This window comes from Ursus americanus, chromosome 14 (assembly GCF_024610735.1).
Source record: "Ursus americanus isolate L20-20 chromosome 14, mUrsAme1.1.p, whole genome shotgun sequence".
NCBI lineage: Eukaryota > Metazoa > Chordata > Mammalia > Carnivora > Ursidae > Ursus > Ursus americanus.
In genome coordinates this window covers 8,236,007-9,319,791 of record NC_142140.1, presented here as the reverse complement: position 1 = coordinate 9,319,791, position 1,083,785 = coordinate 8,236,007, and the positions used below count along the sequence as shown (strand labels likewise).

Sequence of the window (1,083,785 nt, the reverse complement as noted above, 5' to 3'; positions counted from 1 at the left end):
ACTGAGCCTAGTGCCTGCCGGTGGCTGGACTCCCCTGTGTTGGCCAGAGTTTGAGTGCAGTTCAGTGAACCATGACAGACAACTATGACCTCCATTCTCACAGAATCCACACTAAGATACTGACTGGCCCCGGGGAGATACTTCCAGAAGGTCATATACCTCAACAAGAACATGTAACAAAAGGCAGAAAAAACAGCAGTGACCCCAGCAGACCCACCTGCACTCAAGGCACATGCCAAAGGGCCTGGAGCCCTGTTCACAGTTCACCCAGACCGCAGTGGAGAGGAAAGTTAGGGGCCTAGAGCATACTGTTAAGTGCTTTTCCAGGGAGCGGCTTCTTTACAAGAGGTTCTGCTGGTTTCTCCCTGCAGGAGAGCAATGTGGGAGAGAAAGTTGGACACTTGGAGAACCCTATGGTCCAGTTAGGAAGACAAGGCTCATGAAATCAGCATTTTGGGGAGATGAGCTCCTTGTCTTTGTCCCAGGTATGTAAGCGTCTATTCCCTGGTGGTGTGCTCTCTACACTGTAAGCCCCTGTGGACTGTGGCTCCTTCACTGTCCAGCATAGTGACTGGTGCTCTGTCCTCACACATCTGCTCGACTTCGGTTCTGTCCCAACTGGTCTCTACTCCTGCCCCCACCACGATGCATCCCTGCATCCTTCCCCCCCTCCCCACAAGCTGATGTCCCACACGCGTTAGCTCAAGTCATTCCCCACTTCCAGCCTTACGATATCTCCCTATAGGATAAAACCCAGTCTGTAAGATCTGGGATATGCAAACCTCTCTGACTTCCTCTCCTACGACTCCCTCCCTTGCACACAGTGCTCCAGCCATTCAGGCCCTTCCACATTTGCCTGGGATGTCACACACAAAGCCTCTTCCAGCCTCAGGAGCTCTGCACTTGCTGGGCCAAGAGATGCTCCTTCCTTCCCCAGATGGTCACATGGCTGGCTCTGGCATCAACTCAGATATCACCTCTTTGTAGAGGCCACCTCTGGCCACCTTATCTGAAAGGCCAGTCCCCAGTCATTCTGTGTTATACCCCCGTAAGGGAAAAACGCCTCTATACCAACTAAAGGAAAACTCTATTTCTCCAACTCGGCAGGCTCACAACCCACAGAATACTTCTGGGACCAGATGGATGGCTTTTTAGTCCACACTGACCAACTCTCTGACACCAGCGCAGTGTCCTACAATTTAGCTCAATTCTGACACTAACCAGAGTTAGTACAGACCTCACAAGGTAAGGGCTCAGGCCCACCAGACTGCCCCCAACCCAGACATCATCACCCATCCCAGGCTGTTACCTGTACTGCCAACCAACTGGATATAAATCACGGTTCCCGCAATCCTCAACTTGGGTGAAATCATTTCCTAAAATGGCTCACAGAATTCAGGGAAACACTGACATTTACAGGTTTATTAGTAAGGATATGATGAAGAGACATATAGGGCAAGGTCTGGGACGGTCCCAAGTGCAGGAGTTTCTATCCTCATGGAGTGGGGATGCGCTCACTTCCCACCATGTATAGGTGCCCACCAACCTAGAAGCTCTCTGAAGCTTGTACGTTAGGAATGTGTGTGGAGGCTTCATCATGTAAACATGACCCATTATAGACTCAATTTCCAGCCCCTCTCTCCTCTATAGAACAGCAGGGGGCCTGAAAGTACTAGAGATACACACACACACACACACACACACACACACACACAATAACAACTTCACAGAGTTGCTGTTCATGTTAGGAATTCATTTAGGCGAAGGGCACAGAAATGACCTTGCTTTCTCCACCAACCAGATGTGAGAAGAACAGAGCTATTCCTACTTTGAAGAGGAAGAAACTAAAAAGAAGAAATGGCAGAGCTGGTCCGTGAGCACTCATCATGTATTGGAATCCTCCCAGTGATGGCAGAGAGCTGGGCCTCCATCCGCCTGTGGGGCTCATCATCTTCCCTTGCTCTGTGCCCTCCACCTTCTGACCTCGTCTCCTAGGTGCTGTATGATGGGTTATCCACGTGAGCCATTCAGAGCAATAACCTGGATTCCAGGCATTCAAGTTAAGTTAAAATTATACCTGCGAAATCGTAATTAAGATGCCTGGCAGAGAGGCTGTCAGTGGGGCTCAGGCCACACCCCACCATCCAATACAGTTTAAACATTTTTATTATTTGCCAACAACGAAAAATATTGAGATTCCACATAGAACATCTAAATGCCCATACTCTGTTGAAAAATCAGAAGGCCTGGCCATATCCACCTTCAGGGACCTGCCTCCCCATCCCCACTGACCATCCACTCTCACTTAGACTGACACAGCCACCTTCAGATGGACCACGTTCTGTCCCTGTTTTTGCCCCATCCCATTCCCCCTTCACCCCACCTCTCAAGGAATTCTACTCTGGTGCCCTTGCCACAGGAGTCTTGTTAGAAAATATCCATTATCAGGCTACACCCTTGCTCTAAACTCCTGACCCTTTGTACAACTTAATGTCTGAACCCCCACTGGAACACTGCAGCCCCAGCCTGGCCTCTGGCTACCCTTCCAGCCTCAATTCTCTCCACCTACTTCAAAGCCATCTTCAACTATAATCATATCCTAATGGGGAAGACAGACCAACGAATAAATAAGAAACAAGACTGTAGAAGAGTTATGAAGAAGCTGCACAAAACAGTGTGACAGGTAGTCATGGGTGGGTCACCCTGAGGTACAGCCATCTAGGCAGGCCTCTCAGAGCAGGTAGCCTTGGAGCTGAAGCCTAGGCAGACAAACAGAGTTCTCTGATGAATTGTCCCAAAGCCGCATTCAGGCTGTGTGGGGTGGTAGATTTTAAAACGAAACCAGTCCTTCATGTCTCCCTGTCTCCACAGCCCTTGCCATGTGACTTGGCTGCCCCTTCCATCAAGAGGTAGATAGAGTTTATTTCCCGGTCCATGATTCTGGACTAGCTTTGGGAACTGCTTTGGCTCAAAGAACAGAAAGACTATTCTTTCCTCATCGAATTGCTTTAGCACCTTTGTTGAAAACCAATTGATGATGTATGCATAGGTCTATTTTGGACTCTCTTCTGTTCCACTGATCCATAGGTCTGTCCTTCACCAATACTACCCTCTCTTGATTGCTACGATTTTATGGAAAGTCTTGAAATGAAAGTTACACTATATAAGATAGTGTACATCTTCCAACTTTATTCTTTTCTGAAATTGTTTTGGTCGACTCTAGATCATTTGCTTTTCCACATAAATATTAGAATCAGCTCATCAATTTCTACCAAAGTGTCCGCTGGGATTTTGACTAGGATTGTGTTGAATCTGTACATCAATTTGGGGGAAATTGTCATCTCAAAAATACTGAGTCATCCAATCCATGAATATTGTATATCACTTCATTTATGTAAGTAAGACTTATTGCCAATGTCTTCCATTGCAAAACTCTCGGATATCTTTGGTTAAGTGTATTCCTAAATTGTTGATGATATTGTAATGTCTAAAAATTTTATTTTCCAATTTGTTACTTCTAACATATAAAAACACATGTGATTTTGTTTAACCTTAGCTGGAAGCTACTTACATCTGCCCTGCATATGTTTTCTATATACAGCCAGAGCCATTTTAGAGAAAAAGAAGAATTTTGGGGGGGGGTCCCCCTTCTCCAGCCCTCTCCTGTCCAGGACTCTACTGGCTCTCCAGTGGTCACAATAGCCCCACAGAACTGAGCTCTAGTTCCCAGGCCAGAAATATGGCAGGATTTCCATTGGAGTTTTAGCTACTGTTCATTTCACCATGACTGCATGGCACCTTCAGGCTGAAGCCACAAAAGCTGAAAACTACTTAATATTGGTCCCTACTTTCAAATTTTGACCCTCTTCAAAATCTGCTCACGTTAGTGGACTTTCCAGAGGCTTCAGGTACTGATTCTTGTATTTTATCCAGTGTTCACAGTTGTTCTCTGAGGGAGGACAGCCTATTAGGAACCTACTCTGCCATCTGGGAAGTGTAACTCCTTGCTGCTGATTTTGATGCCTCCGGTTGAACAAATATTAAAAAACAAATATATGCCCCCAAAAGTAAAATAACGAATATTGGCAATGATGTGGAGAAATTAGAATACTTGTGCTTTGCTGGTAGGAATTAAAATGGTACAGCCACTTTGGGAAACAGTTTGGCAATTCCTCAAAACGTTAAACAGAATTGCCATACAACCCAACAATTCTCCTTCTGGGCATATACCCAAGAGAACTGAAAGCAGACACTCAAGCAAATACTTGTACACCACGATTCAAAGCAGCATTATTCACAACAACCGATAGATGGAAATAACCCAAGTGTCCATTGACAGATGCATGCCTAAAAAAATGTAGTCCATACATCCAGTGGGATGTTTTTCAGCCATAAAAAGGAAGGAATTTCTGGTACATGCTGTTTTCTAAGGCTGTCATAACAAAGTACCACAGATTGGGTGCCTTAAACAACAGAAATTTATTTTCTTTAGTTCTGAAGGCTGAAGTCCGAGATCAAGATGTTGGTAGGGTTGGTTCTTTCTGAGGGCCATGAGGGAAGGATCCACTCCAGGCCTCCCTCCTTGGCTTTCAGATGGTCATATTCTCCCTGTGTCTTTATATGGTCTTCCCTCTGTATGTGTCTGTGTCCAAATGTTCTCTTCTTATAAGGACACAAGTCACATTGGATTAGGGCCCACTCCAACAACCTCATTTCAACTTAATCACCTCTATAAAGACCCTCTCTGCAAATACGGTTATATTCTGAGGGACTGAGGGTTTAGGACTTCAACATATGAATTCTAGCTGGGCAGGGGACACAATTCAGCTCATAATATGTTATAACATGGATGAACCTAGAAAACATTAAGCTAAGCAAATAAGCCAGACACAAAAAGACAAATATTATGTGATTCCACTCAGATGAGATACCCAAAGTAGTCAAATTCATAGAGACAGAAGGTAGAATAGAGGTTAACAGGCTGGGAAGAGGAGGGAATGGGGATTTAGTGCTGACTGGTTATAGAGTTCCTGTTTGGGATGAGGGAAATGTACTGGAAATTGATAGTGGTGATGGTTGCACAACACTGTGAATGTGCTTAATGTCACTGAGTTACACACATAAAATGGTTAGAACAGTACATTTTGTTAGATATATTTTTACCACAATAAGAAAGTATACTTGTGCAAAAAAAAAACAAAAACAAAAACAAAACAAACAAACAAAAAAACTCTACAAAAAGAAATTATTACCTTAAGTTTCTTCACCACACCTGAAAATTGGTGGAGCAGCACAGGGTATTTCTAGTGTTTTGTTTACTGGTAAAAGAAATTTCAATTTTCTGTTGTTTTTCCCCCTTTGAATTATGCACCTCAGTACAGTGACACCAACCATTATTTTAAGACAAAAGGCAGGTTATTAAAGACAAAACGAGAACAAGAAAACAGTTTCTGGACATGTCTGTTAAAAAATGAGATTAGGGATGCCTGGATGGCTCAGTTGGTGAAACATAAAACTCTTGATTTTGGCTCAGGTCATAATTTCAGGGTCATGAGATTGAGCCCCATGTTGGGCCCCATGCTGGGTGTGGAGCTTGCTTAAGATTCTCTCTCTCCCTCTCCCTCTGCCCCTGCCCCCACCCTCCGCTCACCCGTGTTCACACACTCTCTCTTTCTCAATTAAAAAAAAAAGAAAAGAAATGACATTAAATCAGGTCTTCAGTTGAAACAACGGGTCATTAATAACCCAGGCACTTAATTTAAAGAGTTTACTTGCAATTTCCAAGATAGTCAGCTGGGTGTCCTTTTGTCCCAATAAAATACCATCTTCTGGGCTGGAGACTTAGAAAAATGATTTATCTCTGTGTCAAATGGCATCATGACACACAGCATATAATGCTGTGGCCCTATGAGCTTCACATAGGAGGACAAGCGATTCTTGTGGTGGGCAGCACGTCAAGGGCAAAGCGTTTCAGACTCTTCCCTCAATATTCACAACAAGCTGGAGAGATTACCACGATCCCCATCGGTCAGGTGACACCAGTGAGGCCCCGAGGCCCCAGCCTTCCTTCAGGAATCTACGCCTAGCTTAACATCTGGCAAGTCTATGGGTAAGCTACCTGAAGAGAGCTTTTCAGCCTCTCCCTGTGGGGTCCAAAATAATTGCCTTTTGTTTCCGCCAGTGAAGGGAAAGGGGATGTAGTTCCCGGAGCCATAATGGAATAAGTGCCTGTATTATAGCCTTGGGTACTTGCCTTTTCACCTAGCAGGAAACTGGGTAACAGCAAGCAAATCCCCTCCCTTCTGCATGCTTAGGTTTTCTCAAGTGCAAAACGGAGACAGCCATAGAACTCGCCAGAAACCTTGTCAGCACTCAATAAAGATTAGCTGGTATTACTGCTGTCATGGTGATTGGTCTCATGTTCTAGGTAGAATGCCAAGTGCTTTAAGCATCTTATTATCTGTTTGATCTATTTCTACAGACAGACGTCTACCTATTAATATCCATTTACATCATCTTACCTCAGCAGGTCTGCAGAGTAGATCCCCTTAGCCCTACCTTAGAGGAGGGGAAACTGAGGCTCTGAAACAGGAAGTAACTTGCCCGTAGTTTGCCAAGTGTGTTGGCATGGAGGTGCACCAGGGGGTAGAAAAGGCTGTGACTTTGAAGCCCTGGTTCCAACACCAGTTTGCGATTGTCACTGGGCACTTTCCCTTCTCCAACCACGGTTTCGTCACCTGGAAGATGGCAGGGACTAATCTCTGCCTCGTCCACGTACTTGTGGTGGGTACGAGCTGAGGCTGGCTGTGAAATCACTTCCTCATGACCACAGAGTATTCCAGCTCCCCGGGGGACCCACATTTCTTCTGCTCCTGGCTACACCTGCGGTCCAGATGAAGGGGCAAAGGAATTGGTTTTGCTTCCACTGAACAAAGGTTTCTCAGAGCAGAAGGTTCCTGAGTAATTCCCCAAAACCCAGCAATGCTGTGGTCCTCAGAGCCCGAGAGAATGGTCCCAGTATTTGTCCCAGGCTTATCTGTGATTCCAAAGAGGAAAACCATATCCCAGCTTCCAGGAGGGATTGGGACACCTTGATGCCAGCGTGGTTGTGCCAGAGGGAGGAAGAGCTGGTATCTTTGCAGAGGCTGTGGGGGTTGAGCTCTCGCCACAGGGAGGGTCAAGTGCTGGGAGTGTCCCATAAGCTGAAGCTCACGTAGGAAATAAATGCCAGTTTCATTCAGGACCTTATTTTGGTGGTTCAGAGCTCACCCCCCTTTTGAAGGCCACACGAGGCCAGACAGAGCATTCGAAGTCACTCACTCACTGCCCCGTGGCCATCCCTGCATTCAACTTGCATTTTTCCTTCTCTGCTCAACAGAGATTAGATTCTCATTAGTTTTCTACTGTATCTTGGAGGAAGCATTTATCTGGTGATGAATCATGCCCGGAAAAATGAAGAAACCTCTCCAGAGGCAGCCATTTATTTGTTTGCAGATAAAACTGCAAAGGAAACTAATTAAGGATTTTATTTTTAATTTAGGTTCAATTTTGAAATGCTCCATTACCAAGAGCCCAAAGGAATGTGCTTTCAGGGTCCTGAGGACTCAAGCAGTTAGCCCAGAAGAGAAAGGAGTTAGGAATCCGAGAAGATGCAGACACCCTCCAGGGACAGGCAGCAAGTCCTGGGGGTGGGGGGGAGGGGGGAAGCAAGGGCTCCCTACCCACAGGAGCCCGTCCCTCTGGGTCACTCCCTGAGCTTCAACTCCCAGTTCTGTACCTTAACAGACGTTCACATGGGACAAGGCACTGAGCCCCCTTGAGCCTCAGGTTTCTCATCTGCAAATGGGAATGATGCTGCTTGCCTACGGCAGAGTCGTTATGAAAATTCCAGTGCTACGTTGGTGGGCAGAGCGACTTCACAAACGGGGATGTGCGTCTAAGAGTGGGAGCTTTCTTTAGTTGTGGCATGTCTGGGGACGCCTGGGTGGCTCAGTCGGTTAAGCGGCTGCCTTTGGCTCGGGTCATGATCCCAGCATCCTGGGATGGAGCTCCGCATCCAGCTCCCTGCTCAGTGGAGAGCCTGCTTTTCCCTCTGCCTGCCGCTCCCCCTACTCATGCTCTCTCTTGACAAATAAATAAAATCTTTAATAAAATAATAATAATAATAATAATAATAATAATGATGATGATGATGATTGTATCATGCCTGGTCTCTCCCACCGCTGCCGCACCTTCTCCAAGAAAACATGAGCTGTCTCGGGCCAAGGTCCAGGTCTTGTGCAGCAGCACTCTGAAAACAGCACACCTGGGCTTTAGTTCTGCCCCCAACATAACCTGGCGGGGTCAAGATAGGCAAGTTCCTGAACCTGAGACTCAGTTTTCTCTTCTGGAAACTGGGGGCCCTAATATTTCCCTCGCAGCGGTGTGGTGCAGAGAAAATGAAAGAACAGAGTCACAGTGTGTCCAATGGTTGCTCATTCTCTTCTGTTTCTTTCCCCCAGTACCTTTACTCTGATAATTCCACAGTTTTCAGGACAGGGCTTCTGCACGTAATGTCTGCCAAATTAATGTTTGCTTGATAAATAACCGGTGCTCGATAAACACTTCTCTAGACCAGCTGGCTAATTTATCTGACGTTGGAGTGCAGCAGAGTCATTGCCTATAAAGCACTCCAGCCCCCAACCTACTACCCTCTCTGTGGGGTGCCCAGAGGGAACTTACAGAAGTGATAACCATTAATCTGCTATTAGTAGCGATGAGCTAGACTTCAGTGGTCTGGTGTGGAAATCATCATCATCATCATCATCACTTAGGTGGCCCTAACTCCATGCCAGGCACTAAGAACTTTTTAAAAATATTCATTCATTTACTCCTCATAACGACCCGATAGATACGGGTGGTTCTACTAACCCCATTTTATACCCTAGGAAACTAAGGCACAAAAGCCTTAAAAGATGATCTCCAAGCACATGAAAGGTGAAATCATTCAAGTGCCACAACCATGAATAGAATCCCCAATTACGTAATTTTAAATACACACACACACACACACACACACACACACACACATATACACACATGCATGTAAATTCACACAGTGATGAGTTTAGGCCAACTATAAAGTCAGAGGGCACTGTCCCCAAGATGACCTTCACTTCTGACATCAATTGCAAACTCAGGGGGCTGCCCCAAACCCTCAGGGTCAATACTTTGCTAGAAAAACTCACAGAACTCATGAACACTCTTACACTCACAGTTCTGGTTTATTACAGAGAAAGGATTCAGATTAAAATCGGTCAAGAGAAGAGGCACGTAGGGCAGAATCCAGGAGAGGGGCCAGACACGGAGCTCCCATTGTCCTCCCACCATCGAGTCACGGATGCTACCCTCCTGGCATCCGTGTGCGACAATGTGCCCAGAGTATCGCCAACAAGGGAGGCTCCCGCAAGTCTTGGTGCTCAGAGTGTTCACTGGTGCTTCTTCCATAGGCATGATTGATTACTTGGTTGGTCTCATCTGCAGGTCAGCTGAGCCGGACCCAAAGCCCCCTCCCGAAATCACATTGTTGGTCTCTCTGGCACGGCCAGCCTCACCCTAAATCACACTGTTACTATCTGGCTGGCCCAAGGCCACCCGGCAAATGAAGGTCACCTCCCAGGAGCTGAGGGCTATGGCCAGAGGTCCTTCTGAGGAAGGTTAAACTCTCTACTGCACAGACGCATGTGCATTTGCACTTCTATTTACACAGATATGTATATAAACACATAGAAGAAAGACTGAAAAGAAACATACCAAGCTGTTAAGCGTCAGAATTGAATGAAGTGAAACCTAAATATTTTACTGTAAGCATTCTCTCTATATTTCTCTATTTTTTAAGTCTTTCCCAATGAGAATAATTATCTTTAAAACTTAGAGAATAAAGGAAAAAGAGAAAAGAAAATAAAGTCTATTGTGGCCGCCAGGCCAGCCTCCGAGGCGCCAGGTCTGACCTGCTACATCGTCCTATAAATAGTATGAAATCTGCTGACTTAACTTCGTGAGGAATGGCATGGGCTGGCCATGCCACGGAATTCAGAGTTGGGAAATCCTGGTGACACTGTGCCATGTTGGGACTCGGGAGGAAGGGGAAAAGGAGACAAATCCAGGAGAGAATGCTATCAGATGAGGTTCGTTTGACCTGCAGCGAGCTGGCAGCCGGGCTGAGCTGAGCTCGGTGAGCAGATAAGTGAGGACAGTAGGCCGGATGGAGAACATGGAATTCAGACCTTGACTTTGCAAAGGGGGGAGGAGGCAGTGAAGGTCAGCAGAGCAGGAGGAATCTCCCCCACTTTGATGCTCCTGGACCTCATTCCTTAGACAGGAGCCCAGGAGAAGTGAGTGGCCAAGCCTCCCGACATCCCTCCTGCATGACATTCCAGGACACTGTTCCATCCTGTTGTCAGAGCCACGCAAAAGCACTTCCCCATTCAGCACTGCGGGGGGCTCCCCGACTTAACCGCACGCCACCACACAGAACAGGGCAGCCTCCAGCCCACCTGTCATTGTTCATCAGGACAGACCCTTGCTCTGTGGGGCCCAGCTGTCCCAAACAAAGAAAAGCCCTGCATCTTTCTTTTGAAATGTGGCTGCACTCTCCCTCTCAAAAGACTTTCTAACAAAACTCAACAGTGAAGAAAGGCAAGCTTACACCAAGTTACATGCTTGAGAGAAATATACTAGAACTCATTTTGAAACCATAATTCAAGCCCCCTATGGAAACTACATTATTCATGTTCTCCAACAGTTTGCCTTTTTAGAAGAGTGACAGATTTTTAAAAAGAGCTCATAGTGTTATTAGAGACGTAACAGTGAAGTTAGAAATACGAGGTCTGCTATTACCAGGTGTTGCACTAATTCAATGAATCCTCACAACTGACACTGCAAAATACTGTCCCCATTTTACAGATGTGGAAAACTGGAGGCTCAACATTGCACACATAGTGAGAGGAAGAGCTACCATACAAACCTAAGATTGATGAGAGAATCTACACTCTTTCCAGAAGGTCCTAAGAGCTCCCGGTTCTCCCAGGCTCCCAGACCACAGGTGGTCCTGATTCCAGCAGATCACACTGACCTGTGGTTAGCAGCTCCCTCTCAGGCTTTGTCCCCACATTCAGAAGCATCCTGAATCCCAAAATAAGCTGGCTAACTTTAAGATCACCTATTACAGGGATACATTTTTCAAACCAAAAATAAGCCCAGCATCTAACAGAGAAATTTTACTCTCCTTCAGGTATGAAAGTTAATCTGGGAAGTTGTCATGTGGACACCAAAGTGTGATAATTCCACAGGGAGTTCAAGGGCTTTATGAAGAGCATGGAGTAGAAGCTCAAGATTGGGCTCACCCAGAAACCCAGCATTCCCACAGGGTCCTGTGTGCGCTTTGGGCCTGCCTCCCATCAGGAGAATGGATGTCAGTGACTGACATGTGTCTCGTCCACTGGCCTGCAACCTGGTGGTGGGGAGGGGGGTAATGGTGAACAAACACCAAGACAGACAGACTTTGCTGGGGGGGGTGGGGGGGTGGGAAGGCACCGCTGAAAGGAGGAAAAGGAGAAGGCAGGGAAAGTGAGAAAGAAGGGAGGGAGGGGGAAGAAAAATAAACCAGAGAAATGTTGAGACCTACAGTCCCTCTAGCTATAAACCCATGGAGCCCAGCCCCTGGACAAGGTTCCAGAGGTGAGCAGGCCAGTATGAGGTGAGAGGCTCCCCTTTCCCTGCACCTGTCACCCAGGACCCAGCCCTTCCTATTGACCTCAGCCAGGAGCCTGGAGCCTTCATGATCAATCCCCAGGACCCCACACAGGTGGCTGCCACCCCCATGCTTGCCTCCCTCTGGCTTCCAGGACAACATGGAGGGTTCCTCCAGGGTCCTCCAGATAGCAGAGAACACCAGGAGCAGCATAGTGTCACTGCACAAGAGATACCGCTGACCCACCTCATCGCCTTCGACAGTACAAGTCAGCAGGGACTGTGCTCAGACACAGAATATCTGGCGCACAGGATTGCAACCCAGCCTCCCCAACTGTCCCTGGGAGTGGGTGAAGAAACAGGAGCCACTGGACCCTACAACCGGCAATGTGTCGAATGCCCACCCTGAGCGGGAGCTGAATAATGCTTCGCAGGAGACTGAAAGGGACACCCACGCCCATTCCCACTGGTCATGTTCCCCAGTGATCCGGAGAGCACAAGAAGCAGTCCAGTCAACTGTGTGGGCAGCCCAGAGCTGGGAAGGGCTGTCAATGGTGAGTGAGAGAATTAGGACCCAAAAATACCCAGACAGCCTGGAACAATAGCACAAATTCAACAAGGCGAAACTTTAATGGGGACAGATGGTTGGAAGCCCTGTGCTTGGGCCCTGGGACGCAGCTGCCCAAATCCCAGAGTGGGTGGCATGGCTTAACAGCAGCATGTGTGAGGACAACACAGGGGGTTTTGCTGTGTGTAGAGTGTGGGCGTCTGCCAAGCAGAGCTGTGACAGTAGATGTGCGAGGGTCGGAATAAAGGGCGGGTCCGACTCCTCTCGGCTAAAGGACAGTGAGAAGCTGGTGTCCGTCCAGTGGAAAATGTTGAGGACAGTGACACGGACTGAAGCCATGTCATATGAGCAATGGCTGAAAGAGCTATGTTTAGCCTGGAGAAGAAACTCAGGGAGGACATGAGAGCTGCTTTCAAATATCTGAAGGGTTGCCACGAAGAAGAGGAATTTAAATGTGTTTTATGTTGCTCCACAGGCTGAACCCAGGATAGCGGAAGGGGCATCAAGGCAGCCTGGACCATGTAGAAGCCAGGCTGGCACTGTCCAGCAGTTAGAGCTGTCTAGTAATCGAACGGGTTGTCTCCAGAGACACTGAGCTCCCCATCATTGGAAGTAATCAAGCCCAGTCAGAATGACCACCTTTTAGGGGAGTTGGGAAGAGTGTTCTCGGGCCCAGAGGACCTCTGTGGGCCTTTTCATCTCTAAGAACTGAGAGGCCTCAGGAGGGAAGACCTGCCTAGAGCTAGTGCTCAAACGGCCTTTTTCTTAAATTCTCTGGCTGAAGGCCTGAGCCAAGCACTTTTAACAGCTGCCATCCCACTGATTCCTCTTCCTAAATTAGGCTCCCTGGGGCCTCACACCGGCTGAGCCCGGAGACAAGGCCCTTCATAGTCCCGAAAGTAATTAGTCCGTGATATCATTACTCAACTGGTCCCAAAGAACACCGAAGCTCCAGGGGCAGGGGGCCAGGTTTCCTCAAATTACCATTCTTGTAGCGGATTTTGGCCTTTTGTCCCTGAGGGCGCAGGCCTCTGTAAGGTGACACATGCCAAATGGTGACCGAAATAGAGCTGAGCGCGGGGACCCAGGCTGCCACCCAGGAGAGGACATTCAGTCAAGGACACTGGGGAAGTGGCCTCTGATGTCCCCGACCACTTCTCCACTACTGTCCACAATCATTTTCCTTTCCATCAGCCAAGCCAAGTAGAGATAGGAGATCGCCCTCACTGGGACAAGGACGGGAGACCTCTCCACGTGGGCGTGACCGGCCAGGTGGGGTGTGGTGGAACAGCGGGGCTTCAGAGGGGAAGGGTTCCTGAGAGCACATCATCCATTCACCCAGCAGCTGAGTGAGCGCTCATGACGCGCACTCACGACATGTGAGGTATTGCTCACGACAGGCATTTTGGTAAAGTGATGAACAAGGCAGACTCAATTCTAACGGCGGGAAAGGAAAGGAATGATACCTGACCTGAATTCTCTCTTGTGGCATATGAAGAAACTGAAGCCCAGAGAGGTTGAGTGATTGGGCCAGGGTCACAGAGCAGTGGCAAGGTTTCTGTCAATTCTTAAACAGACATGCCAGCCCCACTGGGCCCAGAAGCACCAAGGAGGCTCTTCTACCATCCAATTCACTGGCTCTCTCATATCTGGAACCTCTTTCTTCAGGGAATCAGAATTTGTGGAGAATCAACATTCCTAAATAGGTAGAAAATAGACCATCTCTGAGTGCCTAAGGGAAGTGGGTGGGAACCCCACAGAGCAGACAACCCCCAGAAGAGCTTGGGGGTTCCAAAAACAAATGTACCTCCCTCCCCAAACTCCCCCTTGGGATGACTATACACCTGGGGGACAGAAAAAGGATGGAGGCTGGTGGAGGGAAGGGAAGCAGCAACAAAAGAAGCTACCAGAATAGGTGGACACCGTTTGAATCTTCACTTCAAAACCAACTTCAAAAAATCGTGGGGTTCAACCTAACACATTCTGAAGTACTTGTGGATGAAATAACATAATTCTAGGACTTCCTTCCAAATACCCTAGTGGGGTACGGGAGGAGGGGGAGGTGGCCATAGATGAAACAAGACTGGCCGTGAGTTCATATTGCTGCAACTGGGTGCTACACACAAGGGGGCTCGTTATATACACCATTCTCTCTATTCTTACATATGTTTGAAATCTTCTATAATTAAAGATTTGAAAAGGAGATGTTGCCAATATTTTGAGCATCGCTGCTTATGTTACAGCCTAGAAAAAGATGCAAACAGTTTGCCAAGGTCAATTCTGCTGTCCGTGATTATGTTAGTGCTTATTAGTCCTTCTGGAAGTCATTTGAACAAATTGCTCTGGAGCAGGGCAGGGGCTGAGAAAAGCACGTTCATTAAAAACGTGGCAGAGAAGGTGCTCCTCCTCATTTTTCTCTTCTGGGAGGCCAGTTTGCTGGCTTCAGCCGCCTTCATGGGAAGGGGGAACCTCTGGGGAAGGTTCTAGAAGATTTCTTGTCCCTTCAGTTGATTCATGGTGGTCTCCAGGCTGGACTGTTGTGCCGTGGCTCCAGTGAGGTCATCAGCAAGCTATTTAGAGGAGATGCCTTCTCTAAATAGCAGCCTTGTGTGATGGGGCCTTTCTCCCGCCTGCTTGAGGAAGCCAGCCTGAAAGGCCAAGCGGATTAATCCTGAGCTCATCTTTACCTGTGTCCACCTGTCGATGTCAATTTCTACAGGTCCTGAGAGTGCAGCCCTGTGACACATTGCTATGACAGCCTGTCTTTGGGCCAGGACTGTCCATGGTGTAGGGGGCGTTCCACCCGCAGTGCAGGAATGGCTTTGGCTGGTCCACAGCCCAGGCACTAAATAACACTGATGCACACGTTGAGAAATTTCCCACGTTCTGCCGTCAAGTCCTTCACATCTTGCCAGTGTCTACAAGGACAAGGGCTCACTTTTGGTGCCAGTGTCTTGAACACCTTTCTAACACTAGCTGATCCCCCTTTTTAACGGAGACCAAGCCTCAGGTCTGGAGTCCTTGCGGGCAACGGTATCTAGCCAAGATTAACTAACTTTGATTTTCATCATACTGAATTCTGTAGCCACTTCCTGTTTATGGAAATGATGCTGGCTTCCCATGTACAACCAGAAGACAAGGTAAAGAAATGTTAAGTAAATAGAATTCAGGTGTTCTGCGAATTGTGATAAAGCAGAGATTTAATGAAGCTTGCACAGGCTTCCTCAAGCTGCCCCAGCACCACCTAACACAAGAGATAGTGTGCAGGACGGGAAGTCAGAGTGGACAGAGAAGGCACTCGCAGCCAAGTGGGGTTAAGACAGCCAACTTTTCAAATTCTACAAAAGCATATAACAATATGAATATACTCTGGGTGGTATTTTTTTTTTTCTTAAAAAGTGCTCTCAGTCACCTGGCCTAAACTCCTGGAGTCATCCCTGACTTTTTCTTCCAATCCCACTTGTCATCTCCATCCCTGATAGTTGTCACCATAATTACCCATCACCATCATTTTCTTCTCTATCACCATCATCACCATCACCACCACCACCACCACCATCCTCACCATCGATGGTTAGCAGCCTTTACTGAATGCTTCCTATGAGCCAGGCAAGGTGCAGGCTCCACTTGAGTTATTTCAGTGAATCCTCTCAACCCTCCACTAGCAGAAATACTCTTATCCAGCCTATCTGGATCATGAAATAGATTGGAGAGGTTATGTGACTAGCCCATGTTTCCACTTACAAGTAAGGAGCAGAGTGACTTAGATCTATCATCAGAGTCCAAGCTCTTAATCAAAGGCACTTTTCTGCCTTTGGTGCAAGCACTAACATAGCTTATGCCTTTAGTATTTCCTTCCTGGTCTTCATTACTGCTTAACCAATCTTCTTGCCTTTATCTCCCCCCAACCCCAAGAACCAAGCCATCCATTGTTCAGTCACCGGCACGGTCTATATAACATTCAAATCTGTCCCACAGACTCCCCTAAAATCTTCCAAATCAGTTCCACCACTTAGATAGTATAAGCTCCTTGTACCTATTAGGGCTCATTGATGCAAACCAACAGAAACAAATCTGAATAATTTAATGTAGGAGAAAAAGGCAAGGTTGAAGAATTTATTGAAAGGACAGGAGGTAGCGCACTTAAGCATGGAGCTGAAGATAAAATGAGTACTCATCACGAGTCTGTTGAATCAAAAGATGAATGAGAGACTAAATGAATGGGGCAGGTTGCTTGGTTTCTAGGGAAAACTGTAAAGATCTGTGGAATTGCTCCAAAAGCCCCTGGTGGATGAGGCTCTGGGCCACACATAACCCCCTCCCCCTACTTCTATCTGTTTAGGAATTGAGAGGACTCAGATAAGACTCATACTTGAGGAGTTCTACTTTTACAGAATGACAGGTGAACTAAGTAAAGGACCAGCCTGGAACCTGGTGACTGATGCTCTAATCCTGGCTCCAGCACTCACTGGGTGGGCATTCTTGCTAGACACGCCCCCTCTCTCAGCCTCGGCTTCTATATCTACAAGATGGTCACTCCAGCAACTCTCAGTTACATACACTCAAGGAGGAAGTGATGCCGCATGACCACATACACACTGGATAAGACCACACGCAAGCTCTACAGATCAACTTTCTTAATCATATTTTTCTTGCACTAAAAATAAAATGAACTCTACCCAGCCACAGGACATGATGGGGCCACAAGGGTAGTGATGGGAAGGGGGCCTTGTCAGGGGCAAGGCAGCCCTGGGTTTTAATAGCTACTACCAGTAATCTACTAAATGCATTTCCAGCATTACGGTAAGTTAGAGGAAGCTGAACATTAAAGATGAATGATTTGTGATTTCACCATCCAAAAAGTGGAGGATGCAATAAAATGTATATTGTGGACGTGTGTGTGTGTGTGTGTGTGTGTGTGTGTGTGTGTGTGTCTGCACGTGCTTGAGTGTATCTGAGCTCATTAGGAAGGCCCTAGAAATCTTTCCAACATTAACCCACATGATGAAGAAACAGATCCAGAGAGGCTAAGTACCTGCTTCTTGTACTACTATTGGTTTTGTACCAATGGTCCCTCAAGGCCCATGTCTCCTGATTCCACACCTAGTGCATGCCTAGGCTTCTACCAACTCCCCATACATAAATCCTTTCTAAAGTGCATCCTGCCTGCTTCCTCCCAGGGGATCCAGCCACTCAGGCAGTCTCCTAGAGGAGCCTGCAGTGGCCTCTGAGTCCATGGGAGACAGAGGCAGATGCCTTCCTCCCTGGGAGCCTAACATACAGTGTTTGGGTTCTAAGTGGGTTGGCACCAACCCACCATCAACCTGCCAAAAATGTCCTGTACTCTTTGGGTTCAAGCCCAAGGTCATCATATCACCTTCCAGGGACCTCTGGAATTGGTCCCAGAGAGAAGAAACATCTGGAAAGTAGAAAGTAGGTATTACTCTTGGAACCACTCCATGGGCTCCCTACTGGTGGGCTCACCTTTGAGACTAACGGAGGTGGAGGTGGGACATGGGGCAGGGTGGGGCCTTGAAATGAGGCCCTACCCAACTCCATACAGGCAGAGAGCTCTGTTGACACTTGTGCTCTTCCAGGTGACTGGCTGGAGAAATGGGACCAGCACAGCTTCTATGGAACGCAAATCATCCGCATAGAACAGGAGTCTTTAAAAAAGTGTGTGTGTGTGTGTGTGTGTGTGTGTGTGTGTGTATATATATATATATAAAGTCACACACAAACTTTGTACTCACATTTTTATGTTCCTCTCTGATTCTTTCCTTCATTCAGAATTTTAAAAGTGGGATCATGGCCTGAAAGGACAGAAACATATATGTATGAACTATATATGTATATATGAACTATATATATTAATATGTATATATCATTATATATACATGTATCTTTAACTACAATAGCAAAAAAAATTGGAAAAGAAAAAAATTAAATGCCCACTACCATAAAAATAGTTACAAAAGCAAATTATGACAATCTGTATGATCTAAAAACCAGAAATTTGTTAAAATCATGTTTGTCCATAATGCTCACTCATAATGCTGGAAGGAAGCAGAATGCAAAGTTATAGGAACAGAATGACTACTATATTGAAGAAAACAGCTCAGGAGAAAACATGCTTAAATAGCAACTGAGTTCTAAGTGGTAAGAAGAACCTCGGTATTTCTATTTTATGCCATGGTTTTCACGTGCCCTGTAATGAGCCTGAAGTGCTGTCATTACCAGCAGCACGGAGGAGCATCTTTTCAGTGTCCGCACCACAGAGGTCTCCTGGCTGCCTTCTGTCCGGACTGCTGCGTAAATACTCCAGCACGACACCCTCCTTGATCCGACCAGCTCCACTGTGCATTTGCCTGTCTGACACCTCCTCTGGTTGACACTGTGACCTGATCTTAAACCAAACCCCATTTTTGCTCCTCTACAGCTCTTTCAACGCTGCCGTCTACTTGACCTTGACATGGAACCTTGAGTCACTTACAGTCTCAGTTTTCACATCAAGGAAATGATCACACCCAGCAATTCTCAGGTTCCCCACTCCCTGTGTCTCAAGATCCTCGTTGTCCCCAGCCTCAGTCAAAAGAGGGCCACACCATGATGGTCCAAGGGCCCCCTGCCTGGGTAAGTTCCTAGGGCCACCCTGATTATTTTGGAACTCACATTTTTTTACTTCTGAGTCACCATAGCTGCTAGAGGCGGCCAGGCTGCCAGGAGATCCCTGGAGAGCACCTGTTTGCGACCACCGGAAGTCAGAGATTCCTTTGCCTGAGTGCACTGCTGCTTCAGCCCTCACCCAGGATGCAGGGCCCATCCCTCTCGGGAGTCTGTGAGAAATGCACTCATTCCAAGTGAGTTGTCAGGGTCCTGGCAGGAAACTGCCAGCACACTCAAATTAGGATAATTTAGCGAGTGTTTAATAGACAACAATTTTACAAAGGAGTGGGCAGGTGTGGGCTCCCTGGAGCCAGCAAAAGCCAACTCAAGGCGATGTGAAAGTGGGAAGCCGCGGAACAAACAGCCCCCCACATTGGTCTCCTCATTCCTTCCGATGCCCTGACCAGACGTAAACGGAAGCTCCTCATCGGCCAAACCCAAAGCTTCCTATTGGCCAAACCCAACCCAGAGGGCAAGAGACCCTATCCCAGATGGCCATACAGAGCTAGAGGAGCAAAAGAAAGAGATTCAGCCCACCAGGCATTTGGGGATTTCTTAATAACTTCTACTGACTCTGTGTATGTTCCCGGGGAAAGCCCACATCAGCCAGCACCCTGAATTTCTCTTGACAAGTTCCCCACCTGACACTTCAGCATGCCTCAGGCCCTTCTCAGCAGCACTATTCTCCCAGTCCTCCGTCCTTCCTCCGCACAGCCACAGCCGCCAGCTTTTAAAACTAGTCATTCTCTCCCAACTTCAAACTTCTCCCTCCTTAATTATGCAGAGCCATTCGGGAGGCATTCTGCTCTCTGTTCTGAGAGGTCATCACAGCAATTCCTCCTGGCCATACAAGGCCGTCCCCTGGAGGCGTTCTGGCAAATCAGTTTCTCACCCCAGTTCACGTTTTTGTCATTCGTGTTGCACGCTCTGGCTCACTATTAGCTGCAAAGCCTTGTTGGGCGAGTGTTGCAAAAAAAAATCATTGTCCCTAATTGATCTGGATAAACATGTGTCTGTCAATACAAGTCCCATCCCTTCGCAGATCATTGGCTGCGTCTCCAGCTCTCTGCTCCAGGGCAAAGCTATGGAACCTTCTCCGCAGTTGCATGGAGTGGATCTTTCCACTGAGTGGATCCGCACTGAGTGGATCTTTCTTTGAGAAAATTCTCCCGGAGCCAAGCTAGAGGGATGAAAAGAAGCAGCAGAAGCCAGGAGGATTTTCATGTTTGCATCACAGGATCTGGTCTGGTCCCCTACAAGAGACTAGAGTCCCTGGAGCCTACCAACCACTGCAGACCCAAAGCCACCTGCCTGGGCTGCCTGCCACTGCCCAGGGCCAGCCCACACTGGCCCCCGCAGCCCAGCCTGTGCTCATTCGCTCCGTCATTCTAAGAGAGGCACATTCGGCCCCACCTGAAGACAGCGAAGGTCCCTTAGAAGCAACGGGCTTTTTGTCTTCCTGAACCGTCTGCCCGCTATGAGCCGGGGTGACCCCCCATGGGCAGTGCACCACAGGAAGGAAGGGGGGCGAGGAGCCGGACTTGGCTGCCCAGCTTCCGACTGAACTCAGGCTGGTGTCGACAGAGGGTCTCAGCCCAGCCCCTGCATCTTCCAAGGAAACTGCACCTGGGTTCCTGTCACGTGTGACATTGAACAGGTCCAAGCTCACCATGTCAGGATGAAAGAGGTTGGCTGGGGATGGCCCACGTCGAGTGTGCACACAAATGCTGCCCTGGTCATTGCTTATTTGGCTGCCTAGAGTCTCCTCCCCTTCTGGGAACAGCCCCAGATTAGCCTAAGGGAACCAGCCTTCTCTCCTTCTGGACCCAGGCGGGTTTCATGGGGCCGGTCCCCTCCCTGGATCAAAGCTTGGCTAATCAGATTATTTCATCACCCGGGCCACAGCCATTGGCACTAAGCTGGCCCAAACCAGGCCATTTGGCCCAACGAGTCTCAGTACTGGAACCTTTCTGGGGTAACCAGGAAAGCCATGTGCTCTTGGCTGCAAGAGTTGCTGAGAGAGTCAGCCTAAGCCTGGAGCTAAGGTGGACAGCATGCCACCCAACTGGACAAGAGATAGAAAGACACAGGCTCCCCGTGGCACTGTCTGAAGCTCTGGGTACACCTGGGCCCTTGGGCGGGAAAACCCCAGAGGCTTTCTGGTTCTACAGGCCAACAGCCTGCTTCAGCCAGGGTGAGCTAGGCTTCTGGTGCCCACAACTAAGTGTCCCGTTGCCCATACGTACACCCATGTTGTCTTTCTGCCGACCCTGAGTCACTCTGCTGGTGGTGTCAGTCACACCTCCCCTCTGCACAGCTTCCTCTCTGTCTTTGACTGTCCTGCTTTGGTCTGGAGGAGGCAGATGAGGGGTGAGCATCCCAGCTCAGCTGCATGGTGGGCAGGTGGCAGCAAGCTGGCAGATCTGGGAGAAGAGCCTGGAAGCTGAACCTAGGCATGGCCAGGGATCAGACGCTGGGAGAGGAGGCTTGGGATGTCCAAACGTGGTCTGTGCAGTGAGATGCGGTGCGGGTTCAGGTTCTAGGACATAGCTCCACTGGAGTCATCAGATATAAGAGGGGACAGAGCCAGAATCAGTGGCAGGGCCTCAGGGACAGTTGAAGCTGCAGGGTGATCAGGAAGACAGGACAGGGAAGGAAGACCCATGCTCTGTGTTAGTATGTGCTTCCTGGGACACCCAAGCCTCTTCTAGTCTTAAAGGAACTCTCTTCAATTCTGTGCTGGAGATGGAGGAGCCGGAAGATCCTGACTCTGGTCCAACCTGCCACGTGACTTTGGGCAGGAAGTGCCACCTCTCTGAGCTTCCATTTTCTCATCTTTGAAATGGGTCTTATAATAAATAGGCCTCAAAGGACTAAACGCATCAGACTGAAACAGAAGGGGAATGTGTGTTTCGTAAATAAGCGGTTAGGGGCTGATGTGGTTTCAAAGGTGGTTTCTGATATAAGCGGAGGACAGTTTAAAGGAGTCTTCGATGCCTAAGAAGGACGTAGGGTTTTGAGCCCAAATATTTTGAATTTCAGTCACAACTCTGACCCTTACTCTTTAGGAAACCTGGAACAAGGCATTTTGCTTTTTTACTCATCTGTTTGAATAATTTTCAAATGAGAAAAGGAATTCCAGCTTTCCCTCAGATCCAGAGTGAGGACCAAATGAGGGTAAAAGAACTTGGTGAAAGAAAAAAAAATAATAAACTAAACTTACTCTGTGCCATGCATTAAGTCATTTAAGCCCCACCATGACCTCCAAGGCGGAAGTAACAGGAATAACAATCGTCATCACTGACATTGGATTAATAATAGTCATCATTACGGAGTGAGGGCTAGGCCCCATTCTCAGGGCTTTCTGGGCATTACCTACCCTTAGTGCTCAAACGGCTCAAGGAGGAGGAGCTACTACCAACATCCTATTTTGCAGATGGTCAGACTGAGTTCACGGAGACTGACGAGCCCAGGTCTTCAGGCTAGAAAGAGCATAGTTGGGACTGATTCAAACCTCAGGGTGATTTTAGAGTCTTTCGCGTATATGCCGTGTGTGTGCACTACATATATCATATATCGAATGCTGTATGGTAACTCCAGCCCCGTGAATTATTGGCAGGGAAAGGACCACGCAGGGTCCAATAAGTCCCCTTCCCCAGGACAGTGACGCACACAGGAAGCCACGGGCAGGACGGCTACTTGCTTTCCAAAATGAAGTTCCTGCTCTCGGGTGTGGCTGAAGAGGTGACCTGGGACCAACCCACCTCGAGAAGAGGCCAAGTCAGCTTTGGCCACAGAGAAAGTTGGGCCCCAAATTTTTATCCAAGAAGAACAATGTATTTCCTTTCAGCAGCCGCCAGGCTGGGGCCTCCCAAAAGCCGCAGCTGTTCTAGCCGCCCACAGGCAGGCCCGCTGCTTGGCCCACCAGGCCTCAGGCTGTCAGCTGCTCGGCACACTTCGCCCCGGGAGGACTGGGGGTTGCCCCCTCTTACACACACATAAGCTCATCATAAATACTGGCACATGACATTTACACCCAATACGGGAAGCCATACAGGATGGCTCTGCACTTCTCTGCTCTGTGACTTTGCACAAGTGATTTAAACTCTCTGGCCTCAGTCTGCTTATCTGTAAAATGGGGATAAAGACCATCCTTCCTTCACAAGATCCTTAAGAAGATTTAGGGCAAAACACATGTAAAATGGTAAGAACAGTGCCTGGCACTTAGTAAATAAATATATTAATAAATATTCTCCATGATTATTACATGTTTCAATCAGTGAAAAGGGGAAACAGGACTCCCAGAAGGAATCACGATGCCTTCCCAAGGCCCGGTTGGAGGAACCCCACAGAGCTTCGCAGTATACTAAAGTGGGAGGAGACGAGGACTCTATTAGCATAACCAGGTCCAGATGTAGGGCTGGGTCTCCTGGACGGACTCCGGAGGACTGCTTATTTGGCCATGTGTCCCTAATAGGAGGTGCTTGGATTTCTACCCAGTGTGGGGGGCATCCAAAAGAAACAAGCAAGAAGTAGAGCATCTCTCCTTTTGATTTCTTCCAGGAACCAAGGACATCACGAGGGCGGGCGAAGATCAGACTGAAAGACTGCCTGGTACCCAGGGACCCAGGCGAAGATAAGCAGCTAGGGGCTGCGCTACCTCCATGCACAAGATGCCAGCGCTGTGCTGGGAGTTCCTCAGGGAAGTGCTTAAGCTAACAGCCCGTCCTCACCTTATTACACTGAGACTCACGAGCGACTGGCGAGGGAGCATTAAAAACCATCCCCGTTTGACAATATGGAAACTGAGGCCCCAAAAGGTGACCTGTGGCCTCAGATGGCTAAAGAAAGCTTTAGCATCTGCACTGGGTGTTATACGCAACTAATGAATCATGGAACTTTACATCAAAAACCAGGGATGTACTGTATGGTGACTAACATAATAAAAAAATTATTATAAATTAAAAAAAGAATATTAAAAAAAAAGTTAAAAAAAAAAAAAAGCAAGCTAAGCAGAAGCAATTAATTGGTTCACAGTGCTGATAAATCCGTGGGAAGAAAATGCCTGGAGGGTGATAGTGTAGGGTTCAGTGGGCACTGGATTCCGGGGGGTGGGGGAGTGGATCATGGCTCTCAGAGACCTCAGGGAAGCTTGTGAGTGCCAAAGGCCAGGAGGTAATCAAGGAGGGAGAATGCACTTTAATAGCGAGGTAAGGTGGGGAGAGCGGATCCAGATTCAGCAGTTCAAATGTCATCTCTTCTGAGGGGCCTTCGCTGCTCCCCACGGGGCCAAATCAATGTCCCCCATGTCTCTGCAGCCTCCAGCTCCCCTCCACTCTGCCCTGGCATGTTCTGGCCTGGAGCTATAGCTATGAACTGGATCCAGCTCTCTGCTCCTTAAAGGATACAAACTTCAGGGAGATAGGTGTCCTGGACAGGGCTCCCCAAGAGCAGGTCCTGAACCAAGGGTTGCGATGGGGATAGTTTAGTTGGAAGGCAATCCCAGGAAACAACAGGAGGGTGGGGAAATGAGACAAACAGGTAGGAAGGCAGGGAACACACCTTACTGAGCAGGTACTGCGGGGACCACCTAGAGCGCAGTCCCACTGGGGAGCACCAGAGGGCGATACAGAGCACACCTCAGAGCCGGCCCACCCTAGGCAGCTGGGGTATTTTTCCTCCAATCCCTGCCCCCCAGGGCATCTTCTCCCCAGCACCGCCCCACTGCCCAGCTCAGTAAGACATCATCTACATGCCTGGGAACATGGAGTGGCTAAGGTAAGAGTCTCTTACAGCTCTCATGGATAAGTCATTATCATGTCTACTTCCCCCACTAAACCAGCTAGATCATGGGCTCTGGAGTCAGACTGCCCATGTTCAAATCCTTGCTTCTTGCCTCAAAGTGGGACCTTTATTTTTTTAAGATTTTATTTATTTGAGAGAGAGAGAGCACAAGATGGGGGAGGGTCAGAGGGAAAAGCAGACTCCCTGCTGAGCAGGGAACCTGACGCAGGTTCGATCCCAGGACCCTGGGATCATGACCTGAGTCAAAGGCAGACACTTAACTGACTGAGCCACCCAGGCGCCCCATGGGACCTTGATTTAACTTCTCCGGACCTGAGTTCCCTCCCCTGTCAAGTGGAGGTAATAATAATACCTAGCTGGCAGGGCTCCCGTGAATTAACACATATGAAGAGTCAAGAACAGCACCTAACACATGGGTGGTGCTCCAAACATGTTCACCAATATCTTGAGAACAGTCCTCAAGGCTAGCTCAGTGCCTGATTCGCCTCTGTTTTCCCTGTGCATGGCCTAATGAGTGCCCAGCGCAGCGAAGGTGTCAGTTCCTGTCCGCTGAATGAGTGAATGAATGAGTCAGTGAGTGAATGAATGAATTGGATTCAAGAGCTAATGTGCCATTAACTTCCAGTTCAGCATCTCAAGCCTGGCTTCCTAAATGTCAGTCACACGGTCGGTATCCTTCTGGAAGGATAAACATTTTAACGGAGCCTCTGAATCACTATCTAGTATAAATACACTAAATGCATCTCTGAAGAACTTTCTGGAGATACCTTGATTTCCCTGAGGCCCGGGCCCTGCAAGGATCTCCATGGCCCTGGAACTGCTGAGAACAATCTTCCTGAAGTTCTGATTTCACCAGACAAGGAACTCACTCTTGGGAGAAACTGCTCCAAGGTTTCCCGTGCGTGCACCTGCTGCCCTCTGGTGGATAGGGTCAAAAGCAGCAGGAAGCCTTGGAAAGCATCAAGGTTGTCTTTCCCACCAGCAATAGGAAAGATATATATATATATATATTTCCAACCAGCAATAAGAAAGATATATATATATACATGGTGTGCTAGTTTACAAAGTGCGTTCATATTCCGTGTCTTATGTGGGCCTTCAAACAACCCTGGGAGGCAGGGACTGTCCCCATTTCACAGAAGAAACTGAGGTTTAGAGAAGGTAAGTCCACAGTGAGCTAACAACTGAAATTTAAGGCGGAGAATTTTGGTTCCAAAGCCCAATCATTTTGACTCCAAAGGTCAATTTCCTGTTCTGACTATGCACAAGAATCATCTTGGGGCATTGGTTAAGGCTACAAACCCTGAGCCATCAATATCCTGAATATCTAGGGGTGAGACTGGGAACCTGGATCTTTGACAAACTTTCTAGGGGAGGCTGGTGCAGTCAGGTCCCGACGCTCGGACCGGCGTTTGGAAACCACTGCCTTGTATCACATAGCCTCAGATTCTATCCTTAGACACCCTCTGCCTTAGTCTGGGCTGCTCTCAAAGAGCACCAGAAACTGGGTGGTTAGAAACAAAAGAAATTTTAATGTCTCATATTTCTGGAGGCTGGAAGTCTAAGATCAAGGGGCCGGAAGACCAGTGTGTGGTGAAGGCCTGCTTCTTAGTTCATAGACAGCTATCTTCTCACTACATCTTCCCATGGCAAAGGAGCTCCCTGTCTCCTCTACAAGGGCCCTCCTCCGCCACTGATGAGGGTACACCTATGACCTAATTACCTCCCAAAGGCCACATCTCCAAATACCATCCCATTCAGGGCTAGGGTGTCAATATATGAATTTTGAGGGTACACAAATATTCACTCAGTTGATAGCACCCCCTCCCATGCTAAGGGTCTGATCTGTTCCTCCCAATAGCCACCTCTTCCTGTATAAGCTCATACTACTAACCTCTCACACCATTGTGCCATGCAAACCATATACACTACTCACTTTGTCTCCCACAATCCTAGCAGTCAGCGCACAGTGTACCCATCTGACAGATGGGACCTCTGGGCAAGCAAAGGTCCGTAAGCCCACATGGGTGAATTGTAGCTGAGCCAGGATGGGAATCCCAGACTGTGACCACAGAGGCCACATCATGTGGCTTTGTCCGCACTGTGCTGTCTCCCCTACAGAAGTCCCCACCCTGCGTCCCAGCCCCCTGAAAGTCATGCTGACTCTCTGACCATGGAATAGAAACTGTTACTAAAATGACAGTGACTAATTTTGGCCTGAAATATTAGCTCCCTATGTCCAGGTCACATCTTTCTTTTAGCTGAAATCTCAATTAGCTGATGGGGGGGGAAGCATAAAATGTCCCAGACTTGAAGACATAAAGACAAGTATCAACCCTCTCCTCCAGCTTGGCGACCAAGGTAGAAAAAGGAGACCCTGAAATCTGGATGTCCCAGGGCCCTTCTGCTCCAACAAAATACAGGAGAATTATCAACTGGCCAGAGTACCCACAGACCGAATATTCACGGTGCTTTCTTATCTATATACATTTTTACCCTGAGAAATAATCAGAAAACAAGCTCACATCAAGGGTTTCATTCTCTTAAAAAAAAAAGACAAAGTTCCCAGGAGTGTCCTGTGGTCTCTCAGAGATGGAGACCATCTCCCAAAACATTATGAGAGACTCTGGCCTGGCCATGTTCAAGTGGGCGCCAAGCCCCTGGAGGCTCAAGGAGAGGAGGAGTCAGGCAGGGGAGGGCGCAGGGTCCCCACCCACACCTCAGTCACAGCAGCTCCACTTGACCTGTGAGCTGTGTTTAAATACCTGGGCCCCACACAAGATTTTATTTGAGGGAGAAGGAAAGGGCGCCATAAAAAAGAAGAGGAAAAAGGGATCTAACCAACTCTTCATGGTATGAAAAGCCCAGGAGATAAAAGGACTCAGCGTCACATGGCTGGTGGAGACTGGAATTCAATATTCTTTGTGTTACATCAGTATCCTGAACCTTCATCCAGTCACTGAGTCACACACACTTGGTAGTATTTACGAAGGGCACTGCGGGTAACCCAGTGATGAGCAAAACCCAGTCCTGCCCACGGGACCAGTGGGTGGACCAGTGTGGGGACAGATACAAGGCAAATCACGTTAAAAATACACCTGCAGGGGCGCCTGGGTGGCACAGCGGTTAAGCGTCTGCCTTCGGCTCAGGGCGTGATCCCAGCGTTCTGGGATCGAGCCCCACATCAGGCTCCTCCGCTATGAGCCTGCTTCTTCCTCTCCCACTCCCCCTGCTTGTGTTCCCTCTCTCGCTGGCTGTCTCTCTCTCTGTCGAATAAATAATAAAAATAAAATCTTTAAAAAAAAAAAATACACCTGCAATTTCTGCCGAGACCCTAGCTCCGAGGAGGGACAGCGGGATCTGGCCCGAGCTGAGGGTGAGGAGAAACACCTGTGGGGAAGGGGTGGATGAGCTGAGCTGAAGGGTGAAGGAAGGGGGAGCTGGCAGGAGAGGTCTCACAGTCACTGTGGCACCTGGGGCCTCGTTCATCGTCACCTGGAGAGGCCCTGTGACAAGCATCCAAGTACTGCCCCCCCAAGGGAGTTTCCTTTAGGGAGGACACAGCCTCTCCCGGGTACTGAGCGGCTACCGCCACTCAGCCCCGCACACCTCACCCCTTTCCAACCCACCCTGCACAGCAAGCCGTGGCAGCCCCGTCTCACAGGTAGGGAAGCGGGCTCAGCAAGGTTAGCTGAATGGCCGTGTCCCGCGGCTGGTGAGAGGCAGGGCCAGGGTTTCAACCAAGAGGTATATGACCCCAAACCCATGCCCTGTCCACGATCCCTGAGCCCGCAGTGTGCGCACACGGAGCCTGGAACTCCGCCGGTAGCCGGGGGGGCCCGAGCTGCTGCGGCCAGAAGGGTCTCTGCTGCTGAGAAACGGAACCCCACTCGAGCTGTCTGTCTTGACTGTGAAGGAAACTGTTCTCTCAACATTCTCCACATCAAGGGCTGCACATGAACTAGAAATTGAAGTTGGCTGTGGGTTCAACAAGCTAACCACGTGATGAAGGCCAGGTGTTGGGAACTCCAGAGAAATGACAGGGACCTGGAGTGAAGGGAGGAAAACCAGCTCAGGGGAGGAAGTCCCTCCTGCCTTCTAAGCAATGTCTTCCCCATCTGGCAGACACACACACATCCACAACCACACACGCATGTGCACACTCCCCCATGCACACCCCATGCACACACACAGATATACACACACACACATATACATATGCACACATATACACGTGTATACACGCACCCACCCCCACACACATGCAAAGCACACATATGCCCTTATTCCAGGACCGTATGCCACCCTTGAGAGCAAGATCAGTCCAAATTCTTATTTTAACAGCCAAACTGCAGAGGCAGAGCTGCCCTACAACCCCAGCAAAAGCAGGGAGAGAGGTGCAGGGCTGAGCTAGGGAAAGGACTTAGCCCCAGTCTCGCCTCTCTGGCTTAAGATGTCATTTGGGGCAAAGTACATAGAAAACTCCTGAACACTATGCATGGATAAGCTCAGCACTTTCTGTCTGTGCCTCTAGTGGACAGGTGCCCTGCTTCCAGGGCCCCTTCTGATAGCCCCAGGCTGAGCCCAGCTTAAGAGGAGGGGTACCACGTGACCGAGGCTGGCCTAGAGAGTCATTGCATTCACCAGTCAGTGATTGGTTCAAGAACAGGCACGTGACCCAAAATGAGCCACTGAGAACCTTCTCTGGGACCTCTGTGGGAGTTTCTTTGGCCAATTAGCTTGGAGCCCCCTCTTTCTGGGGGTCACTGGGTTCATCTGATGAAATTCCAGTACGCTGGTAGCGGTCTTATTGCCAAGGTAGGGAAATCTTGCCTGAGAACAAAAGGAACAAGGAGAAAAGCAGCTAGGAAAGGCAGTGGGCGGGAGGGCCGGGGGAGACCACATTGGAATGAAAGCCTTCAAATCCCTGAAGCCAGCTGTCCCTGAAGCCAGTGACTTTATTAAGGGATACGAACTAATCAATGACCCTTTCTGCTTAAGTCGATTTGAGTTTCCATCACCTATAATCACTACCACTGATTTGGGTCTTAGGTGTATTTCAGCCAGCTACCTGACTCTCAGGTCCACACTTTCGTTTCCCTCTGCATACACTCTCTCCTACTATCCTGTAGTCTTAGGGCAGAGCCTGCCGATCTCCATGAAACCCTCTCACAAAGCCCAGCGTGGTTCTGGCCTCCTGGCAGACTGACCATCAGCACCTAGTGAGGGGCAGGGCTAATGTTCTCTTTTGGCAGAGCAATAAAGAAAAAGCCAATCACTGGAGTCTGCTGTTCTTTCAAAACAAAACAGAACTGAGACCAGAGCCACAGGCTATGGTGGCCAGTGTTGGGGTCAGGGCTGTCCTTGTGTTCCACTCTCTATCCCCCAGTGATTTCAACTAGGTTTAGGACTACACACTACCAGCCAGCTCAGCCCTGGGATGATAGAAAGAGGCAGAAATAGAAAATAACGTCATATCCTGGCTGCAGCGAAGGTCATAAAAATAGGTAACCCTACAGGGAAAAACACGCAAGAGTTAGGAAACGGCTGGAGAACCGGGGATTTATTTGGGATTTCTGCCAGAACCAAGGGGACTAAAGGCCCTGGGGCTAGTGACCCCCTGGTGCCGACAGGGAACAGTGTCCCTTTGGCCCCACTTTATTCCCGCTGGATTTTCTCTCTGGGTTCAAACCTCAACAGCAAGTACAGGTCACTGGGCCACAACCTTACTTGAGGTTCCTTTTTTATCCTAAAATGACACAGTCCACTTCCATACCACGTATTTAAAAACAACAAACCAACACAAAAGCAATTTAATGCTCAAACTGAAAGAGAACAGAGAAATGAGAAGAAAGTAACATTTAACTGCACATATTTCAAGTTGCGACGGCTCAGGCAGGACGGCATGAGGGGCTGTAAGGAAGCGTCAGGGAGCCCCTAGTTTGGCCCGCAGGAAGTGAGAGGACCAGAGCCATTGCTAACCACACAGGGAAATCGAAGAGCAGAGCTGAACATAAGTGAGAGTGAGACTGCAGCCAGCAGTCCCCTGCGAGGTCCTGGGTAATGAAGTTCTCGGGGAGCGGATCTGCGAGTCGTGGGCGATGCTGAAACAGGCTTCCCTGCACAGAGTGCTAGCCGGCCAGCTTTCCTGTTCTCCGTCCACCAAAGGCCATTTGTGTCACTTCCAGTCACTGCAACCACCCCAAACCGTGCCCGCATCTGTACAATGCCCCCGGGGGCAGAAGCATCCGTTTGAGCCCCACAGAAGTGGGCTGCAGGGACACCAGGGTCGGAGGTGCTGGCCTGCCAGACTTGAGCACAGCAGAACTTGAGGAGGAAGAGGAGGAAGGGAGTGTCGCAGTACTCTCTCTCCATTTCCCCCACCGCCACCAGGCTCCATCCCCAGGGGCCAGAGGGCCCAGCCACACAAAGAGGAACCTCCTCCGGCATCAGCCTCCCCCACATGCAGAGCCCGGGGCATTGGCTTGGGTCAGCAGCTGGGAGGCAAGTTGGCCAGGGTCAGGTGACTCAGAGCCTCCTGGTTCACGGCCCTGTGCTTCTCCTTTTCCCCGTGTCTTCCATGCAGTCCCAGGGGAGCTGGGTACCCCTCCAAATGCTGCTGCTCCTATGAGCAAGACCCCACCAGGAGTTCGGCCAGACTCGGGGTGACAGCAGTAACTGAATGGGATGTGGGGAATTCCAGGGTGGGGGTGTAGCAGGTGAGGATGTAAGTGCTCACTTGCACACTTGTCAACAGTGCCCTGGGGGACGGCCTCAGTCTTCCCAAGCTTTTCTCAACCAGGCCTGTTATGGCCACAACCTCCCACACCAAGGGGGACAAGGGCTGCAGGCCAGCAAGAGCTTGGGGATCAAAGGGGCACAGCCTGGCCCTCTCCGCATGTAGCAATCCCCTTCTGGGTGGGGTGCAGGTGGAATAAGAGGACAGGGGCCTCTGGTTATCCCCAACCAGGTGCACGGTGGCCCAGCTGGCCCCCAAAGCAGACTGGGCAGTCAGTCTGCAGAGAGTCCCCTGTCCGCACTCAGCCTTGCTGCACCAAGTGGGAGCTCCTCACTGACTGGGTGCACTGACACCCAGTTCAGGTCCTACTAATGAGCAGGTTCTAGGGTCGGCATGGGATGTAAGAGCGTACAAATGTCCAGAATCGCTCTCCGAGACCTCCCCCTGCACATGCTCCGTGTTAGAGCCCAGCACAGAGCTCTGCAGGCCATCCAGCACAGCAGCTTTGCTCCCCAGCCTACAAACAGATCTCCAGTTCTTCAGCTGGTCTGTGCCTGGCAGCCACTTACCCTAACAGCAGCCACATGGTGAGGCAGCCCAGGCTGCATGGAGAGGTGGCCTGTAGGTGTCCCAGCCGACAGCCACCATCCACAGCCAGACCTCTGGGTGAACCAGCCTTCTGATGAACCAACCCCCTACCCTTGAGCCACCCCAGCCTTCGCATCTCCCAGGTGAGACCCATCGCAGAGCAGAGACAAACCGTCCCCACTGTGTCTGCATCTGAATTCCTAACCCACAGATCCGGGAGCGAATGTTGCTCTCGATGCCTAAGAGCACTGTGTGGTACACATTAAGAGGCAGCCGATTTGGAGGATATCTTTAAACATCTGCGTAACACTCAGCTTGGCAAAGGGCTCACACGAGCAGTGGCACAGCAGAATGGAGACAAGCCAAGGGAGGGGCACAATCTAACCCCACGCTCCATCGGGGCGGGGTGTGAGCTTGGAGGCCAGAGGCATGGCCCCAGCCACTTAAATTATTTGTTCTAAAGAAAAGTGTGTAGCTGAATTCTTGTCGGTTAAATGCATGATGGGTCCCACCAGAGGAGCTCTGGGAAGACCTGTGGCTTGACAGATGATAAGCTGAATTGTCTAGAAGGACACATCGGGTTTGTATAGGATTGTCCAATGTAGCCAACGACAGGTAAACTCAGGGACCTCGTTTGTCCTCCTTGGTGGACAAGAGCGGCGGGCTCTGGAGATGGCTGTGCCACGTCAGAGGATGGTGCAGCCACAGCAGTACCGCTCAGGGTAGTCGACCACGTACACTCTGTGGTCCGTGCCATAGATGTAATAGACGTAAGTCTGTCCTTGGTACCAGTAATGCACTTCTGTGAGGGGGATCAGCTCGATGGTCTGGCGCTGGGGAAACAATTGGCCAAGAAAAACTTCAGTGTTCTATTCAAGTCACTTGCCTGCTCAAGAACCTTCAGTAGCTCCCTACTACCTCCGGGATGAAGTTCGCATTCTGGAGTTGGCATTTTGGCTCCCATGTGTCTTTCTAGGTGTATCTCCTACTGCGCTCCTTCACACACACTAAGCTCTGCTCTAAAAGGACTTCTCGGCTTTAGCTACCATCTGATGCTACATTTCACAAAGTGGGGGCACAGTCGTCCGCAGGGGAGTCCCAGGATGCATGGTAAGCCACCAGCCAAACAGGACATCTTTCAGAAGCATCACTTTTTAGATGGGGAGGAAGAGCAGAGAAAGGTGGAAGATAAAGTCATTTTAAATATTTCTATATTCACACAGCCATGGAGATATTAGGGAGTAGATTATACTATTTGAATTAAATTTTAAGGTAAAATAATGACACCAAAGAAATTCCAAAGTCTGGTGGTCCGCTTCAGGCTTTTTTCCTCAGGACCCTCCCTCCCTCACCATGGTCTTGCATTGACCTTCCTTTGAGAGAGGTCTTTCTCAAACCCTTTCTTTTAGAAATGGGGAAACTGAGGCCCACAGGCTCATGGAATTTCAGGTTTGGAAGATCATCCAGGTCAAACTCCATGGGTTTAATGCTCAAATCTCCTCCCAGCACCTAAGAGCCTAGGACATGCGCTCCCCCGCCCCCAGCAGAGGGGTCCTAAAGCCCCTTGTGCTCTGGCCCCTTCTCTGAGCAGTTACTCTACAACCTTCCAAAATTGCGGGTGTCTGAATGGAATGTGACAGACCTCTCTGGAAGAGAACACTGGCGTCCTACTGAAACACCTGCCTCCATCAGTTTTGGGTGCTGCTGTGCTAGGGACAGCTACGTGCAGCTGACGTAGGAAAATTACTCCCCATCACCGAAGCTAAGCTTCCTCAGGGATGTCCCGTGGTCCAGGCTCTGCGTCAAAACCCCGAAGTTCTTCTGCACAAGAGGCTTCTTTGTCCCAGACTCACATCTAGGGGTTCCCAAACCCAGAGGAGGTGGTGTGGATGGCCCAGGGTTAGACCCTTACTTCAGGAAGTTCCACTCCTTGGGAACAGTTCCAAGTCCTCTCATGGTAGGTGATGGTCCAGAGGCCACCAGGGAAGGGGAAACAGGCCAGGGAGGGGGTTTTGAGAAGCAGCTCCCCACTGCATGGGAGGGGCAGCTGAAGGGCAGTGTGACATTGTCGCAGGAAGAGGGGACTGAGAGTCAAGGAGCGCCTCTTCCATGAAGTTCCCTGCGTGATCTTGCACTTGCTTATTCTAGGAAATGGCGATAAAAGCTTCTATGCCACAGAGTTGCCGTGATCACCAAATGAGGTCCGGAGACTTCCCATATGCCAGAAAGTGGTATCTAAGTGATAATTTTGGAAATCAGAGGCAGAAGACCCCTCTTTGAGATTTTGTTATGGAGGACACAAAACGGACACCAGGAGACAAGAGAGGGTGGGAGCCCACATCACTGCTCTGACGGCCTGGGCAGTGGGGTCAGGATCATTCTCGTTTCCAGCCTTTTATACCAGCATCAGAAGGAAAGTGACGGCAATATCACCCCCTCCTGCCTGCATTTGCTTCTGATTCAAAAGGCCTCCAGGTTTGAGGCTACAGATTGGTTAGGACGTCAGCTGCCATCAAGTGTCTGCCCTGTTATCAGCCACATATCTGCACACGTTGGTCACGCCCCCAGGACGAGCAGTTTCCAGGTCTGAGAGCAGTGCGGGGTCGGGGAGGGGGGGTGCACGGTGTCATGACAGACGTGTACTCAGGCTGACTCCACTCGCTAACTTCTCAGTCCTGAACAAAATATCAGCACGCAATTTTGTCTACTGATACAGGACCAAAAGATTCATAGAAGAGCCCTTTTCTCCCATGGCACTCCCTTTTAAAAAAACCCGTCCACCTGCCCCTGGTTTACCCTTCCCTGCTCCAGGGCTGGTTCACAGGGGGCTTGTGTTGCCCAAGACAGGACTGTCCTGAAGGACAGACCCCCGGAGAGCCAGGCCTGCCACGGACACACCGCGTGGGCTCAGGCAGCTCACTTCCCCTCTTCAGCCTCACTTGCCCCAGCTGCCAAATCAAGGGCCCAAAAAGGACTCAAATGGTCAGTCTCAGAAGTTAAAAGAATCTCACAATAAAGGCGAGTGTCTGCAAGCTGCTAAAATCAGGCCCTTATCTTCTTCCCATTCCCAGAGTCGATACCCCAATATTGGGGATTCTTCGTGTGACCCTCGCCATTAATACTAGTGAGGCAAGAACGAAGGCCCACAGGGACGATGCTCTGGGGCCTTCCATGTCTCACCCACGTTCCTGCACCTCTGCTTCTTCTCTGCTACTCACAGCCCGTCGTTCTTCCGCAGGGTCCCGCCCTTGAGATACAGAACCCCCCTGGCACACAGGGAGCACAACGGGCCTGGAAGTTGTGCCCAACTACTGGATGGTGCCAGCAACACCAGGCCCGCTCCCTCATCTCCAAGCATACAGTCACTGAGGTGTAACTGGCACTCAGAGGTCCAGTGGGATGGGGCAGCAACCGGGCCGTCGCCACACTGCGCCCTTCTGCCACCTCTGCCCCCCCCCGGCTCTGGCCCCCCCGACTCCTTTACGGGTTTCTCCTGGGAGCCCTTTCTTCATAAATGCCCTGCACACAGCTCTCATCTCAAAGCTGCTTCTGCAGACTCCAACCTAAGGCAACGCCCAACCCAGCTCATTTTAAAGATGAGGACACTGAGGCCCGGAGAAGGGAAGAGCGTGGCTCAGAGCCACCAGTGTGTGTCGGAGCTGGCAAGCAGGTGCTCACCTGGTACATGAACTGCCCGGCGGTGTGTCTGGCCCAGACCCCCTCAGGTGATACCCCTGTGACCCTGCACCGGCTGTCAAGGAGTTGTGTATCTTGAATGCAGTGAGTAGTAACATCTGGCTTGGAGCTAGGACGTGGGTTCTGCTCCTGGGCTCTTCTACTACGCAGCTGTGTGATTTTAGGGAAATGACTTCCACTCTCTGAGCTTCCTCTGATTTACTGGAAACGTCACGGGTTGGGGCTAGGCATGGGTAGCCGACGACAGCCCACAGGCCAGAGCCAAGCCATCAACCCATTCTGTATTCCTAGCGTTTTTAAATTTTTGTTCTCAATACTGAAAAACTGAAAGGTTTCATATAAAAATCTGGGGTTTCAGAAGGTCTGAAATCTCTGCCCTTTTGCCTACACAAAGATGAGTGGTGGCCCACGCCTTTGGATAAGACGGCTCTCCCCACCATGTCACCACCCGGCGGTGGCAGGCCTTTGAGTTTGCAGTGCCCCAAATCCATGATTTCTGAGGTCCATTGCCACTCCAAGATGGTCATCATTACTTTTTAATTAAATGCACCCTTCTCTCTCCTGCAAACAGGGGACACGTGCAGAGAGAGAAGGGGAAATACTCATTGCAAAGGGACCCGAGGGGAAAGGCGCATTTTGAGCAGGTGCCAAGCATTTAAAGCAAATTATTGCTTCTCTACCAAACCCTGAGATGGTGCAAACATCTTTCTCACCGGTGAGAAATCGGACTTCAGGGAGGAGGAAGTAGCTGGCCCAGGACCACACTGAGATGCAGGAAAACCAGGATATAAGCCCAGTCTATAAGACTCAGAAAGCTCCGGCGCTGGCCATTCCCTGGCCAAACCTCCAGCTCCCCCCGCCCCACCCGGGGCCACGACTGCTCCAAGCTGCAACAGGCACCACCGCCACCTAGTGGCCATCATAACACAGGACCAAAGCAACCCTTACACAGGAAGCCATCCCTGCCCAGGAGAGAAAGTGCTCGGAGGGGCAGGACTCCAGGTTCCGGACTTGCCTACGACCCCAAGTCTTGAACTTTCCCTCTCTCTCTCTGAAGATTCTAACCCACAGGGTTAGAGTCAAAATCACACTCAGCCACAGTCCTGCTTGAAACCCTACAGTATCTTTGTTCTCAGGAAAAGAATCCTAATCTCTATGTCCAGTGGTCCCACCGGCCCCTGAGGCCCCACACTGCTCTGCTCTCTGCCTTCCAGCCACATGGCCTCTGGTCAATCTCTAGTACTCCCCCTCCCCCCTTCCTAAACTGGGGGTCCTTTCCTCCACCCTTCCCCTAGCTGGTGCCTTCCCTCCCTTCTCTAGAAGGGGCCCTCCAGCAAAGGGAACAGCCCATTCCTTCATGTGACCAGAGGGCCAGCACCCTGGGAGCCCCAGCCCGGCCCCAGAAGCCCCCCAGTCCCCACCCCACTCACCTGCTGCAGGACTCGGGCCCGGGAGGCCAGGGCGGCGCTGTGCTCGGCAATGCCCCTCTGAGAAGCCAGAGAGATCTCCGGCAGCGGGAAATCCACAATGGGGTACACCTGCGGGAGAGATGCAGCCCACCTCTATGCCCTGACCCAGGGTGTCGGCACCTGGAGCCTTGCAGCTCGGATTCACGGGGGCGGGAAAACAAGCCCAGACAGGGGAGGGCCCGAGGCCACCCAGTGAGTGGTTGGGGATTGTTTAACCTCCAGGGGCCTTTGATTATGCGGACCTCGGGAATTCCAACCAAGAAAGGGGGGCTGTGGACAGAGCACTCCTTCACCTGCAGCCCACTGGCTCACCCAGCACCCCTCTGCTGCTGTCTGACTCGCGCGGAGGCTGGGGCTTCCTGAGGGGCGATGCTGAGCTGAGGCTGTAGGAAGCCAGACTGACTGGGGCAAAGAAAGGAGGCTGAGGATTACTGTTCCGCCCGAAAAAAGCAGGAAACCCTGCCAATTGTGAGTACATGAATGGACACTGAGGCCGTTATGCTGAAGGAGAGAAATCAGGCAGAGAAAGACAACTACTGTATGATCTCGCTTACATGTGGAATCTAAGAAAACAAATTCAAAGATTCAGAAACAGGTTGGTGGTTGTGGGGTGTGAAACGGGAGAAGGGGGTAGAAAGGTACAAACGTGGTTATAAAATAAGTACGTCCTGGGGATGTGATGGATGTACAGCGTGGTGACTGCAGTTACTAATACTGTGCTGTATATTTGAAAGCTTCTGAGAGTCTAGATCCTAAAGTTCTCATCACGAGAAAATAAAAATTGTAAGCGTGTGGCGAGGGATGTCAACTAGACGTTGTGGCGTGTCACTTCACAACACATACAAATAATGAATCACTGCCTTGTACACCTGAAACTAACACAGTGTATGTTAATTATACCTCAATGTTTAAAAATACAAACGATAGAGTGGAAGAAGCCAATCTGGAAAGTCTAGAGAAAAAAAAAAAGGCTGAGCACCTGACCATCTTGGAGAAAACAGGCCCCCTCAGACGTCCCATTAAGGCCAAGTTCCCTGCCAAGACCTGCAGCAAAGGTTGGCAAATCTCTTCTGAAAGGGCCACACAGTAACTATTTCAGGCCCTGCAGGCCATAGTGTCTCTGTCTCAACTACTTTGCCCTTGCAGCAGGAAAACAGCTACAGACAATATGTAAACAAATAGGCATGGCTGTGCTTCAATAAAACTTTATTTATAAAAGCAGACCAAGGGCCAGAGTTCGCCAATGCCTGTCCTACAGGACCCTCTCTGATCTGGCTGCTGGCACCTCTCATGTCTTAGCTCCTTGCTCTGCACAACTCACATCCCTCCTGTCCCACTGCTGTTCCTCAAGGCCTCCCTCTGCTGGACACCCTGGCTCCAGAGTCCACAGGGTCCACTCCCCGACTGCACTGCGTGGGTCCTTGCCCTGTGTCGCTTCCAGCCCCCAGCTGAAACTACACCCATGCCTGTCTCTTTACCCTGCTTGCACGTTTTCAGTGTCCCCTACCACCATCCAACCTTGGGGTGAGACATTATTACTTCTCCCTCACCAGACGGAGATCTACAAGGCAAGGGTTTTGTTTTACAGTATCCCCAGGGCCTACCACAGTGCCTAGTATGGGACGAGGGCCTCAAGGTTTGTGTCAGGGTGTGGAGGGAGGAAGGGAGGGGTCAAGCACGTGAAATTAGAGAGAGAACTGGCCCTACCGGGTCCCCGAACGCTCTCCCCAGCTCAGCGGCACTGTTCCCACCCAGCCTGTCTTTCCATGAGAACGCAGCCCTCACACGAGGGCAGAAGAACCAGCTTCCCTTGTGATGGTCTTCGAAGCCCTCCTTACCACGGTGTTTTCATCCTTAAAAAGGCTTTCTCCTTTGGCTTTAGCAAGGAGCTCCCCAGGGCAATTCAGTCGGTGCTCAGACACAAACTCAAACAGGCTGTTTTTCCTGTAAGTGGGGAGGATGAGGGACCGAGTACACGGTGCGTGGGGCTGGGAACGTAGGTTCGGAATCAGGCACACCTGAGCTGGAGGGCTTGCACTGCTACTGCTGGGACCTCAGGCGAGCTCGGTAGCACCCTCAGCTGGACCCTGCGAAACTGGTAAAGTACTGACAGTTCTGTTCCATCACCTCATTTTGTCCTCACCTGTGAAGCGCTTTGCTCAGTGCCCCACAGGAGAAACCGTAATGCATGGGAGCCTTCCCTGACACAGGGAGTGAAGACCCAGGGACTCTACTCCCAGAAGGGAAGGCCCAGGCGTTGGGTAGCTGCTGCTGTAGAAAGTGGCGATGGCAGAATTTGAATTCGTTGTAAAGCCTGCCAGCATCCAGCCACCCCACCCCGCCTTTCCCAGGGACCTCTCCCCTTCCCAAGGTGCCTGAAGCCCTCTTCTCCTGGCACAGGTCCCTGCACTGTGAAAGCCCCAGCCAAGCGGAGTTTCTCTGCAGAAACCAGTGCAGGCCACATCCCCCCCCCCCGGGGTACCCTCACTGGGCCACGGCATTGAGACACGGCCACATACCACACGATGACCAGCTGGATGAAGTGCAGCAGTTTCTTCTCCCCCTTGCAGGTGGCACAGGTCTTGTTGCCCCTCCCTGAGCACGTGCTGCACCTGACAGGAGCATGTGGTCAGCACCCTGCAGATAGTCAGGGGGTCCTGGCAGCTTCTAGAGGGCTCACTGCAATCCTTCCTCATAGACGTAGACTAAGGTGAGCCTCAATTGCTTCCACCTGCCCACCATCCAGACCTCCTGCTTCTGGTGGCAATGCCCCAGTTTCCCTTTGGAGACCACCCTTTCCCCACCCAGGCCACACAGATTGTGGGCTTGCCCCCACCCCTTCTATGACCAGCTTGGGACCTGGGCTTGGCCCATCAGCTTATTCCATCTGCATGGCCACAGTGGCTAACACAAAGATGAACACATGACCCAGATGAGTGCAATGAGATCTGCCCTTGAACTTTTTGTGAAACTATCAGGAAAGGGTTCTCATTTTTGACTGAGGTTACTAAGCTTGGAGCTGTTGGTTGTCCCCTTTGTTACCACAAGAGACAACTTGCCTGAGAATGAAGCCAATACAAAGGAAAGCAGGGTGAGGCATGGAGACAGAATCCTGGTGACATTGTTTAAGCACCCGGATCCAGCTGTACCTGAAGCCATCCCAGAAATATAATCCTGAACTTTTCTGCTACAAGGGCAGAGTTTTTTTGTTAAGCTCATTTGAATTAGGATTCTTTCATTTGTAAACAAAAGAAACCTAGGCTTCTTTCCAAATCAAAGACCTTCTTCGCCAACCACAGGTGGCAGGTCTGCCAAAGCTCTGCTATCTGGCTTCTTAGAAGGAAAGCCTGGGCCTCAATGAACCAAAAGTATCATTAACCAACACAACTTTGAATAGTCTCACTCCTCATGGTTTCCTGTTTCCCTTTAAAGATTTATAAATGCATTAAGGACATGATTTACAAAATACAACGACCCACTATTTGCAAAGCCATGTGAACAGAGATGGAACTTTGTTGATTGTTTAGTCAATCAACAACCTTCCTTGACTCCTCCACTCAGGCCCTGCAATGAATTATAAATAAGGGTTTACCTAGGTCCTGATCCTCAGAGAGTTAAAGATCTCAACTTTGGGTGGTTTTCTGTGTTCATTTCCCCACCACATGAGCAGGAAGAAGTCTCCCCTCCTTAAAGCACCCCCTCTCTTCCTCTCCACAGTGCCTCATTCCTTACGTCTGACCCAGAGATTGCTGGAGGAGTTCTAGTCTCATCTCGAAATGGTAAGCCTGGAGGAAAGCTCACCCACACCACAGGGTCATTCCTGAGCACATGCCAGGCACAGCGCTACAGGGCACAAGAGCGACCAGAAGGGCACCTGACTGCTCTCCAGAAGGGCAGACGATGAAAAGCAAGAAAGCTGGTAAGTGAGAGCCCTTCACCTCGGTGCTGGGGAGACCCGCTCATACCTCCGCCTGCCGGACCCCGAGCACATCTGACACCGGCGGGACTGCTTGGCTTTGCGCTTGGCTCCGCTGCAGGAGGGGCACCTCACCTGCAGACACACCACAGCCTCAGCCCCCGCCCGCCTCCCAGGCAAGAGGGGCAAAGAAGCATCCTGAGACCAGCTTCAAATCCCAACCTGGTGACCCTGAACAAGCCACTTCCTCTCCCTGGGCCTCAGCTCCTTCATCTGGAAGATGGGAGAGGTGAACGGTGTGTATCTTTGGGCCCCTCCAGCCAGAGCCTTCAAAGACGCTACCACCTCACATCTGTGTTTCTCTGGAGACACCACCCTCCCCACAACCCCTGAGACTGCGCCCTGACCAAACAGCCATGGGAAGAGGGGCAGGCTGGCTGAGTTGGGGACGGGGAGCTTGGTCTTGGAAAGGCCCCCCGGCTACGCTCCCACAGTTGGCTCAGAGTGGACTCTGGAGACCCTCCAGGAAAAGCCTGAGGGAGGAGGTTTGGAGGAAGGAGAGCAGGGGTGGAGGGAGGAGGGAAAAAGACCACAGGTAGGGGCTCCAGGAAGGCCAAGAGGAGGCATATGGCAGGAGTGAGGGCACTGAAGACAGAAGGGGGCAGGAGCCACAGGTGGGCCCCACAAGTGGCACGTGAGTAGGTGGAGGAATGGACACAGCAGGCAGAAGGTGGGCATCCACAGCGTGGAAGGGCAGGTGGGCAGACAGAAGGATGGAGGAAGGCGTGGCTTAGAGTGGCAAGTGGCCAATGTGTGTCTAAAAGATCAGAGCAAAGGGGGAGAGCTGAGGACACGTGAGGAGTGTGGGCTTCCTCCTGGGAGGCTCAGCAGCCCTGCAGGGTTCTGAAGAGAAGGCTGATGGTGCCAGAGGCTGGCTGTGCACTTAGGGACCTGTGCTAGGTTGAACAGTGTCTCCCCCCGACCCTGCCTCGCCACCACCATTTATATCCACCAGAGAACCTCAGAACGTGCCCTTATTTGGAAAGAGTCTTGGCAGGTGTCATTAGTTAAGATGAGGTCATGCTGGACTAGGGTGGGCCCTCACAAGGAGGCCTGAGGAGACCCAGCACACACATGCAGAAGGCCACGTGACAATAGAGGCAGAGGAGGGAGCGGTGCAGCAAGGACTGGGTGCTGCCAGAAGCTAGCAGTGTGACTTAGGGCCTCCAGAAAGAACCAGCCCTGCTCACACCTTGATTTTGGACTTCCAGCTTCCAGAAATGTGAGAGAATAAACAGCGGTTGTTTTAAGCCCCCACTTTGTGGTACTTTATCACAGCAGCCCTAGGGCACTAACACAAGGCCCCCGCCTCTCAAAGCTCCCTGAATTTCACCTTCTCAGACTCATCACCACATACTACATGTGCTGGTCACCTGTCGGTCTTCCCCAAGGACAGAGGGTCCCTGGTGGGAAGGCCCCCAGCTCTGAGTCCTCTTACAGGGCCTAGCACTGAGCGGATACTCAGTCTCAACAAATGTTTGCAGACAAACGAGAAAAAGAAGAATTAAAATCATGAACCATCAATCATTGAAGTGAACAAAATGAACAAAGGCCAGTAGCCCAATCCAACTTTCCCATTTTACAGGTGAGCAAATGGAGGCCCAGAAAGGGAGGATGACTTGCCTCAGGTCACACTGTTAGTAGAGGAGCCCCGGGCCCCCAGCCCAGCCCTCTGTCCCACGGGGGCCCTCCACCCACACGATCATGAACTCACCAGCAGCCACCCAGGACTCACCATGCCGGCCCCATGGCAGCCGCTGCACTTGTAACGCCCACGCCCATGGCATTTGTGGCATTCCTGGAAGTGAGAAGCGCTCTTTGGTTCCAGTTTCCCAAGCACCAACGCCTCCTGATTTCACCAGCCCCACACCCACCCCACAGCATCACCAGTCCCGGGCCCAGCTGGGGAAGATGGCCATTCTCACTTGCCTAGGATTCCAAAGCGCCTTGAATGCCAAGCCAAGGAGATCATGTTACCATTTCCTTGGGACCCCAGCCCAGTCTGTTCTCCGAGCTCCATGTCCTAACTCATGCTCCCAGGCTAAGCCACAAAGGCCGGTGTCCTTGGCACACTGGGTAGCTAAGAGGTCTTTGGGAATAGAAGTCAAAAAAAAAATGCACAGCATTTCTTTTTTTTTTTTTTTTTAAGATTTTATTTATTTATTTGACAGGATAGAGACAGCCAGCGAGAGAGGGAACACAAGCAGGGGGAGTGGGAGAGGAAGAAGCAGGCTCATAGCGGAGGAGCCCGATGTGGGGCTCGATCCCAGAACACCGGGATCACACCCTGAGCCGAAGGCAGACGCTCACCGCTGTGCCACCCAGGCGCCCCTGCACAGCATTTCTATGATAGGCAAAGAGCTAGCTATTGGCATCTAATCCCTGAATCAAAATGGCCTTTCCACTCTTGAGAAAAGAACGGAGCCCTCTCTGGACCTCTCAAAGGCCTCGTCATCACATGATGCTACGAAACCTCAGAGGGGAAAGTTACATGCTTGAATCAAGTTCTAAAGTGAAAATGAGAACATAATAGGGAATATCGCATCTGTGCTTCTGTAATACATTAGGTTAGCCTCGCTTCATGTCGTCATCATACTTCCATAAAACAGGACAGAAGTCAAATTCTGTCCCTTTACTGACTTGGCTGAAAATTCGAAAAATGTTTGAGCTTTATTTTATATCCATTTCATTCAGCACTTCCGCTGTTTAATGTAAGGCAAAAATAAAAAACAAAAATAAATTAAAAACACTCAGATGGTCTACGAATGTGAACACTCACTGTTTAAAGCTGGTGACAGTTTGGTCAACGGAATCATCCTTTCGCTATGTGACTACTCCCTAACTTGCATGGAATCTTGTATGGGTCTACTGTCCATGCTCTGGGTTTCCTTAGAATTCGCTTTAGTGATAGCCAAGGAATGAACCACCCAGAATTCTCTTCTGCATTCTGGGTTCCCTTTCTAGAAAGAGAAGGTTTGAGGAAATATACAGTGTCTGGGAAACCAGCTCAGAGAGAAGGGCAAAGATGCCAACAATCACATTACCTTGACCAGTGACGAGTGAGGGACCTGGAACTTCCTCGTGTCTTCCTGAAACATCGGGGGGACCTGGACCTTGATGTCCCAAAGCCTGGGGGAGGTCCCTCTCTGTGGCCCATCCACTGACTGGTCTGACACAGAAAGGGATCACTGTAAGGCCAGTGAACAGCTTGCAAGGACAAGCTTTCATTTATTTGCCAAATAGTATGGAGCCTTCGTTTGACGCCAGGCATTAGGCAAGCTCCTGGGCTGAGGGACAGGAGACAAGGAGCCCCTTAGAGTCCATGGTTAAGCACCCACGTGTTGGCGTTGAACAGACTGGTTTGGCTCCTGACTCTTCCACTTCCTCGCTGTGTAACTGCACACAGGTGACTCTACCTGTCCGACCTTCAACTCTCTCATCTCCGAAATGAGGAAACTATATGGCACCCACCAGATAGAATGGTAGTGAAAATTAAATAGGAGGCATAGAAATGCTTCGCCCTGGGCCCGTGAGAGGGATTCATAATAAGAACTACCATCGCTATCGTGCCTGTCCCCACCTCCTTCTTTCTCCTCCCCGCTCCTCCCTTCAAGGAGACGCAGCACAGCAACAACCACCAGACGATGCCATAGGCTATGCCAAGTGCTTTGGACCAGAGCTGCATAAAGGTTCTGAAAACTCAGAAGGCTGACTCCTTCTATTGGAGAAGCGGTCAGCAGGTGAAGAAATCCCGGAAGGCTTCATGAAAGAGGTGACAAAGGAGCTGCTTTTGAAGGATGAACAGGAGTGGTCAGCAGAGAAGGAAGGACACAGGGCTTCTCAGAGAGAACCCTCGGGCTCCAAGTGGGGTTCAGCGGCAGGCGGGATGGCACAGTGAACAGGGTCCTGGGGACTCTGGGAGGCACTGGGGTGGCCTTGAAGGCAGGTGGATACCAAAGCACCCATGCTGCCTTGTCTGTGACCAAAGGCAAACGTGGCCTTTTTTAGGTCCTTCTGCAAACCACTTCCCAGACAGGAAGGATTTGCTGAGGTCAGCACCGGAAAGTCCGAGATGAAAGCCCACCCTCTCATTTTACAGGGGATGGGGAGACCGAGGCGGCAAGCAGGAGCACGGCTTATTCAGGGTTAGTGGCTAAGACACGTCCTGCTGTTGTCCACCAGCCCCTGTGAGATATGCCCCCAATTAAACTGAGTTCACTTACTAGTAAAGGGTTGAAATGTCCATTCACTTATTCTGGATTCAGTAAAAGTCTCTAGTCGGTACTACAGAGGAAAAAAAAAAAACCCAGCATGTTCGCACTCATGCCCTTTAGGAAGACAGCATTAGACAAAACAAGGACGCGTCCCACCTGCAGAGGCTCAGGGGGGAAATCAAAAGGCCCCACTCCCAGCACCACAGGCTGCTGAGAACAAGCTGGCAACAACGATTTCTGCTCCAGACAGCCCCGGACGCCTGCAGGGAGCTCAGTCAGCCCCAGGACGTCTCTCCTGACAGGCTCACAACGGGGGCGATTTCAGCCCCCCACTTCTTTATACCCAGAATGTTCTACACAGCAAGCTGTGGAGCAGCAATTGTCCTTTGATGGATGGAGGCCGATGGAGTTTGCTTCTCCAAACGTCCTTGTCGGAGGAAGTTTCCTGCCTGATGTCAAGAGCCTCCTTCTTTCTACAAAAATCACAAATCAGGAAGGGGTCTTGGACATCAGCAGGCTCCTCCTTTGACACTGGAGGAAACAGAGGCTCAGAGAGGCCAGTTGACTTGCCCAAGGCCACACAGCTACACAGGAGCCTCTTCCCCCAGCCTCCTGTCCTAACCGGTCCCTGCGAAGTGTGTGTGTTTTCTGTGTGATTGTACACCCACCAGAGGATGGCTGTGCCGGTGACACTAGGAAGCGTGAACTTAAAATCTGTCCTGTGGCCCTGTCAACACAGAAGGTGACATGGGTACCTGCTGTGGTCTCAGTACCAGACATAGGATGTCGCTGGAGCTTCAGGCCCAAGGGTAATGAATGAATGATTCCTGGGCACAGATGTGACTTGGGGGATCAAGGGGAACAGATGGAGCTTTCTCGGCCCACCCCTCCTGGAAGCCAGTTAGCCATGTATTTAAGGACATGGACTTTGGTGCCAGCAAACCTGAGTTGAAGTCCTAGCTCTGTCACTTCTAGCTGTACGTTTGGGGCAAGTAACTTCCCCTCTCTCCACTGCCAGTTCCTCCCCCTTGAACTGGTGACCGTCCTACCTTCCGTGCTACTGAGGACTGCATGAGATGTATATGTGATGTGCTCCCACGATGCCCAGCACATTCGAGCTTTTCAGCAGACCACAGACCAGAGAAGCAGCAAAAAGGGCTTCAGTGTCACCCCTGTTCATATGCACCGCCCCCCAAGACTCCTTTCTCCCGTTTGACATCACATAAGCCACCCCCCCAGGACCTAAGTCCTGAGCCGCCCCCGGGTGCCCGCCAGGCCGAGGCGCCCTTACCCTGCAGAGGGTCTGCTGTTTGAGCTCCTGGATGACGAGGTCACCGGCGGCCGCACTGCCGTAGCAGCATTTGGAGCTCACAAAGCTGAGGAGGGCTTCCCGAGCCACTTCCTCTGTCACCATGGGGACTCTGCTGGGGACAGAGCACAGAAGCAGGGTCTCTGGAAAGGGCCTCCAGGCTCCTCCGGGCTAGCCAGCTCCCTCTTGATGCAGATGGAAACAGAGGCCAGGAGAAAGGGAAGGGCCCGGCTGTGGCCCACCATAGAGGTAAAGCACTCAGGACTCCATCTGGGGAGGGCGTCTCTGGCTCAGGGAGCTGGGTGAACAGACGCCCGCAGTGGGAACACAGTTCTTTCTGCAGGACAGCAAAACTGCTGTAGCTGAAGTGCCGGGCTCAGGAGAAGGGCTGAGAGAATCTCAGAACACTCTCTCTCTCTCTCTCTCTCTCTCTCACACACACACACACTTAAAGATGAATTATGCCATTTTACAGATGAGGAAAACTGAGGTCTGCAGAAGATGTTACACTACTAGAAGGAGGCAAAGTTAAGCTAGACCACGTTCCTGTCCTTGGAGACCTTGACCTCAGCCAGAAGAGCTGTGAGCACTGTTCACGGGAAGACCCGCACCAGGAACTATCTGACTGCGGTGCCCACAGAGACCACCGTGAGCCTGCTGGGCCTCAATGGCAGCGCACGTGAAGGCACACAGCAAATGGCCCCTTCTTTGGCGTTCTCTCTGCATGCCTTCCCCTCCTCCTAGAAAACCCTTCCCTGAGGCCCAGCTGCCATGTTCCCTCCTAGCAAAGCCCTCGCCTGCCAACACCTCCCAAGAAGCAGGAGTCCTCTCCCCCTTCCTCCTCCCTCCCATCTTCATTTACTTCTCCACAGCAGATCGACTCCAAACAGTAAGGCCTCTCATGCACAGGGATATCTCCAGCACCCCTGGCCTGGAGCACCAGGGGGCCTGCGTGCATGCAGGAGGTGTGGGCCCCAGAATGGCCAAAGAGGGCTCCACAGAGGAAGTGGGGTCTGCCCTGGGCACAGACGGTGGGCAGCCAGGGAGGAGAAGGGGAGGTGCTCCAGGCAGCAGTGGGGCCAGGAACACCCAGGAGACTCCCTGAAGGCAGAACACAGCCACCCAGCCAAGAGGCGGGACCCAGAAAGCCGGGCTCCACCTTCTTTCTGCGCAAAGCTGGCCGGAAAGCCGGAGCTCTGTGCAGAGTCCTGGGTCCAGGGGTCAGCAAACTTCTTCTGTAAAGGACTAGAGAGTAAATATTTCCAGTTTCATGAGCCATACAGTCTCCGCCTCACTCCCTTCTGCTGGTGCAGTACAAAAACAGCCAGAGAGTAAGTAAACAAATGAGCGTGGCTCTGTTCTGATAAAACTTGATTTACAAAAATAGGCAGTGGGTTGGATTCAGCCCAGGGGCTGCAGTTTACAATCCCTGGTCCACACTCTGGTTCTCAACCCCAGCTTGGTAGCCAAACAGCCTGGCAAACTGGTAAAATACACATTCCTGGCCTCTGTCCCTGCAGAATCTGACCCAGTAGGTCTGGGATCCTGATGCACTATCAGGGTTGAGATCCATAGACCCTAAAATCCCCAAGGAGGGCTCTCGGGGGGCAAGGGTGACATCCTATGTGATGGCACCAGCTCACCTGTGTTCCACGAATGACGACCAGCACCTTTGTTCTAGGGGCCTCCTGGGAGCCTCCAAAGGTGGAAAGAATATCTGCCGTCCTGGGGGAGAGAGAAGGAGTCAGGGCTCAACAGCCTAGCTCAAAGGCACAGGTGTTTGTGGGGTGAAAGAAGGAAAGACTGGCTGAATGTGAGGCTGAAAGAGACAAAGGGAAAGAATCCCACATGTTAATACATCTAATGCAGAAGAATGGTTCTCCAACCAGCATGAGTCCAGTCTTACGTGGACATGGATATGGCCATGGAATGTTCGTGGACACAGGGCTGATGCCCCATGTCCTCCCATTCCCTCCTGATGGTGACAAGAGCCTTCCCAGGGCCTCCCAGGGGAGAGGTGAGCTGTCCCAGCACTGGCCTAGTACAGAGACATCTCCCCGACCAGCATGAGCGCCAGAAAGAGGCCGCAGGAACCAAGACTCACAGACTTACCACCTCCTTGAAGAAGCCAGTCATAGCTGGGCAGTCTCTCCAGGAGCTCAGCTGGGGGCGCCAGGGGACTCTCGGCCTCAAAACTGAGGTCCACCACACCTGTGGAAGGAAGGCAGTCCTGAGCTTCCGGGAGGGAGGGAGGGGTGTCAGTGGTGGCGTCACTAGAAGCTGACAAGTGAGGGTGGGTACGTTACTGGAAAGGCTCACAGTTTAAGCCAGTCTCACACAGGCGCCCATCAGACACGGAACACATCTGCAGGGCAGGCAGGGAGGGGGTGAGGAGTGATAGGCGTGCCACGAATAATCCTGAGGAGAAAAACATTCAGAACGGCAGCTCCGGGTCACCGGATACCTACTCCGTACCAGTCACCATGACAGGGCTTTAGAAGCAGGATCGTACCCCACGACCCCGGGGCACAGATACTGAGAGATGCTCACAAGCTTCTTCCAGGCCTCTCTCATCAAGAGGTGCAACTGCGTCTCCTCACCTTGGACCCGGGCAGGCTTGAGACCACTTCAAGCAAGGGAACACAGTGGAAGGAAGCAAGAAGACACCACAGCTTCTACTTCCTGCCATTTAGGCACACCCTCTTGAGCCCTGAGCTGGCGTGTGAGACGTCGGTCTGCCTGACTGGGGAGACCACATGGAGACCCTAAGACCACAGAGAAAGAAGCCCAGCAGAGCCCAGCCTTCCAACCACCCCGCCACCCTGCCGAGCCACCAGGCACACGAGCAAAGCCATCAGGGCCCCCCAGGCCAGGCCAGCTGCCTGCTGAGTACCCCTGAGTGACCCTGTTCCGGACAGCGTGTCTGTGGCCCCCCACGTTCATATGTTGAAGCCCTGACCCCTAATGGAATGGTATTACAAGATGGGGCCTTTGGGAGGTGATCAGGTTTAGAGGATGGAGCCCCCATGGTGGGATTAGTGCCCTGGCGGGAAAAGAAAGAGACTAGGGCTCTTCCTTTCTCTGCCCCATGAACATACAGTGAGAAGGCGGCTGGCTGCAAGCCAGAGGGAGGCTCTCGCCAGACCCCAGGTCTGCCGGCGCCTTGATCTTGGGATTCCCAGCTTTCAGAACTGTGAGAAATAACTGTTTGCTGTTTAAGTCAGACAGCCTGTGGCGTTTTGTCACAGCAACCCACACTAAGGTGGACCCTAATGGATTATACAAGGAGCAGAAGAATTACCCAGCTGAGTCCTGCCCAAATTCCTGACCCTCAAAATCAGGAACTCTAATAAAATGGGGGTTGTCTTAAGGCACTGAGATGCGGAGTAGTTTTTTATGCAGCTTCTCCTAACAGGCAGTCTCGGCTCTGGGACTCCCCACAAACCTGAGCAAGACTTTCTTGGGGCCACACGGCGGCCTGAGGCTCCTTGCTTCCCACTCTCCTCTCACAGGTGTCCCCCCTGCAGTGTGGTCCTGCAGGCGGTCCCTGCCCACACCTGCTCCCTTCGCATGTGTTTCCAAGGGACCTCTGACACATCTAACGCCATCTGGGTGACCGCTGCTTGGATGGTCCGAACTGACACGTGTCACGCCATTCTCCTAATGAGGGAATGGGGCTCAGAACGGCTGTGGCACCAAGATCACAAGGCCCGTGAGTGATGGAGCTGGCTTCAAACCAAGGCTCGCTGTTCTCCAAAGCCCACGTTCTTCCCAAGTACTTTCCATGAGGCCACCCCTGCGCAAGAATCACTCACTATATCCCCGCTGTTAAAACCTCATCTTCTACACCTGAAACTCACGTGACACTGCATGTTAAATATATATCCATTTTTAAAATTTAAATTTAAATTTTAAAAAACTCTCAGCTTGATCTGCCAGACTATGACACAGATACCGATAGACCTGAGACTCCGAGGAGGAAAGCGTAAGATAAGAACTGGCTCCCAGAAAGGCTGGACAGCTCATAAAGCACCTCCCCACACCTGTCGTGACACCCCACCCTCCCACCTTGAGATACAGGAGGCAGGACTTCTAATTCCCCTTGACATGAGAAGTCTGAGGCTCAAAGAGGTTACTCCAGTAGCCCTAGGGTGCACAGCAGTGAAGTCAAAGCAGGCTAGAGGCTCCTTGTTCCAGCACACTGGGCCACCCCTCAAACCCACTCCCTGCAGCCCCCATGCTGGGGGACAAGAACTCCTCAGCTCTGTCTTTCCAGTGGCCAATTTGATTACAGGAAGTTGACTTTAAAGGGTAAGCTGATAAATGGTCAGTAGAAAGTAATTCTCTCTGAACACACTCTGGTTTACAGCTGATCCATCTCACCCCCTAGAGCCCTCCTTTTTTTTTTTTTTTCAGCTCTTGAAAGCCGAGAGCTCTTTCCCTCTACAAAAATAAAAAATAATATGCCCTGTCCTTTTGAGTTTAATAAAAACAGAGGCCAGAAGCAGCAGCAGGTCTTGTTCTAAGTTGGAGCAGCTGAGGCTACCCGGAAGTGGGATGGCAGGTGGTGAGGAATGCTGAAACCCACGGCCACGCACAGTGGAGGGAGGAGGGGGTGTCATTAAGACAAATGAACCATCTCGTTCTTCCACTCCCCCCGAATTGTCTCAGTCCTCTGACAATAAGGAATGCATATGCATCTCTACGGTTTCTCCTGGCAGGAAATTTAAAAAGGAAGCTGAAATAGAATGTGTACAGATGTAGAGAGTGCTATTCTTAGCAGGAAAGCTTATCTTTGCAAACAAATGATTCTGTGCCAAAACAGGTGAGAGACCTGGGGTAGAGATGGGTGTGATGCAAAGGGACGTCATCCCAAAGCTTCCCACCGGTGCTCGCCGAAGTGTACCGAAATCCCCAAGGTGATAACTCATTGGGAATTATCCTTCATACCTTGCTTCTGAACATCGTTTGCTCCTGATAAGTGGATTAGGATTGTCAGCTATTTTAGCCACCAGGGATCCGCAAACCTTTTCTGCAAATAGCCGGGTAGTAAATACTGTCGATTTTGCGGGCCATAGGGTCTGTTTCAATTACTCAATTCAGCTGAAAACAGCCATAGATAACGCACAACTGCGCAAGCATGGCTTTGTGCCAATAAAACTCGACAAACACAGGTAGTGAGTCAGACTTGGCCCTTGAGCCGTATTTTGCCCACCCTGCCCTAGACACTCACCTGTGTGCATGGGTTTGAGGGAGGGTCAGAAAGAGGGAGGCTGGAATTTGAACCTTTCTGGGACCAGGGTCCATACATGCACTGTAGTTCCCGTGAGCCCCACCATCAGCATTAACGATAAAGGTCAGGGTTGGGGGGCGCTTGGGTGGCTCAGTCGTTAAGCATCTACTTTCGGTTCAGGGAGTGATCCCGGCACTCTGGGATCGAGCCCCACATCAGGCTCCTCTGCTGGGAGACTGCTTCTTCCTCTCCCACTCCCCCTGCTTGTCTCTCTCTCACTGGCTGTCTCTCTCACTGGCTGTCTCTGTGTCAAATAAATAAATAAAATCTTAAAAAAAAAAAAAAAAAAAAGGTCAGGGTTGGACTGTAGCCAAGGCTGTCCGGAGTCAGAATTCCCGAGGCACAGGCATGGTGGTTAGGAGCCTGGGCTCTGATACGTCTGAGTCATGGACTGCATGAAACTGTGCCAGCCTCACATCCTTGCAGAACTCAACCCTCCAGCCCCCTCCCCACAGCTGTGACACAGAGCAGATGGCATTAGTGCCCATCTAATAAGACAATGTGCACACAGCTCATAGCCCCGGGCTTGGCATTCAAGAAGTGCTCAGTCAATGCCGTGGACCTGAGGAGAGAGGGTCTTCCTCTTTCTTTGCGCTCCTTTAAGCCAGAAGTGAAAATGTCAGGCATACAAAGAAAGGCAAGACTTTCCCAGCCCTCTCCCTGGGGAGGGCCCGTACCCAGCCCAAAGTCGTGGGTCTGCTGGGACATCCGGACTCTCCACTGCGAGAAGACAGAGAATCGCCATACAGCTGTGACGCCCGGCTGGAAACCAAACAAAGAGGCAGGAAGAGGGGAAGAATAAGAGGTGGGAAACCCAGAGCTCCATCCATCACCCAGGAGCCACCCTGACCTCTCAGGGCAGTCGTAATTCGTCAGAACTAAATTAATCTCACCATTATGTTATGTACAAAAAAAAGGGCTCCGGGCTGACCTACAGGCAGATGCGTCATTTCCTGTGCAGATCACAGCAGGCACAACAGGAACGTCGACGTCACGGGTCATTGTGTGACACCCAGCGTGGGGCACTCCGAAGGGCCTCCCCTCCCCCCTCGGCTGCATCCCTGTTTCCACGGAGTCAGGGCTGAGCTGCAACTGGGCCACCCACCCTAATACATGCATTGTGTCCTGTGCTCACAAAGGGATGGTGTGGGTATGATCTTTTTCTGCACTTAATGGCAACCACTGTTTTCCCGGCTTTGCGGAAGCACAAGATGAGATTCAGAGGTGGGATCTGGGGCAACGAGCTCACCCATTCGCAGCAGAGCCAGAAAGAGTACTTAAGACTCAGATCCTAACTCTGAGCTTTCCACGTCGCTGACCGCCCTACCGCTCCATGCCAATGGCATCAAGTGGTTGCTGAGAGAGCTTTACAAAGTGTCTCTAAGGTAGTGCTCGCCAGCCAGCAGCAATTTTTCTTTTGTGTAGAAAGGAATTTTTCTTGTGGGGCAAGGTATAATTCATGGATAACCTCTTTAACTTCCTCTTTTTAAAATGCTATTCCTTTTATTTCCGAGGATAAAAGGAGTCCACATCTTCTGCCTCTAATTCCAGTATTAATCATCTTAAAAGCACTACAATTAGGCCACCTCTCTGCCCAGATGGCTCCCCACCGCCATCTTGCTTTGGTTTGTTTCCTACCTTGTCTCCTCCAACAGGGGTGAGAGCCCCTTTCAGACAGGGAACCCTCCTTCCTGCATACAGTCAGTGCACATAAATGCACTGTGGTTTGAATGACACTGAAGATGGTACAGCAGAGACTCAGGTGGTCCAATCCACACCCATGAAATGGTTGGCCGGGAGCAAAGAGGAGAGGGAAGTGGGGAATTGCTGAATGGGGTTGGAGATGAAGGGGTTCTGGAGATGGATGGTGGTGATAGTTGCACAATAACGGGAATGTACTTCATATCACCGAACAGCACAATTAAAAATGGTTAAGATGGCGAATTTCATGTTATGTGTATTTTACCATAATTTAAAGTAATTAAAACAGGAGAGTCAGGTGGTCATAAGAGAAAGAAAAGAGTCTTGCTTGCCAAGAAGAACAAACAAATAATTGGCTACATTATTTAAGAGGCTTCATAGCAAGACCAGAAAGGCTGACCGGGCCATCCCATCTCTTAAACACCACAATGGCTCACTGCAGCCTAAAGCTTTTTTTTTCAGGGTTTTTTTTTTTTTTTTTTAAGAGAGAGAGCGAGCGAGCACAAGCAGGGGGGAAGTGGGAGAAACAGACTCCCCGCTGAGGAGGGAGCCCGATGCAGGACTCGATCCCAGGATCCAGGATCATGACCAGAGCAGAAGACAGATGCTCAACTGACTGAGCCACCCAGGTGCCCACCATAGCCTACAGCTAACATCCAACCTGCGGCCCTTAGCGGAGAAGGCCCTGTATTAACTAGCCCTATATTACCTGTGGAGTCTCCTACCTGCTGGGTGGAAGAAAACCTCCCCACGTTGCCCAGAATAGGGCGAGAGAAGGGAAAACAGTCCCTGTGGCCAGGGAGGGGTGGGGACAAAGAACAGAGCAGAGAGTGGGGAGGAGAGAGAAAAGCCTGCTCGGGGCTTGAGAGGAGAGAGACTTGTGGGAGCTTTCAGGTGGGAACCAACGAGAACATATTTGGAAGAGCAAACGCAAGGCCCACCGTGGGAGTGAGACCAGCATCAAGAGAAATGCGGAGAAGCTGGGGCGAAGTTGTCCTTGGAGCTCTTCAGGTCCTTCTGGCATGCCAAGAGAGAACCCAGCAAACGTTACAACAAATTTTCAATTAGTTGGCACGTGGAGGTCCTGCTTTGTAGGAAGCGTCACCATGCCGAGACAGGGCCACGGGGAGGGGGGTGGGATGTGTAAGGGCTGCCTTGTCACTTCGGGACACTGATGTTGGCATTCACCCTGGCACGTGCACCGTGTCATTTCTCCCAGGCCTCGTTCTGGCTGTTCCTGCCCACAACACCCCCCCTTACCTGTTTCAGCCTGACTCAGTGCAGGCCTGACCTCCTACAAAGCCTGCCTGGGTGTGCCTCCCCCTCCCTGTGCCCCTCCATACTCTGTTCCACTCTCTATCATAGCTTTTGCCAAACAGCTTTCTAAGAATTATTTGGAAAAAGTCCGTCTGGGGTCCGCCTCCTGCATGAGGCATTGAACAGCTGGAAGGTACAGCAGTGCATTCATCCTTATTCCCCCAGCCATGAGCACAGCGCCAAATAGCCAGCCTACTGTGGAGTCTGGGGGGACAGTCACCTTATTTTTTAGGGCCCTGGTCTTCTTTCCCTAAGGGCTCAAGGAATATAGTCACTGGGAGGAGCACTCGGGAAAACAGAGTGAAAGGGACACTCTATCTTTCCATTGAGAGTTGGCCCATGAGGTCAGGGCCAAACTGGCAGGGAGGGCCTGCGCTCCTGGTGGACCTGCCTCCCTCCTAAGGAATGTTGAGATACACTAATGCCCCACAGTCAGTTACCAAGGCCCTCGGAAGCTGGCCCCCCCCCACGAAGTCCAGCATCTTTCCCACCAAATTACCCTGATAGCTTCATCCAGTCTCTGGTCTCCAACTCAGGGCTGGGCTGGAGGGGACACTAAAGAATAAGTCTTTGGGCAGGAGAGCTGGCCAGAGTACCTAGGGAAGAGTCCCATCCCTCAGCACTGGGTCACTGATGGTGACAGTGGTGTGGCTTCCGGTCACTGCTCCCCCTCCCCAGCTATCAGAGCTCAGGAGAAAGGAGTTTGCACTTAGGTCCTATTGTCCAGAATCACAGCAGTCCCCTCCTCAAATTATGGGGGTGGGGCTCGTCTGACTTGAAGAGGCTCTCTTGCACACCATTTCTGGGAGGGCGTTCAGTCTGTAATAAAATTAGTTGTATTATAAGGGATATGGGTTTTAGAATAAGGGAGAGGATTTTTCCTCTTCATCTCTGGGCTAGAACATCTCCCTCTAAGAGAAGAGTGATTGAAACCACACTACACCTGGGACCATTGGACAAACAGGACCTGGTCATGCTAGAAAAGAAAAAACTCTGAAGTCTTTTAATTTTAAACAGGGAACAGACCTGTTCTGAGTAGCTTTGGGGGGTAGAATCAAGACCAAAGATTAGAAGTGCCAGGGAAGAAGAGATCAACTGAATGTAGGAAAGAATTTCTGACAGCCTCAGCTATGGAAGGGGGACTGGCCCATCACCAGAAGCATCGCCGCCAATGGCGGGAAGTGCTACCTCTAGCCGAATGCTACCAGAGCTAAGGCCGAGCTAGGAGGCCTTCGTGGTGACTTCCACGTGGATGCCACATCCCAGAATGTCTCTATCCATGCCTACTTTCGGTCCCACAGTGTCACTGGAAGAAGATATTCTCTCTATGAAGCTGCCCACATTCCAGACTCGAAAACTGAGGGGATGGCATTTTCGTGACTGAGGAGAATAACTCAACTGGGGCAAAGTGGGCAGCCATCGCTCACCTAAGGAGGGACATTTCAATTATGTAAGTCCCGTAGCAGGCTCCCTTTCCGAAACCTGGACAAATATTGGCCTAGTTTCAGAGTTCATCAGCATTGTTCCTAAAAACTTTTCTGGACAATTCCGTACCTTGCAGTAGACCCTATGGTTTGATGATATTGGAAACCAGCATGTAGGGTGACCCTATCACAGAATTGGAGTCTTTAGAATTCTAAGGGAACTTACTCTCACCTGGCTTACCAAAAGGCATGATGCCAAAACAGAACCACCGCAGGTGATAATATTTTTCATTAATAGCAGTTTAATTTTATAGCTCTGGGAGACCAAATCTGATAATTTTCTAGAGTCAACATTTATTCCATGCCTACTCAACTCTGAATGATGCTGTAGGCACTTCACATCCAATTAATCTTCTACCAATTCTTCCAGATGACATGGTCTGTATTTTTATTGTGAGAAATGTAGCTCAGAGAGGTGAAGTGACTTGAGCAAAGTCGCCCAACAATTAGGAGGCAGAGCTCGGATCCAAATCCAGATCTGACCTAGCACACTGGAACTAGGAAACTCCTATTGTAAACTGCAAGACTGCAAACGAGCAGTGTTCCGAAGAGGAAAAATTGCATTTGATTATTAGTAGAAGCTTATAAGATTATGGCTACACAACTTCCAATATATCAGAGATCAGATTAGGTCCAGCTCAAATACATGATAAAATATCTCTGTACAGTCTCCCACTTCAGTATGAAAAAGGATTCCAACAAAATTTTAAGTGTGTTGCTAAGATCCACATGGGTTTATTTCATATCCCACTTCAGCTCTGAAACCTAAAGCTTTCAGATACCTACATTATAGACAATAGTGCTAGACCTGCTCAGGACCTTCGAAGTCCCCAAGCTCGGGAACCGTGAAAATGTACTAGTGTCACAGACCTCTCCAGGTGGAGAAATGAAAGCCGAGAACCACCCCCCCCCAAAAAAAAGTACATTCATACAAAATTTTGCCCTCACCTTCACAGTCTTTAAGTCAGGAACTCCTGACCTTTTACAGATTTTATATATGGGGAACTGAGGCTCAGAGAGGTTACATGACCTGCCCAAGATCACACAGCCAATTCAAAGCAGAGCCAGGACCCGAACCCTAGCCTCCCAATCCCCAATCTGATACTCTACCACACACTGCCCCTTCCAAAGTCAGGATCAAACACTGCTTTTTTTAAACATGGCACATTTCTTCCTAAAATGCAATTTCTGTCTTCATCTCTTTAAATAGTCCTTAGATTCCATTGTATTTCTGTCCCAGGTTGGGGTCACCAGGACTGTGTTTCCCAAGCAATAATGAACACGCACCTCTTTGCTAGAGGAAGATCACGAGTAAAGACCTTCCAGGAAAGTCTTTCAAATTAACCTCATCTCAGAACTGAGTCCAAGTGTGGTATTCAGGCTCCTATGTGGCTGGGGCGGGAGGGGGGTGGGGGATGGTCAGCCAGAAAAGGAAGTCTGAAGGATACAAGACTGGGACAGTGTAACCATGGTCAGGGAGGAAAGTTCTCATCTTGCTTGCTACCATTCTCCTCCACTGCCCAGAGGCACATACTGGAAGAATAGCCCGCAGGCTGCAAATGGGCTTTCCACACAAAAGGAAGGAAGGAAGGAAGGAAAGAAGGATGCTCTCAGCAACACAAACCCAGAACCCAGGACAGCACAGAGGCCAGAGGGAAGATTTCAGTCTGTGCCGGCTGCAGAAGCGGGTGCCCCAGCTGTACTTACTGTCGTCTTCACTCAGATCCCTGTCCATGGTGCAGACGTCCAGCCAAGGAGGTGTCTGACCTCCCCGTGGACTCCGGCCTCGGGATCTGAGGGACCAGCCTCGGCCCCTCCCAGAACGCCCAGGCCCATTGTTACCCGATTTGAATACAACAGAGGGAAACATCTCAGGGAAGCAGTGTCCATGAGAGCCGCTGCTCTGGACCCAAGGACTACAGGGGTCCTCGGACCTCCTGTTCACAAGAACTTCTACTCGCCAGGCTCTGACAGGGTGCTTCTAGTCACCTGTGTCCTCATACAAGCCTGTGAGATGGGCACTTTGAGGGTGCCCATTTTTCGGAGCCGGGACTCAAACCCTCACTGATCTGACTCTCGAGTCGGCGCTCCTGACCACTGTGCTCACTTGCTCATCTGTCGGAGGCGGGCTGCTAAGTGTCGTGGGGGCAGAGGGAGGGGATACAGAGAACTGCAGTAACACAGAGGTCACCTCCCCGAGGGGGAGAGATGATATGGGTGGGGTCTCTGAAGTCCTGAGCGTCAACCTCCTCCTCACCGGGGAAGCCATGAGGCTGGAATCACGGGGCGATGCTGCGAAGCCATGCAGCACGTGGTGGGCAGAGCCAGCTCCCAACCCGGGCTGCGTGGCCCCTGCTCCCACCACACCAGCCTAGGCCCCCCGTGAAGCAGCTCTGGGTTTTTCAAAGCCTCCTCCTGAGCCTTTTGCTTTGGAGTTTGAAACTCCTTCAACCCAATGCTTGGAGGGATCACTCCTCTCTTCTGGAAGAGTCTAAACAACGAACACCTGGACCTGGGTCTACTGGTGGTGGAAGCAGACAGCTGTGAGCTGGAGCCCCCTGTGCTGCGTCCTTGGCAGGGACCCCTCCCATCTCTGGCCAGGGCAGCCTTTCTCCATAGGGAGAAGCGAGTACCCCAAGCCCAGGCTTGCCCAGCCCAACCCAGCACTGGCCATGGGGCTGTCCCCGGATTCTCCTCAGTGAGGACTGGCTAGTGCACTCCCGCAGCAGAGTACCGTGACTGGCCTGTCCGTGGCCTGTCTTGGATGGATGGCCACCACACACACACACACGGTCTCAAGGGGCCCCACAAAGTGCCCTTCGTCTCTCTGTACTGCTTTCACCCTCATCATTCACTGCCCAACCTCAACAGGATGCTAGCAGCAATAATAAAAATTAAAAAGCAATACCAATAATTTGGCAAACATCTCTTAAATACAGGCAGATGACTCAATGCCCACAAATAGGTTTTTATGGTCAGGGGGAGCACCGACTTTCTTAAATTTGAGAGTTATGTAAGTTTCGTTTTTGCATGTTCATGAGAAAGACCCAATACTGAGGAATAAATACGGTCTTTTTGTTTTTAATGGAACTGTGTGTGCCCTACTGGATATAGTCTTTTAATACTTTTATACATTGAGCAATTTTTAAGCCATTGTAGAACTGTCTCCATGGTAACAGAATTACCATGAATGTGCATGCCTGGGTGTGTGTTTTACTCTAAACATAATGTGTGTGTGTGTCTATGTCTGTGTCTGGGGGTGTGTGTGTGTATTTGAGCCAAAGCATGATAGATAGACGATGGACAGACAGATACATACATACACACTACTTGTGGCTTACCTAAAACAATCCACCACTCTCATACCTCACGGACTTTTTAAGCTGCAATATATGCTTGCCTAAAACCCTCCAAGCATTTGAAAGAAACAACCATAGGAAATTACTTCAACGGCAAACAGAAAGAACAGACTGTTAAGCAGAGCAGAGTATGAAAGAAACCAGAAATCTGGAGTCTGCACAAAGGCAGACAACCCTGAGTGTTATCTTAAGAACCAGGAGGCACAGATCAGAGGGGGCGACGGTCCTTGCTGCACACGAGTTAGATCTCACAGCAGTAGAATAAACATCTCTTAAAATATGTGGAAGATGAACAAAGCAAACTGCTATACCTTTCCCACCTTGCTCAGGCATCCAGACGGGAAAGCTGTCTGTAACGGTGTGCCTGAGTGACCAAGGGCAGGGAAAGTTCCCACCCACCTAGGATTCAGTGTGTCAGCAGGAAAAAGCATCATTCGTCCGAGGACCCAGGCCAGCACGAAGCTAATACTGGTACCCACCTCCCACGAGTACCAAAGGGCTTTGAGTGGGAGAAGAGAGGCACCAACCAGGCTTCTTCAACTCGTTCTGTATCACTGCTGTCGATGTCAGGAAGTGAGTTCTTTAGAGCTCTTCTTCCTGAATCGGGCCTTGGTGGTCATTGGATAGGACCCATCACTACACATCTACACGTGGTAAGTACCCATGAAACAGCTGCTGAGGGAACATAGCTGTCCCAGAGTGGACTCTACCCATTTCCTTCTGACTGTGAACCTTGTTTGTTCTTGGAAATAAAGTCTATGGAACCTCACTGGTAGGTCTCTGGGTCTTGAGGGGACGTCGTGGCTGCGGGAAACATGGCAGGGGGTGGAGGCTTTAGAAGGAAGTCAAGAAATTACATTGCATGACTGCAGCTGAATCTCATGGTAAGAGAAATGCCTACAGGAAGGGTTCAACAAATGCCTTCAAGTATTTAAATGGCTGTCATGGGGGAGGAGGTGGCAGAATCGAATCTCAGGACACTTACTGCTGGGCAGGCATGCTGAGAGCTGGTCCGCGATGGGGGACCACTTTCAACTTACCCAAGAGAACATCTGTCTAGTGAAGAGAGCTTCCTTCCGTTTGATTGAGCCTCTCCGTGGAAGATTAAGGCAGAAGCGTGATGATTACACCAAGTGGGCAGTAGTACAGTGGAACAGTTTATGGCCTCGGAGTTGCTGTAAACTGTGTTCAAAGCCCAAAAGTGGACACTGAAGCATGACAGTCCCTTCCTGGAGCATCCCTGGAGGACAGGTGAAGGGAAATCCTCCCAGGGGCAGAACCAGGAACAGTGCACCTGGTTGTGCATTTTGCCTGCAAGAAGAAATGGCCACAAGGTGTGGGTCTATACCAATTCGCGGGCTGTGGAACATGGTTTAGCTGGATGGTCAGGAACTTTAGATGGAACATTACTGGAAAATTAGTGCCAAGGAGGTTTGAGGAAGAGGGATACTGATACATTTCTCGCAATGGATAAAGAATGTGAAGAGATTTATATCCCATGTTAGTGCTCACCAAAGGGTAACTTCCAGAGGGGGGTTTTAATAACCAAGTTGACAGCATGACCCATTTGTGGGCACCAGTCAGGCTCTTTCCTCCGCCATTGCTGCCGTGGCCCAGTGGGTCCGAGTGGCAGGGAGGGAGGTTACACACAGGCTTCCGCTCACCAACGCTGGCCTGGCTACCGCTGAATGCTCAGTCTACCAGCAGCAAAGACCGACCACGGAGTCCCAGTATGGCACTCTTCTCTGAGGTGATTAGCCAGAGACCTGGTGACAGGTTGATTACATTTAACCACTTCCATCAGGGAAGGGGTAGCACTTTATTCTTCCAAAACAGATACTCTGAATACAGATTTGCCTTCCCTGTGTACCATATGTCGATCAAAACTACCATCTGGACTCTAGCAAAAAGGGAGCAGAATCTGCCCCTTCTGAGTCAAAAGAAATGATCAGGTTAGCCAAGCCTCCTGCTTGCCACTTCCCTACTACTGCACCTCAGTCCCCTGGTGGTCACCACTGTATTTCCGCCCACCAAAATGGTGGCTACCCAAGATGGCCACTGTCTCTCCCAGGCTTCCTAATTAATTCAGTTGGGCGGGCCCCGGGCTCTTTTTCTCAGTCAGTAGGAATCACTAAGCGGTCTGTCAATAATACAAATTGCCAGGCTCCACCCCCAGAAATATTATTAAGTATGTCTGAGGTAGAACTCTGGATTGTGCCTCTTTTTACAAGAGCCCCAAGCAATTCCAACTCAGGTGGTCTACACTTTATTTTTTTAAGATTTTATTTATTTATTTGACACAGAGAGAGAGAGCACAAGCACGGGGAGTGACAGGCAGAAGGAGCGGGAGAAGCAGGCTACCCATGGAGCAGGGAGCCCAATGCAAGGCTCCATCGCAGGATGCTGGTATCATGACCTGAGCCGAAGGCAGATGTTTAAATGACCAAGGCACCTGGTCTACACTTTTAAAAATACTGATGTAAGGAACCCACTCAGGACAATTCAGCCTTCCAAGTTCTTTCCTACAAGAGTTATTTCAAGATACAACCAATAGATATTTAATGTGATTACCCTCCCATCTGTCTTCAATTTTCCTTTTGTGGGGGCAAAGGGTACTTCCTTGGGCTCAAGATAAAGACATAATAGTGGGTTAGATACCATAGTGAGGTCATTCTTTGTCAACCCGTGGGTTTTCATGTTCTTTCTTCAAGGGCACAGATCTTATGAGGGTAACAGTAATGACCACAATAAGAATTGGGGGAGCATTTTAGAGTCACAGATGTCTCGGTTGGTGGCAGCTCCACCTTGAGTAACCCCCAGGACGTTCACATACAGATGTCACCTATTCCCTATCTCTTCTCCCCTTCTGATCCCAAAGTGCCACCATAACCATACATGGATGAGTTGATGGCATCAAGAATTCACCCAGAATTTTAAATTATTCAGGATTCGGCCATTTTTCATGGAGTCAAGTGAAAAGGCTCAAATCAAGGCACGTTGTTGTCATGCAGGTGGTGGTGGTCGTATTCTAAAAATGTTATCGTGGAAAATGTCGCATAACATAAGTTTGACTGTCTTTACTCAGTTCGGTGGCATTAAGTATATTCACACTACACAACCATCCATCTCCAGAACTTTTTGTTCATCCTCAACTGAAACTCTGTCCCCTTAAACACTACCTCTTCAACTCCCTCTCCGCCAGCCCCTGGCACCCACCATTCTACTTCCTGTCTCTAGGACTTTGAGGACCCCAGGTACTTCATATAAGTGGAATTATACAGTATTTGTCCTTTGGTGACCGGCTTTCTTCATCAAGGTTCATCTATATGGTAGCATATAGTAGAACTGTCTTCCTTTTTAAGGCTGAATAATGTGGGACACCTGGGGTGGCCCAGTTAGTTAAGTGTCTGCCTTCGGCTCAGGTCATGATCTCAGGGTCCTGGGATCGAGTCCCACATCAGGCTTTCTGCTCATCATGGAGCCTGCTTCTCCCTCTCCCTCTGCCGCTCCCCCTGCTTGTGCTCTCTCACTCTCTCTGTCAAATAAATAAATAAAATCTTTATTTAAAAAGGCTGAGTAATGTTCCTTTGTATGTATAGACCACATTTTCTTTCCCCATTCACCCATCAATAGACACCTGGTTGCTTCTACCTTTTGGCTACTGTGAATCGAGCTGCTAGGAACATGGGTGTACTAGTATCTCTTCAAGACCCTACCTTCAGATCTTTTGGGTCCATGCCCAGAAGCAGAATTGCTGGATCATGTGGTAGCTCTATTTTTAACTTTTTGAAAAGCCGCTCTACGATCCCCACAGCAGCTGTACCATTTTGCTTTCCCACCAACAGGGCACAAGGGTCCCAGCTGCTCCACAGCCTCACCGACACTTGTTTTTTCTATTTATACAGCCCTTCACAGTTTACAAATTGTTATTCTTATTTCCACGTGATGGATGTTTTTAAAAGACTCAAAGAGGTGAAATGAGTCGTCCAGGATCACATGGTCAGAAGCCAGTCTGGAGCCTTCTAACTCCAGGGACGGCCTCGTCCCCCCACCACACAGGGGGATGTGAGCGCTGGTTCCAAGTCCAATCTTGCTCTTTCTAGATTAAGTTCTCGCCCCCCATCTCACAGAGCTCTCCGTCACTTATTCACCCAATGAACCCTCACTGAGCATCTACTAGGAGCCAGGCCCTGCCCCAGGCCCTCTCAGCACTTCATCCAACCCTGGATCCACCCAGAACCCCCACAGGAGCCAAGACTACCCAACAAAGGAATTCTGCCCGAGAGGGCCTGGCAGCCGCGATAACATTGTTCCTGGCTTATCTGCAGGCTGGGTGGATGGAGACCAATGGTGCCCATGGCAGGAATTAGGGATGGAGGGGAAGAGAATGGTCTTGACACAAATAAGAAGCTTGCCCAAGTGGGTGGTTCCTGGAACACTGCACCCAAGCACCCTACTTTCCCCAAGAACCAGGAAAATTGGCACATCCTTTCAGGTCCAAGGTATGGGTTCCCAACTGCAGAGACAGAAAAGAGACTGAGGTCTTCTGATGCCTCCCAAATGCCAACGATGAAGGGAGATGCTTTCATGGGTGCCTTCCTGCCTCAACCTTTACAACAACCCAGATCTACCTTATCTCCTTACGGGTAAAAAAGCAGGGATTCAGAGAGAGTGAGGTGGCTTAACCAAGGTCACACAGCCCATGTGTGGCAAAGCCAGGATTCGAGCAAGACCTGTTGGCACTAAGGTCCTAATGTTGAAACTACAAACACTTCTGTGCATTGTTATATGTCATTGTAAGGAGCTGGGGGGAAACAGAGTGACGTGGTTTGCACAGACCTCGCTAGAAAACAGCTTGGTCCCTCTAAGTCTGGCTACCCAGTGTTTTTCCCAACTGACCAGAGAAACAATGGAGAAGTTATGAAATTGATGAAATTTCTTGGCCTTCCAGAAGGTCACCCTGCCACCCTTGCCTTCTCTGGCCAAGTGATAATAGTCTGAACCTCTCTCTCCTTGACAACAGGAAAGCCACACTTCAACAAGCATCCCTCCCAGGTCTTTCTGGAAGTTTCTGAGGAATACTCAGCATGGCACTAAATGCACTGGGTATGTTGTCCCTTGCATTTGGTCCGATGCTCTCCCTTTCTCTCTTTCACCTCCTCCAGGCTTCTGCTCCTTTTCCCTCCCCATCCCCCCTAGAACGTTAATGAGGTGGGTCTTTAATGGGCCTTTAAGTCTCTAGAACCAGGCAGACTCATTTCACAAAACTCAGCTAGAGAATTATGGAACACAAAAGAAACATAACCTGAATCATGGGCATATCACAGCTCCCAGATTCCACCAGTCTTGACTCTCCAGGGAACCCCAAACTCACCAACTTTCTGAATTGCCACTGGCCTGCTACCATCTTAGAAGGAGCTGCTCACTTCCCTGCAGTGGGGTGCTTCAAGGGGCGGGCTCCAGGCTGCACCCCCAGGGCTCCCCGGGGACCCAGGCACATGTTCCCCGGCTCAGGTAGCACAGGCCACTCCAGGTCCAGAGCCAAGGCCTTCTCCAGGTCACCCCTGAAGGGCCACTTGGCTCCTGAGCTGCTCCTGGCATTGGCTGAGGCCTCTGCTGGGAATGCCCCACAGCTCGACTTTTCCTCACACAGCTTGATCCCAAGAGCACCCCAACTGACCTCCCACATGCGCATCTTCCCCAAAAGCAGACTAGACAGGATCTCTCACCACGTCACCCTGCCAGGGCCTCACAGCCCCTGTGGGTCGTGAAGATGGATGGTCATGAAAGCCAAATCCCTTCACGTCACAGCCGTTCCTGGGGTGGCGACCTCATGTAGCATCATGAACTCCAGACCCTCTGTCTCACGCAGATGTCTAAACGGATCCACTCGGATGTGTAACAGACGTCTCAAAGCCCGCATGTCCAACACTGAACTCCTAACATCCACCCCCTCGATTCCTCCCTTTTCCTCACCAATCCCCCCACAACCCTGCAGTGTCAGCAAGTCACAGCTGCTGTCTCAGCCACATCACACTCTGACCGCTCGCTCCCACTCATGTCTGAGCCTCCTCTCCTCTCACCTGGGTCACTGCAGGGGCTTCCTCCCTGGTCTTCCTGCTGCTCCCCTCCTCCCCTCATCCCCAGAGCCCGTGTCAACAGAGGCCTCAGACAGATGCTTTGATAGCAGCCAGTCACATAACGGCTCTCCTCTTTCAACACCCTCCCTGGCTGCCATCTAACCGGTACTGAACGCCAAGCCCTTGCCATGGTCTGCAAGGGGTAACCTGCACCTCTCCTCACACCATCATCACTGCCCTGCTCCCCCATCACCCCTACTCCAGCCTCACCAGCCTCCTTGTTGCTGGGATCACGCCAAGCACACTCCCACCTCAGGGCCTTTGCACTGGCTGTTCCCTCTGCCTGGAATTCCCTTCCAGATTTCCATACAATTCACTCCCTTGCCTCTTTCAGCCTTTGCTCAAATGTCACCTTCCCAATGAGGCCATTGCTGGCCCTCTATTTAAAATTGAACACCCCCCACACACACAAACGCGCACACACACACACACCATCACCACCAGCAAATCTCCAGCTCCCTATTCCCGGTTCCTGGTTTGTTTTTCTTCATAGCATTTATGACTACTCAACACATCAACCATCTTACTATTTACTTTGTTTAACATCTACCTAATCACCCTAAAATCAGGCTATATCCTCGAGGACAGACTTTTGTCTGTTTTGTTCCCTGCTGCCTGCTTAGCACCCTGAATGGGCCCTGGCAAATAACAGGTGTCCTATAAATACATGATGATGATAATTCACAGTCTACATTCTCATGCAGGGACTTTATCATCCTGTTCCGGGACTTCTGAGCAGATTTCTCCAAAGATGAGTTTGTTCCATCCATGAAGAGAAAGAGGGAGGCAGCGACAGAGAGAGACAGAGAGATCATTAATAATTTTTAAATATCAGTTTGTTTCTGTTTCTCGACTTTCACGATTTCAAGAACAGAGGAACCCAGTCTCTACATTCTCGTTACAGGAATGGCAGGAAAGAATCGCTATGACCCTGAGGCTCGCATGCTGAACTAAGGGTGCTTCCCCAGAAGCAGGAAACAAGGAGAGCTCTGTCCCCACAGGGTCAGAAAACTGACTGGTGACAGCTCAAGATCCAGCCCACAGCCACGACTCTGGAAGGCACATCTCACGGAGCTCTCGAGCAGGTCCACGGTGATGCCCACCCCCAGGTGCGTCAGACTCAACCAACGAGGACCTGTTTCTGTGATCTGGCTGCTGGCCTCTCTGGGCTAAATACCTGGGGGACATTTTCATTCCTGGCTCCTGGCAGGCAAGGAGGACAGAGTGGTTTGTTTCCAGCAAAAGTCAGAGATGCTAATCTCGTAAGGAGCGAGGCTGCCCGCTGGCAAGTCTGCACACGTCGAGCCATCCTTCCATTTCTCCCTCCCTTCCTGCTAATCCAATCCATTTGTCTCCAAACCCAATTTGGAATTTGAAAAGGCCAGTCTATCCGGTCACTTAAATTTCCAAACACAAATTCAATTTTCTTTGCAAGGCACCGCCAGCCTTCCCAGGCCTCAGGACAGCACTAACTCCTGGCCCTGGGATACAGAGGAGAGCTCTATCACCAGCCTGTGCCCCCTTCCGCCATCCAGCAGGGAAGGCAAGCACATTGGGTCATCATTGCTGGTGGTGAACACACACTGGCACCTCAGAAATCCCTTTGTCCTACCTCCACACCATACGCATGGGGAAACTGTGGCCAAGCTAAGGGAAGGGACTTGCCCAGTCACATGGCAGTGAGTAGCAAGACCCAGTCTAGGATTTCTTCTATGACAGATGTGCTTCACACCTGGCACTGAAGTCCCCGGATGTGAAGGGACCTCTGAAGGCCACACAGGGACCTGGGAACTGGTTGGGAGCAGGCATGGGATCTTTTTTCACTCACATCATTAACAAGTTTTGACTCCCCACAGAGACCTTGATGGGTACTGGAGCCACAAGTACTACCAGACATCGCCCCAGTGAGGTGAAGGCAAAATGGCCGTGAAGGCAAAAATGGCAGCAATGATTTCTCCTCTATGCCCTGATGCTGGGCCTCCCATCTTACGTCAACTAGAGACACAGCCCTAAGCAAGAATGAATGTGTTGCCGTGACTCCAATTAATTACCTTCTCCTAGGCCAGCCCCCACCCCTTCCTTGGCCTCTGCTTGCCCCCCTGCACAACCCAAACGAGAACCCTCTAGTTATCCTTAACTCCTGCCTCAACGCCTCGGGCCAATCCCTCCTCCCGCATCTCCGCGGTGGCGGCCTGGCTCTGGCCCCCCAGCCTCCACGCGGCGCCCCGCCCCCTCTCACCGGCCTCGCAGCGCCACCGCCCGCGGGAGCCCCTCTAGCCCTTGCGCATGCGCTCTGGGGCGACAGCGGCCCAGGTCGCCGCAGGGTGCTCAGGATGCTACAAGGGACGCTGTTGGCTTCTCCTGGCGAGTCCGCCACACGAAGCTCACCTGGGCCCCTTCTCTCTGCGCTCCTGCCTCTGCTCCACCTGCTCACCCCCAGGGTCCAGGGTCTGTGTTGAGTCGCACCGGCAAGCTCCGGAGCCGGACCGTGCAGGACTTCACCAGCTCTCCGTTTCTCCACATAAAACATCCACAAGGCCGGCCAGCTGCCTCTCACAACATAATCCTGACAGTTTACAATGTCTACCAAGGCTGTCTTTTCTTCCTACTGGTCTGAGGCTCCCTCTCTAGAAGGGAGAGTGAGAGAGAGAAAAGCTCCGCTCCTTCCTTCAGTGTGCATCAATCTCCTGCTTCAAAGCATCCGTGGCTCCCTATTACCAATCACGATGAAGTCCAGATCTTCAGCCTGGCTCCAAACAGCTTTTCCAGCCTTAACCCTCACACTTTCCCCTGATCCACCCATGTCATGAGTTCTCAGCCACCCTAAGCTCCTACGTGACCCCAACTTTCAAGCCGTCACAACTCCAGACCTTTGTGTGTGCAGTTCCCTCCATTTGGAACGTTCTCCTCCTCTATTCTTTGCCTGTCAAACTCCTACTCATCCTCCAAGGACCATCTCAGATGCCCCCTCCCTGATTTCCCTGGGCAGAACCAATTGCTCTCTCCCTGGTGTCTCCACACCACTCTTCACAGGGCCATTATTATGGATATGAACATGTGACCAGCATCTCCCTGAGGTCCCCCCCCCCCCCGCCCCGCCCCGGCCCGGGCAAGCTGGGAATTGCTTCCTGAATGGCCATCCTGAGGCACATTCATTATACCTTGCTTCCAGGTGTCAATCTTGACTTGGAGAAAGAATCCACAACAAAAACTGAAAACAACAGCCACAGGAATGGACAAAGCTGAATGCCTTTGTGGATGGAGATGAAAAACCACAAACAGAGATTCAGTGCCATACAATTCAAACCTGGCCATCGACATTGCTGGACACATACAATGTTAATCACAGACCCCAGAGGAGGAAGAGGGCATCTCAGACATCATCTGCACCAAACCCTTCATTTCCTTTCAGCCTTTTCTTTCTCCCCAATGTTCTTTTTTGTATTTAAAAAATAAATACCTTAAAGCTGTGGGGAAAAAAAATCAAACCCACGAAAGATTAAAAGTGAGACCTAAAACGTCCATACCTAGATCTGCATATTCATGTATATACACTCAGAATTTTTAAAACCACAAATGAGATTATACTATAAATAGCACTCAGCACCTTTTATTAAGCACAAAACATATCATGGATAGCTTTCTGTGTCAGCATACATAGTTTTACTCTGTCACTTTTATAAATTTTGTAAAATGTATGGGACTTAGTAAGTCCAGGCACTGGGCTGGACACCCATAAGAGAGAAATGACTGAAATATTGCTCGTGAGCCTTTGTTTTTTATTGATAACCATTGTTATCAATGATAATCATTTTTATTTGGATGGGTTCTTTTCTTTTTGTAAGTTTTATTAAAGTCTAACACACATCATAAAAATGCACAAATCTCAAGCATGAATGAGAAATTTTCACAAAGGAAAGCCACTCCTGTGATCACCAGTAAGATCAGGGACAGAATATGACCAGATCCCGAAGACCCCTTGTGCCTCTTTCCAGTACCCACTCCCTGCGCCTGCTCCCGCCCCAAGGGCAACCACTCCCCTAACTGGTCCACGGATCAGTTGTGTTTGTTGTGGAATCTGATATCCTTGGAAGTTGTTGAACTTCGCAGACTAGGTACTACATTAGTCAGCTCGTGCTGCCCTAACAATAGACTGGCGGCTTAAACAAGAGAAGGTTCTGGAGGCTGAAAGTCTGAGATCAGGGTGCCAGCATGGTGGGTTCTGGGGAGAGGATCTCTCTGGCATGCAGACAACCACCTACTTGCTGTGTCTTCACAGGCGGGGAGAGGGGGCAGGGACTGAGCTCGAGGGAGCTCTCTGGTCTTAGAAGGGCACTAATCCCATCGCGGGGGGCCACACTCTCAAGACCTCATCTGGCACAATCTCCTCAAGGTACCACCTCCCAGTACCATCACACTGTGGGTTCAGCCTTCAGGGACCGGATATGGGGGCTACGACGTAATGCACAGCAAACTCTCTTGTGTCTGGCTTCTTTCATTCCACGTTATGTTTATGGGAATTGTCCACAGCGTCCCAGCCCCATCGCTTCCAATATGTCACAGCATCCCGTGGTAGGAACGCGCCGGGACACATTCACCCGCGCTCCTCTTGTTCCTCTTGATCGCCTCCCAAATTGTTTCCTATTTTTTGTAATTACAAAAAGCACTGGGATTTTAAAAAAGAGCGGCACATGTGCCCCTGTCTCCACAGGGTAGATTCGGAGAAACAGAACGTCTATAACTGCCTCATTTCACGGACGGACGCAGGGCTCAGGGGGAGATGTGAACACCTCAGTGTTTCACTGCATGACTTGCCCACGTTCACAGTGGCTGACATGAATGAATCCTCTCCAGAAGGTCACTGTGAGCAGTCTCTCCAAGGTCACCCTGAATGGTCTCTCCAAGTTACAGTGAAGGGGTCTGAAGGTCACCGTGAATGGTTTTTCCAAGGTCACAGTGACTGAATGGGCTTCCCAAGGTCACACTAAGTGAATGCTCTTCCCGAGCTCACACTGAGTGTCCTCCTCAAGGTCACAGTGAGTGGGGAGCGCCAGCAGCATGCTTCCCTGACTTGCCCTGCCCGCCCCATTAGTCCACACTACCTCCATCTACATTGAAAATACTCCCTTGGAATCAGTTATGCACACAAACTCCTTGGAATCCCAAACATGCCTCAGGCCAGTTTTCTGCCTGCCATCTCAAGCTGAGTGTGGAGAGAGAACACACTGCTGTTTCTTTGTTCCGAGCAAATCAGGCGGCCTACAGCGTTTGTCCGAGGTAAGACTCGATGGTTTCTGAAGCCCAAGACTTGGATCACTGGCTCGTGGTGGGGGCGGGGGAGGCAGACAGACACAGACCACGATTTTGAAAGCCCCTCTCTGTTCCTTTTCAAGTTCAGGACGCTGGGAAATGTTCTGGATTTTTCCACTTTTCTCCTTCCCCTTGCACCACTGTGGAGCAGGGGAAATTGAATTTCAAAGGAATATTTTCCTAACTAAATATAAGCCTGTGCTGCTATGAAAGCAAGGTTTTGTTTTTGTTTTTAATAATTTGTGTCCCACTTCACCAATGGCCAAGGAAATAAGAATTTAAGAGAGAGAAAGGGTTAGTGCAAATCTCAAACAGAACACACAACTCAAAAGACTTCATATTTAGGCTCAGAACTGAGAAGCCCAGATCTCTGGCAACACACCCTCCCTCTTTTTTGTCTCCTACTAAACAGCTAATTTCCCATCAACAAATCTGCAGGAAAGGGAACAAAAGGTCTGGCCCAGGAGAAACTGTAGTATTTGTATTCCAACAACAGAAGAGGAATGAGACCTCTTAGAATGGGGTGTGCAGGCCGGTGTGGGGGGAAGTCCTTTGGAAAATGCGGGGCAAGGGGTCAGGGGATGCAGACAGCTAGGCCCCTTGCCATCTTTTACCATCATCTTCAGCGGGAGAGCAAAAGCAACTGGTTCATCCAGACTTGAAACGTGGACTGGCTGGCTCTGTTCCCCTTCTCCGGCCTTCAATTTCTCTGCTCAAGGGACGAGGCTGGGGGCTGGTCCAGGGAAAGGGACCTCTAGAAACTGCCCCCACCAAAATGTATCTCACAAACCAGAGGCAGGTGAGAAATGGAAAACGTCGATTGCCTGGAAGTTTGATACAGCGCCCATTTAGGACCAAAGTGGCACAAAACCTGATCGTTTCGACTCCCAGGCTCTCAGCTCTCCACGACCAGCAACAGGCACCCAGGGATGACGAAACGGCCACTCCAGAGTCATCCTGCCCCCACCGTGCCCCTGCCCGGGTAGGAGAAATGTGACACACGGGTGTGCCTGACACACACCATCTCATCTAGTCCTCACTACGACCTTGTAGGGGGGATTATGGCTATCTCCATTTTACAGATGGGGAAGCTGAGGCACACAGGGAGGGAGGTGACTTGACCAAGCTCCCCCAGCTGGGAAGGGGCAGAGCCATGACTCGAATATGGGTTTCTCTGACTCCCCAAACCTTTTTACCTCCTCTTTCACAGGATTTACTACCCTGCGGTGACTGTAACTGCCTCCCTCCTTAGCTAACTCACCTCCCCACCCCGAACACTGCCCTTGGTGAGTATGTGCTGCATGGCTGGGTGGATGGCTACTGGATTCCGTGGGGGGGGAGTGATACAAAGTGAGGTAAAGCAGCTCCAGATGCAGCCCCCACCCTCAAGCAGCTTTCAATCCAGTTGGGAAGACCTGGCATGGACACTTGCAACGTCTCTAACACTGACAAGCCACTTCTGCTGAGGGACCCCATATTTACAGACAGAATGACGGAGACAGGAGGTCAGACGAGAGGCATCCCACGCTGCTCTGGGCAGCAAAGGAAGTCGTGGAAGGCTGCTTGGAGGAGGTGGGGCTGGAGCTAAACACTGAAGGATGGGGAGGGTTAGATGGATGGAGAGGAGGAGGGAACGAAGGCTGACTCCAAAGACCAAGCTCTTCTGCTGCATCCTGCCAAGAGTGCGTACAGAAGGAAAGAAGAGAGAGAGCGCGAGGAGAGAGACAGAGACAGACACAAAGAGAGAGAGAGGAAGAGAAGAAGAGGGAGGGAAAGAGGAAGGGTGGTAGGGAGGGGGGAGGGAGAGAGAGAGAGAGAAGAGGGTGGGAGGGAGGGAAGGAGGGAGCACAAGCTTTCTCTAAGGTGACTTACAGAGGATTCAGCTCTTCAGGGTCCTGACCCCCAGCCTCCCCCTTGCTCAAGGGAGAACTGGCGAGTGACACACTCAACCTTGAGTATGTGGGCATTATGGGCTGGCATCAACATGCTGTTGGGGCTCTCCAAACCTCTTTCCAGCCCCCCTGCTCTCACAGGCCTGCATGGCCAGCAGCACAGGTATGATTTCCCCCCTAGGAGCTCCAAGGCATGAAGGAGACACAGATTCGCCGTCCAAGTCAAAGGTGAGACCAGGACTAAGGCAGACTCCCTGACTCCTCCCCGTTCTTGTTCCCCCACAGGGACAGGCAATGAGCCAGGTGAGAGGGGCATCTACTGTGCAACCAGAAAACCTGAGGCCAAACCACTTCCCAGCTGGTTAACCCTGAGCAAGTCACTTAACCTCCCTGCGCCTCAGTTTCCACATCTGAAAAACGGGGTAGTCCTCACAGAGATATGACAAGAGCCGGTGCACGTAAAGAAGTCAACACAGTGCCTGATATCTAGCAGACTCTCAGAAAGTGGAAGTCATCCCTATTAGCCGTAGTATTGCTTTTAGTCAGATTGTATTAGAGAATAAAACTAAGCCCTATTGCTTCTTGTCTGATGACTTCAGAAACTCTCTGAGAATTCTGGTCTCCTGCTTCCCAGCTGAGAGAAGAAGGCGGGGGCGAGGCACTCCCGGACTTTCTGGGACACCTGGCCTGCCTGCCAGGGAAGCTGCTCCCCAAGGGGCCCAGCTGTTTGCTTCCCAGTGCCGCCTACAGGAGACGGTCCTTTGCTGGCGACTGGCGACTGGTTCAGGCCACCACGCGGGGTGGGGCTACATTCTTGGGGCCCCCAAGGTAAAAATAGTTTTGCTTTGTTAGGCTGGGTGGTTACACACTCCTTGGCCTGGCAGCCTGCCCGCTAGAAAGGCAAATGCCAGACTATTTCAGGCTGTAAAAACAAGCCCCCGCCAGGCCCCAGCGTCAAGCCCCCAGATAACGGTATTAATATTCCACTATCTCATTCTTTCAGGCCAAAAAAAAAGAAACAAGAAAAAAAACTCTGTGGCTGCATGATTCCTCCTTCTGTTACCCGCAAGCACGGCTGCCAAAACCACCCGGACAATGCATGTGACCCTCAAGGCCAAGTTCTCTCGAACAAAACAAAACCCAGAAGGCTGGGAGGGACACTAATTAATAATAACGATAACACTAGAGCGCTCACCATCCACACAGCAGCGTGACAGGCAAGATGCCTTCGTCTACTCCCCCGTTCACAGCAACCCTAGGAGGTGCCTATAAAAGCCTCATTTTCTAGAAAAAGAAACTGAGGCTCAGAGAGGTGACGTAATCTGTCCAAGGTCACATGGCTAGCCATCAGGGAGGAGGATTCAAGCCCAGGTCTAACTGACTCCGAAATCGATGCTTTCCTCTAGACACTTCTCCTGATGTGTTACTTAAAAAAGAAAAGCATGAGTCTTTCATTGGTTTTCCTTGTTTTGTTTTAAGATATCCCACTGGGGCATTTTCAATGGCTTTCCAGTGCCTTCGAGATAAATTCCAAACTCCTTAGCATGGTCTTCAAGGCCCCTTGAAGTGTGGCCCCTCCTATCTTGTTTGTATCCCCCCAAAATGCACAGTTTGAAATCCTAACTCCCAACATGATGGTGTTAGGAGGCGTGGCCTCTCGGAGGTGATTAGGTCGTGAGATTCGTGCCCTTATAAGAGACGCCACAACTTCCTCTCTCATGTGAGGACACAGCCAGGAGGAGGGCCTCACCAGACATCTCATCTGTCAGTGCCTTGAGCTTGGACTTCCCACCTTCCAGAGCTGTGAGGAATCAATATTGTTTAGGCCACCCAGTCTATGTTTTCGTTATAAAAGCCTGAGCAGACTGAGACACCATTTTTTGGTGTCCAGCTCCACCTCACCTCCTCCAGGCAGCCTTCCCTGATCTCCTTGCCCAGAGCAGAATGAGTTTCCTCCTGTCTGCCTATCACACCCATGGTCTGTGTGCCTGTGGTACCTCTGCAGAAGTGGCCTTTTGGGACTAGAGACGTCCCCTGTCCATGTAGTATTTTCCCACGTGGGTTAGAAGCTGCTGGAAGGTAGGGGCTATGTCTGTGCTTCTGCCTGTTTACATCACTCCCTGGTCCCCAAATCTTCAAAGGCAGGGGATCATATTCATCCCTCTATCCAGGCATCATCCATCCCTATATTTATTTATTCATTCGACAGATATTTACTGTGTGCAGTGTAAGAGACACAGAAGTCAGTCAGATACCCACAGTCAGAGGGGCAAGACACAGGGAAGGAGGCACATGAAATAAGGCAGTCAGTGGCGTGCAAGGGAAGGCTTGGAGGTCCTGAGAGTCTTGCCAGGGAAGGGGACACCTGAGTTAGGTCTCACGGGAAGAATGGAGGCTCATTAGGAGACACTAGACCAGGCTTACAGGCTTTAGACGCTCCTTCCGCGGGCTGACCTGACAGCTCCGCCCCCGCTACCCACTGTATTGGCTGGGTCCCAACAGGGAGGGCTGGCTCACTCGAGTCAGGATCACACACAGAAGTGTTTCTTTTCACGGGGAGAGTTACACAAAAAGGACTGGTGGGGGGACCACGTGGGTCAGTGTAGTCACCTGGCTAGTGGTAATGAAGTTGTCACCACTCCCTAAGCCTGGAAGGGTGAAGACAGGGAGAGTCCGGGAAAAAATCTATAAGCAGAGACTTGGGTAAAGGCCCCAAAGAGGAAGAGTGAATTTGCCGAGCAGTGACGGGCAGCCCAAGGTAACCGTGCAGGCAGGGAGCCAAGAGGAGCCACCCCCTGACCTCACTCTCCGTCCACCCACTGATCTCCTGCCCTCCCACTGGCCAACCCAGCCAGAGCAGACAGCAGGGTGGAGAGGGCTGCAGGTGATTCCAGAGGGACAGACAAAGCGTCCAGCCCAACCAGCCATGCACCTCTGTCTCCAGCACACTTGGAATGATTGCCATTCCCTGAACCCACCCTTGGCCTTCACACCTCTGTGCCTTTGTGCATTCTGTTCCCTCTGCCTGGAACTCCCTTGCCCGGCTTCTGAACTCATCAAAATCCAATGCCTCCTTCAAGCCACGCTCACAGGCTGTGTCCCGGAGGGTCTTTCCCTTATCTATTCATAAATTGTTCACCCTTTAGCACCTGAATCATTCTCTTGTGTGTCTTTTTCCTCCACCCCTTTAAGGGCAGGGGCTGTGGCTGATTCCTCTTTAAAACCCTATATCTTTGCCTCCTCTGTGTCATGAACGTGGGATCTCAAGACCTGTGAAGGGTACCCTACCTGCAAGTTCACAAGTTGCCTGCCAGTTTCATGGCTGCTGGCAGAAGACACAAGATTCCTGGATCAGAGATAAAGGGCTTTGTTACTCACAGAAATAACCAGACAACCAGCATTTTTGCCCCAGTTCCCTGAACCCCAATTCCCACAGGACCACATAAAGAGAGCCAGGTAACCCCCATGCATGCACTGGGTTGCATTACAGGAGAGAAATACTAAGCTTAGGAAACCCAAATGTTTTATAGTGAGCAGGAAGCTCTTTGTTCCAGAGGAAGACACCTTCTCTGCCTCCCAAGGATGTCTACTGCACAAACGTCCTGGGGAAGAGAGTCCAGAAGAAAGCAGACACGGCCTCTGCTGGCAAAGCATGCAGAAACCCTGGAGGCCCGCGGAGAATCACCCCGCAACGGAACCTGCTGGGTATGCACTAAATGTAACACGCACATCTTCAGTCCCACTCTGCCCTCCTGATAACAAACATCAGGGCTGAGGATCCAGTCAGAGGCCTGACTCGGTCCCTCCTGGGGGCTCCTTTCCAGTGGCTGCCAGCACTCACAGTGATACTTTGATACTGGCGGTGCAGGGGAGTTGATAGGTAATAAGGAACCTGACTGGTTCCCCCAAACCCAGGGGACCCTCAGCCATGTGTGGGGGTGGAGACAGGATCAAGCAGAAGCGGAAGAGCGTAGAGGACCCAGAGAAGCCTGCTCCCCAGGGTGCCTCTTCCCAGCTGGGTGCCCATGGCAAGTCAGGAATGCACTTCTGAGCCTCACTTTCCCCATCTTAAAAGGGGCGTCGTAACAGTCACTAGCTCACAGGGCAGTCGGGAGGATGAAATGAGTTCATTCCTGTGAGGTGCTCAGGCTGACACACAGTAAGCACTCTGTGTGTTAGAGAAAAGGAAAGAAGGGAAGAGGAGCAGGTGTTCAGGAGGAGGAGAAGGCTGAGCACATGGACCAGAATGGCCCGCCCTGCTCCTGAACAGGTGGAAAGAGAGAACATCATTACCCACCGCCCCTCCATCCCCCAGGCTCAGACAGCGCACTCAGGAGGATGTGATTTCTGACACCACTGACTCTGGTCTCCAACCCTCCTTTTCATTCACAGATGGGGCTCGATGAGATCCACGTGGCTAAGGATGGCCCCTTGGGCTCTGGGGGGGCGGGGGCTAGCTTGGCACCAATTATTACCCACTAAAAAATGGATATAAACAAATCATTTTAGAATCTTCCAAATGCAAAATAAGTACTGGGACAACATCCACACTGTAATTCCAGCTCTCACGTGGAAACTGAGTTGTTCCCTTCAGCAGCCGTCCCATGGACCACACCATTGGGAGATCACAGTGGCATTAATGAAGATAGCCACTGAGCGTGCTAGGGAACGTGCCAGGCCCTGAGCCAGGCCCCTGCAAAGATGCTCCTATTTGAAACCCACCCTAACCCCAGGGACTGCCATTATCAGCAGCCCCACTTTACAGATCAGAAGCTAAAGGCCATGCAGATGGAAGAACTTGCCTCACGTTCCAAGCTTAGTTGTCATCCCAGACCAGCCAGACCCCAAAGCCAGAGGAACGGACAGAGGAACAGACGCCCTCACGATAGCAGTGGCACATGCTGAGTCCGAGAAAGTGCCTTCAATAAACACTAATTCCAGGTCCAGACCTCTGTACCCCGATCCCTTGTTCTCTGCTAGCATCACAGCGACTTTGTGAGAAACAAACACAGAAAAGGACATAAAAATGCAGAGAAAATTAAGAAGGTGGATGTGGAACGAGAACCAAGGACGATGTGGCTGGGAATGCGATAGATCCAATTCAGCCGAATCCAAGCTAGTCCTCGGTCAGTTAGAACAGCAACTTCCACGAGGGGGCGCTCTGAATTTGTTAACTGATCAACTAAGCCTCAGTACAAAACTATGCAGGATGCCCTTACTGTAAGAGGGTTTCCGGGACAGTGGCTCCCATAGCTACCACTGGGGACACATGAGGTAATCTATAAAAGGCACACACGTGAACTTAAAGAAAAATTAATAGTTACATATCTTCTAAGAAAATTTAGTTTTCTTCTAAATGCACTTGGCAAAAAAAGGGATTTGCTTTCTGACTAGGCTGTCAATATTTTCCTTGGTTAGAAAGTGAGGGACTCTTTAACTTCCAAAATATAGCTTCTAATAGAAGGAACTGAAGAGTCAGATTATTTCACAAGCCTTTCTGGCCCTTATCAATGCAAGATTTGTGCTCATCCAGCTGTCCTGCTGGAGGTTCTTTGCAGGTCGTGGAGCCCCATGGCTGCCGGTAATCGAGAAAACATTCATGAGCCTGTGTTTCTATAAGGTGAGACAGATGAAGAGCCCAGGTGGGTTGTTTTGCAGCTCCTAGAAGGGGAAACTAGTCAGAAGGGCATAAGGGATGGTACATCTTCCAAGAGTCTCACATTCTTCTTGGCAACTTCAGGTCACTGAAAGCTTGTCCACTGGGAGCAGGCCGCCATGTTGCCCAACTGCAGGGATGCAATTCCCTTCATGGTCTTCATGATCGCTGTCCCCCTTCCCTTGGAGTTGTGTATAGAACAGCCATACTTGGGGTCCCTGACTGTGAGCATTCATTCATTCAACAATATTTTCAAGCAATTGCTTTTTGCCAGATTCTCGGTAGGCCCTGCTTTTGAAAAGCACATAGCCAAGAGCCGGGAGACAGCTTTGAATTGAGGAAATGCATCCCATTTTGAGAATCCTAGCTTTCCTATTTCACAGATGAGGACACTGAGACCTTCAGAAGTTATTTAATTGCTGATGATGACAAACCAAGAAAACAGCGGAGCTGGGACCAAAGCCCAAGTGTCCTGACTCCTGGAACAGCACTCACCATGCTGCCCTCCAATGGGCCACTGATCCTCATAGTATCTCTGACCTGTGAAGAGGAGAAAGACCACCACTCCCATTTCACAGAACAGCAAATTAAGTCATCCAGAAGACAACCCGAACAAGTTACCAGATCAACATCCATTTGACTCTTAAACATTCCTCAAGAAAGACACATCTTCCAGTTCTTGCAAGTCTTCTCTGGATGCACATCACAAAAACACAGAGCTTGTACTCTCTCTAGCATCGAGCACCTGTGACCCCGCCTTTACGAGCACCTGTTCTTCTTTAATTACAGGCCTCACATGCTGTCCCTGCCGTCTCCACCCACGCCACTCTCCACCACTCTTCTTCGGATATTCTGCTTCGTGTCCAGCTGTGTGTGTTGGGGGGGGGGGGTCTTTTGTGTCACTCTGAAACATTTCTTGTCAAAAAGGGAAGAAGCTGACTGCAATCATTTCAGTTTGGGTTCACTTCAGTTGCCACAAAGGAAAGAGAAAAAAGAGGAAGAAAAAAAATAATAAATCACGGAGGAAAAGCCACTGACAGAAAGGGAAGAGGAAAAGAAGAAAGGAGGTGAAGGAAAAGGGGAGAGAAGGGAGGATCAAGGAAGGGGCAGGGAGGAAAGGAGACAGGAAGACTGGGCTGCTAACAAGGACCATGCTCATATCCTTAGTTCCCCATCCAAGGGGTCCAGAAGAGCCCAAGAGGACAGTGTTTATTGGTAAAGTCTGTTGGAACAGGAGGGTTTTCACTCTGTAGCCTCTACCCCACCATGCTTGGGCCTGAAACCAAGGTTTAATCGAACTTCCACAGCATCCCCTAATTGGGGAAAGGAGATTCTGATTCAGAGACAAATCTTAGCTAAGAAAAAAGAGAATGTTATGATCAAAGGACATCAGAGCAGGGCGAGACCACAGACATCCCTACAGGAGCGCTCACAACTTTCAATGCTCATCTTCTTGCCATTAACCCAGAAACAAACAAACCAAACGAACCAGCTTCCTTTAATGTCACTTGGAATGTATAAACAGATTAAACATCATCAGCAAAAACAAAGCAAGGCTATGGCCATTGTGGATGAAAATAACTTGATACCCTAACCCCCCCCCCAAGGGAAATTGAATCTTCATTTTATTCACATGGTATCAATCCACTTGCCTACCCTGGTTTTTCTCTCTTGGATCAAAAATGGCAGCTAAAACAAACCCAAGATCATCTGCAACACTGAGGCTGTGACTTACCTTTTTTTTTTTTTTTTACTTTGATGAAAATGGGAAATAATTTAAAACCAATGCTTACTTGCTTTTAGGAAAGAGAGAGATAATTTGCTCCTGCAAATCTTTAAAGTCAATGTGACGTAAGTTGTCTTGGCCACTAAGTCAAGCTTAACTTCCAAAAACACCTCTGAGAGATCTGGCAAAGACCGAGCACTGATGAGGAAGGAGCTCCTTGCAAGTTTCAAATGTGGTTTTCAGCCACAGTATCAGGGGGGAAGTGTATACCCTGAACTCACCAGCAGACACGTAAGATGATATATTTTTTTTCTTTGAAAGTAAGAATACCACCAAATCCAAACACTAAAAAGAAAATTTTAACACCAGTATAATGTATCTATAGATAAATTTTGGCTCTGATTTCTTTTTCCTTTAAGGGTGGGGAAGGGCAGAGGGAGAGAGAGAATCTTAAGCAGGCTCCATGCTGGGCATGGATGCAGGGATCAATCTCGACACCCCTGAGATCATGACCTTAGTGGAAATCAAGAGTCAGACACTTAACTGTCGGAGTCACCCAGGCGCCCCTTGGCTATAATTTCCTGACATATGAAATACTGACAAAGGAAGTGGGTGCTTATTTCTTAAAGTTGCATGATCAATGAATTCAAAGCTTCAAATGTTTCTGCTAAGTATGCCAAGTGTCTTAGGTCAGGCTCCCCAGAAGCAGACCCTAGGTGAGGATGTGTGTTCAAGGGAGTTATTAAGGAGAAACCTGTAATGGAAGGAGGGAAGTAAGACAGGAAAATGGGCCTTTCAAGCAGATTCCAACCATAGCCTTGTCCTTTGGGGACCTCTGGAGGATGAATCGCACACCAGAATTGGCCCCCACCCCAACACAAGGGAGAAAGACTTTTATACCCAGCCCTACAGTCACTGGCTACAACCACCCAGGTACTACAAACTCCCAGAGGCACTTATGCTCTCTGCTCTTGTGGGCAGAGGGCTCCAGTGGCCCAAGGGTGGTCCTGGAAGAAAGGAACAGGTGCAAAGCACAAATAAGCCATTGCACGTATGCTTCAAACCCAGAAAAGAGACCCAAGGGCTCCAGGTGAAGCACTGAGAGTGTCTGCTATACCAAGGTATGTGGAAAGTTAACATTTTTCAAAGTGAAAAAGTCTTTCCCTGGGTATTCCAAGAACAGGGCAACTGAGCCCTTCATTGATCCCAGCCAGGTTAACTTCCCTACGAACCTCAGTATTCTAGGATCAGCTCTCAAATCTTCCCATGAAAAAGGGAATTGTCCTGATGTTTTAACACACTATTTTTCACAAACTGGCTATCCTGATAGCCAGACTGAGCTGCCCTCACAAAATTGTCCAATCCAATGTTTGGCAGTGATAAGACACCCTTAAAATGTTCATCTTCTCTTGGATTTTCATCCTAAATGCTGATCTTGAACCAGGCATTGCTGAAATAGAATCAGTAGACAGCCAATATTTTTTTTCTAATTAAGCTCCTCAGCTCAAAGAATTTTGACAATGCTTCAAAGACGTCATCAGCCTAAAGGGGTCCTCTCCCGGGCTATTCAATGCAGCATGGGTAAATGAGAGGCAAGCACAGTTTTCCTTTACTGATGATGAATTAACCTTGAAATTTGATTTTCCCAGCTCAGTCATCTTTTTGGCCTTTGACTGTAAAATCAGACAAAACAATACCCTGCAATTTATTTGTAATTTTCTCTCCAAGTGAAGTTTTGGCAACACTCAGAGTTCATGATTTTCATGAGTCTCTTCAACATGAAGTTCTTGACATTTTTTGTGATTTTTTTTAAATCTTCTTTCAGATGCTCATAACCTAGATTCCTAATTTTCTATTCTAGAACAATCCAGCCACATATGCCGAAGAGAATGGCCCCTATGATTCAAAAGGATGAAAAACTCCACCATCTGTTAAAGGTTTGTCTGTGTAACTCCAGGAAAGCCAAGCTGCCCCACAGCTCGTTTTTGCATCCTCTCCCATTCAAATAAACACCAGTTCAAGATAAGAAAAAGCAGCAGAAAGCCATGTCAATTATTTGTACTTACTTGTACTGTTCAAACGATAAAAGTCACACATCATATCAAAAGGACACAAGTGCCACCCTGAAAGAGCTCCCACTAGCCAAAGCTAGAACAATTTGGGCAATAAAGTCAGTAGCTACAATCTTTTACTATAATCCCCCAAAGTAAAGAAATTAAATTAAGTAAACATTAACTATTTAAAGAAATATCCATGAGCCCATACTGATTTTTTCAAAGATTAAATAAATAGAGTAATGTGAGAACCCTTCCCTACAGGAGAATTCCCAACAAACAGTAAAGAAGGAGGGGAAAGAGAAAACCATCATCCAAGCCCTTGTACAATGGTACCTGCTGCCAGACCCACCAATGAACACTCAAAGTCTCGGGTGATAAGTATGCAAGGAGAAACAAGATATTAGGTAACATCAAAGGATCCCCCCTCCCAAATATTTATTAATTACAAAAGGGGAACTAGCAAAGTTCTGGTGGAAAAAGAGGGCAGACATGACATGATGAAGGTTAACATCAGCAGTAAGAGACGTACCCACGTCTATACCCTGAGAAGGGGACCTCGCCTCTGTGGCATTCTTCCCCCAAATCCATAACCTCAGTTTATGGAATCATGAGAAAATATACTACAAACCCAAGTTGGGGGACAGTCTATAAAATACCTGACCAGTACTCTGCAAAACCATCAAGGTCATAAAAGACAAGTAAGCATGAGAAACTGTCCCACATTGGACAAGACGGAGGAGACAGGATGGCCGAATATAATGTGGGACCCTGGATGGCATCCTGGAACAGAGTAAGGACGTCAGTGGGGAAACCCGAATAAAGTCTGAGTCTGGAGTCTGCTTAATCGTCTTGTGCAGTATTCATTCTTAGTTAGGAACAAATGCACCGTGTTAATTAACATCATGGGAAGCTGAGTGAAGGGTATCCAACAATTCTCCTTGCAACTCGCCTTTAAGTCCACAATTATTTAAAAAAAAAAAAAAGAATCTTTAAAGTAGTATGTGTTTATTGTAACAAGCCAAACAGAATAGGAGATAAAAAGAAAAACTTTAGGGGTGCCTGGATGGCTCAGTCCATTAAGTGTCCGACTCTTGGTTTCGGCTCAGATCATGATCTCAGGGTCATGAGATCAAGCCCAGCATCAGGCTCCACACTGAGTGTGGAGGCTGCTTAAGATAATTTCTCTCCCCCCCCACCCCTCCCCTCCACCTCCTATTCACTTAAGAGCGCGCTTTCTCTCTCTCAAGAAAAAAAAAGAAAGAAAGAAAAACTTTACCCTCCCCTCCCTATCCATCCCACCCCTTAAACTGACCAGTTTAGTGTTAACTTTGTGGCTCTTTTTGCTCATATAAATATATATGGAAAATATAAAATACATATATTGAGGTTTTCCCTTTGTTTTTTATTTGACTGTTTTTAAAAAATGGGTTGTTGTGAGGAGCAAGGTAAATATTTACTGATTTAACCTTTACAGAAATCTCTTTAAAAGGCTCCAAAAAACACTCTGCTGTTGAATGTCCAGCAAAACATATGGGAAACCCCTCCTCACCCCTGATTTATTTCTGGGGCTCTCCCTGCTCAAAAACCTTTCCTCTGTCTTCCCACTGTACTCCAGCCCTCTAAATCAATTCAGTTTATTCCATCCCATGTGGCTACTTCCCTCCCTTTCCAATGGAAACCAGTTCAACCTTCCCGGCTCCCACTAATGTCCCAGTCCACCTAGTAGCATGAGCTCCGTCACCAGAGCCCAAAGCGAGTAACAGGGCATCCTTCGAGATGGCGGGGAAGCTGCAAATACATCAGTATCCGTGTTCCTGCCACACTGTATTTGACTCAAAGGTTTTTCAAGTCTAGAGGGCCATATGGTGGCATTGCTCAGTATTTTTAGACATAACCCTTCCTGAAGAAAATATACCCAATTCTTTGCAATGAACATGCATCCATACTTGATAGGAGCCATAGACATTTAGAGGAATGGGGTGTTTGCTGCCATAGTCAGCAAGCAGCACCCCAAGAAAAGAGGGGAGGGACTGAACAATGAGGAGAGGGACTGGCTGCACTTTGAGGCTGATGAATGGTGTTAGTGATGACCTGCGGGGGCAGAGCAGTCCCAGGAACCCAGCTATCCCTGGGACCAATTCTTGTTTGTCTCCCTACCCAGGGACAGTGGCAGCCTGTGTGTGATTCCATCTCGCCGTTTAACAGAGCTGAAAGGCAGATCTGTGTGCCCTTACTCTGACTGCTTCTGGGCAAAGGCAGAGCACACTCTGACTTATGGGACGATATCATCAAAATAATTGTTTTTGCTACTTTATCGTGGCAACCACAGAAAATCCACATTTATTTGGCACCAGTCAGTTACAGGCACCTCTCAGCTTTCCCACTTAGTTGCTGGGTGATGCAGGGAAAATGACTTCCACTCTCTGAGCTTATCTTCCCCACATGTAAAAAGGTAATAATATTATCCATCTTACATGGTTCCTGTGCAGGTTACGGAGCTAATGTATATGAATTGCTTACACTAGAGCTTTGCATTTAAAAATCCTCCATCTTAAAAAATAAATTACACAAACCATTTATTGACATACATAGATAAAGACATAGACATAGATATATTTGGTTATCTGACAAGGTCATTTAAATGGAAGTGCTAACCCGCCCAACTGTGCTAGAAAAACAAGTAGGAACCATATGTGTTAAAAGAAAAATCTCTCAAAGTTCCTCAGGTGCCAAACAGTGGCTGCAGAAAGCAGCAGGTGGGGCTGGATTGTTCTCAGGGTACACCCGGAGCCATTTTCCAAAGCAGAGTATGGGCTGGATTTTACTTCCCATTTGCAAACCATCTCAGTGAGTAGAATGAGCTTCCTCTCTTTAAGAAACCAAGAAAGGAAAAAATTACCTATTTCGAGCAATAGAAAGGGGGAAATTAGATACTTTGAATAAGTAATTTATTCTGTTCATGCCATCCATTCAGTCTCCTTGAATTACTGGGAACAGGTGAAATTAAACCTGAAACTCAGCCCAGAACAGAAAGGAAGTGCTGTTTATCGGGTTCTGTCCTCCACATTACTTAGATTATCTGAATTAATCCTCACAAGGACATTTCGAGATAAGGAATATGATTCTCACTTTTGAAATGAGGAATTCGGCTCAGAAAGGGAGAACGCCTTCGACGTGCTTAACAGAGCATTAGCACGCGGCAACTGTGCAGCGCATCACAGAGATGAGATCATGCTTATTTACCCGGTGTCGCAGCTAGCTCGTGGCAGAGCCAGGCTGTTTTAAGTACCAGTCTGACTCCAAACGTCATGTGCTTCCCATACCTTGCAGGGACTTATCACCACTTCACCTTCTCTTTGCCTACATTCATGACCACCTGCTTCATCTTATCCCCAATAGCACATCACTAACCTCAAGCTCAGGAAGGTTCTGGGAGTTTCCCAGAGTTCTCAGCTACCTTTCCCTCAACACTCATCTGCATGTATGCATGCACGCGTGTGCACACGCCTCCCAACCCCCTGAGGTTGGTTTCATTACTTTCAGTCTTTGATTATTGAAATACCATGTATTGATTTACAAAACTGGAAAATTACCAAAGCTGTGATAAAGAACAATGAAAATGTCCAGTAGGCAAGCTCCTCAGAGACAGCGGGTGTCAACATCTTGGCATACTTCAAAGGTGATAGGTGGGTAGACCGAAGCCAAGGCCAAACCACCAAAATTTTTATTTGGCCAAGACAGTGTTTTATTTATTTATTTTTAAAGATTTATCTATTCATTTTAGAGAGAATGGGGGGAGGGGCAGAGGGAGAGAGAGAATCTGGAGCAGACCCCCTGCTGAGCATGGGGCTCCCTCCCAAGACCCCAAGATCATGACCTCAGCTGAAACCAAGAGTCGGACACTGAACTGACTGAGCCACCCAGGCATCCCGAAAACAGTGTTTAAAAAAATATAAATTTGCTAACATTTAAAATTTGGGGGATCTCATATAAATACTATGATTTCCAGCTTTCCTTTAAAAATTTAAAGAGCTATCAATACATGGCAATAGTTGGCCAAAAGCCCCTTTTTCCCAAAGGGTGTGTTCTCTCCAATTCGCCTCAGGCCCCACCACTCCCTACTGTCTTACACCTAGTCTGAGCCACTAGTTTCTATCAACCATGCCTTCCTGCAGCCATCAAACTTGTAATCACTGAGTATACCTTTCCTGTTCTTTGTGCAAATCATTTTTTACTCTGAGATCATCTTATACTAACAATTTTTTCACTTGTGTATTTCAGGTGGCTCTGTATCATTAGCAGTTTCCCACATTATTAGAAATTCTTTAAATATTAACAATGTTGTACAGCATTCCATTGTAAATATATGTATACCTTCACTTACTTCTGAATTTTTGTCATTACAAATAATTGTGATGATCTTTTAAAAAATATTTAAATGTGGATTTAAAAAAAATGTGTGTGTGAACACTGGGTGAACGGAATACTCCCTTTTAAAGTCTCTAGTTCTGGGATTAATCCTACTGGTTTTTTACTGCCATCCATGACCAGTGACCTTGGCTACAGTGCCTTCTGCTTCTTAATAGCCTACCACCAAGTGTCAGATTCTGAGTTCAGGTCATGAAGCGGTTGTCCATAGATATAAGGTATCTACTTCTCTGTGGATGTGAAAGGAGGAATCATCTGGGCCTGGGTGCTGCACAGAAGGGGGCCAGCATGGGCCTCAGGCTTCCACCCGCCATGTTTCCTCTGAACACGGGGCAACCCTGCAGCGACCCATCTCATCTGCGCTTGGAGTCATACTTTCTCACTTACACACTGCGGTGAGAAGTCACTTAATCTGCGAAGTTCACCTTTCAGAACATGACTCAGAATACAGAAAAAAGCCAAAAGGACCTTAGCAAAGTCGAAGCCATTTGGGTCATCAAGTGCACGCACCAAAGCCCTCTCCCGTAACCAGGATTCTAATATGAATCTGATATTCCAGATCACAGAGAATTAGAAATAATGAATTAAGAAGGGGCAGAAATGGAAGCGGTAGCTGATAAAAACAAGAAGTGGCAGTAGGCAGTGAGGAAAGAAAGGGAACGGCTATTAAAAGCAAAAGACTCATAAACCAAGGCTATTTGGGGTCCAATGAAAATAGAGGCATCATTAGATGCCTCGAGGACAGGAGGCAGCGCAGAAAGTAATGCCAAAGGGGGTGAGGGCCACGAATGATTCAGAGCATGGTTTCATGTAGCACAAGACTGAGCCAGCTCTCCACTGCCCAAGGTGCTGAGGGGCGAAATGACCTTCCCGAGGATACACAGCAGGTAGCGTGGAGGCGGGGCTACAGGCAGATCCCTAAGTCCCCAACCACTGGCTGCAGCACACTCTGATCCTTCCCCAACACTCAGGGTCCTGTTTAGAGGTGCAAATGGGCCGGGGTAGCCCCAGAGGGAGGAGCATGTGGGAGCAGAAGCTGACTTTCCAACCAGAGAGCCCTGTGACCTGGGGGTCAGGGAACTTGGGCAGAGGCAGAACATGACCCAGGCAATGGTGAGCCGGCCAGGACCCCTAGCTCCCCATCCAGTCCTGGGCCCCACCCACAGTGTGACTGGGCAGGGGCGGGGGGGATTCTAAACCCTTTAAAGCCCCTACTCAGCCATCAAATAAAGATTTTAGTCCCTGTCCTCCTTGCCTCATGGGCATTCTCAATAATTAAATTTGTGAACATGTGACAGAGCTCTGGAAACCTGCTGCTGTGTGGGTAGATAGCACAACAGTGGGAAAGGCTGGACCTGCAGACTCACAAAGCAAGATAACGCTCCACATTGCACAGTCATCCAGGCAGCCTGCAGGATTGTCCGCAGAGTTTGCTCAGTGAAACATGCATGTTACAGAAGCTTTGTTCTAAAACAACAGAAAGAAAATCACAAAAAAGACACTAGCTGGTTACTCTATCAAATAGGAAACCTGGAGGTGTAATCTGGGGGCAAGGGATGGTGAAACTGAACTCCAAGTTAATATCATCTCCATGAAAGGGGACAGGGGACCCCACCGGAAGTTTGGGCACAAGGCACTCTGCAAAGGATCACCAACTCTTGGATGATTTCAACATGGAATGGAGAAAGCAAACACATAAACCACGTCAGATCCCGAAGCATCCCTCACCCCCACCAGCCTCCCCGGTCAATGGGATGCCTCTTCAATCCCGCACATCGTCCGCTGGAGGAGCTCCCCACCCTTGATTCCAGCACAGCACTTGGGGCAGGATGGACAGATACGTATCTCAGAAACGTCTTTTACGGCCAGTTCTACATAAACATTACATCTGCAGGAGAAACGGGAATTTAGGAGTGGTAGCTTCTGCGACAGAAGGCACGAAGTAGGGTTCTCTGACCCTCTGAAACCTGATGGAGGTGAAAGGGGCGGGATGAAACTTACAAAGCACAAGCGACTGGTGAGAATCAGAAGTTTGTGTCCAACAAGGACAACTTAATATGATCTGAACGGTGAGGAGGAAAGAATAAGGAAATTCTACAGTTGTAAACACCATTTCTAGTTTGTTTATTTCATGGAAAAGATGCTGGCCAATTACTTCCTCTAGGAGCCCAGAGAGGTGAACAAATGGAGGAGATGATAGCTGGAAAAGAGGAAGTATGTCTTCCACAGGAGCTGATAAAAGACTAGGAAAGCACCAAACTAACAGATTTCAGCAGGGAACGGATATGTTAACATGTTATTTAGTGGCTCACAGAATCCCAGGAGGGTCCGAAAATCAGGTTGCCCAGCCAGGATCAGTGTTTGAAATCATGTCACAAAATTGGGCCAAGGAAGGTACTATCGCAGCTGCCACGAGGCACAAGAACCCCAAGTCCCCAACACAGGGAAGCGGGACACGGTCAGGCAGAGAATCGCTGCTACTAGAAACTGGGTGTGGCCCGGCCGCTCCTGCCCACCCCACCCCTCCAATCGCCAGCCTCCAAATCAAAGACGTGGCTGCAGCTGATTGGATGATTCCAGGTCACACGCCCACCGCTTAGCTGCAAGGGAAGTTGGGAAGGGAGTGGCTGACATTTTTAGCCCAATATTTGGGAGCAGAAGCTGACTTTCCAACCAGACAGCCCTGTGACCTGGGGGTCAGGGAACTTGGGCAGAGGCAGAACATGACCAGGCAATGGTGAGCCGGCCAGGACCCCTAGCTCTCCATCCAGTCCTGGGCTCCACCACAGTGTGACTGGGGGGGGAGTGTTGAGAGGGGGGAATTCTAAACCCTTTAAAGCCCCTACTCAGCTATCAAATAAAGATTTTAGTCCCTGTCCTCAGGGACTAAAACTCATCCTGATTGACTGACTCATCCTGATTAGCCTGGGACACTTCCAGTTTTTAAACTTCAGGTCTCACGTTCTGAGACTCCTTTGGTCCCAGGCAAATGAGGACAATTTATCACCCTTTGCGGGGGATGGTGGACTCTGGCCCCTGAGGCAGGGAGGGCATGATGCTCCAAAATACAGAACCTTCAGATTCTGAGGGTCCAAAAAGAGTGAGAAATGCCCAACACGTTCTCCAAAAGAGGCCAGATGATTCCAGTCCTGATGGATTTCGGGAAGAAAAGAGATCTGCCTGAAGGCAGGGAACTAGGCTTAAGTGAACGCTTGTGCTTTCTCTCAGCTACAGAATTCCAGAATTCTGGAGCACCAGGATACTGTAATACTGGAAGGCCTTGATTCTTTCCCATGATCAGTTGCTGCAAGCGCTCAAAGCATTACATAGAACCTTACACATGAGCTGCACTGCTGCTAGGGGTGAACTGAACTGAATTTAATAAGAACCCAAAACTCAACACTGTTTTTCATTCCACCGAGATTAAATAGATAATTCCGATTCAGAAGGATAAAAACCACCTCCCAGAAGTAAGCCTCACTCTGCAAGTCTTCATAGAATCCACAGTTTGCACTCCAAGAGGACAGGGCACAGGCACAAGGGGCTAAATTGAGGATATATTGATTGCTGTCTCCCCAGCAAGCTTCCTCATCTTCCTCCCCTCCTGAAGGGATTATAGAGTCCCACCCCACCTCTGGCCCCATAGCTAGGAATAAGCATCAATCAGTCCCTCTCCTGGGATTTCCCAATTTGTTGCTGGGACAGAAGGAGCCCTGACTCTGGGCTGTTGGTGTCAGAACTTGAAATTAAGGCCCAGCAGCCGTCTTCCCTGTTGCGTAGAAGAGGCCTGTTAGCAGTGGGAAAATATGGAGCCCTTTGGAGATTGGCAGAGACCCAAGAGAGATAGGAGTGAGACAGAGAGAGTGTTCTTGCAGTACCAAAACCCTGCTCTGGTCCCTGAGGCCCTGGTTCCTACAAGTTATCCTATATCCCTTCCCAGCATGGGAGCCCACGAAGTCTCCTTGCTTCTAATAAAGTCCTTGACTAACATGCAAATTAAAGATGTGGGAGTTATCAAGTTGCCCATAATCAATGATTAGAATGGTTATGCTCTATGAATTGCTCTGGGAATATTGGGGTAAAAACAGTCACGCGAAATGTAAAGTGGAGCCAACGTTTGGCCAGTTTGTATGAACACCACTGTTCAGATTGCTTTTCTTTATCTCCCTGAAACTCAGTCACCTCCACTGAAAAATGGGGATGATAAATAAAACCTGCTTCACAGGGTTGTCGTGACTTCAGTGAAATAATGCACAGAAAATCCTTCAGCCTGAACATTTCATGACTTGGTTACAACCCAAACCCTTGAGATGAGACGCTAAGGAAGTCATCAGTGACCTTCGCAGTTTACACAGCTAATAAGGACAGGCAGGCCTCACAGCCAGGCTATGGACTCAAAGTCCAGTGCTCCTACTCTAGCAGAACCTCAAAGAAGGAAAGAGGTGCCCCGGTGACCATGCACTGGTGGAAGAGGACATCAACAAGCTGACGAGAGGCACGAATCAGAGAGCAATTGTTTTGAAAGCCACCCCCTATGGGTTGTTGTTTGCCTGACTCAATGGGTTCCTTGGCCAAACTGACAACTGAGTAGGCAGAGGCAGCCTTACCCGGAGCCCACAGAACCCGGGAGGAATACCTTGGGGAGTGGTGAGAATGTTCCAGTAGGCTGTGAAGGGAATCAGGTCCCCAGGGTCATTTCTTTTGCAATGACTGTTGGCCGCTACGAAGCTTAGTGTCCACTTGAGGGATGCTTATTTGAGTTCCTCTTCAGCTAAAGAGTCAGAAGAACTGACAGGAGGGGCGCCTGGGTGGCACAGCGGTTAAGCGTCTGCCTTTGGCTCAGGGCGTGATCCCGGTGTTATGGGATCGAGCCCCACATCAGGCTCCTCCGCTATGAGCCTGCTTCTTCCTCTCCCACTCCCCCTGCTTGTGTTCCCTCTCTCGCTGGCTGTCTCTATCTCTGTCAAATAAATAAAATCTTTAAAAAAAAAAAAAAAGAAGAAGAACTGACAGGAAAGGGGGGAAATGGAGTAAGAGAGGGAGAATGCCAAACTGTGCACTTGGCACCAGGCCGGAGACATCAGGCACTCAGAAATCCATTCCTGCCTAGACTGCAGATGGAATCTTAAGCCAGTTCTTAAGCCAATTCATTTTATTGCAAATTAAACTTCCAGTATTCCAAGGACTCAGCCTCTGGCAACACCCTGAATTTATCAAGCATCATTAAGTTAGAGGCATCTAGAGTTATAATGATTACAGGTTGAGCTGGGGGAAAGAGATTAACCACCAATAAGCAAACAAACATATCAGAGAATTCATATCTACATAAAGAGCTGCTAGGAATCATTAAAATGTGAAGATGAATGTGAAAAAAACATGAGGAAGACAATTCCCCAGGAGAGAACAGAAATAATAAAGTAGCATAAAAAAAAGTTTGGTGTCACCAGTTACCAAAGAAATGCAAGCAGAAACCATGATGTGCCACATGATACCTATTACATTAGCACAAATAATAAATAAGAATGATGCCGATGATGGCAGGGTTGCAGGAAAACTGGTATGTTCAAATATTGCTAGTGGCAGAGTATTTGGGGAAGCAATTTGGAAATGTTTCTTGATGCCCTATGACCCAATGATCACACTCCATGGAAATGCTTCTAAAAGAATGCAAAAGCCCAATGTCCACAGATGGCACTGCAGCATAATTTGATAGCGCACCACAAAAAAAAAGTTTTAAAACAATCCAAATGTCCGCACTACGGGATTAGTCCAACAAATTATAATATGTCCACTTAATGGAATATTTGGGAGCCATTTAAGATGACAATGATGAGGATTATGTAAGAACTTAGAAAATGTTTTAAATTCACCTAGTGTAAAAAGAAAAATCTACAGAGTTACAATTGTGGAAAATGTCTACTTGCAGGGGTTCAAGAATAAACCCAGTTCAGAGTAATGAAAAGTAGGGGAGTGGGGAATGGGTGATTTTCAGTCTCAGCTTCTTATTAAGGACTTTGGGCAGTGTTCTCATTCTCTTTCTCTCCTCCCCTCCCTCTGTCCCTCCCTCTCTATAAAATTGAGGGGTATCAGACCATACACGGAAAGGTTCAAGCCTCTCTTCTCTTCTCCCTGCAGCTTGGGGTTCTAGGAGGGTGTGATGTTTTGGGTGGGTTGCCACCTATGAAACCAGAGGTGAGAGCAGAAAATGCCCTACCGGAAGTCAAATACAGGGGGTACCGGCTGGCCAGCACGTCTTACCCCCCACGTGCCTCTGTCTTCAAACCCAGTTTCCCGATAGGCCCTGCAACCCCCTCCCCAAACTGTTCTGGTCAATAAGAGACCCGAGCTTTCAGCACGCAGAGATTTGGTGCTGAGGGAAGAAGAGAGGTCACTGGAGCCCCCACCAGGGAGGAAACCTGAAAATCATGAGGTAGCCCCACACTCCCCAGGGTTTACAGTCGATAAAGGACCTCTGCATTTTGAATCTCCGGTGAGACTCTCACAAACCCTGAGAGGAAACAGAATGGGGAATATCATTTAAGGAAGAAACTGAGGCTCAGAGAGGTGAACCATCACCCCCCCCCAGGGTTGCACAGCCTGTAAATGGCAGAGACGCCAGAACCCAGGCCTGATGACTCGAAAGCCCACGTTCTGTTGACTAGATAGGGAGGTTACAGGCAGAAGCGGAGCTGCCCTCCAAAGCCTAACCACCCTTGAATCCTTCGTAACAGGGAGACGAAATTCCCTCCCAAGGGAAAGAACACTGGCGGTCTTGACCAGAGGTTCCCAAACTTGAGCATGCATCAGAATCTCCTGGGGGGCATTAAAATATGGATTGCTGGGCCCCACCCCAGAGTTTCCAAGTTAGTAGGTCTGGGTGGGGCCCAAGAAATTGGCTGTGGGACAACCCTCCAGGTGGTGCTGGTCTCTGGACCACACTTTGAGAGCTACGAGTCTTGGTAAGTGCTGGACCTTAAAGATGGACTTGGGGCAGAAGGGGAGAAACAGTCTGTGTGAAAACCAGGAGGAAATGCGTCCTTTTGCTCCCGGTGCGGAAGTGAAAGAGCAAAGGATGGAGCAGATGGGAGGAAGGCGCGGGCTTTGCGAAGGAGCCTTGCTTGCAACTCCATCAACCGCTTCGTTAAGCGATTCGAATTATGAGTGTTCAGTGTTCGTGGCTTGGAGGGTGTGGACACTGAGGGGGCGAGTGATTGAGTGTCGTGTGGGAACAGGGGTGGGACACGTAGCCCTCACAGCCAGATGGACAAGCTGGTGATCTGGACTCCAGCCACCTGGAAATTCATGGGGAGAGTTCTGGATGTCCAAGGCTGTGGTATCAGGGGCCGGAGGATAGGTCACAAAGCTCCGTGGGCAGAGCCGGCTGACCTATAAATCGGATGAGCTAATGATGAGGGCCGCCCTTTGCGGCTCTGTCGTGCACTGGCAGACTACTGTCATGCGTTGACCAATACAGTCTGAATAGGCTGGTCCCGCTCAATGGCCACACCACCCTCTCAGGTGGGTGAGGTGTCTGGGCCAGCACCCTAAGCCACGGAGGCTGGCTTGACGCCTGTGATCCCCTGCTGGAAATTAATTCCTTGAGGGAAGGCTTTAGCATCTTCCCGAATCCTCTGTTACCCTGTCCTTGGATAGCTGACTTGCCCATTAGCTCAACAAATATTTACAGAGCGCCTACCAGGTGTGGAAGATATAAAACCTTCAGACAGCCACGGGCTAATGCTTTAGTGGGTTTTAATTGTCAACCAGCCTGTCTCATTGTAATTTAAAACGGTCAACTGAGTGAAGCAGCAGGGAGCGGAATTAACAACCTGGTGAGCCGGGTTTTAATTCTAGCTGGGAGCAGGCTGGTGCTGTTGTTATGAATGGGGGCAGCTGTCAGGGAGGCCAGCATGGCCCAGAGGTGTCCATGGGCTCTGCGGCTCTGGGGAGCCAGAGTCCTCGTGACAAGTGTCAAGCCTAAGGACGGGGGCATGTGAGTCTCAGGCTGTGAGTTTGGGGAGGCAGGTAGCAGGGGATACAGGAAAGATGGTGACTCAGGTGGTCTGGGGGAGGCAGGCTTCTGAAAACGCTCACTCTTGACAAAAGCCCTAGAGAAGTACACGTAGGACAAAGCCCTGGCTGTCTTTGTACTAGGACTCCAAGAGAGCGGTGGGGAACTGGGGCTGGTTCTTAGGGACGTCCACCCAAGACATCCCGGAAGCCTCTATCGTCAAGGACAGCATGTTTGCAGTCAGCTTGAGAGCAGCTAGTTCTGTTCTGTCTCACCGAACTTGGACGTTTCCGAAAACGCAAACAGAAGAACAACACAAGTGATCTCCCCAGGGGAAGAGCACCAGACACGTCCCTGAGCCCCAAGGGAGAATCTGGGCCGTGCAAACTCAGCAAAGTCATTTCTTCTCTTGAGCCTCATTTCCTCCCTTGTGAGGGAGATGCTGACACCTCCTTGCTCGGGCTGAGAGGCAGGAGGAGCAGAGGTTAGAGGCTCTGACTCTGGAACCTACTGCGGGGATTCAGCTCCTGGCTCGGCCTCGTACAAGCTGTGTGACTTTCAACAGGCTAATTAACCTCTCTGTGCCTTGATCTCCTCATCTGTAAGATAAGGCTAATAATCATTTCTATCTGTCAGCATTCCTATAAGAATTCAATACGGTACTATGAGGAAAGTACCTAGAACAACTTCTGGCTTTATCAAGTACTATGTAAGTGCTTATTTATTAAAAGGTGGACAAATAGGATATTTTCCAAACCCATCACCTGCCACTACCTATCTAAGGGAAGGGTGACAATTTTAGGGAGGAATCTGCTGCAGTAGCAGGTACCAAGGCATTTCCCATGGGTAAGGAAAGAGGGGTTCTTCCTGGGCCTCCCAATCCAAGTGTGGGGAAGCCCAGGAGAGCCTTTTGGGTAGACTGGGGAAGGCTTGTAGGATGAAGACATGGGCATCCCCTCCTTGGCCGGATCTCTGCTGAGCTGCAGAATCTCAAAGGCCACCCTCAGCATTAACAGAGTTCTGAGGAGCACCAGACAAGACGCCCAAGAGTTCCCAAGAATTGGGGGGTATGCAAACATAGGCCTCCGGTCAGCCCCCCAAGAAGCCTGCAGTGGGCAGCTCCCAGGAGGAGCCTGGAGTAGCAGAGCAAGAAGAACAGTCTGCATGGAGGGTGGGCCCAGGGCTCTGGACTGAGTTGCTCCTGCCCACCCACACCCCATTCAGATGCTGAAGCCCTCACCGCCCCCCCCCCCCCAGTGTGACAGTGTGGAATAAGGATGTGATAAAGGTTAAATGAGGTCATAGGCTGGGGCCCTGATCTAATAGGGTGGATGCCCTTATGAGAGGAGACTCCAGACTCACTCTCTGCCACGTGAGGACACAGCACAAAGGCATCCAGCTGCAAGCAGGGAAGACAGCCCTCACCTGAGACCATATCGGCCTGCACCCTGATCTTGGACTTCGAGCCTCCAAAACCGTGAGAAATAAATGTCTGTTTTTTAAGCTACTCAGTATTTGGTGTTTTGTTACGGCAGCCAGTGCTCAGACCCCCAGGACGCTCCGGAGAGCTGCCTGCCGGGGAGCCCCGGGGGTGCGCCAGGGGCAGGACCCAAGACCAGGCAGAGGGGAGAGCTGACACCTCCTTCCTGCCCTCCCCTCCAGGGGAGGCCAGGGACAGAGGCCCTACAAAGCATTCTCCAGTGAGGGAATGGGTTGGGGTGTCTGCCATCTGTCCACCCAGAAGGGACAGTTATTTCCGGGGTGTTGGTGATGGGGCAAAAGGGGAGCAGTACACTGAAAAGCCAGACCACATCCCCTTCCCACTCGGGTTCCCAGCCAGGGCCAACCTCAATTGGGCAGAGGAGACAAGCTTCATGTTAGAAATAAAATTAAAATGGTATTTATACCGGGCTTTCTTTGTTTGGGTGTTTGTTTTTTATTTTTTTTTTTTACTTTTTTTTTTTAAGATTTTATTTATTTATTCGACAGAGATAGAGACAGCCAGCGAGAAAGGGAACACAAGCAGGGGGAGTGGGAGAGGAAGAAGCAGGCTCATAGTGGAAGAGCCTGATGTGGGGCTCGATCCCATAATGCTGGGATCATGCCCTGAGCCCAAGGCAGACACTTAACCGCGGTGCCACCCAGGTGCCCCTGGGTGTTTGTTTTTTAACTGAGGCATGACACTTTGCTACCCACAGTGGGGTCCCCAGATGGGGCATGGCATCACCTGGAAGCCTGTCGGAAACAGAGTCTCAGCTCCCATCCCAGATCTGCAGAGTCCGCATGGTAACACGAGCCTCGGCTGAGGGGCTTGCCCACAGAAGTCTGAGAAGCGCTGGGGTCACGTGCGTCCTGCTCGACGGACACACCCAAGGACCCACCACCCACATATGCGTCCTCTCCCCGGCACCCCAGCAGGCAAATTCCCCTCACAGAACTGAGGAGGAAGGCTCTGCCCCGGATGTCAACAAGAGGGGAGGGGTGCCCAGCCATGCCTCCTGAAGGCCATGGTGGGAGAGAAACAGCAGCTCCAGAATGCACCCTGCTCGTCCAGCTCTTCAGAAACCAGCCCCCTCCAGGCGGTCTCCCATCCCCTCTAGCTCTGCCCGGTCCCTGCACACCTGGCCTGGTGTCCGGGTTGACCTTCAGGGCCACCTGGACTCCGGATTCATAGAAACGCAAATGGTGGGCTCCTGGGCTGGTGGAGCCTTGGGCTGGTGGAGGCACTACTCCAACAGCCAATGTGCTCTTACCATTCTGGATAAGCACACGCTGTTTCCTTTCCCTAACTTGTCATTTCTCCAGTTTGCCATTCTCACCTGTGCAGTGAGGCATCCAAGACTCAGCCAGTACTGATGCTACTTCTCGGAGGTTCCTTCGGGCTGATTCATTAACACCTTGAAGATGCCACCATGTTCTCGACGAGGAACTGGTCCCTGTTCCCAGTGGTCTTCCTGTGTGCTTCGGTGGGTCTCCAGGGCTGCACCTGCCCTGGAGGGTTTGTCCTGGGGGATGGAACTCCGTCCTGCCAAAGAATTGACCCCAGGGTGACTGACTGCCATTGTCTGAAACGAGGTTTGTGAACTTTAGCCCTGCCGACTTCCGGGCCGGATGTTCATTCCACTCGCCACACTCCGGGAGGAAGGGCGGGAGATGCACACCCATGAGAGCTGAGCCTCAGCTTCCAGGCCACTCTGGAAGCCCCACCATGCCTTCCGGAAGAAGCAATGCACCTGATTCCCATGCATCAGGTTTTAATCCCTCATCGGCGCGTGACCCCACCCTGCTTGGATCCACACATCCGTCTGAGTTCACAGCCCTGCTGAGTGGACTTACTGTCAAGTCGAGGGGGAGAAAGAACTGTGGGCTTGGTTTAAATAAAGCGGGTTCTTCCACTTTCTACCAGGTTGACCTTGGGAGGGTCATTTTTATTCTCAACGTTTTTTTTTTTTTTTTAAGATTTTATTTATTCAGCAGAGATAGAGACAGCCAGCGAGAGAGGGAGCACAAGCAGGGGGAGTGGAAGAGGAAGAAGCAGGCTCATAGTGGAAGAGCCTGATGTGGGGCTCGATCCCATAACGCCGGGATCACGCCCTGAGCCGAAGGCAGACGCTGAACTGCTGTGCCACCCAGGCGCCCCCATTCTCAAAGTCTTAATTTCCTAATCTGGGAAAGAAGACAATATCTTCCAGGTTTCTCTGATACTGCCTGGGCTTCTGGATGCCAGCACCACCCCCTCCATCCCCAAATTTCTGGCACTTCCCATGGACATCTCACCTGTGTCCAAAAAAATGTTACCACCCACCAACACATCTGCAGGGTTTGATCGTTGTTACGGTTGTTTAACGTTCTGGACACCTGCTGGCCCCTGCTGCTACTTCGCCCATGTGTCCTCCCTGGCCTCAGGCTCACCCACCGAGCCTGTGTATGAGGCACATGTAAGCCTCAGCTCCATCCAGCAGGACCTCGGCCCAGCACCGCTCCTCCCAGCTGCAGCCCTAGGAGGGACTGACTCACTAAGGTGAAAGTCCAGAGAGTTCTCACACAACAAGACCCAGGATCTTTTACCTCTCACTCCAAATGGATTCTCCAGCCCCCTTGCAAACACAGAAGCTAGAACCCATATGTGGCCTTTCTGCACAGGCTGGTCCCCACTCTCTACCAAAAGACCATCTTTTCTTTAATTAAAATTTTTATTTATTTATTTGAGAGAGAATGGGGATGGGGGAAGGAGCAGAGGGAGAGGGAGGAGAGAGAATATCAACGCAGGGCTCCGTCTCACAACCCCAAGACCACCGGATGCTTAATCCAATGAGCCACCCAGGTGCCCCAGCAAAAGACCATCTTTGGTTGCAAACCACAGGTCTTCTCCTTCTCTTTCAGAACCACCCTATGGCCCAAGGGAAATCTTTAGCATCACTGAGATCCAATCTCAGCACCACCACTGAGCAGCTGTGTGACCCTGGGCATGGCGTTGCACCTCTCTGAACCTCAGTGGCTCCCACTATTTTCTGAGAGTTATGGAGGAGCTCCAACAAGAGTGGATATGATGCACCCAGCACAGTGCCTGGCGTGAAATCCTCAGCGTCCACTCGTTCAACCCGAGTAACTATCAAATGTCACCCCTCCCTCCACTTGAATAAACCTTACTACCACTGGTTAGCAACAACAACTAAAATATCCAGCTCTCACCATGTGCCGAGCACGGTTGTACCTCCCTTGCATTAACTCCTGTGCTTACTCATTTAAGCTCAGGAGTTACGAAACATAATTAGCCCACTTTCCAGAGGAGGAAACTGAGATATGGTGAGATTAATTAACTTACTCAAGGTCACACTGGGTATGTAGCAGAGCCAGGATGAATCTGAATTTATACAGCCCAATTTCTATCTCATCTTCTCAAAAACATGCATCTCAAGATTTTCTGTGTTAAACAGAAGTATAATGGCCTTGAATGTCAATTCAAAAGTATACTAGCGCCCCTTATCCAAGGTGGATACATTCCAAGACCCCCAGGGAATGCCTGAGACCTCAGATAATACGTGCCAGATATAGATATGGGGATATATAGATATGAGAAAGTTTATAAGGTAGGCACAGTAAGGGATTAACGATAATAATAAAATAGAGCGATTATTACAATATGCTGTAATAAAAGTTACATGATTGAGGTCTCTCTCAAAATATCTTATTATACTGTGTTCACCCTTCTGGTGATGATACGAGATAAGATGCCAACATGATGAGGAGAAGTGGGGTGAATGACGTAGGCGTTGTGACGTAGCATTAGGTCTACTGCACTGACCATGCCTCAGAAGGAGGATCTTCTTTTTTTTTAACTTTTTTTTTTTTAAGATTTTTATTTATTTATTTGACAGGGATCGAGACAGCCAGCGAGAGAGGGAACACAAGCAGGGGGAGTGGGAGAGGAAGAAGCAGGCTCATAGCAGAAGAGCCTGATGTGGGGCTCGATCCCAGAACGCCGGGATCACGCCCTGAGCCGAAGGCAGACGCTTAACCTGGCGTGCCACCCAGGCGCCCCAGAAGGAGGATCTTCTGCTTCCGGACCCGGCTGACCACCGGTAGCCAAAACTACAAAAGCAGATCCGCGACTGCACTCAGAATCCAGCTGGAAGCCATATATCTCTTGACTCAGCTCTGACTGGACTCATGACATGTGCATAGCAATAGCCACTCCTAATAGCTTCCAGACAGCCCAAAGCAAGCAAAGCCTTGATTACCTGTCAGCGCTTCCCTCCTGCTAGCGCAGACATTCAACTTGATTGGAACTGGACCCCTGTTCCCAATCCTCACCTTGTCACCATGTGAAGCAAGCCCACAGATGCCAGGTCCTGAGTCTGTAGAGCTCACATGAACATATGTAACAAAGTATAAATTCTATCATCCTCCTATCTATTCTATTCTATCATAGAATTTTCTGGTTTAGCATCTCCGCTCTTATGTTCTTTCCAGGCATGAATCAGTGTGGAATTACCTCCATTTATTCACTCCACAAATACCTACAGAGCCCCCACTGGGTACCAGGCACTCTTGTCCAAAATGCTAAGTTCATGGAACAAGTTATTCCCAGTTCTTATTTATTGCTCATGAATCTATTTCTTCCACAAGTCCCTCTTGGTCTCTGGAGGAGCCGGTGCAGTTAATTTTTCAGAACATATGCTCAGAAACCTTGGCCATCCTGCAGGCTCAGTAACTCCCCAGGTAACCTGATTTTATTAAAAGAAAATACTGTTTTCTTCCAACCCCTTTAGGTAAGTCTACCCCAGTCTACCATGTCAGCCTTGGGGCGGCCGCTGAGGCTCCAACTTTTCCCTCTGCTCTCTCTCCTTTTCTGGTCCCATCCTCCTCTCTCCCTTCCACAGCTTCCTCCCTCCCATCTCTTTTGGTGCCCTTGCCCCAACTCCAAAATGACCTTCTCCTCAGCGCCTCTCCAGGGCAAGATGCCCCGTACCTGCCTCCTGGGTGTGTGTTTTTTCCAGACAACCAAGTAATTCTCTGGTGTCTTATAGTTCAACCCAATTCTGACACTCTCTACTTGGGGTCCCGCGAGACCGCTTCCACCACCTTCTCACCCCCTTCCCACACACTTCAGAGGCCAATCACACGTCCAGGTTGTCACCGACCAGCTATAGATCAGAGCTTCCCAGGATCCCATTCTTGGGTTGGATTAATTTGCTAGAGCAGTTCACAGAACTCACAGGAACATGACCAGACTACCGGCTTATTATAAAAGGATGTAACTCAGGAGCAGCCAGATGGAAGAGCTGCATGGTACACAGGTGTGGGGAAAGGGCGTGGAGCTTCCGAGCCCCCTTCCAGGGCCTCACTGTGCCCACCGGCCCAGAAGCTCTCCAACTCCCAGCCTTCCGGGTTTTGTGGAGGCTTCATTACATAGGCATGAATGATTAAATCACTGGCCATGGGTGACAGAATTCTGTGTGGGGATACGGTACTGAAAATTCCAACCCTCTAATGACAAGGTTGGGTCCCCTGCAATCAGCCCTCATCCTTGGTTTACCTAGGGGCTTTCCAAAAGTCACTTCATTAACACAACAAAGGACACCTTTATCACTTAGGAAATGCCAAGAGTTTTAGGAGCTCTGTACCAGAAACAAGACCCAATATTTATTGATTATTATAAATCACACCCCACTGCCCCTTTCCCACATTCTAGCCACTTCCTTCTTCCCCAACTTCCTTGGCTCCAGTGAACCAACCAACCAGACCACTCTTTGCCTGGTTTACTAAATAGGGATAAAATCAAGGTCTGTCAAAGGGCATCCTTTCCCCCTCCACCCCCCAGCCCCGCCACGAGAATAATTCCTCCTACAGGAGGGCACACAAAGAAAACCGTGGCCATGAATATGTATGTCAGCCAAAATGGAAACTTCTCTCTACAACTCTGTGCCAGCTCTACAGCATATTAAAATGAAGTAATACGGTGGTATCTTCACATAACTGAGCAAACCAAAGACCTCCTGTATCTGAACAAAATAAAGACCAATCACAGACCACGAAAGTTCTATTTCAATAAGAAGGGCTTTTATTCACCTGGCTGCAGCTCGAACCATGCAGATAAATGCAACCACAAGAGCCCAGCTTCTGCTCAGGATTAATGATCCTACTGGGGGTCTCACAACCATTTTTCCTGGGATGATGGAGGCTTTTTTTTTTTTTTTAAGCCCCATTAAAGTCCTGACAGTCACTTCCTACACATTCCAGTATCTTTGTCTCCTTTAGCAGGGGTTAAATTGTAAGCTAGAGTTTACCAAGCTTGCCATGGTTGGGCCCTTTGTGTCATTTTGGATCCTCAGCAGCTAACCTGCACTTCTAATCCTGACACCAGCCACTTGCCCTGTAACCCCCAAAGGCTGTCTTCCTAATCCCCAGTCAGCCAAGTTCCTTTCTCATTGTAGGTATAGCCCCTGTAACTCTTCTTGCCTGAGTTCTGAAAAAGGAGGCTGTGCTCTTTCCTGTAAAAGACTGACCACAACTAAGCAATGGTCCCCACCACTCCGCGCCATGTCTCCGCTGAGGCCGAGCACCCCTCGTGTCATCATTCACGTTTGCCCTGCCAGGGCTCCTACAGCGAAAAGCAAAGGGGTATGTTTCTTGTCAAATGACAGACAACCACCAAGGCCCTGTGCTTCTTTCAGCTGGCCTGCTCCGTCCCCTCACCTGGAGGGCATGTCAGTTTGTGACCCTGGTGTTGTCCTCATTTCAGCCTAGGATCATCATCATTCCTAACTCACATGAGAGAAAACTAAGGCTCGGGGGTCATGCAACTTGTAGCTGATAGATCCTCTCAGGTCAGTGTGACGCACAAGCCCACGCTCTTAAGATCTACAGGATTCCGCATTCGGTGGGTGAGCTACCTCAGCAGCCTACCCCACCCGATTGCCAGAAAGTTCTGGCTGTTGGAATGTCCCACCTTACATGAGTCCCAAATCTGTTCTTCATCTGCAAACGTAACACACCTGTAAGAAGGGAGGGAGGGAAGGAGCGTCTGAGGGCTAGATGGGGCTGGCTGCCCAGGAGGTTCTGCTCAGCCAGCAGCTGCCGTCTGGAAAGATTGACCTGGCACACAGGGCTCTGGAATCCCCACAGAGCCCGATGCTGCGGGTTCAAAAGGAGTCTAGGTGTTCATATGCTGACAGGCAAGAAGCAAAAGATCCCTGGAGATCAGAAGTGTAGGGGTAGGGGTGGCCCAAGAGGGCAGGGGGGAGGCAAGAGCCCCTGGTATGGAGCAGAGGCTGAAGGGATGCACTTTGAAGATGGAGACAGGGGCCACGAATCAAAGAATACACGTGGCCTCTAGGAGCTAGAAGAGGAAGAAAATCGGGGTGCCTGGGTGGCTCAGTCATTAAGCGTCTGACTTCGGCTCAGGGCGTGATCCCAGAGTAGAGTCCTGGGATCAAGCCCCGCATTGGGCTCCCTGCTCTGCTGGGAGCCTGCTTCTTCCTCTCCCACTCCCCCTGCTTGTGTTCCACCTCTCACTGGCTGTTTCTCTCTCTGTCAAATAAATAAATAAAATCTTTAAAAAAAAAAAAAAAAGGAAAAGAAGAAAATAAATTCTCCTCCCTTAGAGCCTCCTTAAAAAAAAAAATCCTGGCCTGCTGACCCCTGATTTTAGGACTTCTGACCTCCAGAACCTTAAGAGGGAAATTTTTGCCTGATTTTACAATAGGGTGTGGTCATTCGTTACAGACGCACAAGGAAAGGAGTATGGTTAGAAGTTGGGGTCCTTCCCCCTTGTGTTAGTTTCCTGGGCCTCTGTAGCAAAGTACCACACACAGAGTGGCTTACAACAGCAGACATCTATGGCCTCACCGTCCTGGAGGCTGCAAGTCTGAGCTCAAGCTGTCAGCAGGGCGCACTCCCTCCAAAGGCTGTAGGGAAGGGGCGACTCCAGGCAGCTGTCCTAGTGGCTGCGAGTGCCTTGGCTTATGGCGACCTACCTCCAACCCTCACATCACGTTCTCCCCGTGTGTGCATCTGTGTCTGGGTCCGAATTTTCCCTTTTTATAAAGACACGGTCATACAGGATGAGTGCCTGCCCTACGGAGCTCATCTTACCTGGATCGCCCACCAAGACTCTCTTTCTAAATAAGGCTGGGGGTTAGTACTTCAACCAATCTTTCAGGGGGACACAGTTCAACTCGCACACAATGTGATTCCTAAAACTTGCCATCCTTTACAAAGCCCAAGAAAGAGGGCAAGAGTTCCTTCCCTGCAAAAACAAGCAATCCCAATGTCCTCCGGCTGCTCTCCCCAGCTCACCGCAATCCGCCAGACAAGCCGACGCCCGACACCCACAGGCAGGGCCCACCACCCGCTCCCTGTAACTTCATCACACTGTGCGGGTCCCGGCGGCGCTGGAGTGCCTCTGCCCCTGCAAGACAGTGAAATCCTCCCCGGGGGGAGCCTCCTCGGTTCCTTCTTTGCCATGCTGGCCTCCCGGCCTCAGCAGCTGCTGCATGCCGCGTTGGTAAGTGTGGGCTGGAAGAATGCGCTATTCATCTTTGCTTCCCCTCTGCTGAACCCAGCAAAAACACCAGCACTGAGTCGGTGTGTATGAAATGAAAAAGTGGTCCTGGGAAACCTTCCGTGGACACAGGAGCTGAACTCTTCCTGTTTTCAAACAAGGCACCGTTTACACAGTGGGGACCTTCTCTGAGTCACCTGGACGCTGCAAGCAGTTCACATCTGCAGCTCAGGCAGGAGTAAATTGGAGCCAATGCTTTTTGAAGCAGAGACAGATCCTACGGGGGATTAAGGGGACACACAGGGAGGAACAGAGGCTTCTCCTGTGCTTTAGCGCCTCGCGAGCGCAGCACAGTGGTTCAGACAGAAACATCACCTGCAGGGCGCCCAGTCTCTAGAACATCAACGGGGTTCTGGGTCAGCTCAGAGAGGCCAAGATGCCAGCCTGCCGCCTGCAGAAGCCCTTCCAGGCATCAGATCTCTATGCATTAACGAAGTCGTGCTGAACACAGAAGCGCCTGCTGTGCTCAGAGAGCAAGGCCTCCTCTGGGTCTGGAAAAAACCCAGCAAACACTAGTCTCATCCACAGGCACACACAGGCCCTTCCCCAGAGCCCGCTCCAGTGTGGTTTCTGAACAGTGTTGCTGTGGGTCCTTGAGGCTGGCACACATTCCACCCCTTTCCTCTCACCTGGGAGGCAAAGTGACTGCCACCTGAGCCACGGACGGCAGGGGCCAGTCTCCCTGTTTGCTAGAAGGGAATACGGTGACTCGGGTTCATTTACTTACTCTCACTCCCTGATGGAAAGGGAGATCAGGACTCAAGGAACGCCAGTGAGGTGCGGGACTCGAGGCAGAGATAGAGTCTTCCCTTGGGTGGAAGAAGAAGGCAGGAGAGCAACTCTGTGGTGGCTCAAACATGGGCAGAGGCTCGGGCGTGGCATCATCCTGCCGTGGCTCTCGTGAGCCTCTCCCCCTCAGCAGGGTTAGCAAACTACAGCCCGCGGGTCCAAAACTGGTCGCCACTTACTTTTATAAATAAAGATTTACCACCACACAACCATCGCCCTTGATTTATCTATGGTCTGTGGCTGCCTTTGTGCTACAACAGCAGAGCTGAATCACTGTGACAGAGACGGTAGAGCCCACAGGGCCTAAAGCCGGGGGCAACTTCATGGGCATGCGACCCACAAGGCCCCAAGCTTAGAAGATGCCACAAGCTTAGTTTAATGCTCTGCCGCCACCGTCTTGAAATTTGTAATTATTTTCAGCAAGGGGCCCCACATTTTTGTTTTTCACTGGGTCCTGCAAATTACATAGCTGGTCCTGCCTAGAATATTTACTATCTGGCCCCAAAGTTTGCCTACTTTTCCCTGTACTTTTCCAACCCTGACTCCCTTTCAGCCTCTGCCTGAACAATTCCAGCCTTGGGAAGCTCACTCCTTTCTGAAGCAGCCTAGTAGACTTCTGGACAACTGAGAGTCAGCTCTTCCTGGTACCCTTGACAATCAGCGACCATTATCAAGAGGCCTGCAGTGAGTTGGGCACTGGGTTGAATGAAGCCAAAGTCTGCCACTTACTCACCAGTCCTTGGGACCACTCAGAATAAATCCCTTCCTTTAAGCTTTCATGGATTTGAGTAAGGTTCTTCTGTTCTTCCCTTTCAGTCTTCTCTCCTTCAAACTGAGATTGTTCTAGACATGCTTCTAGCTCTTGCACCATCTTACTTACCCTATCTCAACAGGATCTAGTTTCCCAAAACCACTCTTGGAACATGGAGCCCAAGTGTACCAAACTCCCACTGTAGTCTGACCAGTGCAGAGTTGGGTAGGTAAGTCACCTCCATCATTCTGGATGGTATATCTTTATTAATGCATCCTGAGATTGCATTGCCCTTTTGGGAAAACATTCTAAAAATCTCCAAAATCTCTGGTAGGAATCAGGTACCAAAATCTGGTAAGAAGGGATGGTGTCCTTATCCTCATTCTATAGAGGAGTAAATTGAAGCTTGGAGGGGAGTGGCCTGCTGACTGGCAGATGGTCAATCACTCCCAGTTCTTCTGTCTCCAGATCCTTAGTTCTCCCCTCCAGCAATCAACACTCTTCATCTGTAAAATGCAGGAACTGGGTCTCTTCCAGCTCTGGAATGCTGTGATGTGTCTTCTAAATGCAGACTCCAAAAGCCAAGTAGCAAACAGAAAATAGAGGCCCTCTGCCTAGATCTAAAACCCCGACAAAAACAAAAAGGTTTCCTTCTCTACGCATCGTCGCCTCACCTCTCTCGGAGACCCGTGTATAAGGGGTAAATCTCGCTGGTTAATGCAGCCTTCAATCGGACAGTTAACTGAGTCTTCAGACTGCAGTGCTATGACTCTCCCGGTGAGTCGGTCTATGTCATCTTTCCTATTACTTCCCCTTTTCGCACCCCACAGATTTATGTCTTCCTGTACGTCCCATTTTCAAAGATTTTTCCCTCTCTCCCTGAGCAAGCCAAACAACAACAACAACAAAATGCCTTTAAAATAAGAACGCAGCGTCCTCCCCAAAACCCCAGGCACAAAATGGGCTTCGGAAAGTCACTCTGCCTCCTTTACTGTGCTCCGCTGTCAGGAGCATCGCCCCGGGCTGACTCGAAAGCGTCCTCTTCCAGAATGTTGTTCCTAACGTCTCCTCCGCAGGTTCATGGGCCCGTGGGTGGGCCGTTAGGGCTTTCCCTGTGTGCGAGGCATGGAGTCTCGGAGTGAGGATCACCGTCCACATCAGACAGCCGGGGACACTGGGCACAGGGAAGGTCAAGAGCCTACCCGAGGTCACGAAACCGGTTAGTGAGGGGCCAGGAGTAGACCTCAGGCCGGAGTTCCTAACAGGTCCTGAGTTAAAGGCTCCTTCCACTACATGGCCTTTGGAAACAGGATCGTCAGAATGAAACGAGATTCGCTCTTCCCACTCCGCCTCTCTAATTCCACTCATCCTTCTGGCCCCACTGCAGTGCCACCTTCAGAAACTACTCCCCGTCACCTCAGGCCATCGCATCTCCTTCCTCCGACACCCAAAATGTGTATTAGCTGCCCTACGGCCTCTCAGCATCGGCCGCCATCTCGAGGCAGCCACCCTTTCACAGGACCAGTGGGACAGCTCAGGCACACCGAGGGCCCCCGCGAGGTACCAGCGCGTGGTGAGCCTCCCCAAAGCAGCTGCTGTTCTGCTCTTGGCACCGTGTTAGCTCCTGTGCCTGTAAACTAGCTACCCTCAAATTCAGTGGCATCCAAAATGTATGCTCGTGGCCTCTGTGGTTTGGATACAGAGAGAGGACGCAGAGCAGTCTGTCTGTCCCACAATGTCCGGGGTTCAGCCAGAAGGCATGGAGGTTTAGGGGTGACTTGAAGCCCAGGACTGGCCTCATCCAAAGGCTCACTATCTCTCCCGTGGGACAGCCGGTGTTGGCCGCCAGCCGGGGGCCTTGGACCCTTCACACGTGGTCTCTCCACGTGGGTTCCTTTGGGCTTCCTCGGCCCCCAGCTGATTTCCACGGACAGGAGTCCTGAGAGGAGAGAGCCAGGAAGCTGTATCCTTCTTAGGGCCTGGCCCGAAAGTCACGGAGCATCAGTTCTGCTGTGCTCTCTAGGTCAGGCTAATCTAACCCCTGCCCAGATTAAAGGGGAGGAGCCCAGACCCCATTTAGCAGAATAGAGTCAGTCGTCCTGTAAGAGCATAGAGGTGGCCATCTTTGAAAACACAATCGTCCACAGTCATTCCTGTTCTCTGTTACCACCACTTCTCCTTCAGGATGAGCCTCTTCCAGGCAGCCCCTCCTCCGACCCTTGTGAACTACTCCCGCCCCAGCTGCCCCGGCTTTTCCCAGACACATCTGGTCCTGCAGTGGACAAAACTCGAGCTCAGGCTCAGATCCCTGCCGTATCCCACGTGAACACAGGCAGCAACACTTTCTTTGTCCTGACTCTTCACAGGAGAAGGTCCATATTCCCACGACCTGGGGGCCCAGGCAGGGGGGTAAAGGAAATAAACAGATAATTCCTAAGAGAGTTAGCAATAGAGTTTTCTAGTTGCCTACCATTTATCCTTAGTGATGCTGTGGGGGCTATCTGCATTTCCTAGCCTCGTTTGCCAAGAAGGATGGTCACTGACAAATAAACAAAACTTGTCAAGTGGGACTTCTGGGAAAGCTTTCTAATGGAGCTGACTTAGCTGGCAGATGCCTTTTCCTGGTGCACCCTCGCCCCTTTTCCTCTTTCATCTGATGGCTGGAAGAGCGGCAGCCACCTTGTGCCTATGAGGTGGCTGTAAGAAGAGCAGAACAGAAAGGTGGACGTCTGGGAGTCTGATGACATAATGGAGCTTCCACAGTAGTTCTGAACAATCTATTTGTACTATGTAGAGAGGGGGGGAAAGCCCCCACCTTGCACCAGCCACTAGTATTTTGCATTTTATTAGATAGTAGCCAAGCGCAATTACTGACAGAGCCCAGCTTTTTGCCTTGAGCTTTGACTGTCTTCCTGCCTCAAACTCACCCAGCTCTACCTGCCAGTGATCCTCCTCACGCATCATTCCAATAGACCCTCTGCTGCACTGAAGTCTTCGAGGCTTCCCAATACCTCTGTAAAATCCATACCTTTTAGGGGGCGCCTAGATGGCTCAGCTGGTTAAGCAGATGGGTAGGTATCTGCCTTCGGCTCAGGTCATGATCTCAAGGTCCTGGGATTGAGCTGAGCCCCAAGTCAGGCTCTCCCTGCTCAGTGGGGAGCCTCCTTCTCCCTCTCCCTCTCCCTGAGCCCCTCCCCCTCTTCTTATGTCCCTGCCCCTCTCCCTGTGCTCTTCCTCCCCTCTCCCTATGCACTTTCCCCCTGCTCGTGCTTGCTCGCTCTCTCTCTCTCATAAATAAATAAAATCTTTTTTAAAAATCCATACACTTTAGTATGACATTTGGGACCTTCCTACCCAGGCCCAAGCTCAGCCTTATGTCCTGCCTCACCCCCACCAGGCAACCAGGCCCTGGTTGCACAATTCTCAGCATCCGAGTTCACACCAGTCCTCTGACACCTGTGGTCTTTCCACCTGAAATGTTCTAGGTAGTGAACTCCTGCTTGCCCTTCAACACCTAACTCTAGGAAGTCTTCCCTGATGCCCTCAGAATAAGTTGTTGCCTCCAGTGGACCTCTTGGGGCAAGTTCTTTGTAAATATCACTTGCCACACCTTATCATAATTACTTATATTTTAATCAGTCTGTCCCCATAGACTGTGAATGCCTCCAGGCAAGAACAGAGCCTGATTGGTCTGTTTGTCACCAGCTGTTAGCAAATCCTGAATGAACGAGTGGGAGGGTGGGTGAATGGACGCATAGAACCTGGCACCTGGGGACTCAGAGTCTTCATCCTTCGGGCTGTGGGGGTCTTGAGTGATGCATGAGGACCCAGGAAAACTGAGCAGGCACCCAAGAGAGGAACATCCCACCGATGCCCATGCAGTGTCTGGGGCCCACAGGCATCCCGGAAACTGTCACTAGGGGCAGAACAAAGGGCAGCATAAACATGGACTTCATGTCCCCTCCACACGGCATCAAGAAGGCGTGGGAGAGTAGGCAGCCCTGTCGGTGGTCTGCTTCTCTGCCTCCCCCACTATCCATCAACTCCCCTCCAGGGCAAAGCCCAGAAGTACGAAAGACTCAGCCCTGCTCCAGACCACCAAACAGCAAGGTCAGGTACTAACTACTCCAATGAGAATCCCTACCAGACAGCATGTCAGTTCCTGAAGCCCTTTCCCACAGGCGAGCTCATCTCCTCCTCTCCACGAGGGCAGGCAGAGCCCCGACTGTTATTAGCACGGCCCCATTCTCCAGGTGGGAGCACAGTGGGCCAGAGAAGCGAGGTCTGCCCAAGCTCCCAGCCAGCAAGAGGGAGAGCTGCGGACCAACCCCGCCTCCCCTCCCAGAGCGGATGGCATGCTGTTGGCAGGGGGCAAATTCCAGGGCCTGCACCAACAGCCGAGCCGCCCCACGGCCCACGGATGCCAAAGCTTCTGCTCTCTCTCGGATGAGGCCTGGCGCCCACGGCAGCCCCTGTAAGGAGTGCTGGGCCTTCCAGCAGAGCCCCAGTCTTAATTTTAGCTTGGAGGCCTGCCACAGAGGCTTTAGTGAGACGCAGGCTGAAGTTATGCGGGACAGCTGTCAGCTGGCATGCTGGGTGGGGCCTGTTTAGCCGGCAGGGGCACAAGTCTGGGGACACTGAACTGTGTCCCTGCCCCAAGTCTTTTCAGCCCCACTGGCTGCACAGCTCAGATCTCCTGCTGCGGTCCCCCAGCTCCATGATGATGGCCGAAGAGCACACAGACCTGGAGGCCCAGATTGTCAAGGACATCCACTGCAAGGAGATTGACCTGGTGAACCGAGACCCCAAGAACATTAACGAGGATATAGTGAAGGTAGGCTCGGCGGGCCTGCCTGGGCGCCGCTGCCCGGAGGGTGTCGGGTGTGCAGAGTATCTGGGCACAGGACAGGGGAGGGCTCTGCTCCATGCACAACCACGACCGGCTTCCCGGATGAGAGGCCCTGTTCCTCAGTCTTCTCCAAACCCTCCCTCAAAAGCCAGCATGTACACCCGCAAAGAACGTTTAGCATAAATAGGAGCAAAATCTCAGCCGCACATACATGACGCACGTGTTGCCTGGGGCGGGGAGGAGAGTCACAGAGGCAAGTGCCTCCGTGCTACTCCCAGGCTCTTCCCATTAGCTCCTGGCCCTCGTCCCAGGATGAAGACCAACGGGTGGCCAACTTGGGCTCTTTTCCGTGCCAGGGGTTATTTCTGCGGTCTCCGAGGTGGGCGCGGGGTTAATCCCCAGAGGGTGGCTTCCAGTAGGCATTAATTCCCCCAGAACACTGCCCTGTGTCCACTGCCCATGGTGTGGGGACCATGCCTGACACTCATGCCAGCTCCCCGCCTGACCCCAGGTCCTGCGGCCAGGCCAGGGCAGAGGCCTCTCAGAGGGCACCGGGCTCCCGAAAGGCAGTGCTCAGAGAACAGTTACCCAGCCTTTGGGGTGTCTCCCCCACAGCCACTGCCTGAGTCAACCTAACTTTCCCCATCTGGATGCCACTAGCTGCCTGGCCACCTCCAGGCCCACACCCTCACCCCAACCTCCTCCCGGTAGCCAGCCGTGGGGATCTTTCAGCAGAATTCCTGGAAGCAGGGTGCCCCACCCCCAGCATCAGAGTCACTGGAAGGGCTGTTAAAAGGACAGGTGCCTCGGGCCACCCTGGGTCCTACTAAACGCATCAGAATCACAGATCAGCCCTGACGAGTAGAAATATAATGCGACCCATTATACAATCACCTGATGTCATTTTACATTTTCTAAGCAGCCACAGATTTAAAGAGGAAAAACAAACAGGTGAAATTAACTTTCGTGGTATTTTTGATGTAACCCGGTATTTCCAAAATAGTATCATTTCAGCATGTAACTAAGACAATTATCAATGCACTGGTAGAGTCTGTTTTCATCATTGAGGTCCAGCATGTAGCTTACACTTAGGCTGCCTATCAGCTCAGACTCCACATGGATCAGAAGTCCTTGTTCTGTCGGAAGATCTCATAAAATGTACAGGTGAAATCGAGTCACAGGCCCGAGTCGTTCCAAACTATTAAAAAGTTTTCCCATCTCAGAATGAAGTACTGCTTTTTACATTTGAATTAAAATTGAACAAGATTTAGGATTCTTCTGTTGCCCTGGTCATAGGTCAAGTGCTCAAAGCTCATGGCCACTGGACTAGACCGTGTGGCTCTGGGCTTGAGCGGAAGCACAGCCCCTATGCTGTCATCCCTCGGAGGGATACTTCCCATGCCCGATGAACTCTAACTTCTCCCCATGGCTTTCAAGCCCCAACGCGATCTGGCCCCAATCTTCTTCTTCCACCTTCCAGCTCCCATGCCAGGAGCCAGCCACACCAACCATAACATACTCCTGTGTCTATACCAGGAGCACCCTCCCCCTCTCCTCCCTGCTGTGAATGCCCTGCTCACTTTCAAGATCCACCTCGAATGTCACCTCCTCCAGGTAGCCTTCCTCAGCTCCTGTAGACAGTCAGTCGCTCCCTCCTCCATGCACCGACTTCCCTCAGGGCATTTCCCCGTCATAGCTCATACTATGTTATTATTGTATTTATCGGTATCATTAATGGCAGCAATAAGGTAATTATGGACCAGTGTGAGAAGTGCCCCAAGGGGGAAATTACTAGATAAATGTAAAATAGTATCATCGTGGTTTGTGCAGTGTGGTCTGGAGGACAGAGTCCCAAACTTGGCTTTAAAAGACCTGGTTTCAAATCTACTCTCTTCTACCTAAAAACGATGACCCTGGACAAGCCACCTAGGTCTTCAGGACCTGCCTTTCCCTCTGTAGAGTGAGCATAATATCATTTACCTCCACCACGTACAAGATTCTCAGAGCATCACTGTGCAAATAAAAGTATAATGTGAGGAATAAAAGAAATAAGGGATTTGAAAGTGTTTAACAGTCGCTGGCACGCGCAAGGGTGTGACAAATGTGAGCGGAGCTGAAGCTTGGAGGAGCGTGCAGGACAGGACAACGAAGCCATGGGCCAGCTTTTACGGCCAGGTTTCCCTCGGGCGGTCCCTAGCCTGCTGCCGGGGCTGGAGAAGAGGACCCCGAGAGACAATGTGGCTTCTGAAAGAGACCCACAACGGCTGACAAGTGTAGAGAGGCTCTCAGGCCCCACGGAGCCCGGAGTGAGCCGGCTCCAGGCTTCAGGCCCGGGTTCTAATCCGAGGGAGGGATGGGGGCAGCCGCACACAGGCAGCTGCCTATGCAGTCTCTCCCGAACCCCAGAGAACATCCCGCAACGGCTGAGCAAAAGGACCTGCAGATAATCTTGTCGAGCGGAGATGATTATTTGGTATATTTATTGGACGTTCCCTGGTTTGGGGAATTATTTGATTTTCTTTTATTTTGAATAACTGAGAAATGAGAAAGTTTTGAAATTCAGAATGAGGATCATAAAACGGAGTCAGATAAATAGCACAAACAGGTCAAAGCAGACTTGGGTTTGTGTACGGTCTGTGAAAAGATAAAGAAAAGGAAGAAAGAGACAGGAGAGCCGGCTAGGCAGGGGGCCTGTCTGAACGGGAGCCGGAGGCACCTCGACTTCTTTCGTCAACTGGGGCAAAGACAAGATGGAGGGAGGAGGCAGGAAAAGGAAGTGAGGGGGTGAAAGAGACGCAGAGAAAGAAGAACAGGCAGAGGTGGAGTTGAAGGCTCAGGAGGGACCTGTCAGGGTGGTTTCACCAGCGCTAACGGGCTCCCCACGGGCTAGAATGGGAGACAGAGAAAGATGCTGGAAGAAGACCAAGCTACAGAGACCCGAGTTCTGGCCCCAGCCCTGGCACAGGCTTGCAGTGTGACTCCAGGGAAATCCCTTTCCCTCTCTGGCCTGAGTCCTGGCGTCAACAGAGGTCGGGTGGTGAAGAGGGAGAACTGTCCCCTCTGCCAGCAGCTGCCGAGGTTTCACACAGAAAAGCCAAGGATGCAGAGCAGGAGATGGACCCATGGTGTCTGTGGATTTGACCCCCAGCCAACCAGAGGGGCTCCCTTTTGACTTTCCAGTTAAAACTTCTCAAACTTCCCCAACGAAGGCCTGGTAAGGCTGGAAAATGAGTGCCAAAGGCAGAGGGAGAACCCTGAACAGCCCAACAGACTTGAACTGTGGTCCCCAAGGTTCACGGCTGGGTCTCGGGTAAAGGGGAGGCCCCTGGGATTAGAGCTGAGGATCTGGGGTGAGCACACCCCATTCCCTCCACCCTCGACTGTCACCACCACTCACAGAGTACGGATTCCACGAATTGTTACTGAGGGCCTACTACGTGCCAGGTCCCGCACTGTCTCAGAGGAGATGGTGATGAGCATGACAGACCCACTGCGCATGAGCCCCCGTGCCAGGCTCTGGGGGGTGGGAATGTGCAGCAGCGGTCCCCAGGGCTCTGCAGCCTTCCCTTCAGACCCGCCTTGGAAACCTCCAGTCCTCTTGCCCAGGCATTCCTGCAGGACCGCAGCCCCACCTCGAAGGCCTCTGCGTTCTTTCTGACAGGGCTCAGGGCTGTCTCCCTAATCCACACCAAAGCACCCAGATCCTAGAGCAGGAATGCTTGAGCCCAAAGTGTCACACAGGTCTTTCAACTTCAGGCCCCAACCTCTCTCCCCGCAGCCACTCAAGGTCGAACAGGGCAGGGGGCCAGACATGACCCAAGCCCATCCTACAGTTTCCCACCCCCCTCCAACCTACACCTGCCCCTAAACACTCTCCTCCCTCAGAAAAACACGCAAACCACACCCTTTGCCTATCAGCTCAGGCTAAGAAACACCCAAAGGACCCAGCAGCCGCCAGTTCTACAAACTCTGCTCCCAGTTTGGGTCCACCTGGACAGCCCATTGCAGAAAGACAACACTGACCTGGTACTTCCTCTTGAGACGAATCCAACCCAACCGAGAGGATGAGCCTCAAATAATGAGACTATCTGGGAGAAGGTGCTAAACGCCGTAAATTAGTGCCTGACGAAGTGTCCCGGAGTTTAAGGGAGGAAGACCTCACTCTCGTCTGGGAAAATCAGGAGCCAGCTTCATGGGGAGACAGTAGCCCCGCTGCATAAAAACAAAATGGGGAAAAAATTAAAATGTGAATAAGGCTTTCGAAGAAGAGGGAACAAAATAAGCAAAAGCCATAATATTGAGAAGGATGTTGGGTGGCATTGGCAAGCGTGAGAGACGGGTATTACCACCACCTCCTCGAACTGTGTCCATGGCAGACATTACTAATGGATCCCAGCACTCCTCCAGGAAGCCATGGACCGCTGGTGAGGCACAGCTGGCACACAGAGGAAACCTCTTTGCTACTCTGTCTGCTGAAGAATGACAGGACTAAGTGCATCTGAAAGAGAATTTGTGGGAGAAAGCAGAAGGGGCAGGTTGAGACTGGGTTATGGAAGGTCATCCAACCTGCTACTCGTTCCCTGTTGGCAGTTTCTTCCTTTTGGACATGTCTGGTCCCCTGTCAGGTACCTCTCGGAAGGGCTACATTGGACTAACTCACGTTGAGTATTTATAATTTAGCGTTATGGGGACTCCTAGGTATTAAGTCATCTAGCTTTTCAAAAGGTGGTCCACTTTCTTGGGGAGCTGGTTAAAATGCAGATTTCTGGGTTCTGCCAACAGAAATTCCTATTTGGTAGGGCCGGTGAATGTTTTGCACTCTCAAGTACAAACAAGTCCCCCTTGTCTTGTGGAAGAGAAATCTGGAGTCCCGAGTTATTACCAGTTTTCCCTAAAGATGCACTGTGTTAGTTAACTATTGCTGGGTAACAAATCACCCCAAACTCAATGCCGGAAAGCCACAAGCATGTGGTGGTCTCCTACAGTTCCGTGGATGCTGCTGGGCAGTTCCACTGCTCTCGCTGGTGGCCTCTCAAGTGGCAGCAGCCACCTGGGGCCTCTGCTGAGCTGGCTCCCTCCTGCGCCTGGTGCCTCAGCGGGGCTGGATGGAAGGCAGGGCGCAGCTGGGAGGCTGGGAGGCTGGGAGGCTGGGATGGCTGGGTCTCTCTGTCAGGCAGCCACTCCACCAGACTCTAGAGCAAGGGAGAGTAGTGGACTTCTAACTCCAGCAGTCTCTACATCAGGGTATACAGGTGGACTTTTAATATGGCAGGTCAGGACTCCCCAAGGCAGAAACTTCCAGGCGTCTTTGAGGCTTAGTTCTGGACCTGGCACGGCATCCCTTCTACTGCATTTAGGTGACTAAAGCGAGTCCTAGGGCAAGCCCAGACTCAGTATGGGATGAGGGGACGCAAGGGCTTAAACGCTCAGAGCCATAACTAAATGGGGGTCATCTTTGGAGACTGGTTAACCCCTCACCAAAAAAGCTGGCAAAATACTAAGTATAAGATACATGGCCGGAAACTACCTACAAGGGCCACACCGTGAGCATTGGTTTGGTTCCCCCAGATCACATAGAGTTCTATTATTGTTGTTACCAGTCATAACACAAGAAGCAAAGCTTTGCCATTTTTCAGCTGTTTTACAGCTATCACCTCATTTTAGCTTCCTACTGTATCGGCCCGTGCTTCTCCAATTATCTGGGTGAAGGCCAGTTTTATTATTATAATTTCAATTTGTTGAACCCCAATATTTAGGTAAAATTCAATAGAAATGAATTACTAGGGAAATGAAATGAGAAACAGGCATCTACAATGTAAGCCCCAATTTTTTATTATTATGAGAGTTACCAGACATACAATGAGTGGGTCAAATTTCTGTGACTATTTCTAAATGCTTACTCTGAACTTCTCTACATACCTTGTTGGGAAGAGGGGCTCTGGACCACCCTTAAGTACCAAGGTACTAGGCAAGGAAACTAAGACCCCACAAAACTAAGCCTCCCCCTTGGGTGTTCTGACTCCAAATCAAACTCTGAGTCACTAGGGATCTTGGCCCAATCCTCTTGGTATAGTTTAAAAACAAAACAAAACAAAACAAACAAACAAACAAACCAGAGGCCCAGAGAGGGAAAGCACCATGCTCCAAATCACACAGCAACTCAGTGGTCACGTGGAGCCTGGCCCCACATGTCCATCCCTCCGCCTAGAGCTGTTTCCCCACCCACAGACACTCTGTCTGAATTGTCCAGGGCCCAGGATGCCCAAGGACTGAGTCATACAGGAATCTGGGGAGGTATTTTTGACAGGGGGTGGCTGCTGGCCTCCCCCGAATCCTCCAGCGAAGCCCAGCCTTGTTGTCCTGCACCCTTCCCCACCCTCTTGAGGCTGTGGGGGCTGCGCTGGCTTGTTCCAATTAATCAACTGGCTCTCTCGCTGTTCCAAAAATAAATATGCCAGAGAAGGGGACACTGACTGAATGGGCAGCCACCGTCACCCTCCCCAACCGCCTACCCTCCCTCCAATTGCACACTCAGCCCTGAGGCTCGGCGGATGGGTCCAGCACCCATCCCACCACCCTCCCAGAAAAAGCCATCTCCCCTCCACTTTAGAGACGAATTAGGAAATGAAGTCACTCTGTGCTTCTGATAGACTGGCGTGACTGCCTAGGACCTGCCCAAGCCGGGTCTTATAAATACCTCCCCAAGCAGGCGCTGTGACCAAAGTTGTCCCAACGCTCAACCCGAGTTCGGGGAACAGCTGGGCCTGCCCACACAGCCCATCCCTCCGAGAGCACGCTCTCCAATTCCCAGAAAACGAGCAGTCGCCCCATGCACAGTGCCCAAAGGCGATTACAGGGAATAATTCAAATGTCAGCACTGATGTCTTCTGCAGAGAAATAATAATTAAAACACCACAGAGAGGTCCCGGGGAAAGAGATTATTACCGTGAACAGCAAATGAGGGGAAAGAAGACCGCCCCCATCTCATCAGCGCAGTCGGAGGCGTGCGTGCCCGTGCACGTAGGTAGGACCGGGTAAGTTGCACAATTATTGTACTTAGGATCTGGGGCGTCAACAGGTTTTCTGAGATACAGTTTCATAGGAACGTGAGAACAATGGATACATATTTACTGTCACTGAGCACCTGCCACGTGCCAGGTACTGTGCTGAGCACTGCCCAAGAGGTGGTATGCCTAGCAGAGTGTGGGTGCTGAATAAACCCGTGTTTGGATGGATGGAGGGACGGATGCGTGGATGGCTATGGATGGATGGACAGACCCATGGATCAATGCATGGATGGACGGATGGATGAGAGATGGATGGGTGGGTGAAGAGATGGTTGGGAGGTTGTGAACGGATGGTTCTATTCCTCATAACAAGGTTGTAAGAAATAGCAAGCCCATTGTACAGATGAGCAAGTGAAGCTCAGGGGTGTAAGGCACCTGCCGAAGTCGCTCATGAGAGCAGCACGCATGCCAGGGTGCAAAGCCACCCTTGGGGCTCTGCCACCCCCTTGAAGAGAACACTCTGTGACAGCGCACAACAGCAGCTAACGGTGGTTACTCCGGGATTCTGTGCCAGGCAGTGTTCTGAGTATTTCGATGTCTGAACTTATTGAATCCTCCAACAAACTTGACGAGATGACTCCAGGAAGCTGAAGCGCAGAAAAGCTCGGCCCGCTTGCCGCAGGCTACAGCGCCAGTAAGCAGCCGAGCTGGACTCCAGCGTCCGCAGTGTGACTGCGGACAGGCTCTCTTCCACACTGCCGCCCCTCCCAGGCCAACACAAGTAATCGAATGTGTTGAAAGGCGGAGTGCGCGGGACTAACTGAACAAAGCGGGCTGGGCTACAGAGGAGCAGGGCTGGGGGCGGAAAGCAGGGGCCGGGAGCCCTGCCTTGGGGAGTGTCTCTCTGTTCCATGGGGACCAGACCTCTGACTCTGCATAGCCATAGCCAGCATCCGCCTCGGGGTCTGACCTTGGCTGGGCTGGTGTGGACAGCTTAGATCAGAATCAGGATGCCTGGATTCAGTCTGGGCTCTGCCTCCCACCTCTGGGCTCTCTGCCCTCCTGTGGGGTGAGAAGGCAGGGCTGGGTCATCCGTGGGGAGGGGAGGCACCATCCTAAGGAACAGCCACAAGAAGGGCCAGGAGGCCACAGGCACTGAGTGGGAGAGCGAAGGAAGAAGGAAGTGCCTGCTGGAACAGGACAGGGAGGCACATCTCCGCCTTAATATCTCCTTCTTCTGGCAAAGTTCCTGGGGCTGCTCCCATGCTCCAGAAGCCAGCCTGGGTGCTAAGATGCATCAGGCCATGATGGAGGAGGGACAGGCTGCAGAGGTCAGAACGCCTCAGTGGACAGGACCCAGGCCCTAGGGATCTAACCAAACCTCAATAATCACTTGGGTGGACCCAGGTCAGGGTTGGAATGGTCCCCCAGGCCTATCCTCCCCAGCTTCTTAGATTTGAAAGCTCCCCCAAGAAACAGCAACTCTGAATTTTTGCCCCATATAAACCAAATAGAGAAGATGCCAGCTCTCTCCATCCACTGCCCAAAGCCTTGAGATGTTCCTCAACCAACTTGGGCCTTCTTTTCCAAATATCCAGCACACCAGTTTTCCATCTCTGCCTCCAAACCTCACAGTCCACCAAATTCCCAGCCCGCCACCACCTCCCAGAAGCCCTCCAGAAACAAGTACCATCTTTCTGAGATGAGAACCATATTTATATTCTTTCCTCCAGCCTTGCCCTTCCACCCAGGGTGGGGGGGGAGGGACTTTAAGAGGTTAAATGACCTCTGCTGAACCCCAGCAGAGACAGCTGGAGGGTGAGATTTACAGAGGGTCCTGGAAGGCCCTACTGACTCCCTGAGTCAGCTTTTCACATCACCTGCAGCCTGAAATCCCAGCCTGTCAACTTTGCCTCCCATGAACATACCATCCCCTGGGTAAGACCTCATCCTGTGCCCTCTCCAGGGGGACCCAGTGATCTGAGGCACAGCACAGGAGCTCAGAATATACTCATGTGAGAAAAACAGGACTCGCCATTGTCCATGCAACAGGGGTATGTCTGCTCCCTTCCTCCAAAAAAGTCACCCCAAAAAGAAAAGCACCAAAGCAATGACATTGCTACTACTAGAGAAATACAAATTGGAGATGCTTTTGTTTTCTTTTTACTATTTCCTGAATTTTCTGCAATGTGGCTAGGTCATTTTGTAATGAAAAGTAATTTGAATAGTAATTCTGTGCCCCGATGAGAGGATCCCCTGGAAGACTGATGTTTGAGCTCTGCCCCCCACCAGGCCCCACAGGTGACCCCTCCACCCTCGGTCTGATGAGTTTGAGCCTTCATTCAACCAGCTTTCATTCAAATGATCCAGGAGCACGGAAGATGGTCACGTCCCCACTTTACAGACACGACAGCTAAGGCTTAGGGTTGCTAAAGGACATCGCATATGAGAAAGCAGCTATGATGGTGTTTAAAGCATAATGGCAACTCAAGAAACGTTAGTTACATGACGCGGCTGAAAGTAATCTTTTTTTTTTTTCAAGTTTACCGATTATTTCTTCCCACTTCCCAAATGGGGCCTCAACCACCATTTCGGTGGAATGTGTGAACCGGATTCTCTGAGCGCCCATGCTCCTTCCAGCTGCAAGGCGGGCTGGGGTGGGCAGCGGGGAGGGAAAAGTCTGAGGTCGCCGTGGGACTAGGGTAAGGTGTGCCGGGCCTGTCTGGCCTGACTTGGCACCAGACACCTTTACGAGCCAGGATGGCATGGCCCTCACTTTGCCACATGCCAGATCCTAAAATAGCTCTCAGACTTACGCTCCTCTCTCTAACCCACCACTGTCACCCCAAACCAGCCTGGCAGCAGGTCCCGCCTGGAATATTGCCACGGCTCCCTACTGGACCCCACCTGCGTCCTCTCTCCCAACACCACCAGCCCAGCCAGCCGCTCAAAATTCAGATCAGAGAGCAGAGAACAGACTGGTGGTTGTTGCAGGCAGGCGTGGGTGGTGAGTGAAGGGGGTCAGAAGGGACAAACCTCCAGTTATAAAATAAATGAGTCGTGGGGCTGTAAGTTACGGCATGGTGACTATACGGCACCATACTGTGCGGCACGTATGAAAGGTGCTAAGAGAGCAGATCCTAAAAGTTCTCATTACGCACACAGATTGGAGCTGCGTATGGTGACGGACGTTAACTACACTTACTGTGGTGATCATCTCCCAAATAGACACATACTGAACCATTATGTTGAAACTAATATAATGTTATATATCAATTATGCCTCAATAAAAAAAAAATCAACCCCAATCGAGTCAAGCCAGTCCCTGCGCAAAAGCTTTCGGACACTGCTCAACACAGTGAATGGCCAGCCAGGCCCCTCCGGCCTCACTCTGGCCACACTGGGCTTGCACTTGGCCTTCTGGAAGCACCTGCATCGCCCTGAGGGCACACGCTGTCCATTCCCTGAGGTCCTAGCCACGCCCAATGTGCTTTTCCAGCCCTCGCCCCTCCCCCCACCTGGCTACCTTCGTGGACCAGCCTAGCTAGATGTTTCCTCCCCACCCCCAGGATGACTAGGACTGTCCAACTCTCTAGGATCATAAAATCACAGAATGCAAGAACCACACCTCTAGGCCTGCCTCTAACTTCCTGGTGGCTTGCAAGTCACGCAACTCCCCAGGGCCTGTCTATCCACCCATAAGATGAGGGGGTGGCCCAGCTCCGTGCCTCACTGCTCCCGGGCAGCACTGGCATCACCTGGGAGCTTGTCAGAAATGCATTCTCAGGCCTCAGCCAGGCTGTGCTGGGGCAGGATCCCCGGCGGTGGGCCCCCGCCAGCAGGTGCAAGCAGCCCTCCAGAGCGTTCCGACACCGGCACCCAGAAGCGTAGGACGTGGGTGGATGCTGTCACTGAAAGATTGCCCTTCGCACCCCCGCAGGTGGATTTCGAAGACGTGATCGCAGAGCCCGTGGGCACCTACAGCTTCGACGGCGTGTGGAAGGTGAGCTACACCACCTTCACGGTGTCCAAGTACTGGTGCTACCGCCTGCTGTCCACACTGCTGGGAGTCCCGCTGGCCCTGCTCTGGGGCTTCCTGTTCGCCTGCATCTCCTTCTGCCACATCTGGGCGGTGGTGCCGTGCATTAAGAGCTACCTGATCGAGATCCAATGCATCAGCCACATCTACTCCCTCTGCATCCGTACCTTCTGCAACCCGCTCTTCGCCGCCCTGGGCCAGGTCTGCAGCAACATCAAGGTGATGCTGCGGAAGGAAGTGTAAGGCCAGGTGGGGGCGATGGGGGTGGCGGGGCAGGGGGAGTCAGGCCAGGCTGGCCCCACAGTACTGCTCCGAGGGCCTGCCGCCGAGCGCTTTCTCTCTGGGGACTGCTATTTCCCCCCAAGACGGAAGCACACGGTTTAGGGGCACTGGAAAGAAAAGACAGCCCTGCCGCAGGACCCCAGTGGCCCTTCAGCGTGTCCCCTGCCCCACCTCGATGCCCCCGGGGACCGGGCAGGAGGAAAGAGAGTTTGCTAAGAGGCAGCTACTGCAAGTCTTTGCATCCACTTGTACTGTCACAGCACAAACCAGCACTCGGTTCCCACCCGCGGTCCACCTCTCCATGCATGGCGCCCAGGGAAACTACCGGCGACTCGTGGCATTAGGAGGGTGGCTCCAATAAAGGGTTTCGGCTGCATTTGGAGAATGCTGTGCTTTGTGTGTGTCCATAAGGCAGGTGCGTGTCCCGATGAGCTCCAAAAATAGTTTGCTGCCCTGAGAAACGAGTGGGGCAAGTTGGTTGGCCCTCCCCTTGGCCAAATTCAAGAACCAGAACAGTCGGGTTCCTCTTGGGCTTCTTATTCGCTGGGTTTCTGCTCCGCCGTGTTCCTTAGGCGGTTATTTCCCATTGAATTCTGTTGCTCTGGGCCAGCCAGTGGTCACCAACAGAAGAAAATGGCCCTTAGGCTGGAAGGGGTGGGAGTCCCTCCCTGGGCACCACCAAGGGCAGGGCCTAGGTTAAAAACTCTCTGAACCTCCCCTTTGGCTCACCAGACCCCTGAGCCCCTAGCACCACCGTTTGGCACGTGCACCCCTTCAGCCTTCAGAAATGTGATGAGGGCTGAAGGTCCAATTTGTGCGTCTGTGGACTCACTATAGACACAAAAAACAATCGCAAGGGCACGTCCCACCTCCTCCTCACCTAACCCCACTGGGGGAGAAAACCAGCAACCTTACATTCTTCAGAGATGTTTTTCCCAAGAGTGTTATCCAGAGCTCAGTCCTCAGAAAAAAGCGGGGGATGGCTTTTGTGATTACGTTTGTTTGGAAAATGTTCTATATTTCTCCCAGAGATTTTTCAGTAGATATCAGTATGTTAAAGGCTCTGACAAGCCCTGCAGGAAAAAAAACTGTTCAGGCCAGTGTCTCCCAATCTCACTTGGCTGTTTTTCCCCCCATGTAACACCATTTAAGTCTCATAAAATGATGGTTCCACAGTTTTCAGAGGCATCGCCTCGTTGGTGCCTGGCCATGAGCCCAAGGGGTCTTGGTGGGCACTGTGGTGGAACAGATTGGGAGACAGGGCACAGGCAGTCTCGGTTCCAGTCCTGTCTCTCCTCCCAGCTGCCTTCTCTGGTCTCAATTTCATCATCCATAAAGCGATCCCTAATGTCCACCTCAGCCCTAAAATTTTTGTTTTTTCTAGTATCTTATTATGTCATTTTCAAACACAGAGGAAGTCGAAAGGGCTTGCCGTGAACACCTGTATGCACACCATCCAGGCTCGACAATGAACGTTTTACTGCTCCTGCTTTGTCATAGCTCATCTATCCACCAACCTCAGCTTTCTTTATGCATGTTTATTTTTTATGCATTTCAAAATAAGCTGCAGATATCCCTAGTTTTACTACTAAACACTTCAGCAGTCACCCTTAGTTTTTTCCAGGTGGGGAAGTTACAGCCCAGAGAAGTCAGCAGACTTGCCAGAGGCATCCCGCAGGCCAGCACTGGAGCACGGCAGCAGCTCCTGCCCACCACTCTTTGCTCTCTGCTGGGGCTCTTCTCATTCTCAGGTGGTCTCAGTGAGTCCAGGCTCCTCCTGCTGAAAAGGTTTAAAGTCAGTATTACTTACATCCTCCTTGACGGGGCTGCCCTTTCAAACATCTCTTGAAGGCATCAGGCCATCAGCTTCAGACTTGGAATCTCGGGTTATGCAGAGATTTTTCACCACCTTGACATTTTCTATAACCTGATTTGACTACAACTCCAATTTTTGAAGCTTGCTCGCTTTCTCTAGGGGCAGACTATAGCAGGTGCTCAATTACCCGTGAAGTTCACAGAACAGGAGAAAGGGCACACATTTAAGATGCATGGATGTCTGAGGAGTTCTGTTTCTTCCAGGAATCTCCTGGAGAAGTAGCAGGAAGAACAGCACACTGGGGGGCATAATGACAACAGGCCGGAGGAGGGAGGTGGAGTTCCACTTTCTCTCATATGCTACATTCAGCTCATCAGGGACTCTGGCTCAAAAGGCAGCTCCAGACTGTGAGTCCGCGGAGCCCAGGAATGAACACGAACCCATCTGTGGTTCTGCAGGTGGCTCCCTTATCTCACTGGAAGAAATATGAGTTAGGGACCCTTCGAGGTGACAATCTAGAATCCTATTATCTCCAGAATTAGACGGTGGCACAAGAGGTCCGTGCCTGGGTCTTAGAGCCTCTTTTGATGGAACTCTGATAAATTGTGACCGAAGACAATGGAACCAGGTCCCCCACCCCCACCACACCCCAGGTGTACTTCTGTCATAATCATGCAGAAAATTCTGCCACCCCGCAGGGGACACGTCCGCAAGCCACCAGACACCATCGCTGTTTTAGGGAGGGAGAAAGGGGGCAAAGCAACGTATGAAAAAAATGTTTATTCAGTGTGCCTTCGATAAAGCAGTTGATGAAGCAGACATCTTGGTATTGGCCACATCATTCACCGACAGGCACAGTCCACAAGGGTACCATAAAAATCACCACGGTAGAACAAAATCGAGGAATCCACGTTTTGCATTTAGTGGTGTTTCATTGCAATGGAACAGAAAAGGTTAAGGACTTTGAAACCAGGATCTTTGTAAAAGGTGGCCTCCTGCAGTTGTAACCCACAGATCCATCCCCAAAGGAGCACAAACTCTGTGACAGATTATTTTTTTCAGGGCCTAAAGAAATAAGTCTCGGAGTCTTCAAGTGTTCACATTTCCCTTTTGACCACTGGAATAATGAAACATTCTAGAAGAAAATCTATGTGTTCCAATTAATTGGCACCTCCAGCCATGTGCTTCGTTTGTCAACAGGTCTGACTGACACTGTGGGAGAAGATGGTACACAGACCTCAGCTGTGGGGTCTGGGGAAGGAGGACAGAAACAACTGGGCTCAGACAGTGACCAGGACCCCGCACTCATGCTTCCAGCCTCGGTTAGAGAAAGGCTGAGACGGTGAAGATATTCTCCAGCCAAGACTGGGAGGGGAGGGGTACAGAGCAGCGGGTGCTCAGGAAGGTTGTGCCCCTCGTCAGAAAAGTCTGTGAACTGCTGTCCCCTTGGTCCCCAGTGGCCTGTTAGCTGCTAGGGCAGCAGCTTCTCCAGAACAGCAGAGGCGAGGGCATCTCTGGCTGGTGAGTAGGGAGGCTCAAATGCCAACGGACCCCACCAGGGCTGCATGTGCACCCAGAGTTCCCCAGCAGTCCCGAGCATGGCCGCAAAGACCCCCAGTCAACATCACGTTAGCTTCCCAAAGAGCGGGCACTGACTGGTGTTGACACCCTCAGGACATGTCACAGCAACCCTATCTCTGGGTCTAAAGATGATACAGTCTTCGGTGTCCAGTTAGTACTGAAGATCTTGTACTAAACGGTAAGAATCTGCATACTGGCATTTCGGCGCATGCCTCTCTTGTCCCTGAACATCTAGACCATGCTAGCTCCTTCTACCATGTGCATGAATGTGTGGGTGTCTCCGTGTGTACACAAAGCAGTGTGCAGGGAGAAGAGGACAGCGTATATAGAGTGAATCCATGGCTTTGAGGAAGTGCTCCTGCTTGTATCACAGTCCAAAAAAATATGCATAGAAATTTTTAAAAGTGCCCAGAGTCCCAATGAGCTGGCCAGTCCCCATCGAGAAACTTCTGATCTAGAACATCCCTGTATTTAACAACCAAAGGTAGTTCTTGGGCACCGTCATACCCGTCCTCAAGGCTGAGAGGACACCTGAGAACACGTTTACCAGGTAAGTAAAACTTTTGAGACCCTTGGTGAATTGCTCTTATAAATAAAACACACCAGTCTGCAGCCACAAGACATCACTTGTGCCTTTACTAGAGCAGGATGGGGGGACTACCAGCGCTGGCACCTTTGACCAAACTGGAAACACCATCTCTTGCAGAAAAACTGAGGAACCATTCCTCCCAAATGGTGAGTCACAGAGAGAAACAGCAGCCCAGGGAGATTCTAAGGAATTCATCCTTCCAGGTGGCCACCTTTGAAATGGTTGGTTAACATTTTGTTGTTGTTGTTAATTTCTTTTAAATGTTCAAGTCAGTGGTTTTAGCATATTTGAAAAACTCACATACCATCATCACTAAGTCTAGAAAATTGTCATCCCCTCCCCACCAACACCCGCATCTATTCCCATTCACTCTCCATTCAGCCCAGCCTGCAGCCCCCGGCAAGCACGGTCCTCTAACCGTCTCTATAGGTTTGCCTATTCTGGACATGGCACAAAAACGGAACCATACAGTATGTGGTTTTCTGCAATGGCTTCTCCCACTTGGAATCATGTTTTCAAGGGTCATCTGTGTTGTACCATGTGCCAGGATTTCATTCCTTTTTATACCCAGATACTATGCCACTGTGCAGACAGACCATATTTGTCCATTCATCTGTTGATGGACATCTGGGTTATTTCCACTTGGGGCTATTACAACGACGGTGCCATGAACATTTACGTACGAGTTTTGGTACTTGTATATGCTTTCATTTCTCTTGAGTAAATACCTAGGAGTGCCATTTCTGGCTCATATGGTAATTCTGTGTTTAACTTTTTGAGGTGTAGCCAACGTATTTTCCAAGTGGCTGGACCATTTTCTACTCCCACAAACAACATAGGAGAGTTCCAATGCCTCTACGCCCTTGCCAGCACCTGTTAGCGCCCATCTTTTCGACAACGGCCATCTTAGTGGGTGTGAAGTGGCATTTCGCTGTGGCTTGAATATGCATTTTTCTAATGAATAGTAATATTGAGCATCTTTTCATGGGCTTATTGGCCATTTTTATATCTTCCTTGGAGAGGATATAAACAGATGTCTATTTATTTGTTTATTCAAGTATTTTGCCCCTTCAAAAAATTGGCTTATTTGTCTTTGTATTATTAAGTGGTGAGCGTGCTTGATACATTCTGGATAGGAGTATATGATTTGCAAATATTTTCTTCCAATCTGTGAGGTGTCTTCTCACCTTTTGACAGTGTGCTTTGAAGCACAAAAGTTCTGTACCCCATTTTTGATGAGGTTAATTTATCTATTTTTCCTTTGCTTGCGCTCTTGGGTATCATATCTAAGAAATCATTACCTAATCCAAGGTCACAAAGATTTATGCCTATATTTTCTTCTAAGAGTTTTATAGTTTTATCTCTTACATTTAGGGCTTGAAGCATTTTGAGTTAATGTTTATACACAGTGTCAGGTAGGAGTCCAACTTCATTCTTTTTTTTATTGAAGCATAGTTGACATACAATGCTATATTGGTTTCAGTTGTACAACACAGAATTCCAACAATCCCGCACATCGCTCAGTGCTCACCACGGTAAGTGTGGTCACATACAACACTACTACAGTATCATTGACTATATTCCCCGTGCTGTACTTTTCATCACTGTGACGTACTTGTTTTATAACTGGAAGTTTGTACCTCTTAATCCCTTCACCAACTTCATCCTTTTGCATGTCGACGTCCAGTTTTCCCAGCACCATTTGCTGAGCAGACTTTCTCCCCTACTGAATTCTTTGGCCACACTTGTCAAAAATCAATTGGCCATGAATGTGAGGGTTTATAACTGCACTCTCCATTCTATTCCATTGGTCTAGTCCATAGATCTACATGTCTATCCCTATGCCAGTACCACACTCTTTTGATTACTGAAGATTTGTAGTAAATTTTGAAACCAGGAATTGTGAATCCACCACTTTGTTCTTCTTTTCAAAGGATCATTTGGCTATTCTGGGTCCCTTGCATTTCTGTATGAATTTTAGGATCAGCTTATTAATTTGTGCAAAGAGGCCAATGAAGATTTTGGTAAGAGAATGCACTGAATCTGTAGATCATTTTGGACAGTACTGTCATCTTAATAATATCTAAGTCTCTGATCCATGAACATAGGATGTCTTTCCATTTATTTGAGTCTTCTTCAGTTTCTTTCAGTGACATTTTATAGTTGTCAGGGCATAAGTCTCATACTTCTTTTGTTAAATTTATTCCTATTTTATTCTTTCTTGTACCAGTATAAATGGGATTATTTCCTAATTTCATTTTCATATTGTGAATTGCTAGTACAAAGAAATACAACTGGTCTTTGCATGTTGACCTTGTACCCTGCAACCCTGATGAATCATTTATTAGTTCTAATGGGTTTGTATCTGTGCATAAACTCCTTGGGATTGTCTGCATACAAAATCATGCCATCTGCAAAGAGTTTTACTTCTTATTTTCCAATTTGGATGCCTTCTGTTTCTTTTTCTTTCCTAATTGTTTCATGTAAATATTAGCTTCCTAAACACTTTTAACCAAGTTTTAATCGGCTGCCTATGCCAAATGGTTTCATAAAGGAATCCCCTGTTCCTAGGGCCACCTTCTGACATGCTGGTGCCCAAGGATGCTAGGATGGTTCCATGCAAAAGTAAAAGCACTTTGAAGTCAGGAGGATATTAGCACCACCCTCCACATCTGAGGTCTCACTCCCACTCCTTATTCAGAACAGTAGGCTTCCACACACCAATTCTATACTTACCACCTTTCACAAGATCTCAAAATAAAGGACTAAAAAGATACTGGAGTGAAATGACAGGTCCAGGAGAAAAAAAAAAAAAACCCAACCCATCCACCAGCCAGAGGCAGCAGTGGGGGCAGGGTATACAAACATCCGTGGGAAGCCAGGGGAGATTCAGGGATTGTCTGATGGCTGAGTCACACCATCATCTTCCACCATGGAGACTACTTCCCCAACCCAGGCCAGAATTTCCCACCCAATTCAAACTACCCCGAGGTGTGGAAGGGTGCAAACTGAAAGGTACCTTAGACACACATGCACACGGCCACCAAGGGGCGGTCCGTCTATGTCGGCACCACCCGAGCCACGGGAGGCAGTCCTGGCCCTGCCCGGTCACACTGTGGCTGGCTGCGAGCAGCTCCTCTGGCTGGAGCTGTGGCGGCTCAGGACGAAGGTGGAGGAGTTGCTCTTCTTGCTGACGCTGGTCTCTCCCGGACGGCTGCCCCTCAGGTAGCTGGAGGAGCAGCAGAGGAAGCGCTGCACAAGTTCGTGGAAGAGGTGGCCCGTGAACAGCATGTAGATCCAAGGGTTGCAGCAGCTGTTGAGGCTGGCCAGAAGCATGGCTATGATGAAAGCCGAGGCTGAAAGGGGGGGTGCGGGGAGAAAGGAGAACAGGCGATCACTGCTGGGGGGCCACCATCATTTCCTGAGCACGGCCGTTCCCAGGCAGCAGGTGCAGGGTCACAAGACAGAGAAGCAGAGAGACAAAGTCTGTCTGCCTTCCATACTGTGGCTCTGGGCGTGTGCTCAGCCTGCCCCCAACACACACATGCACCCCAGCCTTCCCAGGCTCGGCCCGGCCTTAGAATCTCCCTGTCCTTTCTCTCATCCAAAGAGTACCCGCCAAATGCTTCCGTCAGCAGGAGCTGCACTCGTCACAGCCACCTGTTCATTCATAACTCACCCAGCAAGTATCCAGCCTGCGAGTCCGAGTGCCCAAGAGCACAGAGTCTGGAAGCTGCCAGACTTAGTTTGTGGTCTTGTTCCACCAGCAACAAATTACTTTAGTTCCCCAGGAGACTGCTGTTTGCTAATGTTTCCGTGGCAATACTAAGCGTATCCAAACCTCATGGGAATACTGCAAGGATTAAAAAATGCCTGGTACACAGTAAGTGCCCAGGACACGGTGGCTGCTAGCGTGACGTGTGCCACATAGCAGGCTAGGCACTGGGGACACAAAAATAAGATACGTAGCACCATGGGGTGGGCACGATGCCAGTCAGGTTGGGCAGACCAAGGAGGGGGTTCAACTCTGAGCAAATCGTGGCCAGCCCCACAGAAACCCATATTTGAGCTGATACCTGAAGGATGTTAATGAGTTTCCCAGGCAGCGAAGGGAGGAAGGTGCTCCAGGCAGAAGGAACGGCCCAGGCAAAGGCATGGTGGCAAGAAAGCGTTACCATCTTCTCGGCTGAGAACACTGAAAGCTCTGTACCCCTAAGAGTGCTGCTCCCGCACGACACATCAGACTTATACAGGAGAAAAGGTTTCCCTGAAATTATTTAAGGCACTGGGCAGAAGCCATTATACTGAGGATTTACTGTGTCCCAGGCAAAATTAAAGATCAACTTCAAGACATTGCTTGTCACAAATTCAAGCTTCAAGAGAAAAGAAAAATTCCTAATCCTGGGGCGCCTGGCTGGCTCAGCCACTAGAGCATGCGACTCTTGATCCTGGTGTCATGAGTTCAAGCCCCACACTGGGTGAGAGAGAGAGAGAGAGAGAGAGAGAGAGAGAGAGAAAGAAAGAAAGAAAGAAAGAAAGAAAGAAAGAAAGAAAGAAAGAAAGAAAGAAAGAAAGAAAGAAAGAAAGAAAAAGAAGGAAGGAAGGAAGGAAGGAAGGAAGGAAGGAAGGAAGGAAGGAAGGGGAAGAGAGAGAGAGAAAGAAAGGGGGGAGGGAGGGAAGGAAAGAAGGAAGGAAGGAAGGAAGGAAGGAAGGAAGGAAGGAAGGAAGGAAGGGGAAGAGAGAGAGAGAAAGAAAGGGGGGAGGGAGGGAAGGAAGGAAGGAAGGAAGGAAGGAAGGAAGGAAGGAAGGAAGGAAAGAAGGAAGGAAATTTCTAATCCTATATACTTCCAAGTAGAAGGAGGGGGGAAAAATCTGAGTTTCTTGCAACAGACTTCAATCTGACAAACTGCAGATATCTCCCACCAGTGGAGGAGAACGAGCAATCCCCCCAGAAACCTGCAAGGCAGACGATGTACCCGAGAATGCTGCTCACAGCCACAGCCTTATCAGTGAAGGCAGCTGCAAGAAGGCTTGGAATATCTGCTGGCCTTTGGTCTTTTCTACAAGAAGTTTTCAAAAAATAACTTCAGAATTCTGGGGCGCCTGGGGGGCTCAGTTGGAGCGGCGTGCAACTCTTGATCTCAGGGTTGTGAGTTTGAGCCCCACATTCGGTGTAGAGATGACTTAAATGAATAAGTAAATAAAAACTTAAAAAAAATAAATAACTCCGGAATTCAAGAGCTAAATCCAGGAAAGGACTTCTCACAGGGACAGTCAGGCCACAGGGTCTAGGTGCTGCCACAGAGGCAGAGCATGGAGACATCTGTCAGCAAGGTCACGAAGCACCAAAGGGAGAAGGATAATTGTCTGCAAGACGAATGTTGGGTTCTCAAAGTGGGATCCCTGGATCACCTGGGAACTTGTTAGAAATGCAAATTCTCAGGCCCTACCCTGAGTGTACCCCAGACCTACTGGACCAAATACACACACGAGTGGAGAACCACCGGTCTAATTCCTTGGTGCACCTGTTGGCACAAGAGCAAACTACAGCAGATAAAACCAGAAAGTCTGGCACAAGAGGATGTTTAGGAAAGCAAAGGAGGAGCATCTAATCCTCAGACTAAAATAGTAAAGAACAGGAAAGTGGAAAAGTGGAGGGTGAAAGAAAGCCAGTACTGCTCATTTTCTATAAAAAAGAGTGAGAAAAATATGTATTTGATTTGAGTGGCTAAGAAGATGAATTTAAGTTTAGAAATTCTGGTGAGAAATCACCAAGACTAAAAATGGAATGTCCTCAAAATCATAATTAAATGTATAAAATAAAGGAGGCAAAATCAACACATAAAGTTAAAATTTAAAAAGGGCATTGAGAGAGGGGGTAAACAGAGGCGGAATGAACCACGACAGACTATGGACTCCAGGTAACAAACTGAGAACTTCAGAGGGGAGGGGGGTGGGGGACTGGGATAGGCCGGTGATGGGTTCTAAGGAGGACACGTATTGCATGGTGCACTGGGGGTTATATGCAAACAATGAATCATGGAACTTTACATCAGAACTAAGGATGTACTGTATGGTGACTAACATATCATAATAAAAAATTTATAAATAAATAAATACTTTTTATCAAAATAAAATTAATTAATTAAAAGGGCATTGAGAAGTAAACTACCAGACACAGAGGCAAGAACGCAGGCGTGTCAGGACAGGCAACAGGGCAGAAGCACGCAGCAGGAACGAAGCTCCCGCTTGCACAGAAAGACACCACCTTTTACCTAACTGTAGCGAGTTAGAATTGTATCTTTTCTCTTAAGCTATTTGCCTGACTTTACATTTGGATCATTTAACTTATTTATCCTATTTTTAAAAACACACACAAAAAAGCATACAGAAACATCAGCAATAAAAAAGGAAACAGTTAATGAATTCCCGAGTCGCCCCACGGAGATTTCCCACCCCACGTGGCCAGCCTGGGTGGGAGGAGCTGGGCCCTGGGCCACAGACATGAATGATGGGCCCGCGCGGCTCCTTGGGGGATGGCGGACCCTCTCTAAACTGAACTGCTCCTGTCAGGCTGCCGAATGCTAAGGGCACAACGGGATTTTAAAAATTTGGCAATACCCTAACCATCGAGAGACAGGAGTCCCCGGGGGTGGAAACGCAAGCCATCAGCTGGGAAGAGAGCTACCTGGGAATCAGAAACAGGCTGCGGAGGACATTTCAGAGGAAGGAAGCAAGAGGAATGAAGGCACATAAGTGACGATGTCCAAGAACATTCAGGGACTGCCAGAGCTGGAGTAAGAGAGCTTCACGGGGAAAGAAACGGCAAAGAGCCAGGCTGAGGAGAATCTTGAATCCAGGCCGTCTGACTTCAGTCTATAGACAATGGGAGCCATTGATGGTTTCTGAGCAGGTGACTGACTGCACCTCCCCGGCCCTCTGTACTCACTGTACCTTGTTTAGACCACCTGCTGCCCTCTCTGGTGGCTAGAGAGGTCACAGGGTTGCAGAACAACAGGAACAGCACAAAGCATGGAAAACATTGTCCTCACGATTCACGATGTTGTTTCCAAGAGAGCACGTGACAACGCAGCAATGCTGACCATGGGAATCACTGCTCAAGCTTGCACGGGACCCTGTGGTTTTCAAAGCAGACTCATTGCCATCTTATATGTGAGGAAAGTGAAGCCCAGGAGGGAAGTGACTTCTCCAGGTCCACATAACACGTCACCCTGTGTTTCTACCTGAAACTAATGAAGTCATTCCTTTTCAAACCAGGTCAGCATTCACACAGGTCAGGTTGGCACCAGTTAGCGAATCCTCTCAGACCCAAAGCAAAGACAGAGGCTTGCCAGGCAATCACTCTTAAGGTGTGATTTGAGGGACAGAGTCAGCCACTACCCTTTTCCCACACAGATAGAATTGCCCTGGAAGCTAGGTATGGCCTATCCCAGTGATGGTCTTTTATAATCTAAGTATATCTGGTATGGGAAACACATTACCTCCTATCAAATCACCATCATTCCTAGCAGAAATGTCTCCTGGTCTAGGCCAGGGACCAGCAAGCTGTATAGTTTGGCCTGTGGGGGCCAAACCCCACCTGAGGCTTGTTTTTCTAAATAAAGTTTTATTGGAACACAGCCACACCCATTTATTCATATATTGTCTATGGCAGCTTCTGCACTACAAGGACAAAGCTGAGTACCTGTTACAAGGACCTTATACCCACAAGCCTAAAAGAGTTACTGCCTGGCCCTTTACAGAAAGCTAGCCAATCCTGGATGCCTGGAGGAGGGGCAGATGTTAAAAAGGGGTGAGAAGGATTCAGAAGGGCAGGAGGAAACCCACAGAGCAAGCCCAACCCACTTCTCCCCACACTAATGAGAAGAACTGGGTGATGGCTTTGCTTTCAAGTTACCCAGACATGGCGCAAATCCTGGCTCTGCCACTTTGCACTTTGTGTGTTCTAGGGCAAGTCACCTAACCTCTCTTAACCTCAGTTTCTCCATCTGTGACATGGAACTTCTTTATAGAATCATTGCCAAGTTTCATAAGACAGAACTCCAAGTACCCATCATGATTCCTGGCACTCAGTAAAAGTAAAAACTAAATGAACTTAGCTATTGCCATTATCACTACCATGCTGTGTACACGCCCAGGAAATGCTACTTTTCTTAACGATAGCCGAGTTAACGCCAACCCGTGTGAAACAACAGGGAGAGGCTGCTCCCTGTGCTAGGCTGTGTCTTGGAATCTGAGACAGCCCAGGGTGGGGCAGAGGACACAGGACCCACTGGCTGAGCTTCTGGAAGTTGCACTGTCACATGGCAGTGTCCATCCCGTGTGGTTCTTGGGCCGGACTGCATGGCCAAGGTCAGCTTATACGTAGATCGGCTTCCTGGCTCTACAGGCCGGCACCACCAGTGTAACCGACAAGCTCATCTACCCTCCTCAGTTAGCTTGTCACTTCCGGACAGGTTTAAACAGACTGAAACAATGGGCCATCTTCAGGGAGAGCGAGGGGGGTGCCGGGGCGCCACAAAGCCAAAGTTGTGCTGAAACAATGAACCAGAGATAGAGGAGAATGTTCTTGCCTTATTCCATCTTACTTGGGGTCCTGGAAATGTCTGATCTTGCCCTTAGATTTCAGTGCTAAGATCCGTTTTAACTCACGTGGAAGCCTGGACATGGCAGCTGGGGGAAGCTGCTCTCTCTGCACCGCAAACTGTCCCCTCCCCTTTCCACTCGCTTTCCAGCTCCAGGTCCTGGGACACGCCACCCTCTGGCTGTTCTTCTGTACTGAAATCCTTACCGTGTGGACTGTCTTCTTTCCTTTTTTTCTTTTTTTCCCATTTATTTATTTATTTGAGAGAGAGTGTGAGCATGGGGAGGGGCAGAGGGAGAGAGAGAGACTCTCAAGCAGGCTACATGCCCATTGCAGAGCCCGACTCGGGGCTTGATTGCACGACCCTGAGATCATGACCTGAGCCAAAATCAAGAGTCTCCAGGTGCCCCAGGACTGTCTTCTTCAAACACAGCTACCCTCGGGGTGTATGCTGGTGAGGCACCATAAGCGACTCAGAGAGGTGCTGCCTCAAGCTGGGTCTAGCAGGTTTGCAGTGGAGCCCAGGTCCCGTCTTAGGACCCAGGGGCTCATTCCCCAGCTGCCAGGGAGCTGGCCAGTGAGGCTGTCGGCTGAGCTCCTCTCAGGGCACTGCCTTTGGCCAGAGCAGAACACCCTGTCCCAGGGGCAGCCTACATCCAGTGACCAGTCCATGCAAATGTACAAAGGTCCACCCCTCGCCTTAACTCAGGCTTCTCCGAAGGGCTGTCCCTGCTACCAGGCTCTAACCCTGGGCCCCGGCCACGTGTTGAACAAAGCAGAGCAGATTCTGAAGTCAGAATCCACCGACTCCTCCAGAGGTGTGGTCTGCAGCCGGCACCTCCTCTGGGGCCAGGGGGGTGGGGGCGCGTTCACCGAGCGGCCCCAGTGGAGCACTGGCTCAGGGAGGAGTCAGGGACACAGGATTCAGATGCACACCCCTGGGGTTTCTCTGAGCCACATCTACTGTATGAGCCTTAACATCTTTATCTGTAAATTGGAGGTGACACTTGCAAGGGCTTCGAGAAAACTGGGGGGGAAAAAACGTGTAAAGGGGCTTTGTGAATGGCAGTGTTCGTTCAGGTGGTTAGTATCATTATTAACGGATATGAGATATGACCAACGGCACCATTTTGTAAAGCCCAAAGTTTGGAGACTACTGATCCAGGTCAATTAAAGAAATTGTCCTTTGCCTGTTTTTACATGACTTCAAAAATTAAAAAAAAAAAAAATTAAAACCCAGAGCCCTGGGGTTGGATGACATGCCACCAAAGGAATCCTGATGGTCCATTTGGAAAAGCTTACCCAGCCAGTGACATACGAAACCCAAAAGGGAAGGTGGTTGCCACCCTGGGTAGGGCAGGATTTCAGGGTCTCCACTGGGACCCCATCTCTTCCTCTTGCTCCCCATACAAAAAAATCCCTCCATAGACAGAGCCCTGAGTGGTACAAACTGCTCTCTCTCATCCTTGCCAAAAAGGGGGTGCTGGAGGGAGGCACTGGTCCAGGGACTGGTCCTCACACCTACCTGGCCACCAGCTTGGGGCTTTTCCCGGAGGAAAAGGAGGAGGAGGTCAGATGTTCTAGCATCGTTTCATGCCCTGTGCCCACTGCCACAGCACCAGCCCAGGGGACCTGCTCTCAAGGGAGAGACAGACATAGAACACAGAATCTACTAAGCAAGGAGCAAGGAGGTGCAGCACTCAGAGGCGGGCTGGTGGGCCCAAGCCTGGGGACTAGGGGTGATCTTCCAGTGGGGGCTCCTAGGCACCAAGCAAGAGATGTGAGCAGAAATGGCCACCCGCCAAAAGCCAGATCCCCTGCTGGACAACTTTACCCCCAGGAGACAGAAACAACTCTGTATTTCCACTCAGCACTGTGATTCACGGAGGGGTGGGTGGCAGAGGGCCACTTGAGGACGAGGACGGTATGCCCCAGAGCGTTCCACCCGCCTACGAGCCTGGCTTTACTCAAGCCCCAAGAACTCCCATGTTCGGATTTCCCGGCACCCCCTCCACCCTGTCACCGAAGGCCCAAATTAGCCCCGAACAGCTGATGGGCAGCTGGCCACGGTCTCTCTGGGCTGCGCTGTGCCTGAGGCAACTAATGCATTTCACACACACTTCAAAGATGCATGGCTGAGCTAACATCTCTCATCTGAGTCGGATCAAGCCCAGCCACCTTTATAAGAGGCCCTGGCTCCAGAAACCAATTGCTTGGTTCAAGGACCCCACCGCCATGGGATCGGGAATTTGGGTCTAAGTACCTTATTTCTAGAGGGGCTGTGTAAGAATTTGAGAGCTGTAGTCTACAGAAGGCTTTTTTTTTTTTTAATGATTTTTGAATGCACACTTACATAAAGATTGAATACTAGTATATATTATGAAGTGCCTTTTTTGAAAAGACCACAATTTTACAACATTGGAATTGTTTTAAAATTCACAGATGTGTGATCACCCCACACATCATAAAGCCAGGATTAAGAGCCAAATTTGTGGGCGACAGAGCTTTAAGTGAGCTTCTATTATGTCAGTGCCCAAATATGGGGGACATGTTGAGCACACTGGGCTGGACCTAAGGAATGACCACATTCTGGAAGCAGAAGACTGGGGCCTCTTGGTAAACAACCAGCCCTTCTCTACCCTGTAGGGAACGACAGGCTGTGCAGCCAATTTCAACCACAGGTGCAAAGGCAAACTGCACATTTTGATAAAGAGGTAAGATACTAAAGACTTCCTACTGAATATGTAGGCAATGGGCCACCTGCACAGACATCACCTGGCTGCTTGGTAAAAACGCAGACTCTTGGGCTCCCTCCCAGACCTCCTTAATCAGAATCTGCATTTTAACAAGAGCCACCCCCCACATGATCTGTGTGCTCACTGAAGTTCCAGAAGTAGCCCTCCAGTAGGGAGAAAGATAATAATGAAGTAACTGCCTGATGATGGAATGTGCTTCTCTGCAGAGCCAGCTCCTACTCATCCTTGGAAACCCTTTTCAAATGTTGCTTCGTCTCTGAAACCCTACCGATTTTTTTCCTCCAGGGAGACAGAATCAAATAATGCCTCCTGGGGCACTCCGCTGGGGGTGATAAATAAACACTGATAGTAAAGGTCTCTTTTACTGGGGCATCCCTTCACATTGTCATTACTCACATTTCCAGGCTGGGGGCTGGGGGCTGGGTGTCATTTGTGGAAAATGGGAAGAGTTCTATAAGGGACTGAACTGAAGTGAAGCATGAAACTGGCAGATGGGAAGTCCTGATAACAGCTGCTGGAAAGGCAAAAAGGCAATCTCCCTGCTTGACAACAGGAGGGGCTCTCACACCGGATGCTAACGCAGTTCCCTCCAGGAAAATTAGGTTCAGGGTGCCTGGGTGGCTCAGTCCTTAAGCGTCTGCCTTCGGCTCAGGGTATGATCCCAGGGTGCTGGGATCGAGCCCCACATCAGGCTCCCCGCTCCACCGGGACCCTGCTTCTTCCTCTCCCACTCCCCCTGCTTGTGTTCCTTCTCTCGTTGGCTGTCTCTCTCTCTCTGTCAAATAAATAAATAAAAATCTTTAAAAAAAAGGAAAATCAGGTTCATGCTCAGATATCCAGGTCTGGTGGAGAGAAAGAGAGAGAAACAGAATGAGCAAGAGTGACCGTTAAGGTGTGAGGTAGGGGCCATGGAGGGCAGAGGCCCGTGGGACTGGAGCATCTGGCCATGGGCGGGAAGTGCCAGCTCCCTGACCAGAGACTCTGGCAGAGGCTGCCCCTCTGTGGCCCAGAATCAGGATCACAGGAATCAGGGGCTGGGACTGGACTACCTGGTTATACCCCCTTCCTGCTCACACCTTAGGCAAGTGTTCCCAGCGACTTCTAAAACCCAGAACTAGAACCTTCCCACCTCCCCTCCTGCTGCGTCCTCCAGGTAGGGCTTTAGTTTCTCTTTACCTCCTAATGCTGGTTCGGAGCACCCATGGGCTCACTACCAGTCCTCACCGGAAACTGCAGCTCCTCTGCTCACACGGTGCTCCTGACCTCACAACTCCCACCTCCGATGGCACTGCCCCAGCCCAGGACCTGACAGGCTTGGAATCTCTCTGCTTTTTAAAGCAGATGTTGGGGGCACCTGGGTGGCTCAGTTGGTTAAGCGTTTACCTTAGGCTCCGGTCAGGATCCCCGGGGTCCTGGGATCGACTCAGGAGTCCCAGGCGCCTACTCAGCAGGAAGTCTGCTTCTCCCTCTGTCCCTCCCCCCTGCTTGTGCTCTTGCTCTCTCTTGCTCTCTCTCTCTCTCTCACATGCTCGGTCTCATTCTCTCTCTCAGATAAATAAAATCTTTTAAAAAAAAAAGGCAGACATTGAACACTTACTATATGCCAGGCACCATGCCACCAGCAACCATGGCCCACTCTGCCCACAACCTAAACTTTCTTCCTAACTCCAGAAACCTGGACTCCAGGCAGGTTTAGTCAACTGCCCAAGGTCACCGCTGCCCCTCCATCACACTTCAACTTAGGACTTAAGAGCCTGGCAGAAAATGGGGTGTTGCTCTAGGAGCTCTGTAACCCTTGACCTGACTGTCCCATGTTCATCAAACGCCAGCCGTTTGGCCTCAGGAAGGCAGGTGAGAAACTGGGGAGGGCTCCCTGAAAACTGTCCTCACAGGAGGACTGAGGTATCAAAGCAGAGGTTGTGTGGCCAGGACCCTTGGGAGGCAGTAATGACTGCAGAATGGACGCACTGGCCTTCGGAGGAGGAAGGAGACAGTGCATGAGGCTGCCAAGTTGTGCCCTGCACAGCTCCTGGGAGCATCATTCTCACAGACCATGAGGTAAATGGCGCCCCCTGGGATTGTGCCACAAAGCAATCCACACTTGGACTGGGCCTTTGAAGGCTAGGTCTCCACAGAAGAGACTGGAGTGGGCATTCCTCTGGTGAGAACAGAATCGGCATGGGTGCTAAGCAAAAGGACCCTGTGGGAACTGGCCAGTCACCGGGCCTGGCTGGGGGCACACAAGGCAGACTGGCCAGAGCCCAGGGCAGAGGGGACGAGGGTGCCCTCGTTCGTTAGATATTAATTCAGGCCACGCCTCCATAGTGGGTCTAAACCAGCGCTTCTCAACCAGGGACGATTTTGCCCCTTAGGGGACATTCAGCAATGTGTGGAGACACTGTTGGTGGTCATGACTGAGGGAAAGGGCCGGTGGGATCCAGCAGGCAGAGGCCAGGGACGCTCCTAAACATCCCACAGCACACGGGACGGCCACCCTCCCAACACGATGATCTGGCCCAGAGCGCAGGAGCGCCGAAGTCGAGATGCTCTGCTCTCAACCAAAAAGCTGGTGATGGAAAGGAAAGTGCCACCAGGAGAGGTGTGGTACGGCTAGGGTGGAGGGGTCAGCGGGTAGCCGGGAGAGCGGAGAAGCGCAGGCTTTGAACCCAGAGTGCCGAGAAGGTGGTGCCATGAGGGGACAAGGCAGCCGGCTGTGTAGGTGTGTGTGTGTGTTGGCTGTTTCAGCAAAGAGAGCCCAGGAGTGTAGAGATGTTGGGATCACAAAGGGGGTGCAGGGCTCTGGGGCCAGGCCAGGAATCAGCTTTCTAAAAGCGCCCAGAAGATCCCAAAGCCAAGCATGGTGGACCACCTTGAAAATGCTGGCCTGGTGAGGAGGGGCGGGGTGACAGGGCAGTCTTTGGTGTGAGGGGATGCGGGTTCAAATCCCAGCTCCACCCCTTACTCAACAGTGTCCTCGAGTAGGTCTTGCCTCTCTGAGCCTCAGTTTCCTCCTCTGTAAAATGGGGACAAAGCCCCCTTACCTTGCTGTGTTCGGATGAGGATGAGATGTGGGGCTGGGTACTCAACAAGTGGGGGCTCCTGTTACCAGCTACTCTAATTCCTCATGTCACTGAAGCGGATGCCCACAGAGGGTGTCCTGTTCTATCCCCACTGTTCAGCTGGGAGTGACAGAGGCCTAGAGATCACACAGAGACATGCCACAAATCACAGAGATGGCAACAAGACTAGGTCTCTAAAGGGGGCTCTCACCACTGCCCAGTGCTGTCTCCTGGGACTGATGCAATGGGGGCTGGCAGAGCCAGCCCCTGCCCCTGGGGGTGAGCCCCGTGGGGTTCCCTTTGCTTCCAACAGTTGTCAGTGCAAAGCGGTGGGGTGGGCAGGTGGGCAAAGCCCTCAGGCAGCTGACTGGCCAGCCGAGCCTTTCCAGAGAGGACCTAGAGCTGGGAAAGGTCAGCTCCAGCAGCTGACCTCCCAACCCACAGCCCCCCACAGCCTCCCCACCCCCCTCAAATATCCATTGAATGGAAGAAGTGTGCAGCAACCAATCGATTTTTTTTTTTTGGCTGTTATTAATCAAACCTCTGGGGGGAAAGGTGGAATCACCTGGGACAGAAACCCAAAGGGAAAGCATTTGCATCAGCCAAGAACATCACTCACAACTGCTTAATGACAAGAGTGTGGTTGTTAACTGTCCATCTAATTGCAATTTATCCCCAGAAGGGCCAAGGTTCAAGGGCTCTTCAGGGCAGAGAATGATCTGTCCAATCTCCTCCGGCCCTCCCTCCCCCACTGCTCTGCCTATCAATGGCTCACCTGAAGACAGACTCTCCAAGGTGCCTGGCCCACCCAAACCTTGGGCACAATACCCTTGAAAAGGTGAGGTGGGTAGGCCACACCGGAGGGACCACAGTTCCACAGAAAAAGGGAGGAGCTGGGAAGCTCATTTTCAGACAGGGAAACACTTAACACCTGGCCTCCTGTGCATTTCCACCTTTCTCCTAGTACAACACTCCTGACAGATGTTTGGTTGCCCCCAGGTGACTGGGCGCTCACTTCTTCACCAGGCAGCCAGTTCTAGTGCTGGAGGGCTGCTTAGAAGGTCGTTATTTCTCTGGAGTCCAAATCCACACACCCATCCCAGCCCATCTCAAGCACCTTTCTCCTCCCATATCCCTCGTATTTGTTCAACCAGCATTGACTGAGTTCCCAGTGGGTGCCCAGCCCCGTGCTCAGCATTGGACACATACCAGTGATCAGGACAGACGGTGTCCCTGTTGTGACCAGGTTCACGGTCCAGCCTTAACAAGTTTCTCCTCCACATACCAACCTCCCTGGACACACTACCTTATCGCCTACAGGCTCTGCTTCCATCCCCTCAGCCACCTCACCCCGTTCCACCTGGGATCTCAGGAGAAAAATGCCCATCTTCTCCCTCAGGAACACTTGCCAAGATTCTCAGAGTCAATCCCAAGAATGCAAACAAAACTTGTAACAAGTAGAATGGGGGGCAGAGGAGAAGAGTGACATTGATCATGTGGCCCCCCGGTGCCACGAAGCACACCATGTCATTCTCATAACAAGCCCCCAGGTAGAGCTTTGCTTCCTTGATTATACACAGGAGGAAGCTGAGGCCCAGAGAGGTCTAACAGCTTGCTCAAGGACACACAGGAGAAAGCGCAGAGCAAGCTCCAAACACAAGCCAGCCGTGTGCTTCTTTCCCTGCACAAACCATGCAGGGTTCCACAGTGCCTGCCCACTGTCCTGGCCCACCAGACAGGTTCCCTGGTCCTTCTGCAGTCTCTGTGCAGTGGAGGTCCCCACCCTGCTCTCTGGGCATTTTCTCGCTCCCATGGAAATCAGCCGGTTTGAGAGAAAAGGGCACTATTCTGCATATGGCTCATCTATGAAGTGTGAGTGAGACTTTTTAATTCAAAAGCTTCTCCCCTAGCTTCCAGGCACCTTCTGGTGAAGACAGGAGCCACGAAAAGTGTTCGGTGTGGACAGGTGGCACACCTGCCCCATCTGCCAAACTGCCCCCCTCCTCTCTCAACTCTGCCTACTGGACCAGGCATTTCACAAAAACTAGAGCCAGAGACTCAAAATCAGCCCCATCACACCCAAGCAGGATCAGTGAACCCCTGGAAATACAGACACACCCCCTCTCTACCTCCTCCCTCCCAACTGCCCCAGGTCGGAATCCTTGGGACCAGAAGCAAAGCAAATCCCACTGAGTTCAAGGGGAAAGGACAGCGCCAAATCTTTGACAGTGCAATTTGCTTGTGAAGATACATAGGGGGCTGGTCCCCACACCCATCATGGGTATCTGGTCTCACTCCTCCTCCTGCGGTCTCACCGGCCTCACTAAAGCAGGGCTCCAGCAGCGGTGGCTGCTTTGGGTGGACAGGAGCTCAGTAATTACCATGGTGCTCCTCTTCCTTTTCTCTTCTCTCACTGTTTTTTCTTCTGATCAATGGAAATATTGAAATTGGGAGTTTTCTTCTTCGCTTTGGCTCTTGGAAAAAGGAAGCCCCATGCGCAGCTCACCTCTACACACAGAGCCATTATTATTATTATTATTATTATTATTATTATTATTATTATTATTACTACTACTACAATTTTCTTATCCTTTTCTCCCCTTCATCCAGGTTTCCTTGTATCTGCTTTGTCTTGCCACAGTACCCGAATCTTTGCGGCCAATCTCTCATTACTTTTGGAGCAAGGTGAGCTCCAAACCCGTAAAGGCAGTGCTTGGTGTGAACGAAGGCGTAGGAGGGAAAGAAGTCCATCAAAGGAGAGAGGTGTGAAAGGAGCGCCTGGGTTTGGAGAGAAGGCCAGGGCGCACAAACCCTCACGGAGGTAGAGGCTTTGAGGCCTGCGAAGGCCCGCGCGGCCAGCTGCTAAGGCAAGCATGACCTCCAACCCCTCTGTCAGCCCATGATCAGTAGCCTGTGGTTACAGAGCTTCTCCTTCCCTCAGAGGTTTCGTGATGAAGCTGTTGGCAGGAACCCATCCCACATGTGTCCCACTCCCTCCACCTCTATCTGCACCTGCCTGCTCCTGGGCTTCCCGGAGGAATGTCTGGCTGCTCTCAGTGGGCTTCCTGAACTTGCAGCCTCCACCACCCAGGAGATGAGCAGAGCAAGGGGTCTGGATCTAGATATTTTGCAGCTCTTCTCAATTCCCTTTCTCTTGGAAAATGAGGGCTGTGCATTCCTTCCACAATGCTGATCAAAATCTCTTGAATAGCTCACTGTATCTTTGTTTTGTTCCTTAACACTTGACGATGGCCTCCAGATGGAGTCATATCTCCAAAGTGACTGTAAACTGTAAAATTATTTCTGATGGCCTGGCCTGCTACTTGCAATTCTCCCAATTAATGCCAAGTGGGGACAGAGCTTGCAGCCAGCTGAGCCCACATCCACTCAGACCCCCCACTGCAGCCCTGAGGCCGAGGCACAACTAGGCCAGGCTGGTGACCAGAGACCAAGTCCTCGGTGCTTGATAGGCCCTCACACGGGGACCAGGCGCCCATTCCTGGCAGAAGCGGCATCATGAATCCCCTTTGTTCTCTTCTCAGAGCACCCAGGACAGGGTGTCAAGGAGGACGAGGGGGACCTGGGCTTTCCATGTGGCACCCACCTTTTCCTCTGAACTGGGAAAGAAGCAAAGGAATACAGAGAAGACCTGAGGTTCCTAGAGTCTATTTCTCTCCCTGCTCCTGGAGACTGAGAGCAGGAGCCTGGCTCTATCAAAGGTCCTGCCAGGGACATCCTCAGGGGACCACATGCACCCGAAAGGCCTCTGGCCGCCACTTTAGCTGAAGGCTCTCTCTTCTTGTGTTTTGTCTTTAAGACAAAGACATGGGTTGTCTGATGTCCTTTTAAAATATAGGAAAGATCAAAACCTCACTCAGTGATTAGGATACGTGTTGACCATATACTCTCATCCTTTAAGGAGGAAACTAGGAAGAGGAGAGCAGGTGAGGGGGTGGACAACAAGAAGTCATATGAAGAGGAGGTAGGGGAAAGAAGGAAGGAGAAAAATTCACCAGGGAGAAAAATGAATGGGAGGGGCCAGTGGAGGGAAAGAGAGAGGAATGAACGAACTCAATGCTGAGATGTCCTCATTCTAAAAGCAAGACACTCATTAGTGTCAAGGGAGAGAAGGGGACCCTCACCCAAAGTCCCACACTGGTAAGGGCTGGAGGGAGTGCTCCCCAATATGTCTCTCCAGTATCTGGTCAGTATCAGTCTCACTTCCTCAAGGACTGGTGTTTGAGCTCCTCAAGATGTGGGTCTGGTATCTTTTCAGCTCCCACCCAGGAAATAGGTGTAGCCTGATGCCTTAATTGGAAACACCCACTGCCGGCTTTTGCCCAACCCATCTCCCTAGTTCTGTGTCCTTCATCAGAAGCCTGGCACAGCAGGAAAGGGCTGGGGTGGGAGCAGGAACCCCCAGCTCTAGTCTGCCTCCGATTGGCTCTGTGACCTGGAGCAAGCCCCTTCCCCACTCTGGACCCCTGAACCCTTTCTGCAAGGTGTGAGCAGGGGCTACACCATGGAGCCAGGCTGGCTCTGGGGCGAGTCTGCACAGCAATCCTCCCCCCACACCCCCCAGCCTGCTGTACCACAGGTGCTCGGAAGTGCTCAACAAGTGCCCTGGCCACTAGGTTAACAGGCAGGGCTGGGTAAAGCCAGGAGTCTGTGGTTTCTGGAAGAGAGCAAAGCAAGGTTATCCAGCTGAATGAAGGGACATTTCAGCTTCCACAGGATGGTTGTATTTTAGACTTCTGGGAGCAGGAGTGATTATATTAGAAAGGGGACATTTCTGCAAAAAGGGTAAAAGCAAACCCCTTGGTCTACCCTTACAAGCATTAGAATCACCTGAATCCCAGAGCAGTGCTATGGGCTTACCCTCAAACAAAATGTGTAAAGTCATTCACCATCACTGATCATCACTCCTGCTGTTTGCATATGAGCTATTGAAATTGTGTGCGATGGAGGCTAAGCTGCCTGGAGCTCCCAGCAGCCCAGCGCTGGCCACAAGCCCCAGGACTCAAGGCGCTCTCTGCTCCCCCAAGCTCCCTCCCCACAGACCACCCCATTCTACCCTCTCCTCCCCCCATCTTCCTCGCACAGTCCTCACTGCAGACCTCCACAGTCTTCCAATCTGGAGAGCGCATTCCCTCCCTACAGAAATCCCCCATCGTCCCAGGTCAAACAGGAAAGTTTGCATGGGGCCCCCATCTTTTTCCCAACCATCTCTGGCCCTGGGCACCCCCAGCCCCTGGCCCACCCCCTTAGCACTCACCTCTCTACCTTTCCAGACTCACCAATCTAACAGGTGAGGCAAGAGGGACCTTACAACCCCACAACACCCCGCCCCCGTACTACTCAGGTCCTCAGCTCCAAGCTGGACAAATCAAATAGCCCACCTCCCTCGGCCCTCTTCTAAACCGGACCCCAGGCCCCAGGTGTTCGGGATGACTTGAACTTAAAGGGGAGGTTCAACATAAAGTAAAGTCAAAGTGGTGAGAGCTTGAGCTTGGACTCGGGTTCAAAAGTTATTTCCAGCCACTTGCTAATTAGGTAGGAAAGTCATTTGAACCTGGGGTTTCCCATCCTTAATAAGGACTTTGCATGCATTTTCTCATTTCATCCCCCTGATGAGAGCCGGTACTTTCATCACTATGGTCATTTTACAGAAGAGGAAGTCAAGCCCCAAATCCCTTGGCCAATGGATAAGGGAACCATTACTCAAACCCAGCTCTGCAGGATTCCCAAACCCACTCTCCCCCACGCCCCCCGCACGAGATCCCCAGAACCCTGTAGGTGCTGAGAAGGCAGGACAAGGACCCCGCCCTGCCGCGCTCCCTCCTCTGGTTTCCCACCAGCTCTAACCTTCCTTGGGCGCATTGGCGTCCCAGACGCTCCACATCTGCACGAAGAAGAATGGCGTCCAGCACACGATGAAAGCCAGCACGATAATGAAGGTCATCTTAACCGTGCGGATCTTGGCCTTGGAGATGAGCTTGACGCTGCTGACGCGCGCCAGAGCCGCTCGCCCCGAGCCGCCCGCCGCCGCGCTCTCCGGCCCCTCTGCAGCCGCCGCCGCCGCCGCCGTCTTGAGTCGCAAGTTCTGCCAGATCTTGAAGCTGATGAGGCCGTAGCAGGCGGCGAGCACGATGACCGGCACGATGTAGACCGCGAGTGTGATCCACGTGATGTAGGCCTTGGGCCCCCAGGGCTGGATGAAGACGGCCCAGCAGTCGAAGACGCCGTCGGCCACCTCGCGCAGCGAGAAGATGTGCACTTGCGGCGCGCTGGCCACCAGACAGCCCAGCCACGTGGCGAGCACCGCCAGGCGGTCCGCGCGGCGACGCAGCGCCCGCAGCGGCTGGCAGATGGCCAGGCAGCGGTCGAGAGACATGAGCAGCAGCAGGTAGGTGGAGGCGAACATGCCCACCACCTGCAGGTACTTGACCAGGCGGCACAGCAGGTCGGGCCCATAGAAGCGGAAGGTGATGTCCCACAGCAGCTGCGGCAGCACCTGGAACACTGCCACCACCAGGTCGGCTATGCTCAGGTGCTTCATGAAGAAGAAGAGGCGCGAGTGCTTGTGGCGCGTGGTGCGCAGCGCCAGGAGCACGCACGCGTTGCCGCTCAGCGCCAGGAAGAGGATGAGGCACAGCACCGCCACCTCCACGCGCGCCAGGGCCTCGTTGCGCTGCGGGGGCCCGGCGGTGCGGTTGCCCTCGGCTTCCGGAGGCGCCTCGCTGCCGTTGACAGCCTCCGTGCTCCAGTTGGCCAGCAGCACTCCCTCCATGACCGTGGCTGCCTTGCGCCCCTGGTCTTCAAGCCCTTTAAAGGAGTAGTGCGGCGGGGTGGGGCCCGACGCGCAATCCGGCGCGCCTGGGGGTAGCGGGACTGGGGTGCCCCTGGGTTCCACTCCCTGAGACCCCGAGGACGGATTTGCCGGTCCGAGCCTGAAACAAATCCAGAGGGCCCTGTGAAGACCAAGCACTTATCTCCCGACGCGCGTGCGGCTCAGTTGTCCCCTTCCCAAGAACCCCAAATTATTTGGGGCTACGGGCACAACCGCCGGCCGCGGGTGGTTCAGCTGCCACCCCAGAAATCCCCAGAGCCCCTGGCAATGAGCAGGAATCTACCAGACTGTCAGTTCCTTAGGATCTTAAATCACTTGTACTGAGGAAGAGGGGAGGGTCCTAATCAAACACTTTCCTCTGGGACGGGGCCTCCTAAACAGACGACCTCTCCCAAGATCAACTAGCTGCCTGCCCCGCCCCACCCCACCCCGACCCTCAGCACACCCAACTTCCTCAAGACGCCCCAAACAGCCATCTCTCCTTACTCCTGTTACTTCCTCCAGAGATTCCCCTGAACAGCCACTTGCTTGGGAAACCCCAGCGCAGAACCATCCCCCTTCAGCCTCTTATTTCTAAGACGTTTAGCCATCCCCTCTCACCTCTGAACTTCCACAACAACTGCTTCGGTGAGACCCCAATCCAGCGGTCCCTCCTGGAAGAACTCCTGTCTCAATACCTACCCCCAGGCCGTGCAACTGCTGTTCCGGGTACCCCTCCCAGGAAGATCCTCCCCAGCCCAGCAGCCTCAGGAAGCCGATGAAGTCTTGTCCATCGACAGTTACTGGCTATACACCTTGATCCTGAGTGGTCTCTTTACAGTCAATCCCTCGGAGCATGGGGCGTGCCTCCAGGTGCCAGGCTACACGGCGCGAGGCACCCCACCACCTCCACTCGGGTTCCAATGGCTCCACCAGCCCCAGCCGACCCGTCTACCCGTGCGCGAGACCCAGCTACCTGCACCCAGTCCTCGAGCTGGCCTAAAGTTGGCTCCCTGGGGAAACTGCACCGCCGCGGACAGCTCTGAAGACGCGTGCGCTCCCAGGCCAGGTTGGGATGGCTGCTGGCGGCACCCAGTCTGATACTACCGTGAGGTCTCAGACCCTAAAGGCTCAGCTGGAATCCCCTCGCCCGCACCTAACTGGTCACTGGGTAGGGACAGAAGGCGAGCGAGGAGCGCAGCCGAGGCTGTGCGCGCGGACAGCTTCAGGATGCCGCGCTGTCTGCTGGTGGCCCGCTTTTCTGCAGCCTGGGGCCGGGGCTGCACCACCAAACGAGTCCGCTGGGAGGCGCGGAGGGCCGGCCGACCCCCGCGGAGCGGGTTAACTCTCTCCCAGCGTTCACCCAGAGCGGTAACAAACGGGCTTCTTTGACCGTGGCTTAAAACTGCAAGGGGGAAGGAGCTCATAAATCACCCGCTTGGTTTCTTCCTTTCTTGGTTTGGAAGCTCCTGACTCTTAGGCAAACGGGAAGCTTGAATAGCGGTGCCCCCCCCCAGTAGATGGTAATGAAGTTGCCAAAGCATCTAACTGACATTTCCCAAACATCAGGTTAATTTCAGCGCTTATTTTTCCCTCCCAGGAGCCTGATATACTGGATTTAGCGGTGAATTAAAGCAAGTCCTTGCTCTGGAATACTTTTGTTCCCATTCCCATTGCTAAGGAATGAGAAATGCCTTCTGTTCTAATCAGCACAGGCAGAGGGCTTCATTCTTTAGGTAGTTTTAGGGAAAGATCTCAAGAAAAGAAAAAGAAAAAATCTATTTTCATTTTAAATTGATTCTGTTCGTCTGTGGCCTGAAGCCATTTCTGCCTCTTTGCCATACTTCGAAATTAAAATCCTACACGATGCCAAAGGAAGAGGAAATGTTAAAGACAGCTTCTTCTGACTCCCAACTCCTTTTCTATTCTAAAATCAGGTTGGTTTTGTTTTGTTTTGTTTTGTTGTTTTGTTTTTTTAAGTAATTTACAGAGGACAAGAATTAAGGCAGAAAAAAAAAGGTGAGGATTCAAAAATGAACAAGGCCCTTTAAAATTTAAATGCATACTTCCTCCTGACATTTCCCTCTCCCTCTTTTAATTATGTGGAGAGAACTGAGTTAGTCAAGGACTGGGTTTCCTGAATCCACACTTATAGCCCTGTGTCAAGACATCCTAGGGACAGACCATTATTCTGTCCTGGTCCCAGGGTTCTAGTTGAGTGAGCATTCCAGGATGGGCCTGGGAGTTCCAGCAGCATTGGGAAGAGGTGAAAGTTGTCTTTTTCTTGTCCTTGGGAGTTGCATCATAATATCGTTAAAAACCAAAATTCAAATGAATAAAATTTAAAGATCTTAACTGGCTTTATTCACCAATTCATGAATCAGGCAGTTTCCCATCTACTAAATAAAAAGAAGCTCCAAGGAGCTTTACAAAATGAAAGATTTTATAGGCAGAAGGGAGCCCCAGAACACGGAAGTGGAAGTTATACTCGGCAACAAAGTGGCTGGTTATTGCCCAGTTACTTTCACTATAGGGTATGGCAGGGGTCTATCAGGCAGATATTCACTAGTGCTGATCAGGTGGTTCCGGATGGACTGGTTTGAAATTCCATCCCTGGGTGAGCTGAAACAGAATCTCAGTTTGGTGATGTGGGGCTTAGCATAAGCCACTCCATTTTGGGTCTGTTGTCTTATTTTTAACACATTAACTAATAGTCTCTGTCACACAAATTACAGATTAAAGTTACAAACTACTCAGGTGAGGATTAAGTGATCTTGACTTTCTCCCTGGGCCTCAGTTTCCCCACATGTAAAATGAGCAGGCTGGTCAAGATCATCTACTCTCTGAGATCTCATCTTTCTGGTTTTCTGGAATTAGATGATCTATGCCATCTGAGAACCAAATTCTAGGAGGTAAAACACATCTTCCCCACTCCATGGTGGGATAAGGGAGGGGTTTTCCCTAAGCACCCCCAATGGGATATATATTTACCCATCATCTTTCCTATTGTACATATCTATCAGTAAAATGTGTTGAGAAAGTGATTAATGGCTTCCCCAAGAACATCTCCCAGTAAATTAATTACTAGGGTCAGACCCTTGCTTCCCAGAATAATATTTCTGTGGCAATCTGGCTACAGGAGGGCCATGTGTGAGAAAGCATGGCATTCATACACATGGGCCATTCTTCCCGAGAGAAAGCAAGGACAGAGATAAAGCATGATACTTCTAATTCCACAAACATGTCGATTGACAATGGATGTGACAACACAACCCCTAGTAAGGAAGTGGCATAAATAAATGTATTCTCCATCTGTAGACACTGTTGGCCTAGGTGAAGACACAACAAGACATAACTGAGACAAAAAGCATTCTTTGGGAATAACTGAGCTTGGAATAAAAGCAGGCTGTTCTTTTGAAGAAGAAAAGGTTTATTGAGAATTGGATCTTCAGAATCTGTGACTTCTTTTGGAGAAGTAGGGCCCTGAGGAGCTGAGAGTCATTTCAAAGTGGTTTTTATCCTCCAAACAAGCAGAACAATTGGGATTCTCATGTTGTCTAGCTTACAGATGGGGTCCAGAGGTTTAGAGAGGGGGAGGGGCTTGCCCAAAGCACAAAACTGGTTAAAGGCCAGTGTGGCTGACATGAAGCATGAGGCAAGCCTAGAGAGGTCCACCTGAACCAGACCACCCAGCCTGGCAGCCTTAGGAAGGGGCTTTGCCCTCTCTCCCTCAGAGTGCTGGAAACTGGAGGGCAGGGAGAGGGGTTACCTGAAGGAGAGATGTGATAGGCGATAACATGTTTGCATTCAGCAGGAGAAAGGATGGGAAGGGGGCAAGTGGCAGGAAGCAAATGGGATAAGAGCCCCCTTGAGAGCAGGTCTGGCCTAAACAGCGAGATGGCCGGGTTGACATGGCAAGGACAGGTGACTTGCTCAAGGTCCCCCTGCCATCAGAAATGAAGTCGGACCAGTCTCTGCATAGACCAAGCCAGCTCCTGTGTCCTGGAAGGCCTGAGCAGCACTGAAAAGGTGTGGAGATAAAAGCCAGAAGGAACTTTTGATGGAGGGGAGGACAAGGGGGCATGGTCTGCAGAAAGGGGGTAAAGGAAAGGACTTGAGACAGCCCCGGGGACCATTTAAGAGGTCTGTGTGGATTCACACAGGACACCAAAGGAAACTAAGCTCTCTTCTCCCATCTGCCACCTCTACCCTGTGTCTATCAGTCCATCTCTGGGAGCACGGAGGAACCCGAGGGAAATTCCAGCGACAAGACAGCTCCAAACACAAACACTGCCCCAAGCCCCAGGCAGCCCCATCTCTCCTCCTCCACCAGTTCCTACAGCCTACTCGCCTGCTTTTTTATTCAAAACAAAACAAAACAAAAGGCATTTCTTCCCAGAGGGGACCCAGCAAAACATCCTTTCTTTTTGGAATGTTGAGCACATTTTGACAAAATGTACTATTTCCTCTGCTCTGTTATGCACATTCATTCAGTAAATATTTTCTTAGCACCTACTGTATGCCTAGTGGGGTGACCCTGAATGGAACCCAGAGGCCTCGCTAAATCTGAAGTTAAACTCCAACCAACAGTGCTCCTGAGGTGGGGGAGAAAATCAGGACAAGCGGAAGGACTAGAATCCCGGCCTGAATTCAGAGTTCGATTGCTCCAGGATAGCGCTGCCTTGTATGACCACCCGCGGCAAGCCCCCACCCCTCCCTGGCCTCCGTTTCCTCTCCTTAAAATGAGAGTACTGGACAGTCTCAAAGGTCCAGCTCTGTCTGTCATTTTCTAAGTCTGGGCAGTCAAACACACGGAGCAAAGCAGGGGGCACGGACCGGGCTGCATGTACAGGGAGGGCTGGGGCGTGTCGGTCCTCGGGAAACCCAGGTAGGAGGAGTGTGGACCTTACAGGAAAGCCTGGTGCTCAGCCAGGAGAGGAAGTCTTTGACAACTGAAAATAGCATTTTTCACCTCTCAGACTGGTGAGAATGAACAAGAAAAATACCTCGGAGGACACCTGGGGCTCTCAAACAATGCTGACGGGAATGCATCTGGAACAGCCTCCTTAGAAGGAAATAGGACAATATGTATCAAAAGCCTTGAAAACCTAGATGCTTTTTGATGCACAAATGAATCCTGGTGACTGAACTTAAGGACACAATTGGGCACGAAGGCAAAGAGATAGGCATACAGATGTTCCTCAGGCATTGTTGATAAGGGTGAAAAAGGATGAATGGAACAAGACGTTGTTAGGAACCTCCAGTGAAAGACAATATAGAGGTTAAAAATGACAGGGTGGGTCTGTGTTAACTGACATGGAATGGCAGCGGGTGTTGTGTGTGCGTCTGAGAGAGAGGAAGATGATGGAGGAGGAGAAGGAGGAGGACAGCGAGGGGGCAAGGAGGTGGAGGAGAGAAAGGAGGAGGAGAATATAAAGGATGTTACAAATTAGCAGCAGTTTTCTCTGGTCGGTAGGGTCATGGATGGCCGCAAAATTCTGATGATCTGTACCTTCTGATATTCATAGTACCTGCAGATTGTTTTTGCAATGTGAAAAGAGAGAATTCTGTTTCCCAAAAGCCATATCGCAGACTGACGGAAGTAACTCCAGACTCCACCCTCCACTTGCCTTCGCTATGCAGTGTTCTCCCTCACCTACTGGAGAAGTCGGGGCATCCCCAGCAAGTGTTCTCAAGCATCCTAAACCTTGAGTGGGAGCTGGTTGGGGTCCTGGTCCCGCAGCAGGAACCCCACTGGAATGGAAGAGCTGCTTTCTTCCGTCCCCTCCCCCAGCTCTTCCCAAAGCACGCAGCACCTTCTCTCCACTTGTAAGATGCTATGACACTTCATCAACCATGTCCTAAAGGGCCACGCTCCAGCAACGTGTCCTCACAAGAAAGACACACCAGACCAGGCCGGGACAGCCAAGGTCCCTCAGCCTGTATTCTTGGAGGCGGCCCACGTGCAGGAGCTTTTCCCTAAAAGCCACATTCCGGAGCTGAGCCAGGACCCCCGAGCTGAGGGCAGGACCCCAGGATTCTGGAGCGCTGGGCCTAGGGAGAACACAGACACACATCTCCGTTCATTTCCCCGCAGGGCGGACGTAAGGGGTGGAAAGGAGGAAGGGCTTCCGATGTCACCCAGTGAAACAGAGGCTGAATTGCCATCTGTACGCCAGGCTCAGGGTGCTGATTAAGCTCCCCACTGACCAAACCGCCTCTCCAACATGGCACAAACACCACGCCCCCAGCCCCCAGCAGATGCTTAATTCCACCCCACAGCCCCCTGCAGGCCCCTGGCCCACCTGTCTGCCTCCTCTGCACCCACGAAACTCTGCTCCCTGCAGCAAACCAGGCTCCACGGGCAGGACTCCCGACACTCCCTGTCCTCAAGCAGCCTGTCCCCTACTGGGAGTGCCCTTCCTCTTCATCCCCTTGTCAAATCCCACACCTTGCCCACTTTGCAGATGGGGAGACTGAGGCTCACAACAGGAAGCGACTGCCTAAGATTGCTCTGCTCACTGGTATCAGACCAGATCTCTAACCCCTCCTCGTCAGTTGCCCTTTTCTAAGAACTGAGTTCTGGATCTTTGGACCTGGGTGCCAGAGTGGACATTCCCTTTGCTCCCTCCAAAATGGATGACCTCCCTTAGGGTTCAAGGCTGGCAGAGGAGGATTCAACAAGGTGGTATCAAAGTCCCACTCATGGTCAGGAGGAGGAAAACTGGGCTCTGCCTCTTTCAGAGGGAGACACTGGAGGCAAGTGAGACCAAAAGTACTGCTGCGACATTTCTGGAAAATACACAATCACACCAGGCCACTGAGGTGTTCAGGAAGATTCAATGGAACAAGAGCTAAAACAGCACATGGCCGGTGGGGGTACCAGCCACTGTCAGGTGGTCGTGGCCTAGAAGAATGCGCAGGAGTCTGGACACTACAGCATGGAAACCAACGGCCCTGCCCTGAAGATCAAGCAGGAATCTGTCCTCTCTACCCCAAGCCCAAAAGCTCAAGACTCACCTCAGTCACCCTTGCTTGAGTGAAGCAAGGCCTGCTTATGACAAGAGCACCAGGAAATCCTGTTGGTGAGAGTTCTCCCCACATGCCCCCACCCCATACACCCATCCCACTCCAAAATTATTGCTGAAGGTCCCAGATTGGGAGCCAAGGGAAACCACACAGTCCTAAACAAGACCCAGAGTTCCAAGGCAAGCCGCCTGGAAATGAGAACAGAAACCTTTGAAAACCGCAGGGCTGAGGGAAACACAAGGCCACTTCCGGAAAGCCAGGGGCAGATGTCTTCTAGACCAGCAGAAACGGTCCCCGGCACACTGTTACTCCTGGCCCACCCTGGGGGCCTGGGCAGCCCTGTCCCACCCAGTGATGGGGGGGAGCGCCCTGTCCTCTCTTAACAAGTCTTCCCTTGCCCCTCCCAGTAAAGAACACACCACTCAAATTTCAGCTGAAAATAGTCCCAAATATCACGGCTCCCAGAGGGCTTTCATTGTGACCTCACAGTGTATTTCTAACGGTGGAAAATCGGGCAAGTGACAGAGAAGACGAGCAGGGCCTGCCTAGCACCCCCAAGCTGGTCTGCACACATGCCAGCAGCCCCGAGCACCTCACACGGCACAGGCAGGCTGTCAGGAACCAGAACAAACACAACATGTCGGGGCCGGAAAGGACTCCGGAAAGGACTCCAGAAATCATCGTAAACACCCCTTTGTTTCTCACAGAATCAAAGAGAGGTCCAGAATGGGAGGGAAAAAAATGGCCCTGGTTTCTGCTGACTCCTTGCAGGGCCAGGGCCCCTAGGGCTGAAGCTGTGATTCATGCCCAGCTGGGTCGCTCTGGGCCATGAGCCCTACATGGCTGGTCCAGGGCACCTACTCAGACGAGCTGGTTCAGAGACCTCCTGGAATTGGGGGAAAGGCAATCCTCAGACCCCTGGGTCCAGCCCCAGGAGGCAGGCCTGGTTTCCTAACTTGTAGGACCTGGTGACAAGTGAGGAGCGGAAAATGCGTCTTTCCAGTGAAAGGAAAGTACAAATGCAGAGCCCTTTGGCCAAACACTATTACAAATTTCAAGACAGTGAGAGAAGAGTGTTAAAGCAAGTGTGGGGCCCTCAGAGGATGGGGCCGGCACTGAAGCATAGACGGCATGCCCGTGAAGCCAGCCTTCTGGAAGCTTCCCTCACACCATCCACCCCACCCTCCGAAGCACCCCTTGAAGCTGTTCCTCCTCTCCAGCCTCCATGCCACACTCCACTGCAAGCTGCCACTCACACACACTCCCCGGGCAGCCGCAACCCCTCTGCCTCTCCCACCTGCTCTCCAGACAGCAGCCAGAGTTGCCTTTAATTTTTTTTTTTAAGATTTATCTATTTGAGAGACAGAGAGAGAGACAGCATGGGGGGCAGGGACAGAGGAAGAGGGAGAGAGAGAGTCTCAAGTCGACTCCATGCTGAGCATGGAGCCCGACAAGCCCAATGTCATGGCCCTGAGATCACCACCAGAGCCAAAACCCAGAGTCGGAGGCTTAAGTGACTGCGCCACCCAGGAGCCCCGAGAGTCGCCTTTGAAAATGCCCCATGTGATGACATCATCCTCTGTTGGTAACAGCTCAGTGTCTTCCCCAGTGATAAAGACCAAATGCATTAACACAGCCCACGACACCCGAGGTGCCCAGCCCCTGCCACCAGGCCGCCTTGTCTTGTGCCGCCCTTTTTCCAATTCTCTGAGCTTCTGCCACTGCCAAGTTCCCTCTTGCTCCTGCGTCATATCCCAACAAACCCACCACGTCCTCCTACCCCCATCAGAACCCCGTGGGGTACTACGGACCTCTCCTTCTTAGCACTCGGCACTGGTGTGACTTCACATCTGTGTGTGTGGTGGGGGGGTTGACTAATGCCTGTCCCCAGAGGCAGAAGCCAGGTCTGGCAGCCTTCACCACTGTCCCCCTACCCCTGTGCTCAGCACGGTGTGTGTGTGCACAAGTCACGTGATGAATGACTTGACTAATAACGCCACATGCATGGGAATCCCAGGGCTGACACTGTGCCTGGCGGTCATCCAGGACGAGGATGTCTTCTCAACTGTGACAAGAAGACAAGAATACCTTCCTCTATCGCATGGTGTAAGGATGAGAATAGGTATGAAAAGCAGCTGGCACAAGACAGGTATTCAGTAAGTGTCTATTAAGTGTTTGTGGGGGAACACACACAGGCCTGGGGCAAGGGCATCTCTCTCGTGCCCCTTCTCCCAGGTATCTGGGATTCTAGGAAAAAGCTCTTGCAATCACTTATTTCTACCGCCGGATCAGAGGTCTAAGCCATTTCCCTTCTTGAGGAATATGCATTTCAAGAGGGACTTCTGGTAAACGAACTTGGGTTGCAAAGCCCCCTCAGCCAGGCAGAGTATGTGGGTGGGGGAGGGAAAGTTCAAATCCAGCTGGGGCTAGTTCCAAACCCAGGTCGCATTCTACGTCAGGTTGCCTTTTGGGGGAAATGTGGAACCTAACTTAATGAATTAGCCTGTTACATTTAGCCTAAACCCTAATTCGAATCTAACTTACCTAACTTCCGGTATCAAGAGAAGACCCATAGGCACAGAGCTGCCCGGGCTTCATCCAGCTTTCCTGCTCCTCAAGGGCTTCCTGAAGTTCGGACTCAAGGAAAAGATTATCAAGGGGCCTGGTCAACTCAAACAGGAGGCGAGCCGCCCCTCCCCGCCAGGCCCCCACCAGGGAGAGGAGTAGCAAGAGGGCGGCCACCGGTCCTCTCATGCAGCCTCACCTTGGCTTTGCTCCCCCAGGGTCTGCAGCGCCCGGGGTCCGGGCCTGGCAGCGGGCGGACATTGTGCGGCCCACAGGGTGTCGGGAGAGGGGACGGCCACCACTTGCATCCAAGCGAGGCTGCGGGCAGAGGGAACTGAACCCCTGCACCAAAGCCCAGCCCCTCCAGCCTGCACACCTCAGAGTCCGCAGGGAGCCAAAGAGCCTTTATAAAGAAGGCCGAGCCTCCCACATCTGTCCTGCTTTTGTTCTTCCTCAGAGCACATTCTGGTCTATTCACTGGTGAGAGCTTAAAAAACAACTCCATGAGGTCCTTAGGCAGGAATCCCCTCCTCAGAAGAGGAAACTGAGACTAGGGAATGATTCTCTTCAGGGGCAGCATGGCGATCATTACTGAGTGCTTGCTGTATGCTTCCTGAGAGCGCTGCAAGAACTATCTCAACTGAAATCTGGGACGTGTATTCAATTATTATCCTCATTCTACAGGTAAGACCTGGCAGCTGGGCAAAGCTAAATAACTTGTTCCAGGTACACAGCTAGGAAAACAAAACAAAACAAAAAAACAGAGCTTGGGTTTGAACCCAGGTTCGCCTGCCTGCAAAGGCCAGACACGAGACTAGCCTGCCAGACATTTCCCAGAAAAGGCTCCCACTCCATGTCCCACTCCACGTCCCACTCCACATCCAGAGCAGCAAGACTCGTTCATTTCTGGGTCCCACCTGTCAATGAGGCCAAACCTGCTGCCAAGCCTTGTCCTAATGCCTCTCTCAGACCCAACACTGACCCTTGAGTCTGTGAACCCACGGCTCTCAAGGAAGTAGGGCGCAAAGCATGATGTCCCACCCACCTTTCCTGGAAAATGCTGCTACCACCATCATAAGATCCCATTCCAAAAATCTCTAATCACACAGAGATGTTTAATAAAACACAACCTTGGTTCTGAGGAATTTATCACTGGGAACTCCCAGGTATGTGAAGTCCCAGGCATCAAAGCTCCCGCTGTGCTCCAGGCACTGTTTCAGGCCCTTGAGCTTTGGCTATGAGTAAGACAGACAAAGTCCCTGCCCTTCTGGAGCTGACATTCCAGTGGGAGAGATCATAAACAAATATACACATACAACAGTAACATAATAGCAGGAAGCAATAAGAACTCCGAAGAAGAAAAAATCAACGTAAAGGGATGGAAGGAGACTTGGCTGCTGTTTAAGATGAAGCTGTCAGGGAAGGCCAATCTGAGGAGGTAACACTGGGCAAAGACTCAATAAACAGGGAGTTAGCGATGGGAGACGAGCATTTTAGGCAGAGGTAACTGCAAGTGCAAAGGCCCTGAGGCAGCAACAATGTATTATAGCATGAAGGACAGTGTGGCCAGAGTAGAGTGAACTGAGGGTACAGTAGTAAGAAATGAGGTCATGGAGGTCAAGAGCCAGATCACAGAGGGCCTCATGAGTCAGCAGAAGAATTTGGACTTCATTTGAAATGTAAGAGAAATTGGAAGATTCAAGCAGGGTAATGATATAATCCTACTGCTTTTTTTTTTCTTTTTTTTTGCTTGTACAACACAAATTTATTTTCTCACACTTCTGGATGCTACACATTCATGACTAAGGTATTGGCAGGTGTCTTTTTTTTTCACTTCTACTGAGATATAATTGACATACAGCACTGTATAAGGTATACAGCATAATGACTTAATATATATTGTGGGATAATCACCACAATACATTTAGTTAGCATCCAACATATCATACAGACAACAAAAAAGAAGGAAAATATTTTCCCCTCATCATGAGTAATTTTAGGATTTACTCTCTTAGCAGCTTTCGGATATACCATATAATAGTGTTAACTACAGTCATTATATTGTATATTATATCCCCAGTACTTATCTTGTAACTAGAGTTTTGTACCTTTGACCACCTCCATCCAATCCCCCCACCTTCTCTTGGTAACCACAAATCTGATCTTTTTCTATGAGTGTGGTTTTGTTTTTTTAGATTCCATGTATAAGTGAGATCATGCAATATTTGCTTCTGTCTGACTTATTTTCCTTAGCATAATGCATCCAAGTTTCATCTATGTTGTTGCAAATGGAAGGATTTCCTTCTTTTTATGGGTGAACAGTATTATATACACACATATACATACACACACACCCACACACACACACACATACTCTCCACAATTTCTTTGTCTGTTTATCTGTTGATGGAATATGAATATTTTCTATTATATATATTTTTTATTTTTATTTTTTTAGAGAAGGGGAGGAGGGGCAGAGGGAGAGGAAGAATCTTAAGCAGGCTCCACACCCAGCACAGAGCCTGACATGGGGCTAGATCTCGCAATGATCCTGAGATCACACCCTGAGCCAAAATCAAGAGCCGGACACTCAACTGACTGAGCCACCCAGGTGCTCCGGAACGATGAATATTTTCAAAGATCACTATGCTAGCAGACACATGACCACCAGAGATTATACTGGTTAGGTACTGCTACATAACAAACGGCCACAAAACTCAGTGGCATTCAATAATACAGTTGTTCTCAAATTTTTTAAGTTTCAGGACACCTTTATACTCTTAAAAATTATCAAGGACCCCAAACAGTTTTGTTTATATAAGTTATTTTTATTGATACTTACAGCATTAAAATCTTAACTGTGAGAAATTTTTTAAATATTTATTAATTCCCTTTAAAATAACAATAAATCAATTACATGTAAACATACAAAACCTTTTTTTAAAAGATTTTATTTTTTTAAGTAAGCTCTACACCCAAAGTGGGCCTCGAACTCAAAACCCCAAGATCAAGAGTCACACACTTTACTGACTGAGCCAGCCAGGTGCCCCACCCTTTTTTAAAGCTGTTATTTCTTTTAAGTAATCAAAACTTTTTCTTTTTAGTTTGAGAGAGAGAGCATGAGTGGGGAGGGACAGAGGGAGAGGAAGAGAACCTTAAGCAGGCTCCACCGCAGTTCGACCTCACGACCCTGAGGTCATAACCTGAGCCGAAATCAAAAGTTGGACACTTAACCAACTAAGCCACCCAGGCACTCCAGTAATCAAAACTTTTAAATGAAAACCACAGCATTTTACTAAAACCACTGCACCAAAACAAAACAAATACATAGCATTATTTACATTTTTGCAGATCTCTTCATAATCTGGCTCAATATTAGGCAACTGAATTATGATCTCTGTTTCTACATTCAATCAGTCGCAATACGAAGTTTTGGTTGAGGAATAGGATGAAAAAGGAGCCTTACTCAGATGTAGTTAGAAAAAGGAAGAGTGGGGCGCCTGGGTGGCACAGCGGTTAAGCGTCTGCCTTTGGCTCAGGGCGTGATCCCAGCGTTATGGGATCGAGCCCCACATCAGGCTCCTCCGCTGGGAGCCTGCTTCTTCCTCTCCCACTCCCCCTCCTTGTGTTCCCTCTCTCGCTGGCTGTCTCTGTCAAATAAATAAACAAAATCTTAAAAAAAAAAAAAGAAAAAGGAAGAGTATTTTAACAACTTTTTCAGTATTGTGGATTTTCGTCTTTGGTACTACGCTAAAACTCAACAAGTCTCTGTTTCAAACAGGCTAGTAGCAATGTGGAAACTGAAACCATCTACGTGAACCTTTAACACACTGATACATCAAAATCCTCTGGCTGATCCTGACTGTTACATGCATATTTACCCACGCATGATCTCAGGACATCCTGCACTGGTCATTTGAAAAATGTCAGTTCACTGAGTTATGCAGATCTTCCGAATGTTGATAAATTTCATCAAACATTCTAAAAGTCACATTCATTAATATCACCAGTGATCTCATCAGGAGTGTCTTTAGGTATTAGGAAGCCATCAAGCTCAGCGAGTTATGTACACATTTTCTGAAGTTTCTAATTTTCCCTTCAAAGCTCTGATTTAATCCTTGTCAAAAGATACTGTAAACTCTTTTCTTGGAAGGGACAAGTCCATTTCATGCATTTTTGAGAAAGGGTCTGACAGATCCCCAAATATGATGACCCACAGTTTGTTTTCACTAGTTCTTTCCAGTAAAAACTGTGTTCCATGAGAAAAGCAGCTGGTCCAGCTCACAAGTCCAGCGACTAACTGCACAGGAGCACCTCCTTGTCACAACCACCGTACATCACACGCAGAAGTGCTTTGTGCCTCCTTCCTGTCTCATCACCCAGACTGTGAAAGAGCAGTGTGCCCCAAAGTTCATGTTTAACAAAGTCAGTATTTTTTTCTGCTTCGTCCAGAACATTTTTAAGTGGAACTGGCATTCTTTACTCTAGATGTGCGGCAATGAAGCACACAATGACTATACTAGAAAGTGCTGCCAGGGCCTCGATTCATATTCAAGTACCAGCCGTCCCGCCCCCCTGTGGTAGACAGAATATTGCCCCCCAACCAAGACGTCTGTGACCTAATCCTCAGGCCCTGCGAATCTCTCCTGTTGCATGGCAAGGCGAATTAGAGTCACTGGTCGGCTAACCTTGAGATGGGGGTTATTTTAGTGGGTCGTGTGGGTGGACCCAATGTAATCACAAGGTTCCTTATAAATGGAAGAGGGAAGAGGGCAGGGAGCAGAATCGGTGTCAGTGTTAGAGAGAGGCTGTAGGATGCTACATGGCGTCTTTGAAGATGGAGGAAGGAGCCACCAACCAAAAAGTGCAGGTGGCTGAGAAGCTGGAAAAGACAAGGAAACAGAGTCTCCTCAAGAGCCTGGAAGGAATGCAGCCCTAGGAATGAGACCTAGCTGTTAGGCCAGGGAGATCCATTCCCAGCTTCCGACCTCCAGAACTGTAAAGTAACAAAGTCGTGGGATTTTAAGTCATTTGGAACATTTTCGTCAGTTCATGATGAAACTTCATACACATTAGCACACTCCCCATTTCTCTCCAAACCTCCAGCTCCAGGCAACCGCTCACGTATTTTCCTTTCCTATGGATTGCCTGGACATGTCATATCCAGGAACCGTGGAATGGTGCGATATGGTTTTTTTACCTCCTGGTCCATCCATTGCTGCAGCACGTATCACAGTATTACATTTCTTTTTATTGCTAACTACTATTCGATTGTGTAGCTGTTTTTCCATTCAATTGATGGATATTTGGGTTCTTTCCAATTTGGGGCTGTACCGTAGTCCCCCCTTATCTGTGGGGGATAAGTTCCAAGACCCCCAGCGGATGGCTGAAATCATGGATAGTACTGAACCCCAAATAAACTATGTTTTCTCCCGTGCATACATACGTATGATAGTTTAATTTATAAGTTAGGCACAGTAAGAGATTAACAACGATAACTAATAGAACGATCATAACAATATACTACAGTAAAAGTTATTATGTGAACGTGCTCTCTCTCTCTCAAAATATCTTACTGTACTGTCCTCATCCTTCTTCTCATGCTGATGTGAGATGATAGAACGCCTACATGATGAGGTGAAGTGAGCTGAATGCCACGGGCATAGCAATGCAGCGTCAGGCTACCACGGACCCTCTGACCATATGTCACAAAGAGGATCATTAGCTTCTGGACTACGGTTGACCATGAGTAACATGACATCAAAGAAAGCAGAACCACAGATAAGGAAGGACTGCTGTGATGAATACTACTGTCATAAACATTTGTGGGCAAGTTTTCCTATGAACACGTATCTTCAGTTTTCTTGGGCATACATCTGGGAGTGGAAATGCTGGGGCATCTGGTAACTCTATGTTTAACATTTTGAGGAATGTCCCCACTGTTCTCCAAAGTGGCTGCATCATTTTACATGCCCACTAACAGAGTGTGAGGGTTCCATCTTCTCCGTACCCTTGTCGACACTTGTGACTCTCTCTCGTTGATTATAGCCATCTTACTGCATGCGAAGTGCTACCTTACTGTGCTTTTGATCTGCTTTGCCCTGATGGCTAGTGATGCTGAGCATTTTCTTGTGTGTTTACTGGCTACTGTACACCTTACCTGGATAACTGTCCATTCATCCTCTGTTCATTTTTTAAATTGAGTTATCTTTGTATTATCGAATTATAAATATTCTTTATACATTCTAGAAACAAATTCCTTTTCAGAAATATGACTTGTAAATATTTTCTCCTACTCTGTGAGTTGTCTTTTCCACTTTCTTGATAGTGTTCTTTGAAGCATGAAAGTTTTTAATTTTGATGAAGTGCAATTTATCTATTTTTTTCTTCTGTCACTTGTGATTTTGGTGTCGTACCTAAGAAACTACTGCTAAATCCAAGGTCATAAAGATTTACACCTATGGTTTCTTTTAAGAGTTTTATGGTGTTAGCTCTTACATTTAGGTCTTTGATGCATTGTGAGTTAATTTTTGCACCTGGTATGAGACAGGGATTTGAATTCATTCTTGATCATCTGATATCCAGTTTTCTCAGAACCATTTGTTGAAAAGATTATTCTTTCTCCACTGAATGGCCTTGGAAGACTTGTAGAAAACCAACTGATCATAATGATGATAGCTTATTTCTGGATAATGATAATTATCCAGATGTTAATCCATTTACTTATATGTCTATCCTTGCACTGGTACCAAACTGTCTTGATAACTGTAGCTTTGTGGTAAGTTTTTAAATGGAGAGGTGTGATTTCTCCAACTTTGTTCTTTTGGTTTTTGGCTATTCTGGGCCCTTTACATTTCTCTATGAATTTTAGAATCAGCTTATCAATCAGCTGGAATTTTGATAGAGACTGCACTGAATCTGCAGATCAACTTGGAGAGTATTGCCTTCTTAGCATTAGTAAGTCTTCTGATCCATGAAAATGGTATGTCTTTCCATTATTTAGATCTTCTTCAATTTCTTTTAATGATGTTATATAATTTTCAGAGTATAAATTTTGCACTTTTTATTAAAAAGTATTCCTAGGTATCTCTTATGCTAATGTAAATGGAATCACTTTCTTAGTTTCATTTTCAGATTGTTCACTGCAAGTGTATAGAAATACAAATAGTTATATATATATGGATCTTGTATTCCGCAACCTTGATAAACTTTTTTTTTTTTTTTTATGGTTTTTTAGTGAGGTGTCCTGACTAGAACCTGCTGTATGATGTTGAATAGAAGTGGTGAAGGCAAACATCCTTGTCCTATTCCTGGTCTTAGGAGGAAAGCATCTGATGTTTCACTACTGAATATGAGGTTAGCTGTAAGGGGTTTTTTTTGTTTGGGTGAAGTTCCCTCTATTCCTAGTTAGTGAATATTTTTATCATGAAGAGGTGTTAATCTATCAAATGTTTCTTCTGCATCCATTGAGACGACTATTTTTTCCTTTATTTCCCTTTATTCTATTAATATGGTGTATTACATTATTTGATTTTCTGATGTTAAACCAACCTTGAATTCCTGGGATAAATCCCACTTGGTCATGATGTGTAAAGTTTGTTTTTTAATATGTTTGTAGATTCAGTTTGCTAATTTTTTTTTTATTCTTTGAGGATTTTTTTTTTTTTTTGGCCCCTTTTCCTAAGATGTATTCATCTGTAGTTTTCTTCTCCTGTGACAACTTCACTGGTCTTGGTATCAGAGTAATGCTTACCCCATAAATGAGTTGAGAAATGTGCTCTCCTCTTCTATTCTTCGAAAAGTTTGTAAAGAACTGCATTAATTATTCTTTAAATATATGGTAGAATTCATAAATGAAACCTTCTGGGTCTAGTCTCTTTATGGGTAGTTTTGCATATTTCTAATCATTAATTCAATATCTTTACTTGTTATATGGGTCTATTCAGATATTCTGTTATTTCTTCAGTCAGTTTCAGTAAATTTTGTCTTTCTAAGAATTTGTTCATGTCCTGAGTTATCTCATTTGTTGTCATATAGTTGTTCATTGTATTCTCTTACAATCTTTTTAATTTCTAGAAGGTCAAAAGGTCTGTAAGGTCTTTCATTCCTGATTTTAGCAATTTCAGTCTTCTCTCTTACTTGGTCAATTTATCTAAAAGTTTATCAACTTTATTGATCTCTTCATGTAACTAAGTTTTCACCCTATTGATTTTCTCTATTGTTTTTCTATCCTCTATATCATTAATCCCTACTCTAATCTTCTTTATTACCTTCATCCTGCTTGCTTTGAGTTTAGTTTATTTTTCTTTTTCCGGAATCTTAAGGTAAAAAAATCATATTGATTTGAGATCTTCCTTCTTTTTAACATAGGCATTTACAACTATAAATTTCTCTTTAAGCACTGTTTTAGCTGCATCCCATTAGTTTTGGTATGCTGTGTCTTCATTTTCATTCATTTCACAGAATTTTTTGTTTGTCTTTGTGATTTCTTCTTCTACCATTGCTTATTTGAGAGTGTATTGTATAATTTACAGATATTCATGACTTCCAAATTGCCTTCTGCTGTTTTTTCTTTTTTTAACAAAGATTTTATTTATTTATTTATTTATTTATTTATTTATTTAAGAGAGTGAGAGAGAGAGAGAGCACAAGCAGGGGGAGCAGCAGAGGGAGAGGGAGAAGCAGGAGCCGGATGTGGGGTTTGATCCCAGCACCCTGGGATCATGACCCAACTGAAGGCAAATGCTAAACCAACTGAGCCACCCAGGTGCCCGTTTGTGGTTGATTTCTAATCTCAGTCTTTGTGGCCAGAGAACATACTCTATATTATTTTCATCCTCTTTAATTTATTAAGATGTGTTTTATGGCCTAAGCTTTGGTCTGTCCTAGAGAATACTCCATGTGCACTTGAGAGGAATGTAGATTCTGCTGCTGTTGTGAACAATGTTCTACAGATATCTGCTATGTCAAGTTCATTTATAATGTTGTTCAAGTCTTTTATTTCCTTCTTGATCTTCTATCTAGTTTTCTATCTATTATGGAAACTAAGATGTTAAAGTCACAAACTGTTATTGTTGAATTGTCTATTTCTACCTTCAGTTCCATCGGCTTTTGCTTAACGTATTTAGCACTCTATTAGGCTTATATATGCTTATAATTGTCACATTTTCCTGACGGATTTACTCTTTTATCATTATAGAATGTCTCTCTTTGTGTTTAGTAACTGTTTTGTTTTAAAATCTATCTGATATTAGTACCTCTATAGTTTTCTTACGGCTGTTGTTTGCATGATAAATTTTCTACATCATTTTACTTTCAATCTATTTTACCTGTGAATCCAAAGCATGTCTCCTATAAACAGCACATAGTTGGGCGTTGTTTTTTTATCCAGTCCACTGGATTGAACATCAGTGCCTATGTCAACACTATATAAAAGATATATAATGTCTTCACATTATTATAAAAACAATTTTGACCTCACGGATCCCCTTTACTCCACCCTTTGAGAACACTTCACTAACAAGCACTTATTTAGCTTATGCATGTGTGAGTTTGCTGGGAGTAGACCGATCGAGGCTGAGCCTGGCTGGATAATTCTCCTGGGACCAGCAGGCTGGTGCAGACATACCATTCTCTTGGTGACAACAGAAGCTCAAGGTGTCAAGTGAAACAAATCTTTTAAGGATCTGCCTTATTGCATGAGTCAAAGCAAGTCACATGACCAAACCCAAAGTCAAGGGGCAAGAAAATATATTCCACCCCTTTAATCAGAAGAACTGCAAAATCCAATCAAAGCAAAAGAATGCAAGAGTAATGATGCCAATGATGCAATCTACACAGAGGCCAAGAATGGGAGCAGAGGGGCCAGCAAAGAGCTACGACAGCAGCCTGTGAGAGAGGATGGTGCCTTGCACTAGGGTAACAGCAGGGAGAGAGGTCAAGAGCAGACGGATCTGGGTACGATCTCAGGCAAGTCAGTTCTTCCAAGCCTTCATCTCCTCCACCGTGAAAAGGTGTTATTACGACAATTAAATGAGATAATGCACACAATAGGCATTTGCTCTGCGAAGACTCTTACTATTATTTCTAAAGGGGAGTAGGGGATGACTGAAGACCCTCACAGACTTCTAGTCAGGAGCAAAGCACCAGGAGCAAAGGCTAGCACATAAACCATACTCCAGTTTTTCATTATTTCTATTCTGTCAGCTTTTTAAAGGATTTGAGGAGATTTACAGTAAAAGACCCAGTTAAATTAACACTATTAAAAGTAGGGTGAGGGAAGAAGAAAAAGGACTTGTCTCTTTGACTTAGTCCTTGAACTGATGAAACCACATAAAGAAAAAATTTTAGCCATTTTGCTCAATTGGAAAGCATTCTGGTATTTCTGATGGAGCTCACCACATTTCCCAGAGATCTGCTACTATTTGGCTGGGTTTGGACAGAGGAGGCTGGATGGAGTTGGTGGGGGGAGCTTCTAGATTAATCTAGATACTGTTTCATGGGGACTTCCTTTGTTTGATTTTCCCATCAGCATTCATCTGCAGGAAAAGAGGATAATTAAGCTAGATGATCTCAGACAAGTTCTTAATCTTTTTGTACTTGAGTTTCTTCATCTGTAAAGTGGGTATATTACTAATAATACTTCCTTCGAGGACTGATTGAGTTACTATACATAATATGCACTTAGAGCAGGAACTGACACAGACAGTGCTACTAAGTCTTTCATGTTATTGCTATCATTATTTCATAAAAACTCAGATGTTATTGCACAGAAAAGTTGGGCAAAGCTTCACGAAGTCAGTTTGAGACTTCATCTTATTGCTTAGGAGAATCTAGGTCTATAGGTCCTCAGGAAACCAATGCTTTGCTCCTACCTTTAGAGCAAGAATCTACATTTCCTCTCTGATTGCTCGTCTTGGATTTGAAGAACAAAGGTAATCAAGAAGAAAGCCAAGTCCTGCAACTTGCTAAGACCCACACTGGGCATTTCCCTGCCCTCCCCCAGAGCATCCAGCCTGGCCATGGTCACGGTGCTTCCAGAGCTGTCACTAGGAGATAATAAACAATAAACTTAGATCTACAAGCTCAAACAAGGGTTGGCCTTCAAAATCACATTTCTAAGTCCATTTATTAAAGCTGAGGAAATTGTGGCTCAGAGAAGATGAGCAACTTGCCCAAGGTCACTCTGTTAGTGGCAGTACTTCCTCCCTGGCCCCAGTACCCACGGCCTTTACGATAATACCTTTATAGACTCTGCAACAAAGCTCCCTCATTCAGGCTCCGTATCTTCAGTGTCCTGGATCCACCCTCAGGACAGAGTCTGTAGACACTTTTCTCACCATGTCATTCTGCTCTGCCCCTCATAAAGCACAGACTAGAGATGAGTCCATTTCTCTAGATGATGTCTGCCCAGCCCAGAGGCTGGTGAGACAGTCTTCTCCTTCGTTTTAAATGTCATGCTCCCATTAAGGTGGCTCGGTAACAAATTGGCTTCTTTGGAAGTTCCTGTCATGTTGACTCACATGCTGCTTACCATCTACTGAAACCCCCCGGCCCCTGCCGAGGCTGTTGCCGAGCAATGCCTCCCTCTACTCTAGCATCTCACACTCAGAGCACCTGGCATCTCGCGCAGGGGCTCACCCTGAGAGGCTCAGAGCCCTTTGGCTGCCTGGCTTCACTGACTTCTGCAAGGGAGGGAGCTGGGACTGCGACCCATGAGAGGACTCCAAGATGACCTGCTCTGCTGGTACCTACCAGGCAGGACCACCACTGAATTCAGGGCTGGTTCCACCTTCTCCTGGGTGGAAAGAAACCAGGCTTGATGCTCCTGATCTTGCTTCCCTGACATTCTCTCAACCTTTTTTGGGGACCCTCAAACAATCCAGCTCTGCCCATCCCCTTCTGAGCCTACCTAGCCCCTAGAGATCCATACAGATGATCACAGAAACTGTCCGTGCTCTGTCGTGGGGAAAAAGCAGATTGAAGGATGGTATGAAAAGTATGGCATGGCGTTTTTTGAAAAAACAAAAAATCTCTTGTGAATTATATTCAATCGTATGATCGCAGAAAAGATAACAGATTGCTAATGGTGCCCGGTTACCTCTGAGAGCTAGGCTGGCATTAGGGGGGGGCTATGGCTTTCTGCTGTGTGCATTTCAGCATCTTCTGAACCGGTGAACATGCGTGTTAATGTTAAATGTGTTAGTTAAATGGATGAATGGAAGGAAGGAAGGAAGGAAGGGAAATGAAGTCTAAGTGCTCAGCACAGTGCTGGGTACATGGTAAGAGCTCTATTAATTGTGAGCTTTAATTAACTCCTCATTCAGTTTGGAGCAAGTGTTTGTCCCCTGCCCAGCTGCTACCCTTTAGCTCCTTTCTCTGAATATTGCTTCTCGTCCCCCCTGCCGCCATGCCTTACCCCCACAGACAACTCAAGAATAACATCCCTCCTTCTCCACCTTTCACCCGCCAGTGACCATGGCCTCCTCTCTCAGAAATGGTCTGGCCAACTCATGCCCAAGGAGATGTTACCAATTTAATATCTCTGTACAATTAAAGTGGGCAGGACCCACTGAAACAGCTTACCCTAGAAAGGAGTAGTGAGGAGTGTTCTGGGGGCAGAGGCTGCGGCTCTGTGGGCTTTCCTAGTGCGGGCGTCGGGACCTCCACATAAGGCCGCCCCACAGGAGAATCCCCAGTGCTGCTGGCCACAGTCCTCCAGGCAATCCTGCTCTGGGTCAGGAGCCCTGAGAACCCTGAGCCCCACAGCACTGGCCTGCAAAGAAATAGCTCCTACCCTTGACAAAGCTGTCCGCCTCCTGTGCCTCCCGCAAAGAACAGCCTCCTTCTTGGCCCTGCCGGCCAGTCTCTGGCTTCCCATCCAAACCCTGAGACATGGGCCCTGCGTGGCAGAAGAATCTCTCTCCCAGGAGACTCTGATTACAGGCATCATAAAGTAGCGGCAGCAGCTTTGGCCAGCAGAGCGGGGGTGGGGAGGGTGGCACCTCTGAGGGAGGCTCTGCCACCCTCCCCAGTCCTGGCTCCTCCACCCACCAGCTGCGGGACCCTGGGTAAGCCACCCGCCTCTCTTGGCATCCTCTTCCTGAGTCACTGTCAGGAGGCGCGGGGGAGATAACAGATGGGCAGCTGCCCAGCACAGTCCTGAGCAATGAATGCTCAGAAAGGCATGTGGGGACACCGAGCCCTAGAACATGCCCTAACAAAGACCGTCTTCTCTGTGCCTCCCTTCCTGAGCCCCTGTTGCTGAGGCCGTGTGTTAGGGGCTGGCCATCCCTGCAATTCTAATGAGCATGAATGAAGTCGAAGGCTAGACGCAGACATAGACGTACAAGTGACTGCAGCCAAAGCTACAGGGCCCAACCCTGGAGGCAAAGGAAGGCACAGGGCCCCAGATCCACTTGACATCACTCCTTCTGCCTCAGGAAAGAGACGAGAAAATGCTGACACAAGAAGCAGAGGCCAGACAGCAAAGCTGCTTGAGGAAACTCGGTGGATGCAGATGGACCCTGAATCACCAGGAACTGGTGATTCAAAGTCACAGAGACATTAGCTAATTGCTAGAGTGATTACAGGCGATCAGGGATTAGACTCTCTCATGCCAGGCCGACACGGTGCTCAGTGCTTGGGACAGCTTCAGAGGTCCCTTCCTTGGGCCACAGAAAGCCAGCGGCTGCAGAAAGCAGTAAGTAATTGAATTCTGAGAAGCATACTTAGCTGTTAAAGACAGGGATTCAACCCACTTGAAAAACAAAAGAGAAGCAAAAGACAGCCCTAGGCATGATAGCTATCGACTGCAAATACGTAGAAAGAAGGTTGAACAAAGAGGGAGGATTATGAGTGCTCTTTGGCACCTCCCCCCAAACAAACATGTTTGTAGGACAGCGACATGCTCCAGCAGGCAAAAGTGTTTCAAGGCCTTGCTGTGCAAAGTGCATCCCGTGGACCACTGGGAGCTTGTTAGCAGGGCCAACTCAGGCCCACTCCAGAATCCCTGGAATTACGGAACCAGAATCTGTATTTAACAAGACCTACAGGTGATCTGTACACACATTGAGGTTTAAGAAGCACTGGTCCAAACACGTAATCATTTGCCTATGAACAAATATTGAAGTTGTTTCCAAAGAACATTCATCTATCAGACATTTATTAAAGGTCTATGATATGGCAGCTGGTCAAGCCCCAAGGATGCAGCTGTGAATGGGAGGGACAAAATCCTGCTCTCACAGAACTTATGTGCTTCTGAGGGGAGACAGGTAATAAACAGATGCCATGAATAAGATAGTTCTAGATTGTGGTAAGTGCAAAGAAGAAAACAGGGTAATGTTCAGAGTGATGAGGGTGGTCAGTGAAAGACTCTCTGAAGAGATAGCATCTGAGGTGGGTTTTGAGGAATAGAAACAATTCAGCCATGCCAATAGCCACCAGAAAGTCCATGGGAACAGCAAGTGCAAAGGTCCTGAGGCAGGCATACCTGTGGCATATCTGAGGAACAAAGAGGTAATGTACGGCCACAGCATGGTGCCCAAGTGGAAAGTGGTAGGCAGGGAATGGATGTCAAAGGCCTATAAACCATGGCAAGGAATTTGGATTTTATTCTAAATACCACAGGAAGTCACTCATGAGGGATAATTAGGGGAGTGCCAGTAACTTAAGACAGAAACCACTTTGTTGCGCATGATTCTGTGGGTTGGGGATCCAAGCAGGTCACGGTGGGACAGCTCATCTCTGCTTGTGGGACATCTGCTAGGGAGGCTGGATGGGGGTGAGGATCCAAGAGGGACTCACTTGCACATCTGGAGTTTCAGCGTCAGCTGTAAGGAAGCCTCAGTGCCCCTCCACATCACCTCCCATCATCCAGTGCTCTCACCCAAGCTGCTCTCTGTGGCAGCCAGCTTCCAAGAGCCGGTTACTTTTGACCAGATCTCTTCGAGTGCTGAGTGGAGACAGGATGGCAGAGAGAGCAAGGCTGGGAGCAGGGAGCCCAGTGAGGAGGCTGCAGTGCCACCTTGCTGATGGACGAATGTGCGGGGAAGGTGAGGAGAGATTCAGAGATTACCTCCAAGTTTCCGGCTTCAGCAGCCCCACGGATGGGGGTGCCCAAGCCACTTACTGAGATGAGGAAGAGCAGGTGTGACTCCAGGCAGGAGAGCGGGAAGACACAGTTCTGTTTGGCACGTCCATGTAAGAGGCTTTAGTAACCCCGAGTGACAATTTCCTGAGGCCAGTCAGGAGTGTGTCCTGACAAGAGGGAGATGGTCTGGAACCGAGCACAGACATGATACCTAAAGCATGGGGAGATGACAGGCACAGACGCAGCCAGTGAGGAGAGTCTGACAGCAGGATGGTATGGGAGGGGAGCATTCTCTGTGAGGACAGAGGGAGAGAGAAATCTTGTTCGGGCTCCCTCCCAAGATGGAAGGTCCTAGAGCACCCTCGAATATTCCTGGGATGCTCCAGCCTCTAGTGGTGATGGCAGGCATGCAGGCTATAAGAACGGGACGGGACCAGAACTTGGGTGAGGATTCTGACAGGAGCAGGGACAGCCTTCCAGAGGGGAAGGTGGGCGGGCAGACAACACAAGCGCGGGGGCAAGTGGGTCTGCAGGGAAAATGGGGAGCTGTCTGGTTGCCTCTGTTTCTTAGCAAAGTCCCGCATGAGGTCAGCAGATGGCCAGGAGCCAAGAGGAGGGGATGTGTTCTGGAGGTCTGAGGTGAGAGCCACAAACAGAAAGCACCGTGAAGAAGCTCTGTGTGAGCGGAACAGCAAATTTCCTGGCTTACAGCTGTCCCCCTTCTTTTATCTTAGTATAATCCATTCCAACAAGTAGGATTACTGAGTTCTGTCATATCAGCCCCTCATTTGTTCCTCTTAACCATGATGGGGAAGCTAAAGCTGGGATAACGTACAAGCCCAGAGAGGCAGGTGATTTGCTGCAGGCCACAAAGAACGCAAGAGACGATGGTGGACCTGGGTCGGCTGAGGCTGGCTGCAACTGCTGGCCGGTGCTCGCCTCCTCTGAGCTGGGAGGTCACTGCCGAGTCTAAAGCCATCCTCACCTCCTGGGCTCAGCACCAGGTCTGCGGCCCCAGGGCCTCATCCCTGCCAAGCTCCCCATCTTCGCCCCCGTACACATCCCCTGCTATCAAGGCAGCTTAATGTGGCGGCTCGTGCCTTTCTCCTCTGACCCGTCCTCCCCTCGGCTCCCGGGCCACCAAGTGAGCTGGCGGTGTAGGACGGTGGTTAAAGGCACCTGGTTTTAGAGGCAAAAACTACAATTCAAGGTCTGCATTTGCTTGTGATCCTGAGCAAGTCATTTATCCTCTTTGATCTCCATTCTCTTCGTCTTTAAAACAGTAACAGTGATAGCTGTAGTCAGAAGAGTCGCTCAAAAGACTTGTGGGAGGATGAAATAAAGCAGTGCGTGTAGTCCTTCCCACAGCGCCTGACCCACCGAAAAAATTCACTGAACAGTAGCTGGGATTTACATTAGATTGTAAAGAAAACCAATCTGCGTTGAGGTTTGCTCTTGAGACTTCATATTTGAGCTCTAAGAACCCACAGAAGAATAATATGAAATGTATCCATATTTTTTTATCAACATATAAGGAGGGCCAGGTTCACTGTTGGCACTCAAAAATAAATCAAGACGTGTGTGGCTAGTCCGTGATTCAGAATCACCTGGTGGGCTGGTTAAGCATAAAAGATACTCCAGCCCCACCGCAGACCTGAGGGATCAGACCCTCTGAGGTGAGGGCATGGGCACCTCGAGAAAACACACACGTGTGTGCACACAGGGACATGCACACATCTGCACACACAGACACACGTATGTGAGGGTTCAGAGGCATTCTGATGCTCGGCTGGAGTGTGGAGGCCATTTCAGCCAAGAAATAAAGACAATAACGCATTCGTAAAGCCCCAGTTAAGAAACCATATCATATATTGTAAAAGAGAGCAAAACGTCTACATAAAAGGAATGCAGATTCCCTGACATTTAATTCACAAAGAAAAGATGCAATTAAAAAGCAAACACAGGTGGGGAAAATGATTCAACCTCTAATACAGAAAGAAATGCAAATTTAAAACTATGCGAATATAGGAAAAAGAGGCAATATGGAGTCAGAAAGTCTGTAATGGGGCTGGTATAACGTGAGTCATTCACTTGAAAAGCAATTTCACACGGTTTAAATAGCCTAAGAGACGTAAGTGCCTTTTGCTTCAGCAATCCTGTCCTTGTGTATTTATGGTAAGGCAATAATTTAAAAGAGAAAAAGAACGAAATTATTGCAATAGTATTTAAAATTAGAAACAACCTGAAAATCTAAGAAGAGTAGTTATATAAATCACGGTACACTACATTGATGCAATATTATGCAGCTATAAAAGTTACTGTGAAGCATATATAATAACACCATCGGAAAAAAAGGTTTATGATATGTCAAGAGAAAGCAATTAAACTTCAAAATGAGATCTGCACTAAACACAACTACATGTAACGTTGGGGCCTGGGGACAGCAACCGCAAAGGACACTGGACAAATTGATTTTTTTTTTAACATTTATTTATTTATGTATTAGACAGAGAGAGACAGCCAGCGAGAGAGGGAACACAAGCAGGGGGAGTGGGAGAGGAAGAAGCAGGCTCCCAGCGAGGAGCCTGATGCGGGGCTTGTTCCCAGAACGCCAGGATCACACCCTGAGCCGAAGGCAGACGCTTAACGACTGAGCCACCCAGGCGCCCCTGGACAAATTGATTTGTAGGGGACTGGGATTCTGGACACATATTTCTCCTTTCAATTTATTTTAGCATTGCCCCTATGTTTGCACAACAAAGAATCCTAAAGGTAAGAAGCACATGTCTCTTCTTACTCTATTTTGACTAAGTTTGGTTTGACTCATAACACTGTTACAAGCAAATTTCCACCAATAACTCCGTGTTCAATTTATGCCTGTTAGGATGCACTTGGCTTTGTGGCCTTTGCCTCCTCCTGGGTTTCCAGGCCATCCACTTCCTTCCTTTCTCTCTGGAGCAGGCTAGGAAGCCTCTTCTTTGGACAAAAATATGTGCTTCTGGCTCTTCGTCCCTTGGGGGCTCCTTTATGGCAGGTGTCTCCTCTCCTGTCTGCTGATAAGGTAACCAGTGTGGACCAGCCCACTGCGCTAGGTCAGTCTCTCCCTCTGGCCCTGTGTCTGCCGCCATGTGAGGGACCCAGCTCGGGGAGGGGGGTCCAACCTGGCAACTGTTCTCAGGAAGCAGACAGTGTCATGCTGGCCCTAAGACAAGTCCCCAAGCCATGATGATCGCAAGGCAGAATATGAAAAAGGCCATGAGTGAAGTACTAACAAAACAATACTAACAGATCGGTTAGTAATTATTAACTACCTAATAGGATTCATGGAGGGAGAAATTATATAAAAGCAATCTGGAAAGGCTTCGAGGAGAAAGGGACAATTGAGGAGGGCAAAAAAGGTGAAGAAAGGGAAAAAGAGAAGGAAGAGGAGAGGAGAAAAGGACAAGGGCGGAGAGGGAGTAAGGAAGAGGGGGAGGGAGCGAGATGGAGGGGGGAGAAACAGAAGGAAGAAGGAGGGTCAAGGCTGTGGTTTCCAGTTTCCGGCTTCCATTTCCGGTGGGCTTGTGTCTCTGAGGGAAGGAAGTAGTAGGCAGGGAACGTGTGCGGCGCATATAGGAGGGGATGTGGGAAGTACACAACCCCAGCAGCCAGACCTTTTTATTTTTGTTCAAATAGTGGTCTTCTCCCTTGTGGTCTCTTTTTTCTCATTCCTATAAACCACTTGGAGAGGCCACACACTTATTCCAAGGCAGGTGCCACTGCCCAAAGATTTTGGAAAGTGTCCCTGTGGATACTCTGGATGGTGCACAACGTGGAAAAAGAGACAGTGAATTGTTATCAGAATCCCGGGTTCAAGTCCTTGCTGTACTGCTTAGGAGCTGCGACACGCAGCAGTTAGGGATCCCCAGTGAGGGAAACCACGAGGACCCGCAAGAAAACGAGTACAAAGCCCTGTGCCCGTATTATTGGGCACGGCTTGGTCTCTGAAAGGACAAAAGCCACTCAGCCCGCAGAGACGGGAATGGCGGTGCAGGGCTGGCGGCTGAGTGGTGGCGCTGTGGCCTTCCATCGGGGAGCACATAATGACCAGCCGTCCTCTGGGGCCACGCAGCTCTCACAGCTCAGAGCGCACATCCATCACATCCTTAGGGGCGGCCAAAGGGTGATATTCTCATTTTAGCACGCTTCCTTCCTTACTAGCTGGAATGCTTCTGTCAAGAGAAACTCTCCACCCCTGCTCTTTGGCTAGCTGAAGTTCTTAGGAAAAGACAGAATCAAATGCTTGTTTCTTCTCTTTTCTTTACTAGTTTTGGAAATAACGAGCTGGTTCCCTAGCATCCTCTCATGGAGACCAATTATTATTACCATTTCAGCTTCATTACGAATTCCTGTATTTCAACGTATTTGATAACTTTTTGTCCACTGTGCTATTGCTCTTACTGATGGCCACCTTCGGCCAACGGGAGCCTCTTCGAACTGGCTCAAGTCCTTTGGATGTTAACCTACTAGTCATCTTTGCTGGCTTCCTTGCTTTCTAAAATGAACAGCATTCATTTGCTCAGAAAAACTTGGTCATATTTAGTTTGGCGCCGGTGTGCAGTTCTGTTTTTAAGTCTTTATGACTTCAGATTCGCACTAGACCCTGGAGGCTGAGGTGATGTCATTCCTGTTTAACTGGCTGCCTCCCAGGGGTAACTCACCAAGGTCGGCTTTGTAGGGCACACGCTTTATTTTAAATTCCATAGGTCAACTACGGGTAAGCAAATTCAAAGCAAACCTATTTTTCTTCACTGGTTCCCACATTCCTGTCGCCAGCTCCTTCTCTCCCAGCAGGAAGCCCCACAGAGCTCTTGAGGGGGCCGGCCCCCCCCAACCAGACATGAGCACAAAGCACCCCGTGAGCTAAACCCACTTGCCTACTGTTCCAGTCCCATGGCAGCCATATGCAGCCCTCTCTTCCCTGCTCCCTGCTAGCTCTCCACCCCAAGGGGTCACATCTGGGGACTAACGGCACCCACTGGAGTGCTGGAATTTGAAGGCACACATGGTTGGCTTCCTCTACTGATGAAGAAGAGCCCGAATGGAAAGGGAGAAAGGCCTGCCTTCTACAGAGAATGTCGGCATCTGCAAGGCTTTCCATCTGGTCTCTCTTTTAACCAACACAGCAAGTTTGTAAGTAGAGGGTCTGTATCCATATTCTGGTTCTATAGATGAGGTCAGTGAAAGCCTGAGAATGCGTGTGACTTGCTCAAAGTCACACAGCCAGTGTCAGAGCCAGAACCAACACTGAAGTATTCTGCCCTTAAATCCGATGCTCTTGCTGTGCCCCTGACCCCAGGCAACACCACCCCTTCCCTGGTGAAACGAAAGGCAGCCGGCAAGCTCATCTTTACCCACGTGATTATCACAGCTGTGGTGGGCAGGTGCCGGGCAGCACCGTGTGTGAGAGAGCACAGAAGCAGGTCTAACCTGGTCTGCGGGGATGGGAGGGGCATGCATGGAAGGCTTCCTGGGGGAAGGACACTCATGAGACCCAAAGAACATAGTGTAGAGGGCCAAGTAAGAAGGGAGGAAAGTCCTCTTGGAAGACAGCATGCAGGAAGGTCTTGAGATTCGTGGGTGATTAAAGATGGCCACAGGTCCTCTGCCTCCCCTCCAGAGAGGTGCAGCCTCTTTCTCCTCCCCTTGAAAGCAGGCTGATTCTGTCATTTGCTTTGACCAACACACATAAGAGAGATGATGCTGTGGGACATCCAAGACAGGTCCTTCAGAGGTCTGCAGGAAGCATGGAACACTCCCTCTTGGGGCCCAGCCACCATGTTTGGAGAAGCCCAAGCCATGGGGATATCCACGGGGAAAATGAGGCCCTCTGAGATGGTTAATTGTGTCAACTTGACTGGGTCATGGGGTGTCCAGATTGTTGCTCAAACATTATTCTGGATATTTCCATAAAGGTAGTTTTGGCTTAGATTAAGATCTGAATGGAGAGAATGAGTATGGCACACTGCCCTCCCCAGTGTGGGTGGTCCTCATCCAATCAGTTGAAGGCCTGAATAGAACCAAAACATTGAACTCCTTGGAGTAATAGTGATTCTTTCTTGCCTAACTGCCCTTGAAATGGGACTTTAGCTTTTCTCCTGCCTTCAGACTCAAACAAAAAGACTGGTTCTTCCTGGGTCTCAAACCTGCTGGCCTTTATCCTGAAACTAGACCAGCAGCTCTCCTGGTCTCTAGTTTGCTGACTTATCCTACAGATCTTGGGACTTGCCTGCTTCCATAATCGTGGGAGCCACACCCTCATAATAAATCTCATTCTGTACACACTTGTGCGTGCACACACACACACACACACACATTCTAATGGTTGTCTCTCTGAGGAACTCTAATATACCCTCCAACTGACAGCTTCAGCTGAGCTCCCAATGGCCAGCCACCAAAGCGAGCCACTGCAGCTGTCCCAGTGGAGGCCAGTGCCACGTGCAGTGGATGAGCCACCCTGCAGAGCCTGGCCAACCCCGAGCCTCGTGAGAGATAGTAAAGGTGCTGCTGTGCTTGGTCCCTCCGTGCTGGGTGGTCTGGGACGCAGCAGTAGATAACACAGTGAGGGGAGAGGCCTCGGGGTGTTGGAGCCAGGAAGGCCAGTGTAAGCGGAGCAGACAGCACACGGGCCGCAGAATAAGGTGCACGGAGGGGGCGGCAGCAGATCCTGCAGGATCTCATGGGCACGGAAGTGCTGGTTAAGACAGTCGATGCCTTGTGTGCCTCCATTTCATTCTTTCTGCCCTGACTTGTGTCTTTTTGCCTTGATTGTCAAGGTGCTGTTTGGGATTCAGCAGCAGGAGCCCACACTGCCCACCCACAAGAGTGAACTACCTCACCATCACTCTGCCGGTTTGCACATTTCAGTCCCCAGAGCGCAAGGAACTCAGGTGTGCAAAAATGTAAACACATTTCTCAAAAACCAAAAGGTCTCAGTCTCCCATTTCCAGGGATGCAGAAAAACAGAAGCTTTCAAACTCAGAGTATCTAGATCATTTCTGGTCTCAAACTCTGTCCCTTCCAGATAAAATGCTCAGTTGATCTGGACCCTTCCCCTTCCTCTTCTCCTTGGGGGCTGTGCCAAGTTCCCAAGGTTGAGCCCTAGAGGGAGGGGATCGAGTCCCAGGCTCTCCTCTGTTCCTGCTTATTCCTTCTCTAATCTTCCAGCAGTGGAGGAGTCTATGAAGTGGCCTCTGGTCTATCAGCTGAGTCACCTCCCTCAGTCACTCCCCCACTCCATTGTTCAGGTACGTGTTGGACAATAAAGCTTCTCTACAAGTCACATAGGCTTCTGGTCGTACCTGGGGAAGCCAGGCAGTGGGTCCTTCTGCTCTGATATAGCCCCACATCTATTTGGGTGGGGGTCTGTTCTCAGGCTTTCTGTCATCCCAGCCCCTATCCTAGGGCTTAGCTTATGCGAGGGATACTATCTGGTAATTTAAAAGTATCTAAATCCTGATCACCTCCTCTGGTACTTTCCTTCTAGCCAACAGGTCAAACTCTTACTTCCCTTAGGAGCTTTTGAAGATTTGTAGCATAATACTATCCTCCAAGTCCTTCTGGTTCTTGGTACTTAAAAACCAAGCTTTTGAATGCAAAAAATAATAATTCCCCTCCCCTTTGTCTCTCAAAAATTTTATTCTTACCTCTGAAAATCATAGCTTTCAAGACTATCCTCTCCACTAAATATTTATAAGAATTTGACTCTACTTTGTTCCACCGGAAGTGTAGATGGAAGCCCTTGCTGCTGCTTGAACAGTGGTAGGAAAAACAGGCGTTAAAGGAGTGGAATAAAATCATCCTCTCATGGTTTTCTTTACTATTTGATGCAAGCACCCAAAGGGACCAGGACATTATAGAGCAAGTCTGTCTTGCTTTTCCCACTCCCACCAAACAACTTAGACACTGAATATACTGAAACCCAGGCAGGTTGGGGTTGGGTTTGTACCCTCCATCTCTCAGTGTGCATTTTAGGATACTGGCCCGAACTCTTCTCAGATCATTTCACCCCAGTGTCTTCCAATTCATTCTTATTTTGTTTTGAACTCTGCATCCACTGATCCTCTCTGGAATGCTGTCTGGTTGTCACAACAACCTATAACCAATGGATGCCCCGCGTGACAGACCTTTCCTTGGACAAGTCCCAAATGCTCAGTTGGGGAAAAAAGACATCTTTGAGGTTAAACCCAGGAGGGCAAATATATTTAATCCCCTGCACCAAATCCAATCGATTGTCTGGTACATTGTGTTGAGAAGGGTTGGAAGAAATCATCACCGTCTCTACAGGAAAGAAAGCTAGAAGACTGATTAGCAATTTCTGTGTGGGTGTGTTGGGAGACGGGAGCAGAGAGCAGAATACGAGAATGCATGCCAGATATTTGCCATTGCTGAGATAAAAATGAATGGTGTTTATGGGAGATTCAGAGACTTAAAAAAAAACAGATATGCTAAAATATCATAGTTTTTAAAAACTCACCAGAGACCTTGAAAAAAAAAAAAACACAAAGAAATATAAATGAACTGAACTCCAGAGAGTGGTGTGCTCTTCGTAGGAGGGCAGGAACCCACACCTGCTCCATCCTTGGTGGGACTGAGAAAGAGTAATCCTCCCCAGAGATGAGAAACAGCTGAGCTTAACTTACAGCCGACTTTTGACAATGATATTTAGGCCACCATGACAAATTAGGATCCTGAAGAGTCCTGCCCACAGAGTGAGTCTCACCATCTCTTACTCTATGAGTCTTCAACAAGTATGGGATACACCCAAAGCAGTGGATAGGGGCATAGAAGGAGAGCAAAGAGAAATCCATGCTGAGGTACCTTGTGCTGGGAACTGTCCCCTACTGCAAGATCCCCTCCAAAGATCAGGGCTGGGCAGTAGAGATGAGAGAAGCCCGTGGTGTAATGAAGAATATACCTGGTCTTTGTCCCTGGTTCCTGGCTCAAAGCTTCAAAACAAGTTAGACTTTATGGAGCCATAGGACTCCTTGTTATGCTAATGAGGTGACTCACGGTGGATCCCCTGGAGAGTTTCAGGATGGGAGCTGGTCACCAAAAAGACCAACCACAGGATGAGATGGTTCGAGCTAGCCTTTCCTCTGGGGAGGGGATTGAGCTCAATCCCCTAGCCAGTGATTTAATCCCGATGAAGGGGAAGTATTGACCCTGCCTTCAAATAATCTGAAACCAATGGTGGGTGAAGTGAGTCAAAGGAAGGCAACGACGAAGTCAAACACTGCTCGTTTTCCGATCCAATTAAGAAGCCAGTCCCACTCTAGCAGCCCGACAGAAATGGTATTTATTTTTATTTCTATGTTCTTTAATATAAAATTTTAGCATACAACCAAAGATAACAAGCCATATGAAAAAGCAAGAAATGTGATCCATGGTCCACAGAGAAAATGGCCACTAGAAGCAGACCTAAAGATGGCCCAGATGTTGGAAAGATCAACAAGAACATTGAAATAGCTATGATAAAGATGCTAAAAGTCGTACTCCAAAAGATGGACTAGTATGTGTGAATAAATGGGGAGTTTAAGTAGAGACAAGGAAACAAAAAAGAATCAAATACACCTTCCATTCCCCTTCACCTATTTTGCCCACCCCCCCACCCTCCTTCCTTCTGGCAACCACCAGTTTGTTCTCTGTATTTTGGGGTGTTTCTGCTTTTTGTTTGTTTATTTGTGTTTTTTTTCAAATCCACATATAAGTAAAAACATATGGTATTTTTCTTTCATATGAAATTTGTATTTCACTTAGCATAATACCCTCTTAGCCCATCCATGTCATCACAAATGGCAAAAATCTCATTCTTTTTTATAGCTGAGTAATATTCCATTGTGTATATAGACCACATCTTCTTCATCCATTCATCCATCCATGAACACTTAGGTTGCTTCCATATCTTGGCTCTTGTAAGTAAGGCTATGACAAACACAAGAGCTTTTAAATTAGTATTTTTGTATTCTTTGGGTAAATACCCAGCTGCCTTACTTATTTATTAATTTTACTTTAATTCTAGTGTAGTTAACATACAGTGTTATATTAGTTTCAGGTATACAATACAGTGATTGAGCAATTCCATAAATTACTCGGTGCTCCTTAAGATACTCTTAATCCCCTTCACCTATTTCAACCACCCCCTCACCCACCTCCCTTCTGGTGACCATCTGGTTTTTTTCTCTATGGTTAAGAGTCTAAATTTTTGGTTTGTCTCTTTCTCCACCCCACTTTGTTTGCTTTTCTTCTTAAGTTCCACATGTAAATGAAATCATATGGTATTTGTTTTTCTCTGACTGGCTTATTTCACTTAGCATTATACTCTCTAGATCCACCCATATTTTGGCAATTAGCAGGATTTCGTTCATTTTTATGGCTGAACACTATTCCACACACACACACACACACACACACACACACACATACATACACACCATATCTTCTTTATCCACTCAACTATCAATGGACACTTGGGCTACTTCCATAATTTGGCTACTGTAAATAATGCTGCTATAAACATAGGGATGTATATAGCCCTTCAAATTAGTGTCTTCGTATTCCTTGGGTAAATACCCAGTAGTGCAATTGCTGTTTTCCATTTTTTGAGGAACCTCCATACTATATTCCTCAGTGGCTGAGTTTTCATTCCTACCGACAGTACACAAGGGTTTTTCTCCACATCCTCATCAACATTTGTTGTTTCTTGTGTTGCTGATTGTGGCCATTATGACCAGTGTGAGGTGATATCTTAGGGTAGCTTTGATTTGCATTTCCCTGAAGATGCTGAGCATCTTTTTCATGTGTCTGTTGGCCATGTGCATATCTTCTTTGGAGAAATGTCTGCTCATGTCTTCTGCTCATTTTTAAATTGGATTATTTGTGCTTTTTGATGTTGAGTTGTGTAAGTTCTTTATATATCTTGGATACTGACGCTTTATTGGATATGTCATTTACAAATATCTCCTCCCATTCAGTAAGCTGTCTTTTAGTTTTATTGGTTGTTTCCTTCATTGTGCAGAACCTTTCCATTTTGATGTAGTCCCAATAGTTTCTTTTTGCTTTTGTTTTCCTTGCCTCAGGGGATATATCTAGAAAAACGTTGTTATGGCCTATGTCAGAAAAATCACTGCTTGTGCTCTCTTCTAGGATTTTTATGGTTTCAGGTCTCACATTTAGATCATTAATCTATTTTGGTTTTTGTTTGTGTATGATGTAAGAAAGTGGTCCAGTTTCATTCTTTTGCATGTAGTTGTCCAGTTTTCCCAGCACCATTTGTTGAAGAAAATTTATCCCATTGCATATTCTTGCCTCCTTTGTCAAAGATTAATTGACCATATAATCATGGGTTTATTTCTGGGCTTTCTATTCTAGTCCACTGATCTATGTGTGGTATTTCGTACCAGTCCCATACTGTTTTGATTACCATGGCTTTGTAATACAACTTGAAATCTATAATTGTTGTATCTCCAAATTTGTTTTTCTTTTTCAATATTTCTTTAGCTATTCAGGATCTTTTGCGGTTCCATGCAAACTTTAGGATTACTTATTCTAGTTCTGTGAAAAATGCAGATAGCTCTCTTACTTTAAGAGTACTCCAGCCCCAAACATTAATAAGCATCTCAGTAGGTGCAAAAATAACCTCTGACAAAATTCAACATTCTTTCTTGATTTTTAAAAAAATTCTCGGCAAGCCAGGGTAGGAAACTTCCTCATTGTGACAGAAGACCTACAGCTAGTATCACACATAATAACATATTAAACCCCTTTCTCGTAAGATGGGTAATAAATCAAGGATTTATGTTCTCCCCAATTTTATTTAGCATTGTAGGAGAGGTTCCAGCCAGTGCAAAAGATCAAGAAAAAGAAATAAAAGGCATAAATATTGGGAAAAGAAGCAGGCAACAAGATTCTGTATTTATAAAACTCTATGGTTCTTAGATATGATACCAAAAGCACAAACAACAGAACCAAAAAATAGATAAATCAGACTTTATCAAAATGAAAATATTTTGTGCTTCAATGAGTACCATTGACAAAGTAAAAACAACATAGAGTACCTTATATTTAAAAATATCCTTACAACTCAATAATAAAAAGGCAAATATCACAATTTTAAAATGGGCAAAATACATGAATGGACATTTCTACAAAGAAGATATCCAAATGACCAAACAGTACAAGAAAAGATGCTCAACGTCATTAGCCATCAAATCAAAACCAAAACTAGGTACACGTCACACCCACTAGCATGGCTATAATCAAAAAGACAGATAATAACAAGAATATGGACAAATCTGAACGCTCATACCCCGTTAACTAGAATTTAAAATGGGGTAGCCACTTTGGAAAATAGTGTGGTAGTTGTTCAAAGGATAAAACACAGACTTACTATATGACTTAGCAGTTCCATTCTTAAGCATATATCCAAGGGATATGAAAACATGTCCACACAAAAACTTGAACACGAATGTACAGAGCAGCACTGTTCGTAATAGGGAAAGAGTAGAAACACCCAAATCCATCAACTGATGAATGGATAGTGTGTTGTAGCCATACAATGGAATATTATTCAGCCATAAAAATGACTGAAACATGCCACAACATGTATGAATCTTAAAATATATATATACTACATGAAAGACACCAGCCAGTCACAAAAGACCATACATTGTATCATTCCATTTACATGAGATGTTCAGAATAGGCAAATTCATAGAGACAAAAAGTAGGGGGCACCTGGATGGCTCAGTTGGTTAAGTGTCTGACTCTTGATTTCAGCTCAGGTCATGATCTCAGGGTCATGAGACTGAACGCCATGTAGGGCTCAGCACTCAGCCTGGAGTCGGCTTGAGATTCTCTCCCTCTCCCTCTGCCCCCCCCCCATGCTCGCTCTCTCTCTTTTGCTCACTCACTCTCAAATTAATTAATTAATTAAATCTTTTTTAAAAAGTAGATTGGTGGTTGTACAAGGCTGGGAGGTGGGAGGAGGAAAATGATAGAAGGTTGACTGCTTTTGAATACAGAGTTTCTTTTGGGAGTGATGAAAATGTTCTAAAAATTAACTGAGGTAATGGCTGCACAGCTCTGTGAATATAAGTCTTTACATTTTAAATGTGTGAATTGAATGGTATGTGAATTATATCTCAGTAAAGCTGTTTTTAAAAACTGTACAGAGTCCATTTTAAAATTACTAGAATAAGTGAATTTAGCAAGATTTCAGGACACAAAGTCAACTGGAAAATGAATTTCCAAAACAAAATTTATAATACATAAAAATACTAGCCAAAATCAGATGCCCAAGAATGAATCTAATGCAAAGTATTTGAGAGCTATCAACAGAAAATTACAAAATATTGCTTTGCAAAATTAAAATAGTACTAAGCAGGGGTGCCTGTGTAGCTCAGTCAGTTAAACATCTGCCTTCAGCTCAAGTCATGACCTTCAAGTCCTAGGATCAAGCCCCGGGTGGGGCTCCCTGCTTAGTGGGGAGTCTGTTTATCCATCTCCCTTTGCCCCTCCACCTGCTCATGCTCTCTCTCTCAAATAAATAAATAAAATCTTAAAAAAAAAAATAGTCCTAAGCAAATGGAGTGATATACTCTGTTCATGAATTGGAAGACTCCATATTGTTTAAGATGTCTACCCTCCCTAAATTAATCTATAGATTTAACATCATCTATATCAAATATAAGTAGCCTCTTTTGAAGAAATAGGCTGATTCAAAAACTTATATAGACACATAAATGATCTAAGATAGCCAAAGCAATTTTGGAAATGAAAAACAAAGTTGGAAGACTTTTGACTACCTGGTTTCAAGACTCACTATAAAACTTCAGTATTGAGATAGTGGCATGTTGGTGTAAGAAGAGACAAATCAATAGAAGAAAATAGCAATACCAGAAATAGACCTTACACATATACAATTAATTGATTTTTTGTAACAAGATGCCAAGTAAATCCAATGGGGAAAAATAATAGTCTTTTAAACAAAGAGCTAGATATTCATATGGAAAAAAATAAATCTTAACCTCTTTCTTAGTCTTACATAAAAATTAAATTAAATGTAACAAAATATTGGGGTGCCTGGGTGGCTCAGTTGGCTTAAGGTCCCACTGTTGGTATCGGTGCTCAGGTCATGATCTCAGGGTTATAGGATTGAGCCCTGCATTGGGCTCTGTGCTCAGCAGAGTGTCTGCTTGAGATTTTCTCTCTTCCTCTTCTTCTGCCCCTCCCCCCCATTCGCACACTCTCTTGCTCTCTCTCTCTCTCTAAAACAAGTAAATAAAATCTTCAAATAAATAAATAAATGTAGCAAAATGTTAATGATAAAACCTAGGTGGGGGATATAGGGGTCTTCACTGAAAATTCTTTCAAGTTTGTTTGAAAATTTTTTAAATAAACTTTCTGAAAAATAAGATCAAATTTAAGATTAAAGGGGTGCTTGGGTGGCTCAGTCAGTTAAGTATCTGCCTTCGGCTCAGATCATGATCCCAGGGTCCTGGGATTGAGCCCCATGTTGCCCCTGCTCAGCGGGCAGTCTGCTTCTCCCTCTCCCTCTGCCCCTCCCCAACTCATGCACCCATGTTGCGCATGCTCTCTCTCTCAAATTAATAAAATCTTTAAAAATTTTTTTTAAAATTAAGATTAAAAGAGTAGTTTGAAAACCTAGAACCATCATACATCTAGAAGAAATATAGAATATCTTTACCTTTGACACAAAGGTTGATTTGACACAAAAAACACTGGCAATAAATGTGAAAAAAAATGTTAAATTGGGCTCCATCAAACTTAAAATTTCCTGATTTTTAAAAGATACCATTAAGAAAATGAATTGACAAGCCACACTTTGGGGAAAAAAAGTATTCACATCACATATAAATGACAAAAGGCTTGTATCTACAACATATAGAGAAAGAAATCAACAATTAAGAGATGAACACATCGATTTTTTTAAATGAGTAAACCATATGAGCCATCACTTCATCAATGAAGAAACAGACAATAAGCACATGAAATGCTCCTCAACATCATGAATTATCAAGGAAATAAGAAAGCCACAGTGAGATACCACTCCATGTTCAGTGGAATGCTAAAGACAAAAAGATAATATTAAATGTTAGCAGAGATGTGGAACAGTGGGAATTCTTACACATTGCTATTGGGGAGCTACGTGGCACAACCAGTTTCAAGAATTGTTTGGAAGTTTCTGATTAAGTTAAACATACACCTACCCTATTATCCAGCAATTCTGCTATGTATCTACCTGAGACAAGTAAAAACAAATGTTCACAAGAGACTCACAGAAGAATGTTCAAAGCAACCTTATTAACAAAAGTCAAAAACTGGAAGCATCCCCTACGTCCATCAAGAGGAGAAGGGACAAAATTGTGATACCTTCAGTCAATGAAAAATTAACCAATTAAAGAGAATTTACTTATTCACTATAACCAAAAGGAAGAAACAACCTAAGTGTCCATCAACAGATGAATGGGTAAACAAAGTGTGGTTTGCACATATGTTGGAATATTAACTCAGCCTCAAAAAAGGAATGAAATTCTGACACATGCTACATGAATGTACCTTGAAAATACTCCTAAGTGAAGTAAGCTGGACACAAAAGAACAAATATATGTTTCCACTTATATGAAGTACTTAGAATAGGCAAATTCATTGAGACACAAAGTCGAATAGAGGTTACCAGACACGGGGGAGGGGAACAGGTGGGCAATGGGGAATTAGTGATTAATGGGGACAGAGTTTCCATTTGGGATGATGAAAAAGGTCTGGAAATGGATAGTGTTGATGGTAGCAAAACACTGTGGATTGTACTTAATGCCACTGAATTTTGCACTTAAAATTGTTTAAATGGATTTTTTTTTGTTAGGAGTATTTCACAATTTAAAAATGAAACAAAATCAATGAACAGAAAACCTGTGATGTGTGTGTCAGGGCTTCAAACAACTGAGATTGCACATCGGAAACTGGGGATGTACTGTATGGTGACTAACATAATATAATAATAAAAAAAACTGGGACTGCACTACACGTATTTGAAATCTTTATTGTTTCAGTGTTAGCTTCTGTATTTCAGAAATGGAGCCAATAAAACTTTTTGTAACGGGGAAAAAATTAACTACTGGTAGACACAGCAATTCAAAATCATCATGTCAAGTAAAAGAAGCCAGACACTGAAGAGTAAGAACCACAGGATTCCCTCCAAAGGAATGGAACTCCAAGAACAAGCAATACTACGGTGCAGTGTTAGAGATCAGACTGTTTGCGGGGACTGGGGAGAGGGTTTATCAGAAGGGGCACAAGGAGCTTCCCATGCAGATTTCTGTATTTTATTTTGTGTGAAAATTACACAGGTGCATGTTGTTACAACACATTGAAATTAACACTTGAAATCTGTACGATTTATTGTTCGTTAATTATACTGTGACCTAAGACTTTCTAAGTGAGTAGGTGGAAAACTAGGTTAAAAGAGATCGGAATAGTAGTGACCTCTGGAGGGAGGTCGCTGACGGACCATGGACTGACAGGGGAGTTTGCGGAGGTGCCGGCTCATGCTACATCTCAATACAGGTGATGTTACACAGGTGTATGAATACGAACATCTCACAGCGCCGTATGCTTTGTATTTATGCACTTTCCTGAATGTCAGTTATGACTCAACTGTAGAACAGCGAGGGGGGCTGATTCTCGCCTTCTAACCCCTGCTCATTCTCAGCGTGTCCTGGGAGGCAATCACAAGAGCTGGCCCAGATGGCCCCTCCCTGTTGGCGTTGGTAGAGAGAAGGGGAAAAAGTGTCTGTCACTGCACTGCAGCAAAAGCTGAAACATTCCAGATTTGATTCCTTAATTTCCACATCGAAGAAGAAACTGAGATAATTTTATGTTTCAAAGTACAACAGCAAATAAGCTGTATTCTTAAGAATCATTTGTAAATTGGCTGGTTGAATGCAGAACCCATTTTCCCCAGGGCATAATGACCTAAATGGCCGTTAGATGCCCAGGCTGGCCCACAAAAACTGGAGGGTAGTCAAAATACCATATAATTGCCTTAGAACATGGTTGCAAAGTAATACTCTTAACCACAGTAGAAACGAAATCCACAAGAAACACAATCATGTGGAAAATGACTTAGTTTTTTACTTTTTGTGAATATTGCTACCTGACAAAGAACAGTTTTATGTATAATTAAAGAAGGATGAGGAGAACGACTTTTTGCAACATTTCTGAGTGGAATGCCTGGGAACTTCCAGGAATAATCTGATCTCACTTGGAAATCACCACATTCCTTTTGTGCATGAGTGTGTGTGCCCTGGAGATGCCTGACCAGGATAACACTCTGCTTTCAGAGTGAAGCAAAATGAAAAGATTTCCTGAGGAAATCGGGTGGCAGTTAGAAGGTTACGGGAGGAGTAAAGGGGTCAGCAGTAAGAATAGTACCAGACCTTTCCACTACCTGCGGAGTGGTGCTAAGGTTACTGCTACATTTGCTTCCTGGGCCCACGGCCCTCTCTGGGGCTCCAGATATACGAGATGAGAGAAAGATGTGATGCCTACACACACAAAGCTGCAAAAGGAAACCACACCATCTTACTCCGAATGACCAGCTAGAATTGGCCGCCAACTAGTCGTGTGATAAGTCCACTAACTCTGTTTTTTCAATAAATCAATTCTTATTTTTGTTGCCCAGATGTCTTTCTGATGCAAAGATGCCATCTTGAAGCTCTTCAGCTGGGGGAATGAAGAGCCTTGCTTCCATCTCATTTCTCTGTGAGGGGAGGAATACGGCTTATTATGAGGTATGATGACCACCTGTCAGGAGTGAGAGGCGGTAAAGGTTCAGGAAATGTGAGTGACATCATCGAAGTGGTGAGGACATCTGTCTTCTGCAGATGGGGCCAAAGGCTCTACTCATCTCCTGGCCCAAGACAGATGGGCTTCGGGGAGACTGAGTGTCCCTATGTCATGGAACAGGCATCTCAGAGGTTCCAAAAGATCACCTGAATGACTCCATTTCATGCTCGTTTGTCTTATCATGTGTCAAGGACTGACTCACAGACAAGGTCACAAAGACAAAGAAAAAGATCTAGTGTGACAAATACCAAATGGTCTGTGGGGAAGCAGACGACCTGTGACCCCCCCCCCCTTGAGCATCTTCAAACGGTATTTTGGGAGCCCTGGGTCTTGCATTCTCAGGCAAGCCAGCTTCTCCCAGGGCTTGAGCTACTCCCAGGGTCTGTACGAGGAAGCAGTAGCTGTTGCCCCGATTGCTCTAGGGTAAGGCCCAGCTTTGCCTTGTACTGGATCTAGGACACTGCACTGGGGCTCAAATCACTGTATCTCCGTTTTCTCATTTTTTTAATGGTAATAACAATCACATTTAGCTCCATTTGTGGGTGTCTGGATGCAATCAGATAGTTGTACAAAAAACAGTGCTTAGAGCAGATATAAAGAACCTGCGACAGGTGGTGAAATTTAGGGAACCTTTCTCAAGTGTGAGATAGGTTACTTTTGACACTGAGAAAGCCCAGACGTGCGTCCCGGGGGAGGTGCGCACCACCTTTTTGGGATTCCAGACTATTGCTATCACAGGATCGTGGTACATGAGCTCTGGAAGGAACCTTCCCCCAAAACCTAGCCTAACTCACACATCTATGGACGCACTGTCATCCATGACAGAAAGGAAGCTGCTCGCTCACTGATGTCACAACCGAGGCCAGAGAACTTGCCCCACCCCAACCTTCTTTTTTTTTTCAGTCTTTGCATTCCCTGCCTGCCCCACTTTCGGCCAAAGTCTGTACTCAGTGAGCATTCGCTGAATTTTGTTAACTTGTCCAAGGACCCAGAACTCAAAAGAGAAAAAGACTTAGACTAACATTCAATCTTTTTCTGACCTGCAGAGAAGATGTGGACTGTATTAAGTAAGAGAAATGCAGATCTTGGTTCAAACCTCAGCTCTGCCCCCACCTGGTGGGATCTCAGGCACGTACTTTGACTTGTCATTGGTAGAGCAGGGACAGGAGCACCTCCATCTCAGTGCAATGGCCAGCATGCCATGAGATCTGGTAATCAAGCCCTGGGCTCAATCGGTTACAAAAGAGCAAGTATTAACAATGACCCAAAGGAAAAACAAGTCAGTCAAAAATGCACACATTCAGCTGACATCACATGAACACTTTAGATAGCTGGAAAGAGCTGAGGGAACTGAGCTTCCAAGCTGGCGATCATGCCTTGTGTTTCACCGATAGCGTCCTGGGTTATACCCAAATCTCCCCCTCGTAAGGCCATCAGGTCACCCAGGCTTTCCCAGGCCTCAGCCGCCCTCCCTAGGCAGTCAACACCGCGGGGACGGTAGTGCTGGCCAGGGCTCAGTAGATGGGCTTTCAACCACTTAACCCCCCAGAGCCTCCAATTCCTCATCGGTGACATGCCAATAACAACACCCTGCACGCAGGGATACTGTGAAGGATGGACAGGCTGATGATTCTGGAAAGCATACGGCACTTTAAAAGCAGGAGGAGGTTTTCAGGTGCCAGCCTAAATCAAGCTTTGGACTAACTACAACACTGGCTAAAGGCTCTTGGGAGTTTCTGCAAATTAAAAATTCTACTTGGGACTGAAGCAAAACAAACAAACAAACAAAAACCTCGTTACAAAAAAGACTGCAACAGTTCATTTTTTTCCTTCCCCCAATCCATTGTGGGAGCCATCACTAATCAAGCCGACATTTTCCCTGAGAAAGATGGCTCGGGTTGTTGCAGGGAGGTTGAGATGAGAAGAGAATGGGTTGCCTCCCGCCCCCCCCCGTCCCCCCTCCCCCTGGGTGGTGCTTCTAACACACCCGGCATTTCTAGACCTCCTTCATCCTCCGGGGAGCTGAAGTGTTTGGAAAGTCAATCACTCAGCAAAGCAGGGAGAAGACAAACCAAGGAACAACTGGAATGACAGAAAAAACGAAGTTCTAATGAACACTACCAGTCTGAGAAAGGACCCTTCCCTGTTGGCTTGAGAAGCTGGGTGATTGGTGCCCGCACTTCCCGTGTCAGAGGGGGCTCCTCCGCCGTGTCATGACATCAAGTAATCGCTAGCCTCTTCTCAGGCTCTGTCTGCCGTGCTCACGGGGCTGCTCAGCTTACTGGCGACAAACTTCTGCTGCCTCCTTCTGATCCGGGCCCAAGGGCACCGCTGAAGGTCAACTCCACCATGACCTCCCGCGCCTGGCCTCAGTTGTGAGCGGTGTCGGTTTGAAGCAGCCACACTTTTGTTAGTCTAACAAGAACCCATTAACCACTGAGCATTTATGACATTTCCCAGGGATGTGTGCATCGGCACCTCTGCTCCTAGCCCCAAGTCTCAAGAATGAAGGAAAAGGGTGCAGGAGGGGAGGGGTCAAAGTTCAGTGCTGTTTGGTGTGTGGCACTGGGCAAGGGAAGGGTTGTTGGTGTCAGCGTCGGTGGTGGATTTGGGAATGGGGTGACGGATGGGATGCGGTCACAAAGGGGTGAGGCTCAGTATTTGGGCAAAGGATGGAGTTCATGTTCAGGCTGGGATAAGGCTCAGGTACTGGGTGACAGATCAGGGCTGGGGTGAAGGATGGGAGGTGACACAGGAAGACAAGTGAGTTTCCATCTTTGGGCGGGGGTGAGGGAAGAGTTTGTGTAAGCACCGGGCTGAGATGAGGAAGGGATGGTCAAGCCCCGGGGGGAAGCTCAGAGATGGATGGTCTGGGACTCAGGGATGGCTAGGGCAGGACCTCAGCGATGGGGTGATGTCTGTTGTATGCATTACTTAGTTTTCTTTCTTTAAAGCTGAAAGCTTGAGGGGCGCCTGGGTGGCTCAGTCGTTAAGCGTCTGCCTTCGGCTCAGGGCGTGATCCCAGAGTCCTGGGATCGAGACCCACATCGGGCTCCTCCGCTGGGAGCCTGCTTCTTCCTCTCCCACTCCCCCTGCTTGTGTTCCCTCTCTCGCTGGCTGTCTCTCTGTCATATAAATAAATAAAATCTTTAAAATAAATAAATAAATAAATAAAGCTGAAAGCTTGAGAGCTTATTTCTTAAGGTCAAGAAACATGTCCTCACTTGCATCGAAGCCCTCTGCTCCGTGAGACGGGCCAGAGTCAGCCCAGAGCAAAAGTGGGAAGTCATCTGTGGTAGTGGCCCCCTCCCTGACCTTCTGGGAGGATTGTTCCCCTTTCTGAAAGGAGCACCTGGCAAGTACCCACAGTTCTCAATGGCCTGTGGCATGGGTCCCAGAGCCTCTAGCAGGCCATCAGGGGTAGTGCTGCTGGGCTCTGCCACCTCGTGATGGTAGCAGGGTCAGGAGAAGGAAGAACAAAGGATTTAGAATCCGAGACTGGAGTTCTGTTCCTACATCTTCAGGAAATCCCTGACTCTCTGAGCTTGATTTCTCAGCCATTAACAGGGTTATTCATACTTATCTGCTGGGCTTGGGGATTGAGGGAATACTGAAACATGAAAAGGGCTTCCTAAGACTGTAAAATGGCCTAGTATTGTTGACAACTCTGAGGATCATCTTAGCAGCAGAGAGCGACCCTGGAGAAGATAGCGGTGAGCTCTGGGAGGGCATTCAAGACTCCAGACGCCCAACGTCTGCCCAGCTCCTCTGAGAGGAAGAGTTTCCACCCTCTGGGTCTCAGACTCCTCACTTAGGTATCTGCTCTATTGGACTTGGATTCAAGCCTCAGAATTTCTCAAAACTTCTATGCAGTGGAGGAGGAAGGGCAGAAGGAGGACACGACTCTGGGGAGACATTTACTTTGCCAGGCCAACAGTAACAAGACAGTGAGTACTGGAGATGGCTCCGTCTTTGCCCATTCTGCATCCCTGGTTTCTACTTCAGCCCTGCTACTGGTACATAATGTGTTTTAAGGATCAACAACAAATGCAGCCAGTTTCCCGGCGCTACCTGGAGCTTCCCTGGGTCCCAAACAGACGATTAGTTATCACAGAAGCTACCAAAAGGCCGACAACCATGGCTGGGCCAGCAAAGAGGCAGAGAGGGTAATTGTTTATGTGCATGGCTTGAGAACCTCTTTAACCCCTAATCTTCCTCCCACAGGGTCCCAAACTTCACTATTAGAAAGCTATTCCTTTGGTATTGGTACTATCCTTTCCCCAGCCACTCTCTTTAAAATACAAAGACCCCAACCAAACAAGGAGCATTAAGCCTTAAGTCCTGAGATTTCTTCTTTCTCTGTCCATGCTCCCTTTGCACTCCCTGTCTCCTGTGGTGATCACATTCATGCACATTGCTTCACCTGCTACCTACATTCTGGGGCATCCCAAATCTGCCTCTCCAGCTCAGATTCCTCTCCTCGTTTCCAGGCCCTTATAATCCTGCTTCCTAGACAACTGAGTGACCCATAGCCACCTCAAATCAACCCTTTACCTGTCCCCTCCTTACTCAGATGCTCCCCTCCAGGGTCCCTCAGTCACAGAATGCCAGAAACCAAGGGGGGGGGGCTTGTTTTGACTCTCCCCTTGCTTTCATTCTCCCTATCCAAGCATGCAGTGCTGTTAATTCTACCTGCTAGACAGCCCCCAGATTCATCTGCTTCTCTCGATTCATTCACTTGGTTCAGGACTCATTATTTTCCCCCTGAACCACTGCAAGAGCCTCCTAAAAGGTCCCTCATCTTCAGCTGTGCTCGCCCTGGAATCCCTTCTCTGCAGCACTGCCACGATACAACCCTGATCCCGCTGCTCATGGGCTCACAGGCCTTCGGTGGCTCCCCATTACCCATGGAATATGGTCCACGGGTGAAGACCTTCATCGTCTGGTCCTAGCCACCAGCTCGTTCCAGCCTCTCCCTGCACCTTGGCTCCGTCCCCCATGCTGAGAGCCCCAGTCAGTAAAAACTGCAGTTCTCAGGGGTGTGTCGTGTATGTATGTACTGGTTGTTTTTCTGCCCTTCTTCCCTATCTGCTTCATTTGGCTAACCCCTGCTTCTTTTTATGGACTCATGTCAAAGGCCTCCTTTTCTCCTCACTTCTGTGGTAGGCTACAGAATGCCCCCCCAAAATATCTAGGTCCTGACCCCTGCAATCTAGAAATGTTCCCTCAAGGGCAAAGAGAACTGTGCCAACGTGACAAAGGATCTGAAGATAGGGAGATGATTCTGGGTTATCCAGGTGGGCCCCACACGCCACTGCCTGTAGCCCCATATAGAGGGAGGCCGAGGCGAATGGACAGAGAGGGGAAGGCTATGGGACCATGGAGGCAGAGAGTGGAGTGATGTGGCCACCAGCCGGAGAAGGCTGGCAGCCTCCAGAGGCTGCAAGAGGCAAAGGCTAGATTCTGCCCTGGAGCCTTCGGCCGGGAGCATGGTCCTGCGGATACCTCGATCTTGGCCCTGGATTTCAGACACGAGCCTCCAGGATGATAAGAAAATCAACTCCTGCTGTCTGGTGCCGCCCGTTTGTGTGGGCTTGTCACAGCAGCCGGAGAGAAGTAGTCCAGCCCCAGCACCAGATGACACATCTTCCAGGAGCACTTCCGAGAGCCCGTGTCTCAGGACGACACTCAGCATGCCCCACGGTCGCTGCCTGACTTCACGTCTGGGTTTCCCCCACACGCTCTACTGTGACTCTTTGAGGTGGGGGACTTTTTTATCTGTATCTTTAAGGCTTATGCGGACAGGGGCTTTAATTTTAGTTTGCTGAGAAAAAGCGCTGAACGAATGCTATCACCCACTGCCCGATGAGACCCATGAGAACTCAGGAGAGCTTAGATTCTCTGTCACCGTCCTGGGACCAACTCCCTTGCCGGGGACCCCAAATGCTAACCATCTGCTGGATGGAGACCCCCGCACCCGTGGACGAGGCATGCTGGTGGCCTCTCTAGAGCCGGCGTCACAGCTTGGCCATCGCTCTAGTCCCCCATGTCCACGCATCCCTGCACGGCCGTGAAACGTGCAGCGCCCTGGACCCTCGGCCCAAAGGTTCTGAGTCACAGCGCCTACAAGCCCACACTTGTGGAGGCTCGCCCGGCCCTGCCCACCTCGCAGCCGGCTGATTCTAACTCGGATGAACTAAGTAAGGACAATGCTTTGAGCAAACGGAGGTCAAGCGCCTGTGCGGCCCTCACCACTCCTGTCCCAGCGCCCAGCTCACCACTTGCCTTCCGTCTGTGTGGGGTGGAGAGCTGGCCCTCACGCCTTGCACCGGAATCTTAAAATAAGCCATTCCCCCCCAACGAGAGTCAAGGTTAATTAGTAAGTGTATCTGCAGGTTTGGAGAGGTTCAAAGCTAGACAAGCATGACACTGAGCAGCGGACATTTCCGGCCTCCTCCTGGGTAACGCTCTCCTCCAACCTCACAGAAGCCCCAATGTGTTCCCCTCTCCGCCTGTCCCCAGCACCACTCATGAATGACTCAAGGAAGAAGTGGGAGCCCTGATGAATCTAAGCCCGTGATGAGGATCTTATTCCCCTTCAGCAGTAAGGTTCAAGGAAAGGTTTCCAGGGGGGATGTCTGGGGGGAAACGGCTTCTTCCTTCCCAGGGGAGAGGCTTGGAAAGCAGTGCCTCTGTCTTTGGGGTCCAGCCCCTGCTGCGACCACACCTGTCCTTCAGCCAAGAGCAGAACCGGCCCTGCATGGAGCGGACACTGGGGGAACAGAGCGGAGAGAGGCAAATGGTCAGGGCTTTGAGGACCCTGTTACTCTGCTGGAAGGGCCAGTCCCACAGCCTGCGCTGCCCCTCGACGTCCTGGAGTGTGATTATGTGTAGCTGAAACACCCTGAGGGCCATTCGCATCAGCTGGAAGGCGCCGAATCTCCCAGAGCTGTCCCAGGACACATACGTGGCTCACCAAGGGACCAGACACAGGGATGAGTAAGAGTGTTGCCTGAGTGATGAGTCATCAGAGACGAGGCCCAGAGCCCCGGCCCAGCACCCCTGCTCCACAGGGACCTGGTGCCATCACGCCGGGAATGGCGGCTCCTGCTCCCGGCCTCCTTCATGACAGCGACCATCCCTGGTGGAGCAAAGTGAGGCCTGGCAAAGGGGAAAGATTCAGTCACGCAGCGTCTTCCGTGGAGGCAGACCCCCCTCTTCCAGGCCTTCCTCCTGCTGGTCCCCACGGCCGGCGAACAGGACTACAAACCAGCATGGCAGCAAAGAGACTGGCGTGGAGTCCCGCGCTCCGGGATGGGACCCACGCCCCCGCTGCGGGCTGGCTTCACCGCTCTGAGCCTCAGCTTCCTCCTCTACGAAACCGTGGCACTGGGGCCCACTGTGGAGGCCTGACGTGAGGATTAAGTGCAACGGGCCCCGTCACTGAGGACCACGCAGGCACTAAACAAATGGCCGCTCCGGTTGTGGTATTTAGTACCATCATCTGCTCAGTTTCTCGGAGACAGGAAGGTGTAAAAGCGCAGACCGTGGCGGGCAGGCCCTGAGCCCATGGACCGAGCCCACAGTTAGCAATGACTCTCCGGACCAGCATCCAGGCCGGATGGTCACTGCACCGAGCGCGCTGTGATATGCCAACTGTCTGGAGAATGACTAAACACATAAAAGAAAAGATGGCCTAGAGCTGGAACCCAGCAGAGTGAGGCAGGGAACTACACAGTGGGGCCAGGAGGGGAATTCTAACAGCTAGACGCTGGCGGCCACCAGCCGGAGGGCTTTCCGAAGCTGCCTTCGACTCCCGTGGAGATTGCTGGTCATTTCACAGAGCACTGGGTGGTCGAAAGCACTGAGCCCTGTCCTTCCAGAGAGGGAGGGGACTCGCCAAAGACACTGGGCAGTTGGGGGTTATACTGGCATTAGAACCGAGGGCCCTGACGCCCAAGTCCACTGTTCCAATCCTTGAGGGAATCATGACTAATGGTGTTGAGTTTGCTATGACAGATCATATTTCTCTAGATTTATTTGTTTATTTGAACTGAAGTGTCCTTTCTGCAGTCACTGGGCAAAATTGTGGAGGAGGCACAGGACGGTCCTTAGGCTTCCTTTCTAGCCTCCTCTCCATTCTCACTCTCACCACGGCTCCCCAGCTACCCCAACTCAGCCCCCTCACCTTGTTTCTCTCATGGGGTTATCACAGTCTGTCATTATTTGGGGGGTTCTTTACTTACTTTCCATCTTTCCGCCCCCACTGGATTGTACACTCCACAAAGGGAGGGACGACGAGTGACTTACTCAGGGCTACAGTCCCAGTGCCTAGAACAGTGCCTAGCACACAGAAGGTGTTCCATAAATATCCGTTCAAGGAACTAACCAACAAACACACTGACGCGGCAGCACTTCACCATGCTCCCTCCAGTGGTCTAACACAAACTGAAAGAGAGAAGCCTAAAGGAGTGACCACAAGGAGGGGACTGAGCTGTGCTCAGCACTTACTAAGGGTGAGGCACAGATATGGGTAATTAACATGTTATCCATGACAAGGGCCATACAAGGTAGATCCTGGGGCAGGTTAATGCTTAACCCAAAGCAACGAGGCTCTACGGAAGGAATTCAGGCATGGGAGAAATAAAAAAAGATTTCTGAGTCTGAGAATGGAATCTTCCTGGTAGTTCTCCTAGCACACTTTGTAGGCAATACTCACATGCCCGTCCATAGAAGGTGCCTGCTTTGGACACTATTAGCAGTGGGAGCTTTGTGCAAGGTGTTTCCCTATAGGCGTGCAGATATGACTGAAAGACCGTCTGTTAAGGCCTCTAAGAGAAGGGGCACCTGGGTCCTTGCTCAGCAGGGAGTCTGCTTCTCCTTCTCCCTGCTCATGCTCTCACTCTCTCTCTCAAATAAATAAATGAAATCTTAAAAAAAAAGCAGATCCTTTCATCTGGACACAAGGGCTCCAAGGAACTTTAAGGGCATGGCTGTCAGGCAAGCCCAAAGTAACAGTGAATACATCTGAAGGGGAATCAGGCCTCAAAAACAACTCTGGGTGTGACTTTTTTCAAATGGACTGGACTCCAATTGTATTCATTGGAAGCCCACACAGTTTTTAAGAGAATATGTGGAAGTGTTGCCAGCCTGGATTAGAAGGAATTGGAATCTGAGATGGTTCAAATCATAAAAGTGCCCCCAAGGTTCCCAACTTCCTGTAGACAGGAAGCAGACTGAGAAAGCTACACAGCTGCAAACGCAGGCTGTTTCGTGGGAGTCCCAGAGGCAGGGAGAAAACCAGACTAGGGAGCCACTCGCAGGCAGCAGAACCGAGACCTACTACAGGAACATTCCCTACTGTCATGGCAGGACACCTGTTACCAACAGCCCGGCTGCGCTACAGCATCCCTACAGACCAGGGGCTGCCATCTGCTCCCCATTCCTCCCCCTTTTGAATAAGTGAGTCCATTACATGTACCCTTTGCCTGTATCACCAACGCATTTGAGCTGCGTGTAGATCAGGTCACTTATCTTCTTGGTTCATGGTCTCCAAATGAAAGGAGCCACATTTGAGGAGTCTCTCTGGACTCTGATACACATCATGGGATCCTGCACTTCAAGCCTGATGCCATAGTTTAATGAGAATGTCTAGGATGCTGGGATGGGAACGAACATATTTTTTAAATAAAGATTTTATTTATTTATTTGACAGAGAGAGTATGTGCACAAGCAGGGGGAACGGCAGGCAGGAGAAGACAACTCCGTGCTGAGCATGGAGCCCGATGCAGGACTCAATCCTAGGACCCTGGGATCATGACCTAAGCCAAAGGCAGACACTTAACCCACTGAGTCCCCCAGTGTCCCGGGAGTGAACATATTTTGCATGTGGAAGATGTGAATAACACTCAGATGATGTACTTTAGTAGACTCAACAAATGGCCGCAGTCCTTCATTTCTTCCTCTGTCCACGCCCTTCGGAGCGTTGCCCTGCAGCACCTCCCGTCAACAGATAGCCTATTTCCCCACCCCTGCCCGGCTGGCATTGTGACATATTTTGACCACATACTCTGTCTCTCTCTCTCCCTCCTAATCCTGACACCACCAAGTGAACAAGCCCAAGTAAGCCTACTAGACAATAAAAGACATGTGACCCAGTTGGCCCTTTTGACAGCCAGACAGTTGTCAGACAAGTGAGTGAAACCATCTTAAACCAGCCAGCCCCCAGCTGACCCTCCAGCTAAACACAGAAGCCTGAGCAAGCTCAGCTGACATTGCCTGAGTCTGAGCCAGTTCCACAAAACTGTCTAGTTTGCCCACAAACTACAAGCAGTAACAAATGGCTCCTGTTTTAAACCATTAAGTTTGGCAGTGTTTTGTTACACAGCAAAGACTAACTGATACATTATTCTTCAGCTTCTTCCTTTCTGTTAGGCAACCTATCTACTGAGTTCCTTCTATTAGGTTTTCCTTTTCTGGAATCTTCTTCATCATTGCTTGTCCCTGCTTCCCTGTCTAACAGCCTTCTTATTTCTTCGAGGACATATATAACACATATTTTCATCTTGTCCTGTCTCATCCACCAATTCTGCTTCCTTGGATGAGACTGAATTTGGCAGGATACAGTGGGGTAGGGGCATGGTTGAGATGGTCTGAGACAAACACAAACACTAGTGAACAGAAGGCCAGTGCTTGGCATCCTAAATTTTCAGCACTGGAAGAGATCTAGACCAGTTTGTTCATTTTATAAGCAAGAAAATGAGACCCAGAGAGGAGAAACAACTTGTTCAAATTCATCAGCAAGTTGGTGGCAGAACAGAGTCTAGAATCTAGGTTTCCTCATCTCCAACATATCTCTTCCAAGTATTCTGAGCTACATCTCCAACCCCTAAGATTTTAGAGTCTTTGATGGACTCCTCTTCGCTTGGTTCTACAGACTTCTGAGCCCTAGATACCCCACCTAACATGTACTAACTGCTTCCCAGCTCTATGACCTCCCTTGGGTTCCAGTCGGCCTGAGCACATCACTGGCTCCATGACACTCTAAATGCTCCCTGATTTCTACATCAAGTTTGGCCATTCCCTGTGTTTGGAACACCCCCCCTTTTATCCTTATCTAGTTCCAGTTAATCCTGCCTATGCTTCTAGCTCAGCTCAACACTCTTCTTCGTGGGTCTTCCTCCTTTTAGTGTGTTCCCCTCCTCCCATCATTCCCTTCTCTCCATTTGAAACTCTTCTAAAACATGAATCAGAACACATTCCCTGCTCCCCCCCACATATATGTTTAAGTGGTTTTTGATACCCCTGAGGATACAGCTCCACACTTTCTCATACCTTCTCATACCTTCTCACTGTGAACTAAGGTCCCTAGGAGCCTGGTCCCTGCCTGCCTTTCCAGCCTCACATCTTGCTTTCCCCTTCTTCCTCTCTCATCCTCATCCTGTCCCTAAACTCCAGTCATGTCTGCCATCATTCCCAAACTTGCCTTGTTCTTCACATCTCCTTGACTTTACATGCATTCTTCTTTCTTACCCTGGTAGAGAACTTCCACACCAAATTGAAGTCCCCTCTTAGTCAACTCTCGAACACCCACACCCACGAGAGTCACTGTGTCCTGTGCGTCCCTGGGCACTTGAATACATATTTTGGCCACCACACTTACCGGAGTGCTGGAGCTGTTTACACAACCAGCTCCCTCATTCAACCACGAGCTGCCTGAGACAGGGATGGTCTCTCATCATCCCTGAGTCCTCTTGTGCTTAGCACAATGCCTGCCACACGGTGGAGGCTTTACGATACTGAGTGAGTGAATGACAGGATGGATACATGCGTGAATGAGTGAAGAGATGGCCTCATAGTGCCAGAGCCACTTCACTTGTCAAATGTGCATATTCTGTTTCTGAGGTGATTACGCTCCGGGGGCTCGAGACTGAGGCAAACATGTCCTGTTCACCTCCATGCCTCCCTGGGCACAAAGTGAAGATCCGTCAATGGCCAACTCGCTGACACTGTTGCCTTATCCTTGGTTCAGTTTCTGTCAGAGGGAAGGAATGCTCTTTAGGGCTTGCTTTCTCCATCCTTCAACCCTGAACAATCAAGCCCAGACTGCTACAAAATTACTTTTTAAAAATTAATCTAGAGAAAATTCCTTCGCCCTTAGCCATCAGGACTGGCCTGGTTCCCTGCGGCGGGGGGGGGGGGGGGAGTGAAGCAAACCTCTCTGCAAAGGGGGACTTTGAAGAAGGATTGGCTACTCCTGGAAGACTGACTGAACAGTTTTAAAGATGGAGCTTACAAAGGAGAGCAAGAACTCATGCAGTCAGTGAACAGAGCTCTGAATCAGGCCAGGGGTTGGGTGCCAGAGAGACAAAGAGAATAATAAGATATGGACCGTACACTGGAAAGCTTCCTATCTAAAAAGGGAGCAAATATGTATAGACAAGAGACTATCAAATCAAAACTATTAAGTGCCATAAGAAAGACCCACTCCACAGTTTGGTTAACATTTTGTTTGCATTTATGATTGCCAGTGTGCTGGGCAGTACAGATAGATATATGAGAGAGTAATATATGGTCCCCATCCTCAAAGAGGCTAATTATCAAGTGAAGGGAGAGGAGAAAGAATTCCTTATGATAGAGAGTGGGAAGCTACTAGGGAGGTTTGGGGAGGCCTTGAAAAATAGATAAGAATTTAGCAATTAGTAATGAACCCATTCCTTAGGACACATGGATGGCTCAGTCAGTTAAGCATCTGCCTTTGGCTCAGGTCATGATCCCAGGGTCCTGGGATAGAGTCCCACATCAGGTTCCTTGCTCAGTGGGAAGCCTGCTTCTCCCTCTGCCTGCTGCTCCCCCGCTTGTGCTCTCTCTCTCTCTGTCAAATAAATAAATAAAATCTTAAAAAAAAAAAAAAAAAAGAAACCATTCCAAATGCAATAGGAAGAAAACTCCTATGATGACCTCGATTAACATAAGAACACTTGATAAAATTCAGTATCCTTTCATGTTAAAAACAAAAACATTTTACCAACCTAGCAATAGAAGGGAACTTCCATAACCTGATATAGGGCTTCTGTAAGAAACTATAGAAGACACCATAACTAATGCTAAAATATTGAGAGCATTTCGTCTAAAATCATGAGAAAGTGAGTGGTATCTGCTAATATCACTTCTATTCTATACTCTACTAGAAGTCCTAGGTAGTGCAAAAAGATTTTTAAAAAGAAAAACAGATTGGGGCACCTGGGTGGCTCAGTCAGTTAAGTGACTGACTCTTGATTTCAGCAGAGGTCATGATCTCAGGGTTGTGAGATTGAGCCCCATGCTGGGCTCTGCACTCAGCGAAGAGTCTGCTTAAGATTCTCTCTCTCTCCCTCTGTTCCTCACCCCCCCAGCTTGCACTCTCTCTCTCTCTGTCTCTCTAAAGAAAAAAGAAAGAAAGAGAAACAGATGGATTATAAAAGAAGAAACAACACTATTGTTACTTATAGACAATATGACTGACTATACAGAAAATCCCAAAGAACTCTCAGAGAAACTATCAGGATTACTAAACTAATTCAGTGAGGCTTCTGGGTCTAAAATAGACAAGAGTCACTGTATTTTCACACATGAGCAAAAACCAGGCAGAAAGTGACATTTAAAAAAAAAGATATTTACTATAGTAATAAATAGAGAGTATCTAGAAAAAAATTCAGCAAAAGAAACAGAAGCCCTTTATAAAAGTTCATAAAACTTTATTAAGGAATATATTAAACAAAACCCAAGTATATGGAGACATAAAATATATCCTTGGATGGGGAGATTAAATATTGTAAATATGTCAACTCTCTTCCATTTGATCTGTAGGTTCAATGCAATTCCAATCAAAATTCCAATAGAATTTTTTAATGGGTACTGGCAAACTGATTCTAAAATATATAAGAAAGAATAAAAGGCCAAGAATAGCCAAGACATTCCTGAAGGAGAAAAACAAGGAGGGGAGACTTGTCCTCCCAAGTATGAAATCATATTTAAAGCTACAGTAACTGGGGCGCCTGGTTGGCTCAGTCGGTAGAGCATATGACTCTTGATCTCAGGGCTCTGAGTTGGGCAGGTGGAGCCTACTTAAAAAAAAAAAAAGCTACAGTAACTAAAGCAGTGTGTATTGGTACAAATAAACCAGGGGCACAATGTGGAGAGAGAACCCGTATAAACCCATGCATTTATGGAAAACAGACTTAAAAGAGAACACGGGTGTTCGATGATTTCTATTTCTCTATCTAGATGCACTGTCCACCCTTCTCTACTCCATTCTGTGCCCCAGAGCTGACCTTTATGGACTCCATCAGTTATACGGTCCCTAATATCAAAGACCTTTATCGTTTGCTAGGCTAATGAGGTAGTAACATTAGAGTCTTAAGACAGGTACGCAAAACGTTATGGGAGTTAAAAGAGAGTTCCGTTGGGTGTACCTGGAACGTACGGAAAATCTTCAAGTTTCAGATACAAATTGTCATTTAAGAGCACTTTAAAGGGTGAATAGCATTTCAGTAAGATATAAAAAAGACATTCCCTCTCCTCTGGTTTGGTGGGTTCCACACCAGCAGGAGATCTGAAGGGGGGACAAGGGTGAGGTTGAACGGTCAAGTATTTATTCCTCTGGCCTATTCTCTCTCTCAGGCCATAGTGACTGGTATGTTTTTCTACAGAAAGTCACCTCCTTTATGATATCCTTTTTCTTCTGTTTTTTTCTCTGGGTCCAGTAAGTCCTGCCTCTTCCCCTTGACCCCTCAGGCTTAGCTGTTCCCAGCTAATACCTGCCCCAGAGCTCCCCCATCTTCTGCAATTTCCCTTAACGCTACCCCCATCTTTATGAAGAGTACCTTTATTAAACTCTTTTTTTTTTTTTTTTTTTTAGAGAGAGAGAGAGAGAGAAACAGAGGAGGGGCAGGGGCAGAGACAGAATCCCAAACAGGCTCCATGCTCAGCGCAGACCCCCATGCAGGGCTCAATCTCACAATCCTGAGATCATGACCTGAGCCAAAATCAAGAGTGGGACACTTAACCAACTGAGGCACCCAGGCGCCCCTAAACTCTTTTCAATTATATTGCTTGAGTGTACCATTTATTTCTTGTCAATATCTTGATTAATACTGCCAGTCCTGCAGATTGGTGAGGTAAGAAAGGACCATTTAGTAAATGATGTTAGGGAAACTGACTCTCCATGAGAGAGAGGGGAAAAAAATCACAATTCCTCATGAGACAGGCAAAAATCAATTTCTAAGACCTCAGGATGAGAAAGGGCTTTATAAACAACATATTAAACACTAAAAAGGAAGAGACTGATAAAACTAAAAAGGAAAAGGCTGATAAAATTCACTGCATTAAAATTAAGAACTTCTGTTCATTGGCACACCCGGCTGGCTCAGTCAGAAGAGCATGTGACTCTTGATTTCAGGGTCATGGGTTCAAGCTCCACGTTGGGTGTAGAGATTACTTAAAATAAATAAATAAACTCTGGAAAAAAAACTTCTGTTCATCAAATGGCACCATAAAGGGAGTTGAAAAGATAATCCACAAACTTTGAGAAGAGATTCATAAAACATAAAGCCAACAAATTACCAAAAACTGTGTTGTTCAATAAAGTGGCTATTAGATATGTCAGGATTCGAATTCAAATTAAATAATATTAAAAATGTAGTTCCTCTGTTGCACTATGTCATATGAAGTTCTCAACAGCCATATGCAGCTGGTGGCTACCATACCGGACAGTGTAGATATACAGCATTTATACCATTATAGAAAGTTCCATAGGGCAGCTGTGATCCAGAATATAGAAAGACTCCTAACAATCAATTTTAAAAAACCAGCCCAAACAAACAAAAAGATTTTTAAAAGAGCAAGACAAAAGAATAGGTATTTCAGAGAAAAATAGATGCTTATGGTCCCATATGAAAAAATGTGCAATCTCAGCAGACATCAGTGAAATACACAATATAAGATATTACTTGGCACTCATCATGTTGGCAAAAGTATAAAAAGTCGATCGATACCAAGTGTTGGCAAGATTACAGAGCAACAGAAACTCATACACTGCTGGTGGGGTTATAAATTAATACAATCATTTTGGAAAAGAGTTTGGTATTATCAAGCAAATTCGAAGATACATATATCCTATAATTTTACCTGTGCACCAAGAAGTGCATAGAAGAATATTTATCATAGTGATGAGGGAACAGACAGGACAAGGCAGAAACTGACACTCCGCAACCCTCCCTCCCCCCACCATGGGATGTACGTGACATTCCTCAGGCACTCCTGGCTGCCCTCAAGGAAAAAGAAATAGTGACCCTATAGAGCCCACAATCCTGCAAAACTTGAGTCTCCTTCGGTTTACAAATGTTTTAGCAGTTTACAAGAACAAAGCATTTCTATCGATAACCTAGCTTCCCGAAGGAAATGTAGATATAATTAAATGTCCTTATAATCTGCAGCCCCCAGGAAGTTCCCAACTATTTTCATGTTAATGCCTTACTAGAGGGGTAAACAACCTTAACTTGACAATACCAAGGCCTCTGGTATCCTGTGAGTCTTCTTTAACATACTAAAGTACTTTTTTGAAACCTCCCTTTTTCCTTACCTCCCCCAACCCCATGGTATATAATCAGCCACCCCTCACAACCTGGGGCAGCAGCTCTTTCTGCCCACAGGTCCTGTCCCTGTGCTTTAATAAACCACCATTTTGCACCAAAGACGTCTCAAGAATTCTTTCTTGGTCCTCGACTCCGGACTCCACCCCACTGAACCTCACCTATATTCCAAACTCCATCAATAGTATTACTTATAATAGCTCAAACCCTAAAACAATACAAATGTCCATCTACACTAGAATGAAAATATACTGTGTATCAATGGAAAACTATGGAGTAGAGAAAGTCACCATCTTGGGTCAATTTTAAAAACATAAACTTGAGCAAAAGAAGTGAGATGCCACAGGATAGATTTAATAAGATCCCATTTATATAAAGTTCAAAAACAGGTAAAACTACGCATTATAATTAGAAATGCATATGGTAGCTGCTAACACTATAAAGAAAAGCAACAATGGATTAACACAAAAATTAAGGTAGGGGTTAGTTATGGCAGAGAGGGAGAAGAATGAGATTAGGCAGGGCACATAGGGGCTTCTAAGATACTCAATGTTTTGTTTTGTTTTGTTTTTTAGAGAGAGTGTGCGTGTATGTGTGTGTGCGTGTGTGTGTGTGTGTGTGTGTGTGTGAGAGAGAGAGAGAGAGAGAGAGAGAGAGCGAGCAGGAAGGGAAGGGTGGAGAGCAAAGGAGAGAATCCCAAGCAGACTCCCCGCTGAGCGTGGAGCACAACTCGGGGCTCCATCTCGTGACCCTGAGATCATGACCTGAGCCGAGATCTAGAGTCGGATGCTCAACTGCCTAGAGCCACCCAGGTGCCCCAAGATACTCAATGTTTTATTTAATAACTGAGGCGGTGATCCATGGGTTGTTTTATTTCAATGAACATACATGTTTTATCTTTGTGTATTTGATATTTTTTCTCTAATCGAGAACATACAAACTTCCATCTCTAGTAATGACTGATCGGATAATTCAGACCCAACCATCCCAGTGAGAATAGCTATAAAAGCTGAACAAAAGAATGATGATAATAATCATATTAGTTATTATTGTTTTAATAAACTGTTTGAGGCCCTCAGAGAACTAAGAAGGCAGGAAAGAAGGACAAGGTCATGACTTGGAAGAAGATGTAATGTAGACAGGGCAGCATTTGGGGCTACCTTCCCCAGGGTCAACTTGCTAATTCTGGAAGAGGGCTGAGAGGCTGAGAACCCCTAAAGTCCTCCTGACATCTTCCTGAGGCAAATGGATCAAAGGAAAAGGAGCCCTGGTAACTGTCCCTGCTGTTTGGTCCCGGAAATTCAACAGCTGCCCCTGGGAGTATGAATGAACAGGAAGCAGAGCAGCCCTGGAAAACTCTGCCATTCCACTTCGAATCATCTCGATGCCTAAAACTGGCTGAGGTTCATCCTGAATTGCTAATGTCCCTTCTCGCCTCCCAAAAGCAAAAGCAAAAACTCCCTGGACAAAGAGAACATAATCCAAGGCCTAAATTCCTGGGTTTATTCTAAAGACACAAAGCCGGTTTCACGCTGCAAAATCAATTAATGTGACATCATTATGTAATGCCATGTTAACATAATTAAGGGGAATTCACATGATCACCTGCAGAGATACCCAAAAAAAGCATTTCATAAAACTATCAACAATTATTAATGATTTTTTCATGAAGTTTTCATTTTAATGCCAGTGTAGTTAATATACAATGTTATATTAGTGTCAGGTTTCATTAATGATTTTTTAAAACTCCTAATAAATGAAGAATATATGGGAACTTTCTGAATCAGATAGCAGATATTCTCAGTAAACCTACTGTAAAAAATTAAACTTATGGTGAAAACTCAGCTTCCCCGGCTATCATCATTTCTATTCAGCATTGAACTGGATGCTCATACTAGGGCAACAAAGAAAGAAAAGGAAATAGAAGGTATAAAAATTGTGAAGGAAGAAATGCAATTAATTGAATGGCATATGAGAAAATAAATGAAAATTAACCCCTAATTCATACCATATGTTAAATCAGTGGTTCTCAAGTGAGGGTAATTTTGCCCCCAGGGAACATTTGGCAATTCTGGAGACATTTTTGACTGTGCTGGCTGAAGAGCGGCCATGCTATTGGCATCTAGGGAGCAGAGGCCAGGAATGCAGCTGAACATCCCACAATGCACAGGACAGCCCTTCCCACCAAAGAATTAGCGAGTTTAAAATGTCCATAGTATCAAGGCTGAAAACTCCCGTGCTACATCAACTCTAAGTGTATCTTAGATCCAGACTGGGAAAGTGAAGCAAAAAACTTCTAGAGGATAAACAGGATTATATATTCTTGTCTTTGAGATAAGTAAAGATTGATTCAATAGGACATCAAGAGCATCAACCATGAAAGAAAAGATTGATAAAGTGAATACACGAACATTAATAACTTCTGTCCAAAAGACACCAAAAAAGGAGTAAAAAGACAAGAGCAGAAGATATCTACAACACATAAAAATTAGACTCTTGGCCAAAGTATGTAAAGAACCGATACAAGTCAGAAAATATAAAAAGGAGAATCACCTGATGAGCAACAGACTTGAACTTCATGAAAGAAAATGTACAAATAGCCAATAAACATATGAAAGATGCTCAGTCTCATTACTCATTAAGAAAAAATAAATTAAAACTACAATGGGATAGCACTATTCTCCCACCAGCATGGCTAAAATTAAAAAGGCTGACAATATCAAGTCTGGGCAAGGACATGGAGAAACTCAAATTCTCATATTCTGCTAGCAGGAAAATGTTGTCACAGTCGCTTTGGAAAACCATTTGGCAGCATCTCCTAACGTGAATACACAAATACCCTAGGACCCTGCAGTTTTACCCCTAGCTATGTACCCAACAGTAGTGTGTACATTTGTGCACCCAAAGAGCACGTGCTGTAATGTTCATTGTCTTCAACTTGAGCATGTTGTATTCTTCCTTATTCTTAACATCATCACTTTTTAGTTTTGCTAATATTTTTATAGTGATTTGGGCACCTTTAGTATTCAAAATCATTCATACGATCTCCAAATTGTAATCAATTCAAATTGATTTGAATACCAACATAGAAGAGATAAACCAAGTACAATATATTTATACAATGAAATGTTATGCATATGCACAATTAAAATATGCAAATGTTTGCTACATGGAACAAAATGGATGACTTTCATGAACATAATGTTCAGGGAAAGAAGACACAAAGAAGAACATATTATATGATTACAATTATATGAACTTCAAAAACAGGTAAAACCTAATCTGTGGGGTTAGATGCCAGGATAATGCTTATCTTTGGGACTGAGAGGAGGTTTGGTGAGTAGAGGGGACAATGCGGGGCTTCTGGAGTGCTGTTAAATTCTATTTCTTACACAGGTGTTAATTTTGTAAAAATGCATTAACTGTACAGTTACGTTCTGCACAATTTTTTGTATATATGTGACGCTACACTTCAATATATAAGTAGTAAAAAATTAAATGCAAATAAAATAGAAGGAAGAAAGTAATAAAAATAAAAACAGTACTTAATGAAACAGAAATTAAATGCACAACATAGAAAATTAAGAAAGACAAAGCTGATTCTCTGAAAAAGCCATAGAGAGAATAATAAAGAAAAAGAGAAAAGAAATAAACAGTTGATTTGGGGAATTTGAAAGAGATAATCACTACAGACCTATCAGAGACTTGAAAAATTGTAAGACATTAATAATTCTATGGCAATAAAGTTGAAAATTTAGATAAAATGGACTCATTTCAGAAAAATATAGTTTGCAAAAATCTGACACAAGATGAACCAGAAACTGAAGAATCCTAATTTCATGGGTGATATCTAACAAATATTTAAGAAAGAAATAATGTGAAATATTGCAAAAACTCCACCAGAAAATAGGAAATGAAGAAATTCTTCCCAATTTGTTGTATGAGGCCAACATCACTTTGATTCCAAAACTGACAAAAATATAAGAAAGACAAGAAAATTACAGGCCAATCTTACTTAGTAACAGAGATGCCAAAATCACAATAAAAATATGAGCAAAGCTAATCCAGTGATAATATTAAGAATAAAGAGGAATACACATAGTCAAATTGGGTACTCTAGGAATGCAAGGATGGTTTGATGCTAGAAAACCAACCAGGTAAGATGCACTGATAGAGGGTAACCTGGAACAAACATGATGAAAGCTTTCGCTCTGGAACTGAACTGGAGCTAAGAGTGCCTGCTCCGCTCTCACCACCTCTATCCAATATTTACTGGAGATTCTTGACAACACAATACCAAGAAAAATAAATAAATAAAGGGAAGGAAGAAACAGGATCAAAGAAATAGCGATGTCCTTATGCACAAATTATATGCTTTTACGCATAGACGGTCCAAAAGAATCTACAGATAAATTATTATAATTAATAAGTGAATTAAGCAAGGTTGTAGGTACAAGGTCAGTGTACAAAAAGCAAATGTATATTTATATGCCTACCATAAACAATCAGAAATATAATTTTTTAAATATCACTTATAATAGCATCAAAAAATATTTAATACCTAAGGGTAAACCTACTAAAGGATGTAGAAGTCCTCTGCAATGAAAACTATAACAAATGACTGGTAGAAGTTAAAGAAGATTTAAATAAGCGAAGAGTCATACCAGGTACTTGGTTCGGAAGACTGAATAATAGAAATATGTTAATTTTCTCCAAGTGATCTACAAATTCAATGCAGTCTCAATAAAATATTCAAGAAGAGGGATTTTGTATGGAAATTGACAAGTTAATTATAAATTTATATGGAAATGCAAAGGGTAAGAAGCACTGAGATATTCTTGAAGAAGAAAAAAAGGTAAGAGTATGAAATCTCTCAGATACCCAGTCTTATTCACTATTGAGCTTCAGTATTTAAGACACTTTGATATTGGTGCAAGGAGAGATAAAACACACATAAATACTAAGATATAATAGAGTCCCAAAACCAACTCATGCATACAAAGTTCCCTGATATATGACAAAGATGGCACTGCTCAGCTGTGGGGAAAAGAGAGTGTTTTGAAAAATGGTCTTTGTGTAAACTGGATAGCCACCTATCCCCTACCTCCCACTGTACACTAAAATCATTTTCAGTTCTCAGGGAGACCTAAGAAAATGAGAAACCTATAAGCCTCCACAACCACACTGTCCTCCGGAGTGGCCACTAGTCCCATGTGGCTACTTTAAGTTTCAATTAATAAAAATTAAATAAAATATAAAATTCAATTTGTCAGTTGCACTGGCTATATTCCAATCACGCAACAGCCACATGTGGCTTGTGGCTACCATCATGAAAAAAGCACACAGAGAATGTTGCCATCATCCCAGAAAGTACTAGTGGCCAGCGCTACTCTAAAACACAGTTCAGCAAATTATGGCCCAGGAAACAAAACTGGCCCACTGCACGTCTCTGTAAATTAAGTTGTACTGGAACACACGCACACACCTTCATTTACATATTGCCGATGATTTCACACCACGGTGGCAGAGTTGTGTAGGTATGACGTAGACCATACAACTGACAGGCCTAAAATATTTATTATCCAACCTGTCCCAGAAAAATTTCGCAGATCCCCTGCTCTTGAAAATAACAGAGCACAATTTAACTGTGGGATCTTAAACAGTCCGTGAAATATATAACCATGAAGAAAAATTGTTAAATGGAACAGAATTAAGATTAAGATCTTCTATTCATCAAAAGACATCAATAGACTAAGAAGGCAAGTGCAGAATGAGAATTTCTAATACATATAAAGACAAAGAACCATTTTTCAAAATATAGAAAGAACTTATACAAATCAATAAGAAAAAGAAAAATGGACAAGAAAGAGCAGGTCACACACAAAAATCCAAATGGCAAATAAATATATCAAAACATGCTTAACGATGCCAGTTCAATGCAATCCCAAACAAAAGCCCACAAAATCATTCTGTGACTATCAACAGACTGATTGTAAAGTTGATAAGGAGAGACATAAGACCTAGAACAGCCAGTGCTGTCTTGAAGGAGAACAAAATTGGAAGGCTGACACTACCTGACTTCAAGTCCCACCACAAAGTTACAGTAATGAAGAGAGTGTGGGATTGGTGCAAGAACAGACACATAGATTGATGGAACAGAACAGAGTACCCAGAAATAGACAACTGATTTTTGGCAAAGAAGCAAAGGCAATTCAATGGAGAAAGGATGCTTTTTCAACAAATGGTGCTGGAACAATTGAACACCCATCTGCAAAAAAGTAAAATAAAGTAAATGTAGATGCAGACCTTATCCCTTTTACAAAATCTAACACGAAATACACAGGCTTAAGTGTAAAGTGGAGAACTACACAACTTCCAAAAGATCACATAAGAAAAGAATTTGGGTTTGGTGATAAGGTTTTCATGATGCATGTAACCATGATGTATGAAAGAAAAACTGATAAGCTATCCTTCACTAAAATTAAAAATTTCTCCTCCGTGAGAGATGCTATTAAGTGAACGAAAAGACAATCCACAGACTGGGAGAAAAGATTTGCAAAACACACAATCTGATAAAGCACTAGTATCCGAAATACACGAAGAACTCTTAATAAGAAAACAACCCAATTTAAAAATGAGCAAAGACAGGAACAGACCACCCATCAATGAAGATATACAGATGGCAGGTAAGCACATGAAAAGACGCTCATATTTATATGTCATTAGAGAATTGCAAATTAAGACAAGAGATCATTACCCACATATTAGAATGGCTAGAATCCCAAAACTGACAACACCAAATGCTGAGATGTGAAGCATCAGGGAGTCTCGCTCATTGCTGGTGGAAATGACAACGGCCACTCCGGAAGACAGCGTGGCAGTTGCTTACAAAACTACACATGCTCTTATCATACAATCCAGCAATCATGCTCCTTGGTATTTACCCAAATGCACTGAACACTTATGTTCAGACAAATACGGCACATGGGTGTTTCTACCAGCTTTACACACAACTGCCAAAAGGTGGAAGCAACCAAGATATTCTTCACCGTGTGAGTGCAGAGAAAAACTAGGTATTTTGGATTTTAATCCAAATGATGGAATATTATTAAGTGATAAAAAAAATTAGCTACCAAGCCATGAAAAGACACAGAGAAACCTTAAATAGATATCACCAAGTGAAAAAAGCCAGTCTGAGAAGTCTATATACTGTATGATTCCAACTATATGACATTCTGGAAAAGGCAAAACTATAGAGATAGTAAAAAAAAAAAAAAAAAAGTCAGTGGTTGTCAGGGGTTTGGGGGAAGTGGGGTGAGATGAGGAGATGGTGCACAGGCCTTTAGGGCAGTAAAACTATTCTGTGTGATACTTTGATGGTGGATACCTGATGTTATGCACGTGCCAAAACCCACAGAACTAGACAACACAAAGAGTGAATCTTAATGTAAATTGTGAACTTTAGTTAACAATAATGTATGAATATTAGTACATTCGTTGCAACAAACATACCACAGGGGTGGTACGTGGGAACTCTCCGTACTACCCAACTAATACTTTTTAAAAAATAAAAATTCTTTTTAAAAGGTACTCAACCTCATTCAGGGGCTGTCAATTTCAGATGAAAAACACCACATGGGAAAGTACAAGAGCAAGATAATAAATGCAAGAGAGCCAGGAGTCAGGAATGGTGCAGGAACCAGAGAGAAGCCGACAGAGTCGGGAATGCAAACTAAGCTGTAATGAGACCACTAAACACCCACCACAAAGACTAATATAAAAAAGACACAATATCAAATGCTGGCCAAGATCCACTCACATATTGAAACCAGAATCTCATACAAGTGCTGTTGGGAGTTGAATTTTGTAAAAGCATTCTGGAAAACACTGAACATTAGCTAATGAACATGAACATATCTGTACTTTATGACCCAGCAATTCCATTCCTAGATACACACCCGACAGAAATGTGCATGCACCAGTGCCAGGAAAACGCATACAAGAAATGTTCACAGCAGCACTGTTCATAAGAGCCTGAGTCTAATTTGCAAAGTGAGAAAAACAGCAACTCCCCCCAGGATTGCTGTAGGGATTCAGCATCACCTCCGTGAAGTGCATGGTGCCCCGCCTGGCACGGCTACCCACTTGGGCAACGGAAGCTGTCCTTTATTCTTATTTGTGGGCTGCACTGGTCAGGTTTTCGGCTGCAAAAACAAAAACACAAGCATTTATTCTGACTCGATGAAGCAAAAGAAGTAATTATTGAGAAGACACTGCACTGGTCTCTGAATCTATCACAAAAATGGAGAACGTAGCTCAAAAAATAGGCAGACACCAGGAGGTCCGGGTGGCAAAAACACAGACCAAGTCTGGCCACTGGGCAAGCCGGGGAAGAGCGTTTGCCCTCCATGGCTGTGGCTTGTGCCCCCCTGTGATCTCCGCTGAGCCCTCAGCTCCTCCACTTCTCCGGCATGAACTATTTCTCATGGGACCATTGTTTTTATGACACTCCCTCAAGATTCAAAGTTCAAGGTGGGAGCATCTGGTTGGCTATGTCCAGGTCACATATGCCAGAGAAGCCAGCAGTTGAGGAAAGAGAACATCAGCTCCCTGCTCAGCGAGACAGGACTGAGTCTATCACCAATGAAGGATTTCTCCCAAATAAGAAAGAGTTTGGATGCTTGCAGCCACAAAACACATGCCCATTACGAGTATCCAGCCCAAATCTCTTCTCTTTGGACTCTATATCCCACCCAGTGCTCTTAGTCCCATAGGGACAAAATGACCACATCTGGAAACAGAGCACCTGCCTTCAAGGAGACTATGGTCTGGACAGAGAAACTATCTAACTCCCACATCTTGGGTGGAGTAGGGGGAGCACGGCTGCAAGGTGAGTCCCAAGGAGTAGGCCAGGATGGCTATCATACCCCAAGTGCAACTCAACCCTGAAGAAGTAAATCCACTGTCAGTTGTTGCTTTGGCTACAAAGCTATATCCAAGCAGAAGCCCTCTGGAAGCGTTGAGATGCAGGGGCCAACAATTTCAGATGAAAACCACCACATGGGAACATACAAGAGCAAGATAAGAAATGCAAGAGAGCCAAGAGTCAGGAAATGTGCAGGAACCAGAGGGAAGCGGGCACAAGTCAGGAATGAGCAAGAAAGGTCCGGAGCAAGAAGACGGGTGGGTGGGTATTCACATTTATGATCTGTTGGTTGTCAGGGATTAGTGTGTCCAGCCAGGTTAAAGGAGCAGGGTCAAGACAGAGATAAAACAGCATTCCGTACCCATTACGTGCCCCTCTGACTGGCATGGTTGTACCAGAGGTGTATACCTGATCCAAATCTGGCCAAATTTCCTCTCCCGGGATCCAGAACTGGGACACTTGCAGAAAAGATCAAGCACCTCAACTAAGACTGTAAATACTATTGTATGTTACGCAAGAATGGCGGTGGGGGCGGGGCATCTTCTCTGGTACTTAGCAGGGGCACACCAACCTACGTTTTAAAACACATTCCTTCTGTTCAAGCTAGAAGATAACCAAATCATTTCTTAAGATCCAAACTACCCAGATCTTTCTCAACTCAAATGTTATGCCCATGGTAGGGATGTCATAAGAAAACCCTTCCATTTCCATGGTACTTTACGGTTGATGGTGTTGACCCTCTCAGCAGCCCTGTGGTTAATGGAAGGGAAGCCACGTGCGCAAGGCCACAGAAAGCAGAGCATATGGTGGATTTTTTTAAACGGCAACAAATTCTTCCCATCCCTGCATGCACACCGCTTTGCAGCCTCACTTTGCCGCCCCTCCCACTAAGAAGTGGAGTCTCTCTCTTTTCACCCTCTGAATCTCAACTGACCCTTGCCACACATTAGCAAGTATGCCCCAGGCAGGAGTCTCAAGTCCCTGTGCGGGGATGTCTGCTCCCTCTGCCGCTGGGAACGCTGAGATCCCATGGGAAGAAGCTGGGCTAGCCTCCTGCGGGAGGACAGACCATGCTGTCAGCCATCGCAGCTGCTGTCTGGATTAAGATGTGAGTTTACTGTGATTCAGGTATGGTGAGGCCAACAGATCAGTACAGGACTGCCACTGAAAAGAAAGTTACTCACAGTTCCCAAGAGGAGGGGGCTCGTCATGGCCAGAGGGGACCCCATGGGAAGCAGGCAGAGGAGCCAGAGGAAAACATGGAGGGGAGACTTTACTGTGGTTTCTACGGGATGGGGCGGGCAAGGCAGAGGAAGCCGGTTTAGGACTGGCCGGTCTGAATAATTTCAGTGGCTCTGGGACATAGGGGCTGTCTCTGGTTATCTGGTACCTGCCCTGGGATGACCAGGGCAGGGGGACTGTGGCCCGGAGTACAAGAGCTCCACAAAGGAGGTGGTGAGTAGGAGTGTGGGCTCTAGGTTGGTTGGTTTCCACATGAAAGGTGAGCCCTTATAGGAGAGTCTCCGGGAATATAAGCTAACTCTGGGAGGGGCAGTCCCTTGCAAGGCCCCAAGATGTCAAACCATCAAAAATACAGAAAGGGGCGCCTGGGTGGCTCAGTCAGTTAAGCGTGTCTTCAGCTCAGGTCATGATCTCAGGGTCCTGGGATCGAGCCCCGCATCGGGCTCCCTGCTAGTGGGCTTCAGCTTCTCCCTCTCTCCCACCCCCCCCCACTCATGCTCACACACACACACTTGCGCTCTCTCTCTCAAATAAATAAATAAAATCTTTTAAAAAAAAATACAGGAAATAAGAAGGCATGATTAATACACTGTCCCAGCTGAGGACCCAGGGGTGTGCCTGAGGCTACTCCAGACCATCCAGTCCCAGCCAAACCAGCCAGGGCTGGAATTACCAAGAGCCCAAAGCACAGAATTGTGAGAAAGAATAAATCCTTTTAAGCTGCTAAGTTTCGGAGTGTTACACATCGAACACTAACTGAATCAGGGGACGACTGAAAACTGGCCTCTTATTAGTCCCCCGTCCTGGAGAGAGGGAGGGTAGGATAATTTTGGGTACAGAGGAGGGATTACCTAATCAGAGCCCATGCTGCCAGGTGGCAGGCATGCGGGAAAGGTCTCTGTATATGGAAATACAGCCCTCTGAAAGCTCAGGGGAAACAGTGCTCCCACCGCCTCACAACATCAGCTCTGTGCAAGGTAGTGACAACAGGGTCACATGGGGACAGATTTCCTGTGCCTCACTCAGAGTGACGGCTCCAAAGCCTCCGAGACAAAATCACCAACGTTGTCAGAGGTCAAAAACAGGTAGCAAGTTATGTGTCCACCCCGGAGACACCTCCAGGCCCAGAAGCGTTCCTCATTACCTGCTCAGGCTGTCCCCCCCTCCAGTGGCTGTCTGACGTGCAGTATCCAGAGGGTGAGAGCAGCAGGACATGTGCATGAGCTTGGCAACCTGCCAGGGTGGAGCAGGAGTGGGTGCCGGAATGAGGAGGGAGCAGTGGGGTGTGGTGGAGGGAGTGCCTAGTGAAGGGAGCACGCCGGGGTTTGGTGTCCCAGCGGCACCTGCGTGTGTCACCTGAGGCAAGTCTGATTTAACCTCTCTGAGCCTCAGTTTCCATATCTGCAGAATGGAGATGGTTAACCTCTCTTCACCCAACTTCACAGGTTTGTTGCTTCTAATGAGATGGTGGTGATGATGATGATGGAGATGATGGTGACACCAAAGGGGAAAAATGGCTACCATATACTAAAGACTCGGGCTTCAGGCACCGCACCAAGCACTTAACATAAGGCGTTTCGATGAACCGTCATGATAATCTTATAAGGTGCCTTATTGTTACTTCCATTTTACAGATGAGGAAACCAAATCTTAGACAAGCTACATCACTTCCCCAAGGTCATGGCTCGTACTCAGTGGAGCCAGGATTTGAACCAGGAGTGGCTGGTTTTACAGCTCGAGGCCAATGTGAGCTGCTGGTTCTAGTCCTGCCCAGGGTGAGCACCAAGCAGAGGAACAGCTGCTGACCGCCTGCGTCCCACCAGCTGTGCTCAGGGAATCAGGATCAGGCAACACTCACAGGTTGCTGTGTAAGAACCCCCTAGCTGCTTATCACCTCAGGGAAAGCGTCCCCCTTCGCTCCAGTTCTGCCTCTCACAGCTCTCCTTAACACCGGGCAGCCCCCACCATCTCCAGTCCCTCTCTTCTCAGCGAGGGAAGCCACAGGCAGGGGGTAAGGGCTAGGCTGGCACGGGAACCAGGAGCAGGAAGGAGCTGAGCCTCGTGTCTTCGAGGAGCTCAGCAAACGTGTGACAAGGATTCCAGATTGCCCACATTCTTCCTTGTGGGAAAGGCATGTGAAGGACACGGAACTAAAGGTCACTGAGGAGAAGGACCGAACAGAGAGACTGACGCTCAAGCTCTCCCTGGAGCCAGACTGTGGAGGCGGGCCCGACACCTGGGGATGACAGTCATCCTACTCACAGTCTACTGCTCTGGGGCAACTAACTATCCCACTATTTTAGGCCAACCTGTGCCATTCAGGGACCGATCCCAAGTGTGACTCAGGAGGGCCAGGAAGACCCCCACCAAGAGTTGTCTTTCCTGCATCTCGTCAGAGCACTGCAATCCCTCTGGCAGACATCCAGTCTTGGGGTTTAAAAGCTTTGCAAACTTTGGAGTTCTCTTAGAAAAAGAGGAGCAACACCTTAAGGAATTTTATTTACAAGAGAGGTTTCCAAATGTTTTCAGTTCATGGTCCCTTGGCATCACTGGTGTTTTTTCACAGTGCCCCTAGGCCAAAAGAAAGACCTAACAGTCCCCTTTATGATGCAGTTAGATCCAAGCAACTTAATAAGTATTTGTGTTCTGGCAACAAAAAATAATACACAGAAATTAAAAGAAAGATAATCTTTTTATTTCCTTCTTAAAGAACCACAATTACTTCCTAATGGGACATGTGTGCCTGTTGGGCACTGCACAAATTCTCAAGCCTTGCAGTCTGATAGGACACTGCCACCTTCGATTCCTGTTCTACACAGATTTTTACTGCTTCTCATTTTTCATCACTGCAGACACTGGAAAACCCAACTTTGCAAAGATATGTCATCTAAAGGAATGCAGAGTGGTCTGTTTATCCCTTTCCTGTGGGGCTGGAGAGATGTCACACACTGTTCGGTTTCCCTCAAATTTTCAAAACAAATGACTGAGCTCCTATGAGTTCCCAGCAGCACCCTGGGCACCTCGCACCATGTGGGAACCGCACCTTGTTAGGTATAAGTCAGCAGCAGCAAAACACGAGGGCCTTTGATAATGCAATACAGGGTAGGGGCCCCAGGGGCCCAGGGAGGGTGCTTGGGAGAGTGACGGAGGGAAGGGTGATTGTGTAAAGGAGGCCAGAAGAGCCTAAACATCATTTAATCTCTGAGATTCTTTCCCCTTTGGTGAAAGGGCTCTAACCACAGCCATGTCCTCCTGCCTCCTTTAAGGATTATCATGAGTTCAAATGAGGCAATGGGTTTGGCAGTGTTTTGCCAACTGTAAAGCTTGGACCAAGTTTGGAATATTACAGCCAATGCATTTCCTCCCCCTCAGAGATGACTGGAAGGATCCTTTCCCATGGATGTATCACGTGCCCCCAGCACCTTGAGGGAACATGGCAGATTCTAAATGAAGCTCGAACCATATTTGTTTCTTTTAGATAACACCCCGCTGCTTACTTATCAGGTCTGCAGCAGGCTTCCCAAAGAGCTATTACTCTCAAAGGCAAGGTGAGAGCAGACTGCAGTGGCCAGCAGTGTCACCGAGGGAAGGAAGAGGACAACCCAGAATGCAGCCAAAGCACCCCCAGCATATTCGGAAACCTTCTACACAATTTCATAAACTCTGTACCTGGCTTCCCTCTTGATTACACAGGTTTCCCATCAAATATGAATGAAGAGAAGATTGACTGTATTACAAAATTAATCATGGAGGGTGGCAGCTGCCAAAGCCATTCATAACATTAATTGCTTTTGCACGCATTCTCTTGAAAGCAATTTCGGGTTGTCAAGAACTAGGAATGAAGACTGTCCTTGGATACTTACAGGGTCAGGCACAAAACAGGGCTTTGCTGCACACACTAAGCGTGGCTCTGAAGATGTGTGTGCTCGAAGCCCAGTAAAGAGACTCTTATTTGGCCGACAAACTCAGAAGAGAACGCATTCTCTGAGAGAGCAATCTCCCACTCTTTGGCCCCAGTTTTTAGTTTAGATTTTCATAGATGGCTGCCGAAAGTCACCTGGGCATGAAGAATTTCAAGCTAAAGGAAAATATTATATAATCCCTACAGTCAACATATGATGTTTGCAGTGTCAACGGTACTGGGAAGGGTAAGTGGGTGCAGTCTGGAGACGATGTCCCCCATCTAACCCAACAGCATTATAGCACTGAAAATTCTGCTCAGTAGATGTACATTTAGGGCTAATTCTAGGGTTCTGGGAGAAAGGAGGGGGCAGCAAGTCTCCCCTCAGGAGAATAAGAGGAGAGTCTTCTCGTAAGCACAGGACAGAGTCCCAAGCACAGACTTTTGGAACCACTTCTAAGGGACGATGAGAGCAAGTCACCTGAGTTAAGAGACAGACCTCTCTGGAGCTCCCTCTAACAGATGCTGGGTCACAGAGGAAAGGCTGTGACTCCACCCCACCCCCAGAGTCTAGAGTCAGGCACATCGGGGGTTCAACTCCCACCTGGCCTTAGCAAGTTGCTTCCGTGTACCTCAGTTTCCTCATCTGTAAACTGGAGGCAATAATCCCTACAGGTGCTAAGTTCCAGCCCAGTGACATAGGAGGCAGAACTTCAAAGTCATAAAATCTATATAGAAATACTTCTTTTCCTTTCTGGCTCTGGCCCCAAGCAGTCACGGATGGGTGAGCTGCCACATCAGTCTTTTCATTCCCTGCACTCGGATATTCTCTTACCCCTGAGGTTCTCCAGCTGTCGTGTGTCTCAGATCCCCGGGAGAGCTGATAAAAACAGAGGCCCCCAGTCCGTGGATACAGGAGGCTGTGTGTGTGGCCTGTGAGGGTTTAACCAAGCTTTCCAGGTAAACCTGATACTGTCCGAAGGTAGAGAACGCTACCTAGATGTACGTAAAGCTCAGAAAAAGCATCCAGAAAAAAAATCTTACAGAGACCAATTATTTAAGCTAGTTTCGTGGTCCCCAACTTGGCCATGCAGTACTCACCCTAGGTTCTTACACGTCTGAGGCTGGAGCCCCCAGCCACGGAACCCAATTTCATAGCTCAGGAATGCAGCCAGGGCACCTGGGATATTAGAGCCCCAAGGTGTTCGAATGCGGCAAAGTCTGAGAAGCACTGAGTTAGAGCCAAGTGAAGTGTTTGGTCGCCTCTCCTCGCCACTGCCCTTGTCCCCTCTTCTCTGCCCCAAGGCAGCCTCTGAGGCATTGCCTCCAGTTCCTACAGCGTCAGCAATTCCGATCTTGTCAACCCACACAGGAGACGTTGGGAATGAGAAATGTGACGTCGTCACTCCTCGGCTCAAACTGCCCAAAGACTGGTCATGGAAAATCCTGAGGAACGTAGGCCCATCCTGCCTTGCGGATGGGGCCCCAGCCCACAGAGGTCTCGCCAGCCTAGTTCACCCTGCTGTGGAGGCAGCAGTAGGACCACGTGATGTATGTTAAGAAAACGCTTACTGGAACTTCAAATATATAGAGCCTGGGTAGTAGTGATAATAACCAATGTTACAAACTATTTTCTCCATTAGACTGTAAGCTTGTTAAGGAGAGGGAACTCTTCTTTATGTTTTCATCCCTGGAGCCTAACACGTAGTAGATGGCCCACAAATTGCTGTTGTTTCACTGAATTTTATATACATCACTTCAGAGGCCAACAATTCTAGGACAGAGATGTTGCCATCAACTGCACTTTGTAATCCTGGAGACTGAGAATCAGAGAGGGTGGATGATGACCAAATGACAATTAGCCTAAAATGGAGCCAGGAATAGAATTAGAATCTCGACCCAAGTCTTCTTGGTCTAAGTCCTAAAATCTTGGAAAAGCCTAAGCACTGCAGGCAGAGTTGAAGCACAGTACATCAAAAGGTTCAGTCCACTAAAGACAGGAGCTCTCACTGTGGCTCCAGTGAGAATCCTAGATCTGTGAAGACCCAGGGAACCATTTCCAATAGGCTCTTGGCCCAAAGGGATGAAGCTCTTTCTAGGGCGTCTGTAAGAGCCCAGCATCCTGCCTCCCCCTCCCCTGTCTCCAGCTCTGAGTCACACCTGTCGGCTTGTTCCCAGTAACCAGACCAGCGCCATCGGCAGCTGGTGCCCTGACTCACCTGGGGAAACAGAAGAGAACTTGGCTGCCCTGGTTTAGCTCCCCATCCTTTCACGTCACTGAGGAGCAGAACATTCACCACAAGACCCTCGGAAGTGTCTCAGAGTTTGGCCAGGGCCTTTGCTAAGGTGAGAAATCAGACTGTGCAGGAAAGGGTCCCAGGTCTGTGTACCCCAAATGCCTTATGATCATCTCTAATAACAGAACCTATCCCCAGCTAATAGGCTTCAGGGTTACACCCTAAAATAGGCGTGAACGGTTCCCAGTGGGAGACACAGGGTGATGGAGTTGGGGTATGATCCCTGTGGCATTCACAGGCAACACCTACAGATAAAACGACACGCAGTGGAAGAAGGCGACATCCCATCCTGCGTGCTTCCTTCTAAGGGCATGGAAGGGAAGACCCCAGCAGACATGCCCTCCCATCTCCTCACAGACAGCTACACGTGCAGGTGCCTAAACCGATGGGCAGGAGACATGGGGCCCCCATGTTCGACTCACACCCGTCAGGACTGGCCCCCGGAACTGGGGATGGCTCACTCACTTCTTGAATCCTCAGCTCTGGGGGCGAGATGGACAATGGAGCAAAAGACAAGGAGGAAGAAGCCAACAATGGTGCCCTCAACAGCCGCCAGGGTCTCCTACAAAGTCCAATCATTCTGCTACTTGCTGATCCCATGATGCAACTGCTAAAGTAATTGTCAAAGGGATGTGGCAGTGCGGGCAAGTTCTTACAACTGAACAAGAGGAAAAGAATCAGGAGACACAAATACATGCGCACCGGGATTGCAGCTCACAATGATGTCTGTACGAGGACAACGCTGGGAGACTGTGGGCCAGGATGAAATTAATTCACTGACGGATTAAGACTGATGCATTTTTCAATCTCCCAAACACCCTGTCTTGTTAGAAAACATTAATAGGGGCGCCTGGGTGGCGCAGTCATTAAGCGTCTGCCTTCAGCTCAGGGCGTGATCCCAGCATTCTGGGATCGAGCCCCACATCAGGCTCCTCTGCTGGGAGGCTGCTTCTTCCTCTCCCACTCCCCCTGCTTGTGTTCCCTCTCTCGCTGGCTGTCTCTCTCTGTCAAATAAATAAAATCTTCTTAAAAATTAATAATTACAACGTGAATAATTAATAAAACACAAAACGGCCTCGCCATTGGCTGTGCTGAAGTGTGGATGAGATACTGAAATGCAGAGTGTGGATATTCCAGTCTAGCTACAGGCCCACAGAGATTCTTCTGGGAGCCAGGCGCTGCACTGGAGGGAACAACTTATGTTTCAAGGTGAAATGCTGAGCATCTGGGCATCTCTCTAAATAAAATTAAGCTTGTCTTTTGTTTTAACCACAGCATATTAAAAAAAAAATGCTTGATGGCTACATGAAAGAAATGATATGTTTTGGGCGGTCAACCTGATGTTAAATAAAGACTACTGGGTCCACCGAGAATTCACTCTTGCAGGTCCCAGAGGGAACTGGAAAAAATAAGTGCTTATCTAAAAGATAGCGACTGGGACTGAAGCCTGTGTGCTACTCGGTGGGGGAGACAAATGGGGGCTTCGCAAACCAACATGGAATCTGAAGTCTCAGGGCAGACACTTTGCTTGTTGATGTTGGTTCTCACTTGGGCAACTTTATGTAGCAAGACCTCAGGGCGAGTAGCAGATCTTTATACATATATTGAGTAATAGTCAATAATGCCCTGTACAACTCCAGCTGGTCTTACAATAAAAAGGATTTGTCTAAAACTAGACCCAGCTCAGGAAAGGCCTGAGAGCCAGAAGATGGTTGGCTCGCACTGCCAATCACAATCCGTTCTCAGGAGGGACATCCACATACAGGAGAGCCCTGGATGTGGGCTAGGTGGGTGACATCACTCGGAAAATCCTCCTTCCTCTCTTTCCAGTAGGACGCTAGCAGCTGCACGGAAGAGAAAATGCCAACACTACCAACATGAATGACTTCACATAAGTCCAGAGCTAAGGGAGCAAACACAGCTGCCCACTGACGTCATCCAGGATGTGGATTCTCTCCATCTTCCTGTTCCACTGTTTCTAGCCTGGATTTCACCTTCATACTCACTCCTCTCATGCAGCAAGACAGTGGCCCTCAGTGTGGCATCACGTCCAGACATGGTAACATCCAGAAGAGGAAAAGGCCTCCCATTCCTGTGTCTGTCTCCTGATGCTAGGAACCACCACCACACTTGCTCTCCCTGCTCCCTGACCACACTGCCCAAGTGCTCATGCCTAAACTAGCAGCCAGGGCGTGGGGCAGCCGAACGCAGCAAAGGGTGCGGCTGTGTGAAGGGTGGCTGCATCCACAGAAGCAGCGTTCTGTCGGAGAGGGGAGGAGGGAAAAGCAGGGCATGAACCAAAGCACTGCTCTCCCTACGTACCCGGTGCTCTTGACATTCCCCCCCTTCCCCTACAACCGAAAAACACCTCGCTGACCTCTTTTTTCATGGGCCAAACTATCCAGGCATCGGAAATTCTCTTTGTAGGTAGGTCTCACTTGGAGCAGACCCTGGCTTCTGCAGAACTGGGAACTCCCTCTCCTGCGTCCCACAGCACCGTGCTTACATTCACCAGTGTCCGTCCCCATGTCACTTAAGGGCCATCTGTTTTCCCCAAACTGGACTGCGAGCTTCTGGGGGACAGACACTATGCCCAGTTGATGTTTCCATCCCCAGTGCACAGCTTTCCACCTGGTGCTCTGCATTTTCTCACTCGAAACCCCCAGGGCCTTGCATCAAGTAGCTGAGACCCAAAGACCCATCCGGCACATCTATGCCCTGCCACTCAAGGCCAATGCCTATGCTCCTAGTTCAAAACGTGTGCCAGGCTAGGCAGCAGGCCGTGCCCTCCATCTGCCTGCTAGTTTCCAGCACCTGTGGACGACATCTGCATCCTTGAGATGTTCCCGAACAGCAGATGACAGTCACACGGGCCACAGCGAGCATCCCCTGCTGTTTCTCCCTCCTGGCCCCAGGGCAAAGGGGGCCAGTGTCACCTCACAGCAAACACCTCAGAAACACACAACAGCAAGGACAGGGGCCAATTCCATAGCTGATTTCAACTCAAAGACTAAGTTCAAACCAGGTCATTATTTGTTCCTATTTGGTGAGTACTATCCTGCCAGTCTTTAGGACTTGGCTTTACAACTCCTTCTTCTTGCACCCAACAGCCCATGACTCACCTAAGAACAGGTCTCCCACCTCCCATCTGCTGAAGCTAAGGCCTGTAACTTCTTCATGGCTCTACCCATGATGGTGGGGATCCTTGCAGCTGCCTGGCTGGCCTGGCTTATCCAAAAGCACTCTAGTTTGTCAATGTCCTCCAAATTAAGAGAGCAGAACCCGATACTCCAGTGATGGTATAGCCAAAGCAGAAAAGAGGTGGACTTCCCCTTCTGTAGATGTTAAAGTAATGCCAAATCGCATTAATTGTTCCAGAAACTACTTCAATGGCCACTTATGTTGAATCTACCGGTTTGCCACAAGCACTGGATTTGAAGTCAGACAGAGGTAGGTTCAAATCCCAGCTGAGCCACTGATTAGCTTGCTGTGTTACCTCGAGCAAGTCAGATCACGACTCTCTGAGGGTCGGTTTCCTCATCTCTAAAATACCAATCAGGATACGGATTGATAGGGGTGTTGTGAAGACTTAATTAAAAGAGAGCGCATTCAAACAACCAAGCGTGGAATATGAACTCAACAATGGGAGCCATGACTGCTGTTACCACTAAAAACGTGAACCCCTAAGTTGTTTTTCCACATACTGTGCCTCTGTCCTTTACCAACACCACGGATGGAGAGTACAGGGGTGACGGAATGTCAGAGGTGGAAGTGCTCTCGGATACCAACTTAGCTCAGGGGTTAGTTCTCAGCCCCAGCCGAGTCATACAGAGAGATTTCCAAAAAAATCATTTCATAGGCCCAACCAGAGACCACTTAAATCAGGATCTCTGGGGACAGAGTGTAGGCACCTGTGTTCTCAGACCAGTCTCCTCAATGTACAGGGGGAGCAGGGGAGGTCCAGAGTAGTGAAGCAATTCTCTGCTGATGTGTTCCAGTTTGATACTGTGGCATCAGCCCTGTGTTTCAGATATCAGAACATCTTGGAGACTTTGATTCTATCAGCCAACACCAACGTCCCTCCCAGCCCACAGGTTTGATCGGCTTGTTTTCCGTACCCATACACAGCTCTCTTCTGTGCAGACGGGACAAGGCGTTGGGGCCGGTTTGTGTGATGGGCAAAGATGGGCAAAGATGGGGCGCATTCCAAGACGCAGGAATAGAGGGGCTACTCACCTCTGCCCGAACACTCACAAGCTTCTCCTGGTGTCCCGGCCCAGCTCCCTGAAGTCCAGCACACGCTGCTCTCCCAGGAAGAAAGCACTTCCTTCCACTGGCTGTTTCCTACTAACTTTACAGCACTTCGGCACCTTATCCCCTGCCTCAGCGCCCACACGAGTCAGGGAGCCCAAAGAACATTCAGTCATTTAAGCGCTACTCACTGAGCTCTTGCTCTGTGCCAGGGGCTCTGCTAGGAACGGAGATCTAACTGATCTAACAGCGGGGGAGGCCAACGTGGGACGTGCCCTTATGGTGCCATCAGCCTGGTGAACAACCCCCTTCCGAGAAGAGGCCATCAGCCAGAATCTCGAACCAGACGCCGAACAGTTCGCCAAGGGAGGGATTGTCCTCCTCGTGGGGCACACACAGAACAGACAAGAGCTGCCCGCAGAGGTCTGGAGAAGCACGGGAGTTCGAGGAAGACTCCCTGTAGAGAGCATTTACGGACTGATTCATTTTTAGCTGTGGAAACATGGTTACAGAAGGTTCCCTCGAGTTCAACAGCGTGGTCGCTTGGAGCAAAGCTGTTGCTGACTGGCCCGCTTTCGGCGATGGGGGAGGGGCGGCACTGGAGGTTGTTGCTGGTTGGCTGTTAGCAGCGTGAACGCTAGTGTCAAACTGTTGCTGATTGGCTGCTAGCAGCACGGTCACTGGAGTGAAGCTGTCGTTGATTGGCTGACTGTAGCAACGTTGTTGCTGAAGCCTGGGCGGAATGTGTAACAGGTGCTGGAAGTAAGCTAGTGTTCTGCAAGGAACTCTAGCTGAGAATAGCCAGTGTTTTCTTTTCTTGAGGCTGGCATACTAAGTGGCTTATTTTACCCAGTTCCCCCTGTGGGTTCTTTATCCCCCGACTCTAGGTTCCAAAAGGGGGGCGGTCCAGTCCCTAATCCCAAGTTCATACTCTGGTTAGGAATTCAGGACACACTTCTAAAAACGGAACCAGTGGTGCCAGGTTTGATGTTCACTTAGCAAATGTTTATGGTATGAGCTCCATCAGTGTTTTAGCCTCTGTGGAAGCACTGGGGGGCTAAACTCAAGACCAAAAGGAGAAGGGTCAAGAACAAAAGACCAAAATAAAATAAAATAAGGCCTCTGGAATTGAAGCATTTCCAAATGTAAAGCTGACAGAGACCCCAGAGTGTATGTGCTCCAGCCTCCTCATTTAAATGGTAAGAAAACCTGATTCCCAGAGGAAGTAACTGACCTGCTTATGTTCACATAGCATGTTACTTGACAAAGTGGGACCCAAGTATCCTGACTCCTGGTCCAGTGCACCTTTACTGAAACCTACTGCCAACACTGCCCACGCACAAGGACAAAGATGCTGGCTGCTCTCATTCAGGGTGATGGGGAAAGCCTCACAGAGGAGGTGAGATTGCAGCTGGGTTTTGGGGGAAGGGCAAAGTGAATGTTGAGTACAGAACCCCCTTGCACTAGCTCACCCAGACAATGCAATTCCTCACACCAGCCCTGTTCTTTTCTCCTCCGTCTGCTCTGGTGCATTGCTCCTTCTTGCTGGAGTACTCACAGCTGGAGCCCTGAAGCCCAGAAGGCAGGTCAGCCAGGATTTCTAAACTGCATTTGTAAGTCTGTCCCACTGGGCATCTCCGGGGAAAGCGGAGGAGGAAAAGACACAGCTTCTGCATCAGAGAGGTGACCCGGCTAACTGGGCAGGCATGCAGGGCCTCCGCTCCTCCCCTTGCTTCTGGATCAGCTCTCCCAGGATCCCCTACAGATGCTCCTATGGGTGCAGCATAAACAGCTCATTTGTTAGCAGCAGCGTCAACCACAGGCTGCGCATGGCATGGGGTCTGAGAGAGGTGAGGGAGGCAAAGCTTGCCCTTGATGCCCACAGACACTTCTGCTTGTTCATATCCGAGCCTGCCCCTACCCTGCTTCCTGGCTCCTCTCAGAGTCCCTTAGCCCTCCCGTACACCTGTTCTCCGATATAGTCTTCCCTCTTACAAAGGAACGCATGTCCTGGACCTACCATGTATTGTGTGGTGGAGATAAAGAGAAAACATCAAGGTGGGATCCCTTGCCTTCAAGTAATCATGAATAAGTCAGAGAAAGAGATTTAATGAATATATTTGAAAGACCAACAACATGCCAGCCCCAGCACTAGACACTTTGTTTTATTTCACTCCCAGTGCTAAGAGGCAGATGGGTTTGTGGCAGACAGACTCCTAAGACGGCCCTCCAAATTCCCATCCCTAGGTGCACACACTGTGTAAAATCCCCTCTCCTTAAACGTGAGAAGGGCCTGTGAATAGGATGGGGCATCACTCCCTTAAGTAGGATACATTATACAAGACTCTGATAGCACACTGGAGATTGTCCTGCTGGCTTTGAAGAACTAAGCCACCATGTTGTAAGAGGGTCACATTGCTAAGATCTAGGGCCACATGGCCTCTGGGAGCTGAGAAAAACCTCCAGCTGACAGCCAGCCAGAAAACTGAGACCTTAGTCCTGCAGCCGCAGGAACTGAATTCTGCCAACAACCTGAGTGAGCCTGAAAGGGGACCCAGCTTCCAGATAAGAATGCAGCCCTAGCCAATAGCTTGAGTTTAGCCCTTTGACACCCTGAGCACAGAACCTAGCTACGCTGGGCCCAGACTTCAGACCTGCGGAATCTGGGAAATAATAAATAGGTGCTAAGTCTCTGATTTTGTGGTAATTCGTGTTGCAGCAAAAGCAAACTAATACAGGGTGATATTCGAAATACTTAAGAATCAGCAGGGCAGGGGCACCAATGAATCAGAGTGGACACAGGCATTATACAACTGATAGGGTGGTGTGGGCAGAATATGAGCCTTGAAGGAAGGTTTTGTAATGCCCATTTTATAGATGTGGAAATGGATAACTAGCTCAAGGCTTTGTAGCTATAAGAGGCAGAGCCAGATTCAATCCCAGGCTGGAAAGCAGTTTAGCATAGCAGAGGAGAACAGGTGTTGGTGAATGAAGGGCTTTGAGAGCCATCCTTAGGGAACAGGACTTAATTTTCTGGGTAAGGGTGAGTCACGGATAAACATCAGTAATATGTAAGGGTCCAGTAGAAGCTTGAGTGTGTGGAGGGGACAGGTATGTGTGTGATTTAGGAAAGGGTTTGATTAGAGAAGCAGAACCTTGACAAGTGATACAGAACAGAGTTTGATAAAGAGACTAGGCTGTATACAGTCATGAGAGCTGGTTAAGAAGGCTAAGCAAAGCTGTGGTCTTTGTTTCTCATTGGGAGCCTGGAGGCATAGGTTAGCCAGGCTAGTGGTCAAGGCGGAGAGCTGGGTGTGAAGCAGGGGAGAGCGAGGACTAATGGGAATCCATGTGGCTGCACTGCGACCCAAGAGGAAAATCTGGCTGAACGCTCTGGAACAGCGGGAGCCTGTGCCTGTCTTTCCCACCGCCAACCCCGACGATGCCAGAGAAAGCGGAGAGCCTCATCACAGAGCTGCACATGCACATGGCCCAGAACTCGGAGAAGTCTAAGTAGGAGAGGGTGGGAGCTGTGCACCAGGATGCTGCCCTAGGTCAACTAGGCGAGGCAGCAGGCCCCCCCCACGTGTGAGCAGCTGCGGTGTCTAGCACGCTGCGCTGGCCTTCAGACCTCGAAAACCGCTGCTCCTTCCTGTCACCTCCCACATCTCACGTGAATTTCTCTTGTGAACCAATCCTAACTGGAACCTCACAGGGAAGGTAACTGCGGGAAATGTGGCTCCACCTCGGCTAAGTTGACTCAGTCCAAACCATATCTTACCTTAACAAAGAAGAAAGTCCGAAGCCAAGGGAATGAGGTTCCAAGGCTGGAATTTCAGATGTAAGTTTTCTGTGCAGGCCTTTTGTGAGGAATTCCCGTAGACGGTACAGCCCCAGGATCTTGGTCCCAAACCTACCCACTCTACCCCTCTGTCACCTGCAGTCCCTTCACAAGCCATCTTTGGCAGTGCCAAGAATCCCTCGCTCTGCTCCTAATGTTTCAACAATCACAGACAGATATTTTGCTCCCAGATCTGGGGTGTCCTCCCCTGGCTGACACCTGCCTCCCTTCATTCTTGTACCACACATAGTCTAAGTGACCTCAAGGAGGTCGCTCAGAGACCCTGGTATACACACTATATACTCAGTACGTGGATCTCCTCTTTGTCCCTGCTAAATGCTTGGTTTCTTCATAACCATTGATACTCAACTCACAGTCAAGGCTACATTCCTATTCCATTGTGAATAGTGGAAAAGAGAAATATTATTTGTATTGAATTGTAATATGTCTCCCTGTACTTTCCACCTATTAGTCTAGATTTTACCACTAGGTCCCATAGGAATAATCAAATTCCCCAGATGCGGTGGTGAAGACTTGCGGGAACTAGAGCCAGACAAACCCAGGTTCCAGGCTTAGCCCTGCCACTGCTGGCTCTGAGCCCTAGCCTCCTGCCCGCTTGTGTCAGTATCCTGTGGGCATCAGCACTGCAGGAGATAACAGTGATTTCCTCTTTCCCTGTGCTTCGGTTTCCTCATCTGTAATGGCACCCGTGAGAATTTGCAAAAGAAAACGCAGCACAGCGCCTGGCACACTGAGGGCCCAGCAGACACCAGCTTTTATTACCCACAGGTACTAGTGTCCCGAAGAACATGGCCCTGGTTCACATCTTGGTTCTCAGGCCACTCGCCTTCCCGGACTGGGAGTGCCGCTGCGGGACCTTCACCTCTCTGAGGGGTCTTCCCTTGCCTGCCTCCCGTCCTGTCCTCATCACTTTCCGCTGTCCTCCACTCCCGGGGCTGACTAACACCCGGGGCTACTGGGATGCAGAAGCTGGGAGGGCGCTGTAGCAGGAACGCGCTGAGTGTTCACATCTGGAAGGAATGGGGCGTGCCTGGGGGCGCTGAGAAGGGCTGTCCTGGAAGTGAGCAGGAGGGGGCACCGGCTGGCGGGGGCAGCAGTGGGGGCAGGGATCTGCACGCAGCGGCGCGGATGATGCCCTGGCCCCTGCCCAACCCTGCGCTCACTGCTCCCTTCAGCCTGGCAGGAAGCAGCTGAGGGAGATGTTCCTTCAGCATCATCAATTCCCCACAATTTCCTACTCCTCCTTGACCTAGAAAAACAGACCAGCGGAGAAATGTCGTCCCATCTGGAGTGACAGAGAGCTCTGGGAAATAGTTCACTTTAGCTCTTAAGGAAGCCCTGGGAGGAGAAATGAAAAGGGCAGAACAAGCAAGGCAATATGCACTTTATAGCAGTCACTGGCTCCCAGCATGTCCTGGCAGGACGGATCATTCTATGGCGAAGACGACGGAGGCTCAGAGAAGGAAAATGATTAGCCCTAAATCTCATGGGAGAGTTGAGGCAGAGCCCGGCTTATGGCGCAAGCGTCCTCTGTCTCCTGTAATCGAACCTTCCGTATTTCCTCCTTACCCCACCCCCTTGTGTGTACACGTGTACATATACATATGTGTACACATAGACACATACACACATGTAGAGGATTCCTGATGGATGCATTAGAGACAATTTAGAAATTAAAAAAAAAAAAAGAAAATCATCTAAAATACCAAAATTCAGAAATTACACGTTGGGGTGTTTTTTTTTCTATGTATACACAGAATACATGAATAATATACAATATACATTTTTAAGCACTGGAATTTAGTATAAATATAGATTTACAATTTCTTTTTTTTTTCTTTTTAAAAATATTTTATTTATTTATTTGACAGAGAGAGACAGCCAGCAAGAGAGGGAACACAAGCAGGGGAGTGGGAGAGGGAGAAGCAGGCTCCTAGCGGAGGAGCCCGATGTGGGACTCGATCCCAGAACGCTGGGATCACGCCCTGAGCCAAAGGCAGACGCTTAACGACTGTGCCACCCAGGCGCCCCGACAATTTCTTTTGTTCATTTACTATATTATGAAGTGTATCTACAAATATTCTTCCGAAACATCTAATAGCTTTAAAACACAACATCATATACATGGACCATATTTATTTAACTCTTCCCCTACGGATGATCTTGAGATTATTTTTATTATTTTGCGATTTAATTAACAAGACGATGGGCAACTTCCACTTCCAGCCAAGTGGAGAAATAGAGATCAGATTTATTCTCCTGCCTGATAAAAAGTTTTTAAAACATGCAAGGAAAAAAAAAGTTTTTAAAACAACAATTGTCAAGAAACTGGCCGTGAGGCATTGAAGGATAGTGATTCCTGGGATGTGGGAAACCACCAAGGGCATATGGGCTGCTCCAGCTTGTCACCCTGCAAGAGCTTTCGGGTCACAGTGCAGGGATGGGGAACCCAAGCAGAGCTTGCTAAACTCCCTGAGATGACCAGATGCAGCTAGGAGTCCAGAGAGACCAGTTAGAGACACAAAGAGATGTCTGCACAGAGAGCAAGCCCTGGAGACCTGCAGAGGGCCCGTCATCAGGAGAATTATTATTAGCACATGTAAGAAAACTACTGAAGGCTGTAGAAAGAACTATTTGAAAATATTAGAGGTAGCAGCGCCCAGCATTCACATACAGCTGGAAACTGCTCATCTCCACAACTGGACACAGCCTATTTCCGCCAGCCAGACTGGAAATATTCGTGATTTACGGGGCATTCAGCACAGTAATCAGGAAGGTCTTGACTCAATAATGGAGAAACCAGCCTTAGACTGAGCCTTGTTCTGAACCCACCAAAAAATTCTTAAGAACAAGACCCAAAAGAATCAAGTTGTTTCAGGTTACTCAAATGCATCCCAGAAAATTGATCAAGATTATTTACAAGGATACAAAAACATTCAGGACCCAACAAGGTAAAATTCACAATATCTGGCATCCCATAAAAAATTACCAAGCAGGCCAAGAATTAAGAAAATACAACCCATAATGTAGAATTCTATCAATTAAAAATGATCCAGATATAACACAGGTGTTAGAATTAGCAGAAAAGTTCATTAAAAGTTATTATAACTGCATTCCATGTGTTCAGATAATTAATTAGAGACACAGAAGAGACAAAAAAGATCCTAATCATTTTCTAGAAATGAAAACGAAAATGTCTGAGGTGAAGAGTTCAGTGGGTGCAATTAAAGGCAGATTGAAATTGCAGGGAAAAAGATTAAATAACTTGGAGTGTGGCAATACAAGGCATACAAAAGGAAACATGCAGAGAAAAAAATTGTAATGACAAGAACAACAGTGAAATATGGCACAGTTTCAATATACATGTAACTGAAATCCTCAAAACAGGGGAGAGAGAGGGGAGGACAGAAGAAATAATTGTCAAACTTTTCTAAATTTGATGAGAATTATAAACGCACAGATCCAAGGGGCTCAACAAACCCCAAGCACAAGAAACATGAAGAAAACGACACGGACGCAGATGGTCAGAGGCATCCTCTGGAGACACTGCAGTATCAGTCCCAGGCCCCACAATAAAATGAGTCAAATGAATTTTTTGGTTTCCCAGTGATATAAAATGTATGTTTATACTATACCGCAGTCTATTAAATGTGCAACAGCATTATGTCTAAAAAATGTACATACCTTAATTAAAAAATATCTTATTGCTTCATCAAAAAATTAAAATTAGAAATACCATGCAATCCCCTAATTCCATTACTGGGTATTTACCCAAAGAAAACAAAAACACTAATTTGAAAAGATAGAGATTTACATACCCCTATGTTTATTGCAGATTATTTACAATAGCCAAGATATAGAAGCAACCTGTGTCCATTGACAGATAAATGGATAAAGACTATGTGATATAAATATACACACACATACATACGTCCAATGGAACATCATTCAGCCAAAAAAAAAAAAAAAAGATGGAGATCTTACCATTTGTGACAACATGGTTGGACTTAGAGGGTATTATGCTAAGTGAAATAAAGACAAATACCATATAATTATACTTATATGTGAAATCTAAAACAAAAAAAAGCAGGAACAGGCCCATAAATACAGAGAACTGGTGATTGTCTGAGGGAAGGGTGGTGGGGGATGGGTAAGATGGGTGAAGGGGCGGGGAGATACAGGCTTCTACTTACGGAATGAATAAGTCACAGGGATGAAAGGTACAACATAGGGAACACAGCTAGTGAGGCTGTGATAGTGTTGTATGGTGACAGATAGTAGCTACACTTGTGGTGAGCAAAGCATGATATAGAGAGATGTCCAATCACTGTGTCACATATCTGAAACACATGTAACATTGTATGTCACCTATACTTCAATTAAAAAAAATATTGCTAAAAAATGCTAACCGTCACCTGAGCTTTAAGTGAGATGTAATCAATGACCCCAGATCACCATAATAAATAATAATGAAAAAGGTTGAAACATTGCAAGAATTACCCAAATGTGACAGAGATAAATGGTGAGCAACTGCTGTTAGAAAAATGATGCTGATGTCTAGTTTAATGCAGGGTTGCCACAAGCCTTCAATCTGTAAAAAAAAAAAAAATGTAACATCTGCAAAGTACAATAAAGTGAAATACAATAAAGCAAAGTATTCCTGTATTACATTCACATCTAATAAAAAAGAGAAAATCTTAAAAGCAGCCAGAAAAAAGGACATGTTACATACAGAAGAGCAGAGAGAAGGATGGCAGAAACTTTCTCGCAGGAAGCAAAGCAGGTGAGACGACAATGGTGCAATATTTTAAAATACTGAAAGAAGAAAAGTCAACCTACAATTCTATACTCAGATAAGATTCTCATAAAATTGAAAGACATCCAGGTTGGAAAGAAAGAGAGAAAACTGTCTTGATCAGCAGACTACACGATTCTCTACATAGAAAATCTAATAGAATCTACAAAAAAGCTACCAAACTAGTTAAGTTCAGCAAGATTGCGAGATACATGATCAATACGAAAGATCAATTCTATCTCTATAAGCTATCAGTGCACAATCAGAAACTGAAATTTAAAAAAATATACAATTAACTCTTATAACTCAAAGATTAAGAAAAAATTAAAAATAGGCAAAGAATCTGAATAGACATGTTTCCAAAGGAGACACACACAGAATTGGCCAATAAGAACATTAAAAATATGCCCAACATCACTAGTCACCGAGGAAATGCACAAGAAAACCACAATGAGATACCACGTCACACTCACTATCACGGCTATAATAGAGAAGACAGATAATGACAAATGCTGAAAGAATATGGAGAAACTGGAACTCCAATTCAGTGCTAGTCACTTTGGAAAATGTTTTGGCAGTTCCTCAAAACAAATTAAAGAGAGTTACCATGAAATCTCGAAATTCCATTCCCAGATATATACCCAAGACAAATAAAAACATACGTTCACATAAAAACTTGTACACAAATGGAACATTATTGCGTAATAGTCAAAATGAGTAGAAGCGACTCAAATATCCATCAGCTGATGAATGGATCAACAACACATGCAATGAAGTAACACTAAGCAATAAAAAGAAATGAACTTCTGGTACACACTACAACATGCATGAACCTTAAACACCTACGCTGAGTGAAGGAAGCCAGATGCAAAGGGCCACGTATGGTATGATCCCATTGATATGAAATGCACAGAATAAGGAAATAGACCAACAGACAGTAGATTAGTTGTTGTCTGGGGCTGGGAGGGATAGGAGAGCAGTGGGTGACAGACAAGGGGTGAAGGGACAATGACAATGTTCTAAAATTAATTATGGCAATGGTTGCCTACACTGTATATACTAAAAACCACTGAATAGTATGTTTTAAATGAATGAATTGAACATTAAGTGAATTGTATCTCAAAAAAGCTGTTAAACAAAGTTGGTCTCCAAGAGGTAGGATTCCCAGGAATTGGTTCTGATCCTTATATGAATCTCCATGGAATCCATGGACACAACCCAGTTGATATTTCCTCCATTTCAACTTTTTCATCCCTCTTGTTCCCTCTATTGTAAGTCTCCTAAGTCTAGGTAATTAGCCCACCTACTGAGCCCACAAGTTGGTGGGTGGCAGCTTCAGGACGTCCTTACTGGTGCCTCAAAGAAACTTGCCAGCAGCCCCTCAGAGCAGGAGCCCTTTCTCTCCAACCAGCAACAAGGCAAGACTCTCAGACTGGCCAAAGAAACTGCATGTCACCAGGATACAGGCAGCCCCATAGTCACTGTGTGCCCTCTCTTAAGGTTCCAGAGACTCTTCCCACCTTTGAGTTGTCCAGTCTCAGAGGCTGCATTCTTTATCCTGCTTCTGAAGCACCTGAAACCCGTTCTTTCCCTTCCTGATTGACAGCTGAGCAGGGAAAAAGCTTCTCTTTCCCTTTGCGGACCAGTGGGTTACCCATCAATTCCAGGATCCCCCTCAATTTGAAGCTGGACTGGACACTAGCTCTCATTCCACAAGGGAGGGCCCCCTGAGGAGTGTCCATCTCGGGAATGCCCTCTGCAGCCCTGACCTCCACCCTTCTGAGGGCGAGGAGCCTCTGGCCTCTGACTGGAGCAGCCCCACGGCTGGGGTGTGCCACACCAGGGAGGACGTCAGATGACGGAGCTTAACTAGGGAGCCTCCAGCTCACCCTTTTACCACCGGGGAAGCCGAGACCTTGAGTGACCGTTGTTCAAGTTCTCCTTCTGCAATTCCTGCCTCTGAAGTGGGAACTTCCCCGCCATCCCAAGGAAGTAGAGGAAAGAGCCCTTCTGGGGCTCTGGACAGCTGTGCCAACAGACATCAGCAGAATGTACTCAGAGGCACTACTTTCCACCTCCCTCAAATGCCCAGTGTAGGCCGGTGGTCAGGGGTCCTTTATGAGAAGAGTGGCTCCTCCTTATATCTCCCCCTCCCTGCTCAGTTCAGAACAAAGAAGACACAGACCCCCAAGCCCAGGAGGGCTGGGCCAGCAGGCCAGGGAGCAGTGGGTCTCCTCTCAGGGCCTCTGTATGGTACTCATGGCCTCTGTATGATACAGCCGAGAGGCTGTCCCACAGGGTCCACATTAGTTCTCCTCAGGCTAGAAAGATGGGGCTCCTGGAACAAAGCTGGTGGAGGGAACATCCCACAATGGTATGTCCTTACTAATTTTAAGCAGCTGCCTTCCTCTGCTTCGGTGCCAGGCACTGAAAACATTTTCCTTAATTTTAGGGGCCAACTTTTACTTACTGGGAGACCAGAGATACAATGTTCATGCTGTCCTAAGTGCACACAGAAAGAACCCCAAATATCTCCTATGAAGGCCTTGCCCTTCGTCCCCAGGATTATTCTAGTTGTATTGCTCTCTGTGAATTCGCTACATGCTATTCTAATTATCTGCCAACCTGCTTGTCTCTCTACCAGACTGAGTTCCTCCTGGGCAAGGATTGTGACTTATACATCTCTGTATTTCTAGTGTTAGGAAAAAGCACCGCCCAGAGAAGCCCTGAGATAAAGTTGTGCTGAACTACCTGCAGAGCTGGGGTCCAGACCTGGCCTCACTCTGTCCCCATCCATATCATTCTGCTCCACTGGAAACCCCTGGACGAGCAGGGCATCGGGGCTGCAGGGAAAGATTGGGAGTGATTTCTACACTGTGGTCTGAGGCTCCGTCTACCCAAGCCTCCTTCCCTCCCTCCTCTGACAGGTGCCCGAAGCCTCTCCCTGCCTTGTCTTGCTCCCTCACCTTTTATCCCTCATAGGTGTTCCCTCAATAATCTTCTGGCCCAAGTCCGTGTTGGCATCTGCCTCTGGGAAAACCTGAGCTGGAAGAATGTGACCTGGGAGCTCTCAGAGAGGGGATTCGACTGGGAGATAGGGCAGGGTTGGGGCAGCAGGCATTTTCCAGGGAGCCCTGTAAACATCCCATTCCTCACACTCTAAAGAGGCCGGATCAGGCCACTTGATTTACTCACCAGTTTGATATGGTTAGGAAGCTGGAGGTCTACACTGTTTTTTAAAATGAATCACATTATCCAAGGGGTTAAAGACACGGTTTTGGCTGGCAGAGAAGAGACAACGCTCATGACAAGTGCCGCCTAGTAGTTCATTCCCTTGGAAGTGTATGTAAGCTGTGTGACCTGGAGAGTAGCACTCTTTCTCTCTCTACTGAGTACTTTCATTTCTACGACAACAAGGTTGAACTAGGTAGGCTCTGAGGTTGATTTCAAATCCCAGTTTTATGACTTCTTGAACAAAAAGCCTAAAACAATCCCAGGCCTCCTTTTCTTTCATGATCACAACCACAGTAATCCTTCAGACACCCCTTCATCTGTTCCCTGGTGAGAGCGAATCAATATGCTCCGAAAAGCAGGGCTTTGTCTCCAGAACAAAACCTCTGCTCTTCTTGTCACAAAACCTCCAAAGAAAAGACATAGCAATGCTGAACACTTCAAGTTTATTTATTTGTGTTTTTTTTGTAATCTCTACACCCAACATGTGGCTCGAATTCACAACCCTGAGATCAAGAGTCGCGTGCTCTACCGACTGAGACAGCCAGGCGCCCCTGTGCTGAACATTTCAACATGACACAGAGACTCTGAGACCATTTGTTAAACCAAAAGGAAAGCTATTAACAAAATCCTTGAAGGCACCCAGGAAGACAGAGTAATAGCTTTTAGCATTAGGAGTTTCTTATCCATCTTAAGTGAAGATCTGTGTGTCTAATATGCAGGTCAACACAAAGATTCAAAGCAAAATTAAGTTTAGGCCCAAAGAAATAAGACTCTAGGTAAGCATTACATAAAATAGAAAATACTTTCCATGACTGAAGTCCTCATTGATGTTTCCGGCAACATTTTCTAGTTCGGAGAGCGCGTCCGCACGAGAAGAGTAACAAACCTCATAAAGTCAGAAAGCATGTAGTGTTGTAATCAAATAAGCTGACAGTGAAGATTACTGTACAACTAAGTGAAGATACACAGCGTTGTAGTGCGAGTCATGACGATGTGGAATAAGGGACGAGCAGCTCGCATACATGATATAATTGGCGTGATTTTCATCCTGTTGAATCGAGCATTTCTGGGATAGACGTAGAACAGGTAGAAAGGAAGACAGGAGCTGAGGGAAGGAGGAATGGCTGCAATGGCCCCCTGACCCGGCTAAGCCCACCTCTCTGCTCTTCAGCAAGGGCTCATCCAGCTCCTCTTTAGTGCGGACCAGCTGGGCTCCCATGCTGCCTGAACCCCGGGGGTCCCGAGATGAGCACCACAGACATGGTCAGCCCACAGAGGCTCAGGGGCCTCTTGTTCCAGCCACGGAAGACAGACCACAAACAGCTTTTCATTGTTGACCGTTTCAAACACGTACCATGTACCAGACACTCCTGTAGGCACAGCAGACACAGTAGGAGCATGACAGCCCCTCCTCCCACAGAGCTCGTGTTCTGGAAGGGAAACAAACGACAAGCAAGCAGGCAAGAAGTAACTTTGTACAGTATATACAATGAAGAAAGGAAAGCCAAGCCTGGCAGAGAAAGGGACTTGCAGGAGGCAGGGAGGATTTGAGAGAGAGGTCCCGGAAGGCTTCAGTGAGGCGGCATGTGGCGCAGCTCTCTGATGAGCAGCAGGCACCCTGGGAAGATCGGGAGGTAATTCCACACCGAGGAGACACGGTAAAGCCCTGAAGCAGGAGCAAGCCTAGCGTGTTGGCGTGAGCGACTCCACAGTCTGGGTGGCGATGGCCCAGCAAACGGCAAGAGAGCGGACAGGGCTCAGGTCAGCCAGGGCAGCGTAAGTCATGGCCAGTCCAGTTTCTCTAAGAAATTTGGGCTTATTTGAAATATATTGGAGGAGTTGAAGATGATCATTTCTGTCACACGTACTGCATGTGTATTCTTGGAACATGTCTTGACTTCTGTCTCAGTTTCCCTACCTATAAAACTTGGTTGTAATGACTGAGTTAACACTGACAAAGCCCTTAGAACAGTGCCTGGCAAGCACGACACAATGTAATAAACATTAGCTATTACTAAGTTCAGTCATTTACACAGTGATTATTGGTATATTTGGGCTTACTGGACCATCTTGTTTCATGTTTTCACCATGTGCTTTTGTAGTTGTTTAACTTTCTTTTCTGTCTAGCAGTGGTTTGACCAAGTTCCCTTAATCCCATTGTCTGACTTGAAAAATACTACATGGTTTCTATTCATGAATAACTACCCCTAAAAATGTGAGACCCTTGACTTAAAATGTAAAATAGTTCAATGCCTCCCAAACAATACCAAGGGCCTCGGAATATCTTTAATATTCTGGCCTCCCTCTCCCACATGCCATGGTACTACTGTGTGATACTTTCATTCCACCCTGTTTCGACAATACCCCATTTTTCTTTTTCTTTTGGTTTGCCTTTATTTAGATTTGCCAATGTGTTTACCAGTTTCTTTGCTCACAACTGCCTTTTGCATCTCACTCCTCTCCTCTGGGTTCTAGTCCCTTCTTACTAAAGAACATCCTTTAGCAAGCACTGTTGGTCTATCAAAACTTAACAGAATGCAGCCCAGGTCTCTCGATCTAATATCTTGCACAAGGAACATGCAGGTTTAAACATAACTATCCCCAAATTCATCACTACTATATTCTTTTACTTTGCAAGAAAAATCCCAGCCCTGAACAGGGTAGGACTTTAAGAAACACTTATTCATCTCTTTTCCACTTCTGGATAGAAATCAGCAGTAGTCCAAACTGTTTGATCTTGGAACACATCTAGGCAAAATGTGTCTTTACAAAAGCCTGTATTGCGGTGAAACTGTGATGAGATGCGTAAGACGTCATCTGTCACAGTCTACCTTAGCCCCACGTCCTCCTTCAAGCTTTCAGCCTACTTAGATAACTCAATGCCATGAGCTGAAAATACAACATAAATTGCTCTATAGAGATGTCATGGTTTCAGAAATTAATGCTGCCGAATAAGAATATTTAACAGCTTCGTTCAACTACAGAATACCTTCTGGGTGTTCTGTGGTTCAGACATGCTGTTCGGCATAGAAAAGTCAGGACTACTCTAAAAGGTACACACACAAAAATATATAAAATTCCTTCAAGATTGTGATGCGGTTCTTACACAACCAAAATGAAGTAATAATACCATATGGAAGTCTGGCGTTTCACTTACGAAACTTACAGTTTCAAAGCTGTAATACAGGGACCAAAAAAAGTACTCCTGAGCCCAGCTGGACCCCCATTCAAGTAAAGACATTCATAAGAGTATGCCAACTTTGTCACCTGTTCATCCGGCACCCAAAGCAGCTGGACTCTTCTCTGGACAGCACTAGAAAAATGACAGCTCTAGAATATTGCCAAAAAATGTATTCAGCTTGGGTATGAAATGTTATAAAAGGGTTCTTTGTAGTCATCGCCCTCAGAGATCCTAAACACAGTATTAGTATACCCAAAGTATTTTGGCCTTTTGTTTGCTGATAACCCTACAGAACTGTCTTTTGTCAGTCCCTGTCAATTGTGGACCCATCGGCTTTGATAGCTAAAAGAAGTAGCAGCCATATGAAAGCTTTTGCTCTTGCTGTGAAATTCCCACAAAGAGCTCCAATACATTTCTTAACGACCATTATTTTAAGGCACAGACTAAATTCTCTTTAGAATTTAATATCCTAATGTCCTCTTTTGAAAAAAAACCTGCCCATATATTTTGTTTAGAGCTAATGTTTCAACAATTACAGTTCTGGGAATCTAACAGAAGGAAGTAATTCTATTGTTATCTCTAACTGGGAAAAACTGGCAGTAAATTCAACGTCCAGGAAAAGAAGACTGCAAACGTGGCACATGATCCAGATGGGTTCATGACACAGTCACTAAAGAGTATTGATAATGTACTGTGAAAGTGTTCTGTGGCAAAGTGATAAAAGCAGTGTGTGTGTGTGGAGCATGGAGTCAGTCCTGGCTGAGTCATATGTAATTCCGACTTGTCCAGCTTATCTGACATAGTTGTGAACTTAGTGGACACATAGGCACCTATTTGCATAAGCTGACTTCGATGAGTATTTTAATAATTTGTATTCTGGACCAAAAAAGTCAGAAGATACATGCACAGTTTCTTGGGGATGAGGACACAGAGGACAAAGTGGGACTATGGTGATTAACATTATCCTCTTGGACTGATTCTTAAGCTCCCTACAGAGCTGATGGGCAAAACAAAATCCCTTTATTATATATTTTCATAGGGCCATGTACCTCTGCTTTATTTCAGTTATCACAACAGTATTCTGTATAATTATTTAATTAATGTCCATCTGCCCGTCTGGTCTGTAAGTCCCAGGGAAGGGTTTGTCTGTTCTGCACTACTACCTGACATGTAGTCATGACAGTCAAGGAAAGGCAGGGGCGGGAAAGAAGAAAGAGAAGGTAAAGGGGAAAAGGAGAAAGAAAAAGGGGTAAGGAAGGAAGGAGAAGCAGCAAAATGTTTATGAAGGACACAATGGTTCCAGGGGACAGCACACTCTCAGACTAAGAGAGCACATTTTCATTGTTTCCACTTAGAACACAGGAAGGCCAAGACTCAGTGAAATCAACAGGAAGGAGGCAGGGGGATGCCTTGGCACGTGGCAGGTCAGGACATGGCAAGTCAGGATTCTCTGGCAGGACCAGTGGTGTGAGAGCATTGGCAAGGGTGACAGATGCCCAGGAGGAATGTGGCAGGAGAGCAGCAACACACTGAGGCATGGATTTGTTCCTGTATTTTCAGTAGTCTGAGGCCAGGGATACCTGGACATCTGGGAAGGGGATGAGGAAATGCCCCCATGATGCCTAAGTGTAGGTGGGGAAATGAAGCCAGTAACAGAGACGTCAACGCCAGTATGATCTGTTTATACCTCAAGCGGCTATTACTAAGGACATCTGATTTACCCAAAAACTAAAACCAAAGAAAGGTTATCAAAATGGTCATGAATTCAATGGTTGTGATGGTTTTTCCCCTCCAATGTTCATAACTAGTTACTTTTATAATAAAAAGAAACACATAACAGGAAAAACTGTGTCTCACTTGAAGAATTGCTATTTTCTTTTGGCAGATGGTAAGAATTTTGTAACCCGCTGTTCCTGCTTTTTCCCCAGTTCTAATAAAACTCAAGAGTCAAATTTTTACTTCAACCACAGCAACGATTAGTGTAGTAATCTAGATAATTGCTCTTTTCACATTCTATAGGGCCAAGGGCCAACAGAAAAAAAAATTCTCCAAAAGCTTCTCTATTTTGTTTACTACTGTTGACAGAATCTTTACCATGCTGGGGAGGAAAATTTTTTCTCTACCCTTCAAAGGTTCTTCCAGCTGGTGTAACAATTAAGTTGACATGAGGCAGATTAGCAAGAGAAAATCAAATTTAATTTTGTATGGGAACCCCACATATGTGAAAGGTTCAAAGACAGAAAGAAATGGGATAGAGCCCTGGGGTTTCAAAGAGGAAGAAAGCAATTCACAGGGCAACAAGAAAAAGAGCAGACGTTTTAGATGTAGTTAGATGTTTACCTGAGATAGGTTACTCAGATAAAATTTTATCTCTGGTATTAACTTTAAATCTGGGAAAGACCCCCAGTTTAAATTCTTATGATAGTTAAGGAATGGCAAAAAGTTTCTCTTGGGCCTACAGGGTCTCAATTGCTTTCAGCTCAATTACCACATGCCAAAGTGGCACATTTTAGGATTTTATGGAGACTTGCTCTGAAGCTCTTCAACCACATGAGATAGATCTTAAATATATACCATCCTCACTATACTACTCACACTGTCATACATGTATGAATTACTTTTTCAACTAGACCAGGGACCCTCAATGAGAGGTATAAAGAAGTGAGAAGGGATTAGAAGATGAAAGCATGGCCTGACAGACCAGATCAACCTGAAGGTCCCTTTCTGGACAACACAGCAGCTTACTTGCACCCTCCCCAAACCACAGGCATCACTGCCATTGTTGGATGACATACTCATGGGAGCTGTTATACCCTGAAGGGGAGTTAGGAGGTAAAAAGAATTAATAACCAGTGATGAGGATCATGTTTTCCCTAAAAGATGAATTTCAGAATCAAAAGCTTATTGGTTTCAATCCTGGATTTAACACTTACCCTATGTTCCTCATTTTTAAATGAATATAAACATCCCTTTCTTTTAATATATGAATATTAAATATATTCTAAGTGCTAACAAATTGAGCTCAGTAAATGCCCTTTAAGCATTATTTTTCAAGTAGACTTGAGAGCTCCTCTACACTGGAGTTTCTCAATCTTGGCACCATTGACAATTTTAATGGACCAGATAATTCTTAATTGGGAGGCGGGGTGCTATGGGTTAAGTTGTGTTCCCTAACCCTGCCACACATATATTGAAGTTGTAAACCCCAGCACCTCAGAATGTGAATGCCTTTGGAAACAGGGTTTTTAAAGTGATAATTAAGGTAGAGTGAAATCATATGAATTGGCCCTGATCAAATATGACTGCTGTCCCTTTAAGAGGAGATTATGACACAAACATGTGCAAGCAAGAGGAAAGATCATCTAAGGACACAGCAAGAAGGTGGTCATGTGCAAGCTACAGAGAGAGAGAGATCTCAGAAGAAACCAACCCTACTGACTTCATCTCGGACTGCCACCCTCCAAGAACAGGGAGGGGAAAAAATTCTTTTGTTTAAGCCATCCAGTCCATGGCACTTTGTTATGGCAGCCTGAGCAAACACTGCATGAGGGTTGCCCTGTGTGTTGTAGTATGTTCAGAAGCATCCTTGGTCTCTCTACCTACTGATACCAGTGGCAATCCCCTAACCCCAAAGTTGTGACACCCAAAAATGTCTCCACATATTGCCAAATGTCTCCTAGGGGCAAAATCTTCCTCTCTGCCCTAATGAGAAGCAGCCCTACAGAGAACCACCTTTTCAGATGTCCTCTGGTCTCCTGTTTTCCCAGGGTTCCATGATGCAGGAAACAAAGGCAGAAAAAAAATTATTACGTTTCCTTACTACCTATAGCCCATTGACAAGTCCTTGAAACAGTCAGAATGACATACATCTCGGAACTCAGCTGTCTTGAGGTTAATACTTTGCTAAGGGCAAAAGGCAATCTTAGTCCGACCCCCGGGATCCTGTAAGTCTACTTCAACATATAAAAATTCCTTTGGAAACCTCCTTTATCTCTACCTCCACAAGATACAGGTTGGCAATCATGCTCCAAGCATATGACTCACCAATATACATCTGAAAAGTCTCATGACTGAGTTTTTACTAAACAATAATAAGTGACCTTTTCCTAACAATAGCTAGCCCCCTAGGATCCTGGAAATCTGGTTGTCAAAATACCTGGGAGGCTTATGTTATCCCTAACCCCCTCTCAACTTCAAAGTATATAATGGGCCACTCTTCATGACCCCAGTGCGGCTCTTTCTGACCACAGGTCCTGTCCCCGAGCTTTAATAAAACCATCTTTTTGCATCAAAGACGTCTTAAGAAATCTTTCTTGGCTGTCGGCTTTGAACCCTAACGTCTTTTGTACATCACCCAGCAGTGATGGCTACGTAACTAAGAAGATAATCAAATATTTTCTGAATAAAGTCACTTGCCTGGTTCCCTATCTTGGGTCTCACTACTCCCTTGCAACCTCTTTTTGCTGTGTTTAAAAAAAAAAAAAAAGAAAAAGAAGTAACAGGCCCAAAATAAAGTCACTTGCCCCCTCAACAGCAACCAAAACTTAATTGCACTGCAGGAATGTGACCTTTAACCAGTCAATCTGAAATTTCCTGATCAGCATTACTGAGGTCATCTGCATGACAGACCCCAGCCCTTCCCCCAAAAGGTGACCTTGCCTACACCTATCTTTTCTTGTCTTTGGCTAATGACGTCCATCCTTCCTTCCCACCCTGTTTCTAAGCCTTTAAAAACCATCCATTTTGTACAGCGACTTGGTGCTCCTTTCTACGTGTAGATGGGATGCTGCCTGATTCATGAATCCTTGAATAAAACCAATTAGATCTTCATATTTACTTGTTTGGATTTTGTTTTTTACAGCTGCAATTACAGTAATTACTTCCAGTTTAATTTCTAGTAGGCTGTGCAATTTTTAATGAAGCAGTTTTCATTTTAGCATAATTTCTGGCAATTCAGTGATGTAAATATCACATCAATGTTAAACCTTATTTTGCTTGATACTGCTAACTTACCTCACATCAGATCCTTTGATAGATTCAGTGAGTGGTGCTACTTTTAGTTTCCTTAATGCACCACTCATAATTTAGCAGATGAAAGGACTATGACAAATTCTTACATAACCATTTGAAGTTCAGGGAACTCAAAAAGAAAACAAATGGCCATTTAAGTGTGCAAGCACTGAACTCTAAGTCATAATGAGACTCCACATATTATCCAGAAACCCAAAAGCATACCAAAAAGCCAAAGTCAATGGAGACATTCTTTGGAAAGGGGAAGTCACAAACGTCTCTCTGGCACACTCGTAAATTTGTTGTCTTAACATTGGCGCGTGTGCTGTCATGTTATTTGAAAGCTGATGTGTTTGGGCTGGGAGTGATGTGCGGGCAGGGGTGGAGAGGGCTGACTCCGAGATGCTGAAGAGCGGCATGAGGAACTCTGGTGGAACTGGGAACTGGTGGACATTTCTCACAGAGACAATTTCTGATCAAGTCTTTCCAATGATTTGTAGCATGTACTCAACTATTCATAAGACACTATTTCCAGGACATTATTTTAAATTGATACAGTCTATTCATTTACAAAATTCATTTATTGCATTCTTTTTGTTTAATAGCTGGGAGTCAGAGTGGTAAAGATTTGATTTACCCAAGTGAAAAAAAAAAAGGACTAATATCATTTTGAAGTGCCATTTCCAAAGAATATGCCCACGTTTCAAAGTCAGTGTTTGTGATTTTTAGTTTTGATACCAACATCCTACTCCAAGTGACAAATGACTACATTAAACTCAGGCAATGACCATCACATAACTGCTATGACAGGCATGCTGGCATCCGGGCATCAGGAACTGACACGCACCAAAGAGGTGATTTATGACAACCTGCCTTTTCAGAAATACAAAGGCTCTTTACTCCTCAGCTGCTCCTTGTGACAGAGAGGTTGAAAAGAATCCTTTTCTCAAGTTAGTTTCTACATGGAAGAGGAGAATGCCTTAAGGATATCCTAAATTTAGAAACAAAATGACACAAAACTCTTTGTCACAATGTCTGTGTACTCTGAAAAGTTGGCAGACATGTGGATGTCAATATTTTGAGAGAGACATGGTTTAGAGACAGAGGGTAACTGACCAGGTGAGGATGTTTTAGAACTTATTTTTCCCAGGAAAGGCAAAAAGTATGAAAATCAGCTAACCATCATATTCAGAAGCCAACACCTGCACGTGGGCATTTATGAATATGAAGTCTGTGTGGCAACCCAAAGTGCCACACTCCAATCACCACACTGGAAAAGTCAGCAAAGCCCTCACTAATTCCTATTCCGCTTATTTCTCGGCTCAATCTCAGCACCCTCTGCTGATCTTGTACGACGATTCTGTCTTGGACTCATTTCTGTGTCCTGAAGATCATTTCTGAAAACAGAAAAAAGGAAACAGCATCTCAGAAAATAAAGATCATGATTATTCTACAGCAGCTTCTAGTTGAGAAGTGCTTTCACACATGCACTATTTCATTTAAACTTCCAAACAGTTCTCTACTCCACTGGCAAGTCTAAAATAATTATTATTACTGTTATTATTATACACATTTTGTAACTGACAAAACAGTGACGAAGCAAAGATTTCAGGCCATAAGTGACAGAAGTAGGAACTGAACCCCTTTCTTCTGAATCAAAATCTAGAATAGCTTTATGCTTTGCTTAACATGAAGAAAACAGCAGGAAAAAAAAAAAAATCCTAACAAGACAAAGTCAGTGTCTAACAAAATCATTCTCTTGACCCTGTCTGAGAGCTGAGGTTGTAAGGCAATCAAGAAAACAAAATTCCAAAGAAAGTTAAGCCCCACCAAAGAGAGGTGGGCCACACAAATTCTCTCACTCTTGAAACAGAACTGGAGAAAGATGGCTGTTGTACAATCAGGTAAGAGGACATGAGCTAACATTTTTAATGAATTCTGAACTATGGGCTGGTACTGAAGGCCCGGACACAAGGAGAAGCCACATGCACTGGCAAGCTCTTTTCCAGGAGCCTCCATCAAGTGCTCATAAGAAAGACTGGGAGCAGTGTGGGAGAATGAGGAAAGCCCACTTTGGTGGCACAGGATAAAGCTGGTGAATGGGGGTGACAGGGGTCAGGCAGAAAGGCCTATCTCTTCCTGGGACTGTTCTCTTCTATGAAGTGAGAGCTTTCAGCTGCTGAGGGAAACTCACTGGCCCATGGGAGTCAGGCAAAGATCTACTACCTCTGGAGGAGGGGCAGAATGCTTGAATGGGAAGTCTGCTTAAATGGGAAGGACAGGAAATCATTTGCAAGAACACCAGCAAAGATTCTTTGGGGAAATGGTAGAAATAGAAACCTCTACCTCTGGAGGAAGGGCAGAAAATCATCTTGGGCCAATAATCTCAAACAACACCAAGCAAAGGCTTAGGCAAGGCAGTGTGACTACCATGGGAGGGCAGAGAAAGCTCCACCCCCGAGATCCAGACACAGAGCCTGCCCAAGACTGCAGCTGGAATAAGACAACAGAGAGCCCCAGCAGGCTCCCACCAGGAGCCAAGCACCAAGTAACAGGCAGTAGCAATAAACTGCTGAGGGAGAGGTATGGACATGGAGAGATGTCCCTCTGGGATGCAGGCATGCAGACAAGGCTGAAAGGTAAATGAGAACAAAATCAGTGAACAAAAGCTTCCCACAGTCCAGCCCCCACACTAAGCACAAGGTAAAAGCAGCCCACTGGTTGAGGAACTTGATGCCTCTGATACCCTGAAGGTCATGTTAGGAACCAGGAAATTACAACCTGGGTCAACTCCCCCACACTAATGGCCTAAGAGAAGAAGAAGCATGCGCATTTCCAGGCACAAACTCTATTTTTACCTCAGTATCTATGTCCCTTCGCAGGATGTCTAGCACCCACACAAAATGTACAATGCACAAAGAGGAAAAACCAAATAAAAAGTCCATTACCAAGATATAAAGTAACCAAGAGACACAGAATGACTCACATGTTGGAACCATCAAACTAAAACTTTTAGTAATTAACATGGTAAAGGCTCTACGGATAAGCTGGAGGACATACATGGAGAGGTGGCTCCAGGGGTGGCTCGGAAACTCAAAGATCGTTACTGTCCCTCCCTCTCCGTACCTCCCAGAGTCTAAGAGGTTCCTCCCCCACTGTCAGCACTGTTGCTCTTTCTCCATCTCCACAAAATCAGCATGTTCCTTTTTATTAGCTGTAACTTTACTTTTTCCTCAATCATCCTCTACTCACACCCAGTTCTTTGACCCAGAAGTCAGACGTGAGAGGGTAAGGGCATTTTTATTAAACTTTTCAGAGACTCATTATGTTCCCCACTTTGATGCACATGGGCCATGGTAAGAAGACTCAGTGAGTAGTGTACTCAGCCAAGTCATCACTAGCCTTCTGATTTAGGATAGGAGTTGGCAAACTCTTTGTGTAAAGGACCAGATATTTTGGGGCTCTGAGGGCCATACAGCCTGTCGCAACTACTCGATTTTGTTGTAATCATGAAAAGAACCAGAGCCAGCAGATAAACAAATATGTGTGGCTACGTTCCAATAAAACTTTATTAACAAACTGACAGCAGGCCAGATTTGGCCTATCGGCCACAGTTTGCTGATCCCTGACCTAGAACCGTAACATTCCAGCAAGTGAATCCAACAAGCTGAATCAGAATTAAGTGTGAATCCTCTAGGACCCCTCTTGGCCAAGCTGATACCCGAGGGTATACCAATCTGGCCAGTATACAGTTGCTGTTAGGAGAAAAAAAGAAGCATCATGCCCAGGAATAGTTAAGAAGGAACCCTGAGTTTCTGAAATAGGCAAATATATAACCTGAAAACCCTTTCTGTCCTAATCATTACCCAGAAAGTGGCCAAAAGGAGAGGATTCCTTTCTGGGGACAGCAGCATTCAGTGACCAAACTTCCTTACTAAGGTGTGTGAACCAGAAGGTGAAGGAGTTACTATTTTTAAAGGAGGCCATTCGAACATTCAATAATATTAGATGGCTACAGATTGTAGGGAGGATAAAAAGCCAAGTGAATCCCTTGACCATCAGCCCTTTATTGATTCCAGTCATTCCCTTCAAAGAATGGGTCCTTATTATTGATAAGTACATGAGTGACCCAGATGGTTCACTCAGCACCCTTCAGATTTGCAGCCTCAAAGCAGGAGATGTGCCAGTCTGTGGCCTTCATGGCCACTTTTATGACCTGTTCAACCTTAATTACCTCTTTAAAGGCTCCATCTCCAAATACAGTCACAGTAGAGGTTAGGGCTTCAACATATGAATTTTAGGGAGACACAATTCAGTCTGTAAGAGCCTCCATGGATCAGGCCATTCAGTTTTGACAAGAACCTAGTAGCAAGCAAACAGCTATTTTTCAATAGGGGTATAACTGATAGCTATGCTAGGCTGGACACAAGTCCAAAATCCCAAAGGGTGCCTCTAGGTGGAGGCTGCCTCCCTTTCTCAGAGGCTCTGATCAGGGAAATTATTAGTCTTAAGACTTGTAGCTCCAAGGGGTCATTAGGGTTGTGGGAACTCAAGGGTATTAGCACTTCTCTGTGTGTGGCTCTCCCCTATCAGAGAATTTGCTCTGGCACTTATTGGGTGGGGAATTATGCATACGTAACACATCAATTCCTACGTACACCCCAAATTTTTTTTTTAAAGATTTTATTTATTTATTTGACAGAGACAGCCAGCGAGAGAGGGAGCACAAGCAGGGGGAGTGGGAGAGGAAGAAGCAGGCTCCCAGCAGAGAAGCCTGACGTGGGGCTCGATCCCAGAATGCTGGGATCACGCCCTGAGCTGAAGGCAGACGCTTAATGACTGCGCCAGTCAGGCGCCCCTACATCCAAATTTAAAAACAACAGTACAATGAATTAGCCCAAAGGGCCCCGTCTACAAGGTCACATTAGCTTCCCTTCCCCATTGTGAATCTTACCCAAACCCCATAAAATCAATTCAGGTGCTTCCTTCCCCCACAGGGCAGGGGAGGACGGTGAATCTGATACTATACCCAACAGAACCATAAAATCCCTCCCCGAAGTTCAGCACCACATTCAGACTGGTACAGACAGCCTTTCATCTCCCTTAGGGACAGGGGAACCTTAGCTCCACTTCTTTTTTTTTTTAAAGATTTATTTATTATTTGAGAGAGAAAGAACGAGGGGTAGGGGCAGAGGAAGAGGAAGCAAGAGTCCCAAGTGGACTACACGTTAAGCACAGGGACTGACGTGGGGCTCGATCTCATGACCCTGAGATCACGACCTGAGCTGAAACCAAGAGTCAGTTGCTTAATGAGCTAGCCACCCAAGTAACTCTCAGCTCCAATTCTAATCAACAAAACCAGAATAGCCAAAACAATTCTTAAAAAAAATGTACACTGACAACACCAAATGCTGCTGAGGATGTAGAGCAAGAAAAATTCTCATTCACTGCCAGGGAGAATGCAAAATGGCACAGCCACTCTGGAAAAAGTTTGGCAGTTTCTTACAAAATTAAATACAGTCTTACCATACAATCCAGCAACTGCACTCCTTGGTATTTCCCCAAGGGCACTGAAAACTTATATCCACACAAAATCACGTACTTTGTTTTTAATTAGAATATAATTATATATAGCACTTTAATCATAATTGCCAAAACTTGGAAGCAACCAAGATGCCCTTCAATAGGTGAATGGATAAATGAACTGTAATACCCCAGACAATGGACTATTATTCAGCACTAAAAAGAAATGAGCTATCAAGCCTCAAAAAGACATGGGACAATCTTAAATGAATATTACTTAAGTGAAATGAGCCAATTTGAAAAGGCTACCTACTGTAGGATTCCAAGTAAACGACATTCTAAAAAAGGCAAAACTATTAAGACAGAAAAACATCAGTGGTTGTCAGGAACTTGAAGAGAAGGAGAGATGAGCAGGTGGAGCATAAAGGATTCTTAGGGCAGGGAAACTATTCTGTATATTATAATGATGGATACATGTCATTATACATTTGTTAAAACCCATACACTATAAAGTAAAAAGAATGAACTCTGATGTAAACTGGAAAAAGAAAGTTAGAGGCCTCGTACTAGCTGATTTCATGACTTACTGTAAAGCTGCAGTAATAAAGACAGTGTGTTATTGGTGAAAAGACAAATATATAGATCAATAGAATAAAATGGTGATTCCTGAAATAGACCCACACATATATATATCCAATTGATTTTTGATTAAGATACCAAAGTTATTAAATGGAGAAAGGATAGTTTCTTCAATAAATAAAGCTGAAACAAATGGAGACCCACATGTAGAAGAGAAAAACTGAACCTCAATCCATACAGTGCACCATTTATAAAAATCAACTTGAAATAGATTATAGACATAAATGTAAACCCTAAAACTTCTAGAATGTAATAGAAAACCATTGGGTTAGGTAAAGATTTCCTAGGTAGGACACAAAAAAGCACCATATGTAAAAGAAAGGAAAAAACTGATAAATTAGATTTCATCAAAATTTAAAACTGCTCTTTGAAAAACACTATCAAGAAAATGAAAAGACAAGCCATAAAGTGGAAGACAGTATTTGCAAAACACATTTCTGATAAAGAACTCATAAGTCTCAAAAGTAAAAAACCACCCAATTTACTAAATGGGCAGAAAATTTGAGGAAGCACTTTATCAAAAGACATAGGGATGGCAAATATGCACGTGAAAGGAAGTTCAACATCATCAATCCTTAGGGAAATGCAAATTAAAATGACAAAAAAATACTACTATATCTCTATTAAAATGGCTTTAAAAATAAAGAGCATAACCAAGTACTGGCCAAGATATGGAGCAACTAGAAATCTCATGCGTTGCTGGTGGAATACAGCTGGGCAGTTTCTTGTCAATTGAACATACACTTACCAAATGATGCCATTCCTAGGTATTTACCTAAGACAAATGAAAACTTACATCCACACAAAATGCTGCCTTCAAATCCTCACAGCAGTTTTATTCATAATCCCCCAAATCTGGAAACAACCCAAATATGCCCATCAGCTGTTGCATGGGTAAACAAAATGTGTTGCAAATGAATTCTCATGGGGTTAAGATGCAATTCAGATTATCAACAGGGAAAATTACTTTTCTGATTTTATAAGAATATTAGGAAAGCTATTTCCTAAAATTTCCTCTTTAAGGCACTATGAGATAAAGAGTTAAAATGATTTGTAAGTGACAATCCTTATCCATTCATAGGTTCTTGGAGCCACGGAAGCTATGTCACTAACAGCTAGAATTCACTAATGAGTATATTCAGATCCAATAAACATTGACTGACATATTCATTCACTCATATACCTACTGAGTGCCCGTTATGGACCACCCAGGCACTATGCTACACACATGAAGAGTCAAGGCCCAATGAACATGCTCTCTAGAAAGGCAGTCAAGTGGTGAGTGCAGAGTGCTGCAGGAGCAGAGTCAGGGGCTTCTGAATGGAATTGTGGAGAAAGGAATGACAATTCCCATCTAGCTGAGAAAAGGGGAAAAGGCAACTGAGGCAGAAGCAAAGGCATAGAAGCAAGGTAACATGACTCTCTGAGGTGACTGTGAGTAGTTCAGCTTAGCTGAAACAAGGAGTTGCGGCGTGCAAAGGGGATGGGTGCAAATGAAATTCCATGAGCCAGTAGGTAGGCTGGGGCCATGACAGTAAGAGCCTTGGGTACTGGCGAGTCCCTAAAGGACTTTAAAGTCCAACAGAAAGAACAGTGTGTTTCAGATCTCACTGGCAGAATGAACTGTAATGACCAGAGGCAGAGAGGCAACTGGACGGCTGTTGCAGCAAGCTGGAGAGAAGAGCAAAGGGCCTATAGCCAGCTGTGGCTCAAAGCGCTGACAGAGATATCACAAAGGTGCTGCACAAGGTGGGGGAACCAGAAGCAGCATTAGCAACACTTGGGAATGTGCTAAAAATGCAAACTATTAGGCCCCACCCCAAATCTACTGAATCAGACTCTTCGAATTGGGAAAAGCCCAATAATCTGTGTTTTAACAAGTCCTTCAGATGTCTGTGAGGCATACTTAGGTCTCAGCACCACTCACTATACGACTTTTGCAGTTGACTAAATACGAAAGGTCAGGCCGAGTGAGAGGTTGATAATGATTCCTAGGTGACTGGCTTGAACAGTGGGGCAGACTACCATACTCCATCTACTGAGAGAGGGGACAGTGGAAGGCAAGCAGCTCTGGAGAGAAGGGACTTAGACTCTCTGGGGCAGACAGATTTTCCTCACATTTTATATATAAAAACAAGTGAAACCTAGAAATGGGAAATGATATACCAGGACCATTTCTCTTACTGTTTTCATCCTGTTTGATGTAAATATATTTTATAGCTCAAAACAGTAAGATGAACCAATACTTACAGACATAAGAACCCAAGACCAGTTTGTAGAAAACAATTTTGGTCGCTCATGAAAATATTGCTTTATATGGAGCACTGTGTTGCTAACAGAACCTCTCAATCATTTACGGAATTAAGAGAATGTGTTGGAACTGAAATAGTATGTTCCAGGACTAACATCTCAAATATGCCACTTGTGGTACCACAAAACATGCCTATAAGCTTAAGATATAGAACTGACAGATTTTGTTTAAAAGTAAAGCTCTGGAGGCTTTTCCTGCTTCTGCCTCTAAAGCTACATTATGGCACCAGTTTGTGTGAACTGTTCTATGTTCAGCTGAAGTTAGGAGGCCTGGCTTCTGATCTTGGCAGTGCCACTAACTAGCTGTGGACTTTGACCTGGTCAATTTAGCACTCTGGAGTCCAGCTTCCTTCTCTATAACATGACAGGTTTAGACGAGATGAACACTTAAGATTCTTCTAGCTGTAACATTTATTATTTATGAGGATCAATCGATGGGACTGGTCTTCTAAGTGCTTTCTTATAATGATGACTTTTGGAGGCCATCAATATTAAGAATGGGCCTGGGTACAGGAACTCTGGCTATAATGTGTCATAGCCCTCGGTGCCTGGTTTAGGTCAGCATGAACAGGGTAATTCCTGGTACAAGAGGCAATAGCTAGCTAAGCAGTGGCCTTCTTCCCGAAATGCAGTTAAATAATGGTTAGGTGAGAGTAATGCTGCCAAAATCTCAAACTTTCATAAAACATTACTGTTTGAACCACCAAATATCTCACTGGCTGAAAAACCTCCTCATCATGCTTTCCCTGGATACAGCACACTCCCCTTTCTTCCAGTGATTCAGCTATGAAACTACAGAATCTCCGCACAGTAAACTTCTTCTTTGTAAAGACAGTATACAGCTTAATGGTCCGAAGAGCTGACTTTTGACACACTGGTTACAGTCTTAGCTCCATCACTTACCATTTACTGCTGAGTGACCTTGGGATGGAAATTCACCTCTTCAAGCCTCAAAGAGGCTTTAAACAAGGTGAAGAGGTCAACAGTATCAAATCTGCTAAGAAGTCAGTGAAGGTCTTGACTTTGGATTTAGCAACATGGAGCTCTTTGATGACCTTAGTGGAAATGATTTCAGATGAATGACGGAACTGGTTGAGAATGTGTAAGAATAAGTAGGAGATAAGGAAGTAGAAAATGCAGGTAGAGACCATCCATTAAGAAAGGAAGGAGAGATAGAACAGTGGCTGCAGGATGAGATGGAGTAAGAGGAGAGACTGAATGAGGTGTTATTTGTTGCTTGGCTGGTTTTAAGATGGAAAGATGTGAGCAGGCTGAAAACCCAATGACAAAGATACAATTGAGAGGGAGAGGGTGCCAGACAAGGGAAGGGGAGAAGGGATAAAATTCCTGACAAATGGGTAGGAATGAGGGAGGAGGAATTACCCGCTGATAAGACATCCCTTCATTATAAAAGGAATAAAATATGTACAAATATAAAAAGAGGAATAAAATATGTACAAATATAGGCAGATTTATATATTTGGTGTTGAAAAGATGAGGACTGACACATAATGGTTTCTGTTTCCTCTACAAAGAAAGAGAAAAGGTCTCCAGCTGGGGGTGCAGCCACTGGAAAGAGGTGAGGTTTCAAATAATCCTTGTGAAGAACCAGACAAAGAAATGACCACAGAAACAGTAAAACTGCTAGCAGTCTGGAGGGCCCACTGAAGTGTAATCACAAAATTACAGTGGGACAGAACTGCCCCACTGTACCGCTGATCACTCCTGCAGGTGGAGATTAATGAAAATGTAATATTCTTTGGCATTGTTCCTTTCCTCCCTACCTACCAGTAGGACCTGGAATAGGTCCCCTCCACCACTCTCATTTCCTGGACAGATTTCTAAATGCCTACAGGAGAAGGAATCAAACTACATTTATTTTACACTAAACACATCTTATGACTGGGAACACCTAGGAAAGGACTGAAAGTTTTGTAAACACTCTGAGCCAGTGCTTATGGCTAAACTGTTAATTTCTCATTGGAACAATCCGTCTTTAGAAAAACAACTTCTGACAAGAAAGCAGAGTTATTACAGTGGGATTCCATTTCTAAGCAAAAATGTACAGAAACAAATAGTAAACTGGAAATCTTTACCTTAATGTGTGTGAATTATTACCTCCTTAAATCAGAAAGCACAAATATTCTTTTGTTTGAAAATCAAGTGGAATTATAATTTCTCAAAGAACACACATTTTTTAATGATAAGAACTCACCTATGTGATGCTTCCCAGGCTTCCTCTTCTTCTAGAAGATCTCTTATGATGTCTGAACTGGAACTAAAAGGACATGTACATCAATATTGTCAGACAATAAAAAGATTTATATGAAATTCTAGAAAACGCAAACTAATCTCTAGTGACAGAAAGCAAACTAGCAGACCAGTGATTACCTTAGGGGGCAAGGGGTGGGCAAGGAGGGATTACAAAGTGGCACGAGGCAACTCCGGGAGTGGATAAGTTCATCATCTTGACTGTGAAGATGATTTCATAGCTGTACACATGTATCAAAACTCACCAACTCTGTGGTCCAAATATTTGTAGTTTATTATACACCAATTTCAGTAAAGGTGTAAAAAAAATAAACTAGCAATAATAAAGAAAAAAATCATTAAAGTTTAAATAAATCCTTCAACATAAAACCTGCATTCAAATGGAATACAGTCGCAAGCATTTTTAATCTCCCATGGCAACCAAAGATCAAACTGTGTTTTAAAAACTGCACTCTAGTAATGAGATTCATAAAGAGACATTAAGTTCCTAAGTGGCTTTTAGTCCCTTTGTAACCAAAGTAAAGTAAAATTTAATTAATTTGAACTGTGCTAATAATGGAATTCGTTATAATACAACCTGGCTTAAAGTGGTGTATAATCTTTGGTCTATCTGTGCAGGGTACGGGGTAAAATAAGGTTATAGAGGGCATGTATTATTTCTTTAAAAGAAGAAGTGTTCCAAGGCTTTTAGCATCTTGTTCTTACCCAAAAAAAATTCTTACCAAATAAATAAAAAGAAAAAAAGATGTACACTAATAGTGAAAAAGCATTTCCTTAGGCATCCAAGACAAAGAATGTGAAGGGCATTACGTGGGACAACTCGGAAACAGGAGTCACTACCCCAGGGTGGAGAAGGCTAAAACAAAGGAATAACTTTCTCCTGGGTGAGAAACAACACGATTGGACAGACCTGTGCCAATCATTTTCTAATGATACTCAGATAACAAAAGTTTAAAAATTAAAAAAAACAAATCATTTTGAAGCAACATTTGCCTGTGGTGCATGAACAAAACAAGGCAACAACCATCAATAAATACGGTGCTGTGCCAGATATTTTACTCAAGGGGTACCCCCCCAATCCCAAGCCTCAAGGAGCTCTATGCAGGAGCCCTCTGACTACGGCTCACGTGTATGATGGCCTGTGTGTGGCGATTCCATCTGCAGTGCGGGTGTAGTGACCCTCCAGTACAGCTAGCTCAGTGGTTCTCAGGCATTTCAGGATAAGGAGCCTCACAGTAGCAACAATACGCTTAGTATTAGTGGCTTGAGAAAATACATAATAACAAAGTATCATAAATTTAGCAATACTTTTAGTCTATATTTTATTCATTACAGTGGCACATGCAGGACAGTGAAAAAACAGTAGTACCCGCATTTGTGAGACACTCTTCATTATGTCTGAAGGTAATTCCTGGTACGTATGTGCTCCTGCAGGCCCACTGAGTCATTCCTTCAAGCCCCTGGGATGGGAAGCACTGCTCTAAAGTATCGGAGTGCCCAAGCATCTGCTGCTCTTCTACATTTGAGGGTGCCTCCCATGCAAATGCAAGTGCCCCAGAAAATAACAACATACATTTATCACTGGTAATAGTGTAAACCACCCTAAAACAAACTTTCTCATTAAACAGCTAGCTAAATGTAGTTTTTATTAGGCGAGAAGGGAGAAAAGCAGAAGGTCCTTAAGGAGATACAGGGTAGATTTCACCAACTTTATGAATTTCCCACTTGCTAGGGCGGGCTGATAGCCACTGCCTCCCCTGCCCCCACAGAAGCGCTCCAACCTTTCCACTCCCAACAGCCCAACCTTTGTTATTCCTAAACGTCACTTTTAACTACTACAACTTTATAAAGAAAACTGAAGTTGTTTTAATGTAATTTTTTTTTCCTCTTCTCTCTCCTGTTACACTGATGCCCTCACCCACTCTTTTTTACCTGGACAGAGCTAGGGCAGTGCTTCTCAACCTTTTTCATTATAGTCCCCCACCTAAGGAGCTTTTTTAGACTTTTTTTTCATAATTGCCCTTCCATGAGATTTTAATACTTAAATATAATTTGTACCTGTTTATATGTTATGTGTGTGTGTGTGTGTGTGTGTGTGTATTATAAACAGAGTAAGTTGTTTTTTTGTTCTTGTGTGTGTGTGTGTTTTTTGGCCATCCAGCCTCCTCGCTGCCAAGAGCCAAGTTCTATCCACTAGGGAGCTCCTATCAAGAACCCATGAACTAAGGGAATGGGGGTTAAAGGGTGGTCATGCAGCTCTGAGTCCTGGTAGGTGTCACATGGCTAGAGGAAATAGAGTGTGCTTCCTGCCAACACCAACACACACATAGATTTTTTTTTTTTAAACAAGAAGGTTACAAAGCATCCCTCCTGTTCTAGCTAAGTAAGCAGGACAGCTAGACCTGTCAACTAACCCAGTAGTCTTGTGGTCAATTTACCTAGGGGCTTTCAAATCACCAGTAGAAATCACTGATTTGTTAAAGGAAAATATTTGCGGTACATTAGTGACATAAACCTAAGCGGTTTTTCTACACTACCTCAGTGAAAACAGATGGTAGCGAAGGTTCACAAAAAACACTTCTCAAAAATGGTCTGCAATCTCCTCTTGCTCTGTGACTTCAATACCACTGACCAGACATGCTACCCAGCTCCTGAGTCCCTCAGTTCTTGCCACCTTTCCTTCCACCCCAGCTTAGTCGCTAACCTGAATGACATAAACTTTGAGAGATCTGAACTTTACCTACAGTGATGCTTCAGGATTATCTGCTATACCTTCTACTCTGATTCTAGTCACCACTAAGAAACTGAGAGTTGGCGTGCCTGGATGGCTTAGCCGGGTGAGCGTCGGATTCTGGATTTTGGCTCAGATCATGATCTCACGGTCATGAGACGGACCCCCGGGTCGGCCTCTGTGCTGGGTATGGCACCTGCTTAAGATTCCCTCTCCCTCCCCTCTTCCTGAGTCCACTGCCCCCATCCCTACCAAAAAACAACTAAGAGTTGACACTAATACGTGTTCATTCCTTCTAAAGTAATGTACTCACCATATTCTACTTAAAAACCACCTTCCTGGATGTCCAGTTTTGCAAACAGGATTTACAAACAGACTACTGGGCACAAGAGTCAATATTACTAAGATTAACACTCACAGATCTCTTCCTTGTGGAGATAAGTAATTAATACTTAGTCATTTAGTCATTTTACTATGCCTTGGAGATCAAAAATTTCTTTCATATACTTTCAAGACATCTAAAAAAATCCTCCACAGGAGAAAATAAATTACTCACTCTGGCATACACAGGGTCAGAGCATGTATGAGCCTACACAGCTATAGCTTTTAATTCTCAGACAAGAACTTTTTCAGAGTAAATTTCAGCTCCTCTACTACTTGGGTTTAAACATTCTGGTAGACATGCTTTTAAGAAGCTGGATGAATATGAGGTCAAGTACATGAAAGTCACAGCTCCCTAAATAAGGGTGTTTAAACTGTGCTCTCTGATGTTAGCATTAGTCCAGGGTAGAGCACAAATTAATTCTATAGATTAAATACATGTGAGAAGGACACACAGACAAAAATATTAATCTTGAATTCTATGGAATTCCCAATCTCCGTGTAGAAAGATTCTAGTAGATCTATTTAGAACACCCATACTTAATTTTCATACCATTAACCTTTGTTTCAGCTCGAATTTTCAGAAGTGTAAACTAAACTGTTTTTGGCTTGTAGGTCTTGGGCCTAACTGGTCTTTTCTATAATGTTTTACTCTTGTTATTCTCTCACCAAAAGCAGTAGCACACATCTTAACGGGCAAAGGAAAACACTTTTTGCATATTTCTTTTGCAGTATCTTATTTCATCTTACTAGTCAAGATTTTACAGCCAAAGCTGAAAAGATGCCTAACACCTCTCACAATAGTATGACTGATAAGACTACCCAGAGGATAAGAAATCACAGATTTTAGCATCAAACAGAGTTGAGTTTCCGTGCTGTTTCTGTCACTTAATATGTAATACTGGCCAACTTACTTAGTCTTTCCAAGTCTTAATATTCTCATCTATAAGGTCAGGATGGTAACACATGCAGTTCACAGGGATATTTTAAAGATTAATCAATATAACACGCAGATTGGTTAGCATAGAGCTTAGCATATAGTAAGTGTTCAATAAGCAACGCTTCCATTTTCATATAACAAATCTGGGTCTGAATTACAGGAATAACTGCCTCAGCATTATCCTTCCATTTGCGCCAGGAAACCTGATCACTATGTGCTCTATTTTAATCTTTGATTTCCACTGTTTCTATGACACCAGGGTGCAAATTCATCAGAACTTGTTATTTATCCAGCATGGCAGGTACACAGGGTACCGTGGGGTAGAAAAAATGCAAACATCTGCTATAAAAAAATCCTCTGGAATAAAGGTTACTTTCAAGTGGGATTTTTCTATTATCTAGTAGTTACTCCACTACCCTCCCCCACAAGCCCATCTCTTCTCATAACTGTGGCATTAACTTAAGCGTGCTTGAGTATATCAAACCCAAAAACAAGAACAAAAAACTCCTCAAGGATAGACCACTGGAGGACTGGTGGAGAGCACACAGTGCCAACAGACAATGGTATTTAACTAAATGCTGCTGGCCCCCGTGAATCCTTCTTCAAACCCTTATTTTCAGTAATCTGTTCTTATTCTACAGGGTAAGCAGCAGCTTATATACCTAATATGTTAGCAGCAGGCTAACAATAAAATGTTAGAATAGTAAACATCCTATGTTCAAACAAGAAATCACTCAATGTTGACAATGACAAAAATGACCATTTTTTGAGCAACTACTTCTACAAACCATTGTAATAATTAGCCAGTGCGCATTAGCTTTAACTCATATAAGCAGTCTAGGTTTTATCCCCACAGATGGACAAAGGATCAGAGACATTAAAGTAGGTAAAAAAACAGGGATGTGAATGCAAAGCTCATCTTCTTTTTACCGCACCGTGCTGCTTCAACCAGTAGTAGCAGAATGAAAAATGCTATTAATCCACAAGAGTTAAAAAATACTACCGCCTCCTATACACTCATCAGTAAGGTTTATCAGACAACCATCAACAAGGCTCATGGATAAAGCAGAGCTAAGAGTTTCACTGCTCTCCATTACATCTAGAAAAATATAAAATGAAGCTGGCTTCAGATACAAGAATAAAAACTTTTTTTATCAATACCTGGTAAATCCTTAAGAAGAGATGAAAGCAAACCTTACCTAAAACTAAGGTAATATTCAATTTACAAACCATTCACAATATATAATCACCTCATTTGTTTTTTTAAAATCACCCAGGAAGGTTAACCCAGCAAAAAACTACCCTTCCATTTTATCAACAGGGCACGTGAAGCCCAGGGAAATTAATCCAACACTCGGCCACATGCCGGGAACCATTCTAGAGTCAGAAAACCACGACTGAGATGAACCTCCACAAACAAAAACACCTGCCTGCTAGGTACGGGGATCTCACAGACACACATACATTTCAAGGACTTGATGTCATAATATCTTAGGTGAAGATCCATTCCCCCAAAAACAATGTTGCGTTCATCCAAAGGATGGTAAGCTCATTTACCACCTAATTTAAACTCTTTTGAAAATGCAAAAGATGTGACAGAACTAGTCTATGTTCCCACATTTCTCTAAAAACTTTCGACGAACAAAAATCACCACCTCAAACACAGTGAACCATTTAGCTTTCAGAAGTATTTTTAAGTTCATAAATGTTCCCAGAAAAAAGGCTATCATAAAGTACAAATAGTAATGTATGTTAGTACAAAAAGATTTTGTAGCAATATTAAATTCAATAAATGTCACATTCTTAAAAGTTAAAAAACCAAATGTAATGTCAACCTTCCAAAAGCAATCATGAAGGTTTTTAAAAATACAAGGTATCACTAAATTATAGTAACATACTTATAACTTATGTTACTGCTTACTTTGATGTTTTCTTTAGATACTGTTTTCTCTTGACCAGAAACATAAACTTATTTAGCAATTTTTCCAATAATTCCAATGCCTCCTAAACTACAAAATCTCATTAATATATTTGTCTTACCTTACTGCCTGCATCATCAAACTTCATTAACCAATTTATAATAACATTGAAGATAACAATAATTTCCAAAACTTTATTTCACATAGCACAGACTCTTTTCTGTTTAAAGTAGATTAATATATTTACAGGGTTCAAAATCAAAATGACATAAAAAGACATACACTCAGAAGTCTCACACTCTCCTCACTCCCCTGCCAACCCATTCCCCCTTGTCTCCAAAATGTAATCATTTATTAGTTTGTTTATTCTTCTGGTGTTTCTTTATGCAAAACCAAACAAATATAAGTATACACCATCCCCTCCCCCCTTTTAGAAAGGAAACCATATGCTATCTATGCTGTTCTGAACAATGGTCTTTTCACTTACAAATCTGTCCTGGAAATCTCTGTTATCAAGCACACAGAGATTGTCACTTTGTTTTTGTTTTTATAATAATATTTTTTATGTTAGTCACCATACAGTACATCCCTGGTTTTTGATGTAAAGTTCCATGATTCATTACTTGCGTATAACACCCAGTGCACCATGCAATACGTGCCCTCCTTACTACCCATCACCAGTCTATCCCATTATTCCCCCACCCCCTCCCCTCTGAAGCCCTCAGTCTGTTTCTCAGAGTCCATAGTCTCTCATGGTTCATTCCCCCTTCTGTTTACCCCCCCTTTCTTTATCCCTTTCTTCTCCTACCTATCTTCCTAGTCCCTTTGAACAACCACACAGTATTTCATTGTATGGCTGTACTATAGTTTAATCGACCAGCCCCAATGATAAACATGTGAGTAGTTTCTAGGCTTTTGTTATTCTGTAAACACTGAATAACTTTGTGTGTAAGTCACCATGTAGATGTGCAGGTGGAATCTGAAGGACAAATCCATTGAATACCAGCTAAAAGTCAAAACAACAGTACTTTTGGTTGATCTCATCAGATTCCTGTGCTTAGGAATGGTTATTATGTAGCACCAGCCAGCAATAAATGAGTGTCTGTTTCCCCACAGCCTTACAGCAGAGGATGCAAGCAAATGTTAAAGATTTTTTGCTAACCTACCAGGTGAAAATTGGATTTAATTTGTATTTCTCTTTCAGCAAACCATCTCTGTTCATGACTTCTGCCCATTTTTCTCCTGGGTTTGTGGGTCCTTTCCTTCGCAGTTTCTAGATGCTCAAAAAGACTATCTACTCCTGAATATTTTTTTAAAAAGGTACTATTAAGTCTATAAATGGTAAGAAAAAGTATTAGCATGTCTCCTTTCATTGTCAAAAACATTTCTATTAAGTTATAATATCAAAGCTGAACATTATTTCTTTAAAGCTACATATCTGACATTTTCTCAGCTGATGAGAAAGAATTCCAAAGCAAGTATTATTATATTTATCTTAATTTTAATTCTGGTTGTGATTTAAAAAAATCTTCTGATTCTTTCTAGTACCCCCCACACTACCCTCTATAATTAATGCAGGAACTCTGGCTAACCAAAATTAACTACTGCTCTGAGCTGTACATCAGCAACTAAACATGCCAGCAACAAAACAAAACAAAACGTCTCTTGATCTGGCTTTATCTGCTAACTAATCTCATTTAAAATTCTTGACCACAAATCTGAAATGGACAATCCTTGCTACCAAGCAATCCTATAATTCTTACCTGTGCATTCTGCTTCCCACTCTCAAGAGGACTCCTATCTTCCCACACCCCCCACTCTCAGCTGATGAACCTGCCTGAGCTACATTAAGAAAATAAAAACCATCAGGCAGACTTGTTGGTCATGCCTTGATCAGATGCTTACTGAGTAAGCACTAAGTTGGTAAAACTATTTACCCAGTTGCTAAAGGCCAAAATTTAGGATTCATCCTTCATACTGAGCTTTTCCTTGCTCACCATACACAAACCATCTGCAAGTTCTGCAGCTCCTACCTCCAAAATATATCCCCAATCCCAACCCATTTCTATGTTCACTATTATTATGCAGATGCACCCCACCACAAACCCTAGAATGGACTGCTACAAAAGTCTAACTGGTCTCCCTGTTTCCCCTCTCACTTCACCTCCAGCCCCCATCCCCATCCATTCTCACAACATCTGGAGTCAACCTTTTAAAAAATATAAAACAGACCATATCGGATCAGAACAATATTGATAAATCATTTGGTCTCTAAACAGATCTGCAGATTCAAGTGAATCTCAGCCAAAGTTCCTTTTTTGTTACAGCAATTGACAAGTTGATTTTAAGGTCTATAGGGAGATGCAAAGGACCTAAAATAATTTTGAAGGCCATGGCAGGCACCTCTGGCTTCCAGCATCATCTCTTCATGACACACAGTTACTATCATTTTCTGTGTGCCAAGAAAAAAGGTTAGGAAACACTGTATTAAAGAAAGAACCATGGGGCGCCTGGGTGGCTCAGTTGTTAAGCGTCTGCCTTCGGCTCAGGGCGTGATCCTGGGATCCTGGGATCGAGCCCCGCATCGGGCTTCCTGCTCTGCTTCTTCTTCTCCCACTCCCCCTGCTTGTGTTCCCTCCCTCACTGGCTATCTCTCTCTCTGTCAAATAAATAAATAAAATCTTAAAAAAAAAAAAAAGAGAGAGAAAGAGAGAAAGAACGAATGAACGAACCAGACCTTTATGTCAATCTCTTTAAATTCTTATAAAAAATGAAGAAAAGTACTGTGTGTTGGTTTTTTTAAAAAAGAGAAATAAAAAGACATTAGGTTAATTCCAAATGCTGGAATCCTCTTGGCTGTCTGGAGAAATCCAATTTCAAAATACAATTAAACATGTATGCTTAATGTTTTACTTACAAACTTAAGAAACAAAAGAAGACATCAACTCTGAGAGTCTAATGTAAGGGAAAATTTTTTTAATTAGCAAAATTTTCACTGCTACAACTAGATGCTGAATCAAACTCTCAAGTTAAATGGGCAGGGGGGTAAAATCGTGATGCTTCAAATTGTTTTTATTCTTTAGACTGTCAGCAGTATAATGACCTATACAAATAAAAAAAAATACTAAAAGATAACAAGATCATAGTAACAGGCTATGATATTTTGCTCCATAAAGAGAAATAAACTAAAAGACAAGCAACATTGTAAAGATGAAAATCTCCTCCACAACTTAAGAAGAAGTTTTCATCTGATTAAAAATTTCTTTGATAACAGGGACCACGGGGCTGGATATGAAGGTCATACTGAGACTAACACGTCTTCTGCACAGCCAGGCCAACTTCTGCATAATCTACCCACCTGTCCACCCTGAGAAGGCACATTCAACTGTGCAAATGTGGGAAGCCTGGCCAATACCAACCACAGAAGCCACAGAAATCCAATACTAAGTCAAAGTTCAGGCCATAAAGCTCCAGTCTCATGATATGTTCAAGGAGGAGAAAAATTTGAAAACTACCTTATATTGCTGGATTTTAGGCAGTGGACACTGAACCTCCCTGTGATTCAGTTTCCAATAAAATGATCTAGTGCATGAGAAAGAATTATCCCTCCAAAACTGTACTTTCACCAAATTTTAATGTTCTGATACATATTTTTAATTTTGTATTTGTACTATTACCCATACTCTAATAACACATTCTAAATGGCTCTAATAAAATGTGCTTATTAGGACAAGAGAAGCATACTATAGCACACATTAACGCAATATTAAAGACCTCTATAATTAACTTCTGTAGAATTACCTTAAAAAAAAAAAAACAACTCCCTTTGAGGCCTGTAATGCTCAAATCTCTCTGCGATACAGGAACAATGTGCACTAGTCATGTGGTAAAATCAAAGGAGGAAGCAAAATCAGCAATTTTATATGTACCCATGTTCCAGAATGTTTGTGTGGGAATCAAGAGAACAGAACATGTGCAAATTAACACTGCATGTCCTAACAAGGCAAGCATACAATCTATCATGTAAACCCAGACACTCTGGAGAGTAATATAGTGTGCTATTAATAATGACACCAGGACAAGAAATGGAAACCAGCCTGTCTCAGGCAAATCAGAACGTATGGTCATTCTATATCTAACTGATACTTTGAACAATTCCATTAAAGGAAGCAATGGTGCCTAAGACAAAAGTCCTGATGCAACTCATGTTGTCGTGGGGGGAACCCGAGCTGAGAATTACTGGCTTCCATTCTATTTACTGACCTTGGGTAAGTCCCCTCACCTGTCCAGGCCTCCACTTCCTTACCTGTGGTATGAAGTCACTATATTTAGTGATTTCCTGTGTTACCTTCTAACTTGAAAATGTTTGTATTCTACCCTAATGTGTCTTTTCCCCAGGTTCTAAAGGTCTCTAAGGAGACCTCATATATCTGTTCCTCTGATTTAAAAGCAAAGGTAGTATGAAATGAGAAGGCAGGGGGAAAAAAGCTCTGATTTTAACTTCTGAGGTGACTGTAACAAATTATAAACTAAATCAACTGACTAAAAATACAAAATTCCAATAGCATTATAAGTAAATTATATACTTCACTTCCACCCAAATTCATTCACCAGAACAGGACTCTGATTTTGAAGTTGTTTAGTTTTTTTACTACAGAGAGCTCTTACCTGGTTGTCCACAGGTGGGGGTCTGGGAGAGTTAGTCCAAAACAGTGACTGCACGCCTACTAACACTTAGAAGAAACTGGTAGTTCCTTCAAGGTCTCATACTTGCTCTTCTCAAAGCATTCTGAAAAACACACTATCAGCTCCTTTTTTTTTTTTTTAATGAAAAACTGAATTCTGAACCAGTCAAGAATGTATCTCAGTTTTATATATCAAGCTAAGTATATCCAGAAGCATATGGAATGAGAATTCTTATGTAGTTTATGAAATGTCTGAAAACTAAAAAAGGAAAACACACTTTAAAAATGTCAACTTTATGCTAGTATTACCTTGTCATGCCAGCCAAAACTCTCAACGCTACAGTCATAGAACCAAAACCTTGGGTGATGATCAGACACTGCTCTAAGCTATGACAATGAAGGTATCATTTGGTAAGTATGGAACCTGGAAGGAACTGCCAGTTTCTATAAGCATTTCAGATACACAAGTAAAAATAATTTGAAAACTCTCTCCTGATACAGGAAATTGAAGGGCTCAAAATAATTTTACAGAGGATCTCTGTATCATGGCATTTCATGAATTTGGTAAAAACAAATGAAAATATCTGCCACCTGGGATTGACTCAGAAGGCTGAAAAATCAAGAACTTACTATACAACAACATCAACGAAGTTACTCTAAAGAAGCTCCTCAGATTACCCAACAAAAATGCATGATAAAATACTCCTCGCAAAAGGTGCTAACATGAACTGCCTGAGAGTAAAAGAAAACCTTATTATTGAACAACAAATATCTTTTGGCAATGAGTACTGGAGAAAAGATAAAACTATTTGTCCTTTCACGTTGTTCTTGGAGGATCACTACTGAAATCACTTTTACAAGCATATGTTCACTAATAAAAATACGGCAACTGAAGAGGTTGAGGCATATTGTAAATTGTGCATGTTTTCTCTTATGATGAAATGCAAATGCTGGGCTACATCCTTGGAGGGGAAATCATTCTACAGAATCAAAGTACAAGAAAGCAAAACTGATTTAAAAAAAAAAAAAAAAGACAATGGAGAGGAAAGTAGAATTCTTTCCTCAGGCCATATTTATGGATTAAATTTTAACATAGCACAAAATAATAACACATTTATATAATGCATTAAAACAGAGTTTTATTATAAATTCATTTATATGACTAAACGTAACAAGTAATTTTAAATGAAAGGGAAAAAGGAATAGTTCAATAACTAAACTTATACAACCCAGAAAGTGTCCAACTTGATGTCCTAATTACTTTTTTTAAAATAAACTTTATTTTAGAATAGTTTTATATTTACAGGAAAGTTGCAAAGACGGTACAAAATGTTCCCACATTTCAATTTCTTCTACTGTTAATAGCTTACACTAGTCTGATTCATTAGTTACAACCAAGGAAGCAATACTAACACATTATTGTTAACTAAAGTCTCACACTTGAATTATATTTCTTCCACCTCTAATGTCTTTTTTGTTGTTGTTCCAGCACTCCATCCAGGACATTCCATTTAGTCATCAGGTCTCCTTAGGCTCCTCTAGACTGACAGTTTCTCAGATTTTCCTTGTTTTTGATGACCCTGACAGTTTGAGGAGTGCTGGTCAGGTATTTTGTAAAAGGACCCTCAACTGGAGTTTGTCTGATGTTTTTCTCACAATTTGACTGAGGTTATTGAGTTTGGGGAGGAAGGCCACAGAGATAAAGTGTCATTCCAACCACATCATGTCAAGAGTACATGCCATCAACATAACATCACTGTGGATGATGACCTTGATCTCCTGGCTGAGGTGGTGGCTGTCAGGTTTTTGTTTTCTCTTCTTTTCCCTTCCTTTCTCTTCCCTTTCATCCCTCCTTACGCCCTCCCTACAACTTCCTCCCTCCCTCTCTCTTTTTCTCTTTCTCTCTTTTTCTAACACTTTCTCCAGCATTGTCTTGCTTCCTGCCCCAGCCCAGGAATCAGTCATTTCTCCAAGAAGCAGTAGTTCCTTCTTTTGGGGAATGTTATGAGAAACCAAGAACAGGGCACTATGTGTGCTGGTTGCAACTGCAGTGCCCTTGCTTCTTGGCCCTGGCAGCTGAGACAGCAAGGAAATACATGTTTGTACACTCGCTTACTTCCTCACACAGCTCTCTAAACAGCTCTATATGTATGCCCCTGAGTTTACAGCAAGCTGGCCATGAGTTCACCCTGTACAACTTTAGCCTTCCTTGTCTATAATCTCCCACTCCAATGACGTGGTTCCCATTTGCCACCCATTTTAAGAGAAGGACACATAGCTAACATAACAGAAAAAATATATATGCTCAACTACAGATAGGTAAGATAAGATAAAAGTCTTCTGAAATAAGTCAGGGAAAAACTTCAATACATATATGTTAGAGAAGTGTTTAAGGTCCATACATCAATGCAAATCAAATAGTATAGATAAGTACACTTCAAAATACCACTTTCTACTTCTTAAACATAAATAAGTAAGCAACTGTGTGTGTAAAAAAACATTTAAAAATGATTACCATTAGATGTGCCAAATAGAAGGTTAGAAAACCTCTCTTCCTCCTCTCTAAGGAGGGTTCAAAGTCACACAATATTGCCACTTATTAGTAGGGTACTTCAAAGACCTTACTAAAAAAGACCAGCAGGCCTATTGTGCTACAGCCAGCAGAGTGACTTCAGAAGTAGAGAGGATGTCCATATACACAAGGCCCATTAACAGTACACTTTTCTCTAGTAAGGCGAAACAAAGCAGATAATAAAGAAATATGCCTGACTATCAAAGAACTCCCAGTTCTGTGCTTGTGATTTTCTGCCCAAGGCCAAGAGATTTTTATTCAATATGTTGGTAAACTTTACTATGATGATAGATTATTTCATACTTCAGTTTATTATCACACAAGATGAAAAAGTAAATTGTTTCTCACCAACAAGCACATTTTCTCCCATCAGTTTGTGGACTCATTTGTCTCAGTTTTCTAGATAATGTCCCTTTCTCCCCCTGACATTTCCTTGTCCATCACTTCTTCGATAGCCCCCAGACAGCCTCATCTCTTCCACTCCTGGCAGCAATGGACAAGGGTGCTTGGCATTTAGCTCTGGAATGCCTAGAGAGGTGCAGTTAGCTCTGGAATGCCTACAGACATTCCTACACTCTTTTGGCCTAGAGATCTAGACAAAAGCCTAGAGCACCCCCATTTGTATTAATAAAGAATACATAAAACTGAACCATTTTCCTATCTTCAGCCGGAATCACTGTTTTCGCAGATCCCATTGGTACCCTGCCCTCATCCCTTTACCCTTTTCCCTTCAGTGTACCAGGCTTGACTTGCAACGGTCCAGGGCCTTTGTCGGATTGTCCTCTCCCTGTTGGAGCTTGCTCTGTCACCAGCATGGGAGGCTGCAGGCAGTAGAGAGCAGCCCCCAACCAAGTAACTGACTCCCTTACCCCTTGCCTGGGTTAACTCAGGTGAGTGTTTTAAACCAGCTTCTAGTTTCTAGGAGTTCCGATAAAACTCCAGCTGCTCACAGTGATAGCTGGTTTGATAATATGCCCCTTCAATACTGTCTCACCTTTCCTGCCTCATGTGCCCACTCCCTATAGTGGTTCCTCTACCTTCCAGATTAACGGATTCCACTCAAATCCTTGGTCTCAGGGTCTTCTCAGGAAATCTAACCATTTCAACATCTGCATATTTCCACTCTTTCAAGAATGTGAAGAGCAAGCAAGCTCAGTCAGAGCAACATTATCAGTCAGGAGAACTTGGATTCTGAGGTAAACTATACCTGGATTCAAATCCTGGTATTGCCACATACACTACGCACCACCCTAAGCAACTTTATTTCACTCCTTTAACCTTTCGTTTCCACATCTTTACAATGGGTTTGCCTGTGGGCTAAACGATACAATGCATGCAATACTGTTAGTATTCAAATTACATCCGTCAAAATCACACACCTTACCGCCCACATTAACAAGGCTTCACCAATACACTTTACTATTCCAGGAGGCTCTTGTCTAGGAATATAAAAGTTGTGAGTAACTTTATTGTTGAGTCTAAAAACGTAAAAGACCCCATCAGCTTTTCAATAGAAAGCATGATACCCCAGGATTCTTTGTACCCCTCACCTCTTAAAATCCTCATACTGCTGTATTCACCAATTCTCAACTTAGGTTTACCCAATCCTAACCAAGACCTGCATGGAAAGACCTGCCGGAAACCAACCTTCTAAATCTCAACACACATCTCAACTTTGACCTTCTGGCTAGAAGAGACCACTCTAATTGATGATTGAGGTAGTGTTTCCCCTTTCCTTCAATAAGTCATAAACTCGACTGGATCTTATCAACAGGCTGATGATGCCAGTATTCAACATTCCTTAGATGAATATCACAACAGCACATTTCTCTTAAGATTGTGCCACCATTCTTCAATTTACTCAGAACTTTGGAAAGGCTGAAATATACTCCTTAAAATTTTCAACAAACAGTAATCAAGATTTCTTCACATTTTTGTGTTTTGTTGTTGTTGTTCTCTTGCTCTCAAGAATTCTGGACAGACAGCTCTTCCAAAAATGACTGAAAAGTGAAGAAAAGTTGCACCCAAATATATCAAATACATGGCCAATGGTTAATTTAAGCCTTTCAGTCAGAGCCCAGTGTTCTGTGCCTATGTCTGTGTTGGACTTTCCACACAGTTGCTGCTAATTTAGCATCAGAGAAGAGCTAACTGTTTTTGCCAGAAACTGTGAAAAGTTAAAATGTATTCATTCACAACTTACCTAAGATTCTTTTATGACCAACACCTAGCATCTGCAAGAAGGTTCACATAGGTTACCAAGTGGTGAATTTAGTTGGTCTTTGTTAAGTACTGAAATCCCAGTGGCCACTTCATTAGTCCAAGTTTTCTAACATGTCAAAGCAGAGATAACCTAGTTGGGTTGGTCCTGAACTAATTGACTGAGTTACGTGAAAACCATACTCACCACCTTATGCAGACCACTGGCTACCACTTTTTTTTGGTTAATAAATCAGAAGCACATATCTTTCCTCTGGAAAATTTCCTAGTATAGGGCGCCTGGGTGGCTCAGTCGGTTAAGCATCTGCCTTCAGCTCAGGTCATGATCCCAGGGTCCCAGGATCGAGTCCTGCATCAGGCTCCGTGCTCAGCAGGGAGTTTGCTTCTCCCTGTGCCCTTCACCCTGCTTGTGCTCTCTCCCTCTAACAAATAAATAAAATCTTTTTTAAAAAGGAAGAAAATTTCCTAGTATAAACAAACTTCTTTGATTAAGGTCAATGACTTCTCAATAAATTTTTTAATTTTAATAATTTCAAAGCTACAAAAAGCGACCCTGCATGTGTTTTTTTAACCACTGAAAGTACGCTGGAACCATCATGCCCCTTTCACCCCTCAGTGCGCACTTCGTCAGAACAACCACATTCACTTATATGACCATGATGAAATTATCAAAATCAGGAAATTAAATACTGACATAGTTAATATAATCTAATCTATAGACCTTATTCAAATATCTCCAGTTAGGCCAAAACACAATGCCTCTTTATAAATGTTTCTGCCTAGAACTAAAGTGCACAAATACATATTTTTAAAATAATCATCTGAAGGTTCTTCCAAATAAAAGCATGACTACTATTCATCTCTACATGAAGATAAAGCTTCCTCTAAAGGGTCATAATCAAAAGCATCTCTTCTTATAATGTAGCACTCAATAAAAATGCAGTTTTTTCTGCTTGCCAAAACTCAGGGAACAAAAGCTCTCTTTTTTCATTAAGAAGAACAATAAGTTAATTTACAGAAATCTGGACAAGTCTCTTGAACTCCCGGAAATCATCTAGCAAGAAGTTGTACAAAAATACAAAATTCTAATCAATTTGCTTATCATCTGTCTTCAGGTTGGCAAGAGAGAATCAATATAGCGTTCATAATTCAAATTCTAAAAAAAATACTTAAGAGTTAAAAATCAAGTTAGCAACAAAACAGCTTCATCCTAATAATTACTTGGATTGGATATACCTATTGGGTAAATCTTAAAATAAGATTATTCTTCGTTGAAAGTCTGCCAGTTTATGTAAGTCTGAATATTGTTCTAATACAAAGAAAACTAATATTTTTATTCAACAATCTAACAGTAAGATCTATACTCCATATTAAAGCATGACTGCATGAATTGAACAATTCACAATACATTTGCACTCACATTAGACCTCAAATAGTGTGACTTTACTCTTTAAAAAAAAAAAGTAAAAAAACAAAAAATTATAAAATACTATGATCCTTTTGTCTTAAAAATGTTCACTTATCTATCCATCTATCCATACCTCTATCTTTAGAAGGATCTACACATGAAAATGTTAACATGAAGTTATTTCTGGTTGATAAAATTTGGGAATTTTATTCTTTTTATCTATATTTTCTATTCTTCACAACAAACATGCATAACATCTAATTTAAAGGGGTTTTGAAAATTTGGGGCTTTACAATGAAAGCAACAAAATATCATAAAAAGAAAAAAATGAGAAAACTTGTAAAAAAATGAAAGGTATAAAGATAGAAACACTTTCATATACAAGGAATAACTATAACTCTAGAAGGTTGACTCATGATCTGAAACGAAACAGTGGTAAAAGAACACAGGTAACTTACCAACTATTACACTCATTAAAAATAACAGGATTATGGAATTTTAGGGTTGGAAAAGATCTCAATAATTTTCCATCTGATACCTGAATATTATGGAAAGTAAAAGTTGGACCACATAAATAAAGATGACTTACTTTTTTTTTTTTTTAAAGATTTTATTTATTTATGTGACAGAGAGACAGCCAGCGAGAGAGGGAACACAGCAGGGGGAGTGGGAGAGGAAGAAGCAGGCTCCCAGCGGAGAAGCCCGATGTGGGACTCGATCCCAGAACGCCAGGATCACGCCCTGAGCGAAGGCAGACGCTTTAACGACTGCACTACCCAGGCGCCCCAGACTTACTCCTAATACACTAAGAGTCTACTAAAAGCATTTGGTTGTGATGGGTCCTCTTCTCCCTCTGAATTCTTTTCCTGATTTCTATGGAGCTAGTTACCCCAATCGACTAGGTATCTCTTTTGACTACTTAGGTTTTATAGTCACTAAATACCACTGGCATTAACCAGTGGATCACTATACTTCATGACAGCCTTCTGCCAGGTTACCACTAGCCAGTATTATGACATACTTTTTAAGTTTCCAACTAGGTGATGAAATTCTATTTGAAGTGAGTCAGAGACCTTATTCATACTCAAATACTGCACTTCAATAACCTACGACAATACTGATGTCAAAACGAACCATTATTTTATGTCACTTAGAAAAAAATTGAGGTCAATTCAACTATGACATAAGACTTCCTGAGGCACCTGGGTGGCTCAGTCGGTTGATTAAGACCAACTCTTGGTTTCAGCTCAGGTCATGATCTCATGGGTCACGAGACAGAGCCCCACATCCGGCTCTGCGATCAGCAGGGAGTCTGCTTGAAGATGCTCTTCCTCTGCCCTCCCCAACTCTCTCTCTCTCTTTCTCAATAAACAAATAAATAAATCTTTTTTTTTAATCTTTATTTATTTGATAGAGAGAGAGCAGGAAAGCACAAGCAGGGGGAGTGGCAGAGGGAGAAGGAGAAGCAGGTTCCCCACTGAGCAGGGAGCCTGATGTGGGGCTCCATCCCAGGACCCTGATATCATGACCCAAGCCGAAGGCAGTTGCTTAACCAACTGAGCCACCCAGGAGCCCCAAATAAATAAATCTTTTAAAAAAAGACTTCTTGGGGCGCCTGGGTGGCACAGCGGTTAAGCGTCTGCCTTCGGCTCAGGGCGTGATCCTGGCGTTATGGGATCGAGCCCCACATCAGGCTCTTCTGCTGGGAGCCTGCTTCTTCCTCTCCCACTCCCCCTGCTTGTGTTCCCTCTCTCGCTGGCTGTCTTTATCTCTGCCGAATAAATAAATAAAATCTTTAAAAATAAATAAATAAATAAATAAATAAATAAATAAATAAATAAAGACTTCTTCTTCACTTAGAATTTTTAATTTACATATCCAGAGAGTTCTATAAATGTATGTAGATGTAGGTTTTTATTTTATACCATTGTTGTGTGTGTGTGTGTGTGTGTGTGTGTGTGTATATAAAAGAATTGAAATAAACTGGTTAAAGTATTCCCAAAATGTCTTCAGATTTGGAGTCTGACTCTTCTTCATCACGTTCTGAATCATTATCTATGAAGTCTGAGTTTTCCCTCACAAAGTTACCCTCTGTACTACCAACAGCACCAGGGACACAGCATTTCTCAAAAATACTTGACTACTGTCTCCAGGAATTTCATCTAAGGCACTGACATCCACTCTGCAAATTCATTTCCTAACCTTGTCTCTTTCCTCAATCACATTGCATGTGACTAGAAGCAGCTTCTGTTCAACGACATCAAGAAGGGTCTGACAAATTGATGTGGGACATCCTAAAAAGAGTCTTTTGCAACATGTGAAATCAGTCATGCTGTTATTACTTTGAAATTTCTTCTATCTACTCCAAGGGTTTTAACCATTTCTCCTGCATTCAGTTGGTCATGTAACAGCAAATCCTTTGCACATAGTTTATAATCAAAATTAAAACAAGTCTTCAGCCTGGTGGGTATCTTTCTTTCCTACGTCCTACAAATCACTTGATGGTTTTTCAAGAATGGAATTGCAGCCATTCATCCAAAGATGAATATTAACTTGCTAACATCAAACTTATACTCTGCTGCACTTTCTTCATACACAATAACTTTTTCTCTCATTACTTTATGGAAGATATTTTAAATGACAAACCAATGTAATGCTAACAATGCATGTAACTCAAGTGACATAACAGCCTGAAGAGCCATGATGCTCACAAACCTACCGCAACTTGACAGGTAGCAACTGTAAGATGCCATTGATTGTAATACACATCACAATTTCAGATATTAAAATGTAAAACAGAAAATATTATGTCTTACAATCAATAAATCATTCACTAAATAAAGGTCTAGTAGTAACAGCAGACTAGTGTGGTAAACCCTTGGCAGGAAGTTTTTTTGAAAATGAGTGACAGACTCAATTCTTAAGGACTTTGATGGGTAATTATAGGAATGACAAAGATACTCAAATAAGTATAATACAAGAAAGGATTTGATTTAGATAAACTGCTATGGAATTCAGATACACTGTTACAGGAATTCATAGAAGTAGAAAGTAGAAGTAGAAATTACTTCCTACTTAGTGGGAAGACTGAGAAAGAAAGAGATTAGAGGAAGGGATGAAAGGGGCCATCCAAGAACAAACCCAAAGGAGGACTGGCAAAGCAATGTCTTAGAGGAGGTAGTTGAATTTATGTTTAGAAATAATATGTCTCCTTTATAGCAGCATTATTTACAATAGCCAACATATGGAAGCAGCCCAAGTATCCATCAACTGATGAATGGATAAAGAAGGGGTGTGTGTGTGTGTATGTGTGTGAGACACGGAATATTATTCAGCCATAAAGAAGAATGAAATCTTGCCATTTGCAACAACATGGATGGAGCTAGAGAGTATAATGCTAAGTGAAATAAGTCAGTTTGAAAAAGACAAATACCATATGATTTCACTCCTATAAGGAACTGAAGAAACAAAACAAATGAACAAAGGAAAAAAGAGACAAATCGAGAAATAGACTCTTAACTATAGAGAACAAACTGATGGCTACAAAAGGGGAGGCAGGCAGGGGGAGGAGTAAAACAGGTGAAGGGGATTAACAGTACACTTAACATGAGGACCACTAAGCAATGTATAGAATTGTATACTATACTGTACCCCTGAAACTAATATAACACCCTACGTTAACTATACCAGAATTAAAATTAAAAATGTAATAAAAAATTTTTTTGAAAAGAAATAGTAAGCCTTTTTCTCACTGACAGGAAAAGTTTTTTTAGAAATGTCTTAAGAAATATGTCTTTCTCTTATGATAAACAGGAAAGAAGAGGTCAGAAACTACAAAAAAACCTTAGAAGGGAAAGGAAGAGCTGGAGGCAGTTCAGTGAACTGCAGAGATGGCCTCTATTGAAGGTGGGGCAACACGCAGGCAACTGGTGTGAAACAGGTGTCCTGGGAAATGCAACACAGAGTAACTTAGAAGACTATGCCTCACCAGTCAGCACCCAGCTGAGGCCGGATTAAATGAATTTTGAATGCAACTAATTAGCCCAGGCTCACAGCTTTCTCTAGCAAAGTTCAGAACAGAAATAGGGAGGGAAAAAAAAAAAGAAAAAAGATAACCTGTGGGATTTACTCTATGACGCAGCTGAAGATTCAGAATGAAGGAGATGCAATGCCCAGCCAGAGTCCCAATTTTTGCAGCATTACTGAAGGGAATGTAATTGATTTCATCTTTATAAAAGTAGAATAATCACATTTATCAAAGATTCTCAAACTTATTACCTGATTTCACCTTTCCAACAGATCTGAAACAAGATATTTTTGTTTTTCATAGATACGTGAAGACTTCAAAAGACTGATTCCCAAATCACCCAGCAGATCCTGATGCAAAGCCACTCAACTCTAACTTAGCCTACTACTGTTCCTGCTACGCCAGAGCCGCTTCCTCTCCCTGCCCATACTCACTCCTCCACAGTCCACAGTCACTGTGTGAATCAGTTGCCCAATGGTCTGTACTGGTATCAAACCAAATACCACTAGTAAAGGCTCACTTCATTCTCACTCCCCTTCTGACCTTGGTTTCTAGGTATTATATAAGGAACACACTCTATCTTTTTTTTTTTTTTTAAGATTTTATTTATTTATTTGATGGAGATAGAGACAGCCAGCGAGAGAGGGAACACAAGCAGGATGAGTGGGAGAGGAAGAAGCAGGCTCATAGCAGAGGAGCCTGATGTGGGGCTCGATCCCATAATGCCAGGATCACGCCCTGAGCCGAAGGCAGACGCTTAACCGCTGTGCCACCCAGGCGCCCCCACACTCTATCTTTTAAAATTAAAAAATCTTAGATGGACAAAACGACAAGTAAATTAAAAAGAATTTAAATAAAATAAAAAATTTAAAGATTAGCATATTTAATATTTACAGTGTATTTAACAGTTACTCAAACTTGAGATATCAGTAGTGGACACTGCCCACTTTCTCAAGGTAAGCCAAGCACATCCTCATATATGGTCTCTAAAGTTCGGCTTTCAAAGTGTGCAAGCAAACTCAATGATTCTTTTTCCTTGTAAGACTGCAATTAGAGGGGCGCCTGGGTGGCACAGCGGTTAAGCGTCTGCCTTCGGCTCAGGGCGTGATCCCGGCGTTATGGGATCAAGCCCCACATCAGGCTCCTCTACTGTGAGCCTGCTTCTTCCTCTCCCACTCCCCCTGCTTGTGTTCCCTCTCTCGCTGGCTGTCTCTATCTCCGTCAAATAAATAAATAAAATCTTAAAAAAAAAAAAAAAAAAAAAGACTGCAATTAGAAACCACCCGAATGTCCATCAGCTGGTAAATGAATAATAAAATGTATACTCATACAACAGAGTAATATTCTGCAATGTAAAGGAATCTAGCACTGAAACATGCTACAACATGAACCTTGAAAACATTATGCTAAATAACAGAAGCCAGTCACAAAGACCACATACTGTATGATCCCACTGATATGAGCTGTCCAGAATAGGCGAATCTACAGAGACACAAAGTAGATGAGTAGCTGCCAGCGGCTGGCAGAGTTGGGAGGAAATGGAAAGTGACTGCTAATGAGTATGAGGGTTCTTTTTGGGGTGATGAAAATGTTCTAAAATTGTGGTGACAGTTGTACAAATTTGTGAACATACTAAAAACCATTAAATTGTACACTTACACAAGTGAGTTGTATGGTATGTAAATTTTATCTCAATATAGCTGTTAAAAATTGGCAATTAGTAGGTAGTTCCACTGGATATGGGTGTACGTGTACACATACATGTGCAGAACTAATTAAAATGTGAAATAGAATATAAGAGGTTACATTAAAAAGATTTTTTTTAGTGGTTTAATAATCCTCTCACATTTCGGTGATGCCAATAAATCTGTCTGAGGACAAGACCTCCAACAAATTCACCCTACTTAACCATCCTCTCACCACCAAATACATAAATATAAATCTGGCTGCCATGTATTCCCTCCTACAGTTTCTTTCATTCCCCCACTTCAAATTCAAACTCACCCTGGTATTCCCAGACATTCAGGCATTCTGTGACTATGGTTAAAAATGAACTCTTACTCCCCTGAACTCTGATTTTCCTCCATTTTTACCTAGCATTCCTACACAACTTGTATTTAAAAACAAATACTGCCTACTGGACTTGCTGATGGTAGCATTTAAAATTGGTATAATTCATTCAGAAGGCAACAACACCTACCATGGCCAAAATAGTGTTAAAAATAATTTATCAGAAACAAAAGGCTCTATATATAGAGAGCTTTACCACAGTCTTAGATGTATAAGTAGAACACTGGGGAAAATGTAGCTATCTAACAGAAACGGAAGAATCTGGTCATTTATGGTACAGAACTAGAAGAGAACGCTGTACCCATGACAAAAACAGCTATAAAGATGAGGCAGAAACATGGGTACAAATGGCTTATGATATAAAATGAAATGCCAGAACACAAAAGTTATATACATATACGTATATATATACACATACCGTAAACATGTATACAATGATTTAACTCTAAGTCATCTTTTAAAAATATCTTTTAAAAAATCATTTGGAAAAATGACTCGCCTCCACATCTCTCATTTTTAAAGTGTCCCCATCCATTCTTACTTGCTCAATTAAATTTTCTTTTTTGTTTTATTGTCCTATGCGTTGTCTTTCTTATCATTTCTATTTTCTAGTATAGCTATCTTTATCTTCTTCACTCATTGTCTTGACAAAAAAATATCCATGGCCACTGCAATACTCTCCCACATGCTGCCTTGCTTGCTATCACTGTGCAAGTTACAAAGCAGAAGAGAAGACTGAAGTGGAAGAACAATGAACTGCCCCAGGCCTCAAAGTTATTTTCTAATTATTTTTGCCTATCTATCTTAGCATGCGCAGGAAATAGAAATTTAAAATAATCAGGTAATACAGGTTTCTTACCTATTGAATGAGTCTGATTCTGATGAAGAAAGAGCTTCTTCTTGAATATCAGTACAACTAGAAGAATCATCTGTTCTATCAGGCTCCATTCTCCCTGGGGATTCCAGCTTTGATTGAGAGAAGTGGTTTGTTACCGGGGGAGTATCTGAGTATTTCATTTTTTTATCTTCCTGCTCTAAAAAAACAAAAAACAAAGAAAAAGAAACACTTAAGAGTACCATAAAATCTGCAACCTCTCTGTTTATTATTTCTACATTTTTATTGCTATTTGTACCTAGTAAAATGGAAGTTTATGTAACGTTGATTCCAAAACTCTAGTGACAGAGAATAAGAATCAACACTACCATGTTCCATCTAATTATACTGTCCATCCCACGTATTTCCATTTTAATTAATTTAAAAACAAAATTTCCGGGGCACCTGTGTGGCTCAGTTGGTTAAGCGTCTGCCTTCGGCTCAGGTCTTGAACCGGAGTCCCAGGATCAAGCCCCATGAGACTAAGCATCTGGCCTTTGGCTCAGGTCATGATCTCAGGATCCTGGGATTGAGCCTGTGTCATCAGGCTCTGCGCTCAGCAGGGAGTCTGCTTCTCCCTCTCCCTCTGCCTCTGCCTGCTGCTCTCCCTGTGTGCTCTCGCTCACTCACTCTCTCAAATAAATAAATAAATCTTTAAAGAATAAAAAATAATAAAATAATAAAAAATAAAAACAAAACTTCCTTTTAAAACCAGGAGTAGTGAACTGTGTAATTCTAATGAGGCTTCTATTTACAGTATTACCAAAGAATTCCTGCATATTTCACAGATCGGAGAAAACTGATAAACATAAAACACAACAAAAAAGGATTAAAAATTCAATCAGTAAGAGAACCATGGGCTTGGGGCACCTGGGTGACTCAGTCGATTGAGCATTCAACTTTGGTTTTGGCTCAGGTCATGATCTCATAGATCCTGGGATCAAGGCCCATGTTGGGCTCCATGCTCGGCAGGGAGACTGCTTAAAGATTCTCTCTCTCCCTCTCTCTTTCCCCTCAGCCCACTCTTGTGCTCTCTCTCTCAAATAAATAAATAAATAAATAAATCTTTAAAAAAAAAAAAAGAACTATGGTATTTGTCACTGACTACTATGTGGTAGTGAATCCATCTGGATATTTCTTAGTCCATTAAATAGAATCTAATATTCAATATGGAAAAGGAAAACTAATCAGACATAACCAGTATTTCTGTTTGATCTAATACATGTCATATTTCTATGACTCCTTTGTCGTATTCTGAATTTCTGAGGTCTCTTGCTGCAGATAAAAATAAAGGAAGCTGGAGGCATGCAGATAGTGTTTGCAAGAATGTGTCATACAGGTATGACCAAATATCTGCAAATACAAGTGCAGAAACTAATATCCATGAAGGATCCCTCACTGCCCAGGACTCTCCCTCACCTGCTTCAGGTGACCCTGTTTCAGGACCCTGCTAGGATTTCAGTTGCAGTGTCTTTAAGATTCAGGAACTGAGTAAGTACTTAGCATGCAAGCCACATGTGCTAACAGTATAGAGCCCCCTTCCATGAGTTTCCTCACAGAGAAGCAGAGCTTCCACACATCACTCATCCAGCGTGCTTGTACAGGCAAGTGACCTTCAACAAAAGACACTAAAAAGAATTGTCATAAAGAGAAAATTTACAGAAATAAGACAGATTCTGAAAAACAAAAAACACCTTTCCAAGTCCATACAGTCAAGATTTTTCCAAAATAAAAAGTTTTTGTTATATGAAAGAACAGCGGGGGCGCCTGGGTGGCACAGCGGTTGGGCATCTGCCTTCGGCTCAGGGCGTGATCCCGGCGTTACAGGATCGAGCCCCACATCAGGCTCCTCCGCTGGGAGCCTGCTTCTTCCTCTCCCACTCCCCCTGCTTGTGTTCCCTCTCTCGCTGGCTGTCTCTATCTCTGTCAAATAAATAAATAAAATCTTTAAAAAAAGAAAAAAGAAAAGAAAGAACAGCATACATCACAAAAGTGTAATTTCTATAAATAAGCTCTTGATGTTGTCGGGCTTTCAATAAGCCAAATCATTACCAAAACAAAGCTGTACCTGCCAGTGTTTATCTGGGAAAAGGAAAGAAGAAGCTAACCACAACCACAACCACAACCACAACCCAGGGGCTCAAAGATCTCCTCTTGTAAAGACACACCCAGGATCACGTTAAGAAGAATCAATCACCCAGTAAACTCCGTGAACCCAGACAATTCAACTCAGCTGAACAGGAGACTGCAATCAAGCTTTCAAACCAGGGAGTAGGAATTCAACTTAAAACTATCTTTTATTCTTGCACCTGACTTATCTTTTCTTACTTCTTCTCCTCTTACATAAGCCTCTCCAAGATAAATTCCCTCTTGGGGACAAGTATCATTCAACAATTTGCGGGTACTAAAAGTCAGTTATCTTTCATATCTGTCCATAGATGTCAGAATAGAACATCAAACAGAGCCCACAACTCTGAGGCTCTACAGCAAGCCTCCCTGAAGACATGCGACCAAAACAGATGAACGATTTTCAACAATATCAAGAGCGTTCCATGTGGAAAGGATAGTCTTTTTAACAACTGGTGCTTTATCTACACATAAAAGAATGAAGTCGGACCCTTATCTTATACCATACACAAAAATTAACTCAAAAAGGATCACAGACCTAAACGTTAAAAGCTAAAATAGTAAAAAACCCTTAGGAGAAAACAAAGTGGAAAATCTTCATGAACGGTTTGGCAACAATTTCATGGATATAACACCAAAAGCACAGGCAACAAAAGAAAAAATGGATATATTGGACTTCATCAAAATTAAGCACCTTTGTGCATCAAAAGAAACTATGAAGAAAACAGAGACAACCAAGAAAATATTTACAAATATTTGCAAATCATATATATGGAAAAAAGATTAATATCCAGAATATATAAAGAATTCCTAAAAAAACAAAAAAAACCCCGAACAAACCAATTGAAAAATGAACAAAGAGCATGAACAGACATTTCTCCAAAGAAAAACACATGGCCAATAAGCATATGAAAAGATGCTCAACATTATTAGTCATTAGGAATATGCAAATCAAAACCATGAGATATTCACTTCACACCTACCTTGATGGCTATGGTAAAAACAAAAACAAAAACAAAAAGAACAGGTGTTGCCAAGGATATAGAGAAACTGGAATCCTTAAGCACTGCTGGCAGGAATGTAAAATGGTACAGCTGCTTTGGAAAGAGTTCTGTGCTTTTTCAAAAGGTAAATGCAGAATTACCATAAGAAGAAGAAACCCCACCCTTAAGTATATATCCAAGAGAATGGAAAGCAGAGACTTAAACAGATATCTGAACACCAATCTTCATAGAGCATTACTCACAACAACCAAAAGGTGAAAATAACCCATTACAGATGAACAAACAAAATGTGGCATGTACACACAATGAGATAGTATTTGGTCATAAAAAGCAATGAAATTTTGATATATGCTACAACGGGACTTTGAAAATATTATGCTTAGTGAAATAAGTTGACACAGGACAAACATCAATACAATTCCACTTATGTGAGGTACCCAGAATAAGCAAATTCGCACAGAAAGTAGAACAGAGATTACCAGGGTCTGGCTGGGAAAAGGCAAGAGTTATTTTTCATGGGTACAGCGTCTCTGCTGGATGATGAAAAAGTTTTGGGTCTAGATGGTGGTAATTGTTATGAAACATTCTGAATGTATTTAATGCCATTGAACTATACATTTATGAATGGTTAAAATGATAAATATGTATAGTTTATCACAATAAAGAAAAAAATAATCAGGAATTTTCTTGTGCATTTTCCTCCATTATGATTCTGTTTTATTCACTGGCCCAAAGCCTTGGCAATAGAAATATAATATTTGGGGCGCCTGGGTGGCACAGCGGTTAAGCATCTGCCTTCGGCTCAGGGCGTGATCCCGGCATTCTGGGATCGAGCCCCACATCAGGCTCCTCTGCTATGAGCCTGCTTCTTCCTCTCCCACTCCCCCTGCTTGTGTTCCCTCTCTCGCTGGCTGTCTCTGTCTCTGTCAAATAAATAAATAAAATCTTAAAAAAAAAAAAAAAAGAAATATAATATTCATCTCAAATTTTAAGATGAATCAAAATTAAGGATGTGCTATGTATGGGCACACCTATATAAGCTTCAGACTTTTTAGCAGAACATTCCATCCAAAATAAATACCAGTGACCGATAACAAAAATTATTCTAAGATAAAATTATTTGTAGAATATCTGAAGATGTACAGCAATAAATCCTACACCTAGAAAACATCTTCAGGCTGAGACAACTAAAAAACTTCTGATTTATCATTAAATGAAAGATTTTAGAAACTTGTCTTCTGGACATTCTCCCAATCATTTTCCCCACAATAACAAACCTAGTTTATATGCAACAACTGCCAAATGTCTAAAAATACTTTTTCCCACTTCAGATACCTAATAAAAAGGTAAAATCCCATGGTTTTATTTTCTTTTTATATTAAAAATAAACAGTGATTCAGGGGCACCTGGGTCGTTAAGTGTCCAACTCTTGGTTTTGGCTGAGGTCATGATCTCAGGGTCATGAAATCAAGCCCTGCGTTGGGCTCTGCACTCAGCAAGGAGTCTACTTGAGATTCTCTCCCTCTCCCTCCGCCCCTCTCCCTGCTCTCTCACACACTCACGCTCTAAGATAAAATAATAAATAAAATCTTAAAATAAATAGTGAAATTCAACATATTTCTGTTTTTAGTTACTAATTAATTGTAATTAGTCTCTTACCCATGCATAGAGGTAATAGCTTTTCTGTAGATCCATCTTCTTCTTTTGTTACTTTTTTTTTTGACATTTCAACAGTTTTCTTGTATCCTTTTTTGGCCTGATCCACCAGAAGCCGAAATTCATTCTGATGTTTTTTACCTAAAATTCAAAAGATCATCTCAGTAAAGCAAGGACTATAAAAGTTGTATTTTTGTTATGCTGACAAACTGAATATCAAGAAGTGTACAAGTCTGCTCAAGAACAGTATCCTTGGGGGGCACCTGGGTGGCTCAGTTAAGTGTTGGTTAAGTGTCAGCCTTCAACTAAGGTCATGATCCCAGGGTCCTGGGATGGAGCCCCGAGATGGGCTCCCTGCTCAGCGGGGAATCTGCTTCTCCCTCTCCCTCTGCCCCTTCCCCCCTTGTGCTCACTGGCATGCTCTCTCTCTCTCATAAATAAATAAAATATTTTTTAAAAAAAGAACAACATCCTTGGGAATCACTTACAATAAATTTACAAGCTGGCAAGCGCAAAAATACAAAGGGCTGGGGTCATGGAAGCCTCTCCTTATCTTCTTCTTTCCCCAGATACAAACATGGAAACAGGATATTCCTAGTTTGCTACTGTAGGGTTTTTTTCCCAAACCCCATACTCCAAGAGGCTTTTGATAGAGCACAAAAGATATCATTTTCTTGAATATATCCAAAAGACACCATTCTAACCCACAAGAAACAAAAGGGTACTAACATGAAGAACACTAACTGAATATAAAAGCAAAAGCCTCCAGGAAAGCTGGATTATAAAATCAAAGGATATCCACTTCAATTCCCCCTTTCCTTCACATTTCTTGCCTGTTTCCCATCATGATCCCTTTAACATCCACCAGCCACCCCCAATCCACCTTATCTCAGGATATCGTAATTACACCAATCTTAATAACACCTGCTACTTTAATACAACTGAAGATAACATAAGCCTCATCTCGAGGTCACCATTATTAACGTACTTTAATTTACTCAATAAAGAATAGCTAGGCATTGTTAGAGCACAGCCTTTAGGACGTCTATTTGTGATCCTGAGCTACAGTTCAGATAGCTGAGGATGCACTTGACTTGTCTAGCACCGTCAAACACTTCAGTCATCGCCCAAAATGATGTCATAAATTCTGTAAAAATGTACTTCAGGAAGAATCATGCTGCAAACAGTTCAAGTTTTGAGACCATTTTCATACAGTAACCAACACTTTCCCTGTGGTACACTAAGAATAATTGAGTGTAGGAAAAAATTGGTGCTTTTATTGAAAACTATGCATTCTCTAGAGCTACCCTTCCAAGATTCCAGGCTTTCACTGCCTTTGAGCTATGTCACAGCTCAGTAGATAACTGATGGCAACGGAAAAGAATTCTTGTCTACAGACATGCAAAATCCTGCAGGGTGAAGGTTCAATTGACTTCCCTCCCCACTGTGGCTTAAGACAGTTTTGCCTCCATTTGCACAAGGATTTCAATATTCCTGATCTATAAATGTGACTGTTCTTTGGACATAAGGGAGAAACTGCTCCTAATCCCAATATATTTATGTGTACAGTATGCATAAAACTCCCAGTGAAACTGACATGTCAACTTATAAAGTGTCTGGTGAATTTTAAATAAGAGACTGGTTAAAATTTCAGCAGAAGAAATGTGGGCTGGCCATAAAGATTACTGGAAAAAGTTAGCTCCTCAGAAATAGGTGAGATCCTATCTAAGAAATAAGCTAGGTGATTTCTTTCAGGTCCTATTTAACTCTGCATTTGAGGATAATTATTTTATACTTCCTTCAGCTCCCCAGAGTCAGTGGGCTACCACTACCACCATCAACATGTGGTTTCTGTTAGGCAAAGATAACCCAGCACTATGGGGTCTACGTAATTTGGTCAGACCTGGTCTAGGTCTTCTCCCAGTAAGGTCATTGTGTATATGTGAATTATGGGTGTAAGAATTACTTAAGAAACTTGCTCAAGTAATCTCATTAAGAGCTAAGGAGGCTTAATGACTTTCTCTTCTGAAGTAATAAAATCCTAGGTTTAAAAGAGATTTTCTTTGTTTAATCTGATTACGCCTACAGCTAGGCTGGAAACCAAAAAGTAAATGGCAGCCACTGCTCTGGCTTTGGCCCAAGAAGTCCAATAACCTCTGCTCAAAAGATGAACAATGCCAAGAGATTATAACTAATAAAATTGTTCCCATTCATCTCTTCACCTCATTTCAGGAGCTGTGCCATCTGGCAAGGAGTACTTTACAGTTTAAAATCTTAGTTCTGCTAATTAGATGCCCTGAATTTACCTCTTAAAAATATTAAATGGCTGAGATAATTGTGGGAGCTGATGAATAAGCCCCACATTCAACCAACTCTTATTCTTCAAGATTTTTAATACTTGAATCATATTACCCTTTCTGCTTCTCCAATTCAAGACCTTCACTCCTTCACCAGGCCTTAACTACTTTTTTAGACCAGCTTTTAAAGCCAAAGCATCTCTGGATCTGCCCATGAGCCCTGAGGTACATAAGACCAAAGCCAGGCTCTCACAAGAATGGGACAGACTCACCCTCCAAATGCTGACACTGAAATATTCACTCGTCTACTTTAAGTCACAGAACAAGTTTGGAGTCAGTGTCTCTCAAAGTAAAATCTAATGCATTTTTTTTCACCAACCACCTAGGACCCTCAAGCATCTCAACCTGGATGACGGAGTAACAGTAATTGCTAACATTCACTAAGGGCTTATTCATTTAGCCCTGAACTGACCAGTCTCACTTTAAATTCATGACATAAGCCTAAAATGGGCACTCAACACTGCTGTACAACTTTTCCACCCTTCTCTAGCAAACTCTGCTTTACTACAAAATGACCATTTCACACTTTTCACACCTACAATACTCCCTTCTCAGCCAGCCTCACACTACTTTGAAAACACAGAAACATTCCAACAGGAGCTCTACCATTACTTCATCTGTGCACATATGCTCTCTCTGCCTTATATTGAACAAGAAATGACTCTTCTTGTAGCAATTAAAGGCCAACTCCTGGCCATCTTGGAACCTGTGGAGACCTGCTGGAAACAGGACTCCTAAAATGACAAATAGATCTGGGAGGCTGTGGTCCAAGGCCATTTTTGCTGGCTATAAACTGGGTCTCCAGAACCGGAGGGGGAGCACACAGCTCTTCTTAAAACTGAAGATGCTTACGCTCGAGATGAATCTGAATTCTACCTAGGCAAGAGATGTGCATATGTGTACAAAGCAAAGAACAACACAGTGACTCCTGGTGGCAAACCAAACAAAACCAGACAGAGTAACTGAGGAAAAGTAACTCGTGCTCATGGAAACAGTGGCATGGTTCATGCCAAATTCCGAAGCAACCTTCCTGCTAAAGCCATTGGCCACAGAATCCATGTGATGATGTAACCCTCAAGGATTTAAACTTACTGTAAAGTAAATAAATAAAGGTGTAGATCTATTCTCTTGGGGGGAAAAAAAAGGCCAAGCCCTAACTTACGTTCTGGATTCCATCACTAAGGCCTTTTCAAAGATATAGTACCTGTAATTACCGTCTCCCTGTCTTATATCATCAATCTCCCCCTCTTCTGCACTTTTCCCACTGGCATACAAATACACCTGGGACTGTTCTGCTGGAAGTGAGAGTGTGGGTTATGAAAACAATTAGGTATAGACCAGCATTTTTTCTTAACGAAATAATGTGTAGAATGGAAAGTGTCAGAGTACATTAAAAATGGCAAGAGTAAGCAACCAAGATGTCCTTCGGTTGTTGAATGGATTAGCTATGGTACATCTAGGCAATGGAATATTATTCAGCACTAAAAAGAAAAGCACCATCAAGGCATGAAAAGACATGGAGGAACTTTAAATGCATATCGCCGAGTGACAGAAGACAATCTGAAAAGACTACATATTAGATGATGGCAACTATATGACATTCTGGAAAAGGCAAAAGTATGCAGATAATAAAAAGACCGATGGCTGCCAGGGGTTTTGTAGCAGGGGGCATGAGTAGTTGAAGCACAAAGGATTCCTAGGGCAGTGAAAATACTCTGCAGGATACCACAGTGATGCATGTCATTGTATCTCTGTCCAACACCAAGAATGAACCCTAAGGTAAAGTATGGACTTTGGGTGACTATGATGTGGCAATGTAGGTTCACCAACTATAACAAATGTACCCACTGGTGGGGGGTGTTGATAATGGGAGAGGTCATGCATGTGTAGGGGTGGGGGATATATGAGAACTTTCTGTAACATTTCTCTGCTCTAAAAACATAAAGTCTTACTTAAAAAAAAAGAGAGAGAGAGAGAGAGAGAGACAGAGAGTAGGATGTAGTATGGATGGTTTGGATAAGCGTAACCAACTGGCTCTGAAACATAATTATCTCACTACTTGTATTTTTTCAAAGTCACAGAAATTTTGAGAGAAAAATGATAGAAAATAATTTTTTCTAATGTTGTGGCCACTTAAGGTTGAGGAGGGGGAATGCAAACATCATTTGAAAACATCTGAATACAACCTTTTAAAAAAATGAGAAGGGTAAATATTGCCTTGTGAAACTTTCATTTCACAATAAAATATCTAATGAATTATATCTAAAATATAATTCTCAGGGTGCCTGGGTGGCTCAGTAGGTTAAGTGTCTGCTTTCAGCTCAGGTCATGATCCCAGGGTCCTGGGATGAGCCCCAAGTCTGGCTCCCTGCTCAGGGGGGAGTCTGCTTCTCCCTCTCCCACATCCCCTGCTCGTGTTCTCTCTCTCTCTGACAAATAAATAAATAAATAAATAAATAAATAAATAAATAAATAAATAAATAAAATCTATAAAATAAAATAAAATAAAATTCTCACTGTGGGCTGCAGTCAAAAAAGATCTGAAAGCCACAAGATTAAGTATCAACTTGAAAAAAAAAAACAGAACCATCCCTTCACCAACACCCACCTCCAGCTATACCCTCATTTTTCTGCTGTCTCTGACACAGTAAAACCTTCCTCAAGAGCTGTCCACATGAACAGTTTTACCTCCTCACCTCCGTTTGGCTTTCAACCGACATGGAGCGCTTCTGATGCCTCCTCTCTAATGAAACTGTTCTCATGGAAGTTAATGTACTGCCTCTGAGTTGTGAAATGTACTGATGCTTTCCATCTCTTACTCAACCTTCCACAGAAGCATCTGACACAATTCATCATATCTCCTTTCTTCAAACACGTTGTTTTCCTAGATTTTCTGATACCACATTTCCAAGTTCTCCTCCTATCTCCTGGGCACTCCTTCAGTTTTCTTGGCTGTCTCCCCTACCCATCCTCTACACTCTAAACAGCAGAGTTCCGGCGCGCCTGGGTGGCTCAGCTGTTAAGCACCTGCCTTTGGCTCAGGGCATGATCCCTGCTTTCTGGGATCGAGCCCCACATCGGGCTCCCTGCTCCACTGGGAGCCTGCTTCTCCCTCTCCCACTCCCCCTGCTTGTGTTCCCTCTCTCGCTGGCTGTCTCTCTCTCTGTCAAATAAATAAAATCTTTAAAAACAATAAATAAACAGCAGAGTTCCAAATGTACTGGTTGACTGCTGAAGATCTCTGACCCTCTTTCAGAGGGCAAATGAGGTTAAAACCGATTTTACTTGCCTTTTTTTGTCACATTGACATATGCACTGATAGTGCAATAGTAATCGTAGATAAAACCGCTGGTGTCTCAGCATGAGCCAAGGAAGTGACCCCGACCTGTACCAGTAACATGACCATGCACCACCCATTTAAAAAAAGCCGATTTTGCTTAAGAATGTCCTTGATGAAGCAGTAAGAAAATTATTAACCTCATTAAATTTTGGCCCTGGAATAGTATCTTTTTAATAACCTTAGTGGTAAAATGAGAACTACAAATACAGCACTTCTGCTACATACCTAAAGTACCCTGCAGAAGCACTTGGGTAATTATTTCAGTTGTGAGCTAAAATTAGCCACTTTTTAAATGAACATTGTTTTTATTTGAACACTTTTTATTTAAATGAACGTTGTTTTTTATTTTCTAGAACAGTAGACAAATTGTGATTATTCACACTTGGATAATAAATTTTTCTCAAAAATGAATGAGGGAAGATGTCACTTCAAGAAAAACAAGTAACGGTATTTGCTGACAAATATAAAAGAATAGCTTTCAAGTGAAAATCAGAATTCTAGATAACTTGTATCTACGATTATGATGTGACAACTTTCCAATACTTAACTTTTCTGATAAGACTGGTGCTGAAACTAAGGGATGCTATTTTTGACATTATATAATATAAATGCAATATAATTATGCAAACATTTGTAACTCAATGAACGATTATTTTCCAAATAACCAACAAATGATGCTACAAAATCATTCACAGGTTAGTAAAAAGGTCCATTCAAAGCATATGACAGGGGCACCTGGGTGGCTCAGTCGTTAAGCGTCTGCCTTCGGCTCAGGGCGTGATCCCAGTGTTCTGGGATTGAGCCCCACATCAGGCTCCTCCACTGGAAGCCTGCTTCTTCCTCTCCCACTCCCCCTGCTTGTGTTCCCTCTCTCGCTGGCTGTCTCTATCTCTCTATCTCTGTCAAATAAATAAATAAAATCTTTAAAAAAAAAAGAAAGAAAATTTTATTAAAAAAAAAAAAAGCACATTACGGACCAGTAGATTTTTATGCAATAGAGAACAGAAACTTCATTAATATGATTTTATATTCCATTGTAAATAACCTTTCTGAAATAACACTTGCCAAGACTATCCATGATTACCTTAAAAAATCTACTGAAACACTTCCCTCTTTTCAATTACGTATCTGCATCAGGCTAGATAGTTCTCATATATTTTAACCAAAAAAACACATGGCAACAGTTTAAATGAAGAAGCTCATGAGAATCAGCAGAAATAGAAAAGAATGCCACTCTTGTCACTAAGTTTTTAAAATCAGACTTCCTGAGAAATAATTTCCACACAATAAAATTAGTCAATTTTAAGCAAACAATCTGACGCATTTTTTAAAAAATGTGCAGTCATGTAACTACTAATGCAATCATGAAATAGAAGATTTAAGTCACCTAAAAGAGTTCCTTCGTGATCCCCTTTTCCTCCACCCACAGCAGGTGGCAGTACCAATTTGCTTTCTGTTACTAATCTTTGCCTTTTCTAGAACTTCATATAAATGGAACCATTCAAGATGCTTTTTAATTTGGCTTGTGTTGTAACACAATGTTGTTGACATCCCTCGATGTTGTTTTCTATGTGGAGAGTTAATTCTTTTTTATTGTTGAGTACTGTTCCATTGCAGATGGATGTATCATAGCATGTTTATGGATATTTAGATTGTTTTCGATTTAGGATAATATGAATAAGCTGCCATAACATTTGTCAATAATATACAATTGTCCTGATGAATTTCATCTCAATAAATCTGATTTCAAAAATCTCTGTGTGGACATATATACAGAACATAATATAGACACTAGTACTTTGTCAAATATAAATTTTTATAATATTTTCTCAATCTGTAGCTTGATTTTTCATTTTCATATTTGCCTTTTAAAAAGTTTAATTCTACTGAAATAAAATTTATCACATTTTCTTTAAGCTTTTTCTTTTGATTCAAACTATTTGTGAAAGATGATCATCTTGACTGTGAATATAAAGTTTTATTCCTTCTGTTCAAATCTGTATACTATTTATTCCTGCTTCTTCACACTGTTTAGGACCTACAGTACAATGTTAAACAAAAGAAGTAAGAATCATCACCTCTACCTTGTTCCCAATTGGAAGAAAAGTGTTTACTATTTCATCATTAATTATGATGTTAGTTGAAGGTTTTTTGGTAGATATTCTTTATCAGACTGAAGACATTCTATTTTAGTGAGAGTTTTTATTATTAACGGGTGTTCGATTTTGTCAAATGCTTATTCTGCATCTACTTAGAGAATCATATAGCGGTTTTTTTTCAGTCACTTAATACAGTGAATTACAATGATTAATTTTCTAAAATTAAACCAATCTTGCCTTATTACGATACATCCCACTTGGTTATGATGTATTACCCTTTTTATGTATTGCCAGATTTAGTAAAACCTTGTTAAGGATTTTTGCATCTGTGTTCATGAGGAACACTGGTCAGAATTTTTATTATACTGTCTTTGGTCTGTAGTTTCATGGAAACTCCAGCCTCATAAAATGAGGTAGGAAGTACTCCTTCCATTTCAACCTTCTAGCAGAATATGTATGGGATTGATATTATTTCCTTCCTTACCTATTTCATGGAATTTCTCAGTGAGCCCATTTGGACCCGGCATTTCTTCAGGGACTGCAAATTCAATTTGCCTATCTACTTCTTCTTGAATACAGTTTAGTAATTTGTATCTTTCAAGGAAATTGCCCATTTCATGTATTTTTTAATTAGATATGGAGGTTTATTTTAGGGCTAACTGCATTAATTTAGTATGACCTATCAAGTGACTTTCTTTTAGATATGTAAATGGGGAGCAATAGATGGTTATATATTTTCTTGCCTAAATCTAATTCACATTCTTCTCAGTATGGCACTGTTAGATAATCATTCTTTTTTTTTTTTTTTTTTTAGATTTTATTTATTTGATAGAGAGAGAGAAAGCACACAAGCAGGGGGAACAGCAGAGGGAGAAGGAGAAGCAGGCTCCCCACCAAGCAGGGAGCCAGATGTGGGGCTTGATCCCAGGACCCTGGAATCTGACCCAAGCTGAACACTAACACTTAACCGACTGAGCCACCCAGCCCCCCCAGATATCATTCTTTTAATGGTTTAAATTACTTTCCCTCCAAGCAAATTTTCTGGCTTCCTTATTTTTACAGGACTTTTTTTTTTTTTTTTTTTTTTTTTTGCAATTCAGTGATCATTTGATAGTCTCACTCTCCTATCTCAAGAAAAATCACGTTGACTTCCCAAAAATTGATTAAGGAGGCTCCCATCACACTTATCTTTCTAACAACAGAAAAACAGTGACTTTTGTTGCTCAGTCTGTGGTCCATGAATACTCGAGGCTTCTTTTCCTACTCTAGTAACGCACGGGCCATCACACCTGTATCTAGTGCCTGTGTACTTCACCCCCCCTCCCCAAACAGATCACTACTGAACCTACACATTCAAAGCCTGAGAACTAAAAGAAGAAAACAAAATTCTCTTAGCACAACTAAAGCATATCAGGGGTGGAATACTCATTTAACAAATATTTATTAACTACCTGCTTGTCAGGCACTTACATTTAAATTTAAACTAAAAATGCAACCAACCAAGCAAAAACAGCTACCAAATTGACAAAACATTAAAGCGCTGGCCCTGGAAAAGATATATACAAAGGCCTAATAAGGAAAAGGAAGTAATTTGGAAGTTGGTAATAACTGATAAAATGAAAAATATTTTTGGCACAAATTTGGAAGCCACAGAAGTGCTGAAATTCTTCACAGAACTGTTGCCAGTGAGTGGCCTGAGGACAGGATGGGAAGTCAGGAAAGTTTCCATTTTAATTCCATTTTATATTCACGGAGAAGCTTTGAGAGCAGCTAATTAATATTTTGCAGCAAAGTGGTTAGTGATAAGCTCAAAGTAGAATGTTAGAAATCAAAAAGCAGGTACAGAGTTACAAAAAGGGTCACTGAATAAACACTCAACTAAAATTCAGTTGCTTAAGTAATATTAACAAGTTTATATCAAACATTACTATAAAAATTTATTTTAAAAAATTAAGATGAAAATCTGCATCCCAAGCTCTCTGTAATAAAGAAAATGTCACACAACTTACGATATTTACTGTGAATTTCATCTATTTCCTTTTCTGTTTGGTCCTTTGTAAAAACCATTATCTAAAATGATCCAAAAAAACTTAATTAAAAATTCAAAATATGACAAAAACAGAAATTAGTACTACAAACTTTAAAATCTCAAATGTGAATGTTTAAAATAGGGGAAAATAATCTCTTATCTCTGTTTTATATAAACCTAGGAAGAATAACTCCTGTGAACTTCCTTTGAATAGCATAAGTATACCTTTTACTCACTATTGTTTTCTCATCTGTAGAAAATGCAACACTAATATACAAATTAATGCTAAGATGAAGTATTAACAACAAATTCCTATTTTTAATATTTAATTTTTCACATTCATTAATATAAGAAGTAACACTTGAAACTACAAGACTGAAGAAGCATTTAGCAGATTATTAATAAGGCAGATTTTCTTGTTTGTCTTCTCCCTATTCCAACCTAACTTCTCTAAGTCTACTGGAAAAGTAACATATAAAGAAAATATGATAACGTAAGATTTTAGTGTGTTAAATTTCTGCTTCCACTTTTAAAAATCTTAGACTTAAAAGATCAGAAATCTACTTACATGATTCATTATAGTTTTCATCTATAGTTAGCACATAGGTAATGATAAAGTCAATGAAAATCTCATTTTTTTTCTACTATCTGATTATAAACTTACTTCCCTAAGGTCGTAGCTTTCCTTACAGACACATTACCGATGGTCTAGGAATAAAAGTCTACTTGGGAGAGCCCAAAACACTTCCTCCAGTGTCATAGGACACAATGACTATATTCTTCTTTGGTATCCTTTCCTCAAGTTTTGGACCATCAAGCTAGAGGAAGGCAACAGTGAAGAATTTTAAATCTCTGATTCCCTCAATAAGCTCAATAGATACTCAATCCTCATAAAGTTTTACAATTACTTAATTTCTCCATCAGTATAATCACGGAATTGCAGAATGCCAGTGCTAAAGGGGGATTTTAGAGATCATACAGTTCAACCCCTGAGTTTTACAGACGAAGATCCTAAGGGCCACAGATATTAAAGAGCTTATCAAAAGCAACCAGCAGAGAAAGGACTAATATCAAGACCACTTGATGTAAAGGCATATGCTTTTCCCAGAGGACTATAACTGTATTTTGTCCTAGAACACTGCTAAATGTGACAGAATTCTGTGCTAAAAATGAGTGGCAAGTAAATCATAATACATTAAATGGAAATGTGTTCCAGGACATTTCCTATTGAGCAGATTTAATTCTGGCATGCTTTAACTTTATTGGGGCACTCAATTTTTCTTTCCATCATTTCTACCCAGATAATGAAATAGACCATCAACATACGCTTTCATTGAGTTTACTAGCTTCAAGACGCATCCTAGTCTTCTCCATATTTTCAATTTCTTGAACTATTTCCGCAGCTGTTAAAATAAGGACATACAGCCAATGTTAATTACACAGTATTCATCATTGTACTATGGTTATGTAAGGTGTTAAATCTAAAGCTGGAAGATGAGTATACATGAACTCCCTGTCCTATTCTTATAATTTTTCTCTAAGTCCAAAGTTATTTCAAAATAAAAGATTATAAAACTAACATGGAATAAAACATTTAACTCATACACATGCAGAACAGTTTAAGACATAACCATAAGAGTACAGTAACTTTGCTCTTTAGTATATAGGTATAAATAGCATTCCAACAGAATATGAAAATTAGTTTGTTAGTGTGAATCCAATTTTTAGCAGATATCCACTCAAACTCCAATGTACTAAATATAAATATACATTTTTAGATACAGAACATTAAGAGCTATGGAGCAATATCAAAAAGTCTAACATACATGTAACAGAAATACCAAGAGGAAGAAGAAGGGAAGAGAAAAAATATTTGAAGACTTAATAACCAGAATTTGCCAAATTTAATAAAAGACATCAAACCACAAATATAAGAAACTCAGAGAACATTAAGCAGAATAAATGCAAAACAAAACAAAACAAAAATACAACAATAACATATATACACACAGACACACATAGAAAATCTGTGTGAGCCAGAGAAAGAGAGTATTTAACATAAAAGAAAAAAAATCAAGCATTATATCATGCTTCTCATCAGAAATTATTCAAGCCAGATGACAATGGAGTGATGAATTAAAAGCAGAAGGGGAAAACCCTGCCAATCCTGAATTCTGTATCAATGGAAATATTCTTCAAAAGTGAAGGAGGAATAAAGATTTTCTGAAACAAACAAAAACAGAGAACGTATTATTAGCAGACCTATATCATAAAACTGTTAAAGGAAGTTGCTTAAGCAGAAGAAATATGAAATGAGAAACTTATCTCTTTATCTCTTCCTATAAGAGAAAATGAAGAGTGCTAAAAATGGTAAAAATGAAGGTAAATACAAAATATATTTTTCTTATTTTAACTACTCTAAAAGATAACTATCCATTTAAAGGAAAACAAGATATTGTGTTAACAGCATAGGTAAAAATGTAAAACTCATAACAACAACAACACAAAGAATTAGGGATTGGGAGTATGATGTTGTAAGATTCTCACGCTACAAATGAAGTATATCATTTGAAGGTACACTCTGACTACTTAAAGGTGGTTATTAGAAACCCTAGGTCAACCGCTAAATTTTCTGATAAAGAGAAAATAAGCCCAAAGTAGAAATAGAATGTATTGGTAAAAAAATACTCAATCCAAAAGAGAACCAATAAATAAATAAATAAATGGAACAAATGCAGATAGAACAAGCAGAAAACAAATAGCAAAGTTTTAACTGTAAAGCCAACTGTTATGGATAATTACATTAAATGTAAATGATCTAAAAGCAACAAGATAGAAAATGCAGATTAGATTAAAAAAATAATGAACAAACTATATGCTTCAGCAAAGAACTCATTTTATTTTTTTAAAGATTTTATTATTTGAGAGAGAGAGAGGGAGCATGAGCAGGGAGAGGGGCAGAGGGACAAGCAGACTCTGCACTGAATTGGGAGCCGACGTGGGGCTTGATCCAAGGACCCTGAGATCATGACCTGAGCCAAAGTCAGATGCTTAACTGACTGAGCCGCCCCAGCACCCCCAAAGTACCCATTTTAAATAAAAGAGCACAGACAGGTTCAAAATAAAGGTATGGAGAGAGATGTACCATGTAAATACTAATGAGAAGAAACGTAGAATAGCTATATTAATATCAGGCACAACAGACTTTAGAACAATGAATGTTGTCAGGGATGAAGAGGGAAATTATAGGGATGCCTGAGTGGCTCAGTCAGTTAAGCGTCTTCCTTCGGCTCAGGTCATAATCCCAGGGTCCTGGGATCAAGTTCCGCATGGGGGGGGGGGGGGTCCTTGCTCAGCAGGGAGCCTGCTTCTCCCTCTACTTGCCACTCCCCCTGCTTGTGCTCTCTCACTCTCTCGGACAAATAAATAAAATCTTTAAAAAAAAAAAAAGAGGGAAATTACATAATTAATGTTAAAGGAGTCAATTCACTAAGAAATCCTAACATTCCTAAATGTGTTTGCACCTAGAAAAGTAATTAAAAATGAACAAGAACTTCTAGTTCTGAAGATGGACTAGACTCATTTCTCTTCTCATTTTTCATATTCTTCCTAAGTATAACTAAAACCCTTAGATGTAATATAATAATAGACAATTATAAGAGATCTCTGAAAAATAGGAGGAGGAAGACGGACTGGCTAAGGGTCTCAAAATGTAAGGAACAACACGATGGTGAGTTCCGTAGGCTTTCTCTTTATCTCTATATATCCCGGACTGGGCACTGGTAAAGCCTACAACCCAGAACCACCTATAGTCTCTCTCTCTCTCTCTCTCTCTCTCTCTCTCTCACACACACACACACACACACCTCCAAGAAACCGATTTTTTTTTCTAGCAAAGGATTATGAAAGGAGACCAAAAAACTTTTTGACAATACCTGACTTACTCCAATTAAACACTGCTGATGCTTCCTGCCCACTAAAGTACCATTAGAGAATAAGTGTAGAGTGTGGATTCCACTCTCCTTCTCCCCCCAGCAGTAACAGGAAGACTGGCGACAACTTTTTTCTTCCAGCAATATTGTGCCAGTAGAGACCTAGTGAGTAACCTAAACCTCTATCCCTCACCCACTAGTAGCAGGTAGCACCCTCATCCCCTAACTAGTGATTGGAATGACGATCTCAAAGAGAAAAAAACCTGAAGAAAAGCATCCTTTAAACGTACACGGCAAATCCTAAACACGCTCCTGATCCACTCACATGTGAAATATTCTAAAATTAATAGGCCAGGGACACCTGGGTGGCTGTCAGTTAAGCGTCTGCCTTTCTCTCAGGTCATGATCCCAGGGTTGAGTCCCGCATCAGGCTCCTTGCTCAGTGGGGAGCCTGCTTCTCCCTCTGCCTGTTGCTCCCCTTGCTTGTGCTCGCACTCTCTCTCTCAATCTGACAAATAAATAAATAAAAGCTTTGAAAAAAAATAAAATTAAGTTAATAGGCCAAAAGGTCTGCGAACTGAAGCACAGTATGGAATACCAGGTTTTCTGAGTGCCCTCCAGGTAGCAATTAAATGAAGCAGACCTGAACAACATTGCAAGAGCTCTGAAAACTAAACTGTCATTAGAACCATGGTACACAGAAGTAGGCCTGGATCTGCAAGCCAAACCTAAACAGAGTAACTGTCTGCTAAGTAAAATATTTAGAAAGGAGTTGGAATCTCATATTATAGGCAAAATGTCCAGGACACAATAAAAACACTTGTCAACTAAGAGGCAGGAAAATCATAACTTCAATGAGAAAAGGCAATTAACAGATGCTATCACTGAGATGACTCAAATCTTGAAACTATAGGATAAGAATTTCAAAGCTACCATCATAAAAATGCTTCAAGAGTACACTGGAATTTAAGAAACAAAACAAAGGATCATAGGGGAAGAGAGGAAAAAATAAAACAAGCCAAAACCAAAGAGGGAGACGAACCATAAGAGACTCTTAATCATAGGAAACAAACTGAAGGTTGCTGGAGGGGAGGAGGGTGAGGGGATGGGGTAACTGGGTGATGGACATTAAAGAGGGCAGGTGATGTAATGAGCACTGGGTGTTATATAAGACTGATGAACCACAGGCCTGTACCTCTGAAACCAATAATACATTATATGTTAATTAAGTGAATTTAAATTTAAAAAATATTTTTAAAAATGCTTCAAGGGTAATTAGGAGCACTCTCAAAAGGAAATAAAACTGCTACTGTATGTAATATTGTTATGACAGCCAGTGGTCCATTATAAAAATATATCTTCTTAAAGTAGTTTCAATGTTACATTTAAGTTTTTAATGTCTTATACTTGGAAGGGACAACTAAGTAACAACAACAATTAGAAACAAAGTGAAACAAATGAACTCCACTGTATTTCAGTAAAAAATCAAGTCATAATGAAGAAAGAGAAAAAGGAAATTATGAACACATACTTGACTACATACCCTGAGTCCAACAAAGGGAGGAGGGGAGAGGAAGTCTGGAAAGAGAACTAGAAAATATCCTGAATTCTTTCTTATAGGTAGGTCTGTTTTGTAGTGGTGTAGTTAGTACAGATGAAGAAATTCTGAAACTATTTTAGATGTGCTATAGAATTGAACAAATTGTAAATGTGCTGATGCTATTGAAGGGAGGATCTCCCAGTGGGGGGAAAAAAGAGAAATATAAATATGTAAGAGAAAAAGGCAAAGAACTCCGTGGGGTTGGACTATAAGCCCAGCATGTTCTCATGATTTCTAATGCATATAAGTGTAAATGGACTTACATGTGTGCATACATATATAGCACACAGGCATACATGCATCATGAGATACCACTACATATCCAACAGAATGGCTAAAATTAAGAAGACTGAAAATACTAAGTGTTGACAAGGAAGTGGAGCAAGTGAATCTCTTCATAAAATGAAAAATAGCGTAGCCATTTAAAAACAAAGCTCAGGGGTGCCTGGGTGGCGCAGTCGTTAAGCGTCTGCCTTTGGCTCAGGGAGTGATCCTGGCATTCTGGGATCGAGCCCCATATCAGGCTTCTCCGCTATTAGCCTGCTTCTTCCTCTCCCACTCCCCCTGCCTGTGTTCCCTCTCTCACTGGCTGTCTCTCTCTGTCATATTAATAAATAAAATCTTTAAAGGGGGAATGAAACATGAGAGACTATGGACTATGAGAAACAAACTGAGGACTTCAGAGGGGAGGGGGGTGGGGGAATGGGATAGACCGGTGATGGGTAGTAAGGAGGGCACGTATTGCATGGTACACTGGGTGTTATACACAACTAATGAATCATCGAGCCTTACATCGGAAACTGGGGATGTACTGTATGGTGACTAACATAATATAATAAAAAATCATTAAAATAGAAAAAATAAATAAATAAATAAATAAATAAATTTCTCAAACACTTGCCAAAAAAAAAAAATAAATAAAATAAAATAAAATCTTTAAAAAAAATAAATAAATAAAATAAAATAAAAATAAAAAATAAAAAACAGCTCAGCAATTTCTTTATTTTTAAGTATACACTTACCATATGACCCAGTAATTCTACTCCTGGGTATTTATCCAAGAAAAATGAAAACATATGACTATATAAAGATATGCAAGCCCTTGTTCATCACAGCTTTATCCATAATAGCCAAAAACTAAAACACTGCTTGACAATAAAAATGACTGAACTACTGATAAATACAAAAACACGGATAAAATTCAAGAGCACTGCACTAAGTGAAAGAAGCCAGATATAAAAGACTACATAATGTACAATATGTATAACTCCCATTTGTTTGGCATTTTAGAAAAGGCAAAACCATAGAAACATAAAATATCAGTATATCCCAGGGCCTTAGTGTAAGGAGGAGGGAAATGATTACGAAAGGGCAGAAGAATTATGGGTAAGAAAATGTTCTATATTTTGACTGAAATGATAGTTAAATGACTATGCATACATTTGTCAAAACTCATCTAACTGTACACTGTAAGAGGATGAATTATAGGAACACCTGGGTGGCACAGTCAGTTGAGCTCCAACTCATGGTTTCAGCTCAGGTCATGATCTCAGGGTCATGAAATCGAGCCCCTCGTGGGGCTCCGCGCTTGGTGTGGAGTCTGCTTCAGACTCTCGCTCCCTCTCCCTCAGCCCTTCCCTGCTGCACTCTCCCTCTCTTTCTCAAATAAACAAATCTTTAAAAAATAAAAATAAAAAATGAAAGGATGATTATACATCAATTTTTAAATGCACACATAAAAAGTGAATAAGTAGCAAGTGGCTGGATACAAGACAATGCATAAAAATTAGTTACATTTTTACATACGAATGACAAAAAATAAAAACTGACATTTTAAAATAAGACACCATTTACGACTGCATCAAAAACATCAAATACCTATGAATAAGTCTTTTTAAAAAAACCCTTCATATTGAAGACTATAAAACTTTACTGCCAGAAATGAAAAACAACTAAAGGGATAAACCAAATTCAAGGACTGAAAGACTCGAATAGTGTACAGATATCAACTTTGACACCAAATTGATCTACAGATTCAACACAGTCCCAATCAAAATCCAAGCAGATTTTAGATTCTTGATGAAATTTTGCAAGCTTATTCTAAAATTTACATGGAAATCCAAAGGGCCTAGAAAAGCCAAGGCAATCTCAAAAAACAAAACTAGAGGAACTACATTGCCAGGCAGCAAGATCTATCATAAATTACTCATAAAGTAATTAAGACAACATACTACTGACAGAAGGATATATGTGACTTAATGGAACAAAACAACGCCCAAGACCTACACATATCCATTACCTGATTCTCAGTTAAGACGTACTGACAATTCAGCGGGGAAAGGACGGGGTTTATAGATGGTGATGCATTGATTGGCTACCCATATGGAAAAACAGGAGAATCTTGCCCTTACCTCACAACATTTGCTAAAATAGATTCCAGATAAATTACAGGTCGAAATGTAAAAGCAAAAACAATAAAGCTCTTAGAAGAAAACAAAAGACCCTCCTAACCTTGTAGTAGGCAAGGACATAAAAGCACTATCCAAAGGAAAAGTGCAAAAGATTAAATAGTACAAGAACTTGTACTTTTTGGATGAAGTCATTTAAGAGAGTGAAAAGGTAAATGAAAGAAGAGATTAGATACATATATCCGGCAAGATCTATACACAGAAAATTTCATGCACTCCCACAAATAAGTAAGGAAAAAAAAGGATACACAGCATAAAAAAATTGGTCATAATGCTTAAATGGATATTTCACCAAAGAGGATATCTAGATGGTCAATAAGCATATAAAAATGTGCTAAACGTGGGGTGCCTGGGTGGCTCAGTCGGTTAAGCTTCTACCTTCAGCTCAGTTCACGATCTCGGGGGCCTGGGACTGAGCCCCGCATCGGGCTCCTTGCTCAGTGGGGAGTCTGCTTCTCCCCCCTACTTCTACCTCTCCCCCCACCACCACTCGTTCTCTCTCTCTGATAAATAAATAAAAATCTTTAAAAAAAAATGTGCTAAACATGTAAGTCACTGGGGAAATGCAAAGTAAAACCATAATGAGATACTACCAAGGATCCACCAGAATGGCCAAAAAGGAAAAATGACAATACTGATATTGTCACGGATGTGAAAAAACTGGAACTCTCAGACCCTCCTGACAAAAGTGCACATTGGTAGAAATGAAAACAAGAAAAGAAGAAAAGGTAAAAAAAAGAATTAAATGGGGGGGGAAGCACCTGATACTGAGTTTTCGGCTAGATCCATGAAAACTGAAGAGCTGCAGAAATAAAACTATATATATATATAAAATCTCCAAAAAATACGTGTGCCTAGGTGCACCAAGACATATAAAGGATTACTCACAGCAGCATTATTCTTAAGAGCCAAAGAGTAGAAAAATCCAAATGTCCCTCAACTACTGAATGGATAAATAGTATGAAATGCTTATAAAATGGAATACTGTCTACAGCAACAAAAATGAAAATATCACACCTGCACATGAAAACATGGATGAATCTTCTGAACATAATGTTGCACAAATGAAGCCACACTCAAAAGAATACATAAGCTATTTATTATTCTGTTTACATAAAGATAAAATACAGGCAAAAACAGACAAAATGAATAATTCCTGGTGTTAGAAGTCAAGATGGTGGTCACCTATGAGAATGAAGGGGGTAGTGACTGGAGGTGGGGAGCGCAGGGGCTTTTGGGAAGCTGGTTCTGATCTGAAAAGCAGTTACAAAGGTATTTTCCCTTTGGGAAATTTACTGTGATAATTCACCAAAAAATACAATTTGTATATTTTTCTGTTTACATTATACTTCAGTTTTTTAAAAATTAGGCAATTCTTTATATTCTAATAATTCAAAGAACTCCAAAATATGTGTGTGGTTCAAAGAAACAGGACAAACCATTAAATAGTGTGTATATAATGCTAACATTTTACCAAACAATAATCAAGGACACGTTTGTGTATAATTAATAATCATAATGATAACATATATTGAATAATAACCACTTTTTAAGGTATGGTGCTATGCACTTTTCATTCATTCCTTTCAAAAACACTATGCAGTATGCAGTATTATAAACCTTATGGATGATAAAACTGAGATAATGAGTAACTGGCCCACAGTCTCCTGGTCATAAAGCTGCAAAACTGGGATTATAACCCTGGCTCTCTAGATCAACTCTTCATCCCATGCTATCTCTAGAAAGATATACAAAAGAAACCAGCAGCCATGGCTGCCTCTGAGAAGGGAATAGTGACTGAGAGATCGGCTGAGACAAAGACTCATCAGAGTATACTCTAGGTACCTTTTGAAGGAATACATCTGCATGTCTCATCTATTATCAAAATTGTATTTATTAAAATTTTTTTCTATGACTTATAATCCCTGAGCTACACAAAACTGCTTTATCCAGAAAACAAGAACTCATTACTTTATTAGTTTACCTGATTTAGGATGCAAAGCATCGCACTGGGCATTGTACATGTGTACAAATTCTTGGTGCCTTTTAATGAGCTGTTGTTTATTTCCTTGAATAGATAATCCATGCTGTCTTAGCTTTTTCTTTAAATCACGATCTGAGAGCAAGTTATATACAGTTTTGGGCAGAGGCTTCCTTTTGTGAACAGAACTAAAAAGGGGGGAAAAAAGAGATCACTTAGAATTACTGTGAATTATCAAATGCTCCTCACATAAAACAGTTAATTTGCCTTCTGATGGAGTACCAGTGTGACTGGGAAAATAGCAGAACCATTAAGATAAAAATGAGAAAGAGAAAAAGAATTAAATTTGCAAATAAGGTTGACAGTGTTGGACATGATGCATCTCAGATGCATCATTCAGATACCGGGGTCTAGTGGCAGCCAACCTTAGAGAAACACAGGTCTCAGAAAGAGGTCAGACCTAAGGACGCAGACCCGGGACGCCCATGGAAGGCTTGTGCACTAAATGCCGTGAGAACCTCATTTCAGAATCACACTTACATAGACTTCCTCAATTCTCCACTGCTTTAAAGCGTGTTTGTCCTAAAATGTGCCCATGGTTTCCATGCAAGATCTCTGCAAAAACTGTCACCTCGGATGATCAGAGTAAAAACACTATTGAGATTCAGACTACAGACTTAAGAGTATAGCTGTTTTAGAAAAAGTGCCCATCCACAGGCAAAACTGCCCCCTCAAAGTGGAGGCAATCATTGTCCAAAAGCTCTAGATTAAGTAAAAGATGTATTGGGATGGTTAGCTTTACCCAATTCATTACTGCCAATGAAAAAAGAGTTCTGAAAGTTGACAGGTAGATAATATTCTTATGGCATCATCTTCAAAGAACATGACTGAAAACAAAAGCAAGAAATACAAGAGGGTTTTGTTCTCTTCAACTTCAATTAATTATATTAACAAATATATAAGGATTACAAGTATACTAGCAAAACCACCACCTGGCTCTTCATTCTATTTATATAATTAATACGCTGACAAGCACTAAGCTACAATTTAATATAGCAAAGCCCTATTAAATGACTTTCTTCTGCTCCCTCCAAAAAAACAGTTAATAAACATTACTTCTTAAAATGGAATAGAAGTCAAGCTACCTAAGGGTATCAATGACTTGAGACAATTTTATAAACAGGAACTCCTTAGTGAGCGTTAATCTACTTAATCTGATTATAATCTAGCTCTCTGAGTACATTACTTGGCTCAACACCATGGCAATTAAGTGCTTAATAAATATGCATTCAAAGTAGTCATTACAATTCCAATATTTCAAAATTAAAATACCAAAGTTTCCAGTAAAAGTTCATAAGCATTTGAAAGTAAACAGTGTATCCAAAGAACCCAAGATTTTACAAAGGACTTGCATATAACTAGTTTGCCTTCAAGGCCATGCTACCCGAACTGGAGTGAATCTTGGAATCACCAAGAGAGTTTATTAAATTGCAGATTCTTGGTCATGGCTCCATACCACCTCCCAATTCTGATTACATTCTGAAGTGGAGACCTGAAATCTATGTTAACAAGCTTCTATGGGGTATACCTGATATAAATGGCCCAAAGACTATATACTGAGAGAAACAGTACAATTGAATATATGTAGACTGAAAATAACCAAACATTTTTCTACCAAACAACAGTATCATTCCGTAAATTATTTTTTATGCCTTATCAATAATGTCTAAAAGCCAGAGATAACTACTTAACTGTAGAAAGACCTACAAACCCTCAAGAGAATACATTTTACTGAAAACTGCCCAGTGGGCTCTACAAGACAGGTAAGATTACAGCTAAATAAAATCATAATGGGTAGCAAGAGCTGAAGCATTTTGTAGAGTTTATACAAGCACACTGCGAGGGACAGTTCATTAAGTCTGTATCTAAAACATTTATTTTTGGGGCGCCTGGGTGGCGCAGTCGTTGGGCGTCTGCCTTTGGCTCAGGGTGTGATCCCGGTGCTCTGGGATCGAGCCCCACATCAGGCTCCTCCACTAGGAGCCTGCTTCTTCCTCTCCCACTCCCCCTGCTTGTGTTCCCTCTCTCGCTGGCTGTCTCTCTCTGTCAAATAAATAAATAAAATCTTTAAAAAAATAAAAAATAAAACATTTATTTTATCAAGGATAGACAATTAAACTGATGACTTTGAAATTCGAATGGAAAACTGTACTATTCACTGGCATTTACGATGAAAAGCACCAGCAGAAATCAACAATTTCTATCCAGAATTTTAAAATATGAAGGCTGACAGATGATTCCCAAAACATGAAGATAACACTGGTCCTTCTTCCATGATGTAGTGAAAGTGAGTAGTGCATTTAAGGGTCCTCAGAATCTGAAGACATCAAAAGGAAGAATATTCTTTGAATCAACTCTGATACGATTCTACATAGAATGGGTTATAAGGGTTGTCACCCCTATCAAGGAAATGGCCTGTCAGGGTATTGCAGATAAAATGTTCTAAATGTCACAGTATCTTTTATGTGACCAGACCCCAGGACCAGGCTGTAACTAAAGAGAAATGCAGCTCACTGATCCCCAAAGCTTATCTTTGCCAATTAATTTTGTAAGATGTAAATTATTAGGATAAAAAGGTTTTGGGGTCAAGGGGCGCCTGAGCGCCTCAGTCCATTAAACATCTGCCTTCAGCTCAGGTCATGATCTCAGGGTCCTGGGATGGAGCCCCACAGCGAGCTCCCTGCTCAGTGGGGAGTCTGCTCCCTCTGCCCCTCCCCCTGCTCATGCTCTCTAATAAATAAAATCTTTAAAAAAAAAAAGATTTTGGGGTCAAACAAATGTAGTAATTATAGGATTAAACAAAATCCACAATTACCTTTGATACAGGACTTCTCAGAGCCTTCAATACACTAACTAGTATAGTGAATCTTTCCCTAAGATACACGATATGTAGTGCTTCTAAACTGCAAGACAGAGCAAATGGCGGGACTACAGTATTCCAAGGAGCAGGGTCTGGAACCACTATCGGAATTTGAACTTAATTATGTATGGATGAGTATGTCTTTGGATAAACTGACAGAACGAAATGCATTAGAAGAAATAAAACAGATGCATCTAGGAAAAGAACAGTCCAAGCAAGAGTTGCAATGCTGATTGCTTAATACTCAAGGAGAAAATGCTCAGCCTCTATACCTGAAACTCATTCCTCAGGAAGAAACATTTCTTTTGTTTTTCTTTTTCTTTTTTTTTTTTTTAAGTGGGCTCCATGCCCAATGTGGAGCCTGAACTCAGGACCCTGAGACTGAGAGTCACATGCTCTACTAACTGAGCCAGCCAGGCATCCCAGGAAGGAGCATTTATAAGGAGAAATGCAGGTCACCAGATTCTCATGGCTTATGGGAAATAACCCTCAGGGTGAAGGAGACAGAATGGAAAAGGTAGCAAATAGTTCATAAAGCACAAGAAGTACCTTGCTAAAGTAGCTCAATGATTATGCTTAACTTTCTTACCTTCTGAGGCTTTCCTTCTTCTCCTCCCGTGTTAAACAGCTGTCTAAGTGCTTATTAATGTGATTTTCTGGAATACTAACCCCGCAAACAGGACAATCCACTGTATTTTTTAAAAAGAGAAAGAGAGACTTTATTATTTACATAAAGGGCAAAAATAATGTATAACCTGTGATCTTTCAGCAATTAAAATAATGCATTTAGAAAAGCAGAAGAGAAAAAGAATGACACCTCAGGGCAACAGAACTGGGAGAGACTGTTCACTAAGTAATGGCTAAACTGTGGTAAGTCACATAATTAGAATCCAAGGCCTACAGGAAGAGATTGCAAAGAAGTCCGGAGATTCATTCATTAGAAAATGCTTTGGTTAAGTCTTTTCTACTGAGGTGTGACCAACCTACAGAACTAATCTTAAGTTTTCCCATCTTAGGAGCCGTTCATACGGGAGCAACTGTAACAACATGAATAAGATACGCCTGGCTGGGGACGGGAGGATATGCAAAGCTAAACTGAAGCATTTGTTGGTTTGGGCCAACTACTGTTCAAATTAGCAATGGTTACAAATTTGATAATTTAGCTCTCATTTGTAAATAGAAATGTAGTGTTGCCATTAGGAATCACAATCATTCTCAAACTGTTTGTCGAGGTTGCAGAGAATTGTGGAAAAATCTTGGGGCCCAGAGGCCACCATGATAAAGGCAGGGATGAAGCAGAAGGTCAGGCCCTCGATTTCTACTTCAATGGAGCAAGGCCAATTTTATCTAATGTGTTCTAGTTCATGGTAAGATTTCATTTGAAAAAACTGTTCTGCTGGGGGAAAAAAGTTAACTATCAAGCTAAAAACACTACAACAAGAACTGTCAGTTGATAGTTGACAAAAGGTACAGTAGAAAATCAAGATTCACATGTCCTTACAAAATTTATTTTTTTACGATTTTATTTATTTGACAGAGAGAGAGAGATAGTGAGAGAGTGAGCACACGAGCAGGGGCAGAGGGAGAGGGAGAGGGAGAAGCAGGCTTCCCTGCTGAGCAGGGAGCCTGATGCGGGGCTCAATCCTAGGACCCTGGGATCATGACCTGAGCCAAAGGCAGATGCTTAACCAACTGAGCCACCCAGGTGCCCCTCCTCACAAAATTTAAACCCTTAAGTGCTAATATGCTAACTTCAACCTAAGTTTAATAACCACTAATAGCGGGGCACCTGGGTGGCTCAGTGGGGTGAGAATCTGCCTTTGGCTCAGGTCATGATCTCAGGGTCCTGGAATAGAGCTCAGCAGGGAATCTGCTTCTCCCTCTCCCTTTCTGCCCCTCCCTACCTTTGTACTCTCTCGTGCATGCTCTCTCTCTCTCCCTCTCCCTCAGATAAATAAATAAAATCTTTTAAAAAACTAAAATAAACATCCACTAATTGCCCTGCACTGTGTGTGATGTGGGTGTACCAAAGATGTCTAAGACATAGTTTCTGCCTAAAAGGTGCTCTGAACTTTACAGGTAAGAGGAGACATAGAAACAGGTTAAACAAGCTGACCAATTCATCAAAAAAGCAAACTATACACAAAATAGTCCAGAAAACAAGTTCTGTTAACACTTTCGTGATGTGAGATGGTCAAAACTGTCTAACATAACTAAAGAATGGTTAGGAGTTGGATAGAGTCTAGAAAGGTAAAACAGGGGTCAGCAAAACTTTTTTTTTTTTTTTTAGAGCGAAAGCGTGCACATGAGTGAGCATGGGGGTGGGGTGGATCTCAAGCAGGCTGCCTGCTGAGCACAGAGCCCAACACAGGGCCAGATCTTACACCCCTGATATCATGACCTGAGCCCAAATCAAGACTTGGATGCTTAACCAACTGAACCAGCCAGGTGCCCCAGCAAACCTTTTTGGCTGAGGGACAGGTAGTGCAGATTTTAGGCTCTGCAGGCTACATGGTCTGTTATATTAACACTCTGTTATACTAACCACTGCCATGGAACATGAAAGCATTAATAAACAGTATGTCAACAAATGGGTGTGGCTATTTTCTGCTAAACTTTTACTTACAAAAATATGTGTAAAGCCAAATTTGGCCTGCAACTTGTAGTTTTTCCGATCTCTGGGTGTATTCAAGGAATAATGGGAAGGATCAGTTTGGCTACTGCAGAAGGATTTTTGAGACGGAGAGGTAAGAAAGAAGGTCAGACATCTAAGGGAGGGGTCAAACTGTCTATGGCTATAAATGCCAGTCAGAACAGCTTGGCAGTGTTCAAAGAGGGGTATAAGAAGATAAAAGGAGCTCGTTAAGATTAAACTGGAACTGATGTGAAAGATGAGGAGGGAGATTAAAAGCTGAAAAATAGAAAGCTACTGCCATAGTTAAAATATGAGCTCATTAAAATTGCTTCATTTTTCCAGCAATCAGCCTGAATTCCTATTCTCTGAGAGAGAAAGAGTATAAAAATATCTTGCAGCACTGCCTACATCAATTTCTGAGACTGTTATGTGAAATTTGGTTTGTCCTTTCCCATTCCATCCCCCTCAAGATGCTTATTTATTCTCAGGTCATATGGGATAAAAAGATTTCCATTAAGTGAGAAAATACATATATGAAAATACCTTCCTACCTTTGGTAACCTGTTTCAAAGTTGATGTAGAAGGTGTCTCAGGAACATGAGTATTAACAGAACACGAAGCTGCCTTTTCTACAGAAGGTGTCTCTTTGGTCTTCGAAGAAGTGCTCACCTCTTTCTGAGGGACGAATTTACTCTCATTCTCTTTTATCAACAACTCTGATGTGGAACCACCAGTTTCTCTGATCAAGAAATTCTCCATTAACTTGCTTCCTTGCTTTAAAGAATGTCTGAAGGCTACAGGAGTGTGTACTTTGGCAGCAAGGTTCTTTGAGGAGGAGGAAGCAGGAGATATGGGTGGTGATTCCAAGGAAAACTGCAACAGATGATTCCTTGAAGCACAAAAAACACAATGGATAATGAAGATGTCAAGTTATATACAATAAGTTAACTGACATAAGCTGTTTACCCAATTAACCCTTGCTTCTGTGAAATACAGAACTTTCTCCATAATGACAACCAAACCAAATCTGACTTAAAAAGCAGTTAATCTTTTATAAAGGAAAATGGAGATACTTCAGAATCTGGCCATGAAGAATACCTGGTATGAGACTTACTCTCCAACCATACATAACTTAAAAATCTGAACAAAACATACAAAACAAATGTTTACAGCATAGATTATAATCAATACGAGGCTGCAGTCACTGAAAGAAAAGAGAAACATGAGGTGATCCAACATTCCCCCAAGAATTTCCCCTGGAAGCATCTTCTTGGAGTTAGGTATTGAAATGAAGTCCAAAGAGAGACCAGAGGGAAGAGAGATCAGAGTTCCAAGCAAAGATGGCTAGGATTAGAGGGACAGGGTACTGGACGGGGGGTACCCACAGAAAGAGAACCCCAAAAATCTGCACAGAAATTCTCATCCATTCCTGATCATCTCCAGGGCTGCAAAAGCCTAAGACAGAGAGAGAACAAGAGAACCTCATAGGAAGCACATGCTGAGAATCTGAGATTCCCAAGGTCAGTGCTGAAAAGTTGCTGGAGTTTGAGCTCAGCCAAATTGGAAAGATCTTGGTATCCCAGTCATTCAGTTGAAACCCCACAAAGGCCACACCTTAGGAAAAAGGAACATACTCTGGGAATATAAAACATTAATAAAACAAACCCAACAAAAAACTAAATAAGGCCCTAACAGAACAAAAGTGAAGAGCTGGTGGGAAGCCTGGAAGCCCCAGTCAGTTAACCATCTGACTCTCAATTTCAGCTCAGGTCTTGATCTCAGCATGGTGAGTTAAAGCCTCTCATTGGGCTCCACACCAGGCACGGAGCCTACTTAAAAAAAAAAAAAAAAAAAAGAGTGAAGAGCTGGTAATTTAGCCACCTGTTGGAACAGAATCCAACATCGTTTAAAGGAAGATAATTCACAATCTCTGTAACATTTCATCAAAACCCATTTAAAAATGACTAGACACGCAAAGCAGCAAGAAATCAGCCACTAATCAAAAGATGAAATAGTCAATGGAAGTAGATCCAGAGGTGATCCAAAGAGTGGCAATAGAAGGACTTCAAGATACCTATGATGACTATTAAAGAAAAAAGATGAAAAAAACAAATGAATAAAAAGATAGCATACTGTTGGGGGAATTAAAATCCATCCCAAAAAGGATAAACAAAGAAAATAAAACATAGGCATATATTAATCAAACTGTTAAAAAATGAAAGAGAGAAAATCTTGTACACAACCAGAAAAAAAATAAGACATGCTACTTCTAAGGCAAGGTTTCTCGACCTCAGCACTACTGAATCAGATGCTTTTTTGCTGTGAAAAACTGTTCCGTGTATTGTAGGAATGTCAGTAGCATACACCCCACTGTGGGGTTAAGACAACCAAAACCTAACCAAACATTACCAAATGTCCCCCGGGGGAGGGGTAAAGGGAAGGTAAAATCACTCCCAGCTGAGAACCAGTGCTCTTGGGGGACCTGGGTGGTGCAGTCGTTAAGTGTCTGCCTTTGGCTCAGGGCGTGATCCCAGCGTTCTGGGATCGAGCCCCACATCAGCCTCCTCTGCTAGGAGACTGCTTCTTCCTCTTCCACTCCCCCTGCTTGTGTTCCCTCTCTTGCTGGCTGTCTGTGTCAAATAAATAAATAAAATCTTAAAAAAAAAAAAAAAAAAAAAGAACCAGTGCTCTAAGAAACAACAAAAACATTACTGACTTCTCAACAAACACAATGAAAGCAAGAAGGTAACAGAATGACGTCATGACATCTTTATAAAGCAAAACTACCAAGAGTTCTATTTCCATTGAAAATAGTGTTCTAGGGTGTCTGGGTGGCTCAGACAGTTAAGCATCTGCCTTCGGCTCAGGTCATGATCCCAGGGTCCTGGGATCAAGTCCTGCATCAGGCTCCTTGCTCAGTGGGGAGTCTGTTTCTCCCTCTGCCTCTGCCTCTCTGTCTCTCATGAATAAATAAATAAAATCTTAAAAAAAAAAAAAAAAAAAGAAAGAAAATAGTGTTCTAAAGTGAAAGCAAAATACACTCTCAAACTAAGAAAAGCTAAGAAAATTCCTCAATGGCAGACAAGAAATACTACAAGAAATATTCTTCGGCTTAAGGGAAACAATTCTAGAGGGAAGCACAAAAATGTCAGCAAGAATCAACAGCTCCAGAAATGGCAAATATGTGGGTAAAAACAAAACTACTGACTTTTCAACAACACTAACAATGTCTTGTGGGATTTATAACATACATGAAAGTAAAATACATACAAAAACATAGCAAAAAAAGGGAGATTGAATAATATAAAATACTGTGAAGTTCTTGCATTGTTCAGGACAATGGAAGTACTAATTTAGGGTACACTATTATTAGCATGTATTTTGTCATTTTTTCAGTAAGGACTTAAAAGAGCGACACAGAGGTATAATGTAAAAACTAACAAAGAAAATAAAATATTAAAAATAGTCTTAATATTGAAGAGAATGGGCAGGAATAAAGAAATAATTTTTTTTAAAAAAAGGAACAAATGGAACAAAGAGCAAAAAGGAACAAAAAAACAAAAAGCAACATGGCAAACTGTAATCACGTTAAATGTAATAGATACATAGTCTGAAAGACAAAGATGGTCAGACTGGATTAAAAAATAAGATACAAAAGATGCAACTATATACTGTTTGAAAGAAAACACTTTAAATATAAAGACCCAGGAAGGGTAAAAATAAAAGGATGGGAAGAGATGTATCATGAAAACATGTACCATGTACTGATAAAAAGAAAGCTGATATGGCAACATTACTAACAGACAACATTAAGGCAAAAAGTATTATGAGACATAAAGAGGGACATCTCATTTTGACATTATAGTCAATTTAATTCAAAGCCATAAAATCATAAATTATATTCACTTAATAGCACAACTTCAAAATGTATAAAGCAAAAACTGACAGAAAAGGAGAAACAGCCCATTCACAACATTGTTTGGTTTAAATAATAGTGTGTATAAATCTAAACACATCTTTCTAACTAACAAAACAAAAATCAGTAAGAATACAGAATATCTGAACCAACCCAATTAATCAAATTGATGTAATTAACAAAAAATATTACATCTGACAAATGCAGAATACACATTCTTTTCGAGTATACATGGCATATTTACCAGCACAGACCACATTCTGGGCCATAAAGTAAATCTCAACAAATTTACAAGGAATGAAATAATTCAGTGTATCTACTCTGACCACTGTGAATCCACATGACACTCAGTAACAAAAAAATAACTAGACAATCTCCAAACTTTAAGAGACGCACTTAAGTGTGTTAAGCACCACACTTCTAAATAACCCTTTAGGTCAAAAACAATGCAAATTAGAAAATATTCTGAGCTGAATGACAACTTCGAGGTTTGCTAAAACAGTCTCTAGAAAACAATTAACAGCTTAATAGAAAAACTGAAAATCAACATTCTAAGCTTCCAACATAAAACATTAGGTAATGAACAGCAAATTATACCATAAGAAGTAAATAATAACAGATATTAATGAAATAGAAAATAAGAATATAAGAGGAAATGAGCAAAGTCAAAGCTGGTTCTTTGAAAAAAATTAATGAAATTAGTAAACCCCTGCCAAGACTGAACAAGAAAAAAAAAAGAAGTGAAAATGCAAACTACGAAAACAAAGACTTTTAAGGAGACATCATTACAAATCCAACAGAAATTAAAAGATAATAAGGGGATATTACGAATATTTTATATTAATGAAATCAAAATTTTAAATGAAATGGATAAATTTCTTGAAAAAGACTACTCATCAAAACTGCCAAAGGAAGAAACAGAAAATGTGAAGAGCAGTGTTATAAAGAAACCAAACTGTAATTAAAAACCTTCCTATAAAGAGAACTCCAGGCCCAGACGGTTTTGCTGCTAAATTCTACCAAATATTTATGGAAGAAATAATATCAATATTACACAAAATTATCCAGAAAAATAAAAAAAGAAGACTATTTCCCAGCTCATATTAAAGCCAGCATAACCTTGGTCACAAAACCTGACAAGCACATTGTAGGAAAATAAAATTATAGTCTAATAATATCTCAAATATAGACATAAAAATCATAAATGAAACATTAACAAATAAAATCTGGAGACAAATAAAAAAATATAATGCATCATAACCAAGTGGGATTTATTCCAGGAACACAAGTTGGTTTGCTATTTGAAAAATCAATGTAATTCACCACATTAGCAAAATAAAGGAGAAAAACTATACACTCATTACAGTAAATGCAGAAAAGCATTTGATAAAATTCAATACCCATTCATAATAAAAACACTTTAGAAAGCCAGGAATAGAAGGAAACTTTTTTTTTAAAGTAGGCTCCATGCCCAGCATGGAGCCCAACACAAGGCTTGAACTCATAAGCTTGAGATCAAGACCTGAGCAGAGATCAAGAGTCAGATGCTTAACTGACTGAGCCACTCAGGACCCCCAAAAGGAAACTTTTTTAATCTGATAAAAGATACTCTCAAAAAAAACTATGCTAATATTAGAGTCACTAGTAAAGTTTTGGATGCCTCCTCCTAAGATTGAAAACAAGACAAGGATATTTCTACTACCACTATGTCTCTTCAAATTGTACTGGAAGCTCTAGGTTTTTGGTAAGGGAAAAAAAATACACACACATACACACACACACATATATATACACACTTACATATATATATGCGCATATATACATATATATGTATATGTGTATATATATACATATACACACACACAACGCATATATATATATACACACACATACACACACACACAAATGGGAAAAAAGAAAACTTTTTATTTGCAGGTAACATGATTATGTCCATAAAAAATCAAAGACTTTACAGGTAACTAGAGTAAGTGAATTGTTGCAAGACCCTCGATGTAATATCAATTAACAAAAATTAATGCCTATATATTAGCAAACAGAAAATGAAATTTTAAAATAAACATCACTTGAAATACCATCAAAAACATTAAATACCTAAGAATAAATTTAACAGAAATGAGTAAAATTTATTATCTTGAAAACTACCAAATTTGCTGAGGGAAATTTTAAAAAGGCCTAAGTAAAGAAAATACCCTATGTACTAGAAAACTCAACAATGTTAACACGCCACTTTTCTCCACATTTATTTATAGATTCAATACGATTCCAATCAAAATAAAGGCAACTTTTTTGGGGGTGGAAATGATACATTCGTTCTAACATTTACATGGAAATCAAAGGCCCCAGAATAAGAGTAGGCTTAAAGGAAACCAAAGTAGAGTACTTATGCTACAGATGTTAAGAACTTAACGGCATAGCTACTGTATTAAAGACACTGTAGTATTAACTGAAAGAGACACAAAGAGAATGTGTCCAGAATTAGCCCAACACATGTAGTCACTTGATTTACAACAAAGGAGCCACTGCAATTTAGTGAATCTTCTTAATAAATGGTGCTGAAGCAACCGAGTATCTGTCGAGAAAAAAAATGAATCCTGACTCTTAACCTCCATCATACATAAAAATTAACTTGAATAGGTTCACAGGCCTACGTGTAAAAGCTAAAATTGTAACAATTCTAGGAAAAAAACATAGGAAAAATCTTTATGACCTGAGGTAGGCAAAGATTTTTTAGGCAAGATTTTTTTTTAAAAAGTAGTAATCATAAAAAAAGAGAGAGAGATAAAATGGACTTCGTTAAAATTAAAATGTCTATTCATCAAAAGACACCTTTAGAAAATGAAAAGGCAAGCCAGAGACAGAAAGAAAAAAAATACATATATATGACCAAAATACATAAAGAATCACAAATCAATAAGAAAAAAAACCAAACAATACCATTTCTAAAAATTGGAACAGATACTTCACCAAAAATATAAGAAGAGTAAATTAGTACACGAAAAGGTACACTAGTCATCAGAAAGTGCAAATTAAAACCACAATCATTACCATTTCACACCCAATAAAATGCTTACACAACTAAAAGGATTAATGTTACCAAATACCAAATACAGGATGTAGAGCAACTGAAATTCTCATTCTCTGCTAGTGGGGGTGGTCCAACCCAACTGGAAAACTGGCAATTTCTTATGATGTTCAATACACACCTTGCATATAAGCCAGCAATCCCATTCATAGACATGTACCCAAAAGAAATGAAATCGATGCCTGCACAAAGATTGCACACAAATGTTCACGGCAGCTTTTATCACGCTAGCCACAAACTGGAAATAATCCAAATTCATCAAGAGATGAATAGAAAAGCAAATTTTGCATATTCATACAACAGATACTACTCAGCAAAAAAGAATGCTTACTGATATAAGCAACAACAGACAAAAAAAGAGAGTATGTGAAACAAAAGAATAAATACTGTATGACTCCATTTAAATGCACCATAAGAACAACCTGTGATTAAAGAAACCTGAATGATGACTGTCTGGGGGGGTGAGGGAGGGAGTGACTAGAAGCAGAATAAGGCAGCTACGGTGATGGAAATGTTCTGTATCCTGACTGTGAAGGTAATTACACAGATGTATGCATAACCAAAATCCAATCACCAAATTCAAACTTACTCTATGTATTTCGCTATATGCAAATTTTATCACAGTTAAAAGAATCAAGAGATAATAAAAGTAAGACAATAATAATTTCAAAAATCTCACTGACATACTAACCAGGAAAGCTAAAATTACAATGATTGGAAAGACTTAAGTGTTGGTGAAGATGTGGAGCACATGGAACTCTTATATTTTGCTGGTAGTAGTGTACTGATTTTAATAATTTAAAAACTAGCTTTAAAGATACCAACAAATAAATGAATGCCTACTTTCTGATCTAGCAATTACACTTGTAGATATATGCCAAAAGAAATATACGCTAAAAGACATAAATAAGAATTTCAAAGCAGCAGTCTCTGGAATAACAAAAATCAGAAACAATCCAAATGTCTCCTGCTATTTCCACCACATCTGCAGTTATTTCCCTCTACTGAACTCTTAAACCCCTCAAAGTCATCCATGAGGGTTGGAATCAACTTCTTCCACACTGATGGCATCTACAATGGTGAATCCTTTCCGAAGGTTTTCAAATGACTTTACCTAGATCCATCAGAGGAATCGATATCTACAACAGCTACAGCCTTATAAAGCATATTTCTTAAATAATAAGACTTTAAAGTTGAAATCACTCCTTGATCCATGGGTTGCAGAATGGATGTTGTGTTAGCAGGCACAAAAACATTAATCTCATACATCCCCATTGGAGCTCTTGGGTGACCAGTACATTGTCAATGAGCATAACCATATTATAAACAGATGTCATCCAGGCTCTGTTGTTCCATTCACAGAGCACAGGCAGGGTAGATTTAGCATCATTCTTCAGGGCCCTGGGATTATCTGCATGCTAAATGAGCCCTGGCTTCAACTTCAAGTCACCAGCTACATTAGCCCCTAACAAGAGAGTCAGCCAGTCCTTTGAAGCCAGGCACTGACTTCTCTCTAGCTATGGAAGTCCTAGATGGCATCTTCTTCCAATAGAAGGCTGTTTTGTCTACATTGAAAATCTGTTGCTTCGCGCAGCCACCTTCATTTATGATCCCGCTAGATCTTCTGGATAACTTGCTGTGGTTCTGTATCAGCACTCGCTGCCTCATTTGGCACTTTTATGTTATGGAAACAGCTTCTTTCCTTCACCCTCACGAACCACCTGTGCCAGCATCACACTTCTCTTCTGCAGCTTGCTCACCTTTCCCCGCCTTCACAGAAGTGAAGAGAGTTAGGGCCTTGCTCCCCATTAGGCTTTGGCTTAAGGGAATGATGTGGCTGGCTTGATCTATCCAGACCTCTCAAACCTTCTCCATATCAGCAGTGAGTTTGTTTGCTTTCTTATTCACGTGTTCACTGGAGTAGCACTTTCAATTTCCTTCAAAAACTTGGCTGTTTGGCACAAGAGGCCTAGCTTTCAGCCTATCTCAGTTTTCAACATGCCTTCCTTACTAAGCTGAATCATTTCTTGTTTTTGACTTAAAGGGCGACATATGACTTTCCTCTCACTTGAACACTCAAAGGCCTTGCAGGGCTATTAACCAGCGTAATTTAAATACTGTTGTGTCTCAGGGAATATGGAGATGCGAGGAAAGGGAGAGATACGGGCAGAGAAATGGCCAGTGATTAGAACAATCAGAACACACACAATATTTGTCAATTAAGTTTGTGGTCATATATGGCTGCAGTTTGTGGAGCCCCAAAAACAATTACAATAGTAACATCAAATATCATTGACCACAGATCACCATAACAAATAATAATGAAAAAGTTCCAAATAGCTTAAGAATTACCAAAATTTGACACAAAGACACAAAGTGAACAAATGCTGCTAGAAAAATGATACTGATAGGCTTGGCTCAATGTAGGGTGGCCAAAAACTTTCAATTTCTCAAAAAATTAAATATCTGCAAAGTGCAGTAAAGCAAAGTACAATAAAACAGGTATGATTGTACATGCTGATAAAAAAAAAAGTGGCAGACAGGGGCACCTGGGTGGCTCAGCGGGTTAAGCGTCTGCATACAGCTCAGGTCATGATCCCAGGGTCCTGGGATCGAGCCCCATGTCGAGCTACCCCCTTACTGGGAAGCCTGCTTCTCCCTCTCCCTCTGCCTGCCACTGCCCCTGCTTGTGCTCTCTCTCTCTCTCTGTCAAATAAATAAATAAAATCTTAAAAAAAAAAAAAAAGGTACAGACAGTTGCACTATTGCAAAGATAAAATTATGCCCCTTGCCAAAACTGAAACTCATTAACTTCTTCATGTGCCCGCTATTTTCGGGGTACTGTCAGCAGTGGAAATATAACAAAGAACAAAACCGTCTGTCCTCACAAAGTTTATACTATAGTAAGGGAAGAGATGGGAGACGCTCACGACATATATGAAAGTGCTGTGGCAAAAAAACGAAGCCAGTGAAGCCGTGCATGAGGAGGGGATGAGCTTGATACTCTTTACAGGATGGTCACAGAGGGCCTCACTGAGAGCATGACCTATGAAAAACAGGGCTGGAAGAGAGTGAAGGACCAAGCCACATGATTATCTGGGGAAACACTGTGTCACCAAGAAATAACAGTAAGTACAAAGTCTCTAGGGTCAGAGTATGATTGACATGTTTGAGAAAGAGGCTAACATGTGCCTGGAGCAGAATAAAGGAGGGGCAGAGAAGTGGGAGAGGAAGTCAGAAAGGGACAGAGGACTGCCACTGAGGGGAGAAGACTCAGGCTTTCACTCCAAATGAGATGGGATAACACCTCTGGACAATATTAAGCATGATCCGACTTTTTAAAGGACCCCTTTTTAAAGGATCACTTTGGCTGCTGGCCTCAGAATGACTATCAGAGGGCAAAAGCAGAAATAAGAAAACCACCAGAAAGTGATCACAGAAGTCCAAGCTGATGCTGGCTTGGACAGGATAATACCGGGAGGGTGATGAAAAGCTTCAGTTTTGGGAAGTCTGTTAATAATAAAGCCAACAGGATTTATTGACGGAGTGACAGATTAAGTGTGGAAGGGAAGGGTCAGGGATGACTTCGAGGTTTTTGGTCTGGGCAATTCAAAGGACAGAGCTGCCATTTAACAAGATGAGAAAGGCTGTGGGAGCAGATTTGGAGTGGGGGGTGGCAGGCAGTATAGAGAATCAAGAGTTGCTTTGAAGAGGTCCAAGCAGAGATGTGAGGTCAGCAGTTGGATATATGAGTGTGAAGTTTTGGGGTGAGATCAAGCTGAAGATAAAAGTTTGGAAGCCATGAATGGACACATGGTATTTAAAACCATGACACTACTGCAATTCACACATCTTAAGTATGAGCTGTGTGAAAATATTAATTCCAAAATGGATACTTAAACTCAATTGGTAACTTTTCCTTTCATTTCCATCCCTCCTATAAATTTAACTTAAAGAGAGTTGGTATTATAATGCCTAATAGCACTCATCATAGATGCTCAGATTTTGGGGGTGAATTACAGACCTTCAGAATAACTGTGACTCCATGAAGTACAGGAAAATCTTGCCCATTTGTTAACTATACAATAACCTTATCTCTTCAGAATGCAGCCAAGAATCAAGAATCAAAATAGGTCTTTGGGTAGACATGGGCAGTCATGAAATCCACGCGATCGAGTCCGTGGACTGCCTTAACTAGTAAAAGCCCCTGCAAATGCTGTTCTGACCCAAAACATGCAAACAGCAGTCTAGGACCATTTGGTTAAAAAAGCAGAGGCCCACCAAAGCACAAATTCTTATTAATACCTTAGGGCATCAATCTATAATATAGGGGAAGACAATATAAACGCAGGTAAAATATGATAATAATGACAGCAATCTTTTTAGTTCCTTTGTTCAGGTATTATGCTGGGTATCTTTTAGTATAACTCTTCATTTCTAATCTTTACAACAATCCCTGAAAGTATCAATATTACTATTCCCACTTTTCAGATCGGGAACAGAGGCCAGAGAGGTTTAAATATTTTGATCACAGTCACATCATAACTAGAAGGGCCAGGACTAGAACCTAGTTGTGCCTGAATCCAAAGCCAGTATGCTTCAAACTATACCATAAGAAAAGGTATATTCTACATACTTTTACAAGATGCTAAGGGAATTATCTATTACAATTATCATCTAAAATGTTTAAATTCTGGGTCTCCTGGGTGGCTCAGTCGGTTAAGTGTCTGCCTTTGGCTTAGGTCATGATCCCACGGCATCGGCATCGGGCTTCCTGCTCAGCGGGGAGTGTGCTTCTCCCTCTGCCTCTGCCTGCCACTCCCCCTGTTTGTGCTCTCTCTCTCTCTGACAAATAAATAAATAAAATCTTTTTAAAAAATAAATTAGAAAAAAATAAAATGTTTAAATTCTTAAACTTGGAGTAAGTACCTGGAGAAAAATTCATACCTTAATGGGGATAAACCAAAGCAGCAAATGATGCTCTACACTCCCAATCTGTAAAAATGATATTGAGGTAGACTGGCTGCTACACAAAAATACAGAAACAGTATTTTTTTACTTAGATCAAGAATGATGTTCCGCTTAGACAAAAATATTCTAAATAATTTTGTTCAACACCACAGTTCCTGAAGAACATTTATTTTATTTTATTTTATTTTATTTTAAAGATTTTATTTATTTGTCAGAGAGAGAGTGTGTGTGTATGTGTGCACAAGCAGGGGGAGAGGAAGGAGAGGGAGACAGAGAAGCAGGCTCCCCGCTGAGCACAGAGGCTAATGCGGGGCTCAATCCCGGGACCCTGGGATCATGACCCAAGCCGCAGGCAGATGCTTAACCAACTGAGCCACCCAGGCATCCCTGAATGTCAGTCTTTTGTCTGGAAAAATCTCTGGAATTATTTCCAATACTCTTTTATTTCAGTTTAGAATATTAAACTTTTTAAAATCATCATGTCTTAAAATGGCAATGACAGATGAGAAAGAAAGTAAAAAACAAAACTGACAAATAACACAAATGTCATACATTCTAGTCATAAGATTAAAACTTCTTCCCTCATCAATCTTACACCAGATGTCAAACAAGTACTGAAATTGCCTAGCTTGAATTTCGTCCCTACAAATTTTGGAAATGAAGTACCACAGCACTTTGGATATGACAAATGTCCACCATAAGGTAATTCCAAGGCAAAGAGAGGGAGAAAGAAATGATAAAACCCATCCCAAAGCCACAAAGAATGCTTCTCACCCCGCCATACCCACCTTAATGAATAATTAAACAGCCCATTCCTTTCGGGAGGAGGCAGGAAAAGGCCATTATTCCAAGGCCTCCCTTTAAGTTATCAAAAGGTCTATGAAACCAAAGATACTGATCACTTCTCTCCAACAAACCCGTGCTTGCTTTGCGACACTCCCTTCCTCCTAGCAGGGAAGTCATTGTACTTTCAGTACCAGCTAAGAAAAAAATAAGCCTTGAAATGCAATTTTACTATCTCAGGGAAAATCAAAAAGCTAATAAATTCCTTTCTAGACACAAAAATTGCTAACAGACACATGAAAAAATGCTCAACATCACTAGGCATCAGGGAAATACATCGAAACCACAATGAGACAACACCTCATGCTGGTCAGAATGGGTAAAGTTAAGAACTCAGGAAACAGACATTGGCGAGGATGCAGAGAAAGGAGAACCCTCTTTTATCTCACACTGTTGGTGGAGAATGCACACTGGTGCAGCTACAGGCAAAGACAGTACGGAGGTTCCCCAAAAAGTTAAGAACAGAGCTACCCTATGACCCAGCAACTGCACTACTAGATATTTATCCAAAGGATACAAACATAGTGATTTGAAGGGGCACAGGCACCCCGATATTTATAGCAGCAATGTCCACCATAGCCAAACTATGGAAAGAGCCCAGATGTCCATCAACAAATGAATGGATAAATAAGATGTGATACACACACACACACACACACACATATACACACAATGAAATATTACTCAGCCATCAAAAAGAATGAAATCTTGCCATTTGCAATGACGTGGACAGAACTAGAGGGTATTATGCTAAGTGAAATAAGTCAGTCAGAGAAAGACAAACACCATATAATTTCACTCATATGTGGAACTTAAGAAACAAAACAGATGAACATAGGGGAAGGGAGGGATAAATAAAATAAGATGAAAACAGAGGGAGGCAAACCATAAGAGACTCTTAACTATAGGGAACAAACTGAGGGTTCTTAGAGGGGAGGTGGTTAGGTGGATGGGGTAACCAGGTGATGGACATTAAGGAGGGCACTTGATGTAATGAGCACTGAGTGTTATATGCAACTGATGAATCACTGAATTCTACCTCTGAAACTAATACAACAGTATATGTTAATTAAATTGAATATAAATTTAAAAAATTTTTTAAATTTCTTTCTAAAGACATGGCGCCATCCTTTCTCATAGACCTCAAAATCTAGGAAATAGCACCTTTTTAGGACTCTGTTTAGGGAAATGATTAACCGGGCCAATTTCTAGAACGTCATATCAGGCAAATTCAGAGGACTAAATCTGATCATTTTCAGGACACAACCCAATGAAATAAATGTGTGATTCTATCAGAAGAAATCTCTTTACATTTTCAGAAACAATGTAAGGTACCTCCAAAACAGTCCCAACAGCTAGGAAGTCACATACTTAAGGAGATGGGCACCTATTAACTAAACACAGTATGTTCATGATAAAAATTCCCGACTGACTTGCATGATTAAAACTAAAAATTAATTCAAGACACTGTTTGGTAAAATATGCCTTTTTATATCCCTTTGGGAGACCAAACTCATTTTCACCATCATGCTAAGAAGTTACATTTCTGAGCTGTATAAAGTACCAGCAATTACCTATTTCACACGACAAACCATCTTATACATGCTGAGTAAATCAGATTAAGAATTAATGGGTTAATATATAACAGCCACAGAAACGATTATAGATAAGCATGTACGCATGGGTTAGTACACACATATATATACATGCATCTGTTACCCAGCTCTGTCCAGGGAGAGCTTAGAAGCAATGACATCTCAGTAACAATGATCATACCTAGCTCCAGATCCTGATTCTAAATACCATTCTCCAATAAAAGGAACAAGGGCTCCTTGGAAAAAATGGATGATTCTAGGGGTAGGACAGGAAAGATAAAAGATGAAGCTGGAGGATCTCTGTAGTACCCAAAAGTTAAGTGCTCAAATCTGCATTTTAACTTTTGTTTTTCATGATCAGACTTCCTGTTAAGGAAGAAAACATTACTACCATTAGATTGTCCCAGAGTGATTAATGACTGTTGTCGCTTCCTTTCTTTTACCCAAAATATGCAACCCTGCATTTCTAATCCCCAAAAGTTCACAAAGTAAAGAGGGGATTCATATAAAAGGCCAGAGCAGTTAGGGGTTAGTCACAAAATTAAATCATACCGTGCAAAATTCAAGCTTTTTACCAGTTCATCTAATATGCGGTTATTTTTTAGGTCCGGCTCTGTGACTGTCTAGAAAGGAAAAACAACAGATGGAAAAAGGTCAGAAATAATAAAATAACTTGTCATAATCTTGTTTTGAAAATGTGTGACCCATCCTCCTGAGACTCCCATGCCACTAAGTCTTCCAGGAAAGCCTCAAAATAAAGTTCATTTATCTCATACTAATATGGAATTTTAAAACAGTGAATCAGCATCTGCTGACTGGAAGTCTGATAAAAGCTCTCCACAGTCTCTGGTAAAATCGTACATGCTCTGGACCAACGAAGATAAGACCTAATATGAGCAAGAGTCGCTATTCAAAATGCCATCCCCAAAATCTCTCCTGAAAAAGCCGAACAGTGATGGTCTTTTAAGTGACCACACAGGGAGAGGCGTTAGGAGTTACAAGGAAGTTTAAAAACAAGGTTGGTGTTCAGGAATGCAACAGAAAAATGACAGATTTCAGAGTTATTTGGCATGAATGGTATTCAGTTCACCTCCTTGATGAGACCATCTTGGCAACTGCAAGACACCACGTTGTAAAGAAATTAAATTTGGGAGTCAAACTGCATCATTTCTAATGTAGGGAAATAGTTCAGAGAAGTTCAATGACATTCTAACACCATGTACCTACCAGAGGAATCAAACTAGAACCCAAACCCTTCAATTAGTTCCAGTATCCTTTCTATTAGATCTCACTGTTTCTTCTTTTTTCTTTATTCCTATTTATGTTTACTTGCCCTTTTTACCTACCTTTTTGCCTACTTGAAATGCTTCAGAAACTCTAACATCAAATTTCCTACTGTTTTCCATGAAGGTTTAGTTTGGGAAAGAAGTAAGGGACTATTATGGGGTGCCTGACTCTTGATTTCAGCTCAGGTCATGATTGTGAAATCGAGCCCTGTGTCAGGCTCTGTGTTCAGTGTGGAGTCTGCTTGAGTTTCTCTCCTTCTCCCTCTGCCCCTTCTCCCTGCTTACTCCCTCTCTCTCTCTTTTTCTAAAATAAATAAATAAAATCTTAAAAAAAAAAAAAAAAGTAAGGGACCAGTTAGGTTGGGCTCGGCCTGATGGCCATGAATCTTTGCCTTCCACACAAATACTTAAATATCAATCCTATGCAAATGAATAATCCTACTGGCAGATTTTCTACCCAAGGTGAAAAATTATAAAACATGAGAAACCATAAAAACATAGATTCAAAGGGTGCTACACCCTGATCTTAGAGTTAGTTTCTACTTCCTAAAAAACTTAATAGGTTATCAGAAATCTTTATGAAAAATTGAACAAAGCCCAGTTCTCCATATATGTGTTTTAGAGGTCCTTTCTGAAAACGTAGCTTAATTCAATAATTATACCTCTTTCCATGGGCTTTTGTGTATACATGACAGAAATATTTGCACCAATCAATTAAGTTTACAAAAAAAAAAAAAACAAACAGGAAAGAAAAACTTACCACACAACAAGTTGGACATTGTGTTTTATAGGACAGAAATTTTCTTATACAGAGAGAACAGTCTGAAAAAAAAACAAATGCAACATAATAAATTAGTTAAGCTATATTAATAATACAGGAATCTGACTTCTAACAAAATCTGACTTAAGCCCTAGAATATTTCCATCTGAGGCATATCATTATAATCTCAAAATCCTCACACCTCTGCTCTACCTATGCATACTTACAGAAGTGATGAAACAGCATTTTTAGGAGAGGAAAAGATACCAAATAATAATAATCATGAGTCCCTAGGATATCACAACTCCATAAAATGTAGGAAACACACATGTAAGATCTGGGATGGATACTGTATAAATGTGTCAGATATCCCTATACCTAACATTCTAAATATAAATTTTGAAATAAGATGCATACACATGTTAAGAAAATATATACCTAGGTTATCAGTTAGGGATTTCTACATCCTAACTCTACAAATGACGTCGATCATCCCACACATAACAAGTACTTTGTGGCAAGCACTAAGAAAAGAAAAATATGTAAGGGAAGGTTCTTGACCTCAAGGAGCTAACAAAGTAGTGAGGTAATTTCAGTACTATTCAGTGTAATAAATCCTAAGGATTTAAGCAAGAAATCGGCATTAACTAAATTCTTCACACCCAAGGCAGTATAAAATGATCTCCCAAAGGAAAAAAAAAAAAGTAACTAAATAGAATGGTCCCTTAATGGTAGCTAATTTGCTATCAGTCCAAATTCAGCTTAGTGAAGGGCCTCATTTAAAAAGATTCAGTTTAAAGAGGAGGAGACAGTATGATTTCAGGTATAGATATCCAGGAAATGAACAAGTCACGGCAGCCTCAGCAAGAGCGCCCAGGAGGAAAAATGAAAGACCACATTAAAAGAGAAGATGAAATAGGCAATGGGTTAAGTTTTGTGGGGAAGCAAAGACAAATAAAGGGAAAATTCTGGTTTCCAGGTTTCCAGGTAAGGAGTTTGAAAGTCATCACCCCAACTCCATCTAATAACAAGTAAAAAGACTGAGAAATCAGCTCTTCCTAGCGCCATCAGGGAAGTGAGGTTACAGGACAAACTGTTGCTCCCAAACCGGACAGCCAGACAAGCTGGACACAGAGAACCAGAAGCTGGCAGGGCAGAAACCTGCACAAGACAGAGTAGAGCCTCTGCTGGAACCAGTGCTGGGGCAGGAAAACCTCAACTGTAACCGGCAAATCGCTGGAAGCTCAGCTGGGAGGAGTCTGAGAGTTAAAAACTCCAGGAGGTTCAAGACACAGCGTAGGCCCACACATACATGAATTTCAGCTCCAAGGGTTCTACCAGGTACTCTAAGTAACAATCTGAAAAATCGCCTGAGGGGAGGGGGAAAGTAATCATTTTGCAATACACCAGAGCACTGTTCTTAACAAGGCCTGCCCTCAGGAGAAACTACTTTACCAGACCCAAGTCTCTGGGGTATTCTCAGAGCCCAGCTGACCTCAGGGAAGGGAAATAAGCGACTCAAGGTACCTCTACTCATCCTGTCCCACCCAAGGGGACTAACTGAGAAGCACTTGTGAACTTTACAGTCCAGGGCACAGGCTCACTAAATGAGAGATGTAATCACAGAACTACAGAACACTGCACTTCTGACATCTCATGGCCACACTACTGAAGGTCTATTTACTACAGTCATTTCCCTAGTACATCATGACTCATTATTAGGAAAAAACTACAAGGCATAATAAAAAGCAAAAGACAGAGTTTGAAGAAACTGCACACATCAGAATCATAGCCAAATATGGCACTAAAGCTGGAATTAAAAAACCAGGAATTTTTTTTCATTTTTTATTCTTTTTATTATGTTATGTTAGTCTCCATACAGTACATCATTAGTTTTTGATGTAGTGTTCCATGATTCATTATTTGTGTATAACACCCAGTGCTCATTACAACATGTGCCCTTCTTAATACCCATCACCCGGCTAACCCATCCCCCCACCTCCCTCTCCTCTAAAATCCTCAGATTGTTTCCCAGAGTCCATAGTCGCTATGATTCGTCTCCCCCTCTGATTTCCCCCCCTTCGGTTTTCCCTTCCTTCCCCTAAAGTCCTCCGTGCTATCCCTTATGTTCCACATATGAGTGAAACCATACAATAATTGTCTTTCTCTGCTTGACTTATTTCACTTAGCATAATTCCCTCCAGTTCCACCCGTGTCAATGCAAATGGTGGGTATTTATCCCTTCTGATGGCTGAGTTACATTCCATTGTATATATGAACCACATCTTTTTTTTTTTTTTAAGATTTTATTTATTTATTTGACAGAGAGAGAGACAGCCAGCAGAGCAGGGAGCCCGATGTGGGGATCAATCCCAGGACCCTGGGATCACACCCTGAGCCAAAGGCAGACACTTAATGACTGAGCCACCCAGGAGCCCCATGAACCACATCTTCTTTTTCCATTCATCTGTTGAAGGGCATCTCGGCTCCTTCCAGTTTAGCTATTGTGGACATTGCTGCTATGAACACTGGGGTGCATGTGCCCCTTTTCACTACACCCGTATCTTCGGGGTAAATACCCAGCAGTGCAATTACTGGTCTATTTTTAACTTTCTGAGGAACCTCCGTACTGTCTTCCAAAGTGGTTGTACCAGCTTGCATCCCACCAGCAGTGTAAGAGGGTTCCCCTTTCTCCACATCCTTGCCAACATTGGTTGTTTCCTGCCTCATTAATTTTTGCCATTCTAACTGGTGTAAGGTGGTATCTCAATTTGGTTTTGATTTGAATTTCCCTGATGGCTAATGATGTTGAACATTTTTTCATGTGTCTGTTAGCCATTTGGATGTCTTCTTTGAAAAAGTGTCTGTTCATGTCTTCTGCCAATTTTCTGACTTGATCATTTGTTTTTTGGGTGTTGAGTCTGAGTTCTTCATGGATCTTGGATACCAGCCCTTTATCTGATATGTCATTTGCAAACATCTTCTCCCATTCTGTGGGTTGCCTCTTAGTTTTGTTGACTGTTTCCTTTGCTGTGCAGAAGCTTTTTATCTTGATGAAGTCCCAAAAGTTCATTTTTGCTTTTGTTTCCCTTGCCTTTGGAGACGTGTCCTGAAAGAAGTTGCTGTGGCTAATGTCGAAAAGGTTACTGCCTATGTTCTCCTCTATGATTTTGATAGATTCTGAGGTCTTTCATCCATTTTGAGTTTATCTTTGTGTATGGTGTAAGAGAACGGTCACGTTTCATTCTTCTGTATGTAGCTGTCCAATTTTCCTAGCACCATTTATTGAAGAGACTATCTTTTTTCTATTGGATATTTTTTCCTGATTTGTCGAAGATTAGTTGACCATAGAGTTGAGGGTCCATTTCTGGAGTCTCTGTTCTGTTCCACTGATCTATGTGTCTGGTTTTGTGGCACCAGAAAAACACAGGAATTTAAAACAACTGGACAAAGCTGATGACATGGAAGAACAGATGGGTAATGTAAGCAGAGAGATGGGAATTCTAAGAAAGAATCAAAAAGAAATGCTAGAGTTGAAAAACACTGTAACAGAGTAAAGAATACCTTTGATGGTCTCAGTAGATTAGACACAGCTGAGGGAAAAATCACTGCACTTGAGAGTATCTCAATAGAAACTACAAAACTGAAAAGAAAAAAACTGGAAAAAACAGAACAATATTTAAGAACATTTTGTAGCAGGACATTACACAAGGTATGATATACATGTAATAGTAATACCAAAAGAGAAGAAAGAGGGGGGAAAAAAAGAAATATCTGAAGTAATAATGACTGAGAATTCCCCCCAAACGGTCAGAAAGCAAACCAGAAATCCAGGAAGTCAAGAGAACATCAAGCAGGAAAAATGCCAAAAAACCCCCCACAAAACCCTACAACCTGGCATATCATATTTGAGCTGCAAAAAATCAAAGAAAATAATATTGGAAGAAGCGGGGGGGGGGATACCTTAGCTATAGATAAGCAAAGAATTAAATCCAACTTCTCAGAAACCATGCAAGCAAGAGAACATTGAGAGAAAAGACCCACCACAAACCTAGAATTTTATGTGCTGTGAAATAATCCTTTAAAAGTGAAAGAGAAACAGAACTGTTCAGACAAGTAAAAATTGAGGGACTTTTCTCTCAGTAGACCCGCATCATAAGAAATGCTTAAAAAAGTTCTTCAGAGAGAAGGAAAATAATTAAGTCAGAAACCCGGATCTATATAAACAAAGGAAAAGCACTGGAGAAGGAATAAATACAGGTAAAATAAACACTTTTATTTTTCTTATTCTTAATTGATCTAACAGGTAACAGTTTCTTCAACTGTTTCTTCAGTTTCTTCTTTGATATATATATAAATATATAAATATATCTATCTATATAAACATACACACACATATTCATTCTTATGTGTGTTTATGTGTAAGTGGAATGAATGACGTCAATGATACAAAGTACTGGAGGGAGGAATTATAGACATCTTAGTCTGCTAGGGCTGCCATAACGAAATACCATAGACTGGTGCCTTGAAGAAATTTACTTTCTCACAGTTCTGGAGGCTAGAAGTTCAATATCAGGATGCCAATATGGTCAGTTTGTGGTAAAGACTCTCTTCCTAGCTTATAGACGGCTGCCTACGCACAGTGTCCTCACTTGGCAGGGGGAGAGAATAAGCTATATATGTCTCTTCTTTTAAGGGCACTAATCCCTTCATCAGGGCCCCACCTTCACGGCCACAACAAAACCTAATTATCTCCCAAATACTATCACACTGGGGATTAGGGCTTATGAATTCTGGGAGGGACACAATTCAGTCCACAGTATTCTGCTCCTTGCCCCCTGAAAATCCATGCCCTTCTACAGTGCAAAATACATTCATCACATACCACCAGTCCCAAAAGTCTTTAATTCTTTCCAGCACTGACTCTAAAGTCTGAAGTCCAAAATACCACATGAGTGAGGTATGATTCATTCTGAGGCAAAATTCCTCTCCAGATTCATTCTCTTGACCATCAATGTTTTTCCCCTCACAGTATAAAAAAAACTCCTGAGCAATACTGTAAATCAAGAATTCCCAAACCCAGCTACTTATCCGATCACTTGGAGAGATTATTGCTGGTTTTAATTTCGTTTCCCAGGCCCTACCCCCAGTCATATGGATTCAATGGATTTTGGCCAGTAAATTGCACCCATAATATGTGTGATTCTGATTGAACAACTATTTTTTAAAAATTATGTTTCTGCTATTAGGTTTAACTATATAAAATTGTCATTTTTCAGTAAATCAAAGAAGAACAAATATTGGCAATTTCACGTGGCTAAATGTAACACTGTGCACTTACCATGTGCTGTTTTTAGCATGTTTTATTAACTCTTTTGATCCTTACAACAACCCTGAGGCTGGTACTAATATTAGTCCTATTTTACAGTAAATAAAATGCAGCACAGGGCTCACCCAATTTGACCAAGATCACAAAGGAAACAGGTGGCAAACGCAAGTACCAGAGCTCATGCTCTTAACATATTATTTAAAATATATATAATTTGTTCATAAAATATATTTATTATTTCATAAGCGGGATCACATGTACCAGAGTATGCATAATGAGACTACTGCTTTCTCTTGTGCATAATCCTGTATGTGTTTTGTTTTCACATACGGAGAACCAGACACAGCCCAAAGTAGATCAAGCTCTTGGCTTAATTTGAGTCTACTAGTTTACTATCAAATATGTACCGGTGAACTGCAGACCAGCATAATGCATTCTCTAGGGAGCAACTATCATATTCCAATCAAAGCAGAGCTGTTGAAGAGCTCTGGACCATGTATTCCCCGGTGGCTTTATGTAAATCACCTGTGAAGTCTGTTTTTCCTCCCAAAATCCAACTATGAGCTCTGTGGACAGGGTGGAGGAGGGTAAAATAAAACAGTGATGTAAAGGGTAGCTTCAGGGGCGCCAGGGTGGCTCAGTTGGTTAAACGTCAGACTCCTGATTTTGGTTCAGGTCATCATCTCAGGATCGTGGGACTAAGCCCCACGTCAGGCTCCACGCTCACAGGGAGTCGGTTGAGATTCTCTCCCTCTCCCTCTGCCCCTCCCAGCTTACATCCTCCCTCTCTCTAATAAATAAATAAACCTTTAAAAAAATATGGGTAGTTTCACAGAAATACCCAAGCCTTGGGGAAGGAAGCATTTCTAATCTCAAACAGGATAAAGCCAACTGCTAGCTTTCAAATATCAAGAGCCTGGCATCCTAACAGTAAAAAGCAAATTTCTAAAAGTTAAACCAGTTACTTTTGTGTGTGATCTTATGGCCTGTATGAGAAAATGAACCATTTCAAAAATAGTTCTCGAGTGTCCAGTTAAAAGAAGAAAATCTAGTTCCCATTTTGAAAGGAATAGGTCCTGGAAAGCTGAGAAAGCCGGTCTCTGCCTCCAGCTCTAGGGTTAAATGACCAGCTAGCTGCTAAGAGAGAAGCATCCCTCCTGACAAGCAGCACTCCAGCATTCCCATACATGCAGCTCTGCATGACTGTATGTCCCATCCACATGTGTAGGTATCACTCTTCTCCCATCTTGTGCTCTTCTCCCATCACAGGGCTGCCTCATAAGAATATAAAAGAAGAAAAACACAGTATTTGCCTAAAGGAATCTTGTATTGCCTCTTAATTTAGCAAAGGTCAGTAAATGGAGCATTTCATATTTCACTTTAAAAATAAAGAAATTAAATTGCCTTTTATTTCAACAGAAGCTTCAATTAATTCTGTGCCATCAAAATCCACAAAACAAAAATGATTGCTGATCCATCTTTAAAGTAATGGTAATCTAACAGTGTCTACAAGTCAATGATTTCATCTAGGAGTAAATATTTTGAGCATCTTCCATTATCAAGTCAGAAACACTGGGCAAGTGCAAAGAAAATTGGCACTTGAACATATCAATCTATTAGTGAGAACATCTCTCACTTAATGGTGTTTTATAGATTGGAATAAGTCCATTCGCTCTCCCCCAAAAGAGTACTCTTTAAAGTATGATTTTGGATCAATTTAACTGACTTGCGTTCTGCCAATGCAACCCACTCTAACCTTAATAACAGCAAAACTGCAAATGCAGAAATGAACACATTAACCGTATCCAAAAGAGCTAAACAGAGCAAAACAGAATAAAGTGACTAAAATGATAAATCATGAAATGTGTAAGAAGCAGAAATAAATGGGTAGGATTCTGGGTCACCAATTCTAGTCGATCCAGGACAACAGCAGAAAATGATTGCCATATCTAGTTCCTAATAAGCTCTGCGGGCTTTTGTGTCATTAAAACAATACTTCAGACCCAGAGTAACTTTTAGTTTTGCAGGAGCCTGTGACAAATGTGTTTAGTAGAAAAGGCCTACCAAATAATGAGAGGTACAACAGAAAACTAAGTGCTCATAAAATAATTACTGAAAGTACCCTCCACTGACTTCCTTTCAAAAAAAGAATGGCATTAGTGACAACTGTAAGTGACAAAGAAACAAACAATGAAAAAAAAAATTAAAGTAAAGCCTAATTTTTTCAGCTAAGTAGAGTTCTCTGAATTCATAAAAAGTAGTCTTTCATCTACAGAAGGGGTGCCCATCTCTGTCCATGAGAAAGTAACAGGGTCCAGAATTACAAACCTTCCATAAACAACTAAAACACTGGAGGGAAATATGAAACAACTATTTTCAGACTTTGGACAATGGCAGAAATGAGAAAGTTCTATCATAGCCCAACCTTTGTCTGGAGGCAATTTCTGGACCACAGTGGAGGGAGAAGAGCCAAACAGCCCATCAGTCTTACTAGTTGAAGCAGCAAAGATCAGAATGCAGGGCAATTCAGGTAGCTAGAATTTCTAGGCCAGAGTACCAGAAAGAAAGAGGCTGTCCCACACATATACTGTCAAATGGTCTTTGACAAGGGTGCTAAGGGTACACAGTGGGTAAAGGACAGTCTCTTCAACAAATGCTGGTGGAAAAACTAGATTTCCACATGCTAAAGGATGAAGATTTGAAACTATAAAACTCTTAGAAGAAAACAAAGGGGAAAAGCCTCATAACATCATCCTTGGGAATGATTTCCTGGATTTGATAACAAAGACCCTGGCAAAAAAAAGCAAAAATGGGTAAGTGGGACTTCATCAAATTAAAAAGCGTCTGCAAAGGAAACAATCAACAGAGTGAAAAAAAAAAAAAAAACCACCTATGAAATAGGAAAAAATATTTGCAAACCATATACCTGATAAGGAGTTAATATCCAGAACATATAAGGAACACCTATAACTCAACAATAACATCAAAAATACCCCAAAACGAGATTTGAAAAGGGCAAAGGATCTGAACAGACATTTCTCCAAAGACATATAGTTGGCCAACAAGTATATGAAAAGATGCTCAACATCATTAATCATCCAGGAAACGCAAATCAAAACCATAATGAGATATCACCTCACACCTGTTAGGGTAGCCAATTACAAAAAAAGCAGAAAATAAAAGTGCGTAACACTGTAGAAAAATTAGAACACTTGTGCACTGTTGATAGAAATGTAAAATGGTTACGGAAAACATTATGGAGGTTTCTCAAAAAATTGAAAATAGAATTACCACATGAGCCAACAACCCCACCTCTGCATATTTATCCAATAGAAATGAAAAAAGGATCTCAAAGAGGTATTTGCACTACCATGTTCAAAGCAGCATCATTCACAATAGCCAAAAGGTGGGAACAACCCAAGTGTCCACCAACAATTGAACGGATAAAGAAAATGTGATGTATACCTATAATGGGATGTTATTCAGCCTTTAAAAAGAAGGAAATCCTGTCATATGCTACAACACAGATGAACCTTGAGGACATTAAGCTAAATGAAATAAGCCAATCACAAACGAACAAATACTGCATAATTCCACTTACATGAGATATCTAGTCAAACTCATAAAAGCAGAAAAAGGAATGGTTGTTGCCAGAACCGAGGTAAGGAGAAATGAGTTCCTGTGCAATGGGTATAAAATTTCAGTCACACAAAATGAAAAATTTCTAAAGATATACATATAGTTAGCAATGCTATATTGTACATGTAATAATTGTTAATAGGGTAAATTTCATGTTATGTGTTTTTTACCAATCCCCCAGCAACCCCAAAAAACCCAGCCCTATAGAAAAGGCTACTCTAAACCCACACTAACAAAGCTTAAAAACAAAACTTGACAGGATCAATCTAATCCACAGTAACTTACCTGCCTGCCACAACACAGCCTAACACTCCAATAAGCTACACAATAAAATCTACCCACTCAAAAAGGTAAACACTATAATGGCAAGCATCTAATCAAAAATTACCAGTCATGCAAAGAAACAAGAAAATGCCGTTTATAAACAGGAAGTGTAAAAAAAAAATCAGTCAACAGAAACAAACTTAGAAACAACACAGATAATGGATAAGCAGATAGGGAGGTTAAACTAGCTATTAGAACTATGTTCAGTATATTCAAAGCTTACACACACAACCCAATGAGGAAAGAAATGGAAAATATTTTTAAAACGAAATTTCTAGAAATCAATACAATATCTGAAATGAAAATTTCATTGGATGAGACTAGCAGCTGATGAGACACTACAGAATAAAAAATGGATAAACCTGAAGTCATAGCAAAAGAAATTATCCAAAACTAAGCACAGAAAGGCAGGGTGGGTATGAGAGGGGAGACAAAAACAGAAAAAGAAAAAAAACAGAGTCTCGATGTCTGTGGGTAAATATCACACAGTAAAGTAAAAAATAGTTAAGGTCTAACAAAATTTATTTGGAATCAGTATTGGAGAATGGGATGGGTGTGTGAACAGAAAAATACTCAAAAGAAACAGGGCTAAAATCTTTTCAAATATACACCCAAAGCTCAGGGACCCCAAACAGGCCAAATACAAAGTAAACCAAATGAAAGCATATTACAAATTTCTGAAAACCAGTGATAAAGAGGAAATATGAAAAGCAGCCAGAGAAAAAAGGCACATTACATACAGAAAGCTATAAATAAAAAGACTGCACCTGGTTCCATCTGAAACCGGTAAAGTCAGAATGACATTCTGAAAGGGAAAAAACGTTAACCCTGAATTTATACCCACTGAAAACATCTTTTAAAGAGCAATGAAGTAACTTTTTCAGACAAACAAAAGCTGAGAGAATTCTTTAGCAGCCTATGTACACTACAAGAAATGTGGCAGAGAGAATAAAAATGACACCAGAAGTTACCTTTGGTATATACAAAGGAGAGTATCAGAAATGATAAATATGTGGGTAAGTACAAAAGATATGGGCTGTCTAAAGCAAATATAGTAACAATGTACTATAGTGTCTATAATATATGTACACATAAAATGAAAAACAACAATAAGATGACAGGAAGAGGGCAGAAGTACACATCTGTAACAGTTCTACACTATTCAGGTGCCATAATACTGTTTGAAAGGAAATTGTAAAAAGTTAAAGGGGCATATTTTAAACTACCACTAAAATAATAAAAACAAAGAAGGAAAGCCAGTAAGGGAACTGTGGAAAAGATTTAATACTTAAAAAATGTTCAGCTATTTCTTAAAAAGGCAGAAAGAGAGGAAAGAATAGATGAACAAATAAAAAAACAAAATGGTAGTGTACGTAAATCTAGTCTTATCAACAATTACTTTAACTTTCTGCAATAATGGAAATGTTACTTATCTGCACAGCTTAACATAGAAGCCACTAGCCACATGTGGCTGTTCTGCACTTGGAATGTGGCTAGTGCAAGAGTAAAGTTTTAATTTTATTTAACTTTAATTAATTTTAATTAAAATGTAAATAATCTTATGTGGCTAACAGCTACTATATTAGACAGTATAGGTCTAAATATTCCAAGTAAAAGTAGATACTGTCAGGCAGAATCAAAGGGCAAGACCCAAATATGTTGTCTACAAAAAGTTCAACTGAAATATAAAGACACTGGTAGTTTAGAAATAAAAACATGGAAAAGGATAAACCATACAAACACTAATTTTAAAGAAGTGGGAGTGGCTATATATAACATCAGAAAAAAGTAGAGTTGAGAACAAGGAATATCACCAGGGATAAAGAGGGGCATTCCATGATAACAGTCAATTTATCAAGCAGACAAAATAACCATAAATGTGCATATACCTAATAAAAGCATCTCAAAATACATAAAGCAACAACTGACGAAAGTGAAAGGAAAACTAGACAAATCTGTAATATACTTGGAGATTTCAACACTCCTCTCTCATTATTGGTAAAATAATATAGAATCGACAGAGGTAAAGACTACGTAAAGATCACTATCCACCAACTTGAGTAGCTGACATTTGTTGGGATTAATATGGAGCATGAAATCAGCCATAATACCTGGCTCACTAAAATGTAACACGAAGCCCACTGAGGGCAGGGAAGGTTTTGGAGAAGGGTGTAGGCCTTTGGAATGCCGAGGAGGCCTGCATGACCACTCCGCCACTGGAATGTCACAGGAGTTGCCTTCCAGAAACTTTCCTAGCCCAAGCAGCCACCCTGTGATCTAAGAGATGTAGGCATTATCCCTTAGGCTATGTTTAGCAGAACTCATAGAACTTGCAAATTAGCATATCGTATCTTTCCCATAAACAGATCCTCCCAGTTTCAGTAAGATCCCTCCTCACACATCATGTGCTTGAGGAACAGTGATAAGGATTTGCGATTATCCTGAAGGACTAATAAACGCAGGCACAAAGAAGAGCAAAGGGTCTTGTCTCTGAGCGTTGACCCCCTTGCCTTCTCTCTTTCACAGCAAAGTTTGGAGTAAGCTTTCATCCCTCAGTACAGGGACTGCTGGCCATTAGCGGCAGACATTTATAGAATACTCCACCCATGGACTTTCTTTTCAAATATACATAAAACATTAACCAAGAAATACCATATACTGCAACATAAAACAAGTCTAAGAAATTTTTGAAGAACTGAAATCAAACAGATTATGTTCTCCAACTGGAATATGTTCTCTGACCAGAACATAACTAAATTAGCATTAGTAACAGGAAATATCGAGAAAACTCCCAAATATTTAGAACAGACTTCTAAATAACTCATGAGTCAAAGAGAAATCAAAAAGCATATTTGAATATATTTTAAACTGAATAAAAATGAAAACACATATCAAAATGTGTGAGATGCTGCTAAAGCAGGGCTTAGAGGAAAATTTATAGCATATTTTAAACGCTTCTATGAGAAAAGAAAGATGCAATATCAAATAAAAGGAAAAAGATAAAAGTATAAATCAATGAAACAGAAAAAGGACAAAATATAGAAAAATTAACTAAAAGCAGGTTCTCCAAAATGAGCAATAAAACTGATAAGCCTCTATCTAGATCAATTAAGGAAAAAAGAGAAAACACACATTTCTAGCAAATAGGAAAAAAGAGCCATTTCTACAGATCCTTTAGACATGAAAAGGAAAAGAGTAATAAGGAACAGTATTAAGAAACTCTGTGCCAATAAACTCAACCACTAAGATTAAACAGGTAAATCTAATGAAAGGAATAAAAGGTTGTTTCAACAATCAAAAGCAATTCTAGAACATCTTAAAGGAAGTAAATCATGAGCATCTCCATGGATGCAGAAAACACACACGACAAAATTCAACACGCATTTATGATTAAAAAAACAAACAAATCTCTCAGCTAATTAAGAAAGGAACTGCCCCAACTTGATAAATTTATAAAAATGTATTAAGAATATAATAACACTATAGCTAAGATAATATTTAAAAGACTAAATGGTTTTCCGATAAAACTGGGACTAAGAAAAGGATGTCCACCCACATCACTTCTATTTAACATTGTACTAGAAGTACTCACCTGTGCAAAACAAGAAAAAAATACGAGGCATGGAGATTAGAAAGAAATAAAGGTGTTTTTATTCACAGATCACATGGTTGTGTATGTAAAAATTCTGAAGGATTCAACAAAAAGGATGCTGGAATTAAAAAGTGAATTTACCAAGATCACAAGGTAAAACGTCAATTAAAAAAAATTGTATTTCTATGTTCATGGCCTGTGCAATGAAAGCGAAACCATACTGTTGAGAGAAATTAAAGCTATAAAATGGAGGAATATACAAGTTCATATATTGAAGACTCAACATTGTTAAGTCATTCCTACCCAGATTAATCTCTAAATTCAGAACAACCCCAATGCACATACCAGATTTTTGTAGAAATTGACAATCTGATTCTAAAATTTATATGAAAATGCACATAAAATGCAAAGATCCTAAAAGGTCCAAATAATTTTGATAAAGAAAAACAAAATGGGAGGCCTTAAAATGTCTAACATCAAGATGTATTCCAAAGCTACAATAATTAAGACAGTGCGGTATTGGCACAAGGATAAACACAGAGAACAACAGAACAGAGTCCAGAAACAGACACACACATTACTGCCTGAGTCTATATTGTCTAAGATGGGGGGAATACTCTATCATGGGATTGAAATGTACTATATCTTAATTGTAGTGGTTACATGGTATATACCTTTGTCAAACCTCACTGATGCTTGTACACTTTACCGTGCATTTAAAATGGATGTATTTTATTATATGTAAATTATACCTAAATAAAGATTATTTTAATAAATATTTCAAAACAATCCCCCAAACTTATCTTTACTAATGTGAATCTAACCTAGAAAGGAACTAACAATTTTAAGGGCCTATAACATGCCAGACACTGGGTTCTGCACATTTAATTTTCACAATCATCTTCTAAAGTAGCAATTATTCATCAAAATTTTACATTTGAAGAAATGTTAGCATTTGCAAATTCAACCAGCTGTAAATTGGGGAGTCAAGAGTCAAGCTTAAGTACACCTCTAATGCCCATGTTGCTACCACCACCACCCTCTTAGGTCTTTGCTATAGAAACTTCTTACCAAAGCTACTACTATCCACCAAAATCATTTTTTTAAAAGATTTTATTTATTTATTTGACAGAGATAGAGACAGCCAGCGAGAGAGGGAACACAAGCAGGGGGAGTGGGAGAGGAAGAAGCAGGCTCATAGCGGAGGAGCCTGATGTGGGGCTCGATCCCGTAACGCCGGGATCATGCCCTGAGCCGAAGGCAGACACTTAATGACTGCACCACCCAGGTGCCCCCCAAAATCATGTTTTAAGCCTACCTTGTTTTTGTTTTTTAACCTTCCAGGACAAATCACTTGAAAATACCTCCTGAACAATGACAGGCTTACCACTATGTGTTAAATACTTCCAGCTACAGAAGAGAAAATACATAACAGACTCACAAAGCTAAGTACAAGCAAATTTCAATTTAAGAGTCCTTCCAGCCTCACACAGCAAGGTAAGTGATAAAATTGTCTGTAATACTCTTTACTGGTAGATTCTTCCACTGGGATTTTAAACTTTGAATACATTTGAATATATTTTTAAACTTTGAATTATATATTCATGCCAAGGACTACATGATTGAACTACCTATGTGTTAACCTGTTACAAAACAAAAATTCTGAAATTTAACATCTACAAGTACTAGACAAATAAAGAACCACATATGTGACCAAGATCTTTATTGCCGTAATGTTACAAAAGGTGTAAAAATATCCAAGAGGGGACCCAAGAAAAGAATATGGGAGAAGATAGGATTTGCGATGAACACGAAAGGAAGAGATGTACAGATGGCCTGAGGACAGCTGACAACAGGAACATTTCTTGTACGGACTTTCTTAATTCATAAGTCTTTTTTTTTTTTTAAGATTTTATTTATTTATTTGACAGAGAGAGAGAAACAGCCAGCTAGAGAGGGAACACAAGCAGGGGGAGTGGGAGAGGAAGAACCAGGCTCCCCGTGGAGCAGGGAGCCTGATGCAGGGCTCGATCCCACGACTCCAGGATCACACCCTGAGCCCAACGCAGAAGCTTAATGACTGAGCCACCCAGGCGCCCGTTAATTCATAAGTCTTAACTGGGAAACACAGGAAATGATAGCTCCAGGAAAACACACCTTTGCTATCTTTGCTTGTAATAGCAAGAAATAGTGCCACCAGACCTCTGCTGGCAATATTACTCCTTCAAGAGTTCTTCGCTCCCATCTCTGGTCCTAGGAATATCTCTTGGCGAAATAAGTGTGATGACTAAATAGGAAACTGATGCTCTCACTTCTACCACCATCTTCAAATCCAAAGACAGTCTTCATAATGTGCAGATACTCCCTGCTCGTGTGTTGGAGTGGATGCTCCTCCCAGATCAAAAAACTGGACTGGGAAAGCTCATGTTTGAAAGTTACCTAAAGGGTGTCACTAGAGAGAATTGTAACCAGACATGATGACTGCTTTCATTGTTGACACTGGACTAAATCTTGGGAGCTTGAATGATGGAGATGTTACTACACAGAAGCTCAGGATGGTGTCATTGCAAGGCTTCAGTGTTCCCATAAGTCTTAAGTGCACATATTCATTACTTTCACTTATAACAAGATAAATTTAAAATTGATTCATAAAGAAATTATCTTTTTCCGGATTTCCAAGGACACAGAAATTTGTGAACAACAGTATTTTTACTTCTTAAATGCTTTTTTCCCCTCCTAATTCTACTCCCCAACATTATCTGTTAATGGAGTTTTGTGCATATCCTTTTGGGGTATACTGATAAATAAACTGATATGCAAGTAGTCTTAAGGGCCCATACATTAGCTACAAATTTCTATGCAGTGAACATGCTTATAAATTATTTTTAATTTCTCCACCTAATTTGTTGAAATAGTCCTAGTCGCTCCACTTCATTGGAACTAAGGATATCCAAAATTTATATTTTGAGTCAAAAGTAGAGGTTTCTGGGGCGCCTGGGTGGTTCAGTCGTTAAGCATCTGCCTTTGGCTCAGGTCATGATCCCAGGGTCCTGGGATCGAGCCCCACATAGGGCTCCTTGCTCAGCGGGAAGCCTGCTTCTCCCTCTCCCACTCCCCCTGCTTGTGTTCCCTCTCTCACTGTCTCACTCTCTGTCAAATAAATAAATAAAATTTTAAAAAAATAAAAGTAGAGGTTTCCCCAAAATTGTAAAGATTGCCATCAATCTTGTCCCCCAGTGTTTGTCTATGAGACTTTTTCTAAAACAGTACATACATCAGCCGTCAGTGTTTTAATCTTTGACAATATGACATGACAAAGAATTGCTTTTCTTTTGTTACTGCTCAGTTCAAACATCATCATATATCCTTAAACCTTACTACTCATTTGTTATTTCACTTTGCTCTGTGTTTTTGTGTTTTTTTTTCCATTTCCCTTAGAATATGAGGACTTCAGAGGGGAGGGGGGTGGGGGAATGGGATAGACCGGTGATGGGTAGTAAGGAGGGCATGTATTGCATGGTGCACTGGGTGTTATACACAACTAATGAATCATCGAGCCTTACATCGGAAACCGGGGATGTACTGTATGGTGACTAACATAATATAATAAAAAATCATTAAAAAAAAAAAAAAAAGAATATTAGTGTCTTTGTTACTGGTTTCTAAGAGATCATTTATAACTAAGGATGTAGTTTTTTGTACATCCTTTTTTTTTTTTGTAGTTTTTGTAATTACTTTTGTAGTTTTTGTAGTTACTTTTTGGTTGTACAGAAGTTGCATATTGAAATATAATAATTTTCTGCTTTAAAAAAATATATGCCTAAGAGGAAGGCAGCAGAAAATATCATCTAAAATCTTCAAGATAGAGGAGCTAAAGGCGAGATATAAATATGTGTACTCACATTTGGTGTTAAATTAACACTACCTTACGTAAAAATCACATTTTTACTAACTCACAGAGGCAATGCATACTTACAGTTATGTGAACACTGAGGAATCATCACTGCAATGTTGAAATATTCAAAGCAAATCCCACAGCGCAGCAAATCATCTATTGCCTGAAATGCAAAAATACATATATACCTATCAGAAAAACACGAAGACTGGAATGTCTGCCACAGAACTCTTTCTCCATCTCCTAAAAAAAACAATTTAAGAATACTCTTTGGTCAAATATACAAACTCAAAATTAACTCCACATAAACTGAAAGGAATCTTGACAAATTAAGAAAAACCTTCCCCATATGACTTACACATTCAAATGTCAGGTTACCGAAAAAGCTTTTGATAAAGTTGACATTGTAAAGATTCCTGGTCCATATTGTCAACCCTCTACAAAAGGGCTGCTGCATTCCTGTTCCATTTCCCGTGTGTTTCCAGCTCTTACTCCAAGCTTCTTCCTCTTCAGGCCCCATTTCCCGACTCACAGCCACTGTTGGGTGAAAGGTACCCATAACCATTCACCACACGGGTTAAGAACAAAATCAGAGAATACTAAAGCAAAACATTAGAAAGTATCTAGTTAAAACCCTTACTTCACAAATGAGGAAGCACACACAAATACTGGGCATGAGTCAAGCCAGGACTAAACTTCCTGTCTCCCTGCTGGCAGTCAGTCCAGTGCTTTCTGCACAGTACCACATGTTAGTTACTTCATGGTGGAGCCAACTGAGGAAACCCTGGAAAGAGCTAGAGCCAGTGGCGGCAGAAGAAGGTAAAGATGTGGTCAATCTGGGAAGTCAGTCAGATGTGTGTCAGCCTGGAATGCAATCCCAATAGGAAAGGATCTATTCTCACAACGCAAAATCTTCTAAATCGTTTAAAATAAAATGTTATTCCATTCAATAAGAATACTGAGCAATTTTTAAAAGGGGAAAAAAAAAAAGAGGGAGCTCACTCATGTGCCAATATGGAAAGACTGCCAAAATAAGGGGAAAAAGAAGTCAGGTAGGGCGCCACTCTGTCTCAAATAAATGAATAAAATCTTTAAAATGAAATTAAAAAAAAAAGAAGTAAGGTGTGCTACTGTTTGTTAGAAAGAGAGGGCAGAATAAAAACATATTTTTACCTTGTATACGTATAAAGAAATTCTGAAAAGATAAACAATAAAGTCATAAATAATAGTAACAGGAGTCAGAAAACTGGATATAGGACAGATTGGGCAGGAGACTTTTATTTTTTGTTTCATATTAACCATGAGTGTACTACCTAAATTTTAAAAATACAAACAAAAAAAGACTAATGTCTCTAACAGTCTATATAATGAAATATTACATAGCCATTTAAAAAAAAAACACTTTCAAAGAATAATTAATGCCATGGGAAAATGTTGCTTTAATGGAAACTTAAAAAAAAAAATCAGAGAACAAATCTACAACAATACATTACAATAGTACTATACAGTTTAATCTCCCTAACGATCTTACGACGTCTACAGCATCTATATTCCAGTTTTACAGATGAAGCCTACAGTGCTTATAAAGTGGATGAATCAAACCCAAGAAGCCAACTCCAAAGTGATCCCAAATTTTAAATGCATATACACATCCTACATGCACATTAAACAAAGAAAACATTAAACCATGGTTACCTCCAGATGGTTGGGTGATGGGAAACTTTCATTTTCTCCTATATCTTAATCTGAATTTTAATTTTTTCTACTATATACACATATTCCATTTATAATCTGTCAAAACCAAAAATTCCTGTTACCATAAAACCAGGGAAATAAACATGAAAATGCCAAAATCTTCCATTATTTTGGATGGCAAGCTACCATTGACACACAAAGCTAGAGGACTGTGTTGAACATCAATTAAAAGCAAAGTCGGGACTGGAAGCCAGAGTCCTGGCATCCTCTACTGTGCCTTCTTCTATATAACCATCCTCTTCTGGAGGAGCGGTTCTGACACATACTAAGCAAGATCTGGGGAAGGTGACACCGTATCAGATGAGCTATAACATTGTTATACAAACTTCCAGTCATGCCATTTCAAAACCATAACATGCACTCCACGAAACAGAGAGCAGTCAAGTGGATGCTCTAGGACTTCTTCAACTTAGAAGAGGGGACAGTGGAAGGGGAGAGTAGGAAATGAGTGAAAAGACTTAATAACTAGAGGAAAGGTTCTTAAGTTTTTTGGGTCACAAGATCCCCTTAAACATATGAATAAAAACTATGAACTCTCTTCTCAGAAAAACACACACAAAAATCTTATAAATAATTCTGGATACAAAAGTCTTTCTATGGATCCTAGGATAGCAACCATGGGTTTGCAATCAGATTTTTATTCAGTATAAAAAGAATTTCAAACAGAACTACTTCCGGGAGCAGATAATTCCTTGTCCCTGGGAAAAATTCAAGCAAAACCTAGATGAGAAATTGACTAATACATTATAAAGGGATTAAAATACATAGATCAATGGAACAGGATAGAGAGCCCACAAATAAACCTATAGACTCAATCCACAACAAAGGAGGCAAGAATATACAAAGGGGAAAGGACAGTGTTTTCAACAAATGGTGTTGGGAAAACTGGACACCTACATGCAAAAGAATGAAACTGGACCACTTTCTTATACCATACACAAAATAAATTCAAAATAGATTAAAGACTTAAATGTGAGCCCTGAAACCATAAAATTACTAAAAGGAAAAATAGGCAGTAACCTCTTGGACATCACCTGAGCAATATATTTATAGCTATGTCTCCTCAGGCAAGGGAAACAAAAGCAAACATCAACCATTGGGACTACACCAAAATAAAAGGTTTTGGACAGCAAAAGAAACCACCAACAAAACAAAAAAGCAACCCAGTGACTGGGAGATGTTTGCAAACGATATATCCAATGAGGGGTTAAAGTATAAAATATAGAAAGAACTTACACAACTCAACACCAAAAAAACCCCCAATAATCCCATTAAAAAATGGGCAGAGGACCTGAATAGACATTTTTCCAAAAAAGACATACAAATGGCCAACAGACACATGAAAAGATGTTCAATACCACTAATCATGAGGGAAACGCAAATTAAAACCACCATAAGATATCACCTTACACCAGTCTGAATGGGTATCAACAAAAAGACAAGAAATAAAGGTGTTGATGAGAATATGGAGAAAAGGGAGCTCTGTTACACTGTCTGTAGGAAGGTAAATTGGTGCAACCACTATGGAAAACACTATGGAGTTTCCTCAAAAAATTAAAAACAGAAATATTATATGATCCAGTAATTCCACTGCAAGGTATTTACCCAAAGAAAATGAAAACACTAATTTGAAAAGACATATGCACCCTGTGTTTATTGCAGCATTATTCACAATAGCCAAGATACAGAAACAACCCCTGTCCATGAATAGATGAATGCATAAAGATGTGGTGCATATATATACAATGTAATATTACTCAGCCATAAAAAAGAACACGATCTTGCCATTTGTGACAACATGGATAGACCTAGAGGGTATTATATACACTAAGTGAAATAAGCCTGACAGAAAGACAAATACCATATGATTTCACTTTTAGTGGAATCCAAAAAACAAAACAAATGAACAAACAAAAAACAGACTCTTAAATACAGAGAACTGGTGGTTGCTGGGAAGGTGGGGGGGGGGGGCAACGGGCAGAATAAAGAGTAGTAACAGGTACAAACAAAGACAAAATAAAATAAAATAAAGAACTATTAGAAAAATAGAAATGAAAATACTGGAGGGGGCTGGCTTTCCACCATGATTCTAATATGGACTCAATGAACTCCATTACTGAACACTCTCAAGTGCTGAACCCTACATTCAGTGCTGTGGGGAGACATCAAATCCGCAGAAGACGCGGAACCTGCTTCTAAAGAACTCTAGAAGTTGTGGTAATACGCTTAAATCTACAAAGCAAGAAGCTTTACAAGCTAAAAGCTTTTACTTCCTTTATCCAATTCAATCTTCACAATAACAAAAAGGGGGGGAAAGAAACAACACATGTTAAGTGCTAATGATTATAATAATAAAGACATTAACTGAATGCTTACTACCTTCCAGATACTTAGAATCTTCAACCAATTAGCAAATAATCTTTAAGCATGTACTATGTGCCAGACATTGTGTTAAGCACAGCAAATAATCCAGATAGAATCCATATCCACACACATCAGCTCATTTAACCAACCCTATAAACTGTTTATTTTTGTTTTATTTTGTTTGTTCATTTGTTTTGTTTTTTGGATTCCACTAAAAGTGAAATCATATGGTATTTGTCTTTCTGTCAGACTTATTTCAGATTCTTAGCTAGCACAGCAAAATGTCTTTGCTCTTCTTGATCAAGCACACAGGGCTCACCGCTGCTGTAAATGGAACTGGAATGCCTTGCCAAAAACAACCATGTTGTTTACGTGAAATAATACAATGAAATGAAAGGCTAGTGCTGAGCCTAAGCCCTGATCTCCGTGTTTAAAGGAGATGCACAACTGTTACGAGTTAGGACACGTCCGGGAGAAGTCAGGGCCAACCAGCACTAGGTAATTAGACGAAATGAAAGAATGTAAAGGAAATGGGAAATTCTCAACTAATGTACTGCGAGTTTCCACATGCTTGACAAATAGTAGGCCCTCAGAAAGGGTTAGTTGTCACTGTCGTTTTCACTGTTGAGAGTGGCTATTTTTTCGAGGTCATTGTTATTGTTGAGGCTGAACCCCTTAATACCCGGTTCCATAAGACGGCCAACCTAAGCTCACCACAAGGGACTGAGGCCTGCCCCCGTCACTTTTCGGCAGGAGGAAACTGAGGCCCAATCCTACCAAGTCACTAATCGGCAGAGCAGAGCCGGGTACCTGGCCCAGCTCGCGTCTCCTCCTTTCTCCTTCTCACGGGGGCACTGGCCTCCCGCGGACACCCCGGTGCTCCCGACCTCCCCAGAGCACTCACCTTCATGACTGCCAGGCCTGGAGGCCACCGAGGCTCGACTAGGGAGTCCATGGCCTCTCCTAGGTAGGCTGGGGGGGTCCGGCACCCACTGGCCTCCCGCGCTCCACCGCTACTCGAAATTCCCCGCGCTACGGCGTTACGTCAACAGCCAGCGACGCGCCTGAGGAGCCTGCTAGGAGTTGTAGTACAAGGGCGGAGCGCGGCAAAGACGCTCTCACTGCGCACGCGCCAAGCTTCCCCTTCGCCTCTCAAGGCAGGTGACTGTTCAAAAGCCCCCATCAGGTTTTGTAGCAGACCCTTGTTAAATAAATGCCTGTTGGCTGTTAGGCAAAGACAGTCAGGAATCAAACCAAATCCAGACCTTGCCAAACCTTTCAAGGTCTAGGCTTATGCCTCCTCCTCACGCTGCCCTCCATGATTGCTATAGTGATCTGTCCCTGCTCTGAGTAGGGATTTTCATACCTATTATTTCATCTCACCCCATCACAACACTGAGAAGTAAATATTACCATTGTTAGTTTACACAAGAGGAGGCTTCCGCTCAAAAAAAGTTATTAGAGTTTCTTGGAGTCATACAGTGTCATTGCCCAAACTACAAATAAGGGCCCCTGGACTTTAGGAATTCTTTCTTTTCTCAAAATAAAATTCTAATTTAAAGTTGTTTTTTAAGTTTTTTTTTCTGCAGGGATAACCCCCTTAACTCTGGCGGATAGCCTTTCAGATATTTCCAATGTAGATATACAGATATGGCTTTTCCCCCCACAAATATTATTATATTAAATGCACAGCTTTGTCAACTTGAGTTTTCTGTTTGTTTATTTAGCCACACATCTTAAGACTTCTCCATATTAATAACGTACATATTTACCTCATTCTTTTTAATAGCCACATAGTCCATGACATAGATGTACCACAGTTTATTTACCTACCATACATTTAGGTTATTTCCAGTTTTTCACTATTGCAAAGAGTTGCAATGAACACAATACCTATATAAATATTGGCACACTTGGGCCAAGATATCTGGGGGATGATTTCCTACAAATGGAATTACTGGGTCAATTTGTAAAATTACGAGAACACTATATGATTTCCCAAAGAGGCTGATTTATACTAATACACTTATACATTTATACTCTCACCAAGCACGTATAAGAGTGACTATTATCCAAAAAAAAAAAGAATGCTTGTTATCCAAATGCGAAGCTGACCAGCCCACCACCCAGTCTGCTCGTTTGACTCAGTACTCACCCACTGCTTTATGTGGGTCTATTGCATCAGGTCTCGTGACCAGCAGGTCAGCGGTTATATTGCTCAGGGCAGACCCCTGCTGCTTGCCACTGCTACCCAACATGGTCCACGCATTCATTCGTTCAACGAGTACTTCTTTTAAGTGCTTACCAGTGTCCAAGCACTTGAGCTACTCTGTGAAATAGGTAGAAGTAAAGTTGTTGCCATCATACAGACTAAGACACTGAGGCTCAGAGAGGTTAAGGCTTTGCTTTTTTCAGCTGTCTTCATAAGAAACTCCGGCCCCCAGGTCAGAGCTGTATTCAGTTGATTTTTCCCAGCCCGTGCCCAAATATTCATTGGGCAATAATATTAACAACATTTGGACAAAGGTCTTTAATACCCATTACAATAATAGCTGACATTCAGTAGGCACTTGCATGCAAAGCACCATTCCAGGTGTTTTTATACAATTTGACTTATTTCAGACTCACTCTAACCAAATGAGGAAAGGGAACTAAAAAGATAACTTGCTTAGGGCATTCTGCTGGTAAGTGGAAGAGGAAGGACTTGAACTCAGGCAGTGTGGATTAAGAGTCCATATTAACCACTACAGAACAGTCTCATTTAAAAAAAAAAATCATCATGAGAATTATTCCCATTTTTATAGATGTAGCAACTGAGTCTCCGAGAGGCAGAAGAACTCATTCGATATCACACAGCTTGTCAGTGGCAAAGGCCAGCCTTGAATCCGGGTCTTTTTTTTTTTTTTTTTTTAAGATTTTATTTATTTATTTGACAGAGATAGAGACAGCCAGCGGGAGAGGGAACACAAGCAGGGGGAGTGGGAGAGGAAGAGCAGGCTCCCAGCAGAGGAGCCTGATGTGGGGCTCAATCCCACAACACTGGGATCACGCCCTGAGCCGAAGGCAGGCGCCCAACCCCTGTGCCACCCACGCGCCCCTGAATCCGGGTCTTTTAACCCAAATGATCAAGGATCATCCGCTGACACTTTCCCGAGGAGTAATTGAGCAGACAAGGCCACAGTCAGATGTCTGAGAATCCGGGGATGCCTTACTCTGTGGGGCTCCAACAGGATGGTTGGGAGTGGCCCAGAGGGATGGAGGGTGAGGGGCTTCAAGGGGTTGTATCAACCAATCAGAAAAGAGCATGCAAATGAACTCCAAGAGCTGTTGACAGTGTTGCCTAGTTCCGGAAGTGGGTAGTGGGTGGGGGACACAGGCTTGGAGCGCCTAAGACCTGGCCTGATTGCAGTAGTGAACTTTCTTTCCTTTGTAGTACTTGTAGGTTGAAGATGACAAAAAACTGAGAAGGTGAGAGAAAAAGAAGAGAGAGAAAAGAGAAAAAGAATAAGGAAGGAGAGAGAGAGAGAAAGAAATGCGTTCTTTCCATTGATTCAACCGTGAAGACAGATTTGGGACAGGCATCACTTGTTGGTCCTGGGCTCCAGATCCATCTCTCTGGCTCTGGAGAGCCTCCAGGGCCACACCCACTGTCATTCATCTCTGAGTTCCTGCCACCAGCTGCTCAGTGAGACTGAAGAAGTGAATCACCGGAATCAACCCACATTCCCGCGAATCTTTCCTCTCAGGCTGAACGAGAGACACTTCCTGCCCTCTTCGACAGTGCCCACTCAAGTCCACCTCTGGGTGTCCCGGCAGGAAACTCCAAGCAACAGCACAAGCAGGCTCTGAAAGCAGCTTTGACTTCAGGACCAGGCATTTATCTTGCCCTCCCCATGGTATTCACCCGCCCCCTTTGAAGCTAATCTGCCTGAACAAGCTGCTGTTTTCACAGACATTCTCCTTCTGTTAGATCAATAAAGACACTGTACTTCCTTATTCAGGAGTGAAAACAAAATGTTCCGTGTTAAAAAAGCAGACTAATGCTCAGTAGAATCTCCCTTTGCACTTAGCACAAAGTGACCATCTGGGGTAGGGCCACCAGAGAAAATACAGGATGCCCTGTAAATTTCAATTTCAGATAAACAGCAAACAATTTTTTAGGGCGCCTGGGTGGCTCAGTTAGTTAGGCAACGGCCTTCGGCTCAGGTCATAATCAGTCCCGGGATTGAGTCCTGGATCAGGTCTCCCTGCTCGGCAGGGAGTCTGCTTCTCCCTCTGACCCTCCCCCTTCTCATGCTCTCTCTCCTTCATTCTCTCTCTCAAATAAATAAACTCTTAAAAAAAAACCAGCAAACAATTTTTAATATAAATATATCCCAAATATTGAACATGATGCATTTATACTTAACGAAAAATTCACTGGGGTATCTGGCGGGCTCAGCCGGTAGAGCATGTGACTCTTGGTCTCAGGGTTATGAGTTCCAGCCCCACATTGGGTGTCAAGATTACTTTAAAAAAAATTAAATCTTTAAACAAAAAGAGATTAACTGTTTATCTGAAATTCAAATTTAACTGAGAATCTTGTAGTTTTATATGCCAAATCTGACAACCCTCATCAGGGCAACATCCTCCCAGCAGAGTGGTGGGGGCAGCCGGGCTGCACCCTGAGGCCTCCCAGCCCCCCGAGTTCCTTTGCAGTGTCTCTCCTCATCACACTACTCTCTGTTCTCCGTTCTCTCCCCCTGAGGACCCATCCTTGTCTGGGAGGGAGGGCACTGAAAGAGCTCAGGACCTAGCCCTTCTTTCCGCCTTTCCTCCCTTCTTCCCCTCCCCTATTGAGCGGCTAGAAGGTGCTAAAGCAGCCCTTCTTGTGGAAGGGTGTGGACTCACCCTTCTGAGCGGTATGCACCCCAATGTTCATAGCAGCATTGTCCACAATAGCTAAATTGTGGAAGGAGCCGAGATGCCCTTCAACAGATGACTGGATTAAGAAGATGTGGTCCATATATACAATGGAGTATTACTCAGCCATCAGAAAGAATGATTACCCAACATTTGTAGCAACATGGACGGGACTGGAGGGGATTATGCTAAGTGAAATAAGTCAAGCAGAGAAAGACAATTATCATATGGTTTCACTCATTTATGGAACATAAGAAATAAGAAGATCGGTAGGAGAAGGAAGGGAAGAATGAAGGGAGGGTAAACAAAGGGGGAATGAACCATGAGAGACTGTGGACTCTGGGAAACAAACTGAGGGCTTCAGAGGGGAGGGGGGGAGGGGACTGGGATAGGCTGGTGATGGGTATTACGGAGGGCACATATTGCATGGAGCACTGGGTGTTATACGCAAACAATGAATCATGGAACTTTACATCAAAAACTAATGATGTACTGTATGGTGACTAATGTAACATAATAAAAAAAGAGAGAGAGAGAGAGAAAGAGAGAGCAGTGGTCCCTGCTCTCAAGGAACTGACTGCCTGGGTGGGGCAGGATGGGGCCCAGACAGAAACAAGCAAGAATGTAAGAAAGTGAATAGAGAACTTAATAAAATGGTTAAGGGATACACAAGCAAAATGATGATGTCATAAAGAGTGGGAAGCATTATAAAACGGCTGATGTGGGAAGTCCTCTCTGAGAGGGTGACATTGGTGCCAGGACCGACTAATCAGACAGAGGCAGCTGTGCAGAGACCTGGGGGTGGAAGGCTCTGGGCCTTAATAAAAAGTTTGGATTTTAGTCCATGTTAACCCAGGCAAGTTATTGAACCTCCCTGCACCTCAGTTTTCTCATCTGTAAAATGGAATGATAATAGTCATGTCATGAGAATTCCGTGAGTTTTTGTGAGGAAGGTGCCTGTAACAGTGCCTGGCAACTAACGAGCGCTATGTAAGCATCAGCTGCCATTGTTACTATGCTGCTGTGGGTGCAGAGGGAAGCCCTGGAAGGGTTTTAGGCAGGGAGGTAACATGACTTAACCTGCATTTTCAAAAAGTCACTCTCACTGCAGGGTAATGAACGATTTTAGTGGAGAAAGAGCAAAAGTACCAGTCAGGAGGCAGTGACAAGGAGCTGATGGGGGTGGCAGTGGTCAGGAGGAGATGAGAGTGCTGTGGGCCCCATGATTCCCGTGGACTCACGCTGCCTTGTTCTCACCAGTCCGTCCTGCCCACCTTGGGGCCCCAGCACCAGGGCCAGCAGGGCCTAGTTCTCGTCGACAGACGGTGTCCATCAGCTGCTCCACCTGCCTGTTAGACCACCACCCCTGGGAGCTCCTCCCTGAGACTGTCCCCGGCCTGTCATCACAGCCTCCTCTTAGGAGGGGTCCCAACCTTCCCAGCTGGAAGGTCCAGGAGTAGGTATTCAGGTGTGGCCTGATCCAAGTGTTACCAGATTCGTCTCCTTTCTTCCCTCTCAGTCTCTCTTTCTCAATGCCTTATACCTGCTATCTTCAGCGTCGGCCGAATGTCAAGCTGCCCCCCTCCCCGGATGTGGCGGCCAACACGACCTGCAGAAGCCCTGAGACTGTACTCGGCGAGCGCAGCCGCCTGAGCAGGAAAAAAAGGCCTCAGTCCAAGCAGTCTCCAGCTCAAGCCCCCGGTTGAATCTCATTGGCCAGAATCGGGTCACATGTCTATCCTTAGACCAATCATTGTGCCTCAGATGGTCTAGGTCTGAGTTTGCTGCTAGAGGTGGACACCCCAACTGAACACTGGGGTGCTGTATACAGTAAAAGAGGGAATGGTTGCCTGTAAACAGGCAGGTTGCAAAGATGCGTGTAAATTCTTCCCCATCCTGTCTCCATGCCTCTTTATGATATGACTCCTTCCTTCAGGACGTGAATCTGTCTTTCCACGCCTTGAGGCAGGGTGCGATCATGTGACTCGCCTTGGCCAATGACATTAACAAAGGCGAAGCAAGCAGAGGCTTGGAAAGTGCCTAGCAGTGGAGCTTGCCGTCGCTCTTGCTGCCCTTGGAAACCTTACCACCAGCACATGAACAAAACCTCACTATTCCCTGGACAATGAGACAGGTGGCCAGGTCTTCTTTGTCATCCTGGCTGACACCGAGCCACCTACAAGACATGAGAGGGAGGCCATCCTAGATCATCCAGCCCCAGTCAAACCCCCTGCCTCCCAGAAAACTGCTCAACGCACCACAGGCTCATGGTAAATAATCAACGTTGTTTCTCTTCAGCCACTAAGTTTGGGAGTGGTTTGTTACACAGCCACAACGGCTGACTGCTACAGATAGCAAAAATCACAGTGGCCCTCCACGGGAGCCTTCTCCCTGCCTGGAGCCTGCTTCGGAGCCTGGGGGCACAGAACTGTGGGAGCCCTAGTCTTATTGGTCCCCCGTCTTCCCCCATAGCAGTCTTCTCTAGCTCTCTGATGCAAAACTTATCTCCACTCTGCTTCTGATCTGGTGGCAGACTTTATGGGTCCTAGGGACATGACAGCCCTTCTTGTGAAGAACAACTCGTACTTAGCTCTTCTCTCTGCAGTCTTCCAGCCATTCCTCCGTACCAGGAGGCAGCCAGCTACCAGGAACAAATTGAAGGATGTGTTGCTGAGTTCTGTACCTCCACCATCTGTCCTAATATCCGGATACACATCCTCCATTCAAGCTCCAATTCTTTGGTTCTTAAAGGCTATTAGATTCCCAGAGCCCCCTGGGAGAGTTGAATGTTCCTCTGGGGTGCTAAAGCAGGTTGCACCTCAAAGACACTCTGTGGCAATGACTTTGTCTCCCACCAGGACCATCCATGTCCTAGCACAGCTGTAAATGCAGAAGGGGCCCCACAAGCACTCACCGGTCAGATCCCCTGGAAAGATGCCAAATGAGCGTTGGGGCTGTGGGGCCCTGGGATGCAGGGAGCACCTGGGGCAAAGGGAGCAAAGCAAGGAAGCAATGGAAGGAGACAGGGTGGAAATCACCAAAGACTGATTTTTAAAAAGACTTTATTTATTTATCAGAGAGAGTACAAATAGGGGGAGCAGCAGGCAGAGGGAGAAGCAGGCTCCCTGCTGAGCGAGGACCCCAATGTAGGACTCGATCCCAGGATGCTGGGATCATGACCTGAGCCAAAGGCAGACGCTTAACCAACTGAACCACCCAGGTATCCCCACCAAATACAGAATTCTCACCAACAAATATGGTCTCTAGTGTCTCAGGGACAGGACTGAGAGTCACACAGACCCCAGTTTGCATCCACGCCCTTCCACTTACCATGTGAACTTGCATAAGCCACTTATCTTTCAGAGCCTCAGTTTCCTTTTCTGTAAGGTAAGAATAAGAAAGCCTACCTCTGAGGGTTGCCATAATGATTACATTTTTTAGATGTTGGGAAGCACCTAGCAGGGCATCTCACAGTGGCTCTGGCAGTAGGAGTAATAGTCACAATTATTACTGTCATTGTCACTAATACACGTTATTAACCAGAGGGTGTGGAGGTTAAGAGCACTAGCTCTGACGTCAGGCTGCCTGGGCTCCAATCTCACCTCCGCTGAGAGCTAGCGCACGGACTGTGGTCTCTAAATACTGTTTCCATGGAAAGGAACCCAGGCTCCTTAGAGACATGGCTGATTTGAGGTCTGGGAGCAGAAGAGGTGCAAGATGAGCCTGGAGCATCTTGTGTCCTCAAATTAGGAAGGTGTCAAAACTAATAGAACTGGATATTTATCAGGTTCCAAATGGTCAGACCACAATTTACTTGCTGTTCATAGGAAAAACTCAGCTTTTCAATGGAGGGATGAGGGTGAATCCGCCTGAACCTACTGGTCAATCTTATCGTCTGTAGAAGTGGGTACCACAGGGCAAGCACTTCCAGTTGGGACACAATATGAAGCGCACATCATCTGGGGAGCAGGCCTCCCAAAAATGGTGAGCCTGAATCTAAGCGAACATTTGGACCCAACTTGTAGTTTAAAACATATATGTGGAGGACAGCAACTGGGGAATTGAGAAAGCACTCAGACAAATCCAGACCATGGGGCATTCTACAAGAAAACGAGTCAGAGTGATTCAACGGGTCATGAGCAGAAGTCACTGTTCTAGAATAAAAAAGACTTCATAGCCATAACCCCGTTATACCCTTGTTTGGGCCCCGATTTGAACAAACTAACCTTTCAAAGAAATTTTTGTGAACAATGAATGAATTTTGAATTTGAATTAGGTATTACATTATATTGAGAAAGTATTATTAATTTCATTAGGTTGATGATGGGATTGTCAGTATGTAGAAAAATGTCGTTTGTAGAGATACATGCTGACGTACTTCACAGGAAAGTGCCATGATGTCGGTGATTTATTTGACATTTTAAAAAGATAAAGCAAATTCAGAAAAATTCAAATAATTGTTAAAGCAAGGATAGACATAATGGGTTAAGTATACTATTCCCTGTATTCTTCTGCGTGTTTGAAATTTTTCACGCTAAAAGTTGGAGACCATTGATCCTACCTGCCATTTTACAAGTGGCCACATGGGGGCAGTAGAGTACTGAGCTGGATGTGCGCCCAGGATGTGAGTTGGAAATGCAGAGGAGTAATCACCCAGTTCATTCTTTATTCATTTACTTCATCATCCTTGCATCTAGTCCACCTTTAGTGAGCGCCAACTTACTAAAGGACACTGAGCTGGACCTACAGGGGATAAAGAGTCAAATTCACCCCTCCTCTCTCCCTCCCGCAGGTACTCGTGTATCTGGGGACTGGGACCGGGTGTCACCAGAAGCCTTTGTCCTGGGAGGGAGGGGGTCCGTGCTAACATGGGTGTCTCTGTGTTTGATGTCACTGGAATGGAGGCCTTGGCTGGGCATGCTGGAAACAAAGACATTAATATGGATGCCGAGGCTGGGGGAGTGGGGAGCTGCCATTTGCATGATGTCTGTTGACCTCTTCCACACGCATTCAGGCTTACACACTTACCAACTATATGACCTTGGGCAAGTTCCTTTACCTTTCTGAGACTCATGGGGCTAAGCAGAGTTCATACCTTATAGCTTTTCTGTTGGGAAAGAATGAGAGAGTCTATATAAATTGCTTAGAACGGCGTCTGGCAGGTAGAAGGTGCTCGATGTGAGCATATTTAGGTCTCTCCCTGTTCCCCTGTGGAGCCCTGGGATGCAAGCAGGCAGGCAGCTGGTCTGATTTACATGAAGGCCCTGGGTCTACGGGGGGAAATGATGACTGTGGCCTTGAGACTGGGGCACTGGCATTAAGACTGTCCAAAAAGCAAGGTCGTAATTATAGGATTGAGGGTTTTCTCTGTGCTCAGCACTATCCCATGCGTTCTACATGTACTGACTTATTTCTCTCAACAAGCCTGCAAAGCAAATACTGTCACTGTCTCTACTTTCAGGCTGAGGAAACTGAGGGACAGAGCTAGTAAAGAACTCTTCTGAGGTTTCTCAGCTGGCAAGGAGGGGAGGCCAGGATTTGAACCCAGGCAGTCCTCATTCAAATCCATGAGCCCTATTCATATCCACTGTACCCTTCTTTGACAACGGGCACTGCAGAAAGACAAAGCATTTTGCTAGAGAGAGAGTGTGTCGTCCTACCATTGACAGGAGTTTGCGAACCCATGGAAGGGTGGCAAGAAGGGCCAAGATCATGTTCTGAATGCATTTCTCAAGAGCACCCCCTGGACCATGGGTTTCCTGATTGGCTCCTGGGGTCTGGTTGCCTAGCATCATTTTTCTGATAATAGAATCCATCTCTTCCTTTCAGAGAACCACTCTTACCCTATTCTAAACCAGGTGGTCAGGCAAGGCTCATGCACCAACCACTAGTTCAAAAATGGCCAAAGCACTAAACCTGGTCAATGACAGTAAGGTCCCTCCATTCAGAGATTGGTTCATGGGAAGCTTGTGACTCAAGCCAGACCAATCAGAGAAAATTCTGGGACTTTGACTCCTCTATTGCTCACGGTCCATAAATAGCAACAACAACAATTGCCCCTCCTCCGCCATCAGATGTCAGGTGAAGAGCAGCAGATTCATTATGACCTGGGCCCACACAATACTTGAATCTCCAATCATCACCCAAACTTCCATTGTTAAAAAGTAGCTGTGATCTAGAAGCCAGACATCACTTTTTAACAGCAACAAATAGGATCAAGTAATGCCCCTATTAAAACCTTTCAAAGGCTTCTTCCTGCTCTTAGAACAAAGTATATGCTCTCCCCTGCCAGCCTGTCTTCTCATCTCACCCCTGCAGCCCCACACTGGCCTTCTCCATTTTCATGTGCCCGGCTCTTTCTCACCTCAGGCCATCTGACTGTGATGTTCGTTCCCCGGTCCAACCCCACCCTCACCCCTGCTCATGGTGGCCTCCTTCTCAGGCTTCTGTTCCAATTTGAACTTCTTCTCCTTGGAGGGGCTTCCCCAGCCTCCCAGTCTAAAGCGGTCCCCAACATCCTCCCTCCGCATACCCTTGGTGTTTCCTGTTTCCTTGTTGTCATTGTTTGACCTCCAGCGTTTTACCATGAACTCCAAAGGGATCTTGGTCTGGTTCGTGTACGGCTATGTCTCCAGTACCCAGCTCAATGCCTGGCACACAGTAGGTGCTCAAGAGCAATCTGTTCAATGAGTGAATGACAGCCGAAGATGCGATTTCGTTTAATTACCACGAGCTCCTCGCTCAGAAATGGCATTTGCCCCCAGTCGTGCACGAATATCCATTTTATGCATACATATCCATTGAACACTTACTAGGTGCTAAGCACCACACCACCGTCCAGAGATAGTGTGGACAAATAGAACTCCGGATTTTCGAACCTTGTAAACGTTCTAGTTTGGAGGAGAAAGACAATACATAGGTGAAAAAATAAATTGCAATGACGATAGGTGCAATAAGGAAAATAAAACAAATTAGCCCGATGGTGGCTGGGGCAGCTTTAAGAAGGTGGTCAGGGGAGGCCCCAGGGAGGCAATGACATTTGAACAGAAACCGTAGGGAAAAGGAGGCAGCAGTGGGGAGACGAGGCTGGGCAGGAGCGTGGCAGGCAGAGGGCTAAGTGAGGACAAAGGCCCTGAAGCCTGTGGCCCTCAGTGGGTCCAAGAAGAGGAGGGCTCAGGTGGAGAGTGACAAGGAGGGGGAGGAGGTGAGGTGGGCCAGATGCGCAGGGGCCGGTGCCATGGGGCCTTGCGGGATTTGGAGTGGAGATTCGGGAGGCGACAGGTGAGCGGGCTGTGATTTGCCTGGTGCTGGTTCTGGAAAACATCCCTCTCTCATTATTTGCTTCTCAAAATCCAGGCTGGACTTCCTGAGGTAGCCCAAGAGGCCTGGAAAGTTCCTCCCCTCTGCCTCTTCCTAGCATCCCTCATTTAAGCACAATCCGCACTCATTACCAGAAGGAAAGCCACCTGCTGGTAGTTGTGGTCTCGTTTTGGTGCCCCCCACCCCCTTGTCCTTCTCCACATCCCTCCACTGCTAAAGGGCCTTGCACGGCCACTCCAGGCATGGACCCCTGCACTGCGGGCACTGACGCAGCAGGTGGGTCCATGGCTACGGTGGGGGATAGGTGTCTGTGAGGAGGGTCTTAGGAAGGCTTCCTCCACTATCCATACGCCCTCTTGCTCTAGAGAATTGTCCAGTACGAGATGTTCATTCCTGTCAGAGGGGACACCCGGCCCCTGGCCACAGGCCGAGGCAAGATGGCCTGGGAGAACCTTGAATCCCTCCTGTCTTCTTTTTCTGAGGTTGACTGAGCAACAGCCAGGAGCAGCCCATGAGTGCATCCCCACCCCATCTGTCCCGGGGCCAGGCGCAAAGGCCCCCCGGGGGAGGTAGCTCAGTCAGTCACACCCAGACCAGCGAAGCTCATAGTTACATGCTGTGCTCTGCTCCGAGTCATGCCCAGGGTCCTGTCTGGTCCTCTGGCCTGGGAGGGAACAGCAGAGACCCGGCTGCAGTGTGCGACTGTCCAGGTGGGGACCCCAGCTCTGCCCTCCTAGCCACGGTCTGATGGCAAGTTACTTACCCTCTTGGTGCTATTTCTCGTGAGTAAACTGAGAGTAACAGTGGAACCTACTCTACAGGCCAGTGGAGAGGGTGAGTGGTTCATTTACATGTGAGAGTGCAGAGGAAAATGCCTGAAACATAGGAAGCGCTCCAAACATGTTGGCTCTTACCCTGCCTTCCTCTCTTTCCGGTCGGTTGCAAGAAACGGAAACCTACTCAAGTTACTCCACGTAAAGGCGCTGAGTGTACGGCCTTCTGGTGAAGCAGAGGCATGGGGTGGGTAGCAGATGGTTTGGCTCTCAAAGGCCATGGTTGCTTTCATGTGTCTCACCAGACCCATGGGCTTTCTCGTGTTCACCGAGTCTCCTCCCTCTTGACTTCAACCCCCATATGGTCCATAAGCGTCACGTCCTTGCCGCCAATCTCCTCATCACTGTGGCCATGCATCTTCCCCTCGTCTGGCTAACACGTCATTTTCTTACTTGCAGCTCAAACCTCCTTAAAAAGGCCATGTATTGACCCAGATTATCAAGGGCCAAGGTTACTAACCAATCCACCATCAACTGCCTTTGGCTCAACTGCCATTCTTGGCCCAATCAGTTGGGGCAGGAGATGGGGTGACAGGACACCAAACGTGGCCACTAAAGCCACAGGGGTAGTAGGATGTCCCCTGTAGACAGCAGGGTGGGCATGGTTGCCATTTCCCATGTGCGTTTCTGCAGCCTTCTGACAAGACACCAAGTGAGCCCTCAGATTCGGAAGAAATGGTCAAGATCAATATCCCCAGCCATCTTATTTTATAGATGAGAAAACTGAGGCCCAGCCCCGGGAATGGACCTGCTCCAAATCTGGTAGCCAGCAAACGGCAGGATCCTAGCTCAAGGCTTTTCCTTAGAGCTCGTTTGGTTCAACCACTCATCAGAGGCTCTACCACGGACTCTTCCTGTCTCAGACAGTGACAGATGCCGCAAAACCTCTTCAATGGGAAGACGTGACAGGGACTAATACAGCAGCATTTGTGGAGTGCTTGGATGGCTTGGGCATGTTACCTAGCTCTTACCTTCCAGACTTCAAACCACCCTGAGAAGTAGTCTCTCATTAGCCCCACATTCCTGAGGAAACAGCGGCTCTGGGAGGTTTGTCACTTGCCAAGCTCAACCAGCTGATACAAGTCACGGCTGGGAGCCATGCTCAAGTCTGCCTGAACCCAGGGCCTTTGCACTTGCACCCATGCCCTAAAGCTCACCAAGATCACCCAGCCAATGCAGAACGTGGGAGTCGGGTATGGTATGGGTGGGTGTTGGGGAGAGTAGCTGGATCCCGGGGAACACGGGCCCAGGACCAGGAAGGCCAAAGGTGTCTTCTCTACCTTCTTGTGATCCTGGCGCTTTGGGCAAGTCCTGGCTCCTCTCTGTTCCTCAGCATCCCCATCTGGAAAATGAACATCTCCTCTACTATAAATCCATATGTTCTTTGGGGAGTTGGAGTAAAAAAAAAGAGAGAGAGAGAGAAAGAAAATAAATATGGCACTAATGCTAGGAGTCCCTAATAATCACTCTCCTCGATATTAGACTTCAAAAGAAATTGATAAATAATAGAGTTCATCATGGGTTTCCAGGAGAAGCTGGCATATACACTTTAATCTGAAGGTGCTTGTCAGGGCAATGAAGCCTCCCTACATTCAGGATTTGGGGGACCACATAATCCTGCCTGGCCTGGAAGGGCTGAACCAGTAGGTGGTTCGTACATTTCGTCTGGCAGCAGGGTGGCAGAGGGGACAGGTTTGGGCTCTGGCCCTGGAGCAGTTACGGAATCCCGGACTAGACCCTCCTACACATCCATTTCCTCGTGTATAAAATAGGGCTATGAATGTAATTCAGCCCTGCGGGTGGTTTTAAGGGTTCGATGTGAAGTATGGGAACTATTTTGTACGTGTTCTTAGGAAGAGCATTAGAGTAGGTGCTTCGTGAGTATTAGCTTTATTATTAAGTTGATCTGCAGTCCACGCATAACTACAAAGTTTTAGGGTATTTACATGGACATTTTTCTAGGGTATCAGTTAGTTCTTGTTGCATAACTAATCACTCTAAACTGTAATCACCGAAAACAACCTCCATTTATCATTTATTATGGGTCTAAAGGATGAGGACAGATCCTAGGATCGCATTTGGGCGGCTATTGTTTACTGACACAGGGTTTGGGGCGGGGGGTCGACGCCACCCCGGGAACCAGGCATTGCTTAGGCCCATTGGTCTACCCTACCCGTCAGGCCTGCTTCGGGAGCAAACCGCAGCTCAGTTCCGGCCAGTGTGAAGCAAACCTAAGACCTGCATTGCACTGACAGGACGTGCAGACGAAGGGAGCCTCTGCAGAGATCCCAGACAGCCTGTGCGAGCATGCAGTTAACACGCAGAGCTGAGGAGAGCCAACCAGAGGGAAGCAGGGAACCCCAGCCTGGAGGCAACACTCCCATTCTCGTGTCCTCCTGTATTTGAAGCCAGTCCTAGCCTTGAGTTTCCAGTTAGTGAGCCAATAAATTCTCTTTCAAAAAGCTGTTTGGATTGGATAGTTCGTCACTAGCAAACAAAGAGTCTTAAACAGGTATGCCCAGAAACGGACAGTGCAGCAACGGACGGCTTTGTGGCTACTAGCAAAGCAGAGAAGCACTTAAAATGTGCCCTTTCTTTGTGCCTCCAGGCACAAAGACACTGTCCTAGTGATCACTGTCGTAAGGAGTCAAAGCTGACTTCAGAATCCTGGAGGGATTATTTTGTGCAATTAGACTGTGGGCAGCTTGAGGGTAGGAACTGGGTCTTACCCACCTGTTTCCCCAGAAGCTCACTCAGGGCATGCTGCACACGAAGATGCTTCCTACACGCTTGCTGAGTCACGAGAGGCCTCTGAGCTGAGGCTGTCAAGGGAGCACGGTTTCTACGAGCAAGTGAACAGCGGACGGAATGCATATAAAATGTAGCCTGTCAGAGGGCCTCACAGTACTGGAATCCGGAATTAGCTTAAGGCCAGCACTGAGCGCTGAGAGCTTAGGGTGAGACTAATGGATTCCCTGAGGCTGGCAGACGACCTCGTTCTCTTCTGCAAAGAAGCCCCTGCTTGAAAATCCATCAGAGAGTTCATCAGAAAGGAAAGGTCCAGAGCCTTCTTGGACTGCAGCGGGCCGCAAGCTACCTTAATCGCAGGATCCCACCTCCAGTGCTGGGGTAACGGGCCTGCTCCATGACAGGCAGTACAGTGAACTTGTGCAGAGCGCGGCTTTGGAGTCAGATTGGGCTCCTTCGCTTCCTAGGCTAACCATGGGAGAGCCACCTCACCTCTTAGAGCCTCGGTTTCCCCATCTGCAGAATGGAATTTAAGAAGGGTACTTACCTTCAACAGCCGTTTTGAGAATTTGATGAGAAAATGCATGTGAAGGGCTTTAATGTAGCGCCTGGGACAGAAATAAGTGATGAATAAACACTTCACATACACACACACACGCAGATTAAAAAAAAAAAATCCAAGGGATAGTATCACATGTTTGAAGACACAAATGCTAAAATGTTGCATATGCCTTCACAGGGAACTCAGTATCCTGTGGCCTCTGGTGACCTGTCTCAAACTTCCGAAGGCACTATTGCAGATGACAGCTCCTTTTCCCATTTGCCCTTGCTTTGACATTTCCAGCTTCCACCTTCCCAGAGGGCCTCCCACGGTGACCTTTCTCAATTAGCTCTACGTTGAAGCAGTCCTCCTCGGACCCTTGGCCTTCCCCATTGGGTCTGAGCGAAGGGAGATTTCAGGGACGGTTCCTGGAGGAAGCACACAGAAACACCCCTCTGGGACCTGCCCACCCCCCACGTGCCACCTCACCCTTCCAAAAAGCCACAGGAGCATGTTTGAGAAAAGTTAAGCTGTTTTATTTCACAGGATAGCTCCACGTCAAACCAGCAGGCACCATCAGAATACGCAACAGAGGATCCAATCAGACACTCTATAGGACGGGCGTTTGGTCGTTAAGGTAGAGAAACAAAATCCGGAAGAGGGCGACACTTATCATCACGTGGGGACAGGCAACCAGCAATTTCCTAGGGTTGTTTTCGGTTTGTTTTTTTCCTGACACAGTTTGGGGAGGAAGGAAACCAAAGGAAACTAAATTGACCAGCCACTCTGAAGCAATCAGAAACCAAATCTATTGCCAAACCATGTAAACAGTCACACCGCCCAGAACTAGAGTCTGAGCCGAAACTCTAGCCAGAATCTACTTCCGTCTAAGGAAGGCAAAGTGCACTCTGGTTGCTCTGGTTCAAGGAACAGCTTTGTTATTTGCCTGGGACAGTTCACACAGGAAGGAGGTGTCGGCAAGGGGCAGCGGTGGCCATTCGGCCAGTCCCAGAGGATGGGACAGCGGGACGCTGGCAGATCGACCTCAGAGAAGCCAGGAGGAGTCCGACACCACAGCGAAGTCCCTTCTCTCGGCTCTCCTGGGCAGCTTTGGGTATGTGGGGAATTCTCTACACGGCTGCTCCGAAGAGAGGAGGCCCCAGAGAACCGGGGAAGTTGACATGAAACGTCAGCATTAGCTCTGCATAGCAGAAAATCAGCTAAGCAACACCTCGCTCACCCCCTCCTGCCTTGTTCTCCCCGCCCGTCCTCCCAAGCCCAACAGGGCCCCCTGCCATGGTTGTGAGCCAGCCATTCTTCTTTCTGGGATGCTCAGGAGAATGAGGCATTTGCTCTAGTGTGGAACCATCTGGATGTGTGAAAAGTTAGGAATAGAAAAACTGAGAGGAAGAACCATTACATTAGTCCTTGTAGTTTTCCATCAGCCGTGTACGTGTGCTGAGTGCCAAAGAGCCACCAGGCCACAGGAAGTCCTCTGCATTCATGCCTCCTGAATGAGAAAGAAATATACCCAACAAGGCACTCCAAGGGACTCCGACAGAGAAGCCAGCCCCACGTAAAGGCCCTTGCCCACACTGGCTCCCCTTTGCGTACCACAAACCAGTTCTGAAGTGTTTATAAGGCAGATCTCTGAACTGCTGGTTCCAGCCGGGAGCCCAGCGCGGGCTCCATGTCCCTGGGTCTCTTCCCACTCGGATTTCTTCGTTGAATAGAAACCTTCCATCCCTTGGGAATCCATTTCTCTCCTGCCCCTTGGCCTGGTGACCTCAGAGAAAAGACTCCCAAGTCTAATTCCCAAGCTTGCAATTCCCTCCAGTTGTGCGCTCTGTCTGGGGTTCAAAAGGCGCTTCAAGGTGAGAAATCGTTAGCACTGAAAACAAGGAAAGGCAAGAATTTTTCATAGAATCCCACAGCTCAGAGCAGCTCTTTAAGAGGAAGGGGGAATAAGGGGAGAGAGGGAGAGTGGGGTAGGAAGCACGGCTTGTTCTCAATTTTATCGGAGAAAGGTCTTTAGCGGCGGCTGGGCCCCAAGGCCCAGGAAACTAGACCAGGAATGAATTGTCTTTGGTCAGTTTTAAATGAACGTCTTGCTGGTTCATTCCTAAAATAGACTAAACATTGGTTACACGTAAAGACAAAAGGCTTGACCTCAGGGTAAGTCGAAGGTTAAGAAAAGAAATCGTTCTGTGAAGAAAAAAAAATAAAATGCCCGTTATCAACGAACTGATCAGTATAGCTCTCAGTAATGGCGATGAACAAGTAGGTAAACACCACTCCCCCTTGTACAATTGGTTATATTGAGGACTACTAACTAGGTTACTACATTTCCCCCACACTCACTGTACAGTTAGGTTTCTGGTATTTGTTTTTTACATTGATCTAGCTACTAGGTGCAAAGATTTGGTGAGTGGCATTGGCTATAATTTAATCGTAGCCTTTTAAAATTACAATTTCACATTTTAACAGTTACTTTCCAGCATTTAAGCAAATACAACAATATATAGTGGACTAACACAGGCAGGAGTCAGGAAGAGAATGCCAATGCCCAGTGACCGTGGGTGGGCCCGGGTGTGCGTGGAGGGTGGCGGAGACATGCATAGTGCCAGATGAGGAAGTGGGGGTGGGGCTGGCACAGGAAAGGATTTTTCCACTTGGTTCTGCATCAAGGGACAGATCTGGGGCTGGATGAGTGGGGTGTGAGCTTCCCTAAATGTGAACTCATCAGCCGTTTCCCAATGGAAAAATAGGTGCTTAAAGAAAACAGCTAAGGCTCTGCCTTCAGGTAATTTGGTTAAGGGCAGATCCATTTTCAGTAAGGAAAAAATGCAGTCGAGTCATAGGAACCCACATGGTCTGACTGGTGTTCTATTTATCAGGCAACAGATTTGTCAACTCCGATTTTCGCTTTTCATCTGGTAGTCATGGCAGAGAATGTGACATTTCGCACAGAGGCTACTGCGTTTAAGGTCTGGGAGTATCTCTGGGGTAGAATGAGAAGCTTGTGTCCTGGCTGGACGACATAGCGTCCTTGTAGGTAAGTGCCTGACACGGCCCTCACTCTCAGCCATCCATTAAATCTTGGGCACGTCACAGCACATCCCAAGGCCTTGCTTTCTTTCCTAAGCTGTAAAACGGGGATGTCGTCATCTGCTCAAAGACAGAGGGGCTCCTAGCTGGTTCTGTGGCTCTTTCATTTCCGGGAGCTCAAACGGAAGGGTTGGTTGTAAGCTAAACAAGGAAGGTCAAGTTTGTCACTGACCTCTCCCTGGCACTCTTTTTGTGCCCTTTCTCGACTTTTCCAAACTGAGTGTGCAAACTGCCAATCCCTCCGTCGAGACAGAATGGCTTACCACTCCTACACACCCAGGTATTAGTGACCTAATAGGTCCCTCCCCCTGGGGTGTATTTACCTTTTTATGGAGGACCAGAGGAGAGGGCAAAACTTAATCCAGTGGGGTGAAATGGTAATGACAGGATTTCAAGCATTAGTAGCTGGTATCTCTGCAGGGCTGTGCTTCAGGGCTCTTATGAAACTGTTTGGAAAATTCCACTGCCCAGTTCCCAAATGCCATTAGGAGGCTTCAAAGCGAAGGTCCTGGATGGGTTTTGATCTAAAAGACTTACCTTACTAATGATACTAAACAGAGCAATTTGTCGGCCCAGTGCTTTCCAGCTCACAGAGCTTGCTCATTTACATTTTACCTTTATTCCCTTCATTTTCATAGCAGGAAACTGGGGCTCAATGAGGTGGAGTGACATGCCCCAAGTCCCACAGCTCCTATGGGGTGGGGCTGGGACTCAAACACGAGACTTTTGATTCCAAACCATGGAGATGCACTCAGAGGCCTCAGGAGAGAGAGAGAAAGCTTGAGAACAATAAGGAAGAGATCCTTGGCTTGGCATGAGGGGATGAATCAAAGCGGTCCCCATAGGATGTGATTTGCCTGTAGTCCATTAGCCAGAAACAGCCTATCTCTGGAAAATGAAGAGATCAAAAGAGGAAGTAAAATGGAACAAGAGTGATCCAGAAGGCCTTTTCCCAGCTGAGAGGCAGAAGTCTAGCTCCTAATTCCTAAAAGTCACTCACCTCAGTTCTATCACCATATTTGCAATTACATTAAATGCTCTGGAGGTGGTGGGGGGAGGTTGGGGGGGCAGGGGTCGGGAAGGGAAGGGGAGAGTGGGAAGCCATTTCACCTGCATAAACTCAACCGGAGTGTTTTCTGCAACAGAAAGTGCCAAGGACGGCCCCTCTCTGGCCCCTGCTGAGAGGCTCCTGTGCCTCAGGCAGGAGGGCACCAGCCAAAGTGGGTCACGGACTGATTTTAAATTAAGATGATATGACTGAAAGCCTCCTTGCCTGTTTAGTTCCAGATCTGACACAGTATAATTAGTAGAAAGAAGAAAAGAAAAAATTAAATATTTTGAAAATGGTATAAGTTAAACCTCTATAGTTACCACAGGTTTATTCCTACAGCGTGTCTAGGTTTTGAAGTGTTCCACACCACTGTTTTTGTTTTTCCTTTTTCCCAACCACACAGAACACTGTGCTACGACAGGGCTTAGGTTCTCACTATCCCCTTTTTCTACGTACAAACACACAGATGCTGTGGTCGGGGCCATCTCGCCAAATCCTCCCGTGCCTTCAGGGGTACAGTTGGCCCTCGGCCTCCGGGTGGAAAGGCAGGGTCTCTGGGGTGGACGGGGGGGTTCTGTGAAGGGTTCCCCACCTCTAGGAGCAGCCTGCTTGGGGTACCGCCTGCCCCACCCTTTCGTGAGGGGCAGACTGTTCTAGAAGGCCACGACTTCTGGAGACAGTGGGAGACTATTTTTGTGTGTTTTCTGCAGGTTAGTGGTGTATTGCTTCGTTCGCAGTCACTGAGGCCTCTAAATTCTCCCAGAAAGGTCCCTGCAAGTCCCACCAAGTAACTCAGCGGGAGGTGTTTGGTGGCATGGGTCTGAGGTAAATCTAAGTTTCATAAAAAGAAAAAAGGAGATCCTATATACATTTAGTCATGTGTCCAGATCTAGTATATGTATACAGATGCATAAATATATTTATATACACACACCTACAGACACATACATACATGTACGTGTGTATATACGCACACAGATATATACACACATACTGATGTATGCAGAGAGAATGTCGAGAGAATCATTTTCCAGTGACCATATGCGGGGAAGCCATTGAACATTCTGCCCCGATCGGAGGCGATGCTCCAGGGGGGCCTCCGGCTCCTGCACCTGCACCCTTCTGGGGGCCTGCTCACGCACGGGAGGTCTGTGGGATTCACATGGCTGAATGCGAGCTGCGGCCGGCGCCTGGGCCTCAGCTCCGCACAGACGCGCTTCCAGGCGACCTTCTGGCCCCTGCCCGACAAGGCCGGGAGCCCTGCGACGGCGGCGGAAGTCACAGGGGCCGCCCTCAGCGGCGGCGGGCCATGCTCGGCGGGCCAGGGCGGTGCCGCCCCGTCCTGCAGGTCACATGGTGCCCGACTTGTCCGCTGAGCTGTTGGGGAACATCTTCTCGGTGGGCGTGACGGCCGGGCTGCCCACGCCCGAGCTGCTGCTGCTGCTCGAGCGATGCTGGACCACCGGCCGCACGGGCCGCATGGGGGGCGGACGCAGCTGCGCACCGGCCAGACGGGCGGACAGGGCCGGCTTGAAGGTGGTCATCATCTCGGTGGACGAGCTGCTGCTGCGGCGCATGGCGGCGTCGGGGTCGCGGATGACGATGGTGTGCAGGGGGCTGGCGGGCTCCGAGCTGATGGGGCCTGGCGGGTTCTTCAGGGGCTCCAGGGTGTCCAGCACCACATCTGGCGCCTGCTTGACCGTGTTCTGTCTCTCGAGTTCCCGCAACTCGTGCAGAGCCGTGCTCATGGTCTTCTCGATGTCCTGCCGACGGAAAGAGCTCTGGTCAGCACAGAGGCTGGAGGCCTGGGCTCCAGTCCTTCCTCAGCTGCTAATCGGCCTATGGGCTTCTTAGGGAGCTGTCCCCGCACACGAGCCTTGTGGCTGGGATGGAGAGGAAACCTCCAGGGTGTCCTGTGACCAACTGAGGGAATCCTGGTGGGCATCACCTGCACACTTGCCTGCACAGCTAGCACACTGCAATGAGGGCAGGTTGGACTACTGGTCGAGAAGGTAGGCTCTGTAGTCAGGCATGGGTTCGAATCCTGACTCTGCCACTTCCTTGCTCTGTGACTTTGGGCAAGTTACCTCACCTCTCTGAGCCTCAGAATCCTTGTTTGTGAATATAGATCATTATAACATGACCTCAGGGAGCTGATGAGTATGTTAAATGATATAGGCCCTGTAAAGAGGTGGGCATGGCCCCTGACACAGTAGGCACTCACAAATAATAATGGCAGTAACAATGGTAATAATAGAGCACCAATCCAAGCCCTTCCCTTCAGCAACTCATTTAATCCTCACACTTATAAGGTAGGCACTACCATTACGCTCATTTCACACGTGAGAAAATGGAAGCTCAGCCCGGTTAAGTAACTTACCCAAGGTCACACAGCTAGTTAGTAACATAGCCCAAGTCTCAACTGAGAGCCCAGGCCCCTAACCGTTATTGTTATTTTTTAAAAAATATTTATTATTTAAGTAATCTCTACACTCAACGTGGGGCTCGAACTCAACCCCGAGATCAAGAGTTGCATGCTCTTCTGACCGAGCCCGCAAAGCACCCCACCATTATTGCTATTTAAAAAAATTCCTTGCCCATAGAAAAATTCCTTGGTGGTCATATTTTAGAATGTCCACAATGTTCACTCCAGAATTAAGGGACTGTCACTTTCTTCTCTGTATTGTAATCAGAAAAATTAGTTTTCAAAAATTTTAAAAAGCAACAAAACCTCTCATCTGCCTATGTAATTCCTGGAGATTAAGAGCTCACCAGTATGAGAGCACTTTGAGTGACACAGAGAGCCATTAAGGCACGTCCAGGACCTGGGAGCAGCCGGGCTGCCAGCCTGGGTGGGGCTCATCATTCCACCTTCCCAGGGCTTCTGTTCCTCCTCCAACCAGCAGAGGGCACTGCAGCTGGAAGTCAGCGTTCAACCCAGGAGCCGGGGTAGGGCAAAGGGCTGGAATTTTTTAGTGGAAAGACTCCTCTGCCATCTGCTGGCTGTGTAACCTTGGACAAGCCTCAGGCCCTCTGCACCATACTTCGCTTCTCTGTTGAAAGCCTCTACAGTTACTGTGAAGATGGGATGAGATAATGAATGTGATGGAACTTTGTAAACTGCCAGGCAGTGGTTTTCACACTCCCTTTAGCCAGAGTCCTGGGCTCACACACGTGTTACAGGGATGCCTCCACACCCAGTGGGGCACAGAGAGCTGCTCAGGCTGAGATAGGCCACGGCCCAACCGACCCGGCCGCTGAGGGGACAACAGGGGATATTGCTTAAAACCGCTGCTGGAAGGCCCGGTGCACCACCTCCGGTGACCCTGAGGACTATTAAGACACATTCGCTTTTCCACCCTGAGGCAAACCAAGAAAAACTGCAAGTCTGGTCGCACTGATGGAGTTGGAGCCTGAAGATGTCCTCCCGGCCCCTTTCCACAGACATGCCCTCTTTTACCCTCTCTCTGCCCCAGCCCACAGGCGGCCTCCTGCCTGCCCTGGGCCCCCACAACGGGCTCCAATCTGGCACAGGCAGGGTTCCTGCTTATCCCTTTTGCTTTGTTAAGAGACTAGGGGGTGTCTGGTCAATGGCTAATAGATTTTATGCTTCTTCATGACATTTTATCCATTGCCCAGAATGCTAGCTACTTTAAGAACAGGATTTTTGTGACTTTATCCAGAGGATTAGCTGTGAGGGACCTTCTATATGAGGGGAGAGATGGCAATCCTCTCCCCATCTTTACTATATCCCAGCCCAGCAGTGATAACTCCGGCTTTCCTTGTCCTGTTCCACTTAAATGAAGTCCCCTATAGACTTCACTGATCTTCTGCAATACTCCAGCATGAACTGAAAGGTTAAACTGTAAAAAATAAGTGTAATGATTACCCCTCTACCACCATCCCCACCACCACTCTACCCTGGCAGAATGTGAGCCAGAAAGACAGAAAGCTCAGAGAAAGATCAGCTGAGTGGTTTAGGCATGAGCCTTGCATTAGTCTAAGAGGTAATGCAGGGATCTGCAGAGTGGGGCTGCAGAAAGGCGCTCGGGGAAGATGGACAGCAGGGAGGCAGGGTCTGGGGCCATTTTAGGTCACCACTGTACTGTCGGTGCCTAGCGCAGTGACTGGCACACAACAGTGGCTCAATCAATATTTGTCAATAAAGGAATGAATGAACAGATGAATGAATGAATGATCAGACGAATAAATGAATGAACGAACAAATGAATGAATAACTCAACTGTGCCATCTTGTGGAGACACCTGCCATTATCGCATCCCTCTCATCCGGCCTGCCCCCAGGGCAGGAATCCCCCCTCCAGCCCTGGAGACCGGAGGTCTTCAGTTTTTACAGGATCCCTAGCCAGCAGCTGCACCCATCCAGCTTCTGCTCCCATGGGGAGGCCAGCTGGGGGACAGGAAGCCAGCTTGCTCTCTTATCTTGTGTTCTGCCTTAACCTTGAGCCTGGTGTGAAGGGCAAAGTGGCTCCCCAGTCCACAGGCTCCCACCCGGCCGCCCCTCTGGGGTTCTCAGCTGGCCCGGCCTGCCTTCCCGCTGGCCCTTACTTCTGCCAGGGCCTCAGCCTCCAGGGACTTGTGGTCCCCCAGGCTGCTGTGCCTGGTGGAGCCGCATGTCGACCTCATCGAGTGCCCTTCCGAGAGAGCCTTCTTGTCAGGGTAGTTGATGCTGCCAGCACTCCCAAATGTCGCCATCCTCCGCTTCTCAGGGCTCTCGATCCTCCCCCGGGTGAGGGGGATTTTGTGGGGGCTGCTGGGGCAGGCGGCAGCCCGGGGCGGCGTGTCTATGCTGGGGCCCAGGCCCCGGGGTGGGCTGTGGGTGTCGCCCCCGCTTCGGCGCCTGGGGATGGCCGCTCCATCAGATCGTAACCGCACTCTGCAAAGGAGCCAGGGGGCAGGGGCATGGGGCAGAGGTCAACCCTGGCAAGTCTCAGAATAGATCAGCTAACCCCAGGCCACACACTACACACTAGTCTAGGGAGCAGGTATAGTAAAGCCTCATTCAGCCAAACTCAATTGTGCAACGAAAGCGCTGGCTGAGCGTGTAGCTCAGGGGCGAGGGGCAGGTTTAATCTGCGTACTCGAAGGAATTGGAAGCATTCTGCTTTCCAAACTGCAGACGGTGGTGTTACTAATTACACAATGAATCTTGTCTACATGTCCAGTCAAGGCCAGGAGAATTTCAACCTGGGAACACTTTGGTGATGGTTAGTTGGGCTCATGATATGTTCTTAAGTGGTTCAGACATTTCCATGATTCTGAAGGGCTTCTTAATTGGTCTGAAGCATTGAGGCTTGACTGTACCAAAAAATCACCAGCTCCCTGCAAGCACAGGAGGGGGTCCCTGGGAACTGAACGCAGTCCAGTGTCGTCACCCACCCCCAATCTCCTCAGCAAAGGGCTATATCTATGAGGCTTTTCCAGATCTTGGAAAACTAGTCATTCAGGAGTAAAAATTGCATCACTCAACATGCCTTCCATGCATCTGGCCACCTTTCACTCTTTAGGGAGGCTCTGGTGGAGTGAAAAGGGGACTAGAGTATCTATCAGGAGGGCTGGCTTTGTCACAGACTTTCCTGTGTCCTCTTTCAGACCCTTTTTATTAATCTGGTAAATGGGCATAATATTCCTTGCCCACATTCCAGGGAGCTTTGGTGGGTGTGAAAGCACTCTGAAGATAAAAGCCTCCACCCGCAGACAATTGTGCTACATCCTAGGGAGATCAACAAAGATTTGAAGGGAGGGGAGGCTGGAAGTGGCAAGGGGGTAGGAAGGAGGGACAGAGTGTTGGAATGGACTGTGACTGAAGGACCAAGTTCAATGTGGTCAGCAGCACTTCAGATCCCAGAGCCACCAGCCAAGCTAAGCACCGCCTGTGGGTACCCCAACAGGACCAAAGCATAGGTGCTGGAGAGCAGGAAATATTGAGAAAGAAAAGAACCAGAATAAAGTAGGGGAGGGAGGGAAGAGGGAGAGGAAGAGCGAGGCAGGAGAAGATATGGCCCTCCCAGAATTCCAGGAACCATGGCTTTGTCTTCTACCTACCCCAGACTTCCATTTTTGCCCCTCAATTCCATATCTATCACAGTGCCTAAGCCATTTGCTGAACTGAGCAGAATATACTGAAAGGAGGCACGGAGACTTCTACCAAAGCAAAATCATGAACATATGTTCCTATTGCGACTGTATCTCTGGCTCTGTCTGCAAGTACCCATATGTGGGAGCTGATCCCATGACCTCTCCACCGAAAAAAATGAAAAAAATATGACATTTTGGGAATCTGATTAAGAAAGCAGCGAGGAACTGTCAGGTTCTCTTTTTTCTTTTTAATTTTTTTTTAATGACCACATTTTTTGGCCCATAAGGGCCTGTAGAATGACAAGCACAACTCTTGCCTGGTAGAAAGGTCATGTGACACAGCCCAGCCCACACACGGGGAGGGAAGAAATTGGCAAATGTGCTCCCACCAAATAAGTGGGTGGAGTGGAGTGTCAATTTCCCCCACCACATGCGTGGGTGTGAGTTTTTTGTTTGTGTAGTGCACTTCAGGGAGTATGTGAGCCTTAAATTTTTAAATACAACAACTTAGGTCTTCAACAGAAAATGGGGAGGAGGTGCAAGAACTGGAGAGAGGTAGGAAAAATACTTGTCAGTTTATAACTCTCTCTTTCTCCCCATTTAATATTACTATTTTACATAAAAAGCATTGATTTGCCAACATATCTTTTCTCCTCCTGCTCCAAATCCCCACTCCAAGCTGGACCCTTTCACGCCCGGCATTCTGGGGCCAGTTCCAGCAGACCCCCCAGTGTGCCTGACATCACATCCTGCAGGGAACAAGCAGCCACGATAGCCTCCCTCTCTCCCCTCGGGCCCCGTTGCCCCTCCCAACACAGACAGAGGTGGGCATGGCACTAGTAGGAAAAAATGAATCCGCGTTTCCTACCGGCCCATCACCCCCCCAAAGCCGTAATCCGAGATGTGCTCCGTGGGTGACTGGAGGTCGTTTTTGGAGGAGGCCTTGTCATCCAGCAGCGGCCCACTGCTGGCCTCGCTGTCAGCCTTCTGGCTCAGGCTGTCGGAGAAGGCATCATCCCTGGGGAGAAGGACAGATGTGAATCGGCAGTGCTTTGCTCCAGAGAATCCTGGATGTGCAGGGCTCCTGGAGACACGTCTGAAGGGTGGATCCACACACACCTTAGGGCTAACTTATGCCCATCCTCGGGGTGAGGCGCTTCCCACTCCGCCTTAGCATCACACACACGCCCACTGTCTCACTCTCTCCTGAGTTACTTTCTCTGGCAGGAGACTAACCCCCCCTCTGCCCCAGGCCTACCTTCTCCTCTCCCCTCCTCTAGGTTTTTCTCTCACAGGCTGCTCCAGGCTAGGACAAGCTAAATGCTGGAGGGAGTGCTGGAGTAATGAGGGGAGGAGCCCACAAGCTGAGCACTGAGAGCTGAGTCTCCATGAGGGGCCCTGAGAAGCAGTTTAGGGCTAAGCAAGGGAGGAAGAAAAGTGCCTCTATCCCTCAGCTCCTGACCCAGAGTTTTGGATAATTGTGAGGTGGCTGCCAAGGTTCCTCCACTGGCGTTTCTCTTGTTGTCTGCCTGGCCTTGGACTTTTCTCTGGTTTCACACCATCCCCTCTTGCCATCAAAGCTTATGCTTTCCCTTGAGAGCCAGCGCGGTTGCTGCTTCCTTGATAAATCAGGTCCACCTGAGCCTGAGAAGGAGTGTGTGTTGTAGGAACCTTCAATGGCTTTCAAAGAAGAGAAGGTGTAGACTTTCTGGGTCTTCGGGTAGGGCTAGGTATTTGGGATGCAGGCCTTTCTTTCTAAAAAAAACAATATCAGAAAAATAACAGCATCCCACTAACTGGAAATGAGGGGATGACTGTTTCTGTGCATCCTCTGAGAGAGCCACCTCGGGGAAAGAGAATGGCGAGCAGTGAAGGGGGCAGTGGGCGGGCTACTGAGTATAGAGAAGGCCCAGGAGGGCAGAGGAGTATGGCAAGATCCACTGGATGCTGAGAACAAGGGCAGGTGATGAATGCCCTGGGGGCTGTCGGGTGGACCAGGATGGTGAGCCCAAGGCACCAAACGCTGGCTCTGTGTGCTCTCAAGCCTGAGCCATTTGCTTATTTGTTTAAGTGGATCACCATTTAAGGGTAAGTTAGATAGAATCCATTCTTACAAAAGGCCAAGTGTATCATACCAGTGAGAGCAGATGGTTTCCATACAGCCCAGCACTCCTATTCCTGTGCCCATTCAAGACATCACTAATCAATTATGGCATTCTTCAAAGAAGGTCTTGATCCCCACTCACATGTCCTGTACGACTATGTACTGATGTGGGATGAGTCCGTCCACGCCATTGTGACGACCCTCCCACCAGTCCTCTGAGGCGCGGTGGTACAGCAGCAGCGAGGCCCCCTTCTTGAACGACAGCTCACGCGGGGACCGCCCCACGTAGTCAAACTTGGCAATGGCCTCGATCTGCTCCACTTCTAGAAGGAAAGCAAGGGAAAGAGCATCCATGAAGTGAACAGGATGGCAGCCAGGAGCCTCGTTCAGATGGCCTTGGCTTCTGGGGGGCAGCACAGCCAGCAAGCCAGTGGAAACAGTGTGGGCCGGGGCTCAGGACACCAGGTTCTAGCTCAGATCTGCTCCCTGTGCTATGGCCTCAGGCAGGCCATCTAACTTCTGACACACCATATCTTTGTTTTCCATTACCCCTGTTGTTTTCCACTTTCTAACACTAATTAAAATAATATCTGAAGAAATATCTCTTTCTTCTACCTCTCAATACAAGTTCCATTTCTATTTGTGCATGAATCCTTTCACTCTTTGTCCACTTATACTTTTAGTGGTTCTTATCTTTTGGGTGTAGGTGGACTCCCATCCATGCAAAGATGCTGCACACAATTTTTAAGGGCTCCCAAAACTCTTCAAAGCTCACTGTTACAGACCGAATTGTGCGTCCCCCCTGCCCCGCAAATCCAGTGAGTAATTAGGGTAGGGTCCTAATCTGACTGGACTGGTGTCCCTCTACGAAGAAGAAGAGACACCAGAGATCTCTCTTTCTCCTTCTGAATGTACACAGAGGAAAGGTCGTGTGAGAACACAGTGAGAAGGCGGTTTTCTACAAACCAGGAGGAGATGCTTCACCAGAAACCAGCCCTGACAGCACCTTGATCTTGGACTTCTAGCCTCCAGAGCTATGAGGAAATAAAGTTCTGTTGTGTAAGCCACCCAGTCCTGTTCTAACAGCCTGAGCTGCATAACACTTTCATCTATGGACTTAATTTTGGGGGAGAGAGAATTCTTAATGGGGCCACAGCTCAAGCTTATCTCTTTGCACACACACATCTACCAATCAAACCTTTATTCTTCACTGGTTAGTGACAAGCCCTGACTGGATTAAGCAATGAGGATATGGCTCTTGCTCCGGAGGCACTCCTACTGCCCAGCTCCATTGCCTCTTATCTGTGTGACCTCGGGCAGGTCACATAACCTCTGTACACCTCGGGTGATTCAGGAGGATGTGGGAAGACATCCAGATGGCCAACAGACACCTGAAGAGACGCTCAGCATCCCTCATCATCAGGGAAATGCACATCACAACCACCATGAGACAGCACCTCACACCTCTCAGAGTAGCTACTAGAAAAAAAGAAAACAAGAAATAACAAGAGTTGGTGAGGATGTAGAGAAAAAGGAACCCTCCCTGCAAACTGGTGCAGCCACTGTGGAAAACAGTAGGGAGATTCCTCAAAAAATTAAAAATAGAACTACCCTAAAATCCACTAATTCTACTTTCAGGTATTTCTCCACAGGAAACAAAAACACTAACTTGAAAAGGTAGATGGATAAATGGATAAATAAAATGTGGTATACAGGGGCACCTGGGTGGCTCAGATGGTTAAGCATCTGCCTTCGGCTCGTGTCATGCTCTCAGGGTCCTGGGATCGAGCCCCGTGTCGGGCTCCCTGCTCAGTGGGGAGCCTGCTTCTCCCTCTCCCTCTGCTGTTCCCCCTGCTTGTGCTCTCTCACTCTCTCTGTCAAATAAATAAATAAATAAAATCTTTAAAAAAAGAAAGGAAAAAAAAATGTGGTGTATAGATACAGTGGAATATTATTCAGCTATAAAGAAGAAGCAAAATCTGCTATTTGAAGCAACATGGATGGACCTTGAAGGCATTATGCTAAGTGAAATAAGCCAGAGAAAGACAAATACCGTATGATCTTGCTTGTATGTGGAATCTAAAAGCAAAAACAAACCAAACTCTCAGATACAGAGAACGGACTGCTGGTTGCCAGAGGCAGGGCGTAAGGAGCGGGCAAAATGGGTAAAGGTGGTCAAAAGGCACAAACTTCCAGCTATAAAATAAGTAAGTCTTGGGATGGAATGTAGAGCATGATGACTAGAGCTAATAATACTGCATTGCACTGAAAGTTGCTAAGACAGTAGATCTTAAAAGTTTTCATCGCAAGAAAAGAAAATCTGTAACTCTGGTGACTGCATGCATACTTTGACGTACGCACGGATGTCAGCTAGACTCGCGGTGGTGATCACTTCGCAATACGTGTATCGAATCATTATGTTGTCCTCCTGAAACTAATATAATGTTATATGTCCATGATATCTCAACTAAAAAAGAAATATACTAGATTTTAGATTGTTAAAAGCCATAATGTATGAAAGTCCTTAGCATAGTACAGACATACATGAGGTGTTCAGCTGATAGTCGCTCTCATGATTATAATTACTAGTGGCTTGACCCTATGGGGTAGGTCCAGACAAGAAATCTAAGCTGCAGAGAGTTTATGTGGTTTTAGGCCATACAGCTAGTGAGGTTTGGAAAGAGACTTTCTGGGGAGCAGGGGAGCTATGCCTATGATTTATTTAATCTGTGCTATGGCTGTACCTTAAGAGATGCCCATACTTGGTAGAAAACTGGCTGTGAGTATTAATGTATCTATACTTTAAAGCAAACACAAAGATGTCTGATGCTGTAAAAATAATATACATATTTATGTATATATTTACATATATAAAAATAATAAATGTATTGGATTTTAATAGAACAAAAGAGTAGTGAAAGTGACCTCTGCTCTCTCTAGACGCAGCTACCTTCCCTGTGCGACCTCTCTATTGCTCCCTTCCTTATGGATCATCGTGTATCTGTCCATCCAGCCGCCCACTTGCCCATCAAGGAGTTAAGCCCAGAACACCTGGCTTTACTACTTTTTAGCTGTGTGACCTTGAAGAACATATTTCTCCTTCCTAAGCCTCAGTTTCCTCTTCTGTAAAATGGGAATGCTAATTATAGTACACAGCGTAGAGGGCTGTTATGAGGATGAAATGAGTTACTGTATAGGAAGTGCTTGCAGCAGTGCCCGGCACATAGTTAGCTCTGTATGAGAGTTGTTACCAGAGCGAATGCACTTCTAAGGGCTATGGGCAGCATGGAAAATCAAAGAGCAGGAGGTACCTCTTTTGTTCATCTCCCCCATCCATCCCCCCCACACCCACATGCACGTTAGGGCTCCCCTCTGTAAGCAGCTGGCTCAGAAGACTGTGCTGGCGCTCCTAGGAGATGTGGTGGCTTGTGGATGCAGCTAGTCCTCAGGGCCTGGGGCAGCCTTCTACAGGGACCGGGCCTCAGGCAGTGAGGCCAGCCTTCCCAGCTGGCTCCCTGACAAATGTCTTTAAATGCTATTCTGACACAGTTGACGCAAGATGACAGCACAGCTAAATGGACCCCATTAACTCAGATCTTGACTCAAAATTACCTTCTCAGGAAAATGGGGAGATCTCTGTCCTCCTCTCTGCTACCTCCTTGGATCTTACACCAGCCTTAGGCTAGTGCTGTCCGGTCACCTGTCTGCCCACCTAGCTACAAGGACAAAAAGGCCGGAGGGTTTGCAAGACCAGGAGCTGAACCCGGAGGCTGTGGGCTCTCAGGGTTTCACCCCAGGGTTCCCCACACTGGTGAAGAAGCTGATGGGAGCAGAGGTTTGCTCCTGCCAGGAGGAGCCTGGAGGGGCTGCCTGGGTGTCTAGGTCCTGCCTTCTGCATCTCCAGAGACTCCAGCAGTCACTGGGGGTGGTCTGGAGTTGGGAGTGGGGGGACAAAGAGGAGTGGGAAATGTAAGGGGAAGAGAAGAAGAGAGGAGGAGCAGAGCTGAGCCGTAGGCTGAGAAAGGGCACGTGTGACTGCAGACGCCGTTACGTAAGTGTGTGTGGTAGAAAGAGTAATCATAGCCGCCGTTTATGAGGAAGTCTCTTACTTGGGTTTATCATACCTGAAATAGAATATGTGATTCTCCTTCTTATCACTCTCCCACACACCCCTCTCCAAACTTACTTAATTCTCTCATCTTTCCCATCTTAGGAAGCAGAACCATCTGCCTGCTTACTCAGGCCAGAGCCGTGCTCTGGAGAATCACACGTCTTAGCCATCAGCAAGTCCTCTGAAATGTCCCCTGAATCGGACCCATCTCACCACCTCCATGGCCACTGCCCTGGTCCAGATCAACATTGTCCCTCTACGAGCCTCCCTGCTTTCATTCGTGCTTGGTAGAGCCATTTCTCCCCAAGGCAGCCAGAGGGATCTTTTAAAATCATAATCAGATCATGCAACTCTCTTGTTGAAATCCTTCTGAAGGCTTCCCACTGTGCGTGGGGCCAACCCCAAATGTCTCCTCAGAGCTGCCAAGGTCCCTCCGCACTCTGGGCTTCGCTCCCTACCACTCTCTCCCTCACTCAGTCCCTCCCTCACAGCCTCAGTAGCCTTAATGTTTTCTCCTCCAACACTGTATTCTGACACTTTTCAAACACAAAGTAAAGTTGACAGTGAACATACATATACCTGCCACCTAAATTCTACTGTTAACATTTCACTGTATTAGCTTTATCACGTATCTATCCAAACTTCATCCATCCATCCATCTCATTTTTTAATGAATTTTAAAGTAAGCTGCAGACATCAGTACACTATACCCCTAAACACTATAACATAAATATTCATAGAGCCTTCTTGATGTTTTTAAAACATTCCAAACCTTTTCCTGCCAGAGGACCTTTGCACTTATTATTCCCTCTCCCTGGGATACTGTTCTCCCAGATATTTGCATTCATTCACATTCAACAAATATTTATTGACCCTGTGTGCCATTTCCTAATTTCATTCAAGTCTGTACTCAAATGTCTGCCTCGGCAAAGTGAAAGGACTTGACCACCCTCAACTGCAAAAGCATCAACTGTGTATGTGTCAAATAAACAAAATCTTTTAAAAAATTGTATGAAAACAAGATGGACTGATAGATGGATAGATACACAATACAATAAATACAACAAAATGTTAACTAATGTAGAAACTAGGTGGTACGTTTATGGGCGTGCACTGTACAATTTCCATCCACTTTTCTGTGTGCTTGACATTTTTTTCTTAAAGGAAATATCATGAACTGCAAGCCAGTAGAAATCTTACCCAGATTTCTAGTAGATGCCTAGAACAATGTGATCAAAACTATGGACCTCTTCTCAGAGGCACACATTCCAACAGAAACAAAATGTTGCCCACAGTGGACCTCCTAAAGCCAATTTACGGACCCCTGATAGAGCCAAAAAATTAATGGCTTAATGGCCTTCCAGATGTAGATGATGAGAAGGACTAGAAGGCAACTGGAAAAATTCTGCGAAAACATCAGTGAGAGAATGGTGGTGCAATTATAATTGGAAACTGACGTAACTATATGATCATGTTTCTGTTACGGATTTTAGTAGTTTCTTTATCTGGCAGCCTCAGTCCTCATTTAGCATCCAATTAATAAAGCTGCTGGTGACAGTCTGCCTCGATGTTTTCACTTGGCTTAGTTCTGACAATCAAGGGTTCTTAGCCTAACCATGGTTTCTTTGTAAATCTTAGGAGACCAAAGAGCAAGCACAAGTAGATTTTCCACATAAATACCAGTGATGTGCTAACAGACTCCAGGCTGGGCAGCAGGCATCAGCTAGGTACAGAATATGTTGAGAAAGGAAAGGCCAAAGAACTACGTTTTTCCTCCCGTTTGGCTGGTCACTCACTGGGCGAACCATCTATTAGAGAGACATGGGGTCGTGGTTTTCTGGCTGATTTGACCTTCAGAATCGGCTGGGCTGTTTTCAAGAAAAACAAAGACGCTGATGATCCCCCAAATGAAATGTCTTAGAGGAAAATATACCCAAAGGAGGTTTAGGCCACCAATGAGCAGTTCGGTCCATAAAAATCCCTGGGTTCAGTTTCTTGATCAGAATTAGGAGGAGTTTCTACTGGATACAGCATAATGTTTCACCCATCCAGTTGTCCCAGATGCTGTGCCAGGCTCCTTCGTATAGGTCACCTCATTTTAACTTAGGCCACAATTCTCTTGGTGCTCATTTAACAGATAAGGAACCTGAGGTCTGAAGTTACATCACTTCCCAAAGATCACAGGGCCATGAAGGTTTCTCCCTGTCTTTCAAATCCAGGTCTCCTTCCTCAGAGTCTAGTGTCCCTCAACTGTTCCTGCAACTCAGCATTTCCATGACTTTTGACTGGGGCAGGCGTGTAGGTAAACATTTAGGAAATGCAATTAATTTTCCTCTGAAGAATGCTCCTGATTCAGCCATCACCACCAACACAGAGGAAACAGTGAGAACCTGTAGAGAGCATGAAACTGGCTCTCCCGAAGCAGCTGCTGCCCTTCCAGGGTGATCTTTCTGCCTTTGCCATTCTCAGAAACCAGCAACCTGACAAGGAACAATTGAGAAGGGACCTTCTAGGGAAGCAGACAAGCTCTGACTTACCCTGTTCCAGGGATATTGTATGCCTCTACTCTGAGAGGAGGGAGGCAACATTTTATGAGGGGTTTTTCTTGATGGCGCGAAGCCTGTTGGGTATGCCCTGTGGCTGCTTCCTCATGTACCCAGCAAGACCTGGTCTCTCCGTCCCTCCTCCTCCTCAGTCCTGGTGCCCACAGCAGCCTTCCATCCCCGGCTGAGGAGCTGTGGGGAAACTCAGCATGTGCAGGATGACCGGCAGTGACCTCAGCCCCCAGGAAGGTGGGCTTCGGGGGTCCACAGAGGGCATGTGACCCACCCTCCTGCAGACACATCTACCTCCACCAGCAGCAGTCCTAACAAATCTTAATGCTGAAAACTCAGTCTATCTTGTTGGACAAGAGCTGTTTTCCCCCAGTGGAAGGAGAGAGACTGAGAGTGAGATCTAGAGCAAGAGGGAGCTACACACACACACAGAGGGAAATAAAGCAAGCAACAGGTAGGACAAGAAGGGAGAAGGAGAAGAGCTGGAAGTAGTAGGGCAAGAGACAGAAAAGAAGGAAAGAGAAAACCAAATTGTTACAAACAAGCAGAAGGGTGGCAGCCTTCACATCTCCAAACGAAGGCCCCCTGGGACATTTTCCTCAGCTCAGGATAACTTGAGCCTCTGAGGATTCTGGCAGAACCGAATGTTACACCTAGATATGCTCTTCCATACCTGTGACTCAGGCCTGACCCGCGGGTTCCCTCTTGGGCCACAGTGATTGGTTCTTGGTGGGATGTGTGAGTCAAGGCAGTCCTAAGACTCTACCCCAGGAGCTTTCTTAGAACCATGATGAAAAGGCAGCTCTTTCTCACTGGGACTTTGGACAGAAGGACAATGAAAGCCTGGAACTGCCAAAAACCACCACACAGGGATATCCTATCTGAGTATGACGCCAACACAGACGGAAGCAGAACAGAAGATGGAGACAAATTCCTAACAAGATCAACTAAGTTCCTGGATCCAGCCATACCTGAAGATATGCCTAACCTGGGATTTTTCAGGTATATGATCTGAGGCCTTTAATGCTTAAGTCAGTTTGAGTTGGAATATCTGTCAGTAGCAAGTGCAAATCCATGTATCAGTCTTGGAACCAGTCCTTTCACCAGCTCCCAGAAACCACATCTGAGTACTACATACCAGCTCTCCTGACAAAAATGGTGGCCAACAGGGCCTGGGACTATCCCAGAAGGAAACACAGAAGCCCATAAGAAAACCTCTACATAATGATTTTTTTCAAAGTAAAACTATCCCAGGGAGAAAGGAGGGCTATGCTTGGTCTCTACGGGATTGTGTTATGACTTTCATGGGTCCCTTCCTCCATTAAAAAAAAGTTAAAAATTACCTTCTACTGTATGGTGACTAACATAATATAATAAAAAAACATTAAAAAAATTATCTTCTACAACTGAATTGGTATAAAGATGAATATAATACAGGCTGGATCATATTCCTTTTCCTCACTATTTTAAAAGAAACTAAAACATTTTCACAGGTCCTTAAAAGTATACCCTGGGCCCTCAGTAATGCCCATTCCGTCTAATGGATTCAATGGTGTTGGGCCCATATTATCCAGATTGCCTGTCGACATGGTCTAGGTTCCCTAGAGATGAACCCAACTCTAGTCTCCTTGTCTAGAAGGGGTAGAAGGGTCCGAAGAGTTCCTTAAAGCCCAGGCCCACTTTTCCCCTCTCCCACCAGCACCTCCCTGGGTCATCGCTGGCTGGTTTCAGGCATTATTTCTGTGGATCATGGGGAGCCACTCCTAATGTGTCAGGTTACAAGACTGGGAGCTCCTCAACAACTCATGTGTCTTTCATCAAAGTGCCCCAAGTCCTAGCACAGGCTGGTGCAGAACAGTGGAGGAGGAACAGGGGACTAAGTGTGCTTCCTACTTAGCAAACTCTTGTCACTTAGGATCTGCACTCAGGCCAGGTGGGACACAGAAAGGGAGGAGACGGGCGGGTAGGAGTGTGGTGAATGGGAGTGCACATATCTCCGAGATCTCTCTGGGTCCCCCTCTATTCTGGAGGGCAACACTCTGGCTTGCAAAGCTGGAGGGGGTTGTGTGGGCCCGCCCAGAGGCTGGGCAGGCATGAGTCAGTGTGAGAGTCTCCAGGTAAGCTCACTGGCCAGGTTCCCCCTCACTCACCTTCATCACTGGTGTGAGGCTCCGTGCCATTGTCGTGGTCAACCTCATCAATAGTCCCTGGCTCGCTGTGTGGACTATCACTGCAAGGAAACATGGGAAGGGGATGCGTTGGGCTCTGCACCCTCACACTGTCCTCAGCTTCCCTTAAGTGTCAGCCCAGCCCACTTCTGCGCTTGACCCAGGTCAGACCCAGGCCTGTGCCATCCTGTGTTACCCATCTGACCACCCATGGGCCCTCCTAATAGAAAACCGCTCCTAGTCCCTTCGATGGGAAGCTATCCTGAATAACCTCCCCCAGCTTCCCCCAGCCCTGGAATTGGTCAGGCTGCCAAAGAGGGCAGCATAAAACTCTGGCATTTATCCTCGGAAGGACCACAGGCCAAAACAGGAAGGAACTTTGGAAGTCTGATGAGTCATTCATCTCTCCTAGCTCCTTTTCTTACAGAGGACGTGACACTGCCCAGCAAGGTGGAGTGAAGCTCGCAAGGAGCAGGGTTCTCAGGGCTGCCTCAGGATGCTGTGTGCAAAAGCCCGGGCCAGTCCACACAGCGCCTGCAGGTTGGCAGCCATGATGGGCATAGGAGTAGGTAGTAGGTAAAGTGAATCCAAGCCTGTCAGGTTTGGTATTAACACACTGAGATCATTTCACTAGCTGCTTCGCCCTCTCTAAATGATAAGCTTCTTGAGGCCAGGGTTTATTCACATAGTCGGTTTTCTAACTGAGCCAGTGATGGAGTCCTGATACCTGCCAGGCACTATGCTAGGTAGGAGAGACACACTGATGGGTCAGTGGACACAGACTCTGCCTCATGGGCCGGGAAATAAAAGTGCTGCAAGTTGAAATGTGCTATGGAGGAGCAAATGAGCAGAGACAAGAACAGCAGAGGGGACCTGCATAGGTGGTCAAGGAAGGCTTCTTGGAGGAGGTGACATTTACAATGGCATTTGAGAAAATATGAATTTCATTATGAAAAATTCTCCACTGCCTCCTGGATAAGGCCCAGATGCCACACAATGGCTTCAGACCTTTCATAACCTGGCTCCTGCTGGCCTGTGCTGCTTCCTCCCTCACCATTCCCTCGGCATCTGCAACACTCTGGCCACACAGAACCACTTTCTATTTTACTGAATGCTCCAAGTCCAGGACATTCTTTGCCCACTCCTCACCTGGCTGACTCTAGTTCATCCTATGGGCCTCCATGAAGTCATTATGTCCTCCAGGAAGTCCTTCCTGACCTCGCTACATTGGCTCAGGTAGCCCCTCTTCTGGAACTGCCTGTTTCCTCCCCTCCAGAGCCCCCTACCTCAGGAATTAATCCTATACAGGTTATGTCCCTGCACCCCTGCCCAGGGCCTGGCCTGGGACAGACACTCAGCAACCATCTGTCCATTCATTGAATGAATGAACGTTGTCCATTACAGTGAGACCCTCAGCCAAATTCCCCTTTTTGGCTTTGAAAATATCTCCAATGTAATTAATAGTGTTCCTTTCTCATGGGACACAAACGGGATTAAGGGAAGTGTGGTTATTGTATATTATTCCTTGGTGGGTACAACAGATCTATAGGACCTTCCCAGAACATTAATTATAGTGCAGCAAGAAAAGAGAACTGGTAATGGTTGCAAACACTGCGTGAAAAGCTTCTCTTTGTCCAGAAAGTATGTTTGCTGGCTATTTAATGTCTCTATGACAGAACAGGACAGATGTGCTCTTGGTGCCACAAATAAGGTTACAGAGCTGTGATTACAGGACAGCAGGTCCTGATATTTCTATGGGGGACGGGGTGGGAAACAAAGGGGCTGGAATGTCTCCTTTCTTTGAAGCGATTTAGGAGTCCAGGAATGCTGTGATAATCAAAAGACCAACGCCCCTGTCAGCCCCTAGCTGAAAGCAGTATGGGGAATACCTAAATATACAGCTGTGTCGTCCCGGATTGGGAATAAAGAACGAACCAGAACACTTTGGCTGGTCTCTGTCAGCCGGTGTTCTGAATCCACATTTAAAAACATTTCCTATCTTTACCACATTTTAAGGTCTCAGTCTGGGGAAAGTAGTCAGCCCTGGTTTTGATTAGGTTATAACATTTTTTTCTCCCAAGACCCCATGTAGCACCAGGCACACAGAAGTGCCCAACTACCAACTGCTGACCTGGCGTGAAGCTCTCAAAGAACATAAACTCACTGTGTCTGGAAAAGGGAACCCCTTTCTCAAGAGGTTGAGGTGGAGATTCTTATCCACTCCCCTGCTGCCTGAGATGGGTTTGTGACTCACCTGGCCCATGACAGCTTGACATCTCCTAACCAATGTGATTTGTTCACCAGACCCGAGCCTTAGCAAGGGGATATAATTCTTGGATTTGTGTTGGGACACTTGGGAAGGAGAAGCCCTTTTTCCACTGGGCTGCTGAGAGATTGTGCTCTAAATCTGGAGTTACCAGGTGCCTTCCTGAACCCACCAAGGGAGAGACTGCCTGAGAATGAAGCCGACACAGAAGAAAGCAGAGCCAAGGGCTGAGGATTGCAGAACCAAGTCCTGATGATAATAGTTGAACTCCTGGATCCAGCTATCCCTGAAGCCATGATCCTAGACACTTTAGTTAAGTAAAGTAAACCAATAACTTCCCATTTATCTTAACCAGTTTGAGTTGTATTTCTGTCTCTTATAAACCAAGTCTTGGCTGATACAACTATCTCTCATATAAGGCTGTGGCAAAGCTCAAATGAGAAAATGCATATGGGAGTACAGACTATAAAGCAGTAAGAAAATCAAAGGGTTTCTTACTGTTCCTGTTCAACAGCAACAACGATTGCGATGATGATAATAACAATATTAAGAAGAATGGACTCTTACCAATATTCTTCCCCTCCAGCCATGCATTTTTCATACACAGGTCCCTCTAGCTCCCGGGGGCTGGGGAAGATGGCTTCATGATGGATGATGATGGTTTTGATGACTTCGTTGACGTGTGCCTGGCAGGACACAGGGTCCTGCCCATCAGGGATATGCATGAGGGTGGGCCCGAAGCAGATGGCCAGGTTGTAGGGATCCATCATGTTCTCGTCGCTATACTGCGAGAGGCTACAAGAAAGGAGGTACTCACAAGTCACCTGGGAAAGGTGAATCTTCCCCCCTGTGGGTTCTCTCTTTTGAGGGCTCTACTCAACTCCAGGAGGGTTCCATGTTCTGTTTTAGGAACAGCTGCACCTGCAAAAGCCTCAGGACACCCCCTCCCAAAGGAGGCCAGAGCTGAGGCAAAGAGGGACCCCCCCGCCAACTTGGCCGGGCAACTCACTGGTTGAGGAAAGCAAAGAGGTATCTCATGACCACGATGACCACTCGGGGAAGGGTGACGAGGATCTGCTGGATCTGGTGCACCCTCTCAGCTGGGCTCTCCAGTTCTGTAATGCAAAGGGGCTTTTCAGGGTGTCTTTCCTCCTCAGAGAGCCAGGCAACCAACATCTGCTCCTAGATCCGTCCACATGGTTCCGGGGGAGCCAGTTCTCCCGGTTCTAGGGATTGATCTGTGACCCTCGTCTGGCCACTTGGAGCAAGTATGTGAGTCAGTTCATTCCCTTTTATGGATGAAGCCAGGATAGATGGAGTTTCTGTCACCTGATACCTGTGAGTCCTGACGAACACAGGCACAGGCCACGTTCCATTCCCCCCCTTTCTGAACGCCAGCCGCACCGCAGGCACGGCACACAGTAGATTGGAAGTGAGTGCTGAATGAACAACCAACTCTAGAGCTCTATATTGGCCAGTGAGCTTGGCAGATGCCTGGATCTTGTCCCTGAGCGTGGTCCTCAGGTCCGTCCTAGACAGAGAGACACTGGTATTTTTGTCAGTTGGGCCAGGGGCAGGGGCAGCAAGTTGGGCTCGGTAAGGAGACGTGCTTTGTGGGCTTTGCCTTGTGGAGAGGGGAAGCAGGCGTGAAGACTGAGCTGCCAGAGTTCTGATGTGTGTCTGCAGGGCTGATGCCTAAGCTTACGCCAGCTTCTTTTTCAGAAAACATGCTTTTCTCACATAGCCCCTCTTTCCAGCCTCCACATTCTGTCAGCACGTTCCTTCTAAAACACAATGTCTCCTATTTCTCCTCCATATCCCAGGCCTTTCACAGCAGGCTTCAGCCCACCCAGCCTGCCTCACCTCCTAGCTGCTGCCCCTTCCGCACGTATCTGAGATGATACAGAGCCATGCTTCTCAAATGAGGTGGTGGTGCACTTCTGGGCATTTACAAATCCATAGGGCATTATTTGCGGTTGTCACAGTGACTAGAGGGTACTACTGGCATTTGGGATCCAGGGGTCAAGGTGCCAAATGTCCTGAATGTATGGGACACACAGTAAGGCACTGTTCTACCCTAAATGCCGAGAGCACCCCCACTGAGAAACTCCGTGCCAGGTGGCCTTAGCCACGACCTCCCTCTCACAGAGGGCCTTCCTGCCCCTGGGCCTTTGTACACACTGGTGATCTCTCTACTCTGCCCAGCAGACTCTAGCCTACCCTCGAAGTCTGGTAGAGGCACCTCGCCCAAGCCTCCCCACAGAGCTAAATGTTCTCGGACCTTTAGTGGTTCCAGTGCCCTTTACACAGGCCACTCCCTGTCGTCAGCTTCAGTCATCCTAGTACCCCTCCACTTCAATACATCGTTTTCGTAAATACATTTATTTAAAGAGGAAATTTTACCTCACTCTATAAATGAGAAACCAGGATCACTTGCTATAATTAGGAGGTAACATAAAAATAGATATAAAGAAAGCAAAACAATGTTACTAAATTATAGGTAAGCTTGTTCTATAGAAAAGTTTCTGAGACTGAGGCTCCATCTCTCTCTTTAGAAAGGAGACTGACCTCTGAAATTTTCTCCTTGGTATAATCACAGGATTTGGGAGAGAACTGAGAAGGGATCCCCCCCCCCCCCCCAGTGTGATCCAAGGTATGCAATGTGATGAGCTCGTACCAGGCGTCAACAACCTTGTCCACTCAGGGCTCTGCTCAGAAACTAGACTAATGGGGCTTCTGGAAGCACTAGCTGAGCACGTGACATGGAGCTCAGATAGGGTTGGGCCTTTGTGACCTGGAATTTCTAAGGGTGATGTGGAGCTGAAGTGGATGGGGAAAGATGAGCAGGAAGTAGTGTGGAGGAGAGCAGGGCAGAGGAAGTGTCTTTCATTCAAGGCAGGCAAGAGGCGTAAAGTCTCCCACCCACTGGAGTACTTTCCTGGCTGCAAATCCCTCTCAGAGCATTGTGAGAAGCATCCCTAATGATACTGGGCGTGGGGCAATTTTCTATAAATCAGAGTTTATTCTAAAATATTAAGATTCTCATACTGTAATATTAAAAGTTTATTTTTAAAAATTTCCAAAATGTTGCCTTGGATTTGGGCATCTTACAGTCAAGGTGCCTTTACTTCAGCCCCCTAGACTGGGGCTCCTGCCTTCATCCACAAAAATACCTGTCAAGGAGAACTCTGATGGCTCATGACATCAGAAGAAGCCCACAGTCAACTTATTTTCACCATTTTACTTGTCTGTTGCTGACCTGACTCCCAAACCCTCACCATTTTACTTGTATGTTGCTGACCTGACTCCCAAACCCTCAATGGCTCCCTATTACCCAAGGGGAAAAGCTCCAAAATCCTTGCCAGGTCTTTCTCCTCTTTCTCTATTTTACCCTTCCAGCCTCTTGCACCATTCACTGGCTGGAACACCCTCCTACTGGTCCCATTTTGTGTGTCCCCAGACCCTTCCCAGGATACTCTGTGCCCACTCCTCCTGGAAGGCTCAGCTCACATCGCTCTCTCTCAGCTGCGATCTGCAAAACCAAGTTTCCCTCTGCCTCTTCTGAGCTCCTTCCATACCCAGGGTTGTACCATGCCAGTTTCCATTATAAACCATCTTGTTATCTCTACAACTAGGTTTTAAGTTCTACTAGAACAAAGGCCATACTGCTTCTTTTGTACTATCCCTCCCATGTGCCTAGCACAGCAATAAGCCCATAGTACAACTTCAATAAAGGCATGTCACACAATTGATCATTCTACCATTCCACCTAGGAAATACTTACTAATAGTAGATATCAAATCTTGAAACCTTTCCTTAGGAAAGAGTGGGTTTTCCAGTCCTCGGAAATACAGTTTTAAAACACCAGCGACTGAATTGATATCTCGTTCATTTTGATCATCCACAAGGGGGTCTTCGCCTGAGAGGAAACAGGAGATGATAATTCAGCTTGGTGAGGAGCCAGGAAGTGTGCAGATGGCAAGGGGGATGGCCTGGCCTCGCCTGAACTACAGGAGACACAGACGGGGCAGCCCACTTGACAGAGCAAGTTGAGAGTTCTCCCTGTAACTGATTTTAAAAATGTTCAAATCTATGGAAATATTGTGAAAATAAAATAGTGAACATCCATCACCCTTCACTCACGCTCATTAACATCTTGCCATATCTGCTTTCTCTCTACTCATATTTATCATTGCTCAATGATTTGAGAGTATTTTGTAGACGTCACAAAATGTCAATGCTAAATACTTCAACACATTTCTCCTAAGAATAAGGATATTCTCCTACATAACCACATAACATCATTACACCTAAGAAAAATAACAATAGTTCCAAAACACCATCTCATATACAGCCCACATTCAAACATTCCCAATTGTCCTGTCTTTCACAGAATTTTTTCAAAGGCTAAGATCTAATCAACACAATTCATTTGGTTGTTATGTTTCCTTAGTCTTTTGAATGTAAAAGAGGCCCCAACATTTTTTATCGTTAGTTTTTTAAAATACTGCCTCTTCTGAGGAGTCCAGGCCATTTGCCTTATGGAATGCCTCCGACTCTGGGTTTGTCTCACTGTTTCCTCATAACTAGATATAAGTTAAACATTTTCGGAAGGAATAGTACATGGGTGATGTGGCGGACACCTCATTGGATCCAGAGGCACATAATGTCAGCCTGTCTTGCTACCGGTGTTGCTAAGTCTGATCCATGGATTAAGGAGGTAACCTCCAGATCTCTGCATTGTAAAGGTCTACTTTCCCCTTTGGAATAGTAAGGGCAAAATATGAAATATTTTTGAAAAACACAAGTGACCTATGTGCAAGTCATTGTGCTCAACATGTTTCACCCAATGCTTTTAACCTCCAATGATGAATTTAGCCTAAATCAATTATTATCCTGGGCTGCAAAATGATGATTTTCTAATTCTGTCATTCCTTCTACATTTATTAGCTGACATTCTTCCATAAAGAAGAGGTTTCCCCATGCCCCCTTACTTCTCCTGTTGTTGTTGTTGTTGTTATTTGGCATCTTTGTGGGATTGTTTTTGTAATTTTTAATTTAATGTGTCATAATCCATTATCATCACTATTCTTTGGGATGCTCAGATTATCCCCAATTTTGCCAGGGACAAATGTGTTGACAGGTGACCTCCACCGAGCACCTCCTTGCTTTCTGGCACGGAAGATGTTCATGGATCACCTTATACTTTCCTTGACCCAGATCTGGAATCAAACATTTCTCCAAGGAGCTCTGTTTGCTTTTTGTAGGCCATGGCATTTAGAAACCAAGATCTTAAGTTCCAGGTGTGCTCACTGGTACAGGAGTACTATAAAGAGCTTCTAAATCTTTTCAGTGGGTAGAGGGAGAATACATATATTTTTTTTCTCATGAGTTCACACAGTTATTTCTAATACATATTTAAGATTCAAGATTTTCTTTATCTTCATTTATATTTGTATTTCAATTTTCTTATTGAAAAATTCTTGGTTTGGAATCACATTAATAATGTATTTCTGTATCTGCCTTATCCTATAATACACATCATGGTTTTGAAATTTTAATAGCAATATCACCACTAACAATAAACCTACTACACAAAATTTAAGATTTCTTTGCAGGGCTTTTGTTTTTGTTTGGGGGGGGGGAAGGGTTAGTCCTCAGAATCCCAAAGATATGTGGTCGGAAGACAGAAAGTACATTAGTGGTTGTCTACGGTGGGGGGCTGGGGGATAGGGAGTCTAGGGAGTAACTACAAAGGGGCACAAAATTTCTTTGGGGGATGATGAAAAATTTCTGAAATCAGATTATGGTGATGATTGCACAACTCTGTAAATATACTAGAAACCCTTGAATTGTACAATTTAAAAATGGGTGAGCTTTATGGTATCGAACTCAATAAAGCATTAATAATGTATGGCCAGAGCACATGTTCAAAAGTTACTCTCTGTGTGATGATCAATTTGATACACATCTTGTTTCTATTTCTATTCAATTTTAGGGACTGACTTTTTTTTTTTTTTTTTTTAGAAATCCTTGCTTTTAAAAAATGTGTAGTTTTAAAAATATAAAGCATTTACATTGTCCAAAAGTCAAAAACAGATAAAAAGTTACATGCAGACAAGCCCTACTCCTTTCCTTCTCCTCTCCCCACCTTGCATTTAACCATTTTCATCAATTTCTGGTTTGCCCTATTGTGTTTTCTTCTCCCAAAATGAGCAAATACATATATAAGAATTTTTTATTTCCCTTCATTTTTTACACAAAATGTAAGTAGTATACAATACTGTGACATACACTTGTTTCTTTGCTTCACAATAATACTAGAAATCCCGCCATATCAGTTCATAGAGATCTTCCTCATGTTTTTTTGTTTTGTTTTGTTTTTTAATGGCTGCAAAAGTACTCATTTCATGGATCAACCATGATTTAGTCAACCAATCTCCTATGGATTGACGTGTGACTTCTTTCCAATCTTTAGCTCTTACAAATATTGCCACAACAAATAACCTTGTGTACGTGTTTTTGTGTTTGTGGAGGTGCGTCTCTGGTCAGATCTCAGAAGTGGGATTGTGGGTCAATGGGTACGTTTCATTAGACAGAGCAAAATTCTTCCCCACTGGGGCTGAGCCATTCTATACTCCTATTGGCAACACAGGAGAATGCTCCTTTTCCACAGCCCTGCCCATGGAATGCTGTCAATTTTTATTTTTATTTTTATTTTTTTTTTTTTTGCCCACTGGACAGAGAAAAGTGATATCCCAGGAGAGCAGCACTTTTCAATTTAATCCCGGACTGCTCAGCTAGATCCCCCCAAGTTTTCAGTGGAGGAGGTGGAAGGAAACACAGAGCAATCCAACTCCTCTCTGAAGGTGCTGACAGATGTCTGCACAATGGGCTTTTCCTCCTTCTCCCAGAACAGCCCACGGAATGTTCTAAGACTGGCAAGCAGTGAAGAGCAGAGCTGGAAATTCATACTCGGATCTCTTTACTCCACCTCCGTAGGAAAAGAATGCATGTCACTGCCAGGGCCTCTGCTAGCCCCAACATGCTTTACTGCAAATGAGAGAGGGCCCCCCCACTTCCTTCCTGAACCAGGTCTTGCGGCTTACAGAGCACGAACCAGAGTTCAGCTCTCACCTGCCCTCTTTGGCTGAGCACTCCTGCGTAGTGCCCAGCCTGAATGACTGTATGTGGCGCCTGGACACTGATGTTCCATAGGTCAGCCTCTCAGATATCCCCACAGGGGAACAGAATTCCGTGTGGGGAAGGAAGAGAGAAAACATAAGAAATCATTGCCTGCACTGATATAGCACTTCTCAAGTGAGAAGCACATTCACACACAAGAGCTCCCTAATCCTCACAAGAGCAGTGCATGGCGCTGAGGAAGGCATGGTTCCAACACCACCGTTCTCTCTCGTGAGAAAGCTGAGGCCCCACAAGTGAAACAACTTGCCCACATTCACACAGTCAAAACAGACAGCAGCAGCTCCCAGGTCTCGTAATGCCTGGGAGATAGTCTTCCTTTTACCAGTGTCTATCTGTCTGCTTGCATGCCTATCTTCCTCCCTCCCTCCTTCCCTCCTTCCTTTAGAGTAGAGACCCAACCTTTTCTTCTTCTTTGTCAAGAAAAAAGTTTCTCTGAACGCTCAACACATAAAACAAACCTGTCTTAGTTGAATTGGGAGGAGAGGTCCACACCTCCCTCCTAAGCTCCCCCTCTGTTCCTCTAGCACCCCTTGAGGCCCCTCTGAAGGACCAGAAAAGTTAAAAAAACTCTGGACTATAATTAGTTATTTCCCTGTTATTACCACATATGACCTTTGGGATCTCATGATTCAAAAGCACATGGATTTTTCTTCTCCATAGTGCATGTTAGCTCCCCTCATCAAGCAAGATCAACATATGGACTTTATATATACACACATATACTACCTACGTATGTGTGTACACACACACACACACACACACACACACACACACACACACACACACACAATTTGCTTTTGCTCTTCCTTCCAGAAGGCACTCAGTCCATAAAAGGAACCATCCAGATAGTCCACATATTCTCTCCTCCTAGCCCAGGCCTTTGGCTCTCTGCAAGGCAATTCAATTTTGGCTCCAGAGGTGACCGGAATTCCAGAGCTCAGGATGAGCAGGATGGTTTGTGGGAATGATGGCTTCCTCCAGGAGGATGACAGCTAAAATTCTAGGCAAGTCTGAGAGAAAGCTGTGTTCACACTTGGCTGGTTACTGTCCTGAGGGAGGTGGAATTGTTCCCCAGCAGCCCTGCCTGCAGTGCCCTCTTAGCCAGGTCACCTGGACATTTGCCAAGGACTTGACAGCAGGGCTGTCCCCAGGGCAGAGTGTGAACACAGTGGGTGCTCACAGGCTCTAAGGAAACCTGCCACCAGACTGGGTGCATGGCAGGAAGCTTGCAGGCGGCCTCTCACACAAGGGCAGTTAGCTCTGTGGTCACAGGTCCTCCCAAACCCCGTCTTCGGCTTCTTAACAGGACAACCCCTCCCAGCGTCTCCTGGTCACATGCCTTTCCCTGGGACAGGATCTAGATCTCTGAAGGGCGAGGCTAGAATGTGTCAGACCCTACATGCCATGACTTCAGCCTCAGAGCCAAGCCCTATCCTGATCTGCACAGGGTGAGAGGGCCAGTGACTCCCCTTCCAGCTCCCCCTCCACATAAGGAGAGCCCCTGGCAGCTCTCTCATGGTTGCGTACAAAGGGGACAGAGGATTGGTTTGTGGGGGAAAAGAGAGTTTTCCCAGGAAAACTGGACTGAGAGACAACAGCAAAGCATGGCTCTCTCCATGGCAGGGCTACTGATCTCCTGCCCTTTTGTGGTGTTTCTCTTTTGTTTTGCCAGACTGCAGAGAGAGCTTGAAACTTGCGTGATGAGCTTAAGGCTTACTGACAGCAAAAAAACCGCATCATTATCATCACCACCTCAACTAAAACCTGGTTGACTCGTGTCAGAAGAAAAAGAAAGCGGGTTTAGGAATAATAAGCCAAGAATGAATTTCCTTTGCAATTGTTCAAAACCTTAAAGAAAACAGATCTGTGCTCCTTTCAACAATCTTATACAAGGAATGTAGGCAAGAACTTCACCCAAGAGAAAAGGAAGGGGGCCAAGGAAGAGAAAGACCCAAATCTCCTTGAACAAATAGCAACAGATAGGCATCCTGCGGGGATTGAGGGACTTACATTTTAACAAATAAAAGGAAGAAAGGAAAAATGCACAATGTACTGGTTTAGAGAGAAAATTCAGTCACAAGTTAGAGTGTGTGGGATGGAGGAGTGGGTGAGAAGAGAAATACTGGGCCTCCCCAGGCTTGGTCACCTGGCTGCCCAGGATGCAGAGAAATGCGCAGGGGAGGGGGAAGCTACCAGTTTCAGGAGACGTGGGAGGTGACCCTGAGGGTCAGCTGAATAAGGAGTCAAACCCAGGGCAGTTGGTTGGTGAACTTCAAAAAGCAGAAAAACTAAGTGGGAAGTCTGGGCACTAGCCAACCCAGAGAAGCCAGGAATGGATTCTTCTAAACGAGACATACCAGGAACAATTTTTTTTTTTTTTTTTTTTTTAGAATAAGCCGTGGTTCAGGTGCAGCAGAAAGACAAGGCTGCCACCTTAGGTTCAGGTGGAGCAGAAAGACAAGGCTGCCTCAAGAATGAGATTCTTTCTGAAATGATGCAGAGAGGGAGGGGAACCAATTTGCATACTTGAGGCAAAAAAAAAGCAGAAAACATTTCTGCAGCTGAGATTTGGGTCAGGTGATCTCTGCGCAGCAGGGCTCTGCCCGAGGGCATCCAAGGCCTGTTGGGAACAGGCGGCCAAGTAAGGGACAAAAGGCACTGACCTTAGAAAATCACATTCAAGAAGAAAAGAAAGCGGTGCTCTTGGGGTAGGGCTAGGGCCCGGCTGCCTGGTATAAGAAAGTTACTTACAGAACATAGGGAAGCAGGGCAATTTGAGGCAGGGGCAGTTGCCAGGCCGGAGGCTCTATGCAGTCAGTTTACCCACGAGATTTAAGGAATTCTGTAATGCAATGAGCCAAAGAAGACGGAACCAGCAAAGATTCCAGACCATGGTTCTGTTCATTTACAATGAACACAGGGCAGCAGGGGTGCTAAGGAGTTGGGGGAAATGAAGAAACAAAACTTTGGATTGGGCTGTCCAGTGCTGTCAAGAGAAGCTCAGAGAATGATGACTGACATTCCGTCAGGGAGGCAGATGGGAGATACCTCTTGCTTCCTAGCCTTTGCACATGCTGTTTCCTTAGTCTGGAATGACCATTCCCTACTTTTTTTGGCTCTTACTCTTTAAGCCTCAGCTTAGGCATTTCCTCCTCCATCCAAGAAGACTTCTCTGGCTTTACTATTCCTCCCCACCCCATCCAAGCTGGGCTAGGGGTTCCCATACCACCCAGTACTTACCCCGTTGTCTGCTAAACTGGCTCCCTACTAGTCACGACTATCTTTTGTTCCTGTTGTATTTCTAGGCCCCAGTCCATTACCTGGCACAGTGTAGGGCTCAGTGAACGCATGCTCGTTGGGAGGGCCGAAAATGCATGAGTAGGAGCTTGCAGCAGGGGAATCTGAGGCTCTCTGGTTCTAAGTGCCCAACATCCGGGAGCAGACTCCAAAACAGAAGCTCCACAGGACATTAGGAGGCCACCAAGCACCACATCCAGTCAAATCCTGCTCTCTAAACCTGGTTCAAAGCTAGAGTGCCAAGGGCCACACAGGTCTGTGTTGGGGGCTGAGGCACCGACTGCCTGGGGCCGACAGAGTGCTTCCTCCACTCTAGAGCTGGATCGTCGATGGAACTGGGGGAAACGTGAAGGGGTGAGTTTGCTCAGGAGCCAGCCCCTTCAGAGGAAGCCAGGTAACAAGCAGAGAGAATTCCAGGGCTAGAACCGGGGGAGAGGCCTGCTCAGAACACAGCCAACAAGGACAGACCAAACACCTTCCAAGACTATTAGGAAGATTCCATAGTAGGAGGGGTAAGAACGTGCTTTGTAAATTGGGATGGGATATATTACACGGAAATGGGTTTGGATTGGGGTCCTCAGACAATTTTTTTTTTTTTGCCAAAATACTGCATTAAAAAAAATAAAGAATCTGGATATTCTAAAAGCTACTCAGTGTTATTTATATTCTTCCAACTTTTCTAACAAAGCCGCAGCCTTTATAGATTCACATCATAATGTCAAGTGCTTTCCTAGGCCCTCTTTCCCAGCAACTACTGTACAGTCACTAGAGACAGTTGCCTATGCATACTGGTAAATGTTTCACAGCTAATTCTTTAGATGGAAAAAGACAAAGAAAAGATCTTGGCGGTTGCCTGTTTCTGTCATGTAAATACTCCTGCCTTGGCTGATTTCGAGCTACTAAGGGGAAGGCACTGAATGCAGTTGGAAAGAGATGTTGATACAAGTCAGCCCCAGCACACCGCTGCCTCTAAGACACACACCAACACCCATCCTGGCTTCCTATGGGCACAAGCTTGAGATGGTGACACTGCACTTACCTCTCTCAAAGGAATTTTTTATGTCATTGACTTCGACCTGAGATCCTGGCACTCGGAAGATCCCTTGCTGCTGGAGTCCTAAAAGAAACAAACAGAAAATGCCATGATGTCTTGAGCTCATCAGACTGCTGGGCACATTGATGATTCTCCCCATTGCTTGTCTCTTTCTCCCACCACTTTTTACGAGAGTCATTCCCAATAAAGATCTCCTGGCAGAAGCCCAAAAGTAGCCTTTGCAATGAACTTCAGCTGGCCAAAATACCCTGTGCCATCCTGCTTGGGGTTTGAAGGAAAAGGCCACCAGAGGTTGCTATCAACACAGAACCAGTGAATAACAACTTCCAATGTAGCCAAGGTACACTGTGCCTACCAAGTTCGCCAGGGACACCGGCACCAAGGAGCTGGGCCTGGGTTTGCAAATGCCATTTCAGTGTAACAGCCACAGAGATTTTGAACAAGAACGATCAATATCGTTCACTTGATCATTCCCACCCCCTACCTATACAGACATCTTCTTCCTCCCAGGAAAGCTCGAGTCTACACTGCATGCTGGCCTGGGATCAAGGAGCTTTGCAGACATTAAATTACTAAAGAAAAATCATCTCTTTTTTTAAAATGTGCTTCTACAAGGCCATAACAAGGAGGAGACCCCAATAGCTGACTTAAGAGAAACAACACAGGATCAGAACCTATAAGGCTGAACAGTGACCTACAGAATTGAAGGAATTAAAGGACCTCTCTCATCTTGAATGGGAATTCATGGGGTGACTGTGATCTTTTCCCTCATGTTCAGTTCTTCTATATAAAACAACTCTCCACATTATAATTTAGGAAAGTGTTTACCTCTGAAAGGCAGGCTTTGGTCCAAGTTTGGTTTGTACATAATATGTGCTCAATAAAAGCATGTTTATGTCTTTCCTTAACCAATATTGAGTCTCTACCACCTGTGTCTTTTCTTCCACCCTCCTGGCATATTCCCATTTGGTCACACTTGCCTTTCTTCCCATATTAGATCTTTATGCTTGCTGTGCACAGTTGGCTTTTTCTATGCAAATATCACCCCTCAGAGATATCTCTCCTTACCACCTTAGCCAAAACAGCCCTGCCACCCTCTCGCCATTCTCTATCCCTTTTTAATTTGTTCCTTGGCATTACACTACCTGAAATCATATTATTTCTTTATCTGTTTATTTTCTTGCCCTTCTAATTGGTAATGTAAACTACCAAGGGCCAGCACCTTACCTGTCTTATTCATGCCTGTATTCCCATTGTCAGAACAGTGCCTGCTATGTACTCTGAAAATAAATTTTTGGAGGAATGAATGAATGAATGAATGAATGAATGAATGAATGAATGGAAGCACAAGGGAAGTGCTGGGGACACCATGGTTAGCACATCCTAGACACTATATTTCCTTTCTGGAGCTGACTAGAGCCAGTTAACTGACCAATTGCCCAGAGACACTCAGTGCTCAAAACACAGACCTCTGGGGTTGGTTGGGAGGCACGAAGGAACTGAAATGGTTCTCTTATCCATGCCCTCCCTGATCCTCGCTTTTCCTAGTTTCTGAGTCTCTTCTCACCACCACCTTCATCCCCAGACGTACAAGGCTCAAAAGAGCGCTCAGCATAGCAGCTGTGCCAAGAAGCATTTTCTCTCTAGGAAGCAGGGCAGTAACAGGAAATCTTCCAAGATGAATCAAAATCTCATTTCCTATGAGAACAGCCCAGCACCTGTTCTGGAGAGAGCTGAAAACACTGCCCCAAGATTGAGCTTACCGTATAAATTGATGTACCGGATGCAGCTCTCGACTACAAGCGGTATAGCTTGTCCTGAATCCTTAAGAAAAAAAATTGTGAGTTGTACTGGGCTTGGCAACCACCACAGGGAAAAAGACATTGCAAACACAGATTATCAACTCAAGCCAGAATATTAGTACCACTGGATTAGTAGGAAAATAAGCAAGGAACTGCTAATCCTAAAGTCTCCACAAACAGTTAAAATAGAAAATCTTCAGTTATGTGCAGAAAAAGGCATAGCTATGATAATTTTAAAGAAATGCTCTGTCTTCTTACTTAGCTGGGAAGAAATCAGGGCTCAGAAGGCTTGACAGGCACATCTGGGAAGGGGAGGGAACCCACTGCATGGAGAGGACAAGAGTTCACTCTTGAAGAGTGCTCCGCCTTCCCCTCCACTTTGCCCCACTCAACCCTAGCCTTCCAGTGCTCAAGTTACAAAGGCAGGATCAAGTCCTCCTCCTAGCACTGCAGTACCTAATGCTTGAAATAAGAACACACTATGGGAAGCAAGGATGGCCCTAAGGGTCCTACTGAGCTCTGAGAAAAGAAGGCCAGGTCTACTCATAAGATTACAACCTAAAAATCCAGGCAGATACTTTAATAATAAACGTGTTATAAGGAAAAGTTCTAGAAACAGCTAATGTCAGCCTTTGACCACTGAATGGCCAACCTTAGTCAAAAAGGCTGGATAAGATGCAGTTCTAAATAAACGCATGGCAGGGGGTGTGAATGTATTTTCAATTACATCTTCCTAGATGGGCCCACAGCCATGAAGAGCTGGGCAAGCGGTAGTTTTCTCTTGGATTCCATGATCGGTTGATCTCTCTGTTATTCTGAGTCACTTAAAGAGCACACAATCTTTTTTTAAACTTTCTTTAAAGGGTCAAGTTTAATGCTAAACCTCCTCAGGTGAGGAAACAAGGCACATGTAATATGTTCTTATAAAGGGACAGAAAAAAACCCACGAATTTCAATGCCTTTATGGCTCCTCCACACCCCACCTGTGAATCCTCTCCTTGCTTAGCGACAGTCAGGGAGAGGAGGATAAAATGGACCCTGTGGCACTAGGCAAGGTGGGCCCTGCTCTAGAAGTCACTACTAAAGACAGCTTCCACCCAGTTGAATGGGGCTAACGGACCTTTCTAGTAAATACCTGGTTCCTGGTTCGAGCATTTCTTCTTCCTCTGATAACAAAAAATAAACAGGCAGCAGAGCAGGAGAAAAAGAAAAGATTACGCAGGAGTAAGATCAGTTAGAGTAAGCAGATCCTTCAGAGTCCGTGAACGCGGAAATGCAATGGCAGCCAGCAACGGTCCTCGGTCCTCGGGAGACTGCCGACCAGCCTGCTGGGGGGGAGGGCCGCCCCTGCGCCTCAGGGCCTTGTAAGAGTTCTGCACCCTGTCCCTGGCCAGCCTGCCGGGGTGCCTGCCTTGGACACCACATGGCAAAGGGGCCTCTATCAGTCCTTGTCAAACACGGAGACAGTGTGTATCGAGCCCCTTACTCGTCCCACATTAACTTCTCAACACAGGGGCTGTTCACTCACCAACGAGGGCCCACCTAAGACACCTTAAGGTTAGCCCAGCTGCCCACAAGAAGGAGGGGAGGGACACACACCTTCAGGCATCTACTGTAACACTGTCCCTGGAAGTCCATTCGGTAAACCTCATTCTTAGGAAAAAGCTAATTTTACCAAGATTGTGTTTATTAGTTGCCCTCTGGCTGCAACCTGACAGGATTCCACCCAATTCCAAATTCAAACAGCTTCCCATGCTTTCCTACCAAACACCCTGGGTAGCTTTTCCTGGGTACCCATTGGCTTTGCTCTCCTTCCTACTCCCTGACCCTCACATTGGCACTGCGAATACCTCAGGGAACCCCAAAGCTGAGAAAGGCCTGGGGGAGGGAGGGCAGTAGAGGGTCAAAATGCTTTTATGATCTTGCAAGTAGAACTGGGGCCTTTCCTGGCATTAAAGCCACGGAAGCCACCCATTTTCAGGGGAGCCCTGTGTGTTCTTTCTTCGATATGTGCAGCAGGCCAGGCTCTGGGGTGGGAGCTATGTCCATCCAGGCTCCTTGAGAGGCTGACCTGAGAAAGTGGAGGAGGCTTGCCCTCTAGCAGTTGTCATCTGTCCAGTCCCCAGCATCTCCACAATGCATTATACGTTGGCTAAACCTACCTGAACCCTAGAACTGAGCAAATAGTCTGTCGGGTGGGACTCTATGAGCAAAGTTTGAAAAGCTAGTGACCACAGGGATGGCTAGCATTTCCAGGGTGCTCACTCTGGGCCAGGAGTGCTCTAGAAACATGGCACAGATGATTTGATCTCATCACACACTCATGAGGTAATCAATATTCTCATTTTATAGAAACAGGGTGCAGACTCCCCCATTTAAATTTAAATGGACTTCAAAATTTTCAAGAAAAATTGGGTTTCCTTCTGTCTGAGAGGGAAAAAAAATGAAGGATTTTGAAAAGGGCCAATTCCAACAATCCTAGAAATCTATCAATGTGTCCGTCATTCTTAACTTGGGGTTGCTGCCTTGTTCCACTAAACCCTCATCATCGCGGAGTCCCAGTAATGTCATTTTACTGAAAAACCTTTCACAGGTTTGGCATTTCAAAGCTGGGCATTCTCCGTTCGTGCTGAGTCTTCCTCCAGATAACACGTGAATCATAAGAGAAAACTAAATTCCATTCACAAAGGTTGAAGAGCTGAAATATATTATAACTGCCTTTTCCTTCTCTGGAAGCTGATCATGCTTGAGGACGAGACGCCGCTGCGTGCGAGTTTGTCTCGGTACTGCCCGCGCAGAGCAGATGCACGGAAGAGTGTAACTGCCCTGACAGTATGTGCTATAAGGACAGTGCGACCATAAAGAAATGCAATCATGTTGAACAAATACACATTTTTTTTTTTTTTGGTCAGATGAGTGTGTTTATTCTTTCAACTAGTCCCCCGAGGACTTATTCCAACCACACGGCCCATGCTAAGTGGCTTTTCAGAGCCAGTCAGCCAGCCCCACTGTAGCATATGCCTCTTGCCATTTTGTACCTTCAGTGGTGTTGCAAAGCTGACCTGAATGACGCTTTTTCTTCCAATGGCCAGGGTGTCCATTCTAATATGAAGTTTTGGCACCACTGACCAGGGCCATGCTACAGGCTCTAAGGAAGACTGACCAATGGCACCAATGACGATGTATTTAGAATAAGAATGTGGCTTCCCAAGGTGACTGCCTCCTCCAAGGGGCAAACATGTGGTGAAATTCTGATGTGTTTATCACGACGAATAAAGTCAGATTGTTTGACAGTCACACATTTTATGTCGGAGCTCTCTATTAAAAGACTAACAGAACACCTAATTTTTAAGTCCTGTCAGATGAAGAGTCAGTTCCTTCCAAGTGCTTGGACTGATCACCCGTTTCCAAATTCCTGAGCAAATCTGGGAAGGCGTGCTCATCCTGATTTGCCTGCTCGGTCAGCTTTCTGTGCTGAAAACCTCCTGAGCGGCACTATACACTCCCTGAGGGCAGAGAAAAGAGCTCACGCGTCCTTTAGTCCCCCGCCCGGCTATGGAGAGTGGCTTTTCCAAGGGCAAGGGTGAATGAAGTCTTGGTGGAGACAGGAGGGAAGATAAAGAAAGAAGGACTCTCGACACAGGTATATTTTCCCATGACCTACTGGATGGCAAACTGCTCATTCGGGGGCCCCCTCCAAACTACCTCTTTGCTGACGCACCCAGTGGCACCCTTCCTTTTGAGATCCTCCGTGCCTCACTCCTCTGAGATAGCCTAAAGCAGCCCCTGCTGTTCCCCACCCCTGGACAGTTCCAGCTGGTGCCTTCCTGTTCCTCCATCCCCTCCCCCGACTGTCCCTTCCCCAGAACTCAGCCCACAGGCAGAGACAGCTGTGGGACCCACGCTGCTGGCCCTTCCTGCCCAGTCCCATGCCTGTCTGCCCCATCCTGCAAGTCCCGTGAACAGCATGTCAGGACAGAGGACAGAGAGCCTGAGCAGGGGCAGCCTCCACTGCTCCAAAATCGCCAGCAAAGCCCAAGAGCATTTACATTTCTCCTGACTGACACCAGTCTTCTTTTCTGCAGAAAGCGTCTTCACTGGATAATGGAGGGCTCTCGAGTAACTGGCAGGGGCCTTCCTCCCTCCCGCTCCCCCTAACTCATGTTCCTCAAGTATCTCCCCCACCTGCTGCCCTTTTCAACTCTCTGGCCAGCTTCAGTGGCCTTGAGCCACTTGTTCTATCTGGGAAGCCTTGATCCTGTGCCCTTTGCCTCCAGGAGGCAAGAAAAAGAGAAACTCGCTGGGCTGAAACACTTTCATTTTTAGCTTAGAATGTACAGGGTTCATCTGGAATTCTAAATGGACTACCTCAAGAAGCAAAACAAGGTGGGAAATTTTTCTCTCAAAAATTGTATGTGTTTCCTTTGCCGGTATATTCTCAACCAAAAAAAAAAAAAAAATTACTTGTATAAAAGCACACTGTTACCTGCAGGGATTTTCTTTGTGTCACTTCCAATCAACCACCTCTTGGGAGGTGTGGATGCGAAGCAAGGTAAGGTGGTTTTCTCTAACTGTCCCTGGGGCTAGCTAGAACCGCAGTTCCTGAAGCAGGAGAGCATGGCTGGCAGGGACCACGGCACTGGCATTTCAACCCCACTTGGACTTCACGGGTTTCATCAGGATCTTATCCCTCCCCTGGGGCTGAGGATCACGGGAAGGCACTTAGGATCAAATGGTCAGAGACAAAAGCAGCTTCGCTCTGAAGCCCTTACTGAAGTTAAAGAGTAGGCTACGGTGAGGAACTAGCTCATCCCAGGGCCTGGCCCAGGGCACGACTGAAAGTTCTGGTTGATCAGGGCAGGGCTGTGGGCCAAGGGGAGGAGGTGGAGAAAGGCTGCCATTACATTGGGCGCATTCGCGGACTCCGTGGCTCCCCAGCAAGTACCTTAATAAATGCTTCCATACAGCCGTTAAATAGTTTATGGCTACACACTGAGAGAGGCCTAGGTCTCCTCATTTTCTGTGGTTTAGGGGGAAGACAGGGGGGCCTAGGGAAAACGGAACAAAAGAAATCAAGAAAGCAACCAATGCAAACATACAACTGGGAAAGATGCTCTTAAAACCCATGACTGGAGAAGAACACAAAATACAAATGGAAACCCCTGAACCCCCAGCACATTGGTGTCCAATGCTCCATCTGAAGGCCTTTGGATGTTTAAGGGGATCTTAATTTACCCACAATGTCAGGCAGGAGCAATGCTCGTATAACACAAATGCATTCTAGATCACAGGGGGGAAATAGTATGTATCCAGGAAACCATTGCAACTCCAATCAGAGGCTGTCATCCCGCAAAGCTGACCAGATGGAGGAGGAACCAGGAGAGAGATGTAATCTGCAGCCTGAGAAAGCAAGAGACTTTCAATGATGATTGGAAGGGTTAATTTTCATTACTTTGGGTTAAATTCATCACCAAGTCTCAACTCCCAATGTACCAGGGCACTGATCTTTCTAATGCCTCTTGGCATTTCAAATGCACTTGACTAATCTTTACTACATTGATCTAAGAGTCAGGTAATTATTATTCTCATTTCAGAGATGAAGAAACTGATGCCTGGAGGGATGCTACAGCTTTTTTGGGGTCTCCGGGGTAACCCAGGGTAATGATTATATCCTGTGCTTTAGTCAAGTACACTTTTGATTAAAGCACTCTCAAATCCATTATCACACTTAACGTCAGCTCAACCCTTTACGGACAGCCCCGTTTTACAGAGGCAGAAACTGAGGCCTAAAGAGGGGAACTGGCAGAGCTAGGCCCCAAACTCAGGCCTCGTTGTCTCCAATGCCAAGATTTTTCCCACCAGGCCAGCCATAGAGCCTTAGGGCACTTGTTCATTTCCAGCCAAGGACTCATTCCATCCCATTAACCCTTGCCAGCAGAGGACCTATTGGGTCAGGTTGAAAGTGTCTTGCTTTACTTTAGGATCTCCATTCCCTGTGCTCCACTCTGGGCTCCAGGGAGGGGAAACCATACCACAGTTCACCAGGAAAAGTGAAACAGCCACAAACACTGGACCAGTTTCCAGAGTTGCTCACCATGCATATACCTGTGTTGGCTTATTTGCTCATCTTTCGCCACCCAAGTTGGCCTGACTCAATGCTGCCAGCCTTCCAGAGCAAAGGGCTTTCTGAGGTTAGGAGGAGGGCCCCTAACCGAGAGAGGCAGTTCATTTTCAAATGGCTTGGTTCACAATTTGGGGAGCAACAAGTGGGGACCCAGCCTGGCACAGATAATGTCCACACGTGATGAGCAAAGACCTGGTCCCCCAAGTCTTGATTGATTTCTGTGAATGGGCAAGAAATCTTATGGATTGTGGAGCCAATCGAGGTGAAAGAGATTCATGCTGCCTCTGCTCACTGGCCTTGTCGGGTCTGTCCTCTTCAGCAGCCCAGCCATCTAGGGAAATTTCATGAGCTTCTCCTATGTGTTTGAGTATTGAGCAAATGCTGCTAGCTCCAGGACATGCATGGGCAAAGACACAGCTGAATCCAATATCATGCCACCCAAACATTGGAACCAAAATAACAGCACAGACCAAAATTTTAAAAAGAAACAACAGGCAAGACTATTTCGAGCCCATCTTGGATCTATGTCAATTTGGTTAGCTAAGTCCATGTCATTTCTTTTTCATCATTTACCGATTTTTTGAGGATGTGGGTACATGGGGGTGGTACTTCTTACAATGGATCTGCTTTTGGGTTTCCAAACGCCAAAAGAAAGTGTAAAAAAATGTGACGCGAGGCCACAGGTTTTAAATCTTGGGATTAGGAATAACTTGAGGATAACAACGGCACCACCTTGTTTCTCTCATGTTTAGGGCTTCTGTTTGTGAGCGTTCCCAGAGGGTTTCCTTATCTCACACTGCAGGATACCCTCACAACGACCCTGTGAGGTAGGTAAAACGGATTAAATCTACTTTAAATATAAGGCAAATGAGCCCATGAGAGATTAAGAAACTTTCCAAGAGTCACACAAATAATATGTGATTGAACCTGAGAACTGAATTCAGCTCTTCTCCTCAAGATTCTGGTGTGAGTGTGAGTGCGAGTGTGAAATTGGGAAGTTGATTTTATCACAGAACGTTCAGCAGTTGCTTTAAGTTATCTATTAAACTCCCATGGCCAGCAAAAGTAGAGATTCTGGCTGGACACCCAGCTGGAGAGTTTTCTTAAAATAAGTCTTCAGGAGTATTTTTCTTGAAGTTTAAAAAATGGAATGAAGGGGGAAAAGGATACTTTCCCCATTTCTCCTGCCCAATCCAGAAAGCAAAGAACTGCTCAGATCACACTGGGATTTCTTTCTTTGTGTGGTGTTCTAGGCACTGACCAGAAATCTCTGACAAGGAAACGTAGCTATCCCAACTTTGCATGACATCAAATCGATTTTGACTTACTGAAGTGCTGGGTGGGGCACAAAGTGGGGAGCAGGGGGGCAGCTCAGCCAAGGAAAGTGGGGCAGCCTAAGCCTTCCATCTCTTCTGCTGCTCAGTTGCAGAGCAAAAAGGAAAGAAAGAGAGAGGCAGGGAAAACAGGAACAGAGAAAGCCACGGAGAGGAAGAGAGAGAAACCAGAGACCAATGTCCCCTTTCTGCCTTTCAACCAAGATGAAAATTAACATACATTGGCAACATAGGAATTGGCCTCAAAATTATTCTGTGACCAAAAGAATGGTGACTAAAAGGTTCTCTAGATAACCCAACAGATGTGGGTGTTAACATCCAAAAGGGTGGCAATATTGTAGTTGAGTGGCAGTCAGGCCCTTGGAAGCTGTGCGTGGGTATGCGTCAGGTGGCATCTGTTTAGACAAGAAATCTCACATGATTTCATCGCTAATCCGACCACAGGGACAAGCCAACCTGGGTTAGGGAGCCAGTCTATAGTTAGAATAATCATAATCAAACCTTATGTTTGCATCTCACTGTCCCATTTATCAGACACTTTTCAAGTGCATTATTGCATCTGGACCACCTAGTTACAGGGTTATGAATTGGGATTATTCTAAGACCACATTCTTAAATGTGAGAAAAAATGTACTGTGTTGCAGCCCATGTGCAAAAACTGGTCTACACAAGGCCAGCAGCAACTTGGCTGAGGGGACCTACTCAAAGGATCATCCAAAATGACATCCAAAATGCCCAACCTTGGGCAGGGAACTGTGGAAGATACAGAGAGCCATAGCATAGAAACGTCTCACCCAGGGCCTTTAGGATTAAATTAAAAACCACTTCAAGTTGGCAGCGCATTGCACACAAATTTTTGGAAGTAAGGGGAAGCTTTTAGTTTACTAACAAAGTTGCCTCTGACCTTGGCGAAGAGCCAGAGTATACAGATGGCTGGGTTTGTAGAGCAGTGCAGTATGTCTAAGTGGGAGGTCTACAGTCACAGCTTGCATTTCCCAGGCCCTAGGTCAAAGAGGGTGTGGAAGACTACATCTCAGATGGATTTATTTAAAAACAAAAAATAAAAACCCTCAACTTTTCTCTGGGGAAGGGTTCGATTCCAGATCTCTCCTGCAGTCTGCTGGAACCATCTTCCTTTGCATGAGTTCTAGGAATTAGGAGGAAGAGAGCGATGGCTCAATTCGTCCCCCATCTGTTTTCCTATTTGCAGACTTTGGTGTGAAATGTGGCTTCTGTTGTTTGGGGACTATGACAACATCCTCTAGCCAGAAATAGATAGATAAATAAATAAATAAATAAATAAATAAATAAATAAATAAACAAACAAATAAATAAATATTTCTGGAAGGTTCTTAGAAAGTGACCCTGCACATCTGCCGACCTTTTGCTGGAAGGTCCTCGCCTGGCATTATGAATCATCCTGATATTCCCAGGCTGCCAGGGCCCAGAGGAACAGCTGCGCAGCTAAGCTTCTGGTAAGCCCTCTGTTTTCCCCATCCTGGGCCCAGAAAAGTGAAAACCTCAGAGCTTTCCAAGCCTCTTCCCAGCCAACTCTGTTCCAGATGAACAGGAGGGAGCTGAGGGTTCATTTTTCCTCTCGCCAAGTAGAACAACTTTCCAGGATTCTGGGCCACTGGCTTGATTCGTTTCGGGCAGTGGGATAACTATTTGCTAGGAACTCGAAAGAGATGGGTTCTAAGGAACAACTTGGGCAACAGGGCTGCTTAGGGATCTAAACACTCTGAAAGTAGAGGAAAAGTCCAGTCGCTGAAAATCAATCCCTCAGCTACCAGCTGCTGAGTGGAAAGTGTTCACTGGCTCTGGTCTGCTCAGGAAAAAGCGCAAAGGGTAATGTTGAGCAAGCTGGAGAGAAAGCAGAAGTTGCCCATTTGTTACTTTCCCAGCAAGGGACTCCCCCGTCAGTCCATCCAAGTGCCCAGGAGGTCTGAAGCCAGGGTGCAGGCAGTAGGGGCATCTGTGAACGCTTCTGTGGCTAGGCGCATGCATATGCCCAGGTGTGCCATATGAGCCAAATCCAAAGCCCTGGCTAATGGGGAGCCCAGGCTGGGCCCTCTGCCTGGGCTGGGCAGATTGCTCAGCAGCCAGAGAACAGATGGGGAGACAAGTCAACAGCTACCCCACAGCCTCTGGCCTCTACTGGTTGTCTTCAGCCACTCCGCCATATATATTACTGTCCTACCGGATGGATAGCACCAACAAAACAGACCCCACTTTCCCACAGCAGCTGGGAAAGGCGCCCTCCCCAACACAGGCCTGTAGGGGGCGTGGCTTCACCAGCACGATGCTAGGACAAGCAGAACAGCCAGCCAGCCTTCTCTCTAGCACAGCCACACCATCCCCCTGGAGACACTGGTGAAGAGCTATTCTGCTCTAAAAACAGCCCAGATTCTCTGAGCTCTCAGCAGCATCTGCCTTCCTGCCTTCCCACCTCTTGCACCTCCCAGCCCCTCCCACTCCCCCGCCTCAGGCAGCAGGTGCAAAACAAACAAGATCCCTCTTACCTGGTTGTGCCACATTCTGCTCTCTCTCCTGGAAAGAGAAGTATACATTGATGTTTAATTGTTGTTGTTGTTTTTAATCAGCAAACATTCATCTTTTTTTAAAAACAAGAAACAACTGAACTTAATTATTTGCGAAATGGGAAATCAAATTATGCCTAAGTAATGGTCTGCTTGAAAGAACTGAGTCTTATTAAATCCCCAGGGCCTCCTATCTGTAAGGCTATGTTCACATAAATTTCATTTTGTGTTGTTCATGTATATTTTTTTCAGGGATTTTCAAACTGCAGCCTGCTGACCACATGCATCAGAAGCTTCTGCGGACCTTATTAAAAAATGCAGATTTGGGGGCTTTCCCATGGGCCTTCTGAATCAGAACTTCTGAGCTGTGAAGACAGGAATCTGCATTTTAACAAGCACCCCAGGCGGTCCCTTCTGTGTGCGTGGAAGCTCAAGAACTCATGCACTGCTTTCTATCAATAAAGTTTGTTGATGGGGCGCCTCGGCGGCTCCGTCGGTGAAGCGTCTGCCTTTGGCTCAGGTCATGATCTCCAGGTCCCGGGATCAAGTCCCGCGTCGGGCTCCCTGCTCAGCAGGGAGTCTGCTTCTCCCTCACCCTCTACCCCTCCGCTTGTTCTCTCTCACTCTCTCTCTCAAATGAATAAATAAAATCTTAAAAACAAACAAACAAGCAACAAAGGTTGCTCACACACTTGGCCCTGAAGAGCAACAGACATAAGATACCTCTTGTTGTTCCTCAACCCAGTCACACCCCCACCCCAACCTCTCCTGCCTTCATTCTCAGCTGAAAACCTTCTTGCTTCCTTCACTGGAAAAGAACATCAGTAAGACAGGTCTTGGCATGCCTCCATAAGATGCACCCACCTACCTTGCCTGACCATTCACTATCTACCTCCCCTGGGCCCCCTTTCTCCCTTGAACTCCATCCCCATTTCTCTTCTTTACAGCAAAGCTTGCTGAAGAAGCTGTCTAGGAAGCACTGTTGCCTCCCCTGCTCACCCCACTGAGGTTGACTTCTGGCCTCACCATCCCCAGAGACTGCCAGCTCTGTGTGGCCAAATTCACTGTCTTCTCTGCTCTTATCTGACTTCTCAGCATCGACTCAGGGAATTGCTCTCTTCTTACAAAGCCTTCTTCTTGACTTTCATGACTCCACACTTGCTAAGTGTCCCTCCTGCCCTATAGGCTGTTTCTCAGTTTCTCTTGCTGTCTCTTCATCTGCCCAACCTCTGACCTCTAAATGATGGGATGCCCCCAGGAGATGTACCCAGATCTCTTTCTACACACCCTCTCTGCATGACGGTGACTGAAGTGCTTACCAAGGACTCCCTAATCTTATCTCCAGATCTTCCATCTCCCTGGAATTCCAGACTCCTAGCCACTGCCTTCTTTTATATTTTTAACAGCTTTATTGAAGCATAATTTACAGAGCATGAAATTCACCTATTTGAAATGCATGATTCAGTTATTTAGTAAATAGTCAAAGTTGTGCAACTGTCACCACAATTCAATTTTAGAAATTTCCTTCACACGAAAAAGATCCCTTGTGCCAATTCACAGTGACTCCCCCTTCCCATCTCCAGCCTGCGGCAACTGCTCATCTATTCTCTGTGTCTACGGATTTGCTTATTCTGGACATTTCATAAAAACGGAATAATGCAATCCACAGTCTTTTGCATTTGGCTTATTTCATTTAGCATATGCTTTTGAGGTTCATCCACACAGCATGATTCAGTACGCATTCCTGTTATGGTGCAGCAGAGCACCTCTAGGCCAGGGTTGTCCAATAGAAATGTAATTGAAGCCACAATTTCTAGCAGCCGTGTTACAAAAAGTGAAGAGAAATAAGTGAGATTAATTTTAATAATATATTGTGTTTAACTTAATACATGAAAAATATTTCAATGTAGATCAATATAAAAATGCATAAAATATTATACACATATATTTTTTGTGTTAACTCAGAAATCAAAACTTTTCTACCCTTTACCTTCTGAGACCTGTTGGGATTTTTAAATATATTTTATAGTTAGTGGCTCAGTCATTTTCAGAAGGTCAGACTGTCTGGTCCTGGCGGACACTGGCTCCATAAAGTGCTATTAAATCGTGGTCTGAAAAGGTTATGCCCCATCCCTTTTATGGACAATGCACTATTCATTCTTGAGGGGCTACAGTAAATTGAAAAGCCACCCGTATCTTGGGAATAAACCCTGGAGCTTACAGACTACTCGGAGCAGTAAAAAGGTCAGATCTTAGACTCAGACATGATGATAAACTAAGAATCCTCTGGCCAATAAAACAGCATAGCAACAGCCAAGGGCATATACGGGTGTGTTCTCGTTCCCAAGATGTGGCAGTGACATTTACAACAAGGAACGCCAATTTGGAGGACACCTAGAAGCTTTTTGACTTGTGTGTCTGGGATCGATAATGTTAAAAAAATCTGCTTCTAAGTGAGTGTTTGTGTTTCCTCTAACTTGTGGCTTCTTTGAGCTATGCTGTCAAAAGAGTACTTTAGAGAAATGGATTACATGATACATTTCATTAAAAAAAAACTTTGTATCTCCTCAATCAAAATATTCTGCTTGGCCCCACATTTCTCACCTGTTTCCAAAATGTTCAGAGTGTCCTTCACAATACAAAATAGCCCTCTGAGGACTTAAAAAGGCCACTGATGCAGGTGTAACCCTACCCCAGCCCACTCCAGGAATAGCTTTCTACTGGATGAAGAGTCAGTATGTGCAGGCAGAGGTGAATCATCCACTGACACTCGGAAGAATGAAGCAGCTGAGATTTTGAGCTCACTTTGGCCTATGTAATTTTTTCGTGCCCCTGTTAGTCCAATGCGTAAGAACTTGACCCACCCAAGTCAGTGCATGTTTTCCCCTTTCACCCAGTGCCCTAAGAATCCACACCTACCTGTGTCAGGCAGTAGGGATAAAAAGTGACTCCAGATTTGGTCTCAGCTGCAGTTCTTTTCAGTATTTTGGTAATTTATTAACTTTAGAAATAACAATGTACCCATGTTCATTACTTGTGACAAATACACCATACTCACTGATGACAATAACAGGAAATACTGGATGTGTAGTATATGAGAACTAACTGTACTATCTTGCAACCTTTCTGTAAATCTAAAACTATTCTAAAACAAAGTCTATTTAATTTATTTATTTTTAAAGATTTTATTTATTTATTTATTTATTTATTTATTTATTTATTTATTTATGAGAGAGAGTGCAGGCAGAGGAGCAGAGGGAAAGGGAGAGAGAGAGTCCCAAGCAGACTCCACACTAAGCGTGGATCCCAATGCTGGGCTCGATCTCACAATCCTAAGATCATGACCTGAGCTGAAACCAAGAGTCAGATGCTCAACCGACTGAGCCACACAGGTGCCCCTAAACCAAAGTCTATTAAAAAACAAAAACAAAAACGAAACAACCCAAAACCTCTCCAGAATTGACCAGTCTAACAAAGCCCATCCCAGTTTTCAAAAGAAGCACAATGGGCTTTTCCATGGCTGAGTTACTAGAGGACAGGACTCTGGAGATTCTTCTCGATGGCTCTTTCTTAGCAGCCCTTATACTTCAGAAGCTGCATTTTCCTGCAGTTTTTCATTGCTATTCAGCCTAAAACTCAGAAGGAGGACTGGTAAATGACATCTCAGAGCAAGGCGTAGCTGAAGGCTAAAGAAACTTGGAAGACCAAACTGGTAAGGAGTTATGCCAACCCAAACTAATTTTTATTATTATTTCATTCAGGCCATTCAGGCAAGGGCAGTAAGAAAAGGTTGCATCAGACAGCATGCAAGAGTGAGCTGGACAAAAGCACTTTCTCATCTGGGATCTTATTTTTCAAAAGAACATCTAGTTTTCTAATTCCAGGGCACCCGATTTTGAAAATACAAGTAGCCACCAACTCATATGGGCCTACCTTATGGTGCATGGCTCTGAGAAATAGCCCCCAGCACCCCCTCCCCACCCAGGGCCAGGGCCATAAAACCAATCCTCCTCTTCAATGCTATTTGTGGGAGCTGTGCCTATCACCCCATCTGAGCTCCTCTCTAAGACTTTCTGGCTCTTCCCTGTCCCTCCATTCTCATTGCTTTGGTGCCCTCTTTGCCGCCCTACATCTCTGCAGCCCCGCTCACCTGGCCCAATGTGGAAATGTTAGGATGGGCAAAATGGAGAGGGGAGTCAGGGAAAATGAAGAAAAAGCTCATTGCAACTCACTCCTCCCCACCTTTACCCCCCAGTCAATGAGTTTTGACAAATGTATATACCCGTGTCCAACCAGCACCCAAATCAGGATACAGGACACTTCCATCACTCCCAGAAGTTCTCCAGCTAGAAGGCACGAAAGTGATCTCTGCTGATAGAAGTCAGATCAGTGGTTGCTTGGGGTGGCAGAGGGAGAATTAACTGCAAACGGATACAGAGGAGCTTCTGGGGTGACAGAAATCTTCTATATCCTGATCTGAGTATATATGTTTATCAAAACTAATTTCTATGTAAAATGGGTAGACTTAATTGTATGTAAATTACATGTCAATAAAGTTGACTGAAAAAATTCTTCTGGTATTAGACCCTGGTTATTCCTCCAAGCTCTAGTTATTCATCTTTCTTGAAGTCTTTTTGGCTCTTCTGGGCCCATGGTGATCCCTTCCTCTCCTGGCTCAGACCCTCAGAGTCTGTACTGTTCACCTGGCAATTCAACCAATGTTACTATGTAACTTAATGTTACTGCTTTTGATTTTTTATGAATTTGTGAATTGCCTCCTCCCTAGCTTATAAGAGCCTTGGGGCTGGGAAATGGCTTAATTTCTCACTGTTTCCTCTAAAGCATGGGGGTCACAAATGCCAAGCATCTGCAGATTCCAGCTACCCACTTGACTGGTGCTAACTGGACAGTGTCAGGGAAGACTTGGGTGGCCAGAGCACAGCCATTAGAATGTGCACCCCTCTGGAGAAGAGACTGACCCAGTCGGAGGCAAGGACAACCCCAACGGCCAATGAGTGCCAGTCCCGTGTCCCACTCTGACTCTCAACTGTCACACTCCTCCTTTCCTGAAAAACTTGGGTGATCTCTAGGCTTGCTTCAAGCTGTCACCTTGGGATCTACTAGCATCATCACCTTGGAAATTCCCTTCATCTCTCTCATGTTGGTCTCCTATCTCCTGGACCCCATGCTTTTTTTTCTTTAGGTAGAACACGTTATTCAGCCAATTGCCCTCTCCAACAGAACACAAGAATATGTCTGGATGTGGAGCTCCAAGCAGTGCTTAGCAACTTTAGAAACCCCAGGTCAGTTTGTCCCCTCAAAGCTGAGCCACACACCAGTTTCTAGGGCTACCATAATTTGTTGCAAACCATCCCTGACCTTGGGGCCTAGTTCATGTTCTGATGACCTTTCCATTCAACATTCATTTAGTGACTATTACCTGAGTGCCTACTGTGAGTCAGGTACTATTCTAGGCACTGGAGATAAAGGGATAGACAAAATAAACAAGGAAGTCCCTACTCCGATTGAAGATATGATACTGTTGGGGTGGGGGTGTGACCAAAGATAATAAGCAAATGAACAAATAATAAATAGGATGGTGATGAGTGAGATGAAGAAAATCAGTGTGTTGGGACAGAGGTTGTGATTTCTTGAGGTTGAGTGACAAGGACAGTCTCACTAAAGAAGTGACATCTGAAGGATAAGGAGCCACCCATATTGAGATCTGGGGTAAAGGGGGTGCCTGGGTGGCTCAGCCATTAAGCGTCTGCCTTTGGCTCAGGTCATGATCTCAGGGTCCTAGGATCGAGCCCTGCATCGGGCTCTCTGCTCAGCGGGAAGCCTGCTTCTCCCTCTCACACTCCCCTTGCTTGTGTTCCCTCTCTCACTGTCTCTCTCTGTCAAATAAATAAATAAGTAAAATATTGGAAAAAAAAAAAAAGATCTGGGGTAAGGGCATTCCAGGTAGGGAGAACAGCAGATGCAAAGGCCCTGGGGCAGGAATAAGCTCAATGAGTTTTGAAGGGCAGAAAGGAGCTTAGTAGGACTGGAGCACAGTAAGGGAGTAGAGTATGACAAATGAGGTCGGGGAAACAGGCAGAGGTCAAATGATGTGAGGCCTCATGTACCATGAGAGCACTGGGATTTTATTCCAACTTCCACTAGAAGACTTTGGGTAGTTTTAAGTCTACTCCCCACATCCCTCAAGGACCAAACTTTGCCTTCCATATATGGAGCTTTGTTTTTTGGACCTAGCCTCCTGGCCAGGCACTCCACTAATATTCCTGGCAAATAGTCTCTGCTGACAAGCATCAATGCGGACCTCTGCACTCCTGGATTCCCACTCCCTACCTACTGGGGACCCCCTTCATCACTGGGATGATGGATCCATCCCCCAAACCTAAACTAACACTTCTGGTTGCCCCATGTTTTCTGCAGCCAGACTAGACCCCTTTCGGCATCTGTGCCAGCCTGTCCCGTCCTGCCCACTGGCTCTGGTACCAGGCCTCATTCTGCCAAGTCCCCCATGTCTCGAGCTGCAACGGCTCAAGGGGCCACAACAAAATAGGCACCCCTCCTCACAGGCCTCTGCCACCTAACCAACTCACCTTCACCCAGGGTCTGCTTGAGTAAGTCATGCTTGGCCTGCAGCTTAGTGATGAGGTTACTGCCATTCACATATTCTTTAAATTTCTGTAAGACACAAGGCACATGGGCATTATAGACTGTAGAGCCAAGTCACACGGTCTCTGCCCCTGGAACCAACCTCTGTGCCGGGGAGGTCAAAGGGGAGTTGAAGGGAGATGACACCACCTTCCAGGACCCCAGCATGGGAGAAAGAGGGGCCTCTGACCTGCTCCTCTGCTCTTCTCCATCAGACCCCAGCTCTGCCGAGCACGGCTGTCCGGCTGTCCGCCTACACATTCCAGGCCAGTTTAGGGAACACAAAGAAAGCTCAGGGGCAATGTGAGCAATGAAAGGCGCTTTTGTCAGGTGAGGACTGCGGGGGTCCCTAGCAGACGGCTTCTTTAGTCCTCAGGCTCCGCTGTGCTTCTGGGCCATGAGCAATAAAAACAGGAACCATGTCTGGGGGCAGCAGCTGAGGCGAGAGCGCTTTATCAGATCTGTCACAGAGGAGCCTCCTAACGAGCCTTTCTCTCATCTGGCCCCGCTCTGAAGGAGGAGGGGCTTTGCAGGCCCCTAAAGACATTCCTGTTCAAATAACCTGAACAGCATTGGGGGATACAATTTTCTTCTTTTTACAGATGAGACAGGTGAGGCTGGCATAGGGAACTGACTTGCCCAGGGCCCCTGGGATCCCCAGGCTGCCTCTCATTCAGGGGCCTCGTCAAGCACAATGCACTTCGGAGCAATGGAGAGGGCCAGGAGCCCCAGAGCAGAAACACACCCACCTGTGCCCAAATTCAGCTGCACCCCAGCCACGCCTCTACACGAGTACTGGCTTTCCTTGGCCTGGCCCGTGTCACCCAAATCCAGGCTTGGGGCCCCCTCTGCTGGTGTGTGTCTTTGCCAGACTGTGAGCCACTGCTGTTGGGGTCCACACCCCATTGGTTTTTGGCTCCCCAGTGCCTACAGCTGTGCCTGGCTTAGAGCCCGTGCTGAGAAACTTCACAGGGATTGACACAGAAGAGAGGGAAGAGAGACAATAAGCTAATAAACAAAGTAAAAGACACAACCGGTCAGCTGCTGGTAAATGCTGCGGATAAAAATAAGGCAGGAATGGGGGACTACGAATCAGGGCAGACCTTGCGGCAAAGTTGCCCTGTGAACTCAGGCCCGAAGGAGGTGAGGGAGGGGCCGCGTGGGTACACCGGGGCACGTGGGGGACAGAGCCTTCTCAGCAGATGAAACAGCAATCGCAAATGCCCTGGAAATGAAGGCACAGGATGGTATGATTGCCCCAGAGCTGCCAGCTAGCTTCTCACAAGGAAATCCATTTTATTGCCCCAGCCAGAATGCTCAGAAAGGGGTGCGAGTGAACCACGGTGCTCGGGACACCACAATGTGACCTGTAAAGGAGCACCTGGAAGCTCACCATCGTCTCCCTGAAGACAGCTATAGGGTAAAATCCCATGGAGCAGGGGCTGACATGCACTCAGATAAGATGGGGGTCACCCCACCCTATCCCCAACTTGGAACGGTGGGGCTGGCAGGAGATGGTGGTATCCTCTCTCCTCAATCAGAGAGTCCTTCTTGGTTCCTAGGAGCTTGTCTCCCTGTTATTAAGAACCACTCCCCCTTGTACCTGTAGAGGACTTGGCAGTTTCCAGCATGTACCTTTGGTCCTCATCACAATCCTGGATAGCAAACGTGGGGAGCATCGTCATTCCCATTCTAGCCAGAGGGAGACAGATGCGCAGAGCTGTGGCCATTTAGTGTACTATACCGCCTTGAGCAGAGGACTCCCTGTGCTCCTCAGGGTAAAGTGACAGTAGACTCATGTCATTTCTCCAAGTGTGGTACAGGGCCCAGTGGCTTCCTACCCGGCTGGGGAGAGGATCAAAATGCAGATTCCTGCTCAAAAAGACTGTGAGCCTAACCCCTCATTTTACACCTGAAGAAGATACCACAGAGGCTCAGACATGTTCAAATTTCCAGGGCCCACCTCAGGGTGGGTGGTATGCTGGGAACATACATTTTTAACAAGCTTCCTACGTGATTCAAATGCATACTTCAGTTTGATAACTGCTCTCTGCGCCCCCCCAGGCTCTCTCTGGATGCTTCCGGTATTGACACCCTCTGCTCTCATCCCATGTTTAAAACTTTGCCATAAGAGGCAGAGCTGAGGTATGAGCAGGTATTTTCTCCATCATGCCCTGCTGCCCCTGGTAGCTGAAGTGCTAATCCTAAACACAGAATTCACACCTTGGTGGGTTATTCACTGGTTAGTGGACATTATACCCCAGGGCTCTGGGACCCATGAACTCTGCCTACTTTTTCCAAGTTTCATTTGTGACCCATGGTGGAAAGAATGCCATCAGACTGTACTAATGTTTGCATTAAAAGGAATATTATGTCCTCAAAAATGCCTAAAATAATATCACAACACCAAGTCATGAAGTGTACTCACCAACCAGGTTGATAGATTAAATATTAAAATGAAAATATAACATTCATGACCCTTAATCATGAACATTGGTGAATTCTGTCTTTTAACTTCAAGCAGGCTAGACCCCCTTCTCTGCTTCTACCAGCCAGATTTCTTTGTTTCCGCTGCCAAAAAGAATTAATATTCATACACACTCTCTTTGTACACATAGTACATCCTCAGTGGAAGTGGTAAGGTCCAGAAACTGGCACGGGCTGACTCACTAAGACCAGCTTCATTTTCTTTCTTGAAAACAGCAAAGTCATACAGTGATGTTTGAGGAAATGCTATCCGTGTTTTCAACAAGGGATTCGACAAGGCCTATCACAAGATGGAGCCGGTGTGAGAACTGGGTGGGTTTGTGACTAGTTAAATGACCACGATCTAAAAGTGCTGATTAATGGATCAACATCAGCCGTAGCATGTTTTAAACAACTCTGTCTTTGGCCTTGGCCCTGGCCTATCCCCTAGTTTTTTTATTTGACAAACTCTAAGGTGTGAAAGCCACACTCACTGACTCTGCAGACAACATAAGGTCTGAAGACAGAGCGCATACGTTGAACAACTGGAACAAGATCTTGACAGTCTGGAGCCATGAACTAAATCTGTCAAGAGGGGATCTAATTGGTACCAAACACAAGACCTACCCAAGACATCACCTTTAGGAGGAAGGTAGCCTGGTTTAATAATAGTACATAGGGAATAGAGATTTAACTGACACTAACTTTAAAATAAATAAATAAATAAATAAATAAATAAATATATATATATATATATATATATATATATATATACACACGTTAGTTATAAGAAAATCTTAGTTATAAGAGAATATTACGAAAAAATACATGCCAACAAATTGAACAAGCTAGAAGAAGTGGATAAATTCCCAAAAGTATATAACCTCCCAAAACTGAATCAGAAAGAAATAGAAAATTTGAACAGACTGATCACCAGCAATGAAATTGAATCATTCAAAAAACTCCCAACGAACAAAAGTCCAAGAGCAGATGGCTTCACAGGTGAATTCTACCAAACATTTAAAGAAGACTTAATACCTATTCTTCTCAAACCATCCCAAAAAGTAGAAGAGGAAGGAAAGCTTCCAGTTTCATTCTGTGAGGCCAACATTACCCTGATACCAAAATCAGATAAAGACACTACAAAAAAAAGAGAACTACAGGTCAATATCAATGATGAACAGAGATGTGAAAATTCTCAACAAAATACTAGCAAACCAAATTCAACCATTGATTAAAAAAAAATCATTCACCACAATCAGGTAGGATTTATTCCTAGGCTGCAAGAGTGGTTCAATATTCATAAATCAACCAACATGATATATCACATCAACAGGAGAAATGATAAAAACATAGATGCAGAAAAAGCATTTGACAAAGTACAACATCCAATCATGATCAAAACCCTTATCAAAGTAGGTTTAGAGGAAATATACCTCAACACACTGCAGGCCATATATGAAAAACCCACGGTTAATATCATACTCAGTTGTGAAAAACAGAGCTTTTCCCATAAGATGAGGAACAAGACAAGGATGTCCACTCTCACCACTTTTATTCAACATAGTACTGGAAATCCTAGCCACAGCAATCAGACAACAAAAAGAAATAAAAGGCATCCAAATGGTAAGGAAGAAATAAAACTTTCACTATTTGCAGATGACATGATACTGTATACAGAAAACCCTAAAGCCTCCACCAAAAAACTACTAGAACTGATAAATGAAATCAGTAAGGTCACAAGATACAAAATCAATATACAGAAATCTGTTGCATTCCTATACATTAATAATGAAGTAGCAGAAAGATTAAGAACACAATCCCATTTACAATTGTACCAAAAATAAAATACTTAGGAAGAAATTTAACCAAAGAGGTGAAAGAGTTATACACTGAAAACTATAAAACACTCATAAAAGAACTGAAGACAATACAAACGAAGGGAAAGGTATCCCATGCTCATAGATTGAAAGAATTAATATTGTTAAAATGTCCACACTATTCAAAGCAATCTACAGATTTAATGCAATCCTTATCAAAGTAACAACAGTGTTTTTCACAGAACTAAAACAAATAATCTTAAAATTTGTATGGAACCACAAAAGGCCCCAAATAATTTGTCAAAGTCATCTTGAAAAAGAAAAACAAAACTGAAGATAACATAATCCCAGATTTCAAGATAGACCACAAAGCTGTAGTAATCAAAATTGTACGGTACTGGCACCAAAACACACACATAGATCAACGGAACAGAATCGAGAGCCCAGAAATAAACCCACAATTATATGGTCAATTAATCCACAATAAAGGAGACAAAATGCAATGAGAAAAAGTTTCTTGAACAAACGGTGCTGGAAAACTGGACAGTTACATGCAAAAGAATGAAACTGGATCACTTTCTTACACCATACACAAAAATAAACTCAAAATGGATTAAGGACCTAAACGCAAAACTTGAAACCATAAAAATCCTAGAAGAGAGCACAGGCAGTAATATCTCTAACATCAGCTGTAGCAACATTTTTCTTGGTGTGTCTCCTAAGACAAGGGAAACAAAAGCAAAAATAAACTATTGGGACTACATCAAAATGAAAAGCTTCTGCACAGAAAGGAAACAATTAACAAAAACTAAAAGACAACCCTGTGAATGGGAGAGGATATTTGCAAATGACATATCTGATAAAAGGTCCAAAGTGTCCAAAATATATAAAGAACTACAACTCAACATCAAAAAACAAATAATCCAATTAAAAAATGAGCAGAAGACACAAGCAGACATTTCTCCAAAGAAAGCATCCAGATGGCCAACAGACACATGAAAAGATGCTCACCATCACTCATCATCAGGGAAATGCAAATCAAAACTACAATGAAGTATCACCTCACACCTGTCAGCATAGCTAAAATAAAAAAACATAAGAAACAATAAGTGTTGGCAAGGATGTGGAGAAAAATCCTCGTGCATTGATGGTAGGAATGCAAACTGGTGCGGCCACTGTGGAAGACAGTATGGAGATTCCTCAAAAAATTAAAAATAGAACCACCATATGATCCAGTAATTCTGCTACTGAGTATTTAGCCAAAAAATACAAAAACACTAATTCGAAAAGACATATGCGCTCCTACATTTATAGCAGCATTATTTACAATAGCCAAACTATGGAAGCAGCCCAAGTGTCCATAGTTGATAAATGGATAGAGAAGATGTGGTACACACACACACACACACACACACACACACACACGGACACACACACACACACACACACACACACACACACACACACACAGTGGAATATTACTCAGCTGTAAAAAAAGAATGAAATCTTGCCATTTGCAACAACATGGATGGATCTAAAGAGTATAATGCTAAGTGAAATAAATCAGTCAGAGAAAGGCAAATACCATATGATTTCACTCATATGTGAAATTTAAGACACAAAACAAATGAACAAAGGGGAGAAAAAGAGACAAGCAAAAAACCAGACTCTTAACTACAGAGAACAAGCAGATGGTTACCAGAGGGGAGGTGGCAGGGGGGATGGGTGAAAGAGGTAAAGGGGATTAAGAGCACACTTATCTTGATAAGCACTGAGTAATGTATAGAATTGTTGAATCACTATATTGTACACCTGAAACTAATATAACACCGTATGTTAACTATACTGGAATTAAAATTTTTAAAATAAAAACAAAACAAAAAGAATATGATCTTAGGACATATGAAAAGCATTAGGGTGGAAGGAGGTGGAAGTTTAGCTCTATTCTGTGCTGGTCAGACCGCTGCTGACTTTAGAACAGGCATCGACAAAAGGAACGTGTTCGAAAAGAGTTTAGGGCGCAGAGGCCACTCAAAATGAAAGCTAATGAGGCAGGATTTATAAAACCAGGTATGGTTAGCCTGGAGACATGAAAACCCAGCTCCCTACAAGCAAGCCAGAGACTGTCTTGTGGAATTAGTCTCTCTGGGTTGCCCCAGAGAACAGGATCAAGATCAATGACCAGAAATCCTACTGAAGCAGATTTTTGAAGATAACAGAGATGAGGGAAGACATTATAATATCTATAGCCAGCTACAGGCCAAAACAAAAGGGCTATTTGGGGAAGGAGGGAACTTTTCATCCTGGGGCTATTCAGGCAGAGACTGGATGACTTCTTGGTAGGGATATGATTGAATGAGACCAAGCATCAGATAGAAGATTTGAGGTCCCTTACAACCCCCAAATTCTGTGTTCACTAAACACATGTTGAACTAAAGCCCCTTAGCTTGTTCTTCCCTGCCCCAACTGAATGGAATGTAAGTGTATCTGGAATTTTACACGAAGGGCTTACAACTCACCAGTAATTTGCACGGGTCCCCCAGGGCATGGTTTCCAAAGCCCGCACCCCAACTCAAGACACATCAACATGACAACCATACACTAAACTTTAGGGCTGTTACCTGGGACTTCCCCCAGGCTCCATTTGCCATTCTCCTCACACCTGACCAAACATAACTCTCTGGTTTTTTCCTAGGTTAGTTGCAATAACCATAAATCCAGGATCAATGCTGATGCTCCCCACTGGTAATTCACTTTTTTTGCATTTTCCAAAGCCAAGCCAGGCAACTTCATTTGAGAAGCATGTTGGAAGTGTTTTAGCTCTCACTGACTCACATGGTGTTGCTGGCTCCCACTAGCTTGGGCTGCTCCCCAAAAGTCACTGCCAGCAGGTCAGCAGACAGTGAGTTCTGGGTCCAAGAGGCCACTTACTGTAAAATAAAACATTTCTGTCTCCTGCTGGTTGGCTCTCCTTTTGGCGATGTTGATCTTGCTCATGTAGGTCTCGGAGGCGGCTGACTTCACAGACTCTGTAGATCGACTATGCTGGAAGGCGTCGGAGACATCAAAGTCCTCCACGGTCAGCATGTCCTGTAAGGTCTGCATGGTGGCATCCAGGGTCTTCCTAACCTGGAGAAACACAGCATGTTGACAAAAACCCTTCCACCTCGGAACACCTTTGGCTCCTCCAAGTCCTTTTCCCCACTTTGTTTCCTCCATGTAAGGCCTATAGGAGGTGGGCAGGACAAGATGATCAATCCCATTATGTTGATGTGGAAAGTAAGGCCAGTGAGCTGGCTGGGGTGAGAGCCCACGTTGCCCAATCTAAAGTCATTTTATTGGATTGCTTCTGCTGAGAAGCTTGGAGGATGCTGAGATGAACGAGGAACACTGGTTTCTAGGTTTGCTTCTCTTTTCCTGATTATATGGCCCCAAACTAGCTCCTTCCATAGAAGGCAGGTCTCTTGAAGAGGGATAACATTAGAAATACTCTCGGTGCACATCCAGAGAGAAGAGGGGACAAGGTCTAGATAGGAAGAAGGACCATCCTTAGTGGACACACTCCCTGGCTATCTGCCCCTGACTTACCAAAACGCTGACTGAGAAAAGAGAACTCGGGGAAGACACACGCTGAGCCAGTCCTCCAGGACTCCAACGTCTCTCCTGGAGTCAAGTGGGCCCCACGGAAGGTTACACGTGTGGAGCACACAAGCCCTGGCCTCGCAACATCCCTTCACTGACTTGTGCCCTATACTCCGATGGAGGATCGCTCCAGAAACAGTCAGGGGGGAAACTGCATCTACATCCGTTATTGAACTGTCGTCACCCGAAGTCTTTCTTGTCACTCAGATCTCAACTCAAATGTCACCTCCTGGTGACATCAGGGCCCCCTGAGTACTGTTCCCGACTTAGCGCACATCACCATATGATATTTTGCATACTCATTCGTCGGTTTGTTTGCTTTCGTGTTTTATCTATCTTTCCTCACTAGGATATAATCCCCGTGAGAGGAGGTACTATGGTGTCTTGTTCACTCACTTGACTCTGCATCTAGCACAGTGTTTGGAGCATAGTACGTGCTTAATAAATACCTGAATAAATATCAGTTGAATGAATACTTGTTGAATGTAAAAATGAACGGATGGGTTCTAAGATGGCCTAATAGAAGTTCAGGTACAAAATAAGCGCTTCCATAGCTATAAAGGGCCCATACAGAGGAACATCAGCTTCATTCTCTCTGGGGCCCTGATTTCCAGTTTAAAGCCCATCAACATTGTTATGAATATACTGTTCCATGTAAACAATTAAAAATGCTTCAGGGGAGGATGTAGAACACAAATAAATAAAGAACACACTTTCTTCATCTCCTTTCTCTCCTCAGGTGTACAAAATAAATATCTAATTCGTTTCTGTATAACCTTCCTCTAGGCACAACTTTGATTTGTTATCATCCTGAGTGACAATCTGTCTCCTGTCTGTCCTAGCTCTGTCCTTTGTGGAGACATAGAGCAAACGAGCCCTCTCTGCCCAGGGCAGCCCTCTTGGGGTGTGAAGACAGGGACCATGGCTCGCCATCTCCAGCTGTGACTGCACTCCTCAGTGATAAACCTGCCCGAGATTTTAGGTGACATTCCCTGCATCCTGGTGTCCTTCCTCCAGGGGCCTCCAGTTGGTCGACATCCTCCCTGCAGGAAGGCATCCGGGCCGGAAGAGGTTGTTGCCCCTCCGGGCTCCCCAGTCCACATCGAAATAGAATCACCGCAGCTGGGGTCTCCATTTTCACTCTCCCGGTGGGGAGCCTGTGTCACCAGCTCCATGGGAGGCGTGCTGGGCATGATAACTGATAACACAGAAGTTCCCTGGAGCTCAGAATCCATGACACATTCGGTGTGCCCTGGCTTATTTCATTGTGTCATTTAAAATACCTATAACTATCTTTGATGATAAAAATAACACAAATTCAGCACAGATACTAGAGAAAAGCATAAGAAAACAGCAATCACCTGTAATTCTTCTCCCAAGATATAACCACAATGAACATTTCAAAGTCTTTCCTTCCAGGCTTTTTTCTTGTGAATAAACACAGACACACAGGGCCTATTCTAGTTTACCATCCTTAGGATAATACTGAACACAGAGTTCTACTTCTTGTTTGTTTTTCTTTAACATCTTGTGAGCATCCCCCCACGCCATTAAAGATTTCTTAGTGTGTCCAGTTTTAATGATCAAGTAATAATTCATCTTTTTTTTTTTTTAAGATTTATTTATTTTAGAGAGAGAGGGAGAGGTGGAGAGAATCTTAAGCAGGCTCCATGCCCGGTGCGGAGCCCGATGTGGGGCTCCATGTCACAACCCATGAAATCATGACCTGAGCTGAAATCAAGAGTCAGACGCTTAACCAACTGAGCCACCCAGACACCCCCGGTCATGTAATAATCCATCTTACAGATGAACCCTAATTTCTTATGTGTTCCATAGCCCAGATTTCCAACAGAAGCTGGGCCTTCGTCAGGAAATCCCTTGCAGGGCACAGGGACCCACTCACCTCCTCATTCTCTATCTTGAGAGTGGCCAGTCTGGACTGCAGCTGGTGGTACCGCATGAGCAATTCCGTCTGGACGGGCTGCTGAGCGCTGACCTGGCAGACCTGCAAAAGAACAGCCACCAGCTGCGGTTGACCAGGGCTCTCATCCCCTGTGTGGGGCCACAGCCAGGGCCACCACTGACGTCCCTATCAATAGCCGAGACGACAGGCTTGGAAGGGTGAAGTGCCCTGCCCAACACCAGACAGGACCTGGGGCTCTTCCACCTCCAAAGGCCACCCTCTCACATTGCAAGTTGTAGCCTCTCAGTCATGGTCTTCTAGATTTGCGCAGCCCTTGAGGTTTACTAAGAGCTTTAATGTAATCTCATTAAGTGAGACTAGTTCATTGCAAGGCAGGAATTTGTGGTAAGAAAGCAGCGGTCTGACAGACGCCAGTAAGAAGAATGGCAAATGGAAACAATCAGCGGAGCGCTCCTCTTCCCCAGTAGGAAGGTGCTTCAGGGAGGCACGAGTGCTCTCATGGGGCTCGGGAGGGGAAGGTAGACGGAAATACCATTCTCCCTACACCCACTCCACCCAGGGCTCTGCTACTCCCCTGTGGGTTGGGCAGCCTGGTGTGACTCGAGTGAGATCATAAGGGAGGCAGGGCTCTGTGATTTACTAGTCATTTACCACTAACTAGGCAGTCACCAGTGGTAACTACGGGGCCAGAATTTTCTGGTCCAGATGATGGGCCAAAGGGCTGGATGCAACAGCTGAGGGATGGGCCAGAGGCTGTGGGGAGGCCCCGCAGAAGGCCTCTCTTTTACAAATGAAGAAAGTGGGGAGGGACGAAAAGGAAAAGTTCAAGGAGCTTTTTGCTTTAGGGCCTTTGTACACTTGGAGTAACCGGCAGGCTGCCCCGCAGCCAGTAACAAATGCCTCCCCCATGTACTTATTTCTCTAGTCCAAGACACTGCAAGGAGCTGAGCAGCACAAACACTGAAGCGAGCGCACTCGGTGGTGTGCCCCCTGGCCTGGAGGACAGGCAGAGCCCCGACAAGGCTGCCGGCCAGAGTGGCTGAGGTGAGGCCCAGGCTCCCGAGATCCGAGGTCACCCGAGGGAAGACGGGGAGACGCCTGTGTGGCAATGCAGGCCTCCCTTGGGGTCTACACTTAGATGGGAAGGATGTGAAGGAGAGCGAAGGTCCTGCAATTCTGCGGGCGAGATACTTCAGCCAGCAAAGTTAGGATATTAGTGGTAAACACCTCAGCTGGGCAGCCCCTGGGCCTAGACCTTGACCTCAGGCCTCTGAGAGAAATGTCCTACAGGTGAACGGGGGCTGATGTTCCCCTCCCACCGATGTTCTGGGAGCACCTGGGAGAACAGGTGGAAGCAGCCTCCAGCATGGGCTCCTGGGAGAATCCTACCTCATCCCCCATATGGGGCTGGAACTCAAACTTGAGCGGGGGACAGAAGACCTGGTTGCACATGTCCATGACGGTGTGCTTGTCACTTCGGGAATCCAGGTTGTCCACTGCATTCTCGATGACATCCAACCCCTCGTGGCGAGAGGTCTCCAGGTTGTACTCGGCTGAGAGGTAGGTCCGGAAGGTGCGGGCCAGGCTGGCATGAAAGCCCAGATCACAGCACTTGGAGAGAGGCACACAATAGAAGGTGCTGGTAAGGGCTGTCACATGGAGGTGGGGGCTGCCGGCATTCCCTTTCCCATCATGGTGACTTAAGGTGACCTCCCATTCCACAGTCAAATCTTTCATCCCGGAGACCCTTTTGCACTCTGGAATCCTACTGCACAAATCACCCCAAAGCCTTCAGAGGGAGCTGGGAGTGTGACTTGGATAGTAGCAAAACTTCTCTTAGCTCCCCAAATCCATCACATTCTTTCTCATCTCTAGCCCTTTACACATGTATTCCCTCTGCTTGGAATAGGGTTTCAGTTTAGAGGTCACTCCCTCCAGGAAGTCTTCCTTGATGTTCTCCCCACTCAGAGTTTATGTCGGGCATCCCTCCCTGGGGGTCCACATCTCCCTCCACCTCCCTCACTGGAACACCTGCCATTTGGCTTTGCAGTTGCCTATTAATGTGTCAGGGTTAGATATGGTAAGCTCCATGAGAGCAGACCCACAGGTTCTTGTCCACTGCAATAGCTCAAGACCTAGGGCTAGCAGATGCTCAAGAAAAATGTGGTAAATGAAGAAAGGAGAGGACTGGAAAGAGCGAAAAGTTGTAAGAAAGAGGAGGGGTCTGGCCTCAGGCATGGGAAGGCACAGGCAGGGCTGAGCAGCTCCCTCTCCTGGGGATGGTGGCAATGGGTCCCTTCTGCAGCCATGGAAAAGCAGTGACCCTCCGACTCCCTGACAGGACACAGCAGAGTCAGAGGAAAAGGATCCATCCACCAGTATGGAACATTTCCTGAGCATCTGCGGGCCAGATCCCCGTCTGCGTGGGACGGGCAGGACACAAGCGGCAGTCCCAGCTCCGACACAGATGATACAGAAGCTCTCCATGATGATGCCACTCATGATGTTCTTTCTCTAAGCCCAGCTGTCCCTCCAGCGTAAGCTATACAGCTGCTACGCAGGAGTCAGTGTTCCATTCTTCTTTTGCAAAAACTGCCTGATTTCTTCCACAATAATATCCCCTAAACATATACACATCTATACCACCCTGGGAAAACGTCCAGGGCATGAACTGTGTATGATCACCCCTGTACCCCCAAACCCAGCAAAGGCCCTGGTGCAGAGGAGGGTACTTGGAAAGTGCGGGTGGAATAGATAGATGTCTGCCTGACCCAACCAGGTAGGGGCTGCCAGAGGCCCACTCCCACCCCTAGGTGTAGAAACCATGAAGTGATACTCCTCTCCCAGGCCCCAAACGCCCATTACCCTGCCCTGCCATCAGGGCTCAAGGGACATGCACATCAGCTTCAGACAAGGGCCAGTGCAGGTGTGGGGCCCTGTTTAGTCCCAGACTCCCCAGGTGCTCACGTCGATCAGGTCGGAGACATCGTGGATGTAGTATTTGCTGATAGCTGCATTGCTGGCCGCCAGATTCAGCAAGTAGTCATTCCGGGCCTTTGTGCACTTCAGCTTGTTTTCAGAATACTTTGCCTGCCTCTGGAGGAAGAACAGAATGGAGGTGAGAGCTGAGGCATTGACCTGGCTCTCGTCCCTCTCTTGAACCCTCTTCCTTCAGGCTCCGCGTTGCCCAGCCTCCTCTGCCCTTCCCTTAAGAGGCCAAGTTCACTCCTGCCTCTAGGCCTTCAGACTCATTCCCTCTGCCTGGCAAGCCATCCTTCCAAGTCCCTGTGTGGCCTGCTTCTTCACGTCCTTCAGGTCCTTACCCAAGGTCATGTGGTCAGAGCGGCCTCTGATGACAACCTTGTCTGGAAGCGAGGCTTCAGCATCTGGAGTGCCCTTCCCCCTGTGTTCCCTTGCCCTACTCTATTTTTTTTTTCATTTATTTAATCTTTGTTCAATTTTTAGTAATTATTCTCATTTTTATTTCCTTTTTAAAAGACTATATTTTTACAACAGTTTTAGGTTCACAGCAAATTTGAGAGGAAGATACAGAGATTTCCCATACACCCCCCACCCCCACACAGGCATAGCCTCCCCTGTTATCAATATCCCCCACGAGAGGGTACATTTGTTACAACTGATAAATCTACAGTGACACATCATAATCACCCAGAGTCCATAGTTTGCATTAGGGATCACTCTTGGTGTTTTATATTCTATGGGTTTAGGCTAATGTCTAATGATATATATCCATCATTATAATATCAAACAGGGTAGTTTCCCTGCCCTACAAATACTCTGTGCTCCATCTATCCATCCCTTCTGGCCACCTAAGCCCGGGCAACCACTTATCTTTTTCCTACCTCCATAGTTTTGCCTTTTCCAGAATGTCATCTAGTTGGAATCATACAGTGTGTGGCCTTTACAGATTGGCTTCTTCCACTTAGTGATGTGCATTTAAGGCTCTCCCATGTCTTTGCAGGGCTTGCTAGCTCATTTCTTTGTAGCACTGAATAACATTCCATTGTCTGGGTGTACCACAGTTTACTTATCTATTCATCTGCTGAAGGACATCTTGGTTGCTCTATTTTTCTTTGTAAGTATTTTTCACCACCTGAAATTGTATTTTTTTACCTCTTTGTTTACTTGCTGGTTTTTGGTGTCCACCACTAGAAAGTAAGTTCTATGAAGTCAGGGACTTGATGTGCCCTGTTCATCACTGGGCCTGTAGCACCCAGAACTCTCTGCACAAAGTAGGCATTAAGCACTTTTCACTGGCTGTCTGGACATGAATGGTGGGAGAGGCAGAGTGGGCAGTTAGAGGTGCTAGTCTTGGCCAGGAGCTGGACAGCTTCCCTGGGAAGCTGCTTCTGTCCTGGGCCAGCCTGGGCAGGTAGAGGTAAAGGGAAAGTGGGTTGGAGAGTTGTCTACTTGCCCCTTTCAGGTGATGAGTCCCACTCTGGGTAGAAAACAGCTCTCCTTAAAGAAACAAGATTTTCCCCCTTCACCTAGGCACTCTTCTTAAACCTTCCTTATTCCAAGCAAAACTGCAGAAATGGCCCAAGTGTCCACTAATGGATGAATGGATAAAGATGTGGTATACACACACACACACACACACACACACACACACACAAAATGGAATATTATTCAGCTATAAAAAGAATGAAATCTTGCCACTTGCAACAACATGGATGGTTCTAGAGGGTATAACGCTAAGTGAAATAGTCAGAGAAAGACAAATACCATATGATTTCACTCATATGTGGAATTTAAGAAACAAAACAAACAAACAAAAAGAGACAAACAAAAAAACCACAACTCTATAGCAACAAACTAGTGGTTACCAGAGTGGAGGCTGGTGGGGGAGGGGTGGCATAGGTGATGGGAATTAAGAGCACACTAATCATGATGAGCACTGAGTCATGTACAGAATTGTAGAATCATATTGTACCCCTGAAACTAATATACTGAATGTTAACTATACTCGAATTAAAAGTTTTTTAAAATTAAAAAGCACCTTTTTTATTCTAGATCGAGTTCTCCTAGCTATTTAGTAGAGATGCTTCCATGTCAACCTCTGAATTCTCTTCAGAGATCTTCTCTGACCTTTCCCCAGGGTCCACCTATTCTGGGAAACAGACTTCTGGTAGTTATAATCCCATACCAGCCGTGCACCCACCCCCTCACAGAGAGTTTTGATACTCCTCGCCCATTTCCAAGGGGCTACAACGACCCCCAGACCACTTTCTGCCCTTCGTGGATTCATAAAATTTTATACCTAGAAAGGATATTAAAGGCATCTTAGTTTAATTCACCTATTTTACAGGTGAGAAAATGAAAACCAAAAAGAAGTAGCTTGGGGTCACCTGGCTGGCTCAGTTAGTAGTGTGTTACTCTTAATGTCAGGGTCATGAGTTCGAGCCCCACGTTGGGTGTGGAGACTACTTTAAAAAAAGTGGCTTGTCCAAAAGCCAAATGGCTAATTAGCATATAACTCTGAACTAAACTTAGTCTTCAGACCTCCCAGTCAATGGTCTCTCTTCCCCTCTATTGATCCCCCATGTTGTAGTTTTGTAATTCCCTGCCTGCCTGTATTATTTTATTGATTGATTGATTGATTGATTGTATATTCACAGAGTTGTACAGCGATCACCACTATTTAAATTTAGAATATTTTCATCAACCCAAAAAGAAACCCCTACTCTCCATTCTCCTCTGCCCCAGCTCCTGGCAACCAATAATCTTTCTGTCTCTATGTATTTGTCTATTCTGGACATTCCATATAAATAGAATCATACAATAATGTGAGTGGTTTCTTTCACTTAACATACTGTTTTCACTTACAACATATTGTGTTGTATGTATCAGTACTTCACTCGTTTTCCTGGCTGAATAATATTCCATCACATGGCTAAACCACACTTTATTCATACAGATGGACATTTGGATTGTTTCTACCTTTGGCTATTAAGAATAATGCTGCTAGGAACATTCATGTGCAGGTTTTTGTGTGGATGTGTGTTTTCATTTCTCTGGGTGGACACCTATGAGTAGAATTGTTGAGTCGTAGGATAACTTCATGTTTAACATTTTAAGGAATCGACAAATTGTTTTGCAAAGTGGCTGAACCATTTTATCTTCCCTCCAGCAATGTATAAAGGTGCCAATTCCTCTGCAACCCCACTAACACTTGTGACTGACACCTTTTTTGTCTTAGCCAGCCTAGTGCGTGTGAGGTAGTATCTCACTGGGGTTTGGATTTCTATTTCCTTAATGACTAATGATGCTGAGCATCTTTTCGTGTGCTCCTTGGCTACTCATGTAAGTTCTTCAGAGAAATGTCTATTCAAATTCTTTCCCCTTTTTTTAATTGGGTCTCTGCCTAATTATTGGGAGCATACTTTTCTTTGCCTTTGGAAATAACCCTGGAACGTTATTTTATTTGCCTATGGCTACTTTTCCAGCTCGCCCAGGCCCTAGTGAATTTTGTTGCCCCTCAATCTCCTATCATTTTTAAGAGCTACAGGATCATGTAGACATAGAATGAGATGCAGAGAAGCCCAAATAAATATCGGGTGCAAAGTCTGGCACATGGAAAGAGCTCAGGAAATGTTTACTGACTGCATGGAATGAATAAGCGTAGGGAATTCAACAAGAAAATAATAGCTTTTACAAAGAAACCTTAGAAGTAACCTAGTCTAGGATAACAAAAGCACGTGCACTGCCGTCTAAATTCCCTGGCCATCGCAGACATCATGAAGTGATCACAGCACTGTTTTTAACTACTGCCCAGAGGCGGGCGTCACAGTCTTGCACACAGAGCTCTGGGCAGCGACCACCAATCTAGCGGAGTTAACCTGAGAGAGAAGAGTCATTTGCCATCACTGTCAGATTTTAAAACCGAGTCTCAGAGAAGGACTATAAATGTGGCACTTTCAAAACCCAGACTGTGTGACTCCAAAACTAGCACTCATTTCACTGTGCCCTACTAAAGCACTGGTCCAGCACCAGGACAGGGGGATCCTCAGTCTCCCGTCTTTGGCTGGCCAGCAGCATTCTGGAATGGGTTCTTTATCGGGTTCCCAGGTGCTGTTTGGTAGCCAGGGCAGCTTCCTCTTCCTGGGACACGCTCAACCCTAACCAGCCCTCCAGCTGCCAAAATGGCCTCCTGAGCAAGCCCCGCCCCCACAAATGCCTGGTGATCCCTGCCCATCCGAGAATGTGCTGGCTGCGGTGAATCTTGTCACAGTTCAGCTCTCTTGTCAACTGAGCGCTTTCCCTGCCTGTTGATCCTGGCACAAGGCCAGGCCTGACAAGTGCTGGCGAGGCATGGCCAGCCCTGCCGTCTCCGTGACGCTGACCTCCAAGAGTGCACATGCTGGCACCACGCTTCTATCCCACACCCCGCAGGGTGCAGAGGGGAAAGCCAAGGCTGTCAGCAGGAAGCATGCCCCCCACTTCCTCCCCAGCCCTCGATTCCTCCTTGGCCCTCACTCACCTTCTCCTTCATCTTCTCAATCTTCTTCACAGAGCTGCGGCGCTGGGGCCGGTCCTCGTGCCGGAGCAGGTTCATGCTGAGGTCTCCCGACTTGTTGAACTGCTTCTCCTCCTGCTTCTCAGCCTCCTTCAGCTTGCTTTCTGCACTGATGCTCTCCGCATGGTACATGTGGTAGGTTTTCATGACCTGGGGACACACACGGGCAGGAAATCAGCAGCCTGCCCGCCTGGCATATGGCCTTGTTGCTCCCAGCCCCCTTCAGGTTCTGCGTTCCAGTAAGCTGCACCCTGCCCTCTTCCCCCCACACACTCCGAGCTCCCCACGGTGCTCTCCTTTCACACAAGCTCTGCGGACTGGAAATGAAGATGAGTGGCGGCAGCGGCTTCGCTGCCATTATCATCCTCAGCAACATCATGAAGTCCTTACTGAATGCCAGGAATGGGTGAGTACATTTAAAAGCCCCCATGCATTTGGGGGTCTCAGAGGTGATAAGTCATACTTGGCCCTCCCTCGGCTGCCCTTTTTGGCCCTGCCAGCCATGACTTTTGTCCCTCTCCTCCTCCTCCTCCCAGGGCCACTGGGAAGGCCCCTCCTCGGGTACTCATGGAACTTCCAAGGGAACATGCAAATCGTTTTCTCAGCTCTTTCCTTATTGGCCTGCAAATGGCTCTGTCCCCAAAAGGAGTATTACTGGATATACTAATCGCTAGTCTATGCTTTCTGAAATAAACTCATCCTTGGCTATACAATGAATTCCCACATAGCAACCACACTTTGCTCTTCTACTCCCATAGTAAAAGTCAGATATTGTTAAAACAAGGGAGTTTTTGAGACAGAAGAAATCCTAGACATCATCTAATCCAACCACCAAATTGTACAAATAGGGAAACTGAGGTCCAGAAGGGCAAAGTGGCTTATCCACGATTGTACAATATCATCAGTGTAATCTCCAAACTCTGCATCCTTGGGGCCAACACCACAATCAAGCTACAGAATACTTCCACGACAGCACAAAGATCCCTACCCCCATCCCCAGCCCCAGACAATCATCCGGGCTTTCTGTCGCTGCAGTTGAGTTTTATGTGTTCTAGAACTTCATATACATGGAACCAAAGCGTATAAATTCTTTGGGGTCTGCCCTCTTTCCTTCAGCATAATTTTTCTCCCATGTTGTATCAGTTTTTAATTGCTGAGTAGTATTGCATTGTATATCTACATCACTATTTGTGTTTTTATTCATATGTTATATAGTTACTTGGGTTGTTCACAGTTTTGGTCTATTATGAATAAAGTTGCTAAAAATGTTTCATGTGTAATTCTTTGTGTGGACATATGTTTTCATTTCTCTCAGGTAAATACCTAAGAGTGGAACGGAGGGTGGCATAAGAAAAGTACATTTAACCAAATCAGAAATCTGGTCTCTGACTTTTAATCCACCATATCATACTCTTTCCGTAATTCAATACCATTTTCTCAGCAGGTATGAACAGTTTGGGCAGCCTTAGAGCAAGCTGGGCAGTCCCATACCAACAGGACTCTATCTCCCAGTCCCCAACCAGGAGTACACTTTTCCTGTGCAGTATCAAGTTTATGACTATCCTTCTGTGCTAAGAAACACGAGAAATTTCTGGATTCCATGGCTCCTGAGCCTTGTTTGTTCACTTTTCCTGTTGTTTGGCTAATTACAGCAGCTAATAGAGCAGACGCTTCTACGTGGGGCTGGGATATGCTCCTGCCTAATGGGGCCCTTTAAGTCAGGGAACTTGGAACGAATTCCCAGCCAGCATTATAACCTTATTCATTCTCGTATGAAGTCCTGTGAAGTGAGTTTATTACAATGAAGAATTATTCTGTAACTTTTATCATTAAATCACAGCACTGATCTGTTTCACAGAAAGTAGGCCAGGAGTTAATGGGGGGGGGAGCATCTGTTGTAGAACATGGTAGGTATCGTAGAGTATGAACTCTGGTACCAATGTCTGGGCTGAATCCTCATGGTGCCACTTACCAGCCGTGTGACCTTGGGCAAGTCACAGAACCTCTCTGACCTCTGCTTCCTCATCTGTAAAATGGGGATAACCATGGCACCTACCTCATAGATTTGTTATGAAGACAAAATGAGTTCATTTAGATAAAGTGCTGAGAATAACACCTGCCACATAGTAAGAGCCACTTAGACATCAGCTGCTAAAACCACCACCACCATCATCATCACCCCTGATTTGGGCTGAGGGTTTGAGCACCTTGAATTTACTCACCTGACTTCAGGAAAATGCTTACAAACTCTAAAGAACATTATCTAATATGCAAAATTTTATTCTATACCATATTTCTCTTTCCTCTTTCATCTTGAAAACCTTCCCAAATTTTAAAACAATAAATGAATAAAAAATGCAATCAACTTTTCTTCATTGGTGGAAGACCCCTTCTCTGTGTTCCACCCATGGTTGAATTTTCTAGTTGCCCTAAAGCCTCTAGAGATACCATTCTCCATGATTTCATCCACTCCTTATGCCAGCTCCACTAAGCTTATTTCCAAACTCAGTGGACCAAAGTGTGCCAGATCAATGTGTTCTTGACACCTAGTGGCCAAAAGGAATGACTGCAGGCTTATAGGTAACCAAAGCACTTACCAATTTTTCCACCATCTTTATGCCAGGGCTCCTGCAATGTCACGTGGCTAAGACTTGGGAATGCCTGCTGAAATCTGTCTTTCAGGCCCCTGCCTTTCCATTCTCAAAGCTTTTCTCTTTTCCTCCACATTCACAGGCACCACCGGTTTCTTTGCTTCTCTACCATGCTGCTGGTGTTCATTGCTGGACTCACCCCTTTCTGGGTTCAATGATTCCTGCTAAAGCCACTTTTCCTGTTTCAGCTGCTGAAGTCTGCTTATCTCACCACTAATCTATCATCTGTGTTGAGCAGTTCAGAGGAAGAGAGAGCATTTCTATCTGCAATTAGATCTTCCTGTCCAATCATCCATGCATCCATCCATCTATTCACTCAAGGTCAGCATCCCAGCTGGGTGTTCTCAGCCTCCCACATTTCCCTTCGCCTAGTTTTCCACTTCAACCACAGAGTACTCTTCCTGCTCTGCAACAAACCAAGCTTCCCAGTACATTCTCTGAACCGAGTTGCAAAAGTCCCATGCTTGGGCGAACATAGCCAGAGGACCCTGGGGCCAAACTCTCGGTGATCCAATTGGTAATTCCTGACCCTAAGAATAACAATGAACTTGATTGCCCGGGGTGATTTATGTCAGACAGCTGCCACAGAAAAGTTTACCTGGGGACCTCTCAGAAATGAGTCTAACTAGATCCAGAATCCTCTAGACGTTTCCTTTATTTAATTACCTGAAACATGGGCTTTAGCATGAAAGGTCCTTAGCTCAATAGCTTAGAACAGTCTGTTCAATATTGACAGTCCAGGATGTGTTAAATAATATTTAAACTTATCAATTACTTCAGAGTTTGCAAACCTCTTTTTTTAATTATCCCCAAGGAGCATTTCAATTAATCTTTACCCCAACCCTGGGAGGCAATATGATACCGATAATGGTGATCCCAGCGAACATTGACTGAGCACTTACTACATGCCCAGCCTTGTTCTAAGCACTTTACTTATATTAACTCTTTCATTTCTCACAAAAACCCTAGGAGGTAGACCCTACATGATCGCTGCTTTACAGATGCAGAAACCACAAAATAGGGATGAAGGGATCCTCTACCCAACGGGGACTCAGGAGATCTGGTTTTGAGACTCAACCCTCCCCCCAAACTTGCTGGGTGACTGTGGCAGCAGCTTATCCTCTCTATGCTGCCTGGTGGAGACCAGAATGAGGGTGGACAGGAAAGTTGTGACTATATAAAGTGACTGGTTGACAGCAGTGTGGCTGGGAAGGGAGCAGAGGTGGATGCAAGAGTTCGGCTGAGGCCAAAGCACTGAGTCCTAGCCTTCAACTTGGCACCTGTGAAGAACTCCTCAGAGGCACCCACCTGGCTTAATGCCTGGCTTAATTCCCATTCCAATCCTTCAGACCCTATCAGGGAGGCCCCTTGGAACAAGCCTAGCACAGGCTGAGAAAGACCCTGTAGGGACATATAAATTGAGACCACTGTTCTTGGACACAGATCAGTTTCATGGTTGAATGGACATTCTCAAAAGGCTCTCCAGAAATCTTGGTGTATTAACCCATCATTGAAAAAAACTGAGGCTCAGAAATGGCAAGTGAATTGTACAAAATCACACAGCAAACCAGATAGCTAGGACTTCTGTCTATAAACACTGCTGTTTATAGTAATCACGCTGCCTTTTGCTACATACACTTTGCTTTCTGCATCTTCCCAAATCCTCAGATCATGAAAACAAGAAAATGATATATGCATAGTCCTTCAGACCCTCGTTTAAATGCAAAAGAAGCCAAAGGAAATATAGAAGTTGACAGCATCAAAAAAAAGGGACATGCTGGGGCAAGATAAGAATTTGTTGTTTGACAATAGGTTCTCAACAATGAAGTTCACACTCTTCTCTACCCCACAGGCACAGCTGTCTCTGAGCCATCCAAGAGCTATGCATGGGTGAAGTCCTGGGCCAGTACATGCCAAAGACACACTTGAAGGAAAAGCAAGTTCCCAAATTTCAGTATGACCACCCATACTCTGCATGACCTACGTTCTCTCTAGAACTTATAATTGCTATCTTATTTACTCGTTTTACATGTCCACACACTATCTCAGTGCAACTATAGTACAAAGTCCAGAGGGTCAGGACCTTGTTCATGACCATATTCCCTGTACTAAAACGGACAGTGGTACCCAGCAAGTAGTATATATTTGCATGAATGAATGAATGAATGAATGACGGCTGGCTGGGTGTGTAGGTGGAAGGAGGGATGGATGGAAGGATGGACAGTTAGAGAGATGGTTGAATGGACAGGTGGGTGGATGGACTGGATGGATGGATAGATGGAAATAACAGAGGAAAGAGAGGAAGGAGAATAAAGTGGGGGAGATACAGTTCTACTGCTTTGACCCTGGTGAATACATTTGTAGGTAGGGAGACAGCTACACCTTTGATCATTAAATATTTATTGAACAGCTCATTATGTGCTAGGTACTATACTAGGAAATACTATAATGTGAAAGACAGACAGGGTCTCCACCATCACAGAATACAATCATTAGAAGGGACATGGACAAGTTTACAAGCTATTATCACATGGTGTAATAAGTGCTATGATAAGGGAAATCTAGGGTGCTAAAGGATGGCTTTCTGGAGGAAATGTCATCTAAAGTGAACCTTGAAGGGGGACACCTGGGTGGCTGAGTTGGTTGAGCATCTGCTTTGGCTCAGGTCATGATCCTGGGGTCCTGGGATGGAGCCCCACTCCCCACAGGGGGCTCCCTGCTCAGCAGGGAGTCTGCTTCTCCCTCTCCCTCTGCCCCTCCTCCCTGCTTGCGCATGCTCTCTCTCTCTCTCTAATAAATACATAAAATCCTTGAAAAATTAAAAATAAATAAACTGAACCTTGAAGGAAGAGTAGCTATTACTTGGGTGAACAGGGCAGGAGTGGCGGTAGACTATTCCAGAAAAAGGGAGCAGTGTGAGCACTAAGCCCAGAAAAAGCAGGAGTCAAACAGGTTTGAGGAACAGCTTACAGGTAGAAGTGTATCACGTCTTTGCTTGAGTACCAGCCAATGGAGTCATCTCCATATTCTCCCCCAGACACTCCCCCTCAGTGGACACCTGTTGTTTTTCTCTGCCTAGTCCTCCCTCTTCTGGAACAGCTTCCTGATTTTCTTTGAGGAAATCCCAAATTCCCCTCCAGCATTCTAGTCCCAGTGGCTCATGGGAAAGTGACACCTCCCTCCAATCCCCAGGGCGGGCATGAAACACAGGCCTGGCCAGTCAGTAAACATTATGTTAACCTGACCACAGTGATTGGAGCCCATGATCCCAGCCAGGCCAATCAGAGACAGCCGGAGGCTTTGCTGGAAATGCTGGGAAGGGTATATTAATTTTCCACCAGGAGGCAGTGAGCTGATAAAAAGTGAGCTTGCAGTGAGGGACCATCTTTGTCACCCCGTGGGAGAAGCCTACCTGATCATGGAGACATCACAGAGGAAAGCATACGGATGGATGGATGGATAGATGGATGGATGGACGGACAGTCGGACCGATGGAAGGAAAGAGGGAAGGAGGACAGGGAGACAGAGAAAGGAAGGAGGAAAAGTAAGGGAGGGAATAGTTTAAAATGGAGGAGGTGTGGTCTCCTGCCTTTGATCTGATGAGTCTATAGAAGGTGTGGGGAGAATGGCTACACCTCGATCATTAGGTATCTACCGAGCAGTCTGTGATATGCCAGGTATGATGCCAGGTGCTGGCAATACTACTCCATGGAAAACAGGGTGTGTGTGCCTCACAGAACACACACCCTACTGGGGAGACAGCCAAACAAGTGTATGAACCTCTGAGATTCAGTACACTGATTTTTCACTCCCGCCAGCTTGTGTGGATGGATTCCCATCCCCCGCTATTGAAGGAGTCTCTGCTAGCCTCCCCATTGCCCACCTCATTCCTGGGCCCAACTGGCCCACCTTCATGCCCAACTCACACACAGACAGTACTGCCTGACTGAGCAGGGCTGCTGGCCCCATATCCCAGCTTCCTGCTTCGCTGCTGCCTTCAGTACTGCTCCCCCAGCCTCCCTCCGGCCCAGGGAAATCCAGTGTCCTTAGATCCAATCAAATGCCCCCTCTTCTCTGTGGCCTTCCTGATGCCCAGGTGGACTTCCTCTCCCCACCCCACCTCCCACTGTCCATATCCCCACAAGGACACTTGTCACATGGTGCAGCCACGTCCCATCCTCTGGACACAGTGGAGGATCAGCAAACACATGCTGAGCGAGTGAACGAATGTCCGAGAGGGAGAGCTGGGAGAGGTGAGGAGGTTGTCTGGAGGGAAACCTCGCCCCCTGTTCTTAGGACCACTTCCATCCCTAGATGAACCTGGGCCGCACCGTGGCCAGCAGGCTGTGATGGTTGGGCAGGGCCCGCCTTGCCTCACCCTGAGTTGGAGATGAGGGCATGCCTGAGGGCAACATGACATGAAGATAAAAGCTGGAGAGGAGCTCAAAGCTCCTCTAGTCTCGTGCCTTCATGCCACAGATGTGTGAAATCAAGGACCAGAGTCCAGCTAACTTGCACTGGGTCGGTGTTTCCCAAAGTGTGAGATGGGAACCACCTGTGTCAGCAAGATGATTTTAGGTGTTACAGATGTGGCATTAACCCTTCCAGTTCTCTTCAGTTCTATCAGGAGGAAAAACTCAGCTCAGTGCTCACATGTCTAATGCCTCTCCTGCTGCTTTGCAGGCACCAGCGAGAATGAACACTGTTGTACCTTCATTTAACCAGAACCCTTCTGTTTACACCAAGTTTTTTGTCGTCCGCTAATGTGAAAGATCATATCCTTCCAAAACAAATGTATGTTGGACTTATATATATATATATAGAAATAGTTGAATGTATTTATATAAGTAACCTGGGGGAGTAGACTAGGAGCTGGCTCTGCCACTCCCCAGCCAGGTGACCTTGGGCTGGCTACCTGACTTCTCTGTGCCTCAGATCCCTCACCTCTAAAATAGGGTGGTAATACTATCATCCACCTCAATGGGTCATCATGAGGATGAAATGAATTAAGATACATAAAGCATTTAGCCCAGTGCCCAGCACATGATAAGCATCATATAAAAGGGGAGACTGTAATTATCAGGAATATGAACCAATCTCCAAAATATAACTACAAAAGCAAGATGCAGAACTGTAGGTCCCACTGTCACCACCTGCATAAAAACAGGGGTGGGCAGAATGCATCCATACATGTGTGCCTGTTGATGAATCAGACATCTCTGTGAGAAGGTACTGCAGAACTAGAAACCAGGAATCGAGGTTGTATGGAGTAAGGGGCACTCGGGCAACAGGAGACCTACTTCTCACTGTGTAACTCTGTACTGTTTAATCATTGCTTTTTACCAAGTGCATGTATCCATTTCTAAATTTTTTGAAGAGGAAAGTCCCTCTGGCTGGAGTATGGAGTATGCATAATAGACAGCAAGCCTTGGGGATGGGAGAATGGTCAGTGGGTGATTGCCCTTTTTCAGGCAAAACAATCTCTGGGCTCCGACCGGCCCAACAATGGAGGATGGAAGAGAGAGGAAAGATGCAGAAGTACGTAGGAAAAATATTTATGCTCCCCTCTTTCATAAATATGCACTGATTTAGCACTGGTGTTTGCCAGGTATCATGCTCTGCTCTCTGCCACTCACTCTTCTCAGAACGATCCAGAGATGAGTTGGTAACATCCCCATAGTCAGAGGGTTTGACAAGGGACAGGGCCTTGAACCTGGCCCAGATGACTCCAGAACCTGTGCTCTTCCCAATGCACAAGGCTGCTTTCCCACTAATTCATTAGGACGGGGAGATTTTTTTTTAAGTGAGTCAATTTAAAGAAAAATATCAAATAAAGGAGAGAAGGCCCAGTGACATGATGGAACCATGAATGGCGACAGACATGGAGGCGTCATTCCAGGAAGATTCCTGGAGAGCCTGGGATGGAGCTGGAGACAGAACCCAGGTGGCTAGGCTCCTAGTCTCAAGCTCTCTTCACTACCTGCGTCCCTGAGGGTGGACATCAGAAATGAGATGCCTTCACAAATATTTGCCTGGGGGTTCAGATTTGATTTCATACCCCTGAGCCCAGTGCAAAATCAAATCAAAGCCTGAGCAAGTGGAAAATAGTGTCCATTCGCAACTCCAATCAGTGTCCACCTGTCACTAGTTGTGGCTGGGTGTGGACGTTCCTCAGGCCCCCTCCACATCACCCTGAGCCAAGTCTCAGGGGCCTCTTCAGCAGCGGGGGGCCTGGAAGGCAGGCAGCCCTGCCTGGAGCACAGCACCTGAGCACAAAGAAAGGGCCACCCCCGGGGGATGCTGCAGCATTTGTCGCTTCAAAACATGACAGATACATTTCATGATCTAGGACTATACTGAAAATCTGAACATATTTTTAGCTAAATGATGAAAACACAGTGGGGTTTTTCATTGTCTGTTTGTTCTGTTTTTGGTTCTTCTGGAAGGATTAGCATGTTGGCCCACACTCTCAACTTCTGCCCTTTTCTCCTCCAGGCCGACATATGATTATCGAGGGCTATATTGTGTCAGGCTGACTGATGAGAGTTCGGGGAAAAACAGGGGAGGTGGGGTATGTATGTTGGGGGGGGGTGTACACACATGCTCACACATGCACCTGTGTTTGCACACATGCTGGCATGTTTCAGAAAGGAGGGCACCTCAAGGCAATGAAGACAGAGGGAAGGCTTCTTGAGTGAATGAATAAATGACCGAACAAATGAATGAATGAACAAAATGGCCAGCCCTGCAGTCTCCTCTGCACCCTGGTCTCAGATGGAGATAAGCCTTTTCCCTAAAGTGGGTGACAGATGGCCTTAGCATTTATCTCTATCATCGCCGAGCTCAGTTGTATCCCCTGACCACGTCCCCTCCTCTAGAAAACATCACGAGAACAAAAGTGAGGCTTCCTGGATAATCTTCTCAACATCATTTGTTCCTCCATCAGTGGGGGTCATGACTCCAGGGCTGGGAGAGGAGGGGAAGCTGTGCAACCAGGCCTGGTCACTAGAAAGTGCTGGAAAGAAATGCCTACTAACGAAGCATGGGATTTGGGCTCCACGGTGCCAGTAGCAGCTGGGTGGCTTGGCACATAATTCCCATCTAGAGGTGATGTTTAGTCTCTGTGCCTCCGCCATGGACTTGGCTGTGTGACTTGCTTTGGCCAATAGCCCATGTGCAAGTAGGAAACAAGCAGAGGCTTGGAAGGTGCTGATACGCTGGGCGTTTCCCACTTGGGGCTCTTTTTTGAATTGGCCAGAAAAGTGCAGTCGTGTCAGTGGTCCTACCTGAACTTGGCCCAAACTGCCGACCTACAAAATCATGAGCCAATGAAATGGTGGTTGTTTTAAGTCCCTGAGTTTCGACATAGTTTGTTGTGCAGCTACTGAAAACTGCTACAAAGGCCTTAAGCAAGGTGCGTCCGCGTGTCCCAGTTTATCGGTAAAATGTGTTAAGTATATAGCACACTGGAAGCACCCACTACAGTGTGAGAGCGCTCACGAAGTGGCCGCAGCAGTTACTACCCTTGTTTTGGCGTCTGGTCCAAAGATGTTAACTGGCTTGGCCAAGCTGGTAGGTGGTGCAGCGAGACTTCAAACCCAGATCGGTCTGTAATCCGTTTGTTCCGCTGGCATCCTACCCTGCCACCCCTGCTGAGAATTCGCTTTCTCCGCCTCTCTTCCCCTCTGCTTCTTTCATTCTGACCCCTCCAAAGGCACCGAGTTCAAACTCACCCTTGATGGCAGCAGCCCACCTGGACCCAGCACTTTTCTGAAGCCTCGGTCTTTCTTACATGCACATACTCTCCCTCCCGTTTCTTCACTCAGTGAATAGGTGTGGCTCGCCTACTATGTGCCAGCACGGCCGTCAGCTCTGGGCCCATACGGAGAACACGGGGCGGCCCTCACAGGGTTCATGGGGTTGGTGCCCTCCTTGGAGTCCACGTATCCAGCACGTAGCACGCTCTGTCTTGGACTGCTCTATCACCAGTTCACTTACTTTACTCGTCTCCCCACCCGGATTCGAAACTCGAGCAGAACTTTCTTTCATTTATTCATACATCCCTCCCTCCTCTGCTTCAGCAAGCACCCTGGGAACACTGGGGACGTACAAGATACTTCAAAGATGAACTCTTGACACATTCACAGCCCGCTGCGGGACCTCTTGCAGCACTGGGTCCGCAGCAGGCAGCCCCAAATGCTCGAATATAAATGATTTCTGGGCAATCACTGAAGACCCCGTGTGCAGTCAATAAATGACTTGGGGGGTGTACTGCTGGCCCTCTGAGGTTCCATTCCTCCACAAGTGGCTCTAGGAGAGAACTAGGGAGGTGCTGGCCCTTCCTCCCCAGGCAGCTGGCCTGGTCTGAGCATTTGACACAAGCAGCGTTTCTCTCCAGCTGCCCTGCCCCATGGCCAGCAGAGGCCAGTGTGCGTGGAGCACAGCTGGATTTGGGGCAGCGTGCAGGGCTTCATCCAGTTTACAGACTGCCAGATCTGTTGATCACAGGTGAGACTGAGGGGGGAAGTGACCCACCAGAGGCCACACACTGGGTTCACACTGATTCTCTGGGCATTAAGTGCCATGTTACTGACGAAGATCTGGCTCTCGGGACATTACCCGCCAACTGGGGACATGAGGATAACATGACAGGTTTTTTTAAACTGCTGTAAGAATTCAAAGCCCGGAAGGAATAGCTTTCCAAAGGTGGAGTTTGGTCTGGGTTTGGAAAATTAGTATGACACACACAAGCAGAGAAGGAAAGAGGGCGATTGTAAGCAGCTGGGGGAAAGGAGCAGAGCAGGGCAGTACTCGGGGTGTACAGAGGGTGTGGAGGAGAGGAGCCCAGCTGGAACCCAGAGGAAAGGTTAGACTCCTGGGTGGGAGTGGCTTGGCGGGGGGTCCCTGGCACTGGGACCCAGGTGTTGAAATGTCACAGAGGAAAGTGATCCATTCAAGGCCGTGCCTGAGGAAGATAAGAAGGACCTAGACTGGGGAACCCTGGTCTGGCCAAGTGGTCTGCAGAATTCTGAGTAAGGAAGGCACATCTGGGGACCAGCTTTGCATGTTTATTACCACCCTTCCCCCACTAGGAAGGCACAACAGCTGGTTACACACTCGCCAGAGAGGCAGAAATCATGCTGATGGTAGTACAAGAACTTCTGATACACCGCGCCTTCTTGTTCTTTTTTCTACGCATGCTTTACCTATCTGGTCTCCTTCAGCTCCCATAGGGTCTGCAAGAAGTAGGTGCTATGATTTCTGTTTAACAACTGAATTTGAGCCCAGGTCTCTAGCTTTAGGGTCTGTGCTTTCAACTGCTAGGCGACTGTCCCCCACAATGTCCAGCTGACTCAGTCGCTTGAGAAGCAGCAGTTCTTCCTTTCTCCTAAGCAATGGCCCAGCTAAAAACTGTCCAGGGCTCAGGCTGTACTCCTTAACTTGAAATAATTGAAATGTGAGTTTCAGCTCTTACAGATTAACCTCTAGGAACTATCGCTCCCATTTTACTGAGTGGGAGACTGAGGCCCAGAGAAGTCCCATTGCTGGTTAGAATCTGAGACAGGAATTCCAACCTGAGATCCAGGCTCTTGGGCAAAAGCTCTCGGCCCCTGAGAGGGCCACTACCTGCTGGCCACACAGGACGTGACTACAGAAAGATCATAACACCAAAGAGAGGGGTCTTCTCACAGCCTGCTGTTCTTTCCCTTCCTCTAATATAATTTTAGCAGCAGAATCCCCACTTTTAATGAGAAACTCTATAAGGAGCCCCGACATATTTCAAATACAACAGCTTTATTCTACCCTGACTGTCTTTGGGGGTGAAGGGTCTGGAGCTCTCCCTGCAGGGGCTCCTTCACCCCACTCCCCTAGGTTGTCCCTGAGGCTCACCACATTCCTCCATAAAGAAACCCAAGGGCCCTCAGGGCACAATCAGTAAATTCCTGCATCATAACTTGATGTGCCTGCATTCGGCATTCCCTGACCCTCTCAGATTCTAATACCCATTCCAAGTTCAGTTAGACCTTGCCTCCATGTAGGTAGCAAGGTCAGTTCTGGGCCAAGCTGTAATGTTCTGAAATCATTCCTTGGAAATGACGAGGCATGCTCACCCCCTTCACCTCATGTGATTCCTCAGAACAGTGCTCCATTCTGCAGAGGAGAATGCTTTCACCCAGAGGAGCTACATATCTGCCTAAGTTTCCATCACTAGTAGGGAGCAGACCTCAACTTCAGCCCATTGCATCTGACCCCAAACCCACGGTCCTGCCTCAGGAGGTTTTGTGTCCATGCTGTCCCCGCCTTCACCTTGGGTCTTCTGCTTTAGTAGGTAACACATTCCCACCGCTGGCAGGTCATGTAGGTCTCTTGTGAACGTATACAAACTAAACATGCCCAGGGCCCCACCCCAGGTATACAGAATTAGAAGCCGGGGTTGTAAACCATTACATCCCACGTTGATGACCCCCCCCCCATTCGGGCATAAAACACAGCAAAAATGCCTAGGCTCATCCCAGGTCTCTGGTTAGGCTCCCGTTGGCTCCTGGTGCTGAAGAAAGGGGACCCGATCCCAAGCCCAGCAGCAAAGCCTGAGCAGGACTTACCGTGTAGAGCTCATTGGTGACCTTCAGGAGCTCCTCATGCATCTGCAGGCCAATCTCCTTGCTCTGGAATATGGAAGAACAAATGTCAGAGGGGGAGAAGGTCACTCGTTGCACTGACCAATTTCGTTTTCAACACAGAAAGGGCAGGAATACTCGGGATGGGGTGGGAATGGGTACAGAAATCAATATAAACCTTATTGATCTAGACTTGAATTACTCAACTTGTATCCATGAAACAAATCCACAGGGAGAGGTTCCTTGCAAAAGGAATTTTCTGGCCAAATAAGTTGGGGAACCTCATACCTCCCCGCCTTGGTCGTTCGTACAGACGTCACCATGTTAACGATCCTAAGAAGCCCAGAGCCAATCAATCTGTTCATCTTTCTGAAATTCTGTGGGTGGATCCTAAGCTGATGTGACCAGAGTATGTGTCCCTAGCTCAATGCTCATTAGCACCTCATGAGAGTGGGGTTCCATAGGACACAGTTTGGGGAATAATGATCTAGCACCTCAATTCATCATGAACAGTAGAGGTTAACAGCCTAGCGGAGCACAAGGCAGGAGATCAAGGTTGTTGCCTCCAAGGCATCACTGACTGCCGATATGGCCTTGGAGCCTTACTTACCACATCTACAAAATAAGAAGCTTACATTAGAGCACCACCTCCCAAAGCTTGGTCTGGGGGTCACTACTGAGTGCTACACTAAAAAAAGAGGCAGAGGCTTCTGTAAGCAAATGTGTTTGGGAAAAGCTAGCTGAACCAAGGGAGACAAGTTTTCTTACTACAGGACTTTTCAGAGACTTTCACAGCCTCATGTATGTGCACTTTCTAAGGAGAGCTGTAGTATATAGTTTAGGTGATCTCAATCCTTTTTCCGTGGAATGACTTACACATTTAGTATATTGAGAGAGACAATTCAGAAAACAAGGAACAAATTATCTCCAGGTCCCACCCAGCCTGAAGAGTCCAGAATTCTTTGTTACGTAAGGCTTATTATTATTATTACTATATTATCATTATGTTGTTGTTTAATATTCTCCCTGTTTGCCTGGACTATCATGCGACATTTCCATGTTGAAAATTGGAGCCCTGCAAGTCAAAAATACAAGAAATAACATGTCTTAGTAAGGATGTAGCGAAAATGGAACTCTCGTGCATTGTTGGTGAGAATGCAAACTGGTGCAGTCACTGTAGAAAGCAGTATGGAGGCTCCTTAAAAAATTAAAAATAGAACTACCATATGGTTCAATAATCCCACTACTGGGTATTTACCCAAAGAAAATGAAACCACTAATTCTAAAAGATGTATGCAACCCTATATTTGCTGCAACATTATTTACAATAGCCAAGATATGGAAGTAGTCCAAGTGTGCCCTCATGAATGGATGAAAATGTGGTATACATGTACAATGGAATGTTATTCAGCCATCAAAAAGAATGAAATCTTGCCATTTGCAACAATGTGGAGGGGCCTAGAGGGTATTATGCCAAATGAAATAAGTCAGTCAGAGAAAGACAAATACCATATGATTTCACTCATATGTGGAATTTAAGAAACAAAACAAACAAAGAAAAAAGAGACAACCCCCCCAAAACAGACTCTTAGATACAAAGAACAAACTGGTGGTTGCCAGAGGGGAGGGGGTTGAGGGATGGGTGAAATAGGTGAAGCGGATTAAGAGTACACTTATTGTGATGAACACCGGTGTATAGAATTGTTGAATCGTTATTTCGTACACCTTAAACTAACATAACACTGTGCATTAATTATACTTGAATAAAAAAAGGAAGGAAGGAAGGAAGGAAGGAAGGAAGGAAGGAAGGAAGGAAGGAAGGAAGAAAGAAAGAAAGAAAGAAAGAAAGAAAGAAAGAAAGAAAGAAAGAAAGAAAGAAAGAAAGAAAGAGAAAGAAAGAAAGCGGGAGCCCTGATCTCTACTCCCTAAGAGCCAAGTCATCCTGCTCGCCTTTCAGCTCCCTCAGCTCAAGCATGACCAGCGACTGATGGGCAGAGACCAACCTTCCTCCCTCCCCCACAGAGTTCAGGAGGCCCCAGACTCAGCAATAGCGGAGGAAGGCTCAGACCAGACATGATGCCTTCCTGGGCTCCTTTTCCTACCTCATAGCCTTTCTCTGTTTCTGGTACTGCAATTGCCAGTAATCAGCCATCTGAAGGCCTCTTAAAAGGTAGCCAAAGTGCTGGGCAGTCCAGAGATCCGCTTAGACCTCCCTGCAGCTCTGGTGGCTAAAGATAGGGGACCCAAACCACAGCAGAGCCTAAGCAGAAAATCCTGTGCGGAGCTCCCGGGGAGACCTTCAGTTGCATCCCGTGCACCTACAGTGGTGTTCAATGAACCCAACCAGCTATGACCATCTTCTTCTATTCCTGATTCTCACAAGGAAGTGGACAGTCTGTGCCTCAGTTTCCCCTGTGGTCCCTCTCCCTGACTTTTTCCTCTCTGACTGAACTCTGAACTCTCTGACACCCTCCAGTAGCCTCCTCTCAGTCCTCAGTCTCACCAAGCTCTCTGACATGCAACACCCAGTTTCTTATACGTTTATTTTTATGATCTAACTTTTTTTGATAGGTAACTGAAGGCACACGGTTAAAGAAACTCTAACAGCCAGCAAGGTAAAATGTAAAAAGTACATCTCCCAAGCTCCCAGAATCTCACCCAGAGGCAACTGCTATTAGAAGTTTCTTTTGATACCTTCCAGAAACCGTCTATGAATATACAAACACACACTCGGATAGTGTGTATATATATATATATATATATATATATATATATATATATATATATATATATATATATATATATATATATTTAACACCAATGGAAGTATTCTATACCCATCTTTTCATCTTGCTTTTTTCCACCTAAACATATTTTGAGATTTTTCCTTTGCAGCCATGGAGGTCCTGCATCCTCCTTTTTTTTTTTTTAAGATTTTATTTATTTGACAGAGAGATACAGCGAGAGAGGAAACACAAGCAGGCAGAGTGGGAGAGGGAGAAGCAGGCTTCCCACTGAGCAGGGAGCCCGATGCCGGGCTCCATCCCAGGACCCTGGGATCATGACCTGAGCCGAAGGCAGACGCTTAACGACTGAGCTACCCAGGCACCCCCGACTGAGCCACCCAGGTGCCCCTGAATCCTCCTTTTTTAACAGCTGCTTGGTTCCATATAGCAGATGTGTCATAATTCATTAAACAGCTCCATAGCAATGGACATTTAGGTTGTCTCCAATCTCTTAACATTTCAGACAATGATGTGGTGAACATCCTTGTACCCTGTCACTGTGCACATGAGCAGAGATCCCTGTCTGATAAATTCTTAGAAGCAGCTCTGTCAGGAGAGCCCTGCCTCTCAAACTCCCACCAGCCTTGCCTTCTCAGACCCTGCCCCAGCCAGCTCCCCACACACTCCTGACTCCAGCTTGTACTTCTCAGGGACCTGCAGCCATGTCACCATTTTGGTAGTCCTCTCCTGGGCTCTGTCCTGAAGTACTTGGAGCCCCAGCTCAAAGACCTTTAGCTCTGGCTATTGCAAAACAATACAGTTCGAATGTCTCCTCATCATACCAAACTCAAATTATCCAAAATCAAACCTGAAATTTCCCCCATCCCCTTGAATTTGGTCAATGAGATAATATCATCCCAAGCATGGCAATGGGAAACCTCGGAGTTATTTCTGAAAAAAAAAAAAAAAATTTTTTTTTTGGTCCTTCCCCTTCAATCCGATCTGTCACTGTGCCCTGCCCTCGAATTGCTCAATCTTGTTCTCTGTAGCAGGTAAGGCTGACTCCCTCCCCAATATCCATTCCCAGCACCCTTTCTGCTTCTTAAAAGAGCCATGAATTTGGCTCTGTATTGATTCCTCCAGCTGAGTTCTTTCACGGAAGCTGACCCCCTCCCAACTCGAGATGGAGGATTATTCTAGTATGCACTATTAGTCCAGGGCTGAGCATGTGGCTTAACTGGATGAAAGAGAATGACCTAGATGGTTGAGGGAAGGTTTTAGCTTTTCTACCGAGCACTCCAGTTGCTACCAGCAGGCCCTTTAGGACCCAAAGAGGAAGCAACCGTGGGTAGCAGACCAAAAGAAATCTGGCTCCTTCATGAGCTGCTGAGAAACTGGTTCCACTGAACCCAGAGCCTGCCTCCCAGTCAACTTCCACTTCTGTGGTTTTGCTGGTTAAGTGACTTGAAGCTACAGTTTTCTTTTACCTGCAGCCAAAAGCATCCTAAGCATCTGGGACCACCAGTCCCAGAACAAGCACATCATCGTTGCAGGACCCAGACTGCTAAAGCTGTGCCTTAATTAAGTCCCTAACTCCGGTCCCCAGTTCTGCATGCCTGTGCCAGTGTCATTTTGTATTTTATTTCCTCCAGAGCCTCCTCAATCCCTACAAGATCAACACCCAGCTCTTTAGGCTTGACTTCTGAGGTCCTATGTGATTAGCAGAGGCCTGGTTATACAGTAGAGAGGGCTGAATTTTGGAGCCAGAGACCAGGATGGGAGGTGGGGCTTTAAGCCATTAAACCTTTGGACATCTCAGCTTCCCTGTGTGTAAAATAAGCACCTACTTCGTCCTTCTTTGCACTTATTAAAGGAAGTATAATGATCTTGCTTGTTTACATGTTAATTCATTGATCATTTGTTTCCCCCAGTTGAACGTAAGCCACATGAGCACAAAGAGATTTTTCTCTCTGATGGCAGATGCTCAGATATCCCAGCTGCTGGGAGGGCTAGCAGCCGACTGCCCCCAGCCAAGAGCACCCTTCAAGGATGGCCTCGGTAGACAAGGTGACATCCCCTCCAAGGACTGACAGGTTCTGCTGAAGACAAATGTGGGGGGAGGGGGACATAGAGGTCTGCCTCTCCCCTCTCAGTTGGGACAGCTCTAAAGGGTTGCTCCATCTTTAGAACTGCTCATAGAGCTGTTCAAGATTTCTAGCAAGGCTGCCTGCAGCATGGCTTGACTTCGCCCTGCTCCTTCCCAAGGTGTGCACCCCAAGAATGCTCCCTCACCATTCTGCTAGATACTAATTTCGGCCGTCTCAGAGTCTGCTTCCTGGGTTTCCCATTGCCATGTCCCTGCATGTCACAGAGCCTGTGGCATGGTGGGTGCTCATTAAATATGTTTGTTGAATGAGTCTGTGAATGAATGAAGTGAACGTTCCTCTAGCCTCAGTTTTTTTATCTGTAAAAGTAGGATGATGTCCTAAGTGTCACAGAGTCCCTGTGAAGATACAGAGAGATGACATTTATGGGAGCACCCGGCACCGGGCCAGGCACAGATGAAGAGCCAGCACCACAGGCTGAGTGGACACCCACTGGATGCCAGAGACAAAGCTAGCAAGTTGCCCAGAAAAGAAACATAAAGCTGAATTTTTAATTAGCTTTTCCCTTCAGAATCTCCAAGTTTGGCAGGTCAAGTGTCAAGAACATAAACAAGACAGGAGACACACAGAGCTATAGAGGGTGAAAGATGAAGTGATATGGGATGAAGTGGTGAAGAGGATGGGGGGAGTACCACCAGGACCATCTCACTTTGCATGAATGGCCAGAGATGGCATTCTAGGCGGGGTGCACGGCCTGAGTAAGGGCAAGAGACCGGGCCTAGGGCAAAGTTTGGTTTGCAAAGAGAGGCTCACAGCAACACAATAGCAGAAAGTAAGCTTGAAATGGAGGCTGGGTCAGATCACCAAGGCTAATGGAGTGCAGGCTTCATTTAGAGTGGAGCTGGGAGCCACAGAAGGTTTCTGAGTGGGAGAGAATAGTGACCAGAACGGTGCTTGAGACAGATGAAGACACCGCTGTGCGGTGGGTGGACCGCAGGAGGAGGGCTGCAGGTCTGGTTCTTGTGTTTTCTCCGAGGGATGGTAAGTCTCCAGAGGGAACCCGCCTGAGTCCCTGCCTACCCGCCCTGCAGCACCACGCACGGGCTGGCCACAGAGCGAGCCCTCAGCAAATCGTTACTGGACTGCACAGAACTCAGGGACATTTTATTTTGTTATGGTTGGGAAGGGAAATACTCTCAACTACGCTTCCAGAAACTACTGAATGAGGAGCCCAAACCAAACATTCCACCAGGAACAGGAGGCCAAAACCCTGATAACATATAACAGACCACCACACCCAGCCCTTGGGGACCCAAGTGGCAATGTATTAGCACTCATTGCCTGCATTTCTAGCATGACTTTCATGCCTGTAGAGGTTGGGGGTGGCAGGCTGCTTTTCTACAGGAAATGTGCACACTGTAGAAAATTCTACCTGACCAAACAGGGCCCAGCCACAGCAGCCGGGGCTCCTCAGGGTTGAAGGGCAGAGCCCTGTCTCTCTGACCCAAATAAGTCTGTAAAAATCAGGTGGCAGGTATCTCCAGCCCTGCCTTTTTCTTCTGTCCACAACTCATGCCAGTTCAACTTCCTTTCTGGCCACATAACTCTGCAGTGGGAGCGGTGGCATGTGCATTGAAGGGAGGTTAGCAGCATCCTGGGCCTCTAACCACTAGATGCCAGTAGCATTCCCCACCCCAACCCCAAGCTGGGACAAAGAAAATGATCTCAGATGCAGCCAAATGTTCCCTGGGGTGCAAAACCACCCTGGGTGAGAACCACAGCTCTAGACCAAGGACTCCAAGTGGCAGCTCTTCTCTGGCCTACAGACATGTTTTATTTGGCCTTTCGGTGTTTTCAAAAATCTGACTTGTTTCTTCAGCATCTAAAAAATCAGGAAATTCCCTTTACAAGTCTTGATTTTCAGCTTCTCTTGAAAAACTAGAAGACCTGGCAATACCAAGTCCCTACTTGGAGTATGGCTCCCCTCTAGGTGAGGCTTGTGCTCTCTGGTTGGCCACAGTGCCCAGCATCTCCCTTCACCCATCCACGTCACTCACTGGCCCATGGAGGCATCTGAGTTTGTGACCTAGAAACCAGTGGGGTCTGTAGGGTCTCTCAGAGGGCGGCCCTCTGAATCCCCTGGCACCCATCAAGGACGGCAATCCCAGATGTGCTAAGATGGACCTGGGAGAGGGCCTTTTTAACAAGTGCCCTGCTCCTATCCTGACACTTGAGAGCCACTGAAGAGTCTGGCTGCCGAGACCCAACTTCCTGGCTCCCCCATGGCCCCTGACACCACTGCCTGCTGTGAGTTCTCAGAGCCCCCGTACCTGTCCTCCTGCCTGCACTACCTCCTCTTGTACCTCTGTGGCCAACTCCTCACCTGGCTTCAGTTCAATCTACATAAGCTTTTACTGAATACTTATTAGATACCAGCCTCAACTAGGTACTAAAGACCCAAAGCTGAAAGAGATACAGTCCCTGCTTTATCAACTGCAGCTAGCATTTATGAAGTACTTTCCATGTGCTGAATACTGTCCAAGGACCCTTCCATACATTATGTAATGAAACCTTGAAGGTAGGTATTATTATTATGCCCACTTGATAGACAAGGGCTGGAGGATCAGAAGGGTGGAGCAACTTGCCCTGGGTTACACAGCTAAGCAGTCGCAGACTCCAGAGATGGCACTTGTCATGCCTTCCTGTGGCCTGCTTCTGCAGGGCTTAGCATGAGATGCAGGCACACAGATGAAAGAAGCCATTGCAATGCTGTGAGAGCAATGAGTCCAGGACACAAAGAAGATACAAAGGAGGGTGTGCCCTCTGGCAGGACACCACCTGCCTGTCCAATGCACTTTCCCACCGTCTGTGCAGGAATCTACATCCCTGGCCCTCATTCCCACTTGCAGGCAGACCCAGTTCTCCTTAGCTTGGTCCTTCTTGGCCCACCTGCCCTGCTAGAAAAAAATGAGCCATGATGACCACCTTTCACTTCTCCCTTTCTCCTTCTGATAACGGGAGATGAGATATGGTGGGACTGACCCCTGCTTAACATTGTCATACAGGATGGTCCATCAGTCCTGGGACCCAGTGTGACCAAGTGCTCCAGCACCTTGTGTCTAGTGACTGGGTCAGAGACAGAAATGTATTCCAGGCCGAGCCAACGAGAATCTTCCCCAGGAGCTTTCTAACAACCACACTCTCAGATCCTCGCTCCTCTGGGGTTGCTAAGCTAGGATGTCAGGAGTCTTGGGCTTGTCTGCAGCCATCTTGCCCACCATGAGGAAAGTTGAGGCCTTGACAACAGGATTTGTGTCTAGATCTAGTGAAGCCTAAACAAGACTCTACCTCTGAACTTTCAGTTTAAAGGATCCAATAAATTGTCATTTTTGCTGATGTGAAAGAATACTGATATAATCTGTGCTTGTGTCAGTCTGAATATACCAGAATGCCCACAGAGCAAGACAGCCACCTGAAAACCCTCCACCAAGCACAAGCTTTGTTGCAAAAGGACCAATTCCAACCACAGCATAAGCTCCTTAAAGGCTGGGACTGTGGCTTCCTGTAGTTTTGATCACAAAGACTTGCATACAGAAGAGCTCTATAAATGCCTGTTTGTGAGCTAATATGCAGAAGCAATAGGAAGGGAGTAAAAGGTGGTCATCGTTGAATCTCTCTAATTTTTTTCCAAAAAACCCACACGTTCGTGTCAACGTGGGATCAGCTGGCAAAATTTTTTCTAACACAATAGTTCCTGAGTGAAATCAATTTCTTTGCCCTGTGAAAACCTTGCCATGGGTGATTGATTTATTTTTCAATGCAGGGCTAATCATGCTTTTGGGGTCCTATATTATAGGTACTGGGACTTTATGAGCTGTATTTGAGAAGTTCTATTTTTATTTGTTTTTTTAACATTTTATTTATTTGTCGGGGGGGAGAGCACAAGCAGGGGAAGCAGCAGGCAGAGGGAGAAGCAAGCTCCTCAGTGAGCAAGGAGCCTGATGCGGGACTTGATCCCAGGACCCTGGCTGGGATCATGACCTGAGCCGAAGGCAGTCTCCTACCCAACTGAGCCACCCAGGCATCCCAAGTTCTATTTTTAAAAAGCAAACCAATAGGCGGGTCATTTCCAGTGCTCAAGTCTAGAAAAAAAATAGCATCCTAAAATGTTGGGGTTTAATGACAAGACTCCCTCCACTTGTCTAAAAGGAGACCATTCTAAACAGTCCTCAAGAAAATGTTAAAGTCAGGAGTGAGGTGGAGGCTTCCTCAACTCTCACTTATCCACAGGGCCTCCCTTCTACCGGGCAGGGCTGTTCCAGCAAGGTTTATCTCTCTTTGCTCGACTAGATGTTCTCATGTTGGGCAATCTTTGGGGACAGTTCATAGTTTTCCTAGTTCTGGGGTTCCAAGCAAACAATAGTAAACAAATAAACAAAACTAAATAAAACAAAAATTTTTCTCTCCTTTAGTTCTAAATCCCACTGTGTTTCCACCCTCCTGCTTGTTTTCTAAGCAAATAACAAAACTTGAGACCCACAGATGTTCTCTATTTAAATATATGATATATGTACCACTGGCCATCTCCCAGAGCAATTATGCTCTTAATTCCCAAGCAAAGGCTGAAAAGGCGTGTCTCAGAGGGATGGAGCTTCTCTAGTTTGTCCTGGAAGGTCAGCTTATCCCTGGAAACAGCAGTTTGGACAGCTAGCTGGCTGTTTCTCCCAGCTGTGTCCTAGCTTGCCAATAACTGGGCTGTGGGCATTCTGCCACATCACGGCCCCTTGTCCCCAAACATCATCCGTAACCTAGTCTCTGCTCCATCTTCCATCTGAACCCTCATTACTCTTCCCCTCTCCTCCATTGTCGTCTCTTCCCTGCTCCTGGACACCTCCCTGCTTTTCTTCCCCCTCCCACACTAGTCTATGTCTCCTGGTGCTGCAGCTCTAAATGCTGTCATCTGCATGTCTACGCAAGAGTCTGGAATGCACACTGGAGCCCTGACTCTTCCCCTGTTGCTGGGGCTGGGATGAGACTGCAGGAAGCAGGAAGGCCTGGGGACCACTCATCAGAGGTTCTTGGCAGTGGTGGGCCCCAGCGATGCATACCCCGGAGGCCGGCAATATCACTGTCCTCCCCCTGTAATCATTCCCAGCATCTCTCTGGGATGCTGTTTGCACTGAGGGCTTCCATTCTTACAATAACAGGTCTGAGGAAGTCCAAGCATACCTTGGAATGACTACAAACAAGTGACCTGACAGGCTAGGAGTTTCTGAATCTCTACTAGTAATACTAAATATTATTATTAATAATATTTATTATCATTGTTAATAATAATGCTTAGGACTATTACTACTACTAATACTTGTCAGTATAGATAATGACAATAACAATACCTATTGTTCATTGATCTTGCAGCATGTACCAGGCCCAATGACACCAGCTTTACAGCTGACATCTCACTTAAGCCTAATATCAGCCCTCTACGGGAGGCACAATCATTAAACTACCACCCCCCCCCCTTTAGAGATTAGGACACAGGAGCTCAGGGAGAGTGAGTCATTTGCCCAAGAGCTGGTAGACGTGATTCCCTCAAGCATTCCATACTGCTGCCTCCAATGGGAGAGTTAGCACTCTCTGAGCCTTTAGAATTTTTTCCCCCAAACATTCCAAAATAATTATAAAACATGGATACTCCTCTGCCTTTAGTATAAAAGGCACACTGACATTTACAAGGCTCTGCTTTGGATCTTCATAAATATCAGATAACACACAGTGCCCAGTGCCATTTCACAGAATCTTCTGTTATCTGTGATCAAGTCCCTCCCCTCCCCCTGGCCTCCAGGTCAAGGCAGAAGGAGATGGGGTGGAATGCTGGCCTAAGTCTCTGTGGAAGCAGAGTATATTCAGGAGTACTCTTTCTGGACTATGTCCCTGATGTCAGCCTACTTTTTTTTTTTTTTTTTTTTGGCCATGAATCTCTTACAGATGAGGAGAGAAAAATTTGGAGTGAAAGAAGGGGAGCCTGTGTCCTGGGCTATCTTCCTAAAAAGCTATCTTCCTAAAAAACCAGTACCTATGAAAACCCGAAACCACTGAGTTTTGAGCTGTTTTTTCCCCTCTCTACATGACCTACAAGGTGAATACAAATGTTGTCAGGCTTATTCGTTGGATTCAAACATTATTAATCGCTTATTACTGCTGCATCCCTGACCCAAGACATCACTTTCACTTCCTTGTCATTTCATCATCTGATCTTCTATTTCATTTGCATTGTCTGTGAACAAGATGTCATGAGGATTGCGCTGGCACTTCAAAAATGTTTGTACCGGGGGCGCCTGGGTGGTTTAGTCAGTTAAGCATCCAACTCTTGACTTTGGCTCAGATTGTGATCTCAGGGTCATGGCATCAAGCCCTGCGGGAGGCTCTGTACTCCAGGCAGAGTCAGCTTGTCCCTCTCCCTCTGCTCCCCGCCCCCACTTGTGCTGTCTCTCTAATAAAGAAATAAATAAAATCTTTGGAAAAGAAATGTCTCTACCCATCTATGCACCACCTTTGCACCCATTCACCCATCCACCAATCTACTTATCCACCCAACTCCTCATCCATCTATCAATCCACCCATGAGCCTACCCATCCACCCCTCTACTTGCCCATCCATCCCTTCCTTCCTCTGTATTCCCATATTACCCTCCCTGATCCAGGCCCCTGCTACCCTTCACCACCAATCTGTGTATCAGTGTGCGTGTGTAATAACATAACTGCTCTCCTTGGGTCCAGCGTCTCTCTTTCAAAGCCATCAGATACACCAAATTAATCATCCTTAAACTTGGCTCTGATTATGTCATCCCCTATGCAAGAACCTTCAGTGGTTTTCCAGTGTGTAGAAAATAAAGCCCAACTTCTCATCCTGACATCCAAGGGCTTCCTTCATCTGTCTCCAACTGGCCTTTCCTCCCCGCCCCCTTAATTTCAGTTCTCCAATATTTTAAAACCTACAGAAGAGTAGAGAGAAGAATAACAAATGCTCATGAACATGCCATCCAAATTGGATTCTTCCATTTTGGCTTCAAAACTACTCTTAGAAAGCAAAATGTTATAATATTCAGATACAACTGGAGCGTTCTTTGTCCCCTTCCTTTCTCCCTTATTCCTCACTGCTACTCTGCAGCTAGTGTGTCCTCTTACACAGCCCACCTTTGCATGGCTTCAGGTCACACAGGTGTCTAACAGTATAAACAATATGAACTATTACTTTCTGTTTTAACTTGTTTAAAAACATCATAGCTCACCTCGCTTTTTTCACCCAGCATTGCATTTTCCAGTTTTATCCACATTGATACATATAGATGTAATTCCTTCATCTTCAGGACTGTATGCTATTCCATTATATGACTATCTATAGCTTATTTAGCCATCCCCTTCGCGATGGACATTTAGGTGATTTTTCTTTGTTTCTTTACTATAAACACTATTGTAGCAAACATCCTCATACAGCGTGTGTGTGTGTGTGTGTGAGAGAGAGAGAGAGAGAGAGAGATGTTAGAATATTTTTATAGATTATACTTAGAGGTGGAACTGATCGGTCATAGGGTATATGCCTCTCCCTTCACTGTTGCTAGGTACTGCCCAATTGTTTTCCAATTTGCATGTTTACTAGGAGGTTATGAGAGCCCCTGTTGGTCCACATTCTTGTCAGCACTTAGGACTGTCCTACCAGTCTAATGGGAGTCAAACTGTGTCTCATTTTGTTTTCTCTTTACTTATCTGTTGTTGCAGGAAGATTTTTTTATTTTTATATAATGGCATTTATCAGTATTTTTCTTTACAGTTTGTGCTTTTTTATGTTTCCTTTAGGCAGAAGAAACATTCCTTTTTATATTTCTTTTCCTACCGCCAAGGTTTTAAATATAACCTCCTACATTTTCTTCCATAGTTTCAAAGTTCTGCTTTTTACCTTTAGTGCTTTAATCTTTCTAGAATATATTTTTGTGAACTAAGATAGAAGTCTTATTTTTCTATATAAAAAAACATGTGTGTGTGTATGTGTAAAATCATTTCCTAAAAATAACCCCCAAAACGACAACCAGTGGAATCCACTCTATTTCTAAATAGTCTACCCTCCCCCTGACCAATCCATAATGCACCACTGTCACCTACTTTGCCCTCATTTGCAAAAGGTTCCGCTCTCCCATTAGTTAGCTGACCTAGTACTGCTCTAGTACCTACTATTTTCCTGACTATCACTTTAGAGGAAGTCTCAATATCTGATAAGGCAAATGCTTCAACAAAAATTTAAAAAATAACCTACAGATCTTATTTTCTTATCACGCTGAGATAAAGTTAGAAAGTAAAAGCAAGTACAAAGCTTTAAAAAAAAAACCTTTGGAACTAAAATAAACATAATTCTGAATAATGCATGGGTCAAAGAAGAAGTTGCCATGGAAATTATGAAATATTTATATCTACATGACCATGAAAGCATCACTCATCAAAACTTCTAGGATGCAGCTAATTTGTAGCATTAATGGCATTAATTTTCAATCATTCTTGTTTTCTGATGTATGCACTTTTTATATTGCATTTTCTAATTGGACATAGCTGACACACAGGAACATTATTAATTTCTGTAACCAGCCATCTTACTGAATTCTCTTCAGCAGGAAGTATGATATTTGCGGTTGGCTTTTGGTAAATACCCTTAACAGGCTAAGGATGTTCCCATTTATTCCTATTTGCTAAGAGTTTTTGTCTTAAATGGTGAAGAGATAGAAGCATGCCTTTTAAAAGTCAAGAATACTTGGGCACCTGGGTGGCTCAGTTGGTTAAGTGCCCTACTCTTGATTTAGGCTTGGGACATGATCTCAGGGTCCTAGGATTGAGCCCCACATTAGGCTCAGCACCCATCAGGGAGTCTGCTTCAGGATTTTCTCCCTCCTTTTGCCCCTCCCCACACTTGCTCATGTGCTCTCTCTCTCTCAAATAAATAAATAAATCTTAAAAAAACTTTTTAAATAAAAGGCAAGAACACCACTTCTCTCCCATTTCCCTTCATACTGAACTAGATGGAGGTCCTAGCCAATATAATAAGGCAAGAAAAAGAAATGAGAGGTTATAAAAGAAGAGACAAGGCCACCACCATTTAGAACTAATCAGTGAGTGGCTTCCTGAGCATATTTTCTTATTTCTGTCCCTTTGTTTAACCTGTTTGCTGTGAATAAAATATTCCTTCATTCTATCTTCAAACTTAAGTCTCACTATGTTCTCTCTCAAAATCCCAATAACCATCTTTTTTTTTTTATTAATAATGATTTTTTATTATATTATGTTAGTCACCATACAGTACATCCCCGGTTTTCGATGTAAGGCTCGATGATTCATTAGTTGTGTATAACACCCAGTGCACCATGCAATATGTGCCCTCCTTACTACCCATCACCAGTCTATCCCATTTTCCAATAACCATCTTAATAATAGCTAATATTTATTGATTCCTAAAAACCAAGTAGTGGTTTTATATCATCTTTATTCAATCCTATAACAACCCCATGAAGAAGGTTATTATTAGCTTCATCTTGAAAATAACAAAACTCAGAAGACCAAGAGATTAGGCTGAGCTCACATGGCCAGAAAGTGGCAGAACAGGGACTGAGCCAAAGTGTCTGTAGCCCTAAACACTGCATCGAACAGCAACACCAACCTACCTGTTCATGATGCAGGACCCAGACATGTCTGTCCATCAGCCTTTTCTCTGGTCTGAATTCCTGGGTCTGACTTTTCTCAAATCCCTGCATATCTGTGGGGACACTGTGATGTGCAACCCAGGTCCCTTTCAGGATCAGAGTACTTAGGTCCCTAGCTGTGAGGAGTGCTGTTGGCAGACACCCCAGCTGTTGTCCCTCTTTGGAACTGCCTTAGCTAAAGGGGTATCTGCCCAAGACCACGTGCCCTTCTGGGAGCAATAAGAGGGTATAAAGGCCCAGCCTCCTCACCCCTACTCAAGAGAACTCAGAAGGGCCACCTCAGCTTTGGAGCTCCCCCAAGAAGTCAACTGAGGCTTTAGTTGTGACTGCACCATAGCCCAACTTCTCCATTCACTGACTCCTGCTTTCCTTCCTTTCCTTTTGCAGGTGGGGACCCCCAAGAGTACTTACTAATATACTCCTGCATTATAAGCACTCTCAGTCAGCTTCCTGGGGAACCCACAATGGAATAAATCCTAATCCTTCAAGACTCACTTCAAATGCTGCATCCGCAACATTAAACCTTCCCCGAGCCCCAACCCCCAGCCCAGATTTGAAGTGTTCCTCCCTCTGAACCCATGTCCCTCTCTGCTGTATTCTAACCACAGCTACACACCTGTATCTTTGCTTCCATTCTGCAGTGTGAACTCCCTGAAAGGGCACTGTGTCTGACTCATCTCTCTGTCTTCTTTAGCAACTGTCTACCACCAAGCATGGGCTCCAGTCAGACACATCCAGACTCAAATCCCAGCTCACCTTTATCAGCATCAGTTCCCTCATCTGTAAAATGGGATGATGACAGCATCTTGCACTTAGGCTTTAAGAATTAAATATCTATGGAATGCTTAGCCCAGAGCCCAGCACACAGTAAGCACTCACTGTTTGCTTTCTATAATTATTGTTTACCTACTGTCATGATAGCACTAATATATGTTTATTGAATGAGTCGGGAATGCCTGATGGTGACCAGTTCAGCAGGCTCTACTAGCACAGTGAGTCTTCCCAACTTCATCTCCCTGGGAGCCAGTGGAGATTGGCTGAAGGTTTCTCATTCCCTTGGCAGCTTGCCCACTTCACTCTCTCTCTCCATGCAGGCCTCCTAGCTGGACCTGCCAGCATGCAAACCCTCACTCTCTCCTGCAATCAAGAAATAAAAAACAAACTTGGCTTTGAATCCAAGGCCATGGGTTCTTTTGATCTTGGTTACAAAGCAAGGCAATTATTGGACACAAAAGCCCTGATTTATTTATGAAATGCGACGGACATCTTCGAGGCGGGAACGAAAAAGCTCACTGAAGACCAAGACCTATTGCCACACAGTGAATGGCTGCTTTCAAACACAAGCCCCCCAGATGCCTTCTCGTCTCTGCTAAGAGTCTTTCCTCATTAGTGCTTCCTCCAGAACACCGCGGTTTCCAACAATCAAATTCACTTCACGGCTAGGCAAGTAATTAAATTCGGCAGGCATCAGAGCATGGAATAATGGATGGCTATTGTTGAGGAGGCTGAGACTGAAAATGGAATGAATGGGCTCCCATGCCCTGTCTCAGACACCGAAGGGGCAGGAAGGGAGAGCAGGCAGGGTGCAGATGGACCCTCCCCACCAGGGCTCTGCAGGGGTTAGTGGATTCCGTACAGGAGCTGGAGTGGAAAACCTGCCTTTGGGGCCACACACTGTACTTACCAGAGGTAGGCCTCAGTTTCCTCACCTGTAAAACAAGGAGGTAAGTCATTCTCCATGTGTGGTCCCCAGACCACAGCAGCATCACCAGGGGGCTTGTGAGAAATGCAGATTCTCGGGCCTCTCTCCACTCTCCTGAATCAGACACTGGCGGAGAGGGCCTAGCAGTCTGTTTAACAAGACCTCCAGGTGGTGTTTCTGATGCTAGAATTTGTGAACCACTGGTGGATCATGCTTAAAAATGAGGCCACAAATTCAAATGCACAAAGGGCCAGGGAGGCAAAATAAAGGAGCCAAGCAGGCGTGCTACACTAGACAACAGCAGGGACCCTGGGATGGTGGGGACAGTGTGCCCTGCCTAAAGGGGCTAGCAGCTACTCAGTTCCAGCTAACCAAGTATGGACCTGTGTGGATCTGATATTGGCAAAGCTTCTTTTTAAGGATTTATTTATTTATTACTTGAAAGAGAGAGAGAGAGCACGCTCGGGGAGGTGAAGAGCAGAGGGAGGGAGAGGAAGAGAGAGAGGGAGAGGGAGAATCTCCAATAGACTCCCTGCTGAGCATGGAGCCCAAAGTGGGGCTTGATCTCATGACCCTGAGATCATGACCTGAGTAGAAATCAAGAGTCGGATGCTTAACCAACTGAGCCACCCAGATGCCCCTCGGAGGCTCTTATTTTTGAAGAGAAACACAAAGTCCTAATTTTTATGTGAAACCCCACAATTTTTAAATATTGGTTTAATTTTTCTTAACATAGTGAGGGCCACAGAGATTATCCTTAAGAACCAAATTCAGCTGAAGCTTGCCATTTTGCAGCCTCCCTTCTGAGTTGCCTTGGACTTCCATCATGATATACTCTACCACTGTGCTCTTGACTTTCTCCGAACACTGAACTCCGAACCTCCTTTCCCCACTTGGCAGACTCCTATTCATCCTTCAATGCCCAAATCAAAAGTCACCCACTGTGAACTCATCCTCAACCCTCTGACCCACTTCCCACCCCTCCACTAAGAAGGTGAAGAAGAATCAAACATGGGGTTAAAGAATTGACACACAGCAGAAGGTAATACAGAGGGAGACATGGAGAAACTATAAAACAGGCTTTCCCCACAGAGGAGGAATTAGGACCTCTTGGAAGAGTTACCCTATTGCTGCTTGAAAAATCACTTAAATAAAAACACTGGTCCCATTTGACCAGAATCTAATAAAATGAAGTTTTAAAAGACCAAATATAAAGAAATACAAGTGCAGAACTTGTAAGATAGATTAAAAAAAAACACTTGGCATGAAAATACCTGGGGATTCAAGCAGGGAGCTCAGAGGGAGCCAACCATGTGATGAGACTAAGGTCAAAAAGGCAAATGCCTGCATAGATTTCATTATTAGAAATAATGTGGCTAGAGAACCCTGCTCTACTCTTCGCTGGTCAGATCCTCCTGGAGTATTCTGAATGGTTCTGAGTGCTAACTTGTGCAGGCTGGGAAAGCCTGGGGCATGACCTAGGTGGGGGGGGGGGAAACAAAGCCAAATCACAGGGGAAAACTGAAGGACCTGGAATATTTACCCAGAGGTGGGGAAGACCTGGCTGGGGGATCATGATTTCTGTCCAAGAGCAATTGATAAGTTTTCATGTGGATTGATCTGTGTGGCCCTCGTGGATGTGACCAGGACCATGAGTGTAAACACTGAGATTTCATCTCAACACTGGGGAGAATTTTCTATTGATCGTGATTGTCCAGATGGAATGAGCCATCCTGAGAGGTAACGAAGACCCTTTATGTGGGACATCTAGCAGCGGGAGAACAACTACAGGGGATGATAAAGGGACCAGAACAGAGGCCTAGTGGACATCTATTGCTTTATTTCTCCCTTCTTTTTTTTTTTAAAGAGAGGGAGACAGAGTGAGAGCAAGAGCAAGCAGGGGGGATGGAGGGAGGGGTAGGGGCAGAGGGAAAGAGAGAATCTTAAGCAGAGCCCAATGCAGGGCTCGATCTCACAACCCTGAGATCATGACCTGAGTTGAAATCAAGAGTGGAATGCCTAACTGACTGAGCCATCCAGGAGGCCTTCTCCCTTCTTCTTGTAAGAGGACTCCATGGGTTGGGTAGAGTTGAATGCACACCCGGCCTCAGGGGTGGGGTTGTTTCCAGGCCTGATCAGTCAGAGCACTGCATCTCCCTGCAGCTTCAGGAGCGCTCGAATGACCCATGCTGAGCCCAGAAGACTCCATACTGGGAGAAGGGTGCTCTCACTCTCCACGGGACTTGAAGCAGGTGCGATGTGAGCCCGGAGCTGCAGGGGACCATGTGGTCATCACATGGAGAGAGAGATTATGAGAGAGCCCTTCATCCCACACCAAGAAAAATGTTAGAAAACAGAGAAAATTGGAGCAGAGTTGCAGAGAGAATGAAGTTCTTTTGTGCCCCTGAAGCCCCCACACCTGAAGCCAGACTTGGCTCTGGGGAACTGGTAAGTCCCTTTCCTCCTTCAAGCCAGCTGAGCTGGGTTTCTGTTTTTGGCCACCAGAAAAGCCCTGATCACTAGGATGGCCTCTAAGGTCTCAGCCAGATCCTTTTGCTATGACAGATCTTTATCTGACACTTAAAGTAAGGGCCAGCCACATGCATTCGTCCACATGCCCACAGGAATCCTGGGATAGTTTGCGGAACTTGAAGTGCTGCCTCTAGTTGCCAGAAGAGACTTCACTGTGAAAGCGGAACTGGAGAATCATGAGGAGGGAGGTTATTAAGTCAGAGTGTCCTGAGTCAGGGAGAAGCTGGCAGGCAGAGCCGCTGCCCCAGACCCAAGCAGGAAGGACACCTGGCCTGGAAGCTACTCCCACCTCCTGCAGGTGCATGGGTACAGCAGGACTTGGTGGGATGGTGAAGGAACACCCACCCGAGTGCTAGGACCCAGCTCAGGAATGGGGAGGGTGCTCCATTCTTCAGGGTCACGAGTGGGCTGCCATTTAATGATGAGTGCCTGCTGGATGCCAGGCGTGTGCTGGACACTTGGCCTACCTCGGCTCTTCCAAGCAGCCTGCTGAAGTAGGCACTGTCACCGCCTCCATCTCTCAGATGCGAATGCCGAGGCTCGGAGACTTGCCCAGGTTCATGAGTCAGTGAGGGGTAGTTCTGGAACAAACTCTCAAAGCCCGGCCATGCTGCCTCCTGCTGGTGATGACCACAGGCCCAAAGTGGACAAGTCTGGGTTCTCCTGCAGGTTTGCAGGCTGGACCTCCTCATTTGTAGAATGGGGTGACTGACGATCCCCCCCACCAGTCTGACCAGGGGCTGGCCTCCCTGTTGTTCCAAGGTCTGCAGGATCTATTATACAGAAGGAGTGCAGCCTCCGTGCCGAGATTATCTATAACTGATGTGACACAAAGGGCCGGCACTGGGCTAAATCAGTCAGCCAGGCCTGTCCTCAGCTCTCTCCCGGCCCACAGGGGCCAGGTCGCTTCCTTTGTTCCACCGGCCGTGGCCTGGTAACAAGGCAGCCAGAAGCTCAGCTGTCGACCTTTTTTCATTATTTTCTACCCTGTTAACCTCCATCACCAGTGACGCTGCTGTCAGCCTAAATGAGAACTGAAAAGATTTATCTCACTTGTCCCAGGGCTCAGTCAGGAAAAAGACCCTTCATTTCCTAACAGCCCTGATGACCCTTTCTCTGCGAGTTGCTTCCCACCCAGGAAAAAGATGTGACAGCAGCAGGCGGGGGCTTGGGACAAGAGCGAGTGATCGGAATCACCTCGGCCTGGCTTTGCAAAGCACCATGGGTTTTTTTCTTTATTGCCCTGTATTTACCTTCCTAATTATATTTGCTTACACAGATATTCAACTTGGACGACGTTTCATAGACACAGCCCCAGGAGGGGCCAGCGCATATTGCGTGGTGGGAGGGAATGAGCCTGTGATCGCAGTTCCACTGTAGAAGTCATCCTCCAAGCGGACAATCCAAACACAGACCACAGACAGATTATTACATTTCAAATCCAGTTGTCCTCTTCCCCATGCTTCTAGCAATCCCGGATCCCCTAATCCCCGAAACTGGTGCCTGGCAAGAACAGACGAGCGCGATAACTTCAGCAGTAACACTCTTACGGACTCGTTGGTACAATGGCGGCCAACTTTCCTGAACACCTACTCTCTGTGCCTTACTTGGGGTCAACACCCTCTTAACCCTCCTCACTGCCCTGTGGGTTTTTTTTATCCCCATCTCACAAATGAAGAAACCGAGGCACAGAGTTAAAGTAACAACGCACAAAGACACACAGCTGATAAATGATGGAACCAGGATCATGAAACCAGAAATTTAAGAACTCGGGACCCAGAGACCACACCCTGAGCCACTCCCTCGATAATACCTTCCCCTTCTTCACAGGTGCACTGTTTCCTTTAACCCTCACACTGCCCCTGGCTTCCCACTTAAGTGGGAACTTAACTCCTTTTGATCGACACAGAAGATGAGACGCACAGAGGCTAGAGGACTAGCCTGTTTTACAGAGCGGGAAACTGAAGTCCGTAGAGGTGGTGGGTTCACACTACACATGTCCACAGCATCTACTGTTTGCCAGGCACTGTGCAAGGGGCTTGGGACACAGAGACCTCACATACAAGTGACTGCTCCCTGCACACTTGACTTCTGGGAGTTCATATGGGTAAAACCTTCTGAAAGCAACCAAGCATTTTGTTAAAAGCCTTAAAAATAGGCAAACTTTTGACCCAAAAATTCCTGATGCAGAAAACAATCACAGGATAATAGTAGTGAATGTGATAAAAGTATATATACAAAGAAGCTCACCTCAGCGTTACTTAGAAGAGTAAAATAATGGAAATAACTCGAGTGTTCAACAATAAAAGATTGGTTAAATAAATTAGGGTAAGCTGTATCATGAAATACTATGGAATCATTAAAAATGGTACAGAAATAAACTTACTGACATGGGAAAATCTTGTAATACTGTGTTATATAATTTATTAGGTAACATAAGCAGACAGTAAAATCATATATGCAATCTCATCTCATTCAGGAAATGTATACTGGAAAATGTATACATATGAAAACTTAACAGAAATTGTATTTGCCTATGTATGTATAAAGACATCCCTATGGCACCAAAGTGATTATTGCAATGATAACATTCCCAGTGATTTTAATTTTTGTGTGTGTGCTCATGTTCATTTTTCCAAATGTCCTAGAATGAACATGTGGTACTTGCCAACCATGCAGAGATTTTTATTTTTACGCAGGTGGTGGCTGAAGTGGCTAAGGCCACCAGCCATATCAAGGATTCAGACTCAGGGTCTGGGACACCACATCCAGCCCTCAGCCCCTTGCACCCTTCAACACACCTGCCCTCCCGATCCCATGGCCCCAAACCATATCTCACCCTGGCTGGCCATTTTGTCATGGTCAGCCTGGGGCAGAGATATCTGAGCAGGTGGAGTGGCCCCCTTGCTCACCTTTTTGAAGAGTCTGATGACATCCTCACTGATCTGTGAGAGGCGGACAATGACATTGTTCATGAAGATGTCATTGAGGGTGGCATGATCTCGACTCTCCCGCCTGGTCTGATGCAGGACCAGATACCAACAGTTCACGGGCGAGAGGAGGTACTGGTCCTTCCTGTGGAAACCAAGGCAGGTCAGGTTGGCTTCACTGGACATGGCAACCACACAGTGCTCTGCATTGTCATCCACCGTAGCTCACCGGGCCCCTTCAAGCTCAGTTTCATTAGAACACATTTACAGGTAGTGAAGCGATCCCCCCAAGGTCCCAGAGCAGTGCTGGGGCCAAAGCCAGGTCTTTTGGCTCTAAGGCCTATCCCATTCTCCTCTCCTCCAGCATGTGGCATCTGCTATGTGCATCGCTCCTTTCTGGGCAGAAGCTGCCTTCCTTGGGGCTCAGAAATACTCAACCAATCATGTTTGAAATACTCGTATTAGCTCTAAAACTATGCAGTGGAAACACAAAAAGTGGATTCCTCCTTTTTCCTTCCCTGCCTCTCCCAACCTCTTTGTTCTCTCCCAGGGCCAGCTTCTGTCTCTTGGCCTCTTGGAAACACATCTTTGTCTCTCGATGGAGCTGGGGGCTTGGACGGTTTCAGGTTCTGTATTTGGGAGGATGTTAACCCATCTTCCCAAATGGGATGCTTGGGTAAAGTACATAGAAGATAAATAAACCTTTCTCCTGTAACAACTGATAGATTCTTAGCATCCTCTAAGATGGGTGTTACGCTAAAACAGGGGTTCTCAAAGTGTGGTCCTCAGACCATCAGCAACATCACCTGGAACCTTGTTGGAAATGCAGATTCTCAAGCCCCACTCCAGACCTGCTAAATCAGGAACTCTAGAGGTGGCAGTCTGGGTTCTCTATGCCCTCTAAGGGATTCTTTTTTTTTTTTTTTAAGATTTTATTTATTTATCGGACAGAGAGAGACACAGCGAGAGAGGGAACACCAGCAGCGGGAGTGGGAGAGGGAGAAGTAGGCTTCCCGCTGAGCAGGCAGCCTGATGTGGGGCTCGATCCCAGGACCCTGCATCATGACCTGAGCCAAAGGCAGACGCCTAACAACTGAGCCACCCAGGCACACTGCCCTCTAAGGGATTCTGATTCACACTAAAGTCTGAGAGCCACAGAGCTACCTACCACACTTTCCCAAGGCTTAAGAAATGGATGTTTCTGAAAAATGAAATGGGGGACTATCCCTCTCTTGTCTATGCTTTCCCAAAGGCCCCTCTGTTATCCTCAGTAAAGGGCATATACATTCTATTCTCCAGGAAGAAAGAGGGAAAGATAATTAGAAACCAAGATCAAACCCATAATCTCACATTGCCACATGTGGTAATGTGCTGTGTTTTTGCCTGATTCTTCCCTCACACCGCTTCCCAGGATGGGAAGGAGATGGCGGAGAGGCAGGATGTGGAAGAGAGGACCTCCTGAGGGTGGTGGTCTCCAAAGCTCCCCCCAGACCCGCATTGCTCCCCTCACACCCTCAGGGTGGGCCACCTCCGAGGGCTGACCATGGATGCGATCAGCCACCCACTAGCGGTGTTTTTGAGGAAGGGGATTCTGCTGACTCTCACTATGACCACATCATCCTCCCACAGCCAAAGGGATGTACTGGGGGGTGCAGCCCTGACAGCCTCTAGGCACCCGTAGCACCCCTATGTCCCACCCCCCACCCCAACTCCTGAGCTTGGGAAGGACAGGTTAAGGGGGGGCCTCCTGACTTACAGGAATTTTCTTGCTATCACCAAATGAGCTAAAAATCTATCTAGGAAGCAGGAACTGGGGAGAAGGGAATTTGGTTTAGAGGATGGTTATGGTGGGAAATGCCTAAAGAAAAGGGAAGGGACAGGCCACCATAGAAAAAAATGAACAAATTCCTACTTGCTTATAGCCTAGAGAAAAGGCTAGAACACAAAAATCCAACCACCCTGCCCAAATCCTTCAGCACTTCCTCTGTCAGGTCTCGGGTGGGCTGTGAGTGACAGTGACACCAATGCGCCAGAGGGGCTTCCTCCCAAGTGGCTGAGACAGAAGAAAGGATTACAGTGGAAGGTGATAACGTGCTATAATAGAGACACATGCAGAGCGTCGGTTCTGCTTGAAAAGTTGGAAAAGGCACTGCTCTCCTCCTGTGCTCTCCATATCCCGGGTACACAGGCCCCTTTCCTATGTGACAGGTTCCCTCCCGCCTGGGGCCCTCACGCATGCTGTTCCCTCCATCTGGAATCCACAAACCCCAGCCCTTCTCATGACTGCCTCCTTCTCTTCCTCTCAGTCTCACCTTCAATGACACCTCTGCAGAGAACATGCCTGTGACTGCATGCTAAGGCGTGGGTCCTCAAACTGTGGTACCCGGACCAGCAACATTGGCATCAGTTGAGAACTTGTTGGAAATGCAAGTTCTCAGGGCCACCCCAGGCCATTTAATAAGAAACCCTAGAGGTAGGCCCAAGCATCCATGTTCTAATCAGCCCTCTGGGTGTTCTAACACACTCAGGTTTGAGAACATTTGCCTTAAGGAGTTTCCATCCCCACCCCTCACCCTCCTGTAAGTTCTTTCAGAGGAGGGACTGTTGTGTTCCAGGCACCACATCCAACACCCAGCAATGTGCCTGACTCATAGTAGATACTATGGAAGAAAGACCCATGAGAAAAGTACACATTTGTGCTGGGTCTTGAAGAATGGGTAGGAGTTTTCCAAACAGCCAGAGGGGCAGAGACAGAGAATTGTAGACAGAGGGCACCAGGGATAAAAGATAGATAATAGCTCAGTAGAGCTAGAATTTCAAATATGTTAAGGGAAGACTGGTAGGACATGAGGCTGGAGAGACAGATTAAGGGCTTGATTGTAGGAGGCAATGAATGCCAGGCTAATGAGCTTGGAATTTATTCTCTAAGGCACATGGTTCTCTACCTGGATTGCACAGTAGAATCACCTGAGGAGCTTTAAGAAAACACCAAGACCCAGGCCCCATCCAAGACCAATTAAATAAAAATCTCTAGGTGTAGAGCCTTAGTACTGGTATTTTTTAAAACATTTTCTGTAAGATTCTAATGTGCAGCCAGGGCTAAGAATGCCTGCTATGGACAGTGAGAATCATGAAAGTTACTTAAGCAGAGGTATGATCTAACCAATCTGTGTTTAGGTCACTGAGGGCAGATTGCAGGATGGATGGATGGATGGATGGATGGATGGATGGATGGATGGATGAGTAAGTGGAAGGATGGGTGGATAGATAGGTGAGTGGAGGCATTAACGGGTAGATGGATGGGTGGAGGGGTGAGTGGATGGATGGGTAGGTGAATGGGTAGATGGGTAGATGGGTGGGTGGGTAGGTGAATGAGTAGATGGGTGGATGGATGAGTGGACTGATAGATGGATGAGTGGATGGGAGGATGGATGGGTATAGGCAAAGGCATGGGGCTGGAGGGAGGACCAGTCAGGACTTGTTTAGTCCAGGAGAAGAGAGATGATGAGGGCTTGGGTGGGTGGCAGTGTGGCCAGAGAAGGCTGGACTTGAGAGATACCTCAACAGAAGAGCAGACTATCTTGGAGACCTCCTAGAAATAGAAAGGAAGGAGGAGGAGGGAGGAGTGGATAGTGATTCCAAGCTTTGGATCTCAGGCAACTGGGTGGATGCTGATGACACAGACTGAGATAAGAACTGCAAGGGAGAAGCAGGCTTGGACAGAAAACACTTTGCACATCCCATTTTTCACTGCTTCCCAGGTGCTGATAGACATGGAAAGATTAAAGGAAAGATGAGATAATTGAGCTGTTACTTAAATTACTTCAGGGGCTTAGCTCAGTCTGGGATGCAAGAATTGAACAGCATCGGGGAATTAAATGTACAAAATTTATGGAAGTCACAGCCAGAAGGTGAATTTCAGGTGGGGGAGAAAGAAGACGATTGATCTTGAAAGGGTACAGAAGTGCTGGGATGGCTTAGGGACCATTAAATTAGGTCACCTGGTCAGAGAGACTCGGTAAGAGAAAGACAAAAAGGACGGCGCTTTCCTTATCAGAAGCTGTAGGCAGGAGGCAATCTGAGCAGTCTCAGACGGGAATTCTGCAGGGAGGCAGGGGCACGGAGGCAAGGGGGCAATGTAACCTGAAAGCAACCAAGGACTCATCAAGCTAGAGTGAGCAGCTGCTGGGAAGATGGGGGCCTTGGTTCTCTCAGGCTTCACTCACTCACTCTGTGTGTGTGTGTGTGTGTGTGTGTGTGTGTGTGTGTGTGTGTGTGTGTGTGTCCGTGCACGTGCAACCGTGCGTGCCTGTGTGTGTGAGCGAGCGCACGCATACCGGGCACGGCAAGGCACTGAGCATGCAGCAGGGACCACAGCAGGCGAGACCCTGCTCCCACATGCCTTCTGCTCACTCAAGTGAGGGGGACACACAAGGGAACAGAAGACGATGACACAGCCTCCTGAACGTAGTGATGAGAAGGAGCTGTGGAGCAGAGGAGGGCCTCCTTGCCCACATTTGGTGGCGAGGTGGTGGATGGCTTCCCAGAGGAAGCACTTCTAGACTGAGAAATAAAGGCTGCAATAGAGTTTGAAAGGGCAGAGCTTTCTAGATGGAGAAGTATGGTGAACAAAGGCCCAGAGGGAGGCCGGAGAGACTATGTGGATGAATAGAACATAGTGGGGGGTGGGGGCTAGAGTATGGTATTCTGGGGTGTAGGTGGGAGAGACAAATGAGGTTGGAAATTAGGAAGAAGCCACATAGCCAAGAGCCTTTATAAGTCTCATTAGAGAGTTTGAGCTTTGTTCTCAAGTCAGTGGGGAGCCATCAAAAAGTCTAGATCAGGGGAGTGAAAGGGTAAAATTGCATTTGCAGACTCTTGCTTTGACTACTCTGTGGAGGACAGGCTCAAAGGGGCCAAGAGAGAAGTTGAGGGATTCAAGAAATACCGAGGTAGTGAACATACTGGGCCTGGAGACTGAACTGATGGGGTTTGGGATGGGGGTGAGGAGGGAGGAAGAGACGTCCATGATGACTCCCGAGTTTCCTGGGTTGGGCATCTGGGAGAGCAGGGGTGGCATCTGCTAAGCTGAGGGAGAGCAGGGCAGTGGTAATGTAGGAAGGGAAGGAGATGAGCTCTGTTTGAACATAACAAGTCTAAAGGGCTTCTGGAACACCCAGATGGTGATATCTGGGCTAAGGAAACAAATGGGGAAGCTAGCAGCAAGCACTCGGATGGTATTTGAAACCATAGAATGACATGGAACTCTACAAATGTGCATGACCACGTGGCAGAAGAGGCAAATCTTTGGGAGGCCTGGCCAGGCTGCAGCTGGAGGGATGGGGTAGGGCTGTGCTCCTCCCCCCGCCCCCCGCCCCAGTTATCTAGGATGGGGATAATGAGCCAGCCCTTCCTTCTCTGCAGAGATGCTGCCCAGGCCTGCCATCCAACCAGCGGGCCCATCTTCCTCTATCCCAGTGTGGAAGACTGCTTGTTCTGCTCCGCTCACCTTCTCCCAGCCCTGGCTCCCTTGGTGTGGAGCAGTTCATTTGTAGACTAAAAGGCTGGGGTAAACAGGGCTGTCCACAGCCAGGGGCAGGGGCCAGAGCTGACCACTCCATGGAAAGCTGCCACTTGTGGTCTTGGACAAAATGGTACCAGGCTCTCACTGTATCAGAAAGCAGCAGCAAGAGCCACAGATGGGACCCAGCATGGCAAAAGAGAAAGATGCCTAGACTTGAGGGTGGGTGTTCACCGGTGTCCACCACACTGCCTATGTGACTTTATGGAGGTCACTTAACCCCTGTGGCCTGGCTACTTAAACTGTACCATTAGCCTTGGGATTAAACATCAGAAAACAGCTCCATGGTCGTCATTCATTCAGCAGTTCATCCATTCAATACATCTTTATTGAATATTTCATGTGGACTAGACCCTAGGGACATAATTTTGAGCACAACAGACACAGTTCCTGACTCCATGGAGTTTATAGTTTAGTGGGAGAGACAGATACCCCTCAAGGAATCCTGCAAATGTGTGTCAGGTTACAACTGCAGAAAGTGCTAGAGAAGACACAGCATGGTGCCATGAGAGCCCATAACAAGGGGACCTAGCCTGGGGGTCCCTGAAGGAATCCCTGAGGAAGGAGTCTTTAGGCTAGGCTCCAAAGGAAGAGTGTGTAGGGGGAAAGTGTAGGGGGATGGGGCTCAGGGGAGAGGGGCCCAGGCAGAGGGAACAGAATGGGTAAAGGCTCATGGCAGTTCAGTGCATTTAAGGAACTCAGGGGAGTTTGGTGCATTTAAGGAACTGGATAAAGGCCAATGTGGCTGGAGCCCGGGAAGCAAAGTCGGGGAAGGGAGGGACAGGTGCAGGGGGTCGAGGGCTCCAGCCGGTGCATCGATGACCATCGCACTGACCATCTGCATTGTACCGGGACTGCAGGAGGAAGCACCCAAACCACACAGGGCGGAGCTGGACACCAACCTTCCTTTCTCAGGAGGTTACTTGTCCCTTTTGAAAACAGGACCCCTTCGACCTGAGACCCAGCTCTCCATGCCAGCAGCCATTTCGGCCTGTTGCGGCCACACTTCTGGAAGATGTCACAGTGAACCTGGCCGGCGCTCTCCCCTCTAAGGCACATCCTGAGCAGCCGTTCTGCTTTGCCCATCTTGCCTCCCAGTGTCTGTGCAGCAGGCAGAAGCTGCTGAGCTAAGGCACGATGTGAGAACTTCCACACATATATGTGTATCTACTTTTTTTCTTTTTCTTTTCTTTTTTCTTTTTTTTTTTTTTTTTTTTTTGGCCAGAAAACAGCAATGAAAATTTCTGGTGAGTCAAAGCTTGCTTTCTTTGGCTAGGGGAGCTGGGTATGAAGCTCCAAGAGACTGCAGCTAGAGGAGCAAGGCCTTGCCAAGCTGGGGAGCTGGGGAAATGAAATTAGCAATGAGCCAGCTTCTCCGGCTTCTCGGCTGGGGGCAGGAAAATTCCGCTTAGCAAACAGAACCTATTTCCAGGCCTTGCAGAGCCCCACGCTGCAGATGAATCCAAATCCACTGCCCTGGGACTGTGGTTCCTCCGGGAGACAGGCAAGCTCGTGCAGCTGACACCACCCCCAAGATGACAAATCCCTGCCTCTGGCTTCCTGCTCTCCTCCAGTGCGTCCTTGGGTCTTGCTCAGCAGGCTGCCAGCAAAGCTGCCCGTGAAAAGAGCTTCCTCAATTAGTTCCAGGTCCCAAAAAGTGTGGGTAACTTCTTTCTACCTAAGCTGCCCCAAACAGGATTTGGAATTCGTCACCTTTGCTTGCAGCATGACTCAGTAATTCCACAAATATTAACTGAGCGTCGTCTTTTGTGCCAGGCAGTGGTAAGCAAAATAAGTCACGCTTTCTGCTTTGTGGAGTGTACAGCCCAGTGGGGGCCTCAGGTGATAATCAAATAATCACATAAATAAATAGAAAATTGCATCAGTGGTAGGGGCTTTGAAAACCTCAAGGGTCTATAATGGGGGTTACCTCACCCCCAGGAAGGTAGAAGTGGGGGCATCAGTTGACCATGCGGGTCCTTCCTGTCACTGAGACTTCAGGTGAGATATTTCTCCGGCATGAGGCCTTCCCCGTCTCTCAGTGGCTCCCTGGTCTCTAGCACAAAACCCCATTTATTGTCATTACCACACTAGCATTCCTAAGATCTGTCCTGTTCATTTACGTTCTGTTTCTGGTCTTTGACTTCTCTCAGGCTTCTATCCATTATGTTCACCACTGTTCCTCTGGTGCCAGGCAGGACTGGGCACATGGTAGGCTGAAGAGATGAAAAGTATCCAGAAGGATAAGCTGGAACCAGAAGGATGGACGGGTTTCAGCATAACCCAGGGGTAAGGGAGAGCATTCCCAGCAGTAAGTGTGAAGGCTCAGTGTGCACGGTTACCATGGAAAACTGAGGAAAGGTGTGTGTGGCCAGAAGGCAGAGAGGAGGCAACCAGGGGTGGAGACAAGGCTGGAGAGGGAGTGCGAGCTGGGGCCTTGACGAACAGGGCGAGCATCTGGGCTGGCTACTGCCGTAATGAAGGACCACGCTGGGGGCGCAAACAGCAGACCTGTGCTGTCTCACGGTTGGGAGGCTACAAGTCTGAGATCGAGGAGTCAGCAGGTTGGTTCCTTCTGGGGACTATGAGGGAGACCCTGTTGCATGCCTCTCCTCTAGATTCTGGTGGTTTGCTGGCAATCTTTGGTGTTGCTTAGTTTGTAGCAATATCACCCAACCTCTGCCTTCGAGTTCACATGATGTTTACCCTGTGTGTGTGTCTGTGTCCAACTCTCCCCTTTTTATAAGGACACCAGTCATGCTGAATTAGGACCCACCCTTATGCTCACATTAACTTGATGATCTCTTTCCAAATAAGGTCACGTTCTAAGATTTTGGCGGTTAGGACTTCAACCTGTGAATTTGGGGAGGACACAATTCAACTCATAATAGACTGCTTCCTCAAGTGGATCAGGAGCCCAAGGAGAGTTTATGTGACCACTCAGGCATCTTTCTTGTGGTCCATCTGAAGAGTGAATGGGCCCGTAATGCAGAGGATAAAGTCTGACTCCATCAGTTGGCATTCAAGGCCAATCCAGCCCTTTCCCTCATCTCCCTCTCCACTTGCAGAAACCTTCTCCAGCCATTGGACAAAACTCTGATCCAGGGATGGGTTTCTTCATTTACCTATTTTTTGCCTCCCAAGGATTCTGAGGCCATCGTGCTGGGGGTTGGAGAGGTTCAGATCCTGACTCTGCTGCTAATCGGCTGTGTGATCTTGGGCTTGTCACTCTACCTCTCTGAGGCTTTACTACCTCATCTATCATATGGATGGGTGAGTGATTCAGTGCCCAGTGAGGGCCTTCAGATATTGACAACATCAACTCTATTTTCCAAAGCCTAAATGCATACACATGATCTGCCAAAGCCTTTTATGTTCTTGATCCCCCAACTTATTTATTTGAAAACCCTCCTAAGAAGCACAAAAATAAAAACAGTGAATGGCCATGACAGAGGACCCTTTCGTATATTTAGCTTCAATGACAGGACAGGGAGGCTACTGAAATCTGGGAAGGGGGGGAGCTAGCCCTTCCTGGTTTGTGGGCATTCCTGCCTTGGCACCTGTGCCCATTCCGTCCTCACTCGTCTGGAATGCCTTCCACTATTCTTGCCACACAGCAAAAGCCCACTCTCAGAAGTCCTGTTCACAAGGCTCTTCTTCAGGGATTACCTGAGATCTGTCTAAGCCGCTCATTTGGATCTACTCGGATAGTTACCTCCGCACATCTTTTATGTTGTGGCTTAGCTCGTCAATCACCACTCATGTGTGGGGCTTGTTCCCGCACGTATTCTGTAAGCCCCTTGAAGGCAGGAACAATCTCTTGTACTTCTTTGTATTCCTTCATAGTCCTTGGCAGAATCCAATTCATTCATTCATTCGCCCGTTCACTCACTCGATCTTCAAATGTTTTTTGAACATCTGCCATGTTCTAGTCACAGAGGACTGAAAAGATGACTAGATGTGCCTTGAGAGTCTAGTAGGTAAAATTCACACACACCAAGAATTATTACGGCTATTGGTCAGAATTCCTCTAGTTGAAGTGACAGAACTCCTTCAAACTGTCTTAAGCAAAAATGATAGTAAGTGGGAGAAGGGAAAATTTAAAGGATCAAACATTTTAATAAAAAAATATAAAGGAATAGGAGGGGGCTGGCCTCAGCTAGATCCAGGGGCTCAAACGATGACTCCAGGATCTGGTCTTGGTCTCTCCATCTGTTGGCTCTGCTTTCCTCTCTCTGTGTTGGCTTCACTCTCAGGCAGGCCTTCTACAGACCAAAAATACCCCGGCTGCTAGTAATCCCAGTAGAAAGACAGCCTTTTCCCATCAGTCCACTAAAAGTCCTGGAATCACACCGTATTAAAGATCTGTGACCAAGATGATGCAGATCCGGTCACAGAACCACCATTGCTCAGGGGTGATTCACCGGAGGAAAAATCTCGATGACGTTATCAAAGAAAGGGGGAGAGACGCTAAGCAGAATTGAGTAACAGACGTCCACTCTGTTATGCCCTGTGAGGAATTGGATCCTAGAGGAGGGAGGGAGAGGCCAATCCTGCCTCAGGGTGGAAGAAGAGTCACAGGAACATTTGCATGGGGCCTTGAAATGCACGTAGGAGTTTGCCAGGTGGAAAGGGCAAAGATGGGAGCATCCTGCTGGCAGAGGGAAGCCTGAGTGTGAAGCTGTGAAGTCAAAACAGGACATAGATTGCTCTGGGGCTAATTGGCTAAGGCAGGACTGAGGGAAGGCACAGTGGAAATGGAGGCAGGTGGCAGGAAGGACCTCAGAGATCAAGGCTGAATGAAGGTTTTAAGTGGCCAATGATGAGATCACTGGGGCAGGAAGGCCAGGTGGGAAGCAGAAAAGCCATCCAGATGAAGGGTAAGAGTTTATCCTGCAGCTTTGCCATAGAGCCACCACACGGCAGGTGGTAAATGTGAGTTTTTAGAGCTGGGAGAGCCAGCTGAAATCCACTGACTTAGAAGCTAGCTTTGGCTGATGCCAGCCCTGAGACAGGATAATTCCAAGGGGGAAGGACTACACCCATGGCATCACCTGACTGAAGCAGGATCTGCTTACCCATGTTGTAAGCCCCTCACCAGCTGGGTGAACTTGAGGAGTTAGTTAAACCTTTTCTTTCCTTATCTGTAAAACAGAGTTGATAAGACCTGCCTCACAATGGTGTCTTAAGAACTGAATGAGGTAATTCACTGGATGCTTTTAGCATCAAACCCAGCATATGATAATAATTATTATTGTCATCACTATTATTACCACTAGCACCTCACTAGGTTATTAAGAAAAATCCAACGACAGATGTATACAGATATACGACCCATGGTAGGTTTTCTATAAATGTTGGTTTTCTTCCTCCCATTACTACCTTCTCCCTCTGCAAACTCTCATATATACTTTGAGACCTGATACAAATGGTCCTGGGACTCCCCCTCCACCCTGGGACAGAATGATTCACTCACTCATTCCTCATCCCTCAAAGTGACGGTGATGAGGGAACAGAAGGCTGGCTGAAGACAGAGCATAAGCTGACACCCCGCAACCTCCCCCTACCCACCACTCCTGGGTGGGACCTGTGTGACATTCTTCCAGGAAGCCCCCAACTATCTTAATGCTAATGCCTTGCTAGAGGGAAAAACAACCTTAACAATGGCAAGACCTCCATTATCCTGTGAGTCTTTTTTAACTACGAAAGTACTTTCTCAACCTCCCTTTTTCCTTACCCCCTCCCAACCCCATGGTATATAATCAGCCACCCCTCACAACCTGGGGCAGCAGCTCTTTCTGCCCACGGGTCCTATCCCTGTGCTTTAATAAACCACCATTTTGCACCAAAGACGTCTCAAGAATTCTTTCTTGATCGTCGGCTCCAGACTCCACCCCACCGAACCTCACCTGTATTCCACAACCTCATCAACAGCACACTGGGTCTAGTGTCCAGCAGCACCTCTGAGCTCCCCTTGAACGTGCTGAAAGTGTCCCTGGTACCAGGATGAAAATCTCTGCCTCATTAAGCAATGCCTGGCCAGCCTCATCTTCTCTTGCCCTGCAAACCCCTTTGCCTTGGGTTATCCATCCGCACGATGAGCTCACCGTTGTGTGTGCAGCGCTAGGCAGAGGAAGGGCCTGATCCACGGCTCCTCTGGTTGGTTCTTTTACCAATCACCTGAGGACCCTAAACCAGGGCTCACCCCATCTGGACTTCACACCTCTTATGTGTCAGGTGAGGATGAAGACACCTTTTCTGACTCCCAGCTCCACCAGGGTTATGGGAGGATTTAAGCAGCTAAAGGCTGGGGAGGCAATTTGCAAAGTGTAAGGTACTATATAATCTTCAAAGGTTATTATTAACCTATTTGTCGAATGGAATGGAATCAAAAGTAATCCCCTGCACATTACTGCTTGTTAAAAATCTCCTTCATTACTGGGGCACCTGGGTGGCACTGTTGGTTAAGCATCTGACTCTTAGTTTCGGCACAGGTGGTGATCTCAGGATCGTGAGATTGAGCCTCACGTTAGGCTCCGTGCTCAGCGAGGAGTCTGCTTGGGGTTCTCTCTCCCTCTCCCTCTGTCTCTCCCCCCACCACTCTTTCACACGTGCTCACTCTCTCGCTCTCTAAAATAAATAAATATTTTTTAAAAATCTCCATTGCATCAACTATTTTTCATTTTTAGAATAAAATTTAGATGATACGCACATGTAGATTTATATAAAGCATATCATACATAAATAAACCACACCCTGGTTAACACTTCGGAAGTTGCTGATTATAGTCTCCGCAGATTCCAGGAAAGCTGGTACAGGATCTAGGAAAGGGCCCAAGGGCAAACGTGGAAGGAGAAAAAGGGGTTATGGCTGTTGCAAAGACCACTGTTTTGGCTGAGACTCCTGCTTTGAAATTCCTCCTAGCAATGAAAAGAGCAAGGTGGGAAATGAACAGGGTAGTGTTCACTCTCCAGGAGGAGTTAAAAGAGGCCCTGGGGGGTCTTATACGGGCTTTAGGATTTTTGCCATTCCTGCAAACCCACCATACTTAATAACTCCCTGTTCATCACTGTTTATTTTTACTTAAGTGAATTTATTTACAAAGGACTTTCCCTAGTCTTGGTTAAAATAAAAATTTTAAAAGCCAGCATCACTTGCCATAAATAGAAAGTGAGCTGAAAAAGTAGATTCAAGGAAACCAAAACAGCATCGCTCAATCCGAGGCAGATGCGGGTGCCTGAGGTCCATTCTCTACTTGTGAAAAAGGAAATTAGAGAGGCATTAGCAACATACTAGTAACCAAACTGAGACCGTCTCCTTGAGCCAACCATGGAGGCTGAAAGAATTGAAAAGATAATTCAGTGTGTATGGTTCATGTGTTCTCAGTGATCCCACTCTCATTTTGAGGAACACCACTCTGGTCTAGCCATTCCTCCTCTTCCAGTAATGCCCACTTAAAATACCTGGCCTTTGTGCACACACCTCCCCAGATGGGAGCTCACATCCTCAAGGCAGCCCTTTCCCTGCTGGACAGCTCTAGCTACTGGAATGTTCTCAAGGTCAAGGTGAAGTCTGTTTCTCTGAAAATGCTATCCTTGGTCCTCACCTCTCTCCTTTATGTAGCCACACAAAGTAAGTCTATTTCCTTCATGAGTTTGAAGAAAGTATTTGGTAATATCTCGGTCTTTTCAGTTAATCATTCAAAAAACCTTCTATTATTGATCAGAGAGGGAGAGAGAGATGAGAAATGACCCCTTGCCTTCAAGCAGCCGGCAGGCTGAAGCGGGAGGACCAGGCATATGAACTAGATCATTTCTTGATCATCTGTAATAATAATGAGAGTGACACACAGATCACCGTGGAAGGCCAGGGGAGGAGCAGTGGACTCGGGGCCTGGGCTCTAGGGCAGGGGTTTCTCAGGGGAAGTGAGCCCTTAGCTGGCCCTGCTGAGATGAGCAGGGGCTGGCCAGGACAAGGCACCCTAAATGCCCAAACATGGAGAACTGGCCTAGATGGATGGGTGGCTCTCAGGAACACTAAACCAGCTCAGAGAAGTGAGGGGATACCCAAAGCCATGCAGCTTGAAGCAGATTTGCATTTTGGGGCCAGATAAACCAAGATTAGAATTCTAGCTCTGCCGCTTATCTGCTCTGGCTGTGTGCCTCTGGGAAAATTCCTTAATTTCTCAAAACCTCAATGGTTTCAACTAGAAAGACAGAGATAGTACCTGCCTCAAAGGTCACAAATGTTTACCACAAAGTTAGATGAGGCAATGCATGCAAGACACCTAGTGGCTGGGGTGCCTGGGGGGCTCGGTTGGTTAAGCATCTGCCTTCGGCTCAGGTTATGATCCCAGAGTCCTGGGATCAAGCCCCAGGATGGGCCCCTGGCTCAGCGGGGAGCCTGCTTCTCCCTCTCCCTCTGCCGCTCCCCCTGTTTGTGCTCTCGCTCTCTGTCAAATAAATAAATAAAACCTTAAAAAAAAAAAGACACCTAGTGGAACCCTTGGCTCAAGGTAATGTGGCTGTGATGGGTATCTGAAAGATTAAACATTCTGCTCAGCACAGGCACCGAGTGCTCAGGGAAGATCTGGCTGGAACCCGTACGGGGAGAATACCAGCTCTTGGAAAGTATTACTGGAAAGCTATGGCTAGTGTGATACTAGTCATAAGAACAGTAGTAGCTATGAATGAGACAGGAGTCCCACCTGGAGGATCTTCCCCTTTATCCCCAACTTGTTCTAAGCAAACCTTTTCATTCTGAATCCTCTCCACGTTTACAGGCTCAATTTACCTACTACAAAAGTGCTTCTCTGCTTAGGATTCACCTGAAAGGCTAAATCTAAATTATAGCATCTTTTTAGGGAAATGCTACATCTATGAAAAAAAGGTTATTTGCTCCCTGGCATCCTCCTTCCCAACTGCTCTGTGAAGCTGAGAGCTATTTCAGACCTTCTCTACATAGAATATTAAACATTATTCATTAGCTAGCCAAGCACCTCCCAGTTCTTTCCAAAATCTGACTTTCCCAATTTTAAACACATTTGAATAGAATTCCTTGCAGCTTTTTTTTTTCTTCCCCACAGCTATCCAAATAATAGCTACCAACAGTTAACCTGCTAGAGAAAGGATTTTTCTCAGGTATATCCCCCGGAAGGTAAGAGATACCGCAGACTAAAGGCATCAGAACGGAAGAGGACATCACCTCACACAGAGCATGTGGGGCTAATGTTCCAGATGGCAATCTGGGGTTGGGTTAGGACAGGGCTTTTCAAACTGGGTCCCAAGGAGTGCTAGTTCGGTGAAATGTTAATCAATATTACAGGGGAGAAAGAATTCTATGGTCAAATAGCTTTCAGAAAGAAGTCACCAGGCTTATTTATTGCAAAACTTCTCAGAGCCTTCCATATTCTAATGTGTGTCAGGAATCTCAAAGAGGGGGGAGGGAGTGGGTAGTCGCTCCTCACTGCATTCATATCCACCCCCCCCACACACCCATCTAGACATCTCAATGTATCGGCGTCTTAGAAAACCCTCCTCTGGAGGAAGAGAAAGTGTTAGTTCCAGCAAACCTCTGGCTTCCTCGAACTACCCAACTTGTTTGGAGGACAGTCACCTACCCTGAAAGGCAGGTTTTAAAAGCCCCTGGTGTGCTGCCCCTCCCCACCACCACACTCCTGCTCAGGAAGGGCCCCTAGTTCCAGGTCTTGAAGAGGATAAGCCAACCTCAGGCTAGGGCTGGCTGGGAAAGAGCAGTGGGTTATGGGTTTGACTCTGGGGAAGAAGAAGGTTCTAGAAGGCCAGCGTGGCCTAAAAGTAAGTTGTAAATAATTTATCATCTGGAAAATCATCACAATGTGTGCTCATACACAAAATAACCTTCAGAATCCCCTGGAGGGCGTGTTAAAATACAGATTGCTGGGCCCTACCCCTGGAGTTTCTCGTTCAGCAGGTCTAAGGGGAGGCCCCAGATTTTGCATTTCTTTTTCTTTTCTTTTTTTTAAAAAATATTTTATTTATTAATTTGACAGAGAGACAGTGAGAGAGGGAACACAATCAAGGGGAGTGTGAGAGGGAGAAGCAGGCTTCCAGCCGAGCAGGGAGCCTGATGCGGGGCATGACCTGAGCCGAAGACAGACGCTTAACAGCTGAGCCACCCAGGCGCCCCTAGATTTTGCATTTCTGACAAGTGTCCATGTGATGCTGCCGGTCAGGACTGCACTTTGTAAAAGGGTGCCCTAGCATCTGTGGTCCCAATTCCCCAGGCAGGGACAGCACTGTGAAGCCCACACTCTGTCCTCTCAGCAACACTATGCCAGGCACAAGGAGTGGGTGACCCTTTGTGCAAATGGCCCCACCAAGATCCTAAGGCAGCCAGAAGACACAAGTCCCCCTCCCTTCCTCCCACCAGCCCCACCCCAGAACAATTCTAATCACCATCTGATGTTCATTCGTTCGTTCAACAAACAGTGCGTGCCAACCATATACCAAACCTGGTGCTGGGTGTTCAGGACCCCAGGTCAAGAGCCACCCTCTCGCCATCTCTGAGCCCATCGCCCAGTGGTTGCCAAAAGGGGGACAGACAAGAACACAGGCGAATTCAGCACAGGATGGCAGCTTCTGCCTCACTCTTCTCAAGTACTTCTGTTGAGTCAGAAAGGGAAGACAGCCTTGATTCCTGTTTTCCTCAGTCCTACCTCTGAGAGACTGCCCAGCACTGCCTACCCCTCCTCTGCTCCGCCATGCCCCTGGCAGTCATCACCACCACCTGCACAGCAATAATCCCACCCACCTGCTCCACTCGTGCCCCCTTCAATCCAGGGTCATCTTTCAAAAACAGAAATGGGGTCATGCTCCCCCCTACTTACGGTGCCTCAGTGGCTTCCCACACTCCCTCACCACCAGTTCCAGCTGCACCGGCCTCTCCTCCTCTCCTGCTGCCCCCAGGGCTGCCCTTTCTCATCCCTCAGGTCTCTGCTTCAATGCCACTGCCTCCAGGTGCCTTCCCTGACTGCTGTTCGGCTCAGTGTGGAGGATCAAAGAGGGCTGCAAATCCTTTGACATGAGAAGGGTTTTCTTTTCTATCTCCTTGAAGCTGAGCTCAGGCTGAGAGGTGGTGCTGGGCCAGTTCCAGACCTTGCCTTGAAGACTGGGGCTTCCCCCCTGCTCTCTCGGGGCCCTGAGCTACAGTGTCAGACACCCAGCTGAAATGCTAGGTACAGAGGCCCTGACACCGCACAGGGAAGGAGGGCACAGCCTTGCAGCCATCCCCACCAAAGCACCAGGCACATAGGTGAAGCCATCTTGGACCTGCCAGCCCAGAACAGCTGCCAGCTGAAGACCACTCAGTGATGGCAGTCAGTGCCATATAAGGCAGAAAAATCACCTGACTGAGCCCTGTCCAAATTCCTGACAGCAATACTTAGTACTAAAATGTAGAACCACGGTACTACATTTTTGTACTAAGTATTGCTGTTACACAGAATAGATAACCAAAACATTCTGCATTACATTTATTTCCATCACAGCACCTCCTGGGCAGTTTATACACACACACACACACACACACACACACACACACACACACACACACACACATACATATATGTATACTGATTGCCCGGGCAGATAAAGAGCAAATGGAGGAGCACTGCACTTAGAATCAAGAGACCTGAGTTCTTGTTACAGACTGAATGTCTGGGCCCCCTTAAAAGCAGTATGTTGAAACCCTACACCGGGTGTGTTGGTGTCAGGTGGTGGGGCCTTTGGCAGGTAATTAGGATTAGGGCAGAGCCTTCATGAATGGGATTAGTGCCCTTAGAAGAGTCAGGGGAGAGCTTGCCTGCTCTCTCTCTTCTCTACCACGTGAAGACACATGAGAATCAGCGATCTGCACGCCGAGAGAGCTCTCACAGAACCCGGCCATGCTGGCACCCTGGCAGGGCTAGACTCATGGGGGCTGAGCTCCCTATAGCACGTGATTCAAAGAAAGGTTCAGGTGATGGCTCTGAGGGTTTACCTGAGGCAGGTCAAGCATATGGAGAATAATACCATCATCATCTATTTCTTTTCTACGCACACTGAGGACCTCTTATTTTCCTGGACTGTGCTGTGTGCTGAAACACCAAGATTAACAGGACACAGTCCCTGAGCTCAGATACTGTCCCTTCTCTTGAGAGGGGGCATGCCCACAGTTGGTAAGGTTGAGGCAGGCACCCAGTCTCTCTGGCCATGTCCTTTGAACTCTGCCACCTGCTTGCTCTTCAGGCCTCAAGGTTAGAAGTTACTACCTCTGAGTTTCACCCAGTGCTTCCTCTGTGTGCCTGTAATATTCTGTATTTGTTGATTTTCTTATTTAGCCAGTATTTACTGAGCACCTATGAGGTGCCAGGCCCTGATTTATCATAGGAAACAAGACAGGCAGTTCCTGCCATGGTGGGATTTCCCACCTAGTAGAAGAGGGAGATGAACAATCAAACATGAAAGAGAAAAGAAAAGAAAAGAAAAGAAAAGAAAAGAAAAGAAAAGAAAAGAAAAGAAAAGAAAAGAAAAGAAAAGAAAAGGAGAAAGAAAGGAAGAAAGAAACAAACAAACTATCAAATGATTGCTCTGATGGACTTCCAGCTTCTAACATGGTAAGAAATCAGTTTGTAAGCTACGTCATCTATGGTACTTGGTTACAGCAGCCAAATGAACTAAGACAGTTCCCATCCCATCTCAGCCACTCATTTGCTGGGCTATCTTGGGCAACTCAATTCCCTCTCTAAACAAAATCTCTCAGCCAGAGTAGGTTTTACAGACCAAGTACATTTCCTCCCTTCCTTGCTCCTGCTCATTCACAAACACCCCATCTGTCTGGCACTGGGCCCACTGCAGTGGGAATAAAATAACAAGATCTGGGCCCTGCCCTCAAGGCCCTGAGAGGCTACCTGCCAGAGAGATGGACACTCTTAAATGAAGTAACTGTAAGACGGCAAGACAAGCCTTCTCTGGACAGCAGGATGAAGGACCCAGAGCCCAGCACTGATCCTGTTCACTAAGCTCCAAACAGGCAGCCAGGGGTCAGCACTGGTTGGCCCTGGGGTCAAAGGGCAAGTCCAGACATCCCTTAGAGACTCCTGCTTCCAAAAGCCACATTAGCATCGTGCAGAGGGCCTATGCCAGTTGCACTGGCCTGGGCCCACGCCCTAATTAGACTTTCATAGTGTGTCAAGCAGCCTGCTTGGCCCGACTGCCAGCTGGGGCTCCTGTTCCGTCTGGTGGCCTCTGTTTAATGAACCCATGAGGGGCTGGCCGAGCTCATTACAGGCGATGCGAGGGAACAGGGGACCCCCACCCACGCTCCCCCATAGCTCCGCCTTTCCCCCTTTCCCCCATGTTCACACTGAAAATGGGAAGGGAGGAGACAGGCAGGAGCTGAGACCACAGCCTGACCACACAGCCCTGGATGGCTCCAGTGACAGCTCAGCCAGAGACAAGGGTTTCCGTGCATGTGTCTGTATCTCTGGTTTTAGGGGAGCGTTCAGATCCCATGACTGTTCTCAGGCTGCACCCAGCCCTTTCTTATCTCAGGCCGATAAGTCCAAATCTTTCTCTTTGCAATGATGGGTCCACAGACATGTCTGGACAAGCTGCTTTCTCAGAGATTCCCCGCCCTCATCATTAAGATAGGGCAGTAACCCCCACCCGGCCCCAAGTGCTCAGTTACTACTCTCAATAAACTGTCATGGCTGTTGTTATAACTAAAAGGCCAGAGAAGGCACCAAAACTGAGCAGCATTTGCTTCTGAGTGGCAGGGCTGCATGAGTGACTTTTTTCCCTCCTATTTTTCTGTATTTTCTAAATTATATACAATGACCATTTTACTTTCATCATTTGGAAAGAAAAAAAAAAGAAAATTTTCTCCAAAAAAAAAAAAAAATCTAACAGAAAAATGAGATTATGTGTGTGGAAGGGCCTAGACAGTGCCTGGGAGGACATTATTAATAGAAGTTTCCTCCTGCAGGCTAAGTTTGAATAAATAAGATTGGGTAGAAAAAAAAGAGTGGTATTTGTGAAGATGTAATAATGCTTTTTTGCTCTTTGATAAAGCAAATTCCACAAAAGTGAGTATTCAAATGCTGTGGCACAAACGAAGGGAAATGTTTACAGAAGTTTAGAGGAAGAGGGCTCCCTGGCTGGAGCAGAAGGCAAAAAAATATAGGGAAGAGGGTGGAAGCAAGCTAAGGTCCACTTACAAGTGAATAGAGAAACACAATGCACTGTATACATCCGATGGAATATTACTCAGCCTTAAAAAGGGCATCAGCTACAGTATGGGGTAAGCTAGCAGACATTAGACTAAATGAAATAAGCCAGTGACAAAAGAGCAACTACCATATGATTTCACTTCTCTAAGGTCTCTACAGTAGGGAAATTCATAGAGACAGCAAGTCGAATGGTGTTTGCCAGGGACTGGAGGGGGAAGGAATGGGGAGTTAGTGTTTGATCAGTATGAGTTTCTGTTTCGCCAGATGAAAAGCATTGTGGGGTCATATTGTAGTGATGGTTGCACAACAGCATGAGTATCCTTCATGCTATGTAACTGTACACTTAAAAATGGTTTATATTATGTGTGTTTTACCACAACTTTTTAAAATATAGAGAGAAAAACAGGATCGGACCCAGAGGGAGGAGTGGGTCAGGGGGTTGAAGCAAGTTGCTGATCCCCTGTGGTTGAGGGTGACTGGCTGAAGAGATGACAGGTGGAGGAGAAGGTCCCGGGAGTGTGGCAGAGGGAGAGACAGCTGCAGAGTGGCTCCCTGTCCTGTGAACACTGTCCCCTGGGGTTGCTACCTCCTACCTGCATTTGGGAGGCTGGCCCCAGTGGGTTCAGGGAAAAGAGACTCAGAGGCAGCCATGTCAATGCCTGAAGGGATCCGAGCTCACAAACCCAGAGTTTGGAGTGTGAGAAATCAGGACCCAGAGTTTGTGTATTGTAAATAAATGAGGCAGAGAAAGAGCCCCGGGCACTGGGCACTGATCCTCCAGGGGAGTAAGGAAGAGGGATGCACTGAGCATCAGTTCCATGGAGAAGAGATTCTGAGATCCCTGTCCCGAGGGAATTGGGAAGTGCGCTGGTTGACCCCCAGATAAAAGCATTCAGTTGTCCTGAAAGGAGGGGGGAGGTCACCTTGGCCCAAATGAAGACTAGCGCAATGCCTGGTACTTGGTAGGATAATAGCAACAGCAAGGACAATTTACTGAGCATTTACTGTCTGCCACAAGCACTGTTCCATGTGCCCCATTCATTCCCCGCAGCATCCCTATGCGTGAGAACTATCTCTATCCTCACTTTCCAAGGAGGAAGAACTCAGGCACAGATGGTCTGTAACCTGCATTCCCAAGGCCTGAAAAGCACACCGTCTGCCTCCAGTGAGTCTTTGCCTGCTTTCTGCTTTGCTGCCTCCCCTCGGCCCGCCCCGGCCCCAGCCCCCTCCTCACTTGAACTGGTGCTCCCGGGAACTGCGGATCTTGGAGGAGAACCGCTCGGCCAGCTTCTCCAGGCTGCGGGAGTACTCCAGCTCAATCTCAGCTTTCCGGCGGAAGAACTCCTGGAGGTCCTGGAGCAGCTGCAGCCGGGACTCGGACTGCTGCTCCAGGCATTTGAACTGCTCCACCAGCTGCGTGCGGATCTCTGTGGGCAGAGGCAAGGGGCAGCGGGCGTTAGGCTGTGGTGGGCACTGCGGCAGGACCCACCCGGCTGACCTAGGGCCCCTGGCGCAGGCACTGCGATTCCTGCAGCCCCGTCCCCACCACCATGCCCACCTCCCCCCCCCCCCCAGAGCCTCTCCGGGCATTGGCACAGAGATCTGGCACATGCTGGCTTTTGTCACATGGTCTAGCCCAATGTTTCCCCAAGTTGAATCATGGCATGTCACCACCACGGCTTTTGCCATGTCCATGTGCCGCCAGCATTATTTTTTCTTCCATGTGATCTAGTCAATTGGCTCGCTTTTCTTACTGAAATGAACATATTTGAAGTGAAGGGTTTTGTGTCACTATAGTGAAGGGAAAACCAGGACCAGGTGCCATCCTGCTACAAGAAAATGAATTCAACAAAAACAAAAAGGTTGTAAAATTCTATCTAGAGACTACTGCTTACCAGAGGCCCTGAGCCCAAGCTCCCTGCTCTCTATCAACAAAAGGAAAATGGGAGCGTGCAAGCTGCTAAAGACTTTCTCCAGATGCAGTCAGGGCTGAGAGAGGCTGAGAAGGGGATGCCGGGGGCTCTTGGGTTTCAGTGTTACTTAAGGCCACGTCTGTGTTCCACGCTAAATCACCTTGAGCTCCATGCATAAACATCTCAAGTACCCCTAGAGGAATGTCACCCACACTTCAGGAAATACTGACAGCAAACCAGGTCTGTGCAACCAGGGCAAAAGTTCAAAAGCTGGGGAGGTGGAGATAAAAATCACAGGCAAATCCCAATAACTACAGCCAACCTCATCTTAAAGCTCGTAGTGTTGTCACTGCTGTTGTCACTGCTGCTGTCACTGCTGCTGTCCCTCTGCTTTAACTCCTTCCCGGCCATCCCACAACCTGCAACACATCAGTCTCCCCAAAGCATTCTGCTCACACCAGCTCCCTGCTCAAAACACTCCACAGCCCCTTTCTGCCTGAGTATTAAGCCCAACTCCTTAGCATGGAATTCAAGGCCATCCACCACACAGCCACAAATTTCATTTGTCGGGATTTACCCCCAGTAGACTCTCGAAACCATTCAAACTAGTCCTTGAAATGTCCAATCCCACCTGCATAAATGGGCACCTGTCTGAAGTGACACCCAACACCATCTTAGCATCCTTCAGAGAAGTGGTCTTCACAGGGGGCAGTCCTACCCTGGGGTACACAAAGGCTTCCCCAGGGGTATGCAGGCAGGAAAAATACAACGGAATCAGTTGAAGATCCTGTTTCCATTCCCCACTCTTCCCTGCTCTGCCTAACAATGTGTCTCAGTCTAGATGGCATGACTGCTCTCCTTCCCCACCTCCCTCTTCATATTGGTCCTTCTGCTTGGCAGGAGAAAGACTAACTTCTTCATCCAGAATCTGACCATGGTGTAGTGCCCCTAAATGTCGAGATATCTGGGTGCCAAAAAAATTTGACAATTTAGAATGTTGGTGTTAGCAGATCTTCCTTTGGGATCCTGAACCCTTGCTACTCCAAGTGTGGTCTGTGCACCTGCAGCAGCATCACCAGCGGGCTCATTAGCAAAGCAGAATCTCAGACCCCAACCCAGAATTTCTGAATCAGTTTCTGCATTTTTAGCAAGATCGCCAGATGGTCCAATGTACCTTAAAGTATGAGAAGCACTGCCATCAACCACCCCCATCCATCTCTTATGAGAAGCATTTCCCACACTATCTTACTTTTATGTTTAGTAATTGTTTATCAGATGTGTAAATACCAATATTATTTTGATGAACTCTGTATGTGATCAATGTAATGATATATCAATCCAGAAGAAAGATACTTAAGAGTTCTATGGGCAAAGGAAAAACTCTCAATGTCTATTTCAGTTTACATACGTGTTTTAGATCAAAAGAAGTATGATAGAGTAATCAATAAAAGTTTCAAGTATAAAAGATATCAAGTTAAAGTTCTGTGAAAGAAATAGAAGGGAATTATGAGTTCAAGAAAGTAAAGAAAGGCACAATATAAAATTTCTGACGGGGCAGCTGGGTGGCTCAGTCAGTTAAGCGTCTGCATTCAGCTCAGGTCATGATCCCGGGGTCCTGGGATCGAGTCCCCACATTGGGCTCCCTGTTCAGCGGGGAGCCTGCTTCTCCCTCTGCCTGCCACTCCCCCTGCTTGTGCTCTCTGGCTCGCTCTCTCTCTCTCTCTCGCTGTCAAATAAATAAAATCTTTTAAAAAATAAAATTTCTGATTTATTTGGATAATTTTTGATGGATGGTGGTGGATACCAATGTGTTATGGTATTTATCCTGTGATCTGTCAATTCTCCAAACAAATCCAGTTTTTATGTCCACCAAAAGATATATAAAAGAATACTTATAGTAGCTTTATAACCAAATACTAGAAACAACCCAAAATGTCCATTAAGAGTAGACAAGATTTTTTAAAATCTGAAATTGGCACCCAATGGAATACTATACAACAATAAGAGGCGATGAACTCCTGTCACCTGCAGCAATATGCTTGACTCTCACAGACCTTGCGTTGCTTAAAAGAAGGCAGAACGAATGAGATCATGCAAAACTAGTTTATGACGATGGAGGTCAGAGAAATGGTCACTGTTGGGGAGGGGCTGACTGGAAGGGGGCACAAGAGGTGCCTTCTGGAAAACTGAAGATAGACTACACCTCAGATTGGGTGGCAGGTACACTGGCAAAAAAAGAATTGAGTTGCGGGACGCCCGGGTGGCTCAGTCGGTTAAGCATCTGCCTTTGGTTCAGGTCATAATCCCAGGGTCCTGGGATGGAGTCCCTCGTCAGGCTCCTTGCTCAGCAGAGAGCCTACTTCTCCCCCTGCCTGCTGCTCCCCCTGCTTGTGCTCTCTCTCTCTCCCTCTCTGACAAATAAGTAAATAAAATCTTTTTAAAAAATTGAGTTGCATACTGGAGATCTGTGCATTCTACTCTATATAAGTGATCCTGCAATAAAAAGGCAAAATAAAAAAACTGCTGTTATTTTGCTTCCATTTGATACATTTAAGAGAGTAGTGTAATTTTATTCCACAAGGTCAATATTTACAATATGGCAGAAATGATATCCTTTGTAACTACTTAAACTTATAATGAAACATTTCAGATGTCAAGTTAAAATGTATGAGGCAAGACAGTTTTTTCCCCTGAGTTCACTGAGAGGGTAGGCAAGCAAAAAAGTTTAAAACCTGCTTTAGAGCCCATGTCAAGTACTGTTCCTCCCAGGGAGTCCTGGACTGCTTGGCCCTCCCTGCCCTACTCTGAACTCCCATGGTACTTCTAGTTTGTGTCTGACTGCCTCCCTCCATGTTTCAATTCTTTCATGAACGTGTGTCATATCCACCTTAGCTCCTCAAATGAAATTTAAGCTCTGAAGGTAGATTTCCCTCCCAAACGTAATAGATCATCAGGAGATCAATATCTGTACAGCAAATTACTATTTATCTTTACCAAGTGCTTTTACCCAAAGATATTAAGTGGTGTGATTATGGGAGTCTCACTAGACACAAACATACACACAAATACCACACACACACACCACACAACACATATACACACAGCACACCATACACACACACACACACACATATACAACATGACGTTATTCTCCATTTTTACAGAGGAAGAAACCACAACTCTGTGTAAACTACAATCAGGAACTTGTCCAAGGTCACATTTTGCTCTCTGAACTGTAACAAGCTACACAGGTATGCCTATGACATGGCCAATGTGTTGAATTGGATCGAGATGCCATCACTCCCCAAAGGGCAAGCCCTACCATATCAACACATTGTTATAAAAATGCTTCCCAAATATTTTTCAAATTACTTTCAGACCATCTACTATTTGGGACTCAAAATAACCTTAGTAATAATCACTAGCACTTACGGAGTCCATCATTTGTTGCCGGCTCAGTACTGACTTCTCTACATATTTATCTCACATAATCTGTCCTGCGTAAGGCAGGTGCTACTTGCAGTCCCCACTTTCCCCCCATAGATGAGGAGGTGGAGTCTCAGAGGTAAGCAGCCTCTGTTCATAACAGCTGGTGTGTGGCAATTAATCTAGGAATCAAGCCCAAATCCCTCAGATGGCAGCAACGACCCTCCAGATACCTAACTAGACTGAGACCATATCATTTTATTAAAAGACTTTAATCCATCTGTATTCAACCTCCTGTATCCTTTTTGTAACAAGATGGTGGTCTAAAGAGAATTATTAATCAGAAATTCTGCAGCCACTGCTTTCCTACATTACAGGGCATCATCAGGAGCCAATGTTCTCTTATTTTAGAGCAAAAGCTCATAAATTACACTATGATGACAGGAGAGGATTTGGAAGGAGCAGAGAATCTCCCCCAATTCATACCACCAGCTGGAGCCTCCAGGCTGGGTCGTGCTTAGAACCTTCCAGTAGCTTGGACAGCTCAGAGTCAAATGCTTCTAGCAGGAAACAGTCCTGGCCGGATCTCCGACTGCAGCTTGCCGGTGCTCTGGAACCCTGAAAGGATTTGATTACCCATCTCGTTATTTCTAACTCCCTTCCAAGTTGCTCCTCCTTGGAGCTGGCACAGATTTGGGTTTTCTCCTTGAAGATTTCAAAGGAGTGACAAAAATAAAATAAAACAGAATTGCTCCCAAGGCTCAGACTCCATTCAGCAGATATTCCCCCCAGGGGGCGGTTCCAGCCACAGTACAGCACTGAGCAGCAGAAAAATTAAAAGCGGGTGGGGCAAGGAGGGAAGGGGTTTGGAAAGTCAGGAAAAGCTCTTTGCTGTCAGAACCTTGGAACTGCAGATGACCTCTCCAATCACCTAGTGCAGCTCCTGGTTTTACAGATAGAGGCAAGAGGCCCAAAGAAGGGGCAGAAGGAATTCTGACACCTGGACTCCTGAAGCACAGCTGTCCCGTGGCACTCTCTTGTTAAAATTCTCCATGGCTCCCTATTGCTTATAGAATCAAAGCCAAACTCCTCTGACATTCAAAGCCCAAGAATCTACAGCCTGCCTAACCATTTCCCATAAAGCTCCTACTCCTTCTCCTGCAACAGTCTCACCAAAGACCACTGTGGCTGTGCCAATGCCCCCACCCATGGCAACACTCAGGGCAACCAGCCTTAGGGGTGAACAAGTATCCCCACGCTCCCCACCCCACTTACTACTACAACCTCACGAGCAGAGGCAGCAGATCTTCAGGTTCAAGGTAATTAGAAATTATATTTTAAAAAAATTAATAGATTGTTTTTTAGAGAAGCTTTAGGTTTACAAAAAATTAACCAGAAAGTACAAAGAGTTCCCACAAACTCTCTCTCACTCACTCCCCAGCACAGTTTCTCCTATTATCAACATCTTGCATTGATTGGTGTGGTACATCTGTTACAACTGATGGACAAAACAAATATGTTACTATTAACGAAAGTCCAGAGGTTAGGTTAGGCTCTCTCTTGGAGCGTTACATTGCATGGGTTTGGACAAAGGCCAAATGTCATGTGGCTATCATTATGGTATCATACAGAGTATTTTCACTGCCCTAAAAATCCCCCATGTTCCACCTATTCCTCCCTCCTCTCTACAACCCCTGAAAACTACTCAGCTTTCTACTATCTCTTTAATTTTGCCTTTTCCAGAAAGTCATATAGTTGGAATCATACATTATGTACGCTTTGTAAGCTGGCTTCTTCTACTTAGCAATAAGCATTTAAAGTTCCTCCATGTCTTTTCATGGCTTGATAGCTCATTTCTTTTGATCACTGAATAAATACTCCATTGTATGGAATAATATTCACAGTTTATTTATCCATTTACTTCCTGAAAAACATCTTGATAGTTTCCAGTTTGGGGGAATTATTGATATTTTGTGCAAGCCAAATAAGTTTTCAACTCATTTGGAGAAATACTTTTTTGTTAACTAATAGACTATATTTAAAAGCAGTTTTAGGTTTACTGAAGAAAAAAAAAAGGAGTTCTATTTTTAGATAAGAAATACAAGACTTTAAAAAATTGGTAAAAAATTCAAAAGGTCGACAGGATATCAAAAGAGAAATCTCTCTCCCCCTATCACCAGCCACCTAGTCCCCTCTAATAAGGTAACCAACTTACCAGGTTCATGTGCATCATTTTAGAAATAATGGTGTATTTCAAATACATTATTTCCCCCATTTTTACACACATGACAGCATATCACTCACAGCGTCCGTACCTTACTTTTGTCTTTTCAGAATACATTGGGAAGGGGTGCGCGGGTGGCTCAGTTGGTTAACAGTCTGCCTTCAGCTCAGGTCATGATGCCGGATCCTGGGATCCCTCTCCCCCCTCTCCTCGCCCCCACTATGGGCCACAGAGTCTGCCTCTCCCTCTCCCTCTTCCCCTCCCCCTGCTCATGCTCTCTCTTTCTCTTTCAAATAAATGAATTTAAAAATCTTAAAAAAAAAAAGAATACATTGGAAAGATCTGATAAAGAACTTTATAAAGAACTTTATAAAGAACTTTATAAAGAACTTTATAAAGAACTTCCTCATTCCTTTTCACAGTACTATAGAATTCCACTGTAAAATTTAAAAATGTTAGCCAGTCCCCTTTTCAGGACCTTTAGTAACCCTTTACTAGCACCAAGGCCACCGGAATGGATAGACCCTACGCAGGCTTCATTTTGCACTTGTGCACATATAACATTTGTGTGACGGATTCTTCGCGTGGCAGTGCAGGAGCAAAAGGCACGTGCATGACAACTTCGCATGACTGTTTTGCATGACTGCTTTGCATGGCTATTTTGAGATTGTTAAATCAGCTTAATCTACAAGGGGGTCACAGGGACTATTTAAAAAACAGGCATGTTGGGATTTGCTTCGAAATAACCTTGGGTAGGGGGCTGGGGAGTAGCAGGCTTACAGGTAACACAAGATTGGCCTTGAGCTGATTGTTGAAGTTTAGCTGTGGTGATGAATATGAGGAAGAGGCTTGTTATACTATTCTCTCCACTTTGGTAATGTTTGAAACGTTCCATAATAAAAGAGGGGGGGAAAAGATAAAGAGAGAGAGAGAAGAAAGGCAAAGCCAGAAACTTGATACAAAGGCCGCAGCTCTGGTTAACAGGTCTGACCAGTTAGGAATGCCAACAACTTGTCCCCAGAGGCCTCTGCCCCCAGCTGGCATATGGGTTAGAAAGAGGGGTCAGAGTGTGACCTTAAGAGCAACTTTAAATGTAGCTTCCCAGGCCCCACTCAATCCTAATCCTTGGACTCTGTCCTGAAAACATGGTAACTTTTCTGACACCTCCTGGGATGGTGAGGCCCCACTTTCTCACAGCACATTCATCCTGAAAATCAAGATCGAGTGAGCATGTGCCCCCTCTAGTCCACAGAGGCAGCTGGCATACCCTCCCTGGTAGAGTTTCAGGAGCTAACAAGGAGGATGAACTGTATGGTATGTTACTGCCGACAGGGCCTCATCACATCTACGCACACACAATCCCACCTCATTATCACTGCATCCTATGAGCTGCTGCTACTATCATTCCTATTTCAGAGATGAAGCAATTGAGACTCAAGGAGTGGGAGTGATTTGCCCCAGGCTCACCCAGAAATTGGCAGAGTCAAGGCTCAAATCCAGAGTAAGGGGCAGACGGGAACCAAGATTATCCGATCTCCAGGTCAAGGTGGTCTCCCTGGGGGATCCAATGCCTCTCCTTTCAGGGATCATGTCCCGCTCCACCTCCTGTCTCCATCCCACACTCCATCTGTCATCCTGGTGCCATTCTCACAGGTCCTGGCTGTCACTGTATCCATCCCAGTGCATCCTGACCTTGACCTTAAGGAGGGAAACATCAACTTGGTAGCACAATGTAACAGGCTCTGGGTTTACCTGCCCAGGGGATTCAAATCCTGGCCCTGCCACACATTAAGCTGAGTAAACATGGGCATGTTTGTTTCATTTTCCTGCAACTCAGTTTCCTGTAAAATGGGGATGATAATAATCTATCTCATATTGTTGTTGTAAGAATGATAAATGATCATTCGAGAAAGCTCTTAGTTCAGTGCTCTGTTTTAGCACTGCCCTATCTAACACAGTGGCCACTAGCCATATGTGGCTATTTAAATTTGATTAAAATAAAAAATTTATTTCTTAGTTGCACTTGCCACATTTCAAGTGCTTAAAAGCACGTATGGCTGGTGGCTACCATACTGGACAGAGCAAAATATTTCCCAGCACTGCAGAAACTTCTAATGGGTAGCACTGGATTAGAGGCTTAATAAAAGCTCAAATTAGCTATGATTATCATTTATTATTATTGCTTTCTGTGGCCAGCCCAAGAGCCAGCATCCTGAAAGAGTCCACTGCCATCCAATTCCAGCCTTAGGGGAGGGAGGTGGTGTGGCAGAGGGAGTGGAGAGACCCACAGAGCCTGGACTCCAGCCGCTGTCACAAGTTGGAATATTGTCTCTGCCAGACATGCACTGGGAGGTCTTGGGCAGGCAAGTCATTTTCTCTGAGCTGCTTTCCCATCTGCAAAAGGCAGGTAATTATGCTCACCCTGCAGGGGTGCTGCGAGGGTCAGACTAGAAATGTGTGTGATGTGCCAGGCACCCAGGAGACCCTCAGCCAACAGCCTCCACAGAGGGGTGGCACAGCCTCACAGGCTTTGGGGACATGGGAAGCGTTTGGGGACAGCCAGCCTGTGCATAAACCTGGTTTTCTCCACTACGTAGACGTCACTTCATCTCCCTGAGTCTGTTTTCTCATCTATAAAATGGGGAATAGTAATACCTTCCTCTCAGGTTTGTCAAGAGAGACGGTGTGCATATAAAGTACCTGCCGTGCTGCCTGGTGCACAGCAGCTAAGCAATAAATGGCAGGAATGAGCCATCACTTCTGCTGTAGCCACGCAGACAGAGCATGGGGCACACTGGGCACTAGGCTAGGTGTTCCCCTAGCCCGTCTCACACCCTCCAAACACAACCCCGCCAAGAAGGCTGTATCATCCCTGGGCACCATCCCTGGGCCCACTCAGCACTGGGTTCCCTCCTCCTCCTCGCCCTCTGCACAAGCCTGGGCCTGGCACAAAAAGGCTCCTTTGGCCCAGTACGGGCATCGCTCCCCCACCCTTCTCCCAGCTTCCAATTTGAGAAGAGGCGGCTTGTCATAGGTGCTCCGAGGTGCCCCTGAGGGCACCTGGGCTCTGCACCGCACCATGCTGGAGAGCACCAGCTGCTCGGCCAGTCCCAGCCACCACGCGCTGTTTCCCGGCAACCACGCTGGAAGGCCCCTGATATGTGTGCCACCCTGCCCGCCTGTGCTGCAGGAGGAGCTGGCTGGGTGGGTGATAGGGAACTAGCTCCTTGGTCCACCCTCTATGCAGACACGAACCAGTTCCTGGCACTTTGTATTGTCTCCCTCTTTGGGCCAGGGACCCCTACCAAAGACATTAGTCGGTCCTGTATTAACCTTGACCAAGCCCATTCACATCCATCATGGCTTCTGACCACGGAAGGCTCCGCGAGGGGCTGGGTATCACACCATAAGTGAGGAAACTGAGGCCCAAGAGAAGGGAAAGGACCTGCCTGAATCACAGGATTCGAAGCTCTACTCCCACCAATCACAGAGAATTATCCCAGTAATAGAACTGTTTCTCAAATCTTTTCACCATTTCAGCCCTAAATCAGTTGCAAGCTGGGTGATGCAATGCCAAGAGCTGGATCTGGGATCAGACTTGCTAAGTTCAGAGACTGGCCTTGAAGCTTGCTAGCTATGTGACCTTCAGCAAGTCACTAACCTCTCTGGGCCATGACTTTACCATCTCCAAAATGGGGGGAATAACTAGATAATTACTGTACTGAGTGCTTCCCATGAATTGTCTCCTTATTCAGGCAAAGCAGTGAATATTATGCTACAGCCTTGGGAGTAACTACTCCTGTTACCTGATTTTGCAGAGCAGGATACTAAGGCACAGAGAAGTAAAGTGATGTGCCCAATTTCACCGAGACATTAAGGAGTCTTTTGGCTCCAAATCTATATCACTTGCCAGGGATGTCTCCTGAGCACTTGCCATACATACTGCATACCAAGTCAGGCAAATTCTAACACTTTGTCTTCAGCCATCTACTATTCGTCAGAGCAGTGAAAGCCAGGCTTAGCAAAGATAATCAAAGAACATCAACTCCTGAGGCTTCCTTGAAGCAAATTACATCTGCTTCCAGCATTCTTGGAGGCTGACGGAACACAAAAGCTGGGCGAAATGATTGGCATCTCCCCCTCCTCCTCTCACCACCACTCCCTCCCCCCAAAAAGGAAGCACAGTATATAGGCTAGTGTTTTGAAAAACTAACAGTTATTTAATAATGGTGATGATAATGCTGTCAACCAGTAAAATCTTCCTCTAAGTAAGAGGAAACAGTATGGTCCAAACACACTAGGAATTAGCATTAGATATACATCCATGGCTGAAGAGATGGGAAATAGGAGATTCCCACTTCCCACTGTGGTCCAAAGGCAGAGACCCAGCTCAGAAGCCTCCTGACCACCTTTACCTGGATTGCTAAACCAGTTCCCTCAATCAGAAACTGGACAGGAGAGTAGGTGGGAGAGAGGCTTCCCCACAGCATCTGTGCCATCTCTAAATAATAGCCATTCCCATCTCCGGAAGAAGTCAGACAGAAGTTGCCTCCCTGCCTTCCAGATGTTCAAGCAAAGAATGTTCAGAATAAGGCCATGCCTCCTCCTACCAGAAGCTCCGAGTTAAAGTGGGCCGTGATCAATTTCAACATGAGATTAATATTCACGACTTTGCTGCCCAATGGTCCCTGAAGGCTCAGATGCATTTAAATGGGAAGAAATCAGGATTCATTAATGCTGAATTTCCAGCTGCGTCCTCTGACCGAGAATGCTTCTTTTTGTTTTCAATCCTACCCTGCTTCTAGAACTAAAATAGAAGAGCTGGGGGCCAACCTGGAAACATCCGAGTGTTTCCCAAACGTCAGAGCCATCTTCACAATGTGTCCTCTCTAAAAACCATTCATCCTATATTTATTCCATGTATTTCTTTAAACCACCTTGCTTTTTACATGGGATACTTTATAGTACTGCCATCAATAGAAAAACCTGAATCACTCATCATTAATGGGAAGTATCTGTAAAAATAAGTACAATGGACACAAAATAATGTTATTTAATTCTACCTAGCTTCTGTTACCTGAGACCTGCTTTCTTTTTGATAAAAGGAGTTTGGCAAGTATTCAAAGAAGTGTCAAAGGCATGCTAGCATGTAAGGGAGACTTTCCTCCTTAAGGTAATCAGAAGGGTTGAAGGAGAATTAAAAAGAAAATAACTGTTTATTTCTGTGAGTCATTGCTATTTAGTTTTGTCCCTGTGAACCACCCAAAATCATCCTACATATATACCAACAGTGGTGCTCTGTCTTTACTCCAGAAAATGGTGGTTGGTCCAACCCCTTAATTCACAGTGGACTCAAAGAACGAGAGCCTCACCCAGTGTGGTGCCAGAACGTGGGTCTCCCAGCTGCTTGGCCAGGGCTCAGCTATTTTGATGACACTTCTTCCTACGCAAGTCCTTTCTCTCCTGTTGTGATGAAAGGCAGATAGCACAGCGCCAGTGCTTGCCACCCAGTTGGCTTCTCAAGAGCACTTTTACAAGAATCAATTAACCGGTCAAATGGAGTGATGTATCTGGTAGGCTGAATAATGATCCCTAAAAGATATGCGGCTCCTAAACCACGGAAACTGTGAATGTTACCCTAAAAGGCTGAAGAGGACCGTGCAGAGGTGATTAAGGACCTCAAGATGAGGAGACGATCCTGGATTACCCAGGTAGACCCTAACTGCAATCACACGTGTCCTTTTGGAGACAGAAAGGAGGAGACTGGCATAGACAGAGACTGAGGTTGGTTCTCCCCTAGAGTCTCTGGAAGGAGTACTTGGGGCTCTCCCAACATCTTAATTTTGGCCCAGTGAAACAGAATTCTGACCTGAGAACTATGGCTCAGGAGCTGTGAGAGAATTAATGAGAGTTGTTTTAAGTCACCACGTTTGTAGTCACTTGTTACAGCAGCCATAGGAAACTGATACAATATACAGCACACCACTTTGAAAGCTCTAAATAATGACAGAATATGGTCTAAGCACTGAATGATACAGCAAGTTCGGATGACAAGAAGAAGAGGGACCTGATGAAGGAGGAGAGCTGGGGCAGGACTCGCAGGATCTGTACAAGCAGGGAGGGAGAGGAGGACATTGTGCAAACAATTGTGTAAACAACTGTGTAAACAAGCATTTACTGGTTGCCTACTATGTGTGTGTTAGAGGGCAGGAAGAGGCAAGATGAAAATATATATACAGTAGGATACTCACTCTCAACTCCCAATGTGCTGGGAGGATAAGCCACACCTGAAAAATAATTGGCAAAATGAAATGGAATAATTCCCCTTCTAGGATCAGAGGCATACACAAAAAAAAAGTATGTGCAGAGATATTAATCACAGCATTGTTTGTAAAAGTGAAAACCTGGACACAACATAATCCAGCAATAAGGGATTGTTAAATACCCTGGCACAGCCACGCAACTCTCATGCAGTTTAGAAACCATGTCGTAGGGGCCCCTGGGTGGCTCAGTTGTTAAGCATCTGCCTTCAGCTCAGGGCGTGATCCCAGGGTCCTGGGATCGAGCCCTGCATTGGGCTCCCTGCTCTGCTGGGAGTCTGCTTCTTCCTCTCCCACTCCCCCTGCTTGTGTTCCCTCTCTCACTGGCTCTCTCTCTCTGTCAAATAAATAAATAAATAAAATCTTAAAAAAAAAAAAAAAAAGAAAGAACGAAAGAAAGAAAGAAAGAAACCATGTTGTATAATAATAATGACCTTGAAAAATATCCATATATATTAAATGACAAAAGTGGGTTACAAAAATAGGATATATAGTTTAGCCCTCCCAAAATGTAATTATAGCTATTTATAAACAAAGACTAAATATTATACACCAAAATGTTAACTGTGGTTCTCTCTGGGTGATGGGATCACAGATCTTTGCATTCCTTCAGTAAATTTGCTGCAACATGGACGGGACTGGAGGACATAATGCTAAGCGAAATAAGTCAAGCAGAGAAAGACAATTATCATATGGTTTCACTCATTTATGGAACATAAGAAGTAGGAAGATTGGTAGGAGAAGAAAAGGAAGAAGAAGGGGGGGTAAACAGAAGGGGGAATGAACCATGAGAGACTATGGACTCTGGGAAACAAACGGGGGGCTTCAGAGGGGAGAGGGGTGGGGGAATGGGATAGGCTGGTGATGGGTATTAAGGAGGGCACGTATTGCATGGTGCACTGGGTATTATACGCAAGTAATGAATCATGGAACTTTACATCAAAAACTAGGGATGTACTGTATGGTCACTAACAATATAATAAAAAATATTTTAAAAATTAATAAATGATAAATAAATTTAAAAAAATATTTACTGAGCACCTATGCGCTAAGCCATGACTCAGCAAACTTTTTTGTAAGGGGCTAGATGGTAAATATTTTAGGCTTTGCAGCTCATACAATTTCTGTTGCAACTACTCAGTTCTGCCCTTGTAGCACAAGAGTAGTCATGGACACTAGGCAATGAATGCACACGGCTGTGTTTCAATAAAACTTTAAGTACAAAAACAGGTGACAGGCTGTATCTGGCCAGTGTGTTGTAGGTTGCCAACTCCTGTACTAATCACTGTGCTTCTCTATATTCTCTCGTTTTGTTTTTTTTTTTAAGAGAGGGAGAGAGGAAGGGAAAGAGAGGGTGGGGAGGGGCAGAGGGAGAGGGAGAGAGAGAATTTTAAGCAGGCTCAGCACATAGACCAACATGGGGCTCCAATCACAGCCCTGAGATCATGACCTAAGCCGAAATCAAGACTCAGACGCTTCACCGATTGAGTTACCCAGGGGCCCCAGTGCTGCTTCTATATTCTTCAAATCTTCCACATAATAGGCATTACACCTCTAATATTGGGAGAAACAGCACATTTTTGAAAATACTCAATATCGGTTGGCCCTGGGAAGGCCATGGTTGGGTTTAGTAGAGTGACACCTCTTCTAGGGGGAACAATCTTAAATATCCCCAGGGGTTGTTAGGCAGATAACAAAAATGTGATTAAGGGCCTGGTGTAAAACAGTACAGAGAGGACAGATCTGATCAAATATATTCAAATTCACTCTTTAATTCTAATGCTGTATTTGCCAAACAAAAACAATCTATAAGCCTCCAGCTTTTGACTTCGAAAAACCTTCCCAGAATATGTCACTTTGGCCAGTGCTAGCCCTACTTGGATTCAAACCCAGAGCACGGCGGCCTCCACTCTGCCACAGCTGTCCCCACCTTGACCCCCATTAACTCATGCTGAAATGACCAGCCCAGGCAAGAGCTGCTAATCTTCACTGAGAAGGTGCCTCCGGCCATGTGTGCATTCACCTGACAGTAATGGGATACAGGATGGATTTCCCTGACCTTCTGATGAGAATGCCACATGGAAGAAAATCCAAGGCCACAGTGAAGCCCAAATATTTTATGCACATAGCAGCTACTGCTCATGAAGCCTTGCCACGGGATGGAAAGGCACTACATCGGGCTGAATGATTTATGTTTCTGAAAGCCACGTGAGTTATTGCCCATTACCTCATCCTGGCAACTTTGCAAATTCTTGCCAATTGATTTTTATAAAGGAGAGAAGGAGAAACAAGAAGGGTCTGAAAACAAGAAGGGTCTGATTTCAGGCGTGTGCGTGTGTGTGTGTTTGTGTGTATGCATTTTCTTTTTAACCTTTGTAAAACTCTGCAAAGGTTTTCAAAGGAACCTTTGTCCATTCCATAACAGGGCAGAGATTAAATTTTCAAGGAGGTCAGTGAGTGGGGCCTGGTTATTTGAAGGAGTTTCATTTTTACAGTGCACATCAAGCAAGTCCTTACAATCACTGCTATCAATTCTTGTGGTCAGTCAGTGAACCTTCAAGAGAAACTCTTCAGGAGACCCTCCATGCCTCTGAGGATAGACGAAGAGCAGCAAAACATAAAGAAAAGGAATCAAGTACCTTCTCAAATGCTAAGTCCAGAAAACTTCTATGAAAAGCCTCAGAAAAAAATTAAAAATCATTATAGCTGCTTCATGGCTTGATAATGGCTTACAAGCCTGAGTGCCGATAACGCTGGCGTACATACGTGGTATGGTCTGGTCAGGTTATTTCAGACTCAAACATGGACTTTAGAAAGTAAGTCCTGGGTCAGTTCCAGCTCTGCCTCAAGGCATTAACTTCATCCATGGACTGGGATTAATGATACCTACCTCTGAATTGTGGTAAAATCAAATTAGGAAAGATATACATACATGAAAGAGTTCTGCAAACAGTAAAAAGTTATACAAACAGGTGTGATTCTTCTTCATAGTATAATTATTACTTTATAAGACTTGTTTCCTGCCAATTAGTAAAAAATGTTGCTTGCTTGCCCACTGACTATAATAGCGACATAAGATCAACCAAAGAGGAAAAGGTTACAGCTCCCTTAGCAGACTCATCTCCCAAAGTAGTAGTGAATTTCCACGGTCAGGCTAGAATCCAATCAGTCACACTTGGGCTCAGTACAAGCACTTACCACCCCAATATAAATCTATTTGTCCTCTTAACGCAATAGGGAACTCTTTGCCAAGCTCATATTTCATGTCTTGAGTCTTATTACCAAAGGGGAAAAACACCTCGTGTTTATGAGCTTGCCACTTGGCAGCACGGTCTAGTGGGTTCTTTCTGCTCCCTGTTCGGGCGATAATTCTTTGTGAGACTTTGGGCAAAGAGCTTCACTACTCTAGGTCAGTCGGTCAATGGGTTGCATTTCTTGTCCTACTATGAACCAAGTTCTGGGCCTCAAATTCCACAGAAAGTGGGGTCATAGGATTGAGGTCAGTTTCAGCATTAGGAGTTTATTATACGTCAAATAAGTGGGCAATTTCTTACTCTAAAACATTGCTGCTCCCGTTTGGGCCTAGATCAAGTTATGTGCTCAAAAGTCCCATAAGAGTCATCTCACAGCCATGGTGCCCACCACCTGCACTGACCACATGGAGATGAGCTTCAGTCCCCCGTCCTTCCCCTCCCTCCTCCCTTCGCCTCTGGCAATTTCTCCTTGGCACTGAGGTGAGCTGCCCAATGCAGTCTGCTCTGGCAAGAACCCAACAGTAACGGTTCAAAGACTCACTCACCATTCTCCCTCCTGAATGAGGGAGGATGCTATTGGTTGGTTTATCAGGGAGACAAACAGATAAAATGCCATTTTAATTTTGCATTCCAGTTTCCAGGACTGAGCCTTTTGGATCTTGAAAGTACTTTATGGTAGGAAACATAAAATGTCAACAAACAGAGACAAATGCCAGTGACACTCATGCCTTCTCATCATCTGTCTTTGAATGGGCAATGGGCACGAGGTAAAACCATGATCATGACAAGCTCTCAGTCCACTACTCCCCCATAGGAAAGGGACATCACAGACCCACAGGCACCTGATACAGAGGGTGGCAGTCTAGCCCTGCTCCTACTTTCAGAAATTCTAGGGACCTAAGTGATCATCAAAGCCAGCATTTCCTCCCAAGGAGTTCCATAGACCCCTATGCCCATGAGATGCTCCCCATTCCACCCTGAAACTCACCCCCTCCCCAAATATTCCCTATGTGAGGAAATAGCACCTCTATTCCCCTACATGCTTGAGCTAATATCTAGCCATTCCTTATCTCTTGCTTATCCCCATGCCTCCAACTTTACCTCTTCCTTACCCCCAAGTCCTATCCATTCTGCCCTAACATTTCTGAATTTATCTATTTATCTCTATCTCCACTACCATCACCCTAAAGTCTCCATCATCTCTGAGCTGGACAAGCACAACAGCCTCCTAAACCAGCCCCCATATTACTGTTGACCCCTCCAAATATTTTCAAATCAAATCTTCTTTAGAAAGTAAAAACCTAATTCATACCACCACCAGCAAGTTTTTGTCCTCCCTACTCTCCACCTTCATGTGGCTTATGAGACTCTACGTATGGTCTCTCTACCCCTCCACAGCCTTAGCTGGTTCCATTTGCCCCCTACTCACTATCTTCCAGCACCCCCAGCCTTCTCTCTGCTGCTCAAATATACCAAATTCTTTCTTGCCTCAGGGCCTTTGCACTTGCTCTTTCTCCTGCCTAAAATGCCCTTCTTTTCTTCTCTCCATTTCTCCATTCCATCCCACCTAACTCCTATTTATCTTCAGGTCTCAGGTTTGGAGAAGTTGAATGACTACCTTACAATGTTGCTAAAAGCATTAGATGAGATTATGTATGCAAAAGTGCTTGGCACCCTGCCGAAGAATTCAATAAATGTTACATATGCATTATAAATGTTTAAATCTGAAAGTTCATTCTTATCCATGCCCCGGTATTCTTTCTTTCTTTCTCCTCTAAGCTAATGGCTTTATCTTCAACTCTGGCAAGTCTTTTCACAATGCCCAGGAGGGAGACAAAAATTCTCTTATTTCTACCTAGGCCTGGAAATCTCACAGATACTTTCCTTCTTCTCCATCTTATATTAACTTTATGTTTTACTCCAGTACTCAAAATCCCCCCCTTCCTCCTCAGATGTAGATGACCCAAAGCATACCTAACTTTCTGTTTCTATAGTCATTCATTTCTACGTTCACTCAAGATTCATTAGCATCTGCCAGGTCTGTGCAAGGACAGGAGGACATATCTACAGGAATGACAGAGGACCTGCCCTTGAGGAATTCAGCAGAGACAAACAGACAGAAAATTACATTATGATAAGCAAGAACAGATATGCACAAAACTACTTATAGGCACACTGAGAAGGAAGAAGGGACCTCTGCAGGGGAGATGGCAGGAGCCAAAGTGGTCAAAGACGGTTCCCCCTTGGACTGGCCTTGGAGGGTGGATAGGAGTTCACCAGGTTAGGGGACAGCAGAAAAGGCTGCATCACTAGGGCTTCTCCCACACTTTGGCTAGAACAGGGAAAAGTGAGAAGGCAAAGTCTGGAAGTGCACAGCCTGTTCAAGCATTGGCAAAGGGTCTAATGAAGCTGGAAGCTGAAGTTTAGCAGGATACAGGAGAAGCTCCAGTAGAAAGGGTTCCTTAGAGCCAGATAGTGAACAACCTTGAAGGCCACATTCAGAGGCTCAAACTTTATCCCACAGTCAAGGTTACAGAAAAACCCGGTGGCAGCATGGAGGACAGGTGAATGATCGGTAGAGGAGATGGGAGATAAGGAGACCATTTAGGAGGCGATGCTACAGTCAGGGACAGGGAGAATCAACTGAGAGATATTTATTAAATTCCTTTCATAAAGTAGGCATTTCCTGGTTTGTTAACTTTTACAAGAGCTCCATGGATGTGGCGCCACAAGGCCAATTTCAAACGCAGAGTTTCTAGTAGTAGAGGTCACGCCCAGCCTTTCCTTATTGTGTGCAGCTCAGAATCCCGCTGCACCAGGGGTAGTGGGGATAAAGATGTGATGTGCGGCTGCTGATGATGCAATGCATGGAGCTCCAGCCCAAACTTCGAAGACAAGTGTCGGGCAGGTACCCCAGCATCAGTCTGTGGAACTGATTTCATAGATCTATAAAGAGGGCGTCAGTCTGAGAGAAAGGGTAGCTTCTAAGTAAAATATAATTGTCACCATTACCCCTCACCCGGTGAACTCCTACTCACACTTCAAGGCCCAATTCAGATGTGCCATAGGAGACACTGAGATCTCACCACAAAGTGTGGCAGAGTTGGAGGTAAGGACTTCTCCCATACTTGGCCTTAGACTGAGGATGGCCCTGGGGCAACACAGACCAGCGAGAACTCAGTGGCAGCTGAGGGAATGGAGCTCAGAAAGCACAGGACCAAGTCTTGCAACAAGAATGGTAATCCCGGGAGGGCACCCCCAGCAGGGTGCGATAGGGGTGATGCTTCGCTCTTGGCGCCTGGCAGGAAGCAGATGTCAGCTACAGCCCCGCCAAGCTTGTTCGTGGCACATGTGAGACACTTTGTGAAACCTGGAACTGCTGGGCCCCTGCCTGGATGTCCCCCTCTGCAGAGGACACGAACGTGGGGTTACCGCAGCCATCAGAGAAGTGAGGTAAGGGAACAGGGGACTCTAGGGTTGATCGGTCTTGAATCAGATTCCAAATCCATCTACGTAAGGCAATTTCACACACCTGATCTCATGTATGCTGACCACAAACCCAGACAAGCTCACGCACGAGGAGACTGAGGCTCACATGATAAACCCCCCAAATCCCCTCAGCCAGCATGTGCCACCAGCCAGAACCTGAGCCCAAGACTGTGTGAGCCCAATAAGGCTCACCCCCTCACTGCACCCCTGCAATGTCAGCCGCCCTGGATGGTTGCTCACCAGTGCACCAGAGTCTCCGGTACTGGGGACAGAATTATTGGCCCGATGAATGCTTCCAGGGAAGATTCCAGGCACAATGATTCATGAGCGAGGGAAAAGAAAAATAACAATGTGCTGTCAGCGAAGAGCGTTCAAGCACTTCCTTTTGCGCTGCAGGAATTGGACGCACTCTGAGCCAGGTGTTTCCACAGGGCCAGCCAGATGACGGCCTTCGAAGAGATGTGAAGCCTCAGGGAGAAAGGAATGCAGCCCGGCTTGAGCCACAGGAACAGATGACATGGTGCGAGCCAGAGTCCGCGCAGCTCAGACGGGCGCCTAGACCCTGAGAATGTATTACCGTTCTCTGGCCTCTCCCTTCCATCCCGCAAGACTCAGCTTTCAACCCCCCACTTTCGAAGTTCAGGAATGAAAGGCCTCAAGCCCCACCTTCCACCCCCGTGACTGTCTCCAGAGCCAGAGAGGGGCTGTTGTTTTGATGGGTGTTTTCCTCCAAAGCCAGTGGGAGAAATGCCCACGGATCAAGTTTATCTCAAATGCCCCAGCGAACCTCCCATTGGTATTTCAGAGCCGCTGCTAATCACCGAGGACCCTAAATTTAAAGGCGGAGGGGGGGGAAGGAGGAGATGCCTGCTCCTCCAGAAACACAGACTTTTCTCTGAGGAGATGACCAAGCAGGACTGGAGAAAGAAACTGCCCCTGGAAAAACACCAGCCCTCACATTTCTCTCCCCTGGGCAGATAACAGGCAGAGGAACCCAAGGCACCATCACCAGAAATTTTGTAGGCAGCACTTCACAGTGTTCGTGCAGAAAAAGAAGACCTAGTAAGTCTCGCTTGCCATTGTCTTGGGCTACGGAAACACCTTTACAAAATAATTTGCTCCCAACCATCTCATCTCCTGGGGAGGCAGAGGAAGGGCTGTGGACTAAAGCCAGACGTGTCTACTAGCTACTCCGGCAAAGGCGGTCCTGTGTCTAATAATACCTTATAACCAACCACACAATGCTTCATGCTTTCCAAAATCCATTTACATTCATTACCCATTAGACCCCACATGGCCTCTGTGCAAGGTGGAGAACCTGAAATGTCCAAAGCCTAGGTGTGGCGCCAGCAGGCTGGTTCCTGGTCTCGCCATCCCCCCCACCCTGGTGCCCCACACTCCCTTGCCAGTTCTGTTGGGTGCATGCTGATGGAGGAGTCACCTCCCTTTCCATGGCACAGCACTTCACAGTTTATCATCCTTCCCAAACTCTGCGCATGGGCTGATGAAAGAATGAACAAATTCCTTATCATCACATGAGATGGGCAGGGTAGATAACATTACTCCATTTTCCAGGTGAGGAAAGTAAAGTTCCTAAGTCCCTCTGACATGTGTGGCTTCCCCAAGGCCCCCATTAGTTGTGAACTGTGACCCAGGATTTTCGATGCCCAGCGTGGCAGATGAATTGCATTAATAGCCCCACTTCCTCAGTCCCTCCTATACCCACAATCTTTGCCTCATGACTTGACAGTTCCTCTCTCACTGAAGTCGTGAAATCTAGTTCCCTATCCTTTGAATCTGGGCTGGCCTATGACTTGCTTTGGCCAAGAGAATGTGGTATGCCCATTCTGGCCTGGAACCCAGAGGCCTTGAATGTTTCCACTCACTCCTACACCCCGGCTGTCACCGGGAGCACATGCCCGGGCTAGCCTGTGGGAGGGTAAGACACAAGGAGTGGAGTTGTGTTGCCCTAGTTGCCTCTGTCACCCCAGCCAAAAGCAGCCCACCCTGGACATGGGAGTGAGCCCAGCCAAGATCAACAGAGCTGCCTAGCTGACCTCCAGGTAACTCCAGAAGCATGAGCAGTAAACACGTGTTACTAAATGCCACTGAGGTGAGAGTGGTTGGCATGCACAATTCTGGGGCAGTACTCACAGACACGTAGCACCTGCTTCACCCATCTATTCATCCACCCATCCACCTACCTATGCCTCCATCCATTCATTCAATGTATTTGTTGAGTGCCTACTATGTGTCCAGCACCATGCTAGACACTAGGGGCAAGGAGGTGGGCAAGGCAGACCCCACCCTGCCTTCATGGCACAGGCAGACCAGGAAGAAGGACGGACAAGCAATTATACTTCAGTGAGATGAACACTGCGGTAAGGGTAAGACAAGCACAGGACAGACACAGGGCAGGCACAATGACTGACACAGAGGTGGGCCAGGGCAGTGAGAAGGGGTTCCTGGAAGCAGGTAACATTAAAGCAAAAATCTAAAGGTTGAAGAAGAGTCTGTGGGGTGAGGGGAGGATGTCAGGGAGGCTTTTTCCCAGCAGAAGACACATCCTGGCAAAGGCCTGATGAGACACATAGCTGGCTGACTGGAGACCTGAAGTAGGTGGGCGGGAGAAGAAAAGGGAGTCTAGAGGGGCTAGCACCAGGAAGACCCAATCATCACCCCGAGAACTTTTTCTGTATTTACTTTCAAGGACAAGTGAAATTCAGATAAGGAAAAACAAGAGCCTTTTCTATGCACAGATGAAGGCCATAGAACATTTCCAGTGTGCCTTTGGAGGGGTCTGGGCCTGGGGACAGCCTTCTGACCGCTGCAGGAAAAGTTCTTGTGTTGTGACTGTAAGGGACGTTTGCTACCTGCCTAACGCTGCAGGTTCTTTGCTACTTCTCACCCCGCACCCGCGTCAGGATATGAGAGCTGACTGCTTGGGCCCGCAGCACAGTTCTTAAACAGCCAGTAGGAAGGAAATGAAAGTATGTGTCACAAGCCCCCGGCCACGTGCCATGGAGGGCTAACCCACACCTGGACTTTGACCTTGTCCTCAGAGGCCTCAAGTGTTTCTATACAGGCAGAGCCCAGTGTGGGCAATCTGTTGAAAGCAGACACTAGGGAAACTGTCTTGAAGCTGGGTGAGAATAGTGACACCCTATTTTTACTTAGACTACGACTTTATCTGGGATGGCCTGGGGAAGGTACCTCAAGCCACTGAGTAGGGAGCTCCACTGAGTGAGGAATGGCCTATAGTACAGTTAACAGGTGGTAAGGGTGGCGGTGAGATTCAGATGGAGTCAGAGGAGCTCAGAAGAGGGCAAGAAGGGCCATATCCTGCTGAGTGAATCAGGCAAGGCTTCTAGAATGAAAGATGAGTCAAGGACTGCGGAGAATGGGGTAAAGGCCTAGAGGGGGATGGAAGCCCCCAAAAGCATGGAGGTAGGGAAGCCTGGAGCCTACCTGGGGACTCATTCTGGATGTGTGGAGCACAGCTATCAACAATATGAAACAGGCGGAATGTCAATTGGCAAGGCCACTTGGAGCCAGGTCAAGGAAGTTCTCAGAGGCCAAGAGAAGGAGGTTGAACTTTATCCAGAAGATAATATCGAGACAAAGAACGTGACATCAGGGGTGCATTTCAGGAATATTAATCTGGCTGACTAACGCGATGGGCTGGAAAGGAGAGACCAAAGCCAAGGGAGGTAGTTCAGAAGATCCTGCCAGAACTGGTCAGAGAAGAGGAGACAGATGTGAGAAGCAGATGCCAAACGACTTGCCGACTGGCTAGATGGAAAGAGCAGAGCCACAGGTCATCCCAAGGTCTCACATCTGTGAGGATGGCTGTGAAAGCCACGTCCATGGAAAAGATGCAAGAGGCTGCTGGTTTGAGGGGGGCTGGCTGTCAGACCCGGGGCACAGGATTATCTAAGGGGGCAGCAAGGAGCTGGAGGGAAAGCAATGGTAAGGAAAGGACCGCTGCTCTTGAAAGACAGGTCTGGAGAGGAGGAGGAGGAAGCAATGAGGAGCCAGCTGGAAAGAAACCTCCAGGCTTCAGAAGGGGGAGAAGCAATGGTAGACCAGGCTCCAGAGGAGCTCCTGCCGCTCCTCCCACACCACTGCAGGTGCCTGTGAAGATGCTGTTCTAGATCCCAGCCCACCTCCATCCGGCTTTTCTGACTTCCTCACAGCTGGCCTCCCCCCACCCATAGAATGGGCTCACCATGAGGGCAGGGAATATTGTCTGTCGGATTCCCCGCAGCACCCCCTGGGCCTCGAATACTGCCTGGCACATCAGAGGTGCTTGGGAAGCCCCTGTCAAACGTCCCATAGACACACTCTACAGTGCCTGTCCAGCCACAGCCACAGGAAAGGGGAGCACAACATGATCCAGCCCCCCCACCTCCAGGGACTGGACTGGGACGCCGATCCAAGATGTTGGTGGGGAGAGGGTGTTTACTCACAGGATGGTCTCTCTCCCAAACATCTGAACTAAGACACAGGGGTCTTTGATGTCAGTCATGACAAGCCATGCAGACTCTGGGCTCGTGGCTATCTTGGGCCATGTGCAAAGTGAATGGGTGGAGGAGGCCGGTGTTCAGAGACTGAGGCAGGAGACTGGAGCAGACAGAAGCATAGACAAAACTCATACAGCCCTGGCATATGAACCCAGCAGCCTCCATTCCTAACCCCCCCTTCCATCCCTGGCAGGACTACCTTAGTGTTGTTCTCAGTCCCTGGGCATTGTGGTGAGCCACCAGATTTGCCTTCAGGAAGGGAGGCCTCCTTTCCCCAGCCGCTGGGAGTGCTGTCAGCCCTCTGTGGAGATTGAAGAAAAGTGCCTCACCGCAGGTCACACTGCCTTCCAGCGGCAGCCCACAACCAAGACTGATCAGCATGGGGGTATAAAGGCCTGGGCCCCGTGCTCCAACTTGAGACGACTCCGAGGGCCTCTCCAGGTTCCAGAGTGTTGTACAGAGTCGGCTGAGGCCTTCACTGGGACTGCACCAGAGCTCAGCAGCTCCCTCTGTCTAAACCTGCTGCCTCTGCCTCACTCTCACAGGCATTGACCTTATTAGAGGTCCCGCATAGTAATCTCCATCTCAGCACCCGTTTCCCAGGGAACACCACCTTCAATAGCCCTAACATCATCTATTATATCCTTACAACAAACTCTTTACATTAGCAGCATGAGTAAGTCTTGATTAGACTGACAGTACTGGTTTTCTAGAAATCCATTTCAATTGTGATGACTCCTCCTTTTGTATTCCCAAGAGCACTTACTCCAGTGTTTTGCGAATAGTAGCAATAATAATAATAGGTAGCTTTTACTGAGTAAATACTATGTGCCAGCCATCGTTCTAAGCATTTTGCAAGGATCATTTAATCCTCACAGCATCCCTATGGGGCAAATGCTATTATCCCCACTTTACAGATTTTAAAAGAACAATTAAGCAGGGGTAAAGTCAAAATGAAAATCCAGCCCACCAGACACAGAACTTGTGTCCCTAACCACATTCAGCCCTGCCTCATGCATCAAGAACACACAATTACAATGTCAAAGAGTCAATGATTTTGAGCTGGATGAGGACTTATAAATTATCCAGGCCAATCATTTTATTTTACTGAGGCTCAAAGGGATGATTTTTTTTATGCTCAAGGTCATACAATCCAGCTGCAATATATAAGCATTTGACTTATTTAAAATAAAAATATACATATGGCAAAAAAGAGGATGGAAAGATAATTTGAAAAATGTAATTCTCTCCATAATAAATTATCTTGTTATATGTACTCACGGCACATCACTATACATATATGTGTGTGTGTGTGTGTATATATATATATATGTGTGTATATATATATATATATACATATACATACATATGTACATACACATTATTGTATATTGTTATATACACTAAAAAATGTACATTATATTTTAAGGGCAATTTCAGGAACCGGCATGGCCTGACATGCTGACTTTGGAATTCAAACCCTGGTAAGGCAGATCTGCCAGTGAAGAAGCTGATGGCAAGAACAGGACCAGAACCTGGGTCTCCTGACTCATGTCCCAGCTTTCCTCCACCACTCTCACCTAGGCTCCCTTCCATTTGTTTATGTGGTTCTATTTCGAAGGAACCAAGCTGGTTCAGAACATTGCAACACTACCATTTAAAAAAACGCAGAAGCAGAGACTGAAGCTATTGAGAAATCCATGTGAATTACCACACTGCAGCCATGCTTTCTCCATCACTGTTTCTAATTAAAGGACTGGCTGACACATTACGTAGCTCCTTGGCTTCGGAAGCATCCCATCCACCACATCTTCTCCCATATGTCCCTGGATTTCTCCTTCTTGCCTTTTTCATTGGCATTCTCACCCTCCTCACCAAACAGTGTTCATTTATTCACCAAGGCCATCCCCGGGGAATGATGTAAGACACTAAACATCGTGACTCAAAATAGACCAACAGCCAGATGTTAAGGAGGACATGAGGATACAGGACAATATCCAAGTGTCTCTGGCCCCAACCAACCTCACCTCCTCCTCCCAACCACCCCCCCATCAAACTCATTATTTCCCAAACCACTCCAGGTACACTCCTACCTCCATGTCTCAAGTACCCTTCCCACCCCTCCCCACTTCCTTAAATTCTTCTCCCCCTTCGGTTCCTAGTCCAAGGACCACCTCTTCTGAGAAGGCATCCCTGTTCACGCGATAGAAACCAGAGAGCCAAAGGGACACTGAAATATTGCCTGTACCTAAGGTCACCAATGGCAGGCTGAATGGCTGGATGAAGTTTTCTTTCTTTTCTTTTCTTTTTTTTTTTTCCTGCCAAAACCTCGGATCAAACTGTGAAGTTTTCTTGAATACACAAAGTGTTGAAGAGTTTGGCACACTAAAAATTTCTGAATTTGTTGCAAACCGATAAGTCAGGAGACTTCACATAAAAGTTCTGGCTTTGTGTTTTGTCTTGAAAGACCAGTGATCTGGCAACACCAGGCTTGCTTCTCAACACGGCAAGGATCAGATGAAAGGAAGTAGAAACTGCCCTGTCTGTATTTTGGGGGGGGGGGGGTACAAAAGTTTTTGTTTAAAACAATCGACAGTTATATAAATTTGCAACCCACATAATCACCAATTTTTAGGCTCAATCTTTTCTTTCTTTTTTTGTTTTTTGTTTTGTTTTGCGTGCCATTTTTAATCTCAATATTCACTTTCCTTCTGAACAAAGTTCACACTTCAGTATTTCTCTCAGGAAGTGTCAGTGTGTAGTAAACCTCCTCCTTTTTGCCTATTGGAACATGCCTTTGTTCCATCCGTACTCTTGAGTGCTAGTTTAGCTGAGCATAGACGTCTAGGTTGACAGTTCCTCTTCCTCAGCATTTTCAAGATACTTCTTCATTGTCTCCTGGCAGCTGTTGTTGCTGATGAGAAGTTTGCTGTCAGGCTAATTGTTGTTCCTCTGTAGGTAATCTCTCTTTCTGTGGAGCTTTTAAGAGTTTGTCTGTGTTCTTGAGATTCCAAAGCTGCACTTCGATATACGGTGTAGATTTATTTTTATTTGTCAGTCACGGTACTTTTTTCGATCCCAACTCATGTCTTTCTTAAGAGAAAATGTGCATTCAAGAGCAAATACTGCTCCTAAACTCTCCTCTTCTGGAACTCTGACTGACATACACTGGAGCCATATTTTCTCTGTGTCTCTCAACTGCTCTTTCATATTTTCAATTTCTCACCCTGACGCCTAAGTCACCATTCTTTCTTCGGTTATGTCCAGCACTGAGGCTCCCCCAACTACTGAGATTCTATTAAGAAATTCAAAATTATACTCTATTATTTCCTGATTTCTAATTTGTTCTTTTTATGTCCTGTGCTCTTGTTTTGTTTCTGCTTACTTTTTATTTCACTTACTTTTTATTATTTATTATTTGTTTCTGCTTACTTTTATTTCACTTACTTTCACTTTTATTTCACTTACATTTTATTTTCATTTTTATTTTTTATTTTTTTTACAGATGCTATTCCTTTCTTCAGCCCTTTGAGGATCTCATCACACATATTTTGAAGTCATTATTAGCTTTTGCTCTTATTTCTTGTGAATTCACCTCCCTATTATTGACTACACTGGCTATATTCCTTTCTTTCTTTCTTTCTCCTTTTTCCTTAGCCATAGTTTTCCTCCCGAGTGTTTTAGAATTTAGAATTGTAGATTCATCATGAACAGGAGGTTTGTTTTGTTTGTTGCATATCCTCTCTCTCGCTCTCTCCCTATACCCCCCCCCCCAGCATTTTGTAGTTGGCTTTTCTTACATAGTCCCCAGTGCCAAATGAGACCCCAGTGGTAGGGCTTAAATACCATGGTAATAATAGGAGATGTTGCAGGTCCCGCCATTGAGCTGCTGGGTGACTCTCCAGGTATCATGTGCAAGGACATGTTGGTGCATCACTCTGTATCTGCCACAGCCTTGGGCAGCAATCAGGAGAAGCTTTTTTTCCAATCTTCTTTCTCAGGAGTGGAGTTCCAGTCCCATATTTCAAGCAATAAGCCTGGGCCTGGGAACTTGCCCCTTATGGGGCACTTGGAGACCTATTTCCCTTCCTATACTGTATTCCAGGGGGAGCTGCTACTTGGTCTTGTCACTAAAGCACTGAGGCTCCAGCCTAGCAGGGGGGGAAGAACCACACTGGCCAGGGAACCAAGACCTACCAACCTATCTCCCAAGGGACATCAACTAGTTCTGGGAAAGTAAGGGCAGCAGAGAAAAACCTGGGTATGTATTTCAACAGACAGGATGCAGCCAAGCATAGCAGGACTTAGTACCTCAAAGGGGCATTCCTTGTATCCTTTGCTCACAAATAAATACAAAGCTATACTCTGTACTGCCAAGCACCTTAGTTTGCTTTAATATTCCAAGTATGGATCCATGGATTTATGTGAACCTTTCAAGATGTTTATATTTCTAAGGGGTATATTTTTCTTGGGGGTAATGAATACCATATATGCTACTTGAAAAAAAAAACATGATATTTATTGAGTGTTCACTATGTATGAGGCACTACTTAAGCACTTTACACACATTACGACCCAAAATAACCCTATGAGATAGATACTCTGTCCCCAGAGCTCCCATTCTTGGCCATTCTGCAGTCAGCCTTCTCTAAATGATGTTGGGGGACACCAGGAATTAAAGAGGACCCTAAGAGGAAAATACAACTCAGGCCAAAGGGTTGAGGGCAGCTTATATATTTATGGCCCATACATATGTAGACACCAAACAGGTCAGATACAAACTTCTGTAGGCAGCAGGGACAACTTCCAGTTACACAGGAAGTAATGCAGTGAGTAATTCTAGAGGAGTATTTTCAAGCTGAGGGAAGATTCTTTAAGGGGAAACTCAGACTCAGAGGTTGCTCTTATACCGTTCAGTGAATAACAGCTGCTGTTATTTTCACCTAATCCTTTTGTGGTCTCTCTGAAAATCCAGCTAAAATAACTCTTGCAGGTATTACCAGGAAGTACTGAGCCTGGCTGGAACGGCAGAGCTGTATAAGAGCAAAGCCCCTTCCTAGCTGGGCTGAAACCATGTGGCCCACGCAGGGAATCTGTCTGGCTGTCTTGTCTTCTCAAAGCTGGGAGGGTTCTATATGATACTCTCACAGAAGACACCAACCAATCCTTTACAAAAAGTTGGGGGTAAGGAAGGATTCTAATCAAATTGGAGGGTTTTATTAACCAGATTCTCCTTGAGTTTTTGCTCTGTGAGCCACAGAAGGGCAGTGCGTAATTTCTGTAGCTCCCCTGTGAATGTGGCTGGGATGTCCAGGATCCTATGTAAAGAAGGATCCACTGACAATATTAAGTTCTTTCAGCTTTCACTGGGTGAAGTTTATTTCACAGTAATATTCCCTTAGGTTCACGCAGCACTTGGCTGTTCAAACAATTATACTCACATATCTGATTTAAGTGATTCTCCCAAAAACCCAGGAGGTGGGTATTAATTATTCCCATATCCCAGATGAAGCATTTTCCCATATCACCTACCTAAGGTCCTTCAAGAAGAAAGTAGCAAAGCTGAGGCTCAAATCACATACTTAAACCTCTCTATAGAGAAACTTAAGTAGCTATTCTCTCTCTTTGCACAGTAGGGAAAGTACAGAATTGCAGACAGTCTTCCAAGGCAATCGTGTTCCTTGGGTCTCATTTGTACTGCAGGTCTGGGTTTCTCCTAAGGAATCCAATACTAAAAATCCCTTGCGAGCAGGTTCACCCTCACTGCAGTCTGTACCACAACCCAGAATTTGGGGGTGTGAAGGCCTTAGTCATCTGCAGGACACGCTGCGGTAGGCTGGCCCAAATGAAACCCTCTCCCTGCTTCCAAGCTCCCTGGTAGAGCCCACTGGCAGCCACAGGAGCCTCTCCAAATCACCCCAGTACCTTCCTGCTCACATTCCTGACAATGAACCCCCTCTGACACCAGTTCAGGCCCATATGAGCTCAAAGGGCACCAAAGGGCAAAGCATGTCTGTCCCTGGCTCCAGCCCATGTTCTGGGCTCTGGTCCTGGGACTGTAACTCTCTTTGCTTCTCTGCCTAGATTCCAGATGCTAACACCTGCCTTCCCCCAAATTCCCCATGCCGGACCTCTCCTGACTTCTCATATCCGCCTGTCCTTGAGTTCTTGGCCCTTTTCTTGGTGCTTGTCAATCTTTGTAGATCCCTGATGACACCTCCTCAGCTGTTGACATCTGCTTAATCTCCTAATCCTGCCTTCTGAGGCTGGATGTTTCATAACCTTCACCTCCCCTGGCCAGCTCACCTGTCCTCGCCACCCACCTCCCTCTTGTCTCTGCCAGCCATGCCATGGTAGGACACCATCATGTATCTATCTGTCTTTCATTCACTTAATAAGCAATCAATAAGCAAAATGAGGCACGCTGCTATGCATTGTGATGGGATGTAAAAACAACTAAGACACAACCATTGGACCTATCATTTAACAGTTAATTATATGTAATCAGGGTCTTTAATAAATTTGTGTTTGTATTCTCCTCTTCCAGACAGACAACATGCTCCTGAAAGTAAAGACCGTGTCTCATATTGTTTCATTTTTCTCTCTGCTCCCTCACCACAACCACCACTATAGGTGTTCCACACCCAGCCTTCTCTGACACTTTGCCAAGAAAGGGAGGCCAGCAGGACCATCCTGCCCATTTTTTAAAAACTACAATTTACACTGTTTTTTTCTAACTACTTGCAAAATGAGCCGACGGAAAGCAGCAGGTGAAAGGACAGGCCTCCCAGCTACGGAGGGAGAAAAGGAATCGGCATGCAGGCCCCACCTGAGACGGCAGCTGGACACTCACCTCTCCCATCATCCTGCACCCTGCTGCACGTTGCCCTCCACAAGGAGGCTGGATCATGTCTTTTTCCCCTTGAAAACCTCCAGAAATCCTCCATTTCCTTGGCTCAGCTTAGACAAGGATTCAAGGCCCTGTTGGACCAGGTAGTAGCTGAAAACACGGGCCCAGGAGCCCGGCTGCCTGGATCCAAATCCCAGCTTTATCACTGACCCTGGGCAAGGCACTTAATCGTTCAGAGTATTGCCTACCTCATGGGTTTCTGCCAGGGATGAAAGAGTTAATAAGAGTTCACATACTGCAGACATAAAAAGATGGAAAGATATTCCATGCTCATGGATCGGAAGAATTAACATAGTTAAAATGTCCATGCTACCCAGAGCAATCTACACTTTCAATGCTATCCCGATCAAAATACCGAGAACGTTTTTCAAAGAACTGGAACAAATAGTCCTTAAATTTGTATGGAACCAGAAAAGACACCGAATCTCCAAGGAACTGTTGAAAAGGAAAAACAAAGCTGGGGGCATCACAATGCCGGATTTCGAGCTGTACTACAAAGCTGTGATCACAAAGACAGCATGGTACTGGCACAAAAACAGACACATAGACCAATGGAACAGAATAGAGAGCCCAGAAATGGACCCTCAGCTCTTTGGGCAACTAATATTTGATAAAGCAGGAAAAAACATCCGGTGGGAAAAAGACAGTCTCTTCAATAAATGGTGCTGGGAAAATTGGACAGCTACATGCAAAAGAATGAAACTTGACCACTATCTCACACCATACACAAAAATAAACTCCAAATGGATGAAAGACCTCGATGTGAGACAGGAATCCATCAAAATTCTAGAGGAGAACATAGGCAGCAACCTCTACGACATCAGCCAAAGCAACCTTTTTCATGACACATCCCCAAAGGCAAGAGAAACAAAAGATAAAATGAATTTATGGGACTTCATCAAGATTAAAAGTTTCTGCACATCCAAGGAAACAGTCAGAAAAACTAAGAGGCAGCCCACGGAATGGGAGAATATATTTGCAAATGACACTACAGATAAAGGACTGGTATCCAAGATCTACAAAGAACTTCTCAAACTCAATACACGAGAAACAAATAAACAAATCAAAAAATGGGTAGAAGATATGAACAGACACTTTTCCAATGAAGACATACAAATGGCTAACAGACACATGAAAAAATGTTCAAAATCATTAGCCATCAAGGAAATTCAAATCAAAACCACACTGAGATACCACCTTACGCCAGTTAGAATGGCAAAAATAGACAAGGCAAGAAACAACTATTGTTGGAGAGGATGTGGAGAAAGGGGATCCCTCCTACATTGTTGGTGGGAATGCAAGTTGGTACAGCCACTCTGGAAAACCGTGTGGAGGTCCCTTAAAAAGTTAAAAATTGAGCTACCCTATGATCCAGCCATTGCACTACTGGGTGTTTACCCCAAAGATACAGACGTAGTGAAGAGAAGGGCCATATGCACCCCAATGTTCATAGCAGCAATGTCCACAATAGCTAAATCGTGGAAGGAGCCGAGATGCCCTGCAACAGATGACTGGATTAAGAAGTTGTGGTCCATATATACAATGGAATATTACTCAGCAATCAGAAAGAATGAGTTCTCAACATTTGCTACAACATGGACGGCACTGGAGGAGATAATGCTTAGTGAAATAAGTCAAGCAGAGAAAGACAACTATCATATGATTTCTCTCATCTATGGAACATAAGAACTAGAATGATCAGTAGGGGAAGAAAGGGATAAAGAAAGGGGGGGTAATCAGAAGGGGGAATGAAACATGAGAGACTATGGACTATGAGAAACAAACTGAGGGCTACAGAGGGGAGGGGGGTGGGGGAATGGGATAGACCGGTGATGGGTAGTAAGGAGGGCACATATTGCATGGTGCACTGGGTGTTATACACAACTAATGAATCATCGAGCCTTACATCGAAAACCGGGGATGTACTGTATGGTGACTAACATAATATAATAAAAAATCATTATTAATTAAAAAAAAAAAAAAGAGTTCACATACTGTGTGGTGGTTTTACAATTTGACCACAAATTCTTTGACCTCCTCTCTTCAAAAGGGGCCTACGAGCATCCTTCACCTCTCCTTAAGTGACTTGTTTATCATGAATAGAATGTGGCAGAAGGGATAGTGCATGACTTCTGTGACTCAGTCATACCAGCATTGTGGTTTCCTCCTTATCCTTCGCTGGGGGATCACTCGCTCTGGAAGCTAGCTTCCGTATGATGAGGACAATCGAGGGGCCCTATGGAGGGGTCCCTCTGGCCAGAAATGGAAGCCCCCTGCCAACAGCCATGTAAGTTAGGTATCTTCAAAGTTAGCAAAAAAACAATTTGAGCATCAAAATAAATGAGGCATGATTACAGATTATAACCCACTGAATAAAATAGAAATTCATGAGTCTATGCTGACACGAATGAATGAATGAATGAATGAACAAATAAATAAAGGAGACGTGAAAGCTCTGCCTTGCAGTAAAATTCCAAATAATAAATGTAGAAGGAATGATGGAATTATAAAATCAACAGTTGGCAAAACATGATGCGAAAACTACAGGGTGAAAGTTTGATGAGGGATAGAGTATTTATATAGTCTCAGAGCAGTTCCCACAAAATGCTTATTAAATACTAATTAATTGACAAGTACAAAACACTTGTTAATTAACTTTGCAATGGAGAATGCTGGCAGACACCATCTTAATCAACTGATAAATGTCAATATCACTGACAAGGGGACAAATCAACTCCTATGACTCTGGATCCAATGCACTAAGAATTCTCAGGGGCCAGAGCAGTCTTGTTTGTCTCCTTATCCCCAGCAGTGGCTCACAGAGCAGCAGCTCCTTCTTCCTGTGGCCACTGTGTGCCAAACACCACCCAGGACGCCTGGACATGCATCATCTCATTTGATCTGCACAGTGACCTAGGCTCTGAGAAGTGAACACCTTGCCCAAGGTCACATGACCAGTGAGAGACAGGGGTTAGATACAGACCCTGCTCTGTCCATCTCCACATGGGGTCCCTCGGGCACTCAATAAATGCAGACTCCAGTCCTTGCTGCAGCTCCAGATGTTCCTGAGAAACCCAGGGCAGTTGCCCCCAAGACAGAGCTGCATTCTCGTTTCTTCCTCTGATGAACATCGGAATCAGCCGTTGGAGGGGGATAGGGCTGCATGCAGAAGATAAAGGCTGTGGTTTTGGCCTTGGCCCTCATATACAGGCCCCTTACTCACACCTGCTCAGTCTCCACCTCCCCCAACTTTGGACCCGGGCAGTGGTTTTCAAACTCCTTGTAGCAGACAAATTTTTTTTCAAGGAAGCTTTTTCACAAACCTTGATATACGATAGCAGCATTTTTTTGCAACAGCCAAAAGGTAGAAACAAACTAAGCATCTACAGCCAGATGAATGGATAGACAAAAATGTGCTAGATACATACAACAGAATAGTATTCAGCCTTAAAAAAGAAGGCTATTCTGACACATGCTACAATGTGGAGGGGCCTTGAAAACATACTAAGTGAAGTAAGGCAGACACAGACAAATATTGTATGATTCCACATATAGGAGGTCCCTAGAGCAGTCAGATTTAGAGACGGCAAGCAGAATGGTGGGTGCCAGGGGTGAAGGGGAGGGGAATGGAGAGTTCATGTTTAATGGGGACCAAGTTTCAGTTTAGGAAGACAAAAAAGTGCTAGAGATGGATGGTGGTAATGACTGCACAGCAATGTAAATGTACTTAATAGCGCTGACATGCATACTTGAAAATGGCTGAAGTGGTTTTATGCTATGTATATTTTGCTGCAATGAAATAAGTACTCAGTAAATGCAATAGATAAAGCAAAATAGCGACTGGGGTTCTAAGATGCTCCCTTAACACCCCCTCTTCCCCACCGAGTAACTGCAAAGAATCTTTATCCTTGAGGAACACGTGGACTATTTCAGTCCTAATACTTGGGGATCCAGGAGCAACACCTGTGTGTGGAGATTGCTGCCTACAGAATCCAGAGCTGTCCATGCTCCCTCTACCGCATTTGCAGGCTGCTGTGAGGAAGCCCACTGGATAAACCATGGTGAGGACAACCCTTCCAACATGGAGACAAAGAGCTCCAGGACGATCCGGTGCTCGGGTGGGACCACATGCGCAGGAAGCTGGCTTTGAGCAGGTCACCGACGCTATGCAGGGCTAGGAACTATAAGCTCTACAACCTGGTGGCACAGGCTGGACTCCAGAGCTTCCTGGGCAGACCCTGGACTAGTCGGAGCCTCAGGTACCACTTCCGTAAAAAGGCAATGATAATAGGAGTCCCTACCACATAGGGTGTGTTGAGGGTTAACTGACATAATATACATAGTATATATATTACACATATATACATAAATGATTCAGGAAGGACGAAGCTCTATGACAGAGGCAGTGACTGCAGGAGCCAAGGGTTGGGCTTTGAAGGTGGGCTGAATTTCAGTCCCAGCTCTGCCACTTATTAGGTGTGTGATTTTGAGAAGTTACTTACCCCACCTGTGCTTCACTTCCTTCATCATCTATAAAAAGAAGGTGACCATTGTACCCCCTTCTTAGGTTACTAGGAAGATGAAATGAGCTGGTAAAGGTAAGGTTGTTCGAACAATGTCTGGTACATAGCAAATGTTCAATAAATGTGAGCACTTACTAGTAGCATCCTCAGCCCCAGACCTGTCTGATCAGGCTTCATAAGGCAGCAGCCCTGGCTGAGACTGCGGGGGATGGAGCCCGCATAATGAGGCCTGGTCTGTCTGAGCCAAACCTAGATGAGATCCGGCCAAATTAAACATGGCCTGCGAGGCCTGCCCCCACAGACCAGCACCCCCCACTCCCAGGGGAGAGAACACTTCCAACTGGCTGCTTGAGCTGAGGCAGCAGGGTCCGAGGGCCTCCTTGAGGGCGGGTCAGCTGGAGAAGCAGACTGGGAGGAAATAAGATTGTCTTCCAGTCTTCCCTCAAAAACAAACAGAGGGTGTGGGCCCCTCTGTAGGCCTAACATTTGCTCTGTTTATGGTCTTGACCAAAGGTATCTTGAAAATGTGGCCGCCTCTTTGCTTTCCCCTTGGTCTTCACCTGTGGCTCACCACTGAAGCCAGAGGGCTAAATTTAGCCCATCCTCCCCCTCAGCCACAACTAGAAGGCTGCCGCTTTCAAAACAAAGACGGCAGGAGAGGTGGGAGGTGGGAGGCATACTGGAAAAAAAAGAGGCAGACCCCACCAAAGGGCCTCTGGATGCTGCTGGGATCCTGGCCATCAACCTGGCCTGAACCACTACAAGGATCTGGGCTCCACGCCTCCAGCAAGCCCCAGCCTGGGAAGCCGTCGAACGCGGGCCTGGGCATAAGCAGGCAGGGGTGAGTCAGAGACCCCGGGATCCCACCAGTGGGGAACACTCATAGGAAATTCTGACACTGCCAGTGGAAACCCTTGTCATTGTCATCCTTGGGGTAGACTCAGCTCAACTCTGTAGATGCAGAACTTGGGGCCCATTGTTTCCATTTAAGGCACACCCACTGTCCCAGGGCTGTGTGAAGCACCTCAGATGTGGCACCTCCTTTGATAACCAGCAGTGAGTATTATTTCTGTGTTTTTATAAGTCACACAGCTGGTAAACGGCTCAGCAGGATTTGAAAATGGGCTGATCTTTTTCAGGACCTTTCGCATTTAAACAAACTAATCTACTGTATAAATTGGGGAACGAGATTGCTAAAGATTGCCCAGCAACTACTGCTTGGACCCCAAATCCCCTGACCCCCCCAGGCCAATTTATACACACACACACACACACACACACACACGCACTGGGTTATTCTGAAAGACACCTATAATGAAGGCATCTGGTGTGGGGACTGCTAAGCTTCTCCTTTCCATTCGAGCACTATCATCCTTCTCACTACATGATGTAGGCATCTCAGGTGGGTGTCACTGCCACTCCGTCCTCCAGATAGTCTGTATTAATAGTATCAGTGCTCACGATGTACGTGCTGCACCTCACTGTTAGCTGACCTTCCCTTTGACCCTCCTTTTACAGAAGTCACAGCTGACCTTCCCTTTGACCTTCCTTTTACAGAGAGGAGAACAGGTAAAGTCCCCACACTTCGGAAATAATACACTAGAGGTTCTCCTATGGCTCCAAGTCCAGCACCCAGTTTAGCCCAATTCCCTGCCCTATCCCTGGGCCCACAGGCCTGGCCTCCCAATGAGCACACTCCCATGATCCCATCCATTTTGGAGCCAGCCTTGTGGACCCGGAGAAGCCCCCCCAGGGCCTGGGTCCCCTGCCGGTCACCAGTGCCACATTGACAGGAAGAAAGGACCCCAGGAGAGGCATATCCTCCACGGTCTTCTCTTGGCCAGGAAAGGAGGGTCATACCATCTGGGAAGGGGCTATGCTGGGATGAGGCGCCCACCATCATGGCCAGCAAGTCAGGGAGCCATGGAGCCCTTCCTGGGAAAGGCCCTGGCACATAGCTTCACAGCCCCGTTCCAGAGAAAAGCCTGAAGTTAATGAGCCGCTGCCCTGTCCCTCCCTCTGCTCCTCAACTCCCCGCTTCCATCATCCCTGTGAGCTACAAACCCTATGCAAGTTGTCTTTCTATCCTCCCTGTTCTCTCAGTCTCTCAACTCCCTTTCAACTGCAAAGACATTGCCTCACAGGCTTGGCCCTTTTCAGGGTTCTCATCATGTCACTCCTGCTTCAAACTCATCTGTGGCTTCCCTGGGCTCTTAGGATAAAGGCCAAAATCCTTTCTAGAACCTTGAGGCCCTGCGTGTGCTTGCCTACTTAATTTCTAATGTCCTTCCTCCCCACCACCCCGCTCTGCTTCAGCTACACTGTCATTTTTTAGCCCTTCCATCCCCAAGGCCTTTGGAGGTGCTGTTCCCCTGGTCCAGTGCAGTCCTTACCTGATTGATACCCATTCATCTTTCAAGTCGTCAGTCCTCCTTCCCTGAACCCTCGGTCTGGGTCAGATCCCTTTGGTAAAAGCTCTCACAGATCTAAATTCTGCTCCTTCAAACCCCTACCTATCTCAGTTGTACTTATTCATCCCATACATGTGATTACCCGATTAATGAGGAAGAGAACCTCACGAGAGTGGGCACTGTACCTGTTTTCACTTATCACTGCGTCCCGTTGTGAGTACCCATTGAATGAATGAGCGAATGAGTGAATGAACGACTCTTCCTCTACCTACTGCCAAAGCCCAAGTCTAGCCTTCCCCGAAGCACCCTTCCCCTCACAGCCCTCTCCTGGGAAGGCTGCCCGTCTCCTGGCCCTCACATGGTTCGCCTACAGCCAGCACTCGGCAGCCTTCTTCTCTTCCTCTGAAGACCACACCACTCACGAAGCTGTGAGCTGCACGAGGGCAGGCATCAGGTCTGTCTCCTTCACCTCTGTAACCCCAGAACCTAGCACAGAAGAGGTGTTCAATAAATATTTGTTGGATGAATCCTTAAAGCCATTGGTGCCAGACTGCTAGGTGGTCCCACAAACATTGCTCCCCCTCTTCATCCACAGGGATAGAATGTTCACTGGGCTTACAGCTGACCCAGATAAAATTCCCCAACTTCCCTTGCACTGAGGGTGACCCCGTGACTAGCGTTTTTTGGTGGAATATGAGCAGACATCATGGGACCAAGCACCAGCATATAGGTAAGGGCAGCACCCCAGCAAATGGCAGAGCCATAATGTGGAGGGAGCCCAGGGCCCCACATGACCCCACGGAGCAGGCCTCCCTGACCACTAGAGCCAGCAGGACCATCACGTGAGAGAGAGATCAACGGCTGACATATTTAAGCATAGTATATCTGGGTGTCTCTGGCCTAACCATCATCGTTTACAGACCTCCAAGCCACATCCGTAAGGGCAGCTGTGGCTCCAGCTGCTGGTAGGCAGCTTCCTCCTGACATGCACTTCTGCCCTCGTCTGGGGCCCTCTGAACATCCATGCTGATGACCAATTATCACCCTGACTTCATTTCTTGGTCCTCACTAATCCAACAATCTTCTGCTCCACACCTCCTCAGAACCCACCTTGACCCTATCAACTTCCAGGAACTGCCCTCTGAAATCCTGAACTGGCAAATTCCTCTTTCTAGTTGCAACCCCTCATTCCTTCCTTTCCGCCCCTACCTGACCCCCCAGCACCCCTGTTCTCCATCCTTATTGTGAACCAGCAGTCTTGAGAGACATGACTGCTCCCACCACCAACAGCTCACCTGTGCAGGAGAATGGGGGACATCAGTCCTCAAAGCGTTGTGTGTGGTCCCCTGGTGGGCTCTTTTCAGCATCCACCCTGCTTGGCATCACTGTGGCCTGGCCCAGCCTGCCACTCTCTCCCACCATTCCAATTTGGATCAACCCACAGGAGGCCCTTACTCCTCTTGCTGGTCTCTCAGTCTCCATCGCTAGTTCCCTTCTGAACCTGACCGTTTGACACTTGCTGTCCTCCAGGCATCATTTCTCTTACTGTCCTCTCCTCACATCTTATGTCATCCCAGGTTTGTGCCTCTACCTCACACACATGTGACAACGCCTACATCCGTGGGCAATTCTCTGACTTTGCTCCTAAGTTGCAGGGGCTGATTCCCTACTGTCTCTGGGACAGCTGCCAGACGCTCCTCACCTTCGATGTGTCCAAACGAAAGTTGGCATCCTCTGCTGTTCCCCTACTAAATGGGAGCCTTCTCCTGCGCTCCATGTCTTGAGTAATGGCACTCGATGGGTACTTGTGGAATGAATGGAGGTGTGAACAGTTCTGCAGCACGCATCTGATTTGCACGGGCGTGGGAAGGATGTACTGGATGGAGGGAACATCAGAGCGAGAGTGTGGACGTGGGTGTGAGCATGAGGCAACCGGCAGACAGCAAAGAGACCAGCCTAGAGGGAGAAAAAGCTGGGACCTGTGTTCCTCTGCCAAGTGCCCACATTGGGCTGGCTCCATCCTTGGGATGCGCTAGTTTTAAGGAACATCCCTAGGCATCCAAGATGTCATGCAAGGAAGGGGGAGAAATCAGTTCCCAAACAACTCTGTGGCAATTGCTGAAGACCATCAACCTTCCCACTTCAGACTGAAAAAAGCAAAACCCATTCTCTCCACTTGCAAACAAGAGCCCAGCCTAAAAGCCTTCCAGTCCTCAGAGTGCCTTGCTGTTTTCCTCCCCGCTACTCCTCCCTCAACGCCTCCTCCAAGCTCACGCAGCCGTTGCAGCTGGGAGCCAACTGCCCCCAGGGAATGGCAAGAAAAACCAGCTAATGACAAATAACGGTAGTTTTAGCATCTGTACAGCCCTTTCCAATTCACAAAGTACTTTTTCCATAAACATTAGCTCATTGACTCCCCATCACAATCCTGGGCAGCAGGTGACATCCCCCCTTCTGCTGGAGAGTACCCAAAGGCCCAGAGAGGCTAAGAGACCTGTCTAAGGGTGCGACTACCCAGTGGCAGGCCTCCATGTCAACAGGAGATATTACAAAGTTACAAATCAGGTGCAAAATGCATCCTTGACTTTTCAGAACAAAAGCGCATCAGAGAGAACTTTGTTTCCCAGGTCTCTCCAGTCGCCAGCCTTGATTTGGACAAACACAGACAATTCTGAAGTCATTTCTTCCTAAAGCCCAATTTTTGCCTGTGACAGAGGCCCAACCATCAGCTCTGCTGCTCCCAGCTGTTGCAAGTACTCTCAGAAAACTACCCGGTTGGGTCGCAGCAACCCCATCTCATTCAGGACCCCAGCTGAGGCCTGGCTGGAGGATCTAGAGTTCATGCACGGTGACTAGAAGCAGAACCCAGCACACTGCGCACCAACATATGTTCTGTTCTTGCAGCTGGTTTCAAAAAAACCCTTGTTTCTGCTCGCCTATGGCTTTTTCACACCCCCTTAACAACTTTCTTTTTTTTTTTTTTAAAGATTTTATTTATTTATTTAACACAGACAGAGACAGCCAGCAAGAGAGGGAACACAAGCAGGGGGAATGGGAGAGGAAGAAGCAGGCTCATAGCGGAGGAGCCTGATGTGGGGCTCGATCCCATAACGCTGGGATCACGCCCTGAGCCGAAAGCAGATGCTTACCCGCTGTGCCACTCAGGCGCCCCCCCTTAACAACTTTCAAGGTCCAGAGTTGGCAAAATGAAGTTACTTAGAATAAAAGACACCTGTGTAACACTTAGAGCTCCAAATGGAGACTTCTTTCTGGGTTTTTAGCCATTTCTTTGTACCTGCTAGGAGGCAAGTCAACTAAAAGATGTTTCTTAAACCAGGCAACCTGTTAAGTAATGGCCTGTCCCAGCAGATATGAGTAAAAAGGGAAGGGGGAAAAAAGGAAAAGCCTACTGGTTTATAATCTCCCTTTCATCCATGTTTGGGGCCCTACTCTGTGCCAGACACCGGCAATATAAATATGTATATTTCTATCTCTAGTATGTTGCAGTGGTTAAGAGCCTGAAGCCTCGACCAGACCGCATGGTACCTGTAAGTCCCTTCCTCCCAACATTCACAGCTCTGTAGCAAGGTGAGAACAAGACTTCAGCCTCTACTGGCTCCTCCCCCAGATGCCCTTGTGCAGTGTACAGCCTGCACCACTGTACATGGCAGCAGTGATTTCAATCCTAACTCTGCCACCTACTGTGTAACCTCAGGCAAGTTTCTGAGCCTCTCTATGAATCTATACCTTCATCTAGGAAATGAGGATAGTAATAATATCCACCTTATAATGTCATGACAGATGAAATGGGCTGATGCATGTAAAGTGCTTAGCACAGAGTCTGGATGCAAAGCAGCACTTTTTTTTTTTTTTAAGATTTTATTTATTTATTTATTTGAGAGAGAAAGAGCGCGCGCACGCAAGAAAGCACAAGCAGGGGGAGGAGCAGAAAGAGAAGGAGAAGCAGACTCCCCACCGAGGAAGGAGCCCAATGTGGAACTCGATCCCAAGACCCTGGAATCATGACCTGAGCCGAAGGCAGTCGCTTAACCGACTGAGCCACCCAGATGCCCCAAAGAAGCACTTTTTAAGTGCTATTATTATCACTGTGTACAGTTCCTGCCCTCATGGAGTTTACAGTCTAGCGGGAGAGGTAGATTGTAGAAATACTATGTCTATTTAAGCTGCGGGTTGAGGGGAGGAGTGGCAGGACATGAGTCAGGAAACTGCTCTTGAAGCATGAGTAGGAATTCACCAGGCAGAGAATGAGAGGGGGTTGGGATTAGGAGAGAGAACGTTCAGGGCTTTGAGAAGAGTATACACAAAGGAAATGAGGCGTTACATGTCACCGCATGTTCTGGGAACAGTGAGAAGTTCCTGCACTATTAACCACCAATTATGAATTTTTGCTGAGCTCAGGTACATGGCAAATGAGCAAATAACTCCCTCTGGGTGCCTAACTTATGAATCTGGACACTTGACTTTGAAACTCAAAGTAGCTGTACTTTGGGTCAATTAGACCAAAGCCTTTTGAAGTAGACAATGGCTTGAATCAACCAATATCATGTTCACCAGGGTTAACAGGGCCACACGATGTAACTGGTAGAACATTGCTCAATCAGGGCTCCCGCCGGTACTCACAGGGCAACCCCTAGCAGCACATCAGTGCTTCTCAGAAGGGGGGGATAGGGGAGCAGAAAAAATCCTGGAAGTCAGAACACCTGGGGGCCAGTCCCTCCTTTCTAGGAAGTCACCATCCCCCTTCCCTGGGCCTCAGTTTACTCACCTGCAAGATGAAGGGACTGGGCTAGAACTTCTTTAGAGAGACAGTCCAACTTCTTGGAGTCTAGATTTTAAAGTCACATAGATCTGTGTTTGACATTTTTTAGGAAAATACCATAGGATTTAATATACAGCAAGTACTTTACCCTGAAGAAGGGACAGAAGTTTTGATCACTACCAATGAGCCGGTGCCGCTCTGTGGGATGTGTCCATGACCATTTCAGGATGAACAGCCCCTCAGCCTCACACCCCTCAAGTCTACAAACCAAAAGACTTCTGATGCTTGGAGAATGTTCAAGCCTGCCGAAGCCCTGTGCCAGGGCGGTGTAATGAACTCAGTCGACTTCAGACTCAGGAATATTGTCTTTCTGTTTGACTTGAATGGGTTTTCCAGATTTTTTTACATGGAAAACACTCACATGACAATCTCAGAGTGGTGGTGGCAGGGAGGAGGCGGGGCGGGATAGAGTGGAAAGAAACTCTCTGGTGATAGAAACCAGAAGAGTTTTCTAAACAAGCCAAAAACTGCAAAAGAATTCGAGTCACACCCTGACATAACAAAAGACAGGCAAAGAGAGCAGAGCAGGACTTGCCTATAAGAAATTGCCAATGGTGCTTTATGGCTCCTCAGTGGCAGGAGGATTGACGGCCTTTTCCCCAAAGACTCACGACATTCACTCTTCTTATTACCATGGATAACACTGAGCTCAATCATTATAAAGTGCTCCCACCATATCCTTTCCTCCTCATCTGTGCCAGCAAGGAGGATGTACTCATCCAGCCATTTTACAGGTGGGCCCTGAGGCTCAGTAAGTTCAAGGGACTTTCCCAAGGTCATATTCTGAAGAGGCTTGAAATCAGACCTGAGACTCCTAGTGAGGAACAAGCACTTTCAAGGTCCTGAGGAGTGCCACTAAATGGCCTGGGACCACACACTGTCATCATGCTCAGTTTGCTAAGGTCTGGGCTGTGAGATTTGGTTCTGTTCAGTCCCTCTACAGGAGGGCAGCTCATGTCCATTGAATGCCAATCCCACCCCTGGGAAGCCAGCTCTGACCTGGAGCCTGTCTCCACCTGCTGTGTCCTGCTGTAAAGGACTCTATCAAGACCCCCTGCCACAATGGGGCATTGCTCTAGCAGGGGTCCAAGAACCCCAAAGGCTGCCCCTCCCCATAGCCACCATGGAGCCCTAAGAGAACCTGGAAAGGTCCTGGCAAGCTGATGTCCCCTCTTCCTCACTCCTGAAAAAGAATCAATGGAATGTATTACTCCTCAGGCCACGAGGTGAGGGCACAGCTGCCCCTGAGCTGTCCCACCTGCTCCAAGTTCAGGGGCACCTGTGAGGGCACAAAAAGGACGCGAGACGGAAATCAAAAGGCCAATGCTTAAAATCCCGGAGCTGCCACTGAAGAAAATTAGGGAACATCTATGAACCTCAGGTTCTCCTCTCCAAAATGGGAATGTTCCATGTTGCCTAAAGGTCAAACAGATAATAACAAAGCCTTCTGTAAACTGGAAAGCCCCATAACAGTATAGGCGAGATTACTGGTCTGATTGCCCCTTGCCCAGCTCTACATCAGTTGGAAAGATATCCAAGCTTCTTATTAAAATTCCTATTAGAGGGGCAACTGGGTGGCTCAGTCGGTTGAGCCTCTCACTTCGGCTCAGGTCATAGTCCCAGGGTCCTGGGATCCAGCCCACATGGGGCTCCCTTCTCCTTGGGGGAGTCAGCTTCTCCTCCTCTCTCTGCCTCTCCCCCCCCCCCACCCAGCTCGTGTTCTCTCTCTCTCTCTCTCTCTCTCAAATAAATAAATAAAATCTTTTTAAAATTTTAAAATTCTTATTAGAGCCTTATTAAAAGTTTTTAAAATTATTATTATTAAATTCTTTGCCTGGATGCCTTAAAAGAGCCCCTGTGTGTCCAAATTAATAAGATGTGAAGAAACCCAATAGCTAAAGCACACTGACCCGTAATCAGGGGTGAGCGGCTCTGAAGGTACTCGAACACTGGAGTAGTTTCCCGAGGCTGCCGTAACAAAGTACCGCAGACTGAGGGGCTTAAACAGGAGAGCTTATTGCCTCTGTTCTGGAGGCTAAAGTCGGAGACCAAGCTGTTGGCAGGGATTGTTCCTTCTGGGGGCTGTGAGGGAGAATCTGTTCCTTGCCCCTTGCCTAGCTTTTGCTGATTTGCTAGAAATCTTCGGCATTCTTTGATCTATACATGCATTGCCCCGATCTCGGCCTTCATCTTCACATAGCACCCTCTGTGTGTGTGTGTGTGTGTGTGTGTGTGTGTGTGTGTGTGTGTGTGTGTGTGTTGCCAAATCTCCCTCCTCTATGAAGACTAGTCATATTGCATGAGGGCCCCTCCTAATGACCTCATCTTAACTTGATCATCTGCAAAGACTATCTCTAAATAAGGTCAGATTCACAGGTAACTGAGAGGTCTGGACTTCAACATCTTTTGGAGGGACACAATTCAACCCATAACGAATGCCTTCCCTCAGCTCTCTGGGGCGTTCAGAGCCTGGATCCCCATCTCATGTCTGCCTCCCCTCATGTCTAACTCATCCATGTGTTTTCAGTCAAGCTCTGGGCTAGGCCACTGTGGAATGTTCATCCCATGACTTCAAGATTAACCCATTTCTGCACACACACACCCAGGACGTAGTCCCCTTGTGGGCATTCAGTTGAGGAGCCCCACATACAACATCGTAGGTTCAAAATGAAAAAGCGCACAGATCCTCACTCACAGCAGTCGAGAGAGCTGGAGTGGGGGTGAGGAGCGTGGGCTAGCAGGGTTAGCCAAAGACAGCACAAACTCTGGAATGAGGCCACCACGAAGGGGCTGTTGTGGAGGCTGCGTCTAGTATAGCAGATCAGACTCGAGGTGGCATGGGGACGCCACAGGCAGAGAGGCCAGAGAGAAGTAAACAGAGAAAGAGGTCATGTGAGAGGAAGCTGGGAAGCTACCAAGGCCAATAGGAGAGGTGGCGGAGCATGGCCCATGGCCACCAACCCCTGAGTACTCTGCATCATGGCTGGCCAAGGACAGCCCTGGACAGCTGCAGACCGGGGCAAATGCCACTGGGGAGGTTTAGCCACATCTGGCCCAGCCCTGGGCAGGATGCTTCCCACACTCCTCGCTTTGGAAGCAACAGGGCAGGAGAGCTTCGGTTGGCTAAAATCGGCAGCACTGCACACTGAAGTCTGCAAGTGCTCGGCACACCATGGGCAAAGGCACAGAGGAAGAGCTTCTGTGTTGAGCCAAATGTCCTAATACTGCTTCTACGTCCAGCTCTGGCAGGCCCCAGATGGCAGAAAGCCCCTTGTTCCAATGTTCTTGGGGAATTGTCAGCGAAGCAACTGACATCCTTCAGAGGGGTGCCTGAGACTCACTGACAGCTACCAAGATATGCAAACATGCCCCCCAAATAAAATAAAATCATGTTCCAGCATTCAACCAGCTCACTGGCCAGTGAGAGAAACAGCTGAACAAAGGAGCAGTATGAAGGGATTGGAATAAGCGCCAGGGTGGAGAAAGGGATGGGCCAGAAGTAATAACTGGGCCTGGGGGTGGACAGGATGCTCCCTAGAGGACAGCACAATAAAGTGACAATCTAAGTCCTGAACTTGTTCCAACTCCTCCAACGTGCCAACCCTGCTACACTTGAGTAGCTTCACACAAACTGTTCCTTCTGCCTGAATGCTGTTTCCCACTCCTTCACCCCTCCAACACCCCTCCCATCCTTCAGGCCACCTCCTGAGACCTCTTCATCATGCTGGCCACCTACCTCCATACCTGCTGTTATTCTCTCTCCTAGATGCTGCTTGTTATCTTCATAGAACGTATAGAAATTTCATACGGTGTGTATTGCCTTGTTTGTTTTTTAACATTATCCCCAGAAGCTACAAGCTCTGCGAGCTAGGGACCAAAGTTCATCTACGACTGCAGCCCCCGCACCCAGCACAGCACCAGGTATGTGAGAATGCTCAAAAGGTGCACAACCATGTTCATGCCCACAGCAGAATGATTCCTAATAGCCAAAAGGCAGAAACAACCCAAGTGTCCATCGACGGGTAAACAGATACACAAAATGAGGTCGACACATATGATGGAATATTATACCTTAAAAAGGGAGAAAATTCTGACACCTGCGACAACATGGAAGAACCTTGAAAACATTATGCTAAGTGAAATAAACCAGTTACAAAAAAGACAAATGCTATATGGTTCCACTCACATGAGGTCTCTAGAGTAAACGAAATCTTAGAGGTAGAAAGTAGAATGGTGGGGCCGGGGGAAGAGGGGAATGGGGAGTTAGTGTTTAACAGGGACAGAGTTTCAGTTGAGGAAAATGAAAAGGTTCTGGAGGTGGATGGTGGGGATGGCTGCACCACAGTGTGAATGTACTTCATGTTACTGAACTGTTCACTTAAAAATGGCCAAGATGGTAAGTTTACGTTATGTACATTGTACCATAATTAAAATAATAATCAAAAAAAGAAAGAAGTGTTTACCAAATAAGTAAATGAGGCAGGGAGGACGGGAGGGAGGAGGAGGGGAAAGCCAGGTGAAAGAGGTAGAAAAAAGAGAGAAGTCCCTCGCAGGCAGAGAGAAGAGAACGAGAGTGGCAGGAAGAGGAACCAGCACCATTTGGTGAGATCAGCCATCAAGGCAGGCACTACACGAAATCTTCACAACGATCATCAGCTCAGTTACTGCACCAACAAAGGCCCGGAGGTGCGAGGTTACATGCAGCTTCAGGAACCATGAAAGAATTTCAACCTCACCCGACCTAGCCCATACGCACTAGAAGGAAGTAGGGGCAGAGGAGACCAGAACCCTCTGCTTCTCCTCCAATGGGACTCCTCCAGGTCCCTGTCAGGTCTTTAACAACGTGTGACGTTTATAAAGCTCTTCGGTGTATTTCATTTCATTTGATGCTCCCAGCCACCTTGTGAGGAGGAATCTTGACTCACATTTGACAGATGAGGTCAGTGAAATGAAAAGCCTACACTTGTCTCTGGGGGCTCATGTGAGTAACCTGGGGAAATGGGAGTGACCCAGCAATGCTGGACACCACGAAGGTGTCCTTCCGTGGCCTAAAAGACCAGCATGCAGGGGCAGTGGGCAATGGCATTCTGTGCGTGCAAGTGCTGCCTAGGTGTGATTAGCAGCCCAGCCCAAGGGAACCTGGCGAGCCAGCACCTCATTTCCACGTCCCTCCCTGCCCAGGTGGGCAGGAATTCCCCAGGATGCTTCTGTACACATGGTCACTCACTGCTGTCAGCCAAACATCTGGGCTTGCCCATTGTCCAGATGTTCCAGTATCATTTAGCATCATGAGCTTAAATCTTAAACCAAAATTAATTTGGTTAAAAAAACAACAACAAAGAAAGCAATCACTCATATCTCAGAGCTCCTATAACACAGTGGTCTGTATCTCTAATGGGGCACTTCTCAGTTTATCTTGTACTTAGGTTTACTATGGTTTCCTATGCACCAAACTGCGCCCCCCACCCACCCACTAGACAGTAGATATCCTGGGAAATGAGACAGTATTTATTTGCTTCTATATCCCCAGTCCCTATACAGGTTGTAGAGCACAGAAGGTCCTCAGTACAACATTTACAGAACAAATGTGTGTTTTGCTATGAACTAATTTGTAGACGTGACTCAGGGTAGTACTGCATTAAGGGAAGGCACAGCGGAGTGTTCCCAGGAAGACCCTGAGATGGGTGGGCTCTGGGTGGGGCAGCCCGGGAGCAAGGCTCTGGTCTGCTACGGTGACAAGCAGGGCACTGGGTAACTCTGGCCAATAAGGATGTGGCTTTGTGCTCATGGTCTTAGTACCACACTTGGCACAGGGGTGTTCCAGATCATTTATGGAATTGAGTCTGTGGCAGGCCTACCTTTTCCTGTCTTAATCCTACTCAACATGAATCAGTACTTCCCCAGCACTTCCCAAACTAGGTGCGATCCTTGAGATCCTTCCAACTGCTTAGAGAGAAAAGGGGTTCCATTATTAACAAATACGAGTTAAATCAAGGTAAACTGGCCCTACCATAGGAATTCTCACATCTTCAGTGATTAAGGAGTTTGGACACAGTCAGACTGCCATGGTTTGAGTTCCAAATCTACCCCCTCCTAGAAGATAGCTTGGGATTCTTAAACCCTCCAAGCATTCGTTTCTCTTCTGTAACATGAGGCTATCATGGCATCTATTATACAAGGCTATTAGGAGATTATATGTGAAAATACATAAGAAGGACCTAATAAGGTACCTGGCACACAATAAGCCCTCAATAAGTGGTAGTTACACTAATGATAATTTTGAAAAACACATTCCTCTTATTAATGTATGTTGTGTATCTCCAAGAGCAGGATATATTAGATTAGGTGGTATTCCCCAAATGTATTTGACTACAGACTCTACCAAGAACTAATCGTCCATGGGACTTTACTTAAGTCAACAGCATCTAGATTGTCAGGAAAGCTGGCCTAGAAGGTCCTCATTCACTTGGCCCTGCTTTAAGAGAGCTGACTGTCCAATGCCTTGATTTTTCCATTTTTTATTCTGAGGTTCTTAACCTGAGGTCCAGAGACTGATTCTACAGAGGTGTATGCCACTAAAAAATTCAGAGAAAAATATGTGCTGAAGGGCAAACATTCATCCCTTACTACTGAGCACAAACTACATGCCAGACACTGCTGGGCGCTGCAGACGTGAAGGAAAGCAGAACCAGCTCCCTCCTCCATGGAGCCTCTGCTCTCGTGGGAGAGACAGATATTAACCAAATAGCCATATAAAAAAAAGTTACAGCTGCCACACTGACATAGGGACAGAAAAGAGGTTCATGGTGCAATGAGACTATACAAACAGGAGGTGTTTACTAGGTCAGAGGGAACAATGAGATCAAGGCCTGTAGGAGGGAGCAGCATGGTGAGTAAGGAACATCTAAGAGGCCAGTGTGGCTGGCTGGGGACCTTGGCGGGGAGGAGGCAGACAGGAGAGACTGGCACCTCAGAGGCCATGCCAGGGAGTTCCAACTTTGTCTTTCTAGGGAGAAGGCCCATGAGCTTCATGATATTCTCAAAGGGCTCTATGACCCTAACACAATTTAGAGGGGTCCCACTGTCAGTGGCTTCATTTGGAGACAGTCAGACCAGCCCATGGATGCTGAAGAGGACAGCTGAGGTTTTACCTGCCTGACATTCATCCCCCCTTCTTCTGGTGTCAGCACTTCTATATTCCTTTGGAGAAATCATCCTTCCCATTCTCATTCCATGTGGTTTCTGTGGGACTAACTCTACCCCTAACTCTAGGAATAATCATGTGACCCCAGTCTGACCAATGAGAGGCAAGCATCCCTGACCAGAGGCATAGACTCAGAGATGGGCACATGACCAAGCAGGACCAAAAAGCATCCACCCTAAGACTTCTGCAGGAACTACTAATAGATGTTCTCCCTTGTTCGCAAGGGTGGTAGAAGAGAAGCTAAGCCTGGAGCAGCTGGCAGTCACCTTGAGATCTCGAACAGTGAGCTTGCCTGTGACAAAAGTCATTACAGAGGACAGTAGAGCCCAAAGATGCAAAGAAACAGATACTTAGAGACATCATTTGAACATCTGGATCCAACCTTCCCTAGAATCAGAACTGTCCCTGGACTTTTCAATTACATGAGTTAATAAATCCCTGTTTTTGGCCAACCTGAATTATGTTTCTGTCACTTGCAACCAGTGGTTTTTACTGGTAACACCTCTCAAGTCACAGTTTGGAAAACTGAGGCCCACAGAAGAATCAATCTTCCAACTTCATTAAGCTAGGCAGGAGCACAGCATCTGGGCCTCTGGACTCCCACTATCCGGCACGAGACCCTTCAGCAGCCTGAGGACATACCCAGCACGCCCAATGCCTCCCATTGGCCTGGACCCCTCCATTCTTCCTCCTTCTCCCCAGCTCTAGGGAGAAGCAGCTCTGTGCACCTTCTTTTCTAACCTCAAGGCCCCAGAAAGAGAAACGACAATGAGGGCATGATCTTCATTCCACCCCAGACCCAGAGACATCTCTGGGTACTAATTTCCTTTGGTGGCCAGGACGTGGACAGTGCGGCTGACCCTCAGGCCACAGCTGCAATGGCTGTTGGAACCAACTTCACTTCTGTTGCTACAGTTAAAGCCCATCTCATCTCCCACTGCTCCCTGACATGCACCCACTAGCCAGAATCCCCTCCCTCAGCTCCTCTCCTCCCCCAAGTTCCCTGTTCAGAGCAGCCTCTGCCCTCCTAAGCTTCAAATCCTGCCCATTGTTCAAATCCACTTTCCCAAATAACTGCAAGCTGCAGAAAGCTAGCCCTTCTTGATGTTTCTGCTGCCTGGGTCACACTTTCGAGTGTGGGTGTCTGTAGAGCAGGAAGTATCACCTGTCTACCCCTTTCCTGCTCTCTTGTATGCTTTCTGGTTATTTCAAGCATGTCAGGTTGGGACGCACAAGTAGATAAGCAGATAGCATGAAGGTTATAAATCTAAGCTCTGGAGTTAGACACACCTGAATTTGAATCCTGCCCCTGTCTCTTTCTAGAAAAGTGACCTTGGGCTGAACCTCAATTTTCTCATCTGGAAAGCGTGGATAATGCTAGGCGTGTAAAAGATTTAACCTAGTACTTGGCACAAAGTAAGCACTTCATGGATGCCAGTTATTAATGCTGTTGTTGAAAATGTCATCAAACACTGTCACTCCTGGGGATACAGCTACACAGTGTCACAGAATAAGCCCACAACTGAATGCAAGCTGGTGCAGCCACTCTGGAGAACGGTATGGAATTCCCTCAAAAAGTTAAAAATAGAACTACCCTACAACCCAACGATTGCACTACTGGGTATTTACTCAACAGATACAAATATACAGATTTGAAGGGGCACATGCACCCTAATGTTTATAGCAGCATTACTAATAATAGCCAAACTATGGAGAGAGTCCAAGTGTCCATCGACAGATGAATGCATAAAGATGTGGGGGGGGGGTGTAATGGAATATTACTCAGCCATCAAAAAGAATGAAATCTTGCCATTTGCAGTGACATGGATGAAGCAAGAGTATATTATGCTAAGCAAAATAGTCAGAGAAAGACAAACACCATACAGTTTCACTCACATGTGGAATTTAAGAAACAAAACAAATGAACATATAGGAAGGGGGCAAAAAGAGAGAGAGAGGGAAGCAACCCATAAGAGACTCTTAATAGCAGAGAACAAACTGAGGGTAGATAGAGGTGGGCAGGGGATGGGCTAGATGGGGGATGGGCTTTAAGGAGGGCATTTGCTGTGATGAGCACTGGGTGTTATATGTAAGTGATGAATCACTGAATTCTACTCCTGAAACCAATATTACACTGTATGTTAACTAACTAGAATTTAAATAAAAATTTGAAGGAAAAAGAAGCAGCAGCAGAAGCCCATAACTAAGAAGCTGAACATTTGGCGCCTGTTCCTGCTCCTGCTCCGTACCCTCTCTGAAGCTTTGCTTTCTCAACTCTGAAATGGATTTGCCAATGCTGCCATGCCTATCTCACAGGTAATTGAGAGAATCAAGTGAGGTATCATAAGTAACAGTATCAGCTCCATAGAGCTTTATAGTTTGCAACATACTTTTAAAGTGCCATTTCAGGCTTTGTGAGATATGACTGTGACCAGAGGTGAAGTGACCAGCTCACAGCCACACAGCTAACAAGGGGCGGAACCAAGACTTGCACACAGTCTTCTGGCTGCTTGCTGGGTGCCACATGTGTCTTAGGTCTAGCACAGGGCTGGGCGCACAGCAGGTGTTTAATAAGTACTTGAGTTCTCTCTACAGTGCCATGCTGCCTCCAAGGCTGAAGCCTACTAGGCCAACATTTCTAGGACAGCCCTGCAGCATTTAGCACAGTGTGCACCCCAAGGCATTCAGGGGAAAGGGAGGGAGTGCGGTGGCTTTCACAGCTCCCAAGAGAGTTTCAGCTTGGGGAAGATACATTGCAAGTCACCTGGGCCATGCACAGAACAAGACCGAGAAGGGGATGCCTCAGGTTCAAGAAGGATAAGTGGAAATTGCTAAGGAACTTTTAATAGGCATACAGCTGCCCTCAAAGACAGGCCCTTTGGTTCCCACCCACAGAAAGATGAAGAGAGTTAATAAGAGTTACAGTGGGTTAGTGGGGAAGCCACAGAAAGTAAGGCAGGGCAGGAAGTTATTCTCGGCCTGTATTTCCCCTTGCCCTTCTGCTCTCCCACCACTGTTCTTTTTGGCTACAGAAGCAGGCAACCGCATGGTGTACCCTCAGCCACCACGATGGACTTGGGGGTGGGGCAGGTCACTTCAGGGTTGACCCAGTTCCTGCCTGCAAGTTTTATCAAAGCAACTGGAGTCGGAAGGCGTGGGCAAAAGACGTACCCTACAATCACACCAGAAACCCAAACACAGGCATCCTCTCTCAGTCCTGTTCATTTTCCAAATCCTCGTGTGACTCTCACCACCTCTGTGAATCCATCTCCTGGCCAATGCAATTCCCAGTGAGTTTCTCTTGTCTGAACTGTAATTCCAAAAGCTTACCACCCTTCCCACTGTAGAACCTGAAGTGAAAAAGGCATTAGCAGGCACCTGCCAACATCCTCCCACGGATGGCAGGGATTGAGTCCTTCCCCGGCATCCCAAGTAAATTGTCCACTAGCTTCAGCTTGAGCAAAAGGAAGCTCACGACATCATCACAAGGGAGCCCAGCCCTTTAGACAGTTGTCACTGTGTGCAGACAACAGATGTTTTGGGAAATGGAGGCAGCTGTGGGCTGTGGCAAAAATCGCATGTGATTTGGAAGCAGGAAACCTGGCTTGCAATCCCAGTATTTGAGGTCATGAGCAAGGCACTTGCTTCTTTAAATTTGGGTTTCTTCCTTTGTAAAATGGGAAGAATAATATTGCTATATTTTACAAGGCTACTGAGAGGTGCAAATGAAATTTTGTGTGAAAGATATTGGGAGATATCACATTCTGCACAGGCAGATGGTATTAGTATTCAAAGACCCAAGAAAGTAGACATGAGTCCCCAAAGAATTCCTAGCATCAGCCATTTCTTTGGCTTTAGGCCTGAAAGGCCAGTGAAATGGGAAGGTGACTGTAGTCCTTTTGAATTACTGCTGGGACAAATTTCCACAAATGTAGCAACTTAATACAGCACAAATTTATTATCTCACAGTTCTATGGGTCAGAAGTTCAGGTTGATTCAGCCAGTTTTCTGCTTAGGCTCTTGCAAGGCTGAAATTAAGGTGCCTTCTGGATGAGCTCTTATAGGAAGATTCTGGGAAGAGCCCACTTCTTTGTGGATTGTGGTTGGAGCAGAATCTAGTTCTTTGCAGTTGTAAGATTGAGATTCTCGGCCAGCTGCCAGCTGGGAGGGTGCCCTTAGCTCTCAGAGGGCTCTCTCCAATCTTTACACTTAGATAGGGTCCCTATGTCTCAGAGCCAGGGCTGGTGCAGTGTGTCCTATCCTTCTGACTTTTCCTCTGGTACATCTCTCTTCTGCCTCCAGCCAGAGAAAGTTCTCAGCTTTTAAGGGCTCATGTGATTAGACAGGACCTACTGGATAATCCAGAATAATCTCCATATTTTAGGGGTGTTATGGGTTGAATTGTGTCTCCCCCCACGCCCCCCCCAAAAAAAAACATGTTGAAGTTCTAAACCCCAAATATCTCGGAATATGACCTTAATTGGAAATAGGCTCTAACAGAGGTAATCAAATTAAAATGAGGTCATTTGTGTAGGCCTCCATTCAATATGTCTGGTCTCCTTATAAAAAGGAGAAATTTTGACACAGAGACAGACATGCACAGAAGAATGATGTGAAGACACAGGGAGAAGATCGCCACGTAACTGAAGTGATACATCTACAAGCCAAGGAGCAGCAAGGACTGCCTGCAAACACCCAAAGCTAGAAGAGGCAAGAAAGGATTCCCCCCTAGAGCCTTCAGAGAGGACATGGCCCTGCTGACACCGTGATTTCAGATCTCTGATTCCGGAACCATGACAACAAATTTTTGTTGTTTAAGTCACCTAGTTTTTGAGGCTTTGTTGCAGTAGCCCTGGGAAACTAATACAAGGGCCTTAATCTTAATTACATCTGTGAAGTCTCTTTGCCATGTGAAGTAAAATTAACAGGTTCCCAGGGAATGAGGGTGCAGACATCTTGGAGGAGGGGGCCATTATTCTGCCTACCAAACTCATCCAGTGATGATCAATCCTCCTCATGCTTCAGCATACTTCCTTCCCTGAGATTCACTGAGCACACTGAGCCCGGAGGGAAAGGCCGTAACTGGGAACTTCCGAGAAGAGGAGAAGAAGCCAAGATAATGGCCCAGAGCAGAAGTGAAGCTCGAAAGAGAGCAAAGAGGGTCCTGCTTTGTTAGAAACAACACATAGGTGGCTGACAGGGAAGAGTATGCAGCTGGCAGCCACATTTCCATACCTTTGCAATTTACTATTGTCTCACTTTCTTCACCCTTTGAATGGGGATTAAAATAATATGTCACTTCATAGGATGTAGGAGTTAAATGAGGTAATGAAAATAAAGAACACCTCGTACTCATTACAAAGCCTAGCATGTAGTAAGCATTAAATAAAACTTAGCCATTATAGTTACATATCTATTATACAGATATTTGATTATGTGTATATAGAAAATTGTACATACACACAGGTACATACATGTGCACACAAGTCCGGGAGAATACATTCTACGGTGTTAACAGTGATGACATGCAGTGGGTGGCAAGAGCTTTTGATGTTTTATTTAGAGGTTTATATACCTCTGTGAGATTTCCATTTTTACAGTAAGCATGTATTACTTTTATCATTTAAGACTGTTCTTAATTAAAAACACTCATCTCCCTGGGAAACTAGTTGAGCACATCCTTCTACACCCACATAGCTGTGTTCTAATACTGAAACACAAATTTGCTATCACACACACACACACACACACACACACACACACACACACAGCAAAACTGTCCCTGAAAACCTTCTCACTCTCCTCAGCCTTCACTCCCACCCCCAACCTCAGCCCCTCAGCCCCCGCAGCTATACTCCCCAAGATGAAACTCGATCCTCTACTGCTCACCTCCTTTGTGGAGCTGGAGACCAGCACTCCAGCAAGTGCCCCCACCACCGTAAGCTCCTCCTCTAGGAGCTGCATTCTGAAAGGCTCTTTGTTGCTAGGCAGAAAACTTTTGGGGGGCCGTTTGGAAAACACTCTCTGCAGACATTTCCATCTGCTTCCAAGGGTCCCCACTAATCCAGGCACCCCGGGTTGTGCATCCCCTCAATCCTCACCCCCAGTCAACCAATCAACTAATTCACATACAGAAATTATTGAGCAAGGTGATGCCAGAGTCCAAGATGAGGAAGAAATGTGATAATATGCCACACAGTTATGGCCTTTAACAAAGACCTGTTTCAATAAGTTGAAATGATTCTGTTTCACAGAGCAGCACAGGGATTAAAAGTACTGACTTTGCATCAGACGTGACTTGAATCTGAACTACAACAGTTACTAGCTATGTGACCTTCATTCAACACCAGGTTTTAAGTTTTGGGGGCCTCAGTTTCTTCATCTGTCAAATGGGGATCAGCTTGCCTCAGGTTTTAAAGTGAAGGCTGAATGAATTATACATGTAAATACCCCAGCACCGAGAGGAAGTGGTCAATGAATGGGTGCTGCTGATGTCGTTATTATTATTAGAATTAGAGCTACAAACAGAGGCCCTGCCCTCCAGGCATTTGGGGTCTAGATGGAAGCTAGGCAGAGCCACTTGAAAGTTCAATGAGATCTTCACCACAAGATAAAAGGCATTTACCAACCCAAGAAAGTACACATGAGGCCCAAAAGAAGCTAAGAGTCAAACAGACAGTAAAGAGCTAGTTAGCCACCTTGTAGGAGAGATTAGAAGGGGGAGGTTATCCATCCCAGTCTGGCTCCTTACCCTCGCACCTCTCCTCGCAAGCCTCTTCCCCAGCTCCAGAACATCCCTTCCCAACAGAAGGTAGGAATCCGCTCAGGCCTCACCCTGTGGCTCCTACAGTGTGAATCCCAGCATGACAGACAGAACAGAATTCCACCTTGTTCCCAAGCCTTGAGTGGGTGTTATTCCAGTCACCTGTCTGGTGTACCTTACTCTTACCAGACTGGGGTCTTCCCCTAGAAGGCCTTGCACTAGATTCCCAAGGATCCCAGGTGCCCCTTAGTAGTATTCTATCCAGCTACTGAGGGGTGGGGGGAGGGGCAGTCTGTGGTTTCAGAAACACGTGAATCCCTTTGCCTGCCCGGAATCCAATCCCCTTTGGGCAGGCTGGGCACCTTTGGACACCTTGATGTGTCTTTCCCACCAGGTTGTGCCTCTCTATCCCCAGATGCCTGGGCTGGGCCTCTCACTAGCTACCCTGTGTTCCAGAATTAGGCAGAGAGAATCAAGGCTATAGTGGCTAGAGAGGGAGGCTTGTTGGGGAAGAAGCCATCTGTGAACTGGCCTGACTACAGGAGGGAAGGGTAGACCAATGGCACACAGTTTTTGTAAGAGGGCTACCGAGCAAATGTTGAGAAATACTGATGTCTGAGATTAGGGGAGAAAAAGAATTGGAGACAGAGTGTAATGAGGCCCGGAGGCCAAGCCTCATCCCTCCTGAAAGGCCCCTGGGAGGATTAGATGGGAGTGAGTAGGCACACGGAGCTCAGCAAGGCAGAGTGCTGGGAGCACTCCACTTTGAACCAAACCCGACTGCTGGGCATCCTCTAGCACAACCACCCCTCAAACCCAGGGGCTGGCAGAAATGATTACCAAGTCCCTTTCACTCCCCCTCCGCAACATACCACAACAGTTACACTTTCCTAAGGAGAACTAAGTTGTCTCAAACATCATGGCCTTTGGACTTTGCAGTTTCCTCTGCCAGGAACATCCTTGCTCTTCTGCTTTTAAGGTCTAACTTATGAGACTCCTCCTTTAGGGAGGGCTTGTCTGCCTCACCCAGAAAGAATCCTTTGTTCCCTCCTCTGTGTTCTCACAGAATCCTGAGTGCCCGTCTATTACTATATTTACCACACCACCTTGTGATTATTTCCTGTGTGTGCTGTATCTCCCGTTACTGCTACATTGCCTGCTTCCTAAGAACAGGGTCCTGTATTATAAATTCTACAACAGCACCTGGACACTCAATAAATTCTTGCTTATAATAGCATTAATACCACCTTTGGGGCACCTGGGTGGCTCAGTCAGTTAAGCATCTGCCTTAGGCTCAGGTCAGATCCTAGGGTCCTGGGATGGAGTTCATTACTGCATCCAGCTGTCTGCTCAGAAGGGAGCCTGCTTCTCTCTCACCCTCTGCTTACTGCTCCCCCTGCTTGTGCTCTCTCTCTCTCTCTGTGCCAAATAAATAAATAAAATCTAAAAAAAAAAAAAAACCTTTTACTGAATACCTACTACACGCCAAGGAATACACTAAATATGAGAGATAGACAATCTCATTTAATCCTCATATAACTCTGCAAACTATATATTACTTACCTCATTTTACAGAAAAGGAACTTGTCCTTTGGAAAGCCTCATCTAAATGTGAGATGAAAGCATGAACCAGCTTCAGTAGGTCAAATCCAGTTCTTTCCAAACCCAAGCATATACATAAGACCCCAGGAATAATTATGCCATGTCCTTAGGTAGCCTGAAGTAGATATTATTTCCAGTTATTGAAATCTACTCAATTTGAGTCAGTCCAATCAATAAGCTGCTCTTGAATAAACATCAGGGGCATCTGTTATTCTACAGAGGAGCAGCCTGTCATCTGCACAGCCCCAGAGCAAGGTTAATTAGCCCTTTCTATAGCCAGTGGGTACTAAATTCTCCCCGAATCTTACTTTTTCTCCAGCAAAAAGAGGTTTTAATGGCAATCTCTCTAAAAGGCAATGTGCCTCCAAGATAAAAAGTCAAAAAGAAGCAGCCCAGTTGGGGGATTAACTGATGAATGGGCTGGGCAGGATTTAATCACTGTCGCCCAGGAATTGAGAGTAGATGGGAGGTAATTAGGGGGAAACCACACCAGCACACACAGAAACTGCTGAGCTCTTTGCATCCATTATCTCTCCACACATCACCTCCCTTTCACCTCTTCAAAAAAGCATCATCTTTGCCAATCTCCTAATCACAAATCCAGCAGGCTGTCTCAGCCCTGGTCCTCCTCACCCTCACTTCCTTGCTGGAACTTGCCCAGCCCCACTGCTTTATATGAATCTTGTCTCTGCTGCTTCTTTCTCTTTGTTGCTCCTTTTGAGAACGTGCGCTCTGTTCCACCTCACTCTCTTCCTGTGTCAAGCTCTTCAGTCAGGGCCCTGCCCTCAGCCTCTGTCTCATTCCACTGGAGGTTTGCCGCCTGGGCATCTCACCCCAGCCTGTGTAAGATACGGCTTGTACCAATCAGCCACACCCTCAGAATACCCACAGATCTTTGCACTAACCATAACAGTGCTTAGGGAAACAGAAATCAGGTCCACAGCCAGTCTCCCAAACTCATTTAGCAAACAACCCCCCTCCCAAAGGCCTATGGGAATAAGAGATTTGTTTCAGTGTCCACCACAAATCAGAAGACGTGGCTGGGGGTGGGGAGGGTTGGGGGAGGGAAGGATACAAGAAAATGATCATAAAAAGCAAGGATCAAACCACACTTATCAAACATACGCTTTTCTGTATATTACACTTTACACAGGTTTTTTAAAGACCCCAAATAAAATAAAGAGCAAACAGCTGAGAAATCCATGGCCTAGATCAACAACACTGGATAACTGAAACAGGAGCAAGACAGGGAAATATTAGTTTGCTTTCCTGTTCCTAATAATGCCCATGGGAAGACTGAGCAAGGAAAACCTTACGGATTATGGGCAGGTAATTAGTGTGTCTATTTGTAGTGTTATGCAATTATATGTCTTCAAAAAGACTGGCGGAGAGTTGCAGACCTAGAGGGAGGGGTGTAAAAGATCATCTAATCCACCTTTTCATTTTAGATATGTAGAAACTAAGGCTGGAAAGGAGAAAGAGTCACATCTCAGCCCAACTCGGTGATCATCTGCTACACATGCCTCCTCTACCTTTCCATCCACTGGGATACTGATCCAAAGTGGACAGGGTTGCAGAGGTGCTAGGGGAACTGAGGCACAGTGTTTCCTCGGCTAGAGGGAAACTCACGGCAGCCTGACATAGCTTGTTACAGCAAAGTGCATCCTGGCTTGGGTGCCACGTCTTTTCTCCCTTTGATGTATGATCACTTAATTCCCTCCCTGATTGCTTTTCAAAAGCAATCTAAATTAATGTGAACCCACAAAGGACAAGGATCTCTGTGAATAATTAGTGCATGATAATAAATGCAAATAAGGAGAGATGCAAAGTTGGGTGAAGACCTAGCGCTCCTGGCTCCCTGGCCCACTCACTCTCTTCTCAATTGGAATTCTCTTTATACCGTTAAAGAAAGAGTTTTTGAGGAAACTTGGGAAAGGATGGTATTTCTGAATAGGCTGTAGGGTTCACTGAAGGATGGCAGAAGGAAAAAACAAAAGCTGAAAGAATCAGATCAGTGATGCTACAGGGTCTTTCTCTTCTGCTGGAGACAAAGCACTTGGCCAAATTTCTGCAGTTTAGAGAGGAGATATCAGAGTCAAGGACCCACCATTCCCTAATCCCATCTATGCAGAATTTCCTCCTACATACCTTTAGATCCAGCCAATCTTGTCTCCTTCCTGTCTTTGCCTGAAGCCAAATCGTACCCACACCTAACCTTGACTCCTGCTTTTGCCCCAGCCTGGAATGCCCTCCCTCTTCTCCACCCCTGACATAGCCACGTCTTAAACATCTTTCAAAGCCCTTCTCAGAGTCTTCTCTGACAGCTTTACTCTTTTTAGAAGTCTCCTGTTACTCCAGGGTATGTGGCAGAAATTGCTAGTGCCCACCAATATCTGCATTTCTTCCCACTTTCCTAGGCACACAGTTGAACTACATTTCCCAGCCTGCCTTGCAGTTAGGTGTGGCCATGTGTCTGAGCTCTGGCCTATAAAAGGTGAACACAGCAGCGCATGCCCTTCCAGGCCTAGCCAATAAAGAATTCTCAGCTGTGGTCCTCTCTCTTTCCCCATCTATGGCTGAGTGGCCTTGAGGAGGAGCCTAGCCACAGGTTGGAAGAAGCCTGGGTCTCTGAATGACTGTGTGGAGCAGACTTCCCTCGCAATTTAAAATGAGTTCAAAATAAAACTTTATTGTGCTAAGCCACTGAGATTTTTAGATATCTCTGCCACATCAGCTAGCTTTCCGTATTTTATGTAACACAGGATGACACACAGATTTTATTTCATATGCCAACTCTGACCTATGGTAGTGGCTGCCCGCAACTCCGTGTTAAGAAGATTGTTGAGCAGCATCTGAGCATGCTAGGGAAGTCTGTTGTGATTGATTAGTTATGTCTGCCATGGCATAGATTTTTTACAAGTGGCAGTGATGTTTTGTTTTCCTATCTCTGACTTATAATGTATATTTTAGTACATAATTTAGCATATGATTGTATATATCCTTGTACTGTTCCTTCACTGCTCTGTGTGCCTCAATCCCACCTCCCCTATAAAATTATAAACTCCTTGAGGGCAGAGGCCAAGCCCTATCCACATCTAGCTAAAACAGGACATATAAATGTGAATACTTATTAAGTTGATTTAAAAACCAAATTCAAAGGTAGAAATACAGTGTGTTCAGATCTTCAGTAGGGCTGTCTTGAATATTACTCAGAGAAAACTGAAGTGCAGGAAATGTTGCATCCAAGAAGGCAAGCTCCAGCCTATCCTTAGCTAAACACTTACTAGTACCTTCTGGAAATCAGTTTTTATCTACTATCATACTTAATGGGAAGAGTTATGTGGGAAGACAATAAGAGGATGGACTACCTGTGGAGCCTGAAAATAGGGGTCCCCATGCCCCTTTATTTAAGATTACAGTTTATCAAAGCTGGACTATCATCTAGACCAGAGAGAGAAAACAGATGTCAACTCAGGCGCCATTTAATCAATTTACCATGGCTGCCTCAGGGCCGTATTCAGAAGATTCACAGATCATATCTGAGACCAGTAGGAAATGAGGGAGAAAATCCAGAAGTACTCCCCTCTTCATATATCTGTCACTCCTGAGCTAATCCACCCTCATCATTTTACTACAATCAAATTAAGTCCCAAGAGGAAGAGCTGACTTACCCAACATCACTGAGTAAGTTGGTGGAAGAAGCAAGACTCAAACCCAGGTCTCCCTATATCTCCTATTTTCCCATTATTCCGTTCAGAGTTTAAGATAGGGGATGGACTTGAGAGTATAATTTGGAGATATGGATAATCATAATAATCTTTATCATTTATTAGTGCTTACTATGCACGAAGCACATTAGTGCTTTTCATATATAATCTCATTTACTCCTGCTAGAACAATTAGAAAGGGGCTACCAATCATCCTCACTATACAGAGGAAACTGAGACATAAGAAAGGTTAAGTAACCTGCCCAAGACCCCAGGAGCAGTAAGTGGCAAAGGGATTTAATCACAGAGAGGAGGAAAAATTCAGAAAAGAAAAGAACTGGATTTAGAAACATCCTCACATAATCAGTGGAAGATTCTGGTAATTTCACCAATGCATACAAAGTCAACTCACATTGGAAAAGTACCCCAGGAAGCCCTGGCAATCTTTTCAAAGCTCCTAAAGGCTGCAAGAGGATAAGGAGTAAAGAGTCCTGGTTATAGGAGCAGGGAGCAGCACTGAGTGATTTAGAAGACAGGAGATGAGAACAGGTGAGTCAGCAGGACTCAGGTAGGACACTGAGCTCTTGGCATGAATATACAGGTCTCCTCATAATCTCAAGCATGACAAGTTGGCCCCAGAAAGTCCCATTTTGCCCAAAAGACTCCTTCAAACTAAAAATGTGGTATAATGGAATAGCACTGGCTGGCTCTGATCCCGAGCGCTTGCTGTTTCAGAACAGAGGGAGGTGCCCATCGATGTATTTATAGGCTTAAAACTGGCATGCAGCTAAGCTACCTGGGGATGCTCGGCATCTGTCTCAGGGCACAGTTCCCCCCATTTTTTGTTTCACTACGTTTTAATCAGCCAGCAATTTTGAGCCTGAATTACAATTTCACACATACCCAGGGCCAAATGACAAAAAATAAATAAATCAAGAAGCCCCATGATCAAAACAGAACTTGGGGCCAGCAGCTAGGCAAGGGCAGCCCCCTGGGCACAACCCCTGACTGGGATCAATGGAAAGTCAAATGGTGTGTCACATCTGAGATTTGGGGACTCTCTGGAGGAAGGACAGGCCCACAGCCTTGGGCTCAGCCATACCCAGGCCATACACTGCCATTCACCCCTTTGTTCCATGACCTTGGCTTGGAAACTTCCTTCCTCCCCTCACTGAGCAAAATCCTCAGTTTCTCCAAGGCCTGACCCAAATGCCAGTTTCTTCAGGAAACTTTCACTGACTCCATCTCTACTCCATCTCTACTTCCTGCAACAATATGTCACTCCTCCTTCTCCACACTGCCATACTGTTCCTTCATGGCACTTTACCACACCGCAATGCACCCTCTGAAGTCGGCCTCCCCCACCGCCCTGAGCTCCTCAGAATAGGGGGTCCATTTGCCTCACTTCTATGTCCTCAGCTCCCAGCCCATTCCACATGTTTCTGGAATGAAGGGGATAGGACAATGGGAAAGAACACAGGTGTGGGCCACTCTAATTCACCCTTAGAGAGGTTTAGGGAACAACCTGGAGGCAGGGCCAGGCCCAGGTCCTGTGGTCACTAGGATGATTATGTGGAAGACACTGGAGAAAAAAAATTTAAAAGTGACACATGGCCCAAACTTTTTACCAGGAGCAAGTATTACCTTTATAATTGGAAAAACATAAACATTGTTTTAAATGGACTTCATGTTCCCCACTCTGAAAGTGCTTACAACTTGTCTTGATGAGCAGCGGGTGTTGTATGCACTGAATTACCATATTGCACACCCAAAACTAATATTGCACTGTATGTTAACTAACTAGAATTTGAATAAAAGCTTAAAAAAATAAAGATTAAAAATTAAAAAAATAAAGGAGCTTAGCATTTCCTATTGTGTGGGCAGTGGCCTATGAATGACAGGAGGTATTTACACAGTACTTTGGGTACACAGGAGGGAAAAACTTGGCCTGGCTGGGGGCACTGAGGAAGGCATCTCACAGGAGGGATGCTTTTCTGGAGATTTGAGGAAGAGTGACTAGGGCAGGAGAGGTGGAAGAGAATTCAAAGCAGATAGAACAGTACATGCAAATGCACAGAGGCATGAGAATGCAGGCTACATAATACGGCTAGAGTGTGGGGTGCCTAGGAGAGAGTAGTGGATGTGAGGTTGGAGGGTGTGCAATAAAAGGTTAACTCAGCAGGCCTGGGGTGCTCAAACCCTGTGCTTTCCAAAGAAAGGACTGGTCCTAGACCAGTTCCTGGGAGATAAACTCTGAGATCTTGTTTTTCCTGCCTGACGGTGTCTTTGTATACCTGGGGCTTTGGGCCACACCAGATAGTGTACACTAACAATGAGATTTATGGTGAAAGCCTATATTTGTGTGCCTGGGGCCCTGGACCTCTGCGGGGGGGCTAGAGACTGAGTAGCTACAGTCAGTCAAATGAATGACCCATGCCTATGTAACTGACCCCAATAAAACCCTAGACACCAAGCCCCGGGTGAGCTTCCCTGGTTGGCCATACTTTGTATGTGTTGTTACATGTGTGTATATGTATGTACATATTACATACATTAGAATTAGCACTGTCCATACAACTCCACTGGGAAAGGATACCTGGAAGCTTATGCTTGAGGTCTCTTGGACTCTGCTCTATGCACCTTTCCCTTTGCTGACCCATGCCTATGTAACTGACCCCAATAAAACCCTAGATACCAAGCCCCAGGTGAGCTTCCCTGGTTGGCCATATTTTGTATGTGTTGTTACATGTGTATGTATGTATGTACATATTACATACACAGAATTAGCACTGTCCATACAACTCCACTGGGAAAGGATACCTGGAAGCTTATGCTTGGGGTCTCCTGGACTCTGCTCTATGCACCTTTTCCTTTGCTGACTTTAATCTGTATCCTTTTGCTGTAATAAACCATAACTGTGAGTGTAATAACTTTTCTGAGTTCTGCGATTCCTTCTAGTGAATCATCAAATCTACATGTGGTCTTGGGGACCCCCACCACAGAGGGTCAAGCAATGAGCAGAGCAAGAAGAACTGGCAGGCTAATGAGTTTGAACTTCACCTTGGAGGTAATTTTTGGAACTGAAGCGTGCTAACCTGGGGCTGGCATGACAAGGTCAGATACATACTTCTGAAAAGTATTTCAGCCTGCAGTTGGGAATGGCTGGGAGAAGGGGACAGGGCCGGAAGCAGGAACACAAAGACCAGGGAGGGGAGTGCTACACCAGTCCAGGAAGAGCTGGTGGCCCTTGGTAGGGGGCGGTGGCCATGGAGAAGCACTAAACTCAAGAGATATTCATGAAATAAATGCAACAAGGCTTGGTAACCATATAGACTTTGGGATGAGGGCAAAAGTCAGGGATAAGGCCCAAGGTTTCCAGCCTGACCAACAGGACGCACGACTGCATCAGTCACTGAAATGGGAAATCCTGCAGGTGGAAGCTGATGTTTGGGGGTGTCCTGACTCCCAAGCCCAGCCTGGCTTCCTTCCTTATATTCATTTCTAAAATTCAGGGGCAAACAGTTTGCTTCAACTATTCTTTTTTTCTCTCCTTGAAGCCTTCCCTTCAGCCCTTTGTCTTCAGTGACCACGTACGCATTGCTCCTCCTTAAAAACCACCAATACGTGTACTTGGCAGATCTCCCTGACCTCGATTTCTCTGCTGGCAGAATCACAAGAAAGGCATTAGTGCCTTCTGTGAAATGGAGAGCCAGGCAGAGGAAATGCCCAGGTTCGGTGGCTGAGGCCTACAGAACCAACAGATATATGAGGAGATTTTAATCACCAACATGGGGTTCTGGGCCAGACACTGGGGAGGTAAGACTCGTATCTCTGTTACATTGGAGTAGGGGTGCAAGGTTGACTGAAGCAGTGAGAAATAAAGGCTCTTTGGTTTGCAAAGAAAGTCTCCCCTTGGCCTGGGGCTAAGCTGCACTTCACAGGTTTCCAGGTGGCAAGGAGTCAGTGTGAGCTGTGGTTCCTCCACACCTGGCCCCAGACCCAGACACCACGAAGAGTGACAGGGCCTTCAGGGTAAAGGTGATCCAACCTGTCACTAAACCCAAGGACAAATCCCACATCTCCTGGCTGTGCTCTGATGGCCCCAACAGCCCCAGACAGCAACACGGTGCCTGCAGCACCCCTTGGGAGGCATCACTGGGAAACACTCATTACCAGCCTCCTTTGCCCCTCCCGCCCATCACTGTGCATCCCAGACAAACGGCTAAGTGCACAACCGGCCTCTGCCCTCCTGGCCTTCCTCCTTCATTTGCTTATTCAACAGTTATAAAGGCCTGAGCTGCAAAAAGTCTTCCAATCCATTCTACCCAGAAGAGTGCCCAGACCGAGAAAGGTAGAGAGTAGACAGAGAAGGAATGGAACCCAAATGGGGACCTGATGCAGCAAGAGACTCTCACAAATTCTTTCCCAATAAAGGAAAATGGGAAATGGTTGAAAGCACAGGCTCTGGAATTAAGCAGACTGGGGCTGGAATCCCAATTTGGCCACATGCTAGCTGTGTAACTGGGCAAGTTACTTAATATTTCTGGGCCTCAGTTTTCTTATCTGTAAAACAGAAAGAACAAACCAACCCTACCTGACAGGATTGATATATGGATGAGAAGACCTAAGGCCTAAAATACTTTGTATATAGTGAGTGCTCAATAAATGGTACCTATTTTTATTGTTGGCCCTCTAAGCCTGGGGATCAGAGAGGAAACTTTTGTGTGTTACGTCCTACAGGTAATACACGAGTCGTGGTTCTAGTAATGCTCCCACTCAGGCCAGAGTGCCTAAAAGGATTACATAGTCTGAGGCTGTGCAGAGCTAGAAACCTCCTGAGAGATCATCTAATCCCTCTTTTCATGGGTGAGGAAACAGATGTCAAATAGCTCTCCCAAAGTCACACAGCAGGTAGTGGCAAAGCCAAGCCCAGAACGCAGGATTCCAGACTTGCATTCCATTGTTCCTTCTTCTCCATGGAAACTTACAAAAACAGAAGAGAGGGTGCTACAAGTCCGGACATGGAGAAAGCATCAAATGACTTGCCACGGTATAAGGACACTGTTGGTGCCCCATCACCTCCCCTTTCCCAGACCATGCATGCATTATCCTTCAGCTGCTGTGAATGTGGGCTGCCAGTGGCTTCCAGCTGCCCCCTCCTCTAGGCAACTCCCACCCTCCCTGCCCAGCTGATGGAAGCTGCCTTCCCCAGGAGATTACACCCTGTGCTGTGCTAGCAAATGTTTAACAACCAGCTCTCTGGTAGTGGGCAAGGAGGGAGCCCTGGTGTGAGTGCCACTTTCCATGGTGTAATACTCCCACCAAGCTACCAACATGACCCCACTGACTGTGGAGTAGCGAGGTGACAGACAACGGCCCTTGATCCTGTGGTATTTCCACCAAAAAGGTATTAGCAGGCAAAAATAACCACAAGAGCATCAAAAGAAAACTGTTGTAAAATAATTAGGATAATTAGGAAGTGATGAGTTTTGAACATCTATTACTATTTTTATTGTTTTTAATATTGTTTATTTAATTATAAGTTTATACAATTTAATTTTAATAGAGGCTCACAAAATTCCTAAAAATTTGACAGTTGGCTCCAGTGAGCCCTTAGGAGTCAGTTCCAACACATCACTGATTTACATTCTATCCAGTCCCTGACAGCCTGAGACCAGTGACTGACATGGGAGTGCAAAAGTCTGGCTGCCGCATCTCATCCAGAGAACAACTCGGTAAAATGACTAATTCTGGAGCCCCCAGTGAATCAAGCCAAGGCTAGACTTGAGGCCTCTTCCCCCTCAGCTCCTCCCCCTACCCTTTCCTGAGGCCCTCTCCCCTTACAGGTTTTTCCTGAAGGGCACACCTTCAATAACTCACACACACCAATTCCCTGTCACTCTTGACAGGAAAAGCTACCTCCTCTTTTAAATTGCCCTCAGTGATGGTTTTCAGTAAAGAAGAGGTTCATAGGGGCACCTGGGTGGCTCAGTTGGTTAAGAGTCTGCCTTTGGCCAGGTCATGATCTCCAGGGTCCTGGGATTGAGCCCCGCATGAGGCTCCCTGCTCAGCAGAGAGCCTGCTTCTCCCTCTCCTGCTCCCCCTGCTTGTAATCTCTCTCTCTCTCTCTCTGTCAAATAAATAAATAAAATCTTTCTAAAAAAGAAGAAGAGATTCGTATAGATAACAGGCTGTGCTGGCCTGCCAAGGAGACAAATCATCTTGAAATCTGTCACCTCTAAATTCATCATTCTGCTAACATCAGATGTCAAAGCTGGAAGGAAAAGTTGGCATTTTGATCTGCCTCTGGCTGTTTCATCAGGCAAAGAGGTAGCCTGTTTTCTAAACTAAAATCTACAAGCAGAGCTGGTTTAACGTATGTCTTGAGGAGACTGCCTTTGCCATTTTGTGGCTCTGAACTCCAGACTCCCTTCTTAACCTCTCTAGGCCTCAGTTTACTCACTCACAGAGACAACAGTTCCTATTTATTTCAATATCGTTTCAGTAACCATGAAATGTTTTGCACGACAACTGAACAGTTTACAAAATGTTCAGACCTAGTGTCGCATTTAATCTATACGATTGTGTGATGCAGGTATTATTACTTAATGGACGGGGAAACAGTCTCTGAAAGGCCATGTAACCTGTTCATGGTTGTGAGTGGGTCTCAAACCCAGATCCTGTGACCCCAGACCCCAGGTCTTAAAAGTCAGTAAGTGTATCACCAATGTCTCCCACAACATAGCCTTCAGAATCCCTGTTTTATACAAAGATTGCTAGAGTTATACAGATATATCTACATAACTACATAGATATCCATAGATAGATAGAGATACAGTTGCTAGTTATTACTTTTTAAAACAGGTGTCATAATCACATAATGTTGTGCTGAAAGTGTTAAGGGCTTCTTCGGTGCCATGGGATTGTCACATGAATTGTAAATCTCCAAGAGGGAACAGAGTATGAAGCACCCTAAAAAACTTACTTGTCAAATTAACCAATTTAGGTAGAATCTCTCCCTTAAAATTAATATTCTAGAGGACATTTTGAGAGATGTGAAACTATCCTATTGTAGGTACTGTTAGTTCTATTACTACCTTCAGCTAGGTGGCTGTTGCTTTATAGAAAAAGGTGAACTCCCTAATCTGCATTACCCTACAAAACAGGCATTCTACCAAAGCCTATTGTTCAGGGATTAAGTACACTTACCAGTAAACTGGTATAATCTTGTTATTCACTGAACAGTTGCTTCCTGGTAAATTTGCATAAACTACATTATCTTTGGTAATAACATCTTTGGGGGAAAAAAGAAAAAGAAAACTATTCTCAAAAATCAAGAAAGCAAACAACAAACAAAAAAACCCTTCAGGCGCAGAGTAAGTGGACTGATCAAAAACAAAGCCTTCAGGCCCAGAGGAATTAGACTGATCACTGCCTATGGATTTGCTCCAAAGGACAAAACTTTGGATGGCAAAGATTTCCATTATCATATATTTGAATATGTCCAGATATTTTCAGAGAAGTTGAACATTCTATGTATGTCCATGTGGCCTAGCTGCATGTGTCAAGCAGCCAAAACGTATTTAATATTTACGCTGCCTTTTATCTGTGTTCTACTGTCTCTCCACTAGGCCCACTGAGTCAAAGATAACACTTCTGAGGCTGCTCGATTCCTGTACACTGTGATAAGGAAGACTGAGGCAATAAAGAAGGAATAAATCCCTCTTCTTATGCAACATGCTCACAAGAAACAACTTCAGGGCCAGCTTCCTGGACACACAGCCTGCATACATACAAGCTACCTAGTGCCCAGAGCTCAGAAGGGTGCTTGGTTTGGCACTCTGCCAGCACTGTCTGGAAATTCATAATAATTTTCAAATAAGGGACCCTGCATTTTTATTTTGTACCGGGCCCCACAAAGCATGTAGCTAGTACTGAACAACCAATGTTTAATTTTAAGTTCCATGAAGGCAAAGACCATATCTATCTATTCCTAGCTCCTAGCATTGTGGCCAGCACAAGAAAGGGGCAAGCTATGTAGGTACTGAATGAATAGGTGCAAGGAAAGGGAAGACGAGAAGAGAAGCCTGTCTGTCCTTCCTTTTCTCTGAAAGGCCTAAAACCACCCTTACATTTTGAAGGTCATTCAAATGTAAAACAGGATCCGTCACCAAGTGAGGATGAAATTTCACACACAAACAAGCTGGTAGAATAGGCCAGCACACAAAACCAAACCCCAGCATGTAGGAAGGCAAGCGAGAGAAGGACAGGAAGCAGGCAGACACACTGCCCTCTCCCCAGATAATGGTACAGTTTCCACCGCTTCTCCAGGAGACGGCCAATTTCAGAAAAGAGCACTAACCTGAATGTGATGCATTTTCCTTCCCATCCCCATCTAATACGTGCCCCCCTTCTTTTCCTTTCTAAGCCAGCTATCTCCCATCCCCAGCACCTCTCAGCTACTAAAAGCCTGAAAGGTTTAATCTCCAAGAAGGATGCTCCAGGGCTCTGTTATCAGAGTTACTTAATTCTGCATTTGCCATGGGCTTAATCACCTGCATCAGACCACACTTCTTTTTTTTTTTTTTCAAAGATTTTATTTATTTATTTGGCAGAGAGAGACAGCCAGCGAGAGCCAGAACACAAGCAGGGGGAGTGGGAGAGGAAGAAGCAGGCTCATAGCAGAGGAGCCTGATGTGGGGCTCGATCCCATCACGCCCTGAGCCAAAGGCAGATGCTTAACCGCTGTGCCACCCAGGCGCCCCTCAGACCACACTTCTGTGACTCATGCACACAGACTTGCTCTCTGGGAGCTGAAAGTTGTTCTCACTTCATCAGCACCTCAGAAGCATTAATAAAGTGCAAATGTGTAGTGGCAAAGGCGGGGGATGGGGAGGGTGTTGGTTGTTGTGTGTTTGTTTTCCAACACTGATGTTCTAGCAACAGTGACTGAAATTAAAAAAAAAAAAAAATCAGAGCATTTCTCCCCCACCAACAATTGAATGGCATTCATTTTCCCATGTTTCCTCTCTCACTCATTTTACATCATTGCCATGCCAATAAAAACATCTACATGTCGCTATATTGCCTTCAGAGGCCTTGTTTCTGAGGGCTGAGTAATATTGCATCAAATGGGTGTGACCATCTGTTAGAAACTAAATGCATGTGTCTGCCCTGTACTCCTTTGTTGAACCCCTAACCGACAGTGCCATGGTATTTGGAGGTGGGGCCTTTGGGAGGTAATCGGCTTCAGATAAGGTCATGATGAGGGTGGGGCCCCCAGAAGAGGATTAGTGTCCTTGTAAAAAGAGGAAGAGACCAGAGCTCTGATGCCGGCTGGCCTGTGTGCACACTCTCTTTCCCTTTCTCTCTGTCTCTCTCTCCCTGCCATATGATGACAGAGCAAGAAGGCAGTCATCTGCAAGCCAGGAAGAGAGCCCTCATCGAGAACCTGACCGCTCTGGCACCCTCATCTTGGACTTTCCAGCCTTTGGAACTGTGAGAAATATCTGGCTTTTAAGTCACCCAATCTGTGGTATTTTGTTAGAGTAGCCCAAGCTGACCAAGATGCCATCCAACACTTAGCTGTCCTCTTCCAGCTGGACATTATATAGGTTTGTGCCTTTGTTTGTTATTCTAAGTACTGCTGCAATGATTATTTTTGAAAGCATAGAATCTAGAAGGGAGTAAAATTGCCTTCAAATTTTGGCTATGTCTCTTACTAGCTGGTGAGACCCTAAAGGGGAAATAATAGTATTTCCAACTCAAAGCATGGCTGATGAGAAAGTGCTTTATAAACTGTTGAACACTCTAGATGTTTCATTATGACTGGATGTACCAAGCCCTGTCCAAAAACAATTGGAAACATGTGATACCACTGGAAACCTGCCACTGAGAAAGGAAACAACTGGAGATATTAAACAGAGGAACTATGACAAAAAAGAAGCAGGAGGCTAATATTACTCTAGATATTAAAGTATAGATGTTTAAGGAAAAAATCAAGTCTTCAAAAAAAGGCCTTAGGAATTAAAAAATGCAATATAGGTTACAGGTTGGCTAGTAACCATGAAAATGGCATTTAAAAGCAAACTGATTGGGGCGCCTGGCTGGCTCAGTAGGGAGTGCATGCGACTCTCAATCTTGGGGTCATGAGCTCAAGCCCCATGCTGGGCATGGAGCCTACTTAAAAAAAATTTTTTTAATAATAAATAAATAAAAGCAAACTGATTAAAGTAGGGGCTGATAATATAGAAGTTATACGCAAGGTATCATTTATGAGCTTGGAATGAAAAACAGCATTAACCAGAAAGGTAGTAAACTGTGTTCTTTGAGGATTAGAGCCATGAACCATGAGAAGAAAATGTATTTGTCCTTTAAATGTCATAATATATTCTGTTTTTAAGATAAATAAGCTATATTATCAAAACTAAAATTGTCTTACTTGAATATACTTTATGAAGACCCTATTTACTACAAGGATTATTTTGTTCAGTCTATGAATATTTATTGGCGTCTATGACATGCTATTATGCTATTCCAGGATACACAGAAAGATGAAGAAGATGAGCTCCCTGCCCTCAAGAGGCACATAAAAGCCTATGAAAAATGTGAGTTGTGCTTTATAAAAGAACCCGCAGGGCGCCTGGGTGGCTCAGTCAGTTAAGCGTCTCCCTTTTGGTCGGGTCGTGATCCCAGGGTCCTGGGATCGGGCCCAGAATCGGGCTCCCTACTCAGCTGGGAGCCTGCTTCTCCCTCTACTCCTCCCCCCTGCTCATGCTCTCTCTTTCTGTCTCTCGCTCTCTCTCAAATAATAAATAACATCTTTAAAAAAAAAAAAAGTACCTGCAAAGTGCTATGGAACAAAAGGAGGAAGTATGTCATTCTGCCCAATAAAGGGGTGCTCAGAAAAGGTCTCACAGTTGAAGCCATTTTTGATTTGGATCTTACTGGATGAGCAGTTTCCCAGGCAAAGAAGGGGAAAAACAAACAAACAAACAAACAAACAAAAAAACATGAATACATATGTGCATCCCTGAAATAGAAAGCAGAAGAAATTCCAGAACCCCAAAAGACAGAGTTCCAGGCCATATTGCTTGGAATAGTCTAAAGTTACCTGCATCATTATTACCTGGAATGTTTGTTTCAAATGCAGATTCCTGGGCTCCACCACAGACCTACGGACACTCATGGTGGGGTCCAGCAGTCTGTGCCTTACTAAACTCCTCAGGTCCCTCTGACACACGCCAATGCTTAAAAGCCAGTGATACCAACAACAAATGGCACTTTCCAAGCACAAATCAAGTCACAACTGCCCCCTGATATCATCAGCCATCAATGGTTTAGAAACGCATCAATGAAGGTCATGGGGCAGGAATTGAGGTGAGCATATAGTTACCTCCTTCAAGTCACTTCCAAAGACTCTCCCCCACCTCCCTGCCCTTGACAGCCAGCCAATGCTGGTCCAGATGGACATATTCTCTAACCAGGCAGACGCCATTCTGTTGGCTGAAAATTGGTTTTCCAACATGTAGGCTCAGTGACAACAGACCAAACATGAAGGACAGTGACAGGAGGCAACCATGAACCACTATTGTCCCCTCTCGACCACCACCTCTACCTCTCACAAAACAGGCTGGTATACCCCAAGACCTTGAGAGAGGAAAGGGGCAAGACATCCTCTGATGTCCACTGGTGGTGACTGAACCAGTGTTGAAGCTCAGGTGACGGAAAAGCCCGGAAGCCAAGGCAGATGTTCAGCCAAATTAAGTGGTTCCAGGAGAAAATGAAAGCTTGCCTGCCCAGACATCTGGTGTCCATTAACCTCCTAAGCAGAACTGCAGTAGAGCCATCTGCTGGAACAGACTCTCAGGAGGCAAGGAACTTCCCCCACCTCTGTGTGCCTTTGCACACTCCCAGCAAAGACTTGGCCTCAAGAAGGGAGAGAAAGACACTGGTCCATTTGCCTTCAGGGCCCTATAACTGGTTCCTCCCAAACTTGGGGGCCAGCAAAGAGAATGGTTGAGAGACACCCTATGGGGCTCCAGTCAAAGTACTAGACGTTAGCCACCAGGGGAAGTGAACTGACATCAAGGACAGCTTATTCAGTACCAAGTGCATGTGACACGCAAGGAGATGCTGTACAAGGATTGTGGGTGCTACTGGAGAACCGTGATTTCTGAGTGGCGCAACTGACGGAGGGGAAAGAAACTAACATTAAGTTAGGCAATGTGCTAGGCATTTTCAGATACATTTATCTTATTTAATTCCTACAACTCTATGCCCTAGGTGCTATTATTTGCATTTTACAAATGACAAGGCTGGGATTCAAACTCAGGTCTTCAAAACTTCCAGAAAAAGTCCGATGCCCTGTCACTAGATGGCTGTGCCACAATTAAGCCAGTTTCTTTAGTTAGGAGGATGGGTGGGAGGGATGGGGGAAGGGCTGTAACAAAAGCTATTTGTGCAGCCATAACAAAAGATTATGCACGGATGGGGTTTGCTGCCTTTGATGCTTTTGAAGATGACCAGACTGAGGCTTGAAATGTTTCCATGGAAACTGGTATGGTGGGAGCTGAGGCCAAATTAGCTCACCCTTGCAGCAGTTGGGCTGGGGACTCTGGAGACTGTTCCTTGATGAAGAGAGAGAGTGGTGTCAGCTCTCACTTCATCTTCTGGACTCGGCCTCTCCTGTCCCCACAGCTGGACCACCGAAGGCTCAGTGCCCTCCCAAGACACCAGCGAATCCAAACACTAAGCTTTCTATGAAGTCAAGCCTTAATCACCCTCTGAGCCCCCAGTGCTAGGAGGCTGAAAACCCACCTGAGGAGGCCCCAGGACAAGCATAACTCTAACTTTATCCATCTGTCCCTGCTCTGCCAAAGACCTGGGCCCTCTCCATGACCCTTACCTGCAGCAGAGGTTTACCACCCCTGTCCAGACCTCCAGATGGAAACTGTCCCTCTGCCTCATCCTTAAGCCCTCCCCTAGATTCCTACCCCAGCTCTGTCCGCCCCCTCGGAATTCTTCTCTCACTTGGTGGGAAGCCCCAAGCTGACATTCTGCCTGATTCACCACTGAGCCTGCAGGCCTTTGGCATTGGGTCTCACAGGGTACACCTCTATTGTGTCTCCTGCCAGCATACATTCCCCACTCCAGAACCTGAGCACCATTCCCCAGCTGCCTGCAGGGTTGGTGGCCCACAGTCTTCAGCTGAGCCCCTCTCCAGACATGCTCTAGGGTAAAGAAAGCATATGCCTTAAGGAATGACTTAACCTCTCTGAGTCAGATTCCTATCTACAAATTACTAAATGAACACTGGGGCTGTTATCTTTGAAGCTACTGGCATGTTTAATTATCTTATTCATTCAACAAATACTTATTGAACACTGACCACATGGGTTCATCACTTCCTCCAGGAAGTCCTCCCCAATCACCAAAGCTGGAATAGATCACTTACTACTTGTTCCTGCAGCCCCTGACCTTACCCTTCCCTTAGCTCTTATCCTCTGCATTGTAATTACCTTTTGCTTTTCCCCTCCATTGGACCATGAGCTCCATAAGGGCAGAAAATGTGTTCGCTCACTTTTGTATCCTCTATGCCTAGCTCAGAGCCTGGCACATGGTAAGGACATAAAAATATTTGTAAACTAACTCACTAAGTCATTAAGCAAGGTGCCACAGGAAAAGCAAAGATAATACCCTGAGTTCACACAGCCCTTTAAAATATGCAAATTGTTGGCTCCTCCGCTATGAGCCTGCTTCTTCCTCTCCCACTCCCTCTGCTTGTGTTCCCTCTCTCGCTGGCTATCTCTATCTCTGTTAAATAAATTAATAAAATCTTTTAAAAAATAAAATATGCAAATTGTTTTCATAACCAGGGTCTCATTTGGTCCTCAGAACAACTTTGCAGGGTAGGCAGGGCTGGAACTGTTTTCTCATTGTATAGATGAAGACCCAAAGACCAGGGTGTGCCAAAGTGGCTTACACCCTGAAGGAGCCAGGTCTCCTAACTGCTCAGCCAGTATATCTCCCTTCCATCTGAGCTTCCCCCACCAAAACAGGAGGAGGCAGACCTCACATGGAATTTGACATCTCTAGGAAAGCCTTGCTTCCACCAATCCCAGCCCACTCATGGGATTTGGGATTTCCCTCATTGGGAGACCACCACCCTAACTGTGAATTCAAGAAGGCATGAAGCATCAGGGACTCATCTGGGAAACTATTTAGACCCCAAGGCAGAAGATCACATGTGACAAAAATCCTAGGGAGCAGAGCCTTCTGTGCCACTCAGGAAAAGTGGAGTAGGCAGACGGTCTGCCTGAAAGACATACTACATTAGTGGAAACCTTAGGGAGCGGCCTGGCAGCTCTGGGCAGCCCACTGGCCTGAGGGAAGCCACGCCCCCCACACGCCCACCTCGTCCCCTGCGCCCTCCCCCTGGACCCAAGCTGGAGGTACCTCTGCTTCCATGGGATTCGGCTCTGAACTTTATCTCTATTTCTGTTGAACACTCGCTGCTGCCTCGGCTCCCTGAATATCCTATCGGTTGAGAGATAAAATGAGGGAAGAGGGAGGGGTATGTACACAAAAGCTCTCTTCCAGCTGCAAAATAGAAATTCTTTTCTCTTCTGCCCCATAGGGGAAAAAATTTTCACCCAAACACCGTACCAAACGGATCTTAACTCTCCCTAGGGTCTTTTTTTTTCTTTAAGCTCTAAGTGAAAGCATGGTTTTTCCCTAAAGAAACTGTGATAATACAATTAACGATACACAGAGGCCTGAGCTGGGAAACCGCCTGCCCTCCCCACCCCACCCCCACCCCCCAGCCCCGGCCTCCGTGGGAGTTAGGCTTTGAAATGAAGCAATCTATTGTCACTGGGGAACACGCAGCTAAATCACAAATCCCAGCAGAGTGGCGACGCTGAAACCTCCCTTTATAGAGGGAACGAGAGGCTGCACGTTAATGGCTGGACGTTATTTGCGGCAAGGCTGAGCCTATTCTTTCGGCTTGTTTAAGCTTCCATGGGCCATAAACATTGATCACCATTTAGACTGCAGCACCTTAGTGATGTAAATCATTTGTCGGCCTGGAGCTCTGGGAGAGAATCTCCTTTCAGACCCTAACCAAGTGTGGGAGGAACACCTAGAAAATTGTTGAGCCTAGGCTGAAAATGCCCAGCGAACTCTAGACCAGAGGTGTCCGATCAAAATATGAAGCAAGCCACAAGTATCTTTTCAAATTTTCTAGTAGCCACATTAAAAATAAGAGGTAAAATTAATTTTAATAATATATTTTATTTAACCCAATATATCTGAACCATTATTACTTCAACAAGTAACCCATATAAAAATTATTATGGAATATTTCACATTCCCTTTATTCTGTGCTGTTTTCAAAATACGAGTGTATTTTACATGTACTGCATGTCATAATTCAGACTAACCACATTTCAAATGCTTAGTAGGCTGGTGGCTACTATATTGGATAGCGTAGCTCTGAAGTTTGCAAAATGTATCTAATTTGAGTTTGTTGGGTTTTTTTTAAAGTAGGCTCCATGCAGAACTTGAACTCACCACCCTGAGATCAAGACCTGAGCTGAAATCAAGAGTCAAAAGCTCAACCTACTGAGCCACCCACGTGCCCCTAATTCAAACTTTTATAACAAGATCCCTGAAGATCCTATTAGTATCACCATTTCATAGATGAGAGAGTTTACGCTCAGACTGAGTAAATGAGTTGGCCTCCTGCAAATCTAGAATTTGTATCTCCTGTCTCCTGGTCCCGAGTACCTACAATTTCCCACCACTTATACAAATCAGGATCAAAATTCCAGCAAAGGTAAGTCCAGTGTTTACAGAACACAAGTACACAATTCACTATAGCCAGAGGTGAAAGCACCCAAATGTCCATCAATGGATGAATGGATAAACAGGTGGTAAATGCATACAATGGAATATTATTAAGCCTTAGAAAGGAGGAAAATTCTGTCACATGCTACAACATGGAGGAAACTTAAGGACATTGTGCCTAGTGAAATAAGCCAGTCACAAAAAGACAAACACTGTGTAATTACACTTACATGAGGTCCCTATCACAGTCACACTCATAGAGACAGAAAGTAGAATGGTGGCTACCAGGGCCTGGAGGGAGGAGGGAATAGGGAGTTAGTGTTTCATGGGGACAGAGTTCAGTTTGGGAAGATGAAAAAAGCTCTGGAGATGGATGGTGGTGACGGGTGCACAAGAAAGTGAATGTGCTTAATGCCACTGCCCTGTACACTTAAAAACAGTTAAAATGGTCAATTTTATATTTTACCGCAATTAAAAAGAATCAGCTATAAAAGAAAAGCAGGTGCTCTGCTAAACTCCATGAGCATGATCACATTTCATCCTCACGACAAACCCACTTCGTAGAGCAGGTGTTGTGATTATCTCCATTTTAATGATGAGGAAGCCGAGGCTTACACATATTAAGCAAACGTCCCAGGGCTGGTGAGTGGTGGAACCAGAATCTGAACTCAAGGAGTCTGATTCCTGAGCCCATGCTCTTAAATATGATGTCCTCCACAAAACCTCTCTGATTGTCCTCAAATAGAAATAGAAATAATCCAGGGAGGAAGTGGAAATGATATGCTACCATCTATCCTCAGCACAGCAGTCACGAAACCCCCTTTGAAACATAGACTTCATGGTACCACTCACCTGCTTCAAATCCACCTGCAATAAAACCCAAGCTCTTTATTCCCTGCCCCCAGACCCTGCAGGATTATGGCCCCTTGATGCCTCTTCAATCTCTTCTCCCCCTTGGCCCATTATGCTCCTGCAACCCGCCTTCTCCATCTTTCTCAAACCTGCCAATGCCCAGGGTTTTGGCCCCTGTTGCTCCTCCTTCCTGGAATGCCCTTCACTGACATCTGTGTAGCTAGTTCCTCCTTTCATTCAGGTCTTTAGCCCAAGGTCCCCTCATCCCAGAAGGCTTCTTTGTTTCCTGTCTCTAAAATAGAACACTTACTCGGCACAGCTCTGCACCCTCCAGCCCCCTATTCTCTTCATTTTCCTTCACAGCACCCACCATTACTTGACATTAGAGTATGCACTTTTCTGTCTAGATCATTGCTATCTGCCTCCCTCTGCTGAAAGGCAACCCCAAGAGGGCAGGGAGTTTGCTTTGTTTATTGCTGTACCCTTCATCCCTAAAGTGATACAACAGATGCTCAAAGAACATTTGTTGAATGAATGGATGACTGGATGGATGGATTCATTGAGTACTTAAGTCAATCCTCACATAGGGCAACCAGGCACCCTGGCTCACCAGTGAGTAAAGGCATTCCCAGGATAGGAGACGTTCAGGGCTGGATCTGAGAATCTCTGGTCCAGAGATGAAGGAACAGGAGCTCTAACCAAATGAACTTTGAATTTCCTTCCAGCAATCTAATTTTATAAGCCCATGGTTTCCAGTCCTTAAAGCCACACACCTACATGGTGGCAATACAGAAAGATTGTGCTTTGGGCATAACTAGACTTGGTGTGAACCCAAGATCTGCCATGTAATGCCACTGGGCAAACCATTCAACCTCCCTTAAATCTCAGTGACTTTTCCTATAAACTAGAGTAAGTAATATCAGCTCATGGGGCTGACTGTGTGAGAACAGTCAGATCATCCATGTGCCATGGATGGGTCCCCCTGGGAAGCAAACTCCAAGATGGAGATCATCACGTGGAAAGTTTTTTAGGGTGTGCTCTTCATTTCAAGCCCTGTGGAAGGAAGGAAAAGGAAGTAGGACTAGGCAGAGCAAGAAGCTGGGCCCCCACAGTCCCAGTGGAGGCACTGAAATTTAGAGGGCCCTTCACAGTTGCCCCTGGTTTGGGGGAGGGAGCAGGGCCTTCACACCTGAAGCTGGGAAGGGGGTGTAATCTTAGGCTACACAGCTCTCCTCAGCAGAGGCAGTTCTCCAAGGGGGTCAAAGCTGAGGGCTTTCAGCCAACAGTGCCCCCAGGACCTAAGGATAAATCCTTCAATCCTGAAGAGGGTCTCCTTGTCTGCCAAACTGTGCGGCACACAGGGTATGCTCTTGTTGTTGTCATTATCTTAGGACATACTTTAAGGCCAGGTCTATATCGCTGCGAAGTCTGTGCTCCTTCTGCTCTGGCTTCCAGCTCTCTAACTGAACTTCCCGAGTCACTGCCTCTACTTTAGTTCAACTACTCTTTGAACAGATCCCTCTTCCCTACCCAGACAGTGAGTCCCCCGAACCAGAGAGCAGGTTCGATTCATTTTTGTGCCCCCCTCTCACAGTCGCCTTTGTCACCCTAGGCTTCCTGAGTAACTAATAAATGAGCAAGAGTATGGCCCATCTTTTCCAAGGTCCCCAAGACTTTAATGGATTTTGACCGTATTCTTTCTAAGCTTTCAATATCCCCAGACCTATCCATGTTAGCCTAGGATTGCCCAGGGTCAAAATATCCAGGGCAGAAAAATGCCCACCTAGAAACCATTTTGACTTCAGAGCTAGGGCTTGAAGCACCTCTCTTCTCCCATTATCCCAACCTCCCTCCATTGGGCCAAGATCTAATTGCCAACAGCCAGCTCATTTCTGCCATGTAGCAAACATAAAACTCAGAAGGGTCTTAGAAACCCATCATCTATTCTTCCTGCCTCAAATTCCCCAGACTGTTGCAAATGCATGCCTTCTTTCCTCATTACAAGAGAAGAGTTTTAGGGTGTTAAGAATAGAATCCACATGGGGTGCCTGGGTGGCTCAGTCGTTAAGCGTCTGCCTTCAGCTCAGGTCATGATCCCAGAGTCCTGGGATCAAGCCCCACATCGGGCTCCCTGCTCAGCAGGAAACCTGCTTCTCCCTCTCCCACTCCCCTGCTTGTGTTCCTTCTTGCACTGTCTCTCTGTCAGATTAAAAAAAAAAAAAAAACATAGAATCCACAGATGTTGCCAAGTCCCCTTCTAAAGCCCTCCTGAAATACCTCTTATTGGTCAGAGCTAAGTCAATTCATGGAATGAAAGGAGTCCTAGTTAAGCACAGGTTCTGGTGTCCAGTGAACCTAAGTCTGAATCCCGGCCCCAGCATCTGCTAACTGTATGACTTTGACCAAGTTACTTAAAAGATCCCTGTGTCTTTTCCCATGAAGAAATAACTGTACCTCTCTAACACAGTGATTGCAACAATTAACGGCAACCAATGGCAAATTGTACACATTCGATTCATGTCAGCTGTCATAATTATTATTAGCAAGGGGTCGGGAAGCAAAAAATGTCCAGATTTAGTTCTCCGGCTTTGCACTAATATGTGGAGGCTGTGCTTATATGACACCAAAACAACTAGATAAAGGGCTGGGAAAAATCTCTTAACCGTCCAGATGTTTAGTAGATGAAGCGCGTATAACGTCCCTCAGCTTTCTCCCCCATCAACATTTTACCTTCCTCACCTCCTTCTGGGGATATTATAAATATCTCAGTGATACTTGTAAAATGTTCACAGATTTTTTTTTAACCCCTAACAGATATGATTACTTAAAAATGTAAAACATCTGTATAGCACAACGACCATGAACAGAATTTTTGAGAGGGGAAAAAAAAGAATAAGTGGAGGAATGAAAAATTTGCAGATTTTATAAGCAAAAGGCCAATTTCCAAAAATACAAGGAGTTATTTCAAAGCTATAGGAAAAGATAAGCAACTCACTGGAAAATTGGGAAACGGACAAATGGTCAAAACCACTCTCATAATAAAAGAAATATCAATTAAAAGGACAATAAGACATTTTTCATTTATGATATTAGAAAAATGAAAATATTCCTTCTCAGCTGCACTGATAAGTACAAGGGAAAATGGTCACTCCCCTGTGCTGCCAGGAGCCAGAGATCTAAGTTGGTGAGGCTTCTAGAAGACAATTTGATACTAGCTATTGAATTGTCAAATGTTTATATCTGTTGAGTAGGAACTTCCCCTTCTAAACATATATGCTCCAAAAACATTCACACATATGCATAAGGATACATGTATAAGGATGTTTAATACAGGGGCGCTCAGCTAGCTCAGTCAAAAGAGCATGCAACTCTTGATCTCAGGGTCGTGCACTTGAGCTCCACATTGGGTGTAGAGATTACTTTAAAAAAAATACAATATCTATTTATTTAATTTTATTTTTTTATTCATGATAGAGAGAGAGAGGGGCAGAGGCAGAGAGAGAAGCAGGCTCCCCACAGAGCAAGGAACCCCATACGAAGCTCGATCCCAGGACCAAGGGACCATGACCAGCGCCGAAGGCAGATCCCCAACCAACTAAGCCACTCAGCTGCCCCAAATAATAAAATCCTTAAAAAAAAAAAAAAAAAAAAAGGAGGTTTAATACAGCATTATCTGTTCATCAAAAACAAAAACAAAAAACAAGGAAATGGCCACCAGTGAGGTTTGGCTGAACACAAAATGGAAATCTGTATAGACACTCAGAAAGAATAAGACATACATCCACACAGAGATTTGGACACAAATGTGCATAGCAGCATATTCATACTAGCCAAAAACTGGAGACAACCCAAATATCCACCAACTGGTAAGTAAACAAATGTAGAATATCCTAAAATGTAATACTGTTGAAAAGGAACAAAGGTCTTTCACATGAATGAACCTCAAAAACATTCTGTTTGTTAAGAGGAGCTAGACACAGAAAAATACATATTTTTTATTCTGCTTATACACAAGCCCATAAAAGGCAAATCTATAGAGACAGAAAATAGATTAGTGGTTGCCTGGTGACAGAGATGAGGACAGGGAGTGACTGCAAATGGGCAAAAGGAATATTTTAGGGTGACAGAAACGTTCTAAAATTGGACTATGGTGTTAGTTGCACAATTCTGAAAATTTACTAAAAAGTCAATGATACAGGTCAATGAATTAAAACAGGTGAATTTTATGGTACATAATTTATACCTCCATAAAACTATTTTAAAAATAAAATGAGATATATCAACAAATTCTCACAGGCAAAGATGTCCAAGAAAAACTTAAATTTTCCTGAAAGAAATGAAATAGTATGAATAATATTATACGATTGTTAAGGCAATCATAATATATGTTAGTATACACACAGAAAAAATTCTGGAGGAATATATAGGAAACAGGTAATGAGTGGTGTTCTTTCCAGGAGGCAGGATTATAAGAACCTTTTACTTTCTTTATGGTGCACTTCACATATATATGATTTTTTATAATTAGATATTTTTGCTATATGTTTGAACATTTTCTCAATAAAATATTAGGGGCAAGTGGGCATTACTTTACTAATCTAAAAAAATACAATGTAAAAATTAAAATTAATAGGTAAGGAAAGCAGTGTTATTTTAAACTGACTGTGTTTTGTTGATACTGCTGAGTCCCCCAGTTAAAAATGCCACATCTGGTCACAAGATGTATGGAATCTCTCATTCTCCCAGCTCCACCGCAGCCTGGAAAAAAAAAATCTGAAAACCACCCATTTCTGTCTTTCTCTCATTCCAAGCTCCCCAAACAATGACTAATTCTGTTTCCCAGCCAGCCACCTTAAAGCCGGGGAGATGAATGCCCTGGAGAGGTGTATTCCCCAGTGTTAACCTATCTATGGATACCCTGGCTTATAAAGCAATTTCTTTTGAGTTTGGCTGGTAAAAAAAAAAAAAAAAAAAAAAAAGAATTTCTCAAAGGCTGATAAAAATAATCTGATTATTCATTAAGCTGAAGAATGAGGTCAAGGGCCTGAGGACCCCATCAAGATATAGAGACCCCAAGAAGGCCTTACCTATATACCTGACCTGCCTCCCTGTCTTGAGTTCTCTAAGCTTAGACCCGGGCAGGTCAATAAACTTTAGTATTTTCTTAACTTTTACTGAAGTGTTAATAGGCATACAGAAAAGTGTACGTATTGTTTTTTCAAAGATGTGTTTGTTAATTTGAGAGAGAGAGTAAGAGAGAGTGCGAGCAGGGGGAGGGGCAGAGGGAGAGGGAGAGAGAGAGAGAATCCTTAAGCAGACTCCCCGCTGAGCTCGGAGCCTGACATAGGGCTCAATCCCTGGACCCCAAGGTCATGACCTGAGCCAAAATCAAGAGTCAGATGCTCAACCAACTGAGCTACCCAGATGCCCCCAAAGTGTACAAATTTTAAGTAGAGTTTTTATGAAGACTCTAAGTCACAAGGATAAATCTTTCCCTTTTCCAATGGAAACCATAGTGCTACTTTTTTTTTTTTTTTCTTTTTTGGCTTCTCCTAATCAGAGGTGAATGAAGGAGCCATGCTAATCATAACCCATAGCCACACTGGTCCCATATCCCTGAAAATCTGGACTGAGATGCATGTGTATTACGGGTGGTGGTCATCGTTTCCCAACCACAAGAGGTGCTTCCAAGTCAGATGCCAACATCTCATGACTCAGAGTACAGGGGCTGAGATCAGCCCAGGCTTCCCAAAGAGGAAGCTCTCCAGCTGTTACAAAGAAAGAAAGATGGAGTGAACTCTATTAGACTATAAGCTTCATGAGGGCAGGAAATATGTCTGTTCGTCAATATAAACCCGCTACCTGTTACACAGTCAGTAGTCAACAAATATTTGTTAAAAGAAATCCTGATTGACTCAAATACATAAGGTGATATCTTCACCCTGGAAACCAGGCCACAGAGAAGAAACCCCAAGAGTTTGGGAGGGCTACTGCTAAACCAGATGCTGCCTTGGTGCCAGTTAGAAAAAGACAGCCCTTTCTCCCTGCAGATCTAGCTCCATGCCAGAGCAAATCGCTTGGTGAGCAGAGTCTGGACTGGTTTTCAGGCCCACCTCTCAGCCAGGTGCCCTTGTGTAGGGGACAGCCTGCCTTGCCATCTGGGTGGCCTTGTGTTGGTTATCAGTGCTGCTCCTTGTGTCCATTGACAAGACAAATCATGTAGACTATTCCTTGCTAGGCTTCTGGGCAGATGCCCCGTTTGTCTCCAGGAAAGTCTGACCTGAAGTGAAAACCAAAGGCTTAGAAAAATCTTCCTATGACCAGTAAATGTTTATTAATTACAGGACCATGTAGTCCCAACCCCTGCATCATCTGAAGAGGAAATGCAGAATTTCCCACTGCCCACTTCAACCCCTTCTATCCCCTTCCATCCTCCTAAGAGAGAGCAAAGTGGATGGGCAAAAGGAAAAGAGAGAACATCCTACTTTACACCAGGAGACCATCCTTTTCATATGAAAACAGTTACATGAGCTTCATACCCAAATACGTCAAGGATGATTTTCGCTGAGCTTGTGCTGGTATGCTGGCATCATCCCTTGCCTAGGCTGCTGTGATAACCCCTGACTCGCCTCACTGCTCTCCTTGCCCACCAACAATCTAGTCTCCACATTCCAGGACAAGGGTCTTTCTAAAGGAGAAAATTAATCATGTCATCTCCCTGTTTAAAATCTCTAATTGCACATAGAATAAAATATAATTTTTTAATATGGTCCACAAGGCCCTCTATGGCCTATTCTGGCCAACCTCTCCACCAGTTCTTGCAACATTTTCTATCATGCTCACTTTGTACCTTCTATACCCACTTTCTTACAGTTCCATCCTCCTTTTTCTTTCCTTTTTTTTTTTTTAATTCTCCAAAGCTTGCTGTTCCTGCCCCAGGGCCTTTGCACTTGCTGCTTCCTAGGCCTGGATTTGGTTTCCCAGTTTTTCACATGACATTTAGGTGTCAACTTAGAGAGGCTTTTCCTGCTCTTTTATCGAGAACTCCAAGCCCCCTCCCCCATTCATTCTCTATTCTATTATTCTGTTTTATTTTCTTTGTAATAATTACCATTATCTGAATTTGCTTATTATTAACCTTTTTATTGCCAGTCTCCCTGCTTTCCCTCATGTCCCTACACTACCTACCACACACACACCAGAATATAAGCTCATTTCCCACACTATCTCTGGTATCTAGAATACAACAGAAGCTTAATAAATACTTTTTTAAAGGATTACAATAATGATAATTGTAAGGCTCTTAACAGTTTACAAAGTACATTAACATCATCACCCTATATAACCTTAAAAACAGCTATAAAGGGCAGGTATCACAACCCTCATTTTACAGATGAGGAAACAAACGTTCAAGAGAGGCCACGCAGTTTGCCACAGATCACACAACAAGAAAGAAGCTTATTTTGCACTCAAACCCAGGTTTTTCTCCTTCCAAGTCCGGAGTTTTTCCCTCAATATACAGTTAACATCCAAGAGTGCTTCCCACTCACTGGGCATAAACTTCACAACACCAGATGAGAAACAAAGCAGTTACTTGCAGGACTGCGTTAAGTTCCAAGACAAAAAAGAATATGAGGCTTTGAAACCATTTTGGAAATCATCAAAATAGACAATTATGTGAAATGAGCCCCCTCTGAAATCCACGATGGAGAAGCTGCACGGAGTCCAGATGCCTTATCTCAAGTTTGATCTGTGTTTATGGAATTCCCTGATTCAAATGAAGGACAGGGAACTTGGAAGTGAGGGGAAATGGAGAGAGATGAAAAAGGCTGTATCTCTACCGAAGAGTGGCAAAAGAAACTATGACTAATAGGGGAAATTCATTGTAGGAAACTAACCACATGCTACAGGAGGATCAAATTTCTCACCCTTCAGACCAGAAAGTTAAAGGGAACAACCACAGCATGCTGAAAACCGTCTTCTCAGTCCTGGGTCAAAGAAACGGAGACTAAAATATCCCTGGGAGGTTACAGTGAAGTGGCCTTTGGGGCAGGGGAGCAGGGTGGATGCAAGGGAGTACTTACCATTTTACTTATAATGCTTTTTATGTGTCTCTGTTATATATTCAAAACATGAACTAAATTCATTTTTTTAAAGATTTTATTTATTTATTTGTCAGAGAGAGAGAGAGAGAAAAAACAAGCACAAGGGGGGGGGCAGAGGGAGAAGCAGCTCTCCGCAGAGCAAGGAACCTGATGGAGAGCTCGATCCCAGGACCCTGGGATCATGACCTGAGGCAAAGGCAGACGCCCAACTGACTGAGCCACCCAGGTGGCCCACATGAACTAAATTTCAACAAACAATTTAAAAACAAAGAGAATTGGTCTTGACCACCACTTCAGTAGGTCAGTTCTTCCGACCCTGGCCTCCCCATCAGATTTCATCTTTTCTAATACAGACAAAGGTGAGCAGTCAGGTCTACTCCTTCCTCTTCAGACCATGACATGTAGCAAGTTCTTCCTTTGGTCTCACTCAAATCTAAGCCATTTCCCTTCAGATCCTGTAGCCATAGAGGACCATCTTCTCCATACCCTTCATTTTACAGATGAGACCCAGAAAAGGAAGAGACTTTCTGAGGATCCCCCAACTAGGCAGTTGCAAAGGTGGAACCTTTGCAAAGGTGCAGATTCCCTGCCTCCCTGTGCTATGCTCCTTCTGCGACATGAAGCTCCTTCTCTGTTCAACACCCAGAAAACCAGAATACCAAGTGTTAATCGGCCAGTGTAGGAGTATCAGCCCACTGGTCCATTCCCTAGAGTCTCCTCTTTTCCACACTCTATCTATTTAACTGCCTCAGACCACTCCAGAGCGCTTGGCCACTGGCTCTCCCCTGAAGGCAGGACCATTCTAATGGGAATGCGAAACTCGTGGGGGGTATGCCCCCCAAAATGGGGAGCAATACCAGCATTTACTGGACAGGGGCCAGGGATGCTAAACATGTACCATGCACACGCCAGTCCAGTCAGAGAAGACTCGCCAGGCCTGAAATGCCCGGGGCACAGCCTCACCCATCATCCCTGCCTCACTTCTCTGAATCCTCTACCACCCTGCAAACACTGCATGTCTGCACAGCAGAAGCCCTGAGAAGCACTGGCTGAATGTTGTCAGAAATAACCACAATAACAAGCAGCATCCGATGGCTCCTTGCAGCTAAGCAACATGGCCAACAGTCTTTCTCCTAACAGCCCTAGGAAAGGGGCACCACTGTTCTGATTTCAGACAAAGAAACTGAGGCACTAAGGGGCTAAGTCACTTGCCAGAACCCATGCTAAAAATTGACAAGGCGGGCACTCATTCACCAAGTCTCCCAAATCCACAATCCCAAACAATGCCGCTTTTACAATAAACAGAGCTGTGGGAAATTTAAACTCCTAATAAAAGTTACCTATGGCCCAATCTTGTGCCTCAGTGGCCTCATTAGGATACCAGATCGCATCTTCCAGACACCCCTGACTACCCCACCCCCACTGCTCCACAATCCCACGAAACATACCGAGCAGTCTTGATGGGCCTGACCTTGGACAATGCTGTAGTCTTCAGACCAGATTTCACAGTCCACTAAAATCCGCCCCCACCTAAAAAAATGGGAGGGGGTGTCTACGAAGGGCGGCCAATGTTACAAAAGATATTAGGGAGAAAAATGACCCCAGTTGTTTTAAAAAGTATAATTTCTCTCTCTCCCTCTCTCACACACACACACAGAGCAGAAAGGAAGGAAGAACATCATTTAGAATAAAAGGCAGGTCTTTAATCACATACAGTTAGCTTTATGGGAAAGTCCCTGCATTGTCCTTATTTTTTTACTGTTGTTGCAGACTGAGAGACACTTCACAGACTGCCAGTGGTCCAGGGACCTTTAGGGCAGACAACCTCACTGTGACAGAAGGAGCCCTGTGGCCTTTGGACCTCAGTGCTGGCTGCAGGCCGCAGCCTTATGGAAGCCAAACCGCCCAGAGAGAGTCCCAGAGGCAAGGAGGAGACCGGTGGGGGTGGGGTAAGACAGAGAACCGTGATGGCAGAAAAGAGGTAGCAGGGCAGGCCCCCAGCCCCAGTGGAAGTTCTTCCTCCCTCAGTGAGCCCAGTGCCAGTGGTCATTACCCACAGGCCACAGGGGCTGACACAGGAGGGGCAGGAGGAGATGTTGTCCTGGCTGGGTCTGGCTCTCCTGCCCTTCCCCGCCCCCCTCTCCCTCCGCCCTCTCCTCCCCACCAACCTCAGAGTCAAGAGCAGTCTCTGAGCTTCAGCTTTACAAACACAGGGAGAAAGCTAACGCAACCTTTAAGCTGCATTAACAGGATCAAGGGATGTATTATTAGTCTCGAGAGCCTCCAAATTGTTCAGGGTACTTCTGAAAGACAGTGCTTAGCTTGGTTTCCATATTTTAAGGGATGTTAATAATTTGGAAGGTTTATCAGTGGACTGCAGACTCAAAAATGGTCCTCCTCTATTTGGGAAGATTTCCCAGAAAACACTGCTCCAGGAGAGACCCTAGCCCTGCCAGCCAGATTGGTTAAATCCACCCTAGAAATGAATTAGGTGGAAGATATGGCAGCCAGATGGCTTTTAAAATATTGATAAGCTGAAATGTGACAGGAAAAAGATACCAGAGGGTCAGGGAACAAGTTATCTAGAGCATAACATAATAGAAGAATCTAAGCATCAGAATGCTTAGCAGAGAAAACAAACTCTTTGCACATAAGCCACCACTGCCCACCCCTGAGCCCATGGCAGGTATGATATTTTTTCCTACTGAACTTGGAACATAGTCTCAGAATCCTTCTCAACACAGCCCCCTAGCAGCCACTACCAATCCTTCAAAGTTGGCACTCGGTTGGGGATCATACCTTCTCCAAATGACAGTTCTCTCCATAAAGGGGCACAGATGACATATTAGACATAAACTATTCCCCACCCTTGACTCCGAAGTACACAAACGTGGTCTTTAAATAATGGAAATGTTACAGCCTGCTTAGACTTACTCTGAGTTGTTCCAAAAGACAGAGGTGTCTTGCAGTTCCATTCGAGGACGATCTTTCTAGCAAACCTTTCCAACAAGAGGACAGTCCGATTTATGAGGTGGTCAGTCCCTTGCTATTGGAAGTTCCAATCAGAAGCTTCACAGCTGTCAGAGATCCCAGCCAAGTGTGGACATGCACGCAAATGCTGTGATTCTCACTGGGACTGGAGATTCAGATAGAACACCTATGTACTGAGCACCTACTGTGTGGCAGGGACAGGCACACAGGCTATCACATGGATACTGTGACCTCCATATACTCAGGGGATTGAGTAACTTCACCCAATGAGGGAGTGACCCGTCAAGAATTCAAATCCTGATCCTGTGACTCCTAAGTCCTGCATGTTTTCCACCCACCTCTCTGAGCTGCAAACAAGCAATAACACAAGGCCTCCTCTGAAGCTAACTGGCTCTCAGATGGTACCTAGGCTGGGGGCTTTTCCTTCCCTAAAGAGGCTGCCCAGTTGTTACAGGATGGCCCTGTATCTGCTGCTCTGAGGTCCAGGGCTAAAGCCGCCTCACTGCTAGACAGCAGGCATCTTGTTTGCTCATTCCATCCCCAGTGAGAGTTCTCACCACAAAGGGGCACAGATGGAATCTCTGACATTGAACTTAGTGTCTTTGTCCTAACATCCCAGGTACTGTCGTTCTTTTGGTCTGAGGCATTTATAGCTTCTGTTCCAATGTAAAAGTTCCTAAAATGGGGTGAGAGCTAAAGCCACATCAGTCACGGATATCCAGATGATTAGCTAATTGCAGGCAGCAAGGTCCCGAGCAGTGGGAGGGAGGACAGGAAGGTTGCAAAGAGGGAAAGGGAGAAGGACAGTTTGCAAAAAGACAAAGCAAATCCATTCTCATTGCTAGTCCTGCTGCAGCCTCAGGGCCCATTTCGGATTCCTGGGGTTTCTGTCCTGTACCCCAATCCCCATTCTCTCAAGTCCCACCTTGTCCCACCTTCCAGCAACAGTACCTGTCTTATTCCCCAGAGCCCAGGGCTTGTCCCTGACTTACCCAACACCATGGCCAGGCCCTGCTTTTCGCACACACTATTTTGCCAGCACTACAGAGCACCCCCATCTCAGATACCCAACACTCCCACTTGTGTAGACCTGAACCTGCCGGCTTGGGCTCTCTCTAGCCCATGCGTGGCTGGGGAAGGGGGAGTTCCCCTCCCTCAGGAGGGCAGGGCTCTAGCTTCTGGCCCTTCCTCTGACAGCTCCACCTGCATCCCGCTGCTACAGTTAACCTGAGAATAGCCAACTGTCTCCCGCAATGTTCCCCCACTTCGCTGAGTGTGCCTCCCACTGCTGTCCAACGTTACCTCCCACCTCTTAAGGGATCTTCATGTTATGGAACCAGGCCACATTTACACCTGTAATTCTATGTCTTTACCCATGTCCATCTCCCTAGTCAGAATTTTTTTGCTTCCCACTCACCTTCAGAGAACATCTTTGCTGCCTAAAGCCTTTTCTGGTGATGTGAGCCCACACAAGCCTTTCCTGTCTCTCTCTTTGCATTCAAAGTCTGTACAGCAAAATTAGTCCCCTATTTATACTATTATCTACTTCACTGTTTAATGAAACAATTTAGCACATCTGACATTCTCATCACTACTATGTATTTGTTTTACTGTCCAAGTAGTTTATAAATGTCAGTGGATAAAAATATTCAACCTCACTTTGCACCTACTCAGTGCCTAGCCAGGGCAGGGCTAGAGTAGACCCTCGTGTTTGGAAAGTGCCTGCTCACCAACAGGGGTAGGATTCTGGCTGACACAGTTCTGATGTTAACCCCACTTCACTGGCCACACCAACTGGTTCAGGGACCACCTAAGCTGGGCCAATCAGTGTCTCTTCCCCAGCAATACTGAAGTGAGGGAGGAAAAAAAGAACACAAATGAGAAACAGAGAAAGAAGGAGCAAGAGAGACAGTCTTTCCATGTGTCCACCTCCAAATGAAACATGAACTTGGGAGCTGTCAGTAACCATTGTTTACCTGTCAAGTGGAAATATCAGAAATGGCCAGAGAAGAAATAGCCAAGAAGGAAGAGTGAAGCAGACGTGCAAAGAGAAGCCAAAGTGAGAGAAAGCACACCAGCTGATATCTAGAACAAACCCGGGCTCCCTAGTAACCTGGTTCCTGGTCCCAGGCCATCCCAAGGCCAACTGTATTTCCCCACCGGAGTTCCACAGAACACCCTGCAACTTTCAATAAACTCTGTTTTCATTACCACCAGCTTCAGTTGTTTCTGTTGCTTGCCACCAAAAGTTCTGATTAAAGCAAGTGCACATGTTGCGTGTTTTGTAAATTCTTGCACATTCATTGAATATATTCCTAACTTTTCACTACAGACCTCAATTCAAATAGCAATGGTGAATTTCTTCAGCATCTCCCATTAAGTGCTTTGAAACAAAGACCTCTAGCTGGATAATTTATCTATCAGCCACATTCATGCTTAATAACACAGATACCATGGTCATACTCAGACCAACCTACATGCAAACACCCACGTGTACCTATGTGCACAGTACTTCAATTGCAGACAGCATGCACTCAGTGCATTTGCCCCCTTCCCAGGTCTTTCACTCCAAAGGAGCAGCGAACAATGAAAAATAAATTAATATTTATAGTCAAAAGCCTGGGTGACATCTCTGTGATGGCACTTAGCAGTCATATACCCTGAGCAAGGCATTCCAGTTTCTGAACCACATTCAACAAGACATTGCCACTCACACCAACCATTCTGGAAGATGAGAGTTCAGTCCCTTTCTAGGACTCCCTGGACACTTCAAACAGCATCTCCCAAAAAAGGTACTGCAGGATGCTAGTTCTAGAACAGGGGTCAGCAAACTACAAACCACATGAGTTAAATCTGGCCCACAGCTTTTTTTTGTAAATAAAGTTTTATTGGAGCCAGCCAAACCCATGCCCCTATCAATGGCTGCTCTTGCATTAAACAGCAGAGTTGAGTAGTTGCAACACAGACCATATGGCCCGCAAAGGCTGAAAAGTTTACTATCTGGCCTTTTGCAGGAAACATTTGTATATCTGGAAGATGTCGATAGGTGTATCCTAAACAAAAAATAGTACCTGGGTTAATGAGTTCAAAAAACCAGAGGTTAAATAATTTCTTTTTCTACAGACTTATCAGAGCCTTTACTATATGGAAGTGCACTATGAATCCCTAAGAAAGGAGCACACTAGAATGCTTCCTACACTTATTTGAACAGAGTCTTTTCTATAGCAAACATCTTGAGGGAGTAGTGTTCGAAGTCTAGAGGGGTACCTCATCTATAAAATAGAGATAATATTCTGCCTAATTTATGCTTTTCAAAAGTCATGGTATTCAGGCCACATATTAATGAGAAGAAAAAAAGCTGATCCAGACTTGGAAATTAAAAGCAATTATTGTAACATTTTCCCCTCCTACTAAATAATAAAAAGCTTTGATTGTACAAGAAATATCTGTGTTAGTGAATGAAGCCTTTTTTTTCCTTGAACAACTTTGGAAAATAGATTTGACAGTACATAATCACTTCTACTAACCAAAGCTTTATTTGGAAATTTACTTTTTGTAAAAATTAAATTATAGAATGCTTGAAATACCTTAAGTCACTCTATAAGCAAAATGCATAACACTTACTTTGTTTATACTGTAAAGTATATGTTAAACGCATTTATCAATTTGAGAATAAAAGTAGTTACTCATATGAATTAAAAAATAAATAAAATAGAGATAATAATAATCCTGACACCACCTGCATCATAGGGCTGTCAGGAAGATCACATGCAACAAGGATGTGAGTAGGCTGTGCAAACCACGGGCAAAGGATAATTATACCTCCAGCCCTGTAACTTAAAGGCATTTTCTCTTCATTTCCCACCAGCCACTCCGAGGACAGACAAAAATGGCCTCCAAAAGTCAGCTGCTTCCAAGAACCTGCTGATTCTGAAAAACTCGCCCGTGCCTTGGTAGAAAAGTACATGATTGTAAGCTTAATGGGAAGGGTTGCTGAGAGATTCAATTTGTTTCCATTAAAGAACATCAATTAATCTTGATTCTGGATGGAAGACAGGCACTTCTCTGGAGGTTTTGATTAGCTCTCCATACTACACAGGAGTGACATGGGCTCCAGATAGACTGTTTCTTCACGTACAGCCATTTCACAAGCCATGGGGTTCCAAAGGGGACAGATGCTCCTCTAGAAGGAACACCTGACCACCTTCCCTCCCCCATAGACCCCTCCTCACACTCTACACATATATGCTCTGTGCCCTTAGCCTTGGCACATAATGCCTACCGCACCAACTGGGATGGGTTCCCCACCATCACCCAAACCTAGCTAACAGAAAAACTCCTACAGATACAACCTTCTCTATTGCTGACTCAGAGCCATGGAAGCACCCAGGGAAGACCAAGCAGGTCAGGTAAGGAATACCCAGCACCCCGGACTAGGAAGCAGCAATGATGCTGAGATGTCACGCCATTTACAAATGGATGTCACCATTTCCTTTACCAAAACAAGAAATGGGGAATGTGGGGAAAGGGACATTGGGAAGAAAGTGGGAAGGGAGACGGAACTATGGAGACACCATCCACCCACCTGCAACCCTTACCCTCTCCAGGCAGTTCAGAGGGTGCCTGCGCATCTTCTCCCCCACCCCACCACACAGACTCCAGCATCTTCCAGAGACACCATGTCATCATAGGGAGTCCTTGCCACTCCCAAGAGATAAAACCTTCCTGATTCCCACAATTCACATGTACCACTTCCATCTGTGGAATAAAGGCCCTAAGCAAGGCCGGGTCTTTAAAAAAGAGAGAGAGAGAGAGAGATCGAGGAAAGGTGAAAGAGAAATAACACTCAAAAGATGACTCAGGGAAAGGATTCACTGAAGCAACTAGAGGAAAAACACAAGATGGCCGCCAGACGCTACACCATGGAGAGGCAGATGAGACCCCCTTTGTCCACACTAGAGGTAACTCAGACCAACTGGGCATTTCCTAAGCCGTGAGCCTGAGGTCCCACGTAGGGACGGGCCCGCACTACAAAGAAGTGAGACTGGAGGGTGTCTCTAAGGGTTTCGAAGTCCTGGGTTGGACAATTTCAGTCTGAGAACTTAAAAGCAGAAACGCAGACTCAAGCAGCATGAGGATCTAGCAAATTCTATCTTGCAGTGAGAAAGCCAATCAATAGGCCTAGAGGGAGGCCCCTCACTCCCCTTGACTTGTAGCAGCCATCAGACATTGAGCCAACTGCACATGATGGTTTCCTGCTTCCGGTAAAGTTCTTACGATTTCTACCACCAGATACCAAAGCTTCATAAGAAGATTCAGTTCTTCTTGGTCTCCCCCAGACCCCGCAGCTGATAGAGAGGATCAGCTCCTGGCATGAGGAGACTGTGGAGAGGCTGATGCTTTGTATGAAACTCAGGGCTTCCCAAGCAGAAACCGCCCAGCTCCAAACCCACCTGAAGGCAATACCGTCTTTCTTAAATCCCCCTGGTCTCTCTGAGCCCCATCTTCCCACACCCCCTCTCCTCACAAAACAGAGGAAACTGCTGTCTGCAAATCCCTGCAGAGCTGAACTGTGAAAGAAGCAGCCATTGTTCTGCGCAGCTCCAGAACAGGCCCACGGTGGAGAAGTTATATGAAGATGTGGGTCAATGTAAGAAAAACCATCAGAAGCCTTGGAGCAGTTCAAAAGAACAGCTGAGGATATTCACTGAGATGCAAGAACTGGGGACTTGTGGTATTATATGAGCCACAGGTACATATTAGGAGCAGCTCTAAAGGTAAATCTGCTCCCTCCGCCGCACCCCCAACCCTCCCCTGTGGGCCCCCAGCTGCCAGCCCCACTGTCTGGAAGATGAATGAGCGGAGTCCATACAAGGGCATCCTAAAGATGTCTCCAACAGTGCAGGGCATTTTGATGCGGTCTTGAAAATAAACCATTATCTAATGTATTAGTCAGGCTTAAATAAATAAATAGCTCTCTTCTTACGGTGAAACAACAACATACCGTATGGAGTTAGCTTTGGGAGAAAAATTTCAGTTTGATGCTCATGTTGGTACTGTTTGCGTTCTTGGTCTGCACTGTCTTGACACCTATAGCAAGTCTTTCCTGAGATACGGTGCAAATTTTGGTCCCAGATGCTCTGAAGATGCCTATTCCTCTTTGAGGTACTCCCAGACACACCGCCTTGAAAGTGCATTCCAGGTATGCCACAGAGGCTATATTTTAAGTCAGACCCATCCCAAACATGATATTCCCTCCAAGGTTGCAGAAAAGCAATCAGTGACTTTTAAATAATGAAAATAAAGTCCAATGATATTTTTGATTTTAAAAAAAGCCACCACCACCACTACACCAGGGGGGCGGTAACCCCAGTACCTAGAGGGACGAGGTACCCCAGATGAACTACTAAAGCAAGGGAGGTTAAGGAGACAACAGTGGCCAAGGGAGCTCAAGTCCTATCAAAGGAGAGCGATGGGTGCTCAGCTCCAGCTGGTGCTGCCACACGGGAACGCAGACCCAGGCTGCTGGACCTTCTGACTTTTTTAAAAAGGTGCTGGAAATTCAGATTTTATGTGAAACCTCCTCATTTTTACATGCTGGCATCTAAATCGCATTTTTCAAAGACACAGTGCAGGCCAAATCAAACACATCTGAGGACTGGAGTTGGCCTGTACACCGTCAGTTTGCAAGCTCTGCATAAAAGTCCAGCTTAAACAAATTACCAGTAATGTGCAAAACAGATCCTTCCCTCTCTCAGCCACCCCCTCCATCTCTGAGAAATGAGGGCAGGGGTCAGGGATGGGGTTGCAGGTGAGATGAGGTTCAGGAATGAAGAGGGCCCCATGGCATCTGTGTCCAAATTAATGAGGTAAGAGCCGGAAGTTCACATTTCCATTTTGACAGAGTCAAATCAAAATGGCTGTATCCAGTCAGCCTCTTCAGCATGTCTGCTTTCCTCTATCAGGAAGCAAAATTTTTTACTTTTCTTATGGAAATTATCTTCTTCCACTGGGTTGCGGAAAGCAGAATCACAAGGTTGGCAGAGACCTTATGTGTCACCTTGAACAAATCTCCCTCTGATGCCTACATCCCCACTCTGACCATCTTTTCCTGCAGCATATCACCCCAACCTGGAACACCTCCTATGCTAGGGAGATCAAGGCTTCTGCGGACTGCCTGCCTGTCCCTTCAAGACAGTTCTAATTGTTAGAAAGGTCTTCCAGACACTAGACTTCTTATAAACCCAGCCCAAAATCAGATTAGGTTTTTGGCAGCTGCCTCCCTGTGACTCACACCAAACTTATTGTCAACCAGAACCTTAAGTCTTTTTTTACAAGTGTTACTGCTAAGCACATCTCTCCCTAGTCTGTACTTAGCCAGCTGGGCTTTTAGACATAAGGGCAAGACTTTACACTTTTTTCCTTATTAAATTTCAGCCCACCTACATCTTGCGATAAGGTGGGCATCTGTTCACAGGTACAAATCTTTGTTAGTTTCCCAGATTCTTTTAAGAGGACCTTGACCCTACCTCTGCCCCATGGATTGTTGAAGCTGATGGCTCTGCACTTAATCGATAACACAGATGGCATTGGGGCATTTGCCAGTAAATACAACCTGCTGTCTACCTTCTCCAAAGCCTGGTTGCTGGAAATGATATTTATGGAGAATTGACTGAATCCTCCATAATGAGGAAGGAGGAATGGAGGTTGGTCCATTCCTTCAGATGAAAAAACTGAAATGCTCCTAGGAGTCAAACAGGCACCAAAAATGAGTGAAGTGCGTCAGGAGGGCCCTCGAGCAAGTGGAGCCCATACTCCATTTGAAGGAGACAGCTAATTTTTGCTTCTGTCTGAGAATGAGGGCCCAATGTGCTTAGATCTGCCCATATAACAAGAAATGTCAGAAATCTGGGGTTTTTATGTAAACTCTCCTGACTTTTAAAAAAATTTTTTTTAATTTTTATTATTTTTTTAAGTAAGCTCTACACCCAACGTGGGGCTTGAACTCACAACACTGAGACCGAGAGTTTCCTGCTCTACTGACTGAGCCAGCCAGGCACCCCTTGATTTTTAAATGTTGGAAACTAATTCACTTCTATTAATATTGAAAGGCCAAACAAAACACATTTGTGGGTCTAAGTTCGCCTCCAAGCTGCCGGTTCTGCTGTAGATGTTCTAAATTTCACTCTTGGAATAAATCAAGCCCTCCAAATCTGAGTTAGAACAATAGTGAGCACTACTGACTGTTTCCCATGTTCTAGACACTGGACTAGATACCAAGTGTGGACTATCTCATTTAATCTTCACGAATGAGGTGCCCATTTTAAGGAGACAGAAACTGAGAGGTAGAGAGGTGAGATGATTAGTAATGAAGTTGGAATTCAGTCCCAGGTCTGTCTGATTTCAGAGTCCAATGAGGAGCTCTGAGACCATGGTGTTTGAGCAGCATTACTTTCAGTGGACTATGCTTTGATGTTAAAACTATCAACTTACATTGGGTGATTTTTGTCTATTAAAAATGTGTTGTAGGGGCGCCTGGGTGGCTCAGTCAGTTGAGCATCCGACTCTTGATTTTGGCTCAGGTCATGATCTCAGGGTCATGAGATTGAGCCCAAGTTGAGACATGCTCAGTGGGGAGTCTGCTAGAGACTCCTTCTCTCTCTGTCCCTTTGCCCCTCCCCCCAGCTTGCATGAACATGCAGGAGCTCGCTTTCTCTCTCTCTCTCAAATACACAATCTTAAAAAAAAAAATGTGTTGTACTGACCATTACTGAGGTAACTAAGGACACCATCCACCATATCACGGGACCTTTAATGGCCTCCAGCAGCTGAAGGCTCCTTGCCCCCACCTTCCCTAGAGCTCCTCTCAAGGATGGGTTAGAGGCAAATACAGCAGCACTTCTCAGGGAAGAATGTCTTGTCCTTGACTCCAATGTCAAACTCATCCTTGAAGAGAAGTGAAGAAGGATATTCTTAAATAATGACAGGGCATCTTTATTGTGAACCCAAAAGGATGGTGGCAAGTTGGAGGCATTTTCATATCATAGATATTGAATTATTTGTTATGCTGTCCTTCACTTCTCATTGTACAACCCCATCTGATGAGCATAATTTGAGACAGAAGATAGAATACCTTGGCCTTACTCAGGAGTGGCAAACCTAAATGCCTATAGAAACCAGGGAGCTTAGGTAAATGAAATAGCAGGGGGGAGATAAGGGTGCCTGGGGACTCAAGGGCTCCTGCCCAGGAACCAGCAGGGACTCAGGATGCATGCCTCATTTAAAAATGGGAGCTGCTACTCAGCTCTGGCTGATTTGTTACCATGTGAGAATGGGGGCCCAGTCCAGCCAGAGCACTTTTCACTTTCAAAAAGTGAAAAATACAGATTTGTATATGAAGTGCCCAACTCTGCTGTGTGTGTCAACAAAATACATCACTGGCCTGCAGACCACCTCTGGCCTGGTGATCAGTGTTGGTTAGAAAAACTACATTGGATTTTTCAATTTAGTCTTGATCTGCTTTTACACATCTGGAAAAGGAGAAGGACATCAAAGAGGCATTCTTAAATCCTTGGGAGCTAAACTACCCAGCTCCTGGCTGCATAGCAGGCACGTTATGGAGCAGAACCAAGGATGCAGAGTGGATGTCATGGATTCTCCGCTGATTTCTTCTTCAGAGGGAGAGAGCCACATCCTGAATTGATCATGGGCTTGGCTGTTAAACTCTTGGGGACATTAGAAGAAAGGTCAAAAGGGGGGGAATGTTGACCTTCAGGGAGCTGAAGGCCAACTCTATTCACTCCTCCTAAGTCAGGGTCAAGATTAAGGGCATGGAAATCCACCCACCTAAAGGAAAGGTAATATTATGGACTGGCCAGGTTTTAGGATACCTTCATGGACCAAAATTGCCACAGGTTATACTTCCAAGGAATTCAAAGGTCAAGTCTGGGTGGGTCCAGACTTCTGACTCCTCCCTTGTGGCAGGTTAGGCCTAAGTAGCATCTCAGAGAGGAGTCAGAACAATTGTCTAGGCTGGTTCCTAAAGGGAAGGGGTCAGAGGTTTGAGCTTCAGCCTATTTTGGTTACTCTGGAGCAACAGAGTCAAGATTCAAGTATGGGCTTGGAAGGGAGGCCAGAATGCCTAACCCACCAAGGCTAAAGGAGTTCTCCATTGGAGAACAGCTCAGCACTGGGGTACTGAGCGGTGGCTTCAGGAGCGGTATTCATTGTCCAATCAGTGGCTTCTATCATGTATTTCCCTCTGGAGCCTCTTGGGGAGGGGCCAAGAGCTACCTGGCCAAGGGACAGAATGGGGTCAGGGTCCAAGGCCTAGCATCCTAACCAAATGCCGATTTGTTCGCACCCCTATTCACATTTCTATCAATTCATGGGAGAAACTCCTCTCAGGGCTCAACAGGCAAAAAAAAGTTGAGCTTCTCTGAAGAGTTGGTGGTCTTCTCTTAATGATACTATTACATTTTTAGAGTCTGTCCTTCATCTTATTCTATTAAGATCTCTCCGCTTCCTGGTTCTGTCCATCACAGGAGGTGCTATTTCTCCTAATGATAACCCACTGTTTATGCAGCATCTACTACGTGTCTGTTCTGGCCTAAATGCTTTATAAAAATGCCCAAGGTGGGTATTACTGTTCCTCATCTGTAAAAGTCCAGACATCTGAGCCTCAGAAAGGTTAAACAATTTGCCCGTAACTAATAAATGGCAGAGCTAGAATCTGAACCCAATCTACTGGACTCCAGAATCTGGAATATGACTCCAGTATTAATAACAATAGCTAACACTGACTGAGTCCTTACTATGTGCCAAGAACTGCACAGAGGGCTTTACATGTTTTATCTCACTTAATCCTCTAGATTACTTTTTGAGATAGGATTATTATCTCCACTTTACAGATGAGGAAATTGAGGCTTGGCGAGATGAAAAGACTTGTCCAAAGTCACACAGTTAGAAAGCAGCAGAGCTGGGCTGCAAACCTCAGGCAGTTCAATAGCAATTACCATGTTCCTAATGACTAAGCCTGCTGTCCTTGGTCTCCTACCATTCTCAAAGTGGATGGGCATGCTCACATCTTCATCCAAATACTCAATTAAAACACTGAACAGGGTAGAGCCTTTTAATAGACCACTGGAGACTTCATCTAGGGTGCAATAATTTGGCACCAGTTTGGACCATCATGAACCCATCAAATGGTGCCCTCAGGCTGAACTGGTATAGGAGAGGAGAGAAGAAATTGCAGATTCATGGCTGTATAGGAAAAGGGTTCAGAGGACCAAACCTGAGATGGGTCTCCTCCTTCCTAACTGCAGGTCTACCCCAGGGTTCTTTTTCTAGACTTGGCTCCAGTCCTCCCCCTGCCCATTCAGATGATAATTACCCGGGTCTTAGAGGTACTGGAGCCCCCAAGTTAAGCCTAAGATAATCCTTCTAGTTTTGTCAAGCAACTGGAAGTTTTCCCACTTCCAGGGGAAATAAGGGACTTTGTGGTTTACTGGCCAAGGTCTGGGGTAGAGGCCAAAGAGGCCCTTTGTCTGAGTTGCCCAGAAAAGGCTTATTCCCGGGCTCTGACCAACAATAAAGGCAACTGGTGATCCAGGGGGCATTCCTGTTTCTTGGGAGACTTTTCTTCAGGACTATCAGGATTTGCCTTTTCACAATCTCTTTTCATTCATCTTGCCCTCCTTGGAACCAGCCGTCCTGCATTTGACAGTAATGAGGATGGAGGGATGTGGCTCTGTCTCTTTAGAAAACTGGGCAATTAAATTTTCCTTAAGGAAGTTCGTTTCTTTCTCCTAGCAATATCATTTCTGTTGTGGACTTGGATGAATTTTTTTTTAATTCTTTTAAATAGAAGTGGAAGGCAATGTTTCCTGGAAGAGCATCTTAATATTTTCATAAGCCTAAACCTAACTGTGCATGTATTTTTCTATCCTTGATAGCTATTCCAGAACTTGCTTTGAATGCCTCCTGTGTGGCAGGCACTAAGCACAAGAATTCGGGAATGAATAAAACAAAGTCCCTACACTCAATGAGCTCACAGAGAGACAGACACATAAACAACCCCACGGTAATAGCAGCATGTCCAAGGGAGGAGCTAGGCAAAAATAGAAATAATTAACATTTCTGCAGCGCTCTAGAGTTTACTTTCTCACACACTACCTCATTTCATCCTCACAGCAACTAGCCTTTAAGGTAGATAATGCCCTCATTTCACAGATGACGAAGCAAGGATGCAGAATAGAGACATCCCTTGCTCAAAAGACAGATCAGAGATGGAAAATCAGGTCTTATAACTATAAACCCCAGATTCAATGCTCCCAATATGAACCCAATAAATTAAATGGTTGGGCTTGACTACTCCACCCCATCCCCATCGCTTAGAATTTTGACAGAACAGGGAGAAACACCTTCCATTTCCACTGGGGAATCATCCAGCAAAGTACTATATTTCATTTCAACTGTCATTCTTACAATACATAATGAACACCACAGAAGTTAAGCATTACTTATATATCTGTTGCAGGTGTCTGTCTGTCTTCTTTTCTTTCCCTTTTTCCTTTTATAGTTCAGCTGATATCTGAGCATCCTCCATAGCAGGAAATTTTGTCAATAAATTCCTTACTTATAGTCAACTTTGCAGGCTTTTTAATTAGAAAAGTAATCATGCTCATTATTTTAGAAATCAATCAAAATGGAAGAATATAAGGAAAAAAGGTCTTCCTTCCACCATTCCCTGTCACCAACATCTTGCCCTCATCCCTGACCTACATTCTTTTCCTACTCCCTGACAGTAAACAGCATTACAAATCAGTAAGAACTATCAGACTCTTTTTATACACACCCAAAACATAAAGATACACATTTTTTATTAAAAAAAAAACAGGACTGGGGGCGCCTGGGTGGCGCAGTCGTTAAAGCGTCTGCCTTCGGCTCAGGGCGTGATCCTGGCGATCCGGGATCGAGTCCCACATCAGGCTCTTCCGCTGTGAGCCTGCTTCTTCCTCTCCCACTCCCCCTGCTGTGTTCCCTCTCTCGCTGGCTGTCTCTCTGTCACATAAATAAATAAAATCTTTAAAAAAAAAAAAAAAAAAAAAAAAAAAAACAGGACTGTATTATACACACACACACACACGCAAGATATACATACACACCAGGGACTCGGGTTTTTTTCTCATTCGTGTGATTTACATAATTATTAAATGAGCCTTTGCCTTCAAGAAAAAAGACACAAAGACAGTCAAATTGATGAGTTTATTACAGTTCAGGCCCAAATATTTCAAGTTCATAAAACCTGGAGCGCTTAAAAAATGTAGGTTCCCAGGCCCCACCCCCCAGAGATTCTGATTCAATAGGTCTGGGATAAGACCCCAGAATCTGAGTTTATTATCAATTCCTCCCTCGTGATTCTGATGCAGGTGGCCCAGGAGCCACACTGGGAAAAACACTGCAGTAGTCAAAGAAAGCATCATGGCCAGGACTTCCTTTCCCAGCTGCCCATGCAGGCAACTGCGCCTGTACTCATAGTTTCTCAGACCGCCCCATCTTCCTCTCCTTTCCAACCGGTTGCACTTACCAAGTGCTTCATCTGTAGGTTTAGGTTCACTGTCCAGGGCTCTGAATGCTGGTGACCCTCCTAACTGGTTTAGCTAACCTTTTCATTTTTCAGTAAACATTCTTATGTACAAAGAAGTGTGCTGGAAATTCTGATGTGGGTTACTTCAACTAATTCTCTCTTTCTCTCTCTCTCTCTCTCTCTATCTTTCTCTCTCTCTCTCTCTCTCTCTCTCTCACACACACACACACACACACACACACACACACACACACACACACGAGTAAGGTGTTATTATCCCCATTTTCCAAATAAGGAAAGTGAGGTATTATCCCTTTTTCTCTTCTCTTTTTTGGGTAAGAAAAGACTTACCCAAGGTCATTCAGCTGATAAGCCATAAGGCAAAATTCAGACCCAGGTGTGTGCGATTCCATCCAGAGCATGGTCCCCCGCCTCCTTCCACAGTCCATATTCTCCACTCAACTCCCTTCTGTGACTTTAGCATAACTTGTTCAACCAGGATGTATTTCAGCCCTCTTCAGCTGATCCCTGACTTTAATTTCCCCTTAATAGCACTTATCCCACGATTGTATTTACCATCTTGAGTATAACTACTACAAAGTTCCTTTTCTGGAACCATTTTTGTCTTTTATACCAGGAGTTGTATGTTTCTCTTAGAAGTACCACTTCCTGACTCCTTCAATATTTTGATGGCTTCTGACTCTTCTCTAAACGGAAAGGTGGTTCTATCTAGATCCTAAATAGCTCACGAAATGATGGTGGTGACATAAGCTTGGCCAATATGGTTCAGCTTTATAGATCTATATCAGAAATCACCGACAATATTTTCAACTACTTACTGTAGATTTGCTATAGGTTCCCCCAACAACTCTGTACCACCCCCTCATAACACTCAACATTTTTGTCATTACAAGTTAAAAATCCATCTTCTTCACAGAATTATAAAGTCTATGAGGGCAGGGAACATAGTAGGAACTCAATAAATATTTGTTAAGCTAAATCAGAGTGAACTCACCCACCACATCCTCAACATTTCTTTCCCACTATTCCCGATAGCACAACAATTGCATGTTTCTGGCAAAGAGCAGTGGGGCCTCTGCCATTTTTGGCACAGAGTTTTGATGGTAATATTATGCCAAGTATGAGATCCGGCAAGGCAGAGATACTCAGGGTGGGGCCTAAGCAGGAGGGTCAGGCCAAAACTAAAGCTCTGTATTAGCTGAGGGTCAAGGGACAAACAAACTCCAAAGACCATAACCAGACAAGAGGTCAGGAGCCCAAATGGCCAGGGTAGGAGGTCAAGGAGTTACCAGTTACCAGGTGTCAGAAGTCAGGAGGTAACTGTTGTTCTGACTCAGTTTCCTCAAGAAGATATATCTTTGGGAGATCCAAAACATCCTGTCTGGAAAGGCCAGTGATAAAATTAAAGACACTGTAAAGTAAAAAGTAACGTAATAGCCAATCTGCTTGTAAATGCCCTACCAAGACAACCTCTGGAGAGCAGCCATGTTGCTCAGAGTTTGCATCCTTAATACAAACAAAATCAGAGAAATGACACCCACTCTTTCATGTCCCTGAAGGTGGCTCAGGTGTTTCATTGGTAAGGGTCCTCTCGTGTCATCTCCCTCTGTCTCTCTTTTTCTTGTTCCTTTTAAAGCACCCTAAGCTATGGAAGGTATCCCTATAGAGTTGTCTCCCCCCACACACACACACACTGTGCACCAATCTCTGAGTGAGAGCTCTACCTACCTACAGGAATCCAGGCCTTTCTATCTGACGAAGAGTTGGGAATTTACTAATCTAAAATAAACTATATTCCAAAATACCCCCACCAACCATCAGAAAGGAGAAAACAGGTTATCACTGCTAGAAGCAGACCAGCAATCAGGAATCCCAAAAATACTATGGATGACCAGGGACACTGGCACAGAACAACAAGGAAAGGTGGACCAAAGGAAAGGTACCAGCAGGGAAGACAACCCACTGCTGAGCCTCAATTCTTTGTTCTTTTTTTTTTTTTTTTTTAAGATTTTATTTATTTATTTGACAGAGAGAGAGACAGCCAGCGGGAGAGGGAACACAAGCAGGGGGAGTGGGAGAGGAAGAAGCAGGCTCCCAGCAGAGAAGCCTGATGTGGGGCTCGATCCCAGAACGCCAGGATCACGCCCTGAGCCGAAGGCAGACACTTAACGACTGAGCCACCCAGGTGCCCCCTAAATTCTTTGTTCTAGACAACACTCTCCTTTTAATACTTCCTGCCAAGGCAGGAACCGCTGCCCAGGTACCAGGAGGGAAGGGAGATGATAGGGGACTGGGAAGGGGAAAATTTTAGCTGCGAGTGGCTAGGACAGATGTGGGGGGAGGTTCTTGATAAGTCAACTTAGTTCCCCTCAATTTTATACAAATCCAGTGGAACAAAAGTGGCAACACAAGCCAACCACCACAAGAGAATGGTTTCTAACAAGCCAATCCCCTGCTCTAAAGGACCATCGAAACACGTGGAAGGTCATGCTTATTGATCAATGTTCTTACTTGACAAAGTCTGTGTATTTTTAGGCCATCCATTTTAAGCTCTAGGCCTATGATGATCTGCCTATCAGCTTTATTTTTGTAACTTTTCATTAAAGATGATCCCGTTTTTTATCATATATATATATATGAATAAAACAGATTTGGTAGATAAAGATATAAAGTCTAAAAGGTAATAATACACGGGATGTTTAGAGTGGTGGCTCAGGTAGTGGCTTCTAGGTTCTTGTTTGTTTGTTTGTTTGTTTGTTTTATATTTTTCTGTGTCTTAGAAACTTTTAAAATAATAAGCATGAATTATATCCATAACCAGAAAAAATATGTAATAGAAAAATAAGACTCTCATCCTCCATCTCCATGGTCAAAGACTCATAGGATCCAATGGTTAGAAAGGAACTTCAAGCTCTTTTCCTTTCTAGTCTCATCTCCAACTCCTACTCCATTCCATCTACTCTGGACTTCAGCCATATCAAACTTCTCACCATTTCCCAAGTACCCAGGCCCTTCCATAACCCCCATGCCTTTGCACATGCTATTCTCTCTTCATGACATGCCTTCTGCCACCAGCTGAGCTTCTATCCATCCTTCAAAACCCTATTCAAAAGTCCTTTCTTCTATAAGAACTTCCCCAACTCTCCCAGGCAAAGCTGTCACTTTCACTCTACCTACTTTTACCCAAAGTGTGTGTGGTTCCAGCACTATCCCAGTACTTATTATACTTACTATAATCAATTAATATATTTTTATAACTATCTTTCCTAGAAAAGCATGAGTCCATCAAGACAGGAATGGGGACTATATTTTACCCATTTTTGTGTCCACATATCAGACACACACTAGGAACACAATTAACAGAAAATATTGGATTCCCTGCAGTATCCCTGCAAGTGGCCACCTGGTCCCTCTACCTTATTCCCTCTAATGAGTTGGACAGCCCTGCATAGATATGATTGTCTGTTCTTTGGAGTCTTCAGCTTCCTGAATTAACCTTTCCTTCAGGGCTTGGGAAAAGCCTAGATCTGTTTCATTACGTTCCTCTGAACTGCAATCCCCAGTACAATCCCATGTACCCTGAATCAGAACATCTATACACACTTGTACGCAAAGTCCATCAAAAGGAAATGTGCATTCATTCATTCATTCAACAAATATTTTGATCACCTATTACAGACCAAGGGCTGTTCCAAGTGCTAACAAAACACAAATGGGTAAGAGAAACAAAAGTCTTGTTCTTAGAGACTTTCAATTCTGGTAAAGACAAGAAATAAACAAAGAAGGGGAAATATCATAGAGCCATAAGCGTTCTGCTGAGAATTCAAGTCAGCTAATCCACTAGTTACTTCATTGCTATTTAAGATTGGGTGGTCAGGAAGTGACATGAGAGCTGAAAGCAGAATACCAAGAAGGAGCCAGCCATGTGACAATCCAGAGGAAAAGGATTCCATAGAGAGGGAAAAGCTATGTGCAAAGGCCTGATGTGGGTTACAAGCCTGGATTGTGGAAAGGTAAGGAGGCCAAGGTGGGCAGAACCTGGCTTTTAAGCCTAGCCACAGTTTTGGATTCAACTCTTTTTTTTTTTTAAGATTTTATTTAGTGGGGCACCTGGGTGGCTCAGTCAGTTAAGTGTCTGCCTTCAGCTCAGCTTCATGATCCCAGAGTCCTGGGATTCAGTCCCTCATAGGCTCCCTGCTCAGGGGGAGCCTGCTTCTCCCTCTCCCACTCCCCCTGCTTGTGCTCTCTCTCACATGAGCACATGCTCTCTCTCTGTCAAATAAATAAATAAATTCTTTTAAAAAAAATATTTTATTTATTGAAAGAGAGAGTGACTGGGGGGGAGGGGTAAGGGGAGAGGATCCCAAGCAGACTCCATGCTGAGCGTGGGGCCAATGCGGGGGCCCAAACTGGGGGCCCGATACAGGGCCAGATCCCAGGACCCTAAGACCATGACCCGAACAGAAATCAAGAGTCAGACACTTAACCAACTGAGCCACCCAGACGCCCCTGGATTTGACTCTTATGCAATGAGATGTACTGAAGGGTTTGGAGCCAGGGAGTAACATAGTTAGGTTTAAATTGCGTAAGGATTACTGCTGGCTGCTGTGCGGAGAACAGGCTATGAGAATAAGAGAAGAAGCAGGGAGACCAGTTAGGTCAGTGGCTTTCAACTAGGGCCTCTTTTGTCCCCCCCAGGTAACATTTGGCAATGTCTGGAGACATTTTTGGTTGTCACAGCTTGGAGGAGGGAGAGGGGTGCTACAGGCATTTAGTGGGTAGAAGCCAGGGCTCTAACAACCCACGTTGGGCAGGACAACCCCCACAACAAAAATTGATCCAACTCCAAATGTCAGTAGTGCGGAGGTTGAGAAACCCTGAGTTAGAAGGATGTTGCCATGGTCCCAGCAAGAGGTAACGGCGGTCTGGGCCAGGATTGTACAGGTGGGAAAGAAAGGAAATTTACTACAATTAATATCTCGAAATATTAAAGGTTTTTCTTCCATATTTCCTTAGGAGCTTCTGGACCAGATTCAGGCAAGGAGGGCTTTCCATGTTTGTTGCCTCTGGGTTAATACAGAGAAAGAGTCAATTCTTGGCTTTTGACTTTCAAAAGCCTAGCCCTCGGGGAGAATAGAAAGAATGTGGATTATATACAATAGCTTTGAGGGAATGTCTGAGGACAACGAGCCAGGATATCGCCCCTAAATTGACACATGGATAAAGATTTCCAGGAATCAGTAAAGGAAAGTGTATGTAGACTTTATGGATCTATAGGAAAATAGCCTGTACCCTGCCTCACCCCAAACAAGCCCAGGGCAAGAGGGTGACAAGGGAACTCCCATACAGATTCCTAGAATCTGAGAACAGAGAGAAGCTGGGCTGCTTCCCCAGCCAAAAAGCTCTAGGGAGGCACTGGAGGAGAAGCAAGCACAGGGCCTGGCAAGACAGGCCTGAGACAAACGTCCAGAGTTCTTCACAAGCCAGCATGGTACGTGAGCACCAGGATGACTTCTGGTGCTTGCAAACAGCATGGAAGGACCCAGGAGAGGGACACAGGAAGGAGTCCGAGATTGGGAACAAAGAAGGTCGGATCACTGGCATGGGCAGACCAATGAAGACCCGAAGGGAAGGAGGGTATTTCAGCTGCCAAATAGACTGATGATAAACCACAACAGATGTCCCTTGGCACTGCCTTCATCTCCTGCACCTTGGGACACAGCACGGAAGGAAACAGGAGAAACCCCAAATTGACTTCCATTTATTTGTGCCATCCCCAGCAGAAGAGAGATGAGAAATGGAAATCAAGCTACAGAAACATAAAGAAAAACACATTTCTCATACACCTGGATTTGTGGCTGAGCTCTCTGTTCACTCTTAGGTGCACCGGCCGTGGGCTTCCGTACCTTCTTCTGCACCATTATCACCTGGCATCGACTATACAATCCCAGAAGCAGTGCTGGGGTCCACTCAAGGCACCCTGAACACAGCCTGCAGCTGAGTGCATCCCCTACTGTCACACACAGACCGGCACACGCCACGCATATTGATCAGGGGCAAGCTGTCGCCAAATTACCATTTAAATCAATGGTTGAGCGCTCTGTAATTGGAGATGTCAAAACCCACATTTTCTAAGTGACCTCAAAACACCACATCAATATCACTTAGCTAAGCTGGATACGCATTTGTTTTACCTCTTCCCCTCTTCAAATTGCCCTCTGAGAAAAGTATAAAAATTAGGGAACTGGGCAAAAGGCAAAAAGAAAAAGAATCGGGATAATCCACAAACTGTGTGGTCTGATACTTTCCAAAATGTAATCTCAGGAATAGAGTCAGGAATAGTTTTGTTGTTGTTGTTGTTTAAGATTTTATCTATTTACCTGAGAGAGAGAGCACGTGCAAGAGACAGCATGAGTGGGATGGGGGTAGGGGGTGGGCAGAGGGAGAGGAAGAAGCAGACTCCCCGCTGAGTAGGAAGCCTGGACACAGGGCTGGATCCCTGAGCCAAAGGCAGACACTTAGCCAACTGAGCCACCCAGGCGCCCCTCAGGAATAGTCGTGTGAGATAATCCATGAAAAATGTCTACAAGATTGAACAAGTTTGAAAAAAGTCCATGGCCCCTTCTTGGCATTTCATACTTAACACATTCAAGGTTCCCAGAAGTCCTGTGGGAAACAAACCTATTTAACTCAGTTTATGTTGGAACTTCCAAGACTCATTTGACCACAGAACTGTTTTTTCCACCTAAAGCCTCTTTACATCCAGTTTCATGGACTAGATCTCAGGGAACACTACTCCAAATATAAATTGGCATAATGATTAAACAAATTAAGAGAAAAGAGCCAAAATCCCACTCCTGGCCAGCCAAGATATTTTATAAACACCAACAAACCATCAGGAATGAATCATTTACAAGTGAAATCAAGCCCAGGACACCACTTGCTGGGTCCCGTATTAGGCCAGAGGTTCTGAAACTCAGCATCTTGAAGAAGTCAATCCCCATCCCTTCCCGGAAAGGACCCAATTTCTGACCTCTCTGCCCTCCCAGTCTTAACCTATTATATCCTTGCCTCGTCCAGTTCTCCAAGGCACCACTCAGCTCTGCCTCCCAGGCAATCACCACCACCTGGGCTTGCACCACCCACCAGAGCAATTCAACTCCATGCATTTATGGATCACCAACTAGAGGCCAGGCACGAGCCTACAGCAATGGGCCTAGCAGCGAGAGCTTCCCCCCTCCTGGAACTATGGTCTACAACTGTCTGCAAGCCAGAACCCTTCTCTGAACATTGGGTTCCACATCTGGGTTGGGGGGGGGGGGCGGGGAGAAGTGGAAGAGCTGGACTAGAAGACCACTCAGATTTCTGGTTCTATATTTCCAGGCAGATATGGCAGCCTCAGTCAAGTCTATAGGAGTATCTCCAGCAGGCACTTTGCCAAAGGTGACTCCTTGGGGGGGCGGGGGTGTGAAAGGGTCTGACATAGCTAGGTAGCGTTCAGTGAGCACTAAAAAAAGTCGGATTAGAAGGGGAGTTGAAGTTTTAGGACGGGTAGGAAGTCAAAGATTAAGAACCATCCCAGACTGGCCCCCCAATAAAGGAACCCCTGGGTTTCAGAGCCACATTGCCTTGGCATGCTTCTTGCCTCCCTGTACAACTGGAAGTCAGGAAGGCTCCATTTAAACCTTAGCTCTGCCCCCGTTCGCTATGCAACCTGATGTAACTTACTTTATTTCTCTGAACATTAGAGCTTTTAATCTATAAAATGGGAATAATAATGACTACCTTAGAGAATTATTGAGATCACAAAATGAGATACTGTTATATATGACTGAGACCTGGAGCTAAATAAAAATTAATGAACTCCCACCACGAAATAAAGTTATATAGCCTGAAGCATGGCTTGTAATGGTCACTGATGAATAAGTAAGTGAAGGAATGAATGAATAAGAGAAGTTTCTAGAAAGGAAAGATTGTCTCTAACAAACTCTGGTGGTGAAAACTCCAAAAACAGCCAATACAGACGCCCAGATCCACTGCTTTCCCCAAACTGGAAAGAGCCTGGAATGCATACTCCACCATGACTATAGCAAACATCACCTCAACAAACATCACCTTGGCTTTCAACACATCAGCCTTCACCAAATCTCCACTATCAGGGACAAACAAGGAACTTCAGCAAACTATGGAGAATATTTCCTTTCTCAATAAAACCCCTGCTTTCAATGGAACAGAAAATATGGGTGCTGTCATAGGTTGAGTGTTTGTGTCTCCCCTTCCAAATTCATGTGTTGAAGCCCTAACGCAGTGTGATGGTATCTGGAAGTAGATGAGGCTTTGGGGAGATAATTAGGTTTAGTTGAAGGTCATGAAGGTGGGGCCCTCATGATGGGATTGGTGCCCTTAAATGAAGAAAAAGACAGCTCTCTCACCACATACTAAGCAAAGGCCATGTGAGCATACAGAGAGAGGCAGCCATCTATAACACCAGGAACCAAATCTGTTGGTACCTTGATCTTGGACTTCCAGCCTCCAAAACTATGAAAAATAAACATCTATTCTTTAAGCCACCCCGTTCATGGTATTTTGTTATGGCAGACTAATACACATATCAAAGAAAATATGTTAGCTAAAAGTTGTAAGAGTAAAACTTCTTATTAGTAACTTACCAGCCACTCTTTCAACCTATCTTGCGCCCACCACACTGGGAAAACAAAATGACCATAAGCATTTCTGGCCTCAGGAGTTCATTGTCAAAGGACTAATCACAAGACTGTAATAAAGGATAATAAGGCTCAGAATATGGGGGGGGCAGATGTGAGGAACCACTAATTCTGCCTAAGAGAGTTATTAGGAAGATATCACGGAAGACGGTATCATTTGGGCAGACACTGAAAGATGGTCAGGAGTTGGCCAGACAAAGAAAGCAAGAGAAGAGGGGGACAATTTAAGCAGAACAAAGGAGGTAGGAAGGGTACAGAGGGTTCAGAGACAAGGGATTGGTTTCATGTGGTTATAAGAGCACAGGCTTATTATAGAGAAGGCAACTGAAGATAAAACGGGAAAACTGGCTGAGGTTCCATCACCAAGACGTTTTATGAACTTGTAGGCCAGAAGTTGCAAAGTGGTGGGCTGTGGGCTAAAAATGTCCTACTGATGGGTTTGTTCAGGCAGCATAGTGTTTCTTAAAAATCTGAGCTACACTTAAAAATCAGGAGATTTTCATCATGGCCTTGGATTTGGCAAAAGAGTCCTAAATGTGACACAAAAAGCATGAGAATAAATAGATAATCTAAACTTAATAAAAACGAAATACTTTTGTGCTTCAAAGGGCACCATCAAAAAAGGGAAAGGACAACCCACAGAATGGTGGAAAATATTTGCAAATCATATATCTGCTAAGGGACTTGTATCCAGAATAAAGAACTGTTAGAGCTCAAAAAAGGAACCCTTGTGCACTGCTGGTGGGAATGTAAATTGGTACAGCCACTGTGGAACACAGTATATTGGTCCTCAAAAAATTAAAATAGAAATATCCTATGATCCAGTAATTCCACTGCTGGGTGTTTCCCCAAAGAAAGCGAAAACACAAATCTGAAAAGATAAATGCACCCCTGTGTTTACTGCAGCATTATTTACAATAGCCAAGATATGGAAGCAACCTAAGTGTCCATGGGTAGACAGATGAATGCATAAAGAAGATGTGGTGTATATATACAATGGAATATTACTCAGCCATCAAAAAGAATGAGGTCTTGCCATTTGTAACAACATCAATGGACCTAGAGGGTATTATGTAAAGTGAAGTAAGTCAAACAGAGAATGACAAAAAGCATGTGATCTAACTTATGTGTGGAATCTAAAAAACAAAACAAATGAACAAACAAAAAGCAGAAACAGACCCATAAGTACAGAGAACAAACTGATGGTTGTCAGAGGGAGGGGGTGGGGGGGATGGGTAAGATGAGTGAAGGGGAGTGGGAGGTACAGGCTTCCAGTTATGGAATGAATAAGTCACAGAGGTGAAAGGCACAGCATAGAGAATAGAGTCAGTGGTATTGTAATAGTGTTGTATGGTGACAGATGGTAACTACACTTAGTTTGTGAGCTCAGCCTAGCCTAACATATAGAGTTGTGGGATCACTGTGTTATACAGCTGAAACTAATGTAACATTGTGTGTCAACTATCCTCCAATTTTTTTTTAAGATTTTTTTCATTTATTTATTCATTTATTTATTTATTTATTTATTGAGAGAGAAGGAGCACACAGGAGCAGGGGGAGGGGCAGAGGGAGAGGAAGAGAGAGAATCTGGAAGCAGACACCACGCTGAGCACCAAGCCCCACACAGAGCTTGTTCTCACCATCCTAGGATCATGACCTGAGCCGAAATCAAGCATCAGACGCTTAACTGACAGAGCCACCCAGGTGCCCCTATCCTTTAATTAAAAAAAAAAAAAAATTCTTACAGCTCAAAAAAGACAACCCAATTTTTTTAAATGTTTTCAATTTAAAATTTTTTTAAATTTAGAAATTAAAAATAAAAATCAGGACATTTTGTTTTAAAATCCAGATGCCCTTGGGGGGCACCTGGGTGGCTCAGTCGTTAAGCGTCTGCCTTCGGCTCAGGTCATGATCCCAGGGTCCTGAGATGGAGCCCCACATCAGGCTCCTCTGCTGGGCGCCTGCTTCTTCCTTTCCTACTCCCCCTGCTTGTGTTCCCTCTCTCACTGGCTGTCTATCTCTGTCAAATAAATAAATAAAATCTTAAAAAAAAAAATCCAGATGCCCCTGAAACACTGAAAGAACTGACCACTCTAGGCTCACACGCAGTGAAGACTGGAACTGGGCAGCGGCTGACTCCTCTAGGTGAGCTCACTAATCAGCCACAGCCCCTACTACTCCCCAGTATCTCCCCAACCTAGCATACTTTCCTCACTAAAGCCTGTTCAGAGTAGTGAGGGTTCCACTCATTCAATGACATAATCTCTTTCAGACGAAACTCATTCTGGTGCTCAGCTGGGAAGTTTCTGCATTCTGAATTTTTTAAATTTCCTTCACTGATTTTATCACCATATTTCAAGAAAAATCTTAGAAAGCCAAGAATGTATCATATACTCTGCATCTCTCACAACACCCAGCACAACGCTAAGAACAAAGTAGATAATCAATGTTTATTGAATGAATATATAAATGAATGAGTAAATAAATACTTCTCTGTGATACTTCTTCAAAATCTGATCTTCTTCCCCTAAATTCAGGACTTTTGCTCTTAAGAAGATGGCCTAAAATGACTATGGGTGTATAATAAAAAATTAAAAAAAAAAAAACACTGAAGTCAATCACTGTGTTTCTATTTCAATTTTCTATTAGGTTGAAATGGAAATGGGAACTCTGAATAAAAGCAGAACAGATCATCAAGTATGACAGCAAAATGAATCAGAGCCCAGGATACTGAGAACTCTGGCAAATAAGATCAGTGATCTTTGAGGGAATTGTGAAAAATAGGATAGATGCCAAAACCCTGGAGATGGGCAAATGTTATTCCGACTTGAGAAAGGGGAAAGAAGTTATAGCTTGCCATTTCCAGGCTAGAGAATGTGATGTCTCTCTCAATCAAAGTTCTCGAACAGATTCATAAAGGGACAGTTGTAAGCACCTCGGACAGGATGCAGAGTCCATCTGGAGCCAGCACAAGGTCACTAAGAACAAGTCCTATTAAATTCATTTCATTTTCTTCTCTCTGACAAAACTCCTAGCCTAGTGGATTGGAAAAAGATAGCAGATATAAAAGATATGGTACAATGAAGAGGTGGGCAGTGAAAGGGCTTATTCAACCTTTGGGCTATATTAACAGAAGCATTACATGCAGCATAAAGGAGGTGATAGTTGTTTTCTTTCTCTGACCACATCCAGAGACCTTCATCTAGAACTTACTACCACTCTTGAAGAAGGTTTTTGATAGTATGATCTTTTGAAGGTCTGTTTGGCAAAACACCTTTTTTTTTAAGATCCTATTTTTAAGTAATCTTCCCACCCAGTGTGGGGCTTGAACTCATAACCCTGAGATCAAGAGTCACAAAATTTTTTAAAATTTTTTAAGTAATCTCTACACTGAACATGGGGCTCAGACTCATGACCTCCAAGATCAAGAGTCATATGCTCTACCAATGGAGTCAGCCAGGTGTACCTTGGCAAAACATCTTTAATAGCATAAAGCTCTCATCTGGCATCTGTTAAGAAATTAAAAGATCTAGTTAGGCCTACATTCCTAAATGGCAACAACAGGCTGAACCCAAGTAGTGAATTTCCATTTGAGCAGGACACATGCTCTCAAGCCCACCATAATCACCACCACCCTTTCTTCTATTGCCCTCAATGAGGTGGTGGGCCAACTACCACAAATCATCTTACTCGGCCAGCTTCACTCATTTATTCTATCTGCCAAGCACCCAAAGGAACTGGAGTTTGCAACCCAGGATACAGTAAACCTAAAGGAGAGAGAAGATGATTAAGCAGCAGATAAGCATCTTACATGAGCAAATGAGGATAATCATAGTCCAGGCGCTATGATCAGAGTCTCCAAACATCCAATGGGCAGTCATGGGGAAGAAGCATCTGTCTTGTTCTGTGAAGTCCCAAGGGGAAGATAATATAGAAGCAAAAGGTGGACATAAACAACACAAGAGCCAGAGCTATTCATAGGTAAAATATGCGGACTTAGGAGGTGATGAGTTCCCCATCACTGGAAATGTACAAGCACATGGCATACTACTGTGTTACAAATATATGATCAAAGGAATTCAAATATTTGATGAGGCAAGAGAAGGCATGGATCTGAAATTTTTTACAATAGTGAAAAAAAACAGTTTTAAAACATTCTCCTTAGGTCAATAAATTCTTCAAAAAGAGATGAAAGAGAATAAGCCAACAAAGAACTCAGTATCATTTTTAAAACCAAAAATTCCCCTCACTCAATTCACAGAGGACAAAATCTGCCTAAGTGAAGTGTTTGCACCAAACTGGCCAAATGATACCCAGGGAGAAAGGAAATTGGCATCAGGCGTTATTTTTGGTGATTAGTCAAACATTCTTCAGAGGTACGCAACAAAGGCAAGGGATAAAAGTAAGAGGGTAAACAATGGAACACGATCAAGAGGCAGCCAGTCCCCACCACAAAACCGCCATCTGCTACTGACATCAATCCTTCAGGGGGCAGCTTCAGGCAAACAATGTATTGGGAAAGATGACTGGCTGCCTTCACATTTCCAGCCTTGTGACCTTGGGCAAGTCATTCCACATGATGAGGCCTCAGTTTCCTCATCTCTAAAACCGAGCTCATTCGAACCCTTTCCGTACATTGTTGCGTAGGCCAAGAGTAGTGATGTTTGGGAGTGAGCCAGAGAAACTGTAGAGCCCTATATGTACATCCATAATTATGATGATGATGAACTGAATTTTGAGAGAAAAGATTCCAGACGGTTTTGGGCACAGTAACATCCTGACCTAAGTCGTGTGGGTGTTAATTCCAAAGGAATAAAATTCAACTCCTGTAACCAGAATATAAAGAGCTTTAGAGTCTGGAAGAGACAAGATCATCTGGACAAATTTCCTGCTGAAATGCGTTACCTTGGGCTTGCTAAGTAGTTGTTAAAATAAAGGTGAAAGGTAAAAAGGAAAAGAACCAGCCGGAGCAATAAATGCTTAACTGATCCTCAAGCAAAGTTCAGGGGCCCAGTGGTAGCAATCCAAAAATGAGACAAGCGTGCTCCCTAGCACGACAATGCTAATAAAAACCCCAAACTGTCCAAAACTCGACACCCCCTTCTCTATTATGGTATTTTTCTTGGGCACTGCAGTTAAAAAGAACAATAATAATCAGCTACATTCGTCTTATAAAACATACACTCCCTAAAAAGTGTGTTTGCAAATACCGAACCTGGGCTTTTGTACTGAAGCAGTCGGGTGAATTCAAATCTCTGACCCATAAAGGCGCTTGCTTCTAAATTCTCAGCAAGGCTGAAACATCGTAAAGTCACTGTTTTCCACACTGAACTGAAAACTGGAGAAGGGTTTTCTGCTTATTTTGCCCCGGGGTCCACCCAGAGGTGATTAGCATGCCGGGTCTGACCAGAACTAAAAGGCACAAGACGGTTGGTGAGACTGGAAAAAAAAAAAAAAACAAAGCCCTCCCCTGATGGCTGCTCCCCTCCCAAAGGTTCCCAAGCATCTGATGTGTGTGCAGCAGCTGTGGATGCCGGCCTCCTGCCGCTCCTGGGGAGGTGACCCGACTTCCTGGGTCACCGAGTCTGAGCTGCAGCAGCACCTAAAAGCAGGTGTGGCAGCCTCACGTCACCTGGGCCCCAAATAACCAACTTGCTCTAATAGTCCACCCAGAACCTCAAGGGCAGGCCTCATTGCCCCTGAAGACATATTTTTTCTTCAGTCTGTCCATGGAAGACCACAACACAGCCTGTGTCGCAGCAAGGAGATCCAGGACCAGAAAGAAACCAGACACTAAGACGCGAGGGCCCAGGCTTCCCTCAGGGTACATCTTCAGAGAAAGGGTGAGCATGGCGCTTTTAGGTTTTCCTCTCCAAAGCCGAGCCTAAAACTCATGAAGGTGGGAGAACCCCAGTCCGGCGTGAATGAGGATTCCGCCTGCATTTGTCTATGCCATTGTGTCCAGTGTCCTATTTCGCCTTGCTAGGGAGGATTTAGGGAGCAGCTTCTGAGAGGAGTGTGCCCCCCGTGCAGCAAAGCTGGAACAAGCAGCCAGAGGTCATCTCACCCTGCTGGCAGGCTTCCTCGGGCACTACGGCAGCCAGGCAGCTCCTACCAGCCGAAACGGTACACTGAGCTATTGGCTTTGAATGAAGGCTGATGACCCTACACGCTAGCAAGCGGCCGGACGGTGATTGGGGCTGCACACTGTGAGAGAATACATTTTCTGCACCGAGCTCCCTCTTTATGGCTAAATGCCTGCATTAGTTCGGATCAATATGCCCTCTAACAGTTCATCCATGGCAACCCAGGCCAGCCGAGAGACACTGACAAAGAATTGCAGCCCAGGGATGCTGCTTCCCTGTGCATATGCATGTGAATTCCAGCCCAGAGAAAGGGGCAAGGGAAAGCAACAACAAAAACCAAAAAGAAGAAAGAAAAATAAAAGCAGATCATAAAAAATCATATGAAGGGGCTTTCGGCATGAGAGGGAAGAGGAGGTGGTGACTGTCAAAATGGCCTTAGAGTGACATGTCACCGCCAAGATGATGGAGTATCCGCGACACTCCTAAAGCCGGGCGTTGGATCCTCCTCACACACCTGCAATGCAGTGATTGCTGCCCATTCTATGATCCATACTCCCAGCGCCAGGGCTCTCTGCAGTTGAAACCAGTCTGGACTTGTGCGGCTGCTACTGTTCCTACTCACAATAAGATTATTGATGCATAACAACATTTCGTGATGGCAGGGAAGAAAAAGGGTAAAAGAAAGCCAAAGCAAGAGAAAAAGGAAAAGGGAGGGGAAGCATGACTCCCCAGCCCACATCTCACCTTTTATTTGGGCTTCATATTCGGCAATGATCTCTTTGTCTTTCTTGAACTTAGTTTGAGATGACATCTTCCAACGTGGCCAAAGGCACTGACAGGCTGTTTGATTTATTTCTCTTTTTCTTCCCAAGTCCTCTCTCAAGCCCTGGTAATCACACAGCTCTAGTCGATTTCACAGGTTTAGGGACTAATCTCTTTTACTCGGCTGCAGAGCCAGGGGAAAAAAATCCCTCTCGATCCGGGAGGAAAATTCTCTTTACTCGCCGAAAAAAATGTCTCTAGTAGCTTGGTCTGGTTAGCTCTTCTTGCAAAAGAACTACCACCCGAGGAGCACAGTAACCTGCCCCAGATTTTCAAGATTTTTCTTCCACAGAAATAATAACCGAGAGCGATCACACACACATGCAAACAAACACACTCACGCGTGCACTCTCGCACTCATCCGGACACACACACACAGTCGTGATGCACACGCACACATACACACGTTCACTCACTCACACCCGCTCACCCACCCACCCACACACCCACACACACACACACACACATCCACGAGAGGCACGGCGCCTCCTTGGTTCGGCAGTCAGTCCCCGGCTGGCTTTCAAAAGCTCTGCTAAGGAGATGGTCAGGTTGCCAAAGGGCCGGTCATCTCGCATCCTCCCTCCCTTCGGCGCCTCTGGTCTGATGTACAGTGAGGATCAAAGCCAGGAGAGCGAGATGGAAGTTCTCCTGCTGCAAGGCTTAAGCTTCGGGTGAACCAGGGCTGGACTGCTCGCCCTGCAGGGCAGGCTGAGCGCTCCCCCACCCACCTCGTCACCAAGCTCCACCTCCCGGATTTTATAACAACTGACACATTGTAGCCTACAGGAGAGCAGAACTCACTGCAAGCAAAAAGGGGAAGAAATGCTCACAAAAGGGAAGGCAGCAGGAAAAAGAACCGGGTGCCAAGGGCCTAAGAGGCCCCTGCAAACTCCATTAGCAGTCAGGTTAGGAATTTTTCTTCCAAAAACTCCAAAAGGTTCACCTTTTCTTTGCACCTTGCAATTTAATTTAATTTCTCAAATCAACGGCTATGTGACAGTTTGTGACTCTGTAGGGATTGTCTAGCAGAGGAGAGAGGCTGACCCATGTAGGCAAGCTCATTAATATTTGTTGAGCAGTTGCGGGCTGGCAGGGACAATGCCAGGCATTTCAGACATGCAGCTTTGCAAAGCTGTTGAGAGCAGGCATGCTGGAAACACCCAGCTGCCTCAGTGTCTCTTGGAGCTTTAGGCAATAACTAATTGAGCCTCAGTTTCCTCACCAGTAAAATGGGCTCTCTTTAAGGTCTTTTTAATTCATTCTTTCAAAAAGTATTTATTGAAAACTTACTATAGATCAGGCATTGTTCTGGATACAGGGTTACAGCAATGACCAAAATAAGCACACACACAGGAAAGAAAGAAAGAAAGAAAGAAAGGAAAGAAAGGAAAGGGAAAGAAAGAAAAAAAGAAAGAAAGAAAGAAAGAAAGAAAGAAAGAAAGAAAGAAAGAAAGAAAGAAAGAAAGGAAGAAAGGAAGAAAGAAAGAAAAAGAAAGGAAGATCCCTGTCTTTCTGGAGCTCCAGGGTCTCTACATTACACAACTCTGGGAAATCCCCACTAGTCACATTCATATTCTTGGTAAAGGCCAAACTCAGAATGCACAGTGAATGGTGCCTCCTGGAGTCATGCAAGGCAAGAGGCCCTGGAAGAAGAAGATGAAAAATAAATAAAATAAGTAAATGATATAATATGGTAGAAGAAGATAAGTGCTATGGGGAAGAAAATATTGCTGGGTAAGGGACTTCAAGAATGAGGGAGCTCTTGGGAGGATCAAAAAAGAACGTAAAGCTAAGCTTAGCATGGTGCAGGGCACATAGTAAGCACTCAATAAATGGTAGCGATTATTACTACCCCATGATATCCTTCTCCCCAAAACCCAACAACACAGGAGAAGCATCCCTCTTTCACAGATGAAGGAAGAGAGGCACAGATATTGGAAGTGACTTACCCAAGGTCACCAGAGTTGAAACATAGGCTACTGACACCAGATTTTGACCATGCAAATGCTCAAGTACCCTGCTTTCTACTAAAGAGATTAAACCCGTTTCATATGCACTTCAGTAGAATAAGATTTGTTCCACAAAAAAATGAAATCAAGCACTATAGGGCTACTGGGCATGGGAATTACACATATTAAGGTTGTCATTAATATGTTTACCCCCCCTCCATTTTGGTATTTTCACAAATTTCTCAAAATAGTCTCACATTGCCTATTTCTGAGTATATAATAAATGATTGGATTGGGGTTCAGAAATGAATCCATGGCAGTCCATTGAGGCCTCCCACAAAGGGTGGCAGTTGTAATGGGTCTCCTCAGACAGACATGAGGCCGGGGGGTCAGGAGCAGATGGGATATTCCTATGCAGCAAACAGTCTGAGCTAAGCCTGCGAATGGGAAGGCATAGGATGTGCTTGGAGAAAGCACAGGGAGAAGTCCAGCTGGTGAATCAGAGGGCTTATTACAGCTTCGAGTCCCGAGATAGGAGGTCACAGAGTTGATAAGTACTGTCCCACAACCAGTGCCGTCACCCTCCTGTCTCAGGGCATGCTCAGTCCCTCTGAGGTTCCCCTCTGGACCACTTTAAAACAATGAAAGCCATACATGTTACCTGAGAAAGATGTGCCCAGAGATTAGCATGCCTGCCTCAAGCATCGACCCTCAAAGGAAAAAAGAATTAAGTACTGTACACCTTGGGGTATGACAGACTAGATTCCCTGCCTGGCTCTGCCACTGTAGTTCTGAGAAATGGCACAAGTGACTTAACCCGCTTGATTTAACCCGTCGGAGGTAGGAACTAGCAAGTGTCAACTATTCTCATCATTACTAAAATTTCAAATCCACAAATATTTCTGGGAGACCCACGTATAGGGCACTGAGCCACAGAAGTGCCACAAAAGGCTCTAGAAACCGAAGTGAGGTATGGTATAGAGCTACATGCTGCGCAGCAAAAGGAGCTGGATTTGGGTGTAAGACAGATGGTGATTAAAATTCCGGTTCTGCCACTTACCAGCTTGTGGGGGCCCCTAAGTCACTTCTGGACCTGCACTGAGCCTCACTCCAGTTTCCTCATCTGTAAAATGGTGGTGATGTTACTCATAGCACAGAATCCAAAGCGATCATGAACTTAAAGTGCCTGGCACATAGCAGAGGTCCCACAGATGTTACTTCTTTTTTAGGGCCCAACCACGCTGGGCCCAGGATCAGAGTTGGGGCTCCACAGACTCCTGGGTCAAGAGAAGAAAGAGGTAAAAGAAGACAGGGGTTACACCTCTGCAAATACATCACCACACACAAAGAACCCACATCACCCATTATCTTTCTTCCCCAAGAAGAGGTGGTATGACCTGGGCAGGCCCCCTGGTATGATGCCTTCGACTTTTTCCTTCCGATCCTCCCCAAGGCTCACCCGCTTCCCCGCCGCCCTTCTGCAACACCCCTCCACATGGCCACTTCTTCCTTGTTATATGAGAAGCAACTGCCATTCCTGATGATTACCCTTCACAAGGTAGTAACAGAAATCAGATTTCTCCAAAAATAAGTGTGGTATCTGGCAGGGCAAGGGGCTCTACTATGTCATTTGATCTGTGCCACCTCCAAGGATGGGAATACCCCCCGGAAGGGTATATTCCATTTACCTCAGGCTCATTTCCTAAATCCTTTTAGCTATTCCTGAATTATCCTAATAGCTAGTATTTATCAAGCCCTCATTCCATCCAGGCACTGGCCTACGTACACTATATAGATTTTATCATTGACATCTTACTACAACCCAATGGGTCAGGTTCTGTAATCATCCTTGTTTTACAGATAGGGAAACAGAGGCACAGAGCAATGAAGCAATTTCCAAGATCACACAACTAGTCACTAACAGATTCATATTCAAACCCAGGTCTGACTGATATGGAAGCCCAAGGACTTAACCAGTGCAAAATTCTATACCAGAATAATCATCGTAGTGACAATGTAATGACAATCACTGTCAAGTATTGACTTTTTTCCTCAATCAATACAGTGCTCAACCTAAAGTTTGCCATTAAAAAAAAAATTTAGATTTAAAAACACAAGGAAAACATGTCAAAATGGCCATCGATGAGGCTCAAATCACAATTACAGCTGAATAACACAAAACTCACTGAACTGGTTTCTTTTCCTGGTAGGAAAAAAAAAAAAAAGACTCTACTCAGAGAAAGAATAACCAGAAAAGTTTTGGGTTTAAGGCAATGTTTGTGGGGGTTTTTTGGTCAAATATGAAACCCTCCCAAAATGACTATTAAGAGCTGATATCTTCCCGTGACCTTCTCCAATGCTACCAGCTACTACATCCTTGGCTGGCTCAATGAATAATTCTGCCCTTCATTCTCTGCTCTGTAAAATGAAAGCAACCAAAGAACTCAGCTAGTTAGTGCCAGGAGTGCATACAATTAATCGTGGCAATGACAACATGCCATGCATGTATATGCTGGTTCATATTTTATAAAGCCCTTTCATATCGCTTATCTTATTTGGGCTTCACAATAACCCCGGGGGGAGAGTGCAAGTGGCCTGTTTTCAATCCCCGTTTGAGGAAATTACTGTATAAGTGGCAGCTCTGATGGGAGAATTATTTTATAACCTCAAGTATAAGGATGGCTTTCCTAACTGTGTCACAAAACCCGTAAGCCATAAAAGCCTGACAGAGTTAACAGCATAACAATTTTTTCAAGGTTCTGCCTGGTCAAAACCACCATAAAACAAAGTGAAAGACAAACCGCAAACTGAAGAACAATATTTGCAACAACTATTACAGGCCAAGGACTAATTTTCCTAATACACAAAAACATACAACTCCAACAAATACTTGTATGCGAATGTTCATAGCAACATTGCTCATGATAGCCAAAAGGTGGAAACAATCCAAAGGTCCATCAACAGATGAATGGAGAAATAAAACATGTTTTATTCATTCAGTGGAATATTATTTAACCATAAAAAGAAATGAAGCACTGATGCATGCTACAATATGAATGAACCTCGAAAACATTATGCCGACTACAAAAAGCCAGACACAAAAGGCCATATATTGTAAATGTCCATTTATATGAAATATCCAGACTAGACAAACCCACAGAGACAGAAAGTAGATGAGTTGCTGCCAGGGGCTGGCAGGTGGGGCATGGGGAGTGACTGCTTAACGGATACAGGGTCTCCTTGGTGGTGATGGAAATGTTCTGGGACTAGAAAGAGATGATGGTGAAGGTACTTGATGCCACTGAATTGTACACTTTAAAATGGTAATTTTGGGGGCGCCTGGGTGGCTCAGTTGTTGGGGGTCTGCCTTTGGCTCAGGGCGTGATTCTGGGGTCCTGGGATCGAGCCCCACGTCGGGCTCCTCCGCTGGGAGCCTGCTTCTTCCTCTCCCACTCCCCCTGTTTGTGTTCCCTCTCTCACTGGCTGTCTCTCTTTCTGTCAAATAAATAAATAAATATCTTAAATAAAATGGTAATTTTGTTATGTGAATTTTGCTTCAATAAAAAAAAATGAATACTAAAAAAAAAAAAAAATTCCTTCAAATCTATGAGCAAAACACCAACAGTCCAGTTAAGAAGTAAGTAAAGAATATAAATAACACTTCACAGAAAGGGAAAAACCTATGGAATGTTAATCAACCTCATTCATAATGAACATAAATCGGGGACTCAAGCAATGTCAACAGAACACTGTATGTCTTTCTCCAACTTTCCATTCCACTTTCCTACATGGTGGCAGGCTCTCCCTGTAAGATGGCAAAGGTGGCCCCAATAGCTCCAGGCTCACATTCTCCCAGCTTGGCAATTCCAGCCTGGAGGGTGAAGTCTTTCCCAAGAGTTCTAGCAAAAGTCCCAGGAGTAGTCAACTGGCCCAGGCTGGAATGCATGGCTATCCATGAACCAATCACTGTGGCCACAGAGGTGGAATGTTTTGCTCGGCCAGGCCTGGATCGTGCATATGGACTTGCCCCTAGATCTGTGGGATGGGGTCAGTCCCAAACAACCCACCTGGCCCAAGAGACTCCCAAAGAAGGATCAAGGTGCTATTCCAGAAGAAGGAGGAATGGATTCTAGATGAGCAAAAGCAACATGTCTGTGCTATGAAAAGGATATGGGAAAAAAGGAAGGGGAATTCACAGAAGAGACCCATGGAAAATGTAAATACTTCAGCCATTCTCCCCATTCCTCACTCACTCACTCCTCCCCAGAGGGGAAAAAGTGATTTAGCCATTTGGTGAACTTGAATTGAGGGACTGAATTCGCCCCTTCATCCTCTCTTTTTGGATGTTCCAGCTTACAGAAAGGATACATTCTGCTCTGCTCTTTTGACCTTACAGTGCGAGGAGCAGGCCTAGCTCTGCCCTGTCCCCCAGTGAAGGACACCTGGGGTGGCCACAACTAGCTGGGAGAGTCTAATTCAGGTGTAGAGAGTTAACGCCTCTTTTTGGACATTCACCTAAATCATGTCCTCCAGTCTACTTTTATCACAAATAAAGCATACATTTTTTTTTAAGATTTTATTTATCTATTTGACAGAGAGCACAAGCAGGGCGAGCAGCAGGCAGAGAGAGAGGGAGAAACAGGTTCCCTGCTGAGCAGAGAGCCCAACACAGGGCTCCATCCCAGGACCCTGGGATCATGACCTGAGCCAAAGGCCGATGCTTAACCAACTGAGCCACCCAGGCACCCCTAAAGCTTATGGTTTAAGAAGCAGAATAACAAGAAGTTTTTGGAGCTGGGTTGGAAGCCTGGCTTGGCCATCTACTAGCTGTGTGACCTTGGGCAAGTTGCTGGCTCACACCTAGTAAGCACCTCATACATGCTTGTAAAATAAATACAGAATCTCCATCCGTCTCCTTTATCTACTTCTCAGTTGGTTCAAAACTTGAAAGGGGAAGGAAAGGGTATGGTATGGGGTGCCTGGTTAACTTAGTTGGTTAAGTGTCTGTCTCTTGATTTTGGCTCAGGTCATGATCTCAGGGTCGTGAGACTGAGCCCCAAGTCAGGCTCAGCACTCAGGGTGGAGTCTGCTTGAGATTTTCTCTCTCCTTCTCCCTCTGCCCCTCCCCCCGCTCTCTTTGTCTCAGTAAATAAATAAATAGATAGATTGATATATAGATAAATAGATAAAATCTTTTTTTAAAAAAGGGGTATGTGTGATATATTGACCCCATGAAAGTCCAACACTAAAGAACTTGCACCTTTTTAATAAAGTTTCTAAATTCTAAGGTATGAGGGTCAGTCACAGCAAAGCACAGTTTCGGGTGCTTTGTCAGGTGGCCAAGAGTCTTAGTCTCTTCAAGCTGCTATAACAAAATGCCACAGCCTGGGTGGCTTATAAACAAGAAACACTGATTTCTCACATTTCTGGAGGCTGGAAGTTCAAGATAAGGGTGCCAGTGTAGCTGGGTAAGGGTCCTCTTCTGGGTCACAGACTTCTCACTGTATCCTCACAAGGAAGAAGAAACTAGGGAACTACCTCAGTTTTTTGTTTTTTTTTAAGATTTATTTATTTTAGAAAGAGAGAGACAGATGGGGGCGGGGGGAAGAGGGAAAGAATCTTAAGCAGACTCCCCGCCAAGCAGAGAGCCTGATGTGGGGCTCAATCTCATGACCCTGAGATCATGACCTGAGCTGAAATCAAGATTCAGCCGCTCAACACACTGAGCCACCCAGGCACCCCATCATGTCTCTTTTATAAGGGCACTAATTCCATTCATAAAGCCTCTACCCTCATGACCTAATCACCTCCTAAAGGCCCCACCTCCTAACACCATCACATTGGGTATCAGAATTCCAACATGTATATTTTGGGGGAACACAAGCTTTCAGGCCACAGCACCAAACTATCATGACTCAGGCCACATCTTAGAGACCAATACATGCCTGCCCAGGTTGCAAGTCCTCAAGATCAGAGAGAGGGCAAGGATGTAAAACAGGAGACCACGAAACAAGAGCATGGGGGAAAACATTCCAGGATCAGACAAAGGGTCAACTTGAGACTCCCAGAGTCTCAGCCTCCTCATCTCTGCAATGGGAGAATAATATGACTTCTTAGAGTTCCTAGAAGCATTAAGTGAGATAATGAATGAGAAGGCTTATCATATGGCCATGAGGAATTATCGAAGTGCCCACTGAGCCTGTGTATGCAGATAATGAGTATGTCCTGACCACCTTAGATGCCCTCCATCAAGTATTGGGAAAAGTAAGAGATGATGTGACTTGATCAAGGTCTTATAACTAATAGCTTTTGGAGCTGGGCTCTAAACCTCAGTCATCTGACTCTACTGCATCATGCAGGCCACAGACTGCCAATAAATTCCTAAGAGATCTAGAATTCAGGATAGAAAATGGAGAACATCAAATTCTCACCTTGTCTCAGTGTTATGGACTGAAAGCAGTGCCCCCCCTTCAAATTTCCATGTTAAAGTCCTAAGCCACTATGTGATGGTGTTTGAAGGTGGAGTCTTTGAGAGGCGATTAGGGTAAGATGAGGTCATGAGCCTGGGGTCTCATGATAGGATTTCTGCCTTACAAGAGGAGACACCAGACAGCTTGCACTTGCCCTCCCTCTACCTCTCTTTCTCTCTCTCCTTCCAAAGCTTCATTCATTTCTCCTTCCTTCTGCCATGTGAGGATACAGTGAGAAGGGGGCCATCTGCAAGCCAGGAAGACGGCCCTCACCAGAACCCAACCACAGTGACACCCTGATCTTAGGACTTCCAGCCTCTAAAACTGTGAAACATAAATGTCTATTTTTTAAGCCACCCAGTCTGTTGTGTTTGTTATGGCAGCCCAAGCTAAGATACTTAGTTTAGGAAGCCCAGAAAATGGTTAACTCAAAAAAATAACAACAATAATGGGGAAAAGAGGGTATAGGGAAAGGAAGTAGCTATACCAAAGGATATGAAAGAAGATTTTTACCTCCTTTACCTACTCATTCAACAAATACATCTTAAGCACTTCTCATGAGCTAAGCACACAAAGAACAAGACACAATCATGAACCACGCAGACACAGTCCCAGCTGTCATGGAGATCTTAGTTTAACAGAAGAGACAGGTAAACAAGCAATTATAATTCAACATGATAGAGAAGTACAGGGTTCCATGGGACCTGATACTAAGGGCACTTGACCTGGGCTTAGAGAGCCAAGAGACAGCTTCTGGGAGGCAGAAATTTCTAAGCTGGGCCTAGAAAGACAGAGAGCTGGAGATAGTAAGTCCAAGACAGGAAGGGAAAGTGCTCTGGGCAGAGGGAGCAGCATGAGCTGAGAGGTGATAATCAGTGTAGCTGGAGCCTGAGCTGAAGGTGGGGCATGAGGGAGATGATGCTGGAGAGAGATGTGGGAAGAGCCTCCTAAACAACAGTAACGAGTTTGGAGCTCGGTTGGGGTTCACTCAGGGGCCCCTGAAGGGGACTGACCTCATCAGATTTGTAATTTCAGAAAAGGTGACTCCAGTGGCAGTGCGGAAACCAGACTAGGACAAGCAAGACAAAGGACTACGGGGCCAGAGGAGAGGCTGTTACCAGCATTTAGGAGAGACACAAGGGTGAGCGAGACAAGGTAATGCCATGTGCTGCTGTCCTGGGAGGACAGGGTACTTTACAAACCTTGGCTCACTGTGTCCTTGTATCAGTGACAGCACACACTGGATACTATTATTGTCCCCATATTTTCAGATAAGAGATTATCTCTCGCAGAGCTCCCCCTCTGGGGTTAGCTGTTGCCCTTTTGTCCCTGATACCAAGTGCCCACCTTCTTTTACTTGGACAGCTTTAATAGCCTTCTCCCCGGCCCTCTGCCTCCACTCTCGCCTCCTGACTATCCATGATCAATGTAGGAGCCAGAACCAAGCTTTTAACATGTAAATCAGATCATGGCAGCTCTCTGGTAAAAGTCCTGCAGTGGCTACCCACCACTTAGAACTAGATGCATACTCTTTCCCATGATCCCATGTGATTGGGATCTACTTGTTCCTGGCCCTATTTCATACCGCTCTCTCTCTGGTTCCCTACGCCAAGCCACAGTGGCTTTCTTATACTTCTGGAATGCTGTTCACTCAGCTCCTTCCAGGAGCTTGGCCATGTGTCACCTCAGAGAAGCCCACCCAGACCTATTAAAGGGCAACTCTAGCCCTTTCCTCTGTTTTATTTTCTTCATAGTACCACTACATCTGAAGTTATCTTATTTATGTATATGTTTGTTCACTGAATGACAGTCTCCAGACCCTCCACACCCTACCCACACTAGACTAGTGTGTCTGATAGAACTGTATGCAATGGTAGAAATGTTCTGTACCTGTAATGCCCAATACAATAGCCACTAGCCTATGGAGCACTTGAAATGTGGCTGAAGAACTGAAGTTTTGAGTTCATTTTAAGGAGTTAAAATTTAAATTTAGTGGTTATTGTACTGGACTGAGCATCTCTAGACTGTAAGCTCTAAGAAGGCAGGGACCATGTCTATCACTACGTTCCTGTGCCTTCAACAGTACCTGACACTTAGTATGTGCTCAATAAATAATTCTTGAGTGAATGAACAAAGATATGAACAGATAAACAACAAAATCTCTTCTGACCTGCTCTTGGCTCTGCTCTCCACCTCTCACGAGAGGCCCTGAGGCCTCCCTCCACTGGGTGGAGTGGGGTTTGTTTGCTGCAGTGACCTCAGGCATTTGGCAGAAACACCAGGTGCCAGGGCAGCAGAATCAATTACTCCCTCCACTGCACTCCAGTGGAGTGTTGGAGCCAAACACCCCCTGTGAGGAGGTGAGATAGTAATGAGGCCTTACCAGTCCCCAGTAAATACTGCAGCTGTTTCCTATACAGTCATTGGGGCTTTATGGAATGTGGAAGTGGCTCGGCCCATAAATCCATGTGAATCGCTTTATTTGTCTATTTCTCCTCCTCCACCTCCCTTGTCCAATGTTGGAAGGCACTAGGAGGGAGAACCAAGTCAGTATCAGGTCAAGAGGCTGAATTCAATTAAAGTCTTATTTGGACCCAATCTCTTTTAGGAAATGAAATCAGCATTGGGCTGAATAATATATTTTTTGCAAGTTAGGGTCCCTCTTGGGCTCCATTTAGGCAGGAAGATAATTCAGAACAGACATTCAGTCTGGTCTTATTTCTACATAGTGAGGATTAGGACATCTACATTATCCCGTGGCAATAAGACAAAGTTATACTTCCCCCTGTAATCACCCCAAATGATGACTGAGAAAGATATGGCTTCCAAGGCCTCTGGAAAGCATGCTTCACCTTGTTAATTGTGCCCAGGTTTGGATGAGAAAGAAGCAGACACAGCTGCTGTGCTAGAGAACAGACATTGGTTTGTGAGACAGGACAAACTGAGATCCACTGTGCCAAGGTGGCTCAAGTTGAACTTCCCTGAGAATCCATGTCATGCAAGGCCAGAGGATGCTGTAAGGGGTCTAGTTTCCAGGGGTATGAAAGGAAACTCTTGGGCCTGCCCTGAGAGGCTCATACAAAGGGAAAACAGAAAATATGACTACTGTATACACTATGGTGCATGTCTTAGAACTGCCAGTCATGTGGATTGAGATGCTTCAGGAAAAGAGCTGTTATTTTCTCTTCAGTTTAGAAATTGTCCTTTCCATGGAGAAGACTCTGTGTTATAGCAGAGGACAAGTGGCATAGTCCCATATGCTGTCTAGACAACAGCCAGACTCCAGAGTATCTGATGCTCTGGAACTTATAATAATAGTAATAATAGTTACCATTCAGGAAGCCCCAACAACACTAGCCTCTGTACAACGCCATTTTCCACATTACCTCAATGAATCCCACAACAAATTTAGGACAGCTATAACTATCCCTATTTTACAAGGTATAAAGGGGGAGAATTCAGAGAAGTTAAGTCATCTGCGTTGTTGGAGAGGCCCATGTGGAAGGAACTGAGGTTGACCTCCGACCAACAGACAACAAGGAACTGAGGCCCTCAGTCAAACAACCTGTGAGGAACCGAATCCTGCCAACAACCACATGAGTCAGCTTGGAAGCAGATCCACTATGGACTGAATTGTGCTCCCCCAAAATTTGCATGTTGAAGCCCTACCCGCCAAAGTGCTAGTATTTGGAGATGGGGCCTTTGGGAGGTAATTAGGTTTAGATGAGCTCATGAGGGTGGGGCCTTATAAGAGAGCAGAAAGCTCATTCTCTTTCTCTCTCCATCATGTGAGGACAAAATAAGGTGGCAGTCTGCAAGCAGGGAGCGAGATCTCACCAGAACCCACCATGCTGATCTTGGACTTCTAGCCTCCAGAATGGGGAAAACATAAATATCTAGTTGTTTAAGCCACCCAGTCTGTGGTACTTTGTCATGGCAGCCTGAGCTAATATAAGACCTTCCCCAGTTAAGTCTTCATATGAGACCTCAGCACCAGCCGGCACCTCAACTACAGCCTTGTGAATCTAAATTGCAGCCTGAAGTAGAGGACCCAGAGATTCCAAGCCTGAATTCTTTTTTTTTTTTTTTAAGATTTTATTTATTTGACAGAGAGAGAGAGAACACAAGCAGGGGGAATGGCAGGCAGAGGGATAGGGAGAATCAGGCTTCCCAGTGAGCAGGGAGCCCAACACAGGGCTTGATCCCAGAACCGTGGGATCATGACCTGAGCCAAAGGCAGATGCTTAACTGACTGAGCCAACCAGGCACTCCAGCCTGAATTCTTGTTACACAGAACCTGTAAGATAATAAATATGTATCTTCTTATGACACATTCTGGGGGATAATGTGTTACTTAGCAATCCATAACTGATATAGTCACACAACCCACATGTGCCTCTGCCCTGATTCTAAATCAAGTCAACCGAATCCCAGAACCCATTCATTTTTGTATGTCATCGCACTGCTTTTTTATGTTTTTTTCCTTGCCTTTTCCCAGAAGTGCCAATATAGGTGCTCTTGCTCCGAAACTGTCTGACACTGTACCTATGCAAGTGATTGCAAGTTACTTCCCCAATCTGAGTCCTCACAGGCCATCTCCTGAAAGTTTCTTTTTCTTTTTTTTTTTTTTAAAGGTTATTTATCATAAAAGGATTAGAAAGCTTTTATGTAGGGGCGCCTGGGTGGCACAGCGGTTGGGCGTCTGCCTTCGGCTCAGGGCGTGATCCTGGCGTTCTGGGATCGAGCCCCACATCAGGCTCCTCTGCTATGAGCCTGCGTCTTCGTCTCCCACTCCCCCTGCTTGTGTTCCCTCTCTCGCTGGCTGTCTCTATCTCTGTCAAATAAATAAATAAAATCTTTAAAAAAAAAAAAAAAAGAAAGCTTTTATGTAGAGGGCTATATTTTGGGAACAATTTTGGATAAGGTCCCTTGCCTTCTTTTTGCAGCCTAACAAATATCTTCCATGACAATAAGAGTCAATAAGCATTCTCCAAGGCAGACCAAAGTCAGGCCTGCCAGTCTGGAGTCTTCAAGGGAAAGAATGTACCTTAGTAGTGCTGTGTCATGAGGTAAGAGGGGGGGTTATTGTTCAATCATAATCAAAGACCCAATGTTCCCCCAAAGAGCTATATAGTTACCCTTACTTCAAGATGTTTCCTCTGCCATTGGCATGTCTGGGTTTGCCCCCCTAGATTTCCTAAGACTGGTCCTTATTTAGGAACCACAGGTATCAGCCCTCTGTGTCACTTGCCCAGATAAAACTGTTACTCACCAGCCCTTCACGAGATAAGGTCTGTTTGTAAATCTTCCCACATATAACTGGAGTCAGTCCACTTAAACACATCTCTTCCAGCATCATCACACTATATGATGGTGAGAGCAAGTAAAGAAAGCCATCCACAAATGTGGTCTTGTTGGGAAATAGTTCCTCAAGAGAAGGCAAGAGCAGAAACAGGCTATATTTAGCCTCATTACAGACCACACCAATTTTAATTAATCTGGATAAGTTAACTCCTTATCCATCATGACATGGTAATGCTCCTAATAAATTGTTACACAAAAAGGCAGAATGTAAAAATGTGAGTAAAGTATAATCTCATCTAGGAAAGAAAGAGAAAAGGGAAGAAAAAAAAAGCATTCTAAGGAAATGGTTCTCAAATAGGTACATATCAGAGACACCTTGGAAAACTTCTTTAAACACACTGGTGGTCCTAACCCCAGAGTTTCTGATTTAGTTGATCTGGGATGAGACTGGAGATTTTGCATTTCTTTTTTTTTTTTTAAGATTTTTTAAATTTTATTTATTTTGGGGGGGAGAGGCAGAGGAAGAGGAAAGAGAGAATCCCAAGCAGACTCTGCACTGAGCATGGAGCTCAACACAGGGCTCAATCTCACAACCCTGAGATCATGACCTGAGCTGAAATCAAGAGTTGGACACAACCAACTGAGCCACCTAGGCACCCCAAAATTCTGCATTTCTAACAAGTTCTCTGATGTTGTTAGAGATCGGACTTTTTGAGAACCACTGCTATAAAAAATATGTCAAGATTCAGTGGTTATCTATAAGAAGTGGGTATAAGGACGATCATCTTAATGCTGCATAATATTATTCCATATTTTTGAATGCTGATTTTAAAAAAAGGATGTATTGTTTATAATCAGAAAACTACAGGGGTGCCTGGGTGGCTCAGTCAATTAAGCATGTGCCTTCAGCTCAGGTCATGATCCCAGGGTTCTGGGATTGAGCCCCATGTTGGGCTCTCTGCTCAGTGGGGAATCTGCTTCTCCTCCCACTCTGCTCTTGTGCTTTTGCTTGTGTACTCTCTCTCTCCCTCTCAAATAAATAAATAAAATCTTTAAAAAAAGAAAGAAAGAAAGAAAAGCACATAAGTAGTATAAAATAAAGGGGAAAAGTTGCTCTTTTAAATGTGTGTGTATCATATTAAGAAAATGAAGGATAAAAATCATGATCATCTTAACAGATGCAGAAAAAGCATTTGACAAAGTACAACATCCATTCATGATTAAAACTCTCAACAAAGTCGGTTTAGAGGGAACACACCTCAGCATAATAAAGGCCATAAATGAAAAACCCACAGCTAACATCTTACTCAACGGGGGAAAACTGAGAGCTCTTCTTCTAAGATCAGGAAGAAGACAAAGATGTCTATGTTCACCACTTTTATTCAACATTGTACTGGAAATCCTAGCCACAGCAATTAGACAAGAAAAAGAAATAAAAGGCATCCATATTGGTAAGGAAGAAGTTAAACTATTGCTATTTGCAGATGACATAATACTATACATAGAAAACCCTAAAGACTCCATCAAAAAACTATTAGAAGTAATAAATGAATCCAGTAAAGTTGCAAGATACAAAATTAATATGCAGAAATCAGTTGCATTTCTATACACTAACAATGAAGTAGGAGAAAGTAAAATTAAGAAAACAATTCCATTTACAATTACACCAAAAAGAAAAATACCTAGGAATAAACTTAACCAAGGAGGTAAGTACTCTGAAAACTACAAACAATGTACTCTGAACAGAAAGCTTGCTCTTTTTCTCTCTCCATCATGTGAGAACAAAACAAGAAGGTAGCTGTCTGCAAGCCAGGGTACTCTGGCTTTATGTACTTTATGTACTCTAAAAATGATAAAACAATGATGAAAGAAATTAAAGACAACATAAACAAATGGAAAGATAGTCCATGCTCATGGATTACAAGAATTAGTATTTTTAAGGTCCATACTACCCAAAGCAATCCACAGATTCGACACTATCCCTATCAAAATGCCAACAGCATTTTTCACATAACTAGAACAGATGATACTAAATTTTGTATGAAACCACAAAAGATTCTGAAGAGCCAAAACAATCTTGAGAAAAAACAAAGCTGCCAGTATCACAATACCAGATTTCAAGATATACTACAAAACTGTAGTAATCAAAACAGAATGGTACTGGTACAAAAACAGACATATAGATAAATAGAGAGCCCAGAAATAAATCCATGATTACACAGTCAATTACTCTATGACAAAGGAGGCAAGAATATACAATAGGGAAAAGACAGTCTCCTCAATAAATGGAGCTGGGAAAACTGGAGCTACATGCAAAAGAATGAAACAGGACCACTTTCTAAAACCATACACAAAAATAAACTAAAAATGGATTAAAGACCTGAATGTGAGACCTGAAACCATAGAACTCATAGAAGAGAACATATGCAGTAATTTCTTTGACATCAGCCATAGCAACATTTTTCTAACTATGTCTCCTGAGGCAAGAGAAATAAAAGCAAAAATAAACAATTAAGACTACACCAAAATAAAAAGCTTCTGCACAGTGATGGAAACCATCAATGAAATGAAAAGGCAACCTACTGAGTGGGAGAAGGTATGTGGAAATGATATACCTGATAAGGGGTTAATATCCAAAATATATAAGAAACGTCTACAACTCAACATTAAAAAAAAAAAAAAAAGAAAACCCAAATAATCCAATTAAAATAGGCAGAGGACCTGAACAGACATTTCTTTCAAAGAAGACATTCAGATGGCCAACAGATACACAAAAAGATGCTCAACATAACTAATCATCAGGGAAATACAAATCAAAACCACAATGAGATATTACCTTACACCTGTTAGAATGACTAAAATCAAAATGACAAGAAATAAAGAAGGAAGTGTTGTAGAGGATACAGAGAAAAAGGAACCCTTATGCACTGTTGGTGTGAATGTAAATTGGTGCAATCACTGTGGAAAACACTATGGAGTTTCCTCCAAAAATTAAAAATAGAAATACCGGGGCACCTGGGTGGCACAGCGGTTAAGCGTCCCGGCATTATGGGATCGAGCCCCACATCAGGCTCTTCTGCTATGAGCCTGCTTCTTCCTCTCCCCCTCCCCCTGCCTGTGTTCCCTCTCTCACTGGCTGTCTCTATCTCTGTCAAATAAATAAATAAAATCTTTAAAAAAAATTTTTTTTAAATAATAATAAAAAATAAAAATAGAAATACCAGGAGTGCCCAAGTGGCTCAGTCAGTTAAGCATCTGACTCTTGATTTCAGCTCAGGTCATAATCTCAGGGTCCTGGGATCGGGCCCTGAGTTGGGCTCCCCACTCAGTGGGGAATCTGTTTGTTTCCCTCTTCCTCTGCCCCTCCCCCTGCTTGCTCTCTCTCTCTCTCCCCATACAATAAATAAATAAATCTTTAAAAAAATATAAATACCATATGATTCAGTAATTCCAGTACTATTTACCCAAATAAAATGAAAAAATTAATTTGAAAAGACATATGTACCTGTGTTTATTGCAACATTATTTACAATAGCCAAGATATAGGAGAACCCAAGTGTCCATCCATAAACGAATGGATAAAGATGTGGTATATGTGTGTGTGTGTGTGTGTGTGTGTGTGTGTGTGTGTACATATATATATATAACATTGGAACAATGGAACATTACTCAGCCATAAAAAAGAATGAGATCTTGCTATTTGCGACAATGTGGATGGACCTAGAAGGCATCATGCTAAGTGAAATAAATCAGAGAAAGACAAATACCATTGTGATTTAACTTATATGTGGAATCTAAAAAAACAAAACAAATGAATAAACAAACAAAAAGCAGAAACAGACCCATAAATACAGAGAACAAACTGATGGTTGCCAGAGGGGAGGTGAGTGAGAGGAAGGGTCAAAGGGGTGAAGGAGAGCAGGAGGTACAGGGTTCTAGTTATGGAATGAGTAAGTCACGGAAATAAAAAGTACAGCATAGAGAATATAGTTAATGGTATTGTAATAGCGTTGTGTGGTGACAGATGGTAGCTAACTTATAGTGGGCATAGAATAATGTATAAACTTGTTGAATCACTGTGTTGCACACCTGATACTAATGTAACATGGTATGTCAACTATACTTCAACAAAAAAATGAGTATAAAAAAATAAAATAATACATATATATATATAAAATAATACATATATATATCCATATATATATATATGGATAAGAAGAGTTAATCTTGTATGCTTTCTTCCAGGTAAAATTCAAAAACAGACAAACTAATCCATGGTGATAGAAATCAGAGTCTTGGCAATAATTTTTTGGATATGATACCTAAAGCACAAGCAACTAAATAAAAAATAAACACATGGGACTATACCAAACTAAAAAGCTTCTGTACAGCAAAGCAAACCATCAACAAAATGAAAGGCAACCTATGGATTGAAAAAGAATTTCGCAAATCATACATTGATGATGGGCTAATATCCAAATATATAAAGAAGTCGTACAACTCAATAGCAAAAATAATAATAATGCAATTAAAAATGGACAAAGGACATGAAGAGTCATTTTTGCTAAAGAGACAAATGGCCAAAAGGAATATGAAAAGGTGCTCAACATCACTAATCATCAGGGAAATGCAAATCAAAACCATAACGAGACATCAATTCATGCCTGTTAGAATGGCTATCAACAAAAAGACAAGAGATAACAAATGTTGGCCAGCATATAGAGAAAAGGGAACCTCTGTACTTCTGATGGGAACATAAATTGATGCAGCCACTGTGGAAAAGAGTGGGGAAGTTCCTCAAAAAATCAAAACTAGAACTACCATATGATCCAACAATCCCACTTCTGGGAATACATCCAAAGGAAACAAAAACACTATGTTGAAGAGATATCTGCCCCCCCCACACACACACTATGTTCATAGCAGCATTATCTACAATATCCAAGACATGGAAACAACCTAAGTGTCCATCAACAGATGAATGGATTAAAAAGTTGTGGTATTTTTATACAATAGAACACTATTCGGCCATAAAAAAAGAAGGAAACCCTGCTATTTGTGATGACATGGATGGCCCTTGAGGGCATTACGCCAAGTGAGATAAGTTCGACAGAAAAGATAAATATATGGAATTCAAAACAACAACAAACTCATAGAAAAAGAGATCAGATTTGTGGTTACCAGAGACAGGGAAGGGGGAACATGGGGGCTAGGAATAGATGAAGTGGCCAAAAGGTACGAACGTCCAGCTATAAGATAAACAAGTACTGGGATGTAATGTACAACATGATGACCGTTGCTAACACTGCTGTATGGTATATTTGAAAGTTGTTAGGACAGTAAATTTTAACACATCTCATTGCAAGGAAAACAATTTTCTTTTTTTATTTTTGTATCTGTATGACATGATGAATGCTAACTAAATGTATTAAGGTAATCATTTCACAATATATGTAAGAAATTATGCTGTACACCTTAAATTTATACAGTGCTGTGTGGCGATTATATCTCAATAAAACTGGAACGAGGAAAAAAGACAAAAAGAAATCAGAACAGGAGTTGCCTATGGGGGTGAAGTTTGACTGAAAGGGATCACTGGGGAACTTTTTGTAGAATGATGGAAATGTTTACCTTGACTGGGATGGTGGCTACCCAGATGTATACATTTATCAAAACTAATCTAATTGTATATTTAAGATCTTTACACTTCTCTGTATGAAATATAACTCATTAAAAAATAACTACTGCAATCAGGAAAAATTGTATTGTCTATATATGTATAATACAAATATTACAAATACACACACATATATAATGCTTATAATCATAACTATATAAAATTGGTATAAGAATATTGACCAGATAAAAGCACAGCAAGTAAAAACAAGCAATTCAGAAGGAAGGTACAAGTCTAATAAAATTTTATTTCCATTTTTGCTGTTATAATTGACAAGAGGTTGTTTTTTTTTTTTTAAGATTTATTTATTTATTCGACAGAGATAGAGACAGCCAGCGAGAGAGGGAACACAAGCAGGGGGAGTGGGAGAGGAAGAAGCAGGCTCATAGCGGAGGAGCCTGATGTGGGGCTCGATCCCATAACGCCGGGATCACGCCCTGAGCCGAAGGCAGACGCTTAACCGCTGTGCCACCCAGGTGCCCCAAGAGGTGTTTTTTTTAATGAACAAAAATTAAACTGCTGTTTTGTTCATGATGCTGTTATTTTGTGCTACCTTTCCAGGAAATGGCCAACTTCTTGTAGAATAATCCCTAAGGACAAAAGCAAGGGATTGGTGCAGTGTCCACGACTGTGCTGTGCCACCAAGATTCCCAGCTTCTCTGCAGGATTGAAGTACTCAATCCCCACCTGCCCAGGAGTGTCGGCTGTTGAAGACTCCCAGCTCAACTCCCCTGAGGCCTTGACCGCAGCCAAAGAGAGCTACTCATCCCCCGTTATGTCCCTTCCACAGGAACCTGCACCAACGACTGTGAGGTAGGTGGTCCCACCCCCTTGCCTCACTCAACTCTGAAGGATGCTCCTGGCTTCGGAGCTTCCCATGAGAACAGTCCTGCTGCCCTCACACCGTCATAGGTGGTGTTGCTGACAGCAGTCCCATAAACCTGCACATAATCTCTGAAAAACTTAGAAGACAGTTGGTTTCCCCATTGGTACCATTTTGTAGAGTTGGATTTGCACTACATCAGCCTTGCTAACAAGGCAAAATGAACCATACAGCCAAAGCATGACAACCTAAGAAGAAAGCACAGAATGGTACAGGATGGAGAGAAGAAGTAGGAACTTATTTACTCCTTTGTCCTGTCTCCTGGAATATATGACGTCCATAGGAATATCTCAAGAATAAATGAACAAATAGGTACTCTACATCTATATCTTTTTTGATATTTCTCATAGTGTAATCCCAACAGAAGATCATTTACATGAAAGGTCTGAGAATTGCTCCATTCTGAAATTACAATAGTTCCGGTTTGAATATCTTCATGACAAAACTTGTTGATCATTGTCAAACTAAACTCATTGCTACCTGCCGAAACAGATCAATATCTGAAAACTGTCACCATTTCTGTTGCCATGAGTCCATTGCAATGTCATGGCCATTATCTACCAGAATCCACCTTATTTGGGCAGCCATCACCTTACCCACCCACCAGTCATTCACAGTCCACTGGATCACACCATCTCTGACAACACCATGTTGTCAGTCTTTACAGTTGTATGATTTTTGAGTGATCATTTTTTAATTAAAAAAATTTTTTTAACTGTGGTAAGATACACATAAGATTTACCATCTTAACCACTTTTAAATGCACAACTCACTGACAGTAAGTATATTCACATTGTTGTGCAACCATCATTACATCTATCTCGGGAATATTTTCAGCATCTCATTTGAAACCCTATACCCATTAAACTTCCCAGCTCCTGGTAACCTCTTTTCTACTTTGTCTCTGATTTTGACTACTCTAGGTCTCTCATGTAAGTGGAATCATATAGTATTTGACCTTTTGTGACTAGTGACATTTCACTTAGCATGTACTCAAGGTTCACCAATGTAGTAGCATGTGTCAGAATTTCACTCTTTTTTAAGCTTAAATAATATTCCATTGTATGTGTATAGCACATTTTTTTATTCATTCATCCACTAAGGGACACTTGGGTTGCTTCCACCTTTTGTGGCTATTGTGAATAATGCTGCTATGAATATTGGTGCATAAATATTTGTTCAAGTCCCTGCTTTCAATTCTTATGTGTAAATAACCACAAGTTGAATTGCTAGATTAAATGGTGATTCTGTTTTTACTTTTTTTTTTAAAGTAAGCTCTACACCCAACATGGGGCTTGAACTCAATGACCCCGAGATCAAGAGTCCCGTGCCCTACCGACTGAGCCAGCCAGGCATGCCTGTCTTTTTCGAGGAACTGCCATACTGTTTTCCACAGTGGTTGTACCATTTTACATTCCTACTAACAGTGTATAAGGGTTCCAATTTTTCCACATTCTCACCAACATTTGCTATTTCCTTTTTGACATAGCCATTCCAATGGGTGTGAAGTAGTACCTCATCATGGTTTTGATTTGCATGTCTCTAGTGAGCTGTGATGGTGAGCATCTTTTCATGTGCTCCTTGGCCCTTTGTTTTTCTTCCTTAGAGAAATATCTACTCAAGTCCTTTGCCTATTTTCTAATTGGGTTGCTTGTCTTTTGTTGTTGTTGAGTTGTAGGGGTTCTTTATATCCTGGATATTACCCTTTATCAGATACATGATTTGCAAATACGTTCCCATTCTGTTCATTGCCTTGTCACTGTTAATTGTTTTTTGAGGCACAGAAGTTTTTAATTTGATGTAGTCCAATTTATCTATTTTTCTTTTGTTGCCTATGCTTTTGATGTTATAGCCAAGAAATCATTGCCAAATCCAATGTCATGAAGTTTTTTCTCTATCTATTCTTCTAAGAGTATTATGGTTTTAGCTCTTACATTTAAATCTTTGATCCATTTTGAAATAATTTTTGTGTATGGTGTAAGAGTTCAACTTCATTTTTTTGCATGTCAATATCCAGTTTTCCCAAAACCATCTGCTGAAAGGACTGTCCTTTCCCCCAGTGGTATTGCTAACCTGGTCGAAAATCATTTGACCATATATGTGAGGATTTCTTTCTAGGCTCTTTATTCCATTGGTCTGTATGTCTGCTTTAAGCAGAGTGATTACTTTTAATATCCTGTTTAACAACTCCAAACAATTATGATGTTTGGCAATGCAGATTAAAGGTCTTTCACTATAATCTGCTTCCATACATGTTCTACCAAAAGGCTGTACTTCCTTAAGAGCCAAGACCACATCTAGTTGTCTTTGTAACCTCAGTGCCTGACATTGTTTCTGACACATAGTAAGTGCTCCAAAAATATGTGATCCAGATGCAGCAAGATGCTAGTAAGCGACTGTTTCTCACCACATGGCCCCCCTGACCTGGGACTCAGCATATCATGCATTCTTAAAAGAGATTAAACACAACATATCAATAAGAAATGTCTACTTTACTGAAGAATTCTTGGGGAGTCAGGAAGGAAAGTTTATATTGCACATGATATGGCAAGACTTCATAAAAATTCCTTTAAATATTTTTTTTTCCTCAAAATCTTCTCCCCTGCCACTACTTCATTTTCCTTTCTCCTCTTCTTCTTCCTTTGACTCAGCTCTTGTCCCAAAGCTGTTCGGTTCTCAGCCTTACAGTGCCAACCTACTCAGACAAGTAAGAGCCTGGTGGTTGATCAGTGGAGCAAAACCATCTACCTTCTTCAAGCTTAATGCTTAGGTGCTCATCTTCACCCCCACCCCAAACAGCTGATCAAAGTGTTCATCCCACCTCATGGGTTTCCTGAAAGTCGGCAGGGGGAAGGGGGAAGGACCAAGAGATGTAGGAATCTACTGCTAGGAAATAAGACTTTTCTCCATTTACTTACAAAGATACATTGAATGAATGAATCAAAATTATCATCATCAACTGTTAGTCAATGTCAAGACACCTGCCAGAAGCTGCAGTTTGTCCTAATCCTAACCCCTTCTCCTGCTGGGCTGTGGTCAATCACTCCTTAGTGGGCTCCTAGCCTAACAGAGACCACAGCAAAGCTCTGGGTCTGAAATACAGAGCCCTCTGGCTCACTAAGGTATCACTGGTCCTGCTTTCTCTGGTCCTGTGGGTCTCTAATGCCTGAGCCCATCTGTCTTGCTGGGCCCTCCTTCAGTGGCATCCAGCTCCATCTGTCTTCTGGTCTCTGGTCCATGTAAGTGATTTGACCATCATTACCTTTTGGGTACTGCTTCCAGCCCCACTCTCATCTGTGCTACCTGGACATGGCCCTCTTCTACCCTAGTTTCACTGCTTCACTTCCATCCTGAACACCGGATTCTGAGCTTTCCAGAGAAATGGGAGTGGGATGAAAAAACAGCTCCTGTTATTTAAACACTTACTGTCTCAAGTGCTGTGATTAAGGGCTCTTAACCAGTATGACTGGGTTGAATACTGCTCTGCCACTCACAAGATGTGACCTTGGGCAAGTCACTTGTCCTCTCTGTGCCTAGGTTTTCTCATATGGGGTATAGAGATAATAATAAGTAATACAGAAAATGCTTAATTCATGTTCCCTGTTGATATTATTATGATTACTGTTCACATAAACTGACTTCATTTAATCCTCACAAAAATCTTGCAAGGTAAGTATTATTCTCCTGGCCTCACAGGTTTTACAGAAAAGAAAACTAGAGTTCAGATAAAGGAACTCACCCATGGTTACAGTGCTAGTAAGTAGTGGAGACTAGATCTAAACTTGGTCTGTTTGACCCCCAGACCCTTTGTCCTTTCCATCATGTCAGGTCTCCTCCAAAGGCAACTACTTCCAAGATATGGAATGGTCAAGGCTCCTTGGGGAAAAGTAAGCGGCAAAAGGCCACCAGCTGGGGCAATTACTTTCAGGGCATATTCAGGAAGTAATGAAGGGAAATGGAATGAATACTAAACCACACTTAAAATAAGTAGTTCCACCTTGCCACTCACTAGGTTAGTGCACAGGCAACCAAGTCTCAAAAGCCCTCCTCTGAAAAATGGGAATGATAATACAATGTTTTTATAACAATAATAATAACAGCCCTGTGTGGGGAGCACATGGTGAGAGAGCAGTAAATTAGATGCAGTGTAAGCCATGTGAAAGTACTCTATGTATTATGAAATGTGTCACAAATGTAAGATTACTATTAGAAGTCAGCTGGGATAGTGAAAGAGAGTCTTTGAATCCAAAAGAAACGAGGTCAAATCACAGTAGCTGGGTATCCTGGGTAGGTTATTTCACTTCTCTGAGCCTCAGTGTCCTCACAAATGGAAATGTATCAGACTCTCTCAGTTTTGAGTGACAGAAAACTCAACTCCACAGACATTTGCATGAAAAAGGAATTGATTCTGATTCAAGTATTTGAGCTAGAGTTTAGGCATGCAAACAAAGTTGCCAAGTCACAGGCTCTCTCTTGAACTTTTCACTCTGTCCTCATATGCATTGTAACATTCTCCTTAAGTAGTAGCCATCCCCCACCAACACATCAGGATTAGATACAGTCCCCTAAACAACCACTGAGCAGAAAACTTCTTTATTGCCAAAGTTTCAGAATTAATTTTCATTGACCTGGCTTGGATCATGTGTCCATCCCCAGACCAAGCATTGAAGCTGGGAGATAATAATATTCTGATTGGTCAGGCCCTGGAATAAGAGGGGTAGGATGAGCCTCATCAGAAACCTATAAGCTGAGAATGAGGGGGGGGGGGCGGTAAATCTCCAAAAGACAAAATGCTATTACCTGAAAAGCAGGCAGTGGGTACTAGGCCAGCAGCAAAAGACGTCCATGAGAGAAAATGCGATGGCCACATGGTGGTCAGGTTTAAATGAGCTCTGCAAATAAATAGGTGACTGTGGCGATTATAGAGGAAGGCAGGGCTCTGCAAAGTAAATTCTGAGCTACTATCAGTTGGAGGAGAAGCAAAAGGAGCACCCTGACTGAGGCAAATGCAGAAGGTCCTAGGATGGGTGGTAAGATTTTGAATCCCACACACTGGACTGGTGCTGGGGCAAAAGTCACGGTCAGCCCACAAGAGGCAGGGTTTAGGACTCAGAATGGGCAGGTAACGAGATATGGCTGGGACCGCAGCCAAGAGGCCAATGCTAGTGAAGCTGTGGCTCTGGCTTTTGGTTGAGTGGACAGCTTGTCCCCCTAAAAGGGCCAGGCCCAGCAGGCAAAGAAAACCATAGCAACCACAAGTTAAGGAAGACGGATGAAAAGCTTGTAAACACAGCTTCCAGCCATGTGGCATAGCTTTGGGCTCCTAGGAGACAGCCACATAAAGACCAGTCTGGCTCATGGCGACCAGGCAAAGGGGACTGTTTCTGGGCTCAACTGTGGGCCGACGCAGAGTCTGCAAACCAGACAGGCAAACAGGCAGTACAAACAGACATCATGGCTGCAAAAGCAGAGTCTTGGGTTGCACTGTTGTTTGCTCACATGTGCATAGGGGCCAAGCTTGCTCTCTGCCCGCACTGGTTCGTACCCACCCCTCCTCCCATCTCCATGCAAACTTCTGACCCAGGCGCAGCACTGGGTGGCAAGTGACCATTTAGAGTGGCGGCAACTGTGAAACCTACTAAGGAGCTCCGTGCTGCTCTGTCATAAATAACCAGCTGTCTCATGCAATTTCCTGAGCTGTACAATCAGCAATGACAATCTGCCTTTCCATCCATCAGCGGGCAGTGACTCTGGGTCCTCAGCAGGATGCTGATAACTCCATTTTTCAAGGCCGTGGCCAGACCTACTTTTCACCACTGGAGAGTTAACCATTACTCTGCAGTGCTTGGTATGACGGTACCCACCAAGAACAGACATTTAATAGGATATAAAATCTTTCTCTCCAATCCGATTTTCCAAAGAGAAAAAGAGAAAAAAACAGCAAACTCTTTTTGCCTGATAAATACTTGAAATTTTAGGTGCACAGAACCCAAACAGTAACTATGGCAACACAAGCCACTCCAGTAAGACTAACACAGATTATTTCCAGCACAATAGCCTGGCTTGTGCTCAGAAAGCAGAGGTAATGTTGGCTAAAAGCAATTCCTGAATTGGGGGTGGTGAGGAGGGGATAAAATCCTCGGGCAGTAGAAGCTTCATGCTCAGGTTTCTGGTTTCAGGCCTCTAGGATTCAGTGGCAAGATGAATTAACTACTGGATTAATATCTTGCCTCTCCACACTAATGAGCTGGCAGCCCCTTCATCCTCTGCTTGGACTTCTTCACTTCCAACCACAGAGCCGCTCAAACCCCAGGACTGACAGTGACAGCGCTAAGAATATGGGCTGTGAAAATTACAGAATCAGACAAACAGTTTGACCAGATGTTATGGATCACCCAGACTGGGAAACTCTTGAAAACAAAAGAATGTGCTATATGTCCTACACAGAGTTGAGGACCTGACCCATGGTTGGTAAAGCTCCGTCCAACCTCATTTATTTTATATATGGGAAAACTGAGACCCAGAAAACTTAGGAGACTTGGCCATGGTCACTCAGAATCAGGAGGTGACATGAACTCCTGGTTAAGGCCACTGGCACGTAGGGCCAGACTGAATGGGGTTTGCATCCTGGCTATTATACTCTGGGCGCGTCAATTAATCTCGATTAACCTGAGTTTACTTAAGAATAATAATTATGGGGGCGCCTGGGTGGCACAGCGGTTAAGCGTCTGCCTTTGGCTCAGGGCGTGATCCCAGCATTATGGGATCGAGCCCCACATCGGGCTCCTCCACTGTGAGCCTGCTTCTTCCTCTCCCACTCCCCCTGCTTGTGTTCCCTCTCTCGCTGGCTGTCTCTATCTCTGTCAAATAAATAAATAAAATCTTTAAAAAAAAAAAAAGAATAATAATTATGATAATAACAATAAAAGGGCCTACCTTTTAAGGTTGTTATAAGAATAAATGAAGTAATCCATATATTCAGCATATAATAGGTACCCCCAAAATAATTGATACTGTTATTAATGCAAAGCCAGAACTAAACCAATTAGTCCCCAGACTTGCGCACAATGCAAGAGGAAATCCAATGTCACCAATCCATATCCCACTTCTTTCTATACCCCACCTTCTTTTGATACAAACTGACCATTTAACCAGTTAACATTTAACAATCTTTTTTTAAGATTTTATTTATTTATCTATTTGAGAGATAGAGAGCCCGAAGGAGCAGAGGGAGACGGACAAGCAGATTCCATGCTGAGCATGGAACCTGATGTGCGGCTTGATCCCAGGACCCCGAGATCATGACCTGAGCCAAAATCAAGAGTCGGCCGTTTAACTGAATGAGCCACCCAGGCGCCCCAGATTTAACAATCTCCTTTAAGGCAGTGTTTCTCAAATATTTTGGTCTCAGGATCCTTTTCCATACTTAAAAGTTATTGAGGATTCCCTAAGAGCTTTCATTTGTATGGGTTTTTTTTTTTAATTTTTTAAAAGATTTTATTTATTTATTTGACAGAGAGAGACAGAGCACAAGCAGGGGGAGTGGCAGGCAGAGGGAGAGGGAGAAGCAGGCTCTCCACTGAGCAAGGAACCAGATGCTGATGTGGCTTCATTCCAGGACCCCGGGATCATGACCTGAACCAAAGTCAGATGCTTAACCGACTGAGCCACCCAGGGGCCTCTACATGGGTTTTTTTAAAACTATTTATTAGTTTATTTTAAAATAACAACAATAAACGCATTAAACGTTGACATTAATTACATATTTTTATGAAATACAACTATTTTACAAAAGAAAAAACACTTAATGAGAAGATTTATGCAAATCTCTTTAATGCCTGGCTTGATAGAGGACAGCTAGCTTCTCATACCTGCTTCTGCATTCAATCTATTGTGATACACTATTTGAACTGAAGTATATGAAGAAAATACAGTCTCATACGGATATATAGTTGGAAAAGGAAGGGATATTTAAATAGCAGTTCAGATAATTGTGAATTTTCTTCTTTGATACTACCTCAAAACCCAGCAAGGGGTAGTTTCTTAAAGATTAGCTGCAGGCAGAATCTGAAACCACATTGACGGAATTTTCATACTTATAACATTACAATCTATCTGCCTATCATGCACTTTGAATGGATTTTTTTAAACTTATGCATGATTTTTTAACAGCATGCATTGGTCATTTGGAAAATATTGGCTGAGTTACAGAGATCTTCCAAATGTTGTCACATTTCAGCATACAAGATTACGTTCATTAACATCACCACTAATCTCATGAGATAAGTCTTTAAGTATTGGGAAGCTGTCAAGTTCATAGTGACAGATACTCTTAATTTTTACTTGAAAGCTTGAATTTGATCTTTGGAAACAAACACTATCAGTGTTTTCCTTCACAGGCTCATTTCAATTATTTTTAAGAAATTTTCTTCCACATACCCTAGCTGGAGTAACTATAGTTTTCATTAAAAAACAATTTTTTAAAAAAAAAGATAAAAACCATAACTCTCATACAGATACACAATGCATACATATAAAAGATTTTATTTAACTCACAATGAGAGAACCAAGCAGATGTTTTAACCAGTTCAAAGAAGTCGAAGAGGCACAAATTTTATAATGAATAAAACGATGTTGAAATGAATGCGCAAATGGCACAAAACTGGCTTTTTCTAAGAGGGAAAAAGGGTGTCCCTCACCAGGTGGGATTCATTTGCATCTCCACAGACAAGAATTACTTTGCATTGCTATCAGTTATCACAGCTTAGAGAGTTGTAAAATAGTTCCATAGAACCACTTCGGACTAAGCGTGTGCTATAGATCACACACAGTTTCCCTCTGAAGCACAGATCTTCCCCACAGTCTTCTGTCCCTCGTTCTTTCAAGTAAAAATGGTGGTTTGGGGCAGGGGGCGGGGGGGAAGCAGCTGGTTCAGCTCACAACTCAGCACAAGTGCACTTCCTGAAATAATCATCCTACTTTGGTATATGCAACATAAGTAACCTTAGAGAAGTCTGGTGCCAATGCCTTATTTCTGAAAAGGTGTCAGCAAATTGAGCGACATTGCTTTCACACCATTAGTGCAGACGTCAACACAGTGAAATGGCAAATAATGGTCTTAGTATTCATCTGATACTTTTTTTTTTTAAGATTTTATTTATTTGACAGAAGAGAGAGCACAAGTAGATGGAGCAGCAGGCAGAGAGAGAAGGAGAAGCACGCTCCCCGCCAAGCGGGGAGCCCGATGTGGGGCTCGATCCCAGAACCCTGGGCTCATGACCTGAGCTGAAGGCAGACACTTAACGAATTAGTCACCCAGGCGCCCCCATCTGATACTTTTAGATTAATAAATAATTTTGACCTTAAGGACATCCTGACCAGGTCTTGGGGAATCTTAGGGGACCATACTTTTAGAACCACCACCATAAGGTATGTAGTTGATCAAGGAAGTGATCTAAAAAAGAATGAACAGGAGCACCTGACTGGCTCAGTTGGTAGAGCATACGACTCTTGATCTTGGGGTCATGAATTCAAGCTCCATGTTGGGCATAGAGCGTACTGGGAAAAAAAAAAAAAAGGAAGAAGACACAAAGAGCCAAACACCTGCAAACTGCTTGGAGAGGGAAAAGTTATCAATGAAAATCTAGAAACAGTGGCATGGGGTTGGGAAAGTGAAGAATTTAATCACAATAATAAAACCTACTAAAAGTTACCATGCTTTGTTATTATTATGTACTGGCAAGTCCAAATAATGCCAGCGATACTCCTACCCACATGGCAGACCATTTCCAGTGCTCCACCAGTATGCCACAGTCCAGAAGTACAGAGCCAAGTCACAGGAATCCGCTAGCATTAGAAGCACAGACCAGATAGGGAAGAGGTAGCAACCATTCCACTTCTCTTCTTTGAGTGACTACCTTAGAAATGTTAACGTAATGCTTGCCAAAATCCAAAACTGATCAGTATCTTAATCTTCCTCTCCTCCCAAAAACAAGGGTTATAACTCTCCGATGTTAGTCATCTCCTCTTTCAAATTTTGAACGACTATTATCTTAGGTTTTGTTTTTTAACCTTACAAGACATTGTTATCTTATAGAATTGATGCTTTTTTGATTTGTCCATGTATTTAGCACTTGCTTTGCTCTTCATTCCTTTTTGCATCTCAGACCTTCCGTCTGCCTAAAGTATATTCTTTAGAGTTTCCTTTAGTGAGAGTCTGCTGGGGATGAATTCTCTCAGATTTTATCTGCAAATATCTTTATTTCCTCCTCCTTTAAAAAAATATTTTTGCTGCATATACAATCCTAGGTTCACAGTTACTTTCTCAGCGCACTTAAGATATTTCAGTGATTTCTGGGGCGCCTGGGTGGCACAGCGGTTAAGCGTCTGCCTTCGGCTCAGGGCGTGATCCCGGCGTTATGGGATCGAGCCCCACATCAGGCTCCTCCACTGTGAGCCTGCTTCTTCCTCTCCCACTCTCCCTGCTGTGTTCCCTCTCTCGCTGGCTGTCTCTATCTCTGTTAAATAAATAAATAAAATATTTAAAAAAAAAAAAAAAAGATATTTCGGTGATTTCTATTACTGCTGCTGAGAGGACAACTGTCAGGATAATTGCCATTCTTTAAATATAATCTGCCTTGCCTCTGATTGCTTTAAGATCTCTCTTCTTTGGTGTTCTGCATTTCATTTACGATGTGTGTAGGTACGGATTTCTTCTTAGCTTTTTTTTTCCACTTTATGTTTTTTATTGAAGTATAATTAACATACAGTGTTATATTAGTTTCAGGTGTACAATATAATGATTCAACAATTCTGTACATTACTCAGTGCTCACGACAGTGTACTCTGGATTTCTTTTTATCTCACTTGAGATTCACTGGGCTTCCTGAATATGTGGACAGATGTCTTTCGCCAATACTGAAGGCCTCAGCTACTATCTGTTTAAGTTCTTTCTATTTTCTTGTGGAACTTTATTTGTGTACTAAATTGCTTCATTCTACCTTCCAGATCTCTTAACGTCTCTTTCCTATTTTCCATCCCTTTGTCTCTTCTCTGTGTTGTGTTCTGAATATATTTTTCAGAGCTCTCCCCTTGGTTACTGATTCTTTCATTGTTATATCTAATTAACTGTTGAATCCATAATTTTTCATTTCTAAAAATGTTTTTCAAATATACTCTGTCAGTTTATAGTCTGATTCTTTATTCATAATTTTATTTATTTCCATAAACATATTAAAATATTTCTTTTATATTTTCTCTGATAATTCCACTCTCTGCTTTGTTCATGGGTCTGATTCTGCTGTCTGTTGTTTCTGCTGGCTCAGTACTCATGTTTCCTTGGGATTCCTTAACATATTTTATCATTTCTGAGTAGGAGCTGAAATTTCTTAGAAATTTATCATGAAGAATTCTTTGAGGCATGGGGAAGGCGAGTTCCTTTGAGGCGGTAAGCATTTGGTTCTGCTAGACACTTCAAGGAAACTACCAATGTAGCATCACTTTGGCAGTGTGAATTCATGTTATAGAACCTCAAAAGGGTTGACTTGTGGTTACAAATTCTCAGGGAAGATTTTTTTTAACCCTTCACCCAGCCCCATTGTTTAAGATAAGCAACTGTTTTTCCCTCCGGTGACAGGTTTTTTTCTAAATTACCTTTGCACTAAATCATCTTTACACTGAGCTATGGCCATCTGAGGTCCTGAATTTATGGGAGGGGTTCTATTAGACCCTCACTTTGGGCACATTCTAGGCTTCATCTCCTTTCTTCCATAAAAAATGAAACCTCAAAAATCACCTCATTCAGCAAGTATCTATGAGGCAAAAGCCAGCTTTGGGACTCTGCCTACCTTTCTTAGTTTTTAGCCTTTGAAGGTTCCTTAATAATTTGCTAGCTCATGAACACATTTTTTAAAATGGCTTTTATATGTTATCCAGCACATTTAGTTGTTTCCAGCAGGAGGATCTGTCAAGGTAGTTACTACCCCAGCCTGTAAGAAATGAAAGTTCACATAAAAGCATGAGGTATATAAATGATGAATGGTTTAATGCTGCTTATTTATGTGGAAAAGGAGTGAGGAAAGGCAATGAGATTGTAGCTGGGGATATATCTGAAAAACTCAGGGACTAGCCAATGAAGGGCCTTGAATGTCAATCTACATTTGAACTTTATCCAGCAGGTAATGGAGGTGCTTCTAAATTTGGACCACAAGATTCATAAGGTTATTCATATACTAACTATGTTAGGATTCTATCACTTCCCTTTAAAGTAGTGTTTCTCACAGTGTGGCCTAGTTCCACCTGCATCAGAACCATCTGATTCATATATCAAAACTTGCAGATTTCCGAGTCCCATCACAAACCTACTGAATCAGTATCCCCAGGGAGGGAAGGTGGGGAAGAGATCACTGGTAGACTGGGAAATCACTTTTTAATGACATAGAATAGAATAAAAATTCACAGGAGTGCCTGGCTGTTTCAGTTGGTAGAGTGACTCTTGATCTCAGGGTTGTAAGTTCAAGCCCCACACTGGGTGTAGAGATCACTTAAAAATAAAATTAAATTAAAAAAAGAAAAGAAAAAGACGCACAGTGTGTCCTTTGCTATGAGTATTATTTCATTAAACCTTTGTTTAGGTGTTATAAAGTGTGCATGTGTGCTGGTACACATGCTGGGCCAAGCTATAAAATGTGTTTTCATGTGTTGAAGTCAAAAAACAGAGAAGCAATGTCTTAGAGGATGCCCTTTATATTGTTTTTGATCAGATTTTACCTGTAATTAAAATCTTGTGTGGAAAAGGAATGCAGTGTAATTTCCCCCTGAATAACCCTGCCTATAGCAGGTTGGAACACATCTATATTTGTACATAAATCAATTAATTTTGGCATTTCCTGACTCAAAATGAAGTGATGAAAAGTCATCTCCATGAACCTGGTATGGGTGGAAACATGCTGTTAATTGTCACCTATTCAAGATCTGTTTTCTCATTTTCCTCAAGAGATTTCAAAGCCTATGTTCTGGCTCTCATTACATCTCAGCAACTCTGTACTTAAGAAGATGAAGTATCACAAAATCCCGGCACAACTAATTCCAAAGTACTGACGGGGTCCCTTTGCTGTGCAGGATTTTGTATTACTCCCACAAATGGTCATAGGTTGCAGCCTGGAATATCCTTTGTTATTTGGATACTTTTTTCCTTGTACTTGCTTCAATGGTGTGAGTGTGTGTGTGTGTGTGTGTGTGTGTGTGTGTGTGTGTGTGTATTTGTGGCCTATTCTTCAAAAACACTGATGATCAAGGACAAATATAAACCCATCCATCCAAGCAACAACACCAAACACAGACACACACACACACACACAAATTGTTGTCCTGAATATATTTCACAGGTTTCAGTAATTCTATAATGCCTATTATGTCTTCTACTTCCACATACTTCTAGTACTATTATTTATCTTTTCCATTAAACCAAATCACAGTGTTATATAAAAAAAAGTTTTCATGAAGAATATTTTAGAGATATCACTTCACACTTGTTAGAATGGCTAGTATCAAAAAGGCAAAAAATAACAAGTGTTGGTGAGGATGTGGAGAAAAGGGAACCTTCCTGCACTGGGTGGGAATGTAAATTAGTGCAGTATGGAAATTCCTCAAAAAATTAAAAACAGAAATACCATATAATTCAGTAATTCCACTTCTGGGTATCCAGAGAAAACAAAAACACTAGTTTGAAAAGATATGTGCACTCCTATCTATGGTCATTGCAATATTATTTACAATAGCCATGATATGGAAGCAGCTAAGCATCCATCAATAGACAAATGGATAAAGATGTGGGATGCATAGACAATGGAATGTTACTCAGTCAAAAAAAATAATTAAATCTTGCCATTTGCAACAACATGGATAGACCTAGAGGGTATTATGCTAAGTGAAATGAGTCAGACAAAGATGAATACCATATGATTTCACTCAGACATGGAATCTAAAGCAAACAAACAAACAAATGGACAAGACAAAACAGAAACACACTCATAAATACAGAGAACAAACTGGTGGTTACCAGAGGGGAGGTGGATGGGAGTATGGGCAAAATAGGTGAAGGAGATTAAGAGGTACAAACTTCCGGTTATAAAATAAGTCATAGGGATACAAAGTATAGCATAGGGAATTATAGTCAATAATATTATAATAACTTTGTATGCTGACAGATGGTAACTACACTTATCAGTGAACTTTTCATAATATATTAAATGTCAAGTCACTATGATGTGCACCTGAACCTAATATACTATTGCGCGACAACTATACTTCAATTAAAAATAAATAATTTCATTTTATTTTAAGATTTTTTCTATTTAGAGAGAGAAAGAACACACACACACAAGTAGGGGAAGGGGCAGAGAGAGAGGGAGAGAATCCTCAAGCAGACTGCACTCTGAGCACAGAGCCTGAAGCAGGGCTCCATCCCACGACCTCAAAATTATGACCCGAGTTGGACACTCAACCAACTGAGCCACCCAGGCACCTCTACCTTATTTTAACATAAATTTTTTAAAGGATGTCTTATATCCCTTTTCTCAAAAGGAAAACTAGAATCACTTGCCCAAAGAAGAGGTAACTGTAAAAAATGAATGTATAAGAAGGCAAACCAAGGGGCGCCTGGGTGACTCAGTTGTTAAGCATCTGCCTTCGGCTCAGGTCATGATCCCAGCGTCCTGGGATCCAGCCCCGCATCAGGCTCCCTGCTCAGCGGGAAGCTTGCTTCTCCCTTTCCCACTCCCACTCCTTCTCTCACTGCCTCTCTCTCTGTCAAATAAATAAATAAAATCTTTAAAAAAAAAAAAAAAAAGAAGGCAAACCAAGTTATCACACTCATATTCCAATATCTGCCAAGGCTCTGAACCTGAATGAAATCTGTTCTCATTTTAAACAGAGACTTGAATGTTTCTTTTTAAAGACCTCCTGGGGGGGTGGCGCCTGGCTGGCTCAGTCCAGAGAGCGTGCCACCCTTGATCTCAGGGTCATGAGTTCAAGCCCCATGTTGGATGTAGAGCTTACTTTTAAAAAAAATTAAAAACCTACTAGGATCAAACTGACTCTTTTTCTGTGATGTTACCAAAAGGTATGAGAGATTAGAAAAGGAAATAAATTTCTCATTAGTGATTCATTTTCGGTTTTTTGTTTGCTTTTGTTTTGTTTCTTGTGATTCACTTTCAGACTGAACAAGTATAAAGATGATCTCTTAGGATCATCTCCGATTCCACTGATCCTTCAAGTTTGGGAAAGGATGTTATAGATCTGAGGTTCTCAAACTGCAGCTTACATCAGAATGACCTGAAGGGTGTGTCAGATCAGATGCCTGGGCCTCATCCCCCGTTTCTGAGTCAGCAAGTGAAGCCCAAGAAGTTTCCAGGTGGTGCTAATGCTGTGGGTGCAGAACACATTTTGGGAACCACTGCACAGATGAATCCTCCACATCTATTACAGCCCTGTTCAAGTGACCCTCCTTTTCTTCCCTCTCTATCCACAGTAAACTTCTCCTAGTCACTTCTTGTCCATCTCACCGATTCTCGGTCTTCTCACTCAAAACAAACATCCTCCTCCCTTCACTAGTCCCATGCTTTGAAATACTTTTTGCCTATCAAACAGAACACACTTATCAAGTAATAATTTATTTTCTCATGTTTTATTAATCAAAGACAAGGGAACTGCCAGTCAGAGCTTCCAGTCAGCATGGGGTAACTGGTGTTTCTCTACTAAGTTGATATAATTCTAGCCCAAAGCAAGGAAACCTGATGTTTTAGCTTAATTAGCCTGTGCATCTAATCTCTGGTAAATACGAGCTTTTTTGGTTAGTCTTTTTGAAGTACTGAAAATAGCTCACAGACACCCCTCCCTACTCTCCCTCATCACCCTTGTAGGGCTGAGAAGCTCAGGTTAGGACCACCTGGTATCTATCACTCATTTGGCAATTAATCACTGATTGTCTTCGGTCATTTCTCCTATTGTGCCTTAAGAGCACGAAGGGCCTGCATCTGGCCCTTCTTGTAAGCCATACAGTACCTCGCTCAGGCTTTAGAATTAGCGACTGCCCTCCTTCCCACCAAAAAAAAAAAAAAAACCAAACCAAACCAAAACAAATCAAGAAAACAGAAAAAGAAAACTATTTATTTCATTTAGATGTTTGACTATACCACAGTTGTATCCAGGATAGAGCAACACAATGAAAAATATTTGCAGTAAAATAGACCAGTATTGTAAACAGGAAGATTGAGCTCAAAAGTTACCCTTTGGGGGATAGAAAACAAGTCAACAAACAATTGATTTCCAACATCGGTAAAGAGTCTTGAAAATAATTACTTTTGTGAGTGCACCAGGATGTGATTCCAATGGATTGCTCTGCCTGGCGCCTCCTGGAAGGCTGATAAGGGCAAAATGTTTGAAATCGGTCTGACTGAACCACAAGCAGACGAACTGACTATTCAGAGTGATGGTAAGATCTTAATGAATCAGAAATACCTCTGCCTTCCTCAAGAGTGACTTTCTTTTTAAAAACTCTACTTAAAACTCATGTCCTCGCCAAAATCCTCAACAAGATCCTGGCAAATAGAATCCAACTGTACATTAAAAGGATTATCCATCATGACCAAGTGGGATTCATCCCTGGGATGCAGGGGTGGTACAACATTCGCAAATCTATCAGTGTCTTAGATTTTATTCAGAAACAAAAATTCAGAAATCATATGATTCTCTCAATAAATGCAGAAAAAGCATTTGACAAAATACAGCATCCTTTTCTGATTAAAACCCTTCAGAGTGTAGGAATAGAGGGTTCATTTCTCAAGCTCATAAAAGCCATCTATGAAAAGCCTACAGCAAATATTATTCTCAACTGGGAAAAGCTGGACGCCTTTCCATTAAGATCAGGAACATGACCAGGATGCCCACTCTCGCCACTATTATTCAACATAGTACTAGAAGTCCTTGCAACAGCAATCAGACAACAAAAAGGGATAAAAGGTATCCAAATCGGCAAAGAAGAAGTCAAACTGTCTCTCTTCACAGATGACATGATACTCTATATGGAAAACCCAAAAGAATCCACTCCCAAACTGTTTGAAGTTATAGAGCAATTCAGTAATGTGGCGGGATACAAAATCAATTCTCAGAAATCAGTTGCATTTCTATACACGAATAATGAGACTGAAGAAAGAGAAATTAGGGAATCCATCCCATTTACAATAGCACCAAAAACCATGCGTTACCTTGGAATTAACTTAACCTGAGATGTAAAGGATCTATATTCTAGAAACTATAAATCACTCTTGAAAGACATTGAGGAAGACACAAAAAGATGGAAAAATATTCCATGCTCATGGATCGGAAGAATTAACATAGTTAAAATGTCCATGCTACCCAGAGCAATCTACACTTTCAATGCTATCCTGATCAAAATACCGATGACATTTTTCAAGGAACTGGAACAAATAGTCCTTAAATTTGTGTGTAACCGGAAAAGGCCCCGAATCGCCAAGGAACTGTTGAAAAGGAAAAACAAAGCTGGGGGCATCACAATGGCAGATTTCGAGCTGTACTACAAAGCTGTGATCACAAAGACAGCATGGTACTGGCACAAAAACAGACACATAGAACAATGGAACAGAATAGAGAACCCAGAAATGGACCCTCGGCTCTTTGGGCAACTAATCTTTGATAAAGCAGGAAAAAACATCCAGTGGAAAAAAGACAGTCTCTTCAATAAATGGTGCAGGGAAAATTGGACAGCTACATGCAAAAGAATGAAACTTGACCACTCTCTCACACCATACACAAAAATAAACTCCAAATGGATGAAAGACCTCAATGTGAGACAGGAATCCATCAAAATCCTGGAGGACAACATAGGCAACAACCTCTACGACATCAGCCAAAGCAACCTTTTTCATGACACATCTCCAAAGGCAAGAGAAACAAAAGATAAAATGAACATGTGGGACTTCATCAAAATAAAAAGCTTCTGCACAGCCAAGGAAACAATAAAAAAAACTAAGAGGCAGCCCACGGAATGGGAGAATATATTTGCAAATGATGCTACAGATAAAAGACTGGTATCCAAGATCTACAAAGAACTTCTCAAACTCAATATGCGAGAAACAAATAAACAAATCATAAAATGGGCAGAAGATATGAACAGACACTTTTCCAATGAAGACATACAAATGGCTAACAGACACATGAAAAAATGTTCAAAATCGTTAGCCGTCAGGGAAATTCAAATCAAAACCACACTAAGATACCACCTTACGCCTGTTAGAATGGCAAAAATCAACAAGGCAGGAAACAGCAATTGCTGGAGAGGATGTGGAGAAAGGGGATCCCTCCTACATTGTTGGTGGGAATGCAGGTTGGTGTGGCCACTCTGGAAAACAGTGTGGAGGTCCCTTAAAAAGTTAAAAATTGAGCTACCCTATGACCCAGCCATTGCACTACTGGGTATTTACCCCAAAGATACAGACGTAGTGAAGAGAAGGGCCATATGCACCCCAATGTTCATAGCAGCAATGTCCACAATAGCTAAATTGTGGAAGGAGCCGAGATGCCCTTCAACAGATGACTGGATTAAGTTGTGGTCCATATATACGATGGAATATTACTCAGCTATCAGAAAGAACGAGTTCTCAACATTTGCTACAACATGGACAGCACTGGAGGAGATAATGCTAAGTGAAATAAGTCAAGCAGAGAAAGACAACTATCATATGATTTCTCTCATCTATGGAACATAAGAACTAGGATGATCGGTAGGGGAAGAAAGGGATAAAGAAAGGGGGATAATCAGAAGGGGGAGTGAAGCATGGGAGACTATGGACTCTGAGAAACAATCTGAGGGCTTCGGGGGGGAGGAATGGGATAGACTGGTGATGGGTAGTAAGGAGGGCACATATTGCATGGTGCACTGGGTGTTATACGCAACTAATGAATCATCGAACCTTGCATCAGAAACCAGGGATGTACTGTATGGTGACTAACATAATGTAATTTAAAAAAATTAAAAACAAAAAAAACAAAAAAACAAAAAAAACAAAACTTCATGTCCTCCCAGAAGCCATCCCTGGTGGTAACTACCACCGCCCCACCCCTGCCTGATTCTGATCACATTTTATTCTGAAGTCCCTTAGCAATATGGACTCACTGCATGTTGCACTGAAATTGCTACTGAAGCATTTTCGTGTGTGTGTGTGTGTGTGTGTGTGTGTGTGTGTGTGTGTTTGGGAAGGTGCCCTTCTTCCTTCCAAGAAATAGTTCCCCATCCACCTGTGACAAAGACCTAAAATTGACTAGTACAATTTCTTTATTTTTATGGCCTTGCTTATGTCAGGCATCTTCTTTCAAAATGCCAATAACAGTAAGCTGTTACCCATCATTAATCTTTTGGTGTCCCTTCCTGCCATTTGCTGATGAATGGGATGCTCAAATATTATTACTAGCAATGCTTTGGATAGTTCCACTAGGGAAAATTCCAAGGAAATCTTTTAACTACTAATGACTCTGGAAAAGATGCAAAAAAGGAAGGTTTTAGGTTGTTGTTTTACTTGTTCCAAAGACTTATTAGATTTAGCTAATTATATGGCTTATCAAAATAAAAGATCTTATGGGTGCCATGTGATGGTCTACCTCATCATTCATGCCTGATTGAATAACATGGTTAAAATCCAAGGAGCTCCTCCTCTAATGAAGTTCCTGCTCTGGTCTGTTGCTACGGCAACTTAGGGCTATAGTCCAAAATGACAGCAAATATATTAAATATTGCAGCAAATCCATTTTCTTCCTGCTTTAGTGATCTCAGAGCCAAAACTGTATTTGATAGCATACAAGTTTAGAGGGAGTATTTTGTCTGTTACTTTTTTCTTTTTTGACATGGAAACCAATCATATTTATATTCTCTAGCACAGTGTCATCCATGTAGCAAGCACTGAAAAAAATACCTGAGGGGAATTAGTTACCTCCTCACACTTATTGCCTCTTTTTCCTGAGACCCCCCCACACACACACACTTATTGCCTCTTTTTCTTGAGACCCCACTAAATTGACAATAAAGAAATTAAAAAGGAACATGTCCTGTTAAACAACAAAAATTCAACTGAGTAATTTAAAAGATCAAATTGGCTTTCTTGAATGATTCATGGATCAAGCAGCATCCCACCGCAAAGAGAAAGCAGCTCTACTGAGCTACAGAAAAGGAAAGGTTTTGTTAAAGGCACAGAGGCATAGAGGGAGAGGAAAAAAGGAAATTATTAGCAAAGAATGCATTGTTTTAGGCAAAGTCACCCTCCTAAGGGGAATGGAAGGAACCTATCAGTAAATTTTCTAGTGCTGATCAGGAAATTCCTTGTTGACTGGTTAAAGGTTACATTCCTGGAGGGATTGAAATTGCAGTTCAGTTAGGTATTAAGTCTTGGTTTGCTGACATGGGATCTTAACATAAGTGACTCCATTTTGAGCCTGTTGTTTTCTTTTTAACAGTTCACACAAAGAAAATAAGAAATGAAACCAAAGTAGGCAAGTGATTTCCATTCTTTTTTTTTTTTTTAGCTCTTTTTTTGTTGTATGGTAAAATATACATGACATAAAACTGACCACTTTAGGGGCGCCTGGGTAGTGCAGTCGTCAAGCGTCTGCCTTCGGCTCAGGGCGTGATCCCAGCATTCTGGGATCGAGCCCCGCATCAGGCTCCTCCACTGGGAGCCTGCTTCTTCCTCTCCCACTCCCCCTGCTTGTGTTCCCTCTCTCGCTGGCTGTCTCTACGTCAAATAAATAAATAAAATCTTAAAAAAAAAATTACCACTTTAACAATATTTAAGCGTATAGGTCGATGATATTAAGTGCATTCACACTGTTAAGCAACCATCCCCACCATCCATCTTCAGAACGTTTTCATCTTCTCAGACTGAAACTTGGCACCAATTAAACAACTCCCTACTCCCTCCTCCCTTCAGCCATGGTAACTGCTATCCTATTTTCTGTCTTTATGAATTTGACTACTCTAGATACATAAGTGGAACCAGACAATATTTGTCCTGCTGTGTCTGAGTTAATAGCATTTAACATAATGTCTTTAAGGTTCATCCATGTTGCAGCATGTATCAGGATTTTATTCCCTTTCCCTCCCATACTAAATCAGATTATACTTTGTTTTCAGCTTTACTGAGGTATAACTGACAGAATTTCATTCTTTTTTGAGGCTGAATAATACTCTATTGTATGGATATACCACACTTTGTTTATCCATCCATTGATAGACACTTTGGTTGTTTCTACCTTTTGGCTATTGTGAATACTGTTGCCATGAATATTGATCCACAAATATTTGAGTCCCTGCTTCCAAAATTTTTGTATATATACCCAGAAGTGGACTTGTTGAACCAAATGGTGATTCTATGTTTAATTTTTCGAGGAACTACTGGACTGTTTTCTACAGCAGCTGCACCATTTACATATAGCAATGTGGAAGTATTCCAATCTCTCCACGTCTACCCAAAACTTGTTTTTGTTTTTGTTTTTGTTTTTGATAGATAGCCATCCTACTTGGTGTGAAGTGGTATCTCATCGTGGTTTTTGTTTGCATTTCCCTAATGATTAGTGAGGTGGAGCAGCTTTACATGTGCTTACTGGCATTTGTTCTCTTCATTTTTAGAAGATGGAAAGCTGATGGAGGGATGGTAACCATCTTAGCAGAGCAAGGGGGCTTACAGATGAGAAGCAAACTGATTTGTCCCACAAAAGCTCTGAACAATTCAGGCTGAGATGGAGGGATGCGCCAGGGTAAGGTTCAAGGCTGAAAACATCCTCTGCCCCAATAGCCAAGCATTCACCCCTCACCTAGGCAGGAAAAGGGAAGTGTAATCCCTGAGAAATCTGAACTAGGGAGGCCCCAGCTTCTTGTACAACTGGCAGAGTAGCAAGCAGGAAGGAGGTAAGGTCTGACACTGGAGAGACTTGGTAAGAGTGCATCCTGTGCAATGGGACCCCCAGTCCTGTTCCTTGACTCTGCTCCCAAAATGTGGGCCATGCATGTTACTCCTAGGCAGAAGATAAAGACTTCTTCTCATAAAAAACGGAACTGTCTCAGGGGAATAAAATCATAGGTAGTGACATCTGGGTTTCTCCTAACAAAACAGAAAGATCCCCACCAAAAACCCAACAGTGAAGGTCTCCACTTGCTAAGCTCTGCCTGTGTACACAGGGCTAGGTTTTGTGCCTTACCCTAAAATACGAAGTGATAACTAAGGATCACTAACATTTGAGGAAAGCCTCCATCATGAGAGACAGAGATCAAGACAGACCAAGAAAAAAAAAATTGAACCAGAAAGAAATTGATGATGCCAGGAACAGAAGAAAGCTTCATATAAAAACTGTAATACACCCAGAGAGTTAAGTGAAGATACTGCATCCATCAGTTTTTTAAAAAACAGGACATTATGAAAAACAAAAAGAGCCTTTGGAAATAAAAATGATGATCAATATTAAAAAGTTAATAGGTTGGAAGTATTAAAAAGGCAAAATGATGGAAAACAATAGGGATAATATAAAGATAAAACACTTAGGGACTCAACTGAATTCAATGCCCCAATAAGAAAACAGAGGAGGAGAAGATTACAGGAGAAATAATTTAAGAAAAATTCCTGGAACTGAAGGACATGAGTACCCAATTGAAGGCACAATGAGGAGCATCTGGGAAGCTCAGTTGGTTAAGTGTCGGCCTTTGGCTCAGGTCATGATCTCAAGGTCCAGGGATGGAGCCCTGTGTCAGGTTCCCTGCTCAGCAGGGAGTCTGCTTCTCGCTCTGCCCCTCCCCCTGCTCATACTCTCTCTCTCTCCCTCTGTCTCTCTCCCCCACCTCTCTCTCTCAAATAAATAAATGAAATCTTTAAAAAAAAAAAAAAAGAATGAAAAAAGACCAATGCCAAGTTCTAGCATACCAGGGATACATAGAAGAACTAGAAGTGTCCAGGTACATAAATGGTATTGGACTTCTCAAAAATGATCCTGAAAGCTAAAATGGGAGTGGAACATGCCTTTAAGGGAAAATGATTTGCAACCTAAGTTCTATATAGCCAACCTGCAAATCCAGAGTAGGGGTAGAAAGAAAGACATTTTCATATTAGCAAGGACTCACAGAATGTATGTCCATGTACCTCTCTTAGAAGGCAACAGAAACCAGAACAAGGAACTAAAATAAGACATGGGACCCAGGAAACAGAGGTTCCAACATAAAAGAGAAGCAAAGAGAATTCCCAGAATAACAACTAGATGAAAGGCCTAATGGAAAACTCGTCTATACTAGAGCAGGATTCCAGAAAGCTCCAGAAAGTATATCCATTTAAGTATGAAAAACTTCTTATAGGCCTGAATGTGCTCACAGCAAAGAAAAGAACAGGTACGTAGAAAATAATGCAAATAAAACAAACAAAAAAAATTATCAACTCCAGGAAAAACAAGTAGTTATACAAAGAAGGAAATATAATCACAGTACACTTTATGGCTTTGCAGGGGATAACAGTTGTATAAACATAATATAATAATCAATAAATACTGTTTTAACAAAAATTATTCTTTAATAGGAGTTTGCAGGAAAGGGCAGGGCAAGTAACAGATGTTTTATCTCAGATAACAGCAAGTCAAAAAGTGATTTCTAAAATTAATAAATCAAGAAGCAGTGGTATCAGTATTTTATTTTGATATGTAGCAGTAAGTATCTTGATGGTGGTAACTGAAAACTTTTAGGAAAATGATACGGCCTAATGAGTCTTCTCTAACTTAGATTCTTTTTGTGGAAATGGTATAAATTCATTCTTCACCAGGTCCTCAGAGTCAATAAGGAAACACAGTAGCTAAGAATACAGGTTCTGGGGGTGCCTGGGTAGCGCAGTCGTTAAGCGTCTGCCTTCGGCTCAGGGCGTGATCCCGGCGTTCTGGGATTGAGCCCCACATCGGGCTCCTCCGCTGGGAGCCTGCTTCTTCCTCTCCCACTCCCCCTGCTGTGTTCCCTCTCTCGCTGGCTGTCTCTCTGTCACATAAATAAATAAAATCTTAAAAAAAAAAAAAAAAGAAGAATACAGGTTCTGGAGCACTCAGCTTGACCTGCCACTTCTTATTAGTAGCGTAAATTGTAAAAAAAAAAAAAAAAAAAAAGACAGGTTAACTCAATACTCTCCTCAATTTCCCCATATGTAAAATTGGAAACATAATAGTACCTATCTAATAGGAGTACTGTGAGAACTAAATAATGTGTGTAAAGCACTTAGCATTCTGCCCAGCACACTGTACACATTCATAAAGTATTAGTGACCATTACTATCATTCCCATTTATGATTCTATCAGGATATGTCACCCCCACCACCTTTTAGCATCCTTCTAAAAAGATCAATATGAAAGAGCTATAGGTGAAGAACACAGAACAAGTAACTAGAATTCAGTCTCTGCGCCTCAAGTTATAAATAGCTAGATCCTAAATGCAAAGCTAAGCAAGTTTGGTGTCTTCCTTCACCTTGCTATTTTTCTGCTTGGGACAAGAACTGAACACAGTTGTGGGTAATAGTATAAGGAGTAGTTAATAAAGGAGCCTAAAGTCAGCCTCAGGTCAAATTCTGGCTTCCTACATATCAACTACATGAAAATATGCTAATTTCTTGATTCTATCAGCTGAATTATGTCCTCTCAAAATTTGTATGTTGTAGTCCTAATCCTCAGTACCTCAGAATGTGACTGTATTTGGAGATAGGGTATTTAAAGAGGTAATTAAGATAAAATGAGGTTATATGGGTAGGCCCTAATCCAATATGACTGATGTCCTTATAAGAACAAGAGATTAGGACACAGATATAGAAGAAAGACCTTGTGAGGACAAAGGGAGAAGATGGTCATCTGCAAGCCAAGGAGGGAGGCCTCCAAAGAAACCAACACTGCCAACAACTTATCTCAGACTTCCAACCCCCAAAACTGTAAAGAAATAAATTGTTTAAGCTACTCAGTCTGGGGTACTTTGTTATAGCAGCACTGAGAAACGAATACACTTGGTTTCAGTTTTCTGGAAGGTAAAGTAGGAATGTATATACCTCATGAGATCATTGTGAGGATTAACTCACCTAGAAAAGTATTTATCACAGTACTTGGCACAGAGTAGGTACTCAATAAATGTAGGCTACTATCATTTTTATGTTAATATTATTAAAACACAATTACTCTGGTCTTTCCACAGAACAGAAGAAAAGACAGAAGCTAAGTGATCAACTCAACCAAAATTATCAAAGCTATTAAAATGACTTTATAATTCATCCTCAAGTCTTTAGTCTTGCCCTCTTCCATACACTTCCACAAATTTGCCAGAACATTCTTTCTGGAATAAAAATGTGGCTGTGCTATCTAGTATCCAAAGATGGCCTCAAACAATCCCACCCCTCCCTATACACACAGGCCAGTCCTCCCACCAGAGATGGACCTCTTGTTCCCTCCTCATGAATCTGGGCTGTGCCTGTGACCACTGTGACCAGTATGACACAGAGGAAGTGACATCCTGAATGCAGACATTAAGAAGGCCTAACAGCTTCAGAGCCACCAAGAATAGGCTACGCTGTTGGAGAGAGGTCACAGGGAAAGGTCCACAGGGACAAAGAGTGAGAGAAACACCAAAGTGCCAGACATCCAGCCCCAAACTGCAGCTCCAGCCACCATCTCGCTGCTACTGATGAAAGACCCGGAGCCAGACCAGTGAGGAACCACCCAGCTGAGCCCCAGCCAACTTACAGAACCATGAAATATAATAAAATGGTATTGGTTAAACTAGAAAGTTTGGAGTGGTTTGTGTACGGACGATGACATTGCTACATTGCTCTACTTAAAACCCTGGTGTAACCATAACCAAATTTCCATAGCTGTGTGACTTGGACAAGTTACCTAATCTCCCTGTGCATCATTTTTCCCATCTGTAAAGTAGAGGGAATAACAGTACGTTTCTCAAAGGATCACTGTGAAGATTAAGAAACAATACATGTGGGGTGCCTGGGTGGCACAGGGGTTGGGCGTCTGCCTTCGGCTCAGGGCATGATCCCGGCGTTCCGGGATCGAGCCCCACATCAGGCTCTTCCGCTGTGGGCCTGCTTCTTCCTCTCCCACTCCCCCTGCTTGTGTTCCCTCTCTCGCTGGCTGTCTCTGTCTCTGTCAAATAAATAAATAAAATCTTTAAAAAAAAAAAAAAAAGAAAAAGAAACAATACATGTAAGACACTTGGAGCAGTGTCTGGCATGGAAGTGCTCAGGGCACCTGGGTGGCTCAGTCGGTTAAGCGTCGGCCTTTGACTCAGGTTATTGTTCTCAGGGTCCTGGGATAGAGCGCTGTGTCGGGCTCCCTGCTCAGTGGGGAGCCTGCTTCTCCCTCTGCCTGCCCCTGCTGATGCAATCTCCCACTATCTCTCTCTCAAATAAATAAAATCTTGGGGCACCTGGGTGGCTCAGTCGGTTAAGCATCTGCCTTCAGCTCAGGGCGTGATCCTGGAGTCCTGGGATCGAGCCCCACATCGGGCTCCTCCACTAGGAGCCTGCATCTTCCTCTCCCTCTCCCCCTGCTTGTGTTCCCTCTCTCGCTGGCTGTCTCTCTCTGTCAGATAAAAATAAAATCTTTAAAAAAAAAATAAATATAAAATAAAATCTTAAAAAAAAAAAAAGTGCTCAATATGTGCTGTCATCATCATCATCTTGCCCTGCCTCTCTCTAGCCTACTTCCCAACTACTCCCCAGGTGCACTATGGGGGGACAGTCATACTAAAATACTTTTTTTTTCCCCCCAGCATGTCATACTTTACAACTCTTTACCTTCATACATTCCATTCCTTCTGCCTGGAATGTCCTTCACCTGCTCTGTCTGCCTGGAAAACTGCCATGTCCTTACCTGAAGCCTTCTCAGATCTCCCCAGTCAGTGTGGTCTACCCCTGAGCTCCTCAGAGCACCTACATCTAGTCCCTGTGGAGGGGCTTCCCATACTTTGCCACCTGTGCAGCCCTGTTTCCCCCGGCTAGCCTCTGAGTTCTTTAATGACAGAGCCCATACGTGAATCATGTGCCAGTAGAGCATAGCACAAAGCAAGCTCTTAATACGTGTTTCTGGAAGGGAAGGAGCCTGCTTTTAGAGCGCTGGTTTTCAACAGGAGTGAAGAGCAGGAAGGGGAATAATTTTGGTCCCCAGAGGACGTTTGGAAGTGCCTGGAGACATTTTTGGTTGTTGCACAACTGGGGGTCTGCTACCGGCATCTAGTGGGTAGAGACCAAAGAGATGCTGCTCAACATTGGATAATGCACAGGACACCCCCCACAACAAGGAATTAGCCAGTCCCAAAGGCCAATAGTGCTGAGACTTAGAAACTCTGTTTTAGAGGATTGTCACATACGCTCTCAAGAGAGAGCCAACTGGCTGAACGCACATATGCTCAGTAGCCCGGATGCACAGCCCCACCCTCATTTCTTCTTCTCAGTACTCCTGAAGCTGAGGGTCCTGAGAATGGTACCGAGGACAAGCAAGGGCTGAAATCTCGTCACTGTCCTTCCTTCTTAATGTGATCTTGAGCAAGACCCTTCCCTCATCAGAGTCCTAATTTCCACATCCAATGGTGCCTTCCAGCCCTGACATTCTATGATTCTGCAATTGTAGGTTGGTGCCTGCTGTTTATTTCTTGGCTAAAAGATGTCAATGCTGCACAGACTCTCTCACATGCCAAGAGAGGAAAAATCCCAGATAGGCTGGTCTGAGTCACTGAGAGCTTGTGTTACATCCTGGACTGCCTAGAACTCAAGTAAACTCACGTGCCTGAGACTCCAGCTCCCCACCTGCCCAAGTAAGAGCCTGCAGGCTTCAGAAGACACAGGATGGGGGAAGGTGGCCCTTGAAGGCCGCATGGCTAACTCAGCTCTAATCTAAAGGGGCCTCTTTGTTTGTCAGTCAAAGCATGTTATGTCTTTGCAGGGGAGCAGGGAGACATCTGTGAAATCTGCCCCTTTGTCTCCCAGGATAAGAGTGATACGAAACCTCACCCCAGAGAAGGATGACTTCTGCACTGTGAGCATAGCTGATGTCTGGGGCTCCTCCAGGGGCTGGTTTTGGTGTTTGTAATTGACTTGAAGAGGAGGTAGATTGGTGTAGTAATGAAAACCTTCATCAGATAGGCCTGACTGTGAGTCCCAGTTCTGTCACTTTCTGCATGATCCTAGGTAAATGACTTAGTCCTGTCAAAGTCTCAACCCTGAGCTGGGAACAGGAGCATAGGGTTGTTCTGTGGATTCACTGAGATATTGAAATCATACGTTTAGCATACTGCAGAGCATAACTGCAAGTGGATGACAGGTATCATTATGAAAAGGACACTTTGGGATGACTGAATAGGTGGGGAGTATGATGAATTATATTGGTATTCTCATATAAACTCATATGCATGTAGGATGCCGGTGAATTATAATACCGAGAGCAAACATTTCCATAGCTCTTACCACATGCTTACAGGTATTCTAAGTGCTTTCCATATACTAACTCAATCCTCACAAAGACCCTGTGTGATAGGTACTCTATTAATTCCCATTTTATAGATGGGAAAAATGAGACACAGAGGTTCACCAATTACCCAAGGCACACTGCTGGTAAGAGGAGGATGAGGGTTTGGACAAAGGTGATTTGGCTCCAGGGTCCCTACCCTGAGCAGTACACACACTACCCCTGAATGACTCTAGGAAAGGATAAGAAATGGGGGAGGGGGCTCCCCCAGCCTGTCTCAAACCCCTGCCCTGCTCCTAAATACCTTCTCTACACCCAGATAGCAGAGCCTAGAAAGTGCCCTGCTCTGCAAGGAAGGGTCCAGAAGCAGCAATGGGGATGTGGGCAAGGGATGCCACATGGGAAACAAATGAAATTTGGAACCACAAGTAACTCTGAGTATGCCTCAGAGACATACTTTCGAGCTTTATTCCTCTGTCTCTCAGCTTACACATGTTCAAAATTGCTGCTAGCTCTAGAAGGCTAGGTTCCAGTGAGAAAAAGAGTAGTCAGCTGCTGGGCCTTGGTCAGTTCCTATCCCAGGGAAAGGGCGCCACCTAGTGAGCCACTCTGAGAATGTCCCAGAGCAGGAGGCCCGAATTCTGGAGACTGGGTACCTTGTGATTGAGCTGCCCATACTCAACTGTGTGGTCGGTCCCTGGCAAGGTGCTTCAACTTGCTGAACATCAGAATTCTGATCGGCAAAACACTATCAAGGATGGTAATATTTATAATGGCTGTCACTTTCTTCCTCGCACATTTTCTCACCACTGTACTTTGAAATAAACAGTAAATGAATGATAAATTTTAGAAGTCATATATTTGTTCTAGGCACTCAGTAAGTTGTAACATTGCCTCTATTTTTTCCTAAATTTTTTTCTTTCACTTTTTTTAATTTGGTTTTTGTTTGGGTTTGTTTTTGTTTTTTAACGTAACAACACTTAAAATAAGATCTCTCTTAACAAATGTTTAAGTGTACAATACAGTACAGTATTGTTAATATAAGCATTATGTTGTAGGCCAGACCTCTAGAACTTATCCGTCTTGTATCACTGAAACTGTATACCCATTGATTTAACTAATACCCATTGATTTAACTAATACTTTTACATTATAATAATATTATTAATATTATGCATATTAATTAAGAGTGAGTACCCACAGTATGCACGTATGCTATGGAAAAAATCTAGGAGCCATGGAAGTTTCACCCACTCTGGGAGTGGAGAAATGTCAAAAACAATTATACCCATAGTCACATGCTTCCAAGCTCTGTGTATCTGCCTTGTCATGGGACCCAGTATACTATTTACATACCCGTTTGTCCACCCCCAGTTTCCAAGTTAGTATCTGAACTCCTCAGGAATGGTGCCTGCGTCCTAATCGCCTTCATAAACCCAGCACCCAGGAGAGGGGCTGGCACATAGTGGCTCCTCCATAAATACTGGTTCAGTAAAAGCCCTACTCCTCTTCTGTGCTCAAATGCCCTCCCTCCTTCCTGTCATGAGACCTTCCTCTTCTTCCTAATAATCCAGAGATCAGGACAGTGACTCCCTAGTCCAGGAACCGGACATAATTTGACAACCCAGAGAAGTTACATACAGGTTAACTATTCCAAGTATAGTAGAATGAAATGTTGTGGGGGAAAGTAAGGGGACTAACAGTTTTCAGACACTTTATGTTGCGCATTCTATCTTTATTACCTAAATTACATAACAAGCCTGGGAGGTAGGGAGTATGTGGCAGGGCTGAGATGTGAACTGGGCCATCCGGCTCCATACTCTTGTACCCATGTTCACCATGTTCTGTTGCCCCTTGGCTCTTCCTCCAAGCTTCAGTGAGTGGCCAGTGCTATTGTCAGCGAGGGACAGAGCTCAAAGCCTGTTATTTAGTCCCCTATTAGTCCCCTCTCCACACTCGGACCTTTCTCAAATCAGAAGATTCTTCTGGAAACTCCATGTTCAGTCCCCAAGGGCCACAAAGCATCTTCCTGGGATTTGCCATTTCCTATGTGTAGCCCCTTGTGCCTGAAGAAACCCTGAAGGATGTCCAGAGTCAGGTACAGTCCCCTGGGTTAAATCAACTCAAGAAACTGACACCTGAAAGACAGCATTTTCTACCTGCTCACCTGGGGAACAAAATCAGTAAGATAACAATAACAGCAACAACAGTGCACATCTTTGAGCTCTTGCTGGGGGCTGGCCTACTGCTAAGCCCTTCTCGAACAACATCTCCTTTAATCCTGACAACCACCTTCAGTGGTATGTTTTATTTGACCTCTATTAAGGTTCTTGAGAACAAAGCTGTTGGTTTGGGCCTTCCAGGAAGCAGACGCCAAAACAGAATTAGACATGCAGGAGAATTCTTGGGAGAAACATCTGAGAAGGATAAAGGGGGAAGGAGCACAAGTATGCAGGAAAGCCTCCAACCCTGATGCAGGTCTGACACCTATGGAGAGACAGAGGGAAGGCAGGATTGACTGAGAAAAGCCCAGGCTGCAGTGCCCTAGGACCCTCACCACAGCCTCAGCAGGAACACAGTGGAGCATGGGAGGGGGACTGAAGCTCACTACCCTTTCAGGGGACTAAAGCTAAAGTTGCTCTGAGGAGGGCAATCCCATGGCTGCCACAAAAGACTCTGTGTTCCCTGATGATTCCCCAACACCTAGAAGAGTGTTTACCACACTGCACTCAAAAAAAAATGTACTGAATCTGTCACCTAAATCAATCCCCTTATTATGTATAAGGAGAGTTAAGTACAGGAAAGTTGAGTGACTTGCCCAAGGTCACACAACCGGTAGGTAGCCTGGCCCAGACTTGAGCCCTGGTTTTCTCACTCCAAAGCCCACAGACTTAAGGCTGTGTTCCTCTGTGCCTTGGCCTTCCCCACCTCCTTCTTCTTTCCCCACACTGAGCACCCACATAAGGTCTGGCTGTAATATCAGGATTTGTCTTGCATTTTTTCACTCACTCACTCACTCACTCAGACAATCACTCATTAACTTCTTCATTCATTCAGCAGATATCCAGGTACTGGACAGGATACTTGGGTGACAGACCAATAAGGAAGGTCCCTCCCTTTGAGAAGCTCATAGCCACAGGCAGGGAGATAGTCACATAACAAAGGATTAATATGCAAAGCGACAAGTGTTACAATGGCAGTGCACTGCTCAGAATTAAGTCTCAGGGGTAAAGAGGGCTAAGAAGTGGGTCAGAAGCCCACACAGTCCCAGCTAGCTTCCATCACTCCCCACCTCACTCCCCACCACACACGTCCTCACCCCCCACAGCCAGAGCACCAAACTTCTGGAGGGAGTTTAAGCACTGCACACACAGGCAAGCCATGGGTGGCAGGGGCTGGAAAGGCTGAGAGTATGACATCACTTTAAGTTGATAATGGTAGCCAGCCTGGTACCCATGGTTCACACAATTTAACTCAACACTGTGGAGGGAGAAGGCCATCCCAGTAAGCCATCACATGGCTATTCAGGAGATCTTTTAGTCAGCCAAATATAGGCTACATTTAAGGAAAAGACAGAGAGAGACCTTTATTTTTTTATTTTTATTTTTTAAGTAGTCTCTACACCCAATGTAGGGCTTGAACTCACAAACGCAAGACCAAGAGTTTCATGCTCTACTGACTGAACCAGCCAGGTGCCCGGGGAAAGAGGCCTTTAAAAGTTATCATACATTACCTGAAAACCATTTAGAAGCCCCTATTTGAGGTCCTAAACAAAATATTTGTCAATAATCAAAACTGCCAAGACAAAAACAAAACCCTACATAGATGGTATCTTCAACAAAGTAGAAGTATATTGCAAACAGAGAAAATAGGAAAACCTCAGGGGCTGATGTGAAGTTAGCGAATCAGAAAATTACTTAATCCTAGCTGCAAAATTGGAAACAACTTAAATATCCCTCAGTGTGGGACTGAACAAATCTGCACATCCACAAAATGGGATTTTTTAAAACTCAGGTTATAGCACGATCCCATTTATTGCATCACACACATATATTCACTGAAGGATGTCTGAAGGCTACTCACTGAATTTAAATAGTAACTACTGCCCTCTGGATGGTAGAATTTAAAAAAAAAAACTGTACACTCTTTTTTTCACTTATCAGTGTGTTTGGATATTTTTCAACAATATTTTCAACAAAATTTTTCAACAAACATATATCATTAATAAAACTAAGAAAAAAGTGTATAAAGTAATTTTTACTTTGAAAAGAAAATAATCAAAATAGCACCGAAATGATTCCAAAGGCTATGGATGACAAGGACATAAAAGGAAACTACAGTTCAGGGAAGACTATCTAAAAGTTTTTTTATGAATATCTAACAAAGGAAGCAATTATCACTGAGAGCCAACTATTAAATGAGACTCAATGCGTAGATTTGTGTCCCCTCTACAAGTCCTCTCTGCAGTCCTTTTAAATGACGGTAATGGCATTATCCCTAGCACATAACAGGTGCTCAGCAAATATTTGTTGTATGAATCAATGAACGATCACATTGGCAGACCACCAGTTCCTTGTAGTTTCATCTCTATTCCTTTCAAATTCAGGTGAATGGCACTGGTTCACCTGATGGATTCACTAGATCTCATTTCTTTTTATTTATAGGGTCAGTGGTAAAACTCCAAAATTCATACCTAGGTGCAGCTTAAAGGCAACAGTCTAGTCAGAGACTGAGTTTGGGGCTTGTCATGAGACTGTGTTTGCAAAGTACCTTAAATACAACTGAAATGATACCAAGTGTTCACATCAAAGGAAGTGGAGGCTGATGGAAACAGTGGGGAACTATACAGTTTTCTCAAGTGACCCCTTGGCTCTACCAAAGGACAAAGCTAGTCAACTAGATCACAGGAATGTGGTCAACATTCTTGACCCGGCCTCTCTCCTCTATTCCAGTCCAACCCCACAGCCCATCAATCACATAGACCTTTGCCCCACTGTTTCACTGGAATTAGAAAAAAGGATCCCTGAACCTTCATGGGTGACCCCAGTGAATCTCGGATCCTGGTATTCATGTGGTCCCTTTCTAAATGGACTCTGGGCTTGGCCATATGGGTGCTCTGGCCAGTGGTACGTGAGCAAATGTGATAGAAGCAGAGGCTAGATGAGCAACCCCGTGGAATGCTCCCTTTTGGCTCCCAGGTGCCACATAAGAAGGTTGGGCAAGACACGTGAATAATGAGAAACCATGTCAGGAGAAAGGGCCAGCCATTCTGGTGTCCTGCCTGAGCAGCCACAAGAGGGATCTTTGATGAGACTCACGGAATAACTGCCTAGTCAAACCACAGGATCATGAGAAATCATAAAGTATTACATTAAGCCACTAAGTTCTAAAGTGGTTCCTTATGCAGCAGAAAATAACTGAAATACCTCTGATCCTCATTTCCCTGTCAACCCCATGCTGACCTCAATTGCTACTCTTCTTCGTGGTGCTCACTCCGCTCTGCCCACAACGGCTGCCTTGCTGTTCCTCCACCACACCAAGCCCCCACACCTTGGGGCCTCTGCACCTTGCTGTTCCATTCCCCTGGAATGTATTTCCCCCAGATATCTACAAGGCTTGTTCACTCATCTACCTCAGGTCTACTTAAATACCACCTTCCCATGAAGTCTTCCCTCACCAGTCCAGGAAAAATTGTCACCACTTTCCCTGTCAGGCCTTGTCCTCTTTTCCTGCTTTTTCCCCTTGGCATGTATCCACTTTGAATATAGCTCATAATTTACTTATTTTATTGCCTCTTTCCACCCATTAGAATGTAACTCCTTGCAGGCAGGGATTTCTATCTGTCTTGTTCACTGTTGTACCTCCAGTGCCTGGAACAGCACTTGGCACATAGCAGGCACTAAATAAATAGTTGCTGAACGAATGAGTAAAAATACAGGATGATAATGTGATGCTCATTATATAAAAGAGCCTAAGAAAATACCAAGGAGAGATGTCTAACCCAGTTGTGAAAGTTCAGCTGGCCACAAGAGGGTGGGGACGATGTTCAGGGCACAGACATACGGTAAAGACACATTCCCTGGAGAGAATAAAGTGTCCATGCAAAGAAGAGATGTAACACAGCATGAAGTTTCTGTCTTACTATAGTCCTTGACAATATGTGTCCAACCTGCCCCTTCTCTCCCCACAGCTGAAGGGTTGTGGTCCCCCACCTCCAACTCTAGTCCTGTTCCTAGTTCCCAGGACAGACTTGAGCTGAGATAGCAAGGACATTAGCCACTCCAGCATCCCTTCAACAGAAACCAGCACTGAGTCACCCCTCCTCCAGGCAGGGGCTGGGGAGAGGTGGGGGCCAGGCATTAGGGCCCAGTTCTGATGACCACACTCCAGACTCATTCTTGGTACCTGGAGCTGTGTCTTGGCAAATTCCCAGCATCTCTGGACTCCAGACCTGCATTGGCATGACTTTTTATCAATAGAAAATCCAATCCCAACCAGTTTAAGCAACTAAGGAGGTTTGTTGGCTTGAACAACTAAACACTCTAATGATAGGGCTGGCCTCAGGCATAGGACTCAAATGATGTCATTGGGACTGAATTTTTTTCCATTTCTTAGCTCTAACTTCGGCTGGGTTGGTTTCATTCTCCTTGGGCTCTTCAAAGGTCCCCAGCCTCTGCCACAGCTTCAGGCTTTCATCTCAGGGTATCAAACTGGCTGCTGCACCTCCAGCCTCACCTTTTCCCAGATTTAAGAATCAATGGAAGGGGACACCTGGGTGGCTCAGTCAGTTAAGCAACTGCCTTCACCTCAGGTCATGATCCCAGGGTCCTGGCATCAAGTCCTGCATCAGGCTCCTTGCTCAGTGAGGGGCCTGCTTCTCTGTCTGCCTGCTGCTCCCCCTGCTTGTGTGCGCACGCTCTCTCTCTGATACGTAAATAAATAAAATCTTCAAAAAAAAAAAAAAGAACCAATGGAAGGAGGGCAGCTGCCCCCCTCCAACCAATCCCAGAAAAGCTTCGGATGTATTTCATTAACTACCCCTGGGTCATATCCTTAAAGATCCATCCTTAAAGAAATCACTGTGGTTTTCCCTTTCCCCATGCTGGGGATGGGACGAACAATTTGATGATTTGATTGGCCAAGTGGAGATCCTGAGTTCCAGGACAGGAGCTGGGAGTGGTGCCTCATGGAGAACACATGGCTGAAAGGAGAAAACACAACTCTGGGCTGGGAAAGGAAGGAAATGACTATCAGACAGGCAGACAATCACCTCTTACTCCCAAGTTTAGCTCCAGAGCCTGGCCTCCAGTAACCCAGTCAAAGGGACAAATAATAGTCCTTGACTGAAGAATGTTTTATATCTTCTGCCACATTCTAAAATTCAAAAAAAAAAAAAATGGTGAAATTGTGTCTCGTGCAGTAAAATGAAAATAAAAGATGTTCAAATATACTTAAACCATTGAAATATATGGGGGTCTAAATGATGGTAATGATTTTTCAATATAATTTGTTTTCAGGATTTTAAAAGAAGAGAATGTAATGCTATTAACATAAGCCTTTGAAAGAGAAGAATGAGATTAGTGAAAGGAAAATAGATCGTCACCAGCTAGACCCCAACACCTGACCTTTACTGCCCACCTGCTTGTACTCATCAACTTTATCCGACATTTTTTCCTTAAGCTTTTCTTTCCAGCTTCTCTCTTAACTCAGGCAAATGAAACCAAGCCCTCCTTCAAGTGATAGTGATAGTCCTGACAAGAACTCAACTGGCCCAAACCACCCAGACCAGTTTCAGTATAATCCCCCAACTCATGCCTGCGCAGATAGACCACCAAGTGACCTCTAGAACGACAAACAACTACCTTTACCTCATTGTAATACTAAAATCTGAGGCCAACAAGGACCACAGCCTCATTTACATAACATACAATGTCTGTATAGGCATGTTTCCTTAAGGCACATGTGCGGCCTTATGCCTACCACTACGTAGGATGACAAGGCTTCTCTATCTAAATATTCATCCTAAACTAAATAAAAGGAACCCATTCACCCTTGCCTGGGGAGTGACAGCTTTAGAAGTTATTCCCTATGATCTCCTTATTGGTGCAAATAAAGTTTACCTTGTGTGACAATTCCACCTGGTGTATCTGCAACTTACCAAGAAGCAAACTCATGTTGGTTTGGCTACAAGATGGAATGATTTAAATCATGTCTAGGTTGTGGGGGCAAGGTGGAGGGGGGAGGGCGTGGCAATAAAATAAAAAATTAAAACAAATCATGTCTATCCAAACCGCATTTCAACAGACTCCAAAGGCTGTCTGAATTCCTCTCTGGTAATGCAGTTTTGCTTTGTCAAATAGTTCATAAAAGCGGATCCCTGGCTGGAGCCAAAAACAGGTTTTTGCGGTGTTTTTTTTTTTTTTTTTTCTTTAATGTAGATATTTGTCCCATATGATTTTTTTTTAAAGCTGGGCTTTTAAATTGAGTCGATATTTTTGTCTATCTGAAGGAATGCATGAAATATATTTGTTTAGAAATCAGCTATCCTAACAATTTCTAAAATTATTAAAGAAACATTTGATTTAATAACTGTTCTGCCCCTTAACTACTCCCTGCTAAGCATCTTAAAGTGGGAGAGGAGGTTTTAGGAAGGTTTCCTCTTTTTTAAAAGCCTGAGAAACTGGGACTTCCCTACATTTCAAAGCACAAAGGCCTATTATTCAAGGAAAGGGGCCAGGGAGGCAGAGCAATTCAGTTTTGTAGGCCACCGTGTACTTCTTCCTTTCTCCTGCCAAATCAAGTCTCACCCCAGTCCCAAGTTGACCGCAAACGGGGCAGTCTTCTGTGAAAAAGTGAAAGCAATCGAGGAAAAAGAAAAAGCAGCCAGCCAGGAGAGCCTGGGGAGCACTCATTATATTTGAATAAAGCTGGTGAAAGGGGCCTTTGCTGGGCTGCCTGGGTGGGGCCACTCCATTCACACTCCCATTGTAAATTCCATCTGTGTGCTATCATTTCCTGACCCAGAAATGGGAAAATGTTTCTGCCATAAATTTCCCTAGGACCTTGCCTGGCCACAAAATCATTCCCTATGAAGTTCACTGGCTCCTTGGAGAGGTGGTAAAGGTTTAAGATCATGTTTGCCTATGATTCCCCTCTCCCCATCTATTAAAGGGTCTCTTTCCAATCTCCCTCTCAGGAGCTGGGTCCTCAGTGAAATGAAATAAAAGTGGGATGGTCATGAGGAAAACTCCAGGAGAAATCAGAAGCTCTCCTGTCCAGACACTTAAAATAAATATGCATATCAAAGTCCTTGTTTACTTCCAGAAAATTTTTGTATCATTATTAATTTTTATCATCAGTTCATAGAATTTACTAGTAATGTGAGACTATCAGTTTAGGAGGGTACTTGTTAAATAAACTCAATATGATTGAAAAATAGTTTTTGTAAACCTCATTTTTTCCGAATGACAATTTAGCTGGAATTAATTTTAGATTCACCATGTTTTGCCCTCGATACTTCAAAATATTATTTCTTAATGTATTTTTTATTTATTTTTAAGACTTTATTTATTTAAGAGAGAGACAGAGAGAAAGAGAGCCCAAGCAGGGGGAGCAGCAGAGGGAGAGGAAGAAGCAGGCTCTCCATGGAGCAGGAGGGCTCGATCCCAGGACCCTGGGATCATAACCTGAGCTGAAGACAGACACTTAACTGACTGAGCCACCCAGGTGCCCCCAAAATATTATTTACTATAGTCTGCCTACTCTTTTTAATAAAAGAAGTTTTCTGTAAATCCAATTATTAATTGGATTATTAACTGGCTAGCCCAAAGCTGATGCTAGTCAAGTATCACATGGTAACTTGACTATTGGAGTACGTCTGAGAAACTGAGGGTGTAAGTAAGAAGAGAAAACAGAAAGGATGTAGAGCAGTGGTTCTTAAACTCTAGCATGTGTTAGAATCACCTAGAAGAGTTTCAGATTCAGTAGTTCTGGGGGGAGGGCCTGAGAATGTGCATTTCTCACAAAAGCCCAGTGATGCTGATGCTGCTGATCCCTGGGACCATACCCTGAGTATCTCTGATGGAGGGAGTGGCTGTCCCAGACCTCACATATCAAGCAGGACATTACATACATTCAGAGTCTCAAAAACATCTGAATTCAGACTCTGTAAACATTCTGGTGCCCACCTACAGACAAAAACTAAGTGCTTTCTGTGGTAGTGGTTACGGGTCTTAATCCACCATACAGACACAAATTATTTTTACAACTCAACTTCATTTTTAGACCCTATTCGACCAGAGTGACGAAATGTGACCTCAGTTCATCTGAAGCCTTCCTCTCACTTTCAGGGAATGCCTCTAGGTTCTAGGTGCTTCTGGAGGATTGTAGTGGAAGGAGGGGGCGGGGTGGGACAGAAGTGCACTCTGGTCCATGCTGTCATCTATCCATGCAGTTGTCAAGTGAAATTGCCATCACCTCGTCAGGCCTGTAGGCTTCAATCCTCAGTGACCTACACTGACATTTTCTCCACCCCCAGGCTGCATGACCCCTTTCAGTCCACCACCATTTGTGGGCCACCCTGGGCACCCAGAATCTGCCAACCATGTCCTTTCTGTTCCCCAAAGCTCTTTCTAGAAGGGAGGGCACAGGCCCCTCTCACTCTGGGTCCTGCTGCATCTGTGCTTTATTACACCCCCTCAGTCTCTCCTCATTCCTCCCACCTCCCTCCTCTGCCCAGAACAGTGGAATCCATTGCCAGTCTGAAGAAGAATCTCCCTCTCTCTTCGAACCCCTTGCTCTCACCCACTTTGACCAGTCCTGGCCTCTCAATGTTCCCCTAAGGGCTTTAGGCTTTTGAAAACCAAAGCCAGAAAGATTCCAATTTGTTTTTTCTTCTCTGACATTTCCTTTCCTGAGTTAATGAGCACACAATGGCCTCTGTGCTACGGGAGGAAAACCATATAAAGGAAAGATCCTTAGAAGGGAGAAAAAATAAATTCACTTTAAATATATACACAAACACACATACACACATTAGCATTTTAGAATTATTACCCATTATTAACTTGCAATATCTACATTCTCCTATTTAATCTTCAAGGCAATGCTGTGAAGTAGATAATATTCTTCCATTTTATGGATGAGAAAATTGGGGCTTAGAGAGATTATAAGCCTTGCCTAAAGTCACATAGGTCAGGTTTTGAATTTGGGGCTTCTGGTTCTGAATCCAAGGCTAAATATACTATACCTCAGCTTAACTTCCAAATGAAGAAAGGGAGAGAGAGAAGACTGTCATTGGAAGGCAAAGCCCAGCATACGATCAGCAGATACGTGGTTGGGAAATATTTGGCCTAAGAGATACTAGTAAACCAAAATGTAAGTGGTAACAAGGAAGAGTAAGAAAACAAACCACGAGACAGGATGTCTGGAAAGCAAGGGGTTAACAGGTTTGTAAACAGCACAGCAGGAGACTAGGGTGTCAAGAGGTCCCAAGTCAAGGCCACAGATCTGGGAGTAACCATTTCCTAACTGTGAGAGACAGGTTAGGAGTCCAGAAAATTAAGACCCAAACCAAAGTGTTCTGTGCCCCTCAAATCCTGAGCAGACCAGGAATCAGGAATCAGGGAGTCATGAAAGTAAATCAAAGCATCAGGAGTCAAGAGCTAGACCTTCAACTATGAAAGGGTACCTCTGCCTTTAAGTTGTCCTCCTGGGAAACAAAAGAGCCTACAATTTGAGTAGGAACATGAGTGTAACAGGATGTAGCTGAGTGAAAAGCCATGACAAGAATGGGGGAGCAGAGATAAGAGAATGGGTCAAAAGGCATCTCACTGTGCACAGGGAACATCTGTTGTCTTTCTCTGGCATGCCCTCTTCTGATAACCAAGCCCAACTCATCCTTTTGAGTAACAAATTCCCCCAACATGGCTCATGTCTTCCAACTGGATAAGCCCCCAGGCATGGCAGAACAGGACCTGCCTTTTTGCAGTGCCCTATCTGAATTCTTGACCCACAGAAATTGTGAAAGATCACAAGGGATATTTACTATTTTTAAGCCACATTGTTTTGAGATTGTTTGTTACACAGCAACAGATAACTAATACAAAGTTCAAGAACAAAATAGCAAATGGTTATTAGCTCAAATGCTAACTCCAATCAACTGATAGTTGTCTGGAGAAAGGGCTGAGCAAGAAAGAGGAGGTGAAATTAAATTATTGGTGTCTGCCTTGAAGTGGGAAGTGATAGCAACTGTGTTTTTTATTTGCCAACCCTGGTTGAAGACAATTGACTACAGACACAGATAACAATGTTCAAAGAGGGAAAGGAAGAAAAAGACAGGTAGAGGGGGAAGCAGAAAAAGCACTGGACTTAAAGATATAATACAAGGATTCCAATCTTGGCTATTTACCAGCCATGGGAACTTGGGTAAATTGTTAGACTCTCTGGGCCTCAGTTTCCTCACCTGCAAAATCATGAGATTGTTGTCAGGGTTAAATTAAATGAGATTGTGATAGAAATGTCTGGCAGTAGGTCCTTAACAAATGGGAGTATAGTGAGAATCCTGGCTAAGCCTAAGCAAACTTTGGGTGTGTGGAATGGATGTGAGGTCCACTTGACTTTCAAAAACAGCAACAAGTCACAACATTCAAAGCCTTCCTAAAGCTTTTCACCGCAAAGTGCATCCTATGAAAATATTAGGTCTACAAGATGTTAATAGTATGTTCAGTGAAATACCAGTTATGTGGGATCTTAATAGGTATTACACAAATAAAAAGAGTTTGCTTACATAAATTTACCAAATGATCCAGCAATCCCATTCCTGGGTATTCACTTTAGAGAAGTGAAAATTTATGTTTACACAAAAACCTGTACATAAATGTTTACAGCAGATCTATTTAAAATCACCAAAGACTGGAAGAAACCTGAATATGTTTCAATGGTATAAATAACCTGTGGTACCTCCATACATGGAATACTACTCAGCAATAAGAAAGACCTAAACACAAACACACACACACACACACACAGCAATAAGAAAGACCTAAACACACACACACACACACACACACACACCCCTAATAACTGATACATGCAACAACATGGATGAGTCTCAAAGGTATTACCTGAATAAAAGAATCGAGTCTCAAGGCCTACATGGTATATAATTCCATCTATATGACATTCCTATAAAAAAGAAATGGCAAAAAGAAAACTATATGGATGGAGAACACGTGAGTGGTTTCCAGGAGTTAGAGAAGTAGGGGATGGACTATAAAGGAGTAACAGAAGGGAGTTCTGGGGTATAATAAAACTATTCTGAATGCTGAATGTTGTTGTGGTTACACAGATCCACGTACAAAATTTCATAAAAGTGTACATTTAAAAAAATGTTATTTTTACCGTATATTATTTTTCAAAATAAAATTAAAAGAAGAGTTCACGTAAATGTGGGAAATTTGAGGGTAAAGTAAAATAGGATGCTTTACAACAGGACTTCTCAGAGCCTTTAACATGCTTTAATCACATATTTAATTTAATAAGTATTAATTACTTACTTATCTAATCATAAATTAATATATCTATGGGGGCACCTGGCTGGCTCAGTCAGTGGAGTGTGCAGCTCTTGATCTTGAGGTCATGAGTTCAAGCCCCACGTTGAGCATAGAGTTTGCTTAATTAAAAAAAATTTTTTTTAAAGATGAGGGGCGCCTGGCTGGCTCAGTCAGAACATGCGACTCTTCATCTAGGGGTTGTGAGTTTGGGCCCTGTGTGGGGTGTAAAGATTACTTAAAAAGAAAAAATTTTTTAAATCTTTAAAAAAATGAGTATCTGTGGTTCTCAAAGACTAGAAGAGAAAATATATAGCATTTCCCCAATTTATTTGACCACAGAACTTTTTTTTCTCAGACCATCTCAGGAGCATGGTATTTCCCAGATTCACTCTGGAAAATTCAGATTTAGTAATAGGTATGAGTTCTTGCCTTAATATCTGGGATCAAGGGAAAACTAAAATGGTAGGTAGTGAGTCAGGTACTACCTCACACTGAGTAACTGAAACTGCCCTATACAAATGCCAGAAGGAGGAGGTCACAAATAATAAAAAGTAATAAGTGCTTCTCTGGCCTTTAACATTTTGTATATATATCTAAAAATACACACAGGGGCACCTGGCTCAGTCAGTTAAGCGTCTGCCTTTGGCTCAGGTTTGATTGCGGGGTCCTGGGATGGAGCCCCGCGTCGGGCTCCCTGCTCAGCGGAGAGCCTGCTTCTCCCTCTGCCTTTGCCACTCCCCCTGCTTGAGCTCTCTCTCCTCTCGAATAAATAAATAAAATCCTAAAAAGAAAAATTTTAAAAATACACACAAATATTTCTCTGTGTGTATGGGTGTGTGTGGGTGTGTGTGAGTGTGTTTCTGTCTTTCCATCACACACTTATTCATATGTGCATATGCATTGAAAAAAAGTCTAGGCTTTAAATGAATTTCACCAAAAGACTGATAGTGGCTAACTCTGTGGTATAATATTGGGTAATATGAAATATTTTTTCTCTTTATGCTTTTCTGTATTTTCTGACTTTCATGCTGTGTGAATTACTTGTAAAACAAACAAACAAAAATAGCTAAGGACTTAAAATAAGAAAATTAAAAAGTAAAATTAGCTATAATTCATTTGAACACCTACCATGTGTCAGGAACTGTACAAAGCACTTTCTATATATTATCTCTCTCAGTGAATCCTCACAATTTATGTGAGAGGCACTGTTACTATTCCCATTTTAAAGATGAAGAAATGAAACTTGAAGCAATTTGCCCAACTAGAATGATGTGGATTGACTCTGGAATACAATTTTAGAAGCATACATGCAGACACCAGCTGTTTTGTACACTTTAGAGACAGCTGGCTCAGTTGACAACAATCTAAGTCTCAAAACCCAAATACGACAATGCTTTCCAGCCCCAAATATCCTGATAATTCTCTCCTAGATAACTAGGAATGTGGTAGAGTGAAAAACTTGGCCACAGTATTTTGAGGCTTCTTCTTGGAAGAGGTAGAGTCTGTATTCCTCAAAGAGGAATGATTCCTCAAGAGCTGATCTTGAGACTTGCAAATTTGTGTCTGAATTTGTAATTCAGAATTTCTGAATTCTTGGCTGATGGAATATGGTGGAAGTGATACAGTGTAGGTTCCAGAGGTGTTCCAGCTTCCACCTTCATACTCTTGGAACCCCAAGACCACCGTGGTATGAAGCCCAAAATGAAATATCACATAGACAGGCCCAACCTCAATGCAATTGAGTCCATACCCCAGCTAATCTTAAAAATGAATGCAACCACATGAGTAAACCCAAGCAAAATGAGCAGCAGAAAAACTACCCAGCAAACCCACAAAACAGTTCAGAGTGACATATTATTGTTGGTTCAAGACTCTAAGTTGTGGAGTGACTAGTTATGTAGCAATAGCTAACTGATACAACTTGAATTCCTCTCTCTCAAGTTGTTGAGGTCTCTGGGCTGGGTCAATGCTACAAAGACATACTAACACAAAGTGGTAAAAACCCTTTTAGTGAGGTTCTCCTGCACCTCTTCTCCTAATATAGAGATCATGCCCACAGTCCAGGCCCAGACAGTGACTACAGATCTCAGACTCCTTTCCATATAGACCAAAGGTTTCTTCTTCTCAAAACAGAACTAACTATGCAAGTGAACAGATACTAGTAAGAAAGTGAGGAAGATTACATAAAAAACAATATCAAGAGAGCTCCTTCTACGTGAAAAGCCATGGAATACAACCATAGAAGCATACATGCATACATCCAGCTACTCATATGCACTCCACTTTAGGGACAGCTGGCTCAGTCGCATAGGAAAATGTATGCTGAAACCAATTAATTTTTTTTCTTTGCTTTTACAGCACATTAGGTTTTCCTTCCAAGATTTAGTGAGTCATGAAACATATTAACTGTGGCAGGCTGAGTTTCAATTAAAGACAGAAGGTAAGGGTCATTTACCTACAACTAAATGCTTCTTCGATAATAACAGATTTGTGAGCAAAAGGAACTTGCTGCAAGAATATGAAAAATTGCTACTACAGCCATCATTTTCATTCAAACACAAATGGCTCTAGACCAGAAAATCATATTAGATCAAAACATGATATGGAACCCACTGCTAACACCAAGAAATGTTCCTTGCATGTGGGTAACTCCCTGTCAAAATCAGCAACCATGATAATAGGAAAAAAGTACCCTAACTTCTTGATTATCACCACTCTTGACAGGATGACTTGGCATATTTTCATTTTACAAAATACCAGAATGTTGTTGCAGATTAATTCAACTCTTAAAATTATAGTCTACATTTTAAAAGCAAAATCACCAACAAAATAGTGCAGTGCTGTCTGGAGTTTGATGATGACAATCCTGTTCAGAAGAAAGTGCCTCACAGGGAAAAGAATACAGATGGTATCTTGTGGCTCCTTCACAGCGGGTCACTTTGCATTCCTTGCTCTCTTTTAAATGCTACTGACAGAACGCCCTCTCAGTCTTTCCTTCCTCTTCGTTTCTCATATTTCTTGGCAGTCCCTTTGTTGATTTCAATCACTTGGCCCCTTCTAATTCCCCCCTTCCTTAAACCTTAGTCTTCTCTTTTCTGCCTTACCTGATACACAAAGAGTATAACTGCTCCTCACATGACAGCCCTGCATTTCTCTGGTGTTAGCACAAAGAAAGAATTCTCTCTCAGACAGGGTCTGGTTACCCTGCAATTTTCCATGTCCTTCTTTTCTCAAAGATACAAGTCAGTCTGTCTGGGGGGGGCGGGGGAGGGGGGTGTCTGTCTGTCTCTGTCTCTCTCCAGGCATTCAATCTGTGATTAAAAAAAAAAAAAAAAAGAGTGAGACTATGTTTGGTTAATATTAAAACTGAGTGAAAAGTAGGACTTAATCATAAGCAAATTTTAAATGGCTCTTCCAAAGATTTCCTTAGAGTGGTACCAGACATAGCTTCTAACATAGAAGTAGAAATTAAATTCAAGTCAACAATTACTGAATGTCTACCACCTGTCACACCCCATACTAGGGATAGAGATCTAAGTAAGGCTTAGGTCTGCCATCAAGGAGAAAACTTTCTTTTTTAAAGATTTTATTTTTTTATTTAGAGAGAGAGAGCGCGAGCGCACGAGCAGGGGGAGAGACAAAGGGAGGGGAAAGAGAGTATCTCAAAGAGACTCTGTGTGAGCACAGAGCCCAACACGGGGCTCGATCTCAGGACCCTGAGATCATGACCTAAGCCGAAATCAAGAGCTGAACGCTTAACTGACTGAGCTGCCCAGGCACCCCAAGAAGAAAACTTTATAAAGAAAAATTATAAAGAAAAGTAAAGAGTAACAGTCAACTGTCTGATGGAAAACAACAAATATCACCTGAGTATCACCAATTGGAAAGAAATTCTTAGTATACTGAAATTCTGTTTCTTTATTTTTAATATGAGTATAACAATATTAATAATCCTTGCTTTTGCAAAATGATTATTATAGAAGTAAAACTGGACTATGATTGAATGTATCTTTCAACTCTGCAATTAAATTTCATTTCCATTTGATCAGCATTTATTCAGTGGCTATCTTGGGCCAGGTCCTGTGAAAATAAAAAGGAAATCCATAATCCCCAAAATGAAAGCACCCAACATCTGAGGGAGTCGAGAGACACATCAAAAATATAATATAGTCTGATTATGGGCTGTAACAGAGATATAGAATATGTACCAGATCTTAGAGGAGAGATGAAATTCTCCAGCTAGGAGTCTGATGAGTAGGGAAGGAAGGAAAAGGGCATCAAAGGATCCTACAGAAATAGAGTATATATTAACAAGCATCTCTCTTAAGATCCTTCTATGTAGTGGTCATTATATTAAACCCTCACAGACAACATTCTCAATAACTAAAGATTACCTAGAAGGTTCCCCTTCTTGAAAACATCATGCCCTGTTAACTTACAGAGTTTGGTTTTGGTGGCTGTCAGGTCTACTGGCCTAGAGAAACTAACAGCCAATTGCCCAGATAGGAAAGGGGGAAAGCACTGAAATAGAAGTGCAAAGTGATGGATTCTCACCCTACTGTAACTATGTGTCTGTACGGATGTCTCTTAGCTTGCTAGTCCTGTTTCCTAATCTGCAAAATGGATTTTAATACAAGCTGACCTTTGTGAGGTTGTTGGGATAATGGATGTATAAAAGGCTTACAAGTCTGTATTAGTGCTCTGCAGGGTAAGGCCCAGGCTGGAAACTCACTTGCCTATAGGGGCCTAGAAGGTAACATAACTGAGTGAAGCAGGCCTGTGGGAATTCTGCCAATTGTTCTATCAGTTAGATATTGCTATATAACAAATCATCCTACAACTTAGTGGCTTAAACCAACAGTATATTATTTTTCACTATTTTATGGATTCGATGGGTACCTTTTCTGCTGCTGTTTTGACTGGGCTCACTCATATGGTTAATATTCCGATGCAAGGTTAGCTGGGAGCTAGGTTCATTTGGAAGAGCAAAGCAGCTACTCCCCTGTTGGTTAAAGTTGATTGTTGTCACATAGAAAATTGGGCCCCTTGCTGCCAACCTATTGTTCCTGAAAAATTGAAATATTTGTCCGTGTGTGTGTGTGTGTGTGGTGTGTGTATGTATAAATCCCTGATTTTTAAGTATTAACAATTTTTATTAACAGGAAACATTGTATGACCCTACAAAACATATCTATGGATTGGATTTTGAGTTTAGGCCCCCAATTGGGAAACTTCCTGTTAAGTAGTGTTTTTAGCCAGCCTTCACTTCTATGTCCAATCTATTAGGTTTTCCTCAGGCCCAAGGGGCTATATCAGGCCCACCTGTGCTCTCTTCCTTAGTCCTGGATCTCTTGGTCAATGGTTCTCAAGATGCGGTGCACAGATTAACAGGGTCAGCATCACCTGAGAATCTGTTAGAAATGCAGATTCTTGCCCCTACCAGACCTACTGATTCAGACATTCTAGGAGTGGTGGCTCCAGGTGAGTCTCATGCTTACTAGAGCAAACTAATGCTTTCCATACATACCTGAGAGGAGAAAGGGTAGGAGGGATATACAGACTGACTTTCAGAACTAGAGAAATTCTCCTCCTTGAGCACCACCAAGCAAGTCACAGGCTCCCATTTTTAATAAGATGAGATAACAACAAGCCAGACTGTGTGGCACATACCAAGACGGCCATGGGCTCAGTGCCTTCCGATCAAGACTTCACCCTGGGGCACTTGGCTGGCTCAGTTGGAAGAGCATGTGACTCTTGATCTTGGGGTTGTGAGTTTGAGCCCCATAATGGGTACAGAGATCACTTAAATATTTTTTAAAACTTGAAGAAGAAGAGGAGGAAGAGAAGAAGGAGGAAGAAGAGGAAGAGGAAGGAGAGGAAGGAGAAGGTGACTTTACACTAGTTCTCAGTCCTTCCTGTGTACTGGAGTCAGGAGAACTTTACAAAATACTGATGCCTGGGTCCCACCCCCAGAGGTTTTGATGCAAAGGTCTGAGGTGCAGCCTGGCCTTCAAGAGTCTGTTAGTGCTCTGAAGGTGGCTCTAATTTGCGATCATGGGAATTGGGCCTTGAAACCGGAGAGAAAAGAAACTGGTAACTGTAGATGTCTCTGGGGGAAAGCACTGGGGAATTAGAAGACTGGGAAAGAGTCTCACTTTTTTTTTTTTTTTTTAATCTACTCATAATGGGAACTTCCTCCAGGTCTTCCTTCCTTGAATTTCTAGCAGATTAGCATTCCAGTCACTTTCCACAGAGCACAATGCTTTGCAGGACTTGTCTTTGGGAAATTTATTTTCAGAAGGGAAAGGAAAGGAAAGGAAAGGAAAGGAAAGGAAAGGAAAGGAAAGGAAAGGAAAGGAAAGGAAAGGAAAGGAAAGAAAAAGGAAAGAAAAGAAAAGAGGAGAAGGAAGGAGGAGAGAGAGAAAGAGAGAGTTGAGTAGAACTAGAACGTGAACAAATAGGAAAAAGGAGATATTTGCAAAAATATCTAAGCAAAAGAAACAGTTTGGACAAAGGTTGGAGGTGAATTCTGCAAGGGGCATGTAGAAATAATGAGAAGACCAGCTTACCTGGAGCAGAGGTATGTGCTGGGAAATGGAAAGAGATAAACAGGTGTAACAGAAGTCTGATCTTAAATAGACTTGGAGAAAAAGATGGGAGTGTATTAGTCAGGGATCTCCAGAGAAACAGAACTAATAGAATGTGTAGCTATATGAAGAGATATAAGGAATTGGCTCATGTGATTTGGAAGCTGAGAATTCCCAAATCTGCAGGGTAAGTCAGAAGCTAGAGACCCAGGAGAAGAGTGCAGTTGCAGTCTGAAGGCTGGCAGGCTTCAGACCCAGAAAAAGCTAAAGTTTCAGTTTGAGTCTGAAGACAGGAAAAAGTTGATGTCCCAGTTTGAAGGCAGTCGGGTAGGAGAAATTCTCTTACTCACAGAAGGATGAGACTTTTTGTTCTATTCAGATCTTCACCTGATTGGATGATGCCCACCCACATTAAGGAGGGCAATCTGCTTTACTCAATCTATGGATTTAAGTGTTAATCACATCCAAAAACACCCTTACAGAAATATTCAGAATAATGGTTAACCAAATATCTGGGCACCCTATGAAAAGTAATAAAGGGAAACCTCACTAGACTGGGGTGGGAAGGCCAGCAGGGGGAGCTCTCACACCCTATCATTCTGTGTCAGTTGCAGACCTAACAGGAAGAGAGAGACATTGCAAGTGGACACTCCTTTACCATCCCAGCAGCAGGAAGAAAGGCTCTCCTCCTCCCCTGGCAACAGCCCAGCCAATGAAAAGCCACTATACTTCCAGTGTCCAGTTCACCCTAATGGACTCTTCGTTTATAATAGCACTCCCAACTTCCTCTGTAAAAGAGCCTTCCTCTCCTTTGTTCAGCAGACTTGCCTATGATTTTGATGTAAATTGCTTGTCCCTGATTACAATTCTTTGCTATTTATTTTTTGGTAAAATAACTGCCTGTTTGAGTTTGAAGGTTAACAATTCCATGGCCCAATCAAATTAACACGTAAAATTAACCATCACAGAGAGTATGGACTTGTATCTGTGGACCAGTGTTTCCAAAATGTGGTGCGTGTAGACCTAGACCAACGAAACACGCTACAAAAAAAGGGTCTGTGAAAACACGTCTCAGAAAACACTGCATTCTAAGGCATATTAACATATGAAAGCTATGAATCATCCTGAAGGAAAGAAATGGTTTATAACTTTGTCAACCTAGCATTTCTCTGACACTTGATCACAGAATCTGTTTTTCACTTAAAGCCTATTAATTTCCTATGGAACGAAAGCTTCACATAACAAACTTTGGGAAAAGCTAGTCCAAGCCATGAGAAGATAATATAGATTTGGAACCTGAAAAGGGACATGAAAACAGGATTTTAGTAAGATAAATTTGGCTGTAGTATGCAGTGATATAAAAGGAAAGAGAGCCTGGAGGCAGAGAAGCTACTTTAGCAAGGAAGCTACTTTAGCAATCAAAATATGAGGATAGACAGAGGCTTGCGCTTGGGTGGGAATGATGGAGGGGGAGGAGGAAGGAAATAAGACCTTTTATGGGAAAGTATCTGCATATATGAATTATAAATAGAAAAGAGTAGTAGAGAACTCCAAAGTTTGGAGTTAGGGAAGTAAAAGAATAAAGAGCCACTGATGGAAAAGTTGGAAGGAAAGACTGGTTCATGGGCACAAATGTGGTATGTTCAGGGGTTTTTTTGTTTTGTTTTGTTTTTGTATGTTCAGTTTCCCATATGTTAGGTTTTGAGTCATGGTAGACAGCAGTCTATAAGAAATATCTAGCAGTTTCTGGAATTATGAGACCTGTATGAGAGATACTAAAATTATAAATCAATTTGGAAAAAAATTATAAATCAATTTGGGAATCATCAGCACAGAGCTGGAAACTAAGCCACAAGGCTACCCTCTTACCCACTTCCCCATTTTCCTCAGCCAGGCCAATCCATTCTCTTTGAAAAGGGCTTCATTTTGAACAACAGGCTTCCTAAGCCAGTTTCAGGTCCTCCTAATATTAGCCTCACAAAGGAGCATTGAATTATATTCATTCCTGAGCACAGCTCTGGGCTCTGGAGTGGTAACTAAGCACCATCACCAGGTAGTTTAAGAAAATAAGCCCTGGAGGAAGCTCTTTAGATATGCAAGGAGGATTAGCTTTGGAATTTCATCGCATTTATGGAGCACAAGTCAACTGTGAACAGAAACATTATGCCCTTCTTGCTACATGCCAATAGTACCTTCTACTACAGAGCCTGTTATGAAATCCCCAGGCCCAAGGCACCCAGATACCAGTAGGTTTTAAACAAATTTCATAAAATAAAGACCACACTTGTAATCTTCTGGTTGCTTGTACTCACGAACATACATTGAAGCAGTGTCAACCAATTCAGGAAGTGCTTATAACATGCCTACTGTGTACCTGGCCCTGAAATGACCCATGGTCTTTTCCCTTTTCCTTCACACTGGACCTGAGTCACACCATCTCATATCTGAATTCCACCTGTAACCTCTACCAGCCATATGATTCTAAGAGAGTTACTTAAATGCATAGGGCCTTCATTTTCTCATCTACAAAACTGATATAAAAATAACTCATGTGCACATTCACTCATCCAATGAATACTTTGGAGTTCCTACCACAGTTTTGACTATACTAAGTGCTGGGACTCTCCCAGTGGTGAAAGAAACAAGTATAGGAGAGGAAAAAGTTTTTCTCACCCCTCTTAGGGTACCTGGCTGGGTCTGAAAATTAAACTGACAAAAACTTATTAACAGAGAAAAAAGTATACAAATTTATATAAGTTTTACATGACACAAGGAGCCTTCCTAAGGAAATGAAGACGCAAAAAAAAAAAAAAGAATTGAGTATGTTTATGCTAGGTTTGATGAAGAGCAGACAGAGGTGGAAGAATATGACAGATTAGGGAGAATGAAGGAAACTTAGCAAGGCCTGTTTGTTAGCATTCTTCTCAGCGTCCCTTTGTCTTTAATCTTTAGAGATAAGGATGCTCCTTTCCAAAAAAAAAAAAAGATGCTCCCTTCCTCCAGGAATAGGAAGGGCACCTCTCACACAAAGATCTTATGATTTGTTTTAGAGAAGAAGGATAGGCAGAGGTCAGAATGACCTTCCTGCTTTTTCTGTGTTCTCAAATTCCTTCAATTTAAAATATTCAATATGGGGGCACCTGAGCGGCTCAGTTGGTTAAGTGTCTGACTCTTGATCTTGGCTCAGGTCATGATCTCAGGGTCATGAGATCAAGCCCCACCTCAGGCTCCGTGCTGGGTGTGGAGCCTGCTTAAGATTCTCTCTCCCTCTCCCTCCACCCCTTCCCCCCCACCCAGGGAAAAACAAAAAAACAAAACCGGAAATTTATTTTATAAAGAAGTAAATTAAGTATTCAATATAACAGGGACACCTGGCTGGCTCAGTGAAGTGTGTGATTCTTGATATCAGGGTCTTGGGTTTGAGCCCCATGTTGGGTATAGAAATTACTAAAAAATAAATAAACCTTAAAAATAATAATAATATAAAATAAAATACTCAATATGCCGAAGTGCCATATTTGGGATGGCATGTCACAGACATGGTCCCTATAGCACTGAAGCTGAAACCTTACTTTACTGTGAGGATAATCAAATGAGATCACACGTGTAAACTACAAGATACAATGGTTCATACACAAAGGTAACTCGATAAATGCTAGTTTCCTTCTCAGAGGTACCAGGATATGTAATCCCAAAATATATCTCTTTGGCATATGGATTATTTTGAGCTAAAGACATCTTTACTGCTTCCCTCTAAAATGCTTAAAAAATGAGAGTATAAATTTCCCCTTTTGTATAGGAAATTTACATTTAGAAAGGAAATTTCACTTGTAAAGTTATGCTGTACCAGGAAGAAAGACAACTTTTATCACCTGTGAGACTCCTATCTGCATAACAAGACATCCCATCTTTATCTTTTGTTTCCTCCTCTTGCCTTCCCATAACTTGCCTCCCCATCCAGAAATCCAAAATCCCCTTTTCCTTTGTCTAGCCTAAGATGGTATATAAGCCTCAATTACCTGGACACCTCCTTGAGTTTTAATTCTTTGTCAAACTCCCTTGTGTACCTGTATAATTAAAACTGGTTTTTTTCTTGTTAATCTGTTTATTATCAGTTTGACTCCTGAGCCAGTGACACTACGAAGGTAGAGAAAAAAGGTTTTTCCTCCCCTACCCATCCTTCGCATAGACCACAGAACACAAACTTAAGTGCCTATGGTGGCCAACATAAATGTGTGCAGCAGGGAGGACCATGGAAATCTCGACGGCTTCTGTCCCCACTAAAAGGCAGCGTACGCAGCATTAGCCAATGGATTTCAGGAAGGAATACAGATCCAACCTTCTAGATATTCCCATTTTAAAGAGTAGGAAACCTGGATGTGAAATATTCCTATTTTTAAATGTTGGCAATTAACTCCAAACCCCGGGTGAACAAAATAAAATACATCTGACCCAGGGCTGCCCATTTGTAACTTTCATTGCAGACTAACCCTGAGAAGGCAGGGCACTCAGGTGACTCCTAGTTTTAAGTACTCTCTGAGCATTGTACAGGAAGACTAAGGGACCCTCCAGTAAAATCCTTATTTCATTCCAGCTTGGTCCCCATCAATCAGCACAACTCCATTCACGCTCCAACGAAACAGGAACCTGGTGTGACAGGATCATTATCACCAGAGCAAAGGATGATCTCACCATGGGTCATCAGCTTGCATCCTATAAATGAATCTAAGGGCTCGATATGAGGAAACAATGAAAATGCACTCAACAGGGCAGTGAGGCACAAGCAGTTCAGGAACCGAATTGTGCTGATGGGACTTAAAGGACCAATCACAGATATGCCAGGAACATTCAGTCCGCACTTTCAGGTGACATTTTCCCAGTGTGATGCTGCTTTCATGCTTCCTTCATCTCTGACTCATTCTTTCTGCTTCAATCTATTTTGTTTATAGATTTAATATCTGGCACTATTCCTCTAAAGAGCTCACGATTTTCCTGTCTTCTCTTCCCCCTCCTGCTTCAGAGCAGGACAGATGGAAAACCAAATAAGCAATGACAGACATAAAAAGATATGGATATTTATATTGCTTTGGTTTAGGGCCCCAAATGAAGCTGGCCCAACAGATACAAGACTGAAGCTGCCTCAGCTCTTCCAGAAGAGTCTAAGCATTGTTGACTCCAACATATACCTTGCTTTAGAAAACCCAATAATTAGGAGCCCCTGGGTGGCTGAGTTAGTTGAGTGGCCAGCTCTTGGTTTCAGCTCAGGTCGTGATCTCAGGGTCCTGGGATCAAGCCCACTTCCAGTTCTGTGCTCAGCAGGGAGTCTGCTTCAGGATTCTCTCTCTCCCTCTGCCCCTCAGTACACTTGTTCTCTCTCCCTCTCTCTCAAATAAATAAATTTTAAAAAAAGAAAACCCAGTAATTATAATTTCTGTGCTAAGGACCTTCACTTCCCCCCACTTAAATGTGTTTCTTTTATTCTGCCACTTAAGGGTAACTGAGCATTCCATGAGTCAGCAATGACCCTGATAGATCTGGGTCATCTAGAAGTCCATCACATGCTCTGGGAGGACCAACATCTGATAGTTTTCTCACCTATTGGGAAGGTCTGAGGACAATGAAACTGGAAACCTGCCACATTCCTTGATGTGCGTGGGACAAAAGAGGCGTATGTAAGAGACCCTGAACACAGCCCACAATAGGTATATACTCCAACCCTGTATGATGGGAGCTCCTTAAAGGGATGGACTGTTAGAAAAGACAATAGGGGGCACCTGGGTGGCTCAGTCAGTTAAGTGTTGACTTGATTTCGATTCAGGTCGTAATGTCAGGGTTGTGAGATCAAGCCCTGAACTGGGCTCCACACTTAGTCCAGTTTGCTTGAGATTCTCTCTTTCCCTCTCCCTTTGCCCCTCCCCCCACTGATTCTCTAAATAAATAAATAATAAAATCTGAAGAAGGAGGAGGAGGAGGAGAAAAGACAATAAGGTCACTAAGAATAAATCACCATGAATGAAGGAGTCTGGTGGGGTGAACGTCTTAGTCAGCTCAGGTTGCCATAACAAAATACCATAACTAAAATATCTTGATTATATTTTGTGGGAATGAAAATGACTCTCATGGGAATTTGGTGGTACCCTACATGTATGGCTACAAATAGCCTTTAAATCACCAACTTTCAATTGGGAACTTTTTAGCACTTATGTTACTTGACTTCTCTGGCATCTGATATTGTTGATAACTCCGTTGTTGAAATTCTCTCCTCCCCTAACTTTCTTTTCCCTCTGAACCCCTCTGGCTACTTTTGGTATGCCCTGGCCAAGGCAGGTGTAGGCGAGGAGGCAGTAAGAAGAGAGAACACACAAGGACATGCCTATGGCACAGCACAGAATTGCCTGAAGCGGGAATACCTAGACCCTTGAAGGCTGTGGGGCCCATTCCCCAGCCCACAGAGCAGGGAGTGGCAGACAGACTTGAGAGGAGATGGGCTGACCCCTGCACTTTGGTCACAACTCCACGAGAGCAGAAGAAACCCAGAGTCTCATTTCCTGTGCCTGTTGCAGTGCTAGGTTGCAGATTTGATAGTAAGCCAAAATGAACACAACCTTGAACTTGTACAACTGGTCGTCCTTGCCTGGCTTCTGGATTAGCCTATTATGGTCTGGCCTCCTCACCACTTCTCAGTGACTTCCTCTCCATCCTGCCCTGAACTGTAAAGGTTCCACAGGGCTCCCTGTTCACCCCTTTTCTCACTGGACACTCTCCAGGCAACCTTAACAACCACCCAGTTTTAACAATCGCACATATACTGATCATCTCTAATTCTGTATCTACTGATCTACCTGAGCTTCAAACTCATGCACCACAGCTCAGCAGACATCTCACAAACCCTTCAAATTCCACATGTCCAAAATTGAATTTATTCTCTCCCTCCACAGTCCAGTCCTCCTCTTACACTCTCTTTTTTTGTCAGCTAGACCCTCATTAACTCAGCTGAACAAGCCAGGAAACTAAAACCTAGGAAACTAAATCAGAGTTGGCTCTGAGTTTCTTTAAATGCATATTTGAATATGAACAGACACTTTTCCAATGAAGACATACAAATGGCTAACAGACACATGAAAAAAATGTTCAAAATCATTAGCCATCAGGGAAATTCAAATCAAAACCACATTGAGATACCACCTTACGCCAGTTAGAATGGCAAAAATTGACAAGGCAGGAAACAACAAATGTTGGAGAGGATGTAGAGAAAGGGGATCCCTCCTACATTGTTGGTGGGAATGCAAGCTGGTACAGCCACTTTGGAAAACAGTGTGGAGGTCCCTTAAAAAGTTCAAAATTGAGCTACCCTGTGATCCAGCAATTGCACTACTGGGTATTTACCCCAAAGATATAGATGTAATGAAGAGAAGGGCCATACGCACCCCAATGTTCACAGCAGCATTGTCCACAATAGCTAAATCGTGGAAGGAGCCGAGATGCCCTTCAACAGATGACTGGATTAAGAATATGTGGTCCATATATACAATGGAATATTAGCCATCAAAAAGAACGATTTCTCAACATTTGCTGCAACATGGATGGGACTGGAGGAGATAATGCTAAGTGAAATAAGTCAAGCAGAGAAAGACAATTATCATATGGTTTCACTCATTTATGGAACATAAGAAGTAGGAAGATCGGTAGGAGAAGAAAGGGAAGAAGAAAGGGGGGATAAACAGAAGGGGGAATGAACCATGAGAGACTATGGACTCTGGGAAACAAACTGAGGGCTTCAGAGGGGAGAGGGCTGGGGGAATGGAATAGGCTGGTGATGGGTATTAAGGAGGGCACGTATTGCATGGTGCACTGGGTGTTATACACAAGTAATAAATCACGGAACTTTACATCAAAAACTAGGAATGTACTGCATGGTGACTAACATAATATAATAAAAAAATATTATTAAAAAAAGAAACTACAAAAGAAAAAATAAATGCATATTTGAAGGTACTATAAGGATATGGATGAATCATGGTGACTCTTTTAAAAGATCAATTTTATTACTGACTTGAATGTATGGTATGTGTTTACAGTTCTCATAGGACTACTGAATATGTCTCCAATCAGCTTTTCCTTCTCTTTCCTTCTCTATCCCACTGCCATATCCCTGGTTCTTACTTGCATTGACTTTTATGTGAACCACTGCAGTAACCCCTCATCCAATTGTCCCCATTCATATTCTTCTAACCACTGCGGCCAAAACGATCTTTTGTGTTTCAAGTATACTTAAACACCTTTTCTTCTCATTACAGAAGTAATACATGTTTATTGTAGACATTTGAGAAAAGTCTGTAATAGTACAAAAAGATCATGACTATTAATGCTATTGATATGTACTTCCAGTCCTATTCTATGAATAGACATACATCTTTAGATGAAAAGGATTATATCATATATACTTTCTATGCCCTGTATTTAAAAATTAGTGTTGTAGGGGCGCTTGGGTGGCTCAGTTGGTTAAGTGTCTGCCTTCGGCTCAGGTCATGATCTCAGGCTCCGGGGATTGAGTCCCATGTCAGGCTCCCTACTTAGCACACAGTCGGCTTCTCCTTCTCCTTCTGCCCTCCACTACCCAACCCCCACCACCATCTCATGCTCATGCACGCTCTTTCTCAAATAAATAAAACCTTAAAAAAATAAAAAGTATTATACAAATAAATAAAATAAAAACTAGTGTTGTGAACAATTCCCTAACATAAGAAATATTTTAAAATATGCTATAATAATCACCTTCATACATGCATCTTTGTTCGTACTCATAATTATTTCTTTAGGAGTGGAATTGCTAGGTGAATGGGTAATGCATACTTTAAGACTTTGAACCTGTTGCCAAATACTCTCTGGAAAGGTTTTATCCATTTATTATACTTCTGCCAGTAGAATGATCATTTTAATCTAGAAACTAGATTGTTACTCAAAGACTTGGAAGAATTTACAGGTTCAAGAACATACGACCAGAGAAGGCCCAGAAGTAAGGCTGTCATAGTCATTTAGGCCAGCATGTTTCCAGATATGGTTGTGGCCTCATGGAGTCTTCCTGATGAACCATGAAAAGAGATCAAAGTATGCAAGTTCTTTCTGTAACTCTTAGACTAAATGCCATGCAAAGCCAGGGACTTTCATTTTTACATATGACTAAGTACTTAATAACTTCCTTTGTTAATTATTAAGAGGGATTAAAGTTTTATATTCACCAGAAAGAAAAAAGAAAACCAACGTGCCATACTGCCAATTACTGAAAACTTTAGCTGCCACAGAGAAGTTGACAATGATATAAATTTCCTGTTGCACATGTGACAACATAGACTGCTGTAATTTCCACAGTTTCCAAGAAAGACGCTTTTTTGTTTTGGGGCATGGGGGGGACTCTGTAGTGCCTTGAGTTTCGAATACAGCACTTCTTGTATGTGTTATTTCACAACTTGAATATCATTGTCCTTCTTTTTTTGATCATTTTGTTCAGGCATAAACATTATGACACTGCTGTTCTGGGTTGCCATTTTGCTCCTCTATAATTTCTTTATCATCAAATTATTTTCCCATTACAAGTAGAATGGATGGGTTCAGTGCATTGTGGGGTCTCATGTACCAATTAAGTTAGCATGTTTGAGAGTTGATGGTCTGAATGCCTCAAAATCTCTCTACCCTGACTCTAGGTTGGTTTACTAAGTTGGTTAGCTAGTAAAGAGGCCTGGTAACTTATTGTCTATACAATAATCAAATGTTTGAAGGAAAGAAAGAAAAATAGAGTGGCTGAAGGAGGTTTGAGAGAGGGTGACAGGAGGCTCACAGACTCACCTATTCTCCTCCCAGTTCTGTTTGTAAAACACTGGTCTTATGTGACAGAAGAATATATGCAGAAATACATGTTATCTGAATATATAACAGGATTCGATTAAACATTAGCAGGGCCAAGAAGTCTGAGCTACCTACTAGCATAGTGGAAACCTAAACAAGGCTGTGTTGAGAACTGCATCAATACTGTTTTGTACTCGCCCAAGCCACCCAGCCACCGACCTGCAGATTTGTGAAACTCCTGATTTGAATCTGAAAGACCAGCAGGAAAGAGGAGAGAGAGCTTCCTATAAGACAGACTCTCCTCGGTAACGCAGACAGCTCTATAATCGGCACTGGTTATACGTCCAGAGTTTTTTTATTTTCTCATATAGCCCTGGGAAGTCATGATTTTAAAATGCATGGGATTTACCTTGATTAACAGCTTATGAGAGAATATGGGAATCTGATTTCCGCCAGTCCAGCTTGCATTTCAATGGGGATCCCGTAATGTTACCGACCTGAGAAAGGACTGATCCACTATGTGGTCGTTCATTTCCATTCCCTTGTGGAGAAAAAGAAGAAGAAAAAATTAGCTAAATCAGTTCTATTTCATTCTTGTCACATTGCTATTGCCAAGAGTAGCACAGTTACTCACCAACACGTGCTAGGAACACCCACACCGTCAGAGATACATACAGGCATTCGTTCGGCTATTACTGAAAAATCTTGCTCTTTTCCATAATCGAGGCCCCTGGTTAAAATATTTAGTAACACCAAAATTAGGCTCACCTCAATAGCAGAATTTTATGTGCAATACAAGGTCAGCTATGAATCACAAATAATTCTATTTCACCCAAGACAAAATTCTAAAACCTTTTCTCTGCACATCCTCTGAGTGAAGGCAAAACAACATCTATGAGGGTCCCAGGCAGGCCACAAGTAAGGAGAGAAGATGCAATGACAGAAAAAGAAAGACAAGAAGAAAGGGACAACATGGAAAGAAAAAAGAGAAAGACTAAAAATAATAAAACATTTTAAAAACTGAATATGAATGATTGCATTTATAGCAATACCGAACTGTCATAGGTTATATGCATTGAGCATCATCTACTCCATGCCAGACCCTGTTTTCGGGGCTTTTACATGCATTATTTAATTCATTCAGTACACATTCATTGCATGCCTCTGTGTGCCAGGCATTGTTCTAAGTAAAGAATGTTCTGTAAAGAACAAAATGGATAAAAATTTCCCCCTTCTCAGAGCTTATATTTTGGTAGGGAAGATCTTATTTAATTGTCACAATAAGGAAAAGAGGTAGGAAAGTCATCGTAAGAAGGCAAAGGATATGTACAAACAGAAAAAGAGAGTATTTAGGGAAGGAGAGTAAAAGGAGATGAAAGTTAAAGAATCATCCTCAGGGCTTTGAGATGCTGGATTAAAAGGATAAGTCTCTGTTTGTGCCTCAAATCCTCCAACACAAAGGCTTTGGTAGGTCTCAGCATAACCAATCTAGTGAAAAGTCTGAATTGTAAATGTGTGAAGAAATATGCTTCTATATTATCTCAAATGTATACAGCAATTTGAAATGCTAACAAAGGCTCTCTGAGTGGATATCCAGCAATCTTCTGGTTTAATAAAAAGATAAGACATATTTGTAATAAGCAGTGTTCATCTGCACATATATCTCTTGTTTCTCTAAGCCTATTCCAGTGAAAGAGGAGAAAAATCAGTGACCTAAGAAAAGATGGGCCAGATATTTGGCTGAATCTCTCAGGAGCACCAATTATAATACTAACAGATACCATTTACTGAGGACTTTCTATTTGCTGCATCACAAACTATGCCAAAACTTAGTAGTTTAACAACAATTCCTTTAATTTTTTAAAAGATTTTATTTATTTATTTATTTATTTATTTATTTATTTGAGAGAGTGCACAAGCAGGGGGAGGGGCAGAGGGAGAGGGACAAGCAGTCTCCCTGCTGAGCAGGGAGCCCGATGAGGGGCTTGATCCCAGGATCTGAGATCATGACCTGAGCCGAAGTCAGATGCTTAACCGACTGAGCCACCCAGGCGCCCCAACAATGATTTATTTCTCATAATTCTGCAGGTTAGCAGGTCAGTTCTGATCTCACTTGGTACATTTATGTGGTCACATTCATATGGTGGGCTCAGGTGGGACACTGGCTCCCTGGTGCCTCCTTCTCTATGTGGTCCCTTACCATACAAGAGTTTAGGCTGGGCTTCCTTACCTAGTGGCACAGATGATCCAAGAGAGCAAGACAGGCCTTTTAAGACTTAGGCTTAGAACTAGCCAATAACACACCTGCCACATTCCACTGGTCAAAGCAAGTCACAAGCTCAGCCCAGATTCTAAAGGAAGGGAAACAGATTCCACTTCTTGTTGAGAAGAGTAGTAGTACTTACAATGATGAAAATTGTTGGCAATCATCTTTGTAGGCAAGCTATCTTATTCGCCACATGCCAGAAACTGTGTATTAACTCAATGAAGCTTCAGAGCAACTTATGAAATAGTCTCCTTTATGTCCCTATTTTACAAGTAAGGAAACTTAGCTCCTGAAAAGTTAAATATCCTCCTGCAAGTAGGTGACAGAACTAGGACCAGATCCAAACCACCTTTAGAGTTCTAAATCGCAACCATCCCTCAATATAACATTCAGTAGAGTTAGAGGAGTTAAATCCCTTGTTCCCTCTCCCTGAGGGAAGCAGGAATCATTGTAGTTAAGCACCCAGACTCTGGGGTCAAACTGCTTTCGTTCAAGTCTTGGTTCTAATTCTCATTAGTTCTGTGACTTCGGGCTAGTGACTTAGCCTCAAGTTCATCATCTGTAGAATAGGGCTGGTAACAATATCTACCCCCACAGGACTATTATGAAATAGTCCCTGAGTGCCCTGAGTAGTTTACTCTAAATCAGGCAGTACTGCAGTCTCAAGACCACAGTCTCCAGAGCTGTTGCTGACCAGTGATCCCAAGTCTCTGTGACTTGATCATCTTTCTCCCTGCTGGTCTTGCTTCTGACTCTGCTTTGCCTCTGGACCCATGCTGCTGCAGCAGTGACCAGTACTGAGGGGGCCTGCCCCACTGTGGTCCCTCTCTGTTCATTTGTTGCACCTCCTACTTCCTTTTGGAGCTGCCACTTCATGTTAGAGATCTGGTGGCTGTCCATGTTGACCTACGACAGTTTGCCTTTGTCAGTGCTCTGTTAATTCTTCTGATTACACAAAAGGAGGAGCCTCTCACAGCCTAATCCCCTTAATACCCTGTTTTGCCTCTGACCATTTGCAAAAGGCTCACTAACATCTTTTTCTAACAAGGGAGGAGGAAATGGAAGTTTCTCTGGTTCAGGACCTTTGCTGGGTGTTTCCTATGTTCAGTTCCTTTTCTGTTGTCTGCGCTTTGAAAGAACTGCTGTGTTTCAGAATGAGTAACCACTAGGTGGCAGCAGTATTTTGCTTCCCAGCTCATTACCATCTCTCTGCCCCCAACCCTTATAATCTCAATTACAGTCAAGACACAGTTCCTTTCAAAGTGAATTACTTGCTTTTAAATGAACTAACTTACCCATATGAAGTTCAAGGTAAACAATAAATTTCATGTACATTCTCTTGAAAATTCACTGTGATGTCACTAATTCCATCAGAGAGTTCTCACAGGAGTTATATTACTAAAGCAGTTTTACAGCCTTTGGTTTGAAAGGGCATGGGAAAAGTAAATAAACCTCAGCTTGTTTAGGCCAAAGCTGATTGTTTTCCCCTCTGGTTGTTAACACCCAACAGGCCAAAGGTCTGTTGGGTTAAGAGTTCATGGACTCCCAGGCTATCATTTTGTTAATAGGATTGCAGACACATCACTCATTTACCAGTGAGGTCCCAAAAGATGGAATTTCAGTAGTTTATTGAGTGATAAGCAGGTGTAGGGACCTCCCTTTTTTCAATTACATCCCCACAGGAATCCAACCTGCCAAATGGAATCCTCATTTAACAAACTAGATTGGGAAGTGCAAAGACAGAAGAACAGGTAGAGAAAGGCCAGGAGTGCTGACAAAACCGACATCTTACAGTATGGGGGATCAAAAGATTCTGTCTATAGTTGATAGAACAAAAAGATGTTTAACATATTACTTAAATTTACCCAGTAAATTCAACATAGGGGAACAACCTATATTAGGTTGTAATTTTACATTTATTTATTTATTTAAAGTAATCTCTACACCCAACATGGGGCTTGAACTCACAACCCCAAGATCAAGAGCTGCATGCTCTTCTGACTGAGCCAGCCAGGCACCCCATATAATTGGGTTGTAACTTTAATGTGAAGAGAAGGGAAGGGGGAAGTAGGATGGTGGGAATAATAATAGGTTAAGCCTCAAGTACCCTAACAGAGTCTGTAGATAATGACCAAAATTGAAAATGCAAGAAACAGCACTACAAGCAGGTTATTTAGCGACATGGAGGAAGTCACCATGTGAACTAAAGGAAGAAGTAGTTAATAATTCTTGCTTCTGTAAAAGAGCAAAGGAAGGGGCTGGGCTGGGGAGTGACTGTACTATTTGACTTTCTAACCGTCACTTTGTTTTAGTCTTAAGAATAAGCAAGAATATGCGGCGCCTGGTCGCTCAGTTAAGCATCTGCCTTCGGCTCAGGTCATGATCCCACAGCACCCCCCCCCCCCCACTCCATGGAGCCCTACATCAGGCTCCCTGCTCAGCAGGGTGTCTGCTTGTCCCTCTCCCTCTGCCCCTCCCCCTGCTTGTGCTCTGTCTCTCTCTCTCTCAAATAAATAAATAAATCTTAAAAAAAAAAAAGAATAGGCAAGAATAGACAGCAATTAGGGTAAAATACATATCTGGGTTCATGGGAACAGCTAACACTGAATTCCTAATTTGTGTCACTATATCTGATGGAAATTATCAAATTTAATCATTTGCCTATTTACATAGAGGTCACTTTAGTTTAATATCACACTACTGTCAGAAAAAAATTAGAAGCTTCTATTTCCACATGTATATGTCCCTTATCCAAAACTAGCATCTTGGAGCAAGGATCCACTTTAGTCAGTATTTTTACAGCAGATACCAGGGTTTCTCTGACATAAGCCAAAATACCATTATTCTTTGCAATAAACCAGAACCAGAACTTTAAAGAGCAAATGTGTCCATTTTTACTTTTTTCATAGCATTTTAGCAGGAGTTCTTTAGCATGCATCCCCCAAACTTCCTGTTCTTTACCTTCTTTTCAAAACCACATCCAATCCATCAGCAATGACAGGTCATCCTTCAAAATACACCAGAATTGGACAATTCTCACCACACACAACCCTAAGATCCTAGTTTGAGCTGTCTGTATTTCTCATTAGGACCACTGAAATAGCCTGGTAACTGCTTCCATCCTTGCCCATTCAGCAGCCAGAGTGACCCTTTTTGAATGTGTGATAATTTGTAAAACACTGGCCTATATGATGCACCCACCCCATCTAATCCTCTCTCTTCCCCTCATTCACTCCTCCCCAGCCACACTGGCCTCCTGGATCTTCCTAGACCCTTTGCATATTCCTGCTTTCTGCCTGGAATGCTCTTCTCACAGATACCCAAATGTCTTGCTCTCTCATTTCCCTCAGGCTCTGCTTTGTCACCTTATCAAAGAGGCCTTTCCTAACCAACTGATATAAAATAAGCATTCTCCTCCTTCTCTCCAGCACTCTCCATTCCCCCAGCTTTCTTAGTTTTTCTCCATTATACTTATCATCTCAGGAATGTTACATGTTCCCTGTACTGTCTCTATTTTCCATTAGAAGTAAGCTCTAGAATAATTTTTCACTGCTGTAACCCTAGTGCCTACAAGAATGCCTGACACATAATAGATGCTCAGTAAATTCCATCACTTTAATGACACCTACCAAGATACTGCAGGCAGATAATGTCTTAGATCAATGTTCTCCCAAGTGTGAGATCTGTTTATGAGAAATGATTTTATTTTATTTTTAAGACCTATTTATTTATTTTTTAGAGGGATAGAGAGAGCAGGGGGAGGAGCAGAGGGAGGAGAGGGAGAGAGAGAATCCCAAACAGACTCCCCACTGAGTGAGAAGCCCACCACCAGGCTTGATCTCAAGACTCTGTGATCATGACCTGAGCTGAAATCAAGAGTCGGACGCTTATCCAACTGAGCCACCCCGTGCCCCAGAAATGATTTTAGATAGTACAAAGGTATGCATTAAATAACACTGAATCAGGTAGAGAGAATCTTTTCGATGTTTTAATCCCTCTCATTAGGTCAAGAAAGCCTCATATAGTGCTAGTTTGTCTCTAATACTTGATAATTTATACTTTTAAAGAATAGAGAATGGGCCTTACATTTAAAGCCTATTAAGAGCCTTTTGTAGGGAACAGTATCTGGCCAGGGTTTTAATAACCTTGTTTTGTTTTCATTGTATTAATCTTAGGGGCATTGTCTACTTCAACTATGAGACTGGTAACATGTTAATCTCATTTAAATCTTGCAACAACTCTGTAAGTATAGTTTTGCATTAGAGGAAACTACAGATGAGTTTCCCATGAGACCAAAGTTTCCTTTGAGATAAAATTCACATAAAATTCACCATTTTAAAACTGTACAATTCAGTTTCTTAGTATATTCACAATGTTGTACAACCATCATTACTATATAATTCCAGAACATTCTCATTTCCCCCCCTAAAAAAACCCATACCCTTTGGCTATCACCCCCAATGTCCTCACTCTTTCTAGCCCTAAACAAACACTAATCTTTCTGTCTCTTTATATTTGCTTATGCTGAAATTTCAGACTAAGGGAATCAAAATATGGTCTTTCGGCACTGTTTTTTTCACACTTAGCATAATGTTTTCAACGTTTATCATTTCGTAGCATGAATCAGGACAGTACTTCATTCCCTTTTATGACTGAATAATATTCCACTGTATGGATACATAAATCATATTTTTTATCTGTTCATCAGCTGATGAATATTTGAGTTGTTTCCACTTTGGGGCTATTACAAATAATGCTTTAGGCACATCATGTCCAAGTTTTCTTGTTTTAACATTTGTTTTTCAGTTCTCTTGGATATATACCTAGGAGTAGAATTGCTGGGTCACGTGGTAATTCTGTTTAACTTTTTGAGGAAAGGCAAAACTGTTTTCCAAAGTGGCTGTATCATTTTGCATTCCCACCAGCAACCTATAAGTGTTCCATTGCTCTATATACTTAGTGGAACTTATAACTCTCCATTTAAAAAAAAAATTTAGCCACCAAAATAAGTATTACATTTTTTTTAAAGATTTTATTTATTTATTTCAGAGAGAGCAAAACAGAGCACAAGAGAGAGGGAGGAGCAGGTTCCCCACTGAGCAGGGAGCCCACCGTGGGACTCCATCCCAGGACACCGGGATCATGACCCAAGCCTAAGGCAGACGCTTAACCGACTGCGCCACCCAGATGTCCCTCATTTTGGTTTTAATTTGTATTTCCCTAATGATGTTGAGCATCTTTTCATGTGACTATTGACCATAAGTGTATCTTATTTGGAGAAATAGTCAAGCTAGAGCCCATTTTAAAATTGGGTTATTTTGTTGTTGAGGTGCACAAGTTTCTTTTCTAAAATAAGTTGAAAGCATTTTTAGGGACACCTGGGTGGCACAGTCCTTAAGCAGCACTCTTGATTTAGGCTCAGGTCACCATCTCACGGTGTGAGATCCAGCTCCTCCACAGGCTCCAGGCAGAGGGTGGAATCTGCTTCAGATTCTCTCCTCCTCTCAGTCTGCCCCTCCCCCCACTCTGTCTCTAATAAATAAATATTTAAATATATATATTTAAAGAAAATATTGAGTAATCAAGAGTGCAACTGGACAAAAGTAGTGAAGGAAATATGTAACTCAGGGACTAGTTTCAAAAACACTGGGTCAGACGTGATGAGGAAGCATTCTGGAGTCACACTATTCGGATTCAAAACACAGTTCTGCTTTTAAAATGCTGCGCCTGAAATTCTGGGCAAGGTACATATGTAACCTCTTTGAGACTCACTTTTTCCGACTTTAAAACTGGGATAGTCCGTGCCACTTCAAAGAGCTGTTGGAAAAAATGAAATGACGCGTGTGAAGTGCTTACTCAGTGCTTGGTACGGCTAAACACGCTATAAAGGTTAGTTACTATGATGACAGGCCACGAGATCCCGGACTCTCTGGATTCAGCTTGTCGAGGACGCTCGCCTCAACTGCAACAGCCGACTGCCCCACATGCGGCGCCACCGCGCACAGTCCTTCATGCGCATGTTTCTCTCTCCACGACCTTTCGCTGCCGCCCTTCCCCTTCTCTGAGCCTCTGGGACCGCGCAGCCTGACTTCCGTTTCCGGGGGAGTCGAGGCGGCTTCCGGCGGCGTGATCTGAGCGCGCTGGTCTGGCGGGGTCCCGGAGCGAGAACGGTCTGCGGTGGCTGCCGGTAACTGGGCGGCGGGTGGGAGTGGCCGGGTGTGGCGCCGCTGACCCTCGGGAGGGAGGGGCGACCTTTGTCTTGTCACCCGGGCCAACGCCGAACTGGACTTCAGCCCGATCCTGTGGCGGAGCTTTTTGTGTTGTTGCTTCTAGGCCTTCACCCGCACCCCGGGATTCCTGTCACTGGGGCCCTGCGGGTGTGAGTCGGGAGACGTGGGTTTCATCCCAGCTTGCGCCACTGATCGGCTCTCTCTGACCCTGGGCAGGATATGTCCTTTCGTGGGCTTCAGCTGCCTTATTTAGAAGATGAAAGTCGTATTCACAGGGATTATGAGCTCCTTTGGGGCTGGAACTGACTTTTATCAGTGTTATACACTGTCGCCTGCCCGGTCACAGAGCAAGAACAGTGTAGGTACTCTGTGCCTACTTGTGTTGTTTTGGGTCACAAAACCTTTTAAATCTAGTGATGCTATTGATCCTCGCTACCCACCTCTCTAAATTCCGCCCCGCCCCCCACCCCCCTTGCCTATAAGCAGGAAATTTGGTTTACTGTTTCAGATAATTCGCAGATATCCGCAGATACCGTTGCCAGTCCATGCATCCCAGAGCCTGGCCTGTAGTAGACGTTCAGACATTTGCAGTTCACATCGTAGCTGTTCAGTTAATGTTTTTTAAACGCGTGACTCAGTATCCACTTCACAGGAAGAAGATAGATATCCTCTTAGAAAGTTTTAATCATGGGCCTGGCAGTATGCTCTTCTCACTTAAGTCTCCCAGCAACTCTAGAAGAAAGGTATTAATTAATTCCCGTTTTTACACATGAGGAAATTGAGGCATAGGAGAATAAACTTGTTTTAGGCTATTCACCCTGTGAATGGTGAGGGCAAGAATTCAGACCCATGGCTGCAGTTCCAAAGCCCCATGTTCTTAACTACTAGCTGAAAAAGGACTAGGTGTAGAAATGTATTTGAATGTGTTCTAGCAGCCTCTATTGGGGAACTGTTAACTCTATGAGGTGGCTATTATCAACACAGATGGTCCCAAACCAAACATTGCATGCTGTGGAAATACTATTTCTCTGTCTCCTTTTCTTCCTTAGCATCTATATTGCTTTTTAAATAATACCGCAGTTTACATCCAGTCCTCTGTGCCCATTTTCTTCAATCCTTTTATCTTTGGTGAATATTGATTCAGGTGTGTTGACTGCATATGGCGGTGTCAGTTGTGTTCCTTTATTCTTCTAGCTCTCCAGATCAGGTGTTTTTAATTGTAGTTGAAATATGAAGTGATAATGTTTAGGCATTATCTCTTTTTCTTTTCTGTACTGCTTTTAAAGGGACTGTATTAGGAATCTTGGAAGCACTGCCAACATGTCTGACGTTCAAGAAGCCACTAACCAACTCTTGGATGTGAACCTTCATGAGAACTGGAGTTCTATACAAGTGACAGAAAGTGGTCCCAGAAGTGAGTCTGAGCACCTCCAAGTCACTATTGGAGCCACTGTACCTACTGGTTTTGAGCAAACAGCTGCAGATGAAGTGAGAGAGAAATTGGGGTCATCATGCAAAATCAGCAAAGACCGGGGCAAGATATATTTTGACATTTCAGTGGAAAGTCTGGCTCAGGTTTGAATGAAGCAATATTTAAAATAGTTTTCTAAAAAGGTCATTTTACGATTATTTTCTGGCTTACAGACCCCTCTTGAATCCTTTTTGCTTTTCTTTGCTCTTCCCTACGTCTAGTGATTTTAAAGTATTGCTGCATTTTCCATTTGGTACTGATTTGTAAGTTTGACTAGTAGGTTTGCTATGTTTTTAGAAGTGATCCTAATATTTTCTGAGGATGAATTTCACCAGAAAGAGTCCTGTGACTTTTGAAGAAATTCTAAGTATCTGCCAAACATCTTTGAATTTATTACTTCAACATCTAGCTGAAGTTTAGACTTTGGTGGTAAAGCATATAGGAGAGATTTTTCTTTTAATCTATGTCAAATTCTTGCTCGAAAGTAATTAGGAATCACTGAATGGGAGAAGTGGTCAGCAGACTGCCATCCCAATTGAATAAAAGCTAACCAATATCTCATTACCATATAAGCATTGTGAGAGTAGGAATTGTCTGGGGTTTTTTGGGCTGATATCTCCCAGTTTCTTAGTGTTTGGCATATAGTAGACACCCAGTAAATATTTGGGGGATGAATTGGCAAGCAAATATTTTCCACCTAGTGTCTTAGTTAATAACCTGAAGCTTTGTGAAGATAGGTGCTTTTATTATCCTCATCAATCATTAGGCTTAGGAATATGTAATTTCTACAGGGTTGCTCAGTAGTAATCACAACTGGACCTCAAACCCTGTGTTTTTTGTGGTTTTTTGTTTGTTTGTTTGTTTTTTTAAAGATTTTATTTATTTATTCGACAGAGAGACAGCTAGCGAGAGAGGGAACACAAGCAGGGGAAGTGGGAGAGGAAGAAGCAGGCTCATAGCGGAGGAGCCTGATGTGGGGCTCGATCCCATAACGCCGGGATCACGCCCTGAGCCGAAGGCTGACGCTTAACCGCTGTGCCACCCAGGCGCCCCAAACCCTGTGCTTTTAACTACTGCACTCTACAGTGTACCCTAGGGAGCCATGAGGAAATATGATAAAGCCCCACTTGACTTTCTGTATCTTCCTTTCTCCCCTAAACCTGTGCTTCCCTGGTAGCACTTTAAGCTATCCTTCCATCTTCCTTCTTACATTTCTGTAGGGAAATAGAAGCTAAGGCGTAACTAAAAACATGGTAGACTGGGGAGATGGGAAAAATTTAAAGTACAAATTATTGGTATTAGCTTCTTTAAAATGTTTTTACCTAATTTTGTATTTAAATGTTGATAGTCCATGTGATTCAAGAGCTTTCTTAGAACTTTGTTTCTAACATTTTTTCCCTTCTCCAGGTTCATTGTCTGAGATCAGTTGATAACTTATTTGTGGTTGTTAAGGAGTTTAAAGATTACCAGTTCAAAGAAACAAAGGTGAGTTTTCCCAAACATGGTAGCTGACTTTCAGCCATCTTCCCCAAAGAAATTATTCTCACATTTTGCATTCTATTGTTTAGCATTACTACTGCTTTTATAATGTAGAATACTGGGAGGCTTTTACAATAAAAATCAGAAATTTGTTGACAGCTCATTCCAAAATTTGTTTTTGTTTATTTTAAGATTTATGTATTTGAGAGGAGAGAGAGAGACTGGGGGAGGAGGAGGAGAAGGAGAGAGGGAATCTCAAGCCACCTCCCCACTGAGCATGGAGTCCAGTATGGGGCCTTATCCCACAACCCTGAGATCATGATCCCAGCTGAAATCAAGAGTTGGACACTTAACTAACTGAGCCACCCAGGCGCCCCAGCCTAGAGTTGTTTTTTAAAAAAATCAATATTGTGGGTAGTGGGCAAAACAGGTGGGAGAGGGTCAAAAGGGACAAACTTAAAATTATAAATAAGTTCTGGGGATGTAATGTATAGCATGATGACTATAACTAATGATACTGTACTACATATTTGCAGGTTGCTAATAGAGTAGATCTTAAAAGTTCTCATCACACAAAAAATTTTTAGAACTGTGTAGGGTGGCAGATGTTAACTAGACTTTGTGGTGATCATTTCACAATATATACAAATATTGAATCATTACGTTGTGCACCCAAAACTAAAATAATGTATGTTAGTTACATCTTTTTTGTAAGAGATGAAAGAATAACAAAAAATAAGTTAACAAAAGTCAATATAGAAAAATATTGAAGTGTGTAACAAACAAAATAAATTGTTTGACTTTCTTACAAAAAGGTACATACTTTAGATTAGCTTTGCTTATATATGTGGTTTCTTTTTTTTTTTTTTTAAGTTTTTTTTTTTTTTAAGATTTTATTTATTTATTTGATGGAGAGAGAGACAGCCAGCGAGAGAGGGAACACAAGCAGGGGGAGTGGGAGAGGAAGAAGCAGGCTCCCAGTGGAGGAGCCTGACATGGGGCTCGATCCCAGAATGCCGGGATCACGCCCTGAGCCAAAGGTAGACGCTTAACAACTGCACCACCCAGGCGCCCCTATATATACCGTTTCAAAACAATTGCTTCCAGACTGAAACAAAGATTAAGTGACTGAATTATCTACAAATAACGCTTTCTCTCACAGTTCTGCTTTTGCCCTGCTTTCTTCTCTAACTTCATTTTTTTAAATAAAGCCAAAATAATATCTAAATACTCCTTTACTTGTTAAGACAACAGCTTTGTTTCCAGTTTGTATTTAGCATCTGATTCCTAAATACTGATATGCTGCCTAAGTTGAAGTTTGAAAAATAGATTGCAGTAAGGCTTTCGTATTTCTCCATATTGTTTTTTGGAGTCAGATGCTTGAAAACTTTTTTCTGTCAGTGCTATTGCCTATATTAGAAACAATGCCTTTTTAAAAACTATGATATAATGCCTACTTCTCTAGTTTTTATTTATTGGCAACAGGTTGATTTCGAAAGTATTATTTAATAAACAATCAAAGTGATATGAACCCATAGGCTAGAAAAAACAAAACCAGACCTAAAAGAATTCAGGCTGAAAATAGATTAAAATTTTATTAACTAAAAATGTAACTTTCAACACTAGTATTATAACCTGTCAGACTTCTGATAATCATTGTCAACTGAATCATATCAATAAAACTAGAACATACCAGGCAGGCTACTGAAAATTATTGCTGCTTAGTATTTGGAAATTTTAACAGCCAATTCTATACATGAGTAAATACTAACAGGCGTTTTTAGAAACTATAAAAAAATAAATTTAAAAAACCCTGTAAAGTTCCATCTTAAATTCTGGCCTTTATTAATATTTTCTTAAATTCCTATGTTTTTGGAATCTTAAGAGTTTGAATTCTTTTGCATGGTTTTGAGCTCTGCTTGGAGGTGAATTTGATACTATGTAATGGTTCTACATGAGCCAGCTTTTCAGAATTGCTTTGTAAGTAACTACAAAAGAGTTTACTGGTGGAAGTCCCAAAAGAAGAGCAACAAGGATTAAGGTAGATTTTCAGATCTGTGCAAGGGCATGTAGATGACCATGAAAAATTTTTAAGCCTTTCCCTTTATGGACCATCAGTTTCATTGTTTGTGGCATTATACTTTCCCATATCTTATAAAAAACATGTTACTTAGTATTCTGATAGGTCCTTTTCTTTTTAAGTATTCAGATGATATCATGAATTGATTAACCTGTTAAAAAAAAAAGGGTAAAATCTGTGCTTTATATGGGTTTTTTTTTAAGCTAGGTAATACATGTACTTAGGGCAAAATTGTAAAGACCCAAAGGATATGCAGTGAAAAGTGTTTTTTCCTCTATCTCCAGACCATGCAGTTCTCTCCCTGGAGGCAACAATTTCTACCAATTTCTTGGATATCCCTCTAGAAAATATCTAGAGATATTTTATAAATACGTGCATTTTATATACTTACACAAATGAAAGCATGGCATACATACTGTTTTGTGCTGTGCCTTTTCTCCTCTGTCTTGAAGATCATGCCAGTATCATGTTGGATTTCACTACGTCATAATTTAATCATTCCCATTTAGGACATTAGGGTTTTTAATATTCTTGCTACTACAGTGGTTCAGCGAATATCCTGTATATATCCATGTAAATATTCAATCTGAGGGTCATTTTTCTGTTTAATAAGATAATTTATCTTACCAGTACTTATTGATAGGTCAGAAATGTTTGGTCTTGGTTCTGTCACATTTATGTTAACACACATTCTGCTTTTTCTTATTAAAAGTTTCTTTATGTGTTTTCTTTGCGTTTTTACACGTTGTTTTACACTAGTTTGGAAGGTTTTGTTCTTGTTTTTGTTTTTGTTTTGTTTGGTGCTGAAACCCTGGCTGTAAGATTTGTAGCTGTTACCATAACTACAACTTAAACTTTTTTATGTAGTATTTTTTGAATCCCTACTAAGAGCAGTGATGAAGTTGGCATATTTTCCACATCTCCCCTCCTTCGTTTTCGCCCTCCAGTTTTATTATTTTCTTAGTGTTGACCCCAGTGCTTTTTTATTTATTATTATTTTTTTAAAGTAGGCTTCATGTAAGTAGGCTCCATACCCAGCATAGAGCCCAGTATGGGGCTTGGACTCATGACCCTGAGAACAAGACCTGAGCTGAGATCAAGAGTGGGAAGCTTAACCGAATGAGCCACTGGGGTACCCCAACCCCAGTGCTTTTAAGTGTATTTACTTATCAGCTTTAACTTGTATCCTTTAATCTCTTCACAGAGGAAGATGTCAGCATCTCCTCTTTCCTTCCTCCTCTAACTACATTCCAATTTGTGATATTTACAAATGACAGATTCTGTCTGTAGTTATAATCCCTTTTTTCTTTTTATCTCTTGAATGGCATGAGTTCAGAAATGATTGTTTTTCTCCTTTATGTTTGATGAATAGTTTAAGTATAAAATTTGGAGTCATGCTTTTCTTCCTGAAAAATATTGTAGGCAGTATTCTTTTTCTTCTGACATCAGATGTTGCCATGGAAAATTCCGAAGCCATCTTGGTTTTTTTTCCCCCTTATTTGTTGCTGTCTTGATATTTTTGCTTCATGTCCAGGTTTTATTTTTAATCTCTGAAGTCTTACAAGTTCACCAGGATGTGTCTCATTGTCAGTAATTCCTTGTCAGGACATGTCAGCCTGTAGAGAAGTTAACATCCACATACATTACTTGAAATTTTTCTTGAATTATTATTTTTTTAATTAAGTAAGCTTTACACCCAGTGTGGGGCTCAAACTCACAACCTTGAGATCAAGAGTCACATGCTCTACCAACTAAGCCAGCCAGGCGCCCCTAAATTGTTTTCTTTCATTATCTCCAGTCCTTTCTTACAGATAAACCGGTTACACATATATAGGATCTCTTGACTTCCTTTCATGTTTTAAGATTTTCTTTAATCTTTTTTTTACTTTTTACCCACTTCCATTGTATTCGCTTTACCTTTCTCCACATCCCTTACTGTGTTTTCAGCAGTGTCTTTTGTATGTGGTGCTTTCAATATGGTCTTCATTTTGCAATGGTTTTTATTCCACTTGATTCTTTGAACTGTACAAGCTTCTGTTTCATCTTTTCATGGTGTCACACCTCATCTTCTTTCTGCTTTTATATCCCTACTTGGAACTCTTATTTTACCAAGGTATTTCCTCATTCCATTTTTTTTCTATCATGTCAGTATGTTTGATCACAGTTTTCAGCTGCTCTGTGGCTTTGTCTTTCTGGTCAGCGTTTTTTGTCTGCCCTTTGTTTTTCTGTTCCTTTCCTTTTTTGTCCTTTCTTATGTTCACATAAATCTCATGCTGATAACTTTTGATGATTGCTCATCTGTGAATGAGGAAGTTCCTCCTGGACCTGCTATTGATAGGAGGCTCCTGTGGGAGAAACCAGGAACTGTTCCAGGCCAGCAAGAAATTCCCCCGCTTCACTGTTAAGTCCCTTCTGACAAAGGGTTGTAGGTGATTGAGGTCTCTCTCTCTTCCTTCTTTTTTTTAATAGCTTTATTGAGGTATAATTTCCATACTATTGCATAAGTTCTTTTAACCAGTACTTCTCTCTCTAACCTGAAGAGATCAGCAGCTCCAGGGTTATTTACAATGTAAAACATCTCTCCCCAGCTCCACCTTATCAACACAGCAAATAGAGCATGTCCGTAAGATTCCTTGTTTAGCCTCCATTTCTCTCCCTTGCTTGTTCTTGGTACAAATGAGTCCAGGGAAGCTCCTTCTGTCAGTATACATACTTCTCTGCTTATTCCAAAGAACAGTTTATTTGCTATAACTTTGCAGACTGCTCTAACCATTTTTTTTTTTTTTTTTTAAGATTTAATTTATTTGTTGGTGAGAGAGAGCATGAGCAGGGGGAGGGGTAAGGGGAGAGGGAGAAGCAGACACTCTGCTAAGCAGGGAGCCCGACATGGGGCTCGAGGACCCTGAGATCATGACCTGAGCCAAAGGCAGATGATTAACTGGCTGAGCCACCAGGCCCCCCAGATTGCTCTAACCTTTGTCTGAAATCTATAGGCATTCTCCCTCTGGTGTCTTCCTCCACCTCTCTTTGATCTTCACTACACTTGGGAATTCTTATGTTAGAATTGTTATGGTTCAAGGTTACAGGTCTCATGTAGATTCTATTAAGATAAAGTCGATATTTCTGTTGGTGGTGGTGTTTAGATTGGTGTCTGGAGAAAAAAGGGCTGTGCCAGTGTTCTCCATCACATTAAGCCTCCAATTCCTGTAGATACCCTTTATAAACAAAACCTTCACTCCTCTCTATTTCAAGTCTCAGTTCCATCAGTGAACACTGATCTCTTTCTAATTTGATTGTCAGTAGCATATACTTTCTATATCAGCACTCTGCAGTAGAACTTTCTTACTGGAATGTTTTGGGTCTGCCCTATCTAACACAGTAACCACTAGCCATTAGTATGTGAAATATGGTTCATGTGATTGAGAAACTGAGGTTTTTTGGGGTTTTTTTTTGTTTTTGTTTTTGTTTTAAATAAGCGCTATGCTCAGTGTGCAGCTTGAACGTAATGACCCTGAGATCAAGAGTCACATGTCCTACCAACTGACCAGCCAGGTGCCCCTGAGCATTTCATTTTAAATTATTCTGCTTTCTTGTTTTTAATTATTATTTTTTATTCTTTTATTTTTAAAAATTTTTATTTATTTAATTGAGAGAGAGAGCGTGCACAAACAGGGGAGGGACAGAGGGAGAGGGAGAAGCAGGCTTCCCTGGGCTCTCAGACCCAGGCCCCTGGGATCATGACCTGAGCTGAAGGTGGACACTTGACTGACTGAGCCACCCAGGTGCCCCTCATTTTACTTTCCATAGTTACATGTGGCTAATGGCTGCTGAATTGGACAGCACGGCTCTGCACCACCCATTTCAACATTTAATGACACTATCCAGTAGCCGTTTATTGAGCGCTGTTTGTATGCCATGCACTGTTCTACACATGTGGCTAATAGCTGTGGTCAAGACAGGTAAGGTCCTTTCCACCCTACTTCTAGGAGAAGCCTTGATGGTGAACAAAACATAAACCTAATAACTTCAGCTAATGCTAAGCTCTGTAAAATAAAATGGGAAGAGAATGACTTGAGAGGACTGCTTTATGAAAAGCAGGTCTTTCAGAGGATATGCCTTTTAAATTACTATTAATAATGAGAAGGGAGCCAGCAGTGCAGAGACCACATGAAGCAAGTATCTTCAAAGTAGAGGTGAAAAGGGAGGGAGGGAGGAAGAGAACAGTCCTGAAGTGATGTAAGAGAGATAGGCAGAGGTCAGATTATGGTGGGCTCTTTAAGGAATTTAGATTTTTTATTTGCGGTGGGAAGCTGTTGAGGGGCTTTAAGCATGATCAGATTTACTTTTTAAAAAGATGATTCTGGGGCGCCTGGGTGGTGCAGTCGTTAAGTGTCTGCCTTTGGCTCAGGGTGTGATCCCGGCATTCTGGGATCGAGCCCTACATCAGGCTCCTCTGCTAGGAGCCTGCTTCTTCCTCTCCCACTCCCCCTGCTTGTGTTCCCTCTCTCGCTGGCTGTCTCTGTCAAATAAATAAATAAAATCTTAATAAAAAATAAAATAAAAAGATGATTCTGGGTGCTATTTAAAAATTGGGTAGGTAATTTTTCACTGCTTCTGGTTTCTTTTTCCTTTTAAAAAATACTTCCTTAGGGGCACCTGGCTGGTTCAGTCGGTGGAGTGTGCAACTCTTCATCTCGGGGTCGTGAGTTTGAGCCCAATGTTGGGTGTAGAAATTACTTAAAAAATAAGTAAATAAATAATACTACTTTTTTTAAAAATTACTTTTAAAAGTAGTATATAATAATAGCACAAAATTCAGAAGAAAATTAGTCAGTGAGAGGTAAATTGCCCTCCCTACCCTGTTTTTCATCCACCCACTTCCCCTCTCTAGAGGTAACCATTTTTAATAGTTTCTGATTGCTTATATTTTAATCTTACAGCCCAACTTCTGATTTGCTGGTCTGGTATTCTTCAGTTGCTTAATTTGTATATATCTTAATTTTCAGTGAAATTTTAATTTCCTTAATCGTAGACATTATCTTATTTCTTCTTTTGTTCTGCACTCCTGCCACCCCCAATGTAATGATTAATGTATAGGCAAAGGGTAGGGATTTGTTCAGAAAGTGGTCAGAGATGCATGGATTTCACTCTCTGTCCTTTATAGGAAGAAGTTCTAAAGGATTTCGAAGAACTGGCTGGGAAGCTTCCATGGTCAGACCCTTTAAAAGTATGGAAAATTAACACCAATTTCAAGAAAAAAAAAACAAAGCGCAAAAAGATAAATCAGAATACAGGTAAAGAGAAGATTAATAATGGACAAGGAGACAAAATAGATGAGACAGATGGTAAAAAAGGATTCACTAACAATACCTTAGATTCCCATATCTTAGACTATTATGAAAATCCAGCCATCAAAGAAGAGATATCAACATTAGTAGGTGATGATTTGGCATCTTACAAAGACGAGAAGGATGAAAGTTCAAAAGAAGAAACTCATCCTAAAATGCTGAAGTTTAGAGTCACATGCAACCGGGCAGGAGAGAAACATTGCTTTTCCTCAAATGAGGCCGCAAGAGATTTTGGGGGTGCTGTTCAAGATTACTTTAAGTGGAAGGCTGACATGACCAACTTTGATGTGGAGGTATGTACGGGCTCCAATTATGATGATTCAGGAAGGCCACTCACAGGTAGCATTTTTAGTTATGGGCAGCTAAATTGCGGCCACAGTGCTAATAGGGTGTGTTTAACAAGAGCATGGGCTATGAGACAAATCTAGATTCAGATTTTGACTCTACAACTGCATAACTTTGGACAAGATACTGTCTCTGAGCCTCTGTTTCAAATGGAGCCAGCAGTAGCATATACTTTCTAAGTGTGTCCTGAAAATTAAGTGAGATAATACATTTTGGGTATTTGGTGTGTTACCTGCTATATACTAAGTGCTCAGTAGATGGGAGCTATTAAGACTTGAGTTTTTTAATCTAGTACTTTTTGTATTATGTGGACTTTCAGATTATAAAATCCAACCAGATTAAAGCAGTTATTTTGGTTTTTTGTGTCTTGGTTGTAGAGTTTTACTACTGAAAAAAAGGTGGAGTACATTTTTAAAATAAACCCCAACCTCCTAATATCAGGACATCATTGCTAATACTTATCCTATAGGCAGCTCTTCCCTTTCTTAAATTCTGCTAGATCTGCAAGCCCAGATGCCTCTTTTTGCACGCTTACTCTCGGTCTCAGTCTTCTACTAAACAGGTGATTCACATGTGGGCCATGCTAAGTAGTCTTTAAATCTCTGACAGCTTAAGCCCCTAGCAGCTGACATTTTTACCAAGAAGTCATTTTTTGTTGCTTTTGGGACTCCTGAATCTGGGGCAAGTCACTTATTCTCTCTGTACACTTTCCTTGCATATCAAATCAGAAGAACAATCTCCATTTCTTTTTTTGATGTAATAGCTGTATGAGAATGCCTAGGCTAACTAGAACAGTAATGTCCAAAAGTTAGCAGGAGGGCTCAGAGCAGATTCTGAAGTCACACTGCCTGGATTCAAATCCCAGCTTCAATGCTGTATGGCTTTGGGCAAGTAAGGGGATCTCTTTGTGCCTCAGTTTCCTTATCTTTAGAAGGAAGATAGTAATACCTAGATCACCTGAAACTAGTGTAACATTGTGTGTCAACTATACTTTTAAAAAAAGATATCTAGCTTGGAGGATGTGAATGTGAAATGAGGTAATGAATGTGAAGTGTGTAGAAGAGTGGCTTGCATATAGGAAGTGCTAGATAAGTGTCAGCTGCTGCTGTTAATATCACGTTACGTGAAAGACCGGAGAATGTTTGTTACTTGAATAGTTTATATTTCACCGTGTGTTAGAAAAACAATAGGATAAAGTGTAGGCATTCTTGAGACAAATTTAAAAACACACAAAGTAAGAAAATAATGGGTGATAAAGCAAATGTCAGCAGTTGGTTAATCTAAATGCAGGGTATATTTAGGAGTTCATTGTGCAAGTGTTCTAGTAGCATTTCTGTATGTTTGGAACCTTTTCCAAAAAAGTTAAAATTTCAAAAAACCCATAAACCTACGAAATATGTTGGTATTGTAAAAATTCAGGGGATATCGACTTATAGTAACTTACAGTGAATGAAAAGAATAAAACAGGTTTTAAAACTTAAGAGTACATACTAGATGATTTAATTTATATGAAGTTCAAAAAAAGAAAATTAATTTGTAGTGGTGGTAGTCAGATTAATGATTACTTTGCGTGGATACCGACTGTCAGAGGACAAGGGGAGCCTTATGGCATGTGCTAGAAATACTGTATATCTTTATCTCAGTGGCAGTTAAACAGTGTATATAGGTAAAAATTCCCTGCACTGTATACTTGAGATTTGTCCACTTTATGCAAAGTATGGCTCAATAATAAAGTAAAAAAAATTTAATTAATTTTAGTAAAAGTGCAGGGTGAACAGTCCTAAAACTTTTATTCTTTTTTCTTTTTAAGATTTTATTTTTAAGCATTCTCTATGCTCTAAGCTCGAACTCACAACCCCGAGATTGAGAGTCGCATGCTCTGCTTACTGTGCCGGCCAGGTGCCCCTATTTTATTCTCTGTTGTTTTTCTTTTGTAGGTTCTTTTGAACATCCATGATAGTGAAATTGTTGTGGGCATTGCATTGACAGAAGAGAGTCTCCACCGAAGAAATATCACACATTTTGGACCTACAACTCTTAGATCTACTCTTGCCTATGGGATGCTTAGGTAAGAGAATGGGTTTGCCATCTAGATTAAAGTGACACCTTGCGGGGGAGCACCTGGGTGGCTCAGTTGGTTCAGTGTCTGACTCTTGATTGATCTCAGGCATGATCTCAGGGTCCTGGGATAGAGCCCTATGTTGGGCTCTGTGCTCAGCGGAAAATCTGCTTGAGGATTCCCTCCCCCGACCCCCTCCCACTCTCTTTGTCTCTCTGCCCCTCCTGCTCCTGTGAGCACGCGCGCGCGCGCTCTCTCTCTCTCTCTCTCTCTCTAAAATAAATAAATAAATCATGGGGTGCCTAGGTGGCTCAGTCTGACTTCAGCTCAGGTCATGATTTCAGGTCAGGTGATCAAGCCCCTCATCAGTGTCTGACTTCATAAGTGTCTGACTTCAGCTCAGGTCATGATTTCAGGTCAGGTGATCAAGCCCCTCATCAGGCTTCCCACTCAGTAGGGAGTCTGCTTCTCCCTCTCCCCTTCCCCCTGCTGTCTCTCTCTCTCTCTCTCAAATAAATAAATATTTTAAAAAATAAATCTTTTTTTAAAAAATGACACCTTGATTTGAATTTTCCCTTTAAAACACTTGAATTTTTTGTTAAGTACTGTGTTGGAATTTAGTGAATAAACAGGATAAAAGCTAAAGATCTATTTCTTTCTCTTGTATCCATTGCTGATTCCTTGTAATCCTGAAAACATCACTTAACTACCATCTCCATTTTCTTGATTTTAAAATGAGAATAGTAGTTTTCATCTGCCCCTGAACATTTCTGTTTATAAAGGATATACTGTGTGTTGGAAAATACAGCAGATTTTGCTGTGTTTCATTTCTGTGCCATGAAGCAGATGAAAGCAGAGATTTTTATATTTTTAATTTTATTTATTTATTTTAAGTAATCTCTAAGCCCATTATGGGGCTCAGACTCACAACCCGGAAATCAAGAGTCACATGCTCTACCAGCTGAGCCAGCTAGGTGCCCTGAAAGTAGAGATATTTTAAATGTGTATTATATAGGGTGGAGGTGGGGGGCAAAAAATGTATATAATGTGTAAATGAACACAGGGAGCTTTTACTAATATTTTAAAAATTTATACTCACAGTATCTCAGGAACCATCCAGGATTTTCCAGTTTTTCAAGTGCAAGACCTCGCTTTCTTTCTCGTTTGTCCTTTGCCCTTTTATTGGGTGCTTCTTTCCACCTCTAGGACAAGTTGTCTTCTCTAGGTTTTTGTTCTCCAGACTGCCAAATGGGTTTGGTGTGAGACTTAAAGGATTGTTAGTGAGGAGTAGATGTAGAAATATATGCTTAATACCTGTCAGATAGTGTCTGGTATATCCTAGTATAAATTGTTTTTTGATTATTAATTTTATTTCCTTTTCTTACAGTCTTTGCTTCCTCTTTCACTCATCCATGGAGTCACAGTTCAGCACAGTTGAAACCTATCAATACAATGACAGTAATAGAATACTGGGACCATTTGTTGTGGTTTTGTTTTGTTTTGTTTTAAAGATTTTATTTATTTATTTGACAGAGAGACAGCCAGCAAGAGAGGGAACACAAGCAGGGGGAGTGGGAGAGGAAGAAGCAGGCTCCAAGTGAAGGAGCCTGATGCGGGGCTCGATCCCAGAACGCCGGGATCACGCCCTGCGCTGAAGGCGGATGCTTAACGACTGAGCCACCCAGGTGCCCCTACTGGGCCCATTTGATAAAGGAACAGCTCCCAGTCTTCCTTCATTCATTTACCAAACACTATGTATTGCCAGGCATTATGGTAGGAACCAGGAACATGGAGAGTTCTTTTGGGTGCAACTATTAGAAACCTAAGTAAGCTAGTTCAAGATAAAAAACAAAGTAAAACAAAAAAAAACCTGATAATCGCATAGGAGGGGGTATTTATGGGAAAGATACTAAGAAATCTTGGGGAATCCACAGAAAAACTGAAGGGTTGTTAAAAAGATTAAATGAGATAATGCATGCAAAGAGCTTAAATCCATGGCCTGGCAAATACTGAGTGTTCAAAGTAAAGCAGTTATTTTTGGCAAGGTTCTTACCTTTAAAGTTAAATTCATAAGGAAAGCAATACTAAATGTCTAATTGCCAGTAAACTTATTATCGATACTTATCAGTACATGTTTACTTGAAACACAGTTGAGACTTTTTTTTCTTAGGGAACAATACAGGTTTATATACAAAATAACACTGTTTCCTAAGACATGAATGGATAGATAGATATACAGGTATATATTAAAAGATCTGGAAGTAAATTCCATCTGTCAGTGAAATGTGATTTTGGATGAGTCAGAGGGTACTTTTAGCTATATGTAATTTTTTTTTAGCTCTAGGATATAGATTCAATCTCTTAATTACAAATTGATTTTTAAAATGAATATTGATTGGTATTCCTTTATGCTAGCATAATAGGTCCTCGATCTTATAGCTTCAGGAATAGTGTGAAAGCCCCAGCTATTGACTGAAGTCTTTTCATATAGGTTGTTTTCTCTTCTGTAGGCTCTGTGCTCCTCAACCTACCGATATAATAGTTGATCCGATGTGTGGAACAGGAGCAATACCAATAGAGGTAAAAACGTTTCTTTACCTTTTAGATAAGCAAGTGATACATCTAGAATATTCTAGAACTAATGGGCAAATTACACATAATGAAGTCATCAGGGTTGGGTCAGTGGACCCAAGAGTTTTAAAAGAATTGCACTAGTTAAAAAAAAAATTAAAAAAGAAATTGCACTAGTAAAGCTGGGATTTTGTGTGAAGGATATAACCACTTATTACAATTAGCTAAGGACTGGTAGATTGTAAGTGATGGTTACTCAGTGGATTACAGAGGAGCTGAGAGTTGCAAACTGGTGAGTCCCTTTTTTATAAAAGAAAAGCTGGTAGACTCGAAGGCACAAGCATAAACTGGAGGAAGGTGTTCCATCTCTATAAAGTGAGATTATGCTTCTTAATCTACATAGGCTGTTGGAGTAAATATAATTGTAAAATGGAGAAACCTATGAATGTTAGATTTTTCAGGAAGTCTAACATGGTTACACACAAATGCTCTTAAATAGTTTTCAAAATTATTGTGATACTAAGAGGACTCAAGAACTGCTTAAAGCAAAGCAGGAAATGGAAAGGCATTTTCTAAGTGGAGAACATTTAACAGGAGAGTCTCACTGAATCAGTATTATCAAAACTTTAAAAATAATTTGGAAGAGGGTGCTCCTCTTTAAAATTAAATTTATTTTAAAAAATTGCTTAAATTTATGAGACATAGTAATTTCCTACATAGAGTATATCTAAAGCCAGTGGGAATAAACTGCAAGGAGATACATAGATTCTGTGAGTGGGCAGAAACTGGACAGATGAACAAGTCCAAAGCAACCCACAAAGGGAAAAATAATCCAAACTGCAATCAGAAAATGACATGTGTCATCTGGGAGTTAAAATCCCAGAAGAAAATCTTGGTAGTCTAGATGACTACTATTTTCTGATAGTGTGAGTTAGAAATTTACTCTGACTAAAGAGCTGCCCATAGAGAAAACTCAGTTGTTGTCAAGAATTCCAGGAAAAGCAAAGTGTCCTCTCTAGCATTAAACCATGATGTACCTATGTCTGAAATAGAAGGGAAAGTCACCACATGTCAAGAAATATACAACAGAGCTAGAGAGGGTCCAGAAGAGCCCCCCCCTTCCTGCAAAGATACAGAAAATGGGTGAGGTCTTTCCATGTAAGAATAGACCTGCGGATGTTAATATAGAAAAATCTAAACTGATATATGATCAGAATGAACAAAGTTATGAAAGGAATTGACAGGGTATGTATACAGAATTGTTCACCCAAGTATAAAATAGTGATCTAGAGTTCTCCTTTTAAAATTTGGAAGTACTGCAAAATCCATCTCTTTCAGAGGCTGAAAGTCTAAACAGATTTAGACGAAAAAATGAGTGTTGAGGAATCAGAATTACCTGAGAGGCTTTCATCAAATTCTGTAGATCTTTTCTACATCCCCTCTATGTCACCCTCAAGTGTGTGGGCAAAAGAAAAGACAATGAAGCCTTGTGTTCATGGATATGGGTGTATTACTATTTACAAAGGAAGGGGTATTTGTTCCTCATCCCTGAACAGAGGGCAGAACTTCCTCTGTTTTCGTGTCAGAAACCTTCTGTGAATCTACATAGAACCTTGTTCAGCCTTGGGTAGGGTGTTACCATCATTCCACAAATGATATGTAACATTGGTATTTATGTTCTGTTGACATGTTTTTGACTAACATTACAGAATCTTTTTAGAGATGTAGTGGTTGTCATTCAAAGGCGTGTGCAGTGGATATTACATTTTATTTTGAAATTTTCAAATACCCCAATATATCAGATTATATAAAATCCTGTAATCACAAAAGGGTATAGGCTGGTCACTTTAATTTGGTTAAGTTTTTCAAACCATGTTTGTATTTCAGGTCTGTAATGCTTATTACTATGTGCCAGACACTGCTGCCTGAGGGATTTAATAAAATATCAGACTTGTTCTTAGGGAGATTCTTTGAAAGGCAGACAGGTATAGAAATAATTAAAAACAAATGGAATGACAGAGTATGTACAAAGTGCTTTGGGTTAGGGAGGCAAGTGAGAGACAGCTTGGAGAGTTGGGGTTGATGTGAGAAAGCATGACATTTGAGCTAGGTCTTGAAAGATGCATAAAAATTCAAGTGAGAAAGAACAGGAAGGCTTTTCAAGCAAGGGGAATAGGAAAGTTGACAACATGCAGTGTTCTACCACTTTAGAAAAGCACTGGATTATTGGATTGGATTGTCTAGTTTATTGACAGTCAATTGAAATGGTTTTCCCGTTAATCATTTATAGGTGGTTTTTTGTTTTTTTGTTTTTTACAGTTTGCTACTTCGGTTTTAATATATACTATTGTCTTTTAGGGGGCTACTGAATGGTCCAACTGTTATCATATTGCTGGTGATAATAATCCGTTGGCTGTGGATAGAGCAGCAAATAACATCTCATCCTTATTGACCAAGAGCCAAATTAAAGAAGGGTAAAAATTTAAAAGATTTTGTAGCATTTCTTATGACTTAGATAATCACATTTCATGTTGACTTTATGAATTCATTACCTCCAGTGCATGGTGACATTATTATAACTAAAATGAACATACTGTGAGACTCCATTAAATTTTAAAACCCATTTATTGAAAATAACTTATAAAAATATTTATTTATAATTTCCCCACCCAGTGCAACTGTGTTCATTTCTCTCTTCCTTTCTCTTATTTGTATATCTTTTTTCCTACATAGTGGAAAAATACTGTGTTGATTCATTTTAATTTTACAAATTTTCAGATACTTTGAGTATTTTTATATAGTCTTTTAAAAATGACTGCATATTTGCGTAGAAATTCTAGTTTATTTAGCCTTTCCTCTATTTGGCACTTTAAAGCAGTCTCAGAGTTGGAAGAAACCTGAAAGCCATTTCCACATTACCTAAATGTCCTATAGGAGATCCTGATCAATGGCCTTCAAGGCTGTGTCACCATCTATGATGACTCTGTCTCTGAAGGCTGTCAGTTCTGTCTTTGCACAGCTTGCAGTGCTAGTCATGCCTTTAGGGAACTGAATTCCTCTCTGTACCTTCTATAGATTTGTTTTAGACCCACTTGGATCCATAAAGAAAAATCTAGCTCTGTGTCACACGATGCTTGGCATCAGACATTTGAAGGGCTACCAAAACTCCCCCTCCTCCTCTTCCACTCCTCCAAAATCCTTTCTCCTGCAAGCAAAATATTCTAAGCTGTATATTCCTTCAGCTGTATCTTATCTGTGCCCTGGAAGTCCATTGGTGTCTGGGAAATTTTGTTTTTTTATCTGTCTGTTGTTACAGTATCTTAAGCCCTGGCCCACTACTCCAGGTTACATTCAGTGATGCCACCTGTGCCAGCCTTTCACTGTTCTTTCAGTTTCATCGGTCTTTGGAAGAATTGGTTGAAATGTCAGTTGGTCTTCAATTTCTCACCAGAGGCCTCATAAATTGTTTCTGTGTTCTCCTCTGCTGGTGCCCTTTATCTTCTTAGGAAGTGGCCGGAGTAGGTAGTGGTCAGCATATTTGTTGAATTGTACAGATGTTGCATATCCTGAATACATAGCCCAGGGAAGTATATCCTATAATTGGCCTTACCAAACCTAGAAACAGCTGCCTCTGTAACCCTTAACATGAGGTTTATATCTGTAAATAGAAATCAGTGGTTTAAAAAAAAAAAAAAATATATATATATATATATCCATTTGATGCAGATATTCCTATTTATAAATTATACATGGTATGCCTCATACTATTTTATGTCTGTATGTTGATAATTCTCTTATTTTTTTTCTGTTTTGATTAGAATCAGCAGTGCTTTGTTTAGTTCTTTCATATGCTGTTTGTTCTGTGTTTTTATGCTCACTGCTTGTTTCTTTATTCCTATTTCCTATTGAGGTTTTTTAAAATTCGTTATTTAAAATTTTAAGTTATATGCTCTTTTCAATGGTAAAATTTTCTCTATTTTTGTTGGTTGTGTACTTGTCTCCCTGATCTAGTTGTTTAGGGCAGTGCTTTTCAAAATTTAATGTGCATATGAGTCACCTGGGGATCCTGTTAACTAGATTCAGATTTAGTAGGTTTCAGGTGGGACCTGGGAGTTTGCATTTCCTAGCAAGTTTATCAGTGATATTGATGCTGCTGGGCCATGACCCAACTTTGAAAAGCAAGGGTTTAGATCATTTTCTGTACATAAGTAGTCGAAAGGTTTTAATTTGTTTTACTGACGAATTTTTATGGTACATTTTGTTGCCTATTTACTCAAATTTTCTTGGGGCTTAGTACATCACCAGTTTTTTTGAAACCTGATAAAACATTTTTAAACAAATTATTCCTATTTTCTGTATATTTTATCTTATTTTTCAGACACTCTGTACCTTTTTTGTCTATTCTACCTATACTATTTCTGTCAATCTATTTTGATTTTTAATATTTTTTGTTCACTTTTGTTGCAGTTATTGGTGCCTGTGATTGTGATTAATATGCCTCTTTTCAACAATCTGTGCTTTTTCTCCATGAGTGACTGCCTTTATTGCGCATTTTCTCTTAAATTCTTAACTTTCAACAGGATAATCATTCATTTCTGCTCACAATCTTTGTCTTTAATTCTTAGCCTGTGTATTATTGCCTGTTCTGTTTCTTATACCAGCAGCTTTGCCTTAATGAGGATTTAGATCATTTATATCCTTTGTCTTTTGTCATGTTTTTTCAAGCTTTTTGTCTTTTTTTCATTGTGTGATACATATTTAATTTTAAAACAAATATCTCTATTTTACTAGTTTTACGTAATCTATTTCTTTAGGTCTCCTGTTATTGAGAGATTACCAAGCTTTAGATGTGTCACCTCATAATCTTTTTTCCTGTGTTCATTGATGTTTTACATTCTCAGTTATATAATTTACTGCTTCATTACTGTTGGCAGTCACTTTTACAGTTGTCTTGCAGTTTTGTTTACCCTTAATTGGTTTTCTTAAATTGTAGATGAAACCAGACATCTTTTGAAACCAGTCTTAACCATTTTTTAAATTGTCATTACAGATTTTGTCATTAGAGAAGTTTTATCATATGAGCTTATGCTTTCTTCCTACATTTTGGTTTAAAAATTTTGCTTATTGTTAATGTTGTCACTGATAGTATCATTTGAGTAGCATTTTGTATTTTATAGCAGTCTCTTCAGAAATGTTTTCAGATTTCATACTTCAAAATAAGCACATTTCCTTTGTCCCCATAGCGAAGTGTCCTGGGGCTTGCCCATAGATGCTGTTCAGTGGGATATCTGCAATCTGCCATTGAGAACTGGCACTGTGGACATTATTGTAACAGACATGCCATTTGGAAAAAGGTGGGATTTGGCTTTTAAAAATGAGTTTTACCTTCACCTGTTAAACTAGTACCCATCTTAGCTTCTAAGAGCTTATTCAATCAGAAATCTTCAATTCCTTTTAGTAGACTTAGAGCATTTTCACTTATTATAACATGATAGGGGCACCTGGGTGGCTCAGTTAGGTGTCTGCCTTTGGTTTGGGTCATGATATCAGGGTCCTGGAATCAAGCCGAGTCGGGCTCCTTGCTCAGCAGGGAGCCTGCTGCTCCCCCTGCTTGTGTTCTATCTCACATGCTATCTCTCTAAGATTTTTATTTATCTAAGATAAATAAATCTTTAAAAAAATTGTAATATGATGGATAAACCCATTTTGTTTCTTATGAGAACCCATGAATTAACTACATTCTGATCCTGACCATCACAGGTTAATCCACTTCCTGGCCCATTGCTGAATTACAGGATACTTCACAAAGGTTGAGGAAAACTTGGTTCTAATTCTCAGGATAAATGTTTTCTCATCATTGGTTTGGTTTATGTAATCTGTTTATTACAGTCATTAAGAGGACAACTTATATAACTATTATAGTTGTCAAAAAAAATTGTTCTGTAGCCAGTTCATCTGTTTCATATTTCTAAGCCATTTACTAATAAGTCAGATTACTCATTTTATTGGCATATAATGGCAAAGCCCTGGCTTCTAAAGGGCAACTATTTTTTAGGCTTCAGCATTTTCTTATTGTAATGAGTTTTTATTTCTCATTTCATATAGTTCTAGATGTTTATCTACCAAGTGTTTGATTCACTGGACCTTCTTTTATAGGATGGGCTCCAAGAAGAGAAACTGGAACCTTTATCCAGCTTGCCTACGGGAGATGAGCCGTGTCTGTAGACCAGGGACAGGCCGAGCTGCACTGCTTACTCAGGACAAGAAGTGCTTTACCAAGGTACTGTAAATTAGCCTCAAAATTCACCCTGTGGCAACTTTAGGATCTTTTAAACTTAGGGACATTAGTTTGAGTAGGATTTTTTTTCCTCTTCCCCCATGGTTTCTTCCTACCAACTAGACTGTTGTTGGTCTACAGATTTTCTGCTAATTACTTGTCCTTTTTGTGTATACACAGGCATTATCTGGAATGGGACATGTTTGGCGGAAGGTACATACTGTCTGGGTGAACATAGGGGGTCTTCATGCAGCAGTTTATCTTCTGAAACGTACACCTCAGGCTTTTGTTCATCCTTCGGAACAAGATGGGGAAAGGACTCCTTGGTGATGCAAAGAATGAAGATGGTTGTTTGTGCCTCCCAACACTAGGAATGTTAGTATTAATAAAATTGCAGTTTGCAGTTTAAACTGGTCTAAAGCTCTTCACCTTTGTTAGCAAAAGGTGTGAATGGAATTGAAGTTCTTAAGCAAAGTTCTGGAGCTCTTTCTGAAGGACTGGCTGGGCAATTACTACTTAAAATGCTTTTAAGATCCTAAGCCTACTAAAATGCTATGGAATTTGGGTTTTGAGTATGTTTTCAGGCTTCATAGCAGTTCCTATTTTCCACTGTAGCAGGTAGAAAGTTACCATGGCCTAACGGAAAGGAAGAGAACATAATCAAAACATCTTGGGCCATATTGCATTGCCTATGCAGCTTTGCTCTGTATAGTTTCTCAAGTTAGCTTTACCTCACCCTTAGTAAAATGAAGTATTACATTTTGGGAATAGTGTTTGCTCCATGACAAGGTGAAATCTCACCAGACCGATTAGAAAGTTTACCATATGCCTTAAAAATTAAAATGTGTTATTAAAATTAATAAACTAAAAGAGGAGTAGGATTGATCAAAGGAAAAAAAAACTTCATGAGAATTCTTCTGTTTTCTTTTGGATCTGTATTTGTATTTAGCTGTTTTTCCAGTTGCATAAAGTCCTTTCTGTGACTGTGGAAAATGAAATGAGCGTTAAGTCCTTGTAAAAAATGGTGCTTCCCTGGGACAAGTAGCAGTTGAGGTACATGTGGAATTCTTTACAGTATTCAGAGTTTATTTGGGAGTTTTTGGCTCTATTCAGCTTAGATTTTCAGTGTCATGTTAGTAATACAGTACTACTCAATACCTTTTTTAGATATCTTCCATTTAGAACAAAAGGACAGTCCTTTCCTTTGAAAGAAGAGTTCACATTAGCAGCAGAGCCAACAGCCCTGGTCTGGTTTCTCTCTGATACTACCCCACACTTCAGCATGAATTAGAAGATACTTATAAGGGTTTTATATCCTAGACTGGAGTTTTTACTATCAGCACAGTTGCACTATTTTGGGTTCACCATAAAACAATCTTTCACCTTTTTTTTTTTTTTAATTAAGATTTTTATTTGAGAGAGCATGGCAGAAGAAGAGGCAAAGTAGGGAGCCCGACATGGGGCTCAATCCCTAGACCTTTAACGGACTAAGCCACCCAGGCGCCCCTATCTTTCATCTCTTAATAAACCATTTAAACCTTTAACTATTGGGTCAGTAATCGGCAGACGTGGAAAGTAAAAGGACCATGTCTGTTTTCACCACTGTTTACCAAGTGCCTAGCAGAGTACTTGCCAAAGTGGGCATTTAATATTTGCTGAACAAATAGTACTTCCGCATGTTGGCTTAGTTTTTAGGTATACCAAATTTGTGCTTGACCCATCATCAGGGTCAATATATGTTCATGTTTGAGGTGAGACATACAAGGGTAACTATTGGGCAACTGGAAATTAAATGTTTAACATTAGTGAGCTAGCCACAGAAAAAGTAAGACATCCTTATTCTCTGCCTAGCCTTTCCCAAGAAGTTTAGGTGAGATGTTACGTGGGAATCTCAGGGAGATACGGTGAAGGTTTGAAAATTCTATGAGAAAAATCAAATTATTGTACCTTGGTACTTAATCAGTTTATAAGAGGCCTACTACTCTGTCACCCTTATACTTTTGTCTCAAGGCTACTAAGTTTGCTAATCAGTTGTGAAGTTCGTAGTTATTCAGTGCTACTTTCTTTGATAAAAGCATTGTCACTAGAATGGAGAATGGTATTTTAGTTTTTCTCAAGCCCAAATTCCTAATTTCCACATTAGAAATTAAAACTGAGAAAAAATTAAAATAGTAATAAATGCATTATGTTAACATTTTCATGGAAGTAACTTTATTTTCAAGAATATTGGGTTTTTTTGCAATTCATTTTTCTTAAATGTCTGCTTTAATAGAAGGCAGCTGGATTTTTGTTTATTTTTTATTTGCAATTTTTGTCATTTCACGTATTGGTCATTTGGAAAATACTGGTTCACCAAGTTATATAAATCTCCCAAATGCTGGCCCAGTTCATTATATATGTGCAAATTAGATTAATATCACCACCTAGCTCATTAAAAAAAGGGGGGGGAAGCACTGGGGTGGCTCAGTTAAGTGTCTGCCTTCAGCTCAGGTCATGACCCCAGGGTCCTAGGATTGAGTCCCACATTGAGCTCCCTGCTTCTCCCACTGCCACTTCCCACCACCCCTGCTGTGTGCACATGTGTACATGCATGCAAAAATAAATAAAATCTGGGGCGCCTGGGTGGCACAGCGGTTAAGCATCTGCCTTCGGCTCAGGGCGTGATCCCGGCATTATGGGATCGAGCCCCATATCAGGCTCTTCCACTATGAGCCTGCTTCTTCCTCTCCCACTCCCCCTGCTTGTGTTCCCTCTCTCGCTGGCTGTCTCTATCTCTGTTGAATAAATAAATAAAATCTTTTAAAATAAATAAAATCTTTAAAAAAAAAAAAGTCCTTTTAAGTATTAGGAAGATGTGAAGCTTCTGATAGTGGATATAAGTTTTCCCAAAATTCTTTCACATCAGAGTTTGAGTTTTGTCATTAACAGCTGTCTTCCTTGAAAGGTACACTTTCTTTACATTTGGAAAAATGTCTGCCAGATAGCCAACTTTGACAGTCATTTAGGTAAAAATGCTGTGAAAAGAAAATAGCTAATTCAGCTTGCAACTCAATTGCCTGAGTGTTTTTTCTTGAAACAACCACCATAAACATGTAGCTGAAGTACTATATGCAAACTTTCTATTTCATCACTCATACTAAACTTACATACCGAAGGTCCAGGTTTCATAAAATTGTTTTACTGTTTTCACAAAGGAGAGAACCTCCAGCAGTCTTAGTGCTGAGTATAGAGCCAACACAGGGCTCCAACCTACAACCCTGAGCCGAAATCAAGAGTTGGATGCTTAACCGACTGAGCAACCCAAATGCCCCTCACAAGGACATTCTTAAGTGGAACTGCCACCACCTCTCCCCTTACCCTACAAATGCATGGCAGTAAAGAATGACGACTACACTTGGGTGCCACTGCCTTGAGTAATGCCAAGATGCCAGCAGTTTTACCAACTTTTGCTTTTTCACCATCGGTGAAAACATTGGTATAAACCAGGGGATTTTAAAAAGTTACTCAAAGGGTACCTGGCTGGCTCAGTAGAGCATGTGACTCTTAATCGCAGGTTTCTAAGTCAGAGCCCCAGAGTGGGTGCAGAGATTACTCTTAAAAACTAAAAAGAAATAAAATAATAAAAAGCTACCTCAACACTTTAACTGTTTCAGGGCCTGTGTTTGCCAAGCTTTTGACGGAAGTCTCTTCAACTAGCTGATGCAGGACAAATACAAGGAAAATAAGCCCAGCCATTTTTGTAGATTCACCCATTTGTAAGGTTTAAATATACTTATGCAGAGTTCATGTCTGTACCCAAATGTTTAATATGACAATGTATTGTTAAAAAAATGACACTGCCACGATTTTTACTTTTCATCCAACAATCAACAATGTCGACTATGTATACGGCTTTTTGTAAAATTTCTCAGTTATTGTGTAATTCTTTAAAAGACATTATTTATTTGAGGGGCGCCTGGGTGGCACAGCGGTTAAGCATCTGCCTTCGGCTCAGGGCGTGATCCTGGCGTTATGGGATCGAGCCCCACATCAGGCTCTTCCGCTATGAGCCTGCTTCCTCTCCCACTCCCCCTGCTTGTGTTCCCTCTCTCGCTGGCTGTCTCTATCTCTGTTGAATAAATAAATAAAATCTTTAAAAAATTAAAAAATAAAAAAATAAAAAATAAAAGACATTATTTATTTGAGAGGAAGTGCGAGCATGAGTGAGGAGGGGCAGAGGTAGAGAGACAAGGAGAGAGAATCTCAAGCTGACTCCCCACCAAGCAGGGAGCCTGACGCAGGGCTTGATCTCAGGACCCTAAGAACATGACAGGAGCCAAAATCAAGAGTCAGATGCTCAACCGACTGAGCCGCCCAGGTGCCCCAACTGTGTATTATTTCTCCAGAATGTCATAAAATAACTTACCTTTTAAGATACTACAGTAGCTTTTTCTTAGAGTTTCTTTGGAGTGGATTCTTCCTCTGAGAAGTCTGCTGTATATTGGTTTAATCTTTTTAGCATTTTTAGACATAGATGGTGGCTGTAGGTTGAACAAATAGTCGTATTTTTTTTAAAGCCAATGATCCAGTCTTTTTTTTTTTTTTAATCTCTTTTATTTTTTAAGTAATCTCTATACCTACATGGGGCTCAAACTTACAACCCTAACATCAAGAGTGGCATGTTCTACTGACTAAGCCAGCCAGGTGCCCCACCAATGATCTTTAGGAAAATATAAATTTGTTTATTTTAGAATAGTTATTAAATTCTAAAAAAAAAAAATTGTACTTATATTTAAGAATTTCTTTTTTAATATTTTAAGGAAATATTTAAAACACTGCAATAAGACAACAGAATATACTTATGTTTATGCTTAGGCACAAAGAGAACTACAGGATTTCAAAAAAATAATTGCACAATATTGGGGGTTGCTAGGATTATAGAAGGTATAACCTAAAAACTAAGTTAATTCCTAAAAACATAAATATTTACACCCTAAATATACCGCTTAAGGAAATTCTAGATAATTCAAGATTATACAGCACCATTTGATTAATATCAGTCATGTCATCATATATCATGTAGCCCCTGCACACTTATGAGAATGAGATGAAAAGGTAAATAACATCATCCTAGTATTAATAAGTTTTATCCCTGAAGACCTCCTTATGCTTAGGCAACAGAGACACAGCCATAAATAAGCACTGTCCTGCCCTCAAGAAGCAACCTGAAAAAGTAAGGAAAATCTCCAATTACACAATTACTAATTTAATTATGACTGTCAGAAGTGCTATGACAACATTCAAGCGAGGGATCCAATGTAGTGGAGCTGAGGGCATCAACAAAGGTTTCCTTTAGAAGTTTGTGCTGAGATAGTTCTTCTCAGTGACTGACATTCAGTCAGGTAGAGTCCTTAACTTCCTTTCCATTGTGATTACCATCACTCTATACCAAACCACATTACCTCATGTCTGGACTGTTGTAAAAGAACCTTCAAATTTCTCCATCCCTGGAACCCAACCGATAGCCTGCAGTCAGATTAATTTCCTGAAAGACCGTTTCCATTAAAAAAGTTTCCACTAGAGAAAGGCAGTACCATATGCTGGTAAGGAATACTGACTAAGCAAGTCTGACCAGAGTTTAAATCCCTGGTCCTTAATTTGCTGGTTGTGTCTACAGAAAAGTTGTTCGACTTTTTTAGTTTCCTACTCTGAAAGATATGTTTTATGTATGAGGACCACACTAAATAGACTGGAAATGAGTTTGGCACACTATGGGATACACAATTGTCACTCAGTGATTATTAGTTCATTTCTTCTAACCCAACTGTTCCCATTAGCCTTTGCCTATAGTATGCAATAGATTTATGTTGTCGTTATTTATTATAAAAAGGGTATGGCAAGAGATTTTTAACGAAAGATCAGTAAAAAGAGGAAAGGTTGTGAAGAGTTTTGCCTGAGTTGACCAGAATCCATACACTAGAGGTGGGGCTGGTTAGCTGGTAAAATAGCCAGCTGTATAACGTGATCTGAAAATGTTTTACTGCTATCAGCAGGAAGATCCCATCTTAAACATGCTAAAAAACAAAACTCAAAACTAAAAAACAGGGTGACTAAGTACCAGGACAAACTGGTAAAAGTCAGTGAGGACTACGAACTCTGAGCATAAAGCTGGAAAACAGGATTATTAAATGTGACCATGACTCTGAGATATAATTAGAGACAGAAATAGTCTCTCTAATCACCAGGAAGGTATATACCATGATACCAGGAATAATCCATCAGGTTCGACCCTGACTTGGATAAAATACACTTAAATGTTTAATTCCATGCTACTAACAGTTCTCTAATAACCCAGTTTCTTACCCACCCCATCAAGAATGGGGAGTCATGGATAAGAAAAAGTAAGTTTCTGGAGAAGTTCTCCATTATAAAGTAGTATGCTACTAGATAAACTAACAAAATCAAGAATTCTCAATCTTCTAAGTTACTAGATTCCTAGACATATGACCTAACAAAGTGCTCTAGAATAAAGACTGGCCTAAAACATTCAAAGTAGTTTTACCGTTGTGATGCTGATTCCTATCATACTCTGGACTAACAGCTGCAAAGCATACTATACCAAACCTCCTCTTTGCATAAAAAATAAATGGCAGAGGGATGCCTGGGTGGCTCAGCCTGCTAAACACCCAACTTTTGGTTTCAGCTCAGGTCATGATCTCAGGGTCCTGAGATCTAGCCCTATGTCAAGCTCTGCGCTCAGTGGGGAGTCTACTCAAGATTCTCTCCCCCCGCCCTTCGGCCCCCACTCCTCCAGTGCATGCTCTCTCTAAAAATAAATAAAGAAATTTTAAAATATATATATATATGGCAGAATCATTATGTGGTCCAAATTTTGCAAATCTAAAAAAATTAAAAGACTTTACAATACCTCCAACTTTCTCGTGTAAGTAGAAGTGTTCGATATACTTTTATCCTAGAAGTATAAAAAACAATATGGCTCTACTTCAAAAAGAGATAGGTAGCTGGTTTATTAAATAAATAAATAAATAAAAATAAAGCCCAAGGAAGTGAAGCACAGGAAGAAGAATGGTTCATACAGGAAGCCCAAGGAAGAGGTCAACACTTGAACAGATGCATTTAGAGACCACGATACATCAGTCTCCTTTATAAATAGAATGAGGAGACTTGGGTTAAGTATGACCCTAAAATTTCTCCATAAAAGGAGCCTGTGTCTGTGTTTTGTGGACTTAGCTATTATCTGAAAGCCAATTTCATGTATAAATTAATAAAACCAACATTTATTGAGTGCTCAGCTCTGTGTACAGGCACTGGGGAATCAAAAATAAGTCCAATGCATGCATTTAGTGGGAAAACAGACAAAAAAGGCAATGCTCTTGTTCAAAAAATGTATTTGAAGAATTTTAACATCCCTTTTACAAGAAAAACAATCTGACCTGCAAGTTTCCAAAACTATTAAATATTACCACTCTTCACCTCTCAACTTTTCCATTCATTCCGTTTTCCGAAAGGAAAAAAAATTACAAAGTAGAAAGCACAGAGAGTATTAGAGAGTTTCTCTGAAGTTTTAATCATTTTTGTCAGATAAATAGGTGTACTATAGCCTGCAGTGTGGTTCCTAGCCCCAACATCGTAAGCAAATAAGGAACATGATACAGAATTCCAGTGCCTCCCACCCGTCTTAAGTGGATTCAGAATCTCTTGCTCTGGGACTGGAAATCTGCTTAAATAGCAAGCCAATTATCTGTGTGCACTGACAGTTTTAAGGTTGCTATCCTAAGATTTCTCAGACTCTTAAGTAAAACAAACAAAAAAACTTGTCTTTTAAAAATTTAACTGAAATTCACAACACGCTATATTAGCAGATAAAATATTTTGGTGTTAGGATATATCTATTAATTTATACTTTATCAGGATACAACTTACTTTGTGATGGTTTCTTAGCAAGATATGATACTTAAGGCCTGGCCTCCTCTGATCAAGTTTCTCCAAAAATGAAAACTTGTAGGACTGAAATTTAGGGCTGGTTTAATTAATATCAGATATAGTCCTATTCCTAACTAAACTTCTGTCACCCTTATGGTTTAATGAAATCCCACTTTCCTAAAATTCACTATGTATTCTTTTTTGAAACCCAAACTAGTCAACACTTGCTTTTTAAACAGACTATTCTCCAAGGCACGTTTAGCTTTAGTAATGGCTCCAATTTAGCTTTCAGCTAGGTACAGATGTTATATAGATAATAGGTTAAAGAAGCAGGGGAAAAAACTAAACGGGCCAATTTTTTTTTCTTACTGCTCACTATGAAGAGAAAATTATTAATGCATACTAAGTATTCAGCAACCCAAACACAAGTTTGTGGCTACAGCTACAATGTACACAGTGGCAATTTAAATTACATCAAGTTGAAAATTCAGTTTAGTCACAGGAGCCACATTTCCAGTGCTCAATAGTAATATATGATCAGTGGCAACCATACTGGTTTGCAAAAGTGAAGAACATTTCTATCACTGCAGAACATTCTATTGGACAGTGCTAAACTAAAGCACTAGGAAGCATACATACAAAACTATCTGACAGACCAATAACCTAACAAACTTTATAAAGACATCCACATGTCACTCATTCCACTTTACTTAGGATTGGCTAGCTATCAGGGAATACACTAGCTTAGCGGTACAAGACGTAACAACAACCTGTCACCTCAAGAAGCTCAGAACAGTTAAGAGAATTTAAAAAGGAATGACAGCAACCTGAGAAATGCTGATTCAACCTGCTATCAGATCAGGAGAAAGCACTGGTAACCTTTGTTTAGGGGTGTCTGGCTTAGAAGAAGATAGATCATAAAAGGCAAGATCATAGGGGAGATGGTATTTGAGTCTTAACAGTCTTGAAGAGTAAGGAGCACCAAGAGTACCACTCCAGAAGGAACCAGCCTACAAAGATAGGGCAATGACACTATGATTTGGGTAACAATCCAGTATGACTGGAAAGGTAATGTTTGAAGTATATGTAAAAAATTGTAGCAAATGAAAAAGCTGTTAAGAAAAGATGAGGTTGGCCCATTCAGGGGCCTTGTGTATCACCTTCACGTTGATGGAATTCATCCCATAAGAAGTAAAGGAGTTGCATCAGTCATTTTCAGCTCTATCTGTATGTTGGGATAATTTTCCCACCAACATGTTAGGTGGATCAGAAGATGATACCAGAGACAGATACACCAGTTAGGAAGCTATCAGCATTATGGCAATCGAGCCCAGTCACTAAGTGATGAGAACAGAAATAAAAAGATGGAGAGGTATTAAAGGAGGTAAAATGGAGATGCTGTTGAACCTCATATCCAATTCTCAGTAAGGCAGTAGTCAAGGTCATCTGGACTGTGAAGAGGATCAAGGCGTAGAATCCTAGCTGAGGAAAAAGGTAAAGTGTAAAACAAGGTAAACATTCAAGGAGGAATAAATGCATTACTGGGTAACCGTGAGGCCTCACCTCAAACTGGGTAGTCTTAATTGGCAGTAGAACCGATCTGTCTGGTTTCATGACTCACCGGGCTGCCAAAAACAGGACAGGAGAAAGCCACTGCTGTCTCGGATTGAAAGAGCAAGTACAACAAATGCAAAATGGGCTCAAAGTAGGAGTGCGAGCGCGAAGATCTCTAACCCTAGGGATGCAAGGAAAGGGCCTAAAATTTTAAGATTAATATTTAATTTGAAATGCTTTGGTGGTGTAAGCAAGGTTCTCAAATCGGGTGAGTAAAAAACTCGGATGACCATGTCTTTAATCTCCCCTTTACCTGGAGGAAAAATACTACGAAAAGGGTCTTAAGTAGTAATAACACACAGTCTTGATGCTTAAAATCAGTCCGAGGTGAATGCCTGGACTCCCATTTCCCTCCTCCACCCCTATTGTAATTACTTTGTGACACAAACTCAAGTCTGTGGGAAGAGAGAAATCTTAACACCTGCTCAATCCCCTGCAGGACAACGCCCAGACACCAGGTTAAGGCTGGGCAAAAGAGTACCGCCCACAAACGAGAAAGAGCGACTTGACATGGAGGCGATGACGAGATCGCGGGGGAGGGAGGGATTCTTCTAGGCCCAGGGCGGTCCTTAGGAGACAGGAGGCAGCAGAGAACTCCCATAAAGGTATTGCGGAACTCCCTTCCCCCTACCGAGAAGGGTGCGGCCTTCTCTCCGCCTCCTCCACTGCAGATCCCTTAGGATTGCAGGTCGCGCCGATATTTGGGAGAACATGCACCTCCCTCCCACAAACCAGCAAGACCGACCCCCGCTCTTTCCCCCACCCCCGCGAGTCCGAGAGCAGATCCGGCTTGTCTCGTCCTTCAGGCGGCGGACGCCCGGGGCGGAGCCGCAGTCGCCGCCACCCAGAAGCCTCGGCCCAGCAGCCCGCCTCCGCCTCCAGCGCGCGCTTCCTGCCACGTTGCGCAGGGGCGCGGGGCCAGACACTGCGGCGCTGGGCCTCGGGAAGGACTGTACCAACGACCGCCTCCCCCCCCACCCCTGCTGACCCGCTCAGTGGTTTCGCTCATTTGGGACTCGAGCCAATGGCATGGGGCCGTCCCCCGGGCTTCAGCAACCAATCAGATGCCGAAGCCGAGCAGTCGGCGGGTAAACCGACTCCCTCCAAGGAAGGGGCGGGTGGAAGGACGCCCGCTCGGGAGACACTTTCACTGACCCTCCACCCGTCGCGGGAGGTCGACCGCGCCCGTCCTCCAGCTCTCTCCCCACCCCATCTACCTACCCATCCCACCCAGGGAGCAATGCGAGAGTCCCCAGGCGGCTGCGCACTCCCGAGGCTGTAACTGACAGGCGCTTTACTCCAACCAAAACACGCCATTTGTGTTTTCACACACGGCGGGAGGAGAAGCGGCCAATCAATGACAAGAGGTGAGCCGGAAGCGCTCCTCCCTCTGCAGGAGCAATGGCTCCGTCCGGATTCGAGCCTTTTTCGCTCTTCTCCCTCCCCCTCCGGTTGCCGCAGGGCGGGCCACACTCCTGCCTGCCTCTGACCACCTCTTTCCCTTCCAGCTTAACAAACGTTATACTCCCAACTTCCCGCGTAGGAAGGCAACCCCCATCCATTAGTCGGACCGCCTCAGCCACCCAACTCCCTCCAGTCCACCGGTCCACCCCTCCCACCAGAGTCCCGCTCCCCTACCTAGCCGAGGCTCTCTGAGGAGCCGGAGCCCCAGAGCACAGCCTCTTCTCTAGGCGGCCCCGGCGGCTTCCGCTGATTGGCGGCGAACTGGCCAATGGGTGCGGGGCGGTGGGCGGAGAGGCCAATGGCGCGGCGGGAGGGGGCGTGTCCCGGGTGCCCCTGGCGCCGGCGCTGGGAATCCCCGTGCGGTCAGTGGCGTTTCCGCTCGGGCAGCGGGCTGAGTGAGCTGCCGCCGCCGCCGCCGCCGCCGCCGGGGGAGGGGCGGCCGCCGCCCGCCTGCGCTGAGAGACTCACGCAGCCCCAGTCCCGCCAGTCCGCCAACACTGTAGTGCCGGCCCCCCCCTCCTTCCCTGGCCCTTCCCCCTCCCCGCCTTTGGCTCGCTCCGCCTTTCTGTCCCCCACCCCCACTTCACGGGCACGGGCCATTCCCGGCCAGGAAACGCCGTGGCGCCGCGTTGGGCCTAACTCGAGTCCTGCTGCCTCCCGGGAGTGCTGTGCGCCGCAGCCCGGGCCCAGGCCCCGGCAGCGCCTGGGACAAGGTAAGGGTCCGACAGAAAAGAGAGACCTAGCCTCACGACCGGGCCCTGGGGGAGGGAAGGGTCACCTCCTCCGTCTCCCCGCGCTCGCTCTCGGGACGTGGGCCTGGCCCTCCCCAGGCTTTTCACAGGAGGATGCTGCCCCTTCTCATCCCCCTCGCTGCCCCGCACACACCATTGCACCCCTCTTTCCCAGGGAGAGAGGCCCCCTTCGTAATCTAGTCGACCCCAGTACCCTTTTCATGCCTTTCCTGGGTCAGGACGCTTCCCCTCCCCCACGCCTCTTCACCCCTTTTTCTGGGAACTGCCTACTCCACGTTTACCTTTTACTTGAGGATAGGCCTCTCCCTGCCCTCCTCTAAAAATGCACAGGCATACTTTTTTTCCCTAACCCCCACCCCCACCCCCTTTCGCGCGGCCTTGTGACAACTCTGATCTCTCGGGGGGGAGCTCGATCCCCCCTCCATAATGTTCTGGACGCCTTCAGTCTCGTTCTCGGGCCCCCATCTCAGATGATTTCTTCTTTTCCCACACTAGAGACGTTACCTTCGCCACCCCCACTTCACATTCTTGGGCTCTCAGTGGCGTATGCCCCAGTATCTGAGATAGCCTCATTGAATTTGTAGGGTTCGAGCTTTGGAGTTGGGCCAGATTGTGTCGTTTTTCCTGCCTTGGGCGTGGAGAGCGATCATTTGAGAACGTCTTAAAAGCAGGAAAATTTACCCTTTATGAATTCCCTTTCCTTCTGCGTGGAAGCCAGGGATGTGAGGTGAATGGTGGTAAGAAAAAGCCCTGGTTATTTAAGTAGGTGAATTGCGTGAGAGGGAAAGTTGAACTGTTGGGAAAGCCCCTTCTATGCTAATTTATTCTATAGAGCGCCTTTGCTTGTCTCACTTCGTAGGAATAACTGGTCTTTCCCTTGGATACTGATGCTGCAGCCAGCTCTGCTGGTCTGGGTCAGGGGTGCGTGTATGACCTGCATTTTCTGCTTTCTCATGTTACTTGTGCAATGTGTTCACCAGTAACTCATTTCTTACCCAGAGCTCAGGGTTCCATTGGGCTTTGTCTGTACTTTAGTTCATTTCTCCAATTTTCTCCGTGGTCATACTAGTGAAAAAGTCCCCAGGTTCTCTGCTAATTTCTTTTATAACTTGACTAAACAAGTTTCTTTTAAATGACATATTTGTGATCCAGATCGTATTTACATTTTTTGTTGTTGTTGGGCCCATGTTGCATAGCTATACTTTTGATTGGGGAGGATCCAGCTGAGTTGAGTGTTCAGAGATTTTCAGGAGAGTGTTTGTGTATCTTATTTGGGAAAATTTCTTGATAGTTAATTTTATGTCATTAATGTTTTTAGGTCACTCTAAGAGAAAAGTTGTAAGTGGTAATTTTAGATGTGTGTAATGTGGATGTGAGTTAGGACTAAAGCAAGAATATTCACATAATCAGAGGTTTCTGGGCCTCTTGGAGGACACAAGAAAATTTTTTTTATTGGATTTCTTCCAGTTTTCTCAGGAGGATCATTAGTTTTCTTCTATAGCCCCAAATTCTGGCCCGTTACGGGATTAGAGTCTTCAAGGGTTACTCACACTGTCATTATGTATAGAAAAATGAATTATGTCCTTTGATAAGACACAAGGCTCTGTCTCTAGCTGCAAATTTAAATTTGACTATAAAGAGAGTGTTTGGAAAATTGGCCTTTTAAAGATGAAAACTTAATCTTCATTCCTACAATTACTGGCTTAATTTAAAAATGGATATTTGGAATTTATTTGGTGAATTTTTATTTTTTTAATAAAAGACCTTAGTTTAAAACTAAAAGGGTGACCTTAAGATTGTTTCTAAAAGCATAATTCCAGCCCTTCTGGCAGGGAGCACTGGTCCAAAAAAAAAGAAAAAAGAGTATGTAAGGAGTGGGGGTGGGGTAAGGAGAAGGTTGTTCCTTTGGGTTGGATCACAGGGGTGAGTATACAAGGCAGCAGCAGCTGCTGGCTCTGGAGCTCTGGTTGCTACGTGAGAAGCTTGAGTAGTGCTGGCTGCTGTCTCCAGGGAAGGACAGCAGTGCAGCGTCCATTAATGCTGTTGGCTGCAGGGAGCTGCACTTAGGCGATGGCTGCTTCAGGACTAAGAAGAAACCTTGCTTTCTTGGGAATTTTGACTGCTGAGCTGGTTTGCATTTTATTGGTGGGGAGATGAGAGTTAGCAGTTCAGAACCTTCTATCCATTTTGGATATCAGCATCTGGAAAATGGATCGTAGTTAAAGACTCTTCTTGTTTTGTTTTTGTTTTTGGGTTTTTTTGGGCAGATTTTCGGTTTTTATCTGAGGATTTGTGCTTGGATAGATCTGAAAGTTCCATTAGAGTTTTAATTTTTCAATCCATTTATAACCAAAGTAATAAGAATTTAAGGATCCTCCAGAGAACCAGAATGGGAAAAATCCGTTCTTTTTTCAGCAACTGACGTGTTTCCTCCATCTCTTTAATTATTGAATTAATTTTGATATTTTGTTGTTTGTGTGCCTCCTTCCTTCTCTCAAGTTGTTAGGCCACGTTTACTTTATTGAATAGATAAGTTTCGCTAAGCATATTACTACATTTGGAATTGTAAACTCTAAAAAGAACTGCTCTTTTTGGAATGATTTCTAAATATAAATCTCGGAAGTATTTTCTTAATTTCTGTATTAGTATAGACTTCTCTCGATTAGATTTTTTCTTTGGCATTTGACCTATAAAATTGATTCATTATATATGTGTTGGATGTAGTCTTGTAAGATCACAAGGATGTATGTTTGGCCGTGATCCATTTGAAATAAAGGATGGTCCAGAAGGAATATTCAGAAATCGAGTAAGTCTAGAGTACAGGATACTTGAAAAGAGAGCCTCTGAACCCCTTATGTGGTCTCCCTTTCCCCCACAGCTCTTGCACATTAGGCAGATCTTTGATTCGGCAGAACAGTTTGTTGAGTATGGAAGTACTTGAAGGAAAACCACCACCCAAATATACCACCACTTACATAGTATCTAACAGATGTCGGTGTGTTTTCTTCCCCCCACCCCTCCAAGACGCTTGCATCCTATTTTTTTACCCCAGAATTTTGATATTTTCAGTTTCATGTAAATGTACTTAAATCCCACAATCATCTATAATGTGTAATCTGACTCTGGCACTTGTGGCAGGGAACCAAAAAGAATGGAAGTGAGTTTTGTCATTCACAAATGTGGCTTGCATTGTCTCTTAGTGATACAAGCAAACTAATGAAATAGAACCTTTAACGAATAATTTTAGATGGTTCTATTCTTATTAGTATTACATATAAAAGATGCCATATCAAATAAAGATGGTTTCACTCATACTGGGTATTTAACATAGCTTAGATATAAATGTAAATGTCTTTTAGTGTAAGTTATTACATAACATGAAAGTTACCTTGTAAAATAATTGCTTTTTCACTTGTATTTTCTATTGTTTGGAACCCTTTGTGATCTTGATGTAATCATTTTCTGAAAGATCACAGAGGCCCTTTTCATAGGATTTATTTAACCAGTATGTTTGAAAATTTTTGTATCTTCTGATACTGTTTTGTGTCTAGGAACTTATATATTTTCTGAACTTACTCTGGCCTTTCTAATGGAGGGTTGACATCTCATTTTTTGCTTTTGGATAGGAAAATAATATAGTGCAAAATGGAGCTGAGCAGACAACCGCTCTTACCTTATCCTCTTCGTGTTGAAATAACTTAATGAAACATGAGGCCACAGTTATCAACAATCATTGGATACATCTTATTGAAAATTGGATTATGATCTAGAATGAAATTTTCTTCTAATTTCTGGTTCAGCTCTGGTGATTTGTCAGCTCAGTCTGAAACTAAAAGGCTTAGCAGTGAATTTTATTTATAAAACTTTCAGGTATTGAAAACTAAAACTTACTGAGAAGGTTATTTTCTTTAAGACAAAATGTACTTTGAGCTCTGTAAAATGTGTGAGATAATGTATATTTAGTAATACGACTGGTAGTTATTTGTAATTTGATTAAAAACATCCTCTCAGATGCTTGGGTGGCTCATTCGGTTAAGCTTCCTATTTGTTATCAGCTCAGGTCTGGATCTCATGGTTGTGAGTTCAAGCCCCGTGTTGGGCTCCATGCTAGGTGTGGAACCTACTTGGGAAAAATTCCTTTCAGAGGCAGTCCTTAGAAAATAAGTATAATGCATCTGTGTTAGACAAGTATTGGTACCATTCCTTACTGCCAACAATTCCAAAATACATGATGAAATGGCACTTTTAACCTTAACCTTTCACTTGCTGTAGCGATTGATCTCTCTTGTGGTAAAGATTCAGAGAAATTGATGAAAGATAGAATACCATTTCTTTCATTTATCAATACATATTTTGTTAAATCATTTAGAATCTTCTGAAATTGTCCTATTGTATATTCAGTTCTAAATTGATATCCAGTAATGGGGGTGGGGGACTGTTAGAAAGCATCACTTTAGAAAAACTTTATGAAGGAAACCATGAGAAATAATAAAGAAACAATGACACTAAATCTCAGCCTACTTTATAGGAGCTTCACTGAGGAAGGAATTTGTAATCCCATCCTGTCTCACTCAGTTTTTCCATCATATTGATTTTGTTTGCTGAATACCTCCGGGAGAGATGTAAGGGTCACATTAAGTATCTTTGATATAAAGACAAGGAAAATAAATTTTTTTGCTTATTGGAATAGTATCTTCGTATTGTTAAAATACCAAGATTATTACCGAGTTTTGCTTTATATATATGCGTGTTGGTTTGGTCTGACCGCTTTCTCTTCTGTGCTTTTCTGTCTTCCTTGTAGTCTGAGAATTTTCAGAGTTTAGATGGCAAATTGAAGTGGTAAGAATCATTTCCTTAGCTATGTTGGGTATGTATATACACCCAGAGCTGGGTATACTCTTTGGCCTATGTTATGAATCATAAAATAAGCAGTGGATATAGGAATTTGTAAGAATTTGTTTCTGTCTGGGGATTCAAGTTTTTGACGTGCTACCTAATTAAGGGAAAATGCCGAATTCCTTGCTGCTCTGTTTGAAAAATAGATGGAAGCATGGGAGGAGCCTGAGACTTCTGCAGCAGGATTTGGTCTGAGTAGAAAAGGAAGATTTTTGTTTCAAATTGCCAGCTGCTTATGTCAGACTGACTCCCTTATTATGCTTTTAGTTGGCCTGTCAATATGGCCAAACAGCTAGATAAGTGCGGGGCAGGACAAAGGGCTCTTTACACAGCGGGGAGGCAGTGTTGGTGGGGGAGGGGCAAGAGGTAGGAAAGGCAGGAGGAGGAGGTTCTTTTCCCTGGGAGATTATTCAGTTTGGCATACAATTAAAGAAATCATTTATAGTTCCCACTCGAGCATTGAATTTGTGCCAACTATATACTCTTAACCCCAAATTTAGTATATCCCTGAATATCGGATAAAGACCCATTGCCTCCTCCAAGGAAAAATAAAAAACTAAAGCTTTGTATAGGTTAAAAGAAAATAAATCCCATGCCTTCCACCCTCCTGAATACAAGTCACCTCCTGAGGAAACCAGTTCTAGAGCATCTGACAGCTGAATTCTCATTAAGAAATGGAAAAGAATATTTTATCTGCATAAAACTTTTATGTTTCAATATATATATATAGTCTTTATTTAGACTAGGATTAGGCCAGAATAGGTAGAATAATTTGTTTCGCTTTGTGAAATAGTTGCGTATTGTTAGCTCCAATTTTACTTTATTTTTTAAGATTTCATTTATTTATTTTAAGCGATCTCTACACCCAGTGTGGGGCTTGAACTCACAACCCTGAGATCAAGAGTCACATGCTCTACCTACAAGGCAGCCAGGTGCCCCTGTTAGCTCCAGTTTTTGACCAGAAATATGGAGAGCACCCTACAGAATATATGTGTTGGATTGCCATCATATAAAATGCTAACTGAAAAAGGCTACTTATTTGTCTCATCCCTACTTCCTGGAGAACGTGATATTCCCTGGAAATTACTCCCAAGGTGCTCTCCCCCCTTTTTAGGTTAGGCACAACCCAGTTTGATACATTTGTATTCAGTTCCCAGCAGAAAGTGGGGTGGTTGCATCTAGCTTATTAGAATAATATGAATCGTGGAGTTGGAAGAGATTTGTCAGTTACCTGGCCCTTTAAGCAAAATCACAATGAAATATTTCAAAGTTTGGGCCCTTTTTAAAGTTTTCATTGAAACGTTAAACCAATCAGTGTCCTGAACAGTATTTTTAGTTAGTTTTCTTAATTTTTAATTTTTTTTAAGATTTTATTTTTAAGTAATTTCTTTACCCACGGTGGGGCTCGAACCCACAACCCTGAGATCAAGAGTGCATGCTCCACTGACTGAGCTAGCCAGGTGCCCCTATTTTTAGTTACTTTTAAAATAAATGTCAAACAGTACATGTATGCCAGTTGCTTTAAAAAAATATATGTATAAAAGAATTGCATTCACATACAAATTAGATAGCAGTTATTTGGATTAGAAAAGATTCCTCTTTTTTTTTTTTAAGATTTTATTTATTTATTTGACAGAGAGCGATACAGCCAGCGATAGAGGGAACACAAGCAGGGGAAGTGAGAGAGGAAGAAGCAGGCTCCCAGCGGAGGAGCCCGATGCGGGGCTCGATCCCAGGACCCCAGGATCACGCCCTGAGCCGAAGGCAGATGCTTAACGACTGAGCCACCCAAGCGCCCCCAGAAAAGATTCCTCTTTTATAAAGGAGGGTATGCTAAGGTTCTTTTAAATGCTTAATATATTTTAAGAGAATTTGATTTTTGGAGATAATTGGTTTGAACTCAGTTTTCCAAGAGTACATCTGTTACTTAACATTGAGGTACCTAATATTGAGGTACCACCTGTATTGCAGTGTTATTAAACTAGCCTTAAAGCTTTGCCTTCTATCCCAACTATGCCAGAGATGATAAAGGGAACTGCAATGCTAACTTTTGCTCATAGTTTTGGACCTTGTGACTGTTAGCAAAGAAGAGATGTTTTAACTTAATAGAATAACTAGAAAAAATGGTCTTTAATGCACATTCTAATATTAAGCAAACCTGGTCAAGTTTTGTGTCATTTCAATCCTCTGTGAAGGAAAGATACATATGTTACCCACTTAACATTATATTTTTATATGTAATGGTTTTTGCAGTAGGGATATAATGTTTTGACCTGAAAAGGTAAATTTGAGTGTAATAACATTATATTTTTATATGTAATGGTTTTTGCAGTAGGGATATAATGTTTTGACCTGAAAAGGTAAATTTGAGTGTAATTATGATTGCCATTAGTTAGAAGGTTTTTTTATTAGTGAAATAGCAACAACATGAAGTTTAGTGAGCTATATTTTTTATTACCATAAAAATTCGGGATAGTCATTTCTTCTCTTTATAGTTCGCTCACGTGGATTATTTCCATAGATTTGTGGGACTAAAATAGAAGCCATCTAGTTCAAAACCTGGCCTCCATTCCAGATTGTTTTCTCTACATGCACCACATTGCTAACATTAGAGTAAACATCCTTTCATACACATGTGCATGTACACACACACTCCTCTTCCCAAATAACTAGAAATCTCTTCATCTTGGGTTCTTCTGCTACTATTACCTGAATCTTGTCAGAGGCCCTAAAAAAGTTTGGGGCAGGGGTGAGAGGGGGGCAAATTTTGATCCCAGAGGTTTTAATAACTGCTTTGGATCCCCAAACAGCTAATTGATTTTCAGTGAGACCTCACCAGCAGTAGACGAGAATGGAGGTGAAACACAGCACTGTACCTCATCTTGCCTGTGCAGCTGCTCCACCTTATTTCCTGCTATTATTATCCCACAACGGCTCTCCCCAGCAAAAAAGAAACTAGGACAAAGGGGGAAAATTGGATGGGCTCATAAGATTTTTTATTATGGTTAGGTTATGGCTTTGTTTATATGTATTTAAGGACAAAGTTAATTTGTCCTTAAAAGTCAGTAGTGAAAGAGATTTTATAACTTCAGTGTCTTCCACTTTGTTTCTTAATAAACCCATTTCAGATTCTTAGCCTTACAGGAAGAAAAAATGTTTTTAAGCATACTTAATTTTCGTTGGCTGTTCACACAATCATCATTACCACCAGATGCCACCTCGAGTATTAACTTGAAGAAAGGGAGAAATCTCTTCTGTGGATAATGTTTGCAGTTTTATTGGGAATTACTTACTTGTGTAACATAGACCTAAGACTAAAATAAGGTTAAAAAGTTAAACCTATATATATATGTTTGTCCCTTTACTTTAGTGGAGGTGAAATTAATTGTTTGCACACAAATTTTTCATCTTTCAGTTCTTTTTTCAAGCTGCGTAATTTATTTTCTTAAAGCTTTCTCTTTCCCTTATCACCACCCCAAACAAGAATTTTTACCATTTTTATTGTCTTCTGATGCTGAGATTTTCTTCTCCCCACTCCTGAAATATGAAGAGTCAAATAAAACCCAGTAATCTAATAAGTTGTGTGTACTGCTGAGTATAGTAAGGGATTATAAATGCATAACTCTTAGAAATTACGATCTGGTTAGGATGTTCTAGTATCATGTTAGCATATTTTGTAATGTTAACATGTTAATTTTAACATATGTCCATATGGATCTCATTGTTTGATATTTGCACCCATTGTTTGTCATTTTGTATGAGGTTGTTGTGGTCTTGTTCCCCTTCCCCCCTCTGGTCTCCATGGTTTTTTATTCCTGCCCTGTTACGATCTTTGGCCTATGTTTAAAATCTCTTTCTTTCTGCCAGCCTCAGTGTTTGCCACAACACATACAATTTGTACTCTCACATCTCTGTGAAGGAGGATGATCTCTAGTTAATAAGCAACTGTTTGGGCATTCCCAGCATCCAAGGAAGGTTTTATTTAAGTGGAAAGACCTGTTGGCAATTAGACTGCCTCTGCATTTATGTTACATTTTCCTTTATTAATGTAGGCTGTTGAGAGGTTGACTTGTTTCATAAGAGAAACCAGACAGAAAGGGAAGAGACAGATACGGTTACTTAAAAAATAAATGTTTATTATGATAAAGTTTGGGTTAGAATCTAAAGGGCACTTTTTTAAACTGTATTTTAGTTCTAAAGACAAAAGAGTTTAACCTCCTAAAATAGAACAAAGACAAAACGGGCTTTTAGGGCAGTAGGATTGATTGCATGCTGAATGTAGCATTAGATTGTTGTACGAATGCATAAATTTTTATTTTCTCAATTTCTATGGTGCAAATTACTGTGGCCACACAAATTAAATGTCTTCAGGCCCACAGCCTGAAAAATATTAAGTGGAATGACTAAATAAACAAATAAATAACAGGAAGATCTGAGGAAAATGTAGAAGCAAGTCCAAATTTTTGAAGTCTCTTTTTAATTATTTTTGTTCTTGCTAGACATATTTAGTTTTGTTTATGGCGGTTAGAACTTTAAAGTCATAACCTAGTAATAGAACAAAATAAGGGTAGGTTGACATGGTATTGGTGCACATTTTAGGATGAAGCTAAAACTGTTCTGTATTGTTACATTTTTTCATATTTAGGCTACTTTTATTGAAAAAGTTTACCCGGTATTTTAAAATTTATGAAGTGGCATAAAATACTCACAGATTAAATGGGTAGTCACTTTATTGGTGGCTCATTTTATGAGCAATACTAAAACCAGATATTTACTAAAAATCCCCAAAAGAAAATTAAGCTAGCATCGCTTACGGAGCTTTGAATTTACTGTAGCCAGACTACTTAGAACAGAATAAGTAGGTAATAATGCCAACCCCAAGGCTCTTACTTTGGAGCCTCGGCTGGTTAACCTGAGCCAGATGTTTTTACCTCACTCTTCCTAACTTAACTCCTAGGTCACTAAGATTTGAAGTGTTACTGGGAATAAGGTATCCATTCATCAACTGAGTAGGAGTCTTAGCAGGCCGTGTGTGGAGGCCCATGGGAAGACCTGTATTTTAAGAGAAGCGAAGCTCTTGAAAAAGTGTAACTTTCCCTTCATAGTTTATCATGAATAGTTGTTATGAAAAGGAATGGCTTGAAGTTTGTAGAATAAACTGAGCAACAAGAAAAGACACAGACATCACACTTTATGAAGTAACTATGTGCCAAGCAAGAAAGAGGGGGAAAAATTTTATAGAATGCTTTAATTTTTCTGAATTTTATAATATTATGAATGTGTTTCTTTGGAAAATCATTACTCAGAGGACTGAGTTGAATATCGTTTGTGAAAACAGTAAAAAAATAAATTTAAACTTTTGTAGATAGAGTGACTGTATGTCTCAATTTCCCTGGGACAGTCCTGGTTTATGCCAACCCATAATTAGTAATAGCCCCCCTTTCACTCTCAAAAATGTCCCAGTTTGGGCCATAAATTATATGCTTGCCCTAATTACAGAGGATCGTGGAACTTTTCTTGACTACATAGCAACCCAATTTTCTTTTATATAGCTCTTTGGTTCTCCTCTCTGCTAGGATTTATCTGTTGGCCTGTCTTAACCCCTATTTCCACATGAACAGTTCTTGGAACACCTTTTTCTTTTGCTTTTAGGTGTTGATGAGGGAGGATATATACAGATTTGATAATTACAAATAAAGTAAAAAAAAAGGGGGAAAGAAAAATGGATTCCCTTTGGATTTTATTTAAATCATCCCATTTGGGGGTGCCTGGATGGCAGTTAAGCATCTGCCTTCAGCTCAGTTCGTGATCTCAGGGTCCTGGGATGGAGCCCTGAGCCCTGCACCCCGAGCCCTGGGTCGGGCTCCCTTCTCAGTGGGGAGTCTGCTCTCCCGCTTCTCCCCCACCCAGCTTGTAGGCACGCTCTCTCCCTCCCTCCCTCCCCCCTACCCCTGCCTCTCTCCCCTCGCAAATGAATAAATAAAATCTTTTTAAAAATAAATAAGTAAACGATTCCATTTGATCGGGATAAGGTCTGTACATTGCATTAGGCTGATAAATTTGAGTCTTTGTACTTTATGGATTCTCTCTTTTATATGTAATATACTTGTTAAAATTACCATTGTGTAAAGAGTTCCTACTGTGGATGTTGGAGGCTGCATCTCCATGGTGTCATTTAGCATATTGCATTAGATGTCCTCCCCTGCCCATATTTCATGTAAATTAGTTATTAGGTGGATTGTAAGTATACTTTATAATAGTACTTTGTACTTCCATTAAGAGTTACATAACATAGGGCACCTTGGTTGTTCAGTCAGTTAAGTGTCAAGTCTTGATTTTGCCTCAGTCATGATCTCAGGGTCCTGGGATCAAGCTGTGTGCATCTGGCTCCTGTGCATCTAGCTCCGAGCTCAGCAGGGAGTCTGCTCAAGGATTCTCTCTGTCTCGCTATCTCCTCGCTCTTTCTCAGTCAAATAAATAAATATTTTTTAAAAAAGTTTCATAATATCTATCTATGTGATGTTAAGCTGCTATTGGTATTCATTGCCTGGATCAGCCATTCTTAAGCTTTACGCTCTTAAAAGTTGAAAGCCCCAAAGAGATTCCAAGGATTACATCGAGATTTACCAGATTAGAAATTGAAACAAATTTTTTTAATTACTTATCAGCTAATTTTAAAATAATGGTAGCAAATCCTGCTAACATAAATGACATTGCTTTTATGAAGAATAACTATATTTCCAAAATTTTTAAAAAGTGCATTGTTTTACATTTTTGCAAATCTCTTCAGTGTCTGACTTAATAGAAGACAGCTGCTTTCTCACAACTGCTTCTGCATTTAATTTGTTGTGATAAGTTGTTTTGGTTGAAGACTGAAGAAAATCTGCCCTCACATTGATATGTAGTTGAAAAGAGAAAGACTTCACATACCCCCTGAAAGAATTTGGGGAACTTCAGCAGTTCTCAAACCACACGTTGAGAACAATGGGCCTAGAGCCATTATTTCCTTTTTTGTTGCAAAGTGGTGATATTTTATCACTACTTCATTTATTTTCTGTAGTACTCCCTCTCGTATATTTGGTTATCCTAAGGTATATTTTGAGTGCAAAAGGCAAGATCAGTGTTTGTTTTTTCCCCCTTACCGGTTTTCAAAATAATGGGTTGGTAACCTAGCAGCCTCCATTGGTGATCATTGAAGTGTTATTATAGTGTACCTGTGATCTGAAATATGTTTGATATGTTTCAGTCCCATGCAGTTAATTATTTTTGACATTCAAATTGTCCTACATTTGGCTGTTGTCTTCTAAGCCCTTTTTACTTATTCTCAATTGTTTCCTGGCTTATTTTTTTGATTGGTTCCTTGCCTTCTAGTGTGACAGGATGTTCTAGGATCATTTTGTACATTTTCTGCCCCAAACTTGGAATTACTCATTTCTGCAACACACTGGTTTCTTTTAGGGGGGAAATGGTACCTAGAGACCACAGTGTGGTTGCTAGGAGTGTTCATTACTCTTGGGATGGTCCTTGTTTCTAGATCTTTTCAATGAACAGGACTAAAAAATGTTTTTTCTTTTTTTGTTTCTTTTAAAAAATACCAGTTGTTGGTATTTGGTAACTTTTATTTGGAATTCAGTACCACATTATTTTTTATATAAGTCTAACTTTTTTTCCCCATGCCCCAAATCCCAGTTTCCACTAACACCGAGGGCCTTTACTCTTTGCTTTGTCCCACATTGCACACACAACAGTTTTAGAATGCTGGAACAGTATGATCACTGGAAAGTGAGATTGTTTATACCCTTGGAATACATCCTTCTAAGGATATACCATCAAATTATGTTTTAAAGTCACTTGGAATGATTATTTTCTATGTGGCTATGCCACCAATTTGATATACAGTGAGGTTAATTTATTTCAACTCAATCTTAGATTTTTCAGGGATTACTTTTTGTTTTATGCAAAATAGCATTACTAAGTAAAATGTACAAATCTGCATGTAGTCAGGGAAATCTAGCTTATAGTCTTTTCCGCCCCATTTTCTTCCTGTCCCTATATGTAAGAGTTGACAGATTCATCATGAATATTTAAAGTGATTTTGTCATAGTATTTCTATTATAACGCAAAAATCATTTAAGTTAATTTACTAAAACTAACTGCTGCTAGATTTTTCAGTAACTAATATTTTTAGTTCATGGAAGAGGATCATGGACTTTTCTGTTCTCCTAGGAAGCAGAATATCTGGCCTTAATATATATAATTCAGGATAAGAAATTTCCTTTCTCTAGTAGAAATGATCTTTCTTGAAATGCTAGATTATTTTGCATTTGTCTCTGATGATTTCAAGTACTTAAACCTGACTACCACTTGGGACACTGGTGCTGCTTGTAGTAGAAAGCTCATCAATTAACATTCTTTGAATGGTTCCCTCTTAGACCTGAAAATAGTATCTTAGAAAGGATGTCATCTGCTCTTAAATGTTGTCATTTAAAATTCAAATTACTTGATTTTATAAGTCTTAAATATTAAATCTTATAAATTAATAGACCTGTTGAATGTGAAAGCTGTTTTATGCTTTTGAACTATAATACCTAAAAGAAGTAACATTCTCATATTTCAGCAATGTGTATCACATTATAATATAATATACTTATAGGGTAAAAAAACATTAAATCAGGATATGTCAAATGGTGAAGCAATAGTGATTAAGTGTGAAGGTTCTAAAATTGGATAGACCAAGGTTCAGATTCTAGTTTGCTGTTTTCTTTCTTTTAGCCTTGGACAAGATTCTTAACTTGGTGAGTTTCTCTGGCTAAATAGGAGCAGTACGTTACTCATAAAGTTGTGGGCATTTCATGAGCTGATGCATGTAAAGTGATTGAAGAAACCGTGGTTTGTATAAAATAAGCATCCGATAAATGTTAGTTTTTATTTTGGGAGTTATTGTTGTAATATTTGATCGATTCTGTAAACTTTATCTTTACCTTGGTATAAGTAATGCTTTCGTGCTATAAATAGAGCACCTAATTTTCATGATTCCATTGGTTATATGAAAAGAATTAACTGTTTAGCAAAGGAATAATTGGTATGCAGCTGAAATCTGTTTGAGGCTTCTGACTTGACATATGTACTGGTATTAACAATATAAATGCATTTATAATATAAATATCACATTAAGAAATTTATACTAGGAAAGGGAGCTTTAAAGAGACAAAGCTTCTTTTCAAGATCCCAAGGCCCTTTTCAAACATTAGTAGAGATTGTTTTATTTGAAGTGGCTTTAGTGGCACATATGCTGACCAGAGTTAAAGGAATTTTTTACCTTTAGGATTTCAAGATACATCTACCTTTTCAGATAGAGCTCTGTACTACCAGATTGCTCATAAATTCTGGTGTTTAGGATTGTGTGTGTGTGTGTGTTTAATCTTTATTGAGATATAATTAACAAATAAAATTGTACTGTATTGTATACAGTATGATTTGATATACATATATACACACATATATTATACATTGTGAAAGGATTCCAGCAATTGAGTTAATTAACACAATCATCCCTCACATGTGTACCCCCCCTTTTTTGGGGGGTGGTGAGAAGCTTCAAGTTATTATCTCTTAGCAGATTTCAACTTTGCAATATAGTATTATCAACTGTAGTCACTGTGTGACTATGTTATCTAATATCTACATTAGATCCTCAAACCTTATTCATCTCTATAACTGGAAGTTTGTGCCCTTTTACTAATGTCTCCCCACTTCTCCTGCACCCCAGCCCAATACCCACCATTCTACTCTGATTCAGTGAGTTCAACTTTTTTTTTTTTTTTTTAAACAATTCCACGTAAGTGATGCTATGCAGTATTTTTTTTCTCTGGCTTATTTCACGAAGCATAATGCTCTGGGTTTATTCATGTCATCATAAATGTCAGGATTTCCTTTTTTATGGCTGAATAATATTCCACTGTAGGTAAATAGATATGTATCCCAATTTTTAATCCGTTCATCCTTTAACAGACACTTAGGTTGTTTCCATACCGGCTATTGTGAGTAATGCTGCTGTGAACATGGGAGTACAGGTATTTCTTCAAGATAGTGATTTTGTTTCCTTTGGCTATATTCCCAGAAGTGGGATTGCTGGATTGTATGGTGGTTCTATTTTTAATTTCTTGAAGAAATACTATTTTCCATAATGACTGTACCAGTTTACATTACCACCAACAGTGTACAAGGGTTCCTTTTTTCTGCATCCTCACTAGCTTTTGTTGTCTCTTGTTATTTGATAATAGCCATCCTAACAGGTGTGAGATGATCTCTCATCATGGTTTTGAATTGCATTTCCTTGATGATAAGTGATGTTGAGCACCTTTTCAAGGACCTGTGGCCATTTTTATGTCTTATTTGGGGAGAATATCTATTCAGGTCCTTTGCCCATTTTTTAATGGGGTTTAGTTGATTGGTTGATTTTTGTGTGTGTGCTATTGAGTTGTAAGAATTTTGGGCAGGGGGGAGTTGTATGAGTTTCTTACATATTTTTGTTGTCAACCCCTTATTGGATATGTGGTTTGCAAATATTTTTTCTCTTTCCATAGGTTGTCTTATTTTGTTGGTTTCCTTTTCTGTGCAGAAGCTTTTAGTTTGATGTAATCCTACTTGTTTATTTTTTGTTTTGTTGCCCTTGTTTTTAGTGTCAGATCCCAAAATCATCGACACGATCAATGACAAGGACCCTGTGCTCTATGTTTTCTTCTAGGAGTTATACAGTTTTAGATCTTGCATTCAAGTTTAATCCATTTTGAGTTGATTCTGTGTATGGATTAGGGTAAGGGTCTAGTTTCATTCTTTTGCATTTGGATTTTCAGTTTTCCCAGTGCCATTTATTTAAGAAACTGTCCTTTCCTCCATTGTATATTCATTCTCATTGCCTTTGTTGAAAATTAATTGACCATATGTATATGGATTTATTTCTGGGCTCTCTTCTGTTCCATTGATCTATGTGTCTGCCTTTATGCGAGTACCATACTTTTTGATAACTACAGCTTTGTAATACAGTTTCAAGTCCAGAATTATGCTGCCTCCAGCTTTGTTGTTCTTTTTCAGGACTGTTTTGGCTATTTAGAGTCTTTTGTGATTCCATAGAAGGAATTTCAGGATTTTTTTTTTCTATTACTATGAAAAATGCCATTGGAATTTTGAAAGGTATTGCACTGAATCTGTAGATCACTTTGGATAGTATGGACATTTTAAAAGTATTAATTCTTCCAATCTGTGAGCATGGACCATCTTTCCATTCATTTGTGTCTTCAGTTTCTTTCATCAGTGTTTTATAGTTTCTGTTATACAGCTCTTTTACTTCTGTGGCTAAATTTATTGCTAAATACTTCATTCTTTTTAATGTTACTGTAATTGGGATTGTTTTCCTAATTTCTCTTTCCTGTAGTTTGTTAGTGTATAGAACAACTGATTTTTGTATTGATTTTGTATCCTGTAGCTTGTTTATTGTTTATATGTTTACTGCTGTTTATTTGTTAACAGCATTTTGGTGGAATCTTCAGAGTTTTCTAGATACGATACCATGTCATCTGCAAACAGACAATTTTACTTCTTTTCTGACTTGGATGCCTTTTATTTCTTTCTCTTGTCTATTTGCTCTGGTTAGGACTTCCCAGTGCTGTTTGAATAAAGTGACAAGCGTGGGCATCTTTGTCTTGTTCCTGATCTTAAAGGAAAGGAAAAGCTTCCAGCTTTTCACCATTGACAGTGATGTTAGCTGCAGGCTTGTACTATATGGTCTTCATTATGTTGAGGCACATTTCATCTGTACCTAATTTGTTGAGAGTTCTTTTTATCATGAAAGGATATTAAATTTTGTCAAATGCATCTATAGGAATGATCATATTATTTTTATTCTTCACTTTGTTGATGTGGTGTATCCCATTTATTGATTTGGGTAGTTGAACCATCCTTGTATCCCAGAAATAGATCTTATGTATAGTCCTTTTAATGTACTATTGAATTCAGTTTATGAATATTCTGTTGAGGATTTTTGCATCTGTGTTCATCAGGGATATTGGCTTGTGTTGTTCTTGCCTGGCTTTGGTATCAGGGTAATGCTGGCCTCACAAAATGAGTTTGAAAATGTTCCTTTCTCTTCAATATTTTGAAAAAAGTTTTTTTAAATATTTCAGAATTAGAGTGATTGAGGAGTGCCAAAATGAATTAACATTGGCTGACAATATTTTAAGATAGAGGAATGGGAGTTCTAGGAAAGGACAAAATGATGGGCTGAAGTTATTTTCTTCCTCCCCCCCCCCACCAAAACAAAACAGGAGCTAAAATGCACACGTTTTCTTTTTTAAAAGAATCTACCTTTCAGAGATACATGCTGAAATATCGATGAAATGATACATTGCTGGTGTTTGCTTTAGAATGGAGGAGAAACAAGATTAAGAGTTGGTAATCATTGAAACAATGATGAATAAATGACGTTATTTATAAAACTTTATTTTTATACTTGTTTGAAATTTTTCACAAAATCTTTTAAAGTTCAAAATAAAAGTATCTATAGACTTGGGGTTGTGAGTCTTGGTAAAGCGGACTTAGTAAACACACTCAGGTGTTTTTCATCTCTCCCCAGTAGTATTACTAGACCTCTGAGCCCCATTCCTCTTGTGACTATCACATGATATTTCCAGTCAACAAAAGAATAGAATAGCTACATAGATACATAATGACTTTGTACTAAAAGGATATAATAATGTTTTAAAGAAGTCTACAGATTCTGGAAATCATTCCCAACAGGAAGATTGAGGAAACAGTTGGGTAAATTAACAGTATATTCAGTATACAATAGATTTCATTCTATGAGATGGTTGAGTTTCTGAAAAGATACCTTGTGTAAATTAGGTTAATGTCAAACAGTCAAGATTTCTTTGGGCAGGTGGGTGGCTCAGTTTGTTAAGCCTCCCTCTCTTATCTCCGCTTAGGTCTTGATCTCAGGGTGGTGAGTTCACGCCCCGTGTTGGGCTCCACACTGGGTTGGAGCCTACTTTAAAAAAAAAAAAAAGAAACCCACACACAGTCAAGATTTCTCTAAGAAAACTGTTGGGATACTTTGACTAAGGGTGCAGTTTACTCAGTGACTATTAGCAAACCTTAATGTTGGTGATCTTGGCAAGTTACTAGTAAGACTTAAACTGTGGCTTTCCCTCTACCACTTTATACTGCTGCCTTGGAAGCCACAAAATGGCTCCTGTTTACTTCTTTAATAGTGTAACCCTGCATACCAAAAGTGGGTACCTACAATGTGCCATGTTATCTTGCTAGGTTCTCTTATGAATGCTATCTCACTTCTCAAAATAGTAAAGTGGAGTCATTTACAATTAACAAGTTGAATCAGAGTGGTGACACAACTAGTAACAGGATGAGTCAAGTCCTCATGATTCCAGGATCTTTTCAGTGTACTATATTACCTATTTTACTTAAGGAGTCTTCTATCTCCACTAGTATAATCTGCCCTTTCTTCTCCTCTGGACTTTGGGTATTGCTACTTTTCTGTAGTTTTGACCTTTTTTTCTTTAGGATCCTCTGCCAGAAATGGATGGGGCTCCTGGATCTGAATGGAGAAAGGAAATGGATGAGTTTTAATTGGGATTATCCCTTATGACAGTGATTATAAATTCTGCCTTCCTTGATATTAAAAAAAGTTAGTAGACCTCTTTCAGTCACCCATACCTTGCCATTCAGTCTGTTATAGGCTTGCTTTATCAAACTGGCTGCAGTTCAAGAAAGGGTATATAGTAGAGACCTGTGAATCCCTAGAATTTTGACCTCAAGTTTTGTTTGTTTTTCTAAGGAAAAGGTTCATAGTCTTAATCAGATTTTCACAGAAATCGGTGATCTGTCTTCAAAAGAAAAGATTAAGAACTACAGATACCCTACCATTTGGTTCCAGAGAGAGAAAGGAGACTTCATTCTTCTTCAGCCTGAAAAGGTTCCCCCCCCTTTGATCTACTGGGCCAAACAACAGACCACCACAAAGCCCACCTGTGAATGTGCTGGTTTTCTTATAAAGAAATAATCTGTGAATTCCTAATTTTGCTACTAGAGATTAAAACCTTAGTTTTACTTTATCAATTTAGCATAGATGCACACTCAGTTGTGCTTGGTAAACTCAGTAATTTTTTCCAAAAGAAAAGACTTTTTTTTCTTGAAAAATTTTATTTATTCATTTGCCAGAGAGAGAGAGTGTGTGCGCACGCGTGCATTTAAACAAGGGGAGCCGCAGGGAGAGGGAGAAGCAGGCTCATTGAGCCTAATGCGGGGCTCGATCCTAGGACCCCAGGATCATGACCCAAGCTGAAGGCAGACACTCAACCCACTGAACCACCCAGGCACCCCAAAGAGACTTTTTTAAAAGGAAATCAGTCGAAGGCATTAATAACAGGTCTGGAAGTCACAAGCCTTCTAAAGGAATTTGTATTTCGGTAGAATAAGGAATGGTGACAATCAGCACCCAAACATGTCTTTAAGACTTTTTTGCCTTGTAAATTAATGTTCTTGTATTAAAATAAGCTGATAACCAAATAAACATTCATTATATATCCCCTTAAAGAAGAAATTTGGCAAATATTGTCTCCTTTGAACAGGTCACCAGAGCAGGATTGGTAGGAATTCATGTTTGCTCAAATAGTAACTAAAGTATTAAGTTCGAAATCAGCTAGACAAACAGTGACAATCTAATTTATACCAGGAACCTTCTTTTCTTTTCCTTTCTTTTCTTCTCCTTTTTCTTTTTTTCTTTCTTCCTTTTTTTCTTTGAGAGAATGAGAAAGAGAAGGGGCAGAGGGAGACGGAGATCTGAGAGAATCCCAAGCAGGCGCCACACCCAGTGCAGAGCCTGACGAGGGCCTGGGTCTCACAACCCTGAGATCATGACCTGAGCCACAGTCAACTCCAGATGCTCATCTAACTGAGCCACCCAGGCACCCCCCCCAGGGGTCAGTTTTTGAATATTGATACTGGACCCAACTGGGTTTCCATCCTGCTTTTATATACAGATGGGGGAAGAGTCAAAACAGTCTTGAATCTTAGTGGATTCTTAAGTCCTAAATTTGTTGAAGAGCCATGATTCGTTGTTGTTTTGTTTTTTGTTTGTTTGGTGTTTTGTTTGGTTTTGTTTTAGAATTTAGAGATGAGTGTGAAGACATATGTTGAGGGGGGGCGTTCATGGTGGTTTGGCCCAGTAGGTCAAAGTGGGGCATTTTCTTAGGCAAAAATCCTTGTCTCCCTTTTTTTGTCATCCTTAGTAAAGCTTATCTGATACATTTACCATGGTATTTATTTAGTTCTGTCATAGCAAAATAGACCATGGTCTTTAAGGACATAAAATGAAAGAGTATTGTGCAGAAGTATTGTCAGTTCTCTGTAATTATTGTTATTGACATTGGTACTTTGTGGGGCAAGAGCCCCAATTACAAAAGATCTAATACATTACCAAATTCATACCTTTTTTTTCCTCTATTTTCTTAATCCACAGACAAAAATTTCTGCACTAGAAGTCCAAGATCAAGCTGTTGAGCATCACTGATTTCTCCTGAGCGCTCTATCCATAGCTTGCAGGTGGCTACCCTCCTACTACTACCTTTTCACAGGGTTGTCCCTCTATGCACGCACCTCCCTGGTGGTCTTTGTCCACATTTCTTCTTCTTACAAGCTTCAGTCGTATTGGATTAGGGCCCACTCTAATGGCGTCATCTGAGATATATTTGACATATAACATTATATCAGTTTCAGGTATACAACATAATGATTTATTATTTGCATACATTGCAAAATGATCACCACAGTAAGTCTAGTCAACATCTGTCACTTTACATAGTTACCAAAAAAATTTTTTTTCTTGTGCTGAGAACTTTTAAGATCTACTCTAAATGGAAATTTCTAACTTCTAACCCCCTTCACCTATTTCTCCCATCCTCCCCCCAAATCTTTACACTTTCGAAAAACTATCCTTTTTTCCAAAAAGATTGAGAACCACTAATCTAAAGTTACCAGTGGTGGTCTACAAGAGATTTGTCAAAATCTGGGGATTAGGATTTTTTAAAAAATCTTAGTTTTTATACTGGTTACCAAGTACTGGAAAAGAAAATACAATATTCAAAAGTAATGTTCAGCATTTAGAAATATTTCATTTCGGAAAAAAATAAGTTTATAAAGTAGACGTTTTAACAAAACGGGAAAATAGCTTTTGAACCTAAGATAACTTTGTGTTTTACTCTACTTATTCAGTGCTAGAATTCTGGCTTTGCTTAGGGTCAAACTATGATATGACAGGAAAGGCAATGGAGGTGATTAAAGGAGACAATAAAATGACTGGTAAGCATGGTATATGGTGATTATATTTTGCATAAGAATTTGGAGCTGCTTACTGTGCCAGTTGTATTCATTAACTAAAAAGTACTATTTTTTCAGTGTCCTGGGGCTAATTTATTATAAGAATTAATTAACAAATGAGAGTTTTGGCCTAAATACAGCTGAAATGTTTACTGAAATTGGATCAAAGATGGGCATCTGTGTCAAGGTTTTAAAATCATTTTTCAGGGGTGCCTGGGTGGCACAGCGGTTAAGTGTCTGCCTTCGGCTCAGGGCATGATCCCAGCGTTATGGGATCGAGCCCCACATCAGGCTCCTCTGCTATGAGCCTGCTTCTTCCTCTCCCACTCCGGGCTGCTTGTGCTCCCTCTCTCGCTAGCTGTCTCTATCTCTGTCAAATAAATAAATAAAATCTTTTAAAAAATAATAATAAAATAAAATCATTTTTCATATTAAGATCTCTAGAGAAAATGTTTACAATCCATAAGTTCAATATTTTTGTTATGCATGATGGGAACTTTTAAGTTCCTGTGTCACAACAAACCACTGGCTGTTTCATCCAGAGATGTTCATTCTCTTGGGCTTCTAGGGAAATAATGTACTCATCATTTCAAAGATTTCATTTTACACAGTAACCTACTGTATGAGTAAATGCAGGTTTATTTTTTTGCTTAGGCAAAGCAGTATATATCAGTGTTTCTTTGAGTTAATCTTCCATCACTTCCACTTCCGTCACTGTCACTTTTTAAATTACAAATTATTTTAAGTTTAATTTTATTGCCATAGGTATAGCTTATAGTGAGTAGTTTGGGAATAGAATGTGTAGTGGTGTATATTTGCATTGACAGTGATTTGGACTTATTTTCCACTAACTGGACCTTTACATTTGCTTTGTGGTTCAGATAGGAATCATCCATATGCATCCCAAATGTTCTTGTTCTGCAACACCATTACTACAGAATTATTTTTTGCCTGGAGAGTGCTCCTCAGTCGAGTATCCTAAGTATCATCACTAAGCCTTTCCTAGTACTCTAAGAAACTGCTTGCTAAAAATTAGAACAGTTGGTCACTACCTCAGATATGAACCATTGCTTGTGTAGTGTAATCAGTCCTTATCTTCAGTACACAGGTTTACAGAATATCACATTTCACCTGTTTTGGGGGCGTTTCTTCTGTGTTTTATCCATTTTTGTTTATTGGCTTGTAGAATCTATAGGAATGCTGTGTTACAGCTGTGGGTCATGTATATACTTGGCACTTAGCTTTGCTATAAGGAGAAATTTGCATTCCTAAGAATCAAGAAATTTCATCAACAAATTCATTAAAAAATAATTGCTTACAGTGTTTTTTTCTTTAGAAAAAATTTAAGACATTTTTAATAGCCATAAGTGTATAATGTAAAACTTAAACATAACTCAGCAAATCTGTCAATTGATGAATTATATTAAGCTCTTTATCTAAACTTTTGCCAAAAAAAGGTAAGTCTTTCTCTGTCACAACCACCTACCATTATAGGCAGACACCTTTCACCTTTTTTTTTTTTAAGATTTTATTTATTTATTTATTTATTTATTTATTTATTTATTTATTTATTTGACAGAGAGAGAGAGAGCCAGTGAGAGAGGGAACACAAGCAGGGGGAATGGGAGAGGAAGAAGCAGGCTCCCAGCGGAGGAGCCTGATGTGGGGCTCAATCCCAGAACTCTGGGATCACGCCCTGAGCTGAAGGCAGAAGCTTAATGACTGAGCCACCCAGGCGTGCCCCTTTCACCCATTTTTATGGTGAACGAGGGTCAACTTCACTCAGCAGATATGATAATATATAACTGATATTTCTGGGATTTGCTTTAAAATAATTCTGTAGAAGATGAGAGGTTACAGATAAAGTAAGGTTAGCTATCAGTTTGACTGTTTAAAGCTAGGTAAGGTATTTATGAATTCGTTACAGGGTTTTCTTTGGTTTTGTATTTGTTTGAAGTTTTTCATAATAAAGTGTTTTTTTAAGGATACAAAAAATAACATCAGGATAAGTAGTCTGAACAAAATTTCGAAGGAGAAGAAATAGATAAACAAGTAATGAACAAAGAAGGTCTTAATTCCATTCAGGCAAAGGAGTTTGAACTAACCCATTAGGTATTAGGGAGCCATTGTAGATACCTAATAATGGAATGATAATGATTAAAGTTACGCTGTAAAAGGGTTAAAGTCATGAAAGAATGAAGAGTAAATTGGAGGGTTGAGAGCCCAGAGGTAGTGAGATCAATTCATTGCTATATTGCAGCCTTGAAATCATAAAGAGGTGAGTAATGTTGGTGAATGAATGGATAAAATACAGTCTATAAAATGTTTCAATGGAAAAAGAATAGCTCCGCATCCAGGCTCTTAGTCAGGTGCTAGAGCAAGCACGGTAAAAAGGAGAGGGGTTGTTTGTTTATTTGCCTCATTTGTGCAGGGCTTAGATTTGGACCATATGGATGTCTTGAATTCGTAGGCACTGTAAAAATTTAGTCAGTGCTTTGGCTTTATCTTTTAGTAAATCAGTATCGACAAGCCTCTTACAGTTTTAAAGTTTTTTCTCTTTCCAAGTGTCATTAAAAATGAAGGCTTCCTATTTTATACTTTGAGGTAAAACTGCTGGAATAGTTTTTTGGTTTTGTTTTTAAGTTTATTTAGGTAATCTACACCCAGTGTGGGGCTTGAACTCACAACCTTGAGATCAGGGGTCACATTCTCCTCCAACTGAGCCAGCCAGGCACCCCAGAACAGAGTTTTGATAACTTCTTTGAAACCGAAGAGCTCAAATCTTCTAGATTACTTTAATTTTGTCCATCAGAACACTATAAATGCTAGCTAGGTTACAGGTGGTTAGCACATTTTATTTTTTTGTTGCTGAAAGAAGAAATTTAGATCTTGGTGCATTCTGTTAAAAGAGTTAAAAATTATCTCATGGGACAACCATAAAATACTTTGGTTCTGAAATAATGCTTTATCTATGTTTTATTTTGAAGGTCCCAGCCCAAATTTAGTGAAAAAGCAAATGAGATCTCTTGGTATATTAAGAATTTCACAGAACAATAGTACATCCAATCAGTAGTCATAAAAGTGTATCAGAATTGTTGAGAATTTGCAGTTGACTTTCATTTTAGGGTTTTCTTTTAGCATGTAGTCTTCTAAATAGAAGACTCTATGAGCGGAATTAGAATTGAAATTATTTTAAACCTTTTGAGAAAATGTAGCCAGCCTTCACACACTATGTGGGACTGTGTAAAATGGTTATAACTTTGTGTAAGGTGATTTGACATCTCTGATACATGCTCATGACATTTTAGTAGTTCCACATCTGGGAATGTATTCTAAGAAAATGTTTGTGTATGTACGTGACTGTTCAGTTGTATATATTATGGAAAATTAGCAACAATCTAAACATCCACCTGCACAGGATTGACTTAAATTATAGTAGAGCCATAAGATAGATACTGTGCCATCATTTAATAGGAAGTACATTTGTACATAGCATGTAGAAAGATGTCCAAAACCTGCTAAATGAACAATGCAGATTATAGAACTGTAGAGTTAACACTTTTATTTTTGGGGTGTCTTTAGGAAGTGAAATTATGTGAGAATTTCACTTCTACTTTTTATGCTTTCATAAAGTTTGCCTATTTTTACAAGCATTTATTATCTCTAATATGTTAAGGACACAGATATAGCTATTGGTGGGGAGGGGAAATCTGTTGTGCGTATCGGAAATGTTAAGCTTTAAATTCCTTTACTGTTATATACTTAGCCAGCTGGTCTGCCTGGTAATCCCGACACATGTATGGTCAGGTTCTTTTTGTCTGTTTTGAGGGTTCTTGCTGCCTGTTGTCCTTCATTCTTAATAGAATTTTCCATAAGACCGGTCAGTGATAAGTCTTGTCTAAACAATTCAAGAGATTTATGAAAATCTTCCTATAAGAGACTCCTCTTTGTCACTGTTAAACTATGGAGTGGTCTAGGGTTTTCTTTTTTTGAGAGGAGGGTGTTGTTTTCTCTTCAGAATGACTCATTAATTGTAGAGGCACACTTGAGGATTTTTTTTTCCCTTCGTGGTTGTGAAAATGAAGTACTTGGCACATAGGCAAGCCTAAAGAGTTTGCAAATTGCCTACCCTCTCCTGCTTTGGATAAGAGAAACATCTTAAAATAGCACTTAACATAGTTTTTATATATAGTAGTTACTCACTTCATGTTTGTTGAATGAATGAATGAATGAATGAAGAAAAAACTGGCAAATCTAGATAATATAAATCCCAAGAGAGCCAGGAATTTTAATCTGGACTTGTGCGTCTAGCATAGCACCAACAATAATTGATGCTTTAAGTTTTAAAAATTTGTTTTAATTCAGACATCACTATCTAAATAGTAATTACTTTAATAAATAGAAGCTGTACATTAAAATCTTAATTTTCTTTCTTTTGAAGGCACCAATTTGTATGTAACTTCTTACAAGTAATTATTTTTGTAGCAATGTTTCTTCATCGGTAAAATGGAGAAATTTTGCCCAAACTACTGAAAGTATAACATATTAATGCCTTGTAAATGTGCACAACCCACTTCATCTGGAGTAAGGAAATGTGCTTCCCATTTCAGGGTTTGAAAATGAAAAGGGTCTGGATAGAGAGGACGCAAACATAAAAGGGTGAGATGTTCTTTTCCTTTTTGGTGGGGTGCATGATTCTAAAGCATGCTCTGAGGCTCCTAACACAGTAAGACAGGCAGAACCTTCAGAAAGTCTTGAGAATATCTCTTTACAGAGCCCTTGAAAGTTTGTTGAGGGTATCATCTTTATTTAATACTTAGAAGCCTAAAATTTTCCTGATTCTTCTTAAGGATAGAGAGAGTCTGTGCATCTTTGGTTAGTTTAGCAGTAAATACCTGTTTATCACTGTTAAATCAGGTGTACTTAAAATATTTTTTTTCAGTGTCAACCTAAAATAATTTAAAATCATAGTATTTAGTTTCATTATGTATGATGTGTACTTTTATCCTAACTCCTCCTCTCCTCCAGGAACAACTAAGTATATTGTGGCATCTGCAGTACTGCCATTAATGAAATTTTTCATGAGGATAGAAGTTCTTCTGTAGATTAAAATAGAATATTTTAAAAACCAGGTTTTAATTACCTCCTATTCTAGTAAACTTAGAGCTTTTATAGACATCTGTTTATTGTGCCAAGCCTAATAGCCCCTAAAGGGAGTATAAATTTAGGCAAAGGAGCCAAGGGATAAACAAGTGTTGTAGGAGAAGAGGTGAGAGAAAAAGAAAACTTAGTATCTTGACTCTAAATTACCTTAGTCTGAATTTCTTTAGTCTGCATTGTTTACTTCCAGTTTTTCTCTTCTTTGTCTTCAGCCCTGAACTTCTTTTAGATTCTTTGCCTACGTTAACTTAGCTTCAGATTATAAACCTAACTTACAGTTTATACCATCCAATTATATAAACTTTTTACCAGATCTCTGAACACTTTCTCTTTTCTTAGAGTTCATCTCCAATTTTCCAGTAATTCTTCTGATGCTTATCACTTACCTCTGCCACACTGGTTTTTTTTTTTTTTTTCATGTTTCCCCGGTATTTCCTCTTCTCACCTTAGTTACAGTAGCAAAATTGAAATACACACTGTTGGAAAATAGTAAAAATAATTGTTAGCCACATTTAGGTTGTTAGGTAGCAGCTTCTCTTCATATATATTTAAAGGTTGCAGAGAGGGGCTCCTGGGTGGCACAGCGGTTAAGCGTCAGCCTTCGGCTCAGGGTGTGATCCCGGCGTTCTGGGATCGAGCCCCACGTCAGGCTCCTCCGCTATGAGCCTGCTTCTTCCTCTTCCACTCCCCCTGCTTGTGTTCCCTCTCTCGCTGGCTGTCTCTATCTCTGTCTAATAAATAAATAAAATCTTTAAAAAAAAATAAAAAAATAAAGGTTGCAGAGAATTACTTAAACTCTATTTTCTACAAACACTAGTTCATATGCGCCTGTGAGTGAGCAGGACGGGTATCATTCTGTCTCTGTATCGATGAGAAAACTGAGACTTTGAGACATTGAATGAATTGCCTAAGCCAATGCCAGGATGCACGGATATCTGGAGCAAAATGAAGCCCATTGAGATTTTACTTTGAGGAATTAAAGATTGTATATAAAAAGTGATTTTTCTAAGATCACCAGATATTTAAGTTGTAGGCTAGAACTCAGATTTCCTACCTCTTACTATTACTTTTTCCTAACATACTTTTTCTTTCTCAAGGCCAAAAGTGGTATGTTACAGTACAGTGGCTGTGTTTTTCCTTGATACTTAAGTTTGGGTTGAAGATGAAAGATAAACATATAAAAGGCAGTTGCCACATTAATTCTTAGACAAGTTAGTCCTGTAGATAAAATGCATTCATTTATTTATTTATTGCATTTTGCACTGCTCTGTGATTTAAAAATTGAGGGTAATAATCATGTTAAAAAAAAATCTTTCTCATAGTCTTTCCCTATCTCTTCTTTTTACTCTTTTGTAAAGTTGTTCAAAAGAAGAAATTGAAGTATAGAGGTATTTAAGAATAGGGGTGCCTGGGTGGCTCATTCACTTGAGCATCCGACTCTTGGTTTTGGCTCAGGTCATGATCTCAAGGGTCATGAATTAAAGCCCCAAGTTGGCTCCGCGTTCATCGGGGAGTCTGCTTAAGATTCCCTGCCCCCGCCCCCGCTCCCATGAGCACGTGCGCGCTCTCTCTTTCAAATAAATATTTTTTTAAAAAGTATTTAAGAATAAATTCAACTCACATGTGTAACAAAATTTTGAATAATCAGTAGGTTCAGAACTTGAATCTTAATGGCTATTTTATCTTAACCCTATTGAAAACTTTTCTGAAATTTTTTTTCTCTTAACTGACTTAAATTTATTCACTTACTAGCCTACTGTAGATCGTTTATTGCTTTATTCTTTCCATCTGTTCATTTTCATTATTTAATAGTTTAAAAATAGGGATATTAGATTGGGCTGAATATATTTATTTCAGGAGACATCTTAGATGCTTGTTTTTAGTGAATCCCAGTTTAAGAGTCACTGCTTTTGAAAGGAAGAAATTTGGTTGATTATAGTTTATGGCTAGTTGGGATTTAGAGAACTAGGAGTTGTATGCAGGGTCTTTTATTTAGTAAATGAGGGGGTAAAGTCCTAATAATTTTATAGCAGTACCGTATATACAATTTAATACTAAAACCAGACCAAGTGAGATTAGAAATCTAGGGAGGATTTTTAAATTGAGGATATTTTTTAATTTAGATTCCAGAATGGTAAGTTGTTGCTAATAGGAAGAAAATAATCATTAACCCTCTTAAAAGATCTGAAGTAATATTGTTGCCCTTGAGAAAACTAAGCATTGCAAATTGTGATACTATTCAACCTACTGTTTATGTCAGCCTAAACAAGAAGAGATTTTCTTTCTTTCTCTAATACATGCCTATCTTTAACATACTCAGTCACATAACTTCAAAAATAACTATAAAATATGCTCCTGGCCCTGAATTAGTGAATGTGCATGTTTGTCCTTACTTTGAAATCTCATCATTGGGTCCTAGATTCCAGAGTGATTTTCATACATAGGGAAGCCACTACTACTTTTCAAAACGTTTTCTAATGAGAGTGAGGAAAAGAAGTGTAAAATTTCAACCTTGTTGTTAATACCTTGCTTTTAATCCCTTGTTGTTAATATGCTTGGAGGACTATATTCATAAAAGTAGAAACGTTCTGTTTTATTTCAGATTTAGTTATGGATGATGGATATTGATAAACCGAACAATTAAAAGGGACATTTTGGGAAGATGGCTTGTTCGTATAAATTTAAATGTGTATTCACTTACATGTTTTGTCAGAAGCCAAAATTGAGGAAGAGATATGGCTTTCTGGGTTTGTGGAGAGAGTTGATCAGAGACTGCTCCGTGGCTGAGTTGCTGTCTGCATAGGCTGTTAACAATTGTTTCTCTGGCAGCAGATCTTGTTCATCAGGATTGCATCATTTCTGGGAGAATGGCCAAGGTCCACAGCCTCAGTACAAAGACTGTCTGAAGCATATGAGGCCTGTTCTCTTTCTAAAGCGGCACTCCTCTTCCTGCCAGTCCTCTTCACAGGATTACTGAAGCAGACTTGTTCTGAATTTCTTTCATTGGATTGGCTGTTTATTGGACTCTTGTCTCCCAGCTGCTTCCGGCTCACCTGGCTGATGCAATTTCTTTTTCTGAAATCTCTGTTGGAATTGTTCTTAAAACACTTTTTGTCTGTCTGCTCTGAGAGTGATCAAATAGGTCACATGGGTCCTGTGCTTTCAGCAAGTCATATAGAGGAGAGACTGTCAGAATGACACACACAGACACTGTTGACCATTTCTGAACCCAATTAAGAAGATGGGTAATTGTAAAACATTTTTGTCATGTTCTGTTTAACAGCCTTTTCTACAGAACCTATATGTGTGCGTAAACAGTGATTTCTCAAAAGAGTACTCCGTACTGGGAGACTGGCTGGTTCTGCTTCTGAATCCAAGAACTTACTAGTGTTTTGTGGATTCTGATGAATTGTTCTGGAAAAACAAATTGATATGAATTTGAATTGAAATTCTGATGTATTCATTTTACCCCTACTGAACATTCATATATTTAGTTCTCGTTTTCTTTCATTTCTTACCTTCTTTCTTATTTGTTGTTAAGGGAATCTACTTCCTTGGTTTGTTTTTTTCTTTTATTGTTACCTTCATACCTTTTATTTTTATAATAATTCTGAGTATGCTTTTTTAAAATTGTTTCTGAAGAATAGTTTAGGGTTGCCTGGGTGGCTCAGTTGGTTAAGCATCTGACTTTGGATCAGGTTATGATCTCAGGGTCCTGGGATTGAGCCCCGTGTCAGGCTCCATGCTCAGTAAGGAGCCTGCTTCTCTCTCCCTCTTTCTCTATGCCCCTCCATCTGTTCGTGCTCTTTCTTTCTCTCAAATAAATAAAATATTTTTTTTAAAAAAGTTTATTTTCCAATTTTTGTAAATTTAGAAATCCACAAAATATTGACATAAAAGTACATTTCCTCTCTATTGCTTGGTAACTAGAATCCCCAAAACAGCTCTTTTCACATATATGATACATTAATATTTAGTTATTAATTCCTTGTTCTGGCTGACGTTAAATTTGACTTTTTGCCCCCCCAAAATCACCTATTTTCCCTTACTTTTTGGAGGGTAGAAAGTTAATTAAGGCTCTCTTTTTCCACACGTTCCATTATGGAGTTGACCACAAGTAGAACTGACTCCCATTTGTCAGTTTTTTTTTTTTTTTTTTTTTTTTTTTTTTTTTTTTTTTAGTAGGACAAGAGGATAAATGGGATGAAGGTGGGGGAAGGGGAAAAGTAATATTAAGTTATCCTTTAATAAGTGTTGGTAGGTCCTTGTCTGACTGGAGAGTAAACTTGATATTTGCTTAAAGAAAAGCCTCTGCATTTGGGAGTGGGTCAGTAGAGAAGCACCTCCTAGGAGAGATAAGAAGAAATCCCTTGGGAAATGGGAGAGACTTCTCATTTGAAGGAAAGAGTATTAACCCAGTGACATAATATTTTCCACTTCTTGAGTCTAATAAAGATTATTTCCTTTTCCATTCTTTATTTAGGTTCTGGCTTTGTAGGAAAATAGGATATCATGGTTAAAGGACAGAAATAAAGTACTAAATGAAACATAGGATGGTTGACAAGGCAATGTGTAGAAATGAAATAAGTTACTATGTAAAATATTCTTTATAATTCGGGGTGCCTGGGTAGCGCTAAGCATCCGACTCTTGATTTCGATTCAGGTCATGATCTCAGGGTCGTGAGATCGAGCCCCACATTGCATGGGGTTCCAGGCTGAGCGTGGAACCTGCTAAAGATTGTCTCTTTCCCTCTGCCCCCCCCACCCCCTCTACCCCCCACTCATGCACATGCATGTTTGCTCACTCTCCCTCTTTCTCCCAAAAAAGAAAATATTCTGTATAATTCTATTCTTTGTGTCCATCATTGTTATTTCATTCTGTACTAATCTGTGTCTCAACTTTTTCTAGGTCTTCAGAGCTACTGGCAGATAATTTTGGGGGACTTCATATTTGGAGGTCTATAAAAAGGTGACTGAGTCAAATAAATCCTTTGCATTTGTTTTAATTTTTATATTGTAATGAATGCTAAAATCATATGTTGAGATAATGGTGATCATAATTCATTCAGCGAACATTCTCAATCACTTTCTGTGTGCCAGGCACCATTCTGAACGTTGGAACTATAGCAGAGGATAAAACACAAAAATCGTGTCCTCATAGAGTTTATATTATGGTAGAAAGATACAGAAAATTTAACAAGTAAAAGATATCTTGAAATTGTTCCACCTAGAGACAGAGTTAACTCCTCATTCTAGGACACCTCTCCAAACTATGCGATAGGTTAATAAATTCTGTGCTACTAAGCTTGGTAAATTGTACTAAGGGTCTGTTGTCTTGGCTTATAAAACTAGAGTTATTGTAATAAAATATTGCATATAGATGATCTGTTAAGTCTTCAGTTAATATTTTAATAGCTACATTTTGCAGAGTGTTATTTAGGGAAGGAATGATTTTCAGGGTTATATGAGAAATTTGATTTTGTTAACATTTTTTGTATTAAGCCTAATAATTTGAAAGCTTTATTTATGTATTTATTTTCAAGATTTTATTTTAGTTCAAGTTAGTTCACAGATACTAGTTTCAGAGGTAGAATTTAGTGATTTTTCAGTTGCGTATAATACCCAGTGCTCATTACATCAAGTACGCTTCTTAATGCCCATCACCTAATGTGAAAGCATTTTTTAGAAGATGGCCATGCTAATCTATAATAATTGCCTTCATCAGAAGAGAGGAAGTCTTGTAAAACTAAACAAGAGGAAGATGGAGGAATTCATGAAAGAGAAATTCATAACTAAGTAGTTAATGTTTCTTATATTAAGTCTCCAAATTAGCTAGGTTGAGATTTCAGTAAGGAATGTGCTAATCATTTATTCACTCATTAAGGAAGTATTATCCATAATAATTTTCCCATTTTTTCCTTTTAGTATATCTTTTAAAAATTACTCTCAGAAAAATAACTGTCAGCTTAAGTTTATAAGTTGTCTTTCTTCTAGAAGCCTACTTTTTTTTTATGGGCATAGAATAGTAATGGCTATGACAAAGGCTTTTTAATGGTGTTGAATAACTTTTTTTATCCTTTACTGAAAATGTAACACATGATTGAGATTCCTGTATTGGTTAAGGGGAGGTAAGACCATTATCAGACTCTGTTCTAATTATCAAGCCAGGCAGCTTCTGGGATTTTTGGGTTTTGTTTGTTTCTTATTTTTAATTCAAGTTTATAGAGTGATACTATAGTTAGAGGAATAGTTGTAACCAACAGTCGTCAATATTTAACTTTTTTTTTTTTAGCTTATTTGATAAGTATTCTCTCCTATTATTTGTAGATTTTATTTCAGTTTCCCAGAGGCTTGGACGATGTACTGCCTAAACCTGTTTGGATATATTGTTAGGGAAAGGAAATACTTTATGTGTCAGATGGGCCCAAAGAGTTATATTCGTCACTTCTCTTTTTGTAAGCTGTGAAGAAACAATAGGAAAATTTGTCTTTTTCATTTCAGTCCCAAGTCTAGCAATATGTCACCTCCAGTTGTATAGGAACCAGTGTCTTGTCTTCACCCAGGTTTGGAGAGTCCTAGATCTTGATGAGATCCAACTCTTTCAAAGTGTAGGTGCCAGAGAGGACTGCTTAGTTTATAGCTGTTTCTAGTATTCTAAAATAACACAAAAGAGTAATATTATCTTTATGTGTTCTTAAAAATCTTGGCCTGATTCACTGTTCACAATTGGTTTTTTTATCCACATTAATTTGCTTTATGTATCAAAATATGATTTAAGCATCTCTATGGTCTGTCACTTAAAATTTGCACTAATTCTCTGGATTGACTTAGTATCACATACTTTTCATTTCATTAAATTTTTCTAATATAAGTAATTGATTTTTCTCCTGTCTTATTTGTCTTAAGATGAATCAGCAAATCAATCATGACTCTTTTTTGTAGTCTTTTTGCAAAATTCTTTATTAACCTGGGCCTTTAACTTTCTTTCTTCCCTCCCACATAAAATGCTCTGGTTTCTTTCAATAGTTTAATATAAAACCACTAATGTAAAATTGTACAGAGTATACTTTTTTTTCCCCTTTGCACCATACCTTCAAATTTCTTAATACACTCTTTTCTTTTCTTTTCTTTTTTTAGAGAGAGAGAGAGAGTGAGAAAGGGGTGGTTGGGGGAGAGGGAGAGAATGTTATGCGGCTTCCACACTGAGTATGGAGCCCAATGCAGGGCTCGATCTCACAACCCTGAGATCATGACCTTTGCCGAAATCAAAAGTCGGATGTTTAACGGACTGAGCCACCCAGGCACGCCCCCTCAAAGATTTTATTTTTAAGTAATCTCTACACCCAACTTGGGGCTCAACCTTACAGCCCTGAGATCAAGAATCACATGCTCTACTGAGTGAGCCAGGCGCCCCACTCTCTTAATGTACTTTTGACTTTTTACTACTTCAGTAGTTTGTCTTTTCGTTTCCAAATTCCACTGGTTATGGTCAGCAACTCAAGGTATCCTCACTGCTTTTCCATAGAAAATTTTCTAACCTTTATTATGAAACTACTCTTTATGTTTTTATTTATACCTAGCCGTGGATGTTGCTTAACAAATACAGTTAAGACAGTTGCATCTTTTCCCAAAATCATAGTTAAAAATGGCTTCAGAAAGGGAAAAATGTTTCTGTCATACAAGAATGCAATAAGAACAGCTGTGTCCAATGAGATATAAACACCTCTTTTTTTTTTTTTTTTTAAGATTTTATTTATTTATTCGACAGAGATAGAGAAAGCCGGCGAGAGAGGGAACACAAGCAGGGGGAGTGGGAGAGGAAGAAGCAGGCTCATAGCGGAGGAGCCTGATGTGGGGCTCGATCCCAGAACGCCAGGATCACGCCCTGAGCCGAAGGCAGATGCTTAACCGCTGTGCCACCCAGGCGCCCCATAAACACCTCTTTTATCCTCATATTTAATCTGGAAGAAATAATATTGTTGGCTGCTGGTAAAACTGCATTTATTTGTGGCCTAGGGGGAAACAAGTTTAAATGAAGTTGTTTTTTGTTTTGTTTTGTTTTGTTTTTAAGTAAGCTCTACACCCAACATGGGGCTTGAACTCATGACCTCAAGATCAAGAGTAGCATGCTCCACCAACTGAGCCAGCCAGTAGCCCCTAAATGAAGGTTTTTAATTGTTAAAGAATTTGGTTAAACGTTGATATTTCTATTTACCATCCTATAAATTAGAACTTATTCTGTGGGTCCTAGGCTGTGAGAAAATTTTGTTTGATGAGCAGTTGTATAATGGTGGAAATGTACTTGCTAGCAAGCTAGGCAGACTGTACTTCCCCTTTAGCTAAAAAGAAAAAAAATGAAATAGAAATGAAAAGTAAGCATAACTTTTGCTACCCCCTTTGTAGAACATTAATGCAGTACACAGTAAAGTAGGACAATGTATAGATCCTTTGCTGTACTTGTTTTATATTTATCCCTTAAAAGACTTATTATAAAAATGGCAAAATAGGGGTGTCTGGGTGGCTCAGTTGAGCATCTGACTCCTGGTTTTGGCCCAGGTTGTGATCTTGGGGTTGTAAGATCGAGCCCCATGTCTGGCTCCATGCTCAACTGGCTCTGCTCAGCAGAGTCTGCTTAGAATTCTCTCCCCCATCTCTCTGCCCCTCCCCCGCTCTCTCAAATACATAAATCTTTTTTTTATAAATAAATAAAAATGGGAAAATATTCAGTAGCATTTACGATAAATGTAAAGAACTATCTGGTTATTAGATATTTTCCTTTTCTGTGGCAGGATTCCTCATGTCCATAACATGTTGGTTAAGGCTGTGCAGCTCACCCCCACTCTCAGAGTGGCCAGTCTCCATTAATTGGACCCCGTGATTTCCACTCTCTGCTGTATTGGACGTCATGAGCATTGCAATCCCTCTGGGAGTCACCACACCAGATACATCCTACTCAGATATGGCTGCTGGATCAGAGTAAGTGCTACTTTCTGGGTAGTAGGTGTGTTACCAGTTTGCGTGGAGATAACTTTCTTATGGGCATCTAATAATAAGTAGGCAGTATTTTCTAAACCCAAGCCTAGCCCACTGTCAATGACATTAGACCGTTCCCTTTTTGCCCATAGAAGCTGGAGGGAAAAAAGAGTTAGAAGGGGGGGAGGTGTTCTTAGTAAATAATACAATTGAATTAAATTTGCACAGTAGTGATTACATTTTCATTTGTTTTGATGGGTGGGGAAGATTGAAATGAAGTAGGTGTCACTACGTGCGTCTGTAGAGTTAATGATTATTCTGAGGATGGAGATAAAGAGGAGTTCTCTCCAACTGATTTTCCTTGAAGGCCTCTTCCTATGTACTTCTCACTGTTCTAGAGTAAAGGGGCTAAAACTTTATATGGGCAGGTTACTTAGAACTTCTCATATTTGGGGTAGAAAACATTGAAAGAAGTGTCATCTGTTTTTATATAATATTCATTGCCTAGAAAGAGGACCTTCAAAATCAGTGGTACCAAACTTTTTTTTCAGCTAAGAGCAGCTTTAGGAATTCAGAGTTTGTCGAAAAGCCCAATCCCTAAAATAGACTCTCAATTCTTGAAGAATTTAAATACCAAATGGCAATGAAGGTAGGCCTTCATTATAAAACTTTATATATTATTCACAGTTTAAAAAATTTTAGCCTTTTGTATCCCTTCTCTTTTAAGTTGTCCAAGATTCCCCCTGCTCACAGATTCCCCCTCTTGTCCTTTTACCTCCCTTGTACCCAATCTTCCTTGCTTACAGAAAGGAAGTGGAAGCCCCCTACCTTTCAAGACGAAGTGGCACTACACCAGGATGTGAAAGTCCAGCGAAAGAGACCCAAGGGGCCTAGGGGGCAGCACACCCCCAGAAGCCAAGTCTATTCCAGGCAGTACCAGGGATTAGGGTCTGGGCTGGAAAAATCCTGGTGTTTTGAATATGTTCAGGTCCAGTTCAGACTCTTGATCCCACAGCCACTTCTTGAGTGAGGTGGGTGTTGCTCTAATTCCCCTGTTTCTCTTGCCATTTTCATAGTCCCTGGGGATTCTTCCCCCTTCAGCAAAGCAAAGCAACTGTACCAGAGCTCTGGGTTCAACTGCATCCCTGATTAATAGTGGTTTTCTTCCTTGAAACTGAGAATATAGTAAAGAGCATGTATATTTTCTTCACAAAGCCACCTAGGATTACTTAACTGTCTATTGTCTTCCTGAAAGAGGAAGACTTAAAATTAAGCTACCCCAAGAAGCAGTATACTATATTCTGGGGTAGTTGAGAACTGAAAGTTTTTGGCCTTATTCCCATATAAAAAGGAAGGGGGAGGGGGGGATGGGAAGGGTGGAATTGTGTTCCTTCCAGGGCTTTTTTTCCTGTTTTGTTTTGTTTTTATTTTTTTGCATGCCTAAGAGATTCAGTTTTGCCGATAGCTGAGATTTCCAAGTTTATAACTATTTCCCAAATACTTAAAAAATCTTCCTGCATTAGGAACTATAATTGTATAGTATTAACAGATTTTTATAAAGTCAGCCACTACCTCTTACGTGGATTGCCTAACAAACTACACAGGTAGACAGCATTAACATTTGTGAGAAATTTCAACAGAGATTAAATCAATGACTTTGGGACTGATAGAGAAAAAAACTTAAAGCAATTATTCTTAAAACTGGTATTTTTCCCAGAGTGCAGAGGTGACCACCCATAAATGCTGCTAGGGAGTCCAGAAGTATTTGCAGACTTCTGGCCTAAAAATTTGACTGTGATGTTTCTATTTCCTGAAACATTTTCATCTGTAATTTCTTGACAGATTTCTGATACTGTTGTTGTACAGTTATCCATTTAGTATTTCTACAAAGCAAGAGAGTGTCAGCAATTAGCTTATGTGCCATTCTGTTACATTTTAGATGATATTTGTTAATGTTTCACCATGCATATTCCACTGTCATGCATATTCCACTGTTCTGGGCACTCTAAGATTAAACTTGGTATGAAAGGCAACATACTCAACTGAGTAAAAGACCTAGACCTTATTTCATGGGATTTTAAATTTGATAACAACAGTAGGCATTATGCATTTTTTTATGTATTTGTAGGAGAACCTCTAGATAAAACAATAAAAGCAAGGATTTTTCTGAATTTACAGTTCTGCCATTAATGAATTTCAGACATTTTCCAAGAGGTAGCATTATAGCAGCAGGTTGCATGTTGTATTTAAAACACAATCAGTGCAATATCTGTTGTAAGCATGGCTTCTGTGTATGTGCCCAACTGTCACAGTAGTTCAGACATAGGCTATATTTGCATAAAATGGTTGGCTGATAAGGAAATGCAGTCCTGACACTCCAGATTTTTACTCCATACTTTGAAATATAGATAAGAGTATATATATATATGTGTGTGTGTCAAGGATTATCTTAGGAAATTGTATAGTTATCTATCAATGTGACTATTTAATTAATAGCCAGCATGGAAATTACCAAGTTTCCTCATCAAAAGATATGAGCTTAAATTTTAATATTTGGCACACATAGCAATATATTAAATGCTGTGCTTTACTAGAAAGTATTGTCCATTGGGATGGCCTTTTAACCTCCACAAAATACATTTTATTTTTATTCCCTAGACTTGCACATGAAGTGCATATGTTCATATTTACCCAGTTTGGAGATGGGTAAGATACAACCAACATAGCTCCATCTCCATGGCCATCTTTTATTTCATGCCACTTTCCTTTTTCCCGTCCAGAAAAATTCCATTTCTAATAAACAGCTGCCATGTTTCACCCCATGTGTTCAGTGGTACAAAATCTCTTGTATAAAATACGTACAGCTTTTTTGGAATACTTGTGTATCTAGTGAATTAACAGTGTTGAAAGTTATTACTTTCTCTTAACTGTCCATCATAGAAACTAAATTCTGCCTTCATTTTATTAATGCTTGTTTGCCTTCAGTTTCATTTAGGAAACCCCACCTGTTTCCTAATACTCAGAGCTGATTGCCTCACAGTGAGCCATGTCAGATCATCTTTTCTCAAGAATACTGACCTGCATTCTTGATGTACCCCCACCCCAATTCCCATCTTGCAGACACTCTTAAAGAATAAAATGCATGCACTTCACTAACAGAATACTTTCCTATGTCTAAAGTTCTTCTTCACCTAGAAATTACCTTTGCTGTTATTAATAAGATCCCTTCTCACAGTTTTGGAGCATATAACTGGGTGAGTTGGATATATCTCAGAATTTTCTTTTATCCCTCACTTCTCAGCTGACATTGCACCACATTGAACTGCACACTTTATTCCTGCCAAGTACTGTGTATTGTATACTTCCAAGCAGGAAAACGTTTGTTCCTTAAAGCAAACTGTGCATTATTTGATTCCCTAAAAGACCCTTTGATCTCTAAGGCTGAGTTGTAAGTGTCCTTGGAGTTTCTAATTTGTGAATTTAAATGACAGATAATCCATTACTGAGTTCAGTAAAGTCATACAATTGCATTTCTTAATTATCTTTCAAAATTCCCTAAAACTTAACCAGGTAACAGAGTTAAAAGTTCTTTTTTTCCCAAAACTTGTATTTTGTCCTTTGTTACCTATGCCTTTTTATTATCAAGTAAAGGCTTACAATTAAATTTCTAAATTTGAACACATTTATAATGTTTTTATATTAACAAATTATACTTGGAAAGTTTGTTTTCCACTAGATGAGGGTATGAAAAGATATTAAACCAGGCTTCTCAATAAGCCTGGTTACTTAAATTTTCATATCATTTTCTTTAAAGATAGAATGTTATCCTGGTTTTCCAAATCAGTTAGGCACAGTGGAAAGAGCACAGGATTTGGAGTTAGCTATTGTTTCAAATTCTGGCTTTGTCAGTGTGTGATCTTGGTGACGTCATGTAATCTCACCACCTCAACTTCTCCTTCTGTAAAAATGGGGTGCTATTTACCATGTTTACTAGTTGCAGACAAATGAATTAATGTATATAAAAGCACCTAGAAAATAATGGGTGATTCAGAATGGTAGCCACAACTCTGATTATTTGTCAATAAACAATAACCTCTGAGTACAGTTTTGATTATTTTGAAGTTCTGTGGTATCACCATGCAGCTGTTAAGTAACCGTGTCCTTGATATGCTTGCATGTCGTTGGTGGATGAGAAGTTATTACTCTTATATTTGAAAGGTGTTTGGGGGTTCATCAAGATGAGAGGTGTGATAAATATAAGATGCCATTGTTTTTACCTGTACTTTCTTCAGGGTATCCTGTCTTGGTAGTGAATGGAAGAGGGCCTGGTCCCTGGGGCAGTGCAGAAGGCACTTTCATCATCTCACTCACTGCAAATGTCATGTGAGGTTTCATGGAAGTATTAAGAGATCCAATTAAGAAGAATAGTTCTGAGTCTAAACCAGCCCAGAGTGGCTTCTCTAGGGGAAACTCCCTGCTCAGCTGGTACGTTTGTGTTTGTCATTAGGGACACCTTGTATTCCAGGTGCCTGCCTTGAGACATCTGCCTGTACTGGCTTCATGTTACACACAAATCCACATTTAATAACACTCCTGTTATTTATAGGCTTAGTTATGTTAATCAGATTGTTTCACTGAGTTCCTTCTCTTATTCTAGTGGCTGGTGGTTGTGGAAAGAGGAGGGGTTAGCATGGGAAGTTACAGTCTTAGTTTAAGGGAAGATTAGGTGTTATGCTATCATGCGTTGCTTTTCGCCTTTGTGCAGCCCTGAATCTGTGGAGGCTAGTCCAGCAGTTAATGAGAAGAGCGTGTATTCCACTCATAATTATGGGACCACTCAGAGGCATGGGTGTCGAGGACTGCCTTATGCTGTGAGTATGCATTTGTTTCTCTCCAGAGCAGTGATCTTCCTGGAGTGTAATCCATTCTTATACATTGTGACTTTCTTGAAATGTTTATATGCAGCATGACGAAGTTGCCCCTTTTGCACTTCCCTGCCTCCAGCGGACGTCTAGCCCTGCATCATTGTTCTTGTTTTTATGTCCCAGTTGACCTTGGCATTTTGTTTTATCACTTTCCTGGTTGAAGCCAAAAAACAAAGGGTACTACTTTCTTCTTTCTTTCCATATGTACCATACTTTAGGGGAGAGAGGGGCCAGTGTTTGGACACTGTTGATTTAAAAAATCTTATTTTCAGGATCATAATTACGGAGCCCCTCCTCCTCCGACACCTCCTGCTTCTCCCCCTGTCCAGACGATCATCCCTCGTTCTGACCTGAATGGCCTGCCGTCGCCCGTAGAGGAACGCTGTGGAGACAGCCCGAACTCTGAAGGAGAGACTGTTCCTACCTGGTGTCCTTGTGGTCTTTCTCAGGATGGCTTCCTTCTCAACTGTGACAAGTGCAGGTAAGATCATGCTCCATCTCAATTCAAGCCTGGGTTGCTGGGATTAGGGTTTCTTATCAGTAGGGAAAAGCTCAAAGTATTCTTTCTTGTGTTTGTTAATGTAGATGATTCCTTAGTGCTCCTTGGCTCGAATTCTCTGCACTAGGTGAGAATTGCTGACAACAAGGAATGAGAGATTGATGTTAAAGCTATTGAATTTGATATGAAATTTAATGTCCTGGAAACATTTGGTAGGTGGGAGGAAGGGGGTAGTATATGCAGGGACACTTCTCCCATGTGTGCGACGATGTGCTGCATGCTGTTGGAAGGACTACTTTAAGTTTATTTTCCCTCTTTAGGGGAATGAGCAGGGGGAAGGTTATTAGACTTCATCGGCGGAAGCAGGACAACATATCAGGTGAGCCAAAAATGGGTTGGGCCCATGTTTTGACAGATAAATATTTTGTGGTTTAAATAACCTCAAGAGCTCCTGTTAGTCCCCATGGTCCCTAGCTTTTCATGGAAAGAGAAAGCAGTTCTCTCACAACCACTGTGTAATTCTCTTGTTGTGAATTAATATCTCCAGAAACAACATTTTAGCCCCAGAGCAATCAAAATATTCCTTGTGAGCACACATACCAAATAAAACAGACCCTTTTTCTGTGTTAATACATTGAGGTGATGGAGCTTGGGGACTTAGTACAAGGGGGAAAATATATACGATGTAGAGCAGAATTCCTATGCTTGATGCCAGTGATACAGAAAGAACCTTGTTTTCATAAGAAAGGTGGGTATTTATGTTCTACATATGACAGAGTTCATTGAAGTTATGACTTCCCGAATATGGAAAAGGAATAAAGATAAAGAAATAAGCTTCTTTTAATGCATTTTTGACGCTGTTTGCACAATGTGTGAACTATGAAATAACTTTTTTTCAGGTGGGGATAGCAGTGCAACAGAAAGCTGGGATGAGGAGCTTTCTCCTTCCACTGTGTTGTACACAGCAACACAGCACACACCTACAAGCATCACCTTAACTGTTAGAAGAACCAAACCCAAGAAGCGGAAGAAGAGTCCAGAAAAGGGTCGCGCAGCAGCAAAGACGAAGAAAATCAAGGTATGGAGGGTCAGAGTATCTTAAGTAGAACTATGTCTGAAATAGCCCAAATTTTGGACCAAGAACGCACCAAAATTCTTTTAAGAAGTTTGATCCAGATGTTTGAAGGGCCACTTTTGCTCTGCTTGCAAAAATCGGCTAATCTATGTTGTGAACATGTAGACCAACCTCTCTTCTGCCACTCCATAACATCACAACTGGCACAAAGTTTCTTCTACTCCAAACCCCATCCCAGGTATGAAATCCCAGCCCCACCTGGCCAAGCCCGTATGTGCTGCAGCCTCCAGTCTAGGCTTCCGCTATCCTTCATTATCTCCCCACCTCCTCAGTCCCAAGGCATAGTCTGAAATTCTTGTCCTGGTACATGCCCACCTCATGTCATTGGGTTGATTGTTTTCTCCTTGTTTCAAAAAAGTTAGGAAACATCTCTTGAATGATCTAGGCTTCCTCAGTGTTGTGGTCACTTTCCTGTAGTCTCAACTAAAAACTCTCCAGGAGAAACCTCTTCTGTTTTGTGTTCTTTCTTCCCCATCATGGCAACTTTGTTGTTCCTAGGTGACTTGTCCACCCCTTGTTTAGGGGATTGGTCTTTGTTTTCTTCTTAATTTCAAACCTGATAAATCTGCAACCTTACGAAATGTTTTTATTTACTTTTTCTTCTAGTGTCGGGGTGCATATAGGATTTAAGTGATGCATGCTCTTCCCTGTTAATTACCTAGATTCACCATGGAAAGTGTTAGAATTAGCCTCAGAGTTCACTGGCCTTGAGCTGCCCCTATTCTTGATAATAGTGTGGGGGATTCCATTGTATTTGTTACCTAGGGAAAAGGGGACAGACGAAAACACTAGTTCTTGCTTTAGTTTTAGTCTCAGATAGGTATAACTGTCATTCTTGGTACCAAGTTTTGTTTTGTTCTACTTGTTTTCCTCTTTGGGATAGGCATTTCGAGAGGGATCCCGGAAGTCCTTGCGGATGAAGGTAAGGGGTATTCTTCCCTGATGCTGTGTTTTACTTCACTGTGATCTTGCATTTTGGTCAGCTTCTTTCCTGACATTGATGGTCTGGGAATCTTGGACTCTGCTTTTTGTTAGTTTATAATTGTTGCCATTCAGTTTTCATAGAGCCTTTCTCAAAAGTAGGTTTTCTTGGCCATTTTCTGAAATATTTTCCCTTTCTGTAATCAGCCTTCATTTACTGGTTTTTCATTAGCTGCTTTTCTGGGGGGTGGGGTTAAGGGGGCTAGGTGACATTTACCAAACAAAATGGGGCTGATGTGTTCTGTCCTTGTAATTGGCCTCAACCTCAGGACTGAGGTTTTTCTAGTGATACAGGATCTCTTGTGCACCCACCCTAGCACCATGTGGGCTTTAGTCACCAGCTGGAAGGATAAATTTCATCAGTTAGGAAAGTAGTATTATGAATAGGAGTTACTCTTACTGGAATTACTTAGTTTTGAACTGTTTTTTTCCTGGCATATCTATTTGGTATAGAAAATTCAAATGATGCTAGTGTGTTTCTTTTCTTCAGTTATCAAATGAAAGAGCTTGTAAGGTGATACTGGATAGTGGTTGGAGAATTGAGAAATTACATGCAATGGTTTAAAATTTAAAGGACATTTAGGTACTGGGTGATAAAGAACAGTTTGCCCAAAGGAGATTTAATTATACTGTCTGGTATCTTTCTTTACTTATATATATGTAGGAGGATAGCATAGCTCCTAATTCATTACTTATGGCTTCTAAACATTTACTTAGAATTAAAATCTAATTTAATTCTTTAAGAATTCCTATCCTTAAATGTGTAAATGATAAAAAAAAAGCAAGATCTTTGCTGTTAACAGTTATATGGCATAAACATGAAAATCTTTTAGTAAAAAGCTTTATTAAGATTAATATACATGAGTATATATGGAACACCAATATAACTGATGTTAACAAAGATCATAGGTAACACTTGATCTAAAATTTGAAGGCCTCACCTAGCATATACTTGTAAATAGACTTGTACATATCTGCAAAAGCAATGGGAGAGGACTCAGCCCAAGAGCATCAGAGTCCTGGGATGTCTTAGAACACAACCTAATTGTTATTTTTTTGCTAGATCTGTCTCCTATAAGAGGTTACATTTGCCTTAACTGCCCCCCTTTATTTTTGTCTCATTTGCTTAGAGGGGACCTTAAATAGACTTATAGGGCAGACATAGCCCTGATCCCAGCTGTTAATGCCCTTTTCTCTTTTATCAGCTAACTGTTGTAACTTGCCTCCAAATGTTCGAAACCTTTCGAAAGCTATTGACTGGCTGCCCCTGAAAACTGCTTATAAACCTCTCTACATGTAAATATTGCTTGCATTTTCAAGGTGTTGACAGTCCCACAGGCGTCTTAAAATTTACATAATAAAAAAATACCAGTCGGTTTATTTTGATTCTCTTATCAGAATTCTAAGTTGGGTTACAAATTTGTGCTCAGAATTAATTATTAGTAAGAGTACCACCAAAGACGTGGTTGAGAGCCAAAACAGTGGGAAGTATTTATCATTTAGATTTCTAATCCCAAACTCAAAAGCTTGCCTGCTGGAGACTGTTCTTAACCACTAAGTGCCAGTAACACATACACCCAGGTGTGGTAATCAGAAATGACTTCAGATATTACCAAATGTCTCCTGGGGACAAAAATCACCTCTGCTTGAGAACCATGCTCTAAACGCACTGAGTTAGGGTCTCAAGTACCCAGAAGAATGGGATAGCAGTGTAGTCAGAGTTGTATTCGTGAACAACAGTTAGTAATGTGACAGTGGCTTCCGGTATACATTAAGTGTAGTAAGTCATTGGTTTAGTGATCACTACTGAATGCTTAAACCTGGGAATACTGTTTGGGCACCCCTAATCCCCAGTCTGGTAAGCACCCTTACATCTCAGGTTTTGAACTTCTCTTTTGCTTAGCTGCTCCTAATACCTCAAGCAGGTGATACTGTGTTCTCAGTGTGTTGGCCTCAGATGTTTCTTAGATCCCTTTGTTTATTGTTCATTCTTTTGGACTCCGGTGAGAAGGGTAGAAAACAAAGGCATTAATTTTTTCCTTTCATTTCCCTGTTCCTTGGGGAAAGGGTGGTAGACAGCAGTCAATCACAAACAGTGACGCAAAAGTGAAAGAAAGCAGTTGTTAAAATAAACATAAGTGTTTCTGTGTCATTCATGGAAAGTATATTTAATTTTCTTATGCCTGTATTTGCAATTTGAGTATGGACATGGATTTGCAAGTATTTTTTGTGCTATGGTATCTTTTCCTTCTAGTCATCACTGGTATGACATCATCACTATTGGTGTTGGTTTTGTTTTCTGATGACACTTTAAGTCTTTAACACCATGGAGGAGAACACATGTCAGACTTAAACTGTGTCTCTATATCTCAAACATAAAAACTGTCTGTTTAGGATAATGTTGTTGAAATACCATAATCTTTTCTCAGTATTGTCACCATAGAGGGCAGTGGTTTTCCTAGAGAAGTATAGCAAAGTACCTCCCAGCATTTTCTGCACTCCATCTATGTACTCTTCTGCCCCACCTCACCTCTTCAGAGTGTAGCTGTTTAAACTGTCAGAGTGCTAGAAAGATACACTCCACAATGATGACTTTGTCCCTGGGAAACGAGATTACGGGTTATTTATTTGGGTCACATGTATTTTTAGAATGAACATGTATTAATTGTATAATGAAAATAATAAGTCACAAAAATTCTGGAGAGTAGTGAAATATCAGTTTAGACTGGTACACTAACACAGATACTCAGTAAGTATTAAAATTTAAACTGTAATCTTTTACATTATCTCTCATTTGTTTTTATCAAGATTTTCTTATGAACTTATGTCATTCTTCTGATAAGAACAAAATCTATTTCTGTGATTTAAAAATGGTTGTAAAATCACAGTGATGGGATGGGACTATGATCCAGATTAATTTATCACTTTATTAATGAGGAAACTAAGCTTGTCTCTCTAAGAAGTTGTTCGTGGCCTCACATCTCCTTGGTAATAAAACCATGATTAGAAGCCAGATCCCCTGACTCCGAGGCCATTAGTCTTTTATGCCACACCAACTGCCAAGTGAAAATAAATTTTCTCTGGAAATTCAGCCTGTTTTCCCCCCATTTTTATGCATGGATTCTCCTAACCTACCTGACCTTTGTTCTCTACAGAATTCTCCTTCTGAAGCACAGAATTTAGATGAGAATACAACTGAGGGATGGGAAAATCGGATAAGACTATGGACTGATCAGTATGAAGAAGCTTTCACTAATCAGTACAGTGCAGATGTACAGAACGCCCTTGAACAACATCTACATTCTAGCAAGGAATTTGTGGGCAAACCTGCTATTTTAGACACTATTAATAAGACTGAATTGGCCTGTAATAATACAGTTATTGGTTCCCAAATGCAGGTAAGGATCAAAGGGTAAAAAACTCCGTGTAAGTAGTTGAGACTTTTCTAAACCCAGGAAGAGGGCATATAATGGGATTATCATTTCTTTCAAATGTATGACCCCTTGAGAAGAACAAATAGGCCAGCTGTTGAGCATTTTTTTTTTTTTAAAGATTTTATTTATTTATTTGACAGAATAGAGACAGCCAACGAGAGAGGGAACACAAGCAGGGGTAGTGGGAGAGGAAGATTAGCAGGCTCATAGCGGAGAAGCCCGATGTGGGGCTCGATCCCAGAATGCTGGGATCACGCCCTGAGCCGAAGGCAGACACTTAACCGCTGTACCACCCAGGCGCCCCAGCTGTTGAGCATTTTTAACCAAAAGCAAGTTGTAGTGACCAGAAACTGTCTAGATACATATTTTTAAAGTATTAATTAAAAATAGATAAATTAGGATAGGAAATCTTATACAGCCTGAGTAGGAATTTTCAAGATTAATAGAAAGCTAAGCTTGTTCTTTATCATTCTTGCATTAGATGTAGAGCCACTAAAATCTTAATCATATCTTTTTCAATGATCTTTTCTTGTCTTTTGTGAGGGACCAGGTGACCAGTTCATTAGGTGGAGCCTGTCTTCTAGAAGCTTTGGTCATTCAAAAATTTCTGATTATTGGGGGAAAAAATTCTGATTTTTGAGCTAAATAACATACAAATAAAGCCTAAAAATATCGGTGCCTTTTCCTCAATTAGGAAATACTTCAAGTGCCTGCTGTGCTTCTGTAGCTGTTATCTAATGTTAATCTTCTGGTTTTATGCAGCTACAGTTGGGAAGAGTCACTCGTGTTCAGAAGCACCGGAAGATCCTGAGGGCTGCAAGAGACTTGGCTCTGGACACTCTTATAATAGAGTATCGAGGGAAAGTCATGTTACGACAACAATTTGAGGTCAATGGGCATTTCTTCAAAAAGTAAGAACATCATTCACTGTGCAATGAGGGCTAAAGTGGGCCTGGCAAAGTGGTATGGCTGTGCAAAAAACATCCTGGTTGAAGGATGCTCAGATAAGCTCACACCTGTCTGCTATTTGTAGAAAAGTGCAAACAAATCTGCAAATTGTTTAATGTATAAAGTGGTAATGATTCCTTTCCAAGCCAAGCATTCCTTGCTTTGTGCTTGTTCTTTAATCAAAAGCAGACAAGCATGTGATGTTTTTCAAATTTAGGCATTGCAAAGGACTGCTGCTTCTGTCAGCATATGCTTCATATTTGAGGTGAAGTCATGGGGTGGCTCTTTTATTTGTGTTGAGAATTACAGGAATTTCAATTATATCCCTTAGACCATACCCCTTTGTGCTCTTCTACTCAAAATTCAATGGTGTAGAGATGTGTGTGGATGCACGTACTTTCGGTAATGATGCTCGGTTCATCAGAAGATCATGTACACCAAATGCAGAGGTAAGATTTCTGTAGCAACTTCTCTTTGAATGGAACCACCAAAGGACAAGTCTACTGAAGAGGCAGTCTGAAAACTTCACTCAGATTAATTTAAGGTCTGTAGATAATAATTACGATCTTTTATCATAAGAGATCCCAAAAAAAGTAATGATGCTTTTATTCTGACTGGATGGGGGCAGGGAATGGGTTTCCTTAGAGAAAGAAGAAATGGGAAAAAGCAAATTTATCATTTGCTAAAGAGAAAGAGCTAGACTGGATATGACATCATTGAGGTCATATTAAAGACATTACCATGTGATAGAAGATGTCATTAGGCCCAGCCTAAGCTGTGTGGTTGCACTTTTTTAGATTTTTAGGTAATAGTGTTGTGAGAGAGATTCTAGACATTTCTAGAGTTCATTACTCAGTGCATAATCAGTGTAGCTACATCAAATGCAGCAAGAAGATCCACAGAGCTTCTCTGACAGGCTAAGGAATTTTAATTCTCTGAAGCAACCAAAAACAGCTTTAAGATGTAGAGCAGAGATCTTACCCCAATTTCTAACATTTCAGGGTTTCTCCATTTATTTCAAGAAGTATCATAAATTTTCAAACAGTTACTATGTAATAGTTTCATGTGAAATGATGGAGTTACATAACAGACTGCCATAACTCTTAAGTAGAGAGAAATTATTTTGGCAAAAGGTTTTTTCTGTCTTATGGAGAGTTCCTGGTCTTTATAGTAAATCATCAACCGTAAGCCATATTCACACAGGTGCGACACATGATTGCAGATGGGATGATTCACCTGTGTATCTATGCTGTATCTGCCATCACCAAAGATGCTGAGGTCACCATAGCATTTGACTATGAGTACAGTAACTGGTAAGACCTACAAAACCTTTCCTATATGAATGGCCTTGTCTTACATATTAAGCTCTTCTATCAGTTTGCTTTTATTCCTTGTCATTTCCTTTTTTTTTTTTTTAACCTTATCTTTTCTTAAGTAATGCATTTTTGTCTAGAAATTGTGTAGGGAAAGACAGACTTGAGCAGTTTTTTTCTAGAAATACAGATACGTACTGTGTCACTGCTCACCAGTCTCCTAACCGAAGGTGTTTTGTCTTTATGTCTCTATAGCAAGAACAGTAAAAAGGGTAGATACGAAACTCCTAGAAATTGCAGTAGCATCTGTTGTTATGCACACAGCACTTGTTTCAGGGACCATTCAGTATGAAAATTTATAAAATTCATCCCAGCCATTCAAACCATGTAATCTGTCTGACTGTGACAAGGCAGAAAAACAGAAATGGCAAGTCATGGGTAAATATGTGATGGATTTTATAAAATGGATGCCTTTTCTTCCTTGGTCCTTTTAGGCCAAAAAGGTTGTATGGTAAATTGATGTTCTGCACAGGTAGGAAAAGAAAAGGTATTAGGAATAAGTAGGGAATCTTTAGTTCAAAAGGGAGGACGTGGTGAAGGTAGACGCAAGGGAAGTATCGCCTTTTCAGCCCCTATTATTGATTCACTGTCCACTAAATAACATAAAGACATTAGGGAGAACTGAACTTAGTGAGGGTTTCTTTCTTTTCCACTGACCATATGTAGGGGAGGAGTAAGGGTTATACAGGAAAACAATGAGTATTGAAAAGTATTCACAGGACTCTAATATGTCTGTTGAACTTATTCAAAGATAATACTAGAGGAAATTACTGTACTGTTACTCCCAGAGAATGAATGGACCGTATGACTGATTTTGCAAGGCTACTGAGACAGGCATTTTCGGTTGTTTCTTTGGAGCAGTAATTATAAAGTGGACTGTGCGTGTCACAAGGGGAACCGGAATTGCCCTATACAGAAAAGGAATCCCAATGCTGCAGAACCACCACTCCCACCTCCTCCAAGCTTACCCACCATCGGAGCAGAGACAAGACGTAGAAAAGCACGACGGAAAGAGCTAGAGATGGAGCAGCAGAATGAGGCTCCAGAAGAGGATAACAGTCAGCAACCAGAACAAGTTCCTGAGAAAGCAACTGTGTCCAGTGACCATGAGGTAATCTTTCCCTGGTTGCCACATGTTGTTGTGTGTAGGGAATTTATAATAACATTTAATGCCCTTCATGTCAAGGTGGGTGTGACATTAGTCATTGTCTTTCTCTTTTTTTTTTTTTTTTTTTTTAATGTCAAGAACATCCTTCTAGCTGCTTTCCACATTTCACTTCAGAGAATGGTGCTTATATGCATTTACTCACATGAGTAACACTATAAAGCATTAAAAGTTGTTTCTAGAGTTCTAGCTACCAGAAAAAAACAGACAGCTTTTTCTTAGAGCTAAAGAGTACAGCTGAATATTGCCTCTGTTTTAAAGGAAATAGACAATCCAGAAGAAAAAGCAGAAGAAGAGAAAGAAGAGGTTACCGATGACCAGGAGAACCCAGCTCATAGCAGAAGGGTGGGTACCTTCTAACATCCTTTGGTTCCTGCTACCTATGGCTTGTGAACCCCTTCTCTTCTGAGTTTGTATCATCTCATTCTTTAACAAGATACTGTACCATCAACTGCTTATGACAATTGGGCCTTTTTTTTTTATAAAGGAGTTTTCATTATGTATCGTATGTATTTTTATCACACACACACACACACACAGAGTAGTTATCTAGTGACTGTTATCTAATAATGGTCTTAAGAGGTTTCTTACTAACAATCTAGTTTCCAAAGAACTGCCTGGTTGGAACAAAACACATGTGTTTGGGCTCCTTTTTCTGGAATTGTGTAAGTTTTGATGTAAAAATAAAACTTTTGGTCACATGAATTCAGAAATTCTCTTTTTTGCTGAAGCCAGCCATCTTTAGTTCTGGTCCTGAGAAGTGAAAGATCTACTTCGTTACTTTTGAATTCTGAAAATCAAGAGAAAAATTAATTTTGATGGCTGTTTTTCTTTTATTAAAGTTTCAAAGTAATTTACCATTTTGAAAAGTTTAGATTTGACCTTGCCTTTTTCTACAACTGTTTCCAACATTTAAAAAGAAATGTTTTGGGGGTGCCTGGGTGGCTCAGTCAGTTAAGCTTCTTCTCCTTAGGTCATGGCTTCACGGTCAAGAGATTGAGCCCGTCATTGGGCTCTCCACTCAGTGGGGAATCTGCTTGGGATTTTCTCTCTCTCTTTCTGGCCCTCCCCCACTTGAGCACATGTGCTCTCGCTCTCTCTCTCTCTAAAAGAAATCTTTTTTTTTTAAATGTTTTATTTTTAGTGTTTACTTCTGTTCACTAAGATATATGTGTCGTTGTATTGGCAAATGTCTTTAAATGTCTATGAATTTCCATTAATAACGTTTCTGAAAAAATATCCCCATCTCCTATTGAGGCTTCCTTCTGTGCTAATGCTATTTCTTTCTAGACCCGGGAAGATAGGAAGGTCGAAGCCATCATGCATGCTTTTGAAAACTTAGAGAAAAGAAAGAAGCGGCGGGATCAGCCCTTGGAACAAAGCAGCTCTGACATAGAGATTACTACCACCACTTCAGAGGTCCCTGTGGGAGAAGAGGCAAAAACTGAAGCCCCTGAACCTGAAGTTAGCAACCCTGCTTCAAACATGGCCATCCCAAGCACCCCACAGAGTGTTGGAGTGAACACCCGGAGGTCTTCCCAAGCAGGGGTAAGAGATGGGAAGACTCCAGGCCTTAGACATCCTTGCTTTTGCTAATGTCAGTTATCTGTCTTTTGGAATAGTTAAAATCAGCATTTTCAGCTTCACCTCATATTGCAGACTTTTCGTAGCTGATTTGTGGTATTCAGGGAGACAGAATTTGAATGATGAAACATTTTTAGACTAGAATGTAACATACTGTTTCTGCCAGATAAAACTGTTTGTGGTGAGTTCATAAAAATCATTTCACATCTCTTTTGCCACTTCCGTATAGCACAATTAGGCACCTGACCTTTCATAGGATTCTCAGGTTAAACTCATCTTTTCTTTTCCTTCCCTGACCATGAATTCTAAGCCTTAAGCAAGACCTCAGTACCTGAGAAAGAAACAAAGGAAAGAATTACCTTCCCTGCTAAGAACCCTAAAATTAGATAGCTACTTTCAGTGGACTTTGACCTACTTTGTAAATACTTACTAGTAAAGAAATAGACATCTACCTACAGGCTCTTTGGCTGATTGTGTAAGTTTTTTAAGGATTACATTTGAGATTAGTGTTTCTAAATACTAAATATTCAGAATGCTTAAAGTGAATAAGAGACTGGATAGAATGTTCGCTGATAAGAAATTTCTGGTAAGCGTTTCACTCTGCTATTATAGGATGTTGCTGCAGAGAAACCAGTCCCCAAGCCACCTCCAGCAAAGCCTTCTAGGCCCCGACCGAAGAGTCGAATTTCTCGGTACCGGACCAGTTCAGCCCAAAGACTAAAGCGTCAGAAGCAGGCCATTGCACAACAGGCAGAGTTGTCACAAGCTGCTTTGGAAGATGGAGGAAATAACAGCTCTGTAACTCCTACTGAAGCTGGAAATATAGACAGTTCAGGAGAAAACAGGCAATTAATGGGGTCTGACCCGACTGTGGTATCATTTACTGGATCCCATGTCAACCGTGCTGCACCTAAATACCCCAAAACCAAAAAGGTAAGTCACAAATACATCTTCATAAGTCCAGTCTGGCAGGGGCTGTGTCTTAGTACTTTGAGAGGACCTGTAATCTCCAGAAAAAAACAAATCACCTAAGTATTATTAGATTGAAAAGCTGTAGATAAAAAAGCTTTGAGGCAGCAAGCTGAAACCATCCTACTACCTTTCTTTTGTTCCCTTAACTTTTAGGCAGAGCTTAAATTGCTGATAACTGGAATTATTGCTCCCTTAATGATCATGGAGAGGGTGAAGGAAGATATCCTTGCATTGTGAATGCCCAGTTCCTACTCTCTGCAGCTGCTATATCTACCTCTGTCCTAGTTTCTAGCTGAGGTTTGTCTTTGTAAGCTACACTGCTGCCTCTGGCTTTTACATCTGCAGCACCAACTAATGATCTCTTTTCTACCTTAGTATCTAGTTACAGAATGGTTGAATGACAAAGCAGAGAAGCAAGAATGCCCTGTTGAGTGCCCTTTACGTATCACCACGGACCCAACTGTACTGGCAACAACCCTGAACATGTTACCCGGTCTTATCCATTCCCCATTAATTTGCACCACCCCCAAACACTACATTCGCTTTGGCTCACCCTTTATCCCTGAGAGACGTCGAAGACCCCTTCTGCCTGATGGCACCTTCAGCTCCTGTAAAAAGGTATGTCTGTGTTTATGTGGGTTTTTTTTTAACCTAGGATGCCTGTAATTATGACATATCTAACTTATTTTCTAGACAGCCATTCTCTTCCCATATGAGTTTATAATGAGTTAGTTCTTCAGCCATGAATAGTGATGCATCTAGAGTCAGTAGGACTAAAGTGGGATGCATATTGCATTTTTGGTGCTCAATCTGTGAGGATTCACTGTTGTCTTTTCCGAGAGCCCATGAAGTACGGAGTTGAGAGCACACAGCAGTTGATGACTGGGTAGGGAGGGATGTTTTGCGTGTGCTCTTGTGGTATTGGTTAATATGTCCATTTGTGATTACTGTGTGAGATCGGGCCCCAGGTACTCTAGAGCAATATTACATAAGTAAAAATGATTGAATTGTGATTTGAATTAATTTAATTACATTATCATTTGAGTGAGAGTAGAGGAAAGGTCCTGTTATAATTGGCATATTTTCTGTTCCTTGATCAAATAACAAGTTGGACTGTTTATTCCCTAGTAAATACGGAACCTACTATAAATTTTCTCCCTCTCTCTCTCGTTCTTTCTCTATCCCCCTCTCCCCACTGTCTGTCTAGTTACATACTGTTTTTGGATCTAGTGGCAGTAGTGTTTGATGGTTGTTTTTGGAATGCTCTTTCTGAATTCCCAGAAACCCTGCATATTTTTCAAAGGTGTCTCTTGGGAATAGATCACTTCCCTCAGACCTATAATGTCATTTTTGTGTTTCTAGAAGTTTAGGACACCCTTTCATTTGGTCTTCCTTTGAGGTAGAGTCTGTTCCCTGGAACACCCTTTTCTCTTATCCTCAGATCTGGATTCAGGCTGCCTTCCTCAGTGTCTGCCATTGCCCTCCTCCACTGGCATCACGTACATGAGGATGCTGCATGTAGATTATTTGATGTGATGAAGTCTCCAACTCCAGGCAGGTCTTCCCTGACTCCTCCAAACTTAAAGCTTTTCTCTTTCCCCAAAGAGCAGAAAGTATTTTTTGGGGGTGGGGGGTATGAAAGATAAGATAAAGTGGTGTGGGATATGGAGGGGAGGAGGGCAACAGGGTTCTGTGCACAAAGGAAGGGCACTACCACTGAATGGGTAGCATACACTGAAGAAAGTCTTCCTAATTGCACATCTTACCTAAGTATTTGAGTCACTTAATGGTTTATTTGGGGGAAATTCCCAAGTAGAATAACCCCTAAGGAGAAATTTGACGATGATATCTTTGCCTAAAGAGAGGCTTTATAGATAACACAGTCACATGAATAACTTCCAGGTGTCAAGAATAAAAACAATGACATCTTTCTTAAGAAAAAAATAAGACTAGAAATTTGCCTAAGCGATAAAGGAGGGTTGGGTCTCTGGGGATAAATTTTTACACCAAGTCATTTACCTTGGATCTCAGAGATCACCTGAGAAGGGAAAAAAATTGTTTGCATTTGATGAGCATTATGATTAACCTTATTCTGTAATAATTGTAGAGTTGTGTTAACTCTGGTATGGCATGCCAAACTAATCTTCCTATTACATTTAGCTCATCCCCTCATGAAGATTAACAGCTCAAAATCTCAACTACATTTTTAGAGTGCTATTGAACACTTAGAGAAAGTGCAGATAATGGTCTTTAGTTTGGAGGAGCAAGTCAGGTGATGACTTAATTTTATTTTTATATATATATATATATATATATGAGAAGCTTTTTTCTTCTGTTCTGTCTTTGGTTGGGCATAATGCTAGACTTCTAAGGATGTTAACTATTGGAGCATCTTATCAAGCCAGACAGTAGGATCTCCTATTTTGGTCCTTTGAGAAGGGTAGATAGTTATTTAGTACAGATTAATAATGAAGTCTGAATTGTAGGCAGTATGGGCTAGCCTTTTGAAATGCCACCTTAATCATTCTGATGCTGGGTTATAATCTTTGTATTCCTGTCTTGATTTTCCAACTGGCAGAGTCCTGTAAAAACCAAAAACATGTAGGAATTTGATTTCAAATCTGATGACAGTCCATTTCTTAGAACTCTTTTTACCTCGTATGGTTTAGGATTTGTCTCTGTAGCTCATCTTAGTATCTCCACTGACAACAGATAAAAATCCCATTTAACTCATGTCCATGTTTTATTCTCCAAATGTGTCTGACCATCCTTGGTCTTGTTTTCTGCAGGCTCTGCTCAGGCACTTTAATCTCTATATGTCGTATTAGTCTTCAGGAAGAGTTCAGGATATGTATGCTGAGTTATCTAGCAGAATTATCTTACTTAAATTGGGTCTTTTAAAATTTTTTAAGTTTAGATTTGCATTAGGTTAAGTCACAGCTTTAATATTTGCTGTTAACTTCCAGATTATATTACAAAATTAAAATTTCACTTTTTATAGCACAAAATTAATGAAATTGGGTCTTTTATCTAGAAATTGAACTCTGCTTTAATCTAGGTAGGGATGGAAAAGAGTTATTTTTAGATTGGTTAGAAAGGACACTTAGGTCCTAATGTAGGACCTGAGAAGATCTGCATTATTCAACAAAATTGTAATAATTTTCTGAAATTTTCTCAGAGAAGAATATGTTAGATGAGAAAAAACACTCCATGGAATTAGTTAGAACAGTGTGTATTGCTGATAGGCATACTGTTTCTTATCTGATTAAAGGATGTAAAAGCCTCATCATTTAAAAACCATGTAAAGTGGCATGTTGTGTATTTGCATCCAGATTCTTAGAGTGTTTGACAGAACATTTTTGATGTCCCTGGAGTTTCTAAATTATATTGAATCATGGTTCTTAAAAAGCACATTATGGCATATCTTATATTGAGTCTTCACTTATTTTAAGAATGGAAACGTTGATTTTATGAGTGATCAGTAAGCCTTTCAGTAGTGTCCTTCCTTGTTCTCTCTAAATCTTCTCTAAACTTTTACTTTGTAGGTATAATACATGTGGGCTGGGGGGGTTTGGTCTCCCAGATTTCTTAGAAAACCATCCTGACTGAAAATAAAGCACTTCGCTTTGCATTGGTATTTTATTGTGTACGCGGGAGGGGGTTATATAATCCGTGTATCTCCATACTCAGTTGAACAGGTCCTCACTAAACATGTGCGCCTAGTGATAAGCTACAAGCTTTTTTCATGTGCATTCTCACTTAGCCTTCGTGACAACTCTGTGAAGTTGGGTTATTGGCCTTGATTTATAAATCCAGAAACTTTGGCTCAGATGGATTGCCCAGAGTTAGGCAGCTAGTGAGAGGCACAGCCAAGTTTCAGTCCAGATCTTTGGACTCCAAAACCCAAATTAACTTCCTTGCTCCTTCCCCCTAGTAATGAGACTCATCAAAACATTTCTCTCACCTCTCTCTGAGCTTCTAACTCTGTATAAGAGTTTTGGAGAAGGAGGAAGTATCCTTTTGACCTAATAACTGCAGCTAGAACTGAGGTGCTGAGGGTATCTAATTTGTTATTACGGAACTTGCTAGCTACAAACAAATGTTCCAGTTCTTTTTTTTTTTTTTTTTTTTATCAGCTCTAAAATGTTATATAGACATACAGAAGGGCCAGGAGGAATGGGTTTGATCATATTTGCTGTGTTTGATCTTATAGCTAACCATAGCAGCATCTTACTCCTTAGAATGCCCCTGTCCTGGTTTTATTTTCCCTTTTTGTAGTCATCAGATCCAGAATGTAAATTCTTTTATGGGTGCGTCTACTTGACACTGGAAATTTAAGAAATCTTCTCTTGGAGGAAAGCACAGTGACCCCAAGTGAGTCCTGTCATCTGCTCTGAAAAGAAAAACTTGTATTAAAGGTATCTATAACCAAGGATTTTTCACTCATTTTGTCCTCCTGGGCCTAACTGTCCCCATCTATACATGAGTGCTTTGGACAAAGTGACCTCCATGGTCTCTCCTAAGTTGTAAGGTGCTGTGGTTCTGACAGTTCATCTTGACATCAGTATTCTGTGTATAAGCGAGTTCATTCTTGGTCTTATTTTGGCTTTTCAGAGACCTGGTCATATCATGAAATGTTGATATGATTCAACTGACTGTTGAGATCTCTTTTTTATATGCTTACTCACTCTTATTGCCTCGTGTTTATGGTTTTATTTTTGCTTTCATTTGGTAGACCACAAAGCCATTTATTTACATGATCTAAAATTTTTCTTGGTGAAATTTTCTTCATATTATTTCCTAAGAAATGATTATTTCCTAAGTTTCTAAGAGGGTATTTCTATTTGCTCTCTTTGGTGAAGAGAATATTTACTTACCTGTAATACTTGTTCTCTAAAGGTGTAAAATTATAATCACCTTTGCTCTTCCTATTTGGGGGAGGGTCTGATTCAGAAATTGATGTTTATCAAAATTCGATCTGTCTTATGTCAGGGCAGGAGAGCCACAGAGTGGTGAGCAACCTACAACTGTGTATCTTAAGAGAACACAATTACAGGTAAGAAATTTTCTCTCTTCCCCAGGATGAATAATCTTATTATCCTAATCTTTGCAGGCTCACTTTCTGACCTAAATTTATATCTCATCATTTAGATTACAAAAAAAATGTGACTGATTAGAGAGCTCTTTTTGACTTTTTCCCCTTTTTGATTTCTACAGAAGTTCATTTATTCTGGTGATTTGCATTATTCTTGCCTAATTTAACCAAAGTAGTTAGTAGGGAGAAAAAACTCACAGGTTATTCCATCTGAGAGTAGACCTTTTGGAAGTATTTTGTACCTGTACTGAAGAGCTGTTTATTCTCATCCAGAGTCTTCCTGTGAATCTTTTCTACTGTCTCTTCAGATGTCCTCAGCACAGGGCAGACAATTCTTAAGAGATCTTTTATCTTCCTTCGAGGCATTTATTTTATGTACTAATTTTATCCTATATGATCGAAGTCTCTCTCTCAAATGAAAGCTAAGATTTCTTAATCTCTTCCCGTTTACCCCATTCTAAGCAATATGAAAAGTTGAACAGTACTCATTTTTTACTGGTTTTGGTTTTGTGATGGGATCTCATTATATATAATCCAGATTATCTCAATTTTGCCCTGTAGAAGGAATTGATGGGGCAATATTCTAATATGCTGAAACGCAAGACAAAAAATACTTGACTGTGGAACTCAATGAGTGTGTTGGAGTGCATCTCTCACCAGTTGATATGTAATGATCTGGTTAATGTATTTAAAATAGCTTTACTAAGTAGTTTTAAATGAGTATTGATAATTCCCTGGTTCTTTTCCCATTGTAGCGCTGGATAAAGCAAGCCTTGGAAGAAGGGATGACTCAAACATCATCTGTACCCCAAGAGACTAGAGCTCAGCACCTATACCAAAGTAATGAGAATAGTAACTCTTCTAGTATCTGCAAAGATAATGCAGGTATGTATCTCAAACCTTCCTGAATACATAAGCAATGATTATTTCAGGTCCATGTAAAAAAATTCAGTTTGAGTACTTGAACAGTCTGATACAAAAAAAAAAAAAAAAAAACATTGTTATCTAAATAGTTACTTTACATCTGTCTTTACAGAGGAAGAGAGAGATCTCAAGTCAGGGAACAGTTTTCCCACGCCGACAAAGAAGGAACTAGACAGTGTACAGATAACAGCAGAAATGGTTATAAAAAGGTTAGATACATTTAAAGTAGTAAGTTTAGGAAATCTGTATCCATGTTTATAAGAGGAGAAATAAGCAAGAAAGATGGGGCACTGTTGGGGAAACAATAAAGATTGCATATGATTGAGCTGGGTGGGGCTTGGTTGAAGGGGCAGGGGGCGAATGAAGTAAATGAGAAATCCTTAAGATGTTATTGTTTTCAAAAGGGCTTACACAATTAGTGTAAAATTTTTTAGGAGACATGGCTTTGAATCCAGTATAAAGTCTTTGTGAGTTTTTAAATGAGAAGGTCCTAAAAAATCATCTGGTCCATCGGTTTTCACAGTAATTCTTACAGGGTAATTTTAATTAAATTGCAGTTTAGAGCACTGGTGCATGAACTTGTGATGCTAACTTATTTTGGCACCAGTCTTTTTACCAAAGTTTCTCCTGCCAATTTCAGCTTAATTGAAAAGTTCTCTGTGATTTCCATAAGTTTATCTGTAAATCAATTTTGTGAGTAATATGTAACAAAAATAAAATAAATTAGCTGCTAAAGGTCATGTAAGATCACGGCTAACATGATGTAATATTTCAGATTTTCATAAAAACTACTTCACTGTTACTGTTCGTTGACTTGCTGAGTAAATATGAACTTGAGTAGATTTTTACTAGTAATATCTGCTTTATGTTAAAATTCTATATAGTATGTGGAAAAAAGTAAGCTATTAAAAATACATTTTTTTTCAAATTATTAACTTAGTTAATTCTTCTATCTTTAATTTGGATTATACCTTATAAATTTTCACATGTATAACCCCAGGATAATAAAATCCCAGTGTAGAATATCTGGAAGATAAATGATACTATTTATCTTATCTTCATCTTTATTCTTAAAGTATTTTACTCTTCTTCTACATCAAAGATTAGGGAGATTTACTCAAACTAGATAAAAGAAATGCTGATGCCAGATTTCCACCAATATTATCAGTTTTTTGGAAGCTTTTACAGTATAGTGAGAGTATAACGTAAATGAAATCTTCTATCGAGTATATGTACATACGCACATTTGCATTTGTGTTTCTGTATTTGAGGCTGGGAAAGGGAGGTTGTATAGCAGTTCATGTCCTGACTAGCAAAGACTCATAGGCAAAGTGTCTTTGTTACTACATGCCCCAGTTGGAATGGTATTAGGACTATTAGTCACCAACCTTTATTGAATTTTTGCTCTCTTTAACAGTGTGAAACATTCAAAGGACACACCTTGCCCTTAAGGAGCAACATAACCAGAAGGAAAATACTTAATTAAGCAGTAGTCAAATGAATAACTTAGTATATTGCTGCAAGTTAGTATAGATCCTGAGGGATTATTTTTATTTGCTAGTTATGTTTTTTCAGAAAGACCAAAGAGATAATCAAGAAAGGGAAACGGTGGTGCCTGGGTGGCTTAGTTGGTTAAGCACCCGACTCTTAATTTTGGCTCAGGTCATGATCTCAGGGTTGTGGGACCAGGCCCCACATCAGGTTCTGTGCTGGACGAGGAGCCTTCTTAAGATTCTCTCATTCTCTCTCTCTCTCCACCCCCCTCCCCTCCCACCTCTGGGGGTGGGGAAAGAAAGGGAAATGGATTGATACAGCAGAAAGAATCCAATGGACCTGAATTTGAAGACCAGCTCTACCCATTACTAAGTACATGATGTTGGGCAAGTTACTAAGCAACTCTGATCCTCCTCTGTAAAATGGGAATACTAGTATCTCCTTTATAGAGCTTATATGAGATTAATAAGTTAAATAATGTATGTAAAGTGCTTAGTGTGTTATCGAACCCATAATAGGAATTATTACTAACATTATTCTACACAAAATACTCTTTCTTGTCGAGCATTTATGAAATATTTACAGAAATTAGTCAGATACTAGGGTACATTAAAGATTCTAAGTTCTTAAAATCTAAAGTTGTATAGTAATAAAAAATAAAATTAACTCTTCAGGAAGGAGAGGGCTTAATGTTCATTGTTTATAAATGGTGTAGGTATGTACCTAGGAAAGTCTAATCAGCTGAAAAACTTTGATTTAATAAGAGTTCAGTAAAGCCTCTGGATAGAAGATACATAGCAAAAAATTAATAGCATTTATGTACTAAGAAAATGAAAATTTTTTCATTCCCGAACTTAACAAAACTAAGAAGTCGCCTAGGAATAACCATAGTGGAACATTGTGGAGTAAACCATTGCTGAGAAATACGTTTAAAGTCTTGAGGAAATGAAGATAAAGTCTGTATTCCTTAATTGAAATTTTAACTATAATATCACCACCACCCCCCACCCCCGGTGGCTTCATATAGTTCCCATGGAACTAGTTCATTTTGGAATTTGATTAAACGAAGTTTATCTAAACATAAAAAGAAGAAAATAAAAAGACAAAGAAGTGCCTTCCCTAGAAGTACAAAACTAGTTTTTAGGAGCACCTGGGTGGCTCATTTGGTTAAGCACCTGTCTCTTAATTTTGGCTCAGGTCATGGTGTCAGGATAGTGAGATCAAGCCCCACGTAGGGCTCTGCACTGGGCTTGGAGCCTGCTTAAGATTCCCACTCACTCGCTTTCTCTCTCTCAAAGACGAAACAAAACTAGTTTCTAATATGAAGCTGGAAGCTAGTAATTAAATTAGAACAGTACTGGTGCCTGAGAGAGAGTGTGTGGGGGGTGGGGGGTGTAGAATAGCCAGAAACAGGTCTTAAGTAAATGAAATATTTGCTGAAATTATTCTGGAATTTTTACTTGCTCTGGGGATTGAAAAGAATTAGATCCTTGCCAAAGCAAGTTCTAGGCACATTCAAATATTTTTTTGTAAAAGTCAATCTTGAATAAAGTTTCTGTGTCTATATTATCTCTGAGTTAGTAGAGGAAAAGTCTATTGAGAGGAAGGATTTGCAATAAAAATGACAGGAGAGTAATAACCCTACTACTAGCAGTTTGGTAAGGTTTAACATAATGCATTAAAAAGGCTAATGCTCCGGGTTGCCTGGCTGGCTCAGTCAGTAGAGCATGTGACTCTTGATCTCAGAGTCAGGAGTTCCAGCCCCCACACTGGGGTTCGAGATGACTTAAATAAATACACTTAAAAAAAAAATACTACTTAACCTAGTTGTTCTGTTAGGTATCTGTTCTACAGAAATAAATGTAGACTAAAAAGTTTTGTATAAAGTACTAGTTACAGAATTATTCATAACTGCAAAAATATAGAGAATAAAAAGGATTTCGAGCATAAAGGAATGGTAAAATTTGTTTATTTGCTGTGTGCACATGCTTTTGGATGCACATTGCATGTACTATGCAGTATTATTAAATTTTTGACCCTTTATTCATTTTACCAAAGTAACCCCCCAAAAACATCATCTTACTACTTTCGAATTAGATTTCAGTGATCTGAATCTTGAATCTGTAAGAATATCAAAAGACAAGTATATTATGACCAAATGAAATTTCTACTACAAATACAAGGATGGTTTAGTATTTGAAAAATTATTCATATAAAATTTATTAGCAGGCCAGATGGAGATGGGGAGTAGTAGTACAGTAAATATGAATTTAATGATAAATCTAGTAAAATAAGATCTATGACTTTTTATTTTTAAGATTTTATTTAGAGAGTAGAGAGCACAAGCAGGAGGAGCAGAGGGAAAGGGAGAGAGAACCTCAAGTCGACTCTATGTTGAGTGTGAAGCCCTGTGCAGAGCTCAAGCTCATGACCTTAGTGGAAACCAAAAGTCAGACACTTAACTGACTGAGCCCCACCTATGATCTTTTTTTAAATCTATCTGAAAAATAGTTGCCAATTACGCTTAATGGTGAAAACTATTTACATTAAACCTTAAAGTGTATTATAAAGTATACCAAAACTAAATTAATACTGTATACTAAATTATATTTCAGTTAAAAAATAATAAATTGTCAAGATGGGTTGTCATATTATCCCACTTCTTACATTATTTAACAGTGTCTAGAATTATTAGCCAATGTGATTACCAAAAAAAAAAATTTATGAGATAGAAGTACAGGTAAAGAGGATGTGTGTGTTATCATTGTGTACAAATAATATGCTTTATCTACCTAGAAAAGCCAAGTGATTTAACTAAAAACTGGTAGCTGGATACAAAAATATATAAACATTTCCTTAGATGTTAAAAACAACATGAAGAGGGGCACCTGGGTGGCTCCGTTGGTTAGGCAGCTGACTCTTGATTTCAGCTCAAGTCATGATCTCAGGGTCCTGAAATCAAGCCCTCATTGGGCTCTGTGCTCAGCAGGGAGTCTGCTTGAGGATTCTCTCCTCTCCGCCTCTTCCTCTCCCCTTCCCCCACTCACACTCAATCGTGTGTGCTCTCTCAAATAAATAAATCTTAAAAAAAAAAAAAAACAAAAAACCCATGCAGAGAGTAACACAAAGGGAGAAATACATGTAATGTACAATGGTAACAAAAACTAAAGAATGTGGGGGAGTAACCCTAATTAGAAATGTGACAAATCAGGCTGCCTGAGTGGCTCAGTCAGTTAAGCATCTGACTTTGGCTCAGGACATAATCTCAGGGTCTTGGGATGGAGCCCCAAGTCTGGCTCCCTGTTCAGCAGGGAGTCTGCTTGTCCCTGTGCCCCCCTCCCCTGCTCTCACTCGCTCGCTCTCACTCTCTCATAAATAAGTGAATGAATGAATGAATGAGTGAGTGAAAGAAATGTGATAGAGCTATATGAAAAGGGATAAACGAAGGCATGAGTAGCTGAAAGATTGTGCCATGGTGCTGAGTGAGAATTCTTCCTCGGTTACTCATGAATTTAATACAATACCAATCAAAATTCTGACTTTGGGGAGAGGAGAGTACTGTCAGCATGGTGAATGATTTCAACAGTTCACTGACAGGAACAAGTATGCTAGAATAGCCAAAATATTTTGGGCAGCTAGAGGAGAATAAGTGGAATTACCCAAACAGTTTTATTAAAACGGATGTCAATATTGATGCTGTTTAGACAACAGGTGTACAAAACTGAACCCGGTTTGTGTAAGAATCTAATAGGATAAATGTCATTTCAAATCAATGGAGAATTATAGTTCTGTAATTTTAAAAGATTTTGGAAGAGCATAACTGTTTAACATGGGAAAAGGGCAGATAATTACTACCTTCTACTGAGGTATGTTTTGAGTTAAAGTAAATATGGAGATAAAGTGAGAATAGGCCAGTATTTTTTTTTTTTAAGATTTTATTTGTCCGAGAGACAGAACATAAGCAGAGGGAGCTGCGGGCTCTCCGCTGAGCAAGGAGCCCAATGTGGGACTCATTCCCAGGACCCTGGGATCATGGCCTGAGCCGGAAGCAGATGCTTACCCATGTGGGTGGTGGCAGATGCTTGTTACTTTGTGTTTCTGAGTGAAAATGATAGGTTATTGAGCTGTGTTATTTAGACAAGAGTCAATAAGGCCATGTCAAAATAAAGGTCTAGATGAAAATGCACCAGGATATTAGCAGTGCATTAATTTGTAGGTATGGTTTCAAGTTTTGTGTTTGCTTAAATATGTGGATGTTTGTTTATATAATTTTGTGAATTGTTTGAGTAAAGATGAAAAAATATAAGACTTGAAAAAAAATGTAAATATAGTGTTATTGTTAGAAAAAAGACAAATGACCACTGGCCCATCACCTTCCATCAGGGCAGACATCAGGTCTATTTTGTTGAATATGATACCATAATAAGAACTCAATAAATATGTTTTATGTGAATGACCTATAAGTTGATTTGGAAGTGGTAGGGTTCACCTGTACTTTCTAACTTCTCTAGAGTGAGCTTCATTACTTATCTAATTTCCTTTAGTATTTAGTGTTGGATCTGGCAGTATAGCAGTGGTTTGTTGTTTTTTTTTTTTAAGATTTACTCTCAAAGTACATTAAAAAGTATTCTAAACATGTCATGAATCACATGTTTGTTTTTTATACCTACCCACCTTTCAAAGGAGAAAAGAAAGAAAGCTTAGTTTCTGAAAAACAAGAAAAGTATGAATATACTTCCAATCTAGGAAAATAAAAAATTCTCACATATCAGAAAGAAAAAAAAGCCTGTCCAGTATTTTTTGCATTTATTCTTCTCTCCATTTGCACATCTGTTAGCCTAGTTCAGTGCCTCATAACTCTGTTAACTACTTCATTAACTCCAAATAGTCTCCCACTGTCATTCTAACTATTACTGCCAGAGTAATCATCCTGAAGCATAACTCTGATCATGCCTTCTGTCCCAAAACTTGTCCTTGAAGGACTGGGATAAATGCTACTCCTTCCACTAAGCCTTGGGAATATATTTTAACATAATGATTAAGAACATAAATGAGGGGCGTCTATGTGGCTCAGTCGGTTAAGCGTCTGCCTACCTGCAGCTCAGGTCATGAACCGGAGTCCCCAGATCAAGCTCCAGGAGATTGAGCGTCTGCCTTCAGCTCAGGTCATGATCCTGGGGTTCTGGGATCCAACCCCGAGTTGGGCTCCCTGCTCAGCAGGGAGCCTGCTTCTCCCTCTCCTCCCTGCTTGTGCTGTCACTATCTCTGTCACTATCTTTGTCTCTCTCTCTCTCAAATAAATAAAATCTTTAAAAAAAATAGAATGTAAATGAAACTAAACTACCTAGTCTTTATCTCTGCACATCAAATTCCTCATCTTTAAAATGGATTTATACAGTTGTTCGTATTAAATCTGATAATTCGCATAAAGTACATAGAATAGCAACTGGTATATAATCACTTAAAAGTATAATTATTTTTTTTAAGATTTTATTTTTGAGTATTAATCTCTACAGCCAGTGTGGGGCTTGAACTCAGGACCCCGAGATCAAGAGTTGCAAAGCATAAGTATTTTTTTACGAACACATAGCAGTATGATCACCTCTGTTGAGAGTCTTAAACTTACATTAAACATGTTTTACCTCTGTTTTCTCATCCTCACAAATTGTAAATCCCTTTAAATAGAATATATGGTGACCTTCTCCCCTCGCATACCTAATTCAGTGGTTTCCATATAGTAAGTATTAAGTAAATAAATATCTTTTAACTGTAAATGAATAAAAGTAGGTTTTTCCTCTGAGAAAGTTAGATAGGTGCTTTGACCCGAGTGGTCATTAAAATATATAGGGTAGTAATTTCCTTTATAAGTGGACCAAAGAACTATAAGAAGTGTAGGCTATTCCAGTCAGAAGAGGAGTACCAGCCTCATTTTTGAAAATGGTTGTGAGAAATTTTTGTAAAAATCATTTCCTACTTTGAAGTACTCTAAAACTAGGGGCCAGATATATAGGTCAGGTAATCATGTGTAACTCTTTCCTACTAAAGCAGAACATTATAGAAAGAACTGCCAAAAAAAATGGTAAAAATACATAAAAGAAGATAAAAGAAGTATGGTGTTAACATTTTAGAAACTTGAGCTGGTGACCTGGCATTTAAGTAGAGGGTGATTTTAACAAAGTGACACAGAACTGAGATTTTTAGAACTCAATGTAAAAAATTTTTTTTAAATTATGTTCCCCCCTGGAAGAGATTAAATTCATTCCAGAGATCAGTCATCAGAAGTGTCAGATTCATCTGGTGACTCTCTGGGCAATAGAGAATTTTGAGAATTACTTAAGTGTGGCAATTAAAGAGTTCTTTGGGCTTTGGGTTTGATTGTGGGAGATACCAATGGGATGAGGCAAAAGAGGAATTAAGAGCCATTGTGGGCTAGAGATTAATGGCTTTACTACAGAGCCTCTCTTTAAGCTGTGGTTTCAATCTCTCATCCAAGCTTTGTATTTCACAGACTTGTTGAGCCCATTAAAGAAATGGAAGTCTCGCTATCTGATGGAGCAGAATGTCACCAAGTTACTGCGGCCTCTTTCTCCAGTCACACCACCCCCTCCCAATCCAGGCTCAAAGAGCCCCCCACTGACCACACCTGGCCCATCTCACCCAGAAGAGGAGTGTCGAAATGGATACAGCCTCATGTTCTCACCAATCACGTCTCTTACTACTGCTAGTCGCTGCAATACTCCTCTGCAGTTTGAGGTGATTTGGGTTTGCTTATTGGGAGTGCTGAATATGAAAATTATCATTTGCCCCTCCTCATTTCAACTATAATATCATTCCAAATATTTCTTGACCATGTTCCTATCAGTCTCAGCAAGAGAATTGGAAACCTCAGCGTCGGTGTGACCTGTTACCTGGTAGCCTCTCATCTTCCCTAAAAGTCCCCATACTTCCCCAAAAAGGAATAGTTCTGCCATGGATGACATTGATCTGTTTTTGCATGCAATCCATCAGTCTCCGTAACTGTAGTAAGCATGCTACATCTCCATCTTTGTTTTTACTGCATACCTTGGTTAAAATAGGTCTCTAGCTGCTTAGTAACCACTAATGATACCAGCCTGAGAGCTCAGGTTATACAGATTGATTGTCTTTCTTTCTAGGCCTTTAAATGAGTGAATTATCGCTCCCTGTTGTTTTCTATTCTTGTTGTGGCCTCAGTGAACAGAGATTTAGAAAGCTTTGGGGTATGATTTGTGGCAAATGAGGGGTTTTTTCCTACTCCAGGTTACCTTCCCTTGTTACAATGTGTTAGGAATGAAAAGTAGAAAGAGGCTAACAACATGTATTTGTAAGAGACATTTACTACATTTCACTCTATGGATTAAGTTAGAAATGTATATCTTAGCTATTGGAACAGTTAATTCTGAATCACATTCTTGTGTTCACGTGTGGATGACAGCAGGTTTACTGAATAGAATCCTTCTGTATAAAAAAAAATCTATTGCATGTTGCTTTGATTTGAAATTCATTAAACAGTCTCTTCCTTCTTCTTAAAAAAAAATTGCTCTGATCACTAAACACTTAACTCTGCCCCTAGCTTGTAACTTCTCCAGATGTGTTCTTTGATAAAGGTGAATGCTTTAACCAATGCCTTCCTACCTATTCAGCCCTTATGAGAGCACAGGGATTAAAAATACCCAGATTTCTGAATGGCTAACTCAGAAGGAGGTAACTAGCAACCTTGAAAGCAGGAAATAGCTATGTTGTATACCTGAACTAAACTGTATTAATTACTTTGGGAGCAAACCTCTTTGGCAAGGGGATGGCAGGGAAGCAGGGGGAACCTTCCTGGTTACATTTGGTTTATAGAGAAGTTACTCTTTACCAAATTCACTGTGGCAGTCTTGTTAGCTATACAGTAAAGCACCTGATTTCGGCCTTACTTGGTCTAATTACCTTGATTTTTCAGTTAGCAGGTAGAGTTTAATAGTAAAATTTCATAGAATATTCACCCTGGAGCACAGCAAATTGTAAGCATAGGATTTCATACTTTATCATTGCAGATTTTATTATAATTAAGAAGGTGAAATTGCAGAAATTAGAAGGTACATCACCTTCCAGGACAGTTAAATTGAGCAGTCGGTGCATTTCCTAATACCATGTAGTATTTTGGATAACTGAAACACTGTGCAAGGATAAGGTGTTTTTATTTATTTTACAAATCAAAGATCAGTTTAGTGATCCATAGTGTAAGCATAATGTTAGAATACTGGGAATAAAAGAAAATATATTAAATAGCTCATCCCTTCAAAAAGTCTAATGCCTATTTTCACTGTTTCAGTCTCGTGATTTAACTAAGGAAATTTAACCTTTCTTGTCAATAAAACAAACTTCACCATCCTGACCATCTTTATCACCATTTTAACTGCCGTGCTCTTTCCTATATTCTGGTATAGGAAGCCTTATTTCCATCCAAGACTGTGACACAGAGAAATACCGAAAAGGTGTCACAGGTAAAGATCAGTTTGGTTGGGGAAGAATCTTTTTTAAAGGAAAAAGGTCCTCCCAGTGAAAAATGTCTCCAGTGCTAAGGGAAGGAATTGAGGAGAACATGCAGTTCAAGATCGTAAGGGAGGAGGAAGCATCAAGGAAAAGGAGTAAAAAGCAACTTTGGGAGGGCACACTTAATTAACCCTTCCTTTCCACCAGAATAAGCCTTCCCTTCTCTTCCTGGCCCAGTGTCTACACACTACCCAGCCCACCAAATAAAATTAATAGCCTCATTACACCTCCCATGGAATGGGTCTGCTCCCAATATTAGGAGCCCTTTCCTTCCCTTCCCCCTAGTACTTCGAATCCATGTCATAACTACCACCATCTTTCTGTCCACTTATTACCATTCAGATCTTCCATCAGAGTTCACTGTCCAGTTCCTGTTTAAGTGCTGTGGGAGTGCTGCCTCAGGTGAAAGCTCTAAGGGGAATCCTGTTTAAGATGCAGAGACTTGAAATGTTCCCCCCTGTTTTCCTCCCCCACTCTGTTCCCAAAAGTACAAGGGATTTTAATATCAGAGAACATTGGTAGGTAGGGGTGTTCAGATCCAGGTTGATTATGCCGTAAACCATCTAGCCTATGAGCTAGATTGCGTTCTGTCTCCTATAACTCTTATTCAGGAGGAGCTGGCCATCTCCCTAGCCCTCTCAAGCCCCGGCATGCTCAGCACTTTCCCTGGACAGTGGTGACAAGCCTGAACCACACAGGAGAATGAAGAAATATGACTTTCAGAAGGAGGTGTGGGATAAAAGAAAAAGATTCCCCTATGGAGGAATAAGTGGTAGGGTGCCCATCAGTAATAAATACTATAGGCTGCTCAACTGTCATCAGATGTAGAACAGAATTTCAAATGAAATTATAGTGTACAGTTTCACCAATCTAAACTTTTTTCTGTTATCTGCTTAAGATGTTTACTTATAGCATGAAACATTATAAACAGTTTATCCCTGAATGCTTTCAAGGACACCAGGAAGCATTTTTAACCAGTCGTTCCGTCCATTGAGATGAATTCTGCAGTTAAACATTTCCCCTGTGCATTCTTTTCCCTCCCCCTGCCCCCACCACAAAAAGTTGTGGCTAACCATCTATGCTTGCTTTTACTTTATTTTTTTGTTTGTTTTGTTTTGCTTCTTGACTTCGGATAGATGAATAACAAGATGCTTTTCCCTCCTCTAGAACATATCCTCCCCTGAGAGTTCCCCTGCGAATAGGCCCGAGTCCCTGTCACCCGAGGTAGTTATCACACCATCTCAATCACACTTGGAGGCTGAGAGTGAGTGTGCATGAGTGTGTGGGAGGGCTGGGGGGTCTGAATGAATGGGGCAGTAGGCTGAAGAGCAACCAGTCAGTCGCTGTAAGTTGAATGAATCTTCCCATGTGTGACTGGATCACTCAGAACTTTCAATGTAGATGGAGGAAAATGAAGGGGTGTGTGTGTGTGTGGTGGTGGTGGGGTTTGTTGTTTGGGGGAGGGGGTGGCTGAAGAGTTCTCTTAAAGAATAGAATCTGGAAGTCAAGTTTAAAGCAAGCTGAAGATGTGGTGGGAGCCTTGGTAAAGAAAGTAACAAATAAGGTGTGTTCGTTAAATAAGGAAAGTTGAAATCAAAAGTTGGTAGGAGCTATCTTTTGATATTTATTATCTTGGGCTGATAAAGGAGCAGTTTATACTGGAAAAGTTAGGCAGTGATTTATGTCTTGTTTCAGGGTTAATCTGACAGCTCTGTTTAACTGGATGTTTGGGACTTTGGTTGATAGATTGAACAGCTTGTTTAGAAAGGGAGAGTCCTGCCTCTCTGCTTTCTGTTTTCTTTATAGCTCCTTCCTGGGTATACAAGGAAACTAAGTCAGCCCATGGCTTCTGGGACACAGGCCTTCCTTCTGTAGTAGTGGAGATGTGGTTGCATACAAGTGGTATCTCTTAGGATATCCAATTGAGTGTTTTTCTCAGACACCCTACTGCTCTGAAGATGTTAAATACAGATCTTAGTGCTAGAGTTTCTTAACTGTTAAAAGATATGTAGTAATGATTAACTCTGAATCCACGTGGAGCCTTTTTCCTCTTGAAGAGAAAGCTGTAGTCTCTCATAACCTTTCAGAAATTAAATGAACTATTAACTCTACCCCTTTTCCAGTTAAAAAATTAGTGCTAAACTTAGTGATAGTGGATAAAATTCTGAATCAGAATTTTATAGATCAGTGTGAAACTGAAAAAAGTTGTATTCTAGTGTACTAGAGGTTTTCTGGGTGTTTTTTACTCTTGTAAGAAAATCGTGGTGTGACATGTGGACTTTTGGTACCATTCTTTCTAGAGAGTTAGTAATAGTTGACCTAGTGGTGGAAAATCTTGGTGTTGGGAGGTAATGATAACCAAAGTGTAGATGTGGTTTATTTTTTATACAATTCAGCATTTTGAATGCTCTGCAGTGATGGGCATTAGTGGTCTTGCGGTATGTGTACATACATCAGAGGATAAAGAATTGAGTGGCCAGAAAGTTTTATGAGAAGCACACATAATTAATAGTGAAAGTGAGTAAAGAACTGGTTGTTTGATGTCTTTAACTAATATCATTCTCCTTTACTAAACCAGTAACTTAAATACTTGACTTTCTACTTACTACTTTCTTTCCCTTTTTCCCTCCTCCCACCTTCCATCAGTATTAAATACAAATGAATAACACCAGAAGCCAGTTATCTTAAGACACCAGTCTCACCTCTGTAGCATACATGGGGCTCAGGTAAATCCCTGATTATACTTCTAGTCCCTTAATGTAGTACAAGGTGACTCAGCAAACCTGATGAAAGGCTAAGCGGGCAAAATAGTCACATTTGGCCAATTGTCTAATTCTGATTTTCCCAGGCTTCTCATCCAGAAAACTTTAAAGCAATTAGTGAAAGGCCGGCATTCTGTAGTAATCTGGCCTGTATATACTATTGCTCCAGGGGACTTTTACAGATGTTAATGGCTTTCTTTCTTGTACTTCCATCCCTCTTACCCCATCCCTCTTACCTTTCACCCGTGCCCCTCTCACTTCCCTTCCTTTCTGCCCTTTGACTTTTTCCTTCCCCTGCCTCCTCCTCCATGTCTCTGTTGATTTTTATTCTTTCAGCTTTGTCACCGGAAGGACCTGGACTTGACAAAAGTAGGCTACCTTGACTCCAACACTAACAGCTGTGCTGACAGACCTTCCCTGATCAACTCAGGTCCTTCTGACCTGGCTCCTCATCCCTCTATCGGGCCCCCCTCTGAGACTGGCTTTCCAAGTAGGAGTGGAGATGGACATCAGACCCTTGCGAGGAACTCGGACCAGGCATTTCGGACAGAGTTTAATTTAATGTACGCCTACTCCCCATTGAACGCTATGCCTCGAGCAGATGGATTATATCGAGGGTCTCCCCTAGTAGGGGATAGGAAGCCTTTACATTTGGACGGGGGATATTGTTCCCCTGCAGAAGGGTTTCCCAGCAGATATGAACATGGTTTTATGAAAGACCTCTCTCGTGGATCCATGTCACCTGGTGGTGAAAGGGCTTGTGAAGGAGTCCCGTCTGCCCCCCAGAACCCACCGCAGAGGAAAAAGGTAAGTGTTCTGCCTTATATGGGCCCTTTTGAAGAATATTAACTAAGCAATTCAGTAGGTATTTATTGAGTTAACCACCATGTATTCAGCACCATTCTCCATGTGAGGAAAACAAAGAGACATATAAGACATGATCTCTGCCATGTCCAGTGAAAGACAAGACTGTTTTGTTTTAAAGATTTTATTTATTTGAGAGACCAGGGGCACGGGGTACCATGAGCAAAGGGAGGGACAGAGGGAGAAGGAGAAGCAGACTCCCCACTGAGGAGGGAGTCAGATATGGGGCGCAATCCCAGGACCCTGGGATCATGACCTGAGCCGAAGGCAGCACTTAACCAATTGAGCAACCCAGGCGCCGCTGTTTTGTTCTGTTTTGTTTTTTAAGACAAGACTGTTTTTAATACAATTTAATGAATGTTAGAAATATTCAGCAAATTTAAATGCCTGCCATGTATGTGCTGTATACATGCTATGCAATCAAAGGATAGAACAATGAAAAAGAATAATGCTAATTACTTGTATTATTTAGCACTTCCCATGTGTTAAGCTTTTCCTTATGCATTATATCCTCACAGTAATCCTGTAAGATGGGTAATTTCCCATTTTGCAGATGAGGAAGCTAAGGCAAGTTGAGTGACTTGCCTGTGGTCACATAGCTAGTAAATGGAAGAGCCAGGACACTGCCCAGGTCTGATTCCAGATTTCATGCTCTTATTGCCACTATGCTATATATTGCTTCCTAAGTTCTGCCCTAATGGAGGTTAAAGCAAGGGAGACTGAGGTAATCAGATAATTATATTAAGAAGTAATTAATTACAGTGGCAGTGGATGCTCCAAAGGAGTTGTTCAGATATAGTAAGAACGCCTAAGCCACAACCTGGCCTAGTCATATATGTGGAGGGTACATTGAGAACAAACAAGAGGCTCCTAGCTAGTTTGAGAGGTGGTGGAGTGAGATGACAGGTCACTCACTGATTTAGCTGATTTCATATGGTAAGTAGGAAGCTGTCTGCCAACAAACAAGGGGAAGGATGTTACGGAAGAGGGAGCAGAACTCATAGCTGTGTGCCACTCCAGTGAGTGGGCAGCAGGGATGCGGTGTGGTTGAAAACAGTTGAATGTAGTATCTGGTGAAAGATGGGGAGAGTGTGGAAAGAGACGGTGGAACAGGGCCAGGCCATAGATTGCTGGCTAACAGGTTGGGACTTAACTTGTAAGTAATGCCTGTTCATGTGCTTTTTATGTCAGTGGATTTCAACTGGGGGCATTTGAAAATGCATGGGAGTATTTTGGGTTGCCACGGCAACTTCCATTTATTGTGCAGAGCTAGAGATGTTAAATGTTCTGTGTGTGTGACAGTCTTACACAATTGCAGAATATCTGTAGTAGTCTCATTGAAATGTAGCCTAATGACTTTTGATATTTGCATTTCAATGAAATACATTGCCAGAATTTATTATTATTATTATTAATTCTTTTGCCAAGATTGTGTGTGGAAAATGCATACACAAGATGGTACTACTTTGCATTTTGGTTATATTTTACATTTGAACAGAAAAATGAGAGCCCTGAGGGAGTAGAAGGCAGAAACACTGGCAGATAATTTGGAATAAGATAGCAGTGGGTTTAGGGGCGCCTGGGTGGCACAGCGGTTAAGCGTCTGCCTTCGGCTCAGGGCGTGATCCCAGCGTTATGGGATCGAGCCCCACGTCAGGCTCCTCCGCTATGAGCCTACTTCTTCCTCTCCCACTCCCCCTGCTTGTGTTCCCTCTCTCGCTGGCTGTCTCTATCTCTGTCAAATAAATAAATAAAATCTTTAAAAAAAAAAAAAGATAGCAGTGGGTTTAGAAGACTTGTATGAACAGCATTGATCATCAGCAAAAATTAAAACATCTTTGGATTTCTGATTCATTATTATGTACAACAGTGATTGTGAAATCATGATTTGTTATTTGAGAATTGTTGAGCGCCTGCTGTCAGTCAGGTTCTGTGCTGGATTTTAAAGATAAAAAGCCATAAAATTTTGGTCTTTGCCCTCGTAGAACATACAGTTTAGTGGAGGAAAAATCAAGATACTGTAACAGGTTGATAGCCAGTGTAGGCAGTGTGCTGTAACAGCAAAGAGGAGGTGTACTGGGCGGGCCAGGGAGGAAGGCTCTGTGTTTTGGCAATCAAGAGAGAATGAGGCAGAATTGGGGAAAAGTTTCCAAGTGTACATTTCCTAGACTAGCTTGCTACAATATGAACTGCAAATCATTCTTTCTCTTTTTACACTGGTTTCCCTGTGTAAGACAGAAACAGTAATAAATCCCTGCATGCGTCTTGAAAAATTGAACACATCGAAGAATCCTGAAGTGTTGGCTTTTTCTTTTGATTTTTTCTTGTCTGTCTCTCTCTTTTTTTTTCTTTTTTAAAAAACAACTGACTCTGAGGATTCTTAGGGATTGGGAAAGCGCTGTTAGATCACCTGGAAGGCTTTTTCAAACTACACAGCTCCCAACACCCCTTTCCCTTTTCTAGGTGTTACCATTGTAGCAAACAGCTGATAGCATGCTTCTGTTACTGGGTCACTGTGATCTCAGTTTTCTGAAGGCAGAAAAAAGGTTGAGGTCTGCTGGTGAACACTGTTCTTCAAAAATGTCATCTCCCAAGATATTTTCTTCTTACCAATTTCTGACTGATTTAAATATGTAGCTGTGCTCAGATCTCTCACATCTGAAGGAAGGGTTGCTAGTGTTGGTTCCTGCTTTATTTGCATGGCAGGCTAGTGGTTTATGAGGGTTCCCATCTTCTTTCCCTGTTGTTAGTGATCCACTGACAATGTCTAGCTAGAGTTCTCTATCTTGTTTCCCTCCCAGGTATCCCTGCTGGAGTATCGCAAACGGAAACAAGAAGCCAAGGAGAATTCTGCTGGTGGGGGAGGTGACTCTGCACAGAGCAAAATCAAGTCTGCAGGAGCTGGGCAAGGCAGCAGTAACTCACTTTCTGACACTGGTGCCCATGGTGTGCAGGGATCCTCAACCCGAACCCCATCCTCCCCTCACAAAAAATTCTCCCCATCTCATTCCTCTGTGTCCCATATGGAGGCGGTAAGCCCATCAGATTCCAGAGGCACTTCATCTCACTGCAGACCTCAAGAGAATATCAGCAGTAGGTGGTAAGTTTATGTTTGATGCTGAAATAATTAAATTCAAGAGGGAAGTATACATCTAGAATCATTCCCAGTTTTACTTAAAATGTATGAGAACACTTACCTGAGAAAGGAAGCCAACAGTGCCATCTATGCTGTGCAGCTGATTTAATAGTATCAGCCACAACCCCTCCCCCACCCCCCTCAGCTTTACAGAAGCAAAGAGTTGCCACCGAACCTGCAGAACAACACTTTGGACGCCATGTAGTTGTGGACACAGATGAGCTATTTTATTTGCTGGGCACTAACACTGCCTCTTCTATTTTTTCATTTCGTATGAAAGGTAAGTCAGGAGTTCAGCTCAGTTCCACTTAAATTACAACCGAAGTCTCAGTTGCACACAGCTAGCATGTACAGAAAGATAAGACATATTCTGAAAGGACTTGTCTGGTTTAGGGGAGACCACAAGTAGATAAATAACATTGTAAGTAAATAATAAATAGTAGCAAGTGTTGAGCATCAAATGAGAGAAATCAAGAGTGAGGCTGTTTGGGGATCTTGCACTGAAGCAGTGAAGTCTAGGAAAGAAGAGACCTGGCTCAAATGAGTAATATTTCTTAATCTATAGAGCATTTATTAAATTACTACTATGACCCAGGCACATGACTTCACAGAAGAGAAAAATTTATTATTTCAGTTAAATGCAGACATCTTTAAATTCCTTTTTTCTATAGTTTAAGGCAGAGAAAATACCTTGTTTTAAATTAGTCCTGAAGAAAATAATGTCTAAGAGGATGTTATAAGGGAATGCATTGTACAGCCTTTGTCAGAGCTTCATTTGTTCCAGACTCTTGATTCTGAAGTCCTGTGGCATAAACTTGCATCCTGTTTCCTTTACAGGATGGTTCCCACATCAGTGGAACGACTCCGAGAAGGAGGGAGCATCCCCAAGGTCCTCCGAAGCAGTGTAAGGGTGGCCCAAAAAGGAGAGCCTTCTCCCACGTGGGAGAGTAACATCACAGAGAAAGACTCAGGTGAGCCCATGGTCTTCTGCTACCAGCCAGGTTTAGGGACACATGAGCCAGGCTCTACACAGTGCTCACCAAATGCTGGACTGAGGTGAGTCAGTTTCTTATGCAGTTGGGCTGCACTGGAGGGAGGTTCCAGTTCAGTCTTGTTGCCACTCTTCTGGGCTACAGCATTCTTAAGATCTTGCGTCCACCAAGTGTTCTCTTTCTCTATCCCTTCCTCCCTCTCTTTCTCTCTCTCTTCCCCTCTCTCTACCTCTCTGTCCCCCTCTTTCTCTCCCTTCCTCCCTCCCTCTCCCTCTCTCTCCCTTTTTCCCAAGAGATAACTTTCTGTAACTCTTCTCTGCAAAGGCCTGGAAATCCATTTTGATAAAGGATGAAGAGAAAGGAGGAGACAGGAATCAGATCAGGCATTTAAAACATCACCCATAATTAACCACTCCTTTTGCCCCTCTGACATGCTGCACTCACCTGATTTGTCAAAAAGAAAGCAGCATGGGTTGGTGATACTCTTGGTGATTTGAATGAACAATGGCTATTTCTCACTTATTCTAGGAAGCCAAGTTGATTTTCTTTTATCTTCCAGACCCTACAGATGGAGAAGGCCCAGAGACACTGAGCTCAGCACTCTCTAAAGGAGCAGCCGTTTACAGCCCTTCCAGATACAGCTACCAGGTGAGACAAGAAATTGCTCATCTCTGGGCATAGGAGTATATTCTGGGTTCCAAATATTTTGTGATCCTGGCCATCCTTTGCAGTTGAGATGCCGTCTTTGCATATAGTTTCAGCAGCCTTGGAAATAAGTCATCATCTGCTCACCTTCAGGTAATAAATCATGCCAGAAAAATAAATAAAGTGATCAGAGACAGCCATTTTACTGTCTTTGGTATCCTAAAAAGAACAAATGGTTAAGAAGAAGAAGAAGATGGAGAAGAAGAAGAAGATGGAGAAGAAGAAGAAAAAGTAGGGTATTTTAAATATTCACAAGCCTAAATGGCTTAAATAGGGACTTTTTCACCTCCTTATGCTTTTCCTCCCGACTCTTTCTAGCTCCTGCAGTGTGATAGTCCACGGACAGAATCACAAAGCCTCCTTCAGCAGAGTTCCTCCCCCTTTAGAGGACATCCCACCCAATCTCCAGGATACAGTTATCGAACTACTGCACTGAGACCTGGAAATCCCCCCTCTCACGGTTCTTCGGAATCTTCCCTCTCTTCTACGTCCTATTCCAGCCCCGCCCACCCTGTATCCACAGACTCGTTGGCCCCATTTACGGGGACACCAGGGTATTATAGCAGCCAGCCACATTCTGGAAACAGCACTGGCAGCAATCTTCCAAGGAGGAGCTGCCCTTCTAGTGCTGCTAGCCCTACCCCACAGGGCCCCTCAGACTCGCCGACCTCAGACTCGGTCTCCCAGTCCAGCACAGGAACTCTGAGTTCCACCTCCATCCCTCAGAACTCTAGGTCGTCATTGCCATCAGACTTACGGACTATCAGTCTGCCCAGTGCTGGGCAGTCCGCTGCCTACCAGGCCTCCAGGGTATCTGCGGTTTCCAATTCACAGCACTACCCACACCGTGGGAGTGGGGGTGTGCACCAGTACCGACTCCAGCCGCTGCAAGGGTCAGGAGTCAAGACTCAGACAGGACTTTCCTAGGGCTTCTGGATTTGGGCAAACAGAACTGAATGAGCCCATAGCTGCTTCCTTCCAGCTGCCTCTGGAACCTAGGCCGAGCATATTGCTGGGGAAGAGGGTACAAGGTGCCAGAGGACTGGGTCTGGTCGACAAGAAACGAGACTTGTGGTCGCGACTGGCTCTGGCCTTGGAGAAAGATGTAAATCTTGTCTGAAGCAGAGACTATAAAGAAGTTTCTCCCTGCTGTTAAGGGTACATTGTTGACAAGCAAATGGTGTTCCGGTTAGTAACGGTTCTAAGTGCAATGAGTCGTGTTGAAGCCTCTGTCTCCCGTCCTTGCCTGTAGCCTGTAGTCACTTGTGCAGTGGGGACATCTTTTTACACATACACACACACATACACCCTCCCCCCCCCCAAAAAAAAAGAAGTTTTCTTTTCAGAGGAAAAAAGTGAAAAGAGCCAATCTCAAAGCCCCAAGCCATCTGAGTAGTATTAGGGTTTTTATGCACTTAAGAAGAAAGGTAGGTATGGAAATGTTCGCCCTGTGACAACCATTCCAAAAGCAGATATCTGGCCGAGATGTGTCCACCAAGAATACTCCCTACCTTCGTCATAAAATCACCGAGAAATAGGCAGGGATAGCAAAACTTGGAATGTGCTCTGGCTGAGGGGTGCCTGGCTCTCTGAAGAAGAGCTCCTGGTCAACTTTTGATGATTCAGGAGCAGATGATCATAGTAGATTGTCTGAGCCCCCAGCTGTTCCCACCCCTCTCCCCTCCCCAAGCTGTCTCACAGCTCAGTAACCCAGAAAGGAAGTAGGCAAAGAAAAGAGAAATAAGTGAGATGGGCCAATTGCATTACAACTTATCAGCTGTTGGCAATAAATTTGATTAGTAAGGATCCCAAATGGTTTGGGAATTCTTGAATTTTATTTTTTCTACTCCCAGTTAATCAGGAGTTGACGATCCTGTGAATAGGACCACCTCCGTGATTAGGGAGCACGCACTTGTGACTGCAGGGTAAGAGTGGAAAGATACGTTTGTGGAGTGGCACCGACAGGACTGTGATTGTGTGTGGGCATGTCCCACATTTCTTTGGGGGATGCTTATTTGAGTGGCCCAGGTGAGAGTTATAAAGCCACCCACACACCTAACACTGTTCTGGATGAGAGACGCGAGCAGACTGGCTTCTCCCCATCAGTGCATTGTGCCTGTTGTACGCCCCTGGAGGAGCCCTGGAGCCTGCCCAGGTGGGGTACACAATCTTTTTAAATTCCATACGGTTGCCAGCTTATTTCTTTCACTTGTTTACTGTAATATCCGGCGTGTTTTTATTTATCTAATTTTGTATTCAGTTATAACCATGGTAGGGGTAGCAAATATATGACAGGTGTAATCCCTGGTGCTGCAGTGGACCTTACTTCTTTTCTTTTGGACAAGATAATACTGTGAGTCTCCCTCCTTCCTTCCAATTTGTTTTCTTCTTTTTTCCCCCCAGCCTCTTGCATCCCCTTCTTTTCTACCCTCTCCTACAACTATCATATGCACAGTCTTCTCTCTTTGTGTGTGACTGTTACAAAATTTCACTTTTTCAAAATTGAAATCAGGTGTTTGCTCAAATGAGGGGAGATTTTTTTTTTTTAATGCTGAAAACCTCAGCAGAATACTTTTCTTTTTGTTGTTTCCCCCACAAACCCATCAGTCTGGGAGAGCGTTGGGAGTGGAAATCATGTTGCCTGGGATGCTGGTTTCTTTGTATATTATATAAAACGTATGTAAATGTCTCTCCATTTGGGCTGGGGTTTGCATTCTCTCCTTGGCTAAAGCCAAGGGGAGAAGCCAGCGGGCAGGCGGCCCTCACCCTGCCTGGCACGTGCAGAGACCCCAGCCACTCTGTGTGGGCAGGGTGCTGTCAAGACCAGACCTCTGGGGGGGGTGGGGGCGGGGGGTGGGGGGAACTCTTGGAAGGGAAGAAGTATCACTTCTTTCTCAAGTGGAGTGTTTACACCTTGCTGTAACATTTGAACTTTCACAAGAGATGTAATAATTTTGATAATAAAATTCTTAACCATAATAATCATAAAGTTGAGAACTTCTTTGTCCAATTCTCTGACCTTGCCTTGCCTGGTTTTCATACTGCTACCCTTACCTGAAGAGGCATATGCTCTTGGTGGAGTTGTTTTGCGCATAATGGACCAGGAATATGTATTGATCTTCCTTCAGCCTTTTATGATTCAAGTCAGGCCAGTATCAAGGCCATGCAGCAGCAGTGAAACTAAACGTTACAAACTGATTTGAACTGGACTGGGGTTCCTGACCTTGGCCTCATTCATTCATCAGCTATTTATTGACCCTCTTCCTTCCCACTCAAAAACAATACCAGGTATTTGTTTTTGGTGGTGGGTTTATGCTGATTAAAATTTGAAGATGGGCAAATAAGGTTTCGTGGAGCTTACATTCTAGAGTGGGGTGAGAACTAAACCAGTCAATGATTTCAAATAGTCATTACCATGTTATTGTTTCATAGCAGATATGTAACTAGGGAGGTTGAGGGGCCACCTAGTTTGGTTGATCAGGACAGGTCTCTGAGGAGTTGACATTTTAGCAGAGACCACAATGATGAGGCAGTTACGTGTCAATATGAATAAAGATCATTTCCTGGGGAATTAGAAGAGCAGGTGTAAAAGCCTCTGAGGAGTAATAGACTTGATACAGTGAATGACCAGGACAGGGATAGGGGGTCAGTCAGATCATGTAGAGTGGGGGTCAGCAAAAGTGTTTTCTTTAAAGGGCCAGATAGTAAATATTTAGGCTTCGCAAGCCATATGGTCTCTGTCACAACTACTCAGCTCTGTCTTGCAATACAGAAACAGCCACAGGCCATACTTGCCTGTGCTCCAGTTAAATTCTACTCACAGAAACATGTGGCAAGTCAGATTTGGCCTGCAGGCTGTAATTTGCTGGTTCCTGATACAGAGCCTTGAGGGTTTAAAGAATGTGGAGTCTAAATACGGTGGGAGGGACACCGGGGTGGCTGTCAGTTAAGTGTCTGCCTTTGGCTCAGGTCATGATCCCAAGGTCCTGGAATCCATCTCCCTCTGTCCCTCCCCCTGCTGGTGCTCCCTCTCTCGCTCTCAAATAAATAAAATATTATAAAAAATACACAGTGGGAAAGTCACTGCAGGATTTTAGGCACAGAAGTGACATGGTCTAGTTTATGGTTTGTTGTTGTTGGTTAGTGTTTAAGAATTACTCATTGTTTTGCTCCTGGGAGAGATGAATAGAAGCCAGGAAACCAGTTGGGAAGCTATAGCAGTTATTCAGGTAGGGGGCAATACAGTGCCGGCTTCTGCTAAGATGGTAATAAACGGGGATAAGGTGAAATTGTTGGAATCAGGATACATTTTACAAGTAAAGAGCGGTACTTGCTGATGGATTGGTGTGGCAGTATTTTGCTCTAGCATTTGACAAATATTTACTGAGGACTATGATAGATTGCATTTTGCACATGAGGGATTCAGAGATGGAAAAGATGCTATCCATTTTTTTAAGGAGTTTAGAAAGTAACTAGTTAGAGACATAACAAAAATTATTTTTTTCTGGGGTGCCTGGGAGGCTCAGTCAAATGTCTGCCTTTGGCTCAGGTCATAATCCTAGGGTCCTGGGATCGAGCCCCGCGTCGGGCTCCCTGCTCAGTGAATAGCCTGCTTCTTCCTCTTCCTCTGTCCCTCCTTCTTGCTCGTGTTCTCTCTCTCTCTCTCAAATAAACGAAATCTTAAAAAATAAATAAAAGCTTCTTTTCTTAAAAAAAAAAAATATAATAGTGTTTTCTTAGAAGACCCTTTCTAAATGCCCACTGGAATACCTAGAAAACCTTCCACCAGCCACAGCTGAATTCTGCCTGGAGTCAATAGGTGCCTGGTCCTTGCTAAAAAAGCACTTTCATATACAGTGCCTTATTTGGTCTCATAATTCTATGATAAAAAGCAAGCCAGATGCTTTTTAAAGATACATTTAAAGATGAGAAATTGAGGGCTAGTGCAGTGTTTCAGCTGTACTGAAGAGCTTCTGATAATGAATAAGCCTGTCTGATTTTTGCCAGAATTGATTCCTTAATTGCTTTCTAAACACCTACTATGTGCCAGGCTACGTGTAAGGTACAAGGAATATGAAGGTGAGTAGGACAGCCAACTACCTATTTTATCAGGTACTTTATATTGCTGCTAGGTGCTATACTTTTGATATGGTAAAACTAGAGGAAGGCAAACAGTACTAAAGAAGTACACTGCTGCAACGGTGCGCCTTATGTATGTGATTTTATAGTTTACCCAGCTCTTCTGTTCAGGTCATTCTATCTCGTTGATGCTTAACAATGTGTCAGGTAGGTATCACTCCCATTTTGCAGGGGTTTTTTAATGAACTTAGAGGGTACAACTTGTCCAAGATTTCTCTCTTCTGAATGGCAGACTGAAGTGGAGAGCCTTGGGAATTTTGCCGTTTTCCCAGGAAATAGAGACAACTAGAGATTCTGTGAAACTGACTAGAACTAATCACTTAACTAGCTCAAAAAGCATATCATACCCTTTCCTGTCTTAAAAACGGCCGTCTGGCCTTTTGGCATCAGTTTGATGATGCAGGTTTCTGTTTAATAACAGAGATCACCCTGAAGTAAATAAAATGCACAGTGGTCCAAATGGAGTAGGCCATTTGCTTTGAAACCACCCTGATTATCAGTTCATCAGTCAGAGCTGGGGCAGCCTCCATAATCTGCTATGAGGCTCAGAGAGAGAAAGGAGTTTGCCAAAGTTCTTAATATCCTCTGTGCTAAAGATTGATAAAGAGAACAACTTAGAGAAAAGCAGTTACTGGAGGAGATGGTGCCTCCTATAACTTTTACGTGCTCCTACATTCAAAACAACCTGGCAGAGATTCTGAAATAATAGTAATGAATATTTCTGAAATGCCCCATAAGAGCACACAGAGCAGTCATGATGACAAAACCTTGGGCAACTTAAAAACGTTGGCTCCTGGCTGCCTCAGTCAGTGGAGCATGCAATTCTTGATCTTGGGGTCCTGAGGTCAAGCCCCACATTGAGCAGAGAGTTTACTTTAAAAAACAAAAACAAAAAACCTTGGGCAGCTTTACAAAAATATTAGGTATGCCCATGAGCCCTGAAACAAAAGGTGGGTAGAAATAAACTGCCAATAGCCACAATCCCTGCATGGTATCCCCTTCTGTTTCAGAGGAAGCAATGGAGCATCCAATCAATCTCAGAACTCTAAAACAAGGACTCACCTGGAAGTTGAGCGTGCCAGTTTGAGAACAACACCAAAACTGTTGTACAGAGGATGCTTGCTTGGGTTTGAAGGGACCAGAGCAGTTAAGAAAATTCTTACCAGCAGAGTACCCAAGACAAAGGTACACGCTGAGAAGGACTGCTATACAACCCAAATTGGGACAAAAAATAGAGATATGGAGTGGGGAGTGGCACATTAAATGAAGTGTTTGGAGTAAGAGTGAAATTAGTATTAGTATTGTCCCATTAAATCCAGGTTGTATTTCTTTTCCTTCTGGGAACAATACAGTGGTTATTAAATAACTTCCCTTGATCTGTAACTCGAAAGAAACAATTAGTCATAAAGTTCTAAGCAGAGGCCCCTGAATGGCTCAGTTGGTTGGGCGTCTGCCTTCAGCTCCGGTTGTGATCTCAGGGTCCTGGGATTGAGCCCTGCATCTGGCTCCCTGCTCTGCGGGGATCCTGGATCTCCCTCTCCCTCTGCCGGCCACTCCCCCTGCTTGTGCGTTTGCTGCCTTACTCTCTCAAATGAATAAAAATTTTTTTTAAAAAATGTTCTAAGCATATTTGGTGCTAAATTTTAAAAAGCTCTTGGACGCCTGGATGGCTTAGTCAGTTAAGTGTCTGCCTTCGGCTCAGGTCATGATCCCAGGGTCCTGAGATCAAGTCCCACATCAGGCTCCCTGCTCAGCAGGGAACCTGCTTCTGCCTCTGCCTGCCGCTCCCCCTGCTTGTGCTTGCTCACTTGCTCTGTCTCTGACAAGTAAAATTTTAAAAATAACCTTAAAAAATAAACAGCTCTTGTTTGCACAGTCCACATTTTAAGTTATTTTAAAAAAATAGTACTGTAGAGCCTTCAAACTAGAAAGACTCAAATCATGCATCCCCACTAAACGTACAGAAAAACGAAGTCAATATAAATGTGAGTAACAAAAAGGATCAAAGTCAAATCCCAGTTATAAGAAAGTAAGGAGCAGAATAATATTCCCACCCACAATAAAAGCATGCTAAAGACCTGTACATAAAAATTCTAAGAAGTGAGAAATACATCCAAAAACCAGAAATAGAAGGGAACTTCATCCGCTTGGTAAAGAACAGCTGCAAGAATCCTACACCTAACATACCTAGTGGTGAGAAACAGAAGCTTTCCCATTAAAACTCAGAAGTGGGGTGGGGTGGTGGGAACTTTCAAAAATCAGGAATAAGGCAGGGAAAGGAGGGTGTCCACTCTTGTAAAACATTGTACTAGAAGTCCTAGATAATGCAAAAGGACAAGAAAAGGAAATAAGTACATAAGTACATAGATTGGGAAGGAAGAAGTAAAACTCTTTGTTCACAGATGACATAATTGTCTTGTAGAAAATCTGAAACAACACAGAAAACTCGGACTCAGAAACATTTATAGCAAGGTTGCAGAATACAAGATTAATATACAAATATCAGTTGCTTTACTGCACCACTAACAATTCCAATTAAAATTAAAATACAACATTTACATGAGCACCAATAAAAATTAAATAGGTATAAATCTTAACAAAATATATGCAAGACTTATATAGGGAGAACTACAAAACTAATGAAAGAAATCAAAGGAAAACTAAATAGAGATATCCCATGGTCCTGGATAGAAAGAGTCCATATCAAGATGTCTGTTCTTAACTGATCTATAGATTCAGAATACCAATCAGAATCCCCGCAAGTTATTTTGTGAATAGCAACAAATGGAGAGGCAAAAGACCCAGAATAGCCAACACAATATTGAAGAGAAGAGTAAAGTCAGAGGACTAACACTACCTGACTTGAAAACTTAATAAAGCTGCAGTAATTAAGACTGTGGTATTGAGGGGCGCCTGGGTAGCGCAGTCTTAGTTAAGCGTCTGCCTTCGGCTCAGGGCGTGATCCCGGTGTTCCAGGATCGAGCCCCACATCAGGCTCCTCGGGTGGGAGCATGCTTCTTCCTCTCCCTCTCCCCTGTTGTGTTCCCTCTCTCACTGGCTGTCTATCTCTGTCACATAAATAAATAAAATCTTAAAAAAAAAAAGACTGTGGTATTGGAAAGAATAGGCAAATAGATTGATGGAACAGACTGGAGTGGCTAGTAGATCTACACTAATATAGTCAACTGGTATTTGACAAATGAGCAAAGGCAATACAGTGAAGAAAAAGATAGTCTTTTCAACAAATGGTATTGGAACAACGACATCCACACGCAAAGTAACCTAGACATAGTCTTACACCCTTCACAAGAACTAACTCAAAATGGTTCACAACCTAAATGTAAAATGAAAACTAAACAACTAGGAGAAAATCTAGAAAACTTAGGGTTTGGCAATGACTTTTTAGATAAAACCCCAAAGACTCCATCCATGAAAAATAGTTGGTAACCTGGACTTAATTAAAACTAACATTTGCTCTGCAAAAGGCATTGTCAAGAGAATGGGAAGACAAAGCAGACTGGAAGAAAATATTTGCAAAAGACACATCTGATACAGGACTGTTATCCAAAATATACAAAGAACTCTTAAAATGATAACAACCTAAAGCAATCTACAAATTCAGTGTTATCTTTGTCAAAATTCCAATGGCATTTTTCACAGAAATGAATAATCCTAAAATTTGTATGGAGCCACAAAGAGCCTGAATATCCAAAGCAATCTTGAGAAAGAAGAACAAAGCCGACACATAATGCTTTCTGATTTCAAACTATACTGCAAGGCTATAGTAATCAAAACAATTTGGTATTGGCATAAAAAAAGTTACATAGATCAGTGGAACAGAATAGAGCCCCCAAAATTAAATCCACACATACATGGTCAATTAATTTACAACAGAGGAGCCAAAAATAAATGCTGTTGGGAAAACTGGACAGCCACATGCAAGAGAATAAAATTGGATCATTGTTTTATGCCATACACAAAAATTAACTCAAAATGGGTTAAAGACTTGAATGCAAGACCTGAAGCCATAAACGAAGAAAACGTAGGCAGTGAGCTCACTGACATAGGTCTTGGCAATTATTTTTTTGGATTTGACACCAAAGGCAACAAAAGCAGAAATAAACAAGTGAGACTACATCAAATAAGTTTCTGCATAATAAAGGAAACTATGAACAAAATGAAAAGGCAACCTACGGAATGGGAGAAAATGTGATTTGCAAATCATATATCTGATAAGGGGTTAATATCCAAAATATATAAAGAACTCATACAACTTACTAACTCAAACGGTCCAATTTGAAAATGGGCAGAGGAATAGACATTTTCCCAAAGAGAGACGTGGCCAAATGGCATGTGAAAAGCTGCTCAACATCACTAATCATTGGGTAAGTGCAAATCAAAACCACAATGAGATACCATCTCACACCTGTTAGAATAGCTATTTAAAAGAGAAGAAATTACCAGTGTTGGTGAGGATATGGAGAAAAGGGAACCTTGATACATTGTTGGTGGAAATGTAAATTGGTGCAGCCAGTGTGGGAAACATTATGGAGATTCCTCAAAAAATTAAAGATGGAACTATATGATCCACCATTACACTTCTGATTATTTATCTAAAGGAAACAAAAACATTAACTTAAAGAGATGTGCGCACCAAGTATTCATAGCATTATTTACAGTAGCCAAGTCTCCATTCATGGATGGATGGATGGTTGGATGGATGGATGGATAAAGTGTGTGTGTGTGTGTGTGTGTGTGTGTGTGTGTGTACACCCACAATGGAATGTTATTCAGCCATAAAGAATGAAATCTTGCTACTTGTGACAATACGGATGGACCTTGAGGGCATTATACTACATCTAACAAATCAGAGAAAGACAAATACCATATGATTTCCCTTACACGTGGAATCTTTTTAAAAAAATGAACTCATGGATATAGAGAACAGATTGGTGGTTGCAAAGGATAAGAGAGAGGTAAAATGGGTGAAAGTGATCAAAAGGTCACATTTGCAGTTAGAAAAAAAAATGTCCCGGCGTGTAATGTACAGCATGGTGACTATACTTAATGTTACAGTGTATATTCACAAGTTGCTGACGGAGTAGATCTTAAAACACACGCACACACAAAATTGTAACTGGTGATGGAAGTTAACTAGACAACTGTGATAATTTTACAATGTAGCTGACAGTTGAACAACATGAGTTTGAGCTTTGCAGATCCGCTTCTACATGGATTTTTTTTCTTTTTTTTAAGATTATTTATTTGTCAGAGAATACAAGCAGGGGAAGTAGCAGGCAGAGTGAGAGGCATGCTCCCTGCTGAGCAAGGACCCCGACATGGGACTCCATCCCAGAACCCTGGGATCATGACCTGAGCTGGAGGCAGATGCTTAACCAACTGAGCCACTCAGGCGTCCCTACATGGATTTTTTTCAACAAACACTCGAAAAAAATTTGGAGATTTTGAATTTGAAAAAATTGCAGATAGACCACATAGGTAAAAATACCAAGAAAAGAAAAAAAGAAAAAGATATTATTGTAAAAATACGGTATATAATACATATGAGATATGCATTCATTGACTGTTCATGTCGGTAAGGCTTATGGTTAACAGTAGGCTATTAGTAGTTAAGTTTTTGGGGAGTCAAAAGTTATACATGGGTTTTGAGCTACACAAGGGTCAGTAAGCCGAACCCATGTGTTTTCAAGGGTCAACTATATATACACATATGTTTAATCATTATGTTGTACACCTGTAGCTAATAAGTGTTGTACGTTGGCTATATCTCAGTTTTTAAAATAAGACTTAAGGAGAAGAGCATAACAGCAGGCATACATGGCCTTCATGTTTTAGGTCCAGCCAACACTTTTAGCCTTATTTCCTCTATTTAAATTTTTTTTTAAAGATTTTATTTATTTATTTGACAGAGGTAGAGACGGCCAGCGAGAGAGGGAACACAAGCAGGGGGAGTGGGAGAGGAAGAAGCAGGCTCCCAGCTGAAGAGCCTGACGTGAGGCTCGATCCCAGAACACGGGGATCACGTGCCCTGAGCCAAAGGCAGACGCTTAACGACTGAGCCACCCAGATGCCCCTAAACCTTTTTTTTTTTAAGATGTATTTATTTATTTATTTATTTATTTATTTATTTATTTATTTATTTATTTATTTGAGAGGCAGAGGGAGAGTGCGTGCGTGAGAGTGGCAGGGGAGTGGGGGCAGAGGAAAAGGGAGAGAGAATCCCAAGCAGAATCCACATAGAGCTGGACATGGGGCTCAATCTCATGACCTGAGATCAGGGCCTGAGCCAAAACCAAGAGTCAGACGCTTAACCGACTGCACCACCCAGGCACCCCTCTATTTACACCTTTTATGTCTGCCAATATCTATAATTTCCTTAAGATCAGGATCTCACTATGTTTATTCTCCACAAGGCTAGCATGCAGGATGTGCTTTAATTCTTTGAGAAACTGATAGACGGAACATGAGAAGAAAAGGAGAGATAAAAACCTTTTGGAAAAATTAACGGATTTTCCTAATTTCCCAGAAGATGCAATGAAGTTGCAGATTTTAATAAGAGTTCAATATCCAAAATATATAAAGAGCTCATACAACTCAAGAGCCAGCAAACCGTAATATATAAGTAAGATCATATGATACTTGTCTTTCCCTGTCTTATTTCACTTAGCACAATACCATCAAGTTTTATCTATGTTGTAGATGGCAATATTTCATTTTTTTAAAGTAGAAGGAAGATTTCTACCTAAAGAAACTTACAAAACAGAAATGATAGTGAGAAGTAGTGTTTAATTTACTAATAAAAGATTTAACAAATTAATTGGGCACATTGGTTTTTAAAGGCTTTATTTCAAGTATGCATACATTTTAAGGTTCATTGGTATTTATACACACCAGTTGGCATAAAGCCTTCTAGAGCTCCTCAGATAAAGCTTTATTTGTGGTTATCTGCGGAATATTTCGCTATCATATCCTTGGCAAAGAAAAAAAAATGCCTGCTTAAAAAATAGGGCAAAGAGGGGCACCTGGGTGGCTCAGTTGTTTAAGCGTATGACTCTTGATCTCAGCTCAGGTCTTGATCTCAGGGTCGTGAGTTCAAGCCCCACACTGGGCTCCACACCCAACATGGAGCCTCTTTAAAAAAAAAAAAAAGCGGGGTGGGGGGCAAAGATCTGAATAGACATTTCATTTTTTTTATAATGATTTTTTATTATATTATGTTAGTCACCATACAGTACATCCCCGGTTTTCGATGTAAGGCTCGATGTGAATAGACATTTCAAATACAATGGCAAATTAGGATGTGAAAAGATGCTCAACGACATATGTCATTAGGGAATTGTAAGTTAAAACAATAATGAGATGTCACTATGTACCAATGAGAATGACCGAAACCTAAAACAGTGACAACACCAAATGCTAATGGGAATGCAAAATGGTACAACCACTTTTGGAAGATAGTTTGGCTGTTTCTTACAAAACTAAACATACTCTTAGCCATATGATCAAGCAGTCACACTCCTTGGTATTTAACCAAAGGAGCTGAAAACTTAGGTCCACACAAAAACCTGCACATGGATGTTTCCCGCAGCTTTACTGATAATTGCCAAAACTTGGAAGCAATCAAGATGTCCTTCAGTAGGTGAATGGATAAATAAAATGATGTATCCAGAATATTGATTATTATTTAGCACTAATGACATGAGCTATTAAAGCCATGAAAAAACATGAAGGAACCTTTAATGTATATTACTAGTAGTGAAGGAAGCTAGTCTGATTAGGCTGCATAGTGTATGATTCCAGTTATCTGACATCCTAGAAAATGTAGAACTATGGAGACAGTAAGAAGATTAGGGGTTGTACCTCTTAGCACTTTTGGTGGGAATGCAAGTTGGTACAGCCACTTTGGAAAACAGTATGGAGGTCCCTCAAAAAGTTAAAAATCGAGCTACCCTATGACCCAGCAATTGCACTACTAGGTATTTACCCCAAAGATACAGATGTAGTGAAGAGAAGGGCCATATGCACCCCAATGTTCATGGTAGCATTGTCCACAATATCTAAATGGTGGAAGGAGCCGAGATGCCCTTAAGCAGACGAATGGATAAAGAAGATGTGGTCCATATATACAATGGAATATTACGCAGCCATCAGAAAGAATGATTATCCAACATTTGCAGCAACATGGATGGGACTGGAGGAGATTATGCTAAGTGAAATAAGCAGGGAAAGATAATTATCATATGGTTTCACTCATTTATGGAACATAAGGAATAGCAGGGAGATTGGTAGGAAAAGGAAGGGAAGAATGAAGGGGGGGTAAACAGAAGGGGGAATGAACCATGAGAGACTATGAACTCTGGGAAACAAACTGAGGGTTTCACGGGGGGGTGGGGTGGAGGATTGGGATAGGCCAGTGATGGGTATTAAGGAGGGCACATACTGCATGGAGCACTGGGTGTTATATGCAAACAATGAATCATGGAACATTACATCAAAAACTAATGATGTACTGTATGGTGAATAACATAACATAATAAAAAAAATTTTTTTTAAAGATTAGGGGTTATGGGGAGGGAGGAATGAGTGGGTGAGATACAGGTTTTTTAGGGTGGTGAAACTATTTTTTATGATACTACAGTGGTAGATACCTGTCATTATACATTTGTCCAAACCCACAGAATATATAACACTAAGAGTGAACCCTAACGTAAACACTTTGGGTGATAATGATGGGTCATTGTAGATCCAAATGTACCATTCTGATAGGGTATGTTGACAACGTGGGAGGATATGCATGTGTAGGGGCAGGGAGAATGTGGGAATCTCTATACCTCCTCAGTTTTGCTGTGAACCCAAAACTACTCTTTAAAAAGTGACAATTACAAAAGGCCAAAAAAAGATACAACATGTGTATAATAGGAGTTCCCAAAGACAAATAAGGGAATAGAACAAATGCCAAAAGTTATAGTTTAGGAAAACTTTCCTGAAATATTTTAAGCTACAAACTGAAATGGCATATTGCATACTTGGAACCCAGAATGACCAAAATCAAGACATGCTAGTAAAATTGTTGGAGAAAAGGAAAAAACCTTGGCTCTCCCAGAAAGTTACTTAAATGGAAAGAAAATTTAGCTATATCATTATATCAGATTTTTTGACAGCAACAATTTATGACAAAAGAAAACAAAATATTTAAAATAGACTGTGAGCCAAGAGTATCATACCAACTGAACTGACTTTCAAGTATATGACAGTAACAAACTGTCAATGTGCAAGAACTTGGGCAATTTTATTGTGACCTCGGCAAGATAGATATAGGACATCTAAGAAAAACAAATTGAAAAGAATATATTTTTTGTGATCATTTTGGTGGCAGTGTTTCTGAGGACTTTAATGTGGGACAAAGCAAATGATGTCGTTGACAGGATTCTCAGTATAGGGGGGAAAGGCCAAAGCCTTCCATGTATCAGTATCAACTCACGAGGTATTTTATCATGGATCGATGGATGGACGGACAGACCCAGATAAGTAGATCTGATAGATAGATCATATATACATATAAGTTTCATGTGTCCCTGTCTTAGCTCTGTCAACAGGAAAAGCTTGAAGATAGGGGCTTCTTAGAGAAATGGCTGATTTTGTTCTGAGGAAGGAAATGTACACGATCAGTCTAGAGCTTCCTGTCATACCAGAGAGCAAGGAAACCATCAGAGATAACTAGGGTTAGGTTTAAAAGATTCACACCAACTTAAAGAGGCCTCTGCTGACCAACAATGGGACATTGTAACCATTAATTAGGACAATAAATATAACAGAACAAAATGCATAAAGTATGTTTAAATCCATGAGTTCATAATAGTACCAAAACATAATTGTTCATCTCTGGAAGATGTTAGGGAACAAACTCTATTTTTGAAACTGTTAAATAAAGGGGAAAACCAGCATTTTTCTTGCCTTTCTTATACAAGTCGTACAACTGGCTAACTAGATTGTAAATGTGGGCGTTTCTAGAAGTGTTCCCACAAATAACTGAAGACAGAATAATAGAATTGGAACATCACTGTTTTGCAACCCCTAATGACAAAAACATCATGTATCTCATGATGAAAAAACCCAAAAACTGTGAAGCATTCATTAAATTGTGCAACACACACACCTGAACCTGAATAAGCATCTAGATCCAAATACCTATTTGCTAGAAATACAGAGAAGAGAAAAATGTGTTCAGCTACACCACAGTATGAAGCCAGCAGAATTCCGGCCGTGGAACACTACATAAGAAATGGTCCGGTTTCTTCAACAAATTACAAGGAGGGATAAAAAGAACGAAGTGGGAAAAGACACATCAAAAAAAAAGTCAAAGCTAAACTATTTTGTTTAAAGATGTTCACTTAGGGGCACCTGGGTGGCTCAGTCAGTTAAGCATCTGCCTTCTGCTTGGGTCATGACCCTGGGGTCCTGGGATGGAGTCCCACGTTGGGGGGGGGGGTCCCTGCTCAGCGGGGAGTCTGCTTCTCCCCCTCTCTCTGCCGCTCCCCCTGCTTGTGCTCTCTTTCTCTCTCTCTCTCTCTCTGTCAAATAAAATCTTTATGAAAAATAAACATGATCACTTAGATAAAAATATGTAAATGAAAGTGGGGAACTGATTACCATAAAAGTCAAGATGGTGGTTACTCTTAGGAGAGAAGGAAGGGGATGATGGTGTTTGTGAGTAAGTGAAAGGCTTCTGGGGTAACTAGCAGGAGTCTGTCCCTAGGGTAATGGCTAGTAGGGTATTTTCAACTACCTGTACATTTGTTTTATGCTGCAACATGTGTGACAAAACAAAAACCAGAATCTTACCTCGCCACTCTAAACAAAAGGCAAACGACCCTGCTGCTAACTAGCCTGTGATCATTTGAGCCCAGGGCCTATGTCTGATTTATTTCTGTATTTCTAGAACCTAGCAGTACCAGCCCAGAACAGGCGTTCAATAAAATGTTTTGTTAAATGAGTAACTGAATTTGAAGAAGCCTCCAGCCCACTCAGGTTGGATGCCTGTACCTGCTTTGGCACCTAAATGAGCCTTCCAGCACCCCCAGATCTGTCCTGGTGCTGGTATCACTGGTCCTTTGCCGTGCCTAAGTGCACTCGAATTGAAAGGGATTTCAAACTGGAGCTCCATTTGAAGCTTTGAGTCATGAATTCTACCAACTTCACACTCTTAGTGCCCTTAGGCATTTCCCAAAACAAGAGTTCTCTGTGTCATCTGGCTCTTGGTGCTCTTGACCCTTACGATGTAGTTCTTTCTCTGTTCTGTCCTTCTCTCCCAACCTTTCTGCTGTGCTCTCTGGACACCTCTTCCCTTTGATAGACAAGCCCTTACTGAAGTATGGAAATATGGTTCTCTCCTTAGGACACCACCTCCTTTGCAGCCCTTTTAAGTCCTTTTGAGACTGCTCCCCTAAATGCTCCCAGAAAACTACATCTTTACCCTCAGAAAAAAATTCCTGCTCCACTGATGCATATAACATCTGGTTATTGTGTTTGTAGTAGCTTCTTTCCACCACTCTCTGGTTCTTTGACAACTTTGGCTCATCTGTACCCCAATTTCTGCCATTATTCTCACCACTTGGGTAGACATCTTACTCAGTGCCTCACATCTCAAAGCCATCTTTAAGAATGAGTCAGAATGTTCAGGTCAAACACCCAGCTTCCTAACCACAATCTCCTCTCCTTCCAGCTCTTTCACATAAACAGTAGCCCTTCATTTTCTCTGTCTGTCCTATTGCAGGCTCTTTTTCTGTAAGCAGCCTGGAGGTCATGGTGGGAGTGAAATACTCTTTCAGGACACTCTGCTTACATGGCACCTACCTATCAATCTATAGTCTGCCTTCTCTGGGCCTGCCCTCCTGTCTGTTGGTGCCTCCACAAATTCATGGTCAGGCATCAGTCTTTTGATCCTTTGACAGCTCCTGTAGCAACTGTTCCAAACTTTTGCCACTTCTTTTTTTTTTAAGATTTTATTTTATCTTTTTGAGAGCAAGAGAGAGCACAAGTGGGGTGAGGCGCAGAGGGAGAAGCAAACTCCCCGCTGAGCAGGGAGCCTGATGCAGGGCTTGATCCTGGAACTCCAGGATCATGACCTGAGCCAAAGGCAGACGCCCAGCTGACTGAGCCACCCAGGCACCCCTTTTGCCACTTCTCAAATCCCCTGCTCATTCCCTTCTCTCCGTCTTGCCTCCTGATTCACTGAGAAAATGGATACTGTCAGGCAAGGGCTCCCTAAACCTTGCACTTCCCTCTACCCCAAAAAAGGCCTTTTCACCTCTTCTTAGTAATTCTCTCTTTACCTTTATTTCTATTTTTTAAAAGATTTTATTTATTTATTTATTTATTTATTTATTTATTTATTTATTTATTTATTTTAGAGAGACTGAGAGGGTGGAGAGGGAGGGGCAGAGGGAGAGGGAGAATCCCAAGCTGACTCTGAGCTGAGCACAGAGCCCAATGTGGGGCTCGATCCCACAACCCCAAGATCATGACCTGAGCCAAAATCGAGTCGGACACCTAACCGACTGGGCCACCAAAGTGCACCATTCTCTCTCTTTACCTTTAAACTCTTACCGGCTATGATCTATAAATATTCAGAACTCCTTCATATAAAGAGATTCCACATCCTCAAATTCAGCATGGCCTCCTTCCTTCCAAATCCAATGGGCACATTTTCAGTCCCTAATTCTGAACTAATTTGCTCCAGCTGACCTTCCCTTGAACTCTAGATCCTTGGTTTCCCTAACACATTTTCATGGTTTTTCTCACAGCTCTGACCCTTCCATTGTCCTTTCTTTTTGGACATCCATTCCTCTGACCTTTATCTGTTGGTGTTTACCAGCATTCACTCCATAGCTCTGTGTTCTTCCTTCACACAATACAGTCACCCTGAGCAAACTCCTCTGTGCTTCACATTTCAGCCATTACCTGTATGCTCATGTTTCTGGCCCAAATCTTTCTCTTGAGCTCCCAAATCCATCTAAGTCAACTGACTACTGGACAACTTCACCATGATGTCCCACCTGCTTTTTTTTTCTTTTTCTATTTATTTTTTTAAGTAATTTCTACTAGACCCGACATCGAGTTTGAACTCACAACCCCAAGATCAAAGTCTCATGCTCAACCAACAGCCAGCCAGGTGCCCCCCACATGCTTCTTAAACTTTGCAAGTTTCCAACTGAACTGATCATTTTGTTTCCCTGCTATCCTGACAAATCTTTCTTGTCCCCCAAGCAAAAAAAATGTATCCATCCTCCTTGGTGCCACTCTCTAACCCCACAGTCAATCAGCTACCAAGTGTCAGTTCTATCTCCTAAATAGTGAATTTCTCACCTCTCTCAGACCCATTGCCACCACCTTGTTTCAGGCCGGACTAACAATTTCTCTTTCATTAAAATTGTCTTCTTCTAACTCAGCTCCCTAACAGGGCAACCAGAGTGATCTTCCCAAAATGCTCTCCTGCTAAAATCACCCCACAGTTCCCCATTGCTCTGAACATCCAAATTCCTGTTCAGGGTCCCTGAGCTCTTTCATCCTCGAGCTTTGCCCATCTCCAGACAATCTCTGACCCTCCCTGTCTCGCACCTTATAGTTCATCATTGCTAAATGGCTTTTAGTTTTCTGCACTCACCATTCTGTTTCTCACCCTGCTCTTTCCTCAAGCTGCCCTTACTCATGAATAGCTTTCCTGACCCTTGCCTGCCTAACTCCTACTCACCCTACAGTAAAAAGGTCTCCTGCTCTACCCACCCCCACCAAAAGCCATGTAAGGCATCCCTACGCAGGACACCCACCATACTCTGCACCTGGCACATTCTACATTATTTTTACATGTTCATCTCCCAGCCAGATTGAGCCTAACGCAGGGTCTCTGTTTTTGTTCCTGAAGTGCGTAGCCCATACCAAGTGTTCAAAATGTGTTCAATGAAGACTCAGTTCCCAAGGGCAGACATTATAATCAATCTGTCATATGGGACGTGTTTCATTGTGCCAGGTGCTGTCAAGCAAGTCACGTTCCCTCCTTTGTTTCTTACAATTCCCTGAGATCACTATAATCAATTCCATGTACTTAATGGGAATTTAGATAGAGACAGGTGAAGGGACTTGTCCAGGCCACACAGGCAGAAAAGGGCGGAGCCTTGTTTGTTCTAGTCAGAGTCCGAAGTCCAGAGTGACGCTTGTGCAATCCATCAGCAGTGTGCAGAGACTGCTAGCTGCCTGCTCCATCGATTCTCTCCCTTCTCCTTGGTAATGGAACCACAGTTTTTTTTCTGGGGTGACAATGTGCCCCACTAAAAGACAACACTTTAGCTAGGTGAGCAGTGTGACTCAGTCCCATGGGATTTCCCATATGAAATCAAATGAAATGTGGACCAAGTGACTAGAGATCCCTCAGCCATGTTGGGCCATGAGGTGTCCTTGAGACTGGAAGCCAGGATGGAAAATGGCAGTGCAGAAAGATAGGAGCCTGCGTTCCTGATAACGCTGGGGGCCCTATCAGTCATGGTCTGGCTACCTCCAGACTGAATATGAAAGGAAAGTTAACTCGTGTTAAGCCACAGTGGTAGCTCTGTTAATATGCAGCCAAACCTGATACACGCGGTAAGAGTCTCAACCCTCTCCATCCCCAGGCGGCCAACTCAGAGAAGGAGCCAGCACGGGTGATATAAAGTGTTTCTTTATTTGAACGTCATTCCACCTGCACTGAAGCTCAAATCCAGCAGCAGCAGAAGGGGGCAGGACCAAAATAAATGTTACCAAACTAGACGATGAACGGCGAGGACACATTCAGACAGAACTTACTAATGGCGTGTAGACAACACCAAACTATCCTAACGACACACAGCACAGGCCCCTGAGGTCTGCTGGTCAGAACTCTGGGAAGGACTGTCCCCCTTGTTCCCCTCTCAGGAAACTCCAGGCTCCCCCGAAGGCTAGCCCTGAGCCAGGCCGGGACCTGTGTAAGTTTCTTGTGCTGGGAAGTTCCCAGCTTCTCCAAAGAGAGGGTCCCCCTGTCTCAATCACACTGGAAGTTGGAGAAGGCCGATTCCCCTGTGCCCAAGCAGGGATCTCAAGGAGGCCAAGGAATTTCCCTACAGCCTCATCTAAAAGCTCTCAGCTTAGCTAGTCCAGGCCTGAAAAGGATGAATCCCTCCCATGGTCCTCACCCTCTCAGGAAAACAGTGTTTTCCTTAATGGGTACTTGTTCCCAAACAGGAAAGTTTTCACATCCTAGAGACCCAGAAGGACGTGACCAACCAGCACTCTCAACCACCTCTAAGCTGTAGCTGCTTCGGCCTCTCCTGAAAGTCTCCAGACCAGAGCGGAAACAACCTGCTAGCACCAGACCCCTCCGATCCCGTCACAACCTGGGGAAGACTGCCTCCATGGGCCACTCAAAGGTCAGCTTCTCTCAAGAACCAAGAGTCCCAGAGGCCAAGCTGAGGTGGGAGCTGGTGACCACTGCACCCGTCTCCTCCCAAAGGCAAAAGCCAAATCCCAGGCTTTGGCTAAGGGCAAACCACAAACCTCCCCTTGTCCGCGATGGCTTCCTTGCCCCCAGAGAGCCATCTGAGTCACAGGGTGGTGGCACTCCAACCTCACGTGGGGCCCCTACCTGAATGGAAGCACCTCTTTCTCACTCTGCTCCCGCCTCTGCTGAAGCCTCGGGGACAGGGCTCTGGTTTGGAGCCCACTCCAGCCTCTTTTCCTTCCCTGTGTTCCCCTGGCTCCTGCAGCCCGCCCAGCCCTGCTTTTCGAACCGCACTCTCCTGGGTGCATCTCTGAGCTGCCCCTTCCTTAGCAAAGGCAGCAACTGGCTGGGTGCGTGGTGATGGGGAGGCACTCAGGACCCCCTCAAGGGGATTAACCTCCCTCTCCCCTCCCACTGACTCCCACTCCAGTGGTGCCCTGGCCCCAGAGGGGTGGGCAGCGGCCTGGGTGTCTGGGGGGAGGTTCTCACCTCCTCCAGCACAGGGCTCTGGGGCCCCCCACCCCCGCAGCAGGTCTCACACAGCAGCTGCTCCAGTCCCTCAGTGTCCTGCCTTCTTTATCCTCCTCTGCCCCATGTTGCACCCCTGCACCCCAGTCTGCCATCCGCAGCTCACCCCTCCATTTGCCTCCTTCCCTGTCCCTACTCCTTCTTCATCTTCCCAGCCACCTTCCCCCTCCACCCCAGGCTCTCTGCACAAGGGTGCCCTCTCTGCATCTCTGCATCTCTCCTTTTTCCATTTCTCTGCCTCTCTCCACCCCTTCCCTCCCTTCTCTCATTCTCGCTCTCTCCCACCTCGGTCTTCTCCCCCTTCCCAACAACTGGCTCCCTCCCCCCCCACCCCCCTACCCCTCCCCACAGCCTCCCAACACTGGGCTTTGGTTTGGATCTTGGAGGAACTCACTTCTGCCCCCCACTGCCTCCCATGAGGCTCCCCTGACCCTTCCATTCAGCACAGGCCCCTGGTGCACAGCCCCTTCCTGCAGGTAGAACCCTGGGGGAGGAGAGGGGAGCACTGGGCCAGGGCCAGAGCACCAGGGGAAAGGTGTTTGCTCAAGAGGAAGAAGTCAAGAGGTGGAGGGTCAGGACTTGGTGAGCTCCAGGTTTCAGGCATCCTACCAGGACCCAGCATCTGATTCCAGTTAGGGTCCAGATGGGGGTCTCGTGCAGAGGATTTCTAGGGTCTGTCTTGGAAACCCTCTCAGGTCCAAGTCCTATGGAAATGAACACAAGATTGGCAAATACATGGCACTCGCTGCTTTTCTCCCCTCCTTTGGCTGAGGCCCACATAGGAAATGATGACAACAAGCTTCCCCAGTGAACCCGCAGCGGCCTCACGCTCTGACTACAGAGCGGACCGGCACTTTCCCCCAGCACTCGAAGACAGAAGTAGGCACACTAGATGAAGCCGACCTGCCGCCTGAACTGGGGGCTGAAAGGGGCTCTCCACGCCCCAGGCCAGACGCCTCGACCACCAGGTCCACTGGCAATGAGGGGAGTTCAGAAACACCTGGAGTCTCCCTTGTTTGCTCCCGGCCAAGGGGGAAGGAGATGCCCCCACAGTGGGAGGGGAGGGAGAGAGAAGATCCTCTTCTCCTCCCCGCCCCACACATACACACACACACACACACACACACACGCTCACACACACACACACACACACACACACACACACACACACACACACTCATGCCTCAGCTCCAAGCACTGCCCACTGGGCTGCAGACCCTGGGCATATCGCAAGGCGAGAGGTGGGTAAGGAAGAGGAAGTGGAGGTGGGGCTAGGGTTACAAGGCCTGGGGATGGGGACAGGGGGTACCCTGTTCAGAGGTGACCTGCAAGTTCAAGTTATGCAGAAAAAGTATCAAAGAGGCAAGACAGTCCCTGCCCTTGGCAGATGCTTGGGTTGGGGGCGTGAGAAGGGGCAGAGGGGCAATGCATCCCCTAATTCCCCACTCTTGGGCCCCCCTCCCAAACCCCCAGCCCTGACAACAGGGCCAAGAAGTCTGTGCTGTACAAAACAGGCCAGGGTCAAGGGTCCAGTCACTGGTGAGACATCCCAAAAGGGAGAAGGCCAGGCCAGGCCCAGGTTGAGCCCCTTCCAGCTCCAGCTGCCATGGTCAGACACCACCAAGCCAGGAGTCAGAGCGCCTCCTCCTACTGCCTCCAGAGCCCGTCTGTCCTCAGACTCTGGGCTGCCCAGGGCCCCTGTTGGCAGCTGACAGGGAGGCCCTGTGCTTTCTCCCTCAGTGCAGCTCGGACTCCTTTGGGAGAGGTGAAAACAGGCTGGCGTGGGTGGCAGAGAGGCTCCGAGGAGGCTGGTGGTGCCTGGAGCTCTGTGATGATGTAATGGAACCATCACCATGGGGGGAAACACAGGAAAAAGTCCGGTCCACCCTGGGCCAGTGTCTTGAATAAGTTTCTGCAGGAGGCAGGGACCAGAGGAGGCAAGGGTGCAGCCAGGCAGGAGCCCTCCAGACTCACGGGGCCTGGGGAACCGGAACCGCAGCGCCTCTTCCCCTGGAGACTCTGCAGGGGCCCTGGGCCAGGCTGGGGAGGAAGGGAGAAGCCCGAGGGCCCAGGGCTCCAGCTCCCTTAGGTCAGTTGAGGGAGGAGCTGAATCAGGCCCTCCCGCACGCCGCATCCCAGCCCCAGCCTCTTCAGAGCCTGGAGCTACAGGCAGGTAGCAGGCGAGAAGCCAGGCCTGGACGGGGTCTTCCCTCGGAGCTTGGATGAAAGGATGAGAGGGCAGGCAATGGGACAAGCTGAGGACAGGTCAATTCCTGGGCTGTGATCCTGGCCCTCAGGGTCCCTGTGAGTGAGCGACGGGACAGGGGAGGACTCCCCAGCCGGAGACATCACCCCCTGGCCGCAACACGGAGCTTACTGTAGAGCCCACAAAATCTACGAGAGAGAGAGAGAGAGAGAGAGAGAATTGGAGAAAGTCAGAGACTACCAGGGCTCTGGGGCTCCCCTCGGCCACTCCTCAGGGCAGAGCTGGGCAGGGGAGTGAGCTGCAGTCTGAAATCCAGCCAAGCCTCTGGTTAGCTGGATGGTCCTGAGTAGGCCATTCAACCCTTCTGAGCCTTAATTTCCTCATCTGTACAATGGGCATAATAGCCTACTTCACAGGGTGATTCCGAGGAGTGAAAAAGACATACATAATTCCAGCTAAGGACTTTTCACAATGTATAATGCATAGTAAATGCTGGAAATGATAGCAATTTATTTTCATTTTTACTTTTGTCCTGGAGGTCTGGCTCAGAACTGAACTGTGAAGCTCACTCATCTTGAGTTCCCAATGAGGGATGGAGGGCCCCCTCCCCGGCCCCGACTCTGAGGGAAGACAAACTGGGGCTCCTTCACATCACTTTAAACACCGAGTTTAGGGCACTTTGGGGAGGAAGGAGAGAACGCCGGGTGGGCTTACCTCACACCAGTCACATCCCCAAACCCCTTCTTCAGAAAGGCCACATGGCTCTTAGTCATGCACTTCTGGAAGCTACCACCAGAGGGCAGGCCCTGACCTCACACCAAGACCACAGAAACCACCATGAGACAGGGCCTCCAGGGACAGGAGCCTCAGAGAAAGACAGGTTAGCAGCCCAACAGCCCAAGAGGGCCCTGAGAAAGGAAGCAGGCAACAGGGAAGAGCCTGGCCTTTCAGCTTGGACCTGGGTTCAAATCCTGACTGCACCACTTTGATGACCTTGGGCAAGTTACCAGACCTCTGCGGACCTCACCTTTCTCATTTGGAAAATGGTGGTCATGATGCCTGCCTGGTGGGGAGTCTTGAGGAGCGGCAGCTTCTACTGAGTATCCACCAAGTGGCCCTTAATAGACATAATCTTTCTTCTTCATCGGACAGCCCTGTGAAGCGGTTTCATTTCTACCACCCTCATTTGAGGAAGTACTGGACTAAGGCTCAAGGAGGTACGGTCCCCAGCCTGCTTCCAACACAGTCTGCCTTCAGTCCAAGGGTTCCACCATAATACTAAACCACCCCCTGCCAGATAAGATAATAACCCTCACTGCCATTATCCCCATTTTATAGATGAGACTCCAAGAGAGGAATATAATTAATGGAAAGTGCTAAATATAGACCCAGCACATGCTAATAGCCCAAGGCAGGGTATGACTATGAAAACCACTACTCCTCTATTTCTCATGGCAAGGAACACACCCCCAGACAGACGGGTGTCTGTCCACTGATGCCATGTCGTGCCTCCCGGTGCTCCAGGGACAGGGTGGGCCCCTGACTCAGAAGGCCAACCCTCCTTTGGAGAACGATCTGGCACTATCATTAAAATTTTACGTACGCAATTTCATTTCTGGAAAAACACCAAGAAAACACTGTGTATAAGAAGGCATAGACAAAGATGTCTAGCATAGTATTGTCAGTGATAGTAAAATCCTGGAAACCTCCCTAACAGTCCCTAAAAGGAAAATAGTTAAATAGTTACAGTTCCTCCATCTGACGTAATGCTAGGCACTGTATAAAAAGGGTTCTCCATAAAAGGATAAAGAAAGATCTTTAAGACATGCTCAGGGTTGGCAGCAAAAAGCAATCTTACAAAGGATTTGTTTAGGATGACCAATCGTGTGTTACATGAGCATATAACACTACTGCATATTTTATAAAAGGACATATAATGTATGTAGATGCATTGATAAACATCTGATAACATGAGTCTCTGGCCTCATGTGTAAATTTTTTCTTCATGGGATTTCAATGATACTGATATGTACAAAAGTTGATATGTAATATACTAGGACTAGGTATAAAGCATACTCTAACAAACACCTGTGTGGGTTCTCCAGGCAAGAATACCACCAACATTTTGTACATGCCGACACATCCCACATCTCAAGCTCCTGGCCTCCCCTCTCTATCTCAACCACAGGTAAGCAGCATCCTATCTTCTGTATTTATTGTTTCTTTACTTTAAAAAAAAATGCAGTACCAACATAAATATATTTATGATTAAACCATACATTAGTTAGCGTCTCTTGGTTTTTGACTGAGCTCCATAACTATCACTCTGTCATCTTCTGGAACTTAATTCCCCACCCCCCCACCCCCACCCCCGTCTCAGTACTGTGTTTCTAGGATGTATCCATTCTGTCACTTATAACTGCAGTGCGTGCACTATTCCATGATGTGAGTGTATCACCACTTACTTACCCATCCTCCTGTCAATGGCCATTTAGGTTGTTTTTAGTGGTTTGCTATTTTGAAACTGATGCCACGGGTATTCCTGCACATTTCTCAGGGGTTTCTACTCAGAGTTGGGTTTGCTGGGGCCCAGGCATGCAAATGTTCGGATTTGAGGAACAGCGTCAAATTGCTCTCAGGTGGTCGGACTGTCTGCCCCCTTTCCAGTTTTTCCTTCATCTCTAGGACTCGGTGGCACCTGGAGGCCCCGCCCCCGCCCCGCCCCCACCCGCGGCCGCCGCCCGGGAGCGCACTCGCCTTTGTTCTCCTGCTTGAGCTCCTCCTGCAGCAGGTCTGTTTGCCGGTTGCCCAGCACGAAGGCGAGGAAGGAGAGGATGAGGGCGTTGAGGATGCCGATGATGGCCAGGATGTACGCCCAGCGCACCGAACAGTCCCCCAGGGAGTACTTCCCGGTCTTGGCCCCGCACATGTCCCGGATCGTCTCGGCGTCCCAGCCGTCGGGGAAGATCATGCAGCCCAGCACGAGGCACAGAGCTGAGGGGGCGCGAGGCCGGGCGCACCGCCAAGGTCAGGGAGGAAGAGAGAAGGGGTTGAGTACTCCCCACAGCCAGAGGACCACCACAGCCCCCCTCTGCTAGGCCCCGCCGGCCACGCCCACCCGCTCGTCCAGTCAACCCAAGAACCTGTTAACCACTTCTGTGGGTTCCAGAAAGTCTAGCGTCTGGCGGTGCCTCCTGCCTCGGGGAGCAGAAACTTTCCAGGACCCCATAATGCCCCCCCCCCCATCAAATCAACTCCTCCAGGAAGCCTTCCTGGCAATACAAGCAAATAGCAACCCGCGGTCACCTCCCTCAGCTCCTGTCAGCATTCTGACCATGCTTACTCCCTCCCATCCTCATCGTTCTTTATTTCTTTTTGTCATTCATTCAACAAATATTTATTCAGCTCCATTTCCTTTTCTTCAAGACGCTGGGCATACGTTCTCATTCATGCAGTTGAGCATGTGCTCAAAGAGCAGACTGGGGGAAGTTCTTTCCCCTACTCAAGTGTATGACCTTGGGGATGCCACCTGTTTATGTCTGTATCATGGAAATCATAGTACTACCTCACCGGGTGGTGGTGAGGATTGAAGGAAGTAATGCGTGTAAGACACTCAGCATAGTGCCTGGCATTTCCCCACTGAGCCCCCCCCCCCCCACCGCCCCGTGCTTGGCACTAGACTAGGCAGGGGCGGGGTGCATTACTTGGACTTCAGCCTCACAAAACTTTAATGGGGGAAAGGTCCATTAGAGCAAAGAAGAGGGCTGGGGCTCAACTCCTGACCAGGTTTTTTTCTAGATGCGTGACCTCGAGCCAGTTTTTTCCCCCTTTGAGCCTCAGTTTTTCTCATCTGTAAAATGAGGATAATGATGGTATTCAAGTGATTGTAAAGATTACAGAAGGCAGCAAATGTAAATGCTTAACATAGTAAATCCAGGATAAATGTTAAATATTATTATCAAAACTAGTCATAATGATACCAATAGTAGTCACACAAATAAGTAAATAATTGGGGAGGGTGGAGTTTACTTTCAGATGGTGGGGGAGGGGAGATGGGGCGAGGCCAAGAAGAGCCTTCTATTGAAATAGGCCCCTGCTGGTTCCCCCCTTGACATTCACTCCCTCTGTGTTTAGTGACCCACCTCTGCCAATCCCGACCCAAGTAGTTTGGGTAGGATCTTCCCAGCCTGAGCCTAGTGGGTGGGACCGAAGTGTGAGCCAATCGGCACATTACATTCCTCTGGTAACAGACTGGCTCAGAGAGAAGCACATGTACCACACAGCCAATCAGAGCCCGGCAAGTTCAGGAAGCAAGAATGACAGTGACCTTCCACTTCTGCCTTGCAGTGAGCAGCCAGCCTGGTGACTTGTGAGTGTGTCTGTGGCTTGCTGTTGCCCTCTTAGTGCCTGACAGTCCCTCCAGCAGCGAGGTTACTGTGTCTAAGACTAGAAGGTTCCACACCAGGCCCGTGGGTACTTAACCTGAGTTTTATATTTTTAAGAGATTTTCTTTCTTCGTCAGAGAGAGAGAGAGAGAGAGAGAGAGAGAGAGCACAAGCAGGGAGAGCGTCAGGCAGAGCAGGCAGAGGGAGAAGCAGACTCCCCACTGAGCAAGAGCCTGATGTGGGACTCAATCCCACGACCCTGGGATCATGACCTGAGCTGAAGGCAGATGCTTAAACGACTGAGCCACCTAGGCATCCCTTAACCTGAGTTTTAGATGATAGTGATGACAAAGGGGGTGGTGGCCAGTTCTGTCCACTGTCCATGAGGCCCACCTAGTTCCCAGGGTAGGGAGGACACCCTGGGCTTTGTCAGGTCTCTTCCCCACCTACCGTTCAAGGAAGTTCTCCCTAGTCCCCAGACTCCCATCTGCCAGTGCGCTGCGGCCCCTCGCTCTAAAGTTGGGCCTCCTGTGACCTCTCCCGCCCTCCTGTGACACGACAGTGTCCCCCACACCCTTAGGCTGTGCTCCTCATCCTGATGCAGGGCTCCCCCACAGCACTGAGATCACACACACACACACACACACACACACACACACACACACACACACATTTAGGGCTTCCTCGCCTCCCCAGTGCTTTCCTCCTGCAAGATGATTCCCAGCTAGAGTACAGCGACTCACTTACAGGCTGGGAAAAGAGTTCCTGGCAAAGGGGATGGCAAATTCAGGAAGCCCTGGGGTGCGAATGAGCTTGGGGAGCTAAAGAATCCGACAAGTTTGAAGATGCACTTTAGACACCCAAACGGAGAGGAAGCTCAGTGCGGGGGAAACCAGTGCGGGAGATGTAAATTTGGGAGCTGTGGGCAGGTAACTCCCTGGGGCTGGAGTAAGGGAAATTGAAGAGAACAGGACTGAGCCCGGCGGCGCTCCGTAGGAGAAGCCTCCGTAGAAGGTCTACCGGCCCATCTCCCCATAGATCCCTAACGTTTTGCAAGACCCTGCAGGCCCCAGTCGGAGACGGGTAGAGGGTCAAACGCCCAGGAAGGCGGAAGGGGAGAGAAGGAGCGCCCTGGGTGTCCGAGGGCTCTTGCCCAGGTGGCGCGCTCCCGCCTCCCCAGCGAGAGGCTGGGGGAAGGAACAGAGCCTGAGAAAGGGCCAAACCCAGCCAGCCTCTCCACCACCCCTCGCCGCGTGCCGCGTTTCCTCTCGCTCCCGGAGCATCCCCGTTTCCATGGAGACTGCGCCCGCATCCCGAGCTCCGGCGGCGCGGCCAGGCTCCTGAGGGCGGGCCTCTCCGCTCTGCAGCCCCCGCTCAGCCCTCAAGGAGTTTCCTTCCCGTGGCCCTGCGCCCGCGCGTTCTCGCTGGCACTCTCGCTCCCAGCGCTCACGTGCCTCTCCCCAGTCGCGTGCCTCCCCATTCCTTCCTCCTGTCCACCCTTTTTCTCTTTCTTGTTCTTCATCTGTCTCTTCACAGTCCTACTCTCTCGCGGGCTTGTCTCGATCCTCCTCTCCTTGTCTAGTTAGATCTCTCCGCATTTAACATTCATTCAACAGCCCTCCTCTTCTCTCTTCCTTTTCTCGCTTCTCTTCCTTCTCTGGATCTAGCCCGTCACCCTTTCCTCTCCCCGGCTCTCCCTTCCTACATTGCACATGTAAATCCTCAGTGCCAGTTATGTGCAGGGCACTGTACAGGGTGCAGGGGACACTGGAGGCGTGGTCCCCAGAAGAGGCATGTGGGGAGGAATAAAATCAAGTCAGCACACAAATAGAATAGTTATGCATGTCAAGGAGTGCTTGCAAGGAAGCAAACTAGGGGTTGAGACCCAGAAGAACCGGGTGCTGAGAGAGGGTGGGGTGGGGCCTCTCCATCTCTAACTCACTCTGCTTCCTCTGCTCTGCACCCTTGCAGGTGGTGGCTGTGGGGCCCCAGAGGCTGCTGGGGGAATGGCAAACACCCGGAAGTCATGAAAACGGGGGGGGGGGGGGGGGAGCCTATCAGATGGTTTCCCTGGACCTGGGGGAAAAGAGGAAAACATGACTAGAGACAGCCTAGGACAAGGAAGTGACCAAGAGGTTCAACCACCAGGAGATGGGATGACTGCAGGCGAGGCAGATTTCAGCATCCCCATGTCCTGGATGAGGAAACTGAGGCTGAGGTCTTTGGAGTCTGAGTTCCAGTCTCTTTCGGAAGACACAGACACAGGTGCAGGGTGCTGTGTGGCGTAGGGCTTCTCAACGGAAGCATTTTTGACACTTGGCCTTAGAATGCTTCATGATGGGGGGCTGTCCTGTGCCTCGTGGGAAGTCGCGTATCATCCCTCGCCTCTACCTGCCAGATGACAGTGGCACCACCAACCCCTGTCATAATAAAGAACACCTCCAGACATTGCCAAATGTCCCCTGGGGGGCAAAAGTGTCCCTGGTTGAGAACCACTGGCCTAGGAGAAGGGGCCCTCGGGTGGGGCATCTCTATCCATTACCCTCAGTCCACGGACTTCCCTTGCTCCAGGCTGCCAGAAAGGGTTGTGACGAAATTAATAACATGAATATTCATAATGTGATAATAATGTTCACGAACAGTACTGTGTGCTTCACTACACGCCAGGGTGCAGAGCTCCTGACATCATGATCTTGTTTCATGCTGTAATGAATCCATGCGGCGGGAGAAGTCATCATCCTCATTTTACAGATGAGAAAACAGGCTCAGAGGAACCGAGTATCAGATGCCATGTCACAGAGCTAGTCAGTGGTGGGATCTGTATTTAAACCCAGACAGGTCTTTACTTAACATTTTTCTTTTAATAGACTCACTTTTTAACTTAGAGGCATTTACTTAAAAAGTAAGCTTTATATCACTATCATGGAAAAGGAAACCAGCATCATTTGCCACAAATAGAAGGAAACTATAAATATAATGAAACCAAAACAATGTTCTTAGATTCTAGCTGGATACTTTTGCCTGCCAAATGCTCTGAGCTCTCTCTCTGTTTAAGAGACTTAATAGTGTGAGAGGAGTTAAAGATATACTCGCACCTAACTGAGCCTTTCTTCCTGGAGCCATGAGACACGGGCTACCGCACGCGGCCTCAACAGGAAGTGGGACTCCCATTCTTCACTCTGAGTGGCTTTAGGCACAGTCAGTTTCATCTCTCTGGGCCTCAGCTTCTTCATCTGTGAAATGGGGGTCGTGACATCCACCCTACTCATGTCTTAGTGCTTTTGTGAGAATCAATTGGCCGGTGAGAAGTGGTACCTAAATTATTACTGGTGAAGCGGGGACGGGTCATGGCAACTCTTGGCAAAGTGGAAAAAAAAATTCTGGACAAAAGAGATAAGGCTTTTTCCAGATAGTCAAGAACGGTTAACAGCAAGTGCCTGGGCAAGGCGATAAGCTTAATTTTTATACGTAATCATCATGGAGACCAGTACTTTGCTACTATATCTGTTCATCCCTCTTCCTTACTAGTAGAAGCCCCAGGTTTTGGCTGAGAACTTGACCACAGAAAACAAAGGCTGCATTTTCCAGCTTCCTTTGCAGCTATGTGACTAGGCCACATGAGTAGGTAAAAATGCGTGCAGATGTCTTATGTGTCTTCGAGGAAAATAACACTAAAAAACAGATTTATAGGGGCGCCTGGGTGGCGCAGTGGTTAAGCGCCTGCCTTCGGCTCAGGGCGTGATCCCGGCGTTCTGGGATCGAGCCCCACATCAGGCTCCTCCGCTGTGAGCCTGCTTCTTCCTCTCCCCCTCCCCCTGCTTGTGTTCCCTCTCTCGCTGGCTGTCTCTCTCTCTGTCAAATAAATAAATAAAATCTTTAAAAAAAAAACAGATTTATAATGTGCTCTTTGCCCCTTTTTCTTCATCCATTCCTCCATCCCGCAGCCAGGAATGCAGAGGTCATGGCTAAGGCTCTAGAATCCATCTTCAACAATGAGAACAAGGGCCTTACTCAGGAGTGGTGAAGCAGAGCTCTAGAAGGAGCTCCTAGGGCACCTGGGTGGCTCAGTCGGTTAAGCCTCTGATTCTTGGTTTCGGCTCAGGTCATCATCTTGGGGTTGTGGGATAGAGCCCCACATTGGGCTCCATGCTCAGGGTGGAGTCTGCTTAAGATTCTCTCCCTCTCTCTCCCTGTCCCTCCCCCCGACTCATGCTCTCCCTCTCTCTCAAAAAAGGCGGAGGACAGCACCTGGGTGGCTCAGTCAGTTAAGAATTTGACTCAATTTCAGCTCAGATCATGATATCAGCATCATGAGATCAAGCCCCACATAAGGCTCTGTGCTCAGCAGAGAATCTGCTGGAGATTCTCTCCCTCTGTCCCTTCCCCCACCCACTCACGCTCTCTCTCTCAAATAAATAAATTAATTAAAAAAAAAAAAGAAGAAGGAGGAGCTCTTCACTTCGGGGTCCACCATACCAGCTCTGAACTGCCTAACTCTTGGGCATTTATTTACACAAGAGTCTAGAACCTGGGGTCATTAGACAGTTATTTTGGGTTTTCCTATCACAGGCAGTCAAACCTAGTCCTAACTATTAACAATAACGTGTTATTCCTTTTGAAGTCTGTATCGTATGTATATATTGGGAAAACAGCTTTTAACTGTGTGTCCTTGGGCAAGTCACTTCACCTCTCTGAACCCCAGTTCTGTCATCAGAGAAACAGTGATATTTACTTCTCGAGGCCACAACACAGATCGGATGGTCCACATCATCACTGTAATGGGGGTACGCCTCACTGTGTGTGGCGTATGAAGGTGGCACATACACGCTGCGTGGAGAGCAACATAGCGGTATCCGTAAAAACCACAAAGGCGCTCACCCCCTGACTCAGGAACGTACCCTATGGCTGAACTTGTGCGCGTGCACAAAGGGTGTTCACGGCGCCACCAGCTTTCTAACAGACGGCTGCCATGTCTATTGAGAGGGAGCTGATAAAATAAAGTATGGTAGATCCATGCCATGGAACACTACAAAGCCACTAAAACAAGTGCACAGTTGTGTATGTTGTCGTGGAAAACCTTCTTTTTTTTTCTTTCTTTTTTTTTTTTGTGTGTGGAAAACCTGCTAAGATATATTAAGACATTTAAAAAGCCGAGGCACACAATACAATGTATGGTGTGATCCCATCTCCGGTTTCGAAGAAAAGTGCACCTGCTCGGGAACAGCCAGAAGGAGCAGCAGCTCTGTGAGGACTGACATAGCGAGCTTCCCGACACATGACTTCTGCGACAAAAAGCAACTGTACTTTTGGGGCACCTGGGTGGCACATCTGACTACTGATTTCAGCTCAGGTCATGATCTCAGGGTTGTGAGATTGAGCCCCACGTCTGACTCCACACTGGGCATGGAACCTGCTTACAATTCTCTGTCTCTGCTCCCCCCTCCCCCCGCCCCTCCCTCTCTCTCCCTCTCTCTCTCTCTGATAAATAAATAAAGCAAGCAAGCAATTGCAATTTTTTTTTTCATTTTAAGTAGGCTCCATGCCCAGGATCCTGGGTGGCTCAGTTGGTTAAGCATCTGCCTTTGGCTTGGGTCATGATCCCTGGGTCCGGGGATGGAGTCCCTCATCAGGCTCCTTGCACAGCAAGGAGTCTGAGTCTCCCTCTGACCCTCCCCGCCCCTTGTGCTCTCTCTCTCTCTCTGTCAAATAAATAAATAAAATCTTAAAAAAAAAAAAAAGTAGCCCCAACATGGGGCTTGAACTCATGACCCTGACATCAAGAGTCACATCCTCTACCCACTGAGCTGGCCAGGCACCCCAGCAATTGTAGTTTTAAAAAGTCAAACACATAGGCAGTGTTTTCCATGCTTCAGGCATTGTTCTAACTGCTCTATATTTATTAATGAATTGTTATCCACATTTTACAGATGAAGAAACAGGCCCAGAAAGGTTAAGTGATGTGCCCAAGGTCACATGTGGCGCTAACAGCTAGAGCTAACACAAGCCAGAGCTAAAAGAGCTGGGATCAGACCCAGCCCGCCTGGGGCCAGGGCCCATGCGCTCAGCCACCTCTCGGCTCTGATACGTGGGCAGGCAGACAGATCACAGTAAGCATACTTGCTCACGTTTCAGAGGAGCAGGGGGTGATCTGTACATACAACGGGATGCTATTCAGCCTTAAAAAAGAAAAGAATTCTGACACAAGCTACAACATGGAGGAACCCTGAGGACATTACGTTCAGTGAAATGTGCTAGTCACAGAAAGACAAATACTGTAGGATTCCACTTACGCGAGGTCCCCAGAGCAATCAAATTCACCGAGACAGAAAGTAGCATGGTGGCTGCCAGGGGCTGGGGGAGGAGTGGAGGGGGTTATTGTTAAAAGGGGACAGAGATTCAGTTTTGCAAGAGGAAGAAGAGTTCTGGAGGAGAGAGAGAGGGATGCCGTACACAACACTGAGCACTTAAATGGTTAAAATGGGAAATTTTATGTTATGTGTACTTTACGATGAGAGAGGGAGAGAGGAAGAAAGTCAGCAGGGGGAACACAAAATGACATGATATATTTGCCTCACGGACGTGGATGTAAATATACAGAAAAGGGCTGGGGGGGAAATGGAAATTAAATTTATAAGACTGGTGGCCTCTGGGCAGGGAGGGGGCAGGGACTTAGCCTTTAAATGTTCCAGCTTTTCAGAGTGAATGTGTTCACACACTCCTCGTGAAATTTAAAAACATCATTTAAGATACTGGTTTTTCAAAGAATACACATACAAGCTGGCATATCTGTAGACATTTCTGGAAGTATACAGAAGCAATTTAATGATGGATGCCTCTGAGATGGACCGGGAGGTGAGCAGGAAGGGAGGGAGGGAGGGGACACTTTTCATTCTGTGCCATCCTGTTCTGTTGACCATGTCTAACATCTGCATGTATTACTTTTATAAGAAAAACTCTGTTATTATGTCCAATCCTTATCCATCCATGCTGGGCCATGAAATCCTCTTAAGCTTTTAAAAAATAATTAAGAAATTAAAAGGCAGTTAAAAGGAAGAATGATACTTGAGTTTGGGAATGAAACTTGAGTGAGACCAGAAGTAGTGAAGAATTAATAAGAGCAAACGTATGATACACTCAGGTGTTTACTTTCTTTAAAGCTTGTGCTGTAAATGTGCCCTTATATAAAGCTTTTCTTCTTTTAAGTAGGCGCCATGCTGGGTGTGGAGCCCAACTCGGGGCTTGAACTTGTGAGCCGGAGGTCATGACCTGAGCTGAAATCAAGAGTTGGATGATAAACCAGCTGAGGCACCCAGGGGCCCGTATATAAAGCTTTTTAATGATGCATTTTATGCTCAGCTCTTTTAATAGCATTTCATTGTAACACTGTTACACCATCCTCAAGGGACATCTGCTAAGCTGGACACTCCAAGAGGGAGGCCTCTGTTTTTGCTCAGTTGTCCCCTCCATGCATGACACACCATAGCTGCTACCCTTTCCTGGGTGTCAGACTGGTTGTCCCCAGGGCTTCTGTCCCTAGGCAGACTCCACAGAGGCTTGCTATAGACTGAATTGTGTCCCCACAAAATTCTCATGTTGCAGCCCTAACCCCCCGTGTGATAGTATTTGGGGGTAGGGCCTTTGGGAGGTAATTAGGGTTTGGTGAGGTCTTGAGGGTGGGGCCTCATGATGGGATCAGCGCCCTTATAAGAGGAGATGCCAGCAAGCCCACCTCCCGCAGCCCCACCACGTCAGGACACAGGCAGAGGGCACGTCTCTGAGGCTGGACAAGGCCGCTGGACGGAGCAGGACCTTGCCTGAGAAGGAGCACACTCGCTGCATCTTGGAGCCACGCAGCTGAGAATAGGTGTGACCCCATTTACATACAGCTCAAAGACAGGCGAAACCAGCCTACAGGATGAAAGGTCAGGCTAGTGATCACCCTTGGGGGACATGAGACTCCACAGACAGGTTCACTCTGTGCAACTTCTCCAAGCCACAGAGGGGGCGTTTTCCGTACTTCTCTCTAAGTGTGTTATACTGCAATAAAAGCCGACTTTAAAAAAAGGCAACATACCATAGTGGGTAAGAAGGGAACCTCAGAAATAAGCAATAGATCACTGGTTGGACAGAGCACATCGTGCGATGGCACGCCCAGCAGTCATGAAAGGGACGAAGGCAGCCCTTGACGCGCTGCTGTGGGACGGCGTCCGCATGTGCTAAGTGAAAGGCAAGGTTCTGAGCAACACATGCGGTACCATGCTAGCATTCTGTAAGGAGGGAGACGGAGAGAGAGAGGGAATGCGAGCCTGTGTGTGTGTGTGTGTGTGTGTGTGTGTTTTCTTGCATGGACACAAAATATTTCTGGAAGTGTCTGCAAGACCCTGATAACCTTGGTTACTTCTAAGGAGGGGAACGGAATGGCGGGAGGGCAGGAGGGGATGGAGACACTGCCCTGATAACCTGCGGCACATTTTGGAAGCAGAACCATGGGAAAGATTTACCTGTTGAAGCCGTAAGGCGGGTGGGAGTTGTCTACTAGTAGGAGACTATTGCCAGAGTTCTCACTCACTTGGAATGAAAATAATTAAAGCAACAAAGAATGGCAACGCACAGGCCAAACGTAGCCCTCAGAAATAATGGATTAATCACAAAAACATAAAAATGAAAATCTCTAAACCCCTTTTGACCGAGCTTGCCAGTTTCCGGGAATTTATCCTAAGAAAATGCTCATGGATATGCTCTCAGATTGAGCTACAAGGATGTCTGTCACACTGGTACTTATAAGAGAAAGAAGAGGGGCGCCTGGGTGGCACAGTCAGTTAAGCATCTGACTCTTGGCTTCGGCTCAGGTCCTGATCTCAGGGTTGTGAGATCGCTCCAGTGCTCAGCATGAAGTCGGCTTGAGATTCTCTCTCTCCCTCTCCTACTGCCCCCCCACACCATGTGCCCTCTCTCTAAAATAAATAAATATAAATCTTTTAAAAAAAAGAGAGAGGAGCACCTGGGTGGCTCAGTCGGTTAAGCGTCTGCATTCTGCTCAGGTCATGATCCCGGAGTCCCGGGATTGAGACCCCGCACTGGGCTCCCTGCTCAGCGGGTGCTTCTCCCTCTCCCTCCACTCCTCCCCTACTTGTGCTCTCTCTCTCTCGCTCACTCTCTCTCTCAAATAAATAAATAAAATCTTTTTAAAAATAAAAATTAAAAAAATTTTTAAAAGAAAAAAGAGGAGGAGAAGGAGAAATAATAAAGGAAGAATGGAAAGAAAGAAGCAACTTAATATCCCGCAATATGGGAATAGAGTTCTTGCCTATCATGGAATACCACTCAGCTATGAAACTTCAGTATAAAGTTCCTCAGGCAGCCATTGAAGAAGATTTAATGATACAGAAAATACTTATATGTTAGGTTTCCAGGGGCTGTAAAAATTGACATACAATATAATTTCACTTTGTGAAAAAACACTTACATAGTTATAGCAAATAGTTAATTATATAGCATTTACCATGCCGAGCACTATAGTACTTTACATACCTTAGTTCGCGTAATCCACACGATAATCTGCATTATTATTTTCTTTTTACAGATGAGGACACTGAGGCACAGAGAGGTTATCCAAGTTATCCAAAGTCACACGGCTGGTAAGCTGCAAAGCCAGCCGGCAAGTTTGAACCCAGAGAGGCTGGCTCCACAGCCCGCTGGTAACCAGTGCTCTCTGCTCTTAGGAGTGTGCAGGCCAGGCAGTTAAGAGTGATTGATTTTGGGAGTGTGAGATTATGGATGTAATTCTGCTCATCTATAGTCCCCAGTTTTTCTACAAAGAACGGTGATAACTTACAAAACAGTAAACGTCTTAGAAAAGGGGAGATACACAGAGCAGCAATGTAGCATAGAACGCATGGCCAGCTGCTCGTGTCCCCTGGGAGTCCCTCCCTGGGGTTAAGGAAAGGATCAGGCTGCAAGGGGGATGAGGGGAGCCCAGTGAAGAGTCTGTGTCCACACTGGGACCACAGCTTTCCACGGGACTGCTTCCCTGGCGTCCCTGGCACTAGGGGGCTGTAGGGAAAACCTCCGATGGGCTGAACCCGGCTAAGGGAAGGAGGGTGTCTACAGGCCCCTCACTACCAAGTCTCCGCACTGGTCTGCTCCCCCAGGGCAGGCGCTGCTCTTACGAGGGGGACTGGGCCTCTCCTAATAGTCACCCTGACTCACCCCAGATCTAGGCCCAACCTCAGTGCCTCTATCAGCCTGGGATGCTGGGGGTTGGGACTCGGGTGCCTGGGCTCATCATCCCCCATCCAGCGCCCAGATGCTGGAAGGCACCCTGACTCCCCCTTCCCCTCACCCCCACATCCAATCCACTCACAAGGTCGACTGACTTGACCCCCAAAAATATCCAGGATCTGACCTCTCCTCTCCAGTTCCATGGCACCCATCTGTCCGAGCCGCCGTGATCTCCCTCCTGAAGGACCACAGTGACCTCCTAACTACTTCTCAGCTCCCATGCTTACTCCATCATCAGCTTTCTCTGTTCAGCAGCCACAGTGAACTTTCAGAAATGGACAGTGCCACACCCCTGCTGAGCGCCCTCCACAAGCGCCCCCCCCCCCCCCCGCCCCAGTGCACTCAGAATAAAGCGAGGCCCACCTTTCCCTCCAGCCATTAGGCTTCCGATCCCTACACTCCGGCCACACTGGCCTCTTTCCTGTCCCTTAGAACATGTCAAGTTCAGCCCCACCCGGAGGCCTTTGTACTGACTGCTTCCTCCTGCGATGCTCTTCCTCTGTAATTCTGTCCCCAGTTCCTGGCTCCCGATCTTGAGGACACTACAGTCTAGGAAGGAGACTATTAAGACACAAATAATTGTGGCTGGGGGGATGGGCGAAATCGGTGAAGCGGATTAAGGGGACACTTAGTGCGATGAGCACTGAGTCATGTAAGGAACTGTCCCATCATTATATTGTACACCTGAAATGAACAGAACACTGTACATTAACTACACTGGAATTAAAATAAAATGTACCCCCCCCCAAAAAGACAAATAATTGTATCTGGTGTCACAGACACTGTTATGGAGGACGGGACACCCATCACTTTGCGTGGTAATCACTTGGGAACAGTGTTTAGTATTCACTTCACCACCCCCAGCCTGCACTGAGCCTGTGGCCTCTTAATAACCTCTGAACCTACCCATCCCTGCATCTTCCATTGTCCCGACTCGGCCCAGCCACGGCTTCTCTCCGGTCTGGTCAGAAGTCTCCTGCTGCTCTCCCAGCAGCCTGTCTGTTCCTGCCAGCTCAGACCAGGCGCTCAGATGGCTGCATCCCTCTGGGTCCCCCTCTGGCTCCTCCAGACAGGGGCGCTTTCTCAAAGCAGTCCCTTGCAGTGTCTCAGCTGCTAATCTCAGCAGCCACTCTGGCTCCTTTTCTGGCCCCTCCCCCACCTGCCTCTTAAAGGTCTGTGTTTCTAGACTCTCCCCTTCCCCCAGCACATACTCTCCACCGGGCAATTTCACCCACCCTGAGACTCACTCGGTGATGCACCACATCTCTATCTCCCCTAGGCTCCCAGCCTGAATACCAGCTGCTTGTCAGACCTTCCCTCTTGCACATCCCAGAGGGTCTGCCAACTCAACATCTCCCAAACTGACCTCATCTTCCTCCTGCATGTTTGGCAATGTCAGTCCAGAGACCCAATCATCCAAGGAGGAAACCTGGCATCATCTGTAACACCTGCCTTGTCCTCACCCCCAGAGAGCCGCTGGTCTCCTACACAGGTCTCCCGCCTTCCTCCTCTCTCCCTGCCGTCTCAGCACCTCTCACAAGGACCACAGGCTCCTTGCCTCCCATCAGGCCTCCATGGGGTCCACCCCAGCAGCAGCCACCCCAGTCATCTTTCTAAATCCAGCATCTGGGCCTGGTGACTCCCATGCCTAAAACTGAATGCCCGTGGGGCACCCGGGTGATTCAGTCAGTTGAGCATCCAACTCTTGGTTTCGGCTCACGTCGTGATCTCAGGGTCATGAGATAGAGCCCGGCATCGGGCTCCGTGCTGGGCGTGGAGTCTGCTTGAGATTCTTTCTCCTTCTCCCTTTGCCCCTCCCTCTTGTGTGCGCTCTCTCTCTCTAAAAATAAATAATAAAAGCAAATGCTCATCACATAAGGATAAGAACCAAACTCCAAGGCCCAACTTTGAAAGCTCTCCATAGCCAGCCCTACCTGCTTCTTCAGGCTCATCTTCTCATTCTTCCCACTCTGCAATCCTTCCTCCCTTATTGTAGCACAGACAATGGAATGTTGGAGCCAAAGTGTTTTGACCCAAGTCACACACCAGCTAATAATAATCGCTAACAGTTCTTGAGGGTCTCCTTTGTGCCCAGGTCTGTACAATATTCACAATCAACTTTTCAACAGCCCTTGAGGTAGTTACTATTATTATCCCTATTTTATAGATGAGAAAACTGAGACTCAGAAATTGTGTAACCTCCCTAAAGACACTTAGCTGGCAACGCCACACGTAGCATTCAAATTCAGGTCATCTGACCACTGACTATGCTACCTCCAAAGGAGTGGATGGCGGAGCTAGGACTTAAATCAGATATCATCATTCACTCATTCAGCAGACACTTATTAAGCACCTACTACGTGCCAGGCAGACTCCTGGTCCAGGGCTCTCGTTATACCATTAAACTTCTCTGGGATTAAAGTAAGGCTGGTAATGGTGAGTAACATAACATGCTGATGAAAACAAAAAGACAAAAATGAGAGGCTTTCAGAATATGAATAGTTCAGCCCTTGTCCTCTTGACCCCTCCTAGCCCTCCAAATCGTCCTCTCCAGTGACAGCCAGATGTGATGTCCCCCCCCTCCCCCCCGCTCAAAACACTTCAAGGCTATTTGAGGTATCACACTAAACCCAGGACAGAACTGACAATTGGATTATGTTGAGAAAAAACAAATTTCACTTGGGGAAAACATCCATAGACAAAGTCAAAAGATGAACTGGGAACAATATTTGTAACTCATATCACAGACAAAGAGCTAACTTTCTTAATATACAAAAAGTTCTCTCTCTTTTTTTTTTCAAGATTTCATTTTTAAATAATCTCTATACGCAATGTGGGGCTTGAACTTACAACCCTGAGATCAAGAGTCACACATTCTACTGACTGAGCCAGCCAGACGCCCCACAAAAAGTTCTTACATATCAAAGAGGGAAAATACCATTAACTTGATAGACATATATATATATATATATATATATATATATATATATATATATATGAGCTGACAGTTTATAGAAAAGATATATATAGGGCACCTGGGTGGCTCAGTTGGTTAAGCATCTGCCTTCGGCCCAGGTCATGATCTGGGATGGAGTCTGGCATCGGGCTCCTTGCTCAGTGCGGAACCTGCTTCTCCCTCTGCCTGCTACTCCCCCTGTCTGTGTTTTCTCTCTCTTTCTCTCTGACACATAAATAGATAAAATCTGGGAAACAAACTGAGGGCTTCAGAGGGGAGGGGGGTGGGGGAATGGGATAGACCGGTGATGGGTAGTAAGGAGGGCACGTATTGCATGGTGCACTGGGTGTTATATGCAAATAATGAATCACGGAACTTTACATCAAAACTAGGGATGTACTGTATGGTGACTAACATAACATAATAAAAAACTATTACAAAAAAATCTTAAAAAAAAAACATATACATAAAAGGTGCTCAACTTTACTCATGATTAAAGAAAGGCAAATTACTACTCTCAGAGAGTATTTTTTTACCCATCCGGTTGGCGAAACTAAAATACTTGATGGCACACTAAGCTGACGAGGAAGTGGGGTAACAGGTACTTTCCTACATGGCTGCGGGGAGTGTAACTCTGTGCGACTATGGCTGGATCTATCACAACTGTAAGTATACAGACCAATTCTGTCTAGGTCTTTATTTCATCCTTACGCTAACATATGTGTCAAATTATTATAGACAACATTATCCCGAAATACTGTTATAGCAAAATATTGTGAACAACTTAAGTGTTGATAAAAGAAATGATGGCACATCTACACAAAAGCATATTATGCAGCCCTTGAGAAAAAGTAGCTCTTTACACACGAAAGTGAAGCATTCCAGCAAGAGCGTGGCAGAGGCGGCGGTGCGTGGTGTCGACCTCGGGGCACGAAAGGCAGTGTGAGGGCCAAAACAGTCTTCAAAAAAGAACAAGCTGGAGGACTCACACTTCCTGATTTGAAAACTCACACAAATCAGCAGTCATCAGGACACGCCGGTACTTGCGTAAGGACAGACACGTAGATGGGGGGAATAGAATAGAGAGTCCAGAAGTAAACCCATGTATCTACCTCGTTAATTGATTTTTGACAAGGGTGCCAAGGCCATTCAATTGAAAAAGCATCATCTCTTCAATAAATGGTGCTGGGACAATAGGAGAGCTACATGCGAAAGGATGAAGCTGGACCTTTCCTTGCCCCACATACAAAAATTAACTCAAAAGGATCGGACGCCCTAAACGTAAGAGCTGAAACTATAAACTCCTCAGTAAAAACACAGAGGTAAATTTTTTGGGTCCTTGGGAGCAACTGAGTGTCTCAGTGAGTGAAGCAACCCCCCCAGTCTCGGGTTCTGTGCTCAGCGGGAGTCTGCTTCTCCCTCTCCCTCTGCCTCTCCCCCTCTGCCCCTCCCCTGCTCGAGCTCTCACACTTTCTCTCTCTCTCTCAAATAAATAAATAAAATCTTTAAAAAGTTTTTCTGTGTGGGTGCCCTTGGATTTGCAAAAGATTCTTAGATATGACACCAGAAGCACAAGCAACACAAGAAAAAAAGAGATAAACTGGATTTTGTACAAATTGAACACTTTTGTGTTTCAAAGAAAACGATTAAGAGAAACAAAAAACAGCCATAGAATGGAAGAAAATATTTGCAAATCATATAACTGATAAGGGACTTGTATCTAAAGTATACAAAGAACTCTTACAACTCAATAATAAAAAGAAAAATAGCCCAATTAAAAAATGGGCAAAGGATCTAAATAGACATTTCTCCAAAGAAGATATACAAATGGCCAATAAGTACAGGAAAAGACTCTCAACACCATGAATCATTAGGGAAACACAAATCAAAACCACAATGAGACACCAGTTCACAGCCGGTAGGATGGCTATAATTTAAAAAGTCAGGTAACACAAGTGTTGATGAGATACGAAGAAGGAGGAACCCTCATACACTGCTCTTGGGAAGGTACAATAGTGCTGCCACTTTGGAAAACAACCTGGCAGTTTCTCAAAATGTTAAATATAGAGTTGCCATTTGAGCCACCGATTCCACTCGTAAGTATCTACCCAAGAGAAATGACCATGTGCATCCACGCAAAAACTTGTACACAAATGTTCACAGCAGCATTATTTATAATGGCCAGAAAGCTGAAACAATCCAACGTCCATCAACTGTTGAATGAATCAACAAAATGTGGTCTATCCACACAATGCAACATTATGGCCACAAATGGCCACAAAAAGGAATGGAGCACTGACCGGTGCTATGACATGAATGAACCTTGGAAACATTATGCCAAGTTAAAGAAGTTGCAAAGACTGCATATTGTATGATTTCATTTGTTTACTTTATTTTTTTAAAAGATTTTATTTATTTATTTCAGAGACAGAGACAGAGTGTACAAGCATGAATTGGGGAGGGGGGACAGAGGGAGACACAGACTTCCCACTAAGCAGAGAGCCCCATGTGGGCATCCCTATTTTTTTCTAAGATTTTATTTTTAAGGGGGGCCTGGGTGGCTCAGACAGTTAAGCATCTGCCTTTGGCTCAGGTCATGATCCCAGGTCCCTGGAATCGAGCCTCACATCGGGCCCTCTGCTTAGAGGGGAGTCTGCTTCTCCCTCTCCCTCTGTGACCTCTCTCGTTGTCACTCTCTCTCTCAAATAAAAATCTTTAAAAAAAATAAAAATTAAAAAATCTTTATTTTTAAGTAATCTTTACACCCAACGTGGAGCTCGAACCCACAACCCTGAGATCAAGAGCTGCACGCTCCACAGACTGAGGCGGCCAGGTGCCCCACTATGATTTCATTTCTATGAAATGGCCAGAATGGGCTAATACAGAGAGACAGAAAGTAAGTTAGTGGTTGCTTAGAGGCTGAGGAGGTTGGGCGGGGGAGCTTAGGGGGGTGAGACCTAAAGGGTATAAAGCTTCTTGAGGTAATGAAAATATCCTACAACTGGTTGTGGTAATGGTTGTACGACTCTATGAATATGCTAAAAACCACTGAACTCTACACTTCATATGGATAAACTACATGGCATATGAGTTCTATCGCAATAAAATCATTACCAGAAAAAAAAAAAAAAAGGAGGTGAGCAGTGTAGCTTCTTCCTTTCTCTCTCCTTCTCGGATCACTCTTTCTGAGGTCTCCTGCCAATGCATGAGAGGGCTTAGAAGTGGGTCCCTCAGCCCAGCCACCCTTAGATGACCACAGCCCCCACTGCTGTCTTGGATGTAAATTTAGGTGTAAGCTTGAACCAGAACTGCCCATCTGAGCTGCTCCCAAATTCCTGTGACTCACAGAAACTGAAAAAATAATGGCCTGTTGCTTTAAACCACTAAGTTTTGGAGTAGTTTATTATACAGCTAGAGATAACTAATATGCCATTTAAGCAACAACAACAACAAATTGTTTGCTTTTGCTTGAGATTTGCCTATTTCTTGAGATTTCTTGGAAAAGATACTGATTGTATACCTTTCTTCCCTTTTGAATTTTGTATCATGGGCCTGTATTAATTATTCCCAAAAAAAACCTTCAACAAATATATGCTGACAGATGAAGTTCATAAACTCCCAACCATGGCTTAGAAGCCTCCACAATCTAGCTTCCCATTCTGAACACTCACCACTCCCTGCCCTAATTGCTGGTAGTCCCCAAAACATAAAACACACCAAGCATCAAGCTTCATGCCTGGGATCCTACCGTCTCCTCTGCCTGGCTGATCTTCTCTTTCCAGCCCAGCCTCCAAGACTCAGCTCCAATGCTGGAACTTTTTGGAAGACTTCCCTGGCTGTCCTTAACCGTATCCCCTTTGTGCCCCCAGAATACCCTGTGCTTGATTCAGTCATTTCACGTGTCATGCACAGAGGAGTGATGATCTGTCTTCTTTCCTGCCTCTCCCGCTACCCTATGAGCTGTGGGGCAGCGAGGACTCTTTTACTCCGGATTCCCAGAGCCCCACACAGTGCCTGACACACAGAAGAGGCTGTCAGTAAAGGACTGATGTGAGAAAGGAAGGGTGTAGGGAGGGAGGGTGGAAAAAGGGAAAAAAGGGACAGCTGGGGTAGGAAGAAAAACAATGGAGCATGGGAAGAACGAAATCCCCCCAATGTGCTCAGCAAGTCATGCACGTACAACAAAGATGTACTAGATGAATAAACTCCCAAACCGAATCTGAAACAAACCCCCAGAGAAACGGAGAGCAATGTGGATGAATACTCTAAGCTGCAGTGACCTTGCTGTTCCCAGCCCAGAGACCCCTGCTGATGAAGGCGCAGGTCCGGCAAGGCTGGAAGGTACTGGCCTCCGGATTACCAGCATCCCCCCCGCCCCGCGCTGCCATTGCCACCATCCCTACCTTCGGTCTCCCCCAGCGCCCACACCACCTCCCACGTCCTGTTCCCTGCTGTGACTCCGGCACTCCAGCAGGGCCTGACACACAGTAGGCGCTCGGGACTGGATGAATTATGGTCAGAATCATCTCCCTTCTGTGGGTAGAAGAGCCTCACTTTGTGATATGAACTTGTCTCTTCTCTGTGGGACTAGGGTTTTTTTCCTCTGTAAAATGAGGCAGTTGGGCCAGCTAACTGGCAAGACCCTTTTCAGCTGACAGTTTACGACTTCTCAAGGCCTTTGATCATCCCAGCAAGTCCAGACTCTAACACCTGAGCCCCAAGAGCTCCTCACAAGCTGCTCTTCACTTAGACTGTGTCACAGGAATGATGTGACCATTTACCGAATGCCCACAGTCCACTAGGAACCACATTCAGTGCTTTCCATCCATGATTTTGTTTCTTTCTTTCTACCACCTGAGGTAAGTACAATAATAATCTCCCCGGGGCGCCTGGCTGGCTCATCAGCAGAGCGAGCAACTCTTGATCTCAGGGTTGTGAGTTCAAGCCCCACGTCAAGTGTAGAGACTACTTAAAAATAAAATCCTTAAAAATAATAATAATCATCTCCCTTTTAGGATTAGGAAACTGAGACATAGAGAGGAAAACCCACTTATCCAAGGCCACACAGCTGGGAAGGAGCAGAGAGAGAATTCTAAGTCTTCTGCTCTTAAACTACTACCCCACACTACGCCCCCGGACTCTCAACTAGGCTTCCAGCCTGAATCTCTACTCCAGCCGGCAACCTCCCCTTGGCTAACCTCCCCCAGCCCACAGGGAAACACTGAGTACGGAGAGCCGAGGGCTGCATCTTGTGATCTGTGTATTCCTCTCCCAGGTCCCAGTCTGGTTGTAAGAGTAGGCACCGGATCCATTCAGACTTGTGTTAAGTTTCAGCTTCACCTTTCGCTAGATGTGTGACCTTTGGGCAAGTCACTTTGACAAATGAACATGAACTGCTGTAACAAATATGAAAACGTCTAGCCTTGAAGCTGGCACCTTGTGTATTCTCGCTAAATGGGAAAGACCAGGTATGGAGTAGCAGAGACACCCGGAGAAGCTGGCCCCTAACTCCATGAAGAGCCACCTGGGTTTTCAGCTTCTCTACTTAACATTTGAGTCTTATGCCAAAAACCTTCTGACACTGCCCCAGCACTAATGCTCCTCTATACATCCTTCATAAACCCTTGAGCTTTTGGGTCAGACAGACCAAGTTACAATCCTAGTTCCCCCACTTACTGTCTTAATGACCTTGGACAAATGACTCATCTCTGAGGCTCCGTGTTCTCATCTACAAAAGAATAATAATGGTACCTACTCCATAGGATTGCTGTGAGGATTAAATAATAGTATGCGGGGGCGCCTGGGTAGCGCAGTCGTTGGGCGTCTGCCTTCGACTCAGGGCGTGATCCCGGTGATCTGGGATCGAGCCCCACATCAGGCTCCTCTGCTGGGAGCCTGCTTCTTCCTCTCCCACTCCCCTGCTGTGTTCCCTCTCTCGCTGGCTGTCTCTATCTCTGTCAAATAAATAAATAAAATCTTAAAAAATAATAATAATAATAGTACGCGTGTCAATGTTTAGCACATGGTCAAGCATACAGCGAAGGCACGGAAAATGTTAACTATTTTTCCTGAATAATAACAACAGTTGTAGTAGCTTTGAACTGCCTGCTGATTAAAGTCCAAATTCCTGACCCAGTATTCAGAGACTTGCACGGTGTAGCCCCTCTCCTCCCACTGCACCCCTATGTGGAGGTCACGCTCAAGCCACATGTGGCTTTCTCACCTCCGTGTCTCTGCCCATGATCTTCCTCTCCATTCAGATGCTCTCCCACACCTCACACCTGTCCACATCCTCACCTCCCACTCAAGCCTCACCTCCTAATGAAGGGGCCACCTCCTCAATTGCCTTGGGTTTCCCCAGCACTTACAGCCTAGCATATATTAGTGTTCAGACCCTCCAGAGTGAGGTTTCTGTCTGCGCCTGTCTTACCAGTGGTCACACTTGGTGTCTTTTTTCAGGAATCGACCTTTCTCCACTGTTGGTCCATGTGTTCCAGGGATGGGAATGTGGCTGAAGCCTTAGACAAAGTCACACTGATTAACTAAAAGGTGAATCCTTGGCCAAAGCCTGGGCCAATGAGAATCAGCCCTGGAACTTTTGCTGGAACCACTGATTAACAGATACTCTTTTCCCACAGGCATTGCTAAGCTAAAGCGAAGTAAATTCAGAGCTGCTAGTAGCCTTATTTATCACCTTGAAGAGAGAAGTGGACTTTAAAATGAGCTGACACAAAGGAACCAAGAAATGGAGATAGACATATTCTTAATGGCATTATTTGAGTATCCGGGTCCATCCATGCCTAAAGCAAGATACTTTTTTTTTTTTTTTAAGATTTTATTTTTAAGTAATCTCTACATCCAATGTGGGGCTCAAACTCACAATCCTGAGATCAAGAGTCCCATGCTCCACTGACTGAGCCAGCCAGGAACCCCTAAAGCAAGATACTCTTGACCTTTAAGTTATGTGAGCCAAAACCCCCACCATCCCTATTTTATTTTATTTTTATTTATTTAAGCCATTTTGAGTTGGGTTTCTGTCACTTGCCACTGAAAGAATTCTGACCACTATAGTGATCCAAATAGACGGTAAGCTTCCTGAGAGTGGGGATCACGTTGTATAGACCGAAGTCCTCGGGGACCATTATGATCTTGGTCTTGCAACACCTACCACAGGGATGATCACAGAGCAGGTAAAGAGTAAATAGAGGAGTAAGTATCTCTGAATTTTCCCAATAGTCCAGGACTCTACACTTAGAAGAGTCTAAAATACTTGAATAAAAGTTTACTTGAGGGGCACCTGGGTGGCACAGCGGTTAAGCGTCTGCCTTCGGCTCAGGGCATGATCCCGGCGTTATGGGATCGAGCCCCGCATCAGGCTCCTCCGCTGTCAGCCTGCTTCTTCCTCTCCCACTCCCCCTGTTTGTGTTCCCTCTCTCGCTGGCTGTCTCTATCTCTGTCGAATAAATAAATAAATAAAATCTTAAAAAAAAATTAAAAAAAAAAGTTTACTTGAACAAGAATTCTAATTCTTACCTAATATGAACAAGGCCCTTTGCTGCTCTGCAGCTGCTCTGAGATTGACTGGTTTGTTACTTTCTGAATAGGATGATCTTGGTAAAAGAGTTGTTTTAGGAGACACACAGGGCTGAAAGAGATACTTTGAATCCACTAATGTAACTGATTAGTCGCCCACTGTAAAGATGACAAAACTGAGATTTAAGCTAAAAACAACTGCTTAATACCGCAGGGTGAATCACGCAGGCAGAGTCAGCCAAGACTCTATCCTATGACTCGTCGTCCAGTGCTCTAGCTCCTATCCTGATGTCACTTCATTAAACAAAGTGAATTGGTCACTTACCCAGAGAACTCAGAAATCTCTAAGCAAAATGGAATAAGCTGCTCAACTCTGCTAACTGGCCTCCTCAGCCCTCAGGCGTGGGACAACACCACAAGGGAAAGAGCACTGGGTCAGGGAAAGAGTCAAGGCCTAGTTTACTCCCCTCCTGGCGATGAGACTTTGGGTAAGTCCTTTTCTCTAGTCTCAGTCTCCTCTCTCTAAAATGGGAGGAGGGGAAGGTGGGATTTGAAGGAGTTGATCTCTATGATCCCTGAAATTCTGTAATTACATGGGGTATTGGACACTTCATCAAATCCCTAAGATCAAACCCACATAAATTACAGAGAATTGGAAGGCCAAGAGGTCAGCTACCCTTCTGCAGACTCCAAATTAAGGATGAGGAATTGAGGATTCAAGATGAGTATATATTCTTTTCAGCTTGCCTTTGGAGGAAGAATAGAATGGAAATACATGAAATTACCTTCTGTGTACCATGGAGAAATATGGAGACATAGCCCTCACACTCTACAGTTCTCCTTTCTCACCTTCAAAGATCCTACAAAACCCACATCTAAGTAGTTGGAGCGAGATAGATTTGAAACAAGCTCATTAGAATGTCTTCATCTGAATTAACACTACTTTCTTCAAAGTAGTCCTTTTGAGAGTTTGGGAAATTCTTCCAATGGGACAGTATTCCTCCCTGTGTTTGTAAAAGTCCTCTTGGGGAAGCAAACCAGCCTCATGATTTTGCTCTCATACCTTGGCTTTCATCCCAAGTGACAATTCTCAATTTGATCACTATTGTATTTTCTACACTTGGCCCTAAGCGACTTCCAGCCATTTCCAAAAATTATATTCTTCCTTTAAAAGATGGAGGTTCCCCTCAATGATGATGTTCAAGAAAACACACCCCACACTCCAAAGACAATTTCCTACAATGTTTTGAGCAGTGGAATCATCAGCAAGTGATAGAACACCTCCTGCAGGGAGTCTCTTTTGAAGAGGCCCATACTTGTTGAACGCCCTGATGTGCTTATTTTGAAAGACTATCTCTACTGTATGATCATCACATTTTCCCTACTCTTTCTCATCCCTGGAGGGCTCCAAACTTTTCCTAACCTCACCAGCCCTCCTCCCTCATTCCTGCTATATCTCGACCTCACTTCCCCCAGCTCAACTCTTTCTGGCCTGCAATTAGGCAAATGCCCAAGTTGCTGAATCTTCAAAATCTGCCTTCGATCAAAAGGTGGGTGGGGGTGCGGACTCTAATGGATCCTGGAATACAGTCTCAGCAGTTCTCATTCCCAAGTCCCTTCTCTGGATCTTAGGGCAAGATGTCTGTCCTAGCTAAACATTTCAAAGGGTCCCAGGATTTATTACCATTGGGCATAGCACCAGAACTCTTCCTGCATTGGGTGGGGGTAGTGGGTGAAGACTTGCCCTCCCAAGACCTCCATGCTGTCAACCACCCACATTTCAAACACTGGATAGACACTACAGACATGCATATCTTCTTATGCTCCTTTATCTTAATACAGAACTTCAAAGTTTACAAGATATTCTTTCATTTGTTCTTGGAATCCTCTTTATTGTTTTACAGATGTAGAAGCCTAGCCTCGGAGAAGTAAAGTGAAACACCCAAGTTGATAATGTCAGCAAGATAAAGGTCAAAGTCAGATCTCCTGATTCCCCCAACTCATGCTCTTTTTGATACAATAGAAATTGCTCACTCCTAGAGTAACTCCTCATTCAGATAATTATTTCCCCTAAGACAGCCAAAAGAGACTCTCAGAGACCCTCAGACACTCTAACATAACGCTAACACATCTATCAATGCAGTCTGCCCATATCCAAGAACATAAACGCAAAGACCCAGTTCTAAGGCTCTGCCTCTTACCCCAAGGTATCTCTCATAAATCCCCTCCCCAGTGGCTGCTGAGGGACAGCCAAGGAGGTGTGTCTTTAGACGGAGAAGCAGAATCTCTCTGACCCCTCCAAGAAGGGGTCCTGGAAGGAAGGAGCCCCATCTTCGGCGCCTGTTCTAGGGGTCACGCCCCCACCCCTCCCCTACCTGCCAAGAGCTGCATCCAGGCGCAGATCTTGTAGACCGTGGCCGTGTTGCAGAAGAAGAAAAGCGCAAAGCAGGTGATACAGCCGAGGATCAGCACCATGGAGAGCAGCACGAAGAAGGCGGCTGCCTTGAAGGCGCCGGACGGGATGGTGCTGAAGTCGGTGAACGAGCCTCGGCAGGTGAGCTCGCGGCCCGCCAGCCCGCTGCCCACACAGTAGTGGAAGAGGCCGAAGTAGCCAGGCTTGGGGGTGCTCACGCTGTCGCCCACCCAGTAGGGCTGGATGAAGACCACCACGTTGATGATGGCGAAGCAGATGGTGAAGATGGCCCATAGCACGCCGATGGCCCGCGAGTTCCGCATGTAGTGCTCGTGGTAGAGCTTGGAGGCCTCCTGCGAGGGCAGCATGATGCCCGGGGGCGGGGCCGGCGGCGGCGACGGCGGCTGGCGGGGGCCGCCGGCCCGGGACCGACCGCCGGGCTGCCGGGCTGACGGGCGGGAGCTGGGGACGCACGCGAGAAGCGACCCTGAGCCAGGGAACTCTCGAGGGCGGGGCCTGGGGCGGAGCTGGGGGGACCTAAGTATGAAGGAGGCAGGAGGGGGTCCTGAGTGTTGGGGCGGTGTCTGGGGGGAGTAAAGATCTCCAATTGGGGGCCTAGGAAAAGGACATGTGAAAGTTGGGGGGGGGGATGAGGGGGATGCGATGTGAATATGGGAGCTGCAAGTGGGGGCTGACTAGAAAGTGGTCATGGGGGTGATGGGGAGGGGGTTTGGGGGCTAGAATTGGGGGAGTAGAAAAGAACCATGTAGAGATGGAATGGAGGCTGAGGACCGATATTGGGGGATTAGCAGAGGGACTATATAGGGAGCTTGGAAAGGAAACTGGAGACTGGTATTAGGGGTAAAAGGAGATTTGGTATTGGGCGTCTAGAAAGACGCTGTGGAGAGGGGGATTGGTGCTTCTATGAGGGGATAAGAAGGGGATACGAGGGACTGGTACTGGGGGACTGGGAAGGTGATATGGGGGCTGGGATAGGGAGGGCGAAGTGGAGGAATCAGGATGAGGCTAGTGGGGAGTCGAGGGCTAGGACTGCAGGATCTGAACACGGGGCGGGGGTCTGGGGGGGTCCCACAGAAGACAGGACTGGATGTAGGCTGGGGGAAGCCTAGGATTGGCGGGCCAGGGCTGAGGAGACAGGTTTTCCAGGCCAAGGGTACGAGGGACTGGGGCCGGCAGGCAGCCCGGGTCTCGAGGGGCGGACTGTGGGCAGCAGTGAGCGCTGGGGAGCGGCCCGGCCGGTGTAGGGCCGAGGGTGGGGGTGGGGGTGGGGGGCGGCTGCCCCGCGCCCAGGCCGGACGCGCGCGCAGGCTGCGGCCGCGGGGACAGGGTGCGGGGAGACCAACCTGGGCCCGGTCCGGAGCAGTGGGTCCGGGACTGGCACGGCCTAGGCGCCAGGGCTCGGCGCTCCCAGCAGCTGCTGCCGCGGCCCAGGAGGCGGCCTCGGCGCGGCCTCCATCTTGCTCGGGTTCTCCCCGGGGCGCGCTCCCGCGCCGAGGCGCGCGCTCTCGTGCACCGGCGCGGCTCGTCGGAGGCGCGCTCCGGCCGCGGGCGTGCGGGGCGGGGCGGAAAGGGGGAGGGGCGCTCCAGGTTCTGGCAGTCAGGGGAAGGGGTGGGCACCGTCCCAGGGGTCCCTCAGCCGGAGCAATAAACCCCTTACACAGTAGGGCCCTCTGACTTGGGGGACCCCCTTCTTCCAGCCTGAGCTGTGGGGCTTGTGGGTCCCCGCAGAGCCCATGGGAATGGGGGAGGGACCGAACGGAGTATTATTTGATAGGGTTTGAACTGATCTCTTGCTCCCAAATTACCTTCCCTACAGCGTAACACAGTGCCTCAGGTTGCACAATTACGCTTCCAATCCTTTGGGTCTTGGAGGCGTTGAAGATTCCCAGAGTCTCCTTGGAAACTGCCAACACCCCTGGGAGAGGGAACCCCCCTAAACTGTTAGCATCCCACGCCCGCGATAGGGATTCGTTGGGCACCAGCGGAGGGAGCTGGGCCTGGAGAACAAGACCCAGGGTGAGTATGCGGGACAAGAGGGAAGGAGGCTGGGAACATGCTGGTTTCCCTCCCTATACTCTCCGGAGTGTCTGGCATGAAGTGAGCACATGATTAAAATGAGTTAAAGAACAAAGCGTCCAAGTCCAGGCTCAAGGTCAGTCCCAAGAACACCCTGGGGGCACTCCAAGGGAGCCAGTGTGGGTCATTTCTTTCCCCGAAGGGGAGTAACTTTTGGCTTAGGATCCGCCAAGATGATCTGGGTTGGCATTCAGACAAACTCTGACTACTATTTACGGCCTCTGTGACCTTGCACTAAGGCTCTCTGAACCTTTGTTTCCCATCTGCAAAGTGGGCAGATTAAGCCCTATTTCACAGGCACGTGGGGGCAACGGGTAGGGTTGAAAAATAATCTCTGTTGGGGCGCCTGGGTGACTCAGTCGTTAAGCGTCTGCCTTCAGCTCAGGGCGTGATCCCAGAGTCCTGGGATGGAGCCCCGCACGGAGCCCCGCATGGGGCACCTCCGCTGGGAGCCTGCTGCTTCCTCTCCCACTCCCCCTGCTTGTGTTCCCTCTTTTGCTGGCTGTCTCTATCACTGTCAAATAAATTAATAAAATCTAAAGAAAGAAAGAAAGAAAGAAAGAAAGAAAGAAAGAAAGAAAGAAAGAAAGAAAGAGAAGGAAAGAAAAGAAAAAGAAAAAGAATCTCTGTTAGTAGGTTCCAAATACTGAACCCTACACAGGGGTCAGTCTGAACAAATTTGTATCAATCTTCAGGGGAAAAAATAATCATGTAAGGTTGCCAAATGTCTTTTCCAGGGGGAGAGACACTGTTCTTTTCTTTTCTGATATTGTGTACTTCCTGCTTTCTTAGTGTAAAAATTCCTTTTTAAAGAAGTGTTGATAGTTAATTTTTTCTTTAGTTAAGTTTGATTGATGATAGGGTTTTTTTTTTAATGTCCTCATTTTGGCACAATAAAACATAGGCAGTGTTATTTCCATCCCAAATTTTATTTTATTTTTTAGTAAAAAAACTTTATTAAGAAGGCTTTGAAGTCAAAAAATAAAACTCTTGATACAATTTTCTGAACTCTTAAGTCAGCTCAGCAAATATATAATCATTAATTTATTCCATAAAGCTCATATTTCCCTATAAATTCCCTTCCTTGATGTGGCCTCCCCTCTCCCTCTAGTTGTGGCGTTTGTTCTGTCAGTCCTCAGGTTGGTTTCTTGGGTACTCAGAACGATTTGATAGTTATCTAGTTTTGTTTGAGGGACAGCCCAGCCTAGGTTCCTCCTACTATGCTGCCATCTCTCCATCTCAAATTTTTTAAAACAAAATTATGAGGCTCATGAAATGGGCTCCACAATTCGGGCAACTCAGACCCATGTGAAGTCATCTCATCTGAGCACAGAGTGCTCAATAAATTTGGTTTCCCTTCTATTGGTTCCTGGCAGAGGGCATCCTGGCTGTTCCCTGAGAATCCTAAGATCCTGGATGAGGGGCTGTGGAGAGAGGCTCATTCTACACCTTCCCCCTCTTGGCAGTTGGAGAACAGAGGCCAAAGAGGGGACCGACTTGAACAAAGAGATGGATTGATCCTGCCGATTGGACTGATCAGCCTAATTCATGTATGTGTCCATGCAAGAAATAAGGGAAAGTCTCCTGTAATTGCCAGCACAGCACTATGCTAGCCCTGGGATGATATGGTGGGTAAAACAGATGTGGTCCCTCTCCTCCTGGAGCTCACAACTTCATGGAGAGAGAGAAGGTGCTTTGGAGGAGGGATCAGGGAAGGGGTCATCCTCAAAGTCTCCTGTGGATGCTCCTGGTTTGGGTACTATTCTGAACATAAGTTACTGGAGCCAGAAGCTCCATCTTTTCTCCTTACTCTGCCATGAATGACCATCTTTTTTTTTCCCCCCTATCCTGCTCTGCCAAACCAGTGAGTCCAGGGGGGAAAAACACAGAAGTCCACTTACCACTCTCTTAAGGGAAGAACTGGGATTCTTGCAAAATTTGGCCCTTAGTTCCTCACTGGTTGCTCTATTCTAGCTCTGCAGAGCAAAGCCACCCTGTAGAGATCTGCCCACCCAGCCATACCACCTCTGACATTGGTACTCCTTTCCCCTCACCCATCCCTGTGTTTGGTGAGATTCACCCCCCCACCACCACCATTTTACTCTTCTCCAGAGAGGGGCAAATGATCAGGTCTGGAAAATGAAAATACTCCATTGTTCTAAACATAATGATTGGTTCATGGGTGGGCCCATAAACCAACCCAGACAGTTGAGATTGATATCTAGGTCATTTGTTAAGTTTGCAAGAAAGAGGTGTTATCTCTGTTGAATTTGTTGAGCTGAAAGACTGGTAAACTTCAGCTACTGGGGGCCATCTTTGACACCCTAAGCAGAGGATTTGTCTAAGAACAATGTGAACACATAGGAAGGTAAGGAGTGGAGAGAGATAGTTCTGATGACACAGTTTGAACACCTGGATCCATCCATGCCTGAAAACCTGCTTCTGGATTGTTATGTTTGGTGAGCCAATAAATACATTCAGGTTTTGCATAAGCCAGTTTGAGTTGGGGTTTTGTCACTTCCAATCAAAATAGTCCTAAATAACTTAACTACATCTCCCAAAAGAGAGCACAACTGGTTTAATGGATTGTTTATATTGTAGAAGAATGCCTGAATAGGTGAGCTACTCTTGACATAATGGAAAGAAAAGCCAGAATTTGAGGCCCATCTCTGCTGCTGGACAATGATGCTACTCCTCAGAGCCTTATTTTCTTCCTTTGTAAAATGGAGAAAAGCATACTTTCTACCTACAGATGTTGTGAGAATTAAAAGAGATAATGGATGGAAAGGAGCTTTGTAAACTGAACATGGCTTTATAAATGTAAGTGATTGTCATTAAATTTTAATAAGTGGCTTGCCCAAGGATTAGAAATAGCAGCAGTATTGGAAAAGCACTTGCTGAGCTGTGAGTAGGTGGCACAGAATGTCTCCTTGTTTTAAAAACTAACCTTGCAGCAGTTACAGAAAGAAAGATTGAGAATGCTCTACAGAAAGAGCTTCTCTTTGACCCCAGAGAGGGGCCAGACCAAAATGGAACAGTTGTGGGAACGCAATGGGGACTATAGACCATAAGGCAAGGATGATGCTGGACTGAACACCTGGATGAGAAGAGAAGCCCCCAGGGCACTTCCAGCCAATATCCTGGTGAAGAAAGATAACATGCTGGATATCCTTAAGCCCAAATTAAGTGTTCAATTACATCAAATGTTTGATAAGCTCTTATAACATTCTGTGTCTCCTGATCTTTACTTGACATGTATTGTCCCATTCAGTCTTCACAAAAGCTCTATGAGATAGTGTTATGAGCTGAACTATATACCCCCTCTCAAAAAAAATCATGTTGAAGTCCTAACCTCCAGTACCTCAGATTGTGACTGTATTTGGAGACAGAGACTTTATTTTTTTTAGATATTTCAATGAGTATCATTATTATTTTATTTATTTCTTTTTTAGAGAGAGAAAGAGAGCAAGCATGCATGTGAGGGGGGAGGGGAGGGGCAAAGGGAGGCAGAGAGAGAATCTTTTTTTTTTTTTTTTTGAGAAAGACTTTATTTTTTACTTGAGAGAGAGAGCAAGCACCAGCGTGGGTGGGGGAAGCAAAGTCAGACTCCCCTCTGAGCAGGGAGCCTGACACGAGCTTGATCCCAGGACCCCAGGATCATAACCTGAGCCAAAGGCAGATGCTTAATGACTGAGCCACCCAGGTGCCCTGAGACAGAGACTTCAAAGTGGTGATGAAGGAGGGATGCCTGGCTGGCTCCATCAGTTGGAGGAGCATGCAACTCTTGATCTCAGGGTTATGAGTTTGAGCCCCACGTCGGGTGCAGAGATTACTTAAGAAAAAAAAAATCTTTGAAGAGGTAATGAAGGTAAAAAAGGTCATATGGGTGGACCATAATCCAGTATCACTGGTTTCCGTATAAGAAGAGGAAATTAGGACACAGACAACACAGACAGAGGCTTCAGAAGAAACCAAACTTTCTGAAATCTTGATCTAGGCCTTCTAGCCATCAGGACTGTGAGAAAATTAATTTGTTTGTTTAAGCCACTCGGTCTGTAGTATTTTGTTATGGCAGCCCTAGCAAACTAATACAGGTAGGTACTATTATATGACCATTTTATAGAGGGGGACACTGAAGATGAGTAACTTGCCCAAAGTCACACCTCTAGCAACTGGGAGAGCTGGAATTTAGCCTCAGGAGGCTTGCTCCAGAGCCTATATTCTTAATTAGTTTCCTCATCTGTAAAATGGGGATGATGATAATAGTAGTATCTCCCTCTGAGAGTTTTCAGGAATGGTGAATGAGATATTGTGCACAAAAAGTGCTGAGCACTTGCAAAACATTCAAAAGCTATTTACTATTATTATTGCACAGCTAGGAAGTGGGAGTCCAGGATTCAATATTAGCGACTAATATTAGTCACTAGTGACTAGTGACTTAATACTATTGACTAGCTTGGTCAATACTAGTGCATTTAACCCTCGCATTGAACTATCCGAAGTTCCTGAGCCCTTGCAGAGAGGCACCGGAGCTATGGAGTCAGACAATGGGTAGCTGTATTCTAACCCTGATACCCCAAAACTGTGTGGGTTTGAATAGTATGTTATGTAAATTCTTTGATCCTCATTTTTCTAGTCTATAAAGTTGAACAACTCCTTAGCCTCACATGGTTTAACTGAGGTAAAATATGTAAGGTATCGGTCACACAATAGATGCTCATAAATATTAGTAGAGAGTATTTCGTCTTTTGTAGGAGGTTAGGTTCTAAAACAAATGCACTTTGGTGGTGGGGCGGGGGCGGGGGCGCCTGGCTTGCGCAGTAGGACTAGCATACAGCTCTTAGTTTCAGGGTTGGGAACTCAAGCCTCATGTTGCATGTAGAGACTACTTAAAAATAAAATCTTTAGAAACAAATGCAGTTGGGGACGCTAAGCGTCTGCCTTCGGCTCAGGGCGTGATCCCAGCGTTCTGGGATCGAGCCCCACATCAAGCTCCTCCACTGGGAGCCTGCTTCTTCCTCTCCCACTCCCCCTGCTGCGTTCCCTCTCTCGCTGGCTGTCTCTCTCTCTGTCAAATAAATAAATAAAATCTTTTAAAAAAGAAACAAATGCAGCTGGGGAGAAATGTGGTGTAAATTACCCCTCAAAAATCCCTTAATTGTCCATGAATTACTATAAGCAAGTTTTCATGTGTACCACCCCATCCTGTAGTTCTTAGGTACTAAAGTTTCAAAAAACTGAGATAGACTAAAGAAAAGGGGGGGAAAAAGTCAATTTTCAGATGTGGAGACATTCGAACCATTCTGCTTTTAATATATTATTAATCCTTTAAAAATGAGGGATATGTGGAAAATCGTAAAGAATTCATATTTACTTAAAGAATTTACTCTTCACTTATCTATTACCACACAAAATAGGTTAATTTATGCTTATGAGGATTAAAATAAATATTGTAGTCACCTTTTCAGGAATCAATCCTTAAATGTGTGTATAAAGCTATAATGGAGCCAGGGGTGCCTGGTTGGCTCAGTCAGGATGGCATTTTGATTTCAGGGGCATGAGTTCAAGCCCCATGTTGGATGTAGAGCTCACTTAAAAAAGAAAAGAAAAGCCAAAATGGGAAATCTATGGGGTTTGTCTGTCTGTCCAGCATTCCCTTTTTCTTTCTTCTGATAATAGTATTCAGCCTCTTTTAAGAAACTGCCTCTCCTCCCCTCTCTAGGCAGAGGTAGATATGGATCCCATGCCAGCCAGTTATACTGTCTGTCTTAGTCAGCTCAGACTTGTATTACGAGATACCATAGACTGTGTGGCTTAAACATGAAACATTTCTTTCTCAGTTTTGGAGGATGGTGATGAGTGTGCTAGCATGGTCAGTTCCCGTGAGGACTCACTTCGTGATTTACAGATAGCCACCTTCTTTCTGTTTCCACATATAGCAGAAAAAGAAAGAGAGCGAGCTGTAGTCTCTTTTTAGAAGGACACTAATCCTATCACAAGGGCTCCACCCTCATGACCTCATCTAAATGTAATTACCTCCCAAAGACCTTACCTCCTAAAACTATCACATTGGAGGTTAGGGTCTCAACGTATGAATTGGGGTGGGGAAACAAACAAGTAGTCCATAATACTGCCACACCCACCAAACTTGAATGATTTTGCCTCAGGATGGGCAACTGAGCCCATCCTGATCAAAGGTATTCCCTGGGGAAATAGAGGTGGGGGTGGAGCAGAGAGACAGAAAAAGAGATGTTCAGTTCTCCATTCCTTGGATCATACACTGTAAAGAGGCTACATTTTAGGTTATCGATGGTCACATTCACCATCCCCTTGGGGAGCCTGAGGAAAGTAAGGCCAATATGTGCTCAGAAGATGGGTTGAAAGATGGAGAGATTCTTTTTTTTTTTTTTAAGATTTTATTTTTAAGCAATCTCCTCACCCAAGGTGGGGCTTGAACTCACAACCCCAAGATCAAAAGATGCATGCTCCACCAAACTGAGCCATCCAGGTACCCCTGAAAAATGGAGATATTCTTACTACTGTTTGAGACCCTAGGGTTGAAGTTACACCCATCTTTACATGGTTCTTTTAAATCCTCCCTCTTTTTTAGTTTTTTTTTTTTTTAAGATTTTATTTATTCATTTGAGAGAGAGAGACAGAAAGAGCACAAGCAGGCGGACAGGCAGAGGGAGAGGGAGAAGCAGGCTCCCCGCTGAGCTGGAAGCCTAACATGGGGCTCGATCCTAGGACCTGGAAATCATGACATGAGCGGAAGGGAGAGGCTTAACCATCTAAACCACCCAGGGGCCGCAAATCCCCCCCTTTTTTTGGTTTACAATGGTTTGAATTAGCTTTCTCTCCAATGTTCCTCCTTGCGGGAATCCTAATAAAAACCATATCTTGGGGCATCTGGGTGGCTCAGTTGGTTAAGCTTCTGACTCTTGATTTTGGCTCAGGTCATAATCTCAGGTTGCTGAGATCGAGCCCTGCATCGGGCTCTGTGCTTAGTGCAGAGTCTGCCTGAGATTCTCTCTCTCCCTCTCCCACTGCCCCTACCCCTGCTTGCATGCTCTCTCTCTCTAAAATAAATAAGTTAAATCTTTTTAAAAAACTCTTTCTCTTTCTCCCTCAATCTCACACATTATCTCTTGTATTTTTGACATGAGAATTAGTCATTCATTCCTTCAACCATTCAGCCAGTAAATATTGGTGGCATCTCATTTAATAGCCCCTGTGCCAGGCAATGGGGACACAAAGATGAAGAAGACCCATCCCTTCCCTTGAGGAGCTCACTGTATAGAAGAAGAAAAAGGGAAGAGATGCGGGTATAATTAGTATGACAGAGGGTGTCTCAGAGATTTTGAGAACCATGTGAAGGGGCTCACTGGACCTTGACCTTGAGTGAGTCACCTAAACTTTCTGAATGTCAGTTGCTTCATCTATAAAGAGGTCTTCATAAAAAATACTATTTCACAGATTATTTAAAAATAATGTGCTTTATATTTGAAGCAAACTAAAAATGTGAAGAATTGTTCATATAATAACAAGAAGCCTGAATAACTGTATCATACCTTTCCTCGTAAGCATCTGTACTATTCAGAATTCTTGGGTTGCAAATGACAGAGACCCCACAAAACTCGAATAAGCAGTAATAGGTTTCAGCAGAATCCAGCTGCTCTCATGATAGGGTTAGGAATCAGTCTCTCCCCAGCTTTTCTGTCCATGCTTGGCTCCATGCCCTGGCAAGATCTTCCCAAGTGATGGCAAGATGGCTATGCTAGTTTTGTAATAATAATAATAATAATATATATATATATATATATATGGTCTGTGTGATGCTCATATTTTGAAATTTGTGGAAAATCCCTTTGAGGCCCAGTACATGGTCAATTTTCATAAATGTTCTCTGTGCTTGCAAAGAATGTGCATTCTTAATTAATGGAAGAAAATTCTCTGTATGTTTATTAGCTACAGCCTGTTAATTGTCTTGTTCACATTTTATAGATCATTACTAATTTTTCTTGTCTGAAAAGTATATTAAAATATCCCATTATGACTGACTATGGAAGGACATTAGAGAACTTTATGGAATGATGGTAACATTCTATATCTTGCTGGGAATTTAGGTTACATGGGTGTATGCATTTGTCAAAACTCAGCAAATGTACTAAAGATTTGTGCATTTTATTGCATGCAAAATTTATTTCAAAAGAAAAAACTTGCAACTAGATAGTCAACTTCAGTTAATGAAGTCTTTAAGGGAAAGGAAACTGTAGCTTACTTTGGAATGCAGAAAAAATAAGATGGGTTAATCCATGGATAGAAAGACAGAGAGATGGATAGTTATGTGTAAAAGTCAATAGAGCGTAAGATGTTACTAGTAGGACTTAGGTATTAAGTACAGGCATGCCTTGTTTTATTGTACTTTGCTTTATGGCACTTTGCAGATGTTGCATTTTTTACAAACTGGAAATTTGTGGCAATCCTGCTTTGAGCAACTCTATTGGCGCCATTTTTCCAGTAGCATTTGCTTGCTTCATGTGTCTATGTCACATTTTGGTAATTCTCACAATATTTCAAACTTTTTCATTATTATATTTGTTATGGTGATCTGTGATCAGTGATCTTTGATGTTACAACTGTAATTGTTTTAGGGCTCCATGAACCCAGAACATGTAAGACAATGATCCTAATCAATAAATGGTGTATGTGTTTTGATTGTTTCACCAACTGGCCATTCCCCATCTCTCTTCCTCTGCTCAGGCCTCCCTGTTCCCTGAGACACAACAATACTGAAAGTTAGGCCAATTAATAACCCTACAATGGCTTCCAAGTGTTCAAGTGAAAGGAAGAGTCACATATCTCACTTTAAATCAAAAGCTAGAAATGATTCAGCTTAGTGAGAAAGGCTTGTCGAAAGCCAAAGCAAACCAAAAGCTAGGCCTTTTGTGCCAAACAGTTAGCCAAGTTGTGGATGCAAAGGAAAAGTTCTTGAAGGAAAGACCTACTCCAGTGAACACATGAGTGATAAGAAAGTGAAACAGCCTTATTGCTGATATGAAGAAAGCTTTAGTGGTCTGGACAGAAGATCAAACCAGCCACTACGTTCTTTAAACCAAAGCCTAATCCAGAACAAGACCCCACCTCTCTTCAATTCTGTGAAGGCTGAGAGAGGTGAGCAAGCTGCAGAAGAGAAGGGTGAGGCTGGTGGAGGTGGTTCATGAGGCTTGAGGAAAGAAGCCATCCCTATAACATAAAAAGTACAAGGTGAGGCAGCAAGTGCTAATACAGAAGCTATAGCAAGTCATCCAAAGATCTAACTGAGAGCATTAAAGAAGGTGGCTACACTGAACAACAGATTTTCAATGTAGATGTAACAGTCTTATATTGAAAGAAGATGCCATCTAAGACTTTCATAGCTAGAGAGAAGTCAATGCCTGGCTTCAAAGCTTCAAAGGACAGGCTGGCTCTCTTGCTAGGAGCTAATGCAGATTGTGACTTGAATTTGAAGCCAGTGCTCATTTACTATAGGAAAATCCTAGGGCCCTTTAGGATTGTACTAAATCTACTCTGCCTGTGCTCTATAAATGGAACAACAAAGCCTGGATGACAATATATCTGTTTATAACATGGTCTACTGAATGTTTTAAGCCCACTTTTGAGAACTACTGCTCAGAAAAGAAAGATTTCTTTCAAAATATTCCTGCACATTGACAATGCACCTGGTCACCCAAGACCTCTGATGAAAATAAAAGATTGATATTGTTTTCATGCCTATGAACACAGCATCCATTCTGGATTCCATGGATCAAGGGGTAATTAAATTTTTCAAGACATATTACTTTAGAAATACATTTCACAAGGATACAGCTGCCATAGATAGTGTTTCCTCTGATGGATGGGCAGAATACATTGAAAATCTTCTGGAAAGGATTCACCATTCTAGATGTCATTAAGACCATTTATGATTGCAGGAAAAGGTCAAAACATCGACATGAACAGGAGTTTGGAAGAAGTTGATTCCAATCCTCATGGATGACTTTGAGGGTTTAAGACTTCAGTGGAGGAAGTAACAGCAGATGTGGTGGAAATAGCAGGAGAACTAGAATTAGAAATGGAACCTGGGTGTGCCTGGATGGCTCAGTCAGTTAGGTGTCTGACTTTTGATTTCTGCTCAGGTCATGATCTCTGGGTCGTGAGATTGGGCCCTGCATTGGGCTCTATGCTCAGCATGGAGTCTGCTTGAGATTCTCTCTCTCCCTCTCCCTCTGACCCTCCACTCTCTCTTAAATAAATAAATAAATAAATAAATAAATAAATAAATAAATAAATAAATAAAATCTTTAAAAAAAAAGTTGAGGGGGGGGCGCCTGGGCGGCACAGCGGTTAAGCGTCTGCCTTCGGCTCAGGGCGTGATCCCGGCATTACGGGATCGAGCCCCACATCAGGCTCTTCCGCTATGAGCCTGCTTCTTCCTCTCCCACTCCCCTGCTTGTGTTCCCTCTCTCGCTGGCTATCTCTCTGTCGAATAAATAAATAAAATCTTTAATTAAAAAAAAAAAAGTTGAGGGGTGCCTGGGTGGCTCAGTCAGTTAAGCATCTGACTTTGGCTCAGATCATGATCCCAGGGTCCTAGGATCAAGTCCCACATTGGGCTCCCTGCTCAGTGGGGAGCCTGCTTCTCCCTCTGCCTCTCCCTCTGCTTGTGCTTGCACTTGTTCTCTCTCTGTCAAATAAATAAATAAAATTTTAAAAAAAAGAAAGAAGTGGAACCTGAAGATGTGACTGAATTGCTGCAATCTCATGATAAAATTTTAATTCACAAGGATTGCTTCCTATGGATGAGCAAAGAACATGGTTTCTTGAGATGGAATCTAGTCCTGGTGAAGTTGATATGAAGATCGTTCAAGTGACAACAAAGGATTTAGAATATTACATAAACTTAGTTGATAATGCAGCAACAGGGTTTGAGAGGATGGACTCCAATTCTGTTAGAAGTTCTACTGTGGGTAAAATGGTATCAAACAGAATCACATGCTACAGAGAAACCATTTGTGAAGGGAAGTGTCATTAGATGCAGCAAACTTCATTGTCTTATTTTTAGAAATTGCCACAGCCACCTCAACCTTCAACACCACCACGCTGATTGGTTAGTAACCATCAACATGAAGGCAAGACTCTCTACCAGCAAAAAGATTAAAAACTTGCTGAAAGCTCAGATGAAAGCAATAAAGTAATTTTTAATTAAGGTATGTGCATTGTTTTTTAGATCTAATGCTATTTCACACTGAGTAAACTACGGTATAGTGTAAACAACTTTTATATGCACTGGGAAACCAAAAAAATTATTTGACTCCCTTTCTGGCAATATTTGCTTTATTGTGGTGGTCTAGAACTGAACCTACACTATCTCCAAGGTATGTCTGTATTTGGGTGTACATAGTAAGCTTCTTTCAACTTCCAGTACATTGAAGGTTCTCATTTAAAAATGTTGAGGAAGGGACGCCTGGGTGGCACAGCGGTTAAGCGTCTGCCTTTGGCTCAGGGCGTGATCCCAGCGTTATGGGATCGAGCCCCACATCAGGCTCCTCCACTATGAGCCTGCTTCTTCCTCTCCCACTCCCCCTGCTTCTGTTCCCTCTCTCACTGGCTGTCTATATCTCTGTCAAATAAATAAATAAAATCTTAAAAAAAAAAGTTGAAGAAAAGATCTTCCATTATGATTGCTGATTTGCCAATTCCTGCTTGCAAGTCTGTTGATTTTTGCTTCATATATCAAGACTAAGTTATTAGATTGATACTAGCATTCTTTTGGCTATTATTTCCCTGGTGTATACTCTTTTACCTTTAGTCTTTCTGTTTCATTGTTTTTGGAGTGTCTTTCGTAAAAATCAAAAAGCTTCAAAAAAGATATCCATTATGGGAGTCTGTCTTATAATAGGTAAAAATTAATCTGTTTACATTTATCGTGCTTATTGATCAATTTGAATTAATTTGTGCCAATTTTGTGTTTTACATTTTCTATACTTTTATACTATACACTAATTATACTTTACTTCACCTATTTCTTTTTTTTAATGTTTTATTTTTAAGTAATCTCTACACCCAACGAGGGGCTTGAATTTACAATCCCAAAATCAAGAGTCACATGCTCCACCAGCTGAGCCAGCCAGGCGCACCTATTCCTTCTATTTCAAAGGTCTAGTTTTCTTTTCTTTTCTTTTTTATTTTTAAGATAAATTTATTTGAGAGAGAGAGAGAGTGGAGGAACAGAGGTAGAGGGGCAGAGGGAGAAGAAGAGATACTGAAGCACACTCTGTGCTGAGTGGAGAGCCCAACTCAGGGCTTGATCTCACAACCCTGAGAGCAGACCTGAGCCAAAACCAAGAGTTGGACTCTAACCCAACTGCATCACCCAGGCACCCTGGTCTAGTTTTCTTTATTCTTAGTTTTCCTTCTGTTGGTTTGGAAGATCTATAATTCATACCTTGTGAGACATTTCCCCAGTTACCATTTCCTAGGAGAATTCTCTTGGTTTTCAATACCAGAACTCCACACTAACTTTCTATCTTTGAATGCAACATTTTCTGTCCAACATTTATGTAAGGAAATTTTATATTTACATTCCCAAAACTCAGTGCAATATTTTAAACAAAACTCATTGTAGGAAATGTTTTCAGATAATTTCCAACCACTATTGATAGGATATCAGAATCAAGTATTCTTTCCAAAGTGTGCCTTCCTGTCAACAAAAGGGGTGTGAATTTCAGAAGTTGTTGGTGCTAAGAGAAGCATCACGTGCTATGCTATTGCATAAAAACTATTGTTTGCTAAAAAAAAACAAAAAAAACTATTGTTTGCTAAAACTATATTATTTATTTGGTGGTTAAGAAGCAATGGTTTTTGGATTCTGTGTGTGTGGTAAAATATACAGTAAAAATTTATCCTTTTAACCATTTTTAGACGGGGGAGGGGCAGAGGGAGAGGAAGAGAGATAGACTCTTAAGCAGGCTCCACACCCGGCACAGAGCCCAACACAGGGCTCAATTTCATGTCATTGCATTAAGTACATTCACAATGTTGTGCAACCACCACCACTTATATTTCCAAAACCTTTTTATCATCCCAAACTGAAACTCTGTAACATTTAAACAATAACTCCCTATTTTTCCTATGTCCCCAGCCCCAGGTAACTTCTATTCTACTTCCTTCTCTATGATTTGGCCTATTCTAGGTATCTTATCTAACTGGGATCATACAATATTTGTCCTTTTGTGTCTGGCTTATTTTACTTAGCATAATTTTTTTAAAGATTTATTTATTTATTTATTTGAGGGGAGGTGCAGAGGGAGAGGGAGAGAGAATCTTAAGCAGACTCTGCACTGAGCAAGGAGACTGCAAGTAAATTGTACACTTAAAAATAGTTAAAAGGTGGGGTGCCAGCGTGGCTCAGTTAGTTAAACATCCAACTCTTGATTTTGGCTCAGGTCATATCTCAGGGTCATGAAATTGACCCGAATTGTGGCTCCCTGCTCAGCAGGAAGTCTGCTTCTCCCTCTCCCTCTGCCCCTCCCATCCCCACCCTGCTCAGGCTCTCTCTCTCGCTCACTCTCTCTCAAACGGATAAATAAAATCTTTTTTTAAAAATCTTTTTGGGGTGCCTGGGTGGCTCATGGGGCGCCTGGGTGGCTCAGTCGTTAAGCGTGCTCAGGGCGTGATCCCAGGGTCCTGGGATCGAGCCCCGCATCAGGCTCCCTGCTCCACTGGGAGCGCTGGGAGCCTGCTTCTTCCTCTCCCACTCCCCCTACTTGCGTTCCCTCTCTCGCTGGCTCTCTCTCTGTCAAATAAATAAATAAAATCTTTCAAAAAAATCTTTTCATGTGCTTATTGACTGTTCGTGTATTTTCTTTAGAGAAATCTCTATTCACATCCTTTTCTCATTTTTGGATTGGGTTGTTTATTGTTGAGTTGTAAAGGTTCTTCATATTTTCAGAATATTAATCCCTTCTCAGATACGATTTGCAAATATTTTCTTCCACTCATGAGTTCTCTTTTCATTCTCTTGATAGTGTCCTTTGGTACAGAAACGTTTTAAACTTTGGTGAAGTCCAATTTATCAGTTTTTTCTTTTGTTGCCTGTGCTTTTGGTGTCATATCTGATAAATCATTGCCAAATCCAATGTCATAAAGCTTCTTCCCTATGTTTTCTTCTAGCGTTGTATAGTTTCAACTCTTACATTTAGGTAATTGATCCATTTGAGTTAATTTTTGTTTATAGTATAAGGTAAGGGTTCAATTTCATTCTTTTGCATATGGCTATCCAGTTATCCCAGTACCATTTATTGAAAAGACTGTCCTTTTCCCATTGAATGGTTTTGGCACCCTTGCTGAAATTTGTCCATATATGTAAGGGTTTATTTCTGGGCTCTCTATTCTATTTTATTGGTCTTTATGGCTATCCTTATGCCAGCAAATGCATGGAAGCAATGGTTTTAATCATATTAAATCTTAACATGATAGATTCTTGCTCATGTTGCAGGTGATTCACTGTATTTTATTTCTGTTCTAAGAAATTGTTTGGAGTTTGGTGTTGAAATGTCATGAGTTATCATTTTTCCCACTTAACATAATGGAAACCAGGTTTCCTCCCAGTCTGTTTCCACACAAAACATCTTATTCTAACATAGATTACTTATGTAAGGCAAAGGTGCCTTTATTTTCTTTCTACCCTTTATTGGTCATCCCTACATTTTAAAATATGTGCATCTAAAAAGAATAAAATAAAATAAAATAAAATAAAATAAAATAAAATATGTGCACTTAACATGATATCTAAAGTAAATCAAGATCTCTATAATCCTTCTAAGCAGAAATGGATCTTAGAATATTTTAATTTAGGGGCACCTGGGTGGCTCAGTCGGTTGAGCGTCCAACTCTTGATCTCAGCTCAGGTTTGATCTCAAGGTCATGAGTTCGAGGCCTGCATTGGGCTCCATGCTGGGCATGGAAGCTGCTTCTTAAAAAAAGAATATTTTAACTTAGAACCATATTCTTCCATCTTCATTATCTCTATGTATTTTTCATTCCATCTTCTAGTTAAAGCCCTCCAAAGTGTAATTTTTAAAAGTCAGATTTATTGAGGTATAATTTACATACAGTAAAATTCACTCTCCTCAGTATTAACAAACATACAGCTTTGTAACCTCTGCTACAATTAAAATGCAGAACAGTTCTACCATCCCCCCAAATCTCCTACTGTCCTTTTGATGTTGGCTCCTCACCACAGTCTAAACCCTGGGCAACAACCTTGGTTGTTTTCTATCCTCCTTGGTTTTGCCTTTTCAACAATGTCACATAAGTGGAATCATACAGTTAGTACCCTTTGAGTGTGACTTCTTTAATGTGGCATAATGCAATTTGCCATTCAAACATGCTGTTGGGTATATCACTAGTTGGTTTCTTTGAACTGCTGAGTATTGAGCCATTGCAGAGATGAACCCTAGTTTACCTAGTTGAGAGCCACTTGGATTGTTTCTACATTTTGACAATTATAAATAAGGCTATTATAAACATACATGGATAGATTTTTGTATGAATGTAAGTTGTCATTTCTCTAGGGTAAATACCTAAGAGTGAGATTGCTGAGTCGCATGGTAAGTACATATTCAACTTCATATAAGAAACTGCCAAACAGTTTTCCAGAGTGTACCATATTGCATTCCCACCAGGAAGGTATAAGTGCTCCAGTCACTCCACATCTTCACTAGGACTTGGTATTTTTTCTTTAATTTGAGCCATTTGAGTGGGTATCTCATTATGCTTTAAATTTACATTTCCCTAATAACTATGATGTTGAGCATCTTTTCATGTACTTATTTTCTTCATTGAAGTGTCTGTTCAAATCTTTTGCCTATTTTCTATTGAGCAATTGACTGATTATAAAGTCAAAACTTATAAAGTTTTGAGAGTTCTTTGTATATTATGAATTCAAGTCCTTTATTAGGTATGTGTTTTGAAAATATTTCCTCCTAACTTGTGACTCATCCTTTCATTCTTCTAACAATATCTTTTGAAGAGCAACTGTTCTTAATTTTGAGGAAGGCTAATTTATCTTTTTTTTTAATTTTATGGATTATATTTTTTATATAGTATCTAAGCAATTTTTGCCTGATCTAGGTAATAAAAATATTCCTCTGTTTCCTTCCAGAATTTTAATAGTTTTTGACTTCAATTAAAGTCTATAATCCATTTCTTAAAAATTTATTTATTTATTTGAGACAGAGAGCATGCAAGCAAGCGGGGGAGGGTCAGAGGGAGAGGGAGAGAATCCTCAAGCTGACTCCCCACTGAGCACAGAACCTGAAGCAGGGCTCAATCCCAGTACCCGGAGATCATGACCTGAGCTGAAATCAAGAGTTGGACACTCAACCAACTGTCACCCAGGCACTCTTCTATAATCCATTTTGAGTTAATTTTTATTTGTGATGAGAGGATAGGATTGAGGTTCCGTCTTTTGCATATGGATATCCAATTGTCCTGGCAGTATTTGTTGAAAAGACCATCTTTTCTCCTTTGAAGAGCTTTCACATTTTGTGAAAAATAAATGGAAACTTGGGGCACCTGGGCAGCTCAGTCAGTTAAGCATCTGCCTTTGGCTCAGGTATGATCCCGGGGTCCTGGGATGGGGCCCTGCATTGGGCTCCCTGCTCAGTGGGGAGCCTGCTTCTCCCTCTCCCTCTACCCCCACCCGTTCTCTCTCTCTTGCTCTCTGTCTCAAATAGATAAATAAAATCTTAAAAAAAATAAATTGAACCACATGTGAACCTCTTCACACCCCCTAAGGTGACTAAAATTAAAAAGACAGATAATAACAAGTGTTGGTAAGAATGTGGAGAAATTGGAACCCTCATACATTGATGGTGGGAATGTAAAATGGAGCAGCTACCTTGGAAAACAATTTGGAAGTTTCTCAAAATGTTAAACATAGTATTACCATATAACCCAACAATTCCACTCCTAGCATAGGGGAACAGTGACCAGGCCACAACCTTAATCTGGAGCATAGAAAGCCTATAAGAAGCAGAAGTGATTGCTTCTGAGGAACTCTCAAAGACTAGCAGATGCCATGGAAAGAGATTCCCACATTGGTTCTAAACTAACCATCTGGAGCTTTACACACCCAAAGCATACAACTCAACTTAATTTGGGGGCAACTGAATCCTCTCCATATGTTCCAAGCTCAAGTTCTTCCCAAGAGAAATAAAAACATATGTACACACAAAAACTTGTGCATGATTGTTCAGACCACCATTATTCACAATAGCCAAAAAAAGGAAACAACCAAAATGTCCATCAACTGATGACTACATACATAAAATATAGCATCGCCATACAATGGAATATTATTCAGCCATAAAAAGGAATGAAGTGCTAATACATGCCACAACACAGATGGACCTTGAAAACAAAATGCTAAGTGAAAAAAGCTAGTCACAAAAGGACTACATATTGTAGGATATCATTTATACGAAAGGTCCAGAATAGTTAAATCTATAGAGACAGAAAGTAGATTGATTAGTGGCTACCTAAGGCTGGAGGAATGGGTGAGTGAGCAATGATGGCTACAAGGTATGAAGTTTCTTTTTCGGATGATTAAAATATTCTAAACTTAGATTTTGGTGATATTTGGCACAACTCTGTAAATTTACTAAAGCCAAAAAATTGTATATTTTAAATTTTTTTTTTTTTTTAGATTTTATTTATTTATTTGACAGAGATAGAGACAGCCAGCGAGAGAGGGAACACAAGCAGGGGGAGTGGGAGAGGAAGAAGCAGGCTCATAGCGGAGGAGCCTGATGTGGGGCTCGATCCCATAACGCCGGGATCACGCCCTGAGCCGAAGGCAGACGTTTAACCGCTGTGCCACCCAGGCGCCCCAAAAAATTGTATGTTTTAAATGTGTAAATTTTATGGCATGTGAATTGTATTTAAATAAAGATGCCTAAAAAATAAGTTGATCACATTTGAATTTTTTTCTGAACTCTTATGTACCATTGATTTGTGTCTATCCTTTCATCAGTACCAGTTTATCTTGACTTCTATCGCTTCATATAAGACTTGAGATAAAGTCGTATGAGTCCTCCAACTTTGTTCTTTTTAAAAATTATTTTGACTATTCCAGTTCCTTTACTGTCTCTCTTTTTTTTTTAAGATTTAATTTTTTTAATTAAGAGGAAGTGAGAAAGCACAAGCAGAGGGAGAAGCAGGTCCTCTGCTGAGCAGGGAGCCCATTGTGGGGCTCTATCCCAAGACTCCACAATCACTACCTGAGCCGAAAGCGGATGCTTAACCGACTGAGCCACCCAGGCACCCTTACTTTCAGGCTAAATCTTAGAAATGACTTGCTGAGGGGAGGAGTCCAAGATGGCGGAGGAGTAGGAGACCTTAATTTGGTCTGGTCCCAGGAATTCAGCTAGAGAGCTACCAAAGCATTCTGAACCACCTGCAAACACAACCTGAGATCTAAGAAAAGAATACCTGCTACCTACAAACAGAAAAGCAACCACTTTCTACAAGGTAAGAAGTGTGGCGAAGTGAATCTGAGGCACTATATGGGAAGATAGACGGCGGTGGGGGGGGGGGGGGGCTCCGAAACCCGGCTACAGCGAGTGATATAGCAGTGGAGTGCAAAATCAGAACTCTTAGAAGTCTGCTCCGGTGAGGGACATCCTGCCTGAAAGGCACTCAGGTGGCTAAAGGGGGGGGGGGGGCAGAACCCTAGCTGGGTCAGTGTGGTCCCAGGTTCCCCAGGGTCACAGGGAGACCGGGTGTGCCTGAGTGTGGCAGATGGAGCAGGGAAGCCAGCTACAAAAAGTGAGCCCAGGAGTGGACTCTCAGCTCGGGGTTGCCATAAACCATGAAAACTGCCACAATCAGTAAGCAGCAGAACCAGCGAGACCCCTCCTTCTCCCCTGGGAGGAGGGGCACGGGTGCGTCCTGCAGGAACCTGCTGCAAGGAGATTCGCAACAGGGTGGCGTGCCTGAGATAGAAATGCTCGGTCAAGGGGCACCTGCATGGCTCACTCGGTTGGTTAAGCGTCTGCCTTCAGCTCAGATCATGATTCCAGGGTCCTGGGATCGAGATCTGTGTTGGGCTCCCTGCTCAGTGGGGATCCTGCTTCTCCCTCTGCCTCCCCAACCACTCGTTCTCTCTCTGTCTGTTTCTCCAATGAATAAATCAAATCTTTAAAAAAGAAAGGAAGATCCTCTCCTTTTTTATTAACAAAACAAAACGCTCAGTCACAGGCCGGGTGAGCACAGAGTGCGGACAGAGAGGAGGGAGACAGGACCGATGAACTGCTTTTCTCTGAGGGGCACTGAAGAGTGGGGCCCCAAGCTTTTGGCTCCCGATGGAGATTGAGAGGCCACTGTTTTCATTCTCATCCTCTAAAGCTTGCGCAGAATGCCTTCAGGGAACAAAAGCCATATAGAGTAAACCAAAGCAGATTACTTAGCCTGGCCCCCTGGCAGAGGCGGTACAATTCCGCCTGGGGCAAAGACACTTGAGAATCAACGCAACAGGCCCCTCCCCCAGAAGATCCACAAGAACATCCAGCCAAGACCAAGTTTACCAATGAATGAGAACGGCAAAACTCCATATGGAAGATAGAATTCGTGGCTTTTTCTCCATGATTCTTTAGTCTTTCAATTGTAATTTATTTTTATTTTTTTCTCTTTCCTTTTTCAACCAATTTCCTTTATCAACTCTTTTTTAAAGTCTTTTTATTTTCATTTTTACAGTTATATTCTATTCCTTCATTGTATTTAATTTCATTTTTGTATATATATATATATATATATATATATATATATATATATATATATATATATGTTTTCTTTCTTTACAATTTTGGCATGCACTTTCTTCTAACAGACTAAAATACACCAAAATCTAGTGTATGGCTCTGTTCTCTTCACCTGTCTGATCATATTCTCTCTTTTTTTTCTTATTCCTTTTTGTTTTTTTGTTTTGTTAAAGTCTTTAATTTTCATCTTTACAGTTACATTCTATCCTTTCAATGTATTTAATTTTATTTTTGTATATATATAAATTTTTCTTTCTTTACAGTTTTGATATGTAGTTTCTTCTAACAAACCGGCCAAAATACACTCAGGGTAGTGTATTGCTCTGGTCTGTTCACCTGTCTGTTCATATCCCTTCCTTTTTTTTTTTTCCTATTTTGTTTCTTCTTGTCTTTTAATTTTCATTTTTACAGTTATATTCTGTCCTTTCATTGTATTTAATTTTATTTTTGTACATATATAACTTTTCCTTTCTTTACAATTTTGGGATCTAGTTTTCTAACAAACAGACCAAAACACACACAGGATCCAGTGTATTGCTCTATTCTGTTCACCTGTCTTATTATATTATCTCTTTTTTTTAAATTATTTTTATTAATTTTTTTTTTTTTTTTTGGTTACAGTTCTCTTCTGATTTGTTTAGTGTCTATTTCTCTGGGGTCATTGTTGCCATTTTAATATTTGTTCTCTTGTTCATCTATTCTTCTCTGGACAGAATGACAAGATGGAAAAACTCACCTCCAAAAAGAGAACAAGAGGCAGTACTGACTGCTAGGGACCTAATCAGTATGGACGTAAGTAAGATGTCAGAATTAGAGTTCAGAATAATGATTATGAAGATACTAGCTGGGCTTGAAAAAAACACAGAAGACACCAGAGAATCCCTTTCTGGAGAAATAAAAGAACTAAAATCTAACCAAGTAGAAATTTAAAAAGGCTATTAATGAGATGCAATAAAAAATGGAGGCTCTAGGGGTGCCTGGGTGGTTCAGTCAGTTAAGTGTCTGCCTCCATCTCAGATCATGATGCCAGGGCCTTAGGGTCAAGCCCCACATTGGGCTCCCTGCTCAGCAGGGAGTCTGCTTCTCCTTCTCCCTTTGCCCATCCCCCCGGTTGTGCTCTCCCTCTCATTCACATTCTCTCGAATAAATAAATAAAATCTTAAAAAAAAAAAAAAGGAGGCTCTAACTGCTAGGATAAATGAGGCAGAAGAGAGAATTGGTGATATAGAAGATAAAATGATGGAGAATAAAGATGCTGAGAAAAAGAGAGATGAACAACTACTGGATCGTGAAGGGAGAATTTGAGAGATAAGTGATACCATAAAGTGAAACAACATTAGAATAATTGGGATCCCAGAGGAAGAGGAAAGAGAGAGGGGGACAGAAGGTATATTGGAGCAAATTATAGTGGAGAACTTCCCTAATCTGGGGAAAGAAACAGGCATCCAAGTCCAGGAGACACAGAGAACCCCCCTCAAAATCAGTAAAAATAGGCTAACACCCAGATATATAATAGTGAAACTTGCAAATCTCAGAGACAAAGAGAAAATCTGAAAGCAGCTCGGGGATAAGAGGTCCATAAACTATAAGGGTAGAGACATTAGGCTAGCAGCAGACCTATCCACAGAGACCTGGCAGGCCAGAAAGGACTGGCATGATACATTCCAGGACAAACAGAAACTAAAAAAATTTGTGATCACCAAACCAGCCCTACAAGAAATATTAAAAGGGATCCTTTAAGCAAAGAGAGAGCCCAAAAGTAACATAGACCATAAAGGAACAGAGACAATATACAGAAACAGTCATTTTGCGGGAATATAATGGCACTAAATTCATATCGTTCAATAGCTACTCTGAATGTTAAATGGGTTAGATGCCCCAATCAAAAGACACGGGTATCAGATTGGATAAAAAAGCAAGACTCATCGATATGCTGTCTGTAAGAGACTCATTTTAGACCCAAAGGCACCTCCAGATTTAAAGTGAGGGAATGGAAAACGATTTATCATGCTAATGGACATCAAAAGAAAGCTGGGGTGGAAATCCTTATATCAGAGAAATCAGATCTTAAACCAAAGACTGTAATAAGAGATGAGGAAGGAAACTAATAATCATTAAAGGGTCTATCCAACAAGAAGATCTAATGATTGTAAGTATTTATGCTCCTAACATGGGAGCAGCCAATTATATAAGCCAATTAATAATAAAATTAAACAAACACATTGATAATAATATGATAATACTAGGGGACTTTAACACCCCACTCACTACAATGGACAGATCATCTAAGCAGAAGATCAACCAGGAAACAAGGGGTTTGAATGACACACTGGACCAGATGGACTTCACAGATATATTCAGAACACTCCAACCTAAAGCAACAGAATACACATTCTTCTCGAATGCACATGGAACATTCTCCAGAATAGATCACATACTGGGTCGCAAATCAGGTCTCAACCAGTACCAAAAGACTGGGATCATTTCCTGCATATTTTTGGACCACAATGCTTTGAGACTGGAACTCAATCACAAGAGGAAATTGGAAAGAACTCAAATACATGGAGGCTAAAAAGCATCCTACTAAAGAATGCATGAGTCAACCTGAGTCAGGAAATTAAAGAAGAATTTAAAAAATTCATGGAAACAAATGAAAATGAAAACACAACTGTACAAGATCTTTGGGATACAGCAAAGGCAGTCCTAAGAGGTGAGTATATAGCAATACAAGCCTTACTCAAGAAATGAGGAAGGTCTTAAATACACAACCTAACCTTGCACCTAAAGGATCTGGAGAAAGAACAGCAAATAAAGCCTAAACCCAGAAGGAGAAGAGAAATAATAGATTAGAGCAGAAATCAGTGAAATAGAAACCAAACCAAACAAAAACAAAACAAAACAAAACAAAAAACCAGTAGAACAGATAACGAAACTAGGAGCTGGTTCTTTGAAAGAATTAATAAGATTGATAAACCCTGGCCAGACTTATCAAAAAGAAAAGAGAAAGGACCAAAATAAATAAAATCATGAATTAAAGCGGAGAGATCACAACTAACACCAAAGAAATACAAACAATTATAAGAACATATGAGCATCCACATGCCAAAAAATTAGGCAATCTGGAAGAAATGGATGCATTTCTAGAAACATATAAACTATCAAAACTGAAACAGGAAGAAATGGAAAACCTGAACAGACCCATGACCAGCAAGGAAATTGAAGTGTTAATCAAAAACCTCCCAACAAACAAGAGCCCAGGGCCGGATGGCTTCCCAGGGGAATTCACCCAAATATTTAAAGAAGAATCAATACCTATTCTTCTGAAGCTGTTTCAAAAAATAGAAATGGAAGGAAAACTTTCAAACTCTTTCTGTGAGGTCAGCATTGATCCCAAAACCAGACAAAGACCTCACCAGAGAGGAGAATTACAGGAGCGCCTGGGTGGCACAGTCGTTAAGCATCTGCCTTCGGCTCAGGGCATGATCCCAGCATTCTGGGATCGAGCCCCACATCAGGCTTCTCTGGGAGACTACTTCTTCTTCTCCCACTCCCCCTGCTTGTGTTCCCTCTCTCTCTGGCTGTCTCTCTCTGTCAAATAAATAAATAAAATCTTAAAAAAGAAAACAACTCTTCACAGTGTAGGGGTAGAGGGAACATACGTCAATATCATAAAACCATCTACAAAAAGCCCATAGCGAATATTATTCTCAATGGGGAAAAACTGAGAGCATTTCCCCTAAGGTCAGGAACACGGCAGTGATGTCCACTATCACCACTGCTGTTCAAAGTAGTACTAGAAGTCCTAGCCTCCGAAATCAGACAACAAAAAGAAATAAAAGGCATCTGAATTGACAAGAAGTCAAACTCTCACTCTTCACAGATGACAGGATACTCTATGTGGAAAACCCAAAAGACTCCATCCCAACATTGCTAGAACTCATACAGGAATTCAGCAAAGTGGCAGGATATAAAATCAATGCACAGAAATCAGTTGCATTTCTATACACTAAGGATGAGACAGAAGAAAGAGAAATTAAGGAGTCAATCCCATTTACAACTGCTCCCCAAACCATAAGATACCTAAGAATAACCCTAACCAAGAGGCAAAGGATCTGCACTCAGAAAACTATAGAACACTCATGACAGAAATCGAGGAAGACACAAAGAAATGGAAAAACATCCCATACTCATGGATTGGAAGAAAAAATATTGTTGAAATGCCTATGCTACCTAGAGCAATCTACACATTCAATGCAGTCCCTATCAAAATACCATCAACTTTTTTTACAGAGCTGGAACAAATAATCCTAACATTTGTGTGGAACCAGAAAAGACCCCAAATAGCCAAAGGAACGTTGAAAAAGAAAACCAAAACTGGATACTGGTAGTATCCAAAATCGATAAAGAACTTATCAAACTCAACACCCAAAGAACAAATAATCCAATCAAGAAATGGGCAGAAGACACGAACAGATATTTTTCCAAAGAAGACATCCAAATGGCTAACGGACACATGAAAAAATGTTCCACATCACTTGGCATCAGGGAAATACAAATCAAAACCATGATGAGATACCACCTCACACTGGTCAGAATGGCTTAAATTAATAAGTCAGGAAACAACACATGTGGGTAAAGATGCAGAGAAAGGGGAACCCTCTTACACTGTTGGTGGGAATGCAAGCTGGTGCAACCACTCTGGAAAACAGCATGGAGGTTCCTCAAAAAGTTGAAAATAGAGCCACCCTACAACCCAGCAATTGTACTACTGGGTATTTACCCCAAAGATAAAAATATAATTAATAATCTGAAGGGATTATTCCCATAGCCAAACTATGGGAAGATCTCAGATGTCCATTGAGAGATGAATGGATAAAGAGGTGGTATATATATACAATGGAATATTACATAGCCATCAAAGAAATGAAATCTTGCCATTTGCAAAAACATGGATGGAACCAGAGAAAGACAATTATCATATGATCTCACTAATATGTGGAATTTAAGAAACAAACCAGAGGAACATAGAGGAAGAGAGGAAAAAATAAAACAAGGTGAAACCAGAGGGGGAGACAAACCATGAGACTCTTAATCATAGGAAACAAACTGAGGGTTGCTGGAGGGGAGGGAGGTGGGGGGGATGGGGTAACTGGGTAAGAGACGTTAAGAGGGCATGTGATGTAATGAGCACTGGGTATTATATAAGACTGATGAATCACTGACCTCTACCTCTGAAACCAATAATACACTATATGTTAGTTAATTGATTTTAAATTTTAAAAAAATGTAAAAATGTAAAAAAAAAAAAAAAAGAATCGACTTGCTGATGTCTACCAAAATTCCCGCTGGAATTTTGAAATGGATTGGATTGAATCTATAAATCTCTAGGAAGAATTAACCTCTTAATGATATTGAGTCTTCTAATCTGGAAACAAGGTATATCTTGCCATTTGCCTCAGGCTTCTTTTATTTCTTTCATCAGTGTTTTGTAGTTTTTAGCATACGAATTTTATACAGCATTTGTTAGACTTATACCCATGTCATGGGTTTTTGGTTTTGTTTTTTTTTTTTTTGGTGTAATTGTATATGGTATTGTTTCTTACACTTCGATTTCTGATTGTTCATTGCTACTCTATGGAAATACAATTGATTTTTATATGTTGACCAGGTATCTAATGACCTTGCTAAATTGTTTATTTGTTCTAGTAGCTTTTTCTCTTGATTTGCTGGGATTTCAACAACCAATGGGTCAAAGATAAAATCAAAAGGGAAATAAACGAGTCTCTTAAACAAATGAAAATGGAAATACAACATACCAAAACTTAAGGGATGCAGCAAAAGCAATCGTAAGAGGAAGATTATATTGATAAATATCTACATTAAAAATAAAGACAGATCTCAAATAAACAACCTAACTTTATGCCTCAAGGAACTAGAAAAACAAGAACAAACTAAGCCCAAAATTAGCAGAAGAAAGGAAATAACAAAAATCAGAACAGAAATAAATGAAGCAGAGAATAAAAAAGCACCAGAAGAAATCAACAAATCAAAAGTTGATTTTTTGAGAAGATATATGTGTTTTAAAAACCTTTAGCTAGACTTACGAAGAAAAAAAGAGAGGACTCCAATAAATAAAATTAGAAATGAAAGAGCAGAATTACAACTAATATCACAGAAATACAAAGGATCATAAGACACTACTATGAAATTACATGTCAACAAATTGGACATTCTAAAAAAATGGATAAATTCATAGAAACATACAATCTGCCAAGACCGAGTCATGGGGGCACCTGGGTGGCTCAATTGGTTAAGCGTCTGCCTTCAGCTCGGGTCAGATCCCAGAATCCTGGGATCGAGCACTGCATTGAGCTCCCTGCACAGCAGGGGGGGTCTGCTTCTCCCTTTCCCTCTGCTGCTCCCCCTGCTTGTGGTCTCTCACTTTCTACTGTCAAATAAATAAATAATTAAATCTTAAAAAAAAAAAAAAGACTGAATCATGAAGAAAGAGAAAATCTGAAAAGACCAATAGCAAGTAAGGATATTGAATCAGTAATCAAAAACATCCCAACAGAAAAAAAGCCCATGACCAGATGACTGCATGGTTAAATTCTTATTTAAAGAAGAATTAATATCAATCATTCTTAAACTCATCTAAGAAGCTGAAGTGGAGGGAATACTACCAAACTTATTTTATAATAAGCATTACCCTGATATCAAAGCCAGATAAGGATAATACCAGAAAAGAAAACTACAGGCTAATATCCCTGGTGAACATAGATGCAAAAATCAGCAAACTGAATTCCACAACACAGTAAATAGATCCTGCACCATCATCAAGTGGGATTTATCCTTGGGATGAAAAGATGACTCAACATATGCAAATTAATAAATATAGCACACTACATTAATAGAATGAAAGATAAAAACCATATGATCATCTCAATAGATGCAGAAAAAGCATTTGACAAATGTCAACATCCTTTCGTGATAAAATCTCTTAGCAAACTGGGTATGGAAAGAACATACCTTAACTTAATAAAGGCCATATATGACAAACCAACAGCTAACATCATACTCAGTGGTATAAAGGCTGAAAGCTTTTCCTCTAAGATCAAGAACAAGTGTATCCACACTCACAACTCCTATTCACCATAGTACTGAAAGTCCTAGTCAGAGCAGTTAGAAAAAGTAAATAAAAGACATCCAAATGAGAAAGAAAGTAGTAAAATTATCTGTTTGCTGATGGCGTGATCTTCCTAAGGACTCCCAAAACTGGGGCACCTGGCCGGCTCAGTCTGTAGAACATGTGACTCTTGATCTCAGGGCCATGAGTTTGAGCCCCACATTGGGGATAGAGTTTCCTTTTTTAAAAAAAGCTCCAAAAACCCTTAGAACTAATAAATAAATTCAGTAAAGTTTCAGGATACAAAATCAACATATAAAATTCAGTCACATTTGTACGCACTAACAATGAACTATCTGAAAAAGAAACAATTCCACTTAGCATCAAAAACAATAAAATACTTAAAAATAAATTTAACCAAGAAAGTGAAAGATATATACACCAAAAACTATAAGACATTGATATAAGAAATTGAAAAAGACACAAATAAATGGAAATCTATTGCATGTTCGCGGATTAGAAGAGTTAATATTATGAAAATGTCCATGCTACCCAAAGTCATCTGTAGATTCAGTGTAGATGTAGACGCATCTTTATTGAGATTTTGGTGAGGTTGTAGAAAAGCAGGAACTCTCATTAATTGCTGGTGGGAATGCAAGTTGTTCTGTTACTTTGGAAGACAGTTTGGCCAATTCACATAAACATAAACATATTCTTACCATACGATCCAGCAATCACATACTTTGGTATTTACCCAAAGGAGTTGAAAACATATGTCCACACAAAAACCTGCACGTGGATGTTTATAGCAGTTTTATTCATAATTGCCAAAACTTGGAAGCAACCAAAAATGTCCTGTAGGGGAATGGATATATAAACTGGTAAATCCAGACAATGGAATACTATTCAGTGCTAAAAAAGAAATGAGCTAGCAAGCCGTGAAAAGACATGGAGGAACCTTAAATGGATGTTACTCGTAGGCAAAGAAGCCAATCTAAAAAGGCTACATGCTGTTTGATAACAATTATGTGACATTTGGAAAAGCCTAACTATGGAGACAGTGGATTATAGAATATTCTACAGAGATATGTCACACATTGTCTAGTAGGGCCTGTAGATATCATCAATTCTAGACCAACTTTTAAAATCATTTCTTTGCTTGGGATGCTAATCCTAATGAGATGGAATGGATTCTGACCCTCTTTGCATCTTTGCACGTACAGCAGAGATTAAGGATTCTTAGGTTAACTTTGTGACTCTACAATGACATCAAGGACCCAAGAATTTCCATCTTTCCCCTCTGCAATCCATCTGTAATATTCTTCATCATTGTCATAAACTGGCTGAAGGCGACATGGTGCAGCCTAGAGAAGAAAAGTGTGTTTCTTTCCATGCATCCCTTGCTGTTAGGGTGGGGAACCTTTCCCAGAGTCCCTTTGCATTCTTCCCTCTGGTCACGTTGGCCAGGACTGGGTGACCTGCCTATATCCTATCCATGAGCGAGGCAGGAAAAGTGGATCTGGGCATTTTCTAATCTCTATCCTGGGAGGTGAGCTCTTCCAAGAAGAAAGAAGAGGTAGGAGGCAAAGGCTTTTTGCTAAGCATCATTTCCAAACATTTCTGGGAGTGTGCACTTGGAGAAGAGAGATTTTGTCACTTAGTCTACCATATTGGCTGAATTCAGTATTACTTTTATGATAAAATAGGACTAATTTATTTTTTTAAAATCTGTCCCAAGAAGCCAAGCCATTTTAATCAATCTCCTAGCTATCATCTCTAGCAAGAAACCAAATATATTTAGAAAGCCCAACTTATTTGAGTTATTTTGTGCAGTAAGGAAAAAACAAAATGTTGGGGCTTTACAATACATTATTGCCTTTAATCCCTTCAACAACTCAGTGAGATAGATGCCAATATCCCTGTTTTACAGATAAGGAAACTGAGGCCTAGAGAATGGAGGTGCCTTGCTCAAAGTCACACAGCCTGGAAAGCCAGCACAGCCAGGTCTGCCTGGCTCTAAAGTCCATGTACTTTTCTTTGGGCCATTCTAACTCCTGTCTCCCCACCCCAGTTATTTGTGAAGGATCAGACCTGAAGAGCAGGAAAGTAATTTCCTGTACTTCGACTGGGCTTAAGACATCCATCTTGAAGTCAGAAATGGTCAGAGTGGGGTGTGTTATTAAGTAATCCACCCAACAGGCCCTTGATTAGCAACCGAAGTGAAATTCTGCCAGACTATCTCTGGGGATACCATTTAGCAATATTAAATTGAGGGTGTAAATTAATCTGGCTGGAGAGTTCATTCCGTCCCGGATTCAAGCACCTGTCCTGTGAGAGATGTCCATTGAGGAACTCAGCCTCCTGCTCCAGATTTTCTGTAGCTGAGATTCCAGAAGGGCCAAACTTTCCCACAGCACCTAAACTGCTCTTCACTGGCACCCCATCCTCTGTATTTACTATTTACCATTTACCTTCCCTGCAAGACTGTGAACAGCAAAGCCCAAGGATCTCCCCAAACTTGCTCACCACTGACTTCCAGGACCTGTACAATACCTGGCACATAGTAGTGCTTTGTACAAGCTTATTTAATTAGTTGATAGATGAACAAATCATTGAAAACACTAGCATTCAGTTGTCTCCACATTAAGTTGAACTGTTTGTGCTCAGGGTCACAAAATTCCCAATAGTAAGGTGAGAGCCAGCAAGTGAACCTGCCTCAGTGGCACCTGCTGGTCTTTGAGGGTTTTTCAGGAGCAGTCAATGCTGCTCCTTATGCTCTCCTGCACCCCAGGTCTGAAGTTGTGGCCCAGTCACTGTTCCCTTGTGCTAGACTTCAGGCTTCCCCCCTCCCAGTCCTCACCAATGTGACCACAAAAGCCTCCTAGATAGCAGTATTTCCTTAACGCCGGGAAAGAGGGACCCACTCTTAGTTCAGGCTGTAGAGGGCTCCATATGTCACACACACACACACACACACACACACACACACACACACACACACGAAATTTTGGGAAAACACATAGACACTTCTGTTATGCTGACCTGGCGCTCAGTCCCGGAACTGTTCAGCCTATAATCCCGCACATCCACTCTCGTGACTCAGGGCAAGTTCGTCTGCATCTCTAAAGAAAAGACAGCCACGTCCAAATGGTTTTCAGTAGCTTGTGCTTACATTCAAGACAGACAGTGTTTCCAATTGTGGGGAGGATTTGAATGGTGGACTCAGATAAGAGAAGAAACCAATCAATTAGTTTGTTAAATACTTCCCTTGAGATAGCATGAACGCAGTGGATTCTTGCACAACAAAGCATTGTACTGCCAAGTCTACAGTATCTTGCTGCTTTCTGTGTTCCATTCTATGGTTCCAGAAGTGTTCACAAATTACTTCTATATTCACAAGAGTTGCACATAGTATCTGAGAAATAATTTGCAGTATTGACAATTTTATTACTCTTAACTTTACATGCATATTTGTCTAGATGTAACAAGTGATATTTGATGCCAATTCTTTACATTGGCAATGTGATGGACACTGGTGTTACAACCAGAGTTGCAAATGATTTTACTTTTATTAAAATATTTAGTGATATTTGGGGTGCCTGGGTGGCTCAGTCAGTTAAGCGTCTGCCTTCGGCTCAGGTCATGATTCCAGGGTCCTGGGATCAAGCCCCACATCTGGCTCCCTGCTTAACGGAGAGCCTGCTTCTCCCTCTCCCTCTGCCTGCCACTCCCCCTGCTTGTGCTCTGTCTCTCTCTGTCAAATAAATAAATAAAATATTAAAAAATATATTTAATGATATTTAATTAATTTTTAAAAGATTTTATTTATTTATTTATTTGAGGGGAAAGCATGCACAAGCAGGCGGAGGGGCAGACGGAGAGAAGCAGACTCCACTGAGCCACTCAGGTGCCCCAATATTTAATTATAGTTTAAAAAACTGATTTCAGGGGCACTTGGGTGGCTCAGTCGGTTAAGTGTCTGATTCTTGATCTCAGCTCAGATCGTGATCTCAGAGTGAGTTCGAGCCCCGCGTTTTGGGATTGAGTCCTGTATCAGATGCAGAGTCTAGTTGTCCCTCTCCTTCTGCTCCTCCCGCTGCTTGCTCACTCTCTTCCTCTCAAATAGAAAAATAAAATCTTAAAGAAAAAAAACCTAATTCCAGATGTCTCTAAATAATTTTGATTTTAAAATTTAACATTCAGAGACGCCTCAGTGACTCAGTTGGGTAAGCATCTGCCTTTAGTTCAGGTTATGATCCTGGGGTCCTGGGATGGAGTTACGCATTGGGCTCCCTCCTTGGTGGGGAGTTTGTTTCTTCCTCTGCCCCTCCCCCTGATTGTGCTCTGTCTCTCTCTCTCTCAAATAAATAAATAAAATCTTAAAAAATAAATAAAATAAAATTTAACATTCACTTAGTATAATTATATTTTGCCTTTTAACAATTTCGCATCTTTTAGGAGAAAAATAATTTTTGAGAAAACATGAACAATTAAAAAATTTAAATTATAATATTTTACATTTGCTTAAGTTATATTTTGGATGAAAATATATTCAAATTTCATATATTTTGAATAAATCTTTAACCCTATGATAGGGTTACTATCAATAGGATACATTATGTGAAAAACCTAACTTAAAATAATTAGTGATATTTCTGAAAGGACAGCAAGAAAAAGAAATTTACTAGAAAAAATAAAAAATTATTTATAAATGATGTTATCATTTTATTATTCTTCAAAACATCACAAGTCTATGAACAACACACTTATACAATTCACAATAATTAAGCCCAGTCATCTTGAGTATTGTGTTGACTTTCAGTTGTATAAATTGTGGCTTTACACACATTTTTCAATTTTGACATTGTGAAGGTATAGTGTCAAGGTAGGATAGAACATGTTTTATTAAACAGTCTCTCTGTCTAATATAACTGTTAAATACTTAAACACATGGTACAGGGGCCTCCACTGGTACTCTTGTCCCAGGTTCCGCACATGTTCTGGGTAAAGCTTCTAGGTGGTCTCTCTGCTTTTGTCCTCATTCCAAATCCATTCTCCACATGGAAGCCAGACAGTAATTTAATTGTTCCAAACAGTTATAGTCCATGTCACTCCCCAGCTGGAACCTCTCCAGCAGCTCCTTGTTGTCCTTTAAAGAAAGTCTGATTTCCCAACGGAAACCTGCAAGCCTGCCCCTTCACAGCCTGACCCTTGCCCACTTTTCCCACCACTAATTTGCCCTTTTCACTCCCAGTTTTGCCTCTCCAGCTCCTGAAAGCATCCCTTCTCCTTCTCAAACACACCAAGTTCACTCTTGCCTCAGTATCTTTTCTCTTGCTCTTTCCCCACCCAAAAGGCTCTTCACAGATCTTCATGCAGCTTGTTCTTTCTCATTATTTAGGTCTCAGTTTGAAAGTTTCCTCCTTCATGGGTTCCTGGCTGGCTTAGTCAGTGGAGCATGCGATTCTTGATCTCAGGGTTCTGAGTTCAAGCCCCACGTTGGGTGTGGAGATAAATAGATGATAGATAGATAGATGATAGATAGATAGATAGATAGATAGATAGATAGATGATAGATAGATGATACATAGATAGATGCGTCCTTCAAAGGGCTTTGCTTTTTCTTCCCACATCTACTGAGCAATTACTGCCTACCCAGCACTATACCAAGTGCTCTCTGTTAATCCATTTAATTCTTCCAACAACCTTTATGACCTCAGAGAGATCAAGTGACTTGCTCAAGGTCACACAGCTGAAAAGAAGTGGTGCTGGGATTTGAACCCAGGCTCCAGAGCCCCATTCTTAATCTTGGGCTATGTTACTGTTCTGGACACCCAAAATAAGATAGCGCCCTCCCTGCCCTAGTCACTGTCACATGACCTTGTCTTATTTCCTCGTTTTGTCACTCTCTGAAACTAATTTGTTTGTTGTGTGTTTCTTTGTGAAGATGGGGACTTTTATCACCAGTAACAGTAGAGCTGAGACTGGACCTGGCACACAGTATGTATTTATTAAATATAAATGTATATATTTATTAAATATAAATTTATAAATATAAATATAAATTTAATATTAAATATAAATATAAATAAAAATATAAATAAAAAATATTAAATAAAAAAACATTGGGCTTATTAACTTCTAAATAATTGGGCTTTAGCTTCTAAAAACAAAAAAATGGTCATGTTTCTTGACTTTTTAAATTTATTTTTTATTTTTGCTAATTAAAGATTTTATTTATTTGTTTGTCAGAGAGAGAGAGCACAGGCAGGGGGAGTGGCAGGTAGAGGGAGAAGCAGGGTCCCCACTGAGCAAGGAGCCTGACACGGGATTCAATCCCAGGACCCTGGGATCGTGGCCTGAGTGGAAGGTAGACACTTAACCAACTGAGCCACCCAGCCATCCCTTGACTCTTTTTTAAAATCTTGATTTATTAGTTCAAAGTGTATGCTGAAGTTTTCATTTATTTAAAGATTTATTTATTCTAGAGAGAGAGAGAAAGCGTGCGTTCGAGCGACTGGGGGGAGGGGCAGAGAGAATCTCCAAGCAGACTCCCTGCTGAGTGGGGAGCCCCATGTGGGGCTCAATCTCAGAACCCATGAGATGATGACCTGAGCTAAAATCAAGAATCTGGTGCCACCTAGGCGCCCTAGTGTATGCTGAAGTTTTAATGGATAAAATTATATCATACCTAAGATTTCCTTTAAAATACTCCAGGAAAATAAAAGTGTGGTAATAGAGGATATAAGATTGGCAAACTGACCGTTGTTGAGATGGGGTGAGAGAGCCACTGGGGTCATGATACTATTCTCTCTACTTTCATATATTAGAAAACCCCTTTAATAAAAACTGTTTTTTAAAACTCAGTTCATTATCCTTAGGACAACATAAACCCCAAACTTCGGGACACAAAAACTTGGTTGGTGTCTTATGGTAGGAAAAAGGGAAAAAATAAAACTAGATGTAGTCAATTTCTCCTGTCACAAGGACAAATGTAAAGGGATTCCAAGGCAGGCAGTAACTAAACCCTCAAGGAAAGAAGAAAGTTTGGTACAGACAAGATGACAGTGGATTGGGGTTCTGATTTATAAGTAGGAGTTAATCAAGAAAACAATAAAGGCATTCTAGTAGGGAGCACAGTCCATCCAAAAGCACAAAAAAATCAAGTGCTTAACATATTGATCAAAGTAAGAGACTTTCAGGGGTGCCTAGGTTGTTCAGTTGGTTGAGCCTCTGATTCTTGGTTTGGGCTTGGGTCATGATCTCATGGGTGGTGGGATCAAGCCCTGTGTCAGGCTCCACACTCAGTGGCGAGTCTGCTTGGGGGAATGCTCTCCCTCTTCCCCTCCCCCTCTCACATGCTCCCATCTGCTTTCTCTCTCTAGAATAAATAAATAAGTCTTAAAAAAAAAGTAAGATACTTTCTGCTGAACTGGGTTCAACACTAGGGAAAATTGATCAGATCTCATTACAAGATGATGAGAAGTCCATGGCTCCCAGATTTGAGTCAGCGACTGTGTAATAGCGTCAGGGACCCAAGTTCTCTTCACGTCTTTGTTCTGCCCTCTGCAGCATGTCTGGCAGTGTTGACCTCAGGCCAGCTGTCCTCATGGTTGTAAGATAGTTGCTGCAGTTCCAAGCGTGACAACTTGCACACGAAGAAGAAATGGCCTCTCTTTCTACCAACAAGGAAACCTCTTTAGAAGCTCCCAGCAGACTTCCTATAATGTTCCTTTCTCCAGGAATATGTCATCTGCCCAAATCTGAATCATAAGTGAGAGAACAGAAACACCATGACTAGCTTGGAATGATATTAATCCAGCTTTGGTGCTGGACATAGAGACTGCCTCCCTTGTAGCACACAGCCTCTCAAAAGGCAGGGGCTACGCTGGGAAGAGCCTTGATGGTAGGCAAAGGAGTCTTGTCTTTATCCAAAAACAGTGGGGATCCAGTAAGTTTTTATTTTTTTAATTTAAAAAAATTTTTTTAAAGATTTTATTTAGGGGCGCCTGGGAGGCTCAGTCGGTTAAGCATTTGCCTTAGGCTCAGGTCATGATCTTGGAGTCCCGGGATTGAGCCCCATGTCATCAGGCTTCCTGCTCAATGGGGAGCTTGCTTCTCCCCCTGCTCCCTCTGCCCCTCCTTCTGCTCCTTTTCTCCCTCTCTCATTCACTCTCTTTCTCAAATAAATAAATAAATAAAATCTTTACAAATAAATAAATAAATAAAATACTTTATTTATTTATTTATTTGAGAGAGAGAGCAAGCACAAGCTGGGGGTGGGGGGTAGAAGGAGCAGATCATGACTTGAGCCAAAGGTAGATCATGACTTGAGCCAAAGGTAGATGCTTAACTGACTGAGCCACCCAGGCGCCCCTCCAGTAAGTTTTTAAAGAGGAAATGATTTTATCATTTACAATAGCCAAGATATAGAAGTAATTCAAATGTCCATCAGTTGATGAATGGGTAAAGAAAATGTGGTATATATATATACAATGGAATATTACTCAGCCATAAAAAGAAAGAAGTATTGCCATTTGCAATAACAGGGATGGAGCTAGAGAGTATAATGCTAAGTGAAATAAGTCAGAGGAAGACCAAATACAATATGATTTCACTCATATGTGGAACTTAAGAAATAAAAGAAACAAGCAAAGGGAAAAATAAAAGAAAGACAAATTAAGAAACAGACTCTTTTTTTTAAAGATTTTATTTATTTATTTGACAGAGATAGAGACAGCCAGCGAGAGAGGGAACACAAGCAGGGGGAGTGGGAGAGGAAGAAGCAGGCTCATAGCAGAGGAGCCTGATGTGGGGCTCGATCCCATAACGCCGGGATCACGCCCTGAGCCAAAGGCAGACGCTTAACCGCTGTGCCACCCAGGCGCACCAAGAAACAGACTCTTAATTATAGAGAACAAACATGGACAGGTTAAACAGGTGATAGGGATTAAGGAGTGCACTTATCATAATTAGCATCAGGTGTTATATAGAAATATTGACTCACTATACACCTGAAGCTAATATGGTGTTAACTAAGTGGAATTAAAATAAAAACTTAAAAATGATTTTAAGAAAATAATGAGGAATTGATTTGACTAGATCTGTGTTTTTCTGGTGCCTGAATAGGGAATGGCTTGGGGAATGGGAGTCAGGCATGAAGTTACAAAGACCAGAGGGGATTGTAGTCTTCAGGAGAGAGATAATAGAATAAATGTCTTCTATCCAACTCTCTGGACCCATTCTCCACCTTACTCCCCTTGCTCTCTATAGCCCTCAGAGATCGACCTACATAGACCACATTAAAGTTAGACCACATTAAACCCTCTACCTTTTGGTGCTGTTCAGCCAATGGCTGAGGGATAAATGAGAATGAGGTTGGGGTATTTATTCCTCTATTTCAATTTCATGAGGTCACCCAGGGCTGGTTGGGCCCCTTGATAGAGATCCTGCCAAGGCCTCTCTAAGTAACTCTGTTTTGCTCATCCCCTTGGCTAGGGAAATGGTAACAGTTTCTTGTCACTAGTCTCAGGCACTACTTAGTTCCTTGTATTTTCTTCACACCATGCCCACACCTTTGTAAGTAGTTCTTTTATTAGACTTTTCTCAATTTACCCAAATTTGATGTTCTATCCACTTTCTCCTGGGACCCTGACTAATACAAGTGACAAGGGGCCATGGTTTCAAGAGTCTCTTGGACGATCTGTAGAGCAGATGACAGGACTTCTTAGTCATTTGCTTCCTTCATTGTGCAGCAGACAGACTGGACAAGCTGTCGCCAAAGAGCACAGTACTGCTGGCTGGAGCGTTCTTTCCCACAAAGTAGTTTCTCTAACTCCCCACAAGGAGTGGGAACAAAAGCATGAAATACCTTTCAGTATTTGCCTTTTTCTCTATGTCACTAAAATTTTTGTTTGATTGCTTCTTTATAATATGTCTGTTACAGGATAGAGGAAACTTGCCCTTCAGTACCCCAAAGGAGAAAGGAAAGTGCTAACTGGATGTCACCCCTGTCACTCATCTTGGGATATAAGAGGAAGCAGCCACTTCAAAGGGAAGAAGGAAGAAGTTGGTGCAGATCAGAGGATAGTGAGGAAGAATTTTTCTGTCTAAACATCCTATGAAATGTTGAATTGTGCAAAAGATATGTTGAAGCCCTAACTCTACAGTACCTCAGAATGTGACCTTATTTGGAAATAAGACTTTTACAGAAGAAACCAAGTTAAAATCATGAGGTCACTGAAACCATAAAACTCCTAGAAGAAAACAGAGGCAGTAAGCTCCTTGGCATCTGTCTTGGCAAGGATTTTTTTTTTGGATTTGACACCAAAAGCAAAAAGCAAAGGCAACAAAAGCAAAAGTAAACAAGTGGGACTATATCAAACTAAAAAGCTTCTGCACAGCAAAGGAAACCATCAACAAAGTGAAAAGGCAATTTATGGAATGGGATGAAATATTTGCAAATCATATCTCTGATGAGGGGTTAATATGTATAATATATAAAGCATTCACACAACTTGAGAACAAAAGACCAAGCAAACCAATTAAAAAATGGGATGGGCAGAAAATCTGAATAGACTTCTTTTTTCAAAGAAGACATACAATAATGGCCAACTGGTCCATAAAAGGTGTTCAGTATCACTAATAATCAGGGAAATGCAAATCAAAACCACAATGAGATAACACCCCACACCAGTCAGAACAGCAAGTTAAAAACAACAACAACAACAACAACAACAACAACAGGAAATAACAAGTGTTGGTGAAGATGTGGAAAAAAGGGAACTCTCACACACTGTTGGTGGGAATGTAAATTGGTGCAACCACTGTGGAAAACAGTTTGGAGGGGGAATGGACACCTTCCAATCCATAAACATAAAATCTCTCTCCTTCAGTTTGAGACTTCCTTAATTTCTCAGAAGATGTTTGTTGTTTCCAGTGTTGGTAGATTTTCGTGGGGCTCTTTCTCCAAGGCTTTCTTCTCCCTGACACTCTGCCCCCCAAATCCCAGCCACTTGATAGCCTCAAACTCCAATCTTTGTTTCCTCTGCCCATTGTATGCTTGGATTCTATACTATGCCTCACAGTTTGAAAAGCGTCCTCAGGGAGAGAACCATTGTGAATGTGGGGCTCACGTTATAGGCTTCTCTCCTCAAGAATCATTGCTTGCATTAGCTACTGTGCAGTGCTGCAGTTGCTTAACATTGCCTAGTTTTTACAGTTACGAGTGGTGAGAAGCTAAGAACTAACACCCAGCTACTCCATCACAGATGAACCAGAACTGCAAAATAAGAGTTTTGAAATGTTGGCGTAGCAGCTACTGTCAGCGCCCCGCCCATATTATAGGGCAGGGAATAAACCTCGGTGCTAAGCACTGCAACTCCGGGCTTTATTTGTCTTCCTCTGGACAAAGAAGTACACCCATGTGTGTTCAGAAGGCTGAGTGCCAGGGAGTTAGTGCCCCTGGAAGCATCCTTCATCCAATTCTGTCATGGTCTTCCAGAGGTCCCTGGAAGAATTGAGCCTGTTTTCCACAGCAACCACTTGCTCATTAATGCATTCTGAAATGGCATTCTTCTTTTATTTCACTTCTCCACTCCTCCTAGGTTCTTTTTAGGGATCACTTCCTCATTCAACTACTTGCACTCAAACCATTGGTTCGTGGACTGCTGCTCTGAGAGAACCAAAACTATAGCAGTTGATCTTGGAATAGGCCCGGGAAACAGATCTTCAGGATAGTGTTAGTAAATTGTATGGCAACGAACACCCCATTGTTGATGGGAAAGGATGCTTTGTCATGCTGTAGCACCATGAGTATTCTTGTCTATAATGAACTGAGATGGAAGCTAGTGGAAGGTAGTGCACTAGCCTAGGCAATAGCTTCAGTACTTGAAAGATATGGAGGCAGTTGTAATAATAAGGACCAAGATGTTATTTGGCTATTATTCATTTCCACAGAAGCTCTGAAGAAAGAAAATAACAAGCTCAAACCAGGTACGTTTTGATATGTGTAAAAGCCAGAGGGCCTTCTTGGTAGTACTTAAAAAGACCCTCATTTTCTATAGTGAGAGGCCAGACTGTGCGGAAAACCAGACCCACAATTTGGTTAGAGTGGAAGAGTTAAATGGAAGCTAAATTCCTATCTCTGAAAAATCTCTTTCACTAAAGTCAGGAACCTTCTAGGAAAAGGGTAGATATTGAGATATAGACATTGAGATATAGACATTTAGGTAGATTCATGCTATGATCTCTCTGTGTCCCTCCAAAATTTATATGTTGAAATCCTAACCTACCATATGCTGGTATTAGGAGGTGGGGCCTTTGGGAGGTAAATAGGTCATGACAGCAGAACCCTTACAAATGGGATTAGTGCCCTTATAAGACACCCGGAGAGCTCCTTTGCCCCTTTTGCCATATGAGGACACCGCAAAAAGACAGCCACCTGTGAGCCAGGGAGCAGATTCTCACCAGATACTGAATATTCTGGTGCCTTGATCCAGCCTCCAGAAATGTGAGAAATACATTTATTTTGTTTATAAGCTATCCAGTCTATGGTAGTTCTGTTACAGCAGCTCAAATAGACTAAGACAGTACACTACAGAATCTTGAATTTCAAACTTACTGGAAACTTCTAAGCCAGCAGTATACCCCCCAACCCCTGTTTATCCTGGAGAGAAGCCTCCATTACCTGGAGACCATGAAAAGGACTCACCTGAGGCAAACTCTTGTAAGATGATCCTTGTCCTCCTCCCATTCGGCCCCTCACTGTTTCTCTCATCACTGCTTCTCAACCAGTAACTACAGGGGTCAAATCTCAGCTTGGCCTAAACAGGGAACTACTGCCTGTGCTTTGGCAGGAAAAAGGGTTATTCACAAAAGAGCTATAGATCCTGGCTAATGTATACCAGCAGAAACTGGGAGAACATGTTTGAGAATGGATCTTGAGGTTTCTTTCTTTTTTTTTTTTTTTAAAGATTTTATTTATTTATTTGACAGAGATAGAGACAGCCAGCGAGAGAGGGAACACAAGCAGGGGGAGTGGGAGAGGAAGAAGCAGGCTCATAGCGGAGGAGCCTGATGTGGGGCTCAATCCCACAATGCCGGGATCACGCCCTGAGCCGAAGGCAGACGCTTAACCACTGTGCCACCCAGGCGCCCCGGATCTTGAGGTTTCTAAACCAGGAAAAGATGACTATTAATATAGGAAAGAAGGGCACCTGGGTGGCTCAGTTGGTTAAGTGTCTGCCTTCTGCTCAGGTCATGGTCTCAGGGTCCTGGGATCAAGACCCACATTAGGCTCTCTGCTCAGGGGGACCTGTTTCTCCCTCTCCCTCTGTCGCTCCCCCCTGCTTGTGCTCTCTCTCTCTCTCAAATAAATGAATAGAATCTTTAAAAAACATATAGGAAATAAATTATACGTAGGAAGACACTCTCCCATGACTTAGGATTCAACATCCTAAAGTCCATCCCACTCATTCAATGAGATCCAGAGAGCACCATCAACCCTTCATGAGCATAACTACAACTCCCCTCCCTTTCTAGCACATAAGCTTCCTGAGTTCACCCCTTCTGGGAGCACTCAGGGACTATCTTCACTGGTTGGTACTTCCCAGCCTGGCATATAAATACATTTGGCACTTGTTTTGTTTATCGTTGTCATGAACTTTGTTTTCCATCAATAGTTGCCTCTACAAAGCTTGGCCATCACTGCCCTAAATATCTTTTTCAGGGGCAGTTGGTGGCCTACCCAACTTTCTGAGGTTTGGTGGGTTTTTTGTTTGTTTGTTTTTGGGGGGTTTTTTTGATGAGAAAAATAACAGAAGGATGAGTTGTGAGGCAGGAACACAGAATGAATTTGTAGAGGTTAGTTGAGTGAAGAGTAATCAAAAGAGATGATGGCCTAGAAAAAGTGAATGGAACTCCTAGCACCTGAGAGGAGAAAGCACATCCCTATTTGGGTTAAAATAATTGAGATTTAGATGATTCTGGGTATGTTTGGTGTAGTCCTGGGCATAGAAAATGCAATAACACTGACTTGTTCTGTTTACTACAATAGCACTATTTTCAGCCCACTAAATTCTAAACGAGCCAGGCAATCTCCAGTGGGGATGTTATTGGGCACTGGTTAATGGCAGTGTACATCAGAGGCACCCTTGGAGCCTGGTAAAGTGCAGGCTTTTGGGCCCCACTCCCAGGGCTCTGTTTGGTTGACCAAGGGTGGGGTCCAGGAATCTGCAGTTTTTTTTTTTTTCAATGCAGAGCTTGAACTCATGACCCTGAGATCAAGACCTGAATTGAGATCAAGAGTCAGACGCTTAACCAACTGAGCCACCCAGGCGTGCCTGGGAATCTGCAATTTAAACAAACTCTCCCCTCAGTTTAATATAAGCATCCATGTTTCAGAGAAAATTGTTTTCACGTACCAATCAGGCAGTTAGAACCTATGGGGCACAAAGTTATTCCAGTGTAATCTCATCGAGAGGAAGGAGAAGGTCTTATTGATCCCTGCATCTCAGCCTCAGCACAAGACTCGTCATAGAACAGGACTCTTGGAGAATGTTTGATGAATAAATGAGCTATGGTCCCTGCTCAATTAGCCCTAACACCACAGGGTGGGCACTGAGGCAAGACAATTGCCCAGGGAGAGTGTGGGCTCAGGCCCAGCCTCCTTGGATGCAGAGTTCCACTACCTTAGCTGTGTACCCTTTCTTCATACTTCCCATGCCTTGGTTTCCTTGAATGCAAAATGGAATCAATTAAGGAGGAGCAAGTGAGTTACCCTACAGAAACATTACAAATAGTGCCTGACAAATAAGTACATAAGTACATTCTAGATACAAGTATAAACTGTTAGCATCACGATTAGTACTCTGTTGGCAGCTTCAGCAGGCACCACACATTGGACACCAATTATGTTTCGGGCACCCTGCTAAATGCTTCACACATATTACCGCATATTGTCTTCCTAACCCTATGAGGCAGATATTATTATACCTATTTACCAGTGAGGAAACAGGCTCAGGGGAAATAACTTGTCCACAGTCACATATTGATGGAGCCATATATCTGCCTCATGGCTCTGCTATAGCAGCAGTTTTCAAAGTGGGGTTCCTGGATCAGCAGCATCAGTAGAACCAGAAAACGTGAGGGTGTAGCCCAATGCTCTTTAACAAGCCCTATAGATGTCTGATTGATTTCTGATACAAAGTCAAGGCTGAGAACTCCTGTGCTGGGAGACTGTGGGTGATCTGGCCAAACCAAATCATCTACAGTTCCCAATATTTGGGATGCCCACCAGTCTTCTCAGTCTCTAAATGGAGAAAATAAACTTAACCAAATGAACTTAAGTGTATATCAAGTTGGAGACATCGACATGAACAGAGAAGAGCTGTTTTAAATGACTTTAAAACAGAGATTTAGGGGCACCTGGCTGGCTCAGTCGGTAGGGCATGCAAACTCTTTATCTCAGGGTCGTGAGTTCCAGCCCCATATTGGGTGTGGAGCCTAAAAGAAAGATAGGATGGAAGGAAGGAAGGAAGGAAGGAAGGAAGGAAGGAAGGAAGGAAAGGAAGGAAGGAAGGAAGGAAGGAAGGAAGGAAGGAAGGAAGGAAGGAAGGAAGAAAGAAAGAGGGAAGAGAGAGAGAAAGAAAAAAGAAGCTACAGAGATTAAATGTGGACTCTTATTGGGATATATCTTAAGAAAAAAAGAACTACAGGGGCGCCTGGGTGGCTCAGTCATTGAGCGTCTGCCTTCGGCTCAGGGCGTGATCCCAGCGTTCTGGGATCCAGCCCCACATCAGGCTTCTCCACTGGAAGCCTGCTTCTTCCTCTCCCACTCCCCCTGCTTGTGTTCCCTCTCTCGCTGGCTGTCTCTCTCTCTGTCAAATAAATAAATAAAATCTTAAAAAAAAAAAAAGAACTACAAAGCAAATAAAAGCTGAATTCAGGAATTGTATTATTGGTAATCATCTTGGTATCGTTATGTTAGAACGGTTAAAAATAAGACAACAGGCCTCAAATTGAGTTACGTATGTATGCTAAGCCCTACATAACCATAGCGAGTCTTAACTTAATTACAGTTTTGGCTCTCCCAGGAAGGCTAATGAAGGATTAAAGACACAAGAGGTACCTGAGACAAACGACTGTCAGACTGGCGTGACTCCTCCTACTCCCTCTATCCTTTACCTGAGTGCTCTCAGTCTCCTAATCCTCTCTCTGAATTGCCTGTCCACTCTGAAGTGCCTAAAAATCTTAAAAGTCTGCCAAGTTTGTGTAGTCTTACAGCTTCAACATCTCCAAGGCCAGAAACCTAAAACACCTCTGTCACTAGCTAGACCCCCCGGCTGACATGTGCTGCTCACCTGCTTGTACCCATCACCCTTTGTCCCACGTTTTTCCTTAAGCTCTTCTTTCCAGTTTATCTCTTAACTCAGGCAAAAGACCCAAAGACCATAGCATCCTGTGATGGAAACCAAAACTACCCCTCAAGCAACAATGACTGCCAAAGAGCTCCTGCTAGCCCAGAGCACCCAGACCAGTTTGAACTTAACCCCTGACTCACACCTGTGCACAGACCAAGCAGTGACCCATGGAGTGATGGCCAGTTACCTTTATCTCATTGTAATACTAAAATCTCTGCCCAAGGAGGAGCACAAGCTTCATTTACATAACATACAATATATATATTGGCATGTTTCCTTAAGGTGCATGTGCCCCCTTATGCCCACCTCTTCATAGGATGACAAGGCTCCCCTATCCAAATATTCACCCTAATCTTAAATAAAAGGGACCCATTTACCCTTGCCCAGGTAGTCATGGTTTTGGAAGTTATTCCCTGTAATCTCCTTATTTGCTGCAAATAAAATTTCCTTGATGTGATAACTCCACCTGGTATACTTTCTCTCTGTGACTCACCAAGAAGCCATTAGAAGCACTGTTCGATTACACCTGGGCCTCCCCCATTGCACTCTTGTGGGAATCCATCACCAAAATACTGGCCCAGAATTCAGCATCTCATCTGCACTCAGCCAGGACACTGGAACAAAGATAGTCCTCAAAGGTTTTATCTCATCCTTCCACACCAACTCTAATGCCCCCCTACCTACCTTTGAAGGAAGACACCCCCCTATAGGGGCTCCCCCAGGGTTGATGGGACTCCAAGGGTTTCTCCAGTAAACTGATACCAGTTATTCCCTTAAACAGCCAAGGGGAAACTAAAATTAAATTAATGGAAAATCTTCACAAATTCTGGTAGATACCAGGGATACACTCTCTACTTTAAAACCTACTTGCTTTTAGACTGCAGATGGGACCCAGGGTTAACTGGCAGAATCCTAAGGGTAAGAATTATCAGTGCAGGTCTCCTAGATCTCTGTGGAGCCTGGCTGAGAAAGGAAGGCACAATTTCACATTGTCCCTTTCTTTCCAAGTCTAGACACTTGGAACTTGGTTTTGGGGTAACCATTTGTTATCAATCATTTCTTTCCCAGGGACAGCTGTTGCCTTCTTGTTTGTCTGTTTTGTTGTTGTTGTTGTTTTTGTAGTGGGCAGCAAAGCAATGTTTATTGAGCAATAGCAAAGTGATAGTACAATGCCCCCAAGGAGGGAGGGGACCCAAGAGGGTTGCCACTGAAGTTTCTAAGTCTAGGGGTTTTTATGGGCTTGTTGGCAGGCTGTTTTAATCTGATTAACCTTCCGTGCACCTGTCATCCAATCAGGTTTTCGTCACCTATCTAACACATGGGAAAGGGTGGAGGGTTCCTTCCAGAGTGGAGTAAAATCCTTTTAAGGGTGGTTTCCTCTTAGGGTGGGGTCCCCTTGTCCCTGCCTGCCTGCCTTCCAACTATCCTTCATCATTCCCCCCTCTGAAGAGCTAACCCTAACTACTGTTAGGGAAAAAGGGCAACAACCGTAGCTATTTCCTGCTGGTCAGGGGCATGGATGGAGTGGCAGTCAGGGTTCCTCTTCTGATCTATCAAAGGGTCCCCTGTAGATTTCTGGTTTGACCTCCATGTGAGGCTCCATCTGAGCCACCATTTGGAATTTGATGACCTTTATTAGTTAGTTGTCCTTAACGATGGTGGATATCCCAGAAGAGCCCCCATAATGTTACAGGATTTTTTTTTTCTCCCTCGGTGCTCACTGCTTCAAAGAGTGAAGAGGTAGACCAGACAAAGTAGTGGGCAACAAAGCAGGGTTTAATGAGCAATAGCAAAGTGATAGTATAAAGTTCCCAAGGAGGAAGGGGACCCAAGAGGCTTGCTCTTGTCTTGGTTTTTGTCCTGAGAACTTGGCTTGGCTTTCTCCCTGCTTAGGGCACCTAGGTTGTCACTTCTTGCAAGTGTAGGCAGCTCAATAATCAGGTTGGAAGCCTCAAAATACGGCCAGCGCAGAAATGTGGGTTGCAGCTAGGGTCATACCAGCTATTGCCAGCTCTTGAGGGGATTGTCTAATTCTTTCTTTCTTTTGGCAGTGTTTGGGAGTGACTCTGGACCTGGGGAAGGTAGTTTCTTTCGCACCCTCTTTGGGGGCACTTCTTGCATCCACGAGGTTGTTCAGTACTTTGTCCTGGATGAAATTTACAAGAAGTTTAAAAGAATTTTTTAAGCAGCTCCAATTCTTTGAGGAATTAAAAACAAATGTCCTGAGTCTTTGCAAGAACAGAAAAGCCCGTCTATCCTTTTTTACCAACCTGGAAATATTTCCTATTCATCTCAAAAGGCTTGTGGGTATTGCAAAAATTCTGGGTTTAGGAAACAAAAGTCGTTTTTGGAGGAACTTGCATTCTTTCTCTGTGCCTTTGAGATATAAATGTTCTAAGTGGTCTTCTCTAGGAGCTAACAACCATCTGTTTGAAATGCAAACCTTAGGGAGGTAATTCTTATCCAGGAGTGGGGGGGAAGGCTATTTGAAAACTAGGTGAAAAAAAATCTTAAAAACTTTCTTCACAAATATTACTAAAAATTTTAAGTCATCAGGGGCGCCTGGGTGGCTCAGTTGTTAAGCATCTGCCTTTGGCTCAGGGCGTGATCCTGGTGTACCAGGATCGAGCCCCACATCAGGCTCCTCCACTGGGAGCCTGCTTCTTCCTCTCCCACTCCCCCTGCTTGTGTTCCCTCTCTCACTGGCTGTCTCTCTCTCTGTCAAATAAATAAAAAATAAAATCTTTAAAAAAAAATAAAAATAAAAATTTTAAGTCATCTGAACAGGTAACCTTAACTCGTTCCATCTGTCAGAAACACAGTTCGGATTCAACTTTTCTTTTATAATGTGAGTTTTGCATTATCATACCTGTCTCATTACTAAAATTTTAAAAACAAAAGCTGCAAGATTTCTGTTTGTGTATTTATGGTTATGCATATCTATATAAGTACGTTATAGATGTGTGATTTATCTACCTCTGGATGGTATTGCCAAAATTGATTTGTAGACAGTTCTATTTATTTGACTTAAAGAAAATCAAATGTTTATATAAATCAAGTATACTCTCAGAAATATAGAAAACTAACCCAAATGTTTCTTTCTTTTAAAGATTTTATTTATTTATTTGAAAGAGAAAGAGCACAAGCAGTGTGGAGGGGCAGAGGGAGAGGGATCCCAGGGCCCTGAGATCTTGACCTGAGCTGATCCTTAACCTACTGGGCTTAACCTACTGGGCCACCCAGCGCCCCTAACCCAAATGTTTTTCAAGTTCACATCATCTAGATAACTTTGGAGAGGCTAAGCTAGTTTAGATTTGGTTGGTTTAGTTAAAACAGCCATGCCTTTAGAGTTATGAGCATTAAAAATAATGCAGACTTACAATTTTAATTCTACCTAGGCTTACCAAAAGTCAAATAAGCTCATGGTATTTCTATTATAGAAGTGGTCAGCAAGAAAGATAACTGGGGTGCCTGGGTGGCTTAGTTGGTTAAGCATCCAACTCTTGATTTCAACTCAGGTCATGATCTCAGGGTCATGAGATCAAGCCCCGTTTAAGATTCTCCCTCTGGCCCACCCCTGAACCCCCCTCACAAGTGTGCACTCTCTCTCTTAAAAAAAAGAAAAAAGAAATCTTGCCATTTGCAACATGGATGGAGCTAGAGTATAATGCTAAGCAAAATAAGTCAGTTAAAAAAAGACAAATATCATATGATTTCACTCCTATGTGGAATTTAAGAAACAAAATAAACAAAGGAAATTAAAAACTGAGGGGGGTGACAAACCAAGAACCAGCCTCTTAACTATAGAGGACAAACTGATGGTTACCAGAGGGGAGGTTGGCGGGGGGAGGGATGAGTGAAATAGATAAAGGGGATTAAGAGTATACTTACAATGAACAGTGAGCAATGTATGGAATTGTTGAATGACTATATTGTACACCTGAAACTAATTGCACACTGTATGTTCACTATCCTGGAATTAAAATAAAAAACTTAAAAATATAAATATTAATATAAAATAAGTACACAATAAGTATCTGGTACAAAATAAGTGTTTGGTTTTCTCTCTATTAAAAGGATAAAGTTTTATCAGATTATTGGTCTTAGTAAGAAATCACAAAGGTTTTTTGCTTTTTTTTTTTTAGATTTTATTTATTTAATTGACACAGAGAGAGAGAGCTAGTGAGAGAGGGAACACAAGCAGGGGGAGTGGGAGAGGAAGAATCAGGCTCCCAGCGGAGGAGCCTGATGTGGGGCTTGATCCCAGAACGCTGGGATCACTCCCTGAGCCGAAGGCAGCCGCTTAATGACTGAGCCACCCAGGCGCCCCCACAAAGGTTTTTCTTTACCTTTTAAATAAATCTACCTGGAATGCAAAGAGTTTGTGTCTTACCAAAATAATTTACTGTGCTTCATGTTGTCTCTATCAGGTCTTTGATTACCGAAGAAAATCTAGCCTTCTCAACATTAAAAGAGCTAAGGCTGTTTTGTTTTTAAGCAACTATGTAACTTTCTGGATTTTCCTTCAAAGTCTTTAATTGTCACCTTGATTAAATGGATTTTTTTTTTCAAAATAAAGTTTTACTTGGGGTGCCTGGGTGGCTCAGTCAGTTGAGCATCAGACTCTTGGTTTTGGCTCAGAACACATGATCTCACAGGTCCCCGAGATGGAGCCCCCTGTGGGGCTCCGCATTCAATGGAAGTCGGCTGGAAGATTCTCTCCCTCTGCACCCCCCCCCCGCCCCCGCAACTTGCATGCTAGTGTGTGCTCACTCACTCTCTTGCTCTCTCTCAAATAAATAAATAAATCTTTAAAAAATTAAAGTTTTACTTATTTAAGTAATCTCTACACCCAACGTGGGGCTCAAACTCATGACCCAGAGATCAAGAGTCCCATGCTCCTCCGACTGAACCAGCCAAGCACCCCTAAATGGATATTTTTGACAAACTTCCCCCAAATCAAATTCTAAATGAAGTTTTTTTTTTAACCTTGAACTAACTTTGAGAATTTCAGAGGGTCCCAACAACATCTCAAAAGATTTGTTCTCCCTATAAAAAGGGAAAATGTTAAACTAGGATTATTGATTTATTAAATTACAAAGAAAGCATGCCAAATAGGAAGTGATGTTTAATCTACTTAGTTTATATTTGTATGGGTATGTTATTAACATAAGTGTTCCAGAACTTGTATAAAATTCCTAAAAACCTGATAGGCCCTGGCTTAATGTCATCAGTTAAAATTTCAGGTATCCAGGTGCCTGGGTGGCTTAGTTGGTTAAGCATCTGCCTTCAGCTCAGGTCATGATCTCGGGGTCCTGGGATGGCTCCCTGCTCAGTGGGGAGTCTGCTTCTCCCTCTCCCTCTGCCCCTCCCCCCTGCTTGTGTTCTCTCTCTCAGGTAAATAAAATCTTTAAAAGATAAAATTTCAGGTATCATTTAAAAATGTTTTATGTCATAGAAATGACCAAATTTCCTTGCCAATTCCATTATAATAAAATTCCATATAATAAAATGTGGGGTGTCAATCAGGTGGAAGCCAGAGGCCCAGACGGTGAAAGGATTAACCTGAGGCAGAACACAGGAGATAGAAGCTTATTGAATACACCACAAGGGAGTGGCAGGCAGGACAGCAGAGGAAAGACTGTCTGCAAAGAGGCAGTAGGTGGGAGCTGTTTTTATATTTTTTATTTATGTAATTTTTAAAAGTATTTTATTTATTTGAGAGAGAAAGAGAGAGATCAAGTGCACGCGTGAGGACACAAGCAGGGGGAGCAGGAGAGGGAGAAGCAGGCTCCCCGCTGAGCAGGGAGCCCAACACAGAACTTGATCCCAGGACCCTAGGATCATGACCTTAGCCAAAGGCAGATGCTTAACCAACTGAGCCACCCAGCTGCCCTGGGACCTGTTTTTAAAGGTAGAAGGTAAGGAGGTGTGGCAGCATGGGGAATTTTCCTTTTCTTGGTAACTGTGTCTGGTTGTAAGTAGCCCATTGGCTAGTTAGGGCCTGTGGATATTTTGAGGTATGTTAACTGATAGGCCTGTCTGTATTCGGTCAGGGAGTCCCTATGGTCCCTTTCTACATTCCATTGTTCAAGCCTATTTGCCTAAAAGCAGCCTCTACATTTATGATTCTTTTCTCCACCTTTTCCTTTCCCCTAACCTGTAAAGATAATGCCATTGTGCACATATCCCAGGCCATTACAAAGGAGGATAAATCAATTGGTGGATTTGCTATGCTGCTGGTAATCCTACAGTTCTTTCTGCTTGTGACTAATTTCTTCCTGATTTCCAATGCCTCAGTTTCTCCAGACCAAGCTTTCTGGATAAACACTTCTGGGGAAGTGAAGACATAGACATGAAATACACAAAATACATAAACAGGTCAACGGGCTTAAGGAAGTATTCTCAGTATTCTAGCTCGTTTGAATCACGAATATTGTTTTGTTGGTAATAATTATTACTGTCTTCCTATAAGCTACATTCTCTCGAAAGTTTTACATGCATGTGGGCAACCATTGATCATCTAACATATGATATCTCTCCAACTGGAATGACAACAGAGAACGGAAGAACATAACCAGTTCCAAGGATACAATCCTCATATCATCTCTTGTGAATACTATACTGAGACCTGAAGAGACAACGGTAACCGAGAGTCATGCTAATACTGATTTTTTTTAAATCGAACCATTCAAGAGGATGATCAAAAAGGGGGAATGGGTGAAATAAATTTTCAGCCCCAAGATAGAGCCATTCCTGCCTATCAGGTTAACAAACTGAAACTCAGGTAACTTGTAAATGCTCTGCTTGACCAGAAACACAGTAGGTTTAGTCAGCCAATCCCCAAACACCAAGCCTCAAAGAGGACTTCAACTCTCTCCACTGTGACCTCGAACTCTCAATTAAGTTCTTCTTTCAAGTTTATTTCTTAACTTTCAAGCAAAAGACCTTTTAGGCAAAGTATCAGATGGTGGGAATCAAAACTACCTCCTCAAGCAATAAGGACTGCCCTAGTCAGCCAGACCCCACCCATGACAATGATCGACCACACCTTTACTGCCTTAGGTACCCACTGACCTTTGTCCCACATTTTCCTTGTATAAACTTGGAAGTATTTTTGGCATTTCGGAGAGTCTTTGAGATGCTAGTCGGCTGTCTTCCTTGTGTTGGCCTCACTGAAATAAATTCCTCTCTTGTTTCACTACCATTTGTTGCTCTGCCTTTGGATTTTGTCAGCAGCGAGTGGCTGAACCTAGTCTGTTTGGGACCTCCAGAGTCTGGTGCTCTTGTGTCCCTATGCCCTCGCAAGAAGCCAACTCTGGGCTCTATACTTACTTCCTTGTTCCTTATTTATTTTCCATTTTTTTCTCTTCCTTGTCCCTTATTCTTTATCCTATAAAAGCTTCCTGTCTCCTGCCACCCTTGGGACCAGAGACTGCCTACGTCGGGAGATATTAAGTAGTTTGTTTTTATTACCTGTTAAAAAGAAACAATAGACCGCAAATGGACTCACTTTTGCTAAGCACCATCGAGACTTAAAACCTAACCTAGTTGCGATTTCAGCCTCTCCCAGGATTGTAGTCTTAAACCAATTATTTGGGAATTTCCTGATCAGCACTAGTGAGGTAATCTGTACTTTAATAAGACCCCCTGTCTTCCCCTAAGGAAAGGTAAACTGATGAATGATCAACTCTTTTAACTCCCCTGTCACACCTTCCGACTATAAAATCCTTCCATTTTGTAGTTCCCCGGAGCTCCTTTCTACTTGCTACCTGGGGTGCTGCTGGGTTCATGAATAGTTGATTAAAGCCAAATTTACTTGAATTTTGTTAACACACCCAAATTGTGTTTTTTTTTAAATCATTTTGTAACACTAGTAATCTGTTAGAGATAAATACTGAAATATTCATAGATGAAATGATGAGACTTGCTTTAAAATTAGTCTACTGGATGGGGGAAAGACCGATTAAACAAGATAGAATGGCATATGTTGATTATTGTTGAAATTGACTAATGGATACATGAGGGGGTCATTATACTATTCTTTCCAGTTCTGTGAATGTTTGAAATGTTCCATTAACAAAAAAAGAAAAAATATGGTGCTTTTCAATCATAGAATTTCAACACAGTCATGACTCCCGTTTCCTTCTTTGATAACACGGATCGACTATAGGAGCACTATAATCATAAGGACATTGTGAGGAACAGTGTAAACAAAAAGTGCCTTATAAAATGCTGTTTTATTTTTACTTACTATTATTACTATGATTGCCAACACTAATTAGTTGCCTGCAAGCGTTCCCTCCTCCTCTCCCTGTAATGGTTTATTCCACTCTTCCTCCGGTTATTTCCCATAGTTCCTTCCTCCTACTTCCCGCACTAACACCCCTCCCGCATCCCCAATGGTTTAGCCCGGCTTCCCCGAGGAAACCCCGAGGGGCGGAGCCAGAGTTAAACGCGAGCGGCCCCGGCTCCCTCTCCCTAGACCTTTTGGATCGCTCCACATTTGGGGGTGGGCCGGTAATCAAGGGGCAGGGCGCGAGTCCCGGGCTCCGATTGGTCAGCACCGAAGTAAACATCCGGCAGGGTGGGGCGGGGCCGGAAGTGGAAAGGGAAGGCGGTGGCTGAGGCTGTTCGGGAGGTTCCGGACTCGGAGTCGGTGCCTCCAGGTGCCATGGGCAGGGCTGAGGCGCGCTGAGGGGGACGCCGGGTGCTGAAGGGGACGCGGGGCTGGGCCATGGCGGGTGCTAGGGCCGCCGCCGCCGCCTCGGCGGGGCCGTCGGCTTCTTCGGGCAACCCGCCGCCGCAGGAGCCGGGGCTCGGGGAGCTGCTGGAGGAGTTCTCCCGGACTCAGTACCGGGCCAAGGACTGCAGCGGGACGGGCGGCTCTAAGGTGAGTTCGGAGGTGTAAAGAGCACAAAGAGAGCTCCTTGGCTTGAACAGTTACAGAAGAAAGGCGGAGGTCAGGTGTGAGAGGAAGGAGAGGGAAGTTCCCAGGGTCTGGATCCGGAGAGTTAAGGGTCGGGTTCAAAAACCGAAAAAGGAAGAACTGGGGTCAGAGTGAGCCAAGGAAGGACGTCCTTTGGCTTGAGACAAGGCGTTTGGGGGTCAAGGATCAGAGCTGAGGGACCATGTTCAGACATGAGAGAGGGGGAGCTGAGGAGGGTTATTCCCGTGCATCAGGTATGGGTACAAAAGCCGCCCCCCCCCCCCCCGCCACCAAAAGTCTAGAGGATTGCTCCAGGTCAGAGGTCAGAAAGGAACCAAGATAGGGACCGAGTGTGTTCCTTCCTTCTACAGCCTTAGTGTCACTTTAGACTAGGCCCATCCCTTTCCTTCCCCTACAGATTAGGAGAACAGCCCACACTCCCCCTATTCCTTTATCAAAAGCAAGTCTCAGTTCTTCTTTTTTCTACCCTTGGGATTCCCTTCAGTCTCCTTATTGCCAGACCTGGAAGGCATCCAGCCTGGTAGGGCCATTCCCATCCTAGGCACTGTTTGGCAATCAAATGGGAATCTTGTGGATCCTCCTATCTCTTATTCCCCATGTGCTTTTGGCAGGTTTAGCATCAGGCTTTCCAGTGGGATTCTGTTCCATTCTGGGCCACGAAACTCTGGTTTGGCTCCAGGGGTTACTTGCTGGAACGTACTGCAGCTGGTATCCTGCCACTCTCTGGAGTAATCTAGGAAAGACCAGTAATGATGGGATTTCCCCACTCTCCAAACAACCAAGTGGTTTTCAGAGCTTAGCCTGAGGACCACCTGTTTCACCATTGTCTGGGATGCTTGTTAAAAATAAAGGTTCCTTGATCCCATCCAGTTCTACTGAGTCAGAATTTCTGGGGTGGGAACCTGGAATTTGCATTTTTTAATAGGCTTCTTAATGATACTCATGCATCTTAAAGTTTGAGAATTCCTAGTTTAAGCCACTATGAGTTTTTTCCTCTCCATTGTTCTTTTGAGTGGCTGTGGAGGGTCAGTGGTTTGCTGAGCCCCTCTTCCATCTTACACCCCTGAAGATTAGGGTTGTCTTAAGTTATACCTGACTTTCACTGCAGCTGACCTTAAAGCCTCTCCAGGCTTCCTGATCTCTTGTAGACTTCTGAAGGTATTACACGTCTTATGCCTTTTTTCTAGTGGACCTTTCCCTGAACTGTGAACTAAACAAGAGCAATTTTAAGGGGAGTTCATCCGTTTATTTGATAAATAAATGGAGTGTGAGGAGACAGCCTTGTTTGCAGCTTTTACTCGTTATACTAACTAGAGTGTCTAGGTACTTGTCTGTGACTAGAGAGTGGGGAGTAATCTGGAGCCAGGGGAAGATAATGGATTAATGTTAAAGTGATCTAGAGCAAGAGTTCTTAATATTTTATGGATTGTGGACCGCCTTGAAAATCTAATGAAAATTGTAGCCCTTTCCTTCAAATGCTTGTTTCACTGCAACACTGAGGGGTTCAGAGACCTCCCAAAACATACCGCATATAGATTAATGAAATACACATCTAGGGCCTGTGTCCCAGCAAAGTGTCTCTTCCTGGCATTGAATAATAATCACAGAGGCACATGTCATTCCCAGTGACCTCTGCAGGTCACGAACTGCTTAATTCTTATACTCAGAATCCCAGAATCTTCTTTACGCTCAGGTCTCCTCCTCTGTGCAGGTTGAGCGCATTGAGAAGAGATGTCTGGAGCTGTTTGGCCGAGACTACTGTTACAGTGTGATCCAAAATGTGAATGGGGATATCTGTGGCCACTACCCCCAGCACATCGTGTTCCTGGAGTATGAAAGTTCTGAGAAGGAAAAAGACACGTGAGCATCATGTAACTGTCTGGGGAGGCTCTGACAGTTCATCTCCAGAGTCAGGAAGTTGGCAACTGGGCGGGGAACTGGGTGGGGTAGACTCACTTTCCCCAGGTGTGAAACCTTATCGGCCTCTTTGTTTCATTCAGGGTTTGATAAGTTAGATTGACAAAGTAGCCTGGCATAGAATGAGCGGTAGGAAGTCACAAGCCTGGACTTCTATTTCTCCCCCACCTTAGGGCTCACTGACCTAAGACAGTTTACTTCACTCCTCACCATTCTGAACCTTAGTGTCCTTTTTTTTTCTTTTTTTTTTTTTTTAAGAGAGTGGGGGTGGGAGCTATGCTGTGTTGTTGACATTCTTGAGGGCACTTAACCATTTTGTAGGGCTTAAGAGCCTGAGGTCTGGAGTCAAACTGCTTGAGTTTACACGCTGGCTGTGTAAGTGATTTGGGCAGATTATGTAATCTCTTTGTCTCTTGGTTTTTTCATTGGTAAGTCTCTATCTCTGTTCAGGAAAATGGCTAGTGCAATCCCAGATAAGTGGGGTTGTTACAAGCCTGGCGTGTTTATTGTAAGAATTAGAAATAAGAGCTACCATTAATTGAGGGCCTACCAAGGCCTGAGTGCTTTCTTTGGGTAACAACAGGTCACATATAAGCATATATAAAGCACTCGGCACAGGATATAACCCAAAGGTAGTCACTAAATGGTGGCAGTTGTTTGACACTAATAAATCATCACAGCATGGAGGCTCCAGGAAATGCTTTATGTTGATTTCAAAGTTTGTTCCCTTGTCTCCATGCTTGCTGCTGCTTTTAAGAGAATCCAGGAGCTGTTCACAGTATCTGTGAAAGCATCTGTAGATGCGGTATTATGATGAGTGCAGCAGGCCCTCACTGCTGAAGTGTGCCCCTTAGGAACTGGCTAGAGACTCTGAATCTCTGGCTCCAAAGCCACTGAATCAAAATCACAGCCTGACAAGAAGCCCTAGTGATTCGGTTTAAGAAGCACCGCTGCAGACAAACCAGGGAGAATGGTTAATTCTGCCTGAAGTGTGTGTGTGTTTAGGAAGAGCCCGTGGTAGAGGTCCTCTTCAGCTGGAACTGGAAGGATGAGTAGCAGTCCTGACATGTCCTAAAAGACCAGTTTGTATATGGTCTTGATCATCAGGCCAAGGAGTGTGGACTTGTGGGTGTTAGTGGTTTTATTGTGCTAGTCTCCCGAGCACCGATTGAAATCACAGATTTTAGGGCCCCTGAATCAGAATTTCCAGAATCTACATTCTTAGGGAGCTCTCTAGATGAGTCTTACCGTACAGTATAGGCTGAGGACCACTGCTGTAGGCCATAGGGAGCCAGAGAAGGCTTTGAAGCAGGGGAATAACCAGGTGAGAGGAGTGTAAGGACTAAGCCTCAGGTTCCTTATCTGTAAAGTGTAGTTTCTAGTAAGTGTGCCATGTCATGAGGTTGTGGTGGGGTTCACTGAGAAAAACGAAGGTATTAGAAAAACAGATTGTATGTGGATCACAGAAATTATATCATATTCTCAGTCATATGAATTAAGAACTCCAGGGATCTCTGACCCTAAAGATTTGGGCTTTGTTATGGCTCCATTATATATGGTTTCTGTCTCTTCCTAATGTCTCCCAGAATTGGGTAGACTCAACATCTATAAGCCCTTAGCTAATGTTTCTCAACAAGATCTCTTTTTTCCTTGCCCTTCTTTCCACCCTCTTCAGTGCTTGCTGATGGTTTTACCTTGGTGACCCGATGGCATTCTGATATTAAGCTCAGCTGTAGTCGAGATGGTGCTTCAGCTAGACTATGAGCGAATCACCTGCGCTTTTAGTGACAACACAAAATCTGACTCAGTAGGTCTGGAGTGGGGCCCGAGCTTCCACATTTTCTCACAAGCTCCCAGGTGATGCCACCCCACCCTGTAGTAGAAGTACATTAAGGAACTTAGTCTTGGTTGCCCCACAGAAGTTTTTCCTGGAAGCGCTGATGCAGTAGAGCCCTTAAAGAAGGAGAAACGAATGTTTACCGAGGGCCTACCGTTTGGCAGGTATTAGGGTTTTACACACTAGCTCCCTCAAGTCCTGCAGGTGCCCAGTAAAGTAGGTGGTACTTCCATTGTACCGAAGAAAAAGTGAGAACCCAGGGAAGTAACTTGCCTTTCCTGAAGATCACAGAAGGAGTAAGCGGGGTGGGTTTAAAATCCGGGTCTTCCTCACTCTGCTCTGTGCGCCTGTCTGCCTTTTCTTTCTGTCACCATCACAGTTCTTCCACCAGCAGGGTCACACCTTCTAGGCCAGAGCCACGGTGGCATATTCATCACCCTAGAGGAGTTATTGAACTTTGTTTTTACGTTTTACTTCTTGTAAGGCCTTGAAGTAATTCTGAGCGGGCAGTGCCTTTCAGTTGAAGAGAAAGGAGTATATGCTTGTTAGGTGGGAACAGAACTTTTTGCTTCTTTACATACCTGGCTTTGGTGTTAATAGGACACTAATTAGACCGCATTACACGGGGTAGAACTGGATTCAGGAAGTAGTTTAGTTTGGTTAATTCACCTCCACAGTCTAGGCCATCATCTGGGAGTAGAAGTCTGGATAGGGATCTCTGAGCAGCCAAGGCATGTGTTTGTCAACAGGCGTCCATTGAGCTGTTGCCATGCGTCAGTCCCCAGGGATCCAGTTGGAAGCCCTACCAGATAGACGAAGTCCCTACCATTAGGTCTTTTGGGTAACACAGCCCAGTAAATAAGCAATGACTGTGTAACAAGAACCAGAATTAGGGAAGTACAGATGAGGCGCTGGGGGATAGTGGTTAATTTCTGCACCTAATTCCAGGGGTTGAGGGGTCCCCCATACCACCAGTTCTCGGACACCAGCTGGGTGTCCTGTGATTCGGCTCAATTCTGACACTATTTACCCAGAGATAGCATCAGATTCCACAGGTTAATAGCTCAGTCCCACAAGACAAATACACAAGTCTATGTTTATTCATTCAAATCTGAGTATCATGTGCCAGACATAGCTTAGTGCTTAGCACTGTAAGAAAAAGATCCTAAGGCCAAGAGATAATAAAAATAAAAACAGGAACTACTGAGAATGGAAGCTGTATTGGTTCTTTGAGTAGGGGAACTAGCAAAATAAACCACCAGCTAGCCTAACCAGAAAAAGTATGCCTGCTTCTACATTAAGAGATTGCCCAGAGCCCCCAAGAGGGAAATACTGGCATGTTTTCCATCTTGGTTTTATGGAGTTTGCCGAATGGAAGCTCTCAGCCTGGGAGAATCAAACACAGTTTCAAGGCATTAAGAACTCAAGGGAGCTGCTGGTGTGATTAAGTGAGATCCTGTTGCAATAGATGGTGCTGACCAGGTCTGTGAAAATGGCCTGGGGCCACCAAAAGCGAGAGGAAGACTACCGTGGACGGTATTGTATGTGCTCTCTGTTTCATATTCTCCTGGCATCTGGGTTGGATTAGGAGATTATTTTGTACTGAGGTGCCTTTTTATTTCATAGAGAAACTGAGTGAGGGGAAGTGGCAGAACTTGGTTTTCAGTGAGCCACGGACTTTCTAGGGCATCGCTGGGTGGCAGTGCCACCCTACAGGCACCTTAAAGAGGCACCCCAGCCTCTTCAAGTTTGCCATTCTTCCTGTCTTCAAAAAAGAAAAAAAAAAATTGACTACGAAAGTAGCATCTTAAATCAGATCTCACAGAAAAATACACCATGGGAAGTGTTAAGTTCTGTTCTTTTACCCCCTTGTTCTCTTTCCAAGATCATCAAACTATGGGTCCAGATTTTTATTTGAAAACCTCTTTCTAACTTCAGTTTCAGACCCCACTTGATAGTAGTTATATTTTTATTTTTATTTTTATTTATTTTTTTAAAGATTTTATTTATTTATTTGACAGAGATAGCCAGCGAGAGAGGGAACACAAGCAGGGGGAGTGGGAGAGGAAGAAGCAGGCTTATAGCGGAGGAGCCTGATGTGGGGCTCGATCCCATAACGCCAGGATCACGCGCTGAGCCGAAGGCAGGCGCTTAACCGCTGTGCCACCCAGGCGCCCCGATAGTAGTTATATTTTTAATAATTGTGGCTTGCAAATATATCTGTGAAGACTACTGAGAAATCAGCCGTATTTTTAAAAGACTTTTATTAATGCCAACAGCATCCAGATAGACTTAAAAAGTTACCACAGGTGTGTAGGAGTTGCTGAATTTACTCATTTGGAAACAATTATTTGTATGCATTTGCTGTGCAAGATCACATCGATGCCTAGGAGGATTAGGACGTAGAAGGAATTAAATGCCTTCTAGGACTTGACCTGGAACCTCTACCTTATATGGAGGGAGCATAGAGTGTTTTCCCTCCCTTCTGCTCATTTAATCTACATAGTTTCCGACTCTTTTAACTTTCCTGCCTCTCCTTTCTCGTGCAACCAAAAGCTCTGTCTGGCTGATGTGGAGCATTTTGCTCAGGATTGGTAGGTGAGTCTATAAGAAGAGACCCTGTTTTTAGGGTCTACTGATTTCATTATGGCTTTGCCTTGCTGGAGCTCATCTCTAAACCTGACTCTTTCATGATCTGGAAGCTCCCTTACCAAACCCAGTGGATTACTTACTGTATTTCTCCTTGCCACAAACAGCTGCTTTTTTTTTTTTACCTCCTTTGCTCCAGCATTTTCCGCCCTGTTTGCTGCTTGGACTGTTAAAGATAGTTGGAATGTTGATGAAATATCAGAAGCTTATCACCATGTGAAATAGGAACCTTCTTCTTAGCCTGCCCCCCTGAAAGATCACAAAAATGGCCCTATGATTTCCATAGGGTCCCCAGAGCACCTATTGTCTTACTCTGGGAATAAAAAAAATGTACACCCCAGACATAATCAGCATCCAGTTTGCTATGTGTATTTCTGTATTTTATGTACCAGGTCTTCAAAGTAGCTCACTTGTTTTTTCATTTTAAGGGTTCTAAAATCAGGATGATTTAAATTTTATTATGTATAATGTAGCATTTTTTTTCTTTTCCTGAAAAGCTTAACATATCCATGCTCTAGAGTTTAGGGATTAAAGCATTTACCGAATATCAAGTATGTATTCACACACACATTTGCAGACCTCACATGGGGTCTTTGTGAACACACATACACATAAACAAAATGCCCAGTTAGAAGCCAGCCTGACCTGCCTCTTGCCTGTGCCTTAGGTTTCAGAGCACTGTGCAAGTGAGCAAGTTGCAAGACCTCGTCAACCGTAGCAAGACGGCCAGGTGCAGAGGACGGTTTGTCTGTCCAGTGATCCTGTTCAAGGGCAAGGTAAGAATACACCATAGCCTCACACTCCTTGAGACCCTCTTCTGAGGTAGCTGGCTTAATGCAAAGTGTATGTTCATCTCGTTCTTGGCATTTGCCAGCCAAGTGTTGGGTGATAACTGGGTGCCTGGTGCTATGCAAAGCAGGCCAGAGAAACAGACCAATTTTTAAAAAAAATTTTTTTTTATTTTAATTTTTTTTATTATATTATGTTAGCCCAGACCAATTTTTTATACCACCTTCCAGGGGAGTCTATGTAAGGAAGGGATAGTCACACCAGAGTATCCTACCCTGTGTTCTCTCTCTCTCTCTCTCTCTTTTTAAAGATTATTTAAGAGTGGGGCGCCTGGGTGGCACAGCGGTTAAGCGTCTGCCTTCGGCTCAGGGCGTGATCCCGGCGTTGTGGGATCGAGCCCCACGTCAGGCTCCTCCGCTATGAGCCTGCTTCTTCCTCTCCCACTCCCCCTACTTGTGTTCCCTCTCTCGCTGGCTGTCTCTATCTCTGTCAAATAAATAAATAAAATCTTTAAAAAAAAAAAAAAAAAGATTATTTAAGAGTGAGTGAGCACAAGCAAGGGGAGCAGCAGGCAGAGGGAGAGGCAGGCTCCCTGGGATCATGGCCTGAGAGGAAGGCGGCTGCTTAACCGACTGTGCCAGACAGGCATCCCACCCCACCTTGTGTTCTGGAGCCAGACTGCTTAGGTTCAGATCTTGGCCCTGTGACTTCCTGCCTATACAAGGCCTCGGTGTCCTCCTCTATAAAATGGGAATAATAATCATGCACACATCAAAGGTTTATGGACTAGATTAGATCAAGTAAGTTAATACGTTGTTGTTTGTTCATTCTTTCAGTCCTATAATTTACTAAGTGTTTACTGAATGTGTATTATGTTTCAGGCCTTAAGATATGAGTGTGTAGACAAAAATCCTTACCCTCATGGAGCTTATACTTTAGTGACGTTCACTAACTTGGCTCCCCAGTGTGGTCTCATTTACCTATCTTTTTATAATCCTTTGATGTAATTGGTGTTCCCATTTTGCAGATGAAACAAAGTGATCAAGTAACTTTGCCAAGTTTACCAAAAGAGCTGGGATTTGAACTGAACCTGGAGTTCCCTCAGGCTACCACACTGAAATTTAGGGTCCTCTGGTGTGGTGTAAGAGGAGCTCAGACAGCAGTGTGGAGTGACTCACCAGTGGCCTCATTAAGTGAGCAGGCCGTGGCTTGAGAGCACTGGAGGGAAAACAGAATGCTAGCTGGCAGACAGGTGGGAGGGTGTTCCTAGCAGGTGGTGCAACATGGGAAAAGGCATGGAGACAGGAACTGGAGGGGCCAGGACCTCTCCCTGACTGGAGCAGAAGGTGCATGCCAGGCCAGAGGATGGAAGGGATTGATTGCAGGAGGCCGAATGCTGACCAAGGTGCTTGCATTTGCCAGGAGAGCAGTGTGATTTTCGAGCAGGGAAACACAGGAGGAAAGTAATTTTTTCAGGAGGCTTAGTCTGGGAGGAGCCTGGAGGGGGGGAGGGGAACAGATGCAGTCTCTCTCTTCAGCTGGCAGATACAGGAGCACGTGCGCTGCAGTCCCAGTGGCTTGCAGAGCCCAGTTGCGGTTACCCAGTGTGGGTGGTCCAGCGCCTGCCGGGGCAGTGAGGAGAGGAGGAGGCATGTGAGGCCTGTTTGGGCCCCTTTGTACCTTTCTTTTCATAAAATGGGAGAAGGGCAGATGTGAAAGGGGAGTTAAGAAAGGGGACTTGAATGAAGGCTTCCTTGGAGAGGTTGATTTTAGGGAAAAGCTTGTATGGAAGTTCCCGAGGTTGATGATCTTATAGCTTTTTGTTCCCCCTCCCCCTCTGGGAAGTTGTCGTGGTCCTGCAAGTTACTGGAACTCCAGTTTAAAGACCACTGCTCTATGGAGCATAGTGCTTGTCACTAGAAATTCCATAGGTAATACTCAAACCAGTGTTTGCCGAAGTGTGTTCCATAGAACAGTAGTTTAAGGATATGCTTGTGAAAAGCATTCCCTGTCCGTGAATGAGAAATTCTGCGTACCTGAGTTGGCCTGATCACCAGGCTCCACGTTCATAAAGTCCATTGGTAAGTGTACGTTGATGTAACAAAGGCTCTGAGATGTCTTGTAGCAGAGAGACCTGTGTAGCTTTGTCAGGTCTGCTGTGTCTCACTCCTTTGACTGTACATCCTAAGTAAGAAACTTTCCTGAACGTGTTTGAGAAGTGCCTCACTGAACAGCTGGATAAGTAGGGTTGCTAAATGGCAGATTGTTTGCACTTACAGACTAGGCAGGCCTGTGACAAAAGAGCCCGAAGCCACCTGATGTCAGAGGAAGACCAGTGAGTTAGAAGGATTATTCTGAGGAGTCCTTCACATTGGTAAATGTTGATGAGGGCTTTGCCATTAACCTGCTTTCTTCTCCTTTTACACGTCTTGTCCAGGCAGCATGATACCATTTCATACCCTTTGGCTTCCCCTGACACAGTCGGTGTTCACTCACTTTTTACCTCCCTACATGTGCTTCATTCTAATTGTGTCTTTGAATGTCTGTCATTTCCTCTCTGCCGTAGTCCCTTTGAGACAGGGGCCTTGTCTGACTGTTGTTCTCCCAGTACCTAGCAAAGTATCCACTCGGCTTAGAAGTGGAAGCTCAGCTCCTGCTTTTGGATAAAGCAGTAGGGGCCCTGTACTAGTGTCTGGGGTGACAGAGATGAATAAGGTGGTCCTTGTCCTCGTGGAGCTCAGTGAGTGGCAGACAAGTGAACAGGCAACAGAGAGGGAGATTAGGAGAGGTAGGAGAACATGTGTTGTGAAATGGGGATCTCATCCTCAGCTGTGTGGCACCAGCGGGCACTTGGTAACTAGTGCAGTGACGGCGGTGTTTATTACCAATACTTCAGAGGCAGTACCTCTGCTAGGTTGGGGAAGGCAGGTGTGTTAGGAAGTGCTTCCTTCAAAACTCAGGGCAGTGTGGCTAGTGCAACTGAGGAACTAAATGTTTGATGTTATTGCAGTTAATTTATAGCCGAAACAACGTGGAATTTTTTTGTTAAATACAACTGTATTTGGGGTCAGGACTACTTTTCCCTTTAAATGCTAAAAGTAAAGAGGCACCTGGATGGCTCAGTCAGTACACCATGCGATTCTTGACTTCAGGGTCATGAGTTCGAGCCCCAGGTTGGGCATAGATATTACTTAATTAAAAAAAAATTTTTTCTAATTAGTAAAAAAAAAAAAAACCTAAAAACTAAAAGGAAAGGATTCTAGTTGAGATGTGCTGAAAGTATAAAATACAGATCGAATTTTAAAGATTTAGTACAGAAAATGTAAAATAGTAATGATTTTTAAAGTGAGTATATGTTGGCATAATATTCGGGATATCATTGAGTTAAATAAAATATCAAAATTTTTTTAAAAAACTCAGTTCAGGGGCGCCTGGGTGGCTCAGTCATTAAGCGTCTGCCTTCGGCTCAGGGCGTGATCCCAGCGTTCTGGGATCGAGCCCCACATCAGGCTCCTCCGCTGGGAGCCTGCTTCTTCCTCTCCCACTCCCCCTGCTTGTCTCTCTCTCACTGGCTGTCTCTCTCTGTCAAATGAATAAATAAAATCTTTAAAAAAAAACCCAAAAAAACCTCAGTTAAAGCATGTAAGGGTAAGATGTTCTCCTTGCCATTTTTCTCCCCCAACACTTGTATCCGACTTTCAGACAATTACAATTGGGACAAGTCATCTTTCTCTTTGTTTGCTCCCTTAAGAGATGGGGAGTAAAGGTCTGCCACTTCATCTGTGTGTCAAAGGTGGTTACCAGATAAGCAAATCCTGCAGAGCGCTAGTCCTTATGCAGAATTAGAGGCTGCTTACAATGAGGTAAATAGAGAGCATCCACAGCGCATCCCGCTTCTTCAGTCAGAAGCTAAGCCTAGAGTGCGGAAGTGATGGAGTTTATGGTGCTAAGTGGTGGGGTTATGAGGCTGAGGAGCAGGGGTCAGGAGACAGAGTCTGCTGTACAGTACAGCCTGCACCAGGTACCCCCTGAGGACCTTCCTTCAGAGGAGGTTAGTGCCTCGCGTGGGGAGTTAGCCAACTTGCCCGCTCTTTTCACTCTGATGAGCCCTCTGGGCCCACGTCTCGCTGCCTGACTTATCCGAAGAGGCAAGGACGGATCTAAGGGATATGAGAGAACTGGGACAGGAGGTATCTGAACCTAGGAGAGAGTTCAAGAAACAATTTCAAAACTCAAGAGCCAAAGACAGTGTATGTCTCTGCTCTGAAAAGATAACAACAACAACAACCAAAAAATGCAAAGAAGGGTGAGATTTGGTGTTAGCAACTTAGGTGATGGGGAAGGGTGGGCACGATAACACACTCCAGTCGAACTCAAACAAGCTTTCCCAGGCGGCTGCTGAAGATGATGGAGGGCAGTCCTGGTGCTCAATGGCAGAGGCTGTCTCCTGGGCTGCCGGGCATCCATCATGGTCAACTGGGTGCAGCTCCGCTTGAAGTCATGTGCTGTGAGGGCATCAACATTTCTGGCAATTTCTCCAGAAACAAGTTGAAGTAGCTGGCCTTTTTCTGCAAATGGATGCACAGCAAGCCATCCTGTGGCCCCTACCACTTCTGAGTGCCCAGCCGCATCTTTTGGCAGACGGTGCGAGGCCTGCTGCCCCCTCAAGACCCAGCAGGGCCAGGCTGCCCTGGACCGCCTCAAGGGATCCTGCCACCCTATGACAAGAAAAAGCAGGTGGTAGTTCTTGCTGTTCTCAAGGTTGTGCGTGAAGCTTACACGCTTACCTGGGGTTCCTGGCTCATGAGGTTGGCTGGAAGTACAGGACAGTAGCAGCCACCCTGGAGGACAAGAGGAAGGAGAAGGCCGAGATCCATTTACTCGAAGAAAAAGCTGCTCATGAGGCTACAGAAACAGGCTGAAAGAACCTGGAGAAGAAAATTGATAAATACACAGAAGTCGTCTAAGACCCACAGACCCCTTATCTGGGCCCAGTAAAATTGACTATTTATTTCTGGGATGGGGGACCTCAAAACAAGCCGAATGCCCCCTATGGTCTTGCTGTCAGGAATCAGACCTCCCCACTTAACATGAGAGTTTCTCTGGTACTAACCCTGGGGATTGACACTTCCTGCTACAGTTTTCCACTTCCCTGCTCCCACCTTAGAGCAGCTCTTAGCAGCGGCTAGAGGTGGGTCCATGGTAGAACTTGGGAGAGTCCAGGAACCTCTAAAATATAAGTTAACTGTGGTGTATATGTTTTTTTCTGGAGATAGTTGATCATTTTCATTAGATTTTCAAAATGCTTTTGGACCCAGAAAAAAATTAAGCAGCCCCCACCAGGGTGCATCGTGCTCAGGCCAGCAGGAATCCCAGCCCATGTCCTTCATCACAAACTGCCGGGACAGCCTTCCCATGAATCTCTTCTTGTCCCCAGCCCTGAAAAAACACCACACCCTGCCTTCGGTTGTATCTAGGTTGCTTTTCTATTACCTGCCCCCACCTGTCACTACCTCAAGAGAGCTGGAAGGTGAGCTGGTGATGCCCACCCACACCCCTTTCCTGTAGCTACAAAACCTTGTCTCTCCCATTATCTAACAGGTAGAGAAGAAAAAGAAGCCCTCAGGCAGTATTTTGCAGTCTTTCAGGGACCTGCTTTACATTGTCAGTCTGTATGACCCATTCAGAAATGAACTTCACCCCTCTCTGTCATGTAGCTGCCCTTCTCTCTAATATAAACTCCCAGCCACCTCACTGCCACCTCTATCCTTTAGTTAAACTCTGGACCAGTTGGCTTACTCATTACCACCTATCTCCTCCCATGCCCCCAACCCTACTGGATCTCATCACAGTTTAATAAAAGATACAGCCTTAAAATTAGATTTTGAAGTTCAGTCCAGTTGCCTTGTTTCTAGGATTCTAGCTTTCAAGGTGATCTTTAAGTAATGAGGAAAAGAATTAAAAAAAAAAAAAAAAGCAGTTACAGCTACTACATTTCCTTGATCAAGAGGAGAGAGATGTAATTTCAACAACAAAAACCCAAACGTTTCTCCCTTAATTGACCCACCAGCTTCAGAGGTTGCTCACCCCTGTGCTAAACAGTTCCAGATGATGATAAGCACACAGGCTTTGGAGGTAGGTGGGTCTACACGAAACCCCAGCTTACACCTCCCGGTCTGGCCTTACACATCACTTCACCTTCCTGCGCCTTCTGTGACGCAGCAATGATGCATGCCACCTGCCACCTGCCGCATCTACCTCATGGGCTCACTGTGCCACACCCAGCACACGTACGTGGACAGTAACATCGAATCCTACACGCATACGCGTGTGTCAGCCCGTAAATCTGTCCGCCACTCTTAGTAGCACTCTGGCGCCTCTTGTTTGGGAGAGATGCTCCCTTGACAGGATGTAGATTAAAAATTCTAGGCACACTTCAGAGTGACTGCTGTGGCCTGGATGCTGCGAAAACTTGGGGGAGCGCTCCTGGACCCAGAAGCTGGGCCTGGAAGAATCTGCAGAGTCTTAGGTGTTCCTTCAACTGTGCACACTTGAGAAAACCAACTTGACCGTTGGCCAGAGGGTACAAACCTGAGGCTCTAATGTACAGCCGAGTGATTATAGTTATTAATATTGTATTATATGCTTGAAAGTTGCAAAGAGATGATCCTAAATGTTGTCACCACATAAAAGAAACGGTAATTGTGTGACATGATAGAGCTGTTAGCTTATGCGATGGTGGTTTTACAGTCTGTAAGTGTATCAAATCAGCATGTTGTAAACCTTAAACTTATACAATATTGTATGTCAATTATATCCCAATAAAGCTGGGAAAAAACAAGAACAAAAAACCCCCAGAAAAGCATCTGAAAATGCTGTTTTTCTCCCAGCACATTTGCAGGTCGGCTACTCTGGCTGGATGGGGGGAGCTGTATGGACGCACTGGCTACAACTATATTTTCTCAGGTAAGTATCGAGCTACCTCCTCTAAGAACAAGAGCCCAGATGTGGAGAATAGCCACCCACACCACAGTGGCATAGGTAGAGAGTAGGAGCGATCTGGGGGGAGACCAGGGGCCTTCCCTTCATCACTCAACGAGATGCTGGGATAAAGAAGACTGCCAGGCGTAGGGGACATCTGAGGGCTGTCCTTGGGGGTGGTGTCAGAATGGGGTGGGAGGAGCCTGGTCAGGAAGCCCCTGGGTGGAGCCCTGCGCAACAGCCTTGGTGCTGACAGGTTTCTCTGGCAGGGGGTGCAGATGATGCCTGGGCAGATTCAGAGGACATCACCGAGGAGGACTGCGCTCTTCGGTCAGTGCCAGATTGTTACGGATCTGGGCTTGTATTGGGGATGGGTATCTGACCAGTGGTGGGCATTTTCAGACCGATGGTGTGTGTTCATCACTGGTCCAGGTGAGTGCTTTGGCTCCTTTCCTTCCACTGCTAAGTCCAAGCCCCTGAAATAGGGTTGTTGAGGTCCATCCCATAGCTTCTGACCAGAGCTGATTTTATCAGCTGTCTGAGCAGTCTGTCTCCCTCCTAGGCAATATCTCAGCCCCAGGGTCCTCAGGTCTGAGACAGGGCTCAGACATCTGTGTGTGTGTGTTCAAGCCCCATGGTTTCCAGGGTGTGACCAGGGTGCTGACAGCCAGCCTGCCAGGTGTCACACAGCATACCAGGTACCAAGGCCCAGGGCAAGGGCTACAGTCCTCATGTGGGAGACCTAGAGACTAGACATTACACGGTTCATCATGTTGTCAATAGAGCTTGATACAAAGTATTTTAGGTCCCCTTAAAGGGGGGAAATGGGCTGGTTCACACTCTTCTACCTCCTTTCCAAATGTTTTTAGAAAATGACACCGTAGGATATTTTGGAAAAGCTCTTTTGCATGGTCTGTACCCATGGAAAGTCTTTAACTAGTGTCAGGCATCTCTGGAATGCACACAAGTACCCTAGTAAGATCAGTTGCCCAAAGTCACGGTTTGGTGCATGAAAAGGCATCTCACTATGCCCAGTTCTTCCTGTTAGTTCCAAGAGCAGCCACCCTGGCTTGTGGTCAAGAATGTTTGGCTCTTCCCTTGAGATCAGACGACCTCTGCCTCAGCCAGGCCGTCTTCCATAGCATACACTGTTCTTGGTGAGGAGGCTGCTGTGGACAGCAAAGCAGTGGGCATTAAAAAATTAATGGTAACCGGGGATGTACTGTATGGTGACTAACATAATATAATAAAAAATCATTAAAAAAAATTAATGGTAACTATGTACTCATTCTACTTTTGCCTTTATCTGTATGACTGATCAAAAGACAGCCTGGGGGATTAGGAAAAATTTTATCTCCTTGCTTCTTAGACCTGCTAAGTAGAGGGAATTCACTTGCTAGTATTTCACAATCAGTTGATAACAACAGCTCTAAAAAGCCCATCTCCCAACAAGCATTTCACTCTGTTACATTATGAGCAAATCATATGGCTAACAATGGTCATAAATGGGGAAGAAGGGGGGGTGGAGGGAGATAAACTCTAATGGAAGCTCAAAGACTCTATCAGTCACCAGTTTGCTGCTTTTTAGAACTCAGAGATTATCTTGAGTCTTCTGGCTTAATGTCAAGCAGTGCCAAAATGCCCTTTCCCAGTTCCTGGCTGCAAATTGCTCCCTTTGAAATATGTCCCAGAGAGCAGGGTAATCTAGAAAGTCACCTTCCCTGAAGCCAGTTGTTCTGTCTCAGCCCTCCCTCCGTCTTGCGGAGAAGGCAAACAGAAGTTCTTGCCAGTGACATCTATACTTCCTTGAACGCGTTCCCTACCCCGCAGACTTCTCTGAATGAGTGTGCAGTACAACTTCTCCCTCCGGCTCTTTGTTTCAGAAGTTCCGACACACATCTTTTTGATAAGGTCAGAGGCTATGACATCAAGCTGCTTCGGTACCTGTCGGTCAAATACATCTGTGACCTGATGGTAGAGAACAAGAAGGTGAAGTTTGGCATGAAGTAAGTACAGACCACCTGCTGCGAAATAGGCAGAGGTGGTATGTTCACCGCTTTTCAGGTTGGTGACGGTCTGTAGCAGTTACCGAGGGCTCACCACATGCCAGGCCTCGTGCTGAGGGCTTTCTGTACATCTTCTGGCTGTATCTTCAAACATTCTTGCAAAGGCAGATTCTACTATGCCCCTCTTGCAAGTGAGAAACTAAAGCACAGAGAGGTGAAGTAACTTGCTCAAGGTCGTGCAAATAGTAACTGAGGGGCCATGAGTCTCTAACCTGTGCTCTGCTGCCTCCTTCTCTTAGATGTTCTTGAAGGTTTGTCCCATGGCTCCAAGTTCTGCACCATCTCTGGTAGATTAGAGTCTCTTTCTAAATGGAACAACAACAAAAAATCAGTGTATATACCCAATTTTTACTTCACACGTGGACCAAATCTTGATATTTGATAAGGCAAAATTTGAAAATAATGGAAGCGGGGTTGAGGTGATGAGATTATAGAAGTTACTCCCCCTAAAAAAATTTTTTTTCATAATACTGACTTTTACCTATGCTGAGGTTGTCTTAGAAAATAAGGTATCCTGAGGCCTTATAGCTCAGCTGTGTCTAGATACCTGAATATTCCTTTCTCCCTTCTTCCCTTCATCTTTCAGAATGTCCTAAGTCTTTCCCTTTGAGATGCCATTTGTCCACCGTGTTTAGGAGTGTCCTCAGTGAATACTGGAGAGGGCAGTAGAGGCTAGAGTCCCCCAGAAGCCCTCTCTGGATGGTGTTTCAGTGACTTGCTCTCGTCTCATTCCACCGTCTGGGTCGGGTGGTTGTGCTGCCTCGTTTGTGGGACTCCGTGGGAAGTTTGTCGCGCTTGTGGGCGCTGCAGAATTGGAGAGTAACCTCTCACCGGATAAGTTAGAGTAGGGGGCAGAGAAGGTACATTTCTTAATTGTTCAAAGTCAGCCCTGCTGAAGGGAATCATTCCTAATTCTGAAGAGTAGTTTCTTTAGTGAGAGGTTCATTTTGCGTTGTTGTAATACTCATTGGGGAATGGTGCGTACGTGTTGTGATGCCATAACACATTGTGTCCTGTCTTGTAGTGTAACCTCCTCCGAGAAGGTGGACAAAGCCCAGCGCTATGCCGACTTCACTCTCCTCTCCATCCCGTATCCAGGTAGGGAGCTCTTTCCAGGCTCTAGTCAGGTGACAGATTTCCTAGGACTGGGGGCTCTTAGAGGCCATCTGCAGGCTTCTGTACTTAGGTACATAGGTGCCCTAGAGCTTTCCCGGAGGATCTTATGTTTTGTGTTATCTTGGTTTAAAGATTTATTTCTTTATTTGAGAGAGAGAGAGGAGGGGTAGAGAGAGAGGGAGAGACGAAAACTAAGCAGACTCCATGCTGAGCACTGAGCCGAACACGGGGCTCAATCTCATGACCCTGAGATCCTGACCCGAGCTGAAGCCAGGAGTCAGACGCTTAACGGACTGAGCCACCGAAGCCACCCCCTCCCTCACCCCCGGAGAATGTTATGTGGATCAGCATAGGACACCATGGCTCTCAGTCTTAAGCTCTCACGCTTAGGGCAGGACACTGTCCTGGGAGGCACTTTCCATTTGGGGTCCAGGGATTGACTCCTGGCTCAGGTACTGCTGCAACCCTGAGCGAGTTACTTTACCTCTCCAAGCTCAGCTTTTCTCAGGGGTCGTTTGGAACTGGGAAAGGCTTAACTCAAGGTTTTGTTGTGAAGCTGAGATGAGATCATGTTTGTGAAAGTGCTCTGTGCAGGTGAAATACTATTTCAGCATAAAATACCATTGCTGCTACTCCGTGTCAGCAGCTAATCGTGCTGCGCTGGCCCTTGTGGATGTGAACCTTTGACTCTGTCTTGGGTGATCAAATTATTTATGGAGATTGCTCTAGGCGAGGCCCTCCTGGTGATGAAGAATATAATTGCTGTGTCTGTAGTTGCATACCGTTGGTGGCCTCACCATGTTGTAAAGCACTTCAGTATACACAGAGCTAGCTGCATTTGTCTCTAGTGCCCAGATATGTATGAGACCTAATGGCCAGCGCAGTATCGAATGTACTAGATAATAAAGCTGTAGTAGTCCAGTTGGTAACATTGAAGCTTTCTGACAGCACCTGCTTGTTCAGCAAGGGAGGCCAAAGAGCCCTCATGTCGGCACAAGGCTTTGTCAACAGACAGCAGGAAGTGTCCTCTTTCTCCTCGAAACCTCTCTTCGGTTTTTCAGCATCAGCATCCGCCTTCGGTCCCGTGCTGGACCTTGTCTCCTCGTATTGGAGCCACGTAGGCAATAGCAAGAGCAGGCCAGTGACAGCAGCTTGCTGTACAGCCAGGTCTTCTCATCAGAACTACAAGTTTATCTAGTGCCTGGCAGGAGAGGGTATCCTCCCCAGTGTGAGCTGGTGGTATTCAAACCACGACCCTTGAGAGCCTGGCACTCTTACCGTAGCGGCCTCCCCCGGAGTCTCTCCACTCTTCTCTGCCAGCTTAGCAGTTAGTGCCATGTAGAGTAGGGCGTGAGTCCCAGCCTGATAGTTCTGTGTGTCTTTGAACAAGCACCTCAACCCCATCTCACACTGTCTTCATCCTCCATAAGATGAAGATAATGGTGCTTATTTCAAGGTAAAGTGCCAGCTCTATCCCTAACCAGGCGCTCAATAAACAGCAGGCTAAATGATGGGTACACAGGGAGGAAAGGCTCAGGGAAGTTCCTCTTCCCTGAAAGCTGCTGGGGGCAGACGTAAACCGTGATGATGATGATGCCGTGGGCTTGACCGTCTCAGAGCCACATTGTGACACAAGTGTCCTACCCAGACTGACTGTGCTGGAGCAGTTAGGTAGCTCTAAAGCTGATTTTCAGACCCTGCTCCCAGCTCCCAGGTGTTTTGGGGGTCCACAGACCGAAGCACTCTGCTGAACAGAAAAGTCTGTGCTGTGTGAGGGACCACGCATTGCTTTCTTTGTTTGTATTTGGGTTTTAAGTAGAACTTGGTTTAGAAACAATAGCTTTGCTTGAAGTTTGCAAACTTCAAGGGTGACAACTTGCTACAAGCCTCCCAGCATCTTCCCGCCCTTTGACCCTGTTACGCAGCAGGCCATCACGCAGCTAAGGGGGGGCTGCGGATGTCCGTCATGGTGCGTGTTTATACTAGCAGAACATGAGAAGCGTTTTCATTAGTGATGATTAGTCATAGAAAACGCTCAGACTTTTTGGTACAGAAAGATGCTTAAGATGCTAATAAGCGGACACAGAATTGTTAGCACAGTGTCAGCAATATAAGGGGAAAATGCTTTCACAAAAGGGGGAGGAGGAAATAGCCAAAATGGTAAGACCTACAACCTGTGAATGTTTTTCCCTGTTCTTCCCAAGGCATCTGTGTCTACATCTGACGGTTGTGTGTGTGTTGGTGGGAGGGCAATCAATAGAATCCAAATCAATAGAAATCAAAAAGCCAGAGGTGGGGGAGATGCCATCACACATCCAGGTAAGGGGACGGGAGAAGCACTTTTTACCTGCTATGCTTATGTTCTTGGATTTCTTTACAAGCCTGGATTACTTCTTCCCAAGGAAAAGAAACAATTCCCGTTACTGAAACCCCAAGTCATGAACCGCGCTTTGTAGCTGTTCATGGCATCTCAGCTGAGTCCTCTGATGACTGTGAGGCCAGACGGGAACTCTTGATTCTCTCAGTTCTAGCTCTGGCAAATGGACTTGGACTGGCCCTTGACCGGGAGAAGTGTTCTGGGAGCACTTCCTTCAGCACACCAAAACAGCTGAAGACTCAGCTGTACAAGTCTGATTGGTTTTCTCCTTGAGCAAGTGGCTGTTCTCACCCCCACTTTTGGTCCCATCCCTCTTGTCTCTCAGTGGTTTCAGGAGCCTGTTCAGGTAATGAATGTCAGGCATTGCCCTGGGTACTGAATCTATTTTAATACTGTCCATTTCTCCCAAGAAATTGCCTCTGTATCACAGGCTGGCCGGATATCAGCCAAGAGCCTGCAGTGTTGATTTGAGCAGGTCAAGTTTGGGAAACCAGTCCTTTGAGGATGCTCTGAGAAATAATTGGTGGCTTTTCTAAACCTGGGCTCATAAGCCTAGGGCCTCTGTCTGATATTTATATTTCTTCTTTCTGCCAGTGAGGCACCTTAGAATAGACTGGAGTGTTAGAGCTGAGGATGGTGTCCTGACTTCCCAATCAGCAGTGAGGCCTGCGAGATTAGAGTGCAGATGTGTGTGGGATGGAAGCCCAGGATATAGGACACGGCCTGCGTCTCCAGACCTTCCTCTCCAAAGGAAGCTTTCCTATCTTCCCTGGGGTGGCCTCACACAGGAACTTGGCCCAAGAGTAGCTGGGGAAGTTCCATGTGAATTTTTTTGGCCTGTGGCCACCTCCACAGAATTTGGACATCCGTTTTATTGCCATTGGGTGGGGACCTCACCAGACTTGGACCTATGGCCAAAGGCTTGTGCCCTCCAAAGTTTGTATTGGTTCTGATTGAGGAAGTGAGAAAAACTTCAGCAAGCTATGTCGCAGTGCCTTCTCCCCCTCTTGAAGCCACAGCAGCCCCAGAATGCTCACTGTGCTGTGATAGATGAGCAAGCCTCATTCTCTGTGAGCCAGGCGGTTGACTGTAAGCTGCAGGGCTGGCCCCGTGGGCCCTTCCTGCAGCAGCAGCACGGTCTCCTAAACACTGTTGTCATCTATAATACTAATGGCTATCATTCGAAAGCCGTCTGTACCAGTGCTTGCTAGGTGTTCATATGTATTGTTTCATCTTTACCATTTTATAAATGAGAAAGTCAAGGCTTAGAGAAGTTAAAGCACCTGTTTGCAGTCACAGAGCTAAGTGAAAGGCTGAGATTTGAAGCTGAGAATGTTGCTGAAGCCCTTTTTCTCCACCGTTCCTCTCTGTATTCCTGAGGGCCTACTCTGGCAGAGTTTCTTATAGTTTTTCTAGAGAATGAGACAGAAAAGTACCTCTCAGCCAGGTTTGTTGGAGATGCACATGTCTCTTGAGCACTGGCACGTTTCAGGCACTGTCTGTGGTGTTTCCCACTGTATCCCTGCAGGCCTGTGAGGTTGGTGTTAGACAGGAGGGAGACTGGTCCTTGGTAACTAGGTAAGTGGCTGAGAAAAGTGCCGCCGGCACTCAGATGATAAACCACACTTTGCTGGCTGTTGGCACTTCAGAGACACATAGGACAGAGGACCTGAAATCAGGGACAAATGACCAGTAACCACTGAGCCCAAATGGAGGAAGATACAAAGAGGTGTGCAGGCAGGCAGTACCTCATCAGGAAGCCTTGTAACTAGAAACCAAAGGAGCAGCAGCTCTTGCCTGCCCTTGCTAGTCCCCACCCGTGTCAGCTGTGGTCTCATCCACAGCCCGCCAGTGTGGAGAAGCATGCGAGCTGGTGGCCATCTTGATCCTTTGGCACGGAGGGGCATCTCAGGAAACTGGGCGAGCAAGGGTGATGTCTTAACTCTGCCCTTCTTTTCCAGGCTGTGAATTTTTCAAGGAATATAAGGATCGGGATTACATGGCTGAAGGGCTCATTTTTAACTGGAAGCAGGTATGAGCAGTAACATTCATCAACGTGGGTCTTAACATTTCTTTGCAAAGGGAGAGCATGGAGAACAGCTTGCGATCTTTTTGGGGAAAACAACTACCTTTTCTTTTCTCTTCTCTTCCATGGATGAGGATCATTATTTTCCTTCCCTCTTCTCTTTGTATGTACATGTTGAAATTCTCATATATGCTTTCCTGTCCCTCTTTAATTTATACCTTTCTTCAAAGGTTTTTTCCAGGGGCGAGATAGGAAATATCCTTCCTCTCTGCTCTACCATCTGCGTAAAAAGTGGGCCCAGCATTCTGTTCCTTTCCCAGTTGGCAGGAGCAGGCCAGGGGAGCCTGCTGGATGCTGACTGCAGATTCATCATGTCTGTCTCAGCAGCAAACACTAGAATGGCCCCCTGAAATACTCCACTTGCAAGCAGTGTCTGGTCCCTTTGATTTTCAAACTGTCACTCCTAGGGCAGCACAGGCATCTGGCCCAGAGAAGGCGAGCACTGTGGAGGGGTGTCCTGCCTGCCTGGGGTAGCCAGAGCTTCAGGGTCATGACCTGCCTGTCACCATGGCCTCTCCTGGTGGCCACCTGCATCTCACGAGTGTCTTTCTGCCCTCAGGACTACGTCGATGCCCCACTGAGCATCCCCGATTTCCTGACTTGCTCTCTGAACATTGACTGGAGCCAGTATCAGGTGAGGGGCCTGACTCAAGCAGGGCAGGCTAAGGGAGGGGTGGAGGGGATCCCTGGGGCCTGCCCCAGAAGTCCTTCATGCAGATACCAGAAGGTCTGGCTCGTGCCCTCTGACCTCTCACAGCCTAGGAAAGAAGGAGCTGCTTATCCATTTAGCTCTCCCCTGATGTACTCTTGGCCCAGAAAATCAAAGCTTTCTGATCATGACTCACTCAAAGATTTACGTCCACCAGCAGGTTCTGTTTCCAGAGGACCTCATGGAGTCTGCTTTTCCAGCTCTGGGCTTTAGTGACATTTTTTCATTTTTCCTTTTAAATGCGTGTTCTGCCAGAGGAAGTGCAGAGCTGTCTGACCTCGTTTGATTATAGAAACTTTAAAATTGTTTCCATTGTGCTCCTCTCCCCTCTCCCCATGGAAGGGGCCCCAGTCTTAACTGGATGGATCCCTCTCTCTACCATGTTTAGCCCACTGTAGAAACCTAAAGGCCATCAGCAGTTTCCTTTCCACGTACTTCAGCCAGGACAAAGAACCTTGGTCTCCCCACTGCCTTCCCCATGTCTGTTCCTTCTGCCTGGCTGCCACGTCTCACCTCATCTTGTCTGGCTGCCACACTGCCTTTAGGATTCAGCTCCAGTGTCTTCTCCAGGAAGACTTCCCCAACCTACCTTCTCTCCCCTCCCCTCAGAGGGTTGGATGCCTGTATCTGCATTCCCATTGACCCTGGGCGTATCTGTCATGGAATTTTCCACTGAGCTGCAGTCACTGATGTAGAGATCTGCTTCTCCATCTCTGGTTGAGTGAGCTTCAGGAGGATGGGGAACCACAGCTTGTGCATGCCCAGCACAGAAACTGGCATGGAGCCTAGAACCGGAGAGGCCAAGCCAATGCATACCTAGGAAACTTCCTGTTTCCCTCCCCTTTTTTGCCCCTGGGTCTGGACAATTCCCATCCAGCCTTGAGTTCTCCCTCTGGCAGAGAGGCCAGGTGGGCAGCTGTGTGCTCCCTTATCACTTGGGCTTTGTATCCTGGTCTGTAAGTGGTCTGTAAAGGCAGAAGCTGTGCTCATCTTTTACACCCAGCCCCCATTACAAAGTCGATACTGCATAACTCTTCGAATGAGAGTGGTATCAGGTGTTCTCTATGCAGGTGTTTCCACATGAGGGAACTTAAGGAAGAAGAACAGGCCAGTTTTTTGTTGTGCCCCAGAAGCATGGAGAAGAAATGGGTTGGGGGAATCCTATCCCCTGGTCTCAAGTCTTACATAATACCTAGACAGATTGAGTGGCCAAAGGAACTTGCAGGTTTCCTTCTTAATTTGTTGTATGCAGAGTTGTCACGTGGGCCCTACTCCCAGCCACCCTTATTCCTCTTTCTGGCACCATTCTATTTTTTTTTTAAGATTTATTTATTTATTTTAGAAAGTGTGCAAGCATATGCACGTGTGCGTGGGGGACAGAGGGGCGGAGGAAGAGGGAGAGGAGAGAGACTCTCAAGCAGACTCCCCACTGAGCATGGAGCATGACACAGGGCTCAATCTCATGACCCGGAGATCATGACCTGAGCTGAAACCAAGAGTTGGAGGCTCAACCCGACCGAGCTACCCAGGCGCCCCTCTGGCACCATTCTTTCTTCTTGTGCACAAACTGGGTGTGACGAACTACTTAACCAATAAGGTGCAAATAGGGGTTTAATGTGTTGATGCTGCCTAGGATGGATGACTCTTTAGGAAGGAGTCCTGTGCATATGACGAGGAGTTCTGCCTAGTAGATCAAGGCCCTGGATCTAGGCCCCAGCTTGCTCGGCCCTTCTCTAAAGGCTTTGTGGTTTTGAGCAAGTGGCCTCACTTTCCTCTAAAAGTGGAGTTGACAACACCTATTTCAGAGTTGTGGCGAGGTTCAAGTATGATCATGGTATGAAAGTGGCCTCTTAACTGAAATGCCAGATCAATTTTAATGATGATAATTCAGAAGTAGGCTGCTAGCCTCTTATCTCAAGGGACTGAACACTAATAAAATGCTAGGCACAAAAGTAGGAGGGCAGGGCATTTTCCCTCTCCAGTATTGCTCAGCCACTTGGTCTCACTGGGCCTCCTACCATCGTCTTCCGCAGCCAGGTGTGGGCTCTGCCTTGTCAGCCCCTTTAGCATGAGTGTCCAGGACTCCCTGTTACTCCTCCTTATCTCCCCAGGTGACCTTATCTGTTGTCGGCTCCATTAGCACACTGCTGTCACCTGACCCGGGACTCTGGGCCACACCTTCTTTGGGGATCCACATCTACATCACCTCTTACCGGTGTCCCTTCACGCGACCACCCTCAGCTCAAACTGCCTGAAGTGGAGTTGGCCACAACCCACAGCACCCCAGGCCCTCAGCCATTTACCCGGATGCTCAAAGTCAAAACTTGGGTTTTTTCCTCCCACATCCTTTGCCAGGTCCCATCAGTTCTCTAAATCTCTGCCCCTGGTGAAACTCTCCAGATCTTCTTGCCTCCATCTCCTGTACCACTAGCCTAGTCTGGGCCGCTGTCGCCTGGGTGCATCTCGTGTCTGAACGGGTGCCACATTGAGGGAGAGCTGGAAATAGTGAACGTAAAGCATTTGAATAGGGCCTGGCAGATAGGAATACTCAAATATGGAACAAGGTCATCATTGTCACTCCTTCCTTAGAATGTGCCACTGACTCTTCCGTTTTCCTCAGAGTACAGTCCAGTGACCCTTAGTGGGTCACTCTGCTCCACACAGTCCAGCCTTGTGTTTGTGACTAGCTGTCCTTCCCTCTTCTCCAGCCACACTGACCTCCTTTCAGCCCCTTAGGGAAGAATGCTCTCCAGGTTTGCACATGCTGTTCTCCCTGGCAGGAAAAAACTTGTCTCCTTTCCCTCTCCTCTTCTATGGATGTCACTACCTTCAGGAAGCTTCCCTACTGGTCTCCATGGATCATACTAGGCTCAGCTCACCAATTACATGGTTCTGCAGGATCCCACAGGTCTCCTTTTAGTCACCACACCTGCAGAAGTTCACTTTGCCTTCCCTCTCCTACAGCCCTGTTAGGGGGCTGGGCCGTCATGGACACTGCTGTTTCCCAGGGTCAGGCTGGCCCTCTGTGACCTTCACAAGTGTGGGAACACTTCTGGCAGTACATGTGTGAGTGTTGCTGCCCTCCATGTAACTGGATTGAATTCCTTAGAAGTCTGCTCTTTCTTTCTGTGCCATAAGACCCCTTCCAGTGGCTGCTTCTCCTCAAGCTGGCTCCTGACCATGAACAGTCATAGAAGTAATGTTCTATGGGTGCCTTCTAGTCCCAAAGCACTAGGCCTTGTAGATGCAGAGATTCCAGAACGGCCTCCGCCCTCACTGGGCTCAGTCTAAGAAAAGAAGCAATAACATAACCATCACCGGGTAGTAGAGGTATTGACCAGTGGCTTCTGAGACTCAGTAGAAGATAATAGGGCTGGGCCTTTGAAGGATGAGTAGGAGTTTGCCAGCCACGGGGAAGAGTACTCCAAGCGTAGATACATAAGCAGTGGCACGGCGCTGAGCTCTATCCCCAGAGACTTGGTCATGGAGCGCTTCTGAGAGAGTTAGTGCTGAGCCTACATTTTAGTGCATTTCTCAGGTCCTCCTCACGTTCTACAGTCGGAAGTCCCTACAGGATAGCATGTGACTACACACGTGAATCTCACAGTCTGGAAGGGCTGGGGTCTGCCCCAGCTCAGATTAGCTATGTGACTTTGGGCCTCTCCCAACTTAGAGCTCCACAGCCTACAGTTCCTACGCCAGCGCTGGGTACGGTGAATCTGCTGCCTCTCCCTGGTCCTTGGTGTCCCCTTCCAGTAGCCACCATGGTTATTGGAGCCCTGCAGGCCACGGCCCTTGGTCACTTCCTGCCTTCTCCTAGATGCTGCAGCTTTTCCCCGGCTTACCTCCCTGGCCTTGTGCTGCGCATGGCTTCTGACTCCTCCCTTGCCCCCTCCTGCTTTTCCTCACCTGCAAGAATCACAGCTCAGAGGAAATCTGTTGGCAGTGGTGTGTATGACAGGTTGAGCCAGATGAGTGACGAGACCCCTGTGCTACTACGGGTAATGACTTCATTAGCGCAGTGCCGCAGCGGCCATCTCTAGAGCTCTGAAAGTAGGTCACAGCCCTCCAGGGGCTGTGGGAGGGTCAGGTAAATGAGCCTGTTTGAAATTCCTGGGAAAACCATTCTCATTACAGGTGCCATGTTCACCCTCCCCCAGAAAGTGCTCTCTCCCTGTCACCCGCCGGCCTCTCCACACAGCCCCGGAACACTGATAAGCAGTTGTGTTGGGAGGCCGTCCCCAGCTAGGGGGAAAGGGGCCTCAGAACTGGGTCAGGCCCTTCCATGGAATTCCAGATTCCAGTAGACTGTTTGTGAGAGAGTCTGGTCTAGACCTTTTGCTTGGGCTAGAACAGAAGTTCCATACTTTTTACAGTTTTTCTTATTTTTCATCTCCCCCCTACCTCACGGACCTCCAGTTTTAAAAGGGTTTGTCTGCCAATCAGACTACACTTCCTGTTCATCGGAAGACAAGAGTATGCGGGGGCGGCTGGGTGGTGCAGTTGATTGAGTGTACGATTCTTGATTTTGGCTCAGGTCTTGATCTCAGTCATGAGATCAAGGACTGCATGGGGCTCCATGCTTGGAATTCTCTCTCCCTCTCCCACTCACACGTGCGCACTCGCATGTGCTCTCTCTCAAATAAATAAATAAATCCTTAAAAAAAAAAGAGTATGCAGTGAATAGCAGTAAAAAGTGAATGAAACGTGGTTGATGAGGAGGTTGAAGGTTGATATTTTCTGCGATGTGATAGCAGATGAAAGAATGGCTCTTTCCATTTGGCACCAGTGGTCACGGGCTCAAGGCTCTTTGCTTGCTTCTGTCAACTCCCTGGACAGCCATGCTGGGAGCCCAGGGCTTAGAGGAGGCTAATGTGTGGCTGCTGCTGCTGGGTTTGGGGCTGTGAGTTGCCCAGTCCCCTGCAGGGCTTCCGACTCCTCACCATCACATCGTGTTAGAATGCAGGGTAAGGGCGGCCCACAGGGTGAGGGTGCAGGGAGAGGTGGGAGGAGCTCTTGGAGTGGGAGTGAAATCTCAGATTATCTGGCCTGTAACCAAGACCTTTGGGTACTTGTTGCTCAAGAATGACTCTTGGATTTTATTTTTTAAATACCTTAAGTTCTCAGTCTGAGTTAAATATCGGTTCCTAGACACCTTTTATCCTTCTTCAACAGAGTTGGGACCTGGTGCAACAAACACAAAACTACCTGAAACTGCTGCTTTCCATAATTAACAGCGATGGTGAGTCTGCCTCTGCCTGAGCCTTCAAGCCATTGGACCTTCTGGGTATTCCCAGGTCATGATACCATGAATATGTTAGTTGGGGTCACACACCCACCTTTTGCTTTATGGAAAGATTTAGGGATTCCCTTGTGCATTGGCAGCTTTATTCCACATCCTCAAAACCTTAGAAAACAAAATCGTGAGCTCATTACCATCTGAACTATGCAAGGTGTTTCTACAGTAGGTCAGCTGACCTTTGATCATCAGTGTTGTGTGTGGGGCTGGAATGGCCTCTTCTAATTCAGAAAGATGAGAGAAAATCAGTTCTGGTTTCTTGTTGGGCACATACAAAAGTCCCTAGAGGGCCTGTTCTCCGGATGGTACTCCAGCTGGTTAGACTGTTTTGATTGGATGGGCCCATCCTGCTCAGTGTCTCTAGGGTGGGCTGACTAACTCATCGATACCAGTCAAGACTTCTGCTCTTGCTTAAACAAGTGGAAATGTATTAGGTTATATAACCAAGAAAGCCCCAAAGCAGAGCCAGGTGCCTAAGAAATGTCACAAAGAATCTCCTTGTTTTTCATATCTGCTGTCTCATTAGCTTCATAACCATTCTTGACTTGTTTCCTGCCATCTGACCTCCCCCAGAAGAGAGAGAGCGCCTCTGTCCCAGAGCTCATGCTCAGTGACCCAGTTTGGGTCAAGTGCCCATCCTTGAACCAGTCACTGTGGCCAGGTGTACAAAAAAGTCACATGCCTACCTCTGGAGTTAAGCAGTGGTTCTCTACCTGGGGCAGTACTGCTTCTGGAGAATGGGTGTTGTAGGAACTGGAGGAAGGCTAGTAGCATTTGGTGTGTGTTAGCCAAGAACCCCAAATGTCCTGCAGTTCCTGGGACAGCCCTGCACAGTGAGGAATTGTCTTCCTCCAAAATACCGGTAGGGATCCCTGAGAAATGCTGGGTGGGGATATGCATATCAGCCCCACCTAAATGACCTGGGCAGTACTACCCAAGCAGTACTGTTTTTCTAGAAAGGTAGCCAAAAGAAAGAAGAAGAAATGCTGTATACAGAGACAAGTCCCTACCACTCACTCCCTTCTGGGACTAGGTGGGAGAAGAATCTTGGGGAGGCCCACCACGAAGAGGGAGATAAGGGGTGACATGGCTCTCTGACACCAGAGCAGGGTGGTGGCGTGTCCTCTTCTCATGCATCTATGTTTGCTTTTCTTCTGGGTTTCCTGTTGTGTGGTTCCTGAATAGATGACAGCGGGCTGCTGGTACACTGTATCTCAGGCTGGGATCGGACCCCCCTCTTCATCTCTCTCCTACGCCTTTCCTTGTGGGCTGTGAGTATGGATGGGCTAGGCCATGGGGTCAAAGAACTTGCTGAGGCCACCTACCAGGATCTATTCTGGGAGCATTAGGACTGTCTCCAGAAATTAGAGATTTGGACTGAGCAACCCCAAGTGTTCAGAACAAATGTTAGTTGACTAGTGTTTTGGGGACTGTTGAGCAGCCCGGTTGCAGTTCAGCTCCTGGGACAAGGAGGGGGCTTTGTCATGGGGAGTCACCTTTCTAATCTTAGCTTGTCTCTCTGGTGTCTTCCAGGATGGGCTTATCCACACATCGCTGAAGCCTGCTGAGATCCTCTACCTAACCGTGGCCTATGACTGGTTCCTCTTTGGGTAAGCCTTCAGGGCATGTCAGGTTGTTGGCTGGGCATGGTGCCTTGGGAGCGGTGTCTCCACGTGTATGTGATGTGGCTCCTGTGACAGGGTCAGAGGTGAAGACAATCCCACCTCCTTGGGAAAGACTGAAGGTGCTACTCAGGCCCCACCTGAATTGTGGTCTGTCCCTGTAACTCCAGTCCCCCTTTGCCCTCCCATCTTGGGGCACTTCTTGCTTTGACCTCCTCGCCTTCTTGTTTCAGGCACATGTTGGTAGATCGGCTCAGCAAAGGAGAGGAGGTGGGTACTATGAGCAAATGCTGGGGCTCTGAGAGCAACAGCGTGATGTCCTGTTTGGTGTCCACACATAGGGGGCAGTTTCTTGCCCAGTGCGTGTGGGGATCAGGCCGCATGGCCACAAAAGCACCAGCACAGTAGCCCCCATTCTGAGCCTCCATTCCTCTCTTGTGCAGTGGAGAGTAACACTTGCCCCCATGGCTGCCGTGACATCCGTCTGTCAGTCCTCTTCTCCTTGCTTTTGCTGCCATCTTTCTCACAGGTGACCTTGTTTTCTGCGCTGTTATGGAACCAAATTACAAGGTTTTTCCTGGGCTCCTCAGCCCTACAGCTACAACCCAGAGGCTCTTCCCTGTCTCTCTTTCCTGTTCACACCCATTCAGCAACTTTCAAGCCCCAGGGCTGGCCGAGCAAGCAGGGTCCTGCCCGGCTGCTCTCCACCAGCCCAGGGAGCAGACCCAGACCAGGCACAGCCAGCTGGGCTCCAGGGTCTCCTAACTCTCTGGGCACTCTCCCCTCTTCCTCTCTCTGCCCTTTCTGCATCCCATCCTTTTCTGCTTTTCGCAGTCTTTGCCTCTTTGGTTTGCTTATGTTTCAGCCTGTTTTCCCTGCACGCAGACCTGGAATCAGACCCGAGTTTGAACCCTGCTTGTCCCACCTATTACCTGGTGACATGGAGTAGTGTGATTCACCTTGAGTCCCCTGGTGTCGATCATGCTGCCGCACAAGGGAGTGAGTCTAGGTGCCCAGCATGGGAGCTGTCACACAGCGTTAGCGCTCTCTCTTCTGCCCCCTGTCCACCCCCCGCCTTTTCCTGAAGCATCTTTCTCACCCTCCTGAGGCTGCCTTCTTTCCAAGCATCTTATCTTGTGCCTCCTCCTTTTGTTCCTTCCTGTCAGCGGCTCCTCTCCCCTTCCAAACCTCTTCTGAGCGCTTATCACATCTGCCAGGGCTGCAGAGCTCATAAGCCTGGTCCTCAGAGGCCTCTGTGAACTCTGTCAGAGGCAGTGGCTTTGGCATGGAAATGAGCACTTAAAGCCCCTTTGCAGCCTCTCATTTTGAGACTGGTGCTCCAGAACATTCTGCCCTCCGTGCCATCTCCCCCACCCTCAGAGCAAGCTGGATTCTGCCTGGCTTGGACAGAGGATGAGGCCGAGTCCAGTGGGGTCTGGATTCAGACCCTGGCCATCTCTCAGCATAAACAAGAGGGTCTCCTCAGCTGGAAGCATTGGTTTTCAGGATGTGGGCTTTTCTCTTACCCCCACCAGACACTCTAGACGCTGATGCTTTCAAACAAACAAAACAGAGGCCTGTTCAATGGCACTCTGTCCTCCCCAGCCCTTGAGGTTCACAGCACACTAGCATATTAAAGACTAAAGAGTCTGTGGTGAAGACACCTATTTAATTTTACGAAATCCAACATTTTCATATTGACCTAACCTAGGGCACCCTCCCTTCCCTTTGGGGGGGGTGTTTGAGGAAATCATAGGGGGCTCTGGGATACCGTGTGGGTGTTTATCCAAGTGAGGGTTTGATGGACCACACCTTTCAGAATCACTGGGGAGTTTGTTTAAAAACTGCAGAGACTGCCTTGTAGTGCACTTCGTGGGGGCCCATTTGACTAGGGCACTGGCTGGAAGGGAAGAGAGAGGCGGTGGGAATGCAGCTAGAGGTCAGAAGCCGCCTCCTGCTTCTACCCACCTCAGACTCTGAGCCAGACCCTGGCTGCCCCTCACCCCTGGTTCTTCTGAACTACTGTTTCTGGGTGTTCCTTCTACAAAATCTGATCTCTTTCCCTTCCATTATGTTCCTGCAGTGTCCATTAATCTCCTCACCCCCAAATAAACTCTCTCCCTGCTTCCCAGGTAGCCTCTCTCCTTGGGGTTCTTAGGAGAGGCTGAGGGGAAAAGCTGCCATTCTCTTTATCCTTTTTAGTGGCTTGAGAACATGCATGTTGAATTGAAAGATGGTTTGAAAACTCACTGGCTTACCCTTGTACATTCCCTTCCTTCCTTGCCCTAGCCCAGGCACATTACCCTGCCTGCCAAACCCTCTCCTACCCATTTATATCATTTCTAGAGGAGAATATCCAGCAGGGTCCTTGAGGCAGGGCTGTTGTCCATTAGGGGCTGACCAGGTGGCTGGCTGCCCTCTCCTGAGAGCTCAGCCACCTAGATTCCTCTCCTTGGAGAAAGCTGTCTTCTCATGTGTGCTGCTTTTTGGTTTCTTCAGATTTTCTTCTTCTGCTTCAATTTTTTGAAGCATATCATCTCTGAGGAGTTCTCTGCTCTGAAGACACAGAGGTGAGGAGAGACTGTTCTCTCACACTGGGCAGGGCACTCTGGGAAGGACCACTCTGGGAAAGTAGGCAGAGTCTCACTCACCATCTGATTCCCTGCCGGGCTTCCCTGCATGCTTGGCAAGTTGGCTTCTCGTCCCTGCCTTCCCTCTGAGGCCCGGGTAGAGGTTCCTGGTGAGAGCCAGTGGGGAAAGAGGCTCTCCTGCCTGTTAGGCAGGTCTGGGATCAACCTGCAGTCATAGTAACAGAAAGGCTTTGGGATGAAGGAATGGTCTCTGGTGACTTGCTGCAGGGGAAAGCCAGCCTAGGGACAGGAGGACTCCCAGCACCCCATACTCTGGCTGAGACAGCAGATTCTTTTGCCTGCCCTTCCCTGGGCTACCACAGAGGTGTGCCTGCATCTCTGTGCAGACCACCATGGAACAGAGTCTGCCTCCGGCCTGGGAAACACAGGAGTCTTGCCTCGCAACCTCTCAGAGTTGGGGTCTTTGAGTTCACTTGCCTTCCAAATCCAAGCTCCTAGGTGTATTGGGCCAGACTGAACTCTAAGGGGCCAAGGTGAAAGGGAGGAGTCAGGCTTTGCTGGCCTTTCAGAAGTGGCCTGACATTTTGCAGCACTCTAGGTGGGATCTGTCTCACTGACTTGCCAGTGAGTTGGAGCTTCTTTCCCAGGCAAGCAGCATGCTGGGCATGGAGATGACAAAGAAGACCCCAGCCCAGCATGTAATTCACTGTTCTGGTTTCTGTTTACAGGAGGAAGAGTTTGCCAGCCCGGGATGCAGGCTTCACTCTGGAAGATATCTGTATGCTGAGTGAGTTACAGGCCCCAGCAGATTTCCCTTGCTCTGTGCATCTTTCTGAGTATAGATCATGCAGGAACTGTTTGTTCTAGGAACTTCTCTTTCCAGCTGTATGGTGTGGAATAGCTAGGGGACCAGTAGTGTGAAAAGATAATGTGCTGACCGATGACACTTGCTTCTTTCAGGACGAAAGGACCGCGGCAGCACCACCAGCCTTGGCAGTGACTTCTCTCTGGTTATGGAGAGCTCCCCAGGAGCCACCGGGAGTTTCACCTATGAGGCCGTGGAGCTGCTCCCTGCAGGAGCACAGACTCAGGCAGCTTGGTGAGGGACCAGGCTGGAACTAAGCTTGCTCACAGCTGTGGCCCAGGGCCACCAGCTCCAGGGAGCCCCAAGAACAAAGGGGGCCCCCGACAGTAGGGCTGAGAGTACAGCTCCATGCCCTGCTGTCTCTCCTAGCCCTCAGAGGCCAGCCATCTGGTTGGTGAGAGGCACTGTCCGCGGTGGCCCAGGAACATAAAGGGCTGGGGCTCCCTGTGGGACGAAGAAAGAAGCTGCAGGGCTGGGCAGACAGAGTGGGGTGAGGGGAGGCTAGTGTTAAAGAGACTCCCTGGGTGAGTTCCCTTATATCATTTGCCTGGGAGGTGGGGGGCCAGTTAGAAAAAAAAAGAAAACAATAAGTGAGTTCAAAATGATGATTGTGAATTGGGAATTTGTTTGAGGCCGAACTCCTCTGAGAATCTGACGACTCTGTCTCTAGACAGATGACTCAAACTTCTGTATTATGTTTGGACGGAGGGGCGGTTACTGAGCTGTAAAGAATCTAGCGTGTGCTCTGAGGCCAGTAGGCCGGCACCATTTGGATGTCACATTCTCTCTATGAAGAGCCAATCCTTGCCGCTCATGGCCGAGCCTGAGTGAGTGCTCATGTATACCCACTCCTATGTGGCAGTTTCCCAGTGGAAGTAAGGACTGGGCCCTGACATTTGGTAAAAGTGGGCAGAGGGTTTGCCCGGGGTGGCCTCTTGGCCAACAGCCCTATTCTTTCTACTGCAGGAGGAAGAGCCACTCATCCTCTCCACAGAGCGTGCTCTGGAACCGGCCACAGCCCTCGGAGGACCGCCTGCCTTCCCACCAGGGGCTGGGGGAAGCCAAGTCTTCCAGCTCCTCATCCTCGAACCATTCTGACTTTTTCAGGATGGGTAGCAGTCCCCTGGAGGTCCCCAAACCCAGGTGAGGAGCTCCAAAGCCCCTAATGGTAGAAGTGGTTAGATCTTCCCTTTTAATAAGCCTAGAGAGTGGGGTTCCAGCCCCTGAGCTGGTGTCTAAGGTGGTGTCTTGGGACAGAGTTCCTTGGCAAGCAGTCTGGTGGGCAGTATACCCAGGAGGCAGAGGGGTTTGACAAGCTTGCAGGCCTACCCCTGTTTGGAGGATGGGTTAATGTTTGGGTAAGAGCTGGACTGTAGAATGATTTGAGACTCCTTCCCAGAGCCCTAGCAGATGGGGAATCTAGAAGGTGTACTGATTGCGGCGTGATGAGCAGAGGGTCAGGGCTGCCTCTCCCTATGGCCTTTGGTGGGTCTCAGACTTCATGGCCCTCACATTCTGCTTAACAAGATGGACCCAGATCCTCAAAGTCCTTGGTTCTTACATTCCATGTCTGAATTAGAGGGGCAGTGAGGAGAACAGACAGGGAGTTAGGCTAAATATGTTTGGCTCAGCCAGAGAAGTGCTCAGCCAGATGGACAGGTATGGCCAGAGTGTGTTGCAGGAATAGTGTTCCCTAGAAGAGAGTAAAGCTGAACACCGGGCAGGGGCTTAGGATTGAGGGATCGTCTGGCACTTGGGGAAAGGATTTACCGGCTGACCCAGTATCATTATTTCCATTTCATACCCACAGGGAAAGAATCCTGTGAATTGCTTTGTTTTCTAAAGTCTTGAGAATGTCTGGCCCTTCTGGAGAGAACAAAGCAGTGTGTGACTTACGAGGTCCTTGATAAATTCCAAGAAGAAAGGGGCATTTAGCATAAAGAGTATGAACCTTGGAGTCTATCCCAGACTTGAACCCAGCTCTGAAATGTACTGCTCCAAAAGTTTCAGGTCTTTTCCTTGTATCAGGCCTTTTAACAGGAAACTGAGCCCCAGAGTCACAGGCATATTACAAGGAAAGACCTGAAACTTCTGGAACCCTCCTCCTATCCCCCTCTGGCTTTTCTCCATGGGCAAAAGCAGGCAATGGAGGAAGAGCACCTTCCCCATTCCGGCAAAGCAGATCAGCTCTAGGCCAGTAGGAGCTCCACAGAGTGCACGGACCAGAGGAATCCTGTGTGCTCACCTCTGAAGGTGAGCCCTTCAACCTGGAGCACTAATGTGTCTGCCAGCGGTGTAGCTGAGTCTACTAAACAAAGAACGTGACTCCTCTGACCTCACAGGAGGGTTGGTTAAGATAGCTGAGGAGAGATGGTGCCAGGCCGACAAGTCCACATGCCTGTGCTTGTTCCTGTCCTCTGTGTGTGCCTACTGCCACGCCACCCTTGTCTGCACACCCGGCTTTCCTCAGGGCTGCCCTGGGGCTGCGGTGGCATGGCCTAACCCTCGCAGTTCTGGGCTGGAACTCTTGTTCAATGTCCCCACCTCCTTTCCTGCCTGTGCAACATTGCTGGACAGCTGGGAAAGAGACCAGAAGAGTCCTCCTATCCTCTCAGGTCCTGCTCCAGCCTTAACTGTCCCAACTGCTAGGAGCCCCCCCCCCCCTCGCTGAGGCAGCACTCCCATCACCTCTTCACATACCCCAGCTTTTTATTATTCCCTTCCTCCTTCCAAGAGATCCTACTTCCTAATCTTGTGACCATTTCCTTCAGTCTCACCAGTGGTTCTCTGCCTGCACTGGGTGGCTCAGACTCTTAGGGCTGGCCCAGGAGAGCTACAAAGGCCCCTCCCTAAGGAAACAGAGGAGAGTTGGGGGTGTCCTCTGGCCTTTCAGCCCTGTGTGCTTGGCCTGGTCGAGGCTGGGATAGTTGGGTCAAAGTGGGGCGCAAGGCCTTGAGAGGCTTGGGCTGGGCTGCTTTGAAGTGTTTGGCTCTGCCAGTCTATTCTGGGAATGCCCGCTTGGAGCCCGCCTGGTCTGGCCAGGCAACAAGGTTCTGGACTGGCTGCCTGTTTGCCAGAGCTTTTGAAAGACTAGATTATTCAGATTTGGAGCGTTCTAATTATGTATTTCCATTAACATTAAAATTAATTTAGTCTCTTTTATCTTAAAGTGCCTGAGGGATCCTGTCATTAGCTTCCCTGCCTCTCCTAGGTAACAACAGCAAATCAGCTTTTTAATGCAGTAGGGGGAACTGTATGGAAAGAAACCCTTTAGTAAAGCTATCTGTGACAGCTGAAATTCCCCTCATTATGTGAATTCTCTGGGTTTTGAATGCTCCAAATTCTATAAGTGTATCTCTCCTAAAGCAGGACTTCCCTATGAAAGGAGTCAGTAAAGCTTTGTTCAAAGTTAAGTAGGTATTGGGCTGGGGAAAAAGTTTTGTGGGCTGCTAATTCTTATCCAGTCCCAACCCCATACTCCTCTCTGAGAAGACTGGTGGCTTTTTGCTTTATTAGCTGCCACTGCAACAGCTTCTGATCGAGCTGCATTTCTGGACCATTGTTAAATCTCTAATCAGCTGCAGGGCTGGGGACTGAGAAGAGGCAGGGCCGGTGCTCTGAGCTCACATGCCTCCCAAGGTCCTGGTTAGTAAGAGGCTCATCCCCCCATGGCCTTGGTCTCTGCTCCAGAGTCAGACATCTTTAGGGGTGGGAGGTTGCAAGCACAGCACTGTCCATGCCTGAGGAGGAATGGTGCCACCACTGAGCCCAGCTTGAAGCTAAGCTTCCTGAAGAGCAGATTAACTTGGCTAAGGGACACCTAGCAGCCTGGTTGAATAGCTAAGCAGAAACATAGGAACCAACTTCTGTTGCCCAGCTAGCTTCTCTTTCCCCATCTTCCACTACATATCACCTGCTCATTATAATCCGTGAGCTCTGTCCTGGGTGACATTATAATCAGTGAGCTGTGTTTAATGAGGCAGAGAAACTAGACTGCTTTCTGCAACACACAGGGTTCCTGTCCCATGTTTGACATTGTCTTTCATGGGATCATAGCTTCAAACCAAGGATGAGTGGTAAGAAGCCTAAAGGCATTGCCAGCTTAAGACTCAGAAAAGGACACTTAGAGTCCTAAAACATTTCTTGAGCTGCTTTGGGAATGCAGAAGTTCCCTCCCTCTTTCCTTCTCTCTCTCCCCTTCTTCTTTCTCTCCCTCCCTCCTTCTCTCTCTCTCTCTCTCACACACACACACCCACACACACACACACCCACACCAGTGTTCAAAGGTTTAAAGTCCAGGCTGGGAAAACTGATTATTTTTTCCTTTATTTTTTTTTTTCCAAATGTGGTGGGAAATCCTGTAGTAGCCATCTCTGAAGTCAGTTGCTCCGTGAGTTCAGGAACTTGTTGAATTGAAGGAATCTTCCCTAAAGCCCCATTCCTGGAAGCATTCACTTAGAGGCTATGGGACCATCATCTAAAGGCTTGGGGTTGGCAGGTATAAGTGTAGATTAGAGGCGACATCCAGGCCCCCTCAAAGTTTGGGATTTTAGCCCTTGGCTCAAACATTCATTCCTTGCATGATTCAGACATGTCACCTGATGACTTTGAGTTTCTGTTTTCTCATCTGTGTAATCAGAGGTTTAAACAGGCAACTCCCAGGTTCTTCCTAGTTGTGTACCTCTAAGCCTTCTATGTCAGCTCAGGTGCTTCCAGATGCAATTAACAACCCAATCTCAACAGGTTTAAGCATTAAAGAAAAACTGTTGGTTCTTATGGAAAAGTCCAGTGGAAAATATGACCTTCAGGTGTACTCTGATCAAGGCTCCAACTCCATTTTCCTGTGGTTCTTTCCTCTTGCCACCTTCTCCATGCTAGCTCTGTCCTCTAGCCAGCTTCCCTAATGGTGAACAGCCACTTCTGGAACACCCTGCTTCCTTTCTCACATCCAGGAATCACATGAGGACCTCCTTTCCAACCATGAATCATAAGCTCTGTGCTTTATGCCAGTTGAAAATTATGTGCCCATCCCTGAACCAATCCCTGAAACCCCTGCCGCCCCTTAGCAGAAAGGAAGATCAGTATACTATTGGGCTAGTTTGGGCTGAGTTTCAGTCCCAGCTTTGCCACTCCTAGCTACGTGTGACTTGGAAAAATCACTTCCCTCCTGAGCTCAGTTTTTTCATTCCACCTTTAAAGATCAAGTGATGATCCTGGCTTCCATAAGTTTGGGTTTAAATGAGATAATAGAACTAAGTATCTGGCACATAGGAAATACTCATTCTGTCCACAAATGCTCAGTAAACTGTACTTGTGGTGAAGGACCTGTCCTTATTCACATATCTGAGGGCATATGGGCCATGTCAGGGCGCTAGGCACCCAGGTAAAAGGCCAGGCCAGGCACCGCAGGGCAGACCTGTTTATTCGTGCCTCAGCTGTGTGGGTTGGGCCAGCTCTGCTTGTGTGGGTATTCTTGTACCTCTTTCCAAAAAGGACTATCTAAAAGATAACCTGCCTGAGTCCTGCCCACACTGGGTGTCTGACAGGAGGTGGGGGGAAGTGGGAGTTGCTGCTCTTTTGGTGCTATAAAGAGGGGCCTAGGCTATATCCAGATAAGGGAGTGAAATGTTGCCAAAAGTCCAGTCTGTTGGGCAGAGGTGTGAGTCCTCCGAGACCTGGGGATATGGACAGATGACCTTGGAAGCATCATCGGCTCCACAGTTCTCCAGTTTGAGGGTAGCTTGGCCCCATGTTCCCTCTGGCCCTGTAGGTAGATTGGAGGAGTTAGAACTTGGACCTTTCTTTTTCTTTTTCCCTTTCTTTCTTTCTTTGCAGCTTTGTTTGTGCTTTGTGCTTGAGTAAAGATGTAGGGCGGTAGAGTGTAGGGTCTTAATAAAGCTGATAAGTTACCTGTGTACTAGGATTATCTTTAAAGTTTTTCTTCTTTCATTAGGCAGGTGCAGGTACTTCTTGTAACTGTTTGCTTTCATCTTTAGGTGTCCCCTCCAGCCAGCTAATCCAGACTGGCACTTAGGAGCACCTCTCTGCTTAGCATAGTCCCTTGCCCTCAAACCCAGGAGCTGAACAATTGCTTTGCAACCCTTTCTTTGACAAAAGCCTCAAATTGGAAGATTTGTCTGCGGCGGGTTGCTGTCTGAGGTGGCTTTATGTCCCCTGGGATCACACACCCTGTTGCCATCTGTACTGCCTACTTCATTCCACAGCTATCCCCTGGCTCCCCCACATGTGTTTCTTGCCTGGTGGTGCTAACTGCTGGATGCTAGGGAAGTGACTAGCCTAACAGGACCAGGAATCCTCGCATTCCAGCTTTCTGTCATTTTTCCATTGGTAGTTTGAGTCTCTAATAGCCTGTGGGGGGGTGTGGAGAACATAAGAAACGTCCGTCTTCCCAGCCCCAGGAGTGCCCCATCCCACTGCATCTCTTCCATTCCTTCAACACTTTGGTGTTTAGCGGTTGTTTTCCTATAGACTGCGAAAACTGGAAGAGAAAATCTGCCCTTCAGGTTTGAACAGTAGATGAGATTTGTGGAGCCAGGCTCACCTCAGTTGAGTTATGCTGACTGAAGGCCCAACCTGGAGGAAGCACAGGGAAACTACCAGACCGTGGCATGTGATTTGCACTCTCCTGGGCAGCTGTCTCTTTGATTTACAGACTGCTTGAGTCCTGCCAGGTTTAGAAACAAGGAAACCCTGCTTTGTGGGGCATGAGGGGCTTCCACCAGGTAGCAGCCATGTCCTGTTCTCATCCCTAATGCTGCTGTCACACATCTGCCGGAGTTTAGCAGGAATGATGAATGTGGAGTCTCTGTGTTGCAGGGGGTTCCTATTCATGGCAGCTTTAACGTAGAAAACCATCTGTTTTCCCTGGTCTCAAGGTGGTTCTGTTGTAGGACAAATCTGTAATCAAACTTGGCTTTAAAAATCTCTTCTTGCACTCACTAGCTATGGGACCTTTACTTGTCTGGACTGCCATTTCTCTCTCTATGATAAGGATGGTTAAAGATTACCAGAGATGTGGTACCTGGCCAGAGCATCACTCCGGTGGCAGCTGCTTGAGGATGAGGCTGGGATGGCCACTCATGAGGGCTGTTGCCTCAAACTTGGAGACATTGATGCCAGCTAACTGGGTGGGCCAAGGTCAATGAATGTCTTTCTCTGTTTCCCACCCATACGCACAATTCATGCTTCTCTGTTCCTGGGTCCCTACAGAAACACTTTCTGCTGTTCTTGAATTAAAGAATAAAGGGTCAAACATCAAAGATGATTTACGTCTGGGGATGGAGACCTGGGGTAGCTGATGAAAGGGCTTGTTTGATGTCTTGCTATCTCCTCCCTTCCTCCTCCACCCCTAGTGACTGGGCTACTGCCCTGAGACAGTAGAGAGAGGTTAGCTGTCAGCGAGAAGGTGGTGGCCACAGTAGATTCCCATACAGCTTTCTTCTCCCTGCACTGCCCAAACCTCCATCTGAAAAAGCATGATGAAGCTGTCAAGTTGCCTGCCTTATTCATCCCTTCCCTTAGGGCATAACCAGTGAGTTTGCTGGGCTGATGCTTGTGAATACAAACTATGGCTCCTGGAAGGTGCTGCAGAGAAAGTGAGGGGGGGGGGTGCCTCAGGGCTCCCATCACCTCACTCTTCAATCTAGGTCACCACCTTCCACCGTCCCCAAGAAGCTTATTCTCCCATCGCTCTGATAAGACTTCAGTGGCCCCTGGGTTCTGCCTTACCTGCCCTGCCAATCTGCATGCCGGGGGAGTGTGAGGTGATCCTGCCTCCCTGGTTTCCGGGGCACCCAGCCTTGCTCCCCTCCCTTTGGTGCTGTTGAGATTGTACTTGCTATATCAGTCACCAGGGCAGGCATGCCCTGACCCGAGGCTTTGGTTCCTGGCTCACCTCTTCTCATTCTGCTTTGCTCTTGTTCTTTTGCTTCTGTAAGTCTTTGCACAAAGCATTATCCTCACACCTGAGCCTGCCTTATGGTCTATACTCCTCTTTCTCTGTTTTTGTATTTTTGAAGAAAGTGGTTGACTTGACAGAAGCTCCACCAACAGAACCTCGCGGCTATGGCCCAGGACCACCATAGCCTCACCCCTGCCCCTCCAAAGGGCCTCCCCTGTCAGGCATATGACTGACTGTGCATCATCTCCCCTCTCTCTCCTCTCTGCCCCAGATCAGTGGACCATCCCCTGCCCGGATCCTCTCTCTCCACAGACTTTGGCAGCTGGCAGATGGTAACAGGCTGTGGCAGTATTCAGGAACGGGCTGTCCTGCACACAGACTGCTCTCTCCCTTTCAGCTTCCCGGATGAGCTCCCTAACAGTTGTCTGTAAGTGTCTTGCTTGAGAAGGCAGGATGCTCCCCTGCCCATATCAGAAGCTGGTGAGCAATCAAGAGTGTTGGTTAAGGAGTGAGGCAGCAGCTGGCCTGGGATCCCTGCCTCTCCCTAGTGTCTCAGCTAAGTATATCTCACTGCTCCTGGACCCCTGAGATATGGAAGAGGCTTTATGGGCTGCTATGAAGTGTGTTGCAGTGTGTGTTCACTCTCCTGAGCCTCCAAAACTCATCCGCAGGTGCCTCGGGGCACATTCTGAGGGAAAGCTGTCTGGACTGTAACTATAGAAGCTTCTATTTCTGTCCGAGGCTTTGCCTGACATGAGAATCCTTTGAAATCAGAACAGTGGGGTAGTGAAGGTAGGTGTGTGGTGGAGACCACAGCCAGAATGGAGCTAGGTCAACTCAAGGGATGTGTTCCTCCCAGCAGAACCAAGGGTTCCTTGCCATCGCTTTCCTCCTTTTGTCTTCTGCTTTTGCCTCTAGTCAGGAAAGAAAATTGGATGGGGACATCAAATCCCAAGCATGTAAAATCCTCTCTCTTTAAGGCTCCAGTACTGGGCTTCCAACTTGCATAGTGTGTCTGCTTGAGTGGCTCCCTTTGTGGCAGCCCCTGCCCCCCTGCCTGCTTTACTGCTTCATGGATATCAGGCAGGGTAGAGCCTCTAGTGGCCTGGCGAGCAGGGCCTGCTCCTCCCCCACGATGGGTCGAATGAACTTCAGGTGCTGGGGATTCATTATCACCACCAGAATCTGGCTCATACCCACCAGAGCTGACAGATCAGAGGCAAGTTGCCCTGGGGAGTTAAGAAGGATTCCTGTTGAGGGCAGACAGAGGCCGGACCTTGGGATTCCAGGATGGAATAGGCCCAAGAGCCATCTCTGGAGGAAGTAGGCATCTCTGCCCCTGCTTGATAGCACCCCTCACTTAACTGGCATTAACCACTGAAACGGGCAGCTCTCTGAGCTCCTAGCCAACCCTCAGGGTCTGGGTGGTTCCCAGAAGAAAGCTAGGTGCTATGTGATCTCATGGCCTCTAAAATTGCAGTGTAGTGATGGGGTCAGGGTTGATTCCTGCTGAGGTCATACAGTATGTGGATTTAGTGCTTGGGCTTTGTTATCAGAGAAATTTAGTCAAACCCCTGGCTGCTCTGCCTTACCAGCTATGTCTTGGGTGTCAGGCTAGCTTTGAGCCTGCTAGCTCATCTCTTGAGAGGGAATGGCACTAGAGTATCTCTGCCTGCCTACCCCTTACCTGCTGTGTGTCCTCAAGTAGATCCCCTATCCTCTCTGGGCTCCAGTTTTCTTACCTCTAAATAGGTTGATCCCTCCCTCGTCTGCCTCCCAGAAATAAGGGGCAGTGAGAACACACACGTATGGACCTTTGGATATTCACTGTGAATACAAACTACTAATCTGAATTTCTTATTATATGCTCTAAGGAAAAGCTGAAGAAGAACACATGCCCTCCAGCCTATGTGAAACCTAATTAGAGAGTAAAGAAGATCTAGGGTCACATGTCTCCCCCAAATGCCAAGAGAGACTTTTGAGTTCTTCATGGTATTGCAGGAATCCAGGATCAGCTCCATTTTCCTAGTGCTGCTGCAGGAGCTACTTGACTTGCCCTCACTCTAGAACCTGCTGCTTCTCTCTCTCCCACACTTAGTCACCCACTCATACATACCACTCCCACCAGTCTACTTTCCTTCAGTCTGTTCTAATACCTACCCCAGGACTGTTATTTACCCTCATATCTCCATCTGTTTCCCCCAGGCCCTGGGGTACAGGTCTATTTGGGCTTAGGAACTGGAGACATTGCTGCTACTTCTGACAAATTCCCAGGAGGGATTACACAGGGATTGGTTTCTTGGGGGAAATTTTGGTGTAGGTTAGTGGTCAGGGCTAGTCTTGATTTTTAGGTAGATGGGAACATGAGGGCTCGTGTCATATAGGTCTGTGACCTCTGGAGAAAGCCCTCCAGGGGACAGTTAGGGTGAACACCATGTGAGTTCCTGACCTTCCCTCTGATTCCATGTCCCTCTCACCCCTAGATTGCATACCTTCTAGTCCATAGGTTGGGTGTGGCTGGTACCTCAGGTCTCTTCTCCTCTTCTGTTAAAGACCTTTCAAAGTGTCAAACAGCCTCATGGAATTCATTCTTTGATAAGCCTGAGTTTTCATGCACTTGCTCCCCTTCGGCGGGGGGGGGGGGGGGTGTTTTTTTTTACTTGTTCCCCTTCTTGACTTGTATTTCCAGGCCAAGGAGAGAAGAGGGGCTTCCCATCTTCTGTGATCAGTGTCTGTAGAGGCCAAGGAAGGAAAAGCAAATAGAATCAGAACAGGAATCCTACTAGAAAAGCCAGCACCCTGCTAGCTGTTTCCTAGGGACCACAGTGACTAAAGATGTAGGTGGAGCCTGAGGGGTTTCTGGTTGAGGACCCTGGACTCTCCAGGACACTGCCAAGAACTTTCTCCCAGAATTCTCCAGGTCCTGGCCTCAAGAAGGCTGAGGCCTTTGGTCAGCCAAGGCTTGATACCTCATCTTGCAGTCTCTCCTTAAGTCTCAGATTTGTGCCTCACATTATTCTCACTGAGGAATGGAAGCTAACAGTGGACAAACAACCTCCTGCTCACCTTCCCCCTCCTCCCCATGCACCATTAAAATGTGCTGTTTCTAGGTAGGAACAGTACCCTGAGAGCTGAGAGGAGTGGATTTTGAGGGGAACAAGGCCAAATGTTTGGGCCCTGAACTATAGGGTTAGGATGGCCACAGGACATGTGCTGGCCTGTGCTAGCAAAGGTAGAATGATAGGTAGTATGGTGTGAGGATGAGGATGTTGGATCCTGCCCCAGGGTAATGCATTCATTCTCCCTCCTTCCCTCCCTCCCCATAGGCTTGCAGCCCTGAGTGAGCGGGAGACTCGGCTGCAGGAAGTACGCTCAGCTTTCTTGGCCGCATACAGCAGCACAGTGGGGCTTCGAGCAGCAGCCCCCAGTCCCTCTGGTGCCATCGGAGGCCTGCTGGAGCAGTTTGTCCGTGGCGTTGGACTCCGGGGCACCAGCAGCAGCACCTTATGAAGTAGCCAGCCCACAACAATTTCCTGTTCCTCTCACCTGAGCCCTGAGCAGAATCAAAGCCATGCCCAGACAAGGGGTGCTTCAAGATAAGAGGGAAATCTTCTCACTCCTCCTTCTCCATCATGCACATGGCAGCCCCAAAGTTGAGCAGGTCTAAGGACAGGGTTCTCCAACCCCCAGCTTCCTGACTGGTGACCACCACCCCTCTTGTCACTGCCTTTCACCCACTCTAGTCTTTGTTGGGATTCCCATCAGCTCGCAGAACTGTGTGGGGTTTCCCTGGAGCCTTGTGGAGGCTGAGACTTCACGAAAGACTCCCCTCTTTCCATTCTTGTTTCCTGGAGAGGAGGGATCACCTGCACTGAGAATGAGGCAGTTTGACACAGATCACAAAATAAAATGTTTTTGAACAACTGCTCTCTGGCATCCTCATTTGGTTGCTGTCTTTGTGGAGTTATTTGGAAGGTTCTTACTGTTCTTTCTTGTGCTGGAAAGTGTTGGGGTGGGGGTCAGATAAAGCAGAAAGACAACTGAAGACTGGGTTGTGCCTCTTAACTCCTGAGCCATTGACAGTCTCAGTAAGATGGGGGCATGTAGTCACAGGGTGTTAAGGTGGGAGCAGTGGTCCTCAGGCGTCAATGGGCCCTAGTCACCTAGGAACCTATTTATTCACACGGATTCCCAGGGCTGCCTGAAATATAGACTTGGGGTTGCTGAGATCTTCATTTAGCTAGGAATGGGCGGAGGTGGGGGTGGGGGATCCTTCATTTTTAACAAGTTCTGCAGGCAACACAGTCTTGATACAGGTGACTTGCAGCCCCTACCTTATGAAGCCCTGACTGGTGGAGGGTCTGGCTTCTGGGGCTTTGGAGGCAGTAATTGGTGTGGGGAGAATGGACCTGGCTGACTACCACCCTCATCTGCAGTGTGACCTAGATAGAGTAGATTGCACCCTCACAGTATGTCTGCATCTCTACCACCATGAAGTCAAGAGTTCAAAGACACGGGCAAAGAGCTTTTCAGAGTGCTATCACAGCCACCATTTACTGCGTTCTGGCTCAACACAAAAGAGGTCATCCATGTGACTGCCCAGAGGAAGGAAATAATACCGATGAACATTTCTTTAGTACTTACTGTGTACAATCCCCTGAGCTAAGTCCTTTATGTGGATTATCTCAAAATTTTACACCACCACAAGTAGGTGCTGTTCTGGCCTTTCACTGATGAGACTGAGCCACAGAGATGTTGAGTAACTTGCCCAAGGTCACACAGCTAATAAAAATAAATGTAAAACTCTTTCTATTTGGAGACCTAGGCAGGGCGGAAGTGGGAAAGGGAAGAAGCAGACTGTTTAGGGAGCAGCTCAGGAAGAGGAAGCGTCCCCAACGCCCACCAGGCGCCCCAAACCCTTCAGCACCGCGGACAGTTCTCAGAGGGTTTTTGGGTTTCGCCAGAGTGAAAAGAGCTGGGAGGACTCTCCCAAGGTACGGGCTGGATTTGGGGTCGGGGTTAGTTTCCTGGCTGGCTCGAGGCTGCTCCAATGGGGCGGGGGCCGCCCGCAGGGCCGGGCGGGGCTAGGTTACCATCTGGAGTCGCTGCCGCCGGCGGCCACAGTCAAGGCGCGATCGGCTGGAGTCGCGCAAGCAGGGCTGGAGGGAGTGCAGCCGCCGCCGCCGCCGCCGCCACCGCTGTCGCGGCGGCACATGGACCAGACCCGCCACTGCTGCCGCCCCTAGCCCCGGCGGCCCCTGTCTCACAGCCTCCTGCAGCTCCGGGCACTCGACCAGCCATGTCTCTCAGCGGAGCTTCTGAGCGCAGCGTACCGGCCACCAAGATTGAAATTACCGTGTCCTGCCGGTGAGCCGCCACGCTGGGGAGGGCGTAGGCACTGCCCCTGCCCCAATCGGCTGTGGGGCTTGGAGCGGACAAGGGCCAGACCCCGGGGGAAAGAAGCATCCAGGGCCGGAAAATCTCAGATTCAGACTTAGGGGAGTCGCTGGCGGGTTCGGGGAGGGGGTTTCTTTGAACAGCTCCACCGGCAAATAAAAGCTCAGCCTGCGGGTTCAAGGGACGGGTCACGGGGATCCAGTAGGATCTGGGCCCCAGGAGGACAAAGTTCTGGGGCTAACCCTCTATCCTGGGCCCTTGAAGACAGTGTGGATGCATGGATAATGATTCTTGAGCCGATATTTCCGGTGCTGTCCAGGGTGCTGACAACGCGGACCACCCCCCCCCCCCCAACTCTCCACTGGGTGTAGTAATGGGAGAGGGAGATGCGATTTGAGCCCCATGCCTCCCCCGGGTGCCCAACTCAGGGCAGAGTCGAGGCACTGGGCTCCAGAATGACCCACCCACTGTCTGTCGCTTTCTCTAGGAACCTGCTGGACCTCGACACCTTCTCCAAATCCGACCCCAGTAGGAGGCGCCAGGGAGGGGAGGGGGAACTAGGGTCTGGGCGCGACTGAGGGGTGGGGAAAGGTTCAGGCCAACCTGACATCCTTCCTTCCCCGCCTCCACTCTCGCCTGCAGTGGTGGTGCTTTACACGCAGAGCCGGGCCAGCCAGGAGTGGCGAGAGGTGAGTCCAAGAGCCCTCTTCTAGCCAAGAGCTGCATGCCCCCCCATTACCTGCCCCCCGTCCGACCCCGTGCTAACTCTCCGCCCCCTATCCAGTTCGGACGGACAGAGGTGATTGATAACACGCTGAACCCAGACTTTGTGCGCAAATTCGTCCTCGACTACTTCTTTGAGGAAAAGCAAAACCTGCGCTTTGATGTGTGAGCCCCGCCCAGAATCCTGGGTTGTACCCCCTCCCCCCGCCCTGCCCGACCTGGATCCACGCAAAATTCTGGCAGGCTCCTCCCCAGCCCGGCCTCCCAGCCTCGTTCCTCCACCAGGCCGTTTGGTCCCACTCTAGTCTTAGCTCTGTCCCCAAGTCTAGCTTGGCTCTGCCCTTAGGTCATATCCAATCCAGTTCACTCCCCAGACCTGGTTGGGCCCAAAGCTTTGCACCCTCATTTAGCTCAGGCTCCATCAAGACCCCGCCCTGGTATGACCCTACCCCCAGCAGGCCCCTGATTCTCTGTGACCCTGACTCCTGCCCTAAAGGAGATCCTGACTGAATTTGGATCAAAGGCTGCCCCTCACTCTATCCACAATTTTAACCAGGATTCAAAACCCGACCCCTTTTCCAGGCTGTCTCTCACCAGCCCCACCTTATGCTGGTTCCACTCTCTTCCCAGATACAACGTTGACTCCAAAACCAACATCTCCAAACCGGTGAGCAAGCGTCCCCTCGCGGGCTAGCCAGGCACACAGGAGGCGCTCAGTGTGTTAAACAACCTTCCTTAGAACCCTCCTACCCCTCAACCCCAACTCTACCTTCTTGGGCCCCAAACCCATCCTCCCAGCCCTACTCTCCTGCTCCTGTCTCTTGGTTTCCCACCCATGCCTTTTACTCACTGTTCCTCTTCCTTCTCGGCCACCTCTGGGACATGCAGAAGGTGAGGCTGAACGGGGCTGGCTTTGGGATGGTGGGGTGTGGAATAGATGGTGAGGTGTGGGATGGCATTGTGGAGAGCAATAACAGCAGGGCCAAGAAGCAGAATTGGTCTGAGGACCCCTTCCCCATCCTTCAAAGCACAGGCAGGGCAATGCTTCTAGTATTCTGCCATCCTGGAACACACTGGTCAATGCAGCAGTGTCACCAGGGCTAGGCTGGGACTCTGCATCCTCAGTCTCTCCTGTCGTTTTTGACTCCATGTCCTGGTGCAGGATTTCCTGGGACAAGCGTTCCTGGCCCTGGGAGAGGTGATCGGAGGCCAGGGAAGTCGTGTAGAGCGACACCTCACGTGAGCTGAACAAGAAGGGGTGCTGGGGAAGGGTGGGTGCCTCCAAATTTTCCTCCCAAAGACACTGCTGACCCAATAGCAGTAAAGGCTGGGATTCCCCCTGGTTGGGAGCCTTCAATGGCTCCCTTCACCCTCCTGGGAAAGACCAATCTCCAGTGCTCTGTTCAAGTCAGTCTCAGGCCTGACATGTCTTGTCTTGTCCCCCCTCTCTCTCTCTCTCTCTCTCTCTGTCTCTACCTGTATGTCTGTCTCTCTCTCACCTCACTCTTTTTCTAAGTCTGATTCTACCCTTAAGGTCCAATTCCAAGCTTTTATCCTCCGGGAAGCTTCCCCTCACCAAATCAAGACCCCTGGAATTTCTATTACATTTGCCCACTAAATATTTATTAGCATGTTTTATATGCCATACTCTGTGCTAGGCAACAGGGACTCATCTGTTCCATAAATACTACTGGGCATATAATCTATGTCAGCCACTGTTCAAGGGGCATGGGTTGTAATGATGAACATAACAAAGGTTCTGCCCTCAGGGAGCTTATCCTATAGAAGGTGGGGGATAAACTGTACAAAATAGACATAATAAATAAGTAAATTATATAATATGTTGGAAGACATTAATTGCTATGGAAAAAAGGCAAAGTAGAGCAGAATTAGGAGGACTGGAAATGCTGGGTGAGTGGGACTTGCAATACTCAGCAGAGTGGTTGAGTAGGATTTATGGAGAGGTAACTTTAGAGCAATAACCTGGAGAACATAAGGAGGTGAGCCATGCAGATATCAGGATGTGGAATGTTCCAGGCAGAGGAAGCTGCCAGTGCAAAAGCCTAATATGTTCAGAAAGCAGCAAGGAGCCCAGTGTAGCTATAGCCAAGTGAGCAAGGAGGAAGAAAGGAGGAGATGAGACTGGAGAGTTAACAGTTTAGGGCCTTGTAGTCACTGTAAGGACTTTAGCTTTTACTCCGAGTTGGGAGTCACTGGAAGGCTCTGAAGAGAGGAGTGACATGAATGATGCTGGCTGCTGGATTGAGAATAAACCTTGGGTAGATGAAGATAGTAGCAGGAATCCCATTGGAAGGCTATCACAGCAACCCAGGGTGCAGCAGTGCAGGAGAGAAACGGTCAGATCTGGATATAACTTGAAAGTGTAGCCAACAGATTCCTGACAGGTTGAATACGGATGTGAGAGGAGAGGAGGAGTCAAGGATGACACCAAGCCCTTTGGCCTGAACATCTGGAAGGATGGAGTTGCCATAAATGAGATGGTTAAAAAAAAATTGCAGGGGGGATTTAATCAGGAGTTCAGTCTGACTCCTGTTGAATTTGGTAATTTTTATTAGACATCCTAGCGATATGTCAAATAGACAATAAGATGCATGAGTTATAGATGCTCTTTCAGGCCAGGAGACTAGATGAAATCACCAAGGGAGTGAGCAGAGAAAGAAAAGACCAAACGCTGAGACTCCATGAATTGGAACTAGAAAAGGAGACATAGAAGGAGTATTAATGAAGTAGGAGGAGGACCAAGAGAAGAGGTGTTGTCCTGGAGGCAAAGTGAAGGTTGTGTATTAAGGAGAGAGTGACCAGCCATGTCAAATGCTGCTGCAGGGCTGAAGTTCTGAAGGAAGAGGAGGGGGTGACAGCCTGGTTGGAGAGGGTTAGAAGAGAATGGAAGAGAGGAATGAAAGTCAAGAAATCTTTCAAGGCGTTTTGCTGCAAAGAGAAGAGAAAAGAAGGGGTGGTTAGGGAAGGAAGTGAGGTCAGAATAGGTTTGCATTTTTTAACATGAGAAAAATTATACCACATTTGTATGTTAAGGGGAATGACCCAGTAGAAACTGAAAAATTGACATAATAAAAAAAAAAGGAGAGACTTGGTGGAATGATGTCCATGTACAGGCAAGAGGGTGTGGAATGTAGCACACAGTGGAGGGATAAATAGGCACACGGATAGTCATTTATAGCAACAGTTGCGTGGGTGAAGATACTGGAGGCAAGGTAGGTGTGGTGGTAGGTCTGTGGACATTCTCTTCTGGTTGCTTCAGTTTTGTCAGTGAAGTAGGAAACAAGGTCATTGGCTGAGTGAGGATGGGGGAGGAGGCTTTCTGGGTTTGAGGAGAGAGGAGGAGTGAAACTGTCATCTAGCAGAACTAGAGAGTGAAGTATGATTAAGGACCCTCTTGAGGTTTGTGGTCATGCATTTAAAATGAGACCAGTTAGGGGTGCCTGGCTGGCTCAGTCAGTAAAGCACGTGACTCTTGATCTCAGGGTCATGAGTTCAAGCCCCATGTTGGGTGCAGAGATGACTTTAAATAAATAAATAAGATGTAAAAAAAAAAAGTGAGACCAGTTAACAAGATTGTGTGTTTTTCTCCGGCCTTATTCAGCTGCACAGGTGCAGTACAGGTTAGGCAGAGAATTGGATTTAACTAGGGCTGTGGTTCTGCCAAATAAGTATACTGAAGTGACAGAAGGGCAATGGATAAAGGGTAGGATGCAAGGGAGTGATTATTATAATCATTGACTGGAATTCACACTGGGTAAGGAGGTGAGGGAAAACATTAAAGAGTCAAAGAACAGAGAGAAAGCAGTAAGATCAGAGACTTGGTCCTGGGTGTGCAGGTGAAAAGTTCCTATATTCCTCACACTCTTTTTAAAGCACGAAGAGTCAAAAATTGAAGGAGCCAAAGAAATGGTTCAACATTCATGTCAAAGATGGGAAAAATCACATAGTAAGTTGGAACCAGAACTTGAACACAGAACACTCCTGACCTAGCTTTCTCTCTGCCACAATTGGGAGCCCTTTGGGGTCAAGGTTCACAGGCCCATATCAGCAAGGTCCCTGACCACTTGGAGACCCAAGGCAAGGCAAGTTGGAGATGGGTGTCCTAATATGTACCCTTCAAATACACAGAAGAAGTGTCCCTTCTTGGGTCAGGAGAGTATAAGGCTTCCCTTGTCTTTTTTATTTACTCTTCACATTTTATTTTACTCTTCGGAAAGAACCACATTTTTGATCTAACAAAACAGCCTTTTGTCCTAGGTCTGGATAGAAATTCCTCTCCCTCATTCAGGACTGCTACATCACACTCTACTTGCCTATCGGCTTTGACATCCCACCTCCCTCTGGAAGCTCTCTGAGGGCACGGTCTAGCAGAACTGGAGAGTGCCAATTGGCCAATTCATACCTAGCCCAGTGCCTGACATAAAGTAGATACCAAGGTCTGCTTTGAGAAATTTAACCACCTTCATATCAATAAAGCTTCCCAATTGCTTGTCCTTCTGTGCATTCATTCAGATCTTTTCACAACCCCGAGAGGTGGGCATGATTCCCATTTCATAGTAGACGAAACTAGGACCCGCAAAAAAGGAAATAACTTACTCAGGACTTTAAATCCTTTGTCTTTCCCAAGCTACCATTATAACATGTCCACCTAGGCCAGATTAGCCCCTTCCTTTCAGACTACAGACCCCTTCCGTATCAAAGTCAGGCCCTTCCCACAAGGAACCACCCAGGGCAGAAAGAGATACATTTAGGGGACTGTCAGGAAATGGCATATTGAATCCCCTGGCCCACCTAATCCCAGATTGGCTACCCCATTCCTCGCTGCCTACTCTCCCTCCCCTCACAAAGAGGCTTTTTCTGCTTCCAGGGGTGTACCAGGCAAGAAGTGTGGGACCATATTGCTGACTGCAGAGGAGCTTAGCAATTGTCGGGTCAGTAAAGGCCATATGCTAGACCCACAAGGCTCCCTTCTCTCCTAAACTCCCTTTAGTGGACTGTTTGAGGCTATGAACAATTTGGGTGTCAACAGCCAAACTTCATTCCTAGGACATTGCCACCATGCAACTGTGTGCAAACAAGCTGGACAAGAAGGATTTCTTTGGGAAGTCAGACCCCTTCCTTGTATTCTATAGGAGCAATGAGGATGGCACGTGAGTCAATCTTCTCCCGTGGCACCCACCCCTGCCCTGCTGTGACCATGGTCCCATTAGGGCTCTCGGGCTGGATGTGGGGCATCTTAGACTCTACCAGGACCTGAGCTCAGAATTCACTCAAGGCAGCTCACAATATGTGCTTAACAAGTGGGGAAATCCCAGGAATCTCCAAGAGTATGAGGCCCTATCTCTGGGCTCAGTTCTGCCCCCAAGGCAGGTTCCAGGCCTCTTGCTCCTCTCCAGGTTCACCATCTGCCACAAGACGGAGGTTGTGAAAAACACGCTGAATCCTGTTTGGCAACCCTTCAGCATCCCTGTGCGGGCATTGTGCAATGGAGACTATGACAGGTCTGCTTCAGTGTAAGCTAGGGAGTAAGGGAACAAGGGCATGAGAATGGGATTCCTGGGCCCCAGAGTGCTGGCAGAAGTGTCACAATAGTTTTGGAGGATCCTGCTTGGTGAGACAGAGTTTTGGGCACGGAGATAAGTAGATGGGGAAGCAAATGGATGGCCACATAGACGGATAGGAGGATGGATGGGTGGGTGGGTAGATGAAAGGGCAAATGAACACATGAATAAACAGATACATGGATGGAGGGTCGGATGGATGGATAAGCTGGTGAATGGATGGATGGGTATAGGGGTGGGTGTGTAAGAGGACTGGTGTGTGGGTAGAAGGGGAGATGGATGAATAGGTAACAGATGAGTGGATAAGTGGACTGATGGGCAGATCAGGAGATGGACAAATGATGGATGGATTAATGGATGAATGAATAGATGGATGGGTATATAAGAGATTGTTAGATGCCTGGAGAGGCAGAGGGATGACTGAAAAAGCAGGAGGATAAATAGGTAGAGCAAAAGGTGGATTGGTGAGTGAATGGTAGATGGATGGAAGGATCAGATTAATTAGTTGATTAAGGAGTGTAAAGTAGATGGATAGGCTGACCATATGAACTAATAAATGGACAGTATGAAGATAGGTGAGTGGGTGGAAGGATGGATGGGCACATACATGGATGGTTATGTAGATGAATGGATGATTCTATGGACAAATGTGATAGATGGGTGTTTGGTTAAATAGCTGAATGGACAGAGATGGATGCTTGCATACATCAGTAAGTCAGTGAATGCCTGGACGTATAGTTAGATGGGTGGATAAAGAAAGGGATTTAAAAGGTAATTAGATTGGCAAATGTATGGGAAAGTGGGTGGCTACATGGATAGATAGTTGTATAGATTGCAACACAGATATATGGACATATAGGAGGACTTAGGCATAGTACTTAAGATCAAAGTCTTTGGAACCAGGATGTCTGAGTTTAAATCTCAGCTGAACCACTTACTAGTTATGGTTCTTAGTCAAGTTACTGGTTTTTTTGTATCTCAGTTTCCTTATCCAAAAATAAGAATAATAGTACTTACTTTATAGGATGGTTGTTAAATCAAATGAGTCCATCTACAAAAGCATGTAACAATGCCTAGAATATAGTAAGACTCAACAAGTAGTAAAGAATAGTAATAGTGGTACAAATAGCAGTAGAAGAAATAATGGCAGTGGCAGTAGATAGTTGGGTATGTGCATGGACTGGTGAATGAATAAATAGGATGGATGGACCGATGGGAGGAAGGTTGAAGGAAAAACAGGTGGGTGTATGGGAGGATGATCTGTGTATGGTTAAGTCGGTGAGGGTGTCTCTAGGATTTATCATACGTGCTAGCCTATGCTTATCTCCTGCATTTCAGAACAGTGAAGATTGATGTGTACGACTGGGACCGGGATGGAAGGTAGAACTGCCCCACATAGTACTTTCTTCTCTTGCAGTTAATTCAAACACCTTCCTATAACATGTAGTACATTCACTAGTAACCCAAAGTGGCCTTAGGAGTCAAGAAGGGTGATAACAGATGCCAGGACCTTGAGTACAACTGACCCTCTTGGTTGCATCTTCCTTCTCTCCCCCTTAACTTGGCCTCTCTTCTGGCCCCAACCCCCTGGCCCTGCAGCCCAAGTAGAAGCAGGGGATAGTGGGAACAAAAGATTAGTTTCAGGGCTGGCTCCAAGCCAAAAGCAGCTGCTGCTCACCCACCCCTGGCCTCACTGCAGCCATGACTTCATCGGTGAGTTCACCACCAGCTACCGGGAGCTGAGCAAGGCCCAGAACCAGTTCACAGTGTATGAGGTGAGAACTCCAGCCCTGTCCAGGTTGCCCAGGCCTTCCAGCCCAGTGTGCTCAGTCTGTAGCTCCCTTCCTCTGTTTCCCACCATCACTGTTATCTTCTTCACTTAGGTACTTAACCCTCGGAAGAAATGTAAGAAGAAGAAATATGTCAACTCAGGAACTGTGAGTGCTCCCTAAAGCTCTGGTCCTCCCTAGATCCTTCTGTTTCTATTCCCACTGACATAATATGATAAATGTTGGGGGAAGGCTGTGGGCACAGATTACTTGGATATAGTAATGTTGGGCCCAAGGTGGCTCCATTTAAGTTTCTTTTGTTTTCTTTTGTCTTCTCACCGAAGGAAAGTTGTTTGATCTTTACTATTTTGCAGAATTTTTTTTTAAACTTAAGTTGTATTTCCCAATTTAATACACTTTTGGAAATCCAAGTCTGTTTCTGACAGCTTCCTCTTTTTTGCCCCTTCAGAAATCACACAGGGTTGGGGAGTGTGGGGTAGGGGGTGGAATCATGTGCCTCTCTGCCTTCTGCCACCCAACTGCCCTTTCCAAAGTAGCAGGGCTGTCTCTTTGTTCCACAGGTGACGCTGCTCTCCTTTTCTGTGGACTCTGAATTTACTTTTGTTGATTACATCAAGGGAGGGTGAGTTACAGGCCAGGTTCTGGGCTGAATGACCAGCATTGAGTTACTCCCAGTTCTAAGCCTCAGTTTTCTTATTTATGAATGGTTAGGGTCCATGGAGATAAACTTTTAAACACTTGGCAAACTATACAGTGCTCTGTAAAATGCATTATGTTGTCCATCTTAGTTTTCTTCATGAGGCTGACTTTCATCTCTAGCTTCCAGGCCTCCCATGGGAAGATGAGAGACCAGTGGTCTTCAAAGATGGCCCCAGTAACCTGGCTGGGGTTCAGATAAAAATCATGGCCAGTCAACAGAAAGAGGCCAAGAGAGAGGGAAAACCCAAGCAGACCAAAGGAGACATTCCATTTGGCTCAATAGTGGTAGGCTGACCTGGGTAAAGTACTTTACTTCTCCGAAGCTCACTTTTCTCCTATGCAAAATGGAGATGTTAATTACTACTTCAGGGCTATAGTAAGGATTAAGTTAAATGACATAAATTACATACACTTGTCACACAGTAGGCATTTAATTCTGCTACCCAAAGTGTGCTCCATGGACCAGCAGCATCTGCATCGTCTGGGAGTTTGTTAGAAATGTAGAATTTCAGGCTCCATACAGACCATCCAGATCAGAATCTGCATTTTAACACTATCTCCAGGTGATTTGTATGCACAGTAGTGTTCGAGAAATCCTGATATAATAAGTATTGGTCCCTCACTTCTCAATCCATCTACTTCCCCAACAGGACACAGCTGAACTTCACAGTAGCCATTGACTTCACAGCTTCTAATGGTGAGGCATGGATGGGGGAATGGGGTATGGAGGAATTCTAAGGAATTCATTAGGGATTGGCCTGGATTCTGACCTGGGGATAAGAGTTCACCTACCCAGGGGTGCCTGGGTGGCTCAGTCAGTTAAGAGTTCACCTACCCAGTAAGCCCAGGCTTGAGGCAAAGCCCAGCCAGGCTGGTACTGGGACAAGAGTTTGGGGGGACATTATTGGGTATAATGGGGAACAGAGGGTAAAAGAAAATACGTGTGTCAATGAATTTTTAAAAGTTGAAAGGATAGATACCTCAAGAAGTGGACAAGTAAGTGAATGGATGGGAGATAATAGGGGTGTAAGGAGAAATGAAGCAGTAAATGAGTAAGTAATGACTGGGTAGGTAAATAGATGAATAAACCAAGTAGGTAGATGGTTTAATGAGTGAGTACAATAGGTTGGACAAGTGGATACATGATTAGGTATGCAGGTGGACAAATGGACAGATGTTTAAATTGGAGAAATAACAGGTAAGTAGATAGGATAATGAATGAGTGGATAGATGGATGAGTACATATGAAGACAGGTGGGTGGTAGTTGGGTAGATACTGGATAAGAGAATGGAGAGGAAGATGGATAGAAAAGGATGGGTAGATTGAAAGATGGATTTATGTCAAGTGGATGGGAGAATGGATATGTGGGTAAGTGGATAAACTGATGGATAGATATAGGGGTTGGTGGATGGATAGAGGGATAAATGAATATATGGATGATTGGGCAAAATAATGAGGGAGTACATGGGTAAAGAGTGGGTGAATGGATAGTATACATGGATGGACAGGTGAATAAATGATCAAGGTGACCATGAGGCTGGGGGTCCTGTGTCCCTACAGGGAATCCTCTGCAGCCCACCTCCCTGCACTATATGAGCCCCTACCAACTCAGCGCCTATGCCATGGCCCTCAAGGCAGTGGGCGAAATCATCCAGGACTATGACAGTGACAAGCTCTTCCCAGCCTATGGCTTTGGGGCCAAACTGCCTCCAGAAGGACGGATCTCCCACCAGTTCCCCCTGGTATAGTATAGGCCAGAGCCTACACTCCATGCCCTGGCATCTGGTCCACTCAAGTTGGTGAATTTCTTCTCAGGGTCAAGTACCTTCAGAGGACCAGGAAACTAAGAGAGGGGAGCAGAGCAGGGAGGGGAGCAGGGCTGGAGTTTGGAGGGGAGCATGAGAGAGAGAGATGGAAAAAAGGAGTGAGGTGGGATCAGAGTACTCCTGGGTATATCCTGCATGGGTCAGCCCAGCAAGGTATCTTCCCTGACAGAACAACAACGATGAGGACCCCAACTGTGCAGGCATTGAAGGTGTGTTGGAGAGCTACTTTCAGAGCCTGCGCACAGTGCAGCTCTATGGCCCCACCTACTTTGCTCCTGTCATCAACCAGGTGGCCAGGTAAGGGAACTGGGTGGGGACTGGGAGGAATGAGGGGACCCAGACAGAGGACTGACTTCCCAAGGATAGTCAAGACCACTCTTGGGTGAACCTGGGCTTTGGGGAAAGGGTAAAATTTTCAGTGTTGGCCAGGCTCTGATATAAAGAGATAAATGCGTTATACTGGGATAGAGAGGGTGTCAACAAACTACCCCAATCCCACTCTCTGGGAACGATTCAGGCCTCAAGTTTGGGGAAAAGAGAGATGGTCCTATAGCACAATGGTTAAGGCACAAGCTTTGGCATCAGACCTGGCTCCACTCCTCACTAACCATGTGACCTAAAGCAACTTAGCCTCTGTAAGTCCCCATTTCATCCCTATAAATGGGTAAAATAATGGATAACAATAGCACTATTTTATAGGGTTATTGGGAGGTTAAAATTAGATAACAAAGTAAGAATTATTAGCACAGTGTCTGGCCCATGATAAGTGCTCAATAAAGAGTAGATTAAAAAATAGGAAAGTAACTTCTAAAAATAGAAGAGTAACTCCAGGGGCACCTGGATGGCTCAGTTGAAAGAGTGTGCAACTCTTGAACTTGGGGTTGTGAGTCTGAGCCCCACGTTGGGTGTAGAGATTACTGAAATGAATAAATAAATAGAAACTTAAAAAAAAACCTCAAAATTTTCAGAATAAAAAAACACAATATCACATATCAAATCACTTTTTAAAATGCAAATAAAATGACAACTAAAACCAAACATATGTCATTAAACATAAATTGGATAAGTTCACCTATTAAAAGAAAAAGACTCTCTGATTGAATAAGACAATAAAATAATAAGAAACCCTAAAATATGCTGAATAGAAGAGATCCAGCTAAAACAAAGTACCTCAGAAAGCTTGAAAGTAAAAAGATTAAACAAAAAAAGAGAATATAAATGGAAGGATTTCAGGTAGATTTATACGCCTATAGACTTCCCTTTTCCCTAATAAAAATTGTTTATGTAATTCATAATGAAGATAATAGTTTCTTTCAATTACAAAAGAATTGCTGTAGAAAATGTCAAGGATGGAGAAATGAAATAAGAAATCACCCAGAATACTGCCCATGGGAATGTAGATGTATATACAGTTATTGACATTTTTTTCCTTATGAATCCATAATTGCAATCAAATTACATGCAGGGGCGCCTGGCTGGCTCAGTCAGAAGAGCACGCAACTCTTGGCCTCAGGGTTGTGAGTTTGAGCCTCATTCTGGGTGTAGAGATTACTAAAAAAATAAATAAACTTTAAAAAGTTGCATGCAATAGTTCACTACTGATTTTTTCACTTAATATTGGAGACTGAGCATATTTTTCTTGTTATTAAACAGATTTCTTAATTTTATCTTAGTTCACTCATTCATTGAATGAACATTCAATATAGAGGCAATGTAGCATGAATGTGGGCTTTGGAGCCAGACTAGTTAAGTCGATACACCCACTCTACCACTCCCTAGCTATGTGAATTTGAGCAAGATCCTGAACCTCTCTATGCCTGTTTCCTCAATTGTAAAATGATAATAATAACAGCAATATCATAGGGCTGTTGTGAGGGTTAACTAAATTAATATATGTCAAGCACTTAGTGCCTGCCACATCGTAAGTGCTTTAAGTGTCAGCTATTACTGTTACTATTATTATCATTATTACTATTCAAAGGTCATCTGCTGTATGCTCAGTTCTCTGCTGGGGCACTGGAGACTCACAGATGAATCACATCTAGTCTCTGCCCTTGGGAGCTCCCGCCTTGGTGCAGGAGACAGAAATATAAATAAATCATTACTTTCCGTAGGCCAGAGCTTCCCCGACTTTTCCAGCAAGTTGCCTGTTGGCAAAGGCAAGCGACTGCTTCCCCCAGGGGAATCTTAGGGGCACAGCTGAAAGCAACCCGGCTGAAAATGTCTTTGAAGTCACCATATTTATCTTAAAAATTCATGCAAATTTTACATTCTCCTCATGTGGTGTCCATGTCTGCTTTAATTTGGAGGGGGAAAAAAGGTGTTTTAAGTACACTTAGAGTCATCTAGCTTTATCCACCAGATCATACAGTAGAATGAATGCTCCAGGTATCCTGTCTCCCTGGGCACACATGCTGGTACCCTCATGGGTGTGAAAACCCATGTGGAAGGACAGCCCATCTTGGTGGGCGGTATCCTAGCAGGCAGAGGGAGAAGAGGGGAGGGTGTAACCTAGTTATAGGAGATTACTTAGCTGGATCTAGAGGGCAAGTTGGACTTTATCAGAGAAAGAGATGCAGAGTAGGCCTGGCAGAAGGAACAGCATGTGAAAAACACAGAGCCATAAAGGGGCAAGCTCAGGAAACAATAAACAATGAATTATGACCAGAATGTACAATGTATATGGAAGAGTATCTAAAGAACAGGCCAAGAATGGAGAGTGGAGGAATTAAGAGCTCAGGCTTTAGGCTTAATTGGGTTCTTTTATTGAGCACTTGAAATGTAGCTCAGGTGAATAAGAAACCAAATATTTACTTCATTTACCTTAATTAATTTAAATTTCAATATTCACCTGTGGCCAGGGTCTGCCTTATTGGATAGTGCAACTCTGTCCTTTCCAACCTACTCAGGGCCTAAGACTGGGAGTCGAGAGACCAGGATGTGCTGTGACCTTTGTGTTCTCTGAAGGTCTCATTTTTCGTATATGTAAAATAAGGGGACTGGGCTCAATAACTTCTGAAGTACTTTTCAGATAGAAAAATCTGGGATTCAAAGATTGATGGTGAGAGAAGGAAAAGGAGGTTGGGAGCAGCTGTTAGACTGCCTAAGGACCCAACAGCATAGGCAATGGGAGGTGGCCAGCAGAGGGGAGAAGGAACAAAGAAGAAATGGGTGAGAAAGAGAAGAAAGAAGGCCTTTAGCCTTTGGTCTTGCCCTGTATAAAAAGCAAAATCTTTCTAGGGGCTGTTAAAGGCCTGTGTGATCTGGCCCCTACCCCATCTCAATCACATGGTTCACTTAGCTTCTCTCACTTTCTGGGCTCCAGACACAGTGGGCTTCCTTCAGTTCCACCACAAGGCCCTTGTCTGTGGTATTCCCTTTGTTCCTCCTTTTGCTTCGCCTCTTCCTTCATCCTCAAACATTGTTTCCTTAAAGAAGCCTTCATTGACCTGCGGGACTATGTTAGGATCCCCTACTAGACACTGTCCTAGCAGTGTCCCTTTCTATCACAGTACTCATCACAAGAATAATTATACCTATTTCTGTGATTCTGAGACTAATGTCCTCCCTCGAGATGGCTGGGATTAATTAGTTTATTCTCATTGTGTACCTCCAGTGCCTACTATAAGTTCTCCATAAATGTTACTGGAGGGATATCAGGCAGGGGCAGGCATCCAGATCTGGGGAAGGACCATGAGCTTCAGAAACCCCAATCCTTGCCCACTGCTTATACACTGGTGGTGGAAGCTTTAGGGGTAGGGTGTTCCCTTGACCTCTCTGGGCTTTCAGCTGGACTGTGATCTTGGACTCTCAACCAGGGCTGCAGCAAAGATCTCTGATGGTTCACAGTACTACGTTCTGCTCATCATCACTGATGGGGTCATCTCTGACATGACGCAGACCAAGGAGGCCATTGTCAGTGTAAGTATAAGGAGGAGGGCTTGGCAGGGAGGGGCACTGTTAATAACTGTGAAGGGTTTGAGATTTTACCCTACTTGCAAGCTAACAAATTAGCCCTCCAGTTTCATGGATGCTGGCAGAAGACACAAGGCTCCTGGATTGGAGACAAAGGACTTTGTTATTCTCAGGCATAGCAGTAGCTCAATTATCAGCATTTGCTTTGATTCTAAGTCCCAATTCCCACAAGATGATGTCATTTGACACCTGCACCCACAGTGGGATGCATTATAGGTCATAAACCCTGAGCTTATGGTATCTGAATCTTTTATAATGGGCAGCAAGCATGCCTCCCCTTTGTTCCAATGTGAGATACTTTACTAAACTGAATAGTAAACAAACCTGCCCTTTGCTCCAAAGGAAGACACTATATCTTTCAAGGCTGTTTGATAAGCAGATATCCTTGAAAAGATAGTCTGGAACAAAGGGAATCAGTGCCTCTGCTTTATATGCAGAAACATGAAACATGCACAGAGAATTGTCCCCAGTAGTCACCTCCATTGTTATGACTGCTCACCCCAAACATTCAACCTCTTTCCCTCACAGGCCTCCTCACTGCCTATGTCTATCATTATTGTCGGTGTGGGACCAGCCATGTTTGAAGGTGAGTAGGATCAGGGGTGTCCATGAATGAGACCAAGAACTGGGGAAAATAGGGGAGGATCTGGGCACCCAGGCCTGCCTCACATAAAAGATAAGACGGATACCTGTGTTGGGCCTTGGCCAAGTCACAGACCTTCTCTGAACCTATTTCCTTATTATAACCAAGGCTGTTGATATGAATACTTCCTTCTTGGGGTTCCTTGGTGGACGGAATGCATCGGAAGGCATAATAACAACTCTGTAACAGTGCCTAAAATTTGTTAGGACTTGAATACAACCACTAAATATTCTCATGATGACTCTGAAGTGGAGCTAACAAGGAGGGGGGTAACCTGGGTTGGTGTGGGAGAGGACAATTAGCTGAAGGTTGTCTTCTCTGCAGCAATGGAAGAGCTGGATGGTGATGACGTGCGCGTGTCCTCTAGGGGACGCTATGCAGAACGGGACATCGTTCAGGTAGATCTAACCAGGGAGAGGAAGTCATGGAGCCAAAAGGCACAGTGGGAAAGACAGGCTAAGTTGGCAGCCACTCTCCCATACTGTCTTCTTAATAATCTACCTTTCTCCCTGTTACTCTTTCAGCCGTCCTGCATTCATTGAACAAATTCTTTTTGAGGAACAGGCAGGTTGCTGCAGCCATTCTGGATCCATAGTATAGGAGATCCCCAAAGCCCCCGCCCTCTAGTGGAGGCAACCAATAATAATCACACAGTTAGATATCTCATTAGATTGTGATAAGTGCTCCAGAGGAACAGGAAATGCCACTATGAGAGCCTATAACAGGGACTGGACTTAGCAGGGTAGTCAGGGAAGGCTTCTATAAGGAAGTGACATCTGAGCTAAAACCTAAAGGAGGCTTGCTCTACCTAAACACTGCAGGTAGAGAAGCAGCACATGCAAAGGCCCTGAGGCTCAGAAGAATTAGCACAAACATGGAAAAGGCAACAGGCCAGGGTGGCAGCATCCCAGGAAATGTGAAGAAGAGGGAGCCAAGGCCTTGCTGGTTATGATGAAGATTTGGAGTTTTGCTCTAAAGAATCAGAAATCTCTTGAAGGATTTTACATAGGGGACTGAGATGGTCAGACTTGCATATTAGGAGGAGCTCTGCTGCATGGAGACAGCAGCAGGTCGAGAGAAAAGGCACGTAGATAGACCTGTCAGTGAGGAAGCCTTTGAAGTCGTAGAGGAGAGATGACAGGGATCTGGACAGGAATGGAAGGAATGAGGATGGAGAGGAGAAGCAGGTTCAAAAGATTATTTAAGAACATTTTACAAGAGTTGATGCTTTGATTAAATGTGATGGGGAGTGAGGAAGGCTTCAAGGATGACTCTCAGTTTTCTAGCTTGAGCAACTGAGTGAGTGATAGTCCCATTTATTGGGAAAGGGAAGCTTGGGGGAGGAACAAATTTGGAAGAAAGGGCCAGAATTCAGTTGTGAACACACTGGGTTTGAGATATCTAAGACAAGTGAATGGAGATGTGATATAGGCAACTAAATATGTGGCTCTGGACCTTAAAAAAGAGACCAGGGATGGATGTATAAATTTGGGAGTCATCAGAGTACAGTTTTTAAAGTCAGGGAAGTATATGAAATCACCCAGGAAGAGAACTTAGAGAGAGAAGTGACCAGGTTTAGGAACAGGTAGACCCAGAGGAATGGGGGGGTGGGAGGAGGAACATCCAGAAAGGAACAAGAAAATCCAGAAGAGTGTGGTATGTCAAGAGTGGGCTGTGTCTAGGAAGATTATGGTCAAATGTAATGAAAAGCTAAAGAGAAGTGAAGCAAGATGAAGACTGACAGTTATTGCCCACTGGACTGATTTGGTAACATAAGGGCTATTACATTGGCAAGAGCAGTGTCAGTACTGTGTGAAGCCAAACTGGAATGGGTTGGAGGTAAATAGAAGGTAAAAAAAAAAAAAAAAAAAAAAAAAGGAGGTAGGGAGAAAGTAAATGTGGAAAGCTGTCCAAGATAGGGGGAAAGAGATAGTGTGATATTTGGAAAGAGATGTTAGGGGTCAAAGAGGAAACCTCCTTACTGCTCCCCTTCCCATTCCTCTCTTCCCTGGCCATTACCCACACCTGATTATCTGTGCCTGTCCCAGTTCGTCCCATTCCGAGACTATGTTGACCGGTCAGGAAACCAGGTGCTGAGTATGGCCCGACTAGCCAAGGACGTGCTGGCTGAGATCCCAGAGCAGCTGCTATCCTACATGCGCACCAGGGATATCCAACCTCGTCCCCCACCTCCTGCCAACTCCAGCCCAACCCCAGCTCCAGAACAGCCCTGAGGAGCCTACCTATTCAGTAACTAGCAGTCTGCCTGCCTGCCCGCTGCTTCTCCTGAAAGCCAGAGGCACCTGGAGCCCTGGACCTTACTGAGTCCATTTTGGAGGATCAGCGCTGGCTGGTCGAGCCCTCTGTCCCCTCACCCACAGAAGGGCCTGGCACTGTCACCACCTCCCTGCCTTCATGCCAATAATAAAGCTGATCTTTACTCCACCTCTGTCTCATGGTTCTTGGGGAAGAGTGGGGGACCCTGGGGCCTAGGGCCACACCAAGAGAAGTGAGCAAAAATAGCTTCAGTGAAGGTTCATCCCCATCCTATCACCCATCCATTCAATCACTTCTTCATTCTTCAAACACTTTAAGAAATGATAAGTGAAACTTTGTGTGCATGTTTTTTCTGAGGAGAGGCCCACAGCTTTCGTCAGCTACTCAAAGGGGTTCCTGACTTCAAAGGGGGTCAGCTTTACAATGACTCTGTTCTGATCCATTTATTCTGAATCTTTTAATGAGGATAATAAAAAGAGCTAAATACTTGAGTATTCATTACATATGTAGGTTATTTGCAAGCATATTCTTATTTAATCCTCACAACAATCCTGTGAGGTAAGCACTATATTTTATCTCCACTTTATACATCAGGAAACTGAGGCTCAGAGAGGTTAAGTCACTTTTTGAAGAGAACTCATCAGTTTGACTCCAGATCCCAAGATCTTAACCAGCAAACAACTTCCTGGAGTGTTACTTTTATTAGGATGTTTTTCAGAAAGCTTTATTTATGAAAATACATACATTAGTGTGGGTCGAATGCAAAGTTTGCATTAAGATACAATAGAAGCTTCCATTTACTTCGAGTTTTGCCCCAGAACCCTGGAAGACCCTTTCACGCTCTTCTTTGTTGTTGTTGTTTTAAAGATTTTATTTATTTGAGAGAGAGAGAGAGAGAACGAGCAGGGGAGAGAGGCAGACGCAGAGGGAGAAGCAGGCTCCCCGCACAGCAAGGAGCCCCATACGGGACTCAATCCCAGGACCCCGGAATTACGACCCAGCCAAAGGCAGACGCTTAATCAACCAGGCGTCCCTCACGCTCTTCTTTGGATGGCAAACTGAAGAGGCTCAGCAACAAGCATTGCTTCACAAGTGGACTCTTCCCAGCACCCAAGTTCACCAAAACCCCCAAGAACTGACAAGCTTTCGAGCTCTCTTTTATAAATACAGAATTTAAGATAGGAAAAATTTGACAACTTGCCCAAGTTCACATGGCTACTAAGTGGCCCAGTCACATTAAAACAGTTGTCTGTTTTGACAATCTTCCAGCCTTCCAACTCATAGCCATGATGCATTTCCCCGCTAACCCTAAAGTGTTCCCAGCATCTGAATCCCATTACCGTGCACAAGTCTTTTCACCAGCCTTTTTCACCTCCCCGAATTCGACCCCTTCCTTCAGATCCACACCTTTCCTCCAGTCCTGCTCCTTTGCCTTTCCCAAGCTCCTTCCCTTTCTTCAGCTACTCCCGTTATCCTTAACGTGGTTCCGCCCTTTCCTTCCAGCCCCGCCCCTTTACCTTTTCCACGCCCCGCCCTTTCACTTCAGTCTCGCGTCGTTATTCCCAGCTGTCCTTTCTCCCCAGCCCAACGCCGTCCAGGCCCATCTAAAGCCCCTCCCTTTCTTCCCTGAGGCCCACTCTTCTGTTTAGCCCCACCCTTTTAACCCTGTTCAGCCCCTATTCTCCTTACTGGGGCCCGCTTTACAGATGTCCCCGCCCATTCTCCGCAAACTCCGCCCCATGGACTGGTTTATTCTCGGCCAGATCCGCCCCACCCCTACCCATAACTCCAAGCCCTTCCTGAGGCTCCAGCCTGTGTCCCTCCTGCTCCCGGCCCTGCCCCCAGCCCCGCCCCGTGACTCCAGCCCCGCCTCGCCGCCTTTCTCGGAGACCAAGGCCAGGTCCCTACTGCAGCCGCGGCGCCAGCAGGAGGGAGGGAGGAGGCAGAGGGGGAAGGGAGAAGGGCGGGCTCCTCAAGCCCAGCCCCGCGCTCACCGTCCGTGTCCGCAGATTCGCCACAAACGGCCCGACCCCTCCGGATCCCGAATATCGCGTCTTCAGTCCAGAGAAACTCAACTCTAAGGTGGAGGTGCTAGAGAAGCCATATGGGGTGTCCAGGGGCTCTTCCGAATCTCAGAGAATGGCCTCTCGAGACTCAGCAGGCGGGCGGGGATCTGTGGCGAAAGTGCAGCTCGACAGCGCCGAGGCGCCGAGTTTACCCTGCGCAGACGCCGTCGCCGCCGCTGCTGCCGCCGCCGCTGCCACTGCCTTTGCCGCCACGGTCTCCGCCGCCGCCGTCCCCGCGCTGCCTCCGGGAGCGTCCATTGTTCCGGCGGTGTCGGGTCCCGAGGCCGGACAACCTAGGGGCTTTCGAAACGGGCGGCGGCCGACGGAGCTGAGACACCAGGGCGCCGGCGGGACCGGGAGCGGCAGGGGTCAGCGCGGGAATCCCGGGGAGCCGGGGCCAGAGCGTGGGGCGGCAGGGGGCCGGGGTGGTGAGATCTGCGGTCTCCGGAGTTGGGGCTCTCTCTCCCCGGCCCGTCTTTCCCCGCCGGCCTCCCCAAGTGGGGTCGGAGCCCCGGCGGGCGCCCCCGGCGATGAACCCGGACTCGAGGTGGCCGGTGAGTGCGGGCCTGGGACCAGGGCGGGAGTGGCCAGCGGGGAAGGACTAGACTACTTTCGTGGGGCGTGCACTGAGCTGCCTGGCCCGGGTGCCCCTTGGGCCGCTCCAGCTGGGAGAACTGACAGTGCATTAGCTCCCAGCCCGCGTCCCAGGGCAACAGAGTATCCTCCAGGGCTGCCTAGGCCAATGGCAGGAGGGGAGCCTTGTGTAACATGTTACACTTCGACAAAAGGGAAACGTCGCCGCATCCGGGAGAGGGCTGCGGGCACCGCCTGGGCCCGGCCTGATCGCTCCGGCCCCCGCCCCCTACTTCCTCCAGCCCCCTGAGCTCTGCCGCCATACCCCTGTGGGCCCTGGGCCTTCCTCACGGGCTTCCAGTCTGAGTTCTTGTCTCCACCCCGTGTGCCTCTGCCGCCCAGTCCCAGCGGGACATCTGTCCGGGGCTCTGTGCTACTTTGGGAGCCAGGGCGACAGAGCCGCAGCATACACCAGGGACCCATCATTGAAAGAGAAGAGCTTGCGTGGTCTCTGATTGGTTTGTGTTTAAAGACACAGCTGCAGGTAGGAAGTAAAAGTTGAAGTAGTTTTACCAATGTAGAAGTCAGGGGCTTTGACAGAAAGGATGGGGCAGCCCACTTGGCTTGGCTAAGTAGCTGGAGAGAAGCCAAGAGGGGTCACTATTTGTCTGGGAGCTCAGGGTGGCTTTGCTTGGAATGGTGCCAACACCCTAGCTGAATTGTTGAACTCAACTAGGCCTGGAGAAATTGGGGCAGTCTCTGACCAAGCTGGGCTTCCTGGGGGCTGGTGCCATCTGCTGTTACTACTCACCTAGGAACATTGGAGAGGAGGAAGGGAAGGCCCTGAGGACCGTCATGGAGCTGAGTGTGCCTAAATTGTCATGTTCCTGTTTGTACCCTTAATACCTGGTATCACTCCCAGAGTCAGGGTCAGGTACCACTCCCAGAGCCAGGGCCAGGGCAGAGGTTTTCTCTAAAGACCTCAGAAATGTACTGCTTTTTTCTGTAATGCAGTGATTTCTGCTGGTGTCCAGGATTAAATCGTTGGCTATCCATTCAGGCAAGCTTCTATATGGGTTAACACTAGCCTTCATCCATCTGTCAGCTCCAAATCTGGTGATCCCCTCATTTAGCTATTCATTCAACAAGTTCTTCATTCATTTGCCAAAAACTGAGTGGCTACTACATGCCAGGTACTGGATATATAGAGAGGTGGGTAGACTCTGATGTCTGCGCTGCATAGCACCCAGTCTAGTGGGAGGAGACAAAGGACTTCTAGTGTGGTAAGTGCCATGCCACCATGATGGAATGACAAGAATGGAATGCTGTAGAAACATATTTCCCTATGGGAAAGACAAATCATAATAAGAAGTGACATTTGAGTTGGGTTTTGAAGAATGAGTAGGAGCTCACCAATCAGGATGGAAGCCACTTCAAATAGAGATCATCTTGCGGGAATGAGTGGGTATAACATTCAGGGAATGGAAGTACAGCTGTAACTAGTGAGAAGAGTCTGGAAAGGAGGACTAGGGCCAGACAATGAAAGGAGTACCTTGAATGTCATCATAGGGAATTTGGATATTATCCTGAAATAAGTAGGGAGCATTAGGAAGCTTTTAATCAAAACATTGACATGATTGTTGCTACTCTGGCCACATTATATGAGATTAGGCTATAGGCTATTAGCCTATATTGAGATGTAGGGCAGGATGACTGGGCAGGAGGTGATGAGGCCCAGACTGTGGCCATGGTGTGGAGGTGATGGCATTTGGAGTCACTGTAGAGGTGGGCTGGCCAGGACCCTTGGGGAGAAGGATGGGTGGAGAGATGAGAGTGGATGGCCAGGAACTTGTCCCCAGGCCTATGCTAACTGATCTGTACATTCTAGATGTGACAGCATGGGGGTGGACTTTGATGTGAAGACTTTCTGCCACAACTTGCGGGCAACTAAGCCACCGTATGAGTGCCCTGTGGAGACCTGCCGCAAGGTCTACAAGAGTTACAGTGGTATTGAGTACCACCTATATCACTATGACCACGACAACCCACCACCCCCGCAGCAGACTCCACTCCGCAAGCACAAGAAGAAGGGGCGCCAATCACGCCCAGCCAACAAGCAGTCGCCCAGCCCCTCAGAGGTATCCCAGTCACCGGGCCGTGAGGTGATGAGCTACGCACAGGCCCAACGCATGGTGGAGGTGGACCTGCACGGCCGTGTCCACCGCATCAGCATTTTTGACAACTTGGATGTGGTGTCAGAGGATGAGGAGGCCCCTGAGGAGGCTCCTGAGAATGGCAGCAACAAGGAGAACACTGAAACACCAGCCGCTACTCCCAAGTCAGGCAAGCATAAGAACAAGGAGAAGCGCAAGGACTCCAACCATCACCATCACCATAATGCTTCTGTGAGCACCACTCCCAAGCTACCAGAGGTGGTATACCGAGAGTTGGAGCAGGACACCCCTGATGCCCCACCCCGGCCAACTTCCTATTACCGGTAAGGCCACCTCTATCTCCCCTCTCTGAAAAACTGGTCAAGCAGGGCTCAGGAGCTGGAGAGGTAACAGGCAGCAGAGAGGAGAGTGGCAGAGATAAAGGGTAGCAGAAGCACACTGGTCCTGCCAGGACAGTGAGAGGAATGCTGCACTGGGTACTTTACAGCCACTCTCTTGTTTTATTCTCACAATTCTCTCAGGCAGGTATTGTTCTCATTTCACAGATGAGGAACCCACAGTCCAGAAAGGGGACCAGACTTACCAAAAGTTACATGCTAATAGATTTGAACTGGGATTCACATCCAGGTTACTTTGAGTCCAAAGCTATACTGTTTCCACTGTAACAAAACATCATGTGTCTGGTTGCTGGCCCGCTCCACTCCATCACTGTGCAACGTTGAGAAAAGGTTCTGGCATTCTAATGACCCCATCTGCAGAGCATGTATAATATTCCTCTGCCAGCCTAGAGGTAGAAGACTAGGCACACTGATTTTATAAGGTCCTGAGAGCAATTTGTAAATCTGCAGAGGTAATTTTCCCATTCTATTACTGTCACCCATCCTTTGGCATGTATAAGCAATATTTTCATCGCCTATGTTTTGTACTCTACCATTGGCCCTTTTATTTATTTCATTTAATTGTTTCTTGGCATCCCATTTCCTTCCAAAATTAGTCATGATGGCTCCTAAGAAAGTCAGGGACATAAAGCTAAATTCCTTTAATACAAGATAAAAAAATGAAAGGATGGGGGCAGTGTGGGGGTGAAGCTACATACAGAAACCTTAGCTGAAGGATGGTACAAAAACAAAGTATAAAACTTCTCCCTGAATCTTGGCATTCAAGGCAAAGAGTGCATTCGGATAAGTTAAGGAGCAATGTTTGGTGTCCACTAATCCGAAGGCCTGATCTCTAAAAAGGACTTATAAAGGTTTTTATATGAAAGGTAGTTTTTCCCAAAAATGCAATCCATGTGATGGTATACTCAGTCTCAGTTCTTTAAAATCAAGTCTGTGGGGGGAAAAATATGAAAAAATAAATAAAATCAAGTCTGTGGGAACTCAGGTTATTTGGCCTAGTAATATACTTTGGTCTCTCCACTGTTCACATATTAGGCAGTCTCCTCTTCCTCTCTTTTTTTCTTTCATCTGTCCAGCCCGGCTCCACCCCCTTCTGGCTTTCCACTGCTTCTCTTTTATGTTAGCACTCACTGCTGTGCCCACCCCCCCAACACACAGACCCCTGCCTGGGCCTGCCTTCCCTCCTAATGGCTTTCTAGCATTCTCTGCTCTGATAGGCAGTCCAGACCAGTTCATTCCACCCATTCCTTCCTCCTTCTGCTCAGATTCACTCTTTCTTCTTGGGGTTCAAATCTATTCTCCAGGGGAGCATTTCTCAGCTAGGTACACTGCAATCAGCTGGGAGGTATGTTGCATGTTATTTATTACTACTGTTAGCAGAACTGTCCAAGTTTTGTAAATATTTTTTATATATAAATTTGAGAAGATTTGAGGTCATCTCTCTAAGAACACCATTTTCTCTTGCTTGCATCTGATATGCTTTCTTAAGGGGGAAAGAGGGTGGAGTGTAGGCTGGTGTGCCAGGAATTGTACATGACATGCAGCCTACATTATCTATCTGTGCCACAGCCTGTAATATGGGTACACCGTGGGAGTGTGTTATGCACCATCGCGTAATGTCACATGTGTCGTGGCACAGAAAAGGTTGAGAACAGGTGCCAAGGCCTGGAAGTGGCTGGATGGTTCATACAAGCTCTGAGCCACAGCCTTTTTCAAGGATGAGGACCTTGTGGTCACTTTGGGGAAGAAGTACAGGGCTAAGGAAGAAACAGCTTCCTATAGACACAGTATTTTAGTTCTCTCCTCCATTCCACCCCCAAAATGCTTTTGAAATGAACAACACTGTGCCTATTTCTGTGTAGTGAATCAGACATGGTTCTTGCCTCTAGCCTATACTGGAGGAGTTAGACACATAAATAGTTAGAATACAAGGCAAGATAGGTCAGGGCTATACAAAAGCTAATACTAAAGCTAATGTTTATTGAGTACTTGGATCATGCCAGGTACTGTTCTAAGTTCTTTACGTGTATTAACTCATTTAATGCTCACAGCAGCTGTGTGAGATAGGTTCAGGTTAGCATCACCACTTTGTGGATGAGGAAACAAAAGCCTGGGGAGGTGACCATGTTTACCTATTGTCATACAGAGCATGGCTTCAGACCCTGTGCTCACCTGGACTGCTCTTAGCACCCAGAACCCCATTTCTGTTGTGGAGAGGGGAGGGGAGGAACAGAAACTAACATTTATTTAGGGCCTGCTGTGTTGTGCCACTTCATTTAGTCCATTCATTTTTCAAATTCCATTTAATCCTGACAAACGTCTTTGGGAAAAAATGGTAGCATTCTCATCCTATCATCAATAATACTGAGGTTCAGGAAGGACCAGTGATAACTTGAAGGTCACAAAGTGGCAGAGCCAGGATTTTAATCCATGTTTGTCAGAAGCCAAAGCCCCATTCTTTCCATTGTAGCTCCCTGTAGCTTTATAATACTAGAGTCCAGGCAACTTAGAGCATAGCAGGGGGCATGGGGAGCTCGCTCTGTATGTCAGGCACCTGGAGCAGCCCTCAGCTCCAGTTCTGCTGGTCCAATGAGTGCTGTAGGGTAGAGTGTGAATTGTAGCTCTGCCACTTCCTGGTTGTGTGACCTATCTGTGTTGGGCAGTTAATGTCTCAAAGCTTCATTTTCCTCATCCACAAAATAAGGGCAATAAGAACACTGATACCATGGCTGTGGTGAGAATAAATGTGTAACAGAAAATGCTTGGCTCACAGTAAATGCCTAGTAAATCTTAGCTATTCTGTTATCTTCCGAGGCTATCCAGAGAACAAACACAATACCTAGAGTTTGAGGGAGTTGCACCAGCTGACAGAAGACCCATGGCAACTCCATTCAGGACACTGCCAGCTGGTGCTAAAAATTATATATAATTTGCAAGTGACACATGAGGACCTTCCTTGGGACTCTTTGCACTGTCATCCAGACCAACACAATAGGACCTAGCTGCCCCACCCGCCTCCCTTCAGGAGTTTGATTGAGCCTCTGCACCTCAGTGGTATAGTAGCTAGTACACAAGCTCCCTAACTCCCTAAACCTTAGATTTCCTTTTATGCAAAACCAGAATAATTACAAAAGCTGGGGTTAGGATGACAGTGGAATGAGACAGCATAAGTAAAGGCACAGGCCTGGCACTGAGTAAGTGTCCAGCAATTGTAGCCCGTTGTCTTTAGGGGAAGGAAATCTCAACCATATGATGCTGAGCTGCCTACGTGCACTGCAGGTACATTGAGAAGTCGGCAGAGGAGCTGGACGAGGAAGTAGAGTATGACATGGACGAAGAGGACTACATCTGGTTGGATATCATGAATGAGCGGCGGAAGACAGAGGGTGTGAGTCCCATCCCACAGGAGATCTTTGAGTACTTAATGGACCGTCTGGAAAAGGAGTCCTACTTTGAAAGCCACAATAAAGGTGACCCCAATGCACTAGTGGACGAGGATGCCGTGTGCTGTATCTGTAATGATGGTGAGTGCCAGAACAGCAATGTCATCCTGTTCTGTGACATGTGCAACTTGGCTGTGCACCAGGAGTGCTATGGTGTCCCCTACATCCCTGAGGGCCAGTGGCTGTGCCGCCGCTGCCTACAGTCACCCTCCCGCGCTGTGGATTGTGCCCTGTGCCCCAACAAGGGTGGTGCCTTCAAGCAGACAGATGATGGGCGCTGGGCCCATGTGGTGTGTGCCCTGTGGATCCCTGAAGTCTGCTTTGCCAACACAGTCTTCCTGGAGCCTATCGACAGCATTGAGCACATCCCGCCAGCTCGCTGGAAGCTGACCTGCTATATTTGCAAACAGCGGGGCTCAGGGGCCTGCATCCAGTGCCACAAGGCCAACTGCTACACAGCCTTCCACGTGACATGTGCCCAGCAGGCTGGCCTTTACATGAAGATGGAGCCTGTGCGGGAGACAGGTGCCAACGGCACCTCTTTCAGTGTCCGCAAGACAGCCTACTGTGACATCCACACACCCCCAGGTTCAGCACGCCGCTTGCCTGCCCTATCCCACAGTGAGGGTGAGGAGGAGGAGGAGGAGGAGGAGGATGAGGGTAAGAGTTGGAGCTCAGAGAAGGTCAAGAAGGCAAAGGCCAAGTCCCGGATCAAGATGAAGAAGGCACGGAAGATCCTGGCAGAGAAGCGAGCAGCAGCTCCTGTGGTGTCGGTGCCTTGCATCCCACCACACAGGTATGTGGGGAGTGGATGGATAGGCTGGTAAGGGAAGAAGAAGCCCTCCTAGAGACAGAGAGTCCCAAGTGGAGTGATAGGGTTGGGTTATCTTAACCAGGAGCTACAAAGAAGTTAAAAAAAAAAAAAACCAAAAAAACAAAAATCACACCAGATTCCAAAAGAAGTTAGCTCTAGGAGGTCACCTGACTTTTACATGAGGAGCCAGAAATGTCAACTTTTATCTGGTAGACCTAGTAAGTGTTTTCAGCTGCCCTTCATTTTGATGGTTTTGTTTAAGTTAGGAAGAAAGAGGATGGAGTAGCTACCAGCCACAGTAGCAGAAACGGTCTGACCCTGAAGGGAGAAATGGAACGAAAAAGGGGGAAGGAAACGCTCAAGAAGTTGCGAAGTGGTCACTGCCACAAATGAATCCAGATGAGGGCTACCATCATCAGTTATTTTTAACTCTCTCTTGTGCTATCTAGTCGATTTTCTATAGTTTACTGCTTTATGATTGTACTTTATCCTAAAACCTTCCAAGGCTCAATCCGAGCAGGGTATCCCAGGGTCAAATAGTACTCCAGGCTACCGTGACAAGAGCAGTCTTAGGGGCAAGCTCCCTGACACCCCTCCCCCACCAACTTCGTGAACAGGGGTAGGGATCTGGCTTCATGCTGGGAGTTTTGGCTTCCTGTCTGGTACCATTTGCTCTTCTTTGCATTAAGCCAGTGTCACAGGCCTTTTTGACAATAGGTTTATTCCCAATTCAGCCCCATTCAGGAATTCTCACTAGCCAGAGACCCCTATTCTGCTTAAGAAAAGCATGCTCACTGGGTTTTTCTCTTTATTCCCTGCTTCCCAGGCTCAGTAAAATCACCAACCGCCTGACCATCCAAAGGAAGAGCCAGTTCATGCAGAGGTTACACAGCTACTGGACGCTGAAACGGCAGTCCCGAAATGGAGTCCCACTGCTACGTCGCCTACAGACACACCTGCAGTCTCAGAGGAATTGTGACCAAGTCGGGGTACCGTGTCAGATTCCCTGTGGGCTCTGGGAACTGGGGCCAGGGACACAAGGACTGAGATTTGTGACTATAGCTTTCAGTGTCCGAGGACTTAGGGTGTTTCCTCCTTTAAGCTAGCCTTCAAACCAGGCTCAGGACGAAGTCCTTATGGATTATCTGCTTGCTAGAAGGGCAGTGTTCCTGTGTGTTCATTCATCTATTCACTCAATAAGCATATACCAAGCATTGATTCTGTGCCAGGTCTAGGGGGCACATAGGTTGAAGAAGTCCCACTTTAGCTAGTGAGCCTGCTGATAAACTACTGTGCTCCCTTCTTAAGCTTTACCTGCCCTTGACCCAGGTCTTCTGGGCTCTCTTCCCCTTTGGCTTTTCTTCTGGCTCCCTCATCATCTCCTGACCCCCTTTTTTGCCTCTATAGAGAGATTCTGAGGATAAGAACTGGGCCCTCAAAGAACAGCTCAAGTCCTGGCAACGGCTCCGGCACGACCTAGAACGAGCTCGGCTGCTGGTGGAGCTTATCCGCAAGCGGGAGAAGCTCAAAAGGGAGACGGTGAGTGCTCCTGGGCCAACTCTGTCTTACAGAAGAGAAAACAGTCCTGGGACAAGGAAAAGCATGTACCCCCTGGCCAGGAAGCAACAGGGCTGATGCTGGAGTCAGGTTTCCTGGTGCCCAGTGTGTTCTCAAGCTCACTGCAAGCAGAATGTCACAGAAGAGTATGAAAGGGACCCTAAATTATGTGATATAGGTAGCTGGCACTGGGAGTTCAAGGAAGGGAAAGGCCAGCCAGAGTAGTTGGGCCTTTTTATAAAGTAGACCTGAGTGAGTACACTCAGCTGTGGGCAGGGGAGAAGGAAGGCAATGTCCCAAACCAGCTGCTACCATCCCCTCAGACCTCTGCCAAGGGACTGGCCTGGGCCTAGCTGATCGGGCCTTTATGTGTGTCAGATCAAGGTCCAGCAGATCGCCATGGAGATGCAGCTGACCCCTTTCCTCATCCTCCTTCGCAAAACCTTGGAGCAGCTCCAAGAAAAGGACACAGGCAACATCTTCAGCGAGCCGGTCCCTCTGTCTGAGGTAACCGAATTGGACGAAGTAAGAATCCCTTCCCCTCACTCCACCTTCTTTCTGTTCCTCTCCCAGTTGGACCCCTGCTGCAGGTCTGGGCCAGGGACTAGGAGGGGACCATGAAGAGAGGGGCTGGTGGCTCTGGGGCTTCAGGATGAACTGGAGCCACATGCGTCACCTGGACTCTGTCTTGTCCCTGTCATACCCCAAGGGCCCAGAGTGGGAGGCAATCTGCACTCCTTCCCCAGAGGCAGGGACTGAGTCTGCCAAATGAATAATCCCAGGGCAGGAAGACACTTTCGGGGTGCTGAACCCTAGAACGGAGACTTTAGAAGGCTCAGCACCTAAAGAACCAGCTCTGACGCCCTAGGTCCTGACTGGCAGACTCTTCTCTCTAAAAGGTATAAAACGAGAGGCCTGAGGCAGTAGCCTCCTTATAAGTCTTAATGATAAGTAAAAAGAGCCATAGGAATGCAAGATGGTGTTATTTCCAGAGGATTGCCATAGCCACGAAGCCTCATGTGGCTGTAGGAAGTAGATTTGACTGTAATTTCATCACCATTTTCCAGGCGAGGAAAAGAAGGCCCAGAAGGGTTAAGAGACTTGCCATGGTCACACAGCTTGTGACTGGTAAAGTCAAGACTAGAATCTAGCTTTCCTTTTCCCTGTGCTATATGCCTGCCTCTAACTGTGGTGGGAAGAGGTTGCTGGATGCATTTCAGGGGGTGGGGGTGTTAGAAGCAAGGGTTCAGGGAGAATGAGGAGCATATCTCCACTTAGCCATACCTACCCTACTCTCCAGGTACCTGACTACCTAGACCACATCAAAAAGCCCATGGACTTTTTCACCATGAAGCAGAACTTGGAGGCTTACCGCTACCTGAACTTTGATGATTTTGAGGAGGACTTCAACCTTATCGTCAGCAACTGCCTCAAGTATAACGCCAAGGATACCATCTTCTACCGGGCAGCAGTGCGGCTCCGTGAACAGGGTGGCGCTGTGCTCCGCCAGGCCCGGCGCCAGGCAGAAAAAATGGGCATTGACTTTGAGACGGGCATGCATATCCCCCACAGCCTGGCTGGAGATGAAGCCCCACAACACACTGAAGATGGTGGGTGATAAGTCATGCTACACACATAGAGGCCAATGCCAGGGATGAACAGCTTGCCAAAAGTCCCCTACTGGGAACAGGCAGTGTAGGCAGGAAGTAGCTAGGCTGAGCAGTGGCAAGCTATCCCCAGGAATGCTCCCCAAGAAGCCAGACTGGGTGAATGGATAGCAGTGTCCGCCATTCCACATTTTGGTGCTGCTGTTACACAGCTTTTCTGGTGAGAAGCCAAGGGGAAAAGAGTGGGTTTCTTGCTGCCTGCCCAGGTTCAGGGGGCCCGGAGGGCTCCCCTGAGTCTGACCTTTCCCCACTCTCCATGTCCATCCCTAGCAGCAGAGGAAGAGCGGCTGGTCCTGCTGGAGAACCAGAAGCATCTGCCAGTGGAAGAGCAGCTAAAGTTGTTGCTGGAGCGGCTGGATGAGGTGAATGCCAGCAAGCAGAGCGTGGGCCGTTCACGGCGTGCAAAGATGATCAAGAAAGAGATGACGGCACTGCGGCGAAAGCTTGCCCACCAGAGGGAAACTGGAAGGGATGGGCCTGAGCGGCACGGCCCCACGAGCCGGGGCAGTCTGACACCTCACCCGGCATCCTGTGACAAGGATGGGCAGACAGACAGTGCCGCCGAGGAGAGCAGCAGCCAGGAGACAAGCAAAGGTCTGAACCCCCTAGCAAGGTGGACCCCAAAGCAAGCCAGACTTGACTCTGCAGCACACACTCAGCCCCTGCCATGCCCCAGGCAGAGGTTTCTCCTACACAGCTAGCTGTACTTTCTCCCTCATTCCCCATTCAGGGGCCTCTCAGCTGCCTCTCTGGCTATTTGTATAAGAGACAATATTCCCAATTCCATACCCTCAGATCATCTCCCAACTCTAGCTGGAGTAATGGTTGTATAGACCCAGGGCGTACCCTGGGTATCTACCCTTCCCACATCAGGCCCCTCACCAACTCTCCTTCTCTCTTTCTCTGCTCCAGGCCTGGGTCCCAACATGTCCTCAACCCCCGCACATGAGGTGGGCAGGAGAACCTCAGTTCTGTTCTCCAAAAAGAACCCGAAGACGGCTGGACCGCCCAAGAGGCCGGGCCGGCCCCCCAAAAACCGGGAGAGCCAGATGACCCCCAGCCACGGAGGCAGTCCTGTGGGGCCCCCCCAGCTCCCCATCATGGGCTCCCTACGTCAGCGCAAGCGGGGTAGGAGCCCCCGGCCCAGTTCGAGCTCAGACAGCGACAGTGATAAATCCACAGAAGACCCCCCAATGGGTGAGCCTCACCATCACCCAGCGCCCGCCCCCACCGAGAGAGTGAGCTAAGCTGCCATCATCCCCAACATAACTCCCACCGATCCCTTCATTTGCCCATAATATATCAGAGCTAGAAGGGCCCTTAGAGATCCTTTAATTCGGTCCCCTCATTTTATAGATGGGGAAACTGAAGTCCAGAAACACTGACCCAGCTAGATTCCTGTCCAGGATCCCCTCCATTGTATCACTTCACCTCTTTTCTTCTTACCCTCCTTGGGGATTTCCTGCCCTTTAAGCCATTTGTGTCTTAAGGCCAGTAACTGCCAAGGGAAGTGCGAGGGGTGGGGCAGGACTATGGCCAACTGTGGCAGACACTGCCCAGAGCTGGCTCTGCTGGCCAAAGTTGGAGGAATTTTCCAGCACAGAAGGGAAAGCTAAGCTCCTAATCCCTCTTACCCCCATGCCATCTCTGATCTACATCTTCCTGACCGATTCCTTCCCTCCTCCCCCTCCCACCAACCAAGACTTACCAGCAAATGGCTTCAGCGGTGGAAATCAGCCAGTGAAGAAGAGTTTCTTGGTATATCGTAATGACTGCAGCCTTCCCCGGAGCAGCTCTGACTCTGAGTCCAGCAGCAGTAGCAGCAGCAGCGCTGCCTCAGACCGAACCAGGTACCAGCTCTCCAGATCAAGACCTGTCTCCAGGATGCCCTTCCAGGTTTCCCTTTGGGAAGTGGGGTGGCAGCCACCTCAGCCTTGATTAAGATGGTTCAGACCCAAGGTTCTCTGCAAAATAAATGGCATACATAAGAATGTCACCATAATGGAATAGTGGAAACCATCTTGGGTTAAGCTAACATAGAGCAGAGAGTGTAAACTGATGCCTTGGGGCCTGGATTTGGCCTGCATACATATTTTGTTTGGCCAGCATGGTGTTTTTAAAAAAATGAATCCAGTACTGCCACATAAAATTCCTACTGCCTGTATTCTCTTTAAAAATCAGATCTGGCAAATCTAGCCAGTGCTGCCTTTAGACAGGGGGTGTACTCCTCACCACCACTGCTAAATCCGGCCCATGTCCATCACATCACTGCCAACCCCCTGAGGGCATTTGGGTTTGAAATTTTTCAAGTGGCCTCAGCTTTCAAAAATTCTTAGACCCTGGGGGTATAAAGAGAGGACATCTACCATGCCATTAGCCACTCTTCCCCTCCTTTAAGCTGAGTTCTTATTGTCTTGTCCATAGCACAACACCCTCAAAACAAGGCCGGGGCAAGCCCTCCTTCTCTCGGGGCACATTCCCGGAAGATAGCAGTGAAGATACCTCAGGCACTGAGAACGAGGCCTACTCCGTGGGCACTGGCCGCGGCGTGGGCCACAGCAGTAAGTACCCTCACCTAAGGCGAGGGATGCCGGGGGCCCAGTGTCAGGGCCTTGCCAGCCCCCTGGCTGCTGATCTGCCCCCTCTCTCCCATTCCTGTGAAGTGGTAAGGAAGAGTCTAGGACGGGGAGCTGGCTGGCTGTCAGAGGATGAGGACTCGCCCTTGGATGCTCTGGACCTGGTGTGGGCCAAATGCCGAGGGTATCCGTCATACCCAGCTCTGGTAGGCTTCCCCTTTTCTTATCATATCCCTTGTCTCCCAACACCAGATGGCAGACACAGTTAGCAAACTTTACTTACTCTCTGCTGAGCTGCGGAGAACAAGGGTCTTTGGCAGATAGACACTTAGACAGTTCCTGGTTAGTTGTTCGATGTCTCCCTTTTCCTTCCCTTTGCACCCTAGGGTCTGAAATAGTTCATCATGAGAAGAAGGGTCAGCATTGCAGCCTGTGGCATCATAACCTTTCTCTGTCCCCACTTCAGAGATAGTCTCCCAATTCTTAGGTAGAGTTAAGCCGTGCAGAAGAAAGGGACTGAACCAAACAAAGGTCTTATTACACCCTCAGATAATTGATCCAAAGATGCCCCGGGAAGGTATGTTCCACCATGGGGTTCCCATCCCTGTGCCCCCACTGGAGGTGCTGAAACTTGGGGAGCAGATGACCCAGGAAGCCCGAGAGCATCTCTACCTCGTCCTCTTCTTTGACAACAAGCGAACCTGGTAAGGGAGAAGGGGAGCATTTGGTGTGATTCACAGCCACAGATGCAACCCTGAGTATAGGGGCAGGCTGCCAGGAAATTCCAGCAACAGACAGACTGGGCTATCACAAATCAGAGGGGGAGGGACTTACATCTTTGAGCAAAAGGATTGTGTTGACCATGAGTCTGAGAGCCTGAGTGGGCAGCAGCTGACAAACAGCTGTAGCTAGAAGCCAAAGGGCCATTAGTGACTATGACAAATGTGCTCCCCACCCAGACTTAGGTGGCTTCTAGGCTTAGTTTTCCCACCTCTGCCTCCATGGTGACAAGATGGGGATAAACATTCACTCTCTCAATCTCTGTTCTGTCACATGTATGTAATGGAGTGCTTTTGTGCATTGTCTGCAGAGGATATTTAATGTCAGTCAAGTCTGCCAGGAGCCTATGGGACAGGGTACCTATTTCAGGTTGGGTCATGGCTCTCCGTTTTTTGCACTCAAAAATACCCTGTGGTTACCCCATAGTATGTCTGTTGCCTGGGCTCTTTTCATCACTAGACTATTAGCCATTCCTTGAGGGCAGGGACTGTTTCTCTTAGTCTCAGTAACCCCATTGCCCACCAGAGCCTGGGTCAGAGTGGGCGCTCAGGAGGTGTTTTTGAATGAGTGTGTGATGAAGGCTGGTGCTTGTTGCTTTCCCAGAGATGACTTATGTGATCCTCACCTCGTCCTACAGGCAGTGGCTGCCGAGAACTAAGCTGGTTCCTCTCGGCGTGAACCAGGACCTCGACAAGGAAAAGATGCTGGAGGGCCGCAAATCCAACATCCGCAAGTCAGTGCAGATTGCCTACCACAGGGCTCTGCAGCACCGCAGCAAGGTGCAGGGCGAGCAGAGCAGCGAGACCAGTGATAGTGACTGATAATGCCCAGCACAGCCCAACCTACAGTGCCCTGCCACCTCCCTCCTCCCCCTTTGCTCACTGTCCTGGAGTGGCACCGGCCTCTGCACTGACTCATTCCTGGTCTTGGGGCCAGTCTCAGGGGAAGCTGGGTGGGGGAGGTCCCTCCCGCCCTGAGTGCAGCTGGACTGTACAGAACACTCCAAGGGCCCATGGTGGCTCTGCGCAAGAAGAGGGGAGGTCCCACTGGCCAGAAAGCTCCAGAGACCTCACAGCATTGTAGTGCAGGGTGGTGGGCCAAGGTTAGGACACTGCATAAAACAGGCCATCCCACCACTTCTGCCTGCTCTGCTCGTTCCAGGAGAATCTGTAACTGCCTAGTGGCCTGAGGCCCCCTGCAGGTGGTGAGGTGAGCGGGCATCTGCCCAGCCTAGCAGTGGGATTGACGTCTGTCCAGCCCGGAAGAGGGGCACTAGGTGACCCCCTCCCCTGCTGTTGTAAATACTGTAATTAGCGGAGAATTTAAATTATTCTCATTTGTAACTGCGTTTCCGGGTCGCGCCAGAGTCATTTGGTACTAAAAAAGACTGGGGCCTGTCCCCACTTCCCTTTTTCCCATAGATTCCCCCACCTTTCAAACTGGTTTGTATTTATTTCAAAGGAAGAAAATATATTGATTCTTAGAAAATAAATGGTCGGTTTGGAATTCTTGGGTTCTTACCTTCTGCCAGGGCAAGGAATAAAAAGGGAAGCTCAGTCCCCCAGGGATAGTAAATAATTGGGCTCAAGAGGTTGCTGATTGCTGTGCCTGCTCCATTTGTAAGACAACAGCAATAAAGATAATATGACAGCTCCCATTTCCCAGGCACTTAACTGAGTGGCAGGCTTTGTTCTAAGCACTTTCAGATACATAATTTCATGTAATCTTTGCAATAACTCTGGGGAAGTTAATAATAGGGTGGTTATCTCCACAAAGACACTGAGGTGAAGAAAAGTAACTTGCCTAAATTTCCACAACTAAAAAGTCGCAGAGGTAGGATTTGAACCCAGGTCTGTGTCTGCCAAGCTGGCTCTTTAACCAGTATGCAGAACTGCTGGAGGAAGAGTCTACTGCCCATCCCTTCATGAACTTCAGATGCTTCAAGTCCTCTGCCAGTAGGATAGTCCAAGTGCTTCAGTCACTATAGCTGTGACCTTCACCTGTTTAACTGGGCCAGAGCAGGCAGGTAAAGGATTGCTGTTCACTCATTCCCAACCTTGGCACCCCCTTGACAGATTGAAACAGTTACTGAAGGACTGCCTTCCAAGGGCTAGGCACCTGTGGGCTGGCACGCCTAGAGATGAGACAGCCACGGGACGTAGTTGCCAACGGCTTGCAGCTGTTGAGGAGTGGAGCAGACAAAAATACCATCTGATGATGACCATGCTCCTGGGCTCCCTACTAGGTACTGTGGGTGGGACACAAATCAGCTGCAAATCTTGCCCTTGAGGAATCTGCAGTCTCCTCATTCAGACACAGTAACCTCAAATCACTGCGCTACAAGGTGAAAACTGGCCCAGATCAAGCTCCTGTCTCTAGCTCCTTGCTCATTGTCTTCCTCCACAAGGGGAGAAATGACATCAAACATCTTTCCTCGACCAGCAGCCAGTCCTGGAAACTGGGCGAGGTGGACAGGCCGCCGCGGGGCCACAGGCCCCATGGGCACGGGTGTGAGATGACGGAGTGCTGTTGAAGGAATGCCGAGACCGAAGGGAGCAGCTGGGCAGCGCGGCCGGCGGGGTGCGGCCGGGGCGCGGCATTCCGAGGAGCTCGGCCTCTGACGGAGTGAAGTCTGTGAGCAGGCCTGACTGCGGAGTCGAGGCTCGGGGAGGCCTTTTGGAGGGGAGCGGCCCAGCCGGCGAGGGCGAAGACAATCCGCAGGCGACAGACGCGTGGAGACGCCTCACGGGGGATCGCAGGGGCCCGAGCTGTGTTCGGGTCCGATTCTCAATCAAGAGGGCGAATATATCTGACTGGAGAAGCTCGGTGGAGAAAGGCTTTCTGAGGACGGTGAGGGACAGGATTTGGTTCTGCGGGCGGGCAAGCCTGAGGAACCCCGGGGCTCTGAGGAGATAAGGCCTTGAGGATTGGGGCCCGAGGGCGCATTCTGCGACAGGTCCGCGGGGCGCCGGGACTGGACAGCCTGGCGTGCCGAGTGCAGACATCCCCAGAGGAAAGGCCGAGAGCGGGCAGCGAGCCCAGCGCGCGCCAACCGCTGCGGCGCCTCGGAGAGACCCACCCACCCGCCACCACACCCTGTTCTCATTGGCGCCTCTTACTTTTCCGCGGATTGGCTACCTCCGGACCCAATAAGCCAGGCCTGAGTCCTACTTCCGGGGAGAGTGAGGTCCGCCCCCTGAAGAAGCCGGAAGAGTGCGTTTGCGCGCGCTTCCCAAAGTTGCTGCATCGCGGAGGACCGTGGTGATCGCCGGGAAGCGGGGGCCGGGGAGGATACGTAAGGTGGAAGGGCGGAGGATTGGAGGCCCTGGCGGACTGTAAGGGGCGGGGCCTACGGGGAGTGGAGGAATTAAATGAAACTGGGAGGGCCTTAAGAGAACTTAAGGGGGCAAGGGCTTGGTGGGCGAGGCCTTAAGGGATGTGTTGTCTGTGTGGGCGTGGTCTTTTGTCTACGGGAGATCTGGTACCGAGTGGGCGGGGCCATTTTGAGGCGGAGCCTGGAGTGGAATTGTTAGCTTGCTTCCTTCTGCTCTGGAGCATGGGGCATCGTACTCTAGCTTCTTTCCCGGCCCTGTGGGCCACCATCCCCTGTCCACGCTCGGAGCTGCGCCTGGACCTGGTTCTGGCTTCCGGACAGTCCTTCCGGTGAGTGACCCTGACTCTTGGACCCTCGACACTGCAGGTCTGGAGTGTAAAGGAATGTTGGGGGTGATGGAAGAAGCCTCAGGGTACAAAAGAGGAAACTGAGGCATGGGTGGTGAGCCTGTTTACCTCCTTTATAAAGTGGAGGTAAAAAGCCAGTGCAGGGGCACCTGGGGGCCCGAGTCGGTTAAGCATCCGACTCTTGATCTCTGCTCAGGTCTTGATCTCAGGGTCGTGAGTTCAAGCCCCGCGTTGGGCTCCATGCTGGATGTGGAGCCTACTTTAAAAAAAAAAAAAAAAAAAAAAAAGCCAGTGCAGTGTTGTGAGGATCAAATGACTTTGCATTTCCTAAGTCAGTTTTGTGTATGAAGCTGTTGTAGGATGGGAGGGCCCCAAAAGGTGCAAGAAGGAAAATTGAGTACCAGGGCTGCTGTGTGCCTGGGGGCTCAGGTGGAGGGAACAAAACCCTGCGCACTGGACTGGAGTGCTGGCGAACCAGGTATGGACACTGACCCAGACTGAGGAGCAGCTCTACTGTACTGTGTACCGAGCGGACAAGGGATGGGTTAGCAGGCCCACACCAGAAGAGCTGAAGACTGTGCGCCAGTACTTCCAGCTGGATGTCAACCTGGCTCAACTATATCACCATTGGAGTTCCGTGGACCCCCACTTTCAAGAGGTGGCTCAGAAATTCCAAGGTGAGTTCAACAATTGGAGCAGGGGTTAGAGTTCTTGTAATTTGGCTAAATTACACAGTTTCACCATCTGTAAAATGGGGATTATATCCACCTTAAGGAATTTTACAAGGATTAAAGGAGCTAATATGTGTAAAGTTTTGCTTAGAATAATGCCTGACACGTAGTAATTATTATTACTATTATTATTGTCCTGCTGATTACCACAGTGTAGTAACAAGGATATTGAGCCAAATCCTGGCTGTGTGACCCGGGGCAAGTGACGTCATTCATTCTGTAAATATTTACAGAGCAGCTGCTGTGTGACTGGGAATACAGCAGTGAACAAAACAGACACAAATCCATCCCCATCCTCATAGTGTTTACATTGTAGCTTCTATATCTGTGAAATGTAATGATAGCCCAGACCTCATGGATGCTATGAGGAATGAGATCTCTGGTGTTGCTTTCTCTAACAGTTGCTGTCCCGCATTCCACTGGGATCCTTCTAGATCTTTGGTGCCTAGGATCTGAGGGTGGGAAGAGGCCACTCCTGACAGCAGGTCTGTATCCTATCCCCTACCTTTCCCCAGGTGTGCGACTCCTGCGACAGGACCCCATCGAGTGCCTTTTCTCCTTCATCTGTTCCTCCAACAACAACATTGCTCGCATAACTGGCATGGTAGAACGGCTCTGCCAGGCCTTCGGACCTCGGCTCATCCAGCTTGATGATGTCACCTACCATGGCTTCCCCAGCCTGCAGGCCCTGGCTGGTGAGTAGGTGGGTCCCTGCCCTCAGACCCTCCAATAGCTTTCAGTATCTCTTCAGTTTTTCCCTGGTCCCCATCTCCCATCTCAAAGCTTCCTGCCTTCCCAAACACTGCCCTCCTCCAGAACCACCTTGCCTGGTCTGATCAGCCACACCAGATCCTCCCCGTCTGGCCCTGAAATGTCAGCACCTCACCAGTCTTTGCTTTATAACCCCCAGGTTCAGTACTTCATCAAAACAAACAAACAAACAAAAAACAACTATATATAGTATACAGTACTTTGGGGTTAAGAGCACTCATTCTGGAGACAGACTGCCTAGGTCTGAATTCTACCTTTGGCATTTGTCGTCTAACTATGACCTTGAACACATTATTTAGTCTCTCTGTGTCAGTTTTTTCTTCTGTGGAACAGGATAATAATGGCACCTGCCTATCAGAGTTGCCACAAAGATGAAGTAAAGAAATATACATACTGCACACAGGGCAGTGTTTGACATACAGGAATTATGCAGAAAATTTAAGTTGCCATCTCTACAGTAAACCCAACAATTTCGCATCCAAGAACGTATGTGTTCTTCATAGCAGCCTTGTAAGGCAAGTATTTTACAGAGGCAAGTATACCAGTTGGCAGATGTGAGAATAAAGCTAGGAAAAGTGCTTAGGGACTGCATAGCAAGGAGACAGGCCCTAGAGAAAAGAGAATGTTTTTGATACTTAGAAATTCAGTCTTGGGGAAAAAAAATAGAAACCCAGCCTTGGGTCTCAGCTCCCAGTTACGTAGTCATAAGACCAAAAGAATCCATTTACCTACCCAAGCTCCTCTTGTTCGTAGGATGGGAAAAAGAGTTTCTATCCAGAAGGGTTTAAGTGGTGAGTAAAGCAGTCATGAGGCAGGGTACTCTAATAGTCTAAGAGCATGGACTTTGGTTTCCCAGACCTGGGTGCAAGATCCCACCCCCACCATGTCCTTTCTTGAGCAAGTTATTAAACTAAATAATAGTACTGTCATCAGGGTCCTTGAGAAAAGCATGATAATGTACTTAAAGCACTTTGCCCACACATGATACCTAGCATTTGATAATAGAAGCTGTTGTTATTATGGTTATTATTTGAGATCATGGGTGTGAATGCACTTTGGAAAAGTTAAAGAACTCAACTGGGGAGTTCCTCCAGGGCAGCAAGTCCTTCTCAGTCCCTGCTCCGAGTGCTCAACACTGGGTAGTAGGTGCTCAGAAAACATTTGTGGAGGGGTAGAACCCAGGCTTTAACCCTTACCTTTGCACAAGCAAGTGTCCTGGGGTCTCCCAAAGGGTGATGAGGTAGGAGAGAGGTACCTAGGGAAACCATTCCTGTGGGGCAGAGGGCTCACACACTAGCTTGAAGACAGGAAGTATTTAAAGTTGCCTGACACCTTCTCTCCCCAACCCCCAACAGGGCCAGAGGTAGAGGCTCAGCTCAGGAAGTTGGGCCTGGGGTACCGTGCCCGCTACGTGAGTGCCAGTGCCCGAGCCATCCTAGAAGAACAGGGCGGGCTGTCCTGGTTGCAGCAGCTGCAAAAGGCCCCCTATGAGGAGGCCCACAAGGCCCTCTGCACCTTGCCCGGGGTGGGCACCAAGGTGAGGTCCCAGGGGGATAGGAGTTACCCTTACCACCCATGCAGAGTAGCAGAGAAGAAGACAAGGCAGGCCTGAGAGCTGGGTGCATACTTGGCTTGTGGAGGCAGAGCAGGAAGAGAAAGGATGCAAGCATATGTTTTATTAGAGAAAATGCAGAGTGATGAAAGAACATAAAGGACGTTGTTCCTTGAGTGCACTTTTTAAAAAGGCCATTTGTTCAGGTACACATATATACTGCTATAGGTATGCAAAAATTTCCAGAAGGAATCACAGGAAACTTAATAGTGGTTACCTTTGGGAAAACAAGTGGAAAGATGTTTCTCCTTTTCATGTTGTTCTTATCTTGAAATTATATGTACTTATAAAAGTTTTTGTTTAAAATCAACAAGGTTTGATGCCAGTAAGATGATTGGGAATTGGGCATTTATTGTTTTCTTCTTTATACGTCTCTGTAGTTTAAAAATGGATTTTTGTTTTAAAAACTTTTTTTAATGGGCTCTGAACTTCAGCCTAACAGTAAGTCTTGGTTCTGCCTCTTCCTAGCCATGTAACCTTGGCCAAGTCACTTCACCTCTCTGAACCTCAGTTTTCTTGTTTGCAGAATAGATATAGTATGGCCTTCTTCCCAGGTTATGATAAGAACCTGGCCCACATAGATGTTCACGCAGTAGAAATCTCATCATAGCTATTTTTAAAGTTATTACAAGAGGGTGTATGTTGATGGAGAATATAAAATGATAGTAATCTCAGAGTGGAGAATAAAGCAGCCAGCTCTGGGACCAGTAGCAGGATGCTGGCTAGATCCTGCCATTCCTCCTCTGTGGCTCACTCTTTTTCTTTTAAAGGTGGCTGACTGCATCTGCTTGATGGCTCTAGACAAGCCCCAGGCTGTGCCCGTGGATGTCCACATGTGGCAGATTGCCCAGCGTGACTATAGCTGGCACCCCACCACATCTCAGGCCAAGGGTCCAAGCCCCCAGGCTAACAAGGAACTGGGTAAGGAGAGTGGGATGTTGGAGCTGGTGATGGGCTGAGGTGGTAGAAACTTTTCACATCTCTCCATAAAATCCCAGTCCTGTGGATAGGGAGTAGGAGGGCCAATTAATTTTGCCTTATTACTTCTTGTGTAGGAAACTTTTTCCGGAGCCTGTGGGGACCTTATGCTGGCTGGGCCCAAGCAGTAAGTGTACTGAAGCTTTCCCCCCACCGCCTCCTCCTCCTCCTCCTCTTCCTCCACTTCCTCTTCCTCCGGCCCAGACCCCTTAGGACTCCTCCTCCGAGCCCTGACCCAGTCAACTCCTCTACCACCACTGCCATTCCAGGTGGTCCTACAGGACTCTTCTCCACTCCAGCCCTGACTAGTGGATGCTCCTTGTCCTGACCCTGCTCCCTGTGAACTCTTGTACCTCTCCACACTGCCACCAGCCCCACCAGCCCTGACTCCATGTATCCTGACCCCACAGTGTCTTCCCCGCTGCTCCTAGGTACTGTTCAGTGCTGACCTGCACCAACCCCACCAAGCTCAGGAGCCACCAGCAAAGCGCAGGAGATCTACAGACCCAGAAGGCTAGGTGGGGGACACTGGACAAAGGGGTTCCCCAAATACCTTTCCCCACTTCTCTCTGCCATCCAGTCTTGTGTTGGGAAGGGGGCTTCCTGCAACTACCTCAGGGGCCAGGTACGCTCAAATTAAGTAGTTTGCGCAGCGGTGTGGGGTGGGGATTATCTGGAGAGACAGAGCTACCTGTGTTTTTATCTCTTCCCTTTATTACAAGAAAGAACAATAAAATAGAAACATTTGTATGGAAAATGCAGTGGAGGAGTGATAGGGAAAGGGGTGGGGAGGCAGTGGGGCAGGGTAACTCTCCAATTCAGGGAGGGAAGGGGAGCAGGCTACCCCAACCCCTCCCACACAAAGGGTTCGGACCCTGGATCTGGGGCCCTAGAGCTGTGGGGGCAGTGTAGGGGATAGTTCCGGACCCGGCTCCACACAGCCGTCTCGACAGCAGCAGCCAGCCGCTGGCCCTACATGGGGAGAGAGAACAGAGTTGGCCGTAGGAGCAGACCCTCCACTCCAGCCTGGATGCCTCTTCATGGACCACTCACGCCCTTCCACAGAGCACTGGTCCTCACCCCCAGCTGCTGGTGTCAGCAGCTCCCCGTGGCTTGCCGTTGGTCCCTGCCCCTCCTGGCTGGTGCCCAGCTGGAGTTTCCTCATGTGCCGAACCACGGCCGTGGCATTGAAAGCTTGCTGTGGGGAGAAGGGGGAGAAGGGACTTTTGAGAGTGGGAGATCATGTGACAGGGTCTAGTGGTGGGATTCTTGCAGTGGTTTTGTTATTTTCATTCAGGTGTTATTGTTTGATCCCCTAAAGCCCCTGAAACCTTTATAAGGCTTTATTAAATGACACTCAGCCATATTATATATTTACACACACATACATCCATATATATAAAATATGTATATATGAGCAAGTATATATAACCCTTTACGTATAATTAATTCATATTCTCATCATCGCAAACACTTAGTATAGCATTATGTGTCAGGCACTGTTCTAAGCGTTTTATTTAGCAATTCGTTTAATCTTCACAAAGGTCTTTGAGGTGGGCACTGTTAGTGTCACCACTGCCACAGGAGAAAACTGAGGCAGAGGGAAGTTGAATAAGTTGCCCACGTGTGTGTATCATTCTCTATTCAACATATCCACCAAGGTGTCCTGCACATCCCTCAAATTCACCATGTCCAAAACCAAAATCATACCCCCAAGACAAGTCTGTACCCCTGGAATCCCCATCTCAGTGATAGTACCACCATTCATCATTTCCCCAACCAAAATCTTGGGCCAGCCCTTGATATCTCTCTCTGCCAACATCTCTTGTCCCATCACTTCTTGTCAGTTCTACCTCCTAAAGGACTCCTGAGCCATCCACTGTTCTCTGATCCAAGCCCTCACCATCTCCTGCACACATCTCTGCTACAGCCTCCCAGCCGGGAGTCCATGCCTCACTCTGTACCCTAAGAGCCCTTTCTAGAAGGCAGAGTACTGCTCAAAATCCTTCTGGGGCTCCCCAGTATCTTCAGGACTGAGTCCGTTCTCCACTGTGGCATTCGAGGCCTTTACCTGCATTTCCAGTCTGGGCTCCTGCCCCTCAGTCCCTCCAGTCCATCCGGGCTTACTAAACACTTGCACTTCCCTGAATGGCCACACTCTCTTGCCCCTGGCCCTCTGTATGCCATTTCCCTCTGCCTCAGACATGATTCTGCTGTACCTGGCTAATTCCTACTCAGCTGCCAAGTCTGATAGGTCTGTGAGGCCATCAGCACTCCTATGCCCCTTCCAGGACCCCACAGATTGGAGTAGATGTCTCTAAGAGTTATACTGTTCTCCCTCTAGACACAGAGGTCAGGGACTCTCACTGAGATAGAGTAGGTGTCAGGGAGTGTTGAATGAATGAATGAATGAATGAATGAATGAATGAATGAATGAATGAATGAATGAGGTTCTTTAGTAAGCATCCCTGAGCAGTTACTTTGTGCTTGATTGGATGCTAGGTGCTGTGGAAGCTGAGGTCTGAAGTGAGGTGGGGAGGAGGCCTGGGGAGGCCGGGACCCAGGATTAGGAACATGGGCTCACCTTCCACTTGCTTTTGGCAAAGTTCTTCTTGATCTGCTCGCTCACCGACTGGTGAATATTCTTATCTAGAGCCGTATCCCCTGCAATCCTAGGATGGGGGTGTGTGGAGGGTTGTCTGTGAAGGCAGAGGCAGCCTTTGAGGGCCCCAGACCCCACCCCAGCTTGCAGCTTGTGGGAGCTCTCACCACGGGTGCTGCAAGGCCTGTTCACAGGTGAACCTCTTTTCCGGATCCTTCTCCATCAAGTGCTGGATGAAGTCTTTGGCTGAACCCCCAAGACAAGAGCAAAGACAAAAACAGCATGGTGGTGCCTGTGGAAACCCTCAAGACAAAACCCACCCCCTCGGGTCTGGCCTGGCATTTAAGCAAGACAAGAGGCCAGATCTGTCCATGCACCACCCGACCCCACCTGTACTGTTTCTCTAAGCCCCCCGCCCACCACAGCCTTCCAGCTCTCTCCTTTTTCCCTTATGAAAATCTTATTCTTAAAGAAGATTCTACTCAGTGTATTCACACTGATGTGTGAGTGACTGATGATGACTTCACAGGTTTGCCTCCTAATAGGCACAAAAGGGTAGATGAAAACCTGGGGTGGTGTTTTAGGCATTAGGAAGTCAATTTCAAAAATACCATTTTTGAAGGCTGAATGAATGCATGCCTACAAGCTTCTCAGACCAGGGGCCAGGCAGAGGGAAGCCCCTGGGGTGGGGTGTCTGGTCTTAAAGACAGCTCTTAGTTTGGGGCTGGGGAATCTGACCAAAGGCAGGCAGTGAAGAGACCCCAAAGCAGATGTGAAAGGCGCCAGAGGTAGGGCCCGGGGGAAGAAGGCAAAGCCTCAAATACCAGAGTCAGAGATGTCGTCCCAGTAAGGAGAGTCAAACTCGTACTCGGCCTTCAAAATCTGTTCAAAGAGTTTGGCATCATTCTCGTCATAGAAGGGGGGGTAACCGCAGAGCCTGGGCAGGGAGAAACTCATCCTCATATCCACTTTCAGTGCACCCATTGGCTCCAGGATGGAGCTTTGGGGCAGTCTCGGGTCAGGCAGCACCCACAGGAAGGAGTTCCCCCTTTTACAAAGAGGGGAAATCTGCCCCTCTCTGATTTTTTCATTCCTGTCCAGCTACACTGGCCTTTCGGTTTCTTAATTTTCTACCATCTTTCCTTCCTCAGGGCCTTTTTACTTGCTGTACCTTCTGCCTGAACCATTCTTCCCCCACACCTTGAATGTCTGGCTCCCTCACTTCATTCAGAAGGCTATTCAAATGTCCTAAGAAAGGACTTTCCTGACCTCCTTATCTAAAATGGCATCCATCCCTATCTCCCTACCCTGCTTGATTTTTCTTCATAGTATTTTACTACCTGACATTTTTTTATAGATTTATTTACTTGTTTATTATCTATCTCCCCTACTAGAGTTTTTGCTCCCTGAGGGCAGGCACTTTGTTTTGTTCTCTGCTAAATCCCCAATGCTCAGCACAGTGCCAGAAACAGTATGTATTGAATGAAGTAATCTTAGTCATTAATTGGTAGATATAAACATGAACGGCAGGAAGGAAGAAATAGCAGAGAGGAGGAAGAGAGCAAAGTAGGGGAGAGGAGAATGCTGGAACCACGTGCCCCAATGGCCAAGCCCCCACTCACAGAATGTAGGCGATGACCCCAATGGACCAGCAATCCACTGCCTTGCTGTAGGGCTTCTGGGCCAGGACCTCAGGGGCTGGAGGGAAAGGGACATGGTGGTGACAAATCTCTGCCCTGCAGCTCCCGATTCCTCCCGTACCCATGGCCCCAGCCCAGGGTGCTCCATACCCACGTATCCTGGGGTTCCACAGGCTGTGGAGAGCACGCTGCCAGGGTCCTCCATCTTGGAGAGACCAAAGTCAGAGATCATGATCTTGGAGTCTTCATCCAGGCTGTAGTACAGCAGATTCTCTGGCTTGGGAGGTGGAGGGAAAGGAAGAGGCAGAGATGGCCAGAGGCTGGCAGAACCTTCTGCCTCCCCAGGCACCTCTCAGAAACTGAGCCTCCCAAAAGCCACTGTGGCTTCACGGCTGCCAGCTTGGTTGAAGGCACATGAAACTCTAGGAAGTTTTCAAGGAGGTTGAAAGTACCAGAAAGGGCAAGGGCCTCAGGAATGTGAGAGGGAATTTTCTATAAACTTCAGGTTTATATTGCGAGCCCTAAAGAATTCTTGAGCAAGTACTGTGTGCCAGATCCTGTGCTGGTGCTTGATTTCATTTCCTCCTTACCACATCCCTGTCAGGCCAGTCTGAATAACCCCACTTTACAGATGGGAACACTGATGCCTTGAGAGGCAAAGTGACTTGCCTGAGAACCTACATTAGGGAGTAGTAGGGACAGAATTCAAGCCCAGATCTGTCTCACCCCAGCGCTCTTCTAGACCGGAGGAGATGTACTACAAAATGTGAATCCATCATAGTCTCTGTAGGATTTCAGGGGTTTCTGGCTTCCTTCTTTATGTTTTGCTGTCCCCTCCCTCCAAGTTTTCTACAAAGAGTAAGGGGGACTTTAAGGATGAGGAAAAGACCTAGACGTTATTTGGATAAAGTACCAGCACCATTCACCTTTGTATCCATTTGAGTGTCCAAACTGGAATGGGAGGAGGCAGTTTAGGGTTTACAGGGTGCATTTTGCAGATGGGAAGCCAAAGCTCGGAGAAGCGGTAAGAGTTGCCCCAGGTCGTACGGTGAGGGGTTTGTGGAGGCCCCACCCAGCACCCCAGCTCACCACACACCCTCACACCCCACCTTGAGGTCTCGGTGTACTATGCCCAGGTCGTGCAGGTACTTGACGGCATCCAGCACCTGGAAGATGAGGCGGCTGGCATCCCGCTCCGTGTAGAAGCCTTTCTCCACGATGCGGTCAAACAGCTCCCCGCCGGACACCCTGCAGCCGGGGACAGGGCAGTCTGGTCACAGAGGCTAGGGAGGGGCAGCAGGGAGAGGTGTGAGCAAGGGGTGAGGCCACTCACAGCTGCATGATGAGGTAGAGGTGACCCCCACTCTCATAGATGTCATCCAGGGCTACAATGTTGGGATGCTTGATCCTGAAAGGAGAAATGAGGTAGTTCAGAGCTGAGGACAGCTCAGCCACTTTCCTACCCTCACCTCAAAGAACCTCAGACCTGGGCAGGACAAACCAGAGTCCTGCATCCCAAAAGGAAAAGCTGATTTACCATGATTTATTATGATGTAATGGAATGTTGGAGAGCACAGAGATGAACACTGGGCTCTGGCATCAGACCCATCGGACTGGGTCTCGCCTGCCTCTAGTGCGTGCTGTTTGGGGGCAGAGCTTTTTACCTTGCAGCACTGATCAATACATGATTTATTTTATTTATTTTTATTTTTTTTAAAGATTTTATTTATTTTATTCGACAGAGATAGAGACAGCCAGCGAGAGAGGGAACACAAGCAGGGGGAGTGGGAGAGGAAGAAGCAGGCTCATAGCCGAAGAGCCTGATGTGGGGCTCGATCCCATAACGCCGGGATCACGCCCTGAGCCAAAGGCAGACGCTTAACCGCTGTCCCACACAGGTGCCCCAATACATGATTTTCAAATGCTCCTGTGTTTATAAGTCTGTCAGCCTCCGCCACCAGAACACCAGCTCCTGGAGACCAGGGGCTTTATCTTACCACTGTTCCCCCCATACCTGGTGTAGAGTAAGTGCTCACTGAGTCATTGAATATTAAGCCTCAGTTTCCTCGTCTATAATATGAAGCCAATGACAATACTTCCCTCAAAGAGTTGGGGTGAGGATCACATGAGAAAATGCAGGTAAGAATCTTGGCAAAATGCCTGGTACACGGTGAATGCTTGATAAATGAAATAATGATGGTGACTGAGCTTGACAAAAGCCATGGCTCTGCCACAAAGTTGTTGTGTGACCTTGGACAAATCCCTTACCCTCTCTGGGCCTCAGTTCCCCCTCCCCCACCCAATAGTGGAAATGATCATTTCATCCCTGCCCAGGGTGGTTGGAAAGCTCAGAGGAGGGGATGGAAGTGAAGGTTCTCTATAAGCTTTCCACTGAGGGCAGCAGGTTTCACATCAGTGTGAGCAAATCATAGACCAGTTGGTTATTGATTTAGTCAGGGGTTCCTGAGACAGGCATTTTTTAAATTTCTGGAGTGGCTTTAATATATAGTGGGGAACTCGAGGTAGGTCTACGATAGTACCAGATGAGATACGTTGCTTCGAGCCACACTCAAGGATTGACTTTTAGATCTGACTGAGCAGATTAAACCACTGTAAATAAGCAGTGGCATTTCAGTGACATCTGTCATTTGAGCTGCTGCACCAGACGCATGAAATAAAAGAACATCTAATGCGCTCCACAACCCTACCAAGTGAAGATTATTACCGCATTTTATAAATGAGCACTTTGAGGCTCACAGGTTAAACGATTTGCCCAAAGCAGAGGTAGGGAGAGAATGGGAGGAGTCAAGGCAGGGTCAACCCAGGCAGAAACACTGTGACCCACGCACTTGTGCAGGACAGCGATCTCATTCTCCATGCTGCCCTCCTTGCCCTCCAGAGCCTTCTTGGCGATGCATTTGATGGCCACCAACTTGTGAGTTCTCTTATCTTCTGCCAGGATTACCTCTGAGAAGGCCCCCCTGCAGAGAGAGGGGATTCGTGAGGTGGGGAACTGGAACCTTAGCTTTCCTTCAGCCCCTCCTCCATACCCCTATGGGTTAGGTGACCACCAGTGAACCAAGGATGTGGGATGAGCCTCCCTCCATCGCTCTTCCATCCCCTGGTCCATGAGGTGGTCACATGACCCAGCTCTGGCCAATCAGAGTAGTCTATCCTTGGCCCCAGTAATTGGGTCATGTGATGCAAGCCAGATTACTGGCACTTTGAGAATGAGCTGCTCTTTCCTGCCAAGCTGGTAAGATGGGAGCCTGGAGCTAATCGTGGTTATCTTTGCCAGCACTTGAGAAGAGCCTGTTTGAGAATGAAGGTAACACAAAGGAAATCAAAGCTAAGAAATTCCTGGTGACAATTTCCTGATAACATCATGTGAGTCTCTGGATCCAGCCATGCCTGACATTTATGCCCTGGGCTTTTTGATTTATGCAAAATTGATTCATTTCTTTTTCTGCTACAGTCAGTTTGAATCATGGTTTATTAACACCTTTTATAACCTTGAAGAACCATCAGCTTCACCTGGGTACTTTTTAAAAATGCAGAATCTCAGGCCTCAACCCCAGACCCACTAAATCAGAATCTGCATTTTAACAAGATCTTCAGATAATCTGTATGCTCACTGAAATTTGAGAAGCAATATTTTACAACAAGCTCTTAGAAAAGAGCAACTCGTTTGCACTAGAGTTCACGGATAAGGAGGATTTACTTGAGTATTTCTTCTAGGACTTTTTGCTTTCTCTGGGATAAGAGGAAGTCCATATGTCAAAAGCGACTCTTGTGGTGAAATCTCAATCATCAGAATAACTAGTGACTGTGGGGGCGCCTGCGTGGCTCAGTCGGGCATCTGCCTTTGGCTCAGGCAGTGACCTCGAGGTCCTGGGGTCGAGCCCAGCTCGACCTTTGCCTCACCCCCAGCTTGTGCTCTCTCTCAAATAAATAAATAAAATATTAAATTAAAAAAAAAACTAGTGACTGTGGTAGCCTCATTGCTGGTTTCCAGCCTTGTCCCTCTCCAGTTTACCCTCCATGCTTTGGCCAGAGTGACCATCCTGAATTGCAAGCCTGCAAAAATGTCTTAAAAGTCTTCCTATGGCTCATGAGATAAAGTCCAGCCTCCATAGCTTGGCTTTCAAGGCCTTACATGACCTGTTCTCTCTTCTCAGCCTCTTCTTCCACTCTTCCCCCCACCTCTGATTATAAGCTCTATCATTCTTTACCTCTTTCCACACATAACCTGCTTCTCAATGTTTGCTGATGTTCTTCCTTCCACCTGGAATGCCCTTCTCCCTCTCTGACAGGTGCATTTCTGCTTATCCCTCAGTCCCTACCTCAAATACCCACTTCTCCAGAAAGGTTTCCCCAGGCAGAAGCCACCATTCTGGGCTCTACAAAGTCCTCATTCCTGACTTCAACGGGAGCACATCATACACCCTGTTGTCATTTTCCCTGGGTGTGTTTCCGCCATATGTTTAGGATCGACTTGAGGGGCAGAGATCAGGTTTGAATTATTTCTGGATTCCCACCACTGAGAAAAGAGCCATGCCCAGCTTCAGTTCCTAAACCTAGGCCAAAACCCTCAGCTCTTGGCCAAAAGTTGGAAAAACCGACTCCTTCATTCTCCCCTACTTTGTTCTCTTCACAGGAACCCAGAGCTGCAGCCAAGAGTGGCGTCTGTTCCACCCACTGTCAGCCAGAAGTGAAAAGATGGGCCAGACTGGGCCATGGCAAGGCTGCCATGGCGCCAGGACTATAGGAAACAGGAAGCAGTGATCAACTGACCAGAGGAAGTACCACCCTGGACTCAGCCTCCCCAGTCAGCCAGGCCAAAGAGTGAGGACCTTCCCAACCCACACCCCAGCTCAGGGACAGTGCCCCCTCCACCCCCCGCTTGCCTGCCCTTGAGACTCACGTTCCCAGAACATCACGGAAGTCGTAAATGTCCCTAATATCCTCCACCTGCTTCCAGCTGGGGCCGTCCACTGCCCCCGGCATGGCCCACTGCCCCCTGGCCACAGCCAGGGCTCCTGAGAAGGGAAATGGAGGGAAAAGACTCAGTGGGGCCCAGCCTTCCATGTTGGAACTTCGGGAACTGAGTCCCCATTCAGTCATTCAGCCTGCATTTATTCATTCCTTGGTTCATTCATTTGACAAAGTTATTCAGCAAATTCATTCATTCACCAGTCATTTGTTCCTCCCACAAGTCCTCATGACTAGAGGAAAATCCTTCAAGGTGGCAGCAGAAGTCTTTTTTTCAACAAAGTCATTCGTTCATTCATTTATTCACCTTACCTCCCAGTTTCTCCCTCTCCAAATCCAAACACTCGGGAGGACACTGACCCCCAGGAGGACAGCAGAGAAGACCCCAGAGCAGCTTGTAGAAGCACCGGGTCCTGGAAGGTCCCCCTGTCCTCAGAACCAGCAATGTCTCAGCCCCACCCTAGGAATTGCTGGGGTGTCTCCTCTTCTTCCTCTTTCTTCTCCCACCCAGCCTCTCGGAAATCAGGTTTCCGGCAGCCTGGGCTTCCAGCAATATCTCAGCCACGTTTTTAAATAGCTCCTTCTGCACTGTTACCACGGCAACAGCAGCCACAGCTGGAGCTCCCCAGGCCTCCTATTACCCCCTCTCCCTTCTGGCTCCCTGTTTGGGTCCCAGAAGCCTGAGAAATGGAACCACCCAGCTTGTCCCCTCCTGGCTTCTTCTGACCCTGATCCAGCCTGTACCTTTCTCCACTGAGACCTCTGTCAGCAGGATGGTGGGAGTTCTCTCCCCATTTATCAGATGGACATTGAGGAGACTGAGGTTGGCAATGGATAGGGACAGGGTCCATCTTTGCCCAAATGATGACTGGCTGGGGTCCAGCTAAGCTTGCTGAAGGCAGAGGACTTTGATGGGGCTACTCTCAGCTTGTGTTTCCAATATGCATCCAGACTGGGGCTCATTCAGAGCCCAGCATGCTGTGTGATCTCAAGGAAGTCACCTTCCCTTTCTGTTTCCTCTCTGGGAGAAGGAGGGATGGTGCCCTGACTAGAGTCCCTGGTGTGAGATCCCACTCCTTGGATAGGACCTGGTTCCCAGGAAGGGCCTGAGCACCCATCCCAGGGGCAGAAACTTCTAGGAAAGGAGACATGACAGTAAGCTCTAGAGGCAGAGTTTTAAAAGCCATCTGGAGGCTTGGCAAATAAAACCCTCATGGGTCCACAGACACACCCAGACACACCATGCTCCACCCACACCTCTGAACCAAAATACCTGCCCCCAGATTAAGTACATTCCATACCCAGATACCACAACACCCGATGATCATACATGTACACCCAGACAGCACACATGTCCACACACGCACTCCCCCAGACATCCTCACACCCAAACATCCCTCCCACAGATCCCTCTTATACCCCCAAACACACATCTGCGCGCGCGCACACACACACACACATTCCTCACCTATGTACCGGACATCCCAGATTCACTCATACCCTTCATCCTGTTTCTATACACCCTAGAAACTCCTGTGCTCCAAACCGCACCCCAACTCCTTACACACCTAACTTCAAACATCCTCAGTACACAATCGTATAGCCTCAACTCTTACTACCCTTGAGCCAGATACCAGCATGCACAACACCTGGACACACATCTGCAACAAAAACACTGATTCCCAGACATCCCCACCCATAAAGATACCCTTACACTGCAACTCCGTGTCTGATCCACACGCCTGTGCTAAGACGTTAGGACAACCCAACACAGCCCCCACACATCTATAGCTCCAAATGCCAAGTCCGTCCATATTCAGGCCCAGCCGAACATAGGCACGCGCACACACACACACACACACACACACACACACACACACACCCTCCCCACCTTCCTCTAGTACCCACTGAGTTCCCCACAGCCGCCTGGCACCTGCTGGGCCTGGGCCGAGGTTGGAGAGAAAGGCCCTGCCCTGCCCTGCCCATCCAGAGTCCAGCCCGTCCGGGCACCCACTCCCATCCTTGTGGGAGGGCATCCAGCGACCGGAGGGATCTGGCCACCCCCCCTCCGCGCCCCGGAGCACAGGCGGGGCGGCCTCTGGGCTGTACCTGCGGCTGCCCCGCCGCGGGGCTGGCTGGGAGGCCCAAAGTGGCTGGCGCCGAGCTCTGGCTGCCGCTTGCCGGCCGCCGCCGCCGCAGCCGCCGCTCTGCTCCTGGCTCGCCTGCCCGCTCTCTCGCTGGGGCTCGGCTCCGGCTCTGGCCCCCTCCGCCCGCCTGCGGCTCTGATGTCAGTGGAGGAGGAGCCTGCGGCGGAGGGACTTGGGACTGGGAGGCTCCGCGGCGCTCCCGGGCTGGGGAAGGGGCGCGGTGGTTGAGGAAGGAACCCCCTGGTTCAGCTCAGTTCCTCTTCAGGACTCTTCCCTCCCCTCCTCTCTGCTGGGGCCCCCATTTCACAGAGGGGACAACTGAGGCTCTGAGAGATGAAGGGTTCAAAATCAGCAGTTGGTCAGAGGCAAAATCGAATTCGAATCCAGGTCCGTGTGATGTCAGAGTCTGACGAGTTCCACCCAGTCGTTTTGTGGAGTTTGAGACCAGTTCTGAGAGCTCCCTTGGGGGCTCTTCCTCCCCATTCCCTCTCACCCCCTTTCCCTTAGTGCCCAGAAGGGAATTAGGCCCTCAAAAGGGCTCAGGAGACTGTTGGGGGCGGGGCGGGGGGTGGGGGATGAAGGGGTAGAGAAAGGGCAAAGCAAGAGTAGACAGTGAAAGAGAATAGAGGCAGTTATAGGGAGGTGGCCCCAGTTGACAGGCAGGAAAACAGACCCGGTGTCCCTGCTCCAGTCCCCAGCACCTGCCCCTCAAAATAGGAGCGCCCCCCTGAGGGACTGGCACAGGGAAGGGAAGGGAGGAGGGAGAGTTAAATCAGGATCCTGGAGGAAGCAGGCCAAAGACGACCAAAGTGCCACGTGACTGGGCGGCTGCCAGGGGCTGATGGCTAGGGGCCAGGTTTGGGGGGAGGGGGGAGCACAAACTGCTCCTGGGGTGCGGGCAGGGGGCCAAGGAACCTGACCGAGGTCCTCTTGCGCAAGGCTTTCCTTGGGAAGAAATTTGGTGCAGGGGGAGAGGGGGAGCAGCTCAAAGGAAGCGCAGGTGGGGCTGGACTGGGGCCAGAGGAGCCACATTGCTGTGACCCCCACTCCACCTCCATCACAACCCACTGCCCAAATTTCTGCATTTTCCAGTGGGACATGGGAAGAGGACAAAGCTTACCCCAACTCAATTTCAACTGGCTTTTACCTCTCTTATCCTTGCAACTAGGTCAGGGGTGGTCGATGTATTATGCTCATTTTACAGAGAAAGGATGATGGCTGAGGTTCCTAGAAAGGCTTTAAAGACTGACTTATCTGAGGCACACTTCACCTCTCTGAGACTCATTTTTTTCATCTGGAATATGGGAATATGGACGACCAACTCAGAATTCTCCTGAGAATTCCGTGAGATAATGAACGTGAAGTGCCTGGAATATTGTAGGTGTTCAAATATGAGAGCTAGACTTAGTGTAAACTGAGGCTCTGAGAAGGGACCTGATTTGTCCAAGGGCAAGGGACTAAGGGGCAATTTCCCTCCCCTGAATCTCAGTATCTCAGACTTCCTAGTCCATGGAAAATCACATTTCCTGCCCAAGGCTGGGCCCCTACTCTCCTCTATACCCACCCATTGAGCTAGAATTGTTTCACCACAAATTCCTGTTTATCTCATTGACAACATTCCTGAGGTGATAAGGTAGCCTCTGTCCTGAGGACTTGTACAATTTGTATGCTCTGTTTTACATTTTGCCTGCTTTTGAGCATGTCTGAGGGCACTTAAACACTTTCTTTTTTTAACAAATACATTGTCTCTCTTTTTAAAAATATTTCTACTAAACAAATCACGACGTAAGATACTAAAAACACACAAAGACCCTCCTAGTCACTGATCAAGTTCTTTTACTTGCCAAGTAACAAAATCCCAGCCTAAGCCAGCTTCATCGAAGAGGAAACTCTGACTCCAATAGCTGACTGCAAGATTAAAGGAACCACACATGGACCAGGGTCTTGGAGCCTAGAACTGGAGACACAGTACTCATAGGATGTGCTTTCTTGCATCTCTTCTTGTCTCGATTTCTCTGCACGTTGGCTTCCCTTCCTCCGCAAAGTGATCTCTCTGCCTGGAAGAAAACATAGTGTGAGGCAGACCCAGCTTTCCAAATGAACCCAGCAGGAGAGCTATACCGAGTTTCGTGTATCAGTCTCAGGAAAGGACTCTGATTGAGTTCTGCTAGAGTAACATGCCTACTGCTTGGCCCCAAACTATTGCCAAGGAAATGAGGTACTATATTGGGCAAATATACTGTCATGGGCAGCCACACCATGGGATGAAGAGAGGTATCTTGCCAAAAGGAAATAAGGGTCTTGGGCACCCTTTGAATAACAAATCCATCCCAGCCCCGCTCCCATCAATCATAAATAGCCAGTATTAGTATTTTGGGTACATATTCCTCCAGACTTTTTGGGGTGCATATACATATTCACATTTCCTCCTACGGTTCCCACTCCCAATGAGCATATTTCAAGGTACTAAAACAGAAAGGCAAGGAAAGTCAAATATATGAAGGAAAAAAGGAAATAATCCTCTTCTCCCCTTTGTTATTAAAAAGATGACAAAACAGGGGCACCTGGGTAGCGCAGTCGTTAAGCGGCTGCCTTCGGCTCAGGGCATGATCCCGGCATCCCGGGATCGAGTCCCACATCGGGCTCCTCCGCTGGGAGCCTGCTTCTTCCTCTCCCACTCCCCTGCTGTGTTCCCTCTCTCGCTGGCTGTCTGTCACATAAATAAATAAAATCTTAAAAAAAAAAAAATGACAAAACAGTTCAGACAACTCCATCAATTCTCGAACCTGACACTGGAGGGCTGAATGGCTTTCTAAGATTAGAGAAAATGGAAGAATTCTTTTTTTTAAGATTTTTATTTATTTGAGAGACAGAGCAGGAGCAGGCGGAGGGGCAGAGGGAGAGGGAGAGGGAGAGAGACAAGCACACTCCCCATGGAGTGGGGAGCCTGGCGGGGGTGGGGGTGGGGCCTCGATCCCAGGACCCTGGGATCATGACCTGAGCTGAAGGCAGCCACCCAACCACATAGCCACCCAGGCACCCAAAAATGGAAGAATTCTTATGGAATAGATGGACAGGGTTATTTACAAAACAAACATTCTTTAACTTCTATTGCTGGAAACAAACCAAAAAAACCTACCCTACTCCAAAATCATACCCAGCATTAAAAGGCAAACTTCAGACTGGGGAATGTCTTACAGACAATGGGTTAATATTTCTATTATGTGAAGAACACCTAGCATTGATAACAAACAGACTAAGAACCCAATAACTGGTCAGTGGAGATAGATAAAACACAATAAACACGGAACACTTTCTACCTCACGTAAGTCATCAAAGCAGTGCAAAAGGGCCATTCATAGCCTTTCAATTTTGAAGTTTAAAAAACTGGTGACACTGAAGACTGTTGTCAGTGTGAGCAGCAGACACTTCTGCATTTCTGGTGGAAAATGAATTGCTAAAATCTTTTGGAAAGCTATTTGGCAATATGCATCAAAGGCTTAAATAATGGCCAGGGCTTTTTTTTTTTTTAAGATTTTATTTATTTGAGAGAGTGAGAGAGAGAGGGAGAGATCACAAGCAGGGGCGGGGGATAGAGGGAGAAACAGACTCCCCACTAAGCAGGGGGCCCCATGCGGGACCCTGGGATCATGATCTGAGCTGAAGGCAGATGCTTAACCGAATGTCCAGGCCTTTTGACCCAGGCATTCCTCTTCTGGGAATTAATTTCAGGGAAATAGTCCTAAATTAAGACAAAGCTATATGCTCCAAGATATTTGAAGAAATATTTTTCTAACAGCACAATTTAGAAGAAATCACCAAGAAGGGAATGGTTTAAAAACATAGGGTATGCCTATGAGATGTAAGACTTCACAGTTCATAAACTGATGGAAATGCAACCTACTTAATAAAAGGATAAAAATGTTCAGAATGTTAAGCAGGTATGCAGTTTGATAACTTCGGTGTAAAATGTGAACCATACATTATTCATAGCGAAGAGTGGAGAGGAACACTACAAATGATAATAATGGTCCAAAAATTTTCTGATTTTGTTTTGTTTCTTTTACTTCTCTCTATGGGTCTGTATTCTCCAAATTTTGTTGAATATGTTCGAACTTTACGGTCAAAAAGTTACTTTAAAAAAATTATGACAAAAGATGGTGGATGTGTACCAACTTGGTGTTCAATTTTTAAATTTTATTTAAAAAATAACAGGGGCGCCTGGGTGGCACAGCGGTTAAAGCGTCTGCCTTCGGCTCAGGGCGTGATTCTGGCGTTACGGGATGGAGCCCCACATCAGGCTCCTCTGCTATGAGCCTGTTTCTTCCTCTCCCACTCCCCCTGCTTGTGTTCCCTCTCTCGCTGGCTGTCTCTATCTCTGTCGAATAAATAAATAAAAATCTTTAAAAAAAATAAATAAAAAATAACAAATAGAATGGATTTATTTTTTTAAAGATTTTATTTATTTATTTGTTGGAGAGAAAGAGCACAAACAGGGGGAGCAGCAGGCAGAGGAAGAACCAGGCTCCCTGCTGAGCAAGGAGCCCAATGAGGGACTCCATCCCAGGACCCTGGAATCATGACCTGAGCCGAAGGCAGACGCTTAGCCGACTTGAGCCACCCAGGCGTCCCTAGAAAGGATTTAAATGTCATATCCATCAACTCTTTTCTCTCCTACTATTGAAACAGTGACGGCACATTAAAAGAAGTTTTGGGGTCAGACAGACCAGGATTCAAACTCCGTCTCTAACCCTTACCAACTATGGGAACTTGAACAATTTCACTGTTCTGAGCCCCAGTTTCTTCATCTATAACATGGCATAATCATACCAATAAGCATACCTACTTTGCAGGGTTATTTTGAGAATGAGACAGAAAGTGACTTTCAGCCATTGTCACTTGGGTTTTCAGCATGTATCCGGTGCATAATAGATGCTCAGTAAGAAATAAGACAGAAGAGATGAGGTTTCTTCTCCTTTCATAGACATCAGCTGCCCTGGGACGGCTGCTTTTACTATTATTTTTCCTTCCATTCTTGAAGCCCCACATGTTCTAGTCAAGCTCCAAATTTGGGGGTTCCTTTCTGCGCTCATGGTACCTACCCCTACTTCTCATTCAGTCAGGAGCAGCCCCTGACTCAGGAGGCTCAGAGGTCCCTCCAATATTTGCCAGATCTCACTGATTTCTCTGGGCTAACAGGCATATTCTGAGGCGATGATTCTTGTGCTTTTCTCTGATAATCCATCTATAATTTTGCATGTGGTGGTGCTGGCAGGCCCAGAGAGGCACCCTTAGAATAGGGCCTCTAGAGTCTACGAAACTGGCTTACAAAACTGGTTCCCCACCAGCTATCTGATTGGGCTCTTCCCCTTTCTGTATCCTAGTTTCCTCATCCGTGAACAGGGTAATGATCTTGCCTGCTCTGATACAGAGTTGTTGAGAGGAACAGATGCGAGAATTCATGTAAATTCCCAGAGTTGTCTTGTAACAATATGGCCTGAGGTTTCATCAAAGGTTGTGATAAGAAATCACAATGTGAAACTCAATTTCCACTTGCTGTCAAATTTGTGGAGAATATTATCAATATATGACTTCAGTGGAGAAATTTCTCCAGGGTGAGAAATTACTGGAATTTTTGTCAGGAAAACTGGGAAACGCCCTGTCCTCTGATATCCAATGTTCTGAGACTGATTCATCTTATCTCCATTTTCTTCTTGGCTTCCAGGAAGCTTAGAGCTGAATCTGATGTTTAATGACAGCAGCTCCATTAAACCTGTTGGGCTTAATTTTGTATTTGTATTTCATGAAACTTATTGTACACATCCTTAATTATAAGCTTTCTCAAATTCTTTTGAGGGAGGGAGGGAGGGAGGGAGGGAAGAAAGAAAGAAAGAAAGAAAGAAAGAAAGAAAGAAAGAAAGAAAGAAAGAAAGAAAGAAAGAAAGAAAGAAAGAGAAAGAAAGAAAGAAAGAAAGGGAGAAAAAGAGAGGGAGGGAGGAAAGAAGGGAAGGAATCTGATATACTTTGAAAAGAGTACTTGGTCCACTGTAGCAGCTAAAATATAGGTCTGGTTTCCCTAATAGACATTCAAAATAGTTGTGATTTAAATAAAATGGAAGTGTATACCAATCTGGCCATCATAAGTACTCTGAGGTTGGCATGATGACTATAAGGTAGGAGGGATCTTGGCTTCTTCTTACCTTGTTGCTCATGGTTCCCCCAGGGTTATCTCTGACCACATGTTTCAAGATGGCTAGCCACCATGCCTCATCCCAGCCAGGGGAAATGGGAACATGGAAGGCATACCCTTTGAGACTCGTGACCTCATAGTTAACACACATCTCTTCCACTCACATCCTATTGGCCAAAACTTCATCACAACACCACACCTAACTGCAAGAGCAGCTGGGATATTTCGTCTTTGAGGCATATGTCCCATTAAAAATCAGGGGTTCTGTTAGCTATCGAGGGAGAACAAATTTTGGAGGACACCTACCAGTTTCTGCAGCATCCACTGTCTCAGATGTATTTCTTTGCACATGATTGCACTCCAGTCTGTCCTGTTTCACGCTCACCCCCTCTAATCCGTCTGGCTTCCATGCTATCAGAGTGCTTTCCAATTCACAGTGCTATTATGGCACTCCTCTGCTCACACACCACCCCTGAATCCCTACTATGGAGAAAAGTGATTCTCAAACTTTAATATGCATCAGGAATTACCTGGAAAGCATGTTAACACAGAGATGGCTGGAGCTCCCCAGCAGAGTTTCTGATTCAGTAGGTCTAGGACCCAAGAATTAGCATCTTTAGTAAGTTGCCAGGTGATGCTGTTGCTGCTGGCCCAAGGACCACACTTTTTTAAAAAAAAGATTTTATTTATAAGTAATCTCTACACCCAACGTAGGGCTCAAACTCACAACCCTGAGGTCAAGAGTCACATGTTCCACCATCTGAGCCAGCCAGGCACCCCCACCCCTGAAGGACTGCACTTTGAGAAACCACTGACCTTGAGAATAAAGCCCATGCTCCTTAACCTGCCATTCACAGCCATCCTCGTCTCAACCTACTTTCCAGCATCATCTCTTTTCCTTCCCCTCCCCCTCCACACACCTAGGGCTCCAGTCACAGTGATGTTCTCACCTCTCTCTAAGCAGGCCAGCTGTTCACACCTCTGTGCCTCACTGTTCTTTTTGTCTGCAGTGTCTTCTGCCTGGCAACTTCCTTTCCACGACCTCCCTGAAGCTTTCCCTGACCCTTTAAACTGTTGTTAAATTATTCTGTGCCCCAGGTCCCTGAGACTTTGTACATTCTTCTATTATTGCTCTTATCGCCTTGTTTTTGTCTTTCTAGCTGTCTCCCTGTCTCTGGAGACAGTCATGTACAGAGCTCTCAGCCATGGCAATAGGGTCACTGAGTGAGGAAACAAAAGTATGAATGAGGAAGGGAGGCGAGTAGATGGAATGAATAAACAAATGAGGTGAGTGAAGAAATGATGAGTTAGCACATGAACGATTGAGTTATGGTCCATTTGTGTTTGGTTCTATTAAGTCTTGACCCCCATAGCAGGAAGGGAATTTACTCTCTGACCATGTTGCCACAAAGAACCAGCCATCATCTCCTTCTTAGCAGGAGTTAACTGGGACCCAGCATCCATCAAATCAACCCCCCACCTCCAGAGCGCTCAGGAGTTGGCAGGGGCTGGGGACCTATGCTGGGTCACATTCCTGACATCAGAGCTTAACCTCCACTCAATCCTCCCTGTTCTCATGCACCCTGGTGTTTCCGGAAGTCAGTTGTAAGACATTTGGGACACCGGAGAAACAATGATGGTGGATGCCTCTCAGGGCCAAGACACAAAAGACTTTTTCACCCAACTAGTGATAAGGTGTCAGGGTTGTTTCAAATTAAAATTGTAAGCTTGAGTGGCTGAAACTACTCTCCCCCTCCTCATGGGGAACCCAGCTTCCTCTAAACCCCCTAAAGGAGGCCTCATTTTGGCTCCAGCAGACACGGATGTGGCCATAAGAAGGGACTCCCTGGGCCACTGTGGTTGTCAACTCAGCCATGGTGCTATCTGAGCTGTTCCTGCACCACCGTTGTGTAGTCTCAGAAGCCACTGCACTTCTGAGCTTCGGTGTCCTCTTCTGCACATTGCACATTGAGCTTCAGTGTCGTCCTCTGCAGGGTGGGAACATTCCTATTCCCCTTGTAGGTGTGCAGTGAGCATCAAATAAAACATGGGAGTAGAGGGCCCCGCACAGTACTGGGCAGATAGTAGGTGTGCGATAGAGAAGAACTAGTGTTCTTACAACTGGTCCTTGAAGGTCTTTTCCCTAATGAATCAGGCCCACTCAGACTTCTAGGGTTCTTCCCCCCGCCCCATCCCCATTTTAAAGTAGACTCTGCGCCCAGTGCAGAGCCCAACGTAGGGCTCGAACTTACGACCCTGAGATCAAGAACTGAGCTGAGATCAAGAGTTGAACACTTAACCAACTGAGCCACCCAGGTGCCTCTAGGGTTCTTCCTTCTGTTTATAATACCTGCCTTCCCCTCTCACAATTCTACCTAATGTGGGGATTGCAACTGTCATCCTACCTCCTCCACAAAACTGTCTCTGCTCCTGGAACTACCAATGATGCCTACCTTACCTGTGGTCTGACTTAATAAGGAACGTGGAAACAAATGGTTAGTCAAAAGCAAGGGATCTGCAAGCAGTGCTGCCATGTATGGCTGCACAGGTTGTGCAGTGCCCAAACCTAGGAGCACCATTCATATTGGCTCTAAGGGAGTGAAGCCCCAATGAGTTGCATAATGAAGGGGCTCTGTCTGCAAGTCAAATGGGCTAAGTTTGAATCTTGCCTCAACCACTTATCCATTGTTTGACCAAGCGAGGTATGTAATCACCTGAGACTCAGTTTCCTCATCTGTGGATGGGATGTTATTAGTACCTACCACAGGGCAGGCTGAGGAGATTTGGTGAACTGAGGAGTTTGGAACAGCGCCTGGTACAGAGCTAACATTTACTGAGCACTTAATTTCATTAATGAATGTGATTAACGAATTAATGAAATGAAGCCTAGGTGTCTTCTGAGAGGCATGAGGTGACGAGGCAGGGTGATGAGCACTGAAGAACTGCAGCGGCTGGGTTCTGCACCTGGTGGGGGGCAGGGCCTCTGTGGCCTCTCTCGGAACTCTACTCCAGCCTTCTCTTCGCCGAAGTCCACCTTCATCACTCAGGCCTTTTTTAGCTGACAAATGAGACTCCAAAGCCAAAGCAGCACTGGGGGCTTAAGCCAAAAGCAGCACTGGGGGCTGATGTAACTGGAAGGTCCAGTGGAGGACCTGCGGCTGCAGCTACATCACGGAGGCTTTGTCTCCTTCTCCATCTCCTGTCTCTGCCTGAGTTGACTTTATTCTCAGGCAGGTTCTTCCACACGGCACGAGTGGGTCCGCAGGTAGTCTAAGATGACATTCTAAGGCTTTTGATCCGAAAGAGAAACCCTCCTCTCTCAGCATCAATAGCTTATGGAAGGCCTCTGATTGCCCAGCTTCAAGTCACATGTCCATTTTTTGGACCAATTATCATAGCTAAAAAATGGGGTGCTGTGACTGGCCAAGCCGGGGTCATGTATCCATCCTAGTTTGACAGTCCCACAAGAGCCACATGGAATGGGGAAGGGGCAGTTCTCTTAACAGAAGTGCTGGGCATACAAGAATGTTGGCTGTCCTTGCCGTCTTTCTTTACGGCTCAGTTCACAGGTCACTTCCTCAGGGGACCTTCCCCTCCCTTTTCCCGTGTGGACTTCAACCTTCCCACAGTAAATTAAAATTATTTTCCGACTCCCTGACTAGTCTGGGAACAACTTGAGGCAGGGATGAGAGCATATTTGCTCATCTGTATTGCCTAGGCTGTTTCCGGTCCAGGTTGTGGAAGGGACATTATTGGTGGCCTATCCACCATCCATTTCCCCTTCCTACTCAGATTTTTGTGGGTTTTCCCCCATTTCTCCCCACTGCCTTGGGCTTGGTGGGGAAGCAGACTCCACTCTCACTAGTTACAACCCAGTAGAGTCATCCATTGCCACAGTGATTGGTTCAGGAACGGACATCTGGGACTTAGCGTGGGCCAGTGAGGCATAAGGGTATTTGGGAAAGGCACTGTGGTCTTTTGGGTGGGCCAGGAAAGCCAGCTGGCTCCTTCCTGCCCTTTCCTGTGTCAGACGTCAGTTTGGCCTCTGTTAGCTGCTACTGGCTGCAGAGCTGGAGGAAAACCTATTTTAGGCAAAAGCTGACATGGTGGAGGGCACTACAGAGAAAGCTGGGCCCTTGATGGCCCTGTTGAGTTGCTGGCTTGGCCAACCCTGGAGGCCACCCTACCCCAGGACCACCAAGGCCCCAATCAACACATTTCTGTTGTGAATCCACTTTCAGCTGAGCGTGTTCTGTTACCTGCAGCCACAAGTATCCCTAGGGAGTTCTTCCTGAATGAATGACATGGGTGAGTGGCCAAAGGCTGAGAGCCCCCAAGCATGCCCTCCTTTGCCACCCACACCAGTTCTTTTCTACCCCACAATAAGAGACATTCAAAGATTCTGGATACTTTTTAAAAAACCACAGCAGTCACTTTACTTTTAGGTTTGCACTTTACAAAACAACAAGGGAGAAGTCCTTGAGGGACAGAGGTGTGGGAGTGGGGAACAGTAAAGAGGGGGAAGCACAGACTGGGCCCCAGGCCAGCCCAGCAGGGCCTCCCATGTCCTGGCTGTACAGAGCTAGGCCAAAAGACCTCAGGGAAAGGCCACAGTCCTCTAGAGACTGTCGCGATTTGACATTTAACAGGCAGCCACAGGCTTATGGTTCGGGCAGCCCAAAGAAGGAAGTGGGCTTCCCACCCCTCCTTCCCCCGGGCCAGGGGAAGGCAGCTTGAGGCAGGGGTGAGGGCTACCCATCCAGCAGCTTTAGGATGCTCTCACGCTCCTTCAGAGTCTTCCAGGCCTGGTCCTTCTCCTTCTTGGTGGGGGTCCGCTTCTTCTGCCGGGCAGCCATGATCTTCCGGAAGGCATCCATGACCTCGTTGTCTGCCATGCGGACCCGCTGCCTTAGCTCTTGCCGGCTTACCTCCTCCTTTGCCAGCCTGTGGGGGCCAGCCAGCCAGTTGCCATGGGAAGCCCACCTCCACAGTAGGGGCCCCCCTCCCCAGCCTGAATCCACGCACCACCCCAGGCTGGCACTCCTGTGGACCATTTCATACCAAAATGCAAAGTTACTGAACCACACTGACATGGTATTACGTGCTAGTCACAATCACAAGCCCTTCAAATATGTCAGCAGAATTAATCCTCGTAATAACCTTGTTGAGGTAGGTACTATTTTCCCGATGTTACCAGTGTTAAAATGGAAGTCAAGGAGAGTAAAAAACACCCAAAGATCCCACAACTAGTGAGTAGGAGATCTGAATTAAGGCAGGCTGGCTCCAAACAATCTTCTTTAAAAGGTGTTCTAGTGTCAGCAGAAGACCTGCTTACTTCTGTATCCAAGTTCCTGAGCAACCTAAGAGTCTAGGCGGCCCGCAGTCTACATGAAGCACACAAGACGCCAAACCAACCCCTGGAAATGAAATCCGACCTATCAATTCCACTGGTGGAGCTGGAAGGTGGCTTAGAGATCTGACCTAGTCCAACCTGTTAATTTTCCAGAAGGGGAAGCTGCTGCTCAGGAACGAGGTACCTTGCTCAAAGCCCTGCTGCTGGTCCACAGCAGGAATGAGGGCTGGACTCTGGCCTTCTGACAACCCAAGCTAGTTCGTTCATGGTCCACTACCTCTGTATCTGCACATCCTTGCTTCTCCCTCTCCCTCTCCCTCTTCTCCACTCAACTCGGTACCTCTTTCATCTGTTATTTTTCTCTTCTTGTTCTTGCATGAAAGGGAACTAGAAAGAGGCTTCGCATTTAGCCTTGGGCTCAAGTTGCAGCTTGGTTATTTACTGGCTGCATAAACTTCAGGAGAGCACTCACTTCATTGGCCCTTTACTTCCTCATCTAGTAAACAGGGAAAATACCACCTATCCCCCAGACTGTAGTCAAGATTAAACACGAGGGTATATATAAAGCCCCTGGTACACCACTGGCACTCAGTACATGCTTATCCTTAGTACCCCCTTAGCAGCTTGTCAGCAGTTCCCTCTCCCCTTAATGGTGCACCTCTTTACCAATGACCCACTTGCAGACCACAAGCCTTTGCTCTGCCTCTCTTCCTAGCCCCCAGCACCATGTGTAAGAGACAGGCAGAGCTGGCCAAATGAATGAGTGTGCCCTGCCCTGTTGGAGCTCTGTGAGGGGAAGACACACCTGTCAGTGAGTCTGCTTCTCTACCTCCCCCCAAGGGCAACAACTAACATAATCTCCCTCCAGACGTCACCTATACTTTTGTCATGACCAACGCAGGGCAAGATGGATGGGAGTCAATATAAAATGAAAGATACTGTGACCAATTCCTTAAAGAACTGATACTAAAATACTGGGCAATTTCCAGTGAAGGGCCAATAATAATCACAGACATCTAGCGAAATTGTAAACAGTTGATACAGCCGGGTAGACAGTATATTGGTGTTTATCCTACTACTCCTTCAGATGTTCTGTGTTTATGAAATTTATCATTAAAAATATGTTGGGGGAGAAAGAAAATAAGCATGAAAAAACTAAAAAAATAAATCACACAACAATGTGAATATAGGCAATACCACTGAACTGTACACTTACAAATGGCTTAAAGAATCCATTTTACACTACATTTTTTTTCACCACAATTCCAAATAGGTAAATAAACAACTCACAGATGCCTTAGCCCTGGAGTCTGGTGCCCGGCAATGGTACTTTCTGCAAGGCTCTCCAGGTGACTTAGAGGCCCTGCTGGGTTTGGGAACCCTGCTGTAAAGCCCCCAGAAGGCGACCAGCAGTGGCCTAGGCCTCCTCAGCCCACACCACCCATCCACACTCACCTCAGCAGGTCGTGCTTCTTGGTGCGGTTGTGGGCGCTGAGCGCCTTCAGCTCGGCCTGCCGTTTGCGCAGCTCCGCGAGGACCTCATCCTCTGAGTCCTCTGCGGGGCGGTCCTCAGACTCCAGCAGGCCCTGGGCGATCAGCTCCTCCTTGATGCGGCTCTCCAGGGACTTGGTATGGGGCACACTACAGAGGAAGGGAGTCCTTAGCTCAAGGGCCAGATTAGAGGGGGGACCCCTGAGAACTTCCCAAGGTTAGCGAACACATTATTTTCTCTTTGGGCACCCCTCTCTATCTAAGTATAAAAATACAGAGAAAATGGTAAAAGCTAAGCTCCTTGACATGGGTCTTGGCAATGACTTTTTGGCTGTGACACCCAAAGCACAAGCAACAAAACAAAAACAAAAATTACTTCTGCACAGCAAAAGAAATCATCAACAAAGCAAAAAGATAACTTATGGAACGGGAAAAAATATTTGCAAACAATATATCTGATGAGAAGTTAATATCTACCATATATAAAGAACTCATATAACTCAAAAGCAATAAACCCACCCAATTAAAAAATGGGCAAAGTCCCTGAGTAGACGTTTCTCCAAAGAAGATATATAAAAAGCCAACAGGTACATGAAAAGATGCTCAACATCCCTAGTTACTAGAGAAATGCAAATTAAAACTACCATGAGTTACCATCTCTGGCCTGTTATCATCTCTGGCCATCATCACAAAGGCAAGAGGTAACAAATGTTGGCGAGGATCTGGAGAAAAGGGAACCCTCCTGCAATGTTGGTGGGAATGTAAATTGGTGCAGTCACTGTGGAACACAGTGTGATCTTCAAAGATCCTCAAAGAATTAAAAACAGAGCTACCACATGATCTAGCTACTCTAATTCTGGGAGTATGTACAAAGGAAATGGAAATAAAACTGGAGAACATATCTGCACCCCCACATTCACAGCAGCATTCTTTACAATAGTCAAGATATGGAAGCAACATTGGAGTCCATCGATGGCTGAATGGATAAAGAAACTGCGGTACAGATAAAACAGATTATAATTCAGCCTTAAAAAACCAAGGAAATCCTACCATTTGTGACAACATGGATGGCCTCTGAATGCATTATGCTAAGCGAAGTAAGTCAGAGAGAGAGAAACAAATACATCATCTCACTTATATGTGGAATCTAAAAAACCCCACAAATTCATTGAAAAAAAGATCAGACTTCCCATTACCAGAGTCGGAGGGTGGGGTGGGGGGGAGAACTGGAGGAAGGTGATCAAAAGGTACAAACTTCCAATTGTAAGATAACTAAGTCCCAGGATGTTCTATGCAACACGACGACTGTAGCTAACACTACTGTATGATACAGAGTGTAAATCCTAAGAGTTCTCATCACAAGGAGAAATATTTTTCCTTTTCTTCTTTTCTTTTTATTGTATCTACATGAGAGGATGGATGTTAGCTGAACCTATTGTGGTAATCATTTCACAACATACGTGAATCAGACCATATACACGTTTTGTACATGTACACTTTAAACTCATACAGGGATATGTATCAATTATTGCTCAAAATGCTGGGAAAAAAATATAGAGACAGACACATCTGGTCTTATTTCAAACACAAGCCAACACATATCCACTGTCAAAAAATACAGAAAAACCTGTAATGCCAACAACTCAGAGAGAAACACTATTATTTTATGTCAGTATCGAAAATATTACTATTATTTTCGTTATTAACATTACACATACAAAAATATATTTTATTATATATTACTTACATACTATATATATTACAGATTTTGTTACATGTTATTTCCAATCTTTTACTACACATTTTAGGTTTTCTTCCCTATGTGCACACATGTAAATATATGCTGAGTAAAAACAGAATCAACCTGTATTGTGCTCGAGTGACATTTTCTCCATTTAACACTCTATTGTTTACATCTTTTCACGTCAATTAAGTAGGTTTCTCTAAGACAATTAATAGTTACAAGTTATTTCATCATATGGAACTACAACTATTTAGCCAACCAATCCCCATTTAGATCGTTTACAGTACAAACAGGGCTATGAGGAACAACCCCGTACTTAAGTCTGTGCATGCAGAAATGCTGGGCCAGCATGCATGTTTGAAACTTTCACTGGGCTTCATCAAAATGCCCTCCACCTCTCTTTTAAGGAAGACCTTCTCATGCGGGGATGGAAAGAAGTCAACAGAGGCATGCGCCAGACAGCAGGATATGACAGAGTTGCCACTCACCTGAAGGGCTTGTTCTGATTGCGGGGAGAGGTGCTTGCCCCGTCGGCCCCCGATTCTTTCCCAGACATGTCGGGAATAGGAGAGTCCTCCATAGGGGAAATGATATTTTCCTAGAAGACCACAGGAATGGGATGGAGGGAGTAAGAGCCATAGTATTTCCATTTTTTTGCTCCTCTCTAACCTGCACTCAGAGTCTTCAGTCTTCACAGACCAGAAATACTCTTTTATTGTTCCCATCCCTCTGGGACACCTTCCCAAACTGATTCCAGAAAGCTTTGATCATTTTAGAAATCCCTTTTTTGTACCGACACCAAAAGAAGGGAGCTCAGAAGAGCAACGATAATACTCAACAGCAATAAAGAAAGGAGCTAAGCAGCTGCATTGCACTGGGCACTGTGCTAACTAAGCACACTGTGGCAAGGGCTGCTGGCTGTCCAAAAGCCCTCCTCACCTCTCTGTAGCTCGGCTTATGGCTGCCCAGCTACCCTATACTTCCCAGCTTCCCTTGAAGTCAGATGTGGTCAAGTGGCAAATTCTCTCCAGTGGAAAGTGATCAAAAGAGATAAGAGCCACAGCCAGTCATGGCCCATAAACCGTCCTTCACACATTCTTCCTTGCTCTTTTTCTGTGGGCTCGGAGTAGCAAGCATACCCAGAACGACCTTGTGCAGAGTGCCTGTTTAGGGTGGCAAAGCCACCACAGCCAGGGCCCTTGTCTAATGGTGTGGGGCTGAGATCTCCCCTCGCTCCCACCTCAGGCAACCCGGAACATGTGCTCCGGACTGTTACATGAGAGAAAGACACTACGTGTTCTGAGTTAGGGAGAAAATAAGGCTCAGTAAGGTTAGGGGATGTGCCTAAGGCCAGACAGTCGGCATAAAGAAAGGCGCTCTGTACCTGGGGTTTGAGTCCTGCTTCTATTTATTAGCTGTACGACCTCAAGCAGACAGTCCCCTTTTCTGAGCTTCAATCTTCTAGTATGCAATACAGGGCTAACAACTGTCCTTGCCTCCAACAAGAGGGTGTGTGGAAAGCCCTTGCACAGGGCTCAGCCCTCAGCTAACACTCAACAAAAGTAACTGTGGTGCAGTGGCTACTTTTGGGGGAGGAGAGAATCTGGGAAGAGCAGGAGAGGGGCTCTAGGACACTGGCAATGCTTTATTTTGTGTTCATGAGGCCAGATATACAAGTGTGCTCGTGTGTGAAAATATATCAATCTATACATTTAAGATCTATGTACCTTTCTAAATGTATGATACACTTCAACACAAAATAAAACATTAAAACAGAAAGTAAGCATAATTCCTGTTTTGAGTTAGAGTGCTCACCTCCACCAGGGCCTGTAGAAGGCGCTGCGTCAGAGCACCAAAGGGGCACCCATCTTCTGGCTGCTCATGCTGGGCCTCAGACTTCTTCAGCAGGGCATCCACATCTAACGTGGGCAGAGAAATGGTAGACAGGTGGGTTGAGAACTGGGAACTCAAGTCTTGGCCTGGGGTGGGCAGGGAGGTGAGGGGCCTACCTTTAGTGTCCAGTTCGGTCAGTGGCCCCATGAGGCCTTTCTTCTTGTCAGCCACGGCTGCTGCCCGGGCCCCGTCCTTCTGTTCCTCCAGCAGGTCCTCCTGTGCCCACCGTTGGGAGTAGTGCTTCCCCAGGGGTGGGATCTGTGGGGAGACGCCACCCGGTCCAAAAGGGGTAAACACTGGGAGGCCATGCCCAGGGTGAGTGGGGGCTCTCTGTGCACTTGGGCACTGCCAGTAGGCTCATCATTCATTCCCTCACTTATCTGTCTCCCAAGTACTGACCCCAGGCTAAGGCCCGTGCCTTGAGTAGGTGGGAAGAAACAAAAGAGATAAAAATCTCTATGCTCACAGTCTAGTAAGGGAGACAGGTACATAACCAACTAAGACACATATGGGAGCCAGTATGGAACAATTTCCAAGACATGGGTACAGAATGGTGTATGTACCTGGACCATCTGAGGTAACAGCTGTTGTCCCTACAGAGACCTAGGCGCCTCAGTGCCAGGAGAGAAAATTCTCATTTGTATTACCTGAATTTACTACTGCCTCTGTGGATTACCTTTTCAAATGATGTTTTTTCAAATAAATTTTTTAAAAATTCGAAGAACTGAAATGCTAGCAGTAGGTCAAAGTGTTGTGGCACAACTTTCTGCAGGGAGGCTGCAAAGGTGTTTTGATGGAGATAACAAGGGATCGTGCTTTGAAGGATGAGCTAGTTTGCTAAGGGAAAAAGAGCATGTGCAGAGTCCCAGAGACCAGCCAGGAGCCTGGGTGGGCCTGGGGTGAGGGCAAGGTGCTTGGCAGGGCTAGTAAATGCGCAGTGACAAGGGGGCATGGCTGAGGAAACTGGAGAGGGGCAGTAGGGCTGTGTCACCAAGGACCGAGATGCTTGGACTCCATCTTGTGCGGGAGCCAGGGGAGGCCTAGGAGCAGGGCCGTGTCATATCCGATCACAACAGCTGACCCACAGGGCGCCTGGGTGGCTCAGTTGTTGAGCAACTGCCTTAGGCTCCGGTCATGGTCCTAGAGTCCTGGCATCAAGCCCGCATCGGGCTCCTTGCACAGCAAGGAGCCTGCTTCTCCATCTACCACTCCCCCTGCTTGTGGTCCCTCTCTCGCTGTCTATCAAATAAATAAATCTTAAAAAAAAAAAAAAAAAACGCAAAAAACAGCTGACCTATAGGAGAGTGTTCCCTGACCCTTTTCTGCATTTTCTACATTTTCTTTAATGGAACCAGATTTATTTATGTCATAAGAAAACTTTTATACTAAAAAAAGAAAACAAAAAGTCCGTCTGGAGGCAGGGAAGTATTAAGAGACCATTTGGGTGAAAGCTAATGAAGGCTTGAATCAAAGTAGAGGTGACAGAGATAGTGGGACAAAGGACAGCATCACTGAAGTAGATGCCTTATCATCATTTGGATGGGGTAGAGAGGAGGCAATGCAAGAAGACAGCTGAGAATTAGAGCCTGGGTGTCTGGGTGGGTTGAGTAGAGGAGGGGCAGAGTAGGGGCAGAGTAGGGGAAGGAAGATGATACATGACTTTGGGATCTCTGTTTAGGAGGCACCTCTGAGCCCTCTTGTTCACCACCCTGTCTACCGAGGCCCAGGGTTTCTACCTTGTAATGTTCAGCCTCGTCTTCTGGGGGTTTCAGTAGTTCCTCTAGTGTGCGTACCTCTTCACTGGTGATATCTGCACAGTAGGGCTCTACGGAAGCCCAGAACCTGCAGGGAGAAGCAGATCCTGAATGGGCACCTCCTGTCCCACCATCCTCAGCTCCAGGCCCCTCCAAAGCCTCTACTGCCTGAATCCCAAGGCCCCTCTATATTCTCTGGCCCAGACCTGTTGGGGGCATCATTCTTGGGGATCCGTGGCACGTCAATTGGGTCATCAGTGAATTCATATTCCTGGATCTTGGGCTGAAGGTTTTTGGATTTGGGCCGGCCGGGGCCAGGGCCCGGCCCATGTCCCGCCTTCCCTTCCAGTTTCTGCTTCTTCGGCTTTCCATGTTTGGGGGGAGCTCCAAGCTCATGGTCTCGACCCAGCTTCAGGAATCGTCGATCACCTTTCTTATCCTGCCAGTCAGTGAGGATCTGAAATTTACAGAGACTATCACTGAGGGGGAGAAAGGAAGTCATAGGACAAGTTTTTCTCCTAGTGAAGAATTAGGATCTAGAACTTGAGAAGGCTCCAAAGTCTTTTTATTTATCCATCCCCTTTTTATTTAGTAAACTCCTACTCATCCTTCAAAACTCAGTTCTTTTCTGTGCCTATCTCACAGGACTTTATTCATATACTTCTCATCATTCCATTTGTCTGTACTGATTCACCTCTGTATCATTCAAGCCAGTCGCACAGTGTTTAGGTCAAACAAATGGTCATGCCCCAGTGTATGTTAGCCCTGGAATATGCTGCTGGTAACTTTTTGGTGAATGCAAACAAGCCTCCCAGCAAACCTTCACTTCAAATGTCAGCACAACTGGGAAGCCTTCTACACATCAGTTACCCAGCTTCTTACATGCCAAAATGCAAATGAATATGCCACAGCCCTGCGCAAAAAGCTTCAGTGCACTCCCAGGGACCACAAGTTAACTAATCAACCTTTGAGGTCCAATTAAAATGGCATCTTGGTCCTCTCTGGGTCTCTTGACAATTTGTACCTCCACTGCAGGCCTAAATGTGTTGTTTGATCATACTGGAACGGACGGCATACCTTGTCTTTTCAATTAGACTATAAGCTAATGGAGATCAGGAAATTCACCTTAATTATCTCTGGTCCCAAGTATTTGGCATAGCATCTGACACACAGGGCTCAGGGGATGTTTACGTAGTGAACAGAAATAATCAAGAGTAGTCCCAGTAATTAACATCTGAAATACTTAGTGTCAGATATCAGGCTGAAGCTTTGCAAAAAAAAACCTCTCTTAATCCTCATAAAAGCTCAAAGGTAGCTCCTAATATTCATCCCAGTTTGCGGATAGGGAACTGATGTTCAGTGACAGGACGCAACTTTCCCAAAGTCACGTAGTTAGGACAACAGCAACACTAAGCAAGTGCTTAGGCCAGGATTCAAATCCAGGTCTTCTCAATCCAGATTCCCTAGTACTTCTAACCATAACACAACATCACCTGGTATTTGTCTGACTTCCCCCACCCTTTAGTTGGCAAACTCCCTGAAGGCCAGAAGTGTTCTAATTACCTCTCTCTCCTTAGTACAGGACCCAGAACATAATGGGGTTGGGGTCAACCAATGCTTAGTAAATTGGAAATCTTGCAATTTATAAGGATTATGCACATTCTTGTATTTTCTATGTGTCACACGAGCCCAGCTTGGGTCTCTCCTTAACCCTCTAAGCTCCTGTAGCCCTTAGCGGGTGGGGCTAACTCAATGACCCATCCCATAACTCGTCACAGTCCACCCCTGGTGATATCCTCTCTATAGGGTATCACCTGGGTTTCAGCCTCAAGAACCCGCAGGCGCCGGCTGGCAGAGGAAAGCAGGGTCTCAAGCTCCAGCTGCAGAGTGTCCAGCTCCTCGATGCCGATGCCATCATCCTCAGAGCGGGCTAGCACGGCCGTGTAGCGTGGACAGACCTTCAGGTGGTCCACAGACTTGAAGTCATGGAACTGCAAGGGGCAGTCCTTCAGTTCACTCATGGCCCAGGATACGGGACCCTGTGGAACTGGAGAGGAGAGAGCCATTGACAGGAGATAAATTGGCAGAAGAAAAGTCCAAGAGCTCCCTCCATCCAGGGACAGACTCAAGGAGAAAGCCTGGCTTCAGTACCTTATTGACAGGTTGATGGCACTGCTCCTACTCACAGAGCACTTACTGTGTATCAAGCTAGGTACAGACATTTTACTGGCTTTTCACTGAATTCCTCACCCAACCCCGTGAGAAGAAACCATGGTGATCTACACTTTTCAGATAAGGAAACTCGGACTCTGTAAGGGTGGGTACCTGCCCAAGGTTATCAAGATGCAATCTGAATCCAGGTAGTTATGAGTCTGTGCCACTAATTTCCGTGATATACTATGCCCTATCTTCCTGATGCTTTTCCGTTCTACTCCTCCTGGGTTCTGCAAAGCCCCTGAGCTCCAAACATCCCATTCTTACAATGTTAATGTTCTCTGTGCCTCCCAGCTTCTCCTTGTCTCACTCCCCCCCATCTTTGTCGCTTCTCTTTGCCCCTGACAGTGGTTAAGAATGCGGGCTGGTAAGCCAGACATACCTGGGTTCAAGCCCAGCCTTTACCATTCTCTATTTATGTAGCTCTGAACATATTACTTAACCTTCCTGAGTCTCTGTTTTTCCATCTACAAAATGGGGACAAAAGAAATCTGAGTCTGTTTCCCCATAAGAAGTCCGAATCTGTAAAATGGGGATCACAATAGTACCTACCTCCCCGGGATGTTCTGAGGATTAAGAGAGGATGCTCGTCAAGAGCCCAGTTCAGTGCCTGGCACAGAAGTGCGCCTGTGTAATGGCTGGCCCTTCCCGTGGGTCGCCCCAGGGACTTGCCTTCAGGGTCCCCGTCCTCTAGGGACCCCCTAACGCGGCCCCCGCCCCCTCTACCTCCTCACTGCAGCCTCCTGCTGCCTTCTACGGCCCCCAGGCCACGGAGGGGGCGGGGAGTTCCGGTTGGTGGGAGCAACCGCCCCGGAACTGGCTAGAGGCAGGCCCCCTGCAGAGGACGCGGGGGTGGGAGACGCGAGGGAGAGCCCAATATGGCTTGGGGGGAAGGGTTTACAGGCCGCGAGCGAGCCCACTGCAGGTGGCGGCGGGCGGGGGGGATATGCCTCAGACCTACTCTGGGGAACAGCCCGAGGCTGGGGGCGGGGCTCGACAACCGAGTTCTCAGCCCGGCGGTTAGTCCCGCCGAGCCCCAGGGGCTGCAAGTAGGAGGGGCCCAGAGAAAGGATAGGGGCGCAGAACCGGAAGAAACGAAGGGCTCCTCCGCCTCGCCTTGTCCTAATATGGTGCCCAACCTGAGGCCGGGCTGCACCATTGCCTGACTATGGGGAAAGACCGCGGCAAAGACGACGGGAAGGCCAAAGTCGCAGGAGAGAGCTGCGTGGATAACGGGATAAGCCTGAGTATCGATTTGAAACTTCAGGAGTCTAAAAATGTCAAGACAGTCCTAGCGGGGAAATTTCCAAAGGACCAAGTGTTCCTAGGCTCCCCCTTCTCCGCTCGGATCATAGATGGTACCGTCCGGAAGTCCGGGCGGAGACTGAGGCTGAGCTTCTCGCGAAAGGGCAGGCGTCGCGGGGCTGGCCACTTCCGCACTTCCGCTTTCCGGCACAGCCAGCGCCCGCGATGGTAAGAGAACCGGGCCCTGGGCCAGGGACCCCCGCTGTTTTGCCTCAGAGCTGTGGGTCTGGGGGAGATGCGGCTTTGCAGCGGAGAGGCCCGGGGCTGAGGGCTGCTGCGGGATGCGGGGGCGGGAGGAGGCTGGGAGAGAGAGGGCGGGGCGGGAGCCGAAGTGAGGAAGGGGCGAGCGGGGGACGCCCTCTTAAGAAGGAGGCCTTGCTGCTTCATGGTTTGGCTTTCGATCCAGGTGGGGAGTTGTGAGGCATAGATTACTCCGGAAGTGGGACCTCCTAGGCTGGTGGTAGCGGCTTGAAGGCACTTAGTAGGCCTCATTGCCCGTAGTAGGGCCGCTGAGGAACATAGTAAGATCACCTCACCCAGAGCAGAACTTCCCTATACAAGTGCACTGTCTTGTCCTCTCCTTCCCGCTTGACCCGTTTCCCAGAGGAAGCATTTGCACTTTATTATCCCACTCTTCTCCTTACTCCCTGCCTTGCTTCTACCCCACAGAAGGCTCTCTTTTATGCTGCCACCACCCAGACCTCTTCCTGGTCAGAATTCAACCGCGTTAACCTTAACCATAGTACGTGAGCTCTGATACTACTGATCCCTCCCTTCCTGGAAATCCTCCCATTTGATAAGTGTGGGTGTTCCTGGGAGTCGAGGCTTGGGCTTACCACCTTCCTCTTTACATTTTTCCTAGTGGTACCTGTCTAGTCCCAGCTTTGAATCTTGTGTTTTGGTGGCTCTCGAATCTGTCTTCCTAGCTCTCTTAAGGTTTGCCTGGATATCTCGAAGACACCTTCAGATTAGACCTCCAGATCAAAAATCCATTTTCTCTCTTAAACTCGCTTTGCTTTTTATATTGTTTATCCTGGCTTTGTGTCTTCTTACCTCAGCTAGAAGCCTGGATTTTCTCTTTTTTTTAATTGAGGCTGTGCCTCTTGGATATTTTAAAAGTCAACTTCATCGCGGTATTATAGGAGAATGCATTTTATTTGTGAAAGGGCAGGTGTCATAGGGCTTGTCACCTAAAAATCACCCATTTTAGGTTTATCATCTATGGATTTTGACAAAATAACGTAACCACTACCACAACCAAGATAACAGAATGTTTCTTCAAAAAGTTCCCTCAAGTCCCTCTGTTATCAGTCCTGTCTTCTTCCCATTCCAGGCAACCACTGATTTTTTTTTCCTCCTGTAGTTTTGTCTTTTCTATATTGTCATATAAATGGAATTCTTCAGAGTAGGCCTTTTGATGTGGCTTCTTAAAAAGTTGTTTATTTCCTTATATATTTTTGTATTTTCTACACCCATCATGGGGCTCAAACCCACGATCTTGAGATCAGGAGTCACAGGCTCTTCAGACTGAACCAGCCAGGCACCCCAGTGTGGCTTCTTAACCATAATGCATTTGAGATTCATCCATGTTGAGTGTATCACTAGTTATTCCTTTTTATTGCTGAATAGTATTTCATCCTATGGGTGAACCACAGCTTGTTGGGAGGTGTTTTTTTATTCCATTCTCTATGACTTAACAACAGTCCAACTCTTGTGATACCCTCTGCTTGTCCTCTCCGCTGCCCCAGGCTCTCATCATCGTTCCTTGAATAACCCTCTTGGCCTTGGTCTCACTTCCCTCTCCAGTCCATTCTCTACAGAACCACCGTGCAAACTGGTGAAGTCATATAACTTCCTCCTCAGAAAGTCCCAACAGTTCCTTACTACCTTAAAAGAAAAGCTAAAGTTAACAGCCTGGCATTTGAGATTACCCATGAATAGCTAGGCTACCATTGCAGCCTCATCTACTGAATCTAAAATGCTTTCTGTATACAGCAACACTTCTTATCACTACTTCTGGAACTCTTAATGCTTTTTTGCCTTGTTCCAACCTTCCTTATGGCATATGTTAGGTACTGAGCTAGGTGCAGGTTATGTATATTTGAATAAAGAGGCATGGTCTATTGCCCATGAAGCTTACAGTCTAGTGAAGAAGAAATCACTTTACTAAAGAAATACGAAGGATGTGTCATTGTAAGTTATAATAAACGCTATGAAGGGGGAAGTCAAGAATGGCCTCTCTGAGGAAGGAAGGGGCCTTCCCTGAATAAGTCAAGGTCTGAGGGATGACTTGGGTCAAGAGAGGGAAGAAAAGCCTGTAGATAGATGGATCAGCATGTGTAAAGCCCTGAGGTGAGAAAGAACTTAGTTAATACAAAGAACTGAAGATAAATCAGTGTAGGTAGAAGCTGATCCCTCTACTGGGAATGTCCTTAGTTTACTTTTTCTTACTGTAAAGTCCTCCTAATCCTATTTTCTTCTTTGCCTCCAAACCAATTTCTTCGGGAGATATAATTTGTAAACCAAATTCTGTCCCATTTCATTCTCCTTTATATCATAGTTATTTTTTTATGTTCTCTACCCAGTTGAGCTATTTAAAGGTAGAGATGGTCTTTAAAATCTTAGCATTTAGATCAGTGCCTAGCACAGAATAGACTTATATCCATTGTTGGCTCCAAAGACAGATTTGAGAACAGTCGTCACCTGTAGGTCTTTAGACCAGAATTTTTCAACCTCACCAGTATTTGGGGTTGAATAATTTCTTTTCTTTTCTTTTCTTTCTTACTGGATTTATTTTACAGAGAGCAAGTACGCACAAATAGGGGGAGGGGCAGAGGAAGAGGGAGAGAATCAAGCAGACTCCGCGCTGAGCATGCAGCCTGATGCGGGGCTAGTTCCCACGACTCAGATCATGACCCAATCCAAAATAAAGAGTCAGACACTTAACTGACTGAGCCACCCAGGCACCCCTGAATAATTCTTTTCGGTGCATTGTAGGATGTTTAGCAGTATGCTGGGCCTCTACTCGATGCCAGTAGCACTCCCACCCCATCCCAAGTCCTGTCAGTGAAAAATGTCCCTGCATGCTGAATATCCCCTGGCAGGAAAAATGGTCCCCTGTTGAGAACCACTGCTCTAGACTTAGAATAAAAGGCACCTTGAATGCCTAGTCTGTTTTGTTCACTGTGGTATCAGAGCCAGGTACTCTCAGTACTGCCTGGCTTCTGTGTAGCTGGAGTAGGGGGCCAGTGGGTTTGCTAAGACAGATTCTGATTCTCCCTTGGGTTTTTTCCTACAGACTGCCACTCTCCGCCCCTACCTGAGTGCCGTGCGGGCCACACTGCAGGCTGCCCTCTGCCTGGAGAATTTTTCTTCCCAGGTTGTGGAACGACACAACAAGCCGGAAGTAGAAGTCAGGTAGGGAAGAGAAAGGTCAGGGTGGGGGTGATGGGTTCAGCCCCTGGAGGCTGCCACAAATTTCCATCCTGGAGTTGTCAAGACAACTATAGTTCACGTATTTTGTCTTATTGCCCGATGAGCAATGGTTCCCAATTTGCAGTTCCAAAAATAGGGTCAGTGGGTTGGCAGGACAAAACCCAGGGGAGAAGCTAAACTCTGGAGCCAAGATTGCTTGACACAAGGTGTGATTTCTCAGAATAAGGCTGTTCATTAAGTATCTCCTGTGTCATTATTGAACCCAGTTTAAGGAGAGAGTGGAGCATTTTGTTAGATGCCATCTCTGTCCTCTTGTAATTTAAAGATCAAAGAATGTTTTTTGCCTGCCAACCTGGACTCTCTCATTCCTTACTCCAGATTTTCCATGCTTTGGGTTATTTTCTCTTATCTAGCTTACATTTTGTTAAATTATTCTGTTCTCCTTTAAAGTTTAATCTGAGACACATATAACTGAGATAAAGAGTATTACCACACCGTGTTGAAATGATTTGAATTTAAAAATACGAGATGTTAGCATGTTTCTTGTTGCTCTACTTAACATACATGATTTCCACTGGGTGTTTTAATTACCATTACAAATACCTAGAGATTCAGAGGCATCAGAATGGGAACTGAGCTGAGATGGGTCTTAATACTGAATAAGTGAATCATTCTGGATTGATAATTAAAGGAGGGCAAACTCTGTTTGATTTTAGCTTGTCCTTATCCCTAAGGCAGCCTCTCTCTTCTCATTCTCTAAATGGTATATGGGTTTGCCTGTAGTTATTAAAATAAGAGCTATCATTTGTAAAGCTCCTACCATGTACCAGGCACTCTATTAGACAATTGACCCTTTTTGATCTCTCTCAATCCTTGCCAGTGAAATAGGAATGAGTCATTTTACAGATGAGGAAATTGAGATTCCAACAGGGTAACTTGTCCAAGGAAAGTAACAGAGGAGGCTGGATTTCAAAACCTTATCGCCCTGACTCCAGAGCCTTGCTCCTTCTGTTGGAGAACACGCTCGCTGGCCCCCATCTTGGAGCACCCTACTTGTGAGTCTCCTATTCCTTGGACTCTATGGTCTCAGATAGAGATTCCAGGGCCTGCTGTGGGGCCTCCCTGACCATTCTGTTCCTCTATAGTACAGAGGCCTCTGTGACATTGTGTTTTCAGGAGTAGCAAAGAGCTCCTGTTACAACCTGTGACCATCAGCAGGAATGAGAAGGAAAAGGTTCTGATTGAGGGCTCCATCAACTCTGTCCGGGTCAGCATTGCTGTGAAACAGGTGAGCTCACCACTGAGCCCCTGCCTCCTCAGGAGGCCAGGGATCCTCGTCCGGGAGATCGTCATGCCAGATTCAAGGTGCAAGGAAACCCAGGCTCTATTTCCTTGACTGTACCTAGGGAATGATTTGCCAGATTCAGCAGGTCAGTAGAGTAGAGAGAGCTACTCTATCTTGTGGGCCTTGCTCTAGATTAGAAGTCGGGAAAAGTAGCAGCCAAGGCTGTGGCCGTTTTGGTGTCAGGTCAAAGAAGCACTTATAAGGAAGGGAGAGTAAGTCCAGTTCGGAAAAATAAATTGTACCAGTACCAATTTGATAACTATAAACTTTGAAAAAGAGATTTACGGTAAAAAAGTGTAATTTCTTAGGTGACGTTGATACTCCCACCACTCATATAACTTTGACATATTTATGTACCACCTGGACAGTTACTTGTTTAATGGATTTCCTTAAATTGACTTATTTTTTTTTTCTTAAATTTGTTTGAAAAATAAACCTTATGCCATAGTGGAAAAACACTATCACTTGTCAGATAGGGAGAACTCTAAAAAAGTAATTGCAGTGAAAGAAAACAAGCTGTTATTTAGACTAGGCCCTGTTTCCTACAGAAAGCTCTATCCTTGGGGACTGCTTTGTTAAAAAGGGAGATTGATAAGTGTTGGGAGGTGTTAAGGGCATACATACCACCACCTAGCTGCAAAGTTCTTTCCTTAGAAATAATGAGAATTCAGCAGGGAAAAACTTTGGGGATCGTTCATTGTTATTAAAGCAGAGACCACCTAAGTTTATCTCGGATAACTTCGGATGGTATATATATCATAGACTGGGAGACACAGCACTAGTGAAATGGGAAAGGAAAAGACAGCCTTGAATGTAGATATGGACTCTGGAAGGAGCGGATAAAAAACTTGGGTTTGCCAGAATTACCTCTCTGGAATGAGCGAAAATGAGATCATGATAATGCCCTGCTGAGTTGAAGAGGCTCTAATGTTGTAGACATTCAGTTGGCAACCAGATGCCCCATGATTCAGGCAGCGATTGCTCCCAATGCGAAACCCCACTACCTGCAGCAAGTCTGGGGGAAATTGAGGGCAGACCAGGCTACAGGTTTTTGTTGGTCTATGATGTCAGATTTAGGGAGCCCTGTTTATCTTTCCTACTAGGCTGATGAGATTGAGAAGATTTTATGCCACAAGTTCATGCGCTTCATGATGATGCGAGCAGAGAACTTTTTTATCCTTCGAAGGAAACCAGTAGAGGTGAGACCATGTGATCCACGTGTTCATAATACACAAGATTCTTCCACCGAGTCTACTCCCATTGGCTTGGGATTGTTTGTAGAACCAGGATTGCTGCTGCTCCAGCTGTAGGACACCCACTGCCTGAGTTGAGAGTTGGCCTTCATTTCAGCTGGAGTGAGAATAAGGGGGATCAGAAGCTTAGGAAAGTTGGGTCTGCCTCAACTGTGGAAAAGGCAAAAAATATGAGTTGTGTTGCTCATCTTCCAGAGCCTAGAGTCTAATGGCAGAAAGGGCACAATGAATCAAATCCTTTCTACGCTCCATCACCAACCAAATCATTGTCTCTCAAGGCCACAGTTGACATTGGCTCAGTTGTTGCCTGACTTTGTACTTGAGTCCTCTCCACACACTCCCTGCCAAATCAACTTAAAATATTCCCAGTGACCGAGCAACTACCGTGCAGAGCAGCATGCACCATCAGATGGTGTTGGCCAGGTCGTCCTCATCCTGAGCTAAAGTCATTCTTCCCGGTCCTAGATCTAGCCTCTGGGGCCACCGAGAACAAATATTACTCTTCCACACACAACCCAATCCCATCCTTCTCCCACAGCATCTCTTCTCCCCGTTTCATTAGATTCTTCTGTAACAAGATTTCAAGTTCCTTTGCTCTCCCATGACTCATTCAGAATGCAACTGTTTTATCACAGATAGTTTTCCAGAGATGCCTGACAGACACAAAATTCTCAACCTGGGTCAGTTACTTGGACCCAGCATAGACACCGTAGCAGAGCAGGCAGGCTGCTGCCTGAAGGTCATGAGACTTGGGAGTAGATCATGACTAGCAGGAAGCATGTAGCTGAGTGACCCTAGAGGACATGGCCAACTAAGTGCCTTGGGATGCTAATTCTCTCATGTTTCTTTTTCTCCTCTCTACTGTCTTCCTTCTCCAGGGATATGACATCAGTTTTCTGATCACCAACTTCCACACAGAACAGATGTACAAACACAAGTTGGTGGACTTTGTGATCCACTTTATGGAGGAGATTGACAAGGAGATCAGTGAGATGAAGCTGTCGGTCAATGCTCGTGCACGCATCGTGGCCGAGGAATTCCTCAAGAATGTAAGTGGGGGCCTTCCTGGTGTCCCTCCAAAGGTAGGAGGAACCGTGGGTTGAGAACTTAGCATCTGGTGGTAAAGTGGTGCCAGCAGTGTGAATATTTCCTGAGGCCTATAGGCCCTTTCTGGTGGGTGGCACAATAGCCAGGGGCCTTGGGGCTGGAGGACCTGGGGGTCATCTTTGGGACCTGCAGGGCATTTTCTGTATTTGTGTGCCTCGAGGACACCTCCCTTAGTCTCTCATGGGGACTTAGATGCTCCTTTCTACATCTCAAAGTGTATACAGTCTTCCCTGTATGTAGCTCAAACCCCAAGTGAGGCAAGTTAAACCTAATTGGGAATTTTCCAAGAATATAGGACAGTTAGTATAATTCTACTTCTCAAACAGATTTGAATGTTCTCAGCGTCTGTTTCTCAGGCTTAAAGTCATGATACTTTCAACCCGTTTTCCATTTCTTTGATGGCTTCAGTCCTCCAGATCCCTCTTTGGTTGTTTGTGTTCCCAACTGAAAGGACTGCAGCCCTCTGAAGAGGAGGGATTGTTTACACTGATGAGCTGATGACACAGTTCTTATTTAGATATTCAGGACATGCTTTCTTTTTTTTTCTTTTTCTTCCAAACAGTCTTTGGTTTGTTGACATGTTCTGCTTAGAGTTAACTATAATCCCTAGATGGTAGACTTAGTGTTTACTCCTACCAGTGCATACAGATCCAGCCCAGAAGGAACTTAGATTCCTAAAAATGGAAATTACGCCTTCTTCCCCTGGGCTTTAATTATACTGAGGGCCATCAGTGTACAAAGTAGCTTTACTGTGCACGCAGGGTAGTGTGCTTGTTCAGATCACACAGGCTGTGGGGTCACCACCTGTGTGTGCATCCAGCTTCACTGCCTACTTGGGCATGTTACTGAATCTCTTGACGAAGCCTCAGTTTCCTCAGCTGTGAAGAGACAATTAATGTTACCTTTTAGTACAGGTGGGCATTAAATGAGATGTATACAGAGCAGATCACCTGGTACGTAGTAAGCTTTCCAGGTATTGTAGCACGAATGCTTTATGGCCAAGCACTAGGAGGCCTCTACATTCAACTGCAAAAGAAAATAAAAATAGTTCTTGTCCTGATTTAATATTGGCTCATTCAGCAGTCATTTAATTATGGTAACTGCATTTCTTTCTTTTTTTTTATTTAAATTCAATTAACCAACATGTAGTACACTATTAGTTTCAGATGGTAAGTGCATTTCTATAATTACACAGCTAAGCACATTTATATATCTCATTCAATCCCTGAAACAATCTTTGAGTCATCTGTTATCGCTATTTTATGGGTGAGTGAACTGGGCTCTGGAAGTCAAGTCACCTATCCAAGGGCCCTCAGCCAGTAAGAGGAGGAACTGGGACTTAGAGCTTGGTTTTCAGATTCAAAGATCAAGGTAGTACCATAGCATTTGGCAAGAGTCACATACTCAGGTGCGTGCACAGCTCAGGCAGGTAATGCGTGTGAGTGAAGTGGGCTTTTAGGGACCTGGTAAGCACATGGCTCATCTGAAGAGGATCACTACCCCAGAGCTCCCGCCCGTTACAGTTTCATCTTCCAAAGAGTCCCCAAATCTGGATTTGTATGCGACATCTCTTACATTTTCAGAGTTGGCAATGAATTCGTATTTTTTAAAATACTTTTTGGACCACATAGCGCTCATTATTGGGCTGGGTTCAGTGTGTGGGCCATTGGTCCACAATCTCTGATCTGTAAAGTGTGTCGGGCTGTTCTGGGCACCATGATGGATCCTTGAGGGCAGAAAATATTTCCAAGGGCCTGTTACGGTTGGAGAACCACCCAGAGCTTGACACAAAGTACCAGATCCTGGGTCCTTCTGCTCTTGGCCCCCTAGTCCCCAGGCCCTTGCACGTGAACCCCCATCTCTAAAGAAGGCGACCTCTGTTCAAGCAAGGTACTGCGACAGAGCTTTATAGCATCCTCTGTGACGCGCTTAAGGGGAGCTGTGGAAAAGCTCACTTCCCCCTTAAATTTTTCTGTCTTGTCTAGAGTGCTAGGTTTAAGGCTAGTGCCCTGAAGCTCACTGCTGAATGCAGGCTGAATTAGAAAGAGGGTGCCCACAAGGTGTGCTGGGACCCAACCTATCCCTCAGAAATCTGTGGCAGCTCTCAGATAGCTCACTTCCCCAGAGCAGGCCTGCCAGGATACAGTAATAACTACCATTCACTGCCTCTTGGTTCTTTTGACAGTTTTAAACCATCTGGCTGGATCTCAAGGCCTTCCCCCTCAGGCTCCCCTGTGTCTCTGCGAAGGCATCCTGGAGTTACTCCCCAGAGCGGCGGCGGCGGCGGCAGCGGCGGCAGCAGCGGCAGAGGGGGGAGCTGGGTAGGGGTGGGCATTAGATGCGGGAGGTGGGTGGTATGCTTGCTAGCTGGGCAACAAAGCAGCAGTGGACCTGCCCCAAGGCCACACGTGCCTGGTCAGGCTGGCTTCTGATGTTCAGTCCCCTGGGCTGGGACAGATTTTTTTTTAACGTCTTGAAACTTAAATTCTGTGCTTGTAGGAGACTCTAACGTTTTTGTCTTTTTTTTTTTTTTTTTTTTTTTCTTCACAAAACAACCTCCACCTCTAGTGGCTATGACTGGTCCCAGTGATTGTACCATATTGGTCGCTGTGGGTCTGGGCGGGCCTGGAGCCAGAAGACGACTATTGTGTGTGTGTGTGTGTGTGTGTGTGTGTGTGTGTGTGTGTGTGTGTGTTTTCCCCCTCCCCCAAGAAGCCCCAGGTGGGGAGAATGGGAGGGAAGGAGGAACGAGTCAGACTCCAGTTCCTTTCCCTTGCCCTCTTACTCCTGAGCCTCCTTGGGCCCAGTAGGAGTTGTTGGAATTCTCTGCCAGCTTCCTTAAACTCTGCCTGAAGATAGCCACCCAGCACTGGTTGGGGACAAGGGCTGAATTGGCCATCAGCCATGCCTCAGAGCTGGGTGCTGAAAGCCAGGCATCTCTGACTACAAGGGCCACTTTATGCCCTCCCAGCTGAGAGGGGCCACTGTTTTGCCTTGTCTGTCAGTGCAGTGCTTGTGCTATAGGTGGAGGGGTGAGTCCCAGAGCTTCCTGAGCTGGGGCTCTTCTGCCTGCTCTGGCTCCTCTGCTCCCACGCTCGCTGTATGTTTTCTTATTCTGGTGGATCCCGCCTCCTCCCCTGATTAAAGTCTCTTCTTGCCCCTTTGGGGCTGCATGAGGTCTGTGCGCTGTGTATATGAAAGGAGGGGAGTGGTGGCGTTTTTTCTTCCCAAAACCATGTAGCTGGTACTTGGGCCTGGGGGTCCCCATCAGAGGTAGTCTCCTGATTGGTTTCTGATGTTATCTGTGCCAAGGGCCCTGACCCAGAGGCCCCCATTACAGTCCAAGCACCATTCATTTCTGAAACTGCTCTGTGTGCCATTTACAGGGCTTTGGTTCTTTTCACATAATGAGCTTATTTGGGCTAAAAGGTAACCTCAGAAGTAATGGCTAAGGAAAGTGTGGTTCCTTGAGATGTAGGCAGCTTGCCCCACAACTCCCAGGTAGTGAGCAAGAAGGTAGACATCAAATCTAAGGCTTCTGCCTCTGTAATCCCTAGCCACATGTGGCTATTTAAATTATTAAAGTTAAATAAAGCTTAAAATTCACCTCATTCCCACCCAGAGACATTTCAGATGCTCAGTAACTACAAATGACTAATTCCTACCATGTCAGTACATACATAGAACATTTCCATCATTGGAGAAAGTTCTGTCGGACAAGACTACACCTTGGTGACTCCTTGAAGTTAAAAGAATGAACCAAACACTTGTGCTCTAGTCCTGAGTCTCGAGGCTGTGTTTGCATGAGTTCCTTATATTCTGTGCTTCAGTTTCTTAATCTATAAAGTGGAGATAATGTAAACAGGCCAACACAGTACCTGTGGTATAGGTACCGAATAAACAGCTGATCTTTTTACCAGCCCAGTATCTAAACTGATAATTTTCATTGCGCTAGGCTTGGGGAGGGGGAGTGACCTTATTCCTGTCTTGGAGAGACTTGGGGGGTGGGTAGTGAAAGCTTGGTGTGTGAATAGGTGCAACTGAAGTGTTTCATGTTTACGGACGGATTCTGTTGTAGTCTGCCTCTGCCCCCCCCCCCCGGGAGGTATATTTATGGAAGTCGGTGTCAGGAAAAGTTTCAGCCTTTGAGCTGAGGTTTCAAAAGGTTCTTCCAGATCACCAAAGAAGTCTCTTGAGGTGGAGGACAAGGTAATGTTAAAGGGAAGAGAGGTTGGGGGTGGGGACAACTTGGACAGCTAGCATCCCCTTTATGACATTACCTCTGTGACCTCCTCCTGCCTTACAGAATTAGGTGTGCCCTCTGGGGCACATGGCTATGTTTTAGCTTTGCAGTGAATGTTAAGGGTGCTCACAGTGAAGCCAGAGGTTCAAGAGTATGGCAGCTGCTCGCTCAACCCTCACAGGACAGCATTGTCTGGGTGAGCCAGCTGTTTGTCACAGATCCATCTCCCAGGATCCAGAGCCCCTAAAACCAGATTTGCAGGCTGATGAGAAAGAACAGACTGGGTGGTTGCCAATCAGCCTGCCCTCTTCTGGGGGCATGCCTTTTGGGAAACCCAGTCTCCAACTAAGGGGGGTTGAGAAGAGTGATCTCAGGTTGAGATTGGCTGGACAGTGAGGTTGAGGGCCCGCCTTCACTGTACCGGCAGGTCTACCTGGTAACTAAATAGTGCTGGGTTCTTGGACCAGAGGACTCTCTTCCTGCGCTCTGCTTGAATGAGCACTGCTGGAATTGGCACCTCAGATTGCTCCTTTGTTACTTCTATGAGTAAATAGGTCATTCATCTGAATGATAATGTATACGTATGTTAAATAATGCTTATGTTGAAGAATGGGATTTTGCAGTCAGACCTGAGTTCCGGTGCTGGCTCTGCTGTGTGATTTTAGGTGAATTAACATTTTGGAGACTTAATTATGTCGCTTATGACTTTGGAGGATCCTTTCCCACTACCTCCAAAAAGGTTACTTAGTTTTTACAGTCTTGAGGGCTGCGCCTAACTGTTCTATTACATTTTTTCTGCAGTTGACTCAAACGATGACCTGTTTTTCTATTTCCAAGTTGTGGAGGGTGGCACAGCACTCTACTTTCTCATTGTTTCCCCCATATATTGCCCTGGTTTTCAGATCAATCCCCAAGGACCTTACCCTAGGTCCATCCACCACGCCCTGCAGCAGGTCCCACCTCAGCAGGCTCTAGCCACACTGGCTACCTTTTAGTTCCAGGGAAAGGTTCTTACCCTTCTCTGGTGTTGCTGAGACTTTCCTGTCTGGAATGCTATTCCTACCCCTTTTCTCTAACTCACTCCTGACCTCCTTGCATAGGCTTCAGCTTAAATGTCACCTCTTCAGAAAGGACATCCTTTTCTTGTCTAAAGTATGTCCCCTTCCTGGTTTCAGTTTGTAGCTTGTTCACTGTCCTTACCATACCTACAGCTGTTTTATTCCTTTGTTGCTTGCTTTTTTGTTTCCCCTCCACTGGGCTGTAAGCTACGTGAGGTCAGGGATCATCTCTAGCTGCTGCTTCCAGTCTCCAGCACCTAGCCCACTGCCTAGCATGGTTGCTTTCCTAAGTACTGTGGAATGACTCAAGCCACAGGAACCACGACACTGAAAACAACTGGCAGCACGGTGTTCTGCGCTTCCACCTTCGGTCCCCCCACGCTTAGCGGTCCGGATTTCAGCCCGCAGGAGGGAACACCCGAAGCCACTGTCCGAGTCCTGATTGTGCCAGGGGAATGGTTTCTAGGGCGACAGCAAACAGGGGGTGGGGCCTCGGAACGGAGAGCCCTGCTCCCCTGAGAGGTGGAGGCGCGCAGAGGGGAGGCGGGCTCTCACGCGCTGGGAGGGCGCGCGCGGCGAGGGGCGCATGCAGGGCCCTGGAGCGGCGCTGCTCCTGAGCGCGGGGGAGCTGGGGGTCGCGCACCAGGGCTCCGCCGCCTGGTACTGCCAAGAGGGCGGCTGCACCAGTTCCCCCGCCCCATGGCCCTGGGCGTGCCACTCCGAGTTCCGGCCTCCCGAGACGCAACCTTGGCCCGGGCCCGCCTCCGCCTGTCCCGAGGGGGTTCGCGCAGGCGGCAAACGCTGGGCTTGTAGTTCCGCCTCTGCGTGCCGCCTAGGCCACGCCTTCGAGTCGCTGGCCGAAGGCACCCACGCCCAGAGCGCCGCGGATCTCCGCCCCCTCGGGTCCCCGCACACTCCGGCTCCGGATGATGCCCAGTTGCCGGACGGTGAGGCCCGTTTCGGCCCGCCCATCGTGGCCGGGGGTGGTTGCAAGGACGAGAAGACTTGGGGTGGAGGGAATGAGGGCTCGGGAGGTGTGGGCATCCGGATGAAGGGTGTTGAAAGGAGTGTGGGCGTCAGAGGCCGGGAGAGACGGTAGGCTGAGCCTCCAGCCTGCCTCATCCCTACTCTGCATCTTTCTGCAGGTTCGCTTGCCCTCTGGCGAGGATTCTCCAAGCCATCTCACCACATGGGCCGGCTCAGAAACGCCAGGATCCACGTGGAGAGAGCTGTCAAGGTCGGAGGGGTCTGGGGGTGTCTTGAAAGGGCCCTCAGAGTGGCTTAGCCTCCCTCCCTGAACTGTCTTCTTATATCCTTTAAAAACAAACGAACAAAACCAAAAACCGTGATCCCACACCCATCTTAAAATATTCCCAATTTTTCAGTACCCTTTTGTGGCGGAATTGTCTGACTTCTTTACCTGGCATTCACCCCTTCAGCTCTTACCACTCTGGTTCCTTGCCTTTCCGCATTCCCATCAGGAACCACTCTAGTCAAGGTCACTCATGACCTCCAAGGAGGCAAATCCAGCAGCCTCTTTTTGTCCTAATCTTGGTCTGGTACCTCCTGTTATTCTACACTACTGCCCCGCATACCCTGCCCCCTTGGCTGTCTGTACACCCCTAGTTTTTCTTCTTCCCTCCCTGGCTGCTGCTTTACAGTTGCCTTTGAAGGCTCCTTGGAGCTTTCCTGGTTCCTTGGATTCCTCCCCACACCTATCTCCTCGACTGTGAGTCCAGTAAATGTGCTGCGCCCTCTAGGTGCCCTTTCAAGCCCAGCCTCTCCTCTGACTCCACACTTCTTAGATCCAGCCCCCTACTTGACGTCTCCACCTAGAGAGAACTTAGAAGCATTTCAAACCCATGCCCCAAACTATACTCTTGATTTTCCTGCCTAAACCTGTCGTTCTCCCTAATCTCCTGTCTTCCTCATTGACCAGTTACTCAAGCCAGAAATATGATCTTTCTGTTCGTTCACCCACACATCTAGACAACCATGATTTTTTTTTTTTAAATAAGTTCTGTGCCCAATATGGGGCTTGAACTCATAATCCCAAGATCAAGAGTTGCATACAGTATTGACTGAGCCAGCTAGGTACAGGGTTCACCACACATCTAATCCCATCAGCAAAACCAGTCACCTCTGTTTCCAAAATAGGTCTCTACTCTGTCACATTCTCCACATTTTCACCCTCATTTTAGCTATTGTGATTTTTCTCCTGCACAGACCACAACGGCATTTTATTTTATTTTATTTATTTTATTTTATTTTTATAACAGCTTTCTAACTGGTCTCCCTGCTTCCCTCACCGGCCCCTTCATCTGTTCTCTGTATAGCAGCAAGCAAAACTTATAAAGCGTCCAGTCATATCAAGCCCTCACTTTGTCTTTATTGCTTCATGCTACTCTTAATATAAAATCCAAGTATGTTCAAGGCCTGCAGGGCCTTCCACAGTCTAGTCACTACCAGCTTCCTCAGGAGCTCTCCCCTCATTTTTCACACCCCATTCTCCCTGGCTTCCTTCCGGTTTCTTCTGACCTCTCTCCAACCTCAAGACCTTTGCACATGCTTTTCCCTCTGCCTGAACTGCCATTTGCCTAGCTCTGTACGCTCATGGCTCCTTCTTACCCTTCCCATGTATGTATTTTTGGTCTCTCTGAGTCCCCCTTAAATACCCAGTTTTGGGAGCCAGCCAACCCAAATCTTTGCTCTTTCACTTAATCACTGTGTAGCCAAACTATTCAACCTCTTTTTTGCCTCTGTTTCATAACAAGTTAAATGGGGATAAACAGCATCTATTAAAAACACATATTATTGGGGCACTTGGGTGGCATAGTCAGTTAAGTGTCTGACTCTTGGTTTCAGCTCAGGTCTTGATCTCAGGGTTGTGAGATTGAGCCCCACATTGTGCTTTGCACTCAGTGCGGAGTCCGCTTGAGATTCTCTCACTTTCCCTCTGCCCCTTCTGCTCATGCTCCCTCTGTCTCTCTCTCTCTAAAATAGATAAATCTTTAAAAAAAATACATATTATTGTTAGTAATATATATAAACTAAGCAGTGCATAGAAGGTGCTCAATAGTTGTTAGCTATTACCATTATAGTTATTACTCTACATATTTATTTCTCTACTTGGTTATAATCTATTTCCCCTGCTGGAACATAAAAATTCCCTGAAGGCAGAAATCAGAACTGTCTGGTTCCCCTCTATATCCCATATGTCTGGCACTTGGGTGATACTTACTGACCAAGTATCCTTCTCTCACCTTACAGCAGAAAAAGATCTTTATGATCCAAGGCTGCTATCCAGTGATACGGTGCCTTTTGCGCCGGAGAGGCTGGGTGGAGAAGAAGATGGTCCATCACTCTGGCACCACCCTGTCACCACCGCAGAAGGATCTCGACAGCTCAGTAATGGGTGATAGTGACACCACTGAGGATGGTAAGCAGTTCCCTCCCTTTCCAGAGGCTTCCCCTCCTGAGTCCCTTTCCTTTGGTTCCTGCTATCCCAGGATTGAGACTTTGGTATGGGTCTATGGGGCAGGGACAGGGCCCTCACCAGGCCTGGGCTCTACATTCACAGAGGATGAAGATGAGGATGAGGCATTTCGGCCACCACAGCTGTTTGACTTTGATGATTTACTGGAATTTGATGACCTAGATGGGACACATGCTCTGATGGTGAGGGCCCCCGGGGGGCTGGCAGGGAGGGGTTGAGAGGGAGAGCACTAGAATCCAGTTGGGTGACCTCAGAGAAGTCCTTTCCTTCTCTGGGCCTCAGTTTCCCTATCTGTAGTAAAAACTGATTGCTTCTATTAAAGCCTGGATGGGCCAGCAGAGTGGTGAGGGACACAGTGGGGCTCAGACAAGGCTGGCCTGAGATCAGAACCCTGCTAGGTTATATCAGAAGCCAACATAATCTCCACACCTGGTAATTCCTCCAAATAAAAACCCTAGATTTCGCATCCTTCCTCTGCCCCTGGCAAGTGAAGGCTGGAAGGAAGGGCTTAAAAAGCTCTGAAAGAGGCTGATATGATGATGTGGAGGTGAGGACACCTCTGTGTTGAAGTGAGGACACTTGGCTTTGGATCTTGGCACCACCACTTCATAAGCTGAACTGTACCAAATTGCCATTTTAGTATGTCAGGAAAGGTTGAACACTGGCAATTTCATATGGCTCAAACGTGTGAGCTCTTGGACAAGTCACTTGCCCTCTCTGTGCCTCAATTCCCTCATCTGTGAAAGGGGGATAGCAGTAGCACCTGCTTCATAGGGTTGTGGTGAGGATTAAATGAGTTGATATCAAAAGCACTTAAAAAGAAAGAAAGGAAGAAAGAAAAGCACTTAACAGGGCCTGGCATGTGATGTCATTGCTTATTAGTAACCCTACCTCCCAGAGCTGTGGGAAGGTTAGAGGGGGAAGAGCCCTGAGAGAGCCTTTGTCACACGTTCTGTGCCCGTCAGCTTGGAGTTACTGTCCTGCCACCGAGCAAGTCACCGATAGCCTTGGGCCGAAATAAAGGTGTGGCATTCAGTTGTGTGGCTTAGTCACTGCGTAGGGGCATCTGGCCAAAGGAGTTCTGCAAGCCAGCCTGTTCTCTGCTCACAAGTGTGTGCCCTGGAGGAAGAGATGTCTTTTCTTACCATACACAAAGTTGGGGTATGGGCTGGAGGCTACCTCAGAAGCATCTTCTCCTTCCATTCACCCACCCTGCTCAGCAGGCCGGGGAGAAGGTTCCTCAGGCCTTGTGCTGCCCACACCAGCCTCCCCTGTCTCCTCGGCTCTCCCCAGTCCCGCCTGGTTCGGAACGAGGTCCCCTATTTCATCTGGACCACTCGGCGGGATGTGCTGGACTGTCGCTTCCTCTCCAAGGATCAAATGATAAACCACTATGCCCGGGCTGGCTCCTTTACCACAAAGGTGAGTTCCCCAGGGGAGCAGGCATGGCAGCTTCTCACCCACTAGCCCTTGGGCCAGCAACTCCACTCCCTGCTTTCCTTACCAGGAAGAGAGAGTTCTCAGGAGGTGGAGAGGTATATAATTCAGTGGGATTTGGAGTCAGGCAGGCCTGGGTTCGAATCCAACCCCTGCAGCATGTCTGGCACATATAGACATAATGACTAAAATAGACTCCAGGATCCAAAAAGGATCTGGAGCCAGAAAAACACCCAAGTCCAATGACCATAAACAAGAGATCCCTTACCAACTAAGCAAAGGATATCCGGCTGCTGGATCCATTCTGTCTCACCTGGGTTTATTAGGTTTATTAACAAGTGACTTCACCTCTCTGAGCCTCGGTTTCCTTATCTTTAAATGAGAACACCAGTAGGACCTATCTTGTAGGGTTGTGGTGAGAATGAAGGGCTTTGTTATTGGAGCATGCTGTTATGTTATTGGTGTGTGCTGGAAAGGCTTCCCAGGGGAGGCAGGTCTTTAAGAATGTGAAAGGCTGGGTAGGAGGGCTGTGGGGCATTCTTGGCAGAGCAGACTGCATGGGCATACACCTGGCGATGGATATGAGGGAGTCAGGCCTAGCAAGTGCGGCAGAGGCTCTGAGAACACTCAAGCAGAGTCTCCCTGAGCTGTCTAGGTGTGTGCCGAATGTGGGGAGTCCCTTGAAGGTGTCTGGGCAAGTCCCACTGTGCCCTCTCAGCAGCTAACTCCATAGGTGGGTCTATGTCTCAATCTCCGGAACTTGCCATGGTTTGATGAGGCTGATGCTGACTCCTTCTTTCCGCGCTGCTACCGCCTGGGGGCTGAGGATGACAAAAAGGCCTTTATAGGTAAGGAGATGCCAGCCCCATGCCTGGACTCCCAGGCCGTAGCATGAGGGCTAAAACCCTTGTTCATGTTAGAGAGCAAAAGCCTCTCTTCATGTCTTCATCCACTTCCTCCTCCATCCCCTATCCTACCTATCTCTAATGTGTCTCCCTTAATGAACTTCCTAGCTTGGTCAATCCAGACCTCCAGAAGAGCTTAGATAGCTTAGACTGCAATCTAAAGCAGGTTCTAAAAGTTGGTCAATGGGTTGAGTTTGGAGTCCACTGTATGTTCCAGGCCTATGTCAAATTCCATGGGCTAGATTGGGTTCCAAATCTAGAAAATGCTCTAGACTTTAGGCTCCTAAGGCAGAATAGTTTCCAACTTCAGAACATGTTCTAAATTCATGGCTGGAATTTGTGTTCAGATTAGATGTTAGGTTTAAATTCATCTCTAAACCTGACATAGGTTTTGTGCTCAGGTCTGGTTCTCAGGCTAGAATAAGTATCAAAAGTGGATCAGGAACAAAAGGGGAAAATGAGATGACAGGTTTACGCAAGATTCTGAAGGCAGAATATGAGCCATGTCAGATTCTTAGGCCTAGTTCTACAACTGAACAGGAGCCAGGTTCTAACCCCGGAGTGTAGAGTCAGAAGGTAGTTAGGTTCCGGATCCAGAATGGGGCAGGTTATGATCAGGTTCCGGAACCAGAACAGGCTTCGAGCCTAGGGGCTGAGCAGGGTATCCCCTGCCCCGGGAGCAGAGGACTTCTGGCTGACAGCTGCCCGCAACGTTCTCAAGCTGGTGGTAAAGTCCGAATGGAAGTCATACTCTATCCAGGCAGAAGAGGAAGAGGCTCCAGGTAAGTCCTGTGGTTACCTCCACTCCCCTCCTATTATATTTATCTTCTCACCCACCCATCCGTTTATTTACACATCTCTCTGTGTATTAGCCACATTTATCTGCCCCTCCACCACCCCTTCCCACCCATCCATCCCTACATCTACCCACCCACTTGTTCATCCATCCATCCATCCATCCATCTACTCATCCATCTACCTTCCTACTCACCTACTCCTGCCCACTGGGCTCACGTTCACCTGCCCATCCATCTATCCATTCATTCACCCATCACCCCTCCTATCCCCCCAACTGTCGTTCCACTCATCCATCTACCTTCTCTCAGCTCCACACTCCCTTTCCATCTGTCCACTCCCCCACCTTCCTACCTACCCTCCCACAAACCCACCTACCCATCTATCCCCCTGCTTTTAGGGGTTCTCCTACCCACCACCCATGTATCCTCCAGCCCACCCACTCATCTGTTCTTCTGTCCCAACCACCCAGGCACCTGTCTTCTCTTCTATTTGTTAATCAATCCACTGCATCGTTCAGCTCTCTGTGGCCAAGCACTATAGAGAGGACAGGCTAAGAAGACATGGTCTGTCCCTGCCTGTGTGGAAGTCACATCTCTGATGAGGAAGAAGCAGTGGAACCATGTAGTTTCACGTGGTCTGAGGACCCCTTGTGACTTGTGGAGGGGGACACAGAGAATCCCCTACTGCATGTTGGCCCAACCCACTGCTTGCCCTTCCTTTCTGTCTTGGAACTTAGTTCCTACCTCAAAGTTCCCATCCTCTAATCCAAGGGCCTCTCAGCCATGGATTCAGGGAAGTCAGGGGCAGCTCTACTGGATGGAGGAAAATCCCTGCCTCTTCCAGAGAGAGACCTCTCCATTGCTGTCTCCTGGGTGTGTCAGGTGCAAAGAAGACTGTTGTGTGCCAGGATCAGGGACAAAAGGGCCTCAGGTGTGTCCGAGGTCCCAGGAACAGAGAGGCTGCAGGTGTGTGCTGGAACTACGGGTGCTGAGAAGCTCTGGGGCATTTAGGGTGGAACCTCAAGTGAATGACAGGGCCTGGGACAGTGGGGCGAGTACTAGGGTCACCAGGGAATTCAGAACAAACTCTCAGGTAAGTGACAGGTCCCAGGACAGTAGGGGATACAGGTGTGTGCTGAGCCTCAGGTGTATTCAAGGTAAGGCCTCGGGTAAATGGCAGGCCTTGGGGTGGTGGGGGCCGTGGCATGTGGCATGTTATATACCTTGCATGTCGGTTAGTAACAGGCCCCTTCCTATCTTCAGGAGACAAGCAGCCCAAGAAACAGGAGAAAAAGCCAGTGATGGTGTCCCCAGAGTTTGTGGATGAGGCTCTGTGCGCCTGTGAGGAGCACCTTAGCAGCCTGGCTCACATGGACATCGACAAGGACCTGGAGGCGCCACTATACCTCAGCCCTGAGGGCTGGTCCGTCTTCCTCCAGCGCTACTACCAGGTGGTGCAGTGAGTACCGCTGCCGCCGGGGCCGTGGGGCGTGCTCAGGTTCCCCTTGCTCTCGGGGGGCTTCTGTTCTGAGCTGATGCTCAGGGACAGACCCTCGACATGTAGTGCAGCCCCACTGTCCTCCCCAGGCCTCCCCCTTTTGTTTGCCCTGCTGCTCCTGCTCCAGAGCCCTCAGGGACTCCCACTGCCTTCATGATAGGTTCCAACCCATTCGGCCTGCATCTTGCCATAGCGTAACGACTAAGCTCATGGCCTGCGCCATCAGATAGTCCTGACTTCGCTGCTTCCGAGCTCTCTGACCTTGGCAACATCACTAGTCTTTCCGAGCTCTACTTTTCACTTGCAAAATAGATTTTAAAATAATGTCTACCTCAAAGGTAGGATTAGACAGGATAATTTGTGTTCCGTGCTCGGCACAGACTCATGGTATTCACTCACAAAACGAGACTCTGTTGTTTAGCTTTTATCCTGGAGGCCAGTGTTTCCTAAAGTGTGTTACCTAGGATGCTTAGTTCTGCAGGACAGAAATCGATTTTATGAAAGAAAGGCTTTTGTGGTGAGTTGCATTTGGAAAACACTGGGTTAAGCAAAGTTAATTAATTCCTTGATGCAGGACTTTTCAGAACCCGTGGGTGGTGGTAACCTCTAAGAGAGATACTGTGTGCAGTCTATCCTGTAGTTACATGACCCCTGCCCCCGCCCCGCTGCAGGCATCCTGAGGGGCTGTATTTTCAGAACACACTTTGGGAAAAGGTTCTTGATCAGAGGAAGGGAGTTGAGTTGAGACCAGGATTCGATTCAGCAGGGGTGTGCAGGAGAGAGAAAGGGAGAAGCGCCCCAAAGGCAGGAGAACACCCAACATTTGTTGAGCACTTCCTATGTGCCCAGCATGGTGCCAGCCTCCAGAAATGAAGTGTAGTCCCTTCCCTCAAGGGGCACACAGCTCTAGTGGGGAGGCTTGCAGCAAGCCTGGTGGGGTGCTAAGGGCCTCAGCCGGGATGGTTATAGAAAGGAGTGGGCAGACTTAATGATTTTGATAGGGGAGACTAAAGAACTAATAAGTGAACTTTGAATGAATGACACGCTGACCAAACCTGCATCATTGATAAATAATTCATTTGTATCTTTTTTAAATGTTAGAAATTAAAAACTAGATGACCCTATACTTTCCACTTAACTACCAGAAAAGTACCGGAAAAAGCTACCCTTCTTAAACTAAGAATTATCAAGACTGATTTAGAACGTTACATGTAAAGAACACGAGTCCTTTGTATTTCTAGACGTGGGGCAAGTTCTAGAGGGCCATAGGCACTTCTCAAAAGTCGGGATTACAGAAAATATTACATCATATAAGGACACCTGGCTGACTCAGTCGGTAGAACTTATGACTCTTGGTGTTGGGACTGTGAGTTCAAGCCCCACGTTGGGCACAGAGCTTACTTAAAAAAAAAGTGCCTTGGGAACATTTGTCAAAAATATTTTTGCGGGGCGCCTGGGTGGCTGAGTCAGTTAAGCATCTGCCTTTGGCTGGAGTCATGATCCTAGGGTCCTAGGATCGAGCCCCTCATCAGGTTCCTTGCTCAGCAGGGAGGCTGCTCCCCCTGCTTGTGCTCTATTGCTCTCTCTATCAAATAAATAAATAAAATCTTAAAAAAAATTTTTTTTAAATTTTTTAATTCTTTAAAAGATTTTATTTATTTATTTTTGTGTGAGAGAGAGAGAGAACACAAGTGGAGGGGAGAGGCAGAGGGAGAAGCAGACTCCCGACTGAGCAGGGATCCCGACGTGGGGCTCCATCCCAGGACCCTGGGATCATGACCTGAGCCAAAGGCAGATGGTCAACTGATTAAAAAAAAAAAATTTTTTTTAGTAACATCATATGACATATATAGTGTTAAGTGGTTCACTCGTAGAAGTTATAGATCATTAGCTTTTGTTAATTCATTCAATATTTACTGCTGTGTTTTCAACTTTTTTTTTTTTTAAAGATTTTATTTATTTATTCAACAGAGATAGAGACAGCCAGCGAGAGGGGGAACACAAGCAGGGGGAGTGGGAGAGGAAGAAGCAGGCTCCTAGCGGAGGAGCCCGATGTGTGGCTCGATCCCATAACGCCGGGATCACGCCCTGAGCCAAAGGCAGACGCTTAACCGCTGTGCCACCCAGGCGCCCCTCAACTTTTTGAAACAAATCCATGACTCCCCAGCCAGGCTTTTATCAAGATTGACTTCCTGCAAAAACACTGATTGCTTTTTTCTTTTTTGTTAAATACAAAAATCACATTGTCATACCTAACATACTTTTTCGAACACGTGCCCCTGCCTTCCTCATTTGACACTTTCCTAGGCCAAATCACAGGTTTACTGAGTAGAGTCTCTATGCCATGGCCCACAGAAAAGTTCCCAGCAAACCCTCTGGAAATAGAAGGGTCAGGGCGCAGGTGGGAATATTCCTAAGAGGCCTTGCCAAGCCCTCTCCATCTGGCTGCTGTCTCTGCTTCTGGTGCTTCCCCACTGGGTGCTGCTGCCTCCTTAGTATAAGAACTAGAAGTTCTTCGTGGCTGGAACACTCGTAAGGCTAAGATGTAAAGGGGGATTAGCATCTGATGGAAGCTTTCTGCCTGTTCAGTCAGAGGGAGAGGAATGGGAGGGTGTGGATGAGGCTGCCGTCTAGAATATTCCATGACTTGGTTTAGGTCAGGACGCTTGTGTTCTGTAGGGAACAGAGTCCCTCTTTGTCCATGAACCCTTATCTGTACAGCCCAGTGCTGAGGCAGGCAACCATTTATCCAGTCAACAGACTTTGTCGGGAGCACGTAACAGTGTCAAGTATCCTGCGGAGGGAGTGGGAATGCTAAACAATCTTCCTGCTCCTACGGAGCTTGGACTCCAGTGAAGGGAGACAGACAATAGCCAAATAAGCTTTGGTGTGGGGTTTGGTAAGTGATGAGAAGAGAGATAAGCCAAAGGGCTGTGTGATACAGATGTGCTTGGAAAGAATTAGACCAGGAAGGGACCCATCTATCAACCAGTTGTAGGTCCACGTTTGGAGGGGAATGAACCCCAAAAAGCACCTGTGGGTAGAGGGATCAGGCAGGACAGAGTTTGCATCCTGGCTCAGCCACTGAACTCAGTATGTGGCCTTGGGCGAGTCTCTGAACTCTCCCAGCGCAGTTGACACTTCTCCAAAATGGGACCAGTAGTACTTCCTTGGCAGGGCTATAGAGAGGATTAGTGATAGCATCTGTGAAGCCCCTGGCACTGTGCCTGGCACGTAGTAGTGCCTCATCATCAGATGCTGGTGTGATTAAATTCTGCCAAAGGCAGTTTATTGTAATAAAAGGGAGGTGACAGAGGTGGAGTGTTAGGGTGGGATGGCATGTAAAATGTGGAATTTTCTCCTCCTTTCCTATTCCAGCATTCTCAGATGGCACCCTGGGCTCGTTAGAATTTGGGGGGCAGCTTGAGAATGGGGTGGAGGTTTGGAGGAGACCTCTCTAAGTCTCATGGGGAAAGGTGTGACCCTGGCTGGTTGGACCATGGCCGGAGTGGGGGGGAAAGGCTCGTGTCTCCTCTTGCCTTGTCCACCAGGCTGCCCCCAGACCCAGCCCTGCCCATGTCCCATCATCTCCCCACAGTGAGGGGGCAGAACTCAGGCACCTCGATGCTCAGGTCCAGCGCTGTGAGGACATCCTGCAGCAGCTGCGGGCCGTGGTGCCCCAGATGGACATGGAAGGAGATCGCAACATCTGGATCGTGAAGCCGGGAGCCAAGTCCCGAGGACGAGGTGGGAGTCAGTCCCTGCTTCCTACACCAGCGCCCTACAGCCTGCCTCTCTAGCTAGAGGCCAGGGAGGCTAATAGTGCAGGCTGTATTGGGGCCAAACTGCCTGGATTTGAATCCCAGCTTTGCTACTAACATGCTGTGTGACCTTGAGCAAGTTACATCACCTCTGAATTGCAGTTCCCTCATCTGTGAAGGACGATCATAACCCCTTATGAGGTGAGGATTGAACGAGGTGGTGTGTCTCAAGCTCAGCATGGTGCCTGACACAGAGCGATCACTCCATGAACGTTCGCTGCTCTGATGGCGATGTCCTCTTCTCTCCTGCCCTCCTGCCCTGGGTTAACGCATAGGTGTGTCTGGTGATACTCGCGCGCAGTAGCCTGTCATCTAAGGGCTCTCTGATTTGACCGGTGCATCCTTGTGAAGTGGCATAGTGTTAAGGGTATGGGTGCTGAGAGCCAGACACATCAGGTCAAGCCCAAACCTTGCCTCCTACTATCTGTAGGACTTTGGGCAGGATAGTTAACTTCTTCTCTACCTCATTTCAGCATTTGGTAAATAGAACCAAAATTCCCTCCTGGAGAAGATTAAGTAAGTATAATATGTGCTTCTACATAGTAACTGCTATGCACGTGCTATTATTTTTAGCTATTATTCTGGCTGCTCAGCCCAGTGGGAGGAATTACAACAGGAGAGCCAGCAAGTGGGGGTGCTGCATTAGCCCAGCCTAAAAAATCTGGTTACGGACTCAAGAGATATGGAAAACAGAGTTCTGGATTCTTCCAAATACTGTCCTTGGATGAGTTTGTTCATGTCCAAGTGAACGGTCCAGACACTGTGGGACACTCCTCTCAGGGGTGTCACTTCAAAACCAGCATGTTGGTTTGAAAATACTTGTGTGGTTTTCTTCCAATTATGAAAATATGTATTTATTATTAAAAACAAAGAAAGAGGGGCACCTGGGTGGCTCAGTCGGTTGAGCATCTGCCTTTGGCTTGGGTCGTGATCCCAGGGTCCTGGAATTGAGCCCTGCATTGGGCTCCTTGCTCGGTGGAGACCCTGCTTCTCTCTCTCCCTCTGCCTGTCACTACCCCTGCTTGTGCTCTCTCTCTCTCTCAAATAAATAAATAAATAAAATATTAAAAAAAAAAAGAAAAAAGACAAAGGGCGCGTGCATGGCTCAGTCATAAGATCAGGCCCTGCACTGAGCTCTGTGCTGAGCGTGGAGCCTGCTTGGGATTCTCTGTCTCCCTCTCCCTCTGCCCCACCTCCACCTGCCCGTCCCACTCTGCCATGTGCCTGCGCTCATTCTTTCTCCAAAAAAAAAAAAAAAAAAAGGAAGAAGAAAAGAAAAGAAAGAAAAAAGACCAGACAATACAGACAAGTAGAAAGAAAAAAGCAAAAGCCACTCTTGGTTTTATGGAGATAACTACTATTAACCGTTCAGTGTGTTTCTTTCTGTCCTTTCTTCTATGCATTTGAGGAGAGAGAAGGAAAGGGTGTGTGTGTGTGTGCATTTTATTTTAAACAACATATTCTGTAGCCTTCTTTTCTCATTTATTGTATCTTTCCATATCAGTTAGTATTACTCATTTCTTTTTTGCACTTCTCTTTTTCTTAACAATAAATCTTAGAGATCACTTCAGTACATCTAGATCTGCGTCTTCTTCTTTTTTTTTTCCTGTTTTTAACTTACTGTTATGGACATGCTTCCTTTTTTTTTTTTTAAGATTATTTATTAGAGAGAGACAGAGAGGGCCTGCTCGCTTCGAGTGGGGGGAGGGGCAGAGGGAGAGAATCTTCAGGCCTACTCCCTGGTGAGCACTGAGCCAACATGGGGCTCTATCCCACAACGCGTGAGATCACGACCTGAGCTGAAACCAAGAGTGGGCTGCTTGACGGACTGAGCCACCCAGGGGCCCCCATGGACATTTCAAAATACACAAAACTAGAGAGAATAATACAGTGAATCCCCATGTACCTTGTGCCAAATTTCAGCATTTTATCTCCAGTTTTTAGAAAAGCTGAATTAAAAAGTACATGTGATACTCCATTGAAAAGGGTATATACGTGGTGTAAATATACAACTCAACAAATTGTCGCAAAGTGTACACACTTGTGAAAACAGGACCCAGATCATGAAATAATATATTACCTGTACCCTAGAGGGACCCTCCCAGGCCCCTTCCAGTCTCCATGTTCCCCCACAATGGTAACCCCAATTCTAATTTATAATACTATAGATTAGTGGTGCTTAGTTTGGGATATTACATTAAAATACAGTATGTGCAGTCTTATCTCATTAGTTTTACAGCTGCATACTCCACTCTTGTTTAGATACACTGTCATGGGCTTACCTGATCCATTTCTGATGGATATTTAGATGGCAGCCAGTTTTTTTTTTCTATTTGTTTATTGATTGATTGCTGTTACAAGCAACACTATGATCAACATCCTTTGCAGATATCTTTGTGGCCTTTCCATTCATGTCCTTAGGATAAATTTCTAAAAATGAAATTGCTGGGTCAAAGGACATGAACAGCCTTCATTTTGTTATACAAGGCGTCACGTTCTTGGGAATCTTGGTGATCATACTGGCCATTTGAGAAAGGATCCAGCTTGGGAACCAGGCACAGGTGATTCTGTGCCATTAGCAAGTCATCAGGCCACTTTGGGGACCAAAGAATGAAGGAATGAAATCGATTTGTGAATATGTATGTTTGCAACATGACTCTGATAATTATCAGCATTAAAAATCATGCTTTATAAATATAAGATACTTAATGTCACTTGTTATAAAAGAGATAAAATTAAAATAAGATAACCATTTTCTACCTAGAAGAATGGCCAAAATGATCAATAGTGTTGGGCAGGATGTGGGCAGTTACATAATCTCATATACACTTCTGCTGGGAGTGCAAATTGGTAGAACATCTTGGGTAATATAAAGTGAAAACATGTACCTTTCCCTGGAGCCAGCAAATCCACAGTAGAAATTTATCCTACAGATAACTAATAATGATGTTAGGAATTAACATTTACTGAATGCTCACCATGGGCCAAGAACTATTCTAAATCTTTCATGTGTTTAGATGTATAGAATCTAACCAACTGAGGCACGTAGACTCTCTCATAACTTGGAAGGATATACGTCGGACCTGGAAGGAGCAGTTGGCTGCCTCTGGGAAAGACGTATTTTTATTGTATACCCTTTTGTACTGCCTACTTTTTGTTTTTGTTATTTTATATTCTTAATTACTGGGGAAAAAAACTAATCAAAGCCATATATACACATGGTTTTTTAAAAAGCCCGGTATGGTTTGAATTTTTATCTGTGCATATATTACTTTTCAATCAAACAGAAGTGGTTAATTAAAAAAACAGTTTTCATCTTCAGCAGATTCTCAGCTTTCCCAAACGGAAGAGGGTTCTGAGGGAGGCAGCCTTACATACTTAGCCCTGTCAGTTCTGTGCTGATGAGGGCTTAAGATGAGCTGTCCGTGGTCCCCCTGGCCCTTCTCCTCGCCGGAGCTTGACCTGATCCCTGACCACTCTGTTTCCCCCTTAGGCATCATGTGTATGGACCACCTGGAGGAGATGCTGAAGCTGGTCGATGGCAACCCCATGATGATGAAGGACGGCAAGTGGGTGGTACAGAAGTATATTGAACGGCCTCTGCTCATCTTTGGAACCAAATTTGACCTGAGACAGTGGTTCCTGGTGACTGACTGGAACCCCCTTACCGTGTGGTTCTACCGTGACAGCTACATCCGCTTCTCCACACAGCCCTTCTCTTTGAAGAACCTTGACAAGTGAGCCCTTCCCTTACCTCTTCTGAGTTCCCGTCTAGCTGGGGAGCTGACAAGGGACAGGTGGTTCCCCAGTGCCGTGTTGGGCTCCAAACACAGACTCCGCAGGCAGTCAGGTCCTTCATCTGTCCAACAGATACCTACCAAGGGTGTTCTAAGTACTTGGGATACAGAGTGACCAAAATAAGAGCCCAGTTCCCAAGAGGTCACATTCCCGCACATAACCCGGACGTATATGAAATGTGTCTGCCCACGTCCTACCCAACAATGTTTGCCATTCTAAGTAGAAAGTTGTTATTTTATCTCTTTTATAATGAGTGATGTTAAGTATCTTATGCTCATAAGGCATCATTTTAATGCTGTTACTCATAAATAAGCAATGAACGTAATAAGTAAAATTATCTAATAGGTTGAAAGATGATACATGTTATTAAAAAAAAAAAGAACATAGAGCAGGGTAAGGGTGTTCAGGAGAAATGCGAAAGGAGAGAGGCACATTGCAGCATTAGCTCGGGGGTGAGACAAAAGCCTTGTTGAGCCCTGGGTTCAAGCTCCATCCCTGCAGCTGCTAAGCTGTGACACTTAGGTCACATGAAACCTATTTAAGCTTCATTTCTCACATCTGAAGAATGGAGGCAGTATTACGAAACTCATAGCTATCAGTTACTGAATGCTTTGTACGTGAAAGGTGCTAAGCACTTCATGCATATTTTCTCAGTCATTCATGAAACCGGTGAAGTGGGTCCTAGTACTACCCCCATTTTACAGATGTGAAGGAGCACTTGGGTGAAAAGATCTCACAACTAGTCGGTGGTGAAGGTAGGCCTTGAGCAGTCTTATTTTTTGTTTTTGTTTTTGTTTTTGTTTTTGTTTTTGTTTTGAGCAGTCTTGCTGACTACAGGGCCCACACTCCTACCCACCTTCGTACCTTCCAGGCCCAGGGAGGGCTAACTGAGACTAAAACACATGATACTGTGGCCCCATAGGGAGTGTCCTGAGAGGGATGAGACTGGTTCTGGCCCTAGAAGAATGTAGCAGGGCCCAGGCCTTTGTCCTTGTCCTTCCCTGCAGAGCCCCATCTCAAGGTGAATGGTGCGGGGTGGCCCAGGGCTGGTTCCAGGGTCTGCCTGCCTTCCCCACATTTGGGTGGGTGAGGCACAGGGAGCCAGAACCCAGCTTTCTGCTCTCTGCCCCAGCTCAGTGCACCTGTGCAACAACTCCATTCAGAAGCATCTGGAGAATTCATGCCACCGACACCCGCTGCTGCCCTCAGACAACATGTGGTCGAGCCAGAAGTTCCAGGCCCACCTGCAGGAGATGGGGGCCCCAGACGCCTGGTCCACCGTCATCGTGCCTGGCATGAAGACTGCTGTGATCCATGCCCTGCAGACCTCCCAGGACACTGTGCAGTGTCGGAAGGCCAGCTTCGAGCTCTATGGTGCTGACTTTGTGTTTGGTGAGGACTTCCAGCCCTGGCTGATTGAGATCAATGCCAGCCCCACCATGGCCCCCTCCACTGCTGTCACCGCCCGGCTCTGTGCAGGCGTGCAAGCCGATACCCTGCGTGTCGTTATTGACCGGCGGCTAGACCGCAGCTGTGACACAGGAGCCTTCGAGCTCATCTACAAGCAGGTGAGGTGGCACCCAGGCAAGATCCCGGGGAGTCTGCCCCCTCTTCCAGGCATCCCTATAGTGAAGCACAGGGCACTGCAGTCAGACAGACCTGGTTCAAGTTCTGGTCTGGCCACAGTGACTCAGTTACAGCCACTTCTAACCTTGAGCCTCCATTTCCTCATCTGTAAAATGGAGATGCCGTTACCATCTTTCTCATAGGGTTTGGGAGGATGAAGGTAAGTTAGTGTGTGTGGGTGATCACTACGATCCAGTCATTGCACTACTGGGTATTTACCCACAGAATACAAAAACACTAATTTGAAGGGATATGTGCATCCTGTGTTTACTGCAGCATTATTTACAATGGACAAATTATGGAAATAGTCTAAGTGTCCATCGATAGATGAATAGATAAAGAAAATGTGGTATATACAGTGAAATGTTATTCAGCCATAAAAATGAAATCTTGCCATTTCCAACAACGTGGATGGAGCTAGAGAGTATAATGCTAAGTGAAATAAGCCTGTAAGAGAAAGACAAATACCATATGATTTCGCTCACATGTGGAATTTAAGAAGCGAAACAAAAACGAACAAAGGGAAAAATAAAAGATAAACCCCAAACCAGTCTCTTAACTATAGAGAAAAAACTGATGGTTTCAGAGGGGTGGGGGGTGGTGGATGGGTGAAATAGGGGATGGGGATTAAGGAGGGCACTTGCTGTGATGAGCACGGGGTGATGCATGGAAGTATTGAATCGCTATATTGCTATACCGTATACTGAAGCTGATATAACACATTATGTCAACTACACTGGAATTTAAAAAAATCAATTGTAACACTAACAACAATAAAAATATACATGTGGCTCATATTTCCGGAGAGGCATATAGCAGTGTTCAAAGCAAAACCTCCCTGGGTTCAAATTCCTGCTCAGTAACTATGAGCTGTGTGCCTTTGAACAATTTCCTGACCCCTCAGGCTCTCAGTTTCCTCATCTGTAAGCGGGACTGCAAGGTTGTGATAATTAAATGAGTTGACATAGGTAAAGCCCTTCAAAGCATGCTCGAACATAGTGCTGCAGGTTTTAGCTATTGTTACTACCTAAGAAGGTTGTCAGGTGTTTCACATTGGCATCACATGTAATGCCTGGACGTACAGTAAGAGTCAGTGGAAGCTGCTGTTATTATTATTATTTTACTATTTTTGTAATAATTTTACTCCCCTTGTTCCAGAAAGAGATTTGAGTCTCCTTATTGGAATAGAATAAGATTTTTAAAAAATCAGTCAGAAAACCAATTTCAAGGGTTTCTGAACTCTGTAAGTTCTCTCTCGTGGCAGTTAAATAAGTATCCTAACCCTAAGTGTTACTCTGACTAGGATTCAGCTTCTACCAAAGTTTGGCCACAGGTAATGCTGATCACATGACCCAAGTGTCCTGGTCTTTGTTACTGATCATAAATTAATATTGGCACTTTGGTTTCAAAAAACGTAAGTGAAGGGACGCGTGGCTCAGTCAGTTAAGTGTCTGCCTCTGGCTCAGGTCATGATCCCAGGGTCCTGGGATCGAGTCCCACATTGGGCTTCCTGCTTGGCGGGGAGTCTGCTTCTCCCTCTGCCTGCTGCTTCCCCTGCTTGTGCGTGCTCTCTCTCTCTCTCTGATAAATAAAATCTTAAAAAACAAAAATGTGGGGCTCCTGGGTGGCTCACTCAGTTAAGTGTCTGCCTTCAGCTCTGGTCTTGATCCCAGGGGATCAAGCCCCGTGTCCAACTCTCTGCTCAGCAGGGAACCTGCTTCTCCCTCTCCCTCCGCCTGCTGCTCTGTCTGCTTCTGTGTGCGCTTGCTCTCTCTCTCTGTCTCAAATAAATAAATAAATCTTAAAAAAAAAAAAAGAGGTAAATGAAGAAATATAAGGGCAGCAAAATAAGACAAAACCAAGGGGGAAGGGAACATTCTAGCACAGTGGTTCCCAAATGCTGGTTCACAGGCCAGAATCACCTGGCAAGCTTTCCAAAGATACAGGTGTCAGAAGCCACACCCCCAGAGATTGATCTGAAATGTCTGGTTTAGGGACTACACATCTGCATTTTTCAGATGTCCTAGTTGTCCCGAAAGTCTTTTTTTTTTTTTTTAAGATTTTATTTATTTATTTGACAGAGATAGAGACAGCCAGTGAGAGAGGGAACACAAGCAGGAGGAGTGGGAGAGGAAGAAGCAGGCTCATAGCGGAGGAGCCTGATGTGGGGCCCGATCCCATAACGCTGGGATCACGCTCTGAGCCGAAGGCAGACGCTTAACCGCTGTGCCACCCAGGCGCCCCACCGAAAGTCTTTTATAGCTTATTTGTTTTTTTTTATTTATATTTTAAAGATTTTATTTAATTATTTTAGCAAAAGAGAGCATGAGCGGAGGAAGGGCAGAGGGAGAGAGAGAGAGAGATTCTCAAGCAGACCCTGCACCAAGTGTGGAGCCCAATGCAGAGCTCGATCCCACGACTCCAAGACCACAACCCAAGCCCAAATCAAGAGTCAGATGCTCAACGGACAGAACCCCCCCCAGGCGCCCCGTTTTTGCTTTTTAAACTAACATATAATCAAGATAGTCACTTGGCATTGGTTGTTTTTGTCTTACTTTTTTTCTTTTATAGATACTCCCACTCAGAAAGGAGAGGCAGGGTAGGAGGTACGCAGGGAGCATTGGTCCATAGCAACTCTGAAATCAGGCCTGGCACGTATTTCCAGTTTTGCTATTAAGGACCCATTGTTACTTCCTAGGAGTTCTTCGTGGCTCTTGCTTCCATCCATTGGGATCTCAGTTTAGCCCTGAAACGTCCCTTCCTTTTCCATGAACGTCCTCGATAGTTCTTAGTCTGTTACCTACTCATAGAAGTTTAGGGGTACAGAAGCTTCTTTCATTTCATAATTTATCTGTCCCTTTCAGTCCAAGTGGATATTTTTAAAAACGTTGTGGATTTCTTATGTATCAATTTATAATCTGTTCTATTACACAAAAGCCATATCCACAAATCTTCGAGAGAACTCTTCTCCCTGTGAGGCTGCTGTAGGACAATAGCCCTCACAATTATAGAAGCCCTACGGTTAACAGAGAGTGCCCATAACCCTCTCTGTTAACTTAAAATGTTTTAAAGATTTAAACACAAGACCTATAGGTATGCCTTGGGATGCTTAAAAAATCTGTAGCTGCTTGAAAGGACTTTGATCTCTCTGAAGTTTTTTTCTTATTGAGATGTAATTGACATGCAGTATTATATTCACTTAAAGTATACAATATTTGTATATGGATATATTCAATATTTGTATCTGTTGTGAAATGATCACCACAATGAGTCTAATTAACATCCATTACCACACAGTTATAATTTTTTCTTCTGATGAAAACTTTTAAGATCTACTCTCTTAGCAACTTTCAAATATGCAGTACAGTATTAACTATAGTTACCATGCTGTACATTATTACAGCCATGATTTACTTTTTTTTTTTTTTTAAGAGAGGGAGAGAGGGCCAGAGGGAGAGGGAGAGATAGACTCTTAAGCAGGCTCCATGCCTAGCACAGAGCCTGACAAGGGGCTCGATCTCACAGTCCTGAGGTCATGACCTGAGCTGAAATCAAGAGTCAGCTGCTTAACTGACTGAACCACCCAGGTGCCTCCACGATTTACTTATTTTATAACTGGATGGTTTGTATCTTTTGACCCCCTTCATCCATTTCGCCCACTGCCTCTGGCAACTACTAATCTGTTCTCCATCTATGAGTTCAGAGTTTTGGGTTTCGTTTTTGTTTTTATTTTTATTTTAGATTCCACATTTAATTTACATCATGAGATATTTGTCTTTCTCTCTAACTTATTTCACTTAGCATAATGCTCTCAAAGCCCAACCGTTTTGTCACAAACGGCAAGATCTCCTTCTTTTTTGTGTCTGAGTGATATGTGACACACAGTCACGTTTTCTTGATTCATTCCTCCATTGATGGATGCTTGTGTTGCTTCCATGTCTTGGCTGTTGTAAATAATGCTGCTATGAACATGGGGGTGCAGATATTTATTCAAGTTAGTTATATTTTTTTTCCTTCAGATAAATACTCAGAAGTGGAATTTCTGGATCATATGGTAGGTTTGTTTTTAATTTTTTGAGGACCGTCCATACTATTTTCCACAGCGGCTTCACCAATTTATGTTCTTACTAACAACTCACAAGGGTTCCCTTTTCTTCACACCCTTACCAACACTTGTTGTTTCTTACCTTTTTGAAAATAGCCATTCTAACGCATATGAGGTGATATCCCATTATGGTTTTGAATTGGATTTGCCCCAAGATTAGTGATGTTGAGCACCTTTTCATATGCCTGTTGGCCATCTGTCTGTCATCTTTGGAAAAATGCCTCTTCAGATCCTCTGCCCATTTTTATATCAGATTGGTTGTGTTTTTGCCATTGAGTTACAGGAGTTCTTTATATATTTTAGATATTAGCCTCTTATCAGATATATGATTTGCAAATATTTTCTACCATTTGGCAGGTTGCCTTTTCACTTTGTTGGTGGTTTCCTTTTTTGTACAGAAGCTTTTTAGTTGGATGTAGTCCCATGTGTTTATTTTTGCTTTTGTTGCCTTTGCTTTTGGTATCAAATCTAAAAAATCATGGCCAAGACTGATGTCAAGGAGCTCAGTACTGCCTGTGTTTTCTTTTAGGAGTTTTATGGTTTCAGGTCTTAAATTCACTTTAATCCATTTTGAGTTGGTCTTTATGTGTGTTATAGAAAGTGGTCTGCGTTCTTTTGTATGTGGCTTCTAGTTTTCCCTGCACAATTTATTGAAGAGACTGTCTTTTCCCCATTGAATAGTCTTGTACCTCCTTTGTCATAAATTAATTCACCTTGTATGCCTGGGTTTATTTCTGGGCAGCTCTGTATTCTGTTCAGTTGATCCAGGGGTCCGCTTTTATGCCAGTACCATACTGTTTGATTACTACAGCGCTGTAATATAGTTTGGTAAGAGTGATGCTTCCAGCTTTGTTCTTCTTTCTCAAAATTGTTTTGGGGGCTCCTGCCTGGCTCAGTTGGTGGAGTGTGTGACTCATGATCTCGGGGTCACCCACACTGGGTGTAGAGATGACTTAAAAATAAAAATCTTAAAAAAAATTGTTTGGACTGTGCAGGGTCTTTTGTGGTTCCATGTGAGATTTAGGATTGTTTTTTCTATTTTTGTGAAAAATGCCATTGGAATTTTGATAGAGATTGCATTTTATCTGTAGATTGCTTTGGGTTGTGTGGACATTTTAGTAACATTAATTGTTCCAATCCATGAGCACTGAATATCTTTCCATTTATTTGTGTCTTCAGTTTTTTTCATCAGTGTCTTAGTTTTCAATGTGCAGGTCTTTCACTTCCTTGATTACATTTATTACAGGTTTTATTCCTTTGGGTGCTTTTTGATCTTCTTTAATCTAGAGGACAGACACTGCTCTCCCCCCCCCCCCATAGTTTGTTTGGATCTTTTGAAGGGACCAGGCTGGTTGTTTTGTAGAATGTCCCACATTCTGGATTTATCTGATTCTTTCTTCGTGGTGCTGTTTAGCTTGTTCTTCTGTTATCTCAATGTCCTATAAACTAGAAGTCAGGCCAAACAGCTTGATGAGGTTCAGGTTAAACGTTTTTGGCAAGAACACTTGAGAGGTGATGCTGGGTGCCTCATATGGTATCACAAGGCACGCAGTGTTGGAGTGTCTCCTGATTAGTGATGCTCAGTCTGGCCACAGGGTTAAGGCAGTGGCTACCAGATCTCTCCATTGTATCCTCCGTCTTGCAATGATCACTTTCTTTGTAAAGTGATGCCTAGGCTGTGTCCACATGACACATTTTCCTGTCATCCTTTTCACCGACTTGTTTTGATACCCAGTTTTGGTTCTTGCCTCTTTTATCTGTTGGGCTTTGTGGGAGCTCTGGTATTTGTATTTTTAACAAGCTCCAAGTGACTCTGATATTTAGGCAGATTCTAATCAGGATTCTTTGTTGACACAGAAAATACCCTAAAAGGGGGTCATTAGGAAGACACAGAGGGCTCTCCAGGAGCCTAGCTACAGGGTGTACGGCTGGCTTAATAGGAACTGAAAATTGCACAGGAGCTTCTCTCTTGGACCTTTTTCTCTGCCTCCTTCTGCAAATTTGCTACTTCATTATCTTAGTAGAATGCCTTCGTTAAGGCTCTTAATTTCTGCTTCCCCATAATAGGTTCATGCAGGGCTCCAGGCAGGCTCCAAGCCTCTTAGCTATCTGGGTGACATAACTCAAATTCTGTCTGCAGAGAATCTGGCTTAACTCAGGAAGCTGTCTATCAGCGTTGGCTTGCGGAGCAGAGCCATCCGTACACATTCCAGCCGGGCTGGGGGAGCTTAGGAGGGCAAAGGGTAGGGAGTGCTGGTGGTAGCATGGCTAAGACTCCCTGACTCTACTGGGTTACTAATCCCAGGGGCTCTGTGACTTTCCAGGTATTGATTCAGGCCTCCAGAGCCAGACTCCTTAGAGGACAGAGATGGGCTTCCTGTTTCTTAGCCCAGAAATTAATTTCATCCATATCTGCCCTGATTCCTTCTGGGCCTGCGATTCCGGCATCACTGTCTGAACAGGCCTCATCTCCTCTTCTTTCCCACAGCCTGCCGTGGAGATACCCCAGTATGTGGGTATCCGGCTCCTAGTAGAGGGCTCCACCATCAAGAAGCCCCTGGCAATGTGTCACCGGCGAATGGGGGTCCGCCCAGCACTCCCTCACCTGCTGACCCAGAGAGGCTCTGGGGAAGGCAAGGACTCGGGGACCCTTACCCACAGGTCCGCTCCTAGGAAAGTTGCTGGGGCCAGGAGCCTGGGGCACACTGAGAAGCCAGCCTCCACTGCCACCACCTCGGCCCCTGGAAAGGGGAAGAAAGGCAAGGCGAAAAGTGCCACAGCCCTGGTCTACCCCAGTCTCTGGAAGTGGGAGCCCCCCAGCACCAGGATGGGCTGCATTTTCACCATGACCTTTGCTAGTGGGGACAGGCAACCCCACCCCTTGAACAGATTGCCATTGAGTCTGAAGAACCCCCAGGCCCTGGGTAAGACCATTCCCCTCAAACACCCCAGGGTCCCAAGGCAATTTCTTCCTGCTCTCCAAGCCCCCCCTCCTAACCACCTGGATTTGCACCCCCACCATAGCCCCACCAAAAAGACACCAGTAGCAAGTAAAAGCCACCACTTACAAAGTATTTTTTAAGAATGTGCGACCAAATGAGTACAGTTCCCTCCAAAGTAGCCACCCTGCAAGGCAGTTGGACTTCTTTCAGATGCCAGGACAGTCCCAGGTCCATCTCTCTCCAGAGCCCACGCTCTTCCTGCTGCAGTATTCTGCCTTTGCCTCCATGCAAAGTTGCCTCTGGGGGAAAGGAGCTAACATTTGTACAGCACTTAACAGCTCCTTTAGTCCTCACAACCTAGCAAGGTAGGTGCTATTATCCCCATTTTCCAGCCGAGGTATCAGGAAGTTTAAGGAAGTTGCCCGAGGTTGCACATCTCAGAAGGGGCAGAGCTGGGATGCAGACCCAGGTCTGTTGGACTCCAAATCCTGTGTCCTTCCCACGGCCTCTGGAGGAGGAACTGGGAGGGCTCCATCTGCCATCTCACACCCCAGCCCTCATCTTCCCCCACCTCCCCACCCTTCACGCTCTCCTTGAGGGGCAGCTGGTTGGCTTTGGACCCTCCCCAGGCCCTCATGGCCCCTTTCGCTCCCACAGCCCCTTACCACTTCCCCAGCCTCCACACCAAGGCCCGGCTGCCTTCTCCCCATGTGCTCCGATCCCAGGGGCGGGTCCTCAGACTGCAGCACAGCAAGGTGGTGGGCTCTAAGGCCCTGTCGACCACAGGCAAGGCCTTGATGACTCTACCTACTGCCAAGGTTTTGATTTCCTTCCCACCAAACCCTGAGCTCAAGTTGGCATCCAGCGTCCTGAAACCAAGAAAGGTGGGCCTTGAGCTGTGACTCGCACCCTGGCGGGCAGTGCTGAATGCTGGGCTCTGGGGTCAGGGCTGGAGGGCACAGGCAAGGGCAGGTCCCAGACTGGCTGGAGCCCAAAGGGAAGGGCTTTTTCCCTCAGAACCCCCTTCCGGAACAAATTTCCTGATCATCTTTTCCCCCTCTTCCCCCCTTTCACACCGAGGCTGTTGCTCCCCAGCGCCTTCGTGGTCCCCATCCTGGAAGTGCCTTGTGGCCTCTACCCTTCGAAGTTGGAAATCTTCCTAGCACCCACAGGAAGATCAAGGCCAAAGGCAAGTTCAAGGCCAGACTCTGTGACAAACCCAAGGCTGAGGCATGCCTCATGAAGACACTGAGCCTTCCAGGACCCCTGCCTTTTATCAGTGCATACCAGGGACTAGGGGGTATGGGGGAACATAAGGCTAGAGAAGCCCTTGCCTCGGTCCTCACTGCCCCTGTCCTGGATGCAGCGCCAAATAAAAAGGAGCAAGTGAAGTATCCTGGGCTTGGCTCCATTTCTATTGGAGGGTGAAGAGAGGGTAGGCTGGGGCCCTATAACCCAAGGTCCAGAATGAGAGCTAGAGGCCATCAGCAACCCTTCCACAAAGCAAAGGGCCAGAATTCTACCCCTTAGCAGACATGGGTCTCCTACACAGAGACTCTCTGGCATCTCTGATCTTGGATTGGGGGATAAGCCTCACTTTGTAGATGAGGAAACGGAGTCTGAACAAGGAGACATGGCTTGCCCGAGATCATGTGGCAGTGAGAAGCCTAGGTAACATATTGCCAGACTGCTCAGCACTGGGAGATCCTCAGTCCCCAAGCCCAGGGGAGAACCTGGCCTAGCAGCAGAGTGACATCTAACAGGCATGTCTCAACACCAGCCCTTCTGTAGAGGGAGTCGGTCATGGTCACCCAGAAAAGAAATATCCAGCCAGCCACACCCATCTGAAAAAACTTTGGTAACTCTTTGTAGTGAGTTGAATGGTAGCCTCCTCTCCCCCAAAAGATACATATGCCTGGAACCTATGAATAACTTTATTTGGAAAAACAGTCGTCAAAGATGTGATTAAGTTAAAGATCTTGAGATGAGAGTACTCTGGATTGTCCAGGTGGGCCCTAAATCCAATGACAAGCGTCCTTGTGGAGAAGACACAGACGCGAGAAGACCACGTGAGGATGAAGGCAGACTGGTGTGATGCAGCCATGAGTCAAGCCTTACGACCACCAGAAGCTGGAAGAGGCAAGGATTCATCCCTAGAGACTTCAAAGAGCACAGCCCTGTTGACACCTTCATCTCAGACTTCTGGCCTCCAGACAGATGTCAGAAAACCCGTCTCTGTTATTTTAAGCCACTTAGGTTGTGCTAATTTTGTTACAGCAGTCCTAGGAAATGAATACACTAGTCAAGTGAAGATAACGTATACTCCAGCATCTCTTGCATTACTGAACCAGGAAATGCTACATGCAGGTTCACCCCAGTGTTAGGCTAACAGCTGAATGATGACATTAACAGTAGAATGGGTAAACTGGTATGGTCCTGCACTGGAATTCAAACCCACACCATACATCACAGATGCATTTCACAGTGTGGAACAAGAACAAGTCACAAATATATATATATATACACACACACACATATATATGTACACACACACAACACATATATATACGCATACACACACACCACACACACACACACACGCATCATGACTCCATTTACGGAAACTTCAGAATTGGGCAAAAGAAAATACATTGTTTAGGGATGTATATGTATGTGGAAAAACTTAAGCAAGGAAAGCTCCCATGTCAGGGGAGGGGGTTCCAACCTAGACTGAACAATAGAACCCCTTTGGGAGCTTTGAAAAAGATTGATGCCAGATCTCCAGCCCAGACTGCTTAAATTGGTATCTTTGGGGTGCAGAATCCCATGGAAGGAAGGGGCTTTATTAAAGCTTCACTGAGGGGGTTCTACTCTGGGGTCAGTGTTGAGAACTGCTACCCTAACAAGGAAGGAGAGGCATGTTTCTATTTCGTCCCGAGTGGTGGTTATATGGGTGTCACCTTGTAATTATTCTTTAAATCACAGAACTATTTATGTACTCTTTGTATGTTTGATATATTTCCCAGTTGTTTCAGGTAAAAGGTCTCAGATCTTCACTTCCATGAAGTCCCCGGAGTAGTCAGATCCATAGAGACAGAGGAGATTGGCAGCTACTGGGGACTGGGAGGAGGGGAAGGGGCATCAGTGTTTAATGGGGCAGTTTCAGTTCTGCAAGATGATGGGATGTGACAGTTGCACCACAGTGTGAATGTACTTAATGCCACTGAATTGTTCACTTAAAAATGGTTACGATGGTAAATTTTGCTATGTGTATTTTACCACAATTAAACAACAACAAGAAATCAGACATTTCCTCTCAGCTAGAATTGGGACAGAAACAGCCAAATAAAATGACCACATATTGAACTCAGCAGAAAGCATGCTCCATGATAAATGTTTACTTTCTCAGCGAATCCTCAAAACCGTACTGTGAGGTAGGTACTTTTATTAACTCATATCCAGAGAGGTGAAGTCATTTGCCTAAAACCATCCAGTCACTGGCCTAGCCAGGCTCTGATCTTAAGTTTGTCTGAACGCAGAGCCCAGGATCTTAAAGCATGGTCTTAGTGCACGCTGAGCACTGACCTCATTCTCCTCAGGCCTGATCCTAGGTTCATCCTTCCCCCTCCCCCATCGCCACTGCTTCCCAGTGGAAACAGAAGGAACAGAAGGAGGACTATTGTTGGTGGAGCCCCAGGCACTGTAGGGTCCTGGAGAAATAAGGGGGCAGGGGTGCCAGAAGCTTCATGGGGGCCTCCCTGGGCCTCAGGCCTGGAAGATGGAGACAGTGCAGGTGGAGATGCAGGGGCAGCTGGGCAGACTGGGCGGGGCTCAGGCAGAGGCGTCTGATGAGGGCTCCATCCAGAACCTGGGGCGGGAGAAGCATGTCAGCATTTAGCCAGGTTGCGTTCCAACCAGCTCAAACCAAAATGGAAGTAAGGCAGGTACTTCCTTCCTCCCTCCCTCCCTCCCTGTCCATAGTTTCTAGTTTCTTCTCTACACATACACACACACATACTGTCACCCTATGGCAGAGACTGGCAGGGACTGGCAGAGTTCACCAAATCTGTTCCCACCTGGCACACCGCTAAACATTTCTGAGTCCCTCTTGCAGTTTGGTGAGGCCATGTGATAGTTTTAGCCAATGGAACAGCAGTGCAAGTATATGCCACTTTCAGACCCAGCTGGTGAAAACCCCACACAGACCTGCACTGCACTGTCTCCCTTTAGCTGCTGGCTGGATAGCAATGGCCCGGGTCCCTGAGTGACTGCTTGGAGTAAAGCCCACCCCGTTTATTAGATTTAATGTGGAGGGAAATTATTGTGTTAAACTCTGGGACTTTGGGGTTACTCTGTTAGAGCAGATAGAGTTACCCTAACACACACACATACAATTACATTTAGCCCTTATACCAGGGACCTAAAGACCAGCAGACGTAAAAGGGCCTTGAGAAATCAGCCAGTTCAAGTCCTTTATTGAACAGATGGGCAGAATGAGGCCTAGGAAGGGGGATGTTACTTGCTCTAGGTCACACAGTAAGATAGGGCTACAGATAGCCTGGAAGCCAAGAGGGCTGCCACTCAGTCCCAGACTTATAGCTAACGTCTGTAGGTGCTGCCCACCCTCACCCCACAGCCCACCCCCCAAAACAGCAGGTAGGTGGGCTTGGGTACCTGTCTTTGGGGCTTGGTGCTCTCAGCTGGCAGTAGAAAGCGCTGGCCCAGGACAGTGCCCACACGGGCAGAGTATGTGTGATCTCCAAGCACAGGGCAGAGCTGTAGTACCATGTGTACCTGGAGCTGACTGGGGAACACTGGGGGACAGGAGACAGAGGACAGATGGTGGGCAGCTGCTCTTTCTGCCCCACCCAGGATCATCTCTCCCCCTTTCTTCTGGGGAAACACCACCACTCCACTCCCGGTCCCAGATCATGTGGTTTCAGTGAGGTCACTGCTACTGCCCCTGCCTCCAGAGCAGGGTGCAAGACCAGGCAGCACAGTCATAACCATCCACCCACCTGGCCTGTGCGATTCTCTCATGAAGAGATACAACCCTGAATTTACCACTGAAGCTACTGGAAATAAGGAATGCTTTTTCCTGCTAGGGTACTAAACTGGTGGGGTGCAGGCCTGGAGCTGCTCGAGCCCCTGGCCATCTCTACCTTCCCCAGAGGACAGCCTGTGGGAGGGAGAAGCCAACATGCAGGAGGCAAGAAGAAATGGAAAAAAGCTTCCAGAGGATATCCTCTGAGCCTGTACATCTAGTCACGCCTGACTTCTGAGTTATGGGAGCCAATACATTCCCTGTTTTTGGCTTACCCCAATTTGAACAGGTTTTTGGGAAACTTGACAAAGACAGAAATGGGCCGCTATGTGCTAGGCATGGTACAAAGTGCTTCCCGTATGTAAATTTATTTAATCCTCATTGTAGCCCGATAAGGCAGGTCCTATCATCATTCCCATCTTACACATGGGAACTCCGAAGCTCAAGAAGAAGTGACTTGCCCACCACCATAAGCTGGGATCCAAACCCAGGAGCTGTACTCTGCTTCCATGTCTGGCAATATGGTGGACTGGATAATCTAAAAACTCTTGCTATAAACCACCTAGAAACACCAGAAAAATATAATAATCATCCTTTTAAATATGCAGCTGGGCACAGGAAAGTAAGGTCCCCAAGACCAAAACCAATGGAAAACAAATCCATGGCACACAAGAGCCAATGTTTCACCTATTCTAGGGATGCTGCAAATCTTGGTATCCAGGGGTACTAGGTTTAAGTAGCTACCCAGGGGCCAGGGCTGAGGCCTCGGTAACCAAATGAAATCCTAGAGGGGCTACATCTTCAGTGAAGGGGTGAACCAGGAGAGAAAGCCAGCCACTGACGAAGGCAGACGATCATCTTAGGTGTAGACGAGGGGAATGAAGAAGTTTTCCCCTGAGAATTCACAACCGTGAGCCTGCTCTCACACAGGTTTGGGACTCAATACCAGAGTGATCTGTGAACTTTCAACCAAGACATTAATATTTAAAGAGATCCCGAAGCAGTGACAGCTCTGGAGCATTTGGCAGAAGCAAAGGCAGAACCTTTCCTGAGGGCCCTTCCTACAGTGAGGCAACAAAAAATTTCCACAGATAAAGGCCCAGCTGGCCCTGAACTCACAATCCTGAATCACAGAGCAATGAAACAATCTACCAAGTGTGAGAGTCAGCATGAAACACCATAGGATGAGGCCCTCCAGAATTTCAGACAATGAAAATATAAAAATACAGTATCAGTATGTTTAACCTAAGACAAAAAAGAACAAATAATAGGAGAAAAAGAGATGCTATATATTTTTAAAGGCCATTTTTATTTGTAAAACAACCAAACAGAACTTTAGAAGTGAAGAAAAATACAGTCAATGGATGGGCTGAACTGGCAGATTAGATCCCCCTGAGCAGAAAGTTAATCACCTGGAAAATAGATTAAAAGAAATTACCCAGAATGCATCAGGGAGGAAGAAATGACAAATATGGAAGAAAAGAGACCTAATAAGTAGAATGAGAAGGTCAGACACATCTCTTAGGCATTCAAAAGGAAGAAAACAGAGAAAATGCAAGAGGTGTAACATATGAAGAGAAAGAACTTTCTGGGATTGATGAAGCATATTAATTTTAGATTCAGGAAGCAAAGTGAATTCCAAGCAAGATAAATAAAACTAAGCGCACACACCTAGATTCAGCACAGTGAAACCACAGAACACCAAAGACAAAGAGAAGATCCTGGTACCAACAACTAAGACAAAAAAACCCACAGATGGGCTACAAAGGAATGACCATCAGACTGGCAGCAGAAGCGCTGTCTCCTGCAGCTGGGCCTGACTACCTACACCCTTGGAGTCCATCAAATGCTCCCCAAGCTGCCATTAACGCCACCACCTTCTTCCTGCCCCCCCCCCATTGCCTCCCCCTGCCAAATACAGTTGTGAAGGCTGGCGAGGGTTCCAGACCCACCTGTCAGTGGCTGCAGCTGGACCAGGGCACAGCCAGAGCCCATGGCCACCACGTGGAAGTGGCTGAGGGTCCTCTTGACACCTTCTTGGAAGTCCTTTCGGGATGGGGACTTCACTGGAATTACCTGTGGTGTCAGCCCCCAAGAATGAACAAGCTTCCCACACATCTGGCAGCTATGCAGACTCTCTCTGCTCCCAACAGATGGAGCCAGAGCATAAGCAGTGGTCACTTGCCTGTTTTAGGGGACAGGAGAGCCAGCCACCCAAAGTCTATACCCTCGACTCCTCTGTAGGGATAATATATTTGGAGAGTCCCCTCCTGGTCCCTCCCAGACCCTGACTCACTAGATCAACACCATCAACGTGTTCCAGTTTCAGAGCTGCTTGGATATTCCCCTCAGAAGTAGCTGGGATCCCATCAGTGACAGCACTGAGAAAGAGGCAGGAGGAGGTCACAGGACGGCTGGCCAGGACCTCCTTACTGCCCTGGAAGCCTCCCAGCACCTCTCACCAGTAGGTGGCTGTGGGTCTCTGGGCTCTCCGTGAGTGGATGAAGAACTTCTGGAGGCGGCTTGCTGTCTGAGGGCAGCTGGAGAGGAGTACAAGCCCAGAGGTCTCTCTGGAGAAAGAGAATAAATCACAAAAGTTAAAGTCTCTTGGGCTCACCCACAAAAAAGGGAGACCACTCAGAAGGAACACAGACCTGCTTAAGGCCAAGTGGTCACACCAGAACTATAACCCAGACTTCCTCCTGAGAAACAAGTAAGACTTCCTCATGTTTGATAATAAGACTACATAACTTAAAGAGTTTCTCATTCTCCCCTGGTCCCCAGGGAGCTAAAGCCAAATGTTGTAACAATTACCACCCACTGCTGAATGCCTACTATGCGCCAGGCACTATAGTAGGAATTTTGTGTATACTGGCTCGTAAATAATTAAATTTCCCACAAGCCTATGAGTTTGTGGAATTTCAGGAATATTTCATCTCAAGTACCAGCTCTAATTGATGGCAGTTAGAGGAAAAAATATCACGGATCAACCAGCAATGCCTGCCATGATTATGGGGTTGGAGAAGTGACTGCACACTGAGCACAGATATGATTTGCTCTATTTTATGATTAAGGGAACTGAGGTTCATGCTTTGCCTAAGATCACTGTTTGTGCACATGGATTTGAACCCAGATCTGTCCGTTCCCTCCTTTTCCTTGCATCCTTCCTCTGTGATCCCAAACCAGCCTATAGAAAATGTCTCAGCCAATTCCCAAGCAACTGTTCCCTCACCCAAGATGGAGGCCTGTCTTGCTACCTTCCCATCACCCCCCCACCACTTACTTCCCAGATGCTTGGACAATCTGGAGCTCCCGATCCCTCAGGCCCAGGGACTGGCTCAGCTCTGGCAGCACCGAGCACAACGTCGGCTCCCCTGGTTTTCCTGGGGGAAAAAAAGAAGGAAAAGTACACGTTCTCTCCGAGGCCTTTGACTTCATGCCACCATCCCCTTCTTTTCGTTATCCTGTCCCTCAGAGCCATCAAACCCTGTTCCACTGCATCCCCTCTCCCTGCCCATACCTGTCACTGGTAGACCCGGTGGCTTATTCAGCGTCACAAGAGGTCCTAGAACACACAGTATGTGAGCATCAGTGACACAAAAGCAGCAGTTAGAGTTTCTAAAGCACTTTCTCAATTCAACTTATCCTGTGGCCCCACTGCACCTCTCAGACATGAGTTATCAACCACACCCGAAACTGAACCTCCTTCTGTCCCTGGCACAGGCTAAGCTTGTTGCCACCTTAGGCTTTTATCCTTGCTGTTTCCTCAGTCCCAGATTTTCACCTGTCTGGCTCTTTCATATCATCTTGGCTCAAATGTCACTACCACAGAGAGGCCCGAATCCCCAATCTAATGCCTGCCACGCTGTTATAACACCCTGTTTTATTCATAGCACTCATCAGCCGTAAGTACCTTGTTCATTTATTTCCTGGTTAATCCATTTCTCCCACTAAAACACTGGCTCCCTGAGAGCAGGAACCACATTTATCTAGTTCAGCGCTGTATAACTGCCCGGAACAGTGTCTGGAATAGAACCTATGCTCAAGAAATCGTTGAGAAAATTAATAAATCACTGAATGGAGACTGGGGCTCACAGTAAGTCACACGGTAAGCTGATTACAGAGCCTAGATCTGACTCCAAAGCCTGTGTTTTGTCCATAATTTATTATAGCAATTCCTATTACCAAATGCCTACTATGTTTACAGCTCTCTAGTTATTTGCACACTCACACCCCTATCCCCATGATGCTGAGGCTCAGATTAAGTGGCTGGTTCCAGGTCATACCACCAGTGGGAGGCAGAACCAGGATATGAGCCCCGAGGGCTTTGGTAGGGAGTCCAGTCAGCCCCCAGAAGGCTCTGAGCGGCAGGCTCCCCTCCCAGCCTCACCTTTCTGGTCCACTACGGCTGCCCTCAGCACATCGACCAGCCCCTCCCGACTGAGGTTCTCTAGCTGTAGCAGCCCCGGGAATGGCTGGTCCCCCAGCGGCCCCGACCGTTTGCTGGATCCTCGACGTCGCAGCTGATGTCTGGAAAGGGTGGGGGGTAAGCAACAGGGAGATCACGGTGTCCTCAGGTGTGTCCATTCTTATCTCCGCACGCCTTAAAGCCTGCAACCTCCTACAAAGGCCTCAAGATGCCTGCATGAGCTTCCCGAAAATTCAGGTGCAACTGGCCCCATTTAGCAGAGAAGGGAACTGAAGCTCAGAGAAACCAAGCGAGTAGTTCAGGGTCACACAGGAGCGGCGGGATTAGAACGCGTGCCTCCCTAACTCCAGATCCCACACACACCTTACCCCCGCCCCACCGTCCCACCCACACGAAGGGGCGGAGGGAGGCGTAATCACCGGGCTTCGGTGCCAAAGCCTGCGGCCTTGGGCGCTGCGAGGACCCCTGGTCCCCACCGCCAGCCACCCCAGACGTGGCCCAGGATACGAGAGACACCCATCTCCCGAGCGGGGACAGTGCGCATGTGTCCAGAAGGGCCGACCCGCTCGGCTACAGCGCGCTGGTTGGTCAGATTGCCTGTCAATCGGAATAGCGAGCAGGCTGACTCGGAGCCCCGAGAAGGCGGAGCTTTGCTTTCTCCCAGGAAGAAAATGCTTTACCTCACTCACGTCTGTGCTTTTTGGGGAAAATGAGGCACGGAGCTGAGAAGAAATTTACTCGGGATCAGAGGACCTGTCTTAAGATAAAACGGAAACGAAAGGTTAAGGTACTCTGATCACCATTCCAATTCGTAGGAGCCTCTGACTTAAAAAAACCACCATTGTGCCCAATTTTGTAAGGCAAATTGAGAAGAAAGAGAAAAACAAACAAAACCCAAGACAGGTGCATAAGCAACCCAAAAGGAGAAGGCCAGAGGGAGAAAGAGATTCGCTACAAAACAAAACCAAAACAAATCTCAAAACTGGAAACATACTGATCTAGGTTAGCTCTAGGGGAAATAAATCTAACACATCACCGATTCAACATTTTCTAAATGCTAACTCGACGCCAGATCCTGGCATCTTTGAGCTGGAGACACAGATCAAGAAGACAGGCCCTGCCCACGAGAAGATCACC

At 44.9% G+C, this 1,083,785-nt stretch overlaps 17 protein-coding genes, 3 long non-coding RNA genes and 2 pseudogenes across 75 annotated transcripts; 12 read left to right on the top strand and 10 right to left on the bottom strand.

The window, feature by feature from the left end:
• Positions 1-30,660: 30,660 nt before the first annotated feature.
• SSUH2 (ssu-2 homolog) lies at positions 30,661-58,338 on the bottom strand. 2 transcript variants are annotated; one of them, XM_045808132.2, is made up of 12 exons: positions 58,263-58,338; positions 48,873-48,971; positions 48,404-48,485; positions 46,743-46,872; positions 45,461-45,521; positions 44,282-44,406; positions 42,973-43,035; positions 41,227-41,312; positions 39,781-39,873; positions 39,100-39,205; positions 37,223-37,330; positions 30,661-32,929 (listed from the first exon to the last, which is right to left on the bottom strand). In XM_045808132.2, exons 1-12 carry the CDS (start codon positions 58,288-58,290, stop codon positions 32,783-32,785), a joined length of 1,128 nt encoding a protein of 375 aa, XP_045664088.1. In that variant the 5' UTR covers positions 58,291-58,338; the 3' UTR covers positions 30,661-32,782. The 2 variants fall into 2 exon arrangements, with proteins under 2 accessions (XP_045664088.1, XP_087722963.1); XM_087866837.1 differs by having other exon boundaries at positions 46,743-46,875; positions 58,263-58,314.
• Positions 58,339-71,215: 12,877 nt separating this feature from the next.
• Positions 71,216-73,830, top strand: LOC123799237 (uncharacterized). The gene is made up of 3 exons (XR_006781530.2): positions 71,216-71,331; positions 72,575-72,650; positions 73,542-73,830. It is a non-coding gene; the product is annotated as an uncharacterized LOC123799237 (long non-coding RNA).
• Positions 73,831-111,347: 37,517 nt separating this feature from the next.
• CAV3 (caveolin 3) lies at positions 111,348-123,293 on the top strand. Its single transcript, XM_045808250.2, has 2 exons — positions 111,348-111,574; positions 122,537-123,293. The coding sequence occupies exons 1-2, from the start codon at positions 111,458-111,460 to the stop codon at positions 122,876-122,878; spliced, it is 459 nt and encodes a 152-aa protein (XP_045664206.1). The 5' UTR covers positions 111,348-111,457; the 3' UTR covers positions 122,879-123,293.
• Positions 123,294-124,545: 1,252 nt separating this feature from the next.
• On the bottom strand, positions 124,546-149,379 carry OXTR (oxytocin receptor). Of its 3 annotated transcripts, XR_015726622.1 has the most exons (4): positions 149,129-149,379; positions 147,189-148,273; positions 129,923-130,259; positions 124,546-124,697 (listed from the first exon to the last, which is right to left on the bottom strand). XR_015726622.1 is itself a non-coding variant. In XM_045808133.2 (3 exons), exons 2-3 carry the CDS (start codon positions 148,111-148,113, stop codon positions 130,012-130,014), a joined length of 1,173 nt encoding a protein of 390 aa, XP_045664089.2. In that variant the 5' UTR covers positions 148,114-148,273; positions 149,129-149,379; the 3' UTR covers positions 128,334-130,011. The 3 variants fall into 3 exon arrangements, 1 of the variants encoding a protein (XP_045664089.2); XR_015726623.1 differs by lacking the exon at positions 149,129-149,379 and having other exon boundaries at positions 147,189-148,322; XM_045808133.2 differs by lacking the exon at positions 124,546-124,697 and having other exon boundaries at positions 128,334-130,259.
• A 94,162-nt stretch (positions 149,380-243,541) lies between these two features.
• Positions 243,542-351,210, bottom strand: RAD18 (RAD18 E3 ubiquitin protein ligase). Of its 3 annotated transcripts, XM_087866836.1 has the most exons (15): positions 351,066-351,210; positions 346,124-346,205; positions 329,264-329,325; positions 327,770-327,840; positions 327,399-327,473; positions 313,341-313,678; positions 310,744-310,843; positions 307,238-307,422; positions 298,580-298,656; positions 297,234-297,294; positions 287,432-287,569; positions 282,627-282,801; positions 258,759-258,821; positions 255,030-255,088; positions 243,542-249,468 (listed from the first exon to the last, which is right to left on the bottom strand). In XM_087866836.1, the coding sequence occupies exons 1-14, from the start codon at positions 351,114-351,116 to the stop codon at positions 255,073-255,075; spliced, it is 1,494 nt and encodes a 497-aa protein (XP_087722962.1). In that variant the 5' UTR covers positions 351,117-351,210; the 3' UTR covers positions 243,542-249,468; positions 255,030-255,072. The 3 variants fall into 3 exon arrangements, with proteins under 3 accessions (XP_087722962.1, XP_087722961.1, XP_045664090.1); XM_087866835.1 differs by lacking the exon at positions 255,030-255,088; XM_045808134.2 differs by lacking the exons at positions 255,030-255,088; positions 327,399-327,473.
• LOC123799219 (large ribosomal subunit protein eL33 pseudogene) lies at positions 290,525-290,871 on the top strand (annotated as a pseudogene).
• Positions 351,211-367,025: 15,815 nt separating the features above from the next.
• SRGAP3 (SLIT-ROBO Rho GTPase activating protein 3) lies at positions 367,026-699,494 on the bottom strand. 4 transcript variants are annotated; one of them, XM_045808138.2, is made up of 25 exons: positions 699,197-699,494; positions 691,793-691,888; positions 691,568-691,699; positions 615,368-615,584; positions 493,447-493,639; positions 472,366-472,528; positions 450,631-450,693; positions 437,340-437,525; positions 432,806-432,934; positions 431,228-431,449; positions 429,818-429,919; positions 427,204-427,401; positions 419,932-420,016; positions 413,306-413,333; positions 408,271-408,373; positions 403,287-403,347; positions 401,509-401,586; positions 393,751-393,885; positions 390,976-391,081; positions 390,534-390,761; positions 387,683-387,762; positions 379,009-379,189; positions 377,631-377,780; positions 375,233-375,560; positions 367,026-372,427 (listed from the first exon to the last, which is right to left on the bottom strand). In XM_045808138.2, exons 6-25 carry the CDS (start codon positions 472,426-472,428, stop codon positions 372,014-372,016), a joined length of 2,940 nt encoding a protein of 979 aa, XP_045664094.1. In that variant the 5' UTR covers positions 472,429-472,528; positions 493,447-493,639; positions 615,368-615,584; positions 691,568-691,699; positions 691,793-691,888; positions 699,197-699,494; the 3' UTR covers positions 367,026-372,013. The 4 variants fall into 4 exon arrangements, with proteins under 4 accessions (XP_045664094.1, XP_087722959.1, XP_087722960.1 ...); XM_087866833.1 differs by lacking the exon at positions 691,793-691,888; XM_087866834.1 differs by lacking the exons at positions 408,271-408,373; positions 615,368-615,584; positions 691,568-691,699; positions 691,793-691,888; positions 699,197-699,494 and adding exons at positions 404,461-404,491; positions 410,778-410,864; positions 612,281-615,348.
• Positions 699,495-699,516: 22 nt separating this feature from the next.
• Positions 699,517-721,694, top strand: THUMPD3 (THUMP domain 3 tRNA guanosine methyltransferase). 2 transcript variants are annotated; one of them, XM_045808143.2, is made up of 11 exons: positions 699,517-699,611; positions 700,941-701,229; positions 702,533-702,610; positions 709,849-709,978; positions 710,060-710,325; positions 712,315-712,445; positions 714,947-715,016; positions 717,366-717,481; positions 720,251-720,361; positions 721,164-721,287; positions 721,465-721,694. In XM_045808143.2, the coding sequence occupies exons 2-11, from the start codon at positions 700,975-700,977 to the stop codon at positions 721,612-721,614; spliced, it is 1,431 nt and encodes a 476-aa protein (XP_045664099.1). In that variant the 5' UTR covers positions 699,517-699,611; positions 700,941-700,974; the 3' UTR covers positions 721,615-721,694. The 2 variants fall into 2 exon arrangements, with proteins under 2 accessions (XP_045664099.1, XP_045664096.1); XM_045808140.2 differs by having other exon boundaries at positions 709,849-710,325.
• Positions 704,181-714,950, bottom strand: LOC148108908 (uncharacterized). The gene is made up of 2 exons (XR_015726621.1): positions 713,536-714,950; positions 704,181-706,300 (listed from the first exon to the last, which is right to left on the bottom strand). It is a non-coding gene; the product is annotated as an uncharacterized LOC148108908 (long non-coding RNA).
• Positions 721,695-732,662: 10,968 nt separating the features above from the next.
• Positions 732,663-813,254, top strand: SETD5 (SET domain containing 5). Of its 24 annotated transcripts, XM_087866813.1 has the most exons (28): positions 732,663-732,998; positions 739,570-739,761; positions 758,933-758,981; positions 764,392-764,451; positions 768,272-768,458; positions 769,262-772,940; positions 773,221-773,326; positions 773,653-773,861; positions 774,200-774,258; positions 774,779-774,957; positions 775,898-775,936; positions 779,151-779,393; positions 780,192-780,340; positions 780,709-780,826; positions 781,581-781,690; positions 782,612-782,861; positions 783,177-783,260; positions 784,206-784,463; positions 785,112-785,432; positions 785,847-786,089; positions 791,322-791,451; positions 799,493-799,737; positions 802,708-802,764; positions 804,639-805,109; positions 807,968-808,266; positions 809,140-809,273; positions 809,854-809,942; positions 810,318-813,254. In XM_087866813.1, exons 6-28 carry the CDS (start codon positions 772,849-772,851, stop codon positions 810,924-810,926), a joined length of 4,494 nt encoding a protein of 1,497 aa, XP_087722939.1. In that variant the 5' UTR covers positions 732,663-732,998; positions 739,570-739,761; positions 758,933-758,981; positions 764,392-764,451; positions 768,272-768,458; positions 769,262-772,848; the 3' UTR covers positions 810,927-813,254. The 24 variants fall into 24 exon arrangements, with proteins under 24 accessions (XP_087722939.1, XP_087722941.1, XP_087722938.1 ...); XM_087866815.1 differs by lacking the exons at positions 739,570-739,761; positions 758,933-758,981 and having other exon boundaries at positions 769,262-769,486; positions 772,748-772,940; XM_087866812.1 differs by lacking the exons at positions 739,570-739,761; positions 758,933-758,981 and having other exon boundaries at positions 769,262-769,486; positions 771,114-772,940.
• Positions 813,255-831,553: 18,299 nt separating this feature from the next.
• LHFPL4 (LHFPL tetraspan subfamily member 4) lies at positions 831,554-861,336 on the bottom strand. The gene is made up of 3 exons (XM_045808251.2): positions 860,929-861,336; positions 836,156-836,392; positions 831,554-833,586 (listed from the first exon to the last, which is right to left on the bottom strand). The coding sequence occupies exons 1-3, from the start codon at positions 861,332-861,334 to the stop codon at positions 833,486-833,488; spliced, it is 744 nt and encodes a 247-aa protein (XP_045664207.1). The 5' UTR covers positions 861,335-861,336; the 3' UTR covers positions 831,554-833,485.
• A 53,744-nt stretch (positions 861,337-915,080) lies between these two features.
• MTMR14 (myotubularin related protein 14) lies at positions 915,081-960,177 on the top strand. 8 transcript variants are annotated; one of them, XM_045808177.2, is made up of 19 exons: positions 915,081-915,368; positions 917,137-917,285; positions 922,496-922,604; positions 929,508-929,583; positions 929,868-929,928; positions 931,485-931,604; positions 932,689-932,762; positions 937,119-937,189; positions 937,803-937,877; positions 943,128-943,194; positions 944,437-944,522; positions 944,785-944,861; positions 945,107-945,143; positions 947,373-947,443; positions 948,193-948,251; positions 948,425-948,563; positions 949,296-949,472; positions 956,522-956,677; positions 959,577-960,177. In XM_045808177.2, the coding sequence occupies exons 1-19, from the start codon at positions 915,213-915,215 to the stop codon at positions 959,758-959,760; spliced, it is 1,944 nt and encodes a 647-aa protein (XP_045664133.1). In that variant the 5' UTR covers positions 915,081-915,212; the 3' UTR covers positions 959,761-960,177. The 8 variants fall into 8 exon arrangements, with proteins under 8 accessions (XP_045664133.1, XP_045664132.1, XP_045664137.1 ...); XM_045808176.2 differs by having other exon boundaries at positions 931,482-931,604; XM_045808181.2 differs by having other exon boundaries at positions 931,482-931,604; positions 956,563-956,677; positions 959,577-959,717.
• LOC123799189 (large ribosomal subunit protein uL13-like) lies at positions 925,324-929,499 on the top strand (annotated as a pseudogene).
• On the bottom strand, positions 952,528-980,972 carry LOC123799190 (uncharacterized). The gene is made up of 3 exons (XR_006781523.2): positions 980,681-980,972; positions 958,743-958,982; positions 952,528-954,093 (listed from the first exon to the last, which is right to left on the bottom strand). It is a non-coding gene; the product is annotated as an uncharacterized LOC123799190 (long non-coding RNA).
• CPNE9 (copine family member 9) lies at positions 961,301-979,324 on the top strand. Of its 2 annotated transcripts, XM_045808184.2 has the most exons (21): positions 961,301-961,617; positions 962,135-962,175; positions 962,290-962,336; positions 962,432-962,535; positions 963,001-963,037; positions 963,259-963,261; positions 963,533-963,609; positions 967,259-967,322; positions 967,438-967,541; positions 967,788-967,892; positions 969,291-969,332; positions 969,652-969,727; positions 969,836-969,889; positions 970,303-970,364; positions 971,092-971,138; positions 972,003-972,184; positions 972,438-972,565; positions 976,087-976,189; positions 976,772-976,829; positions 977,211-977,284; positions 978,935-979,324. In XM_045808184.2, exons 1-21 carry the CDS (start codon positions 961,301-961,303, stop codon positions 979,118-979,120), a joined length of 1,911 nt encoding a protein of 636 aa, XP_045664140.2. In that variant the 3' UTR covers positions 979,121-979,324. The 2 variants fall into 2 exon arrangements, with proteins under 2 accessions (XP_045664140.2, XP_045664139.2); XM_045808183.2 differs by lacking the exon at positions 963,259-963,261.
• A 194-nt stretch (positions 980,973-981,166) lies between the features above and the next one.
• BRPF1 (bromodomain and PHD finger containing 1) lies at positions 981,167-996,684 on the top strand. Of its 11 annotated transcripts, none has more exons than XM_045808170.2 (14): positions 981,170-981,783; positions 983,691-984,299; positions 987,654-988,613; positions 989,458-989,620; positions 990,039-990,170; positions 990,567-990,713; positions 991,489-991,798; positions 992,126-992,449; positions 992,768-993,052; positions 993,558-993,705; positions 994,280-994,416; positions 994,519-994,637; positions 994,981-995,135; positions 995,849-996,683. In XM_045808170.2, exons 2-14 carry the CDS (start codon positions 983,701-983,703, stop codon positions 996,030-996,032), a joined length of 3,663 nt encoding a protein of 1,220 aa, XP_045664126.2. In that variant the 5' UTR covers positions 981,170-981,783; positions 983,691-983,700; the 3' UTR covers positions 996,033-996,683. The 11 variants fall into 11 exon arrangements, with proteins under 11 accessions (XP_087722931.1, XP_045664125.2, XP_045664123.2 ...); XM_045808172.2 differs by having other exon boundaries at positions 981,171-981,783; positions 990,567-990,695; XM_045808171.2 differs by having other exon boundaries at positions 981,171-981,783; positions 992,129-992,449.
• A 185-nt stretch (positions 996,685-996,869) lies between these two features.
• OGG1 (8-oxoguanine DNA glycosylase) lies at positions 996,870-1,012,349 on the top strand. Of its 4 annotated transcripts, none has more exons than XM_045808186.2 (7): positions 996,870-998,874; positions 999,322-999,569; positions 1,000,139-1,000,318; positions 1,001,750-1,001,931; positions 1,002,777-1,002,927; positions 1,003,062-1,003,111; positions 1,011,884-1,012,349. In XM_045808186.2, the coding sequence occupies exons 1-7, from the start codon at positions 998,648-998,650 to the stop codon at positions 1,011,992-1,011,994; spliced, it is 1,149 nt and encodes a 382-aa protein (XP_045664142.1). In that variant the 5' UTR covers positions 996,870-998,647; the 3' UTR covers positions 1,011,995-1,012,349. The 4 variants fall into 4 exon arrangements, with proteins under 4 accessions (XP_045664142.1, XP_045664143.2, XP_045664144.1 ...); XM_045808187.2 differs by lacking the exon at positions 1,011,884-1,012,349 and adding an exon at positions 1,003,416-1,003,550; XM_045808188.2 differs by lacking the exon at positions 1,011,884-1,012,349 and adding an exon at positions 1,003,254-1,003,550.
• On the bottom strand, positions 1,003,677-1,012,259 carry CAMK1 (calcium/calmodulin dependent protein kinase I). The gene is made up of 11 exons (XM_045808190.2): positions 1,012,151-1,012,259; positions 1,010,076-1,010,207; positions 1,008,560-1,008,634; positions 1,008,336-1,008,474; positions 1,007,377-1,007,503; positions 1,007,209-1,007,284; positions 1,006,411-1,006,523; positions 1,005,754-1,005,832; positions 1,005,569-1,005,656; positions 1,004,065-1,004,182; positions 1,003,677-1,003,956 (listed from the first exon to the last, which is right to left on the bottom strand). The coding sequence occupies exons 1-11, from the start codon at positions 1,012,231-1,012,233 to the stop codon at positions 1,003,874-1,003,876; spliced, it is 1,113 nt and encodes a 370-aa protein (XP_045664146.2). The 5' UTR covers positions 1,012,234-1,012,259; the 3' UTR covers positions 1,003,677-1,003,873.
• Positions 1,012,350-1,016,252: 3,903 nt separating the features above from the next.
• Positions 1,016,253-1,036,096, bottom strand: TADA3 (transcriptional adaptor 3). 3 transcript variants are annotated; one of them, XM_087866804.1, is made up of 9 exons: positions 1,035,557-1,036,096; positions 1,034,605-1,034,837; positions 1,032,997-1,033,247; positions 1,032,773-1,032,878; positions 1,031,153-1,031,294; positions 1,030,959-1,031,062; positions 1,029,632-1,029,741; positions 1,027,364-1,027,549; positions 1,016,253-1,016,422 (listed from the first exon to the last, which is right to left on the bottom strand). In XM_087866804.1, the coding sequence occupies exons 2-9, from the start codon at positions 1,034,809-1,034,811 to the stop codon at positions 1,016,338-1,016,340; spliced, it is 1,191 nt and encodes a 396-aa protein (XP_087722930.1). In that variant the 5' UTR covers positions 1,034,812-1,034,837; positions 1,035,557-1,036,096; the 3' UTR covers positions 1,016,253-1,016,337. The 3 variants fall into 3 exon arrangements, with proteins under 3 accessions (XP_087722930.1, XP_045664154.1, XP_087722929.1); XM_045808198.2 differs by lacking the exon at positions 1,016,253-1,016,422 and adding an exon at positions 1,024,963-1,025,499 and having other exon boundaries at positions 1,035,557-1,036,093; XM_087866803.1 differs by lacking the exon at positions 1,016,253-1,016,422 and adding an exon at positions 1,024,963-1,025,499 and having other exon boundaries at positions 1,035,966-1,036,085.
• A 210-nt stretch (positions 1,036,097-1,036,306) lies between these two features.
• Positions 1,036,307-1,046,625, top strand: ARPC4 (actin related protein 2/3 complex subunit 4). The gene is made up of 6 exons (XM_045808199.2): positions 1,036,307-1,036,477; positions 1,039,608-1,039,726; positions 1,040,921-1,041,032; positions 1,042,193-1,042,288; positions 1,043,221-1,043,391; positions 1,045,635-1,046,625. Exons 1-6 carry the CDS (start codon positions 1,036,475-1,036,477, stop codon positions 1,045,638-1,045,640), a joined length of 507 nt encoding a protein of 168 aa, XP_045664155.1. The 5' UTR covers positions 1,036,307-1,036,474; the 3' UTR covers positions 1,045,641-1,046,625.
• Positions 1,046,626-1,047,059: 434 nt separating this feature from the next.
• On the top strand, positions 1,047,060-1,074,569 carry TTLL3 (tubulin tyrosine ligase like 3). The gene is given in 16 exon segments (XM_045808192.2): positions 1,047,060-1,049,697; positions 1,049,896-1,049,987; positions 1,052,021-1,052,189; positions 1,052,331-1,052,428; positions 1,053,540-1,053,668; positions 1,054,417-1,054,531; positions 1,055,272-1,055,370; positions 1,056,268-1,056,351; positions 1,056,649-1,056,844; positions 1,060,482-1,060,630; positions 1,064,198-1,064,441; positions 1,065,635-1,066,070; positions 1,072,722-1,073,157; positions 1,073,833-1,074,059; positions 1,074,256-1,074,495; positions 1,074,497-1,074,569. Coding segments are annotated over 16 exon segments (3,144 nt in total). The 5' UTR covers positions 1,047,060-1,049,336; the 3' UTR covers positions 1,074,566-1,074,569.
• A 1,984-nt stretch (positions 1,074,570-1,076,553) lies between these two features.
• Positions 1,076,554-1,083,192, bottom strand: RPUSD3 (RNA pseudouridine synthase D3). The gene is made up of 9 exons (XM_045808201.2): positions 1,083,068-1,083,192; positions 1,082,610-1,082,749; positions 1,081,740-1,081,784; positions 1,081,503-1,081,602; positions 1,080,682-1,080,789; positions 1,080,516-1,080,600; positions 1,080,172-1,080,295; positions 1,077,850-1,077,989; positions 1,076,554-1,077,043 (listed from the first exon to the last, which is right to left on the bottom strand). Exons 1-9 carry the CDS (start codon positions 1,083,190-1,083,192, stop codon positions 1,076,852-1,076,854), a joined length of 1,059 nt encoding a protein of 352 aa, XP_045664157.1. The 3' UTR covers positions 1,076,554-1,076,851.
• Between the last annotated feature and the right edge of the window lie 593 nt (positions 1,083,193-1,083,785).

Bases quoted from the DNA above. Each gene is read 5' to 3' on its own strand.
- CAMK1 (XM_045808190.2), bottom strand. From the start codon at position 1,012,233: ATGCCGGGGGCAGTGGACGGCCCCAGCTGGAAGCAGGTGGAGGATATT. The intron at 1,007,285-1,007,376 runs GTATGGAGCACC...CTTTCCCTCCAG, and splicing joins TGGAACCCCAGGATACGTGG to CCCCTGAGGTCCTGGCCCAG. The intron at 1,004,183-1,005,568 runs GTGAGCCCATGT...TTCTCCCCACAG, and splicing joins TTGCCAAAAGCAAGTGGAAG to CAAGCTTTCAATGCCACGGC.
- RPUSD3 (XM_045808201.2), bottom strand. From the start codon at position 1,083,192: ATGCGCACTGTCCCCGCTCGGGAGATGGGTGTCTCTCGTATCCTGGGC. The intron at 1,082,750-1,083,067 runs GTGATTACGCCT...CACCCTTTCCAG, and splicing joins GGCTTTGGCACCGAAGCCCG to ACATCAGCTGCGACGTCGAG. The intron at 1,077,044-1,077,849 runs GTACCCAAGCCC...CTCCCGCCCCAG, and splicing joins GCACCAAGCCCCAAAGACAG to GTTCTGGATGGAGCCCTCAT.
- OXTR (XM_045808133.2), bottom strand. From the start codon at position 148,113: ATGGAGGGAGTGCTGCTGGCCAACTGGAGCACGGAGGCTGTCAACGGC. The intron at 130,260-147,188 runs GTTAGAGCTGGT...CCCCCCTTTCAG, and splicing joins CGCCAATGCGCCCAAGGAAG to CCTCGGCTTTCATCATAGCC.
- OGG1 (XM_045808185.2), top strand. From the start codon at position 998,648: ATGTGTTGTCTGTGTGGGCGTGGTCTTTTGTCTACGGGAGATCTGGTA. The intron at 999,570-1,000,138 runs GTGAGTTCAACA...ACCTTTCCCCAG, and splicing joins GGTGGCTCAGAAATTCCAAG to GTGTGCGACTCCTGCGACAG. The intron at 1,001,932-1,002,776 runs GTGAGGTCCCAG...TTTCTTTTAAAG, and splicing joins TGCCCGGGGTGGGCACCAAG to GTGGCTGACTGCATCTGCTT.
- RAD18 (XM_087866835.1), bottom strand. From the start codon at position 351,116: ATGGACTCCCTAGTCGAGCCTCGGTGGCCTCCAGGCCTGGCAGTCATG. The intron at 282,802-287,431 runs GTAAGAGACTAA...TTGTTTTTTTAG, and splicing joins GCTATTACCTCTATGCATGG to AGCAGGAAGATAAAAAAATG. The intron at 258,822-282,626 runs GTAAGAAACCTG...ATGTCCTTTTAG, and splicing joins GAATCAGACTCATTCAATAG to TTCCAGTTCAGACATCATAA.
- BRPF1 (XM_087866805.1), top strand. From the start codon at position 983,701: ATGGGGGTGGACTTTGATGTGAAGACTTTCTGCCACAACTTGCGGGCA. The intron at 988,614-989,457 runs GTATGTGGGGAG...CCTGCTTCCCAG, and splicing joins CCTTGCATCCCACCACACAG to GCTCAGTAAAATCACCAACC. The intron at 995,136-995,848 runs GTAAGGGAGAAG...CTCGTCCTACAG, and splicing joins TTTGACAACAAGCGAACCTG to GCAGTGGCTGCCGAGAACTA.
- CPNE9 (XM_045808184.2), top strand. From the start codon at position 961,301: ATGGGGCGGGGGCCGCCCGCAGGGCCGGGCGGGGCTAGGTTACCATCT. The intron at 962,536-963,000 runs GTGAGCCCCGCC...CTCTCTTCCCAG, and splicing joins CAAAACCTGCGCTTTGATGT to ATACAACGTTGACTCCAAAA. The intron at 972,185-972,437 runs GTATAGTATAGG...CTTCCCTGACAG, and splicing joins TCTCCCACCAGTTCCCCCTG to AACAACAACGATGAGGACCC.
- ARPC4 (XM_045808199.2), top strand. The intron at 1,039,727-1,040,920 runs GTAGGGAAGAGA...TTGTGTTTTCAG, and splicing joins AAGCCGGAAGTAGAAGTCAG to GAGTAGCAAAGAGCTCCTGT. The intron at 1,041,033-1,042,192 runs GTGAGCTCACCA...CTTTCCTACTAG, and splicing joins TCAGCATTGCTGTGAAACAG to GCTGATGAGATTGAGAAGAT.
- SSUH2 (XM_087866837.1), bottom strand. From the start codon at position 58,290: ATGGACAGGGATCTGAGTGAAGACGACA. The intron at 48,972-58,262 runs GTAAGTACAGCT...TTCCTTCCACAG, and splicing joins GGATCTGAGTGAAGACGACA to GTGTGGTGGACCTCAGTTTT. The intron at 48,486-48,872 runs GTAAGTCTGTGA...TCTCTCCCCCAG, and splicing joins CTGGCTTCTTCAAGGAGGTG to GACGGCAGATATTCTTTCCA.
- TADA3 (XM_045808198.2), bottom strand. From the start codon at position 1,034,811: ATGAGTGAACTGAAGGACTGCCCCTTGCAGTTCCATGACTTCAAGTCT. The intron at 1,033,248-1,034,604 runs GTGATACCCTAT...TGTAAATTTCAG, and splicing joins TTCTTGAGGCTGAAACCCAG to ATCCTCACTGACTGGCAGGA. The intron at 1,029,742-1,030,958 runs GTGAGCACTCTA...GTGGTCTTCTAG, and splicing joins TTCTACAGGCCCTGGTGGAG to GAAAATATCATTTCCCCTAT.
- CAV3 (XM_045808250.2), top strand. From the start codon at position 111,458: ATGATGATGGCCGAAGAGCACACAGACCTGGAGGCCCAGATTGTCAAG. The intron at 111,575-122,536 runs GTAGGCTCGGCG...GCACCCCCGCAG, and splicing joins TTAACGAGGATATAGTGAAG to GTGGATTTCGAAGACGTGAT.
- MTMR14 (XM_045808176.2), top strand. From the start codon at position 915,213: ATGGCGGGTGCTAGGGCCGCCGCCGCCGCCTCGGCGGGGCCGTCGGCT. The intron at 937,878-943,127 runs GTGAGGGGCCTG...CTTCTTCAACAG, and splicing joins TTGACTGGAGCCAGTATCAG to AGTTGGGACCTGGTGCAACA. The intron at 947,444-948,192 runs GTGAGGAGAGAC...TTCTGTTTACAG, and splicing joins TCTGCTCTGAAGACACAGAG to GAGGAAGAGTTTGCCAGCCC.
- THUMPD3 (XM_045808140.2), top strand. From the start codon at position 700,975: ATGTCTGACGTTCAAGAAGCCACTAACCAACTCTTGGATGTGAACCTT. The intron at 702,611-709,848 runs GTGAGTTTTCCC...TGTCCTTTATAG, and splicing joins ACCAGTTCAAAGAAACAAAG to GAAGAAGTTCTAAAGGATTT. The intron at 717,482-720,250 runs GTAAAAATTTAA...TTGTCCCCATAG, and splicing joins AAGAGCCAAATTAAAGAAGG to CGAAGTGTCCTGGGGCTTGC.
- SETD5 (XM_087866818.1), top strand. From the start codon at position 772,849: ATGGAAGTATTAAGAGATCCAATTAAGAAGAATAGTTCTGAGTCTAAA. The intron at 773,327-773,652 runs GTGAGTATGCAT...TCTTATTTTCAG, and splicing joins GTCGAGGACTGCCTTATGCT to GATCATAATTACGGAGCCCC. The intron at 783,261-784,205 runs GTGGGTACCTTC...ATTTCTTTCTAG, and splicing joins ACCCAGCTCATAGCAGAAGG to ACCCGGGAAGATAGGAAGGT.
- LHFPL4 (XM_045808251.2), bottom strand. From the start codon at position 861,334: ATGCTGCCCTCGCAGGAGGCCTCCAAGCTCTACCACGAGCACTACATG. The intron at 836,393-860,928 runs GTAGGGGAGGGG...GCGCCCCCTCAG, and splicing joins CTGGATGCAGCTCTTGGCAG to CTCTGTGCCTCGTGCTGGGC. The intron at 833,587-836,155 runs GCGAGTGCGCTC...TCTCTCTCGTAG, and splicing joins GCTCAAGCAGGAGAACAAAG to ATTTTGTGGGCTCTACAGTA.
- SRGAP3 (XM_087866834.1), bottom strand. From the start codon at position 612,347: ATGTCATCTCAAACTAAGTTCAAGAAAGACAAAGAGATCATTGCCGAA. The intron at 429,920-431,227 runs GTAGGATTCTCC...GTTCTTTTGCAG, and splicing joins AGCCCCATATGGGGGATGAG to GTCTGCCAGGTCAGCGCTCA. The intron at 403,348-404,460 runs GTATTTACTAGA...TTTTTTCTTAAG, and splicing joins ATGCTCGAACCAGGAACCAG to GATTCAGGACAAGCTATACC.